Genomic DNA, 921,385 nt, shown 5'->3' with positions numbered 1-921,385 from the left:
TGCATCACTAGTGACAGCCGCACTTCTGTTGCCAGGGAGGTGATATGCCAGAATTCCAGTTTATAGGGCCGTGACACCCTCTGCCTGCCATCTAGAGGTATGGGAGGCAGCCTGGCTGCCCTGCCTTCTGTGCCTTGAGTCAAGGTGAACTTAGAGTGGGAGAGCTGTCAGCTTATTCCGTAGACATCTCCCTGCTGTGAGCCTTACGCTCAGCTGTAGGCCCTGCCAGCTGGGCCCAAGTCCTTAACTTGCCAGAGAACTGGCCACAAGGAGCAGCAGGAAGTGGAATCAAGGAAAACCCTTAGCTGGGGCACAGTGAACCTCTCTCAGCATCATTATGACACTTTAAGAAAGATGCTATTGGAGGAGAAAGGGACACCCACCTCCCCCTAATACCTAAATGCCTCTCAAATTCCCAGCCACAGCCAGCCAGGCTCTGACTCCATGGCTTCTAAGCCTCACTTACCGGGTGACAGGAACTACTGCCCCAGGTTAGGGACAGCTTCCCCATGTCCAGCTGTGGGGACTTTTCTACCCCTCCCCTTTGATTGGCTATTTTGCAGTGTAGAGGCCGGAGGGGGTCTGCATGGGGTAAACAGATAGAGGCAAAGCACAGTCCTTTGTCTTCTCGAAGCAAGAATCCCTATCAAAGGGGTTCCCTGGAGGTGAAGGGAGATACTTGCAGTCAATCTAGCCAGGGCAGCAAAGGACACAAAAGCATACTGTCTTAAATATGATAACCACCTCAATGTTTGTAACCTGCCCGAATTGCACTCTGTGGAGGGGAAGCTCCAAATGCTAGAAGATTCCAAAATTGCCTCCCTTTAACTGCTACCTACCAGTAACAAGAGGTACTCATTATCAACTACAAAGTTCCTGGCCCTCTGCTAAGAAGCCCTTCACAGCTGTTGACGGTTGTCCTATTGGGGGCGACTGTAGGAGCTCTGTCTCCTAGCATCCCTGCTTTACAGCTGAAGAGACCGAGGCTCGGGCAGCTACAGAGATCATTGGGTTAGTCTGTTGGGTTTGAGCACAGGTTTGTGGGATCCCAAGCCTTGGACCACTGTGTCTCGCAGCCTGTCGGGCCTGGTTCTATCCTCCAAAACCCAGTCTTTTCTCCTGGACCACGCATCCCTGGGATTCTCATTGTCACTTCAGTCCCTTCACCATCCTGGTGACTTGTTTGTCTGGGTGCCTCCTTCAAAGGGTGAGAGACAGAAAAAGACACAATATGTCAGCACTAGAAACCACCTTCCCAGTTCTGGATCCCAAATGCCTTATGATGCAGCCTAAGAGTCCCATTTGTGGGTTCCCCACCCCCTCTCTATCCCACATGATTTTGCAGGCAACTCCAACACCTGACATTTGTTCACATGTGGTGTTTTAGGGTTTTCTTTCTGCACTTAAAACTTTACCTTGACCTCAAATTAAATTTCATCTTGTGAGATTTGACTAGTTGTTTCAGTCTGTTGAGCACTTTTAACTCAGGGCCCTCAGAAACAGCGTTCCTCTCATGCTTTTCCACGTGTCCACACAAAGTGGGCCAGAGGGGAGGTGTAAACATTTAAGTTCCAGGGCAGGTGAAGGCTTGTCTACTGCAAAAGAATCAGAAACGAAGGTAAATTCCCTCTCTAAGTCTCTGAGAAAAACAGGATTTAATAGATAAAAGCTGTGTTTCCACCTGCTATTAGGAACGCAGCTACTGTGAGATGGGTTGACATGTGAGAGTGACATAGAAGACGGATTTGGAAGGAAATCATAGTGGGCCCTTGAGAGGCATTCACATGAGTCCATTTGTACTTTCTGCATACCCTAACTTCCTGGGGAAGAACCCAAAAGCTCTTGCAAGTTACCACATTTCAGAATCCCAGTCTGAGCACCAGCGCGGGCTGAGGGCTCCCTCTGCTGTCCGCTTCTGAGTTTTGCCTTCACGTGAAGGAGAGCTGTGTTAGGAGAAAATGTGAAGGCAAAAAGTCGTGGCTCAGAACTGGGGCTCTCCCAGGACCATGATAGCCCCAATTTTGGATTTGAGCAGGACCCATAACTCTGTCAACATCTGAGCTAATGTGTGGGGCTGGAGTGACCCACTCATTGACCAGGTGACCTCCAGAGCACAATTTCTTTCAAGAACTTTTCAGGTACCTGGGGTGAGAGTGAAGAGGGAGTCTCTGGAAGCAAAGGTGTCCTCAGAGCACTGAGCAAGTGATAAAGACTTTGCTTCAACCTGGAAGGCATTCAGAGGAAACAGAGAACGTCTGTTAATGGTTCCACATTGCTTTCTGCCCAGAATCTCCATTCTCCTCTCTTCAGACTGATGGCAAAAATGTCCCACCCTTTATAACCTGACTGCCAAAAGCTGAAAGACCATGGGGAGCCTGACCCACCTGGAAAGTACTAGGAGCAGGGATAGAGATGAGGTGCTTGATCTCTGAGGGGAGCATCAGGGGCACTGGTTGCTCGGACAAGGAGTTCTTCCACAAAGTGATCTCCAAGGGATGGTACCCAGATGCAGAAATACATCGTTTTTCCCCTAAAGGAAATTCCAGAAGCATCAAGTATTGTCCAATAGGTAAGGCCCTGATGTCCACCTTTCCCCAGACCATGAGTTCCCCTCACTTCAATATTGTGGGGGAGAAAAAAATCTCAAATCCAAAACTGGGAGAGGCCCAGGCTCTGAGCCAAGTCTTTTTGCCTTCAGATTTTTCTCCTCTGTGTGTGTGAGAGAACCACTAGGTGACTCAGATATGACCCTTAGTCACAGTGTCACTTGTAACCCTAAATGCTCTCCTAACTAACATTCATTAGATTTCACAGAAACGCCTTTCCTTATCTTTTGCTCTTTTTTCCCCCCTTTCTTCCACCTCACTCCTCCTCACTCCGGTTCAAGCCGTTGTTTCTCAGTCTAGTTGTGTAGGACACAGCTCCCTGGCCCATGCTGGTATTATGAGCCTTGCGCTCCCCCCGGCCGAGCCAGTCAGTTGCCAGTCATGGGTCGGCTGCTCACAGCAGCTCATGGCAGCTCTTGCCGGCTGCCAGCCACTCACTCTAGCCACCGGCCACTCATCGCAGCACATGGTAGCCTGTGGCAGCACAGCAGCCTGCAGCAGCACTCAGCAGCCCGCTGCAGCTCAGGCCAACCTCTGGCTGCGCACGGCAGCCCAGCTCCAGGGAGAGCCATTGTTCACAATCTTAGCTGTAGAGGGTGCAGCTCACTGGCCCATGTGGGAATCGAACCAGTGACCTTGGCGTTAGGAGCATGGTGCTCCAACCACCTGAGCCACTGGGCCAGCCCTGCTTTTTTTCTTTCTTTCTTTCTTTTCTTTTTAAAGAATTTTATTAAAACTATAGCTAATGTACCATATTATATTAGTTTCAGGTGTACACCATAGTTATTTAACACTTATATACCTAAAGAAATGATCACCATAAGTCCAGCAACCATCTGACACTACCACACTATCCCAATATTATTGACTATATTCCCTATGCTGTATGTTACATTCCCATGACATTTGTTTTATACCTGGAAATTTGGACCTCTTATTCCCCTTCACCTTTTCTCCCCTTTTAAAAATTTTCAATTACAGTTGAATTCAATATTATTTTATATTAATTTTAGGTGTACAGCATAATGGTTAGACATTTATATAATTTAAGAAGTGATCCATGAGTAGTCTAGTGCCCATCTGGCACCATACATAGTTAGAACAATATTGCCTATGCTTTACTTTACATCCCCATGACTACTTTTTAACAATCAATTTGTATTTCTTAATTCCTTCACCTTTTTTTCACCCACATCCCCAATCTCCCTCCCATCGGGCAACCATCAAAATGTTTTCTGTATCTATGAGTCTGTTTCTGTTTTGTTTGTTCATTCATATTGTTATTTAAATTCCGCATATAAGTGAAATCACATTTGATCTGTCTTTCTCTGTCTGACCCTTCACTCAGCACAATATCCTCCAGATCCATTCATGCCCCCACAAAGGGCAAGATTTTATTCTTTCTAATGGCTCTAGGTCTTAGTAGACAGGCCTTATGTAATAGGTGTCCTGAGGGGACCAGTGGTTCTGTCTCCCTGGTTGCCAGAGTCGGATGCTCCAGGTGTGTTTCTTATGTGGGGTGTGAGGACCCTCCTGTTGTAGGGCCCTCACATCCCACATTGCTATTTGCACATCAATGGGAAGGATTGACTCTCAGTCTGGACGTGTGACTAGCCAGGGACTATCTAGTAGGAGCTACAAAGTGATCCGTGGTTTTTCACTGCCTGTGCTAAAGCTGGAGCCACATGGGAGAGGCCATGCTGTGAACCAAGATGGCTGCCACCAGTACTGGGCCTGGGGTAGCTCAGCAAAAATCCAGGAAAAATCCAGGACACCCAGTGGCCTGCTGCCACCTGCCAGCTCCCTTAAGGTTCAGCTACTGATAAAGCCTCATGCAGTACTCGAGTTGGGTGAGGCAGGGTCTCACTAGAGTGGGAAGAATTGTAGTCACCAGGTTAATGTAGACTGTTTTGGTGCTAATGCTGAGCCTGGAGCTACTCAGCAAGTCTCAGAGCACACTAAGGTCAGTTTCCACGCACCAGGGGCCCACAGACTCTGATAGTTTTCCAACAAAGAGTGGAAAGTGGGCGAGGTTGGCTGTTCGGGAGAAAGCGCCTCTGGCATTGGGGAGTTGGGTGGGGCAGCGGAACTCACCGGGCCAATCAGATTCAGAGTTAGTCTGTGGGGGGCGGGCTCAACATAGGAAAGATGGTGCCTGCCTGCCAGCTACACGGGAGAAGGACCTCTCACCAGGAAAATGCCGACAGTCCTCCAGTCCTCCAGTCCTCCCCCTGAAGTCACACACCTCATTCTGTCCCCCATGTGTCTCCAAGGCCCCAGGAGTCACTGTCCCTCCGCTGGAGCCCAAGGTGAGTGCCTACAGGTGTGTGTGTGCGCGAGCCATTTAAGAGGACGTCTGAGTTTCCCCCAGCCTTCTGTCCCACCCAACCGGTCAGAATCCCTACTGATTTTCACAGCCATATGTTGTGGGGGCTCCTCTTCCTGGCACCAGTGCTCTGGGCTGGGGAGCCTGGTGTGGGGCTGGGGTCCCTCACTCCTCCAAAGGGAACCTCCACAGCTGAGATATCCCTCCTGGTTCTCAACTGTCTCACAGAGGCTTGAGGTCAGCCCATTTTGTGTCTCCACCCCTCCTACCAGTATCAATATGGCTTTTTGTTTATATCCTTAGTTATAAAACTGCTATTCAGCCAGACTTCAGATGGTTCTCAAGGTTGATTGTTCTATAGTTTAGTTGTAATTTTAATGTGTTCATGGAAGGAAGCATGCATGGTGTTTATCTACTCTGCCATCTCTGTTTTGCTCTGTCTTCAAAACCAAAGGTGGCTGTGACAGAATGGCCTGAGGGTTTATGGGTTGTGCAGTGGCCCATGTTGGAGTTGGATACCCCTCTGAAATATGGGAAGGATTTCAGCACTGGGTGGAGAAAAGACAAATTAACTTGTCCAATACTTTCTTTCTCTTAGATAGCTACAAAGGAATAGTTTTGTGCACAACAAAGCATTGCTTCTCAGTAGTGCTAAATGTCCGTGTTCTTGCTTCTCTTTGTGTTCCAATTAATGGTTCCAATTCACAACAGGTGCCTAGGGAGGCTGAGGAATATTTTGTAATATTAAACAATTCCTGTCACTCTTAAATGTGCACATGTAAAGGCCTAGAAGTAACATGTTTGAAGTGAAATACCAATTCATTTTTATTTTTACATTTATGGTAATTTATGTATATATTGATATATATTAAAATTGTGTGTACTTGGCATACAATTACATTTAATTTTTCTAGTTCCTTGAAAATATGAGAATAAGCCAAGATGACAATAAAAATTAAAAATATGACAGTGGAGCTCAGAAAAGGAAAAAGGCTGAAAAGAGAAAAGAAATAGAAAATCTTCAGGAAAATAGACCCTGAATTTTTAAAACCCAGAAACACTGCAAGTGAACAGGTTTGCATATCAAAATGCACTTATGCCATTATTAAAACTGACAAATGGTGGGGTGGCCAGTTAGCTCAGTTGGTTATAGAGTGGTGCTAATAACGCCGAGGTTGCCAGTTCAATCCCCACATGGGCCACTGTGAGCTGTGCCCTCCTTAAGAAAAACAAACAAACAAACAAAAAACAAAACAAAAAAACTGACAAATGGAGACTTCATAAAGTCAATAGTCAAGGTATTCAATAAGGACAAAGAAACATATATGAAGGCCTGAAATAGTATCATGTGCTCAATATTCAGAAAAATACAATGATGCTTTTGATGGATTAGAAGTGTGATATTTACAGAAAACAATGGATAATTTTTAAGTTTAATAGAAATAATTTTAAAATTTGATGCTAGAGTGGCCGAAACATGTAATTTGGACAAAAATTAAATAACCTCTCTTTTGGGTGGAGAATTCAAAATAAGATTATTAAATTATGAATAATAAAGTGAGAAAATAAATCATACATATGTTCGATGTAGCTAGATTGTACTAGGGACAAAAGTCATGTTGAATAACTAACATTTATTATACGTATCATTGAATTACCAGAAGAAAACAGGAAGTTGAAGTTAATGAATGTTTTTAATTGGTTTTGTAAATATTGTAAAGATAATATTTTGTTCCAAGTGAAGAACTTAAAAAGTTTCAGTTTTAGGTCCTGATTTAAAGCAGAGATCTGCTAACTTTTATGTAAAGGGCTAGATAGTAAATATTTTAGTCTTTACAGACTGGACTGTGCCTCCAATCCTAGTTCTTTCAGGCATAAAGGAGAGGTCCCAGGATAATACTGGGCTCAGCCTGTTCTAGATGAAAATCTTTAGGAACTTCTGACAGAGATCACAGGATCCCCAGCCCAGGATGCCTGGCAGGATTCCTGTTTACAAATATGCCATGCTAAGAAGCTCCTGCAGACTTAGAGACCCCAATCTCAATTTGTCAACATCCTGTTTACTACCAGCCACTGGAAGAACAAAATTAGACGTGCGTGTGGCCCGTTATATTTAATCTCTTATCGATGCATATTTTCTTTGTGAATATTTTAGGACTTTTATCACTTAACTGGATTGCCATGTCTGCTAGGGGATTCAACCTGTTTGACCAACCAACTTGAGTCTTTACATCACAAATTCAATGTAGAAGGATTTCCTAGTTCTTTAATGTTTTCAGGTTTCCTTTTATGGCCCAATCTATCACCTTCATATTTCCAGAAGAAGAAACATGAAAAGAAAAAGAAAAAAGCCCGTATAACTTCACAGGGGTTTCTATACCAGCACATCAAGCTAATATCCTAAAGAATGCAGTCAGCAGAGTTACAAGTCATACTTAAAAAGCTGAGACTATATCTCACTGTATGTTAATAAACAGTTTTGTTATTTCTGTAATAACACATGCAAAGTCACCTTTGAAGTTATGGAATATAAAGTGTGTATGTTTTCCATTTTGACTTTTCTAAATGTAACAATAGGCTGGCCAGGGCTGGGATTGGATACAGAACTTCAGAGAGAAAAAGTAGAAGCCACTTGTCTCTTGAAGTTTGCCTGCTGGTCTCCTAGCAACTGGATCCTTGTTTGAGGTACAGTTGAACTGTATGGGGACGCGACCATGAAGGGGCACATATTTGCTTTCCCACTGGATAATGAAGTTGTTTGTGATTAATAGAAATACTCCACTTTAAGCAGCAGTGAAGGAAAGAGGAAGAGTTTTGAGAATGAGCTTTTCTGAGTTGCTCTGTCTGCAGTTATGACAAGAGAAGCAGGTGTGTGTGAGGGGGGATGGCAGGTAAGCATGAAAACTGAAGGAGACATTCCCTCTTAGGGTTGTGCAAATACTGACTTTGCATTTGCATGGCCCGAAGAATGGGTGCCTCCTTGCATTAAACACCCCAGGTACCTCACTTACCTCCCCCAGGCCCTGCTGGAGAAGGCATATCCCACCTCAGGGCAGCATTTGCTACTAAGACTATGAGCCCAGTTACCAGATTACTTGGTTTTTAAAGAAACAACAGGAATCTGGATTTATGTATGTCGGGGGGAGGATCTGAAATCCCCCAGTTTAAAAATATTTTACTCAAAGATTTTTCATTCACTTGAGACATGATGTGAGGGCAAATATTTGAACATGACCCTTTGCTTAAATCTTTTCTAAGCAGTCTTTGCTTTTTAAAAATTCTTTTCTTATTCCATTTCTAAAACCATGTACTTCCCCTTTCAAGCCGGGTGATGAACTGGGGTGTGAAAAGCATCAGAAGATTTCCAGTCTCACAGTGCAGTCTGTGAGCCCTGTCCCACCGATCACAGGGGGACTCAGCACTCTAACATTTGTCCCCAACCAGGATGCAGAAGGCTGGGGTGAAAGGGGAGACCAGATCCATGGATGTGTGTGGGGGGTGGAGGGGTGAAACCTTGGTGAGGGTTTGCCATCAGAGTTTATAGAAGTGACGAGTCCAGTAAGGAAAAACACAGCAGGGTAAGGGAATAGAGACTATGTATGTTTGGGGGGCGGGGCGTGGAGATGGGGTGGGCAGTGGTTTGGTGAAGGGCACTGGCACTTGTGAAGCTGAGTTTTTGTTTTGGGGTAGGTTATGGTAGGTTACGCAGACAAACTCACCCACTGACAAAAAATCAGAAGAAACTGGAGAAATGATAAAAGTCATGTGTTTAATGGCATCAGAGTGTTGAGGAAGCTGCAAGGATAAATAAAATAACGTTTCAGAAAGAGAAGAACTGTCCAGAGTGAGTGAACAGTTGGCTGCCATATATTTCCCCCAGGTCATTTTCTGGTCCTGGGCTGGGCTGAGGACCAGAGGTTGGCTCTAGCAGAGGCCACCATCTGGGGCAGAGGGATGGTGCATAGAAATGCACAAAACTCTTAGTGTCCTGTGGGGCTGGACTGCATGAAACAGGGGTTTTAGGAGTCCCATACACATGGCTACGTCCACCACAAAACAGTTTCTGAATCTGAGGCTGTCTGGGTGACTGAAGAGTTAGGTGACAAGTTTTAAAAAGCAAAGTAAAATTTCCTATGGTCTGGAGTACTAAGAAAACTGGAATAGTCAGATATACCGTGTTTCCCAGAAAATAAGACCAGGTCTTATATTAATTTTTGCTCCAAAAGATGCATTAGGGCTTAAGTTCAGGGGATGTCATCCTGAAAAATCATGATAGGGTTTATTTTCCACTTAGGTCTTATTTTTGGGAAAACACGGTAGGTGAATTGTAAGCAAAAGGCAATAGCTGAAAACTGTAGGGAGAGTTGTGCATTGACACTAAGATTCCAGTGTCCTTTTTTACATGGGTCATTTATTAATTCTGGAAGCTGCTAGAGCCTAGAAATCCAGGCTTCCCCCTAAGCCTGCTGCTGGAGGACAGAGAGCTTATAATATTTATGAGAAACTGGAGTGACACAATTGAAGACTACAATGACCTCAGACGGTTGGCTGAGCTCCATCGCAAGATATATACTGAATTTTGAATCTATCTAAGGTGGGATGTTAAAAAGCTAAATGGAAAATCTCTGGAGGTCAGACTGAATCTCCTGCAGTGTTTTGGGATTAAGGAGAGAGACAAAGACCTGCCAGACTGTAATTGAAATCCCCAGAGAGTTACACCCTAAGAACAGGAGTAAGCTGGAGGTAGAGTGAGTTTTAACAAAACTCTTACCAAAATTGTATCAAAGACCTGATTCTGCTGATGAACAGTCTCTTGCCTGATGCCTCACACAGGAAAGGGGGAAGATGACATCATCTGGAGCCTTTGCGGGTCTTTTATCAAAACGTCTGGCAAACAATACAAAATTACTAAACGTATGAAGAGCACGATCGTTCCACAGATAACTAGGTCAAAAAATTGGAAAATGGAAATAACGTGGTCCAGATATGAACAGTTAAGAACTTTTAAAAAGTTATAATTAATATATTCAAGAAAGTAGATTAAAATATGGACAAAAGAGATGACAGGATAGAGAATTTCACCAGACATTTAGAATAGAATCTATAAAAAGACAAATCAAGTGGACATTCTAGAATTGAGAAAATACAATACCTAAAAATGAGAACTCATTGAATGGGTTTAATGGCAGATTGTGAACGCAATATACTAACTATTGGAAGATAGGTCCAACTACCAACTAGTATGTGTATGTGTAGTCCAATGTATATGTATATAAATAAATTATATATATATATATGTATATATATATATATATATGCATATGCTAAGAGTTTGAATCAGAATCTATGTCACTTAGGGGAGGTACTTTGTTCTGCAGACCTATCCACCCTCTATTCTTTTTTTTTAAATTTAATTTATTTTATTTTTTAATTAAAGTTCATTGGGGTGACAATGGTTAGTGAAGTTACGTAGATTTCAGGTGTACAATTCTATAATACATCATCTGTATATCACATTATGTGTTCACCACCCAGTCAGTTCTTCCATCACCATATGTTTGATTAGAAAATATTCAAAACAAAGTACACAGAATGCACATATGGAAAAATGAGCGTTAATAGTATGACATGTGGGATAATTGGAGTCTCAGAGCAGAGGGAGGGGAACGGACAGAAGCAATAGTTAAAGGGATTATGACTGAAACATGTCCCAAACTGATGAAATATATCATCCCACAGATTCAGAAAATCAGTGAACAACAAGTAAGATAAATGCAAACTTGTGGAGTCCTTCTGGGCTGTTTTCAGATTCTGGACTGAAAATAATAGGAAATAAGCACTTGGATTTAGAGAAACAGAAATATCTATTTAGGGGCATCAACTACCTTTGGTTGGAAAACGTTCACATTCTCCAAGAAACTGTGTGATTGTTCCCCATTTCCCAAGGCACGTTGTACACTGGGCCCTCCCTGCGTTGCTCTTGCTTTGCTCTCTACTTGGAATGGTCCCTCTCATCTACCTGTTGAATCTGCTTATCCTTCAAGACCTATTGGCATATGATGCTTATCACTGCTCTTCCTGTTGGGTGGAGGGGACGGCACTCCTGCTATGTTCACCAAGAGAAGTCTTGCAGAAACATGTCTCGTCCCTCTCTCTTCCTCTTGGCCGTATCTCCTTATGGAAAGAGGCATGATTTCTTTGACTGGAGAGTTAGAGAAGTCTGAGACCCCTCCCCCACGTTTATATTTCTTTGTTCAGTGAGGCTGAGAAGTTAAAAACCTTCCACATTCTCTTTTCTGCACTGTGTGCAGTTCCTGAGGTCTAGACTATGAGAGAAGTATGGGGAAGAATTTTCCCCCCATAGGCCCAAGCCTCATTCTCTAATCCAGTATTACATGTAATATTTTATTCCCTATTCTATCTTAATTGGTTCAAACTCCAAGGGGGATAAGAGGAAGGTTTATTACCACCATTAAAACCCCAATAAGGCCCATCTCAAAAGTTACACCTTCTCCTAAGCCTTTCTCATCCCTTCCAAGCAGAATAAATTGCTCCCTTTATGGCTCTGAAGCACTTTGTTGTAGCACCATATTGTGTGGTAATTATTTCTTAATCTAAATGTCTTCTTCACTAGGCCCAGGCTCTTTGAGGCAGGTACCATGTGTGATTTGTTTTTATGTCCTCACATCATTTCACACAGTATCCTGCACATCTTAGGTATTCAATATTTGTTTAAGGAAGGGACTTCAGAATGTCACCAAATACCACTAATGTTAGCAACTCAGTTTTTGCTCTGCAGCCATTTTCAATATCAGGTTCACTTTTATTAATTCACAGTAACCAGGAATGGGTGGCTTAAAAAGATTAACTCTTAGATAACAACATTTTCTCCTCTTATTGTTAATGCTTTAAAAAAAATTTTACATTTCTGAATAAAACTTTTTTTATACATATGTAAATATATAAATTTATTATGGGTATTTTCCTGCTCTTTGAAATAGAAGGTCTTGTGCACAGTGTAATCTTTCAAAGTCTCAGGATCATGGTTCAGCCCCCCAGAGGATGTTGAGATATAAGTTTCTTTACGCCTGCATTAAGTGACACTATGATTTTCAAGTTCAGAGGTTTCAATCTTCTCTTTTTCTGTTTTCTGACCCTCATCATTTCTGACAGGGACTTACTTACCTCCAATAACCAGTTAGCTACTTCTAGTCTTGTGGTGGCTAGGAAACCAGGTAACTAAGACTGTCATAACTATATGTTGAAAGAGTAAAAAGGTTCTGAGAGAGAAGCTCTTTTAAAGAGTCAGAAGCCTAGTTTAGTGCAGAGACGTTGTGCCAGCCACAGTGATCATTGATTCAACTGGGTGATTTCTGTGTCTGTCACCCCTAGTCTTGGAACAGGTGCTGGAGTGGGGGAAGCATATAGCAAGAAGCACAAGAGAAAGTGACAATTCTGGTTTTGGAAGTAAGTCAGATTTCTTAGAGATAAGCATAGGGGAGGGAGAGAAAAGAGGGTGAAAGGACAGCTGATGAAACCTCTTACAGGAGAAAAATCCGGTTTGTTGTGCTTTGTTTATTGATGAGTTCACACTTATAGTGACTGAATTAATTTACTTCAAACATCTCATGTACAGCACAACAATGGAGTTGCGTGCCATGTGCTGAGTAATCAGCCTTCCCAGACTGAGCTGGCTTAGGAATTAAACTAGAATCGTCTAGGGAATGTAACACAGAAGGAATTCAGTTTATTTTGTAAACCAACACAATTTTTAATCATACTTCTTACTAATTACTAGGGAAATGGAGTATCAGCTCTGGAATCAGGTAGTTTTTGACCAACATCAAATATATACAGATGTGGACTCTACTCCTAAATTGAATTATATGTATTTTGGGAAAGATTTGTTCAGGCAGTTCTTATCAACAATGCTATGTATACACAAAGCAGAGAAAGTAAGGGTATAATGTATAAGACTTTATTTCTCCCTTGTATGTATATCAAAAAGATTCTTTGTTTCATATAAAACTGTTATAGTAGTTTTCTTTGGATTTTTTTCCCCCAATGTATTGACAATGTAGCTTAGTAAGTTTTTATTTAATTGAGATAGTTCTCTGGGTCCTATGAAGGGTCTCTTGTGAGTCCCTCTTAATTATGTAAATACAAAGAAGGTTGGCCTCATTGGTCTAGAATTAGTGATAAAAAGATTCTAGAATTTTTCAAAGGTTCTTGAAAAAGCTACTTTATCACATGGTAGGCAGAGTTGATTTCCAAGGAGGAAATGGACTGCTACAATAGTCTTTCTGGTTGCCTTCTTTCTTTTCTTTAAAAACAGGCATATTGAGGTATAATTTACATACTATATGTCTTCGCTTGCTAAGGCTGCCATACAAAATAGGTAGGTGGCTCAAACAACAGACATTTATTTCTCACAGCTCTGGAGGCTGGGACATTCAAGATGAAGGCGCTCGTAGATACCATTCTTGGTGATGGCCTCTGCCTGGCATGTAGACAGCACCGTCTCCCTGTGTGCTCACATAGCCCTTCCTTGGTGCATGCACCTAGAGAGAGAATCTCCGTCTTCTTTATGAGGGCACTAATCCTTTCATGAGGGCCCCACCCTCATGACCTTATCTAAACCTAATTATCTCTCAAAAGTCCCACCTCTAAATACCATTTTACGGGGGATTAGGGCTTTAACATATGAATTTGGAGGGGACATAAACATTTTAGCCCATAACCATACAATTCACCCACCTAAAGTATGTAATTCAATGAATTTTTATATACACACAGATATATGCAACTATCACTATAGTCAACTTCAGAACATTTTTGTCACCTCAAAAAGAAACCCCACACTCTTTAGATATCATCCTGTCCCCTCATCCCTGCCCACAGCCCCCATCCCTAAGAAACCACGAATCTACTTTCTGTCCCTATAGACTTGCCTATCCTGTACATCCCGTATGAATGTGATCATGTCATATGTGACCATTGCTGACTGCGATGGGTGGTCTTGTTGAGGGCCTCTCATGGAGTTGCAGTCAATATGTTGGCTGGGGTGAAAGCTGGCTGAAGACTTGACTGGAGCTAGAGGATTTGCTTCCAAGATAGATCATTCACACGATCATTTACAGAAGGCCTCAGTGCCTTACCAGATGAACCTCTTCTTAAGGCTGCTTGAGTGTCCTCACAATATGACAGTTAGCTCCTCCTAGAGAAAATGACCTGAAAGAGAATACGAGTAAACTGTAATACATTTTATGAGCTAGTCTCAGAAACCACACACCATCACTTTTCATCACATTCAGTTTGTTAGATGTGAGTCAGCAAATCTGTACTTAAGGAGAGAGGAATAGATTTCACCTCTTGAAGGAGGATCAAAGAAAATGTGAACATATTCTTAAATCACCATAGAATATTGCTGGATTAAATATCAATTAAAAATCCAATATTATTTCTTTATACCAGCAGTAATTAACTAGAAAATATAACAATAACAAAAACTAAACATACTATTTACCACAGTATCAAAAATAAAATAGATCTAAGAATTAACCAAGAATACCAAATCTTCTATAAAGGATATAGAGGAAGATCTGATAAATAGAGAAATATATTATGTTCTAGGATGGGACAACATAATATTATAAACATGTCACTCCCCTCCCTGAAATTATCTAAAGTTACACTATTATCAAAATGAAGATTCAATTTTAACTTTTTGAGGATTTTAATAAGCTATGCTAGTTAGATGGAAAAAATAAGATAATTTTACAAATAGGTACGATAATTTTAACACAGACTCATAAAGAGAGACACTTGTCCTATCAAAAAACACATCATAGAGTCATAATAAAAATAAACCCAACCCAAACAGTGTGATATTTGCACAAAAACAGTCAAATGGACTGATGGAACAGAAAAGAAAGCTCAGAAAGAATGACCCAAATGTATGTGAGAACTTAATATAAGATAAACATGGTATCACAAATCAATGAGTACTGGTTGGCTTGTATGACAAATGATACTGGTATGTGACAAATGGTACTTTCACCACTATATGGTGAAAAATATCCTGGATGCCTACCTAACATCACATAAAAAGATGGACTCAAGATGGGGAAGAGAACAAAATACAAAAGATTAATAATGCAAAAGGAAAAAATGTCAACAATATTATTTTGAATTAAATGCATAAACCTTAAGACAAAATTATATAGTTTAAATCAAAATTAAGTATTTTTTTTCAACAAAATAAACTATGGATATCTTTTGCTAAAATGAAAGAAGATATTTGCAACGTTTAAAACTGAAAAAGGATTAACATCTAGAACATTGCTTCTCAAACTTTAATAGGCATACTACTTCCTTGGTTATCTTGTTAAACTACATATTCTGATTGAGTAGGTCTGGAATGGTACCCTGGATTCTGAATTTCTAACAAGCTCCCAGCTGATGCCAATGCTCTTGAAAAGCAAGGAACATAACAAACTCCCCAAATCATCAAGAAAATGACAGAAACTCCAACAGAAAAATGGACAAAGGTCATGAGCATATGATTTATAGACAGGAAACCCAAAAGATCATCAAACATATGAAAAGAGTCTCGAAGTCATTAATTATCAGATAAATGAGAATTAAAACAATAACTATATTATTTTAGATATATCAGAGGTGTCAAAAATTAGGAAGATTGATAATGTCAATTATTGGCACAGATTTGGGGAATATAGAAGCACTCATACACTGCTGGTGGGAAGCAAGACTGGCATAGCCACTTTTTTGAGCAGTCTACCACTACTTGATACATTTAAACATTTCATACTGGATGTATAGACATTCTATTCCTGGTTATATTTTCCCCAAAATTTCTCACATAGGTTCATAAGGAGACATATTTATTTATGAGGATGTTTATTGGAGAATAATTTATGGTGCTAAGGAATTGGTGGCTCTGTGGAGGTTAAAACCTGAAAGGATAGATGTCCACCTTAGAACATGCACCATGTTTATGGATCAGAAAACTTAATGTTGTTAAGTTGACAACACTGACTTAATTGATGTACATTCAACACAAACCCTGTTAAAATTCCAGCTGCCTTTCTGCAGAAATTGACAAGCTGATCCTAAAATCATGGAAGGGATCAATTGCATTGGACATGGGACTTTTGGCATGGTGGAGTGAGGAGTTTGGCAAATCCAACAGTTAACATCTTACTGAATGGTGAAAGACTAAATGCTTTTCCCTTAAGATAGGGCACATAGCAAGGATGTCCTATCTTGTTACTTCTAGTCAACATTGTACCAGAGGTTTTAGCCAGAGCAATTAGGCAAGGAAAATAAATAAAAGGCATCCAGATTGTAAAGAAAGAAGTAAAACTATCTCTATTTGCAGATAACATGATGCTGTATATTAAAAACCCTTAAAAAGTCACTTAAAAACTATTAGAATTAAGAAATGACTTCTGCAAGGTTGCAGAATACAAGATCAATATACTGTGTTTCCCCAAAAGTAAGACTGGGTCTTATATAAATTTTTGCTCCAAAAGACATATTAGGGCTTATGTTCAGGGGATGTCATCCTGAAAAATCATGGTAGGGCTTATTTTCCAGTTAGGTCTTATTTTGGGGGAAACATGGTACAGAAGTCAATTATATTTCTATATATTTGCATTAAACAATCCAAAAATAAAGAATCTACTTCCATTTACAATAGCATAAAAAAGAATAAAATACTGAGGAATACATTTCAAAAATGAATGTAAAATTTATACTCTGAAAACTATAAAACGCTGAAAGAAATTAAAAGAAGACCTAAGTGAATGGAAAGGCATCTCATGTTCATGGATTAGGGGATTTAATATTGTTCAGATGGTAACACTCCCCAAATTGATCTATAGAGTTAATGCAATCCCTGTCAAAATCCCAGCTGCCTTCTTTGCAGAAATTGAAAAGCTAATTCTAAAATTTGTATGGAAATTCAAGAGGCCCAGAATAGCCAACAATCTTAAAAAAGAAGAACAAAGTTTTATAGTTGCTGATTTCAAAACTTACTACAAAGCTATAGTAATTAAGACAGTGATGTACTGATAAAGGTATACATACATCGTGCAGGTCACGAGAATGGAAATGAGCAACAAACTCACATTTATAGTCAACTCATTTTTGACAAGGGCACTAAGACAATTTAATGAGCAAAGAATAATCTTTTCAGTAAATGGTACTGGAACAATTGGATAGCCACATATAAAATAATTAATTTAGATCTCTACCTCACACCATATACAAAAATTAACTCCAAATGGAAGAAGACCTAAATGGAAAAGCTAAGACTATAATGTTCTTAGATGAAAGCATAGGTGTAAGTTTTCATGATCTTTGACTAGGCAATGACTTCTTAGATATGACACCAAAGACACAAATAAGAAATAAATAAATTAGACACCGTCAAATTAAAAATTTCTGTATATCAAGGGTCACCATTAAAGTGAAAAGAAAACCCACAGAATGAGAGAATACTTTTGGAAATCATATATCTGATAAGGAACTTGTATCTAGACTATAGAAAGAACTCTTACAACTCAATAATAACCCCATTTGAAAAATGGGTAAAGGATCTGAATTTCTCCAAAGGAGATAAACAAATAGCCAATAAGCACATGAAAAGATGTCCAACATCAATGGCCATCAGAACAACGCAAATCAAAACTGCAATGAGATAGCCAAACAATAACCAGCACGTGTGAGGGTGTGGAGAAACTGGAACCCTAATACATTGCTAGTGGGAATGTAAAATGATACAGCCATTTTGGAAAACAGTTTGGCAATTATTTAAAAAGTTAAACATAAACTTTCCATATGGCCCATCAATTCCATTCCTCAGTATTTACTCAAGAGCATAATGTCCACACAAAGACTTGTAAAGCAAATCTGTAGAGACAGGATATGATTAGTGTTTCCCTGGGCCTGGAGGTGGGAGCAAGTATTGACTACAAGTGGAATGTGTGAATTTTTGTGGTGTTGGAGACATTTTAAATTGGATTTTCGTGATGGTTACACAGATCTATAAATTCACTTAAAGGCATTGACTTATACACTTCTAATGAATGAATTTTATGGTATGGAAATTATACCTCAATAAAACTATTAAAAAAGGTAACTAGCAAGAGGGAGTAGATGTGATGGTATGGATAAATCAAGTTTGAAGCTGTGATTAGTAATGGGGGTTCATTTATCCAATTGGCAAGAACTAGTCATCTGGCCAGACCTAGATGCTCAGGGGCTGGACCTTAGTGGCCTCCCAGTAGCAACCCTGTACTATGGAAGGGGAATACATTGCTTTACTGGTTTCCTACAATGACTGACAAGAGGCTTATTATTACGCCTATTTTAGATACCTCCATGAGCCTTAGGGGAGTTAAGTAACTTTCCCAAATTCACAATCGGTAATGGTCGAAGTTAGGAACCAACTGGGTTTGTCTTACAGCAACAAATCCCAAGCTCTTTTCTCCACAGGTTAAGTTTTAGAGCTGGAAGGGAATTTAGAGATTACCTAGTTGCACCCTAGACTGTAAAACGCCTGCGGGCTTCTCCCGGGCCCAGCCCGGAGTCTCCTCTCAATTACACATGTTGACTGCCTAACCAATGGACTGGGTGATTCTCCTCCAGATGAGCAAACTGAGGCCCCAGGCCTTTGAATGACATGCCTGAGGTCCTCTACTAGTTAATGGCAGAACTAGGATGAGGACCGATGTCAGTTTACCTCTTTGTTCTAGGCCACACTGCCGTGATTCCCTTCTCTCATCCATAGGAACACATTCCAACCTATCAAACCACTGCTGTCAGCAGGTAAGTGTTTTACTCTTCACCTTGAGGGTCAAATGCTGCTCTCTGGGCAGGCACCTTGCCGTTTCACATGTAGCGGTAACTTCACAGAGAAGTCTGGCTTCTCATCTTAAGTCTTTCACCTCACTTCTGAAGCTTGACCAGCTGCATTTCCTTCTTGGTGACTCCAGTTCTAGACTAGAACCAAGTTCCTTCTGACTTTCCTCCTTCCTGGAATTCAGTTTGCAACTTGCCCCTCCTCTGTCCGGCCCCTCTCCCATACTCCTCACCAGGAACTGTTTTTTCTCTCTCAGCTGCTTCTCTCCAAATCTAGAGTCTTTTAAATTGTCATTTGTTGGCACTCCTAATCCGAGGCCAAATCCACCTTTGGCTTGATTCCAGATACCTTCTGCCTAATAATTAACCCTTGCTGTCTCTGGCCGTCACAGGAATAATCTGGCATTGGTCAACCTTGTCCCCAGCTGTCCACTTGGAGTCACATCTGTTCTAGCCCACAGTTTCACACCTGTACGTTTCTGAACTGTTTCATCTCCTATCAATAAACTTCTCATCTAGTGCTAATTTGCAGGACACATACAAATACACAGTACAGACGTACACACCTATTGTTTATACAGGTTTGTTCTTACCTGCAACTGAAGACAGAAACGTTTATTACACCCTCAGAATTAGAGGGCTGTTCATCACAGCAAACAAGACCCAGATCTGCCCTGGCAGCTGACTTCACTTTTGCCTGTTGGGGATAGTTCTCCTGGGTGACAGGAAAGAGCAGGTTGATACCAATCCTTTAGATGTAGGAACCAAACCAAACCAAAGCAAAACAACCCATAATCTGAGGCACTGGAGAACTCTCAAACCTCTTTAAAGAGAATTTTGAGAGGCAGTGATTACCTTGCTAAGTAACTCCTATTTAGGGTGTCCTCCGGAGTAGGAAAATTTTGTCTGAATAGGTCAACATCCTTTAAATTTCATGTGGATGAAAAAAATGTCATAACATAAGATAAAAGAATAAAAATGGTTCCTCCAACCCATATATTTAGTGGACACTGAAAATAGCTTTCATTACAAGTAATATTATGTGATGTCTTGAGCCTATGGAGTTGGACATTTGGTTGTATAATTATTAGTGTTTATCTGCATTCACAGTTGTGTGTTCAAATCTTATTTTAGAAAAAAAGAATGTAAATACAAATAATCACAATATAATTAGATCATAAAGGATTCTTTATAAACCAGCAACAAACACAGTAACTCTAACTCTCCAGGATCACATCCTTAAGCTAAGTCCTGCAGACAAATGACAGCACTGAAGGGACTAACTCCTGTTAAAGACTTGACCTCTCTTTCTACCAAAGGAAAAATTAGGAGCCATGTAGTTGCCTTGGAGCCAAATCAAACATATTTGAATTTCTTCCTGTTCATGTCCTAAGCCTCCTAATTATTCCTCATCATGGGAAGTAAAGAAAAGTCAGATGTTCCCCTTGAAAGGAAGTTGGAGTGTGAAATTAATTTAAATGAACTGTCAGGGAGGAGGCTCTGTGGTGAGTAGAGAAGATGGGGGAGGGGAAATCAAAGGTGTTCACCAGGCTGTGACCAGAGCAATGTGGCCATGCCAACAATCTGTCATCTGTTGTCAGCCACCTCAGGGCTGTTTTCAGGGTTCAAAAGACTAAGAAGAGAGGTAGAGACACAGGACATGTAAGGGTCTAGCATGTGGCTTGAGAACAGCAGCTGAGGATGGAAAGACCACATGTGTGAGGCCAGCTTTGAACACAGCATCCAGGACCCCAAAGATGTACTCTACAGTGTACAAAAAGAAAAAAAAAGAAAAGAAAAGAAAGAAAATGTATACACATTTTAAGAAAGGAAAAAACTGTATTAAAATTGTAATACTCAACGTATACCGATAACAAAAGATGACTACAAGTCATGTGTATACATTTCTTTGACACCCCCAGTATTCCGTGTCTAGGAGAAGGATACAGGAATAGAGGCAGTGTGAATACCGGCAGCAGGGAGAAACATCCTCGTGACAATAAAATAGTGGGTGGAAAGGCCTTTTATAACAGGACAGTATGGTCATATTCTTGGGTTTCCAGACGCTCCTCGGACAAGTAAGTGCAGTGGGGTGATGTTTATTATTTCCGTAACTCCCTTTTGTCCCTACCCTTCTGCTAGCATCGGTGAGACTTTGTCCTCAGGGGGGAGTTGTCAGACTAAAGGACAAAAGGCAAAGTAAAACCACATTTCTTGCGTTTTAAATTTCCAAATGGACGTTTACATTTCTAATTGGAAGAAAACCCAACGTTTGAGTACCAAAGCCAGAGTTTATGTCATACCTCATAGCCCCGGTACTGTAACTGCCGGTTCTCCGGCCCTAAGCTTGATCAGGGTCTGCCAGCGAAGGCGAGTGGGGGAGGAGATGAGAGTCCAGGTGTCAGCATGTGGCCCTGTGCCCTGTCCCACCTCTCTGGAGGCTGAGTCTGGGAGACAGACCCCTTTACCTTTAGGAATCTAGGAAGAGAGACGATGTTGTGCCTCGTTAGCCATCTGGTGCCGGGAGGGCCTCACAATGTGTGGGTGGAAGCAGTAAGGCTGGGGTGGTGGCAGGGCAGGTGGCAGTGGCCAGCCCCAACAACTCTTTAGCCCACAGAGGCGAGGGCACGTTAGAAATGAGTTTTCTTGTGTGGGAGAGAAAATGATTAGTTCAATGGGGATGGGAAAATGTCTAAGGTTGTTATTCTGTGCAGAAGTCTGAGGGTGGGGGACAAAAGATGAAAACCCTTTTGGGATTTATGATTTTCAACCCAAAAGTTTAAATCCTGAGATCAGGAATGCCACAAGTTTGTCTATTAGTTTGCTTGGTTATTATTTCAATCATTCATTTGTTTTCAGCACCTACTATATATCTAGTGTTTAAATGTATCAGCTACTGAAACAACTCTTTCCAGCTTTAAGGAATATTCCCTTGTCCCATTCTGGGAAGTGGGGATCAGACTGCCCAGACTCTTCATTGTTTTCAATAATCATACTCGCTTTCGCTGGAAAGGTAAAGGTTTTAGAAATTTTAAACCATGGAAAAAGAACCTTTGTGTGAACATTTTGCAGAGAAGGGAAAGATATTATCTCTCTTTAGAGTTTTCTACAGCTATGGAGCTATTTCACTTACGAAAAGATGTGAAGGAGCATCTGATTTTCAGAAGCCAAAGACATTTAAAGTCTTAACTTTTCAGGATGGTAAACATTGAACTTCTTTGTGGAGCTCAAGGTCACAAGGGCTCAGAGAAAAGTTCCAACTTCCTTTTAACTCCAGGCTGCTTGACTTACTATTATTCTTCTCTGGTGCTGAGCCTTTTGAGCAAATAAGGTGATGGCTATGTTCCAGGAATTTCTGAGGAATACAGACTCCATAAATGTTGGAAACACAGTAAGTGAGCCATAGAAATTTAAGTGATCTAGGAACAGAAGTGTAAACGTTTTTCGGAGGCGGTCAGGAGCTGCTTTCTTCAAGCTCCTTTTATTCTTAGGCTTCTCTGGGGGAAGGATGGGTGGTAAGAGGATTTATGGACCATACCTTGGGTGGATAACTAACCTCAACATTTCCAGAAGAATCCATTAACAGCAGTTGACACTGCAGACATTCTGCCTCCTGTATGTACAATACAACACAAGGTATTACCTACACATCCCCGAAAAGGAGTATGTATTTTTCAATACCTATTTCCTTACTGTAAAGAAAAGAAGGTGACTGAGGTATTTTGCCTATGAAAGTGTATGGATATCTGGGCTGGTCACTGTAATGATTGGAGCAACAGTGTTTAGTCCACACTGAAACTTGTTAGCTTCAAAGGTCTGATGATTAAATTATCCTCCTAGTGTGACTTGCAAATGCCTAGCATTGGTCCTGAGAACTGATTGAGAAGTACAGATGGCTCCAGCGCATATCCATCACCCCCCATGGGGAAGTAAAGCCAAGTGCATGCTGACATTCTAGGCAACGACAAATGGCTTCCTTTCTGGTTGTGTTGAAAGCCAAAGGTTTTTCTTATTATAAAGAGATGCTATTTAAATTATTGTTTGCTTTTGCTCTGATGTCAGGAGAGAGGAAAACAGTGTGGATAGCAAAGACCCTTTTCCTGCTGAGAGGAAACTGAGAAGGATAGGCTGCAAGCTGAGAGGGCATCTGTGGTCTCCCTTTGGCCACAGATCCTGGGGTAGCAGAAAGGCACCTTGATTTCACGATAGGGGTGACACAGACTCAGAAAGGAAGTAGAAAAGCCTCCTAGGTCCTGGGCTTTCTCTGAGAGAAAAGAAGAGCTAATGAAGGAAGCCACAAAGAGATGGCAAGGAAACCAAGGAGGAATGAGTCTGTCAATAGCAATTTTCCATCAGCTTTTGTGATGCTCAAGATAATTTGGGGCCATCTAAGGCTGAGTCCTTCAAGGGCAGTCGGAAACAAACAGAGCTTTCTCCAGCATCTGCGGTAAACAGGTTCACAGACTGCCGGTCAGTGTCTCGTTTGCAACTCAGCCGGGGAATGATGCCCCTGCCTTTCACTCACCGTTTGGCCGTTTGTTCCTTGGGCTTTGAGAAGGTCGTGAAGATAGTTAGTAAGCTGAAGAATGATGTTCAGAGAATAGTTGGTGGCGGCTGAGGCAGAACCGCTCGCGAGGACCCAAGCCTCACTGAGTAGTTCCCTACATTTGATTTTGTTTGTGTGTTCAGAGCCAGTGTCCAAGGGACTGAGTCACACTAACCAAACCCGTAAGAAGTACATGCAAAGCTCGAGTCCCAATTCATTAATGTTTTCTTGTCAGCAAGAAACCTAACAGTTGGCATGCTGTGTCAGCTAGTCAGCGTGTTGGCTCCCTGGAGGGATGCTGAGAAGGTCAGGCAGGTAAAGAAATGAACTGACCAGGTGTGAGGTGAAAAGAGGGCATGGGGATTGTGCTGGATAGGGGACTCTAGTCCCCTTCTAAAATAGGCAACTGATGCCATCTCCACCCAATAGTTGCTGTTCAGCATTTGGTGAGTCCAGAGCTTCTGATTATGCAGAAGTTGGAGATCCAGATTTATATGATAAATTTCCTAATTTGTAAATATCAGCAACTAATTTTTAAAAGTTTAAAAAAATCATCGTGTAAGGTAAATATCCCTACACACCTCTCATTTACAAGCGCTAATTAAGTTCCCATGTTTCCCCAAAAATAAGACCTAGCCCAGACAATCAGCTCTAATGCGTCTTTTGGAGAAAAAATTAATAGAAGACCAGTGTTATTTTACTATAATATAAGACCAGGTATAATATAATATAATATAATATAATATAATATAATATAATATAATATAATATAATATAATTAATATAATAATATAATATAATACGTATAATATAATGTAATATAATACTGGGTCTTCTATTAATTTTTGCTCCAAAAGACGCATTAGAGCTGATTGTCCGGCTAGGTCTTATTTTCGGGGAAACAGGATATAACCAGAAGGCTGCATTGAGAGCCAATTTCAGGACAAGGGGGTTAGCTGCTGGACCTCAATGGTTAGTGTCATCAAACTGTAAAAGCACGATGCATCAGTTTGCATCCTGCAGCTGTGTGCCTGCCAGATACAGTCACATTGGCCTCAACTTCATAGGTTTCATTAAAACCACCACCCCACCTGCTAGCAATACCTTCTTTATTTGCATTGTGGTGGTTGCCAATTAAGGCTCCACCTTTCTATACATCTTCTGGGACTGCATTCTTATTCCCCTGTTAGATTTTACCAATGCTCTGCTTTACCTAAGGATTCAGGAGCATTTTGTCCAACCAGATTCACAATCTTATTAGGAATTAATTTTTCTTGTTTAATTTTCCAAAGGTATCAATGACAATATTAATAATATTCATTCCTTCCGCAAGTGTTCACTGATCTGCTACAATGAACCAAGCACTGAGCTGGACACCGGGTGCATTAGAAAACAAGACAGAACTCAAGGAGCTTACATTATAATCACTGCCAACATTTATCAAGCTCTTTCAACAGTCCAGGCTCTGTGGGAGACATTTTATGTAATTTATCTTATTTAATCTTCAGGCCAACACTGTAAAGGCAATATTATAATTATTCTGTTTTATGGTTTAGAAAACTGTGGCTAATCAAGATCAGATGACCCCCACCTCCGCTCTTTAGAGAGACACCAGGGGGCCCCATCTGCCAACTTCAGTGTTTCACTAGGTACTGATGACTCAGTTCCCTCCCACACAGTGCTGTCTTAGGAGTGGACTTGGTGGATGATAAGTGGGCAGATTTTTCTGATGGAAATTCCACATTTGTGTTGAAGGTCTTTCCAATTCAAGAATTATTAATAATAATTATTAAAAGAGATGCTGTTTCTGAGTGCTTACGTTGTGCTAAGGCTCCATGCTAAGCATTTTACATGCATTGTCTAATTAAATCCTCAAAGCTATCGTATGAAGTAGGCATTCTTGCCCCTTTTTACAGATGAAGAAACGGGAGCTCAGAGAAGTCAATACCTTGTCCAAGGCTACTTGGAGGCTCACTGCACATCCTTGGGTAGCACTGACATTGCAGATTATGGAGTTAGGCAGGGCACAATTTAGCCAGTTGTTTAGAGTTAATACGTGGTGGCACTGAAAACTGACCCAGAGCAAAATCAATGAGACTGAAGCACAGGTGAAGGGACTGGTGGAGGGGAAAGAGAATGCCAAGGAGGCTTTGAGAGAAACCCCCAAAGAAGCGGGAGATGCCGCTAGCATGTGGGAACAACTTTTCCAATATCATAATTTTGCCCGCGGCCAGTCCTACCCATTGGAAGATCTGGCTCAGCTAATAAACAGATCCAAAGACAAGCAACTGGTTGCTCTGTCTATAAGATAGTCAGAGTCTTGTTTAACCATTTGACTGGTTCCACTTCTTTGATCTGACTTTGGGCATGGAATTGACTTTCTTCACCAGGTATTTTGACATTGTGTGGACAAGGTGGAATAAGCAATCAACTATAAGATTCAAAAAGTCTAGGTCAAGAGATGGCTCTTTTCTTGAACTTCCAGGGGTTAAGAAGAGTCAGAATATTTTGTAGATCGTGAGGCTTTCCCTGTTTATAGTTTGTCCTATTGTCCTACGTGGGTTTAAGGAAGGAAACATTTTCCTCAGCCTTAAAAATAAACAACTAAGTAGGATGTTATCAAAAGCCATAAACGAAAAAGAGTCCCTGGAGAGCAGCCAGACAGGATTGTTATCAAGGTGTGGCAGCCTTCCTGAGTTTCGGTCAAATCAGCAGCATGTCAAAACAGATTGCAAACAGAGCAAGTAGTCTTAGGATTCTAGAATGTTAGATCTAGAAGGGGCTTTAGGGACTAACAAGGCCATGTCCCTTATTTTATAAATGGGGAAAAACTTAAGGACCAGAGAATTAGAGTGACTTACCCAAGGTCATACATCTAATGATGGAGGAACATTAGGACGAAGGCTTCCTGAAGCTCCTGCACTATGCCAGAGCAACAGGTATGCTGTCCTTGAGAGCTGTTTGAGGGTTTTCAAATAAATAATGGATTTATTAATGTGACAAATTCAAAACCCTGGTTTTTCTCTAAACTTTTACTTTCAAGTTATAACTTGTATTTTTACTCATGTAACAGCCCTATTTGACCCAGTTAATAAAATTATTTTAAGTCCTTTAAAGAGTATTTTTAAAGATAATATATTCCACTTTCATTTTTAAAGGGTTTTACTTATCTGAACTAAGAAGCAATTTTTCCAAGTACTTAAACAATACTAACAAATGTAGTAAGTCTAGTAGACTTACAAGTGACTGTTAATCTTAAAAGCTCCAGTAAAGTTGTAAAATTCTCTGAACCACCTTAAAAATCATAATCTAAAATGAACTACCCAATCTTACTTTTTCAGTTGGAATCACAAGGAAGGCAATGGTTCATTCTCTACTATACCAAACTCTCTTAAACATTTTAGATACTTTAAGTATCAAATATATACAGATTGTCCCAATGTTCACAAATCACGATGTTCTTAAACTTAATGAAAAAGTATTAATTCTATGGAATTGGTGTACTTCATCATCTCCTTAAGTCTAAATCTTCCCCAGGGGTAAAGGAGGCCATTACTCCATGCCCAGGTTGAGGTTTCATCTTGGTGAACTGAGGTTGCTAGTGGAGGGACATGAAGGATTGGGCTGTGAGGGGCAGTCTAGAGCCACAGGCACGCAGGGGAGTCATCCTGGGACATGTGCGTCCTGAACCCTTTTAAAACTGTTGCTCCAACAGGGTGGTCTTGCAGCCCAGTGTCTCAGCTATGAAACGATATATTCTTTTGACTGCCATCCTCATTCGCTTCGCAATCTGCTAAGTGGTTTTGCAACTTGATTGGATTCTGCTAATCTATTCACGGCCCTATTGTTTCCTGAAGCTTTCTCCCTTGTTTCTGTTGCCCAGGCTCCAACTCTTACAGATATTTAAATGACATCTGTTTGGATTCTGTATGAATATTTTAGACCTTTGTCTGGTTGTGTGGTCACTTAATCCAATGATTTACCAGAGATCTTTCCATCACACCGCCTTTCCCCTTTGACATGGTGGTTAGCCTCTGGGCAAAATCTTGGAGTGGCTGGTGACTACAGTCCTCCCTCTGTAAATGCCCACCAAATGCTGATTACCTTATGGACATCTGAGGCAAGGTCCAGTTCTCCCCAGGGAACTAGTTCCCCAGTTGCATACAGCCAGACTTATTATGTCAGTGTTCTTATGGAAGTGATTTCAATAAAAAGATTTTTAAGTTAATGAGATTTCTCGTGTCTCTTAACACTTTGTGTGAATATAAAATTTGGAGGGTATGTTTGGGTGGTACAAAATAAAAATAAAATAAAATAAAATAAAATAAAATAAAATAGTAAAATAAGACAAAACAATAAAAGTTATGTGATGTACCCAAATTTTACTTTGAAGGGTCCTGGGAACTCCAAAGTGATTGGAATCACACTTCAGTAAAACAGAAACTCAAATATAACAGGAAGCCCAAATACCTTCTTGTCGGGAATAATCTACTATATGTATTAAGATGCTGTGAACAGAGAAATCAAGTAATGGTTTCAGATAGGAGTCCCAAATCAAAACTAATCTTAAATTACAGTCCTCATGAGCACACTCCCTACGGGGCAGCCATGGATGAATGAATGAACAAGGCTTAGTGATTCTCCTGCACAATACTGAATTGACTGTATATGTGTATGATGTGTGTGTACATCTTTCACATTAGAATCAGAATTAAACAGAAGCTCCTTTACCTACTTTATTTACAAAAATATTTAGCTGAGCCTGATAACATTTCTGAGTATATGCAGCAGATGTTGTGAACTTGTGCTACCCTGGTAAAATCCAGTCTATAGATGATGTTAGTTTAGTCTATCACTTTTGGCCTATATAGGGTTAAAAACAAAAACAAAAACAAACAAACAAAAAAACCCCAGAAAAAATGTATAATATTTAGGAGTAGGAAGGTAGCACATAAATATCTGGGTTTCCTGACAATAGGAATCCCTGGCTACACAACCAGTTCCCACGTAGTGACAATGCTGTCCCCACTAGATGGGGCTTGTACTCGCCAGTCCTTCACAGTCCTCATTATTCCCTATTTCTCCCTGACACTGAGTTTCAGTTGCTGTTTATCATCACACTCACTCTCTATTTTTCTTATAGTAGCATTAAGAAGTAGCGTAATTCTATCACAAACGGAAAAATAAAGGACCAGAAGAATTGTATGTTTCAAGAAATAAACGAGAGAGCATATTTCTACGTGGAAATAAAGGCTGTTCCTATGTTTTTCACAGGCACAGTTGTCTTAGACCCAGACAGTACTGCCTGGGAGTCCGGGGATTCTGTTGACATGTACATAGCAACCGCTGGGCAGACTGTGCTTGGGATTAGATCCTTACCTTTGGCTTCCTGACAGTAATGAGTGTTAAGGTCTTTACAGACTCAAGCAGGCCCCTCTTTTTAGTTTCTATTTCTTATTTTCCTAAGGATTTAGAGTGAACCCTCCTTTCTCACGAAACTTTTCAAGCCAGTTGCACTAACTCCACTTCACACAAACATAATTGTCTTCGCTGGTATCTTTTCCTTTTCCAATTTCCCTTGAAATAATTGGGTTATTGCACTAAGAGTGTTCCCGGTGGTGAGAGATTTAAAAGCGAATGGAGATATGTAGCAGAGAAAACTCAGCATTCCCTTAGGAAATCATTGTGGAATATAGTTGAAAGGGGAAGATATTAAAACCAAGATAATGTTGAATGAAATTGAAAAGGAAACGTAATTGGGGAAGGGGTAAAGAAAGTAGTGGTAGGAATTTCTTGATTTTAAAAATTTATTCCATTTAAAAGGATTCGGTTTAGAACGGGCCCTATTCTTAGCTTTTGATTAAAAGGTTGGAAAAAGAAATGAACACGTCAAACTTCAGTATGGGCAGAAATAACATTATGGATCACTCATTTTAGAGGGGAAAGAAGAGTAAACGTTTTCTTGCAGCGGTGGAAATAGTGCTGAAGAAGAGGCACATCTTTCGAAAATGAATCAGATCTATTTAAATTCAGGGTTCAGAGAAGCATGAAAACAAAGTCCTAGAGAGTCACTGTAATCATGTGCTCTGTTTCATAGATGGGACTTCTTCATAGAGCAGGAACGTTCCGCAGCCCACGCGGGGAACCTGAAGGATTGACGTCTACAGTGCAGCTCCAAACAACCTTATTGGCGCCTCCACCCCCCCCCCCCCCCCCCCCCCCCCCCCCCCGTGCTGGCTCAGATCTCAGATCTGCGCTGTGCAGCTTGTTTTCCTGATTCTTGGATGACACCTAGGGCAGGCCTCAGCTTTTCTTAATCACTCTCACATAAGACAAAAAATCTTCTGGTCACCGCAAGTCATAAAATCAGTCTCACCTCAGTAATTTAGGATGGTTGGTTCCACAAAATATTCAAAACTCCAGCTACATTTAGAATTAGAGGTTCTGTCCTCCTTTAGCTCAGGGCTGCCCTTGGAAGAGGGATTTCCCAACCTAGCACTACACCAACGCTCCCCACCCTCCTTTCTCGCTTAGTGGTCATGCCAGGGTGAAGCACGGAAGAGGGAGGAGGGGCAAAATGTCAGGAGAGGTCTTACCTGACAGGTGTGGACATGGCTGGCATCAAGGCTGGGATTAGCACATAAAATTTATGTGTTTCTTACATCAAACCCTTATCTGATATAAGGTTTGCAGATAATTTTCTCCTATTCTGTGGGTTGCCTTTATTTTGTCGAAAGTTTCTTTTTCTGTTCTGAAGCCTTTTAGTTTGATGTAGTCCCAGTTGTTGGTCTCCAAATTCTTATAGACTGGAAGGTGGTTGGCAGCTAAGGGTTGCATTACTCTTTTTTTATTATTATTTTTTTAAGTAAGAGCTTTATTAAGATATAATTTGCATGCAACATACTTCACCCATTTAAAGTGTTACAAAATTCTGTGACTAAAACTCATTGAATTGTACACAGTCAACTTTAGAACATTTTTAGCAGCCTCCAAAATATATCCCATACCCATTAGCAGTCCTTCCCCACTTCCCCCCAGCCCTAGATAAGCACTAATCTACTTTCTGTCTCTATAGAGTTGCCTATTATGGACATTTCATATAAATGGAATCATATAGTATGAGGCAATGTTTTCAAGATTCATCTATGTTATAGCATGAATCAGGACTTCACTCTTTTTTATTGCCAAATAATATCCCATTGCATGGAGAAGCATCTATTCATATTCTTTGTCCACATTGGGTTATTTATCCATTTATAATTGTGTTGTAAGAGTTCTTTCTATATTCTGGATAAAAGTTCCTTATATAATTTGCAAAAAATTTCACCCATTCAGTGAGTTATCTTTTCACTTTCTTGATGATGTCCTTTGATGCACAAAAGTTTTAAATTTTGATGTCCAATTTATCTATTTTTTATTTTGTTGCTTATGCTTTTTGTGTTGTATCTAAGAAGACTTTGCTTAACCCAAAGTCACATAGAATTTACTCCTATGTTTTCTTCTAAGAATTTTATAGTTTCATCTCCCCCATTGAGGTCTTTGCTGCATTTGGAGTTAATTTTTGTATATGGTGTGAGGTGGGGGTCCAAATTTAATTTTCACTGGATATCCAGTGGTCAAAGTACTATTTATTAAAAAAATATTCCATACTCATTTAATGGTCTTGCTACCCTTGTTTAAAATCAATTGATGGTAAAAATAATGGTTTATTTCTCTATTCTATTCTGTTCACTTATATGTCTATTTTATGCCAGTAGCTCACTTGATTACTGTAGCTTCACAGTAAATTTTCAAATAAAAAACTATCCAACTTTGCTCTTCTCTCTCAAGATTGTTTTGGCTACTCTGGGTCTCTTGAAATTCCATACTAATTTTAGGATCAGCATGTCAATTTCTGCAAAGAAGCCAGCTGGGATTTTGATAGGGATTTCATTAAATAAATCTGTAGATCAATTTGGGGAGTATTGCCATCTAAACAGTATTAAATCTTCTGATTCATGAACATGGGATGTCTTTCCACTTATTTAGGTCTTCTTTTCATGCCTTTTGATAATGTTTTGTAGCTTTCAGAGTATAAGTGTTGCACTTCTTTTGTGAAATGTATTCCTAAGTACTTTTTCTTGTTTGTGCTATTGTAAATGGAATTGTATTCTTTTTATTTTTGGATTGCTCGAAATAAGTGTATGAAATATAATTGATTTTTGTATATTGATCTTGTATTCTGTAACTCATTTAAGTCTAATAGCTTTTTAGTGGCTTCTTTAGGGTTTTCTATACAGAAGATAATGTCATCTGTAAATAGAGATAATTTTACTTTTTCCTTTCCAATCAAGATGCCTTTTACTTAATTTTCTTGCCTAATTGCTTTGGATAAAACCTCTGGTATAATGCTGAATAGAAGTAACAAGACAGGGCATCCTTGTTTTATTCCTTATCTTAGGGGACATTCACTCTTTCACCTTTAAGTAAGATGTTAGTGGTTGGTTTTTTATAAATGTCAGTTTTTAGGTTAAGGAAGTTCCCTTTTAGTCCTAGCTTGTTGAATATATTTATCATGAAAGATTTTAAACTTTATTCAGTTTTTATTCTGCATCTTTTGAGATTGACATGCTGTCTTATATCAATTGATTTTTGAATGTTCAACCAGTCTCATTTACCTAAGATAAATCACACTTGATGATGATGTATAATCTAGTTTATATGTTGCTGGTTTGGTTTGGTAGTATTTTCTTGAGGGTTTTTTGGGTCCATATTTATAAGAGATATTGGTCTGTGGTTTTCTTTTCTTGTGATATGTTTATTTGGTTTGATATTTGGTAATACTGGCTTTATAGCATGGGTTGAGAAGTAGTTTCTCTTCTTCTATATTTTGGAAAAGTCTGAGAAGCATGGGTATTAACTCATCCTTAAATGTCTGACAGAACTCAGCAGTGATGCCATTTGGGCCTGGGCTTTTTTTTTTTCTGTAGGTAGTTTTTTTTTTTTTTTTTTAATTACTAATTAAATTTCTCTACTTGTTATATGTTCATTCCAATTATTTTGTTTCTTCTTGAGTGAATTTTGTTTCTAGAAATATTTCTTTCTAGAAATTTTTCCATTTCATCTAATTTATCTAATTTTTTGGTTTACAGTCATTAATAATATTCTCTTATAATCCTTTTTACTTTTGTAAGGATGGTAGTACTCTTCCCTCCTCATTCCTGATTTTAATAATTTGAGCCTTCTGTCTTTTTTTCTATGCCAGTCTAGTTAAACATTTGCAACTTTGTTGATCTTTTCAAAGAACCATGTTTTGGGTTTGTTGACTTTCTATATTCCATTTATTTCTGCTTTAATCTTTATTATATCCTTCCTTTTGCTTACTTTGCATTGAGTTTGCTCTTCTATATCCATCGTCTTGAGGTGGAAGATTAGGTTATTGATTTGAGATTTTTCTTTCTTTTTTAAAAGAACTGTTTTAGATTTACAGAAAAATTGAGTAGACAACATAGAGCGTTCTCAAATAGCCACCCCCATTTTCCCTATTATCAGAATCTTACATTTGTTACAATTAATGACCCTGTAATGATACATTATTATTACTAAGATCGATAGTTTATTCAGATTTTCTTAATTTTTACTAATATCCCTTTTCATTTTCTTTTGAAAAATTTCAATGACTTTATCTTGTTAGAGCAGTTTTAAGTTCACAGCAAAATTTAGAAAAAGCTATTGGTATTTCCATATGTCCCCTGTCCCAAGACATGCACTGCCTTCCCTATTGTCAACATTCCGGCCAGAGCGGTACATGTTACAGATACATGGTACATGGCCAGAGCGGCCAGTGGGTTACCACTAATGAACCCACACTGACACATCATCACCATTCAAGCTCATAGCTTACATTTGGGTTCACTCTTGGTGTTGTGCATTCTATGGGTTGGGATAAAGGTATAATGACATGTATCCATCATTATAGTATCATACAGAATAGTTTCACTCTCCTAAAAATCCTCAGTGGTTGCCTATTCAACCTCTCCTCTCACCCTCCAACCCTTGGCCACCACTGAGTTTTTACCATCTCCATAGTTTTGCCTTTTTCAGAATGTCATATAGTTGGAATCACATAGTATGTAGCCTTTCAGATTGGCTTCTTTCACTTAGTAATATGCATGTAAGCTTCCTCCCTGTCTTTTCATGGCTCGAGAGCTCGTTTCTCTTTAGTGCTGAATAATATTCCATTGTCTGGATGAACCACAGTTTATTTACCCATTTACCTATTGAAGGACATCTTGGTTGCTTCTAGTTTTGGCAATTAGGAATAAAATTGCTATAAACACCTGGGTGCAGGTTTTTGTGTAGACATAACTCCTTTGGGTAAATACCAAGGAGTGCAATTGTTTGATCATATGGTAAGAGTATGTTTACTTTTGTAAGAAACCACCTAACCATCTACCAAATGGTGTACCATTTTGCATTCCCACCAGCCATGAATGAGCGTTCCTGTCGTTCCACATCCTCCCCAGCTTTTGGTGCTGTCAGTGTTCTAGATTTTGGCCATTTGAACAGGTGTGTAGTGGTATCTCGTTGTTTCAGTTTACATTTCCCAGATGACATATGATGTGGAGTATTTTTTCACATACTTATTTGCCATCTGTGTATCTTCTTTCACCAGGTATCTGGTAAGGTCTTTGGCCGACTTTTTAATGAGTCATTTGTTCTTTTATTGTTGAGTTTAAGAGTTCTTTGTATATTTTGGATAACAGTCCTTTATTAATTTTGTCTTTCCCAAATATTTTCTCCAGTCTGTGTCTTGTCTTCTCATTCTCTTGACCTAATGTACTTTCTATGTTCTGGGATCCGTCTAGGACACCACATTACATTTAGTAAGTCAGGTCTTTTTAGGCTCCTCTTGGCTACGACAGTTTCTCAGACTTTCCTTGTTTTTCATAATCTTGACAGTTTTGAGGAGTACCGATCAGGTGTATTTCAGGATGTCCCTCCATTGGAACTTATCTGATGTTTTTTCATGATTACACTGGGGCTGTGAGTGTTTTGGGGGAAAATCGCAAAGGTAAAGCATCATTTTTATTATATCATCTTAAGGATACATACTGATTTATGACTGTGTTGATTTTGATCAGTGGGCTGAAGCAGTGTGTTTGTCAGCTTTCTCCACTGTAAAGTTCCTCTTGTTTGTCCCCTTTCCATGCTGTTCTCCGTGGAAGGCAGTCACATGTGCAGCCCACACTGAAGGAGTGGGGAGTTATGTTCCACCTCCTGTAGAGTGAAGTATCTACATAATTTATTTGTAATTTTTCTTCATAGGAAATTTGTCATTTATTAATTTATTCAATCATTTATTCGTATCAGTAAGACTCGTGTAAATTTATTTTATTCTTTCTGCTTTTTAATGTAGGTGCTTATAGTTATGAAATTCCTTTTAAGCACTATGTAGCTGCATTCCGTAAGTACAAAATTGGTTTTTAACCAACTCCTGAACAAGTCCTTTGGAGTGACTATTTGCTAGCTATATCTCGGGGCTGAGCCAACACTTAGACTGAGTGCCATTTTCACATCCTGGTACACTTACAACAAGGTTTTTTTACATTTTACTGACAAACTCCTCTTCTATGAAGTCCACAATAGATTTGCATTTATTTCACATTTCTGTGATGTTCGGTAAAGTCCCAGGCAAAGAAGTATTATGTGGTTGGGGACTGCCACAGCAGGATGTTAGATTTCTAATGTTTACAATGGTTAGTTTTAGTTTGATTTAGGTATATCCTTGGGGCTGTTGTATAGCTGCAATTATAAATTAAGCAGAGTAAACAGACATGTCTCTTCTGGATTATCTGGTTAACGTAGACAAGCATGTGTGTTTATATGTGGAGGAAGTGTCGAGAGAGGGGATGGGATAAGGAGATATGGAGACTGTAAATATTTGCAATAGTTGAAGCCTAGCTCATAATCCAGACAGGAGCCCAGACAACAACCAAAGGGTAAAACTCTCAGAAAGTCACAGTGACTTCAAGAATATGACAACTTGAAAATTCTTATTGATACAAAACTAAAAAAGTAGCTTATTTGAAATAGGATATATGCTGGCCCACTTCCTTAATTCTTGGCTCTGAGATAAACTGAAGTTGGCCTTTGGTTCTTGGAAGACAAACTGCCTAGGACTGACTCCTGGACAAGCTGGTGTCCATTGCAGCAAGAGAGTGCCTTTGAGCCTCCCCGGGGGTGTGATACTGTCACACCAGCTTTGGCTGCTCCATATCTTCCTGTGTGGCCTTGGGGAAGCCCCTTAACCTCTCTGAGCCTCAGCTTCCTTATCTGGAAAGCCTCAGCTTTCTTAATCTGGAATAGATTAAGTAAATGCTTTCTAGGGTCTCTTCTAGATATGACCTTGTATGTTAGATTTCCTGGTTGGTTTTAGCCCATCTTCCGTTATAAAATGACCAAAAGAAACATAGGGTATTAGTCTGGTATTTTCTGCTTCTCCCCCCTGCCCCTTTCACCCTTGCCCATGCTATTTTTCCCTGTATTTACCCAACTACCCAAATCCCTCTAGAACTGAGAAAGACATAATATTTCCCACACCTGTTTAATAAGTAGAATGACTGTTTTAATCAGTGAGGGAAAACCTATGCAAATGCCGCACAGGAAATATATTTTCAAGGGCTTGCCCAATTGCGTTTTCATTCAGGATATTTTCAGTGAACAAAACATAACTAACAGTGAAATAGAAGTAAAGCAAATCCATTTGTACCCATTTGCATTCTCTTCACAGGGCGCTACCTAATTCTGGAAGTGATAATAAAAAATTACAACAAAGAACTCTGTTGTGATTGAGTTGGTAAGTAGCACACTCCAGTTCTTTTTTTTTTCATTCATGTTATTTTTCATTTTTTATATTATTTATTACATTTATAGGGGTGACATTGGTTAGTAACATTATATTGGTTTCAAGCATACATTTCTCTAATACGTCATCTATATATTGCGTTGCGTGTTCACCACCCAGAGTCAGTGCTCCTTCCGTCCATTCCCATTCCATATATTTGATCCCCTTTTCCCTTTCCTACCACCCTTCCTCCCCCCTTACCCTCTGGTAACCACTAAACTATTATCTGTGTCTATGAGTTTTTCTTTCTTCGTTTGTTTGTCTTGTTCGTTTGTTGCTTTCAGTTTTATCGCCCACATAGGACTGAAGTCATGTGGTTCTTGACTTTTTCTATGACTTATTTCGCTTAGCATGATAATCTCAAGATCCATCCATATTGTCACAAATGGCAGAATTTCATCTTTTGTTATGGCCAAATAATATTCTTTTTAAAAAAAGATTTTTATTAAAAACATAGCTAATATACAATGTTATATGAGTTTCAGGGGTACACGACAGTTGTTCAACATTTATAGACCTAAAGAAGTGATCACCATGATAAGTCCAGCAACGGTCTGACACCACACCATGCTATCACAGTATTATTGACTACATTCCGCACGCTGTATATTACATGCCCATGACTTATTTGTTTTATACCTGGAAATTTGGACCTCTTATTGCCCTCCACGTCCCCCCCCCCTTTTTATTTAATTTTCCAATTACAGTTGACATTCAATATTATTTTATATTAATTTCAGGTGTAAAGCATAGTGGTTAGACATTTATATAATTTAAGACATGTTCCCCCTGACTAGTCTAGTACCTGCCTGGCACTATACATAGCTATGACCACATTATTGACTATATTCTCTATGCCGTACTTTACAGCCCCATGACTATTTTGTAACTACCAATTTGTACTTAATGCCTTCACCTTTTTCACTCTGCTCCCCAAACCTCTTCCCATCTATCACCCTGATAAATCTAGTACACATCTGACACGATACATAGTTATTAGAGTATTATTGACTATATTCCTTATGGTATACCCTATATCCCCATGACTACTTTGTAACAACCAATTTGTATTTCTTAATCCCTTCCCCTTTTTATACCCCCACTCCCAACTCCCCTTCCATCTGGCAACCATCAAAATGTTCTCTGTATCTATGAGTTTGTTTCTGATTTGTTTGTTTATTTTGTTCTTTAGATTCCACATATAAGTGAAATCACATTGCATCTGTCTTTCTCTGTCTGACATACTCCTCTCAGCACAATACCCTCCAAGTCCATCCATGCAGCCACAGGTGGCAAGAACACATTCCCTTCATGGCCGAGCAACGTTCCATTGTATAAATGTATCACCTCCTCTTTATCCATTCTTTCATAGATGGACACCCAGGCTGCCTCCACATCTTGGCGATTGTAAACAATTCAATGAACGTATGGATGCACATGTCCCCTTGAAGCAGCATTTTGGGTTTCTTCAGATAAATACCCAGAAGTGAAATTACTGGGTCCTTCCTTGTCTCTTGTCTCTTGTTATCGTCCACATATGACTGAAGTCATGTGGTTCTTGACTTTTTCTATGACTTATTTCGCTTAGCATGATAATCTCAAGATCCATCCATATTGTCACAAATGGCAGTATTTCATCTTTTGTTATAACCTTTGTTTTCAAGTATATTTTTGTCTGCTATAAGCATGGCTACTCCAGCTTTTTTTTTTTTTTTCGTTTCCATTTGCATGAAATACCTTTTACCATCTCTTTACTTTCTGTCTGTGTGTGTATGTCTTTCAAACTGAAGTGATTCTCTTATAGGCAACATATGCATATGTAAGAGTTTTGTTTTCTTATCCATTCAGCCCTCCTAAGTCTTTTGATTGGCGCATTTAATTTATTTACATTAAAAGTAACTGTTGATAGACATGTAGCTATTGCCATTTTATTAGTCGTAATTTTGATTCCCCCCTTCCCTCATCTTAAATAAGTCCCTCTAAGATTCCTTGTAATACTGGTGGTTCGGTGGTGATGAACTCCTTTAGCTTTTCCTTATCTGCTTTTAGGATTCTCTCTTTGTCTTTAACCTTTGCCATTTTAATTATAATGCATCTTGGGGTGGGCCTGTTTGGGTTCATCTTGTTTGGGACTCTCTGCACTTCCTGGGCTTGTGTGTTTATTTCCTTCACCAGGTTAGGAAAGTTTTCAGTCATTATTTCTTCACATAGGTTCACAATCCCTTGCTTTCTCTCTTCTCCTTCTGGTACCCCTATGATGTGAATGTTGTTATGCTTCATGTTGTCCCAGAAGTCTCTTAAACTCATTTTTTTTTTTTTTTTGGATTCTTTTTTCTTTCTGCTGATCTGATTGGGTGTTTTCCACTTCCTTGTCTTCCAAATCATTGATTCAATCCTCTGCTTCATCTAGTCTGCTGTTGATTCCTTCTGGTGCATTCTTTATTTCAGTGATTATATTCTTCACTTCTGACTGGTTCTTGTTTATGATTTCCATGTCCTTTTTTATGCTTGGTATCTCCTTGTTGAAGTTCTCACTGAGTTCCTTGAGCATCCTTATAACCATTGTTTTGAACTCTGTCTCTGGTAGGTTGCTTGCCTCCATTTCGTTATTTTCCTGGAGTTTTCTCCTGCTCTTTTATTTGGGACATATTTCTTTGTTTCCTCATTTTTGCTGCCTCCCTGTATTTGTTTCTATGTATGAGGTAGATCTTCGATGTCTCTTAGTCTTGGCTGGGTGGCCTTATGTAGTAGGTGTCCTGTAGGGCCCTGGCACAGTCTCTCTGGTCGCCTGCTCCGGGTGCTCCAGGAGTGTCCATATGTGTGTTGTGTGTGCCTTCCTATTATAGTTGAGTCTTAACTGCTATTGGCACATCAGTTGGTGGGATGGGTTGACCCTTAGGCTGATTGGCTGTGGGGTTTGGCCATGTCTACAACTTACCGGTTGCTGAGCAGGGGGCTTGCCCCAGTGAGTAGGATTCACCCCACTGGGCTTTGGTGCTTGTTGAGACTGCCCTTTGTGTGTGCCACTTGTGGGGCTAATTGGGTGGTGCTCATCTTTGGTCTGAATCCAACCAAATTGGATCAGAACCAACTGAACCCTATGTTGGTTCTGGAGCCTCTTGGGAGGGACTCTAGTGCAGTCTCAGTCACCCACTGCCTGTGACCAGCTGGGGAGTACCTGGTAGGAGCTACAAAGCAATTCATGGTATAGTTTGCTGCCTGTGTTGAACCTGGAGGCACGTGGGAAGCCATGCTGTGAACCAAGGATGGCTGCCACGAGTACTGGGCCTGTGTAGCTCTGCAAAAAGCCAGGACATCCTGAGGCCTGCTGTCACCTGCCTGCTCCCTTAAATTTCAGCTGCTGATAAAGACTTGTGTGGTATATGAGTTGGATGAGGCAGGGTCTCAGGGAGTCACTAGAGTGGGAAGGGTTGTGTTCATTGTGTTCACCAGGTTAATGTAGATTCTGGTTTGGTGCCAGTGTTGAGCCTGGAGCTACTCAGAAAGTCTCAGAGCACACCAAGGCCAGTTGTCACTGGTCTGGGGCCCGTGGACTCTGATAGTTGTCCAAGAAAGAATGCAATTTGGGCAGAGCTGGCTGCTATCGAGAAAGTGCCTCCCGTGTTGGGAGAGTTGGGTTGTGTGGGGTCCCAGGGAGTCAGCATGGTGGAGCCCTGGAGCTCACCAGACCAATCAGATTCAGATTTGTCCATAAGCATAGAGGGCAAACTCAATACATTAAAGATAGCAGCTATCTGTATTTGTTTGGCTGCACAGAAGGACCCCACACAGGCAAAATGGAGACTGTCTTCCAGTCCTGGCCTCACAGCCACATACTTCAGTCTGCCCCCACATATGCCTCTGATGCCGCCTGAGTCACCATTCCTCTGCTGGAGTGTAAGGTGAGTGCCTACAAGCCAGTGAGTCTGTGTTTCCCACAGCCTTCTGTTCCACCCAGATGGTTGTAATTCCCACTGTTTTTCACAGCCAGGTGTTTTGGGGGCTCCTCTTCCCAGTACCAGTATTCTGGGCTGGGGACTCTGAAGTGGGGCTGGGATCCTTTGTTCCTCTGGGGGGAACATACAAGGCCAAGGTATCCCTCTCTATTTTCAACCACCATAGGGAGGTTTGGTAACAGCCAATTTTCATCTCCACCCCTCCTACAGTCTTGATGTGGCTTTATAGTCTTAGTTATAAAACTTCTGTTCAGCAAGATTTCATATGGTTCTCCAGGTTGATTGTTCTATAATTTAGTTGTAATTTTAATATGTTCATGGAAGGAAGCAGGCACAATGTTTATCTACTTCACCATCTTGTCTCTCCTCCTAAACTGTTTGGCTCAGTAATATTCCATTGTATATATGTACCACATCTTTTTTATCCAATTATCTATTGAAGGACACTTTGGTTGTTTCCATGTCTTGGTCACCATGAATAATGCTTCAATGAACATAGGGGTACATATATCTTTACAAATAAATGTTTTCAGACTTTTTTTGGTAGATACCAAGAAGAAGGATTGTTGGGTCATATGGTAATTCTATTCTTAGTTTTTGAGGAACCTCCATACTATTTCCATAGTAGTTATACAAATTTACATTCCTACCAGCAGTGTATGAGGGTTTCTTTTTCTCCACAGACTCTCCAACACATGTTGATAATAGCCATTCTAACAGGTGTGAGGTGGTATCTCATTGTGGTTTTGATTTGCATTTCCCTAATAGCTAGTGAAGCTGAGCGTTTTTTTCATATATCTGTTGGCCATTTGTATGTCTTTTTGGGAGAAGTGTCTGTTCAGGTCCTCTGCCCATTTATTAAATGGATAGTTTGGGTTTTTTTTGTTGTTGAGTTGTATGAGTTCTTTATATACGACGGTCCAACAATTAAGTTTGTGAACTTGTTACAATTATGTTGCTAACCTTTTTTGATATCAGAGGGATTATTCATTATGAATTTGTACCAACTGGACAAATAGTTAACCAAGCTTACTATTTGGAAGTGCTGAAGAGGCTACATGAAAAAGTTAGACGACCTGAACTTTTTACCAACAATTTGTGGCTCTTGCATCATGATAATGCACCAGCTCACACAGCACTGTCTGTGAGGGAGTTTTTATCAAGTAAACAAATAACTGTATTGGAACATCCTCCCTACTCACCTGATCTGGTCCCCAATGACTTCTTTCTTTACCCAAAGATAAAGGAAATATTGAAAGGAAGACATTTTGATGACATTCAGGGGGATGTATTTGGGGATGGTGAGGGCTTCAGGGACTTGTACCTTATCCTTTCCACAGATGATTTCCTGTAAAGGCAGACTTGTAAGCAGTGAGGCAGTGCCCCACCAGAAATTGCTGCAGGGAGGTCAGGGGAACCAGTCTTTAGGACTCCAGCTGGGGAATTATTTGAAGACCTTGTGATGCTCAGGATCAGGGGAGGGCTAGCGCCCGACAATGGCTCAGGGAATGGCTGTAGGCCGCCTGCTGAGGACCAGCTCACCCTTCCTTCCCAGAACGAACAGCGGTTGAATTTAGATGAACAATTAAGCTTTCCCTCTCTGAAGGGTTCAAATAAACATCCCAAGAACTACATAGTCAGGGGTCTAGGAGTTGTTTTACCTTTCATTTCAGTCATTTCCGTCCACAGCTTGAAGTTCTTGTTCTTTAGGCTTCCCGAGTGCCTAACTCTTCCCGGCTTCATTGCCTTCTGTTTCCCTCCAGCTTCAGGTCCTTCCTTTGGCTTTCCACATGCACCCTCACCCCAACCCCCACAGTCTTCCAACTCTCCTAGAGATCTTCATTCCTTCCTACAAAATAAAGAAATCCTAACCCCACATTCTTGCAAACTCTCGCCACTCAGGTTTCTTTCTTTTTTTTGTTAATTAAAGTTTATTGGGGTGACACTTGTTAGTAAAGTTATATAGATTTCAGGTGTACAATTCTGTATTACATCATCTGTAAATCCCATTGTGTGTTCACCTCCCAGAGTCAGTTCTGCTTCCATCACCATATATTTGATCCCCTTTACCCTCATCTAGCCACTTAGGTTTCAATAGGATGTGAATGGATGCTTTCCTCTGTGGACTGTAAATGGTGTGTGGTAGGTGGGAGCAGCAGAGGAGTAAACAGATTATGGAAGGAAAAATGTAGTTGTGGAATATGATGTGGTTTTCTAAGCCAGTTCAGGTTAGGCGATCTATAGACCAAAGTTGGGTTAGGTTTCCTTCTAAATCAACCTACAAGGAAACATATCTTGTTGTTTACAGATAAGACAAAAATACGAAAACTTCTGTGTGTGTGCTTGTGTGTGTGTGTGTGTGTGTGTGTGTGTGAAAGAGAGAGAGTGCGAGAGAGAAAGGTCTTAACATCATTCTATTTTTAAATGGGATAATTAAAATTTCATTTTTAATTTTTCAACTGGGAGCATGGATAGATGATTAAAAACCATTTAAGTGTGAGCTTTAATGTCCACATGACAAGGGGGAACATTCAGAACAAACTGAAGTAAATTATAATTACAGCAAAGTTAGAGTGATCTTAGACTCCATAACAAACCTCCATAATAGCAAAGATGGCCCTACCAAATCCATAACAAGCAGATCACACACCTGATTGAAAATAGATTTAACTTGACCAAAAGGAGTTTACAAATCAACACATTTTCACCTACACATCATTTAAGATGGAGCATACCAAGCACATTAAAATGGCCAATTCATTAATGGCTTTAGTCCAACCAGAAGTAAAAATGGGGTTATCTTTAGTCTCTCAGCCAGGGTTCAGGTTTGTCTTTTGAACATGTAAAGATGCATTGTTTCAGCTTGGCTGTCTCTTCTTGAGCCTGAACACATTCATGTGGTCCATGACATAGGCCTTTAACAAGTTTTCTCCTATCAAGTGATTCTGAAATAAACTTTGAAAGAAGCTTCAAGCAATTTTCATTTGTTTTCCATTGTATTATTTCTAGCCCGGACATCTTTTTTGTTAGCCACAGAAATTTCTGAGACTCATTCAAATTTGCATAATTGATTGTTTTAAATTAAATGTATTGGGGTGAGAATGGTTAGTAAAATTACTTAGGTTTCAAGTGTACAATTCTATAATACATCTTCTATATATCACATTGTTTGCTCACCACCCAGAGTCAGTTCTCTTTCCATCACCATATATTTGCCACCCTTTACCCTCTTCAACCATCTCCCCTCCCCCCTTGCATAATTGATTTTTAAATTTCACTGCAATAAATGGTTCTTTGTTCATAAGTTTTAGACACGAGACATAACATTTTGGGCTTATGTGCATCTCCACAATTATAAAGCTGAGGTTTAAAATGGGCATTCAAGTACATCCTACACTTTTTAAATTGCCCACAGCTTACTTGTTATGTTTTTGGAAGCACTATCTTCTTTTTTATAAGATTGGACGTAAGGGGTAGTGCGCACACATTTAACTAGCATAAGCATATGCTCATGTACACCTGTGGGCAAAGCTTAGGAAAGCTGTCCACACCGAAGTCATTACCACGGCCACACACCAACAGTCATGCCACAATTATTTATATCACTTCATTTCAAAGGGTCTGTATGATTCAGGGTTCTCCAGAGAAACAGAACCAATCGATACATAGAGATATATAGAAAAAGATTTATTATTAGGAATTGGCTTGGGTGATTATGCAGGTTAAGAAGTCCCACAGTCTATCTGCAAGCTGAAGGCCCAGGAAAGCCAGTGGTGTTGTTCCAGTCCAAATCCAAAGGCCTGGAGTCTAAAGACCTGAAAATCAGGACTGCTGATATCCGAGGACAGCAGAAGATGGAGGTCTCTGAGCAAGCAGAGAGCAAATTCGTCCTGTCTCTGCCTTTTTATTCTATTCAGGACCTCCATGAATTGGATGATGCCCACCAGCTCTGGTGAAGGCGATCTTCTTCACTCAGTCTGCAGATTCAAATGCTAACGTCTTCTGGAAACACCCTCACGGATATACTCAGAAAGAACATGTTACTAGCTATCTGGGCATCCCTTAGCCCAGTGAAGCTGACCCACAAAATGAACCATCACAGGGTCTGTCTTAACCTTCTCAGTGGGCATCAGTGTTCTCAGTTTTGCTCACGGGTCAAAATAGTATATAAGCAGTGTAAAGACCAGGGGTTTTCACGTTGGCCTTTCTAGAGAAAACAGAAAGCTTCCTGCCAGCACCTATCTGTCTGCTGTCTCAGCGGGGAGATGGTGCTTATTAAAATTTTCAGGCAAAGAATTAAACTTGTTTGTCTTTGTGGGAAAAACATCAGACCCGGTGGCAAAGGTACATGCATAAATGGGATAATTTATTGTTGGTTTTATTGTTGACCTTGATGATAAGAAGTGACTCACAAAGTTGCCTTTGGCAGCAGATACCCTTTTCAAGACTGAATGCTCTCATTCAACACAAAGACAAAAATAAATATTGTTAACTGCACTTGATTTGATCAGAAATAAAAAAGGAAGTTTGAAGGTTGGATAAAGGTAGTTGATTGAGAGAACTATGAGTCATTGAAGGCTATTTACCTGCCTTCAAATCACAGCATTAATGGTAAAATAAAGAACATTGGTAGTTATCTTCTATCATGGAAAAGACCCCTTAATAAATATTCTCTGAGATAGTTCAAGAGCCCGATAGAGGCTCCTTCAAAACATCACGTGACATTGAGCAACTTGACCTCTTAACAAGGACGCATTTGTTAAGTTTGTAGTAACTGAATTTCAGTAGCCTGAAAACATTGTGCTGCACAGCTCTCAGGTATAAAATAACCCTGGCATCTCCACTCAGTAGTTATCGTGACTTTTGTTTAAGCTGTTAAAAAAAAAAAAAGAAGTTGTAGCCATTATATATATGTAAATCTGGGTTTATAAATATTATGACTTAAAGACAGAGACGAGAAATTGCCTCAGTGATGAATGTGCTATGGTGTTCCCTTCCGTACCCCAGCCAGCTTTGGAACCCCAGTCCTCTGTCCTGCCCGGGCAGCCCCTGGTTTCCATTACTCAGCTCCATTTCTCTGCTGCTTCCTCTCTCGTTCTCAAACTTGGGTAAGAAGGTCACACAATGATCAATCACTTCCTCCTTGTGATGTAATGAAAGGGGTCCTTATTGACCCGGGAGTTCTTTGCAAAGTGCTCTTTAAAGTCTTTTTGGCCCAATTCCCAGTTTATATGGTAGGTATTTAATACACATTCACTGTTGAACATTGTTCAGCTGCTGTGTTTTGTGGGCTTTCCCATTCGGGGTTCTTGGACTCTCATTCTAGTGTTTGATTTGAAGTGTTCCTTTCATTGTGGCACTCTCTGTGACTTTGCTGGTTTTGAGTGCCTGGTATTTTTGGTCTTTGGCACACTTTTTTTCCCTGGATTTCCAATAACTGTCCTTTTAAATAATCTCTAGGTTTCCTGTGGGTTTCTTTGTTTTTTTGTTTTTTTTTTTAATATCTTGTCCTGTAACTCTCTCTTTACATCCCCCTCTCCCCCATTAGCGTTCCCATAGTGTCAAATTTCTCTCTTTTTTTTTAAACACTGAATATCTATGCAATGGATATCCTTGGTTTTTCCTTTCCCTATAGGTAGTAAGAGAGGGCTGAGTTTCAAAGGAGAGGAATAATATATACAGTTTACATGTAATTTTATTTAATCCTCACAAATGCTTATGCCCAGATTATTTATAATAACAGCCAATATTTATTGAGCATTCACCACCTTCCTAAAGACCTACTTTCTGCTAAGTGATTTATGTGTACTATCTCATTTGGTTCTCATGACAACTCTATGGGGTAGGTTATATTATTCCCACTGTTTTAAATGCAAGGAAGCTAAGGTTCAGAGAGGCCAAGTGACCTGCCCAAGGTCACACAGCTAGTAAGTGGCAGAAGTGGGCATGACACTCAGTCCAAATCTTCTGCAGCTATGCACGTGAGCATCGTGCTAACAGGTGCTGCAGGTCGGCCTGGCTATACTGGCCACGTTCCTTCCACTGCAGCAGCCCTTCCTCCCTCACCATCACATGCTATGAAATTCTACTCTAGAGAATGTAATTTAATAGTCTTGTGATTGCTGGCCCGTGGTGAAAGGTAGTATCCCTACATTGCCTCTACACTGCACGGTAAGGCTGAACAACGGCAGGTATAAATAGGTATTAAAAAGGTAGTCAAATGATCTGGTTTCTACTGAATTTTGAATAATTTGCAACAGGTTAGATGATATTGAGAGGTTATTTCCGTACAGGATGCAAAAGATTCACCAGTGCTGTTTTAGGCTGACCACATTCCCACTGGCCCATCTTAGCCACATTTGTGAAATAGAGAAATTGAGCTTGTAAAGGACTTCAATTCATCATTCGTGTATTCATTCATTCCTTCACTTATTCATTCATCCATTCAACAAATATTATAATTATTAAGTTCCAACAATGTGCCAGACACAGTTGTAGGTCTAAACTGAACATGACAGATGAAGCCCCTGTCCTCTTGGATTGTATTCTAAAAATGACAAGAGCTATTAGAAGGTTTAAACAGGGCTAATGAATTGTTATGATGTTGTTTCAAAAGGATCACTCTGGCTGCTGGAGGGCAGGAATGAGGAAGGTAGATAGATGGAAGGATTTTGTAGTGGTCTGGCAAGAAATAATGGTGGTTTTTTTCTAACATACTGGGGGTGCCAAAAACGTGTATACAAGCAGACCCTTTGGTCAACGTTGCTCAAGCAGTAGTTCGCCATAATCAGAAATGTCTGGACGCTGATGGTAACCACTTTGAGTACCTCTTACAATTGCAGAAGTCAAATGGGACTTGCATTCATCTTTTGTTATTGGTATATATTGAGTATTACAATTTTAATAGTTTCTTCCTTTCTTAAAATGTGTATGCTTTTCTTTGGCACCCTCTGCATTAATTTCTGCTTTTATCTATATTAATTTCTTCAGTCTTCTTTCAGTTTATTTTGTTGTTCACTTCCTAACTTTTTGAGTCAGATGCCAAATTCATCTTTCTTTTTATTTAAATTTTTATTCTTTTCTTTTTTCATTTATTTTCATAAATATTTTTTTTTTTTTTTGAAGGGGAACAGGACTCTATTGGGGAACAGTGTGTACTTCCAGGACTTTTTTTCCAAGTCAAGTTGTTGTCCTTTCAGTCTTAGTTGTGGAGGTGCCGTTCAGCTTCAAGTTGTTGTCCTTTCAGTCTTAGTTGTGGAGGGCGCAGCTCAGCTCCAGGTCCAGTTGCCGTTGCTAGTTGCAGCGGGCACAGCCCACCATCCCTTGCGGGAGTTGAACCGGCAACCTTGTGGTTGAGAGGATGCGCTCCAACCAACTGAGCCATCCGGGAGGCAGCTCAGCTCAAGGTGCCATGTTCAATCTTAGTTGCAGGGGGCGGAGCCCACCATCCCTTGCGGGACGTGAATTGAACTGGTTGAGAGCCCACTGGCCCATGTGGGAATCGAACCGGCAGCCTTCGGAGTTAGGAGCATGGAGCTCTAACCTCCTGAGCCACCGGGCCGGCCCCATAAATATTTTTAAGGTTAAACATTTTCCTTTGAGTATGATTTCAGCTGTAGTCTGTAGGTTTTGATACATCTTTGTTGTTTTTTTTCTTCTGTAGGAAGTCCACAATTTCTGTTTATAATTACTTTTAGAGCCTAAAGATGTTTTAGAATTTTTAAAATTTCTAGATGGAAGTACCTTTTGTCTTCTGATTGCTATTAATTTCTCATTTTATTGCCTTTGACCATAAAATGCTGCTTTGATCCTCAGCCTCATCAAATTACTGTTGATTCCCTGTAATGTATTCTTCATTTCAGTTATTGTATTCTTTATTTCTGACTTGTTCTTTTTTTATGTTTTCTATGTCCATTTTTATGTTTCCTATCTCTTTGTGGAAGTTCTCTCTGAGATTATTGAGCGTCCTTATAGCCAGTGTTTTGAACTCTGCATCTGGTAGGTTTGCTTATCTTCATTTTGTTTAGTTTTCTGTCTGGAGCTTTGTTCTGTTCTTTTATTTGGGACATGTTTCTTTGTCTCCCCATTTTGGCTGCCTCCCTGTGTTTGTTTTATATATTAGGGAGGGATGCTGTGTCTCCAGGTCTTAGTGGAGTGGCCTTATATATTATAGTAAGTGTCCTGTGGGGCCCAGTGGCACAGTCTCCCTGGCCACTAGAGCTGGGTACTCCAGGTGTGTCCCTTGTATGGGTTGTGTGTGTCCTCCTGTTATAGTGGAGCCTTGGTTTCTGTCAGTGAGAAAAGGATTAACCCTGGGGCTCATTGGTTGTGAGGACTGGCCGTGAATATAGTGAGGGAGCTGTTGTGGATGTGCTGACCCTATGGAGCAGGATCAGTTTAGCAGGGCTCTGGTGCCTGCCTAGTGTGCCCTTTGGGTGTGTCATCCTTGGAGGCAGCTAGGTGATGCTCCAGCTCAGTTTGAAGCTGGCTGCTGGCCATGCCAGCCACAGGGCCATGTGGGAGGGGAATTGCTGCAGGCCAAGTTCAGCCACAACCTGTGCCCTGCCCGAGGTGACCTGGCATGAGCCACAAAGCAATCTGCAGATGGCTGCCACTTGTGCTGTGCTTAGAGGTGCCTTGCGAGGCCATGCCACAAACCAAGGCTGGCTGCTACTAGTGCTGGGCTCAGCACTTCTCATCTGAGATAAAGGACACACTGAAGCCAGGTGCTGCTTGTTTGGGTTTTATGAACCTTTGAAAGACTTTAGGAAAGTCTGCAGCATTAGTCAAGGCAGGTGGTTTGTATGAAAAAGCCACTGAAATCAGCTTGGGTGTGCCCAGAAGTTGGGTGGGGTGTGGTCTCAGAATCACCAGGGCATGGTGAATGAACAACGTTAGTCAGGTTGATGGAGACTCAGATATGGCAGGCACCTGTGTCTGCACGCTGGGAAGGGGGAGGGCTCAACAAAGAAATAATGGCTTCAGCCAGCTCCTCTGTTTGGGAGAAAGTTACCCCTCCAGCCCTCACCCTGAAGCAGACAACTCTGTTCCTCTACATATGTCCCTTTCACATTTCGGGCTGCTACCACAGCGCTGGAATTCAGAACGAGTGAGTTCGTCAATGAGTAAGTCTGTGTGTGGACTTTCCAAGAGGAGTGCCTCAGAGTGTAGCCAACTCTCTGTCCCACTCAGCCACAATCTCTGCTAGTTTTCACAACCAGAAATTATGGAGACTTCTCTCCCTGGCACTGGAACCCTGGGCGGGGGGGGGGGGGGGGGAGCCTGGTACAATGCTGGGACCCCTTGCTCCTCTAGGGGAACCTCTACAGCTGAGATATTCCTCCTGATTATTAATGGTCACATGCAGGTGTGGGACCAGCCCGTTCTGCTTCTCTGCCCCGCGTACCCATCTCAAGGTGGCTTCTTTGGTGTCCATAGTTGTATGTCTTTGGTTCAGCAAGACTTCAGGCAATTCTCAGTGATGGTTATTTTGTAGTTTAGTTGTAATTTTGATGTGGTGGTGAGAGAAGACACTCCACTGTCTTGACTGGAAACATCTTTGTTGACATTTCATTTTAGTCTTTGATTTTATTTTTATCCTGTGTCCCTTATTATGTTTTCCTGAAATGCCTATGTTCCCTGTGCCCCTTCCAAATTTTGTTTTTTTCCCCTTTGATGTTTTTTTTTTTCTTTCAGTTTTACTTGATCAAGTGTTATCTCCTCCTGAAGGATGTCATCTCTTCCTTGATTTGTTCGTGCTTTTTGGATTTTCCTTTGCAGAAGCAATTACTTCATTAAGTTATTTTAATTTTTTAGCAAAGCATAAGTTCACATTTTCTTTCTATTTCATTGTAATATTTTTATTTTTCAATTTTATGTGTTGGCAAATTTTACTGTTTTTTTTTTCCTTATGGTATCTTTGTATTGAGGTTGTGTCAGTTCCTTTATGATTACTCACTTTTGAGTGAGATGTATTTTTACAGAAGCTATTTGCAGGAGATTCTTTTGGGATAGGGCAGCAAATACCTTTTCAGGCTTCATAATTCAAAGGGTCTCTAGTATCTGCTGCCTCAAAGACTGCTTGTTGCAAATATGGCTCAGCTGGTGATACCTTGAATAGTCTGTCCCTATTGCTTCTCAGATGCAAGCCAGACCCAGGAGGTCACCTGTTGCTAGCCCTGCTCATCTCAATTTCCATACTTATGTTGTTAAGTAAGAGATACAGTTTTGTACTTTGGGTGAGCCCGTCACTTTCAGGAAAAGTATTTTATGGCACTTTTGTACATATGATACCACTGAACCCTCTTGCAATTTTCTATAACTCTAGTCTTCATTTTGAAGGCTGTGAATTATATTTGTCACCCAGTATAGCTGAAATTGAGTTTGTGGGTTTTACTTTTCTTTATGGCTTCTGTATAATTTCTAGGAGAAGGAAAAAGATACTGATTTACATAATTTTGTTTAGATCAGAAGTTCTGAAGAATGACCTTAAAATAAAAACCAGTCACTCTCAGCATAAAATTCTTTGGTGGCTTCACACTTCATACAGAATAAAATCCAAATTCCTTTCTACTAGTAAGTCTTGTGTGATGACCCAGTCTCTGTTTAGATCTCCAACCTCACCTTAAATCTCTCTTCTACACACCATGCTCCAGCCACATTGATTTTCTTGGGGCTCTTAGAATATTCCAGGCTCTTGCTCACTTAAGGGTCTTTGTCCATAAAACACTTCCTTTGCCCTGCCCCCTCTGGCCTCAACGTTCCTCACATTATTAGCCCCTTCTCATTTTATAGGTTTGAGCTCCAATAACACATTTTCAGAGATGCCTTCCCTAACCATTCTATTCCAGCTACTTGCTTGTGAAGGGTCGAAGAATATGCTGCCCCAAAATATACCACTTTGGTATATTGCTTATTTTCAGCTGTAGGGACTTGAAAAACAGCAAATGCAAGGAGTGGCTTTCTCTGAACTCTACTTACCTGCTTAAAGACCAGTCCTTCAAAAGGCTCTCACTTGTCATAAATCCCCTCCCCAGGAGTTTTCATCAACCAGAGAAGACTGACTCTTATTACAGGAGAGAAGACTAGAAGTCGGCACTAACCCAGACACACTTTGTCACAAACTATCATACCTACCATCTGTTCTTCTAAGGGACCATTCATTTTTTCTAAAATCATTTACTCTCCCCTAAGAGGCCTACATACCTCCTCTTCTTCCCTATTCAAATGGTATTTAAACCTGAATTCTAAGCCTCCTCAGGGAGTTACTCAGTTTTCCTGGGTATCTCATATATATATATGGTATACGTGATAATAAACTTTCGTTTGTTTTCTTCCTGTTAATCTGTCTTTTATCACTGAGGTCTCCTCTAAGAACTCAGAAAGATAGAGGGAAAATTATTGTTCCTTCCCTACACTTGCTTCTTTCATTAGTATTTCATACATTTTGTAATTTTCTATCTCTTTCCCTTCTTCCCTTTTTCTCTCCTTCCTTCCTTCCTCGTCCTCGTCCTCCTTTCTCTCTCTCTCTCTCTCTCTCTCTCTCTCTCTCTCTCTCTCTCTCTCTCTCTCTCTCTCTCAAGAGTACAGTGAAGAAATATGAATGTTTTGTTCTTTATCTTCAACACCATGGTGCTCGTCATTAATATGTGCTCAATATGTGTTAAGAGGCATGTGTTAAGAGAATGAATACATTAAGAAATGAAGATTGTTTTCACCCATGGTGTCATATTTCAATAGTGATATCAATAGAGTCTGTTGTTTGCACTGAGGAACAAACAGGTTGGAAGGAGGTCTGGAGACGAGCTCTTGGAAGGATTGGTATTAGGAACAAGGGATATTTTGTTTTGGAAAAAAAAAAAGTTTGGAGATAGATATTAATAGCTTTGAAATATAAGAAGTTTAATCTTGCACAAAAGTGTTTTTCAGCATAAGAATCACCTGAGGAGCTTCTTAAAACTATGGAATCTCAGGCTCTTCCCTGATTTTGATACACTGGGTATGGAGTAGGACTGGAGAAACTGTTTTTGTTGTTGTTTATTTGTTTTGTTTTTGAATAAGCACCACAATTAGTTCTTTATACCAGAAAATGTTGGGAAATGCCATTTTATAAGACGCAGTGTTGTTATTGTGGGGAAAACAGGGACTCATGGGCTGAAGTTATAGAAAGGCAGACTTTGACTCAACATAAGGAAATTGATTCAAGGCAGAAGGCTGCCTCCCTGGCTGGGTCTGGTGGAGATCTTTAACCCTCCAGGGGCCAATCTTGCAGTGGACCTTGCGGAGAGTGAATGAGATCCATGCTAAAGTGGCCAGAATCTTGGGTTCAAGGAGATGCAAAGTCTTTTAACTGCTTGGGTCTAGCAGTTATTGTGAGAGTGGGGAAAGACAGGAAATGGCAATAATAACAAACCAAAAACAACCAAAACCCAAAACCATACACACACATCCAACAGAGATTTCCGGGTGAGAGTGGGTGGGAAAGAAGCAAAACAGTGGATATAATTTAACCCTCAAAGGTCTTGAAGACCAGGGGAAACCTGACATTTTTTATGTATGTAAAGGCACAAGACAAACAACAAAAATGATGAAGTGAACTGCAGGCTCGGTAAGTAACTAGATTATCTTAAAGTGCAAGGGCCTCAGCAATTAGCATGCAGAATCATGAGGAAATGGACTGAAGCAGTGGTTTCAGGGCTGTGGGAAGATGAACTAGCCAGAAAGGGTAAGTAATTCCCCAGGCAGCCTTGGAACAGGAGGAAGGCATGTGGCTGCTCTGACTTCCAGGTGGCGACAAGTCAGAAACAAAAGGTCTGTTTTGTTTCTGGATCACCGAGGAGGCTGCTATAGAAACACAGGCTGGTTCTAGAAACTCACTCTAGACTTACAAGAAAACAGAGACTCTGTGAGATTGAGTTGTCCAATATAATGGTGAGAAATGACTGAAGCTGGAATGCAGCTTTTGGTCTCTTTGCTTAGTGTTCTTCATGACACCCAGTATTTAGAAAATAGACATCTATGGAGGGAACAACACCCTTGTCTGGGAGAAGGGACAAGATTGAGGAGTTATTTTGTAAGTTGATGTGGAAAGGGCCCCTTTGGGTAGAATCATAGTTTGCTTTGTTAGCAGAGTGGTTTCTCCAGCTTCTGGTGAGGCCTGCCCTCCTCTCCCATCCAGGGAGCAGATAGCGCTGGACACTCGCCAATACTTCTTCAGGGTATATAGCCAAAGGAAATAAAATCACTATCTCGAAAAGAAATCTGAATGCTAATGTTCATTGTAGCATTCTTCACAGTAGCCAAGATAATATGGAAATAAGCTAAGTGTTTGTTGACAGATGAATAAAGAAAATGTGGTTATCTATCTATCTATCTATCTATCTATCTATCTATCTATCTATCTATCTATCTATCATCTACCTACCCATCTATTGTAGGATAATTATTTAGTCCTAAAAAGGAAGGAAATCCTGCCATGTAAAACAACATGGATGAACCTGGAAGGTATTATACTAAGTGAAATAAGCCAAACAGAGAAAGACAAATACTGCATGATCTCATTTCTATGTGGAATCTGAAAAGTAAGTCAAACTCCGAGAGTACAGTGAAATGGTGTTACCAGGGGCTGGGACGTGCGGGGGAAATGGGAGATGTTTGTCCAAGGGGTATAAACTTTCAGTTTTAAGATGGATAAGTTCTGGATAACTAATATACAACATAGTGACTATAGTTCATAATGATGTATTATGTACTTGAGAGTAGACCTCAAGTGTTCTTGTTAGAAGGAAGAAAAGGTGTTGTGGCAATCATGTCACACACAATGTATGCCTATATTGAAACATCGTGCTGTATACACCTTAGATAGTTTTTTAGTTGTCATTCATACCTCAATAAAGGTGGAAAAAAAAATCACTAGAACCTGGATACTGTCCCCAAAGTTTCTGACTTAACAATTACATCAGCCTCAGGTGATTCTAATATTCAGCTACGGCCAAGAACTAGTGAGCTAGAGATTTTCAAAACTGAATTCCAGAAACTCTAGGTTGGGCATTGGACCAAGATTGGCTTCACGGGAGATGAGGATCTTCTTCCCAGACACAGGTGACTTAGGGGACACTTTACTCTCTGAGGTGCCACCAGCCTATCTTCCAGCAATGACATGCAAGCTTCCTGCCCTCAAAAAGAGTCCAGCTAAGACAGAGAAGGAAGCTTGGTAAAAATGAAATATGATGAATAACTCCGAAGTTACAAAACTAAGCTCCAGATTATGGTAGGAGAAATAAACTGTGAAAATAGATTTGTCACAGGCAACTAGTTATGTACATATTGGCAATAGCATTCTATAAAAGATTTTATCGAACGAGGCCAGAACTAGCCCAGGGCCAAACTTAAAGAGGTTACACTTCAAAATTAATAAAACATGTTAAACAACACACACACACGCACACACACACGCACAAAAGTGAGTGCCAGAGGCAGAAATATAGATCTTTTAGGGAGAATGTCTGCTTCAAATAGTAGTTTAATCTTTCTCATAAGAGTCTCTTACTTTCCCCCCTCGGGTTTTAAATTCTTCTTCTTTTACACTCTGTTTCTTCCTATCCATTTCTTTCTCTGACCTTATATGAAATCATACTCATTGAAATGAATCAGAGTAATTGCCTTGCTCTCCCCCAGTCTCCTCAGAGTCAGCAGAATGCCAAGAGGCTGGCCAATAACCACAGGCTGAGGTTCCCAAGCAAAGTAGGAAACCAGAGCTGGAGATTGCAGGGAAATAAGAGGAAAAAAAGAATGGTCACAGGGCCAGCATGGGCCCATCTCTTCTGATCAAACTCAGGTGAAGCCCAAAGTGATCTGCAAATAGAGTGAAGTCTATGGGGGACATAGATGGGAGGGGTGGCAACAATAGTCCTTGTCTGAGTGACAAACCTCAGCTGCCCTCAAGTCCCTAACAGAGCCCTGCAGGGAGATGCATGGAAAATGCACAGCAGCCTGGGTTGTTCTACAAGAATCCTTCATCTTCGATAATACATTTAGACTGACTTCAGTTCTACACACACATTAGATATTTTTTAAAAATGAGGATTAGAACAAGTAATTGGAAAGAGCTAAAACTAGATACTTGTGACAGGCTGCTGCTTATTCCCCATATATTAATCTCTTCTTCTTTATTAATACAGCCACCATTTCTTAACTAGGTAAATGACAACCTAGAATAAAAGACCCTGTGCGGTTTGTTGAAGCCTCATGGAGAAGTTCTGAGAGTAAGACAGAAAGGGGAAGGTTATGTGAGATTCTAGGAAACGTCTTTAAAGAGAGGGGATGCATTCCTTGTCTCTTCCTCTTTCTTGTTGCTTGGAATGAAGACAAAAACTGGAATGTTGGCAACTGTCATGGGCCATTGAGGATGGTGAAAAGCAAGATGGAAGGTGCTAGAGCTCCAGTTCCTGGTAACATGGAGTAGACACTGAGCCTTGTCTCTCCCACTGAAAGCAGCTATAAAACTGGGACAGAATACTTTTGTTAATGAGAAAAACCACAGGCCCCAAATGGCGTCACTCATGCTAAAGGCCCATGATACCAAACCTAGATTCACTACCTGATCTAACTGCAGTTTCAACCTCTCCCAGAAACACAATCTTAATCAACCAGTCTGGAATTTTCTGGTCAGACACCAATAAAGTAATGTGTCACATGGGACCTTTCCACCACCTCCACCCCCAGAGAGAGAAGAGGCAATCTGCATGATAAAAACCCTTCCTGTTCTCTTCCCCCAAAGATGTCCTAGCCCCCAAAGGATTCTTTCTTTTCTTTTGTTAATAGCTCCCTTGCCCCACCCTTCATCCTATAGAAACCTTCCATTTTGTACAAACCCTTGGAGCACCTTCCTAGTTGCTAGATGGGACGCTGCCCAATACAGGAATTGCTTAATGAAGCCAATTAGATCTTCAAATTTACTTGGTTGAATTTTGTCTTTTAACACTTGGAACTGATATTGGAGGACTCTGAAAAGTAAATGATAGCAGAATTGCGGAAGAAGACTAGAATTCAAAGAATCATCCAATCAGTGATGAATTTCCCCTCTCCCCCTTTTCCAGTCTGAAATCAAAGCTGCCTGAAACCAGAAAGTAGGCACCAAGCCATGGACACAGGGCTCCAGGAGACGCCCTCTAGTTTTGGCTTGAAGACTGGAAAAGGGGATTCCTAACATATGGAGAAATCCCTTATTTCTCTGTTTTCTCCACTGTCTTGCACTCTAGCCCCAAGGCAATTCTGTAAATGTGGTGGCAACCGCAGTGGCAGTGACAGCAGTAGGATCTGCAGGTACCTAAAACTGAGGAAGGGAAACTTCTCTTTGGTCAAAGGGGCTGTGGTCCTAAAAGTGTAAGGTAAACCTCTATTTTGTTTTGTCTCTCTGTGCCTTGCCAACACTTAGCCTCTGTTACAGGTGCAGTTGTGGGAAATACACAGCAGAGAAGAATTAAGACGCCCCAGTTTTCTGTCCATAGGACCATAAAGAGGAGCCCCAGGAAATTAGAAAGTACCAGAAATGTCACAGAAGGGGGAGCTTGAGAAAGAAAACCTACAAAGCTCCTGTGTTCACCCTCAAATTGTGCAGACATGGACGTGACCCTGTATAACATACCATAGACTTGAGAAATGAACTACTGGATAGGCCACGACCTAAGTCCCAGACTGGCCACTGGGTGGCACACATGACAGACAGATACCTATGAATTGCACAGGAAAGGCTTTGAAAATGGAATTCACACTGGCATTACATTCCACAGAAGGCTGATCAGATACCTGGACCCAAACGGGTCTATATCCTTGGCAAAACAAAAATATCAACATTCTCTATGTGATTTAAACAACACTTGGAGTCTCATAAAATAATATTCAAAATGTCCAGGATATAATATAAAATTATTTTTGGCATATTAACAACCAGAAAAATCTCAATTTGTATGGAAATAGACAACAGATACCAGCCCTGGAATGCTGATGATTCTGAGAAATCTACCAGTTTCTTCCTTAATGATTTTGAAGCTGTATTGTTAGATGCATACAAATTTAATAGAGGTTGAGATGGTTTTAAAGTAGCTGTTATTATACAAATTGCTTCAAGAAGTAAGAGTGAAAATTCTTTTAATGAATGGAAAACTAGAAAGGTTTAGCAAAGAAACAAGATAAAAGGGGGAAAAAATGGAAAATGTAAAGCTAAAAAATACAGTAAGTGAAATAAATACTCCCTGAATGGAGAAAACAAAGATAAGAGTTATTTTGTAGTTTCCTTGTCAGATTTTGGTTTCAAGATTACATTAAACTTGCAACACAAATAGGAGAGTGTTCTTTTTTCCTATACTTTTATACAGCTTTCATAAAATTGTTGTTTTATTAGTATTTAAATTTGTTTGGTAGAACTAACTAGGAAGCTACCTGGGGCTCAAGTTTTCCTTGTGGGATTTAAAAATTCATTAAATTTCCTTAATGGTTTTAGGACATTCATATTTTCTATTTCTTCTTGAGTCAGTTTTGATAAGTTATATTTTTTCAAGTATTTACTCATCTCATCTCAATTTCTAAATGTGTTGGCACAAAGTTGTTTATAATATCTCATTATCTTTTTAATGACTGCATCATTTAGAGTCTGTTCCTCTTTTTGTTCCTAATATTGTTTATTTTGCCTTTCTTAGGAGCCTTTCCAGAGATTTTTTTTTTCAATTTTATGATTATTCAAGGTATCATCTTTGGGTTTTGATTCTGTTTGATATTTCATCAATTTCTGTATTTATCTTTATTATTTTCTTTGAATTGCCTCTGAGATAATTTTGCTAACCTTTTTCTAAACTTTTATTTCATTTTCTAATTATGGGTCGATAATTTCCAGCCTTTTCTCTTTGCATATACATAAACATGTGAGGCTATAAATATCCATGTAGTTCTACTTTACCTTATTTCTTACGTTTTCTTGTGTAGTGTTATGTTTCTGACCATTCAGCTTTAAGTAGTTCTAATTTCCTTTATGATAAGAAACAGTATAGCATTTTGATTACAAGTGTAGAATCTAGGGCTTTACTGGTTGAATCCAGCCCTGCCAGCTGTGTGAACTTAGGTAAATAACTAAAACTTCTTGGGGACATTGATTCTTTTGCCTGTAGAAGTGGGAGAAAATAATATCTACCTCAGGTGGATTTTTGTGTGGATTAAATAGAGCCTGGCACACAATAAGTGTAAGCTGGTATGTGTTAGTTGTTATATCTTCTTTGACTCATTTGTTATCTTTCCTTAATTTCAAACATGCTTTTTTCCTAGTTATACTTTACAATTTATTTCTAGGTTTATTATTTTGTGATTATAGAACACTTTGTGTATGATTTAAACTACTGTCAATGCTGGTAATGTTCCATTATGTGTTTGAGAAGAAAATGTATTCTGAGTGTTAAGTGCAGTGTTATCCTTTATTGTATCAGTCAATATCCTTTCAGGGAAATGGAAACCATTCTAGGTATTTCAGCAGAGAGTATTTAATACAAGAAGTTGTTTACAAATTTGTTAGAAGGGCTAGAAGAGCAAAAATTTTAAAGGGAGAGGGGCCTTTGTAACTGTAGAAAGTAATTAGCACCCCCCCAACCCCACCCCCGCCAGAAGAAGAAGTTACAATTACTTTATCCAAAAGCCCAGGAACCCTGGACATCTGAGGGTGCTAGATTGCCCACTACTGCCATTAGAAGCACGCCCACTGCTTTGTACAAACAAGGAGTCTGCACAGGGACAGAGGATGTAGGCGCCCAGCAGCCTGAAGTCCTGTGGATTACTATTGCTATTGCTGGAGTTGCCATCAGAAACAGAAAAGAAAAAGAAAAATGTCTTCTCTTTTCCTTCTGCCTTATCATCTCTGACCAGTGCCTCCTGTTGGCAAATATAAACTAAAGCCAACTGACAAAGAAACCAGAAATGTACTTTGTAGGATTCAAGCCTGTTTAGAGACAAAGCAGGGCTCAGAATTCCTGGTATGATGCAAGAAGACAAGTTAAATGACTGTCCAACTTAAATGTGTTGTTCAGATCTTCCATATATTTGTTGATTTTTTTGGTTCTGCTTGTTTTATCAATTTTTGAGATAGTGGATTGGTATATTTCTTCTTATAGGTCTCTCAATTTTTTTTCTTAATTATTTTGAGGCTGCATTATTGGATGCATACAAATTTAATATTTTAGAGCTTCCTTGTAAACTGTATCCTTTTTAAAAATTATGAAACAACCCTCTTTATCTCAAGCAAAACTTTTGTCTTAAAGTCCACTAATGTGATATTATAGTTTGTCTTAGGTTGGGTTCTGTAAAAGCAGAGGAGAGACAGGAATTCTGATGTAAACTTTATCATTTTAGCCATTTTTAAGTGTGCAGTTTATTGGCATTAAGTACAGTTATATTGTTATATAACCATCACTATTGTAGATTATTTGTAGGTTCTCTTTATAAAACAGGAAATTTCCATTTTTTTCTGGTTTGCTGACAATAGTTATCAAATGCATGTTAAATTTTGTCAAATGTTTCTTTTTTCTATATCTGCAAGATAATATGTTTTTCTTTTATTTTGTTAACTTAATAAATCATATTGATTTGTTTTAGAGTATTCCTTTAGAGTATTCCATCAAACTATTTTGGGTTAAAACCCGTTTGTTCTTGACAGATTACCATTTTAATATATTGATGGATTTATTTTATAATTTGTTAAGGGTTTTTGAGTCTATGGTCATGACTGGTATTGCTCCGTAATTTCTCTTTCTTCAAATATCTTTTTCGGTTTCGAGATAGCAATGCTTGTCTCATATGCTGGCCTGGAGTTTTCTTCGTGGAATGGGTTTTAATTATTATACAAATTCAGGTTTTTGTAAACAGATCTCTTGTGTCTTCTTTTATCTTTGGTGACTTGTATTATTGGCATAAAGTTTCTAGTATTTACTTTCCCTTTTAATGTATGTAGCTTTTGTAGTTATATTCTGATGCTGGGATTTTGAGTTTTTTCTCTTTCTCTCTTTTTTCCACCTTCCAGTCTTGCTGGTGTTTATCAATTTTATTAATTTTTTAAAGAACCAAATTTGACTTTTAAATTCTTCATTGTTGTTTTTCTATTTTACATTTTTAAACTGCTATTCTTATCCTTATCATTCCCTTCCTGTTACTTGTTTTGTGTTTAATTTGTTCTCCTTTGTCTAACTCTTAATCTTAGATCATCATACTAAACCTTCCTTTTTTTAAAGATCAGCATTTATAATTATAAATTTCCCTCTAAGCAGTGCTGAACCTTACAAATTTGTTGTATTTTCGATATCATTCAATTTAAAATATTTTCCAATTCTTTTATTTCTTCTTTGACTCATGGGTCATTAAGAAGTATGTTGTATACTGTTTTTAAATGTGGAGACTTTATGGATATCTTATTGTTATTGATTTCTAATTAAATCCCATTTTGGCCAGAACATACACTCTGTATGATTTTAATATTTTGAATATTTTTGAGATTATTTTATGTCCCTCCAGGTGGTTTTTTTTGGAGGATATTCCATATGCACTTCAGAGTATACTCTACCATTTTTGTTGTTGTGGTCTATGAATGTCAGTTAGGTTGAGTTCATTGATAGTGTTCATATTTTCTGTATTCTTACAGATTTTTAAAAATCTACTTGGTCTATCTATCATTGAAGGAGAAATGATAAAATTTCCAACTATGATAGCAAATACGTCTATGTCTCCTTTCAATTCTGTCAGATTTGCTCTCTGCATTTGAAACTCTATTATAAGGCACATAATAATTTAGGATTATTATGTTTTCCTGCTGAACTAATCTTTTATTTTTATAAAATGTCCCTTTTTATCTCTGATCATAGTCCTTGTGATTTTTTGCCCTTCCATTTAATATCAAGTTTCAAAACAGTTAATTTTTGTTATGGTCTCCTGACTGTTTTTGTAGGATGGTTTGACTTAATACTAATAATGTAGTTATTTGGGGCTTTGTCTCTATAAATGTTAGTTTCCACTTACTATAGACATGTTATAGTTAGGATTCCTCAGAGCTATACAAATATAAGTGAACATAATTTTTAAGTCTTTATGACAAGCACAATCTCAAATGCTTGCATGTATTAACAGATTTATATTTGTAACTGCCTTCTGAGGAGGATAACACCATGACGCCCTTTCATAGATGGGAAACAGGTTAAATTACTTTCAGAACTAACAGAGGAAAGAGACGGAAAATGTGAGCCCAGCAGTGCTGCTCAGGAACCCAACTCTGAACCACTCTGACCTATGGTAATGTTGTAATCTCAAGTAAACGATTAGATTCTGAATCTGGTATGCATATCTGATCCCGACGCTTGATTGCTCAAATCATTTTAGTGACTTACTATGGCTCTTAGATTAAAGACCAACATATTTGATCTATTTCTGTCAGATTTAGCTCCGGTTTACCTCCCCAGCCTCATTTTGAGTTACTTTCTCCTTGGTCCGCCTCATTCATATTGCTCATCTCTAAGAATGTCAACTGTAACATGGACAGGTCCTTCTCTAAGAACATGACACATACTGGATCCTAGGCCTGAAACTCTCTTTCCCTCTATCTTTGTCTCATCCTGTTTTAAGTCTCAAACATTACCTCCTCCAGGAAGCTACAGCCTCCGATACACCCTGGTTAGCTTCTCCAGGCTTCCATGCTCACAGCAGTCTCTAACACTTATCATTCCCGGAACTGCTTATTGGAGATATGTCTTCTCTTCTAGACTTGAAACTCCATAAGGCCAGTGATGGTAACAGTTTTATTCACAACTGGGTCCCTATTGCTTAACAAAGGGCTTGACACATAACAGCCCACAATAATATTCTAAAACGATTTGTTTAAGTCTCAGAAGTAAAACTAGCATCTCTGAGACACAGTTCTCTCTCTAGACCCATGTTCTCTGAGAATTTGGGATATCTTATAAACACTTAAGGTATTTTATAGGGCTCATATCCATCCAGGACTTAATTCACTATCTGAAAATTAGGTCAGCATTCTCCTGGGACCAACTCTCAGGGGATGAGATTTCTGGGGCTTTTTGCTTTATAAAAGTTAGAGAAGCATTTCTTCTGGTATTTTGACCTCATAGATTCTAGTCCCATCTGGAACCTACAAATGCAAAGTCATGTATATTTATGAGGAAAAAAAGTGGCCAAAGCTGTGAAATAATCTTTTTTTTTCAGATTCCAAATGTATTTGTTTAAATGAGAAGAGGGCATAGGGAATATTATTTATACCAAGATGGATTTAAAGTATGAAGTGGATGACGACAAATCCCCTGTACCCCAAAGTATTTCCTTGATGTTGCCTCAAGTTCCACTTGTAACATTTATTTATTTTGGATGGAAGCAATTGCCTCTTTTAAAATTTAAATTTCACCAGGGAATGAGGGGGCAGAGCAAAAGGAGAAAGGATGATGAGCTACTTTTAGTGTTCATTGTTTTTCTTCTCCCCACGCCCATTTTGTGTGAATTAGTAAATTATCTTCTCAAGCTGACAGATACGTTGAGAATAGCTTCCATGAGGAGGAAAAGAGAGAGAAAAGACAAGAGAAGGAGTGGCTGCCGGGTGGGCGAGCTTTTCTGGGAATGGGATGGTGTACCCTGAGTATCAGGGAAGCAGAAAATGCAGTAGAATGCCAGGGGAGGAAGAGAGGCCCGTGTAGGTAGAAGGAAGGCTTCATAAAGAAATAACATCTTGTTCGCAATGTTCCCAGGGACAAGTTTGTATTTTTCATTCAGCTTTGCTTAATGACCTGCACATACTTCCAGCCTACAACTATTTATTTGAAAGAAGCGATTTTGCGAAAGAAAAAAAAAAAAGGATAGCTTTATTGAAGTATAATTGGCATACAATTAAACAGCACATATTTAAAGTGTACGATTAAATAATTTTTAATGTATAAATACACCTGTGAAATTATCACCACAATCAGGATAATGAACTTGCCCACTAATCCCAAAAATTTCTTCCTGACTTTTTGTAAAACTTTCCTCCTGCCCCTGTCTGCCTCTAGACAACTACTAATCTGCTTTCATAGATTCATTGGCATTTTCTTGAATTTTATATAAATGGAATCATACTGTGTGTATTCCTTTCACTTGGCATAATCATTTTGAGATTCATCCACATTGCATTTATTACTCCATTGTATGGATATGCCACAATTTGTTTATTCATTTACCCGTTGATGGACATTTGGATTGCTTCCAGTTGGGCTATAAGTAAAGCTGTATGAACATTCATGTATAAGTGTGTATACGTCTCTGTGTGGACGTACGCTTTTAGTTCTTCTGGGTAAACACTAGGGGCTGGAACGGCTGCATCATATGGTAGGTGTATTTTAACTTTTTAAGAAACTGCCAAACTGTTTTCCAAAGTGATTATACCACTTTACATTCCCATCTGCAGTGCATAAAAGTTCCAGTTTCTCTGCATGCTGACCAACATTTGGTATGGTCCCCCTTTTAATTTTTTAATTTTTGTCATTTTAATAAGTATACAGTTACATTTCTTTGTTTTTAATTTGTGTTTTTCTAATGACTGATGATGGTGAGCATCTTTTCATGTCATTATTTGCCATCTGCATACTTTCTTTGGTGAGGTGTCTATTCAAATCCTTTACCATTAAAAATGGGTTGTTTTCTTATTTTTGAGTTTCGAGGGTTCTTTATATAACCTGGATATAAGCCACTTATCAAATATGTGCTTTTGCAAGTATTTTTCCTCAGTCTTTCAGTAGTCTTTTTGCTCGCTTAACAATGTCTCTCAGAGAGCTGACGTTTTTAACTTTGATGAAGATCAATTTACCATTTCGCTTTTATGGAATGTACTTTTGGTATTGTGTCTAAGAAATATTTGTCAACTCCATGTCACCAAGATTTTCTCTGATGTTTTCTTTTAGAAATTTTATAGTTTTGGTTTCTGCATTTGGGTCTGTGATCCATTTTGAGTTAATGGTGGTGGAGGATTGGATAGAAAGTCTATGTTTTGGCTTATGAGTATCTAATTGTTCTAGTGCCATTTGTTGAAAAGGCTATCCATTCTCCACTGCATTTTCTTTGCAACTTTGTCAAAAACAGTTGTCCATATATGTGTGGACCTATTTCTGGACTCTATTCTGTGCCATTCATTTATTTTTTAATCTTTATGCTAATACCATATTGTCTTGATTATTGTAGTTTTATAATAAGTCTCGAAATCAGGGATTGTTAGCTTTTTCAAAGTCCTTCAGTTTCTGATATACAGTGCCTTAGATATCACAGTTTTTAATATTTTTGTCTACATTTTTGGTTGTTCTAGGCGGGAGGGTTATTCTAATCTCTGTTGTTCTGTCTCGTCTGGAAGTGAAAGTCCAAAGAAAATAGGTTTAGGTCATCATACTTACCTCCTCACCGAGTTGCTAAAGGACAGACTGGTCACAAATTTAATCATAAGGAGGTCTGTATACAGGATCACCTCCGGACCTCGACTCCTTCATTGTCAAACCTAGGATTTCTGATTGAGGTGAACATTTAGAACCACAAAACAGATTTTTCCATAAGGGTAGGGAAATGCTTTATTTAAAAGTGATTTTTTGAAACTAGATGTCAGGGTTATTCTGCAGATTAAGAATAATGAGTAATTTTTTTTTCATTGAAATCTCTTCAATGATAAGACTTATGAGTGTCTTAAATGTATACTCCAGTCTTTTTTTTTCATAAGATCCAAAAGCTCTTAATAATTACAGCGATCAATAAGCAAACTGGGATTACAATCAAAGAGATTTTTTTTTCTCTCCAATTCTCCTCACTGCTTCTGGGCCTGGTCTGTTTCTCTGGCAGGCTATTATCTGTCTTGTACATATTTTCTTCTTTTCTCCCTTTCTCTGTGTTTATCTCTTTCTCTCTTATTCTTTCTGTCTCTCTTTTAATTTCTCTTTCTCATTACATTGGAACACAAGACATGGGCATTACATTTCTAGAATCATTACTATATCCTTGAAACAGCAGCAAAGCCACTTCAACACCCGTTGTCTTTTTACAACAACAACAAAAAACAGTAAGGGTTAAACTCACTGCTATCCCTCTATCTGATAGGAATCCTGGTGCTAGATAATGCAGCACGTCGATAAAGGTTTCTCACGGTGAACGGATTTTACCTGTGGAATTTTACCATGCAGACTGTCTCTTATTAAGTGCCTAAAGAGGCTTAGCGCTGTGTAAAGTGCTATACTGGGAGAGGTTTGGGGTAGGCTGTGGGGAGGAAAGAACTACCAAGGGAAAGGAGCCCCAGCTGGTTGACAGTCTTCTAATGCTATTCTCTTAAATGCAGATCCTCCTGTTAGAAGTTCTGAGGCCCATTATAATTGGATAGTATTTACTACAAGGAAGTTGCTTTTGTGTATGTTCTACTGACCTAGCATATCTGGATTAAGCGCTAAGAATGTTTTGAATTTTTAGCCTAGTCCTATTGGTAGCCATTTCACAGAGACAATGACTCAGGCTGCCCCAAATGGACCCAGGATAAATAGTTTTTGCCTGGCTTTCCGTAACCACCCTTTCCAGTCTTTTCTTAGTGCAGTCAGATTACGTGGGTTTGTTAGTACTTTAAAGTTGAGCAGGCCAGGAACCTCTAAGCTTCTGTTTCTTCATCTGAAACATGACAACACTACTTCCTACGTAAGGTTAGTATGGGAATTAAACAAGATGCTGTAAAGATTTAATACTATGCCTGGTATATGGTAAGCTCTCAATTATTGTCAGCTACAATCATTATTCATAGCCACTCATTGAGTACCTACTACATACGTACAAAGCCCTGGACTGTGTTCTGAGATACTCTAGTGAAAAAGCTATCAGCCCTGCATTACAGTCTAGAGTAATGTCAGCAAACTTTTACCATGAAGGGCCAGAGGGGAAATATTTTGGCTCCGTGGGACATATAGTCTTTCTCACGACTACTCAACCTCTGATGTTATAGTTCAAAAGTAGTCATATACAAGACATAAACAAAAGGATACGGCTATGTTCCAAAGACTCCAGTAGTTTGCCAACCCCTGCTCTAGAGGGAAGACAGATATTCAAAGAGGCCATTGCAATACAGTGTGATAAGTGCTGTGATAGAGGAAGTAGGGAATACTCTAGGCCCTTGCTATTCAAAGTATGGTACTCAGACCAGCGGCATTGATGTAGCCACGGAGCTTGTGAGAAATGCACTCTCATACCTTGTCTCAGAGCTATGGAATCAGTATCTGTATTTAAAAAGAGAAGCTCTGGAAGCAGGTTCTTCATAGAAGGAAGAACACCCGTTTGAAAGCTGAAGAACATGTGAGAGATTTTCAGGTGATTTATGGGTCTGGGGACATCTTTCAGGCAGAGAAAAACAGCACGTGCAAAGGCCTAGAGGTGAGAGAGAGAGCATGTCTGAGGAGCTGGAGAGGTTGGGGAACTCACTGGCATTGTTAAGATGTTAACACTACTCTAAGTTAGAAGAGTTTTAAGCAACAGAACAGTCAACTGTAGTGATCTGAATTTGTTTAGATCCTGTTTCGAAGAAACCAATTCTAAAAAGACATTTTTGAGACCACTGAAGATTTGAATATAGAGTGGGTATTAATACCACTGATTGTTAAAATGGTTTTGTGTTTATAGAAGACAATTCCTGTGTTTATTAGGGATACACTTGATCTTAGCCAAAAGGCCAAGAAGTGATGTTTTTCGGGATACGTATGGAAAGATCTAGAAAAAAAATGACCTGATGAGGGGAATTTGAAAAATGCTTGAAAAAATATTCACAAAAAGGGAAGATGGATAAAAAGTAATAGATGAAGCAAGTGGAGCGAAAAAGTGAATAATCATTGAATCAGGGGGATGGGTAAATAGGATTCGTTATTCTGTCTTTTTTGGTGTACTTTAGAAAACTTTCCTAATAAAAAGTCAAAAAAGAATTTTGGACTCCGTCAAATCTCTTATCTTGGCTTTTATGTGACGTTCAGTTCATGATTTAAACCATCCCAAGAGCTGTGCTCAAAGCAATATTTTCCCTCTTTGAAGATGATTCAGAAGCCCTTGACATAAGGTCACTTTGAGCCCAGTGGATCTACGTGCATTTTTTTTTTTATTGGAAGGAGCAGAAAAACAATGGCTTCATGGAAGTTTTACTCCATTTCTTTAAGCACATGCATTTGAGCCTGGGGATGGGGGACCTCTGCCCAGAGGCTGCACAGACCCTTACCCAGAAAGACCGTTGGTGGGGGAGGTACAGCCAGGTTACAGCTTGGTGGACAGCATTCTGCAGTGGACACGAGAAGAATGTGCACTTCTGTGCTCCTAGGCTTGGAATTATGTATATATAATAGGGGTATTCGATGTGAGGATTATAGATTTTTCAATGAGGGACCGCATCTCTGAGAGGATCAGTAATAAGGAAATGAGAATCATGAAAAGAGGATGGCTTCGGATAAATGACCTGCTCTGTAGCCTTGAGAAAACTATTGATCCCTTGAGGTCTCATTTTATCATCTGTAAAACTATTCACCTACTCAATTGGGTTGCTGTGAAGATGAAATGAGATAATTTGTATAATGACTTGGTTTCAATGGAAGCTGTAACAAATGATCAATAAGTGTTACTTGCACTTTTTTTTCTTAGCTGGACTTCTAGTATTCTCCACTATTTCTTGGGTGGTTTGTAAAACTTATGTTTGATTCTCAAGTTTCACTGCTCCCCCTGGTATCTTGTCTTCATCTCTACTGCAACAAATGACCCTTTATCATGTGCCTTTTAACCTGGATTTTCTTCCCACCTGGAATGTTAATGTGATTCCTAGAGATGCAGCAGCCATCTTTCCATCCTGAGGATCATCCTACAACCTAAGGGTGTCAGAGCAGAAAGACAGAAGGAGCCTGGGTCCTTGAAGGCAATGTGGGACTATACCAGGGCTGAACTACCCACAGAATCTCACCTTTAAAGAACACACAATCTAGAATTTAAAACTCAAATTGTCTCTAAAATAAGAAAGGATATACTTATAGGCAAGGAAGTATGGCAGAATACTGACAAATGATGAATCTGGAGAATGTATATATGGGTTCACTATACCTTTCTATTTCTATGTGTGGATGTGCAAAATTTTTCACACTAAAAACGTAGAAGAAATCTGAACTTCAAAAAAATTTCCCATTTTGATTATTATGTAAAGCTCCAGCTCATAACTGAGCTCTTCTGAGAAGAGTACAATGGTTTCTGGTTGGCAGCTTGTCAGCGGCCTCATACTGGAGGTCTACCTCAATATTCCCGCCATGCTGCTGCCCCCTGCTGGCCGCTGCCATGTTGTGTGCCTGAGGTTAAGCGTTCCACCATGTCCGAGGGTCCTGGTTGTGAATTCTCTCCACTGAAGATTTTCAGGGAGAGATCTGTCTCTTGATTTCAGATGATGTTTAATAAGTAAATGTCCCTTCTTTTCTAAAAATTCTAATGCCTGCTTTTACCAAAGCACCACAGCTCCTCTAAAATGGCAGGTGGGGAGATACAAGAGACAAAAAAACTCTGCCTTTGAGGTTTGTAGTTTACGAATGAGGATTCATAAATTTCCTCCTGGAGATGATGCCTTTCTTTCCATTCTCCTCCCTCTGATTTCTTCAGTTCTCTACTTGTAGACATGTTGTGGGATACATTTCTAATATCCCATTCTGTTTTTATGTAATCTCAGGTATCATGGGTGTGATGCTGGTAAAATATTTGTAAACAGAATGACTATTCCAGATGGACCAAGGAGAAATAAAGAGCTGGGTGTAGGTGGCTGAAGAGTGCTAGACTCTTTTTGCAAGGTGTTTGTTGGTCTGCTAGCCCCAGGGAATTATCACTGGACATACCACATTTGACTGGTTTGCTGGCTTCTGGAAAAGCCAGCAGCAGTCTAACCGGGCAGAACAATTATACTATTCTTTTCATCCAGCAGAATCCTAGAGTGTTGTCACTTCACCAAGGAGATTATGGGATCACTTCTATGATCCCAGATTAGAATAGAAATTGTGCCACTAAGGCTGGTCGGCAAGAGACTGAAGAAGTTGCAGTATCAGAAAAAATGAACAAGTTCACGTGCTCCTGTCTTAAAATTATAAAGGTTGTGGAAACTGCTTTGTAGGAAGAAACTTTTTTGTGTATGTAATTCCTCAAACCCCATGGCTTCTGGGTATCTAAAGGCAGGGCTTCTCAAGCTAGTTGTGTGTTCCATGTCCATTCACTCACGAGCAGCTAAAATTATTTTGTGATTGATGGCATGTGGACAGGCAGAAAGCTGGCTTATTTCTGTTTCTTCATGGAAGTAGGGAGTGCATATTAAAGACGGAGGGGAACTTTTAGAGATTATCTAACTCACTCTTGACATTTTATAGACAAGGAAACTCAGGGCCATGTGAGATGGGGTGATTTACCAGCTAAGTCAGTGGTAGTCAGGCACTGGAGCTCAGATATTTTTTCAAGTGCACTTGGAATATTCACCAAGATAGACCATATTCTGGATCATAAAAGGAACCTTAACAAATTCCAGAGAATTGAAATCATACAGGTATGTTCTCTAATCATAATGGAATTACATTAGAAAGCAATAATAAGAAGATAATGGGAAAATCCTCAGACACTTGCAAATCAACAGATTTCTAAATAATCTATGCATCAAATAATAAATCTCAAAAAAATTAGAAAATATTTTGAACTGAATGAAAATTAAAATATAACACATTGAAGTGTGTGGAATGTCATTAAAACAGTGCATAGAGGAAAATTTGCAGTATTACATGTTTACATTAGAAAATAAATGTTTCAAATTAATAATCTCAACTTCCACTTTAAGGAACTAGAAAAATAAGAGTGAAATAAACCCAAAGTAAAGAAAGGAAATAAAGATAAAAGTAGAAATTAATGGAATTAAAAACAAAAAAGAAATAGAGAAAAATCAATAAACCCAAAAGTTGGTTTTTGGAAAAGACCAACCATATTGATTAAATTCTAGCAAGACTCCCAAAGAGGGGTGGGAGTGAGGGGGCACCAGAAGGAGAGAGTAACCAACTCATCCAGGTTTGCCTGAAACTTGACAGATTTAGCTGTGAAAATCCTGCATCCCAGGAAATCCTCCAGTCCTGAGCAATCTGGAATGGTTGGCCACCCTACAATAAATTACCCACGGATGAGAAAGGGGATTTCATGACAGATCCTACAAATGATAAGGAAATACTGCAATCAACTCTATACATGTATACTCACCAACTTAGATGAAATGGACTAATTCCTCGAAAACCACAAATTACAAAAACTCACCCAAGATAAAATAGATAACCTGAATAGCCTTCAAGTACTAAAGAAATTGAATTCATAGTTAACAGCTTTCTGTAAAAGAAATCTTAAGGTTCAGATAGTTTCATTAGCAAATTCTACCAAACATTTAAAGAAGAAATAGCATCAATTCTACACAATCTCTTCCAGAAAACAGAATAGAAAGCATCACTTCCCAATTCATTGTATGATTACTGAATTACTCTGGTGCCTAAACTAGAAAAGAGATTACAATAAAAAAGAAAACAAGAAAAACCACAGACCAATATCTCTCATAAACATAAATGCAAAAATTCCCAATGAGATATTAGCAAATCGAATCTAGCACATTTCATCCATCCATCCATCCATCCATCCATCCATCCATCCATCCATCCATCCATCCATCTCACAATGACCAAATGGGTCTTATCCTGGAAATGCAAGAAAACTGGTTCAATATGCAAGTGTAATCCACCAAATTAACCATCTAAAGAAGAAAAACCACATGATCATACTAACTTGTGCAGAAAAGCTTTTGACAAAATTCAACATTCAATTATGATAAAAAAATTTTTGGTAAACTAGAAACATGAGGTAATATTCTTAACCTAATAAAAAACATCTCCAAAAAATGTACAGTTAACATCATATTTAATGGTGAAAAAACAAATGTTTTTAAGATCAGGAACAAGACAAGGCTGTTCACTCTTTTCATTCCTATTGAACAAGGTACTGAAGTCCTGGCTAGTGCAACGAGGCAAGGGAAGAAAAGGCATAAATATTGGAAAGAAAGCTCTCCTTAATTCATCCCCACTGTTTTGCCAGAATTCATTTTAAAATGCAAACTAAATCATGCTTAAAATTCTTCAGTAGCAGTATTTCCCAACCAGGGAATGTCCCAGATGTCCTAGCGGGTGTATGCTCTTAAACCTTTTTTTTTTTTTCCTATTTCCTGTTTTAGTTTCTATTTTTCTGAATTTGAAATATGAATTTTAGAATGACTTGAAAATTCCCACCTGCTAAAGCTGAAGCATTTGCTCTCCTGTGAGTGGTAATGAACTAGCAAGAAGACAAGTTCTCTTGATGTACTTAGTCAGTTGGGATATCAGGAGACCACTGGTGTGCAGAGTAGGGGTTTTAGCTGTTATACTATGTTAAGTTGTTTTCACTTTTGGTCAGATATTCTAAAAAAATTTTTTTTTCAGTGTTTTTTAATCAACCAACATTATGCTCCCAGAAATTGAGGGAAATCGAGCTAATTCATCACCTTATCCTTTGATTCTTCAGTATATGACTGAAAAAGGCCATTGTTGCCATACTTTTCTAGTTTAGGGTAAACAGAAGTGCTAAGAACTTTTGAAAACAGGAGATAAGTTAGAGCCTTCTTCCTTCCTTTTGCTGACTTTGGGTTTCATTTGTTCTTCTTTTTCTAGTTCTTCAAGGTGTAACATGAGGTTATTTATCGGGGATTTTTCTTGTTTCTTGAGATAGGCCTGTAATGATATAAATTTCCCTTTTAAAACTGGTTTCGCTGCATCCCAAAAATTTTGGTAGGATGTATTTTCATTCTCATTTGTTTCTATGTATCTTTTGATCTCTCCTCTTATTTCTTCTTTGACCCAATCATTCTTTAAAAGTAAGTTGTTTAGTCCACACATATTTGTGGTTTTTCTTGCTTTCTTTTTGCAGCTGATATCCAATTTCAAAGCCTTGTGATCGGAGAACATGCTTGGTATGATTTCAATCTTCTTAAATTTGCTGAGGCTAGTTTTATGTCCCAATATATGGTCTATCCTTGAGAATGTTCCATGTACACTAGAAAAGAATGTATAGTCTGATGTTCTAGGATGAAGTGCTCTATGAATGTCAATTATATCCATTTCATCTAATGTGTCATTTAGCGCTGATATTTATTTATTTATTTTCTGTTTGGATGACCTATCCATAGCTGTCAATGATGTATTTAGGTCCCCTACTATAATTGTGTTTTGGTCAATTTCTCCCTTTAGTTCTGTTAGTAGTTGCTTGGTATATTTTGGTTTTCCCTGATTCAGAGCATAAATATTGATGACTGTTATGTCTTCTTATTTCATAGCCCCCTTTACCATTATGAAATGTCCATCTTTGTCTCTTGTTACTTTCTTTATCCTGAAGTCAGTTTCATCTGATATCAGTACAACTACACCTGCTTTTCTCTGGATACCATTTGCTTGGAGTGTCAATTTCTACCCTTTCACTTTGAGTCTATATTTGTCCTTGTAGCTGAGATGTGTCTCTTGGAGGCAGCATATGGTTGGGTTTCATTTTTTGATCCAATTTGCTACGCTGTGCCTTTTTACTGGTGAGTTCAGTCCATTTACATTTAGGGTGATTATTGACATATGAGGATTTCTTATCATTCTATCTTTGGTTTTCTGGTAAGACTGAGATATTCTAAAATTTATACCCAGAATGGATTAATGACTAAAGGTGGTACACATTGAGGTATTCGTGTTGAAATGCAACAAACTAATGAAAAACATAAGAATGTTCTCTGGATGTCTTCTAGATGATTTCATCAGCTCTAGAAGCTGGAGTTATATAATAAAACTTCTTATATAGTATGTCAAAGTATCTGTGCTACTGGGTACGATTATATGCAATTGTGTGTCCAATTTATTGGGTGTAAAGACCATTAACACCCGAAATGTGTTCTTTGCTAGGAAGAGCTGGGAAAGAGCTGCCTGAAGCCCTTTCTAATTTCATCATGTAGAAACAAACATGAACTTTCAAAAATAAACCAGTTGGTATTTTTTTTTTCATAGCAAAGGCAAGCATTCCAACATTAGGTCATGAAGGCAGTTTTAATCTATTTTTGCTACTGTAAAATGTAGTCAAAATCATTCTATATTAGGTGTGTTCAATTTCGAAAACACCCACAATACAAGATGTTAATGTTAAATGTATTGGTCAAGAAACCATGCCTTTTCTTATAGAATTAATTAGGTAAATTAAGGAGCCTGTGTTGCTTATTAACAGAACAAAAAAATTTGTCTTTTAAAATATTATCTGAGATTGTATTAAAAAGTGAAACTTGTAATATGATCTGCAATATACTAATCTAAAAATATTTTTAACTCAGAAATATTTCTTTATCATATCCCACATGTAAATGACATTAGGTTTTTTAAATCGCCAAAGAGTATCACAAGCCTATCTATTATCTTTCTATGAAAGGAATCCAAGATTCATATTTAGACCCTTAAGCATGACCAATTAGCCCCTCTAAGACGTGGCCCACAGTCCTGCCATTCACCGATGCACGCTCCTTTCTGGCTATCCCAAACTATGGCAAGTTCTCTCCCAGACATGTCCTCAAACTCTGGGATTTTGCACATGCTTTTCTTTTTTTTCTGCATGGACTGTTCTTCCACCATCCTCACCATTTTGAAACTGGAGCACTTCTTAATCCTTGACATTGATCTCTCTCTAATCATTTTCCTTTCTGACCGTCAGGCAGAGTTAGATGTTACTTTTTGTGTTCTCAAACCATCCTTTTCACAATCCATTTAATTATCAGGAAGTTTTGTAATGAGTTGATTAGTTCCCTGTGTTTCCCATTAGATGGTGAATTCTTTGCCATGGGGTTTTTGTCTTATTTCTGTTTGTATTCTCTTGGCATAATGCCTGGAACAAAAAATGGCTTCCAAGAAGTGTTGAAAATGATGTTGCATAAGGCACCCCTCATCAAGAAAAGGCTTAATTACGTTCTATATATTCTGTTTAAAAAGCTGGAAAGTATAACATGTATTTTGAAAAAGATTACCACCTCAAGTGACTAAAACAGAAACAAAACTTTTGCTGCTTAGAAGGGTGCCCTCTTGGATCTTCACAGCTCTGAGCTTTTCTGCAGAACCTAGTGTCTAAGGAATCCCTCAGATGGGCTGTGCTTGACTCAGGATTGCCTACCTGATGGATGTGACCCAGGTTGATCCTTTCATCTCCAACACTAACTCTGGTTACTTTTGGAGAGGGCCCTGTTACTGGAGTTAATGAGGTGAAGGCCAAAAAGGACAAAGGAGCCAGGCTGTTATTGCTGTAAGACGTTATTTTCATACCTTGTGAGGAAAGAGCCCTTTGGAGAAATGAATCCATGTATGCAAGCATGACAGGTTACATTTAATTTCTCTTCAAAGAAATCCTGAGCAATGCTGAAAGAAAACAGCGGTTCTTTTTTACCCCGTTCTCGTACAGGAATCAAAAGGAGTGAATGCTGAAATCCTCCTTGTTTCTAATAAATCAGGGCTAAGTGGCTATGCTGAGTGTCCCCTCTTTATATCTGAGGAATATCAGAAAAATCTCTAATTATATATTCTGAAAAGGTGCTCTGAAGTTTTCAGAATCTTGTTTGAGCAAAACCCGAAGGAAAAGGAAATAAAAAGACAGGTCTTAAAAGTCTACCTTCTCTTTTCTGATTGAAAGGGCACTAAGTTCATTCTACCAACTTCACCCTAGCACTTTCCTAAAGAAAAGGATGCAGGTTAAATGGGTTGCCCTGAATGCCTTCCAAGAGAGTTTAATTATTTAACTCAGCTCCAGGTGATTTGGCTGAAAGCGGTTTGAGCAATAGCAATATGGTTGAACATAAATTGGCCAATAAGATAATTTTGATTAAAAATGAGTGCTTCTCAGTCATTGATTTTTTTCACATATTAATTATTTTGGCAGACCATGAGGGAAGTTTCGTAACTCTTAATGCATTTTGAGGGGCATTTTTTTTGTCTCCCTTCCCCTGCTTTTAAAAGTGCAATGAGTTGTTTATTTTCACTTATTCTTTTGATATTTTAAATTTGCAATCAATTTTCAAACAATTTTCCCAACTGCACTGTATAGGATATTGAAAAATTGGAAGCATTCTAAATGCTTACCAAAAGAAAATTAATAGAAATAACCTCCATGTCCAACAGTAGGTGAATTGCTTAAGCTGCAGTATATCTCAAAGAAGGATGAAAATCCTCAGATAATCCTCCAAAATTAGCTCTTTATCAAGACTCAGACCTCAGGGTTATGAATGTGTAAGCCATTCTTATAGAAAAGACATAGACACACAGAAAAAATCTGGAAGATGTATACCTTGGTGATTTTTTTCCGATGGGTGGACCTATATGTGGGCTCTCTATAGTTGTCTTTGGTTGATCTATTTTTTCCTTTCAACAAACATCCATTACTTTTTTAATAAAAGAAATAATTTGAGAAACTTCTTTAATAAAATATAAAAGAGAATGGTCTGGAATTTTCAGGCTTTGGAATGTGGTGGAAACTTGTAGTTACTTGCCGACGTCATCATCATGTTATTTGAGGCAGTTGGCAGTGCACTTGGCCAGAGGGCTGCCTCTCCCAGCCTCCCCTGTAGCTGGATGGGCCTTGGGACTGGATTCTGACCTTAACAGAGGGGCAAGTGATCCTTCTAGAACATCTCCTTAAAAGGGGTGGAGTGGGCCCTTCTCATCTTCTGCCTGCTGCCTGAAGCTTGATTATGATGCCTGACACTCCAACACTTAAGGCCAGAGATAACTGACTGAAAATGCACTGAACAATGAAGGAAAAGCAGTAAACATCCCATGCCAAACCATGAAAATATTTAGAAAAACAAACAAAAATTTAAGGAGGCTGCGAAATCACCCCAAAAGGCACTATAATTGCTAATTTTTTTTTAAAAATGTCAACAACTAGGGATATTTATGTGACAGGATGCAGACAGGTACGAGTTTTTTGTTTTTGTTTGTTTTTTGTATCAGTTGGAACTGATAAATAACTTTACTGCTGAAAACAAAACCTTGCATTTCCCTACATTGCCAGTGCAGAGAGAGAATGGCCTGCTACTGGAGATGGCGACAGTCCAAAATGACTTGCTGAGAGCAATGCTTTCAGCAGGCCCCACAGTACCACCAACCCCAACACCCTAATATCCCTCCAACCCCATCCGAAACTCCCATACCATCTCCCAATATAGGACTTTGAGTGAGAGAAATGGTCTTTTAAGTCGGAAAATATTATGAAGAACAGCTACAATGTCTCACCTTTCTTTCGCCCTTCATGGCAATGGGAAGTAAGCTCCAAGACAAGAAAAAGGAGCAGGACTTGGAGAGAGACCTTTGTATAACTTGGGAGTATCTTCAAGGGCTGGCTGACCTCTTATCTTCTGGTCAGGACTGGAGAAAGAACCCTGGGCGAGATGATGAGGAGAGATGATCAGGCAGGGCAGGAACAAGGACCATCCCTTTAAATTTTCCATTCCTAGAGGCAAAAAAAAGAGATTCTATTTGTGCCAGCAGATTCCAGGATTGGAATCTCGAATTGATGAGGTGCGACCAGGGCTGCCTGGGACCATTACGGCAAGGAGCAAAGAGCCTCCCATGAGTACAGCTTAGCTTGCCCTTGGGATGTGGGGTCATCATGAAGATGAAATAACTCCTCTTCAAGGACCCTCGACACCTTGGGAAACTGTGTCTCATCTGAATGAAGCCTGTTGAGATCGTTACCCTTCTATACCCAGACCATAGAAAACATCTACAAAACTAATGATAACAAACCATGGAAAGGGTCATATGTCCATTAGCCTTTATGGAGACAACACCATTTTCTTGCTCTCTCCTCCCACCCCGACCCCAGAGGGAACAGCACAAGAAGGAAGGCGCTGTGTGTCAGAGGAAGCTGACCATGCCGCCATCACACTCCAATCTCACGCAGGCGTGGTTGTGGTGGTGGGGTTGGGGAGCTTTGAATCGAATTTGAAATGGAAAGCTTCAAATAAACAGCACTGAATTTTAAGGACTAAAATGAGATGATTTTGATAACTGAAAGTTATTGAAGAGCTATTGGTTTAAACTGAAATGCCATTAGAAAATTCACTCCTCTATTGGGAGAGGGTGTTCTACAGAGAACCTGGTAAAGAGCAGGCACTGGGAAAGCAGACCCATTTCGTGTCTATACTCCATTGTGGGATTCCCCCTTGTTAAACCAATTGCATTCCTTTTTAAAAAAATTGTCCAGTTGACCATATTGTTTCAAACCAAATTGTAGGCAATCCTGAAGGCTTGACAGGACCTTGTAACAAGGTGGTCGTCACACAGACCAGGTATGGAAGAAAGTTCTAGAAAGCCAGTTTGTGGTATGTTGTGTTAATATTTCATGAACCATTTCCAAACCTCTTGATCTCAGTGGTCCTTGGGAAATTTGGCCACTTGATTGCTCCAGCAAACATTTTCTCAAGGACTCCAGCTGCCTTCAGGAGGACACAATTCCATAGTCCCTTGGCGAGTTGCTCTGCTGCAGTCCTAACTCTTGTCCCGGGACACTTATGTTGGTGGGGAGCCATGACTCTGCTGTGAGATCTGCAGGAGTGCCAATGCCCAATCCAAAAGAGTGGGAGTTCATGCCCCATGGGGTGAACCTGCAATCAATGAGAGCTGGAACCTGTGGATGAATTCTCCTTTCCTCCGGGGCCAGGCTGCCATCACCTACAGTTTACAATGCCCCTCAGAAGGCGAGCTTTTGAGATTGAGCAGTCAGCGCCCTGACACCAAGGCTCCCTTTTTTCCTGCCTCAGCCCTCTTCCCCCTCACTCCTACTTCCCTGGGATTTCACTCTGTAAAAAGGAGTAGCACATAAGCCTTTGCCTCAGGCTCTCCTTCCGGGGAACTCAGGCAGGGATAGGTGTGCAAATCTGCCTTGATTTTCAAAGTACTGCATCTTTGGTTTCTGTGCCAGGTTTGCCTTGAAAATCAGCTTGAATGTTTTGAGTGTTAGCACTGAAGATGTGCCAGAGGCAAGCAAGCAGGTTTCTCCTCTGAGTTATACTAGGTACCCACTTGTCTGCCAGGGGAAAGTGGAATTGGAAATGCTCTCAGACCCCAACCCCTGTGTCACTAGCAGGACTGGACTACCCTTCCAGGGGTCCTTTCCCAGGTGAAGGAAGGGAGACTATCCTTCACTTTGCAAATGGAGTCAGATTGAAATGACAGTCACTGGGAAAACAAAACCACTTTCTAGACATTGTTGCTATAGTCACTGCTGAGACTAAAGCTGAACCCGACAAGCTTTCCCAACAAAGGAAAATGACTTAGCCATCAATGTGCTAAATGAAAATATCCATTTTGAAAGACAGAAAAGCAGTTCCAGCCTGGTAATGAAATGAGGCAAAAACTTTGGCTAAAACCTTCTAAACCACCTGAGGAGCACATCAAAATCTGACTCAGTCGAGTTTACCAAAAGAATAAGCTGCTAAATTCCAAGGCCTTTGGGGAGTCTTCCAGTTGATTCCTTTTGCAAGCATCCGAGGACAAATCCTGTATGACGAAGGGCAAAAGCATCTCTACTGATCTTTAGCTTTTATTTTTTTTTTTCATTCAATGATTGGTCCCTAGACTAAAGAAAGCTGGGTAGAGTCAGGACAACAATGACATGAGTCTGATTCACCTCCAGTGTGGGAGGAAAATAGAATGGAAGAGTCTTCAGTGTTCTAAGGAGAACTGACATCATTGTCTCCCCAGGAGGTACCTAAGGCTGTTTCCGGGGCGGGGAGTGGAGAAGTGTGTGTAGGGGTGATGTTTGGCCCCTGGGTGCTATTGGGGTAAACAGAGAAGTAGTTGAAGGTGTTGGTGGGCGGGTGCCTGCCTCAGTGGGCCAGGAGTGAGGCGCCGCCACACGTGACAGGGGTTTTGTGTCTAGGAAGCACGCAAGGGCATCCCCAGAAGAAACAATTACAAAGGCTATGCGGCGTGGCTGCTGTCACTGTCCAGTTTCATAGCCCGCTGGAGGCCCTGGCACAGAACTTCTAGAGGGAAGTCACTTGTAGGCAGTGATGTCAACCAGGGTCCTGCCCTCTCTAGTGTGTGCCCAGGGTGCCAGCACTGTCCACTCAGATCCCCCAGTTAAGGGCTGCCCTTGAAAAGTGGCCTTGGACCTCCCAACCTCGGCAGACAGAGTTTTATGCTTGTGCCTTTTGTGGGGCTGGCGGGAGTCATATACAAGTCCTCCTGGGAGGAGGGGAAAGTGACAGAACTGCAGTGGGGAGCTCTGAAGTCAGATCAGCTGAGGCTTTCCCCAGCCCAGGGGTGCCAGCTGAGTTCCGGATCCGAATGGAACAGCACAGGGAAAGCTTCCTCCACCGAGACCCCTTCCCATAGACCGTGTCTCCTCAGGGGTGAGGTTAGGGTAGTCTGAGGAGTGGAATCAGACCCTATGCTCTCAAAACAACACCGAGGGAAAGAGAATGGAAGGAAAATCTTCAAATAGGACATTTTCCCCAGAATGCTCCACTCACAAAAATGGAGGCCAACAGATACTATAGACATGTGATTGATAGAAGCCAAACTGCTTCCCAGAGTCACCAAAATGTGTGTTCTGCTCACCCTTGAACTTCCATGTTCCTTCCTCTTGTCTCTGTACTTGGCGAATCCTCCCTCCTTTAGGCCGTACACTGTATATTCCCAAGGTTTGATCTTCAGCTCTTTGCTCTGATTTTTTTTTTCTCTTTTGAAATCTAATTGCCAAATATCTCACTCCCCAAATATCACCTCTGTGGACTCCTCTATATCCGTCCGTCTCTACTCCATGTGGACACTCCTGTGACCCAGGTGTCACCAAGTAACTCAGAACCTGAGGTGCCCCCTGAACACTGTCTCTTCCCCCACCACATCCAGATGGCCATCCAGTGCAGGCGATTTCCTTTTCCCCCTTCCTTTGTTGCCGCTCCCATGCCTGTTACCCTGACCCAGGTCTTCATCCTCTCACACCTGAGTTACTGTGTCAGGGCACCTGGCCAACAGCATTCTTTTCCTCTGCTGCTTATTCCTCACCTTTCTGTTGGACGGATCTTCCTTAAACATCTTTCACCATGTCCTGTCACCACTGACAGCCAAATGTCCAACAACTATTCGAGCTCGACCTTCATGGGGGTGGAGGGGTTGCCATAGATGAGAAGGGAGGTAAGGAGAACAGTACGGCAGGTGTCCTCCTTAGGCAGCTTCGCTGGGAGCAGCCGGTGGGCAGCCGCCCAATGGGGCTCTGGCCCTGGCTTAGACTAAGGTTTATTTGGTTCTAATTACGACTGAACACAATACCACCCCCACTCCTTAGCCATAACTCATGTTACTCTTACTAAGAGGAGCTGAAAAATGAGCAGTTTTCCACACTTCCACCCACAAGATCGGATAAAAGAAGAATCAATTCGGTGACTCAGGGCTTCTTTCTCCCACTGACAATCCCACCCTCTGGGCCGTGGTGCACAGAATTTCCCAGGATCAGGTTTGTGTGATCGGTGTGGCGTGGCTGGCTTCTCCGATCAGGACGTAGAGGGAATGATTCCTTTTTGCTCCAACTCAGTAAAATGCTTTCGTTTTTCACCCTGGGGCCTAACCTGGCTTAAGGGGTGCTCCCAGTCTGCTGTGGACCCTGGGGTCTCTAACCATGCCTTTTGTGTAGGAGCCCCAAGGCTTTCTTGGTCTTAAAGGGAGTTTTTAATCTAATGCTGCAGTAGGGTAGAATCTAGCAAAATGGAAGAGATATTATGTGTAAATGTAGAAAATATATCCTAAAACACAATAGAAATGAGTTCAAGAACATTCAGCAGTGGGAATGTTGATGTAGAATTCTATTTCTTAGAGTCCCACCGAGCCTTTTCTTTTATGTCTGGTTTGTGCCATTTAATCAGACATGTTCAGCATATTTGTTTGTTTTTCTGGATGTCCTCTACTTCATGTTCTCTTTTCTGCCCTATGTAGACCCCTGGTCTGGTTCTCAACCCTGCAATATGCTGAGCCTGAGGCTTATGAAAAGGGGGCAAAAATGCGCTGTAAGACCTCTCTGTGGATTTATGGGAGAAAGCTATTTTCATTCCCCCTCTTTGAAAGCACAAAATGAAAGAGCTTGGAGATATAGCAGGTCAGTCTGAAGTTTGCTTTACTCAGAAGTTAAAGGAGATTTGACTGGAAAGAAGAAGAGGCATAATGAGGAGCAGTCTTTGAATGGAGACCGACTGGCTCTGCTGTGTGACTTAAGGGAACTGATTTAACCTCTCTGAATCTCTGTATTCTCATCTATAAGATAAGTGGGATAAATCCTCACAGTGTTGTGCAGGTTCAATGACAGATACTTGGCACAGAGACTGACACAGAATATAGCAGACAAAATCACAAAACCCCCCAAATAAAAGTGAGTCCACCAATTGAAGAGCACTTTTTTCTCTCCTTCCTTCCCCTCTCCCTCCCTCCCTCCTTTCTTTTTATTCTAGTAAAATAAGCATAACATGAAATTTTCCATTTAAACCCTTTTATGTGTACATTTTAATGGCAGTAAGTACATTCACACTGTTGCACAACCATCACCGCCATCCATCTCCAGAATGCTGTAATCATCTCAGACTCTATACCCATTAAACATTTACTCCCTGTTTTTTCTCCCCCATAGCCTGTGGTAGATACTATTGCATTTTCTGTCTCTGTGAATTTGGCTATTTTGGGTACTTCATATATGCAAAATCACGCAGAAACCATGCAGCCCTTTTATGCCTGGCTTATTTCAGTTGTCATAATTTCCCCAAATTTCATCCATGTTGCAGCATGTGTCAGAATTTCCTTCCATTGTATGGATAGACCACGTTTTGTGAACCCATTCATCTATTGATGGACACGGTTTTTTTTCCCCTTTTGCTATTGTGAATATGCTGCTATGAACATTGGTGTACAAATATCTGTTTGAGTTCCTGCTTTCTGGACAGCACTTTTAAAAGATGTGGTTTGCTATGAAAAATTATTTGAAACTTGGAGCTAGGCCAAGGGATTACTGGATGTCCTTTCAGGGCAGTGCTGGGTGCTGGCTGACAGGTCCATCCTGTATCAGAGTGATCTGATTTTTTCGGGCTGTTTACTCTTTTTTGATTTTCTATTTATGGTTGATTCAGTGATTTTACAACTCTGTAAGGGTAGAGATTAGTGTGTAGGAAACCAGCAGCATTACAAGTGATTCTTGTCCAACTGCAAGGCAAGTGATTTCTGCCCAGGAGGAAAGTGAACACAGAGGTTTATGCCTTGTGGGATATTCTAGCAGGTTTAACAGAGGCAGTGAAAGAGATAAGAGTATCAGTATCATTTTAATAAGGACAGTTTTTGCTTCTTGGACTGTCTTGCCCTGCTTTCCAGAGTCCACAACAGTGTTTGCTGGCCCTTTCTTATCACTTCATCAGCCAGATGTTTCCCTTAAATTGTCCTTCTTTAGGCCAGGGTTGGTCTTGGCAAAATAGCAAAGAAACGCTTGTGTGTGTGCTAATGACATAGTCAAAGCTTCTTCTTGTACCAGGCTCTAACCTGAGCCTTTTACTTGCTAGAGTGGCAGTCTGAGGCACTGTTTTCTCTTGCAGGGACATTTACATTTTAAGCTTTCTAACTGTGACCTGAATAAGCTCAGATAAAGGAATTTCAGGTTTTCTAAAGCGATGTAATAATTCAGCAAATATTTACTAAGCACCATAATATCGTTTTTACTTTACTTTTTAAAAAATGCTGTCTTCACTCAGGATTGAGGCTCTGGCTAGAGGAAAGTCAGTTTCCCTTTTTGAGCAGTTAATGAAGTCCACACCGCCAACCACTTCCCTTAGGGGCTCTTAGACTCCAGGGCACTGTGTACCCAGCCTTAATCACTCCCAGGCCAGGTACCAGAAAACTAGGGACAGCCTCTCTGCCCTGGAGCCAGCAAAATTATTCAGATTGGCCAATCCATGGTGACCCCGAGAAAGCCAGCTAAGTCTACGCCACTCACCACGCATAAGCTGCCCCTCCAGCTCCTTCTCCAGCTACCCTGTCCCCTGTCCTCAGGTGCAAGTCCCTGAATGGCCCGCTGTAACAGAGTTCTGCCTCCATCCATTTCAGTGCCATTGTGTGGTGTCCCTCCATTGAAAGAAACTTCCAGTCTTATAAACCAGCACCTACTACGTGCCAGGGACTCTACTGTGTTGTGATGGCACGTGGGTGAACGTGAGATGGTCTCTATGCTCGAGGAGCTTACAGTCCAGCAGGAGAAATACAAATCCTTACACTAAGAGGTAAAGAAGAAAACACAGTGTCTTAAAACTCAAGGGCTTGTGGGCAGGGTTCGGAGGAGGGCGTGAGCACCCCGCATGGGGGAAGTTACTTGGGGGTCGGAGGCCTTCTAGCCTCCCACAGTGCTTTTTCTGGGTCAAGAACCCTTATCCTTGATCGGAGTCTTCATTTCTTATGGAGAACCCTGTTCTCTCTTTAAACAGTTCAGATACACTTCCCTCCCCTAGTTCACTTTATGACTTAACGTTTGCATATTATTTTAGTTTGGTGATGGGCAAGGTATGGAAAAGAGAGAACAGCATGAGTGAGTAGGAGGAGTCAAAGTGACAGGAGGGTTTTCAGACGCAGCCCTCTTCTTGCCTCAGGAAAGTGGCCCTATCTCTTCGAAGCCAAGACACACTTGGTTATTCGCAGCCAGAGAATGAGGTCTTTTTTTTTCGTTGTTTTTTTTTGTAGCAAATCTGTCAACTTTTTGCCAATTCTATTGCCCACCTTTTCATGCCCATTTGTCATGACTAAGAGAATTTATGTCTGGATCCACTCACTTTCTTATCGGCCTAGCAGAACTCAACTCCCCAGGGCTAGAAGTAGGCACGAGATGCAGTTAGTGGGTGCCTGGGCACAGAGTGTAAGGAGGCCTCACACTCAGTGTGGCACAAGTGCGGGGTCAGCACCTGAGATGAGGGCCTCTGTACAGTTTGTACCCTAGATGCCTCACTCGCCTTATCCTAGTCCTGGCCATGCAATTCCCATCCTATGGAAGCTGACAGCACTAGTAGTCTAGAAACCTTCTCTCCAATACAATCTCCCTCCCCCAATACAACCTTGCTGGGCTCAGATAGCTTTCACCCATCCCTCCTTTGCTCCTCTTAACCCTGGCCAGTCTTCTACTGAAAGAGACTATTGTATTCAGGGGGTCATTGCATAAATTATATAAATGCCTAACCACTATGCTGTACACCTGAAACTAATATAAAATAATAGTGAATGTCAACTGTAACTGAAAAAAAACAAAAAAATAATAAATTAAAAAAATAAACTATAGACCAATTGTTCAACCAATACTAAAGAAAACCAAACACTAACATGACCAAGTTAAAATTGTTTTCTCTTTATACAGTTGCCAAATTAATTTAGGATATAAAGACTTATGACATTAATTGCTAGAATGCCTGACACAGGCGATATTACAACGATCTCTGGATTTTAGAAATTAAAAATCTTCTTCACTTCAGTTCTTACAAGAACAAATTCTAAAGGACGTAGCTTGTTCTATTTTGGGAGCTCAGGTGTTAGAAAAAGGGCAGAGCACATGGGAAAAGTCCTGGTGGTTCTCCTAGGATTTCGTAAGGGCTCACTTGGGGGTCAGTAATCATATCAGAGAACCAGAGGGGATTTGAGGAGTAACAGTGATGGAGGCTGTTGGAGAGATTGAAACACAAAGGCTGCAAGATTAATAATACAGTACATTCTTTCGAACACAGGAGAGTTCAAAGGCAGTATTTGTGGGATATTAATAATTCTTTCCAGTGCTGGCTATTTTCAGAGAAGACCCTCCTTTTGGCCTTGCTTTTCACCCATACATTTCTCTTTGCCTACAGAAGAAACATGTTTAACAAAATGGGATAAAATTCCTTCCTGTCCCTTTTCTCCCTCCCTCCCTGCCTCCCTCCCTCCCTTCCTTCCTTTCTTCCTTCCTTCCTTCCTCTCGCCCTCCTTCCATTTCTTCTTTCCTTCTTTTTTTTTTTGATCTCACCATAACATTTTCTTTCTTTTTTATTAATTAAAATTTATCGGGGTGACAATGGTTAGTAAAATTACATAGGTTTCAAGTGTACAATTCTGTAATACATCATCTATATATCACATTGTGTTTACCACCCAGAATCAGTTCTCCCTCCATCACCATGTATTTGACTCCGTTTACTCTCATCTACCATGCCCCCCTTTACCTTCTGGTAACCTCTGAACTATTGTCTGTGTCTATGAGTTTTAGTTTGTTTGTTTGTTCCTTTTTCGCTTTCAGTTTTATATCCCACGTATCAGTGAAGTCATATAGTTCTCAACTTTTTCTGTCTAATTTTACTTAGCATAATAAACTCAAGATCCATCCATGTTGTTGCAAATGGCACTATTTCACCTTTTCTTATGGCAGAGTAGTATTCCATTGTGTATATATACCACATCTTCTTTATCCAATCATCTATCGAAGGACACTTTGGTTGTTCCTATGTCTTGGCCACTGTAAATAAAGCTGCAATGAACATTAGAACACATGTATCTTTATGGATAAATGTTTTTAGATTTTTTTCGGTGTATACCCAGGAGAGGGATTGCTGGGTCATATGGTATTTTCTTACTTCTTTCCTCTTTCTTTCTATTTCCCTTGCTTTCTTTCTCTCGTTTTCTCTCTTTCTCTGCTGTTTATTTTCTTCAGAAATGCATGTGATCCTAAATTCAAAGAAAATGAATTGACCATCTTATTCCTTGCTACTCAATAGAAAACAATTAGTTCTCAGGACTTGACTGTTTAGATGGAAGTGATTAAGGTTTAAGCCACGTTGACATGATGGCAGTGAATTGTGCCTGAATATGGCCGTCCCTGAGCACTCCAGGTAAAGTAGCTCCATTGCTTGGCATACTTAGCACTATTGGAAACCCTTATCATTCTGTTTAAGAGTTGATTGTCCCTCCCACTAGAAGTTAAGCACATTGATGGCAATAACTGTCTTATGCATGGCATAAAGATCCTCAATTAATATCACTTTGCACATCACATAGTGGGTGATCAAGTAATATTGGTTGAATGAATGAATGAATGAATGTATGAATGAGTTGCATTCCAGTAAGTAATCTAAGTAAGTAGATAATAGTGTGAATTCTTTCATTTAGTAATTGTCCTACCCAGGATGTAGTTGGATACATATGCCAGGCAGTGTGCTGGCATGGAGGATAAAGCAATGAACAAAACCAGCACGGCTCCTACCTTCACAGAGCTTAGGGTCTTATAGGAAGTATAAGCAATAAACCAGTGATTTCCTATACTGCATTTTTTTTTTATTTGGTGAGGTAGAACTTTAATTGTGTTTGCTTGTTCTGAAGGAAAACAACTGATGCATAACTTGAGAGCTGCTGGGTACAGCTTGACAAATTCTTTAAAGAAACCCAGGGCTTCCGGTGGGGCACATCCATTTTAGGTTGCTTTTGCCTGCATTAAATAGACTATACAAGCTTAACCAAATTGGGATTCCTTTTTCCTCCTAAAACAAAACAGTCTGGCCAGGCAGTCTAAGGCTGGTGCAGTGGTTCCATAACATTGTCAGTGTTTCAGGATCTTTCTGTCCTCCTGCTCTGCCACTCCAAGCATCAGACTTTACTCCTTATGGTTGCAAAATGGCTCTTCCACCTCTGACCTCATATTTGCTCTCCATTCACCTAGAAGAAAAAGGAATTGACAAGGTGGAAAGGGAGATACCTATATTTGTAAATTAAAGTCTTCCTTGAAGTCACCATGAGACTTCTTCCAAAACTGTGTCATACGGTCACCCTCAGATGCAAAAAGTTGGAGAACTATAGCTTTTTCTTTTTATCTTGGGCAAAAGCTATATTGGGGCAGGGGGATAACAAATGCTTTTCCATTTAAAAAAATCAGTATTTCATCAGTAAGGAAAAAGGGAAGAATAAATGTTGGGTAAACCACCAGCAACGAGCAGTCTTCTACAGAGGACTTTTTCTTCTCAAATATGTTCAGATAGACTGAACTGGCCTGACTGTGGTTTAGTGACTGGAAACAAACTGTGAGTCACATAGGAGAATACATCTTCACAGTGCTAGGGTTTCAGCAGGCAGTGACAACGGACATGAGCATTAGTAGCAAAAGGCACTGAAAAGGCCCAGAAGTGGCATCTCTCAGTTTGGTGACAGCAGGGTTCCAGAGCAACCAAGGTCTGGTATGTGTTATATTAAACAGGGAGGGAACAGATTAATCTGCTATCACAGAAGAGACCCTAAAATGCAGTGGCTTGAGCAAGATGGAAATTTATTTCCCTCATATGTAACATTCCAGTGAAAAGTTGTTCAGGGCTATTTGAGCAGCTCTGTCAATCTCAACTTGTAGCTTCCATCTCAGGACAAGGAAGCTATTCCAGTTTTCTTCATCTCTCAACCAGGACGAAGAAGAAAAGGGCCAGAGATGTGTGTACCAATTCTCTTAAAGCAGACCTGGATGGCATACACATCACTTCTGCTCTATCCCATTGGCCAGAATGTAGTCATATGAATACCCAGATGCAAAAGATGCTGGGAAATGTAGTCTTTAACTAGGCGGTTACATACCCAACTAAAAGTATATTACTGTGTAAGGAGAGGAGTATGGATCTTTGCAGACAACAATAATCTCTCATACTTGTGAAGTTTTCCAAACTCAATGGGATATCCTGATTCCATTAGTGATTCAAGAATGTCCAGGTCTAGCTCTCTGTATATTAGTAGGAGGATGAAGATTCCAGAAGGAAAGGCAGACTTTCTATAAAATGGACAGATGGGAGCTCAAGTCCTGAAATTAAATATATTACTGGAAATCTATTATTTGTACTCCATTCTGTGAAGTGGAACTCCAAGTCTCAATAATAAAATGTGATGTTTAATAAAGGGGACTGTCTTCACCTTGATACTCCAGAAAACAGAGCCTGAGACAAGGATTAAGAGGTTAAATGGTTTTTGTTGTTGTTGTTTTCCTGGAGGTACAAGCCCAAAGCAGGGAAAGCAAAGGAAAAAGAGGAGCAAAGCAAGAAAGACAGTAAGCAATGTGATGCAATGTATTACTACACTAGTCACAGGATCACAATGAGCTACAAAGAGACAAGGGACGCAGCAGGGCATTCAACAGGTGTGTCACTCAGCATGCAGGACTTCTCCCAGGACACTTGCAAGGAGAAACCACACCCTGGAGTAACTAATGGGCAAAAAAGAGGACAGAGAATTTATCTGCCTTGCTCCCTCCCATTTCCTATTCTCACTGATCAACGTTCACCCCATGGGAGGCAAACTCTCTCCCCCTTCCATATGCATGAGCTGGCCCCTCAACAGCCCCTCAGACTAGCCAGATACCATGCTTTGCAATAAGATATTTTTACGTCCATAAATAGAGGGGTGACTTGCACAGGCAAGACACCAATCAAGAAAGAAAAGAAAGGAGGTGGTCAAGGAAATTTGATAAAGTGTATAGGATCCTGCTGTAATTACAAGGACATAAGGCCTGTGATGGGACCATAAAGGTTCAAGAGGACCTACTTTCATCTAAAGGGTCAGTTGATCTGCCTCAATATATCTTCTCCATTTGGCTGCTAAGGAGTTAAAAAATATATCCTTACATCTATTCTTAAGAGTTACTACATTGTTGAAAGCAACACTGAAATATGTTGCCTCCCCGGGCAGAGTACCAAGTCAGGAGTTTAAGAAGTCGATTGTCTCTTGACTGCGGCATTATCGTTGTCTAATACAAGTTGGGTGTGGAGCATGGTGCATCAGAAATACCAAAGACGCATGATGTGGTCGCTGCCCCCACTGAGAGAGAAAAATATAAACAAATGAATAGCATTACAACACTGCATGGGCTAAGGGCCAAATGAGCGACACAGAAATAAGAGGAGGACATGACCACTAGGGTCTGTGGGGCGGGGACACATCATGGGAATTGTCAGATTTGATCTGGGCCTCAAAAGAAAGGGAGCTTAGGTATGTTTGGAGTGGGAGAAGGGCATTCTGGGTGGGGGGCAAGGCTCAGACAAAGATGTGATTGTAGGAAAGGACATCATGAACGAAAACAACAGAAGACAATGAATACCTGCCTTTGTCTGGAGAAGAAAGGAATAAGATACAGTTGTAAAGATAATTTGGATTTTAAATTGTGGGTATTCTTAAGTACTAAGGTATGGAGTTTGGATGTTTTCCCTGAAAGGCAATGGGGATTCAGCAGAGGGATTTTAACACTCAGAGAATGAAACACTGGAGGGGGAAGGGTAGGGGAAAGGAGTTGGAAAAAAGTCCCATTATGGACATTGTCCTTTAAAAAACGGACCCTTAACCCAATAGGTCACACCTACTTGGTCAGGGGGTAATAAGTGGGTGGGTACGTGGGGTAGTGCACTTCAGGGGGTGTAAGGTGTAGAAAGGAAAAGCAGGAGGGCAATGAAAATAATTTTTGTATATTGTACTTTTGCCAAGTTTCTGCCTTGAGCAGACCAAAGATTTGGTCAGCCTGATTTAATGCTATGTGGAAGGCAAAATCAGGACAGAAGTCAGACATGAAAAGCTACAGTAAGTAATATTATTCTGATTTTATGGCTCTAAGCTAATTGTGTGTGTGTGCATAAGACCTTTATTCTAACCCACTCTATAAAAGATTATTTTCCAGTACCCACTTTTAGTCCTCAGTGCACTTAGTTCTAGGGCTGCCTGCAGACCTGCCGACGGTGCCATGGATATTTTATAACTATTACAACTTATTTTTCGGAATTATTTGGGATGTTTTCCTTGTAGTAACTTACCCTTCTAGAAAGTCTTCAGCTACTACCACACACCACATGAGTCACAACAGAACTTGATTCAGAGCGAGTGAAACCTTTAACAATAAAACTGTTATTAGTGAAAAAGGTTTAGTTCAGGAGCAACTACGGAGGATTCAATTCAGCTGGGGCTTCAAAATAAAATACTTTTTAAATAAAAATTTTATCTTTATATCTCAAATCTATATGTTTGAGAAACTATTTTAACACTCAGAGGGACTTCTGGTAAAATAAAAGGTGAGAAAACTGATGCCAGAGGTAAGGGGTAATTTACTTTGGTTTTATTTGATGTCTGGAGGAGAGGGGCACTTTTCTAGATCTGGAAAGAAAAGAAGGCTCCATCACTGTTAGGACAGTTTGCCAGAACCAGATAACAAGTTCGCTTACTTTTTTAAGTTTGTTTATCCAGTTCACAGAATATTCTAGTTTGTAAAACTTGCACCCAGATCTCCTATCGGTCAATGAATCATTGCTATAAGAAAATTGTCCCAGGGACAGAAATCAGAAGGGCTCGGCTGGGTAGTTCTCACTTGGTGTTTCACACATAATTACAGGTAGATGTCTATTGAGCCTACAGTCATCTGAAGGTTCAACTGGGCTGGATGTCCAAGACGGCTCATCACAGGGCTGGCAGCTGAGGCTGCTTGTTGGCTGACAAGAATGTCTACATATGGCCGCTAGGGCAGGGCAGTCTTAGAGTAGTAGTCCAACTTCTTACATGGCAGCTGGCCTCCCCCAGAGCAAACATCCCAGCAAAACCAAATGGAAGCTGTACTGCCATTTCAAACCGATCCTCAGAAGTCACATGGTGACTGTATTGGTTGAAGAAGTCAGTCCCACTCACACGCAAGAGGAGGAGGCAGAGACACCACTCTTGATGGGAGGAATATCAGCTAATTTGCTGCCATTAAAAACAAACAAACGAAAAAACAAACCAAGCAAGCAAATTGCTATTCAGCCAGCCTTAAGATGTCTCTGAGAAACTTCCTCGGGATTTGTCATGCAGGGTGTCAGGCAGGGTCTCTGGTCCCGCTCCCCACATAAGAACGCAGGATACAGTGAGTCCAAAAAGGAACATCCACGGAGCCATAGGTAGAGGAGTCATACCACTATAGTCTTGCTGGCAGCTGGGTTGGAGACAAAGGAAGCAGGAGCCACACTGTCTGCAGCCCGGCGTCCTAACTGCAATCCGCGTTTGCCAGCCACCATCTCCTTGTTAGCCCCCTTTTTGCTGCTAGCGTAGCCACAGCAGTTATATTAGTGGCCAATGGTTCATTGGTTACAGCTGACGGCCAGCTAGCCACAGCTGATGGCCATCCGATCACAGTTGATGGCCATTTACTACCTGAGCCAGCACCTTTCCACGTGAGGCCAAGAGCCTGGAAACTGCACTCTGGGGCTCTGTCCCCACAGGATTCTTACCAAGTTCATGTCTAACTCTGTTAGCATCCTATATCCACTTAGTAGTCTTCTCCAGCTTCTACCCAGCATCTCCTTGTCATATCTTTCTTCCTTTTCTATCTACTTGGACAAATCACCTTAGGTATCTCTTCCTCCTTTGTAAGCACATTCTAGCTGATTCTGTTCTAATTAGTTAATGGATTCCTAACTTGCAGGTAGAATGTCTGTCATAAAATTTTATTTTTACATTTATTACAAAGCAGAGATTTTAAAACAATAGCTCATTTTTGAAATACCTTTCATATGACTACATTCACATGAATCTTATAATACACATCATTTCAGTGAAGAGTCTGTGTTTTTCATCTTAACAGCATCTAATTGCCCTTCTAGTTCCAAGAATACAATGAAATTCCTTCACAATAAAATACTCTGGACAGTCCTTTGGAAATGATTGTAATGAGTTGGGCCCATGTTAGAAAAAGAAAGCTACTGGGAGCTGGTTGAATGCCTGTGGGGACAGAGCCCCAAAAAGCAGTTTCCAGGCTCTCGGCTTCACAGAGAAAGGTGCTGGCTCAGGTAGTAAATGGCCATCGACTGTGATCAAATGGCCATCAGCTGTGGCTAGTTGGCCGTCAGCTATAACCAGTGAGCCATTGGCCACTAATATAACTGCTGTGGCTACGCTAGCAAAAAAGATGGGGGCTAGCAAGAAGATGGTGGCTGAGCCTGCAAGCGGCACAGTGAGGGTTGAGAATTATGTTGCTCCTGGTTCCTGTGTCTCCAACCCAGCCGCCAGTGAGAATATAGTGGTGTGACTCCCCTACCTATGGCTCCGTGGGTGTTCCTTTTTGGCCTCACCATGTCCTGTGTTCTTATGTGGGGAGCGGGACCAGAGACTCTGCATGACACCCTGCACGACAAATGGCGCAGCGAGCAGGGTCCCCTGCACAACAATGCCTGTGTCTAACAAGTTCAAGCAATTAGCCACCAATAAGCCTCATAACAGATTCTTCCCTGCTTTAAAAACTGAATAATTGCCAATAGTCTTCAGCCAGATGGTTACAGCCTTCCTACAATCCCCTTAAATTTTCCTTTTCAGTCTTCCTGGGTCAACCTGAGATTTGTTGCTCGTATTAGCTGCTTAATAATGAATGAACTAAGATTGACAGGATGGATCTCACCCACTTCCCCCTACTTGAGTAACGATGCAGGAGTGGTTTCTTCTCCTTAGGAGGGAGCTCTGAAGATAGATGGTGTCAGTGAAAAGCAAATGTCACAGTATAACCTGAGCATTTCACGCTGAGAGAGCATGGACTTTGATTTGCAAACTATATAAACCGTTATTGGGACCAAAAGGAAATGGTGAATTTAGAAGGAATAGCATGCCACTGAGATGGCAATAGGGTTATTCAATAGACTATGAGTGTTTTCTTAGAAATCAAATGTCGTTTTTATAAAACAATGGATTGTTAGAGATCTACAAATATAGTATGGTTTCCATGCTACAACGGTATGTTTTGGCTTTCCTTGGTGATTTTGTGTTACTGTTTTGTATGCAGTTTTGTCTTCCAGGACTAGTATGACAAGATGACAATAATGTGCTCTATGTACGATGACTTAGTGACCAGAGCCAGTGTGACGGGATGGCAGCGGTTTGCCCAAGGGTGTTTGTTATATTGTTTGTAATTTACTTTGAAACACTTCCATGTAGATACTGTAAAATCTGTGTTAGTTGGTTTTCATCTACCCTTTAGAGGCAGTTAGTTAATATTTGAAGTACTCTAATCAGAAATTACACGCCAAAGGGATGGTTAGTTAGCATTTGAAAGTTCTAAACAGTCTACACTCCAGAGACAGCTGTTCATAGAGGGACATCCACATTCCTTATTTCTGATCTACACTAGAGGCTTTGCTTAATATATTGGATGTTAGATAGAATTGGGTCACTGATGAAATGAGTGGTCTTCAGATGTGTGGATTCGCTAGAAATATTGTTTGGGCACCTCTACCTTTATATAAACAGAGTATAGGGATCTAGCCAGGCCCATACCTTCTCTCTAGGATTTTGATTCCAGACTTGCCTTGTGCTCAGATGCTGACTGGAGAATTTTTGTGACCCTGCTTTGACTTGGCAGCTGAATCTGCTGCTAGAATATTACCACATTGGCTTTAGGTGAACTTTTCATGAAAGATGCTATCCCAGTCCATAAAAGGACGGAAAGGTGGGACTTCATCGAGTTTATGGAATAGGATCTATGACTCCTTCTGTGTGTATATTGTTTAAGTAACTTCTCAGGCAAGCACATATCAAAGGTGTTTTTCAAACTCACGACCAGGGAAGAGGTTATAAGCACACTCACTTAAATATTTCTTACTTGATACACATTTTGTAGGAAACAAAGTTGTTTAATCATGATTAGACTGTACTTTTCTTAAAATAAAAGAATGTTTAGAAAAAGATTGTTAGACACCCCAGGAGAGTGATCATAGGTTGCTAAACAAGTCCTGAGGTTGGCAGTCAGCTGGTGGATGTGTTAGTCAAGGTCTTCGTAGAAAGCAGAAGACTCACGTAAAAGGGTAATGTGAAGACAGTTGAATAGAGACAGTCTATTATGGTGTGTGCAGGGTTTGTGGATACTAATAAGGTGTAGTGTGGTCCTCAGAGCTAGCAACAGTGGGAGCCATTACTACTCCTAGGCCTGAAAGGGCGGGGGAAGGGAGCTGGTACTAGACTAGAAGAAGAAGCTACATAGAAGGTGCTCTCTGCCAGGAGTGGAGACCTTCAGTGGAGGTGTATAGCCAGCCCATGGCATCTCTGCAGGGAGAGAACCAGGGTAGTATACCCAACCTCACTTTCCTCTTGTCTTTGCCCTCCATTCTCCTGCTGGTGCTTTTTTTGGCCAAACCCAACCCAAACTGGAAGGTCAGGGAGCCCAAGAAAGGAGTCCATACAGGCCAGCTCCCAAGGCTCAGGAGGGCGGAGGAAGTTGCGGAGTGGAGCTGAGGGGCAAATAGAAGATCCAGCACAGTCAATTTTCTAGAAAGACCTCTTAAGCTCATTGAAATCTATCAGAAAATAGTTTATTTGATTTATCAGGAATGGTAATTACTTCTCCAAAAGAGCTGCTAATCACGTCAGACCACAAAGTTCAGCTTCAGTTCACGGACAATTTTCTTTCTCAGTGTGTGGAACAGAAATTGGCCTGAGCTGGCTTTTATTATAAATCAGCACCTGGTAGGAGGCTTACAGCATTGTCTACCTTTAAGCAGTGGCGGCTATTAGGCTATTAGAAAGAGATTATCTTCTTTATCCCTTATACCTGTGAAGAGTTAGGCTGGATTAGGTAAACTGGCCACATCTCTGTACTTCACACCCTGTGCTTTTCCCTCATTGCACTTATGTATTGACATTTATAATTATATATTTATTACTTTGTTGATTTGTTTATTGCCTCTGTCATCCTGCTCAGACACGATAATCTGTGAGGGCCAAGTGTCTCTCTACACTGCCTACCATGGTGCCAGGCACATAGTAGGTGCTCAATAATAATTTGTTAGATGAACGAATGAATGCTCTGGTTATCTGCCCGCAAGGCAGCATTAGTGACGTGAAGAGAGGAATAAGGAAGAATTAGGCTTGAATCTTGCCTCTACTTAAGAGTCGAGTGACCTTAGCAAATTTCTTAATCTCTCAAAGCTGTAATTTCCTTCTCTATAATATGATGATTACAAAATTTACTGACCTCATTGTTAAAGTTTGCTTTTGGTCTCATCCACCTATTGTTAGGATCTTTGTGAAAGAATGTTTATTGCAAGGGAGGACTCCTTTCAAATGAGTAACGCTCATTAAAAAACCTTTTTTTCTTGAAGGAACAACCAGGGCCTTAGCATACAATATAAAGGCTTTATGTTTTTGAAGGTTATTAAAATTTCTCTTTTAAATGATCACTGGTCACTGGTGGTGAGTGCAGTCTGGTAGACATACATTCAGCCAAGTCTGAAGCCTTGAGTATTTATGACAGGGTGTGCCGTGGAATTGGCGTGGGGTATGTACAATAGAAATGTTTCTAAAAATATGTAGGCATACTTTTATTAATTACAGCATATTTTACATGCAGTAGGCACATTCATCCCATGATGAATTCTCTTCTAAAGCTAAGAATGAATTTTTTTAAGATCCAATTTTCTTTAAGTAATATTGATATGAGAAAATCCGTGCGCTGGTGATATCCTCTGGGTGGTTTCCAAGTACTTCTCAGTAAAGCATTCCCTCTTCCCCTTTTTAAAAGTGGCTTTTAAAATAATTTTAAAATCATACAAGTTGACTATAGAAAAAAAAAAAGAATTACAAATGAGCAAGAAATAATTTTAAAAATGTAAAACCCATCCCGAATCCAACTTTTCAAGAGCTAATTTGTACTCAACCCCTTCCTTTACGGAATTTACTAAGAATATTCATCTGAGCTACTTTTTCCTCCTTGGAAACAAGGAGGAAGCAAGGTTTCGCCAGTTTCAGTGACTTATTTTAAAAATTGATTCCTTTTGCAAATTTCCCCCATTTTCCCACTCCAAGAAAACCCTGTTAAGACCCTGTGATTGTCTCTCCAACATTTATTTTCCCTCCTCTACAATAACAACTACATTGTTTAGGTGGGATTGAGCCAACCCCTCAATTTTAGAGATGGGCCAATCCAGTTAACCCCATTTCCCCTTGCTGAAGTGGAAGCAGTTTTGGCCTAAAGCAATCAGTGCGTACTAGTCAAAGGGATTTGACTCACAGGTGATGCAATCAACTGATAACTTGAGACTTTTGCTGGGAATCCTGGGATACAAAGCTTCCTCTCCTGGATGTGGAATGTGAATATGAAACCTGGAACTTCTATAGCCATTAAGCCTCATTAAGAAAGCCAACCCCAAATCTAAGCTTTTATGCTTTAACTCAATGATCACCATTACAGTTGTGTCCATTCTGCTAATCAGACTGTTTATGAGGTTTTTAATAAATCAACAGTTATATTGATGTCCAAGATATGTAATTATTTCCTTTCCTCTTCTTGTTTTACAACTGTCTGTTTCTGTTTCAAGGATGCAATCCCCTCGCTCATATCTTACAGGATATTGGTTAAACTTATATTAAGTTTCTTTTCTAATTTTTCTGTTAACTCTATTTCTTCAGGCATATATTTTCTGCAGTGGAGCTTACTACCTTTCTTTTGAGGTGCTGGCAGTCTCTAAATGTTGTCGGCTATTTATCCTAAGTACATCTTTGCAGTTGATATTCCCTGCTGGGTTGCCTGTTGCCTCTGCTTACACATTCCTCCTGGGAAAAGGAGAGAAGCAGTTTGGGGGCTTGTACATGGCTCTGCTACTAGGAGGGTGAGAATGGGCCAAATGGACTGTTGAGTGGGGTACTTCAATGACTGGTCATCTGGGCTCCCATGTTCCTCAGTCCTCTGAGTACCTCCAGGTACTCTAATTCCTCTGTCAGTTCATCCTGGGCCCCTGGCTCCTACCACTTCTGGGTGCAGAGCACACTTGGAATTGCTATTTTATCAGTCATAGTTGGCTCCAAGCTACTGCGCATGTCCTAATCTGTCATTTCTCTGTTCTATTTGATCTCTCACTATCAGTCTCAGAGATTCCTTACAGCTTCAGGTCCAATGAGACATCCGCATCTTGGTTTTTGTATATGACCATATATTAATCTGAAAATGTTCTTTTATAATTTTACTATTTCAGAGCAGGTAATGACTGTCATATCTTAGAGGACATTAGTTATCTTGAAACCAGAATTATGATTTTTCTTGGCGTGCTTGTCTATGTTCTGTTGACGTGATTACAAGTTTATTGAGGGCAAGGATTATGTCTTATTCATATTTGATTCCTCTCCTTCCCCTTATCTTGGACAGCATAGATAACTGTGTCTATTAGATGCACAATGCATATTTCTCAGAGTGAGTAGAACTGATGAAGGTGATCCGAGCTAGTCCCATGTTTCTAAATTCATGGCTTCCCTCAGTCAATTCAGGGATAAACTACCTGTATCAAGAGTATGAACTTGAGGGTCAGACCACTTTGATTTCCAGTCCTGTCTCTGCCCCCTGTCTCTGTGAATATCAGCAGTTACTTGGTTTCTCTTGGCCTCAGTTTTCATGTTTCTAATCTATAAATTGTGTAAAGCATTTCATACAATGACAACTCATCAGAAGCATGTGATAGTGTCTAACACAATTATTAACATTGTTTCTAGTTTGACTTATAGTTGAGCTGATCAATAAATCCTTGCCCACATGCTAATGATTGATTTTTTTCTTCTTCTTAATTAATATTGTGCATTTTAACCAAGATCTTTTAGAACACAACTACTCAGTTCAGATGCCAAAGGAATGCCTTCAGTGGCTGAAAGCCCAGGCCACCATAAGGTAATAGTTGTATGACTCCCTCCAAGCTGATTGGCTCAATTTCCATTCCCACCCCCACTTCTTTGTACTTTGCTTGGTCTTGGTCGCAGAAGTTGTTGATTGCCCACATTATATCTATCTAATCTAATAGAAATAGATTTTCTATTCTTGGCTAATAGAAATCTAATTTTTTACAGTTATATGAGTGTCTTAGGGGATTAAATCTTTATAATACCAGTTTCCATGCCAGTTAATGGTTTAGAAATGGGTGTGTAAAACAATTCTAGCCAATGAAATGTGAGGAAGACCTTTTTTGCAGGGCTTCTGGAAAAGAAAACTTTCTCTTCAAAGGCAAGAAGAGAAGGCACATTCTGTCTTCTAGCCTTTGGATGTTGCTATGTGAAGAAGTGATGCTTGAGGTTGCTGCAGCCATCTTTCTATCATAATATGTTAAGCTTAAGATGAGAGTCAGCATTTTGAGGAGAAAAGAACCTAGTTCTTGGTGACGTTATTGAACAACTGAAAACCAACCTGCTTCAGGACTTCATACTCTATGGTAGGTTAAATCCCTTTATTGTTTAAGCCATTTAGAGTTAAGCTTTCTGTTATTTCCACCAACAAAATCTAAATTATTCAACTCTGGGACATAAATAACCTATTTTATCTTCTTAGATAATGTTCTTTTTATTCAGAGAGAAGCAGACTGTGGAAAAACATGAACTGCCCCACTCATATTTTAGACTGGAGTAGCATAAACTCTTATTATGTTTAAAGAAAAAACAAAACCTTTTTTTGCTGTTAGATGTAGTCTTGGGTACCTCAAAGAAAACTTTGGGTATCTCTTGGGACACTTTACTTCGTCAGTATAGTTTTTAAAAGTCTGAATACTCACAAATAGTAGTTGTCTTTTGGGGTGTGTTCCTCAGGAGGTGTTAAACTGTTTGGAAATATAAGATTCAGACAGAGAAAAATTCTCTTCTTAGGACAGAGAGGAAAACTGTTGGAACTGTAACTTCTGGGAAAGTCCATATAGTCAGAGAAATAGAAAGAACTGATGCTATGTCTGGATCAAATTATGACAAAAGAAATAAATCAAATATGCAAACTTATTTGGCTTTTGATAGGAAAAGGTTGTGTGGTATTTATCAAAAGGTAGGTCAATCCCTCTCCCAGACTAAATGAGAAACAGATTAATTGACTCTTAATGAAACATAAAATTGGACATTGGTGGTATTGCCTGCAACCATTGCAGATTGACAAATAATGCAACCAGTCCATTTACCTTATTGCAATGAGCTCTGAGGAGGCCATGTGTCTGATTCTTAATCTGGGGATCAAATCTGTACTCCTTACTTTCTGTTGACAGGCTGATTTCCTCACTCACGGGATATATCAGGTACATTTCCAGCCTTCTTTGGTTCTACCTATGGAAGAAGTAATGATATTGGTCTAGGCACGGGAAGGTTAAGTCCAATACTATGGTGGAAAGAGCTCCAGGAACCTGGGATGCAGGAAGACCTGACCCTGTTAACAGCAGTGCTCCTTTTAAAACTGCAGAGGGGGAATGATGCCTTTTGAAGAAAGTAAATGTTAATACCATCCTCCTCACTCTACACGTCAGCCATCTTTATAGTTACATGACTACTTTTTCTAACTGGTTGAGCTTCTTGAGGACAAGGCCCTTCCCTTATGAATCTCCTCTTCCAGACATGGTGCTCTGGACATAGTAGATGTTTGATAAATCCCAGTTGGCTGACTATTGAGGTCAGCCTGTTCTCCAACCCACATTTTGAAAGGTGGGGTTCATTATTAGTGAGACTCTAGATAAAGATAATCGGGGATTAACAGATGATATTGTTACTGTCCGACATCCAGTTTGCTCAGGTCAGAAAGAAGGTTGGTGTCCCACTTAGATGAGGGCAGATCCTGAGAAAGAGGTACTGGAATTAGTCAGATAGGTCATAGCATTAGGTAGTGAGTCTGAGCGGTGCTGAATGGGAGGGAGAGACAGAGTGGAAGGTGGGAGACCAGGAGATGGAGGAGCAAGTTAGCGAGTGGAGTTCACACGCTTCTCTTGAGACCCCTTTTACATTTACCATGGTGGTCCGACTGCTGAACATGGTGAGGCTGTCATTGCCAATCCTTAAATAGCTATACTGAATGTTAATAAAACTTCCTTTTATCCTAAAGAAAAAGTAGGTAAGAAACAAACATAAATAGAAATGCTACCACTGTCTTCATGCACCACACTTTTTTGCACATCCTACTTTGAAGACTGCTTGTCTACCCATGGATAAACAAGATAAACACAGTCTCTGCCCTCATAGGGGTTATAATGTACTGGGGAATATTAATAACAAAACAGGCCATTATGGTAATATCATACCCATATTCAAATATAGGACTCTATACTTAATATTAAATTAAGTGACTATTAACTGATAGGAACATTTTTGTATAATTAAACAGATGAGACTGTTTCTCAGCCATTGCAGTGTATTACTGTGGCTTCTGCTACCCAGCATTTATTTCCTCTTTTTCTGAGTTTTCTTTTTAGGATATTATCTCCCCTTCGCACTGTATTTTCCATCTGTGGGGTTTTGTTGTCCCTCTATTATCCCTCTCCCCAGATCTAGGGGTGGGAAAATGATCCAGATATCAACAATATTATATTTTAATCCCTAACCAGAGAGATTGTTTCAGTAGTAGTCATGTGACCCAAGCTAGACCAATCAGAGGTAATCCTGGGAATTTTTTTTTTTTTCTGTAACAACCTAGAAAGAGAAGTTCTCTTTTCTACAGACTTAGAATCAAGTATTCAAGAGGCGAAGTCAGATAGACTCAGTTTCAATGATGTTTGAGCCCTGAGTTTTTTGGATACCCATTTTACCTCTACTGGGGGTGCCAAAAAAATGTATACACATGGCTTATATTCATCTTTTGTTATCAGTATATATTGACTGTTACAATTTTAATACAGTTTTTTTCCTTCCTTAAAATGTATATGCATTTTTTTTTGCACCCTCTGTATATCTTCCATTTACATGGACCAATAGATTCTTATTTTTTGTTTTTTTTTTCCTTAAGCCAGTTTGAGTTGGGTTTTCTCTCACTTAACAACCAAAATTTGGTATCTAATTTACTAAGCTTGAGCTGCGTTCAAGCTAAGCTAACCTTGACCTGGGTCTTGTTTGATGCTTAAATGGAACTCAACTTTCTAATATCCTGAATTTGTCTTGGATTTATACTTTACCGAATATTTGTCTTTTATCCCTAAGCTTTTAACAATGGTAATGGATTCTGGATACCATTATCCACTAGTCCCCCTCCCCCCATTGTGACTTTAAGTATTGCAGCACAGTTTTTCCTCAGGCTGCTTTGGAACCACATGAGATGCCCATTGAAAATGCAGATGTGTGGGCCACATGCCATGAAGGTCTGACAATCAGCATTTTTAAAACACTTCCAGGGTGGCTGGTTAGCTCAGTTGGTTAGAGCGCAGTTCTAACAACAAGGTTGCCGGTTCGATCCCCACATGGGAACACTGTGAGCTGTGCCCTCCACAACTAGATTGAAACAAGTACTTGACTTGGAGCTGATGGGTCCTGGAAAAACACTCTTAAAATAAATAAAAGTTAAAAAAAAACAAATTAAGAAAAACAAAACAAAAAACACCAGCTGGTTTTATTGTGCACTAAGGTTTGAAACCAGAGTCCTAGCACTAGACTCTCATTTTTTATTGCTTTCTGCTCCTCCCCAAAAGCCTTAGGTCACTCTGCCCTTGATCAGTCTCTTTCCCATCCATAGATAGAAGATAAATGAGAAACAGCAGAGCAACATGGACTTCTTATTAGCTGGTGTGACCCTGAGCTTTCCCTGTCATTCACTTAGCTGGGACATTTTCCCAGGTGAACCATCTCAAAACCCACCTCTTTGCCCTTTGCAAATCCGAACTTATATTTTTGAACAAAGTACATTGATGTGTACTCTTTTCTGTTTTTTGCAGCTGTAGTGTTTGAAAGGGACTGAAAGTCAGCCCAAATCAGAAGTTTAAAAATATATACTTAAACAGAACAGAACAAGACATTTAAATGTTTTCCTTTTTCTTTCCCCTTCTTTGAGAGGTATGAGGCTGCCTGCCCCCCTTCTGTTGGGCGAGCCCATGTATCTTGTGGGTTTGAATGGCAGCACCATATCAGGGTCTTTCAACAAAGATATCCAAGGACTTCCTCAAATTTGATGAGACCGTTGATGACTTTGACACATGAGCTGAAGGAAAAGTTATGGGACAGGCGTAGACCCAACTTTGAACTGTAAGCCTTTCCCATGACCTGTGCCCCCAAAATAGTAGCTCCCAGCCAGCAACCATCTGCAGCCTTGATCTGACCCTGCCCCAAACATTTGGCGTGTGGAAGCGGGCCCAGTTGTCACAGAGCAAGCAGACAAATTTCCCAGTGTTTACAGACTTCTCTTGAACTTCTGCATATCCTCGCAGTAACCGTTGTTTAAAAACACCGGATCAAATTCAAGAATGTGCCAATAATAGCTCCCTAATCACAGGCTGGGCAGGATTTTCAAAGCATCAGATGCTGAATGCTGCTTCTCCAGGAAAGGTGGTAAGCAAGGTGCCAGTGTCGGCCCCACGGGGGGCACTGTTCTCACCCTGCCCCCCCAGGCCCACCTCACTCTAAACCACAGGACTGGTCCACAGCAGGTCAGGGCAGAGTAGGTGAGGAAGGAAACCTCACCTTTTACATTAGCTTTTCTTAAACTTTTTTTTGCCTTGAAGGTCCTGCCGCTTGTCTCACCATCCATCCCCATCTCCTCCACGCCTCACCCCCGTTAGGGCTTCATGTGGAAACCTTTGAGTTGCCTCCCTCAACACCATTAATTCTCCCTCTGCCCTTCTTTCCTAACTCTCCTCCACAACACAAGTGAGCACCTAACACCTTGTCTGTATTGAGATGTTTAAAAAAGATGTATTTTTCACTTAACGAGGAAAATGATATATGAGATCCTCCATGTGAAAAGAGAAATTGAAAGAGGCAGTGTGGTTTATTTAGAGACACCTTTCTTCAGGAGATCCAGACAAAAGTCAAACCAGTTTATGCTGGAAAGCATAACACTCATGTATTCCCATCGCTTCAGGGGAATTCAGGGGAGCCCCTTAACTATTGTACATAGCATATTCCCCATCCAAAGGACTGAGGAGGGGACAGCACGGGATGGGAAACTAGGGAGTCCATGGGCCAGGTGAGGTAGAGGAAGTGCTGTTCTTAGATGAGGTGAGTACTTTTCTTTCTCCTGGGAAGGACTCTGCAAGAAGGGAGGCTTGGGTAGTCCAGGGGGGTTAATGTTTATATTCTTCAGCAAATATGGAGTGTCCCGTGTGTGCCATACAGGACAGGGAATAAGCTGGTGTGTGTGTGTGTGTGGGGGGGACTGGAGGGCAGAAAGTACCGGAGCAAGGACAGTGGGTTGGAGTAGGGAGAATGAAGGGGAGAACGGGAGGGCTGCAGGGGCTCTAGGGCACAGACGAGGGAGGACCTTGCCTGTCGAGCATCGCAGGGATTCTAGTCGTCATCATCCAAGCAATGGGAAGCCACTGAACTGTTTTAATTGGTGGTGTGGTCATGGTAGTGGAGTCGGATATGTTCAAATTTGTGCTGGAAAAGATTGCCCTGGTTACAATGTGATTCTGAGTGTGGGGGAGAGGGTCTACCTTCAAGGTAGAAAGAGCAGGCAGGAGGGTCTTTCGTAGCACAGGCAAGAAACGATGTTAGCTTGGGCTAAGTTGGGGGCAGTGAGAGGAAGAGAGATTTAAGAGGCAAAGTCAGCAGGGCTCGGTGTGTGTGCCGCCCTTATCACCTTCAAGCTTCCTCAAGTGTAAATCTACCAGGAGCCTGAAGGGAGCTTGCCCATCGGTGCATGAGACAGCAGGTCAAAGCTAAATTACATTCATCTGAACAAACAGCACTGCTCCTGGGTCCCAAGGAGCCTTTTCCCACCCTCCTGCATCTTCACCAGGAGCAGACACTGACAATGAAGTGTGAGGGAAGGAAGCAGGCACCCAGGTTATTTTTAGCAAGCTATAGGAAATAGCCAACATTCTAATTTGAATCCTTCTCATTAAAACCCAGAGCCTAATCCCACGCAGTTCTTGTTTCTAATGTCTGCAAACTTCTCTTTGTCAAGGTAATTCACCATAGGCCTCCATGGCAGTCTTCTCAGCATTTCTGCAAAAATTTAGGAAACATGAGGTTTGACACTATCATCATGTTTGCCACGGCAGCAAAAATCCCAGCCGGAAAAACTTTTGAGTGTGATGAAGCGGAACAGCGAGGACAGCACGGAATGACTGATCATTTCAGAATGTCTTCTGGTGCTGGCGTTTCCAGTGCTGGTGTTTCCAGGGCTGGAGTTTCCAGGGCTGAAGTTTTTCGCTGTCTCTGAGGCAGGTGCAGTAGGGAGTGGTTACTTTGGGGATAAGCCATGGTGACGTAGGTAGGGTTTCCTCCTCTTTCTTTTTCACCTTTCCTCTCTGCCCTCAGGTGGATCCTGGGGTTCAATCCACTTTTTAATATTTTCATTTAACAACAACAAAAACTTTAAAAAAAATCCGTTCAGTTGAAAGTGCATAGACTAGTCAGTGTCTGAATTATTGCCGAGCTGGTCGTCAGGTTGGCATTCTAGGGCCTCCATATCCCTGACTGGGGCCTGTTATTTAGCTTCTCTGGGTCTTGATTCTTGATTCCTTCGCCTGAGACGTGAAGAGCTGTTGTACTAGCTCAGCATTTTTCCAGCTGCAGTCACTCGGATATAACCTTCATGATATTTGACAGGTTGACTTTTCACTTATATTATTACTTTCTTAACATTTTTTCCTCTGAACTGACTCATTTGTTTACTTAAGTCCTTTTTTTAAAAAAAGTCTTGGCTATAATATATGGGAAATCATGGTGCTGATATAATAATGACTTTTTCTAATAGATATAAGTAAGTGCATATTTAAAATAAAAATATTTTTGTGTATATATAAAATCAAACTATACTGTACCATGATGATATGTAGACCTCACTCTGGGAAACTTTGGGCAAGCTGATTTTTAAGCTCTCTTGCAGTGCTAACAAATTATTGTTCACATCTGTCCTTACCTACCCAGGCTTATTTCTCATGGCTTCCTAAAATAAAACCTCAAGCTTGGCTAAATCAACGTCCTTGTTGCTCCCTGTAGAAAGTATATACATGCTGTCCCCTTCATCTAGAATTGATTATTTACTATGGAAGAGAAACCCTGACCTAAGTAAGAAAGAACAAATTGAGAAAGCACGTGATTGGGTGGAGAAGCTATTCTTGACCACTAGGCGAAGACAATTCTTAGGGTTGCCAGCTACTGGGTGAAGGTCAAGTGTAAAGGGTTGAGGGATTGGTCATTCATAGGCTATGTTTTTTTTTTCCTTGAAAGAGAGGGTTACCCATTTACTGGGAAAATTTACTGAACAATTTTCTGAGTGCCCCCTGAGTTGCTTTAACCTCATCTAACAAAGAGAAAATCTGGTTTGAAAATTATTGGTGAGTAATCAGCAATACACTTGGGTGGAGAAGCAGGAAGGAAGGGGAAATAACTGCATGGTTTGTGATGGCCCATAGACCCATCACATTAATTGCTATAGAAATTCATTAATTAATTTATTTACAATGTGTTTTTTCCATGGTAGGTGCTGGATATACATAGATAATTAAGATATTTCTCTACTCTCTGGGAGCTCAAGTTTTGCAGGAGACAGCAAATAAATAAGTGAGCACGATAAGGCATCACAGACCCCAAAGCAGAAGTATGTCCAGGGCACAGTGTGACTGTAGGAAAGGGAGTGTCAGTTCTATTGCAGGATCAGGCAAATCTTCCTAGGGGATGTAATCCTCAAGCTGGGTCTTGACTTCAAAGCAGTGTTGGTTAGTGTAGGAGAGAATGTTCTTCTAAGAAGAATAAACAAACTTACAAAATTATCTGGCGTATTCAGAAAACTGAATACAGTTTTGGAGGGGTGAAGCATACAGTTAGCTCTGTGTGTGTGTGTGTGTGTGTGTGTGTGTGTGTGAGAGAGAGAGAGAGAGAGAGAGAGAGAGAGAGAGAGAGAGAGAGAACAGGAAGGGGGTGATATGTTCAGAGCTGTGTACTAAACGCTCCCTCAGGCAGCTGGGGCCTGGATAATTGGGTTGGGAGGGGTTCTCATACTCCAGGCAAAGAGACCAGTTGAAACATTATTTCAAAGCTCCTGTTGAGAGATGATGAGGACAGCAGCAGTGGGTAAAGAGAGAAGGGACATATTTGAGAAGTGTTAAAAAGGATATGATAATGAGAAAGTGGGAGATGTCTAGGAAGATGTCAAGATTTTCAGTTTGGGTGATTAGGTAGTGGTTGCATTCTCAGAGTGGAAACCCAAGAAGAAGGACGCGATTTGTGGGAATGAGAATTTCCTTCGGAACCATATTCCTTGAGGCCTGCATGGTAAAGTGACAGGGTACGGAGCAATGACACCTGAGTTCTTTTCCCAACTCTGTTGGTATGACCTTATTTGACTTCTCAACCTCTCTGAGTCTCATCTCTACCCATAAGATATATCACCGCCCTGGATGGATTTGAGGCCTCAAAGAGAAGAGATACGTGAAAGCATTTTTGTAAATGTCTTCACAGATGTAAATATTTATGTCTCTAGAAAAGTACAAGATGTAAAAAGCAGAGTCATCAGGACATCGAGCTTATAAATAGGCAGAGTGTGGCTGCTTTGCATTGTGACAGAGCATCCAGGAGAGAATTCTCTGTGAAATCGCCAGTATCACTGCTTGACCTTTGACCACGATGGCTTAATTCCTATGAGACTAAAAGATATTACTTTGCTCTGCAATACTCCAATTCAAGAAACATCATACCTCTTTCTTTTTCCTACATCTTTTTAAATTGCTCCTCCATTCCCACTTGCCAGATGGGCCAAACAGTCATCTGCAGTCAAAATTGGGATTCCCATTGGATCATATAAGAATCCTGTTTTTCACCGGTGAATTAAGTGCAGTTGAAGATATTTAGGTAGGCTGGAACTATTGCACAGGCAGCCCACCTTTGCATCAACAGGGTATGTTAGTTGTTCTAGGTTTAGGCAAACTCGTAACACCTGTTAATTCAGAACTAGGTCTTTGAGATCCATTGCAACTAGGGCTGAGGGGAAGGGGAGCCTGAGGTAGTGATTAGTCTGTGCTAGTGAAACACAACCCCAGGACAGCTCAGTAGCATTACCACCCAGGCCATACAATTTAGGATCTACTCTTGGTTGCCGTTGTGTTCACAGTTTGCTGGAGAATAACCACGTTCCTTATAAAAGAGGAGAGTTGTAATGTCAACTTATGGGGAGGGTTAAGATGGAAGGAAGCCCCCAAACTGAACAACTGAGGGTGGGGGCTGGTGAGGGGGGCTGAAGTTTTCGTGTACATGATGGAGCTGAGGTCTACTGAGGAGAAAGAGGTAAGAAATAAAGTATTAATCTGAAAAAGAGGCCAGAATGGACAAAAAATAAGGGTAAGAAAGCATTTTGAATTAATTAAAATGAACTAAAACCTCTCTTTTTAAAATAATTCTTTCTTGCAATTTGAGACGACATCAATTTGGGGCAACCAGTCTTAGAATAAACATTTCTGGTCAGAGTATTTTACATGCTAACTCATCTCCTGGGAGGAGAAAAAGCCCACATCTTAGAGTAGTGTTTCAAGAGTGGAATACGTGTACTATTGTTGGCCTGTGAGATGATTATTGGAGGTAAACATATGAATATTCTTCTATGTTAATAGTTACATATTTATTTTATGACTATCATTTCTGACAAGTCATATGGTTTTCTATTTAAGACAGTGACATGATATTTCCTTTGAAAGTAAATTTGTTTAAGCAAAAAAGTGAGTTGATGATAAGAAAAAATGTTTTAAAAAAACTGGTGATAGAATATAGAAAAAATACAAAGATAGTGTTAGAATGCTAGAATTTGGGAAACATCAAAAATTGTGCTACACTTGGGTGGAGAAGTAGGAAGGAAGAAGAAATACCTACATGGTTTGTGATGGCCCACAGACAGGTACTTTCTCCGTCAGGTTATTTCATTGCATGGGTTTTTCTCTCATGAAGATTATTCTCTGAAAATGCCAAAAATCTGAGGAGAGGGTCATATCTTAACATATGATAAGCACATTTCTTAATGATCTGCTTACACTCCGACTGGGACATGTCTGGAGGGAGAAAGAGATTCCTGGGCTGCCATGGGGGTGTGGTGAGTAAACTCCATGACAGTTCGTCAACCTCACAATTTTGTCCAAGTCTTGAGTAGAGAGAGCCCTTGGGTGGTAGTAGTATTACTTTGTGTAGTGGCTGACAAGTGGATTGAATTCAAAGGACCTGAAAGTTTTAATGTGCTGATACGCACTTCTTATAAGGGTAGACTTGAGATTTTGTGACTTTTTTTTGTATGAAGACCTTGCAGTCCCTAGAAGAGTGCTCTGCACATACACAGCTGCTCAGTAAATAGTTGTTAAATAAAAGAATGAATGACTGTGAAAATTGTACAAGGTTTTACATTTATACTTACAATTGAGTAGAAATAGCTGAGGTTTGAAATGATAAAAAACTGAGTTCACATCCTATTTCTGTGCTGTACCTGCTGTGCAGCCTTGGGTACGTTACCTAAACTCTCTGAATCTCATCTATCCAATGGACTCATCAGTGATGTGCTGGTACATGTTTTACAATGGGCTCTCCAGGAAGAAGAATTCCATGTCGCCTTGCCTGCTTTTGACTTTGTCCTTTGATGACGACAGCTTTGGAGTCTAACTAGGTAGATAGCTTGGAAGTGCCCACCTCCCTAGTTCTTGAGAAGCAAGAGAAAGAAATATTCTTATTGTTTAGAGCCTGTTAGTGAGGTATTCTGTAATTAGCAGGCCAAAGCATCCTCTACCGATAATTAAAATGGATATCAAATTTACCTGCTAGAATTAACTGTTAGAACTCATGGGTATCAAAACCCTGCTGTGTCTGTTAGGAAGCTTTCTGCTCGCAAGTAATTCAAAGTCCTGACTCCAACTGGCTTACTAGAGGGCAGTTTATTACCTTGTATAGCAGGAAGTACAGAGTCAGGGCAGGTGTCAGGTGGCACACACACTCTGGCTTTGCTCCTCTGAGACTCTCCTATTCTGTTTTCCCCTGCGGTTGGGTTTGGTCCTCAGGTCAGCTGACTGCCAAGTTCTAAGTGCCATGTACCAAGAAGACGATGCCCTGTGGGAGAAGAGAAATTGTCCATTCATATGTCTCTTCAGGGAAGTGAGGAAAGCAGCTTTGTTGGCATGGTTCATTTTCCATCCTTTCCTAAGTCAGTCCCTGGCAGTGGGAACAGGGTTGTAATCCTCATGGGCTACATTGGGAGGAAATGTATTTAGGGGAACCCACACTAAGGACCAACTCCAAGAATCAATTTTCTTATCTTTCCTCTTCTTGGAGATCTTTCATGGAGCCTGGTTAGTTTGTGTTCTGCTTAGAATCTCTGGGAGCCCTAATGGATCTTATTTTTTTATTTCCTTCTAGCTTGGCTTTGAGCCTTAACTCACTCAGGTCCTAGCTACAAGTGTTTCTTTCATTTTATTAGTTGGTTTCTCTCAAAAGAATTGGATCCTTTTTGTATCTGGGTTCTCAATCCCCCCAAAATTATAAAACAGGTGTATGTGTTGTTGTTTTTAAAAAAATGTGATACCAGTTTCTTCACACAAACAAAAATCTAGAGGTACACACTACTGTTTTCACGATTAAAAATGTTTTACTTCCATTTGTTCTTCTTCTTAAGCATATTTTTATGGTCACAGAGAAAATAGGCACCACACCTTTAAGAATAGGTATCTGTCAGATTTTTAAGTTGACGCAAAGTTACTTAAGGAATAAAAGCAATTAAATGAGAAGCTACTTTTATCCAGGGGAAAACCTCATGCTTCAACTTGGAAGAGAGAGTTAGTAGAAGAGAGAAGCTTGCGTATCAGGTAAACCTTTTCCTCATTTGATTCAAGTCCTGCCCTTTCTACAACACCTTGTGGCTCCCTCACCTGTATTCATGTATAGCAGATTGACCACCAAAGACTTATTTTGTACCTCGTTTCTGCTGCTTTTAGTCAGAGAGATGCCTGTGAATCCCCAGGGTGACTGTGGAGCCAGCAGGAGCTGTTTTGGCCATTGTTGTAAGACTACCTACTGTCCCATTCCTCCCTTCCCCCATCCTAAGGGGACCCAGTGCTCAGCCTGCCCCATAGAGCCGATGTTATGGGGAATCCGAAGTCACCCCCTGCTTCGGGGTAGGATTCACTCTGTCAGCATGTCTGCAGTCATTGGTTCTGGGGCAGGCATATGACAGAAATAGTCTAATTAGGGTGATTTTGAGGATTATTTTGCTGAGAACACTATGCAGGCCCACTCTCCGTTGTGGTGTGTGGATGCGAACTTGGGTTCTGCTTACACTATGGAAGATCAAGTAGAGAGACTGAAAACAAAACAAGAAAGCAGATGGAAAGAAACCGATGATGAATCAAGCCAGGCCCGAGCCCTGACCTGGCTCAGGACCTCCCAGTGACTTGGGCCAAGAAATCTCTCCATTGTTGATTAAGTTTTCCATTAGCAGCAACCTAAGGGCCCCACAGATGGAATGGCTTATTCCCTTTGTGTTTATGGGCTGAGGAAGAAGCTGCCCAAAAGAAATTTTAGTAAATAGGCCTATGTGTTTTATAAGTCTAGGTTACTCAAGGCAAGTAAGTTTTAAATTGCCCAAGAAGAGAGGGAAATGAATCCTTTGTGTTTTGAGGGTTAGAAAGAAAATTAGCCTTATTTCAAGCATAGAGCTGCAGGCTTGGGAGACTACCGTGTTTTAGGAATTCTCCAGAGGCTGAGACCACACCCATTGTGATACAGCACCGCTGAGGCATGAGGTCTCTGAGGGGACTGTTCTAGCAGTCACCTGAAACGACTGGGCAATCAGGGCAACACAGGGTGGGGAGAGACTGGCAGAGTAGCCATGAATGTACCTGCTGGCCCAGTCAGGAGGCTTGGGTTAGCAGTGCAGGACAAAGGGTGGAGGACCAGTGATCCACAGTCATGCTGTTTGTTAAAACGCACAGTACCAGGCCACACATCAAAGTCACTGAATCAGAACCCATAGGTGTGCAGCGTGGGGACAGGCATTTCTAGAAGAATCCCAGCTAATTGTTATTATAGAGGAGTAGCACCATTTGAGAATCCATGCCGTAATGTGTCAGAGGGTTACACTGAAAAGATTCAGTTCAGTTGTCCCCAGCCAGGCAGAATGGCTGCTGAACATAGGTAGTAAAAATCCTGTGGTCAGGGTTCTAGCAGATCCAGAAATAAGATGCTTTAGGTTATCACTTCAGACCGTACACTTTGGGGTCAGGTTGACTGAAAATCCTGGGACAGAATGGATTTTAAAATAGTTTAGAGTTCATTCCCAATGCTTCAGATAGTAGGACCAGCTTTAGTGTTGCCAGTGACCTTAGACCTTTCTCCTAACTCATTGGCTCGCCGTGCCAGCTTTGATGATGTGGCGATTTGAGGTGATGGGCACATGGGCCCATCTGTTGGAGCTTCCCTGGCTTGTGTCAGGGTCACATAGTCCATGTGACACATTCATTACATAGAGGCTGCTGGGTCAATGTCTGGGTCAACACACCCTCTTCTGCTGCTCTTTTAAAAAGTATATACACAGCAGTTTGGCAAGGGAAAGATTTTTACCACCACTGTTTACAAATGCAGACAGAAGCACTGAATTATTAGACTACTCCAAGGCCAAGAAACAGGGAGTGTGGGGAGATGAGAACCACAGTGGTTTCTACCTATGGCCCCTCGAGGTTAATAGAAGGCATAGCCTGGGTTGCACACCCCCACGTGGCCCAGCTGCTCCTTCTGCTATCACTATTTTAGTCCCAAGTGTTCTTCAAGTGAAAAAGCAACACAAACCCAGCAGCAACGCTATGAAAAGCTCCATTAGGAAGAACACAGGGTTGGAACTGGGAGCGCTGAGTCCTATTCTAGCTGTAATGATTCTTGCTGGACCTATTTCCTCATCTGCAAGATAACTACCACAAACTCACTGCAAGTGTTGTCATCTAGGGCTTCTAACATTAGTCCGTGTTTTCTTGTCAATCTAAGCCTCTCTAATGTAAGACTGACTTGGAAGAATGCTTTAATTGTACGTTTTGTAGTGGTGGTTCTTAGAGTTTTCAGCTTGAGTTTATCTCATATGGAAAACACTTCTTTTTTTTTTTTTTTGTGATCCCCACAATTCATACCCTTTCAGGTTCAATAATTTGCTGGAATGGCTCACCAAATTCAGGATTGTGCTTTACTTACTATTACTGGTTTGTTATAAAGGCTACCATTCAGAACAGCCAAATGGAATAGATGCACAGGATAAAGTATGGGAGGAGAAGGGATGTGTGTGGAGCTTCCATGCCCTCTTCCAGCTCACTAATCCCCCAGCACCTCAACCCAGAAGCTCGGAAAACACTTCTGATATTTACCAACACAGTGCAATGAATGGATGAGGCTGCACTCACCATATACAGGCTTGTTTCTACTTGCTAGATTAAATCAGTCGCTAAACCCCATGAAAAGATTAGCTAATAGATTCCTTCCCTTAATTTTACCTAATTTTAGAGGCCTCCCAAGAGAATGATAATACATAGTGTATTGGAATTAGAATGTTACTGTTGAAATTCTTCATTAATTGAGAGAAAAAAGATACAGAAATCTAGTTAATCCCAAAATAATGTTGTGTTCCCCTTTGAGTTGATACAGTAGCTTTTTAAAAAGTCTCCTGCTTAAAATTACTCCTCAGTATAAATATTTATGTCTATATTTTCTTAAACTTTGATCTTTTTCCATTACATAAAATAGTTTTCATTCTTGGTATGCAATTCTGTTAAACAACTTATTATCCTCAAAACTAAGCATGCTAATAATTTCCTTGGTGGTTAGTTTTTAATCTTCATTTTAGTCAATTGTTCTACTTTTCTAGGAATAATATGATTTTACAGCAAAATAAGATATATACTTGAATGAGAAGCAAATATAATATATAGTAAGCAAAAAGGGAGTTACTCGTATGATAAAGGTTTGTTTGAAACGCACCTGAGGTACAGAGCAGCTGTGGTTTCTAGGCAGTTGCATTTATTTATTTGTTTGTTTGTTTGCATTTAAAGCATTCAAATTCATATCTTCTTGGTTACAGAATAGTTTTTCTGTTTCCCAGAACGTGAGGTCCTCAACCGAATTATACATGATCCGCCCCAGTGCTGAGGTAAATAGCAAAGAGACAGGGCCTCTTTCCTTTGCAGCCATGCACCTGGAGAGGCTTGGGAAACTCCAGATAGGGCGTGTGTTCTGTCATCTGTGGCTCAAAAATCCTCCCACGTTATTCCTAACTTCCCCTTGGCGTCTCGTTGGCATCTCGTGAAGGGGAGAAAAACAAGGGTTAGTTCTTCCCTTGGCTTGTTCAGACTTTTCCACAGTACTAACATGTGGGGGTCAGGGCAGTCCTCCCTCCTTTTCCTCTCTACAGCAGGAACCCTCAAACTTTAGGGTGTATCAGAACCACCTGAATTACCCGAGAGCTCGGTACATTGCTGGATTTTAATCCCCATTGTCAGAGTTTCTGATTCAACAGAACTTTGGGCATGAGGAATGTGTGTCTTAACCCATATGTCTTGAAAGTGTATATGGTTAGTTAAATTTAATGGACAGAAAAGCAGGCAGTCAGTTTGAAATGCCCTAGTCAGCAATGCCTATTCCAGGAGTAGTTAAGGAGTTCATAGAGACTCTCTCTCATCTATAGCCTGTGTGTGTGTGTGTGTGTGTGTGTGTGTGTGTGTGTGTGTGTGTAGGGGTGGGCTTACTAAAAGCAACTTCAGTTATCTTTATCTCCCATCACCACCAGAGGATTTGTTAATTAGCATAATAAACTTAAAAATATTTTCCCATTGGTGAAATGAGTGGTGTTCAAGATGTGTAGGTCGGCTAGAACTGTTACACAAGCAGCCTACCCTTGCATCGACAGGGCATCCTAATTATCTTTGGTGTAGGCAAACTCATAATGCCTATTAATTCAGACCCCGGTCTTTGAGATCCTGTGCCCTCGGGGCTGAGGAGAAGGTGTCTGTGCTAGTGGCTCACATCCCCGAGACAGCTCAGCAACATTATCATTCAGGCCAAAAAAATTTAGGGTCTACTTTTGTTTGCTGTTCACAGTTTGCAGTCGAATAGTCATATTCCTTATAAATGAGGAGAGCTGTAATGTCAACAGTGTGGGAAGGGCCAAGTGGAGGGCAACTTCCAACTGAACAGCTGAGGGTGAGGGCTGGTGAAAAGGGCTGAAGTCTGCCACGTGTATGTGAGGGAACTGAGGTCTACTGAAGAGAAGGAGGTAAGAAAGAAAGACTGGATCAGAAAAGGAGGCCAGAGTGAAAAAAGAAAGCATTCTGAATTAATTAAAAGGAACTCAAAAGCCTTTTTGTAAAATAAGTCTTTCTCGCAAATTGTGAAAAGATCAACTCGGGGCAACCACCCTTACGACAGCATTTCTCGTTAGGGTATTTTAAGGCTAATTGTCTGATCATGTGCATATTAAATGTAATGAACACACTTGTATCTTGCTGGAAATACATGTTTCTGATGCTGCAGCTGGACGCCTCACAGGAGGGACAAGAACAGTAGTTTTCAGTAGGAGGGGGAGGCCCATGGGCTTGTATTAGGGTGTGTGTGTGTGTGTGTGTGTGTGTGTGTGTGTGATTATGGGTAATTAGCACAAACTGTATGCTTCCCAAATATTCTGATCTATTTTGCTTTCTGTAGACACTGTCCCTGCCACAGGAAATTCTCTAAGTTCCATGGCTTTAAATCCCACCTATTTTATCTCTCTAGCCCTGATCTCTCTGCCAAAGTACTGGAATGAACATACAACTTTCCAATAGACATGTCAAACCAATATGGCCCCAGACTGAGTGCTGGTCTCCAGCACACCTGCTCCATCTCATTTTCTTCACCTTAGTAAAAGGCACTATCGTTTCTCCAAGTTTTAAAGGTTGGAATTATCCTTGACTCCTCTCTTTCTCTCACAATCCTCATCCAATCTATCAAAAAGTTTTATCAGCTAAATTATATCCTGAACTCAACTATTTCTCATTACTTGACCTCTATCACTCTAATCCAAAACAGAACACCATCATCTCTTGCCATCATGGATTACTACAATAGCCACAACACTTGTACCCTCCCCCAGTCTATTCTAAACACAGCAGCTAAAATTTAAATAATAAATATGATTGTGTTATTTTCCTAGGTAAAGCCCCTCCCCAACAACTTTCCATCACACTTACAATAACATCCAAAGTATTTGTCATGGCCTACAAGAACTTACATGACCTGAATTCCATATTTCTCTGAACTTATCTCCTTCTACTCTTTCTTCTTTGTGTATTCTGCTGTTCTTTGGACATGTCAAGCTCATTCTCATCCCAGAGGCTTTGCAAAAGCTGTTGTTTCTGTTTCTGAAAGATTTACCCTAGATATGTCACCCTCTTCAAGTCTCTGCTCAAATATAACCTTACCAGAAAGGACTTCTATAACCCCTTGCTCTAAAATAAGATTCCAGCCTTATTTTTTTTATGACATTTATTATTTTCTGACAATATATTTATTTGATTCTTTCTCCCTTCCTCTCTTCCATTTTGTAGAATAGTATTTTGTTTTGTAAAATAGTACTTTGTTTTCCAGTTTTGTACATAGCATATTCTTAGCACCTAAACAGTACCTGTTATACAGTATGATATATGGTAAGAACTCAATAAATATTTATTGAATGAATTAATAAACTCCCCAAACCGTCCTAAGCAGTTGAGTTATACTCTTTAAGAACTAAATCATAAAAGCCTTATGACTTTCAAAATATTCTATGATCTTAAAACTTTTTAAAAATCTGGGGAATAATTTTAGACTTACAAAAGTTGCAATGATAGTTCAGAGTATTCCCACACACCCTTCACCCAGCTTCCCCTGATGTTAACATCTTACATCATGGTTCATTTGTCAAAGCTAAGAAATTAACACAGGCGCAATACTGTTGACTGAACTACAGATTTCATTTGGATATCATCAGTTTTTCACTGCTGTCCCTTTTGTGTTCCAGAACCAGTCCACGATACCACATTGCATTTAGTTATCGTGTTTCCTTAGTCTTGTCTGATCTGTGTCAGTTTCTCATTCTTTCTTTGTTTGTCATGACCTTGACAGCTTTGAACAGCCCCAGTCAGGTATTTTGTAGAATGCACCATGCTATTGTTATTTATTTGCCACAGAGGTCAATGTGATGGGAAGCCAAGAAAGTCGAAACTGAAAGCCCATTGAAAATTTGGCTAGAGCTCACCTGCTCTAAGTACCTATGTGAATGAGTTCCTGATCCCACAATCAGGAGATTGTGGGGAACTCAGGAGGTCAGGAGAACAGGGATTAGGAGTTAAGCAGCTCTTTTTTCAAACAAAAACTCATAGACACAGACAACAGTTTAGTGGTTACCAGAGGGGGAGGAGGGATGGTAGAAGAGGATAAAGGGGGTCAAATACCCTCACATGGTGATGGAAGGAGAACTGACTCTGGGTGGTGAGCACACAATGTGATATATAGATGATGGATTATAGAAATGTACACTTGAAACCTATGTAATTCTACTAACCGTTGTCACCCCAATGAATTTAATTTAAAAAAAGAAGCTCTTTTTCAGACGACCCTAGCTGATTTTCCATCGAGTCTCATTGGTGATAACCCTACAACATGGCTGCAGAAATGGAACTACCATGATTAGCTTAGTCTAATGAAGTAATAGGTCCTCTTCCCTGAGTCATGGCTGTCAGGAAGGGGAGAAGCCAGCAAAGAAGGGGGGAGCCAAGGCGGGGTCAGGGTAGGGAATAGGTTTGGTAGACAGCAAACAGTATCTGTTACAGAGTCTGTTTATATATTCTGTGTTATCAGTAAAGTTCAAATGGGTCATAGCCTCCAAGGAGAATAGTATATCAGAAGTGTGCTGCTTATCAAAAGATGGCTGGTATGGATAAATAAATTGTAGTATATCTATACAAGGAAACACTACTCAGCACTAAAAATGGACTGCTGATACATGCAGCATCATGAATGAATCTCAAGGCATTAAGCCAAGTAAAAGAAGCCTGACAAATGACTGTGTACTGTATGATTTCATTTATATGACATTCTAGAAAAGGCAAAACCGTAGAGACAGCAAGCAGATCAACGGTGGCCAGGAGCTGAGGATGAAGGGAGGTGACTGGATACAAAGAGCATGAGGTAACTTTATGGGATGATAAAACTATTCTACAGATTAAAAAGAAAACTGCTATTGGTTTTTGGGTGATGGTGTGAAAAGGGACAAAAGAGCCTTGCAGGAAAGTTCATTTTGAGCATAGGGTACAGGTCTGTTGTCTTGAGAAACAGGGTCATCTGCCCAGGACTTGGTTGGCATAGATTTCATTTCTGTGTTCTTTAGAATGTCAGTGCAGAGTTGGTAAGCACAAAACTCTGAAGAGGGTTGAGAATACCCTGTGAGCTGAGCTCTGGTTCTTAAATACCTGCAAAAGGCCTTAAATTAATTAAAATATGGTTCTCCTGAAAAGAAGAAAAGCTTTGCCATGTTTTCCAGAGGGTGCTATGTGTTTCATTTCAGTGTTCTTATTTTGGGGGGCTACCTGTGGTCTTATACATTTGGGACTTTTATACAGTTTGTAACAGACAGATTTTGCCTCAGTAAAGGATCCTTCTTGTTGAAGTACAGCTTTAACTATTTATCTAACCAAATATGCCTATAACTGATTATGGAAAACTGTGGGAATCCCAGCATCTAACAGGAGGGAGACGGGGCAGGGGTGAGGAACAGATATTTTTTGTTGAGGGGACCTGTCCAACACTTCAAGTCATATCACACAAGCAGCTGCCTATTCTGTGACAGTTCTGTCCACAGGATCTTTAAGGGTGGTGCCTGAAATAGTGCCTAAAAGGTCGTCTGATGAAGAAGCTTGGTCCAAACAATTGGTGTGGAGAGAATCCCATGGTTATTTTGTGGCTGGTGTAGGTTTTAAAACAAACTTGTTATTGTTGATGGAAATTTTCTCCCATATGCATTAATTACACATGTACATATCCCTGCATCCTGATTATTAAGCACTGGGACTTTGTAAATATGCATTCCACTCTGACATAACATTACTTCTGAGTTTCAAAACATTACCATTCCAGCACCACGATATAAACATAACCATTGCCAAATATATGATTTTCAACACCACAGGTCAAGTGCTAAACTGTCGTCATCCTGGAAAGAGAAAAATCCACTTCACATTGTAGTCAGCTTTCCTGTCATAGACCCCTCCTGAGAAGGAGATTATGCAATTGGTAGTAACTGAAATGCTGGGCATTCATTGAAGAGAGCACCCCAGAGATTGTCGGTTGGTCACAAATTTTTGGAGGAGGTTATTGAGATGATGTGACTGCCTGTTGACACCTCTCCTCCAGTGGGACCCAGGCAATCAGAGGTTCCTCACCTGTCCCCTGTGCTTGGAATGTACTTCAGCCCACTGTTCCAAAGATGCAGCTTTGAGAGAATAAGGTATCATCGAGACCATCTGTGACTGAACCCAGGTAAGGCCTCCATACACACTTTTAAGATTCTGGTGGACAGGTGCTGATATCTACTCGTCTTGCTGCTGCTGAAGACGAGCCTCAGATGTAAGTTCCCTTGCTAATTAAACCTGCCACCTACCAATCTGGAGTGGTCTGCCTCTTTCTTTGGTCTCTTTGCCCTCCATGTACAGGCACCAGTTTGTGAACCAACATAAATTTTTGTTCAAAAGCATATTCTGGGGGTCCCATCACTAGAAATTTCAATTCAACAGGTATGAGATGGGGCTCAAGAATCTTTATTGCTATGTTTTAATAAGGACCCCACGTGATGCAGACACTGTGGCTTTTGAGCCACCCTTTGAGAAAGACCCTTTTCTAAAATATCTAACCAGGAAATTTATTTTCTTTCGGGATTTAATGGGAGGCAGTGTTGATCTATTATTTTTGGCTTTCTCAGTGGACAGAGCTAGGAACTATATCAATGTGTATACACACATACACATGTACATATATTTTTCTACCTATCTACCTAAATTAGAAATCATTTCATATCATCACTTCTAATTTAAAGCCACATCACTGGGTTTATCTAATCTTTTCCCTTCTTAAATCTGTAATTTTCTTCTCAAACTGTGTGAAACTTGCCTCCCAATATCCTTAATATGCTCAGTTCACCAGTATGTAGACCAATTTGTTGGCCATGCCAGCAAAAAGTGTGGCTTGTCTTTAAGTTACTTTTATTATTATATATATATTATATAAAAATTATATTTATAAAAATTGTATATCAAAATGTATTGTCACAGAATAGGCATGTATGTGTGTATGACGTATACACGTTATATATATATGTAATCAAATATTTTATATGAAATCAAATATTTTCCATATATTTAAGAAATTATATATAACCTATATTAGAAATCCCATATAATACATAAAATATATCAATATAAATAAATATATATAAATATCTGATTTCATGTTTTCCCCCAGCTTCATTACAATATGATTGACATATAACATGAAGTTTAAGTTATGCTATGTGATGATTTGAGATCTGTACATGTTGCAAAACGAAACGATTACCACAATAAAATTAGAAACAGAGAGAGAGAGACTGTGTATAGCATTTAAGATTTACTCTTCATACATTTCTAGTGCTTAGCAGAGGGTCTAACACAAGGCAGGGACTAATTGTTGCTTATTGGATGAAAGAACAACTACATCCATTAATCAGTATAGAATGGTGGGAAAGGAAATGAATGTGGGAAAGGAGACCTTAAATTTCAACCTTTGCACCCACACGGATGAAGACAGTTCAGGTCGTCCATCCTTCCAAGTTATTTTATTTCAACTCTACCTCCCCTTCCCCCGCATGAGACAACGCAGTTTAAGAATAAATCTTGAATTTGTTCTTGATATTGATAGCATTGATATTACACACCAATCCTATGGTCACCATTCAGCACCAACAATCTTGTTTTATTTCCACCTGCAGCTTCCTGAATCTGTAAGTACATGTCACATTTCAGAGCTCCCACATTAAAGAATATCGTCAGTTTCAGTCACCCTTTCTCATTTTCTGTCTTCAACTTTTTTCTTCTTTCCCCAAGATTTGCAGAGTTAATTATTCGTGAAAGTTCTTTTGTGGTGGTTTCCGATAAGCATAATCACAACACACTTCAAATGCAGAACGTGGTGTAAATGTTGAATCAATAAAAATGACGAGGTTAGAAACAATATCCCTGACGATCGCAGTAGCCTGTTTCAATTTAGAGGGCGCCAGTTACACACGTCAGCAAGAGATTCAAAAGCTACCGCGTAAAGCAGTCCGAACCAGGAATCCCTAAGACAACCCTGCCGCCCTTGAAGTTTCCAGACGCAGCCAGCTCCCGGAATTGATGGACACCAGCCTTCGCATCGCTGAGCCAATCTGCGCATCGCAAACTCGCATCGCTGAGTTTTTTCCGGCGGCAGCTAAAGTGCCAGAAATTTCCAGGTTTTCTCTTTCTCGGGCAAATCCCCGTACGCACCTTCATGGGTGCTGAGAACAGGTGAGCCGGGAGGCGGCGCCTTCGGGCCGAGCTCAGGTGCCCCGCCCCGCCCCGGCCACCGCCCCGCCCCGCCCCGCCCCGCCCCGCCCCTGGCCGCTCGGGTCCCGCGCAGGTGCGGGCGCCCAGGTACGCGCGGCGCCGCCTGCAACTCCGCTGCACCCCCGACAGCGGGCGCCGCTGCTGCAGCTCCCGGCGGCGGCGCTGAGCGGCTTCGCGAGTCGGGGCAGCCCCTGCGCTCTGCCCTCCTCCGTGGAGAGCGCTCCTGCTGGACGCGGCGTTTCCGCAGCGGCGGGAGTGGACGGGCACGGAGTCGGCGGACCCATCTCCATAGACCCCGCCGGCCGGGGCGGGGAGAGGCGGGCGAGGCACGAGCGCCCGGCAGCGCGGAGAGCGGGGCGGGCGCCGAGCGCGCTGGAGATGCCGAGCGCCCCGCGCCCTGGCACCATGGTACCCGCCGCGCCTCCTCGCCGGCCCCGGGCTTCGCTCTCGGCTCGCTGAGTCCCCACGCTCCCCGCCGCGGAAACTCGAGAGGACCAGGCGAGAGCTTGGACAGCAGCTCGGAGACTGACCCAGACGTCCCCGCCGCCCCCAAGAGGCTGCCGGTCCCCGTTCCCCGGGCTTCTCTAGCTTTACCATGAACCTGGAGCAAGCTTGGCTTTAGGACAAATTCCGAAGCCGGAGAGGGAGTCAAGACTATTCTTTGGTTGCTAAGGTAATTGTAATTGTGACAAAAACGGGAAAGAAACAAATGGGGGGAAAGATGTTTTTAAACGGCATGCCCCCCACCCCTCAATTCATGTGTGTTCATGTCATTTCATCTCCTGGGTGTGGATGCTGGTCCATTTCAGATGCGTGACAGGTGTCGGGGTGTGTGTGTGTGTCTGTGTGTGTAGTTTGGGACTGTAGAGGCACGAGCTTACATAAGTGGTAATGCAAGCTGGTGTGTGGACTTGTGTAGGATGGGTGCAGGTCTGCATAGAAATCATGTTCCCGGGCTTCTGGGTGTGAAGCGCTCACCGACTGGGACGAGCGAGCGTGCAAAGGGTACGTGCTTTTAGGGACTTCAGTCTACCTATGATTTGGAGATCGCAGGTGGGGCAGCTTTACCTCCAAGGCAAACCTTCATTAACTTTTTCTCTAAATAAGCTCTCCCCTTTGTGGTTTGGAGGAAAAGAACGCGAGTGGCGAGGGAGTGGGTGATGAGGTCTCTTTTGGGGACCTGCGGCAGGAAAGGGAACGGAGGTATTCTCTCTGAGAGGATGACAACGAAACTGGTTGCCTGAAGAGACTGTGTTTACAGTTACTGTCAGGCTGCGTAAAAAGTGGCCAGAGAGACAAGGGAAAGTGACCCAGAAGATTTAATTTTGTTTAGAATGAAAGCTGCTGTATTTCATTTTTTTTTTTAAATTTTGTTGGAGTAGGAAGGAATGTTCTTTCTTGTTGAGAGGAGTAGCATTTCCATGCTACAAACAAGGTATTTTGGGTCTTATTGTTGGCTTAGAATTGTTTCCTCAGCATTTATCAATGCCTAGGAGCTGGATCTACAGGTAGATTCTAATCAATACCTTTTAGCAGCGTAAAACTGCCAAAATAAGCAGTGTTAGGCAAAGCCTAACACTGGACCCTTTTCTCACTAGAGGAGGATGAGAAGTGGAAGAATAAGAACTGGGCTTATAAGTGTCTGAATGGAGTTAGAGACTGAACTGCAAGTTTGTGTGAGTTTTGTTAAAACGTGGTAGACAGAAAGGAAACTATTAGGTTTAACTTAATATGTTAGCAAGGTTTTATATATCAAGTTTCATAGGCAGATGGGTAATTAATTATATGGAGTGGACACAGGGGAGTTGGTGAGAAACTTTCTGTGAGTTGTATATTCTTTATGTTATTTATTCCTATTCTTCTTATTTATTAATTTTGCGATGGATGGGACTACCCTGTGAAAGAAAGTAAGTTGAGGACGGAGGGAAATTTGAGAGACTCTTTGGAGGTACAACTTTGTGAAAAAAAGCACGCATGCTGAAAAGAAAAACCAAGATGACAAATTCTTTCTGAGTCCTCTGATACTACTGTTAAGCTAAACTGTTGTGTAAATATGGTAATCTTATGGGATATGCCATAAATATCTATATAAATATATCTACCCTCAACAACTCGATCTTTTCTGAAAGAGTCTGTAAATTCTAGAAATGTCAGCTATTGTGAGGTATTTTGATGATGTAGGTAGCCCCTGGTATTTCCTTTTTCGCATTCATTCCTTTGGTTCTTAACTTTCCCATCTCCTTTAAGAAACCTTAATTAACATTTACTGATAATACATTGCTGAGAGTTTCAGTAAAATAATGCTGGCTTTCTTCAAGCAACACATTTTTTCTTGTCAAGTGAAACATTGCAACAGTGCTTTTGTGGCAGAAATGTCTCTTTAAATGAGTCAGTTATTTACTTACTTAAGAGTGGTTTGTGGAATAAGATAGCCAACATAGATATTGTTTAAATGAGAAAACATTTCTTGAGAAAGAAAGTTTTTAATTGAAGTGTCATTAACACGCAATTTTATATTGGTTCCAGGTATCAATATGCTTTGACATTTGTATATACTGTGCTATGATCACTATGTCTAGTTACTCTCTAAGAGGTATTTAGGATAATAAAATGTGCCAGTAATTTTGGATGTTTTGTCCAGAGGGAGAGAATTTTATGTAAAAGCAGGATCATTCTGTTTCTTATTTCTCTGATAGTCTCCTATGCATTTTATCCCCTGAACTGCTAAGACTTTGCCAGAAGTTGCTGAACATTCTGTTTTGTGCCAGGGGTTAAACATCAGGGAGATATGAGTAAGGAGCTATGTGTCACGCCAACATTTTTCCAAAGGGATGCGCTCAGAGGTTTCCGTACTGGGATTAATTTTTCCTTTAGCCTCTCAGTTAGCTTGTCTTCATTCATAATGCTTTGAACCTAGGAAAGCATTTAACCTCTTCATTTTCAGTGCCAACTGGAAAGAATATATTTACCAAATTTCATCTTCAATGTAACATATGGCATGATATAAGTGATTACTACATACCATGTTTCCTCCCAAATAAGACCTAGCCGGACAATCAGTTCTAATGCGTCTTTTGGAGCAAAAAATTAATATGACCCAGTCTTAATTTACTATAAGATATATAATTTATATAATATATAATTTAGATAATATAAATTAGCTTAAGCTAAATCTGGTGGTTGTTCTGACATTTGATGAGAATGATCTTTGTTTGAAGAGGGTTTTTTCAAACACAGATGACTGGGGTCACCCGCAGCGTTTCGGACTCAGTTGGTCTAGAGAGGGGCCTGAAAATTGACATTTCTAACCAGTCCTGAGATGCTGCTGACTGTGCTGGTCTGAGGACCACACTGAGAACTAGGCCTTAAGATCCTTGAGGGCAGAAACACTGTTTCACTTCTTCACATGCATCTGTTCCATGCTCAGCAACATACCTGCCCGTAGATGTTAAGTTGGTTGAATCAATGCCGGCTTTTTCAATGCGGGAAAAGCTTTCCGAAGTACTCAAGAGAAAAGAGATAATCACCCAGAATTTGGAACCAGTAAGTCTGTCATAAGAGTAATAAGAAGTCATGAAACCCAGTTCTTCAAACTGCAAGGAAAGCAAGAATGCCCACAAGTAGGCAGTTAAAGTAAACATTAAACCTAATGAGTTACATTAAGTAACAACTCAGAGCACCTGCTTGAGACCTTACAAACCACCAAGCTTATCACATGCTTCACTGTTGCCTTCCTGAGACTTGTAAGAGGCAATTCATTTTCTACCACATAGGAGTTCCAATAAGAGGAAGGGGAAGAAATTCACTACTAATTACCCTAACTGTCAAAGCCGCAGGTAAAGAAAGCAATAGTCCCGACCCCCCCCCCCTCCCCCCTCCCCCCCCCCCCCCCTTCCCCCCCCCCCCACCACACACACACACCCAAAAGACAGAACAATGCTCCTTAGAGCACCACGGCCATTCTGGGGGATAGGCCCACATTTTATGACTAAAGGATCTAAGAGAAGAGGGCACTGAGGGCGTGTATTTGATAGCTAGGAGATTCCAGCCGGCTGAAATGCCCCACTTTTTTTGGTCATTCTTGTGTGGCTACTTTGATTAGAAAATGAATGCTTTCCTTCTACTTAGGTGTTACACACATAGGGTACAGCTATTTTTATGTATGGAAACTTTAAAAAAATGTGTCAATATTTGAATATGAGCAAAGTAGATATTCACGTAACTGAAGCTACTCAGCTGAGCTGTGGTGGAGACTAGCTGTCTGGGCTTTTCTAAATGCTTAGGTAAAACCATCGAAGGAAAAGCTATCTACGTCTTTGCATGTTTGCGTTCCGTTATTCACGAGTGTCTGCCCTACCCAAGAGACTGAGAGGAAGTGCATCTCAAAGCCTTCTGAGATGAGAGTATCCTGCATGAATGTTAACTAGTGGTGGCACCTCATTGCAAGTACCAGGGGCACCTGGATTGCACTCACTGAGACCTGGCCAGCCCCGAGCCCAGACCGGGGATTGTGATGGCTGGCTCTTAAAGTAGCACAACTGGCATTTTAAACCCCATTAATTGTGCGGCTGAACCTCAATGTCCTCATCTGTAAAAAGGGAATAAAAATATACCCCTTGAGTCCATGTGGCTGCAAGGAGGAAACAGAGGAGACCCGGGGACTGGAGACGGACCCTGTCACATCGCGCTTCGTGTTTTCTAATGATATTGGTAATGAGTTGTTGGCTTGCAGCATCTGGAATTCCTGGAGGAAATCTGAAACTGGTGCCTGTACACGGAGGACAGGAAAGACTGAGGAAAGAGGCAGACCACTCCAGATTGGTAGGTGGCAGGTTTAAGAAGCAAGAGGATTTATATGTGAGGCTTGTCTTGGGCCGACCGCAAGATGAGTAGATTTCCACATCTGCCCACCAGAATCTTCAAAGTTTATATAGAGGCCTTAACAGGGTTCAGTCATGTATACTGTCCAGATGGGCTCAGCAACACCTTATTCTCTCAAGGCTGTGTCCTTGAAAATGGCTCCCACTGTGGAAACAGTGGGCAGAACATACATTCCAAGGACAGGAGAGGGTGTGAGGAGCCTCCAATTGCCCAGGTCCAGCTCGCGGGTTAACTGGTGGTCACATCCTCTCAATAACCTTCTCCAACAGGAGTGGGTTGGGAAATAAGAATTTCGGGATAATGGTTCCCCCCTTTTTTTTTTCTGTTCCTGAGGACTTGCTGCATCAGCCTAGCATTTAGTTCCTGGAGAATCCTGCTCCATAGTTGTAACTTGGGCTTTGAGGAGGTCTGGGAAGCAAATGGGCCAAACATTAAATGGAGAGGGTGGTGTAAGAAAGGTCTTCCTTTTGGGAGCTACAGATGAATCTGTTTCCTTAAGCGCAAAGGCCGTTAATCACCATCAGGAAGAGAAGTGAAACAGGGACTGCTGCTACATGAATATCTCTTGTGCCAGACTGACCCATGCCTGGAGCGAGGCCATGTGTTAGTTTTTTCTCTCTATCCTCAGTATCTCTTATAGTGCTTGGCCCATGGTAGGAGTTTGCTGAACATCTGCTGAATTATTGACTTTCAGAGTGACAGCTGTGAGTGGGTGAAAATGGGAGGATGAATGGACGAGTACTGGTGTGGAGGCGTGGACTGGTTCGGGTGTAGGTGCACGGGCAGGTCCACATTGCAGGTACGTGGACTGGGGCAGTTGTGGATGCAAGGTACAAATGGTTACAACCGCCGTCCTTACTGTTTGCTTGGCGAGATCCACCTCAGATCCACGATATAGTGAGGCCCTAGTCCTATTTTGTAATGATACATTACTCTTTGTCTCTTCTAATGGGTGATGGTCTGTGTGTGTGTGTTTTTTTTAAACTATATTATCCTGCCCCGGAACAAAGCCACACACATAGTAAATGCTTGAGAAAAAATTGGTTTCCTAAACAAATTTTGCCCAACCTACAAAGCTGTAGATTTGTCATGCAGCAGTGAACTGCTCTTAATACAATAATCAGGTGTAAAGCTTTTTGTAGATCAAAGCCTTTTATCAAGAACTAGATGGTATTACTCCCATTTTACCAATTAAGAACCCAAAGGTAATAATGAGATTCAGCCACTTGATCAAGGTCAGGTAGTTAGTAAGCAGAGAAACCAACACTTAAACTCAGCTCTTATCTGACCCCCAAAGTCCTGAGTCTCTCTGATGTATCAGAAGACGGGGGGTAGACAGAGACCCTTGAGATCATCATTTCAGTTGTTTCGGACATGATTGAAATAAATAGAAAATTAACAATCAAGGTTGTTCAGTGAAGGTTTAGAAAAAGGATGTGTGGAATTGTATAAGTCAGATTAGGTAGCAAATAGATGACGAAGACAGTAAGTACAGGTCAGTTCAGAGAGAACATTGTATAACCAGATCTGGAAGAGACAGGCTTTGGGAAATACGTACACATTTCCTAGGTGAAGAGAGGAATAATAGCAAGCTTTTCAGGTGAGAGGTATTGATAATAACCGGTTGTTAAACCAATTGTTTGCTTTCAGAGTATGAACCCATTATTCTTGAAACATGCGGCCCCCTCACCCATTTTTGTTAGAGACATGGGTACCAAATAACACTTTCGTTTTTGTTTTTTTTTTTTCCCTAAAAGCAAAGCAGCCACCCGTGTGTGAGGATGAGTGGCATGTGGCGCTGAATCCCAGAATTGGGAAGATTAGGGACAGACGAGAACTGTGTTAAAACAAAGGGTGTGGCTGCTTAGAGGGCCCTGTTGTTGCCATCCATTTTTAATATTAGCAACTAACTCTAATTAGAAAAGTGTTGTATCGCTCACAATGCCCGATCCAAACCCAACACTAGTTTGAGCTGGCTGGGTTTTTTTTCTGTCTGTGACCTCTCTAGAAGAAAGACGATAACTTTTAAAAATGTCCAGTATACGTTTCTCTTCAGCTGCTATGTTAAGTGCTACTGTGTCACATTCCAAACCAAAGGAGGAAGATGCCATTATATTACCTGATGACCATACATTCTAAAACAAAGACTGATTCAGCAGCTGGTCAAAGTAGAAAGGATGCATCCACAGAGAAAACACTTATTGATTATATTTTAGATTTCTTTTTTTGAGCGGGGGGGAAGGCACTTTAATTTTCAGAATGGCAGGAAGTTTAGGGGCTTGGCTGCTGGTTTCTGCCCATTGCCAGGGATATGTGACATTAGACAACGTAGGTGAACACTACTGATCTGCAATCTCCCCAGGTGCAGAAGAGGGCTACAAAATTATGATTGCTTTGAGGGCGTTACTGACAGAGTTTTCTGGAAACCTCTGGTTTAGTCAACTCCTAGTCTGGGCGTGGGGAGGAGGGTTCCTATCTAAATCATCCAGTGGTCTAAGGTCTCCACTGCTCTTCCTGGTCCTTGACTATATGTCCACATTGGTAGTAAGTCCCACTACTAAAGACCCTCTTCTAGGTGATGATTATCAGATATGGCTGTTTTCCAGAAGTTTGGAAAAACAGAAGTCTGGAGAAACAGAATATGGTAATACAGGCACATCTAAGTGGAATGAAGGAGGAGTTACTTCCCTCAGAGATATCATTGAAGAGGTTGAGTGGATGAGTTGGACCTTGGAGGGCCAATGAGTTTGGGGCCTGCGGAAATGAGGGCAGGGGACAGAGGTGGCAAGAGTGTTCTTGAGGCATTTCATTGTAAGTAAAAGGATAGAGGTGACAAAGTGTGCAAAGAATTTTTAATATTCCCCTACCGAGAGTCAGGTCCTTAAAAACCTTTCAGGCAGGAGAAGTCTGTTGATGAACTTCAAACTGAGGGAGAAACAGGGATAGGCGAAATGTATGTTGCAAGCAAAACTGTTTAATATTTACGTTTACCAAAAGTAAAATGAGAAAACGAAGTTGATTATAAATGGCATTTACCTCACCTTATGTTGGTAATAGTGGATGTGCCACAATAAATTTCTGGCTACTTCGTACTGTTTTCCAGTAATCACTTACCTGCAGTGAAATGCTTGTAAGTGGTTTTGCTATATTATAGTCAAAGCACAAGTCCCATGCAAATGAGCATTTCCTCCATTGTGTGAGGCTCTCTGTCCAGATGCTCAATGCCTTTTAGAATTTCCGACTGAGAGGTTGACCCTTGATGCCCGATCTTCTGTGGCTCGAGGGTAACGTGGATAAATCTTGGGATAAACTTTATATAACTTGCTTGGCATGACTGATTAGGAAGTTCTCAGATATCTCACCCCAATGCATAGGATATTTAACTTCATGCCAAAGCATATGCTGTCAATTCCAGGTTTTCATTTCTTTGGCTTTCTTTAGCTTTCAAAAGATTCTCTGCAAGAACCACTTTTCCTGCCTGCCATCTGCCTTACAACCCCTTCCCCCACTTCAAAAAATCTGTTTCTAATCCCCAGTTTCTTAAAATTTCTAATTATCCTTAACAGGAGTGACCAGTTGGCTATCAAAAATATATTTGGAAGTAGATTGGTTTAAGTTGAACTTTGCTTATGGGGAATTGGTGGTGGGGGAAAGTTTCCTGTGGTTGAGTCTGCTCATTCTGTTAGTTAGACGAAGATGAACAGTGATAGACAAAACTAGAAATGCAAATTAGACCATTCTGTTGAGGGACTTGAATGCCACATATACATGATGATGGTGATGATGATAATGGTGACAAAAAGACCAAAACTGAACTAAAGCAAAATTGAAACCAACTCAAACAAAAAGGAATGTATCTGACTCATATACCTAGGAATTCAGGCATGGCTAGATTCAGGACTTAAGTGATATTGTCATCACTCTTACTAGATATCTCATTGTCTTGACTTTCCTTTCTGTGACACTAGGGAAAAAGTTGATAGTCCTCACTATCCTTTCCCTTACTTCCCTTCAACACAGCCCCTCACAGGGAAGGGGTCTTCTTTCTTCCAGCGTCCTTATCTCAGACTCAGGGAAGGACCTTGATTGGTCCCGATTAGAGTCACAGTCTACCTTGATCCAATGCATGTGTCCAGTGAAACAGCATATTCTAGTCAGGATAGTTTACAGGCCCATCCTTCCCTATCAGAAGAAGCAAATCGGAGAGCCAAAAACTAAAATGGGCAACAGGAAACAGGAAGTGCCCCAATCTTCTAAACTGGCTAAAGGGCTTGTTGAGCAGTGGAAAGTTATTAAGAACCAATGCAGAGTAATTCAACCACTCTTTGAGAGTTCTGAGATATTTTATAAGTCTTGGAAGACTTTCATTATCCAAAATAACGCTTTTGGGTAACGTGAGGCATTCCTTCAATGGTATAGTTCTAATTTTGTTTCACTTCTATGACAGCTCATTCAGCGATTATTGCTGCTGGTCTGTACCGACTGCACAAGCATTGGGTGAGTGTATACAGTGGTGACAGACACGACCTGTTGCTCATGCACCATCCTTGCCTCCGTATGCCTGCAATTGCATCACGTTTTGCCTTGCTCTACCTAATGTGGCTCAAGTGCCACCTTGAGAACCAGAGATGCTATATCCTTCTTCCAGAATATTTGCACTATTCTTTTTTAAACATACAATTCTGTTGTACGTCATATTCGTATAAAAGTACATGAATCATTGCTCAATGAATTTTCAAACACTAAATACATCCATGTTATCTCCCCCAGATCAAGAGATAGAATATTATCATTTCCCCAGAAACTACCTCATGCACCCCACCAGGAACTACACACCCCTTTTCCCCAGTGGTAACCACTAAGCTGATATGGTCTCATGTTGAAATATATATAGAATTATATGTGTATATTCTTTTTTTGTGGCTTCTTATGCAGAACATTGAGAGGATTCATCCATGTTGTGATGTATAGCAGACGTTTATTCATTTTTATTGCTGAATAGCAATCCACATTGTATTGTTTCACAAACTGTTCATTCATCTACTGTTGACGGGCGTTTGGGACATTTCCAGTTTAGGGCTACTGTGGATAATGCTGCTATAAACGTTTTTGTATGTGTTGTTTGGTACACATGTGAATGCATTTCTGTTTGGTATACACCTAAGACTGGATTGCTGGGATATGGGGTGCATATGTTCAACTTTAGAGGTTCTTACAAAAGGTTTTCTAAGTGGTTGTATCAGTTTACACTCCCATCATCATTTTATGAGTGTTTCAGTTTCTCTACACACTTCTCAACACTTGGGATTGTCAAACTTTTGAATTGTAGCCATTATGGTGGGTGTGTAGTGGTGTCTCTTCTGGTTTCAATTTGCTCTAGTGACTAAATGATGTGCCTTTTTAATACATTTTTTTTTTGGTCACTTTTATTTAATCTTTTGTAGTCCCTATTCAAGTTTATTGGCTATTTTTCAACTGGATTGTCCATATTTTTCTTATTGTTTTGTAATTTTCTTTTTTTAATACAAATATTTTTACCAGCCGTATGTATTTAAAATATCTTTTCCTATTCTGTGGCATGCCATTTGACTCTCTTTTGATGAATAGGAGATTTTGCTTTTAATGTAATATCCAATTTATCATTCTCTTCCTTTATGGTTATTTTTTCTGTGATTGTTCAAGAAATTTTTGCCTACTCTAAGATCATAAAACTATTCTCCCAATTTTTAGAAGCCCTCTTGTTTTGCCTTTTTAGGTAAAAAATCCACCTGAGGTTGATTTTTATCTATGGCACGAGGAGGGTATATATATTTATTTTATTTTCCATATGTAATTAACCCAGCACTATTTATTGAAAAATCTCCTCTTTTCCACTGCTTTGAAATGTCACCGTTGTTATAAATCAGGTGATCATTTATATGTGGGTCTCTCTTTGCTTTCTAGCCCCTTTCATTGTTCAATTTGCCTATTCTTATACTGATACCGACTGTCTTAATTAATATAGCTTAATAATAAGTCTTCATATCCAGGAGTGTATGTCCTCCAGCTATGTTCTTATTTAAGAATAGCTTGGTTATTCTTCGCCATTTGCAATACTATATGAATTTTAAAATCATCTTTTGATGGGATTTTGATTGGGACTATATTAAATCTCTAACCCAAATTGGGAGTAAATTAGTTTTAGAATGTTGACTATTTAAATTCATTAATATAGTATATCCCTTCATTTATTTAGCTCTTTCATTTCTGCTACTGTTTTGTATCTCCCTATGTTGTAAACATATGTACATCTTTCTTTATACATATTCCTAGTATTTGAAGTTATTCCTAGTATTTGAAGTATTTATGATATTATAAATTATATCTTTAAAAAAATTTTTTTTTATTATTGGGGGATATTGGGGCACAGTGTGTTTTCCAGGGCCCATCAGCTCCAAGTTGTTGTCCTTTAATCTAGTTGTGGAGGGCGCAGCTCACTGGCCCATGTGGGAATCGAACCGGCAACCCTGTTGTTCAGAGCTTGCGCTCTAACCAACTGAGCCATCTGGGTGCCCTAAATTATACCTTTTGAGAACATCATTTTCCCGTTGTTTGTTGTGAATATATACAATTGATTTTTATATATTGATGTCGTATCTGGTGAGTTTGCTAAATTCACTTATTAATTCTAATAGTTCTCTGTAAATTATTATAGTTTTTCCATGTATACAGTCAAGTTACCAGCAAAACTTTTTCCTTTTTCCTTTGCAATCATTGTGACTGTTTTTTTGTTTCTTTTTCTTGCGGGTTGCATTGGCTGAGATCTCTAATATAATGGTGAATAGAGTGGTCCTACTGGGCATCCTTGTCTCATTCGTGATCTCATCATAATCATAATCATAAAGGAAAAGTGAGGAAGATCTCAAAGTGTGACTATTAAATATTACAATTGCTGTCTTTTATAAATATCTTTTATCAGATTAAACAAGTTCCTTTAATATTCAAAATTTTCTAAGAGTAGTTTCATGAATCGATGTTGAATTTGAACAAATGCTTAAAGCAATAGTTACGTGAAACGTCCAGCTCTCCTCCTTTCCCCGCCCCCCTTTTCTCTTGGATCTGGCCCTGTATGTCCTCATTGCCTTGGGAGCTCTCCTTTTGAAAAAATTGTCTCCAGCTTTTCTAGTTGTTCTCAAGGGTTGTTCTGTTGTAGTTCCTCATTGTAGGACGTGGTCCATTCTAATTGTGCTATGTTTGTCTTCCAGCTGTATAGTATGAGTAAAACTGTAACAAACCCTCAGAAACCTATTAAATTGTTATATCTTTGACCTATTATATATTGTTTCTCCTTGATGAGCTTTAGGAATAGATCTTTCTTTTGTTAAGTCCTCCTATCACCAGGAAATGAAAAACTATTGCTGTTCCAAGTGTGTGCATTATGGAGTCACAGAAGAGATGCACCCGATATTTAAATGCTTACTTTTAGTGTAAAAAAGATAACTGATTTTACCTGTTCTTTAAAAAATGAAAAAAGAACACAACAAAATTCCAAGGACTAAAACTGACATTCTTTTTTTAAAAACAACCAATAGGAGTGCTTTTCTTCTTGGGTCCCCTGGGAACACATCATCCCCCCTCTCTCTTAGTCATCCCCTTTTTGTGTATAAAAATTGGCAAAGCTTCTCTGTCACTCCTACTTCTTCTCTTGCAGTCATGTAATCTTTCGTGTGAAATAAGAGAATAATAAAATGTTACTTCTGCACTCCCTAGAGTCAGAAATATTAGTCAGTAGTATTAGACACTATAATCTTAGAACCCATACTCATAAAATGTAAGTCCTCTCATGTGACGGGAGAGGCATTTCGGATCTCGAGACCCAAATTCTAATGTTGGCTCTATTACTAACTAGCAAGATGACATTACAATATAACTTGATCTCTCCAGGCCTTAGTTTCATCCTCTGAAAAATTGAGTAATTGGGCTTGTTCAAGGAACACAACATTTTTTTTTTTTTTTTTATAAGGAGGGTGCAGCTCACAGTGGCCCATGTGGGTATCGAATCGGCGACCTTGGTGCTACCAGCACCACGCTCTAACCAACTCAGCTAACCAGCCACCCCAAACACAACATTTTGTATGTAAAGGACCAAATAGTAAATATTTCGAACTTTGTATGCTATATGGTCTCTCTTGCAATTACTCAACTCTGCTGTTGTAGCATAAAAGCAGACAATAAGTAAACAAATGGGCATTTATAAAACTTTATTTATGGACACAGAAATTTCATTTTTATGCAATGTTCATGTGTTATTAAAAAATTATTCTTCTTTTAACTTTCTTTAACCATCTGAAAATATAAGAACCATTCCTAGCTCACAGACCATACAAAAGCAGGCAGCAGGCTAGATTTATTCCACCGGCCCTAGTTTGAACTAGCTGATGGTCAAGGACTATTTCAGAACTCTATGTTAGACATTGATATTCTAGGCTTTTTAAAATTATTTTCTCTGTCCCATGAGCATTGTTCAAAAGACTCTTATTTCTTTCTCTTAGATCAATTAAGAACAAGAAAATAAAAGATTTTATTTTCCCTTTATTTCTTTTGCTCTTTAATCTGGTAGATCCAAGTTTCTGACCTACTGTGTTTCCCCGAAAGTAAGACCTCTAATCAGCTTAAAATCAGCTCTAATGCGTCTTTTGGAACAAAAATTAATATAGGACCCGGTCTTATATTACATTATATAAGACCGAGTCTTATAGTAAAATAAGATTATGTATTATATTATACCTGGTCTTATATTAATTTTTGCTCCAAAAGACACGTTAGAGCTGCTTGTCTGGCTAGGTCTTATTTTCAGGGAAACACAGTATATAATTTTCCTGTACCTGAAGAACTTGTTTTACCATTTCTTGCAGGGCAAGTTTGCTAGTGAACTTGCTCAGTTTTTATTTGTCTGAGAAAAGTGTTTTCCTTTCACCTTTGAAAGATAATTTCACTAGATATAGAATTCTAGGCTGGTGGGTTTTTTTCTTTCAACATTTTAAGTATTTCACACCACCATCTTGCTTGCATGGTTTCTGATGAGAAGCCCTCTGTAATTGTTATCCTTTTTCTTCTATAGGTAAGGTTTTTTCCCTCTGATTTCTTTCAAGATTTTCTCTTTGATTTTCTACAGTTTAAATATGATATAGGCTAGTGGGTTTTTTAACCGTTTGGTGCTTTCTGATCTTCCTGGATCTGTCGTTTGGTGTCTGTCATTAACTTTGGAACGCTCTCAGTCATTATTCCTTCAAATATTTCTTCTCCCTTTTCTCTTTCTTTTCCTCCTAGTATTCCAATCACACTTATGTTACATCCTTTGATATTATACCATAGTTCTTGGATGTTCTGTTCCATTAAAAAAATTGTTTCTCTCTCTCTCTCTTTTCAGTTTTGGAAGTTTCAACTGACCTTCACTCAAGTTTACTGATTCTTTCTTTGGCTATTTTGAGTCTACCAATGAGTCCATCAAAGGCATTCTTAATTTCTTATAGTGTTTTTGACTTCTAGCATTTCCCTTTTTAAGGAGTTTCTTTTTTTAAAGAGTTTCTGTCTCTCTGTTTTCATGACCATCAACTTTTTCCATTAGAACCTATAAAATATTTAATCATAGTTATTTTGAATTTCCTTTATGATAATTTCAACACCTGTATCATATCTGAGTCTGGTTCTGATGATTGCTTGTGTCTTCAGAGTGTGTTTTTTTCCTTGCGTCTTAGCACCCCTTGTAATTTTTTGTTTAAAGCCAAACATGATGTGTCAGGTAATAGACGCTGAGGTAACTAGACCTTTAGTGTGAAGTTGTCTTTAATTTGGCTAGCAGTCGGGCTGTTCTTAATGTTTGCTGTAGCTGTAGATGCCAGAAGCTTCCAATTCCCCTGTTTTAGTCTCCTCTGTTGACTTCAAGTTTCCTTAAGTACTCCTCAGGGTGTTGTGTTTTGGAGGTCTTTTTGCTGTAATTCACTGTTATTATACTAGAGCCCTGTTAGTGTGGTGGTAGGGTGTCAGTGAGGAGAGATATTCTATAACCTTCCAATTAAGAGCAAAAATGGAGCAACTTTTCTTTAGTAAATGTGGCAACACTTTCTCTATTGCAGTAGGAGAGGAGACCGAGAACATGGTGGTTTAGGTGAGGGTGACCCAAAATGAGAGACTTGCCTGCTGCTGGCTTCCATGTCTTCATTGGAGTTTAAAGTGAGCCCATCAGTTGAGACTGTGTGTAAAGTCTGAACAAGGAGAAGATATGAGATAGCCAGTTCACAAAGGAATAAATCAAACTTGGTGGGAAAACATGTTAGACTTGGTGGGCAGTATTCACTGACTCATTAGTCAGCCTGTTTGTGTGATTTCTTCACCCCCCGCCCTGCCCCACCATTGCCAAAGTGTTCACTTGCTTGGATGTGAGCTTGGATATTTCGATATTGTGTGGATATTATATGGTAGATATTCAGGTTCTCAGTGTTGGAGTTTTTCCAGGAAATATGACACAGAAAGGGAAGGTCAGGATATTTACAAGGCAGTGATTGCGTGATTATATGAGTGATGGAGCCAGTGAGAGAAGAAAGTAACCTAAAGATGTTAAAGATTGAGATAGATTGAATGTACACCTGAAACTAAAACAGAGAGAGAGAAAGAAAGAAAAAAGAAAGAAAGAAATTGAGCATCTAAATAAGTTTGAAGAATGTTTGCAGTGAATGTAGAATAAATGAGCTGGAAAGAAGGAAGGAGGACAGAGTGAGGGATTTGAGTTGGCACAGGTACTGATGATACTGAGGTGCAGCATGGGGCCCTGTGAGACCATGGCTTGGGCAGAGGGATGGAGGAAAAGGGTTCAGGTGAGGAAATAAAAGGACAGAGAAACCAATTTTTTAGATAGCTTTTTGATTCTGATGTTAGAGTCACTGAGGTTGACTAAGGGATGGAGAAAACCTCTGAGAACTGGAGCTCGAGTAGTCAGGAAATGAAAGGGCATTTGAGGTGTGACAATTAAGTTCACGACCTCATCCTACAAAAAGTGCTACATACCTTTGCTGAATATCACTATGGTCACCTTCGAAGTACTCCCCTTGGGAAGCTATGCACCAATGCCAGTGCCTAGTCCACCCTTCAAAGCAATTTCGGAACTCTTTTTCTGGAATGGCCATCAGAGCTGCCGTCATATTACTCTTGATGTCCTGAATGTCATCAAAATGTCTTCCTTTCAATATTTCCTTTATCTTTGGGTAAAGAAAGAAGTCATTTGGGGGCCAGATCAGGTGAGTAGGGAGGGTGTTCCAATACAGTTATTTGTTTACTGGCTAAAAGCTCCCTCACAGACAGTGCTGTATGAGCTGGTGCATTGTCGTGATGCAAGAGCCATGAATTGTTGGCAAAAAGTTCAGGTCATTTTCGTCTAACTTTTTTTGTGCATGCTTTTCAGCACTTCCAAATAGTAAACTTTGTTAACTGTTTGTCCAGTTGGTACAAATTCATAATGAATAATCCCTCTGATATCAAAAAAGGTTAGCAACATCGTTTTGATTCTTGATTTGGACTGACAGAATATTTTTGGTCGTGGAGAATTGGCTGACTTCCATTGTGCACTTTGACGCTTTGTTTCAGGGTCGCATTGGTACACCCATGTTTCATCACCAGTGATAATATGGCCCAAAACATCGTCTTGCCTCTCCAAAAGGTCTTGGCTAACTTCGATTCTCTTTTGCTTTTGGTCATCGGTGAGCTCCTTCAAGACCATTTTCGCACACACCTTTCTCATGCCAAGATTTTCAGTTAAGATTTTCCTGACTGTTTCTCTATCAATGTTTAATTGGTCTGCTATGCTTCTCACAGTCAGCCTATGATTTTGACACACAATTCGATGAATTTTTGCAATGTTTTCATCAGTTCTGCTTGTTACTGTCCGCCCTGACCTCTCTTCATCAGTGATGTGTTCTCTTCCCTCAGAAAAGTGTTTAATCCTTTTGTACACTGCCATTTTCTTCATGGCACTATCCCCATAAACTTAGACTGACATGTCCCTGATTTCACTTCCATTCTTACCACGTTTAACAAGAAATTTAATGTTTGTTGTTTGCTCGAATTCAAGCTCAGGTATTCTTGTGATGGCATATAAAAACACGCAACAACAATAATGAACACCACTCACCAAGATACCACCACACGTCGACACGAACACAGCTGAGACACTGATATGTCAAGGTTATGAAACCTTACTGAGCTGTTTGGACAGTGCTGCCAATATAAGCGTGTGGTGGCAAGTTCACGAACTTAATTGTCAGACCTCATAAGCAGGAGGGAGGTGGGACACAGCAGTGAGGATATGTAGAAAGTGGCATAGCCAAATGCTCTGTATGTCCCAAGAACAGGGATCTGGGTAGGAAGATTAGAGGGAAATCATTTGAAGCAGCAGTGGACAGCCAGGAGGATGCTTCCCTTACTTCCTGGTCTTGAGAGATATATGGGGTGAGGACCAGCGGGCTATGAGGGAATATCCTTGGGGGAAGCCAGGTTTCCATTAAGGTCCCACGAGGGCAAAGCTCAGAGAGGAGGTAGAAGGACATAATGGGCAAACTGTTTACAAAAGAAGAGTTCAAAAGGCAAGAAGAGTTGGTGGGGAGTCAGTAAGGTCTGGGGGGTGTCCAGCCCAGTGTGAAGTTCAGAGAGCTCTGGTAAGAGAAGCTGCTGGGAGGACCTAAGCTTCATGAAGCGATTGTACTAACTGGACTGGGAGGCTTATCACACAGCCAAGCACATTCTGTTATGTGAAGAACTTTCTACTTCTCCCTCCCAGCTTAATTTTTAGGATACTGTTTAATATAGGGAATGCAAAGTATTTTTCTTCGTAAGTGCCTTTGGTAGGTTATTTGTTTAGGCTGTCAGGCAGCTGTAGCAACCCAGAGAGGGTTGTATTTATTTATCCGTATGTCTTAAGATAGGATTGGTATGGGGAAGTCAACTTCACTGATGCGCTAGGAAGTAGGAAGGGACCACAAAATAGTTGAGGACGTACTGTGTACCAGTTTTACTATGTACCAGTAGTGCCTACTACTAAGTATGTGAGTATATATAGATACTAAGTGTTTTATATTTAGATGTATACTTAATGTTTATATTTAGATGTATACTTAATACAAAATTTATACAATTTTGTTTCGAATACATTATGTAGGTAATTTCACTGGAGACCAACACTGACTGACACGTTGGAAAGTCTGTGGGCATCGGAATTAGCCCTGCATTTGAATTTTAGTTTCTTGGCTGACAAGCTGTGCTGCTTTGGGCAAGTGACCTGTGTTCTGGAGCTCAACTTTCTCATCTATAGAGTGTGAACAGTAACATCCACTTGTTATAGTTGCTGTGAAGCATTGATTCTGATAAGCAGGCAAGGAAGGCTAAGAACCACCCAGACAGCGTGGTTAGCATTTGTTCCATTTTTTAGATGAGGAAACCAAGTCTCAGAGAGGCTAAATAAGCATTGCAGTAAGTTGCTCATAGTCACTCAGAACTTAAGTAGCATGGCCAGGATTGAGAGCCAGTTGTTTGACCCTATGACCCTTGGTTTAACTGTGACAGTGAGTTTTTGCCTAAATCCAAGGGAAGTTAAAGGAGCCCAACCTCAGCATGGCTGCCCAACAGTAGGCAACGTGGGAAAGGATGGAGGGATGAGGTGAAGAGAAGAAGGCAGGCTCCATGGAATCTAGGTCAGTGGTTCTCAAACTTGCCTGTGCTTCCAAATCCCTGGGGGAATGTTTACATTCCAAATCAACAGGGAACACCCTCGGCCAACCGGATGAGACTTTCTGGAGCATGGGAACCAGGAACCTGTATCTTTAGAATTTCACCCAGGTGACACTGAGGCCGGTAGTCTAGTTTAGGTTCTTGAATCAACTTTTAGGAACCACTGAATCCTAACTGTAGTCCTGAAATGATCAAGTAATTATATCCCAGGAAAGCACTGGGTGCCCCAAATTGGCCGCTGGGGTTGAGCTCTGTTACCTTGCTTTAAAATCTTCGGTGTATTACCTGAAACAGACACTCAATTTGTCATTGAACATCTGAACTTTGAGTATATAGGAAATGTCACGTTGGCAGACTCTGCTATAATAGAAAGAGTTATTTGTTCTTTATAGCTGTTTTCTTCCTTCTTCCCCCTTGAGGTTCCTGCCCACTCAGTCAGACTAGAACTATATAAACAAGCTTGTACTACTGAGCTAGCAAACATCTTGTAAATGTTTTTCGGAAGTGCTTAACATTGCTGATGTCAGAAAAAAATCCACTGGGTTTTAATGGGCTGAGGCAAACAACGTGAACTTGACATACTATGGTGGAGAGGCTATGACATCAACAGAAATTCTTATTTGACAGTATAAATATTTAGACTATATTACAGTCCTCATTTGATTACCTCTCAGACAAGATACTTCCCTGAATAGGGTTTTGAGAGCTGGGCACTGAGTGGCAGCACGACGTCTTATGGCTTTTAGCTGCATGGGACGATGTCAGTGGTGTTGCAGTGTGATGGGAGTGGTCGGCTTCTTAGTGGGCGTCATGATCACCTGAGGAGTGGGTAAATAGCTGGCGACCTCCATTCTGAGATGCACCAAGTCAGAACACTGGAGGGTCTGGGAGAGGCTTCTCCAGTGAATCCAGGGTGAGGGGAATTTCACTTGGCCAGGCACTGGTGGAGAACAAGACTGCTGATCAGTTGCTACATTCATTCTGTGCCAGGAAATTTGCATGACTTATTTGATTCCCTCTTCAAAAGCAACCCTGCAAAGTAAAGGGTTGTCATCTTCCGGGTGAAGAGCTGGAAATTGAGGGTAGGAGAGTCAATTGCCAAAGGCCACACAATAGTCTTAATGTGGCCAGAGCTGAGATGCGATTCCCCATCTGACTTCAAAGCCCCTTCATTTTCCACATATTGGATTTTTCCTGCCTGCTCTGCCCAGCATTGTTACCTGCTGGACCCCAGGCTTTTCTTGCTCCAGAGTGGTTGGCATTACAAAGGAAAACAGCTGGCATTTGTTGTAACTGCAAGCTACAAAAGCAGTGTAAGTTCAGAGTAAATTGCCGTCCCAATTTTCAAAAGATTTACTAATCAGAGATTGAGTCATAGATGCTCAATTGTTCTGTTATTCATAGGGTGTCTCCTCTCTATACTTTCCACCCTCCCACATATTCCTTCTTACCTAAGTTACTTATGGATTCCTAAAGTGGATTCCGGAATTCAGGGCTGGCCCATATAAACGCTAGGGAAAATCCTCATGTGTGATTTCATACGTAGGTCTTTGTTGATAAAGACCTTTCTTTGCTGGGCACTTTTAATGGGTTGTCAACTAGATGAATGTTCCAGAAAGGGTATACTGCATTTTGGTGGAATCTTATCAGTTCTGTCATTCATTAAAATGTATTTGAGTACCTACTATGTGCCAGGCCCTGTTCTAGGTTCCATGGATAGAGGATGAACCGAACTGACAAAGACTCTGTCCAGGAAGAACTGGATTTCTCATAGAGGAGACTCCTGATAAACAAGTAAACCACGTTATATTGATCCAGATAGGTGTGAATCCCTGTTCTTTCGCTCTCCACATTTGGCTCTTCTCACATTTAATCTCCTTGAGATCAGATCATCTTCATGTTTTTTTTGTCTTGAGTGTCTACACTTTTGGGGCTTCAGATGTCCATGCCTGTGTTGTCACCTAGGTTCGAATGGCTCCACCGGCCTGTCCCAGACTCCTGTTCATCCTTCTGCTTTGATCTCAGTTGCCACCTCCTCCTGCTTTGTGTTGTCATAACTGGACACCCACACATTACCATGTCTTGCTTTTGTGGACACTTCTGGACTCTGAACGCTTTAATGAGAGCATCTGTGTCTGACTTATTTTTATATCTCCAGGGCTTAGCATGAAGCTTTGTGAATGGATGGTCAGTGTGTTTGCTCCCAGAATAAATGTTGAGTCCTATGGCACCTAGTGGTAGGTGGTGGTATTACAGGAACTGCCGCAAGGGAAGGGACACTAAGTCTGGGAGGAAGGAAATGCTTAACCCTAGTAGTTCTGTGCTTCTTTGAGAAATTCAGCTTAAGCACTGTCATGAATAGAGGAATTGGGCTAGGACATAGGCAGTGATGATGGAAGAGAGGTGGCATGGGACATTCTGGCGAGTCTTTGAAGGAAAGTTAGAAATTGGTTCTGAATTCTAGGTCAGAGGTGGAAGGAACACTAAGGATGCTGAGTTGTATACCAATGTCCAGTTGGGGTCCAGAGAAACTGTGGCTTGACCTGGTCCCAACAGCTAGTTAGTTGTAGATCAGATCGGGGAACCAGGCTTCCCAGTTCAGAAGGCTTCCTGTTTGCTAGGACTGTGGTTTGTGACATATAAGGAAACAGAAGCACACAGAGGTGAAGTAACTTGTCCCAGACCACATAGCTAGTAAGTGGGGGAGTCTGGATTCAGCCCTACATCAGTCTGATGACAGAGGCCAGCTTGTAACCACGAAGGTACCTTGTCTCTCTTTGGAGGTTATGGAATGCATGGTCTTAACATATTTTCAGTTTTCCTCTTTTGTTAGCTGTAAACCATTGTAGGAAAAGAATATTATTAACATGTTTTCATTCAATTGAAATGCAGTTGTGTGTTTTCAGAAAAACATTCACATTCTTCAGATATTAAGGTCAAAGTCCCTGAATTATATACTGTGTATATATACATGTACTATATATAAATAACATGCAGAAGGTTTTTTTCTTTACCACTAAATTTAAAATATTCCTATTTCTATTGTACTTCATTTAAAAATAAATATTTTATACTATGTTGTAATGAATGAAAGTCTATTTTTTAAATTTCACGAACCCCAGCCTTATAGCCAATGAATTTACTTGAAACATCCTTACCTATGTAGGTTTCACATCCAGTTCTCGTTAACGTCTGTTGACATGGGGCCTAGAAACTGGTTTTATCACTGTTTTAGAAATGATTCTTTCTAGACACAGAAAAGGTAAATGACTTATGTGAGTTTCAAAACGAGTTGATGGAAGAACCAAAAATGGGAGCTTTTCTAGTATGTACTCGACTCACTAAAATCCCTCACATCAGAGAATCTCTGCCTTCATTTAGGCAGTGTAAAGACCAGATCCTGGGACCTCAGCCTGGTTTAACACAGAAACGTTTCTGTTGGTGGGGGGGGGGGGGCCAGGGAAAGGCGCAGGGAGGGCTGACACGATTGTTTCTAGGTCATGTCCAACCTTGCCGTTATAACACAGTTTTCTAGGTGGAAGATGATACACTCATTAAAGTGAAAGTGTTTGTTTTAAAATAAAGCAATAGGAACCCACATGGCTCTGTTACGTAGATAAATGAGCGTACATAAATGGACTCAATTTTTGCTTTTCATGCCATGTCATATTCTATATTACGGCAAAGTTGTAGGCAAATAAGTAGTTGTTTAACAGTGAAACTGTGTTGTTCATTTAACTTTAAAAGCCACTGATTAGACTCACAATCAGTATTTCCATGTAGTACTATATTCATAGAAATACTGATATTGCGGTGGATAGAGATAATAGAATGATGCTCTTTATCTCGTCATGTAATCTAGCTTTTGAAATGCATCCTAATTCATAAATAATGAAGAAAGCCAACAACGTTATTCAAATGGGATATTTTGATCAATTAAATTCTTAGCATCAGTTACAAATTCCCGTCTCTTCCCTATTTTCTGCCCAAATTTGTTTTTATGGACTGACCTTTGGTACCCACTTATTTTATAATAAAATGTTTCCTGAGTCTTTATTTTAAATTGTAATGGCCTTTTCTGTCAAATATGGTATTCATAAAAGTTTCTTTGATGAAAAACCTCTGAATTTTGTGCAAACAACCCAGGCAGGCTCTTAGATTAATGATAACATTTGTCTAGGACTTTTATGGCTTTATACGCTACTTTTACACTCGGTTTATTTGACCCTTACCTGGAATACTTAGTGGAACTCTCACTTTACTGATGAGAGCAAGGTAGAGGAAGGTGCCTTGTCATGGATGGTTCTAGGTATTCAACATGTACATTTTAAAAGGAAATTAACAAAGGGAACTCAACAGGTTATTTAACTGGCTTGAGGTCACCCAGCAAATACAGTGTCATACCAAGAATTGAACTTGCTTCTTTACTCCAAAATTCCATACGCTGTCATTGTCTCACTGCTCTTTTCAGGCTTTTTAAAAGGTCAAATTAAAAATATTCATTTTCCTTAATTGAGGAAACTCACAAATGCATGCGCTTTCATTTTAAATTGTAATGGCCTTTCTTCCGTCTGTCTGCTTATATCATTAGCCCATCTCCTCTATTCATAACTGCTTCTAAAATTAACCATTTTATTGTTAAATCATATATTTCAGAGCCATTTAGTACGTTCACAGTGTTCTGCAGCCATCACTTCTATCTTGTTGAAAAACGTGTTTGTTATCCCCACAGGAGACCCCCTCCCCATGAAGCAGTCACCGTAATCCCCCTCTCCCCAGCTGCTGGTAACTACCAGTCTCCTTTCTGTCTCTAGATTTCCCTATTCTAGAATTTTCATGTCAATGGAATTGTACAATATGTGACTCCCTGAGTCCATTTGGGCTGCAGAATAGAGCACCAAAGACTGGATAGCTTATAAACAACAGAGATTTATTTCTCACAGCTCTAGAGGCTGGGAAGTCCAAGATCAAGACTTGGGCAGATTTGGTGTCTGGTGATTGCCTGCTTCCTGGTTCATGGATGGCTTTCTTCTCACTGTGGAAGGGAGCTCTCTGGAATATCTTTTATATGGGCACTAACCATTTCCCAAAGGATCTACCTCCTAATACCTTTACATTAGAGGTTGGGTTTTCAACCTGTGGATTTTGAGAGGACATAATCATTCAGCCCATTGTGATGACATTTTGTGTGTGGCTTCTTTCATGTAGCATGGTATTTTCTAGGTTAATCTATGTCGCAGCAGGTATCAGTTCTTTATTTTATGGCTGAATTATATTTCATTATACAGATAGACCATATTTTATTTATCCTTTCATCTGTTGATGGACATTGAATTAATTCCATATTTTGTTAATTCTTATTAGTACTGCTATGAACTTTTGTGCTCAAGTATTTGTTTGAATACCTGTTTTCAGTTCTTCGGAATGGAATTGTCAGGTTACATGGTAATTCTATGTTTAACTTTTTGAGGAATCACCAAACTGTTTTCCATTTTCTACCAATGATGGACAAGGGATCCAATTTCTCCAAATCCTTTTCAATGCTTGTTATTTGGCTTTTGTTTTTATTATTATAACCTTCCCAGTAGATACGAATTAGTATCTCCTTGTGGTTTTGATTTGCATTTCCCCGATAAAAATATTCATATTTTAATGCATAGAATTAATCAGAAAGTGAGTTTTGGTAAGAAAATCAACATCAAAATGAGTGGTTTCATTTGTCTTCAGGGCATTATTTAAGACTGGCTTATGATTACCCCAGGGGTGCATGATTCTGGGCTGAAATTAAAGAACATGTTGCTGTGGGATTAGAAGGATGTATGCAGATAATAAGACCACAATCATCTCTAATTTTTAAAAAAATTCTTAAGTTAATTCTTAAATTAATGAGGAAAAATAAGAAATTACATCATGTTTTGTTTTCATGCCACCTGCCAAAAATACTTAGTTCTTTGCATTGCAAAGCTTTCTTTGTATAATTCTTTCATGTGTTAATAGCATATTCATTTATTTTTGCAGTGTGAGTGAAGACATCCAGGATGGCACAGGGATCCGGGGATCAAAGAGCAGTGGGGATTGCTGACCCAGAGGAGAGTTCTCCGAATATGATAGTCTACCGCAAAGTAAGGCTTCTGGTTAAACGCTGTGAGGCTGCCTGTGTGTGTTTGTGTTCTGTGTTGGGTTGATTGATGGTTGTCAGCTCGACAAATGTTTTCTGCCTAAATTGCCTTGACTGATAAATGAATATCGTTTTCTTCTCATATTCTCTAATTCTAAAATTCAAGGAAGTTAGGTTTTGTCATACATCCTGTTGAATACTTGAAAAATATTACGTGATTTAGTTTTCTTTAATCCCAAAGATTGCCTAAGCAATACAGATAGAGGCATACTCTCCTTTGGTTTACCAGCCTTAGTGTAACATTTATTCATCAACTGTTCTGTGAACCCGTATAGTATGTACTAGATCTGGTCTAGATACTGTGGGAGATACAGAGGTATGGATGTATTAGATATATACAGTTGGTAAGAGACTTAAGATATGAATAAAGAACTGTAATAGAGTTTAAGTGTTCACTTCCAAAAGTGAAGTGCAAGTAGAATGTTCTTAAACGTGTGCACACATTGAGTTTGCCTCTTATTATATGCCTTTTTAATAATCAGAGGAGGGGGCAGTTACTTCGGCCTCAGAGGTCCCGGATGGGCTTATGGAAGCGTGGTCTTTGAACTCAGTTTTAAAGGATGGGTAGGATTGCTTACATGGAAAGAAGAACATTCCAGGTTGTGAGATGTGTGCCACAGAGTTAAAGAGCTAGAGAAAGTGAATGGCAACCAGAACCAGTTACCTTGGGCATAGGATGAGTTGAAGTAAATGGAGGTTGTACGATTTTGGGAAGAGGCTGGATGGTGCCAGATTTTAGAATGTGGAATCATAGGCAGTCCAATCACGGAGAACCTTTTGTGCTGGGAGCTGTAAGATCAGCATCTCTTTGGGATTGTGAGTCTTGCCTCAGTGCGTTGTTATCAGGGTAGATTGGAGGCTCGAATGGTGGTTATTTCCGTGCCTGTGAGAAATGTAAAGAGGACACTAATCTAGAAGGGGACATGCCCTTCAGAACCAAGCAGGACTGAGCTGAGGGGTTAAAGAGTCTGAATTAAAAATGACTTTGAAACTGAATGAGGACAGAACTCAGAGGTGAATAGAGAATAAAAAATGACTGGTTTTTGACCTTGGGTTCCATAAAGACATTGATACTCGTAATTCAATTAGGGACATTTGAAAGAAGAATACATTTTAAAGGAAAAGAAATATAGCACATAAGTTTTAATTTGTGCACACGTTGAACTTGCTTCTTATTATATGCCTTTTTAATGTTTGCATGTTTGTGAAAATTTAGCCTAACTATATTAATAAGGAAAAACGAGTTAATGTTCATTTATTTCACTAAATACGTATCTGAGTTGTCTGCTGGGTTCTGTGTATTCATGAAGACTTTGTGTTCGGTCTGTGTTAATCATACGGGCAGTGTTGAATTTGATATTCCTGGATGAGCAGTATGGTGTATTTTTCTCTTTTCCTTGTATAAGAAATAGAACTCAAACTACTGAAAACTTCTTGCTTTCAGTAGCAAATTCCTTAATCCTTTGCTTTCCAAGAGAATGCTTTGATAACCCATCTCTAAGAAAGATGCTTGTTAAGTTGTAATGAAGAAAATAGATTAATGGGACTAACCAACTAGTGAGGCATGCAGACTAACAGAAAGACGTTTAATTCATCAGTACCTTCTTAACCTACCCCAGACTGAGAGACCCTATGTCAAAGTGTAGGAGCATGGATGGGGTTTGGAGTCAGACCTGGGTTAAAGTTGCAACTCTGCCACTTCTTAGGGTTGTCACCTTGAATCAGTTATTTAACTTCTGTCAGCCTCAGTTTTTTCATTTATAAAAAGAAACAATAAGGTGGGAAGAAGAGTTGTACCTTGTAGGGTTATTGTGAAGATTCATTTAGATAAAGTAAATAAGGCGTATTACATCTTGCTTGGCCTGGAGGTGGTCCAAAATGAATGCTTCTTTTTCTTTTTTCTTAAAGTCTTTTAGAGAAGTGACACTTGGAGAGGAAATAAACTATAAAATGTATAAATGTTGATGCTGTTAATAAAATTGACTAAAGTATATTCATACAGTGAGTTCCTTTCTAAAGACATAGGAAAACAATGCAAATATTTTTATATTATTCAGAGATTGCTAATCAATGGATTATTAAAAGTTAATAGGAAATATAAATAGGCAATCCAAATACCTTTCCACTAGAATGTTTGGTGTTATGTTGAAGGGTAAACTTCCCACAGGTTTGTGGAAACTTATTTTTTACTTTTTAGGCAGTAGCAGGGGACTCTTTTTTGGTTTAATTTAGAAACAAAGTTGTCAATTGCTGTAGTTCTTTAGAGAAATAACCACTAGTCATTTGGTTCCTATATTGAAAGTTTATCTTGCTTCCTCATGACAAATTTGTGTGGGGGGTATGTATGGGTTCATGTTATTTGCTTTATTAGTTAATTGCTACAAAAGAGACATTGGATCTGTTCAATCTATTGGAAAGAAATATGGCATACTTAGTGCCCAGTATGGTTCCAGGAGCTGGAATCATTGAAACCTAGTTCTTTTGATTAACTTAAGCCGTGATTGTGTTTGAAACAGGATATTCACCAAGTTCTCTACTCTCAGTGCTGTAGACAGGCTGTGCACTCTGGCCAAGACTTTCCCGCTATAGTATTCTATCCTCAAGGTATAGCTAAAGACTGAATCTTGAAACCAAGGTCAATTCAAACCATTTTCTATGGAAATCCTCTTGTGTGATGATTTATTCAAGGTTGTAGCTATAAAACCAAACCTTTTCTTAGAGATCTACAACAAAAACTTACATTAAAAAAACTGTGCAAATAGTGCTTTCATTTTTGTTTTCCTTCTCTTGTTTGTTGTTTCTTTCTCTTGTCCAACATTTCCAGTGTGAAATTTTTGCTTGGACTATGTTATGTTGATTCAGATGCTGACATTTAAAAAGCCAAATCTAGAGAAATGGAGCTTTTGGGTAAACTTCCGAGTAATAAGCGGGCTGATTATGTCCATGATGTTGTTGTGACTTTTAAATGCCATTTGAGATGGTAACCTTCTAACATATGACTAATGATGGGTGCGTTTCCTAAGCTCATGCATTTCAGAATACTCTTCATTTTCTTTTTATGTTTTCTATGTCATTAACTGTGAGAAGTTGTACTTTCCCAAGGCATGATTTATTTATTGACTTGAACAGACTTTCTAATTTAGTTTTTCATCCTTCATATTCACATTTTGGATTGGAAGTGTGTATAAAAAATGTATTGGTCCCATTAAAAATCTATTTAAAAGAAAAGTTTAATTATTCATTAAGTCGCCCAGACCTGTTAATTGTTTTTATATTCCTGGATCCAAAAGATTCTGGGTCATTGAATTGCCCAATGTAGTGATGATATTTGAACCTGGCTGTATATCAGATCGTTTAGGGGTGCTTTATACAAACTGCTGAACCTCACAGGATTCTCCCCCACACCAAAGGTATTTCCATTTAATAGGTCGGAACCGGGTCCCAGGAATCTGCATTTTAAAATGTCCTCAGGAGAACCTGATACCCAGTGAAATTCGAAATGCACTTATTTAGTATCTTTTACAGTATCTAGGAGGACTGTGCATTGCAAAGAGATGGGGAAGTTGATGTTTTGAAGTCGGGTTTTGATTTCATAATTATTTGTGGATCTCCCAAGATGTAGGAAAACCAGGCTCTTGTCATGGAGTTAGAATTAGGGTGTTTTTCAATAGCTTCATCTTAGAGATTTTCTAGTCAATGCCCTCATTTTATAGGTGGGAAAACTAAAGTATGGAGAGGATGAGTAACTTTCTTAACGTTGTTCAGTGGTTTCCCACTGAAGCCACCATTATGTCCAGATAGCCTGACTGCCCCCATTGCTGCCCTTTCTACCACCATGTTGTCAAACACAAATGACCATTACCACATTGTTGGGGCTCAATAGACACTGATGAAGTTAAATAAATGAACATACTATGCAGCAAATCTTTGGTTTTCATGCTTATTCTCGGAAACTTGACAGGTTAACTTTGAACAGTTGTAATGTTAAAGTTGCATTCTACTTGCTGATGCTTTTGTTTACTGGGCAAAGATTTCCTGAAATGTTTCCTTTCTCTTAAAACTAGAAATTCTTTTGAGTAAGAGTAGGTTTCTTTGTGATTTAGTTTGGTTCTCTAACGGTGTTAATAATGTCTCGACAAATTTCCAAGTAGACTGGTAATTTGATCTGGTAGAACTCTGGGCTATTGGATGGTATGTGGACAGAGAAAATTTTAGCTTAACGTGATCCAGGCTTTGGTCAGGAAGCTATATAGAGTGATGGAAGATGCCAGACAGGGAGCTGAGAGCTCTGGATATCTGGCCCTAGCTCCCACACTTATCTTCTTGGCTCTGTTTCTTATTTTATCTTCTACCGTATTTCCCTGAAAATAAGACCTAGCCGGACAATCAGCTCTAATGTGTCTTTTGGAGCAAAAATTAATATAAGACCCCGTCTTATTTTACTATAAGACTGGGTATAATATAATATAATATAATATGGGGTCATATTAATTTTGCTTCAAAAGACACATTAGAGCTGATTGTCTGGCTAGGTCTTATTTTCGGGGAAACGCAGTAGATGCTAGGAATGCAAGATGAGGGCTGTTCTCTGAGTGAATGCATAGGCCAGTAGGGCAGAGATGGATAAATACTCAATAGCACTACACGTAGAGGTAAGTTGAGGGTTCTGGGAGGATAGGAGGTCATGAAGTCCATATAAGGAGAGAGGGTGAGGATATCATAGAAGACATCCAGAGGATTTGGCACCTTCTTTAATTCTTGAAATATGATTAGAATGAACCTGGTAGAGAAGGGAAGAAAAAGGAGGTAGAAGCCCCAGCGCATGTAAAGGGACAGAGTTGTGATGTTGTATACCGAGTCCTGGAAATTTCAAAAGGCTGTTTTCGGGGAGCTAGGTTTCTATGATGAAGGGTTGAGAAATCAAGCTGGATGGGTAGATTAGGGCCAGATCCTGAAAATCCTTATACATCATGCAAAGAGTTTAGATGTTGTGCAGGTGTCTTTCCTTTGCCCCTCCACACCCATCCTCAACCCTTCTACATGCTGCCGTCTGATCCAGAAAGTTGAGCCATGGGGAGCACATCTACAGGGCTCCTGTGACCTCTGGTTTTCAGTTTCAGGCTTTTCAATTGAATTTGGTCAATAGAAGCCTAGGGAGAGATGGGAGGGAGGAAGAAGAGCAAAGCCAGGGGACTTCTTATCCTGGCTCCCTCTCGGTAAGGTCTTGCACTGGCTATCCCTTGACAGAAGGTTGTTGCTCTTCTCAAGGCAAACTGCTCTCCTGTTCTGAATCCTGATACCCCTTTTCCTCTACTCATCCTTTTAAGTCTTGGGGTGGTTCCAGTTTGTATTTAATGATCTATCGCTATGTAACAACTTACTCCAAAATGCAATGGCTTAAGCACAATATCTATCATGTCAGTTTCCGTGGGTCAGTAATCCTAGTGCAGGTCTGGTGGGCCGGCTGGCACTGGGGCTCTCCCACGGCTACGGTCATGATGTGGGCTGGACTGCAGAGTCATCTGAAGACTGGGAGAAGGTCCACTTCCAAGCACACTCCTGTGATGGTTGGCTGGATTCAGTTCCTAGAGTGCTGTTGGAATAATGGCCCCATTTCCACACTGGCTGTCTCTTGCCTCTCCCTAGGGCACCTCATAATGTGGCAGCTTGTTTCATCAGAATGAACGAGGGGGAGGAGACAGAGGGAGTGGGGATTGGTCGTGGGAGTCTCACTCTTGTATAACCTAATCTTGGACATAGCATCCCATCCCTTTTGTTAGGAGCACGTCACTAGGGCCACCACTAGGTGAGGGGTTTATGCCAGGGCCTAAGTACAGGGTGTAGAGATCACTATGGGCCATTTTAGAAGCCATGTATCTCACAGTTCTACTTTGCCAAGTCAGAGCTTCCTGAGTGCTCCCTTACAGTTCCGCTATACCCTTTAGATTAAAGGACTTTTGTACTTGGTCCTTATTGAAATAACCCTTCCTTGAATTGTCCTATATTATGTGTGCTGTCTGTTTATGGATAAGGCTCTGACTCATGCAGGTATTATCCCAAAAGCAAAGGGAAACCATTGAGACCCTGTTTTTCTTCATAAGGAAATTCTCCACGAAAGGATCTGAAGCAGGGAAATGATAAATTCAAGGTGGACAATGGGCTGTGGAGGGAGGACGCAAGAAAAATGGTGGGATTGTCGGCAGAAGGATAGGTCAGCAATTTCGCAGGAATTTGGATGAAGGAAAACAGAAGTCCAAGTCAGTGGCAGTGGTAATGTAGATGAAGGGATGTATTTGAGAGATGGTTAGGAGGTCGAATCAACAGAACTTGGTGATCTGATAAGATGCAGGAAGGATTTGAGGGTGATGAGGAGGAATGGGGGGGCGGGTCTTTTTATTAGGTTTATACCTGGGAACCGTTAAAGGTCTCATGGGACAAATACAATTTTGTACCAAATACTAACTGCAGAACTGAATTGCCTGCACCTCTCCTCCTTGTATGTAGATAAATCAAGAGTGTCATGGAAAGAGTGTGTAACCGGACAAAGATATCTGGGTACTTTTTGTGGCTGTACCACTAGTTCACTTTTGGCCATGGACAAGTTGTTTCTATGTTTTGTTAAGTCTAGTTCTGACATTTGTGAAGTGAGAGATTAGTTAGGCAGGGCAGTCTCAAAAGTGCTTTCAGTTCTAACATTTAGGGCTTTTATTACCTAAAATAAAGAAATACACATTTTATTATCTGTTTGCTCTTTCATAACCTCCTTTGCTTTCTTTAAAAAGTTAAACCGAGCAAAACTTTAAAAACAGATAATTCAGTATGTTTAAAATAAGTGCCTTTTGGTCTTGAACAGTTCGGGCTTTCTTTCTTGCTTTTCTTTTTTAACATTAAATAAAATTTCCAAGGATGAACTTCAGAGAGTGTTCTGGGTAACTAATTTAATTGTTCATTCTGCATTCTAAGATTCTGTTCATTACATATTTTGAAGGTTTTTTATTGCCTTAGGAAAAAACTGTTCTGTTTTCCTTTTCCCCTAGGATTAGACTCGCCAGAGGAGAAGCTCCGCCATCACATTATCTGGTTGGCAGGAGACAGGAGTGCAGGCAAGGCCTGGGTCAGTGGTATCAGTGTCCCCAGATGAAAGGGATGGTATTTTTAGTGTGGGGAGTGGCTCACTGTGGTTTTATGATGTGTTTCCACGAGTATAACTTTCTAACTTGAAAAGCCTTTGGTGTGTTAAGGCTTCATTTCATTTTTCCAGTTTTTCCCCCTCATTTCATTTCAGAGTCTAAGACTTTCCATTTTGGCAGACAGTTTATCACTCTAGCTATTGACACTCCTGTATCCTTATATTATGGAGAACATGAATGGCCACAGAATTAATTCTCCACATCAGTAGTTTGAACAAGAAAAACTAAAAGCTAATAGCTACCTGTGAATGGAAAACGAATGTGTTAAAATCATTGGGGGATAGGGCGATTATATTTTCAAAATCTGTCAGTTTGCCAATACAGAACAAAACTGAAAATGGACAAGATTTTTGATCACCATTACCACGTCTAAAAAGTTATAATAAGGAAATAAAAAATACACAAAAATAGAATATAGATACAAACATACGTCCACTCCAAAAGAATATTCATACCTCTGTGGTGAGTCACATCCAAAGATGGGAATAAATCAAATATCCTGAAAGGGAGTTAATTAAATAATTATAATGGAATAGGATTCATAGCGGGATGACCCCACAGTTAGGTGACTGCATTTCTGGTTTAGTAGGCCCAACTGTCTTGAAAGAAGGTGGTTACTTCCTGATGGACTCCTATACCTGATATGTCAATTTTTTTTTTAATTTCCTGGGCTGTTTCTATTGTCTCTTAAATTTTTTTCTAGCTATTTTTTTAGTTAAGTTCTGGACATTGTTTATACAACTAACATTGGAGAGATAATTTAAGGCTCTGGGGGAATGTGATCTTCCTCCAGAGTGGATTTGGTTTTGTTTCTTTTTTCTTTCCTGTCAGTCAGTGAGGCTAGGGGCAGATTACATTAATCCAGTCATGTATAGAAATTATCCCTAGCTGGATTTTAGTTCTTGTCAGGGTTAGTATACTTCTAGATCACCTTTACGCTTGAGAGTGAGCTCTTCTGGTCTGAACCAAAGCCCTGGATGTGCACTCCATCCACTCATGCCTGGGGGACTCTACCCTTCAGTTTTTGTCCCTTGAGCTCTATGGGACTGCTAAAAGCACTGATCAGCTTCTCAGTCATGCTTTTTACTTAAGAATGCTCGTAAGAGGAAGAAGCAGCTCCAAATGCTAGCCTCACCATCTTAGCTGTCTTCTTTCTGATCTTGATCTCAAAATTCTGACTCCCTTGGTCGCTTTCCAATGCCGTTGAACATATTTAACAAAACATTCTCCAACCTTTCTAGTAACTCTCAACAGGAGGATTATTCTGAAACATTTAGTTAGCCATTGCTCCAAGTAGAAAATTGGAACACTGGCTTTAAAAGAAAATGGATCTGTCTCTATAGTTTCAATTTGCTCTTAAAGTGTTTTAGAAAAGACATTTCCTGAGTGGTTTATTGGTCTGGGGTGGTGGTGGTGGAGATGAAGAAAAGTGAGAGAAACTTTCCGTATATTTGGGAAGTGGAATAGACTTGGAGGATGAGAAAGGAATCAATAATGATGACCAGGATTTGGGCCTTGGTGGCTGGGTGGCTGGTGATACCAGTCACTGGGGTAAGTCGTAGGAGGAGGAGGACATTCAAGTGTGACGTCGCCATAGTACCAGAATGACATTTATTCACACAACCTCATTCTGCAGAACTCTAGAAAGGGGGGATATATCAGGCAAATAATTCTAATATGAAATGGGCCTGAAAACAAACTTATTCTGGTCAAAACCTTACCTGGCTCCAAAGAACTTTTTGGTTTACAAAATAGGAAAAAGCATATATCTGTCAGTATGACACTTCTAAACATTTCTGCATTAGTTTCCTAATGCAGGGCTGCTGTAACAAATAGCCATATACTATGTGGCTTAAAACAATAGAAATTTATTCTATCATGGTTTTGGAGGCTAGAAGTATGAAATCAAGGTATCAGCAGAGCCATGCTCCCTCTGAAGGCTTTAAGGAAGCCCTTCCTTGCCTCTTCCTAGCTTCTTGTGGCTGCCATTTATCCTTGGTGTTCCGTGGCTTATAGCTACCATTACTCCGGTTTTTACTTCTCCCCTTATGTGCCTTTCTACTGCTGTGTGTGTCTCCACATGGCCTTCTTATAAGGACACCAGTCATTGGATTTAGGACCCACCCTAATCCAGTCCAATTCAGATCTCTACTGAACTTAACTAATTAGATCTGCAAAGACACCATTTCCAAATAAGTTTACATACACCGGTACCATGGGTTAAGACTTCAACCTATCTTCTTGGGGAATACAATTTAACCCACAACAGTTTTTAACTTGCCTCGGGCTGAAGCTTAGTGCTCCTTGCAAAAACCAAGTAGTGTATTTATTGAAAATCTGCTTTCGGCATGGCACTGTACTTTATTCCCCACACACTGTTATGTGGGGAATAAAAAGTGGTATAGCATATGGTCCCTGTCCTAGACAACTTTATAGTCTAGTCAGGGAGACCAAGAGTGGTGCAAGATTAAGGAAGAAAATAAGCATTTATTGGCTACCAACTGTATACCAGATACTGTGCTGAGTGCTGTACATACATCGATTCATTTACTCATCAGCCTGGCTGGTTGAATAGGTGGTGTCACTCTGTATTACAGGTAAGGAAACTGAGGATCAGAAGAAGTAAAAATTGGTACTGGGATTTGAATCTGTGTTTGCTTTATGCTGAAGTCTGTGGGTTTGTTTTTAAGAAATTGAATTATGTAAAAAAAAAAGATCTCAAGGCTGTTTGTAATTAATGATAGGAGAGTTGGTGTGGACAGGGTGAGCTTACAGAGGAGGAAGAAATTTGAAGAGAAATGACTTGAATTGTGTTTTTAAGAAAAGATAGGATTTGGCCCAGTAGGAAAGAGCTTAGAAATGATTTTAGGAGATGAGAGTTATATGAGCAAAGGCGTGGTGATAGAAAGTATAAGATATATTTAAGAGATATAATATATATTTTATAATACTAAATCCAGAAGTCATACCTCATGTAATAATAGCCTTGTTCTTCATATGGAAACCCTAAAGGAAGAAAACATAAGACATTTTCAGTTCTGAAACTCACATGGTAAGATATTGGTAAAGCTGAGCTTTCTGCCAAGCTGATTTTCTTTCTTCCTTTTCTTTTAAAAATTGTTTCCCATTTTAAAGGTAATAATTCAATTTCAAAAGAATCAAAGCATGAAGTATAGAAAAAAAATCTCACATATTCCTACCACACAAATATGACTACAGTTAACATTTTGGTCTGTTTCTACCCAGTCTTTTAATTCATATCGGTTACACACACACACACACACACACACACACACACACACACACACACACACACGAGGTCTGACAATTAAGTTTGCGAAGTCATTGCAACAATGTTGCTAACCTTTTTTGATATCAGAGGGATTATTCATTGTGACTTTGTACCAATTGGACAAACAGTTAACCAAGTTTACTATTTAGAAGTGCTGAAAAGGGTGCGCAAAAAAGTTAGATGAAAATGACCTGAGCTTTTCGCCAACAATTCATGGCTCTTGCATCATGACAATGCACCAGCTCACACGGCACTGTCTGTGAGGGAGTTTTTAGCCAGTAAACAAATAACTGTATTGGAACACCCTCCCTACTCACCTGATCTGGCCCCCAATGACTTCTTTCTTTACCCGAAGATAAAGGAAATATTGAAAGGAAGACATTTTGATGACATTCAGGACATCAAGGGTAATACGACGACAGCTCTGATGGCCATTCCAGAAAAAGAGTTCCAAAATTGCTTGGAAGGGTGGACTAGGCACTGGCGTCAGTGCACAGCTTCCCAAGGGGAGTACTTCGAATGTGACCATATTCAGCAATGAGGTATGTAGCACTTTTTCTAGGATGAGTTCGCGAACTTAATTGTCTGACCTCGTGTGTGTGTGTGTGTGTGTGTGTGTGTGTGTGTGTGTGTGTGTGTGTGTATGATATATGTTAACGTAGTGAGTAATCATAGTGTATGTACTATTTTATGTTTCCTTATCATATCCTAAGCATTAATCTGTGCCACAATATGTCATCATGATAATCACAGTTTTAAAGGTTGCATAATATTCTAAGTAGATAATGTACCACAATTTAATTAGTCTCCTGTTATTAATAGCAAAATTCAGAATTCCTATGTCAAAAGGCACACACTGTGTCATAATGTCTGATAGATATTGTTTTCTATTATAGAAGGTCAATATTGTTTTCTGCATAGATAGACTGGGCTTCCCTGGGTGGTTGTCAGAATTTCAGTGTCACTGAACTACTGAAAGAGAGTGAGGGGTTTTCTAATAATTAGGGCCAGTGTGTTCTTTACTCTCTACTTCTAAACCAGATCTCCTTCCTAGTGTCTGATTAGCTTTGCCTCACTTATCTTGAGAACCTCAATGCTGGGGTATTCAGAAATTCTCAACTTGGAATCTTTCCAAGCCATTTGCTATTTTATTCTCTATTTGTTTTTCTTAAGCAACTAACTAAATAAGAATAACATTTCAACCTCTTTCCACTCCCCATGGCATTTTTCCTGCCTGTACCACTTCTGCCCTCAGTTTAACCATGGATTGCTTCTTATATTTTAAAGCTAAATACAAAAGCACAGTTCTGAGAAGCAGCCAAGTTCTGCAGCCAAGTTTGAAGAATAAAACTTTAAAACAGCTCTTCTGTCACACACTTGAGATGGGAGGCAGGCTTTGCTATAAATAAGTCACATTCCATTTCTATCTCATCCTTTGCGGTCCTCTTGGGTAACGCTTCTTGTATATGACTACAGCATTCTCTAACTGCCCACTCACCCCTTTCAATCTTCCATTTTTTATCTCATTTTATTTAAATGTTCAGTAGTTCTGGAGTTTAGCGACCCTGCAAGAGAGAGTAGAACTTGCATTCTATAGGGTTAAGTGTCATGAGATAAAGTGGCTGACTTGTTAGAAACTACACTTTCTCTGTAACATTTTTAGTAGCTGCTTGTAGTAGTTTCCTATTGCTGCTGTAACAAATTACCAAAATTAGTGGCTTAAAACACAACAAGTTTAGTCTCTTACAGTTCTGGAGGTCAGAAATCTAATATGATTTGGCAGGGCTGCCTTCCTCCTGGAGGCTCCAGGAGAGAATCTATTTCCTACCTTTCTCCAGCTTCTAGAGGCTGCCCACATCCCCAGGCTCATGACCCTGCATCACTCTGACCTCTGCTGCCATCATTGTATCTGGTTCTCTGACTGTGGCCTTCCTGCCTGCGTCTTATAGAAACCTGTGATTACACGGAATCCGCCCAGATAATCCAGGATCATCTTCCCATCTCAAAATCCTCAACTTAATCACACTTGCATAATCCCTTTTGCCATGGAAGGCAGTATATTCACAGGTTTTGGGGATTAGGACGTGGACATCTTTGGGGGAGGGGTATTATTCTGTCAACCACAATGTCTATCTTAGAAAAGGGAAGGACAAATAATATTGGCATTTTATCTTTTTTTTTTCCAGCTAGAGAGGGGATATGCTGAAGGATTGGGTTTCCTTTCAGTATTTGGGATGGTAGATGTGTGGCAACCTAAATGAAGTCTGGGATATCCGTTTGTATTGGCCGAAGTCCATTTGAGGGCAGAAAAGACAAGCTATTCAGTGATGGGCAGGAAGGAATGGGGGGAGCTTTTCAGTGACGGGCACCTCCTTACTGGGTGCCCATATTAGGCCCTGCTCAGGGCACAAACAAGCCTTTGCCGTTGAGGGGAGGTGACCAAGCAGGTACATTCCAAATAAATACTGTAGCCCCATACAGTGTGGCTTCCTTATAGGACTGTTTGTCTCCGGTTATTTTATATTTTAGACTATGTCACAATTATGGTACTGAGCAATATAACTGATGAACACGTTCCTCATGGCTGGCCGGCCAGCCAGTGCAGTGGAAGACCATGACCTTACTTATTTCTTAAGCAATAAGAGAGAGAGAGGACTGGCACAGAATGTGAATCTGCTTGCTGTCTCTCCTGACGCCTCTCTTTCCACCATTTTCATGTGCTGACGTTTTTCCTAACGGCCAACAAAAGGCGCACAAGTGGTAGTAAAACTGCCATGGAACAGTATGACCCTAGATGCTAAATGGCTCCAGGCAGATGAGCCCTTCCAAGGAGCCAGTCCAGGAAACAGATGATAAATACTACCATGTTTCCCCAAAATAAGACCTAACTGGAAAATAAGCCCCAGCATGATTTTTCAGGAGGACATCCCCTGAACATAAGTCTTAATGCGTCTTTTGGGGCAAAAATTAATGTAAGACCTGGTCTTATTTTCGGGGAAACACAGTACCTGTCGGCAAGAGATTGGAGTGAGATTTTTTTTCCTGAAAGGAATTATTAATATCGTTAACTTCACTGCCTCCCTGGGAAAGAGAGGTCAGTAGTGGATAAAACAGTCTACTGTCTACTATGTCTGATAACATGTTACACCTTTAGGACAGTTGTCGGCAAACTACTTGCTCTTGGGTTTAATCTGTCCCCATGCCAGTTTTTGTAATGCACTCAAGCTAAGGATAGTTATTCCATTTGAAATGGTTGGACAAAAAAAAAAATCAAAAGAGAAGCAGTATTCTGTGACATGTGAAAAGTATGTGAAATTCAAATTTCAGTGTTCATAAATCCAGTTTTATGGAAACACGGCCATGTCACTCATTTACCAGTTGCCTCTGGCTAACACAAGGAGTTGAGTGGCTGTGACAGAGATTGGCCGTATGACCAGCAAAGCCTACAATATCAACTAACTGGCTCTTTACAGAGAAGTTTGCAGCCTCTGCTTTGGGCAATTTGGAAGAGACTGAAAAAGCATCTGCAAAAGTCCTTGTTGGAACAGTAGTTCCATAGGAACCAAGACCCAGTGATTCTGCTTGGTGCCGACTCACTTCCAGGAACACACAGAGGGTGTAACTGGAGCATGGGTGTACAAGACAATGTGGAAACTGGGGTACAGTCACATGCTATAAATAATACCCGAGTCCTGCCGTTCACTCCTCGGATTCAAACATGTAGCATGTTTCTTTTCTTGAGGGGTCACAGTTTACTCCAGTACATTATTGAAGAGATTGTATTTTCTGGTTGTTTGTTTTTTTTAAATAAAAAAGAGCATATTGAGCTGCTGAAAGTGTTGAGTTCTGTGTTCTGAAATATCCTGGTACGATGAGTGCCAGCTACCTACATTTCAGATGCAATGTCCAAATGGCTCTCATTTCTCCAGGACCCACTTTATTCAGGCACTGGGCCAACGCTCTGGCACATGACTGCTCATGCTGATGGCATCTCTGCAAGATCACTGTTGTTCTTCCCACTCTGCCTATGAGGAGACGGGCTTAGAGTGGGTAAGCCCCGGCCGGGGGTGCCACTGTAAGTGTAAAGCCCCTCTTCACAGACAATGCACTTTTCACAAGACCTGGAAGGAACAGGCCAATGACCTGGGGAGCTGATTAATTCCTGTCTTTTCTCTAGGACAGCAGGGCTATCACAACCTCTTAAGCGAAATGCTCTGCTCACTGTTATAGTATTCCGTGATAATATTAACTTCGGTCACTTTGGGTTGTTTCCATATCTTGACGCTGCAAATAATGCTGCAACAAATGTGGTCGTGCAGATATTTTTTTTGAGATACTGTATTTCTTTTGGATATATACCCAGAAGTCAGATTACTAGATCGTATGGTACTTCTATTTTTAACTTTTTTGAGGAACCTCTGTAATGTTTTTCATAATGGCCGTATCAAGTTACAGTCCTACATACCAATAGTGTACAGGGTTCTCTTTCTTCACCAACACTTGTTTTTTCTTGTCTTTTTGATAATAGCCATTCTAACAGGTGTGAGGCGATATCTCATTGTGGTTTGGTTTGCGTTCACAATAGCCAAGGTATGGAAACAACCCAAGTGTTTGTCAGTGGATGACTGGTATACTAGGCAATGCTATTCAGCCATAAAAAAAAGGAATTCCATTGGAGACGACATGGATGAACCTGGAGGACATTATGCTAAGTGAAATACACCTTACAGAGAAAGACAAATACTATGTGATTTCATTTATATGTAGCATCTAGAAAAGATATAAAGTTGAACTCATAGAACCAGAGACTAGAGTGGTGGTTGTGAAGGGTTGGGGGTGGGGGAAATGGGGAGATGTTGGTTAAAGGGTACAGACTTTCAGTTATAAGAGAAATAAATTCTGGGGATCTAATGTACAGCATGGTGACTATAGTTAATGTATGGTACACTTCAAAATTGCTAAGAGAGTAGATCTTAAGTGTTCTCACCACAAACAAAAAAGGTAACTGTGAGGTGATGGATGTATTAATTAGCTTGATTATAGTAATTATTTCACAGTGTATACATGTATCAAATCATCATATTGTATACTTTAAATATATACAATTTTGTCAATTATACCTCGATAAATCTGGAAAAATATTAACTTCCATTTTATAGTTCCTTCCAGCACTCCATGTCCTTCATATTATGTTTGTGCAAGTCCTGAGATATTATTTATCTCTACTTTGTAAATAAGGAAACTGAGGCTCAGAGAAGTTAGGAGACTTGTCTAGGGTCAACCTGCCTTTAGTGGGAGAGCCAGACCTGACTTGGTATTTGGTGTCCTGTACACTCCTTCCCATCACTTCTCTATGAGGCAGGGCCAGGCCTTCAGCCATAGCGCCATGTCACTCAAAGCAGTCTTAGCAGAGGACTGTGCTACAGTCTAGGCATATATAGTACTTGGATTCATCCTAATGGTGGTCACCAAGCTCCAGTTTCACATCCTGGGTGCTGTTTGGCATCACTTTAAAATTGTGACTATGTTGACTATAGGGTACTGCTGAATCTCTTTCTCTTCCTCACCACCACGTCAGTTGCTTGTGTTTCAGCCCTAAACACAGCAAAATGTAACCAAAAATGAATTCCCATTCATGTTCTTCTTACCACATGGCTCTAAATGAGGGAGGGCATAATGCATGTGTCCTGCTCAGGAAAAAGCTGAAAAATTGTAGGGAAAGGCATTTTCAAAGAAGGCTTTTGTTCTTTGGGACACAGGAATACATCATTAATCACAACTGCTGCTTACAGCTGCACAAGTTGTTAAGACAGCTCATCTTAAGCATTTGACTTTAAATACTGAAGGAGATCATTCTTGAGCACATACAACAAGCGCTCTGCACTGGTTTTGCCCCAATCTCTGCAAATCCCATCTCAGTCTTCATCACTGGAGTAGCCTCCTCCACCCACCCTGTGAATCCTTGAACCCCTTCTCTTCTGCGTGCTGTCTGGGAGCAAACTCCTGCTCTCTGTACACTGATTTTGGGATCCCCCAAATCACTGCCCTCTCCCCAAACTCTAAATGCCTACATTCAGTAACCAAAAGTACCTCTCTGAATCTTCATTGCTTACTGAAAACTTGACTGGTAAACCATAACTTTTTCTTTGCCATCTTGAAACTGCTTCCTTTGGGGTTCAGTGGTTGGTGTAACAGCATTTATCTAGGTGGCATCTGAGTAAAAACCCAACCGGATTCTCCTTGAAACGAGTCATCACTCATTCCTCTATGCCATGTAAATATTTTTATTTTTGTATGTGTTACAAAAATATTTTTATGTTTTGTCTGTCTGTCTCCCTGTGATATTGTAAATGCTTGGCACCAGGTAGGCAGTAAATGCTTGGTGGATAGGCCTGTTGATTAAGCATTTCTGAAACATATCCCGTTATCTTTCCCAGATGAGATTTGGTGCCACATGACTTCTCGTTACACTGGGAGATTGTGTAATTCAGTCTTTGGTGCACAGATTGGTAGTGTTTCTCTAAGCTTTGCAAACGTATTTATCTTAAGGATTATTGAGCTGGGCTGTTGTCTGAATCATTGTGTTATCACATTTCCCTCCTTGCTTTCTTTCTTCCCTCTCCCCCCATTTTCACATTTCTATCAGTGTGAGAGAATGAGACGAAACCAACAATACAAACCCATATTTCTTTCAGCAATTAAAAATATTTTTCCATCTTGTTTTACTATTAAAGGCATTACTTGTCCCCTTTCTATGTCACAATTGAAACAGCTGCTTTCCTTCTTAGTTCCTTAAATTTTTTTCTTATTGCAGAAATGATTCATGTTTACTATTAAAAACTCAGAAATTATAGATAAACACAAAGAAGGAAATAAAATATATAGCCCCCCCCACTCAGTTATATTTAACTATTAAAATGCCTATTTCCATACTTGTTTTTTCGATTACATATTTTAACACAAATGGAGACTTTATTTACTTACTGTTGGGAAACTTCTTTTTGCTGAATAGATTGAGAACATTTTCCCATGACAGTAAATATTCCTCTAGATCAGGGGTCAGGAAACTGTTTCTGTAAAGGGCCAGATAGTATATATCTTGGGCTTTGTGGAACATATTGTTTCTGTTTCAACCAGTCAATTCTGCTGTTGTAGTGAAAAGTCAGCCCTAGACTGTATATAAATGAATGAGCATGACTATGTTCCAATAAAGTTTATTTACAAAAACTAGGCAGTGGGCCAAGTTTGGCTCATGGGCTGGGCTTTAGTTTGCTTTTACTTGGTCTAGAACACCATTTTTAATGGCTAAACAGTATTCTACTTTATCAATACATCATGATTGACTTAACCAATCAGAATAATAGCTAATGATATTTGAGGCCTTAGGCTGAGCTTGGCACATTGCTGGAATTGTTCTGTTTACGTTCTTGTTTTCCCTGCCCACAACCCTGTGAAGTGTAGGTGTCATTCTTTCTATTTAACAGGTGAAGAAGCTCAGATAAAGAACAGGTAGGTAATTTGCCTAAGGTTAGATGGCTTGTAAGTAGAAAAGACACAATTTAAATTTGATTTTTAGAGGCCAAGATCTTAACTAATCATGATATTTTTATGCACATTTGTGGTTGTTTCCATAGGATAAATTCCTATAATTAGAATAACACATGCATTTTAAGCCTTTGATCTGTGTTGCTAGGTTGACATGTATGGCTAAGTCCTATTTCTTGGGTGGTATATAACAGGGCTGTGTTCCTAACACCCTTACATATATTAGGAACTCTTTTAGACCTTTGTGATAATACCTCATTGTTTGAAATCACATTAAAAATTACAAATACAAATGAACACTTACCTTATGTGTATTTCTCATCTGTGTTTCCTTTTAGGTAGATTTCTCACTCGTGTCCCTTCTCTGTTATTCTACAAGAGCATCTGTCTTTTCTGTTGATTTCTTGGCGCCTTTCATATAAGGGGCTGCTTTATAGTGCAAGTTGATGTTACATTCCTTGTTATGAAAATGGCCCGTTTACTTTAAAGGGATACTGTCTTTACAGTTGGTAAGAAATAAACAGAAGACTCTCCAGTTTTAACATAATTGTACTAAGCAGACTCCTGGAATTAAATGAACAAATAACACCCATGTAAGGTAAGAGAGAACTTATTTCTGTTGGGGAACTTGTCCCTTTAGTTTCCAACTCTTAAGTCACTAGGATTTGTGTTCTTTAATCGGAACTGCTGCTTTGCTGTGGCCATGGCAACACAGCTGCCATGAACAGCACACACCTTGACAAAATATTTTTTAGCGAGTAGCTTTTAGATGTAATTCATTATCTAATGTATTTATGGAGAGTCTAGATTAATTAATGGGTGGTAGACCCATAATTGCTTAATAATAACAGTAATAAAAATAGCAAAATTAACAGTTACTATCTACTAATCGCTTACTGTATTCCAGCCACAATGCTAAATACTTTATATTGTTTCATTTGATCTTCACTGTAATCCTGGGTCATAGATATTCTTATTATCCTTATTTTATAATGAAGAAAGTGAGACACCAAAAAGTTAAGTGGCTTTCCCTGGGATGTACAGACGGTAAATAGTGGAATTTGACTTGGGCCCGGATGCTCTATTATTTGAGCCTTACAAGCTTATTGCAGAAGGACTTTGGGGTATAAGTGTAGCATGTGTTGCAAATATCTTACTTGTCAAAGTTGCAGTCAGCACTACTAGGCTAAGACAACACTAGGATCAATGGGCTATAGTGAGTCTGAGCCAGGATTTTATAACTTAATGTTCTTTAAAGATCAGAGTTATGATACTTTATTGGATTCAAAGAGCATGAAAGGTAGCTGCCCCCATAGATTCTCTCTTGAGGACCACCTGATTGGAAGAGGGTCTCTAAGGAGGAAAAAGTTGGAATTATAAGGCTTCTTAGGTCAGTAGGACAGAAGAACCACTCTTCCCCCTGCCCAGCATTACTGAGGTGTAATTAGGAAATAAAATTATATATGTTTTAATATTTAATATACTATACTAAATATTATAAATGTGGTATACAACATGGTCATTTTATATATGTATACATTGTGAAATGATTACTACCATCAAATTAATTGACATCCATTACTTCATATAGTTGCCCTTTTTTGATGATGAGAATGCTTAAGATTTACTCTTAGCAAATTTCAAGTATGTAAACAGTATTATTAACTATAGTCATTATACTGTGCATTAGATCCTCAAAACTTATTCATCTTGTATGAGGTGTGATCAAAACATGCAGCGAATGTTTAAATAAAAAAATGTATTACAGTAAAAGACACATTGTCATTAATCCCCCTCAAAATACTCCCCCTCGCTTTGAACACACTTATCCCATCGTTCTTGCCACGTTCTGAAGCAGTTTTGGAAGTCCTCTTTCCTGAGTTTCTTCAGTTGCACTGTTGTGGCTGCCTCGATGTCCTAAATTGATTCAAAACATTTACCTTTCATGGTCATTTTGATGTTGGGGAAGAGCCAGAAGTCACATGGTGCTAGATCTGGCAAATGAAGTGGATGAGGATACACTGTAAAGTTTTATTTGACAGAAATTGCCATACCAAAAACGATGTGTGATACAGAGCCTTTCCCTTGTGATCAGCAAATATGGTGAATGCTGCTGCCTAGTGCCATCCAACAGAAAGGCAGGGATCTTCAATATGGGAAAGCGGTGCATTGAACCTTAGTAATAGTATGTGACAACTTTCAACTTGTTTGGAGCAGTCAGTCGGGTGAGAGCTACAGTTGAGAAAGGGTGTGTTTTAAAGTATGCCCTAAATCATCCTCCATCATGACAACTCTCTCTGTCACACATCACTTCTGGCATATGGCACTTTCTGTGAAATAAAAACATTACAGTGAGTCCTCATCCACCTTATTCACGGAATCTGGCACCGTGCGACTTCTGGCTCTTCCCCAAAGTCAAAATGATTCAGGACATCAAGGCAGCCATGACAGCACAACTAAAGACACCCATGAAAGAGGACTCCAGAACTGCTTCAGAAAGTGGCAAGAATGATAGAATAAGAGTGTTTGAAGTGTGGGAGTATTTTGAGAGGGAATTAATGGCAATGTCTTTTACTATAACAAATTTTTTTTTATTCAAACATTCACTGTATTGTTTGATCACACCTCGTAACTAAAAGTTTGTACCCTTTGACCATTATCTCTCCATATCCCCCACTCCTCAACCTTTGACAGCCACCATTCTTCTCTCTGGTTCTATTATGAGTTCAACTTTTTTTTTTTTTTAAGATTGTTCATGTAAGTGAGATTATATAGTATTTGTCTTTCTCTGTCTGGCTTATTTCACTTAGTGTTATGTCCTCCAAGTTCATTGTTATTGCAAATGGTAGGACTTGCTTATATTTTTATGGCTGAAAAATATTCTGTATACCTCATTTTCTTTATCCATTCATCTGTTGTTGGATAACTAGGTTGTTTTCATATTTTGGCTGTTGTGCATAATGCTGCAAGAAACATAAGAGTGCAGATATCTCCTTGAGATACTAATTTCATTTGGGTACATACTTAGAAGTAGGATTGCTATGTTATATGTAGTTCTATTTTTAATTTTATGAGGAACTTCCATGATGTTTTTCATGATGTCTGTAAAAATTAACATTCCTACCAAGAGTATACAAGGATTCCTTTTCTCCACATCCTTAACAACACTTGTTATCTCTTGTCTTTTTGATAACAGACACCCTAACACATGTGAGGTGATATCTCATTATGGTTTTGATTTACAGATGACTAGTGATGTTGAACATCTTTTCATGTACCTGTTGGCCATTTGTGTATCTTCTTGGGAAAAATGCCTATCCAGGTCCTTTGCTTATTTTAAATCAGATTGTTATAATTATTGTTATTGAGTTGTATGAGCTGTTGTATCATACATAGTTGTATCAAGTATATTTTTGATATTAACTCCTTATTAGATAGGTGGTTTGCAAATATTTTCTCTTACGAATAGGTTGCTTTTTCATTTTATTGATTGTTTCCCTTGCTGTGCAGAAGCTTTTTATTTTGACATAATCACATTTGTTTATTTTTGCTTTTGTTGAATGTGCTTTCTGTGTTACATCCTGTACAAAAGTATTGCCCAAACCAATGTCAAAGAGCTTTTCCCCTATGTCTTCTTCTAGGAATTTTATGGTTTTAGGTCTTACATTTCGGTTTTCAATCCATTTTGAGTTAATTATTATGAACAGTGTAAGATAGAGATCTAGTTTTATTTTTTTGGTATAGCTATTCAGATTTCCCTGTACCACTTATTGAAGAGACTATACTTTTCCTATTGTGGTTTTGGTGACTTTGGCAAAATTTAGTCTACTGTATATGCTTGGGTTTATTTCTGGGTTCTCTATTTTGTTCCATTGGTTTATGTATTTGTTTTATGCCTTTACCATACTGCTTTGATTACTATAGCTTTGTAATATAGTTTGAAATCAGGAAGTGTGATGCCTCCAGCTTTGTTCTTTTTCAAAATTACTTTGGCTATGTTGTGTCTTTCATAGTTTCATATTAATTTTAGGGTTGCTTCCTATTTCTGTAAAAACTGCCATTGGAATTTTGATAAGAATTGTATTGAATCTGTAGATTGCTTTGGGTAGTATGGACTTTTTTTTTTTCACTATGGACATTTTAACAATATTAATTCTTCTGATCTTTGAACATATGTCTTTCTATTTATTTGTGTCTTCTTCAGTTTCTTTCATCAGTGTCTTATACTTTTCAGTATACAGGTCTTTCACTTCCTTGGTTAAATTTATTGCCAAGTATTTTATTTTTTGATGCTATTGCAAGTGGGACTATTTTCTTAATTTCTCTTTTAAATACTTCATTTTTAGTGTATAGAAGTGCAACTGAGTTTTGTATGTTAATTTTGCATCCTGAAATTTTACTAAATTCATTTATTAGTTCTAACAGTTTCTTGGTGGGGTCTAATTTAGAGTTTTCTATGAGATCATGTCACCTACAAACAAGATCATTTTACTTCTTCCTTTCCAATTTGGATGCCTTTTATCTCTTCTTCATCTTATTCCTTTTATCCTTATTGTTCTGGTTAGGACTTCCAGTACTAAGTTGAATAAGATTGGTAAGAGTGGGTGTCCTTGTTTTGTTCCTGATTTTAGAGGCAATGCTTTCAGTTTTTCACTGTTGAGCATGATATTGGCTGTGGGCTTGTCATATATGGTCTTTATTATGTTGAGATACATTCCCTTTGTACATAATTTGTTGAGAGTTTTTCTCATGAAAGGATGTTGATTTTGTCAAATGCTTTTTCAACATCTGTTGAAATGAGCAAATGATTTTTATCCTTCAGTCTAGTAATGCATCACATTTGTTCATTTGCATATGTTGAACCACCCTTGCCTCCCAGGAGTAAATCCCACTTGATTATGATGTATGAGCCTTTTAATGTGCTATTGAATTCGGTTAGCTAATATTTTGTTGAGGATTTTTGCATCTATGTTCATCAGGGATATTGACCTGTAATTTTTTTTTCCTTGCAGTGTCCTTGTCTGGCTTTGATATTAGGGTAATTGTGGCCTCATAAAATGAGTTTGGAAGTGTTCCCTCCTCTTCAATTTTTTGGAAAAGTTTGAGAAGGATTAGCATTAATTCTTTAAATGTTTGGTAGATTTGACCAGTGAAACAACCTGGTCATTGGCTTTTCTTTGTTGGGGGTTTTTGATTCTCCTGACTCATCATTGGTCTGTTCAGATTATCTATTTCTCCATGATTCAGTCTTGATAGGTTGTATGTTTGTAGAAAATTTATCCATTACTTCTAGGTTATCCATCTTGTTGGTGTATAATTGTTCATAGCAGTCTCTTATGATCCTTTTATTCCTATAGTGTCAGTTGTAACGTGTCTTCTGTCATTTCTGAATTTTCATTGTCATGTCATTGTTTGAATTTTCTTTTTTCTTAGTCTAGCTTAGTCAATTTTGTTTGTCTTTCCTATTATTTTTCTAGCTCTATTTAGTTTATTTCCACTCTGATCTTTGTTATTTACTTCCTTCTGCTAACTGTCTTAGTTCTTTTTCTAGTTCCTTGAGGTATAAAGTTAGATTATTTGAAACCTTTCTTTTTTTCTTAATGTATGCATTTATTGATACCAACTTCCCTCTTAGAACTGCTTTTGTTTCATCCCACAGGTTTTGGTATGTTTTGTTTCCATTTTTGTTTGTTTGAGGATATTTTTAAAAATTTCTCTTTTGATTCTCCTTTGACCCATTGACTGTTCAGTAGTGTGTTATTTAATTTCCATATATTTGTGAATTTTTCAGCTTTCCTTCTGCTATTGATTTCTAGTACCTACCATTGTGGTTGGAATAGATACTTGATATGAATTTAATCTTAAATTTGTTAAGACTTGTTTATAGTCTAACATATGATCTATCCTGGAGAATGTTCTGTGTGCACTTGAGCAGAATGTGTATTCTGCTGCTTTTGGATGGAATGTTCTGTATATGCCTGTTAGGTCTATTTGGTCTAGCATGTAGTTTAAGTCCAATGTTTCTTTATTGATTTTTCTATCTGGATGATCTATCCCTTGTTGAAAGTGGAGTATTGAAGTCCCCTACTATTTTTGTATACAGTTTTTGTTACAGTTTTTGACTTAAAGTCTATTTTGTCTGATCTAAGTGCAGCCACCCCTGCTCTTTTGGTTTCCATTTGCATGGAATATCTTTTTCCATCTCTTCATTTTCAGCTTATGTGTGTCCCTAAAGCTGAAGTGAGTTTCCAATAGGTAGTATATAGTTGGGTCCTGTTTTGTTGTTGTTGTTTTGTTTTTAATTCATTCTGCTACTCTGTGTCTTTTGATTTGAGAATTTGATACATTTACATTTAAAGTAATTACTGATAGGTAAGGACTTACTATTACCATCTTGTTAATTGTTTCCTGGTTGGTAGTGCTTTCTTTCCTCCTTTGTGATTTGTTGATTTTTCTTTGGTGGTATGCTTAGGTTTCTCTATCTTTTATGTATCTACTGTAGTTTTTTTGCCTGGAGGTTATCATGAAACTTAACGTAAAACATCTTATAGTTATAGTAGTCTATTTTAAGGTGATAACTTTGATCACATACAAAAGCTCTACCCTTTTACTCCTTCCCCCATTTTATGTTTAGATGTCACAATTTCCATCTTTTTTTAATCATATATCCATCAACAAATTATTGTATTCATAATTATTTTAAATCTTTTTTCCATTTAACTTTATACTAGATTAAATGATTTACACACCATCTTTATAGTATTAGAATATTCTGAATTTGATTATATACCTACTTTTACCAGTGATTTATATACTTCCATGTTTTTATGCTATTAACATCCTTTCATTTCTGCTTCAGACTTCTCTCTAGCATTTCTTGTAAAGTATGTTGTGGTGATAAATTTCCTTAGCTTTTATTTGGGAAAGTCTTTATCCTTCATTTCTTAAGGACAACTTTGCTGGGTAAAGTATTTTTGGTTAGCAGTTTTTCTTCTTTCAACACTTTGAATAGCCCACTGTCTCCTGGCCTGGAAGTTTTCTGCTGAGAAATCTGCTGATAGCCTATTGAGGGTTCTCTTGTATATGATGAATTTCTCCTGCTGCTTTCAAAATTCTCTTGTCTTTGATTTTTGACAGTTTTATTATACTGTGTTTCAGTGAATCCATCTTTGGATTTAATCTGATTGGGAACCTGTGAACTTCATGTACCTTGATGTCCATATCTCTCCCCAGATTTGGGACGTGTTCAGCCATTATTAGAGGACCTACTTTTATTGGCTACCTAAATTACTGCCAATTTATATCCAAACTTCTTTCCTGCCAATTAAGGATTCTGCCAACTGATCTCAAACTATAATTTTAGCCTTCTGAATTATATGAAGTCTTCTAAAATTACATGACATACCCAGTTCTTGAGGCAAATGGACATGATATAACACACTTTTTCTTTTCTCTCTCTCTCCTCTGTTCAACTTGTTCTATCTACTTGGAATACCTTTCAGTTTTTCAGTTTTTCTGCCCTAACCCCAAGTCTCTATCTGTCAGAATTTGTGACAGATATCTCCCTCAATATCTCCCTCAATATTAAAATCAAATACAGTTGACCTTTGCACAACTCGAAGATTAGGGGTGCCAACCTCCCCCACAGTCGAAAATACACATATAATTATAGTCAGCCTTCACATATGTGGATTCCCAACCATGGAGTTGATCCTTAAATGACACAGGTTTGAACTGCATGGGCCATTTGAATCATGCAGGTCAATTGAACTGTGGTCAGTTGAACTGCATAGGTCAATTGAAAAAAAATCCATATGAAAGTGGACCTGCACAGCTCAAACTCATGTTGTTCAAGGGCCAACTGTACTACATAAAGATCAAGGCCTGACTTTATAGACAAAAGTGCCTTCTCTCCTATTTGATTGTTATGGTATTTATATTACTTTCAAATCAAGTATAACCTATTTATTTGTAGGATAGTTTTGTGCATGTCTTCTATCTCCAGCTCCATTGGTAGGCCCTTAAGAATTAAGATCTAATGCATTTTTGTATTCCCTGTAGGACTAGCGTGATTCCTTGAACATAGTAATTTTCCAAAGATAAATGATGGCATGCCTGAATGTTGTTCTTAGGGATCCTGAATCCGGAAGAAGGAAACCCTCCATTTAGAGCTTTATTAAAGACCAAATTGGATCTCTCCCTGTATGTTGAAGTCCTAACCCCCTTTACATCAGATTCTGACATTCTTTGAAAACACAGTCATTGCAGATATAATTAGTTAAGATGAAATCATACTGGAGTAAGGTGGGCCCCTAACCAAATATGATTGGTATCCTTATAAAAAGGGAAATTTGAACAGATGCACACAGGGAGAATGCCATGTGAAGATGGGAGTTAAGCTGCCACAGGCCATGTAACTACCAGAAGCTAGGAGAATAGCCTGGAACAGATTCTTCCCTAGAGCCTTCAGAGGAAGCATGACCCTGACCTCAGACTTCTAGCTTCCAGAACTATGAGACAATCAATTTCTGTTGTTTAAGCCACCAGTTTGGGTACTTTGTTACAGCAGTCTCAGAAAACTAATACCGACCTGGTTTTTTACCATCCTCATAACAAACAAGAGGAGGTGTTTTAGATGATCCTTTTTTAGGTGGAACTGAAGGTAGAGGTAGGGTGGCCTGATAGCAAAGTAATCAGAGCCTTCTTTATTATTTGTACCCCTGGTCCTCAGCTCCAGCCCCAAAGTTCTCAAAGCATTATGGGCATCTTTAGCACCAGAAACTCAGCACATCAAAACTGGACATAGTCTTTTATCTCCAAACCTCTGCATCCCTCATAAGCCCGTTTCAGTTATTATCATATTCCTCTCAGTTCCTCTAGCCAAAACCTTCTGTGATCCTTCCCTTTCCTCATCCCTAATTAAAAAATATATGTATATGGATATCTGCTTTCTTTTGAAAAAATAGGAAGATCTGCCAACATCCGACCCTCATTACTGCATGACAATAATTGACCAGACTGATGAGCTGCCCCGTAACACAGAGAACGTGTTCTCAGTCCTGTGCATGGGCCACGTTGGCATTGGATAATGGGGCACCAATGGAACTGCCCCTCCCTCACACCCCGCACAGGGATGTGAGTGCAGGGCTTCCGGTGCTGGGCTCTGAGTCACACTGCAGGTTTGCATCTTGCTGTGTCATTCACTAGTTGGGGGCAGCCATGAGAGTCTCCTTAATCTCCCTGGGCCTCCACTTACTAACCTGTAAATGAGATAATAACGGTGCTCACCTCACAGGGGCCTTGAGAGAATTAAATGATGCACACCAAGAAGTTAGAACTTAGCACATAGCAGGCGCTACAAAAATGTTCACTTGTATTGTTGTATACTCAAGAAAATATCATCAGCATTTATTCAAACTAACAATTTTTCGTAAAGGATGTAGTTAACTGTTTTTCTTTGCTTTTTCCCATCCCCCACCAGTTTCACAATATGGTGGTGGTTTATACACACAGACCCAGGGCTGGCCCAGCAGGGAATTTGGAGCAAAGCTCCTGGGGTCTAACTCGGCTGACCTCCTGGGCCTCTTCTAGCTGCCTGGTCCCCTATGCTTACCTGCCTTCTCTGTTGTTTAGGTTCCAGTGACCAGGGACACAGCTTGGTGACTGGCCCCCCGACGTCTCCAGAGTCGCCGGGAGGCAACTTTAATTAGCTACACTGTTGAGCATGCAGGTATTTATCCCGGAGGCAAGAAGGGCTGCTGGGAATAGCTGCTGAACATGAAGTGCAGGCAGCAAGTCTGGTGTTGGAAGCATGTCATTAATACTTACGACTGAGGCATCAACAAAGCCCAGACAAGCCAATAGTGAGGACTCCCCCACCCCAATTGTTTCCATTGTATTCCTCTTATAGGGACACTTCTGAGCAGAGTTCAGTCAGCTGATATTTATTGACTGAATTTTCCTAATCCATAGGGATTTATAAGCAATTTCTGAGTGCCAGATACAGTACTAGGGTATCAGCAATAAATGAAATGATGGGTGAGAAATAGTCCCACCTTTAAGGAGTTTATAGTCTGGTCATTGGGAGAAATAGATGAGCCAGCAGTGGTAGTGGTGTTGGGGGTCACAGATGTGAGTTATGGAATCCCAGGATGGGGGATACTGACCCAGCCTGGGATTGGGACTGGGGGAGTGTTATACTTGTCCTGTTTGATCTGACGTCCCTATAAGATTGAGGTTTGTCAGGACAAAGATTGTGACTGTCTTTTTATTGCTCTATCTGTAGTGCTCGCCCAGTGATTGGCATGTGGTAGAGGCTGAATAGACATTTGATGAATAAGGAAATTAAATGACATGTAATTTGAGAACTGAAGGATGAGGAGTTAACCAGGAGGAAAATGTGTGTGTGTGTGGGGGGGGTGAGGTGGGGGTGGAAGTGGGTAGCAGTAGGAAATAAAATGGTGAGAGGGCATTATGGGGCGGGAGTAGCATGTGCTCCTTGGTGGTGACAAAGGCTGTGGTTCTGGAAACTGGTAGCTTATATGGTGGGAGGGCACAGAGCCATTTTGTGGAGTCATGGGAGGGTGGATGGTGAGACGAATGTGGAGTTATTAAAGGTTTTAAACAGAGGAAAGACATTAGATTTGATACGCACGTTTTAAGGTCCAGGAAATGGCTTGGGGAGGATAGTGGAAGCAGAGAGGCCAATTTGATGAGTTCTGCAGCAATCTTCATTAGAGTCGGGTGGCAGGGCAAATGACTGTAACTGAGGTGGGGATGTGGCTACATTCAAAAGCAACTCGGTGCACAGTGCCGCGGTCAGGCCTCTACACCATCCCTGACGTGGTCTCCCTAATGGACCAAGTGTCCATCGGACACCCTACAGAATCTTTACAACATTGTACGTTACATCCCCCAAATTGACTTTTGTATCCCCGTGGCCATCTTGAGGTTACCGACTGTGCTTTCTCATCCCCTCACCTTCCCCCTTATCCCCACCCTCCCTCCCATCGAGCAACACTCAGTTTTTCCTCTATGTCTCCGAGACTGTTTCTGATTAGTTCATTCATTTATTCTTTACTTTAGATTCCACATATAAGTGAGATCATATGTTATGAAGCTGAACAATAATGAACGTCAACTACAATTTTATCTATATCTATATCTATATCTATATCTATATCTATATCTATATCTATATCTATCTATATGCTTACAAGAAGCGGAGTACAGCATTAGGAATAGAGACAGTGGAAATGTAATGGCTATCTGTGATGTCAGAGGGGTAGTAGATGGGGGGAAGGGGGTCACTGTGTGAGGGATATAAATGATAAATGTCTAACTATTACATTGTTTTGTGTACCTGAAACTAATTTAAAAAATGTTAAAAAAAAAAAAAAAGCAACTAGGAGTGTCAAATTGTCAGGACCTGGCAATTGTCTATGGAAAAGGAAGGAAAGATGTCTGAATGTTTCCCATGCCTTGGGAGGATGCTGGAATCATTCACTTATATAAATGAAAGAAGAGGAGCAGTGGGGAGATAAAAATCACGTGTGGACAGATTGGGTTTGAGTTGCTTGTGGGAAGTCCAGTGAGCACCTGTAAACATCAATCTTCACTACGTGAGAATGATCTGGCCTGAGATATAGTTTTAGATGTATAAGATCAGGGTTATATAACCTAGAGGTTCATAGATAAAATTCAGAAGGCCCATGAACCGTAGAAATTATGTTGAAATTTTAATGCCTGTGCATTTGTTCTGGAGATTTAGCTGCGTATCAACTTTTTCAAATGTCCATGCCCCCAAGTCAGCTAACCCTTGGTCTATGTGGTTATTGAAGCTGGAAGGAGAGATGAGATTTCTCAAGCAGCGTGAGGAGGGAAGAGAGCTGACTGTGTTGTGGGGAACACTGACGTTTCAGGGAGGCACTGTGCTAAGTCAAGGATGGGGGTTGGGGGTTTGAACTATGGGGGATAAGACGAAGCTTTACAGAAAACATTAGCTTTACTATTTATAAAGCTCTTTCTTATAAAGCAGGCATTGGCATTTCATGTCTCAGGAACTCCACTAGGTGTTTATCATTTTGCTCTGTGACAGTGTTCAGTACAAGACACAGAACCTTGGCAATAAATTTTAAACAAGGGATTTCATCCAGAGAATTAGGTGCTTACAAAACCACTGGAAGGGTGAGCCTCAGGGTCAGCGCGGCCCTGTAGCTGTCATGCTGGCACTGGGACTTTGAGATCGGAAAGCCACTAGGGCTTCTGCCAACTGCGGCACTGCATCTTGACCCTTGGAAAGCTCAAGAAGGTTCTGGGACACTGCTGTAGTTAAGAAGTCTCATGTTTCCATGACTTTCCTTGACAAGTGAACAGTCAATAAGGAGCCAGAAGATGGCCCCCATCTTACTTCCACCTTCTAGAACTCATTGTATGAATGCCCCTAAGTAGTGGAACCCCATTAACCCCTGTGCCCCTAAATACAGGGAAGTTTGGAAAATATTTATAACTATACCACCTCTCTATTCAAACGGAGAGTGCAATTGAGATAGAGAAGCTGGCAGATAGTACATATTTTAGTCTTAGTGGTTTCTACTACAGTTTCTCAGCTTTACCATTGTAGTGAAAGAGCAGCCTTAGTACATAAATGAATGAGCATGGTTGTTTCAATAAAACTTTATTTAGAAAAATGGGTAGTGGGCTGGGGTTAGCCTGTGGGTCATAGTTTGCTCATCCCTGAGGTAAGCAAGTCAATTCAAAATGATTATCATAGGTTCTTTTTACAGATGAGGAAACTAAAACCAGAGAGTTTCAGGGTCATTTAGTTAAGTGCAAGTAAAAACATCCTGGTTATTTTGGTTTCAAAGTTCATGCTCTTTTGAGCAAACTATGATGCTGAGCCCCTCCCTCTGAGAGACTTGTGATGTAACAGAGGAGATTAAATGTGAGTTTCATTGTTATAGATCAAGGTGAAAACCTCAGGAATGGGGCAGAATGCTTTTGAGTACAAGACATTTTTGATAGGGGAAATCAGGATAAGTTTCACTGTGGAAATAGTTTGAACTAGGTGTTGGAGAAAGGTTTAACTGTAACAGGTGGTGATGGCTGGAGGGTCTGTGGGGAGGCAGGGCTCATAAGAGCATTTCAGGTGGAGCCGGAAACTTTAAGGCAAGTTTAGGAAAACTTGATAGGAATCCAAACTCATCTGAACATTGTGACCTTCTAGGGTGTTAACATAGATAAGACTGGATTAGGGAGAACTTTAGCTGTTAGGATTAGGAATCTAACCTGAAAAGCGGAAGCACTGGCATTTTTGAACAGGGCTGTGAGTCACACATTACTTCAGGAAAAATTATTTGGCATTGTGGTACAGAACTTTTTGAGAGTCCTAAGATACTGCCAATGAGAATCCATATTGGAAGCTATTGCAATACTTTGCATGAGAATACAAAGGAAGCAGTGAGCCATTCATGGGACTTGGAAACTTGTAAATGTAGGTGGAGTGGAAGGATGGCTTTGAAAGTGAGAAATGAGAAGAATAAAACTTGGAAAGCTAGGTTCAGGAGATTGTTTTTGTAAGAAAGGTGGTGGGTTCCATGTTGGATATAAGGTACTGAAAGGAGAAATGGAAATATGGATTAGGCAATTGGAAACGTGGGCTTGATCTTCAGGAAAGAGGTGGTTGGGAGGTGTCACATACAACTAGACAGAGAACCACAGAAAAGCTCAGATCTTCCAGGAAGTGTGAGTAGTGGAGGGTGCCCAAAGCGGAAGCAGGAGACTTAGGTAATCAAGAACCAGGAGAAGGATGGGGAGAGAAAAATGGAGTAGGAAGGGTAGGTGGAATGCCACGATGGGTGTTGTACCAGAGGAGTCAGCGAAGGAGCTGTTTCTAGAAAAAGGAATGGCCAGTAGTGTTGCATGCCACAGCGAGGTCAAGAAATATTCATGAAAGTCTCCTGGACTTGCTGATCGCGCAATCATGGTGAGTGACCGTTGAGAGAGCTATTTAATGTTTGGTGAGAAAAAGGAGTCAGAGGCTGTGTAGACTGTTCTCTTTAGGAGTTTGATACTGAAAGGAAAGTGGAGAGAAGATGGTAGATAGGAATTTTTGTTTGTTTTAAAGTTCATTAATACTTTAGTGCCTAAATACCACAAATGACATATCAGATTTTGTCCCCTCCCCCACCAGGCTTTCCTAAAGAAAAAGTGGTTGAAGGAGTAACATCATTTAGTTCTCTCTTGATTTCAGGATTCATTTTTTGGCCAGTTGTTTTGTGTCGGACTTGACTTTGCTTTTTGGCTCTGCTGGTGGCCTCTCCTGGCAACCTGTGAGGTAATAGACAAATGTGTGCAGTTGTTAAGCAACTGTTTCCAGCCCTTGTGGCTCTGCTAAATTTGGAACACGTATTGGTTCCCATTTATGTCTTCATTCAGTGGGAAAAAAATAATGCTAAGTCCTTGACTTTGAAATTTCAGAGGTTATACATTTGTGGAATATAAAATCAGTGCATTGATGATTTTTAGTCTTACCTCAGAGGATTCCTTTAAAATCCACTAGAGAATTGCTGTGCTGTGAAATTTTAGTTCTCTCCAGGGTCTTTTTCTAGAAAAAAAGTAAGTATGCCCAAGCCCCAAAAGGAGCTGAGTATTTTATACATCAGTGCTTTCTACGATAATAAACAAAAATAACACACAGCAACAACAACAGCAAACCAGACGAACTCTAGAGTTTCAGATGGAAATGATCTTATCAGTCTAAATTAAAGAGACATTCTAACTCATTTCCTTTCACTCCTTGGCGTGTGGCTTCCACAGCGTAATCAGTTTGGCCTCAAATGGGTTATGAAATGGATGTAAGAAGAGGTGACTTGGGTTAATATTTTTCCCTCAGTGGAATTCACTTCCTCACATTCATATTTAAACAACTATGTTATATTTAAATGGCCCTAAGCTATGGTTCTCTGCAGCTCTGCAGGGATTGGAAGTGTTATAGTGCTCTTTTGCATTTGTATAGAACTTTAGTTTTTGAAGTGTTTAGACATCCCTTAATCGCATTTGACCTCACAACAATCTCAGATAGGCAGTGCAGGTATCATCATTAAACCCATATTGCAGGTAAAGGAACTGACATTCATAGTGGCTAATGAACTGGCCCAGGGTCGCACAGGTTGCAAGCAGCAGATTGAAGGCTGCAGCTCAAGTTTCCCAGCTCCAAATGCATTATTTTTTTTCCATTATGCTTTGGGTGGCATTTTTGACATGAGTTTTCTTTCATTCGTAAGCACTTCGGTGTATAAGCTTTGTGTAAACATAAAATGGGTTTCCGGTCATACATTGATTGTGGAGGGCCAGGAGTAGAAACCACAGACTTCAAATGACAGTTACTCTTATTGGAGGTTTGGCCTTTATTGATTGGAGGTCTCTTGTTAAGGGAAGGTATACATTGGTATAAGAGCTTGTCAGTCTTTCATAAAATGGAAACTTCTGGGATCCTTGGGGATGGCTAATGATGATGATTATGGAAGAGTCTGCGAAGGTGAAGTACTTTATAAATCCTGGAAGAGTGCAGTGGACTCGGTGTTTCCTGGGGAGATAGACTTTTGCATCTGTTATGCTCTGGACACTGCTATCTTTGGCACATTGCTGTTTTTATAAATAAGCCTGCTTTGCTTCTCTTTTTAGAAATGGTCTGTTACCTAGCTTCATGGTGGTTTCCTGTGTGTGTGAGCTTGCGCTTCAGGTGAATCAAACACCTATACTACCGCACAACGGAATTTAGTGACATGGCCAATATCTTAGCCCTCAAGTAGTCTTTAAATATTCTTCACCCTGGGAGCTGGCCCAAGAAATCGCTTATGCTTTTCCCTGGACCACTCAGCATATAAATTCTGAGTTACTGCTGACCAAAGATATGTAAAGTACAAATCAATGAGCATTTTGCTTTTGTATTTTTATGGAATGAGACAATGAGTGAAAGAAAACCCGTTGATGAAGGCTTGAAAATATTGTTCTGTGGATTAATAGAGCTGAGGCCACTTTTGTGCCCATTTGTTGACTACCATATCATTACACAGCCCTGAAAGGGTTTTTTTAAAGAGCTCTATTGAAATATAATTCACATATCAACAGTTCACCCACTTAAAGTATACAGTGGTTTTTCATTTTTATTCATTTATTCATTTTATTCATATTATTCATTTTTGAAAATTGTGGTAAAATATATACAACCTAAAATTTGCCATTTTAACCATTTTTAATGTACAATTCAGTGGCATTAGTCATATTCACAACGTTGTGCAACCATCACCATTATTTCCCAAACGTTTTCAGCACCCCAAACAGAAACTCGGTGCTCATTTAAACGGTAGCTCCACCTGAAAGGAGTTTTGAATGTGCTTTGATAACTAAGTGCCTTCCGCTGTATGTCAGGCCTTTGAGGAAGATTTGTTTAGTTTATTCTTTTACGGAAAGTTCCATATAGCTGTGTAACACAGGCTGGGGTCTCTCGGGAAGCAGCCTCTGAGCTTAGTATGCAGGACATTCTTAGGGAATCTCTCTGGTCAACACTAGTGGGGAAGAGAAGGAGGCAGGACTGGGCAGAAGGAGATGGGCTGCCTTGAGTTGTAAGGCCTTCATGCTACCCAATGGGAACCCTGGAAATGGGATTTCCTGGACTGGGACAGTAAGGGTGGGTGGGTCCTTATACCTTTGTGTCCTCTAGTCATAGGATGCAGTAGGCCCAGGAATGGACATGAGCCTGGGCTAGGTAACTCTTTGATCAAAGGCAGTTTGGGAGAGCTGAGGGCTATGAGACAGCAGCCTTCCCAGTAGATGGGGCATGAAATAGTCAGTGGTTCCCAAGCATCACTGCCCATTGGAATCACTTGGGCCTCCTCAACTGTAGTATGGCTGGTTGAATTGGCAGGGGGTGAGAAGTGGGTGGCAAGAGTTTTAAAAGCACGCCTGGTGATTCTAATGAGCAAACAGTTTGGGAATGCCTGCGTTCAGTCCCGAAGAGTAAGTAGTGGGCCCTACCGTGGGAAGTGCCTAAATTTTGGAGTCAGGAAAATTTGAACGTGGCTCAACCATTTGCTAACTCTTAAGTTCTTATTTATGTTCTGCTGATAAGGCGTTGCTACCAGGCTTTAAAATATCTGAATAGATGTGCATTTGGGTTGGAGGGCACTTACAAATCAATACAAAAACAGTGAACACTTCCATGAAAATTTGGCAAAAAACAAGAAAGCGTAATTAACAATGAAAAGGTGATCCTTAAACATTTGAAAATGTGTGGTCTTAATATATTAATTGTCTTAATTTGTCTTTCATGTCTGAAGTAATGAAAATTAAAACTATTTCCTTATAATACTCAGTAATGGTGAAGGTGGTGACTTGGAGACATTTTTATATTCTTGCTGTGAGTATATATTGGTATAACATTTATGGTGGAACATGCAGCAATATGCATAAAAATTCTTAAAAAGTGAGTTTCTTGACATAGCAAATCTAATTCTAGAAGTTTGTCCTGAGGAAATGACAGATAAGTGTAAAGATGTTTGCATACAGGTATAATTGCTGAGCCTTGTTGGTAACTGTGGAAAACTGGGAGCAGCATAAATGCTCATTATTAGCAGGCTATTGGTTAAGTAAGTTATGGTGTACACCGATTCTGGACCTATAGTCACTAAAGATAATATGTAGCTGTGCATGCATTAACAGAAGAGAGCCATCAGGTACTTTTAAATAAGAGAAGCAGTTAGCAAAACAACATGACTCTATGTTTGCATTAAAATCTTATTTGCATTGAAAGTACCTGTAAGAAAAATACCAAATGTTAATAGTAAACTGTTTTTTTTTGCCCCTGAGTAAAAGAATTACAGGTGAATTTTAGTTTCTCCATAGTATTTAGACTTTAAAAACATTACCCATATATAAATTTAAGTTTTATGTGTTTATTTTATATTCATGCAAAACATAGAACCATTTCCAAAATTGCGTGTGTGTGTGTGTGTGTGTGTGTGTGTGTGTGTCTGCATCTATCTATCCAGCAGTCTAAAAGGGAACTGTCTATATATAATCTAGTTAGTGGTAATCCCTAGAATTTGGGGCCATGAGTAATTTTAATTTTCCTTCTTATGCTCATTTATACTTTACAGATTTATAATGCGGTTGTATCACTCTTATAATGAGAAAAAAAGTAGCTTTTAATATTTGAGCATGCTTGCCTGACCTAGTTTTTCATCCTCTCTTACATCTATTTCACACGGAGGGTCCTCTGATTAGCATTTCTTCCTCCATATCTTTCTTCTTGCCTTCTTACTTAACTATCACTATGATATGTTGAACAGTTGTGTGCTTTATCAAATTAGGGGCATTTATTCCAACTCTCACATTTGTTATCAAGCTGTGCATTTTCACTTTATTCATTTTTTTTTTTTCCTAAGTAAAGTGTGACATTTAGATGAAGCATTTCCAAGCATGGCATCCATCATCTGCCATTATGCTTTTGATTCATCTATTAAATGATAATGTGTCCTCCAACAGTATTGATATTAAATTAAGTTATCCCATATTTGCTTTTAGGAAGAGCTTTTTGAGATTATCAGATTTACTAGGCAGGTAGGATACGGAAAAGAGAAATGCATGGAAAGCTTCCAGCAGGCTAGGCTGTTCCATGTGTCTCACAAATCTCATTCATCCCTTTTAGGCCCTAAAGTAAACATTCCCTCCTCTGTCACACCATTGTGACTCCTCCAGGGTAAGCTGGTGCTGACTTCTCTATATGTTATTATATGGGCCTTATTAAATTTTGTTGTAAGTAGTTGTTGATGTCTGTTATCCCATTAGACTTCCAGATAGGAAATGTGGTAGCCGTCCACCAAAATGGTCTACCAAAGGTCCTTACCTCCTGCTACTCAGGCCCTTGGCGAATAGATTGTAACAGAAGTGGTGATATGTCATTTCCAAGATTAGGTTATAAAAGACTGAGCTCTTTCTCTTGAATCACTCACTCTGTGGAAAGCCAGCTTCCGTGTTGTGAAGACAGTGAGGCAATGTATGGAGAGAGGCTCATGTGGCAACAGCTGACAAAAACACGGAGGCTGGCAGGCAACCCTGAGAGTGAGCTTCAAAGCAGATCTTCTCTTTGTTGAGCCTTTAGATCAGGGGTATCCAAACTTTTTACAACGTTTTTCACCAAGGGCATATGCGGTAAAATACACAAACAGCCGGGCCACTCACTTGAGGTGAAGTACGTATGGCCTCACCTGGTTTATTTAAGTAAACTAAATATATTTTTGGAATTTGCTGTGGGCCAATAAACAATGGATTGCGGGCCGCAGTTGGCCCGCGGGCCGCAGTGTGGACACCCCTGCTTTAGATGTTACAGGCCCTACCATCAACCTGATTGTAACTTCACGAGAGACTCTGAGCCAAAACCACCCACCTAAATGGCTCCCGATTTCTGTGTGACCTCAGAAACTATGTGAGACAATAAATGCTTGTTTTAAGTGCTAAGTTTTGGGGTCACTTATTGCACAACAATAGATAACTAGTGAGATTTTGGTACTAGAAGTGGGATGCTGATGTAACAAAAAACTAAAATCTGGTAGAGGCTTTGAATGTAGGCAGTGCACAGTGGAAAAGTTGTAAGCATTTTGAGGAACATGTTAATAAAAGCTTCAGGTGCCTTGAATACATTGTCCATAGAAGTGTGCATTTTGAGGCAGCTGCCAGTGGAGGCTTAAAGGAAAATGAGGGCTATCACACTGGAAACTGGAAAAGGAAGAGTCTGTTATGTAGTAGCAAAAACTTGAGCAACATGGTTGCCTGCAGTAATGTGGAATGTAGAAAATATACCTAATGAACTGGGTGATATAGTTAAGGAGATTTCTAACCAGAGTGTTGAAAGTCCCTTCTGTTTTTTCCCCATTGCTTATAGTAAAATTTCAGGGAAAGAGAGAGGAACTAAAGGCAAAAGTAGTAGACAAAAAAAGAGCCAGGTCTGACTGTTTTTGAAAATTTCTATCTTCTCCACATGGCACATGATGCTAAAGTTAAGAAATGGCTTCTGAGCAAAGAACAAATTTGGGGCACTTTTAGGAAAATAAGTTCCAAACATGAAGCCAAGCGTATTACTGTAAAATCTTTTCTTCAGATCCCCAAAATCAAAGATGGTGTCTCAGAGTACCATGTGGTCAGCCACGAGGCCCTCTAAAGAGATTAAAGATTTACCTTATAGATCCTCTCAGTCAAACAACCGGGCTTCTTGGAAGCTCAAGGACATTGTCCTTCAGCAAAAGCCCAAGGTGAGGAAGGACCATTGCAGAGAGATTTGTGGGTGTGGTTTTTGTGTAATGGGATGAGACCTAAAAGGATTCACAGAAGACCCTCAAAGTTTTTAAGAGAATTATACTTGAAGAGACCATCAGCTTGAAATGAAAGGGGCATAGAGTATAAAATAAAGAGGCATTTGGACCCCCAAGTGTCTACAAGGAGGGAGCAGGCTGAGAAAACTACGCAGCTGCAAATACTTGTTCCCTTTCATGAAAGTGGAAGGATGACTGACAGGCCAAAACCAAGAGTCCAGAGCGTGGAGTTAAGGGTCACAGAGAATTATTCTCAGACCTCAACTCGAGACCTAATCAAGGAACTCGAAACATTTGCTTGGTGGGATTTCAGAATTGCTACCCCTACCAGCTTCCCATTTCCTCCTTTGTGAGCAGGAGTGGTTATAGCAGGTATCCTCTGCTCATGCCACCATTGTATGTTGAGTGTGGCCACAGGTAACTAGTTGCTTCAATAGCACGTGCCTACAGATCGAGAGAAATCGTATTCAAGGAACCATAGGTTAGGGACAGGGCTCAAGGAGCCACATCTGTACCTCGACCTGATTTTAGATGATGAGGATCTGGACTGGGAGCTGATGCTGTGATCGGATGAGACTTTTAAGGACCCTGGGAGGGGTTAGTGTATATTGCATGCAGGAGAGAGATGAATCATTGGGAGCCAGAGGGTGGAGCTGTGGTAGGCAGCCTCCGTGCCAGCCCCCAGTGATCCCTGACTCTTGGCATTCAGAATTGTTATTCCCCTCCCCTTTCTGCATTGTGCAAGGGTTGGTCTTTGTGACCCATAGCAGAAGTGATGGTATTTCACTTTGAGATAATTCATTAAAGACTGCAGCTTCTATTTTGGGCACACTCTTACTTTCTTGCTCTCTTGGATCACTCACCGTGGGGAATGCCAGCTGCCGTATGTTGAGGACATTCAGGTGGCCTTGAGGAGAACACCACATGGTGAAGAACTTCCAGCCTATAGCCATGTGAGTGAGTTTTCTCATAAGTGTAGCCTCCAGCTCCGGTAGTCAAGGCTTCAGATGATGGAGCCCCTGCTGACAGCTGGACCGCACCCTCATGAGACACTATGTAGAAAAGAATTAACATACCAGGCCTGAGACTGCTGTCCTTAAAAAGGCCTGCTTGCAAGATTGACTCTTGGCTGGCATCTGGGAACTTGGATTTCGGGAGGGTTCCCTCCATTTTCTAACTGATGACGAGTGGTAGACTGTGCCTAAACTGTGCAGACAGTATTATGTATGATGAGCACCTGCTTCTAATCGGGAGTCCGGAATTTGGGTACATGCTAGGCAGAGGGTACGTGCGTGAGTAGCTCCTGTGAAAACTCTGGGTACTGAGTCTCTGATGAGCTTCTCTGGTAGATAATAATGCACGAAATGTTGTCACAATACGATGCTGGAGGAATTAAGCCTGTGACTCTTAGAAACTTGTGCCTGGTTTCCGACAGAATTTACTCCGTGTGCCTTTTTCCTTTGCTGATTTTGCCTTATATCCTTTTGCTGTACATCATAGCCATGAATAATATTATATGTGAGTCCTGTGAATCTTCCTAGAGATCACTGAACCTGAGGGTATTCTTGGGGACCCCCAGCACAGAGACCCTGAGCCACAACCACCTACTCAGAAACTGTGAGATAACAATTGTTATTTTAAGCCACTGAGTTTTGGAGTAGGTTCCCCCACCCTGCAGTAGACAACTAATACAGGAAGCCAGTCATTTCTTTCTCTCCAGCATTGAGCTTAGCGTCTGGAACATAGGTGTTAAAGAAATATTTGTTGAGTGAATTGATATTTCTGCCTTTGAAGAATTTTATAGTCCATCTGGTTGCTTTGCAGGAGAAATCGAAATCCTGGCTTGGTATTATGAAGCAGGCTTTCCTTCCTTTCCTTTTGTCTAGAAGAACCATCCTAGTGACAGCAGCCTGCCTTCTGGTTTCCGATTCTGCCATTTCCTTTTTGGGTGAGGTCCATGTGTATAGGAATTAATGTGTGACCATGCTTCTTCTCTGTTACTCATTCTTTTTAGTTTCCTTGATTTTCACCCCCCCACCCTCTTCGTGATGATCGCTATTCTTACTGCAGGAATAAAATCTTCTTCCTGCTAAAAAATTAATTACCAAATGTTTCAGGGCCTTATAAGATATTAATATTTTTCTACTGAGTCTAGCCTCTGTATCATACGACTGCCTTGACAGAGTTCAGAGAAATGAACTTTTTCTTTGTTTTCCATTGTCTCTCCTCTGCACACTATCTTGAAATTGACTTATATACAATGATAGCAACCTTTCAGGCTAAGATGACTTTAATGTGGGAGAAAATCCTAAAATATACACTAGCAGTACACTTCGAGTTATTTACAGCTTCTTGGAAACTATTTTAATCAAAGGCTGTGCGTGCGCACACACACCCATATTGTCTCCTGTGGCACACCTTTCGGTATCTGTCAGAACCTTTTCCCTCCCTTCAAGTCTCCTTCAGTCTTAACAAATGACCTGGATTCCTATTTTCCTGCTAGTCTCAAGGTGATCTGATGGAGCTCTCTCATTTGATCTCCTTCCCACTTAATTTTAAAGATTTTTTTTCCCTCTTTAATCAAAAATTTATCTATCCTTCTTTCAAAGGATTTCCCTCTCTAGCCTTTCCTTCCTCTTCCTGAATGTTATTTCATCTCTTAGTTTGCTTTTCACTCTTGCATTTTTTTCTTCCTCTTCCTACCACTTTCTATAAGGATGCTCAGGTTTCTCTAACATGAAGTAGAACACCACCCGTTTTTTTTTTTTTTTTTTTTTTTTAGCCTTGCTTTCTCTTGGAGCTATAATCTATGCATTTCCTTTATTTTATTGCCAAGCTTCTCAAAATTATCTCTTCTGCTGGCTTCCTCAACTTCCTCATCATCCACCCACGGCTAAAACTTAAAACCCAGTGTGTTACCTTCTCCGTTCTGAAAGTCCCCTCTGGTATTTTAATGACCAAGTCTCTTAAACTTCTAACCTCCATCCAGATGGTTTATCTTACCGAAGCATTTATTATTGTGCTTGATGCCTTCTTTGAAACTTCTTTTTCTTCTTTATTTGACTTCCGACACATTTGCCTTGGTTCTCCTCCTATCTTTCATAGCTACGTATCTGATTATTGACTAATGGACCAATGGGCCAATCAACCAGGATTGTATCCAAACTGGCAGAAATTGGCTTGTGGAGTAAATAGTCCATTTATAAAAAATCTGTTCCCTCCCTAGAATTTTTCATTCCCCAGAGCTCAGTTGCTCACACAGAGTATGAGAACATTACATGTGAGAGCTGTTTAGGTGCTGTCGCTTAGCAGTCTTGTTTATTCCATTTTGGTAGGATTCCAAAATTCTACATTTCATGTCCTGTATTTCAACCAAAAGCTGAACGTGTCTTGAGCTCACCAAATCCTATCTAACTGAAACCAGAGTTTTTATTTTCCTTCCCCCAACAGCTCCATCTTATGACCTCTCTATTTTTATCTGATTGTAGGACTGCAATCCACTTTAGTCCTCCACTTCTACCCTCAATTCCAAACAATTCTAAGTCCTAACTCAGAAGTACGCATATATTAGGTTGGTGCAAAAGTAATTGCGGTGTTTGCAATTATTTTTAACCTTTTAAACCACAATTACTTTTGCACCAACCTAATATTTCTTCTGTTTGATATCTTTCTATTCCCAATGTCACTATTACTGTCCCCTAACTACTGTCTTTGTCTCCAGTCCTGCTTTTAATCCTATGATGTTTTCTTAGGAGAAACTCCTAAAATTTGCAGTTCCTTTTAGGAGTTAAGGTTTTACCTCTGTCTTTTTTTTGGTCTGTTTCTCAGGCTATTTTGTATAGTGGTAAAGAGCTTGGACCAGAATTTGAACCACTTACTAGCTGTGTAACTTTGGGCAAGTTGCAAACCCCTGTCTGCTTCATTTCCCCTCATCTGTAAATTGGGGGCTAAAAATAATATCCACATTGCTGGGCTGCTGTGAGGATTAAATGAGCTAAGTGGAAAGTATTTACTAGTGCTGGGCACAGCATCAGCAAACAATACGTTTTGTCAATTGTTTCTAGTGTAAACTCCTTGTCATGTAAACACAGTTAATAACTGAACAGCTCCTGTAAAATAAAACATGGTTATATTCTTCAATGCGATGAATTACCTATAAATTATCCATTTCATCAGTTCTAATATCCAAGAACCATGAACACAGAGATCTCAATGTGTGGTAGTTTATAGGGACAGTGTGTAATCTTGCAGATGTAAAAGGTATGAGCCTTTTTGTAGGCAGTTTCATATAGTGACAAAGGAGGTGGGAATTAAAGTCTTGTTAGAAGAAATTTGTCATTTGTTCTGTGAACAATGTAGTTGCTTTACCACACACTTGGTGAGGGAAGGGATGCAGGGATGTGGCTGTTTTAGTTCACCATTTGTATGCCAGTCCAGTGCTTGGCCATAGTAGGCACTCAATAAATATTCGTGAAACTAGTAAATATTCATGAACAAACAGGTCTATGCTTTGTTGAATATCTTGCAACGTAGGTTGTAAACACAATGAAGGCTTTGTATGAGCAACTGACAATGGACAATGGAATTCTTGTCTGCAGAGTGGGATGGGGCCTTTTGGGCTTTTCTTCTGATGATTACTGGGCTTGAGGGTGAACAGATTCAGAACAAATGCAGGCGGCTGTTTCTTCTAGTGAATGCCTGACTCTATGCTGGTCAGGTTCTCGGATTCCTCTGCTGTTCATCATGTGTGCTTTGTCCTTATTGCAGCTGCTGGGTCTGATCTCGCTGTGAAAATAGTGTTTCCTTTCTGCCAACCCATGGGGTTCAGTGTTTGATTAACAAGTTTCCCATTTTCTGAGCAAAATACCTTGGCAAATCTCCCTTGGTTGATGCAAGGATCTGCAATAATTTGCAGCCACCGCATGAGCCTTATGTTGAATGACATACTCTTTGTAAGGATGTGGTGTCATTTATAGTGCTGGCACCAGCATCCACTCCTTGGGCATTCTCAGGGCAGCGTGTTGACTTCCATATTGGAAAACTTTGACACTCAGGAAAGCAATGACTTTAGTTGCTGCTGCTGAATTAAAAACAACACAAAACAAGTCAGACTTGCAGTATAAATGGATTTTTCTCTTTAAAATAGTGACCTTGGGATAGAAGTAACCCTTTGATGCTTCAATTGATGTTGTTATTGCCCCAAACATTTCCGGAATTCTTCTTTTTAAGTTGCCTTCAGAGCCAATGGCATATTCTTGTGAATTTTTTCAAGTCTGATGAATATTTATTCTTTGTAGGAGGCTTTGATTTTTGGAAAATGGAAAGAGTCACTGGCATCACGACCAGCACCTGAGGTGGGTGATAAGACCAGGGAGTACTGGTTCTGCCCAAGGCAGCGTAGGGTGTTAGATGTCTTGTAATTATGTCATGGGACTTGTACATTGGTTCTGAACATGATTTCTTTTAAAATTATGCTTCATATTATAAAATATATGAAGCCTATAGAATACTGGGGAACACTGTATGACAGACATGTTCCTAGTGCTAACGTTAGACACAGATGCTAACATTTTGCTGTACTTGTTGGCACATGTTCTTTCATCTTTCTCACCTCTCTGTACTTTCTTTGAAAAAAAATACATAGACACAAAGTTTTAGGTAATCCTAAAACTCTACCCTGCCCCACATCCACCTCCCTCCCTCTTTTCTTCCCTCCCTCCTTCACTCTATAGTCGTACCTCTGCTAAAGTGGCTATGCTTCATTCTCAGGGGTGTGAATGCCTTTCTGAGGGAGTGTTTTAAAACTTCCACTAATTGTATTCCACGATATACATTCCTCTGGTGTTGTTTTTGAGATGTATCCATGTTGATTTGTTTTATTTGCTCTGTAGTATTCCCTTATATGAATAAATCAACGTATTCATCCACTCACCTAAGAGAAGGTGAAGATGGTTCTACCTTTTTGCTATTACAGATGGTGCTGCAGTAACCATCTGTGTGCATAGCTAACTAGGAATAGGTACTAGAGATTGTCTAAAGCAAGTACCTGGAGGAGAAATTGCTAGGTTCTAGAATATGAACATCTTCAATTTAGTGGATGCTTCCAAGCTGCTCTCCAAAGCAGTTGTAATTATGCTCCCATTAGCAGTTACTGTTTCCCCATGTCCTCTTGGTTTATCAGATTTTTAATTTTTGCTTATCCAATTAGCATGGAAATGTACCTCATCATTTTAATTTGCATTTCTCTGCTTACTAGTATGATCAAACATCTCTTCATCTGTTTAGTGGCCATCTGAGTTTCTTTCCTCTTTTGTGAATCACCCGTTCATATCCTTTGCCAGTTTTTCTACTGCCATTGGCTGTTTTCATTAATAATGTATAAGAATCATTTATATTCTAGAAATTAATTCTTCGTCAGCTGCAAATATCTCCTCATAGCCTGTTGCTTTTGTTTTCACTTTTTTATGATGCCATTTATTCAACAGAAGCACTACATTTTAATACAGTCATGTCAATTTATTCTTCATGGTATGTGCTTTTTTGTGTCTTGTTTATGAAATCCTGCTCTACCCCCATGTCATAAAAGTTTCCTATACATTCTTTTCAGTTTTGAAATGTAGTGTTTTTAAATGACCTAGAATTATTTTAGTGTATAGGATGACACCAGAATCTACTTTTATCTTTTTCCATATGGATGTCCAGTTGTCTCAGTTCCATATACTGAATCTTTTCACCACTGTCATGTACCATTGCCATATCTATGCAAATGTGTCCCGTAGCTTTCTTTTCTTTGTCAGTGGTGTGTTTGTCTACCGTATTCTGGCTCTACTCTGTTTTACTTACTCCGGACTTATAGGTCTGAGTTTTTTAAGTTCTACCTTTAGACTGGTTTTGGCTATGAGTATATCAGGCTGTTTACACTTACAGATCTGTTTCAGGAAAGTGGAAGTCTTGTTTTGCTTTTGTTGGAATTAGTTAGATGGTTTAGAGACATATTGTGAGTATTTGCCCTCTTACAATACTGAGTCTTCTCATCTATAAACATTGTATAGTTGTGTTTATTTAGTTCTTTTTTTTATGTCTTTAGAATTCCATCATTTTGCCATACTTTTTACTTACATATCTTTGTTAAATGCATTCCTAAGTCTCCTGTAGTCTGTATTACTGTTGATAACAGCATCTTTTTTTTGTCTTTTATATAGGTGTATAGGAATTGTTGCTGGTGTATAGAAATATGACTTGTTTTTGTATATGTTGCTAAACTCTTTAATTTTCCTGGTTAATCTGTAGATACTCATGCATTCCCTATGCATACAGATATATAATCTTTTGATAATGACAGATTTTTTCCCCCCAAGTTTTTGTGACTAAAGGAAAATTATTTCTCTTCTCACAACACTTTTGACACCAAATGTGTGGGGTTTCCCCACATTTCAATTCTCCAATTCTCAAATTGTAGGTCAAACTGGGTGTCTTACAATTTAGTTCAATTTTGGCTTGAACTGTCAGGAGTAAGCACAGACCCCACAGGTTAAATGGCTCAGTCCCACAAGACTGCCCCCTCTTGAGAGGCCAATGACAAGTCCCGGTTTTCCATACTTCTGACCAGATGGGCTACAAATCAAGTGTTCCCATGACCCTTTCCTCAAGTTTAATAGTTTGCTAGAATGGCTCACAGAACTCAAGAAAGTGCATCACTATTACTGGTTTATTAGAAGGGATACGACTCAGGAATAGCCAAATGAAAGAGATGCATAGGGCAAGGCATGGGGGCAGGGGGTTCACGGAGCTCCCATGCCCTGTCATGGCGCACTACCCTCCTAGCACCTACGTATGTTCACCAACCCAGAAGCTCTCTGAGCACTGTCATGTAGGGTTTTGTGGAAGTTCCATTACATGGGCAAGATTGTTTATGTTTTTAGCTATTGGGGATTGAACTCAATCTCCAACCCCTCTGCCCTCCCGGTGGTAATGGGCCCCATCCCTGCAGAGTGAACTCATTGGCATAAACTCAGGGAGGGTTGAAAGGGGCTTATTAAGAATAACAAAAATACTCCTTTCATCCCTATCATTCAGGAAATCCAATGACTTTAGGAGCTCTCTGCCAGGAATCAGGGATAAAGACCTAAACATACAGGGTCAAGGTCGGACAATTAAGTTCACGAACTCATCCTAGAAAAAGTGCTGCATACCTCATTGCTGAATATCACTACGGTCACCTTCAAGGTACTCCCCTTGGGAAGTATGCACTGACGCCAGCACCTAGTCCACCCTTCAAAGCAATTTCGGAACTCTTTTTCTGGAATGGCCATCAGAGCTGTTGTTGTATTACCCTTGATGTCCTGAATGTCATCAAAATGTCTTCCTTTCAATATTTCCTTTATCTTCGGGTAAAGAAAGAAGTCGTTGGGGGCCAGATCAGGTGAGTAGGGAGGGTGTTCCAATACAGTTATTTGTTTACTGGCTAAAAACTCCCTCACAGACAGTGCCGTGTGAGCTTGTGCATTGTCGTGATGCAGGAGCCATGAATTGTTGGCGAAAAGTTCAGGTCATCTAACCTTTTCACGCAGACTTTTCAGCTCTTCCAAATAGTAAAGTGGGTTAACTGTTTGTCCAGTTGGTTCAAATTCATAATGAATAATCCCTCTGATATCAAAAAAGGTTAGCAACATTGTTGCAACAAGTTTGTGAACTTAATTGTCAGATCTCGTATATATTTTTATTATTGCACAGTGATTTTCACTTATTTTTCTTGTATTGATGTACTGGCTTGTACTTCCACTTATACCTCCTGTTTTTATAAATAAAATTTTATTGAAACTTAGCCACACCCATATTGTCGATGGCTTATTTTGCATTACAATGTCAGACTTGACTGGTTTGGACAGCCACTTACTATTTGCAAAGCCTCAAGTATTTGCTTTCAGGCCCTTTACAGAGAGTTTCCCAGTCCACTCAACACATGTTAAACAGATGGCATGAGAGTGACCTTGTCTCATTCCTGATTTTAACAGGAGAGCGTGTACTACTGTATCATTAAGAATGTTGCTGCCTGTAGGTTGGTTGGCTGCCCTTTATTGGGTTAAGAAAATGTCCTTCTATGCTTAGGTTTGTAATAAGTTTTCTTGCTTGTTTTGTTATTTTAAAAAATCACGAATGAATGTTGAATTTTATCAGATGTGTTTTTGGCTTCTGAGAGGATTAGTTTTCCTCTCCTTTTAAACATAATTATATTCTCTTTAAGATTATTATTTCCAGTTCTCAGGGCTAGAATCTTCCTATTTAATGTGTTTTTATAACTTGGAGTTCAGTGGGCCTGATTTTTCTGTGGGAATTATTTACAGCATGGGTTATGGGAGTTTTGTTCTAGCTTTTCCGAGGTTCTTCATTGGCCAGGACCGATTTTTATGTTAATCTTCCAGGTTGGACCGTGCAGGTAGCCAAAATTTGTACCCCAAGTTTTCCAGAAGGAAAGGCCTGGGGGTTTAAATTTTTTCCCCCGCCCCTGCATTCTCCTACCCCTCCTCCTCTCCCTGTTTTTTTTAAGACCTTGTTTCTCAGTCAAGTTGTAGGGTGCAGCTCCCTGGCCCATGCTGGTGTTATGAGCCTTGTGCTACCCCCGGCTGAGGCAGTTGATCGCCAGTCATTGGTCAGCCGGTCACAGCTCATGGCAGCTCTTGGCAGCCGCTCATGAGGGCTGCTAGCCGCCCACACTGGCTGCCAGCCCCTCATGGCTGCTGGCCACTCACGGTAGCACACGGCAGCACACAGCAGCCCAGCTCCAGGGAGAGCCATTGTTCAGAATCTTAGCTGTAGAGGGCGCAGCTCACTGGCCCATGTGGGAATCGAACCAGCAGCCTTCGGGCATTAGGAGCATGGTGCTCCAACCACCTGAGCCACTGGGCCGCCCCCAATTTTTTTTTTTTAATTAAAGTTTAATGGGTGACAATTGTTAGTAAAGTTACATAGGTTTCAGGTGTACAATTCTGTATTACATCATCTATATATCACATCGTGTGTTCTCCACCCAGAGTCAGTTCTCCTTCCATCACCATATATTTGATTGGGGGTTTAAATTTTGCAGGGAGCATTTTGTCTCCTCTGCTGCAGCCAGAGATAGACGGGTGCTCAGAGCTGAGGGGGGGATGCTCCTCAGCTGGTTTGCCCTGTGGTTGCTGCTCTTTGAGGGGCCTCACTCTGGGCAGCAGCTCCTCCCTTGGGCAGGCCCCACAGGCGTTGCCTCTTGTCCCCATGTGCTAGTTGAAATCTAAACCCTTACTTCCCCTGGATCAATCCTTGTTCTCCTCCTTCCTCCTTCCCGTGTCCCCCCTTGCCTGCCCTCAGGGGGCAGCTGCCCAGTTGATTTCTTCGCTTACTTCTGGTTTTCAGTTGCTGCTTTATTTCTGGCGCCTGGTAATTCCCCCTTTCTTTATTGCAGGTTTAACTATGCATTTAAAAATATATCGCATCTGACATTTCCAGGTGCAAGTAGCAGGAGTGTATGAACGTGTGTCATCTTAGCTCCTCATCTTGCTGGAATGAGAGGCTGCTCTCTCAGTGCAATTTCAGCATTCAACAAACAAAACCAAACCCAAAACCAAATCTAATAAAACCAAAAGCAAAACCCCCGAATCGGATCCCTAAAGGAACTAGCCATGAGCCAAGCAGCCTGTGAAGTCCTTTGCTATTAGCTCATGTAATTCTTGCAAAGACCTCATAACTCTTTTTACAGAGAGAAGTTAAGTAACTGGCCCAGCAGTGTGTCAGAGGCAGAGCTAAGCAAGGAACTGAGCTTTACCGGACATTCCCTCCTCTTAAATGGTCTGAATAGGAGTAGCACCGGGTATTAACTACGCGTGCCCCTTCTCAAAGTGACTCCTGTAAAGGTCAACACTTTTCCATCTAACATTCCTATCACATTTGTCTCACCTGGTAATTCTGGAATAGAATCATGACTGCGGTTGTCTGTGAGAATTTGCAATTTGGGGTGGATTTAAATTAAAGGAAAATCTAAAAAGCAGTTGTCTTGGAGTTTTCAGCATCTGAAAAAAGAACACAGATACACCACTAGTACTTCTTTCTGAGCTTTACAGAGCTCCAGGGAATCAATAGGGATCCATTGATTTCCCTGTTGGCAAGATTTTAGAGAAAAATACCTTACTCCCATGTCTCCAAAGACATGTCTTAAGGATATATTGTCATGCACATGGTTTCTGGAAGACCACAGAGGGATGGATATTTACAATTGCTCTTGGTTTATTTACTCATACTCTGAAATCAAGACCTCTGTAAAAATGGAATCAGTGGTCATTATATTTTGTGATTAGGGAGTTGCAGATGGCCGACATTTTAACCTCAGTAATGGCTAAGGGTGGACGCCAGGGCCCTTCAGCACAGCTCACACTTGTTTGCAATCTGATTTAGCAGCATCTTAATTTGAGTTAAAAGACATCTTTGGAAATTTTTGCTCAGTGCTTGTAAGAGCATTCTGGAACATTGCATGTTACCTGATGCTATGTGAGAGGAGGTGCTCAAGCAGTCTCAGCTTCTCTGAGCCCCGCCTCCTCATCTGGACGAGCTTGAGAAGTGGTAGAACTTCTGTCCTACCAGCAACATAGACCTGTATCACTGTGAAGTTGTGTTAATGACTGCCAAGAATTTTCTCAATGCATAGTAGGCGTATTTGCTGGAGGAGCTGATCTTGCAATTCCTGTATATCTGGAGCAGTCAATTATGAATCTGCTAATTAGCTGGATATTTGGTCTCCCAGCTCAGTGAGCTTTGTGAGCTCCACCAAATCTGAATTTCCAAATGATTTGAAAAGAGGAAAGGGAAAGAATGGACCGAAGAAGCAATTGCAAGTCAATTTCTTATAGTTACAATTTACTCAGCCCAAGAGCCATCCTTTTCTGTTCCTAGAAAATTTCCATTCTTCTTCTGTCATAGCTGCTAACCTGTCCCAGGATGAACTACCGTGGTTTGCTGAAAATAAGACTGGTTCTTATAGTAAGATTCACTCCAAAAGACACATTAGGGCTTATATTCAGGGGGTGTCATCCTGAAAAATCATGCTAGGGTTTATTTTCTGGTTAAGTTTTATTTTCGGGGAAACACGGTAGTTCTGCCTCCCTTTTCTGTGTTCAGTATTAGCACTTGGAAAAGCCTGTGGCTGCATGGTCTGAGGTGTGGCCTCTCCAAGGGACAGATCTCACCTCTCTTCCTTGCCCTAAACGAGGCCCAAATTTTCTGTTCTCTGTAATGCCAGCTGCTCTGTTAATTCTTCTTCCTTTTACTAATGAGTAAGTGTGACTTCTCCAGATTCAGCACTTTCCATCTGCCTTACTCCCTTTACAATTTTTTTTGAGACATTCACCGATAAATGCTAATATTTATTGAATGTGTTTTATATGCCAGGCACTTTTGGAAACACTTTAATAGTAATAGGTAATATTTATTGAGTGTGTACTGTGTGCCAGGCACTGCTTTAACCTCTGGGGATGTGGAACAAACAAAACAAAGGCTGTCGCCCTTGGAGCATGTGTTTTATTGGGCAAGCAGCCAGAAAATAAACCGTATCAGCACACAAACATATACTATGTCAGGTAGTTGACACGTGCTCTGATGAAGAAATGGAGGTGGAGAGTGACAGTGTGTGTAGGGCTGGTTGGGGAAAGCCTCTATGAGGAGGGGATATTCAGGAAGAGCAGAGTCTCCAGGGAAATAAAAGAACAAGCCCACTTTGCTTCAAGTCTCCTCCTCCCATGTCAACGCAGTCGGAACCTGTCTGATGGGGAACCCTGATGGGGAACCCTGATGGGGAACCCTGATGGGAACCCTGATGGGGAACCCTGATGGGGAACCCTTCTCCCCTACCTGTATCTGCTAAAGGCACCACTTTCTCCTAGAGCCCAGCTCTCGGCCTGTACCCTGACCCTTCCCTCCTCTTTCCTCATCCAAATTGCCAAACCTCTTTGACTTTCCATTGAAATATTTGTGGTGGTAACTGCCTTACGGAAAGGAAAACACTGCCTGGTTGAGCGCTTTGCCACTCCATTTCAGAATTACTGTAACAGCTTCCTAAGTGATCTCTCGTGGCTGCTGGCCTCTCTTTGCTCATCAACTTGTTACCACCCAAATACTGAAACATAGAAGCCATTGTTTGAGTTCTTACTCTGGCCGAGGCATGGGATCCTCACAAGAACTTTATGATGCAATTGTTATTCTTCTTCCCATTTTACAGATGAGGAAACAGACTCTCTGAAGGCCACTCACTGATCCAGGAAGTGGTTAATCCAGGGTTTGAACTCAGATCCCACTGAGTTCACAGGCCCTTTTTAGCCACAAGCCTATGCTGCCTCTACCCTGTTGCTATGTCTGATTACAACCCTGCTTTGATTTCTCACTCCTTTGCTCAGAATATTTCTGTGCTTCTTATCATCTGTGGGGAAAAGTCCAAATGTTCCAGAATAATATTCAAAGTCTTCATAACTCAGCCATATTTTACCTGGCTTTTGGTTGTATATCTGGGTTTCCCCCTGTGACAATTTAAGGGGAGAAGAATATGCCACCCCCAAATCTGCCACTTTGGCATGTGGATTACTGTAAGCTGAAGTCAATCAAGGTCAGTAGACTAAGGAAAACAAACACACACACACACACACACACACACACACACACACGTAAACAAAGAACTTTTACCTCTCCCTTAACTTCCTAAAAGAAGTGAGATAGGTGGCCTGACTGAAAAAGAGAACTATTACCAGAGATAACTTTTTATCTGAATGACCTATCTGCACGGCCTGGCAAACATCTAATTACCAAACATCTATTCTTATTGTCCTGTGAACTACCCTCCTTCCCTTGGAAACCCCAAGCCCCTGTCCCATTCCTTAGCTCAGGGTGGCCTTTGAGCCTCAACAACCCGACATGCCTTTGGGCCTCAAACCTGGGGGATTCCTTACATAAGAAATTTAATTTGTTATTCTTCTGTTAATCTGTCTTGTGTCAACTTAATTATTAGACCAGCCAAAGAACCTAGAAGGGAATAAGCGAAAAAAAAATTTGTTTTGCCCTTGCACAACCTGTGTATGCTGGGCATACACAAATGTGTTTGTGTATACCTGTTCACAGCGAGCTATACATGTGTTCACAAGGTGAGAAATTTTTCATTCTTTCTACATAAACTTACTCTCTCCTCATGCCCCAGCTCAGACTCTACCTCCTGTCTTACTGCACCTACACCTCCAGCCTCCACACCATTAGAAGGGGTGTCTTGCCTGTTTTAGGCCAATCCTAACCTCTGAGCACCTGTAGTTCTGATCACCACCTTGCCATTCCCACCAATTTCCTTAGCACTTTTTCACATGTGATCATAAAATACTGAGAAAACTTACACATCCACAATGAGTGTAACTCCTACGCCAGGGTCTTGGGATATGTATACGTAGTTCACTCAAGCTTCTAAGTGCTCAAAACACATTCGGAGGAACTTGCTTTTCTAAATTGCCTTCCAGCTACCCAGGAAAGTCAATTTTCTTCTTTAATAGCTACGACTCCTTTTTGGGCTCGTGATGACATGAACCCAGCTCAGTCACCCGTCTGAGTCATCAGTAGGGACTTCATTTAAAATTTGACTGTTTCCCTACGTCAAATCCATCCTCAAGGCATTAAAACTAGGTATTCATTAGAACGTGCCACAGGAAATTCTGAAATGAGAGTTCTGAAGACGTTTGTTTTAAATGTGAGGGGATGAAGGTGGGAGAAAAGTAGGCCTGCAACGTTCCTCTTATTTCTTAATCCATTGTCTCTCACTTTTCTGCTTCTTCATGGAAGGAAAGGAAGACGAGGGAAGCATGGGAATGAAAGGAAAGGCATTCAGAGGCAGTTTGAGTCATGGGAAGCAGTTAAAACTTACAAAAAAGAAAACACACAGCATTCCCTCCTGCATCCAGGCCTTCTTCAGGAGGATTGAGCAGGAAATTTCACTTTGAAAATGGAATGGGACCTAGTCTGGTGCAATTGGAAGCATGGGTGATAGAGGCAAGACGAAAAGGTGGAAAGGGCTAGGTACACTCACGATGATATTTGTTTTCAAATAATTCTCCTGAGATAAGGGAAGGAATTTCACATAGAGGGAGAATAGAGAGTAGAGGTTTTGGTCCAAGTCACGTCGATCAGGCTTTGGTCTTTACTCTTCTAGTTACAAGCAACTAACTCCATCACTCAATTCGACAATGAGCTTGTTGAGAACTACCATGGAATTTTATTCTACTTTGAACATTCAGCACTTAGCACATGTTCCGCACATCAGTACTGTGTTTCCCCAAAAATAAGACCTAGCCGGACCATCAGCTCTAATGTGTATTTTGGAGCAAAAATTAATGTAAGACCTGGTATTATATTATATTATATTATATTATATTATATTATATTATACCTGGTCTTATATTAAAGTAAAGCCGGGTCTTATATTAATTTTTGCTTCAAAAGACGCATTAGAGCTGATGGCTAGGTCTTATTTTCGGGGAAACACAGTAGGACTCAATAAATATTTGCTGAGTAAAGAAATAAAAAATAATTGGTTGCTGGGAGAGGTTGAGCGGCTTATTGTGCACTGTCATTTCTGGAAGTGGCTAGCAGGTGATGCCTTCATAAGAGCAGGAGCAAATGAAATCTTGACTCTTTAGTGTAAAACTTGAGAGAAGCCTTAGGCCTTACCCAGAACCCTCCCCGGAGAGCATGGCTTCCAGCAATTCACTACACTCTCTTATTCCTAATATTGAATGTACAAAATTCAGGTAAGTGGCTAGCACTGTCTTTACTTGGGTCACTTTCACAGGATGCCCACAGGAATCCTTCAGAAGGTTTTCATTTACAGCTAAACTTTGGGATGTGAAACCAGTTCTACCTCAGGCCTGCAGTGTGTCAAGTGGGTTCCCCTGTTCTCCAAGAGAACATATCCTCCCATCGGTTCATTATTTTCTCTGAAATTTCCCCCTAAAGTCCTTGATTCTTTCATTATTCTGAAATTCTTCCCCAAAGTCATTTATACTTTGGCAGCCTGTGGGTTGAAGTATTGGGTACCCCTGCATATTTTAAGCTGCTACCTGATGAGTACCTGCTCTATGCCTGTGACTTATCTGTTGAACTTCTCAGAGTAGTTCCACAAAATGGACATAAATGAGGAAACCAGCTCAGCAGGCTTAGGCAGCTTTCCCAGAGTGACGCAGCTTGTAAATGGGAGCGAGAGTATTCAAACCCAGTGTCATCTGTCCAAAGGCCTTGCTGTGATTTTTTATTATATTTTACATAGACTGCAGTTTAATATATCTGTATCAATAAGATCCAGGGACAATAACGATATAATAAAAATTAAGATAGTGCTTATGGATGTCTTATAGAGGGACTATAGCTCACTGTCAGTGTGAGCAGATCCATTCAGCCTTGTCAGTTTTCAGACAGTTCCAAAGGAATAAATACTGAGCCTGAGGCTCCTTGGTGACCAGAAACCCAATTAAAGGTACTAGAGATTCTGATTGGCAAGAGCCAGGGATAGAGATGCTCAGTGTGACTGTATGTGTCCTCGTTTGTGTGTTTGTGTGTGTGTCGGGGGGGTGGAGGGGGTGGGGGGAGTGGTTCCTAGGTCTTCACAGGAGTTAACAGTCATTTTTGCTAGGACTGGATTTGGCAAAACAACAGAGTAGATGTACTTTACCTTGGACCTCTAGACCCCTAGAGCCCTCTGTCCCAACAGGGCCAAGTCATTGTATCAGCACCCAAGTCATAACTTCTCTGTCCTGTGTCTCTCTGTCTCAGGTTTCTGCTATATGGTCAGTTGCAATGAACTGGACAAGGTAAATGAAATGAAATAAATAGATACAACATAACGCTAAACAGTGTTTCTTTCGGTGAAAAAGAAAAAGATTTAACTCAGTTAAAGGGTATCTCCAGGCCTGGGGCACGTTAATGTTGGGAATGTCAGGAGGGAGTGGCCTCCAGCAGAGGCTGAAGGGAGGCGAGAACCCAGGTGCTGATGAGGGCGTTCCTTAAGGGAGGGTTGGAGGAAAGGGGGTGGGAGGGTTTGAGGTTGGAAGGACCTCTTGGAGTCTTTTATGCCAGACCTTACTCTGTACCTTTCCACAGCGCTAAGCCTGATCCTCCTGGCTTTGATGCTCTGAAATGTCTTCTTTGAGCCTTTTAGAAATGCTCCAAGTAGAAATATACAGGATTCATTTTCTTGCACACTTCACATGCTAGAAACTGGGCATTACTTCCACAATCCTCAGAGGAGCCTTGGAAGGTAGATACTGTTATTCTTTCCTCTCACCCTTATTTCAAATAATGAAATGGGGATTCAGGAAGGCCATAAGCTAGTTAATGGCATAGCCAAAATTCAGAGCCAGGACTATATGATTATAAAGCCAGGCTCTTAACTGCTCTATTATGCTGTGAGAATAAAGTGGCAAACCTTAATGTAACAGTGCTCATTACCACTGTTCCAGCAAAAAAACATTCATTTATTCATTTAATAGTAAATGTGCCAGGTTCTGTAGTAGTAGGTATTAGGGATATAGGATGAATAAAACAGACAAACTGAATCAGATGGAGTTTACCTTTAGAGAATACTAGAATAAAGTTTCCACAAACTTAGGGAAAACCTGATTGTTCTGTGGCCATGGTAACAAGTAGCCAACAGAATCAATTTTAAATCTGTTAATTTGGTCAACAACAACTTGTCTTAGTGAAAGCTGGTTTTAAAACCAACCAGTGTCAGCCCCTCATTTCTGAAAATCAGCCAATCAGAGATGAACTTTCTCCAGAAAACCTGCCTCTCAGCTCCAACCAATCAACAACAGCCATACCCGGGCACCTCACCTTATGTCAACCCATGGTTGCCTCTGAACGTCCACCCGTCACAGAGCTCCATGCTTTCCAATGCCCTCTATGAGATCGGCCATCTGTTCTGCTCAGAGAGACCTTTTGGCCAGCGTGGCTCTTCTTTATTATAGAGAGCGACAAAGTCAGCCTTGTGGTTCAGTTTCACGTAGTGGGTGGTGCTCCTCGTCCTTTGACAACACAAACAGGTATACTATGTCATACTATGACATACCATGCCAGCTAGTTTCTGGCTACTGAAAAAACAGAGTGGGTCAGAGGTTGGAACATGACAGGTAGGGGCTGTTTTGGATGGGAAGCGCTGGACAGCCTCTTTGGTGGTGGAATGTTTGCGGAGAGACCAGACTGATTTGAGAAGGGTCCGGACATGAGCAGATCTAGACACGGAGCTTCCAGAAGTAGGGAAGAGGCCTTGAGGTGGGAGAGGGTGCCTGTATGTGTGGCAAAGGAGGAGAAGGTGAGGACAGAGAGGAGGAAGTGGGTGGAAACTGATTCTTCAGGGCCTTGGGGGTTTGGGATTTTGCTCTAAATGTAATAGAAAGGCAGGAAATACCCAGGAATGGAGCATGTCCTCTGCTTTAAAAATGATGCGTGTGTACTTGCATGTGTGTAAACACACACACACACACACACACACACACTGCGAAGGCAAGTTCAAAGATCCTTTAGATCTATAACCAGGTTTATGCCATTGAACATGGGAGTTCGTAGGCCCTTTAGTGAACCTGTTGACCCTCTCCCATTGGGAGTCCCATAAATGTGATTTTACTACTACTGATGTTGTCCAGTGACAGGTCTGAGAGGTTGTGCACTTCACTATACAGCTGCCATATTGTCTTAGGTACATGTTATGGGGAGGCTGTAGAGCCCCAGACTATAGTGAAGCTTGCCCGAGTCAGAGGAGGGATTGGTCTACCATTAAATATATCAGCTAACGGTTTATCTCAGTCATTACATGCCAAGCTCAGTGTCTGTATTTCTCAATCATGGTTTATCCTAATCTGACAGATGGGGATAGACGCCAATCAAAAGACTGAAGTACGCTCCATTTTATTCTTTTTACACATTTCTTCAGTGAGATCACCAAGCTATCTTCAATTGAGAGTGTTTCTGTTAGTGAATTCTTGAAACACGATTAAATGGCTTTAGGATATGAATGCCTAAACATGCTCATTGTTTTGGCCTGGGGACTGCTGCTGAACAGGGTGACTGCTTGCTTGTGCTGCTGGCTCTTGCTGACATTGACAATGGACCTACACTGGGCAATGAGGCCAGCCTGGCTGTTTTGTGTAGGTGGGTAGTCTACTCTTTAATTCCTGGCTGCTTTCGTCTTCAAAAGCATTAACTCAAATTAGGCTGAAAATCTTTCTCTTTTTCACCAGTCCCAACTACTGAACCCATTCCTTCAGCCATGCCTTCAGACTGCCTTGGACACTGGGGGATGGGTTTTGCTTATTCACATTTGCATTGCAGCCTGATTTGTGGACATTCCCTCTCTAGATTGGCAGTTATTTGCCAGTTCCCGAGTACCAGTTACATTGAGTAGCAGGAAATAAAAAGACAAGCAAGGAACTAGTAGAGCTAAGAGGGTGGCTCTTTGTCATTCTTCCTTCTTAGTACATCTTACAGTTATCTCGGAAAGGAGAAAAGGAGAATTTATTTAAACACGCTGAACACTATGAGTCGTGACTTGTATGTGCGTCATGGTAATAGCACTGCTAATGCTATACTTCATAGAGCAGTGACTAAATCTTCAGAGAAGTAGACTCATAATATGGTTTCAAAGGACATGTTGCTAATGTAGTTGTTGCTTTTTTTTTTTTAATTAACACAGAGAGACCCTATTCTAAGCCTGTGTCTGCGCTCCACTAATGGGTGTGGAGGTCTGATATGATTCAGTGTGGGTAGCTGAAGTAGCTAGAGACTTAGTGCTTGTTTAGCTTTGTTGCTCTGCTGAAATTCTTAAAGGATGTAGTTGAAAATCAGCAAGGGTTGACTCTCTCTCCTTTTCATTACTTTTGGTTGTTTAGTGAATAAAAAACACAATATAGTCTTCTTGAGGTCTTGTTGACAGTTCCTCCTCTATAGGTCAAGTTGTAATTGAAATATGGCAAAGGGAGTTGAGTCATGAAACACAGAATCCCTGTGACACATTAGCTAGTTTCTAGCATAATACTGACTTATTGTTTGTGTTCTATTCATAAGTTAGGCAGGATTATATTTTGTTAAGAATCTCCTATCATTGGGAATAGTCAATAGTGGATGGATATGATGTGTTGGATATGAACATTGCTTGTAAGTCACAGTGCACTTGTGAACACTACTAAGTGTCACCTGTAGCAGGAACCACTTTTTCATGATCCCTCTTGGAGTTACCACTAGCTGGGTCTCTATCATGGAAGCCTACAGTATCATTTCAAGTAGAACAGCAACTGCATAATCCTTGTTAGCCAAAGACTGCAGGTCTTGCCAGAACTTGTATTACAGTGGCCTTCCTGATAATTGACATTCATTCACCTTGTCTCTTGGCCATGTAAAAAAATGGTAGCCATCACTGTATTTGGAGGTATCAGACTCTATGTCCTCTGAATGTGATTCAACTCCTGGGTTTCTTGGTGATGGACGCATCAAGACCACCTGATATTCAGGGATGTGAATGACTGTGAAAGTTCCCAAGGTTTATTCTGCTGGGTATCCTTACAGAGAAGCCCTTCCTTTCACACAGTATACATCCAGCACCCATAAGTGCTCTCCTTTGCTGCAGGAGCAGGAACTGAACCAAACTGAGGATGTGGTGGGAAATGTGTTTTTTGGTTCTTGCTAATTAGTGGTATGGTGTGATAAATAAACTCCAATGCAGTGCCCGTGGAAGTGTCCCCCATATTTGTGTGATGGAAAGTATTTCTCTCTGATAAAGGGAGGGGATTTGGAAAAGGAAAAAAATGACATTCTTGGGCTTCAAGATTTGGAGAGGAAGATCAAGTGTTTTCTTCTTTCTGTGATGAGAACCAGCTCATTACAGAACTGAAAGTGAAGGCTGTGTGTCATATTTAAACTAGGGGCTGTGCTGAAGTATTAAGTAGTGATAGAATTTGTTTTTTTGTTGTTGTTGAGGATGCCAGCAGTCTGCTTTCACAGGAAGAACAGGAGTCTGAGCTCCAGCCTTTTCTCTTTCTTTAATTTTTCATCCTGTCTATTGCTCCCTCATCATTCTAGAAGTGGTTAAAAGATAAGGAGTTCTAATGACTTTGCATTGTCTGGGAAGAAGTAGAAATGAATGTTGGTCTTTGATAAATTAATGACACATATTGTAATCGTTAAAATAATCCCTAAAACAATAGTAAACCTGTGTATAACTTCCACACTAAAAGGCTAAAAATAAAATAATTAAAAATATGCTAATGACAATGAATGAAGAGGAAAATTTGAACACTGGGACAAAAGCACCACACACATTGATAGATATAATAAACCCAAATATTTTGCAATTAAATTACATGTAAATGGACTAACTATTGTAATGAAAAGACAAAGACTGTCATATAGCTTTTTAAAAAATTTCAGGAGACATTTAAAGGGTAAGGAAATAAAAGTTTGAAAAATAAAAAGATGGAAAAATATATCATGCAAATACTAACCAAAGAAAAGCAGTTGTAGCTTGATTCATATCAGTGTTGATCATATGATGGATATGGTTGATTACAGTATGGGTTTATGCTTTATGGTGTATGTTTTTATAATCAGAGTGTCTTATAGTTAGAAAAAAATAAAATGATCACATTTTATCATTACTGGAAAACATTTCATAATTGTGGCTGATTTCTTTTTTCTTTTTGATAAAGATGTAGGCTTTTTACTGCCTCTGAAGAGGCCTTTCAACCATAATGTTAATGATGTACCATTATGTAAGATAAGTGGAACATAAATACTTTGTTTAAGCCATTGTAATTTAATGGGAAACATCTTGTGTTAAAAATATCATTATCTTAATGGTGAAAGGGGTGGGGAGAATGCAAAAGAAATAAGTTCTCTGGGGATTAGGCTTTATAGCGAAAAGTAGAGTCATCTTTTCCTGACCAGTGACTTAGCTTATTTCTGAGTAAAACAGGTCAATGATGTTCTCTAACTAAAGCAAAATTTGATTGATTCATTTGTAGCTGATAAGGATCTTGGGGCCTGAATAACACTTAATTATCGAACTGGAAATGTAGAAAAGAGAAGAGCTAAGACATTTAGCAACAAAAAATTTTGTGAGTGTCTTTACTTCATCCTCCATCATAACAACGATCCACGTCACACATAGCTTCTGGTACAGCAATTTCTGTCAAATAAAAACATTATGGTGTGTCCTCATCCTCCTTATTGACCAGATCTGGCACTATGTGACTTCTGGCTCTTCCCCAAAGTCAAAATGATCATGAAAGATAAACATTTTGAATCGATTCAGGACATCGAGGCAGCCACAACAGTGCAACTAAAGACACTCACAAAAGAGGACTTCCAGAACTGCTTCAGAAAGTGGCAAGAACAATGGCTTAAGTATGTTCACAATGAGGGGGAGTATTTTGAGGGGGATTAATGGCAATATGTCTTTTCCTGTAATAGACTATATTTAAACATTCACCATATTTTTTGATCATGCTTTGTATGGTCATATCACTTTCCATCAAGTATTTACAAGTTTTCAGGCAATCAGTGCTCTCATCAGTGGTTCTCACAGGTAATACTACTAGGTTAATCTGCTCTCAATATAGACTGCCCTTTGTTATATGATACTTTCCCTTTTGGCAGATCTTTTTTTCTTTAAGCAGAGAAACTAGAGATATAAAATTGTTTCCTCAATCTCTAAAACAAACCAAACCATCACCATTCCTACTTACTTGTTAAACTTTTAAATTTCACCCAGAATACATGGCAATTGTAGAATTTCTTTAAAAAACAATAGAGAAGAGCTAAAAATAAATTAAAATCTCTATAATCCCACCACCCAGAGATAAGGTCTGACCCATTCATTTCATAAGTTCTGTGCAACTATTGCATTTCATGTTGCTTACTCATTAACTGATGAGAGACTAATATTTTATTATGTGGTGATTTGTAAATAATTGCCCAGAATTCATTCACAAAAATGTGAAATTATGGCCACAATAGAAAGTCACGGTTTTATTTTCTCAATTGGAAAGTAAAGAAATAAAAAAAAGATGGAGGAGTGAAAAATTTTTTTCTAGGTGTGTATTTGTGGTGGGTGGTTCTAATTTTTAGACAGAGAAAAGTTTTTAACTCCTACTTTCCTGATTTATTTTTAGAAATAAGTAGAATTGTTTTCCCAACAAAACTTTGGAAAATTCCCAAGTAGAGAGGTTCTGTAACAGCAAGAGGAATAGAACAGTGGGGAAATGGCAAGTTGAAAAACTTTAATTTGAAATATAGTAGAGCTGCCCACAGAGTTGGCTCCAGACTTTCCTTGTCCTTAACAAGGGCATTAGGTTGAAAATGAAAGAGGTACTTAAAGCCACAGGTGAGGATATTGGGAAAGTCCAGCAAAATTATGTTAAATCTCTTATGATGTCTTAGGATGATAAGCTTACAGCTTTCCTATGTTACAAACAGATGTAATCTTTTGCAAATGCCTTAAGATCTCAGTAGAAAATGAAGGAGTGTGTGAGCCAGGAGCAGTCAGCCAGAAGTAAACAAATGGGTTTGGACATGTCACCCCAATGGCCCACACAGAGTGGCTGGCTGCAACATTTGCCCCTATGATTGCCTTGGTGATTACAGTTAAAAATATAGTTGAAGCTTTGTCCTCTTTCAGTCATCTGCCTCATGAGCTGATGGGTTTTGTTCTTGAAACTCTGAAAAGAAACCTTCTGTTGACCCATCCCTACTTTTCAGACAGGAAAGGACTAGCAATTTTACCTACCAGGCATAGTCTCTAAAAATTTGTTTTGAAGATGTTCTGTATTAAAAAAGCAATTTAAGAAAGTGGAAAATGTAATAACCTGACATAAACAAAAAAGGGACACTAAAAAAAAGTACAGGTGAGCAGTAGACCTGTTCAAAATTGACCAACTAGATGATCTTGATGATGGAATAAAGATATGTTTAGTCTGTCAACAACAAAAAAAAGAGAGACAATTAGAAATTCTTGGAAAAACAAAAATTTGCAAAGGAAATCCCAATTTGACTATGAAGTAAACCAAAATGTGAAAGAATTCCGAGTAATTAATGCTGTATAAGAAAAAAGAATACATTTGAACTTGATGCTTGGAATTGGTATAGTGACAAAGGATTTTATATCCTTTATCTGATCTAGTCTCACCATCTGGATCTGAATAAAAATATTTAATTGTAATATTGGAAACATTATATTAGTTTTCAATTTTCAATATTAACCTATATGCAAAGCATAAAAGATAAATTATATTTGCTGACTAAAATGGAAATGTGGTAAAGCCTGACATTGTAAAGTAATGATAAAAGTGATAAAAATGTAAAATCAAAGGGGCTGGAAGGTGGCGTGAAGCATAAGGGCATACATTTTCTCTTATTTCAAAATGGGTAGTTGAATGATATTCTTTAGGCTGGATAATAGAGAAATGTAGATTTAGGTATATATTATGTGATTAAAGTAACCAATAAAAGATTATACCTGTGATGGTGACACAAGGGAAAAAGAGAGAGTGTACCTTAAAATCCTTTTCTCTTAGGGAATCAATATCAATCACTTAAAGTTTATAGAGGCATATATGAAAAGCAAGGCAAGCTCATACTTCTCACTCTATATCTTTGTGTGATTTAAAAAAAAAATCCATGTGCATCTTTTGAAATAAAAAAACAAAGGTGAATGCATGATTTGTAGGAAACTGATAAGCAAATACACTAGCAAAACATCATTAAATATCCCTATTAAAAGAAATAGAGTTTCAAATGCAGCTAAAAAAAAAAGGTACAATCTGCCTACATGTTGTTTCCAAGAGAAATGCCTGAACAATCAAGTTTGACAATAAATAGGCACAGATTCTAGGCAAATGCAAGCAAAAAAACAAACAAAAACAAAACAACAAACAAACAAAAACATGGCTGACAATATTAGCCTGGGATAATTTCAAGGTAAAATGCATTAAGTGGAGAAGAGGGCATATTTTATAATGGTTAAATTTATAGTGCACCAAGAAATTACTATTGTCGGAATCTTTACACATGAAAAAACAGAACTGCAATGGGTAAAACAAAAACTGTTAGGAGCTAAAAGAATTAAAGAAGTGGTCTCCCTAATAAGACAAGTGTCCATCGGATACCCTACAAAATCTTTACAACATTATTGATTACATCCCCCAAACTGACTTTCATATCCCCATGGCAATGTTTTGGTTACCGACTGTGCTTTCAAATCCCCTCACCTTCTCCCTTGTCCCCACCCCCCTCCCATCTAGCAACCCTCAGTTTTTCCACTATATCTCTGAACTGTTTCTGATTAATTTGTTCATTTATTCTATTCTTTAGATAGGCGCCTGACCACTGCAATGTACACCTGAAGCTGAAATTGAATAATAATGTCAACTATAATTTTATTTACATATATATATATATATATATATATATGGTAACAGGATGTGGAGTACAGCATAGGGAATAGAATCAGTGGAACTGTAGCAGCTATATACAATGTCAGAGGGGTAGTAGATTGGGGGACGGAGTTATCACTTTGTGAGGGGTGTAAATGTCTTAACTATTACATTGTTTTGTACACCTGAAATTAAAAAAAAAAAGAATAAGGTAAGAAATGTTAGCACATAGATAATTAGAATAACAATTAAATGGCTTAATTTAATATGCAAAAAACCCCACCCAGAATATACTTAAAAAAAAAATCTGCACCTATAAAGGAATCTTGAAGGCAGTGCTCTTGGGGGTCCGGGTGTGGAGGGGTACAGTCAGTTTATCTGAATCATCGGTGCCAGGCACTTTCTAGTAGGAGGAAGGAAAAGTTTTATTTCTGTGACATTTTCTCATGGTAAAATTCCATAAAATTGAAAACGTTGAGATAAAGGTATTATCAGCAAATTCTGTCATGATATTTAGTACGTGATCTATAAATTCTGTTCTTATCACCAAGTCACTGAGAAGTAAGACTGCCGATTTTCCCAACTCAGTAAAACAGAGTGACTCAACCAAAAAAATGATTCTATTGACTTTCATTCTTCTCCATCCAACCCTAATGCCCTTCCTGCTTCTATAGATTCTAGTTGATATAAAAATTTTAGTGGCGTGGCTTGCTTCCTCTAATGGAAGATAAGGTTGCGAGCAAAAGGAGGTCTGCTAGGTACCTGTGCAAATGTCAGGTGGAGGGGCAGGGAGGAGGCAGGCAGGGGACTGAGAAAGACATGCTTTGAGCATCAGGAAAAGCTTTTCTAGCACTAGAGACTTGGAAGAGAAATCTACATCTAAGCCAGAAGAGTACATTTTATTAAAAAAAAAAAAGCATCCTGGTATATACCTTTTAATCAAATAGCATTGTGATCTTACAATCTTAGGACAATAGAGATTTTTAGTACTTAACAGAATATATGTTAATATAAGTTAATGATATATTTGGTACTTAACATAGTATATATTAATGTGCTGTTTTATCAGAAACCTTTAAAAAGGAGTTTATTAATGGGGCAACCAGAATAAACGTACATAGTAGCAGTTCCTGACTCTCAAATGCCCCCTCCTCCAACTTTTCATAATGTGCTGATTTGAAACATTTGTGAAATCAATACAGAGAAATTAACTTAGTGCATCACTGGCTGCAGTGATGAGAAGGCTCATTCTCGATGGACTTGATGCCAGATGGGATACAAGGCTCACTCTAATGCGTGGACTGGAAACAGGGCATATCAGTGATCAGAATCGTGCCTCTTTAGGGGTTTCAAGCTATTGAGATCTCAAGGAACTAGATTCCCCAGTGTGAAGAATTTTTCTTACTGGATTTTTAAATGCTATTATTTGGCAATAATTTATTTGAATTCAAACATCAAAGGAGCCTAGTTTTCCTCAAACTAAGGAAAGTACCATTTTCAAGTGATTAAAACTGGCCCAACATGTTATTTTTACTTTTGTTTAGTTCCTTAAAAATTGCTATTAGGTTTTAGAGGTAAGAAAGCTGAGACATTTTTTACAAGTGTATTAAATCTCAAAAGCCACAAGAGTATCTTTTAAAACTTATTGATAGAGTTGAGTGGATATAATTTCAGACTCCCAGAAGTTCTTTCAGTGTGTCTGTGTTCAGGACTGAGCATACCGTGTTTCCCCGAAAATAAGACCTAGCCGGACCATCAGCTCTAATGCGTTTTTTGGAGCAAAAATTAATATAAGATCCAGTATTATGTTATGTTATATTATATTATATTATATTATATTATATTATATTATATTATATTATATTATACTATACTATACTATACTATATTATATTATACCCGGTCTCATATTATAGTAAAATAAGACCAGGTCTTATATTAATTTTTGCTCCAAAAGACGTATTAGAGCTGATGGTCCGGCTAGGTCTTACTTTCGGGGAAACATGGTATGTTTGTTCAGATTTTCATTGTAAGTTATAAAACCACACTGTTTCCTACAAAATGTGGTTTAGGGGTCTCTCGCATTGGAGTGGCCTGGAGTGCTTGTTAAGAATACAGTTTCCTTGTCCTATCCTCCAGTTTCTGATTCAGTATATCTGGGGTGATATTTAGGAATCTGTACTTTAGGATGGTCTCCAAGATCTTTGTAGGCATCCCAAAAGCTCAGAACCACTGCTAAGAGCCATTATGTTTCTGCAGGCAAACCTATTTTTCTGTTTTCATTTTATGTCATACAAAGTAGGAGTTTAAGAACTTATTTTTGGTAAAACTGGAACACTGTCTTCAAATTAGTAAGAGCCTTGTGTGGGAGAAATAGTCTCTTCAAAATTCCTCTATGAAATTGATTTTAAAAAGACCTGCTGACTCAAATGCTAAACAAATCTGTCCTCTCTCCCACTACTGCCTGTCATAATTGCTGACCTTATGCTCATGTATTCAAATACTTGCTGAAAGTCAAAACATATTTTCCAGAGTTTCTAATAGAAAAGAACTGAGCCTGTCACTTGGTTTTAAAAGGAAGACATTGAGATAAGACAAAATGGTTCAGATAAACTTTACATCACACAAGAAGAGGAAGAAGAGAATAAAAATTTCCATGTCTGTTATCAACTGTCTTTTGGATGAGGCTGTCTTGAAATAAATAACTCCTCCCTTCCCAAGCAACAATAAATACTCGATATTGCCAGTAGGGCTAATAGTTCCTGCTGCATCAGAGGTTAAATTATATTAATTTCTTATAGAAAATGAAGAACATCATACTTAAAAACTGGGAATTGTTACATTAGAAATTGGAATATTTTTTTTGGCCGTTATTTGGAGTGGTTTTTGTTTGTTTTATTTGTTTGTTTGTTTTTTTCCCCCCTCCTTCCTAACAATCAGAGCCACCTTTGGCTGGCAAGGTGAAGGAGCCACTGTGCTCGAAGATGACAGTTCTGTACCTTAGCCTGACAACTTTGAGATTCTTGCTTCTAAAATAAGATGAAGCCTGGAGATGGAATGAGTCTAGTTTATTAGTATTTGACTTAGAATCATTGAAAATCCCCTGAATTTCCTTCTCACCGGTATTTGGTTCTATTGTCTTTACTGATAGAATTTTCTTTTGCTTCCATTCTTTGACACTCTAGTGCACAGAGTTAGAATAATCAGAATTCTTGGTTTATGACATACCACCAACTGTCCATTCATGGCCTTCTTTTATTTTACTTATTTTTGTAAATGAAGACCTGTGAACACATTGATAATTCAAGAATCAGGCCATTATTTATTTGTTATATCTATCTCTGTGATTCTCCTTTATCTTCTTTGCTTCCCCATCCCTCTGCCATAAGAGGTAACTACTATTGCGATCATTGCTTGTCATTCTTTTGTTTTATGCCCTCCTTCTCTGCATGTACAAGTATGCTTAAGTGATACCTTGTTTCATTTCGGCTTTTAACTTTATGAAGAGATATTATGTCTCCTGAGACTTGCTTTTTCATTCAACATTGTTAATGAGATTCATCCGTCCTGTCACTGCTGTGCATTATTTTGTTTTGTAGTTATACTGCAATTCATCCATAAATCATAGTATAATTTATGCTATGATTTAAGAGCATTTAGAGTATTTCCAGTTTTTGCTTCTGTGACCAGGACTGCTATCAGGTACCCATGTGCTGCGGTTTCTCTTGTGTGTGTATCTACAGGTAGACTGGCAACCGCTGCTGTGTTGCAGGATGTGAGACTGTTCAACCTGACAAGATACTGTGCAAGTGCTTTCCATAGTGGTTGTATCAATTTACACTTCCTTGAAATACATTGCGGGTAAAACATGTGGGCTTCTCTCCATGACCCTTATCCCTGCCCAGTGTCATTCAGGGAAGGAAAGAAGCAATGGGGGAAATGAAAGGCGCAGAGATATACGAGATCTGACAATTAAGTTAGTGACTCATCCTAGAATAAATGCTACATACCTGATTGCTGAATATCACTATAGTCAGCTTCGAAGTACTCCCCTTGGGAAGCTATGCACCAACACCAGCACCTAGTCCACCCTTCAAAGCAATTTTGGAACTTTTTCTGGAAGGGCCATCAGAGCTGTCGTCATATTACCCTTGATGTCCTGAATGTCATCAAAATGTCTTCCTTTCAATATTTCCTTTATCTTTGGGTAAAGAAAGAAGTCACTGGGGCCAGATCAAATGAGTAGGGACGGTGTTCCAATACAGGTGTTTCTTTATTAGCTAAAAACTCCCTCACAGACAGTGCTGGCTGAGCTGGTGCATTGTCATGATGCAAGAGCCATGAATTGTTGGCGAAAAGTTCAGGTTGTCTAACTTTTTCACGCAGCCTTTTCAGCACTTAGCAACACTGTTGCAACAAATTTGCGAACTTAATTGTCAGACCTCATATCACTGTATGTAGTTAATATTCCTTTCTTATACTTGCTAAAAATATTAAAAGCTTGCCTGCACAATGGAATAACTTGGGACAGTTTTAAAAAGACTAATGCCTAGGCCTCATCTCCAGAGACTGATTTATTTGTCTGAGTTGCAGCCTTTAACATGGCGGCGGCGGGGAGTGGAGGTGGCTAAAAGCTTCCGAGGTGATTCTAATGTGCAATTGTGTTTGAGAATCACTGTTTTAAATTACAGAAATTTTGATGAACAAGTATAAGCTCAGGGTAGCCTGATACTGTTAATTATTTCCCTCTTTTCCAAAGTATAAATTTTGGGTTGTTTTGGAGCATTCTCTTAAACTTGAAATTGGAGAATTCTTGGAGATTTTATGTGTCTATTTATTGTTGGTAGAAGTAAATAGTAGATATTCAATAAAAGTTATTATGGGCTAGCAATTGTGATTGTCACTTATTTTGTGCTTACAGCTGTGCAACTCAACGTTTAGTTTACATAAGAATAACCTGGGCTGTTTTGGTTTTGTTTTGTTTTGTTTTTCCACTTAGACTTTGATTCAAAGGTCTGGGTTTGAGCCCAGGAATTTATATTCTAACAAGCATGTCGAGTACTTATGATGCAGGTAGTTCTAGGAGCATCCTTGTAGAAAAAGCTGCCTCATAATAATCCTGAAGTGTAGGTAATATTGTCACTTACAGATGAGGGAACGTGAAGCTTGGAGGAGTTAAGAAAACTCCACCAGGTTACACAGCTACCTCGTCGTCAAACCTTTGCTCTGTTTGTTGTTAGCCCTGCTTACAGTAAGCTTCCAAGAAGGCCCTCAGAACGTGGGAAAGCCTACCAGACTTTGGAACATGTGTTATCTGCTACACTTAACGTTCTTTCCTAATCTGGGCATGATTCTCTCTCTCCACACACACAAAAAAATAAATAAATAAATAAATAATTCTTTAATATCCTACAAAAATCGACCTCATGTCTGTGAACCTTCAGGTGGACTGTATTCTGGATATGGTCCTGGACTGCCCAGAGTGACTCATTCCACAGGAATTATTGATTATTTGGGACCCTTTAGGTTGCAAGGGAGCGAAGAACTTACTGGTTTATGTAACAAAGAGCAGGGCAAGGGTGCTGCTGAGATTCAGATACATGTGAGCACCCCGGACCCCATTCCTCTGCCCCCCTCTGCATCCTGCTAGGACTGGCAGACGTGGCTTTTGGTACGAGTACCACCGTGTCCTTCAGCGCTTCACTCGAAGGGGAGTGCGTTGCTTATCCCAGCTCCGGAGTGTACACACCGTGGGAAGGCTCTGGCTTGGTGTTGGTTACAGCTGGCCCAGGATCAGTAACTGTGAACAGAAGACGGGGCCCTATGACTGTCAGCCGCACGGTGGAAATGGAGAAAGGAGCAGTTTGCCTGTAACAGGGCGAATGTGGCCTGGATAAAGGGCTGGTGGGTTGCCGCAGTCGAAGCAATTGGTGTCTGATTTGGTGTGTCTGTGGCTAATTTTGGAGAAGCATAGTGACTTTATGAATTTGACTTTTTGAATAGTGAAAATGTTGAGCTTTATTTATGTGTAAGTAACTTTCTGTGGTACACCATCTCCATAGATAACCAGAGATAAGCCTAAAAATGTTTTCTTGCCTGCCATTGACTCAGAATTCTTGATTTTGAGGTGGATTGATTTTTTTTTGAGGAAACTGTACACAGAGAAATTTTTATTATAAACTGAACTCACAAAAACAATCAATGTGTTATATTTTTGTTTGTATTTGGCCCTAAAACAATGGCTTTATTTGATGATGAGTTTGATGCATCTTTAAGAATTATTTCTAAACTCATGTATAATGGAAGTATTTTTTATGTGTGTTTTAACAAACTATAGAAATGATCCCTGAAAGGATAGTCTTCTGTGTTTTAAAAACTTATATTCAGTGCATGGTCTCCTACTAAATTAGGACTTTACCATGAAATCTGGGGCTTCGGCCTATGTATTTAATTTAATTTTTTTTCCAGAGAAGTCTTTCACCGGTCACACTTATTGTAACATTTTCTTTGTATCCAGCACAACACAATGAAGTATTACAGTGATTTTTATCATATGTATTTTAAATTACATTCCTTTTGTACTACATCTGCAACCATCTGTAATACAACTGTGTATGTCTACATGAATCACAGTAGGCTTTTACATTTCCATTCCTTTTGTGAGCAGATGGTAGCTTGTGAAGGAAACATCATGATGATGTTTGTGTCCATATTTTGCCATGAAAACCTCATAATCGCTCTCGGTAATTAGGTATCCTTCTCATGTTACCTGCAATAAATGCAATGCCATCATATCTGTTGGCATGGTGATATATGTCCTTTGTATGCAAGGCAATCCTCATAAGAATCTTTGCTACTGTAGGTATGTCTGCACCATGTGACATGTCAAGGGTATATTCCAGTTTTATCTGTAGCTGCTTCAAGAAGTGTGTCTTAGCGTGTGTGGTTACCTTGCTTAATTCCCATCCGCATATGTCCCGCTGCACTTGCTCCACAAGAGCCACTGGTTTTGTTGACTACATGCGAAGTCTACTGGTCTGTTGGTGCTGTTTAGCATTAAAAGACTCATTGCTGAGCTACTTTATAGAAGTTAGGCTTCACTATCACCACCCCCCTTTCATTGTTCTGATTTTAACTCTTTACCAAACTAACAGGCTTCATTTGCAGTGACTTCTTGAATGACTTCCAAAAGGCCTCATTTCAAGGACCTTTTGAGGGTCATTTTGTGTTTCTACTTAGTGCGCGTAGATGGTACAACGTCAGCTGCTCAAAAAACAGCCCTGTCACCCATGATGTCTCCAAGTTCTCATTATGTTCAGAAAGTTAGTTTCATTCTTTGCAGAATTTCTGTCTGGCTTGGCAATTAGTGCTGGATTAGCTCGACATACTCTCTCTGAGTTTCTTGAAGGCTGTGCGGACCTCTTCAGTGGGTGCTACTTCAGGATCAGACCACCCCTGGATGCCATGGGGTAAGAATGAGACCTCTGAGTGACTGCCATTAAATCTGCCATGATGAAAATGTTGCTTACCCTGGCCTCTGAAGCTGCTTATCATATTGTCAATTCATGACTTTTTTGCTGTCATCTTCCATGTGAGTATTTCCAGGCATTGACTTGCAGCAGGCATGACTGTAATCAATCCAGTTTTCTGAGATATGCTGAAGCCTCAACAACAGTCTTAAAAACGTGTGTTAGATACCCATCTTCAGAAAATTTTCTTTGAAATTGATGCAGTGAAACAGCGGCTGATTGAGCGTACATTTTGAGGGGTTTTCTTTTAATGGGAGTAGATGCTCATCCTTACTCTCTTTCCAGTGTTTCTGTGTTAACTATTTTAAGAGAGCTGGTTAGAGATGAGAGTTCCTTCTTTGGTCGTGAAATGATGAGGGCAAAACTCTAAAATCACATGGTTATTCATCATCAGAAGCATTTTTTTTTTACATCTATTAACTCATTTATTCTTTATAACAGTCTCTGTGAGGTAGGTATAAAAAGTGTTCTTTGCAATTTCTAGCCAAGTGTTATTTAAAAATAATCATAAAACTTGAAAAAGGAAAAGCTAATTAGTGATCATCCAGTCTAATTCCCTCACTTTACAGATGAAGAAACTGAATCCAGAGAAATTAAGTCACTTGCTTGTGGTCCCATAGCTAGTTCATGGCCCCCCAAATTGTTTCCCAGTCCAAAGATGGTTTTGTGAATAAAAGTACATTGTTTGAAACCTGATTCTCTTATTTCTGACTGTATAATGTTCCAATTACTTAACATTTCTGTGCCTCAGTTTCTTTGTCTGTACGATGGGTTATTGTGAATATTATATTAGACTATGTCTAAAAAAACAATTAACGCGGTGCCTAGCATTAAGTAAGTGGTTAATTTATTAGCAGTTCACAACTGGATTTATTTGCCATACTGTTTCTCAGAGACCTTGGGAGACCTCAGAGCAGTATGGGAATTTTTCAGCTTTTACAGTGCCTTTGTTTGGAAGCCTTGTATGTATGCATCTGTTCCATCATTTAAAATTCTTCTAACCCTTCTAACCCTTAAAATCCTTCTAACCCTTAGAAGACTTTATTCTGGAAAAGGAGAAGAGACATTGTTTCAGAGAGTCTGATGAGAACTTCTTGTGTTGGTTCACTCAAAAGCTGAATGAGGTCATTTTTCTTACTTGTGCATTCACATTTAACTGTTAAGTATGATGTCACTTAAAACAAGGTACTATTTTGTTTTGAGATACTATTTAATTTTTGTGCTATATTGTTTTAAACCTGGCACTGTGTTTTGAACCCATGCTTCGTAGAAAAGTCCATGTTTCGTTATCACCCAGTCATGGCATATGTTACCTCTTGTTATGTACTAAATGTTTGTGTCGCCTTCCCAACTGATATGTTGGAACTCTAACCCCCAGTGTGATGGTATTTGGAGACAGGTTAGATTAGGTCATGAGGGTGGGACCTTCATGATGGTATTAGCGTTCTAGGAGGGGATTAGGAGAAGAGAGAGAGACAGGGAGAGAAGATGGGGGTTAGAGAGAGAGAGAGAGCTCTGTTGGAGCACAGAGGAGAAGGCATGTGAGGACTCAGCAAGAAGATGGCCATCTGCAAGCCAGAAAGCGAACCCTGCCAAATCTTGATCGGAACTTCTAGCCTCCAGAACTGTGAAAAAATAAATTTCTGTTGTCTAAGTACCCAGTCTGTGGGATTTTGTTATGGCAGCTTGAGCAGATTAAGATATCTCTGCTGGACTGTGAGTTGTTCAGCCGTCTACTTCCTTGTTTGCCTAAATTATACAATTTGAATAAGTCTCCATGATGGAAAAAGCATGACTGTGCAGATGCATTGTTAATTTTTTCTATCGACCACTGTCCTATGCTGTGAGTGGACGCTGGGCCAGGCCCTCGAAGGGGAATTAGTCATCAAACTTCTTTCTATTAGGTTTTTGATAATTTAAAATCTCCTCATATATGATTCAAAAAATTAGGAAAGTGTTGATGTTCACAGGTCTGTATATGGTATATAAAAAATTCCCTTGCAAGCATTCATTTACTCTTCATAATTGCTTGTAATCTTTTATTTATTAGTTTGGTGCAAAAGTAATTGTGGTTTTTGCAATTATTTTTAACTTTTTAAACCACAGTTACTTTTGCATCAACTTGCTATATTTAGCAGTCCTCTCCACATCTTTTTTTAATTTTTTTTTATTATTACCACGGCCTGTATGCCTTTATGTAACCTGAACCATAAAAGACTGGAGTACTGCAGATATTCCTCCACTTTCATTCTACCTACCTGTCATATATGTCATTTTCTTACAAAGAATGCTTAGTCTGTCATAAACAAATCTCTGTATTTGACACTGACACTTTTTAGTATTCATTAATCTTATCTTGTTCCTTTGGTTTCTGGCCCATCTTTAGTTGAATTTGAAATCACTGAGGTCAGAGCTCATTTTTATCCATATAGATTGAATGCAGATAAGCATGGATTATAACCAAGAAAGATCTTCCATCAGGTGCCTACAAAATTAGAAGCATCACCAAAATTGGAAGTATCAGCAGAGTTTTGTTTACTGGTGTTTTATTCTAAAATAAATTTTATGGATTAGTGATAGAAGCTTTTGGTTGCTATTGTGAAACTCCTAGGAAATGCAGCATTGTGTAATTTTGTTTTTTATTTTTGAAACATAATGTTTTTCTTTTTCTTTCCAGTCCCACCAGGGGGTGGGACTTTGCATTGAAGGCCATTTGTGTGTTCACACATGTGACTGGGTAGAACAAATGAGCTCAACAGGAAAGTCTTTGCCCCTATTATGTAAAAGGTATTATTCAAGGCTCTATAAAGGGAATGTGACAGTCATAAAGGCCACAAATATTCTGGCAGGATTGTAGGATTTCATTTCCCGCCCTCCTGTAAAGGTAGGGAGGATCCATGTGACTTGCTTTGGCCAATAAAATGTGAGCAATGTCGGAGGCTTTAAGAACTGATCCATGATCTACCACATTCCATCCCATTGTCATAGCGATTGTGAAAACAAGTGTTGTGATAGAGCCTCTATTTTTCCGAGTCCTTTATCAACCATGATACACTGAATTGTAGCCAAGCAACATGTAGATGTGTATCTTAAGCAATATTCTTTGGTTGGAATTTTGTTGGGATAGGGGATTGGATTTGGCATACCTAGTGTAACGTAATCTATTTTGACTATTACAGGGGGTCAAAGTGTCCCTATGCTCAGAAAGCTTGTGATGTAATTGGGCAGAGAAGATGCATTTTCATAATGGGGAAAGAACTAGGCATTGCACTGTACTCCTTATTTAGCCACATTTATTACTGAATAAGAGAGAAGCTGAGTATATCATTAGATTGAGATTTTAAGCATACTCCTGAGACCCTAATTTCGACTGGGAAAATAGCTTTTTTTTTTTCCCATGAGGCTTTCAGATCACAATTGATCCAAAGAGCTATGCAGAGGATTAAGATTTACTGTTAATTGGCCAGTGGATGCATGGTATCTTTAATTTGAAACTGTTGATAAGAAGACCAATGAGTTATCTCTGTATTGTTCTTTCTATCTTATTATCTACCTAGGAAATAGAATGAAAATCTTCAAAATGATACAGATTTTCTTTTATAGCATCTATTAATCAAAACTGTACTTCATTTTTTTGGTATGTGGGGACAGCCTGCCTGACTACACATACTCCTAGCTAATATTGTTTAAATTGGTAATTCGTTCATTGCTTAAATTGGTAATTCATTCAACAAACATTTATTTGGCATCTGATATGAACCAGGCCCAGCTCTAGATGCTGTGGGTACAGTAAGGAACAAACAGAGTCTTCAACTTCATGAATCTTACATTTTAGTGAGGGGGTTGGGTAATAAACAAGTAGACAAATAAAGATACAACATAACATCAGTGAATGAGTTCTATGGAGACAAATGAAGCAGGGGGATGGGATAGACAATAGCAGCGTGCATAATTTTAGATAAGAGTGGTCAGGAAAGCCCTCTCTGAGAAAGTGACATTTGAGCAAGAAATTAAAGGAAGTGAGGGGAAAAACAGCCATTTCAGTGCCCTGGGGAAGAATACTTCTGAGACAAAAATAGCAATTGTGAAGGCCCCAAGACACTGTAAAGACACTGTAGGGCCTTTAGAGAATAGCAAGGAGGCTAGTACGACTGGAGAGCGGTGAGAGGGCATAAAGCCAAAGAGGTAGGTGGTCAACAGCCAGATAATCAGTGCCTTTTGGACCTTTTCTATATCTGATGGGAAGCCATTAGGGCTTTAAATGTCAGAAGCCATGGGCTAGTTTCTGTTTTAAACAGATGACCCCAGAGCAGTCTGTAGATGGCAAGAGAACAAACAAGGAGACAGGTTAAGAGGCTTATACGTGGGGCTTCGGTGCAGTTGGTAAGTGATGGTCGCAAGAGATTGTTGGATTCAGGATATGTTTTGGAAGTGTTACTATTAAGATTTGTTGACTAAATAGGGACTTTGGCCTGAGCCTCTGGCTGAATGATGATGCCATTTTCGTAGATGAGGAAAAAGTTTGAGATGCTGTTCCAGAGAAGGTGGCTGTTGCATACACGAGCCTGGAGTTCAGGAGACAGGTTAGGGCTGAAGGAATAAGGATGGGTATTTAATTGGTAAGTGGATTTAAATCCTTGAGATTGCATGAGGTCCCTAAGGGATCGAGTGTTGTGGGCCAAGAAAAGATGCTTGTGGACTGAGTCTGGTGTCTCCCAACATTTAGAGATTGAGGTGCCAGAGGGACCAGTAAAGGGGACTGAGAAGGAGCAGCCATTGAGGATAGGAGGACAATCACACAAGTGGAGTGTCTCAAAGCTGCAAGAAGAGACGGCCAAGAACGAGGGAGGAGTGAAGAACCAGGGAATGCGACTAAGAGGTTGAAGACTTGGCTACCACTTAAATGTTGGGTGTAGCAGCGTGAGATCATGGTGATGTGGACAGTATCGTGTCAGTAGTCGTGTAAGGACGACATCCTGATTGGAATTGGTTCAGGTGAGAATGAGAGATGAGGAAATAGAGACAGGGTACATCGTTCTTGAGAGATTTTTGTTATGTGTAGGAGTGGGGCTAAATAGGATATGATGTCAGAAATTTTAGGCAATTATGTTTAAAGATGGGAGTTATTATAACTAATGGGAATTATTTAGTAGAAATAAAGGAATGGGAAGAAGGATCTCCTTCGGCAGGCAAGAGGGGATGAGAATCTAGTATTATCAAGTGGTGGTTTGACCATTTTAGCTGGAACTAAGGCATTGCATGGTCTAGATTTGTATAGAACACATACACCCACCTAAATAATATGTATACCCGCCTAAATGAACTCTATAGGTAAGTATACATATCTGTGGGAAAATGCTGTGTTTTCTTTTGCTTGTTCCTGTGTTCTGAGGAAAATAAAAATCAAGATCATCAGATGAGTATGAGGAAATGCTGGTAATATAAAATAGTTGCCTAGCAGTAGGAGTGTAAGTTGGCCACGGAACTGTGCAAGATTGTTGAGCAGAGCTGAAAACCGGCCAGTATGGTTGTTTATTTTCTCTACATTGCGTCAGTTTCTGTGGTTTATGGAAAGAATCGAGGATAATTGTATTTAATCAGGGTCATACTTTTGCCAACTGAATAATAAGGAAGCAGAGAGAGGCAGAGATGGATTGCGGACAAAGGCAAGGGAATGATTATTGTGTGGCACAGAGGGCCAGGCTGGGTGACAATGGAGGTGAAGCCATGAGACGTGTGAGTGACCATGAAGAGGAGGTCCGGTCTATGGATTCAGGGGCCACTGATGTCAAATTGTTGAATTTGGGACACTGGAGGGAATGACTTAGAAATGCCTTTGAAATAAAAAGTTGGTATCTTTCCTCAAGCTTAATCTCAAAAAGAGAACTTCAAAAGTTACTTACTGTTGCTGCATGGCTGGTGGAAAATGTATTTTTCAAATATGACTTCAACTCATTTTGTACCAAGATATTCATGCAGATATTCTTGGGCAAACATTAAAATTAGGCAACTGTTTCTTTGTCTTCACCCATAAAAGGAGATGAGTAAGAAAGCAGAACTGAATACTTAGTGATTGTTAAATTCCACTGAATTTCACTGCTTTGTTGCGGTTTAACTGACAGACTAGAATTGCAGGGATGTCATTTCATTGGACCACCAAGCCTCATATAAGGAGATAAAATTGGAAGATAAGGTCTTGGTTGGCACAACAAAAGAAGCATGCATGTGTCACAAATGAGAGATCATTAGATAGATGTCATCTATTTGGTTGTTAAATAATAGCACACAAAGAAATCTCCCTCCTGTACATTTCTCGTGTGTATTTATCTTGTGAAGCATCAATGAATTAAAAAAAAAACAACAACTTGCTTTGGAAATATAAAGAAGTCCTCATCAGAGATATGGCAATTGTAAGGTATGTGATATATGAAAATATGTTTGATGTCACAGGTGAATCTTGTCATTATTTTTTATAGTATCTAGGACATCACTGGCTAGAACTATTACAATAGTCAGATTCATTTCATCGTTATAGAAAAATCTGTAAGCGTTCTCACATACATTGTGTTTTTAGGGGAAATTTTAACAATAATTTAACAATTTAACATAGAAGGAGAGTCTTCTGAATTGAAACTGAAATATGATAATTATCACTTTTATTAAATATCCAGCTGGCACACTTTGAAAATGTTATCTCAGCATCCAGCGTTGGTTTTATTTTGGCTTCCACGTTGCCTATTTATTCTATTGGAGAAAAAGATTAGGGTTGGAAATTTTTCGCCTGAATTACTGATTTTTATTAAATAGTTCAAAGGTCAAGATTCATGGATCTGTGTGGGGCTTTATCCCAGAATTATAGCAACAACTATTTCTTGAAATAATTTTAGATCGATTCCTAGTAATATATGTTTGGGGGTGAACTGATGGTGCACAATATCATGTCTAAATATGAGTGTAGATTTAATTTGGGTGAGTTAGGGGAAGTTTCACTGATTGCTTAATTTATCCATCCTTGACTTCCCAATAAAAATTTTCACTTTAAAAATTATCTTTGTATCCCACATATGAGTGAAATCATATGGTTCTTGTCCTTTTACACTTAGCATGATATTCTCAAGACGCATCCATGTTGTCACAATGGCAACATTTCATCATTTTTTATGGCCGAGTAATATTCCATTGTATATATATATGCCACATCTTCTTTATCCAATGATTTGTCAAAGGACCCAGAAAGCAACAAACCAACAAACAAAACACAAATGCATAAACAGACAACAGTATGGTGGTTCCCAGAGAAGAAGGGGGTGGGGGAAGGACGAAGAGGGTAAAGGGGGCAAATATATGGTGATGGGAGGAGACTAGACTCTGGGTAATGAGCATACAATGCAGTATATGACCATGTATTATAGAATTGTACACCTGAAACTTACATAATGTTATTAACCAGTGTTACCCCAATAAATTTAATTACATTAAAAGAAGTTTAACAAAAATGATCTTTCTATTGCCATACTCTTCTTGTCCTTAAAACAACAACAACAACAACCCTCAAAAAACACTGGAATTATCAGGAAGTTTATTTCCAAACCTTTGATACAAACTCTCCACCACATGGAGGGTTTTCAAATTGACCATTTTAAAAGAAGCAGGGAGTGGAAGGCACTCCCTGTGCAGCACGTGGCTTTTGAAAGTGGCCCTCATTTTTAAATGACGCTTCTGTCTGTTGATTGATACATTTGCTATCTGTTTACTTTATGGACTGAGGTCAGAGTGTCTACTGTAAATGTTTAGAAGTATGGTTTCTTTCTGTGCGGATGAGATTTAAAAGTCCTCTATAAAAGGTACAGACATCTCAAAAGGAACAAATGTAGCAGTGCTGATGTGACCACTTTATTGCTGCCTTCGAAGGACTTTTAATCTCTGAAGGTGTGTGGTTTGACGGTGGGTGAGGGAACAGGGCGTGGGAGATTGTACCTTTGCTGTCTCTCCAGGTTTCATGCTTTGAGAATCAAAGGTAGATAACAGTTTGGAAAAACCCTGTATGGGGCCAAAGAGTTTTCTAAAGGTTTTTATGTCTATATATAGTTCTGTATGTTACTACTTCAAACTCAGCAACTGGCAATTTTGGTGTGACTGAGGTTGTGTTTTCTTTAAATATACAAGATAATAACACTTTTATATGACTTACGTTTTATATAGGTATAGTTTATTTAATTCTGTGAAAAGTTGTTGTTTTTTAAACTGATTTTAAGCTAATTTGGTATTTCTCTTTTCAAAAAGTGGCATATCCAAGGAGATAGCTCTGCCTAGAAGATGCTCAGTGGCTATCCACTTAAAAGCTGAAATTAGGTCAGTGTTATTTTGTCTTCAGGTAACAAAAATAAAACCCCAAGTGAGTAATGACTTGGGATTTTACTTAAATACTTAATTTCCTGAAAAAACAGTTTTTGAGACTGAATAATTATTACATGAATGAATAATTATATTTTTCCCCTGCTCCTACTATTCTTAATACTTTAGAGACAACTGTTTTTTAAAAGACCACAAATCTCTGATTAGTCAAAGGATGAAAGAAATGCATTGTGGGTTCACTATCCCTTACCCAAAACCTCTGGCACAGATGTATTTTGGAATCAAGATTTTTCGTATTTTCGGAGGGTGTGTATGAGGCAGCACTTTTTAATCAAACACACTAGGATTTAGTGAAACACATAAGTATGCACATGAAGTGGGATAAAGACTATGATAATCTCATATCAATTCAGATAAGGTTTTGCCTCCTATGGTGTGTTGGCATCAAACTTTAAAAAAAAACACAACTAACCAAGCAAAGCGTAGTTTTCAAACGTTTGAAGTTCAGACTTACAGTTAGGTTTAGGGCCTGTCCTTGCTTTTCTCTGGATTATATCTACCTATTTATTAGTCTGTTTGCAAAGAAATTAAGTCATATTGACCACATAATCTAATATTTTGCTACTCAAAGTGTGGTCCAGAGCTGGATGCATCAGTACCACCTGGGAGCTTGCTGGGAATACAGAATCACAGGCCTCATCCCAGAACTGCAGAATCAGAATCTGCATTTTAATAAGTCCCTGGGTGATTTGTATGTACATTAAAGATCAAGTATTGCATTACATTTAATTTAGAATTCAAGCCTGGCAAGGCAAAGGGCTCGTGTGGGAATATTTTAGCTTTTCACACCCTTGGAGAATGAAGTTTTCTGTGTCCCCCCCACCCCTCGCACATGGTCTCCTCCTTCTCTAGGTTGTCCCCATCCAGACGACCCTCACATAGCTGACTCGTATATTTTGTATTTCCTTTCTTTTTTAAAAAAAGTCTGACAACATTTGACTTTTAACTGGATTATCTATTCTATTTATTCTTAGTGAATTTGGTTTTATTTTTTTGATTATGTACTTTTATGTATTTTCTCCCTTTGTTTCTTTTCTTTCTTGGTTTTTTTTTGTTTATTTCCCCCCCTTCTTCCACCTCCCCCACCTCCCACTCTGGTTCAAGCCGTTGTTTCTCAGTCTAGTTGTGTAGGACACAGCTCCCTGGCCCATGCTGGTGTTATGAGCCTTGCACTCCCCCGGCTGAGGCAGTCGGTCACCGGTCGGCAGTTCACATCAGCTCACGGCAGCTCTCGCCGGCTGCCGGCCACTCACAATGGCTGCCGGCCACTCATGGCAGCACATGGTAGTCTATGGCAGCACATAGTAGCCTGTGGCAGCACACACAACCTCTGGCTGGTCACGACAGCCCAGCTCCAGGGAGAGCTGTTGTTCACAATCTTAGCTGTAGAGGGCGCAGCTCGCTGGCCCATGCAGGAATCGAACCAGCGACCTCGGCTCTAGGAGCACGGTGCTCCAACCACCAGCGCCACCGGGCTGGCCCTTTTTTTTTTGGATGGATAATTTCTTTCTCATCACATTCCTTCCTATGCTAGTTTGTTACATATCCTATTTCTATATTTTAGCAGTAATTCTGGAAATTTTAGCATGCATACTTTACTTATGAAATTCTAAATTTAGTCAATCTCTTTCCTACTCTCAAATAATACCTTAGAACATTTTAACTCCCTTTATTCTCCCATGCCATATGCTATTGTTATTGTGTATAAACAAAATTATTAATCACATAAGATTTTGCTATTGTTTTAAAGAGGATGTTTATTTACATCTGTCCACACATTTGCCACATTCTTTGCTTACTAATTTTTTTCACTTTTGACCTTCTAAGTAGGATAACTTCTTTTTCCACCTGAATTCTGTAGACTTGCCTTAAGTGAGGGTCCCTTGGTGACAAACTGTCTCAGTTTTTGTCTGAAAAATGTCCTTTATTTTGTCCTTATTATATATAATTTGTAGTTAAATCTATCTATTTTGGTTTTTTATTTCAATTTCATTATTTTTAATTTCTAGAACCTAGTTTTTTTTAATTTTCTTCTTAATATTTGCTTGGCTGTTTTTTTTATAATAGTATTTTTCCTGACCTATTTTCAAATTTCTTTTCTTATTGCTTTAAACATCTGAAACATAGAATTTTATATTCTGAATTTGGTAATTCCAGTATCTGAAGTCTTTGTAAGTCTGATTCTGCTGGCTATTACTCATTGTGTCTTGTTTTCTAGTTTTTGTGTGTGTGTACAAATTAACTAATTAGTTGATTCATTTAAAATTGTCAGCTATTCATTTTTCTCATAACTTTGTGGGGATTCTTCCAGGTCCAGGTTATGGACAATTTTTCCATGAAAAAAAAAATACAAACACACACACTCACACAGAGAGAGAGAGAGAGAGAGAGAGAGAGAGAGAGCGAGAGAGAGAGAGAGAGAGAGAGAGAGCCAAAAGAATGTATACACATTTTAAGGACAACTGTATTCAAATTATAGTAATATATACTGATAACAAAAGATGAATACAAGTCACGTTTGACTTCTGCAATTACAAGAGGTGCTCAAAGTGGTTACCATCATCAGCATCCAGACCTTTCTGATTATGGTGAACTACTGCTTGAGCAACATTGACCAACGTGTCTAGCTTTACACAGTTTTATGGCATATCTATATATATCTATATCTCTATATAGATATATATAGAGATATAGATATATATAGATATAGATATATATAGATAGATAGTTGCTTTCACTACGTGACTGAGATATTACCAACTATGACCCTTAACATTAAATTTTTTGCTTCAGGTTGTTTTGGGACCCTGTTTGCTGTATAAATTTATGCTGCGAACTTGCATAAATTTTGGTTTGCAGTAATGAATTCTTAGGGTTGACTTTTGGTTTTCCTTCTTGTATCCATGGCCAAAGTCTGAAGCAAGCACATTTCCCTGCACTCATTTAGGAGCAAAGCTTGATGTGTTGTTCTTGGTGTTGGTGGTGTCACCACCTGGGGAGGATCTCCTCTTAGCTACTCTGTCTTTAGCAGGCCCTTGGCTTTGTTTGAGAACCCTGAACCTTTTGAGCATTGTTTCTGCTAACCTGTATGGCTCCATTAAAAAGTCTGTACTGTAGAGAGATGTGGGCACATGTAGACATGCAACTTGGTAAAGAGGGCCCAGGCTAGATTTAAGCAACTTCCCCCTTTGCTCTGGTACTGCCTTCTGGTCTTAAACCAAAGTTCAAGTATTCTGGAGTTAGACAAGTGACCTCAAGGCAAAAGCCAGCGTCAGTGCTTAGCTTTCTTCACAGGAATCACAGTATGATATGTGTGTGTGTGTGTGTGTGTGTGTGTGTATGTGTGTGTGTGTGTAGTGTATATAGTATGTATATAGGTATGTATACCCTAAGCCATCACTTAACATCATCAATAGGTTCTTGGAAACTGCGGCTTTAAGTAAAATGACAAATAATGAAACCAATTTTACCATCAGCTAATTGATGATAAACAAGAGTTAAGTTCCTGATGGCATATTTCTGGTCACTAAAACATCACCAAACTTCTAAATAAAGTCCCCAAATACTTCTAATTTTAAACATTGAAATAAATGTGAGCTATGCATAAATTTAAGAAAGATGAATAAAAACAAGTAAGATAATTCTTTTTTCAATCTGTTTATTCCAGTTTACGGTCTTGGGTGGCTAGAGCCTCTCCTGGCAGCCAGGTGGAAGCCAGGTGGGAACCCACCCTGGACAGGATGCTGTTCCATCACAGGGCTCAGTTCATCTCACACACACACGCCCTCACTCAGACTGGACAATTTAGACACACCAGTGAACCTTGGGTGCACATCTGTGGAATGTGGGAAAAAATTGGAGGCCCTGGAGAAAACCCATGCAGACGGGGAGAAGTCCCATGTCTTCTGTATAAAGACAGTGGCCCCAGCTGGGAATCAATTTTTAAATTTTTTCTCATGAACGTTATAATCAAATGATGAATGAAATGATGTTATTTGAGGACCCACTGTATATATGTATGTATATGTGTATATATGCGACTTTATGTGTATGTGTGTATGTATATATGTAAATATATAGGTATATATGTAAAAAAGCATTTTAAAGAGAAAGGTGTCAGGGTGATGGGCAGTATAGTTAGTTCCCTCCAGTGCTATTGTAACCCAGGAGCCCATATTCACACCTCTGTTCCTTTAATTTACCACCCCTCCCCTCACACACATATGTACCTTTTGGGAGGAAGAGGAAATAAATGTAGGTCTGCACAACTTGATGTGTTTTAAATTAGGAGGTAGAAACTCTGTTCTGGGAAAGCACTGGGTTACAATCCTTTCAGGTAACCACCATCTTCCATTCAATTAGCAATTTAATATATGATTTATAAATTAAGTTAGTTTCAAATCAGTGTTAATTTTCATGTCAAACTATATTAAGTAGATCCTTTTAGAGTTAAGGTTGGCCTTGTAATCATTAGTGCAATGCAGCACCCTGCAATAGTTCTCACATTTGGCTGTTCTTTGGACCTACCTGAGGAATTTTCTAAATACTGCTGCCTGAGGACCACCCCCAGAAACTCTGATGTATCTAGTCGGAACATGGCCTGGACCACCAGGAGTTTTAAAAGGCCCCCAAGTGTTCTATGGTGTAGGCAAAGTTGAGGATTACTTTGTAGTCGTTAATTATATAGGTGCCATATTCAGACTAACTCTTTCAATTCCTGGCTCTGCCACTCATCAGACGTGTGACCGTAGGCAAGTATCATAATGTCAACGTGTCAGTTTCTTCACCTGTAAAATGGGGATGCTAACGGTAACAGCATTTACATCTCAAAGCATTGTTCCGAGGATAAAATAAATAAAACTATGCAAGATGCTTAGAGCAGTGGCTGGCACAAAATAAACATTGCTGTTTTAAATATTCAGCCGATAAAAAAATATTACTATTATTGGATATTTTCTGTCTCAGAAGCATCTGGGGGATGCTAAGGATTTAAAGGAAATCAAACTTTGTATAGTGCCAACATAACTTTGGTGCTTGGTTGAGTTTTTTTATTTTTTTGTTTTATAGTTTTATTTAAAAATTACCCTAATCACCCTCTAAATTTAGGTGGTATCTGCTGGAATCATTTAAGATGTTTGTTTCCAAAAGACTGCAGAAATTAAATCAAGATATTTGCAGAGAAATGATTGACAGCTTGTACGTGGACTAGAGAAAGTGCTCCCCTACGTAACAAAGAGAAAAATATGCAACAGGGAGCATTTCCTTAAACTGGAAATTAGTGCCTTTACAATAATTTAATCTATGCCATTAGTGATGAAGTTATTCAGAATTTCAGAGGAAATCATTATTAACATATTTTTTTGAAGTTGTACCAGTGTGGACTGTTTTTCCAAGGATCTACATGCTAGATGCTGGTTTTCACAGTTTTTCAGTATCTCTTCCTTTGTTTCTATCCTCTATCATATACAAGAGGGTTTAAATGGTTTGTATTCTTGGTTTTATATTTTTATTTCTCTTTTAAGTGGTTAGTAAGACAGTCTTCAACTATCTTACCAACTGGTTGCATTTGTTATTTAGGTTGTTTTCCCATTAAATTATTTAATAGTTTCAGAGAAACTTTATTCCTATTTTTAATTCATCTTCAACTGGCAACGCCCTTATTTCAGGTCCTGTATTTAGTTTCTGTTCTTGCTGATCTGTAAACAAACTTTTTTGTTATTAAATGTATTGAGATAACGTTGGTTAATAATATTATATAAATTTCAGGTGTGCAACATTTTAATTTGATACCTGTATACTCACTCTACTTCGAGCTCACCACCCGAAGTCTAGTTTCCTTGACCGGCTTTACCCAATGTTCCTTCCCCCACCCTCTTTCCCGCTCTTGTAACCACCATTCTGTTGTCTGTATTGATGAGTTTGTTTTTGTTTTGTTACTTATTGTTTTATATTCCAACAGTATGAGTGAACGCATACTGTTTTTGTCCTTTACTGTCTCGTTAGACTGCTGGTGGGACTGTTAATTGGTAAAACCACTATGGAAAACAGTATGGAGTTTCCTTAAAAAAAAAAAAAAGAATAGAAATACCATATGATCCAGCAATCCTACTTTTGGGTATTTACCAAAAAGCGTGAAAAATTAATTTGTAAAGATGTACATACCCCTCTATTCATTGCAGCATTATTTATAATAGCCAAGACATGGAAACAACTTGAGTGTCCATTGACAGGTGATTGCATAAAGAAGATTTGAGATATATCACATACACACAGACACACACACAATAGAAACAAACTTTTAAATGAATTACCTTTTAAAATATTTTTAGTAAAGAGAAGTACCATTTGTAATATAAATAATGTTTTCAGAATTTTCTGGAGAAATCTGTCATGTTCCTTTAAGTCTTTACCACCATACTGGCTGTGCCTTCATTTATATTTTATTGTGGGTAAAGTCATATGCAAACAATAATTTCTGATTTCTCAGTCCTGGGTACATTGAGTATCCTCCAGACAGCCATGCTAGTGTTGGAACAGGTGGGCTGATGGGAATATGCTATAACTTAATTGACTGTCTTTATTTACCTGACCGAAATCAGTGGGAAGGACAAGAAGTCAGAGACACCTAGGAGTTATCCCCAAAACATGGCTCCAGTGAACTTTGCTGCATTCCTCAAATTCTTCCTTCAAATTCTAAGACCTTTTACTTTTAGGAGGAAAACATATTCCCAAACTTCTCCAAGAGGTCTTGGCTAGAGCACTGTGAATTTACCTCTATCTTTAAAGCATTTATTTGTATTTAGCTTCTTTTTTCTATTATGCCATTGCTAGGGGGAGTGGAGACCACTGCCAGAGCAACCTGGAGGTGACGGCTCATTGCGCATCCTCCATAGGTACCTTCACCCTGGTTAAATTCCCATTCTCTTCTTCACTCCACCGGGTCAAAGAGGATAAAATATTCTGTAGCCTTACCTTTTTCCTGTTCATGTTTTGTCCTCCTCACTCAAACTTTATCAATAATCTTACTAGTTTCATTTTTCCATTTATTAATCTAAGTTCTTTTCATTTCTCCTATTCGGTGTAGTTTTATTCGGAATTTCTCCTCTGATCATTCAACAGCAGTGGGTCATTTTATGCTTGATGCTTTGGTCTGTTTACATTTTGTCTTTTTATGGACATCTTTCCATGTCCTTGTATATTAAAATAGTTTTAAATAGTTGCATAACATTCCATTGTATGGACATCCCATGACTTATATATAATCAATGGTTGGCATACCATTTAAGTTATTTTCAGTTTTTCAGTATTCGAAGCAACAATACAGTGAATATCCTTTCACTTGGGACTGATTTCTACATGGAGGATCGCTGGATTAAAAGAGGTATATATGTAACACATATATGTGTCTATAACATATCTCCAAATTATCCTACAGAAGAATTGTACCAATTTCCATGCCTGCAAAGAGGGTGTTGCTATTTCCTTTTCCCAGAGCTTTGCCAACACTGGTTATTTACAATCCTTTCAAGTTTTGTAATTAAAGATTAATAAAAATATATTGATTTATGGTTTACTGGTGAAATGGAGAATCTTCCCATAGTTTTTTAGACTTTTGTGTATTAATTGGCTCTTTGTATTTTTGCTCACTTTTCCATTGAGTTGTTTTTCTTATTGATTTGTAATGGCTCTGTATATCATAAGAACATTAATCTTTTCCTGTTTTACATAGTGCAAATGTTCGCCCCAGTTTTCCGTTAGTCTTTTAACTTGAGTTTTTTTCTTCCTTCCAAAATGCTAAAATTTATGTAATCATATCTTTCAGTCTTTTTCTTTATTGTTCCTGGCTTTGATGGTATACATAGAAAGACTCTTCACACCCCAAAGTTATAAAAGTATTGGAAAATGATGTTAAAATGCCACTTTTAACATTTACTAAATGCTCTTGCATAATTTGGTCTATGTTGAAGCACTCTAATTGTTTCTTTAATCCACCGGTCTTTTCGTATGTCTGTTTCTTACTGTTGTGATTATAGCAGGATATATATTTATATCTACATCTAAAAGCATACAGCATAACAAACATACCTGTTATTTAAAAGTTTTTTTTCACCCTATTCTCGAATGCTTATTCTTTTAAATGAGTGTTAAACATTTTTTTAAAGTTCCAAGGAAGATCATATTGGTATCTGTATTTAGGTTACATAAAACTATTAGACAGTTCAGGGGAGAATTGGCATCGTTGTAGTACCGTGTTTCCCCGAAAATAAGACCTAGCGGGACAATCAGCTCTAATGCGTCTTTTGGAGCAAAAATTAATATAAGATCCGGTCTTATTTTACTATGATATAAGACCGGGTCTTATCTAACATAATATAAGACCGGGTCTTATATTAATTTTTGCTCCAAAAGACGCATTAGAGCTGATTGCCCGGCTAGGTCTTATTTTCGGGGAAAGACGGTGTTAAGTCTTCCAATATAAGCTAGCACATAGGCGTTGTCAGTCTTTATCCCCTTAAGTGTTTTCAAATTCTCCATGATGGTATCAGAATTCACATCCCTCTCCAGCAGATTCCTCAGTGTCCCAACCTGAGATTACACTGAGACTTCCCTTCATTACTCTTCTGGACCCATGTCTCCAACTGCATCTACGCATCATGGTCGTAGCTTACATCTTTGATTTTATTTCTTCCATCTTCCCCAATAGTTATTATTTTAGTATTTTGCTTTCTATGTTCTCCTTCTATATTTTTACTGGATTTGTTATCAAAATTTGTAAATCTCCTTTAACTCTACTAATTTAATTCAATTAAATATGTCTATTTTGTGAATTCTCATCTTCCTGTTTTTAACAACCATATATCAAGCTATATTTCTCCACTGATATACCACAATTAAAGGAAACCTTGGACATCCCTCCACAACTATAACGTTTATTACTGTGCTCCAAACCTCCACACTCGTCCAGAATTGATGTAGGGCGTTTAGAAGGCTTTTGTGTTCTTAATACCCTCCGTCCCCACTTCCTTGAAAATTCTGGGGCTAATTGAATTAATTTAGAATTTTAGTTTTAAGATACCATTAAATTTTAATATTTTTTTAGTGAATTAAAGCTTTTAAAATGTATCATTAGTCACATTTATGTTACCTATTTTTACTTAACTACATTATCATATACTTAATCTAGTTCCATAAAAAGTACTGCGCAGCACGAATTCTTACACTCTTTATCTTCCTCTTGAGGTCTTTGTGTTTTTAAATTTTCATTTGATTGGGATGCTTTCTTAGAGCCCAGTGTTGGTGTACTTTCTTGAGTTTATTTCTAAAAATAAAAATATCTTTTCCCCCTCAAATATGCATTTCAGCTATGTGGTCTTGAATCGCTGTTCTTTTCCTTCACATGTGTGTAAACCCAGTATCTTTGTCATCCAGGGTTACAGATAAAAAGCCTGATGTTAGATGAGTTATTTTTCCTTTTTAAGTTACTTGCTTTGTCTTTATGGAAGATTGCAGAATTTTCTCCTTTGTTCTTGAAGAAATTTCTCCAGAATATGTCCAAATGACCTTTTCTCATTAAGGCTAATTAGGATTTCTGAGGTTTGTTATTCTGAAAATCGAAGTCTGTCAAAATAAAGCTTTTCAAACTGAAAACTGAAGTTTTAAAATCAGTGGAACTTTCTCTACTTTAAAAAATCACCACACCTACCTTTTCTTCTTGTATGTGTTTACCTTAAAAAAAAATACTGGAAAGCAAAGAAAATAATTCAGTAAGTTCTCATTTAGTCCAAGCAAGAGTTAACTGTTAACCTTTGTCTTGTTTGAAATCTTTTTTAAAAGTATAGTATATTTTTAAAATATTGTGTAGAAGGCTGGAGTTATAGCCATTCAGTCATTTCTGTGTAAGCCATTCAGTACTTACACAGTTATTTGTGAATTAGAGGAAAATGAAATATGAGGAATGCCAGAAGCAGCAGAAAGAAGTTTTGGGAGGAAATAAGCATATTTTAAAGTGTTTAAAGTGTCATGGAACTTGAATCCTGGGTATGAATATTGTTTTATAAATATTTGTAATGCACAATGCAATGGGAGTATTGTATCAGGATGCCTTGGCTGCAAGTTATGGAAAACCCCAACTCACATTGGCTTAAAGTGTAAAGAAATGGTTCCCTGAAAATAGCAAGGGTGACTCAGCTTTCCCTCAGGCCAGACACTCATATGGTCACATTGTAGGTACAGCATTTACACATATACTTACACCTGGGTACGCAGCTCCAGATGTAATTGTCCTCAAGAATGAGAAATGTCATTTGCCTTTCATGTTTCTTGTTTAGGAATGACAAACCCTTTTCCAGGATCCCCCTCGAAAACTTGCCTATGGAGTCTCAATAGCTAGACTCATTCACTCACATGCTTAAACCAATCAGCTATGGTAAGAAAGAATGGAATTCCCATGACTGCCCTAGCTCAGTGGTTCCCAATCAGAGATGACTTTACCCCCAGAAACCACTGGGCCATGTCTGGAGACAACTTTGGTTGTCACAGTTGGGACACAGTATTGGTATCTAGTGGGTGGAGACTAGGGATGCAGTTAAACGTCCTGCAGGGCACAGGTCAGCTCCCGCCCCCCAACAAAGACTCGTCCAACCCAAAATGTTAATGGTGCCGAGGCTGAGAAACCCTGAAAGGCAAATCAGAACTTTGCCCCTCAGAGTGGAGGAGACGGCTGTTTTCCACTAAAGTACAGAGCTAAAGAGGGGTGTGTGGGTGCTGTACAGACTATTCGGAGAGCCCACTACGACCATTCTCCACTGATGAAGCCGATCTCCTGACCTCCTCAGAAAGGGCGGCTCAGAGCTGCGGGTTTGAGACTATTGCTAAAAATTAACTGACCGCATTGAATTTCATGCTGTTCTCTAATTCATTCCCAATCTTCTTGCTTGCCAAACTTTCTGCTAAAGATATTTTTAATGAATTAAAGAGGTATGTGTACTTGTTTAAAAAAAAAAATCTGAGAGCCTGTGTGTTGTTTGACAAGGAGCCAGAAGTGTCACATGCAGAGAATGGCCTGAATTAGACAAGATTGCCTCAGCAGTCTTGTACTTGGGGACTGGGGCAGTTTGGAAGACAGGTAGGGAGGTCATGCAAGCCAGTAAACAGAGAAGTTCACGAGTACTTGTACCTCCAAGCATTGGGGTTGTGAATTGCCAGAAATTCTCATTGCCAGAAATGGCAATAGTCATGTGATGAAATTCCACATTACATAGGCCTTTGCATTTTTTTTCCCTCCTAAAACACAGTGGTTTTGGAATTAGTAATATACTAGAAAACTCTTTTTTTTTTTTAATTCTTGATTAAGCCGTTCAGGGCCTTCTGCAAGTCCTAGTTTGACCATCAACTTGGAGAAGTTGTTTGACTGTTTTCAGCTTTTGGGTACCTCATCTGTAAAATAAAGAAATTGAATTATAAGATTGCATAGACCCTGTAATTCCCCTCGCTTCAGATAAAACATAGATCCCTTTCTCCATTCAAGAGACTGCATGATTTTTGATGGTAGCTGCAGTGAGCATGTGCTCATGCTTTTATTGTTTTTAGCAATCAGTGGGAAGTACCTCAGGTGAAATCTCTCAAGCCTGCATGTATCTGGTCAAAGTTCACTTACTGATTTTTTTTTTCCTTGCTGAAACGTGCACACACACACACACACACACACACACACAATAAACCAAAGAGATCAAAGTTAATTTTCACCAGCGCAGTGTATAGTGTTGTGGGTGCTCATCCCCCTGAAGCCTACTTTCTCAAGTAATAAAGTAAGCTGTAAAATCTTTACAAATCTGACCAGGCAGAAAGCCTTTCCAGAAGGATCATAGGTTTGTGTATATGATGCTTAATCTCAAATCCTCAAAGACATCCCTGATTTGTTTTGAGGGAAAATCTACGTAAGGAGCCACCACCTTGGGCAACATCCCTTCACTGTCAGCATGGACATATGCTAGTTACTTTAATGTGCTACGTTTGGAATAACTTTCTTCCTCACAGAGCATGGTGGAGACCCCATGCATGTAGAATGACTGAGAATAATTATCTTTGCAACAGTGAGGCATACGGGTGGGGAGTCAAGAATGCAAAAGGCAAAGGAATTAGCATTATCAAGTGCTTTCTGCACTTTACCCCCAGAAACCACTGGGCCATGTCTGGAGACAACTTTGGTTGTCACAGTTGGGACACAGTATTGGTATCTAGTGGGTGGAGACTAGGGATGCAGTTAAACATCCTGCAGGGCACAGGTCAGCTCCCGCCCCCCAACAAAGAATCGTCCAACCCAAAATGTTAATGGTGTGGCAGCCACTTAGATATTTTATGTTAATCATGTTAGGTCATTATTATTACCTTAATTGATGTATGAGGAAATTGTTGCCCAGAGAGGTAAAGTAACTTGCTCAACATCTTTCAGTATTAATTGGCAAAGCAGAGATTCCAGCCCAGGCCTGTCTGGTTTCACACAGTTTGGCCTCAGTCTAAAAGCACCTGGGCCCACATATGAGATGGGTCCCTGTCCAGAGGTTCTCCGGGCCCATTATTTCTTCAGCAAACACAGATTATTTCCAAGGGTTGCAGAAATAAGGCTGCGCTTAATAGGATGAGAATGATTATCAGAAGGGTTAAAATGACCCTTATGAGGAAGAATGTCACAGGAAGTTTGCCTTCCTTGGGCATTCTCATGTTTGTCTTCCTTCCTTCCTGCCTCATCTTGCTTATAATGCCAAGACTGTGGTGTTTATGTCTCCTATTTTCCATTAGAGAATTACTAAAGTCATTTTTTTTCTAAATCTCAGGAGTTAAATACACTGAATTACTGTTCTGGTACAGACTCAAATTAAGCTGTGAATGCATACAGAAAAGCAAGAGGGCTAAACCATTTCTGCCTCCCGCTCCCTCCTGATAAGATGCTAGGGGAGATAAAGCAGTTTTCCCAAAGTGTCCGGCTCTCAGAGACTTTGCTAGAGGACACGTGTGACCTCCCTTGCTCTAAAGGCATTGGGGTTTTCTCCCACCATGTTGGCTTTGCTATCTTTAATTTATGACAATCTGGTTGTTGGGGTTCTTCTCTCTGCATTCATGCCTGACTCCTGACCTCCAAAAGAAGAGGTACAGACATTTTATTTTAAGGTTGAACACTTTTACTTTGTAGCATAACAGTGTTCCCAGTGGTATTTTGCTTTCTATTAAGGCTTTCTCCCTTTCTTCTGTGCTCCTACACCTTGTCTTTTCACCTTATTACACTTTATCAGAGCATATTTCGTTTTTCTCCCCCTCAAAAAAGCCCACACCCAAAATGCTGACCAGGAGATGTATGTGGTTAGTGTCAAGCCATACTCTGACACATGGGAAGTTGACCAGTTCCTTTGCACTTAAATGACAAAAAAATCCTGTGAACTAAAAAGCATGGGATCATAAATATGAGATTTCTAACTACAAGTTAAAAATAAAAGTTTTCTTCTTGATTCAATTTCTAATCAGCTAAAAAGTGTCTGCATAAATATTTGTGGCTAATGAGCAAGGCCCTCAAAGAGTTAATTGCCCTGACCACTAAATACCTAAGCCCCATTTTCCCTGAAGTATTTGATTCCTCTGTATTCTTAGGACCATAATTATAAGATACTGAATTAGAAAGGCTTACAATATTGTGCTCTGAGTGCTTTTGCCTCCTTCATCAGATAAGATGAAACACATTTTAAAAAACTAGGAAATACAATGAACTATATTATGAAGTAGTGAAACATGAATAAAATGTAGATATATTAACATGGGTAAATCTTAGTAATGACTCTGAGTGAAAAAGGAAGTTCCAGAAGAACACATGACTATGATACCTTTTTCATAAAATTCAGAAACATGCAAACTTCAACAACACCTCCCCCACCACTCTTTAAATAAAGAAATGAACACAAAATTCAGAATCGCGGTTATGGCACTAGGAGCATATAAGTAAATCTTGCTAATGTTCCAATTTTTGGATTAAATTATAGGTTCCTGGCTCTAATTATTAAACTAATTTTTAAAGATCTACACTTGGACCAAGATGAGAGTTTCTCCTGATTATGATGAATCAGTCAGTTCTGATCATCCAAGATCTTTTTTTCTTTTTAACATTTTTTAAAATTTTTAAATTGGGCGATGTTGGAGAACAGTGTGTTTCTCCAGGGCCCATCAGCTCCAAGTCAAGTCTTTGTCCTTCAATCTAGTTGTGGAGGGCGCAGCTCAGCTCCAAGTCCAGTCACCATTTTTAATTTTTAGTTGTAGGGGGCGCAGCCACCATCCCATGCGGAAATCGAACTGGCAATCCTGTTGTTAAGAGCTCACACTCTAACCAACTGAGCCATCTGGCTGCTCCGTCCAAGAGCTTTTGAAATGGATCTTGGATCTAGCATGGGTGAGCTCATCCATTCCAAATTTGGGATTTTTAAAGTTTCTGTCGTTTTCTGTTCTTTGTAACTATGACTATGATCATCAGGGAGCTAATAAAGAAAAAGTTCAGATATTTGTTCAAGATGGAAAGGAGGACTTTATTCAAGGGAGGCTATTACAATGGGATTTTGTGACAGGGGAGAGCTATCGGGCCCGACTCTGAATACAACAAGGATAAGTGAGGATGGATAGCCAAGGAACAGCGGGAGGGTCAGTGGGTGGAAAATTATTAAAGGGAAACATCCAGGGTAAAGGGGATCTGGCTGGACCAACGCAACAGGATTCTTGCTGAAGGCAGGCCAGGGCGATAAAACATGGAAGGTGGGAAGGGAGGAGTTTGATCAGATATTGAGGGTGATCAGATACCAACAGTGGGGGATTTTCAGTGAACTGTCTCAGCAGGTTTCTTACTAAAACTGGAATAAGCAGGCCAAGGATAGAACCCAAGGGCGAAGCCTGGTCAAAAAGAAGACTCGGGAGGTTGGCTTAAGTTTGGTCAAGGAGAGAGCAAACAGGTCTCTAGCTCTAATGGAAGAAAGAAAGGGTCAGAGAAATTTTGGCACCATGGGTCAAGTCAGGTGGAAATGGGTAATCCGACAGCTAGACACCTGAGAGAAAGAGTTTGTGCTTTGGGCTGAGCAAAGAGAAGGCCAGAGTCTTTTTTGAACCATCTCTTTCTCTGCATTTAAGAATTTAAGATAAAGCTTAGTTTTTAAAAATAAAGGCAGTTCCTCCTCCTCCCCCCTCCCGTGTTGACAGCAGCCTGAGCTACTTTTGTTGGCAAGGTTTTGATTAAGTGGCAGGCTTTGCTCATCAGTGATCTTTGGGGTATATTTTGTTCATAAGAAATAAATGTGGGTGCCATTCATTGGAATCAAGGATGAAACTGCCAATTGTGATGTTCTCCTATTTCCGATTTTCACATAAATGTGGTTTTGACTGACTGGCTCCTTGATGCTGCAGGTTCTTGCCGGCTCCAATTGCTGGCTGAGAGGTCATCTCAGCTCAACATTCTCCATGTATCTCTACATTTCTATTAAGGTGTCTGCTATCCTTGGCAGAACAGAAGTGGGACTTCATTTGAAATAATTCATTGAACTGCTACAAAGTGGAAGGAAGCCATCTCACTTAGAGGGATTGACATGAAGTCACTATCATCCTATGTCTGGAAAACTGTGAGGTTCCTCTGCTGCCTTCTTGCCCCCACCCATGCCTTCCCAGGCCATTTCTGTTTTCTCAGCCAGAGTGATCTTTTGAAGGCTTATATTAGACCAGATCATTCTCTCACTTAAAACCTCTCCAGTGTTTTCTCATTATCCTTGGAATAACATCCGCACTTCCGCCCCCCCTCTCCTTGGGAGGAAAAAAGAAACTTAGAGAAATGATCTAGCAGCAGCTGCCTTACAGAAACTTGGCAGGGCCTAATAGGACTCATGCTATGGACCATCTCAGAGACAGTGTCTTAGGAGGCTGTGTACCATCTTACAAAATGTGGTGTATGTTTTGGATAGTGACTAATTTCTCCCCATTTAGATATTTGTATCATATTTAGAATATTTGGATCTGGGAACTAAGGGATGGAAGTAGGAGTGACTCCCACAAATCGATATACTGTGCTTTTATTATGATTTAATTCAAAATATTTTCTAATTACCTTGTGATTCTTCTTTAACCCCTGTGGTTTTAGAAGTATGTATTTTAATTTCCAAATATATGGAGGACTAGCTAGTACCTTTATGTTATCTCATCTTTTTATTTCTTTCTAATTTAATTCTGTCATAATCAGAAACTAGACCATGTATGATTTTAATTTTGTATTGAAACTAGTTTTATGGCCCGGTTTTTTGTTTTTATTTTTTATTTTTATTGGGGAATATTGGAGAACAGTGTGTTTTTCCAAGATGTCAAGTCGTTTTTTCAGGCTAGTTGTGGTGTGTGTGGGCGGCAGGGGGCGGGGGGGCGCAAGTCAGCTCCAAGTCAAGTTGTTTTTCAATCTAGTTGTGGAGGGTGCAGCTCACTGGCCCATGTGGGACTCAAACCGGCGACCTTGTTGCTATGAGCACCATGCTCCAACCACTGAGCAAACCGGCCGTCCACCCGCGGCTCAGCTCCAAGCTCAAGCCTCTGTTTTCAATTTAGTTGTGGAGGGCGCAGTTCACTGGCCCATATAACATCTGCATTTTTATCATAGCTAGTGACCCCTGCCTGTGTTCCCCACCTCGTCTTGTGCCCTTTTCTCCTTGTTCATTATGGTCTCCTCATCTTGGTCTTCTTTCTATTCCTCATTCACTCTGAGTTCATTCCTGCCTCAAGGACTTTTGCGCACATTATTCCTCTCCCTAAAATGTTCTTGCTCCCGATCTTTGCAAAACTCATATATTCTCATTGTTCCCAAAAGGGTCTTCTCTGGCCACCCTATGGCCCCAGGCCCACCTCAAGAGACATGACTATGTTTCCCTGAAAATAAGACCTAGCCAGACCATTAACTCTAATGCGTCTTTTGGAGCAAAAATTAATATAAGATCCAGGCTTATATTAAAATAAGACCAGGTATTATATTATATTATATTATATTATATTATATTATATCTGGTCTTATATTAAAATAAGACCCGGTATTATTATATTATATTATATTATGTTATGTTATATTATATTATATAAGACCTGGTCTTATTTTAATATAAGATAATATAATATAACATAATTTAATATAATTTTAATATAATAATATTAAAATTAATAATATTTTAATATAATAATATTAAAATTAATATTTTAATATAAGATAATATAAGATAATTTAATATAATATAATATAAATCATATTATATTAAAATAAGACCAGGTCTTATATTAATTTTTGCTCTGAAAGACACATTAGAGCTGACAATCTGGCGAGGTCTTATTTTCGGGGAAACATGGTATCTCCTTGTACCTTTATATTATCTTCACTGCATTTACTGCTCTCTTCACTTATTCTGGTCACGTGTGTGTTTATGGCTGCCTCAATTAGAATTAATTTCCACAAGGAAAATAGGAATCTTGATTGGGTCACCATTGAATTCCTCGTGCTCAGAACAGTGCCTGGCACATAGAAAGCATTCAGGAGATGAAAGTCTGGCTGAGGATTGAAATTCACTCACTAATACGTATGTCTATCACATACGTAACCAAATTAGGTCATTTCCAGTGAGCATGGGGAAACCTTCCCGTTTTTCTGGAATAATATGACAAAGGATGGAAAATAAGTGCACACAGCTGGAACGACACTTATTAATGCTGTGGCACACTAGTGTACATTTAAGGAAATATTGCGAAAAGAATTAGGCCAACATCAGATGATTTGAGTTTATATTCCTACACATTGTGTATTCGTTTCCTGATGATCAAAACTGGGTTAATTAGTTTACACTCTTTCCTGTTAGGGACTTGAAGATTATCTCCTCTATCCATTTTTCCTTTGCTTAGCTTAGAAATCACTGTTGAATTTTAAAAGTGACCTGCCTGGCCCTGTTTCCTGATCTTCTAAAGGAAATGGTGAAGTGGAGGAAAAAAAATATTTATTAGAATCAGATAATTAAATCGTTTTGTGTGTTGTTTATATGCTAATGTTTTTCTTTCCTTTGAGGGATGACTCCGTGGCATAAAGCAGAATGAGCAGGATGATTCTCATCCCTGCTTCCAGCCTGCACCCCTGGTCAGGTCTGGAACTTCCTGTTTGTCACCAGCTCACAGTTCAGCTTGGGTGGGAGCGCCTCAGGTCCCCGCAGGACAGTCCTTTCTACCCCCAGACCCTTTTCACCAATTGCCATTTGCATACCAGGCCATCAGTTCCCAAATGGGCTTGACAGGAAGGGGGACTGGAAATAGCTTTATAATTAATTGGTACTTTTGTGAGGCATGTTTTAAGATGTTAGGTAAATTCTTTAAGGAACTTTCTACAAAGTCATGCTCTTGGATTTTCATTAAACCAAAGCTTACACAGATTTGAAAATGAATGAATGAGTAAATGACCATAGTAGCCATCTAGTTTATAACTGTTGACCTGGAGTCAGATAATCTGAATATGGTACATTAACATGGATACATCTTGGTGGAGAGGAGAGGAAAAGAGTTTATGTATGTTGATTGTCTGTGCTTGGCTCTATCTTAGACGTTTGTTCATCTCACCTTGGTTCATCCTCATGTCTCTAGAAGGCAGATATGACATGTTCCACTTAACAGTTGTATTAACGTAGGCTCAGTGTTTTGGTGGAACTTGTTCCTAAGTGATGGTGCTAGGATGGGCACCTGAATTTGCAGGTAAGATGCATCCTTGGTCCATTATACATTCTTTGGCTCCATCACTTAAAATTAAACTTCTGCACATTAGTTTCTTCATGTTTGGAAAGGGGCTAAGAATGTGCGTTACCTGTCTCTCCCAAGGTAGTTTAAGAATCAAATGCTATGTAAAACAACTTTGAAAAACTATGTGGAGCTGTCTAAGAATTCACAGAATACACAGCGAGGATTTGTTAGCAATAAAAGTCAGAACCCCATATCCCACCACAGTCCTTCTCCCTTTCTTCTCTTTACATTTGTTCTCCTAAGCTTTCTCTGATTCACCTCTTCCCTCCACAGTGAAAATTCTTCTTCCTGTCACCTTACAGATGCCCAATATGAGGACTGACTGAGCTTAGACCCTGGAAAGTACCCTCTTTCCCTCCCCCTCTTTAGGCTTCACCTTACTGTAACGGGGCTTTGCTGCCTCCCTCCACTGTAACCACCAGTTTCTTCACAAGCACGTTGGGTACTTTTATCCCAGTCAGGAAAAATGCATCCGTTCCTCTGAGGGGATGATATCATGAGCACAGGCATGCTGGTGTCCTTGTTCACTCAACAACTTATACAACTATGTTTCCCAGTGAACACTACTTTGGCAAGGTCATCCGTGAATTCCTACTGGCAAAATCCAATAGACACTTTTCAAACTTCATCTTAAGTTCTTTTTGACATTGGACATTGCTGAGAATTCCCTTGTAGAACCAACCTCCTTTCCTCAGTGAAGCTGATACCGGTGTCTCCTGATTCTCCTTCTAAAGATCTGGCAGTTTCTCCTGGTCTCCTTCCTAGGCTCTTCTTCCTCTAGCCACTGCTAGGTTCTGTCTGTCCTTAGCCCTCTTTTTTCTCACTACACACACACACACATCTTTAAAAGGCTTCAATACTGGTTAGACATAAATCATGAATCCCTTTAGATTTCTTATGGTGCCTTCATAGTTCCTTTAAAATGCGTGTCTTTGTTGGCAAAGTTAATTGTGTTTTAAAGGCAGCTCTCCTTTAAATGATCAAATCTACACATGGACCAGTGAAAAAACCGGTCATCCTAGAAAAGCTTAAAAGGAAGGTAGGACAGCTCCCACAAAGTTCTCTTTTTAGAGCCCTCCAGGCTAATGTCCTTGGTGGAATGGGATGTTAGCTGGACCCAACTTGGCCTTGCTGATGCCTTTTACCAGTGGCTGTGAAATCCCTGTAGGGTGGGCTCAGGCCTCCATTGCCACACTGAGTGAAAGTCCTCCCTCCGCCCCAGCGTCTCATTTCCAGGAGCCTTCCTCTCGTTTGGTCATCTGGGCACAAAAGTCCTGTTTCGGTGATTCCCACTAAATAGACAGGCCCCTCTTACTCAACATTTGTGAGTGTAGCGTACTTCCCAAAAGTCAGGCGAGGAGGAGTGGCACAAGCATTTATAATGCAGCAGGGCAGGCACAGCCATGCAGGTTTTAACAGGCCCTCCAGCCACCCATGCACAAGAAGGGGACTTTCACCGGTCACTTCCCCAGAGACCCACTCTACCTTTACCATGTCTCTGGCTCCTGGCCTTCGCTCCCTCTCCCTGGCCTGCTCTCGTGCAGAGCCCTTGGGCCATTCCCCCTGTTGTATGGCAAATTCCCTCCCCCCGCCCGCCCCCATCTCATATCCTCTGCTGTCAGCAGTGAGGCTTAGGGGATTCCTTTTGCTCTAAGAGGAGCCCCGGTCACTGCTGAGGTCACATTTTCCCTTGCTCACATGAGGGCATTAGATGCCCTTAGCTTTTAAAGGGCCTCTGTGGGGTGAGGGAACCTTGATGGAATTACTTCACCTCCCCAGACCCTCTTAAATAAAGAGGCTACAGGAACTGAGCTCCAGGCTTCTTTCTGGCTCTACATTTCTATGACTTTGATCTCATCTGTAGTTGGCTTTGAGAATGAAGTCCCTTTTAAATATATTGGAATCTATGTGGTACACCCGTATCTGCCATGAAATCTTTTTGACTCTATTTCACTTTAAAGAGGATGTCAATAGTTTGGCTGCACTAGACAATGAAAATGGCCTAAGCAAGCAGGACAGAAGCTGCAAGGAGAGAAGTTGGGGAGTGGAAAGAAGCCAAGCCAGTTAATAAGTGGTTTGCCATAGGCCCCTGTTCTCAGATAACCTCACTTCATGGGAACAAGATCACGTTTGACTGCTCTCCAGCCCTTAAAAAAGACAAACTGAAGCCATCTGGTATTTGAGGGAAATATAGCAATAGAGGGGATTCACATAACTTACTGTTCTCTAAATTCTTTTCTGTAAGTCAGATCATCGAAAACCAGTACACTAGGACCATATTATCTTAGCTTCCTCTGAAAAGGCCTTTGCTAAGCTTAGTAGGTAGTTGCAACTTATGGCATTTTTGAAGGATTGGTGTAAGAAAGGTCCACTTGAAGAATGAGTTTGTGTTGCTTACTTTTTAAAAATAGACCTATTATTTTAGAATGGTTTTGGATTTGTAGAAAAATTGTAAAGATAGTTCAGAGAATGCCCGTATACCCGGTGTCCAGTTTCCCGTTACTAACTTCTTACATTAGAGCAGTATATTGTTATAATTAATGAACCAGTATTGATATGTTATTAAGAACTGAAGTCCATACTTTTTTCATTGTCCCTTAGTTTTTAATGTCCTTTTTCTATGCCAGAAGCCCATCCTGATGACCATATTACACTTAGTTGTCATGTCTCCATGTCTCCTTAGGTTCCTCTTGTCTGTGACAGTTTCTCAGACTTGTTTTTTATTATGAAATACTCCAGGCATACAAAAGTGTGTGTGTGTGTGTGTGTGTGTGTGTGTGTCCAATATAACCACCATTCAGTCTCAGAAGCAGAACATTACAGATAAAATCGAAGCCCCATGTGTACCACTCTTGATCCCATTCACCTTCCCTTTCCAAAGACACCAATATTTTAAATTTGGTGTTTTTGTCCCATACATGGTTTGAAACAACCACACATAGTGTTGTTTTGCATATTTTAAAGTGGTATGAATGTTATCCTGTAAGCCTTGTTCTGTAGCTTGTTTTTTTTTCACATAACATTTTTGATATACATTGCTCCAGTTTATTTAGTTTAATTTCTCAAACAGATTCCATTGTATGAGTCCACTGTCTTGTTGATGGACATTTAGGTGTTTTTCCTCTTGTGTTGCCATGTTCACTGTAGACAGCCATAATTTACACATCACCTTATGCACGTGTGCAAGCATTCTACCTAGGAGTTTGGGAAGGAGGATTTCTGGGTTTCACACATTATCTTTGACAAAACAGTTTATTCATTCATGCTCTAAATAATAAATACCTAAGATAGGTCAGAAACTGAGCCAGGCTCTGGAGGTCAACAGAACAGAAACAGCCCTCCCTTATCATGGGATTTACTGTCTATTTGGGAAAACTAACGGTACAGAAGTGATTAAAGATATACATGTACTATACAGATGTGTTATTAACATAGAGAACAATAAATTGTGTTGTGTGCCTTGGAAAAAAATAGGGTTATTGAGAGAGGGAGAACCTTAATATTTCTTGTATTATAAAAACACCAAAAGAATCCCGCCAGGAAAAAACTACTTTCTTTGATCTAACAATGGAAGCAATGTGAAGGGTTTCTCTTTTTGCCTTAGCTACCAGGAATCTCACATCTAAATGTAGTGCCCAGTTGCAGTGCCTGGCACACACCAGTTACCTTTTAGTGTATTTATATTTTGGCTTTTTAAATAAAGGGTTTTCTTTTTATGTCTTGTTTTGCATATTGGTAGTAGCTAAGGTATAAATCTTGGAAGGAAGAGAAGATGTTGAAAAGCTATTGGTTACCCTCATTTTAGCTTTTCAGAGAACAGCCTTCCTTTACTTAAGGTTTGGGATATTTGTAGGGGTCTTGCTGTACTGGCATGCTTGCTTGATTTCCTATGAATTCTCCAATTAATTTATTATCCATCCATCAAGAGGCAGTTTGTTCCCTAAATATTTCACTTAGGTGATGGTACTTTTTAATCACTACCACCACCACACCACCACCACCACCACCACACACACACACACACACACACACACACACACACACACGGAGAAAGAACTCGTTGGCAATTCCGCTTGGCTCTACTGCTTTCTTTAGGAATATTTGTCTTGCCTTAACTACTCTCCTTTTAGATATCTAGTTTTCTGTGACACTGTTTACTTTCATTATGCCTTAATTATGGGATTCTGATAGCCGTGGAGGAGTAGAGAGACAATAAATGGGGTTTTGTGGATAATTAAACGTTAAACCAAAGCTGAGATGTTTGATAACCACAACAGTTGTTTCTGCAAGTATGTTCCAAAGGCAGGAATATTATTTCTATTACAGAACAAACAAGAAAAAAAAAGGCCTCCCACAGATCACTCTATTTCTCTTAACTACTGTTCTTTTGAAAATCGAATGCTCTTTCATCTGATTTGTTTTTTTTTTTTTTGATTGTCAGCCAACTGTTTATGACAGAATGCTATTTAAAGGACAAGTTTTTAGTATGACTATGTCAGTTATCTAAATGAGTGATTGAAGTGGACAAAATGTGCCTCGTCACCAACCACAAGGACCAGAGTGCATCTTTTTTCTTGAAGAAAAATTATATTTGAGCAGCTGTGATTGAACTCAATCTTACAAGGGCATTAGGTTTTAATGAAAACAATTAGCACTAACAAGCAGAAATACATTTGGCTGCAGGTAATAGAAAACTGAATCAGCGGTGGTTTTAACAAGTGGGGTCTATTCTTTTCACATGACAAATCTAGAGATAGACAGTTTCTAGGGCTCATTCAGCTGCTTGGCAATGCCATCAGAGACCCAGGTTCTTTTGTGCTTTCTGTCTGCTCTTCTTAATGTGTTAGCTTTTATACTTATGCTTATTGCCTCATGGTGGCAAAATTGCTGCTGCTGTGACTGCAGGCATCATGCCCACCTTCCAGGGGGGAGCTGGCCACAGCTCACCTCTTTTTTATCAGGATAGCAAAAGTTGCATCAGAACTACCCAGCAGATTTGCTCCTAATTCTAAATGACTGTAATTAATTGTAAATGGCTGTGCCAGTTTCAAGGAAAGCTCAGAAATTTGGGTAGTTAGCCGAAATACTAAGGTTTCAAACAAAGTGGAGAGTGTTAACCAGGAGCACACAGGGAACGGATGCTGATGGGACAACTAACAGCCAGTCATCAGACTATCATATATTGTTGCACACAAGAGTTTTGCTAGTAAGCATCAAATATAAAAATGATGCCCTTGCTATGAAAATGGAAAACCATTACAATTCTAACGTCATGCTAACTGCATAGTTAAAAAGAAAAGACAGGAAATGCTGGTGCACTGCCCACATAAATGTATTTGATTGTTGACTGTAGGACATTGATGGAGACAAGCTAATCTTGCTTTGTTTCAGAAGATTTTGCTTTTGTTTTTCCTAGCTAAAGCCTGAACCAAAAAATAATTAAGAAAAATATATAGACACATGAAATGGAGCTTGTTGATTTTATATATATATATATATATATATATATATATATATATATATATATATGTATATTCTCAGAAAACGAATACTTTTATGCCTTGATAATCTTCAGGTGATCACTAGGAAAAGGAGACAGAGGTAATTAATAACTACACTCCATTAAAAAAAATTCAATTGAGCCACAAATTTAATCTCATTTACCATGTTGCCACAGGTAGAAAAGACTCTTCCTTAATTTCAGGTTTTTCTTAATGTGAGCTCATCTTCTGATTATGTCTTGATTTATCATAAGCCACAGTTCTCTGGGTTTCCTGCACTCAGGTGGGTGGTTCTCGCTATTCTTGCTCTCGAACTGCAGCTGGGGCAAGAATCATCTGAAAACGTGGCTGAGCGAGACATCCTTCCAAGATGGCTCCTGCGTGTGGCCTTTCCATGTGGCATGGACTTCTCACCGTCTGATAGCTGGGTTCTAAAGCTGAACAGTCCAAGAGATCAAGATGGATGCTACAAGGCTTCTTTTGATCTGGCCTTACAAGTCATGCAGCATCTGCCTTCCATTGTTTATGCATGACAGCCCAGACAAAGGGCAGAAGGAAACAGGGTCCACTGGGGACTGTCTTTCGAGACAAGCTACCACAATCTCCTTCCTCTCCTTCCTTAGGGGATTCAAAGGCTGTGAGAAGCCAGTTAGGAAGAGAAGAAAAGGGTGAGGATATGGCTGCATATAGCAGGTAATGGACCAAAGATCCAGTAGTGTGCCTAAGGGTTGCCACCTTGTACCTTGAGTATCCTTTTCATGCCATTTTGAAACATGACAATGGTAGTTTTGAGTAGAGTTGAAATCTTTAGCTTTATACCTTTGAAATGTTCCCTTTCATAGCAAAAAGAAGTAAACATTAACTTTTTTTTTGAGAAATCCTTTTAGTACGAATAGTTGCAAACAAAAGACAAACCATATGACAACCCTAAGCGCAAATAAAAACCAACCCTGAGCTTTGATGTGCAATTTCTATTCTTTATATGTGAATTATCTCCTCTTGTGTTGGAAGCCAAGCAGAGAACACTCTATTCCAGAATAAATGAGATCAAAATTGATTTCATTATCAGCATTGTCTTTCTTTGTGCCAGGACTAGAGGGATACAGTTAAATACATCTGAATATAACATAGGCACTTTAAATCATTCTCTTTACGTTGATATTGGTTGGTAGTTGTTACCTTTTCATGTGAACGAATGGCAACCACAGAGCAAGTTTTCGGAATCTTTAGGGATCTCCAGAGATTCCCATCTTGCTGATATATAGGAAAGGCGGTAATTAGCAAACAGACCAAGAATGAAGAGGTGGAAACGCGGGTGGGTATTTTTGCTGCTACAAACTACTAGCTTTCACCATTCTAATGCCTTGGCCTGTGTTACTGCTGCTACCTGAACACCCTTCCTCCTCCGTCTCTGCCTGTCCAACTCCCACTCACCGCCAGATGCAGCCCAGCTGGTGGCTGGGTGGGCAGGGTGCTCCATAGCCACGATCCCTTTGTCTGTCCCCTTGTATCTGTATTGTCAAGTCCCTTAGTGGATTGTGGCTTCTTATGGGCAGAGACCACCTCTTAGCCTGGTGCCATCAGCCGAGAAAGCATAGTGTACAGAGGTTTGGGGAAAGTTTGAAAAAAATACATGGTCAACTTCACCAACATTTGGGTCGTTTCTTATGATGACTGGTGGCAGTAGTGTTAAGTAGCTTATACCTTGCCCTGGTCCAAACTAACCAAACAAATAAATAAACAAACACTAACAACAACAAACTGGACCATACATTTGACATTTCCAATGTCAAAGATGGGAGAGATGTTACAATAACCTGCGCCAGTTGTGCTGTTGCTCATTTGCCTCTGTCACCTAGAGCATCCCCCTTTGTATTCCCCAAAGGCTCCTCTGTCCTTGTGGTCTGGCTCATGTCCCCTGTGCTCCTTGAGGTCCTCTTGGAGTCTCCCCTCCCCCCAAATCCCTACGGTGCCTCCAGGGGGCACCACACAATTGAGCGGTTATGTATTACTTAACATTTGCTGTCATTTCATTTGCATATGTCTGGCCTCTTTGCTAAGATGTGAGCTCCTGTCCTTACTGTTTCTCTGTCCCCCAAAGGTGGCTAAGTAGTGAGGATATGCGGCAAGCACTCCCTGGAGTGGCCCTTGACTGCCTGCAACCTGTGCACTACATGGCTATTGGCTGCTCACTACCACTCTTTACAGGGCACCGAGTTAGAATAGGTCCTTCAGAAGGTATGGGCTCTGGCGGATATTGGTTTAGGAACATTGTTTTTCCCCAAGCTTAAAGAGGGCAAACTGGCAGAGTTCAGCCAAATTTGTCTGACAGATGTGGTTTGATTAACCTCCACGTGGTTTTTAGATACAAGTGAAAGAGTTATCAACATTTAATGATCAGGAGATTGTACATAAAAACCCAGAAATCTAGTTTCTCTTGAAAATGTGGAAGATTTGGCAAATTGGACCTAGATTCCCAATTAGCAATAATTGCTTCTAACCCAGTGGTGACTGTTCCTTTCAGAACATGAACCTCCCTTTTCTCATCCCTATATAAAATTGTACCCCTCACTCTCTTCTTTCATGTTACTTTTTCAGTTCTTAGATTAATTATTCTAGAAAATGACTATTATGTGTTCTGTAGTACTGCTAAGTGCATAGAGCCCTATACACATGAGGCTACCCAAAGAAACCTGATACACAGACAGCTTAGATATGGACTTCTTTCTTATTGTACACATTAAGAGATATCAGACCCTCTGGGTATCCCTTAGAATTGCATGTTTTTTTCCATCAGTTGGTTTATTTAGCAATTATCATAGTGGCTTCCTTTTTATTGAGCACTTACTATGTTCTTGTTACTGTTCTAAGAATGTATTAACTCATTAATCTTGCAACAACCCTGTGAGGTAAGAGTTTTTGTTATCCTCTTTTACAGATGACAGAAATGAGAGCTTGAGCACCAACCAGGTCACACATCCAGGAAGTGGCCTAGCCAGACTTTGAACTCAGACACAAGTGAAAGGAATTACACATCTTTAAGATTTATTTCCAGGACATAATTCTTTAAATGGCTGTTCTGGAGGTATTTAAACAAGATCTCAGATACGATATCTAGTTCTTGGGAGTGCTGTTCTTGCTGCTCATCCCCACTGCTAACTCACGACATAAACAGAAAAACGTGTAGATGACTATGCTGAATTCAGATCTGTTTTTGTGTTGTTCGGCAGTCTGCTCTGAAAAAAGGTAAAGTTGAGGGGGGGCGTGTCCTAATGTTTAAAGTATCCAACATAATCGACCCTCAAAAGGCACAGCCTTTTTTTGCATAAATGTAAAAGAGGACTTAGTAGGGAAATACTTGTAGAGCAGGTGATTTAGCTTTATCTTTAATCCTAATCATGTCATTGAATCTTTTCTCTGCAACCACCAACCTACTTGTAGTGCAAAGTCCCTAAATGCTTGGGGCTCTGGTGGTTGTTTTCCTTTCCCTCTCCTCCAGCTTCTCCTATTTCCTTTGCTTCGTCCACTTCTTCTCTTCCCTTCTCTTCTTTTTTTCTTTTACTTCTCTTTTTTCTTTTTTTCTACCAAAATCTTTATTGAGTGCTAATGCTGCAGGGAAAATATGATCCTGTTGACTCTCAAGAGTCTTAGTTTAGTGGAGGCAGATAGACATATCAAAAAAAGAATCATTTTTTCATCAGTTATAGGCTCGTGCGTATGCTCAAGAATACAAACAGAAAAAATGATTCCTAATGCTGGCAAAACAATCATGAACTGGGTCCCCTTTCACATTACACGTATTAGAAAGTATTTTATAACTTAAAACGTATATAATTTTCATATTACCCAAAATATAAATCAAACGGTCATGAACTTCAGATGTGTTTTCACTTAAAACACATTAGTCCATTGACTTATAGGCATATTTTAATATCCCTTCCATGAGAAAGTTCCCTGAAGAGAAAAAGGGAGCCCAAGGTACAATTTATACAGGGATTCCTGGACCAAGGTAAGATGTTTGGGGTGTCTGTGGACAATTCATGTTGTACAGAATAGACTTTTTACAAGTAGTAAGTACTCTAGATAGCAGGGAAGCAACAGTGGGTTGATAGAGTGGGTGATGAGATGCATTGCTGAGAGCAAATAGAGTGAGTTGCTTAGAAAATGACTGAAGTGTAAGTGGGTATTTATGACAAGAAATACGTATCCCTTGTCAAAAATGATCTGATAATACATATCTAGAGCCATCACAGTGCCCATTTCTTTTGATTCAGTAAGGCAACTTCTGGGAATCTAATGTTAGGACATATTTCAAAATATGGAAAGATCCATATGCATGGAAATTATTCATTTTCATTCTATTTATAATAGACCCAAATCAGGAATGCTCTGTGTGTCCCTCATTTCCTTGGTGGAATGTTATTCGGCAATTAAATGATGATCTTGAAGACTGCAAAGTAATTTGAAAAATGCTCCAGTAATTGAAAAGTATGAAAACAATTGGACACTGTGACCAAAACTATGTAAATATGCACAGGGGGAAAAACAGATAGGCAGGAACTACAGTTAAATGTTTTATAATGTGTTAGATGTGAGATTACGGGTGTAGAATGATTATTTAGTTATTATACTGAGCCTGCTAGTACAATGAATTTGCAATGACTTTACCTATTACAGTGACATAGATGGAAACACTTAACCATAGCGCTGTGGGAAGTGTATGATAGAGGCAGACACAGGAGCCGCAGGATGATATGCGAGCAGTCACTGGCTGCTTTACCTGGGAGATAATGCTGTAGTTGAGTCCGGTGAAGGGTATGGCTTCAACCAACGGTCCAGGGGATGGACACAAGACAAGCTGCAGATGTGGGCCAAGGTCAGACGATGGTGGCCCTACAGATTTGAGAGTGTGAGGTTTGACGTGGTATTTGTGTCCCACACATTCTAACCCAGCCCACCTCAGCTGGTTAGCCAAGGGAAACTGATTTTCTCCTCCTCCTTTGCAGATCCTGGTTTGGTAGGTCTGGGGTTCCCCTCTTTGGGAGCTGCTGCTCCCTTAGAAAAACGCTGAGTCAGGTGTATTAAGACAGCTCTGCCATCGGTCTTGGAAGGAGCTTGCCTTTTCTCTTCCCTGTGGCTTTGGCCAGGATTATTTGTTTTTGGACTCATTCCTTTTTATGAAATTGATAGTCGTGGACATCACTGCAGTCGTCATGGGTGACTTTTTGAGCACTTACAGTGTCTGGTATTATAGTAAGCACTTTCAAACTTAAGGAAGACCTATTTATTACTCTCCCATTTCTTAGATGAGTGCATGGAAGCTTAGATAAGTCAGGTAATTGACTCAAGATTATACAACGAGTCAGTGGCAGAAATACAATTAACTTTTAAAAACTTGTTTATTATTTTAAAAATATTTTGGTTGGCTAAAAGTTGGCAATCTAATATTATTTCCCCCCCCTAAAAGTCTAATTGTTTATGAAATCAGAAGACCTGGGAAACCGTGGATTATTTTCTGAACCCAAAACTCTAGGCCCATGATTTGATAGTGGAACAGAACATTTAAAATTGAAAATATTCCAGAAAATCCAAACTACAGCATTGCCATGAGTTTCAGAAGAAGAACCAAAGACTTGGCTTGCTTCTCAGAGTTGAACACTGTGGACAAAATACTCGTATCTTAGGAGGAATTTGAGAGCTCCATTATCTAAAGCGCAGGGAATAGCCCTTTCTTGGCTTTTGTACAGTCTTACCTGTCAGTAAGCCAGGGCCCCCCAACACTGCAGCCTTCCAGTGCTGTCCTTTCCCACTAGGAATCCAAGCTCAAATCACCATTTTAAAAGATCTCTGCACTGCATCATGTGGCTATCCAAGTGCCAGATGTGGCAGGCACTATATTTAAGTACTATTTTGCAAGGAAGGCGAAAACCTCAGCACTTTGAAATGATTTTTAGATTAATGTTTTGGTGGAAAATTCCTGTCCTATCTATGCAACGAAATACCTTTTGTGCAATTTTAGCCAAGTTTTTGAAAACACAGGGAGGAAAACAACAACTTTTCATTCTGTCTCCTTTTCTCCCAATGGCAGCAACCAGTAAGCTAAGTTCTACCCTCTTCCTGTTCTCTTCATCTTCTCTAAATAGGCTTGTATATTTTTGTACATACAACAAGTTAGAGAAAAACATAATAGCAGAAGAAAACTTGTCCCCTAAATAAAATTTTAAAAAATTACAGAAAATCATAATTATATTGTGCCCATGGAGGAAAGAAAATCAAACTGTGAAAGGTTTTTTTGTGTGTGTGTGTGTGTTTTTACCCCCAGATTGTATTGAATAAGCCTGGGCTCATTCCCATGGTGGAGACAGGATTCCTAGAGTGAGCTAGAAGCATGCAAGGCCACTTGAAACTAGACTCAGAAATGGTACACCATCACTTCCATCCTCTTCCAATGGTCAAAGCAAATCATAAAAACATCAGCCAAATTCAAAGGATGGAGAAACTGATTTTACATATCAGTGAAGGAGGATTTTTTTTACAATCTATAAGAGGAGTGACTTTGTCATAGGTTAATAGAGTAAAATGAGTTAATGTAAGTAAAGAGCTTAGAAGAATGCCTGGCACATAGTAATTGCTGCTTTGCTATCTATTCTTGTTATTGTTGTTGTTGTTGTATTTATTTATTTCTAGACATTTCGCCATTGCTTATTGAGTATCCTTTAATCTTACTTTTGTTTTGTGTTTTAAAATCTTGCGGAGGGAACAGTAGTGACTTATCAGACCCTGAACATATTATTTATGGGCTGATGTCTCTGCCAGCCAAAGCGAAGATGTTAGGTGGAAGAGATGTTTCTTTTGCCTCCCACAGACCAGTTCCCTATTTTGCTATCTCCTCCTCTAGGTGGTGCTGTGGGGCATTCTCAGGTATCCTGTTTTCATGCTTTTTTCTTTCTTCTGTTAAAACGAATCCCTATCCTTTATTCTTACCATTGTCGTGTTTAACAAATATGAGTGATATTTCACTTTGAAAGGGAAACAGTCTTGTGTGAATATAGGTTATATTTTTTATTATAATGTTACTTAAATATGTACAAACATAAAGCTATGTATAAATTAATTATGCTTGATTACAGCTTTTATGCATCTATAAAATTTAAAAATATTAAAAATGAAATTTTAATGGAGCACATTTAAAAATTAAAGGCAAGAAAAACTTCAGGATCTCAAAATAACAACATTAACCTAACATGATAAAAATGATGTTATTTTTACTAAAATGACATCCTGACTCAAAACAACCATGGCCTTTGATGCCTCAGTTTTCTCTGTTAAGATGAGTGTAAACCCTTCCATTTCACATGTGCTGTGACATCATTTGGTCTTTGTTTGGCATGAAATTATCGTTCAGATATCAAGTCCATCTCTGTCCACATCTCTTTAGCCTCCAATAATTAGCATGGCACTTCTTGATGTCGAGTTGATTATAAGCACAAATATGAACATGCAAGTCACCTGACAGTGCTTGGTTATAAGATCTCATTGACAGCCTTCCAGATTTTAGTGTGCAGATGAATCTTGGTAAAATGCAGACTGGTCTAGTAGGACAGGGGCCCAGGATTCTGCATTTCAAACAAGCTCTCAGGTGGTGCTCATGCTGTTGGTCCAGACACCTTTGAGTACAGGGATCTGATTATGCCTGTATAAATATTTTTAGAATATTGTTTTAATGAAACACACAAACATTTGCCAGTAGAAAATTCACATGTCTGTGACTTTTTGTTGGCCCCTAGTCTAAGAATCACTGCACTAAAACACAAAAGGCAGCTCGGTTATTAGAGTATTATACTGGCCCTGTAGGAATTAAATCCTGGCACTATGTATGAAGCCACATGTATTGAATGTCAGGCATCAGCCAGTAATACAGGAGGAAATGAGGGCTGTATGAAGCCCTCTCTGGATATTCCAGATATAACTCACAGATGACTCCTCTGCCACTGGGACAGGCCAACTGTGTTTTTGCTTCTGATAAATCAAATCTCTCTCTTTTTACCCAAGCAAAAAATTTTTTGTAACTTTCTTATATCACCACTCCCATTTTGCCTGCTCGTAGAGTTAAAAATGTGGTGGGACTTTCTTTTTCAATTTTAATGTCCTGAGGGCAAGGATTATGTTCTATTCAGTTTTGTACTTTCACACAGCAGGCATATAAACAGTTGTGGAATTGAATTTATTAGCTAGATAAATCTTGTGAGTGCCCTTTGCTATTTGCATAACCAAGGTTTGATTTTTCTTAAAATTCTACTTTGCTCTCTCTTTTATATTTCAGAATATTTGTTAAGCCCTTCCATATGCCCCTTTTCAACCACAGCTCCTTCCTCCTTCTGAAAAAATAACAGTATCTTGAGTTTTACAGTAATTGCTTCCTTGTTTCTTTACAGTTTTATTACTGAATTACACAGCCCCGGAGACCAGTCTTTTCCATTGATTTTGACTTTCTGTCCTTCAGTCTACAGGCTCCCCCCACTGTTGCTTTTTCCCCCCATACAACTGATCTGGTGAAGAAGCTAGATTGTTTGACCCGTTGGAACGTCCCAGAATACAGACTTTGCGGATTGCTTACTCATGGTGCAATTCATTGCGTTCCTCTGCATTTCCTACATATTGGCAGCTGGACAGAGAGGCTCATTAAACCCAAACTTGATTCTTTTGCCAAGACCAGAAATGGCATTGAGTTCTTTCATCAGGAGGCACATGATGTCCAGTATTACTGTTTTCGGATGTTAGCAATCATTGATGCTTAATACCTAGATCTATTGGGAGGTATGTATTGGCAATATTGTGTTATTTTATTTTCATTTGTTAGCTGGAGTAATTTATGTGGAATAAATTTATGTCACTATGTAGCTGCGCAGTGATAGATTCATACATGAAAAGTAAATCAAATGATCATCTTTCCTTGTATTTCAAGATGGTGATTTGCTTCTTTGTCATATTTAAAAGACGACTAATTTAAAAATATGTATCATTATGAACTATTGGGTTTAAACATATTGGAAGGGTATCAAACAATGGCAAACCTTAGCTTTAGTAAGTCATAAAGTGTCCCATTCTTTGGCCAGTGGGAGCCTCTTCAACTTGGTTCCTGATTCCTTTTGATATGACTCTGGTACTCTGATTTCTTTCCTTCTTTGTTCTAGGCTCATCATGTACATTTTTTTGCCCCAGACCAGGAATCAGCCATTTCTCCAAGAAAGCTCTGTCTCTTTTAATGGGAAAATAATAACCGAAACCACTAACTAGGCACTCATGGCTATTGGCTTTGTCCTTTATTCTGCATCTTTTCCATGATGAAGCTAGGAAATATTTATATCTATATATCTTTTGATACACACACACACACACACATAATTAAATATGTATTTAACTATGTATAAAGGTAAAATACTTCATAAGTTTATCTGATATTTACAATTCAGGACTACAAGGTTTTTCCTTAACCTCTTCGACATGACATCTGTGTCACCTTTCTTCTATCTTAAGAATCTTGGTTCTCAAGGACATAGAGGATGCTGGATTAGAATCTTTCACAACTGTTCAGTCGCTCCACATTATACACACAATATTAGTACTGCCATCACCAATATAACTACTAAAAAGAGTAAAATTTTTTGTGCATATGCTATTTTCATTTTCCCCTAATACTTTATAGTTATACTAATTTATGATATCAGATAATAGTTATTCCATGCTATATTCTCTCTGATTTAATCCTCATTTAATGTTAATTCTTAATTTTATATACTTAATGCTTATCACCATCTCATGATTCCCTAGTCTTTTGGTTGTCTTAAACTCATTTTCTAGTGGATTCCTTAGGAAGGGGTTATGGTTCAATTTTGCTGAAAATAAAATCCTTGGTTTATATTTTCTTTCCATGAGTACCCCAAATACGTTACTCAGTTTTCTTCTGGCATATATCATTGCCGTAAAAGTCTGATGATTATCCAGTTTTCTTTCCCTTATAAGTCACGTTCTCTTTTTGCCTAAAGATTTTTTTTATTTTTCTTTAAAGTCCTGAAATGTTACTAGCATTGGTAGTTACTAACTTGGTATGTTACTAACTTAGTGTTGGTTGTTCTGGGTCATTATTCTCATATCTGCAGTTTCTTTTTTCACTACATGTTAACATGTAGTTTCTGAATTTTTTGTATTTCAGGAAAGTTTTCTTCATTAAAATGCTTTTTTTGTATTTGTTATGTTCCCTTGTTCTAGTTTTTTCCTCTCCCTTTCAGAGTCTCCTATTATCCTTATGTTGCATCGTATTTGGTTGTCTCCAAAATTTGTCACTTAGCCCTGTAACATTTTTATCTTCATTTCTTTAGAGTTTTAAAATTTTCCATTCCCCCCTGCCCCCCGTTTATCTTCAGGTATTATTTTTTGAATTCACTCTTAAGTTTCTTCTAGTTAAGTCTTTATTTCCAAAATTTCTAATTCTCTCAAGTTTTGTCACCTGATTTCTGAATATTTTTTCCAGTTTTTATTTCTTCTTCTTCTTTCATATCTAGTGTATTTTCTTAGTGTCTTTCGGCAAATTTAGAAATTGTACGTTACAGTGGTGATCTGATTATTGAAACTATTTTCCTTGGAATTCTTTTGTCTGTGGAAATGTTATTTTATTCATTTTCCTTTTTCTTGTCTTATAGTGATATTGTGTGGAATTGGATCTTAATGCTTTGCTCATTTTCCAGAGGTTTGAGAAGAGAGTTGGTTCAGATAGCTTTTTCTAACTTCACAGAGCTCTCTTTTATTCATGTAATGTTATTTTTAAAAAAGGAAAAACACTTGCTGCCTGAAATTTTCTGGCTCTCTTTTCCTTTCCCACTGTTATCTGGATCTTCTACTTTTTTTTTTTTTTTACAATGAACCAATACTGCCTTGAGTGCTTTAAAAATACGTTGACCCTTGCCTATTTGGCTGCCCTCACAATGCTATCATATACCAAAATCATGTACAGAGGACTTGAGATGATTTGGCAAAGTAAAGTGAAAGGGAAGTGACTTGTCCTGTATCACACAAGTGCTTTGAGAATTAGACTTCACGTTGGCATTTCCTTGACTCCCTCAAGATTCCTTCCATTACAACATTCTGTCTCATCACTAAATATTAAGAAAATGGGTTTGCTAGCCAAAAATAAGCTTTCTGAGGTGGAATGTATGCCATTTTTTGAAGAGTACTATGACCTGTCCTTTCTTAAAAGTTGGTGTTGTGGCGATCACTGGACGGTTCTTTTGTTCAAGTTCACGTAGCTATCATCATGCACTGAGTGACTTGCTGTCCTCTGGAACTTGTTGACTGCTTTGCCTACAGGTTCTTATTTCGTCCTCATGACCTGGCCAAGTATTACCATCATCCCTAGCTTACATATGAGGAGACAATACAATTTAGAGTATGTTGCCCCAAATCACCCTGCTAATAAACTGTGGCTCTATGGAAATAGACACTCTCTTATTTTTAAGTGTTCTGAGCACCAAAAACAGCCTGTCTTCTATTACTGTCGACACTGTAGTCTACCCTTTCCTTTCTGCCCTGCCATATTCACATATTTGTGCACACACACACACACACACACACCACGGAGAGCAGGGGAAAGGAGAGAAGCATCCTGGATGGTTGTCTTGGGAGGAAGACTGTCCTGTTTAATTGGCCTTGTAGGAGGGAAGCGCCTTGTAGGAAGGAAACTTTTTTCCTTGTAAGAAGGAAACTTTTGTTTTCCTGCCTTTTCCCTTTCCATTTCCCTCTTTACTCAGCAGTTAGTCCATCGAGAATTAGAGTGTAGATCCAACATGTACAGTCTTGTGCCATTTTCTGTACAGAATTTCTACTGAAAGTCTTTAAAACTGGTTGCTTTGGTGCGTAGGGATGTAGAATAAGCAGTAGCTAAAACTAGAAATGTTTAAGGCAAAGGAACTTTTCGTATGATCCTCTATATCTACTGGCCCAGATAATTGTCAAAAGGGCCACATGAGGCGGGGGCGCTGGAGGCATGGCCTGCACTTTGCAGGCATTCGTCTTTTCAAGGTCTGACCACATCCACTAGCTGCCTCCCTGGTTTCCTTGTCTTGACCTTTATCTTTCTCAAATCCATCCAACACACTCACCAACTCAGGCCCTAAAACCCTTCTTTTACTAGGTCACTTTCCTGCCTAGACCCATTGATGCTTTCACATTGTTCCCCAAATCAAATTCAAACCCCTGCCTGACTTTCAAGACTCTCTAATCTTGCCTCACTGAGCGGAATGCCTAGAATCCTAATGGCCTGTAATCCTCCCCCTTCCACCCTGCCTCTCTCTGCCCCCTTTGGCTTTTACTGAGTAAGATTTTCTTTTCTACAGTTACTGTAAAAAGAGATCAATTCTTTTTAGCTAAAGTGAATTACACCCAATTCTCCTTACGTGGGAAAAAGACACTGAAGTGCTGACAGATACCATCTCGGGAATGGATGATGTTCTTGCTATTTTTCTTCCAGGATAATCAGAAACAAATTTAACCAGTGAATGGCCATTCCATATGGAAGGGAAGTGGTAATTAATGCAAAATTAGTGTACCTCCCAGTAGAATTCACACCATTTGTATATAATTTGCCACTTACAAATTAAAAATCTAGTAGACACTCAAACAGAAAGACAGGATGGGTCATATACTCTGTCCCCATTTTTAAAATACAGTTTGAATAACAAAGCCACATACACATGTGAAAAGGCCTATTAAAAGGAGACTAGACTTCAGGTGGGGACCACACATAGAGTATACAGGTGTCATATTATAAAGTTGTACACCTGAAATATGTATAATGTTATTAGCTAATATTATCTCAATGCATTTCATTTAAAAATTTTTCTAGAACATAGTAGGCCCTCAGAAATTCCAATTGCTGTTATATATTATTCACAACACCCCCAAGAGAGTTTGATAAAATGCATTTTCCTGATAGAGGTTAGCACTTCCACAGACAAGAGACCTGGGGAGGACCACATTTGTGTGTGTGCCTGACAACATCCATGGGGGGTGCGTAACTCGGGAGAGCCTGAAATAGCTGTTTCAAGCTCCCTCAAGGGAGCCTCAGAGAAGCAGGCAGACCTTTTCCTGAAATCATTGTGTGCCCATAAAAACTGGCAGACCTGGAAGCTTCAACTAGTGGTCCTTTAGTTAATCCAGGTCCAGGATATTGCTAACTACAAATGTGAAAGGAGACTTTCTGAGTTCTCCTCCGGATCTTATTACAAACGAGACCTATAACCCATCAAAGAACTCTTTGCTCATCACACAGAACAGCTAAGAGACTTGTGGATTACTTGAAGCTAAGGATTACTTGAAGGTGCGCTAATTGGACGAGCAGGGGAAGGAAGGAAGGGAGCGGAGTGAAAATGTGCGGGTCCGCGGCGGGGTCCCGGCTGGCGGTGGCGAAAACCATGGTGGCACCCGCAGTTCCAGGCACGCACAGGATCCCAGGGTGGAATGGAGAGCACAGAGACCAGGAGGTGGGCTTTTTCCCTGCGTCCCACGGCTGATTTCTCCCGCCGGGAGGGCGGCTGTGGGCCCTAGGGAGGACAAAGAACACAGACTCCATACATGGACCCCTCCCCCGCCCCACTCTTCCAATCCTATCCCCGCCCTTCCAAAGACTTAAACTGGCCCCTGAACTGAGGAGTAGTGTCAGATTACAGAAGAGCCGTAGTAGTGCTCAGGCTCTGGGAAGCCTGACAGGCAGCCCTGACCCAGGGAAGAGGCTGGGAAGAGTGTGATTTTGACTGGGCTAGGAGAGAAGAGACTCCTCCACCCCTAGCCACCACCTTTTCTGGCCTGCGGGAAGAGGGTGACGCGCGGCTGGGCTGGGAGAGAGAAGACCCCTCCATCCCCAGCCCCCACCCTTTCTGGCCTGCCTAGGGCGGGGCAAGTGCAACTGCAGAGACACTCCCAGGGATCAGCAGTAAGGCAGACGCAGCTCTGGGCTTTCAGCAGCTCAGAAATCTCCCGCCCGCACCCCCCCCATACACACACACACTGAAGAAGTGCCCTAAGACTCAGGAGTATTGGACACGGGGCTGGTGGTGCTACTCTCAGTGTGCATATGTGCAGGCAAGGGCAGAAACTGCACTGATTTTGTAAAAACTATCATCCAGACCCCTCAGGCCCACGCATTTAAATCTACAGTCCCAAAGTTATTCTGGGCACCAAGTGACCGGCTCTGCCTGCTCAATAAGCAGGGGGCTCTTTGGTACAGCAGAGGACAACCTGGACATTACTTGGTGGGCTTAAGCCAAGACTGGCACTGCTTTTTGTTTTGCTTTGTTTTGTTTTGTTTTGCTTTGTCTTTATATCTTTGATATCTTTGCCTGTGTTGAGTGGGGGTTATCGAGTGTTTTTACATGTGAATGTATTTGATTTTTTTCTTTGTTGTTGTTGTTGCTGTTGTGCTTGGTGATTTGCTTTGTTCTGAAACTGCCCTACCAGGGTCCAGCTTAAGAGGCACAAGATTCAACATATCCAGAGGCCAACTCCAGACCAAACCAGAGTACTACCGGGTTTGAGCTACAAGTCATACACCCAGAGGGAATTCTCTGCAGGTACTAGAGCCCATAGAGGCCAAACCACATTTAAGTAATCAACCCTCACGCAGCAGAACGCCCTGCGGTGGGCAGAGCCAAGTCTCACAACGAGTCAGCCTAGGAGTTAACCCCACCTACTCACAAGCAAAAAGCAATTAAAGATCTTCTTGAACAGGACAATATACACAAGAGTCACCTTTGGAGCACACACAGAGGAGAAGAACGACGTAGTGCAAGTCAATTATAAAGGACACATACTACATAAGACAACCTAGCAAGAACTAAGAACTCTAGGGGACCTACCTAATACATCAAAACAAACACAGAGAGTCAGCCAGAATGGGGAAACAAAGATACACGTCCCAAATAAAAGAACAGAAAAAACCTCCACAACTGGAACCAAATGAAGCAGAGGTAACCAACCTTTCAGAGACAGAGTTCAGAACACTGGTGATAAGAATGTTTAAGGAGCTTAGAGAAGACATAAAGAAGGATGTAGAAATATAACGAACAACCAGTTAGAACTAAAGAACACAATTACCGAAATTAAGAACTCACTTGAAGGAATTACCAGCAGGTTAGATGAAGCAGAGGATCGAATCAGCGACTTAGAAGACAAGGTAGCAGAGATCATCCAAATGGAAAAACAGAAAGAAAAAAGAATAAGAAACAATGAGGATGGCTTAAGAGACCTCTGGGATAACATCAAGCGCAACAACATGCGCATCATAGGAATACCAGAAGGTGAAGAGAGGAAGCAAGGGATTGAGAACAGGAATAATGTCCGAAAACTTCCCCAACCTGATGAAGGAAACCAACATACAAGCCCAGGAAGTGCAGAGAGTTCCAACCAGGATAAACCCAAACAGGTCCACACCAAGACACATTGTAGTTAAAATGGCAAAGCTTAAAGACAAAGAGAGAATCCTAAAAGCAGCAAGAGAAAGACAGAGGGTTACATACAAGGGAACTCCCATAAGACTATCAAAATATTTTTCTACAGAAACATTGAAGGCCAGGAGGGAGTGGCAGGAGATACTCAAAGTGATGGAAAACAAAGGCCTACAACCTAGATTGCTTTATCCAGCAAGGCTATCATTTAAAGTTGATGGAGAGATAAAGAGCTTTCCAGAAAAAAATAAGCTAAAGGAATTTATTACCACCAAGCCAGCATTGCAAGAAATACTAAAAGGACTTCTGTAAACAGAAGAAAGATCAAAACAACATAACTACAAATTTAAAAATGGCAATAACTATGTACCTATCAATAATCACTTTAAATGTAAACGGATTAAATGCTCCACTCAAGAGACATAGGGTGGCTGACTGGATAAGAAAGCAAGACCCTTGTATATGCTGTATACAAGAGACTCACCTCAGATCAAAAGACACACACAGGCTGAAAGTGAAGGGTTGGAGTAAGATATTTCATGCAAATGGAAATGAGAAAAAAGCTGGAGTTGCAATACTTATATCTGACAAAATAGACTTTAAAATGAAGAACATATTAAAAGACAAAGATGGGTACTATATAATAATAAAGGGATCGATCCGACAAGAGGACATAACCCTAGTAAACATCTATGCACCCAACATAGGAGCACCTAAATATATAAAACAGGTACTGACTGACATAAAGACAGAGATCAACAGTAACACTATCATAGTAGGGGACTTCAACACACCTCTGACAACAAGGGACAGGTCTTCCAGATAGAAAATCAATATGGAAACAACAGCCTTAAATGATACATTGGGCCACTTGGATTTAATCGATATTTTCAGAACATTTCACCCCAATGCTGCAAAATACACGTTTTTCTCAAGCGCACATGGAACATTTTCCAAGATAGACCATATGTTAGGCCGCAAAACAAGTCTTGATAAATTTAAGAAAATTGAAATCATACCAATTGTCTTCTCTGATCACAATGCTATGAAATTAGAAATGAACTACAGGAAAAAAACTGGAAGACACACCAATTCATGGAGGCTGAATAACTTATTACTAAATAATGAATGGGTCAAGCAGGAGATCAAGGAAGAAATCAAAAGATATCTCGAGACAAACGAAAATGAAAACACGACGACCCAAAATCTATGGGATGCCGGGAGAGCAGTCCTAAGAGGGAAATTCATAGCTTTGCAGGCCTACCTAAAGAAACAAGAAACATCACTAATCAACAGTTTATCTTCACACTTAAGGGATCTGGAAAAAGAACAGCAAAATAAGCCCAAAGGGAGCACAAGGAAGGAGATAATAAAGATCAGAGCAGAAATAAATGAAATAGAAACCAGAAAAACAATACAAAAGATCAATGAATCCAAGAGTTGGTTCTTAGAGAAGATAAACAAAATTGACAAACCTTTAGCCAGACTCATTAAAAAAAAGAGAGAGAGGACCCAAATTAATAAAATCAGAAATGAAAGAGGAGAAGTGACAACGGACACCGCAGAAATACAAAAAGTTTTAAGAAGTTACTATGAGCAACTATATGCCAACAAATTTGACAATCTGGAAGAAATGGACAATTTTCTAGAGGCGTACAACCTTCCAAGGCTAACTCAAGAAGAAACAGAAAACCTGAATAGACTGATTACCACCACAGAAATTGAATCAGTAATCAACAATCTCCCAACAAACAAAAGCCCTGGACCAGATGGCTTTACAGGTGAATTTTACAAAATGTTCAAAAAAGAATTATCACCTATTCTCCTCAAGCTCTTCCAAAAACTCCAGAAGGAGGGAAGACTCCCAAACACTTTTTATGAAGCCACTATCACCCTGATCCCAAAATCAGACAAAGACACCACAAAAAAAGAAAACTACAGGCTGATATCTCTAATGAACATAGATGCAAAAATCCTCAACAAAATATTAGCAAACAGAATTCAGCAATACATTAAAAAGATCATACACCATGATCAAGTGGGATTCATCCCTGGTATGCAAAGGTGGTTCAACATCCGCAAATCAATTAATGTGATACACCACATTAACAAAATGAAAAATAAAAATCACATGATCATATCAATAGATGCAGAAAAAGCATTTGATAAAATCCAACAGCCATTTATGATAAAAACCCTTAAGAAAGTGGGAATAGAGGGATCATATCTCAACATAATAAAGGCCATATATGACAAACCCACAGCTAACATCATACTCAATGGAGAAAAGCTAAAACCATTCCCCCTAAGATCAGGAATAAGGCAAGGTTGCCCACTATCTCCACTTCTATTCAACATAGTGCTGGAAGTTCTAGCCACAGCAGTCAGGCAAGAAAGAGAAATAAAGGCATCCAAATTGGTAAGGAGGAAGTAAAATTACCATTATATGCAGATGATATGATACTATATATAGAGAACCCTAAAGACTCCACCAAGAAGCTATTAGAGCTGATAGATGAATTTAGTAAAGTAGCAGGATACAAAATTAATATTCAGAAATCAGTTGCATTTGTATATACCAATAATAAAACATCAGAAGGAGAAATTAAAAAAACAATCCCATTTACAATTGCTCCAAAGACTATAAAATACCTGGGAATAAATTTAACCAAAGAAGTAAAAGATCTGTACTCAGAAAACTATAAGACACTGAAGAAAGGAATGAAGGAAGATATAAATAGATGGAAACACATATGATGTTCATGGATAGGAAGAATTAACATAGTTAAAATGTCCATACTGCCTAAGGCAATATACATATTCAACGCAATTCCTATCAAACTACCTACGACGTTTTTCACAGAAATAGAACATATAATCCTAAAATTTATATGGGACCATAAAAGACCCCGTATAGCCTCAGCAATCTTGAGAAATAAGAACAAGGTGAGAGGTATAACAATACCTCACTTCAAATTATACTACAAGGCTACAGTAATCAAAACAGCATGGTACTGGCATAAAAACAGACACATAGATCAATGGAACAGAATAGAGAGTCCAGAAATAAATCCATGCCTATATGGCCATTTAATCTACGACAATGGAAGCAAGAATGTATGATGGGGTAAAGACAGTCTATTCAATAAATGGTGCTGGGAAACCTGGACAGACACATGCAAAAAAATGAAGCTGGACCACCTCCTTACACCATATACAAAAATAAATTCAAAATGGCTTAAAGACTTAAATGTAAGATCTGAAACCATAAAATACCTAGAAGAAAATATAGGAAGAAACTTCACAGACATTACCCGGAGTAAGATTTTTACTGATATATCCCCTCGAGCGAGGGAAGTAAGAGAAAAAATAAACATGTGGGATTATATCAAACTAAAAAGTTTTTTCACAGCAAAGGAAACCATCAATATAACAAAAAGGGATCCTACTGAATGGGAAAAGATATTTGCCAATGATATATCTGATAAGGGATTAATATCACAAATCTATGAAAAACTCACTCAACTCAACTCCAAAAAAACAAACGACACAATTAAGAAATGGGCAGAGGACTTGAAGAGACATTTTTCTAAAAAGGACATACAGATGGCAAACAGACATATGAAGAAATGCTCGACCTCACTAACCATCAGAGAAATGCAAATAAAAACCACAATGAGATACCACCTCACCCCAGTCAAAATGGCTATCATCAATAAATCAACAAACAACAAGTGCTGGCGCGGTTGTGGAGAAAAGGGAACGCTTGTGCACTGTTGGTGGGATTGCAGATTGGTGCAGCCACTATGGAAAACAGTATGGAGGTATCTCAAAAAGGAACTACCCTATGATCCAGTAATTCCACTCCTAGGTATCTATCCGGAGAAATCCAAAACTCCAATTCAAAAATCTTTATGCACTTCTATGTTTATTGCAGCACTATACACAATAGCTAAGACATGGAAACAACCGAAATGCCCATCGGTAGATGACTGGATTAAGAAACTGGTACATTTATACAATGGAGTATTATGCAGCCATAAAGAAGAAGGAAATCTTACCATTTGCAACAACATGGATGGACCTAGAGAACATTATGTTAAGTGAAATAAGTCAGACAGAGAAAGATAAGTACCATCCGATCTCACTTATATGTGGAATCTAAAGAAAAGAATAAGTGAATGAACTAATCAGAAACAGTTTTGGAGACAAAGAGGAAAAACTGAGGGTTGCTAGATGGGCGGGGGAGGTGGGGGTAAGGGGGAAGGTGAGGGGATTAGAAAACAATCAGTAACCACAAGATGGCCATGGGGTTTTGAAAATTAATCTGGGGAACATAATTTAGTGGTTACCAGAGGGTAAGGGGGTTGGGGGGTGGGAGATGAGGGTAAGGGGGATCAAATATATGGTGATGGAAGGAGAACTGACTCTGGGTGGTGAACACACAATGTAATTTATAGATGATGTGATACAGAATTTTACACCTGAAATCTATGTAATTTTACTAACAATTGTCACCCCAATAAATTAAAAAAAAAAAAAACTTGATTAAAAAAAAAGTGAAAGGAGTTGCATGGGTCACTCTGTACTGCCAGTTTCTCAGTTTTGCTTTCCTCTTTGGCTACTGTGCTGTTTGTCTCTTTGGTAGAATCCCTCTGAGAGGCCAGAATCCACTGACAGGGCTCTGGGTCTTAGAGAAATAGGACTGTAAAATGTAGGAGGTTTATTCCAATGGAACTTGTTACATTGCGCAGATGGTGGCATTTACCATGTGAATCGGCGAGGAGTGTGTGTGATCACAGCCACCGATGCCCAGGAGGCCCTCCCACCAGCATCACGTTCATCCCCTCCAACACTCACCAGGGCAGTTAGTTAGCTGCACCCTCTTTTTGTTCCTAGAGCACTTGTGCTTGTGTTTCTTTCATGCTACCCATTGGTGGTGGTTATGATAATCTGTCTTTATGCATGTCCCTTATGGGGCTGTCAAGTCTTCAAGGGCAGGGACCTGACTTCTACTCCAGGGGTTAAGAGGTTCTGCGTTATGCTCAAGGTCACTAAGCAGCTGAGTGGCAGCTTGGCGGGATTCTAAGCCTCATTCATCAATCTCCAAAGACCAGACTCTTAATTAGAAGGCCTGTCATGTCATAGAAAATCATAATGGTCCTCTGAGGGCAGAGTAATGGGCCTGAAATAGTCCATCGTTCAATGATAATTACAAGAGTGATTGTTTATTGGGTTCTTAGAAATTGCACTAATCATTTTATAGACATTATTTTGGTTAGTCCTTCTAATAGTCCTAGGCACAGATAATATCCCCACCACTTTCAGGTGAGGAAACTGAAATTCATGGAAGTTAAAAGACTTGGCCACACAGCTAGTGAGTAGCTCCAACTCTAACCCAGCCAAAGCCCTGGTCTGGTCTGCTAAGCTTTAGTGCCTTTGGCCTAGATGGGCCGAGGAAAGCTGAGAACAACTCCAGAGCCCCTTGTCTGTTTGTATCTCTCTTGCTTCATTGAAGCCCAAACTCTATAGATTATTTGTTGATACTTTGAGTGTAAGAAAACACATGAAGGGATAAGCAGACTTTAAAAAATATATATGTAACTTGTCATACACCTAAATCAAATTATAGAAAATAATTCTCTTATGTGTTGTCCAGTTTTTCATTTGAAGTCAGTGAGAGCTTGGGAAGGACCATTGACAATTACCAGCTATAGCTTTTCTGAAGTTCACGTGTCCAGAGGACTGGACTGCAGGTCTCTCCTTGCAGCTGCGGCTGCAACGCGAGAGTAGAGGACAAATTGCTGCTGCCAGAATCATGGCAGGGCAGGCATTTAGAAGGTTTCTCCCCCTCTTTGACCAACTATTAGTTGAAAGGAGTACTGTGGAAACTAACCAAGGAAGGCATTATGCTTCCAGAAAAATCTCAAGGAAAAGTATTGTAAGCAACAGTATTAGCTGTTGGATCCAGTTCTAAAGGAAGGGTGGAGAGATTGAACCAGTTAGTATGAAAGTTGGAGATAAAGTTCTTCCAGAATATGGAGGCACTAAAGTAGTTCTAGACGACCAGGATTATTTCTTATTTAGAGATGGTGACATTCTTGGAAAGTATGTGGACTGAAATAAATTGCTATTGACATGGCATCACATGAAGCTGCCCGTTCCACTGAAGTTGTGAAATCTCACCCTGTAAATCATTTCCATGTCTCTCTTTTGTAATAAACTAATGATATCCCAAAACAAGAAAGAAAAAGAAAATTACCAGCTATCGCCTCTGTCAAGCCCCAAACAGCCCCCACTTCTCATTTAGACTGCAACGAAGGCGTGGCCTTGGTAAGTGCCCCCTATTCGTGTGGGTGATTACAGTGGGAGTGGCGGTGGTCGTGGTGGGGATGATACCTCATGTCAATGTACCTTGTACTTTTACAAATTTGAGCTATCTCAGCAGGAGGTTGACCAAGCATCTGCATTATTACTCTCTTTCCTCATATAGGAAGAGGTGAATCTCAGTAGTGGTTAAGGGACATGGAGTGGAATCAAACTCAGGACTTCTGTTTTCTGATCTAGTGCGCTTTCTGCTCCAGTAATAGTTTGCAAACTGTGGTGTGTGGAGGTGTCTCAGAAACTGTCAGAATGAGTGGGGACAGGTGGGCTCCAGGCCTACACCCTGCCTCAGATGGAGCAGCTCCGCTTTCATCTGACTGATCGGGGTCTGCACAGTTTGGGCAGGCTTATGGTGGGCTGGCTATTGCTGTGTAACAAACCACTACCGAAATGTAGTCGCTTGGTACTGTGCGTGCATGTGTGGGTTGGTGGGCATTGGCTGGGCTCTGCCAGACTGCTGGGCAGTGGGGCAGCTGTGCCATAGGCCTCTCATCCTCCCTGGACCATTGGGCTAGCCAGGCATGCTCTCCACATCGTCTTCCAGGCTTAGGCTTGGAGCTGGCATACTGTCACTTCCATGGCAAGACACGTGGCCTAGCCTAAAGTCAAGGGGCAGTGCAGTTCACTGCTCATTATGAGACTCTGACAAGGTCATGGATGCAGAGAGGGGTCAAGAGTTGCGGCCGGTAGTACAATCTATCACAGCTCCCTTTAGAATGGTGATATCACTGCACTGTCTAAATTTAAGATTGAGTGAAGTTCTTCAAGCCACCTATACCTGTAGGATCCACAGGAGGTGGATCCTACAGGAGGCTACTGTATAGTAAAGGACAGCAGGTTTCTACCCAGAAAGAGTCAAGCCTGAGCCATGTTGCCTGTGGGTGGCTGCCAGTTGTGGTTGTGGTCAGTGTCCTCAACTTTTTATTGCTTGCTTAGGTAGGGCGATGTTTAAATGTGTTTATATGTGTTAAATGTGTTTATATGAAGAGACAGAGAAAGAGGCTCAAGATACAGAAGTGCCTCTGCCTACCAATCGTGTCAGCTTCCATATTTGTTTTAACCGAAAGCTTTATTCTGCACTTTTCCTTCCCTGCCAATCCCTGTTCTGCCCCAGCATTCATGTTAGGTTGGTGTACAGATCCACTTTCTTCTCTACCACCCTCTCCTTGGTGGCTGGTGTCAGCTGCACCTCTGAGTGCTAAGCCTTTACCTGATGAACGCCATTCGTAGGTGGTTTGTGCCTTCTGACCCTAGACTGGTAAATTTGCCTTCATGAGCTGTCAGATTCTGCTAAGGTCATTTAATTCTGTCTTCTTTGTAATGTGGTTCAAGAAAAATGGGTAAGAGGCCAAACTATGAGAAATCTGCCCTGAAACACAACGTGTCAGCAGTGTTCTATTTCATCATTGAAAAAAATGATGCGGGAATTACTGAGTAGAATATTTATTAAAATGGACTCCATGGGGAGTTTTATAAAGACAAATGCAAAATTTAAATGTACAGAGTTACAGTTGCAATATAAAGATTAATTCGAGAGGATTGGGGCAGAGAGACTCTCCCCATCTTACTTACTGCTGTTTATCCCAGTAAATTTAATTACTTGAGTGACAATGATGAAACATTGCAAGTCATCCAGCCAGGTGATCCAAGAGCTCTGCACCAATATCTGAGTGGAAGAGTGATTACCTTGTGGGACAGGTGATTTTGATAAAGGAAAACAAGAAAGTCATCAGGTGAGACGAAAAGTCACACGTCCATTCTGTTTAGTCAAAATCAATTTTAGTGACAGAAAGAAGAAGAATCGTAACCTAGGCACTTTATAAATGTGACCACTTTATCTGATTCAGCAAGCCATTTTCTAACTAGCTGGAGTCAAAGCTGAGTGAATCTACATGCTAACATCTATTCCCTTCTAATCCTGCCCCATTCACCTCGATCTCAAGTATGTGGCAATCTTGTCAACGTGCAACACGTCTCAGAATATGGCAGGATATGGGAAGGCCACCAAATGGTCAACCCGAATGTCTCAGTCAGGGTTTGATCAGAGAAGCAGAGCCACCAGGATTTATTATCTGGATTTCACGTATGCAGTTGTCTGGCTAAATAGTCAATGGAAGGTTGTTGCAGCTGTGTCTGACACTAGAGCCTGAGGTTAGCAGGGCAGGCAGTGGAAGGGATGGCTAGGAGGTGAAGGAAGCAAAGATGAATGTGAACCGTTGAGGATAAGGTAGAATCCATGGGGACGGACTGGAACTCACGGTGGTATCTTGCTACCTTCCCTCAAGCAACTTCCATGACAGGGACAACCTCCAGGAGAAGCACATTGACCTTTGGGAACTAAGCATGTACCTGGCAAGGAGTCAGAGAGGTGAAGCAGCAGTTCCAGAAAGGGCTGGACAGACCCATTTGCTGCCTCCTGACAACTAGGGGGGCAGAAAATAAATGGTAACACATAAGAGCTGCAACAGCACTTGGCACTCTGCACTGACCTTTCGAATGCTAAAAGACTACACCTGCTTCATTTCCTTTTTTCACATCTCACATGGAATGCCTCATGTGGTCCATGCTAACCCAGGACTATGCAGGAGAGGGAAGTGTAGGAAATAGTCCTGGCTTAGCTAGGTTAACAATCTAAATCTACCATACTTAGTCTTACTAAGTCCGTTTGTCACATGGGGCCCACCCAGACTGGAATTTAATCCCTGTTGGTTCATCCTTTTGTAAGGACCATTCTTTGCCTGGTTTGCTCAGGAAGGGCACTAGATTCTCAGATGCAAACATCAGTTCTGTACTGCCTGCTACTGATCTGCTTACCTGATAGGAGTCTTAACTCTTGAATCTGTAGTGACATCAAAAGGATTGAGAATAAACAATAATATAGCACACTGCACTTACAGTCATATCTGATGTAGAGATACAGAAACATAAATGGATATGAATATTATACAAACATATGTGCTACAAATAATATATAGCTAGTGATACAGCATGATCTAGCAGTGACACCAGACAGCCCTCATCAGTGAAACCCAGGAATGAGACTGGTTTATTTAGTTAACAAATGTTGGTTGGGCACCTACTGAGGGCCTGGTAGTGCTAACGGCACAGGGGATACAGCAGTGAATGGAATCGTGTGGGCCCAAGGAGCTTACAGTCTATCCCACGATGTCTCGACCAGGACACTATTGACATTTTTGGCTGGATCATTCTCAGTGGTGGGGATTGTTCTGTGCACTGTAGGATGTTTAACAGCATCGCTGGCCTCTACCTACTAGATGCCAGTAGTTCTCCCTCCCTCCTCTCCCAGTTAAGACAACAAAAAGTGTCTTGCAATATTGCCAAATAGCCCCTGGATGGAGCAAATCACCCCCTAGTTGAGACCCACTGTATCAGGGGAAAGACACGGTAAATACCACTGAGACATTTCCAGATACTAATAGGTGCCATGAAGAGTATAATGTAGGACGACATGATTATAGGACCATGTTCAGGGTAGGTAAGAAAGGTCTTGTGGAAGATTGGTGTTTGGTCTGAGATGCAGGCAGCCCTTCAGAGATCAGGAGGACAACATACTTCAGGAAGAGCCAGGGCCCAGGCCTGGGTGGGAACACACTTGGGATGATGGAGGGCAGAAATGCCACGGGACTTGGGCTTCACATGAGGACGGGGAGAGGAGTACATGGGGTGGGAGTGAGTGGGCCTTGACATAGGGGCTTTGTTACAGGGATCATGGTACGGAGTCTGCATTTAACCCTGGCAACTCGGGGAAGTAGTCCTGGGGGAGACTTGCTCAGGGGAATGATGTAATCTGATTTGTTCCTTAAAGGGACCGTGCTGGCCGTTGTGTGATGGGAGGACAAATGCCTCATGGCCCTACAATGTCAGGCATTCTGCTTCCTCCATCCAGTGGCCCACAGGAGTCCTTGATCATCCTCTGTTCCTGGATGTTTCCATCTAACGAGACTGATCAGCTGGTGGGAGAGAGTTTCGAGTCTTTGTGGCTGCCAGTGATCCAAATTGGACTTGAAAACATGGCACTTTCATCAACATTTCTTAAATGCTGGCTACGTCTGTTTCTGGTCTTTGTGTGTACACATTAATTTCCTTGCTGGAAGTGCTGGGCCCCACCCTCACCCTCCTTTTCAAAACAGGCCTTCTGCAGCCTTTGCTGAATGTCCGCTCCTCCCTAAGGCCGTAATGGGAGGGACCCCCATCGGTTTTGAGTTTCAGTGAAATGTGAGTCTCCTGCCTGATCACTGCCCATAACGTTCTTTTTGATCAAAAAGCCTTTACTCTGTGTGTTCTCTCCATTTACCTCTCTCCTCTCCCACACCCCCTCATGCCTTCACAAGGTTTTACTCTTTACTGGTTTTATGCCCATTTATATTTAAATTACATAAGCATGAGCATTAATGCTCTATATTCATAGAAGAGGCACTCTGTTTTTCCTGGAAAAATGATTTACTTTCATTTTGGACACCATTTGAATACAAGATCTGGCAACTAAGTTCGCAAACTCATCCTAGAAAAAGTCCTACCTGCCTCATTGCTGAATATCACTGCAGTCCCCTTCGAAGCACTCTTCCTGGGAAGTTATGCACCAACGCCAGCACCTAGTGCACCCTTCAAAGCAGTTTTGGAACTCTTTTTCTGGAATGGCCATCAGAGCTGCCATCGTATTACCCTTGATGTCCTGAATGTCATCCAAATGTTTTCCTTTCAATATTTCCTTTATCTTTGGGTAAAGAAAGAAGTCATTGGGGACCAGATCAGGTACGTAGGGAGGGTGTTCCAATGCAGTTATTTGTTTACTGGCTAAAAACTCTCTCGCAGACAGAGCCGTGTGAGCTGGTTCATTGTCATGATGCAAGAGGCAACAATTGTTGTTGAAAAGTTCAGGTCATCTAACTTTTTCACACAGCCTTTTCAGCACTTCCAAATAGTAAATTTGGTTAACTGTCCAGTTGATACAAGATCTTAATGAATAATCCCTCTGATATCAAAAAAGGTTAGCCACATCATTGCAATGAGTTTGCAAACTTAATTGTCAGATGTCGTACACATGGTTGTCTAAGTGGAAGCAGAAAAGTAGGCGGCAAGAGGAGTCCTGGTACAGATAGTGGCGAGATGTGGCATCTCATAGCTCGTGAGCAGGACAGTAGACCAGGATGGAAAAACATCTTCCTGAGGTCAGTGCAGGGTCAGTAGCCCTGGACACCACCATACCTAAGTCATCCAGAGGCATTCTTAGTGTGACAGGCCAGCCTCCAATGGGTTTCCTAATGAAGATCATAAAACATTGAGATGAAATTAACTTTTTAGCATAGTTTATTTAGCAGTGCAGGAAAATGTTACTTTTTAGTTATACTTTAATTCAAAATGATAAAAAATAGGAGTGGTTATGGTGCTTAAAGAGTTACTTGGGAGAAAAATTGATCACCAGCATGCTTCTCTAAAGGTTACTTCTCCAAATTTTATTTTTTGGTATAGGCTTTAGTGGAATCTTCCAAAAGACATTAATCCGTTCTTTTCCTTCAGTGCATGTTTTCTTGATGGATAGTATCCATTTTTCTATTATTAAGATTTCCAGGACACATAAAATTCAGAGGACACATGGTCAATACAAAATAATTCTGTAGAGTAATGAGATTGATTTTGGAGGGTAGTTTAAGAACTACAGATACCTTTCTTTCAGTTTTGCTAAATATATGTAATAGGAAGGGAAAGGGCAGCATCTGAAGCTAAGGAAGGAAAAATTTGAGCTGAGGAATAACTAAGTACCGTGTTTCCCCGAAAATAAGACCAGCCGGACCATCATCTCTAATGCATCTTTTGGAGCAAAAATTAATATAAGACCCGGTCTTATTTTAATATAAGGCCGGGTATAATATAATATATAATATAATACCAGGTCTTATATAATATAAGACCAGATCTTATACAATATAACATAATATAATATAATATTATATAATATAATATATTACCTGGTCTTATATTAATTTTTGCTCCAAAAGACGCATTAGAGCTGATGGTCCGGCTAGGTCTTATTTTCGGGGAAACATGATAGGAGTCAGACTGAGCTTTTTAACACAATTTCAGAGAGCAGTTGACTTAAACCATAGGCAAAAACTAGCACTGCAAGCACTTAGGAAGCATTTTTTTTTTGTTGTTAGATATTATTGGGCTTTGACAGGAAATCACATCCCAATTGTCTAAAGAAAATCAGCAATAGTTTTCTATGGGCCATTTGTGCCAGTGGTAATTTTGTGGGAAGAAAGATTTATAAAATTGACCATGTATTTGAAAGGTTATTGAAGAAGGTAAGTTTGTGAGTGAATGTTTCATGATGTCCTTTAATTTTTGTTCTTTCTGTGGACAGCCTGAATTTTCACTTAGTTTCAAGATTTAGGAAAATAACAGTCATCCATACTCACAAATCGAATTCAGCCAGTATTGATTTTAGCCTTGTATGAGCAAGAACTATTCTTGGTGCTACCCTGTTTCCCCCAAAATAAGACCTACCTGGACAATCAGCTCTAATGCATCTTTTGGAGCAAAAATTAATATAAGACCCGGTCTTATATAAGACCCTGTATTACATTATGTTATATTATATTATATTATATATTATAAGACTGGATCTTATATTAATTTTTGCTCCAAAAGATGCATTAGAGCTGATGGTCCGGCTAGGTCTTATTTTCGGGGAAACACAGTATACATGAATTAAAGAAGAGGGAGAGAGGAAGGGGAGAAAGGGACAGTCTCTAGTCTCTGGCTCTTGCAGTTTAGAAGTGAGAATAGAGGTTCATATACTAGTAGCTATGATACGACACACATGGATGGCATGTGTGTTCTAATGGACATGAAAAAATATGCCAATGGGATTAGGAAGTTTTCTAGAAGGTGCAGATTTCAATCTGGTTTAAAAGCAGAGGATGGAACCTTGGCAGATGAGGTCAGCAAGAATATTCTGGTAGCAGAAATCGCTTGGGAAAGATGCAGAGATGGGTATTGCCTGTTTTGTGAGGACAATAAATTTCTGTGATGGGAGCGGTGGGGGAAGTGAAAGTATTGGAGATAATCCTTGAAAAGTATACAGACCAACTTGGAGAGCAATTGTGAAAGTTTTGCTGATGGATTTGTATTGTATTTTCCATGCAATGCAGGATCCATTAGAAGAATTTGAGTTGGAGATTGTCGTGGAAAATTTAGAGGACATAAGTTAGATATAAACTATGAAATATTTTCCTTCAAACTATTAAAGCATCATCTATTCATAGAGCTAAAAAGGACATATAGATGATCTACTAGGTGGTTTTCAAATATTGTGTGGAACCCTTCCTTCAAATGGCAGCTTATACCAATGGCTCATCTATAAAACAGATGGAGGAGCAGTTCTGGTAGAAACAAGATGGGAAGAGTCTCGCATTTGCTATTTTCTCCTCCCTTCACCCCTGTAGCATTCCGCGAAGCTCCCTATACATAGAAAGCTGAAAATCACGGGACAGGCTGCTATTTTAAAGATGAAGTAACCCAAAAGAAATAAAAACATACGTTTACAAAAAGACATTCAGGATAATGTTACTAGCAGTCTTATTTCATAATAGCTGAAAACTGGACCCAACCCAAATGCCTATTAACAGGAGAATGGATAAATTGTGGTGTTCTCAGACAGGGAATACTATTCAGAAGTAGAAGGAGTGATCTCCAGAGACACATAACAAAGTGAATTAATCTCAGAAACATTAGGCGAAGGAAGCATGACACAATAGAGTACATACTGTCCGATTCCATTTATATAATATCCAAGAACTTGTAAAACTAATCTATGGGGAAAGAAATTAGAAAGTGGTTGCCCGGGTGGCAGGGAGGAGAATAGACTCAAAGAGGGCACAAAAGCACTTTCTGGAGTGTTGGAAATATTCTCTATGTCGTTTTGTGTGGTTACAGTTATGTATTCAGTTGCACCAAAGATGTGTGCATTTTACTGTATGTTCATTAAACCTTAATGAATAAAAGTTGAGTTATCAAAGGTCCCTGGAGGGAAAGTTGCCCAGTTCCCATCGCCAGTTATGAGAAAGACGGTGACACAGGGCTGGAGCTTAGCTTCCCTGGCGCTGAGGTTTGCTGGGCCTGTGCTTTTCGCCATATCCCCTCCCTCAGAGTCATGCAGCCTCTTCCCCAGCACAACATCAGGGCCAGCTCACCACCACCCCCAAGTTACCGCCCCCCACCTCCAAAACCTTCACTGTTGCTGAGAAGTAGCAACTTGACTTGACAGCACTTTAGAGATGCTGATTCAGCTTTTTAATTTTCCTATAGTGCGATCAGAACTAGCAAACGCAGCCCCACTTTTCTTACATCAGGTTTTATCTGTATTGGGAGCCCATTGATAAACAGTGCTCTGTTCCATAGCCATGGGGGACTTGTGTGACTTAACCGTGCTAGGTGGGGAGGGGGCCGGGGAGAAGGCACGGGGGGCTCTCCCTGTAGACCTGTCTATACTGGTGGGATGTCAACTCTCGGCTCACTGTGCTCACCTACACAGATATGCAGTTCCACTCCGCTAGTGGGCACCAGCAGAGTGCCACATGCTGCCATGCAATTCGGCCTGTATGTTAAGGACATCACCTCAGGAGAAGGTGGGAGGTGGTGGGAGTTTCTTATTGCCTTCTTGCTCGTGGAAGCATCGAACAACATCATGGAATCATTGCTGACTCAGGGCTGGGGCTAATACTTTCCATGATGATGGGTCTCTTGGCTTCTGTTACTATTTTTGATTCTCTAGGCATCATAGTCAAACTCTTTGAGGTGGGGAGTGTCTGAGTAAGGTTGTCACTCGCCAAACTGGAATGACCTTTCAGCGGAGTTTAAACCTGTCCATCGCTTAAGCCAAAGTTGCCTCGATCCAGTCTCATCCCTGAATCTGTAGCCAGAATAATAGTCATAACAATAATTGACACAAACCATGGGGTTCTGCCTGCTCTGCTTCAAAGGAGTCTATAGGGGTGGAAAATGAACTCAGATTAAATTTATTTCCCCAAGGCCACACAGCTGATATTTTTGGAGCCAGATTCAAATCCAGGTTGTCTGGAGGCTCCTAAAGTCATCACTTTTTATTATACATGTCTTTTTTAGCTTTATTGGATGTCATTAAATGTTCCCACCTATCCTTAGTAAAATTGATTTTCCCTTGTCGCAGATTCTCTAAGAATCTTGGTCCACAGCTTAATAAATGCAAGGACATTGCCATGTTTGTTATAAGCTGTCGACGTCTGTGTTCTGAATCTGAATCAGGCCAGCACTCAGGGTTCTCACTGATCTTTTTGTTTACTCTGTACACTTCCTAAAAATCTTTCATTTGCTTGAGGTAAAAATTGAAATATAGGGAAAAATATGGAATGAAATAAAAAACAAAAACAAAAACGTTTTCTATTTAGGTTACTAATTAACTATGTGACTAAGGGCAAGTCACTTATAAATCTCTTATCTTTAAAATGATAGACAAGATTTCCTTCTAGATCTTAAAGTTTATGATTATAGGACTAATTTTTGAAAAATTGTGACATCAGTTTTTCTTGGTTTAAAGCTTCAGTATTCAATAGCTTAAGGTATAGGAATTAAGAAAAAAAGAATGGTTCCTAAACAGAAAAGACAAGATTCAGTGCAACTGGTAGAAATCATGAAATACAGTTAAACTTTGGGTGTGGATTGACAAGCTATTCTTATTTCTCTGACTACTTGTTTTTCATATGGTGTCCGCCTCAATTTCTGCGTGTTTTAATGAGGAGACCCAACATACTCATAGACCAGAATCATGCGTGACATATAACCATACTGAAAGTATGACTAGCAACTTGGAAACCTGGTGTGGCAAAAATCAGACTTAGACTCAGGTATGTTAGGAGTCACCTTTTGTTTTTGTGATGAGAAAGTATTTGTAATGCTGAAAAATTGATAAGAGAGTTCCTTAAAATAACAGACGTGATTTTGAATTTTACGCAATGTGATTTTCAAAATTTTGACCTGCACAAAAACTTTTCACAAGTATCTTATGTAAAGCAATGGTGGTGTGTCTTTACTGAGAAATAAATATTCCTCAAAACTTTGAAAAACATTCAGAAGTTTTAGATGAAAACCAAGGAAATGCCCTCTTCTTGGCTCCACCCCACCCGCCTGTCCCCAGGTTTGCCCAAGAACTGACTTTACCCCAAAATGGCCAGAGCTTGATGACTTTAGGGAATGACTGTAATGACCCCAAAATATAGATAAGTGACAGAATATACAGAGTCACAGTCTGTAGCATCCACTTAAAACTTCCTCTTAACCTGCTGGCTGAAGCAATAATTAAGATCTGAAACGGAAGGTAGGTGACACATGCTTTGTGGTCTCATGTAACATGACCATGAAACAGTTCTTTCACTTGCTGCCTAAGAATACTAATAATAACAGGCATTTAATCTCTTTGCTGAGATAGTCTCTTTTCCTGTATTATGTTGTTTATTCCATGGGAGATTTCGATTTTAGCTATAAAAATGTCACTGTGTCTGAAGCTGCATTTTTCATCTTTCAAATTCTCAGGGATCTCATCAATTTAACTTGCTGGCACAGTTAGCAGCAAATCACTACAGGCAAGGATAGGCTTAATCAAAGTTTTTTTGTAATAATGAACACAATACACAGGAAAGCATAGCAACAAACAAGCTGTGATCCTGGGTAAAAACTTATTATCTGAAAATCTATATTTAAATTAAGGGCTTTGCAATAGGATTCTTAACTGTACAAGAAAAACCACCATAGGATGCCTCTAAATAGCAAGGGTGTCCTAGGCATTTAAAATAGAATTTAATCTATAAACAATTTTCCCTAGGTTTTAAGCAATTCATTGGAGGTGAAAAAAAAAATTTTGATTTCTCTAAAATAGAAAAGCATTTGCAGTAACTGGCCATTGTTATAGCTACAGAAATACAAAGGTAATTTTCTTTTGTGTAATTTTTGAGTTACAAATTGTTTATCTTTCCTTAACTTTGACTATAAAAGGAACTCCTTTTCTTGCTCAGCTTACAGAAAAGTCTCTGGAACAGTTCAGTGACACAGATGTTCAAAATTAAGCACTGAAGCCTTTTACCTCCCCCCACCCCCTGACCCCCTGCCCTTATCCCATACTATGTAACGGCCAAAAGTCACACAAAATGATGTGAAAAGAGAAGGTGACAGCATTAGGGACAAGAATGAGGCTGTCTTATATAATGGGGAGTCACCAGTTGACATTTTCCAAAGATTTTTAATGATGAGCATTTTCAAAGGTTCTCTTTTACTCGTCAACAAATATAAAGTATGTCAACTCCCTCCAGACTCCAAATGCTTGTAATCGTGTTAGAAAGCACTCCAACCTTTCCGTCTAGATATCCTGCGAGGGAAGTCCTCCTTGGCACGGAAGGCTGAGTCATGCATAACACCTGGGGAGAGCTAGTTTTGCCTGGCTTCAGAGGGAGGCATCAAAGGGGATTGTACCCCCAATCAGAGGCTGAATAGAGATGTTCCAGACTGCTGTAACCTGGCTGGGTGATAATTGCGCCCCTTATGCTTCCTCAATAGTGCTATAAAAAATGCCAGATCACTTATGTTTTAATATATTAGGTATGGGTTTTCAGAATTGCAGGGCTGCGCGCTGAGCATGTGCTGGTGGGTTGCCTCCTAACCTTTCCCGGCACCCGGGCACCCCCCTCCATCCCTCTTTCCAGTATAATAGGTAATCTTCTGCCCTTCAAGTACAGTGAACTATAGGATCCAGCTACTTATATACTTTCCTGAGAATTTTGAGGTGAGAATCTTTCTTCCTCTTTAGTTTCCCCTTCACAGACAGAAGTCCTCATTTTCTTTACATGTTCATTTGTGTACTGTTAGTAGAGGTTTGCAACAGGTAGGCTAGAGAAGGGCAGCCTGTTGGGGTTGGCTGACCTCCTAGCAGGAACAACTGTGCAGTGAAGTGGGCATGCTTCTGGCAGCTGTCAGGTGACGGAGGAAGCCCCTGTGTGGTGTGTGCACTGTGCTCCAAGAGGAACTTCCGGTCTCCATCCCTGGCTGCAGAACGCAGGAAGGTGTACAATACAATGTTCTCTGTCTCGTCACAGTTGTCCCATGCCTTCTGGAGGGTTCCCCCTGCTCACACATAGCCTTTGGTAAAGGGGTGATGCTCGTTTTCCACAGAGGAGACCTGATGATGGCTTTCGGTCCTGCAGGTCAGTCCTGGGGTTACGAGCATTTTTTGTCTCATTGTGTATTTGGTTAGCTGATGGCTTTTCATTCCTTTAGGCTTTTTGGGAGGTGCTATTTAGGCAACTTTTACTAAGAAAATAGGAAATATGTGAGTTCTCTGTTTTGCATGTGGAGATCTTTAAATCAGGGCATTGGAAGTGACTGACTATATATAACCACATCTGTGAGACTGTTTTGATTGGGAAGACATTTGTCCTGGCTGGTCGGATACAGTTGAATCACTGAGGAAAACACAGCTCTTACTTGTTTGTCTTATAAATAACTAAGTAATGTACAAAATGTTCCTCACCACACTACTTCATTTAAGCCCCCACCCCGGACTCCACATCCCATCATCTTTCATCTTGTCTCTCAGCTGCAGCCCATCCCATGGGTGGATATAGGGAAGGCATGAGGTTGTGGGTGCATATGTGGATCATGCATTACTTGGGAGAGAAAAAGTGGAACACTTAATTTTTTTCTTTTTTTTTTAGGTTTTATTAAGAAGTCCCCAAGTCAAAAGAGCAACGTTAAAATTGTCTTATTAAGATGGTCTATGTTTTTGAATTTTTCTGTTTAAAGAGACTGCCGTGAACTCTAGGGCCTACCCCAAGTGAAAGTCACATTCTCAAGACTTTCTCAAGTGAAAATCTTGAGAATGTGATTTAAGGTTAAAATATAGGGAAAGTGATAAAAATAGAAAAAAAAATACTTTGGCTATAAAGTGACCAACCTATTAAACCACCTTGAGAATGGTGGGTGAAAATAGCAGTATTACTAAAAACTGTAAGAGTTGTTACCTTTACTTTGGAATTAGTATGTAAAGGAACGTTTTGTTTGCTACACTAAACCTTCATCTTTAATTTTTAAATTATGAGATTTATATCACCTAAATACAGCCTGAATACACTTTAATATTTAATTGTTTATTTTTTTCTGAAGCTGTGATTTGAAAACAAATGATATTTCTTAAGATAGGACTCATTACTTTGGGAAACAACAGTGGGTTTTAGTAGAATGTATTAATGATTTAAAAATGTAAAATAATGAAAAAATAGTATTCCCTTAAAATTCCAGCAGAGTTCTAGCACAAGACACAAGTAACCAGGACTTTTTAAAAGAAAATTAAACTTTTAATTTTGAGATCATTGTAGATTCTCATACAGTTGTAAGAATGAATACAAAGAGATCCTGCATTTCCCTTTATCTGGTCCCCCACACCCTCTATGGTAACATCCTACAAAGCTGTAGTACAATATCATGACCAGGTGTGATAACCAGGTGTAACCAGGTTATTAGCATTGATACCAGTCAAGTACAGATCAGTCCCATTAACACAAGGCTCCTTTGAGTTGCTCTTCTATAGCCACACCCCCTCCCTTCTATATCTAACCTCTGGCAACTAAAAATCTGTTGTGTTTCTATAATTTGTCATTCCAAAAATGGAATCACACAGTACAAACTGTGATCAAATCATATGGTGAATGTTAAATAAAAAAAAATTATTACAGTAAAAGACACATTGCCATTAATCCCTCTCATAAAACTCCCCCTTGCTACGAACACACTTATCCCATCATTCTTGCCACTTTCTGAAGCAGTTCTGGAAATCTTCTTTCATGAGTGTTTTTGCGCTGTCATGGTTCACTCAATGTCCTGAATTGATTCAAACGTTTACCTTTCATGGCCATTTTGACTTTGAGGAAGAGCCAGAAGTCGCATGGTGCCAGATCCAATGAATAAGATGGATGAGGACACACCGTAATTTTTTTTTGGCAGAAATTGCCATACCAGAACAGATGTGTGACATGGAGCATTGTTATGATGGAGAATAATTTACAGCACACTTTAAAACACACCTCTCAACCGTAGCTCACACCTGACTCCACCAAACAAATGGAAACTTGTCACACACTGTTGCTAACACACTGCTTGGGACACACTGCTTCCCAAATTGAAGATCCCTGCCTTTCCATTGGATGGCACACTGCAGCAGCACTCATTGTAGGTTTTGATCACACCTTGTATGTAATCTTTTAGGATACTCATATTTCCCTCAGCATAATCGCCTCATGATTTTCTCATGCAGGGATCAACAGCACATTCCTTTTTCTTGCTGAATAGTATTCCATGGTGTGGATGTAGCACAGTTTGGTTAACCATTCATCCATTGAAGGACCTAATGGGCTGTTTCCAGTTTCGCCTATTAAAAAAAGCAAGCATGACTTTTAAAAAACACAGTTATAGAGATGCTTATGTCTCTGTCTTACTACAGAGTGTTTATTGGCTGGGGAGAGTAAGATTAAAGGCTGACAGTCACGAAGGACTAAAACAAAAGTCATAAACTATGGCAGTCTGGCTCAAAGTAGCTTGATTTCATAAAAGTAGTTTATTTATCTGTTTAATCAAACTAAAGTTTATTATTGGCCAATGTCCATCAATACAATTTGCAAATAGTTATAGTGTGCCCGTGTTTTCATGTTTGTTCTCAACCTAAATGATTGCTCAGTACGCACTATAAATATTTGCTTTTATTAAGCGTTGCTCTCACATCTTATTGTGTTTTTGGCAATGTGATAGCATGTGATTGTGTTGATTTTTTGCTGCCAAGCACAATTGTTAGATGTTTTAAAAACATTAAGTACCCTTGTGCACTCGGTCTCTGATGAAGAGGCTTAATTAAATAAACATTCTATTATGAATAGAAGTGCCAGCACCAGAACAATCTGTGAAGTTTACAGCTTATTGATGGATGGTAGATAATCAGTTGAGGGACACTCAGAAACATGTGGTTATGATGGTAGGAAGTTTTAAAAAGCCTGTCTGCTCTCCTTCATGTCCCATAAAATATCTGTGTGCATCTGCTCAAGCTCCATGTTAGCCCTAGAGGGGACAGAGAAACAGAATAACTTCTTTTAGTTAAGTAGTCATGGGGCTAGCCTAGATTTAAAGAGAGGAGAAATAAACTCCACTTCTTGATGGGACTCCCCTGTGGTTTTCCCACAAAAATTCTCCAGTACCAACTGGGTGTCCTACAATTCAGTTGAATTCTGACACTAACTACCCGGAGTTAGCACAGACCCCACAGGTTAAGGGCTCAGTCCCTCCACTTCACACACCAGTCACAAATAGGGTATTTCCAAATTATTCACACTTCTGCACAGCCAAATGCAAATTTAGTGGTTCCCCCAACCCTATCTCAGGTTTAATAATTCACTGGAATGACTCACAGAACTCAGGAAAGTGCTATATTTAGGATTACAATTTATTATAAAGAATACAAATGAACAACCAGATGAAGAGGAACATGGGGTGAGGGCTGGAAGTATCCTGAGTACAGATGCCTCTATCCCCTTGGAGTTGGGGTGGAACATGCTCCTGGTACATCAGTATGTTCACCAACCAGGAAGCTCCCCAAAGCTCATTGTTCAAGAATGTTTCTCAAGGGAGTTCTGGTCAAGATGGTGGAGTAGGTAAACACTATGCTTGCATCTTTTCACGACCACATCAGAATTACAGCTAAACTACAGAACAACCATCATTGAGAACCACCTGAAGACTAGCTGAACAGAAGTCCTATAACTAAGGATATACAGAAGAAGCCACGTCAAGACTGGTATGAGGGGTGGAGTCACAGAACAGGCGGGTCTCACACCCATGTGTGACCATTAAAAATCGGGAGAGATGTCTTGGATGCAGAGCTCTCCCTTCAGGAGTCAGGATCCCAGCCCCATACCAGGCTCCCCAGTCCAGGGTTCAGGTGCTGGGAAGAGACGTCTCCATAACTTCTGGCTGTGAAAATCAGTGGGGATTGTGGCTGAGTACGATGGAGGGCTGCTGGAGTCCCAGACATTCTTCTTAAACGGCCCACTCATGACTTACTCTGGCTGATGTATTCACTCATTTTGGGCTCCAGCATTGGAGCAGCAGCTCAAAAGGCACCAGGGACATATGGAGAGGAACTGAATTGTCTGGCTTCAGAGTGAGGGCTGGAGGGGCAGCTTTCTCCCAGACAGAAGTGATGGCAGAAGCCATTGTGCTTTTGTTGAGCCTTCCCTGCACCCAGCATGCAGACTCAGGTGGGTGCCATATCTGAGTCTCCATCAACCTAGCTAACATAACACCATTTGCCCTGCCCTGGTGATTCCTTGAGACCCCACCCATCCAACTTATGAGCCCACTCAGGCTGCTTTCAGTGTCTTTTCCATTCAAATAATCTGTCTTGGCTCATGTTGTGGACTTTCCTAAAGTCCCTTAAAAGTTTACAAACCCCAAACAAGCAGCATGTGGCCTTGGTGTGCGCTATACCTCTTGCTAACTAGCAGCAGCCAGCTTCAGTTACAGTTTCACTTCTCCCAGGAACCTTCAAGCCCAGCATAAATGGCAACCATCTGCAGATCATTTTGTAGCTCGTACCAAGTGGCTGGGGTAGGGCACAGGCAGTAGTTGACTTTGGCCAACAACAGAGCCCCTCCTAAGAGGCCCCGGAACCAACACACCTGGTGGCCAGCTTCAGACCACACCAGAGCACCACCCATCCACACCCACAAAAAGATTCACCCAGAGAGCAGACTAGGTAGGCACCAGGACCCTGCTACAGCAAATCCTTCGTAGGGTCAATCCCTGCCCAACAACTCCTCCACTGTGGTCACCTGCCAATCCTCACAACCAATCAGCCTGAGGATCAGTTCCTCCCATTGGAAAGCAAACAGCAACCAAGACTCAACTACAACAGGAAGGCACACACAACCCACACAAGGGACACACCTGGAGCACCTGGTTCAGGTGACTAGGGAGACTGTACCACTGGGTCCCACAGGACACCTACTACATAAAGCTACTCTATCACGACCAGGAGACATAACAACTCTACATAATACATAGAAATAAACACGGGGAGCCAACCAAAATGCGGAGATAAAGAAACATGTTCCAAATGAAAGACTAGAACAAAGCTCCAGAAAAGGAAGTAAACAAAATGGAGACAAGCAATTTACCAGATTCTGAATTCAAAACACTGGTTATAAGGATGCTCAATGATCTCAGGGAAAACTTCAACAAATAGATAGGAAACAAAAATGGAGATAGAACATATAAAAAGACCAGTCAGAAATAAAGAATACAATAACTGAAATGAAGAATGCATTAGAGGGAATCAACAGTAGATTAGATAAAGCAGAGTATCGAATTAGTGATTTGGAAGATCAGGTAGCAGAAAACACCCAATCAGAATAGCAGAAAGAAAGAAGAATCCAAAAAAATGAGGATAGTTTAAGGGACCTCTGGGACAACACCAAGCATAACAACATTCACATTATAGGGGTACCCAAAGGAGAAGAGAGAGAGAGCAAGGAATTGAAAAACTATTTGAAGAAATAATGACTCAAAACTTCCATAAGCTGGTGAAGGAAATAGGCATAGAAACCCAGGAAGTGTAGAGAGTCCCAAACAAGATGAACCCAAAGAGGTCCACACCAAGATACATCATAATTAAAATGCAAAAGGTTAAAGACAAAAAATCTTAAAAGCAGTGAGAGAAAAGCAGTCAGTTACTTACAAGGGAGCTCCCATAGACTATCAGCTGATTTCTCAACAGAAACTTTGCAGGCCAAAAGAGATTGGCATGAAATAGTCAAAGTAATAAAAAGCTAGCACCTACAACCAAGATTACTCTACCCAGCAAAACTATCACTTAAAATTGAAGCAGAGATAAAGTGCTTCCCAGACAAGAAAAAATTAAAGGAGTCCATCACCATCAAACCAGTATTACAAGAAATGTTAACAAGACTTCTTTAAGAATAAGAAGGGCAGAAAAAAGAACATGTATGAATAATAAAGTGGCAATAACTACATACCTATCAATAAACAAATGGATTAAATGCTCCAATCAAAAGACATAGGGTGAATGGATAAGAAAAACAAAACCTTTACATATGCTGCCCAAAAGGGACCCACTTTAGATCGGAAGACACAGACTAAAGTAAAGGGATGGAAAAAGATACTTCATGAAAATGGAAACAAACAAACAAAAAAGCTGGGGTAGTAATACTTATACCATACAAAATAGACTTTAAAACAAAGGCTATAACAAGAGACAAAGAAGGATCTAGTAATCCCACTTCTGGGTATTTATCCAAAGCAACCCAAAACACTACTTTGCAGGGACATGTGTATCCATATGGTCATTGCAGCGTTATTTACAATAGCCAAAATATGGAGGCAAACCTGGGTGTCCATCAGTGGATGAATGGATAAAGAAGAGGAGATATATATATATATATATATATATATATATATATATATATATATATAATGGAATATTACTCAGATAATGGAATATTACTCAGCTATATAAAAGAATGAAATCTTGCCATCTGCAAGAACATGTATGGACTTAGAGGGTATTGTGCTGAGTAGAGTAAGTCAGACAAAGACAAAGGTCATATGATTTCACTTGTATGTGGAATCTAGAGAACAGGATAAATGAACAATGAAAACAGAAAGAAGCTTATAGATACGGAGAGCATTTCTATGGTTCCTGGATGAGGGGATGGGGGGAATAGTTGAAGGGGGAGGGAATTAAGAGGTACAAAATAGTCATGGGGATGTAGAGTATAGCATGGGGAATAAGGTCAGTATTATTGCAGTAACTATGTATAGTCTCAGATGGGTACTGGCTTTATTGGAAGTTATATAAAATGTCTAATCATGGTGTTGTATACCTGATACTAATATTGTATGTCAACTCTAATTTAAAAACTGAAAACATATTTTTTAAAAAATACCAAGACTTCATTGCCTAGACATAATTGGTTAAATCACTGGCCACTGGTGGTTCAACTCAATCTCTAGCCCTCCTCCACTCCCCAGAGTCTGCGGTGGGACTTAAAAGTGCTAATCCTATAATTACAGGAGTGGCCAGCCCCTTCCTTGAAACTATCTAAAGGGCCTACATAGAGTCACCTTGATAACATAAACTCAGGTGTAATCTGAAGGGGTTCATTATGAATGACAAAAGACAGTTCTGTCGCTCAGGAAATTCCAAGGGTATGTCAAGCTCTGTGCCAGGAACCAGAACTGGGGATATAGGGAAAATTTATTTTATCCCCCTCAACCCCTCCAAGTCAAGCCTTTGTTCTCAGTCTAGTTGTGGAGGACACAGCTCACTGGCCCATGTGGGAATCGAACCAGTGACCTCAGTGTTACGAGCACAGCACTCCAACCACCTGAGTTACCCAGCCGTGAAATTACCCTCCCCTGAAAAATTTATTTTTTATTATACCACATGGGTGATGACAGAGAATGTGTCCACCTTTAATCCACAGATCCTCCACCGGCTCACGCTGGCCTGTTACCTTATGCAAAATGGATGAAATTTTAAATGACTGTTTTCCTATCATTTATCTGGAAAATGACCCTGCTGTATTGCCACTAGAGCAGGCTCCCAGGTGTTGTACCTTATGTGTACATGCCAGGCACAAAATGGATTTATGAGAAAAAGCAGCTGAAATGAGGGGTGGGGGAAGGGCGGAGGATGGTGACAGGAAAGCTTCCTGTGACAGGTCTCTGTGTTGGACTCTACTTCTCATTCACAACGCCTTTTGCAGCCTCTTCCCTGATCCCCTCCGCTCTCCTGCCCACTAGACTCTGCCTGGAGGAGAGCTCAAATTATTCTGCTTCCCTAAACTTGACTGTCTCCATCATTTTCTTCCTCACCCTTGTTTTCTATTCGCACCCACCTAACTCAGACCTTCTAGTTTTTGCTTATTTGTTTCCTTTTGCTCACAGACTGTATTCTCTTGGGCCAGATTCCTCGCCCCAATCCCTGCTCACCCCAATCATCTTATTCTGGCTTCTCAAAATTTTTTTCAATCCAGTCTTGCTAAAAAGTGATTTTAGGGTTTGACTGTGGCTTTTTGGCATCATTATGTCACCAGGTTTAGTATGGAGGTTCCCCTGGGATCTCTTGCTGGAGTCTTGTCTTTTAGGATTTCCCTGTCTACATTAGCAACATTAAGAAAAGCATCACTTTGTCCTGGGAAGAACCTTATTGTCTCAATTCAGATATTTAAATATCCTTAATATCCTATACATCTGAACCCGCTATACATCTAGAGCTTTATGTTGTAAAGGACCTTTTCTGATAAGCCTCCAGTAGCAAACCATATTATGAAATTACACGCGCCCTTTTGGGTTCAACAGTAATCTTTATGAGATAATTTTATTCCCTTCTGTCTCACATGTAACTGAAATCCTCAAGTGTGAAGAAACTTTTGCATCTCTCCCACATCCCAGAGTTAGCTTGGAGTTTGGCCTTGGGCCATTACCAACTAACTGTGCCTTGAAGATAATTCTCTGGGGAGTTAATTAGGCTAGGCTGAATAATTTTAGGGGCAGTTTTGGTGAATTAAATAGAGAAGAGAATTTGGTTGTCAAGGTTAAAGCATCTCATCCTCCATTATTTCAGTTCTTACGTCTACTTTCCTAATAAACATTAAAGAAAACTAAACCTGTTCTATAGATTTGATATGATTAATTGATTTTGGTGCTTACTATGGGCCCACCAGGCTGGGCTCCATGGAAGTTTGAGTTGTAATTATAAAGTAAGATAAGTTTTTAATAATGTATAGTAAAAACCTAGGCAGTCTTCAAACCCATCCCAGAGGCCACCATCTCCTAAAAGACTTCTTCAGAATTAGTCATTCTCTCATCTACAACCCCTATAACTTTTTATACATCTATACTACAACTCATTAGACATCGTCTTGTAATGATTTGTTTACCAACGCATCTTACCTATTGGACCTGAGCAACTCTGCAGTGGGAACTGTTGGCTACATTTGTTTCTCCAATCACTTTAAGCATCTGGTATGTATCAGGCACTGTGTTTGGTCCTAGTGTTTCAAAAAATGAAGACAGTCCTCAGTTTGCATATATTCTGTATGTTTGTTGCATGTGTCAATCATTTTGCAGCTGCATTTTCACTTAATACTTTCGTTTTCCTATGGATAATTAAGAAATTAAGCTGTTTTGAAGAATTACTTGACTATGATTGTGGTTATATGTTCCCTAAGCTTTCTAACACGTCTCTGGTTTAGAAGGTTTAGAAGCCAGACGTATTTTGTTTGTAGTTTTTCTTTGTCCGACACGACCTGCCCCATCAGCTTCTGACGAATTCTTTTAGGCCAGAGAATTGGCTTCATTGACCTTAGTATCTTTGGCAATTTCCGTCATAGACCACAGTCAGCCAAAAGGTGTTCAGCCTTGGACTAAAGGAAACCTGTTCCACTCCGTGTTTACATCCCTATGGTTTATTTTCCAAACCATATTTTTGTGGTGTTTATTTAGAATGACTGACGTTAAATGCACGGGGATGACTTCCTCTTAGAAGAAGGACCCTGGGAGATCAAGGAGATGTAGCAGAAGCAGAAACAACATGTCATCCCTTATGAGTAGCAACGACATCCATTTATCTGTTCCTGTGTCACCTTGAAGATTTTCCTCGTCAGCTCTTACACTGACCGCATTTCCTTCATCACTGAGTTTCAAGATCTGGTGGCATTTCTCTGCCATATCCTTTACGTACTTTATCTTGCTCTTCAGTATTTCCAATACTTTCAGTGTTTCAGTCCTCTCTTACCTGCTGTTTTGTGCTTTATACATTTTGAGATACACTGTAATTTCTCAGCTTGTACCTTAGAACTCAGGAACTGAAGAAGTCCGGTTTCCCACTAGATACCCTTTGCTACACATGAGAAAGGGGACCCGAAGAGGAGCACATTGAGGCTTCAGCAGGAAAATCAGTAAATGCTGACCATGCTGCACAATGAAGTCTGTTACTGCTTCCTGGTTCTTTCCTTCAGAAAATGTGCTAGACTTCCCTCTCCCGGATTTCGCTACTGCCCCTGGCCTGCAATAAACCCCTTCTCCTTAAAAGCCTATGCCTTCCTTACACATATGCCTTTTCTAAGGGCTTCCTCTGATTACACGACGAGAAGATACTACATGTTTAGGGAGCCACAGCATCTGATTGGATGAACACAGTTGATATTGCCCATTTTTTCCACCATCAGGTAAGTCCCTAAGTTTCGTGGCTGTTTCTGACTACCTTCTGCCATGAGCCAAGCTTGCTTATTATAATAAGCCATCCAGACACTTCATCTCTCAAAGCAAGGGAAGAATAGTTTTATGATTGGTGGCCAAATCGTATTACTGCTTTCTAGAGAACATCTTTCATATGAAGTCTGTCTGTCTACACTTGCCAGTAATGTTATGGTCTAGACTTCATGGAAATGGGTTTCCCCGTGGCAGGTCCTAACGCTCCTGCACAACATAGACTTAGCATCTTTCTTAACACAGAATTCTAGGCAGCCGCTTTCGGTTAATTGAGGTCGTCATTCAAAATGAAGCCTGTGTGGCATCCCTAGCAGCGAGCCGCGTCTGGCCTAGGTGATTCCTCCACACTGGTTTCCCGACCACTTGCATCACCCCTCTTGGGTTTAACATTTAAATCACTGTCCTGATTTTCCTCCCATTGTCAGCTTTGACAGGAGTACCAATATGTGGAACCTCTCTGGTAATTTCTTACTGCACCCACCCAGTTGCCTCTGACTGTGTTGGCTCTCTCTAGAAGGGTAGATGTCACATGTTTACACACACACACACTTCACACGCACTAAGGCTTGTATTTTTGTCTCTAGTTTGTCCATAACTCTCTTCTCATGTTGTATGTGGTAGCCAATGCGCAAGCCATTAGAAATGGCATTACCAACTCCCTTCCCTGAAGACCCCACATAGTTGTTCTAGAGTTGCCTGGCGTGATACTCTAATGCTTCAACAATGTTGAGCCTTCAGAATTAATCGTACAGCAGCATTTCTATTTTCCCCAGTTCTGTATGCACACAGCTATTCATTAGATCTCTGGGCACAGAAAGTGAAGCAGGAATGTGTCATCTAATATGCTTCCCATGTATTTTAAAAATAGTTTAATTCTTTGTTTCTTGTACGTGTGCAGTGGTTGAGTTACTATCTTATGACTTCAGTTTGCCAACCACTAGGGTAGGGTCAACGTCCTGTTGTTCTCTTTATGGCATTTAACACAATTTCACAAAGAGCTTGGCCTCAAGTTTTTTTTTATGGTAAACTTCATGCTATTTTGGTGTCTTGAAGAACTTCCTGGCTTGTGGGGCAGGAGATTTACTTGGTTCTAGACCTGGCATGGGCTCTAACTGGCTGCTACTGTGAGGCTCAGCTAGAGACACGAACTTGTTTTTTCAGCTGTGAAATGTGAAGATGGATTTGAATCATCACCAAGCTTTCTTCCAGCTCTAAACTTCTCTGAGTTCTACTTTGCTCTGTATCCTCCACTTTCTGGCATGTCTTTTGTATTTAATATTATAAATTTGTCCCCACCTTTAAAGCTGTTTATAACATGAGGAAGAGGTGATAAATAGTTAACAAAATGTATTCTGAGCAGCCTAATAGTTTTTTTCTCTGCTAAACTTCTCTTTCTTCTTCTTCCTCCAACATTTTTTTTTTTGAGGGGGTGGATGGGTGGGTGGATATAGTGATATTGATATTCAGAGAGCAGAAGAGAATGCAGGATTGCAAGGGTTCGTAACAGATGGTCATGTGGTACCATTTTAGGAGGGTTATTAAAATAACAAATCTATTTTTCTGAATAGTAGGATGTCTTAAGTGTTTAGGTTTAAACCTACTGTTGAAATAGAAAAGAGGGGAGAAGAGGAGGAGTCAAGTAAACACCAAGCTAGATCTCAGTTGTATTGTTGTTGATCTTTTATTGTTGATCATATTGCATGATCTCAATTTTCTTATTGTTCTTGAGTATCTAATTTGGACAGTGGTGTGTATTTGAGACTGAACACAAGGAAATTTGTGGCACCATCTTCCTGGCCATTATCATTTCCCTTTGCTAAGTCTTGTATTGTGGGAGCTGCCTCTTCCCTTACCCGAGTGACCTTATCAGCCCACGTCATAGATGCAACAGGTTAACATAACCTTTCTCCCAAGGAATTATATCGTACTCTAAGTGGATCCAATTCACATTTCCACTCTCCCCAAATGGAGAGAAACTAGTCTGAGCACTTCGTATCTCCAGTGTAGAGTGAGTATAGGGTTTATGTTAGGTGTTCAATAAAAAAACTTTTTTATTAGTTTCAAGTATACAAAACAATGTAATAGTTAGACATTTACACCCCTCACAAAGTGATAACCCCCCACCCCCAATCTACTACCTCTCTGACACCGTATACAGCTGTTACAATTCCATGACTCTATTCCTCATGCTGTACTCCACAGCCTATGATTATATATATATTAAACTATAGTTGACATTCAGTATTACTCAGCTTCAGCTCCTGGTGTTCACTGCAGTGGTCAGGCCTCTACACCATCCACGAAGTGGCCTCACTAATAAGACAAGTGCCCATGTGACACCCAACAAAATCTTTACAACATTATTGATTATATTCCCCAAACTGTCTTCGTATCCCCGTGGCAATATTGGGGTTACCGATTTGTGCTTTCTAATCCCTTCCCCTTCTCCCTCATCCCCACTTCCCTCCCATCTAGCAACTCTCAGTTTTTTCTCTATATCTCTGTGCCTTTTTTATTAGTTTTTTCATTTATTCTCTTCTTTAGATTCCACATATAAGTGAGGTCATATGGTATTTGTCTTTCTCCATCTGACTTATTTCATTTAGCATGATGTTCTCTAGGTCCATCCATATCGTTGCAAATGGTAAGATTTCATTCTACTTTATGGCCCAGTAATACTCCATTGTACAAATGTACCACAGTTTCTTAATCCAGTCATCTACCGATGGGCATTTCAGTTGTTTCCATGTCTTGGCTATTGTGAATAGTGCTCCAATGAACATAGGGGTGCATATATTTTTTCAAATTAGCATTTTGGATTTCTCTAGATAGATACCTAAGAGTGGAATTGCTGGGTCATAAGGTAGTTCCATTTCCAGTTTTTTGAGCTACCTCCATACTGATTTCCATAGTGGCTGCACCAATCTGCAATCCCACCAGCAGTTCACAAGGGTTCCTTTCTCCTCATCCTTGCCAGCACTTGTTTGTTGATTTTTGATGATAGCCATTCTGACCAGAGTGAGGTGGTATCTCGTCGTGGTTTTTATTTGCATTTCTCTAGTGATTAGTGAGCTTGAGCATTTTTTCATATGTCTTTTGACCATCTGAATGTCCTCCTTAGAAAAATGTCTCTGCATGTCTTTTGCCCATTTTTTAATGGAGTTGTTTGGGTTTTTGGTGTTGAGTTGAATAAGTCTTTTTATAAATTTTGGATATTAACCCCTTATCATATGTATAAAATGTTTTAACCTAAGAGAACTGACATATGATGAAATAAAGAAACGTATCAGGCTTCTTTAAGAAAGCAGTCTTTGAACTTTTTTTGCTCTGTTCATTGGAATATGCTCCCCATCAAATTGTCAGTCCAGTGGATTATCGTAGAAACATTCAGTTACACTTATCCCGTGTGATGTCTAAGTGAAATGGAAAGAGGATGCCTGAGACTGTCACTTCTCTCATTTTACATTGCAACCTTCTCCAGTACCCCTTTTCCTGTCTACCCCCACCCCACATACTTTTCCTTTGTTGAAAAGTCATAGTAGCTCAGGGATATTGGGGACGGGTGTGCTGAAGCTGTAGAGGATTCCCAAATTCTCAGACACTAAAAATTAAAGAGCAACCACTGGTTTTCAAGCTGGCTTTCCTCACTGCTCTCAAGAGTTCCAGTTATCCACATTCACGTTTGTGCTGTGGGCCTCTCATAGGTTATTTCATAAAATCCTTTCTATAGTTGGTAGTAACACTATTAGAAAGCACTGCATATGAAGTTTACACTTCAAGAATAGAAGACAAAAATATGGAGTCATCAAATGCCAAGGGCCTGCCAGATACTGTGAATGAAAATATGTTATGTCACTTCTTACTGAAAACCAGAATGCAAGTGTAAAATTGAGCAAGCCCTCTGAAGAGATGGAAAACTTTGATACCTTTCTAGCAGCATCATAAAAATGGGTATCATGAGTACACTAGGGGAAGGGATAATATTTTCATCCCCCTTCCTGTGGTAGAATTGCATTTGTAGCCTCCCTGACGGAAATGGATACTTCACTGCAGTGGGTCATTACATGGTTTTTTCTTTGAGAAAGAGTCCTTCCATCCTAGAAGCTGAAATGGCTGGGTAGTCCATCTCCCTGCCCCTGGCAGCTAGAGCAAGGGTATGTTACTTAGGCTTGGCCAATCAGTACTCTTGTTCTGGACTTTGGACCTGGAGGAAGTGCTGTAGAGACCAAGGCATGCTTGAGAAAGTTTTAAGGCAGCAGTGTCAATGACAGTGAGAGAAGCATTGTCATGAGTGGAACGTGGCTATGAAGTTAGCAGTCTCATACACGTTTGTGTCTTTCCACAATGTCAGACTATTAGAATACAGCCATGGATCTACTCCTACTGACTTGGTTTCCCGTGGGCATTAACCGAGGCTCTGGCCAGAGGATAGTCTCCAGTACTTGAGGTAGAGAGGTTTCACACAGGAGAGTCACACAGGTTTGAAAGCAATAGGGTTAGGCAAGGCGAAAGAAGGATGAGAGAGAGAGTCCGGTGTTCAGCGAGTCTTTACGGGCGTGTAGCGCTGGGCTTCAGGCCAGGAGGCGAGGCTTCCAGTGCTCCATTTGGGATGAGTGCAGATGTAGCTGTCAGCTCGTCATTTGAGGCCTGACCAATGAGCCATCAGAGAGTTCTGATTTTATGCTCAAGACTGGGTGTGGTACACCCATCCACAGTCCGATAAAGCCATCCAGATTATCACACTCCACCCTGTGTCTGGAGTTACCTGGTTAGGGCGGTCACTGGGTACGCCTTTCACGTGATGCTCTGACATGGCTGTCACTTTGTGACTGACATAACTATCAGAATTATTAATCCATTTTGGGTTCATAATGAATGCTCTGTACAAGCAGCCTGGAGTCCAGTGTCGTGGTGCTGGCTGCCACGCCTTAGGCAGATACTCCTGGAGACAACCACCCTTACTTTCTGCCTGGTTTTCTAGATTTCTGTTAATTCCCTATTCTTCACTGTGCTCCCAAGACATTCCTTTTCTGCTTAAGGTAGCCAGACAGAACTTCTGTTGCTCACAACCAGTGATCCTGTCAGTCATTTTTATGGCTTTATGGCTTTATGGCTTTGCTGAGTCACGTGGCACAAGCTACCATCTGTTCAGTCAAAGATATCTGTGGTCCATATGAATCTCTGTTAATTTAACTTTTATGGTGAAAACTTGTTACATATAGAAAGCAGGATTATTTTTATTTAAGTTTGTTTAATAAGACAAAAACAACAACAAAAAAGAAATACTATTGGCACTAAGCATTAAAATATAAGGAAATGAAGCTGTTGATAGGTAGAGTCGTCTAAGCTCCAAAGGTTTATTTGTTTGTTTATGTTTTCTGCCTATTCATTTAACAGTAGGAACTGGTGAAATCCATGACAAGGGGAAAATAAAGCATCACAGAGGATGGAGATATTAAATAATGTATTAGAACCCAGAACACTTAAATCTTTAACATTCGTTATGAGAATACTTCACATTTCTCAGGTGGATTTTTTCCCCCACCACTTGGTATTCTGTGCCTACACTTGCATATTTAAATAATTTAAAAGTCACAAAAAGTGGTGAAGCCTTTTTTCTCATTTGACTGTTATTTTAGTTTGATGAGACTTGTTAAGGAAACCATTTAAAGTTGTAAGTGCCACCAAGTCATTCCAAAGTAAAGAGTAGAAATTATCCCACTGATTCCAAGTTCAAAAGGTCCTGACGTTTCTTGATGGAATTAGCCTGTATGATCATTTACCAGTGACCATCTCGACTCCCTGAAAGCTTCTTCCCCTGGAAGGAGCATGCGTGCCTTCGTACAAGGTGGAGAGAAGCTTCATGGGCACCATTTGCTCTTGAAAAGCAAATCAGATTCACATTCAGCTTAAGGGCTGGGAACGATCTTTTGTAGGCAGAAAAGGAACTATACCCCTGTTACTATTTCAGCTTTTATACATCAAGTCTTTATAGTTGAAAAAGGCTTTATAATCATTTTAATCAGTGGTTTCTCACGCAAGCCCAGGGTGTGACATGACTGGCATCTTTTTCTAAGAAAACCGTAGTTCGTGAGATGGAATTGACACAGGATGCTAAGTAGTGGTGAGCTGGTGACAGCAGAGAACTTACGGCACAGCCTGAGGAGCCAGGCGGTTTCCTTTATTTTTAGAGGTCCAGGTGGGGTGGAGGGAAGGAGTTGATGACCGTGATTGTTTTAAGTAAAGAGAGCACTTCCAAAAGCATGATTAGAAATGTTAACAGAAGTCAGTTCCAGAAGTAAAGCAGGGTTTCTCTAAACACATACCTGTGGACAAGCACCCTTGCTGCATTAGTCGCATGCAGCCAGCATCTGAGAAGATCACATTTGGATTTGCCCCTTTCCGGAATGGCATTTTTGTTGGCTTCTGGTTTTGGACTAAGAATTTTCAGCGAGGTGTTTGAGTAGGTTGGACGTTGAGCCTAGGGATAGGGGTGAGCCAGACACAGGATTGTGAGGCTCTTTGTAGTAGGCTGCTGGCAGCCTTCTCCATCTTTCATTCATAAGCATGGACTTGACTCCTGCGGTCTTTGACTTGGGATAATTTGTTTGACAATTCTAACTCTTTCTGTGTACAATGTGTAGCTAAGACATAGCAAACTATGTTTGAACATCGCTTTACCACGTACCGTTGTGTGCAGATGGTGAGATCTGTGAGGGGAAAGATGCTGTCGTTTCCTACTTACATCCTAAGCAGGCATACAGCGAGTGGGGATAGTCTGAGTCTGTGTTATGGATCAGAGCCTTCACATGGAGTTTCTGGGGGGCATTGTCTCCCTCAGCAGATAGTTATATTGGCATAGGGAGGGAACAAGAGCCAGTTAAAGAGTGTTAGCACAGGCCTTTAGTGCCCCAGTCCCCATTTTGGTGACTCATCTATGACTCAGCAATTCCAGTCTTCATGCAGATTCCATCACCTGAGGATTGGTTTTAGGACTATGTCTCCTCAGCTCCCCAGGGTCTCTCTGTCCTATGCATACAGCACCGCAGTCACTGCATCTGTCAGTCTCTCCCACTGCTGAGGTTTCCCCATCCTCCCTCTGCTCAGTCACAGTGCCCCTCAGTGGGCCCTGTGGGGACAACTGAGTTTCCATTTTCTTTGTAGAGTTGATTCTCTGGGAAATATCTTAAGCTCTCAAGCTGCAGAGAGAGATAAGTCTCTGACAAGTCTCATAGTTCTCATCCTGGTGGCTGTCCTTGAACTTGTCGTCCGTGGACAGTGAGGAAGGGCACAAGGCCTTGACTCCGGTGACTTCTCAAACTCTGTGAAGAGTCCCTTCCCTGGGATACTTTTTAAGAGCCCATCACTTCCTGTTGGCTGTGTCCACGCCTGAGTCCCTCCAGCATGTGGCATCAGCCCTGAATATATCTTGGTATATTCCCTCATAGGACCTTGGGACTCATGGTGAACTTTAGTGCCAGAGATAACCCCAGGTACCTGTGTTCCATGTGCTTCCTTATGGACTCAAATTACATTCTTGGACTGCACATTTTGTGTTTAAAAAAAAGAATCCCCCAGAGTATCTAGGACCGCATTGGATCCTTAATAAATCCTTGTTAACAATGGGGCATCCATTAAATATACATGGAAGTAACGCTTTCTTCTCCGATCTCTCCCTCTTGATCCCTACTATTAACTTCTTACTTTGGAAGCCACTTAGGCAGGACTTTCTGAGAGAGAAGAACTGGTATATTTAGTAGTCGTCAGATAGTTACTGTTAGGGTACTCAGTTTTTAAAAACCTGTTAATTGTTCTAGCTTAAGGCTAAATTACATGTTCTTCTCTTCATACAGTGATGACGATGATTTTATAAATGTTGGTTGGGTAGCACTGTAATTAGTGGGCACCAGCTTCTATTTTGGTAGCAATTTATTCTTGTACCACATTGAAGAGGTTTCTCCTTCCTGTGGTCATAAAGAGGTAAAAAAAAAAAAAATGACATCCTTTTTAATAAGGCATCCCAAGCAACGTAAGTACCTATGAATTATAAATGAAAACTTTTCATGATAAAAATAAATACAGTAATGCTGTCCCCTCCTCTGCGTCATCGCTTCACTAGGCCTGCATGAAAAGCAGTCAGAGGAAGTCCCAAGGGTCTCTGAGATCACTTGCATCTGTTTCATGCATTTCTCTGATGTAAATCAGAGGGAATCAAGGACAGTGGCATTCCAGCTGGTTTGAAGAGAGGGCTCTTTCTTCCAGGGGAGTCATCAGCTAATTACTAATGGTCAGATAGGGGCCTGGGGTCCAACTCTCCACAGACTTGTCTTTGTAGTAGTGGTCTCCTGATATAACCTGGTCCGTGTTTTGTTCCCTCAGGAATTAATTTACACCATTTAATGTTCAAGGATGGGTCCATTTTTTTTTTCTTTTACACAGGTGAGGCTTTATTTAGTAGCAGTTAAGAGCATGTGCTGGGGCAGATGTATAAGGGGTCCTTTACCCTGCAAAAAGAGGCCCATAAACTGAGCAACTTTGAAGACTGTCACTCTAAAATAAGAACTAAACACAATCCCAGATGGATAGTAATCGATATTAATATCATCTATACGAATTCTTCTTTCCTGTTTCTCAGCCTTACAGCAAGGCTCTTAGTGTCATCGGTGGTCCTGGTGTAAGAAGTTGGTAGTAGAGAAATAGCTCTCAGAGACCATCAGGAGGTAACTGAGGAAAAAGAGAGGGAAGCCTGGATTAAAAAGAAAGCTTTCTTCTATCTCTGTTTCTTCCTCCCTGCCCTCCAGTTGCCTTTTATTTGATCAGTTGTTGATTAAATACCATTAATTTCTGTTGCAGAATTATGCATAAGAGACTACTGGCCTTTTGCTGTTAAGTTGGAAATGAAAAGTATGAGTATTGCAGGCTATCCGTTCTAAAATGGCTCATTTTGCCAACCTGATTGATGGTTTTCGTGGGAGCAATTAATGTCAAGGCAAAAGTAATGAACCCTTACGGGATATGGAATACAGTTTGGGAAATATAATCAATAATGTTGTAAATATTATGTAGGGTGCCAGGTGGGCACTGGACTTATTAGGGAGACCACTTCATAGACTGTATAGATGCCTGACCACTGCACTGTACACCTGAAGCTGAAGTAGAGTAATATCGAATGTCAACTATAATTAAATAAATATATATGTGGTCACAGGATATGGAGTACAGCATAGGGAGTAGAGTCAATGGAATTGTAACAGCTATATACGATGTCAGAGGGGTGGCAGAGTGGAGGGTGGTTATCACTTTGTAAGGGGTGTAAATGTCTAGCACATTGTTTTGTACACCTGAAACTAATTTAAAAACATAAATAAATAATGACCCCTTCAGCAAACAAAAATGTGGTTTCTGATCTAAGGGAATATTCACTTAGCCTTTCATAGAACCCCTATCAGAGTATGTCTACTTTCTAACTTAAGTTCTTTTGATTGTTTGTTTAGGTTATTAAATCAGACTTTTCTCTCATCAGTGTGTATAACAAAATGTAATGCAGGAAAGATAGTGCTTAACAAAAATCTTTCATTGCGGTCAATAATATTTATTGCCCTCAGATTAGAAACAAATTAACATCAGATTAGTAGGTAGCTTCTCAGTCACAGGATTTTTAGGGATAGTAGGTAAAGAAGACCAAAGAAATTGAAGAGACATTTGTTAGACTCATCTTTGGAGAATTTCAAAATCATCATTGAGACATTGGCAAACCTGGAAAAATTATTTCTGAATCTTTAGCCAATGATGCCCCATGATTAGACCATTTCACCATTAAGTGTTTAGAGAGGTATTATGCTTCTTGGTGCATTTAGTCTATAAAAACTTTCTCCAAAAATTAGAGAAAAATTACAACCATAATAAATTGGTCTCAATTGCATGAATTCATGAGACCACTCTCTATTTCTTTCTATTTAGTGTTGTTTTCAACTACTTTTAACAAAGTTTCAGAGTCATAATTGACAAAATACTAAAGTTATTACTGTGTTTCCCTGAAAATAAAACCTGGTCTTATACCATATTTCCATTAAGACCAAGTCTTATATTAATTTTTGTTCCAAAAGACACATTAGGGCGTATTTTCAGGGGATGTCTTATTTTTTCATGTACAACAATCTATATTTATTCAAATACAGTCATGTCATCTTCTTTTGGAACATTGTTATAACTTATTAAATGTGTCCGTCTGGCTGATGATCTTAACTGGGGCTTATTTTTGGGGTAAGTCTTATTTTCAGGGAAACATGGTAGGCCCTTAAGAAAGAGTTTGCAAAGTTACATCTGTTTTTAAGCCCCTTTCCCCAATGGACCTTGCCCTACCCTCAGGAAAACCTTCTCTTTCATAAACTTTTGAATCAACAATTGGAAGATGGTTGCATTTTTGAACGTTGAGGTTTCACTTTTTCTCTTCTATGACTTTTATCCTGCAAGTACCCTTTGGAATGATTTGAAATAGCGTTCTCCATTCATTCATAATTTATTGAAAATCTATCTGGAGCAAGATATTGTGCTAGATTTAAAGATAGAGTTCATTCGTTCAGCAAGTATTTATTGTGCACACACCATGTAGCTCAGAACTAGGAAAAGAGTGAAGAGCAAAGGAGGACACCATTCCTGCCCTATTGGAGTTGACTCTAGCAGTGGAGACACCTGTGAATCAAAAATCACACAAGTAAGTATAAAATTACAACTGTGGTGTATAATTTGAGATGTAAAATAGAAGGGTTGCATTGTCTAAAGGGGCAAAGAGCTTCCATGAAGAAATGATATTTAAGGGAAGACTGGAGGATGAGGAGAGATTAACTCAGTAAGGAGCGGGGTGCAGAATTGTACTGCAGGTAGAGGCAGCAGCTGAGGCCAGTGCTCTGTGGTGAGGGAGAACACAACACAATTGAAAAAGTGCACGGGGTCATGGTGCCCTGGAGAGAACAAGGGAGCTCAAGATGAGTCTGGAGGGGGAGGGGCAGACGTGCAGGACCTTATAACCACTTTAAGGATTTGGAGGGCTTTTTTCCTAAGAACAGTGGGAAGTCATTGAAGGGTTGTAAGCAGGAAAGGCAAAGGGAACACATGTGTGGTTTGCAAATATTATTCTAGTGTCATTGGAGTGGAGCGGTAGCAAGATCAGTTAGGGCTTTATTGCATCCAGAGGAAAGGTGACAGTAACTCAGGTGCACATCGTGGAGAAGGGAGCTATGATGGATTCTAGAGATGTGGAAGAGAGAGAATCAGTAGAACTTGCTGTTTATTGAATGTGGTTGGGGGAAGGGTTGTTAGCATGACCCCCAGTTTTCTACCTTGCTCAGTAGCGTGAAGTTATGCCATTCACTGAGATAGAAAGCTAGGATAAAATAAGAATTGGCAGTAAAGCTGAGTTTTACTTTGGATGTGTTGAATTTGAATTGTTACAGTGTCATAAAATAAGCTCTTTTTACATAGTCTAAGAAAAATGAATGGCTTTTAGAAAGGTCAAGATGGCTATAGGTGGAGTGTTCCAGTTGCATAACAAATGCCCAACAGGGTTTAAAACAACATTCATTTTGCTCATGACTCTGCAGTTTTGGTAGGGCTTGCTGTGGATAGCTCATCTCTGTTCCACCTTGTGTCAGCTGGGGTAGCCTGCAGGCTGAGGGCTGGAATCATCAGAAAAGCTTGCTCACGCTTATGGCAGCTAATGCTGGCTGGTGCCTGGAACCTTAGCTGGGACTGTGGCCATAACACCTACACATGGCCTTTCCATGTGGCTACTTGGCTTCATCAGAGCTTGGTTGGCTGGGTTCCAAGGTGAGTGTCATCAGCGTGGAGGGAGAGCCAGGCGGGAGTTCTAGCACCTTTCATGAACTAGCCTCAGAAGTCACCCAGCAATGCTTCTGCTTTGTACTGCATTCTATTCGTTAGAAATGAGTCACTAGGCCAGACCATAGTCAAGACAAGAGGAATTAAAGTTCACCTTTCGATGGGAGGAGTGTTGAAGAATTTGCAAACATGTTTTAAAACCACTACATTGGGTTAGAAGTGAGGAGAAGAAAGCAAAGAGCATGCCAGATAGAGGGAATATGTTGAAGCAGGAAAGTAGAAACAATATTCAATAGAAGTGGAATGGTTGCCCTTGATTGAATTAGAGAATGTATGAGGAGTCATGAATATTGTAGTGGGAAATACATGTTAAAAGAAAATTTGGGACTAAATTATGGTGGAATCTAAATTTTCTGAAATGCATGTTTTGAACCCTGAAACAAGTTGTCAGAGAAGAGAACAAGTTCAAGTTTATTAAATAAAGATACAAAGTAGAGGTAACATTTCAGAGACTGTCATGAGTTAAGAATAATTCTACTTGATAAAATGATTAATGCCGATTTCCTAGTTTTGCTCTACAAATTTGGGTCAAATTGTCTCCAGATTTAAACTGTTAACATGTTCAGATTTTTTCACCAGGCTTTGTGGTTTGCCTTGTGTGAGTTGGAAATATAAGGCAGGCCTGGTGGGAGAGAGAGATGGAGGGGCAGAAGTGGGGTTCCGGGCGTGAAGTGGTTGTCCTTTATCCCTTAGTGGGTTAACTGCAGGAAGCTTGGTCTCTTTGTTTCTGGTTGTGGCTTCAAATTCCTCCCATTTCACTATCAGACTACCTCAAAAGGACATCAGGATGAGTGTAGTGGGTTGAATAATGTCCCCCCAAGTTTATGTTCACCCCGAACCTCAGAATGGCACCTTATTTGGAAATAGGATCTTTGTGGATGTGATTAGATAAGGACCTTGAGATGACATCATCCTGGGTTTAGGGTGAACCCTAAATCCAATGACTGGCGTCCCTATATGAAAGGAGAGGACACAGAGACAGAGGGAAGAAGGCCATGTGACAATGCAGAAGCAAAGACTGAGTTATGCATCTATAAACCAAGGGTTGCCAGGAGACACCAGAAATTAGAAGAAGCAAGGAATTCTCCCCTGGAGACTTTGGAGAGAGCATCACCCTGTCGATTCCTTGATTTCAGACTTTTGGCCTCCAGAACTGAGAGAATAAATTTCTGTGGTTTTAAGCCACCAACTTGTTGTTGCAGTACTAGGAAACAAACTTAAAAGAGAATCAGGCATAGAAAATACGGGTGTTGGTTTGCCAGGTGCCAAACAGAAACAAGTTTGAGCCCATTGATGATTGTATATCATATTTCTCACTTATAACTTCAGGAAATGAGGGAGGTTAGCATATTCCTTTTCTTAATGTAATGGCTAAGTATTTCGACTGAGAAAGGGCATAAGAAGAGTAACTGAGGGTTCCAGTAATGCGCCCTCATGTAACTGGGCTGGTCCTTTTATCTGCACTGGCAGATGATCACAACAAAGGGACGTGGTAGAATGAGACTCATAGGTGTCACCTGGTGCCTAACAGAGTTCATTCAGTGCTGTTGCGTACCAAAGGAGGGAACCCGTTCTTTGTCTCTGTGATGGTACATAGAGAAGAAAGCGAGCCTTCCTATGGCAACAGGGAATTTTTAATAAAGTAAAGGAGACAGAGGAAATGTCCCAATGGAGAATGAAGTGTGTCAAAAACAGATTGTGCACATAATTACTTTCTCAGACCTTCCTGACATTATTAGCAAGACTGGTGTTTTGATGAAAAAACTTAATTAAAAGTTAATTTTTTTAAAGTGGAAAATATTCAGCATGGTTACAGGAAGATTGAAATCAGGGCACTGTGTAATTTTAATTGCCTTCAAGAGATGTTCTCCACGAAGACTAGTGGGGAGAAAAAGAAGCCACAGGGACAAAATCCAAAGTGAGTGGCCATGTTGAATCCCCAGAATTGGGAAGAGAGGGGTCACTCTGTGTTTGAGTAGGGTTTTCCCCACTCTTATGGGTGACGGGACATGAACTCAGTTCCACATGGGACATCTCAGCCCTGAGTAAGGGAGGTAGGGGTCTTTTGTGCAGTGTATTGGTCAGGCCACACTTGGGCACACATGGTAGGAACAGTGTTCATTATTAAAAATTAAATTTGTTCCTCCAAGAAAGGGAAACAGGAAATTGAGGAGGTTGAATATCATATGAAGCAGCAAGTTTTAAATGCTGATCTCTGGATTAGTTCTAGCAGAATCATCTGGTTCTGATTCATTAAATCTGTTTGAGAACCTGTATATTTCTATTTTTAAAATAAACCTTCCCATGGGGTTTCTGGAAGTCAGGTTGGGAACTGTGGGTTTGGAATGAAAGGATCACGGACTTGAAAACAGGTAAATAAAGGCTATCCCTTTACGTCTTGTATAGGTTCAAGCTGGTTGCTCAGATTCCCCCATCAAATTGGGATAATGAGCTTACCTGATGGGGTTTTGTGAGAATCACAGATAACATCGGGAAAGTGACTAAGACATAGTAAGTGATCTAAAAGTAATAAAACTGGATAAGAAGAGATGAATCAGTCTGCTTGCTAAATTGGGTGACATAAGCCAGCTTTCTTCAAATATTTAAAGGGCAGCGGTGTGGAAGAGGTAACAGACTTATTTTTGGTGGCCTTTATTGGTCAGACTTAGGCCCAGCAGTTGGAAGTCATAGGGAGCTAAATTTCAATGCAATATAAAGTGGAACTTTCTAACAAATGGTCCAGGGATGACATTGGCTTACGTCAGAGGGCAGTCCCTTCTGCATCACTGGATCAATGATAGCAGCTGCCATATTGGAGCCATGGTCTGAGGACCACCTGGGTCTGCTCGGTAACAGGGTTTCCAACTTCCCGGGGAGCAGGAGCCAGCATACGATTGTTCTGTAAACTATCAGCATTTGTTTGAAGTAAATTTTAGTGGAAAGCAGTACAAATAAGACATATGTATAAGAGCATGGATGCCCTTTCAGGGGTCTCCACCAAGGACATTATTCTCCCCTCACCCTGCACCTTTCAGAAAGGAATGGGGTCGTATTTAGGTTTCCCTAATGACTAGGGAGCTCTACTGGCATTTTTAGGGGTAGGGGCTAGATCTGTGAAATATGCTGAAATGAGTGGGACAGACCCAGCCAGTGAGACATTATTCCACCCCAGATGCCAACACCGCTCTGTTGAGAAACCCTGCCCCTTGGTTTCTCAGATGGTCTCCCTGAATCAGCCCTAGAGGGTTCTTTTTGGAGCATAGTTTGGAAACCTCTGGTATAGGAAGGGCTGGGTTTCAGGGCTGCTCAGCCTTCCATCCTTGCACTCCCTGGAGACCACAAGTTTAAAGCAGAGTGTCAGGAGGAAGGTGGACTGGGCCATTCACGTAGAACAGAGTGTGATGAGAATGGTGGGAGTTGAAGGCAGGTGGCCTTCTTTTCACTGGGGACCATATTTGGATGAATGCTGACCCACTTTTGAGAAACACAGTTAATTGTTGTTTTCCCAGTCTATCCCTCTTGTTATCAATGAAACATTGGGGAACCGTTTGATGGGGGTAAGGGGAGTAGTTTGTGTTCATGGAGTTTGATCTCCCTGCACGGTGCTAACCAGGCTGTACAGAGATCAGATGTCTGACTTTCGCTTTGGCATCAGGCTCTGGCCAACTGATGTGAAAGCAATTTGTAATTGATTTGCTATTAGTCCCAGTTAACTCAAGTTTCCATCTTCCCTTTCTCAATATATAAAGGATATTAGGTATTCCTTCTGCCTGCCTTGTTCTTATTCTCATCTTGCAAATGCCTGTCTTCAGCTGTTGTGTTGTTTGCTCTGATTGCTGTTTTTCCAGTAAGTGGGAGGAACTCACATCCCTTTTCTGTTGGTGCTCCCCGGTGAGGCTGGTTGTCACAGAGGGACCTTGGTGAGCTACAAGGGCATGGCTATGTTACCAAGCAGCGTACTAAGAAAAACACTTCTCCAGTGCTGCTCTGCAAGCCGAGGCGAGGCGATACACCAACTGGGAGTAGTCAGGAACAAAAGCCTAGAGAAAATCTGGCCCCCTATATGAAGGTGAACCAGAGTGAAGTAAACATTTCTGTCCTTACATGGTTCACTATGCAGGCTTCATTACTGGCTCTCTGGGCAGTCAGTAAACAAGGCGGAGAAATGAATTATTCCCTCCCAAGTGCAGGGGTCCCTGTCACCCACACAATCCCCCTGTGTGTCACTTTGAGTCACATCCCCTGGCTTTCTGGAACTGGAGTGATTGTCTTTAGTTAGCTCTGGTCTTGCTGCAATGCCAAATCCAACCTATGACATTGTCCGAACAGCAGGACATTCTGTTCCCCTTGGCTTGGTTTAGCTCTACTGAGCAGAACAATAACTCATGCAAACAACAGGTCATTTTCTTCCTAGCATTGTCTAGAACCCTGAGGGCTTGTCACCTGGAATCAATGACTTGTCAGCACTGAAGAGGATCTTAAAGGTCAGCTACTTCAACCTCCCACCCAGGATATGCCTTCTAGAACTAACCACCCACATTGCAGATTAGTAATATTATATGTGGTTACTCAATGCAATTGTGTCATTTCGGGAGAAATGACCTAGCCCCAGGGTGTCATGAAACCCACTGTAGCGAGCTGCACTACAATGGAAGTTTATGCTGCTTTCCAACCTTAATTATTAGTGGTTTGGATTCCTTAAGTTGATGATGGGTTTTCTGATTACCAATTACTACATGTGTCATGCAGGGCGTCCGGTGGGGTCTCTGGTCCCACTCCCCACATAAGAACGCAGGACATGGTGAGGCCAAAAAGGAACACCCACGGAGCCATAGGTAGGGGAGTCATACCACTATACTCTCACTGGCGGCTGGGTTGGAGACACAGGAACCAGGAGCAACACAATTCTCAACCCTCACTGTGCCGCTTGCAGGCTCAGCCACCATCTTCTTGCTAGTCCCCCTTTTCTGCTAGCGTAGCCACAGCAGTTATATTAGTGGCCAATGGCTCACTGGTTACAGCTGACGGCCAACTAGCCACAGCTGATGGCCATTTGATCACAGTCGATGGCCATTTACTACCCGAGCCAGCACCTTTCTATGTGAGGCCGAGAGCCTGGAAACTGCTTTCTGGGGCTCTGTCCCCACAACATGTTATTTTTTTAATGTAACATGAAACTGACTCATTTTAAATAGCACAGTGGCGAATGTCCAGTAACTTGCAATTTCCTCTTCTGATATCAGCCAGTGGAATCGCCACACCTACGGAGGTGTCTGAGGGCCACTTCATCTTCATTCTCTCACTGCAGTATTATTTTCTGGTGTTGTCATTACCTATCTAGGTGCGACCCTCTGCCATGCTGGGACCTCAGCTTTGTGCCAGTGAGGAAACAAGCTTCAGCTGGGGAAAGGGCCTCGAGACGTTGTTCTCAGACTTAACTGCACATTAGAACCACTTGGGGAAATTGGTCTGAGGTGCAGCCTGGACTTCAGGACTTTTAGAATCTCCACGAGTAATTCCAGCGTGCCGTCAGGATTGTGAACCAGTGATTGGAAGGACTAGGCATCAAGAAAGGCACTGCAAGTGGTGGTGGCAAAGGCGGTGAAAAACGGAGTTGTGATAAGTGATAGTGTTTTCACCCCCAAACTCTGCTTTGGTGGTAGCAGGAGTCTCAGGGGAATTTTTACTCATTAGATTAATGAGTACACAGGGACAGGATGTGGCTGTTAGAGTTAGATTGATGGCAAGGACTGGGCAGATTGATAGTTCTCTAGCAAATAAGATGGGGTCTGCACCTCCAGCAGGAACAGGTCAAATATGGGACTCGGACAAAGGGCCCATGGTGTGGGCTGTGTCTACAAGCTGTGGTCAGAGGAAGAGCCTGCAGCCCAATTGTCATGTTCGCATTGAGCTTGCCATGTTCAGGGACAGTGAGGCTGACTCCAGAGCCTGCCTTCTGTCTGAATGATGGGGCTCCCCATTTATCTCCAGGCTCAAGGCTGAGCCTGCAGGAAAACAAAGGCTGGAGTTCTTCTGACTGAGACAGGCAGAGACTGCCGGACTTAGGACCAGGGAGGTCCGGATGAATAGGCTGGCTCTGTCATGGGGATATGAAATACAGTACGGGGAATGTAATCACCAGTGTTGTCAAGATTATGTAGGGTGCCACATGGGCACTGGACTTATCAGGGGGTCACGTCATAGACTATGTCGATGCCTGACCACTGCACTGGACACCTGAAGCTGAAGTAGAGTAATATCGAATGTCAACTACAATTTTATATATATATATTATTACATATATATCTATATGGTCATGGGATGTGGAGTACAGCATAAGGAAGATAGTCAGTAGTATTGTAACAGCTATATAAATGTCAGAGGGGTAATAGCTTGGGGGAGGGGTGTTATCACTTTTTGAGCGGTAAATGTCTAACTAGTACGTTGCTTTGTACACCTGAAACTAATAAAGAAAATTTTTTTTAAAATGACCATAATTACAGCAAATAAAATAAAATGAAAAATAAAAAGCCTGGCTCTGAGTCTGTTGTAATTACCAGGGAGGTCAAGCAGACCGGCTGGAAAGGTGAAAATATTCTTTGTTGTGTCTTCTTGTGAAAGTAATTTCATCTCCCGAGCCAGGCTGGTAACACCCTTCAGCTGTCATATAGGAAGCGTTGAATTAGGTAATGTCTCTAAAGATCTCTCTGGATTCCATGGGTGGTGGGGAATATCAATTGAATATGATGCATAGGCAGGAAATAAAATGCAACGTAAGCACTGCATCATGGCATTTACTATTCATTTCGAAGTGGATTCCTCACAACTAGAAGCAAGGAATTCAACGTGAGAAGGCTGGACATCTGGCCAATGGAAACAGGGATGTAATGTAACACAGGATTTGAGCACTAGAATTTCAAGGAGCTTTGATTCCCAAGTGCATATGTCTGTTATTCACTTGAAAGGGGGGAGAGTCTCTGGTGTAGAAAATCTTGCTTCTTGTCCCTTAGCAGCACGGATGATATGTGGAGGTGTAGAGCTTCCTCCTTGTTCTGGGAGATGAGCTCCCAGGTTTCTTTTACCACAGGGCTGTGGATCTGTGCTGCTGTGATAGGATGTTTTCTGTTCTTTGGCTTAGAAATGACAAGATACTTTCAGGACCGCTTGGGAGGAATTGGAATTTTTTCCTTGAGATAGTGGGGAGCTACTGGAAGTGTTTGGACAGGTGGGCAACATGCTGAGAGAAATAATTTAGGAAAATGCACTTGGCAGTCATCCGTAGGTGGGGGATAATAATACTTAACCGCTGGCTTGTTGTGAAGAATAAATGGAATGATATGGGTGAAGGTGAAGATGCAGGATCACCATTCCTTTATCCATTCTTTTGCTTTCTCTGAGACCTGGTGCCCCCAAGGACATAATGTATTCTCTTAATTAGTATATTAGTTTGCTAGAGCTGCCATAGCAAAATACCACACACTGGGTGACTTGAACAACAGAAATTTATTTTCTCACAGTTCTAGAGGCTGGAAGTCCGAAATCAAGATGGTGGCATCTCCTTCTAAGGGCTGTGAGGGGAGGATCTGTTCCAGGCCTCTCTGCTTGACTTGTAGATGGCCGTCTTCTCCCTGTGTCTTTGTGTCTTCACATTATCTTTCCTCTGTGTGTGTGCCTGTGTCCAAATTTCCTCTTCTGATAAGGACATCAGTCCTATTGGATTATGGTCCATTCTAATGACCTCATTTTAACTTAGTTACCTCTGTAAAGACCTTATCTCCAAATATGGTGACATCCTGAGGCACTTGAGGTTAGGACTTCAACAAATGAATTTTGGGGGAACACAGTTCAGTCCCTAACAACCAGTCTTTTTGGTGACTTTCTCCTTTAGGGATTTAGGTAATTACAGATTACTTTAAGGGGTATTTCAAAACCCCAGACCCCTTCACCCACACACCATATGTCCAAAATTATATTCATCATCTCTTGGTAGCTGTTATCCCATCACTAGAATTACTTGGTTAAATAAAACAGTGTTTTAAGATAATTTCTGTAAACATACACTCCTTTTACATAAGAGGAGTAATAATAGCAGACAACAATCTACTAGATGAATTTGTTTACCAAATTATGAACAAATATTGATGTATGATAACTAGGAAAACTAAGATGTGTGACACAGTACAAAAAATTAGAATATCTCATGTAACATTGTAGGAAATAACAAGGGCTGTGGAACCAGTCTGCCTGGGTTCAAATCCTAGCTCTGTTCCTTTTTCTAGTTGTGGCCTTAGGCAAATTTACTTAATCTCTCTGTGATGTTTTTCTGCATCTGAGCAATGGGCATAATAACAGTACCTGCCTCATGGGGTTGTTTAGAAGATAAATGAGCTAATGCATATAAAATGCCTTGTCTGTATAGTCAGGTTTCAATAAATGTTAGCTGTTGTTGCTATAATGCTTCATGAATTTCAAAGCACATCCCTGTTTTCTTTTTTGCCCTTAAAACAACCCTGTGGAATAAGAGGAATTAGTCCCATTTTATAGATGAAGAAACTGAGGCTCTAAGACATTAAGTGAACCATCCCAGGGTATATAGCAGCATTCCTGAATTCTATTTCACCAGTGAGGATGCCTCTTGGAGGACAAATAGAACTCCAAAATTATAGGCTTTTCCCCTGGAAGAACAGGCCAGGGTGTAAGCCTTAAGGCAGAACAAGGCTGTAAGGTCCTAGGAGTAAGGCATCCTGAGAAGAGAAGTGATGATAGAGACAAACGCTGGGTGAGAAGGATCTTGAAGAACTTTGCCTCTTGGTCAGTGCATCACTGGTTGTGATACTGTCCAGGTGGCTGGACTTTGAACCCTATTTGATGATAAAGGAAATCTTTGACTGTGATGGCTTTCTAGATCCCATTTGTGGAATTCAGTTGCCTCGGATTTCCCAGTCCTGTGCCAGCTTTGCCAGGTAACCTCCATGCATGGGTTTTATGATGTTTCCAGTGCTCAGCATACAGCCTGTGATTTTTTTTCTAGTCTCCCAAAGATACACTCAGTGCACTAAGCTGAAAAAAGTTCCTTCCTATTTTCTGAAGTGTGGTCCTCACCAGGGTCCTTAGAGCATCCTCAAGCATCCACATCAAAAATTAGTGGGGAGAAATCTCTACTCCCTTAGTGATGAGGCAGGGTTACAGGAAGACATTTACATGACTATGTACTGCCAATTTGGAACTTTGCAAATGTCTGTAAAGTTGACCGATCTTGTTAAAGTCAACATTTTAAATTCAATGTAAATTGCTTTATAAGATTATTTTTATCATACTGAATTATAATTCTTTATGAATGTGTCTTTTAACCATTAGATTACGAGACAGCTCATGGGTGAGCACTAAGACCGCTTCATTCACTTTGTACCAGAGAGCTCAGTAATGTCTGGGAAGTAGTAGCTGTTCAGTAAATGGGAAATGTTGTTCAATTGAATGAAAAGATTAGATATAATCTAAACCACCTCCCTGGGCAACCAGAAATGCCCATATTATGCCTTGAAGCACACTGAATTCAGATGCAAGAGTAAAAGCTATTGTAACAAACCCAGTGTGCTTTGATACATGGAGAATTATAGCTATTTCCTTTTCCAATCATCATCAAAACAATCTATGAAATTGGAAGCCAGTAAATATATGAGTATTCAGGTGTCAGATGGGTACTAGACTTATCTGTGTGATCACTTCATAATGTATAAAAATGTCGAATCACTGTGTTGTACATCTGAAACTAATATAATATTGTATGGTAACTGTAACTGAAAAATAAATCAAAAAATTATAAATAAATAAATATAGGAGTCATCAAATGCCATAGGAGAGGGCTACCATTTAGTTTACAAGTGATTTGTGTTGTCAATTGCTTGAAGTAGACTTTGTGGTGAAGTCCCTATTGAAATATTGCGTTCCCATGACATTTCCACACGTCATTCTGGGCCTTCGTCCTCCAATCATTGCAATTAGGAAAACTGTAGGCGCGCTGGGTGCCTTTCACATAGAGTTTTGTTTATGGCCAGACTTGCTTGAATTAAACTACTTGACCATATCTACCAACTAGAGTGCTGGTTAATGAATGAGAAAAACCAAATGTAATTTCTTTCTTTTATTGTATAATGGTGGTTCTGTTTTCTTTGTTTTCTTCCCGTTCTTAAATTCTGTGGGAAACCCATGGGAAGTGAGAGGTTCTATCCAGGGTATTTAACTTCAAATCATTTCATTTCTTTTGTTCTTCCTCTCATCCATTCCACTGTGTTTTTGAAATATACTCAAGGGCAAGATTGATAGCTGAGCAGAATTCTGCTGTGAAATTTGAGTGATGTGAATTCTTAATCAAAATTTCAAGAATAAAAACTTTGACGATGATATCGCCCATAATTGTCACTTGTATGCACTTGACATTGTCAGTTTACATTAACCAGCATAAAATATTTAATTAGTGCAGCAAAAAGGAGGGGAAAGTGCTATAGGGGAAAAAAGAACAACTGCTCTTCTATTACCCATTTGAGGGAAGGGTTGGATTTGTTTTAATTCTTTATTTAGGACAATACTGTTGTTGGGCTTTTCAGAGGATGAAAGGAGTGGATCCTGACCTGCCTCTATACCCCACTGTGTTGTCTGGAAGGATGCTTCAGAATAGAGATAATGCTGAATTATTCTGCAAAATGCAGTCAGAGGAAATTTATGAATCATGGAGAGTGAAGAGAAGATGGGTGAGATGTGACAAGAATGATGGGTTGGGGTGACATGATATCTGGAGCGGGGGACTAAGGAGTTCAGCCAAGAAATGGTCTACAAAGTGCAGGACAGGGCAGCAGGGAACTTCGCTATTTTGTAACTCTTCCTATTCCACTCCCCCAAACCTTCATGAGACCACTTGACAAATTAGAGCCTTGTTTCTGGAAAATTGAAACTCTGAACTCTAATGCTTTCCAAATGAGAGTAAGTAAGAGGTGGCAGAAAAGAATTAGTAAGAGGTGGTAAAATGCAAACGAGATTCAGTGGGACCAGTACTTCAAAGTCAACAGATGACAGAGACTGTAAACCCACAAGAAATCTACAGAAATTTCAAGGAGAGGGCACTGGATTCAGATGGACTATTTCATCCAGGTGCTGTGAGGATGTTCACTCAGCCCCCTTCCCTGCCTGACCAGTCATGGGGGAGGTACAGAAATGAAGAGGGAAGACAGAGGAAGGAGAGAGCAGGACCTGTAATTCACTGTTGGAGACCCTCCCTGTGTCAGACATCTTAAGTGAATCATCTCATTGAAGCCTCTACACAACCCTTTAATATAGGGATGATTTTCCATTTTATAGATGAGGAGACTGAACCTCAGAGAGATTGAGCTAGTAGCTCATAGTTATGAAGTGTCAGGTTGCCATTATGTGACTCCAAACCAGTGTTCAGAAGTGGGAAATTTCATGACTCAGTGCTCCCTCCCTCTATTCCTTCTTCTTTCCTTCTTCCTTCCTTCCTTTTTGTTGCCTATCTTGAAATGCATAGTCATAACTTTAAATGGTAGAGGTACATTTTGAATAAATAATGATGTAAATTTGTAACCTTATTTTATTCTAGAATTTTAACAAAGGTAACATATTTGAAGTTATTTTTCAACAGGCCTGACAAAATGGTGTATGACTATGACTGTTATGTATTTTCTGTCCATGAATTCAAGGTAAATTTGCAAACCTCTAAAGAGAACATGGCATCAGCAAACAACCAGGGCTGGGACCAGGAAGGAGGGAGTTCGCTCCACCTCTTCTGTCTAAGGGGCATGTTCTTCAGGGGAAGCTTAACCAATTCATGAGTTTCAACAAGGAGCCAAGAACCATGGTAGCGACAGAAAAGCAAAGAAGCCAGCGCTCTTGCTTTAGGTTGCTCACCAATTCTAGAGCATGAGTTAGACTCGGGCAAGGAAAAACCACATAACATGTGTGTGCTCCAGCCTGGAGATGCAAGGAGAACTTTCTGGAGGACATGGACCCAACAGGGGATTCATTTATGGGCATTGGACTGTGAGAAGGTGGAGTGCAGTAGTTGCATCATGAGGAAAGATGACGTGTAGCAGTTGTTTTCTTCTTAATTTGGCCTCACCCATAATGAGCAGTATGGTCTCCCACCCCCTCAGCTGCACGTAGTTATGCTTTATACCCAATAGCTTTCTCTTAGCTCATGATTCAAAGGAGTGTTGCTGGGTTTGCTTTGGGGCCCTGCGTTTATTTGTTGTGGTCTGGTGGTTTGTTCTGGCAACATGTACTCCGTGGATTTTTACAGCTTGCTGTGTGCATGGGCATCTTTCCACCCCAGCAACATGTTTACAAATGACAGCCCTTCGTTTTCTGGAAATACTGCCGAAAAGAGCAACTGTGTTGGGATGTGCCATGTGTTTGAGGAGACCAGGCAGCCAACCACTAGAACTGGCTCTTCCTGATGTTCTTGCTCAGAATCACTCTTCTTTGTGCCGGGTTCCCCAGCCTCTGCAAGCCCCACAGGGCCTATTCTCTGTTGACATGATGTTATTTTGGAAGTTAAAACCTTTTCAGGCAATTCCTGCTATGCTTAGTGTAATAATACAGTGGTATGACTTGTCACACATCTTAGAAAACCCCTTTTTACAAACTCCCTGTATTACTGAATTTATCAAAACTCCTTAGGGAACATATTCTAAGATCCTAGAGTTAATCAGCAATAACTAATGAGAATGTTTTCAAATTCATCTTTTCTGTGCAAGTCCCTTAAAACCACCCTTTCTACTATCACCTTTTTTGAGAGAGAAAGAGAGAAAGACCTCATCATACTTTACTGATTTTTAACTGATAGATAATTCCCTCTTCGCTGCTATTTCCCTAATGTTCCTGCCTTCAAAAATCTTCACTTCTGTTGTAGTTTTCTGTTTCTTTTACTGTATTTTTCACTTTCAAAAACACAGGTCAGTGGAAATTAAAGAGCTTCCAATTTCTTGTTATAGCTCTTTTTCTCTCTGTTATTTTCCCAGTATTAACCTTGAATACGGACTAGCAAAGACATATAGAAGAGAGAATAGGGAGCTGTGTTGTTTCGTACACTCAAGAGCTCTCCAATTCAGGAATTTGCCAACTAGGGAAGATTTTATTATGTGGTAACACCAGCCAGCTGAGTGCGTTACGGAAGCTTTCCTGTGATAGACTTCAGAAATAGACAAAGATGGAGGGAAATTTGAGAAATCTAAGGACACATAGGAGCCATTCTTAAGGTTGGAGGTCAAAAATGATTGGTAGGAGAGGATGCATCTCACAAGGTGAAAAAGCCACAAAGACAAAATGCACATTTCTATATACCTATTGATTTTAGTAGATATAACACCTGTGGCAGAGGGCAGTGATCATCCTCAGACTGCCACCATTCTATTTTCTTCCTTGTCAAATGTTCTCAATTTATTGTGAATGTTTTCTCTACCTAAATTTTGCTGGCGATTTTTGAGGACTGGTAGCTGGACTAATTTAATTCATATTCATTCATTTGTCCATCAAATCATTGTGTGTATTTATGCCAGGTACTGTTTTAAATGTTAGCCACTACTGTAGATTCAGTCATTTATTTCAATTCCTTACTGGCCTACTTACACATTTCCTCTGAATAAGTCATTTTTAAAGGGACTTTTTGTTTTAAGGGGGAATATTTATTGGGTGTAGTGGCTTAAAGGAAAAGATAGTGTCTGCTGCTTGTTCTTAGAGGGGAAGCTCCAGAGCTGTCAAGTGGGGGTTAAAAGCATCATCTGACCACAGCACCTCCTCCCCAACTCAGTTTCAGTTCTTCAATAAGGCACACTGCTGCTTCTACCCAGGTGAGGTCAGCAAGGTCACCCCTTGAGGGTCCCTTTCTTGCAAAGCTAGTGCGTCAGAACTAGTGGACTCGTGTCCTCTTGGCTTAATAATGTGATCCTAGCTACAAATGTAGGACTGAAGTTCTAAAAAATCAAAATATTTTCTTGGACAGATTATTTGGAACAAAATTGTCTCAAATCTATTGTACATTTAAGCTAATTTTTTTTTTACTATTTATAAAAAAACGTGAGCAGAGCAACAAAACTAAAATAGTGCAAGACATTATACCAGCAAAATAAAACTTTTCTTCTCTCCCTTTGAATCTAAGTCACTTTTCTCTCAATGCAATATGTGCTAAGAGTTTCTTATTCTAAAAATTTTCTACACATACACAAATTTTTATGTGTACATATGTGTATATATGGATATTTGTACATTTCCACCAAAACCTATGTGCTGTGTTAGCTATCTATTGCTGTGTAACAAATTTACACAAACATAGATGCTTAAAACAACGCACATTTGTGGATCTGATAGTACCTGTGAGGTAGGAATCTTGACATGGCTTGACTGATTCCTCTGCTTCAGGGGGTTTCATGAGGCTCCCATCAAGGTTTTGTCCAGGATTGGGGTCCTATGTGAAAGCTTGACGGGAAGGGTCCACGTTTAAGCTCATTTAGAATTGTTAGCAGGATTCACCTCCCTTCAGGCTGTTGGACTGACCTCTCTCGGATCCTAGCTGGCTGTGGGCCAGAGATCACCCTGTTCCTCACCAAATGGACGTCCCCTTCTTGGCAAACTGCTTTATCAAAGCCAGCAAGGAAGAAAGTCTGCTAGCAAGATGGGAGTTACAATTTTATGTAATGTAGTCACAAAATCACATCCCATCACCTTTGTCATATTCCACTGGTTAGAAGCAAGTCACAGGCCCTGCCTACACTCAAGGGGAGGGGACTATACAAGTGCATGAATACCAAGAGGTAGGGACTCTTGGGGGCCATGTTAGACTCTCTTCTACACTATCTGAATATTGAATGTTAGTATTGTCTGTTCTCCCACATAATAGTGCTCTGCAGAGAGAAATTTGCTGTATGCCCAATGATACCTTTTGATCTTCTTGCTTTACCTTTCCTTCAGCCATGATTACAAGTAACAAAACTCTAGGGCATATCAGTGGTAAAACAGAATCCTTATTCCAGAAATTTAATTAACAGCCAACATGAAATAAAGACCATTTATTTATTGTGAATAAACTAAAACATTATCACCAGGAGAGATGAGTGAGAATATCCAAACTACAGTAGCTAATATTAAATACTAGGGGTGATGGTTAGAAGAATGAACAGCCTAGACAGCAGAGGCAGTGATCAGTGACTCTGGCCCTGTTGAAGCATCTGCCTGGAAGACCCTGGCTATGCCTGGTGTTAACCCATCAGTTACTGAATAATGGGGAGACTTTGGATGGGGATTCTGGGGGAGGGGTCTGAGTGGTGATGATGGGGACTCTGGAGGGAGCTCAGGGCAGTTAGTGTTTACTAAACATTAAAGATATTTTAATAACTTAATAATTAGGATATCAGAACTCTTACTAATAGCTAATGATAATACTAGCTAACCCTTATTGAGCTATTTTTCAACATATAATATTTGTAATACACAGAAAGGAAATGCGGCAATGTTGCTGGTACTAGTTTCTAAGCTCTATTAGAGGGGCTAACAGTCCGTGTGATTTATAGCTCTTTATATAAAGAGCCAACAGTATAGAGGGCAATTTATTCAGAACATATCTGTTAAGCACCTGCTATGTGCCAAGCCCTGTTGTAGTTGTTAGGGATGCAAAACAAAGAAACAAAGGCATAGTTTGAATGGCAGTGCTTGACTTCTATAATGTAAACATATCCAGCCATATCTTTAAAAACCCAAGCTTTCGAGGACACTGACTCATGTGGAACCTCATGGCATTTACCTATTGGGGCCTATTACAAACAAGAAAGTGTGGTTAGGGAGTTGTCCATTATCACACAGGGAGCTCCCTGGGGCTTGGCAAATTGTCTCAGATTATCCACTACCTTGTTTTGAAATTAGAGTATGAGGTTCTTCCGTTTCTCCTGCATGATTACATATTTTGTTACTAGTCTATGCTACTGTTAATTGTTTTTATGGGATTTTTAAAGCAACTCCCCTCTCCCTTAATATTATGGGTCTGGATCAAAATACAAACAGAAGACTAAACACAATGTAGCTGAATATTAAAAGATATAAATCAAGCCAACAAAATAAATATACTCTACCGTCCAACCTTGGCAAATGTGCCTTTCCAAGGACCTGCAGGCCACCTTTGAATTTAGAATTCAAGGCCCATACCACTGCATGGTGGGGTGGGGGGAGAACCGGCTCCTCGCTTGAGTCCTGCCTCCCTTCTGTTTCCACCCCTCGCCATCCCTCATTGTGAAGTGCCCGGCGTACATTTGTGGGATCCAGCCTGTTGGATTGTGGGATCCAGGTTCTGCTCCCATGCCACTAAAACAGCTGCTCTTTGGTCCCCGTAGGACCTTGGAGCGGGCTTAGGAGAGGCTCCCTCAGGCTCTGGAAGTGGACAAGGGATCTGTGGGTAGGGAATTCCAGAGGCTGTGACCCAGAGCGTGGACTAGAACTGTGCGCTGTGACACAGTAGCCACATGCGGCTGTTGAGCACTAGTTGAAATGTGCTATGAATGTAAAGCACACACTAAGTTTTGAAGACTTCATATGAAAAGTGAAGAACATAAAAGATCTCATTCATATTCTTATATTGATTACATATTAAAATGATAATATTTTTGATGTATTGGGTTAAATAACATAATTATTAAAATTATTTGTACCTGCTTTTTTACTTTCTAATGTAGTTACTAACAACTTTAACATGATATATGTTGCTTGCATTTGTTGCTCGCCTACCATTTCTGTTGGGCAGTGCTGGTCTAGAAGGAGGAAATGGGGTCTGCTAGGGCATGTCCCCTGGGTACCTTGGGCTCATTGCCCTATGAGGGGGAAGAACCAGAGCAGAGCCCTCTAAAGCATAGGGTCCCAGGCGGGGGCCCCTTTTGGCCAAGGGTGGTTTCACTTTAAGGTGATGTTCCTAGTTAATTTGTTCTTCCACTTTCTCATGACTAAATGACCTCCACATCTCTCTCCCCTTCACCCACAGTTGGTTTTACCTGAGGCAAGAAGGTAGACTCCCCCTACTGCCACACAACAGCCACTTTGAATTAATATATACCAGGCACAGGAAGTAAAGTTATATATTAAGACTTATATTTTAAGAAGCTGTTATTCTTTGGATAAGACAGAATCCAATCACTGAGCAATTCTTTACAGGCACTGAGCCTCCTCCCTTTCATTTAGAGAACGCATTTGTCTTTCTGAATTGATTGTTCTAGTGGAGTGATGACATAAGGATCATTTTTGGATTGAAGGGGTGAACATTTTTCTGTATGTGTTAGGGGCTAACATAAACTCTGTTGACTTACAATACAGATACTTGCTAAGAAGAAAATTTACTTATCTAGTCACTGGAGAAGGAAACGTTAGACAGTCCCTTATGACTTGCTTTAAAAGTTCGTGTTTATGGTATATTTCTTTATGACAGCTTTAACAATTTATAATGAATGCTTTAGAGTGTGGCTTTAGAGTTTCAATGGAAACAATGACTTATTTAGGCTCTTGCTCCTGAATAAATTTGATGTGAGCTTACAAGTAGGAAGGATTAATGATTTAGATGTTTGAAATCTCTTTAGTTTATTGCTTCCTTTCTTATTGTGGCAAAGAGTGGCTAACTATTAATAAAACTGTTTTTCCTCCTGAATAAAAAGTGGGATCACATTACCCAGCCGCCCTGTAGTTAGGTGTGGCCATATGACGGAGACTGGCCAATGGATGTTAGTGGAAGTTATGCAATCCTGCCCACACAATCATTTACTCTTGCTCCTTTTCTTCCTATACCTGTAGATTCAGAGTATCCAGGGCAGAGATTCAGAATTTTCATTTTAACAAGATCCCCAGGTGATACCTATGCACATTATCATTTGAGAAACACTGCCCTAAGAGATGACTGAGCCACCAGATGGAAGGAGCATGGGTCCCTGCCTTGTGGCTTAGAGGAGAGCCACCAGGAGAGTTGCCCATAGGACTAGCTACCTTAGGTTGATGCATGTGCTGAAAATCAAATTTTATTTGTATTAAGCCACTGAGATTTGGGGGTTATTTGTTACAGCAGTTAGCCTTCCGTGGCTAGTATACTCACAAAGTATTTGAGAACTTTGTGTACCTGTAATGTATTCCCTTCTTACTAATAGGCTCTGCCCACCAAAATGATCTTGTACCTCTACTATCCAAATTATTTAATAAAGACCAAGATAGACCTTGTAAGTGATATTAGTGAAATCTGGTGGATAATTTTTAGAAATCACCCAAATTACAAAGCATTGGCAAATTTGCATTTGCCATATATATATATATATATATATATATATATATATATATATATATATAATTTATATGTATATATGGTTTATATATTTTATATTTATATATATACATATATATATTTTATGAATTTTCCTCTCTCCCCCATCTTTCCATCCTTTTTTTTTCCCAACTGCCTCCTTCACTTCCCAGTAGCACTAAAATTAAGGGGTGAAAATTGCCTTTGCTTCCATGAATGGTTGAGGAGATTACTCATCACAAAATCCTCAGTGGAAGAGTGGAAGTTGAATTATAACAAAATGCAAAGGCAAGCATAGAAATGTTTATTTCTCTTAATAAATTATCTTATTTTCACTTGACTATCTGTAATTTATTTAGGTCAATATTGATATCTATAGCTTAATTATATAAGATGATAAAATACATCTTTTTGTTATCACAGGGGGTACAATTATTTACATATTCATCTACTCATTCATTTGTTCATTCCTAGTATTGAGAATAGTCCAAGCAAGAATAATCTGTTGTACCTATGACAGGTACAGAAAAGCCCTCAAAGATCAGCCTCTAAGATTTACTGATTTTTTTTTAAATTCCCTATAGATCTGCAGATGCAAGGTATTCACAAGATGGATGAGCTCATTGGATGTATATGTGTGTATCTGAGTGTATCTGAGTAGCTGTCTGTGTTGGATTGGGCAGGGCCAGTATTTTGAAACCTTCATCAGAATTATGCATATTTAGACATTTTTAATTAAGAAATCTATGTAATTTTCTTACATTATATGTAGAACTAAATTATTAAAGCACAATCATGTATAAGCCTCATCACTTTCCTTAGACACATATATGTGCACACACATGCACACATATACATACACATATGCATGTACGCATACTCCCATGCACACACATACACACATGCTCAAGAGAAGAGAAGAGAAGCTGAAAGGATTTGTCTGTGCATACTTGTGTGAACATATGCATAAACATACATATCCCTTCAGCTTCTCTTCTTTTGTTCAGCCTGTCATTGTAGAGAGGAATGACAACTTGCATTTGTTGCAAAAATTCAAGTTGAAGAATATAATATACAAGAACCACCAGCCTAGTGGTAGAGAAAAGAAGATTCTTTGAAGCTTTTTAGAGTTGATCTACACTGGCAATTGACCAGTGCTTCTCAACATGGGGTCCATCGAGGTGCTGAATAGATTGCATACCACTGTGATTGAGATTTTATGAAATTTCAGCTGTCCTTCACTTCTCACCTAAAATATCTTGGGGGTGATAGGTGCAGAGATTTTTTTTTTAAGGGGGCAGTGTCTCTTTCTGAAGCCAAGGTGAAGGAAACACATGTTCTCTGGTTCCTATTGTAAGGCTTGATAGCCTGATATCTGACTTCATTGTTATTATCTTTAGCGGCAGAGAAGAGGAAACAGCAAATAGTAACCACAAAATGTGAGTTCAATTAGCCTGAACTTTCATTTTGATACCTGAGTTATTGACAAGTGCTTTATGTGCATTTTCTCATTTAATCTTTATAGCCTTTGGAGTAGGTATTATTATACCATTTTGCAGAGGAGGAAACTGAGGCACAGAGAAGTTAAGTAACCTGCCTAATGTCTCTTAGGATTCTCACCCAGGCTATCTGGCTCCAGGAGCTGGGCTCTTAATCCCACTGATGAACTGGCTTGTGTTCATCACAAGTGTTCATCACTTGCTCATGGTGATTCCCTAAGGCCTTGCATTTTGTGATTCTGGGTCTGGCTAACTCTCTTAAATTTGGAAGTTTCACAAAGATTCAGACTGCTCAGGGATATGGAAATGACTCATTGGCAGGGTGGGGCTTCCAAAGAAATCAATTTCATTGCCTTCTTAATGGGCTGTGCTAGTTTGCAAAAATCAAGAACTGTAATGATTTAAGAGGCCTTTGAATTCTTTTAGATTTCCACAGAACCTCACTCAGCAGTACTTTTGAGATGATGTCATAGCTTTGTGTAAGCTAGTGATGTCTTCCAGGGGAGGAAGCCAACTTATTTTAAAAATGTCAGCTTATCCTTACAACACCCTTGAGGCTTAGTGAGTGGTATTTAGTTACCTTTGGGGGACTATAAAAATTAGGTTGTGGTTTTTAAAGTTTATTTTTATACCAGATTTTACACACTTCTATGCATATACTATCTACATAATATTGTATGTGTTATATATTATATATACACACACATACATATGCCAAAGTTTCATGAACACTTATTCTTTGTATATGTAATATAGCTTGGTGTATTGCACTCTATTCCATTCCTTTCCACTAAAAAGAATGCTGCTTGTGATCCACAAAGTGACTTCGTTACCTATAAATGGGATATAACCTACAATTTGAAAAACACGGCACTGAGGGACTCCCCAGCGTTTGTGGGTGTAACTCAGGCAGCACTCTGCTGACGCACTTCTGATATTTTGCAACTACCACCAATCGTGACTTTAAAACATTAGCTTTTTAAGTACATGAAAAGTTAGCAGTTTGGCATTAGATCTAGCACTGTGTCCTAGAATCCTTTACATGTGCTCAATGGATGTTTAATTAGTTCCAACTGTGTGCCAGGCACTGGCATTCCAGCAGTGACTCAAACAGAGTCACTCCACTTGAGGACATGACCATCTAGTGGGGGGAGCCAGAGAGAAAACAAACATGTCATCTATCAAGTAGTGGTAAGTGCTACTGCAGAAAAATAAAGTAGGCTGAGCTACAGTGACATTTTGGCAGAGGACTATTACCCAGCTTTCCCAACTCTCACCATATCTGGCTCTTGTCTTGCTCTCAAGCAGCAGTTCTCAGCCAGTGGCTATTTGGGGCTCCTAGGGGACATTTGCCAATGATCTGTTGTCACAACTGGGAGAAGGGGTGCTACTGGTATCTAGCGGGTAGAGACTGGGCATGCTACTGACATCCTACAATGTACAGGACAACCACCCACAACAAAGAATTACTGAGCTCAGTAACAGTGCCAAAGCGAAAAAAGCTTGCTTGAGAGCCACACTTGGGGGTCCAGTAGAATTTTCAAAGTGGGCATGGAAAAGCCAGTCCTTTCCCCTGGGGTCCCTTTTTCTGGCTCAGGAGAGCCTATGTCATAGCCTGTCTTGGTGACAGAATTATTTTCTGTAGAGTCCCACTGTTATTGGCACCAGGATGCCGCCCTCGTGCTTAGACTTGCCAAGGATACTCGCCAATCAAATGTGCGTTCAGGGAAAGAGCCATCATGATAAGACACATTTTTCCCCACTCTTCTCCATTAACTTCATGCCTTGAGTGGGTGATGGACATTTCAACAGGAGCTGGCCATCTGGGTTTTGAGCCTGTCTCATGAATTTTATTTAAAAATACTCCGTGACCCTAAGATTCTTGGAATCAAAATAACCTGTTGGGACCCTCCTGCACCTTCCCCTCAATATAATGGTTAAATAGAAATATCTTCTTTGTTATGACTGTGGCTCAAAGAGAACATGAAAGAGTCACTTCTTTTTTCAAGAGCACTTCATACTTCTCCCTTTTGTATCCTCCTGATAACTGGTTCTCAGCTGCTCAATTTCCCATCCATAAAGTGACTTGAGAGGATGCTCAGGTCATCTGTAGGAAGAACTACCCCTTTAGATTTCTAGGGCCACCACCTTTTCTGCTGTGCAGAGAGCACACTAGCACCCCCCCTTTCCTGCCCTGAATGCACGGCAGGGAGGACCAGTTCTCACACAATTCGGAAACTGCCTCTGAGCCTCCCAGCCATAAGGACGGGAAGCTCCAGGATGTTTCCAGGAGTAAGTTGGAGAAGGGGGTTCCAGAAAATCTCCCCAGAATAGCCCACATAATTTAACTCTTGGGGGTTGCTGGAAATACCACTGTCTGTCTCATTGTGTAGCCAAGCCTGCAGTGGACCTGGTCAGACTGTGTGGACTGCTTGCTAAGGTTTATGTCCTGGTCCCCACCCCTCCTGCAGACCAAGAGCCTTTTCAACTACCCCCAGATCGGGAGGGACTTGGCACCAGGATAGAGCTTCAGATGAGCACTGACCCATCAGAGCTCATCGACCCGATGGTGTCATAGCTGTGAGTCTGAGGGTCACACTGACGTCAGGAGGTGGCCGTTGCGGGGGCTGGGAGCCCTCACAGAGGCCCTCTTGCAGAATGGACCTATCACATTTTTCTCACTGGATATGAGAAAGGAAGGGATTCAGGACATTCAATTTTGCATGGAAAGGAAAGGAGTCAGGGTGGTTGCCTGGGCCTTCAGGTCCCAGGCAGGTCTGCTCTCTGGGGAGTATGTTAAGAGATTGATTTGCCCTGCCTGCGAGCTGTTCCATACATGGTAGAGGGACTGTCCTGTGTGTCATGGAATGGCCATCCATGAAATGGAACTTTTTTGTTACTGCAATTATTAAACGTTTTCCTGGCAACTTCTCTGATTTGGTCAGAAGTCGTCCCCAACAAAACATCCTGTCTGACCTCTCAGAACCTTGGATGATTCTCTCATTTTGTCTACCATTTTCATATGATGCACCTGGAATTCTTATAATCTGGCAAATATTCCTGCACAAGAAGGAGGAAGCAAAAGAAGGCAAGAGGGGTATGTCTGAACCCACTATTACTTTTAGAATTTTCAGTGAGTCATACTTGTGCTTCATGACCTCTATGCCAATAATCAACTTTTTTTTTTCACTAGAGACAAAAATAGGTTGTGACTCATCCTAGCTATAATGACTTGCTTCCTTCTTTCATGCATGCATTCACTCATTCAACCAAACTTTATTGAGTGCATATTATGGCCTAGGCATGGAGCTGGACTGGTGCTGTGACATATGCAAGGATGAAATAAGACACATTGCTCCTCTCAAGCAAGTTTGAGTGGAACAAAGAAGAGTCGCTATTGACTTTGCAAACTAAACTATCCTGGCAGACAGTGGTTTAGGATGAAACAAGGCACTGCGCAAATGTCAAATGAGTCCTCAGTCAGTGGGACTGGATCAGAGCTTCCTTGTGGGCAGGGACTGTGCTGAGGTGTCGCTGAGTCGCCAGTGCAGTGCCTGGTGGCTGGTATGTGCTTTATAGGTGTCAACTGAACTACTGTAGTAACACTGAGGGACAGAGAGGAAAGAAATGCTTTCTGGAATGATCCATGGAGGATAAAGGTTTGAGACTGGCCTAGGAAGATGGGCAGTGCTGGTCCCCTCTCCTACTTAATATGGTCATGAATGAACGAACTCTCAGCCCATGTGGTTTGGGTGACTGTGTCTGTATCTTGACATCATAGATATCATTAAGAGATGCCCTTCTTTGCTCCCCCAGGATACTGCCAAGACTCCTCCCCCACCCGCACCCCCACCTGAGGACTAATTGGAACGACATAGAATCCTGTGGAGGGAGCTCTCAGTTGAAAACAAATACAATAAATTGCAAGTGGCAAATCTCATGTGGAGCCCCAAGTCACTGTGCAGACTCTCCCTTCCAAGCTGCTTAGTTAAGATGAGGTAGAATTTGTTTGATGTCCCATAACAGCAATCACTTGTTTTCAAGCAAGTTGTGAGGGTAGTGGGAAAGCATGCATTTTGGAGAACCATATTTGAGGAACCAAGAATGGGATGCATTGTCCCTTCTCCCGCCCCAGCCCACAGGGAGAGATGACACAAGGCATGCTTCTTCATGAACGTTGAAAGTCCCTGAAAGAAGGAGAGAATGGCTTTCTGCTCCTTAACTTAGGTTTGCTGAGGGTAGGGCAGGCAGACCTTCTCTTGTGCCTTCACAGCAAGGGGAAAGACCGCAGTAATGGATGCCACCCAAAGGGGTGAGGAAAAAGGGGGTGAGGATTGCAGTTGGCACATGGGGCCAGCTGAGGACATAGCCATACACCAGCTGTGCTATGTCCTGTTTCCACTGAAATGCCTTTACCCAAATACCAGACTCTTCCCTCTTTTGTTTGCTGCCAAGAAAGAGCAAAGAGCAAGTCTGAAGCCTTCTGGGAATGTAGACACTGGGAAGTGGGGGAGGAGGCTGGGAAAGAACCAGTTTAGGGCTGCGAACAGGGATGAGTTAATGAAAATATTTGACTCTGCCTGAAAATTTACCGAGAAAGAGTATTTTAAATAGAAGAGGCTGAAAACAAAGTCACTAATCTTATCCGTCTCAGTGAAAACACACACGCACACCCACCCCACCCGATATAATTTTCACTTGGGTCAGGATTTAGAGCATCCAGCACCCTAGATGGATTCCTTATGCTCCTTTTCAGTCAGTATCTCTCCAAGGTAACCATTTTTTTCACTGCTTTCACCATTGATTAATTTGGCCTGTTATTCTTGAGCTTCGTATAAATGAAGTCATATAATATGCACTCATTTGTGTCTGGCTTCTACCCCTTAACATAATGTTTATGAGACTTTTCCATGTTATGTGTATCAGTAATGTTTTTTCCCTTTTTAGTGCTGTGTATAATTCCATAGTATGAATAAATGACAATTTGTTTATTCAGTTACCTGTTGGTGGAAATTTGAATTGTTTCCCATTTCTGGTACTTTTGGATGAAACTGCTGTGAACATCCCTGTGCATGTCTTTCGGTGGAAAAGGCACTCGTTTCTCCTAGCTGTATATATCTAAGGTTGGAACTGTGTGTTATAAGGTAGGCCTACGTGTAGCCTTCATACCTTGTGTGTTCTATTCTCCTGCCCAGGACAAAGGTAGTAAACAGGGTGTCTGAAAACAGAGCTTGGAAAGGCTCTTGTGAGCAGCGAAGTGGATGGCTGGTGTAGGGGCAGAAGAGCAGGTGCTGAAAAGACCCCAGGGGAAGCCTGATGCCATTCCAACCGCAGGGGCTGGCCCGTTTCCTCCCCAACTCGCACTGCTTCAGCCACTGCTCCTGGCTGCTCTGCTGGCTGTTCTGTCTCACTCGCCGAAAACCACATCTCAGAATGGACATGGGTAGGCACACCATTTTCTTTCAATCATTCATTCATTCACAAAGTAACTCTAGTAATGGTCTCTGCAGCCGGCACCTTACACACTGAGCTATGTGATGCCCTTCCCGACATGCATGTATGGCCATGGCCGCCTAGCCCCTGCCCAGATATGGCACAGACCTCAGTCTCCTTTCTTGGGCCAAGTCACCAAAAATATCAGGAACTTCTAAAGGATATTCCTGTATCCTATTGTTTCTCCCCCAGCCTTTCAGCTCAGGGACAGGAGAAAGCAGTTCAACCCATTTTTCTGCTGCTCACCTGGGCTGTGAAATGACCCTCCCACCAAAATTGGAGGAGCCTCTGGAGAAATAAGAAGGGGCCCAAACAGATTGCTAATCCAGAGCCTATTGGACATAGTCCTCGCTTGTCGTACCTCCACTCAAAGACCCCGCCTCCTGAGGGGGGGGAGCCCCTATCTCCTAAGACTTCCTTGGTCCTCAGAATAGGCATATACGAGGCCATTCATCCTGACCTGCACCTACTTGAAGAAGTTCTAGACCACACAGAGTTCTAGTTCTTTCTTTTAAGAGTTGCATCAAACTATCTTTACAACTTGTGTTTATTGTTTGTTGAAGTTTAGCTATTTTTAATAAAGAATAATATTTGTGTAAAGTAAGGGCCATATTAGTTTATCTTTCTGTTCTTGGTTCCTAGCTTGATATCTACTATATACAAACTCTTCGTATGGAATAAAGAGAAAGTGGAAAGTAGTTTTGCGTGGACCCACTCAGGGCTGAGAGGTGCTGGTGTACTACTGCCACCTGGTGACAAATTACCTAAATTGCAGGATATGCAACAAGACAGGATATTGACAGTGAGCATCTGGAGTAATACCACAGACCTTTATTAAGGGGGAAGGTTTTCATAATTTCTATAAATAGTTCAGCATTTCAGATTGACAAGGGAATAGTCCTGTACTTGTGGCAGTGCTCTCATAGATCCAGAAAGATTTGATCTGATCTGATCTTGGGAAAAGTCCCTCTTGAGTTTAATACCGGTAAATATCGTCTCTAAACATTTATATAGCGTACCACATTCTCTCATGTGGAATTCAGCACTTTGTTCTGGTCTGGTGAAAGCTAGAGAAGCTCAAATATAAAAATAATCAGAAAATTAAAAAAAAAATAATAATAATCAGAAAATTCTAAAACAGAAATCTAGCCCAAGACTATTTCATGGAAAAAAAAAGATGCTGCTTTGAGAAATGAAAAAACATAAATAGCCCTAGCAATGGAACAGGTTACTTCAAAATGTACAAACAGAGATCTTGTTTTTTTCCTGTTATGCACATTTGCCTCCTTTGTTCCTCTTCTAGGGCTGAAATATATGCTTAATCTGCATCTGAATGCGGGCCCCGTGTGTGGTGGGTTTTCTGGGATCCCTCAAACTCAGCTGGCGCGGTTAAGGAGAGCTATCAGGTTAAATTTCATGTGTCAACAATTTCTACCCAGCCACCCTGGGCTGGCAAGCCCAGCTCAGTGTGTAATCATGCCTGGTACGTCGTGGTGACAGTGTTGGTTGAACTAGAAGATATTCCCCACAGGTCCCGGCGGTTAGCAGTAACATAGCCCCATGGCAGGGACAGGAAAGGCAAGCTGTGTGTGAGCCCCTGCACATACAGAGCATGTCTCTGGTCTCAAAGGATGCAGGGCATCCTCAGTCAAATATTTGCACTGACCCCTGCCAGCACCAATTCTGTATGACCTGGGTGTCCCCCTCCCCCACTGTGCTGTTAACTCCATATTTGAAGAGGCTCCACTTTTAGGTTATTTATGAATTGATTCCTCTAGTATTACAGTGACTCTCAAAGTTTGGTTCCTGTGACAGCAGGAGGGGCATCACCTAGGAACTTGTTAGAAAGGCAAATTCCTGGGCCTGACCCCAGACCTAGTGAATCAAACATTTTGGGGGTGGGGTCAGCAGTCAGTGTTGAAACGAGGCCACCAGATGATGTGCACATTGGAATGAACCACTGCTGGACAAGCGTCGATACCAATCCAGCGTCAGTCAGAAGAACACAACTTTCAAGTTATTTGTTCTCATAGGTCAGGTGCTCTCTGTGTTGGTTCTCCTGCAGATCATCTCTACTGTAATTACTTGGATTTTCAGAATTAAAGGTGAGAAATGAATGGGAGGTTAAGAAGAAAGTTTGGGCTTTCACTGGTAGGAGAATCATAAGGCAAATTCGTGTCTTCCCATATTTATGTGGTGACTAAAACTGCCAAGAACTGATGTGATCAGCTGAAAGTTCAGTGCATTACATCTCTGTGTACATTTGAGCCGCCATTTTGGGTGTAGCATTTACATAACAGATGTGTCCCCTGGTAAATGAAATCTTAGCAACCAGACATGCTGACTTGGACTGGACAAAGGCACTTCTCCATACAGCAGATGTTGTTGGGATTGAATGTATGAGTGGCTCAATCGATGTTTAATTGAATGAAATGGATGCACTTGTTGAGTGGATCGCTCCAAACTTTATAAAAGACAGGTGGCAGTGACTTTGGTCTTAGATTTTGTGATACATAGCCTTTCTTACTTTTTTAAAAAGGAAATCTCAGTCTTAGGCCATTATAGACTCAGTTGGCTATCATGGAAGGTTCTGTCTCAGAAATGCCCCCATAACTATTCTCCCAACGCATATATTGGTTCATCATCAACTTTAAAAATTGAAAATTTATCCTGACCATCTTGACTAGCCAAGATAGCCAGTGCATAAGAAACCTCCTGTCTCGTAATTCTCTGCCTCCATTTATGTTCAGGTGCTCTCTTAATTTTGGAAAGTTTGGTCAGACGATGGAAACTTGACATTGTAATGCATCCCTTCAGTGTCTCTACAAATGTTGCTTTAATTAAAAACACTCTGCCTTTATTCGTCCCCCTTTAATAATTCACATCTTAAAAAGCCATTGCTGGGACTTTCTGGTTAGTTCAGTGTGGGAAATGGGATTTCCTGTCCTTGACCTTCATGACTAGGTGAGTAGCAGATGAAATAACTTGCTTTGCTGGTCGGTGGTTATGCTACCGGGCTAAGTAAAGCTCTGTTACCTGATATTTTGATCTAGATCCTTGCAATTGCTGTGCAGACAATGTTCAAAGCCAGAGCCTTTCTGACCATAATGTGCTGACAGGACACTCATTGTTTGCCATCATTCAGAGCTCTGCAAGAGAGCAAACTGCTTTTACTTAAATGTATCTGCCTTTGAAGAATAAAAAGCTGAATTGACACTGCTGGGATTTGAGCGTCCAGGTGTCGGGTTTGGGGAAACTAGGTATGCCATAGAATGTGCCTTAGCAGGACTAAGCTGATTCCATCAGCATAATGTTATATATCCCGACCTGCGTTGTGTGGAGTGAAGCCCTCTTCAACCCGATTTGGAAGATGGGTATTTTCTTGAAAATATCTTGGCGATGTAGTAAAATGATAAGCACGCTGTTTCTTTGGTAGTCCTATTAACAGTACGAGTTTCTTTCTTTTCTAACTGGCATCTGAGTGCCTCCTATGTGCTTAATACAAGGTGTAAGAGTAGCTCACACTCCAATTAATTTGAGTTGCCAACACATTGTCTTTATTATACAAATATCCAGTGGCAGCCATAAGAATGATTGTCAGTGATGAATGTGTGTGTACTCACAGATTGCTTGTGACCAAAAAAAGGAAAGGAAAATTACTGAAATTTGTTGCATTCTGCTCCTTGTTTTGCTTTTGGTTCAGTTTGGATTTTCACAGAAATTCAGGAATGAAAGTCATCCTTTCCATGATGATATCAGGTTTGAGTATTTTTCTAAATTTTTTTTTCTCTTCTGAAAATGTACAGCTTATTTTTCTGTTAACTCAAAAAAATACCAAATTTTAAAATGCTAGGTCAGAACAGGGGTGCAGCTCTGCAGCACTGTGGCTTTTTAATTCACCGAGAGAGCGATGGTGGGTAGGGTGTTCTGGGACGTTGCCAACAGGAACGTCCATCCGCATTGAAAATCAAGTGGAAACCTGGTCCAGATGAGAGCAAATTAAGATATGGATGATGTTTTGAAGGAAACGAGGAATAAATCAGGGATGCACACACACTATTTTAGATAAGGTCAGCAGCAATTTTCTAGTGTCTAAGAGGGAAAATCCATCCTGGGGAAATCTGCCAATGACTGTTTCTGATAAAGGTTAGAATGGACAAGAGTTAGTAGAACTTCACTAAATGTATTTTGAAGCACTTTAGTAAATCATCTAGTATTGTTGTCATTGATGATTTTTTTTTTCATACTGTTTCTTGTTCAGGTCATAATGTGAGTGAAAGAAATAATAATGCAGTGTCGTAGGGTCTGTCTGCTTCACATGGCCCATCCTATGCTGGTACTTTCTTCAACCATGAAGTTCAGTTCCCCATAATATCAGATGGAGACCACGCAGGTCAAAGGTGGATGCTTTTGTGGCTGTGATTTTGGAAATGTATTCTTCCTGGCGTTCAGATATGCTATTAATTACAGGTTTAAAATTATCCTCTATTTGATCTGATAGGGTAGCCTTACTTTATGTCACCTTAAAATGAGGTCAAGCTGAGTATTGCAAGACATAAAGTATTCAATGACAGTTCTCCACTTCTACTGGGACAAAGAAAACCTGGCTTAGGTGATTGCATTGTAATGTTCAATGTGGCGGAATTGCTTCTGTCTCTGCAAATCTCTCTTCCATCTTTTACATTCACAACATACATCTCTCCTGCATGTAGATCCAAGATCCAATGTAGCCTCTTGTATCGTTTGTGTGATTAATGGACTCTAGGTCTGGCCTGTTACTTATATTGTGGGTCTATAAATAATCATAATACTATAGGCCTAATTGCAGGTACATTTTTATATCTGTCTGGTTCTCAGTGGTTTTATATCATTCATTCATTAAGAACAATTATTAATCTTCAACCCCAAGGCAGGCAGGACACACAGTTCCAATATGGTACTTAAATAGTGCATCAATTTACAACGAGATGGGGGGGGGTAGTGCATCAATTTACAATGAGATGGGGGGGGGGGCAGTGTCGTTTAAAGGACATAAATAATACGCTGAACCTGGAAACAGGGAGGGAGGCATGCAGCAAGTGGAGAAAGAAATTGTAGAGAAGTTTACAAGCAAAGAAGAAAAGAAATGCCAAAGCAAGTGTGCTCGCATCTGAAATTAGATGGGAGGAACTCTTTTTCCTTCTTCCATGGATCTGAGCTCCCTCTGTGGCTCTGTGTGCCTTGGGGACCGAGGGGTATGATAGTTGCTGGGATTGTAGGCTCTTCACCTTGGAAAATATATTTGCTTGTATTGGGTCAACTCTGGGTAAATATTCTAGACGATCGCTTTACAAAAACCTAACAATATGCCATTTAGGGGATTGTTTGTTACCAGTCTACACTTTTAAAGTATTTCCTGCTGTTTGTACCCTCTGTAGACGCCATAACATTAGAGCCACAGGCTTACTTTTGATAGGAATTTTCTAATTGAAAGCTAATTGATTGTCTCTGCATCTTATCCTTACATCGCCCAACTTACGTACTCCCCGAGGCCCTGGTGAGATGTTTCTCCTTCATGAAGCCTCGTATGAGCAGGAACTGGACCTGATTCATCTTATCTTTTACACTGCACTCCATAAATATTTACTGAATAAATGAAGCACACAGTGTACAGAGAGACTCTGTGAGGCTTAAGATACCTTCTTTAAGATATTTAATAAAGCAATAAAAGTGGCATTTAGTGATTGCCTGGTCATATGATAGAAGTATTTACCTGCACACGCACATACACACTCTTAAGGGAAACCATTAAAATGGCGTAATTGTTGCTAGTTACTGAGTTTATAGTTCATATGTGCTTTCCTCTGAATATATATCATACTCATTATGTAATAGCCACAAGTAAATTAGGACCATTTCTGTGCCTATCACAGATATTCCAGGCCTAGATACTTTGTTTGAAACAACAGGCAGTTGAGGATGACTTAGGTATATTACCATAATATAGTTCATCTTGGGTTTCTTATGGAATAGATACAAAAATGTCTAATTTGCTTTTCTGTCATTTGGCAAAGTTTATAATTTGCCTAAAAGCACAGCAACATACATACTTTTACTGGCACAAAGCATTGTTTGCACAAATGTAAAATTCCGTAACATATTTATATGTATATTTCTATCTGAGTGTTTCTGTAAATGATGTGCTGCATTTTGTGACTGGTCCAATGCTATTAAAATGCCCTCATAGAAAACTCTTGATAACACTAATGATTATACCCAAGACTTCTCAATAACACATTTATTTCAAATCAGTGTCAATATTTAATACCACAAATGACAGAACTACAAATGAAGGGTAGGATGTGGTTAACTAGTGTATAGTGTGAATTATTTGGACTAGATTGTGAAGTAGATGTAAAAGCTCCACAGGAAAGAAATTTCAGTAATTACAAATTTTAAAGAGTAGCATTTGCACACAGTTTTCAGATATGTGAACCACTTTCCAGGCATTATATTGTTGATCCTCAAAACAACCCTCTGGGTATAGTTATTATCTCATATCAGTGGAAGAAATGAGTTTCTCAGAGGGGATTAGCCTTTAAGCAGCTGGTAACACGGGTGTGGTGATTTGAATCCAGTGCTTTTGACTCCAAAGCCTAGACTGGAGATATTGCTCAGGCCCCCTGCTCTTGCTTTTTCACAGACCAACTCAGACATCACCTCCTGATTCCGTTTCTCTCTCGCTGACCCAGACAGAGACCAAGATTGCTTTCTCAATGTAGACAAAATCTGTCTGCTCTCCTGCCCTATGTTCCTTCTAAGTGTATTTTGCTGGGCATTCGTACAGATGAAATACAGCCTGGGTTTGCATAAGAACTGGATAGTATGTCACCATGCACACTTACGTGAGCCTGCAAGTTGCCCTTGGTTGAAGGAGGTAAAATTTGTGTCAGAGGCTTTGATGTGTTTATCTTCCCCAGGAATTTGGTTCTGCCTCCTTTGGGAGCGGGGAGGTCTCTGCTCACCATCTACTCCTTTTATTTTTCACTTTGCAAGAACTTGACTCTAATTGGCCAACTTGGAGTGCGCTGAGGTGACCTATTTCTGTCTGGTATAACAAAAACATTCCAGATGACTGACGCCTTTTATTGGGGACAGTTTGACCTGACTCTGACCCGCCCTCTCTGCTTGCCAAGGAAGATGATCACTGACAGAACTTAGCTCCAACCTCTTTTTATTTCATCTACGTTGTTTTCCTGTTTTCTTGCAAAAATAGCAGACTTGTCCAAGTGCCTAGCTACTATGGCAATAAGTTCTATTTAAATAGATGCTGAATGCATGTGTCCCAGCTTCAGTGAGTCAGTGGAAGCAGTTGTGGGATCTGATTGCATAAGTGCCTGGGAATAATGTGTGTCTCTGGGGCAATAGAGCTCCTTTTGAGCCCTCGTAGGGACGGTGCTCAGCTGCAGAAAGACTGATATAATGATCATACATGTTCAGGTGGACGGGTCAGTTTTTGCCCTGAATAGAAAATATCAAAAAATGGCCATTTGAGTTTTCTGCATTGTAACCACAACAGATGCCTCAAGAAAGAATGAATAGGAAGCCCTCTAAAGAGCTTGGGACATGTAAAGCCATTATTATTGGTTGATGGTCTTTATTTGCCTAAGCACATATCCTGGCTTATTCATACATCTGTATTGATATTTTTTAAATATGCAATTGACATGAAGCAACTTGATACGTAATAAATGAACATTACCTTACAGAATACTGCTGAGTATGTTGTTGAGTACATTGGGAAACCACACTGCTCCACACAATTACAAGTGGAAAACTTAACTGACACGAAAATGACGTTTTACAAAGATGTCTCTGTCATGTGGCTGTATGTTATGCTGACTCTACCACCCTAAGAAGCCAGGACACATGGATGGTCTGTTAGTACTAGTTGGTTATTCGTTCTGCCATAAAAATATGGTGTAGTTCCGTCGATTAGATTTCTTCAAAGTTGGCAGTGGGCTTAAGTGCTTACATATACACAGAGATCACAGACTTTTTCTGTCTTGGCATTAGGCAGACAAGCAAAGAACAAGCTTGAAATTTCAGTCAAAGGTAAGATCAATATTAGAAAGGACTTCCTGATTTTAAATACTAATGTTCCCTCAGGGAAAAAAAAAAAAAGTCTTACGAACCTTTTCCTTTCCTCTCTTCCCCTCCCTCCCCTCCCGTTACCTTTTCCTTTTTCTTTCTTCAGAGATTCCCCATCTGTAAAGTGGAGAAAATAATAATATACTTGAGCCTCATTATTCACAGATTTCATATTTGTGAATTCACTACTCACTAAAATTTATAGGTAACCCCAAAATCAATACTTGTGGTGCTTTCATGCTCCTTTGCAGACAGGAATAGAGCAGCGAAAAACTTGAGTCGCTCAATGTGCTCATTCCCAGTGAAGTTGAACAAGACCCTCCGTCTGCTTGTTTCAGCTCTCATGCTGTAGACGAGTGTCCTTTCCTCTATTTTTGTGCTTTTTGTTGGTGATTTCACGGTTTAGAGTGGCCCGCATGCATGGTTTCATTCTGTGCATCGAGTGGGGAAGAAGGAGACATCTCGCAACGTGTGCATGTAGCCAATAGTGGGAGACAGCTTCTGTTCCCAGCATTATGTCCACTCGTGGCATTACGCGAGGTGACTGTGGAAGAGGAAGAAGCCCCCTGAGTAAGGGCCCTACAGTAGCTGCTCAGCCACTCAGATACTTCAAGGGCAGTGGGGAGTCACAAGGACGTGCCCTAGACCCCTAACTCCCCACAGGCTCAACTGGGGCACCGGCCGGGGCTTCCTGGATGAGATGTGTTTGTGCACATTAGCGGGAGAAGCCCAGAGACGTCTAGAAGAATTGTGGAGAATCTAGGGTGTGCAGTGCGGGGGCTGAGAATTTAAGATACATAGTTTATTACTGTTGATGTGATCCCAGCTTTCCAAGAGGTTGTGGGCCCAACAAAGTGTGGATTACACTATTATAAACAAACATGCAGAAGTGCCTGACTGCAGCTAGCTGGTCAGTCCTTACGTGAGTCCTTTGAAATCTCTGTAAATCCTTGAGATTAGAAATGTAGCTTGTCCCATGTAGTGAACTTGTCAAACCACTAGTAGTTATAAAGTAAAAATAGATTTCTCTCTCCCCACCAGCAATATGTTTATTTTCTCAGTGGGTTTATTATCCTTTTCTCCTTTTCCATGGAAAGGCTTGCTCACTACTATATTTTAAAAGTTATCTCATCACTCTTATTCCAAGTGAATTTCACAGTATATTTTAAAAGAGGGCGGAGTGCAGGGGGGGAACTAATCATGTGACGCCCTTGAGTAAGACCCTTCATGACTCCTCAAGGGTGCTAAGATGAATGGGGCTGGGGCTAGGGTGCAAAATGTAAGCGTGTAAAAACTAAGTCATCATATAAAACTATCGAATGCAATATTTTCTAAAAATCTAGTGGACGAACTGTGGTTCATGTCAGCGTTTGTAAATGAGGTGTTGACCAACACTCTTCATTGTCTCTGAGAGGCCACCCTAGACCTCATCGGTTCCTCTCTACCTCCCACGTTAAACTCCATTCACACTGACCTTTGTGGCCATTTTCCTTTCTGGAACCCACAACGCTTCCTTCTCCTCAGGCCTTTGCGTGGCTGTTCCCTGTCTGCCTACCTCCCTGCTCATCCTTCAGAACTCATTCGAGTGTCTCCTCTCAGGGTCCGGCTCCACTGCTGTAGGTTCTCATGGAAGTGAGGGCCCTTCCTTAAGAGCGTTGGGCAAGTAGACGTGTCCTGGGTCATTGTGTTCATTAACATCTAACTCCTCCAGCGGATTGTAAGCTCCGTAAGACTAGGGCTGAGTTTCATCTATAATGCTCCCAGCACAGTGGCTCGCACATGGATGATCAATAAACTCAATGGGTGTTTATCTAATGTGCTTCTGGTCTAACCCCATGATATTGGATCTGGAGACTTTGTTTTTAATTTTTGCTAAATTTAATGGGATAACATTAGTTAACAACGTCATGTAAATCTCAGATGTACAACCTTACACTACAACATCTGTATCCTCTATTGCGTGCTCACCAACCAGAGTCTACTCTGGATCTGGAGACTTTACGTGGTGGTTTGCCTCGTGGTGTGTAGAACAGCACGTCGTTCACCATTTGCAGAGTTCTTTCCCATCTTCACAGTAATTCTGTCAGGTAGATTAATTAGGTTATGCCATGATCTCTGTTTATAGCTGTCTCAAGCAAATACTTTAGAGGAGGGAGTAAGATGGGCAGAAGGAAAATGAAGCCATCACTCTACAGATGAGGAAGATGAATGTCAGAGCGGTTAACTGAACTGACTTGCCCAGGAGTCTGCAGCACAGCCTGGACTCACGCTGGGTTTTATGAGTCAGAGCTTTGTCCTCTTTCTACTCCCCTAAGCTCTCTCTATCAGGAGAAGGTATTGGAGGAGATTCCCAGCAAAATGACAAAGGAGATTAGGAACCTTTTCTTAGCATTAATACCTTGTCGATTTCTAGACCTCCTTTTCCTGTTAATCCCTTGAAACATACAATTTGCCTGTCTTTGCTCTTAGAGGCTGAGTGTTTGGTGTAAGCTCCAAGGGGAATATAAGGCAATAAAATAAATAAATGGCAATAAAAGGTATCTCCTGGTAGAGTATAATTTTCTTTCTCTTTTTCATGCTCACGGGTTGACTTTATCCTGTTTTCCAGCAGGGACTTCATGGGAATGGGCTCTCTTTTTAGCCTTCCAGTTTAATTGGCTCCCAGAAGGGCGCTGTCTCCTATTAGACTTGTTCACTTGTCAAACCTTTGCAGAAGTTAAGCACAGACTGGAGTATTCAACAGCGTGAGGACTCAACACTTGGTCTGAATGGCTCCACGTGGCCCCAAGGGTGGAGGCCCTTGGCAGCTACTTGCCCTTCTGCCTGCACCTGCTGTGGGAAAAGGTCAGGCCTTGGAAATATTTCGCTAGTAGTGATTGCTCCCTCTAGTACGAGGCCACATTCTTTCCCCCACAGCCTGTGCTTAACAGCGAGGACTGCTTCATCCTCAGAGAGGATTGGGTGCTACCTCAGTGGGTTCCCATTCATTCAGTCAACAAATATTTACTGAGCATCCACTGTGTGCTCAGCATTTCTGGACCCTGGGGACATACGCTGAACAGCTCAAAGATCCCTGTCCTCTTGGAGTTTACATTCTCATGAAAGAAACAGTCAACGATAAACTAATCCAATAAGTTTTGTTTCCAGTACCAGTGCTATGGAGAAAAATCAGTTATGGAGAATAGGGATTATGTTTGATGATGGCGGAAAGTGGCAGGGGGGGTGGTTTAGAAAGGCTTCCCAAAACAGGTGGTGACATTTGAACAGAGGCCTGACCGATGGCAGAAGGGATTCACATGAAGGTCTGGGGGGAAAATTTACCAGACAAGGTCTAGAGCACATGTAAAGCCCTAGGCCCAGAGTAAGGCTGACTGTTCAACAAGAGACCACTGTGGCTGGAAGGCACGGATTGAGGGGAAGAGTGGCAGGAAGTGAGACCAGAGGTGTGGGCAGGGGCCAAAGTAGGAGGGATGTTCTGCAGACCACGATGTGTGATAGAAAGGCACTGGAGAGATTTGAGCAGGGGAAAGATATGATATGGTTTCTACTTTGAAGAGACCATTCTGGCTGCCATGTGCAATGAAGAACGGCTTCTAGTGGGGCAACGTAGGAGGGGGGCAGGGAGATCTGGTGAGAGGCTACTGGAATAATCCAAGTAAAAGAGGAAGGTGACTTGGAGTAGGTCTGAGCAGTGGAGGTGATGAGAGACAGTCAGATCCTTGTGCATTTTGAAGATAGAACCCATTCACAGTTGTTACCGGGACAGAGGTGGGCTATGAAGGGAAGAGATAAGTTAAGCATCACGCATTCATTCATTTACACATTTTTATTGAGCACCTATTATGCGCCAGCCGTTATCCTGTGTGCTTGGATATACCAGGGGAAAAACAAAGAGTTCTGCACTTGTAGAGCTTGCATTCTAGCAGGGAAAGACAGAAACCAAAAAAAAAAAAGAAGAAGAAAAGTAAAATACAATAAATTATATTAACTATTCAGAAGATGATATATATTATAGTAAAATGAAAAAACAGAGCAGAGGAGGGATACTTGGGGAGGAGAGCAGTTACAATTTTAACTAGTGTGGTGCGAGCAGATTTACTTAAGAAGTCACCTAGGTTTTTGGCCTGAATAGTTAGATAAATGATTATGCTATTTAATGAGATGTCTGAAAATCAATAAATAAAATTGGAGAAAGGAGCAGTTTGGAGGTTAGAGTGGTGTAAACAAGTTGTTGTTGTGTTTAGATAGTGAACTTAACTTGCCTCTTACTGAAGATTTATCAAGTAGATAATTGGATATTCAAATCTGGGCCTTAGAGAGAGGTCAGAGCTACAGATATAAATTTCAGAATCATCAGAATCTAGAAGGTCTTTATAGCCATGAGACCAGATGAAATCTCCAAGAGCATGAATGTAGAGATTGAAAAGACTGCCGACGACTCCTGGGTCCTCCGAGGGGAGTAAAGAAAAGAGGATTAGCAAAGGAGACTCAGAAGGAGCAGTTGGGAAGGCAGGAGAAAAACGAGGAGTGTGCAAGAAGATAAGTGAAAGACGACTTGAAGAGGGAGAGGGCAATCAACCACTTCCAAAGTATCAAGTAAGATGGTGAATGGGTCAGAGGACGTGAACAAAATCTTTTTGACAGGCTGCTTCTTGGATGGCAAATAATCAAGTTAACCTGTTGTTGCCCTTTAACGGTGGTGTATAGAGTCACAGAAAGATGAGCTCTCACTGTGTACCCACGGAAATACAAGGGCTGAGCCCCTTGCGTTGACCCATTTGATATGGTTAACTTAAGAATAAATGCTTATTCTCCATGGCAGTGCAACAGGTGCAGATCCTGGGAGACTGAATGCCTTGCACAAGATTGGGGACTTAATTCTATAGTCAGTTGGGACTTGGGTAAGGTTTTTAAGCAGCTGGAGTGACATATTGTAGCCTGTTCCATGTAGATATTTCTGGGAGCAAAAGGGACGTAAATTGTGTGTGTGTGGTGGCGGAGGTGGGGGTTGATGGGTAAGGACTAATAGGTTGGGAGACCTGGTAGGAAGATTATTTCAGCAGTTAAAACATGAAATGTGGTTGGTGGGTGTTGAGGATTGAGGAGAAGCAGTGAGAATGCAGAGGGGAGGACAGATAGGAGAGACCCTGAGAAGGTAGATTTGACAGCATTTGGTAAGTGATTGGAGGCGTGATATTGAGAGAGGAAATATTGAAGACAACTGTTGGGTTTCTCTCACGTGTGACTGGGGAGATAGAACCCACTGTGGATTTTTGCTGGGAGATCAAGGGAAGGGGCTGACATTAACCAGTTTATGGATTAATTATTAAGGCACAGCAGGGACCTGGGAGCTCCCCTCCTCACTAATTAGTTAGCTGGTAATTAGGCAGTGGCTGATTAATGCTATTGCCTGCCCCCTGTGGGCTGGGAGGAGAGGCGCTGAGCCACCCCCAGAGTTCCCAGGGTGCATGAGAGAATGGGGACCCGGAGTCCCTGCCATTTATATGACGTCCCCTCTACTCCTTCCAACAAAGCGTATCCTTGACATCAGGTTTTCTCTTTCCATAACTCCCCAGATGTTCTTTGCCAAATGGAGAAAAAAGGAAAATTTATGTACCGCAGAATTCTCATTCTCAGTAGTGGTATTTTGCAAAAATGCCATGTCAAACTTCCCTCTTCAAATACTTGGGATCCAAAGTTTAATTTTCCACTTTGAAACTCTGACTTGGGTTCTGCTTCTCCCATCTTGGGCTTCTGTCCTCCTGAAACATGTCTGTTCTAATATGAAATGAAAGTTTCCCCAGGTTGACGTAGCAGCTCAAGGCTGCATTGGGGTGAAATCCAAAGCTGAATTTGGTAGATGCTTCTGAAATCTGTCAATTCCCCAGAAACCTGTGTCGCTTTAATTCATGATGTACGTTCTGACCTCCTGTTGGAGCAGGGTTAGAACTTAAGAAAGGGTTGTTTCATTGGAAGAAATGTTTAGAATCCTCCTTTCCAGTCCCCTAAATGCCAAACAGTCTCTGATACCTTGTTCAAATACCGACGTCCGAGTGCCTGAGACTTCATTACAGATATCTGTGTCAGGCGGGAGTACTGAATCTACAAGGTTCCCCATCCTGTGATGGACGCACAGCCAGAACACTTTGCAAATGCAAGAAGGAAGGGCTGGCGAACTATGGGTACAGAGCAGAGCACAATGGGGAGCATCTGGGCTGAATAAAGGTTTGGTTTAATAGTATTTTAAAAAATTAAAATTAAATGCCAGAATTTAAAAATCAGTCATTTTTATCCAAATAATTTGGATAAAATTATTTATCCATTATTTAATCCAAATATTATTTGAATTAATAATATCCATTATTAATTAATATCCATTTATCCATTATTTAATCCAAATAATCCTCCATTTGGCAGCTGTCAGCAGGGGATGACTTCGTGTCCTTCAGAACTGAGGGCATGTGTGGGCCCAAGGGTCACACTCCCCACCACAGCTTGCTGTCTCCATAACACTGAGACTCACTGGTGAATGGTGTTCTTCTAGAAGCCTTCCTGGATCCCCTAGGTCAGGGTCAGGACACCCATGCTCCTGCAGTAGTCATAGCAACCTTTACTTATATATATAGTATTATATTCAAGAATTATAATGCTCTATATTATATGTAAATTATATAAGTATAAATTTTATGGATAAAAATATTTTTAAATATTTCACTATTTTTATATATACATAGAAATTTTGACTGTTTTATATATATATATATGTATATATATATATATATATGGCAGGTCCTCGGATAATGTCCTTTCATTCAACATCATTTTGTTATAGCATTGATGAGATGCTTGTGGGAACTTATCTCTTATTTATATCAATTAGCTGGTGGTAAAACTGGTTTTATTATGTGTTGTTTTTCTTAAAGTTGCAGGATTTATTGATGTTAAGGGAGGACTTACTGTATATATATTTTTTTACGATTATATTTTAATTGCTTGCTGAACGATCTCAGCACCCCTCACTGTCATGTAGGCTCTATACGAGCAAGTACTTTGTCATGTTTGCTGTTATACTTCCAACATCTTGCCTAAGGCCCAGCCCAGAGCAGGCATTCAAATAAATGAATTTACAAAATAAAGACAGTAGGCTAAATGATCTCTAGGGTCTGTTTTTACTGGAATACTTGCTTGCTCTGATGTTTCTCTTCAAGTGAGCAGGTATTCGTGGGGTTTCTACAATAAATAACATATTCTGCTGGCCTCTGAATAAGAATACTACACTTTGGTTTAGTTTCCTCTCTTTTAGCTCATAGCAATAGAGAATGTAAGAGGTAGAAGGGACCTTGGAGCTCAACCCCCTAATTTGCAGATTGGGAAACTAAGGTCTCACAGTTGTGACTCAGGTTGGAACCTGGGCATCCAGAGCATAGTCTTTCTGCCTTAATCTCTAGTCTGAAGAAGCCAGTGATCAAGGTAGAGGAAAGATAAAGTAAATGCCAGTGTCCCCTGAATGGTGAAAATAATAAATGTAGAGAGGTTTGTAGGACAGAAATCACTGCAGAAACGTAACCAGGTTTAAGTAATCCAGGGTCCATAGCAATAGTTCTCCAACTGGGGTGCTCAGGTGCATTGTCAGGGGACTTTGAGTTCCCTTTGAAAATGGTGAATATGCATGTATTCTGATCATCTGCTGAATTTCAGGGATTTTGTTTGTTTCTCTGAGTGGGTGTGACTCTGTCTTGGCCAATGAGGGAGAGAAAGAAAGAGAATTGATTTGTAAATGATGTGTATGCACAAATTAGGCCGCCCCCCCAGGTGGCCTGATGTTGTTTAGCTATAGCTTGGGGCTGTAGAAGTGACATGTTTACATCACAAACAATGATTTCAGTACAGCAGGACACCATTATCCACTGCATTATTTTAACACAGTTGACTGTTACAGGTTTTGTATTTACTTTTTCCATATACTTTGCTTTCAGAATTGTATAAGAGCTGTAAGCAAAAGCACTTTGCATGGAGTTGTGTTAGTTTTCTGCATATTTAAGCAACGTTACAATAAAAGTAATCTAAAGCAATGTCGAAGGTGCAGGAGATTTTATCTGTGAAAGGAGCCTATGCATTATTCAAGGTTGTTGCATAGAAGCACTTCCTTTCACATTCGCTTTTAAGTTATGAGAATTATTGGCATGAGAGAGAATTCCAGTGGCATGAGCTCTTTTGTTGTCAGAGTGAATTTTTTAGGAGGCACTCAGGCGTGGGAGACATATGCTCTTCCTTCCTTCAGTAGGTGGCTATTTCCACAGGAGATTCTAGAATCTAAGAGGTACTCCTTACTATTGTTTTGCTAACTTAAAATCTAGTCCTTTGTAAAATGATGTACAAAGTCTGTGTGGTGTAAAGGTGTATCTTCTGTTTAACATGATATAAGCTAAAGATCAGCAAACTATATATAGCTCTTGGCCTGCAGACTGTTTTGTAAATAAAGTTTTATTGAAACTTAGCCACACCCATTTGTTTACAGATTGCCTGTAGCTGTGATAGAGACCTGATGGCCCACAAAACAGCCAAAAGTCTTCATTATCTGGTAGGCCCCTGGTGTATGTCTTCTAAATACAACCGTTTCTGCACTGTGCTTTCAGCTTATGTACATTTCAGTTACTTGATTCTCTAAAGTGACTTAATTAATCTGTCCCATTTTTACAATTAGGAAATCCTAAATGTCTGTTGCTTTGCGTAACATTCTTTGATTTCTCTAATGAGAGTCTAGTCTATTCTCAACATTGATTGCTGCTTTCTTAAAATAGTTTAGGAAATTGGAGGCTGGGCTTTAATCATTGACACATACGTGGTAGAGCTGGCCTGAGGCTGAGCTGTAAATTAGATGCTTGTTTTCATCTGTCAGCCCTCTTCTTGCTGATTCTCTGCCTTCACCCTGTCTTTCTCTCGTCATTTTTGGGACTTAGGACCCTTTGACTCTCTTTCTTGCCTCTCAGCCACATCCACAAAGACTCTGATACCTGATTTGTAATCTCCATTTAAATTCATTTAGTTTGTTCACTTATTTCCTCCAAAAGTATATGCACTTTGGGCCGGCCCGGTGGCTGAGGCGGTTAAGAGCTCCGTGCTCCTAACTCCAAAGGCTGCCGGTTCGATTCCCACATGGGCCAGTGGGCTCTCAACCACAAGGTTGCCAGTTCGATTCCTCGAGTCCCACAAGGGATGGTTCTGCCCCCTGCAACTAAGATTGAACACGGCACCTTGAGCTGAGCTGCCGCTGAGCTCCCGGATGGCTCAGTTGGTTGGAGCACATCCTCTCAACCACAAGGTTGCCGGTTCGAGTCCCACAAGGGATGGTGGGCTGCGCCCCCTGCAATTAGCAACGGCAACTGGACCTGGAGCTGAGCTGCGCCCTCCACAACTAAGACTGAAAGGACAACAACTTGAAGCTGAACGGCACCCTCCACAACTAAGATTGAAAGGACAACAACTTCTCTTGGAAAAAAAAGTCCTGGAAGTACACACTGTTCCCCAATAAAGTCCTGTTCTCTTTCCCCAATAAAATCTTTAAAAAACAAAAACAAAAAAAAGTAAGAAAACTTAAGTCTCAAAATTATTAAATAAAAAAAATGTATATGCATTTGAAGCTTTTTACCCATACCGTGCAATAAGAAGCTTTGGCCACTCTTCAGAATTTGACTAACTTAGAGGTGTTGAAGAAGATTGGAGGATGGCGGAAGCACAGGAAGAGAGGCTGGGGACAGGGATTTCCTTGGAAATGGCACAAGAGCCCCCCCCCCCCCCCCCCCCCCCCCCGCCGTCTGTATGGCTGTGGGGTTTAGGGCATCTAATCCTGAAGTTGCTGTGAAGAGCTGAGTCTACGCCTCCCTCACCGCAATAGCCCCAAATCTTCAAGGGGATATCAGGCTTTAAAAAAAGAAAATTCTCCCAGTGTGGTTGACTTATTTAAGATTAACACAGAAAGCAAAAAACTCAAATGCTATTTGGGACACTTGACTGGAGATGACTTCCTACTTAGACGTGCTGGGGAAAACCATCAAAGGACTAGGGGAGGGGGGCTATGGTATGATTTATGGACAGTTCCTAAAAGGATATATTTACTGCTGAATATGAAAAAGGAAGGAAGGAAGGAAGGAGGGAGGGAGGGAGGGAGGGAGGGAGGGAGGGAAGGAAGGAAGGAAGGAAGGAAGGAAGGAAGGAAGGAAGGAAGGAAGGAAGGAAGGAAGGAATTGTTGGGAGTAACCAAATGACCCTGGAGCTTTTTTACCAACTTGGGCCATTCCTGATCATGCTGACATTGCTCACCCTTCACCCTTTGAGGCGTAGGTCAGCCACAGTGAGCACCTCTGGCTGGTAAATGACAAGAACGGGTACATTTTAACGTTGGTTAAAAATGTAGGCAGATTCAGGTTTACGTTGAATATCGCCCTGTTCTATGATAAGTATTAAGACATGGTTAGCTAGCTGAGAAATGTCTAGCGCTCCTGTGCTTCGCGTCTTTCCTGTTTGTATGTATGTCTATTTCAATCAGGGACAACTAAATATGTCCATGAAGCAAAGCATCTTCACCAACTGGACAGTAACAATACCCAAACCACTGATGAGGATGTGAGAAGGAAAGAGACTGGCATCACCCTCACTGCACCATAGAAGAAGGGCCAAATTAGCTAGCAGAGGAACAAAATCTCTGGCTTTGAAAAGAGATGTCCAAACAGAGTAAGAGTACAGGTAGTGTATTTCAGTAGTTTCCCCTGCCCTCCACCTTCTCCAGGGGGCCTGTGTAGAGTCCATCCTACAAGGGGGCTTCTCCGGCTCTGAGAAACTCAGTTCTTATCCATTCCACATCCTTTTTTGTTTTTTCAGGGACTCTTGGGATAACTTCCAATAACTGATCTTTGCCCTGTGTTTCCAAGAACATTTTAAAGCAACTGACTTTTCTGATTCTGTAGCCAGATTCAGTCAGAAAGGCCACTTCCTCTTCTGGGGGAGGAAGCAAGACCAGGTGTCCCTGCAGTGTTTTGCTTCCAGCTTTGCTGCAGTCTGGAAAGGCCATTTCTCCACAGGAAGTAGAGATACAGACCCCTGGAAAGACGGGGGAGAGCAGGCATGTGCTAACAGGAGTACTAGATGGAAGCATGTCTGGCTGCAATTGCCCATTTCTGCTTATATGGCAAGTTGATCTCATGATATGACTAGAGATGATGTAGAATGGATGTTGTTGGTTTAGAAAAATAGACCGATAGTACATCACTCTGTGTACTGTCTCTGGCATGGTACTAGTTTGGTGGAAAAGTAATTGCAATTTAAAAGATTAATTGCAAAAACCGCAATTACTTTTGCACCAACCTATATACCAGGTACATGTACATGTTTAGTGAATAAATAACTAGTAAATGAATTAAGACCTCAGTCTCTGGGGACAGGCAAAATTGGGTCTGAATCCCAGCTTTTCCAGTTGATAGCTGTTACTTATCTATTGCTCCATAACACACTATCCCAACATTTAATAGCTTAAGTTATTATCTCACAGTTTCTGTGAATAAGCAATCTGGGCACAACTTCACTCGGTACCTCTGGCTCAGGGTCTCTCCCGAGGTTAGAGCCATCTCAAGGCTTGGCTCAGAAGGACTCATTTCCAACCTTCCTCATGTGGCTGTTGGCAGGCCTCAGATCCTTGATGGCTCTTGGCCAGAGACATCAGTTTCTTGCCACTTGGACCTCTCCAAAGGGCTGCTCACAACATGGCAGCTGGCTTCCCCCAGAGAGGAATCTCAGAGAGTCCCAAGATGGAAGCTACAATGTTTCTGTTTGTTTTGGGTTTTTATTTTTTATTTTTTATTGGGGAATATTGGGGAATAGTGTGCTTCTCCAGGGCCCATCAGCTCCAAGTCATTGTCCTTCAATCTAGTTGTGGAGGGTGCAGCTCAGCTCCAAGTCCAGTCGCCGTTTTTAATCTTTAGTTGAGGGGCACAGCCCACCATCCCATGTGGGAGTTGAACCGGCAGCCTTGTTGTTCAGAGCTCACACTCTAACCAACTGAGCCATCCAGCTTTCCCTGTTTGTTTTGGTTTTTGAAATTTTTTTTTTATTGTAGAAAAATTTATTGTAAAAATATTTTTTATTTATTTTTTTATTGTAAAAAAATTTATATTATAAAATTTGCTTTTTAAACTATTTTTAAGTGTACAATTCAGTGGCATTCAGTACTTACACAATGTTGGGCAACTACCATCACTATTTCCAAAACTTTGTAATCACCCCGAAGAGAAACTGATAGCTGCAGTGTTTTTTACAGCCTAATCTCAGAAGTGACGTACCATCACTTCTATTCTATGCCAGCCCACACTCATGTGGAAAAGATTACAGGGTGAGAATTCCAGGAGGATGGGTATCCTTGAGGGCCATCCTAGAGGCTGACTCCATAGGGGCTATGTGACCTTGGGTGGTTACTTAACCTACGTAAGCCTCAGTTTCATCCTTTGTAAAACGGTTCTGCCTCGTAGGGGAACGATGCTCTCATCCAAGGGAACACCAACAAACTTTCTGCTCATCAACCTGAGATCAAATGCATAGCCCTGAGCCATGAAGTTCAACCACCTGGGACTCCAGACTGTCTTTCTGCGTAGCCTCCTGGATTCTCCATGATGGTTCGGTAACTGTTACATCTTTGGACCCCTGACACCATGAGCAGATAGAGGACAGAAGCAGAGGCAGAACCATGGAGATCTAGAATATGATCCATAAATATTCACAGTATAATCTTTATGCAAAGCAGAGTTTTCTCTAAAGAAGCAGCCTGCCCTGGACAAAGCTTAGCTCCTATGTTCTCATTGTACCATCTCTGGGAATTGGTCCACTGCCTCCCTCAGTTGCTCATATTCACCACCATGATCCTATCATTGTTTCCATTATGGTTTCCTCTCTTTTTTCGTGCAAATTCCCACACATCTCTTTATGTATCTCCTTTCTTTCCTGGTGAGCTGTCCTGTGCAGTGAATAAGAAACAGTTCCTTTGGAGCCGGTGCATGACATTACACAATGAGCAAGCAGGCTGCTTTTAAAACTATTCTTTAAAAATTTCCAAAATGGCTACATATATTTCTATTCTTCTCCCCTCTCACCAGTCAATCCTAAACAGATCAGCGTTTCATTCCAAACACCAGCTTACAAGTATGTTCTGGGATCATCCTATATTCCAGCTTTATCTTTATACTTATTTCATAGTCCTATAGGAGACTATCAATTTAGATCCATAATTAATCAGCTGAAAATTAATTCAGATGATTGTTATTTTAAGTCAAAGAAGTGAATTAATATTCCTGTAAAAAGGTTTCCATAAGTATTTTGGAAAGACATTTAAAAAACATTTGAAATAAAAACAACATACTGACTAATGTTCAAAAACCAAAAATAATGACTGAACAGTATTTTCCAAAGTGTGTTCTGTGGAATAAAATGCTATTTGCCCACTGATAAAAAAAAAATAAATTGATAATCTCTAGGTTTGATGAGAATGTGGTGAAACAGTTATAGACTGCTGCTAGGAATACAAATTGGACTTGTCTCTTAGGAGGCAATTTGGCAGTTTCTCTCAGAATTTAAAATGTATGTACCCTTTGGCCCAGAAATTCTACTTTTAAAAATTAATCTTAAATCATCTTTGCACAAATACAGAAGGGTATATATACAAGGAGTTTCACTGCAGTACTGTTTGCAGTAAGAAAAACTTAGAAGCAACTCAAATGTTTATTAATAATAGACCAGGTAAATCAATTTCAGTATGCCTCTGTTTTGGAGTACTACGGTGTGCAGCAGTATTAAAATAAAGAAGCCGATTTATAGGTCCACGCATGGAAATATGGACATAGTATTTTCTTACCTGGATGAAGTCGTAGAGCAGTATTTCAGTATATATATAATATATGTATATATATATATATATAATATATGTGTGTATATATATATATATAATATAGATCTAGTGTGTACCGTATTTCCCCAAAAATAAGACCTAGCCAGACCATCAGCTCTAATGCGTCTCTTGGAGCAAAAATTAATATAAGACCTGGTTTTATTTTAATATAAGACTGGGTTTTATATAAGACCGGGTTTTATATTAATTTTCCTCCAAAAGACACATTAGAGCTGATGGTCCGGCTAGGTCTTATTTTCGGGGAAACACGGTATGAGATATGAACATGACATGAAATCATATGTATGATACATGGTGCAAAAAAAAAACTGGGGTGCCAAAAAAATGTATACAAGTGGACACTTTGGTCAGTGTTGCTCAAGTAGTAGTTTGCTGTAATCAGAAGTGTCTGGATGCTGATGGTAACCACTTTGAGCACCTCTTGTAATTGCAGAAGTCAAACGTGACTTGTATTCATCTTTTGTTATCAGCATATATTGAGTATTACCATTTTAATAGTTCTTTCCTTTCTTAAAATGTGTATACATTTTTCTGGCACCATATATATAACATATATATAATATATGTTATGTATGTTATATAATATATATGTTATATATATATATACCTCTGTGTATTTTTATACACACACACACATAGATTTGTTTGGAAGAATACACACCAAACTGTTAATAATGTTTGCTCTTCCTCTTGGGAAAGAAATAGAATTTTCAAAGGAATGGAAGGGTTGCTTCCCACTTTAAGAAGAGTTTTAGTTTCAAGTCACTTCAATTATCATTTTGTCATTTCAGGTCTTTTTCCTGATAACAGACTCAATCTTATTTAAATCCTGTCTCAGGGAGAATGTTCTGGGGTGGGGCATGGTGGGGGGGCACATTCAAATCATTGCATCCTATAATGGAGAAAATGAGATGAACCTTAGCAGTAGAATGTTCTTTTAGAGTTGAACTACTTGGTCTTCTGCATTTTCCTTTCTCCATCCTGCGTTGTCTTGAATGCCCAGGTGCTCCATCTTAGAACTCTTCTAAAATTATTGGCTATCCTTCCTTCTGTCCTATCATCGCCAGTTTGTTGTTTTCATTTTTCACTATTTTGTAAAGGGATAGCTTCCAAACAAGGGCTCTTTAAGTGAATGATAAATAATAAACATTTATCTGTATCCATATTACCAATCAATATACTTAAAGTATCAATAGAAAATGACCAATGTCAGTCACTTGTTTTATCTTTTGTCAAAATCAGAAACCTTTATTTTTTACTTTTAAATGGGGGAGCCTCAATTCCTAAGAAAATGCTAAATATATACAAGAACTTGAGACAAATATATGTGAACAGAGGACGCTGACTCTAATCTTGGCTACAGCCTGGAGTTACTCTGAAAGAATATCAGAAGAAATCTTGGAGGTTTTCAAGGACCAGGAAGATAAGAGGAAAACCTGGATATTGATGTGTCACAGAAACCAAGGGTAGTGTTTCCAGGAGAAGTGGTCAGAAATATCAAGTGCTACCAAAACATCAGGAATAAAGAGGAGTGCCATATATTTCAGATTTAGAGAAATGGGAGTTACTAATGACCTTTACCAGCATATTTTAGGGGAGTTATGGGGCTTGAAGCCAAACTGGTAGGTTGAAGAGTGAGTGGGAGATGAGAAAATGGAGATGTAGATGTAAATATTCCCTTCAAATTAGCTGTGAAAAAAGTGATAGGACAGTGGCTGGAGGAATCTAGGGATGTGAGGACTAGGAAATACTTTCTTTTTAGGAGATACTTAAAAGCTAATGGGAAGGATTCAGCTGGAAGGGAGATGTTGGATAGCCAAGGAGGACGATAGAATACAAGAGATGGTGTTAAGTTCCTGACATCTGCGATGATCCCCAAACCAAGAATCACAGGATAGACCTGAGATACAGGGTTCACCTGCAAAAGGCTATTTTTTGGTGGCCACTGCATTTAGGAAACCTTAGCTACACCAGCCTGACTTGAGGTTTGAAAGAAAGAGGGAGACTGAGTTACCCCTTTGACTCTTAAGGAATTCAGAATTATGTAAGATGTTATATCAAGCCTTGGAAAATAAAAAAAAGGAACCGGTAATGCGGATGTACAGGAGTAACACAAAAAATTAGATGTGGCCAGTAAATGCATTACAGGTGGATCTAGCTTTGCCATTACCTGAGAGAGGTTGGAGTCAGGCATCTAGGTTTTATCGGAAGTTGGACTTGCAAATATTGAAAGCTGTCACGAAAGAAACAAACTTGGAACCAACACATTAGCTGGGGGAAACTACCAACAGCCATCGATCTTGCTATCCCTGGAAAAAGCCAGAGTTAGAAAAATAAATAAATAAAAATTGCTGTGACTGATGAATAGCGCCCTCCTGACTCCTCAATTGGACACCTCCCCCTTTGTGTCCATTTTGAGGCCTCGCCCCCCAAGACTTCTAAGGCACGAATCACTGGGCAATGTTTTGGGGACACAGCAATGCTAGTTATACAAATACCCATGATTAGCTGTCTAGTTTTGTGTTTAGATCGACAACCTAACCAAAGACTCCCTTCAGCCAAGCTGACCAACGATTTCATCAGAGAGGAGGGTAATAGGGGGACTAGAGGCAGATTGTGTTCTGATTTATGTGGGGCCATGAAGGTAGTGCTTTTGTCAGTGGGAGCTGTGAATAGATGCTGTGTGCAGCTGGATATGGTTGAGAGTTTTCAAAATTTGGCAGGCATGTTACATTTGGAAATGCTTCAGTGAAAGATCAGCCATTTAATAAATTGTTACAGTTTTGTGTTCTTGCTTTCTGTGACATCTCTCTCCTTGATGCTTAATCAATGTTTGTTTCCCATTGTGTTTGTCACTGTTCTTAATTTTGAAAGATACGGGAAGTCCATGCCCTCTAGGAGTGATCTTTAGTCCTTTAGCTAGACACAAAACATCCCCTTTTGTAGGTCTGCAAGAGTAAAAGAATTCAATTTCCCTGATGGTGGGGTAGTCTTCCCAACTCATTTACATCATTTTCCTGAGTGGAGGGAGAACATCCAAAGGTAGGACCATACACAGGTAATTGACCATTTGTCCCTTTTGAAAGCCCCATGTACCAGGTCTGTAAACTCATTGTATTTCATTACCTAGGTAAAGGAGTAAAGTGGAAAGGGGTGGAGGGGAGACCAAAGCTGGTGAGACCAGCATTCCCCTGGATTAGTTTATACTTTCTAGTGTTAATTCTAGGGGCCTGTTAGGCCTGTGGTTAACCAGGTTCCTTCTTGGGAGAAAAATTGTCATATCAGGATCTTTGTGCTTTCCCAATTCTTAGCACTACTCCTGTATATTCCCTTTTAGAAGCTGTGAAATGGGTAGGATGGCTGCTCAAGACTTTCTATGAGTTTCTCTTTGATGTTATTTCTGGGAGCTTATGAATGGAGTCAAGAGAGATGCAAGTATTAGAACATGGAATAATCCATCCTTAATGGCCCTTCCTGACAATTTGCTGGCTGCAGGGAAAACCTGTCCTGCTCAACTGTCAGATCATGGCACCAGCTCAGCCCCCACCTGGCTCCTCCTGGACTTGTTTATTCCCTCCTGTTAAAAGAGAAGCCCTTTCCGCCTGACCTTTGAGAGGCTTATAGATCTTCTAGTCAGAGCAGTCTCCCTGTTGCACTAATTCCCCTCCCCTTTTGAAATAGTCCTTTAAAAATAAAGTCTCTCCTTATCTAACTCCTCATTTGTTTTTATTTGCCATTACTCTCTCCATTTTATTATTTAATAGTAAATACATTGAACATGACTTTTTCTTGATGACCTGGCTTGCTCCTTGAAACTGTAAGTCGTGGTGTTGTGCTGAAGAGGTAGCTCTGGTGATGGTGAAGCCAATTTTGGGTGGGATGTTGGTTGTCCTGTTACTAACAATGGAGCCTATCTGTTTCTGGGATAGAGCAGCTATTTTTCTTTCATGTGTTTCTGAATTACATCGAGCTCATTTGAGTAGGTATAATGGGGACCTTTCACTTGGCCAGGAAACAAAACCCAAAACACTGTTTGAAAAACAATCCCGGAGTTCACACTTCCATCTAATATATATGTATATGTATATGTATATCTGTGTCTATATCTATATCATCTATATCTATATCTATCTATCGTGTTTTTTTCTGTTTTTCTCTTTCTATGCCTTTCATGAGACATAATTTTTTACTTATGAGTAACAAGGTCAGAATTCTCTTTGATAATTACATAGACTGAGAATGTATTTTTTTGGGAGGGAGGGAAGAAATATTTACAAATGTAGAAAAGAAAGAATGAGCTTTGATTTTCGTAGTACAGATAACCAAGTTCTTCTTCCAGCAATGGAAAAATAGGCACACTGGGGGTGTGGATCTCGTTTTATAGTGAGGGCTCGTCCTACTAAGAATCTCATAAGGAAACTGATAAAGTTATTAGTTCATGGGGCTGGCAGCAGACCCTTTTCCCTAACAGCTTGCAGGTAAGGAAAATCAAGACTTCCCCTGAGATTTAAAGGAGGTAAGACCCACACACACTGGATGCCATTAACTGTCTGTGGTGGGAAAGTAACAGATTTTCAATCAATGCCTGGGGGAAGAGTTTGAGAACACCCCAAACTGATAGAAGCAATCTCATAGAAGGAGAACCGGGTGATGGTTGCATTTAGCTGTAACAACCTCATTAGTGGTAGTCACACAGGAGGATTGTGTGGATTGAGGGGTGATGTCAGCTCAGAGCTGGGTTTCTCACAGTGTGGTGAGAAGGGATCTTCTGAGGTGTCTGAAAATGCAGCCTGGGGCTTCACTGCACAAACACTGAACAAAGAATCTGCATTTTATTTATCTACATTCAATTGAATTTTCTTTTTACATTTTGTCTTTAATTTTGAAAAAATAAAAATTTGGTAATAAGAATGCAATTATGATGAAAAGTTAATCTTACCTGAGACCTCTGTTGCTTCTCCCCTGAGACAGCATACACTCAGTGGCGGGTGAGCACCCCAGTCTCCACGCTGCTCAAGCAAACATATCTACTGTTATTAAAAGGGTTTTTTTCTTTTTGCTTCAGTTACTTGTTTTTCTAAGTTGGGTCATATTATACACATTATTTTCAAATTGATTTTTCTCACGTCATAACAGAAAATCCTCTAGGTTTAACACAATGTGTGTATATGTGTGTATGTGTATACACACACCCATGCCCATATACACATACATACACACACGTGTCAGGTTGCTTGGAAACGCAGCTCCAAATGGACGGTAAACTCTAAGGCTAAATACTGGTGCAATAGTTGACAAGAACCCTGAGGAAAAGTTGAAAAAAAACTTTGAAGAAATGTTTGTGTGTTTGTATTTATGTATGTGTGTGCGTGTGTGTAAATTTATTTATAAATTCTTTTAAGTTGTATAATTTTCCATGGTATGGATATATTAAGATATTCAAGCATTTCCTCATCAATGACTATACAGGTAGTTTCCAATTGTTGCGTATTTTATTTTGTTGCCGTTACAAACATTGTTTTTATTTTGGGGGGATAAATTTGCAGAAGTGGTATTTCTGGATCAAAAGCTATATTCATTTTAAATTTTATTAGTATTACAATATTACTTTCCCAGAAACTTGAGGCAAATTCCAGTTGAGTATCATTCCACTTAGTTATGTCCTATAAAGTCACGGTGAGCACTGCGAGAATCATTTCCCGAGAGGAAATACAGGAGGATGAGCTTCCTGTGAGCTGCTGGTCACAACATTGTCGTCAACTGATCAACATGTATCCTTGTTTTGTGTGTGTTTCTAGTTAAAGACAGCTTATTTATGACGTAGTATCGATTCATTTACATTGAACTGATGGCTGCCAGCACTACAACTCATGCCTGGGCGAAGTGTATTTAACACATATTTTCTCTGAAAGCACCTCACAGCTTTCTTGTGCTTAGAAACACTGGACTCACTTCAGCACTGCGCTTGGGGAGCATTTAAAACAACAAAAAGCAAAACCATGTAGGAAGCACACGCTAAGTAGATGGTGGAAAGGACGCTTGTTTCCAGTATGAGAGCTGAAACAAGAAAGCAGAAGATCGCCTTGTTCAACCTCAACTGGAAATATGCATGTTGAGCGACTCAGACTTTTTGCCATTCTGTGCACATCCGTGCATGTCCACAAATGAGCACAAGGGCACTGCAGGTATTGATTTGGGTGGGGGCATTCTGGATGAATTTTAGCCAGTGTGTGAATTTGTAAATAAGGAATCCACAAATAACAAGGATTGACTACATTCCCACTAGCAACGTGTTTATCACACTCATTATCCTTCATCTTTACTGAGTGTTATCATTTTAAAAAATATTTGTGAATTTTTTGTGTGAAAAAATATATCCTTATTGCTAACTACTAGTGAGGTTGAGCATATTTTCTCGCATTTATTGTACATTTAAGTGCAGTCTTTGACCACTTACCTGCTCGTATCTTTGCCCTTTTTCCTATTAAGTGACTTTTTATCTCATTAATTTGTAGACATTTTGTATATTAGGATGCCAGTCCTGTGTTATATGTATTCAAATATTTTTCCATTCTATTGCTTGTCTTATTTTTGGTTTGAATATCTTTGCCATATTTTTTAATAAGTATGTCTGTTTCCCTTTTGTGATTTAAGTTCTCTAAGATTACATAGACTTCAAATGTTTATTCAAATATTTTTATGATATAATTTACACTTTTTTCAAGTGGCAACATATTTAATAATGACAGAAAGTTATACACACACACATTATTAGGTCAGTGCAAAAGTAATTGTGGTTTTTGCATTTTTTAACCTTTAAAACCGAAATTACTTTTGCACCAACCTAATAGTTGTACAATATTTCGAAACACGTTAACATATTTAACTTTTATTATTAGAAAGTACAGCCAAAAGTTTTGAAATTTCAGAGTTCAAAATTCTAGGACAGATTTACTGTATTCTAAATTTCAGTTATGTGCTGGCAGTATCATGAAACCAGTCTCACAAAATATGCAGTTTTCTTGTGACTCTATAATTACTATAAACTTTCTGGACTACAGAATTAATATGGACTCTTTTTAAGTAAGACATTATTATTTCATATATATATATATGTATGTGTATATATATATATAAATTATTATTTCCTTTATATATATATGTATATATATATTCTATGTTTATTTCTTTATCTAAAATATTTATCTGTACAGCTTCTATCTACCACAAATTACTATCAAAGATTTTTAAAATACTCAAAACGTTAAAAAAGTATAAGACATGTATCACACTACCAAAGAAAAGTTATATTATCCAATAACAGATATACATTCTTTCCTTGGCAAAGGCTATTCTATAATTTACATTTAAATCTTGAATCTATCTAGAATGTTTTGTGTATGGTGTTAGGTGGGGTCTATGTTTGTTTATTTTCTTCTGCATGAACATTTTCCAGTTATTCTGATGCTAATTAACTTTGAGAGCAACCAGCCTATGGAACAAAAAATAGAAACCAGATAAGCCACAAGTTGGTAGAACTCATTCAAGCACTATGCAGGGAAAAGAATACCCTAGCACAAAGATATGATCTGTGTGTCCATGTGGTAGGTGTATCTCTTAAATCAGTTAGGACCCCATGTTGCCAACATTAGCCAGCCAAATTCAAATGGCATAACTAATAAATTTGTTCACTCACCTCATTGGAAAATCCAAGGTGGAATGAATTTTCACGTTGCTTTGATATAGCAGTTCAATGATATTTCAAAGACCCAGTTTCTTTCTATTTGTGCTCAGCCTTTCTCAATATAAGCCAACCCTAAAGTTGGCTTTCCTCATGTTCATAGGTGTTTATCAACAGCAGTAGGGCTACATTCTTTCTCATTCATGCACAGTAACTGTGGTGGCCTGTTTCTACGTTGGTCCGATTCTTCTGTGGTGGTTGTGACAGAGTTTCTAGGATCTAGAACCAAGTAGCACTGGTGTCACACAGTGGGCATCAGTGTCCGTCTGGGATGTGCTTGAGTGTTTTATCAGGATTGTTCCTGGATCTGCAGCATCCACGCCTGGTTCCCAGGCCCTCCCAGAAATTCTGTGAGCTACCTAATACCTTAATTACTCTTTTTCTATGTAGCCCGATTAAAGTAGAGTCTGTTTTTGCAGCTAAGAATGGTAATTGGTGCTGGAAGTGTTTGCACATAGCAGACTGTCAAGGAAATGGGAATCTGAGACTGGTTATTTGATCTCGTTGGGTTTGAAGGCATGTGAAGTGAAACGTCTTCTCAAACATTGGCTGTGGTTAATTGGAGTAAGTTGGAGTATGGTTATAGAAGGCAGGCTTTGGTAGGCTCAAATGACTGCTGCCATATAATATTTGTTTTTAAATGTGGTTGCACTGGCTATATGTAATTGTGCTAAAGAGCTTAACAAAAAAGAGAACAGGCTCAAGGTTTTCCATTCTTGCCTCAATGCACGCTCAGAAAACAAGGGAATTTCTATGACTGGCCTAAAAGAATCCATCTCTTAGAGCCACAGGGTTGATGAAACTGAGCGTCAAACATAGGTTCTGACCCTGTGGGCTGTTGAATTACAACAAAGGAGGAATTCACAGACTTGCTGGTTCCTTCAGTGACAGTTAGGGCATTGAGAGAAAAAGAATGGGACCCTGAAAATTGAAATGGAGACATTTGAAAGGATTCAGATGACTCACAGCTCACTCATACCTGAAGACGCTGTAAAGACTTAGCCTCGCTTCTAAAAGGATGCTGGTTCCTTGTTACCCATGCCTCTGACCTCCTCATTGCTTCCAATCGTCTGAAGTCAGATCCCAGTAAGTCCCAGAGAGTTAATCATAAAGTCAGACCTTGGAAAAACATAATTCTTTTATTACTGTTACTACTATTGTCATTTTTTGCATGCCAAAAAAATGCATGATTTTTCCATTTATATCTGCAAAAATCTGCATAATGTTATCCATTATACACCTTAATTTTCTTCTTAACGGGAACATCTGGTTTTTCAGTGACTCAACTAAAATACTGCCTTCCCAAACTTCTTAGCATGTGATACAGCCAATGAGACACAAGTAGAAGTCTGCTGATTATTTCTTTAAAAGTTTTGCTTTCCAAAGTGCTGCTCTTCTTTCTTGTACCTTCTTCCTTCTTACTACCTGGACGTGGTCATAATTTCTGGAACTATAAAAGTCATCTTGTGCTCATGCAGGAAGGGCCAGGAGAATTGACCTTTAAATCTGACCTTTTTAAGCCCCTGAACAGGTGGCAGTGATCACCTATTATTTTTCTTATTACTTAATGGTGGGGGGCGGGTGGTACAATATATTTAACCATTGTTGAATTGCATTTACTCTTACATTCAGCCAAACACAGTCATGAACAGCTAATGTGGTAGATGAAAAGCGCCATTGATTAGGCCAATTTACATCTCATACCAACCCTGTATCCAATTACTTTGGCAAGAGAAGTGCTGTGTGCTGATTGGCTCAGGCCAGTCAGGACCCTCCCTTGTAGCTGGGGCCCATCCCATTAAACCCAGTTGCTTGCAGCAACATGGGGGAGAAGTGCTGACTGGAAAAAGAAAGGGAGGTTTGGGTGTGAAGTAGGCAGGTAACTGTCCATTCCATACCTATTGTGGATATGCCATTAAATTGTGTTACTAGTTTCTCTTATTCTGCTGTCATAATCATGGAGCAATCTGCTGTTCAGATTTGCCTCCTGTGTAATATTTATACCAGAGTGATAGACACTACTGATGTGCACCTGTGGCTTGATTGCCATCTTGGTCAATACATTTCCATACAAGATTTCATGACTTAGCATCTCTGAGCTTAGTTAATGTCAATCCTCCATCCCCATCTGCAAGATGCGGATCATTCACTTTCTGGGGATCTCCTTCTACCGCACTTCTTAGCATCTACTTGAGCCCTTGAAACTGTCCTAAATGCCATGTGGGTTACATTTTCTTTATGAAAAACTTCAGCAGTAATATCTGCCCCATCTCCAGGAGAACCCAAGATACAGTGCAGGTGGTGGGACAGACCCAGTTAATATCTTCATAGAGTCAACGTGATTCCAGAACATTTACCACTGTAAGTTGGAATCACATTGACCAGCTATAATTCAGTTTAAGGGTTCTGTGACACATATAATGAGGATTATACCAATCACAGAAATGTAAGGTGAGTTCACAAAAAAGAAAAAAGAAAAATAAAAAAGATTCTGTAATTCTTATGTAACCAAGTGCCCTGACAAAAAATCTGGGCTGTAGGTAACTGGCAAATATTTATTGAGTATAATAAAATAGCCATCTGACTGATATATATCTTATCAATAATAATCAATAGGATGAAGAGAGTTCTGGACTGGAAGGGAGGAGCCCTAAGGACTAATTTTATTTACTATGGGAGCGACTATAAGTAAATTATCTCAACTGAATGACCTTCACATTTCCTGTCAGCTCCAAAACTGAGTAATCATTAAAGTTAAATATTTCCTACAAATTGGTAGTTACAAAATAATAATGGGGGTGTAAACTACAGCATAGGGAATATAGTCAATCATGTTGCAACAACTATGAGTAATGCCGGGTGGGTACTAGACTAATTGGGGAAATCACTGCATAAATTATATAAGTGTCTAACCACTATGCTGTACACCTGAAACAAATATAAAATAATATTGAATGTCAAATGTAAATGAAAAAAATCATTTTAAAAAAAGGTTAAATATTTCCTGAACAGTATTATTTATCTCATTTACTTAAAAAGGCCTTTCTTCACAGCACAAAGTTCAATTTTATTGTGGTTTTCAAACACATTATAACAAATGTGGTGTTTATGGAATCCAAATTAATGAGGTTTGACTGTATGCTAATTAAAACTCCTTAGAATTCTATAAAGACTTTCTCTTCAAGAGTTCATATTCGTTGATGAAATTTTCTCATTAGTCTTCATAATGAGTTTGGGAAACAAATGATCAGCCTATGAATCCTAAAAAGGAAAACGGAGATGTTCCTCCCAGTTTTGACTCTGGAAGGCAATGACAGAACAGCATAGAAATCTAGCTTCCTGGTTTTAACATCTTGCAGGTAACTCACTCTCTTAAAGAGATTCTTGTAATGATTCAAAACCAAACTGTAATGTAGCAGTGATGCTCAATTAGCAGATTCATTAGTTGGGTTTTGATTACACTTCTGATTGTCACCTCTAATAGATTGAATTAAAGTGTTTATTCATTACAGTCACTAGTCCCTGTCAGTTATAAGAAGAAATGTTTGTGTTCAACTTCTAATGAGTGTGTTAAGTGATGTCTATGCTTCGAAGACATGTTAGTTGTGGTTCAGGGAGGTGTGACCCATTTAAAAACCATTCATGCCGATATATGGCCGGGGAAGTTTGGCTAGAACAGCTGAGACAGGGTGACTCCACACAGTCTAGTAATAGAAAAGGACAAGTTAGAAGGCCATGTCTTCCAGAGTCTGGAAGGAAAGTGATGATTGCTTCAACGCATCCAGAAGGGGGTCTTGCAATGGAAAACAGGGTTACATTAGGCCAGTTTTAGTCCATATCTGGTGGGAAGACCACCAGCATCATTTGGGAAGCTTGTAAACAATGTCAGCCCCTTGGGCCACATTCCAGAACTCTGGGGATGGGACCCAGGAATCTGCATAGTTAATATACACCCCAGATTATTCCTGGGCTCACTCAAGTTGGGGAACCACCACAAAAGATGCCTGTGATCAGAGCAAGAGAAACAAAGTATATGCAGCAAAGGCCTAAGTACACTTTGTAATAAAGTATTGAGGAACTTTCAGCTTGTCTTTATTATTGGGATTTTTGCCCTAAACACCTGAGTTAAGGTGGGGGGAGCAAGGGTCAAATTGGTAACTGGTCATAAGAGAGTGAACTTTTTACATTTAATTTCGGTGGAGATTTATGGGCCTTCCCCACCTGATCCATGGAGCCCAGATTAAGAACCTCTGAGCTGAAACTCATAACCCATCGGCCGCCATACAAACTCAGGTGCTCCACCTGTCACACCGCCATTGCAAGGAGGAAAAGGGCATGATTTGTGTGAAACACATGACAGCACACCCGAGGAATTCAGCATCCCTCAAAGCCTTGATCCAGACCGTCAAATCTGTTAGAATTGTCACAGAAACACTGGCTTCCCTGCGAGAATATTTGAGGTTTAAGTATCTTGGGTAACAAGTCCCAGATTTCCCCGTTTGCTCATTAGCTCCTGGAGAGAACCATAGTTAAAGGTAGGTTTAATGCATGTAGTATTCTCTAATGGCAGTAGGCTCCTGGTCAGGCTTAGTCTCTACATTTATATTTTGCTGCAATAAAAGATAATGTTTTCTAGCACTTGGGTTTTGTAATCTCAGAGTTTCGTCTAGGGATATGTGGAAGTGGCCCTCAGCTTAGCCTGAGCCCATTATAAATTAGAGTTTTTAAAAACTATTCACTTTGGAAAAAAGAAAAACCAAATTTCCTATACCACTACCCAAAACACCTAATATTAATACTTCAGAGTGTGTTGCTCTAGCATATGAGGTATGGCAATTAAGTTGGCGAACTTGTTGCAACAATGTTGCTAACCGTTTTTGATATCAGAGGGAGTATTCATTATGAATTTGTACCAACTAGACATACAGCTAACCAAGTTTACTATTTGGAAGTGCTAAAAAGGTTGCGTGAAAAAGTTAGCCGACCTGAACTTTTCGCCAACAATTCATGGCTCTTGCATCACGACAATGCACCAGCTCACACGGCACTGTCTGTGGGGGAGTTTTTAGCCAGTAAACAAATAACTGTATTGGAACACCCTCCCTACTCACCTGATCTGGCCCCCAACGACTTCTTTCTATACCCAAAGATAAAGGAAATATTAAAAGGAAGACATTTTGATGACATTCAGGACATCAAAGGTAGTACGACGACAGCTCTGATGGCCATTCCAGAAAAAGAGTTCCAAAATTGCTTTGAAGGTGGACTAGGCGCTGGCGTCAGTGCACAGCTTCCCAGGGGGAGTACTTCGAAGGTGACATATACTGATATTCAGCAAAGAGGTCTGGAGCACTTTTTCTAGGATGAGTTCACAAACTTAAGTATCCGACCTTGTACATTCTGTACTTCTTTCCAAAAATAGAATCATATTATACTAGTGTAAGCAAATTTGATTTCATCACTTAACACATCTTAAAGATCTGTCTCTATCAATAAGTACATTTAGTTTAATATTTACCGGCGGCAGGTGTTCTGTAATATTATGCACACACTTTATTTAACTAAGTGCCCATTAATAGACGATTAGGCCCATTCCATAAAGTGCATGTTCTAATATCTTTCTGTGCTTATAGCCACTGACATTTGGGATTCTTGCTGCTGTTGTGGCTAATCTTGAAGTCTCTGAAGAAATAATGCTTTGCAGAATCCAATATTCTTACTTGAAAGCAAATTGCTCAGTCAAGGGTGTTTAGATGTAATTTTAATTTTATTCTGGAAAACTAAAAATAAATAAAACTCCAAATCTATAACCAATGTCCAACCCCTCGTTATGAAAATAATCAGTCCCAGTCTTTGAAATTTTAAAGGAAAGAAACTGAAAATGCCACCAAAATCATTTTTAATTAGGCATTTAGCAGTTCCTACAGCAAGATGTGAATTGGCCTTCAAAAGCAGCATTTTTTAAAAATGTTTTTTGTTGGGGCGACAATTGTTATTAAAATTACATAGATTTCAGGTGAACAATTGTCACCCCAATAAATTTTTTAAAAAATAAAATAAAATGAAAATAACTACAAAAAAAAAATTTTATTGGGGAATGTTGGGGAACCGTGTGTTTTTCCAGGGCCCCTCAACTCCAAATCTTTGTCTTCAATCTAATTGTGGAGGGAGCGGCTCACTGGCCCATGTGGGAATCAAACTGCCAACCCTGTTGTTAAGAGCTCACGCTCTAATGAACTGAGCTGAGCCATCCAGCTGCCCAAAAGCAGCGTTTTGAAAGAAAGAAGCAATTTAATATATCTGATATATTAAACAAGAATATACCAATTAAATTTAGATGTCATATCAGAATTTAGATGTCATATCAAAGTGTACCCCTCTAAGAATATGACTTCTTCTGTCTTCTAACCAGCTAGACCACAACACATAACAGTTATGTGTCCATAACAGGAGCTCTGGTAGAAAAGGGAAACTTTTCTATTAGCGATGGCTTGATACCCTGTTTGGGGGCCCAGCGCTGCCACTTGTTTCCTGTAAGCCCTGTCAAGCCTCCCTACCCAGACGTCCACAGACCAGTGACATCGGCATCAGCTGGGAGCTTGTTAGATGAGTAGAGACACGGGTCCCACCCCCGCCTCCTGGGTCAGAAGCTTCGTGTTAGCAAGGTCGCCAGGTGATTCTTACGCACTTTCAAGTGTGAGAAGCACTGCTGCTGAGGACATCCAATAAATCAGACCAACCAATATGTACACAACCTCTATGTATTGCTCCCCACTAAATCATAGCATTTCTTTCAAAAGAATTAATTTTTACACTAATGTTTGTAAAGTGACTTAAAACATGAAGATGTGGCGTATGCCTTAATATTGGAATGCATGTATTCAAACTGACATGAAGAAAAATCTGCATATGGTGAATCTTATTTCTCACTTTATTTTCATAATAAAATTAGATATCCCAGTATATAATACTATTAAAATGAAGAAAAGAGCAAATTAAGGTGTGCGGGTATTTTGGGTGACAGTGATCTCACAGACTTTGAGCCCTTTCCCCACAACAGCTATTCAACAAACTATTCAGAAGCACCTACTGTGTGCCAGATCCTTCCTTTGGGAGGAGGGAAAAATAATTCATGTGCCAATAATTATAAAGAACGTAATTGTCCTGGGATTCAAGAGGACACCTAATTTTGTATGAGGGTACCAGGAAAGCTGAATAGTGGATGGGGCATTTGAACTGAATCTTGCTTGATAAGTAGGATTCCCTGAGGGGAACCAGGAGGAAAGAACATATCAAGTAACTAAGGATAAATATAAATATACAAAGGTACGTTGCCACGTTAATAAATGTGTTCTTTATCCTCTTGTTAATAAGGAGCCATTGGAGGATTTTAATCAGAGGAGTGGCAGGATAAGATTTACATTTGAGAAAGATAATTCTGGTATTCAGTGGAAATAGAGTGAGGTGAGGGCAGAGCGCGGGAGATCAAAGAGGTTGTTGCAACAATGTGAGTGATAGAAGATAAACGTGAACTGAGGCCGTGAATGTGACAATAGTAATGGTAGAACTGAGTCAAGAGAGTTGTTAGCAGAAAATTTATAGGATTCAGGACGGAGCGAAGAGATGGGATAGGGAGAGTAAAAAAGACAAGAAAGACTTGGAAGATTGTAGCTGGGATAGCTTGGTGGTTGGTAAGATGGAAATTTAAGGTGGTTTCCTACTTGTTTTCACTTTTCTTCTACAATTGCTCCTTGTCTGCAACTCCCCTTCCATGTGAAATCGTTGTAGATACATTTGTAGGAAATAACACAGAGATCCATGTACCGTTAATCCAATGCCCCGCGATGGTAATGTCTTGTAAAGCAAGCCCCTCTAAAAACGTTATGATCTGTGAGCAATTTTGACTTTAAAACATCTTTATATTTTCATACTTTTATGCTTCTTTTTAAATACTCACTTCCCTGACCTCCCCAAACCCTGCCTGTTCAATGGCTCCCTGTCCCCATGCTCACTTGTCAAGCAAACCTTGACCCTGATGTGGAAAATCATATCCCTAGTAGCTACTCAATGCCTAGTGTCCCTCTGGTTCCCCCGAAGGCTGGGGCTGGCCACTGCAGGCTGATGCCCCCACCGAGGCACCCTTGAGTGTCTGCTTATAGGGTTCTCCTTACTGTATTGTTAAACATGTAGACTTCAGGGCACCAATTCCAGCCGAGACTCTACCCAGATGCCGACAGAGCCTCTTACTGTCCTCGTTCCACATTTCTGAAAACTGTGTTCCTATATTGTCCGGACTTTGGTCTATAAGAGACAGATAACACAGATCAAATGAACTTAAGAAACAAGTGTATTAGCTCCCTCAAGCGGGAAGTCCAGGGATAAATAATCTCTCCTCAGAGATTCCCGGAACTCAGGTAATGTGATCCAGGCTCTCCTCCTCTCCCCTTTGGTCCGTCCGTTGACCGCTTGCTCTTCGTGGTGTGCTTTACATGACCACTGGTGAATCTGGAGTCCTATCCTTACAGCTCAAAGTGATGCGTGAGGAGTAGGACTTGCCCTCCACCACCGATGCCACGCCCTGTGGGGGAAGAGCTCTGTTTGGCCTCATTTACAGCTGTGCCAGTCCCATGGTCATGTAGGATATTATAAATGACTCAACCTGAGTCACTTATTACCTGCTGGTCTGGGATTGGATTATCAAGTTGGAAACGTTGACAGGTCCAAATGGAAAGGGAGAAATAATTCCTCCAAAGAAAAGGATAATACTGGGCTGAGCCAAACTACTGATGTCCATTTCAGTTCCGCTTGGATCAGGCATCTTCTCCTGCAGTGAGGAGAGAAGGAATGTTACGTGATACCTTCGGGGTGTTATGGTCAATGTTGAGAAGAAGACAATGATGAATGCAAGCAGAAGGATGTTTGTATGTGTGAAGCTGGATTTGAAAGAGTTCAGGCCTAATAACTTTAATCGTCGTGGTGAAATAGAAAGCAAAGTCACCTGCTAAATGAGAATAGGGCAGAGGGGGGAGCGTGAAGAGCTAGGTGAGGGTTTTGAGGAATGAGAGGGACGTAGTTGATCAGGGATGATGGAAAAAACTGCTAAGAGATATTGGAGACCAAACTAACACTGGAGAATATCATCAGAGTTCTCTGGAGAAACAGAACAAATAGGATGGATTTATACGTATATGTATATACACAATAGAATGTATGTATATGTACATACGTGTATACATGCATATGTATATACATACACATGTATATACATACACATATATAGAGGGATTTATTTCAAAGAATTTGCTTATGCATTTGTGAAGCTGACAATTCCAATATCTGTAGAGTGGGCCTGCAGACTGGAAACACTCAGACAGGAGCAGAAGCTGCAGTCTTGAGTCAGAATTCCTTCTTCTTCAGGAAACCTCAGTTTTGCTTTTAAGGCCTTTCTACTGATTGGATGAGGCTCAATAACATTATTGAGAATAATCTCCTTTACTTAATTAAAGTCAACTGATTGTAGGTGTTAACCACATCTACAAAATACCTTCACGGCAGCATATAGGTTAGTGCTTGATTGAATAACTGAGTAGTAAAACCAGTAGGTCATAGAGACCGTAAATCTATGGATCAGTCTCCATCATACTTCATTATTTCTTTTCCTCTTCAGTTCAGCAGTGGTAAGTATCTAGCACATAGGAGCGGAGAAGGTGAAGTCTTAAACTGATTCAAGATTGCCCGTATTTTCAAGGTGGGGACATTGGAAGCTACAGGGCAGGTGGTGGGGAAGCTGCTATTAACAAATGGTTGAACGATGTCCCTCGGGGTTGAGTCCTGACTGAGAAGTTAGTTCCCCAGCTGTAAAGTGGTGATAATAAGAATATCAACCACCTAGGTTAAAAAAATAATGCATGAAAAATACGTATATTGGGCACAGAACTAAGTACCACATTAATTTTATATTATTATTTTTTTAATTTTAAAATTTTTATTGGGGAATATTGGAGAACAGTGTGTTTCTCCAGGGCCCATCAACCCCAAGTCATTGTCCTTCAATCTAGTTGTGGAGGACGCAGCTCAGCTCCAAGTCCAGTCGCCCTTTTCAATCTTAGTTGCAGGGGGCACAGCCCACATCCCATGTGGGAATTGAACCGGCAACCTTGTTGTTGAGAGCTCGCACTCTAAGCAACTGAGCCATCCGGCCACCACTCCAGAGGCTCAGCAGCAGCTCATTGTCTTCAATCTACTTGTGGAGGGTGCAGCTCACGGGCCCATGTGGGAATTGGACTGGCAACCCTATTGTTCAGAGCTCATGCTCTAACCAACTGAACCATCCATCCACCCCGACTACATTAATTTTAAATTGTTATCATTGTTGTGGTTTCATTTAACTGTCAAGGAATTGACAGTTTTCATAAAGTCAAAGAGTGGATTTAGTGAAAGGAAGAGAATGAGGTAAGTGTGGTATATTGGAGTTTATTTACTTATTCATCCAACAATCATTTAATAAGCACCGTTCATGAGCCAGGCACTGCTTTATGTACTGGAGATGCAGTGGTGAACAGAACGTAGTCTGTCTGCCCTCGTGTGGCTTACATTCTATTGGTGGCAGGAGACATCAGCTAATAAGCAAACAACTTCAACAAACAAAATAGCAACCAGTCCGGTGGTAAAAGTGCTACGAAGAAAAGTACAACAGTTCGGCAGTAGACAATGACCAGGCAGGGCTGGGTGGGAAGATAGGGTCACAGGGGAGTCTTTCTGGTGAAATGACATTTAAATAGGAACCTGAAGGAATGAAGGGGAGAGTGTCCCAGGGATAGAAAGTGGTACCTGTAAAGGCCCTGGGGCAGGAGACTGTTGCTCCCTGTAAGGAGGAGAGTGTTGGGGGATGAACTCAGGAGAAGGAGGTGCCTCTGCCACGCTGATCCCGATGCCTTACACAACCTCTGTTGTGTACAGGTGACAACCCTACGTGGCCAGAAAGGCCTGCTGTATGTAATCAGTGTGACTGACTACCCGGGGTGAGCTTGTACTCAAAATAATCTGCTTCATTTTTTATTATTTTCTAGTTTAACTCTTCTTTTTATAAGATAAAAAAGACCAAATCCCCAAACCTTTTGAAATTATAAATAATTTTTTTTTGTCTGCTTAGAAACAAAAACAAAAACCAAAAACAACGCTTAGGCCCGCAGGCCGGATGAAGTTCGGTGTGGTAGGTCAGTGTAAATTCTCCGGCGTTCACTCCGAGTGAGGGAGCCGCCCGTGGAGCGTTCTGAGCAGAGCAGTTACGTGATCTGACTTCTGTTTTATAGGGGTCATTTTGGCGGCCATGTGAGGGATGGACAACAGGAGAACAGTAACTGTTCTGTAATCGAGGGAAGAAGAATTGGTGATTGGAGGGCAACGCGAGGCATTCACGGGGCCAGGCTATAGCCATGGGGACGTGTACGTAACTGCAATGCTTGCTGGCAGGGATGAAGGGCCTTAGAACAGCATTTCTGGAAGGGTCTGCTACATTGATGTGAAACTTGTTCAAGATGGGGCAGGATGGATAGAGGTGGAGAGAAGGACTGTGACCCAGGTTGTGAGTCCTCCGTGAGTGTGGGGTAGGACAGAAGGTGATGGAGGACAGCTGCGGAGGGTATAGAGGAGGCTTGGCTGGACGTCTGGTAGGCTCTTGTGGCTCCTGCTTTAGGGCCTTCGAACAGACTATTCTTTCCCTGGAACATTCTCTTCCTAATAGCCACATGACTCCCTGTCTTCCTTCCTCCTTCAGGTTTCTGTTTAAGTAGATTGCAAGACTGTTGGTCAGAAAATAGAACACATAAGAACCAAGAGAACAGGCTTGCCTCTGGCCCTTCATCACCTGCAGTGTGGGAGAAGTTTGACAAGGAAGTAGTGTCCTCAGGGAAGAGGCTGAAGGGGGTGGGGCCGTCCTGTGAAAAGAGTAAGAATGTCAGGGGCTTCATTGAAGCTGTGCTAAGAGTTTCAGCAGGCACCGTGGGGACAGTTGTGTCTGAGGGAGGTCAGTAGAGAAGGAAAGAATCAAAAGGGGAGGGAGTAATGAGAGGACTGAAGGGAACAGGTGCTGGAACGGGACCTGAGTACGCCAGATCGAGCATCCGCTGGACTTAGAGGTCCTGGCCAGCCTGGGGCTGGTAGTGTGTGCAGCCGACTCGCTTCCCGCGGCACTGACAGAACATGGGTGGCCGCGAGGGGTGTAAGTGAGCGGTGTCGGAGGTGGCGCGAGGAGTGACCAGGTGCTAACATGCGTGCTACCTGCGGAGCTCCTAGGATGCTTGCCTGTTGAATGAGCTGTGGCCTAAAGGGCTGGCAGGCCTGACTCCAAACCAGGTGGAATTGGCAGAGAGGAACTTGGCCCAAAGACGTCTTTATCCACAGGAGTCAAATTCTTCACCCGATCACATTTCAGGGCCCGGACCTCTCATTTTCAATGTCTTTGTATTTGTAGAGAAGTGGGTTCCTTTGTATTGAAAGTGTTGCCTAAGCAATACAGTGGACAGCTGCTTGGAAGGAATGTAGAGGATGGAGGCTCAAGCATTTCTTGGGGGCTGAACTGAGTAACCCCTATTTTCCGCATGGCCTTAAGCATCTGTGATTCTCTGGCTATCAAATGTTGCCTCCGTATTTACCTCCATAAGGCTAGAGTGCAGGCATGTCACGGGTGGGTAAATTGTTTATGGAATGCAAGGCTTGCAGGACTTTAAAACTGTTCTGGAAAATGTGGAAACTGTATTGAAAAGGAATTGAGATCAGCAGCTTCCACAACCTCTGCGTATAAAATGTCACTTAAATTTAAATCCACACCAGAGGATCTTGGTTGGTTCTTTGTGTACCTGGAATTAGCACAGTGCTTATAATGCCATATTCAGTAACTGTTTTTTAGTGTGTGTTTGGCAAAGCTGGTTATATATTAACCATTACAGTGAGTAGGGGGATTGCATGATGCCTACCTCTGGGGTTTCACAGTTAGTTGCAAGGGGAAGGTTGCAGGTTTGTGTGAGACAGACAAGAAGCTAGAGGTGGGGGCGGTAGGTACCATGATCCTCTCTGTGCATGCAAGACATGAGCATCAGCTAAATGGGGCTCTGTGAAGGGCAAGCCCTGTCTCCAAGACCATGGCTTTTTACGGTGATGGTGTGAAGAGGACAGCAGGTAGAGGTCTTTTCCAAATGTCCGTGATGCAGGGAGATTCTAACCACAGCACTCAGGGGTGGTGGCTGTGCTTAGGGCTGTTTGAAGGGGTAGAGAGCATGGTTATGGTATGCTTGCCAGCAAAGTATACTGGCCTGAAGGGGTGAGAGCTGAATCCTTATAGTGCTGTGGGGCTTTTATCTTTTACTGAGCACCTACTATGCTCCATGTTCTGATAAACACTTAGCATGCATTGCCTTTAATTTTCCCAGGCATTCTATTGTGCACTTTGAGGAAGGCAAGCAGTTAAGACAGGCTTTTTCCAAGGTCTAAATCTCAGCTGTGTAGGTTCAAAATTCTGATTTGTATAACCAGGAGTCAGTGGGTGTTTAGAGAAAATAATCCCACTTTGGAATGCGATAAATACAGGACAATTTCTAGAATTTATGTATCTCTGTATCAAAGATGCATCGGATCCTACCCTGACTCATAAGGAACTGATGTATAAATAAACAGAAATTCCAGACAGTTACTTTGCAGCGAGAAAGAAAACAGTCCTGCAAACCAGATACATTGTTCTCTGATCAGGGCATTTTCTTTGAAGACAAGCTTATATGAGAACACAATTTCGCATCATAAGGTTACTTACCAGCGAGCGAGGCGAGCGGCGAGTGTGAAGCAGTGCAGGCCGGGTGAGGTAGGGAATCTTACCGGCTGGGTCACAGACCTGTGAGTGTCTTGCGGGAGGCTGGCTGCCACAGTGAGGAAGACACCGCTAGTCTCAGCCTCTTCTTGCGGTGCCTCCAACACTGGCCATCACCCAGTTAGGCTGACTTGCGTTTTTAAAGGTCTTTTAATACTGGATCTTCAATTAAGTTGTAGTCTTACTTTGAGTGTAAGTTTTCTCTTTGTAGTATCTTTGCATATCACTGTATCCATTATTTTTGTTTTATGGCTATAATCTCTTCAGGGAAATCTATTTCCAAATTTGTGGGGAAGGGTAAGAGAAGGGAGGAGGCCCCATATTGTCAACCCCACCTCCACCTGAGAGAAGATCTTGTTATCCACATTTTACAGCTGTGCAAAGCAGGTCATGCTGTTTTGGGTTTTGTCTGCGTTCCCATCGCCATCCCCTACAGTATTATTCATTTAGTTGTGTGTTTATTGTTAACTTCCCCTGTTAAAATGTAAGTTTCACTAGACTAGCATCTCTTATTGTACTCACTACCATATTCCCAGTACCTGGAACAGAATGTGGCACAACGTAGGTGCAGGCAGACAGAATAAATACGCGTTGGATGGATGAATGATCAGACACTCAGATCCAGGTCTGTTTGGTGCTAGTGACGCTGTACCGCACCCTGACCTCAGTTTGGTGAGGCGATGTGAGGGAGGCACATTGGAGCGTATCTGAGCCAAAAGGAAAATCAAGTGACTACTCAGGGCATGTTCTGGGGGTCTGGGGGGTCCCTGCCTCTTCTTAAAAAAACTCCCTGCCTGGAGGGGCTGGAGCCGGTGACAGAGTGACACCAGGTCATTGAAGGCCTTTCTCTGGCATGATTGAAATAAATTTTGATGCTAAGAAGGAAACATTTGTCCTGCTTTTAATATCTTTATAGAGGATATCTGGAACGAGATCAATCATTTACAATTTCATCTTCCTTTATCTTTTTTATTTCGAGTAGTTCCATCTACAGAGTCACTTTCAAAGGTGACACCACTTACCAGGTAGTCGTCCCCTGCATTTCAGGCATTGATATTTAAGAGAAAATAAATCGACTCAGCGTTGCCTTTTTGTAACCCTAAGCCCAGGATGTGATTATATGGCTCAAAATAATCTGATACTTTGCTAGTTGTTAAATAGCTCACTGATGCATATATGTATGTATTCTGCATGTTTTATTCTGGGACTAACCCACCAAATTTTAACTTGTGTCCAGTATTGCATACCCACTGCATCTTTGATACAGAAATACATAAATTCTAGAATTGTCCTGTATTTATTGTATTACAAAGTGGAATTATTTTCTCTAAATCTTCTTAAAGGCCATTAAAATATCTTCTTCCAAAACAAATGGACCTACTTACTGCCAGAGATTTGTGTACCTTCTTCAATAATTAAAGAAAGCAAACAAGATTTGTAGACAATGCAATTTTCATGATGCCTTGAAAAATGTGTTCTCACAGCAGCTGTGTTTATTGCACACTTTCATTTTCTTAATATTTTAAAATTGCTTGGCAAAATAAAATGGAGGGGAGAGTGATCAGGGACCTTCCCAACATTTTATTAGGATAATTTTCAAAGAAACAGAAAATCTGCAGCAACCATACAGGGCGTATCCAGCACCTGCCACCTAAATTTTACAAGTAACATTTTGCTATATTTACCTTATCACTATCTCCCTTTCCATATTACTTTTTGTGTATTTTAAAGTGAGTTGAAGAATTCACTACACTTCATCCCTACACACTTCAGCATGCATATCATTAACTAGCGTTCAATATTTGTTCATGTTTTCAAGATGAAATTTACATTCAGTAGCATATACAAATTATAAATGTTGCATTCATTTGAGTTTTGACAAATGCATACACCCATGTAAAGCCAATTGCACAGGTAAAAATATCCTGATTTTTCTCATGGATTAGGTTAGCCTCTTCTAGAAATTCATCCAGTTCTAGAATTATATAGTATATACTATATTGGGTAAGTATATATAGTATATACTATTTTGCATAAGCCCTTTCCTCAGCATTTTTTTTTTTTGAGATTCATGATTTTTTTGCATACATAAGTAGTTGGTGCCTTTGTGTTTTTAGTACTGAGTAGAATTCCTTTGTATGGAATAATTTGTTAATTATTCCATACAAATAATTTGTTAATCCATTCCCCTGTTGATGGTCACCTAGGCTGTTTCCAGCTTGGGGATATTATGAGTAAAACTGCTATGAACATTCTTGTATGAATCTTTTTGTAGGTATGTGCTTTTGGCTTACTTTTGAAACCCCTGGAATGTGTAGCCTAGCACAGGGTCTACAGAGTAAATACTTACATTTATCGACCTGGCACAAGTGACGTATTAGGTTTCATGGTGTACCAGACACTCTCTTCCTTATCTGTTCTCATGTGCGCTTCATAACTACCTGGTGAAGAGACAAAGGCAGTCCACACAATGGCAGTTGAGAGGTTAAGGCACTTACCTGCTCATTAATCATCAGAGTAAACTAGAACTGAGGCTTCCGGACTCCTAGTCCAGTGCTCTTTTGACAGCAGGGCCAAACTGATGGTGTTTTCACTTCACATCCTCCCCTCCCCCACCTCCCCTAAGCGTTTGCTCTGCACTGTGCTTATGGCTTTCGAGTGTTTCTGGTTTCTACTTTGGCAAAACAGAAAACTATGACTATCACAATGGAAGTTCCTGGTTGTAGAATTTAGGGACTTTTTTCTCTTCTGTATCACCTTGCTTAGCCTGTGCTGGGCCTTCACTGTGTGAGGGGCAGAGGTGGGGCTGGGCAGGGGCACTGTTGAGAAGTGACCTACGCCAATCTGGCCATTCTTGTTTGTGGCCATCATTTACCTCCAGCGAGAGAAGTCAGCCATGAGGACCCTAAGTCTTTCTGTTCCATCTCTCCACCAGCTGGTCCGTGACAGTGAAAACCAGCCTCAGACCTCACTCTACAAAACAAAGACATGTTTATTATAAAGCAGATTGAAAAGCACTCAGACACCCCTTTTTGTAACCTCCACGGCTCCCCCATCTGTCATTTTCGGAGCTCCAGTGGGCACCTGTCTTGGTACAATGGTCTGACAGCAGCTTCCTGTTCAGGACAGAGGACTGGATGAAGTTCTAGACCTCAGCCTGGACTAGCCAAGCGTGACACTCTTTCCTGCAAACCCTGAGGTATCCAGCCAACCCACACATCTCTCAGGACCCTCCTTTCACCGTTGAAAATGATATCCTGTTAGGCTACTCAGTGAACTTTCTGGTGCACATTCAGATTGGGGTGTTTGAAGCTTTTGTGAGAGCCACTTCTAGGAACACGAAGTTCAATAAGGACCTTTCCAAAGCTTGCTGACACCACTGTCCATAGATTCCTGCTTAGGGTACTTCACATTAAGTAATAACCTTTGCGGGTGGCTTGACATGAATCAACACACACTGTTCATGCTGAAGTCTTTCAGGGTAAAACAGATTATGTTGGGGAGGAAGAAGAGTCCTTATGTCCCTCCCGCCCCCCACATCTCACCGTCCCCACGGTGTCCCTGCCACACTGGCATTTCCGCTGGTATCTTGAGTTTTCCATTTGAGGGAATCTTTCATGTTAGTATAGTTTTCTGCCTCTACATTTAACGGGATGAGGGCTGTAGCCCAGGTGCTAAGCTCCCTCATCCTCTCCCACCCTCGCTGGCAGCAAATCAGTGAGTAGGCAAGTCGACTGTGAGTTAACCAGTGGAAGGATTTACTGGCATTCGTTCCTGGGGGATTTCTAAATGGAGTCTAATGTTTCACGGCGGCCCTGATTATGGTTCTTGGCTATCAGAAGTACTTTCATTTGGACGGAGCGCACAGAAATTGAGCAGCCGCAGCGTGCTTTCAAAAGACTCTTCACGCTATTAAAGTGCCACTTGTTTCATAACTACGGCTGTTAATGAAGTTTACAGCCTCATCATTAGTTCCTGGCTCTGCTATCGTTCTTAATTATGTCAATATAAATTTATCGCGGTAAGGCATTCCTTGGGGAAGTTTTTTAAGTTGTGTATTAAAATTGGAAATGATAAATATTTCCGTCTCCTTATCAATATAAAAGAGTTTGGGGGTTTTACCCCCAGCACGTTCTACATTTGAAAGATTGGGTGACGGTTTGAGAGCTGAGCTTTTAATTGCATTTCCTTTCCTTACTAAAGTGTTATCTTTGTGGTTTAGAGCAGAAATTTCCATAACATCTAACAGTGTGCTTTAGTATTTCAATGCTGAACCCATTCGATGATAACTTGTGGCTAATTCCAACAGTTAAAATTGTATCTTTACAAAGGAAGGAAAAGAAAAGGCCTGACTTGGGATTTTGCGTACAGTGGGAACTGAAATGGTGTTGGAAAAATACAGATGTAAACAAATCCATGTATATATTGACAAGGAACCCCTCCCCCGCTCAACAGTACCATGTGCTTTATTCTTTTTTATTTATGAAAAAGCTTTAACTCCTTCTCTGCCCCTTGATCCAATTCTCCAGACAATGTTTGCTAACTCGGTCCATAGATCTTTTGATTTTTTGCCCTTATATTAAGAAGAAAAAAAATCATCCATATTCTCCACTTTAGAGGAAACTATTGGAAACCTTTTGATGTATTTCCTTCTAGATTCCTTTCCAAGTATATATATCAAACATAATTTAGATCACACGGTTTTATGATTTTATTTTACCCCTTAACATTTTATTTAACTCTTATTTATGATTGGACATCTAAGGTTTTTGCAATTTTTGTCCTTGTAAAAAATAAATATATATTGTGCTCAGCAGCTCTTTACATAAATATTGACTGGCATCTCTAATTATCTCCTTAGATACCTAGAAATGAAATTTTTATGTGTAAAGGCATGAACATCGTTAAGGCTCTTTGATATATTGAAAATTGCTTTCCAGGAAATTGTATGAATTTTGAGTCCACTAGAAGCATTTCAGAGTGTCTGACTCGTTGACACCACACCACTTAGTTTATTTAATAATCTAATAATAATATTCACTAATCAACTTAATAGTTTTTGAATTCAGAAACTTGATGAATGAAATATACTGGAATATCAAATAATGACCTATTTTTTTTCAAAGCTTCATTTTGCTTTTGTTGGGGGGAAAAAACTGTCCTCTTCCAACTTGGGTCCAATGGTTGGCATCCTGCAAATTAACTAATAATAGACAGATCACAAGAGAAAAGACAAAGCTTACTTACAAGTGCATAGGGAGCTACTCAGCAATGAGCAACTCACCGAATGGCAGAAATAAAGGGTTATATACCAACTTAACAAAGGGCTGGGGAGTGGGTTAGGGCTTCAGTGGGAGAATATAGAAGGTTCTTTTTGGTGCTAATGGCGGTGGATAACCTGTCTCCCTGGTAGCCCAATTTGCGGGAAACTCCCTTGGAGGAAGGTTAATGGGAGCTGTGTTTTCTGGAGGCCCTGCGTTAGATAAGGGAGCTTCAAATAAGATTTCTTTCTGTATCTTTTGTAGGTCAAATGTTTTCACTTTAAAATAATCTTGATACCAACACTAGGGGTCTGAGTGTGTCCCCATAATTTCTTTTTTTTTTTAATGTCACAAATAAATGTGCTCGATGATAAGTACATTTTCTATCAGGCACTATTCTGAGGATTAGTTATAATGGTGTTTTCTGCCATTTTTATCAGGCAAAAATTGCTAGTGAGGGATGATATGGGAAGATAAAAGGGGAAAAGGAAAGGTCCTAAGGATAATTTTTATCACAGATATGAATATATTTGCTTGGAACTGACAACTCCTTTTGGAAGAAAATTAGGCAGAAACTGACTCTAGCGTATTGGGGAGAGAGAGGGATAGTAGTTTTGGGGTTTCACAGAATTTTTAACACACTGCTTGATTCAGTATTACCTGGAGTACCTTTATTTAAGGTGCAGTCATGGGGTGTGTTTAAAACTTCTGAGTTACACTATTTGGGATAAATAATCATACATTTCAGAGATGGCAAATTAGATTAATTTCTCTTTGTTTTGATATTCACCTAGGAAACACTTTGTTCTGCAGATGTTATTCAAGCCAATCTCGGTTCCTGGAATCTTGGCTTTTTAAGTCACCCATGATCTGAACATGCCCTCGCAGCTTTGTGGATAATGCGGTGTGAGAGACAGAACTGAAAGGCGTGCCAAGTGAGAAGATGGGTTACATACCTCAAAGCAAAGGCTCATTGTACATGGCAATGCGATTCATTTGGGTTCTCCATCGCATACTTGCCACATATATTCATTGCCTTCCAACTCTTCCCAGATCCTTTTGCAAGTCCTACAGGCATAAATCACTTGTGTTGGAAAATATTTCCATTTCAAGAGATAAACTCCTTCTCCTTAGTATAGATTTAATATGAAGCTAAATACATTGTTTCCTTTTATTTGGTGAGGTGGGTCTTTAAACATTTCCTCTAGGAAAAGAACCTTTTTTCTCTACCTTCATAACCCTTGTGTCTGCTGTCACTGATTCAGTTATTCGGTCTGGGACAAAGTGACTTTTAAGTTTCTAGAGCTATGAGGAAGCTGTAAAGGGAATACAATTCACTCTGTTAGCGAAATAACAGCCTGGGAGCTCGGGGACCAGAAATGTGCTCTCCAAAGATTTATTAGAGCTTGACTTTGACTTTTAGTCCTCAATATTTTTGTTGGCCCGAATCAGTGACTTTAATTATATATAAAAGATAAAAACAGCAGATATATTTAGCAAGTTGGAAAAATCCCCACAGTCTAGGAAAAGCCAAACATATGCAGCCAACCTGGGACTCCTAAGACCCCATTTATTCCCTGAGAGATGTTGATGACTTAATATATGAATATGTAGCCCAGGGAACACAACAGAGATAGAAAACCAGGCAAGGATGGTCATCAATAAGACCTCCAGGATAATTCCCAGCCCCCACCCATGCTTTTGTTTAGTATTTATCTAGCTTTTTTCTTTTCTTTAATTTTGGAGACTCTGTTTCAGACTTTCATTACTTTCTTCAGATGTCAACCCTACCTACCTCCCTCTCAGCAAACAACCCACACTTACTATTCCTTGAGGAAACTGTAACTACCAGGTGGATAATAGCTCCCACTGCTTTATGATCCAATCTATTCCTTAGTTCTGAGCTTCCCACCTTTCCCTGTCTCTCAAAGGAGATGGAGACTGGCTATCTGGGGTCTCTTAAGTGTCATCCCCTGGGGCTCCACTGGGAAGTAACTCCAAAAAAACCAGATCACTGGCTCCTTCCCTCACACCAGGAAACCAATTAGAGTGACAAAGTAACTGAAGGGAAAAAACAAGGAGGGAAAGCTTGGGGTAAGGGGTCGGGAGTGAGGTGCAGGAGGAGACCTAGAGCAAGCTGCCCCCATTCCTGCACCCCACACTTATACCCCTCCCTCCTATGTACAAGCCTGTGGTGGTGAACCACGGTGAGCCCATGAGTACCATCAGCCTCAGGCGTAGGCAATAAGGGGTGCATTGCCTGTGGAAAGTTCTAGAACAATAACAAAATGGACTAAAAGTTGATCTATTATTTTATCACCATCTTCCAACGACCCTAAATTATATCAGTGATATAATGCTCCTCCCCAGAAAATTCTCTTTTTGGTCTAAGTTCTAAACAATTGCTGCAATGATTGTTGAGCCTTAAGAATAATAATAAAGTAGCATATTTATGACTTATCCTTTCAGAAATACTGTATTCCACTTATAAGTTAATTTGTAGAACTCCCAGTTATACCTTCTGACTCCCCACACACATAGACTCAGGTACACACCATCAAGTGTGTGATGATTGATTTTATGTGTCAACTTCAATGGCCCCGGGATGCCCAGATTAAACAGTATTTCTGGCTGTATCTGTGTGAGGGGGTTTCTGGATGAGATTAGTATTTGAATCGGTGGACTCAGTAAAGTAGATTACCCTCTCCAGAGTGAGGGCAGGCATCATCCAATCCTTCAAGGGCAGGACGAAGGAATTCACCCCTTTTTCTTGCCTCATTGCTTGAGCTGGGACACTGCGTCTTATCTTCTCCTGCCCTGGAACTAGGATATGTACCATCTGCTTCCCTGGTTCTCAGGCCATTGGATCCAGCCTGAATCATACCGCTGGCTTTCCTGGGTCTCCAGCTTGCAGACAGCAGATCATGGGGCTTCTCAGCCTCCAAAATTACAATCAACCAATTGATCATCAATACTCTCCTATTGGTTCTGCGTCTCTGGAGAATCCTGACTGATACAAAGTTTAGGTTCATAAGGAATCATTTGAGTTTGCTGCCAGCCCAGTTCGTGTCTCTAAGCCCTGGGACACTACATATTCTTGTGTTTAAAGAGTAGATTCAAAAAAATGATAACACAAGCATCGTAAAGATAAAGAAGCAAGGCTTGCTTTATTACAGTCCTATGTGCAAATCTTTCTCTGAACCTTGTGGCGTTTACTCCTTTCAAAGCACTTCTTTTTTGTGTGCCTTTAAAAGAAATACTTTCATGTCATTAAAAATTATGAATCCATTACTTTTATCCCCTTTTTTGTATTGTAGTAATTACTGCCTAAATATATACAGAAAATTGAATGAAGACAATTTTTTATGTTTTCGTTTCTTTTCTGGCATTTATCATTAGTTGTTTTGTTGTAAGATCATTTCTGAAGAGGATTGTGTTGTGGAGTGGAGGGAGGTCTTCAGTGGTACAGGCCTGTTCCTATCCCCGCCACCCCATGCTCTTCCTGTTTCTTCTTTCCCCATCCCCCTGCCTCTGTAAACACCTAGAAAATCTTTACTTCTTCTGTGAAGACTTACCCTGATTATTCCACCTCTTTTTTCTTCTTTGAATTCCTCTAACACATTATAGTTTCCCACAAGATGCAACACATGGTTGTTTGCCAGTTTAGGTTTCTAAGATTTCTTTTTTCCCCAAAATAGAATGTGGGCTCCTGAAAGCCTGGGTTATGCCTCTTATTTCCTCTCTTGTGTCCCCTTCAGCACTCCTAACGGAAGTATCTGATTGATTGAGACAGAGAGATGCTCTGTAGTGCCAACTCAAATCCTTCCAAAGCAGTTCCTCCACCCTTAAAAACTTCATTCAACTCTCAGAACTTCAGATGATTATTTTTATCAGCTTTCCCTAAAACTTTAATCTGGGTGACCAAATGCAGCTTTTAACTTATCTTCAAGGAACCAGAGCTTACTTCAGACATTCATTCTACAGTCATGTGAAGGGAGAGAAGGGAAATCAGTAGCAGCAATTAATTTCAGGGGATTTTACAGGCCCCCCCCCCCAATTAAGTAACTTTTACAACACTGAAGAGGAGCTCATTGAAGAGATGCTAGCAGATTCTCAGCTCTGTCCATGAAAGCCGTCTCTATTTGTATCTCCTTAGGACAGCAGTTCTCAAAATATGATCCAGGGACCCCCGAGAGCCCCAGAGACCTTTTCAGTTGTCCCATGAGGTCAAATGATTTTCATAACATTACCCAGACATAATTTGCTTTTTTTACTCCCCTCTTACAAGTGTATAGTGGAGTTTTCCAGATGCCACATGACGCGTGATAATAATAGATTAAGTGTGGAAGCAGATATGAGAATCCAGCTGTGGTCCGTTAAAGGAGATAGTAAAGAGATTTGCAAAGAATGTAAAACATTGTCAATCTTCTCACTAAATTATTCTATTTAGGAAAATGTACTTATTATTCATAAAAATATTCTATTTATGTTAACATGTAATGGGTTTAACTTTAAATACATTAATGTATTTTTAATTCCTCAGTTTTAATTTTTTAATTTCCTTTATTTTTTTGAATTGAGGGATAACATTGTATTAGATTCAGGTGTACAACACAGTGAATGATTCCATGTTTGTATATATTGAGAAGTGGTCACCACAGTAAGTCTAGTTATCATCCATCCCCATTCATAATTATAAAATTGTTTTCTTGTGATGAGGACTTTTAAGATCTACTCGCTCAGCAACTTTCAGGTATGCAATACAGGATTAATAACAACAGTCATCGCGCTGTGCCTTACATCCCCACGACTTACAGCAGGCCCTTGAATAACATCGTTTCATTCAACTTTGTTTCGTTATAACGTTGATGAAGGAAAAAATTGATTCCTGGCTGGAGCCACTGTCTGTGTGGAGTCTGCACGTTCTCCCCTTGTCTGCGTGGGCTTTTTCTGGGGCCTCCGGTTTCCTCCCACATCCCAAAGATGTGCACGTGAGGTGAACTGACGTGTCGGTGTTGTCCAGTGTGAGTGAGTGTGAGTGTGGGTGTGAGTGCGAGTGTGCCCTGCGATGGAATGGTGTCCTGTCCAGGGTGGGTTCCTGCCTGGAGCCCCGAGCTGCAGGAGACACTCCAGATACCCAAGACCCTGAACCGGAATAAGTGGGTTGGAAAATAATTTTCTACCTTGTTTTTATTCATATTTCTTAAATGTATGTGTAGCTCCTGTTAATTTCAGTGTGTGATATTAGGTCTGTTTGGGGTCTTTATTTAGAAGTTTGATGATGTTTTTGTGACCAGAAATATGCCATAGGAACCTAACTCTCATTTATATCAATTAGCCTGTGGTAAAACTGGTTTCGTTATGTGTCCTTTTCACTTAAACTTGCAGTTTCCAAAAACCTATCGATGGCGTTAAGTGGGGACTTACTGTGTTTATTTTATAACTGTAAGTCTGTACCCCCCAGTTTTAATTTTGAAGACAGCAAATAGACAAAGATATAACCCGCACAAGCCAAAGCTTTTGGGGGGCCTCAGTAAGAGTGTCAAGACCCAAAAATCTGAGAACGGCTGCCTTAGATCAAGGCCGATATTTCAAGAAATATATTTTAAAATGTCCGTCTTTCGTTGCTTAGCTCCAAATCAAATCAATTTGTTGCAACTGAATCCAGCAGGAAGATTCATCAACTCTTATGTTAACTCTTGGGCCTTTCTACTCAAAGCCTGGTCTTTGGCCATTGGCATCTGTTAGAAATTTAGAATCTCAGGCCCTGTCCCAGACCTCCTGAATCAGTTTCTGTATTTTACCGAGATCTATGGGTGATGATAAGATACATTTCAAGTGTTAGGAGCACTGATCCACTGCATTTTCTGAACTTGCTGGGATCTTTTTCCAGCTTCTCCCAGTCACATGGATCAACCTTTTTTGATCTTTGAGTGTCTCCTAATCAGGTGTTCAGCTGTACCCCAGCTATTTTATCCTGGTGAAACTTACTTCCTCATGAAATCTGATGAAGGGCTGACCTAGCTGACATTTATATTCACTCTGCAATACAAATGAAATGAAGAATCAGATTGCACTTGTATTTTGTTATGGCCTTTTGGATTTACAGAGTAGAAAGGTGGATAGAACTGACACATTAAGTCAAGTGAAGAGAAAGGGGTAAGCAACTGTCAAAAATACCTGTATTTCCTTCTGTTTCACCATCCTTGCAGGCTCTCCCACAAATTCTCCTTATGCATATTCTCCTAGAACCCCTCCTTGAATTTGCAGGGAAGTGGCCTTTACTTTTTACATGTAAGTCAGGTAATCAAAAAATCCCAAACAATATGAAAACATTGGCAAGATTCTCTAAAAACAGTTCCTCTGGTATGACGATGATAATAAAAGAAATTCCCAGGATCTGAGAAAGAAGGGGAAAATATTCTGACTCAAAATTAAACTGTCTCATTTAATCTTCAAGTAATAGTCATTGATATATGCCTGTGGATTTCGACCTTGGCTACACCTACTGGCTTTCAAACAAAATGCCTATATCTGGGCAATTGAATCAGAATTGGATAGGGGCCAGGTATCTCTCCTATATTTTTAAACTTTTGATGAGGTGCTTCTGATGCATAGTGAGGATTAAGAACTGATGACATAGTCGAATATGTGCGCAGACACCAAACAAAGATTACAGTTTTTAAGTGTACGGATTCATTTATTTACATGTATTAATTTACAGGTGGGCTAAGTCCCACCTGGAGATTTGAACTGACATCCTGTTTGACACATAAGTATTTTATGACCTTATAGGCTGATTGGGAGCCCCAATGGGAAAGTTGTTAAAGGCAGGGAGAATTTTGCTCAATTCCGCAATTATAGTTGACTCACTATATGATGAGCAATGTCACTGGAATGAACACTCTGAACTGAACTCGAAGCAAAGTGTTAGACTAGTTTGTTTTCCCTGCAGGATGATTTACCTGTGTTTCTTTGATCCAAGGATCCCAATTAATGGGCCAGAAATCCTTGGAGGGCTAAGAAGGTGTTGCAAGGAATGCAAATCCATACAATCAAGTGTTAGTTGTAAACTAAATGTGATGTGATTCACTCACACATATGTCAGCCTCAGCCTTTGTTTTTCAAATGCCTGGGCTTGATTGACAGACCAGATAAAAAATATTTAAAAGTGTTATTAAAAGGAACACATTCCTTTTATCAATTAGTTTAGAAATACTTAATGAGTATCAATTGTGTACTAAGGCCCTGGGATACACTATTGAACCAGCCGGCCCCAAGCCTCGGAGGCACACAGATTAACAGAGGACTTCCATCTAGTGAATTCAGTGCCAATCCCATTGCATCTATCGGTGGCATAAATTTAGGTGCCTGTTTTTCTAGTAAGATCGCCTTTAAACCCAGCGCGTCTGCTCCCTCCTTCCTGTTAGCCTGAGCAAATCTGCTCAAGTATTAAGCAGCACTCCCAGGAGAAAAGTACTGGCATTCATAATTGTCTCAGACTGCCTTTTGATATAGTAAACAGCGTCTTGGAATTGATGAATGTGACGGTTTTAGCCAAACGCATTTTCTCAGTCTATGGTTACTCCAAGTAAAGCAATAGTCACGATGAAGGGAGGAGTTGGCGCTCAAAATGCATGGACACGAGAAGGTTGAAAACACTGATGCAGTACTATTATTACCTCATTTTACGGAGGAGGGCGCTGAGGTTCAGAGAGAGATAGTGATTGGTTGTAGATCCACAGTCTATTCATTCTCGGCCCTGGGTTTTTCCACAGTAATGAGAGGGCTCTGGCAGTCCAGGGTGACTTCCGAATACCCTGTGCCAACCATTGGTACTGGCCCTCCAAACTGCTCAATTGTATTATTGTTTCCTTATTGTTCCTTCTCTATGAGATTATTACACATCCCTGCACGCAGGTAACTCACAGTGCCTCCTTGTATGCGGTGGGAAGTGGGGGGTGGGGAACAGTATATTTCTCTGTCCAAGATATCAGGCTGGGCCGTGTGATTTCCTTTGGGCAATAAAATGTGAGCAGAATTGATGTAACTATGCACATCCGTGCGTAAACTTTAAGAGCGATTGTGGGCTGCAGCCCTACTCTTTTGCTCTCTGCCCTGAGAATGGCATATTGTAATAGGGAATATCCATCTGCCTGGGAAGAAGACCCAAATCAGCCACAGCCTGCCCACAGTTGACATGTACTATGAATGAAAAAGAAATCTTTGTTTTGGTAAGCCTCTGTGATTGGGAAGTCTTTTCTTGCTGCAGCATAACCTAGGAAAAATTAACTGAGATAGTAGGCCAGAGAGCTGCACGCTTTTCCTTGAAGGACCAGATGGTAAATATTTTAGGCTTGTGGACCACATAAGTCTCTGTCACAGCTACTCAAGTCTATGGTGAAAGAAGCCATAGATAATATGCAAACAAATGTTCCAATAAAACTTTATTTACAAACACAGGTGGCTGGCCCACGGGCTGTAGTTTGCCAATCCCTGTAATAGGATTTTATTCCCTGACCTCCTTGGAGTTGAATGTGGCCAGTGAAGTTGGATGTGACACTTGCTTTGGCTAGTGGAATGCAAGCTGGTTTAAGAACTAGTGCAACCGGTGGCTTCTCTGTCAGTCTGAGTCCTGAGAGAGAATATTAGAAAGTTGAGCACCAGCCACCCCATGGTGAATATGTAGCATAATTAAGAAATCTAACTTATTGTTTTAAACTGCTAAGACGTGTGGAATGTTTGTTACCTCAGCATAACCTCGCCTGTCTTTACTGATGCAGGTCTGTCTGGCATTACATTGTGAAGAACCCCTGCTCACCACCACCTCCGTGGACCCCCTGTGGCATCCTACATGATTGACTTCTTTATAATGCTTGCGTTGTTGATCATCCTGATAGAAATTACTTAGGTGATGTTTTGATTGTGGTAGGGGCATTGTTCTATTGGACCAACACAACTGCAAATATTTTATAAATAGGTCAATTAACTTTTCGAGCTCTTGAATATTTTTGAAAGTATGAAATCTGAAATAATTTTTAAGTGAAATTTGTGGTGGACAACTTCTGTTCGCAGTTTGATTCACAAGGATGGTCTTTGAAAAGCACACGTCAGAGACTGCTGCACTAGCCATGTTTTCCTTGGTGTGGAAAGAAAAGTTAATTATTGGAATCGCTCTTGGTGATGCAAATGTGAGCTCACTGAAGCCATCACATTATCTAACAAGAAGCAGTCTTTCTTCAACACTGTCAGGTGCAGGCCTTTCATGTGCTGGTCTGCGTGGACCTGTGCCTTCCTTTGTCTCATCCCCTTTGCCACGGAGAGCCAGCCCTGCTTGCTTCTTGGCGGTGCGTGTGAGCTGTCCTTTCTACAGTCCTTTTCCCTACACCAGATCTGGTTAGTTGCTTCTCTGTGGAGTGTGTCAACCAGAAGCCTTAAAATATGCTCCAGTTTGAGCCTGCCAGAAACCCCTCTACACCTACCCTGTGTTCCCCACTGTTGTTTCTGGAAAATTCCTGATTCACAAGAGGCTCATTGCCTCCCTTCTTTGTTATGACCAAGGGAGAACAAATCACAGAGAGAAGCAGCAATCCCTCTGTGTCTCAAACTACACCTGGGTGGAGCCACAAAAGGCTGAATCCCTTGTTGCCCACAGAACATACACTCCTGTGCCGCTCTCACTCTCGGTGGGTCTGTGGTTCACGCTTTCCAGACATTCTTTAAAGCACCATCTCAATTAGTCTTGGAGTTTTCCTTTAGAGTGAAAGGTCGTAGACTAGTGTTTTCACCATATTACCTTGGGTGAGGTATGGTGAAGCCAGATGCAGATCAAAGGAGAGAAAATGGAAAGCAGTTTACAGTTTTGTCACTGTTCCCTGGGGAGAACACAGCACACCCTGCAGGGCCACTCAGGGCCAGTCAGCAGGCAGAGGGAGGTGCAGGAAACAGGGCAAGGCCATTTCTCAGTGGTTTCCACAGGAAGAAAAGGGTGAGGCAGAGCAAGCAGGTTTAGGACTGGCTAATGTGAGTAATTTCAGCAGACTCTGGGACAAAGGGGCTGCCCCCAGGTGTCTGGTACCTGGCCCTGAGGCAATGGGGTGGGTTCACAGTGGCATGCAATGTGAGAACCCAATAAGAGAGGTGGAATGGACATAGCTGACTGCTCATGAAGTGGAACTGACCAGCCTTTAGACAGGACCTCAAAACTGGGTCAAGACAGCACCAAAAAACTATAATACAACTAGGACAGACACCAAAATGCTGGGAGCCTTGCACCTGCCACAATCATTCCATAAACTAAAGTCTTCTTATGTCAAGTAAGAATGAAATTAGTAGGGTGTCAGACTGAAGTCTGTGTTTGTTAAAAAAGAGGTTCTGAATTTGTTTCCTCACTAGTTCCCAACATGTGGAAACCTCAGGTGGGTGAAGAAAGGGCCACTGGCATTCTTTATTCAGTTGATATTTTTAAGCAGAGCATCAAAACAGCTGACTTTCTATTACTAAAAGTTGCATACGTTCTTTATGTTCAGAACAAGTATTTATCACGTATACTATATATAAGAGAGCGTTTACTTCTTTGGAAAGCTTTTACTTTCATTTCACATTTTTCTACCACTCCTTACTAAATTCAATCAGTTGCTCACATTCCCTAGGGATAGAACTAAGTAATAACTTGTAAAGAAAGTCCTATTCAAATGTGTATATTTTTCTCGCTTTTATGTCAGTAAAATTTTCCCCCTTTTGTGTAGCTTTCCTCGGCAATATTTTTTTGTGATTTCAGAAATATACAACATCTTTTGAAGAAGCATATTAAATGTTTTAAAATTTAGTGAACCACTTGTTCCTCGTAAACAGTAGCATCCTATGCTTTATTCAGTTTTAGAATTTCATTTAAACAGAACTGACAACCGCAGGCAGCTGTCAATTTACTGGTCTTGGGATTGAGGCAAGACCAATAGCAATACTCTGTAATATACACGTGTACCCCCAAAACGTGTCATAGAGATGGGCTGACACCAGCAAGAGGATGCTTTTTAAACATTTTCATATGGCGACACGTCCTACCTCGGTGGTAGTTTTGCCAGTGATGTTAGAAGTTGCTGTGGAAACCAGAATTAGCTGGCACTATATTTTTGATTGGTTCTAGTGATGTTATATGGTCCCTCGTAGATCATTACTCAGGCAAATATTAGAGTGGCAGTATGTCTTCAAAAGGAGTAGTTTTTGAGTCATGTTCTGTGGAACCCTAAGATTCTTAGAAACTACTTTTGAGATTCCTCTAAACATTTGGATCACATTAAAGAAAGCTCAATAATAAGACAACAGCTGGGGAAGCCTGAGGGTTGGCCGCACTGGAGGAGAGAGGAGAGGGGCGGAAGCTCTCTTTACAATAGCTCTGCCCACCCAGGAGAAGCCCACGAGCCTCTCCTCCAGTAGTTACCCAGACACAGAGCACAAGGGTTACATGACATGTTTGGGAAAAAAGGAGTTCTACGGCTTCAAAGGTTTAAAATCCGCTTCTCTAGTGTTGTTTATGAGAAAAGAAACTAAGAATAAGAACAATACTGAATTTGCACTGTTAATTCCTTAAGAACTGGGTACAGCCTGTGCTCTTATACAATTATAATTTAATCCAAATACATTGGGACCACGCTATAATTCAATTCTCGGCTAAGAACAGAGTTTGTACACAGCAGATTCATTTCAGAGCACTCTCCAGGGATTTGGTCAGAAAAATCCAAAGGACTTTTTGTGTTCTCTCACTCATAAAGCTGCCCCATGGCCCAGATTTTAGACACAGCATTGCAGCGAGGGCCTGTCCAGGACATGTCACAGGAAATGCCACTTTTTCTTCACAGGGCTCATTTGAATTGTGTTTTTTATGTAGTGTGTCCACATGTTATATTTGGCTAGATTCTACAGCCTGGTTCTCAAACTGGGGATCTAGTTTAGCCCATTGATTTGTTGTTCTTGTTAGCACAGGGGATTTAATGCTTTCAGAAGGGGCGTGCTACATATATTGCACAACTCCAGGGGGCACCATTTGTATTGTAATCATGCGGTGTTCTAGGGAACTGTGCCCGTTCCCAGTGTAGTAGCTTTGTGAAGTAGTGGGGTCCTCTCCAACTCCTACAGTATGCACGTCTGGGTTTCATCTGAGTATGAGATCCCTGCTATGTGATTGCATTGTTTTTAGTCAATATAGCCCTTGAGTTTGAGCCAAAAGAGATAGATTGAGTCTTCACACTTCCCAATTCAAATGTTGGTTAATTATCAAGTCAATAACCTTGTAGAGCCTCAGTTTATATTCACTTGTCAAATGAGATCAATGTCTATTTCACAGAAGTGGTTGTAAAGATCATTTATAGCTTGCTTTGTCCCAGGGAGGATTTAAAGTGGACCTATAGGTTTGTATAAAGTACAGAACGATGGTGTAAATTAAAAGTAAATGAGAAAGAAAAAGAAGGGAAAGGTGTAAAATGGGGCCAAGAAGTTATATCTTCTGTCCAGATCTGCATGCTTGTTAGGCGTGGGCCACAAATTTTCATCTGTGCCTTCTGAAAGCCAAGGAGAAAATGAAAATTTGATTATTTTCATGTCCACAGATCAACAACAAACTAGGAACCCAGGGAAAGTATTTCTCTTCCAAATTCCTTACCTGCGTGAGACTGCTCTCAAAGGCCTGCATAGAGAGTGTATAACTCAACAATATCTGCTATAAAGAAAGATCACAAATTGGCAGCCCCCAGATGTCAGCATTTGTGGGGGTTTCATTTTGTTTTGGTTTGATGTCTAAAACATTTGATCCAATATTTTTTAAAAAATCAGTAGATTTTACAATACATGGATTTTTAAATTTTCTTTTTAAAAAATCAGATGATCAAATAACATTGAAACTGCGTGTCAAAGTTAGTTGGCATTGGACAGCCGCTGCCTTTTTGTTTGTTTGTTTGTTTATTTTTGTAGCGTGTTATTTCAGGTTTGCCACAGTTCCCACAATTCCCTACTGTTCACTTCCCACATTATGTTACCTGCTTGGTAACTTGGGCATCTGATTTAATGACTGTTATTTTGTTCTATTACATCCTTGTTGTAGGCTCAGCAATATGTTTTATCCCTGACAGGGTTGATTGAGAGAGTATATGGGGAAAATGCTGGCACACTATGCATCACTATACTGCAACAGAAGTAGAGAATATTGTTGTTGTTGGTACTCTGAAATCAGGTTGCTGAGGGTAAAAAAAAAAAATAAAGAGTTTGAAATGGCTAATTAAAATAGCCTCAACTAAGTCATAAATCTCCCAACGTACTCTGTTCCTAGCAAGTAGCTTACCCAGAGTATTTGCTCTTTAATCAAATAAGTTAAAAGACATTTCATTTAAGTATCTATATAACTGTATATTTTAATCAAAACACAATATTATAGCAAAGCATATTTTCTATATGCCTTTACATGTGTAAAGTATGACTGGTAGTCTCTGTTACATGATCATAGTCGTCATTACTATTGCAATGGAATCCCTGTAAGGCTGGTGTTTTATTCAAGGTCCACTTCTGCTTTTAGACACACTGAGTTTGGTAAGATGTTCTCAGTACTGAGTTGCTAATTTTCCAGAAACATAATTTGAAATGAGGATGTTGAATGGGACTTTTCCAATTGTCAGAAGGAATTAATACTCCAAAATTGAAAAGGACTGGTAATTATCTAGTGTTCTAAAATAGAGCTGTAGACATGGTAGACATAGTTAACAAAAGATGTCAAAATCGCCTTAGTCACTCCCAGCCCCCATCACAGCTCTGGCTTACAGTCGAGATAACTAGTGATTCAGGAGATTGAAGATAGTCATTTCAGTAAAAGAGTCTTGGGCCTTGTAGAGAGTGCTGGGGCATTTTCTCTTCCAGTGCCATGGAGAGAGGAGAGGGATGCCAAGGGAAAGGAGCTCTCATCTGAAGACTGGCATTCTTAGAAGCAACAACTGGAAGTAAGCAGCTCACTCCCCAGGGGGATGCCTGCTGAGCTGCTTCCGGCCCATCAGAGTGAAGCACAGTGAAGAGTGTGTGTGTGGGGGGGGGGCGGGTATGTGAAGGTAGAGACAGGTGCCTGCTTCCCACATAGAGAATTTGGTAGCTGAGAAGTTGCTAAAACAGCCCATGAAAGTGTTAGGAAAGGAGAGAAGTGTCAGCAGTGGCAAGCTCAGCTTCCAGCATTTGGCAGGGAAAGATGTGTATCTTCGCCTTGAGTCAAGCAACATTGGGGAAGGTAGAGATTTTGAGCAGTTATTGCTGGTTCCTTGCCTGGATGGTGGCCTGTTGGGGTGAGGTGACCCAGGCAGTGGACCCAGACTGTGAAGTGTATGCTGAGGTAGGAGGTGTGTGGCGAATGGTTCTCTAGCCGTGTTAGGAAACTGGGTATGGGGAGTTCCATGTGGGACCTCTGAAGAACCTACAAATGCACCCCATGAAAGTACCAATATGGGACTGTTTGCCTCACACAGATAACTTTGATAGCCCAGAGAAAATGGAAAACAGCACAAATTGATGTAAAAAGATACTCAGTGTCCCCTCCGGTGACGTCACTTCCCACTTGTGTTCACCCTAGAGGAGCTACAGGCAGCAGGGTGATAGCGGGGAGCAGTGAAAGAAGTGGGGGAGAATGAAAGAAAAGGCCCCCTCCCCACTACAGGTCATGCAAGATGGGGCAGGAGGAGAGAAGTTTTGAATTGGCTGAGATTGACATTTTGATATGAGATCACTAGAACTTTAATAAATACGTGAGTCTTGGCTTCCACAAATAAGACTGTTTTTATGGAGAAAGTGATTGAAAGCCGTGGGATCTTCCCTGCTGTCCAGCCACAGGGAAGGGAGATTCAACAGAATGTATGCCAAAGATATTGAGGAGAGAAAAATGAAACCATACCCTACCATTCAACAAACCAGTTACCCAACCCGTGGAACACTGAGGTGAGACGTTCTTCGATAAGATTCTGGTATGAACCTTTCCATAGATGAGGAAGCTCTTCTCTTACCACCGTATAGCTCTTATAACCAGTTTTTGGTGGACGTTTCTTATTCAAAATTGAAGTCTTGTGGCTAAAAAGTCAAAAATCACATTCTTCTAAGCTTTACTTCAAAATATTTTCTCTTACAATTGAATGAAAGCAAATTATCTTGGTTAATTAGTGTCAAAGGTGAATCTGTTCTAGAGATAATTTTTGAGTCATGATACCTAATAGTTACAAACTGTATTTTAATATTGATCTTCAGTCATGGTGATTTCAAATGAGATTATTAAATCACTATAACTTCATGTTTGGTAGGAAATATGACAAAATTAACCCAAAACGTCTTGGATCACTTCCTTTATTTTGTTAGAGTCACTAGTGGTGCTTTCCAGCATTCAGAGTCTTGCAAGGCAGGCTCCGATTCCCTGTTTGTGCTCATCGTGGCTTTTCCTTTTGGGGGTGTTGGTGGCAGAGAATGCAGGACTGAGGGTGACCCTCACAATGTGACCGACTGTCGTGTTGGCTCCCTCGGAAATTTCACAGGGAGTGTATCACAGAGCCTGCTGAGGCTGCCCTAACAAAATGCCACAGACCAGGTGGTTAAACAACAGAAATTTATTTTCTCACAGTTCTGGAGGCTGGCAGCCCCAGATCAAGATGCTGTCAGGGTGAGTTTGTGGGGAGGTATTCCTCCCTGGCTTGTAGGTGGCCACCTTCTTGCTGTGTCCTCACATGGCCTCGTCTCTGTGCGAGGGAGCGTGGGGCACGGAGGGAGACTGGTCTGTCCTGCTCTTCTTGTAAGGGCACCAGTCCTGTTGGATTCGGGGTCCACTGTGTGACTTCATTTAACGCTGGTTATTTCCCTGAAGGCCTCATCTCCAAATGCAGTCACATTGAGGATTAGGGCGTCAACACCTGAATTTGGGGAGGACATAATTCAGTCCCTAACAGGGAGAAAGGAAGAGATTCATTTAAAGTTTTCTCTTCTTAAAGTTGACATTTCTGAAATATATATTTAATCTCCAAATTTAGGAGACTTCTAGAGCCAGTTGCCTGGGGAATTATGTCTAAAACCCAACACAAACTAGCTGAGGCAAAACTGGACACCTTTTGTCTCACATAGCAGATGGCTGAGGGTCAAATATGGCAGCCACAGCTGTATCCAAGGGTTCCAGGTATCACGAGGTCTCTGTTCTGTCCCCCAGCCCTATTTTAATTATGTTGGTGGCTTCCTCCTGTTTCAGGTCCTCTCCTTGTAGGTGGCACTGATGACCTGGGGCAGCTCCAGGCTGACCTGGTCCTTAGCATTTACAACTGAAAAGAGAGATACTCTCTCCCAAGGGTCAACTCTGACTGCCCCTGTATGGGGTAAGGATACTTGATGACAGTCTGGACCTCTGCTGTTGGGGGCTAACAGCCCCAGCAGGTAGCAGACGACCAGTTCTTAGAGAAGATTCCAGGCAGATTAAAGTGGGAGACATGTCACAGTCTTCTGCTTCTACATTTCTGAAGTAAGATAACCGATTTGTACTCTGTACTTTTATAACTGATAGTTCAGAGAAGGCTCAAATTAGTTCATCTCTCTCATACTCGAAGAGATTCTATTTTAAGGTCATCAGAATCTTTTGGAAAGCCAGTGGGTGTCATGTTGAACTTTGCAGGTATCTCTCTGCAGACCCTTCAGATCACACAGTCTTGTCATCGTTCGTACATTTGGCTCCAGCTTCTTTACCATCTACAAGCTGTTGACAAGATGCCCTGCCCTTTGTCTCTGCCCTGCTCCTCCAAACTCTGTCTTCTCTGCTCCTTTCTGAACGCCCAGGGTAGTCCCTCTCATGTGGGTGCAGCTGCTTGATCCCTCAGCTGAAATTCTGGGGATCAGATGTGTTTCTAATTTTAGAAAGGTCACCCTGTACGTGTACTGTATACCGACACTTCCAGCTGGGCCTGGGGCTGCCCCCAGAAATCCAGCTCATTACCATTTCTGTAGAGCAACCTGCCAGGGTTCACACTCCATGGGAATAAAAAAAGTCTATAGTAGCCTTATATTAGATCATGTCAGATTTGGCTACCAAATGAGTTATGAGAGATTTATTTTCAGGGCTCTTTGTGTTTCAGATTTGTAAACGAGGCTAGGTACTTTTGTTGGAATTTCAGTAGCTCTGACTGGCTTCCATGAAATTGAAAACTTACGAAACCTTTTAACGTAAAGCACTTAAAGCCGCACTTTCCAATGTTCAAAGGATAGAAATGCATGTGTGTGGGTAGCTACCTATAAAGCACAGAGTGTGTGCTGGTATCTTCGACTTCTTCTTGCTTGGCAGCTGACTTCCCCAGGAGCGATTCTTTGAGAGGTTCCCTGCAGGTGAAGAGTTAGAAAGCCACAACACCTGAAATTAAAAGTTTTCATTTATTCATTTCTTTAAAGTACAACTTATACTATCCAGGGAAGAGGAAAGCGCTCGCCCCCAAAACAGTTATTACCTAGTGAAATGAGGTCAACATGAAACTTGTTCGTGATTCTCTATTTCAATCCTTGTGGCATTTTCACAAAAGGGTTTTTGAAACCTTTTGCCCTTGAGCACAGAAATTCGAGAACACTTACAAGGAGTGAAACTCAAGCATCCAAAAATAAATTAGTTTACCACTTGGAACCATGAAATTCAAGAGAATTTTCAAGTTTACAATGCTTAGTCTCTCCCAGGGAAATACAGAGGGCAGGATCAATTCTAGTTTTGCTAATGTTCCTTCCAGCTTGTGTCAACCATTTATCATCGTGATGTCTCAGTTATCCCTTCTGTCAGCTCGAAGAGTCTTTGATGTAGTTCAACATATCATGTCTTCAGGAACTTCTCAACACTGCATTCTGGTGCTCGGCACCTCTCAGGGGTGAAGTAACATAACACACCTCTTCCTGAGGCCTGCCAAGAGGGAGTTGGAGGAATGGCTTAGAGGATCTTCTGGTAAGTGCAAATGATCACAGATACACTACTGTCAGTGTGGGAGAATGGCGTCAGGGGGAGCTGTCTTATTAGAACTGTGGAAATTTACTCCTCAGGTACTCTGTATAAGGATGGTTGGCCGAGTGCATGTGAAATATCCTAATCTAGAAAACACTGGGATTGATAAAATTAGTGGTGTTTACAAATGTGGTTGGTTAGGATGGTGACACAGGACTCTGCATCTTTGCGTAAATGAGGCATCAAAAAACTGGCAGGCCAGGGAACTCTGTCAGCAGAGCAGCATTGCAGGTCAGAGCCCCCTGACCCTGTGTCTCTTGTGTCTACACAAATGATCACAGTGTATCTGTGATCATTTCCATGTCATGGGGAATCTGCCACCTGGTTCAGCCACAGGCCTGGTGGTTCAAATGCCGTGTTTCCTGCTGGATGCTGGTCAGTGCAGAGGGCGGAGAAGACCCCTGGGGAGCTACCTGCATGTACAAAGCCCCCTTCCTACTCGATCCAGCCTCCAGTGTCTTTCCTTCTTACAGCTCTCCCTAACTACTCCAGCCCATGTTGAGCTTTTCCTCCTCTGAATTTCAGTCATACCACTTTTGGGAGGTGGGGAAAAGGGGCAGGGGGGGATACATCTCTTCATACTTGCTGTTCTGCTTACCATGTAGCAAACTACCCCAAAATTTGGTGGTTTAAAACAGCAAACATTTTATCATATCATATATGATGGTTTTATAGATCAGGAATTCTGGCAGAGCTCAGCTGGGAGATTCATTTTCTCCTTGTGGCGTCAACGGAGGTCACTTGGTGGTTTCAGTTGGCAGATGGGTGAGCTGTGAGCTGAAAGATCCTAGATAGCTTCACTCACGTGCCTGGCACCTTGTGGGGATGGCTGGAAGGCATGCTGGCTGGATGTCCACTGGAGCAACTATACCTACAGTTGGTCTTAGACTTCCTGTGCGGCAGATGGCTTCCCCAGGAGTAAGCATTTCAAGAGAAAGGAAGTGGAACCTACAGGTCTCCTAAGCCTGAGCCCAGAATCACTTCTGCCATATTCTAATGGTCAGGCAGTTACAAAGTGCTCCCCATTTTAAGAGAAGAGAATTCAGACCCCACCTCTTAACATGTGGTAAAGCAGAGTTGGCCGCCATCTTTAATCTACCACACTTACCCAACATTCTTCAATATTGTGCTACTTTCTCCAAATTAGATTGTCTCATACATTTTTGGTATTTAGGGAAGGATTCAAGAAATATTACTTGAAATGAAAAGAGTTGGAGGAAAGAAAAGTTCCCCTTCTGACCACTTTCTCAAAGAGATGTCAAGACTTTTGGGAATAATTTGGAGATACTTTCTCTAATCTTATAGCTTGGGGCTTAGAACTAAGCTGAGAGTCATTTCTGGATCCCCAAGTATGTCAGCTTTGGGGATATGAGGCACTTCTTTGTCTACCCAGGGCTCAACCATGTCAAGGCTAAGCAGGAAACAGTTCTCACTACCAGGCTGAGCGAAGGCACATTTCCCTCCCAGGTCAGGAGGCCAGCAAACGCTAGCCTGCAGGCCAAATCCAGTCTGTCTTCTATCTTTATATACCCCGTGGGCTGCTTGGGTGCTCATGTGACAAGGGGGGAAGATGAAAAGTTATGAGAATTAGCAAGAAATACATTTTTTGTCATTCCTACTCCATGGAACAAATGATTTACCAAAAGTAAGAGAAGAAACTGATTACTTGAACTTGGAGAAGAACGAAAGACTTCTGTTTTTAGAATATTCCTAACCCTTGAATCTCTTTTTAAGCCCACTGTATATTAGTGATTCTTAATATAAGCAAAACAAAAAGTACATTTGTCCCCATAGTCAATTAATTTCTACCCTGAAGCATAGAATATGATTACTTCTGTCATTATCTTAGTTTCCAGAGCCACTGATGATTCAGTGACATTCTCACTCTCTCATACACTCATGTACGCACGTGGGAACATTTATCAGAAGGGTCTGACTAAAAGTTTCAGGGTGATAATTGCCCCCTAAGTATTCTACAAATGGTTTTAAAAGTATTTATATTTTATATATTGGAATTGATTTGGCATTTAGCTTGTCTTGTAAACTGTTATTCTTATAGCCAGGATATTGTAGGAGACATTCAAACCAGCCCACCCCGGTTCTCGGCGAGCTCATCTTTCCTGAGCACCATGAGTCCCTTGGGAGGCCCTCTCTTCTCAACATAAGGATAACAAGCTGATATCTGAACGTGTGTTTTTTTCCCTAAGATATGGTATTGAGAGTTTTCTGTTTTCCTCTTTCCCTCTTCTATGCTATTTTTTCTTCCTTTTAAATTCCATAGCAATTTTTAAAAACCTCCCTGCACAGTTTGATAGGCAATGAACTTTCTCTCATGGGTGATTTCCATCTGACGGAAGGGAATAGCACAGCCCATGATATTTTTCTTATTTCCTCCTACTCTCTACTACAAATCAACGAGGAAAAGTCTGCATCCATATGCTTAGGACCAGCTCTGTGGCATGTGAGTTTTCAGTGACTTTCACCCAAAATAGGCTTTCATTCACCAGTTCCTTAAGCTACTTGTGACTTCTAATAGACTTTACAGCAGTGAATCATTTACCTTGGCTCAAAGAAAGAAAGATTTTCAGTGAAGAAGGACGACGGGGAGAGGGGAGATGGGCCGAATCCCTCCCACAAGGCTTTCATATCTTCAGTGTTACATGCTTTATACCAGGAAAAATTCCACCTTACATATTATCCTGCTTGAGGCTTACAACAATTCTGTAAAGTAAGTAGATATTACTGAATACTGAGCAGGGGAATTGAGGTTCAGAGAGGTTAAGTGACTTGCCCAGTGATACACAGCTGGCAATGCGGCCTGCTCTTCCTGCCAACGCATGCTCCTTCCGCCTTCTCCATTTCCGTAAGTATCATGCCGTCTTTGCAGATGCTCATGCCAAATACCTTGGTGTGATTCTGTTTCTCCTGTAGTACACCTTTAGTCCAGCAGTGAATCCCTGCTGGCTTCACTTTAAAAATGTCTGCAGACTCTATCACCTCTGTCACTCCCACCCTGTCCCAAGCCACCGTCTTCTCCTCCTGGATCACTGTGACATCCTCCTACCTGGGTCGCCCTGCTTCTGCCTTTGCTCCCCTAAAGTCGATTCTCAATACACAGGCAGATAAGTCAAATCACACTCTTGACTGGAAATCCCACTTCATTCTGAATAAAAGCAGACGTCTATACAGGGGCTACAGTGTGCCTCCTAACCTCTGTCACCTCTCTGGCCTTATCTGCCATCGTTTCCCATGCTTACTCACTCTGCTTCAGTCACACTGGGTTCCTTGCTGTTCCTTGAGTAGTCAGGGCCTTTGCACTTGCTCTTCCCTCTGCCTGGAACACTCTCTTTTGCAGGGAACTGCATACTTTACTCCCTAATCTTTTTCACGTCTCTGCTAAAATGATGCCTTTTCAATGACTATCCGATATACAAACTCCCCATTCCTTCCCACCACACCCAGCATTCCCTATTTCCTATACTGCTTTATTTTTCTCTATAGCACTATTCGTAGTCTGACATACTGCATGTGTTGCTCATGTATTTGTTTCTTGTCTGTCTCCTACTAGGATGTAAGCTGTACAAGGGTATGACTTCTGCCTGTGTTATTCGGTGCTGGGTCCCTAGTGCCTCTCTTAGTGCCTGGCACATAGTAGATGCTCAGTAAATTTTAATGCATGAATGCGTGAATTATTCAATCTTAGGACTTAAAACCCAAGCCTCTCTGCTCTTTCCAGATTCCCATCAGGTTGCTGGTTAATTTTATGTGATTACATTGACAGAAAATAGGTCACTTGAGGTAAAAGCTGAAAAATGCATGTACACAAGAGGAAACTGGCTCCTGATTTCTGAAATCCATTTGGACTTTAATACTCTGGTTAGAAAAGGCAGCTTCATGATACAAAATTGTGTCTGTGTTCCAGAGGATGGGTTTCCCAGATGTAAGGTGTCCTTGGGCTATGGATGTCATCTTGGTCCTCGGCTTTCCTGTCTATAAAATATGCAGGTTGGTAGACAATCATTACCCTTCTTTCCACATCAAAAATGCTATCATTTGGTCCACTGAGTTAAATAAAATAACCTGCTGTTTAGTTTGGGTTGGCCCTCTTCTGAATGTGTATCAAAAGCTTAAGCTCTCCAAAAACCAGAACTGAGTTTTCTTTTCCTTCATTTATTTCCTCACAGTCCTAGGTGTAATGTCCCATACTCAGTTGCATGTCAGTAGACAACTAGAGACAAAATTGCGTTGAGCACCGAGCTTTCCCATCGTTTGAGGTCTGTTGTTGCACACATTACTTCTGAGGGCATAGTTTCTGTTGCCACACCCGAGGCCACTACACTTCTGTGCACGTGTGGCTGCACCCTCGGCCACCCTCATCGGTAGATACTTCTGTTTGGTAAACTTCACTTCACATAGAGATTACCGTTAACAGGCTATCAAGAAATACTAGATAGATTGGAAATCTTAGGATTCTGCAAACGGATGTGAAATTTCAAGTTCAAGAGCCATCTTCATGAAATGAAAGGCTAAGCGTTAAGCTACCACGTTGGCTTGATGAACATTGAGGGGCTATTGTTTGTTATAGAAGATTAGAGGAAGGGTCATAAAGGAAAGTGAACACTCTTCAGTGTCCGAAACCCACAGCCTCACAGAGGTTAAGGTATTCGAGATACTGAAAACTATTTTCAATTTTGATGGCCCTCCAATGACTGTGATCCTGCTCCTTAGATTTTTAATGATGAAAACTCAGGACCTGTTTTAATGTCACAGTCATCACATTTTTGTAAGAATTTGTTGATTTCCCTTTAAGTATGAGAAGTTGAAAAATGTTTTTTATCTTAATAGTGTAAGACCCGCTCTTATTTTCGGGGAAGCACAGTATATGATTTTATAGATGATGTTATTTAATCGGGCAGACGATTTTCTCCCTCCGTAGGAGCACTTCCTTAATTTTATAGAGAAAATACACATGAAAAAGAACTCATGCTTGAGTACACTCCCCCACCAACATTTTATCTCAGTGAAGTGCTGTATAGCTTTAATTTAACGCATAAAATATGAGCTTAGTCCCTACTGTGCAAAATATTCTGTAGGTAAATTAGAGGATGAAAAGATAAAAGGGCATATATGTCCTGCCCTCAGAAAGTTTACATTTTATGGGGAGGAGCAAAGAAAAAGCTAGAATTCGTAGCATCATAATACACATATCAAAAAAAAGTTACAAGTGAAATGCTGTGCAAGGAGAACCATTCAGCACAAATCTGGAGAGATTTCCTGGAAGAGGGGCTCAAATTGGAGACTGGCAAGTGGAGGCAAATTAGGTCAGGTTTCCTTATGCCACACGCTCCCCTTTGCATTCAAAATTCTCTCTTTTGCAAGATTTCAGTTCCTGTGCAACTTCTCTGGCTCTCAGTCGTCGTCTAAAACGAGTCTCATGCCCACAGTGCTGCTCCGTGGACAAGAGTGAGACTGGGTGACAGCCAGAACAAATGCAGTCCTCTAGGGCAGGGAGAAAAAGAAAGAGAAAGGAAAGGAAATGGCAGAATCCCAGGAACTGCCAACGGGAAAGGGTGGGAGAGGGGACAACTGGCAAAGACTATGATGTATTATTTGTTCATTGTCAACTGTCCAGCTTTTTAGGTGTCACCCGAGGACACCGCCACAGTTAGCAGGCAACCAGGCGTGCACAATGAGTACACATTTGGGCTGGGTTGGTGGCAATAGTTGAGTCTTAAACAAAAGCAGTTTCAGTTGCCGGTCTTGTGCCAGGCTTTCAGAGAAAGAGAATAAATTAGGCTGCTGTGACAAGCTGTTCCATTGTAGCAATAATAATTTGGATTTCCAACACTGCCTGTCAACCAGGCCTTAAAATACATCTTCATTTGTTGTTGGGCAGGTGGGGAAGATGTGTTGTTAAAGAATTTTATAATACATCAAAGGCCATGCTATCTACCTTTCATGCAGTCACACCTTACCCCAGCCCTCATTCTGCCACAATAAACGCTTTAGTGCACCAAAAGTTAGGTAGAATTTTTTTCTTTTATTTATATACCGTGTACAAATTTCTTTGAGAATGGCAAAGACACAGGGCATGCATTTCAGTTCTACAAACAGGTATTAAACTGCATGCCAAGCATGATGCTAACTGATGGATGGAAAATTTGTGGTTAGAAAACCCACGCCTTTCATTCAGGTTGTTAACAGTGCAAGAGAAGTAGCATCGACTGCGTGTTTGGGAAGTCAGGGGAAGGAGAGGTTGTGTTTTTGAGTGGGAGAGAAACTACTGTATCCATTTCCCTTGTCTCCATCGTAGATATGACCAGGTTCACACCTGCTCAGGAGTCAGAAGGAGCCGGTTGGAGAATGGTGCCACTCCTTCCACATAAGAACACAGCATGTTAACGTCTGATGGATTTGTGCAGAACCATTCCAACTTCCTATTGGTTTTCTGTGGCTGCTATAATAAATTACCACAAACTTAGTGGCTTTAAACAACCCGTTGTCTTACAGTTCTGGAGGTCAGAAGTCTAACACGGGTCTTGCTGGGTTAAGATCAAGGTACTGACAGGGTGTGTTCCTTCTGGAGGCGCGGGGGGGGGGGGGGGGAATCTGCTTTCCTGCCTCTTCCAGCTGTTGGAGGCTGCCCGCATTTCTTGGCTCACGGTCACCTTCCCTCTTCAAAGCCAGGAACAGAGAGTCGAGTCCTTCTCGCTTGGCATCACTCCGACCTTTTTGCCTCTTCCCACTTGAGGACTCTTGTAATTGCATTGAGTCCACCAGGATAGTCTTCCTATTTTAAGAACAGCTGATCAACAATCTTATATCCATCTGCAGCGTGAATCTTGTTTGCCATTAGACCTAACATATTCACAGATTCTAGAGATTAGGATGTGGACATATTGGAGGTGGGGTGGGGTATGATTCTGCCTAGCACCAACTTTCATCCAGTCTCCAAAGGCACTGACCGTGATCAATCAGATACGGGCCAGGGATATGCCCTCGGGGCTTAGGAGAGAGGAGGGTTACCTGACCTCCTCTTACCATAGCCAGTGCAGCTGAGGTTACTTATTCAAGGGAGGAAGGATGGACAGCATGTTATATGGTAACAGCACTGGCCTGGCAATCGCGATACTTGGATTTCTGTTTCTCTTCTGTAAATAAACCGCTGAGTGACTGTATGGAAGTCGTTGAATTGTCCTGGGCTTCCATTTCGTCCTCAAAGGTGATGGATTAGATGTTCTCAAATCCCCTTTCCGTTTCTAGCCCTCCATGGCTCCTCACTAGGAAATGTACTGAAAATGGAGACGGGCCTGTTGAAATATACTGCCATCATCCCAGCTGCAAAATGCCGGAACGTGTCTAGGTGGTGTCTATATACAACTCAGTCTCTGCACCCTTTTGTTCCCCTTTGGGCCCAGCCCATCATCCTGCCCTGGATGACTATAATGTGTGGTGTCCACCCTCAGTCTTTTTTTTTTTTCGAAATTAGAAATTATGCCAAAAGAATAATGCCCAGCGAATTCGATGAATTACCGATAAAACTGTGGCTCTATCGTTGAGACACAGCTTTAAGAAAATCGACTTGAAAATGTATGAGGTCACATATAATTGAAAGTGAGCATTCTAGAGTGACTTGAGAAGGTTGATTCAGGCTTTCAAAGCATGCATTATGGGTAAGAAACCTGAGCCTAAAAAGACATAATACGTATGTGAGTTGTTAGACAACCTTCTCCCTCTCTATCTTTCTTCCTTTAATCAAAGAATCATATGTATGCAAAGAACTGGATCACCTCTCCTTCTCTCCATTTTTTCCCCCTTTAATCACAACTGAGAGGAAAGTTTCCAGGTAGGCATTAAATTGGGTCAATAGGCAACACAGCATGAGTATGGACAGCAGGGACAGCAAGTGGTATACACACAGGAAATAAGCGACACTGTGCAGCCGGCGTCGATAAGCTGTTGGATAGTACGAGGGCCCTATTAAGATTTCAAGTAATCAGAGATGAGAGCAAATATGGTTACCAGCAGCTGATAAACATTCTTGCCTTATGGAGGCATTAGTTTTACTTACTGACTTCTTATGCCTTCAGTATAATCACTCGAGGTGACTTTTATCTCCCAGAGTCGACCTAAAGAACACCTAGGAAATATTACCTTTGTATTTGCTCAAAGAATAACTTTGGGTGGCTGTGGGCAGATCTGAAAACATTAAGTATGGCAGATAAATGGAGTTGCATCTATTTGCAAAAGCTACCATTAATTCAGCGTAAGAAGATGTAAAAAAAGACTTCCTTGCCCCTGGTTTGTGCAGATAGAAGTGGAATTTCATCAGGAGTGTATATGGAAACGGCAGGTATTCTCTGCTCAGGTGTACAGATTATTTAGAACCATTTATTGCTATAGAATAGCAGTTTCCTCACTATGACACAGTGCTAATATTGGACTAAGACAGTCCCACAATTGATGGCAATGTCTAAACTGTCTCTGGAGATCTGAGGGAGGGTGCCATTCCTTCCTGTGTGACCCCCAGAGAGTCATTTACTCCAGGCAAACCTGCAGTAGCAAAGACAATGGGTTAGGCACAGTTCCAGCACCAATCCGTACTGGGCCCAGAAACACCTTTCCCCTCTGACCTAAGTAGTGCTGTGTTTCCCCAAAACTAAGACCTAGCCGGACAATCAGCTCTAATGCGTCTTTTGGAGCAAAAATTAATATAAGACCCGGTATAATATAATATAATATAATATAATATAATATAATATAATATAATATAATACCAGGTCTTATATTAATTTTTGCTCCAAAAGACGCATTAGAGCTGATTGTCCGGCTAGGTCTTATTTTCAGGGAAACATGGTAGGATCATACTCTACTTGAGTCTATTAAGTCAATCCTGATTCATCTAACCACCTGCCAGTGTGATTGGAACTTAGGTGCACGTCCAAGAACTCCCAAACCTATGCCCATCGGTGCTGCGTCCAAGGCTTGTGGGTCCTCCCTGCCGTCAGTAGCCACATGATTAGGGCAGCTCAGTCCCCACCACTGGCACCACTCCAGACTTCCCATTGCCTCCAAAACCAAACCTAATTTGTTCTCTTCAGGCCTGAGGCTTATATAGTAGACAAAATAAAAGCCCTCAACGATGTCCATGGCTGAATGCCCAGAACCTGGGTATATACTGATTTACGTGGCAAAAGGGACTTTGCATGTGTGAGTAACTTAAGGATCTTAAAATAAGGAGATTACCCTGGATTATCTGCCTGGGTCCAGTGTAATCAATAAGAGGATGACAGGAGGGTCAGAGTCAGAGAAGGGGTTATAATGACGGAAGCAGAGGTCAGAGACATGCTACTGCTGGCTTTGAAGAAGGAAGGGCTATGAGCCAAAGAATGCAGGCAGCCTCCAAAAGCTGAAAACAGCAAGGAAATGAACTTTTGTCTAGAACCTCCAGACGGAACATAACCTTGCCACCCATTTGAAACCTCTGAGCTCTAAAACTGTAAGAATAAATTGGTGTTACTTTAAGCCACTTAGTGACGATTTGTTATAGCAGCAGTAGGCTGTGTTCCTTGCCTCAGAAGTTACCACTTTATGGGTTAACTAACAAGATCACATTCATTTCCTTCAGCAGAAAACTTACCCTTGCCCACCACGGTGAAAGTTTGTCACCTTGGTCCCAACAAATGCCACAAACCACTGTAGCATCAACCTTGGGCAGTCAACTTACCTGCTATAGTGTCTTGCTTTCATATTATAATTAACAAACTGATACTTTGTCTGGGGTGATGGTTGTGTTTGGAAGGTTAGATTACTATCTGCTATTCTGATTTTCTAAACATATCTCTAACGAGTATTAATTTGGGGGTTAAATGACATAATAATTAAACTTTTTAAAGGAGAAGAGAAACCTGTCAGTTTTGTAGTGCCCTAATCTGTATTACCTAATTATTCATGAGAAGATGAGTATTATTTGCTCAAATAGAAGGTAGAAGAAGAAGAGTAGAAGAGCAGTCTTGTAAGTGGAAGCAGTTAATTTCCTCATATCCGGGAACAATACACAAAAGTGAGCCTTGCCTGTAGATACCCAGCTTCTCATGATTTAATCAGCTCACTGTCGTGGGCCGACTTGTAAGAGGGCCCTCGTGGTTTACCTGCCCTGCACAGTCTCTGTGTCTATGAAGGCGATGGATTTTACTTCTGTGATTACATATGTTATAAATAGTGCCCAGACTTTATGCCTGGGAGATTATTTGGGTGGGCCTAACCTAACCAAGTGAACCCTTTAAAAGCAGAGAGTTTTCTTTGGCTAGTCACAAAAGAGGGAAGCAGACTTGAGGATTTGTCGTGTCATTGATGGATTTATAGGATAGATTAGTGAAGTTTCTGTTTCACTTCTTTCCTCTAAATTCCACACATGAAGGTCTCTTGTGGCCCATTCTAGTCAGAAACATGTAGGGCAGGGCATTCTGGGAAATGTAGTTGATCCTACCCAAGTTGATGCATTACAAAGCCACCAGAGACTCTAAAGAGAATTATGTCATGGGCCAGGGGAGATGGCAGTCTTTAACAGTCTTAGATGAACAACTGATGGCCCATGAACAGACCTGTAAAGGGCCAAAGGATCTTTGTTGATGAAAAAGTATATCCTTGTATATTAGTACAAGTAAAGGAAGAGTGCTAGGGTGGTGGCGTGTTGCTTAAGAGTTAAAGATAAGAGAATAAGAAAGAAGGTGCAAGGATGGGAATTGTGATGGCTTATGTTAAGTATAGAAGTATAAAATAGAAGGGAAAAGAGGCCAAAAGAACAGTCAGAGTGTATTAATGTACAGTAAGGCATATGTATCAAAGGCAAAAGTGAGAGACCAAACAAGGGCAAGGGAAAACCAGTGGGAACTAGTCACATTTATTTCATGAACTCACTAATGTTGAATTTCTACTACTTAAGGGTACGGTGTTTGTAAAATGATGAAGATATGACTCCTGCCCTAAATTATTTAAGGAAAGTGTGGTGAAGCCAGCACAGTCCCCACTGTCTCCAAGCCCAAATACAGAAGATGTTTACCTGAAGATGGTTTCAGGCAAGGTCCAAAAAGGGAAAAGAGATTCTTCTTGTGGGGGCTGGAGGCAATGGATAAATTCAGAACTGAAGGGTTGAAGCATTTAGAGCAAGCATCAGAATAGATGAATATGTCTCTGATATAACGGGGCGTAGAGACAGGAAGCAACTAACACAGTTTGTTTTAGAATGAAAACTCTGCAAGGCAAAAGAGGAAGCATGAATGATCCTTAAAATAGACTGTACATATAGTGTATATGTAGTTTAAAGCCCCAGATCCCCTCCAGTTCATATGTATTAGGTTACTCTGGGTTCTCCTGAGAAACAAACAATGGAACACAGAGATGAGAGAGAGAGAGAGAGAAGGGGAGGGGAGGGGACGGGAGGGGAGGGAAGGGAGAGAGAGAAGAGAAGAGAAGAGAAGAGAAGAGAAGAGAAGAGAGAGAAGAGAAGAGAAGAGAAGAGAAGAGAAGAAAAAGGAGGGGTGGAGAGGGGAGGGAAAGAGAGGAGAGGAGAAGAGAAGAAGGAGAAGGAGGCAGAGGAGGAAGAGGAGAAGGTGACGGAGGAGGAGGAGGAGGAGGAAGAGGAGGGAGAAGGAGGGAGGAGAGAGGAGACAGGAAAGAGGAGAGAGGGAGAGTATAAGGAATTTGCTCAGGCAAATATGGAGGCTGACAAGTCCCAAGACCTATAGAGTGAGTCAGCAAGCTGGAGGCCCAAGAGGGCTGATGGCGTAGATCCAGTCCAGGGGCTGGCAGCCTTGAGACCCAGAAAGAGCCAGTTTTTCAGTTCAAGTCCTAAGGCAGGAAAAAAAACCAACGGACCAGCTCAAAGGCAGTCAGGCAGGAGGAAATTCCTCTTCTTCAGGGGATGATCAGCCTTTTGTTCTATTCAGGCCTTCAACTGATTGGATGAGGCCCACCCACATTAGGGAGAGCAATCTGCTTTATTCAGTCTGTTGCTTTCAATGTATAAACTTATCCAGAAACACGCAGAGTAATATTTGACCAAACATCTGGGCACCCTGTGGCCCAGTCAAGTTGACCTGTAAGATTAACTGTCACATCACGGTACAAAGAATGTGCATATTGGAGTCAGGTTCCAGCTTTGTCATCCTTTCCACACTTGTATAACCTCAGGCTTTTCGCAAGTCAAATGCTGATGACATATTTAGCTCCCAGAATAATTGTGACAACCAACTGCTAATATAGTTACTCAACAAATGCAGTGAGCACCAAATTATGCCAGGTACTATTCCTCGCACTGCGGATACAGTAATGAAAAGAGAGACCACGTCCTTGGTCTCATGGAGCTCGCAGGGTAGTGAGAAGAGACAGATCAAAGCAAATAAATGAATGACTGTTTTGTCTCCCAGTGCTCAGTGTCTTAGAAGTTATACAGTCACTTGCATCCTGGGAGGTAGTTATCACTTCCCTTTAACAAATGCTGAAGCAGAGGCCACTTGCCTGAGACTTCTCCACTGCCACCTTCTCCACTGTCAAAGGTGAGACTCACTCAGCCCAGGTCTTCTGTCTCCACATCCAGCACTCCTTCTGCATCCACAGCCCTCTTCCAACAGAAAATATAAATCAGCAGTTCCCCAACAGTATAAAACTTAAGTAGAGTACATTATCTCATGTGGACAGATGGTTATGACTTTATATATTTAAAAGAACCTATTTAGGCAGATGTTTAGTTGATGACAAGAATTATAAATATGACCCTAATCAATGGATTTGTAGAAAGTTGTTGGTTGCTATTAATATAGAGATTCAACTGCAGAGAATAAGGCATATGTAGCAAGCTAGAAAGTGAGAAGTAAACAAGATTCTTAAGACAGGAGAAACCAGTGGGCGCTAATGTACTTCATAAACTCAAATGATCTTGAGTTTCTACCACTAGAGTGAGAATGCAATAAAAAAAATAAAAAGGGGTGGTGGGATCAAGACCTAGGGGAGGAGGCCTCTTTATTCAGGTTGGTCAGGCAAGGCCTCTGTGGGGAGGTGACTTGGAGATAAGGCCTGAGGAGACAGATATGCAACAATCTGGAGGAAGCCCCTTGCAGGAGAGGGACTCCAAATGCAGTGGTTCTGAGGCAGGAGAATGAGCTTGGTGTGCTTGAGGAACAGAATGAAGAGGGGCTGGCGGCTGGTAAGCAAGTGGGACATGGTAACCCAGGCACCTGGAAAGGTAAAGAGCCAGCTCCTGCAGGGCCTTGTAACCCACCATGAGGGATTTGAGTTTAATACAAAGTGCAGGGAAGCCATTGGAAGATTTTAAGCGGGACTGAAATGATCTCATTTGGGTTTAAAAAAATTAATTGCATCAATTAGTTTTCAGGTCTCTGTGACAGTCAGTGTTACCTTTTTCAGGTAACAGCGTTCCGTAAAACATTTGAAATGCCCAGCTTGTCAGAAAGCCCCTACTGTGGCTGCTATAAAGGTATCATCACTCATAGGGCACTTCTAGACCTTTAGCTCTTTCTAAAAATTATTGTACCCTGGGTCATCCTTGCATTCCAGACTTGCAGTGGACCAGATGAGGAAAACTGAGGAACTTCTGGAACTTCAGTAAGAGTCAAGAACTGCTAGGATTCCTGACGTAGTGTAGACCTTTTGGGTTGTGGAATCCATGATGGATATGATGGCAGTATAGTCCCGTTTGTCACTTCTCTCCATAAAAAATACCTGACCTTCATACAACACTTTCTATTGCTTGGTAACTGGGTACCATCAGGTTAACATCAATTAGTTTTCAGGTCTCTGTGACAGTCAGTGTTACCCTTTTCAGGTAACAGGGTTCCGTAAACCATTTGAAATGCCCAGATTGTCAGAAAGCCCCTACTATGTGACTCTAACAGAGTTGGGATTTCCAAGTCTGTAGCATGCCACTAGGAGAGGGCTTGGAAGCCAGAATGGAACATAGAGGCAGCGACGGCCACCTGCTCTGCTTGTGCCTGTGCTATCCCTGGTTTAAGACCTGAACCAAAATTTCTCTTTAGCTGGTTGGGTAACAGAAATGTTATGTATGTGTAATTTTTATAAGTCAAAAATTATTCTTCAAAAGGTACTAGAAAACTCAGTTCTTTTAAGATTCCTATTTTTCCCGTGTCTTGGCTTCTTAAATAACACCATGATACTGAAAATCATTCCATAATACTATTGAATGAAAGGGACCCACTGCTGGAAAGAGACTCTGTTTGACCGGATACAGTCCCTGATACTAAGATAGGTTGGCCAGGGGGTTGCCCTCAGGGCTGATAAACAGGGAAGGAGGTCATATCAGTCTGGTTGGGGTAGAAAGAAATAGCCCCAGGGTCTGCCAAGTCAAAGTGGAAAGATGAAGTCTCAGGCTGGAGGGAAGTCGGAGCCATCATCTGGGGAGGCTGGTTTGTATGTAGAGCTGAAGGGACATACTATATAATGGTGGATGACAGTGAGGGTTGCTGGCCAAGGAGATTGGAGAATCTGTGCGCGCAACTTGGGGGAAGAAGGTAAGGCCTTTTAGAAGGCTAGGGGAGGCCTGGGTAAGAGTACTCAGCCCAGGATGGCTCCCTGAAGGGGGTGCATCCGCGTGCTTCTGTCATGGATTTCTCACCCTGCCAGAAACATCTTGCTAACACAGAGTTTTCAAAGGGGGTTAGTTTCCCTGGGTTTTCTCACTCTGGGTACCTGAATTGTAATTCTAACATCCACTTGGCTTACCTATTTATACACACCAAGTCTAGGGGCGTCCTTGAAAAATGGTAATGCTATGAAGATGGCAAAGGGCTCTTTTGAGCCATTAAACCCACATTTTGAAATGAGGATTATGACCAATGTACTGTGTTTCCCCAAAAATAAGACCTAGCTGGGCCATCAGCTCTAATGCGTCTTTTGGAGCAAAAATTAATAGAAGACCAGGTATTATATTATGTTATATTGTATAAGATCTGGTCTTATATTATATAAGACACGGTATTATATTATATCATGTTTATTATATTATATTATATTATATTATATTATATTATATTATATTATATTATATATTATACCCAGCCTTATATTATATTAAAATAAGACCGGGTATTATAGTAATTTTTGCTCCAAAAGACGCATTAGAGCTGATGGTCTGGCTAGGTCTTATTTTCGGGGAGACATGGTGTATACAATATACTGGGCAGGATTATACAGTGTTTTCCGACATCAGTCTTTGAACTCTCTCTACCAATGGTGTTAACCCTTAAACAGCAGCTCTGTGAATCATTCATCATTCTTAATCCAGTGTGGGTCTTCATTTTTGTATCCCCTTTACTGTCTAGTGATTGATTTCTACCCACTTGATCTGGAAAGTGGTGGCTGAGACCAGATCTCTGAACCTGCATGCTCTCACTCTCTATTGACTCCCATGTTCTCCCTATGAGGTTACCATTCTCTCTCTCTCTCTCTCTCTTTCTCTCTCTCTCTCTCGTTTTCCTGTGATGTTGAACACTCGTTGTCAGGGTGAGTCTTTCAGGGTGTGTTGCTGCTTCCTGGGCAACACAGCTAAGGAGTATTCCCCACCCCGAACCTTAGCGAAAGTTCCTCAGGACGTTATGGTTTAATCACTCATAGAAGTCATACATACGATATCATAGAAGTCGTACATTCACTTGCATCCCGGGAAGTAGTTATCACTACCCTTGTACAAATGCTGAAACAGAGGCCACTTGCCCGAGACCTCTCTGCTGTCAAGTGTCAAAGGTGAGACTCAGCCCAGGTCTTCTGACTCCACTTGCAGCAAGCACTCCTTCTGCATCCACAGCCCTCTTCTGACGGAAACTATAAACCTACAGTTCTCCCATACTTATAAAACTTAAGTAGAGTACATTATCTCATGTGGACAGATGGTTATGACTTTATATGCCAAGAAAACCTATTTAGGCAGATGTTTAGTTGACAACAAGAAGTGTAAACACGACCCTAAATAATGAATTTGCTGAAAGTTATTGGTTGCTCCTTGTCAGAACTGTCATTTTTCCTGTCACTTCTTAGACTGGATTTTAAAAAAAATTAAGAATGAAGAAAATTGGTATTTAAAATGTGTTTAGTCTTTCCTATCAAGCCAAATAGAACTTTTCCTCCCAAAAAGAATGAACTTTTTATTTGGTGTGGGAAATCACAAATGAGAAAAAAGGGAACAGAGAAATCTGAAGAGGATCAATCTCTCTCAAAACAAAATGATGACATAGGAAAAATGACCCATTGCAAAGAATTCTGCAGGAGCATGAAGGGTAAGATTGGACTGATCTCTGAATTTAAGCGTTATAGCTAATATATCACAGAAACCCTATTCACTATTTGGGTTCATTCTCAAGAAGTCACCTCATTGCCCTACCTCCTCTCTAGCCACTCCCCCCCCCCTTTTATTGGGCCACCAGCTTTTCAGGTAGTCCTCATTCTGCCCTCCCCATTTCCAAGCAACTCCCTAATGCCTGCATGAGCTTGGCACCGAGCAGCAGCGAGGTTTTCTTTAGACCTCCTGCAGGCCCTCGTATTCCCCAGCTCTATTCCTTTCAGCTTAAGGTATTTTGGAACCTCCCTTGAACTGATTCTTGCTGCGTAAAGCCCTTTGTTCAGTCTCAGACTTTATCAAATTTTTGGACTCACAGGATCCCCTCTTCTAGTTAACACCTTTGAGGGTTGATTTCAACCCTGATACAACAGTGTTGCTTCTGTTGCTGCAAAAGCAAGGGGGAAACCAGGCATGTAGTGGGAAAAAATATGCTTATTTAGAATTCGGTCCTCACAAGAGGTCTTAAAGGAAACGTTCTGTTTGCACCTATCTTAGCAGATCCTTACACTAGTTAATTAAAAGCGTCTACTCCCACCAGTGAAACCTTCATGGCTGGGTTGAATTTTTGCAGCAGCCAAAAGTGTGCAACAGGGTCTTTCAAATGCAGAAAGCTCTTTCATTCTGCAGATTCTGGGGAGGTGGCATCTCAAGGGATAAGATATGAAGGGGTTTTGGGAGTAAATTTTCCTATCTGCTCTCCTAAACGACCTCCATGCCTCTCAGCTCTACTCGTATCCCCTCCTTCCAGCGATCCAGGCCACACTCTCCCCATCACCGTGTGCCCTGGCCAGCCTATGGCCAGGTCCTTCGAATTAATCTCCAAGACTCCAATTTTTCAACTCCTCATTCCGTGGTATTAAGCTCAAGCCCTTAGCATGGCATTCCTCTGTGACCTCCCCGTGTCAATCTCCACCCCTATGTCCTTCCACACGTTTAATAGGCAAGCCACAGTGGACAGCTGCCCGGTTGGACAGTCTCTCTGCCTGGTTCCCAGGCCATCATTTCATCCAACTGCCCTTTCTCTCTTCCTCACCATAGGAATTCTGTTAATGCTTCATGGCTGTGTTCAAATCTACCACCTTCTCTCCCTGGCAAGAGTTAATTGTTCTTTCTGTAACACTTCTAAAGTACTCCTCTTCTCCAAGCATTGTAGCACACATTTGTTCTGCTCTGCATTACAGTAGTTTGTACGACTTTTCTCCCACTGAATTTAAAGTTTTCACGTTTTTGGTCCGAGTCTCATTCATCTCTGTAACCTCACAGTACCTAATAGAGTTCTTTGTACAAACCCAGTGTTGAAAAGTGTTTGTTGAATTGAGAACAGCAGGCCAAACTTTCTGATGAGCTAGAAAGATACAGCTAGAAAGGTGGAGCAGATTAGCTTTACCAAAGATGTGAAGGGAAGGGCTGACTACAATCTTGTTCTCAGAAAGATTTTCTTTCAAGACCCTTGTCACTTCATCACAGCAGGTTTGGAAAAAAGAAAAATAAAGGCAGTGCTCAGCTCATCAGGAGTACTTATTGAGTGCACGAGTATACAGGCCCAAGTATGGCATGTAATAGAAAAGTCACAAAAAGAAAGAGCACAAAAAGTCACAAAAAGAAAAAGGTTTTCTTTTTTTACTTTAAGAGCTGATCATTTTTCAGTGCTTTTCGTCTAAGGCCCCAAAGTGCATTCTACTGTTAATCCCGAAATAGTCATATATGAATGTCTAGCTGTACACACACACACACACACACACACACACACACAGAGACTGGTATATGTATATATGTAGTATGTGTGTGTATATACATGCCAATGCCTTTTTTGAAATCTGGTGTTATGTATCACATTCCAAAGGAATCCAAGTCTGAGACACATGAGCAGTTATTCAATTGAACTGGGGCTAGAGAGCAGCATAATTCAGGCCGTCCTGGGCAAAAGAGGCTACGGGTGAAGATCCTCACACAGCCGAGGTAGAGCCTGCTACCTCCAGTTTATTGGTTTTCCCTGACAGCATGCAGTCAAGTTCATCCCTACCAGGGCTTCAAGCCTTGCATCTGGTATATTTATATTCAAGGCACAAGTACAGATTTGACACCTTTGTCTGGTCACCTCCGACTGTCGTCTACCCTGCTCTTCTCTGCTCTGGCACAGTGGCTGGAACCTGTATCTCGGATGTCACAACACTGCACTTTCCCTGACCACATGCACGCATAGAGAGAGAGTGACAGCCACATCTCCCACTGCCAGGGAAAGCGAAGACAGAAGGAAAGCTGAGCCAAGGCGAATAGGACAGTGGAATTTAAAATGGCCGAAGAATCCCATGTGCTTGGAATTATCCATATCTGCAGACTAGAGGGAAAGGAGTTGGTCCTTGGAATAAAACAAGCCTTTCTTTTCCCATCGATGTTCAGTTTACTTAACGTTTTCCCCATCACACTGTTTTAATAGTGCCCTCTACAGGCAATTTGCAAAACTACAGAGCTCTCAAGACAACCTACTTGTTTAGGAATTCCTCCTGCAGGATGGGCTGAACCCAGAGTTTTCTTGTCGTAAGCAGTGTACTACTGATTTGTAGCCTCTTAAGAGCCTAAAAGGGATCTATCCTATTCCACTGAAAGGAGGGACTCTCTCACCCTCGGAAGAGATTTCTTTGCAAAGGTACACTAGGATCTGAGAGTCTCACCACCTCCTGAACTGGGGAGAGACGCCCCGAGCCGTCCTGGAAGACACCATGCAGAAACCCTGACGCGGGCTAATGGATTGAGAACATTGTAGTATTTTCTGCACACATCACATTGCTGACAACTCTTAGTCTCATATGAATGCTTCCTCGTCCTTGGAGCATATTGGTTTTTCTCTGGTGATATTTTTATTATGGTTATTCTGCCTCTGTCAGAGTTTCATTCCATTTTAACTCATTCTTTGCCAAAAAAAAATTTACTCAGGGCATGTTAGTTTCTTTTATCCCTCTTAAAGAACTCTAAACAAAAACATGCATATAGTTACATGAAACAGGTGTTTTTTGTTTTGTTTTTTACTAGATATTCACATCAGAACCCCTCATCCATTTATTTTGATTCATTCTAAGCCACTATCAGGTAACAAGTTCCAGCCAGTTGTGTTTTCATCCCTAGTTATTTTTCATGATCTCTCTGTATGTTGGAGGTTACTGAGGCAGGACAGAAAACTAGTAAAGCGACAGATGAGGCCGATTTTCACCAAACTACGGAACTGGTGCACAGTGTTCCTCTCCTTGTGATCGGGGTGAGGCTTTGGGAGTTTCTTCTGAGGGGCTGAGTTTTGCTCTTGTCCGATTCTCACCCACTTCCCCCTTAAACCGAATCACACATATTCTTCTAATCAGTAGACCTGATTTATCCTGCCAGAGGACACACTGCTCAGTCTCTGGGCGGTGGGTTAGGGGGTGGGGGTGGGGGTGGATTTCTACAGAATCCCAGCATTGCATTGTGTTTATAAGCAAATCTTGCCCAGATGGCCCAAGTACTCAATCAATTCCAGCACTCGAGTAGGATGCTCTGTACCCAGTGGTAGGTTCATTGCATGATTTAGGAATATGGAGCTAAAGAAAATGAATAGCAGACATGGGCTAAGCCCAAGGTCAGTGACTGTTTCTGCCAAGGGACAGGTAATAAATATTTTCAGCTTGTGGGCCACATGGTCTTTGTTGTAGTGCAACAGTAGTCACAGACAATAGTAGACAAATGGGCGTGTCTGTGTGCTCTGGTAGACTTACTTCCAGAGACAGATGGCGGGCCGGGTTGGGCCTACACGCCCTTTGCCAACCCCTCAGCTCTGCTATTGCAGGGCCACTACTGACAGATACGTAGGTGGGTCCCTGCATGATGGCGCCCAGCCAAACGGGTAAGTGGGGCCAGAAAGCCAATACATGCTCTACTCCTGCTCACCTCCTACAACAAGGGACGCTTGGTGTAATTTGCACAAAGATACCATCTGCTCCCAGGCTCTACCCAACCAGAAGGAGCACCTTTCCTAATGCATTAGTCAGGGTTGTCCTGAGAAGCAGAACCAATGGGATGTATATAAACAGAAAGAGATTTATTATATGGACTTGGCTCACACAATTACAAAGGCTGGCTAGTCCCGAGATCTGCAGTGTGAGTCAACATGCAGAAGACCCAGGAGAACCGATGGCATGGTTCCCATTCAAGTCCGAAAGTCTGAGGACCAGGAGACCATATGTTTCAGGTCTAGTCTGAAGGCTGACAAGCTCAAGACTCAGGAAGAGCCAGTGTTCCAATGTTTTGTTTGGAGTCTGAAGCCAGGAAATGTTCCCTCTTACTCGTAGGAGGGTCAGGCTTTTTGTTCTAGTCAGGCCTTCAACTGATTGGATGAGGCCCACCCACATTAGAGAGGGCAATCTGCTTTACTCTGTCTACCCGTTCAAATGTTCATCTCGTCCAGAAATATCCTTACAGACACTCCCAGAATAATGTTTGACCAACTCTCTGGGCACCTTATGGCCTAGTCAAGTTGACCCATAAAATTAACCATCACACCTAATCGGCAAAAAGATGCTGCTTGTGTAACAGTAGTGCCGAGTACTTTGCTTTTTCTGGTGGGCTTTATTTTCAAAAGTAAGGTCTCACTACATCTATTTTAGTGTCTACATAACTCTTTATAGACACAATTACTGTGAATGCCGTCATCAGAACTATTTGACTGCAAGGAGTAGAAACCCATTCATTCCCCCAAGTCAATGGAGGTCCTAAAAAGAAAGGAGGGGACAGAAGACAAAGCACAGCAGGCTAGGTGACATAGGAGGTGGCAACTGTTCCCTCTCTTAGAACCACACATGGCCTCCTTTGTGTTTGCCTCTTTTTATTAATGATTCTTCGTTGTCTTACTAACTTCTTCTTAACCATGGTCTGCCCCAGCCCTGGCTTAAAAGGTCCTTCCATTTCAGGCATTTACATTCTCACCTCCAACCATGCAACTGATCTATCGCTTGTTGTCCCAACCCCAGATTGGAGATAGCAGGTCCTGATTTTCTTGAGTTAAGATTAGGGTCAACCTTTGATCCAATGGGCTTCTCATACATAGTCCTTAGCCATGAGTAGTACCTATAAATCCAGCTGACAAAATACATACACATACGTATTCACATTCAGCACTATCCATAAAGGGCGGGGGGCAACATTTACCTTAAATTATTATAGAAGGAATAAAATACAAAGGAAAACGCCACTTGCAGTCAGAGAACTTGGAACCTTTGAACCTTGATCATGTCTCTAAGTCTAGATAAAATGATATCAATCATCAAGTCATTTCATGCCTTTTAGGTTTCACCTCAGAATCTCTGTCTCTAAAAAGCCTCTCTCAGCAGAGAAAATAGAGTGAGTGACCTCAGTACTAGTGTTTGGTTTCTTTGTAATGTGCGGTTGGTTTTATCTGGTGTGGAATGTCCCCTTGATTTTAAGTTCCTTTTTTTAGCTTCTCTGTATATTGTGTTATGTGTTCACTGTCACTCTCCACACCCCGCCCACCCCACACACACACACACACACCAGAGATTTATCCACACACCCTTTGCAAGTCTACATGAAAATGTTTATGGCAGAGCTGGAGCTGTTTTGAGGAGGCAAGGCGGAGGGGGGCGCTGTCATCAGCCTGCTGGCACCTCCCTACCAACATCCTCGGAGCCTGAGTGAGGGTGGGCACAGGGAAATGGATGTGGGAGCTTGACTTTCTTTTTTTTTTTAATTTATTGGGGTGACAATTGTTAGTAAAATTACATAGATTTCAGGTGTGTAATTCTGTATCACATCATCTATAAATTACATTGTGTGTTCACCACCCAGAGTCAGTTCTCCTTCCGTCACCATATATTTGATCCCCCTTACCCTCATCTCCCACCCTCCAACCCCCTTACCCTCTGGTAACCACTAAATTACGTTCCCCAGATTAATTTTCAAACCCCATGGCCATCTTGTGGTTGCTGATTGTTTTCTAATCCCCTCACCTTCCCCCTTACCCCCACCTCCCCCGCCCATCTAGCAACCCTCAGTTTTTCCTCTGTCTCCAAAACTGTCTCTGATTAGTTCATTCACTTATTCTTTTCTTTAGATTCCACATATAAGTGAGATCATATGGTACTTATCTTTCTCTGTCTGACTTATTTCACTTAACATAATGTTCTCTAGGTCCATCCATGTTGTTGCAAATGGTAAGATTTCTTTCTTCTTTATGGCTGCATAATACTCCATTGTATAAATGTACCACAGTTTCTTAATCCAGTCATCTACCGATGGAGCTTGACTTTCTTGACTCCTCATGTTATAAGTTGTGATAGGAAGAAAGAGTATCAAGGCCAGGAACCTTGGTTTGGCCCCTCAGTCTAGCACACTGACTGGTGCATACTTGGCTTTTACTAAATATCTGTTCAATGAATGAATGAGTAAACGGATAGTGAATGAGTGAACACACTTGTGTCTCAGCAGGAGATGGGTCACAGACTGACTTATGGTTTCTCTAGTTTTTCTGTCTGATTGAAGTTAGCAACTTACATGGTTGCATGTGGTTTAGAAAATTTTCCCTTACCCTGGTCCTCATGCAATAATATGAACCAACCAGAGTGGTTACTTGATAAATATGGTTTTATTATTCATTCATGCATTTGAAAGAACACGTGCACTGAAAGCAACAGCAAATCCTTTTAGGTTGTGTGCTCTGTTGAAGAAAAATCACTGGTGATGATAGCAACAGGCCTCTCCTCAAAGCTCTGGTCAGAGCCTGTGGAGGAGACAGCCCATGACTGCAGGCCACTGGTGTCATCCTTCCTGTGGTTGGCCAAAAGGGAAGGATCAATATTTAACTCAAACAATGGCTTTGTGGCTGGATACGTATTCTGGGTATTGGGACTATCAGTTCGTCCCAACCTTTATTTTCTGGCACGATCATTCCTCCCCCTCCTCCTTCCCCCCTACATTCATATAAACTGAGTTTTGTGGGTACACAGATGCCTGTGTCTGCTCTTTGAGAGGTCAGGTTCTCTCCTTCATCTGCCTTCCAGCCTCTCCTCTCCGCCAGCCCTTCACGGCACGTTGGTCATCCATTATTGATGACCCTTCGGCACCTCCACCCCAGTGTTCCAAAGCCCTGTGCACCGCTGAGCAGAGACAGGTGCAGGATCTAGTAGGGGGCCAGGACTGCTCCACGGCTGCTGGGCTCCTCTCTGCCTGGCACCAGAGACACGATAGCAGTGGCAGCGGCAGCCAGTATTAGGGAAGGTTGGTTTCTCTCCTCTGTTCCCTGGGAAGCAAAAAGGTTAAACTGTTTATTTTCACGGCCCCCCGGGTATAAAATACTGAGAGTGGTCTTCATGGAAAAGGCTGATTCCTAGGCTCTTGACCTTTGCTCCAACAGGTCAGCTGCCCACTCCTGAGAGTGGTTTTCTCTACCTTCTATTTGGTTTGGACGAAGGAGGCTAATGTGTGTTGTTAGCTTGGAGGAACAAGCATTGGAGGAAAAGAAACTGATTCTCTCTGTTTCCCTCTTTCTTATTCAACCAAGTTTTGACAAGATACAGTTGAGTGAATAATTTCCGTGGAGTGCCCTTTCTGAAGCACAGAATGCACTAGAGGGTTCCACAGAGACGACTGGAGCTACACCACTGGGATGTGTCCAGCTTTACATTTGCATGTCTAATTTACACATTCTAGCTCCATCCACATGTCCACAGTTAGCCTCCCATGAGACTTTGCACGACACAGGCTACTTACTGCTTTAGGGAATGTTAGCAACCAGACCTTTCCAGGGACTCGTCTGACGGGCTTCTACCACCATGGTCAGACTTCCTATTGGAGAATTCAGAATTCACAGAGACCAGGGTAATTTTAGAAAAAGGCAATCAGACATCTACTTTCCAGTTCCTGAAGGTTAAAAAGATATTCTTCTTGACAGAATAACGAAATAGGACGCTGCTGTGTCCCAGGGACCCAGCACACTTGTCTTAGAATTATTCTAGAAAGTGAGGGGGCGAATTGTATGTTCACTTCTAGCTAAGAAGCATGGAGAGAAGGGAAAATCATCTTTTCAGTTCTCATCTCCCACAAGGGACATGAAACTAAAGCTTTCAAGCTTTGCTCAGCATTGTATCACAAAAGGACCAGTCCTTGGCTCCACAAAATATTTTAATGAAAGCAAAACAGAGACTAAGAGCCTCATGTACCACTGGTCCTTCTTATTTCACATCTTCAAAGGTCTTTAATAATCTCTAGTATGTGGCTATGTGATTTTTATCACACAATCTCAGACTCTTAACATTTTTAAAAATATTCACTAGCAAGAACTAATGTCAGAACTAAATGCTAATAAGATTTGGTTTGAGAGACTAACATGGTAAGATTGTTAATGTTTAATGCTCTCACATCAAAGTGGGATAATCCTGTTCCTGAAGGTCAAGAGAACCTTTTCTTTTTTTTAAATAGAAGAGAAAACATTATTGTAGCTATTCCATTTTTCTCACTCAAATGAATCAAGCATAAACTTTTTATAGCCAAGCCCAGGACAGATATTTCCTGGCAATCTGGCAATTTCCCTTGTATTGTTCATGTGGTTTGTCTCTTTCCTCTTCCTCTTGGTTTCTAATGATGATGATGAAAAGCATCTCTGGAATATGCCCCATCTTCCAAGTGCTCCTCTCATTGTCACTGTCACTCCAAAAGACCATGGTTGGGTTGTATTACCACCGTTGATCTACACAGTTAATTTGTGTATCTCAACACAGTTAATTGTGATATACACAGTTAATGTGTATACAGAAATGTGGGATAGTTTTAGACTGTGGTAACGGAAGTTCTTGCTTCTGACGGGAAAAGGAAGAATGACCTTCAGCGATACAGTAGAAAATTGCAAAGAGTTCTGGTCCTGGTTCCCTAGCTAAATCAAAAGATTACAAGGGTCAAGATCAATTTCTTCATTTTCTTTAAGCAGCATTCTGAAGATGCTCCAGCAGAAAACTCCAGCCCTAGGATTTCCAGTAATTGAAAAAAGAAACAACTGTTCTTGGGTACCATGTGTTGCCATAAAAGGGCACCAGCTCCTGGGGGAAGCCTGGAGGTGGTGAGTTCAGTCAGTCTGTGCTGTACAAGGAGGGCCCCTGCAAAGTTTCTGCGGGAGATGCACTTTGGTGTTCAGTATTAAGCGTCTACATAAGCTTATATAGAGTTGCTTCATTTGGCTAATATATATATATTTTTTTGTATTCAGCCCTAATTTTCCCTGGCAAATATTGTTCTATATCTCTGAGATAAATGCACCCCTTGAAAAACTCTGGAATAAATTCTCATGCGGTTCTATGATCACTCATCATTTTGCCAAGAAACATTACCATAGTGAAGAGAGCTATCAAGTGGCCAATTAAGTTTTTGTGTTTTTCATTTGTTTGTTTTGCCTTTTCATCTTTTTGAGTTTAGTGGGAGAAGAATCCATCAACAATGAAAGGACCCGGTTCTAGTTTTAGTTCTGCCCACTAACTTAATGTGTTTCTTTATGCAAAGATCTGAATCTTTCTAGGAATTAATTTCTTCATTTGTCAAACGTTCTAATAATACCTGCCCCCGCCAACCTATGCACAGTAGTGTGGATAAAGTAAAAGCACAGATGTGAAAGTGTTTGCAAAATTCTAAAATGTCTAGACAACATTTCCTCATGTGTCAAGGGGGATAATGAATTACACTCCAATGGCAAAAAGGCGATTATGAGGATTGAATGTCAAAGACCTTAGAAGAGACCCTCACACATAAATGATGGCACTCCATAGACGGCAGCTGGAAGAGCAAATATTTGGGGGTATGCCCCCCGAATCCCTTCTGTAACCTCCCATATGAAGCAGAGAAACCCAACTACTGTAGCCTCAAAGATAACTTCAGTGCAGATATTCTTCGGCTTTAAAGATTGTACATTTTTGGAGCCTCTTTCCTGATATTTGCAGAGTTTAGCTGTCCTACCAAAGGGAATCCAGCTTCAAAAAGGAATGACCTTGGAGCTCTAATTCTACCTCTGTCTCTTATTTGCTGGGTGTGATCTCAGGCAACCCTCCTCAATACCTTGTGCCTCAGTTTCTCCATCTGGGGATGGTGTTATACCACCTCCCTTACAAGGGAATTATGGGTTGAAATGACACAAATGCCATAGTCAAAAGAGGCTACTTAATTATCAGGGCCCGGTCCAAAATGAAAATGCAGGGGCCCTTGTTCAAACATTATTAAGAATTTCAAGATGGCGACAGCAGAGAATTAAAGCGTGAAGCCCTTCCCAGCCCAAGGTCCTGGGCAACTGCGCAGGTCACACCCATGAAGGTGACCTAGCCGCAGTTGCTGGCACAATGGCAGCCTGTCACCTAATAGACAATAAAGACTGCTTGCTTTTCTTTTCCTCTTTTCTCTCTTTCCTTTATAGCTATATATCAGGGGTGTCCAAACTTTTTTCTATGGTTTCCACCAAGGGCCATATGCGGTAAAACACACAAACAGCCGGGCCACTCACTCGAGGTGAAGTACGTAATGCCTCACCTGGTTTATTTAAGTAAACTAAATATATTTTTGGAATTTGCTGAGGGCCAATAAAAAATGGATCGCAGGCTGCAGTTGGCCCGCGGGCCGCAGTTTGGACACCCCTGCTATATATCCTTAGCGAGAGTTGGTTTTACTCTTAAACCTCCTACTGCAATTTCACTCACAAGCCTCTTAGGATGGTTCCCTCTGATGATTAAACTGCTTCTTCCTCTTTGCCCCTGAAATCAGGGAGCTAGGTGGTAGGATTGCTTACCTACGTGACCCTGTCATCTCTGTCTAAATTTCCCAAGCTCTTCCAAAGACGGCAAAATAAAATAAAGAACTAATAGCATCATGACGCATAAGAAGAGGCCAGAGTGTATAAACGGGGGGAGCAGGGGGGGAAAAAGGATGGAGAAGATAAACTGAGGCAAATGAAAAGACCAAAGGAAAATAAAACTTTAGAAGAAGATACGAGCCTGCACTTCACAAAGGGTATTATTTTGCCACCATAAGTCTAAGCACAATTGACACAGATTAGTTGTAAAATCACCTCATATACTTCTTTCCCCTACTTTTAGCCATTTCCGTGAGATAAAGCAACCAAACCTTTTCTGAGAACTTGGTTTCCTTGTTTTTAACTTTATAATTAACAAAATATTTTTGCTATGCATTATTCTATTCAAAATTTACAGTATCTGTGTGTTTAGGTGTGCTACTTATAGCTTCATTTCACAGAGGAGGAGATAAAGTAATCTCTGACATAGTAATTACTGTGTCAGTTGGGAATGTTTTGGCTTCAAGTAGCAGAAAACCTGAATTACTGTTTGTAATTCAAACATAGGGGGAAGTGGTCTTCCTAACAAGACACCTGGAAGCAGAGCATTGCCTCAGGGGTTGGACAGCTCACAGATGTCATGATTCCTTTTCTGCTGTTCTCTTGGCCTTTCCTTCAAGGTCACAAAATGGTTGCTTTGGCTTCAGCCTTCATGACCATGGCCAAAAGAAGAAATGTGGGAAGAAGCAATATGAGCCATATTGTCTCCTTGCCTCATGAAGGTTAAACTTTCCCAGTCATCCTCTGGCTTGCAGACTTCTGCTTACGTCCCACTCCCCAGAACTACGTCATGTAGGAGTTCTTACCGTATTTCCCCAAAAATTAGACCTAGCTGGACAATCAGCTCTAATGCATCTTTTGGAGCAAAAATTAATGTAAGAGCTGGTCTTATTTTACTATAAGACTGGGTATAATATAATATAATATAAGTCATATTAATTTTTGCTCCAAAAGACGCATTAGTGCTGATTGTCCGGCTAGGCCTTATTTTCAGGGAAACACAGTAGTTACACAAAAGGCTGAGAAAGTAGATGTTTAGTTTTCCAGCCTTTATGCAGGCAGTGAGAGAGAAGGGTGTTAAGACACCTCTTGGGTGAAGTACTCAAAGTGTAGGCCCTAGTGACACAGAGAGCAAGTGGCAAAGACAGAAAGTGAACTCAAGTCCTGCCATCCTGAGTTGAGTGATTTTTACCACTCTGCCATATTACTTTTATCTTAAAAACGTGTTCAGCTCCATCCAATCTGGCCACTTCCTGCTGAGACGAGCAGACAGAAGTCACTCCCCATAATGGACATTTAAAAACAGGGAATACATTTACTATGTCTTGCCTTAAGGCTCCTCAGAGAATTTCCTCCCAGGTATGTAAAACTGAGAGGGGGCATGTAGAACAAGAAAACAATAAATTAGAAAAAAGAAATAAACTTTAGGGAAAAAACAATAAATCATTTGTACACTAACTAAGATGGATGCAATTAAATCATTTTCTGGGAAAATACAAATTACCAAGCATGACCCCGACAGAAAAAAAATCTAACCTAATCAACACAGAAGAAATACAAAACATGGACAAAAAGCAAACCTGGTGCAAAGATAGCACCAGGCCCAGAATATTTCACCGATTACTTCTACCAAACCTCTAAGGAAAAGGTAGGCCCAATGTTACTGACACTCTTTCAGAGCATATAAAGAGAGAAGGCTTCCAAATCCTTTTTTCTGAAGCTAGCACGCATCAATCATATCCTGATAGAGCACAAAAAAAGCAAAGACCAATATTGCTTATGAATATCAATGTAAAAAAATTCTAATTAAAATATTAATAAACAAATCCAAGCATTCACAAAAATGAGGATTTACTATGACCAAGTGGAATTTTTTAAATGTCTCAAAATTCAGAACCATCTTAATTTAATTTATATAATATGGTCAAAATTAAAAATCATTTTCATTATCTCTATAGAAGCATTTGATAAAATTTATTCTTCATTCTTGATGAAAAACTCCTAATAAAATGATACATTACACACACACACACACACACACACACACCCTCACACACCCTCACACACCTTCACACACCCTCGCACATACAATAACATATGTCCCCAAAGCTACTAATATACCAACTGGAGAAAAAGTAGAAACAGTGCCATTAATGTCAGCTACAAGAGTAGGTACCTGAATCAGCAGCATCATTCTAGAGGGCCTTGCCATCCCAAGTAGAAGAGAGACAGAAATAAGCATAGAAATTGGAATCAGGAGTTTAAATTATCATTATACGCAGAGGATATGATTATGTACTGTAAAACACAAAGAACCAAACGAGAAAATATTACAAACAATAAGGAAATTCATGAAGGTGATGGAGTACAAAACTGATACCCCTAATAACCTTCCATATACAAACAGAAGTTGGTTAGAAAATGTAACTGAAAAGATCCCATTTATAGCAGAAATAAATTTAATAAGAAATGTGCCAAATGTATACAAATAGAACTTTTTAATGCTACTGAGGAGAATGAAAGATGATTTAAGCAAATGGAAAGCTACCCTGTTTAACATAAAAATGTCTTATCTAAACTAAACTGTAAATGTAATACAATGCAATCAAACACCAGTAGGAGTTCTTAGAAGTAGTCAGGATGATTCTAAAGCTCAAATACAAATAAGCAAGCACAGCCTTTTGTCAGAAAAATTCTGACAAAAAAAATTAGGAGTAGGGATTGGCCCTCACATATTAAAAAATGTCGATAGATGATAGATAGATAGATGGATGGATGGATGGATGGATGGATGGATGGATGGATGGATGGATGGATAGAAACACTACCATACCTGAATAGCCAGGAAGCTCAATGGAAAGCATTTAGAAATAAACCAAACTTTATATGATAAATGTAGTGTTACATATCAATGAAAAAAGGGTAATCTATTCAAAAATTCTATTGAAACAATTAGATACCTCTTTGGAAAAAAATTAAAGATGGATTACATCCTCAAAACTTATACCAACATAAAAGTCAGATGACTCAAAAACTTAAATACAAAAAAAAAGAAAAGAAAAGCTATGAAGGCACTAGAAAAAAATGGAAAATTTTCATTAGCCTGATAGACCTTTTAAGGTTTGACTTGAAATGCAAAAACCATAAGTTAAAATATTAATAAGTACTATCTACTATAAAAAACATTTCTGCATTGCAGAAAACACCATAAACAAAATAGAAATAAAAATGACATACTAAGAAAAAAATTTGCAGACAAAGAAAGGACTTCTCTTCTTAACATATTAAAAATGATAATGCAATATTGTACACTTAAAAAATTGTTCAGAGGGTAAATCTCATGTTAAATGTTCACACACACACACACACACAAGAATAAAAGAATAAAAAGGAGCAGGAGGAATCTCTTGGAGGTAATGCCTATGTTTATTCCCTTGATTGTGGTGATAGTTTCGCAGTTTGAAGGCATAGCTCCAAACTCATCAAACTGTGTACATTAAATACAAGGCCTGACAATTAAGTTCATGAACTCATCCTAGAAAAAGTGCTACATACCTCATTTTTGAATATCACTACGGTCACCTTCAAGTACTCCCCTTGGGCAGTTATGCACCGACACCAGCACCTAGTCCACCCTTCAAGGCAATTTTGGAACTCTTTTTCTGGAATGGCCATGAGAGCTGTCGTCCTGATGTCCTGAATGTTATAAAAATGTTTCCTTTATTTTCAGGTAAAGAAAGAAGTCATTGGGGGCCAGATTAAGTGATCAGGGAGGATGTTCAAATACAGTTATTTGTTTACTGGCTAAAAACTCCCTCACAGACAGTGCCGTGTGAGCTGGTACATTGTCGTGATGCAAGAGCCATGAATTGTTGGCAAAAAGTTCAGGTCGTCTAACTTTCTCATGCAGCCTTTTCAGCATTTCCAAATAGTAAACTTGGTTAACTGTTTGTCCAGTTGGTACAAATTCATAATGAATAATCCCTCTGATGTCAAAAATGGTTAGCAACATTGTTGAAACAAGTTCGTAAACTTAATTGTCAGACCTCATATGTCTGATTTTTTTGTATACCAATTATACCTCAATAAAGCTGTTTGTAAAAAACAATAGAAATAAAAAGGACAATGAATATATAAGTAGGTACTTCCCAAAAAGAAATACTCAAGATGCGAACAGTTAATGCCTAGTTTCACTCAAAATGAGAGAATTGTACATTAAAACTACTGAGAGATGCCAGTTTCCAAAAAAAAAAAAACCTATCAGATTTCAGATTGACAAGGATGAAAAAGCTTACACATTGTTGGGGACACTGTAGGAAAATAAGGCACCCTCAGAGATTTTTGGTGGGACCATGAGTTGTTACAATGTGTATTAGGAACAAATTGCCAATATTTATCTACATGTAATTTGCATGTATCTTCTGACTCAGAAATTCCCACTTCTAAGAATTTATCCTACATTGCACTTGTGTGCAACTGTGTGTACTTAAGAATATTCGTTGCCACATCGTTTGTAAGGGCAAATGATTATAAATGAATAGTGATCATTATATACTCATTACCTCAAAGATCTGGTTAACCTATACCAAGGAATACTGTGTCCTTTAAGGGTATGATCTCTAAGAAAATAAAGTGCTGACGGCACTGTAGGGTATGTTCCCATTGCTGTGAGGTAATGATAGTAATAATGATTATCATATGTAAAGTGTATGCTTGTATATGAATAAAATATCACTGAAAGTATACCCACGCACCTGGTAGCAGTGACTGCATCTTGAAACGGTTCTTGAGTGGCTGCGGTCAGGGATGAGGGGTACGCTTACTTCTTAATGGGTCCCCCTTCTAGCCGTTAAACTTTGTATCATGTATATGTATTACCTGTTCCTACAAGTTGATTTTAAATTAATTTAGGTCCCAATTCAAATCCTACATCGCTATTTCTAGCTTTGTGACCTTCAGCAAACTACACCCCACTTTCCATCTCGATGGAGCAGGGATGATCATAATCCCCCTCAGTAATCCCCCCAGGCTGTGATAGAGATAATCATGGAGAAGCAACCTACACAGCGCCTGGCAGTTACATACAGTTGCTTAGCAAATGTCATCCACATCTTTTCCCCAAGAATTAAAGTCAGTTGTATCTAACCATTGCAACTTAATAAGCTGCATAATTGTGCTTTGCTGTGTTTTTCATTTTCCTTGTAATACACAAATGACTTAAACATCTAGCTTCCTTAGACATAATTAAGTCGGAGGGGGAACAGTAAACAAGACCAGTCAGGCATTATTTCTTTCCCTGCTGTAAAAGTAACACTTTTTATTTCAAGAGGCAAGCCTAGGTGTCAACCAGTCCTTGGCATAACTAGCATAAGATTTAAAGGACTAAAGCTGTGGATGCACAGTTATGTACTGGCCTTGGATTTCAGAGAGCTGCGTTCAAACCCTGCCTCTGTCGCTGCCGACTGCCACTTAGCCCTGTGTGTCATTGGAGACGTATTACTTCTGTGGCCTTCCATAGCATCGCTTTACGATGAGAACAACTACCTCTCATAGGTGCTGTCTGCATTAAATAAAGTCAGTCTAGAAAAGCACCCAATACATACCAGGCACTGAACAAATATTTTTGGAAGAGTATTAAACAGCTTCTTTGTGAAAGGAGCAAGAGATGTCCCTATCTACAAATGAATAGGGAGATGAAACAATGACTCAAATGACGGTACCGAGCCATTTGGTGGTAGAAAGTGAAGTGAAGAGGGTAAGCAGGACAAATGAATAGTGATCCCCAGGGAATCGGTGGCCACCAACTAACTGTAGACTCAAGACCAAGGAGAAGCACCAGCGTGAGGCCCAGCCTACACACTGCAAACCCCCGCCCTGCTCAGCAGTATCTAAGGGCTGTTGAGAGCCACAGGAAAACTGGGGTGAGAGTTAAGAAGTAACAAAAAGCAGAGACATTTTAAACTTTTCTGTTCTCACACAATGCATTAACTCTTACCTGACTCCAAAATGTGAACTATATATACAATACTCACATACATACACTTATTTATTTTAGTTGTTGGCAAGTTTTAATGAAAATGTTATTGCTTGCTCACACTCCCTTATATACACGCCCATCCATATACATACATGTGCATATACACACACGTTCCATGGTGCTTCCTACCCTTAAAGGTAATTTGGCGAAATCGTGGTGAGGAACAATAAACCAAGTAAAGCCTCCAACCACAGCCCTGTGCCAGGTCTCTTGGGACCCTCCTGCTCCAGGTAGCCGAGGCAGCATGCCAGTAGACTCAGCATTGCCTGCTCAGAGCAGGTGTTCGCAGAGAACTCAGGGGCCGTCCCCGAGCGGGTGCTGTCCTACGCAGGCTTACACTGGCCTTAGGTGTCCAGAAGGTGCCTGCCCGAATTCTTTTATAAGGAAGGCAAGTGCTAACTAATTAGCAACATACCGTTTTTTCCATTTTAGGAAAAGAAGAGGGTCCTAGAATAATGGGGCCTGGGGATAGGTTCGTTTCAATGTCACTAGCGAGTTGACAAAACCCATTTTGTTGACATTTGTTGGCATTTGTTGGAAGCACTTTTGGGAAAGAGCATGCCAAGGGGACATGTACCGTGTTTCCCCGACAATAAGACCTAACCGGAAAAGAAGCCCCAGCATGATTTTTCAGGATGACATCCTCTGAACATAAGCCCTAATGCATCTTTTGGAGCACACCTTAATCTAAGACCCGGTGTTATTTTCGGGGAAACACGGTAAGTGAAGAGTCTTAGGGGACAGGCAGGGCCCCCCGTGGGGGCAGTAGGACCTGTAGTACAGAGAAGGGGGGGCTGCCAAACTGAGGGGGAAGGGCCTGCAGGACTATCCCCCAAATGGGGTCATGAGAACTGCTCTAGGACGATGCCATAGGGCAGCCTTTCTTCTTACCACCTGGGACTACACAACTCCCTGCCCTTCTCTGTACAAGGAATTCAGAGGTCAGAGGTGACGACATCAAACTTCCAAGTGGCATAAAGACTCCTGCAGAGTGAACTAGAAACTCCTTGACTGGATCATGTACCCCTGTGTTCTCCACACCACCAGACACAGCAGGTGTGCAGGAAATGTTAGTGAAGGGCAGATGTTGTCGGTGCAAATGTTTCTCCAGCACCGGATGCCTTGCTAGGACCTGCCAATGGGATGGCGACCCCGTCCACTTCCCGTAGTTATCAGTCTTTGTGACAATGCATGCCTTGAGTGAAGGCATTAAATGCCCCCAAGTGTATGTAACACAGGGTGTTAAGGTGGCCCACAGAAGGAACAACACCTCTACAAAAGAGCAGATTTTCCAAGCCCTGCTCGTCTTTCCTTAGCATGTCTGCAATGTTGCGTGCCTTGTTGCTCCCTCCACTGTAAGGGGTGGATGTAAATATGGGAGAAGCGTTGGAGGACCTGTGTGAGTCCCTTAGACCCATAGCACCCTGAGACTGGGGGGAAATGGGGCACCCAAGGAGGACGGATAGCTTATTTTTCCTTCCTCACGCCAGAGAGGTTGTTGGCAGGTTGAAAAATCAAGGCTTTTGTGACATTTCTCTCTGAGTTTGATTCATCTGCAAGGGCATTAACTTTTCATATACCTCAGCTAAGTGGGATTTTAAATCCATGTTAGTGACAGGATATTTAATTTCAGATCTACAGGGCCCACATCTAAACTTAATATTTCATGCTTGTCAGAACAAATTCCAGACTCTCTCACAGCAGCCCTGCATGGGACCTGGAGAGTTCTGGCCAGATGGGGGTGATAGGGGTTCGATCTCCGCTTTCAACTCAACACTCGCAGAGATTTTTTTTCTGAGATGACATTTTTAAGTTTTGGTTGTGTTTCATCTTCCCAGACAACATGTTAGTCTGCACTCCTTCCAAAGCCCAGTCGTCTGCAGGGACCTTGGAGTGGGGCTTCCCCGCCCCCAATCCATTGATTTATCATAGATGATACAGACAGGGCTGCTGGCCCAAGCCAGCAAGGGCTTTCAGCTGAGTCCATCTGGAAGATCAGTCTGCGGAGGTATGCGCTCAAGGTAGCCAACTGGCCCAGGATTCTGCTAGACACAGAGAGGAGGCCACCTGGCCGAAAGCGAAGGTCGTGGAGACTCAAGAAAGGGTATGGTTACCTGTTACCTTTACCCATAGCACCTGCACTGACTTGCTGTGCTAAGTTGCCACCAGGTTTAAAACCACCTTGTTGTTCAAGAACATGGAGCTGTTTGCCGTGGAGTTTGAAACCTTTCCTTACTGAGGGTAGCGGTTTGTCAGAGAAGTAACCAGGCATTCAGATTTCATTTGCAATCGGGGAATAAACACAAGGGTTTTGTTTATGCCCTCTGCTTTGCAAGATGGGACTGCCCAGCTAAGTTGTTATTACAGAGGGTTGACTAGGATGACATAGTCGTTGGAGACGACTGTCGGTCCGAACAGCCTGCAGAGCTGCATTTCCACTTCGCGCAGGGCAGGGGTTTTTGACTTGGGGCTTCAAAAGTTTCCGTACAGACCAACACTCCAAGGTCCAGGGTGTACTGTCCTTTTTTGTTCTCTGTCTCTCCTTTCCACTCACTCTTTCTCCCTCCTTTTCTTTCACTGGTTCTGGGCACTTTGGAGCACAACACAAGTAGTACCTTGCACTGGTCTTGAGAAACTCTCGTTAAGGCTGCTCACCCCAGGCAGAGGAAAGAGAGGGAAGGTGTGTCCAGTTTAGTATTGTAACAAATGCCCAATTTTGTTTATCTCCACAGGCTATCCAGATGCATGCTTCTTTTGTAGTTTGTGTTTGCGATGTTTCATTCCTTCAAGGAAAAAAAAAAGCCATGTACAAATGTGAATTTATTCTGATGATCTAATCTCTGTTGCATTCCTCGGCAATGCAAAGAGTTAAATGATGCATGAAATCGCCTGTCAGCCCACATTAGGCCAGGCTATGTTTACATACCCAGAGGCGGCCGTGTGGACCCTTGGCTCGCTGGCCACCTAGACACGGTTCAGCCTGAGTTACTTTGGAGGTGCTGTTTGTGGTCCCAAACTTCCACTTGGCTAAGGAAACTGTGACAGACACTGTGAGCTATTGCCAGCACCAGGTCTCCTTGAGAACAACTTGAACTAAGCTCCCACAGGCTCCAGATGGCTCGCAAACTACAGAGGAGTTTTGCAGAGTCCTGAAATCTTTGCCAAAAAAAGAGAGAGTTGGCGATGTGCTGGTCCAGGTGGTAGGTTTGCCCTCATGCTGTGAACTCAAGGGTTATTGTTGGGGTTTTAGAGAGCCCATTTAATGACACTCTTAGTTCCCATGGGCAGTTGAAACCAATGAGAGAAAGAAAGAGAGTGAAATGAGGCAGATGAAGATCAAAAGATCAAATCACCTTTATTAGCGATTGACCTATGGGAGAACCTGGGGACTGCAACACTGGACACCTTGATGTGGAACCCCAGGAGAGGGGCACACGCCGTGGGGCACGATCCTGGTTCCTGTAATCCTGGGGCAGGAAGCAGAGATGAGCCATACTTTCTGCAAGCTCCCGGCTCCTGAGAAGCAGCAGCCAGGGGCCAGTTCTGTGGCCCATACTCACCTGTCAGCTGAGTTCCTCCCCTCTCCTGTTGTGGAGGGGGTAGAGGCTGTGGTAAGAGACTCAGACATCTGGGAAGGAAACTTTCTCAGAGAAAACGCATTCCGTGTGTGTCCTCAGGACGTATTACAAGCTGTAGATTTGAAGGACAAAGTCGTAGAGTGTATAAGAGCTGGGGAGGGTTTTAGAAGCCACTGAAACCCTTTAATTAGCAGAGGGAAACTGAGATACGGACTTGCCCATGGCTATAGAGCTGGTTAGGGACAAGGTTGAGTTCTGCGTGGCACTTTATAGTTTAACCACTCCTCAGCCCACCCCCGTGGTGTGAAGAACAACTAATAGATGGCACAGCAGAGGGCTTTCCACACCAGAATCTCACCATCGTGGCCACACTGCCTCTTGGTCCATGGGAGCTCCACCCCACTGTGGGTCTCAGGCCCACACCCCACCCCACCTCATCTACCCCCCTTAGGAGAAGGATGTGCTGGGAGGACACACAGCCAGTGGACCGCTATTCATAGCAAATCATAATTCAGAAAACAAAAACTCTCTTTATATCATGAAATTGAATCAAATAACGGTCATTGTTGATGCTTTGTCCCTAAGCTTTTTCAACTCTGAACAGACAGTTGGGAATACAGCTGACTCCAGCCTGAGACATGCGGCAAGACAGCCAGCTTGGGGAGAGACAGAGGAGGGGTGGGGACCTAATTGGTGTGTCACTGGGAGAATGCTGTTGCCTCCCAGTCAGATGGGGGTCACTGTCACACCTGCTTCTGTAAATGCTCAGAACTTGGTAGCTCTGTGGCTTCTTTCTGTCTTCGGGCACAGTCCCCAATGCTGTATTTACCTCTTTTACAATTCCACTGTCAAAATCATGTTTCTCCCAGCCGCTTCCTGCATTGCTAGATTTGTGCATTGTCTTAAAGTGCTTTGGTCTGGGCCCCAGTGGGGCAACCCTCACCATGTGCTAGAGACAGCAGGAAAGGGTCCTTCCCAACATTCCCGGTGACCTCGGAGAGGCCAGCACCTCTGCCATCACATTCCCCAAAAGCTCTCGTTTCCCTACCTACTGTGGAGCAACAAATCTAACCGCCTACCGGCTGTTTTATTTCCAGCTCTGCAATGTAACAAGTTCACACACACACACACACACACACACACACACACACACACACACCCCAGATTTCTAGTCCCATTAAAGCTGTGCATCCCAAAATGACCTACATGTTGGCAAAGGCTTTTTATCTGTCAGAAGTCATTATCAAATGGAAGTTCTCTCTCTGTCCACTGCACGTGCATTACAGCAAATGCAGGTTGTGCACTTTTCTCTCCATCTTGCCGATCCCCTCCCCTAAACCCTCCGCTTCCCCACTCCCCGGGCTGCCCATGGAGAATGTCTGAAACCAGCATGTCATTGGTGTCCAAAAGGAGGCCCCTTAGGGACAAGAAGGACATGTTTTAGAGTTCCCCCCGTATTTCTAATGGTGCTGCCCTTTCACGTAAGTCTCAGTGCTGGGAAGCCCTCCAAACGTGCCGGAACCCTACCCCCCTGGGGCTCATGCTGAACCCACCTCTCTCCAGGGCTGTCGGGCCAAGTACAGCCCCTGTCAGCTCTTGAAAGAGCTATCACCTACATTGTTTGAACCCTACACTAACCTGGGGAAGAGACAAGACAGGTGGCTGAGAGGTTAAGGCCACACGGTAGGCAGTCGGGGAGCTCTTCTCTTTTCTTACTTCTACACCCTTCCCCTATGGAGCCGTCATTTATCTCGAAGGCAGGAGGAAGGAGGAGTGCTGTTCTGGATTGGCCTAGAAACACCCAGAAACCCAGATAGCACCTACTGAGGCACTCAGATTTCAGGGAAATGAGGAATGTCTGTCTGAAACATTGTCTGAAAAAATGTGTTCCTTGATGGAGCCCGTCCAGTTTATTCACAAGGAAGCTGAGACCTTCAGAAGGAAAGTGATTTCCTTATGACAAAGCAAGGGTCATAATCAAGTGCGGAAAAGCCACTCTGAGGGCTTTTTGCGAGGGGACCGTCACCACACCCGCGTTCAGCATCTCCCCTCCCTCCTAGACACTCGCTCTACCCCCAGGGCCTGACAGTCAGTCTCAGGCTTCCCCTGGCTCTAGAAGGGCCAGTTCCTCCTAACTCCACCTACATCCCTTCTGCCTGCAGCCCCTCACCTCGGCCTGCCACCTTCGAATTTAAGCCTCAGAGTCCACTCCTCCTCCCGTCCCCCACCTCCTACTGTCCCGTCCTTTAGGGTGATCTTGTTCTCTGGGATCCCTAGTGAGAGTTAGCTCATCTGATGGACTGATTTATCCTAGTCAGGATTAGGCTAACAGACTAACAAGTTTCCCTTCCAAGATGACTTAGTGGCATTTTAAGATGCAAAAGGAACTCCAAGGGCCCAGCCTTGTCTCAAGAAATGCTTCCAGAGCCGGGCAATGGCAGATCCAGAATCTCCACATAGAAAGGGCCAAGGGCCACAGTCCTCGCTTGGAAACTGCATTTGCAGAGCAAGGACAGTTTTTCCTTGGACCGTGGTTTTAAGTTGATAGATATTAAGGAAGAGGGACTAATCACTGCCCTGCCAACCTCTACCCCTGCCATTTAATGCTTTCGTGAGATCCAGGTCACTTGCTTTTCTGCTCACTACAGTCTGTGGATGTCGTCTTACATTTGGTACAAGAAGGGAACCTGGTATTCCTAAGTGTGGCCTCAGCAGTGCAGATGAGGTCTCTATCACCTCCCTCATTCAGGGCACTGTGTCTCTGGTAATGCATCCTAAAATAAAGTTAGATTTTTATTTTTTGCTGCCATATTATATTGTAAGTTTTCAATTGACTCACATGCAAAATATCTTATATTTGGGCTGTGAAGTCATTTATATCTCAAACTGTCTGTGTGATGTTCTATCTATGTATTTGTGCCCTAAGTACAGGAGTTTACATTTACTCCTTACTACATATAGTTTTAGAACAAACAAAAGACCAATACTAGCGGTGATTCTCCTCACTCCTGATTCTGGAAAACAGTGTCTTCCCAACCCTCTTGGGTTTGAATCTAGTTGATGAACCTGGTCTTCATTACCAACACTGACTTTAGATATTGTCTTGGGTTTTAGAAAGCCAGAGCTTTGAAGCATCATGTATGTGTATCCCTGCCAGTCAGACAGTACACAAGATGTCAAGTTAGTCATTTGCCACGTGGAACACTGTCTAATCTGGAAATAATTAGTCATCATCTCTAGAGAGAGAATGCGAGAGAGAGAGAGAGAGAGAGAGAGAGAGAGAGAGAGAGAGAGAGAGAGAGAAGGGAGAGTGAGGGAGGAAGAGAGAGGAGAGAGGAAGGGAGTGTGAGAAGAAATCATTTTTCATTACCTGCTGAACAGAAAGAGTTGGAAAACATGAATTTCTGTGATCTGGAAAGTCCTGAGGCGTGTATGAGTTTGCTGGGGTGGCTGTGACAAAGCATCACAGGCTGGGTGGCCTAAACCACATAAACCTATTGTTTCGGAGCTCTGGAGTCAGGGGTGAAGGTGTCGACAGGGCAGGTTCCTTCTGAGGCTGTGAGGGAAGGTTCCATTCCAGGCCTCTCTCCTTCGCTGGTAGAGGCCTATCTTCTCCCTGTGTCTTCACATCACCTTCTCTTTACACATCTTTGTTTCTAAATGTCCCTCTTTTAGGGGGACACAGGCATAGTGGATTAGGGCCCATCCTATTGACCTCATTTTAACATGATTACCTCTGTAGAGACCCTGTCTCCAAATAAGGCCACACTCTGAGGCACTGGGAGTTAGGACTTCAAGTGTTTGAATTTGGGGAGGACTCAATCCATCCCATAACCAGGGATTCACTATGAATTATAATAAGAATATCACCAAAGCAGCAGGGAGTTCCTACTGAGCAGATAGAGGCACCTTCTAGAAATCACACCTGAGACAGTGGCCTTTCTAATGCGATTCACCTCTGGAAACAGTCCATACGCCCACCACCCACTTACCTATTCAACAGCCTTCCCCAAGGATTTTAGAGCCTGTGAGAGCCTTTCTTCTCAGGTCGGGGGAAAGCCCACTCCCTCCCCTCCAAATTGGGGTGGTCAGTGTTGGAATTCCGGTAGTTTCTTGCATTTGCATCTCTCCGTCCACCTCATGGTTTCCTGCAACTTCTTAACACACAAGGAGTGGAAAGAGAAGGTTCTTTTCGTGCAGATGAGAGGTACCAGGTGCTCTGCCTCTCATCTCTCTTTCCTTCTGATGATTGTGTGGGGCAGAGAGCAACGTCTCCATTTAAACATGAGCTTAGGCTGGAGAGGTCGTTTGATGCCAAATAATAGAGGACCTTCAATTCCATAATTGGAAACTTGGCATTTATTTTACAGCAGTAGGGAGCCACAGCAGGTTTTTGGGGAGGAGATAATTTACACAAAGTAGTCCAAGACCTGAAATTCACTACAGTTGCCCGTTCAGTTGTTGAGCTTGGATGGAGTAGGAGAAGGTGTTAAGGAAGAGTCAGAAAGGAAGTGAGTCAGAAAAGGGCAAGTGATGCCAGAGTGCAGGAAGTCTTTGGGGTCAGAAGCAGGACGAGGTCTTACATTCCTTGCTCTTCTCCAGGAGTAAAACATTGTAGTAATATTCCAGAACACTGGATGAACCCTTTTTTTTTTAAGAAACAAAGATACTGACCTCTTCCTACAGTAAGGGGAAGGTGATAACACTTGTTAAAACTAAAATATTTCTGTAGAAACTTAATATGAAAGACTTCAGGTTCAAATCGGGAGCATTTTATGGTACTGACCTAGTTTTTTTGGTCTATGTGATATTCCCTTGTACAATTCCCCTTGGGGCTAGGATGAAGAATGTAGCAAGGTAAAATTTGAGATGGGAAATAAAAAAGGATATTTGCTTTTCTTTGTGTAGAATGTGGTATTGGAGTTCATTAACGGGCTGCTGTGACCCTTTTAAGGAGCTCCTGGAAATAACCTCTGAGCCACCCATCTAATTAGTCTCAGATAGACTGAAGCATTTAAAATGCCATGGAAGCAGTTACTTCAGGCTACAGACAGATACCTGTCCTGTTATCATCCCTGACACCTTCCTTCACGCAGACTGCCACAATTCCTGGTTGACCAGTGGCTTGACTGTTATGTTGTTCAGAAGGAACAGAGAGGAATGGAGTCTGAGGAAATGCTCCCCAGGAAAAAATACGCATCTGTGTTGGAAACAATGCAGAATATTGATTTTCCAAACATTTACTCACGAGTAGGGGCCATGGTGTGTGTATTAGTTTTCTATTTCCACTGTAACTATAATAATTACCACAAGTTTAATGGCTAACCACAACACACCCTTACTGTCTTATAGTTCTGCTGGTCAGAAGTCTGAAATGGGTCTCTCTGAGCTAAAATCAAGGGGTTGGCAGAACTACATACCATTCTGAAGGTGTGGAATCAATCTGTTTCCTTGCCGTTTCTGGCATCTAGAATCCACCCCCATTCCTTAGCTTGTGGACGCTCCCTCCTTCTTCAAAGCCAGCGGAGTCCCATCTCTCTGAACCTTTTCTATGGCGCATCTCTCTCTAAGTGACGACAGCTGGGAAAAGTCCTCATCTTTCAAGGACTCATGTGATTAGACTGGTCCTACCTGGATGATCCAGGATAATCACCCCATTTCAAGGTCCTTAGCCTTAATCCCAGGCGCAAAGTCCCATTGCCATGTAAGGTAACGTATTCACCGGTTCCAGCGATTAAGATGTGGGCATCTTTTGGAGGGACTGTTCTTCTGCCTTCCATACTGTGTGTTAAACTTTTTAACATGGGATGTGGCCCCATCTTCTGCATCTTCCTCCCCTCAGCTAAGGCCTTAGGTGAACTAACGCCTCCCCAGGACCTGCCCTAGCAGCTGGTGTAGTGATTTTGGGAGCCAGCTCTGGAGCAAGATCACCTGGGTTTGACACCAATCATCTCATTATTCAACAGCCTGTCTCATCTGGCCTCGGACAGCTTACCTTCCCTAAGTATCAGTGTGTTTATCTGTAAAGCGGGATGGTGCCCAGTAAGCAGCAGATGGCACACTCAGATTACAGTAATCTGAGATTATGATAAAGAGATTTTAGTTTCTCTGACATTGCTCGAGTGCTTCATTGATCAGGGCCCATTTTCCTCATTTGCATTGTAGCTGGCCTTTTGCAGAGATTCCTTATGCCCTCGCTTGCCCTAAGGACCTGCTGCTCTCATTTCCAAGCAAACAATAGATTCTCATACAAGAGAGACAGTGCCTTCTAAGGCTGGGTTATCCCAGCCAAACTCAGCAGAAGGTCCTTCCCCCGCAAGTACCATCAAGAAGCCATTTGTTCACTGGCCTAGAACATCGTTTTTGCCTGCTTTGCTCTTCAGTTAAATGGGGGGAAATACTTCCCATGAAAGTAATTTATGAAACACTACACGTGGTAATATCAAAACCACACGAATAAGCCTACAGGTGACAAAACAAATAAGCCTGCTCCACCCTTCTCCCCTGGCACTGTGCTGGTAAAGTCAGGCACAGAACTTTGGGGAACTGGCTCTGGGCTCAACTGGTACGTGGGTGCCTGTGGAGCAATTCTTTGAACATTGTTGTTAAGGTTTATGGAATCGTGAGACTTGTGTTTATTTAACCCATTTCCAAAGCAGAAGGATCTTAAAAATGTGAGTACCAAATGTACAGAAATCACCACCCCTAAGACCAATATGCTAAGCATCCCATTCAATTCTGGAATCTAAGATAAAGTTCTTTAAGAATGTAGAGCAAGGGGCGGCCAGTAAGCTCAGTTGGTTAGAGCGTGGTGGTGATAATACCGGGGTTGCCGGTTCGATCCCCACATCGGCCACGGTGGGCTGCACCCTCCTTAAGAAAAAAAACACAGTGTAGCACTCATGTCATTCATTCATTCATCTATTGATGCATTCATTCGATAAATATTTACTGAGAACCTACTATTAGGATTAAATGGTGAGAAATACAGTAATGAAAAATACAAGTTAAAATGATAATTTGTATAGAGAAAAGACAGAGGGTCGTATGAAAGCTTATAACAGAATAAGCACTGAGAAACCATAGACAGATTTTAAGCAGGATAATTAAATGATTATATGTTTTCTTTAAGAGTATCATACAGGCTGCAGTGTGGAGAACAGGTCAGCGAGGAATCAAAGTCTGCCAAAATACCTGTTATGAATGTTCTTTATGAATGTTCTTTAATACAGCGTCTTTGTGGTAGACAGTGGTAAGCCAACCCCATTTCCACTCTCCTCTTCCCATGCTTCCATGTGGTGTAAAGGCTGTAAAAGCTAAATTCCCTCTTTCCAGCTTCCTTTGCAGCTACATGTCGCCTTGTTAGCCTGTTCTGGCCAATGAGACTAGAGCAAAGATCTGTTGGGATCTGCTAGGAAGGAGTATGCTTTTCTGGATAACAGGAACAAGTACAGCTGTACCAACTCTCCCACCTTCTTTCCACCTTTCTTCTTCTTTAACGTGGAGGTGATGCCTGGAGCTAGGGCAGCTATCTGGCAACTAGGAGAGAAAGGCTAAGACAATGATTCATATAGAATTAAGTGTCTACAGTCATGCCAGTAGCCACCCACATACAGATTGCTTGTTACGTGGCAAAAATAATCCCCCATGTTTGGAAGTTGGATTTTTAAAAATTTGTCTATCCCAAAGCATTCTAGACTGAGACTGATTGAAAAGTAAGTTTAACTAAAAACAAATTAATTGGCATTTCAACCTTTGTTGCAGCTAGCACAAGGAACCTGAAAATTCCCTTCCTGCCCTTGAAATCAGTCTCAGTCTTTTGAGTGGAATGATGAAAAAGGGAGGGAGGCTTTGACGGTTCTGCTTCTGAGGATCTCTGAAAGTGGTATTCCTTAGTGTTTCACCTTCCAATTTTCTCAGAACTAAGATTTGTTTCTGCTGTCTCCAACACATCCTTCGTTGTGAGCCTAAAGCCCTGAATCTTTCTGAAAACTTTTAGTCCATGATGAAGTGGAACAGATTTTGTCTTTTACCAGATTTTGTCTTTCTGTTACCATGGAAATTAAAACAGTGCCTGGCACTTTGTAGGTGCTCAATAAATGTCCACTAAGCCAGTAAATGAAGCTGAGTACATTTAAAAGTTGAGTATAGCAGTGCGCTGTGTTTTCAAAACTAAACATGAGAAATGGCTTGATCTTATGGAACACATATGGGACAGAGGATGCTCAGTGAAGCTTGCACATTTTGGGTGAAGAAATATGATTATCATTTGCCAGCTCCGACTTCTGCCTCCAGGCTGGTAAGATGTGTCCAAAGAGTCATTTTCACTCATTCACAGACACCAAAACAGAAGGGGTCTTTAATGAAATGCAGGAGCTGAAGTGACAGTCATTAGTAGCTAGAAATAGGCAACTGATTGCAAAGTCAAGATGAAACGCTTCAATAAAAAAGACCTTCATGCCTGAGGCAGACCCGGCCTTCTTTGCTGAAGTTATGGTGGATTTCTTTTTCTTTTTAATGATGGCAACATAGTTTGCCTATTCTTAAAGTTTTTTAGTCTTCCACTGAGGAAGAATCGGAGGAGATAACTAAATTAGTTCATTAGATAATTGATTTGCACAAACAACACTAACATTGGCCCTTTGTCGTTGCTGTTAGGAGAACCATCTGTCCAAGCAGAGACGAGCAGGCGTGGGGCGAGTCAAGATGGAGCAGTGTCGGGGCCTCTTTGGGTCATGTCTCAGTCTGGCTTCCGATGCCATTTGTCCAAAATGATTTCTCAAAACATCAAAACTCCCTGGTGCTGCCCAGCACCCTTCCCCCACCTCGCACCTCTTAGCACAGGGAAGTGTTCTGCATAGATCCACCTGGCGCCTGGGCGACGTGGGGAATGGGAACCCTGAGGTCTGGTCACCTGTCCTGCTCTTTCCTCGCTGACACAGCTTTGCATTTGTCAAGTCAGACAAGTCTTGCATGTTTTAGAACTAGTATCGCTATAGAGATGAGGGAAGTGAAGTCCAGAGAGGTTAAGTAACTTCTCCAAGGTCAACACAGCAAGTCAGTGAAGCCGAGGCTAGCATTTCTCTCAGACCTCAGAGCGGTGTTCTTCCCACTGTCCTGCTGTGGCTTCAATTTGAAAAGAGAGGATTGCTTCTCCTTACTCTCTCTTATATCGCATGGTTATTTCAGTGAATTATTTCTACCATCTCATAATATTCCTCTTTTCAAAGAAAACCCACCGTGTGGTGTAATGATTTCCATTTCTCCTCCTGTTTAGAAGACTGTTGTACCTGCATGTCAGTGCTGAGCTTCGAGCTTCTTGGAAAAGGGCATCCTGCTTATTGTGACCCATGTAGGCAGAACCGGCCGAGCTGGCGCAGTAGTTTCTCAGCATCGCTTAGCTGTCAGATAAGCGCCACCTGCTAATTGATTGGCACAGTGAAACTGAGGTTCGAAGTGCTCCCCGATGCTACAGAACTTCATATTAAAGGATGTCAGGGAACCCATGTTGCTCTTCTTCAGGAACAAAAGGTGCCAGAAGTTAGATGGAACTGAACAATCAAGAAAATATAAGTACATACCTCACCATCACCCTGTTCCCAACCCCGGAGATATGCTCTATCAGGAAAAGATCAATCTCACCAAGCCCTTGGGACAAAGAGAGAGGACACTGAGCAGCAAGACATCAGTAGTCACTGGGCTGAAATCAATCCTGAGATGCTTGATAATCTGATTATCTGGATCAATTTCTCTGTTTCCTTCTCTACCCCCTTAGGACTAAGTGAAACTTTCCTTTCAATGCAAACACTATTAAATGCCTGTATCTGAAAAGCACGTCAGCAGGCACTGGTTGAGCACAGAACAATAATACTTAGATGTCATAGATAGAGCTTCACATTGGCGTCTGGGAGACTTGGATAAGAATCCTGGCTTTGCCACTTACTAGCTGTGTGTCCTTGAATAAATCCCTTAACCTTTCTGAGCCTCAATTTTGACATCTTTACTAAATAAGTTTTAAGAAAACTAACTTTTGAGAAATAAATGATTGATTATTAATTTATCAAAAATACCTAGGACAGTTTTGATCATAATATAGATATTCTGAAAAAGTTTGTCATTATAATTTATAGAAGCTCCTGAGAGCACACTTTTGATTTTTTTGGTAGGCCTGGACTCTTACATAGCATTCCTCTGGAAATCATGACAAAAAAATTTCAGAGAGAGTATTATTAGCTGATTTTGCGGTGGACTGTGCCCCAAAATCCCAACCGTGCAGGTACATTGAAAGCCTCTATTCATATCACCTTCAATAACATCCCATTAGCCAGGCAAGTCACATGGCCAAACCCAAAAGTCAAGGGAGAGATGCTCTGCGCACCATGAGACCACCGGAATTTGGGCATATAGTAATACCATAGAGGATTCAAAACCTGGGGACCAATGAAACAGTCTTCCCCACCTGTGATGTTGCAAACTATTGCTGAAATGTAACCCCTTCCTGGTCAGATAAGGGGATTGTCCTTTTGATCCAGCTCTGACGTCTGATGAGTGATACATGTCTTGGTACATTGTAGGCCAATATAAGAAGATAGGTCTTGTGCGATCACAAAGATGCAAGATGACAAGACAGGAGGTGTGCCCATCAGAACAGTCAAGAGCTTTCTCTCCAAAATCCCCAATGTTGTCACAGGTAAACATTCTCCTTATAAGGTTTGGTGGCAACAGGGAATGACAACACTGGGGTTGCTGAAGAGTTGGGTAGCCAGATGTCAAATTATAATGTTAGACACCCAAAACTTACATCATCATCATAATAATAATAATAATAATAATAATAATAATAATAATAATAAAGATTCAGTAGTGGGTGTGATGAAGCAACTAAACGAAGAAAAGGAGAAGAGAATCATGAAGACTTTCTCTGCAGAGCCAATCTTTAAATCCAGCTTATATCAGCAGAAACTAGAAATTATTATCATCTAATGATAAGTCAGGGGTCTAACTGAATTGGTATATTGGCTTCCCTCCAATTCCCCCAGGATTTTCAGCCCATTTCATAAAAAGCAGCAATAAAACTCATATGTCTGGTTTCAGATAGCACACTAGATCAAAATCATAGATTACTTTGAAAATATGTCCATTTTTCTAGGAATAACTCTCCTTGACTATCAGTAAGTAATATTTAAATTACTCTGAATAGTTGGGTTGACTTTAGAGGACAGAAAGCAGAGCATTAGCTGAGACTATTAACATGAATGTGGATGGAAATCCTTCTTTTCCTGTCATTTAACAAAATGCACATCTCCAGAGAATGACCCTTTTTCCTAGCATGATACATCCATCCACTGTCTAAAGGGTCAGGAGCCTAGTCTCCCTGCTTGTCTGGTTTTCTGGGAATCTTACTGGGTAGCAGAGCAGCCCAGGGATTAGAAGCTTGAGCTCTGAGGTCTGCAGCTAGGTTTAAACTCAGATTCACGACGGGGTAGCTGTGTGACCTTGGGCAGGTTGTTTAACCTCTGTGGTGGGCATTGGTGCTACTCACAGGTGGTCAGTTTTCCCCTCCCCTCCCGGCACCCAGAAGACTGGACCCTCTGGCTCCTTTGTGGTGCCATACAACTAGTTCTGGCCAAAGAATTGTGAGCAACTGTGTTCTATGTAACTTCTGGGCTATAACTTAATAAACAGTGTAAGATTCTCCAGAACTCTCTCTCTTGTCTCTCTAGCGCAATGACCAGGAACATTCAAGATGGTGGCTGCTTTATCAGCCTGGGTCCCAGAGTAACTACAATAAACAGAGTCCCCCTGGTGACTGGGGACAGACTGGTAGCATGAGAGAGAAAGAAACTTGGCTTTATTAAGCCATTGTGATTTTGAGGGTTATTTGTTATCACAACTTAACCTCACTAAATCTTAGTTTCTTTACCTGAAAATGAAGATAATAGTGGAATCTAGCTTATGAAGTAATCATGGGATTAAATAGGATAATATGTGTACAATGTTTAGAATAGTACTTAGCACAAAATAATTTCTTAATATATTTTACTTACTGTATATTATTATTATTATTATTGTTATGCCATATCCTAACTTTGTCTCTAGCAAGTTATTTCTTTCAAACAAGTTGTTAGTCATGTAACTTTAAGAAATTCATGCTCAAATTACATTACTAGTATGCTAGACTAGGTGAGCTACAGCTTTACATTTCTAGACTTACAATTATGTGATTCTGTTATGGAAGCACTCAGGGAGACCATCCTGGTGTTTCGAAGATATTCTGTTTCTCAGGGAAACAAAATGTGTGAGAAAACTAAACAAAATCTTTTCCCCTTTTCCAGTTGCCCTCCTCCTTGTCCACTCCCCAAACAAAAAGACCTATGTCCTTGTTACAGATTCTTCTGTATCCTCTTCTGAAGATTTCTGCCTGGGAAGTTGCATCCGGCTTATAAATTCTTAGCCACAGATAGGTTTTCCAATCTAGGTACCTGTCTCGTTGGTAGTCCATCCCCTCTCTCTGTTCTGCTTTCAGTACATGTAGATAGTATCTTGTTCATCAATAAGATTTCACTTGGCTCCAGGCCACAGCCCACCACGGTCTTTCTCCTGATAGCGTGGTCTGCCTTCGTCCAAAAGGAAAGGATCCTGTCCTTGCTCCATCAGAGCCCCGGCTCAACTTCACTACCTTTACACCACCACTCACAGCCACTGAGCCTTGACCTCCAGCTTCTCCAGACCACAGCTTTCCACGTCTTCATTTATAGTCTTTTTTTTTTTTTCTCTCCTATGTGACTCTGGCTGTGTCTTTCTCTTGTCCCAAAGACAGCCCTGCCTATACTTCCTGATAGCAGTATGTTAATATATTAGATTAAACTGTAGAAAGGTGCCATTTTTTGAAATTGAACATGGAAATTTCATGTGGTTCAAACAAACTACATATCAACCCAGTTTGGGAAAGAGGAGAAATTTCACCACACGCATATTGAATTACATGCGGCATCACATGAAAAAGCCTAATGTATTTCTCCCTCTTTACCTTGTTGCACTGGGGGCTGTTCCTTACAGACCATGGTTTATGCTCTTGTATACAACCCTTAACCTCCCCACCCTCAGCACGTGGTCCACAGCGTGCTGAGATCCAGTAGATCCTGCTACTGTGTCTGTTGACTGACGGGGTGGAAGCTTTTCCTGACAGCGGTTGTTGACATCCATGTTCCCACATTTGGGCTATTTGTAAAGGTACCATTTACCATTATTTTGTGGGAGACAATAACACTTCTTTTCTTTAACCTTTTTCAGATTGAAGACATTATTACAAAGATGCAAGATGACAAGACAGGAGGTGTGCCCATCAGAACAGTCAAGAGCTTTCTCTCCAAAATCCCAAGTGTTGTCACAGGTAAACGTTGTCCTAATACGGTTTTGGTGGCAACAGGGAAAGGTTGCTGAAGAATTGGGTGACCTGGGGGATGTCTAAGAATATGTGAATAGTAGAGATATACCTTCAACACGCTTCCTAAAGTTGAGTCTGGTCCTGGTTTCTCGGAAGAAGCTCGTCTTTGCCATCCATAAGGACGGTCTCACTATGCCCAGCCCTGCTGTGCATGGGTTGAGGCTTCAGGGAAATGGCAAGCTTATTAACACACGGACTAACCCCTCAGTACGTGGCTCACAGGATACACGCGAGCACAGAGATAGTAAAGAAATTATTTTAGTCTTAAACAAGCTTTAAGAAAGTCTATGTCCAAATTTTACAAAATGCTTTTAAGTTTTTTAACTCACTGTCCTTGAATTGACAGAAGTGGTTTTAAAATGTTTTTCTGCATTACTTTGGGGGTTTTTGTGTGTTTGGTATGCTCATACATTTCTTTAAAAATTATTAATTGTGAAATGTATCCAACACACAGATATAGTTTCAGTAATAATAATGAAACACGTCCCATGTACCCACCATGCTGCTTCATAAAACAACACATCCTCAGTATCGCAGAGCCCCTGGTGGACCGACTGGATGGCATCGACCTCCCTTTCACTAGAGGTAGCCACTATCCACTTTTATACTAACGAATTTGTTCCTTTCTAAAAATAGTCTTACCGCATATATCCCTTACTATCCAAATGAATAACCAAATAAAATAAGATAAAATTTTAGATGACTCTATCGTTGTCAAAATCTGGCCATTTTCCTTCCAAATTTTGGGAACCGAAGGGGCTCAGTTTGTACTACACACCTATAGAATGGCTACAATAAAAAAATACTGACAATACCAAATGATGATGAGGCTATGGAGCAACTGGAACTCTTATACATTGTTGGCAGGAAGGTGAAATGATGCAGCTACTCTGGAAGTTTCTTATAAATTTAAACTATTCTTACCATATGACCCAGTAATTCCACTCCCAGGTATTTATCCAAGAGAAATGAAAACTCATGTTCACAGAAAAACTTGTAACTATTTATAACAACTTTAGTGATCATCTCCAAAGACTAGAAACAACCCAAATGTTTTCCAGTGGGTGAATGAATAAACAAACAGTGGTACATCCACGTTCAACACTAAAAAGGAGTGCACTATAGGTACATGTACCAACTTGGATGAATCTCAAAATCATTTTTCTGAATGAAAGTAGCCAGTCTCAAAAGGTTACATACGATATGATTTCATTTATGTGACATTCTAAAAAACAAATAAATAAAAACTATAGTGATGGAGAACGGTCAATGGTTGCCAGGAATTGGGAGTTGCGGGGAGAGTGTGACTACAAAGGAATATAGTACAAGGGAATTTGGGGCAATGATAGAACTGTTCTGTATCCTGATTGCGGTGGTGGTGGGGAATCTATACATAAGTCAAGTTTCGTAGAACAGCACACCAAAGAGAGAGAGACAGAGACAGAGAGAGAGAGACAATATAACTCTGTGTTACCTTAAAAAATATATAATTGTATATACACACACACAAACACATACACACACACTCAGTTGAAGTACTCATAAATATCCCAGCTGATTATTTAGACTGTCACTGTTTGAACTCAAGTACCAAGTAGACTTGGATAATGAAGGATACTTGTATTGTTGGTGTTCTCTAATTTTGACATTTATGTAAATGGAATTATAGCATAATATTGGCTATGATATATCATGTATTTTATACATTTCTGGATTTTGCTTGATAAAATGTTGTTTAAGATTTTTGTATCTATTTTCATGGGCAAGATTGATCTGTCATTTTTTTTTACTTACTTCCCTTGCTGGTTTGAGTATCAAATTTATGCTAGTTTCATAAGGTGAATCATGTTGTATATCTCTTTTGTTGATATTGTGTTGTTCTCTGAAAACTAATTTTCTCTTTCATCTAGCTTTAAGGTGTTTAGTTTCAGTTCTTTTATTTTTATTTCTAGAAGGTCCATCTGCTTCTTTTCTAATATGCTTGGTCATTCATTCAACAAATATTTATGGAGTGTTTACTGTTTTCTAAGCATTGTTGGGAACTGGGGATTCAGAAGTAAATGAAATAGATCCAAATTTCTGCCTTCATGGAATTTAGATTCTAATAGAGGAGACAGCAAAATAAATAAGGAAATTTATAGAATTTTACGTTGTGATAAAGGCCAAGGAGAAAAATCAAGTATGAAGAGGGATAGGAGAGTTGCAATTTTGGAATAAGTAGCCAAGCAAGCACTTCCTGAGGTCATTTGAGTAAAGATAGAAAGGAGATGAAAGGTTTAATCATGTGGATATTGAGGAAGGAGCATTCCAAAAGCAATTGCTAAGTTTCCAAGGTAGGCTTGTTTCTGAAGAACTAAGAGGACGGGACTAGAGTAGAATAAAGAAAAGAAAGGATAATAGGGATGAAGTCAGATAATGGTGAACTAGATTGTGTAGCCTGTTGGGCATTCTAAGGCCACTAGAGGACTTTGAGCATGGGGTTACATGCCCTGACTTATGTTTCAACAGGATCACTTTAAAGCATTATGCGTACTCTGGGGAGTTGGCAGGTTAAACACCAGATAGGAGCTATTGTAAAAGTGGTCATTCAGACTAGGCGCTTGGCACTGATGATATGTGAAGTGGTCAGATTCCAATTCAAGTTTAAAGGCAGAATAGTATTTGGAAATAGATCATATGTAGACTATGAAAGAAAAAAAGGAATCGATGATGACTCTATATTTTGGGGCTTGAGCGACTAGAAGAATGGAATTGTCAGTAATTTTGATGAAGAAGACAGTGAATTGTGCAGAGGGTTTGTCTTTTGGTTGGTTGGCTGGTTGGTTGGTTGATTGGTTGGTTGGTTGGTTTAGCTCAAGTGTAAGAAATCAAAAGATCTATTTTAGACATGTTAAATTTTAGGAACCTATTAGACATTCAGTTGGAAAGATGAGAATAACATGAATCTGCAAGAAGTAGCCCTGCTGAAAAGCCATGTTGAACACTCATGTTGAGTTGGAGGTTTTGAAAGGGCACTTAGGTGGCCTGTCTAGAAGACATTTGGAAGTAAGGGACTGAAGTTCTGAATAACATTTTCTATAAAAGACATGGATTTGGGAGTCATCAGATCCTAAATGGCAGGTGATTCCAGGGACATGACTGGGTACCAAAATTTGTACATCTTCTACAAGCTATATACTACTCTATCCCCTACCTAACCTGAGATAACCACCCCTATATTCTATGATTTTGAGTTTGAAATTTCCCTGCCGACATCAGGAAATTATCTTCACCTCTCAGATGGGAACTCATAGGTGAATTCATGATGTTGCTAGGATGAAGAGAGTGGAGGGATGCTTATAGGTTTACCTGTGGGTTGGACATCTTGGGATCGGGAAGGCCAGCCCAAGGAGCAATGTGCTGAGATAGGGAATGGATATATTTAGAAGATCAAACACAAGAGATTAGCCATTAGAACACAATCCCTTCCTCAGAAGTGAAAAATTAAGGGCTGTAAGAGGTGAGGCTTAGCAAATAAATGACCCTTAGGGAACATAGATGGAGAATTGGAGAGAGAAGAAGGAAGTAGGGAACAAAGGAGAACCCAACATTAGATCAAAGGCCAAGCCTCATTGGCTTTTTGAGAGGAAAACTCATTCATAAGAAATGGAAGTCCATACCAACCCATCTCACCTTCCAGAGGCTTGGTATTTCTGAGCAAGATGCGCACAGAAAGGGCACGTCATGGTCACCTTACCACTCACTTTTCAGGACAGCCTCCTGAGGCCTCTTTTTTGAATAGTAAGTAGGTAACAAAGATGGTGGTTGGAGCCAAGATGGTGAGATTTCTGAGTTTCTGACTTCCAGCCTGCCAGCCCTATCCACTCCCCACCTGTCCTACATGTGATAGACATATCCAGGGCCTCGTGCTTGCCAATTCCAGGAAACCAGCCAGGTTGCATGGCCTTGTCCATCTGTCATAAACAGTTATTCAAGAATAATTCTCCATCACCTGAATGTCATGAGGAATTTTCCAAGGATGTTAAAGATTAGTTTCTTCCAGGCCACCCTCAGAAACACAAATTCCTAGCATGTAAGAGCCATAAGATACATCTAGTCTCACTTATTCTTGCAGACAGGAAAAATTGAGTCCCAGAGACACAATGTAATGTGCTCAAAAATCACGCAGCTTGTTAGGGACAGAACCAAGATAGGATCTGGATTCATTGCTATCCTTGCAATGCTGCTTCTATTACCTTATGCAGAAAATTAGGGACTCTTGAATTGGGACAATTCCTTACAGGTGTCTGAAGCATTCTCCCTGAACATGAGAATCACACGGGTAGTTGGTTAAAAATACAGATGCCAGGGCATCCTCATGGGCCTAGGCTCTGAACCCTCTATTTTCAGTATCTGCCCAGATTATCTAATTGTCAATCTAAAATTCAATACAAAGCAACATATGCCAACAAATTTAACAGCTTAAATGAAAAGTAAAACTTCCTTGAAACACAAATTACCAAAACTGATATATGAAGAATTTTCAAATTAAATAGAACTATACCTATTTAAAGGAATTGAATTCATAGTTAAAAATTTCCCCACAAACAAAACTATAGTTCCAATTGACCTCCTAGGTAAATTCTATTAAAGATTTTAAAAAGAAATAACACTACTTCTACACAAATAAGGTAATAATACTTCCCAGATCTTGTATGAAGCTAAGATTATTCTGATACCAAAAATAGACCAAGACATTACAAGAAAACCACAATATACTGTCTCTCATGAAAATAATTGCAGAATTTTAAACAAAATATTATCAAATTGAATCAAGTAATATATCAAACTCAGGGGTTGGCAAACTTTCTGTTAAAGCCAGTGGCAAAGATCATAGGTAGGCTGTGTGAGCCAAACTATTCACAAAATAGGTGGCCGGCCATAGCTGGCCTACCCTTGCCTTAGATGTATCTCATAAACAATTTATTGAGCAAGAGAAGGCAAATTGTAGGTGGATAGATACTGGATAATTTCATTTATATAAAATTCAAAAACAAACTATGAAATGATAGTATCGAGGGATATATAATAGATGACAAAATGACAGGAAAATTATAGAAATACTACCATTTACCTCTAAAGGACAGGGTGTATTGTGTTTGGGATAATATATTCAAGGAACTCCTGGAATGTTGGAGAAATGTTTTTAACCTTCGTATACGGTAGTAACGTGAATGTTTTCTTTACGTAGTTTAAACAGTACATATTTATATGTAATGTTTCATGATTTTAAAAAAGGTTTTTTTTAAGTGTTCTGTTTTATAAACAGTAATTTGAAGTCAGTTTGATGAATAAGGTCTAAGAAATTTCAGTTGTCAGTATGAAGGGCCAATTTTGGTTTAAATAAGGTAGGACTGAATAAATGAAGCTGGTTTTCTTGTTGTCCTTATAAACTCGCTCATCAGTTTATTTCCAAAGAGGTTTCCAAAAACATTTGTAGCACAGCCAGTACTGATCGAAATAAGGATATAGCCGTTGAGGGGCCAATTTTGAAAAAGATAATGCTTAATTAAATACTGACTATGCTGTGTTTGCCTTAACAAATATAACTCTACTATAACATTTTCTTTAAATGCAGGCAGTTTTACTTTTGATGAGGTTCATTTTTGTAACGACATCCTGAAATCCTGTCAAGTTATATTGAGAAAGAAAAAGGCATAACTCTGATATTCTTAGCCATTAAAATCATACTCTAAGTGTCACATTCATTCATCTATTTCACTTTTTTTTTTCTTGTTTGATTTTATTTCCCTTCGAAAAGAAATGTTAAGTAGAGTGAAAGAAGGAAAAGACAGCTCATTTATTAAAAGTGAAGATATACAACACAGCCCTCAAATTTGGGCTGTAGAATTTCTTTGTAAACACTTCTATTAGAAAGTCTGTTTCAGAGTGAGATAAAACTTAAGAAGAGAATGAAGTCCAGATTTATTATAACTGACCCAGGGTCACTGAGTCTTTTTGAAGGAAAGAACCAGGAAACTAGTGTGGGTACCATGCCCTATAACAAGGGGTAGTAGATCAGCTAAGATGACTATTGATTTCATTGAATTAATTGTTATAGCACAGAATTCTATACATTAGCATGGCTAGATTTGTGGCTGGTAGGAAGTCGATGCAAAGATTGTGAACGTGGAGAACCTTAATTTTCAGCTTAGCTCCTTGTACAGTTGATTTTGTCATTCTGTTTTACTCAGTACAGTGGTACCAGGTAAACTTATGGAAACACAAAACATTTTTACTGGCATTTTAAAATAATTATGGCATGTATCACATACAAAACATTTTTAAAGCCAAATTTAGAATGTGTGGTGGTGTCATCTATGAAGGCTTTTTTCCCCTTAAACATACTGATTTTAATAAGGTACATTCTGCACAAATAAAGCCTAATTCTACCCTCAGTTGCAACTGGAGGAAATTTGAAGTTATTTTTATATCAAATTTGGATTATAACACTTAATCTAGTTTTGGGTTCTAAGACATCATTTTCTAGATACAAGGACTGTATTATTGACTCAGGATCTTCTGCAGAGTTCTACCCTATATATTCTTCTAGGGGCATAATATGCCCCTAGAGTATTATTTCCCTGAGAATTCATGACAGCAACATTTGCTGAGTTCATCATAGCTATCAGTATTATTGACTATCAGTATTATCTAAAACACTCCCATCTTTCTCCTGATAAATAAGCCAACTGCTAGGGTGAAGAGTAGGTTGGCAAGTCCAAAGAGGGCACTCTACAGAGTCATTGTTCATGAGTTTTCCTAAACAACATTCTCTCACCCAAGTATTTCCTCCCTCTACACCAAGTGAGGATCCAAGAGAACCACTGGTGATGATTAGGGGTGCCACCGAGGGGCCACATTGAGTCCTCTCCCTAACTAAATTCTTGCTAAGCTGTTGAATCCATAGAACTTCCTTCTTTCTTCCACCAGGAAGAAAAATATGGTGAAAGTCATGGGAAGCTTGGTAGATATTTTTTTGAGTTTGTGGAGGTATGTGGACCAAGAATGATGTCTGCTTCTTGAAACTAAAAGGCTAGATGGGGCAGCCCACACCGAATGGCAAATAGGGACCATAGTGTGGTATGATGCCCAAGGAGAAAGATACGGAATACTGAGACCCCCAGGACCCCTGTGACCCCTGGAGGCTCAAGGAAGGATCTCTATGGAGATTGAAGAAGAGGTACAGAAAGGAGAAATGGAGCAGAGCTCACCCTGTCCCACCAAGACCCTCTGGACAGGGCTGGTAGGGGAGAAAGAAATAAGAATTAGGTTGAGATTTAAAGTTTAAACTGAACTAATTGCAAGTGACCTGAAAGCTAAACGGTTTGCCCAAGACCTCATTAAACAAGGACAAAGGAGATTTGACTTCCCATGTTTGAGGACAGTGAGTAGGGAAAAGTAAAATCACTTCATGTTTGTACCTCATTGAGTTCATATTGTTCAATAAACTGGATATAATACTTAGTGACAAAAAGAACCTGCGCCTTCTGTTTCTGGCCGTACAACCAACTGGAGGTCAGAAGCGCACCCTTTGGTACAGAGCACTGACCTGGTGAGTAAGTAAGGGAAACCTTCAAAGGCTGTAAACTGGAAAGTGAGAATCCGGAAAAGTCAACTAGTATTAGATCAGCCTTTTCTTAGAGGACCTCTGTCCATCCTGGGTAGTCCAGAGCCTGAATTTTAAGAGCTCATGCACGTGGATGTCAAGAAACAAAACTGAGAGGGAGACAGTCACTTCAGAGACCCCTGAGGGGAGTGCCATCACTGGTGAACCAGAGTGAAAAGGGCCTCAGAAAAGGAGAAATTGGGATGGATACTTCTTTTAGTCTTGGTTATTGTTAAAGTGAAAGAAAAGGGGGGTGGAGGGGGAATCTCCCTAGATAATTCCTTATCCCAAATCCTAAGTCTCTCCTTGCTGGTGTGTCTCGCCAAAACCCATGTGGTCCAAAACAGCCAAGCAAAAATATAGTTTCTCCATTTCAGCACTGCCCCCAGGTACCTGGCAGAAGCAATCAAAGCTCATCTCTGAAGGAACATACTTTAAATATGAACCTCAAATATTCCCTGAAAAAAACAAAAATCACTAGAAATATAAGAAAACAAATCTATATGAGTGAAAGTCAGCAGAAAAACCAAGCAGCCGAAATCATCCCACAGAGATAGCGAATGTTGGAATTATCATACACAGGAACAGAATAATTGTTACGTTAGACCACATGAAATTGCCATTTTTGTAGGACCAAACTGGGCAATATCTGCAAGTTTTATGTATTTAATCTAATGTTCTTAAAGAAATAGAGGGTATTGGATGTATAACCATTTTTTCTTTTAAACTTTTATTTATTTTAAGTGTGTTTTTCCAGGACCCATCAAGTCAAATCGTTGTTTTCAATCTAGTTGTGGAGGGCACAGCTCACAGTGGCCCATGTGGGTATCGAACCAGCAACCTTGGTGTTAAGAGCACTGAGCTCTAAGCAGCTGAGCTAACCAGCTGCCCCCGGATGTATAGCCTTTTAATGAATGTTTTAAAATATCCCTACAAACCAAATTTTTGCATATAGTTTGTGCAAACATTTGAGAAACAAATTCAATCTTAAATAAACTTTTAGAAATAATAGAAAAAAGACAGATCATTCTCTAACTCATTCTATGAGATTAATTCAACCTTAATATCCAACCTAGATACTGCCCATATGACATAGGGAAGTTACAGCCCAATTTCTTTCACAAACATAGATGAAAAAAAGTCCTAAACAAAATAATAGAAAACTAAATCTACAAACACTGAAATAAAAGATCATAGCTCTTGTGGGGTAAAGAAAGAAACTTGAAGAGAGGGACTAGGTAAAGAGCAAGAAATGCTGAGACGTAGGGGCATGTGGAATTGTAAAGGCACTGGTCTCACGCTTACTGGCCAGTGAGTCTATGGGTGGTCCATTTCATTATCATTATATGGTATTTAACGCCAGCATTGTTTAGAATTGCATGGTGATAACTATGCATTAAATATATCTGTACTTCATACCTCTTATTTTTATTGAGATATAACTGACATACAACATTCTGTTTATTTCAGATGTATAACACAATGTTCACTGTTTGTACACACTGTGCAATGATCACCACAATAAGTCTAGTTAACGTCACCACACAGTTATAATTATTTTTCTTGCGATGAGAACCTGTCAGATCTAGCAATGTTCAAATATACCACACAGTATTATTGTTAAACTATAGGCACACCCCATGACTTCTTTATTTTATAACTGCAAGTTTGTACCTTTTGAGTCCTTTCACCCATTTCGCCCACCCGCTACTCCCACCTCTGCCAACCACCAAACTGTTCTCTATATCTATGAGTTCGGTTTTTTTGTTGTTGTTTTTAAGATTCTACATGGAAGTGAAGTCATAAGGTATTTGTCTTTCTGTCTGACTTATTTCACTTAGCATAATGCCCTCAAGGTCTATCCATGTTGTTACAAATGGTGTGATTTCCTTCCTTTTTATGACTGCCACATTTTCTTTATTGATGGACATTCCGCGCGTGTGTGTGTTCATATGTGATGTATTTCACAATGAAAATTTTTCAGTTTACAGCTATCTTCAGTATATACACATAATATAATTACAATCATGTAAAAGTTATGTATGCATACACAAGTGTGTGTGGATGTGTGTGGTTGGGGGAGAGAGAGAGATTGAGATTTTAAAGGAATATGAAATAAAAATATATCATGAGATGGAGCTAAATGAACACATTTACTTTTAGAAGATGAATTTGATTTTGCTATGCTTTGGGATTATACCCTGCCTCATAAATCTAACTTCGGGCTTGTAGCCGAAAGGAGGCCATTGAAAACCATTCAAGCTTTTGTATTTTCAAACAGGCTGTCTTACTTTGGGTGTTGTGTGTTTCAAACTTCTGTAAACAGACCTGCAACGTGACCCATCTGACTGCTCCCTAGTTATTACCCAGTTGTCACGTATCCCTCTTATTAACAGCCTTAAACAGGCAATGTTGCTTTATGGAGCTGACACCCTCCCTTGATACTGTGTTTCCCCGAAAATAAGACCTAACTGGAAAATAATGATTTTTCAGGATGACATCCTCTGAACATAAGCCCTAATGCATCTTTTGGAAAACTTAATATAAGACCCGGTCTTATTTTCGGGAAAACACAGTAGGTCCCATGGCCAGCTCTAAGCAAGACTGTGAAGGAAAAAAGCAGGGGACTTCACCTTCATTACCAGTTTCTCTCACCTACTTCCTTTTGTTGCACTCCTTCCCAAGGAAGGTCATTTATTCTTGGAGAACCAAGGGCAGGGCTGTGGGAGCCATCCACTCCAAATGCAGGCCTTAAGGAGGATAAGAGGTAGGGGGACATGTCTGTAGAGAATTTTAAAGAAATAGGAAAACTGAATAAAAGTCATTCTGCTTTATGTTGTCGCCATGCAATTCTAAATAATGTTGGTGTTAAATACTCTTCCCTCAAACTATTTTGTTCGTCTAAGAGTTCTTAATTGCTATGTTACTGTTGAGTTATAATAACATACATGTAAGCTTGAAATCATCACATTTTAATTACCTATGCACTCATTTTGAGAGAAAGTGTTACAAACTTTAGAATTACTGTGTTTCTCCGAAAATAAGACCTAACTGGACAATAAACCCTAGCGTGACTTTTCAGGATGACATCTCCTGAACACAAGCCCTAATGCATCTTCTGGAGAAAAAAATTAATATTAATATAAGACCCGGTCTTATTTTCAGGGAAACACAGTAGGTGCAGCTTATGTCTCAGGCCTCTATGGCACTATTTCAATGATAGGTTAAAGTATACACTGATAGCACAATGATTGTAAAGATGAAGAAACAGAATTTAGGTTATTTCAATTCTGTCATTCCGTGTGACCAGTTGGAGTTTATATTTTTATTTAAATTTTGTAATTGAAATGAAAACAGTGAAAACTGCAAGGTATGATATTTTTGTTTGGTAAACATAAGTTTCAGTCCATGCATAACATACGTACTGAATTTCAGAAATAGCTTTAAAAATGAAATTTATTCTGTTTAGTCAATTTTTTGCTTTGAAAAGTAAAACAAAAACAAAACAAAAAACCAGCAAATCAAGAAAATGGCACATTGTTACTGATTTGCCTAAATGGTCCTTTTGCAGATGTACCTGTTTTATTAAAGTTTATTTATTGGTTATTGTCAGTAAGGAGAAGGTGTTAAAAGTGATTTGTCCCAGGTGTCAGATGTGTAGTATATCCTGGAATCCTCCTTTCCTTTCAGTTCCCAGAGTATCAGTGGGAAATTTAGAGCTAAGGGCAAGAGGGAGAGGAGTCCCTTAACTGGAGGGGACGTGGTTTGGATATTTTTAAGGGAATCTTCAACTTCCTCAACTCGGTCTGCCTGAGAACTCACCTTGCTTGTCATGTTGCTTCTATGGCAGTCCTTGTCTGTATACCGAATGGTTCTCCAAGGTTTTGTCAAAGATACGTTTAGAGTTCAGGTGTTAAATACATTACACCTGAAATTGCATCCCTGCAGCCATTTCATCATCTATCTGAACGTTTAGAAGTTGTGTTAAGAAATACTTAAGGGAGGACCTAGCTTTTCCAGTTCTTTCAGGGATAGCATGAGGAAGAAAACTTTCAGAAGAGCGCTGCTGTCCATCCGTGTTAGCAGCCGGTGTGCACACCTGGGGGCATTTCAGTGCTCAGCAGCAAAGTCTCCTCAGAATTTCTTGTGAAAGAATTCTGGAGAAAGAAATTTCTGGCAATTGGGATGTATTCCTGTCATGCAGGGGATCCTGCCGACTACGCCATGTGTCACGCAGGGTGTCAGGCGGGGTCTGTGGGGTCTCTGGTCTCGCTCCCCACATAAGAACGCAGGACATGGTGAGGCCAAAAAGGAACACCCACGGAGCCATAAGTAGGGGAGTCATATCTCTATACTCTCGCTGGCGGCTGGGTTGGAGACACAGGAAACAGGAGCCACACAATTCTCAACCCTCACTGTGCCGCTTGCAGACTCAGCCACCATCTTCTTGCTAGCTCCCCCTTTTTTTTCTGCTAGCCTAGCCTCGGCAGTTATATCCATGGCTAATGGCTCACTGGTTACAGCTGACGGCCAACTAGCCACAGCTGCTGGCCATTTGATCACAGTCGATGGCCATTTACTACCTGAGCCAGCACCTTTCTATGTGAGGCTGAGAGCCTGGAAACTGCTTTTTGGGGCTCTGTCCCCACAATTCCTTAAATCATATAGTAAGGAACCACAGTGTTGGGAGTTCGCTGCTGGTTAACCAGTACTTAATAGATGTTTTCTTATTTAATACTCCAAACAATGAAGCAAAGTCTAGCTACATAGGCCCTGCTGATGAAGGTGAAGCTGGGAGGAAGGCGGCTGACTCACCCTGCTGGGGACCCTGGGATGGTTGGTGGTGGGGCTGAGTTTTTCACCCAATCAGCCCTGGGGATTCTCCCTCACCTCCTCTCTCCTGGTTTAGGTCTGGATTTGTTTTTCAACATAATGCTGAACAAAGAATTCCAATGGGACAAGTGGGAAAGGCAGCACATTTCCCAAACTGCCCTTTTAATTTGTAAACACGGCCAAAATCTATTTTCAGTCTGGTGCACTTTTAGTCATGAATGGGGGTGGAGAAATCTTCCGTCGTCACACGTTGACCTTTCATTTTACCATCAAGAAGCTCCTCTCGAATGTTCTGAAACAGAACTCGTTCTTGCCAGAAGGCTTCGCAAACCTTAGGAATTTCATGCTGTCGGATAAGCGTTTCCCATCATAAGAGAGTTGTCCCTGGGTTTTTTCTACTCAGGGTCGTGGGCGTGTGCAGGAAGTGTATGGAAGGAAGGTCGCTGGCATCTTGGCAGCAGGGGTTGCCTGTCGTCTATTTCTAATCCTGGCACGCATGGCATCCCTTATCTTTTTGTCTCACTTGCTCCCACGTGAAAATATTTGCAGAATCGTATCTGATGGTGACCTACTTTTATAGTAAGTAGTATTTAGGGGATTTCCCCAGAGCATTGGGAAGTATTTGTACATGAGCAAAGTCAGCGAGCAAAGGGCCAACGCACTATAAACAGGACAGCAGCTCTCCACCATTGTACCCCTTAGAACAGTCTCGGTTCTGCCTGGTCTCCAGCCCACACGTGTCACGGCTGCATCTTCTTGGTCCTGACCCGAAGACCTCTTCAGTTTTGACTCTGGAGCTAGACTCCCTGGGTTTGAATCCCAACTCTACTCATCGCTTGCTGTATGCCCTGGCCACTTAATCTCTTTGTGCCTCGGTTTTCTCATCTATAAATTATAGCTATTAATAATAGTACCTACTTCATAGGATTACCAGGATGGTTAAATGAGTTAATATGTAAAAATATTTAAAACAGTGTCTGCCCCATGGTAAAAGCTACATTTCGTAAATGTTTCCTATTATTAGTATTAACAGTGGTATTGTTCTTGTTATTTCGTGTGCTTTTCTTTTCTTTTTTTTTTTTTTTTGAAAGTGCATAAGATACTTGATTTACCTCTTAACTGTAAGAAATTCTGCTGGACATCTCAGGTCCATCTGCTGGACACATTACTTTTGCTCCTACCTCAAGCTGGGAATTCAGAGGTGCAGAGAGATATGGAACCTTGCTGACTCCCTGTATTTCCCTTGGGAGGTGGAGGGGTGGAAACCATCTATAGCCCACATGCCCAAATCTTTGTCCTGTTAGCTGTGCGCCTGGGTACCGGGCCCGTCCAGCATGCCTGGCCCCTCAACTTCCATCCCTTCTCTCCTTTGCCGCCATTCCTTACATAGACTGCTTTGCCTGGGGAGCTTTCCCAGAATCAATGAGCTTTTGAGACTCAGAAGTGGAGGACTGACTCTTGGTCCCCTGGTTCTGCTGAGTCCCCCCACTCCTGAGGCAGTAAGGGAAATCTCCTTGGCTTCCCCCTGGAGCAGGACACGTTGGATGACAGAAGTGTGGCAGGGAAAATCACTTGAATTAATTTATAGAAATATTCCCTAATGACACCAAGGAAAGCTTATAAAGGCCCTTCCGACATCTGAGAGTGGGACTGTATCATCCTTGTTCCATCACCAAATCCCCTGGGCCTTTTTATAAAGGTCTAGGGAATATTTGAAAATTAATAATCATGAGTGGTATAAATTTCCCAAGATCCACCAATAATTATGTCTGGTTAGGTTGTGTATGTGTGTGTGTGTGTGTGTGTGTGTGTGTGTGTATGTGTGTGTGTGTTTTAAGTCATTTAGATACAAACTGTTTTTCAACACTTGGGGAAAAAAATCCCACAATAAAACTGTTTGGATAGTTTATATTCAAGTTTGAATGCTTTGTGTAAATTAATGAAGTTGAAGGTTATCCCTTGTGAATAGAAATCTTGGAGTCACATTAATTAAATGAATCTATTGAATTTATTTTCATAAATTCTTCCGATTCAATTGCACATCCTCAAATTAACAATAAAAGTCAGACTAGAATTTAAAGTTAGGGTCCAAGGAGAGCACACGCTGAATAAACAGACTTGTGTAGTTAAAGACTCAACAACAGATGGTAGGAACAGTAAAGTGTAGGAAAACTGCAAAACAAAAAAAAAAATCCTTAAAAATAAATGGGTACTTAAAATAGATGAATGCCAAGTAAAACAGAAGTGTGTAAAGAGCCGTAGTTCTAACTGGAAAGTGAAGCCTTTCACATCAGCATAGTGGTGCCTGGAAAAGTGCTAAATATAGGTGTGATTAAAAGGTTTCATTAGGAGAAGACAGAGGGCATTGGGACAGCTATAAAAAAATTTAATTATAAACTGTAATTGTCATGTAAAATGAGTTTTGGGATATTTCATGAAAAAAATTGTTATACTCAGATTTAAAATGTTTATGTGGGAAATATTCAGAGGTAATATGTTTTGAGAGAAAAAATGTTTCAGGAAAGCTCAAAATAAGTAGCAATTTCATAAATTTAGCTATTATACCAGTCTTCCAAAAAGTTATGTTTGTCTAATAAAAGCCATTTAGCGTGATTGCTGCCAGAAAGGGTAAAACTTAGAATCATAATATACCAGAGTTTAAAGGTTCTTTGTGATCTTCCAGTCCAATTGATTTTTTAAACAGGCAAGAAAGTGGAGACTCAGAGCAGTTGGTTAGGTGGAGTTCTCCAGGGTCTCAGGGCTAGTTAGTGCTGGAATTAACAACTAAAACCTCGTCTCCTGGCTCTTATTCCAGGGCTGAGATGTAAAGACCTGACCTCGTGGTTTGCTGGCTACTTCCTTTTGGGGCCACAGATAAGCACTGGTCTTCTAGAACCTTCCAATCAGACCTCACGCTCCAAGGTTGTGTCCAAAGCTTAGGAGGGTGTTGTGCTAGGCTGAAAGCAGAGATTGTGAAATTCAAACATGCCTTGAAAAATGCAAGCATGTGGATGAATCAACCAAAATCAGAGCAGAAAGCTTTTCTTATATAAATTGCTATTGGAAATAAGGGTGAAAAATGCAACCATAATCCATGTATGTGTTAATTGGTTCTTTCTTCCACAGACACTCACTAATTTATTCTGAAGGGAATGATACATTTCCAAATTCTACTTTTACTTTAAAGAAACTCAGACTTCAAGAAAAAAAAAAGAAGTTGAGCGCTGTGTTGTGTTGCTTCAATAGTGAAGAATATCAGCTGTCATAATTTTGAAAAATTATTAGCAAAAATTGGCCATGGAAAGGGAAATGTGTCTAGTTCACAACAAACTTCCTTCTTGCATGAGTTAAAAATTCCTTATCTCTTGTTGGAGAAAAACACAGCACCTGTGTGCTGTCAGCACCAACTTCCCCCAGCAGTTGACATGCATGGACCAGGTCTCCCAGCCTCGACGTCCTTTATATCTTGTCCCCTCGGTCATTTCCTGCGGATCTTCCTACATCTTCTTCATCTGTCTAGCATATTTTATTTATTCACTTATTCCACTGATATTTCTTATGCCAAAAAAATTGAATTGTGTGTCAAGCAAGGTATTGGGTGTAGGAAAAACATAATGGAAAGCAAAAATTAGCCCTCCCTACCCTCCTGGCTCTTAGAACCCAATGAAAGAAAGAAGCATTTGACAAGAAATCCCAAAACATTAGAAATATCAAAACAGAAACATTAGACAAATAAATGAACAGTCGTGGCTGGGACGACTCTCAGAGGAGAGGTACCCAGTGATAGAAGAGATCACCACAGGAGAAGAATTTGATTAGCTATGAAAGATGAGTTGACATTACCCAGGTAAAGACAGCTGAAAAGAGAACCAGGCAGAGGGCACAGCATGAGCAGAATCCCTGCTGTGGGCAAGAGCACGGCAATTACATGGGACTAAAAGATGATCAGGGTGTTGGAATAGAGAGAAGGCAGAGGAACATGGTGTGCGGCTGGAGGATGGATAGGGCCTTTGGTCTTGAGAGCAGTGGAAAACCACTGAACGTTTCAAATGACATGATGTGATGAGATATGAATTTTGAAAAGGTCACTCAGGGTTCCACCAGAGAAGCAGAACCACCAGCATATAACATGATATGTACTCAGGTACACACACACACACACACACACACACACACACACACACAGTCAGACAATAAAGCTCGTGAACTCATCCTAGAAAAAGTGCTACGTACCTCATTGCCAAATATCACTACGGTCACCTTTGAAGTACTCCCCTTGAGAATCTGTGCACCAATGCCAGCACCTAGTCCACCCTTCAAAGCAATTTTGGAACTCTTTTTCTGGAATGACCATCAGAGCTGTCATTGTATTACCTTTGATGTCCTGAATGTCATCAAAATGTCTTCCTTTCAATAATGCCTTTATCTTTGGGTAAAGAAAGAAGTCACTGGGGCCAGATCAGGTGAGTAGGGAGTGTGTTCCAATACAGTTATTTGTTTACTGGCTAAAAACTCCCTCACCAACAGTGCTGTGTGAGCTGGTGCATTGTCGTGATGCAAGAGCCATGAATTGTTGACGAAAAGGTCAGGTTGTCTAACTTTTTCACGCAGCCTTTTTAGTACTTCCAAATAGTAAATTTGGTTAATGATTTGTCCAGTTGGTACAAATTCATTATGAATAATCCCTCTGATATCAAAAAAAGGTTTGCAACAAGTTCACAAACTTAATTGTGAGACCTTCGTGTGTGTGTGTGTGTACATTGGTATATTTATAATGAATATCATTATAAGTATACATATATGTGTTATAGGAATTTGACGTGATGCAGTCGTGGTTGCTAGTTAAGCAGTAAAGCTGTTGTCTTCACCTCTGATCATCTGACATTGGAGCTCAGAGTACACAGTGCAGGCCATCAGCAGGAGACGATGGAGGTAAAGCAGAGAGAGCAAGGACAAACTAGACGACCCCCAGCCACACACGTGCTGGAACCCTGGAAGACTGAATGAAGCTCGTGTCCATTTTCACGGCCTCCCACGATGATATGGTTGTCCAGCAGGACACACTGGCCCCATCATCACTGACATAAACACACACCTGGCCCAGGAGTCAGGGGAAGGTGGAGCAGTTGCAGGCCTGGCTGCTGCACCCCCCACAAGGTGAGCCTGCAAATGAGCGACAGTTGTAAGCTACCAAATGGCTGCCCCTTCACTTCTGCTCTGTTCTCTCACAGGAATGTCTCTTGTGGCCCACCCTAACTGGAAACATTGGGGAAAGGAAATCTGGGAAAGGTGGTTCCTTCTAGCCAAGCTGACACTTTCCAAAACTGCCCAGGCAGCCTGGCTGCTGTGTGGAATGGTGTGCAAAGCCTTCCACAGCCGTCCCTGGCAGCTCCCACCCAAATCTCCTAGGCTAAGTGTGTGCTTTCAGGGGATGAGGTGTCTCCACACGTCAGTTGTACTGGGGGAAAATTTGGAATTCCCAGATGCGCTGCCAACAGGCAAAGGTAGGGAAGCAGCAGCTAATCACATTATAAGTCCATTTGGCATCAATGCAAACCTCCCTCATCTCAATTAGAGCAAGTGGAAGGAAAAGACAGTCTCTTAATGGCCAAATCTAATAAAAAGTGGCAGGCTTCTTCTTTATAAACCAAACCCTACATGCCATGTCAGTGCAACAAAGAGTCTGATGTCCTTCATCCTTGGTGTATCTGCTTAGATAGGCAGTGTGTTTTTCTGTCTTCTCCTACCTGAGGGTCTCCGAGCCACACACGTGAACTGCCACAGTTTGGCCACCACTTTTCTCAGATTGCTGGGGAGCCAGGACTGAGCCTGCAGCAAGACATTCTGTAAGGTGGGATTTTGAGGAAAAGGGTATTTTGGTGATCAAGTAGCTCGATGGTCCTTAATTCTGACTGTACCTTAGAATCACCTGCAGAGCTTCACAGCGTTTCCAACATCCAAGCTCCCCAGAGGTTTTTGGAAGGGGACAAGGCATCACTGGTAGCAAAGCTCCCCAGGTGATTCCACTGTGCAACCAGGACTGAGAACCAGGAATCTAGTTTATTCCTCCGGTCTTCAGATAGTAGAGCTAAACCGTAGAGAAGTGTTGACCAGCGTACAAGGAATAGAACCCAAGTCTCCTAACTCTTACACTCGTCATTTTCCACTGTGTATCCTGCCATATCAAAAATAGCAAGAAACATAAATTAAAACTGCATCCTCTACTGTGTCCTGAGAAGGAGATGACGTTGACAATACGTTATTTATAGAAGACAGGTTGTGAGTCTGATGCGCGGTCCTTCACTCAAACTCCTAAAACGTGTAGATAAACACCTGTGACCTTACAGTCTTACTGCTTCCTGGCAGTCTCAGTCTGTTAGCTTACCTTGTCCATCGCATGAAAAAGAAAAGGGAAAATCGGCGAGTCTAGAAATGTATTGTCCAATGGAATGCATTTTGGAATGATTCTATAAATTACAGGGGAGCCTTAATAGCCAATAATTAGGTCTCCTGCAAATGGAGCCATCTTAACTAGCGTACGGTCACGTGCTTGGTCTAAAACAGACTTTAGCCAGGAGCCTCTGTAACAGCATGCTTTAGAAAAAAGGCAATAGAGAAAAAGAAATGGTGCATTGAATTAAGAAAGCTTTTGTAAACAAGCAAAGCCACATTCAACCTACACGCTGTCCTCATAGTTATCGTCAATTATTTATTGTAAAAGAAATAAAATCAAATTATTGGACATTTTCAATCTGTGGCAATGACATAATACACCAGTATCTACTTTCATTAATTCCTTACTTTTTTTTTCAATTTAAAGAAAAATTGTAGTATTCTTTCTATAAAAACCATACATGGTCATTTTAAAGAATTCAAGGGTTGCAAAAAATTACAAAGAAGAAAGCAAAATAATCTTCCAAATCTCACCATCCAAAAATAATGTAGACATCGATTTAGACTCTTTCAAAGAATATGTATGTATAAATATACATAATGTGCATATGTAATGTTATCTATCTATATCTATATATCTATGTATCAGATAGATATAGATATAGTATAATACACATCACATAGAGAAAGAAGTTGGCTGACTGGCTAGACAGACAAACTATAAATTTGGGATCATACACTAATGCCTTCTTAAATTTAAAAATATGTTTAAAAATTTTTAAAAATTTAAAAATTCAGATCAATTTTACTTATATGCAGAAGTAAGTGAAACTGAGTTAACAATGGCAGAATTCTGAACTTCATATAAGTGTTTCTTTGCTACCCAGAATATTCTTTCCTTAAAGATACCTTAACAAAAGAGATCATAAAAGTCACTGGAGTCTAATATTTTTATTAATTAGATAGTTCCGTTTTATATTATATCAATCAGCTCCCTGCTATGAAGTAAGGATAGTAACATTCTTCCCATTTCTCTATCCCCCACCTCCCAATTTTTACAGGTAATTTTCATTCTTTTATTCAACAAGTGTTTATTGAGCATCTGCTTTGTGCAAGGCTCTTTTACAGTCCATAGCTATAAGCTATAGACAGAACAGACAAAAAGAACTATCACGGTTCTTCCATTTTAATACAGAGAAAAAATAAATTACAATTTTGATATTGTGCTGATTCTGTTCCCTAGCGATAAGCCTCATAATTGCTCAGTATCATTTCTATATTCGAATTCGTACAATGAATACGAAGGTCTGACAATTAAGTTTGTGAACTTGTTGCACCAATGTTGCTGACCTTTTTTGATATCAGAGCAATTATTCATTATGAACTTGTACCAATTGGACAAACAGTTAACCAAGCTTACTACTTGAAAGTGCTGAAAAGTCTGTGTGAAAAAGTTAAATGCAAACAACCTGAACTTTTCACTGACAATTCATGGCTCTTGCATCACGACAATGTACTAACTCACCCAGCTCTGTCTGTGAGGGAGTTTTTAGCCAGTAAACAAATAACTGTATTGGAACAGCCTCCCTACTCACCTGATCTGGCCCCCAATGACTTCTTTCTTCACCCAAAGATAAAGGAAATATTGAAAGGAAGACATTTGGATGACATTCAGGACATCAAGGGTAATACGGTGACAGCTCTGATGGCCATTCCAGAAAAAGAGTTCCAAAATTGCTTTGAAGGGCGGACTAGGCACTGGCATTGGTGCATAGATTCCCAAGGGGAGTACTTCGAAGGTGACCGTAGTGATATTCAGCAATGAGGTATGTAGCACTTTTTCTAGGATGAGTTCGTGAACTTAATTGTCAGACCTCATATATGAGTAGAAGTCTGATAGACTTAAGACATAGCCAAACACACAGTGGGATTATACTATTAATATACTTTCACCATTGAAAGTCAGCCCCATTTATCCTTTACTTACCTTCTTACCTTCATTTCTCCCCACATCCCTCTTCACTTCTGCCTCTTTAAAAGAAGAAAAAGGTGTTTCCTTTCCAGATTCACAAGGAAAGTTTCCCCATCATACTAACTCCCTGGTTTGCTTTTGAGGAGCAAGGGTTAAAAGTGGGGGGCAGTACAAGACATGGAAACAACCGAAATGCCCATTGATAGATGACTGGATTAAGAAACTGTGGTACATTTATACAATGGAGTATTACGCAGCCATAAAGAAGAAAGAAATCTTACCATTTGCAGCAACATGGATGGACCTAGAGAACATTATGTTAAGTGAAATAAGTCAGACGGAGAAAGACAAAAACCATATGATCTCACTTATATGTGGAATCTAAAGAAAAGAATAAGTGAATGAACTAATCAGAAACAGTTTTGGAGACAAAGAGGAAAAACTGAGGGTTGCTAGATGGGCGTGGGGGGGGTGGGGGTAAGGGGGAAGGTGAGGGGATTAGAAAACAGTCAGTAACCACAAGATGGCCACGGGGTTTTGAAAATTAATTTGGGGAACGTAATCAATAATGTTATAAAGATTTTGTAGGGTATCCGATGGACACTTGTCTCATTTGGGAGACCACCTCAGGGAAGAGGTAGATGCCTGATCACTGCACTGTGCACCTGAAGCTGAACAATAATGAATGTCAACTACAAGTTTGTGTGTATATATATGCTTGTGTGTATATGTATATACTTACAAGAAGTGGAGTACAGCATTAGGAATAGAGACAGTGGAAATGTAATGGCTGTGTGCGATGTCAGAGGGATAGAGGATGGGGGAGGGGGGTTCACACAGTGTGAGGGATATAAATGATAAACGTCTAAGTATTACTTTGTCTTGTGCACCTGAAACTAATTAAAAAAAAAAAAGTTGGGGGCAGTAATAGGATGAGCCCTTCCCCACTGCTTCTCTGCAAAATGCACTTGGCTGCCAGTCTGGAAGCGTGTGGCATCATGTTTTATGTCCCTTTCCCTTTTTGGTTGCTGCTGATAAAAATATTGGTTAGTTTTCACTATTTTGATGTTGTCATTGTTCATTTTATTAAGTACCTTTAAGTTAGAGAAATGTTATAGTCAGTCTTTACTACCTTGTCTTTACCCAAAGTCTAACTCTTTAAAATACAATTATGAACACAAATCCCTGATATAAAATCAAACCAGAATGTATTTTCTGGAGTAGCGATGGAGAGACATGTTAACTAAATCTTCCTTGTCCGCTCATGTTGGATCAATTCCTAAAGAATTTCCGCTCCGTCTGTTTCGCAGTCCTGGCTTGTTCTCCTGAAGAGCTTCAAAGTAGATGGGAGAATCTTTGACGATCCGCTAGGTTCACAAAACTCATTGTTGCAACACACTCCATCCTGTGAGGGTGTCTCAACGACTTTGTTACTAGAAATGAAGAGCAAAATTAACAGTGGTTTTATATATGCGAGATGTTGCTCAAATACCATGTTTCCCCGAAAATAAGACCTTAGCCAGACCATCAGCTCTAATGCGTCTTTTGGAGCAAAAATTAATAATATAAGACCCAGTCTTATTTTAATATAATATAAACCTGGGTATAATATAATATAATATATTGTAATATAATAAAAACTGGTTCTTATATTAATTTTTCCTCCAAAAGACACATTAGAGCTGATGGTCCAGCTAGGTCTTATTTTCGGGGAAACACGGTAAGAGAATATAGAATGAGTAGAGGTGACCTTCCAGGTGCCTTCCAACCTTGAGATTCTGTGGCAGTTTGTGATTTCCAAATGATCCTAAGGACAAGGGAAAGGGAGAGTATCTAAATAAACCAAAGCTACATAGGAAGCTTTGTGAAGACCTCAAATATTAAAAGGATGCATGTAACAAAGCAAGACAGATAAGGAGAGGTAAACATAAAGCATCCAAAACTGAAAGGATAATATGTAGATAGACTAATGTTGAGAAAGATCAGAGTTTTGTGAACTATCCTGAAGTCAACAACAAGAAAAAGAGACAGATTTGGGGTGACAAGAAGGTGACAAGAAGGATGAGTGAAGGTCTCAGAGGAAACAAGTGGTTCACTGATGATATTTGAGGAGATTTTAATAAAAGGACTTTTAAAAGGTATGGGTAGAGTAGGGGGAAGTAACAAGAGATGGAGCAAGTTGGAATCCAATGAAAGCAATTGTATGGAAAGGGACATAAGACAGAAACAGTGGCTCTCAGGAATGGACCCCAACCAACCCCAGCCAGTCGGGCAGAAAATGAGCTGACCCCACTGTCTTTCTAGTTTCCCACCTCTCTCTGGTGCTACCTCCCATTGGCTGAACCCAGAAACCAGAAGATAAGAAGACCCCTTGATCCAGTCTATCCAGAACAGCCTCTTTGTACTCAGAGCAGGGTAGAGAAAGGTGGTGTTTCTTGAGGGACAGATAGAAGATACCCAACTAAAAAGAAGATACCCAACAAAGAGAGAACAGAACTACTTACTACTCAAAGAAGCTGCGTTGTAATAAGAAAGCAGTAAGAAAGCAGATGAATTTGATATCGACTTCACGTTCACCTTGCCTATCAAAGACAATGATCTAACTGAAAAGAAAAGAACAAACAGGATCAAAGGTAAAGCGAAGCCCAAAATAGTCAAGACAATAAACCAACACTTAACTACTTTCAACCAGCTCAGTCTGTGGGTCTGTATGAATTTTAGCTAAGCGTGCTGGAAAAAAAAATGTTTAATTTCCAGGCAGAGTCAAAATAGTATATTATTAAATCTGTAATAAAATTACTCAAAAGGAATGTTAAAGATCTTAGGTAGCTTAACTTTACGAAGCTATTTGATGGTGCCTCTCAGTTTGGTTGGGAATATTGCTGGAGAAATGTTGGTATAGTCAGGTTGGACTTACCCCTGGCCAGACAGTAATACACAATGAATGTTATTAGTAGTGACATGTACATAAACATAGAGGAAAGAGCACAGGATCCTCTCTCCGACCCACTCCTGTCCAAGTTTTTGTGAAGTACTTGGATGAAGACGGGGGGGTGGGGGGTTCCTGTCAAAGTTACGACTGATTCAAAACTGGAAAGGAAAAGTAATGCTGAGCCACTTCCCTAAGATGCCTCAGAGTATGATGCCATGGGAGGGGTGGAAATTCTGGATGGATGGAAAAATACTGCCTGAAGCTTGAAAGAAGGTGTTTGATGAAGTTTGTCTGATAAGGTCTGGACGCAACCAGAGCCAGAACATTCTTTCTGTCTTGGACTAGCACTGCCTCTGAACTTCAGCTTCTAGTACCTGAACATAGCGCTTCACCCCTCAGGGAACCCCTGTTGTCAGTCCCTCGGCTGCCAACCAGGATGCTGTGTGAGCTGTCCCCAGGAATGCACACACTGCTACCAACCCTGCCTGCCTCCAGACTCTCTCTCTCTGTGGCCCCACAGGGCAAGCATGACAAATAGGCCGAATGACAGAATTTTAAAACATCTCAACTGATGGACCAAATGAAATGAAATGTTCTGTAATGGATTTTTATGGTTTCTAGAGCTAGTTTGCCTGTCATATGCCAAAGATGGGCCAGAATGAAGGGCCAGAAAGAGCGACAGGGCTGCACTACTGTTGTCACTGGTGGAATTACAGTGTCTAAATGCAAAGAAGCGACAGTCCTCGTGTATTCAGGCATAGCAAGACCCCAGCAGAAGTGCTGTCTGAGAGGTGAAGTATCCACTTTAAGAGAACGATGGACCACCTCAGGGTCTCAGGAGAAAAGTGACCAGCAGGGTGATGCCGGGCAATCTGTCAACATGAAGTGGTGAGAAGAAGTGAGGACCCCGAAGAAGAGAAAAACTGGAAGGGGTTCACAAGAAGTTGAAGAGGACAGAACCAAGGGAGATGAGGTTGCAGGGAAACTGGTTTTAAGATCAGTGTAAGGAAACAAATCTTTAACAATCGGAGATGTTTAAAAATAGAATAGCAGCTTTTTGAGATGGAGTCACGAGGGTAAGAACGTAGGGAGAGGGTCGGACGACGCCCCTCAGGGAGGCTGGAATTGATCTCTGGAAGGTCCTTACTGCCTTCCCAATCTGCTTGTTCATGAGCCTAGACATCGTGAGGGAGGGTGGAGGATAGTGTGGAAAGAGGAGGAAGTAGACCTTTTCACAATATTCTTTCCCCCTTCCTTTTCCCCAAAAAAGTGATCAGTTTACTCTTCTCAGGATAGCAGACTGCCTCAACATGACCACTAAATAATCATCATCATCACCCCTTACATTTGTTTAGCTCTTTAAACTTCTGAAACGACATTAACAAAGCAACGAGTAAAGCACTCGCTTTTAGAAGGGGTCAGAGTCTGACGCCGACAGTGCTTGTGTCACCTCAGGCAGTCACCTACGCCTCACCTTCCTTCCTGGTAAAGCAATGCTGTCTCCTGGGTAGGTCACTGAGAGCGTAGACACTATTTGTATGTATATATACACACGTGTATATATGTATCAATGGTGGCCCCCTCTAACCCAGGCAGCCTCATGTCGTCCCACATAAACTCATTTAATCTCCCAGCAATCAGAGCCTTGCAGAAACACAGACCTTCGTGTTTATGCTGGGTCTCTTTGCCTGCCCCCTTAGCTGGAGGAATCACTGCCAGGGACTTCCTCTGGTGATGGGATTTAATTTTCTGCTTCCTGAAACGTAATCAGCTTTCACTTCCAACTTGGTCACTGCCTCGACCCTTCTTTCAACAAGGAGAATGCCGCCTCAAGTTTTCAGGGCTGCTGTTTTCGTTAGACAACATGGCCCTCTTCTTTGCAAGATGTCCTCAGGTTGCTGGGGATGTCTGAATCCAGATTTTGATGTCGGTGTAGACAATCATGGGAGGGGGATAATGAGGGTGTTTAAATGTATCCAAAGGCCTGAGAGAAAGGCTCTTGACTGCAGAAGAAAATGGCACTTAGCAGCACATCGGCGCAGCATTTTGTTTTGCCCATCTGAGTGTCTACTGCTGTGAAAACCAAGATGGAGGCTGTTGTGTGGAGCTGTGGGCTGGAAGTGCAAGAGGCTGTCAGTCATTTGTGAGGGGAGAGTACCGGCTGGGGCTGATTTCTATCCCCAGCTGTCAGATTCATCCCGAAGATGGAGAAAGCTCCATCTCTAGTGACGGTTCCAATTTTGTGTCTTCTTTGTGTTTGACGATGTCCTTTCCTTGTAGTTGATGTGCAGCTATGTAGGGGTGTTCACCTGGCTATTTTGGGGCCAACACTAATAAACCAACCACCAGAGAAAGGTGTCTGTTGGTTATAGGAAACAGACTCAGGGAAGTGGGCCTCCGTGAAGCCGGGTTCCAGAAGGAAGGTGTCGGGCGGGCAGCAGCTGCCTCTGTGGTTCTACCCATGGTGGGCATCCAGTCTTGATTTCATAGTCAGGTTGGTCCATGCTGTTCAGATGTCTGCAGGCACCATTAACTCAGACTTTATGAAAATCACTCAGGAAAATGACAAAAGTTACATTTGCTAAGGAAAACAATATACAGGTTTCTGTAGTTGCCTTGACGTTGTTACATACTGTTCATAATTAATTATATTGATTTAAATTATATCATGTCATATTGTATTGCAGGTTCTCATACCAAGTCCCAAAGTCTTCGTCTCTTAAAAACAGGTGACCACCTTTAACTCATGTGGCAGAGCTCTGATAGTTCTGGAATGATCTGGGTCCCTCCGGTATGTCCCACGCAGCGTAGCCCCCACGCTGCCTGTTCCAGGGTGCCTACATTTTGTGCATGTGTGTGTGTGTCCTTCTTTGCTTATGCACTTGTGCAGCCATGGGTCTGTATCGGTTCGTGTCCATGGAAAGCTTTGCTTCCCTCCCACACGCTGGCATAGCTTTTCCCTGTCCCTCCAATGACTGCTGTATTCTTTAGCTGCCACTTTCACCCCAGCAAGGTCAGGGTTATTCAAGGCGGTGAGCTGGACTGGCCCCCTCTGTCGGGAAACATTACTTCTTTGTACAGTCTGACCTAGTGTGACACACAGATGCCGTGACCTTTGCAGTGGGAAAACATTAAGATTTCCCTCAGTAGTTGAAGCTCAAGGGCAACAGCTCATTGCTGGTATGGCAGCACCAACTCATGGCCGCTCAGCAGCTCAGGCACACCATTCCCACTGTCATTTTCTTAATATGGGCTCTACTCTGTTCGTCATGTTTATTGCAGTCTCTGTAAGTGGGAAGGTAGACCAGTGTAGAAAAAGGAACCCTAGACTTGAGAGTACAGCCAACGATTAAACCACAGGGCTTGCTTTGCTTTCTGATCTCATTCAGGCCGTTTTCCCGTCTGCTCCACTGGAGAGAACTAGAGTAATTGGCTCTTGCTCTCTGTGAAAGGTATGCTCCCCCAAAGTATCATATTTTAATCAAATTTTAATAAACTGATTCATTAATTCATTAATAGCACTTAGTCTTTAAAGAAAATGTTGAGGAGTCCCTTTTTGTTGTTCTCGCCTGAAGACTGAGGGGCACTAAGCACTTTTAGATTGAAGGGGGTCTATTTATACTAAGATCTATAGACCCCTGGTGCTTCTCAGAAGACTTGAGGATTTGCACATTCTACTAATTTTTTTAAATTGTGTGTTTTTATTTTTTATAACATTTTTTTCCCCATTTTATGACAATCTTTTCAATATTTATGAAAATTACATGTATATATTACCTAAATGACCACCTTATAACTAAGTCCAGCCGTGAGATTTCAGGGCCTGTGTTCTCAGGCCTGCTGTTAATCTAGACACCATCTAAACTAGCACCGTTTAACTTTAAATGTTTGCAAGGCATATCAGGCTGTCATTTGGTTGACAACATGCGTCTTGGACTCATTTTATGCTGTGTTGAAATCTATCATCGGGTGCAAAAGCAAAACTTCTCTTTTGCCAGGATAGTTCACAGTTGAATGACATTTTTATAGACCAGGAGTTAGTTTCTCAGAGTAGTTAATAAATCGATTTGGCATCACAGAAATTACAAAGTACATCAGAGTCGTACACTACTCTAAGTGTCACAGCCTAATGATAAAGGACAGAAAAGGGCATATTAGGTCATGGATGTGTTTCTGCTAAATGAAGTCATGGCAGGCTGAACACACAGAAGTTTCACAGGAATTTGGAAGGATAAAAATGAGGGGGTAAGTGAGTCATCACAGGGTGTCTGCCCTGACGCACTGTCCCTGGTTTACCTTGCTAGCAGATGTCTTTTTTAGGTTCCACCTTGTTACACACCAACTTAGCAGAAAATACAAAATTACTCTTATTTTGAAGAAACAAAGATTTTTAAGTCATGTATTTCAAGATACACTTAGGTTGGTTCTACAAAACCTAGTGCATTGTTAAATAATAACAATAATAAGAATAATAATAGAGACTCCAGTGAGAGGGGTCCCCGATCTTATTCAGAATCCAGGGATTCGAGCCAACAAAAAAGAGACATGCAAATTCATCTCTTTGCCAGTGTTATTGATGACCTACAAAAATGGCAACTGCACATGGTTCTACCTGAGAAGCACAACAGTGGCAATTTAGCGTCAGCAAAGCGACATCCATCACAAGACTCGATGCTTCTTAATTTGAATTTTACTCATCTATATTTCTGTGTTTACTTGTGCCTTCATTTGGTTGTACACTTGTATAAGAACTAATAGCGTAAAAAGTTTGCTTCTAGTTTTATGTTTGTAACATTGAAAAGAAAATAACGTAAATCAGTACTGGAGCACCAATAGATGGTGTTCGTTAACAGAGCACTGTATGCGTTACTCAATTTCAGAAACATGGATCTGAATATGCCTATCCTTCATGGACCCCAAGCCCTGGCAGTTGGGATTAGGGCAACTCTCCTTTTTTCTTCTTGTCACCTCTTCTCAGCACCGAATGGGAGAAGCTTTGCAAATATGCCAGCCCCGTGTATTAAGCCTAAAACGCAGAAAGCATCAGATTCATAAGTGAAGTTGATTGTCTTAACTTTAATTCCACAAAGTGTTTTCAGTTCATTAAATTAATCCCAAAGTATAAAGGGCCACCCCTCCCAAAAGAATTTACACCTAGGTCATTCTGTTTAGAATCCGAGGCTGTTTGGTGGAACTCCACAGCTGCTCTAAGGAAGTCGCAGAAAAGGCCTGACCTTAAGGGCTCTGGCGCTAACACAACGTGAGTCAGGAGCTGCCCACTGCAAACAGGGAGCTGATCACCCAGACTCGGGCTCAGGAAGAAGCAAGTCCCTCTCTCTCTGAGCTCTCTGAGGCATCAGAAAGTGTGGTGAAGAGTAGGGTCTTTGACACCAGACTGCCTGGCTTCGAATCCCACCTCTGACATGAGCTATGTGGCCTTTTAAATTTCTCAGTGCCTCTGCTGCAAAATGGGGCCACTAATAGTGTAAGAATCCCCATAGTGGTGGTGCGAGGATTAGATGGGTTAACTAGAACGGTGCCTGGCACCTGGCAAGCATTCAGTAAACGTTAGCTGCTCGCATCATGATTTCTATTACTATTAGGCTGGTGCAAAAGTAATTGCGGGGCCGGCCCGGTGGCTTAGGCGGTTAGAGCTCCATGCTCCTAACTCCGAAGGCTGCCGGTTCGACTCCCACATGGGCCAGTGGGCTCTCAACCACAAGGTTGCTGGTTCGATTCTTTGACTCCCGCAAGGGATGGTGGGCTCCGCCTCCCAAGGGATGGTGGGCTCCGCCCCTGCAACAAAGATTGAACACGGCACCTTGAGCTGAGCTGCCACTGAGCTCCTGGATGGCTCAGTTGGTTGGAGCGCATCCTCTCAACAACAAAGTTTGCTGGTTCAACTCCTGCAAGGGATGGTGGGCTGCGCCCCCTGCAACTAGAAAACGGCAACTGGACCTGGAGCTGAGCTGCGCCCTCCACAACTAAGACTGAAAGGACAACAACTTGACTTGGGGAGGAAAAAAAAAAAGCCTGGAAGTACACACTGTTCCTCCAATAAAGTCCTGTTCCCCTTCCCCAAGAAAAAAAAGTAAAGAAAAGAAATGTATGTAAGCTTTAAAAAAAAAAAAAAATTGCGGTTTAAAAGGTTAAAAATAAATGCAAAAACCACAATTACTTTTGCACCCACCTAATATTACTACTGCTGATGCCACAGGAAAGAGCAAAAGACTTAACCCTTCAGGTACTTACCGGCGTTGTACCCTGAGTGTGACGTCTGCATAAAGGGAGAAATGGATTGTGAACAGTCAGTGCCACTGTCAAGCATTCCCAGTCTACTGAGAGACCTGCTGGCTGGTCAGCCTGGGAGGGTTCAGTCCTTCATTTCCTTTGTTTAGTCCCTCACTTCCATCCCGTCACTCAGCCGACAGTTGACTGGGGTTTAACGCGTTTGGGCAAAGGCGGCAGAGGAGCCTGGCAAGGTGGCTTGGCATTAAGCTTGGAAAGGGAGAAAGCCAGGCTGAAGATCTTGGGCTTATTTATTTATTTTTTCCAGAACATAGGGAGCCTGAATTTGGAGACAAGAAATGCTACTAGACCCTCTGGCACTATATTAACTGTGCAACTACAAATAAATCACTCCTGGGGAGGCAGGATGACTGGTGGAGAGCATGGGCTCTGGAGCTCGTTCTGGATTCGAATCTCAGCTCTGCCACTCATTGGCCAGATGATCTTGAACAAATTATTTAGCAAATCTATACCTCAGTGTCCTCACCAGTACAATATACATAAAACACATGTAAAATAGTACCTCACAGAGTTGTCATGAGGTTTAAATGCATTAATCCATGTAAAGCACTTAGAATGGTGGCTGGCACAAGATCAAAACTATATAAGTGTTAACAATGACGAGTTTTCCTCTCTGGGCCTCAGTTTCCATATCTGTAACAAGAAGTAATGGGACTGCATAATTTCTCATCCGTTCGTACTCAGGATTTTGATCGGCAGATCAAAGGCTGTACTTTCAGCTTAACGTGGCAGTGGTTTATAGAGCAGCCTGGAGGAGGTATGAGAGCTTGGAGGCATGAGGACGGTTAGTCTGTCCCTGTTTCCACTATACGCTCTCTTTTCCTCCATCCTCTGCCCCCAGGCTGCACATCCATGCAGAAGCCATGGCCCAGTTTACTGGACCTGGGTAGTGTGGGAGCAGCTCATGGGGCCGGCAATATCCTCTTTAGTGCTGTGTCTAACTTCAAAATAAACTTCTTTGCCAGGGAATGGAAATGGGAGGGGGTAGGAGAAATTAGAGCAAGGTCAGAAAGCTAGGAAAATGTGGTTGGTTTGTTTGATTTTGGGATTTTGGGGGAGAGGGGTGTTTTGGTTTGGTTTGGTTTTATTTTGTTTTCTGAAATAATGGTGTAACCAGGATCCAGCCTGAGCGGGCCCAAGACAGGGAGGCACACCCAGGGCTGAGCTCTAAGCCCGAGAGACCTCCCTTCATGGAAGGTGACTTGAAACACATTCATTTTGCCAGGTGGTGGTTCTTTCTCTCCTCTCTTTATCCCTTTTTCTGCCTTCTCTGTCCTTGAATCCCAGCAGACAAAAGCACAAATCTGCTGAGAGGATGCATGTCACAAGTGGTCAGATGAAATACAGCCATAACACCATATAGATAAGAAGTAAGGCTGGCGCCTGGGCTGACCTGGGAGGGGGCGGGAGAACACTCACCGTTATCAAATTGTGCAATTTAGCAAATGGCCAGTGGCTGGAATGATAGCGAGTTAATCTGTTTTCCATGCACTCAGGGCCTTTGCCAAAGGTTCACTCTGAAGACGCAAAGCTGGAGCCCACCCAGGGAACGGGCGTCTTAGATCGCATTTCCCAGCCCGCTGCAAAGGATGCAAGTAAAACTAACCAGAGACATGAACGTGCACAGGGATGAACACAAGGCGATCTTTTTTTCTTACCGTGAAAGAAAGATACTGCTACTTGGCAAGAAGTCCTGAGGTGTTTGTATTGTAGTTCGTAATAAGAAAAATACTATTCAAAAATCACATCTATTGAGACCTTTTCCCTGGGTACTTTTTCGAGTGCATTCCTTTTTTGTTTGTTTGTTTCCTCTTGATACCCAGGCAGGTGAGCCAGCTAGGGGCCAGGGGATCAACTGGTTTGGGGGTTACTGAGTGAGGAAGTGGGCAAGAGGCCGCGGCTGGGGGATACTAGAGTGGTATCTTCCAGAAGGCAGCCTGGGAGCCTGAGGAAGGTTCCTAAGGGTTCCATTATCTTGTGCATTTGGGAAGCTGGAAAATGAGGATCTAGCAGGTAAGTGCCTTCTCACCTTAGACACCCAACAAAGAAGTGGTGCCTTCGTTATTCCCACCCTGGCCTGAGTTCAAGTCCCTCTGATGCCTGGTGATGCATTTTATCCCTACAGCATCTATGGAAAGCGGTGACTGTCATTATCTTCACCATATAGGTGAGGCAACAGACCCACAGAGAAGTTGCATAACTTGCCGGGTTCACACGTGTAAGAGGCAGAGCCAGGCTATGAACTTGGGCAATCTGGCTCCAGAGCCTGAACACTAACCATTCTGTAAGCCTGCCTGTGCTGTGAGAGACAATGAGGAGAGAGACAATGAAGGGACACCCGGGCCAAGTCCTGTGAGATGACCGTCAGCATGTTTCTCCAGATCCTTGAAACAACAGACCAGGTGTTTACGCACACATGATGGTTAATGCAGTCAGCCATCTCCTGGATTCCTGCTGTGCTGGCCACCGGGCTGGACCCTGTGGAATGGATGACTCCTATGCAAATCATGGCCCCGAAGACCCAGTTAGTACAAAAAGGTTCCAGAAATCATGATAACAAGAGATAAAATGGTGGATGCTGAAAGAGAGTTATAAAGTGCTGCAAATTCATAAAGGACAGGAGACTGTTTGCACCCATGGTATCAGGGAAGGCTTCTCAGAGGACTTGAAATAGTAGTAAAAGTTGGAAAGGGGTGGAGGGAGGAAGGACCTTCCAGGCAGGGGAAGTTGAGCAAAAGTGGACAGATAGGAAAGAGAGGTTTTGTTCAGGGCACAGTAAATGGTCCAGTTTGGTCTCCTGGGATGGCCTGAAAGACCAGGAAAGCTGTCACCGGTGGGCCGCGTGGGAGGAAGAGGGGTGTTCGTCAGAATCGGAATGGACTCAGAAGGCAGCTTAGCCAAACCCCTCCATTTACAGATGATGGACCCAAGACGTCGGGTACGTGACTCACAGAATGACATAATTAGCGACAGAACTAAATCTCAAGCCTGGGCTTGCTCCACATTTTCTTTGCACTCCTCAGTGGGCACAAGCATGTGGGTAAATGGGTCTCACGATGCCAGCAAAGCTTTGCTTTTTTATAATGCTATTCTCTGTGAGGGTCTCCAACTGCATAGCCAGTATTTGGACCTAAGTATTTGGAGTCACTAATAGCCAAATACCACCCCTGTCTGCAGGCAAGGATACACACCCTCTAAATACTGGGAGAAGCTGAGGCCCGGGAGAATTAAAGTTGGGTGCAGACACTTTGAAGAAGCTAAGCCTCCAATCCACAGTCCCCTAAATTCTGGAACTTCTGGCTTACTTACACTTCTTTAATAACCAGCCATCATTGCTGCCTAATTTACGAGGCCTGGTTCCTGCTTGCTTCAGCTAACTCTGCTTCTTCCTCCTACTGCCCCTTTTCAATGAATCTAAAACTTTCCTTTCCTGCCCACTCATTTTATTCCTGTTTATCTTTTAGACTGCCACAATTAACATGTTAATTTAACACGTATAACCTGAAGGTCCCGGAACACTTTTAAATTCATGAAAAACCCACACAAGTAACTTTAGCTATAACCAAAGGTTTCCCTTGGCCTTCATTGTTTGCCTCAGGAAAACTCTGTAAGTGACATTAAACAGGCTTCAGATCTCCACCTCTAGAACTAAGAAATTAAGCAGTTATTCAGAACACCAATGATTACTAATTGAAAAGAAACAAGAAATCAAGATCACCATTCTTGATCCTGGCATTTTTTCTGATCTGGAGACGCTGTCGGCACGAAGCGTCGTGACTTTCAAGAGCAACAGCGCCTCTGTGTGGTGATCACGTGCATTGCATTGTAGAAACGATTGAAAACTCGAGGCAGGAAAGAGTGCTGGCCTCTAGCAAGGACCCCTATTCACTGCCTAATAACCTTTGCTTTAAATCAATAGGCTGTTTCTGCCAAAACGATGGGTGCAGTTAGATTTTATTGTACTGATATTGTACTGTCTTCAAACTTGGAGAGGATCTCTTTTTCCCTGTGAAACAGGAAAGGGGCAGCAAACAGCATAGGTTCGTTGGAATGATTCCTGTGGTTCAACAGTGCGGGGTGAGTGGAAAGGATACTATTGGAGAAAGGGATGAGCTGGGCAGACGTAAAAATCGGTAGAGCTGAGGAGGGGCAGGATGGGCGGGGAGACAGGAAGTAGAGTGAAGATAAGGTAAGATTTACCTGGTAATAAAACTTATGGGAAATGACATAGTTTGTATTTTAAACTAAATAGAAGACTGCATAGCAATGTCTTACACTCAAAACAGACATGAAGTGGTGTCATCAAAATTCAGAATTCCCAGCTATAACATGACGCCGCTGGAGGCTCCCTCCCCACCGGAAGCTGACCCTCTACACGTGCTGGAGAAAAAAATTTTGTTTCTCCTGATGGTCAGCTGAGTGGATGGAATGCTGCCCCTCCAGATGCCCCTAAAGTCACCTGGCCTTGACCTCTGAAGGGCCGAGTTAGAGAAGGACAAGCAGTGGACTTGAAACCTCAAGGCTGGGTTCTGTTCCCAGCATCAGTGGGGTAGCCAGGGGAGAGAGTATTCATCCCTGGTATTCTTTATTATCCATCAGTTCTCTGTGGACAGCACACCCCGATTGCCTGCATCCTACAGCTCCCACTGCCTCCTGCCTTGGAGGCCCCTGCATGACTTAACCTGCCACGTTCCACGGGGAAGCTGGGACTCCAGTATCCTCATCTGAAAAGTGGGAATAATGTTCCATGGTGACCTCACAGAGTCATTTCAAGGGTTAAATGGGATATGAGGATAGAATTCTTATCTCGTAATGGTAACATGCCACTTTATAGCTGATACATAATATACTGTATGTACATAATATAAAAGATACGTATCTTTATTATATATTATAATAAAGGGTGAGGTAACTTACTAATTTCTCGTTAGTGTCTACATTCTTGGGGAAACCAAACCTAGAGAAATGAAAAGTCTGAAATTGTGCTGCGGAAAGGTGGACCTAGAGCTAGAGAGTTGAGTGAGAGAAAGAAGTCTCGTTTGTTGTTGTTTCTTTTAGAAGAACTCAGGTCCAGTTCAACGAGCCAGCCCCGAGACTGGAAGTGCCCTGTGTACTCTGGGGAGTGGGTGCCCCTATAAAGGTGGGGGGTCACACTTCAGGAGTTTCAAAGGGGAAAGTAAACTGATGTCACACATGGAAGAATTTGCCATTCAATACCCATGGGAGGTCAAATACAAGTGGAGTCACTTATTAAGAATATGAAGAGGACTGAGAAAAGATAGCCCTGTGAAGATGGAGGCAGATACAAGCCAAGGAATGCCAAGGATTGCCAGGAACCACCAGAAACTAGGACAAGGCATGGAACAAATCCCCCCTCACAGCCTCCCAGAAGGACCAACTCTGTCAACACTTTCATTTCAAACTTCTGGCTTCCAGAAGGTGGTCCTTCAGCAATGCTTTGAATGAGGAACTCGACTTTGAAAAGAGTATTTCAGGAACCATTAGTGTCAGGGCTGGCTATACACAAGATTGTGAAATAGGCAGAAATTTGTCCCATTCATACAGCCTTTTCTTTTCCACCCATATTTCCCCCATGTAATATTTACCTGTCCCTCATGCGCATGCTAGATGGCCTCAGGCTGGCTTTCTCCTCTCAAAAGCAAATGGCCAGTACCTAACTCTAATATATAATATGAGGTAGAAATAACAGTTAGCAATTTATTCATTCCAAAATCATTTATCACATACAAATCCTAAGTCAGTTCTCTACCCCACCCCCAGGAATTCACAGACTAATTGAAAGCTTCATTTCCATCCATTCATTCGTTCAGTGGTAGACTGGGGTTATGAGGAGCAAAAGCAGACCCTGGCCCTCTCCTCCTGTGGCTTCCAGTCTCCTGGGGCATTTATTCAAGCCATACATGTGTACAGGTGGCATTTCGGGCATGAGTTGCTTCTAGAAAATGGAGGTAGGAGGTCTCCTTCAGTTGTCACCTGCATGGGGGTTTTCCTGGAAAGGCCGAGCTCACGGCCTGTAGCTAGACAAACACGTGTCTCCTCTCCCAGGGTCATGAGGGCCGGCCAAATATCCTGCCCTGTCTGCTCTTTGCTAGAATCTCTCAAGTGTTGTAGGTTTGAGTCCTTTGTGTTGCTGGCAGGACACTAATTTGGGGGGTGAGTTTTCTGGGCACTTACTAGTAGGTTGATGCAAAAGTAATTGCGGTTTAAAAGGTTAAACATAATTGCAAAAACCGCGATTACTTTTGCACCAACCTAATATGTTTTACTTCAAAAGAAAACTGTGGGCTAGGAACAAGTGAAGTGTAACAAATAAATAATTAGAGGCTTGTTCAGTTTGGAGTCGGCAAACCACAGGACATTTCGACTTTTCTTGAGTTGATGAGGTCAAGCCCAGGGGCAGTAACCCTGAGATGCTATTTTTCTCTCTTACAGGCCTTTCTAAGTGCAAACCTCAAAGGAAGCGTAATTCTTCCCTTGCTGGGATTCTTTGATTCAGAGAGATTCTAAAAAGAGTCCTAAGGGATGGATAATATCTGCATTTAACTTGCTAATGAAATAAAAAGTTATATCATTGATGATTGTTCCTTTGGGGATGATGTGGAACAAATTCTATTAATACTTTCTTTAGTGTCATTGTAAGTCTTCTCATCCATGGGCTCACGTTGCAATTTCCTTAGCGTCTTGCTCCCGTAGATTCCATTCATTGTAAAAAGCCCTGAGATCCAAGAATTTGAGCTCTGGGTGGCATCGCTATAATCTCTGTGTGGCTGGTCTTTCACTACAGAGGCATGTGTTTGGGGTCTGTCCTTATTTCCCTTTATAAACCCTTCAGTGATGGATGTTCTTATTCTGGATTCAGCTCTATGATATAGACGACGCTCCAGCACTTATGACAGTGCCTGGCATATAGGAGGCATTCAGTAAGTATTTGCTCAATGAATGGATAAGTGAATTCAACCAAAACTTATATAAAAGCTCGTCCCTTAAAATGCCTTGAGAATAGTGCAAGCACGACACCAATGGTAAAAGAAAGAATTGATGGGTGTGAACATAAAATGTAGAAAAAGTCTACCTCTAAAGGCATCTTAAATGTGAGTGACAAATGGGAGGGGAAATTGTATGGCACAGATTTCAAAAGTGTTATACCCTTAATATTTCATAAGTTTCTGTTAATCAATATACAATGATAGACAAGCAGGCAGATACCCTGTGCTGTTAGGTCCAAGGAAAAAAGCATGAGTGTGCCTTGCAGAGGACGGAGAATTTGGTTTAGCATGTTCTCAAGGCCACTCGTGCAATAGGTTCTGAAGCCTTGAAAATGACCCAGAAATATCACCGTCATAGGAGGTAACAAAATAACTATGCTTTTCCTATTGCAGCTGCAACAAGTTACCATAAATTTAGTGGCTTAAAACAACACAGTACGAATGTATTATTTTATAATTCTGGAGGTCAGAAGTCTGAAATGGAGCTTGGCTAAAATCAAGGCAGAACTATGTTCCTTGTGGAGGCTCTAGGAGAGAATCTGTTTCCTTGGCTTTTCCAGCTTCTAGAGGCTGCCTGCATTCCTTGACTCATGGTCCTTTCTTCTGTCTTCAAAGCCAGCGTCTAGGTAGCTGGTGCTTTCCCCACCAGCTCTTCCTCTTCCCTTCCCTTCCTTCCCTACCCTCCCCCCCTTTCAACACACACACACACACACACACACACACACACGTGCGCACACGCACACACGCCCCTCTGCTTCTGTCATCACATCTCTTTCACGCCTACCTCTCTCTTAGAAAGATTCTTGTGAGTACACTGGTCCCACCTGGAGAATGCAGGATCATCTCTCCATCTTGAAGTTCTCAATCGTATCTGCAAAGTCCCTTTTGCCATGTAAGGTAGATAGTCACAGTTTCGGGGATTAGGACATGGACCTCTTCGGGGGGCCATTATTCTGTGTATCACCATGTGTAAATAGAGCATTGGGACTTTGAAAACTATGCTTAAAGGGAGGTGTCTCCACTGAGAAAGGCACGCTTTCTCTCTTCTGCTTCTCCTCCTTCTTCCTACCTGAAGCTCAGATGTGATGTCTGATGCTTCCGCAGAAATTTAGAGCTATAATGTGACCCTGGGGATGGAAGCCAAGCACTAGGAGTGTGGAAGAGAAATATTAATGTGTGGATTCCTGAGGTCCCCGTATAGCCACCTCCAGACTTCTTTTACCAAATATACTTCTATCTTGTTTAAGCCACTGTTATTTTGTTTGGTTGTTTGTTTGTTTGGTTGGTTGGTTGGTTGGTTGTTTGGTTGGTTGGTTGGTTGGTTTGGCTTTTCTGTAATATGCAGCTGAACCTAATCTCAGTCCCTCAAAACTATACACGGCTCTCTTCTGCATAAACCCAAGTCTGGCTCTCTCAGTCTACCACCTTCCCATCAGCATGGAGATGACCATCCCTGAGAAAATGTATTAGAAAAATGGACAGTGTTTTTATCATGTATTGATCAGATACCAGCCTTTCGTTCTGCCTACAAGCCGAGCCATACAACCTCACTATTAATCTGGGCTGTTAACGCCATTCAGGGCTTTGACGATATTTGACTACAATACCACCAGCAGGAGAAGCAGCGTGGGCAGGAGTGGGCTACTGACATATCAAGTTCTAGTCCTCAGTAACTTAGAATAGAGCCATGTGTCGGCCCCCTTCTTTAACATACGTGTAAATAACATGCAATAGCAAATAGCCACATAACTTTGTCCACCAAAGATCTGGCCTGTCTTCCTGTCAAGATTCAGGAGGGGCCCTAAGAAGTAACCAACTGCATCAAAAGCAACGTCTGGGCTGGGAGGAAATAGCATAGGTTATTAACTACAGCAAAGTGCAAATCATTGGTTTGGGCCACTTCAGTCTTTAATATGTTCATCAGATGTGTATGGAAAATGTGTGATGTGCCCCTTGCAGTGAGTCAGGGAGGCAGAGCTGAGGTGACAGGGGTCTCTCTCCTTACGGACCCCAAACGCACTAATGGAGAGCCAGGCCAAGCAATGAATGCCATAGACCCTCCTATTTTGTTTTATTATTTCTAGGAATTGTAAACTACATTCTGTGTTCACTTTCGGCTGCTATCCCTCACTGGGGTTTCCTCATGCAGCTCTCTCCCCATTCAGTACTTGGGTCCTGTTGTATTCTCGGTATTTAAGTCTAGCAATAGCTTTAATTCTTCACTGCCTCAAGTCTAATCCATGTTAGAAGTAGGGGCAGGGGCAATGATGAGGAAACAGTGCTAGAAAGGATAAATGCGTGATGGGTTTTATATTTTTTCTGTCCTTGTTCTACGCTTTCCCCACTTGGGAATATTCTCAGCATGTTCTCCCAACAAAAGCCAGCTTCTCTCGGTGTGGAGTCGACAGGTATGCCGTGAGGACTCGGCTTTGGAAGATGCCTGGCTCCTGATGACATTCCCACCTCAAAGTCTTCTGATATGGGTGGGACTGAGTGACTGTCCCTCAGAAGCAGTGCTGTCACAGCAGAGCTTGGCTGGAGCTTGGCTAGGCCAGCTCCAGAGGCACACAACATGCTTTCAGGGAGTCTGCTGTAATTTAGTCATAAAAAAAAAAAAAAAAAAAAAGGCCAGAAAACAAGTTTAAGCTTGTTTCTAATCAGAAGAGAACACGGAAATTCTTAGCTGTCTCTCTGGTCACTGTACAGAGCCGTCAGGTGCTGGAAATGGTGGTAAGTGTAGATGTATTTCCTGAATCGAGACATGAGCCAGAAAAGGGAGCTGGTGCTAAAGGCAGGTTCTGGGCTGGCCTGGCAGAGAGTCCAGTGTTTGAGCTCGTTTCTCTTGCTGTCCCCTGTGGCAGGAGAATGGAGCACCGTGGTCATCAAATAAGTCACAGAAGAGAGAAGCCCAGGCACTCGGGGTGATGGAAGGCATTCTAGATTCTGGAAGGACAGGCTTGGGTGCCCTGCCAGCTGTGCCGTTGACAGGCTGGTGGCTTGGTGCCAAGGCCCCTCTCTTCCCTTTCTGCATCTTCTCCTTGGGTGACCTCCTCCAGCCTTGAGGAACATTCCTAAACACCAGTGATTCCCAGTTAGTACCTCTGACCTGCTCTTTCCCAAAAATCCAGCCTCATACATCCAACGGCCGACTCGATGTCTCTACTTGGATGGCGACTGTGTATATCTATCTGTCTCACACAAAACATAGCCAACAAATGAACCCAGGTTTCCTCCCCAACCTGCTTCTCCATCTCAGTTAATCTAAGCCCCCCCCCCCCCATGCATCCATTTAGTTAAGCTAGAAACCCGGGAGTCCATCCTGACTCCTCTTGTTCTCACCCTCCCTGTCCCGGCCATTGGAGAGGACCAGGAGACCTGCCTCCGAGGTAGACCCTGAACCCTCTTGCTTCGCTCAGTGCTCAGCCTCACGGCCACCACTGAACCCAGCCCACATTCGATTACTCCAACCACTGAGAGTGGCTCGGGCTTCTGCTCTTGTCCCTCTACAATCCCTTCTCCCCCAGCAGCCCAAGGGATCTTTGAAAAACATACCCCAGGCCCCTCCCCTGCTCAGAGCCCTCCAGAGGCTTCCCTAGGGGGTGCAGCCCCTCCCTTTCCGGTCTCATCTCCAGTCTGGCCTGGGTCTTCGTCTCCTGTCACATGTGTCTTCCTCCTGCTTGTCCCCACCAAAGGGCATTAGCATCACTGTCCTTCTGTCGGGGATGCTCTTTCTCCAAATCTTCATCCAGCCACATCCTTCCTGCTGTTCAGGCCTCCATGAAAATCTCATCTTGCTCACCTCTCAATCCCCAGTCAACCTCTCTCCCGAGACCCCATTTTATCTTCATCGTTGCACAGTTTTTTCCTGTTTCTGTGTGGCTTACTTGTTAAATGTCTGACTTCTCCATGAAGGCGTGAGCCTCCAGAGGGCGGGAACTGTGCTCTCTTGTTTGCCTCTTCAGCGGGACGAACAGCATTGGGCACAGTAGGAGCTCAGTGAATGCTTTTTTAAAAAAATTTTATTTATTTATTTTTATTGGGAAAGGGGAAACAGGACTTTATTGGGTAATAGTGTGTACTTCCGGTACTTTTCCAAGTCAAGTTGTTGTCCTTTCCATCTTAGTTGTGGAGGGCGCAGCTCACCTCCAGGTCCAGTTGCCATTGTTAGTTGCAGGTGGCGCACCCCACCATCCCTTGCGGGACTCGAGGAGTCTAACTGGCAGCCTTGTGGTTGAGAGCCCGCGCTCCAACCAGTTGAGCCATCTGGCCACCCAGGAGCTGAGAGGCAGCTCATTGACTTCTTTCTGTTTGCAGAGGGAGCAGCTCGCTGGCCCATGTGGGAATTGAACCGGCAGCCCCGTTGCCAAGAGCTCGCGCTCTAACCAACTGAGCCACCCGTCCACCCTCAATGAATGCATTTTAGAAAGAACAAATGAAGAAACCATTAGGCTCCCCAAACCTCGGCTTCCCCCCCGGTGTGAAGTGGCAACATCTGTGTGAAAGCTCAGGTGTATCGTGACAGTGACTTAAGGGCTGGTCTGTGTGGAGCCCTTGTGAGCTCTCTATATCCTTATAGGTGTAAAGAGTCAGAATTGTGCAAAGCAGGACATCGGAGCAAAACCTTCCAGCCCTGGCTTCTGCTGAAGTAAAGCGTGCTAAATAATAAGCCTTGCCTGAACAATGCTTTATGGCTAGGCCTGTAACAAATGCTTTCTCTCCTCCACCTCGGTGCTGGGTCCTCTCCATCTGTCCCTCCAGAGCCACCCTGCACCCCTCTTGCCCTGCTCTGGCTCCTTGCAGGCTGTCACTATTGGCTGCATCAATGGGCCCCCTGGCTCCCTGAGTACGATGGAGTCAACCCCAGGGAGACCAGCAGGAGGTCAGAGGAGAGGAGGAGACATTTATTCCCTGGTAAACCTTGGTCTGACAGTGGCTGTGTTCTACTGAAGCCACGGCCACCCTCTCCTACAGCAACCCCCTCCTCCAGGTTCCAGTAACTACACTGGCCCCTCCCGCCCCGTCTGACCTAGTGGTGGAAACTTCTCTAGCTGATGCTCTAGGTCCCTGCTGCTTCCCCAGCCCTTAACCTGACCACACTTTTGTGCACAGCCCCTACGTCATGCTGCCCCCAGCTGTGGTGTTTACGGGGCTCCCCCTCAGGGCCTCACCCTCCAGCGTCCGGTGACCGAGCTGTCTCCACTAAGCATGCCTGCCTGTAGCTGTAGCACTTACGCTTTCCTTTCTTGCCTTTCTCTTCCCCTCTGATACCCCATCCTCCTACCCTTCAGCTCCAAGAGCTCCCCTTCACCTCAGAGGACTAAAATCACCTAGACACTTGCAAGAGAAAACACGTTCTGCATCTTGAAGACGAGTGCATGCGCTTCTCCCTTCCCCGGCTGGGTCTCGCCCTCTTTTCCTCAGCAGCTACTGCATCAGGCAGTCGGGATTGTTTCTAGCAAGTGCGCTCACGGCTGTTGATCACAGGAGTAGTGCTGACATTTGGCCTACACTCTGCGTTACTCAGGTTTCTAACAGGTAAAAGCCGTTCTTTCCTCAACATTTATCCTCACAAATTGTAAACTCTAAGCTTCTTTTTGTCATGGTTCAGGATTTTAGGGACGGGGACATATTACAGAAGTAATTAGATATCATTCAAATATGAGCGGGTTCGAGTGCACGTGTGCACGTGCGTGTGTGTGAGGTTGAGTGTGTTTTGCAGGTATTGAGCGGGTGTGAATGTGTGTGTGAGTGGAGTATGGCTGTGCAGCATGTGTGCTGATAAGGCTTGGGCAAACACTGGGCACAGATGTTGAGGTGGGGGTGAGGAGTGTAGTTGGTCTGTCGGGAGGCAAGGGAGGGCTGAAATAAGAGACTGGGGACAGGAGGAGGAAGCCAGGCCCTGCAGGACTCAGGGATCTCATTCCCCTCCCCCACACCCCAACCCCGCATGTGGGGTACGTTATTGATTTGAGAACCTGGCCCTCAAAAACTGGGAAAGGCAGGTGTGGAGGTCTGAACTGTAAACTCTAGCAGCTCCCCTCCATCTCAGGTGGCTGGCTTCACTTTTCTCTCAAGTCCTCCAAAGCCAGGCCCCAATCCCTCACCTAAATGCCTGAGGAGGAAAGGGATTTAGGGATTTCAGGTGGGCAGGGCGGGCAGTGCCCTGGTTTCTCACTGATGACTGGGCAGCGAGTAGCATCCTGCTGGCCCTCTGGTTATTTAGGGCCCTTGCCAGCCCTCCTCAGGGTCAGGACACACGGGCCTCTGACCATCTCCTGTCACTCCTGACACTGCTTCTGTTCTGTGGTCGTCAACCTCCGCACCCTGAGACCACCCAGCTCTCTGCCCTCGGCACTCAGGGCTGTTGTCGGTTGGAGTCAAGCAGCAGGAGTCCTAGGGAAGAAAGTGGAGCCCCGAGAAGCCCCAAGCCGCTGGCCCTCCCCTGAAAGATGGGGAGGTGGGGAGACAGTGGTGTTCTGCTGTCCTGCACGTGGGCCCTTCTGAGTTTGGGGGCCTCACTGATGGCAGCTGGGCAGGGATCCAGGACAGTGACTGGCAGCAGAAGTACAGAGGCTGCAGCCTGGCCCAGCAGTGCCCCACATACCTGAGGCCGACTGGAGGGAGGGAGCACGGCAATGCCGGCAGGAGCCATGAGACCCAGGCTGAGAACAAGGATGGAGGCAAAGGCCAGCATCCCGATGCTGGGAAAGCATGAGATCATTGCTCTGAGGTCATTTCTCTTTGGCTCTGAAGCCTGGCTCTTTTTCTGATTCATGCTTGGATATCAGCCCTTGGTGTCTGGTGCAATGCTTTGCGCATAGGTGGTGCCAGAGCACGCTGGTGATTTCACCTTCTTAGGACCTTTTCCTCTGGCCTAGAGAGTTGCTGTTTGATGCATCTTGACCTGGATATAAATGTTAGGTGTCACATGGTGCCCTTAGTGTGGTTGCGTCAGGCTGCTTTGTTAAGAGTCTTTGACTCTTCATCCACTACTTCCCTCCTCAGTCTATCTTTTCTCACTCGTTCCCATCGCTCCTGAGCACCTCCCTGTCTGAACCTTTTCCTGACAGTGGGGCAGCTGGAATTAAATACTCCCTGTCTCTGGCCCCATAGCACCCCACTAATACTCCCGTCAGAGCCCTTGCCACACGCTCATGCACCTGTTTGTTTAAGGACAGAGCCATCTTATTCATCGTTGCAGGTAAATGAAAGCAAATGTTCCAGTCAAAGTAATAGCAGTGATAAGGATGATCGAGTCAACAATTCACTTGCTGTGTGCTCAAGGACACGAGGCTCAGCCTTTTACGAGCATTAGCCTCATGTCCGTGCCTCAGAGTGCGTGTTTATCATATAGAAATTGACGCTTACAATGGGCCAGGCACAGCCCCCAGGTCACAGAGCTGTGGGAGGGGGACCCGGATTCACACCCAGGCTGCCTGCCTCCTGGCCGCTCCTTTGGGCGAAGCCAGACTAAGGGTTTGGCCATAGCTGGGATGCAGGAGAGATCTCAGGGCTCCTGGGGGTTCTTCTGATATTTTGCCTCAAGAACTGGAAATTGGGAGTAGATCCTCTGCTGATAGAGAAGATCCCAGACCGATTACTGAAAAGATGGGCTGATCTTTCTGAATGAAATGGAGAAACTCAAAAGAACCAAGCTAGAACAAGCTCTGAACTATCCATGAGGATGAGGAGGAGAAAGTCCTGATCCAGGCTGAGGATCTCTGCCCAGGAGATAAGCTCCAAGCCAGATTTCACTTTGGGCAGATGGAGGGTGTATGTGAATTTTAAGTGGGAAAGGAAGGAGAGTAACCAACATTCACGGGTATGCCCAGGGACTGTGCCAATGGTCTACCTCCATTTCCTTATTTTAATACAACAGAATCTGAGGTAGATTCTGTGATTGGCCCCATTTTGCAGGTGGGTAAATTGGGGCTGACAGTGGCTGAGGATTTCATCTAAGGTGATACGCTAGCAAGTGGCAGAGCCAGGGTTTGAACCAAGGTCTGTCTGATTACAGAAAATAAGTTCATTCCACCAAGCCAGAGCTCTGGCGAACTAGAGCTGGAAGTAGTGTAACACCAAAGAAGTTTTGCCCAAGAACCTGTATGTCCCAGACTCTGCTTGAAACCTGGCTTGCTCACACTCCCTGCTGTGCACGCATTGCCTATCCCAAGGTAGTGGCAGGTGTCTGGTGCACTTTGCAGGCTTAAGCCTTAAAACAAGCTGTGGACGCGTATCAGGGTTATTGCCCTAATACCTTGGTTAGATGGATCAGATTCCAGGTAAGCAACTGCAGCCTGCAGACCGGGGTATTGTCAAGTTTACCTCTTCACTCTCCTCTCTGCTTCCCTTAAGAAAGCCTTAGCCCCACAGATTAATTTAAATGTAAAGTGTTCATGAACCACACCTTAGATTCAAATGTGCACAAATGAGATGATCATTAGACGACCCTGGAAGGGAATAAAACTCCTGACTCCTTTCAGCCACTCGGTCCCCTCCAGCCCTCCCGGAAACGCTCAGCAGCCTTCAAAATATTTGCCATGCTCTCTGCTGCTACTGGACACCTGACATTAGATCACTTCTCCCCAAAGCCGCAACTCTGCTTATTTGTTTTTCATTTCTGCCTTTGGAGTGAGTGGAAGGCAGTTGTCAGTGACAGCCACCCTCAGGGAACAGAGGCTATACCCACAGTCGCTGCCACCCTCCATTTCCCTGCTCTGGGCCCAATCAATGCAGCCACATTCAGCCTTCCCTTTAATAAGCCGATCATCGGGCGAAATCCCGAATGCTCGCCACCTCACCCTGGACCGCTTTTGATTGACAAAACTAATCTCTCCTCCACCCCCACCTCCGCTGCTGCCCACATCCTCTTGCAAATCATGTACCGGGCTGCTGACAATTAGATAGAAGACTTGGTATCCGGATGCAGGAGTGTTATGAGGTTATGAATCAATCGTGGGGGCTGGGGTGAGATAACAATCCCGGGGAGCCCGTCCCAGACGCCTCGCCACAGCCCTCAGAGCCTCCCGCTTGATTTATGAGTTGGTAATAACCTCGCCTGGTCTCCTGCCCCCTATTATTTTTCATAATGCACACGGAAGCTTTACATTTCGGAGAATGGGGAAGCACAGAGTCTGAGCAGGAGGGGGCTGGGCTGGGGTGGGGAAGGCTCATCAGGGGTCTTCCATCAGCTGGTTGTCGTCCCCGCTGTGTGGGCTGAGGGGCGCTGTGGGGCGCAGTTGCCACATGTCCGTGGTGGTCGGCAAGCTGATCTGCCTGGCCTGCAAGAAGACCCTAGGGAGGTGGCCCTGACGGAGCCTGGTTTAGGACTGGATAAGGCAATGATGTTTGGATACCTCTGGGTTCACAATCATATTCCATGTGTCTGGATATAATTCCTCCAACCTGTTCAAAACCAAGTCAAACCGATGCAGAAGGCTTTCTGTTAAGAAGCGAGAATCCCACAGTGGACGAAAGCCAGTCACAGGGCAGCTTGAACTCTGCAGTCCTGAAGCCAGTGATTGAGCAGCAGGGACAGATGGGAGGGGGTGGGTGTTTTAGAGCCCCTGGAGAAAAGACTTGAAGACTTTTCCTTCCCTTCTACTCCCTGTTTTCTTCAGATGACAGCCAAGGTGGAATGAGCAAAGAGACAGTCTGAATTGCTGCCTAATGTTTTCTACTGTATTCATTTATTGAGATTTCTTTTTACAAGAAAAAAATTGTAACTTTTGAAAGACAATGTCAATGCATGAAAAACCCTGAACCTTTCATCTAAAGCAGTGGTTTAGCAAATTGCTCCCCCACGGTTGGTTCTGGTGAGGTTTTCATGGGTCACAAAAAATTGAGAGACATTTTTTAAATGTAGTGAATATGTATATATGGATGGATACATATTATATGATGTACATTGTTCTATAACTACAAGCCTAGGAACACCAAAGACTGCCAGAAGCGAGGGGAGAGGCATGGAACAGATGCTCCCTCACAGTCCTCAGGAACCAACCCTGCCGGCCCGTGGATCTCAGACTTCTGGTCTCCAGAACTGTGAGACAATAAATTTCTGTCGTTTAGACCTCTCAGTTTGTGGTGCTTTGTCACGAAAGCCCCAGGAAACTAATGCAGAGTGGGAAGTAGACAATGAACAACTGCAGTAAGTGCTCCAAAGAGAAGGAAACTTGTTCTCTACAAGTGAAAGCCAGAGGACCTCTGTGAAGAGCAGTGAAGCCTCCAGAGGGAAATTAGGGCCAAAGGGCTGCAGGAGTCAGCGCGAGGCAAAGGTGGGCTGGAGAAAGGGGAGCGGGTTACTGGCCCAGGGAAAAGCATGTGCAAAGGCCCTGGAGTGGGGTAGAGCAAGGTATATTCTGGGAGTGGAAAGGGGGTCCCTGCTGTAGAAGAGGAGAGAAGGGATGAAGAAGAGGCTGTCAGGTTGACCAGAGAACCGGAATGATGCTCAGCGTGTTATGTTCCACTGAATGACAGTGGTGTGCGGGCACCTGTTTTGCTTTCTGCCCTCACTTTCCAGGAAATGTACTCCAGAAGAGCAGGGCCAGAAAAGCTGTCAGGAAGGGGTCCTACGCCCTCAGGGAGGCCCCATCGAGCTGCTGAAGCTTGCCTGCTGCCACTCTCTCCTTTATTTCTCCTTCTGCCCAACAAGCTACCCATCTGCAGCAGACGCCTTCCTAAAGCATCAGAAGACATTTGGAATTCTCTAAGGCTTAAAATGCAAAAGCAGGCAAATAACACAAGAATTTCAAGTTTCTGCTCTTTCTCCCGCCCATGCAGATGACTTGGTTAGACAGTTGGCCCCAGTACAAGGTTCCTAAACCATGGACTGTATCAGGAGCGAATGTGTGTTCATGCTTACTCTGTATGAGGCACTATATTAGCTAGCATTGCACATACAGCCTTTCCTTTAACCCTCAGACCTAAGCAGCAGGTCCTTCATTATTGTCTTCATTTTCATATGAGGAAATGAAAGCACAAAACAGGTAGGTGACCTAATAATAAACAGGCCATTTCAGCAAAACCATGGGCCAGGCTTTGTGGTGAGGGCTTCATACATATAATCTTATTTTATCCTGTAAGTAGGTGGTATTTCCCCCAGTTTACCTTTGAAGAAATGAAGACTGGGTGGGTGATGGTGAAGGAACCTGCCCAGGGTCACACAGTTTGTGAATGACGTAGCATGAATTGAATTCAAATCTGTCTGCATTTATAAACACTGCGCTTTGTTGCATCATATGCTTGGTAAGCAAGTGTGTGTCTGTTAAATCGTCCTGCTCTTCCTGGAAAAACTCAAGCCCATTGACTGAACGATACTCCTCAAAAATGCCACTCGACCTGTCATCACACTAGTCCTTCCACCTGTATTTTCTTCTCTCTTTCTGCCAGCTATTCATTGTACCCACCCTCCGAAGCTCAGGTTAGCAGTTCTTCTTGCTTTCTCTGCTACCTAACTGTGGCACTTTTTATTGTTTTTTCTAATTAAGGCATAAAAGAAAGGTCTAAAACTGTAAAGGCTGTCCTACTTAGAGTGTTCTTCGATGTATCTGCCAAAAGGAAATAATTGTCTATTTACATCATAGAATTATTGTAGTAGGATCATTCCAAAGCTTGGAATATAGGAAGTGCTCAATAAATTATTAGCTAAATAGCATATAGTAGTAATTATTATTGTCACTAAATTAACTTTTCCAGAATATAACTTTTCCAATTATTCTTCTGTATAGTATTCAGAAAGTTATTCAGATATGATAAAGGTAGAATGGTATAGTGGAAATAATATTTGGTATGGGATTGCCTGGATTCCAACCTTGGCTCAAATAGGTACTAGTATGTGGCCTTGGGCCTCTCCGGGCCTAATCTTTAAAATGGGTATAATAGTCATTATACTTTACACAATTATTATAAAGATGACAATGTAATAACAGAGTTAAGTGCATAGCCCTGGCCTGGTACAAAATGGGCATTCGGGAATATTGCTTCCCCTTCGTGAGCGTTTGCCTGCACAAGGTACCTGCATGTGTGATGAGGTGGCATAAAGCTGCCCTCTCCACTCACAGATGCAGCTGAGACTTTAGCAGGGCTGTGAGAATCCAGTGGTGGACTGGGTTATAACCCTGACTGAGGGGTACCATAAACTCACTCACAGCAGGAACCATCTTAGCTTTGTTGGGCTCCAGAAACAGTCTGCTCAAATGGAAGTGTCTTTCCCTAGTGGTGAGGATTGGTAAGTTATCAATTACTTCAGTTATCTGTACTGTGGTATAAAAGCCACCAAGTTTCAGGTAACTTGAAATTTGCAGGTGACTAGAACCAGTCCTTCACCATGTTCACATAATCTAATTTGGGCTCAAATTGATACAATACTTTGGGAAGAATGCGGGGAGTGTTTCATAGAAGGATCTGCTTGAATTCTGACTCATTTGGGAGGAAGTTCCAGGTATCCCCAAGTCTTCAGGCGAGCTCAAAACACCTGAAAACAAAACCCACGATAGAACCCTTTCATAATAAGGGTCTCCTCCAAACCAGAAAGAGAATACCCTAAAACATTGGAAGATCTTACCAGCTGAGTCAAACCCAGTTTGTACTGGTCGTGAGTTACTATAACTTGGGAAGTCACCAGGAAGAGATCCCTGAGTCTCACTCTGCCCAAGTAAACAAGGGAAGAGTGCAGGTTGTCACGTTCGGTCCAGGACTGTGGTAGCAGCCTGGGAGCGTCTAAAGAAGGCCACTCTGAGGTACTGGGACCACAGATGGCCAGAGAGAGAGAGACCAATTTGAGGCACACGGTGAGCCTCCCACTCTTTACTCCTCAGGGAAAAGACAGCTTTGTGAGTCCTGCCTTCACTCCCCTCTGCCCTTTCCCTAGGGAACAGAAAATTCCCAGGCCCCAGGGGCCAGCAGGGAGCCATTCAAAGTTCCCCAAACCCTCTCTACTCGGTATCTGTAACCCCATTCTCCATACCCTCTCCACTTTAGTCTCAGAGACCAATTCTTCCCTCTCTGCTTTTTAAAAGGAAAAGTAGTTTCTCAATGCAAAAGTAATATACGAACATCCTGTGAACTCCACATCATAAGGAAATGTAAAGAATAGAAATTTCTCATAATGTGACCCAACCCTCTCCCTGTGATAACCTAAAGTTAGCAGTTTAAATATACTTCCAGAGCTTTTCTTCTGCGTATGTGTATATACACATACATATGTAATTAGTAGAGTATAAATACAAATATATATTTTCTATTGTAAAAATTTCATTCTAAAACATATACTGTTCTCAATATGCTTTTTCATCTAATACAGTAGGTATTCAATAATATTTATTGTAAGGTGAACCATAATTTATTTATTCAACCTCTTTCTAGAGAACTTTTGAGTTGTGTCCAAATACCCTTCCAATAAACATAATTATATATGTAGAAAAGACATAATTGAAATACATACATACAATACATACAGAAACATAAAGCATGTTGCATATAATAAATATATACTTAAATATACTAACAAACCACTCATGTTGTGGAGAAATGTTTCAGGTGCCCTCTGGTGTATTTCATGGATATCCCTGGAGTATATGTTGATAAATTAGCCTCAAAAGAAAACTTTAAGCCAAGTGTTTTAGGACCTTTGGGAATAAAGAGTAACATCCCACATTTGTTCCTAGTGTTTTTATATTGACTTGAAGTCCTTGGCAAGACAACGTGACTACAATGAACCAGAATCCAATAGTGATTACAATTAATTTTGGATAAAACAGAATAATAATCTGCTTCAAATTCTTTCTAGATCCGGAAGGAAAGAATGATTAGGGGAAGGAGGAAAGAAGGAAGAACAGTGGGAAAAGAGAAGAAGAATAGTGCTTTTTCCTGATGGTTATTTGCACTCTTCTTGTCTGACTCTACAGTGTAATCATTGTAGGTCTTTTAAGGGACATAAAATAAAGTATTTTGACAAATTTCCCTTCCTAACTTGTTCCTGAGGCTGAACATGCACCGATTTCCTTTCTGCCACCAGGCTGGAGGCTGGCCCCTCCTGGATTCATCCTCAGAGCCTAGAATCCCCCACGCCCAGAATGAGAGTGTCCACAGCATTGCTGTGGCCACAGCGTGTGACGGGTGGCAGGAGGTGGACGCACAGGTCCCCCGATGAAGACACTGGCTGTCATGGTGGCAGCACCAGGGACAGGAAACCCAGGCCTGTGGTCCCTGCTGTAAAAAGGGGCCTTTGTGACTTTCCCTTCTTTACCAAAAAAAAAAAAAAAAAAAAAAGTGCTTAAATGGGATCTTTCAGTTCTGTGAATGCAAACTCAGGCCTGGTGAACTAGGGAGACAATTAGGCCAGACACTGGGCACATAAAGCCAAAAGGGGGTAGAAACCCAGACAATGGTGCTGAAGGTTGGGGTGGGATGGAGGGGGAGCGGATATGACAGCAAGGAAGGAGTTTCAATGTGAATGAATACTAATTAGTGACATGGATATTAATGATGACAGTAATTAACAAGGGAAAGGAAGGGCTGTCATTGTCCCAGGGTGAGTAATCAATCTTGGCAGGTGATAAATAATGGCTCAGCCAGCTCAGCAGAAAGATAATCCGCCTGCCCGGGGGAGAGCTATTGCTGATACTGGAAACCTCGCCGTTTCTAGGCAACCCACAAAAAAGAACTATTTTTCTTTTGAGGAAAAAACAGGTTAGAGTCACTCCCCCACCCCCAACTTGGGATTACAGTTCTTATTTGATTTGTGCTTTGTTCTTCATTTCCTAGGACAAATGTTGAACTTGTATAATTTGGAGGAAATGGACCCACACTCACAAGTACACACAGATATACACTCCCCTTTCTCTCAAAGAATGTGAATGAATAGGAGTGTTTTAGATCCAAAGTTTAACTCATAGATGCCAGTCCAGAGCACAAGTGAGGAAAAGCTTAGAAGTCTTGCTTTTGAGGTTGAAATGGGGGGGTCTTGCAAAACCATATCAGCGGAGGCTGGTCCTGTGGGGAGCACACAAAGCGTGGGGATGGGGCCCTGGTAGGTAACTGTAGGTTTCATTGACCTTCCAGAAAGCCAGAGGGAAAAAAATATCTAGGCACTCAGGCCTGTACTGGTCTCACTTCTGGCAACCAGTCCCATTTCTGAGAAACTTTATTTCTGGGAAAAGGGCAATAGTTAATACTTTCTGCAACTCTCCAGTCTTTCAGCTGGGAAGCTCCCCCAGGAGAGCAATTGGCAGTCCCTTTGCCTCCGACCCACAAGACTCGGGTATCGAGAAATGGTGCCCTTTCAGGCTGTTTTCTATCACACATCCCATCCTGAAGTGACAAAGCTGCCTTCAAAGGTCTGCACCGGTTTAATAAAGGTGGATTGATTGAAAGTTCAGAACCTTCCAGAAAACTGGATTCCTCTACTCCCCTCTGAACTGTGCTGCCCTAAGAACATTGGTTCTAGGTGCCACATTTTTAAAGGGAGGCAAACAAAAGGGAGCATATTCAGAGAATTGTGACCAAAATGGTGAAGGACTCCAGGACATGTCATGCAAGGAAAGAGCTGAGGTATGCAGGCATGTTTTACCTGGAAGGGGGAAAACTCAAAGAGATGTTAGTAGTGTGTTGGACTATTAAGACAGCCTCACAACATAGAGGAAAAACTGAGCGTTGCTAGATGGGGGTGAGGGGTGGGGATAAGGGGAAAGGTGAGGGATTAGAAAGCACAATCGGTAACCTCAAGATGGCCACGGGGATACACAAGTCAATTTGGGGAATGTAACTGATACTGTTGTAAAGATTTTGAAGGGTATCCAATGGACACTTGTCTCATTAGGGAGACCACCTCAGGGATGATGTAGATGCCTGATCACTGCACTGTACACCTGGAGCTGAAGCTGAACAATCATGAATGTCACCTACAATTTTATGTATATATATATATATATATAGTTACAAAAAGTGGAGTACAGCATTAGGAGTAGAGACAGTGGAAAAGTAACTGCTGTATGTGACGTCAGAGGGGTAGTGGATGCGGGGAGAGGGGTTGTCACTGTGTGAGGGATATAAATGATAAATGTCTATTACATTGTTTTGTACACCCGAAACTAATTTTTTTTAAAAAAAGACTGTCTCACAGAGTGAGAAGGTCTGGGTTTGTTTTTCTATTGTCAGAGGGCAAAACTAAGGCCAAAGAGAGGAGATCAGAGAGAGGCAAGTTTCTGCTCAGAGAAATCACAGACAATGTAACTGGAACAGTTGGGGGACAATTTGTGAGTTCCTAGGTACTAGGTTTTTCTAAGTGGAGATTACGGCACCTGTTCTCCAGGATATTGTGGACTGGGCTCCTGTATTGTCTAGGGTTGGAATAAATGAGCTTTAGAAGTCCCTTCTGACTCTTAAAATTTTTAATTAGTTAAGGTAATACTAGATGACAAAACAGGTAAGCCCCAGAAATCTGGGGCTTAACATGACAAACATTCAATCCCATCAGAGCCCAAAAGGGGCATCAATTTTCATGGTTGTTCAGGAGCCCGGGCTCCTTCTACATTGTGACTCTGCCCTCCCCTGGGCCCTTAAAATCCTCTCCCTGCAGCCAGCAGATGGAGAATGAAAGGTGTGGAGCTGTGGAGGGTCACATGGGAATTTTTACGGTCCAGGTCTAGAAGTGGCATACATCATTTCCACTCACATCCCACTGTTAGAACTCAGTCCACACCAAACTGCAGGAGAGTCTGGAAATGTTAACTAGCTGTGACCCAGAGAATAGGTGAACACATAGAAGTTTCTCCCACAGACACAGGGGTACTTTTTTTCAGGGTGGCCCCACACCAGAAGAAATGAGAGATTTATTTTCAGGACGCTGTGAGGCCACCTGTGTTGATCAGCCCTTGTCAATCAGGGTAGGGAGCTGAAGAGCCTCTCTCCCCACAGGAAATGGTGTGGGGCCCAGGTGTGATAAAACTTCACCAGCCTGATTGGGGAAGTCATCAAAATCTGTATTTGCAGAAAGTGCCCTACAGACGTTCCCTAGAAATGTGGACACAAGATCATTCTCAGACATCAGAAGTGGATGTTTTTTGGAAAAATGGGATTGTGACTGTGGAAGTGCACCGATGGGTGGACAGAGTTGGTTAGGATGGAAAAATCAATAGTACCCAGCTCTCCAGGTGTGCGCTAATTAGAAGTAGGAGTCTCTTAGGTAAACATGTTTCTTCTGCCACAGGGTTTAACACCCATGAAGTCTTCAGTTGAATTGCTTTGTCATTGCAGGTACTGACATTGTGCAGTGGCTTATGAAGAACCTTTCCATCGAGGACCCAGGTACTTGACCCTTGACCTTTGACCCCGACTTTATCCCCTGGGTATCAGTAAACATCCCATAACCAAGTTCCAGACTAGATTCTCCTACCTTCCTGAGAACTGGGCTTATAAATGTGGAATCACTCTACTTACAAATGAAATTGGCTTATTTTCTCCACTGAACACCTATCTTTAAATTTAAATCACCCTTTGAGAAAATGAGCAGCCATTTAGAATGCCGAAGAGCCCAATACAATACTGTGTGAAATGAGATGAATTCTCGTTGGCCACAGCAATTAAAGATAAGTTGTAGCGCTGTCACTAGAGCCGGCTCTTAAAATCAGATTGCCTGATCCATAATTAAGATGTTTAATTATTTGCTAAGATGCCTTCTGTTTTCTGGTTCTGTGAGAAGTGAAAGAATGATTTTTTTTTCCCCAATTTTATTTGTGCATTTCAATTAGGAAAACCTTACCAGAAAACAACAACAAAACCCTGGCCAATAAAACAATTTCCAAATCTGTCCTCCCACCAGAAAATAAGCAGTAAAATTTTTTTTCACAGCATGATTAGAAAATGGGGTGTTCCAGAAAAATGAAAATTCTAGATAAGTGTAGTTTATTATCCATGTGTTGAGGGTTAAAATTGTAATGAATTTATTACACACTCCCTATCTTAACTGAGTATTCTTGATGCCTATATGTTGTATTTATAAATATCCACAAATGTATTCTGATGTTCTTAGGCTTGAAACCTATTTGCCCCAAACTAAATGGCTTCCAATTGCCATGCTTTTTGAAGATTTTTTTTTCAAGTACCCTTTCTAGGTATCTGACCTTCAGCTGTGATTTCTTGCTGGAGTCAGTATGTCAGCTCAGGCATTCCTGTATTTCATTTAATCTGATGCTCCTCATTTACTATTGACTATGAAACAATACAGTTTATGTAGAGTTTGATTAAATATAGTTGCCAGAAATCTGAGTGCCAGAAAAGCAGGTCATTAATAGAAGTGACACCAGCTTTTTTTTCACCACCTTGATTAATGGCCACGCTCATGACTAGTGAAAATTCTTAATTCCGGTCCAGTTCTTAATCCACAGGGGAAAACTATACATGCTAATCCTTCAAGGAAAGAACCCACACCAGCTAGCCTATGTGTTTCCCTTATGCAGCCTGGACTCCTGATTCTTCACTTATAAAAACGAAACTGAATGAGTCTCCGCCAGTTTAGTCACATGTATTTAAAGTCAACATGTGTTTTGATTAGGATGCTAAACTCAGGAACACCTTTCTTCATGGTGGTCCTTTCTCTTTCTCTGTTTTCTTCACCCTTCCAAAATAATCATTGTGTTATTGACATATATTTTATTATTATCAATAGTAGCAGTAGTAGCAGTAGTTAGTAGTAGTATCCTGAGAACCCCAAACCAACTAGTGGTAGAATAGGTTCAGGCATCTCCTGACCCTAGTCTGAGACGCTTCTGTGAAAGGTGCAGCATGATGAGGGACATGTCTACGAAGGTCTGTTATACGCTGGTGCCCTTGGGAGGACATCCAGGTGTTGGGAACTGTCTGAGCTTCTGAGAAATGGTTGAGCAGGAGATATTAAGAACAATTTACCCGCTGGGAATAGAAGGGCGGAAACGAAGCAAACCAAGGCCCTGGGAAGCCAGGCGCGTCTAATTACCTCTCCTCCCTCCCTTCCTTCTTCCCATCCGCCATATTTCTAGGCAAAAGCCCTTTTGCTCAGAGAATGAAGTGAGACTTCCAGCTCCTAGATTGGTGACGTGAAAGTCACCTTCTTACTGGATTTTATTCTTCCTTTCCTGGGAAAGGAGCAGTAGCAGGTGATAAAACTTCCCTTCTTTGCTGGATTCGTGATTCTTGAAGCATGTTGACTTTAAAAAGCAAAATGGTCATCACTAAGCAAGTAAAATAAATCTCCATTTATTTTGATTCCACCAGTTACAAGGGCACGTTTGTTCCAAAGGAAAATAGGTGGTTCTGAGTAAACAAAATGCTTGGATTCTACACAACCTCAATACAACCTTGCAAGTAAAGCCAAAACAAGCCACTGTAAAAAACTCAGCACTTATGAAATTAATAATTCCTAGAGACTCCTGTCCATGTCAGTAATTTCCATGTCCAAAAATGAGTTGTTACCCGTGAGAGCACTTTTATATTTGTGAAAGATTATCATGTGAGGTAGAACTGTTTAAATTTATTAATATTTTTTCATAGCTCTGCTCAGAGTAAATATAAATTTGTGAAGATTTGTGTGACTCTATTTATGATTGGTGCTAAAGTAACAAAGCAACAGGTTAATTGTGGCAAAAATATATAAATATTTTTATCAGATTGGCCTCTCTATGCCACTTCCTACTACGCTGCTTACCACACAAATGAGGTTTTGCTTTCTGTCCGTAGGAGAAGGGCAATGCCCTCCTCGTCGCTGGTGGGACTGTCACAGCCAGGAATGCAATGGGAGTCCAAAGTCTCCGTGGGCAGTGAGGCTGGATGCTCATTGCTGAGGATGATAAGAAATGATGAAAACATAAGTCAGGGCTGCCAGCACTTATTGAACACTTACCCAGCAACAGCCACTGCGAAACACTTCATGTGAAATAAATCAGTCAAGTACAGGTTTATGTACACCAACACTCATGCTCTTAACCATGACGCTAGGCTTTCTTCTGGAAGTCTTGGGACAGGGGGAGGTGAAAACAATGCCTGACTCTCGGAGCTGGGATCCAGAGGCATCCCAGACACAGGGCAACCCTTCCCCACCATTAACACCACCCCTAGCCTAGTGCAATCATGTCATGAAGTTATCAGTCAGTCAGACAGTCACGCAGTTGTCTGAGGGTGATGACAGTTGACTTCCAGTTGCCTTTCTGCTCGCACAAGCTTATATTTCTGCTAAGTAGCCCTGCATTCTGATGGCTTCCTAATTACTTCTCTCTCCTATGCCTCACGCCCGCAGGTGAAGCAATACACTTGGGAAGCCTTATAGCTGCCCAGGGCTACATCTTTCCCATCTCGGACCATGTTCTCAGCATGAAGGATGATGGCACCTTTTATCGTTTCCAGGTAGGCCTGCCAGCTCCTCTTCCTGAAGAACTTTTTCTTCTCATCATCCTCTGATCTCAGATTAGAACCACATTAAAAAAAAAAACGCAAAACCTGAGGGTATTTAAGGGAGCAACCTTATCTCTCACCAGTGCTGGGAACACCAAGAAAACTTTTGTCTGGGCCCTTTGTTGTTCCACCAAAATAATACTAAAAAGCCCTCATGGAGAACCTACCATTTGTTGGGCACTTTACACGTTTCCTCATTTATTCTGAAGAACAAACATTTGGGAGGCAAATATCACCCATTTTACAGATGGGAAAACTGAGATGCTCAGAGAATTAAGGGGACACTTAGCAAATCTAGGAGATAGCCTTGGTTTGAACCTAGGTCAGCCTGATAGCAAAGTCCTGGAACTTCTACTGGATCATGCCACTTTCCTGGTGTGAAGTTCCTGTTCGCCACCTACTAACCCTTCCCACACATTTTCTCAAGTCCTGTCCTAGATCTGGGGCAGAGGAAAAGGTTTGGGAGTAGAGTGGTTGAGACAGGGTCAAAGGGTCTTAGTCTGCTGGGACTGCTATAACAAAATACCACAGACTGAGTGGCTTAAACCACAAATATTTATTTCTCACGGTTCTGGAGGCTGGAAGTCCAAGATCAGGGTTCCGTCAGGGTTTGGTTTGTGGTGAGCACGCTTATCCTGGCTTTCAGACAGCCACTTCTTATTGTGTTTTCGCATTGGTGTTTCCTCTTATAAGGGCGCTAATCCTATGGGATCAGGGCCCCACCCTAACGGCCTCCTTTAACCTTAATTACTTCCTAACTCCAGATGCAGTCACACTGGGGGTTAGGGCTTCATCATATGATTTGGGAGATGGCGAGGAGCCGCCCTTCAATCCATAGCAAAAGGATAAAAGGAACTTGGGGCTTGTGTGCCCAGTAAACTGTGCCAAGCTAACTTTTGTAGTTAGGCTTCTATTATCTCAGGATAAGACATTTTTGCCCTATACACTAAGCTTCTCATTTTTGCGTTTATTTTGCCTACCTGGATTCATTTCTCAACACCTAGATTAAAATGTTGAGTGGCCTCAGCTGTGTGGAAAACAAGAGAGGGTTGGGCTGTGGTGTCGGCATGAAGGACATGGGGACAAAGCCTGTCCTAGGGAGGGGTCATCACTGGGTGCAGGGGAGGGCTGACCCGGCCCCCAGGCAAAGGAGGGCAAGTGCTAGTATGCCTCTGTGTCCTGACACCTCTGCTCTTTTACAGGCTCCGTACTTCTGGCCTTCGAACTGCTGGGAACCTGAAAACACCGACTATGGTGAGCAGTGAGGCCACAGGCCACACTTAGTGTTACTCTTGGGAGTGAAAAGACCAGTGCTTGGTGTCTGGTGACTGGGGTGCTCGAGCTGGAGAGTCTTAGCCTGCTCCGTTCTTCCTCATACTGTTGACATGTATGAAAAATCCTGTTCCATATCATGGAGAAGGGCAGAACACACTGAAAGATGCAGCCATTGGAAGGGAAGGGCGGGGAGGAAGAAAAGTCCACCGGTATCAAGGCTGGCCCATGTGCACCTGGTGTTACGGCCGTGGAGAACTGACGTCCCACAGTAACACTGTAGGACAGTGGCTAGTGGCTGTTGTCCTGGGGCCGCGTTTCGTGGAGGGCTAGATAAGGAGCCACCTCCCCCTGACCCTTTCTATTCTCGCAGACTTGTTAAGATGTATTACTATCTCATTAGCATTTTTGATAGTTAGAAGTTAGGGGGAAATAGAGAGAGACCAGGGAGGGGGATACAGAAGTTACCCTGGACTGGGAAAATAAAGAGTGGGTGACGTTGGGAGCTGGGTAAACAGGTAGTTACCTCTATAAAGGCAGGGATCTAGTAGTCTCTTGCCATATACTCTCTGTGGAGACTTTACTATTTCTATGTGCCAATCTTCCAAAGGCGTTACATTGTCCCCCTACTTCAGATAAAGAACCTGAGACCCAGAGAGGCCACATCCTCGCACCTATCTCACTGTATTCTCCTTGTCTGGAAGCTTCATAAGGGTGGGGCTGGTCCGCATTGTTCATTCTCATATCCCCCAGAGCGTGGTACATGCCAGAGGCATACTTGGTGCTGAGTAAATATTTGCCGATGGTTCTGGTTCTTTACTAAATATGATGAGCCCACACTCAGTAGAGGCAGCAGAATTTGAACTCAGATCTTAGTGGCTCCAGGGCACATGCTCCTTTCATGGTCCCGTGCATGGCATCATCACAGTAGCACCTGCCACTTTCCCCAGCTTCCTCGTCACTGACTTAGCTGCCGGGGCACTCCACAGTGGCTCTCCTTGGCACTGGGATACTTGATGAGACCTGCAGTTTCTCCCAAGGCTCTTTACAGGATTGTTTGCACAGGAAGACAGAGGCAGCTGGAGCTGGGTGGTGTTCCCAGGAGGCTGTCCGGGAGACCTGGGTGATAAGCTACACCCTTTGGCTCACGTGTTTGAGGGAGGGGTAACCAGCCATTGAAAGCAGTCCTAAGGATGGAATGTGGACAAGCCATTGCCTAATAAGGTTCTGGGTGTCTTGTTTCCAAGTCTGGAAACCGGCCCTTTACAGAGGGCAGGCCCCTCTGATTGTTTCATCAGCTGTCTGCAGGCACCACTGTGAGTCCCTCCCGAACTGTGCTGTGCCCTAAATGATGTAATAAGTGGGGCCAGCAAGTCTTCTGGCTCAGAACTGGAGCTGCATTTGGCTGCTCATAAAACATGTGTTTCTGGGGCTGAAATTCTGCTCACAAAAGCCCGGCTCGGAATTTGAATAATTGTAGCTCAGTTTCATGCAGCAGCCGTGTGCCCTTGTGATTGTGAAAAACCAATATTTTTCCAGGCCATGTTGAGAGTGGGAGGGTGGTGGGACCAGATCACTGGGCCCAAGAAAGATTAAAATACTTCCTTGAATATAAAGCTTAGGCCATCTGACACTGCATGCCGCAGACATGATTTCCCTTTCTCTACAGCTGTTCTCCATTTCATAATTTTAGTTATAAACCGGGATAGAAATAATAATTTATATCAGATTCTCATTAAAGCAAAATTATTTTGCATTCCTGTGCCTCAATTTTGGCATATCAGATGGAGAAGTCAAGGCACAGGATTCAGAAGTACTCAGCAGCATTTCCAAAGCAGTTTAGTCAGAAAATCAGTAAGTGTTTACCAAGAAAGAATTCAGCACAGTGAGCCCAGGGTTCACTAGCTCTACTAGTTGGTGGATCTTGGCAAGTTACTTCGCCTCTCTGTGCCTCAGAATCCTCATGTTAAAACAGAATAATAACAGTACTTGTCTCCTAGGGTTGTTTTGTTAGGATTAAATGAAATGCATGTAAGGTTTGGTGGGTGGCACGTAGTAAGGAGTCAATAACAACCATGGTTGGTATTATTATTATTACTCCCAGGGTGATGTTTGATCTTATTGGTTCTGTCAGACATTTACTGATCACCTACTCTGTATCAATTGCTCTGTCACAGCTTTGAGTAAGTCATGGTCTTGCCCTCTAAGCATTTCAGGCTGGGGGAGGTGGAATGGTGGGGGAAGAAGGGCGTGGTGAGGAGTCTGATTTGAGTATTCAAAGGTTAGTTATGTTGATGGAGAATGATTCAAAAGGTTGGATTATTTGGGAGGGGCAGGTTTATAAAAAAGCCTTCATAGTCAAGAAGAGACATCTAGAATGTCTTCAGTTTTAGGGTAACATTATATATCCCCAACAACAAGTTCACTGGAAAAGGTTCCCTCATTTCTAAAATGAGGCTAATAACCAAACTCATCTCACAGAGTTATTATGAGGATTAGTAAGTGAACACTTGCAAGGCCTCTAAAACGGGGTCTGACATTCAATGAGCTTCATATAAGTGGTAGCTACTTTCAGGTATGGTGATTTCCCAACCCCGAAAGCAGTGCTTGACACATAAGAGACCCTCAATAAATTTTTAAATGGGTAAATGAATAAGTAAATGGGGCAATGAATGTCACCGTGGAAAAAGCTCTGAACTAGACGTTAATTCTAATTCCACCACCACCAGTAACTAGCCGGTGGGTGAATCAATTCACCTCTCTTGGCCTTTAGTTTTCCCATCTGTCGATGAGGGGGTCTGTGCTTGATGGTTGCCAAGGTTACTTCCAATGCTAAAATCCCATTGTTCTAAAAAGCAATTAGAGGGTATGAGGAAAATGGAGAACTCCATGATTTATATGTTCCCTAGTGTCAGAGATTGAGGTAAATAATGATATCACTAGCAAAGACAGAAAGTTTGGAAAGGGAACAGCTTTTCAAGTGCATTCAAATAGGATAAAGTCAATGTATTTTTTTTATGTTTAATTGCACGTGTAGTACATGGATCCATTCTGTTTATAAAACATGTTATACAAAAACTTTTTTAACATATTCTGTTTGTGTCATGGTGAGACACGGTGAGCTTGAGATGGCAGTAGGTCATCCAGGTGAGACAGACGCCAGTGCGGTGGGAACGCCAAGTGTGAGGGCCAAAAGACAGAGATTTTTCAATGAGAAATTCAATATCCAATAAAAACCAACAGCTGGGCTTAAAGCAGGTCCCCCCAGATGCCCTGCTATAGGACTGGGTGGTGTGGCCAGTGGCCATTTGATTGGTTAGATGTCAGAGCAAGCTCTGTGGAAGGTACTGTAGTAGTGCAGACAAGCCCAGGTGACGTCTGTGCCAAGAAGAGGTCCAGTCAATAACTACATCCTGCCTCCCTAGTTTTGGTGAACAGACTCCCTAATACCATGTTTCCCCAAAAGTAAGACCTAGCCGGACCATCAGCTCTAATGCGTCTTTTGGAGCAAAAATTAACATAAGACCCGGTCTTATTTTACTATAATATAAGACCAGATCTTATAATAAGAATGTAATATAATATAATATAATACCGGGTCTTATATTAATTTTGGCTCCAAAAGACGCATTGGAGCTGATGGTCTAGCTAGGTCTTATTTTCAGGGAAACACGGTATGTGACATTAGCCACAGGAGAAGGGGGCAGAAAGCTTGCAGCCATGTAATTCACAGTCATCAGGAATGGCACCATTTTCATTCCACACATGGCACTTTACTTCATAACGTAGGGGGCTCATTTTGACCCACATGGGTTGGAAATTTCTCAGGATGATTCTGCCTAAATAAAGCCTACATTTGGCTTATACTTTCCTGAGTTCACATTTGGCTGATACAAAATACTGTCTGTCTGTGGCAGCATTGTCAAAGCAGCTACCACCTCCACTGGCCTGCATTGCTCCTGGGTCATCGAGACCAGGCCTGCTGGGGCTGGTGACGGGCCACGCTTCCTGCTCCAGGTTGCCTTCAATTGCACTGGTGGTCTAAGAGCCGGAAGGCACTTCCTTGCAATAGAGCAGGCACTCCTTTATCAGACACAGTAGAGAGTTGTGGCTTCTTGGCTCACTGGAAAAGTTGGTAAGTAGAGAATCATGGAAAATGATATAGACATACTTTAATCACTTCATCTTAATGGACGATATACAAAGGAACATTCATTTGGCAGGCTTTTAAGGTAAGACCCTTTGGTCCTATTTGATTTGGGTTGCAATCATTTGAGTTTCTTTCTTAAAGAAAACAAAATCAGCCATCCAGTTTTGGCATCTTTAAAGTACATGAAGAATTTTAAAACACTTTTGAAGCAACCTCTATGTTGACCCGTTGGAAATTTTTATTATTTTTTTCCCATTTTTTCAGTTATCTCACCTGTACCAAATTTATTAGCAATTGTCTTAGCCAGCTTTCCCTTATAAAGTTGTTCCAAACCATTCAACTGGGTCTTCATAGAAACAGCTCTCTCTCTTTTCCCATTAATTGCATCAGTGAATGTAATGTGTACTTACGTTACAGTAAATTCACGTTATTAAAATAACAAGTGTAGCTAACATAAGCAGATTTGAGAACAAATACAACCGACTCTCATCCACATACAACTCAAATGGTGAGAGCAGAAGTGTGGGCACAACACAGGAGGCTGTTAGCCGCTAAGTTCCAGCGTATCATATCGTACGCTGCCATCAGTAACATTTTCAGACCACATGGAGGAGGTTGGTTAATCCAGAGAGGAGTTGGCTAAACATCCTAACGTACTTAAGTTATCAAACAACAAGTAGATCCGCTCTGACCGTCCCTCCCCGTCATTCTATTCTTCATTCACACCATTCATCTGCTGTCTTCCACGGACCCGTCTACCCGGTGTCGGAGAAGGAGGGAAACACTGAAGGAGCAGAGGTAGGGAGAGGAAGTGATGAAGGTCATGTTTGGGGAAGAATGCCTAGCAACTGAGGGCAAAGAACCCTTTCTTAGCTTGGAAAGAGAGACCTAAGTTGTCCTCCCTTTCCACTGTTCATTCTCTCCAGCTGCAGGTCAGGCCCTGGTGCTAGATACAGGGATTCGTGGTATGTAAGACACAGCCTCTGCTCTTGAAGAGCCGTCAGCCTAGAGCCAGGGACAGTCTAGTAAACCAACGATCACAGTTCTCTGGAATTAGGTTCTTTGGTTTAAGATGGATAGGTGCAACACCAAGCTATCTGAAACACCAAGCTGGGTCTTTAAAGATTAGTAGGAGGTTGCTAGAGAGACAAAGGGGGAGAAGAGAGAAGAAGGAAAGGCCTCCCATGCAGGAGACACATTACAAAGGAGTAGAGCTGAGAGGGGTTTGGTAGCCTCACATGCCCGAGTGAGAATGATAAGCAAAGACTGGATCTTAAAGAACCAAACATACTACCTAAGAAGCCCAGCCTTTATTCTAAGGTCACTGAGGAGTCAATGCAGGGCATTTAAGCAGGAGGGTAACATGGTCATATATTTGAGAAAGGTCACCCTGATGGAGGACATCTGGGGTGACGCAGAGTGAGGCGGATGGAGGGTAGCTGTCAGGATTGGAAGATGGAGTCCTCATCTGATCCTGACCTGCAGAAAGATTCCTAGAGTTCAAGTGTCATGGCTTCCACATAGAAACGTATCCGTCACAGCACAGTGCTGCACACTTAGCCAGCTGGGCAAGCTGCCTGGACGGACGGATGCGTTGGATGGACAGATGAATGGATGGATTTGTGATCCCACCACACTGCTGGTTTTATGCGCGTTGTAATTTCTCTTCTTCCCTCAGCCATCTATCTCTGTAAGAGGACAATGCAGAATAAAGCGAGGCTGGAATTGGCAGACTATGAAGCAGTGAGTATGATTCTTTTCTGGGATGGGTGTACGAGAGTACAGATATATCTGCAGCTCTGTTTTAGCTCATATTTTTCCCTTTTTCACTCCCCAATCCCTTTCAGACAGTGGAAAGGAAGTCTCTTATTAATATTTCCCCTCTTTTTTTCTCAACTCCTTTTACCATCACAAAAGAATTGCATCTTTATATAAAGGACTCTCAAAACTCAGCAATAAAAATACAACTCAACTTAGAAATGGGCAAAGGACTTGAACACACTTCACCAAAGAGGACATAAGGATGACAAATAAGCCCATGAAAAGATGTTCAACGTCATTATCCATTAGGGAAATACAGATTCAATCCGTGCCGACACATCACTACATACCTATTAAAACGGCTAAAATAAAAGTACTGATAATGCCACGTGCAGGTGAGGAGGTGGTGAACTCGCCCACATGGCCGGTGGGGATGCAAAGTGGTACAGCCACTCGGGAAAACGGTTTGGCAGTTTCTTATAAAGTTAAACATATGCTTGCCATAGAACCAAGCAATCCCACTCGAGAAGTCAGAACTTATGTCCACACAAACACCTGTACCCGAGTGTGCATAGCAGTTTTATTTGTAATAACCAAAAGCTGAAAACAACCCAAATGCACTTTAACAGGTGAATGGTTAAAGAAACCCTGGTACATCCTTACAATGCAACACGACTCTGCCGTGAAAACTATTAATACATGTGACCACTTGGATGAGCAGCAAAGACATGGTGAATGAAAGAAGCCAGTCTCACCTGATTACAAACTGTTTGATTCCATTTATGTGACATTCTTATAAATACAAAACTATCATGTCGGAAAACAAATCAATGGATGCCAGGAGTTGTGAATGGAGATAGGATGTGGCTGTCAAAAGACAGCATAAGGGAGTTTTGGGTGGTGATGGAACTATTCTATGTCCTGATTGGTGTGATGGTTACTTGAACCTATACATGTGTTAAAATTCATAGAACTGTACACCAAAAGGGGAAAAGGCAAATTTAATATATGGTCATTTTTTAAATTCATTATGGGGTAATTTTTTAAGATTTAGTATATGATAATTTTTTAAATTTCATCTTTATACCCAACCCACCTGTGCTTGGCAGTAGATACAGAAACTGAAGACCAAATTCAACCCACAAGATGAAGTAGTAGTATATTATATGAGGTATATACTTTCCCAGCTGGCCTCCTCCTCCACCTTCTGATTTTGTTCAAGATTTGGAGGCCCCACCACCACACTCATATTTATTCCCATTTAACAGAGTCAAGGCACAGAGAACTGGAAGACTTACAGATCATTTTTTTAAATATTTCTAATTTTTGGTGGCAGAATCCTTCCTTCACACTAACCTTTCTGGGTCACAGAGAATTGGGGAAATGGGCCAAATTTTCACAAACCCTTCAGAGGAGGCGCTGCGGACCATGAACTGACGGAAAGGCCAGCAGCTAGGAGGAGGGGCAACATTCCCAAGGGACCGTGAAGTTTCCTTCTCTGGATAATCCCCCACTGACATCGCCTTCACATCCACCCACCTTCCAAATGCCCCTCCTGCTTTTGCTGCCTCCGTCTTCTAAAACAAGCATGAGGTCCCAGGCCACCAGACCTTGTCCCTCTTGGGTACCTGTGTCCAAGTTGACCAACCTATTAAGCCATCGCCCATCGCTCCCCTCTCCACCGCCCAAGGGGACTGTGCATGCCATCGGAGAGCAGGACCCGTGCCCACCACCCTCTGACCGCATTGGCATCACAGGACCTGTGCATGGGGGGAAGCAGTGGAGAAGGATACAGAGCAGTTTACCTAGAGCCTCGGGTCCTGGCTAAAGTTTGCTTATCCGTGGGAGCCATTAACAAATACGAGTGTATTGAAACATGATCTTCTCAAGCAAACCCTGGCATGGCTGTTCTATGGATCTGAGCATCCTGGGCATCCAGTCCGTGCCCCCTTCCTGCGTCCACAGTCACCCCTTCAGAAGACTGCTGTCTTACCCTTAGTGCACTCAATGCAAAGCACTTTAATTCCACATGACTGCATCTCTTCCCTAACACAATGCATAGGAAAGACCCAGAATGCAGAAGCACGTGGCCCCTCCATCCTCCTTCTCTCTTCCCTGTATTTTCCATGTTTCAGAAAAGGTCCTAAACAGAAGCATCAGCTTCTGATATATTTTATTCAGTTTTCTCTTCTCTTGCCATATTATGTTCTGCTTTGGTATTTGTACAGAATATGGCATTAAACTGTTCTTTCAGATTGAAGTTCTGCCTAGAAGAGGTTAGAAACGAAAAAAGTGTTTTGTTTTCAAATATAGTAATTTTATTAGATTTTTTTCTGAATCGATATTCTCTTTGTAAAAACAAAAATCCAAACAGCAAAGAAAGAGAAAATAACCTGCAATCCTTCTCCCCTACACTTTTCTTGGTACATACATTTTTTTCTTTACCAAAAAAACCCTCAAACCACACCATAAACATTAGTGTGTACGCTGCTTCTTTCCCCAATCTTACACTGTAAGTATGTTGGGAATATTTTCATGTCAGCAATAATAGTCTACATTATCGTGTTTAATGTCTGCCTCGTATTATGTAGTATGACCATCACAATTTGTATAACTACTCCCCAAATGACTGACATTCAGGCATTACCAGCTTTGCTTCCTATAAACAGTGGAAGAATCAAAGGGACAGTTTTTTTGAGGTACCTGTACACCAAGCCTTGATAATAACTGTGTATTGTGTGTGTGTGTTGATTTTCAACGGGAGCTCCTTTTATATTAATAATCCACTAATGAGGGTCATCAATTAGTGTTGGCATGAGCTCTATGAAAATACGTAGCATAATGTGGGCTCCAGCCTTGCATTCCATCAGAATTAGGCGGATCATTAGGGGACCTGTCAAATGCCCCCTCCTCACTGTCCTATTGTGTCCCTAGGTAAGTCTACAGACTTAGAAGCCTTCTCCCCAGTTCCTCTAAAGGATGCCTTTTCCTTCTTTCTGTTTTGGGGTTTTCGTTTCATGAACATCACAAACATAGACACTCCCTCTTTTCCCACTATCAAATCTGGACTTTCAAAGACATTAGTGCCAGGTCCTCTAGGTCCTTCTTTCCTGCCCCTGTGCCAGATCCCCACTGGAAGACAAGTCTTCAGAAATCCATTCTTAGTTTTTCTCTTGAAGACATCCAGTAGGCTGCAGAGACCCCCTTGTCCCTTCCCCACATCCTGCAATCATAGCCACAAACCATTTTCCCAGTCTTCAGTCACCTCTGTGACAAGTGCTGTGTTCTTGTAGAACACACAAGGAGAGAGAAATCAGGTGAAACACAGAGACTTCAGATTTAAAGGGCATGTAAATGGATATTAATAGTTCTGCTCTGTACAGCAGGGTCTGGTGCAAAGTCAAACTGGGTTCATGTCCAGTTGATTTTAAGTGGGATCCTGCTATTTTGTTGGGAGTAACAAAAAGAGAGGGCTGCCTATACAACAAGCATAGGTGTCGATGTGCAAACTTACAGTGATGAATGCCTTCTCGTTCATTTTCATTTCTCATTAGGAAAACTTAGCAAGACTCCAGAGGGCCTTTGCAAGGAAGTGGGAATTCATCTTTCTGCAAGCAGAAGCACAAGTAAAGTAGGTGAACTTAATAGAGACCTTTGCGAAGAGAAAAAATCTCTGGAATTTGGAGGTGGTGTGGGTGTGTGATTGCCAAAGTGGGGTTTCCTTCTACAGCCGACCAGCTGTGGTTAGTCACCATCATCTCTCATAAGAGCAGCTGAGTAGAAAGTACGATCAGGATAGATATTTCATCTTTGTAACCCATGTTACTCAAATAATTTCAAAAGTGTGTATTACAGCAGGCAGTGGGGTTCCTCCCAAATGAAGAACTCCGGTTATAAGAAGATATACACCTATTTTCCAAAGAGATTTCCAATTCTTCTTCTGTGCTAAGAGGGTGAAAAACATCAGACCGACTTTACGTGTAGGTCTGGAGATTTTGCCTTCATAGGAAAACATGGTAGCATTTTAGGGAAGCCAACAAATCACCCGTACCACACCCCTACCTCAGAGGGGTTCAGAACCAATCAAAAATAAAGGCACGGAAGTCAAACATTTGGAGTCCAAAATGTCAAATTATTCTTGATAAAAGCTAGATTATAGCACATGACTGGATCCCTGACCGCAGATGTTTACCCTGAAATGCAAGTTCCCCATCCTGGGCAGAGCTGGATATCTGCAGGCCCCGCCCACCAGGGCAGAGTTGACCAGTTGACCCGGTAGCTTACTGCATGCAGAGCACAGACATTTAGATCAGGTGTCTACCAGATCCTTTTCATTCTGGGAAATGGACTTGCTCAGGTTGGGTTCCTTCTTGCCCTTTCCAGCAGTGGTCTCTGGTTTAGCCAGGAGTGTTTAAAAAAAAAAAAATGGGACAGAGAAGGGGAGGGAAAGGGATGCTGAGCTGAGAGAAGGTGAGTACCTGTTCTCTGGGCACCACTTGCACCCGAGCCGACCCCCTGTGGGTCTTCAGGGGACCTCCTTTGCATATCTGGGCAGTGTTGCAGCCCGTTGCCTAGGGCCGAGTCTCAGGCTATATGGGTGAGCATTGGTCACAGGTGTGGTCATAGTTGAAAATGACCTGAGGCCATTGGGTCCAGTGGCCGTCAGGATCCATGGCTCTCACCCTCCCTCTGCAGTCTCTGCCTCTCCCCCTCCCCTGATTCCAACCACCTGCTGTCCACCCCATGTTCCCACCAGCCCCTGAGAGGGGTGGGCCCCAGGCACTGGGTGCTGAGCTGCAGCAGGAAGAGCCCAGGCTCCTAAGGGAGGAGAAAGCCAGAGGGTGAGTGAGTGGGTGAGAAGGAGGCAAAATTGAGCCTGGGTACTCAGAAGCCACTGGAAGCAAAAAGGAGTGCTAGTGTGTACTTTTAGAATCACAGAGCATCACATGTTATAAAAGGAGGGGAGATTGTTACTTTGTACATATGTGGTATTTCTTGATTAAATTGTTTTATTAACTCTGTGATTGCATTATAATTGTGGGCCATTTAAGTACACGGTAATTATCACAAAAATCACAGGGTGATTATGGGTTTATTTCAGTCCAGTAAACTAAAGTGCTCTCAGGAGAGCCAAGAACCAGAAGTTCCACGGCAATTAATCTGAGTGACTTTTTACTTAGAGAGATAATATGAAGTAATACAGGCTTTTTTACTTCAAAGCCTCTTATCTATGCTCCTTATCAGAACATAAAGAATCTGTCTTTGTCATCTGTAATTTTCCCTTTTGCAATTCGTGCCTCCCCTAGCCGAAGCCATTGATACATGCCTTCTGAATCTTGTTACATGCTAGGACTATTACTCTGCATTTAGAAAGCCAGGTGGTTTAAGTGACTCTTAAAACACATAACTGCAGCATTTTAAAGACGTTTCTACTGACTCTGAATCTGAACAAACTTTCAAATTTGGGGATGAAACACTGCAAGCCTATGGTTATATTCCTTTCTATAACTTGAGTACAGTATCCACTTTGATGGGGACATGTCAGCGGATGATTCAGTTCTTAATAATCCAACACTTACTGTGAATGGACAGTTGTGTACTTGTGCTGTCTGCAGGCCTTGCAATCTAGCCTAATATAATTTTTTTCACCACATGTGGCCTTCTTGAGGTTTCCATGAGGGGACTGTCCACGCGTATTTTACAGCGCCGCACAGAGCAGGGACCACACACGTGCCAATCGCTGTGTGCGCTAAGCTCCTAGAAACAGGAGCAGAAAGCTGGGGCAAGGGTCAGGAGGAAAAACAATACGAAAGCCTCTGATTTCCTTCCTTTACTCTTTCAGGATTGATCGGAAAAAGGACAAGACAGAAAGAAAAATTTTGGATAGTCAAGAACGGGCCTTTTGGGATGTCCACAGGCCAGTGGTGAGAAAGCTCTGCTTGGTTCTCTAGTCCTTTTGTGTGTGTGTTGTTTTTTTCCCACTTCCTTTGCTTGGAAGAAATGACTAGCTGTAGCCACCAGATGTCTCATTCTTAAGAAAATTGCTAAGCTTTGTGGAATGGTTTTGCCATTCATTCATATAATCTCAGTAGATTTTCTGGAATGTACGTCAGTTCTACCTTTTATAAATTATCCATCCATGAAAACATGGAATTGGAAATGGGAGAGCTGTGGGAATTCCACCTGAGGACCTTTGGGCCCCAGAAGTTTATAGTCCCCAAATTGGCATTTCTCACATCTACTGTCATTCATCTCTAAATCTTAGAACATTCTCTTTCAAACACAGCTGATTCTGGTTATTCATGTTCCATAAAGTCACTGCAAACACTGAACCAGCAAATGCAGAACTACTGCATTGAACCGTTCCATCAGTTGATCAATACCTAACCTTGTTTAATGTGTGTTTCTGTTTAAAGACACCTTAATATATATTGTTGATTCATTACCATTGAACTCACAGCCAGTGGCACTAGAGTTCGTACTGGAATGAAGCTTATCTAACACATGTGTTTTCTCCGTAAGGCACCTCACTGCCTCCTTGCACTTAGGAACACTAGACAGCACTTCAGCACTGTGCTTGGGGACCATTTTAAACAGCAAAATCACCAACAAAAAGCCCAGAAATGTACAAAACATGGCACTAAATAAACCTTGAAAAGTATGAAAGTAAGTTTCAACTTACAGTATGAAAGTTGAAACAAGAAGGCAGAGCGTCATCACCTTATTTGACCTCAGCTGGAAACATGCACATCAGGCAACTCAAAATTTTTGTAGCTCTGGGCATGTCCACGAATGACCATGAATGCACCACAGTATTGATTTGCTTATAAATAAATTTTTGCAAGTAGGCAAATGCAGAAATACGAAATCTGCGAATAATGAGGTTGGACTCTATTTCTAATTTCATATTATTAAAAGATATCTTGCATTTCCCTCATGAAATGGAACTAAAATGAATAAACTATTTCAGCCTTCCTAAAAACTGATTAAAAGCAGAACCAAAGAAATAATCCCGCATCCTGCTTTTGGAGTGTTTTTAAGATGGTTAAAAATGTGAAATAACAAAGACTGTGACTGATGCGACCTTGCAACTTCGAATGATAAGTTTGTGCTTATAAAGTGTACACTATACGCTCTACACATCATCCTTAGATAGTATGAGGTAAGCTTTTGTATGTCATGAGGACTCTATACAGGAACACGTATTGAAGATGAAACATCTTTGTAAAAAAAATTGTAAATAGCAAAATGGAGATAATCACACATTATCTGTAATGGGAAAGGTAAAGATTGGTTCTGATTGGTGTCACTTCGGCTAAATTGGAAGGGTGGTTTTCACTTAGTAATTTATGTGATGATTTTCTTTTTCTCAGCCAGGCTGTGTGAATACCACAGAAATGGATATCAGAAAATGTCGACGTCTGAAGAACCCGCAAAAGGTTAAAAAGGTTCGCTCATTTAACTGAATTAAAAATTCTTGATGTGAATGGCCCTTTCATTTCTGGTACTGTTCAAACAATGATTTGCCATTTGTTAATTCTACCCCATTTCATCCTTTGAAACCATTTCATTCTTTTATTCTACAAATATTTGTGGAGTGGCTGATGTGTGCTTGGCACTCTTCTTTTTGCTGAAATACAGTCCTCACTAAGCCCACAGCCTGGCACTGATGAAACAAGCCAACAGGCAGCAGTGCCAGGAGGGCTGCATTAGGGAAGTACAGGATGGTTCAAGAGCCCCAGGAGGGGGCGCCAACTGGGGCTTTCCAAGGGCTTTCCAAGGACTCAAGTGTACTGAGGTCTGGAGGGTAAGCAGCAGTGGGTCTGGGGAAGAGGCAGGGAGGAAAGGAAACTGAAGGAACAAAAAGTAGCAAAACTCATAAGCGAAGGTGAGTGTGGTACTTTGAAAGTCTTTTAGTTAGCTAGGTCATCCAAACTCAAATCACCATCTTGACGAACTGTGACTGAGCCAATGATGACTTGTGTTTCGCTGTCCTAAAGGAGCAATGACGGTGGCATATCCCAGGGTGCCACGCTCAGTCTGCCCCCAGTCAGTCCATCCCACCCTCTTAACAGCACCAAAGACCACGTTGTGGGAGAACCTGTCTGTCCTCCATACTGTTAACTTCACAAGGTTAGAAATGTGTGCCCAGATGACCAATCCTCTCATTTTCTCATATATATGACATGACATATATATCAACTTCGTGAATCTACTTACATATTTTTACATATTTTATTCTTCACTGAGATAATGCTGACCGTTGTACTGTATTTTATAATGTTAATCTTAAAATATCCTCATTTAATCCTTAAGGGCCCCCTAATTATATTAGAATTTTATTCCAGAATTTCATGGAGCCCACATCCACCCTATCTGAGCCCTTCTTAATTTATAGATTTTAGCTATATATTGTATATCTTTGGGGGTTTTGTTTCTTTCCCAAAGCAAAGACTGTCTTTAATCTGTCTCTAACACAGGGAACAGCTTAAAAAGTAGCCACAACTGTGAGCATGTGGAGAAACTGAGGCCAGAAAACTATTTAGCTTAAAAGCAAGTAAATCTGAAACCCTACTATCTCGAGTTTTTACCAGATGGTCATGCCATCTGCTGGCTAGAGAGGATCTGTGTGCATAATCTTCAGCAATTGTTCTTGAACTTATTTTGTGGTTCAGAATCACCTGGAGCATTTGGTAAAAGGGCCGATTCCCAAGCCCCACCCACAGAGATTCTGATTTGGTAGGTCCCAGGTGGGGTTCAGCAATGTGCATCATTACCAAGCACCCCCAGATGATTCTTTACAGATGGCCTATGGACAATGTTTGGAGAATCACTGATATACAAGAAGTCCATTTCAGCTCAGTAAAAGGAAGGATTTCCTAACAGTGGTAACCCACAGATGGGACAGGCTGCCTCCAGAGATGGAGTTCACATCATTGGAGAAATTCAAGTAGAGACCAATCGTTTTTTGTTGGGATGTCATTGAGAGGGTTGGGAGCATCAGATAAGTAGTTGAACTAACTGACCACTAAGGCCCCTTTAACTCTGAGGGTGCGTGATTCCGTCTTCTGGCTTCTCTTCTAGTCAGTGTATGGCGTGACGGAAGAGTCCCAGTCGCAAAGTCCTGTGCACATACCCAGTCAGCCTGTCAGAAAAACTACAAAAGAGGACATCCGGAAACAGGTGAATGAATTGACTCCTGTGCTCCCAGAAGGAGCCGTGGCCAGTTTGAAAACCCTTTGAATGTTTACCTCTGAAAGCTGAGTGAGCTTTGAGCTCCTGGAAACCATAGTGGAACCCAGCTGTGGGTGACTTGAACCTTTGAGAGCTGTGTGTGAGCAACCCGTGGAAGCTGGAGAGGGAAAATTCTCTACTGAGTTCCTCCAGCAGTTATAAGAGAAGGACGTAGAGGAGTTATCCCAACGCCATGGGGCGACTACTGTAGCCAGGTCTCCCACAGCAGCTGTAGCAGGGAGGGATTCGTGTTACAGGGGCCTGAAAATTGTAATGTCCTTCCAGAGTACGCCAGCTCAGGACCACTGACTTCATTGATACAAAAGGAAATTTTACGAATAAAGCAAGCCCCACCCCCAAAGCCATTTCAGCATTATTTGGCTCAATGTTGTCTTCATGATGAGGCGTTAACTGGTCAACAGAGCTCAGCAGACAATGGCTAATTACATTACTCCTTTCTGGGGTTCACTGGCAATGGAATAACACTCCTTACGTTGCCCTTTATTGGCTTCTGTGGGGTGGAACCCAAAGGAGTAAATTGTTATGTGCCTGCCCTTGACAAGTTTGTTATTGGGTAGAGAAGAGGAAACAGATGTATGTAAAATAGCTCTTTGATGATTCTAGTCAAGTACGCCAAGCATATGGGTGTGAGGAAAGTGTGAAAGGTGTACAGAGGAAGATCACTGCAGATTAGTCAAACCAGATATTTACGGTGTGGGTATTACCTGTTGTTAAGCTTCGTAGACTATATACTGCCTTTAAGTTGGCAAACACCCTGGGGAATCAAGACTTAAGCTATAATGCAGTACAGGAGGATATGTGGCATAGGCTAAATTGTAGAATGTAAAACTTAGTGATGGTAGGAATTTTCAAAAGGGTGAAATGGTTGCTGGAATGCAAAGCTGGAAGGTTGAAGTCTGTCCAGAGGACGTGACTGGATCATGGTGGAAATATAGGATTTGGATTCTTGGGGTGAAAGGAAAAACAAAATTCTAGTTTGGTTTTAACACCTCTGTTCTGTCTCTCCTCAGATAACATTTTTAAATGCACAGATTGACAGACATTGTTTAAAAATGTCGAAAGTGGCTGAAAGGTATGTTTCCCCTTAGTAAAATCCCTTACTACTATCTTCTAATTTAACAAAGGAGAAATGTTATGGGGTTGTGGCTAATAAGTGTGTACCATGCCAAGAGGCAGACCGTAGGCATTCCTTAAAGTGATGAGTGAAAAACACCAGAGCCCATGTGAGTACAACTAAGATAGCAGACCTCTACTGAGTGATGTCAAGAAATGTTCTGTTGCTAACGCTTTTCCAGGGATGATCATGGGACCTTGACAAATAAGGTCGAATGTCCTTAAACCTACATAATGCACTTTTGCCTTCAGCCTCTTGATTAATTCAAATGAAATTGCTCCCCGCTCAGCTATAAAATACCCAGATTCACTTTATAGGGAGAAGGAAATTGCATGCCCTTTGAGGTGCTAGCTGTGCAAACAGGAGGGGACTGGATCATCAGGAGGCGTTCCGCCTCCACACACCGTCAACCATTGAACTGCATCGAATCAACTGTAAAGAAAATATTTGGCACCTCCAGCCTGGCTTCCGCAGGAGTATTTGTGCTCCAATCTGCAGCGGTGGCTGGTTCCACTCTGTTAACTCGTGGGAGACTCAATTTTGTCAACTAAATGGTCTGTTTTTGAACTCTGAGTGAAGAGGGGAGGCCACCTGGGGAATCTGTATGGAATAAATCTGATCAGGCAGCCCCAAACTGAACGTTTATTCATCCATATACTACTGCTAAAGCTGTGACCAATATCTGAAGGTTCAGTTGGGTCTTAGTATTTATTGGATATCAGAGTAAAGTGGATCTCTAAGACCAGCTCACACAGAGGGCTGGCTGTGTGTTCAACCTGGAATCCTTTCTCTGCTGGCCCCCTCTTTCTAGATAAATAACAAATTGAGGCTAAGAAAACCTTACTCCCAAAGCCCAACCCTGAATTAAGGCTCTGCCTCCAGGTGGCCAAGGACACCCCTGAATGTGGGTTCATGTCTTGGATGGCATCTCGTATCTATTCCAGGGTCTCTCAGTAGTGTAACTACTGATATTCTAGATGGAATATTTCTTTGTTGCAAGAGGCTGTCCTGTGCATTATTGGATATTTGGCAGCATTCCTGACTTCTCTCTACCTATTAGATGCCGAAAGGCCCCCTCACCGTCGTGACAATGTGACATTGCCAAATGTCCCCAGAGCAAATGGTACAAATCAACTCCATTGAGAATCACTGGTACTCCTCTTTTCCCTGATCTAAATGCTTCAGAAGGTCGCCATGGCTCAGCTTACACTAGACACCAATTGTTCTGGAGTCACAGTTTCATCTAACTCTGTAGGCTGTGGAGCCACTGCACCCCACCATGCACGTCAGAACATGGGGCTTCTGGAGTACCAAGCTCTAAAATTGCTTGTTTTTATGTTTTAAGTTTTTTATCTTTATTAAACATATTGGCTAGTAAAATTACATAGGTTTCAAGTGTACGATTCTATAATACATCATCTATATATAGCATTATGTGTTCCCTACACCCAGTCAGTTGTCGCAAATGGCAGTATTTCATCTTATGGCCGAGTAACATTCCATTGTATATATGTACCACATCTTTGCTTTTTAAATCTCACTGTGGTTGTGTTTGTCCCAAAAGAGAGCCTGTGAGTGACATAGCTGGGATGACCTCGACATCATTGGTGTCATGGCCTGTGAGGAACTACGAGCTTATTTCTCTGTGAAAAACGGACAAGAATGGCTGTCCGGGTAGCCTGTAAGGGTCAGTGCTAGCAATGCCGGTCTTCGAAGGGCACTTCAGAGTCTGCAATCCCAGGAGAGTGTATGTGGGAGCACCTTTCCCTGGGGCTAGTTGCTCGGGCCCAGTGGTTTTGAGCGTGATGACCCAGGTGGGGGCGGGGGAGAAGAATGGAGACCCCCAAACGCTCGTCCTGGGGATTCGGATTCAGTGGTTCCAGGTAGATCTGAGGAACCTGCATTTTGAATAATGTGCAAGTGGACTGACCAGGTCTCTGAGGATTTGGTGAAGCCACCTGAGCGCTCACATCAGAAGGGACACCCAGCTCCATCTTGTCCTTTGGGTGTGAGGAAAGAGCCTGAACCAGTCAGCAGGCAGGAGGCCCACACGAGGCAGGTGTGCTGAGGCAGGAAGTGGGGGAGGGAGCCTGGCAGGGCCAATTGTGTGTTTGTTTTCGTGCTGTCAGGGATGGGCACCGCCTGGTGCCCTCTCATTATGCTTGGGAGGCCGCCTACACTGAAGACACTTCTCTAACCAGCCACTCCTCACGCCCCAGTTTGCAGCTTTCCTGAGTCTCCGCCCAGCACAGACTGGATTTTATTCCCAACAGCAATAACTGGCAACTTTTCAATGTGACACAAGGATTTTTCATTAGAGCCACAAGGAAACTCCCAGATAAAGAAGGGGAGGGAGAGGAGCCGGGTGTTAGCAGGAGATAAAGCAGCCTAGAGCCCTGGTCTGTCAGCGGCTCTGTGGGGGTGGGGGACAGGGAGGTGGCGCTGGCAGCTGGCCTTGGGTGCCACTGCTCTGCTCACCGGAGGTGAAAGCGGAGCTGTTTCAGGTGGGAACGCACACCCCCATGCTGGATTTGGTTTCCCTGGGCCTGCTCCAGGTGAGCAGTGGTCAAAAGCCATCAGCAAAAGACCTCATCCCCTGGGGACAGGTCCCCCCGTTTTTCACTTAGTTCCCTGAGAACTGATGTCGGGGAGTGGTGGGAGGGCTGGTGATGTGAAGGTCCGATTCTGAGAAGGCAAGAGTCAGGGTTGGATCAAAGGGTGCAGCCAGGTCCAGCTGCGAAGGGAATAAGGAAACAATTTAGGGAGTGGGTGTGGAGCCAGCCATCAGGCTTTGGTTCCTGCCTCGGCCATTTTTTGTGTGACCTTAGAAAGGTTGCTTCCTCTCTCTGTGCCTCTGTTCTGCGTCTTTAAAGGGGAGAGAGCAATATTGCTTAACTTACAGGGTTCATGAGTTAATCCAGGCATGAGCTTCGTCCAGTCTTTGGCACTTACTACGCATGCAATGAATGTGAACAATTGTTATATTCCAGTGTGGTGCTTACTGGTGCTTTGGAAAGGAGCAAAATCCAAGTGCATGAGATGGAAAGAACAGGGTGGATGGTGTTCTGAGGAACAAACAAAGGGCAGGCAAAGGAGTGAAGGTGACAGCTTTGTGCTAATGCAGTTCTTCCCACCCTCTTTCTTCTCAGTCCCCTGAACAAAGAGCCCTGCATGCTGCCTAAAGCTGGCCCTGCTGTCCACAACATGTGTGTCCCCCTTGACTGCCTCTGTGGCCCCAATGACGTGGTGCTTTAAGAGAGGGAGGCTGGCTCTTCTGCATAGATTTTTCTTGGATCATCCCAGTTTCAACTGTTCTGTCCCACTGTTTCCACTAAATGATTAAATGTTCCCAAAATGCCAATATCATGGCAACCAACATACATTTCCTAGGCTGCCTTTTACATCTGGAAATAGTACAAAAGCGTCTGAGGTATTACCCAATTTTGCTTCAGAAAGTACAGTACCTGAACACACAAATGAATTATCCAGATAAATAACGCTTAACACCTTAAGCTTTTTATTTTAACTATTTTAAATGAGACTCTGTCTTAAATATGGTTCACACGCTTGCATTCTTAAAGAAAGAATATATACTTCAGTTAATTTTTTTTAATAATTCTAGGTCAGTATTTTTCTACTGTACTTTAAAACTCTGTCCGTTGTCAGGGTCTCATAAAGTGCCACAAACTGCCTCCCTGTCCCTAAACAGCCCCAGACCATTATGTTCTTTGAGTCTCTGTTTCTGCTTTTTAGTTGTTGGTTTGTTTTCTTGTTCCTGTCAACATACTTGTCTCCAGTAGCCCTTCCTCCCCCCATCTTTCCAGCCCCTATTTCCAATCTGTAGTAAACTAGGTGTATCAGTTAGCTGTTGCTGAGTAACAAACTACCTCAACGTAGTGGCTTGAAACAATGGGCATTTACTACTACTCCCCTGTCTATGTGCCAGTTGGCTCCATTTGGCTCCCCCTGGTGTCTGTGTGCAGCTGTGGGTTGGGTAGGCAGCTTGGTGATCTGAGCTGGGCTTTCTCACATGTTTGGCTTCAGCTGGTTTAGGATTGACCTCAGCTGGGACAACTGGGCTCTCCTCACATGGTCTCTCATCCTCCCACAGGCTGACCTTGTTTACATAGGGCTGGCTGGATTCCAAGAGAGAGCGCAAAAGCATGTCAAGCCTCTTATGGCTTAGAAATGGCACTCAGTCACTTCTGCTGCATTTTATTGGCTAAAACAAGTCACAAGCCCAGACCAGATTCAAGGACTGGGGAAATAGACTTCATTTTTCACGTTGATCTATCATACTAGGACATCAGATAGCCAAGCCCCTTAGCCTGGGTTCCAATGCAAGTGTCTTTTCTGAGAGGTGTCTCTTCCGAGTAACAGACAAGGAGCCTTGAGGCATAGAGTTTATTTTCATTGTAGACTCTGCTCAGAGAGCCTTTTGGTCACTTATCTCACCTATATTCTTTCAATAGTTAAAGTTGTCAAATAAAAGAGGTCTTACTCTTCTTTGCAAGAGTCCTCAAGGGGTCCCTTTTTTATTCACCGAAGTCTTATAGCACTTGACACACCAAATATGCGCATGCAAAAATTTATATTCTAGTTCCAAACGGTCTGGAAAGGCTCTGTGTTTTGCTAGGTGTCCCCAGAGATTTCTCCCCACTCATAGTGGCACTGAGCAAGTCTCTGCAGGAATCGTACCACACTGCCCCACACAAAGAGATGCAGTGGGGGCATTGTGTATCTGCTCCTGTACTTGGCTCATCCTTACCCTATACCCTATCATAGCTGACTGCTGAATTGATTTCTTATCATCATCTTGGTCATCTCGATATCGCTGCTGCTGCCTGAAATTGGGTGCTGGTTCCTCCTCGGCCTCCTGACCCTCTGTGATCATCAAATGTAATTAATAAAATGAGATAAGACAGCAAGGGACTGCATACCCTAAGGGTCTATTAAAAACCTGCTACGGTGATAGAAGTCCATGAACTTAAAGTCTAATGATAGTTTCAGGGGAGGAAAAAACAGGAGCCAAAGAGGTTATTGCAACTTTGCTTTTATGTGATTCCAGATACCGTGGGGTCCTTGCTTCTCCTTTCTCCCGGCCCATGTTAGGTGACAGAAAAGAAAAGATCGGAGGTAGTTATCGTCAGGGTGACTGCATCCAGACCAAGATCTAGAAAGGCTGTGATACCTGGCTTGGCATATACTCTTCTTTCTGCAGGGCGAAATTCACCTTCACATCCCTTCAGTCATCCCGAGTTCCTCTACTGATTAAATTTTCTGTAGGTGACCTGCAATTAAGGAGTTCTTTCTTAATATTCTCTCTCCTCCCACCTCCTCCAACATGAAAAACAAATTAAATTAACGAATGAGTTAATGGGAACTAAACTTTCTTCTTCCCTCTGTGCAGTGCTGCTCTGCTATTCAGTGCCCTTTGTACTCAGATCCTCTTCCTATCCGATTTCCTCTGAATCATTACTTAGAAACTGCACATGCCAAAGGGCGTGCAAATATACGCTCCTGTTCACCCCTTTCCACGTGCAGTTTCCAGGTTTCTTCCCATGTAGAGGCCCTGATTTCCTAATGAGTGTTTTAGCACATTTTTGTTGTATTTTTAAAGTAGACATGATGGTCCCTATCCCACAATGCTTTGCATGCCATACCTTGTCTTCCCTTCACTAATCCCTCACTGCTTGTTTTCTCTGGAGCCTAAGAGTATCTCCCCGCCTCCTCCCTCACCTGCTGTGGAGATCAAATTCCATGTGTCTACTTCACTCTTGGGATTCTGTGTAGGGAAAAAACCCAGTCTTCCTCCTCCAGTGTTTTTTCCTCTACTCTCACACTACTACCACACTCAACATTTCTGACACAGATATGTGAGTTTTCCCCGCACCAAGCAGTTCTCTCACACCAGCTGGGTGTCCTACAAGTTAACTCAGTTCTGACACTCTCTTCCTAGAGGCCGTGTCAGCTCCCACAGGTTAAGGGCTCAGTCCCACAGCACTGTCCCCACCCTCCTTCAGGTACCAATCGCCAGTAGAAGGTCCCCAGGTGACCACAACTTCTCTCCAGTTTGGCTACAAATCAGAGGTTTACATGATCCCCACCCCGACCCCTTTGGGTTTGGTTATTTGTGAAAAGAGCTCACAGAACTCAGGGAAACACTTATGTTTCCCAGTTTATTAAAGGATATGATAAAGGATATAGATACTTAGGGCAAGGTCTGGGAAGGACTCAAGCGCAGGAGCTTTTGTCCCCATGAAGTTGGGGTGCATTACCCTCCCCATACATGGATGTGTTCACCAAACTCCAAGCTCTCCAAACTCTATATTATTTGGATTTTGCAGAAGCTTCTGATCATAGGCATGGTCAACCTATAGCTCTATTTCTAGCTATAGAAATAGCTAGAATGGGGGGTGGGGCTGAAAATTCCAAGCTTCTTATCATGGCTTGGTCTTTCTAGTGACCTGCCCCCATCCAGGAAGCCACCAAAGGTCACCTCATTTGAACAAAATACACTCCTATCACTCAGGAAATTCCAAGGGTTTCACAAACCCTGTGTCAGGGACCTGGGTCAAAGACCAAATATTTATAATTTCTATTACCTCACAGGTTTCTTCCTAGGCACCCCTCAACTCATGGTGGATAGCATCTCTTCTTCCTCTGACTCACCTGTTATACTTTTTTGTCATATTCTATACAATTTGTAGCAAAATTGTGAGTCTTTTTTGTTTGTTTATTGTTATAGGAGAGAGGATGAAATCTAAGAATTTTTTCTCAGAATTTTTCAAGTGATTGGACTAAAAGTTGTGTAAATTCCCTTTATTTTCTTCCTCTCCAAGTTTATCGAGGGTAGAACTTAATTAGCAGTCTAAGCTAAAAAGTTTCTCTATTAATAGCCCCCATTATATATCTAATGTATATATAATAACCCCCTTATAATATGCATGTGTATAGAATAACCCATGGCTGGTTAATGTAGTTAGAAGCCATGACTTCTCTTAGCTCAGTTCTAGCATTTTCCTGTGATCCAGAGAGCTATTCACTATTTCATGACACCAGTAGGTGTTGAATAATGTCAGCTGAATGACTGACTGACCACAGGCTGTACCCCTGACCCCCATGTGGCAAATTTTTACCACTTACTACAAGGAAATGGGCAGCAGTATGTGCATAAATCAGCCAGATCCACACATCCACCCAACAGCTATTTCAAAACGCCAAGTGATGGTAGCACACTTGCTAACAGTTGTTGTCAGCATCTTCTAATGATGTGAGAATTTATCATTTGAAAATAACAAAACTATATACTACTAATCAGAAGGAGATAGGGGTAAGGGGATAAAGATGTTAAAATTGTTTGATGAGAAATATTGTTCCTCATGGACTTCCGCTGGATTTCCAGTGTTTATTTTTTCCCATCTCCTGTATTAGTCTGCTAGAGCTGCCATAACAAACTCCCACGGACTGGGTGGCTTAAACGAACAGATGTTTATTATCTCACAGCTCCAGAGCTGGAAGTCTATGATCAAGGTGCTGGCAAGGCTGGTTTCTGGTGAGGACTCTCTTCCTGACTTGCCAACAGCTGCCTTCTCCCTCCCATGGCCTTTGCTCTGTGCTCTCATTGGACAGAGAGCTCTGCCGTCTCTTCCTCTTCTTATATGGACTGTCCTATCAGATTAGGTTCCCACCATTATGACTCATCTAACCTTAATTACCTCCTTAAAGACCCCGTCTCCAAGAACAGTCACATTGGGGGTTAGGGCTTTAACATGTGATATATGGGGGGGACACAATTCAGTCTATAGCACCTCCCAATTCTACTTTCGTGGAAAGAGCTTTGTAGAACAGTTGGCACACAATAGTACAAGTAGCAATGCTGGACAGATAATTGGGTGTCAGGTGTTCTACAAAGCTCTTTCCATGCCTCTCTTTTGTCCTTTTCCTGTCCTATCTTAAGTCTTTCTATAGTTATAAATATTGACTTTGGACTCAAGTAGTGCTTTGTATTAACTATTGCTACTTCCCTGTTGCCTGTCTGGCCTTTTCATCATCTTTGTGTGTTCCAAGTAGCCTATTGATCTTGTTGTCTGTGCACTGCAAGGAAGTGTGGTCTGGGAGGAGGAAACCTCTCTGGCCAATGCTACGGAGGGCTGCCTCGATGAACTTGCCTTCACGTTCCCATCACCCTCATCCCTGTTTCAACTGTATTAGTATCGTTCCAAGCAATAGAACCTGAGCTTGAACCTGGTTCGGCTAAAAGAAGCATATGCTGGCTCACAGAATACCAGAAGGGGCTGCAGAGTTGAATTCTGGGAAGTACAGAGATGCCACTCAGCTCAAGAATATGTGGATTCAGGTTCTGACTCAGTAGATCTGGGACAGGGCCTACGATTCTGCGTTTCTGACAAGCTCCCAGGTGACACCTGTGCTGCTGGTTTGTGGACCATACCTCGGGGAACAATGAGATGGCACTGCTGGCTAATTTCTTCACATTTTCAGCAGCAAGATAATTAACCATGCTTGCCCTTGACAATTCAGTAGTAGGAATTGTGGCTCTGAATTTGCCATTGCAGAGGAAACATGACATGCAAGCTGGCAATGCTTAGGGGAAAGTTGTATTTTTTTCCCTGTCAGTGGATCAATAACCATAAAAATATCCATAAGTTTTGGCCCCATAATTCTACTTATGGGTGTTAATTCTAAATAAATAACCCAAAAGATGGAAAATCCAATGCAAACAATGGTGTTCTATAGTACTATGTATAACTACAGAATTAAAACTTTGTGTCTAATATAGAGAAAATGGTTACATAAATTATAATAAATTCACTCCAGACAATATTGTGGACATGTATTTATCTTTCCTCCCTCCCCAAAAGCAACATATCAGTGAAGGAATAAAAATGGTATGAACTCACAAAGTCAACAAATTACTGAATTAATGGTTTCAACAAATTTGTCAAAGAGAAAGTCTGAGGAATTGTGGGAGGGGCATGACCACAGGCCTCTGTCTCTATTTATAACGTTTTCATTTTTTAATTGGGTGATAAGTTCAAAAGTAATAGTCTTACCTTTTTATACCATTTGTATTTTTATACCTTTCTGTATGCCTGAAATATTTCAAAATTCAATAAAAAAAATGGATGGGAGCAGAGTGAAGACCATTATAACCTAGATGTTAGAGATATAAGTATTACAACAAAGTGAGCCAGTTTGCCCAACAAAATCTGCCCTTGGCTCTTTAAGGCACCAGGGGTGATGGAAGGCAAGATGAGGCAGCGGACAACCCTCTTGGGATGGGTGAAGTCTGTCTGTGGAGCCACCGTGTCCCACCAGGAGACCATCCTACCACTGGGGGGAAGAAGTTTATTCTCCAGAGAAACTGAACTACATCAGCTCAGAACTCAGGCACAATACATCATAAAGGGCCAGCTGAAAACAAGAGAATTAATCATAGGTCTATATACTGAGCTGTGGGACCCTCGACCCCTGTCCTGCTCACAGCCTTCCAGGAACCAGATGTGTATGCCTATAGGCAAGAGACTGGCAAACTGCAACCACTGGGCCAAATCTACTCCACTCCCTATTTTTGCAAGTAAAGTTTTATTGGAACACAGTCACAGGCATTCAATCAAGAGTTGTCTACGACTGCTTTTGTGCTGCAACAAAAGAGCTGAGTAGTTGCAACAAACACCATCTGGCCAGCAAAGCCTAAAATATTTACTATGTGAGTCTTGCAGAAAAAGTTTGCCTACCCCTGCTCTAGATAAAACTAGACGTCCCCGGAGGAAAGATTGCAGATCCCTTATTTGGAGCTCTAGTGAAAAGACTGGCAAGCTGCCCTGCACTGCAACAATGAAGCCCATCACTTGGCAGGTCCTGTCCACACACACATACACTGAGCCTCCAAGCAGGTTTTAGTACCTCAGCACAAATGGATGTCCAGAGATTTTTCCAGACACTCAAAGGAAACCCCAGTGTGAAGGAGTGTGATCTAAACAAACAGAGAAAGGGACTTGGAGGAACCAAAAACTATTCAAGAAACAGAAGAAACTGAAAATAAAAATATCGTATTAATATCCTCAGAGAGATGAGAAGATATTTCATCCGTAAAACAAGAATTAGATACTATGAAAAACAAGAGTGAACTCTGGAAACAAGAAAATGATAGCCCAAATTAAAAAATAAAGAGAAAGGTTGGAAGCACTATCAAATAAAAGACCAAAAGAAGGAACATGGGAGGGAAAATTTAGGAAAATTAGATTATCAATCAATTCAGGGTGTCTAACATTGAACAAAAAAAGAATTATAGAAAAGAAAAATAAAGGATCTGACATTAACAAAGAAATAATAGAATATTTCTGAGAAATATTTTTTTATCCAGCTGGGCACATCGTATCCAGCACAGTGAATAAAAACAACCAACAAGGATCATGGTGAAATTTCAGAACACTATAATGAAAAAGAGAAGTTTCTGAGTCCAGAGGAAAAAGAGACTGTTTAGAATCAAATGGATCCAGACTTCTCAATAGTAACACTAGATGCCAAAAAAAAAAAAAAAAAAAGTCAAAGCAATGCCTTTAAAATTCTGAAATAAAATTATTTTTAACCTAGGGTTCCATGTCCAGCACCATTAGTCAAATATAAAGATAAACTAAAAAATCTTTTAGACTTGTAAGGACTCAAAATATTTAGCTTTTATTCACCCTTTCTTAGGAAACTACTAAAGGATGGGCTTCAACACAACCAGAGAATAAGACCAATAGATAGACATGGAATCCAGGACACAAGAGCTTCAACACCAAGGTGAAGGAAGTCCCAGAATGATGATTTTGCATCAAGCCTATAAAACAAACAGTCCAGATTGGAGCGAGAAGACTCAAAACTTTGGGAAAAGGGCCTCCAGGAAATGGGAACAGAACTGACCGATTATCTGATATGTTTAAGATACGGAAAAATTATTGCTAGATATTGTACAGATTTATTAGAACACTTGAAAAAAGTAATATGTTCCTTAGGTTAGCAGCAAACAATTTTTATCTAGTTTAGTAATTATGGACACTGATTTACCAATTTAACAAAAATTATTATGTAAATCTATTTCGAGGATCATTAGAGTAAATTGTAAGGGGATTTGGGGACTGGTGAGTAGAGAGTTAATCCTCAATTAAAATTGAGAATCAAGAACAGCTATAAAATCATATAATTTAGAAATATACAGGTAAATGCTAAAAGAAACAGAAGGGTAGAAAGTAGATGCCTCTGTGAGAAGAGATAGGAGGGGAAAAAACATTGCTATTGCTTTTTTCGCACGTGAAAGTAGTTAGTACTATTTTATTGTTTTAACTACATGCATTTTGATAAAAAAAAATTTGCTTAAAAAGATTATGTAGCTATTTAAAGTATAACTAGAAAATCTAAGTTGCTTTTGGGAAAATGATTATAATATATTAACGCCTATCGTCTCCCAGGATTTAAGTCTTTGCAATAAGAAAGCCCTCCAGTTGGGAATGTTGGGTTGGCAGCCTGGAGGAATGTAGCATCCTCTGTGTGTCCCAGATGCCTTGAGATCTGTAGTCTATGTCAGAGGGTGATACAAAAGCAGGCTTGGACCAGTGTATCAGTAAGGCTACCATAACCAGGGAGTGATGCACCAAGGTGCAGGGAAAGAGTTAAGTGGGAAAAAGATATAAAGTGCGTCTGTATACTATGACTGCAGCGATGCAAAATGATACGTTCACAACGAGAAGGGAACAAGAGCTAATGAAAACAGTTTGATGTGTCGGAACTGGGAGTGGTGGTAATTTTTTCTCTTTAATTTAGAATTGTATTAAGACTGTGCTTGCTTCGGCAGCATATATACTAACATCGGAATTATATTAAGACTGATATCATGTTTGTGTAAATAGAAGAAAAGTTTTTATAGGAAATCAGTGGCATTCTTTGCTCTGCTTCCCTCCTGCAGCTTAATTGCTTACACGGAACAGTACGTGGAATATGATCCTTTGATAATGCCAGCTGAGCCATCCAATCCCTGGATCAGTGACGATATCGCCTTATGGGACACAGAGATGAGGTAAAAAAAAAAAAAAAAAAAAAGTTTTAATGATTGGGACTGGGAGAGATGTGGAAAAAATTCATGAGATTGTGAGATTACATTATCCCCTATCTTAATTTGGCTTTATCACTAGAACAGAAACTCCTCAAATAACCTCCCCACTGAGTTCTGCTTACTCATGGTTCCTATCTCCTTATAGCTTTGATTTGGACACGGATCCTTTATGGCTTCCCTCTGGCCTCTCTCTGACCCTTCGAATGTCATGATAGCAGGGACAGTCCCTCACATTTCCTAGTTCTAATTGCTGGAGGGAAAGAATCTGTTGGCCAATTGGTTTGTTTGTTTGTTTTTAATGTATCAGCCAACAGCAACAATAATAGCTAGCACTTACCTGGGACTGACCATATATAAAGTGTCTTACATAGACTCCCCATGCCAGGTAAACATTATTATTCTCACCATTGAACAGATGAGGAAACTAAGGCACAGAAGAGTTAATAAACTTGCTCAAGGTCACACAGCAAGTAGCTGCCAGAGCTGGGACTGGAACCCAGGCAGAGGACTCCAGAGCCGTGGTTTTCATCACTCTGTTCTCCTGTAACTAGCAGCGGCGGTTCCATCCAGTATCTCCTCACCTGTGAGGGACCCTAGTGTGTTTACCTAATACCTGAGGAACCAAAGCCCAGAGGGACTTGGACCATGTTCCCAATTACAGAAGGAAACGCACAGACAAATCTGGTGTGCTACGCCTGTGCACCTTCTGTCCCTCTGCCAGACGACTTTTTATTTCATTTCTCATTTCTTTATATCGCTCTCATTTGCTTTCACTCTTGCTCTTTTTCTGGCTTCTTTTCTTGAAATGGGAAAACTTTATAGGTTCTTATTATTAAAAAGTCCAAACTAGTCAGACATGCATAATGAAGAAAATTCTCTCCTCCTCCAACCTACTCTCATTGTCCAGAAAGAACCTTTGTTTACAATCTAATGCCATGGTTCCCAAACTGCACCAGGGAGGAGTGGGACCTCACAGGGTTACCACGGGACATGCTAATCCTTGGAGGGAAACACAGTGACGTGTGACATATGTCAGATACAGCATAAACTAGCTACTAGGTAAGGTAGGTTACCGTTTTTCAACATTTCAGATCACATTCCACTCCCTCCAGTGATGTCATGTCTTTGCAAATCTGTGGTTTCGGGGCAGTGCTGTGATAAAAAACAAGTACTGGGGAAAAATCAACAAAGAATAGGAAACGAGGGTGACGATTTTAAAGTTTGAAAAGATGTACGATGCTCAACAGTGTACATGTGCTTATTTAAGAATGAAGAAAATACATTTATTGTTCTTTCAATGTATATGTATTTCCAGTAGTTACTAAGCTGTTGGAACATAAATACATATTAAGTTCTATGGACCTGACTTTTTATAAATAAACCTGCCCTACTCTGATCCAAGAACTTAAATCTTTGTTTAACTCGGGATGTTTTTGTGTGTTTTTTTTTGTTTTGTTGTTTTTTTTTTGAATTACTGCTATTCTCTTTTCCATTCTCTCCACTCTTTTCAGGAAGTCCTTTTGTAGGAATCCTGGGCCTCTTGGATGGAGCAGCCATAACTCTTATCTTTTCCCTATTAGCCTTTTTATTCTATATTCAAGGATAGGGTTCCTTGAATTACTCTTCAGTCACCAGTTTGGTTTTCATTCTGTGGTGTCCATTCTGAGATTTTATACTTTAATGAGTTTTTCTTTTCGTCATAAGTGTTGGGAGGGGTTGTTGACAATCATGCTTTCCATTTCTAGGAATTTTTACTATTTCTTAGACTCCTTTTTCTTAGCAGCCTGCTGTTCCACTGATGTTTATCCTCTTGAATCCCTCTGAAGGTGGGATACAGATGGGTTTTTTTCCATATTTCTCTTCTATTTCTGCCACTTCATCTGTTTCACAGGGGTCATTGATCAGAGAACTATTGTTTCTGGTCATTGTTTCATTACTCCAATCACTGTTTGGAGCAGATCAGCCGTTTCATATACCCAGCACTTTGGAGAAGCTGCTGTTTTTCATAAATGAAGGTCTTAGCTTTCAACCCAGGCTAGGTACTAGAATCACCTGGAGCGTTTATGAAAAATACGAATGCCCAGGCCCCTCCCCAGGCTAATTAAATAACAATTTCTGGCAGTGGGGTATTGTTTTTTTTGTTAGTTTTGTTTAATCTCCCCAGATGTGCAGCCCTGGTCCAGATGGACTATATCAGTAGCTGGTGAGGGCTCCCTCAGCAATTGTGTGAGTCACTGGTTCTCGAAACACCGGGCACATCAGAATCACCTAGGAGGCTCATTAAAAATACAGATGCCCTGGGGTGGTTCTGGCTATCTGTATTTTCAGCAAGCATTCTAGGCAATTCTGAGGCATAGCACAGTTTGAGAATTCCTGGTGTGGTTCACAGAGTTCCCCCCGTAGGCTCTCCTCTGAGAAGTTAATGTGGCTGGAGGGCTTCTTTGAGTGTACAAGTATTACCGTGTTTCCCCGAAAATAAGACCTAGCTGGACAATCAACTCTAATGTGTCTTTTGGAGCAAAAATTAACATAAGACCCCGTCTTATTATTGAGCTGATTGTCTGGCTAGGTCTTATTTTCGGGAAAACACGGTAATGGGAGGGCACAGGTAAATCAGCAAGGCTCCCCTCTGGGTCCTGGGTATGTGGCCCAATAACAGACTGAAGGACTGGGTCCTCTCTAAGTGGGACTGGTGGCTATAGGGTCCACGAGTGGTAGAGTCCCCGCCTTCTCCCTTCATGACTTCTCTGCAGCCTGGTGCTCTCCTTTCAGGCCATGATGGGATTTCTCAAGTTCTTCAGTTTCCTCTCCATGGTGCTCCCCAATAAGTCCACTCTTCTTTCTCCTGCACAAGGGTCTTAGGGGACCTGGTTAGATCTGCAGAAGCCAGTAAGAAGTTGGGAAAAGCTGGAGTGTCTTTATAAGTCTCCCTGCTTTACTAAACTCTTTTCCGCTCTATATTTGCTGTTCCTCCCGGGGTTACAGAAGCACTACCCTCTGGTTTTGTTGCCCAGATTAGAAGCTGGTGAAAAACACCTCCCCACACACACACACACCCCTTTGCTTAGGAGATTCTCTCTGCCATGTGGAGACCATATTCCTCCTTTCTGAGTTTCTTCCATACGCCCCCGTCCAATGCCCACCAACAGCTTCTACTTCCAGTACTGCTGCTAGGAGCTTGGGGGTCCCCTAGGCTTCTGTTGGCGACACCCCGCTACTTTCTTCTCAGAAGGACCCACTGAAATCATAGGCGGTTCTCAATCAGTTGTCACCAGTTCACTTCATCTTCCCGATCTTTCTCTAGGTTTGTCATCTGCTGATAGGAAATTTCTTTGCCTCTAAATACTATGTTGTTTTAGGGCATTTTATTATTATTATTATTATTATTATTATTATTATTATTATTATTATTATTATTATTATTATTATTATTATTTCACTGAACTCCAGACCTTTGTCTGTTCCCTATTCCTGGACCACTTCCCCAGATCTTCACATGGCTGGCTTCTCTTTTCATTCAAGTCTGACTTGGCACTGGTGTCCCTTCCTCAGAAAGGTTTCTGTGGCCTTTCCATCTAGAGTGGCCTCCCCACCCACCAGTCATTCTATATCACATCCTCCCCCCTCTCCAGTTCTCTTTCTAAATAGGATTTAAAATTATTTTAGCACCTAGAGCCATGTCTGGCACAGAGTAGGCATTCCAAAAGTAGAGGTTACATGGAGGATAGATGGAGAAATGACTGTTTCTTTAGTCAATTTATTGGTATTTGGAAAAGGAGGAGAGGTAAGCGCATGAATTTAATTCATGGTGATGACACTGGGATTTTTTCCTTTCTTAAAATTTAACAAAGAAACATATGATACTTTGGGGAGATGGTGGTCACATGATCTGTAGGCTTATCCCAACCTACCAGCACTTTGTCCCCAAAGGGTGCTACCTGCCCGTACCACAACTGCTCTGGTTCTGCTCTTGTTGTTCAGGTTTCTACTCTAATCATAATGCCTAACTTAACACCTACAGCATTCTGTCCACCTTTAAGCAGAATCAAGTTATTTAGATACAAGTGAAAATGAAGAGATGCTGTGGGCGTCCATTTCTTCTCCCAGTTGGACATTCTCACCCACTCCGATGCTGGCGGTGCTTAGGAACCTGTCATTGGAGAAGCACAGAGTCCGGGATCAGTGCCAACATCCCACTTCAGCCTAGAGATGGTTCAAGTCCATGAAACAAAGACTAAAGATGACCAGTAAAATAAGTCATTTTTTTTTCTCAGTTCCAGTTAAATTCAACCAATATGTATTGAGGCCCTATACTGTATGCTGTGTTCTGAGTTGGGAGATCAACTGAAATGAAGGATGGACTCCTTTGGAGGGCCACCTGTTTTTGCTATGTGTTAGTTTGGGCTGCCCAGTGGGAGTCAGTAACTTGCTGAGATCAATGGGCACGGAAAACAAGTAAGAGTTAGAAAAAGACATCTCTCTAGCAATAAGAAGATGCTGTCAGGATAAGGACACACCACCCACATCGCTGTACACATTTTCTCATCGATGTCCTCTTAGTGTTGAACTTGCTGTGTGAAAAGCACAATGGTGAATACAAAGGCGCATGAGACATGGTCTCTGCCTTCAAAGAGCTCACGTGAAGCTGGAAAGATGATGACGTAAACCCTTAAAAAGCTAAATGATGATGCAAAAGTATAATAAAAAAAACATGTCATAAGGAAGCATTTTTACACAATGGATGGAAACAAAAGGGGCTGTGAGTTCCGTGGATTATTTGTTTGAGTTGGACCAAGGGAAAGTTATTGTACTTGTGACCTGGGGATGAATGTCCGGAGATATTTTAATTTTCAGAATTGTTTTATAACCAGAAAGACCATTCAGATGTAGCGACATGTTTAAATCTGATCTTGAACTTTAAAGAGGATGATGTTTGGAAATGCCCATGTAGGAAAAACACACATACAGAGAAGTCTTATCCAAGAAGCTTTCAATAGAACACATCTCAGGGGCCAAATGTACCAGAGAAAATGGAGCAGAGGTGGAACATCTAGGTGTAGAAATAGGATTGATTAATTATGAATAATGGATATTTGAGGAACCCCAGATGTTCTAGGTTGAATAGTGCCACCGAAAAACTCGTCCTTCTCAGAACTTTACAATGTGACTTTATTTGGAAATAGGATCCCCGCTATAGATTGAGTGGTCACAGAGGTCTTTCTGGAGAAGGGACACCAATGCCAAGTAAGAATAGAAGGCTGTTGTAGATACAATCAGTTAAGATGAGGTCAAACTGGAGTAGGGGAGCTCCTAATCCAGTATGACTGGTGCCTTTATAAGAAGAGAAAACAGAGACACAGGGAGAACCCCATGTGACAATGGAGGCAGAAATCGGAGTGATGCATGTGCAAGCCAAGGAATGCTATGTATTTCTGGCAATACCAGAAGCTAAGAGAAAGACATGGAACAGATTCTCCCCTAAAACCTTCAGAGAGCACATGGCCCTGCCCCCACCTTAATTTCAGACTTCTAGCCTGTAGAACTGTGAGGTAATAGATTTCCACTATTTTCAGCCCCCCAGTTTGTTGGTACAGTGGTACCTCGGTTTTCAAACGTAATCCGTTCCGGAAGACCATTCGAGTTCTGAAACGTTCAAAAACAGCCGGCAGCTAGGCCTCAGGATCTTGCACTCAGCGAAAGTCACGTGACATGTTCAACTTCTGAGGCGTGTTTGAAAACCGAAGCATTTACTTCCAGATTTATGGCATTTGTAAACCAAAATGTTCGCCAACGGAGACGTTCAAAAACCGATATACTACTGTACTTTGTTACTGTAACCCTAGGAAACTACCACACCGGGGTACCCGGTCTCTTCAGATCTCCTTGTTTTTGAAGGCTGAGCTTGCAGCTTTCTGGATATTCTGTCCTCTGTCCTAGGCCTCTGATTCTGCATTTAGCACAACACTCGACCTTTCTGGCCCACCCCCAAAATGTCCCTTTTCCCACCGCTGTCCCCACCAATGAACCTGGTGGAGTGAATGTGGACTCACAGTTGGGTACCAGAAAGTGGTGACACTGGTCGTGGGGGTGCATCCATGAGGCAATCACTACAAAGACTGAGAGATTTCTCCACACCTGCCTCTCTGGGCACAGCCTTTGATCAGGGTGCAGCTTCCACCAGCACCACCCTTGCAGGTCTGCAACCTTGGCTGGCAAATAGCAGATAATTGAGTCCATTGCAGGTCACAGCATGACCCTGGCAGAAATAGATGATATCCTGCCGCTCTCTGGGGCTTACATGTGCTGCTAGCCTCAAGCCAAGGGGGATTTCTTTATAAACAGTACTTTTTGTCTCTTGGAAGTCTATTGAGCGTGATGGGTTCTGTGCCTCGAGTTTGAGAGAATCCAGGATCTGTCTTCCTGGCTTGTTGTAGAGGGCCCAGCCTGGTACTTCGGAGGAGCTCTTTCATGGAATTCCCCATTGTTTCACCCAGTGGGCTTAGTCATCTACTGTGACGCCACTGAGCTAAGCCTCGAGATGCAGAGTTGTACACAAGAGCCTCCCGAGCGCAAGCACATAATCTCGGCATTAGAAGACCCTGCCGCTGCTGGTTATGTCTAGCGGTGCAGAAGTAGAAGGGTTGGGCTTGAGTTGCTTAAGTCCGGAGCTGTGCTTTCCACTACGGTAACCATTAGCCACAGGTGGCCACTTAAATGTAAACTTTAATTATTGAACATTAAATAACATTTGCAATTCAGTTTCTTGGTCAGTATTACCCACATTTCAAGTTCTCAAGAGCCTCATGTGGCTCGTGACTTGTGGCTACCATATTGGTGAGCACAGACATAGAATATTTCCATCATCACAGAAAGTTCTATTGGCCAGCACTGGTCTAGAGCTGTTTGTTTCTCCGAACCTTTCAATGCACACGCTTTCTTCCCCTTTTTACTCAGTCCAATTTTCTAAGATAAATATTGAGAATATGTCAACTCCATAACACAAGAAAACATGATTTTATTTACTTAATGTCTGTGAGAGATAATAAAAAGTATGTGTCTATTTTTAAAAAGAAGGAAAATAAGTATTACTAGACCAGTGCTTCTCAGAGTTTAATGTGCACTTAAGTCACCCAGGGATCTTATTAAACTGTGGATTCTGGTTTCCTATGTCTGAGATGGGGCCTGACATTCCCTTGCAGGTCCATAGAATACTCCTCAGGTGGGAGATTACAACACGTAACTTGTGAACTGGGACCCTATTGCTGCTTGAAGGGTCAGGGAAATAAATACAGTAAGTTAACTGTAGGTAGAACGACAGAAGCTGAAGGAAATATTTGTATCTTCCAACACCAAAAGAATGAGACCACACTTCCACCCACCCCCGGCTGTGGTCTGAGGAGGGTCACCTGGAAGTGACACAGCACAGCAGGGTTAAGAGCTATACTCTGGGACCACACTGTCTGGACTTGAGTCTTGACTCCTTCCCTTCCTAGTGTGTCCTTGGGCAGAAGATCGCTAGGCCTCAATTTCCCTATCTGTCAAATGGCGTTGATTCTAATACCTGCTTCACAGAGTAGCTATGAGGAGTCAGTGAGTTAACAGATGTAAAATGCTTGGAACGATGCCTAGAACATCGGAAAGACATGCAGGTGGTTACTAAATCAATAAGTGAATGCAACATTCTGCTTTTAAACAACTGAATGGGTTTTATCCTGGGTGAGGTGATTCGTTTCTGACCAGTTGTATGTCACTTGGATCTAAAGAGTACTCTATGTCTCTCCCTGTGGATGGAGGATGGAGTGGGAGGTGGGCACAAGGTCTCTGATAAAAGATTTGATTCACAAGGCATCCTCAGTTATTAAGGAAAAAAAAAGTGAGAAGTGATAGAGTCAAGAGTTGGGCCTGTAACTGACAGGAATGGTCCAGGGGAACCCAATCAATGGGGTAGTTGTGTTTCCTGTAGACAGGAGCCACTTGGCACACATCCTGGTGACCCTAACCTAAATGCTTTCCTTAGAGAGACTTTTTACTGTTGGCTGACATTAGCGTACAGAAGTCTGCATTAAGAATTTGCACAGGTTTTATAGAATCTATCACTTAAATTTGCAACATTTCCCATTGGCGTGTAGCAACAAAATAGATTTGAGTTGCTGGAGAGAATGTGACACAGGTTGTGCCTGGTATTGATCATTCTTTATACCTTTGTTCCCCCCAAAAGCAAAGAGCCCAGCCAACAGCGAGTAAAGAGATGGGGCTTCTCTTTCGACGAGATGTTGAAGGACCCAATGGGGAGAGACCAGTTTCTACGATTCCTGGAGTCTGAATTCAGTTCAGAAAACCTCAGGTAAATCTCTCAAAAGTTTGAACTGTGTGCAGAGTGTGTATAAAGAAATTTGCATAATCAGTCTCTCTTTCTGCCTCCCTTTCTCAGTAAAATATTATGGTTCAAACTCTAAGTCCAGCTAATCTGGAGAAGATTGAAATGGAGAAGAACAAACTTCATATGCAGCTTTCCCATCACCACATTAGCACCTACCAACACCAGCATTTATTTAAGTCCAGATGACATTTGTTCAAGTTATTGGAATCAGCTCCAATAACAAGTAAATAGTCAAATGGATTTGATGACACCATCCATTAACTAAAACCATGGCTCCATGGAGCTTCAGCGTGAAAGACAGCTCAGAGACCCTCTCTTCAGAACTTCCCAAGTCTGGGGTCCTGAGTACTTGATAGGCCAACCAGAAGGGGTTCGTAGCCTCATTGCAGAATTTCAAAAAGCAAGAGTAAATATCATTCAATAACTGCAGACCTCACTATAAAGCTAATTCATTAAAACATGCTTTTCTTTTGGTGGGGAGTTCTATCAACTCTACTGGGGTTACTCTGGTCACCTGATGCCAATGCAACATCTGATTGTTTCTATTGGTTTATGACTCATTCAGATGAGGGAAAACGTGTTTATGTTTTAATAATTACTATTCAGTAAAAGAAAAAAATAAAACTTTCAAAGCATGAGATCCATTGAGAGAGGACAGAAAGAGAGTACATTAAAAGTTAAAGGGTCCGTGGTCATGAAAAATTGGGAACCTGTTATTCAGGCTTTTTTTTTTTTTTTTTTTTTTTTTTTTTTGTAGTAGATGTAGAAGCAGAGACCTATGGAAAATGTAATTTATCTAAGACCCATTAGTGAACTTAGGCAACGAGTGACTTCTCAGTGAGTAAGATGGAAATCTCAGTGTTTTCTTGGCACCAGGTATTCTTTTATATGCAGATTAATTCCCATCTTCCAATATCACTTTTTCTAAGAGCAGCTTTATTAACTTTTTAAAACTGTTTTTTAACAAGCCAAAGCATATCCTGTGGGGAAAGGACTGTCCACTCCAGTGTTAATGTACAAAGTCCATGTTATTTATTTGGAGTTAGAGACCATATCAGTCCCATATATCAGTCAAGTGATATTTATTACACACCTATGCCATATCGGGCCCCACAAGAGTCTGCTGAGGGATGCAAGGAAGTCAAGATGCATGATCTTCACCTGCAACGACCTTACAGGTCCTTGAGGAAAAAAACACAAGAGACTCTTACATCATTAAATGAATATAAACGAGTATAAACTGTCAGAACCATTTTGGAAGTGTTTCAAAAAGGGAGGGATGAATGTAAGCCAGAGCAGACAAATCATAAGCTGGACTTTGAAGAATACACAGGATGCTGATAGACAAAAACGAAGGAGAGAGTGTTCTGAGCTGGAAGATTCGCAAAGGCGTGGCAGTGGGACTTTCCCACACCATAATGTCCCAGGAGCACATGTCAATGCCAATTAACTGTATGCATTGATGCCTTTCTAGGCAGCTGTATGCCTATCGTAAACCAGATAAGGCTGAATAGCTGATCTCAGGTTATGACATAAGAGTTCTTGCCTGATGCTGAGGCGTTATGCTAAACACATCTCAGAGCTTCATTTCAATTCCTAATCAGGTATTTCTAACAGAAGACTTGACTTTTAAACTCTTCATTAGGGTAGTGTTCAGACCAGCCTCGTGTGTTGTGCCTGGACGTGGGTCCTGCTTGGAAAGCCATGCCCTCTGTGGCCAGCACCATGTATCCAGGCAGCCTAGAGAGGCTGCCTAGATGCAGCCAGTTCAGCCCTAGGTCCCATCCCCAGCTTGCTCCCCATCAGCCACCCATGGGAGTCCTTCCCATCTCTCCTTCTCATACCTGTCCGCCTGGGTCCACAAGATGGAGTGGTACAGGGGCTGCCTTCACCTGAGTATTTCTCAGCCTGTGAGGGGCCTTATGGCCTCCATCACCTGCACCATTACAGCGACTTTGAAGAATAGCCACAGTCCGGGGTCAGGTGCATCTTCTGGTTCAGCACTGCTTTGCCCAGTCTAAGTGTAGCCACAGCCACATAACAGTTCGAACTAGTTTCACGAAATATGCGTTACATGTAAGGCCTGGAGTGCATGGAGGAGTGTGTACCTGGCACGTGTTCAGCACCTCATCCTGCCATTACCTCTCGTGCCTCTGCCAGCAACCCCCTCCCATGCTAGGGAGGCTGCATTCAATCTTGGGTGAAAGAGTGTGCGTGAGTGTGCTGGTGCCTAATCTATACATGAATGCATGAATCCAGACTTAAAGAGGATCCCCTCTAATCCATGACGGATGAGAGGAGAAAGAAAACGGAACAGACAGAGATTTAAAACAGTATAGCCCAAGAGCTTCTAAAATCCTCGCTGGAGGTCCAAATTCCCCTTTTATGATATTCAGCATAATTGGCTATATGGGGACGAAGCTCAGTTTTAAATCATACACCTTCAAGACTCTACAGTCACTCCTAAGCAGGGGGTTTCTCCCCCTTCCTTTTGTATTCATTCCTTCAGCCACAGATACTGGCTTAGCACCTACCATGGCCCCGGTCCCGAGGACTCAGAGCTGAATATGTTTTACCCCTTGTGCAGGTGCGGCCATGCAGGTGGACCTCCACCGTGGTCCATGTGAGTGGCAGCTCCTGGAGCTGTGCAATGTGGCACAGCTCAGGGATACTCCCCATCTGTGTGTTGGCCATGCCGGGGCCATCCCTTTTCTCCAGGCTTGGTGAAGAGCCCAGGCAACTGGCACTGGAGTATAGGAGGAAGAGAGAGAGAGACTGACCAGACCTCAACTGGGTACATTGCAAAGGGACCGCACATCCATTTTCCTGTGTTCCCTTGCATCTCTCCAATGAAAGGGGTACTAAGATCATAACATTTTTGCACAGTATCTGGAGCACCAGTTAAGTAACCAGGTGGTTGAATTTATACCAGAGCTTCAGAATACAGAACACAGGAGCTCCAAAGAGACATAGGTATTGCTGTTACAACAGCAAAGGGTCACCCTGGATCCTTTAAGGAAAGATGTCTATGATAATACGATGTGAGTTGAAGTCCCCTTTGATCATGTTTCTTTCCTTTTCCGTGAGCCTGTGAGATGAGGGAGGGGCGTCATGTCCAGCCTAGAGGGCGCATGGCCAGCACTTAGTGCTGCACACAGCATAGCATGTGACAGAACACTCCCTGCAACACCCTGAGCTGAGCCCAGGGTCCGTTTGCACTGGGTGGACCCTGGAGATAGCTGTTTGCCTTTGGAATGCGTGTAGCCTCTCTTCTATAAGGTGGGGGCTTCCCACTTCTCAAGCAGGGACTTCCAGTTGTGTGACGTTGCCCTTCTTCCTTCTCTGCACGTTTCTCCAGAATGATGCCCCTTGCCACCTTTGTCCCTCTCCGTCTCCCCTGCACAAATCTTTGTCCTCCCTAACCTGACACCTCTGCCACATGGCAGGGCATGAGTTAAAAATCCAAATCCACAGCAAAGAGCGTCCCCCGTACATTTTTTATGAGCTGCACCGTCTCCAGAGAGAATGGGGTTGTTCTTCTAACCTGCAGATTGATTATCCTGGTTCCACACAATGTCAGCTGAGGGGAGAAGCAATTAAAGAGCACACAGGAGAGTTGCCAGATTTGCCTTGGGAGCCCCCATCTCTGACGGTTGCCCCAAATCTCAGAAAGACCTCCAAAGGTTCACCAAGACCGGTGGGATTCACCACTAACCAAACACATGATTAATCGAGACAGAGGTGACTCACACAACATCATGACAATCTGTGGCATTTCGGCCACTGCCTGATGAACATAATCCAGCTTCCGTGGTATACTGCTGATGGCGTCACTAATGTCAGTCCAGGTGGTTTCAGCCCAACCAGAGCCTAAGTCAAGTTGGATCACTTGTGCCTGAGTCTCTGTTGACCAGCAGAGGGCACAGAAACCCTTCCTTCTGAACGGAGTTTGCTTTTCTCTGCAAACGAACTAAAACCTGGATTTTTCTAACCTATGAAAATCCTACTTTGCGAAAAGCTGGATGAGCTAGGAATTGAGGAGCTGCCCAGACCTCCTGGCAGAGTGGAGAATGACCAATCGCTGCATGTTCCAGCCAGCTGTAAGGAGAAAAGTCCATTTCCTGTCAGCATCCAGGAGGCCACGTGGGGCAGGTCCAGACCACCCACAAGTCCTATCCACTGCTGCTCCACCAGCCTGGTAGTGTCTGAGCCCAGGCTGCCTTCCCCTAAGCCCAGTTTCTGGCCTGCATTCCTAAGCCAGGGACGCGGATCACATGCCAGCACACGGGCCACCTCCCTGCACGCCGATGACTCGGGCCAGGCAGGACAGGTGGTCTCCCTGATACCAGTGAGTCCTTGTGGCCTGCCAGTCATGACAGCCCTTCTGCTGCAAGCCACAGAGGCTTAGTGCAGGATGGGTGGATTTGCTGCTGCTGCTGACGTCCTCCTTCCTGCTGGCATCCTCCAGGAAGAGCAGTACCTGCTGGCTTTTGATAAGAATAGAAGCTGTACAAGCCTCAGTGGGCCTCCCTGCATTAGGAAATGTGCTGAGGGGAGCTTCTGTGGCGCTTTCTGGGAGAGTGTCTGGGCAGCCGACGCTCAGCCCCAGCTCAGGCCTGTGGGCTTGCAGATGGCAAACACAAGCCAAAGCCTGTTCTGAATTTCAAATCGACACAAAGGTTCTTCGAAGCCAGTAATGGTAAACACATATGGGATGTCAGGATGCTGTTGTGACAGCAGTTTTGCTGTCACCTGAGAGGGATAAGGCAGATCACCTCCAAGGCAGACAGAAGGCCGAGGGTTCTCCGTGTGTGCAGGAAGCGAAAACCACCCTCTGGGGAACGTCGTCCCTCCTCCCCCCTCCCCTTCTCCCTCCTCCCCCCTCCCTTCTCCGTCCTCCTTCTCCGCCCCTCCTCCACTGGCATGCCCATTGTTTCTTGTACTTTTTTTAAATTCTCAGTTTTTGTCTGACGAAGGGAATCTTTTAATTTTTAATGCAAGAGTTTATTACATTTGATTCTGAAATTTCCCTTTATATCAGCTCCAGACCTTCTCTGTCCCCAGCTGAGTGATGTGCATTAACGTGGCTCCTAAATCATTCTGCAAAAGGGACCCGGAGGCCTCAGGCACCACGGGGAGCCTGCCTAGCTCAGAAGCTGCTGGGTCTTCAGGGTCTTCCCAAAGGGACTCAATGGCTCCTCCTCAGAGCAGATGGGAACGAGGGACGGAAGATGACAGGGGTGACACTGATTGAGAGAGCAGGAAAATCGTCAGGTGTTAGCCATTTATGTGAGAGATGGCAGGGTCTGGTGGGCTGGGAAGGACCCTGGCCCAGACAAGTCGCTTCCAGCCCGGAACTCAGCCCAGAGGCGACGCCCTGAGAGAAGGCTGTTCTCCCATCTCCCCAGCATGTGACTGCAGAGGACTTACTTAGTGTTTGGTGAGTTGCCCGCTCTCATTCCTTCCAGTCCTTTGAAAAGTCAACACCAGCGGCTTCTTTAGAGCTGGTTTCCTAAATTCCATCTGCCTGTCAAACACTGTTCCCCAGGTGAAAAACGCCTGGACTGTCGTCACCAGGTGACCATTTTCACCTTTACACAGTCAGCCACCTCCTTCATTTCATGGCAGACTCAGAGGGTAGGACAGAGAGGCCTAAGCAACCTAGCGAAGGATGGAGGATTCCCAGTCCCCAGCTGAGTTTCAAGGGCCCATGTACACAACTGAGCAGCTTTGGAGCTCATTCCAGCCTCACACCCCCACGCCTCCAGACTCTGTTTAAAGAACCATTACTGTTTTCCTCTCCCCCGGCATCCAGAGGACATGAGCACCAAAGACCTGCAGCAGAAAGAGAGAGGGCTGGTTTGGAAGGGCAGGTGACAACAAATGGCAGCGGCAAGAGTGCCAGGCTGCTTTTGTCCAGGCCACCAGAGAAGAAAGAGATGAAATTCAGGGGATCAACACTGAGCCGGTATTGAACCTGTGACCGCCACACTGACCCCACCACAGCTCCCACCATAGGATCTGAAAGCACTTCGCACTTACACCTGGATGGGAAGTCCTTCTAACCTGTGTCACATATCCCTCCACCCACTTTATATCCATTGCACTGATGAGGAAAGACACCGAGAAAGGTACAATTCCAAGATGGCAACGTAGCCGGGGTGAGGACAGAGCTGTGCTTCCTCATCTTTTAGTTGAGTGAAGTTATTAAGTCTCCTTCCCTGCCTTTCACTCGTGCCCTTCAGGATCACCAAGGGAACCCTGAGGGTTTATTGAAGGACATTATTAGAATCCCAAATGGCAAATCAGGAGAAGAGTTGTAGCCCACCACGCACAGGCACACACCAGTCCTCCGTCCTTGTGGAACTGGAGCTGCATTACCCGGGTTGGCCACTGAGTGGTGCCTTTGGGCCACACACTTGGCTCTAAAGACATTTCTCTGAACATAACAGAAAAACATACTTAACCTTTTAAAAAACAAGTACATCTTACTTTGGGTGAAATTCAATGACAGATTGAAGGCACTTTCCACCATGCTGTTTTTCAGCTTCTCTTGTCCCTGCCCTTTTGTTGACTTGACTGTGTGATTCCCATGGCTATCACACATAGCCAGGGCCCCGTCCTCATCTCATTGATGGGAAAACTGGCCTGTCTTGTTCACAGGGCACAGCGTGCCACCCACACCTGGGCCCTGCTGAAAGCCCTCCCCAGGGCTGCCTTGGAAACCGTCCTCAGGACCTGGGACCTATTGTCCAAGATTGGCTCCGGTTGCTGCTGTTCTCAGCAGAAAAGAGCTCACACCCAGCTCTCCCGACAGCCTCTGCCATGCTGACACTGAGGGATTCAGGAGAGGCAAATATGGAAGTGAGCCGGTTTTTTCCTCCAGTGATCCCTGCAGAATCTTTTGAGAGGGGTTCCCCTTGTATGCCCCTTCAGCTGTGTTCCAGATGAGCTCATCTTCAATCCACAGCCATTTATTGAGCGCCGACTATATGCCAGCAACGTGCTGGACACTAATGTTGTGAATCGACTCAGTTTCTCCATCTGTAACATAAATAGCTGGGTCCTTCCAGCCCAAATATTCTTTGTGATTCCAAGATTCTATCTGCTTGTTATCTCTCCTTCGTTTTGAAGCCTCTAACTGATCCCAATCAGATATAACAAAGGAATTCACCTTTGTCTGTGTCATGATAATCTATGTAGAGCCGTGGTTCTCAACCAGGGGAGATTTTACCTCCCAGGGGACATCTGGTAATGTCTGGAAACATTTTTGGTTGTCACAACTTGGGGAGCGGTTGCCACTGGTATCTGGTAGATGGAGGCCACGGTTGCTGCTAAACATTCTACAATGCACAGCGCAGGCCCCCCAACAAAGAACTATCCAACCCAAAATGGCAATAGTGCTGTGATTGAGAAATCTTGAGGTAGAGGGAGAGCTATCTCCTTGGTAACCAGAAGCACAATGATCTAATGCACTAAACTTTTCAGTTCCCCGCAATAGTGGCGCACCCTTTGTATGTGCAGCCGTCCCTACCTGGCTCGTGGCAGCAGGGAAGCCTGGGAGGTGCAGCAACCTGAGTTCCATAGGGTGTCAGTCCTGGGACCATGTCCAGCAAAGTCCAGAGGCTAAACCCCCTGGAACTGACTCTCTTCATACTTCCACTCCAGGTTCTGGTTGGCTGTCCAAGATCTCAAGAAACAACCCCTACAGGATGTGGCCAAGAGGGTGGAAGAAATCTGGCAAGAGTTTCTGGCTCCTGGGGCCCCAAGTGCAATCAACCTGGATTCTCACAGCTATGAGATAACCAGTCAAAACGTCAAAGATGGAGGGAGATACACATTCGAGGACGCCCAGGTTTGCTTTGCTACTTGAATGGTTCTATCAAAAGATATTCATTTGTCCACTCTACCTCCCCAACCGTTAACATGAGTCCAAGGCATTGTACATAGTTAGAATTTCAGGTATGATTATTTATAAGGCCATCAATGGAAACCATTCCAGGTAGGTACACAATGAAATTCCGGGAGGATTGTTTTCCTAGGTTAGTTACATTTCTCCACAGAAATAGAAATGTACAGGTATATGTGTTATCTTTACCAGGAACATTTCATAGTGTTTTATTAACTCTAATGTCCCGTAATAAATTAGTAGTAGAATCTGGAAACCATAACACAACATCAGCAAAGTGGGTCTAGTGAGCTGGTAGGGCGATCAGTCAAGCCCACCTAACCATGAAGCACATACTCATAGCCACCACTCTATACTGCAGCCATAGTAATTTCCAAATAGAGTAGTTCTCCCTTATCTGCAGGGCATACGTCCCAAGACTCCCAGTGGCTGCCTGAGACCGCAGATAGTAATGAACTCTATATATATTGTGTGTTTTCCCATAGAGGCGTACCTATGATAAAGTCCAATGTATAAATTGGACACAGTAAGAGATTAATAACAACAATAATAAAATAGAACAATTACAACTATGTACTATCAAAAAAGTTATGTCAATGTGTGCTCACACTCTCTCTCTCCAGTACTTTTTATATTTTTCAGGCCAAACCTATTCCTGAATCTGTTTAACCACCCCTTACTTGCAGTAAATGGCTTAGTGTCACTCATTTCAGGGGATCCCTTGCTGAAGTCTTCGTATAGACGTAACATGTTCCCATCGATCGATCGAAACATATTTTCTGTTCATGTCTTCCACCTACAAATTTAATGTCTTTTCATCTTAACTAAGTACTATCACACAATGTGACTGTAACTTTTGCAGCATGAGGTACAACAGCAAAACTAGCACACATTTCTTCTTCACAATTTTACAAAAGACGTTTCATTCTTACCACAGATCTTAGCAATCTCCCCATAACAATTTTTTGCTTTCCTTATTCAGTCGAGGACTTTCACTTTTTCCCTTAAAGGAAGCACTTCCTGGCTTCTCTTTGGCATGTCTAAATTGCCAGCATCACTACTCTTGCGCTTTGGGGCCATTAGTAAGTAAAATAAGGGTGACCTGAACACAAGCACTGTGATACCACGACAGTCGGTCTGATAACCGACAAGGCTACTAAGTGACTAACAGGAGGGGATGGTATAGAGTGTGGATGTGCTGGGCAGAGGGATGATTCCCGTCCTGGATGGGATGGAACAGGAAGGCTTGAGATTTCATCACACTACACAGAATGATGCACGATTTAAAACTTATGAATTATTTGTGTCTGGAATCTCCCATATAATATTTTGGACCACGGTTGACCGTGGGTAAGTGAAACTGCAGAAAGCAAAACCACAAACACAGTGAGACTACAGTAGTGTCTGTGAGAGAGCAAACTACTCAGATTCTTTACAGGAGCCCTCAGGTGAGAAAAATGAAGAGAGTTAAGAGCAAAACCTTAAGCTCTGTCACCGGGTGTAGGATGATGAGAGGAAATGAAAGTTAGGGGCCAGGAAGTAAGAAACTGACTTGATGCTTACCTTTAGCAGTGGTACCTCCCAGCCCTCAGCATCAAGCTTGTGGTTCACGGTAGCTTTTGTGGCCTCTGCTTCTTTCACCAGACTCACTAGCATCTGTGCCCTAGTTGTGCCTTACAGGGGAAGGAGTCGCTCCTGTGGGCTTCCTTAAACCCTAGAGCTCACCCTTTGGAGCCATTTTGTCCATTGGAGAAATTGTCCATTTCCTTCTCATTCTCCCCATTAACCTGTAATCTCTTTGAGGGCAGCGGCTTTGGTCATTCTTTGTGGCATGTTATATAGCACAGGGCCTGGAATATGGAGGTGCTCCCCAAATAGTAACCTCATACAGTAGTCCCCCCTTATCTGTGGTGTCCCTTTCCACAGTTTCAGTTACCCACGGTCAACCGTGGTCCAAAATATTATATGGGAAATTCCAGACATAAATAATTCATGCTTTAAGTAGTGCACTGTTCTGTGTATTGTGATGAAATCTCAAGCCTTCCTGTTCCATCCCATCCAGGACGGGAATCATCCCTCTGCCCAGCGTATCCACACTCTATACCATCCCCTCCTGTTAGTCACTTAGTAGCCTTGTCGGTTATCAGACCGACTGTCGTGGTATCACAGTGCTTGTGTTCAGGTCACCCTTATTTTACTTACTAATGGCCCCAAAGTACAAGAGTAGTGATGCTGGCAATTTAGACATGCCAAAGAGAAGCCAGGAAGTGCTTCCTTTAAGAAAAAAGGTGAAAGTTCTCAACTGAATAAGGAAAGAAAAAAATTCTTATGCTGAGATTGCTAAGATCTGTGGTAAGAATGAATCTTCTGTTGTGAAATTGTGAAGAAGGAAAAAGAAATGTGGCTAGTTTTGCTGTTGTACCTCACGCTGCAAAAGTTACAGTCACATTGTATGATAGTGCTTAGTTAAGATGAAAAGACATTAGATTTGTGGGTGAAAGACATAAACAAAAAATGTGTTTCTATTGATAGCAACATATGTGCCTACACGAAGACTTCAGCAAGGGATCCCCTGAAACGAGTGACACCAAGCCATTTACTGCAAGTAAGGGGTGGTTAAACAGATTCAGGAATAGGTTTGGCCTGAAAACTATAAAAATTACTGGAGAGGTGTGTCTGCAGATGAAGGAGCTGCTGTCACGTTTCCAGCATGGTTGTGGAAGTCATTTAGATTTTGGTACTACCCGAGGTTTCAGGCATCCACTGCAGCGCTTGGAATGTATCCCCATGGATAAGGGGGTGTTACTATATTATCTAATTTAGGAAATTCAGAGGCACCAATGCAAATAATGGCATGAGAATATAACCAGTGTCGCTTGTCATCCACATTTGCCTTGTCATTCGCTCAGAACTTCAAGAGGGAAATATTTACTAACCTTAACACTGTAACTATCTTTTCTTTCACCCTGGTCATGAACTCCACTCCACCAACTGTCTGTACCAGGCAGATTTTGTTCTATAGAGTTCAGTGTTTTTGCATGAAACCACCAATCCCTCACACCCTTTGCAGCTTCCAAGAAAAATAAGTCATGAGAAATCTTTTTTTTCCTGATAGATCTGTGCATGTGTATGTGTCTATGCTCCAAGCACATATTGACACATTCTTGTAAGGAGAGGGATGGAGAAGCTCCATGGGTGATGGACAAGCTCCCGAGACAAGTGATCTAAAGCACAAAGCTCAACTCTCCATTATTCCTGAAACATAAGAAAAGGGATACTGGTCAGAACTCTGATGCACTAAACCTGGTATTCTCTCTCTGAGCATGACATCAGAAAGCATTTGTTTTAATGTTTTATTATTAAACGTAAACATGTTGGAAAGGAGAAAGAACAGAACAACAAATGTTCATGGACCCTCTTCCAGCCTCAGCAATCATCAATACAAGGCTGACCTCATTTAATCTGTGTCCCCACTTTTTCACCTCACTGGGTTATTTTAAAGGAAATTTTTTAAATATGTATTTTTTCATTATATATATGAAAAAATAGATATAAAAATATATTTTTTAAAAATTTCCTTTAAAATAATCCAGTGTGTGTGTATATATATATATATATATTATATATATATATATATATTATATATATATATATATATATTATATATATATATATATATATATTGCAGTTTTTGCAAGTATTTTTACCCTTTAAACCGCAATTACATTTGCACCAACCTAATATATATATATGTTATAATAAAATAACTACACACACACACACACACACACACACACACACACACACAGGTACCCCCCGTATAACACTGCACTTCTATAACACAATTTCACTCTAACATGTTTTGAGAATTAGAGAAATCCCTGAACAACACGGAGCATAAGAGTTTTTAAGAGCAAAATATATCTCATTTGAAATTTTTCATTCAATCATGGATGTCATATCAGCTTTGACTCTAGAATTTTAAAATTTATTAGAATTTTAATTCCATTTTGTTCGTGGAGTATTCAGTTCCGAGGATGAAGATATCTTGTCAAAAAGAAAACGCCCTCGGTTAATTGTGTTTAGTGTGATGGCGAAGAAAACATTATTTAATACATATTAATATGGTATACTTTTGGTGAAAATTGCTTTAATAAAGATATTTCTCTTAATTATAAAATATAATAGTATGTTTTTTTAATTTTTGGAACTTAACCCCCTTTTTTATACTAGTTCTTTGTTTCATATAACACAGATTCGCATAACACAGCATTTTTTAGGAACCTAACAACCGTGTTATACGGGAGTTACCTGTATATACATATATATATATATACCAACGTATCATTTCATCTGTAAATACTTAGGTATACATCTCTAAAAGAAACTGACCCTTTGGTTTTTACATTGCCACCATACCACTATCACACCTTAACAAAATAGCAATAATCTCTTAATATCATCAAATGTCAGGCAAATTCCGTAAATGCCCTTTTTTTAACCCTTATTTGAAATCAGAATCCAAATAAGGCCTACACATTCCAGTAGACGGGCATATCTTTTAAATGCCTTTTAACCCACAGGTTTCTTTTACATGCCCCTCCTCTCCCAGCCCCCTTGCAATTTATTTGATGAAGAAATTGGATTCTTTGTCCTGTAGAGAGTCCACGGTCTGGATTTTTCTGATTGCATCCCTGGGGTGCTTTTTAGTGTGTTCCTCTGCCATCCGTATTTCCTATAAACTGATAGTTTTATTTAGGTATTTAATCAGATTTATGTTTGATTGTTGTGGGTAACACTACTTCATAGATTTCATTGTGTTCTTCTGTCAGAAGGTCTTTTGTCTCGATGTCTCTCTGAGGTATTGGCAGCCACTGGTGTTTATTGCTTATATCCATTAGTTAATTAGGGGTTATTAAATGGTGATGTTCTAATCCTATCATTCTTTCTTCATTTGTTAGCAGAAATACAAATACTTGAATACTTCTACTATGTGATTATCTAATAATATAGTTCTTATAGGAAAAATAGGATAAATGTTTGATTCTTTCCCTTTATTTGCTAGTTTTCAAAATAATGAGTGGTTTTCTATCATCTTCCAATGGTGGCCAGTTAGGATTGTTTTGTGGTGTTTTTAGTATCTTTGTAAACTCATGGGTTTAAACATATTTGATGTATTTTATCTGTTTTGTTTATTATTTTTATTAATGCTTATGCCATTTCTGGCTAGTTGGCTCCTTCTGACATGACCCTAGTAGTCTGATGTCATCCAAATAGTAAGGAAACAAAGATGGTCCAGGCCTTACCCAGACCTGAAGTCAGCCATTTCTCCAAGGATTCCTGGTTTCTCTTAGAGGGACATGGTTTTTAGAGACCATAATCTGGGCACTTAGGGATGCTCATTGTCCCTGGGTTGATCATCGGTTCTAGGCCTTTTCAGTGGACAGAGCTAGGTTGTTGGTGGTGATAAAAGTACATCATGAGTTCATACTGATGCTTTCTATTCAAATTGAAAACTACACGGGATTTTATGTTACCTCTTCTATCGTATACCTGTGCCTCCTTTCTCTATGCTGAGAATCCTCGTTCTCAAGGACACCGTGGGTGATGGCATTAGTACTTGACATAACTGGTTATTAGCTTTATCCTGCTTTACCACAGAGCCGTCTCAAAAGGACGATGCCAACACTAGCAGCAACGGTATGATTATCACCTGGTTCTTCAATTGCTGTGTAGTAATCCACTGCGTGGAAGCACCATAGTTTAGTCAATCAGATCCTCTCTTCTTTGACATTTATGCTGCTTTTAATTCAAGAAAGATGTGATGAGACATTTTGGGAAGTCAGCAGGTTGTATCTTGACAAGTTTCGGAACACACAGCCTTCATTAGCACAGTGCTCTGCCTTTTTTCAGGTACTTCTAAATACGTTCTAGCTCATCCTTGAGGTAGACCAGCCATGAGGATTCCCTAAACATCTCTAAGTTGCTCATCATCTGTTCGGATTAGTCTCCTATGAATTAAAACAATACACTCTTCCTAAACCAATTTCTGTTTTCAGCCTGTTCTCTTTTGTTCCTTAAGTGTGTTTCCACCATAAATGTGCAAAGTGTTTCTAACTAGTGGTGTGACCTAGGGCAAGTTACTGAAACTCCCTGAGTCTTCCTTTCGTCATCGGTAGAATAGAGATATCTATGCATAGGCGTAGAAAGGGGACTCGGTGAAATGAAGCATGTCAACAATTAAAAGTATCTGGCCCTAAGTAAGATAGGACACATATTCACTATTTTACTTTCCTAATGTCGTTAATATTATTTGTTATACTTTTATGTTTACCATGTTTGTTGAAGAAATTCAAATAATTGCATGTTAACCCTAGCACCCAGATATAATCCCTATTTTGGTGTATTTTCTTCCTCAATTTAAGTGTATAGGGTGATTATGCAAATAGGGTGATCTGTAGCCTGCCTTTTACACTGAACCAGGGGTTGGTTAAAAAAAAAGAAGAAGAAGAAAAGACAACAGCTAAACTTTCTCTGTAAAGGGCCAGATCGTATAAATTTTAGGCTTTTGGGGTCATATGATCTATGTCACTGCTACTTAATTCTGCCATACAAAAACAGCTACACTGTAACAACAATATAAAAAATATACATGAGTGGCTGTGGCTGTGTTCCAAAAAACATTATTTATGGACACTTAAAATTCAATTGCATACATTTTTTCACAAAATAGTATTCTGCTTTTGATTTTTTTTCCAGCCATTTAAAAATGTAAAAGCCATTCTTAGCTCATGGGACATAAAAAAAATCGCCAGTGGGCTAGATTTGATTGACAGGCTGTAGTTTGATACCCCAAGCATGAAAATCACTGAAACACTTCAAGAAGTCCAGACAGATAGAAGACAGAGGCTTGGGAGTGGTTAATCTTCAGTTTATGTGGGAGAGTAGGTTAAAGGAGATTCACCTTGGTGCAGTAACAGCAACACACCAACCCGCAAAGGTTTTTGCACTGGGGTTGAGTGTTACAGAGCTGACCGAGAAGTCAGGCAGACCATTATACTCACACTGCCTTACCCGTCAGGACCAGCTCCACAGGTGCGATGCAGACGTTTCCACGTAAGGAAAGGAGGTTAAAATTCTCAGCAGCCCCTGACCAGGCAGAACTTGCCCTCAGATCTCCCAACTTGCTGGCCGAGCCTCTGCTGCCCAGATCACACTGCCCCTGGATGGTTAGAGCTAGGGCTTGGTTGGCGTGCTGAGAGCTGGAGAAACTGTTCCCTAGAGAAGGGCCCAGACCTGGGGAGTAGGCTCTGATTCTGTTTCTGCCATACGCTTTGTCTAGGATTATACATTTAAGTCCTTTCAGCTTGCTCTCCTCAGTTTGCCCGTCTGCAAAGTGCACATCGTAACACCTAAACCCCTGCCCCAGCTGGGATCAGGAGCTCTGTGTGGCTTCCTGAGCTGGTCACAGCAGTTCTCAGAAGGCCCCCCGCGGTGGTCAGAATGCCGCTGGAAGTGAGTGTGTGTGCTCTTGATTAGGGGTCAGTAGCCAGATTTATGGATTCATTTGAAATGGGAGCTGGGGGTGGGGTGCAGGTTCTCTCTGAGGATTTTGTTTTTTATTTGACCACATGCATTGTTATAGCAAAGTTAATTGCCTGTGTTTGCTTCCTGTGGAAATATTTCACAAGATACCCTGTCAGCATGGACCCAGCATTTGCATTTGTGTTTTGCTGATCCATTTGGCTCTTTTGAAAATTTGGGCCAAGACCAAATCTTCCATAAAGGTCTGTGGACTGTGACCATAGACCTCAGTTGTTTGCTGTGTTGTTCCAATTTCACAGATTAAGCCTTGTGAAGGGAGAAAAAAAGAAAAGTGGGCCATGATTTTTTTTTAAAGGACTCAGTTCCTTATGCTAGGGATTGAAATATCTATTCTCAATCGTGGGGTATCAGAAGACCTGCATTGCCACCCACCTGCTGTGTGGTCTCAGGCAAGGATCTTGACCTTTGTGCCTTAGTTTTCTCACCTGTAAAATGGGAATGATGTCTTCTGTACAGACCTCTTAGGATTTTTGAGAAATCAGATGAGCGAATAGCCCTGAAAATTCTTTTAGTAAGTAAAAAGTGCTATCTATTTGTACATGTGCACTCACAAAACTTAATGGTTCCAGTATTCCCTAAAGTCTCATAATCCCAAACTAGATTAAAAAAAAAAAAAAAATTCTCCCAGGAAGATATCTGTTCTTGGAGGGAGTTCTTGGAAGGGAAATTTAGAAAAAGTATGTAGGAGCCAACTGTGGGGGGCCTTGAGTGTCATCCTAAGGATTTTGAACCCTTTCACCCTGGAGACAGTAGGAAAGCATTGAAGGCTTTGAGCTAGAAGAGGGTGAATCAGAGGGTAGTGGGCAAAGTGAGCGGGGGCCAAGAGCGATCTGAATCTCAGGGCATGTAGTCTAAAGCTTTGCTGGCGGTTTTTAGAGGAGAGCCTGAAACCACAGGAAGCACTGAGAACCCCAGCCTTCCTCTTAGGGCATTCGCCTCTTTCCAGAGCCTCCACAGACTGCAGAAGGAAGATAGGAGTCGGCTGGCTGGTGCAGTGTCTGCCTTGCTTCAATTTTTAAAGCCTCAGAGTATCCAAGGATGTTGCAAAGACTGTGTCACTGGGTCCATTCGATTCTTCTATCTCCCATCCATCCATTTCATGAATATCCACTCTCCCATTCAGGACTTTGACCTGAAGGCTATGAAGTTCTATACTGAGGGAAACTGCAAAGGAAATAGGGGGCCCAGATGGCTTTTTGCCATTATGCAGAGCTTGTCTAAGAGCACATTATTCTTTGCAAACAAAACAAAACAGGCCTGAGAAAACACTTCATTGAAATTGGATTGGATTGGAAATCTGTCCATCAAATGGGTTGACAGTTGAATCGGGTGGGCGAACCCAACCCATTGGCTTTGGTCCCTTCAGGTTCCCATGTAGGCTTCCTAGCTGTTCAAGCCCCACTGCTTTCCTGACTTGCAGTAGCTGCTGAGACGGCCCACCCTGCCCTGTACCTGCAGTGTCTGAGCCTTCCTGCACCTCTGCATGTAACAGTTTTGTGATGGGAGTAGGCATTTGGTCTTCTCCTTTCATAAATCCCTATGGCACTAAAGTAATGCTCTGCACATGACTGAGGTTTAAAACCAATTTCCTTGACAACTCAGTCCAGAATTATAACACTCTCAGCTAGACCTATCATTTAAAACAAGGGGGCAATTTGTTCCTTGGCTTTCCACTTGGAAAAATCTTGCCAAACAACCTTGGGGAGCACATACAGTAGGTGATCAATAACTACTGATTAAATCAAATTTGTATAATATGCCAATTCAGCAACATTTGGAATACACATACGGGCCAGATGTCCCAGGCTCTGGGAGTATACAGGTACATAGGAGGGTCGCTTACCTTAGGCAGACCTCAGTCTAAGTTACCTAAACTCTACTTGGGCCATCATCCAGGCCTGGAATGATCAAAGAGCAATCTCAAGGCCAAAACGAGGTCAGGGTGATGCAAGAGATGAAAAATACACCCTCGAGTCTACACCCACCGTGAGCAGACAAGAAGCCTCTAGTCAAAAGTTTCTATTATTACCTAAACATAGATATTTCAAAGCAATTTTATTAAGGAATGCAAGGCTTCTAACATTTGCTTTCTTTAAACACCAGAACCCAGAGGAGCACATGTTTATGTTCACCCCCGATTACTCAGAAGTAGTCTTCTAGCCTGGTGAAGGCTGTTCATCTTTGCCCCGGTGGGGGAGGTGGTGGCATTGCATGCCAGTATCACAAGACTGGACCAAGTTTCCTGATATTAATCCTCAATTGGAGGGCATTTCCTGGTAGACTTCCCATGCCAGACATATTTTCAAAAAGAATGCCAGGGCACTGTTTCCTCCAGGAGTTACTCATTTCATCCTGTGGGTGGTTTTATTTTAGGGAGATGAACAGCAGAGGGAGGGAGGCATCTTCAAAAGAACAAATCGGTTGTTTGTGATCGGCTTCTGTTTATTACCACACAGACGAGTAGCTCCTGGAGAGAAGGCGTCAGAGAACTAAATTCCAAAATGTCTTTGTTGCGGCTTCAGAGCATAGATTTCTTGCACCAAGCTTCATGACTTTGAAGGAGGCAAGGAAAACACCTAAGTTAATACACCTGGTATTTGGGTGGGTAAAAGGCAATATGCAAAGCTGTCTTTGAAGCTACTCTTATCGAAGGATAGGGACTGAACAGCATCAAAATACTGTGCCTTTTGGCCACTTACACTGAATATGCTTATCCAGATGTGTTGCAGGGTAGAGGCAAATGATATTTACTTACACACTCTTGTAACTAGAATGCTGCGTTACGTGGAAACAGGCTGCCATGTCCTGCTTAGAAGGACACAAAAACATACAAATTGGGGCTTCTCTTTTAAGATCCACATGATCCCAGGATGGTGATCCAAAGCTGCATCCATGAGGACAACAAGCTACTGTCTTTGACTCTAGTGGACGTCCATATTGCCGTGGTGTCTTTTCTATTGCCTCTTCTGAGTTTATTAGGCAGACACTGACTTAGGATCCACATCAAGTCTTTGCCACTGTGCAGTCCCACCCTCTGTCCTGCAGGACCCGTGTTGGAAGAAAGACCTTAGCTAACCATGCCTGAGGTCTAAAGACCTTTGGTTTAAGGTATTGGAAGGTGAGACTCAGGGATCTTCTGGGTGACTGTCTTTAATACAGACTTGCTGTATATGACATGGGCCCCAGTCAGCCCTCAGAGCTTTGCCAGGTTGGGACCTTCCTTCTGGTATGGAAGACAAGTTATGCAAGGCCTGCAAAGTGAGAAACCAGAGCCTGTGTCACCCTGGGTGACCTGGCCATCATCTGGTGGTAGTGAATGGTTCCCAAAAGAGAATAGTGAATAGTTGCTGCATCTATTATAGAATGAGTCAGATTAGGACTTGAGAGGAGGCCCCTAACATTTCTGCCGACCACACATTGAGGACTTTGTCTGTCTTGGCATTCAACACTAACTCTCCTCAAAACCCCAACTCAAGGACCATGAAAAGCAGCATGTTGCAAGGGAAGAGTGTGAGCTTTGGGGTCACACAGTTCTTGGTTCAAATTCTATCTCTGTACTTGAGCAAGTCACTTAAATTTTCAGAGTTTCAGTATCCTCATCTGTAAAATGAGGTTGTTTAAACCTAAGTACCAAACTTTAGAGCAAACAACAACTGTAACTAAAGTAATATATCTGGACTCTGCTCCCGAAGCCTCTGCTTCACCTTTCCTCCTCCCTCAGGGACCCTTTGGTCTGTAGTCTCATCCCCATGTCACCCCTGGCAAGGACAGTCACATCATGAAGGCCAGTGATGACTGTTACTTTGCATGTATGTAGTCTTCCTAGTACTTTCACTTACATGCCCTCCTTTAATTGTGTGATAGACGGGGCTGGAAAAGGGCAGAATCAGGACCTGAATTCAGGCCTGGGGCTGCCAGCCCAGGGCCCCTGCCACCCCCCCACACACAGGGCCATCACATTCTGCCCCACAATCGCGTCTTCCTCCAAGGAACGACAAGGTACCCAATAGTTCCCAAAGTCTGGATGTTGTTCCAGGAAGCTTGGGCATGGAGGGCAGAGACGAGGCAAATACATCTGCAAAAAGAAAAATAGGACACTTGAAAATCACAAGAAGGGCTCTTAGCAGCTGTGCAATCCTTCAGCTGAGTGGTTTCCCACTCCTGGAGGACGTCCTAAAGCTGGGAAATGAGACCTTAGCTGTTTTAGGAACCCACAGCAAAGAGGAGACATAAGGGTGTTATTAAGTAGTTCAGCTGCTCCAGCATGCGTAGGGCCCAAGGCCTCAGGTATTTGTCTTATTACTTTTCCAACGTTCGCGAGCGTCACTGTTTTGTCTAAAAATAAAGGAGATTTCCAAATGAGGACTATCCCTGCAAAACATTAATTTGTAGCAGGTGTGGTTTGAGACAGCTTGCACTACTCACTCCCTCTAGCTCCCACACTTGTCATGGACCCTACTGATGCCAGTTGTTTTTGCTTCTGCCTTAGCCTCTCAGGCAAGCAGAGCTCCCTGTCCCAGAGCCAGGCCCAAGGAGGGAAATGGGAGTGGGGAGGAGATCTCCCTCTGAGAATTGTGGCTAAGATGGTCAATACAATTTAGAGCCCTAGAGCACCAGTTTCTCAATCTATGGAGAACCATACTCACCGTCTCTGGAGTAGGTGCCTCCCCCTGTGTCAGGAAGGCAGATGTGGACCCTGGTAGTTCTGCGTATTCATAATGAACTCAGTCATTTCTTTTTTAGGAACAGAGAGAAAGAAGGAGTGAAGGAAGGAGGGAGAAAGGAAAGACGGAAGGGAAAGAGGGAGGGAGGGAGGGAAGGAAGGAAAAAGGACAGGGAGGGAGCAAAAAGGACAGACAAGAAGGGAAGGAGGGAGAGAGGAAGATAAGGCAAGAAAAAACAGACAAGAAAAAGTAAAGAAGAAAAGAGCAGACTTCTTTTTCGCCAGCCCCTAGGAATTCTCTTGGAGGGGTTCGCTGGTTCTGCCAGTGGCTCTCTTGCTCATTGCAGATTCTAGATATACATTTATTTCCCTTAAGACTGGTTGTCTGCAGAGCAGGGGAAACAAACCAGAACCCCCACCCCCACCCCAATAAATCAATAGAGGTCACTGCCAAGAGCTTTGTACACTTGCTGTCCCTGGCAGTGATAAACTCATTGCATTTGGGAACTGGCCAAAGACCCTAAGTCCTATCTTAATTCTCATTCCCAGAAAAACCTCAGTGCTCCAATCACCCACCCCATTTACTGTCTTTGTGTTTCCAAGACAAAGCTGGCGAGGAGGAAGGAACAGAGTTCTATAACTGGGTACATCAAAGGCTCCATTTCTTTGCTTGGGGAAGGAGAGGAGGGTAAAGCAGTCATGGATCTGTAGACTGTGGGAAAGGAAGGCCAGACCAGAGGGGCCTGAAGTCACAGGCCCTGCAGGGGGCACAAAGGCCCTGCAGACATTCTTGCATTCTGTTTTTCTCAGACCACGCTTTGCATCTGCTATTGTTGCTTTGGTGGTTGTGCCCTCATGGGGTCATTTGAGACTGTCCTAATGATGGCACAGGCACTGGGTTGGCAGAGTAAGATCACTGCATGTGACACAATTCCAACAGGTCATGTTCTCACTCCCTACTCTCTCCCCACGCCACCCCCACCTTGGTCCTGGCTTTGGAGTCAGCCATATGGCACGGGGAGGATGACATTGGTGCCAAAACTGCTCCTCTGACCCATATCGACCTCCCCGGGAGAGTAGACCACCACTGTCTGCTGCTCCTTCCTCCTTGGCCCTGGATTGTCCTTTCTTTGTGCTGGTTGATCCAATTACACAGCAGCAAGACCACTCTTCCACCCTCAATTCCCATTGCTGTCTGCTCAGATCATCCTACCTTGATGAGGACCGTTCGGTTTGATAGACAGCCATTCGCCACCTCTGGCCGACTAGGTCTTCCCGTTTACGCCACTCATAGCACTCTCTACTTCTCTGTAGTCCTTAGTTCAAATTGCCCCCCCCCCATATTTACAAAAGCAGAGCACAACCCTCTAATGGGAATAGGCCCAATGCAAGGAGCAAAATGAGATGAAATTGTGGTTGGGTCTGCGACGGCTTTGACAGTGGTCGTCAAGGCCTTTGAGCATCCATCTTGCCTCATAGAATCTAAACTTCATGACAGCAGGACTTACCTGTCTGTTCAGGCTGTAATCTCAGTGCCTGGCACCGGGCCTGGCAACTACTAGATGCCCGATGAGTAACTGCTGAATATTTTTGTGATTAAATGTTTAGGCATCCGCTTGATTCTGCTGTTTTTTAATTGATAAGTTCTTTCTTTTAATGAATTGGGCTTTTCCTGCCCACGATGACGCTGGAGAAATTCGCTGGATCTGGGGTGAAGTTTGTTGCCAAGGCCAGAAGGGCTGGGCTAGAAGAGACTTCTTTATTCCTTTGGGAGCAACAGAGGGTATTTGTGAGACACACCTAAGGATTTCGATTTCTCTGAGTAGTCAGAACAAGAAGCAGGGACTGCTTGCCTCAGACAGGGGTGTAGAGAGGGTCCAGGCATGAGTGACAGCCCTCTTCAGATGACTCAGGAGCCACCTGGCTCTATCAGCCAGACAGAAGTGATGCCTGAGATAAGAAGACCGTCGTTTTTACTCTCGGTTAACATTTGTACCTCAGACTTATATGTTAGAACAATTTAAAGAGACAACAAATGCAAAGGAAGACCATGATGTCCTTCAGTCTGGGCTCTGAGGCCGTGAGGAATGAGCCGAGATGCTCACCTGTGGACTTCCTCAGAGCTCAGTGTGATGCCCACTCTCCTCCCCTACAGAGAGCAGGAAGGGATCCCATCAGAAACCGAAAACAAGTATCCAGCCTGCAAACTTCCTGAATGTTAAATTCAGACAAGCATTTCAGTGAACCAAAAAACAATGGAAATCCCACTAGCATTTGACCTCGTGCTAGACGCTATGCATACATAAGAGATGAAAACATATTGTTTCCTCAAGGAATTTAAAGGAACTTAAGCTAGAGTGGGCTGGATTTTTGTCTGAAATTTGCACAGAAACACTTAGTGACGCTTGTTCTCGCGAAATGTATTAAATCAGAAGACGTCTGGGCTATCAAAGTAGGCTCAGATCCAAGCCGCTGATTTCACTTGGTTCCTTGCAGTGGGCCCACTGCACCCTACTTTTGTAAATATGGGTCCATCTGAGGACAAATGAAGCTGATGCCCAAACAACTCCAATTGTGGTCCAACTGAAGTTGAGTGGAGAGGGATCCACATGTGGCCAAGGTGCTTCTTGCTTTCTGCTTTCGCTTTCTTTTTCTCTTAAGTTTTTTTTTTTTAAAAATTGGGGAATACTGGGGAACTATGTGCTTCACCAGGGCCCATCAGCCCCAAGTTGTTGTCCTTCAATCTAGCCGTGGAGGGCACAGCTGAGCTCCAACTCTAGTCGCCATTTTCAATCTTTAGTTGCAGGGGGCACAGCCCACCATCCCATGTGGGAATTGAACCGGCAACCTTGGTGTTAAGAGCTCGCGCTCTAACCAACTGAGCCATCTGGCCGCCCCTGTTTTCACTTTCTTTTGCACTGGGTAGAGAAAGGGTCTTAGCAAGTCCTTGCCATTGTCCCAGCAGTCTGGTCAGGTATCTCTAAAATGTGGCTCCCCTTGTCTCCCCTGGAAGGAGTACCCGAGGAAGAGGTCCCTAATGACCAGTCTAGCCTCTCAGCTGAGCACCGTCTCCTCACTGACCAGCTCTCCATTCCCACAGTCTCTGGGGCTCTTGTCCAACTTCATGGTTTGAGCAATGAGTGTGCATCAGGGAAGAAGCTTCCTTACCAGGCCAGCCTCTGCCTCACCATCCCGCCCTCCCTCCTCACAAGTCCTCTCTTGGGACAGCCAGGCTTTCCTGTGCAGCTGAGCTACATTCCATTTCAACTGATAATTAACCCTTCTTCAATCGACAAGCTCCCCCTCTTAATGAACCATGCTTTCCCTGCCCTGCGTGAGGATAGATCTGTGAGGAAGGGACCAGTAGGCTCTAGGAATTACTGGAAGTCAAGGGTGAAATTTGTTGCCAAGGCCAGGATGTAAATGCTCTAGGAGCCCAGGAGAAGAGAGGGCACCATGTCACAGCATCCGCCCTCCCAGGTGTAAGCCTCAGGCCTGGCATATTTGCCCACATACCCCGTGCTCTGATTCCAAGGACACCCCTCCAGGATGAGATGTTGGCCCCGACATGTACAACTGACCCAACTGTATTGTTGCCTGTGGAGTTTTTTAAATTAAACTTTTTTGTTTTGAGATACTTCTAGATTCACGCGCAGTTGTAAGAAATAATACAGAGAGAGACAATTTATCCAGTTTCCCCTACTGGGAACATCTGCAAAACTATATAGTACAACTTCATAGCTGAGGTATTGCCATTGCTATGTCCACGGAGTTTATCACATGTCCCATTTTCCTTGTATGTGTATGTGTGTGTTTAGTTCTATACACTTGTATCACTTGTGCATGATGTGTCACGATACAGAGCTGTTCCATTACCACAACAATCCTTCCTGTTGTCTTTTTAGCCACTCCTTCCTCCCCGCCCCTCTCTTATCCCTAACCTCTGGCAACCACTGAGCTGTTGTCTATTTCTATAATTTGTCACTTCAAGAATGTTGTATCAATGGACTCATACGGTACGTCACCTTCTGGGGCTTTTCCACTCATCTAAATCCCATGAGATTCATCCAAGTGGTTGGGTGCATCAGTAGTTTGTCCCTTCTTATTGCTTTGCCTGTGGTTTTAATTATTAAGCAATAGTGCTTCCTAACATGGCGTCAAGGTCTGATGGGACACGATCCTCAAACATCTTTTATTCTTAGAGAGTAAATACGTACTTCTGAGTGGGGGAAAAAAAAAAAAAAAAAACAACAAACATGTTGCACGGTTTTCTAGGTACACACAAGCATACGTGAGTTCATTTGTTTCTTCCCTAAAATGGTGGCTGGTCCGGTGGTGATTCCCACCCTCACTGTAGCATTGGCTGACAGTTCTCTTCTATGTCTTCTGCCTTCTTCCTTCCCAGGAGCACATCTACAAGTTGATGAAGAGTGACAGCTATGCCCGCTTCCTCCGGTCAAATGCTTACCAGGACTTGCTCCTGGCCAAGAAGAAGGTACCTTGGGGAAGGGCAGGCATGCCTTTTAGCACTGTTGACCCTTGCCTGCTGCTTGCTGCTGGTGTGAAATGAGAATATCATCCCTTGGGTTTTATTTGCTTTCTCTCCTTTCCCTTCTCTATCTGCTCCCACTCCAATTGAAGACAATTAGGATTGTCACCCCAGCCGACTCCCCAGGTCAAGGGTGTAGTAGCCTCTCTCCATGTGCACATTACCTCCATCTGTGTGTGCTGCCCACGATGGGGAGTATGACCAAATACTAAGGCCACAGTGGCTCAGCCCAGAAGTACAGGGCTGGTGGAGACACCACTGAATTCCTCAGGAAACCAGAGCGAGCCCCTCATTGCCAAGTCCAGGCCCCTTCCCACAGAATGTCTCTCCCTGTCCATCTCAGAGATGAGTATGAGGCAAAGATTGGGGTGGCCCTCTCAAGGGGGCGATCTGGCACCTGAAGTCATTCCTGGGGTTGTTCCCTCCTGACACCCCCATCTCTCTCCAACCCGCCCCACGGTGTTTGTGTTTCCGTTTAACCAAGAAGTGACTGCATCCTACCTAGCTCCTTCTTCTTCCTCCACTTGGAATTAAGTCATGGTTCCCTGCAGCCCTTGGTGTCTGGATTTTGGGGCCCACAGACCCTCAGCATGCAGATGGTAAGGGGTGACTGGAGCAGGGATAAACTCAGCTGGGTTTCTGGGAGGAGGGAAGGAAGAGCTGGGCGGGGTACGGGGTCTGGGAAAGGGGAGGCAGGAGAGATGGCTCACAATTCCAGTATGCCTGCAAACCCTGTGCACTTTTCAGCTCTGATCTGAGGCCCACGTGTGGTTCAGTGTGTCCCTCCTTGCACCGAATGCCGTGACTTCCGTGCCGTGCCACTTAGGGACATGTGCCTCTGCATCCTTTCTTCTTCCCTCAGCCTTCCAACCCCGGCCCTCATCCTGTGGTTATCCATCCACCAGCTCTCTGTCAGGCTGCCTCTCTCAACCACACAGTCCTGTGCTCCTCTCTGTGTGTACTGTCCACCTCATGTGCAGGTCTGCATATCTGGTTGGTACCACATAAGTGCAGAGTCTAGAAGAGCATTTATATCCTGCCCTCCTGCCCTTACATAGCCCTGAGGACATCCCTCACAGTCTGAGAAAGAGTAAAGGACGTGTGGAATGCCCAGATTGTCAGAAACCCAGCTTTCTTGGGTGCCTGCACCCCTTCCATCAGGTGTCACTACTGTGATGGAAAATGTGAAGCTTGGCCTCTTGCCAGCTGCCTTGCAGGAGGATGTAGGTGGAGGGGCTCTGAGTGGGGGAGGGGGGCCTGATACCCCCACAAAGTTCTCTGCTGCCCATGTTTTTAAAGAAAGTTTATGGAGACTTATGGTATCTCCAGCCCAAAGCTTGGGAAAAGATCAAAGTAAGTGTTTCTTATTTCTTGAGGCTCAAGACCCTGAACTGGTTACAGTTTGGGGAACTTCTTAGGCTCTAGCAGCCTAAACAATCGGGACCTGTCTATACACCCAGAAGGAGCCAGAGGCTGTTCAGTCTCCTTGTGGGTTTGAGCACAAAGGGAAAACGCAGCCCAGCTCAGGAGCAGGGCTGACGTCCCTGTGCCTGCAGATCTTCCCAGAAGAGGACACCTTCTCAAAGGAGGTCATTTGAGTGAGGAGCAGAGGCTCGGCCTTCCTGTGAAATGCTGCAAATGAAATTCATTGGAATTATCCTCCTAGCCCTCAAATTAAGGGACATTCTTAAGGCAGAAAGCCCTTGCGAATGCCAACACCCTTTCAATATCCAGGGGTTAATTGTTTCCATAAACAGTGATACAACCTACTTTTTCTTCCATTTCTCCCTGAGAGTCTCCAGGTGTGGACTGGATTTGTAACTCGGCACTTTCAGGTAGGCCTAGAGTATCTTCTGATTTCAAGGATGGGTTTAGAATGTAATAGAAATGGCCAGGCCATAAAAGGTATGTGAGAGTCACACCCTCCTGCTAAGCAAGGGAAGATGAGTGGGCCTTCCTTTTCTGCTGAGAAAGGCCCCTGATGTGTCTGGAGACACAACCTTCTGATCCTTCATCCCTGATTCACCTTCTATCCTAATATTCCCAAAGATAAGGTTTAGTCACTTCAATGTACCAGTTTCTCAAGGGACCAGTGAGCTGGGTTTTGATGACTCCCCCAGGACAATTAAGTACCAGTGACAGTGATTTTCCAGGGCAGCTCAGAGAACCTGTGCAAGGCAGAGGAACCCGAATGAGTCAGACCGATGGCTACCGTCTTTGAGCATCAACTCAGTAGCCAGAGCACAGGAATGATAGGCACAGAGTGCTAGCTGCAGGGCCTGGGACCAGCCTGATTTGAGCCAAATGTATGCCACCTGGCTGCCCATTGTATTGAAGCTGAGTTCTGTGTCCCCAGAGTGGAGACTCGGTATGGTACCCAGGGCCAAGCGTGGATCCTTGTGCAAGGAGAACGACCAGCCTGGCTCTGCAGTGCTTTGTTGTTTATGTTGTGTTTTCTTTCTGGAGTGTCCTAGCTGTCTTTGGGCAGCTAGCTGAGGGAATGGGGGTATGACTGCCAAGGGAGTCCTTTGTGACCTGTCCACACGGACAGATGGCTGCCTTTTGCCTGCCCCCTCTGCCTCTAGCACATCCTGCAGACCCACAGAAACCTGGCTGCTTCTTCAGCTTCCTAATTTCCATTATTTGCTGTGTGTGTGCGTGGTGTGTGTGTGTGCGTGTGTGTGTGTGTGTGTGTCCACACGAATGTGTGTTCTCTACAAATTTCCCAGTCTTGGGCTTATGACCCTGGAACAGGGCTCTAGGATAAACTAGCAGGTATTTGGAGTGTCATTCTCTCCCTAAGCCCCTCAAACAAGCAGGAAGCTTGGGGAGAATGTCAGGTGCACACTGCACTCTCTCTTCCTCTGGTAGTAGGGAGAGAGGGGCCCTAGGGAGAGTTCAAGAGCTTTGCCTCCTCTTGTCCATGAGGGGTGGGGGGTAGGCCCTCAGCAGAGTTCCCCAGAAAGGTTCATGAGCCTCCTGCAGACTGCCATGAGTAAACCTTGGAAAGGATCACCTGCCTCGGTACTGAGAGAACATTTTCTTTCCAGAACACTCCTTCTGAAGCCTAAGACCCTTTGCAAAGGACATGGGTAGACCCTCCTTATTCTAAGGACACAGAATGAGAGCCATTTCAGGGGCCATGAGGGAGTCACTGAAGTTAGCAAACTTTCTAGATGCTTCTGGGCAGGAAAATCTCAAGAAAGTCCTAACCCAGACCCCCAGCCACTTTCTGACATCTCATCAGCATCCCACACACACCCTGTGGGCTCTCAGAGCTAGTCTGTTCTGTGCCGGCCCTTGGGACTCCCAGATGGCTGTCTGTGGCCACAGGGACACAATCACCAGGGACTCCTGCACAAGGTGGGCCCGTCTGCGCAGTGAGCAGGCAGCTCCTACTGCTGAGCGTGGACCACACAGACTGCAGCGGCTCCTACTCTGAGCCCTAAAGCTCAATTACCATCCCCTGGAGCAACACACACCCCTCTCTGCTCACTGCTCCAAGGAGGCCACACCATTTCCTGTGGGCTTCTGTTTTCTGTCTCTCCCACTGGCTCTCGCATACAGCGCTGGCTGCTTCTCTTTTCCCGTTTTTTCGCCCTGTTTTGCTTTTGTTTTTGTTTATACGCTGCTGCTGTGCTGTTTGGAAACCACGTGTAAGCTGAAGATTTTTTTTCTTTCTGTATTTTATTCCCTACCTTTTTTTTCCCCCCCTAAAGCCAGAAAGTGAGCAAGGTCGTAGAACTTCCTTAGAAAAGTTCACTCGCAGTGTGGTAAGTTCAGCTGGTTTTCTTCCCTCACGTTTCTTTTGTTTTTCTTTTCTCAGTTCTTTTTTTGTTGTCATTTCCTCTGGGGTGGGAGGGAGTCCAGTGCTTTTCCCCTCGACACACCCATTTTCTTTTGCAAGTGTCTGCAGCTTCACTTCTAGGGATGGATTTGCAAAAGACCAAGCAGCTCCCTCTGCAGAAGGTGCACACACGACTGCCCAGCCTCAGGGCCTCGCATTTGACCTTCTGTTCAGGGCTCTGAGGAAGAAGGACCCCGCCAACCTCCGGGCTGCACGGTTTGTGCATCTTCTGCAGCAGCCCAGGGAGAAGGCCATCCATCGAACTGTACCATGAAATAAATTGGCTCAGAACCGTAGCTCATCTAAAAAAAAAAAAAAAAATCCAAATTTCCTTCTGTGAACTCGGGCAGCCATGCGGGAGCGGGTCGTGAGCTGATGCTGCTGTGTAGGCGGCTTTTGTGTGTGCAAGAGGTGGCCGTGCTGCATGGGTTCTGGCGACGTGGTCTAGCTGGTGTGTGTTAGTGGCCTCTGCATGAGTTCATCCTTTACTGCCCCTCATCAGCCTCATTTGCGTAGTGTGACGGGGACAAGAGGGCAGTAGCCACGCGGCAGGGGGAGAAGCAAGTCCCTGTACTGTCTCTGTGTACCCAGGGGCAGGGCCTTGACAAGCTGCCCAGGCTTTCCTTCTGACAGAGGGAGTAAAGATGGGCTAGAGGTTCACTGTCCTTGTAGGAAGTGGCCTTACCCCATGCATACCCAGCTTACATGGGGAAGAGCCCAGCACAGGGGCACACAGGAGACCCCGTGGTAACCGGTGGGAGTACTACATAAGTAGGTCTTCCCCATGGTGCACGGAGGAGATTCTGTACTGTGGTCTACAGAACAGCACAGATCCTCTGAAAGATTTGAACAACAAGTAATCCCACTCATTCACTTGCTGTCAAAAATAAGCTGATGAGTTCACGGGACCCAGCCTACACTGTTAACATCAAGCCACAGGGAACCAACATGGCAGAGTAGGGAATCCCACAAATGGAACTGGCCACACTTCTCTTCCAAAAGGCTGGAAACCCACTGATGTTGACTTGCCTGATTCCCCTCTCTGTTGAGGAGGGAAATCCTTGTAAAACTTCACTACTATGTGATTAGTATCTTTATTTCATCCTTTGAACATAAAAATCTACCAATTCTGGGTTGAAAGCAATCTAGTTATTTACCTGTCGTAGCTAGATGCATTTTAATTGAATTTAAACATTATTTTGAATTTGCTAGACGTAAACATCACAGTAGCCCTAGTAGGTGGCAATTAAAATATGGGTGCTCATCCCTTCTCTTCTCTGGTTTTCCCTCTTCCGGTTTTTCCTCATGAGAAGTCAGAACTTGCAGAATGCAAGGCCTGCTGGTCCCCTGTCCGTCTTCATGGCTGGTTTGCCATGGCCATGTGGCTTCGCACACCAAGAAGTTTCCACAGGCTCTCACAGGTAGGGATACCAGGTGGGAATTCCCACCCATTCTCAGGAATTTTTTTGGCTTTCCCATTCCTGAATCCCAAGAAAAGTTGGTCAGGAAATTGGGAAAATCGGCTCCTTGAACCCAGGTGGTTGGTAGTATCGGCCGTTACTTTGTGGAAACGATTCATCATGAAGAAGAGAAAACAGTTTATATCTCAAGATTCAGGAAAGGGAAATTGAAAAAAATCCTGACAACGGGCAGGAATTCCCGCCTGGAAACCCTAGTCATAGGCCAGGCCTATGGGACGCCCTCCACCCATGATGGCCTGATAGAGAGTGAAGGAAATCCATTCCTCTCTGTCCCTTTTGAGGCCTGGATGTAATAGGTGGAAGATGTTCAGGGATTTTGTTGACAAGCCCAGAGTGTACTGTGAGGGAGCTTGGACTGTCGGTGTAACTCGGAAAGCAGAACTCTCATAGCCCCATGGAAGCCCTCCAGGTGGACCATGTGGGCTGAGGGTGTGAGAGAGGAAGACTGGTATTCAGAAGAGACATCCAAACATCTCCAAGCTGCTTCATGAGGTGTGGGAATCAGGAAAGGCAAAAATGATCTCAACAAACCTTTGTAAAGAGTATTTATTGATGTCCCTTCATCCCAGAAGTGGTGTTGGTTCAGTGGTTCTCCAAAGATTGTTAATAGTGTTTGGAACCAAAAAGCACCAGACACCTTCCCAGCATCTGAAATGTGCATATGGGAGCACTTCCAGAGATGTTTTCAGGGCCAGCTGAAGGAGAAAAATTTCCCAGGCTCCTGAGATTTTTGGCATCTATGTGATAAAAGGCCCAAACATAAAAAAAAAAAAAAAAAAAAAAAAAAAAAAAAAAAAAAAAACCCTAAACTCCCTGCTATTCTTTTTGAAAACTGGTGCATTCTGATCTTTTAGTTCCCGTGGTGGGAGTGGAGATGCATTTGCACTGACCCATCCATGTTCCTGTGCTCTTGGAATAACACCACATCCGCCCAAAATGTGGCTAAGTTTGAGGGAATGGCCCATGGTTGTAGAGCAATGGAAACTCTCAGGGTTATTGGAGGCTAAAATCCAAAAACATGGTCTCAAAAGCCCAGGGTTCTAATCAAATGAATTAGCCAACCAACCAATATGTCTTACAATTTGATAGCCATCTTCTAGATGTAATATACATAAAGTGCTTGATTTCTATAAAAGAAAGTCTACATGAATGTTTCATCTGCTACAAACTGTGAACTATAAAGCTCAATGAAGGGCTCGTTCAATAGTGTTCCCATGGTGCTGGGAAGTATGTGTAAAAAGACCATCTATGTCATGGGGCTAAAAATGGAAAAATGAAGGAGTGAAGCTGGGCTGCTCACGGATCAAGGCTGTGAGGTAAACTGCCATGCAGAACGAATTGGTGGCAAGAAACGTTGATCTGGTGGTTGGTTAGCTCAGTCACCATTCGGTCTTGCTCATCAAGACCGAATCTGAATCCAGAATTTCTCCCATGCCTATGTCCTTTCTTTCTTGGTAAAGGAGAAACATTTTGAGAAGGCAGATTGTTCTTTCCAAGTCTCAGGTGTGTCATGCCCCCTTTTACATGAGATCCCGGGGAATAGTGTAATGCAGTTCAGGAACGCTGCTAGGCCTTGCAACCCCCACCAGAGGCCGTCCTGTGCGAACTTCTCCTTCCAATGGAAGTTTCATCCTGAGTCACCCAGAACTTGAATGTACAAAGAAAATGTCTAGAGATATGCTGTGTCAAGCATTGGATCGTTTGACGGGTTGGAGGCACCAAGACTGCACAAAGCCCCCTGCTTATTTGACAGGGAAGGCCTAGGTTGAGAACCAAACATAACTGAAAGTCCATGGCACGGTGCAACTAGCCCATATTACACCTTTATTCAAGACAGAAAACAGGACTCCCTCTGATGGGCCCAGCTCCCCAGATGCCCCACTGGCCAAGCAAAGCCCAGGCTGGATTTCAGCATCTTGACCCTCAGCTTCCCTGGTGCAGTGAATGACTCACACCGGTGTACACGGTGGCCCTGGTCCGAGGGGCGTCAGTCCCAGGAAGAGCTGTAACATATAGAAGCTTCTCAAGGGTGGCGGGCACAGACGTGGCCTCAGGTCAAATGAGTGGAGCCTATCTCTCCCTCGTCCTGCCCCCGGGAAGCTTCCTTTCAGGGTGGCTGTAAAACAGGAAAGCCACAGTAGGAAACATCTGGCGTATCATTGTGGGGTGCCTTTGCATCACCTGCCATCTCTTTTTCAGGTTCTTTGGTGGGAAGTCATAGGCATTACTAACTGGGGGAGGAGGAGGGTTCTCAAACTAAAGACCGCTTCCTACTGCTCAGTGCCGACCAGCCTGCCACTCCCCGCCGTCTTCCCGGTTTTGTGGTTGACAGATGAGGGTCTGAGAGTAGCTGGAGAGCTGCAGGGCTCATCCTCCCACTCTCTCTCAGGCGCGCTCGTTCCTTCAGGGTCTACCACAAAGTGGGGAGGCCTCTCCAGGGGCTGACTGACACAGAGGACCACGGGGATGACTGGGAGGAGGGCAAGGGAAGCAAAGGACCGTTAGCCAAGGCTCAACAGCAGCAATTAGATTGTCCCTTTTCAGAGGGTGGCCAAAGTCATCCAGTGAAAACTCTAACCTGGGAAGGAGAAGCTATAGAAAGTCCCCTGCTCCCGTGTACAGTTCCACCGAGTGGTGGCACTTATATTAGGAGAAGTGGCAGCCCCACCTGATGCTGGCATTAGCCGTGCTGCACACCGTCGCCTGGGAGCTGAGTTGAAGCCTCCATTGCCTCCTTGAGAGCCTCATCAGCTGTAGCCTTGGGCTCCAGAAATGGAAAATGGAGTTGCTGGTGCCTAAGCAAGCACAGGAGGCCACAGAGGGGAGCCAAGATGAGGACCAGAACAAGGACCAGGTGTGTCCGTGCCCCTCCTAAGAGAACATCACAGCTGAGCTTTGTCAAGGTGCTCCTTAGAATTAAGACAGCAAGGGCCCAGGGTTGAGGGGGCCCTGATATGTGCCGAGTGGCATCTCTGCCACAGGCGTTTCTGTCCTGCCGGCCAAGGAATGCAGCAGGAAAGTCACATGGAGACCGGGAAGCTCTGGGAGCCAGCTGTCACCCACCCTCTCCTGTTCCTCCCTCCCCAGCCAAAAGCTAATGAGAGCTGAAAAGTCAGCAGCTCACCCGCTCCCCTGCCCCCTTCCAGGCAGGGGAGCGGGAAGAAACCCCCAGATGCTGAACCGGAAGTGGCTGCTGAGGCTCCTGGCAGATGAGGCTGAGGGCAGATAACCAGGACGCTCAGCAAACCTGGCATGAGCAGCTCCTTCCTGGAGGAGGTTGTTTTCCCCTCCGCCTCAGCCATGCATGCTGATGGGATGAGTTCTTAAATACCTAGACCCAGCAGAACCCCCAGAGGGTTTTGACTTCAGTTGAAAAAATACTTTTGGACTTCCAGCAAGGGACGATTGGCTAAAAATCTTTACACAGGGTTGGTGCTGATGGCAAATAGTCCTTAGGCTCCTTTGGGACCACGGGGTCACAGACAAGACTGCCAGCCTCTCCCATCTCAGAGCCCTGAGAGCTAGTGGTAGTGAAACCCTGGTCTGCCTGGAGAGGGAGATGGACTTCCATAGCAGTATTTGGAAGGGAAAGCATGGAAATCTGCCTCTTTGGGATAGCAAGGACTTCTGGGACTCTGTGAAGCTCCTCAGTAGCCCCCATTTGAATAGCTCCTGCTTCCAGCCTCGGCTTACTAGCTGTGTGACTGAAGGCACTCACTAGCGCTCTCTGAGTGCTGGTTTTCTCCTTGTTCAATGGCTTGGACTACATCATCTCTATGGATTGTTTCAGTTGGTAGTGTCTACAGGCCTGTGCTTCTCTCTGTCCTGAGATTTCTGAGCTGTTTTAATCATCCCTCAGAATGAGAGAGGAGATGCTTTCCTGCCCAGGAAAGTAACTGCCAGCCTTTGATGCCAGGAAAGAAGCCATGGATAGAACTGGGTTGGGTTTGTATTTAAACTCCTTCCACAAGGATTTGAGGATAAAGTGCCAGAACTAAGGGGGCCACAGGCTGTCTAAGCCACAGGCTCGCTCCCTCCATTGCTCAGGGTCCCCTCTCACACCTGGAGGGCAACTTTGCCAGTTCTGCAGCCCCTGTCTTTTTGGGTTGGCCACCCAGCCTGGTGTGCATTGGGAGGTGGGGGTGAGGTCAGCTGGGCAGAAGAGTGGGCTCCACTTTGGGTGCTGCCACATCCTAGTGCATTGTGGGGGCATGGGAAGGAATGAAATGTGAGCCTTTGGGGACCTCAGCATCACTCTGCTGCTCACTTGCCACCAGACTTTCTAGTTCCCTGAAGAATTCCGGGTCAGTTTGCCACTGTCCTCTCTTAGAGCTGGGCAAAACGACGTTAGAGAGTCTGTGTAATAATCCTGGTTACAGTCAGTGTTAGATTAAGTCTCCTCTGATCTCTATCCTTCTCGCACTGTCTTGGCTCCAGGTGAAGTTTGCAAAAGCATATTTAATGTTATAATTTTGTAGCTGAAAAATGAAAATGTCTATTTTTTATAAAAAAAACTATAAAATGTAAGACAACAGAATCAGTTTGGCTATTGGGATACGGGGAAGACTAAGTGACGCAGTGATTCTCGATGGTGGGGATACTGGGAGGGTCAGAGGTTGTCATTTTTGAGAAACTCAGCCCATGACCCTGCCACTCTTTTGGAAAGAGGACTAAACCCCCTCCCCAATTGTTGCAGCTTGTGGTTCAACCTGTCAACCAAAAGCAGCTAAAAACACCCTCCCCATGGAGTGCCACTCAGAGAAAAAAGCAGCAGTGACTCAGCCTCCCACATGTGGGGACACATAGGGCGAGCATGGCTCTGCAGAGCTTCTCCCTGCCTCCTCTCACCGGCCCTTCCTCTCCCCCCACCCAGGCCCTCTGCTGCTTTCCCCAGACCCCAATGTGCCAAGCAGTCAAGAGAAAATCAAAGTCCTCTGAGGCAGAAAGGCACAGCTGTGTGTTTACAGCCACTGATTCAGATCCAAATCGCATCCCCTGCCAGTCTCCGCAAGGCAGGCTGGAGGCAAACTGCGCGCGCGCGCCAGGCAAGGATCTATTTCGGGAGGTGACCTGCAGCCCTTTGCCATCACAGAGCCTTCCTCCCACTCCCCAACCCCCACTGAGGAAAGACGTCCTTCTAGAAGGAGCTCTCACTTCAGAAGTGGCTGATGGCGTGGGATTTCAGCCTGTTCCTTGTCACTTGTCCAGTCAGACTGCTGGCACCTGTCCCCAGGCAGCCACACAGGAAAGCCATGGGCTCCCATCTGTCCAGTGAGGAGACAGAGAGTGAAGGTGACTGTGGAGCCCTCAGCAGGATGGACAGCGGGAAGTGCAGAGCACTCAGGGGACAGGACGCCCACTTCTGCAAAGGGCGGGATCCCCCTCAGTCCTGTCAGAGAAGCAGCAGCACCATCCAAGGGGCAGGAGAGAGAAACCTCCAACCGTTCATTAGTCAGACTTTGGAACAGAAGGAACCTAGGAAGGAGACAAAGCTGCCAAAGTCAAGGTCAGGGTGAAGAGACCCAACTCTGCCTGTGTCCAAACTGGAGAGTTAGACGTCAGACCGCTCAAAGGTCTAAGGACTTCGAAGGCTGAGAAATAAGACCGCCATGGCGTTTCCCCCAAAATGAGCTCCTGGTGAAAAAAAAAAAAAAAAGAAAGAAAACAAAAACACCTCAGAGTCTTCCCTTTTTTAAAGCAGCAAATGAGTATCTTTGGTTGAAATTGAGTTTGGGAAGCATGGCATTCTGGAAGGACAGGCTACAAATCCATACGAAAGAACACCCTGTAAGACATTGCTATGAAGCAGAATGCTAAATGGGACACTGCAGGGAGCTGAGAAGAGTTCAGAGCAGTGGGATTTTCTGTTTAGTGATGTTGCCCAAAGGCCGATGAGAGAAAGACCCTTGGGTGTTTGATAACTCCCCAACAGATGGGATGGTAGACAGAGTTGGGAGTGTGTAGCCACCCCAGCAGTCCAGAGTGAGTGGACATTGCTTGATTTTTCCAGACAAAGCTCAACAAATGGGGGAAAGACATAGAGAGGGTCACTCTCCTGAAGCCTATTCTGACAGTAGCAACTCCCCAACAGTAGCATATGTCACCTCAAGGGACAGTGAGCTCCCTGGAAACCCGCAGAAGCTGAATGGCCAAGGCCATTGTAAAGGAGGTTTCTGATTGGATTTCATCATCTCTTCCAGCTGAAATCCTCTGGTACATTAAATGTTTGTTAACTGGATCCTATGGTATTTTATTCTGTGGTTTATAAATAAGCCATGGGAAATGAGAATGGATCCTATGGAGGGAGTTTGCAGAGACTGAGGAGAGGAATCCAAGAGTCAGATTAGACTCTGCCTGGAGGGAAAAAAAGCCAGAGGATGACACAGTCAAAGCAAGGGAAACTGTCAAGGGGTGGAATTCCTGCCCTTTGCATGTCATCGTCGCCTTTTGGGTTTTTTGTTTTGTTCTGTTCAAAGCCAATCCTGCCGCTGCAGCTGAGCTCTGGGCAACAGGGCTCTCTCTCTGAAGGCGTCAAGGGAGGTGAGTGAGCGGAGGACCTGGTTGCCTGTTGGCACAGGGAGGCTGAGCAGCTGTCGTGCAATAGAACTGAACACAGCTGGGGTGGGCATGTATGGGGGGCACCCTGGCTCTGCAATGGAGAAAGCTTGGCTTGTCATCATTCCCACCCAGAAAAGGTGTTGTGTTAAAAGCAGAAGAAATGATAACGTCAGTTGCAGCTCTCAGGTGGGCAAGCTGGCACCACAAACGTCTCAGCCTGTCTAGGAGCAGAACATGCCCCATAGGCCTTAGACCAAGAAGGAAGTACCCTCCTTGGGCCCGTCCTCCTGGGCTCTGCGTAGAGGACTCATCTTCAACCCACCTCAGGAAGGGAAGGGCTCTCATGTCACATTCTTTCCAGCTGTCCTGAGGGCCAACCTGGGTGCAAATGGTACTCTCTCCCCTCTCTTGGGCTTCACCAGGGCTGCTTCCAACTCATCACGGAATTGTATAATTATGGTGATTATAGCTTATGGCTTTTTTCCTCTCCTCATCTTTTGCTTTCAAATTGTTTGAGGCCTCTCATTAAACATGGCGATCCCGGTAAAGTCAGCAAAGTTTTAATCAGGCATTTTTTTAAAGCTAAAGATTGTAACCATATTCTCTCAGACTGTCCTTTAGAACGCTGTCAGGCATAATTGGTGTCTGGTTATAAGAGGTAGAGAAGAGAGGAATGGGGATCCAGGGTATACCCATACTTTTTCACAGGGGTTGGAGAACCATTTTCCACCCTGCCCCCTGGCCTTTCTCATTTGCACCAAGAGCATGGTGCATCTGAACCCCCATGCCTCATGGAAAAAGACAGACTAGGATGGGAAAAGTCAAGCAAGGACCGAGGGCCTGGCCTTTCCATCATAGCAAATTAAGTTGGGAAATGGAGATGGAGCAGCCAATGAAAAACTCAACCCAACCTTGCAATCTGCAGCAAAACCAGTGAGGAAATTTGGATGGGTTCTCTCTCCTGGATGACACTGAAAGGTTCCGGGGCATCCGTAATTCTAAATGTATAAAGGAGTGAACCATTAGCGTCTGTGAGTGATCACTGTCCGGCATCCATAAGCTTGATGTTGGTTTCCTTGGTAATGACACAGCTGCAGAGCCCATCATTTGCAAGCTCTCAGTCGTAGCTTTCATGAATTGTTTCTAGGGACCTTACAAGAAGGATCAATAGGAAGATGTGCGGGTGGGGTGGTGGCCACCAGAGCCCCCGACCTGCCCTTCAGCAGCTTCACTCAGGTTTGGTGACATGGTGCCCTTTCTCTCTATACTCCCAGGACCACACAGATAATGTACAGCGAGGTGCATCTCGCCCAGGCCACAGTGCATTTTGAGAGGCTCCAATTGACCCCTCATGTCTGCCTGCCCTGAGCCATCCAGACTCTCCTTATTCTGTCAGTAGCTAGCCACATGAGGTATGACTGAGCACTACCAACCACTCAGGGTAAAACGTTGTCGAAAACCTGGCAGCAGCATTTCCCCCAACTGCATTCTCATCCCTGCTGAAGCTTTGCCCACTGAGAACAATGTGCCTTTCCCTGCTACAGTGTAGAGAGGGGGCTGAATTAGAGACACACAGCCCCAGTTGAATTCTATTTCTCCACCTGCTATTGGAATGAGACCCTGGCAAGTTGCTCACTTGCCCGATGGGTGTAATGAAGCCTAGCGTGTGGAGTGGCTGTTGGCAGTAAATGAGGGCATGACAGCAGTGACTGCCATTTTTAGGGGCTCGCCATGTAATATACTATGGGTGTCTGAGTCATGCTGAGTTTGGCCTGACAGGGACTTTGACTCTACTCCCACTGTACCACTTACCTGGGTAACTTGGGCAGCTCCGCGAAGCCTCAGTTTCCTCATCTGTAAAAGAGAGATAAGAATAAATGATTACATGTGAAAAAATACACAAGCTGCTTAGCACAGTGTTTGCAGTGTATGTGCTCAAGCCTAGCTCTTTGTATTGTTGTTTTATTATTGTGATGTTATCTGCAGCCCATGCTTAGCTCTTATTACCTTATTTAATTTCCAATAATATTCTGCGAGGTGGGTCTCATTATACTTATTTTGCAATTGAGACAGGGAGGTGGGTATTTCATAGTGTATGACAATGTGTGCAAAGCACATTTATTTATTACAGTGACCAGCTCAGTGAGCTGCTCAATAAGTGGTAGCTGTTATTATTGGCTTATTTTTAAAGTCGACCCAGAGAGCTGATTTCTCTGCTTTCCCTGGGAATGGAGGGACTCTGGTGTCCAGCAGGCCAGCTTCTGCCCTGTGGTCAATTTCCCAGGGTCCCGAAGCACTTAGTGGGAAGTCGTGGGAGCTGTGGGGCTCGTAGCTGTGTGGTGCTGGAAGGTGGAGAGAGCTGTCAGGAAAATGTTGCATACAAGGTCAGGATGTAGCATTTGCCTCCTACTGAGGTGCAGGACCCTAAGACGCCTCCTGCCTCCAGACTCAGATCAGGAATAGTTCTCCCCATACTAGGACCATGAAATCCAATCCTCCAGATGTAGCACTCAGCACAGCAGAAGCCTCATTCTCAGTGACCCTCTCCTTTCAGTGGTCTGCCTGCCTGGAGCTCCCTTGAGCAATACAGCCTCACCACGCCCCGTTGCTCCATCTGCCGGATCCACAAAGGCTTCTCTTTTTTAACTGCGTACTACCAGGTGGGGTTGTTAGAGGAGTCAGGAACAGGTGGCAGGGGATGCTTTGAAATCCCAGTAAACCAGAGGCCTGGGCTGCATACTCCTACTGCTTGCCATACTGACAGAAACAGAAGTGGAGAGGTCATTTCCACTGACATGGATGGCTGTTTCCTGGGGAGAATTCAGGTTTTATACATGTATCTTCAGGTAAATTAAGATTTGCAGTGTTTGTCCAAGACTGACATCTTAGGAGCCTGATGTTAAAGCTCCACAGCCAATCACGTGTTTGCTTCTGCACCTTGCATGAGATGCTTATGTAAGTGCCTGTGGCATAAACATGCACATGAACGTGTGCACAGCTGTACACACAGTTCATGTGCTGTCTGCCTGAGCGACGCCTCCGTGTTCAGTGTATGGTACGTGTGTCACATTTGCTGCCGACCTGCATGTCGTCTGCCCTTGGATTGCATGCCCACGGCAGCTGTGTGGGTGTCTGGGCAGGGGCTCCCCTAAAGCCTCAGGTCTTCATGGTTTCAGCTGGATAAGTTATTCTTCGCTTCCCTTCCTAAAAACACAATTGCCTAGTGCTGCTGGCGCAGAGTCAGAATGGCCGCTGCATTTCACCCCCGAGGTGGCTTCCTTCCAGCAGTGGGTGAGTGACCCCGGCGTCCGCACTCTCTAACCTTCTTTGGGATCCTTCTGTCCAGAAGGTGCTTCAAAATCCAGAAGAAATGATCTGTTTGTCCGTGGCGTCATCCCTGCCCACCACTCTTGTTCTCACACCTTTATTCCATGGTCCGTGGCACCCATTTTTGGTGTCCCCATTTTTCCTGCCCATTTTTTGCATCCATAGTATTTTCTTCCTAAAGAAACAAGGAGCTGAGGGGTCCAGAAATGACACTGAGATGCGTCTGTTGTCCCAGAGGCAATGTACAAATAATGTCGTTAGGTATTGATCCTAAAACTCGCTTCTCCTGGACCCCTAGCAGAGCGGACAGAAATGCCCACCATCTTTGAAGATGCTTTTAAATCCAACAGCAGCATCCTTAGGCTTCATCTCCCAGATACAGATTCCACAATCCTTCTTCCGTGGCCCAAGGCCAAGTCCTGTGGGAAACTTGGCAATCCCGCCTTCTGTATAGTTGGTTCTCATTGGAGTAAGGCAGCCCTACCTGCCCCTCCATAGAGGAGGAGGCTGGGCAGCCACCCATCCACTGCCCCGGAGGGACGAAAAGCATCACCGCAACATGTGAAAAGCGTCTGTAGGGAAGTAAGAAGGTTCTCTGTGGCCTGGAATCCCATTGACCCAAGTTTCTATCCAGAGATCTCTTGAAAAATGCTGCCTGACCTGTCCCCTGCTGCACTTTGTCAGGTTAGAACTACATAACCGATAGATGCCTGCTGCACTGCATTCCTGGTGGTAGGGAGGAAAGAGAAACGAGCCGGCACTCTTTGCATATGTGTCCAAAGGGACATGGACATTCACAGGATTGTGCTTCTGGGCATTGGGGGTGGGGGGCAGTCAGCATGGCTCTGCCTGTGCCTCCAGTGCTCTGCCTTGGTAGCTGGCTTCACCAAGGACCCAAACCAATGGACATGTTTTGGGTGAACATATTTGCAGGAGATGAGAAGTGCCCTTAGGAGGGTGGACTTAGAGTCCTCGGGAGAATCACATCCTGCCAAGCAAGTGATTCCTCCTGCTGTCTCATCCACCAAACTTCAGCAGCACTCTCCCCTACAGCTATAGTCAGGGGTCACTTGAACTTCCTAGTTGGAAAAACAGTAGGATCAAGGTGTTGCCAATAGCAACACAGCCATGTCCCTGCTTCCTTGAGTCTTTTGGCCTCTGCCTAATTTGGAGTGAACCAGGGTTGAGATGCCAAAGTGCATTTGGGGAGGAGGAGGAGAGGAAGAGACAGGCATTGCACAGGCTACCAGAAGGCACGCTGCTGAGGGGCCTTCCGAGCAGCATCCCTGCCTCCACTCCACTCCTGAGTCCACCAAGAACTTCCTGCAAGATGACTGTAGAAAGAGCATCGGCATTGTTCCGTCACACCTAGAGACAGGTCATCAGAAAGATCCGGTAGTAAAAGGGGGGCATTTCTCCTGCACGCGGAGAAAAAGCAACAGGAAAGTGGGAATGCACAACCTGGAAAGGAGGCTGGGGTGTCTGTGCCCGGGCATTGTGCCACCAGGGTAGGACACAGGTGCCGAGCCCTTGTCACTCCTGGCATGCCTGCCTGGTTCCAGATTTGTCCAAAGGTTGCACTGCTGGAGACCATAAAGGACGGTCTCCCACCACCCACCAAAACTAACAGGCAGAGGCTGTCCTTTGCAAAGAGCCCTCTAAATGGTGATCAAGGGAGGCAGAAGTCGGAGATGCCAGGGACACCCTGCTTGAAGCACTTGGTTCTCATGGAGTAAGGCAGCTCTGCCTGCCCCTCCTTGGAAAGGTAAACATCTCTTCTCCCTAGGACAGTTGCTGTGGAGCTCCCAGAGGCGCCAGCACTGATAACACAGGGTCACAAACAGAAGTGGTAGCTTCACCTGGTCTGTCCAGCAGCCACCACTTCAAAGCCGTGTGCACCAAGCTCGGTGCAATAGCTAAAGTCTCGCTTTGCTAGGCTTGCCAGCCAGAAGGTGGCACCTTCTCTATCTCAGGAGTCCCAAATACGATGAGGAGAAGCACCTCAGGCAGAGCAGAGTGCCTGAGAGGGTCTCAGGCGTGCCCAAGAGCTGAAGCTTCTTTCTCACTGAGGTTGAGAAAATCACCCTGTGCTGCCCAGAGAGGTCTCCGGGTGTGAGTGGACGTGGAGGAGTTCTTAGTCCCTGAGCGTTTCCATCTGGCTCTTTCCTTGAGAGTGATGGTCATGTATAATGTAGGTGTATGGAGCATAAAGACCGACCCACTCAGCTCTGCCACTGACTAGCTGAATGCTCTCAGACAAGTGGCTCGAGGTCTATTTGACTTGTCTCCTCATCTGTCCAGTGTGGGGTGAAGTAATACCTAACTGGCAAGGGTGGTATGGACATCAGCACAGGGTCTGTCAAATGTCTGGTGCCGGAACACAATACTGCTCCACATTCAATCAATGGGGACGGTTAGTAACTGTCCTTGGCAGCTAACCTGTGTCCTTGGTCATGGGACCATCCCCACCCTGCCACCATCAAGGTCTGGATGAGTTGAAGAGAAGGGCACTTGAGAAGGGAGGACACATGAGTTATTGATACCACCCCATTGGGCAGGAATAGGAAATTCAAAGAGAAAGTCTCTGGGAGATCAGGGGATAGGCTGGTCCTTTTACATTTAGTTCAGACAGGAGAGCTGGCAACTCACCTTTTCTAAATTACAATTTTTTAAAAGAAAAAAAAAATGCACTGATAGTTGCCAGTACAGTCTGGAGTAAGGCATCTGAACCTGCTTACGGTTCCAGTGACATTTTGTGGGAATGGCTTTCAGAGGCGTGGCTGGCAGATTCCATACCCCCACCACTTACGTGGCAAAACCTAGTTGTTCATACCACTGGGCATCAGACGTGGGGCTGTTGCAAAAGAATCCATTATTTTTATTTTGACCCTATTCCTTATTTTTTAACAAGCTTAAATGTATGCGAATATATAGTATTAATTCTTCAGCCAGTGAACCTTTTTTTATTAATCCAATTTTCATCTATCTCTTGATTTTGGGGGGTGTTGCTTTATGTGTGTGCTGTCTTATTTTTAAAAAGTCAAATAAAGAGAATATTTTAAAACCAAATCAAATGCCCTTCAGCTCCTGAGAGAGATCAGAAAGCTTGGCCAGGACCTGGGAGTAACACAGGAATGGATCTTGCCACCGGGCTCCGGCCCCCCACTACTGAAGTGTGAGAATGCCAGCAGCAGCCTTGCCTGCTTCCCGGGCTGCTCCAGCCTGGCTCTGCTGTGGATTAGCCGTGTGTAATCTTGGGCTTGTCCCACAAGCCGATTTCCCCATTTCATCTGCCCCACCTTGCCTCACAAAGTTCAACAAAGGGTGATAAGAGATAGAGTTGAAAAGCTTTTCTGAAACTATTCCATGTGCGGTATGGATTTTTCTACCATCTCCTGCCAGAGTTGCCCCGACCGCTAAACTATTCCCAAGCAAATGGCATCCTCTCCCCAGTTTTAAACATCATCAAGAAAGGAGCTGCCATGGAATTCCTTATGCTCCCTTTTGAAGTCATTCTTTTTGGTTTGCTCCGTGGAGAAGGGGCATCAGGCACAACCTCCAGGGGTGTCACCCAAGGAAGTTCGGCAGGCAGGCCCTCGGCTTCTCCACGTACTGCTAAACCCCCGTCAGGGCCCTTATCTTTCCACCTGGCTCTTCGGCTCCTGACTGCTGTCCTCAGCAAGGTCCCCCAGGACCGTGATTCCACAGACTCATCATTCATGAGCTGGAGCCTCATCTACTCCTAGGTGACCTTCAGTCCTCGTGGGAGGACAGCTCAGCTCTGGGGCCTCCCACTTCTTGTCTGCTGACATCACTGGGTGAGCTCTGTTCAACAAAACACCACTTTTCATTAGCAAGGATGAAAAGGCCTGTGTGTCACTAAAAGATCAGTTTGGATCAGTGGAGACTAGAAATAGTGTTCCAAATGAGTTGGGTTGCGAGTTCTAGTTCTCCTACTGTGTTTCCCCGAAAATAAGACCTAGCTGGACCATCAGCTCTAATGCGCCCTTTGGAGCAAAAATTAATATAAAGACCCGGTCTTATTTCACTGCAAGACCGGATCTATAATATAATATAATGTAATGTAATGTAATATCATATCATATCATATCATATCATATCATACCGGGTCTTACATTAATTTTTGCTCCAAAAGACACATTAGAGCTGATGGTCTGGCTAGGTCTTATTTTCAGGGAAACACGGTAACAGAGGAACCTAGGTTTCTTGTATACCAGAGGGGAAGCTCTGAATTTAGCTAAAAGACTAAGTTGCTGGAACAGCAATTAAAAAAAAGTGAAGAGTGGTACATTTCAAAGCAAAATGTGATAGCTAGGAATTTTTTCTAATCTTTTCTTTTTTCCTTTTGAGGTGTAATTACGTATGACAAAATGAACAGATCAGAAATTTGTGATTCAATGAATTTGACAAGTATATGCACCGGGGTAACCTATATTTCATCACCCTAGAAAGTTCCCTCATACCCCTCTCCCCCAGAGGCAACCGTCTTCATTTCTATCCCCGTAGCAACATGGATTTAGACTTGGTGGACTTGAGAGCTGTAACTTTGGTCTTAGGTCATCTGAGCAAATCAGCAAGAGAATCTCATCAGCAGCTCAGATGTCTTTACCCCCCTAGCATTGAAAAGAGTCCTGCCTGAGGCCCTGGTGCTTGGCTCCACTGCCCCCCATAGGCCATCTGACCCCAGGGCTACTTTCTGAGCCCAAAGAGTTTAGCATCAGTCTCCCAGGTAAGTGGCAACAGGTCCTGGTAACCCGGATCCTGCATGTTTGTTGATTAATACCTGCAGGTGCAAGGCACAGAGGCACAGCATGTCGAGCAGCATGTTCATTTTCCTTAAAGCATCTCACGAAAGGGAGCTGTTCCTTTTGCGCCGTTCCTTTTAGAAACAAAGGAGTCCATGACCACCCTCTAGCAGGCTTCTAGCCGTCAAGATGGCCACAGAGCTGAAATGATTAGCTAGGGGAGAGGGTGGGATTTGAACGTGTGGGTGTTTGTGAGCCCTGCACTGAGCCCGTGGTCCAGGCAACTGAAGGATCCCAAATTCCACTGGATTACACTTTGCCAAATGTCTCGAAGGTGAAAAGTGCTTTGTCTGTATACAAAGCTTTGGTGTCTCTGGAATGTACCTTCGGCAGCTCAGTTCTCAATCACTGTATGTTTTTTCACTTGGACAAAAGCTGCCTGCTAATAGCATTTTCACCCACCTTCAGCTGCTCTGCTCAGCTACGTCAGGCTTCAGCTGAGTTGGCTGCAGTTTCCTGTCATTCCCAACTGACCAGCACTGAGGAACATCACACACTCACACCCTGAGAAAACAGCTCCCCCTGTAACTATGCAAGGTGGCAGACAGAAGCAGAATGACCCCTCCCCTTACTACGCGTTTCCTACAGAATCCTCCAAACTGGAGGCAGGGATGGGAGCAAAGAGGAGGAGGAAATGCCCCAAAGGTTCCGGCGGTTGCTCTCCTCTCTCTGGGCAGAGTAGGTAGCTCAGGAGCTCCCAGCAAGCCCCTAGTAGCATAGACCTTGGGGCAGCTCACTCTGAACACAGGTAGCCTCTGCTGTCAGATTTCACTTTGATCCCTGAAAACTACAGGAACCACAGCTCTTCAGAAGGGAGGCAGCTGCTGAGCCAGTGTGATTGCAGGATTTTCTTCCCCAAAGGCTGAAGCCAGGCATCGAGCCCTGCCTGCATCCTGCATGAGTAACTACCATCCGGCCTCACCCAGGAGGTCGCTGCATAGAAGACAGATTGCAGCTGGGCTGAGTTACCCCTGCCACTGCCCCCCTCCCCTGCTCCAGCCCACCTGAACCTATATGACCTCCTTTAGCAGCAGAATTGGCATTTGGTAAATGCGTGCGCGCAGGAGCAGAGAGAGGGAGACAAAAATGCAAGGAGCACCACATGGATTGCTGAGAGGCTGGGAACAATCTCAAGGCATGTTCTCTAGGCTGGTCAGCTGCACCCCCACCCCCACCCTCCCAAGTCCGGAGAAATTGAAGCAGCTGGGGGAAGGGGAAGAGCAGGATTGATGGGTTGGCCACAGGTCCTTGGAGTCAGAGCTGTGAGGCTGAGCTCCAGGATTTAGGCAGGAAGAGATTAATTAGTGCCTCCAAGCTCAGCCCAGCCCACTCTGCAGAACTGCGAGGTATAGAGGATGGGGCCCTCAGGGTCAAATGCAGCTAAAACAAATAGTCACACTGTCCTCCAGAAATAGACTCTTCAACCTCCCTCACCCCACAGCCCCCTCTCCAGCCAAAATGATCTCACTAATGAGGAAGAAGCTGTAACGAGGGTTCAGATGCCTGGTAAACCTCATCTTCTTTGTCTCTGGGTTTTTAACATACACACTGGCAATGGGCTGTTATACAGAAGCTTTAGTGATTCTTTTTTTTCCACATCCACCAGCTAAATCAGAGCACCAAATGCTGTGTATGGCAAACCTGAAACAAATATATGTGGGGACTCAATGTATAACTTGTGGCCCTGGTGGAGAGGGGTGGGGGGTGGTATGTGTTTACCGCAGTAATAAGGAGCACCAAGAGGAAAGCAAAATCCTTGGTGCCTTTTGTCTGAGCAGGGATGGACACGGGTAAAGGAGGTGGAAGAGATTTGTGCGCGCGCGCACACGCTTCCTGCCTTCAGGCCTGCTACGAGAAGGCACCATCCCAGGTGACCCAACTGAACGACAAATGCCTCAAGCTCCATCTAAGAAAGGGCAGTCAAGGAGCTCACAGATGTGTGTGCCTTAGAATCCAGGGCTGGTGGGAGTCCTTGAAGGTCAGCCTCTGCTGGCTACAAGCTATTGTTGTACCTTATCCACTCTACACAGAGGAGTAGCCATCCTGCTTTTAGTGATTTGCAAAGGCTGGCACTGTAACCTTCTAGGATTAAAAAAAAAAAAATCTGATTAAAAAATCCTTAGCCTAGTATGAACGTACCCTGCTGCAGGCTAAGTTCAGTGTATTTGAAGATTCAGATAAGGTTGGTGATGGGGACATTTTGTGTGTGTGCATGCATGCGTGTGTGTGTGTGTGCATTTAAGGATGGAGAGAAAAAAAAGGAAAAGTTTGTCTCACTAATGAAAATGAGTGGAAGAAAATGATGATTGTGAAAGAAAGGGGTAAAAAGAGCAAGGGGAGACAGGTGCAGACGTTTCAATAGCTCCCGAGAGCAATTCCCCTTTCGGACGAGCTCCCATCTATGCCTTCAGAATTCTCAGTTAAGCTGGCATGCCGCTCCGTGGAGCGCTAGGCCAGATGACACATTGTCCTGCATCCAGCAAACTCACAGCCCATGTTGTTCGTTTGTTAAATATGCGCACTGTCCATCAGTTCATCAATCAGCAGGTTTATTGAGAACCCACCAGGCTTCACGAGCCGGATCAATTTTTTTAATTACATCCAGCTTACATGCAGCCAAGCCCAGTAAACAAGACGAGCCCTCACACCCCACTTGGAAATGACCATGAGGAACTGCTGGCCCTTGCAATCTCCCGCTACCAAACACGGCTGCCCGTGTTGACAAGCGAGCATGTGCTGCCCTCCGCAGATGGCGATGGTGTCACGGACCCCCTGTCAATAACAGGATGAGTTTTGAGTGTTTTCTCAGACACACAGTGATCAATCTGCTTGGGTCCAGCCGCCCCCTCCTCTGGAGCCCTGTCCAATGCTATGGATTTCTGAAGCGAGGAACAGGAAATGGGCACAGACCCCCATCAGGGGAACTAAGCCGAGTGACTGAGCCTCGCTCATCTTCCTCATCTCTCCCCTTGGTGCCCATGTCACCTCCTCCTGGGCATGTGAACCGTTGGCCTCTCTCAGGCGCTCTGTGCCTCACGCAGCAGGCCTCACAGCCCAGTTCATGTTCTTAGTTTTCAAGAGCTGCTACAGAGGTTGTAGGTGACAGGCATGTAGAATTCCTGACGTGGAAGCCCTGGGACCTGCGGAGGGGGAGCCAAGATCGTAGGAGACGCAGGATGACACTGCCCAGGTCCTGCAGTGGCACCTGTTCACGAGCCCAGGCTCCAAGCCACAGTCCCAGAACTGGGTCAAGAAGACTCAAAGCCTGTGTCTCGCCTGCATCTCAAACAGGATTCCTAGGTCTTTTGCATTCTTAAGATGACCAGTTAATTCATTAGTTTCTAATCATCCAGATCCTTAGTCAGCATCTATTTGGGTCAACCCAGCCTCCCTGATCTTATTACTCCCCAATCCACCTTTTCCTTTCTCGCTTGAATAAAATCAAGTTCAGGGACAGCCCCGAGGCATTAAGAGACACTCTACCTAAGATTTGAAATGCCTGGCTGAGGGTAAGTAAAATGTCCACACCCCAAAAGAAGTACCAGCAACACACCCTGCCTCCCTAACCTGCCCCAGACACCTGGTTTTTCCAGCTGTCTGCAGTTAAGTCTCCCAAACCCGAAGATCAAAGGGGTCAGTTCGCTAAGTCGTTTGGACTCCGTGGCTCGGGCAACAATTAACTCACCTGTCTGGCTCTCTGTCTCTGTCCCTCTGTGTGTGTGTGTGTGTGTGTGTGTGTGCACGCCTGTGCGTGCCTCTCTGTTGCCTGTCTCTGCAGGGAAAGTCGCTGGCGGGCAAGCGCCTCACGGGCCTGATGCAGTCCTCTTGACGGTCCCCACCGCAGGGCCTGACCCCGAGGACCACGTGGGCAGGAGGCGGCGCTCCACATCCTCAGACAGAGTTTCCTTACGGGGAGAGTTGGTCACTGTGAAAGAGAAAGAGTGAGGGCAATTAAGGGCAATGGTGGGGAGACTCGGTGGGTGAAAGGGGAGACCTGAAAGAAAGAGTACACAGAGCCTGGGGTCGGCCCGGTAGAGGCCCCTGTTTACAACCCTCTCTTCCTTGTACAGCTGTGTGCCAACACCCCATTCTCTAAGAGGTCCTTATCCCTAACTCGCTAGGGGCGAACATCTTGTGGGGTGTTGTGACTATCACTTGAGATAATATTCTTACGATCGTCACTGCTCCCGCTGTCTGGGGGATCCTGCTGTCCAGCCAACACAGAGGACCAGCTGGCCCCGAGCACATCCAGCGTTACACCCCATCTCCTGCTGTCTTGCTGGTGCACCCACAACACCCACCATAGTTATAGCCACGTGTGCCCACCACCTCCTGCCTACCCCCACCTCTGTGGCCACCCACCTCACACAACATGTCCCAATCACTTGTCAGCACTGAGCAACCTCGGGGATGGCTGCACCTCAAGTTCTTCCAACCCCCTCAGAGGCCAACTTCTGAAGAGGTCTCGTAGGCGTGGTGGCTGCCCTCTGGTCCTGTCAAGTGTCTCAAGGGTCCAACACCAGAGGAAGCACCAGTGTAGATGACAGAGCTTGTGGTTCAACAGTGATACAGATTCTGACCATCTCTTTAAAAATTTCTGATTTTGTAATTTATTCTGTTTTTGCCCACTTTCCTTGGTTCGTTCCCTCACATTTTACTCAAAACAAACATGGCCATGAACTCAGGGGCCATTGGGATCCTCCCCTCCAGCAGCCCCAGGTGGAAGCTGGGAGGGTTTCCAGCTGGGAGGGAGTTGCTGGGTCACGTGGCTGGCAGCCCCCACATTGTGGCATCCCGAGGGGGCCTGGTGGGGCTCCTGCTGGGCCTGGTCTCAGTGCTTTGTGCAGCTGGAGGGGAATCTGCTACGGAAGGACCAGGCCAGGGCCAAATGGTTCTCTGACAGCCCAGCAAAGGCCCGCCACTAAACAATGTCGGTCATCAAGGGGAAAAGACAGAAAGCAACACCTGCAAACCCCTGCAAAAGACCCACTTGTATTCCCTTCATGTGTGTGTCAAAATGCTCATCTGCCAATTTGGCTGTGAGGTAATGTATGTAAAGCACCGAGTCAGGTGCCTGACGCATAGTAGGTACTTAGTAAATGGTAGCTCTTACTCTCATCATTGTTGTTATCACGTGACTCCCATGGGCCCTCAGACAGAGTGGTATTAAGCAACATGTTTTTGAATTTAGACACTCACTTCCCCACCTGCTATGACTGTCTTCCTTTGATCTATTTTTGGCCATAGGTGAACAATCTCCGTTTGGAGTGTATAAACAGCAAGCATAGAAGCAAAAAAAGCGATCACTGGTATTTCTTTACTCCTGTAGGCAAATTCCCCACTGGTGACCAAAGGCACATAAGCTTTCGCAGACCCTACCTCCTGGGTGCTCCCATGACCACCTTTCCAGCCCCCACCCCTATGCCTTGTCATATGCCTGATTCCACCGGGCCCTGTCCCCAGGGCACCAGACTTCCATCACAGTGGGGCCACTGTGGGCATTAGGAGTCTTGGTTAGGACTGTACCCACATGGGTTCTTGACCACCATGCCTCAGTTTCCCCCTCTGGGAGTAGTTGCTCTCTCTTCAGTGGAAATTAGATGACATATGTTGAGTCCTCAGAATGTCTCCAGAGGTGGCACTATAGACCCAGATTCTCATCAGGCATTCCATAGCACCTCAGCGCAGAGCCTGGCACTTGGCAGGTAGGAGATACTGACTGAAATGAAGCCCTATCCCATATTCTGGGTCTTTTGACCTGACCTCTCCTTCTTCTACCCTTTTTTGAATCCCCTTGCTCTTCACACAGACCTCTGTTTCAGAACCAAATTGCAATTCAAGTTCCTCTGCACCCAACATTGCCCAAGGGAAGCTCCTCCCTCCCAGGCTACACTGACACCAAGCACAGAGTATGTGGACAAAGGCAGCTCCAGATGAGCAGGTACCTCTGCCCTCAGTTATCAGGGCGAGGCCTGGATGCTCCCTGCTCTTCCCCATGGCTGCAGACAGGGCAGGCTGGACTTCCCCAGTATCCCTGGCTACTGATCCTGACTGATGCTTGCCTGAGACTTGGTCTACCCCGGACATCCCCAGAGGGCCTGCCCAGAGCCAGGTAGACTGTTGCCTTGAGATGGAATGGGCTTCCAGACACCTCTGGGGACATCCAGAGGAGAGGGCTGGCCAGCAGGCTCAGTAGAGTAAGGGTGCTTCAGATGGATTTAAACACAGAGCAATAACCACCTCATCCCACCTCCCAGCCAGGCACGCTCAGTCTTGTGACCACCACGCCGTGATCCCCAGTAGATCACGCCCAACAGCAGGGTTGTTCTGCCCAACAGGGCCCCTCCAAGGGCAGTCTACTGTGCAGACCTTAGAATGAAAGGATGCTTGGAAAATCTGGTCATTGGCTTGGTCCACACAGCAAAAAGTTCAGACCAGATTAGACTTTTGAAGGCAGTTCGGTACCAAAGCAAGTTCCCCTGCTTCTAGAAGCTTCCTTAGCTCCCCTGACTGGGCATCATCTCTGGGCCCAAAACCCTTTCCAATGAGGGTTCACAGTGCAAATGTCATGTCAGCAGACCCACAGCCAAGACATCAGAACAGCCTGAGAAGTGACCACACACCCATCAGGACAGACACACAGCCACCAAACACTGGCCATCTGACTGAAATAACCTTTGTCTACATGGGAAGAGTAAAAATGTATAGGTTGGCACACATAAATGCCCAGCAGCAGTCAGAGGGCCTGGCCCACGTAGCAGGAACTCTCTGGGTTGGGCAGAGGGCTCCGACCCTTCCAGAAAGTGATGCTTTGATCTCTGGGGAAGGTGTTGCTGTACCCAGGGAACACAGCACGGCCCAGCCCACCAGTGCAGTCAGCTGGCCCTGCTATAGGCCCACCACTGCCGAGGGGTCAGATACAGGCCAGCACCCAGGAGGGAACTCTCACAACTCTGAGTTGCTTCTTGGACCAGTGAACGCTTGGGGACATGCTCCAGGGGCTTTTCCCCTGGCAGGATTGCTGATGTATGCAAACTACCTCACTGACAGGACCCTGAACCAGGAGACTGCCACCCGTCTAGCCCCTTGGCTGATTGTGGAAGTTGATGTTTTTCCTAAATGCACCCCTCCCATTGCGCTCCAAATGCATGGACATCAAAAGCTACCACTAGGAAGCCTTTCCAGAAGTGAGAAAGGATTGAGGGCTGTTGGTGTTTGGACCTTGCAAAATGTATTGGAAGGAGGTATTCCAGCAAGGTCCAAGAGCTGGAAAGCCTTAGGGGTGGGGCCAATAATGTGCCACAAGCCTCCAATGGGACTAGTCAAGTTGGATATGTAGCGAGGACCATGTGTGGCACAGTCCAGCAGTGGCCAAATGAATCCCTGATAACTCACCATGGGACTCTCTGAAGAGAGGCCTGTGCTCATGTAACCATGGCAACAGCAGACGCCAGCAGCCTACTCATTAGTACCACCCAGTGATAGGCATTCCCTGGGCACAACCCAGGGGCCATAAAGTAGCAAAGTAGCAAATGTAGCAATAAGAGGCCCAGTACCATAAAGGGACAGGGTCCAAATGACCCAGCCTTGGCCCTCGCCCAAACCCAATGAGGGCTCAGCGCTAGCTGCTGTCAGCTGTCCGGGGAGGGCGGCCCAGCTCCATGCCCAGGGCTCCTGGTCTGTACTCTATGCCCACTCTCTGCATGATCATGGACACGTCGGAATGGCCTTCTCATAGTGCATGTGGTCCTCATTAGTTTATTTTTCTGGAATTCGGGGATTGGACCCCAGAACCAAACATGCTGGTACAGTCTAAAAATAAAAGACTTGAATCCACTATTATCCAGCTAACTTTGTGTGGCTCCATGGTTTGGGGGTTTGTTGGGCAAAATGTACCTGAAAATCTACCACCCCTCCACACTACTCACTCCTCACCCTGCTCTGTTAAACACACCTGCAACCTGTTTCCTCCTCACTCCCAGGCAGGATGCTGAACAGCTCAGGAAAGCCAGATCTCTGGGGTATGGGACTCATCCAGATAGGTTGGGACAGTGGTATCACCAGAAGGATGAAGCCTCTGACTCTGCCACAGTCTCCTTGGCTGGGTGGTCTCTAGCTCCCATTGTCTGTGTTCAACCACAAAACTCAGTGGCCTGACTAACACCAGCAGTGGCCAGATACTGTTTAGCCACTCTTAAATAAAGTCCTGAGATCGAAGTCTGCTGCATACATACGGTGCTCCTTATGGGGAGTCTTGGTTTCCTGAGTGACACACAAGACAATCTCATCTCCCACTAATGCTAAAGCAGCGGAAAGTCAGGCTGACAAGAGGAGGAAGAGGACGAGGTAAAAAGGAACCACGGTACTGCAGTCCTATTAACTGATGAGGCTGGCACCTAGCAGCTTGCTTCAGTGGCAGAAATTTTGCTCCAGAAAGTAGAAATGATCTCAGAGGCATAGGAATGGGTCTTCAGTCCCATTTGTGTGGAAACCAACTTGTCTCCCAACCCCTGGGCCAACTCCCAGAGCAGGACTTCCTGCCCCACAAGGTCAAAACCAAGGTCACACCTGCAACACCACCTGAAAGGTCAGGACTAGCATATCCTGGTCAGGTTCTGCTCCACCACAAAAGAACCATGCTTTCTGTCCTTCTTGATCATAGCCACCACCTCCAGGGAACCTGGAATTTCTCCTACCCAGCCGAGCCATCTGGCTTATTTCCAGAATCTTTGTTTAGCAAGCTGTCACTGTACAAACACAATCCTGCTGACCACCAAGAACAGAGATCTGCTTCAGGTCCAGGGTGGCGGGGGAATGTGGAGCTGCCAGCTGTAAAACAAAGAGCTGTGCCCACCCGAGATTATCTGAGATCCACCCTGACTGCTTCCTCTCTGTCCACACACGTTTGGGCATTTCTGGCCTAAAGGACATGAGGCTGTCCTTTCCCTTGTTGCCAGCCTGCAAAAGAACATCAGTGCCTCTGAGGGGTGTCTCTGATCCTAGGACTTTTCCCGGGATGTGGCAGCCTCCAAATTCTGAGGCTTAGGGAAGCATCCAGGAGGCCCTCTGAGAGGCATGCCCTGCCTGGGCCACAGAGCTCTGGCATCACGTTTTCCCTCAACGTGCCTTCCTGAGCAGAAGCACCCACATGAACTCCCAGCTCCCCTTGCTAGGACTTCCGATGCTGGCACTGGGGCCCTTTCCCTGTGCCCAGTGCTTCCGCACCTGCAGTGATGGTTACAGGATCTATAACCCAAGGGGCAGACCTCCCTGGCCAAGGAGACAGTGCAGGGTCTGGCTTGTTTTAAAGAGGCTCGGGGTAAGAGAGGTAGCTTGACATGTGCTCCATCTGGAACAGAGCTCTCTGTTATGCTCTGCTCCCTTAAAAGCATGGGTTGAGTCTCCTCGAAGCTTTGGAGCTAGCCCTGCCAGGTCTGGCTTATTTCAGTGGACCAAAAACAACTCCTGATGGAAAGGCTGACACACACACCTCAGTCTGAGCACTAGTTTCCTCTTTTATAAAACAGGGATAAAATTTTTGATATCTTACAGTTGCTGCAAATTAATGCAGGGAGCCTAGCCTGTGCCTGGCACAAAGAAAGTGCTCGTGAAACAGGTGCTGGTATTAGCTGTCGCTGCGACTGAGAGAGGCACTGAGAGGTGGTGAAGGTGGAACAAGTTTGCAAATCCCCACTGGGAAGCTTTTCCCACCCAGGCCAGCCCCTGAGTGTTAGCTCTGGGTTTTGTTTATCTGTACAGGTAGCAGCCTCTCTCTTCCTGCGACAAGCCGCTTGCTTTCTTCTTCCCAGCTAGGGCCTGGTTCCCTCACTGTGTGTCACTTGGATGGCCTCAATCTATAATCCTGCGTTAGGCCTCAGTGAATAACAGCCGAGCAGAAGGCTGGGGGCTCCTCCTCCAGAACCTGAGTGAAAAATGGAAGCAGAAGTCTGATATCTCCAGCTAGGTTCCTGTTTTCTGACAGGTCTCCATGGCTGCTTCCCTGGCATTTGGATGCTGAGCTCTTGTTCAAAAATATTCCACTTCAGACCAATAACTCAGACTTCAGGCATAGGATGAGGAGCTGGGCACGGCCTGTCCTCCGAGTATGTCCGGCACGCACACGGATACTTATGCACCTTCACAGAGGGCATGGCCTTGTTCCTAAAATGGCCAGTCTAGCCAGTGAAGCCTATTCTCCTCTTTTCCCCGTGACATCATGGACAGACTGCTTTGAATTGGGGAGGAGGAGGAGCAATCGGGAGGAAAGGGTAAGAATGAGACGAGGCCCTGGAGATCTGCTCCCTGCCCCTCGACCATTCCCTCAGTAGAGCGTAAGTGAATATTAGCACTGAAAGGGACCTTAGAGGTTTCCGGTCCAACAGTGAGTGAGTGAGTGAGTGTGTGTGTGTGTGTGTGTGTGTGTGTGTGTTTACATTTTGTTTGTTTATTGAGGTATAATTTACATACAGTAAAATTCATCCTTTTTAGATATAGTGTTATAAATTTTGACCAACTTATACTAAAAATCAAGATAGAGAGGAATTCTATCACCCCAAAAGTTCCCCAGTGCCCCCTTTGTGGTTAATCCCTTCTTTCCAGCCCCATATTCTGGGAAGCTACTGATCTGTTTTCTGACACTATAGATGTGCCCTTTACAAAAAGCCATAGAAAAGGAATCACATACAGTGGCCTTTTGAATCTGGCTTCTCTTACTTAGCACAATGTACGTTATTGCATATATCGATTGTGCGCGCCTCAATATTTTGTTTTTATATGTAAAGAAACTAAGGCCCTGGGGGGAGGGGGAAGGGCAGGCAGAGAGGAGGTAGAAGAACAGGACTTGAAGTCCAGGTCCCCACTACCACCCACCCCTTAGACCCATTGGCCACGACTTCCTTCATAAAAAGTAATCTTTTTAACCCCCTAAACCCATGATCTCCAGTTTGAGAAAGCACATGATCCAAAAACCTGCGCACTGAAGAGAATGTACGATTATTCATCTTACAGAAGCTCCTTACTGGGAAACAGAGGGAAGCAATGGTGTATATCAGAGTGAAGCCTTATTTATTCAGTTAGCAAGTAGTGCTTTGTAGACCGCTCCCAATAAGTCTGAAGCTCTCCCATGCTTTCTCCAAATAGATTAACACAGAATAATGAAGCGATAAAAGCTACCTGAAAGCAAAGTGCTGGAACAGACCCCAGGGACAGAGGGATCTAGGCTAGAGTGGTATAGCCATGAAAACCAGGCCAAGTGGAGGAGATAACCTGGGGGTCCTCTCAGTTAGAGATCTCAAAATCCAGAAGTTGCAAATAATTGGAGTTTCTTAAGTATATTATAAACTCATAAATTTAAATATATTTAGTATATTTCAGTCCACCACATTTATTATCCTTATTGATGTCCAAAGTGTCCACTTTGTGGCCACTAAAAGCCTCCACAAGTTGGCTCCTGAGTCTTAGACACGACCTTGGCAGTCTTTGATAGTTTCATTGCTATCTGGTATGGCAAGATAATGCAGAATCATCTTGTACATTTCCTGTCTCATACCTAGGACCCAAGCGAGTGGAAGACTAATTCATGCTTTGCTATAAAATCAGGGGGTCCTGTGATAGACTTTGCTTATGGAAATTGAGTCCCCCATGCCTCCAGACTATTAGAATTGAAAATTCCTTTAACAATCAACTAGCTCAGAGCCTTGATTCTACAGAATAGGAAACAGAGGCCCAGAAATATCAAGTGATTTACATAAGGTTACACAGAACTATGGCAGGGCAAGGGTTAAAGACTAGGTTCCCCGAATCCTGATCTCTTGTGCTTCCCATAGCCCTACCTCCCTTTGTATGTCCTCAGCCCTTCACTCAGGCCCTTCCATACAATCCACACCCCAGCCTTTGCTGTGTGTGCTGAAATGTGGACAAAGAGAGTAGAACTATCCCAATTTCAAAATTTACTATAAAGCTACAGTAATCAAGACAGTGTGGTACTTGTATGAGGATAAACATATAAATCAATGGAATAGACTTGAGAATGAAAAAATAAATCCTTATCAATTGATTTTTAACAAGACTGGTAAAATAATTCAATGGGGGAAAGAATCATCTTTTCAACAAATGGTATTGAAACAACTATAAATGAAATTGAAGTTGAATGAAATTGGACCCCTACCTCACATCATATACAAAAATTAACACAAAATGGATCAAAGATACTAATACAGTAAAATTCTTAGAAGAAAATATAGAAATAAATCTTCATTACCTTGGATTAGGCAATAGTTTTTTCACATAATACCTAAAATACAAACAACAATTAAAAATAAAAAATTGGACTTCATCAAAATTGAAAACTCTTTTGCTTCAAAGGACACCATCAAGAAATTGAAAAGACAACCCCCAGAGTGAAAGAAAATATTTGAGGAGCATATAACTGACAGGTACTTGTATCTATAAATACATATAGAACTCTTGAAACTCAATAATAAAACAACACAATAAAAAATGGACAAAGGATCCATATAGACAGTTCTCCAAAGAAGATGAACAAATGATCAACACGCACATGAAAAGAAGCCTAATATCACTAGCCATCAAGGAAATGCAAATCAAAGACACAATGATATAACACCTCACACCCACTAGAATGGTTATAATCAAAGAGATAGATTATAACAAGTGTTGGTGAGGATGTGGAGAAATTGGAGCACTCATACATTACTAGTGGGAATATAAAATATTACAACCACTTTGGAAAATAGTCTGGCAATTCCTCAAAAGTTTAAACATAGAGTTACCATATGACTTGGCAATTCCACTCCTAGGCATATACCCAGGAAAAATAAAAACATATGGCCATGCAAAAATTTGGACACTAATGTTTATAGCAGCATTATTTATAATAACCCAAAAATGGAAATAACCCAGATGTCTGTCAACTGATAAGTGCATAAGCAAAATGTGATAGATCCCAACAATGGAATATCATTTGGCTATAAAAAGGAATGAAGGACTGATACATAGTACAACATGGATAAGCCTTGAAAACATGCTAAGTGAAAGATGCCAGTCACCAGAAACCACATACGGTATGATTGCATTTAGACGGAATGTCCAGAATAGGCCATCCAACAGAGACATAGATTAGTGATTACCTAGGGCTGAAGGGTAGGGGGAGAAAAGTTACTGCTAATGGGTGTGAGGTTTCTTGTAGGAGTGATGAAAATGTTCTAAAATTGATTGTGATGATGTTTGTACAACTCTGAATATACTAAAAATTATTGATTTGTACACTTTAAGTGAGTGAATATGGTATATGAATCATATTCCAGTAAAGCCATGAGAAAGAGGGAGAGAGGAAGGATGGGAGGGAGGGGGGGAGAAAGAGAGAGAGAGAGAGAGAGAGAGAGAGAGAGAGAGAGAGACAGCTATAGACCAGGAAGAAATCCAAGCCTGTTTTTCTAAGTTGCCAAGAGAACAGGGCTGGTCCCCACAAAGAGCAGGTGTAGTTAGCCACAGGGACTTTGAAATCCTGCCTAGTGTCAAAGACAGCGTTGGTAGGTGCCAGGTCATTCCAGAGCAAGTGGTCGATTTCAGCCATCTCTGCCCACTCTGGGAATTCAAACCCTTAAGACCCCTTGTAGGGAACTAATGAAATTAGGTGGGTTAGTGGCCTGAAGAATAAGAAACCCACTCAACACATTCTCCTACACCCAATATGAACCTCGTTTCCCAAAGCGTTAAGCCCTAGGGACATTCGGGCTGCAAGAGGAAATGCCCTGGAAGACACAGTTCTAGTCTTGGATCTTCCAGCATTAGGAGTGTGGCCTTAAGCAGCTCATGGTAGCCCAGCCCAATGTTAAAAATAAAGAGTTCCAGCCTCCACCTCCAGAGAGTCCAAATCAGAAGGTTTGAGAAGGACCCCAGGAATCTCCATTTTAATAAGTAACCCTACCTGCACAGCAATGGAAACAATCAACAAAATGAAAAGACAACCTATGGAATTGGAGAATATATTTGCAAATTATATATCTGATAAGAGGTTAATACCCAAAATATATAAAGAACTCCTAAACTCAATAACAAAAATCAAATTAAAAAATGGGCAAAGGAACAGAACAAACATTTTTCCAAAGAAGATATACGAATGGCCAACACGTGCATGAAAAGGTGCTCAACATCACTAATCACCAGGAAATGCAAATTAAAACCACAATGAGATATGACCTCATACTTCTTAAAATGGCTAGTATCAGAAAGGTAAGAGATAACTGGTGCCTGAGAGGATGGGGCGAAAAGGGAACCCTTGTGCCTCGTTGGTGGGAATGTAAATTGGTGCATGCTACGTAAAACAATATGGAGGTTTCTCAAAAAGTTAAAAATAGAACTGTCATATGATCCAGCAATTCCATTTCAGGGTATATATTCAAAGAAAATGAATTCACGATTTCCAGGTGATATCTGCACCACCATGTTCATTGCAGCATTATTTACAATAGCCAAGACATGGAAACAACCTAAGTGTCCATTGATGGATGAATGGATAAAGAAAATGTGAGATGACAGATAGATTTACATAGAGATACATACAGAGGGTGCCAAAAAAAAATGTATGCACATTTTAAGAAAGGAAAAAACTGTGTTAAAAATTATAATATGCAATATATACTGATAACAAAAGAGGAACACAAGTCACGTGTATATATTTTTTTGGCACCCCTGGTATGTATATATGCAATGGAATATTGTTCAGCTATTAAAAAAAGAAGGAAATCCTGCCATTTGAGATACGGATGGACCTTGAAGACATAATGATAAGAGAAATAAGTCAGATGGAGAAAGACAGATATCCTGTATGGCCTCACATTAAGGTGGGATCTAAAAATGCCAAACTCATGGAAACAGAACAGATTGGCCAGAGGTGGGGGTGGGGATGAGTGAGTAAATGGGTGAAGGGGGTCACAAGCTACAAACTTCCAGTTACAAGATAAATAAGTCATGGGATATAATATACGACATGAACACTACAGTTAACAATATTATATATTTGAAAGTTGCGAACAGGGTAAATCTTAAAAGTTCTCATTATAAGAAAAGAAATTGTAACTGTGAGCTGATGGATGTTGACTCATTGTGGTAATCATTTCTCAATATATACATGTATCAAATCATTATGTGGTGCATCCTAAACTAATACAATGTTGTGTCAATTGTATCTCTATAAAACTGGAAAAAAGTACTATTAGGTGATTCTTACAGTCCAATGGGAACGACTGGACAAGAGGCTTCCCATGTTTTCTTTCAGCCTGACAACTGTATGGAAAGAGAGTTTGATTGAAGTCCAGAAAAGACACATAACTCCTACCTACCTCTTCTCCAGTCAAAATGCCCGCCTCCATCCTCCCCAGGGCAAAGGTCTCTGCGCTATCACCTGGCTGCACCCAGAATTTCCCTAAACCAGCTCTAACCCCCTCTGCTGGCTTTCTGCTTGCCACACTCACAAAGCAACCTGGAAGGAAGTCTTCTCGTTAGGGGTTAAGGACGCTCCATGTACACAGGCGCACACATGCACACACATGCACACGTGATTATGAGCTAATCTACTGAGCAGTGAAATGCTTCTCTTCACATTCAGTGAACTCACTGAGCCTGCAGATGAATACATCAAGTCAGAAACAAACTGCAAACATTGGGATCAAACCAAAAGATAAATTACAAATTGAATCAGTGGCTCTTCCTCTCGCTCTGCTGTCGAGGCAGGTTATTAGCTGTCTGGACATGCCCAGTGGCTGGCAACACCCCCACACACATACAAACAACATCCACGAAGCCCCTCCCTGGTCAGGCAAGAAGCAGAGGTGACCTTGACACTTGTCATTCCTAAGCCTTTAGCACCAAGGCCCATGACAGCACTCAGGATTCTGAGCTTCGGGCAGGAAAAAACAAACTTTCCTTTGGCTCTCGCACAAGGTACCAGCTGGTAAGCCCACAGAACTTCTGCCAGTTCACTCACACAGTGTTCTGTGCCATTCCCCAGTCCCTGCTGCCCCCTCCCGCCCCCTCCACAGTCCAGCCTCATGTTACAGCAGAATAGGAATGACCACCCGGCATTCCTCACAGAAGAAGGAGGAATGGCCTCACAGAGGAAGGAGGAACTGGCAGGAGTGTGTCTCCCCCAAATAAAATAAGAATAAGGCAGGATTGATAAATGACCCAGAGGGAAGGTCTGATGGAAGACACAGCCGGGACATTTAAATCTACAAACGCTTACTGCGATCAGCCATGTGGCACGTATGGTGCTCGCTGCTGAGCCTACAGAGCTGAGTAAAAGTGCTCAAAGATCACACCTTCTAGTAGAAGACGCAGACTTGGAGCCAATCAATGGCACACAAGGCAGAAGGGCACAGGTACAAATAAAATGCACATAGCAAGGGGCAACTACTACTTCCTACGAGGAAATGAGGACAGACGTGGCATGAAAATTTCTGACCTATTTAGGGAGCAGTGAGTGGAGACCATGACGGGGGCATACCAAGTATGGAGGACTGGAGTGGGCATGAAGGGACAATAAGTCAGGGCTGGAGACCAAAGAGAGACACTGTGACGGCTCAAACCACAGCAGGGCCCAGCAGTGAGGATGGAGGGAGGGCACAGATTCACAAGATGCTGTGGGAGAATATAAAGGCCCTGGTGACTCAGTGAATATGGGGGTTCAAAAGGGACAAGAGAGCATTCAGTATTTCAGAGGATTCAAGTGAGGGTGGAGGAAAGGTGCAGGATTAGTAGACTTAAGACCTGGTCTAAAACAGTGTGGCAGGTTAGGAGCAGGTTTCCTGGGAATAAAAGCAGTGAGGGAGGTGAAATGATAGGAAGTGGTGTTCAGAAAGGGCATTTCAGAGGTGGGATAATTTTGAGGCATCCACAGTATGGCCATGGGGGTAGCTGAACTGGAGAGGAGCCGGTAGGTCAGAGTGGAGGAGGTAAGGGTCATTCCGGTGAATGTTGAGGTCACTTGGAATGACAGTAGGAGGTCGAGTGGAGGAAGAGCTTGGGACTCGGTGACTTAGAGTCCTTATCCTAGGAGAAGGTGGAGATGTGACCTGGACGTCCGAAGAGGAGGGTACTGAGGATGAGGAGAGGATGGAATAACCTTCTCCTTTTGAAGAAGAACGGCTCCCAAACAGAGTTCACAGGTCAGTGGCCTGAAGGCAGCACTGAGAGGAAGGGGAAGGGCACGCCTGCCTGCAGTTTCCCCCAGATTGCCCGCAGAAGTACATCTGGGATGACCCTTTCTCCGCCACTTCTGGAAATAAAAGCCAGTCCCATTTGGGAGCCGATGCTGTGTGTGGTGCTCTGCGCAGAGCAGACCCCAGACCGGATGACTTCTGCTCTAGGACCTTTTCCCCATCCACCCTGCTCCTCTCTGGGAATGTGTCCTGGGTCAGGGCTCAAGGCTCCCCACCCCAGTCTGCAAGGGCCATCTGGTGGGGCGACCTCTTGGGGAAACAGTCTGATGATGATATGCCTTTGATTTTTTTAGCCATATAGGGTTCAGTCGATAGGATTCAAGATGAACTGGCTCCTCCAACCATTTTTGGTCTCCGTGAACACATTGAGAAAAGATTCTCCTTTGTTTGTGGTTCTCCTGTCACCTTTTACTTTCCCTTTCCACGCAAGCAGCACACATTTTATTCTTCCAGTTTTTTCTATATAGGACATTTCCTCCAGGTCCTATAAAACCAGTTCAGGTAAGTCTCTGCTTGGCCTTGCAAAGGTGGGCACCTACACACACGGGCCCACCTCATATGGAGTTCCCAACAACAAAACAAGACCATGTTGTTTTCCTCCCCAAAAAGTACATGCAGAGTCTTCATTGAATAACATCATCCTATAATTGGTCATAGAAATAAAATAAATGATGACAAAGTATAGCAAAGGTTACCCAGGTCTCCAACACAATAATGTCCTTTTCTTAATGAGCTATTTAAAGCAGCAGATTAGGACACATCTGTATAAGGCGTTACCCGCACCTTGAAGCATCAACCTTTGTGTCTGTTTGTTTTAACAATTTGGAACAAAACCATTTGTAAAAATGTCATCAAAATGAGTACAGTTTTGTGATACAGAGGCATCCTTAGAGCCATACTGTCATCCCATGACAGGGACATGTTTGGAGCGCTGAAATCTGGTTCTTCTCTTCCTCGCTGCCAATCTGGGGTTGTCAGCATGATGGGTCCAGCTGCCCTTTTCAAAGCCCTCAGTGCCCCTAACCTGCTGCCCATGATACCCTGGGAATAAATAGTGATTTTCTGAGGATATCTGAAATCAAACAAACTTCATTAGTAATATTAATTTACACTAAATTCTAAATCTGGGCCCCAGTTTGAGAGCCTAAGGCGGAGATGCTTTGTGCCTTTCAGGTGGAAATAAATACATGGGCTTTGTGATAGCATTGACTTCTGTTCAGGGAACCCCTCCCTTTTATTTCTGGAACCAATGGTGCGATCTGAAGAGAGAGGCTGCTGGTAGAAGGCCCCCAGGCTTATGAGGCTGAACCCCCATTTTGTTTATGAAAGTCGTCATCATGCATATCTGCACTGACGTTCCCAACAGGGGCCTGTCACAAGCAGGGATGTTATTTGACAGCAACAACAAAGCCATAAAGTGCCTCTAACTCAGGAGTGATACCAATGCTATCAATAATTTTGTCTGGCCCAGAATTCTATATTCAGATCCACATGAAATTTATATCTATATGAAAAATGTCTGAGCAAATACATTGGAAGTTTGAAATGCCATTTGCTAAGGGTGGTCTACGGTGCCTAAAATTGGAACATTTGAGTGAAATCTCTCAGAGAAAAAACAGAGTGCTCTACATTTACACATGACCAAGTTTCTACATGCCGGTAGCGTTCACCAGCTCTTAGCGCTTACCCCTGACCCCTCTCTCTCCCACTCTTTCTATCTCAATAGTTGGTCCTTTTTACCCCTCCTTTGAAAAGCGCACACATTTAGTGCAGCTCTGTTACTTAGCATGACAGGGCAATAGCTGAAATGTCACCAGGAAATATCAAGATGAGTATAATTTGAAGAAAGCTGGGATAGGTTGCCCGTGTATGTAATAAAACGCACCCAGGGAGAACTAACGTCATGTCACACACCTGTCTGAACCGGACACTAGAGCTCGAGCTACATGTGCCATCGGAAGCACCACCTACCACTCAAGGCTGAAAAGTGACTTAAGTCACCTGGTGTCCTTGGAAGGAGCCCAGCACAGCCCCCACAGAAGAAAGCCACTTCCTCATGTCACTGAGCTGCTATTTCCAGATCTAAGGGACACAGGAACAGCTCAGATTAGTGGCAATCTAACCCGGGTCACCAGCCCCAGTAACAGATAGACATTGCTTTCAAAACCTGAATCACATCTCGGTTTAACAAGTGAGGCACAGAGGCTGTATGAGTGGCCTTGGAATTGGCACAGGATCAAAGCTGCTTCTCTCCCTCCCGGGGCCAAAACTATTGACCCCTAAACTGCCCCAGCCCTTAGAGCAAATGGTCGAAATTCCCTTACACCTAGATTCTGACTCACAGTTTGTCTGCTTCTCTCTTCAGCCCAGAACACAAACAGCCTATCTACCTGCTCTGACCCTTAGAACTTAATTTCCCTCGTTTGAAAGACCATCATGTTACTAATTTGGAAAAGAAAATGCTCTTCGAATTTTTCTTTGACTTGGAAGGAACTTCACTATCTCCTGGGACATACCCACATCTTCGTCTTCTTCCCATATGACATGCCTCCCTTGATAATCCCCCATGGACCCCCCCGCCACTTCCTAATGCCTTGGAGTCAACCTCTAATCTTGCTCCCCCAGCCCCCACACTCCACATGACATAGAATCCTGTCAGTTCTGCTTTGCTCCATTCTTACTGCCTCTGCCTTAGCTGAAGTCCAGAGCTTGACCTTCCCCATTTGCAGTAACATCCCTGAATTGGATCAAAACCCTCCACCACTTATCACAATATATCCATTTCCTGCTTAAAACATTGCGATGGCTCCTTATTGCCATCGGAATTCACCTGGTTCAATGTCACAAACATGTATTGCACACTCACGACGTGTGAGGCTGGGTCTGATGATATTCGGTTGGTGCAAAAGCAGTTCGTGTTTAAAAGGTTAAAATTACAAAAACTGCAATTACTTTTGTACCAACCTAATACATAGGCAAAGGAGGCTGAGTCTGCCCCTGAAAGAATTCACAGGAGTCTGCCAGTGGGACAGGCACATAGATGAACATGGCTGCATGTGAAAAGCACTAAAGTGAACAGAATTATAAAACATTTTGGAATCTGAGGGCCAGAGGTTCGAAGACACTACAGGAGCCTGGTGACATTTGAGCTGAGGCTTAAGGGGTAAGTAGGTATTTGTCAAGTGGGTACTGACGAAAGGGACGCCATGGGATCTTTCTGGGAAAGCAAATGACTTGGACAAAGACAGAACTCTGAAAGCTCCTGAGTGGTTCAGGTCCTCTGAATGGATGACCCATTGTCCCTGGTCATCACTGCCCCATGCCACATGTACCACCTTTAGCGGCATCCAAATAACAAATCCAAGTCAGCATGCAGCTCCTTCCCACAGATCCACAAAGAGGCTACGGAAGGGCAGGAAGAGGAGGTAACACCCAGTCCTGCGACACTAAAGGACCAGTCTCCATGGACCAGTCTCCACCAGCATCTCTCTGGATGAGGCATGCCCACAGCCCTAAGATAATGACATCCAGTGATGATGGCCAGCCCCACTGATGTCCTGGCCACCTACACCCCTCAGAGTGCTGGCTGTTCGGCACTAACCAAGTACCACCAGAGATTAGCAATGTACAGTAGAGGGCGTTGCCCCAACCACAAAGTTCTCACAATCTCAGAGCGTACGTGAGGCCCGGTGCACACCTGAGACCCAGTCTCGGTGCGTACATGCAGCGCAATGAGTGGACATGGCAGAATGTAATGACGTGCTCCACTGAAGGCCACAGCAGTAACTGAGCTCTTCAGATTGTATAAGTCCGATCCGTGTGGGCTGGCGTCATCAGGGATAGGTTCAAGGACTAGGGGCATGCGCTGAACCATAGAGATTTGGTAGGATCTGGGTAATAAAAAGAAAAAAAAGAAAAAAAGAACAACCTGGGGGAACATTATCAGCCAAGGCAAGAGCCAGTACACCTACCCCCTTAGAATTGTAAGGCGTCTTGATGCTCGTCCGTGTCAATTCTTAGCTACCGCAAAACCCTTTCTGCAGCCCCCAGACTATTAAAGCTCTTAACTGGGTGCTGTCAGGGCAAGAGAAAAGAACTGAATGGAGAGATTGTGTGGCAGACACAAATTCCTCTCTGTGCTGCTTTCCCTGATAGTGACACCTTCCTCCAAGAGACCAGCATCCTAAATCTTAAAACACCTTACCTTGGGGCTCAGGGGACAATCCTTCCCCTCTCCCCACCCCGTGCCTCAGCCCTGTATCTCAGCAAAAATGTCATCCCCATCCAGGGCGACAGCTTTGCCCTGCAGAACAGAGCAATCAGCCCCATCTTCAGCATCCATATTCATGGGAAGTGTTCACGCTCTGACCTGTAGCCTGTGTGGGATGTCAGCCTGGGAGTCCAAGCTGATGGTCCCCAGAAGTGCACTTCAGGAATTAGTCCACAGCCATCTGCCTCTTCTCCAAGTAAGTCGGGCCCTGGGAGGAATAAACAGCTGTTGTCATTGCAGTCCCAGAGAAGCATAAAATCGGGCAAGGGCGAAGGGAGGTGGGACCTTTCCCAGCCAAGGCTGCTCCTGAGAGTGTTTGAAGGTTATTAGTGCGGCTATAATCAGGCCATTAGCTGAATGCAGGTGGAGAATGAAGTGGCTTTGAAATTGCTTTCCAGAGAAAGCAGAGCCTGTGTTGGTAAAATCTATGCATGTGATCTCTTTCAAGTAGCTCTTCAGCTTCCTACATGACCAAGGGGGTAGGACTCAGGTCTCCAGCTAACTACAGTCAGAACTAGCCTCTTCCCTAGCCCTCCAAAGGGGACAGGGCCCTCCAGCCAAAGCCCTGCTCTCTACCTGTTCCACCTGTCCCATGTGAGCAAGTACAAGCCATAAGTCCCTTTCTCATACTCCGAGTCAGGGTCCAGAGACTCAGTTGGCTCGTAAACACTTCTTTTTAGTTCACAGGCAGGTGGTCTCACTCTGCACCCCAGCATAAGCAGTGGCCAGTGCACAATGCCCAGGGTAGCCATCCAATCCCCTCAGGCTTCCCAAGGGGACTCAACAGCAATCTCAGTTCTAAGGGCAGCTGAGAGAGGGGTCCTCAGAAAGGCCTGGGCAGGATGAACCCTCCTTCTGAGCCACTTAGCTGACCCAGGCCTTCTCCTTCAGATGTCGCAGAAAGAAGCAGTGCCCCCACCTACTGCTCCTTGGGGTTCCTTGTCTTCGTTCATGGCAACCCATCCATCCATCTCCCCAAGACAAAAGTTTGAGTCTTATCCTTTCGGTCACCCTCTCCACATCCAATCAATTACAAATTCTATGCTTATATCCCTTCAGTCCAACCACTCTCCTCCTCCCCATTTCCAGTCCAGTTGTTTCTGGCTCCTGCCACAACAGCCTGACCAGGCCCTCTGCAGGCAATTCTGTCCCTTTCCAAACCCATTTTCCACACTGCAGCCAGAGTCATCTCCCAGGAATTTCAGATATGACACTCTAATGCCTCTGATCAGTCTGTCTGTCATTCTCATTGTCCTTAGGAAGGTATCCAAACTCCTCATCTGACCCCTTGCACTTCCATGAGCCTATGCTGTGGCCACACTGAAATTGCTCACATGTCCCAGCAGCTTTTTCTTATCTCCCTAGCAGTCTTTGCCCACACTGCCCTAGAATGTAGACCCATCCAATCAAATGTGTTGACTCTGGTTCTGTGAGTCTTATCATTGAACACTGGTAATTAGCGTGTAGTATATAGCCTGACTCATGCTGGATGAATGACTTGGCTGTGATGCCAGGAATAGAAGCATAGTCATAGCCTCCATGCCATCTAGTTCCCTACCATGGAACTTTGATGTGCCAGAATGTGCTTTTCAGCCTCAGGTTGCGTAAAATACTTTTGACACATCTGTCCACTGTTTTCAGAGCAGGTTGATGAGAGTCACGCAAGAACACAATCTTCTGAGCGGCTGTTTGCTGATTCCATGAACAAGTGAAGGGAAGCCAATTGAATTACAAGCTGACTCACAAAGTAGAAATTGCTCCATCTGGCTCAGCCTTCTCCTTAGGCCAGTTTTTCTGTCAATCCTCCTTGGTACCCCCAGGCCTCCCCAGGTCTCTTTCACAAGCCAGCAGATGTGTTCGATGTAATGTTGGCAAAATGACATACAGATGGTCACCCATATGGTGCCAGTTTGGACCTGACTCTTGCAGAAAATTCTGGAAGCCCATTCAGCTATGAAGGACACCCACCAGCTTCCTGCACTGCGTCCAAAGCTGACTGCTCATGGGGACACTGGTGGGAAGCAGGTGTTTCACATAAATGGACCAACCTCTGCAAATCACCACTAATCAAGTCACTGGTGCAGGAGAAAATAAACTGAGAAAGAATTATCATCCAAGAGATAAAATGAACTGATGGCCAAGAAGGCAAGGGATGAGTCTGGATTTCCATAACACAACTCGTTATATTTCAGGCAGGCTTTGCCTTAGAATTATGCCAGAAACTTGAAGGCAGAGGGTGTGAGGACTTCAAATTTAATTCCAGATGATGCAATATCTGGGGATGTTCAACCTCGTAAGGGGCCAAAGAATAGATTCATTCAGCCAGTTGTTCAATAAATACTTACAATATTCCAGGCATTTATTGAACAACTACAATGTGCCAGGCACTGTACTGGGTGCTGGGAGCAGGACGGTGAACAATTCCCATAAGGACCCTTCTTTTCAGAGACTTGCATTGCAATTGGGGGAAGATAGAGAGACAAACAAGTAAGAAAAATTCCAATAGTTAAAAGTGCTATTCAGAGAAGTAAAATAGGATGATGTTATAAAGAAGAACTGGGTGTCTACTTTAGATCGGGTAACTAAGCGAGTCCTCTCTGAAAAGCTGACATGTGAAGCTACAATCTGAATGACAAGGAGGGACCAGCTCACCACACTGGCATCAAGGGAATAGCTAGTGCAAAGGCCCAAAGATGGGTTGAAGCTCAAAGACAGTAGAATAGCAGTACCCGTACAACGCATGATCCTACAGAGAATAAAACTCTAACCAACAGTGAAGGGTTCAGGAAACTGATATCATCATGGGTTGAAAGCATCACCACCTAGAGCTGAAAGAGTCTAGAGAAAGCAGGGGTTGAAAGCTAGCTCAACAATATTTACCATTGGGTTGCTAAGAATTCTAAGAGGGATTCACACCAGGAGTAGGTTTGGCACTGGATCATGGAGACAGGGAGAAAAGCCAGGTTTTGGGGCATTGGGTCAAAGGCTAAACACGTAATGCGCAAGTATAGGAGAGGCTGGAGCTGAGGTATGTCTGGAGGATGGGGTTGAAGCAAGCCCAAGGTCAGATTCTAGGTGTGCAGGAAAGAAGACTAGAATAACCCAATGGATCAGTAACTCAGAATGCAGTCAGGAGCTAGACGTGAACCAAAGGTGAAGAAACCCAAGGATCGTGGCATTTCCATTTCCAGGAAATTTGATATAAGCTTCCTGTTGAGATAGGGGCCAATCCAAGATTTGAACTAACCCCCGAACACTAATGGCTCCCAAATCTATACTTGGGGTCTACACATTTCTCCTGAAATTTAGTTCCAACTCCCTGAAAGTCTCAAGAAGTTTAAGCTCACCTTTTCCAAAGTTAAACTCATGGCTTCCCTCCCATCCACTCCAAATCACCTCCTTTTGCTATATGCCACATATCAGTGAATGACAACACCACCTGCACTGCTCACAAGTCGGGAAGTTGGACGTCTTCCATTGCAAGCTTGTGTTTCCCATGAAGCAGCATCTTAAATGAAGATCTGCATAAGGAGATGTATTGAAAATTGCTCTTGGAATTCCCACCTGTGGAAGGGAAGGGAGGAAAGCAGGATTGGGGGCGGGGGTTGGGGGGAGACATTGAGCAGCAGTAAAGTCTCAGCCAACACTTCAGGATACTCTGAAGCTGGGATGGCCCTGAGAGTTGTCTCAAGGTGGGACAAGGAGTCTGAGATGTAGCCTTCATACCCAAATGCTGACCAATCATTGGACGTGAGCTATCCAAGAGGGCGGTGTGACCTTGGACAAGATATGTCTTCAGCCAAGGGCAATTCTCCCAGCAGCTGAAGGAATAACTCCTTCAGTCCTGAGGGGTTCAGAGTGGCACGTCAAAGCATCTATTTCTTCTCCCTTTTGCCTCATCCCCATCATCCCGTGAGAGATGAGATATGTCCTGGGATCATCTTCTATACCATCCTCTGCTCTCCTGCCACCGTGATACCAGTCCAAGTCTCAGAATTTCTCACCTGGGCTAGATCTTCAACCTGTTTTCCCCAGTCAACTCCTCTATATACTCCACATGGCTGCCACTTGGCTGTCTTCTTTTTCTAACACACAAGTCTGAGTTCATTACTCTATTGTTTAAAACTCTCAGCAGCTATCTTCAAAATAAAGTCTGAATTCTCTTCAGGATGAAATCTGAATTCAGGTCACAGAATTCCTGGTCCTTCATGAAGTGGCCCCTGTTGAGGCCTCTGTCCTCATCTCTCCCCACCCCTACTACCCCTGAACTTTATGCTTCAGCCTTTGTGCATGACTTGGTGTTCCCTAAGTGTTTCTCAGGACATGTGTCTCTTTGGCCAGGAAGGCCTTTCCAACTCCACCCTCTCTGACTTTTAAGACTCATTGCAGAGCTCACTCAATCCTGAAACAATATGGTCAACACAATCTATCTCCACTCCATCCTCCACCCCAGGTTTTCTGGCTCTTCCCTCTATACCAGAACTCACAGTCCTCTCATAATGACTTGATGTCTTGTAACCATTCCCTGTGACAAATAAGAGTCTTAAGAATAGAGACTATATCGTTTTCTTTTAATATCTTCAAACACTACCACAGTGCATGGCACATAATAGGCGCTCAGTAAATATTTGATGAATGAATCAATTAGTCAACCAATGAAAATAAGAGGAGTTAGCAAAGTTATCTGACTATTTAATATCAAAACAAGATACTCTAAGGAGTTCATCTACCCAATAGGGAATAGAATAGCCACAAGGAATGGACAGATTGAATCTTCATACCAGGGCAACATCCCCAAAGAACGTTAGGACTATGTGCAGCCACGTTTCATAACCTGAGGGTCAGCCATGTATGTGTGTTTCTGGTAAGCTAGTGGGACACGTCCACTGTTGCTCACCTAACACTCATGCCAAACCCCTTCTCACACATTTTCCTACACTGGAGAGACTAAGAACTGAAAACCACATCCATTTCTAGACTCCAAGTGACCTATTTTCCACCAAGCAATGTACTGTGAGATAGAAAATGGAAGTGAGGTGGCAGCCATGTGCTGCAAAGTCAGAATTGGTGACAGAGGTGTTTGGTTTTTGGAAGAAGCTGTGGTGCTCTCTGGCCTCAGAAAAAATGATGTGGGTCCAAGTAAGCCCAGAACTGGGTTTCTGCTCCAACAGGCATCAGGCATTTCTCCTGGTTGGTTTCCTGACTCTTCAGTAAAATCGACCTGTACCTTGTAATAAATCCCTTCATCCTTAAACTGGCAACTGAATAATACACCTATTTACAAGGAAGCCTGAGGATTCTCCTTGGAAAGGGTTCATCCTGGGGGAGAGGCGAGGGAGAAGCAGCCAGGTGTAGTGAACTTAATCCAGCAACAAAGCCTCTGTCATCAGAAGGATAATTCTGTCCTTCAGCTGTATCTCCTGGGCCAGCCCACCAAGACTCTTACATGAGAACAGGGAACTGTCAGTAAAAATAGAACGAACTGTCGACTAACATTACGTAAAACATTGAGTCACAGACAGCCCTGCTTGGCCACCCTCCAGCAGAGGAGAACAATGGATTCTACCCAATTTGCTTCAAACCATTCTGCAGGTTTGGCATCCTAAAGGCTCCAATTAGGGGGGACATCATCACCCACCAAGAGACGGCAGTGCTTGGTCAGATGTCCAATGGGGTGCTCTAGGACTCAGGAGCCTCGAGCTGGAGCAGTGGCTGTGCTAGAAATGCGAGGCCTTGTTTGTGAACTCAGGTGCAAGTCTCCCTAGGGACCCCCAGGAATATTGGGTCAGGGGAGCAGGCTGGGGTGCAGATGTGAGACACTATGTAAGGACCTTCCTAATATTGGGGGAACTCTTATTTTGAGCCCCTGTGCGATACCCCCTGGGAATTCCCAGAAATACTTGGGGCAAACTTGTTTGTGAGGTGACGTATGGGGCTCCCCAGGGACTCCCATAAATGTTGTCAAGTGGTCAATCATCTATGAGCACATGAGGGACATGCCCTGGACTCCCAGAAAGACCTGAGGGGTTATTATCATGCGTGAGAGCATGGGAGACATCCCTGGGGACTTCCACCTCTGCCTGGGGGGACTTCTTCTGGGGGTATTATGAGGCACTCCTGGACTCAAAACATTTGGGGGGCATTCTGCATGATCAGTTTCAAGCAAGATCCAATGAAATAAGAGGATCACAACCCACGTAATCTCCTTTACACCCACAGGCCTGGGACATTTTTACATTCATTTTGATAACTCAGAACCGCACTCCTTCCTCCCTCCTAAGGGACAAACTTAGTTTTTAGAGCTGGCAATTCTTTTGTTGAGGTTACTATCAAAACTTGCTGGCCTGGGAGCCATTTTGACCCTGTCTGATGACCTTACATAACCCTGTCATGTTCCATTAGGCAACAAAGTTACAATTTAACCTGCAAAAAGCATGCTTTTTTGGGGTCACCCACAGCCTTGCCCCCTACCTATGTACAGAAAGAAATGGTAGCTTTCACAGATTGGCTGTCCTATGTCAAGAAAGCAGTGTGCAGGGTAGCTGGGTGTCCTGGGCCACCCCATCAATCCGGCTGATTGGCTGCCAGCATGTCTCTCTCCTCCCCTGACTCCAATGCTGAACACTTGTACCCACTGCAACTTCTTTGCAGAGTTGGGAAATGTGCCCCAGAAACCATTAGAGGACAAAAGATATGAATAAACAATTCACAGAGGAGGAAAAATAAATGACTACTAAACACTTGGAAAGATGTCCAACCACACTAATAATTTAAGAAATGCAGCTTAAAAACAACTACTATTTCCACCCATTAAATTAGTCTTTTTTTTTTTTTTTTTTTTGGTTTTCAAATAAGACTATCCAAACTTGGCAATGACGGTGTGGACCCTGAGAAAGACGATATCTAATAAGAAGGTTGCCTGTTGGTTAACTGGGCTCAAATTAAAAAAAACACAACAGAACCTAGCAGCCATTTCTACACAGGGCCCTCTCACACAAACTGCTGAAGTGCCTGCCTGCGCTCTGTTTCTGCCGTCCTAGCCAGTCCTCATAAAGGAGTTCCTGAAATAATATTTCAACCAATAGGACTGAGGCTTTCCCTGTCCAATCGGAGCTGCACAGGTATATCCACCAGCATCGTTACTGACCAATAAGAGTGACTCCATTCTGACTAATCAGGACAATCCTTTTGGACCAAACTGTGAGGATTTGGAGTCCTCATTTACATGAGGATGAACTAATCAGGGACCAGGGGTGAGGATTTCTGTCTAATAACTCAGCTCCCCTCTGGCTCTGTGAGCTCACTTTCCCTTTCCACAGAAGACTGAAGACCACACTTTTCCTGCTAGAACTGAAACACTGATGATGAAACACCACCAAAGCTGTCTTGCTGGAGCAAAGTGGAGCAGACCAGAGGAGAGCAGAGCTGTCTAGCCAGAGAGGGACCTGGCCTCAGGGCCACCTTGTGTCAGGGCCACCTCTTAGCCATGCTGCTTCATAACTGAGCTGTAACATGATTTGGCTGTTCCACAGCCATGCTGTATCACAACTGAGCTGTTTGCACTGAATAAAGTTTCCCTCTTCACTGCACCCCAAATTGGGGGTTTCTATTGGCATTGAATTGGTGCCAATGACCATCAGTTGATAGTGGTGTAGTGTGGGGTTTACACCAGCTACTGGTGACATTTAAATTGGTACAAACTTTTTGGGAAGCTATCTGGTAGTGTATATCAAAAGTCCTTAATATGTTCTAACCTTTCACCTTATTACTGTGCTTCTAGGAACCTATCTAAGGAAGAAACCAGGATAGGCATTGTACTATTTTTAGGACAATCACAAAAGTAGAAACATAAATGTCCAATGACTTTTTAAAAATGATTAAATAATGATACATGTACATGGCAGAATATTAACAAATATTAAGTATCATGTTTTCAAAGAAAGTTCATGAGGAATTGCTTGCAATACAGTATTAAATGGGGGAACACAGAGTTCAAAAACACATGGGGACTATCTCACAAAAGACCTGACTCCAAAATATAAAACCATCTCACACCTAAATAAGAAAATGACCCAATTAAAAAGTGGGCAAAAGATTTGAAGACACTTCACAAACGAAGATAGATAACATTAATCATGAGCACGTGAAAAGATGCCCGACATCAATAGTCATCAGAGAAATGCAAATTAGACCAGTGAGATACTGCTACACGCTTACTAAAATTAAAAAGAGGGGTAATACTAACTATTGCAAAGACAGTTACATTAATATTATCAGGGGAACTGGAACTCTCATTCATTGCTAGTGGGAGTTTAAAATAGTCCAACAGGTTTGGGGAAGAATTTGGCAGGTTCCCATAAAGTTAGACATATTTTTACCACGTAATCCAGCAATCCCACTCCTACGTGAATATGAAGCTCATCATCGCTTCATCAAAACTGGCAACAATCCAAATGTTAACCGATAAGTGAATGGATAGACAAACTGTGGCACCTACATGCAATGGAATATTGCTCAGCAATTAAAAGAACACAGTATCGATGTATATAACAACCTGGAAGAATCTCACAAATATTACACCAAAAAAAAGAAGCCAGACACAGAAGTATATCTACTGTATGTTCCGTTTATAGAAAATCCTAGAACAGGCAAAAGTACTAGTTACTTGAGGCTGGGTGAGGAAGAGGGTGTGAGGATTGCCTGGGAGGGGGCAGAAAGGAACTTTCTGGAGATGGAAATGTTCTGTATCTTGACTGTGATGCATTTGTTCAAACTCAGTGAACTACAGACTTAAAAGTGGTGGATTTATTTTATTTTATTATATCTCAATAAAATTTTTTGTTTAAAAAATAGAGAGATTTTCAGTAAAACATGGCACATTAATTGCATGCATCTCTCTCCAAGCTCCCACTAAATGATAGGAAAGAAAAAAGAGCAAGTAGGGGGCCCAATTTCGAAAGATGAAGGCGAGTTAGAAATCTGATGGAGGAGTAGTAACTAACCAAACAGTGATGGGTCCCTCAACCTAGAGCACAGTCACTGGATGATTTGGCCAAAGGAAGAAGGTTGGGGACTCAGAAATGTCAGTGTGACAAAGGGCAGGAGTGAAGCAAGGTGGCGACTGCAGAAGAATTAATTGAATACCTGTAGGTGGAAGTCTGTTTCCTACCTTGCCATAATGTGGCGCAGAAAGTAATCAAGTACCCCCATACTACCCCCAAAAAAAATCAGTGTGTTCCATTCTTAAACACCCCCCCCACACACACATACACACACACACACAACAGAGAGTGATATCGATATATAGATTTAAAAGACCCAGAGAAAATTACGGGAACTCTCCAAGAGGGTAAATCAAAAGAAAAAAGAAAAGATAAGGAAATCAAGGCTCAATCCGGTAACTCCATATCCAAATCTTAGGAATGCGGAAGGACTCAAAATATTTACCTCCTTCACACAAGTTTTTGGAAGTTACTTGATGTACTGCAACCAAACAGAAACCTACATAAAGGAAAACAAGGAATCCACGAAAAAGAGGAACTGAGGCAGGAAAATCGTGAGAGCAGTGGCAGCTGGGACTGTGCAGTAGGTTCAAGGGAAGTCAGTCTAGGTTGGAGTAGGACAGAGGCCCCTGGAGGAGAGCCTCTAGAAAACAAGAACAACAAGCTTTCTGGGTTACCTGATCAGATGAAAGGTTGGTGTGAAACAGAGAATTTGATAAAGACAAAGAGACAAAGAAAACCTAGCAAAACAGAGCTGTTCAAGCAGCAAATGTACCTTTGGAGTACTTCTTAGCTTTGCAATGAACCATGGTGACATAGCCACAATGACAAAACCAGTTTACTGATTCTTTATTTTCCAAATGAACCTATAGGAAAGATGGAAACCTTAATTGTTGTTGTGGAACACCATGTAAATGGTGACATTGAAAAAGCCAAAGTACTGTAGACAGAAGTTGACCTATGGAGTATGGGGAGAAAAGCTGAAAAACGTGGTGGGCGTGAAGGGTGTGAATCTCCTCCCGATCGAAAATGAAGGGTCAAAATGACTGTATAGAGTCAATAGAACATGACTAAAAAGATACAAATTTGTTACTTACAGTAAATAACTAAGAGAGAAATTATTACCATGGAGGAGATGGGGACAGAGAAACCATATGGTGAGAGCAGGAAGTCTAGCGGATAATATCTAACATTGAGAAGCAGGAAATAGTGGTAGACCCATGTCCACTGGAGATACAGGCTGACATAGCCACCAGAAGAAAATACCAGAAAGGCTAATAAAAATAGCTGTGTCTGAGGATCGGGACTGGGGACACCGGGGGGTAGACCACAGCACTGCTTTTCATCCTAAGCAACTCTATCCGCCATTTTTCTTTAATCACGTGTACATATTATTCACTAAACCTTTTTCAAAAAGCACTTAAAAGAATTGCACATGGCATATGGTTGCCAATATTGTAAAACAAATACAAATAAATAGAAAAAAAGACTTGAAGGAACTATCGTAGCTAGATCTGGGCAGAAGTTATATAATGCTATTTAGCCTCTTTAAACGCTTCCATTTTTTCACAATGAACATCCATTATTTTTATACACCAAAACCAAAATGTATGTAAAGAATCAAAACAATGTTTAGGAACAAGTTTTAAATGATATTGGTATTGAGGTGAAGGAAACAAAATTGAATATAAAAATGAATTCAATTATTTAAAACAATCTGCACTATTGTCTGTGTCTATGAGTTTTTGTTTCTTTATTTGTTTGTCTTTTTCCCAGACAATAGTTTAGTGGTGACCAGAGGGTAAGAGGGGAGGGGGGTGGTACATGAGGGTAAAGGGGGTCAAATATACGGTGATGGAAGAAGACCTGACTGTGGGTGGTGAACACACAATGTGAGATATAGCTAATGTATTACAGAATTGTACACTTGAAACCTATGTAATTCTACTAGCCATTGTCACCCCAATAAATTTTAATTTAAAAAAATTCTGGAAAACAAACAATATGCATGCAAGTGGAGAGATTTAAGAAAAGATCAACAGTAATTATCTTGGTGGTGGAATTCTGGGTGTTTTTTTAATCTTATCTTTTTCCCCCCAATATATTTGTTTTCATAATAAGCATATTAAACCAGGTTTGGCTGGAGAACTAAATTTGATCTTTCCATTGGCTTCAGACCAAAATAATTATGTAATGTCTGTTTGTGGTGCTGACACCTAGAAGGCCCTCCGTGAACACTTGTGGCAACAACAGACCTAAATGTAAATGAGGGCCTCTGGTCACTGCTCCTAATGGAGGCTTTGGCCTTCAGTCACTCACTCAGCATTAGTAGTGTCTACAGTGTTCAGTGACCTGCAGAGACTGAGAGGCTGCTGGAAGTGGAGGGGGCCAGCAAACTCTGATCTTGTGTGGCAACTCGGTTTGCAGAAGAGAATAAACACCCACATGTGAAAACAGACCAAAAAAAAAATGTGCCCAGAGCTACAGCAAACAGATACATCTACCCTGAAGAGATGGGCATCCCAACCGGCCAGCCCCTCCTGCTTCTCCTCCCACATCCTCAAGATCCCCTTTTCCCCTTCTGCCACTGAAAGCCAACAGAGGCCCTGGGAAGCCAGTTCCCCTCCTCCTCCCCAGCCCCAGGAGGTGAGTCCCCCAAATGTCTGAGACCAGGATAAATAGTAACAAACCCCTGGGATTCGTTGTCATCCAACCACACCTGACTCCAGGAGAGCAAGGCTTAATCAGTCTTCGCATGGAGAAGCTAAGAAGCCAATAAGAAAGAAAATGAAGAGTACCCTGAGCACTCTCTGAAAGTGCTCTCCAAGGGAAGGCTGAGAAGTTACTGGTGTGTTCTCTGGCAGAGTCCATCCCCAAGACTTTCAGACAAATTTGCGGGTTCCCAAGAGACTGTCAACAATGAGAAATGCATGGCATGGATATGGATGCACAGTGGTCTGTATTTCAAGCATCAGAAGTTCCTTGGTGGACATGGAAACAACCAAAATGTCCTTCGATAGATGAATGGATAAAGAAGTTGTGGTATATATACACAATGGAATACTATTCGGCGGTAAGAAAAGATGATATAGGAACATTTGTGACAACATGGATGGATCTTGAGAGTATGATGCTAAGTGAAATAAGACAGACAGAAAAAGCAGAGAACCATATGATTTCACTGATATGTGGTATATAAACCAAAAACAACAAGAGAACAAGACAAACAAATGAGAAACAAGAACTCATAGACACAGACAATAGTTTAGTGGTTACCAGAGGGTAAGGGGGGTGGGGAGTAGGAGATGAGGGTAAGGGGGATCAAATATATGGTGATAGAAGGAAAACTGACTCTGGGTGGTGAACACACAATGGGATTTATAGATGATGTAATACAGAATTGTACACCTGAAATCTATGTAATTTTACTAACAATTGTCACCCCAATAAATTAAAAAAAAGAAGTTCCTTGGTGGTCCCTATCACCACCTGCAAGCGCAGCAAGACCAAAATAAATACAACAAGATGTTAAATTGAAAGGTGCGCCTGAGGCACCATGATACAATAGATATAACAATTCAATTTGGTGTCAGAAGATGCAAAATTTCAAGAGAAGATCCAAAAATTTGTTACAGAACTCAAACTTCTTACCTACACAAACATTAAAGGTATAAAATGGTCTGGCTTTTAGAAATTAAGGGAGAGGATTTCCTTCTTATTGGCTTCTTTGCTTCTCCGTGGGAAGACTGATTAAGCCTCGCTCTCCTGGAGTCAGGTGTGGTTGGATGACAAGGAATCCCAGGTGTTCATTGCTATTCATCCTGGTCTCACACATTTGGGAGACTCACCTCCTGGGGCTGGGGAGGAGGAGGAGAACTGGCTTCCCAGGGTCTCTGTCGGATTTCAGTGGCAGAAGGGGAAAGGGGGCCTTGAGGAGATGGGAGAAGAAGCAGGAGGGGCTGACCTGGTTGGCATACCGAGCTCTTCAAGTTAGATGTATCTGTTTTAGAAAACATTTATTTGGGGAAAAAAAATTACTGATGTGCTGTGAGCCTCACCTCTTCCAAGAAAGTGAGTGAGGGGGTACTTGTCCCTCATCTTGAATCTAGTGAAAGGTGTTTCCCAGGGACATTCAGAAAGCTTGGTACGTGTCCCTGTGACTTGGATGGTGAGGGGGAGAATATAGTGGACCTGTGTTGAATTACATCCTGGAAATTTAAAAGGCAGAAAGAGATGGGCTGGCTGGCTGGCTGCTCCAACCGTGGATGAAGGAGATATTTGTGCAAACTTGGGACTAACCTACAAACTCCCAGAGAGCGTCTGGGCAGGGACACCTGAGTTTTTCCCTTGGTCCAGATGTGAGCCAATCACGCAAGAGGAAGCAGGTGTGGCCACATTGGGCCTTGTCCGAGAGGGGCCTCCTCGAGGGATGAACAATCCTGGGGGGGTGGGGGGAAGCTGAAATGATCTCTAATTCATATGAGCTGAGGGAAGAATGTTGTGATGAGCTGGACAAGAGTGACCGTCCTGGGCAGGAGAGCTGCCCGGGAAGGTCCTAGTGATGGAGAGCCTCTTACTGACACAACCGCACCTGAGAAAGAATATTTACCTTCCCTACTGCCGGTCAAGTAAGAGCCTCTCTGCCATCCCCACTCTTCTCCCCTGTCTGCTCCAACTCAAAAGGGATCTTAAATCTGATTGGTGAGCTAGAGACGGAGGAGGGCGGGGGGAGAGAGAAGAAACTCACTGGCCCCGCCCCTTCCCAAACCACAGGCTTCCTGCCTGCAGGAGACCTAGCTGTTGAGGTGTGGAGTTGGGGTTATTGCATTGGCCTGGACATTCTGATTTCCAAATTTAAATGAGACAGCATGTGGTGACTTAAATGACTGCTGGACTTTTCATTATCTAAGAGGGAACAGAAAAGTCATAGAACTGCATGAATGTCATCCAAGGAAAGGGAAGGTCTTTCCTCCATGAATACATTTGAAAAGGACGATGGAAATGATAAACGTCTAATTATTACTTTGTCTTGTGCACCTGAAATTAATAAAAAAAATAAAATAAAGGACGAGGGACATGAAAATAACATTGCTTTATATTTGTATGTCAGGTGTCTTGATTGTTCATAGTCCACATCTCCTTTTGCATGGAATCCACTTCTCCTAAAGCAAAGAGCACGTCCTCCCCACAGCTGAACTCCGTTCCAGTCCTTTAATAGAGAGCTATAGGCTGGCTAATGAAAATATTCAAAGGGACAGAAGAAGAGATCCCAGACATAGTGAGGAACATCGTAAATGCGGGAAACCCTACAAAGGGAGGTGTCAGACCTTTCAGTCCTTCTGGTCTCAGGATCTGGATATTCTGCAGCACCAAAACCGGAGTTCCAGAAAGTCCTACCAGCAATCTCAGCAACATCAAAGGGAAATGACCACGGATAGAATTATGATTCAGGGGCAGGGGGAAGAAGGAAGGAATGAAACTACTATTTTGGTGAGCACGTTACACGGGCAGGTAACTTTTACACACGTCATCTCATTTGATTTTTGCCACTGCCATGCAAGGTAATGCCATTATCCCCGTTTCTCAGAGGAGACACTGGGACTCATAGAAGTGACTTGCCTTTGGACACGGTCTGTTTGTAGAGCCCATCCTCCTTCCATCATGCTGCTTCTCTACATTGTTAAAGAGTTAGATAACGACCCTAATGGGCGATGTAGTGTGAGGGGCTGAGGAATGCTTGGCTGATAGCTCTATAAGTGATGCTGGAAAACCGATACAGGAAGACAGTGTGCTAGGTATGCCAAGCCCCAGAATCCAGGCTCCTTCTAGGGAACTCCTTCCCACTGGCCTTTGCTGTGAGAAGCAGATCCTGGACCCCCTGACCCTCATTCCCAAGCACTGTGCTGATTGACCTAAGGACTCCCAGCCTGTATATGGCTCAGAGGCCTATTATCATTTAGGGTTCTCCAGAGAGACAGAACCAGTAGGAGAGATAGATAGATGATAGATAGATAGATAGATAGATAGATAGATAGATAGATAGATAGATAGATAGATTGATAGATAGATAGATAGATAGATAGATAGATAGATAGATAGAATAGCGAGATAGAGATATATTATTAAAGCTTGGCTCACAAGATTAGAGAGGCTGAGAAGTCCCCACATCTGCAGTTAGAAATGTGGAGGTCCAGGAGAGCCAGTGCTATTGTTCCAGTCTGTGTCCAAAAAGCCAAGACCCAAGAAAGCCAATGATATAAATTCCAGTCCAAGGGCAGGAAAATACCACTGTCCCAGCTCAAGTAGTCAGGCAGGCAATGTTCCTTACTTACTCAGCCTTTTTGTTCTGTTCTGTCTTTGGCTGATTAGAGGAGGCCCACCCACATTAGGAAGGGCAATCTGCTTTACTTAGTCTACCCATTCAAATGTTAACCTCATCCAAAACACCCTCACAGTGACACTCAGGAGGTTCGACCAAATAGCCGGGCACCCTCATGGCTCAGTCAAGTTGACACAAAATTAACCATCATGTATCTGGAACAAAATCGCCACCCAAACAGGGACAGTGGGTATTAACCAGACCAATTGGATTCACGCCGATACAGGGCAAGAGTCAGAAAACAGTGTGGGAGTAGAAGCTGAAAGGTACCCAAAGAAGCCACTGTGCAGATGTATGAGGAAGCAGGAGCCAGAGGAAGGAGAAGCTCTGAGATGAAGAAAAGATGTTGGCAACAGCGGGTGAACCGGTTGACTGGCAGTGACAGTAGCAGCAGAAGTGGAAACAGGAGTTGGATCTCCAAAATGCAAAACAGCAAGAATTCTTGGTGCCGAGGGGACAATAGCTCTCCATTCCTAAAGGCCCAGCAGAGCGTTCCAGTTCCTGAACTATCTGCCAAGATCCAGGAGGCCTGCTGATTTAGCTGTTCTTGCCTTCCATGAGATACCGTCTTCCTTTAAAACAAGCACCAGGAAACTATGGCCCCAGGATCAAATCCAACCTGCCACCTGTTACTGTAAATTAAGTTTAATCGCAACACAGCCACGCCCTTCAACTACAGTATTGTCTGTGACTACTTGCACACCACAATGAACGCGTTGAGTAGTTGTGACAGAGACCGGCTAGCCCATAAAGCCTAAAATAGTTACTATCTGGCTCTTTATTTAAAAAGTTTGCCTTCAGGTAACATTTATTATTTTCTTTCTTATATGCCAGACACTGTTCTCAATGCTTTACTTACAAAATCTCACTCAGCTCTCACAAAGCCTCTATGAGATTCATCCATTCATCCTTACAGATGAGAAAACAAAGGCTTAGAAAGGTTAAAACAACTTGCTCCAGGTCACAAGCCGTAAAGGAGAACTCTGGAGTCTGTTCGCTTAACTTCTGAAGCTAGATTGCCATCCTGCCTCCATTCATTCCATGTATCTTTACCATAAATACCTGGTGAGAATATACACATTTTTATGCTGGAAACATTTTTTTTTTAAAGAGGTTCTAAAAGAATTTTTAAAAACATTTTTACCAAATAAAATCCCAAAACCATTAGCAGTGGTGTAGCGTGTATGCTAATGGGTAGTTCTGGCAGGCTGTGGTCGCAGTGGGTGACTCGCTGACACTCCAGTCCCAGGATCTGAGCAGAGCTGGACGGAGGGTAGTGAACAGTCATGGGGGACATCTCAGAGGGCTGTGACACTGGGAGGAACATCACTGCCAGTAAACCATCTTCTGCTGTATTGCGATGAGCCGAGGGGCCACCCCTTGCAATCAAGACTCTAACACAGGCGTTCTGGGAAAATATATGTACCACCACCAGAAAAAAAAAACAGCTAGGTACTAAGACCACATCGAAGCAGGAAAAACTTAGGAAATCCATGAGTTGTTCTCAGTTTCTGCTTCCCCTCTCAAAGTTTAACAGTCTAGGACTTGATTATCACTTCAGTGAGGGTAAGCAGGGGTGGCACAGGTATCCATCAGCCAGAAGAGGTAGTGGGCCGAGACCCCCCGTGTGAGATGTCAACCCTTTAGTAACTGGGTTGTGCAGAGGTGGAAGAGGGTCCTGGGAGAGGAACCAAGGAGGCTGGGTTGGGACCCTAGGGAGAGGTGTGGGGGGAGGGGCAGCCACTTACCAACTGGATGGAAATGTTTCCTATTTTGACACACGATATGGCCAGACCTGGGGACCTTAGCTGAACACCAGCTTGGGGTGGAAATAATGATAGACTTTGACCCTAAACATCATTTCGATTTGGGGTTGCCAAACATACCTGATCATATGAATCACCTGATGTGCTGGCTGGAAATGCAATTTTCTAGGCCTCATTGCTAGAGGTATTGGAAGTCTGTATTTTTGCATCCACCCTAGAATCCTTACGATCCGATATGTTAAGAAGACAGTAATCTAATCCAGTGTTTCCCAAACATCCGGTGACAAGAAACAAATTCCTGGGCCCACACCACCACATTTGAATCAGAAGTGGTGCCCAGGAAGGTTTAAACCCGGAGAATGTGGGGCGCTCAGTGCACACACACCCTTGTTCTATAATACATGGATGGGTTAGAACCAAGATCTCCTAACTCCCTCAGGACAATAGTTTGTCTCCTCACAAGCCCCACAAGACAGTGTGTGTTTATTAACTATCTATTAACGTTCCTATCAGGGTAGGATTTTGTGAGGTGAGTATTTTGACCCTTACTTTACAGAGGAACCCAGACCAGGTACAGTCACTTATCCAAGATCCAACTACTCAAACGTGGTGGAGCCAAGTTTCAAAGGAGGGTTCTCCTCCCCTAAGTGCAGGCCTCCCCTTCCTCTTCCACCACACACCTCTCTAGCTGTGATTCAAACACACCTGCAAGAAGCAAATACCTTAGTTATCAACTGTAGTTATCAACTGTTTCTCCTTAGTTATCAACTGTAAAGGAAACAAAAGGCCTAGGTCCGACTGTATTCTTGGGCAAACTCCAGCACAGTTCTTTAGTTAGCTGATTGCTTCCCACAGCCTTCTAGAAGGACCTTAACAAGTTCTATTTATAGTCGACCCAGAGAGCACCAAGTTTCTCCTTCTTCAGGCTCCTGAGGCCCCTCTCATTAAGCTATCAGGGCTCTACTACTCTGAGTGTGGGCAGAGTGGGGATTAAAAACTTTTGCTGGTTACCCAAAAGCCTTGATAACATCACACCATCTTTCACCGGCTGTGCTAAGAAGAAACCACTTCCTCTCTCTCCTGAACTGCTTGCATATTTAAAAGTTAATTGCCCAAACCTCAATTCTGTTCAATTAATTGCCTCTTCAGCAGACCTCCTCCTCCTCCTCTGGCCTGTAGTTGGAATATGCAGGAAAGTAAGGAGAGGGACCCCTCACAGTAGGGGTACTGCCACTGGCTGCTTCTGAAGGCCGCCCGCTTGGGCTCAGCCTCCACCCACACGTTTTCCCTTCCACCCTAACGGTTTAAATCCTTCCAGCGTGTCTGGGCCCGTTTCTGTGGTCAGTAGTCATGCTTGAAAGCCATCCCGGAATAGTGACTGAGATGCCCTTAACAGTCATATTTTCATAGTCTTTGCTAAGCATGGTGTCTTCCATAAATGATTCATGGAGGGACTCTAAGTGCATTTTATTTTCTAATAACCATCTCCCTCTGCCAGTCCATTATAGATGAACTAAGATATGGAAGAGTGGTGAACCCTTATGAAAGATTACCCCCTGTGTGCCCAAAATGACCACACTGACTTTAGCAATATTAATCCCTGGCCCACTTTTGCAGAATATGTCATAGACATCATCAGGTCACTAGAACTATGGCTCACTGTATTTTTCTATCTGTATTAAGCAACTTGTATATATAGTTTAATCGTGAGTGTGAGTGGATCCTAGAATTAAAAGATGGCAGGAACTGTCCATAGGTCATCTAACCCATCCCCCTGCATCTCCAAAGGAATTGGCTAAAGAATTCTAGGCAGACTCATATGCAACTTCCTGTTTTTAAGATGTCATTTTTTTAAGAAGAAGATGTCAAACCTTTCTCTGTAACCTATTTTGGTGTCGAGCAGATCTCATGAAGGTCCCTACACTGTTGTGATAGATTTCCTCCTTTTTTCTTTAGTGTAGATGGAGAACAGCCCACCAAGTGAATAAGGTTGATTCACCATCAGCAAATTATGAGATGGTGCCTGTGTTTATACTTCTATTTTCCATCAAAGCATCTGTTTATTTAATTGATGGCTTCTGTCTTCGTTAAAGGTTACTCTGATATTTAGCAGGGTGTTGGGAGAGGCTGAGAAGTGATCAATTATACCTTCATTTACTCTTCTCCATCATCACCGCCATCATACAAATGCAAACCTTTATAGTCTAGACTCCACCCATCCTGTGCTAGTTAGGTTGCTTCGTTTTATAGAAAGTCACCAGTGAACCAATAATTGCCAAGCTTAATGATCTCTCCTTGGTTCTGATATGGTTATGGTTTGAACTCTTTAAAACATTCATTTGAGGAGCCCTTGAAGGAGCCAGGGCTATACCGCCTAGAAGACCAGATACTCAGGAGAACTGAATCCTAGGTTCAGGACCTGATTTCCTTGAAATGCTTTTGTACTTATTTCTCTGTTGCTGCTATAACAAACATAGTACCTTAAAACAACACAAATTTATTATCTTTTGGTTCTGAGGATCAATTATCCTAAAATCAAAGTGTCAGTGGGGCTGCATTCCTTTCTGGAGGCTCTAAGGGAAAATCTACTTTCTTGCATTTTTGGGTTTCTAGAGGCCACTTGCTTTCCTTGACTTGTGGCCCCTTCCTCCATCCTCAAAGCCAGCAATGGCTGCTCACGTCCTTCTCACATCACGTCACATCACTCTAACGCTGACTCTTCTGTCTCTTTCTTCTCTTTTTTAAGGACCCATGTGATTATGTTGGACCCATCTATATAATCCAGATTAATCTTCCTATCTTAAGGTCACCTGATTAGCAATCTTAATTCCATCTGCAACCTTAGATTGGAACGTGGACATCTTTGATATGCCATATGCTGCCTATTGTGGCCCCTAACAGGTAGAGTTAGGGCAGTAGATAGAAGTTACTGAGAGTCCAATTCCAGTCCAGCCCAAAGTTCAGGAAACAAAGAACATTTTAATGTCAGAGCTGCCTAGAGGTAGAATTGACCGCTGTTGAAGATATCGAATCCTCAGTTCCTACAGGACTTCAAGCATAAGCCAAAGGACCATTTCATCATAAATGAGTGGTTATGACATGCCACTCATGCCACTAAGCACTTGTCACACTTTGTATCACTTAATTTTCACCAGAGTCCTACTGAACAGAAATTATTATGTTGGAGAAGATAAACCTAATGTGCAGAAAGTCTCAAATGAGAATCCCAGTTCTGCTGACCTTAGGCGAATTACTTAACCTCACCTATCCTCAAGTTTCCCATCTGTAAAATGGATAGAATAATGGAAATCACCTCAAGGGAGAGTTATAAGGATTAAATGTAATAATAATAGCATCTAAGTCATTGGTTTATTGACTCTTATATGAAATATGCTTAGTCCAGTGTCTGTCTTATTGTAAAAACTCCATAGCTCTCACTGTAATTCAGCACATTATACTTAGTAGGATACAGTGGATTCCTTGGGTGTCTGCCCAGGACCTGGAAACCTTCTTCCGGAGTCAGACTATGGACCTCAGACAGCCATGTTTTTCCTCTGTGTCCCTGACCTCCTGGCCATGGCTGATTGGACCAGATGTGGTCACCTGACTCAAGCCAAACCAATAGATGGTCTCCCCCAGGAATCTGGAATCAGACCCCTGAGAGCCATTTGACTCGGTCTCTATGGGTCACTTTCCCTGGACTTGATATTGTAAAATAGTCATTTTTTCACCATGTATGAGTATACTGAGAAGCAGAGAAAAATCAGTCTTGAGAAAAAGGATTAAAGCAGTTGCCCAGAAATGAGTTGAGTGAAGAGATGGAGGGACCAGACAGTTCTCCAAACCCTCTTTCCCGTCCCCTTCTGAACCTACCCACTGCCACTCATGTGTTCTTGAGGCACCCTTGTGTCCTCTTAATATGTCCTTGTTTCAACTTAGTGGCCTTGAGTGGGTATCTATTGTTTACAACAAAAGAGCCTTAATGCACAGGGGTTCACAAACATTTGCAGACTGTTGGAGCTTGGAAGGGACCTTCAGCCCCTCTCTTTGTTTACCCATCGAGGGTACTGCGGGGCAGAGAGGTTGGTGAGGTTGCTCACCCCAGGTAACACTGAACCAGAGGCAGAGCTGGGACCAGTACCTTGAATCTCCTGGCTTCCCAGGATGAACTGTGCCCACCACCCCCACTGTCTCCAAATCTGTTTCTTCAGCTTTAATTCCTAGGGTTTGGGAAGCTAACATGACTGGCAGGGGGGTGGAGTTGAGAACTGTGGAGGGTCCCAGGGTCTTGGAAGGAATTCAAAGGAAATTTCACATTGGGAGTCCAAAAAATCCATTCAAGAGGCTAATTTTGATGCAGGATCTGGGACTCTTCCAACAGCACCTGGGTCTGCCTGGATGACGCTGAGAAAGAGAGGAGCCAGGCATTCATTTGCATATATGGAAATGAGGCCTTCACAGCTGTCCAGAAGCCACCTCTGCTTGGAGCACCCAGCTCAGCGGCAGGGGGCCAGCTTTCATCTGTCTACTCAGCCTTGGAAGAAAGAGAGAGACGTGCTTGCTAGAGCTTCCCACCAAGCTGACAAGGACACAGAGTCATCCCAATACCCCTGGGTTGGAGAAGAAAAAAACTGGAACCTCCAGAGTATAAAATTAGGGCCTCACTGCCTCCCCTGCTCCTCACCCCCACTCTGCAGCAGTTTCCCTGCTGGGCAGGAACAGAAGGCCCAACCCATGATCCAGGATTTTAGCAAGGGGACCGTGTCTGCAGAAGAACCACCACGCTTTCTGGGCTCCCATTCCAGGGCTCCCTTTCCAGGGCCTCACACACCACCTAGGCAATCCCTTCTCCTTTGCCAGGCCTCCCCTTCTCTTGTTGAGTCCAAGGAGAAAGAAGAGACCAGACAACTGAGCTGGGATTTGGGAGGCCTGACCTGAGACCCAGTTCAGCATGGATTCCCTATCATCTGAGTAAGTCTCAGCCGTGGTTTCCCTTCTAAATTCAGGGGAGGCAGGCAGGGAGCTCAGAATTCATGTTTTTAGCCAAGGAACCGCTTCCCCCACAAAATCTTAGGTGAACTGTCCATCAATGACAGCTGTGCGGCTCCGGTTGTCACAGCACTGGAGGGAAAGGGAGCCTGTCAGCCCCTCCCCCACCTGCTCATCCTGTAGAACCCCTGAGGCCCATCAGAGCACATTTTGAAAACCACTGGGCTCACGGGTCCCTAAGGTCCCTTTCTGCTGCTAGAATCTGTGATTTCAAAGCCTGTAATGGCTACCTGAGGAAAGTGGGGAAGAAAGTGGGGAAGAAAGAGAAAGTAAGGCTGAGAAAGGGCTAAAAAGAATTTTAGTGGCAAGTCCTATGGGTTACTGTACATTCAGCCCTCAAGTTCAGATTTGTGAAACCGCCCTCAGGAAACTCCTGGTGGAAGCCCTTCCCCACATATGTCCCAGCACCAGGGCCTTGGGTGAACTTGCTGAGCTAGGAAGGAGGGTTTGTCCACCTTGTACGCCTCTAGGCTCTCTCTCTACCATCTGTACTGTGCTTCGCTGCCCTTCCTTCCTTCCTATGTTCCTTCCTTCCTTCCTTCCTCCCCACCCCCCCTTCTCTCTCTGTCTCTCAACACACACACTCTCAACTGTTTCCTATCTCTCCCCCTCCCCCTTCTGCCCACCCCCAGGCACCAATCCCGCCCGCCCAGCCCATTCCTGGGAAAGTCGTTGAACAATACCTGGAGGAAGGGATCAGGTGTCCTGGAGGGGACTTTTCCCTACAAAACACACAGATGGTTAATCCCTGGGCAATTCTGGGCTTTCCTTTCTTCCCCTTGCCCTCCCTCTCCCCTCTCTGTTACCACTCCTGAGCCAGCTCCCAGCACCCCTGCTCTCCTGACAGACATCCTTTTCTTCTAGTTTGCCCTGGATGGCAGTTAACTAGTTGTGGGACCCAGTGAATCACTCTCCCTCTCTAGGTGTCTGTTTCCTCACCTGGAAAACGAAGGGGTTACATTGACAAGGGGTGTTTAAGCTTTTGGGATGTCACAGACCCCTTTGAGAGTCTGAGGCAAGCCAGGCAGATAGACACACACGCAGTTTTATGGACAAGTTGGAAGCCCATCTGTGGACTAGAGAAACGCTATCCAGGGTCTTGACCGTGCTCACGTTCTGAGTCTAGGACCCTGGGCCCAGCTCCGCCATCCCATGCTAGCTGCACCTGCTCTTGCCCTGGGCTGGAGACCCCAAAGGAGTCACGGGAGGGTGGGGCCAGGCCCAGCAGTAACCCGCACCAGCCATTCTAGCCTTCCAGCCTCTCTTTCCTCCTCCCCAGGCACTGGCAAGGGCTCTGCTCCCTGAGTACTCCCCCACACTGGTCGTTAGCCTTCCCCCGGCCTGCTCAGCTGAATGAAAGAGTTGAGGAGGAAGGCAGGAGAGAAAAGGAGGAGGAGAAGGGGTTCCCTCAGTAGACAGGTAGAGAGCAAAAGTGCTGCAGCCTCTGGCCCTTCCTTCTTAACCCCCAAACCCTGGTCTGGGGCCTGTGGTCTGCAGCATGCCCACCACACACCCTTGGCATCTGGCCTCGGCTCAGCAAGTCTAGCCTGCAATCACCGGTAGGCTCTAGGTGACAGGGCCCTGGTCCCAGAGCCAGCAGTCTCCCTTACCTCCCCTCACATCCACCTGCTCAGCACAGTTCACACCCCTTTACTCAGGAACCATTAGCAGCTCTTCAATGGAAGCTCCCATCTCTTCCTTCCCTGAGGGCTGTCCTGGTCAGACCCCAGCCTCGGGTTCCTGCCTCATCTCCTGAGACTGCTGTCTCCAGTGGCCAGCCTGGACTACTAGCCAAATTATCTTGTCTCCACACATGGGCTTGGAAGAATCTCTTTCTCCTTCCACCTCCTCCCATTATGTATTGTCCAAATTAGCTTAAATGTCACCACCTCTCTGAAGCCTTCCTAGCTTTCTCTCTCATTGGAAGTCCTCTCCCCCCACTCCAAACTCTCATGGCATATTATCTGACAGTTCTTGTGGCCTTTGCCATGTTCCCCTCACTTCTGTGGGTAAAAATGACCATATGAGACCATCCGGGTATTTAGTGAGTACCGATGGTTTGCCTGGTACACCATAGAGTTTTACCTAAGTTGTTTCATTTAATCTTCCTATAAATGTAAGATATAAGGTAGAGGTAATCATCTCCGTTAAGAGACAAACAAGAGGCAAAGCCATGTCTCTCTGATTCCCAAGCCACGTATTTTCCTCAGTCCTATTGTGCCACCTAAGTTTCTTATGGGAACTTATGTCTTCAGGACAGGATCTTATTCACCTTTTCTCCCAGAATCAAGCTATTGCCACATCTGTCATTAAATGGTGGGAGAGAGAGTAATAGGAGAAGAAAGAAAGACGATGTGTGCCAGGCACTAGACACACGTGATTTTCTTTCATCTTCATAGCAACTCTACCAAGTGGGTGTCATTACCCCCATTTTAGAGATGAGACCACTGAGGCTCCCGGGGATCATGGAATGTGCTCACCGACAGTCACTGGGAGTGGCCGCGCTAGCCTTTGCTCCAAGTGTTCTCAGGCCCCACAGCCCGCTTCATCGCAGTCCCATGGTGTGCTAAGACAGGGATGAGCTTTCCTGGTGCTTCCTTCCAGTCAGCAAATGGGTCCCCAAATGTTAGAGTCCAATGACTTTTGTTATTGAAATGTATTTTCTTACTGACTTCCATTATGTAATTGGATCTGCATTCCCAGGGGTAATCATTTTGGCCTTAAGGCATAATTAAAAGCATACAGGAGTGCAGTGTATATTTTAAAAATGGCATAACTAGAGAAAAGCTAATGATTTTATGACACAAGAAAAGCACAACTAAAAGGTCACCCCAGAAGCTGCTTTCCACCTCCCTTCAAAGTTAGATCTAGTTGGAGCAAGATGGTCCTTGATTCTTACCTAGTCCTTTAAAATCCAAGAGCAGTTATAAACCACCAGATTTAAACCCTGTACTTTTGGAGCTCCTTATCAATGATCAATGGCTTTAGCCTGTGGTTGTCTGTTTAGGGACTAATCTAATAATGGATTTTTTTTTTTAGGGTCCTTTGTGAGCTCTTTAAGGAGAAAGCTTGTCTTTTTGCCCCAGAGAAGCATGGCAATCATTTTCATAATTTATTATTTCTTTAAGTGCGGAGTAGATTTCCTTTAAGAAGAACACAAGGCAGCCCACTTAATATAGATTCTGTTAATAATGCAGTGAGACTTGAAGGATTCAGGTTTTAAGTGGGCTGTAGTAAACCCAGCAGAGATGGGTGAAGGCACAGCCACCCAACAGAACCACCTTCCCTCCACAGGGGCCAGGGCCCATGGCAGGAAATCTGCTTCTGATTTTTCCAAGACCTTCCCCAGAGGGAAAAAGACTTGATCTGTGAAGCAAATCGTGCTCCATGCCCCACCCCACTTTATTCCTTCTGATTTGCTCACTCACTCACTCACTCACACATGTATCCATTCATTCATCTAGTCATTGAATATGTACCAAAGCAGTTGGGATTCAACAGTGAACAAGACACAGCCTGTGCCCTCAAAGAGCTCAGTCTGCTGGGGAAGGCCAGCAAGAAAGCTGACAAATGGGGCAGGGAATGTCAGGTGCTATAAGAGAGGGACACACCAAACATGGTGGGGGCTCTGTGGCAGGAGTGGCTACTCCCTGGGCAAGTCGGAAAAGGCTCCATCCATGAGGAGAAAGGGCTGAGCTGAGCCTGGAAAGTGCTTGTAGGTGGAGCGAATAGGGGCACACGAGTGTGGAGGCCTAGAGGACTCTGGCGTTCTAGACAGAACACAATTCAGATACGTTGACAAAAGACAGAGTGGAAGGCTGGAGAAGCTCTAAGTAGCTGTGGGAAATGAGGATTGTGAGAAACCACCTCAAAAGGATTTGGACTAAGTAAACCTTAGAGTTGAGACTAGCTTAAGGATCTATCTTTCGGGAGGAAGCATTGAGGGTGGGGAGAGGAAGTAAAGGTTACAAAGATCCAATCCCACACATCGAACAAAATGGCAGGAGAGTTGCTGGAAGACTTCAGGCTCATCTCTCACAGGTTAGAGACTCAGGGCCTCTGCCACCAGCTCTCAGCTTCAGAAGAAGGCCCTCAGGGAAGTCATGAGGAACTACGGCTCCGCGGAAGAGTTTGCCTGAGGTCTGGAGTGCAGCCCAGGTCCCAGTCCCCCGGAAAGGAGTCCGGGCCAGCCCAGTGTCCCTAACCCCCAAACCCAAACCACTGCTATCAAAGTCCACACAACCCTCAAGGCTCTGCCCCAATGCCTCGAGCCCTTCTAAATGTTCTCCCGCCTGCGTGCATTCGGGATCATACATTGTCATTCCATCCTGAATTCGAGTCACTGGTGTACACACACGCTAGTGCCTCGGTAGGCCCACTGTTTCCCTTGGCAAGTTCTCATGCTGATATGGAGCTCTAGGGGTCCGAGTCTGCAACCCGTAGTGGATGGTCAAGCTGTGTTCATCAAAAATGGCTTCGGTGAGCCCTCTCAGCACCTCTGTGGACACAGGATCCAGAGGTGTGAGGAGAACAGAAAGGAGGACCCTCGGCCCCCCCAGCCCCCTGGATGGCCCTCTGGAATTGTATTCTCCTCTGCTTGGGTTTAAGCCTGTGTTTAGTCCCTAGTGGCGCTGGCATTATTTTCCTCAAGGTTTCAAGGGGGTTGAAGAGCGGTTCATGTTTCTCTGTTTGGCAAATAGTCTGTTCCCTGATTCCTCCCAGGAATCAGGAATCCCAGAAATTAAAACCAGAGGGACTCGGGTTTCTTTCCGAGGAGGGGCCACAGCAGCAGATGCCAGTCGAGCCTGGGAAATCCAGCCAGGACAGGGGTTGGGGGGGTTGGAAATGGGGGGCACCTGGCCTTGGGTTTTCTCTGCGGGGCTGGGACGTGAAGGAAGGAACAGCCCTGGATAAACAGCCCTTGGAGGGCAAGCTCGGGTTCCCTGCCCAGGTGAGAACCCTTTCTTTCAAAGCTGAGTTTGGGCCGCGAGGACCAGTAGCAGCCATTCCCCTTCCACCTGTGGGCACGTTTCTCTCTAGGTGGAAGGCAGAGCGAGCAGATGCCAGAGCTTTCTGTGCTGGAGAGGGGTCAGGAAAGAGTGAGTCCCAACTGAGCAAGGCATGCCGGGCCCAGATGCCAGCAGACAGGGAGCAGGAGGAGGGGTGGAAATGAACCAGGTCTCTGCACAGAGGCTGGAGATGGCAGGCGGGCGCTTGTGCGCGGAGCAGAGCTGACACCTGAATCTCGGCTTGCCTCCCCCTGGAGAACACTTTAATGAGGCTCACAGCTGTAATATCACAGAATGAGCATTAACAATGCTAATTACCTAAAGTTTAGCCCAAATGTTCTCAACCCACCAGCTTGGGGAACACACTGTTGTTCTAGCCCCTGCTAACGCACTGACGGGCTGAGGTTTATAACGAAGGAGGTGACAGCAGAGCACCACAGTAGGCCAGCGTGTGGGGGAGGGAGGACTGCAGGCTGCAGGGACCCCCAAGAGAGGAGGGAGTGAAACCTCAAGGTCATGACACAGATGCTCCTCAGCTCTGTTTAAGAGAAACTCAAGGGACAAGACTGAGTGGAGGTCAGGCCCCCCTTGGAGAAAGATGGGAGCACAGATCACGTCCCGTTGTACCTGGTAGACGGTCATGGGCCCATGGGGCCTCCCATCATCACACAGCCTCGGGGACACCCCTGAGTCCCTTCCACCAAGTAGCCCCCCAAATCATTTCAAGTTGTTACTTTTTTTTTTTAAAGCAGCAAAACTAGCACTATATGCAAGATAAAATCAGAGCTGTGCTTGTTGATGGTTTGAGTTGCAGGCTGGGGCTCGGGGACCTTCCTTCCACCCTCGTCCCCCGAGGCCTCTGGGCATCACCCAAGTCTCTTCCATCAGCCTAGGCCTCTGCAGAATCTACCTGGAAAACTAGTGTCGTAGAACAACCTAAACTTCTGGCTTCATTGTATCTGGCATTAAACACGACATTGCCAGAGGCTGTGTTCAGAGAGTCTTTGTCAGATGCCCCCGAGGGCCTCTGACACTGGTGAGCTTTGGGGGTAGAAGGACAGGCCTGGGTGCTTGCAGGCCCATCCACCTTATCTGGCTGGCCCCTTACCCAAACCTGCCCAGCTCTAGGGCTGGCTTTATGGAAACTTGTGCCTCTATCTACAAAAGTGAAAAATCACCCACCTGGGCAATACAAGACCCAGAGCTTCTGACTCCTCTCCCAGTGTCCTTTCTGCTCCCCCAAGAAGCGGAAACCACATTATATCTCCACCACACACCACCCCCTCAGACTCTCTCTAACATGGGGGGTTAGCCCATTGGTCCCTTCTACTTAGACCCCCTAACACACCCCGCCTCCATTCTACGCTTTTTCCTCTCCCCAAGGAAAGAACAAAGGAAATCTATTCTCCTCTGAGTTTGCTCAAACATAATTTGAGTCCGTCCAGTGCCCCCATCCCTTCAGCTCCCCACAGCATTGTCAGTTTCTGGTCTGTTAGATCACTTTCCCAGGCCCAGCTGCCCACATGCATCTCTTGCAACTGGTAGGGTGAGACTGGGATGAAAAGCTGGGTTCCCTGGGGTCAGAGCAGAAACAGCTCTCCATGCAGATGAAAGGCCTGTGTGTGGGTGTTTGTGCCACCAATGCCTGCCTGGACTTTGCCAGGAGCCTAAGTCCCCACCATTGCTGGAATGAGCAGCTCAGCATTGCCAGCCCAGCTCCCCCCTGAAACCACATGGGTGAAGGCCTGGCCTTTCTGCTCTGGCCCCTGGGTGGGGACGGCAATCCCTCCGTAGAGATGGTTCAACATCCTGCTCAATGGCCCATGTCTGCAGTAACACTCAATGGCTCCTCGGCTAGAAATAACCACCCCATATTACGCTTCAGAAAGGACAGGCTGAAGGCATGCAATGAGTGTTGAGCAATGGAGCGCTGACTCAGCAGAGGGACCAAAAGTGACCCGGTATTTCCCCACTGCCATGTCCACCTGTATCTTACTGAAAGGCACAAGCAGATTCCAACGGAAAGCACACTGGCTGACTAAGACCAGGAGAAGTCCCCGCTCTGGTTCCAGCTCCCCAAGTTTCCCCCTCAACCCCATCTACCGTAAGTTGTGCTATTACCTCCCCAGTTAGTAAGTCCCCTGAGGGGTGGGGCTTCGTCTTCTCTGCTGCATCCTTAGTGCCTAGCACATAGGAGAAACTTTATTTACTTACTTGTCTTAAATTTGTTTTGGGAAGATTGATGCCTAGCTTGGAGCCTTGGGAAACCAATTCCTGCGTGGCCCAGGAGTTCCGCACCCAGAGACTGTCCCTTTAAGGTGGTTGCTAAGCAGGCTTGGGGACTCTCAGGGCAGATGTGTCTTCTGTGAAGCCTCCTGCTCCTTGCCCAGGGTGCCATCTCACTACCTTTTATGGAAGGTGGTTTCTGACTGAGAAGGAAGGAGCAATGACTCAGCTGGCGTCTAGATGGGTCCTGAGCCTGAGGTCTCTCTCTCCTCTAACACATTCCCCACCTCAGCTGTGAGTCATATCTGAATTATCAGAATGCCCTGCCATTTTCTCAGAGGGGTCTCCTCAGATGAAGCTCTTGGCTGAGATGTTCGTGGTACCCCTGAAAGCTGCCGTGATTGTGGCTTCCCTGGAGCTTGTATATGGTGGGCTCAGAATTCCAACACCAGGAGCAACGGAGACCTGGAATGTATGGCTCCTGGAGTCTCCTTGCAAATATGAAAGCACCAGCATTTCTCTGGAGCCTGACACACACGCATGCACGTACACAGGCACACACACGTGCACTCACACATGTAGTCTCACTGTACACCCCAACATGAAAAGGCTCTACTTCCACAGGATCTATATATTTGCAATTGATTTTATAAGGATTGGGGCGGGGTGGGGGGGTGGTTACCAAAAGTTCCCAAGAGTTTTAAAGACTTTTATTTGTTTACACATTCTCTAAATTGCAGACAAAAAAGATTCGCTACATAGGTCATCAACACTGCTACCGAACCACAGAACAAGATACTAACCACAGCAAAGAAGGGACGGGCCTGTGACTCAGTCTTCGTGAACTTGCAAGGGCTCCAAAGATGGGCTGGGATGTCCAGACGTCCACAGATAAAGGCTGCTTGATGCCCACCTCAAGTTGGCTCCCGGTCTTGACCTCTCCAGGCCCCCCTCCCAGGACCCAGTCAGGACAGGAGCAAAGGCAGAGAGAGGGAGGGGTCCTGGTTCATGGGCTTCCCTCCAGCCAGTCCTCTAAGTGAAGCAATTGACTCTGCCTCCGAGCAAGTCTTTGTCACGAAGTCCAAATCCAGATGTGGGCTGCTTCCAACCTGGAGATCTTCCTGGAGGCTTTCACAGTACACCAGCTCTCCGGGAAGTCACAGAACCTGCACATCCTCATAGGACAGGGGGTGATGTGGCACCACCTCATCTCCAGGACTGAAACACTGAGGGCTCTTGACACATCCCTTGGGACAGAAACATCACAGCACTTTTCACATCGGCAGCCACAAAAGAGTGGCATCTTGCCACACAGGAGAAAGGAGCATCCCCAGAAGACAGGAGCAGAGTGGCACACACCTACACACTGAGACCACAATCACATCACACGTGGAAGAGTTAGTGGGGTGGGGGGTGGAGGGTTTTGTTTGTTGCTGTAGTACTTGCTCTTTAGAGAAGCCAGTGGAGATATCTTCTTCGGACCATTACACACAACTTCCCAAGTCCATACCCTTCTCTCTAACCTCATGAAAGCTGTGTCTGCCTCTGTCCTGGACACTGTCTGAAGTACCTGAGCAGCTCAAGGCAAAAACTCTAAGTTGTCCAGTCAGTGGGAGGCAATGTGGGGATGGATCCCAAGGTCCACTGTGAGTTCAAGGGAGCATAAAAGGACTCTCGTTAGCAGGCATGTCTGTCACTGGAGGTCAACTCTCTTGGCCATTCTTTTCTGACTAAGAGTTTCAGAAAGAATTGGAGCACAGGGTAAAAGAGACAAGAAAGAAGCCTGGAACGAGGAGAACGCATTGGTGAAACGGCTTCCCTCTCTTGTGCCCATACCTGGAAGAAGCGACCCTGAGTCTGCATCACATCTACAGGTCTAGAGATCATTGCAATGTTTCTAGGGGTTCCTTTTCCAACCGCAGCCCAAAGCAATCCAGGGCCTGTAGCTGAGGCTGCAAGGTCTGTTCACCAGCTGCAACAGGGCAGTAAAGACTAAACACACCCGTTCCCAGACTCCTCGCACTCTTGACTCAACCGAAGGGCTCCCTGCTCTTCATAGAGCCTGCACAGACGTGAGCATCCTCACGCGGCACTGGGATGGGTGTCTCCTTCCAAACACCTTTTCATCCTGTCCAGGCCAGGGCCCAAAGCCCACCCAGAGGAACCCAGGTTTCCTATGTGGTGGCAGCCCTCACAAAACCACAAGAACCAGCCTCTCCCTGAGGGGAAACACTGAGGTTTTGGGTAATTAAAAGAAGAAAATCCATTTCTTTGGGCTTCCTGGCAGAGACGCTCCATTTCTTGGCTCTCAAAGGGGAATGTTATCACAACTGGGCTTTAAAATTGCCCTCAGTCTAAACACATTTGGGAAGGAGGCAGCAGACCTGGTTGAGGCCTAGTTCTGGCTCTTGCACTGGTGGACTGTGTGACCTGGACCAGGCCACTCCTCCTCTAGGTCTCCATTTCCTAATTGGTCCAGTGGGTCGGCATCTAGTTGGGAAGGAGTCTGAGCAGACCGCTTTCTCAGCCTGCGAGTACTCGAGTAAAGGTGGGAGGGGAGACCCTCCGAGCTCAGCCACTGGGCCAGCAGTCCATCCCTCGGAGCCTGGGGGCCCTGTGGGCTCAGGGTCCCAGGCCAGCTGCCTGAGGGCAGTGCTGCCAGTCTGGCCTGGATGGGACTCAGATGGCCTTTCTCTCTTTCTTCCTGCCAGCACAGGAGATGAGTTAAGCCGGGTCATTCAAAGGAGGCTTGGTTCAAAAGAACCTTGGCATTGCAGGTTCTCCAGCACTTTAAAACCAGACTCACAGCCAAGCATCATGAAAAGCTCATGTCCCTGACTCTCTCCACAGAAATCGCCAAAATTCCACCTGCTGGGAGCCATGTACTATCCAGGGACCCTGAAGCGCCTTCCCCTGGAGCCTCCCCCACAGAGGCCGAAGGCTGTGTTAAGCCAACTCTGAGCTGACAGCTACACGTGGGCAGACACATGACTTCCTCCAAGCCCAGGCATTTAGCTTGAAAGTGAGCTGGGTGGGGCTTCTTCAGGGAACAGCTAGAAGCTGAGATCTGGCTGTGACATGTGCAGAGAGGAAAGGGGAGATGGAACAAATGGTTTATTCCAGATGCTGTCAGTACAGACAATGGGGACCCTAGCGAAGCACGAAGCTGGGGTGTGATGAGCTCCCGGGGAAGGTGGGCATGGGAGGTTGGCTGGAACTGCCTCTGACATTGGGCCTCCTCATCCACACACCTCCGCACTGCCAGAAGCGCCCTGCACAGTGGAGACGGCCTGGCTGGGGTCTCCATGGGAGTCCACTCAGCCCATGCAGGAGGACCCCGTCCCACCACGCCTGGTCCCTGCTTTCTCTAGTGGGGACTGGACAAGACCATCCCACCTCTGATCAGGCCCTGCCAATTGCACCTGCCTACCCACCACCCCAGGAGCCCAAACACAGCATTTAGAGACAGGCTCAGATTCCCTTCGGCAGGTGACAGCCTCTAACCCAGGAGACGTCATCATCTCCCTGATATTCACATTAAGGACGTCCACCTTCTGCGGGCAGCCAGTGCTTGGGAAAACATAAAAGCAACTAGGCGAAGGTCAACTGTATTCTTCTCCTCGACCCCCAGAGGGTGGAAATAACCGGATGCTTTACCCTGCTCATCTTCTATTGACAAACATGCATCCTAAATGGAGACGTAGATACACATACACCTTCTCTGATGGAGCACTACCTGACACACGATCAGAACGCTGTGGGAGAGTGTAATCTTAGGACTGAAAAGCAATGTGAAGGTTGGCCCACGACGTGGCTTATTCCTCCAGCCCCTGTGGGACCCAGAGCATTGACTCACCACGGTCTGTGCTCTGCCGAGTGTTTTAGCCAGTCCCAGCTTGCCCAGTAATCCCTCATGGCAGGCAAGACACGTGTTCCTCCAGAGGAAAAAATGCCCAGAATGGGCAAACATGGAAGAAGAGTGGTGGGCAGCTACGATGGACACCGCTTGCTCCAGGCCAGAGAGACAGACTCCTTAAAGTCTGACCATTTCTTGCCAAAGTGTGACTTCTCTGCTTCCCCAAATGCTACATGGACCAGATGCAGCCCTAAGCCAGGACTCTGCCTCCCCACCCTCCTCTCCAGCCACCTGCTCCCCACCTCCTCTGCTCTGAGACCTAGATTTTCATGCTCTCATGTTATCTAGCAGTGTTTCTTTTTTTTTCTCTCTCTCACTCTCTCTCCTTTTCTTCTTTCCTTCTTTCCTTCCTTCCTTCTTTCTTTCTTTTCTAGTATCTAATTCAGGGCTCTTCAACTACCATGTTTCCCCGAAAATAAGACCTAGCCAGACAATCAGCTCTAATGCGTCTTTTGGAGCAAAAATTAACATAAGACCCAGTCTTATATTATATAAGATCCGGTCTTACAGTAAAATAAGACCGGGTCTTATATTAATTTTTGCTCCAAAAGACGCATTAGAGCTGACTGTCCGGCTAGGTCTTATTTTCAGGGAAACACAGTACGTGGTGAAAATGTGCAGGGGTATATTTGCTTTCTCTTTTCTTTGTTTCTTCCCAGCACCACTCCACACATGGCAGGAGGAAAGGGTGAAGGAAGGATGATGGCAGGATAAGAAAGAGGAGAACCAAAGTCTTGGGTGGGGAGTAAACATGAAAAGGCAATGTCAACACAAACCACAACCACAATTCTACCCATAAAATGTTTGCATTCCTTCCAGAGAAAGCAGAATCGAGAGTTTTTTTCCCAAGTCCCCAACTATTATGGAACGTCTTCCCCAAAGCGGCAGAAATGAAGTGGAGAGATGAAAATCATTGCAGCCAATGGCTTTCCAAGCACAAGACTCTCTCTACTTGTGCAGGGGCTGAATGAAAGCTTGGGGAGCTGGCCCAGGAGGACCTCAAGGGAAAAATGCATCTTGTCTGGCAGCTCCTCTTTATAGGCAGGTTCTCCCTCTCATCCTGGAGCAACACATAAGGATCATTTTAGTTCAGAGTGTGTTGTGTGTGTGTGTGTGTGTGTGTGTGTCCCTGTCTCTGTTTTCATCATCAATATTAATAACATTGACGGAAATAATAAAGATGCAAGCAAACGGGATGCAGTGTGTGTAAATATAATCTGGAGAGGTTAGTAAGGGAAAATGTAGGTCCCAGGGGCTCACAGGCCTCCACCATTTCCTACAGGGACCGCTCACCCACCCTCCCTCCCCACCACAAGGGCGTTTATTTGCCAGCCTGGGTTGGTGCTGCCCTGAATGGCCACTTTGCTTGCTGCCTGGGCTAGAGGTCATTCTTAGTAATTATATCTCTGTCAAAGAGGGTTCTGGCTGCCTGCCAGTCCCGGTTCCTGCCTTCCTCGGGCCTGCCCTGGGAAATATCACCATCAGCACAAATACTTCCTTCTCCTGGTGGGGCCAGAGAGGGGGGAAACCCTGGAATGGCCATTATTCAAGGCACTGGAGCAAAGGAAGGGAGGGCATTGGGAACAAACTGGGACCAAAGGGCATCTCTGTGCCCTCTGACCCCTCTACACCCCTCGTAGCCTCATCGGACCCTGGGGAGTTACCTCCGAGCTCAGCCATCTGAGGGGACACAGCCGGGGCTCTCTTGACCCAGAAATTCTGAGCCTTCCCTGGGCACCCACGCGCTTCCAAAATGTTCCCCTCACACAGGCAGCCCACTGCTCCTCCTGGGGGACCAACAGGATGAGGACCAGGGAAGCCCCTCCCCCTTCATTTGAGTCTCTCTTCCCAGCAGCTAGGGCAGGAAGCGTGGAGTCCTGCCTCTGCCTCGCAGCTGAGCCTTCCAGGAAGCGGCTGCTGAGATGCTCCAAGGACATCCCCACCCCTCTGTCTGGGGCTCTGCTCATCTCCCATCACAGTGCCCAGCAGTCATTTGGGCATCTTCCTCTGCCCGCCTTCCTCTCAGAACACCTGCCTCGGCTGTCCCCTCACAGAAGGTGTCCAGTCTTTTTAGGAAGGGAGCCAGCTTCGCAGGGTCCAAGACCCTCCTTTAGCCACCCAAAGGCCCTGCACTAACACATGTGTTCTGCAGTTCCTACACCGGGGCTGGTGGCCATGGCCCCTGGCAGAGAATCACGAACCGACCCCAAGCCCTGGGAATGTTCGGGAATGGGGAAGACAGCCCCAACCCACAGACAACTACAGTGCCCCCCTCTGACCACTGATCCATTAGACCCGAGGAAAAGGCAGTGACGAGGCCCTGGCTGGGAGACTTGCAGGCCTGAAGCAATTAGAGTATCTGTTGCTTTCCACCATTCCTCACCTGGTATCCAGATGAAATTGGGCTGATCTGAAAATCAAAAACATCCTTTGAGGTGAAAGTAAGATTCTAAACAGAGAAACACACAAGGAGGAGGAGGGCCCCATCCGCCTTGCTAGGCGGTGGGGAGGCAGGACTGGCCAGGCTCCCCGCTTCACTTCCCAGCTGCTGGCATCCTGGGCTTGGGGACTGGGGAACATCCTGCTCTATCCCCTCTGGCAGCAAGGCCTGGGAAACCTCCACTCCTGGAGGCTGCCGGGCCATGATCTGCCCCATCCTTTGCTGCCACCTCTTTCCCCACCAAACCCCTTCTCCCAGTCAGACCAGGAGGGACCTCAGCAGCTTATCCCAAAAAGTCAGAACACATTTCCTGTGGGAGTGGGAAAATCCACGGGGATCCAGCTAGGAGATCCTCTGTACCGGCCAGGTGAGAGGCACTGCTCCTGCCCAATTTGTCTTCAGAAGCCCCCCAGTCACCAGGGAGCCTGAGGCCAGGGGGCCTCAAGAAAGGGGGGTAGGGCTCGATGTCCAGAACTTGGCAAAGGCTTAGCCTTTGTTTTTTGAACAACCACGTTGTCCAGGTTCACAGGCCTGAGGGGAAAAAAATGGGATATGGTAACTCTTCCTTCCCACACCATGCTCTCTAGTTCGTTAGCTCCAGGACTGCTTCCTACGTGGAAAGCAGGCTTCTAGCCCCCTCCTCAAGTGCCCTCCCCTCCCTTCTCTTCATTTTGCTCTGCCTGACACCAAAGGTCATTGACCCTCCCCACATCCTTGCTCTGACCTCCCTTCCTCTCTCCCTTTCCAGGGAGGTGAACCAACTACAGGTGACACCAATGCCCCGCTCAGAAAGGAGCCAGGCATGGCACATCAGGGCCTCTTTACTGGGAGTGTGAGCATGGCTCTGGCCCAGAAAGCCATCGTTTCCCTTCGGTTGTGACACAGGGACACTGACCAGAGGCCTGCAGTGGGCAGCAGGGGAGAAGCTGGGGGGTCAGAGAGTGAGCCAGGAAAGGAGGCTGCTTGTATAGCAGGCTGAGAACCAGCCCGTGGGCCAGGCAAGATGGTCCTCACGGCTCCCCACCTCCCCACACACACAGACTCAAAGAGGAAACGAAGGGCCCCTCTTCTCTGAGCTCCAAAACCTGAGGTTGCCAGTAATCTTTCTTCAACAACACAGACGAGCATAGGTCGTCCCCGAAACTTGCCCCACGAGGAAAAGTAATAATAATCATCTCATTTTTCTTCCTTAAAATATCTGAACTTTTGCAGGGGAGGACTGAAAGGAATCATGCTGTCTTAAAAGCACCAAGATGAAAATGCACCATGGGTGTAACTCTCCAGGGTATCATGAACCATCACTGTGAAACTCTAACCCTCCCCCAACCTTAAAACCTGTTATCTTCCCCAGCTCTGAATGAATCTGGCCTCCCTCCACCTACCCACTTGCTAGCGTGGTTCAGTCAGACTGAGCTGAGCCTGGGGAAGAAGCTGCTCCCCACAGCCTGCCTGGGCTGCCCACCTCAACTTCCTACCTGGCCCTGGGGCAATGACAGGAGCAGGGGAGCCTTGGGACCTGCTGATTCCTGGCTTAGGTGCTATGAGTCAATGCGGGGAGGGAGTTCAGAAGGAAAGCTAGAATGTAAATCTCCTAGCAGGAGCCTTGTCTCTATTTCCTCACAATATTGCCTGCGCTGTATTTGCTGCAGGCCCCAAAAGCAGTGTTTCAAAAATACCTACAGGAAATAAAGGGTTTCAACTTCTGGCTTGGATCCTGCAGGCTCACGTTCTCTCTGGTCGGCTGGAGCTACATGGGGGTGAAGCAAAGGCACCCTGGCTGTTCCGAAGACCTGAGCCGGGAGTCAACAGCATCATTATCTCCAATGAATGACCTCTGTACACAATGATAAGAGCTACCACGGTGTGGGGGCCTTCGTGCCAAGCCCCATGCCAGGATCTCTACTAGCATTACCTCTAATCCCTGCAACAACCCTGCCAGATAGGCCATATTTCTCCACCTTACAGATGTGGAAAATGAGGCTCAGAGAGGTTAAGTCATTTCCCCAGTGTCAACCAGCGAGAAAGCAGTGGAGCTAGGCTTTAAGCCAAAGTGTGTAAGTGGAATGTTACACTAAACTGAAATATAGCCCTCTCCGTCACTTCGCTCCCCACTCCAGGCTGCAGAGGGGAGCATCTTGAGTATCCTCATTTTGAAGTCCCCAGCCCCAAGATAAATCCCACACCTCCCACCACAGACCCATGCGCAGCCATGGTTTCCTTATTACAGCTTTGACCTAGTGGCCCTGACCACAGGCAGCCCAGCCCTTAAAATGTAAATTTCCTTTGGTCAAAATGGAGATTCCATTAAGAAGGCGTCTAACCTCAACTAACGCACACAATAAGGGGGGCATAGAAATCATTTGGGGTCCCTCCCTGACAAGCACTGCTCTCCACTGGTTATTTGTATAACATTATGCTTTTTAGGTCTCCCAATGTCGCTGTGGAACAGGCAAGACAAGTAGTATTATCTCCATTTCATAGGTAGGCAAACTCAAGTTCAGAGATGTTAAGTGACTTGCCCAAGGTCACACAGCGACTCAATGCCAGAGGCAAAATCAAATCCCGGATCATCATGTGCACCCTATAATTCTGGTTTTTTTCTCTGGGGCTCAAAGAAAGACCAATTTGAAGTTTACCACCTTTTTTCAATACAGAAGGTAACAAATGTGACTCTGGAGACTTCTGTCTACTTGCGGTACCCTGAAAGGGCCATCCTATAAACTGGCTTTGCTATCCCCATTTTCCAGATGGGGAAATTGAACTCTCCAAAGAGGAGGGGTTAGGCCCATCCTGCAGGGTGTGAAACTGGGAAGGGAACTCGGGGCCTTCCTAATGTCCATTCCAGAGCCCTGACCGCACCCCTCCGACACAGCAGGTTACAGCACCCTCCTTGTCTGTGCCTCTCAGCTTCTGTGGGAGGAGGTAGGACAGAGCCGTCCCCATCATCTGTGTCGAGGAGGGGAATGGATCTGCACATGCTCCAAAGAGGACCTGTCAAGCAGTAGGGCGACAGTTTTTGGTTTCAGATTTGCTGTTTTAACTTTTAAGCCATTATGGTATTTGGAATATCTTGTCAACTTTTTTCCTAAAATTAAGTCAAAGTGATTTTCAAAACCAATAATCGGTGTTTGAGGACACCCCACTTTGGGTTTAGGGATGAGGGGATAGAAAGCCAGAGTAGTCAGGAGAGGAAATCTGCCCCTCTGATGTGACCCTCTGGGGTAAACAAATGATGTGACAACATGGCAGCTTCCCAAACCCTGGGCCTCCGGCATCACCAACTAGCAGGAGTGAAAAACTATCTTATGAGGAAGAAAAAAAATCCCATCTGGACAGGGCCCTTTAAATTAGATCCTTATGTATGTGTGTAACTCACTCTGAGGACAGAGGCCACTGCAGGAGAGTGACCCCCATCTCTTGCCACAGGTCACTCTGCAAAGGACTGAGGGAGACCAACACAGTTTGGCTCCATGCCAGGCTGCCCTGGGTCCAATGGCCAAGAGCAATTAGCTGGGAGGAAGGCTCTTGCCAAGTCGCAGAGCGAACACCGCAGCGGGCAGAAGTGGCCCAGCTAGCCCCAGTCTCCGAGTCTCCAGGGGTTTCTTCAGGAGCTGAAGGGCTAAAAATAACCTTGGCCTTTGTTGTAAGCAGCCGGACCACAAAGATGGAGCTGATTTCAGGGAAGTTGAGCATGCGCGAGGGTCCCGCTCACTGAGACCTGCCCTTTGGGCAAATGATTTTTCCAGAAATGTGTCAGTTATTGTGTGCTGCTGCTGTTGCCACTGTTACTGAGATCCAAAGACAGCCCGGCCCGCGGGGTTGACGTCCAACACAGACTTCTCAGAATCTGAACCTCCCCACCTTTTCTCCATACATTTAAAAAAAAAAACAAAAAAAAACAAGCATCCAGCACGTACTGGGGAGCTTAGAAGAAAAGAGCAGTCCTCAAGCTGAGGGTTCTGCATCATTGCCACCTTGATCATAAATAATTACATCACCCCCATTATTTGTTTCAGTAACGATCACCTCTCCCCCATCCTAAAATTTCCAGGCCTTAGTAGACAATAGTAGACATATACTTTGTGGAAGGAAGAAATCACTTAGGAAAAGGAATTCATAGTGTCACATCAATACTGAAGGGCTTCTCAAAAGCTGCAGTCCTTTGCACCAGCATTCAGATTCTTGACTGGACAGCCTTCTTCACTCACCTTCCTGGTTCTTGACTCGCACCACACAAAGCTCCAGACAGGTTGATTGGGAGGCAGAGTCTCAGAATCTCTCTCTGCCCAAAGGTTGTGGCTTGTCTCACCTCAAGGATGCCCCAATACTGAAGATGAAGGAACCGCAAAGCCTGGTCCCTTGCAAAGCCACTCCTGATGAATACCAAATACTGATTGGCCATGGAGGGCCTCAGAACTGTCTTCGAAATGTTTCCTCCCGCCCCTCAGTGCCTCCGCTTCCCTCCCAAGCCCCATCAAGAGACCGCCCTGGCTATGGATGCCACTGGATATCTGGATATCTGCAGGGGGTCCACAAAGCAGCTCTTCCTCTTCACAGAGACCAAGGAGCAAGGAGGGATGTTCACCGTCAAGATGGCCTCCAGGCTCTGAGTCTAGAAGTTTCAGGGAGGCTTGTAATAAATAACATCTTTACAGGCCTTTGCTCCTCTGCTGATTCCAGGATGAAGAGCCTAAGCTGGAGGCAGGAGGCTGTGAGATTTCTTAGAACACAATAGATAGAAAACACCAAACTACACATGAATAACTGATGGGTGGTCACAAAAAGGCTTCCCTTAAAATGGGAACCCGTGAGAGGGCCACAGTGCTAGGGTAAACGTGAGAGGATTCTACAGGGCTGGGACTGGGGTTGTTCTTCAAAAGTGCAAGATCCTTCTGGTAAAAACAAGGAGGGGCTGGCTGAACTACTGACACCTGTATGTGGGAGGTAAGTAGATACCTCTCCCTCTTGGGTCCCTGTGTCCACGCCCTCTGTGATTACGGGTTTTCCTTACAGGTGGTCTGTCTGGATACATGGGAGTTGGGGCTTAATCTGGTTTAAATGGGGTTCTGGTTCAGCCTCTTCAGCAGCAAGTCACCTGCTACGACCTGGGGCCCTAGGCTTGGCAGCCAAAGGCTGAGGCTTTTTCTTTGAGCAGTTCCCAGCATAAGTGGCAGCTCCAGCTTCCTACAAGAAACAAGATGGCATTACTAGCAGTGCCTCGCCCAAACCCTCAAGTCCCAACCTGGGCCCTAACTTCTTGTAAGCCCTGTTTTCTTTGGACTTTCACAATTCAGAGGTGGACTCTCAGTCCTGAAAAAGTGCTGGAGTCTGTAGCTCAGCAGAGAGTCAGTGCTGCTCAGAAAACAGGAAGTGCTCAGAGATGATCAGCTGAACTGCTGTAAAGACCCTCGCTCCTTGAGGGTGCCTCTCTCCTAGAACCAGCATCCCTGGGCCTGGACCAGTTCCCCTCAACTCTCACACCTCCCACCATCTCGGCTGTATGTCTGGGAAACATCGCCTTGGTCCTCAAGTTGAAATTTCAGCTGGCTCAACTGGGCCTCAATTTTCTCATCTGTAAAATGGTAGTGTTCGTACCTACCTCATAGGGTTATGATGATTAAATGAGACAAGACATGTACAGCCCTTGGCACAAGGCCTGCTTAGTAGTGGCAGTGGCAGTTGTAATTGGCAATCTCATCACCATTACCTTCTGGGGGCTCAGCCACGGGTGGATTTAAACAGTACATGTGGTAGCCGCGGTCACAGTCATCGCAGAACAGTAGCTGGTCCTGGTGGAATACAGAGTAGTGCCAAGGAGGTGAGAGACACTGAATTATTTAAGGCCAACGTCTGGCCTCACCTACTCTACCAGCCTTATTTCCAGAGATTAACCTTCCTGGATGCCGCTTTCCAGACCCCATGTAGAGTCTTCACTGTCCCCTGAACATGCCCTGTGCTTTGCCCACACCTGGAATTCCCCACTTTATCACCCCAGCTATGCAAATCCTACCCTCACTTTGGACTTTCACAATTCAGAGGTGGATTCCTAGTCCTGAAAACGTGCTGGAGGCTGCAGCTCAGCAGAGTGTCAGTGCTTCTCAGAAAACAGTAAGTGCTCAGAGATGATCAGCTGAACTGCTGTAAAGACCCTCGCTCCTTGATTGTGCCTCTTAACCAGCAGCCGTGGGTTCTGCTCATACCTCCTCCAAGAAGCCTTTCTGGACTATCACCTCACATGTAAGCAAAAAGGGATTCATTATTCTTCTGAACTCCCATAGCCGGTAACTGCTTCCATGAGGGCAAAAACTAAATGTGTGCGTTTCTATATTCCCCATGATGACTGTCTAGTGCACAGAAAGTACTTTAAATGTTTGAAAATGTTACTTGAACTCCTCTGAATCTCACTCTTTCCATCTGTGAAATGGGCAACCACCATACTTGGTGGCAACATCCATGACACCTCAGAACAATTTTAGGGTTTCATTATGTGAATGTAGAGAAATGCAAGCAAAGCCATTCTTCAGTTCCCAAAAGCCACCTCCTCAGGAGCTGGAGGCTACAGCCCAGGTGAGAACAGGACTCTCCAGCTGCGGTTCACTTCCAAGGACACAGTATGCACCTTTGCTCCTACCATTCCCTCTGCCTGAAGGCTCTCCCAATTCCTGACTCCTCTTCTTTTGGAGCATTCTCTACCCACCCTTCAAGTCTTCAAACTGTTTTCTCCCAAAAAGACTTCACTAATCAACCTCATCTGGAAGTTCTCTGTCCCCAGTTGCATCACTTTCCTTTCTTATGACATTTATGTGCATTTTCCTTTATGTTACAAAGCAAGGTATATGGTAGACATCTACACATAATTGTTCTGTTGAATAGTTCCTTTGGAACATGCCTCTTTTGTCCACTCCTTTATGGACTGTAAAGGGGTAGAACCCTTGGGGTAGAAGCGTGTCTTAGTCATCTCTGTATCTCCTTGCATATGGTAGCTTCTCAGTAAGTGTTTGTGATCTGGTCCCCATTCTCTAGGTTCAGCCCTGTTCTATCCAGTGATCTTTGGACCTGCTTCAATGGCTTATCAGACATTTGCCTAATTAAGTTTTATATCAAATCTCACCTTGGCTCCCACCAGAGCAGAGATCCTGTAAAAAGTAGATATAGAAGTTGGAAACCCTGGTGAGCAGGCAATGAGGTGGGACAGATCACGAAAGACCTTTTTTATCATGCTAAGATTTTTTCAGTGGGGCAATAGGAAGCTTTTGGGAGAGTTATCCACAGAGGAGAGACATGGTCAGAATTGCGATTTAGAAAGATCTCACTAGCTGCTGTGCAAGAATAGAGATCTGGGTGGAGAGAGGTTGCTTCTAGAGGCCAAAGACCAGTGAAGAGGCTGCTATAGCCATCAGGTGAGAGATGATGGTGGCCTAAACCAGGACTGTGCCATGGGGTAAGAAAAGGGCTTTGCTCCTATTTGAGAGTCATTGATTAGATGGGGAGAGTGACAGGGGGAAATGAAGACTGTCTCCTGGGTTGTGACTTGGACAGCAAGCCCAATGGTGCAGCTAACCACCGAGACGTGGGAAGAGGAGCAGACCTGTGGGAAGGAGAGGGAGACTTCAGCTATAGACAAGTTCCGTAGACCCAAAGATTCCCCAGGAGGGATGCCCTCGAGACATCTGGAGATCATTCGCAGATGCCCTGGGCTTGAGAGAGGATTTAGGAGTCATTGGTGATGAGATGGCAATGGAGGTCCTAGGAAAAGAAGCCCAGAGTGTGTGAGAGCAGGTGTCCTTGAACTTGTGCTATGAAGGAGTGTCCCCGAACTCCTTGAAATTATATGTTCAACTTTGTGTGTAGGTAGAAATAAACGTACATTTTTCTGAGGAAAGAGTAAATCCATAGCTTTCACTGAATTTTCTGAAAAGTCTCAGTCACATAAAAGGTTACTGAGAAAAAGGCCAAGAATAGACTCTTGGGGAAGACCAACGATAAGGGACAGGGAGAGGACGAAGAGACTAAGCAACAGTCAGAGAAGTAGGATGAAAACAGGACAGTGCGGTTTACTCCGGAAAAGTTACACCATGGTTGTCAGAATGGAAGGAAGCTGTATGACAATATGATTCAGTGATCATAGGAGGAGAAACAAGTTAGGATGAGGACAGAAAACAGGGAGAGACTTGTCAGAAACAGGATTAGTAGTGTCCTAAAGACACTGATAACCCCTACGATGGTGCTAACATGAGAAGAAAGTAAAATACCCTAAATTGAACTTTCCCAAAGGGAAACCAGGCATCCGTGGGTTTAAATGCTTTTTTCATGGGTTGATCGTTGTCTAACACCATATTCTCTTCTTTTCCATCTGCTTTTCAGGATAATTGCCTGTCAAAACCACCCAGAACCTCCAGCTCATGCTAACCCCCACGAAAAACCCAATTTAAGGACCTCTTACTCCCAAGTACCCAAGAACCAGGATCCACCCATGGCTACAGTTCCAAAAGAATGGAAACCTCATTCTGGGATGTGCAGCGTAAATCCTTACTATATGAGACAAATGTTATTGCCCAAGCAGCCTCACTCCTTGATTCTTCCCCTAAGGCTGTGTCAAGTCAACAAAAACCTCTGCGTTATCAGTATTTATAAAGCCAAAGACCAGAATCAACCCAAATGGCCCTCGGTAAGAGACTGGCTGAATAAACTAATGGAGAACTATGCAGCTATAGGAAGGGATGAAGACTATGTTTATATATTGCTGTGGGGCAAGCTTCAGGATATTCAGTAGAAAAGCAAAGTGAAGAAAATATGTGTCTCTGTTACCCTTTTCCAAGAAAATGCATCCATTTTCTTATGGATCCATATGCATATATGTATATGCTTACATTGAAACAAAATGGAAAGGTAAACCATAATTTTTTTAAATGGTCACCTAAAAGCAGAGTGAGAAGGTAGTGTGAAAGAGGTAGGGATAGAAGCTAGATTTCTTTGAATAGACTGTTTACATGTTAGATTTGATTTTGGAACCAGTAAATATTTCACACAGTCATGAAGCAAAATTCACATTGTAACTGTCCCTAAAAACAAAAGAAAAACGATAGAAATTAATCTAATTATGTATTAGTGGGTGGCATAACTACATAGAAGGAAACTATTCTAAGTGACTTTAAAATAAGTAGTTTGTACATCGTTAGTTGAATATATCATAGGACAAAAATAAGTGCAAATATGTATATATATACACACATTTCTTTTCAGAAATCATATTGTTGGTAGTAATAGTGGAATTGATATTCTGAAACGTTTGTGTGTGTACTAAATGAGTGATTAGTTGGTATTGAGAAGAAACAATTTTGAAAGAAAATATAGAAATAAGATTGATGAGGTGAACTGAAAATCCCATAGCTTATTCCTGGTTATGAATTGGAAGTATCAGTATAAATGCATAGTGCATTTTATCTTTAAAACAATCAAAACATATTTTCTAGTTCTGTCCACTGAAAATGCCCTAAAACAATAACTAACACAGTAAAAATTAATACCCAAATTATGTTTTCTAAAGACCATTTCTTACTAAAAGGAACCAGAAGTCCTTGGAGAAATGGCTGATTCCAGGTCTGGAGCTTGAAGTGAATAAATATTTTACATATTAGAAAGTAAGGGAACTATCAAACTATTGGAGTCACGAGGACTCAGGGAGCCTGAGTCAAAAAAAACTCAGGATCTAACCTGATTATGTCCCCACGGGCCAAATATGGGACAATTTTAACTGTAATGGATTGAAACAAATCAAATATGTTCAAATTCTTTGAGTTCAAAAGATATACTATTGGGGGAAAAAAAAACTTTCTCGGCTTTGGAAGTTGCTGGGAAACACCCCATTATTTTTTGACTTACTATTATGAAATAATTTAAGTCTTAAAGAAAAGATGCAAGAGAGTTCCTGTACACACTTTATTCAGCTTCCCCTAATGTCAACGTCTTCCATTACCATAGCACAATCATAAAAACACAGGAAATCGCCCTTAGCATGATACTAATGCTAACTTGCAGACCTCATTTGACTAATCTGCAGACCTCATTTGAATTTCACCAGTTTTCCCACTTATGTCCCTTTTCCCAGGACCCCACATTACCTTTAGTTGTCATGTTTTCTTAATGTCCCTGAATCTGTGACACTTCCTCGGTTTCTTTGTCTTTCATAACCTTGACACTTTTGAGGAGTCCAGGCCAGTGATTTTATAGAATATCACTTCATTTGAGTTTGTCTGATCTATTTTAATGAGAAGATTGAGGGTATGCATTTTTGGCAAGAAAACTACAAAAGAGGTGTACTGCCCTTCTCAGTGCAACACCTTTGGGAGCACTGATACCAATATTATGTCTGACCACTAGTAACGTTACTCTGCTCGTATCGCTAAGGGAGCGTCTGCCAGTTTCTCCACCGTAAAGTTATGATTCGTCCCTTTGTAATATATTAATAAGTAATCTAGTGGAGGAACTACTTTGAAATTATGCAAATATTCTGTTTGTTTCTCACCATACTTTTGCCCACTAATTTTAGCATCAGTTAAGGGTTCTTGCTTACAACAAGCATAACTGTAATGTTTGCCTATTGGTGATTTCCCTCTACATTTATCAGTTGGAATTATGCTGTAAAGAAGAGTTTACCTTTTCCCCATTTATTTATTCAATTAAAAAAATATATCAGTATGAGTATTTATTTCGTTCTTTGGGTTATAATCCAATACTATCATTATTTACTTTGTTACTCAAATTGTCCCAGATTTGGCCACTAGGAGTTCCTTCAAGTGGGTCCTTCAGGGTCCTTTAGACTTGCCCTATCAATTTTTGAGCACTTCCTGACTTTCAAGGACCACAGAATGCTCCAGGCTCCTCTTGTATTTTCCCAGCTCCAGCCCTGGCATCAGCCATTTCTCCAAGGATCTCTGGTTCCTTTTATTAGAGAATGGTGCAATTGACCCTTGAACAACACAGGTTTAAACTGCACAGGTCCACTTACATGTGGATTTTTTTCAATAAGTACTGTAAATGTATTTTCTCTTCCTTATGATTTTTCTTAACATTTTCTTTTCTCTAGCTTACTTTATTGTAATAATACAGTATATAATATATATATATATAATATACAACATATGTGTTAATAGACTGTTTATGTTATTATAAGGCTGCCAGTCAATAGTAGGCTATTAGTAGTTACGTTTTGGGGAGACAAAAGTTATATGTGGATTTTCAGCTGCATGGAGGGTTGGCGCCCTTCACCCCTGCAATGTTCAAGGGTCAACTGTATTTAGAAACCAATATCTAGGTACTATGGGGTCCTCATTGCTTCTGGGTTGTCATTTCTTCTAGGCACTCCCAGCCGACAATGTTAGGAAATAAATGTATGTATACATGCACACATCTATATTTATTTCTGTATCTATATGTGTGTATACATAGATATTAGATTGGTGCAAAAGTAATTGCGGTTTAAAAGGTTAAAAATAATTGCAAAAACCATAATTACTTTTGCACCAACCTAATAGCTGTGGATATATATGTAAATAAATAAATATATATAATATATGATATTAAAATCATAAATTCATATTGATACTCACTGTTCCAACCCAACACCACAGGGTTCAGGTTAGCTTTCCCCCTTTATTTGAAGATTTTTTTTCTCTGACATTGAGAAACCTGACTCTCATTATTCACAATATATAGTTATTACTTCAGACCTGTATACATGTAAAATAGTTTCAGAATGACTAACTCACATGCCTGTGAGAAACAAATTTACTAACTAGAGTACAAAATTTGTATAGTTATTTCTGTCGTTAGCCTTAAAATATACAGATACTACTTTCCAAAGTGACTTAAATTAGTTCTTTCCTACCCCACCCTTCAGTATGGTTATGTATTTAAATTACAGTTAAGTTCATTTGTTACTGTTCATATTCCATTTTCAGTTCCCTTCACATCCTGGCTGATTTTCAGTGTTTATCTGTCACAGGGTATGTGAAACCACACCTTAGTTCAGAGCTATACACAAAGGTATTCTCAGAGAAGTGTCACCTCCCCTTAGCCCTACTACCCGACCCCCATTTCCTCATTGTCTCTCCCATAACCAGTCTCTTCGGTTTCTTGTTTATCCTTTCTGTATTTCTTTTACACAAATGAACAGACATATGTAGATTTTTATGACTTTCTTATAAGAATGGTAACATACTATAGGTATAGATACTTTCACTTTGCTATTTTCATTTAACAATACATCGTGGAAATCACTCCATATTAATTCATAAAGATCTGCCTCAATGTTTTTTTAACAGCTGCATAATACTCCATTGTGTGGCTGTACCATCATTATTCAACCATTCTCCTGTGTGCCAGCATTTAGGTCATTTCCAATATTTTGTAAGTATAAACAATGCAACCATGAATAATTTTATGCAGATGTATTTTCACAGTGTTGTGGGGTATATATTTAAGGTAGACTCCTATGGGTGAGATTGCTAGCTAAGTCAATAGGTTAAGTGCATAGTAGTTGTGTTAGGGATTGCTAAAGTTCCCTCCACAAGGGTTATGCCACTTGGTGCTCCCACTGACAATGTATGAAGGTGCCAGTTTTCCCAGTTTCATCAACAGAATGGATTGCAATACTTTTCAATTTTTTCAATTTTATAGTTAAGAAATGGAATCTGTGTTATTTTCATTTGAATTTCCTTAATTGTAAGTATGTTTGAACTCTTTTTTTTTTTCATGTTTAAGGGCCATTTTTATATTTTTTGTGAATCGTCTTTCATGTCCTTTCCCATTCTCTATCAGGTTTCTGGTCCCTTGTCCCTCAAATTGTAAGTTCTTTATATATTAGGGCTATTAGCCCTTTCTCTGTGGTATATGCTGCAAATATTTTCTCCCAGTTTGTCAGTTGTTCTTTTACTTTATTGTGGTTTTTACTACGCAAATTTTTATCTGGTCAAATTTGTCAGTATTTTTTTTTTATTGCATCTGAATTTTCAGTCACAGAAAATGTTTCCTTATATTTAAAAAGGAATTCACCTGTGTTTCTTCTAGTACTAATATGGTTTTATTTTTTATATTTAGATTCCCAGTCCATTTGGAGATTGTTCTTATGTATTATGTGAAATATGGACGTAACTTTATCTTTCCCAAAATGGTTATTACCCTGTTGTCCCAGCACCATTCCTGAAAATGTCCATCTTTGATCCAGTAATTTTAGATGCAACCTTTATCCTATACTAAGTGTCCATATGCAGTTGGTTAATTTATGGGTTTTTCTATTCTATTCCATTGGTCTATTGGTTTATATTGTTTTAAGCAGAGAGGCTTTATAGTATCTTCTAACATCTGGTAGGGCTACTTTCCCCTCAGCATTTGTTGTTTTTCAGTGTTTTGTTGGGTATTATTGCATGTTTGTTTTTCCACTTGAACTCCAGTATCAACTAGTTCCATAAAAAAGCTTGTTGGTGTTTTCACTGGGCTTGAATTAAATTTGTAAATTAACTTAGAAAAACTAACATCTTTATAATGTTGAGTCATTTTATCCAAGGTCACACGATGTCTTTCCATTTACTCAAGTCTACTTTTGTGTCTTTTCAAAAGTGTTTTAAATTTTTCTCTTATAAGTTTTACACATTTACTGTTAAGCTTATTTCTAAGTATTTCTTCTCTGCTGCTATCGGAAGTGGAGTTACTCTGTTATCTCCTCTAACTGGTTACTATTTGTGCATCTGAAGGGTATTAATTTTTGTATGGTAATTTTATATCCTGTTGCTTTTAATGTTTGAGTTCGCTTTATCATTGATTCTCTTGGATTTTTCAGATATATTGTTATAGTGTATGAAATAGAGAGTTTTTACTATTTTGTTACTATTCTTATGCCGTTAGTTGATATCTCTTGTCTAACCACATTAGCTAATATCTCTAAAATAATAATGAAAGTAGTAGCGAGAGTGGGCATTCTTATCTGGTTCCTGATCTTAGTAGCAAAGCCTCTAGTGTTTCCCATTAAATAAGATAATGGCTTTAGTTCTAAGGTATAAAAAGTTTATCATGTTAAGTATCCCACAATTTCTATTTTCTTGAGTATTTTAATCATGAATAGGTGTTGAAACCACCCTATTTTGAAAACTAATATATAAAGGGGGGAAAAATCAAGTATTGACCCTGCCTTTTTAATATAACCTATTTCTGAGAGTAATGAAGGTCCCTGTGCTCCCAGGGTCCCAAGTGTTCTGGAGCCTAAGGGCCAGGGGAAGGGCCTGACTGACCCTTTCCCCAGGGAATCAAGTGACAAGAGTTCTGCCTTCCTCTCCACCCCTCAAAGGACTCCCGGCTCCTTGGATTTCTCCCTCCCTGACGGAAGCCCCAAACTCACGTCGTTCTCTGAGGTCCCACAGAGGATGCAAGATTTGCACTCTATGCACTGCCACTTGTAGGTCTTGACAGCCTCGGTCATGTTCAAGGTGAACTGCAGGCAGGTCGGGTGACCTAGAGGAAGCAGAAATGGCAGCATGAGGGCCAGAGGGTCTGACTTGTCATCCCTCAGCACCACTAACTGGAAACACATTCATGCCCAACACGGAGGGCCGGCAGGGGTAGCATGTGTTTAGGAAACAGGCTGGGAGCCCGGACGGGGCCCTACGCACATCCCCACCACCACCCACAGTCACATCAGATCAAGGATTAAAGAGCGAGACAGGCATTAACTCTTTCACCAGGATAGATGCCATCCACATCCTCCTGCCCTAACAGCATCTCCCCCGACAGGTGTAGTCAACTATGAGGACAGAAAGCGGCGATTAGAGAGAGAGAGGACACTGCACAGCACACAGCACAGGCAGCACCATGAGTCACCGGCATTATCTACCAGCCCCAGCATCAAGTGTGGCAGGAGCGACACATAAAAAAGCTCTTTGGCTTTGGGCCTTCTGACCCACAGAGTCAGGGCGCAGGGCAGGAGGTCAGAGGGAGCATGTGAGGTTTCCAGGGACAGAGCTCAGGGGTTCTGGGAGGCATTGCACTGGGATCCAAAGCATCCATGCCCGTGCCCAGGAGATTAGCAGGAGTCCACGCCCTGCACAGTACCAGGCACTACAAGGGGAAGTGGCCTGGCAGGGAGGTCCAAGGAGTGCAGCATCACAGCAAAAGGGCACACAATGGCCAGGTTTATCCGAAAAGGACCAGTCTCTGGTTCTACCTTTCTTCTCCATCCCAAGTATCAACAGCAAGATTAGGTAGGGACATTAAGCTGTGACCTTCCAGCCCACAGCCCCAGGGGAGCAACACCGAGGCTTGGCCTGCAGAGCTGGGCCCTGTTCTCAGCCATAGCTCACCCAAAAGAGGGACCCCAGCAGTGAGAGGGGCTATGAGTTGTAGAATGTGAAGACTCTTGACCTTCTATTTGACACTTGGCTGATGGTCCCAGGTTTCCCAGTGCTGTGAATCAGATGGGAATCTGCCCAGAGCATCCAGGGCAAAGCCCACTACTAAGTCAATCACAAAAGAATTGACAGCTTTGCCTGCTGCTGGGCATTCACCCTTCTCCAGAGCTCCCAACTCTACCAAATCCACTGCACTGTGCATTCCATTGTCTCTTTCACATGAGGGATTATTTGCTTCTAAGGAAGGATACTAGAGATGGGGGCACCAATTAGAGTTAATTCCACCAACCCAGTGCCCTCCACAGATGGTCAGGACCCCGTGTGGCACCACCACCCCTTGGTAAAGCCACATCCCAGCAGGAGGACCACATTCCTCCCTTCCCAATCCTCAGAGATCTGATTACATCACGGTCTTTAGGGGGAAATACTGTCTATTCAGGCAACGTAAGGACCCTTCGAATTTGGGGCTCCACAAGTGCAATTCACACTGAATTATCCCTGACAGACTGAGAGTGAGGGTGGAAATGACTCATGAGGGGGGGTGTGGGGGACACTTAGCAAAGAAAAGGAGGCAGCATCAAGGAGAGGGCTGATCTAAAAGCTTTTCAAGGACTTCTCAGGTGTCATCCAACTTGGAGACTCCCACAGCTCTGGACTAATAACCCTCTCAAAGTGACACCTTGACAGTGACCCCCAAAGAGAAAGAAGCCTAACATTAAAAGCCTACATGAACATTCAGCTGATATTCTTGAAAACATCTCAAATATCTGTCTAAGAAGAACATTGGCCAGAGTTCTATTCCAGTCCCTCAGAGAGAATACGGGGATGGGAATAGGAGAGAAAATACCAGTTTGAGATTCTGAGTAGCATGGGCCATAGGTACCCGAGTTCTCAGACTGGGCACCCGTAGGAAGGTTGAAGATGAGTTCACAGGGCAGACATCCACATAAGCACGTTGACTCTGCCCAGTTCCATGTCCTCAGGTCATACCCCAGCCACAAGCAGACAGTGTCCAATAATTCTTCATGAACAAGTATTTACTGAGCACCTGTTAGGTCAGCCATTGCACTGTACAGAAAAGATACAGCGGTGAGCAAGACACCACAAACCCTTCTAGTCAGCGAGAACTCAAATCAATGACTATACACATATCTATTTACTTACAACTGTGTGATAGGTGCCATGAAGGAAAATCATAATTGGCAATGAAAACAAACCGTGGAAGAACCTAACCTAGTCTGAGATGTCAAGGAAACGTTCCCTGAGAAACATGGTACCTGAAAGGTGAGGAGGCGTTAGCCTGGTGGGAGAGGGGTAGGGTTCCAAGCGAGGAGAGCAGCACGTGTGGAGGCTCTGAGCAGAGGAGGAGCTTGGCAAATTAAAAGGAAGGAAAAGGCTAGTCAGCAGAGGCTTGGCGAGCGAAAGGAGAAAGGCAAGAGGTGGCTGGCGAGGTGGATGGAGCCAGATTACATAGGCACGTGTAGCACTGATTTAAGGATTCGGGGTTTTAAAATCATTAAAGGGTTTTGAGCAAGGCTGGATCACACTGTGTTTTAAAGGGATCTTTGGGGTGATGAAGCAGTTCTGTATCTTGATTGTGATGGTGGTTACATAAATGATAAGATTGTATGGAATTATACATATACACACACATAAGCCCACATTTGTGTGTGCATGTAAAACCAATAAAATATGAGTAAGGTCTGCAATGGCATTAATGTCAATTACCTGGTTTTGTACTATAGTTACGTAAGGTAACACCCGTGCGGGGAAACTGGGTGAAGACTGCATGGGACCTCTCTGTAATATATTTAGTAACTTTCTATGAAGATATAATTATTTCAAAATAAAAAAGTTGAAAAGATATTTTCAAATAAGGAAAACACAAATAAAAACGTAAATCATTAAAAAGGAGGGAAGGAAGGAGCTGCAAAGGAAAGAATTAGGGGGGGGATGTGAGGGGTATAGAGATGCAAGAATTGTTGCCAGGAAACTAATTTGGAGGTTAATGCAGCTACCAGGAGAGAGACAAAATGATCAAACTAAGGTGGAGATTTGAGAAATATTAAAGATATAATTGACAGTACTTAATCATTGTTTGACCGTTGGGAGGCAGGAAGGGACGATAAGAAACATTCTCAGGTTTCTGACCTGTGACTAGATGGGCTGCAGGGAAACTTACTACACGGTAAGCATACAGCAACCAAATGAAGGAGGGAGAAGATTCACTCTGTTTTGAGGATGTTGCATTTGGGACATTGTGAGACTTCTAGTGAAAATGTCAAGTGGACAGTCAAATATATAGGTTTAGAGCTCAAAAGAGAAGTGTGAACTAAACATATGAATTTAAAAATGTTTGCTAAATAGGTGGTCATTGAAACCATGAGAATTAATGAAATGATCTAGAAAAAGCGAAAAAGAGAAAGGAAGAGGAGAAAAGAGAAGAGAAGAGAAAAAGGTCTATGACTGAGCTTTGAAGCTCAAAAGAAAGAACCAACATAGGAAACTGAGAAAATTGTTGGAGAGGGAAGATTTAACTAGGCAAGGATGGGGTCACAGCAGCCAAAAGAAGCGATTTCAAGGAGAGGGTGCTCAGCTTTGTTGACTGCCACAGGTTCTTGAGTTTGTCGTTGCTCAATAAAGACCCAGAGTGAGGGAGTGTTGACAGATCAGAGCAAAAGCTGCCCTACGAATAATAACACGCTTGAGTAGTATCGTCTTCCCTAGGGAGGGAGGTCAGCATGTCCCAGAGCATGACATGGAACTCAGCTGCCTCCACGGGCAGGGATGGGGGTGACGTGTGTGTTTCAAGCAGCCAACAACAAGCCACAAATATTTGCTGAGAGTCAATTCTATGTTCAAGCACTCAGACCACTGTGCTGAGCTCTGAAGACACTTTTCTAAGATGGCTTTGGATACGTGAACAGCATCAAATGGGTTTTGGAAACTCCTGTTGGAAGTCTCTGAAAAAGTCCCATGGGCTTTCTCTGTGCTTCAGTCTTAAGAAAGTCATCAGCCTTCCCCTAAGACTTTCAAACACAAAGGAAGAAATGAAGTTCACACAGCACATCCCTTCTACCCTTCCAACCCCTCCTCCCCCAAATAAAATGTAGGACTAAGAAGAGCCTCAGCTTCTTCAGCTCAGAACTCAAGACATCCCCCAAGTGCAAGAGGAAAGTAAGGGATGCAACTTCTCAGCCAGGGAGGGTGAGGCACAAAAAAATCAAGCCATTAGCAGATACAAAAACTATGTCCAGAACTAAATCCTTCCATCTGTGCCACCATACAGGTTGGCTGTCCATTGACTGTCTCCAAAACCTGGAAAAGTCATTTACCAGATAAAACTGTAAGAATAAGACCTCTTATCTATCATGGAAATGACTGAGATAATGCACTCTGTTGGACAAAAGCAAGTTTCTAAGGAAGGTGCTAGAAGCCCATTTCTAGGTTTTACTGCTAGCACTCCTTATTTTTGCCCAGAACTAATTACTCAAATCCTTAGAAGTAATAGGATAATAGACATAGTCTTTCCAATTCAAGGGTGGTAGAAAAAAAGAGGCACATTTGTCGTAAAGCAATTTACTTTAGTCACTTGCTACTTAAAGATTCCTATCTTAAACTCTTCTGTAAAGTTAACCATCATTCTCTAATGTCCTTGCTTGGAAATCTAGATTTTTAAAAAAATATATTTCCAGTTTTCTTAAAGCGAGGACTACGTGTACTGCTATTTAAATTGCCCAATGGAGTGAAGGGGAAACAACCCTTCCCAGGTCACCCTGGGTGACATGACTCAACAGGACATTTATAAGATTCCAATTAGCAAAATGAACTTATAAAGTGGAGCAGCGTGCCTGATTCATCCTAGCCAGATCATTTAAAACCAAGCCCTTCCTGAATGTTCCTCCAAATTTGTCCTATGAGGACGGTTCAGTAAGTCTTCTGACTGCTTGTTTCGTTGGTCCTGTAGTGAACTTAGTGTGAAGAGACATTCTTAATCCAGCCCGAGCCCCTTCCAAACTGAACTCAACCCTCCCTAAAAGCTGAAACCGGAAACGTAACTGATGGCCACCACTTGCGGGAGATCTTACTTGTGGACCGGGCTTTGAGACTACAGGAATTTGGCTTCAGAGTGCTCTTTCAGCAGATGGGAAGCAAAGGGAAACCAGTGGGGTTTAAGAAGCTTCTCAGAAGGGAGAACTTTCTCAGAAGCTTCTCAGAAGACTGCCCACGAGGCTCGTGTGTATGACACGACACTCTATTGGGCTCAGTGAAAAAGAGAAAGCAGGCGTCTGAAAGCAGTGGCCACTTGAAGGACACATCTCACGGCTTTTCAGAACCCATGTGCATAGACGCTGAGAATCTTCCAGGGAGAGCAAATGAGATTTCGTGGTATGTAAGTGAGAAGGCACACAGATAAATATCTAGGCAAAATCAGTGTTAGTTTCATATTCACAGCTGTCTACTCCCGCACATGCTCATACACAATTGCCCACACACATGGATATTTCCAACCTTTTAGGGACGAAAATATCTGCCCTTGTGGATCAAACTCACATTAGAAGTCATTAGCCAGTCAGTGTCACTCTAAAGATATTCAGTACAGTGAGAGAAACACAGTTCATTTTCAACAAACCCTGGGCAAAAAGAAATATACAAACAGCTATTACATGTGTCTCTTACATCATGATCCTTATTAAAAGAGTTTTTTATTTTATTATTGCCAATATTTAATTTGGACTAGGCTTAGCTACGTCGCTGATTAAATTAGAGCTCCAGGAAAAAAACACATTATCTTGATAGGTGTGTGCTGAAAACACAAATAAAATAGATACAAATAACTGTGGAACTATCATGGTCTATTATTTATTCACGATTAAATTGTAAACACCGAATTATATTTTATTACCTTATTTTTCAACGTTGACCTCTTAAAAACTAATTTCTCAGGAAAGGAGAACCTAAATATCCATGGTTCTCAGGCAAGAAATTGCAAAACTCAAATTGCGCTCCTTGGTCTGATGCCTGGTTTATAAATATTATATTGTATATACTACATAGGATCAATTCCAATCTGAAATAGCACCAAAAACAAATCTCCATAAGCATTCATTAGAAAATAATTTGGCCCTATCTTCATACAAACATAAAAATTCTAATATTTACATATTGCAAATATATATAAGAAACTTTAGCTAAAGAATTTACACGAAGTGCAGTCAAATCTGAAACATCCATGCTAAAGAGTAATTTGAGGAGAAAAAAATATTACTAGCTCACTTTGGGAAGCCATCTCCTCCAATCAGATCCATTCATTCTCATATTCTCTCTGTGTCTCTCTCTCTCTCTCTGTCTCTCCCCACACACCTCCACTTTGAGACCCAGCTTGTCAGATGGAGGTAATGAGGCTCTGAGTCGTTATACTTAATCTATAGAGGGGTGAATCAATTCTGAGCAATCAAGAATTCAACCTCTGTACACATATAACTTTGTTAACAGCACTGCTCCTTCACTGGATTATCTTACGTATGTATGTATGTATTTAACTTTTTCACTGGATTATCTTTCAAACCTGCTTTGTGAACCTTCTGCACCAGTCCACAGGCTCAACTCTCATCTGCCCCAGATGTTACTTTTAACACTAAGACATCTGCAAATCGATAACCACAGTGGCACTCCAGAGGCACCTGTGTAGTTCCATTTTTTTTTCCTTATCATATTTAATGTACTTCAAAGAGGACAAAGAAGAGAAAAGAGCGTGGAAAAAATAAGGACCAAACAAACAAAAATGCGTTAACAATAAATGATGGTGTGAGCTGTGGCTGCCTTTTGTTTGGGAAAAACACTACTGTGCAACGAGTTCAACTCATCTTAGAAGGCCTGTTATCCTCTCCCAAGCTGTCAGATTCCAGGGAACAGAGCTACCATGTGGGAGGCCAACCACAGAGTTGGTCGCACCAATCATTATTATCAATAACCATGCAAAGCGCATTCGTGCAAGAGCCCTAGGGGAACTTTTAATGGGCTAAACTGTTAAGAGCTCATGTGCCATTCTCAAATGACCATAGAAATTCCTCAAGTTGTCATGGTCAAGTATGGTCCAAGGCAGTGTTTCATCTGTAAACGTGAAGGCATGGTGGTTGTTGCTCTTCAAGTGCAAGCATGGGATGGGACAGCTTTGACCTGGATTCATATAATTGACCTGACTGGCCCAGGTTGGGGTCAAGGCACAGCACTAGAAAGATGGCAAGGGCCACAGTAACGAGCCCAAAGCCCCTAATTTGTCCCTGAAGCTGAGGGCCAAGGACAATTTATTCATTTACTCATTCTCTCAACAGTATTTGCTGAATCAATAAATGTAGTGGGCACTCTTCTGGGCACTGGGGATAAGGCAGTGAGGAAAACCAAACCCTGTCCGCATGGAGCAAGGACCGCAATTGGAGGAGATACATGGCAGCATCCGAGTCCCTTAGACAAGTCCCTCTGTCTCTCTCTGGGCATTAGTGTTCCGATATGTGAATGAAAGGACAGGAATCTACTCTCCATGAAGCGGGGGCTCTGTCTGTGCCACCCATGAACAGCACTTTTAGAGATACTATTGATCGCAAATTGTCCATCTGGTTGATGGGATAAACAAACCTTCTAAAACAAGCCAGGTAAAACTCAAAGTGAAAAAAAACTAAGAAGATTTTGAAATAAAGCTGTTAGTACTGCTAGAATTCATGTCAACTTTCCCACTGAACTAGCTCAGACCTAGTCCAATACCATGACAGAAAGCAAAATAAATCTAGAAACCTAAAGCACTTCTCATCGACCATACCACTCAACCCCAGGCAATAAGTTGGGCTGAACAGATGGCTTGTCAATGAACCTGCAGGCAGAGACAGGCCTTGGGTAAGGTTTCATCAGGAGGAATATAGGCTCTGGGTTAAGCTGGTCCTGTGACAATGAGCAGACACTGCCAGGCAGGGAGTCAAAGAAGAGTTGGACCTATAGGAGCCACTCAGTTTGCCTCTCCTTTTAAATCTTCAGCTGAAAATGTAAATTATAGGCAACGATCTGCTAAAGGGATGCTTGCCCCACCACAGCATGTGGAGGCCAGCCCAAGTGAGCCACTGGCCAGAGCCCAATGTCCACAGCGGAAGAGAATCCCTGACATCGGCTATGCATTCCGGGCCTCTCTGGATATCAGGAGCATCTAGCCATGGGCCCTGGCAAAAGGCTCTGGGTTTTCTGTAGAAAAGTGAGCCTGAAAAAGAAACTGTTGCTGAGATCAGAGGCCCTATAATCCCCGTGCTTCCTTTTGTCCTGGAGGGTTTTGTGGTGTAATTGATGGGTAGCCGGTGGTAAAGGGCAGTGATTAGCCAACACTTTATGGGCTGTGAGCCTCCACCTGCTGATCTGCCATGCACAGGGAGATGGATTCATGGATGGTCTAACTTTTTGAGTTGTGGCGGACCTTTGAGACGGTATTCCCATTTTTCTTTCAAAAATGTTTCCAAGTTGTACCGAGTCAAAGAAAAAAGTCACTTTCTTGCTTTTCTGTCCTTTTTCTATGTGGGACTGGGAAGCAATCGTAGAAGTGCCTAGAAGTAAAGAACTGCATGTGTCCAGGGCATTTAGAAACTTTGTCTAACATTTTATTTTTAAAATTGTTTTTTAGTCTAATTTTGAGGGTTCTTCTGATTTTGCAATTAATTTGTGACCAGGTATTCACAGAAAAATAATTCTACTAAATTTGTTGAATACCTATTAACTGCCAGGAACAATACTAGGTGCTGAGGTTTCAAAGATGAATGAGACCTGGATCTGGCCTTGAGGAGCTCAATAGGCAGCCTCTGAAATGGCCACTAACGACCCCCTTCGGCTGGTATTCATAAGCTTGTGTGATTCTCTCCTTGATCATGGGCTGGACTTACTGACTCACCTCTAGCAAGTAGAATATGACAGAAGTGATGGGATGTAAGGAAAGACTGTGGCTTTCATCTTTGGCATGCTCTATTATGCTTCCTGGTTCACTTGCTCTAAGGGAAGCCAGTTGCTATGTTAAGAGATACCCTATGGAGAGGCCTGTACGGCAACAAATGAAGGGAGTCCTGAGTCCAACAAACTGGGAGGAAATAAATCCTGTCAGGAACCACGTGAGTGAGCTTGGAATTGGATCCTCTTCCAGTCGAGCCTTCAGATGAGACCACAGCCCTGGATGAAGACTTGACTACAATTTCATGAGAGGCCTTGCTCCAGAGGTGCTCAGCTAAATCATAACCTAAACTACATATCCTGACCCACAGAAACTATGACATAACAAATGTTTATGGTTTTAAGCTGTTACATTTTGGAATAATTTTTATGCAGCAACAGATAAATATTATACATTATATATTTTTAAAATCATTATAAGACAATGTAATTAAGTGCTAAATAGGGGAATACATAAAGTGCTTACACTTTATGCGTAAGAAGCAATAAATAGTGAGGGTCATGAGGAAAGTCACTGAGAGGAGGTAGCATTTGAGCTGGGCCTTCAAGGCTGAATAGTTTTCTAAGTGAAAAAAGAGGAAAGAGTATTATTACATGGAGAGGAAATAACACGAACTTTATGGTGCATGGCCCACTCGGGCAAAGCAGTGTAGCTCAAGGAGAGCAGGGGGAAAGGGAAATGGCAGAAGATGATGCTAGAAAACTAGAGGAAAGATTGTGAAGGGCCCTAACACAAGCATAAAAATCTGTATGTAAGCAGCGAGGAGTCCTCAGAGTTCTTTTAAGGAGGGACCTGATTTGCTTGTACTCATGTTTTAGAGAGATGACTCTGATGGTAGGGGAGAGGGGAGATACAGGGGAGATGGCTGTTGCTATCTCCCAGCCAGGATGGCCGGTTACAATATCCATTTATTCAACAGATTTTTATACTGGAGCTTATGTTCTAACGGGGGCACTAGTTCAGGACCAGCCCAGTAACAGTGAGGATGAATGTCAGAAATATTTGAGGTAGAACTGGTCAACAGGACATGATGCCTGCATGACCAGGGTTGTGAGCAAGAAGGACTCAAAAACGACACCACGATTCCTAGGTGGGGCCACAGAGTAGATCATAGCACTATTAGCTGAGATGGAGATGGTGGGCTTGCAGAGAGGGAGGACTGACAGATTCAATTTCAGCACACTACATTTATTGTGCAGATGAGACATTCAGTGGAGATGTCCAGGAGTCAATGCAAAAATATGGGTCCATATTCAGGAGAGAGGACCAGGCTGGAGATAAAAGATTTAGAAATCATCGGGTGTGGATAGTAGATGAAGCCTTGGAACTTAATGAAATACTCAAGGAGATACCACAGATGAAAAATAAAAAGGATGTCATGGGAGGAGAGGGAAGGGTAACCCTGAAAATCAGGGCATTAAAGAGCATCAAGAAGAGAAGTCAATGAGAAAGACAGAGACAATGTAGTCACAAAAGGAGGAGAACCTGGAGACAGTCCCTCATGGCATCCAAGGGGGAAAAAAAGCGATGGCCACCGTCATCAAGTGAGAGATGAAGTAATATAAGAACTGAAGAGAGGGGGCGGCCAGTTAGCTCAGTTGGTTCAAGTGCAGTGTTCTTAACAAGGTTGCTGGTTCGATCCCCACATGTGAGCTGCACCCTCCACAACTAGATTGAAACAACTACTTGACTTGGCGCTCATGGGTCCTGGAAAACCACACTTAAATCAATAAAAAGTTAAAGAAAAAAAAAAAGAACTGAAGAGAATGTATTACCCTGAGCAAGCCATTGTGATGGGAACTGGATTAAGTGGTCTCTAGAAGTAGTGGGCCCTCATGCCTCTCTGGATAACTGGATGGTTTCAACATTGCAGAGGGAAGAATTCATGAGCAGATTATCTCGCCACACGCTCCTTCTTCCATAGGCTTTTTCATCATACTCATGCCATATAAAATATTCTTAGGATTATTGTCTTTATCTAATTCCATTCACTGGTAGCAGGGGTCATGTTTTGGTGTAGGTTCCAAGGCCAAAGCTAGGCCCTGCCAGCATCGGTTTCCATTCTTGCCCCAGGAGATGCACCAAGCCTCTGGAAGCCAGTTCTTGCCTTCTGACCTTGGATTGAAGCTCTTCAGTCCCAGGTGTGGAAGCCCTGCCTACAAGGCTGGGGCAGGTCCTGGTGGAGGTTTCTCCCATAGTTCCACTCTGGTCAGTGTCCTGTATATTCTCCAGGAATGCCCAGGTCCAGAGGGGAAGTTGGTGTCACAGGCAGGAGAGTAACACTGTGCGTCAGAGCGAAGGATGGAAATGATCGCAAGGCAACAACGTTGGTGGCGATGGCACTTTTTGAAGATGCCCACAAATTCTTTGATCCTCTTCTTTTCAAGAGGTGGAGGCTATTCCCCAACCCCTGAATGTGGGTGGGACTTAATGACTTGTAACAAATACAGTAAAGAGGAAGTGATGATATGAAACTTTGGAGACTGTTATAAAGGCACTCAGGTTTCCATTTCGATTTCTCTCTCTCTCTCTCTCTCTCTCTCTCTCTCTCTCTCTCTCTCTCTCTCTCTCTCTCTCTCTCCCTGTTCCTCACCCCCTCCCCCACACTGACTCAGGAGGAAAATAGCTGCTGTGTTATAAGCTGCCCTATGGAAAGGTCCACATGGCAAGAAACTGAGAGTGGTCTCTGGTCAACAGCTAGCAAAGAACTGAGGCCCTCAGTTCACGGGCCCAAGAGGCACTGAGGTTTATCCACATGTGAGTATGCTTGGAAGTGCCTCCTTCAGCCCCAGTCAAACCTTGAGATGACTGCAGCCTCATCCATCATGGAGTCCATAATAACCCAGCTAAGCCATTCCCAGATTCCTGACCCTCAGAAGCTATGAGATAATAAATGTGTGTTGTTCTAAGCTGCTGAATTTCGAGATATTTTGTTACAAAGCAATAGATAGCTAATACAGTGGCAAAGGAGAAACAGTATGGGGCCTAGGGGGAAGCCTCTAGAAAAACCAGACATTTGACAGGACTTCTGCTTAGGCTGAGCCCCAGCGCTGGACTGAACAAGGAAGGGTAGAAGTGGAGTTTGGGATTCTATCTCCTTTCCTCTCCTCCACAGAGGGCTGTTACTTTTTTTTTTTTTTTTTTTTACTGAATCTACTTTAGAAGAGCCAATAGTGGAAACTAAGATAATTTAAGCAACAGTGTGGGGATGACTAGAAATAGAAGTGAATAGGTGTGAAACCTCACACTGCAACAACAGTGCATCCACAGCTTCCTGGGCCCAACCTGTTTGCACAGTGTGGGCCAAAGGGGACCTTCTCCACCAAAGAAGCTGCCACCTTTGGCCTCGGGTCTTAACCTCTGTTCCCCCATCTTGCCCTCACCCTGTTCCATCATCCTGAGCCTATCTTCCACCTCCAACAAGATTTCCATTTAGGTTCCCTGGAACAAGGCCCCCATATTAGAAATTCAGGAACTTCCTAGAAGTTCAACAAACTGATATGAGCAGAGCAATTATCCACAGTCAGTATTTTGGCCTGAACAAAGTAGTGCTTGGATATCTTAATGATAATTACTCATAACATTCTCAAGTAAATATCTTTATACTCACTGGTTTCATCTGATTCCCCGCAATAATCCTGTGAAGTGGGCTGGACAGATATAAATATTCCTGATTTGTAGGTGAGGAAACTGAGGCTGAGAATGGCTCAGATAGTCGGCAAGCAGTGGAGCTGGGGCTTGAATCCATGCCCTCAGACTCTAGTCCTTTGGGCTCTCTTTACTCCACCCCAAGGTCTCTCACTATATCATGTTCCAAGATGGCCAACCCAAATATAGTGGCCCAACTTCAGCTCAGCCTAACTTTAAGCTGTTCAATGTAACATTTTCCCTTTTTATTCACAAGAAGTTTGCCAAGGCACGGTAATGTAGGTCAGTGGATTTCTTTGGGCCTCAGTTTCCTCAGCTTGCATCACACAAAGGTGGACTAGCTGTCTGTCCCCGACGGGCTTCTGGGGCCTCAGCATTCCGTGCCTCTAGCAAGAGGCAGAGCATCAAGTCCACACCATCTGGCAGTGACTAACCCTGGAAAACCCTGGGGAAGAATCACCCAGAAGTGAATCAGTCCAGCCCACACAAAAGGACCCTGGAGGCTGCCAGAAGTAGGTCAGCAGACGAGCTGGCCACAGCTCCTCTACAAGAGGCTGGAGTGAAGCGGTGCCATTCCCCTCTCACCATCTCAGCGTCCCACGCAATCTCGCTGGGCCAGTTGTTCCCACATGGAGCTATTGTCCTGGTCAACCCTAGGGCTCGCCTGCTCTCCCTGTGGGACCTCTGAGAGGAACATAAAAAGACATCTGGCATCCAAAGCCAATTTCCCATGAGCCCCAGACACCTCCATCACACGGTCAGACAAGAAAGGACAGGAGTGTCCCTCACTCACCTTACCTAGGAGAGGAACAAAAGAGAGGACAGAAAGGGCCCCCATTTCTGCAATCACCATACTGCACCTTAGTCAAGATGCCTGCACCCCTACCTCTACTGCCAAGCCCTAAAAATGTTCACCAACTCCTTTTGATCCTTTCCCTCTTCAACCCCCTCCCCCATTCTCCCAAGTCACTAATTCACTTTCCAAATTGCTAGGACTGGAAAATGGAAAATGAGGATGGTGACGGTGACAGCCAGCTTACTCTGAAGCCTCTCACCCAGGTTCCTGGAGCCGCGAAGTGTCTGATATCCTTTAGTACCCTCTACAAGAAGCAAACAAACATCATGCTGAACCCATACTGCTTAGAAGAGAAACATCCGTGGGTTCCACGGAAGTATGTCAAAACCCAGTACCGTCTAGTCTTCTATTAACGCAGCATTTCCTTCCCACCCCCAACACAGCCACCACCAGCTCTGCACTCGACTTGCATCTTTGGCCACTCAGTCCAACTAATAGAATATTTTCCACTGGCCAAATTCTCATCTAAGATTAATCTGATCTTTCCTTATACTCAAACAAATATTTATCCAACAAATTCATGAATGAGAATTGATCTCACTGTTTACTTAGAAAGCTAGAAGGGATGATTTTACATGGGCTTTATTTTTTTCCTCTAGATAAATTAGGGACTTGAGATACTCCAGGAGAAAGCAAATCAATGGCTATTTCCAGTTACCAGCATTTATCTTCAGATTTAATAGAAATGATGCCCTAAGACACGTAGTCTATTCGGTATAAAAAACACTCGTCGATATTAAAGTAATGCAGAAGGAGAGCCTTTCCTGATACTTTGTAAATGTAGACAACAGCCTCACAACTGTTTGAAGATTCACAAAGCCCTTCAGGATAAGTGGTGATCAACTCCATTCCATAACCAGGGACATAAAGGCACCTGAGGAATAGGTATGAGAGAATTAGGAATATATCACCAGAAATCTGACCTCCCTGCAGTGATAGCTAAATGTGTGGCATATATGCTGCTATTCCAGCCCATACTTAGGGCAGACATCACTAATCGAGTGAACACTCTCTTCCAATCCTTATGGCTGAGACCTTAGGATCCTTCTAGCTCTCTGAAGCAGACTTGACTATTCTGAATCTGCACACAAGAAGAAACCCAGGGGCTACCTCTGAGCTGGAAGCTATTAAGCTTACCAGGTTAAAAGCCTTGGGTGAGAATTAAGGATTCAAACCTTAAGCAGGTCACCAATCAAATACATGTTTAACTCATGGCTATTGTTTTGTTTTGTTTTGTTTTGTTTTTTCCCTGTGCGCCAGAGACCTTGTCAAAATAACTAGGACCACAAACCAAATGGTGGCCTTGTTTTGTGGTTGGACTAACAGACAGGATTCCGAGTCAGATACTTCTATTTTTACAGAAAATAGTCTGAAAGATCCTTTCTAAATAGGAATTTTTAAAAGTAGTGGTTAATACCTTTGCTACTTCATCAGTTATGAGGTATCAACTCACCTCTCCTTAAGTAATTCCTACTTTTCTCATTGTCCATGGCAGAAAGTACGCTCCTTAGCGTTACAAGCCTCTTTGCTGTCCGGTTCTAACTGCCTGTTTTAGATTCCTCTTCTTTTACAACCAGTGACCTAACCACACCCTATGCAAGAGTCACACGGAAAAGGACTTGCCAGGTTCCTTCTCCCCCACCCCACCCCACAAAAACAACTGCTCTTTTTACACATCACACTTTTGCACATAAAGACCTCTCTGTCCTACGTCTCAACTCCCAATCACAGCCAAACCTGCCCGGCAGATTCCCTACACTCTGGCTGCACAGTGTGGTCCACGGACAAGCAGCATGAGCATCACCTGAAAGCCTGTTAGAAACACCCATTCCTGACCCCTGGCACCTAAATCTGCGTTTTAACAAGGTCCCCTGGGTGACTCACATGCATAGTGAATTTTGAAATGTGCTGCTTTAATTGTACTCTCTTCCTTTCTGGGATATCTACACAATCTTCAATCTCTCTAATCTGACTTCCTCCCCACTTCTCCACTGAAACAACTCCCATCAAATGAGCGAATCCATCAATTCATATATGAATAAAAGAATCAATGAAATACCACTTCCACCCTTTGCCTGCCCTTGGAAATTCTATTCATTTTTCAAGGGCAGCCCCAATGGCCTTACTTCTGGGCAGCCTTTTCTGCTCTCAGACAAGGAAACCAAAATGCTGAGATGCTGGGGACACCGGCTGACCCCCACCCAGTGCACGCTCGCAGCATCCACAGTGTGCCATCTTTAACAATGACAATAGGAATGACCAGCCTTCAGAAGGCCCTCAGGACCAAGGTCAGGGGCCGAGCTTCCTGGCTGGGATCCGTGTGGCAAGTCTCACGTTGCTTTGTGGTCGAGGCCCCACATGGGCTGATCTAAATCAGGGCCCCCTGCTCAGGTTCTTACCCACTGGTGCCCACTGTACTCAACCCCTGAATCCCTGCAGACCTTTGCCCACTCTTCTTCCGTCAACACACATCCCAAGCATCCATCTCTTCCACTCTCCTTGCCTCAAAGGGGAATTTTTCCTTTTCCTTCGGAGAACAGGACCTCAAAGAGGAATTATCAGTCCCCCGGCCACAGAAGTGCCATTCTGGTGACCCAGTGACTTTCAAACTTGAGTGCATAAGAGTCCCCAGGGGAGATGTTTTAAACCTGCAGACCCCCAGGCCCAGAGTGGGTGGGAACCTGCCCATTTAGCAAGTGCCCTGAGGTGATCCTGACTCAGCGGTCTCTGGGCCCCACTGGGTGACCTCTGCCTCCTGGACGCTCCTCAAGGCACCTGCATGTGGGACCTCGGGCAAATCCACCAGCCACTCTGACCCTGAGTCCGTCTTGGCCCAATGCGGGCTCCAAAACATTTCCTGCCCGCCCACCTCTTCGTTTTATTATAAGGATCAAGGCACTACTATTTTGTTAAACTGGAAAACACTTTAAAAAATAATAAAAGGCAAGACTTTTTACCACTTTTCTGCTTTGTCTTGGCACCAAGAAACAAACCTCTACTTCCATTACCAGAAATTCCGTATTTATCTCAACCTCATAGCCGATTGTCAACATACTCTTAAGTGTTTTAGACAGTCCTGTGATTGTTGGATGCAGAGGACATCAATTCATACTGGCCAGTGTCCAGACAGGCACTGACTTCCTGCTCGCAGTTCTGTTTGCCAGAGACCTGTGGGTCTTGTGCATAAACAGGAGGCCTTTGCTTCTTCTCAGCAGATTGAGACAGGCAACGTACTCGTATGCTCTTTCCCCAAGATAAGGCCAGTTCGACAACCAAAACTTAGAATATTTCCTTTGTATCAATAAGAACATACACAAATACCTATCCCAGTATGTGGAACTGAGCCAACGGAGGTAAGAAGGTTGAAGATAGTTTCCACTGTGGCATCATGAACCACTGAATATCTTTGCAACCTAATTAAATTGTACTCATTAAATGACGAATGACTTAAACTGTCCCAGAACAAGCATCGCTTTTCGCCATTTTCTATTTTAGTGTCTATTCAACCATTTTAAAGGGAATATATCTAAGCCAAAACCAAAAGGGGACTCCTAGCAATAGCCAGCTTGTTCTTAACTACTTAAGGATACCATCAATTCTTTAATCTCGTTGAAGTTCTAACCCACCGACCCCACCACTTCTCACCACATACCACCCTGTCATCGCCTCTCGTGCACTCAGATCCGGAGTCCACGTCCATCCCTAAAATCACATTCTTGCATATATCTCTTTACTTCTCTCTCCCTCTGTCCTACTTACCCCAACTCCAGTTATCCCCAACCCTCCACCTACTCTGTGCCTGTATCCAAGCAGAACACACCACTGATTCAGGACACACAACCCAAATTCTGGCCAAATTCTTAAAAAGACGCAGAAACTCGATTCTCTGAGTCTTCCCTAGAAGGACACCAGTATCATCACTACTAACAGCTACCACTTATCAAGGTGCTTCCTAGGGGCTAGGCCCTTTGAACACACTTCCTCATTTGATTCTTAAAATAACCTGTGACTTGCATATCTCTGTCCCCATTTATTCAGAACAGGGAAGTAACTTGTTCAAGACCATCTAGCAAGGGGGTGGCGGAGGCAGGATGTAAGCCTACGTCTTGCCCCAATATCCATGAGGATAACTCCTACACCACTCGGCCACAGGAAACAGGCAGTGGGAAAGACCCTTCCCCGGACAGACAAAGGCCAAGGGGCCAACGAGCAGCCTGCCAGAGAGCACTGGGCGTTCTGAGCAGCCAGCGGCTTCCCAAGTCAGAGGGGGCTGCCCACCTGCGCTGAGGTGGAGTTTTCTTCTTCATGACTCACTCACTGTTCCCTGTCCACACACCAGGCTGCCCTTGAGGGCTCAGCCGGATGGTGTGAGGATTTGGGGGAATTTTCCTCGCAGCCCTGGAAGCTAATCTAGGATGCCGGAGTAAGGCACTACCCGTTATCCCAGGCCAACACCAGGTCAAGGCTACCTGCAGTCCCTGCTCTCACCGAGGTGAAAGGTGAGGACCTAGAAGGGTTAAGATGGCACAGCAGTTCATTAGCTCCTTGAAACTGAAAAGGAAGACAGAGCCTGGATAAGGGGGTAGCTGGAGGAAGAGGCCTGGTAGGCAGCGAGCACTCAACTGGGAGTCCAGAGGCTCGGGCCTGCATGGCCCCCAGGGCGCTCTTAGGTCTTGGCAGTGACTCTCCTGTCTCTGTTTCCCCCTCTATGGGATCAGCATTGAGGCCTCTTCTCTGAGCCCAACAGCTTAGGACAGGGTGGCTCCCGGGGCCAATGCAGCTTTATCAGCAACAGGTCCAGCCTCTGGGGCCGGCCCTCTGGAAGACCAGAGCTGGGAGACACAGATGATTCAGCACAAGTGGGCAACCCACAGGAGCCCCAAACCCACAGACGATGCCCAGTCTAACCCTCACCTGGCCAGTTCTCCACCTGCCTCTTCAATCAGGGGAAGAGGTAGATGGAGTGGGGGGTCCTGAGTCACAGGTGTGGGTGGCGAGGACAGAGGAGGCATCCACCTCCAAGACATGGTGAGTGGTCATGTTGGGCTAGAAGGGGGGATATAAACTGCCATCTCCCCTCCACGACCCCTGTAACAGTGCCTGAAACGTCCACCACTGAATCAACCCCAGGGGCTTCAAAACTTGACTTCCAAAAAGCTGCGGTTATAAATGCAAACCACTTTCTCGGACAGGATAGCATCGTGGGTTCCTTACTCAATCCACTCAGAATCTGACTGTCAGCACCAGAGTGAACCCTGGATCACCTGGTCTAACCGCTTCTTTAAACATATGAGAAAATTGAGTACTCAAAAAGTATGGTGACTTGTCCAGGTCACAGGGCAAGGTGGCCGCAGGCCTAGGACTCTAACCCAGGTCTCCTAAAGTCTTTCCACAACATGCACGGGTCCTGGGAGTGTGATAGGTGGTATGGAACTTTGGCATACTGCTCCTGGGGCTGCCCCTTCTCCTGTTTAGTCACCAAAGCCAACAAGAGCCGCTGTTGGCTCTTGCCAGCTGACTCCTCCCTGACCTTGCCTTCTGGAAGGATGAATGCGCATCAAAACCCGGGGGGCCAAAACACTCCTGGGTATTATCCACTCTGCACCCAGCTCCCTTTTCCACAGCCTCCTGGGAGCGAGAAGTTTCAAGAAGGAACAGCTTGGGGTGGCTAGATGGCTCAGTTTGTTAGAGCGCGAGCTCTCAACAAGGTTGCCGGTTCAATTCCCGCATGGGATGGTGGGCTGCGCCCCCTGCAACTAAAGACTGAAAACGGCAGCACTTCTTATGCCTGGTTTTCTCTAAAGCTGAGATGGCATCCCAGCTCCAGAGCGTCATCTCTGAAGACTGTAAGCTTGCTATTAATCAAGTGGCATCTTTTCAGCTTCACGTCAGTGATGCTTATTTACCTATGGCCTGTTATTACAATGTAGACATGGGCGCACCTCTTTTTGCTGCATTCTTCGAAGACCAAGCTGAGGTGAAGAGGGAACACGCAAAGCAGTTCTTAAGATACCTAAGAAGACATGAGGGTAAAATCTGCTTTCCAGTCATTCAGAGGCCGGATCTAGATAACTGGGGAACTGGCGTACAAGCTCTAGAGTCTGCTCTGGAGTTGGAGAACAAGTTAACCAAGCTCCTGCAAGACCTGAAGACCTTGGCTTCTGTGAACAGTGAAACTGATCTCTTAAGTTTCATGGGAAAGTACTTAGATGAAAAGAAGAGGAACATAGGCTATCTGGAACACCAGCTTTTATATCATAGGAAATTAGAAAAGCAGGCCCAGGAAGAAGACACATTTAAAAAGCCTGCTGAAGTATCAGATAAAGAGACTTAGCATCTGAAGGCAACACAGCAAGCCTTCCCATTGTTGTATGTCCCAAAGTCAGTTACTTAAGAATTTGATCTTCTCAATTTGACAGAAGACTGCTTTGCTTCGTATCCAGTATCCTAATTCTCATTGTTCGTACACATAAATCTTTGTTTGCATTATAAAAAAAGAAAAAGAAAAGAAAACGGCAACTGGACTTGGAGCTGAGCTGCGCCCTCCACAACTAGATTGAAAGACAACTACTAGGAACTGATGGGCCCTGGAGAAACACACTGTTCCCCAATATTCCCCAATAAAATTAAAAAAAAAAAAAAAAAAGGAACAGCTCTAAAGGGGATCTCTGTAAGAAGCATTCCCCTGTTGAAACAATAAGGGTAAGACACAAAGAGAGGGAGATGGAAAAAAAAAAGTCTTTTTTTTTTTTTTAAATTTACATTCTCACCAAAATGGCACCCTGGAACTTTCAAGATTATCAGACACATTCCAGGTTGGATTCATCAGTACTGTGTTTCCCCAAAAATAAGACCTAGCCAGACCATCAGCTCTAATGCATCTTTTGGAGCAAAAATTAATATAAGACCCGGTCTTATATAAGACCGGATCTTATGTTATAATAAAATAATGCTGGGTCTTATATTAATTTTTGCTCCAAAAGATGCATTAGAGCTGATGGTCCAGCTAGGTCTTATTTTCAGGAAAATACAGTATTTACAAAGATGGAGACCAAATTTCTTTTGAAGCAGGTTGATCAAATGATGCCTGGGGCCTCAAAATGAGGTCACAAAAGGCAAGGAAGTCCCAGGAAAGGAAAAGCACCCAGCTGGGAAGCGGGCAGAAGCACTGTTCCCCTCCTGACAGCCACCTACAATGGCCCTGAGAGCAGCCTGGCACTAGGGAGCCTGGCCAGGGCAGCAGACTCTTTACAACTGTCCCGTTTGTCCTTGCTGGGAAACCTGGATTTATTAGCATAGTGGCTTAATGACCCACAATGCTGACCAGCCAGTGGGTTCTCCCAGGAGCCAGCAGGAGTCTTGTTACTACAGGAAAAGGAAGGCTCCTGGGGGAGGTTGGAGGGCAGGCTGGAGAACCCCAGAGCCATTGGTTTAAGGGACGAGGAGGAGGATGCGGGAGGGTCCCCCTCCTGGACAAAATGGTTAAAAAAGAAAGCACAACATTTGAAGTCAAATAGACATGTGCATTTTCCTGGTTGCTGGCAAGTCACTACCTCAGACCCCTGCAGCTGCAAAATGGGCCCAACGCCACAGGGTCGTGGTTAGAGAACCGATGGAGACCCCACTCCCCTTCACTCCGTCAGCATGACAAGCCAGCCCCACCTGCTCCAGAGGGAAACTTTCCCAGTGAGCACAGGAATAAGGCACGGGGCCTTCCGAGGAAGGGGGATGGCAGCCCCAGTGGAAATGGGCTGACTCATTTGGCCCAGATAGTCCTTAATTTCCCTGTTCACATTTTGGGAGCCCTGACATCCTCTTCCCCCAAATAAGGCAAGCAACAGAAATGAGCTGTGATGAGCACAGCAGAGAGACCAGAGCGGGTGGGGCAGGGGAGCAGCTGCAGTTTCCTAGAATTAATGGAGAGGGAGCAGTGAGAGTGAGTTGTCTCAAAGATCTCTCTCCCTGTGCCAATCACCAGGCAGGGACTTTTTTTTTAAAGCCAACCTTCTCAACTTCTACAAGCCAAAATCAACCAGGAGGGCTGCCTGGTAGACCTAATGTGCCACTGGAAGTAGGCCTGGGGTGTTTTCAGTGGGGCACACGGTGAAATTTCAAGCCCATCTGTCGGTGATACAGGTGAGTGCATGAATAGTCACAGAACACTGCACTGAAAGCACAGTTGACACTTGGGCCTGGAATGTTGGCTGTACCAGATCTAAATTAGTGCCACAGTGTGAAGGCAGATGAAGGAAAGGAATTCGAAAGGGTTTGGCAAGACAATACTGTACAAGTCCCAGGTGCTGCACAAATGCTGGGGGGGACGGAGTGGGGCAAGGGCTGGCATCCAGTGGTTTTTCCTTTCCTCAGTGGGAAGGGGGCTGTTATTCTATTGTGGGTTTCAATTCTATGCTGTCAGATAACCTTTTTAGTCCAGGGCTCTGCCACTTTTAGCCATGCCTCAGCCAACACAATTGTCATTGAACATTATAGGCAAATAACAAGCATTGGCAAATACACTAGCTTAAATATCATAAAGAAGATCTGGAGTTCAGCCTGGGCCCTACCATTTCTGTGTAGCTTTGGCCAAATCACTTAACCCTTCTGAGCATTGGTCTACTCATCTGCTAAGTGGGACAGTAACCCAACAAGGCTACTACTGGGAAGATTACCTTGAGAGCACAGTGGCTATTATGTAGCATGTCAGGGAGCACCACAGTTCTTGGCCATCGTGAAAAAGGTAGACTCATAGTCCATATTCCTTACACGTGGCCACACCTCTTCCAGCCTTAGGGCCAGTGAGGAGCCCATCGATAAGACGAAGTGGGGACAGAAAAGAATCAGAGATAGAGATGGAAGGGAGGACTCGGGGAGTAGAATCTCAGGAATTCTTGAACCCTCCAACGCGTGTCAGCTAAGTGTATCCAGACAATCATACCAAAAGGAGCTTTTACACACAAACAAGGCCAATGGCCAGAATCTGAGCCTGGTTTCCCCGCATTTCCTCCACCACATTCAGTGACTCATCAGTCTCTAAAGGGTTCTTTTTCAAATAAACCCTTCTCCAACTTGACTAGGAGGAGGGCATTCGTACATTTTCATCCCAAATTTCAATTGGCCTCTCAGGTACAAAGCTCTCTGGGGCCAACCAACCTCTCAGGATATTCCACTTTCCTCCCCAAATGCAAACCGGCAGGCAGTATAATAGCCGTTTCTCTGGGTTCAGAATATTACTTGGGGGAAAATGCCCACAGCATCAACAGCCGAGTTTGAGACTAAGAAAGACGACCGACCGCGACAGGGTGAGAGGCAGCCGTGTGGGGAAGACTATACGAACCCAAACTTCCAGACAGGTACCGTTTGGCTGTCCTCACATAAACGTTAGTCCCGCTCAAGAGCTCATGACGCCCCTCACCTCTCACTGTCCTGTTTCTTCTGCTGTGGAGCAAGCTCCTCAATGTGGGTGCTACTTACATTCCTATGACTTCTCCCCACAGACCAGGATCCCCACAACTGCCCCTCCATGCAGGCTCATCTCTGCTCTGGCTCCAGACCTACCTCTGCGCGTCTGCACAGAAACTTCCCACTTCTTTCGGTGGCCTGCCTTCTTTTCGCCCTCCCAATTCTATTCCTTTTCCCATGACCATCTCCCCACTACCTGCACTCGGAACTTCCCTTGCTGAGCCCTCTGGCACTCGCATTTTGCACCAACTTGGCACTTAATTACAAATGATCTTGTCTTGAATAATACGCTAAACCCTCTCCTCTTCAAGAACCAAAAAAAAAAGATGTCTTATAGAGTACAGACAGTTTTATAACTAGAAAAGCCTCAATTGGAAAAATCAGACTTTACCAGCTTTTGTCAACTCAATCTCCCTGAGCCTTAATTCCTATTTCTGTGAAATAGGAATAATATTATTTCTACTGAAAGGGTTGATATGAGGTCTGATCAAAATATATGGTGAATGTTTAAATTAAAAAAAAATTATTACAGTAAAAGACACATTGCCATTAATCCCCCACAAAATACTCCCTCTGCTTTGAACACACTTATCCCATCATTCTTGCCACTTTCTGAAGCACTTCTGGAAGTCCTCCTTCGCCAGTGTCTTTAGTTGCACTGTTGTGGCTGCCTTGATATCCTGAATCATTTTGACTTTGGGGAAGAGCCAGAAGTCGCACAGTGCCAGATTCGGTGAATAAGGTGGATGAGGACACACCATAATGTTTTTATTTGACAGAAATTGCCGTATACCAGAAGCGATGTGTGACACAGAGTACTGTCATGGTGGAGGGTGATTTATGGCACACTTTAAAAAACACACCTTCTCTCAACCAAAGCTCACTCCCGAGTGACTGCACTGAGCAAGCTGACACTTGTCACACACTGTTACTAAGGTTCGATGTGCCGCTTCCCGGCCTTTCCATTGGATGGCACTCGGCAGCAGCATCCACCGTGTTTTTTGATGACACCTCGTATATGGCCTTAACTAGTCAGCATCTATAAGAAGCCTACTGGTGAATGGTGCATATAAAGTATCGCCAAAAATTGTTTCAATTCCCCTTTGCTTCTCTTTTATGTCCTGCAAAACTAGCACAGTACTGAAACACAGAAGACATTCAATAAATGTTTGATTAATTGATCAGTAGCATAAAGCAAACCAATAATTAGAGGGTCATTACACGAAATAACCATATGTGGTCAAAACCTATGAACCTATGTTGCAATTATGGATGAAAGGTTGATGTGTATGGAGGAAAAGCAATCTATTTCAACTAAAGAAGTTTTCAGGGTTACAAACTGCCAGTCTCTCTGAACCCATAGCTCAGCCAAGTAGAAGCTTCAGTAGAAGTGTGCATGCTAGCAATCGTAACATACCTCCACCTCTTCTTACATAATTATCTCCATTCCCAACCTCTTATATTTCTGGTTCACAGAAAGTGGACTTCACACACTAAATATAGTACGATCCTTGCTAGTTCTTTAACTCAAACACAGAGCACAATTATTCTATCAGAATTCTTTTCTAAGTTATTTAGAGGAAATCCTGATCACTGCTTTTTCCAGGCAGAATTTTTGTCATATATATATGACAAAACATATATATATGAAATATATATATATATATATATATATATATATATATATATATATATATTAACTTTGTCTTCTAATAAGGCCTTTCTTCCCCTACTAAGCTGACAACCACAAAAGAAACAAAAATGCTGAAAGGAGCAGACAACCACAAATATTAGTGAGGTCACTCAACCACAATCAAGCTGAGAATAATATCCAGGTCCTATGAGCAAGAACAAAATCCGTGCACCAAAGATGAGTTGGACATGGGATGAGAATCCAATGAGATAAAAACTGAAGTGCAACCCAGGTGGAGTTTTCAGCAGAAGCATTTTCATCTTGTGGCCTTCTGGTCTTACTGTCCTTTTCAGTTGCATCTCCTTGTCACCCACCCCTTAACCCCTCACTACTTGGTGTTTCTTAGGGAAAATGTCTCTTGCCACTGCATTCACTTTCCAGCTGCTGTCCCACATGACCAAAACAGTGAAAGTCCCCATACAGGTTTGGGACATTGCTTCAGTACGAACAGAAACAAGCCGAGAGATGTAATTTTAGTTAATGGTCATAATGCACACACGAGGCTAATTGTCCCAGTGCTTCCCAACTCCCTGACGGTGAGTTAGGCACTCTCAGGTGAGTAGCTGCAATTCAAAGCATTGCAGAGCTAGGCAGGACCCTAAGAAGTCATCTCGCTCATGCCCCTATCTCCGTGGAGGAAACATACTTGGCTATTAGTGAGTTCCACATCAGCCTCAATATTAAAACTTCTTGATATCAAAAGAACCATTTGTCAGTTTGTTCTAAGCCCCAACGTGCTTCTCCTATCCTCTCTGGGGACCAAAAGCAACTCATCAGGGTCTTTTTCTCAATAACACACATAATGACAGTTATTAAGTGACCCCTAATTCTCTTCCCTAAGCTAAACAACCTCAAATCCTTTCTCCTTTTTTTTAAAGGACTTATGGTTCATCCTTTAAACATGTTGGTAATAATCTTTTCTGTACTTTGTTTTTTCCAGTTATTTTCAGCTAATTCGAACACGGTGGTATCAAATACTAGGTAGAGGTACAGAAGTACTTCCCAGCCCTTGCACATTATTCCCAATATAACACAGCCTGGTGGCATGCTTAGATAAAAATATACAACACAATATTCCTTCAGCTAGTGTTCCACTAGGACCTCCAGATCCATCTCAGCTATGATTATGCTTTGCCAGGTGGTCACTAACAACACAGTCGACATAATTCTATCTAGCAGGTCAGTGCTAAACCATTGACGACCACTGTTATCACCTCCCAACAAAGCAGTTCCTATTCTGGTGTAAAGAAAGCCTGGGTAACCAAGGGATTGCGCTGCTCACACCAGGTTTACATAAAACACAAAACAGGATTTTCTAATTTTTGGTCTAAAGGATCTTTCTCCTTCTAATCTATGCCTAAAAACTGATATCTGGGCAACTCAGATATGATCATAGGGGGAGCTTGGAACAAATGGAGCAGTCATACAGCACCTTGATCCCAACTCCTACCCCTTTTAAGGAAATTCAGGGAACTTAGCAACAAGCTCCACTAAAAGGTATCCTGAGATCTGAAAAGTTACTAAACCTCTCCAAAGACTTGAGCATCCTCTAGCAATGGCTAATGAGGACGTCTTTGATAAATTTGGTATGGCTGCTGCCACCTAGCATGACTAGCTGAGAGGCCACCCTTCAGGATCATCCCATATTCAATTTGTAAGGTTTCAATTCAGTAGAATGCCTGCTATCAGGAATCTTCTCCACCATCCATGGAGGAAAATTACTTCTTAGCAGGTCTTGGGGATATGAGGTAAGAAGTTAGGGGGAAGTCCTGATTCTGAATATGCTCACCAGCATCTGAGTTCTTGGAAAGAAATGCATCTCAGCAACATCGTCAACACCCCATAATTAACAATTTCAGGAGCCACAGCCATTGTAGAATCAGTAGTCACCAGAAAGAGCCCATTTCTTTAACTGCAACAAGTCTACACCTCCCAAGTTGGGCTCCACTAAACGTCCTTTACCATTTATGTGATACAGATACAATTTTATTGTCTATGTTACTTAGCCCATAGGAATCATTTACATGAACCTGACTATTTTGAAGTTGGCCTTGTTTCATATGGAAGCTGCTAGAGATGAACGCTTTCAGTCACCATGTCCTCAGAGCGGTACTATTATGTATGGCTAGCACACAGACTGGCTGGGTTCTTTCTAGATTCTTTTGGTAAGCATGGTACTATTGTAGTTTGGACTCAGCACCCAAACTAGAAAATCTAATAGACAGCTTTCTAAAATTTGGGATCTGAAATGTTTTTGCATATAGGCTTCAATACAACTTACATTACTGATCATGAAATGTACCTCTAGCCCTTCACCTGGTGATGGGAAATTCTTTCCTTACTCCTGAGACTCAGAAAATGCCTTAAATATTACTACTACCACACTCAATTTAACAGTATAATACTCTACTTCTAAATCAGGGATTAGCAAACCATGGCCCCTGGGCCAACTGCCTATTTTATAAATAAAGTTTTATTGAAACACAGTCATGCCTCTTCATTTATATACTGTTTATGGCTGCTTCCATGCTACAACCTCAGAGCTGAGGAGTTGCAACAGACACCTGGCCTACAAAGCCTAAAGTTATTCACCATTTGGGCCTTTAGAGGAAAACTTTGCAGACCCCCTCGTAAAGAAATCATAAGGAAAATAAACTGCTTATTCAGAATAACCTCCTCCCTATTTCAACAGAAGAAAATAACCCTGACCCAAGTGAGTAGTCTTTGCATAAAATCTGGTCTGACTCTCCTAAAAAGTGTCCTCTGAAATAAGATGAATATAACACATAAAATACCTAAAAGATAAATTTAACAAAAACTCTGGAGGAATAGGTACAGAGTTTCAATTGGAGATGAAAGAATTCTGGAGATGGATGTTGGTAATGGTTGTGCAACAATGTAAATGTACCTAATGCCACTGAACTGTACATTTAAAAATGGTTAAAATGATAAATTTTATGTAATGTGTATTTTACCACAGCAAAAAGAAAAACGACCTAAGGAAGGTATTTTGAAGAAAAAAGTCCTTTTTACTGCTAGGGAAACTTACAAAGTCCCTAATGAATGTCACAAAAGAAGATCGAGCGTAACAGCAGCAGCATCACAAGCACACATTCCATCTCCGCTGGCCCCAGCATGGGCTGGCAACGCTCAGAAAGCATGACCTGGAGGCGGCCGGACGGCTCCGATGGTTAGAGCGCGACCTCTGAACAACAGGGTTGCCGGTTCAATTCCCACATGGGCCAGTGAGCTGCGCCCTCCACACAACTAGATTGAAGACAACGAGCTGCCACTGAGCTCCCAGAGGGGCGGCCGGATGGCTCAGTTGGTTAGAGCGCGAGCTCTCAGCAACAAGGTTCACCAGTTCAATTCCCACATGGGATGGTGGCTGTGCCGCCCGCAACTTAAGATTAAAAATGGCGACTGGACTTGGAGCTGAGCTGCGCCCTCCACAACTAGATTGAAGGACAACGACTTGGAGGTGATGGTTCCTGGAGAAACACACTGTTCCCCAATATTCCCCAATAAAAAAAAAATTAAAAATAAAAAGGCAAGAACTGACCTGACCTAGAGGACCCATCAAAGAAGAGCACCCACCTCCACACACAAAGCGAAGCCTATCATTGGGGGGCTGGCTTACCGCTGTACCAACTGCAGCTTAGTGTGGGCTGCATTAGCTTGGGGAGGCTACACCAAGAGAACCCTTCAGGCAATGGAAATATTAATCCCCCAGCATTTTCCAAGCACACATTAAATCTTGCATTCTTGTGCAGAACTATTCTTGGCATTGGTATGACAGCAACATTGGACAGGTACATGATGTCTGTACATCAACCTATTTTGGCCATGGAGAGGGTTATGATGGCCATGGTGATGGGGGTGGGGGATGACAGCATCTCTGGACTCAGAGAGCAGATGCTGGCACCACCCTGGGTATTGTCCATTTTCCATGCTACCACCTGTCAGCCAAGCCAGTGCCAACCACTGTTCGGCTGTGCTTCTAAATTAAACAACAGGGTTCAATAAATCCCAGGCAAGCTAGTGAGACTCCCTTTCAGGAGTCTCTTCTATAGGACAGTATGAAAGTCATACTCATGCAGGATGAGGTTGGTAAAGCAAAATTTGCAGAGATGCTTTAGGAGCATTGGAAACAGACTTTTATTTAACAAAAACTTACACAAACTTGATACAAACCCTATATTATGCCAAGCTTTATCACAATTCTACACACCTTATAACTTGTGAGAGCTGGTTGGAGAGCGGATTATTGTAATTATTAGCATTTTGAAAAGGGACATTTTCTACCAGAAAACGTCACACTGAAGGGCTACAAAATGATACAAGGACACTCTAAGTGATCTCCCCTGGGACTGGCCTTGAATGAGAAACCTGAAAGGGCTGGCAGGACGTCGGTGCCCACCCAATCTCCCCTTTCGAAGGCAAAAGAGAGATTCTCAGGCTCAGAACCATTTCAGTAATACTGTCACTCAAGGACTTTTGCTGACAAGAATATCCAGCATGAGATTGTACATTTATTAACACGACTCTCAAGTGAAGGAAACTCAGAGTGTGGATGGGGAAAAGACCTGCAGTAAAACCAAGTGCTGCAGCCAGTCCACCCAGCTCCTTAATTAGGCTGCAGCCACAATGTTGAATTACATTTCAGAGGCTATAACATTCACTTCCACTAACATGGCCATAAAAGGACATGTTAGAACACTCGCCTTTCTCCTTTACCCCCACCAGCAACTAAATTTCAGGTTCCCATCACTCAGCTTGGCCTTCCTAGCCCCTGTGGACTCCACTCAGGATCTCGGGCCCGGAGGCGGGCTCAGCAGAAGGCTCCCTTTGCAAGTCTCCTCTAGAAGTTGTTAGGTGACCGAACTAGCATCGTCTCAGCTGATGCTTTTTGTTTTCTTTTTTTTTTCTCTCTTCCTTCACTGCGTGATTTTAAACAAAGCTGTCTGTGTTCGAATCTTTTGAACTCAGAGATGTATTTAACCACAAGATAGAATTCCTTTCAGAACTAGGCCCTGTCAGACATGATAACCAGGAGGCAGGCTGCTTCTTGACATTCAGATAAATAGGGGTGAGGGGAGGGGTTTTTGTCTGGGGGTGGGGTGGGGTGGGGTGGGGGGCTTAGAGAGACTGCCGATAGCCTTTGTGGCTAATTTATTTCAGTCAAGTCTTAACACAATCCTGGAACATCCCAACACTTTCAATAGACTTTTGAAGAAGGAAAAACAAAACTGATCACTCCTCACTTACCACATCCAACTCGCAGAAATAAAAATACCTAAAGCACATACATGAATGGCTTTTTAAAAAGCCTTTGAGAGAGCAGAGTTGATCTTTATTTTCTTATTAAAAAGGTGGGGTATTTTTCCTTAGTTAATATGCAGTCTTTATTTTACATTAAGTACTCTTTTGACTTCGTGTCTTCACAAAATTGCTTTTAACTTTTGAAGTAGAAGGTACTTTAAACAAAAATACTGTGCCACATCAGCACTTTTTTCTTTTAAATATTGAAATAAATAAAACAGTTAACTTTTTTTTTTCGTCAGTTTGTTTTCAGTTATTTCTATTGTAGAGCAATTCCAGTCTGACCTGGGCACTTTTCTCACAGACATTTAAAGAAAATGCAATGAAGAATTTAAAAATTAAAAAAAAAAATCTTCTTATTGCACAAACTTAGGCCATTCCCAAGACTTCTCTGAGCTGAGCTGAGTTGCGCTGGAGGCTTTTCCACAATCCAGGCTCCTGTGTTGGCTGAAACACACGCGCAGGAGGGGGCCGGGCAAGGGAAGAGGAAGAGGAGAAGGTGAAGGAGGAGGAGGAGGTGCAAATCATCGCAGCTTCTTGTCACCTTCTTCGGAAATGGCTTGCTTGAAGGATGCTGGAGTCCCCAGGTCATAGTTGACTGCAGAGGGAAAGGCAACGAAAGATAAAACAAAAAACAACAGCACAGGACAACTACCTAAAAAGGAAAGATTAAAATTAAGGGGGTGGTGGAAATGAAATGAATTAAAAAGAAAACGAAAGAAAGCAAACCACCAACTAACTGCCACGCTGAGGCGGCCATGGCTATGTGCAATGGGAACCAGCCTCGTGTCTCGTGCCTCAAACATCGCAGCACGAAATCAGCCAGGAATTAGGGCAGGTCAGTTGCTCCTGGGCAACTGAATGACACAAGAAACAGAGAAGACACAGCTGGATTTTCAATGCCTAGGTGGCATAGTAGGCAAAACTGGGTGTTAGCAAAATCTTTTTTTGGAAACCAAACAAACTGAATTTTTTCACTGTTAAAATATCCCAGAAGGACCATTATGATGCAATGTACCTTCCTGTCACCTAAGTGGAACTGAGGAGTTCTACAGTATAGGAACAGTTTCAGTCACAGAAAATCCCAACCAATGTCCCACGCAGCCCAAGTCAAAAGGACACTACTTCTAGCGTACACCATCACCCTAACGCTGTCCCACGTTGAGCCCAGGCTGTTGGAATTACTCGGAGAGAGAACCAAGCCAAGAGATCCATTCCAGTCCTCAACCAGCCCCGCCTCCGCCTCTCAGTGTCAGCCTTGGAACCCGGGGAGTTCCATAGTCTGCATGGGTACCAATCAGGCATGGATTTTGCTTCTAGTTGAAATGAAATCTGCTAAGTTATTTTAGTCTTTGGAATGGAGTAGTTGGCACAAAGGAGTAAGCAATAAAACCCAGTGCTATCACATTTCACCCCAGAAGCATTTCCTGAGGGCAGAGATGGGTACCCCTAACAGTGGCCAGCTTACACTGAGCTAAATGGCAAGGGAAAACGGAAAGGAGGGGCTCCACTGGAAAATAGCCAAGCCAAAAGGGAACACAGTTCAAAATCAAATGAGCAGCTCAGTCTCTTCCAAGCTGAAACTCTCTTCCCCACCCCCATCTCTCCTTCTAGTACCCAAGGCATTGCTCACTGCTCAGGTGTACAGGACTGTATTAGATAGACTTCCAAAGCTGAGGCTCTGTCTACTTATGTTTTCAAACAGAGGCTAAGAAGGGCCTGGTTTCCACCCACCACCAAACCCTTCTACAACCCCTGTCTGTCTCTTCCCATCCCATCCCGTCCCGCCCATCTCCCCTCTCAGATCTGCTTTTTGGTCTCCTTTCCAGATTCCCCTCTTCTTCCACAGTGTTCATCTTTTCACTGTTCACCTGCTTTCAGCCCCCTCACTCCAGTGATGAAACCAGTTGGCCTTTCCCCAGACCTTCCACAGAGTGCCTGTGAGTGTTTTCTTGGTTGGGCGTCCACTCAGATTTTCATCCCCTGCCAGGATCTTTCTGTCCCTCTCCCAATGCCCCTCACCTCTCTGGTTAGATGTCACCTGCCACTCTTTTCGTGAGTCTGTCTAATAACCATACCCCATACCCTTTCGATTTCCTCCATTAACCACCCCCGCAACTCTCTCTCTCTCTCACTTTTCTTCTTTTGCCCATTTAAGCCACCTATAAAATAGCTGCTAGGTTCCCAGCTTTGTGTTCCTAACATTCATTTCCTCTGGCGGGGCCAACGCAGGCCACTGGAAATGTCCTGCGATGTGTTTGGTCTGCTGCTCTCAGTCCCCTTTGAGGAGGCTGACTTTCCATCTCTCTCCCCTCGCCCTGTCCTCACATCCTCATTCTCCCCCCGTGACCCCTCCCCACCACTTCACTGCCTCCTAGATCTCATCTACCCCCTCGATATGATCAATGGATGCTGTGTCTAGATATGACTTCTACAACCTTTCAGTCAACAATTATTTATTGAGCATCCACCATATATGGAATGAGACACTAAATCCTCCACCAATTAGCTCAGAAATATTGCTCACTTCTCAGTGTATTTCAACAAATAATTATGGCACATTGTTGTCCGGCACCCACTGAGGCACACGAATGCCATCATCTTTGCACGCCAGGAACACACCAGCTGTTTAATGAGAAAGACTACAATCATAACGTGTTGTAATAAGCACTAGACTAGTGGCAAGAACAAAATGCCACAGAACAATACTTAAGCATGTTTTCACATTGTGATTTTTGCCATTTTACAGGATTCAGGTTGTGATTCCCAACTTTGCCTTTTGTTCAGCCCTATCTCCGTTCTCTCTGACAATAGACATTCTTGTCTACAGATTAAATAGCAAGAGTCAATCTAGAACTCTGTGTTGATCTGGTTAGCTTCCTCTAAGAAAATCTCCCCGACTACTATGATCCACAGCAAAAATAATCCCATATCACCCCATGACAGTCTTATATGTTTTCAACTACTGTGAATATCTAGTCTGCCCAGCAAGACTGCAAAAAAAAAAAAAAAAAAAAAAAATCACTGGACAACAAATCCAGTGATTTGGCCATGTTTAATTTCATCCCACCCTTCCTCCACAAGGCTGAGCAGTCATATGCATTCCTGTTACCCAGTCCCTGGTTGCCAAATAAACAAAGGTATTAGGTTGGTGCAAAAGTAATTGCAGTTTTTGAAATTATTTTTAACGTGTTAAACCACAATTACTTTTGCACCAACCTAATATATATGAATGAAAGTATTATCATCCAAGGTCTATAAACATACCAGCCTGAACCTAAGCTGAAAGGCCTAATGTCACCATTAATAGGATAAATCAATCATGTACCCCCTGACGCGAGGCACTGAGAAGGATGCAACATCATTTCTGTAGTATTCTTACCAAAAAAATGCATAACCTAATTTTAATCAATGGGAAACAGCACACAAACCTAAAGTGAAAGACTTTCTACGAAATGACTAGCCAGTGCTCTTCAAAAGTGTCAAGGTTATACAAAGAAAGACTGTGGAACTAACGACTCCAGATTAAAAAGACTTTCAGAGGACATGACAACTAAATACAAGAAGTGATACTGGGTTGGGTCCCGGACCAGAACAAGGATATTAGTGAGACAAGTGGCAAAATTTGAATAAGGTCTATAGGTTGTAATATTGCATCAGTGTCAATTTCCTGATTGTGACCATTGTAGTATGCTTATTTGCAGGATCTAGGTGAAGGGTCTATGGGAATTCTTTGTACTACTTGTGTGTAAGATTTTTAAATCTGTAAGTATTCCAAAATTTAAAAATTTGTAAAAGTCTTAGTCATTGTTGAGGGCCAGTATTGAGATCCTTTGAAAACCTACTTGCCAATGCTTCTTAGCTATTAATTCCGTTCTGACAGGGACCTTCCATTATTCTCAGCTATTTTGTAAATCAATCAAGCAGAATGTTTTCCGTATACTGTTATTTAGAGTAAATGGTCAGAAATCACTTTTATTAAGCACAACACTATCATATAATTCAGTGTGTTAGAGTTAGAAACACTTGGGCATGTGACCAAAAAGGGCCTGAAATGTCTACTCCCTGCCACCTCACCACTTCCACCGTCACCCCCACCCCAGTGTCACCACCAAAGCACTGCCCAACCTTAGTTCTTTGGGAAAATTCCTGAAGACTTCTCTATTGCTACTCCTCAGCAGGATTCTAACTTGGTCACAGGTTGGGTTTGGATTTGCTTTGTGTTTACAGAATTAGATACCTCCTCTCAATCCAATGGGGTCTTGAATGAAAGCTCTCAAAATCCGTTACTGATTTTACTCAAGAAATCTTCAAAATGTGATCTATGGAGAAGTCAGTACAGACCGAGGAGAGTATCAGAAGACCCAGACACCACTTACTGACCCTGGAACTTCAGGCCGTCATCTAAGCTGAGAAAATCTCAGTTTCCTCATCAACAAAATGGGAGCAAATAACATCTATCCTACCTCACAGGGTTGTTTTAAGAATCGGCATGAGAGAATGTTGGTTATATATTACGATAGGGTAAGAAATGTCCATATCCTAGGGCTAGAGAAACTGAGGCAGATATTCCTGGCAACAAACTCACTCAGAGGTTGAGTCCAGAACCCACAACTTTTAATCTCTACTCTAGATTTCTACTCACTAGATCAAAAATGCCTCACTCAGAAAACACACAAGTAACTTCACTTCTAAAGACTAAACAAAATCCCCTGCAGAAAAATTCCTCATATATGAGCCTGCTAAAACTTGAAGTACAAGTTCAAGATCATATTCATCAGATGTAACAGGAGGCATATTGGGATAATATTAATTAATTTTATTCCACCGTGAAGTGAGAACCTCCAAACAGTCTTTAGTTCTCTCCCCGAGTAATGATCTTGTGTTCCCTCAAGTGCCATAGAAAGGCAATATCAGGCTGCAGCCCATTAGGTGCATAGAGAGATGCAAAGTAAGCAGGAAGACTTAAAGGGATACTATTGATGTGAACATCATGTTTTTATTAAACCTTCTTCTCTAAAATACCAGTACCAAATTGCATTCCTGACTGTAAAGTACCTTTAAAAAATGAAATGCATATTTCTCACTCCCAGTGTTATAGTGGTTAGAGGGCCTGATCTCCACATGGTCTCAGTAACAGAAATAAAGGATTAGATTGTTCTAGGGAGCAGAAAAACATCCGATAGGTAACGAACAGTGATCACCTGTTCATCAATAGTCTCCTCCAGGGGATGTGAATGTTGTAACCAATTTAGAAAGTTCTGTATCTTTGCTTCTCCTATCTTTGGGCTAGGACTTAGAGCATTAGGTGACATTTCTGAAGCATTTGGTGTGGGTGCTTTACTGAGCTGAGAACAAAGAATACTAGTCAGATCACTTTCATCTCAATGACTCTAATTTATTTTATATTAAATTTTGAGTAGTGATACTTATTTAACAAAAGTAACAACAAAATGATAGATGTGTTGATTGCTCACACAGCTCTTGCCATTCCAGAGGTCACAGAAAAAGACCTTTTTCCTAATAGGCCTCAGGAGAGGATGTTTAGAAATGATGATTTAGAAGTTGAGCTCTCTATAATACTCTGTACAAAATTTTAATTGGAATTCTGTTTTGGGGGATCTAATTGCTTACTCTTCTAACCTTTTGATAAGACTACCATTTAAAGCTATATTCATTGCAAACACCCCTTTCGTCAACTGGGTCTGAGAAAAAGCAAGGGAGATATATACATATATATCTTCCCCTCTTTGACCAAGTATTAGTTGAAAGTGCAGCCGTAACTGTAGCCAAAGGAGGCATAATGCTTCCAGTACTTTGTCAAGGGAAAGTACTGCAATCAACAGTAGCTGTTGGATAGGGGGATTCAACCAATTAGCATGAAAGTTGGAGACAAACCTCTTCTCCCAGAATCTGGAAGCACCAAAGCAGTTCTAGACAAGGATGATTTCTTACTCAGAGCAGGTGACATTCTTGTAAAGTATGTAGACTAAAACAAATCACTACTGAAATGGCATCTACTGAAGTTCTGAAATCTTTCATCATGTAAACAATTTTCATGTCTCTCTTTTATAATAAACTAATGATATCCAAACTATAAATAATTTTTAATATATATATATATTACACACTATGTTTTTTTAAATTACATACCACGTTATATTCCTACATCCCTATGTGGGAATATGTCAAGGGGCAGCATAGAATAATGGTAAAAGTAAAGGGTATAGGAGGTCCTGGAGTCACGTTGCCAGGGATCAAAACCTGGCTCCTTAGTAGCTGTGAGGCCTTAGGTACATTTCTGAACCTTATTACCAAACCTCAGTTTCCTCATCTGTAAACTGGGGATAATATAAACACCTACCTCATGAGGTAGCATGAGGATTAAATAAACTACTCCAGGGAAAGCACTCAGAACAATGGCTGGCACATAAATGTTGGCCATTGTCATGACAGAAAGGCGGATAAAGATATAACATCAAGGCGTTTGGAAACCCAGGACAGCCAGCTCCTTCCTCCTGTGCCTCCTCTTAGTTTCCTTCTTTCACCACATGACATTTGTCTCCACAGCAATGTCCATGCCTCTCTCTCAAACTTCACTCACTTAACCTCTCTGGGTGGATCTTTCTCAACTGAAAAGTGAAAGACCTGAACTTGATCATCTTCAAATTCCCTTCCAGTTCTTTCTTGCTTTGTTAAAGGATGTAAATTCTGAACCTGTTGAAAGATACTATAAGCAAGGTGAGACGAAGTGCTCAGGCAATGGTAAGATGCATTGCCCTGCTCACATTGGCTATGCCAACTGAGAAAGATGAGAGCATCGACTACCCCCAACAGGAGAAAACGAAGATCAAGGTACGCTAGTAAAAATAGGATCAATAAACACTAGCCATCCTCAGATAAATCTTCCCATGGACTTTACCTTGTTTAGATAATTCTTCATTCTTGGTTCCCCTTCAGAACCCCAAGCTGCACTTGGAAATTAGGTGGGCTTTCATAATTTGTTTTAATTACAGTGACTTAAAAACTTTTTCAAGTTCACAGGTAAGTTGTCTTTGAGAATTTCAGGACTACAAACAACTACACAGATTGCAAATGATACTATAGATTGGTCAGACGTGTTTTTATTAACATGGAAGCTCACAGTTCATCAGTGAGAGGAACTCCTAACGCCACGAATCCAGTATCTGAGTCAAAGTAATACAACAGATGAAGTAAAGAGGTAGAGAATGACAGCAAGAGGTTGTATCCCCTTAGCAGAATCCAACTAGAACCAACTATATTGGCTTTTTCACACGTGAGCGTGCAGAAATATTAAATGTTGGAGGTTTATGCCGTATGTCCTAGGAATAGTCCACATACAGATTATGCAAAACATCCCAAAAGTGGGTTAGGCTGTTACTTTCATTCTCTCACAACTGAGAACGAATGCCTAGGCGAGCACTTAAATACCTGAAGCAGGAGAGAAGTAGCAACCCTTTCTGTCACAGGTTACCAGAGAGCACAAAGGACCCATTTGTGGGTTTCTTTCCTTGGTCCTTGCTTTTGTTTGGTTGGTTTGTTATTTTAACGAGAGGTCTAATTCATGAGGATCTGCAAAGGCTGGATTGTCAAAGCAAATATTCCCAGACACTTAAAAACAGCCTGTTGCCTCAGCGGCCTCTCAGATCTCCTAACCCAAGCCAAATGGCAGTGCCATCTCTGGACCTGTGCTCTCATGGAGGCCACAGACCCTGACCACTCTTAGTGGGAGTTCAGAATCTTCATGGCAGCTCAGTTGAGTGTTGTGCCTAATAAATCTGCTTTAATTTGGACATATCCCTTTGGCTGTAAAATTGGTACTTGGAGCAAGAAATATCAGCCTAAACATGCAGTCCCCCTATGGCCGCAGCACCTCATTCTTACTCAAGTACAGCAGCCAACTCCAAAGGCAGTTCCCTGGATGCCACCCCTTCCAGGTGTAGCCCGGGGAGGAAATTAGCCAAGCACTTCCCCAGCCATTTTCCCTTACAGTTGAGCCAGAAGCCAGAAGCCCCCCATTCTCCACACAGAGCCCCTCCCATAGTCCAAGCAAGCTTCAGTCCGCACATTAGGCCCAGGCCCACATGGGGATACATGCACACAGACAGCAGAGGGCTGCAGGGGAGACCCTCCAGTAGTTACTCCCCCACTAAGAAGAGGGTCTGAACCCAGAAAAACAAAAGACAAGCGAAGGGAAAAAGGAAAGAAAGAAAAGAGGGGGGTAAAACTGTGATGGTTTTGCCCTCATGGTAAGACAGGTCAGCCAGGACATACCTTTTCCCTAGGACTGCACAGCTGTCCGTTCTCGGGACTGCCAACAAGGTGGACGGTCTTCTCCATCGCCCAGGGGCCTTGAGCAAGTGTTGCTTTGGTTTATTTCAGGAGATGCTATTGGAAACATAAAACAAAGTGCCTGGAGGGCACTATAAAAAAATAGAAGAAGAAATACAGGAGACTTGATCATCCAACAGGAATTTATATGTTTGTAAACAGGGGCGAGGGGGGAGGGAAATATACTGTGAGGTATCCTTCTTTCTTCCATGAGTGCAGCCTCAGGTGGTTCTGTCACTGCTGAGTCCATGACTTTTCTGCTTATATTCCATTCCTGCGTTTGGAATTGTTCTTCACCAGGAGGAAAGTGAGGAAAACACCAAAAACCACAAAAACAGCAGCTATGCTGACGGAGAGGAGGAGCTCGGGAAGTGGTGCTGCTCAGGGCCCAGGTCCTGGAGGGAGGCCACAGCAGCCCCAGGCTTGTGAGGAACTGCTGACATGTTCACGCAAGCAGGGAGGAGGATGGAAAGGTCAGGGAGGAGAACTGGGGAAGGGGTCTGCCATGGGGAGCCCCAAACTCAGTGGAGTACAGACAGTGCAATCATCGCCCATCGAGGAAATCCTCCTGACTAGGTCTCCTCGAATCAATTCTCCCCCAGTGGCTTTCTTCTAAACAGGATATTACTTCAGTTTCTTTGATTTCCTTTCACTCTCCTCTCTCTCTCTCAATCTCTCTCTCTCTCTCTCTCTCTCTCTCTCTCAAAAAAAAAAAAAAGTTTCTAATAATAGTTAGAATATATAAATAATAATTTATTTAATGTTATTGGTTCTGTTTCCAAACCCAATATTCCTCCTCTCTTCATTTTGCCAATAAATAGGAAAACTGAGGAAATCAATTCTACTCATGTCAAAAAGATCCCAAGCCCCCCAAAAAGAGATAATTCACCTAACTTCCCACTTCTATGGAAAATAAATAGTACATCATGATGCCATCTCTCTGAAGGACTGTTATTCTGCTCTTTTGTTCTGTTTTGTTTCAGTAGTTTGTGCTTCTGCTGTACATATGCAAAATAGAGGGAAAGGGGGAAGGGACGCGTGGAAGGTAAGAGGAAAAAGCAAGGATGAAGGGAACACCTAAAGTTGTCTTTCATTAAAAAAAAATATATCAGAACCAGAACAATGACCAAAGTCAGAGGGTGATGGCTAATTGCCCAGAGAGTCTGTTCGTGTGTTTAGCAACTGCCCTTTTTATCTGCTGTGGGCGAACCCCGGCCACTGCGGCGTCCTCGGCAGGAGCGAGGCTCTTCCAAATCGTCCTCGTCAAAGCCGTGGAAAGTTGAGGTGTCACTTTCTGACGTGGAACCGAATAAGTCCTCCGTGGTGCGTGCTGCGGCCGCTGCCTCCTTCTCCTTCCTGCCTTCTCCTCCCAAATGAGCTGACATGTATGATGAATATATCAGCACATGGGTTAAGCAACAGACAGCATTATTAATATTCTTATTACATTATTACAGTGTTATTCTTCATAGCAAGGTCATAAACCATTCCACACCAAAAGAGATTAACTGGGTGCATCACCTGGTGATGGGGATTTGGGGTACAGGGACAAAGCCAACATTTCCAGGGAAAAGGATTCCTCCCTCCCTGAAAAGGCATCATCTCTACCATAATATATGTGTCCACAGCTCTGACAATGAAAGATTCACCCACGATCTTTCTCTCTTCTCTTCTGTACACACACGTACACATACACATTCGCTCAACCCCGCCCCAGACAATGCGTTTCCTTGGTGGTTTTCAAGTCTGGTTGGTATTTCCTTGGTATTTTCCGTTGGTGTTTCTTTGTACAATGTTTGTCCTTCACTTTGACAGTCAGCTTTACAAAGGTATTACTGTCAGATAACCCGCTCAAGGTGGTTAAGCCTCCATTCATTTTATTTTTATTTTTACCCGTTTCTAATGCCGTTCTTTCAGTACCCTTTCAATTCCGCCCTTACACCGTGTAGTTCATTTGCACTGAAAGCAAACAGAAGTTGGAAAGTCTGACAAGTGGTAGGTAGTTTCAGAGTCTCTCGTTTTCTTTAAGTACTGGAGGACATTTCTGTGATCTGCACCCACATACATGTGCATACACATGTGTGTGCACACAGGCACGTGCACACAGTCACACCACTCCAGCCACTCAACACGCCCAGGTCTTAGTTATCCCAGAAAGTCCAAAGTTGTTAAATCTAACTCAGAGTACTAAGAAAGTGAGAAATGGGGGTTCAAAGCCTAATAAAATACAGCATCCTGAAATTTGTAAAACTCAGGTTTAAATTTTTTACCTTCTAAATGGGTCCCTGGACTACCCCAAATGAGGTCATGACGTGCCATTTATGGGGTCAATATCATTTTCTCCCAGGAAACAGAGGTGGTAGGATAGATGGAAAGGGAAAGATCGCTCTTCTGCATAAGGACTCCAGGGAGGCCCTAGAGAAGTATTCGCCCACCTGCCTTAACAAGCACAGCCCATGGGCTAATGCCACTTGTTTATTCCCAAGGTATCAACTATTTCAGGAACATCGGGGTCAGACCTTGACTAAATTATCCACCAAAATTAATCCATGGCTAATGCAATAAGACCACCTACACTGGTATAAAACAGCCCCCTGAATCACACAGCAGACCGATCCCGGGAATAAAACCATGTGTAAAAGCTGTGAAGAGAGAGGCTTCGGATAGAAAACCCCAACTGCCCACTTCTGGTCCCCCATGGATGTATCAGATTCAAGTACCCCATCTTTTGTAGAAAAGGAAGAGGGAAAGTCACAGCCATCTGCAATGAGAATTCTGAAGCTGCCCTCTCTAATGCACAGACCCACAGAAGTCCAGTATCATTCTGCCTCGAGTATCATTCTGCCAAGTGACTTTGTTTCTGGAGGCAGAGATTTTATCTGATTGTTCACTTTTAAAAAAAACACTGAATTGCAGTTCATTTGTTTCATTTTCTTTTTAAGTATCTAAAACCCAGGGCCCACTGTCACACGGGCCCTCTTTTCTGAGCTAACACCAGCAGAGTAAGAAGTTCAACATTCATATCATGTTTGGAGAGTAAATGAATTGACGGAATTGCACAGATGGGCCACCCTGTCAGGGTCCTTAAGCATTAAATGTTGAGAGTTGTGTGCAATGGAAACCAGTTCTTTTTTACTTACGGATTTGCTACTCAGGTCAGTCTTGAACCCTAAACAACCCAAAAGCCAAATATAAAAGGTCTAAAGCTAACGTTTACGGACAAAGCAAAGGAACAACCGAGTTGCTACAGTAAACCCAGCTGTGGTCGTCTCAGGCCTTCTCTTGGGACTAGGAGTAGAAAAGACACTGGGGAGAAGTATGGAAAGGAGCAAGGACTCCTCACTGTTGGAACTAACCACCCAGTTGAACTGTATTTCACCAAGTAGTCAGCAATTGATAAGACTAAAGATGAGTCTGAAATCTTCTCTCTTTGGCCTAGTTATGACATAAAGCAGTATGAAAAATAGGTACTACCAACCAACCACAACCAGCCAAAAGTAATGGTTTGGTTAGAACTGAAAAACAAAACAGTAGCTTAACAAAACTTGAAAACCTGAATTCATTTTAAGAATAAAAGCACAAGCTCCAAGTCTCTTTCTGTTATTTTAGCTTTTGGATAGGTTAAAGACGGAAATTTCAAAACATGCCCAGGCAGCTCCACATTAGCCCTAAGAACGTCTGCCTTTTGCCTCCTTAATCTGTTGGGGTCCCTCTGGTCTGTTCCAGATGAGAAAATGGGATGAGTGGCCAATGGACATGGTATTTATGCAACTACCCAGGAGCCCAGGGGGCTCTGACTCCGACAATTCAAGATGTGGCTGCTCCCCCAATATTCATGTCTCCATACTCTTCCGGTTTGACCCAGGCACTTACACAAAACAAACACATCTTTTTGTTACACGCACATCACCAAATACGAGGAAGCATGTTGCTTATGTCTCCCGGTGTTTCCACACTATCTCACTATCATCCACGACAACACACACAAAGAAATGTCCACTTCATGGAGAGGCCAAACACAAGTCAAAAACTTCTACTTTCCCTTTTCCCTGGATCCCAGAGCATAACTTTTGGTTCTTACAATCCAAAGAAGAAAAATGTCAAATGACTGGAAAATTCCTCTCCATTTGAAATCACCACCACCACCACCACCACTTCTCCGGTCCACCCTTCAACCCCACACAAGATGGCAGAGGAATGTGAGTGGAAGAGTTCCTGGTCTATGGGAACAGATGCAAGAAGGGGCCACACTCACCAGAGCGTCCACAGTCTGCACAGGACACGAGCTCTTCAGGCCGCCCACTCTTCTTATTCATGTTAGAGCCCCCCAAGCAGAAGTCGCAGTAGTTATTGGGAATGACTGTCCCATCCGGTCCTTTCTGGGCTGTAGAAACATATTTTTAAAAATCCAATTTTAGGTTAAGATAAATTCCTACTGGACCTTCTCCTACAGTGTAGCAGAATCTGCTCCAGGAAGCATATGAAATCTAGAATCTGAGGTTTTTGTTATAACCAAGTTGTTAACTTGGACTGTTTTCTTTTTGACCTCTTCGGTTAAACAGTACTTTTTACTAGTAATATCTTACAAGCCACGCAGACTTTAGTTTGATTTTTGCAGCATTTCCCAGCTCTGTGTTTTTATAGAAATGACCCTGCTCCTCTGATTACATCCCTGGATGATCAAAGCATCCAGCCTACTAGTCAAGTGAACTTTTCTCATCCCTGAACAACCAGCCTTCAGGGCTAAGGCCCCAAACATCCTACGGCAATTTATAAACTGTAGTGTGACTAGAGAGAGGATGGTCAATGCCTAGGCCTTGCCCTTGGGAAATATATTCTTGTTTAGGAGGATATTCCTCCTGTCCCTGAAAAGGAAAATAAAGAAGCATTCGTTGATGGGTGCTCATTTCCAGAAAGGCCACTGAAGATGCTCTTGGGGAATCAGATGCACATCTTGGCAGATCCGCAGGTGTCCGCTCTTATTCAGACACATCCCCCTACTGTCTAGACTTACAGTCAAGGAAAGCACGCAGGACTAGTGAATCAGTAGACCCCAAGTGCCTAGAATCAGACTGGACATTTCACTGAGCCTCACGCCAGAGATGGACTGAAAAGTGCATATCTTGAGGTTTAGGCCCTTCATAAGTCATACAAGATGGAAGGAAAGGCAAAGAAAAATTTGGGGACATGATCTTAAAAACACAACCTTGTGAGAACCGCACCTGTCCTTGAGCACAAAAATCATTCTCAGTTTCTAAGGGCTGGGTGTAAAGCCTTGGACAGGTTCTTTGTCTGGGGAGAAACACCTCCATTTTCCTCTGTTTTTCTATCCCTACTGTGGACATTTCTTTGTCACAGTACACTTCCTGTTTGTGACTAAGAAGAAAAGTCTCTCCCTTTATAGGATCAGTCTAAACCACGGGGGGTATCTTCCTCCTCACTATACCCAATGTCTGCTGCTATCTTTCATTATTCACTGGCTAACATTAATCAGGATCCCGTAGGGTACAAATCTGTAAAAGGAAACAGATATGTGAGCAGAAATACCATCCAGACAGTAAGTGATAAACGGATTCACCCACTTTAATATGATTCCTTCTGGTCTTCACTTCCTCCATGCCTCTGTTTTGCCTCCAGGAATAGAAAAACTTACCTGGGAAAGGCAGAAGACAAAAGCTTGCAGAATTACATTATAGAGGGTTAATCCATTTATCAGTTGCTATTTGAATTGTTTAATCAGTTTCTAAGTCATTGATTTTCATCTTCAGAGAGGCAGACAAATCTCTGCAAGAAAAGTGTTGGCTGTTTGGGGACAGACAGAGGAGCTGGGCATACCCTGTGGCCTGTTGAGTGTGGGTTTTTCTTCATCAGTCATTGCATCTCAAAGATAGCTGCATGTCATACAGATTTTTGCAAATAATCTCCAAAAATCAGTACTTCCGCAAAAATTTTACTCTGCTTATAAAATTTTCATTACCCAAATCCAGAAGGAACCCCCTTTCTTCCTTCTCTCTCAATTGCCATCTTAACTACTTTTAAAACTCTCTTAAGAAAATCCAAGCACATCTCTGAGGCAAATAAACTCAGGGTTTCCTCGTTAAGAGACTATCATGGCAATCAATCAAAAAGTGAACATGAAGAAGTGGGTTATATTAAATTTAGGAGATGAATGTAAACCAAAGCTAAGTTTCATGATCGATATGAACTAGATATAAAATGCCAGTCACAACTTGGGTAGCTTACTGCATGACAATCGAAGAATCCCATTATATCATCTCACTAAAACTCTTAGATGACCCCGTCTCATCATTTGTCTCTTTTCTGTTCTCTTAGGGACTTCCTATTATGTCAGATTTTTCTCCCCTTTCAATGAAAGAATCTGGTTTTCTCCAACGCACTGAATCCCTTGTGATTTATGGCGATGAAAAACTAAAATATAGGGGCCGGCCCAGTGGCTCAGGTGGTTGGAGCACCATGCTCCTAACGCCGAGGTCGCCGGTTCGATTCCCACATGGGCCAGTGAGCTGCACCCTCCGCAGCTAAGACTGTGAATAACAGCTGGAGTTGGGCTGCTGTGTGATGCAGCAGGCTGCCATGTGCTGCCATGAGCGGCCAGTGCCTAGTGTGAGTGGCCAGCAGCCAGTGGGAGCTGCTGTGAGCTGCTGTGAGCGGCCGACCAATGACTGGCAATCGACCGTCTCAGCTAGGGGGAGTCTCAGCTAGGGCAAGACTCATAATACCAGCATGGGCCAGGGAACTGTGTCCTACACAACTAGACTGAGAAACAACGGCTTGAACCAGAGTGGAGTGGGGGAGAAGAAGGGTGGGGGAGAATATATAGAGTATAAGAACTCCCAGGTAATTCTGGTGCTGCTTACAATTTTGCAACCAAGAAACCATTGGTAGAACACCCCATTGAATCAGGGATTCCAATACTGCAAGAAATGAAAAATTCAGAAACGATCTATTAGAGCAAAGCAGACGGTGACGGAGAAATTGATCTTATGTAAAAAGAATGAAGGAACAGAATTTAATTCATCTGAGGAAGAGAAGTTTCTGAGAAGACTGAATCAGAACAGGGTCCCCGCATTATTTGTGTTAGTTATTTGGGTTGTTGGCCATACAAAGTGCCTGGCCAAATGGCTGAAGAAGGTGCTAAAAGCTTGTAGGCCCTGGTGTGTGCGCTTGTGACATGCCAGGAGTGGGCGGGGGCAGGGGCCATTTTAATGGAGCAATGACCCAGTATAGGAAGTGATTGTGAACAGTTATGCTTCATTTCCAGTGAAATCCTTTTAGCTTCAGTTCCTACTCTCTTCTCATGAACATGAGCTCAAAGCTTTCTTCCATCTTGGTAAAATGGCATGGGATAGACTAATCAATAGCCTTTGCATCTGGTTCTCATACACTTTTTGGTATTTAGGACTGGTTTCAGGGTGCGAGTTCTCCCAGGCAGCACTCCCAATTCCCTGGCCAGAAATGACCAGCGAGGCTTTGGGGAGGGCACCGTGCTGCCATCACTTCTACGACGCTTCTCTTGTTCATGCATGTGTACACCTGCCCCATCTCCCCATGTTAAGTGATCTACTGCTTCCGGTCAGGTGCCACATCTCATCATCTGTGGAACACCTACGTGTCCTCCACACAGGAAATGGTTAACAACAATGTGGGACGAATGGCTCAGGAAAGGATGGCAGAGACGTAAGTCCGCAGCACAGTGATACCCCTGGGACCTCTTCCTGGCGGGGACAGAGTACTGTGTTTGCTTTCCCTAGGGCAGAGTTATCTGTTGCTCTGAACATCATTCACTGCCTGGTTTATTTCCCTCGTCCTCAGAGAGCAGAGCTGGTCCATGTGCAAATGGAGTGGTCAGTCATCTGGCCTGGTGTCCTGTCTAAGTCCCAGAGTACACCGGGGTGGGCGGCTGAGGGCCCTGGGCTGCTGGAAGAACGACACTGTGTCCCTGCTATGGTAGGAGAAGCACCACCCTGTACACAAGCATACAAGAAAAGTATGTAAGACTATGCTTCATTGTCTCCTGAGAAGGGGACACCAGGCTGCACCTACCCACTTAGCCTCCCACTTGTTCAACTGCTTTCTGAGAAGCAAAAGCAGCAGACTTTTATTTCATTGCAGCACAAAACTGCGACGGATCTTACAATGGATGCTTTACATACGTTACTTCATTCTTACAAAAATTTTGTGAAGTAGGGATTATTTGACAGATGAGGTAACTAAAGTCCAAAGAGATTAAGGGGCTGGCTCCAGGCCCCAGTTACAAAGTGGAGGAGGCAGGATTCACCTCAGGTTGTCTGTGTCTCCAGAGACTCACAGCCTGTAATCACACTTCTCTGTCTCTGGGAAGTCCAGAGGCAAACACTTTCTGGCCATACTTTGCATCTACAATATTTCATAAATCTCTTTAGAGTCAGCTTGATTCACCTAATACGTTATGTAGGAAGTCCAAGGCAATAAAAATTATTGAGGTTGGCCTGATAAAAGCGGAAATTCCCTTTGAACTTAAATTTAATGTCCCTACCAAATTGACCCATCCCGGGTGACCCTGTTTATTGTCATATACTCTGTGAAAACAGAGAATTCCAGAGGCTCACGGAGGAATTTTTTTTTAAGTAAAGCTCACACCATGGCTTTATTGGCCTATGGCCTGACCCAGCTTTGAGCAATTTCCTGGTACCATATATGAGATCATTATAAAAAGGATTTTACTATAAATAGGAAGCTCGTCCAGACCTTGCAAGTGGGATTTAAATAGAGATTCTGCTCCTGCTTATGGGAAATTGAGTCCCGCTTTATAGAAGAAGATGATAGGGAGGGCAAAAGCCTGAGTGGTATCTCGGTGGGAGCGCCCACAATGATGGATTTGGTTTCCTGTTGATTAAAGTTCATGGGCTAAGATCATATAAGAGATACAAGAAAGCTGCTGAGAAACTAAAGTGAGCCTTAAGAATTTAGGGATTTACCTGGCAGAGATAACTCTAAAAAGCTCAAAGGAAAAACAAATGGAAATCAGGAATGAAGTACATGAAAAAGTTCAAAAAAAAAATAAATGAAATAATAACAGAAGATGGCAGGGAGCATTCATATAATCAAGCCAAGAAAAAGGAAAGCCCAGCCCCAGGTAGTCCCACCACCACACTCAGTAAAGGGTGGACAGTCACTGTGGACAGCGCATGCTATAGGATTTTTTACTTCAATCAGGCCACGTGTCTATGGCAAACAAGGCCCCAAATCTTCCATAAAACTACCACCCAGACAGAGCTGTCTTTCTCCTTTTCAGTCTGATCTCTGCTGCGATGTGCCTGCCACTCGTGAAAAAAATGAATGGCAGGGACAGTCCGACCACCAGCAACAGCCCCTCATCTGGGTCTTGCGAGACCAGAGCTTTGTCCCCAGTGTCCTAGGGAAACAGGAAGCAAGCCAGAGGTGTAGGCTCCTCCATGGCACATCCACAAAAGCGTGACTTCACATCCTGAGCAGACGCTCAGACCGCCTGCCAGGGCCTGGTGTGTACAAACACGTGGCCATGCTGTGTCCATCACCGAGCCCCAGTCCAGCAGCGGCTCTCCCAGGGCCTGTTGGTGGGGTGTGCAGCCCTTGGGGAGTCTGGGAGCAGAGAGAAGAACGCTCCAGGAGATGTGCCTCTCCTCGCCCTTCTCCCTTGTCCCCCCACCACCCTCCACGGCTGACAGTTCCCATCCCTCCACAGGTCTGACATGTTTCCATGGCAACTGGAATCAGGGGCTCCAGCAGCCTCTGGTCTTGCCACCTGTTATTACTTCATCTCTCAAGTGTAAAGCATCCTAGCTCGGTGCACTTGGCTGTGCAGAGCACAGTTTCACAAGATGGAGTAAAAAGGGGGACAGGAAAAGAGGGAAAGCGGAAAGGCAGCCCCAGGTTGGCCACATAGGACATACTAGACAGGCCAGGGTAGAGGAGGAAGCCTCGGAGACCCGGAGGGTAAAGAGGGAGGGTGTAAGCCAACGTGCCTTCCCTTCAGAATCAGTGAGCAGGCCTCAGCTGGAGGCCACGGCCACATCCTGCTACCTTCTGCCCAACCTTTAATGAGGGATGGGGCGGGGGAGGGGAAGGCAGCGGAAGGCTGGGGTAGAGAAGGCAGCTGTGAAGAGATCTGCATCGGGCCCATGTGGAGTACAGCGAGGAAAGGGTTAAAGTGGCGAGATAAAGACTGTGAGGAAGGCTGGACCAGAGGGCAAACAGAACCTCAGAGCCTGGATAAATGGCCTTAATTCTCATGCTCTTGCTCACTCTATTCCTTACGTGTTTACTCATATAAATTATCCCCACGGCCTGACACCTTTTTTCATTGCTTCCCTAGAACGGATGAAAAAATAAATCCCACAGATCCAAGGAATAAAAATGCTGGGACTCCATTCAGGCTGCGTCTTCTTGGTCACCTAACAGCAACGCAGGCCCTGTCCCCGGGCTCCAGGAGAAAGACAAATGATGCCTTCCTTCCTGAATGTGGAAAGGCAGGGAAATCGGGGAGCTGGGCGGGGAAATGGACCTCAGGGTCCACACACCACATGACTGCTAGGCCAGCAGAGTCCTCGGTGGCCGAGAATTCGGTCTTTCTCATCAGCCATTTTGCCAGCTGTCATTGAGGGCAACGTGGATGTACGATGAGGACCGGGGGTCGCTAATGCAGAACGATTCCAGGCACCACTGAGATGAGTCTGCCTGCGGAAGGGAAGGCTGAGGGTTGTTTTCATGTTTTCGAGTTTATGGAAGGAGCTAAATCGCCACACTCCGTATTGTCAAGGATAACGCAAGATGGAAAGAGATGAAATGGCAGCACAGGCCAGAAGAAAGCTAGAAATGGAGGCAGTTCAACAGTTAAAGGCCTGGTCAAAGGAGCAGGCTTCTCTGCAGGGCCTTCGCACCTGGGGAGGTTGCCCCAGACCCAGGGTTGTTTGAGTGCCGCCTATCCAGACGCAAGAGAATGTGCTACATGACATCTTAAGGTCCCTTTTAGGCCTATTAGTTAAGGATTATAAGAGAGTGAAAGAAGAGACAGAAAAGCAAAGTTTTCCAAACCCAGAGGTACTCAGGCTTTCATCATTGTTTTATATTTGTGTAGGTGTCTCTTCCCGTTAGCCGTGAGCCCCCTGAGGGCAGGAGGAGCATCTTTCATCTCTGAATCCGCAGCCCCTGGCACCGTGATTGACACAGAGCTGACAATAAATACTTCATGAAAGAATGGACATATCTTCACAGAGGCTTTGGGGGGGAGGAATATGTGCCAGGCAAAGGAAAGTCAAAGACGAGGAACTGAGTGGAGGCAAAGCGTTCCCCAAGTACTGAGTGACCATTCTAAGGCACTGCCAGCATCAGTTCCTTTCATAACAGGGACAGAAAATGGGGATTAGGAATAATGGGGGGCCCATTGGAGAAACTAAAGCTGCAGTGAAGAAAGCCAGTGGGCCTGCCCTCCTGCAGGAATCCTCTCCCTTAGGCACTTCTTAGAAAACCAGAATGGAAGGTATTAAGAAGTCCCAGGCTCCGCTGGCCCCAGAGCCCCTTGAACCCCATTTTCTTGTCAGGAGTCCTGCAACAGCCAGTGAGAAAACAAGCCATGTCGCATTGTGTGCTTTTGTGGCTAGAGAATCTTCATAAAAATTTTAAAATATGATGTCTGTCATCCCACCCTTTCTTGCACCTAGCTTCTTTTCCTCCTTCTTTATGAAATACAAAACTCATACCGTTGGACACATGCTTTCAGAATGTTTACTCCGAAATGCTGTGCTGCACAAACAGACTTGTCTGCTCACACTGATGTCTCTATCTTGACAGATGTATTTGGTTAGAGTTGCAATTTGCTGGAGTTTGGACACCACCTCACCAGTTCTGGGGCTAGACAGTCACATGACCTGTCAGTGATGCCCTTTGCACTCCAGCGTTAGGCCAGCAACACCGGGTCTGTCAATGATGCTTCAGAGAAGCGCAAAAAAGACCAAACAAAACTGATTACGCTTCTCAGTGCTGCTTAGGGAACGCACAAGAAGGGGTTTCAATTTTCCAGTGGAAGGTCATATGGGCCAGTTCATGCCCTGGCGTAGCAAGTTATTATTGCCACCAAATGAGTCACTGAGGGGGAAACGGTTAATGTGAGAGCAACTACGTCGACAGGGCTCTGCATGAAGTGGTGTCATTCCCCTCAGAGAATTGCAGGACATTTCGGTGCTTTCAAGCTGGATATGCCTTGTCCGTGTAAGTTGTCAGGATATTATTATTGTGCTGTTAGAATTCAGGAAGCCCCCTTCCTGTCTTGCCCAACCTAGCCCTCTCACCTGTCCTCACCTCCACTACCACGAGACTCAGGTATATCACCCCCGCCAGTCCACAATGGACCAGCGTTCTCTGTATCCTTCAGACTGAAAAACAGTACTCAGGAAAAGGAAAAGGATGCGCCCTCATGCCTCAGACCTGAGGATCAGGACTGCCGCAAGGCACCATAAAGCCAAAAGACAGCCCAGCCCCGAGATGAGGGCCCAGGTGGGGGACACACCCAGAAAGCAAGCCAGGAAGCAGGCGCTGGGAGCCAAAGAAACGTTTGCCCCAGGAAGAATGGAACCTTTGTGAAAGATGGAAAACCACATCTAACCCTTAGGTTGAACAGTCCAGCCTGATTCCCAGCCCGTTACCTGACTCAGTGCATGCAATTATTGTTCATTATTATCATCATTATTATTATTTAATAAATAAATAAATAAAATAAAAGGAAGTCGACTGAACACCAGTCTTTGAAAGCTGGATTTCTCTAAGGCGGTGGTTCACCTAGGAACTTGTTATGAACACGAGTTCTAGGGTCCCACACCAGACCTACTGAATCTAAAACTCTGGGGTGGGATCCAGCAGTCTGTGTTGTTAACAAACCATCCAGGGGATGCTGATGTGCTCAAGTTTGAGAACCATGGCTCTATCCAGCCTAACACGGAAGAGTCATGTCACACTGTGTCACACGCATTTTCTGTTAATGCTGCACTTTATATGATTAACATTGAATCGTCACGTAATCCTGAGACAGATACATTAATGTTCTGGTTTTACACAGGTGATACTCGAGGCACAAGGAAGCTAAGTGACTTGGCTAAGGTCCCATGTTAGTGAGTAACTACACTGGCTCCAAACCCAGGCCGTGTGGCTCTTAGCTGGCCCACGTGACCCTGCACCACCCAGAGCACCTACAACCACACACCTAAAGAGACGTCAAGTCAGACTAGTTGGCAGGCCTTGGAGGCCAGGGCTTCTCAAATTTGAAGGATCTCCTTAATATTCAGATTAGGATTTATAGGTCTGGGGTAGGGCCTGAGATTGCACATTTCTTACAAGCTCCCTCCCAGGGTCGTCAACTGTCTGGATTTGTGTGGCACTGAGGGGTTTCCAGGGCACGGGACTTTCGGTCTGGCAATGTCCTGGGAAAACCTGGACAAGTCAGTCAGCTGGGTACCAAATGATGTTGATGCTGCTGAAAAGCCAAAGTGCAGGCCCTCAAGGTGAGAAGTACGGATTACATGCAAATGAGATAACGTGGTGAGATCAGGGCATGGCCTCATCTGTTTTATACTTTAAAAAGACCACTTTGGCTGCTCCATGGAGAATGGACTATAAGAGGTAACGGTAACCAATAAAGAAGTTGCAATGATCCAACCAGGAGCCAGTGGTGGTCAGAAGATGGAGAAAAGGAGACAGATTTGGGGGGAAGCTGACATGGGTGGTGAAATAAAACAAAGAGCCAAGGATGAATCCTAGGATTTTTGCTTTAGGTACAGTATTATTATTATTATTATTATTATTATTTTAAAGAAAGAAAAGGTCAAAAAGAGATGTAAGAGCTAGGAAAGACAGTGAGACACAGAATGAGAGAGAAAACTGAAGGAAAATTATTGAACAGAGTGGTATGTGTGATTTTTTTTCCTATAGTAAAACACATTTACAAAGTGTAATACAACTTGGAATGAGTGAGTGGAATCCATATAACATCACAAACAACTAAAGTCAGTTTAGAAGACGAAACGTTCCTACTATGGGGTGAATTGTGTTTCCCCAAAAATGTAAACATTGAAGCCCTAATCCCAGTGGGATGGTATTGGAGATGGAGCCTCTGGGAGGTGATTAGCTTTAGAGGAGGTCATGTGGATGGGGCCCTCATGGTGCGATTAGTGCCCTTATAAAAAAAATACCAGAGAGCTTGCTTCTCTCTCTCTTCACCCACATGCACCCAGGAAAGGCCAGGTGAGGACACAACAAGAAGACAGCCATCTCCAGCACAAGAAGAGAGTCCTCACCAGACATCAACCCTGCTGGCACCTTTATCTGTGACTTCCAGTCTCCACAACTGTGACAAATAAGTCTTGCTGTTAAGCCACCTAGTCTGTGGTGTTTTGTCATGGCAGCCCAAGCTAACTAAGATAGTGCCCGTTAATACGCTCATTTCTCTCGAAATGCCACTATGTAAGATGATGCATTTGACAATTGGTCTATAGGTGAAAATCAAGGGACATCAGTAGGACCAAGACAAAGATCCCTGGCTGAGACCAAGATCCATCACTTGGGGTTCCGACGTGCTGACATAATTGAATGGTGTCTAACTCAAGCAAATTCACATCTCAGCTTCCCAACTTGCTAACTGTGTGACTTGAGACAAGTTACTCAACTATTCTGAGTCTCAGTTTCCTACTCTGTAAAATGAGAGCAGCAGCATGTGCCTCCTGCACTTGTAACATAACACTACCTGAGATGATACACAGAAACTGCCTGATGCCTAACAGGTGTGCCACCAGTTCTTTGCCTCTTTTCTCTCCTAGATGCAAAATAAGTTTATTTCTGATAAGGCAGGAAAAGAAGGGACACATGAACTGGAGAAATTCCCGTTCATGCTCTGTGGCCATGGGGACATCACTCAGTCCCTGTGTGCCGTGATATGTCTTCCAGGGGGATACAGCACCTACCTTATAGGGTTGTTGTGAGGAATGAGTGAGATAAATGTGGCCTGCTGAGCTCAGTGTCTGACACATTCAAGGAATGTCAGCAAGTATTACTGTCATCGTCATTTCTCAGGACATGGAACTCTTCAGTTCTGAACATTCTCGGTAATTAGGCCAAAAATGTAAGAGAAATAAGAAGCTCCCAGAAAGGCAGATGGCAGGTGGATCCCTGATCCTGGGGAAATGGGATGGTAAATACAGGGAAGGCACGTGTGGCTCGATTCTACTCCACAGATTCCTCTCACTAGGTGTCACGCATCCATCTTATTTCCCAATTAAACCAGAAGTTCTGCTAAGGCTGAGACCACATGTTATGTCTTTTTGGAGGCCCAATTACACGTAGCCCCACAAGTGGGCACAGGCACAGCAAGTTCTCCATAAATGCTCATGTTTAGCTTGTGTAGAAGGATCGGTGTCCCATATCTAAAATTCAGCAAAGGATGTGCCAGGGCCAGGTCAGGCTCTGATAGTCACGCCTGATGCCAACGAGACCCCCCCTGCCCCCACAGGCAGTGAGCATCCCAGTATCACACAGCCGCAGATAGGCCCTGACTCCGATCAGCCATCTGTGGTTGCAGACATGCTCTGTTGGTCCAAATGGCACAGAGATGGGATCTCAGCATCGCGATGGGCAGGCATGGTGCCAAACACCCACATCATCCCACCGGAGACTCACAGCAACCCCACGAGGTCAGTTTGATTCTCTCTGCTTTACAGACGAGGCAACGAAGGAGCAGAGAAGTGTAAGCAGCTGACCCACATTTACACAGACAGAAGGCAGCAGAGTGGCAGAGTCACGAGACCCACCCTAGCCTGGCCAATTGCTCTGCCATTGTCTCAGCCACTGGGTCAAGTGTGTGGATGACCCACAGGACTGGGAAATTGACTCCAAGTCTCCTGTCAGGGCCAGAGCAGCCCCTCAGGTTCTTCTGCGCTTTGCAATCTCTAAACTATTCAGTTAAATAATAATCCATCTAAAGAACACCTGTTGTTAGTTTCCAAATCTGCTCTTCAGGAAGAGAGAAGCAGCTCACTTTTCCTGACAGAGCCCCACATCTGAGTTTTCCTTTCTCTCCTCTGTAACAAAGCCTGTCTTTCCTGCATGGAGGTTGGGTAAGTGGTGAGCTGTGTGGGCTTTACTTATGGCTTTTCGGGGACCTTTCAGAGTGGTCCAAAATTCTTCAACTTGTATCAAAGGTAATTTTCACTGTCTTTTAAAGCTGTATGCATCGCCCCTGGGCCATACGTTAGAGGACAGAGATGTCAGAAGATGACATCTGTTAGATCTTTCTATTAGTGTGGCAATGACATCATACACTACTTTTAGATAATTTGCACATTATCAGACTAATTTTCAGATTATCTAATCAGCCGACATTACCCTTAATCAACTCAGCTCTCCTCTTTCAGTTCTGCAGAGTACAACATGCCCTCCACAGGCGCCTAGAGTGGGGCCTTTTCTTCTCTCGAAAGATACTAAAAACCCGGCACGCCACCATTATATGGAAGACTAAGACCTCCCAGGACCGAGGAAAACCCAACTGCCATTCCATGGACCAGAAAACAGGCTTGAAATAAGTTTTATAGATCCATATTTTAAAAAACATTTCCCTCTTAGGAGCTCCAGGTATGTTACAGAGAGCATTTTACACTCATTTATGCTATTAAATAAGAGATGCGCCATGTAACAATTAATAATACGCCAAACAGATTTCTTTGTAAATGATTGGTTCTTGTCCTCTAGTAATTGCTGCTGTGGTTCTCCATTTCCTACAGGATGACAAGCACACATACAAGCCGCTTCCAACTGCAGCCCCTGTCTACATTTCTACCATTCTTCCCATGCTACGCCCAACTACTAACAATTGTCTGACGTGCCATGCTATAGCATACCTCCCTACCTCTGTACCTGGGAAGCCCTCTCCCCTCCCAGGAAATTCCTCCTCATTCTTCCAGGGCTACCTTGAACGTCACCTCCTCAGTGAAGCCTTTGCACATCCCCTAACGCAGTGGTTCTCAAGCTTTAGTGGCACCAGAATGCCTTGGAGGGCTTCTTAAAACATATCCTGCTGGTGTCCCCCCGACCCCCAGCCCTGAGTCTCTGTTTCAGGTCTAGTGGAGCCGAGAACCTGCATTTCCTATAAGTTCCCAGGCGAAGTGGATGCTACATGTAGAGCACCACTGCCCTACGGAGGAGAAAGCATCTGTGCCCTTCAAGCCCCCTGCTCCTTCGCCATCCTGCACACACCCTGGTACACACTCCCACTCAGACTGTGAGCTCCTCAAGGACAGGGACCGAGGCCGCACTCAGTGCATGGTACTGAACCGAGGATGGATGGATGGATGGATGGATGGACGGACAGATGAACGGATTAGACTGAATTCATTTACACAGCTTTTCCATGCAGGTCCAGGACCTCACGAATGCCCACATCCACCCCACTCCACCCCGTCCCAAAAATACCTTGAAAACATCATCTGTAATTGATTCCCACTGTACAGAGAAGGTAAAAAGAAATTCAAGAACAGTTTTGACATTGTGAGCCTGTGTCAAAGGAGTCTTGAATTATAATCTAGTGCTCTTTCTGCTACCCTGGTCCCACTGGGGCTGTTTATCAAGGTGGCATTTAAGGAGTCACAACAGAATGCTTCTGAGTGGTACCTCTTCGCCCCCCGAGTCCTAACCTCCCCGGGTGTCTCACACACACACACACACACACACACACACACACGGAGATATTTCGTTTATAGAAAGTAGATAAAGGTGGTAAGAGAAACGGAGGGAGGAAGAAGCAGCCAGCCTCACAGAGGGAGGGAAGGGGAGCAGCTCAGGTAGGGAAGACCCCATCAGAAAAGTACTAGCTCCCAAGGGGTAGCATTTGAGCTCCCCGGGATGCCTGTGGCTGAGGCAGATAGGCAAGGGCACAAAGGAAAGGGGATAAGCCTACAGAAGGACAAGGAACGTACGCACAGGAGAAAATGAGAAACTAGGGGAGGAACAAAGGCCAGAGAACATCAGCTGGGGGAGGGAGGCAGGAGGAATGGCAGGCAGTTGCTGAGCTGGCGGCGCGGGGCAGTCTGGGGCTGGGAAGGTCAAGGCCGGCTCCAGTGCTGCACTCGGCCCTTCAGCAGCAGCAGGCGCAGGCATGAGCAATGGGCTTCACTGGAGACACAGCTGGGGAGGATGCTGCAAGGGACAGCAGGAGGACCAAAGTCAAAAGGTCTCTATGCTGCAGGTGGTGCCAACGCAGCTGCCCGTGGCCCGGAAAACTCCTGAGTCTGGAGGGCGATTTTGCCGATAGGCCTGTGCTCACAAGCAGCGTGGGTCACGCTGCAGCTCGCTCAAGAGGGAAAAGTCAGCATTCCCACTCCACTGACGCCCAGACCGTTTCCCGAGGGAACTGCAGATTAGCCTCGTGGATTAAGCTCCCCTGCTTCCCGTCCCCATTCCAGAAGCCCTGCCAAGGGAGGATCACAAAGCTGAGACCTCAGGATGCTACAGAGCTGTCACATTCAATTCACCGCACAGCCCCAGTGGCATTTAGGGGCAGGATGGATGGGAGCCCACCCCCACCCCAAACAATGGGAGCAGCTAATGACTGGGTATGAATGATGCTGGCAATTAGTGCTCACGAGAAAATGGTTGGGGGCTGCTCACCACGGGAATGTGGGAGAGGACAGCACACATTCACAGCGGCAAGCAGATGGGTGGCGTGTGTGGTGCAGAGAATCTGGGAAGAGTTGCTATCTCTCGGATTTGTCCAGAGAAACTGGGGAAGAGGGAGAGGATGGCTTCTGTGGACGCTGAAGACCTTTGTGCTGCACCCTGCCCACTAAGAAAATGGGGTTAATCACAGAGGGGTGCTGTGAGGAGATGTCATTAAAAAGGTGTGTGTGAGGGTTCCGGAACCTTCCTTATGGGAGGAGGCCCCGGAGGAACCCAAGTACAGTTATTCTTTTCTATGCAGTTTAAAACCCTTGGGTAGTCAGACAACCCTTTTCGAAGAACCCAATTTCTCATCAGCGGAGTAAAAAGAAGGGGAAAGGGGGAGGCAGCGAGTGTGCTCACTGGCAAACCAACCCACAGAGGGAGGAGAACAAGCAGCAGGATAAGACTTCTTAGGAAGATGTCTCCATCTAAGAGGAGGAAAGACACAGCTTCTTGCCAAGCAAAGCTGTGTGGCCTCATGCTGAGGACATGAGGACGCAGGAGACACTGAGCCATGAGTGTGTGAGAAGCTCCTGAGGGACAGAGACAATGTGTGAGCGCCCAACCTGTGGGAGGGGGAACTACAGGAAGAGCTAAGGCGGAGACGGCGTTGATCCACGTGGGCCTGCAGTTCTCCTGAGGGACCACATGGAGCCTTCCTCTGCGGTTGCCACCACCACGCACATACGTGAAAGAGAGACAGCAAAAGAAAAGCATTCCAAACCCTACAGTGTGAGTAGAGCACCTACACACAGAACAAAATGGCCTGACATGTGAGAAGACATGTCAAGGAGATAAGCCAGCACTGGAGGGGTGACAAAAAATACCAAGCGAATAAATGCTTCAGAGAGAGCAATAGTTAACAAATACTTTCCAGATAGCAACCCAAATCAAAGGAGGTCACTCTCCATCTCCTCCACGTAGGAGACAATAACTATGGAGTGGTATTGGATCACTTAGATCAGAGAAGGGATAGCAGAGAGACAGGGAAATGCAAATATTTTCCTTTCTGAAAGACAAGGGTGGCTGGACCAAGGAAGCTTCTCCCCAGAGAGAAGACAAGAGACCTCAGCAGCCTCGTAGCTACTTGGGAGCTGGTGAGGGGAAGGTGGGCAAAGCTGTCGACCCTCCTACCCTGCTTTTCTGTCCAGGTGACAACAGTGGGTAAGAACACAAGTATCTGACACACAAAAGGCCTGGACTCTGAAAGTGAGTAAGAATTATAAAAGGTGTTATGGACTGAATTATGTCATCCCCCCTCGCTGCCCCCAAAATCATGTGTTGAAGTCCTAACCCCCAGTACCTCAGAATATGACTATATTTGGAGATAAGGACTTTAAAGAGGTGATTAAAGGGGAAGAGTTACAATGAAACTGTTAGGATGGGCCCTGATGCAATCTGACTGGTGTCTTTGTAAGAACAGGAAATTTGGACATACAGAGACAGCAGGGTGCACGTGCATAAAGGGACAGTCATGTGAAGAGGAGGAAAGCGGGCGGCCATCCACAGGCCTTGGAGGGGGCCTCAGAAGAATCCAACCCAGCTGGCACACTGATCTGGGACTTCCAGCCTCCAGAGCTGTGATACAATAAACTTCTGTCCTTTAAGCCACCTACTCTCCTTTATGTTGTTACGGCAGCCTGAGCAGAGTAATACAGCGCAGGCAACGTGACAAGGGGAAAGTCGGGTGGGGTTAGGCAAAAACCCACCCTAATCCAAAGGAAGGTCTTGGCCAAGGTGTGTTAATTAGTTCATATATTTGGTGAACACAGCCAATCAACATCAGATGACTGAGCTGATTGGCTGGAATGCACAGGAGTCACCATCAAAGCCTAGGGTCTGTAATATTTTTAAAGGTCTGATCCCTTCAATTACATTGTTCACTTCAAGAACACCTACCACCAAAGCTTGTGAACAAAATAGAAAACACACAGCATGTCCACAATTGCTGCTTACCTAATGATCTGAGAATGCCCTACATCTTGAAGCAAGTCCTGAAGTTTCCATCATCCCACCCCGTTTTGAGTTTACGGTAGGTCCAGAAACCACAGGGAATGTTACAGAGGAAGTCAAGGGGTGAATGCTAAGCCTTTTTTAACGACTCCCTAATTCATAACTGGAAGTTGAGGAAGAAAAGAGAGAATAGAAATGGAAAAACAAATCTTCAGGATCATGTTGCGTCTTCGAGCCAAGCATCCCAAATAGCAAACGCACCCAGGTCACATTTGCTGACCGAGTGCTCAAGCAAAGAGCATGGAGGCTCTTGGGCAGGAGAGCCCTGTATCAAAATTGTAAGGCTCCCCTAAAGCCAAGACAATCAATCAAGAATGTTCTGCATCTCTTGGGGGCATTCCAAGGAGACATTTGGAATGTCTGTGTGAATGGACACATCCACGTGAATGGAGCCTCCACCGGTCAGCAGTTGTGAATGGATCCTCTGGAGCTGAGAGAAAGACGAGCAGGTCTGGCATTTGACAATGGCCAAGGGAGGACGTTTCCCTTCTGCCTTAACACTCACCTTCCTTCCTGAGAGCAGAGCTCAGTGAGCCACCCCTGCCCAGCTCACTCTAAGCCTGGGGCTCAGATGAGCCCAGGGGCAGCTGGGGCTGGGTTGAAGAAGCCAGCGCACCCCAGGACATTGAGACCAATCAACGGTCACCACCAGAAGATGCCACAGGTGATAAAAGGCCCTGCCCACCCACTTCATCACTGTCCCCACCCAGGTGGGAACTCACGTCTGTGATTTTCGTTTCTGTGGTTGGGTGGGGACCGGGTCTCCTGGTCTTGGGCTTCATCCCCCTCCTCACTGGCCAGGTGAGTGTGAGCGTAGTGGTAGCTGAGTCCTGGCCGGTTCTTGTAGCGCTTGCCGCAAACTAGGGAGAAGAGGAAAGAAAAGGAAAACGCAAATGTCAGCAACCTCTGCAGCCACTGCCATCATTCTCCTAGGTAATGACTCCCATCCGTCCACCCCAGAGCTGGGTTTCCGTTAAAAACTGTTTCCCAGTCCCAACATCCCTTACCCCTGGACGGAATCAACCCCACTATTACCACATGGGTCGAGGTGGTAGAAAAGCCATAAAAGTAGAGGATGGAAGTTGTGTCAGGGCTCCATCATTTCCTAGCTGTGAGACCCTACGCAAGTCACTTACCCTCTCTGTGCCTCAGTCTCTTCAGAGGGAAAATGGGAATAATAGTAGTACTTACCTCATTGGGTAGTAGTGATGAGTTAATCTCTAAGCAAAGCATTAAACAGTGCCGGGCACATGATAAGGATGACGACTATTTTAATTTTGAAGTTTGGACTGGGAGACTATCCAGTCCAAAACCCCGTGGCACAGATGAGGCAAGTGAGGCCCAGCAAGGCAAAGTGAGCTGCCTGGGAACACACAGCTAGTTGTGGCAGAGCCACTGGAACCCAGGTCTCCTAGAAGCCTGTGCAGTGCTTCTTCCACCATCCTGAGGTTGACTCTATGAAGTAGAGAAACTTGACATGGATAATAGTTTTGAGGTATCTCTCAGTGGTTTGGGGTCAGAAAAACATGTTCCACCCCCTTCCACCATGGAAACCCTGAGGCCAAGCCATCCTTGGTAGATGTGGCAACCAAGAGCCCGAGGCCCTGGCAGCCTAGTACCCAGTGTCTCTGAAACGGACACTGTGAGACAAGGGCAAAAAGCAACATAAAGTATGGCCAAGGAGACAGGGCAGTTCCTTGGGTTGGCTGCTCGGTACCTGAGAAGCAGAAGTCTAGCTAAATGGCTTCAGACCAGTCCACCGTCCCCAACCTCCCCTGACAGTATCTCAGCCCCTGGAGAAGTGGCACTGCTGGCAGCAGAAGCCTCCAGGGTCTTCCAGTAAAACTCCTATGCCAACCCTCTCCTCCTGCTCCTGCCTTTCCCCAGCTGATCTGCTGGAACATCTGAGGTTACAAGCTTTAACACACTCTCTTTTCACATGACTGGGTTATAGTGAGCATAAATATCTCCTAAGGTACAAAGAACACTGACTTCATGGTGAGACCCGGGTTCAAATCCTAGTCCCAGGTGCCAAAGGTAACTGGCTACGTGAACTCCATAGTATAGGGAAGAGCTATTTTCCAGAAATCGTGCCCAACGTCTTTATTATTTCTGGTCAAGTCTCTTTTCTTACTAGATTCTTTTTAGGTATTACAACCATTGGCAAAAATAATCATCCCTTCTTTCTCAAATTTATACAAATTAATTTATCTTCTTAGCTTAATTTGTAAGAATCACCAGGGCGATATTTTTAAAATAGCAAAAGCAAGATTTTCCTGTTTTAATGAGGTTGGATTTAGTGTTTCATTCATTAGAATGAATCATGTGGCTAATTTTTAGTCTTTATCAAATTTAAGTAGTTCCTCTTATTCCTGTTTTACGATTTTATCACAGAATTTTATTGGCTGCCTGTTCAGCATCTACTAATATATGACTCTTCTTTAGTTTGTTGATAGTGAATTATGCTGATTTCCTAATGTTTCCCTATTATTGAGCCATTCTTGATTCCTAGAATGCACTCCCTTTGGTCAGAGTGTATTATCCATTTGACACACTGCTGTATTCTATTCGCTAATACTGCATTTTGCAACTATACTCAGACCTGAGACAGATCTATAATTTTTGACCTATCTTTTATCACATTTCGATTTTATGGTTATGTTGGCTTCCAAAAATGAGTTGAGTTTTGCTGTGTGAAATTGGACAAGACACATAATCTCTCTGTGCCTTTTTTCTTATCTGAAAATGATGATAGCACTATTTACCTTGAAGGATAGTTAAAGGGGTTACAAATAATATTTGTAAGCTATCTCACTCAGTACCCAACACATAAAAGATGCTTAATAACCAGTAGTGAGGGGCAAGGGGGTTCAGCTTGGTCTGCCATGCCTTTACTATTCTGAAAGAGGACTTACTACAGAATCTGGCATTTGGCTGGACTTTCATAATACGATGAGAGTCTGAAATTCAAGCTGATGACCTAGTGACTATAAATTCAAGTCCTACAACTGGCTACTGACATTCTCTCTCTCTCTCTCTCTGTCCCTCCATCCCCCCTCCTTTCCTCTGTTGTAAATATTGCAAAAAACATTAAATGGTACTACACATCTCAATACCATTTGACTCAGGAAGTGAAACCTAAAGAGGCCCCTGAGGCACACTCTGGGCCTGCTTGTGGCTTTCTCTATTTAACCTTTTAAATGATATGAGGTCAATAAACAGCAAATTATGGGATCATTATATATGACCCCATTTCATCACCAAGTATACACTTGGTAAGGAATAAGTGCTTATTAAAAATAAGACTGATAACAGCAGCATTTATGTGAGGACGCCTCAGCTGCCTCTGCAGATTCCTCACCATCCTCTCCACCACAGCAGTTCACGGGTGCCATTTTGTTAAGTCGTTCACCACTGTCTTCCTCAATCACAGGATTTTAATAGCGATCGGGTCCAACCATCAAACTGTTCTATTCCTACGAATACTCTAGACGCCTGTCCTAGGACAACTCCACTGATGCGGAACTCACCACCCATCCAAATAGACATTTCTTCTTTGGACCCCTTGAACTAGTTATGTCTGCACTAGGGGACCTCTCTTAGGACACTTTCACATCGATTTCATCTTGACAGCAACAAGTCCACCTCAGATGTTGCCATACGCAGACTATGCATTCAAAACATATTCATTGACTGGCTGATGAATGAACACAGAAACACTTTGTGGAAAAGCCTGGAGACGGGGGAGGAGGTAAATACATAGAATCGGATCTGTCTATCCACGATAATCTCATACTAATAGTCCTTGAAACCTACAAAACCAAACTCAAGCAGAAAAGCTTCCCATCTCTCCTTGCCCAACACCATAGAGGGTAATTATTTTTAGAGTAAAGCCTTTTGATAGAAGAGAGATTCTCAAAGAGTGGTCCCCAGACCAGCACCATCAGCATCACCTGGGAACGTGTAAGAGATGCAAATTCTTGGGCTCCATCCCAGACCTACTGAATCAGAAAGTCTGGGGCGGAGCCCGGCAATCTGTGTTTTAACAAGCCCTCCAGGTGATTCCGATACATGCAAGTTTAAAAAACACTGTGCTAGAAGACTGATGTATTTGGGCTGGACTCTGCCCGCCTTGCGTGCACCTGCCCTTTTGGATGGATGGCGGTGGCAGGCAAGGGCAGTGAGAAGCAGTCTGGAGACCTGTGTCCAGCTCTGAGAAGAAACAAAGCCAGGCATCCCATAGAAGCGCTGGAAGCCACATGCCTTTACCGTGGTCCCTGTACGAAGAGCTCACTGGACGGAACTTCGTTCCCCCACCTGCTTACATATACCGTCATTCCTTCATCACCAGGTCTTCAAGAAAACACTGACTAACTACCTAGTATGTGCCCAGCCTGTGGCACCAGAAGAAGAAAGATACATGAGCCCTGTTCCCCTCCCACCAGGGGTTCACAGTCTAGCAGAGGAAGAGTACATGTCAACAAGCAGGAAGGTGGGATAAATGCGCCAGTGTGAGCATGTGCCCTGCACAAAGGGCCAGCACATGGGCTTGAGGTGTGGGGCGGCTTCCTGGAGGAGGTGGGATGAGCTGTGTGTGGCTTGTGAGACGAGCAGGACAGCACCAGGCAGACGAAAGCACACATTCCGCCCAGCACCTTTGGGGAACCACAGGAAATTCAGTAGAGCTGGTGTGAAGGAGGCGTGGGGCTGGGCGTGAGGAGGACTACCAAGAGAGGAAGCTGGGCAGGACTTTATGTTGACAATGGGGAGTCAGGGAAGGATTGTACCCTGAGGACCAACTTAATCCGATATACACGTTAGAAACCCCACTTCAGACTATAGTGCACAGGATGGATTTGACAGTGGCAAGAGGCTACGTTTCCATGTGTGAAACCGTGAGCACTTTGAGGATGGGAGAGGAGTTAGAGAGAATGTGGCAGAAAGCAGTCAGTATAAGCAGCACAGAGATGCCTAGAAAGACCAGCACAGCCTTCCGTGCCATGCACCACCCAGCCGGTTCCCCTCCCCAGCCTCATCTGATGCCACACTTGACCTCCTTCTTGGCCTTCCAGCACACTGGCCTTTTCATTTCTTAAGCATTTTTCTTTCCACCACAGAGCCTTTGCACAAGCTCTTCCCTCTGCCTAGAATGTCTCCCAGCCCCAATTTGCCTGATTAATGTTTCATCATCCTTTAGAATTTGGTTCAAATGTCCTTTCCCAGGAAAGTCTTTTCCATCAAAATCAGGACCCTGGTTGTTACCTTCTGAGGACTAATCATGTATCAGCATGTCTCCCACCGGCAGGAAGCATGACAGGCCCTGTGTGTTTGCACACGGTTGCATCCCCAGTGACCAGCACAGGGTCTGACTTGTGGCCAGCACTCTGTGTCAGCTAAAGAAGAAACAAAAACACCCAGGCTTCTGACTTGGGCAACTGAGCAAACGGATGCAGGAAGCGAATGAGTTCAGTCTGGGGTTGGCTTACACACCTGGAGCTTGGGAAAGAGATGTGCATTTTGGAGTTGGCTGGGTGGCAATGGAAGTGATGGATACGGAGAAAAGGAGAGATTATGGACAGAGAGAAGAAAGGTGTGGACATAGGATAGAATTCAGAAAATACCAGTGTCCTAAGAGTCGGTGGAAAAAGAAAAACTGATTTTTAAAAAGTTTGTTAAGAAAGGCTCACACAGGAATGAGGAACATAAGCAAACGGAGTAGGATTTCCAGGTGACGGTACCACCGGTCCTGGCCACTGCTCACAGCTACTGAGTGTGTGCCACGTGCCAGGCCTGTGCTAGAGCGTCAAGTAAATGTACTCACACACCCACACCTCCATCCTACAGAGGAGCAGAGGCGGGCACACAGGCGGAGCCAGGACAATGTCCGATGCCTAAGAAGGGTCAAGAAATATGGGGATTCGGAAGGGACCACTGGATTTGGCAAAGAGGAGGTCACCTTAGTGAGAAGGGAATCTGCAGCCTCGTGGAGGACGAGGCGAGGCTGCAGGAGGCTAGGGTACGCCTGGAAATGAGGAAGTAGCTAGCGATGGCGCCCACGGATTGTTCCTTCCAGCGTGGCTGTGGAAGGAGGGAAAGAGTGAGGCTGGTGGGCGAATGGGCTGTGGGGACGGGGAGCCTGAGGGGTGCTTGTTGAGCAGGCTCATAGGCGGAAGAAAAGGAGGCAGGAGGCGGGGTGGGAGGGGAGTAGGGAGGAAGCAGAGGGGATTCGAAAGGCAGGGTTCGGAGGGATTGGAGATAACGAAGCAGGATTCCTGACCCCAAAATGAAGCTGCTGACCCAAGTCCCAGTTCTTCAAATGACTTCATCCTAAGGACAAGAGATTTCTAAGATTTATTTGGTTGAACTGCATCTTGATCTGACTGTTATGTTTAGATGAAAAGAAATGCTTCGGAAATCCTACTTTGACTGTCTTAGAAGAGAAGGAAAATCAGTCCTGCTTCACCTTCTGTATTTCATTCTGTCTCTCCAACACGCTGAACACGTATGGACCAGCTTCGCAGACGTGTGACCTGTGCATTCAGACAGGGTCCCGGGCTAGAAGGGGCCCATACTTGGTTTAAGGCTTTGCTGTTGCCATCTTGAAATTCTTAATGCTTATTGAACAAAGGGCCCCTCATTTTCATTTTGCGCTGGGCCCCATAAATTATGCAGCCAGCCCTGGAAACCAGTTGGGGAGAGAGGTGGAGATCTTGGACTGAGTTATTCCAAACAGCCAGCCTGGTAGCATAATTGCTGCCACAGTGAACGCAGGACCCAATCCGTCTTGAGTCCCCTCTGAGGTAACCTTGGAAATCTGGCCAGAGTGGTTAGCCACTCAGCGGTGATCATTTCAGTGCCATCGACTGCGCTGGCCCTTCTTCTGGGTTGGCCCTGCCTTCAGAGGCAGGATCTATAGTGGGTCCGTGGGTGGGAGGGATCTGAACTGCCTGGCTTCAAATTCCGACACTGCCGCCGACTGACTGCTAAATCTCTCTCTGCTTCAGCAGCCTCTCTGGGAAACGGGGATGATCGTGACAGCACACCTACCTCACAGTTGTGAGGGTTATGTGAGAGAATACATTTCAAACAGTGCCTGGCTCATAGTAAGTCTCAGCTATTCTCAGCTGTTATTACGTATCATACTGCCATTAAAGTGGATCAGCAAAGGAAATAAACCCAAAAGGGGAGGGGGAAAACTAGTCCTTTCTCCTCTGAAGTCTGGGGTGATGGAGTAGCAAGAAAAAGAGGGTGGGGAAAATACATTCTGAAAATAAAGTAGTAGAACCATCTGCTATCCTTTTATCATGTCAGCAATCTCACTCTGGAATTATCTGTCGTGCAGAATCAGACTGAGCCCCAAGACTGCTGAAGCATTCAGAGGGCTGTGCCCCCATCCTCCCACTCCAGTATCCTTCCCCAGGGCAAGCTCCTTTGTGTCATGCACCTCTGAAGCCATCACCCCTGGGACCAGTCAACCCTGCCTGTGCACAGCCTAAGGTCCTTCTTTTCACCTTGGCAAGCATGCACCTGGATTTTGTGTTCCTGGCACGGAGCGCATGGAGAGGAATGGCTGTGACAATAAGGAAGGTCCAGCTTGCCTTCCTCTCTCTCCTTCCCCCTGGGGCGGATCCATCTGTCAAGCTGCAGAAATAGTACTTGCCCACTTCCCCATCCAGAGCTGGATTCTCCAGGCAGGACCTCCTGACTGGAGTTATGAATACCTTCAGTGTTGCCTCGGAATATTTACAGCACGCCCCCCCCCATACACACACACTCCGACCCTACTCAACTCACTCCTTGTCTTGGAAAGGAGGGAGGAGGGGGCAGAGAGAGGAGGGGGAGGAGGAGAAAGAAGAAGAGGAGGAGGTGTGAGGGAGGAGGGAGAAAAGGAGAGGAAGAGGAGGAGTGAGAGGAGAGGGGGGAGGGAGAACCGGGGGCAGTTTGTGTGAACAAAGCCGGCTGCAGCAGACAGCAGAAGCCTTCCTGCCGGGGAGAAGCGGCCGCCTTCCCCACTGATAACTTAATGACTCTGGCACATTTTCATCAGCCCAACTTGGAGCACGCTGTGGGTATCTGAGCCAGTGGTTTCTGAGAGACTGAAAGTAGCGACTGATAGCAATTACGGGATGAGCGTTCAAGAGACAAAGGCTGGGCCTTGGGAGTCACCAGGACGCATCTCATTCCCAGCTCTGCCCTGTGACACTTACATACAACCCTGAGGAGGCCACTTCACTCTCTCTGCAGCTTGACTTCCTCATCTGTAAAAATCAACCAGCAATGCCTGTCATGTGCCGGTGCCTCCAAAGCACCACACTTACAGACCATCAGGCAAGCACACATTCTTACACTGAATCTCACAACAGCTCACAAGGTAAAGATGATCGTCCCATTTTACAGATGAGGACACTGAGGCTGAGGGAGTTGAAGCAACCTGCTAAATGGCAATGTCAGGACTGGAACTCAGGTCTGCCTGACTCTGAAGCACACAACAGCTAGTCATTCTCTATTTGCCACCACGCCCACCCCAGTGCCTGGGGCCGACCTCTACGGCCTATTGCCGTCTGCTTCTGGTGGAGTCTGGCCTGTGGGAGGCACCAGCAGTAGAATGGAGGGTGAGTAGAGGGAAGTTGAGGATTTCTGCCCTGCCCATCCCTGCTTGGGCAGCATGCTGGTGCAAGGGCTATGCCCGCCTCCACAGCTCCAGCCCTCTTTGGATGCCATGTGTCTTTCCTGCTTCTTGGGGCTCAGGATGGGGAGGGGTCCCCGTCCCTTGTCAGTACCTTTATCTTGCCCACACCTCCACAATCATTCCATCATCAAATTCTCTTCCATTCAGGCTTTCTAAGTGGAACCCTATGTGCTGCTGGGGCCAGGACAGAAAATAATGGGAGGCCATTTTAACAGGAGAATCACACCCTACCAGACTGGTTCATAGACTTTTGGGGCTCCCCAAACCTTCCATACAACCCTGTCTTCTCTCTGCAGAACCACCGAGGGGATGAAGGAATACCTGTACCCCTAATTCCAAGCGGTAGGAGCCCCAAGTGACTCAGCTCGGGACAAAACCCAGCAGCAGCTCAGACTTGTGTACTCAGGGTGGGGTGTTAATCCCTAAGACTGTTTGAAATGCCCAGGCTTTTCTCAAAAGCCAGCGATGGCTCCAGCAAGTTTAAGAGATTAAAGTGGTGGCTTCAAGACTGGTCTAGTTCCTACACTATCTAGGCACCAAGGAGCTCCTCCCGGGCAAATCCAGGTGGGCTTCCCCTCCCCCACCCTCAAGCCCAGAGGCCAGCGGGCGTGGGTGGCCCACTGCAGAACTGGGGTCTGGCCACGGCTCTGACACTAACACCCTTGGACAAACCCCATACCTTCTTGGCCTTGGTTTCAACACCTGTAGACTATGGCGGTTGGATCAGGTGATCTCTGTCTTTCATTCTAGCGTTTCACAACTCTTGGTGCTCTGGGTCCTCTGAGGTCTGTGCACATCCTGAAGCAATTATTCCCTCAACTGTGACAAAAAAGTCATGTATGCTCCCGGCCATAGGACCCATCCAGGTGCTGCCTACATCCCTCTCCCCACCCCCCAAGCCAGGTCTGCAGCTGCTTTCCTTTACTTTTTCCAGGTCACTTCATGCTTATTTTAAACAGAATTCTTCTGGATAGAAACACAGGGGGCTGAAGAAGGGGTGGTGTGTAATATCCTGATTTTTCAAAGCCACATTCCTCAGGGCCTGGCACTGACCCATGTATTAGGAGTGAGCCCAGAGGCAGGATCTATGAAACACCAGTGACCCGAAAGTCCTGTGTCTCCATCAAAGGAGAGCATTCACTTGTTTTAGGAATATGTATACTACATGCAAATGTGACTCCCTGGTTAAAAAAGGAAAAACAGATATAAGTTATAAGCCTTTCATTTCAAAATACTATATAACCTAATTCTGATTCTAGGCAGAGAAATGCAGAAACTCCCAAAACTGAAGCATTAAATGTGTTGGTGGGAATCTTTCCTGCCCTGTTGGGGAGCAGTAACGGACTTCTGGTCAGACTTCCGGTCAGTCTGGGGTCTGCCTTCCTGTGTCAGCTGATTAATTGGCTTTGTGACCTTGGGCAAGTGACTTGATCTCTCTAACCTCAGTTTCCTTGTCTGTAAAATGGGGATAATAATACGCCGTACATCACCTGAGTGTTCTGAGAACTTAGTGCGTCCATCCTGCAAAGTGCTTCGCACAGTGCCTGGCACACAACAAATGTTCAATAAACATTAGCTATTTTTGATCATTCATTTCACTTTATCAGAGTGTTTCCCTGGTCCCTGACAATTCCAGCAGCCAGTGCACAAAACACAACTGGGGGCCCCACTTCGGTGTGAAATAAGTACCCTTTCTTAACTTGGTACAATGAAAACAAATTCTTACTGAGCGCATCTATGAACCAGGCAGTGAGCTGCTTTTACACACAGTCTCATTTAACCCTCCCAAAAACCTCTAAAGTTAACCTTATTGTCGGCACTTGAAAGAAGAAACCAAGCCTCAGAAATGTTTTGTGATTTGCCCAAGGACATGACTAGGACGTGACATAGCAAAGATTCAAATTTTACGCTCTGAACCATCTTCTTCTGACCATCATCCCTTGTAGAGACAGCGTCTTTGATTCCTTACGTTATCTAGTGAGTCCTACATTAGCATGACTTCAGTTAGCTTAGAGGGTAAAATATCACTCTTTTTTGTAAGCCTACAATAAAAGCAATTTAAATAATAAACACAATTGTCAGCATTCTGGGGAAGATAAACAGAGAAAAGTGAAAAATCAGCCCCACTGCCACAAGGTATGGCAGTCCCCAAACATTCGGGACTCGGGCCAGTGCACTCTCTCAGAATCCCTGAGGGGCCTGGGTGACACAAACGCTGCCTCAGACATAGAGCTGGCTTTCATTGTGGGTCCGTGTCTCTCACTGACTTACCTGAGAGAGGCCGTCATCCACCTCCCACTTTGGTATAAATCCCTCACTTCTTTGGGGGAACAAATGTCCATTAGCATCTGTTAAACATTTCTGCCGCGCGTCCTACCATTTCTACAAACTCGCATGCCAAAGGCTCACCGCTCCCCACAATTACCTCTTCCTCCTCTAAAACATCCCAGTGAAGCCTCCTCATGTCTCCACAACCCAAGCTCAAAACTTCAAGAGTCGTCATCGTTGCCACCTCCTTCTTCTGTCTTGCATCCCACATCCTATCTGTCCTCTGCCAGGTTCTGCAGACTTTTCATGTCTTTTCTTATTTGCCCCGTCCACTTTGTTCCTGCTGTCACCACCATCCAGACTTCATGTCTTCTCCTAACTGACTGGTAAAGGCTCCTCCCAGCCATCAGGCTTCCAGCTCTCTTCCCTGAACACCTAATCCTTGGCAGAGATGTCTTGGGGATTGTCAGGGTTCACCATTGACCTTGCAGGCCAACCTCGAAGCAACTGAGCCTGGCACTCGCAGCACCCTTGTCCAACTGTGTCTCCCAGTCTCCCTACCCAGACACTCCGCTTGGGTCACTCTCCTGTCCTGACATATGCATCCCACATTCGTCAACGTTTTGGGAGCAACCACTGTGCTCTGCGAGGGCTGGGATGCAAGTTGAGTATGAAGTGGCCCCTTCCCTCAGAAGGCTCCCAGTCCAGCGAGCAGATGTGAGTGCGGGGTAGCATATGTAATGGCACGTGCCAAGTGCGGCCGATTCCAGAAGAAAGAGGTGAGGGACTGGGGGGTGGGAGGATGGGCAGTCTGCGGGACTGGGATCAAATCCTGGCTCTGCCCCTTATTCACTGTGTAACCTCAGGAGAGTTCATTGAGCCCTCTTCTCCCCAGCTGCCTTATCAGTGGGATGGAGAAGATCATAGCATCTACTATCTCATGGCACGTTTGTGAAGATTAAAGATTGAATATAAATGAAACCCACAGAGCATTCTAGGCCCATAATGTAAGTCAACAAACTTTTGCCACTACTATTATTACCTCTCCCCACACTCCCACACGCCCCCACCCCCACCCCTGGAGACCAAAATCAATTCACTACACACTCACTGAGGACCTGCTTTGCATCCTAGGGAAGCACCCTCTGACACACCAGCCCCCTCCCTCCCTTGATTTCTACAGTGCCCACTGTCCAGTCAATGAAATACTGCCTGGCAGTATGTTACCTCCTCATGTGACACCAGCCTTATCTTTCCAACTATATTGGAGACATAGGAAATAAGGAGAAGACAAAGGTGGGAGACACACGCACGAAGCAGGTACCATGTGCAGATATCTCTACACACATTCTCACACGTAGCTTTCCCACCCAAGTGCTGTCCCCGCTTCACCTGGGAAAACGGAGGCTCCCAGCCCAAATGCTTTTCTTCAAAGTCTCAGATAACAAGCGACACAGCCACAGTTTGACCTCAGCCTTTTCACTCCAAAGCCTGGGCACATTCTTCTTCACTCCGCTCTCTCTGAGCCAGGCGGCATTGACCTTACTGCCTACTTACAGCTCCCCACACCAGGACTTCCAATGAGAGGAACGCTGTGCACCTGGCCCTTTGACCTCGTAATTCTGCTTCTAGGAAATAATAAAAGCAGTATGCAAAGACAAAGCCGCAATATTGTTTTTAATAGCGAACACATTTTAAACTGTCTAAACATCCAACAAGTGGAACATTGAGCAAACTGGGGCATGTCAGTATTTTATAGGTACTTTATAATCTTAAAATGTCATCATAAAAAAGGCTTTATTGACATGGAAAAATGTTCCTCATGTATGTTGAACTGGGGGAGGGGTTAAAATGGTATGTATCTTAGAGTGTGTGTGTGTGTGTAGGTGTGTGCGCGGGGAGAGAGAGAGAGAGAGAGAGAGAAAACCCTAAAATAGTATACAACAAAACAAAATGTAACTTATATCTGAGGAGTAAAATTATGGGTGATTTTTATTTTCCCTCTATGTTTATCTGAAATTTCTGATTTTTCTGCAATGAACATGTAGCGTTTCCATAGAAGAAATTATTTTTTAATAAAAAGAACCTCTACAAATGTTAACACCTACCCGCTATTTGGTCATCCATATCTTAATAGGAATTATTTGCCACAAAGTTCACGTCAACTAACAACTAGCTGAGAATAAGGTTCAGAAAATAACTCAAGAGGGTGTAAGTTACAGCCCAGAAAAGGCAAACCTAGGTTTGGTGGTCAGTGGGCAAGATTCTTGAGAATGCTAGAGGGTGGGGCCGGTGGGAGGGGGAAGGCAGGCAGAGGAGCAAAGGAAATGAGGGCAAGAGAGTATCAAAGAGAAACTTCAGGCTCTCTCCAGCCCTGCCTCTGGCCAGCCCTGCTGGGACATTCTGCAACCTGTGTCCATGACACGGTGACATTTAAATATTTAAACAGACCCAGCTTTGCTATAACAAAAGCACTCGATCTCTAGGGATCAATCCCATGCCACCGGCCCTGTTCCACAAATCAAGTTTCTGGGGCACGGAGCCTTCCTCACCCCTCCCCAGCCCACACCCCAGCAAGGACCTGCAAGATAATAGCTTTGACAACTGAGTGATGAGCACGGTTTCCCTTCAACGACAAGGGCAGCCAGCCTGAAGGCCGCATTATTGGCTTTTCCACTGCAGCTTGAAGCTAAAAGCACATGAGTCTTAGAGAATGTGGGGCCTTAATGCCCTCAGAAAAATGTTTAATAGGACCGCAACAGTCATCTGATTCTCCCTGTGCACTCAGGTATGCGGGAAACCAGAGGAATTTTAAGGAGGTTGTAGTGAAGCAAATTTTCTGCAACTGCCTTGGGTGCAGACTGTCTGCCCCAGATGCTAGTTCACCCATCCCATGGCTCCCCTTGGCCCCAGCATGGCCGAGTTCCCATGCTATCCCACAATCCAACTTCCTGTCTTCTGGGTGAAGAGGCTCCTTGTTAAGCCGCTGCCTGGGAAGAAAGGAGCGCCCTTCACTGACAAGGGGGGAAGGGGAACGGTTTCATTGCCATTGAGTGAGGGTAGAACCAGGACCTTTGCATTTTGCCCCATACCCTTCACCCTCCAGTATGCCACCACCAAGAAGAGCAGGAAGGGACTCCAGACCCCATTCTGACACGGCCCTGACTGGCCAGTTACACTCCCACTGGATTTCTTGGATTTCTAGAACAGACAACACTGAAGAAGTCGTTTTTAGTCATGGGCCATACAATACAAAATCTATGGCTGTGGGGTGAGGGTGGTGGAAAACAAAGTTCTTACTGATGTGGAGATGGAGTTGAGAGGACTCACTCCTGATGGAAGAATACTGGACATGACTCAGGGATGAGTCGCGCTCCGGAGGGCCAATCACTCGTGGCTATTTGCCGTTTGTCACTAATCTACCGTAATGCTCCAGTTTAGGGGAAAGGGGGAGTGATTGTAATAGATTCAAATTTAAAAGGCTCAAAATTATATAATCCATTCCATTCCACTCAATTATAATTACGACCAGACTCCAGCTTGCTAACCTGACACCTAGAAGCCGTCTGCCAACAGCAGACAGGGCACCTGATAAATCAGGTGTGCAGAAAAACCAAACTCCAGGTAAGGGGGCGTATTTAATCTGCACTGCAGTGTGTGTGGAGATATCCTGGGGTAGTTTAGCTCGGAGATGAAAAAAACCAGGATTCCCATCCCAGCTTTAATATTAACCAGCTGTGTGACCTTGGACAAATTCCTTCACCTCTCTGAGCCTCCGTTTTTTCACAGAAAAGTAAGGCCAACTGTCCCTGCCTCTCAAGGTGTGAGGATTTACAGAAACAAGGGATGCAAAATGCTTAGCACAGTGCTGTGCACGCTGTAAGCACCCATTCGCAGGAGTTACCACCGTGATTAGGAAAAACTGGGAACAAAAGATAAGTGTTGGCAAGGATGTGGAGAAACTGGAAACCTTGTACACTGCGGTGGGAATGCAAAATGGTGCAGCTGTTATGGAAAATTGTATGGAGGTTCCTCAAAAAATAAAAACTAGAATTACCATATGATCCAGCAATCCCACTTCTGGGTATTTATCCAAAAGAATTGAAATCAGGATCTCAAAGAGCTATTAGCACTCCCGTGTTCATTGCAGCTCTAATCACAATAGGCAAGATGTGGAAACAATCTAAATGTCCATCAACAGATGAATGGAAGAAGAAAATGAGGTATATACATGCAATGGAATATTATTTGTCCTTTCCAAAGTAGGAACTCCTTCAGTATGCAACAACATGGATAAATCTTGCGAACATTATACTCAGTAAAATAAGCCAGTCACGGAAAAAAAAAAAATACTGCCTGATTCACAATTATGAGATGTCTAAAAAATGTCAAATTCATAACATTAAAGACTGGAATGGGCATAAAGGTCACATCAAGCAAGTTGAATGAACTCTAGAGATCTGCCACACAACATTGCACCAATAGGCAACAGTACATATGGTCCACTTAAACATTTGTTAAGAGGGTAGGTCTCATGTTAAATGTTCTTTCCACGATAAAGTTAAAATTAATTTAAAGAAAAAACTGGGAAGAAAAAAAGAACTTCATAAATCACTTCCACTGTGCCCAGCAAAAGGGCAAATTGTGTGCTTTGCTCCTCCCTAAAAGGCTAAGGCGTAGAGACAAATGTTGCCTCTCTCTCCCCCTGAACTTTACCCCACCCCTACCATCTTCTTTCCTATGGTGCTCCTTGAATAAAGAAAATGCAAAAGCAGGTCTCTCATCAGGAGTCTGCCCCAATGATGCTAACAGAAAATTCAGGCTTGGGAGCAATTAGGAAGAGAAGAGGCAAACTCTTGAAATGATTTTTAAAACATCCCAGTAGCCCAAACCCAAGGGTTCCTTTCATACGCGTATGTCTATCTCCAGTTATCATCCCACCTATAAAAGGGGACTAATGAGACTATTAGGATTTAAAGCTGTTAAGTAAATTAAAGTCAAGTGCTGGATGGCTGAGTTTTATATGGGACTGCTGAGTTTTACATCAATGATAAAAGAATTGGAAAAGAAAGATTCTAAAGAGACCAACTAAAACCATGATGCAAGCCAGGGGCACTCTGCCTGGAGAATTTCTGGAGACTCTAGAACTTCCAGATGCAAAAAGCAGGGGATTTAAAAAAAAAAAAAAAAAAAAAAAAAAGGCTGGGCATTCACAGGCCAGAAGTCTTCAAATTTGGATGAAATAGACCAGTCATTCTTAAAAGTCAGTATTCATCAGTCTCCCCTCAGGAGCTCCAAAAAATACAGGTTCCTGGGCCTGCTCCCAGTGATTCTGATGCCAGAGGTCTGGTAGGAGGCCCAGGAATCCACATTTTAATAAACATCAAGGTCATCTCTGTGCTGGTGGCCCAGGTCCACACTTTGACAAACACGACAGCCTTTCTCACCAAGTCATATTTAGTTGCTTTGTTTGTGAGTAATGAACACTTTTCCTTCAGCAAGAAATTGAAAGGGAAGAAACTGAACTTTAATCCTTAAGCTTGGTAAACTTTCAGGATACTTAATAGAGACTGGTTACTTGCTGGAAAATGAAGTATTCATCTATACACACACCATGGATTTGGGTAAAAAATAAAGTATGTTCAGATGGTTTAATATTTCCATCTTTAATTGGAAGATGAAATAATTCAATGGCTGAGTGAAAGGCAACAGGCAAACTATCTTATCACCTAAAGTTAACAGCTAAGATAATATTTCAACCACCCATCTTGAAAGGGAAGCTTGGATCAAGAACATAACAGGACAAACTATATTTAGAAATGTATACAAAGAAGGGTTAAATAAAATCACATCTGAAAGATAGCTATCATTACTCCACATAAACCCGGAAAGAGGTGGTGGGGTCCAAGGTGGCCTAATATTTTCATAAATAACTCAAAAGATGGAGTAAGGGATTATGCAAATCAAACCACATACGATACAAAAATGGCAGGGATCGTGAATGTGTGGAGAATGAAATTTAACTACTGGGCAATGTCTTTCAATTTGCCTTTATTGAATCCCGTATATTGAAGTCACATATTATTGTATCTCTTTATTGAGACTCAATAGGACCAAATGCAGAGTGATTTATGGAAAAAGAAATAATCAAATGCATAAATAGAAAAGCACACACATAGCCACCTTCCATGGACCATGTGGGAAGTCACTGAGATGGTGCACAGGACAATGGGGTGGCCAGACACTTCTACACTCTACAGATGTGGGTGGTGTTAAGAGCTGATGTGTAAAATAAACAAGGAAATGTGTCTGCTACGCTTTGAGCCAATTGGCCTTGGTGCTATTTCCAATGGGAGTGCTGAGATTATATATAAACCTGGAAGGGAATTCAGAGCAGGCTGTCACAGAGATTATGGGATGTGACCCTCAGTAAACCAATACAAGGGGAAATTAAGAGTACCTCTAGAAGAGACAAAAATGCTCGATGTACCTATTGACGGGAAAAGATGCACAAAAGGAGGCCTGTAGAAGAGAAAAAAATTCAGCTCCCATTAAGGAAAAACTACCATTCAAAGCACCGTTGGAATCATGGAAGAAAGGTCAGCTTATGGTAACACCATCCCTGGGGACATTCAAGGAAGTGACCAGACACCTCTCTACTGAGGATGCATTTGAGATTTTTAACAGCATTCCTTGCTCAGTTTGGGGGTGGGGGGTAAGCCTCGTGACCTCTCCAAAGGTCATTCCTATCCCAAAGGATCACATGTCTGAAGGGCACCAGATAAAAATAAAGTCTATTAATCACTGAGCTGCCACACAAGTTCCTAAGAGAGCCAGAACAGAGAAGGGCAATCTAGGGTGGACCTTGCTCTGCCGGGAGACGAAAAGCGAGGCAGTGCCAGTGCAGGCAGAGCCAAGAAATCGGTCACGGAGACTTCCAGAAAGCCAACATCAGGCCTGTGATCAGGCCTCCCAAGTACCATAGCAAAACCAGAAGGAGGAAGAGACCCTGTGGGGAGGAGAACAGGAAACAGCGAATGGCATTCAGAGCCCCTAAACAAAGCCACAGGAGCTGGGGGAGACAGTGTGATGCAAGCCCTTTTCACAGAAAGAGGGGAGCCAGACAACAGAGGAACACCCACAAAGGGCTCTTTGCGGAGGCATAGGTCAGACAAGAAAGTGAGGAGAGGAAATGAGAGGTGGGTGAAGGAGGACACAGAGGTGTGTCTGGGAACGTAGGGGATTATTATTGGTTGAGAATCTAACAAAAGGTATAGAGAAAGAGTGAAAGTAATTCTACTATCTAAGGTAGCAGAAAATCACATAATGAAAAGAAAGCTTTTGAAAAGAGGAATCAAGAGGCAAAGCCCCAATTCCAAAGAAGCCGTTGGCATTTTTGATAGCTCGGCTACTCCAGCCGGACAGCCGGAAAGCCTGTTCCATGGGGTTCTGAAGGACCCTCACCAGTCCAGAGCCTGCCTCCCCCGCGCTAGCATGCTTGGGCTTTTATGAACCCCATTCAGGAAGACCTAGACCAAATCAGGCTCCTCCTGATATTGCCAAGGGGGATGAGACCCCATGCTCTGCTCCCTCCTCATCCTGAAACAGAATGGCTTTGGGGTGGGGATATTACCTGCAGTTTTCTCAAGAATGTCATTTACATGGTGTATTAAGCAGCCAAATGGGGGTCATGGAGTTTGAGCTCTTCTAGCATAACGTTCTCCAAATTGCTGTCACCCCACCGGGCACAGAAAAACTTTTTGAAATCAAAAAAGGCCAGTGAAGAGGGAGGAAAACGGCACCACCCACAAAGCACTCCCTGGGGCCTGTCTTCCCAGTTCTCTTCCTGTCTTCATGGAGGCTGCAGACAGAGGCAAGATGGATGGGGCGCCCGGAGGGACCACCGCACCAGGGCCTGGCCTAAGCCACTTGGCTGCCATTCTCAATGCAGCCCCTCTGTCCTGTGGCAGGGCTCTGCATCCTCAAAGAGGAGAAAACGGGAAGGGAAGATGGTCAGGGAGTGCGGTTTCTGAGGGCTGCCCTTACCATGGAATGAGCAGATGGTGCCCGATATGGTGAGAAGATAACTAGGGCAAGGATTTTAAACCCACATCCAATGCTCGGCTAGGTGAGAAAGACCAAAGCTCTCAAGCTGACAGCAAAGCTTCCAAAAGCTGAAGGTTTCTGGAGGTCCACCCACTGCCACTGCTGCCTGCGCGCTCTATTTCAGCCCTCCCCAGCTCTGTCTGTGGACCCTAAATCCAGGAGCCAGGCAGCTGCTTGTCCAAAAGATGTTTCTGAAGCAAGCAAGACAGGCTGGAGATGGATCGAGGGCCATTTATTAACTAAGTCACCATCAGAGAAAGATTCATAACTTGCCCTACGTAGGACAGGAGAGAAAGGAAATTAAAGGGAAACAAATGAAAGCCATAGGAGCCAAGTACCTTTGTTGGAAGATTTTGAGTTATGCTTCTGTTTGTAACTCTCTGATACAGAGAAAAAAATAGGGGACGAATCTTAAGGAGACAAGAGTGAAAGAGAGAGAGCCGGAGGACAATTGCAAAGGAGGACACTGCCAGAGAGAGGAGCACAGCATCCAAGGTGAGACCTCACGGTTTGCTCTCCCTCAGGCAGAATCACCAGGGCCAGACAGGGAGCAAGAGGCGGTGGTGAAGGTGGGGAGGCACAGGCGTGTGAGCTGGGAATGCAGGTCCCAGAGGAGGAGCCAGCCGGCCAGAGGCTGAGGGCTGACAGTCAGGGGAGCACAGGGAGAGGTGGGGCTGGGGGCAGGACCAGGAAAGGAATGCAGCATTGCCTGTACTTACTGTCACAGACGTAAGGTTTGTCGTGGTCTTCCTGAGAGGCGGGGTCGTGCCTTCTCCTGCCACCTGCAGAGCCACGGGCCTGGGGAGACATGGGGGTATAAGGATGCTTGTTATTCTGATAATCACTACAGTCCTGAACACACACTCTGTGAGGCCCAGAGTGCTTCACCAGCATCTCTTCATTGAACCTTCATCATATTTGTACCAATACCAACCCCATTTTACAGGCCATGATACTGAGGCCCAGAGAGGTTAGACAACTTGCTCCAAATCACTCAGCTACTCACCTGTATCCTCTCACTAAATCTTTACAACTCCCAGAGGGAGGTACTATTATTAGCCCCATTTTATAGATCAGGAAACTGAGGTAACAGAGAGGCTAAGTAGCTTGGCCACAGTTACTTGGCTACTAAGTGCAGAACCAGGACATTAACTCAGGACAATTCCACTGCAAAGCCTCTGTTGACCAAATATTGCTGCCAGTAGGACCCCTTAGACTTTCACCTTCATTGACGTGGCATTAGATGCCAACCAAGCTTGCTCCCCTCGGCTGACAGATGACAGATGTACTGGAGCAAGTAGCATAATTGCAGTCATCAGCCCAGGGTCCTTCATTCAGTCCCCTCCTCAAGCCTCTCGAGAGCCAGCCAGGCCTCGCGTCCCGGCACAGAACATGAGTCTGGGCACGTGGGGAGCTCCCTTCACCCTGCTAGACCAACACCACAGGGGTGGGCTTCAGCCTCCCTGTGTGGTCTGCCGCGGGCCTCCAGCCAGTGACAGAGACCTTGACAGCTCACGGTCTCCTGGGGCTGGACTTCTGATACCACCACCCTGTGTGCACCTCCAGAAACAGTCAGCATAACCCGGAGTGGGGGTGGGATGAGCTCTACCTACGAGGATAGAAGAGACCAGCCAGAGAGGGAGCTGGCAGCTCTGCAGCCCCAGGACAGTGGCTGAAAGAATGCAGCAAGGTTTATTTTTAAACCTTTGTAAGTCCCACACTGGTCACGTGTGTAGCACCCTTGCCTCCTCCGGGTCATTCTCTGGTAATCAGTAGCAGTTAACTCCCAACCAAGGAAAGGGCCTACTGGGTCTTTGGAGACAGAGAGGAAGACACAACAGATAAGAAATAAAACATGGCAGCAACCTGTGGCACCAGGAAAACAGGGCAATCCCAGGGGCCTGGCCTAGAAAAGTGGCCCTGGGGACTCCTGGGTCAAAAGGCCTGAGCTTCATGTTCTCTCTCTCGTTCTCTCTCCTCTCTCTCTCTCTCTCTCTCTCTCTCTCTCTCTCTCTCTCTCTCTCGCTCTCCAATCAACACCACCTGGCAAGCTACCACCTCCACCACCTCCTCAGCTTGTCTCTCTCCAAAACAAATTACAAAATTCCACCTCCCTCCTTCCCTCCTTGCACTGTTCTTTCCCTCTCTCTGCCTCCCAGCCCTTCACCCCTGCACACACGCCAGCCAGCAGCCCCCTCCCCTCGCCCTCATTACTCGGAGCTGACCCAAAGGGGGAGCTGTGAGGCGCTGGCAGTCACCCTGAGGCACTGACAGGCCTCCCTGCTTGCCCATGATGCTGAGGGTGGTCACCCTCAGCTGCCCTTGCCCCCCCCACACACACACACACTCCCTCTGCAAGCCAGGGACAGCTTGACGTGTGCAGCCCACAGCCTTGTCACCGGCGCCTTGGAGCAGGTGAAAGCACATCAGGCAGAATGACGGAGGCAACAGCAGACTCGGGGAAGGGGCTCTGAGAGACTAAAAATACCGCCAGGGACAAGGAGACGTGTAACTGGAAGCACAGATCCAGCCGGGGGAAGAGGAGGGCCCCGCTGAGAGCCGGGGTTCAGTTCACTCTGTGGTGTTGCCGAGCAGAGTGACTGCGGGCTCCCCACACTCTCCCTGTACCTCAGCTTCCTCAACTGTGAAAGGGGGATCGTGGCTCTAGGGCATTGAGGGGACATGCTAGAGATCTTCCTGTGGCAGTAGCCCTCGTCTAGTCTTCTGCAATATCTCAAGCTGGGAAACTCGGCATCATACTTATCTTGCTCGAATGTCACCTCAGAGAGGCCCTCACTGACCAACTTATATCCACTCATCCCCTCTCCATCGTTCTCTTCCCCTACCCTGCTTTCCATTTCATGCCAGCCCTTAGCATTGTCTGCCATTGTATCATACATGTGTTGGTGTACTTCATTTTTCTGTCACCCCCACATGAAGGTGGAGCAAATGTCTATTTGGGTTATGACGATCCTTGGAAACTGGCATGGAGCCAACCACTCAAGAAGCACTTAGTAAACATTTGCTGAATAAATGAATCAATCAGTCAGTGGGTCGGTGAGTCAATCATCTTTGGTTCTTCCCCTTCATCCTCTACATCCAACTGCTGTTGTTTCTTCCTTCAAAGGCCATCTCAGGTTTTGCATTTCCCTTCTATTCCACACTTTAATCCAGGAGCTCATCAATTGACCCCTGAATTGCTCAAAGAACTCACCAGCTGGGTTCTACCTCCACCTTGCCCCACCCAATGCATCCTGCACATCTCCCAAACCAATTAGACAACAGGGGTGAAGGACAGGAACCTGTGGTCATTCATTCATTGCCATCTAAAACCCAGCGACACATCCAATGGCGACCTAGTGCCAACCCCCTCAGGTTCACCTGAAGCTCATGCTGTGTCCACGCCTTTGTTTGTACTGATCCCTGTCATGGACCGGCCTCTCTGCCCATCCCCATCTGATCCATGCTGTAGCCCTGCTAACCTCCCACACCCCTAACAGTCTTCTTCTTGACACACTGAGGAGTAAAAAACAGCATCAGCTTTAAAGTCAGAAAGACACAAGTTGAAGCACCAGTTACATGTCTTTGAACAAGTCACTTCTCTCAGCTCTAGCTTTCTTTTCAACTGTAAAATGGGCATAGCAACACCTTTACTGCAGAGTTGTTGAGGAAGTTAGAGCTAAAGGTATGTGAAACCACAGTGGAAAGTACTAGGGCTGCAGGAAATACTCAATAAAGTATTTCCCCTCCCAAGGTGCTCTCGCTCCTTCTCCTCTGAGTATTTCGTTTGGTTACTGCACAGTCAGAGAAGCCTGCCGCTTTCTAATGGTGTCATGCCTATTAGTATTTTCTCCTCAATTTAATCCCAAAATCCTTGAGAGCAAAGATGCATTTCATATTTTATTAGGAGTTCCCAACACTTAGCATTATGCTGGACACATCGCAACCAAAGTTTTTTCACATATACAAGGTGTGATCAAAAAATTCGGTATGTGTTTAAATTTTTAAAAATTTATTGAAGTAAAAGACACATCGCCATTAATCCCCCTCAAAATACTCCCCCTCGCTTCAAACACACGTATCCCATCGTTCTTGCCACTTTCTGAAGCAGTTCTCGTAGTTCTCCTTCATGAATGTCTTTAACTAAAGACGCTGTAGTACATGGCTGCCTCGAAGTCCTGAATTGATTCAAAATGGTTACCTTTCATGATTATTTTGATTTTGGGGAAGAGCCGGAAGTTGCACGGTGCAGATCCAGTGAATAAGGTGGATGAGGACACGCCATAATGTTTTTATTTGACATAAATTGCCAAACCAGAAGCCATGTGTGACACTGAGCACTGTCATGATGGAGGATATAGTAAAGACACTCACGAAAGAGGACTTCCAGAAGTGCTTCAGAAAGTGGCAAGAACGATGGGATAAGTGTGTTCACAGCAAGAGGGAGTATTTTGAGGGGCATTAATGGCAATGTGTCTTTTACTGTAATAAATTTCTTTTTATTTAAAAATTCACCATATTTTGTATCACACCTTATATTAGTTCCACTGATTCCTATACTACCCTATGAGTTAGAGCAAGTAATACTATTCCCATCTGACACTTGATGCAACAGGGCCCGAGAGGGTTCATGACTTGCCCACAGTCACAGAACCAGTAGAAGGAACAGGACCAAGGTTCCCAGACTCTGTGATAGAAAACTTTGACGCTGACTGCCCATGAGAAACCAGCCCCGGTCTCTGAGAAATGCCCACTCCTCTGCACTCCACGTCCCATTCGCACACCGGTGAGCCATGACATCAATGACTCTACCACATGGCCCTGACCCCCTGGCCACAGCTGACTGGCTGGCTCAGGAGTAGCCACCTGACCTAAGCTGGGATAATCAGATTGTAGCCCCAAAGGGCTTGGAATTGGGAAACAGTGACCCTAATTGGTACAGGTCACTTAAACTGAGGACCCAACAATTCAGGAGCTATGGGGCCATGTGTACAGAGAAGCAGGAAAGGCAGTTTTGCAAAAGAAGAATGAAGGAGAGAGAAGTAGAGACCTGGGTGCCTTACTCTTTCCCAATCCTGAATCCCTGCCACTTTCTTGCCCTTCCTGAGGTTTGAATCTTCAAAGATTGCTCCAAGTTAGAGCAATGGCCCAGCAGCTTTGCAAATACTTCCCATTTTTGCTTAAGCCGTTGAGTTTCTGGCAATTAAAAGACCCTAGACTGGGACAGACTCAAAGAGCTAGTTCCTCTGCACCAGTTATTCTCAAACAGTGGTCCAGGGATCCCTGAGACCCTTTCAGGGGGTCTGTAATGTCAAAACTATATTTGTAATTGTACTAAATGCTCTTTGAAATTTTCACTCTCCTTCTCTCACAAGTGCATGGTGGAGTTTTCCAGAGGCTGCATGATATGACGTCATCACACAATGGTTTGTATATTCTTAAGCGTAACATTTTTTTGATTGATCAATTGATTGGTAATACTCACATGGACGACTCATAGAAACTTCATGAATTTTAAGGAGCTTGGATTTCTTGGACTAAAGTTACCAGACAAAGTTCTTAACTGTTGAATCTGAATTTCCCTCACCTCTCAGGGAATCTCCATCATCAAAAGTCCAAAGGTTGTTCTCTTTGCTTGTAGCCTCCTAATAATATCTAGCCTTTATTAAGCTCTCAAAATTGGCTGTGTATTATTGCTCCCATTTTAATGATGAAGAAACTAAGGCCTGTAGTACTTATAAATTTGGTCAAGGTCACAGAGGTTCCATAATTCACCCAAGTTTAGTAAGTGGTGGAGCTGGGATTTGAACTCATGGTTCAAACAAGACAGAGGCTGTTTTTGTCATCACTGCCTTAACCCTGGCTTCCTCAATGAGCACAAAGCACCTGGGGGTCTTAGTAAAGGGCAGCCTCTAATTCAGTCCAACTAGGGTAGAGTCTGGGGTCCTGCATTTCTGACTATCACCCAGGAGACTCTGATGCTAACAGTTCAGGGCCCACATGTTGAGGTGCATGGCCTTAGGCTGCCTTTCAGTCCTGGCAACAGAAATGGGTGGGATTGTTCTCCAGGAGCTAGCAGCAGCTTGAATATGCCACCTCAACTGGGGCTGTGGGTGAAGCAGCTTCACACACTTATTCCAGCACAGGAAGGCTCACTTACAGTCTTACGGGTCCTCCCAGGCTCCCACCATGGGTGACATGTCCACAATGTCACTGCACAACGCAGCGCCATTCAACTTCTCCTTGGCCAGCGGGAGGTGGGTCTGGAGCTGGTCTAGGCCCCATTCACCCCCTCCCTGTGTTCAGGTTTTCTCTTGGCTCCCACAAAGCTAAAATGTCACTTTTCTTTCTTTTTCAATCATTCATTCAACAAACTGGTCATTGGCCACGTGCTGGGCACTGGCTCACACGTGACCCAATGAAAAAAGTACAGACCTGTGTTCAAATTCTGACTTCTTCCTGACTGGTCGAATGACCTTGAGCAAATTACTTAACCTCTTTGGAAGTAATAATACCAACTTGGTGGAATGAAAGAAGCAGTATTGGCCAACAGAAATATAATGCAAGCCACACGTGTCCTTTTTCATTTTCCAGCAGACACATTTTTTAAAAAGAAACAGGTGCAATGAATTTTAATAATACATTTTACTTAACCCAATATATCCAAAATATTATCATTTCAATATGTAATCAATATAAAAAATATGAATGAGTTGTTCTGTACTCTTTTCATACTGTCTTCGACATCTGGTGCGTACTTTATATTTACAGCATTTTATTGTTTTTTTATACCGCATTTCAGTTTGAACTAGCAACATCCCAAGTGCTCAGTGGCCACATGCGGTCAGTGTCTGCATCAAGCAGACAGTCCACACTCTCTGTGCGGTAGTTCTTAGTGTACAGACCTCATCACAGGGCCTAGTGCACAGTAAGTACACGTAAGGAAAAATGGCTACGGTCGCTCTTACCGACACCCTTTGCATATCCGATGACTGTGAGTTCAGTCGTCTAGGTTTAGTTTGGGAGCAGAGAAGATGTGAAAGAGGACCATTCTCACTCTACAGTCTACTTGAGTATATTTCGTTTGGGCTGAGGGAACAGATGGGAGCAGGCCTGGAGGTGACAAAGCCCTTGGAGTTCACTGAAGGCCAAGAAATTCCACATGAAAGCCTCCTTTAATGATGGCATTAGATACTCATTATTTTGTAACCTCCAATGAACTCATGGGTCTAGGCAAGTTTACCAGTGCCTCCTAATGTGATTAGGTGAAAACTTGATGGGGACATTTATAAGACACAGGCTGACAACACCCAGAACCATGGATCGATTTTACCCCCACTAGAAGGAGAACAACTGACAACATATGCCCCCTGATGTGACAGAATAAGAAGTACACGTCACACCTAGGAATGATTCTTGCTCCATCGAAAAAATCCTTACACACACACACACACACACACACACACACACACATCCTGAATCTAACCAAGTCTCTAATCAAACCACCAGTTTTCAGGAAATAAAGAGGATAGAGGAACACATTAAATAGCACCCGTCCACCAAATCTAGAATGTAAGAAATTCCAAAAGCCCAACCACCCAAATTCTTTAACAAAGAAATGACATGGAGAAAAAAAAAAAAAAATACATGTGTGTGGTAGGGTGTAGCAAGGAAGAAGTATGCTGTAGAATACAAGAGGCTTAAGTTTCAAACAAAACAATGATCCGGGACTGAATAGTAGACATTAGAATAATTGTTCTTTCTATTGAGTATGATGGTGACATGTTAGAGACAGACATTGAGGAATGTTAAATGATAAAGTACCTAGGACTTGCTTTCAAATATGCCACACATAACAAAATAAAACATACAAACCAACAAAAAGTGGGAGGAAAGAACAGATAAAACAAGAGTGTCAAAACCCTGATCAGGGCTGCAGCTGGGTGGCAAGTATATAAGGCGTGCAGACGCAGAGAGCGGCCCTGCCCAGACTGAGGAAGTCCAGCTTGTCAACAGGCCGGAGCATCTCAGCTCAGGGTGGGCACTGCTGGATCACTGGCACCGGTCTCCCAGGAACTTGCTTAGGACATAGCCTTCGAAGCACGCCCCCCCAGACCTCCTAAATCACAACTTCGGGGAGTAGGTCCTGAGAATCTGCATTTTGATGGGCTCTCCTGGGGATTCAGATGTATACTAAGGCGCAAGAACCATGGGAATAGAGAGGCTTGCCATAACAGTCACTAGATCCAAACCCACAGGGCACCCAGGACTAACCTCTTGTCCATGGGAAAAGTAAGGGCCCTGCCTGGAGCCTGAAGGAGCCAGACAGACCTAAGAGAGATGATTCTCTAGATGGAAAGCAGCAGTTTGTCCCCGAGGTCCCTCTCCACCTGGTTATTGCAGATGCCCTTTCAGATCTCTGAAGGTGACCACAAAAAGCCCTTTTGGGCTGGAATGTGAAGACTCTCGAACACCAGCCTGAATACCTGAGATCACCATCCAAGTCTGGTTCCCTCCCCTCCAGAGACACTCTCGTATTTTTATTCCTTCCATCATAGATTTCCCCTCTGCCATTCCCCAGGCTTCTAGAGTTTTCCTGCCACTTTCCAAGACCACAAGCCTCCAAAGCCCATGCCACCCCACTTGGGAACCATCAGCTGTGGTCCTCATGCTTTCCCAGCATGATCCTACTCTCTGCCTAGTGAAGCACATGCCAAAGCGGATATCCTAACCCTGTCATTCTGGGGCAGCCCCAGGGACAGGAAACTTTCAGACTTCTTTTATGACCAAGTAACCGGGACAGCTATCACATTTTCCTTGTCATCCACCCTCACCCTGATCCTACCTCCAACACCTCCAGACCCTCACCATCCCCTCGGGGCACCCTCTGCCTCTTCTCCCTCTTGCCAGCTCTAAAGTCTTGCAGGCTGTCACTGGGGATCAAAGCCCTTCTAGAGTTTTCCTCTCTGAGTGCTCTGCAGGGAAAACCATGGATAGGACCTCTTTCTCGTTGTAGTGGGACTTTGAAACTGGGGAGCAGTGTTTGGCACGGCCTCGGCCTCCACGGTCTCTCTCCTCCCTTGAGGCATCCAAGCTTACCCGTCCTCTGGTCCTGTTCTTTCTCTTGGGAATATCCTCTTCTAAATCCTCTTCTTCATTGCCTTCTTCTACATTTTCATCATTTTCCAAAACCCTCTGAAATGACAAGAAAATGAAGAGAAGAGTTGAGAAATAAAATATAAAGGAGAAAACGATCAGGGGTAATTTGGGGGTGTTCCATTTTGTTGTTGTATTTTAACAAAGTGGAGATGCTGCCTCTGCTTGGGAAGCAGGGCTTCCAAAACGCTGCCCAGAGTTAGAGAGTTTGGCGGTATCAACTCTCTCTCTCTCAAACCCTGGGGCCCCTTCCAGCCAAGTCCTTCCAGGACACTGATCTTTTACAACTTTTGTTCAAGAAAGGTTTTCTAAAAAGAGAATCTTCTGGTAGGAACAATTTTCTATGTGGACCCAAGATGTTTAAGACTTACTTTCTTTAAGGTAATTTTCCTTTTGTTCCTAAATATGAAAATATGTTTCTCCTTTCCATGCCATGCTGGAACCCTGCCCTGTTTGATGAAAACAAGTAACTTCTTCTTCATTTGACCAGTATTTGACATTAATGTGTTGTTCACAATCATCCATTGTTGTTTTTAAAGAAAAATGGATTTTCATTACAGCACGTTACTTGTAATGGAACTTAAAGATCATGAATTTAATTCTCTCTCTCTCCAACATCTGCGTCATCTTGCACCAGAGAATCCCATTTCCATTTTACAGGTGAATAAACTAAGGGTAAAAACAGGTTTGACTACTCAAGATCATACAGCAAATCCATAACCAGAGCAAGGTCGGGTTCATCAGCAGTTTCCCATTTGTTTCTCAGCCTTGCGTCTGAAGGTCCCAAGGTACATTACGGCTGTATCATGGCATCGCCTTCCGGCAGGGGACTAAGCACTTCATTGCCTGTGTGGGGTAGGCGATGGGTAGGTATATATCTCTAAGCTCAAGGGAGGGACAAAAGATTGTGGCAGAGACCCAGCCCCCAGAGTGGGGGTGAAATAAGGGAAAAGGGCATGGAGCTCACTGGACTCCATGTCAGGGACCCTGGGGCTTTCTTTATGGGCCCACTGTGTGACATTGGGTGAGTCATCCTCTCTTTACACCTGTTTCCCCGATTATAAAAATAGAATTTATTCACTCCAACCAACAAACATTTGTCTAGTGCTGACTACCTAGCAGGTGCTATGCTAGACAAGCCACAAAATGGCTACAGTCCTGGCTGCAAATGGACTTTACAAGTCTAGTGAAGGGAGGACCGATTTAAACAACATACATAACCATATAATTACAACTGCTAAAAAACATGATAGGTACGTTCAGCTGCTATTAGAAGGAAATTGAACTAAACTGAGGGTCAGGTAAGGCTTACCTGAGGAAGTGACCTAAGCAAGTTGAGATGTAAAGGAGAGAAAAGACTAGCCTTGGAATGGGAACAGGGAAAAAGGAGGGAAAGTATTCTAGGCAGAGGGAACAGCATGAGCAAACTCCCTGAGGCAGGGAGAGGAGCGTGATGTGCCTACGGAGCAGAAAGAGGCCAATGTGACCACGGCTCAGTAGCTCAGGAAGAGACTGGCATAAGACGAAGGGAGAAGGTAGGTGGGCACCACGTTAACAGCATCCGCCCGTCCTGTGGTGATGGTGTGACAATCACAGCTATGAAAAGGCTTAAAAAGGAGCACGCACTTCACTGACATCTGGTATGGCCATCACTGTTCAAGTGGCCTCCCAGACAATGCCTGTGACCTGTCCTCCGAGCAGGAAGCCCAGGAGTGAGTTACCAGTGACCTTGTCCCACTGCCTTCTTGTCAGAGAATTCTGTTCCAATCACAGGGGTCAGGATACTGCTAATTACCAAACTCTCCCAAAGAACTCAAAATAGGTCTAGTAAATTCTTCTCTGGCTTCTCCACTGGTTTATTTGGGAAGCCATCATGGGTCGCTGGGCCAACCGTAGCCATCTAACAGAGAAGCATTGTCTGCTGGACACAACCTCTGGCCTCCAGCTAGGAAACACTGGCGCAGGTCCAGGGCAAGCCTCCTAGCCTCCCTGCGTCTAGGCTTCCTGAACAGTGAGTGGGAACATGAGCGAAAGCCAAGCACGGCAAGGACAAGTCACAGCTCTGCAGCCTTCAGTGAAAAGATGGAGCATAAATATGAGGTCTGGTATTACAACTGTTGTTGCTGTTCAGACAGCCATCTTGCAAACTTTCCGGGTCTTGAAGTCACTTAATCATGGTAAGTTCCAAGTGCCTAGAATTTAAAGGTCATTGCCTCTAGCATCTCATCACAATTCTGACTCCGCTCATTCTTTATTACCTGCAATATGGACTCTAGGTTGCTACATGAAAGGCTGGTGAAGGCTGCTGAGCTAGTCCCCAGCAGTGCCACATGGCCTCAGTGTCCAGGAGTAAACTGACTTCTCCCTCAGGCTCCATCCCTCCCTCTTCCCCTGGTTTCCCTGTGTCTCTAGAACCTCTGTCTGTGCCCCAGGCCTCAGAGGTGACAGCAGCCACCCCAGTGTGTTTGCATTTCCTGCAACATGGCCTGATACCAGAAACCTCTCTCCATAACTCAGGAGGAGGCAAAAGTTCCTAACAAAGGTCACATTCGGGGCACAGGAAGCAGAGGGGGCGTCTTGTATTAGAAGTACAGGGCAGGGGTGTCCAACTAGAGAGGCAGCTGATCTCCCAGTAACACACTTACTTTCCCTGTCCAAGGTCATTATCTGGAAAATAAACACATTTTAAAATAACTTTTCTCCCTGTTACTCTAAACAGTCTTTACGGTGATGATAACAAAGGTTTGTGGTTATGTTTTTTAAAAAAGAAAAAGGAATTCCTTTTTAAAGACTCCATTAACTCTGGCCTGGAAAGCTATAAAAATCTCCTAACTGATTTCCCTCCTTCCACTGCTGGCCCTGCATCCAGTTTCCTCTCCATACAGGGACCAGAAGGAGTTTGGTGAAACTCAAATTCACCATCCTGATTAAAACCCTCCATGTGGCTTCCTTTTTCATTTCCCATGAAATCATGAGCCTCTTCCAAGTCCTGGGAAGCTGGCGGGGTATGATCCCTCCAACTCCATCCTAGGCTCTTCTCTCCCTGGCACAGTGCTCCAGCCACCCCGGCCTTCTGTCTGCTCTTTCAACACACAAGCTCAGACCTATCTCGATGTCTACGAGCACACGTTCCTCTGCCCAGAAGGCTCTTCCCTGGGATCCTCACTTTGCTGGCTCCTCATCCCATAGGACTGAGGTTAAACCTTGTCTCCCTGAGGACACTACCTGGAATCCGTTCCTCCTCTTATACTGAATCTTCATACTGTGTTCTTTTCATGGCATTGATCTGAAATGCAATTATTCTGTTTGTTTACTTGCTTTCTGTCTCTCACATCAGAACATAAGTACGAGCGGAGAGGACAGGTCTCTCCTGGTTTCTCTCTTCCCCTAGAACCTAGCACAGTGCCTGCTCAGAGGAACCCGATAAACTTTGGTTGAATGAATGAATGAAAAAAATTAACAAAGCTGTCCATTTACTACATATGGACTTTATTTTAATAGTCAAAGCCAATAAAAACATGTAAACTCACTTGGCTTTTGGTTCTGGTTTCAGCTGCTGGCACAGTAGATGGTAGCCCTGTGCTCTGTACATAGCAGACATTCAGTTTACATCAGAGATGATGGTGACAATTCCACAGTGACAACCCACATACTGGCCCAACACTGCCTGAGAAGAACTCAAACCCACGCCAGACAGCTTTAAAGGGAAAGGGCTACCGGTTGCTAGGGCTTCAAGCTTCTGGACAATGGTCTGTCCCATTCACTGATTCAGTCACATTACACTAAATAAGCAAAAACTACACTCACATTACACTAAATGGGCAATAGAGATGTGACAGATATTGACTTCAAAGATCTGAAAGTCCAAAAATGGTGGGTAATACATGAAAAAAAAATGTTTAATTTTTTAAAAGTACTAGATACTCTAAAGGCCAGAGGCAAGAAGAGATCGCTGTGGAGGGGGGTGTCAAAAAAGGCTTCATGGGGAAGGTGGCGTTGGAGCTGAGCCTAAGAGATGGATGGGATTGGTACACATGGAGACGGCAGGAAAGTATGTCAGAGCAAGGGCACAGTATGACCAAAGGCAACAGAGGGAGTAAAGGAGGAGTGGGAAATAAGCCCAAAACTAGGTCAGGAGCAGGGAGAAGAGGCCCAGGGAGGTACAGTCATCACTTTGGACTTATTTAGTAGGAAACAAAGGTGTTTTAGCTACGATTTTTTAGCAAGGGGTGAGACATGCAGCGCCTTGTCTCGGAATGAAAGGTCAGTTAACGAAGTAGGCCAAGTCAGAGAGGGGAAGGACCAGCGATGGGGCAACTCAGAGTTATTTGTTCGCTCAATAAATATTTATTATACACCTACTATGGGCCAGGCACTGTCTGGGTGCTTGAGATATATTGGTGAGCAAGACAGAAAAAGACTCCTGCCTTTGAGAAGTTCTATTGAAGGAAACAGAAAATAAAGTACATTCGATGGTAGTTAAGAGCTATGGGGTAAAGAAAAAGAAAAGGAAAGCAGAGAATCAGGAGTGCTGGGCGGTGGGCAGAAGTTCACTGTGGAAGAACAGGAACCTGGGCAGAGTTTGGGGTTTTGTTTGTTGTTGTTGCTTCAGGCAAAAATATTCTTTGATTTAGATTTTATTACTCACATTTGCAAATAGAATAACTTAACTAAATAGACAGGGCAGAGTTTTGAGCACAGGGATGGCAGGGCCCACTTAAATGTCAAAAGGCTCCCTCGCAGCCATTAGCTGGGGGACCATTTAGAAAGCAGTCGCAACAGTTCAGACGGGAGCTTAGAGTGGCCTGGCCCAGGGTAGTGGCCATGGGTATGGTGAGAAGGGGCTATGTAATGGATTTATGTTGCGGGCACAGTTGACAAAATTCCTGATGAATTGGATGTTGGATGCGAGAGAAAGACAGGCGTCGAAGATGACTCTAGGTGTGTCAGATAAGCAAGGCGACAGTTAGCAAGGATCTGGGCTAAGGTTGTAGCACTGCGAAGTCGAGGAAGAAACGGCTATCAGCCATGTTGAGACAACTAGATGGAAAAGACTTGACCATTCATCTGAACACAGGAATGGCAGAGAAAGAGGCCCGATTCACTGATTCATTCAACATCTTTCTTGAGACCTGACGCTGCTGGGCACGTGTAAGACCTGAGGGTACAATGGTGAACCCGACAGCTTGGTCCCTGACTCGATGCTTCGCAGACTGGTCGTACTTATGAAGCAAACCAAACACTCAACTGTTATTAATTTAATTATAATAGTAATAAGTTAATATATAAATATTAAATTGGATACAAAATTATTAAATATGTAATATAGCATATGTATAACAAAACATAAAAATTTAATAGAAATGGAATAGAAATGTAATTTAACTTTAGTAATTTGATTATTTTTAGTTATTAATACTATTATTTAATATTTGTATTATTTAACATTATCACAATACTCTGTGCCAACCATTGTATTCAATGATGGGGATTCAAGACAAATATATAAGGAATGCTTAGAGCACACCTTGATAATCCTGCATGGTACAAGCCTTACTAGTGTGAACAGAGGGTGGTGAACACACGGGGACAGGAGCCACCGACCCTGTCTGGAGGGTGACTTATAAACTGGCCTTGGAGGAGGAGTAGGTGGTGCTGTGAAAGGACCAAGTGAACTGGAGCCGAGGATGGGGTGGGAGGCCGCGGGGCAGGGGTGAGGCGAAAACTCACTGGGCACCAGCTGCTGCAGACAACCCTGAAGTTTGGAGCCTGGACTATGGACAGTTCGCTCCACAGGGGTGAGAACTCCATCTGTTTTGCTCACCACCATGCCCCCAGGACCTAGCACCATGCCTAGCACACAGCAGGCCCAAAAAATACATTTTGAGTATACAAACAGGGAGATGAATGGAGAGGAACAGATTTGGGGGAAACGATGACTTCTTCCGGGAAACACATGAAATCAGAAAAGAATCTGCAAGCTTCTTGGCAACAACGCCACGAGGCAGTTTGAGACGCAGCCCTGGCCCTTGAGAGGAGGCCCCCAGCCAGTGCTAGAGTTCTGGAAGCACCTCAGTGATGCTCTGGTGGCACCAAGCCACCACCCCCCTGGGGCACAGAAATACCTGTATTTCCTGGATGCTTTCCTCCTCTCTGGCGTCCACCTTCTTCTCGACCCCCTCACCGCGGAGCAAGGCTTCCAATGTGGTGCTCTCGGAGGTGAACCCATCCTTCTTCAGGGGCAGCTCCACTTCTGAAAAACAAGAACAGAAAAGCAGGGTCAGGCCACTAGAAGCAGGAGGGACAGAAGGGGCAGGAGAGATGGCCCTTAGGGCATAAACCAGAGCTCCTGAGGAGGACTCAAGATGGCCTGTGCTCTCTCCTGCAGGTAGAACAGGACACTGGCGTTGCGTCCAGCTTTTCTGATTCCATCTCACAATCCCAGAGATAGAATCCAACCCTGACTGCTTCCTCAGAGACAGCAGAGGCAGAGCAGAAAGGGAGTCAGACGGACATGGGGACAGGCGGCCTAGGTCTCAGTCCTGCTTCTGCTCCTCTCTGGCCCCGTGACTTTGGGCAAGGCGCTCACGGACCCCAGAGCTCTTTTTTGCATCTACAAACTAAGGATAGCAATGCTAAGCACCCCACAGGGCCCTTTGTGGGGCACAAATGTGTTCCGTACATTAACGTGCTTGGAGAACTGGAAAGCGGTACACCAAGGCTGGCCTCCTGTCTTCTTATTCTCTCCCTCTAACTCAACTCTAGTCTGGCAACTGCATGACCTCCCCTTGGCCAGGCTAGCTGCCCAGCTCCAGTTTGCTCCATGAAAAGCTATTTCAACCACAGAAAGGCTCTTCTGTTCTTATCAAGTCACCAGGGAAGCGAAGTCCTCCAAAGCCAAGAGAAGAAAAAGAGCAAGTGCAGATGCCTAACAGGCCCAGCTCAGCAGCTGGGAGCTGCAGTGTCTGCACACCAGGGCACTTTTTCTGAAGACATCAGGAGTTTGATCAGCTACCTGGGGCTTGAGGTCATGGGGCCAGCTTAGCAGTGGCAGCCAGAGCCAGCCCTGCCCATGAGAGAGACCAGAGAGAAGAAGCTGAACCCCTTTCTCAAATGTCCCCCAAACTGCTAACCCACAGGACGGTTGGTTTTTTGTTGTTGTTGTTTTTCTGTTCATTAAAAACAGAAACCTCAGGTACAGGTGATTATATTTGTATTTACTACAAAATATTCCTCTAATCCTGTACCTCGCACCCCACCTCCCACTGACATTAGATACGTGGCCCCTACCCTCTATCAGTTAAGATGGGTGCGAGAATATGAGGGAATAGTGCCCTAGGAAAGTCAGGGAAAATAAATGGCCCATTTGTATGGGGGGAGGGGACTGAGAAATTAGTGTTGGGATATTTAGAGGTGTGGGCAGAAGGGAACAACAGGGACCTGTGAAGCAGCCCAGGGGAGTGAACAGTGGGGCGCCATGACCACTGCTAATCCTGAGGGACAGAGGGGGAGCGTTCGCAAGAACCTGGAGAGAGTGCCAGAGCACAGCTGCCAGGGAGGAGTGAGCCTCGCAGCCGCTGTGGGCTCGTGGGTGGCAGAGCGAGGCCTGGGGACACACAGCCCAGCCTCTCTCTCCTTCCGTCCTCATCTCCCTGCTCTGCCCTCCCATTGGCCAACCTCGACTGGCAGGCAGAAAGCAAGGGAGCCCGGCTGATGCCTCCCACTGAAGTCAGCTTCCTGGGGCCCAGGGCATATGAGGCACAAAGACTGGGCCTGGGGGAGCAAACGGAAATAACCACGACAACCAAGCCCTGCTCCCTGGGCTTTATTCTCACTCAACTGGAACTCTACCTACCCCTTCTGTCAAGTCCACCGGAACCAGGTGCAGGCTCACCAGCCCACAAGGAAGGGGCCCTTGGCATCCCATTAAAACTGAACAAAGGCACCCCCCATGGTGACCAGTCCCCGGAAAGGAGAAACAGTATCTGCAGTCCCTTGAGAGACAAGGTCTTTGTACTTGTCTCCACCAAATCTACGTACCACCAAATCAACCACCTCTGAAACTCATCCATCCATCTATTCAGTCCACAAATATTTACTGAGCACCTGCTACACGACAACTGCTGTGCTGGAATGAGGCACAGAGGAGGTGAACCACATCCAAAGAGTGTCCTGGCCGTTAGGTGGTTTACAATCTAAAGAGACAGACCTTAGACGCTAAATACATATTACAAATTGTCATGAAGTGCTGTGGAGGAAAACAAGTGAAATGTGAAGGAGAAATAGGTGGCTGGCGTGGAGCGGGGGTGGTCTACTTTAGCTCAAGGTATCAGGGAAGGCCTGTGTGAAGAAGGGACACTGCAGTTGAGTGTCAGAAAGATAAGCCACTGTCTGCTTTAATGAATGGAGTGTGTAACTTCAGAGCCTACACCCATGCTTATTACCCTCCCTCCCAAGTCAGAAAACGCTTCCAAATGTCAAATCTAAAACAATTAAAGTATGTCACCTCATATCCTATCCTCAGTCAAGAGAGTACAGCTGGTCACCATCCCTCAGACTTATAATAATCATTTGTATATATTTAAAGTTTATATTTTAGTATCCCTTTAGCCTTCTCAACACTAAATAAATCCTATTTCCAGAATTGCTCAGCATTTTAGAGTTGAAAAGTGCCGTACACCTCATCTGCTTTTATCATCTCATTTTTATAAATGAGTCACCTGAGGCTCAGGGAAGTAACTTCATTGAAAGTCCCACAGAAGGAGGAGATTGCAATCCAATGATCTTTTCTAGATGCCGTGAAGATCATGACGATAGCCCCACTTGTTGCACCCTCACAGTACTTTGCAGGCCCAGGCTGAGCCCTAATGGGCATGGATATGTTTGTGTATATGCACGGTGTTTGGCACATAGTAAACATTCAGAATGTGGCAGCTGTTGTTGCTATGTTATCGCTTAATCCCCACAGCCACCCAAGAGATGAGCACAGTTATTATCCCATTTCACAGATGCAGACACTGCAGCTTAGAGATGTACGGAGCCTGCCAACTGGTAAGGGGCAAAGTCCAGCCTTGACCCCCATCGGCCTCCAGAACCCATTTGCCTAATTTCTAAGTTGTACAGATTTTCACCTTCCTCTCTTTGGTCCTTCCTTGAAAAGTCTTTTTCCAAAACTTTGTGCATTTCCATTGCATTCCTAGACTCTCTATAATTTTCATATTTTGAGATGAAAGGCAGATTTTTGTCACGGTTTATGGCATGGGAAGGGGCTCTGCTGTATCTGACCGTCCCCATGCAGCGTTCACCCTGCCACAACAGTATTGACCGGCAGAGAATTTCTCATCAATTGAACTTCCTCCTTCTTCTCCTGCTCCTTCTTCTTCCCCTGCTAAATATTCCACTATCCTGCTTCCCTATAATTCAATCTACTCTCTTGGTCCTTTGGTCCTTTACCAGACAGGCACAATAGAAGAGTAAAGAGGGAAAAGAGGGAACAGTGAAATGGGCTCCCTCTATGCAAAGAGCTAGAAGGGACCCCCAATAGCATCTGGAGTCCAAACCCTTAATGAGGAAAGCAGAGCACAGAAAGACAAGGAGACGTTCCCAAGGTCACAAAGAAATTTAGTGGCATCATTCTTGCCTAATTACCAAGATATTTAATTGGCTCATAGAAGTTCTGTTTTCAGACAGCTGTGGAGTCAAAGCCTAGCCTTGCCATATATTGGTTGAAAGACCATGGGCTAGTTACTTAAATCTCTAAGTTTCCGTTTTCTTTTGTGTTAAATGGGGATGATCATCGTATCTATTTCATAGTGTTGGTGCGAGAATTAACAAGGTAATACACTGCACAGAGAAACTCGGTTAAAAAAAAAACTAGTGTGAGAAACAGTGAAAACTAAGGCTTATCAATTTTTGTTTTGATTTTTTTCTATTCAAAACTTAAGATTCAAAATTAGATCATATATGTAAAGAGCCTGAGATGTTGTAAGTGTCCTATAAATGCTACATGTTATTGTTATCCAAGTTTGAATAATTCTGATTTTAGCGGTACAGCAGCACTGTCAAACAGAAATATAATGCAAGCCACTTATATAATTTTAAACTATCTAGTAGCCACAGTTTAAAAAGAGCAACAGGTGCAATTAATTTTAATAATATATTTTCTCTAACCCAAGATAGCCAAAATATTATCATTTCAACATGTAATAAATATAAAAATATTAATGCAATATTTTACATTCTTTTATTTGCACTAAGTCCTCAAAATCTGGTGTGTATTTTATACTTATAGCCCATCTCAATTAAATCAGCCACATGTAGCTGGTGGCTACCGTATTAGTGCAGGTTTACAGCATTAAAAGTAATGTTTACCATGACTTTCTTCCCCAAAAATGGAAGGATGTTAAATTCAATTCTTAAAGGTGCCTGCTTAATACCCAGCCAAGCGCCATTCCAGGACAGCATTCTAGCTGACCAGGCAAACCCTGGTTTCAAAGCACTATGGGTAAGGCTTACAAGGTCAGAGTAACAGGCTAACCAGTGCCCTCTCAACAAAACAGCACAGGGTACATTCTCTGGCTCCTAACACAGGAGGTCCCATAGTGAAGGAAAAAAGAAGGTCCAAGCTCTTGCACAATGCACATCCTAAACATGCCCCCTATTGAGTTCTGAGAGATTTCACTGATTCAGTTTTATTCTAATACATCTCATCTGGATATAGGATTTAGTAATCCTTTAAAAGTGTACTCATTTTGAACCTCGCACAAATTTAGGGACCACAAAACCTGACAGCCGCCTTCGAACCTTCAACATTAAAAGAAAATGGTCCAAAACATACACATAATTCATCTTTAAATTAGCCTGATTTTATACACATGGATATAAACCCACGGATCGTTACTCTCTCCAGAGCGGCAGCAGCTGTCACCCAAGCCAGCCACCTCCCTGGGCCTCCGTAAGCAGTTCTGCCTCCACTTCTAATTGGGAACAGAGATACTCCTTGGGTGACTTCCAGCACGATCCATCACACCAGAGACAGCTTCTGTGCAAACCAAAGCAAATCGGTTTCCAAATAAGAAAAAAACCTCTTAGACAAATGAGGATTGAAGCACAGAAAGTCTTTAAAAAAAAAAAAAAAAAGGAAGAAAGAAGGAAGAAAGAAAAGCACAAATAAAAGGGAAAAAAAGAAAGAAAATCACCAGTGAAGAGCAGTGGCTTGCTTCTCCCCAGGACTGTGAACAGAGTGGACAGGGCAGCATCCTCTTGGATGGAGATCAAAGCCACAGGCTTTGGACACAGGTGCCCCAAGCCTGCCACCCAATGTACCGAAAGCAAAGCTTCCCCTGAGTTGCTGGAGCCACTAAGCTCATTAACAAGATGCAGGCGAGATGAGCCCGAAAGTGCAACACGGGAGCACAGTGAGTAATTAAATCCCAGGTCATTTAAAAATGCAAACGCCTGGATGTCACACACTCATGGAGCCTCTGACTTCTCATGTGTGTTTTTGGCTCAGGATGGAGGACTGGGAACCTACAAGTCATATATGGATTATAATAAAATATGCCATATAAAAAACAGATTAAGACAGTTCTTCTTTGGGGAAATACACAAAGAGAGGAGCTGTCTGTTAGCTGTCGAGTTTGCAAGAGATACCATCTTTCGGGAGGCTGTGCTCTGCCAACAGACAGACTCCCCCAAGGGAAATAGCGGTGAAACACCCCGACAAGGCACATCCATCCATCCATCCATCACAGGCTCTCTGACGCAGGGGCCTAGAGACAGAGTTATGGTGCAAAAGGGAGGGAGGAATCCCACAGACAATGGCAGACAATCCTCCTGCTACAACATCATGAGTGTTTAGATTTTTCTTTTTTACCTGCCTCTAGTTTTTCTTTAAAAATACAAAGGTGCAGTTTTTTTCTCCGGGTGCTTATTATTTTGAGGAGTTAAGCTCATCACACTTCCTTGGATTTATACATCAACTTACACCAAGGAGCAAGGAGTGTAAGAGTCATTATTCCATTTACCCCCATCAGACTCACAGATTCATGGGGAGGGAAACGGGGGGATATTGTTACGTCTCACCCAACAGGGGAAGAGATTGGGGGGACCAAAGCCCCGATTTCCTGAGATGGTGACAGGCCCAGAAATCCATCTGCTCATTCCTCAGGGGTGCCATTTTCTTGGCTGCGTTTGACTCCCTATTTCGTGAATCATAAAGCTCAAGACAGACAAGGTTCACATTACAGAGGCTGCACCCTACAGGACCTTGTTCCCGCTTGTTTTAGGATCCCAGGATATCCAAACATAGAAGGGTTGATCATTCTCCCAGACGGCCTCGGTCCCCTCACCCTGCTGTGCCTACCCACCCACCGGTAAGCTGACATAGGGATCGGAACAACAGATAAGAATTCCCCCACCCCGGAGACACAGAAAAACCCCCACACTGTTAAAGGAAGCTCACCACTGGGCTGGCCAGAAGACCAAGTCAATGCAGCGTAGCAGGACGCTGGGGCAGGGGCGAGATGATGGGAACGGACTGAGTGGTAAAATAGTTCAGAGGAATACGGGTGACGGGAAAGCGCGAGAGGCCGCTCGGGGGTGACGTCAGCTCTGGTACCTCGGTCTTGATCTCCTCTTCTGTAGAACGGGGAGAACAAAGCCCACTTCCCGATGTTGTTATGGGGCCAGAGGAAATCACGGGTACTATCGAGTGCCGGGCCCAAAGGCGGTGCACAATTGATACGAGCTCCCTTCTTTTCGCCCCCTAAAGCCTCCTCCTTAACCTCTGACACTCTCAGACCAGTGAGATGGTGAGGCACCGCTTCCCCCAGCCTGGGCGAGGCCCAGGGAGAATGGAAGCAAAGAGGCTGAGTCTGGAGCCCTGCAGAGCACAGAGGAGGGTGAGGATGAGGCACAGCTCCAAGGCCTAGATGCCGGCTCTGCTTCCATTCCAGGTCGGCACCGTCCTGCAGATTGGGAAATCATGGCAGAACCACATGGAAGGTGCCTTGCTCTATTCATTTACTTGACAAATAATTATTAAGTGCTCACTATGTGCCAGGTTCTGTTCTAGGTGCTGGGGACACAGCTGTGAACAACAGATACAAAAATTCCTGCCTCAGAGATGTTATATTCTAGTGGGGGAGAAACAATGCGTAAAATAAATGTTCCAGACAAAGGAGCCCTCAGTGCAAAAGGCCCATCTGCCAGGAGGACGGTGAGCCAGTGGACAGAGGAGGAGCCCAGTTCAGAGTTACGGGGACCGTGAAGGGCCGGCCATGTGGCCACTGTGAGAATGTTGGCTTCCACTCTGAGTGCGACTGGAAGCCACTGGAGGTTCTGAGCAAAGACTGACCTGATGACACCTATATTTTAACTCTGAAAATAACTGAAAGGGGATGAGGGCAAAAGTGGGAAACCCAGTGAGGAGTCAGTGCGGCACTATGTGGGCCCACCAATGAGCCACGCCCGGAGTTTAGGAGAGAGCCGTGCATGCTCCAGACAATGCATGCTCACGGCGCTTACATCCTGGTGGTCAGATACATCCAGGGTGCAGTACCTACGGGAGCAGTCCCCTGGCCCCTGACCAGGGGTCATCCTCACACAGCAAACAGGACAGAGGCCAGCTGTAGAGGCAGGAGCCCAGTTCTAAGGAGCAAAGGTATGCAGCCAGACCAGAGTGAGTCCACAGAGGAATGGTTTTCCAGAAGAAGGCAGACCAGCCTAGGCCAAGGGCCAGAAGAAAAGACCTAGCCAGACGGCCAGCCTAGCATACTATGGTGTTAATAAAAGCAGCGAGAAGCCTTCCCAGTTTGTCTCTGTGCCCCGGGCAATGGACACCAGAGCGCTGGGTTCTGGGACTTGGGGTGAACTGGAGCAAGCTATGGTTCAGGTAAAGGTGGATTCCACAGCCAGGTGCCAGGTTTTCTCTCCTCAGCATGAGAGATACCAGACTTGGGCCTTTGAAAAGACTCTAAGGCAGAATGTGTTCCTATTCCAGGCCAGACAGCACACACTCCTCCAGCTGGGCAGTGAGCTGCCTGTGACAAGTGTACCGCTCGTGCGGGGCCAGGGACAGTCCTGGCAGAGACCCCCAGCCCACCTCCAGTGCCACACGGAGGGGGCATCGCAGGGCCTCTCACACTTGCCAAGTCCTCAGCTCCATCATCCCACATGACTCTCAGAACAACCCTGTGAAGTGAGCCGAGCAGCTGCCATGCTGCATTTTACACACGAAATCAAGGCCAGGGAGGTTAGGGAAATGCCCCAAATCACAGAACCAGTGGGTGGAGGGGTCTGAACTTGACCCAGGCCTTGTGATGCCTGTTTGGTGTCTTTTGTCCTGCAGAACACAGCTATAGTGCCTACCAAAGAGAGGCAAGATGGCAAAACTGGGACAGGCCCTACAGGCCAGGCTGGGAACTGGATGGAAAGGCCAGGTCAGCTGCTGAAGGCTTCTCCTCTCTGGCCCGATCTCCCTCATCTGTGAAATGGGGATGATGAGGGCTAAACCACGTTCAAGCTTGAGACCAAACACTGGGCACCTTTCTTTCCTGCACCCCTTTAATAAACCTTTACTGTCCACCTATTATGTTCCAAGCCGACTACAAGCTGGGCACTGGGAATGCAGAGGAAAAAATGGGTGAGCCCCTGCCCTCAAAGTATGCACCTTCCAGTAGGGAGAGATACAAGTAAACAGACAATGGCGTCACACCGCAACTCCTCAGTCATGCAACTCAAGTTCTAAACACGGCTCAGCCAGGTCCGATTGCAAAACATGGCCATGGAAACTCAACGGCACGCTGCCCAGCCGACTCCCAGCTGCCACCCATTTTCTCTGCCAGCCCAAGTTCCCAGAGTCCTACCGAACACAAGTAGTGCCAGGGTGGCCCAAACTCAGTCCCCCAGACTGCCAGAAAGGCAAACAAACAACAACAACAAAAAGAAAAACACCATAAACAGTCATGGCATGAAGCGGGGGCTGCTGTGGCCTGCCCACCTCCTCTCTCACGAGGCCAACAAGAGCCGAAGAAGCTGCTGTTGCAAACCTCCAGGATGGATGGCTGCAAGCTCTGACACTGCAGGAAAGAGATAAATGACTGGCCATTTCCCCCTGATGCACTTGAAGGCATCCATTCTCCCAGCCGTACCAAGCTCAGGCGACCCCCGCGCGGAGACAGATAAGCGCTGACAGATGGGGGTGGGAGCCAGAGCGTCCTTCCCCCCTCAGAAGGACACAGCCAGACTCCTCTGCGGGCCAGGAGAAGGTCACGCTGTCCATTGGCTCACACCTGGCTAGGGGCTCCACGGGTCTCTTCCTTTGCCTCCCCCCATCTCGCTCTCTCCCGCCTGGCGCATCCTTGTGAGGAGCACACAGGCGAGGGGAGCAGGGGGCAGAGGGAGCCAGCTGAAGGCTCATCAATCTCTGGCTACATGCTTGGCACATTGGCGTTCCTTAAGTTGTTCCCGGACTGGGAGGGTGCTGGAGGAGTCAGGGGGACTGTCTTGCGGAGAAGAGAAATCGCGCAGAACATCAGAGAGCAAATGGTGGAAGAAGCCTGGAGACTATTAAAATGTGGGCCATGTACAAAAAGCAGTAGGGAACTAATTAAGATGCAGGGTTTTCAAAAGCTGGGGAAGTTGGCCGCAGCCTGCTCCCATCTGTAGAGTTCTGGCAGTTCAGTGCAGTAGGGACAGCCCCTAGGCGAGCGCAGCAGGCTCTCCACCCCTGCCCAAGCAAGCGGGACTCGGGCCCTCTGCCTGGACCACCTCCTTGTGGGGGGCACCCTCAGAGGGTCCCTGTGACTTGTTGGCTGGCTATGGCACCCTCGGCTTTGGGGCACCCCAGGCTACCGTCTCCTCGGGGTCCCTGCCCTACTGTTCATGTTCCCCCAACAACGTGTGGTGGGGCGTGATTACCCTGGTCATTCATCCCCAGCCATGGAGTGGCTGCCAAAACAAAACACAAAACACAAAAAAAAAACACATGCATACACACAAGAGAAAGAACTAGAACTGTATTCCCGGCTGCCTTCCCTGCCATCACCCTTGGAATTTGGCAAGCGTGGCAAAGAGCCGTGCTGCTCCCCAAGAGTCCCGAAGCAGAGGGATTTACAAGGCTTCAGGTACATTTGTTGCAAAAGCCCTATTGGTCTGCGAACACCAGGAGGAACGTGTGTTGGGTGTTGGAGCAACACGGTACCAATTCCAACAGGCTCCCCCTCGGGGCCTTTCCTGGGACGCCGCTAATGTCCTCTGGGAAATGAACTTCCGAATTCGATGCCGCAGTTTCCCAACGTCTGAAACAAAGATAAAATCTGTCCTACACCATGGGGGACCAAAAGGTCTGGGGTGGGAAGACGCTAAATTGATCTAAGCAGTGTATCTGAGCATGTAATCCAGAGGGACACAAGTTCAAGTTGTTCACAACATTCTTCTTTTCTTCATTCAAAAAACAGGGGGGTTGGGAAGGAAGTTACAGGCCTCTTTTCTAACCAGCTGGCGTTTGCCCAACATGTGCCCTGCTTCAGGGCCTTCTGGTGGTGGGTATTTACCATCCACCTTTCTCTCCTGCCAGCTCAGCGCCCCCTTCGCAAGAACAGAGCTCCATTCTTGGGGAAATGGTCCAGGGGAGGCCGCTCTCTGGCACCAGGCCCCTGCTCAAGTCTTCATGTCGCATGAATTGTGATGGCTGTGCCGTGAAACACCTTGCGTTTGCCTCTGCAGCCAAGTGCAAGCTGCAGAGAACACTGAACTCCATTGTCAGTCAGTGGAGAGAAATAATGTTGTATGTGTTGTCCTTCAGATGCCCAGGCAAGTAGGAGGTTGCAAGATATTTATTCAAGACTGATTGGAGGGGTGACGTTAGGCGTGAGAAACGCATAGGTCCAGGGACAGTGAGAACGCTCTCAAATTCCAAAGAGCCCTCCTCGGCCCTCAGCCCCACCCCACCCCAACACGGATACATTTTTATTTTCAGCAAGGAGTCAAGAAACATAGGCAGAATGGCATATTCACAAGGAGGGAGATGGGATGAGGAGAGCAGGACTGGGGTGTGCTATCAGCAGTGTATAATTTAGCTCAGGAACAAATAACCTGACAGCAGCTACGATCTGGCTCCACACTCCCTACCCTGCAATGTCTACTCAGCCCAGATGATCTCTGTGCTTTGGGGGGCTGACCCAGAAGTGTACCTTCTCCAAGGTCCCTCCAGATTCCTGAATGTACACGGCTTCCCCTTGCCCTGACCTGGTTTCCGGACAGAGCCCTCAGCTCTGCAGACCTGGGGTTAAGAACAACTGTCACCCACGACACCCTGGCTCTTATTGCTGAAAGCTACCCACCACTGGCTAGACTCAGGCAGGAACACAAAGGAAGACAGGAGGGGCAGGTGTCGGCATGATAAATGCTTGCGGCATCTCCTCATTACCCATGGAAGGGTCTCACATGGAAAGAAACTAACGCCTTGAGACAATTCTGCTCCAGGCCACAAATCAGGGCAACTCCTCTTCCTATCCCTCTCCCCTGAGGGATGAGGGTGCTGATGGTGGAGCCCAAGGGAGGCTCCAAGAGACACACACACAACAAGATTCCTGAGGCTTGTCCTGGGGACTCAAGAGAGCCCTCACCAGGAGGCTGGGAGGGAAGAGAGAGGAGAGGAAGGGCCTTATAGAGGCTGGGGGTGGAGGGGTGCCAAGAGTTAGTTGGTTCATTCACTGGTTTTCTTTCAACATAAACTCAGTCTTCTAGTTTCCATAAATTTAAAGAGATTCAGCCCAGGATGAAAAAATTGATTTTCCGGCAAGGTTTTCCCAAAGAGGATTGTACATGATGTTGTGCAATTTGCGTTTTCTCTTTCTACTTAACAATATATTTTGGACATCTTTCCATTTTTTTTCTACTCATTCCTTTAAAAGACAAAATAGTATTCCTTTTTATGAATGTACTATATATTTAAGTAGTCCCCTATCAATGGACCTTCTGGTTGCTTCCATGCTTTGTTGTTCTTGTTACAAACAATGCCACAATGGACAACCTTATACATTGTGAGTATATATTTATTTGTAGAATAAATTCTTAGCAGCAGAATTTCTAGGTCAAAGGACACGTGCTTTTTAAAAACTGACAGGTTCCATGCACTGATCTTCAAAATGGTTATTATCCCCCAATCCACTGCAGTGTACAAGACAGCAGATCCCTAGCCTATCCCTCCCTCTCTGTTTCCTTCAACTGCTCCTCTCCCCCCCTGGGAAGGCCGGCCAATGTCCACCCAGCTGACTGCTCCCACCTACTAGGAATTTACAGCAAGTTCTCCAAGGACTCTGACCCATGACTCTACCCTGAGTCACAGATGTACCAACCAAAAAATCTAGTTCTCTTTGAACCCAACTCAAATGGCATAAAAATAAAAGTCATTTAAAAATATTGTCCAAGTTGACCCTATTCTTAGGAAGGATCTACCCCCCAAAATGAAAAAGGTCCTCTCAGCTGGAACCTGCGTTTTATAAATGATGAGGGCAGAGCCACGGAAAGCAGGCTGGGATCCAGCTTGTGTTGTACTAAACCGCCACAAGAGGCATCACTTTGTAAATGTCCACCCAGAGGAGGCGCCTTCTTCCAAGGCCCCATGGGGGCCAGCTGAGGCCTTGCATGAAGATCCTTTTCTGAAATTTTGGCTGAAAAATTCAAATGCAGACATATGTCGCCTCTAGGAGGAGAGGGATACATTTCCTTGTGCTGCTTCAGGTTCTCTAAATGGGCCCTGATGCTTTGAGCCCCAAGGCTGAGGCTCCTTGTCACTGACTCCCGGACACTTCCCTGGCATCTTGATTCACAACCTGCAGTCTCAGGCTGGTGTCATGGTACATCCTGAGAGCCAGGCTCAGCCCGAAGGTACAGACTCAGAACAGGAAACAGACATGACAAACATTTGGCCCAAGGCTTTGGGGTTTTTGTTTTTGTTTTCAGTAGTCTCAGTAGAAGGTCTGATTACCCAAAGAGGGGAAACAAGTTCATCTGTGACGGAGCTCTGTCATTTGAAAAGTTGTTTTCTCCAGCCCTGGGCTGTTGGTAGTGTCTGAGTCTGGGCGCTGGCCTGGCCTGGAAGATAAGCCTGCCTCAGGTGAGCCCAACTTAGTTGGGATCTTTTCCCCACCTTGGGAGACGGCTAAGCCTCTGAAGGCCCATCCTCGACAAGGCTGGTGCTTATCTTTCCAGAGAGGGCCTTTCTACAGGACCCTGGCCATCCCGGGGGCTGAGTCTTTACCACCTGAGACCTGGAACAGCCACCTCAGCCTCTGCCCCAAGCATGAGGACAGAGGCAGAGGAAACTCTTCAAATGATCACAGATAACACACAATGTGCTGGTGAGCATTTGCCTATAGCAAACCACCGCCCTAGGGTTCTTCCTTCTCCCTCCTCGCACATGTCACAACAGGCCCAAGGATGGGACAAGTCCAAAGCCAGCTGTGACCCCAGCTGCTCCACATTCATCCATTGGAGACCAGCAGGCCCAGTGTAAATGCCCACGGGCAGAAGAACCTGACACTCGTATGTAGCTTCTTGCCTCAGTCCCACTAACAGCGAGGCTGTAGGTTCTCAGATACATGAGCAGCACAGTAAACTCTCCTTGGCTTTGTCTGCAACCTGATTTTCCTGACCTATAAAATGGGTTTATACCACTTTTACCCCTTTCCTTTCCTCTCTGCCTCCTTGGACCAATGGAAGTGATCAATGAAAATGCTTTGTAAAGGACTTGGTAAACTACAGTGTGCTGTTCAGACACTGGTAACGACGATGACAATATTTAATCAAAGTGCCCTATCTCCTGGGCGGTGACTGGTGGGAGTGCCAGAAACCCAGCCAACTCATCAGTCCTTCCAGCGACTTTCCTGTCACAGCTATTGAAGGGGACTTCAATTTCTGCTGGGTGTGGTGAGTGCTGAGTCTGGCATCTTGCCTGCCCCATGAGTAGAAAGTGTTAGAGGTGGAGAGAGAGACACAGAGCCCTCACTACAATGCTTGAGTCCCTGGATACAGCTATGCCTGAAGCTAGTCAACTCTGGGATTTACTGTTACATAAATGAACTTCCCTTCTTTCGCTAAGCTAGTTTGATTTCAATGTCTGACATTAATGACTGAAAAAATTCCAACTATCTCTTGGATGCATTTTATTAATTAATGTATTATTTGTTTTATAAACATAAAAGTGTTTAGAAGGTAAAGGTCCTTAAAGTTAGTATACTTATCAGCAGCATGAGCAAACAGAAAAGGCTGTGAACCGAGAAATCAAGCAACCTGCAGTCTCTGCTGTTTCGCACAGGAATTGCTGTGTGACTTTGAGCAAGCCTCCTAACCTGTCTGGACCTCAATAAAATAAGGAACTGGAGTTAATGATGTCTGAGGTATTTCCCAGTGCTAAATGTCTTCTTTCTATAAAAGACGATCTAATTAGTCTGAAATAAAGTGTTCTTAATAAAGACTTTTATAGAAATGTTAAGAATAAAGACAAAAAAATAAAGACTAACAATTTAAAATTAGTGCCAAGAATTTATAATAAAAGCCTTTTCATGAAGAAATTACATAGAAGATGTCCTCATATACATGCAAATTTCATTGCATCACTGGGTAAATTAGAAAAATTAGAAACAAAAACTGGGAACAACGGTTAAATAAGTCATGGTACATTCATATAATGGAATATTGTGCAATTGTAAAAAAGGAATGAGGAAACTCTTTATATATTGACATGGCCAATGCCTGAGGCACATTTTTAAATGGAAAGGGCAAAATGCAAGGTGCTGTGCTGTGTAAAAAGAGGAGGGGAAGCTTATATAGATGTAATTGCTGGTGTGTGTGCAGACTATCTCTTGAAGAAGCCTAAAAACCTGGTACCACTGACTGCCTCTTTGGGTCTTACTTTCCCCTGTATAATATATCCTTTTTATCTTTGGAATGTCAAAACATGTAACTGTATTACTTATTCAAATTTAAAAATTTTTTCCCCCTTCTTCCGCCTACCCCCCCCCCCCACTCCGGTTCAAGCCGTTGTTTCTCAGTCTAGTTGTGTAGGACACAGCTCCCTGGCCCAGGCTGGTATTATGAGCCTTGCGCTGCCCCCGGCTGAGGCAGTTGGTCGCCATTCGTCGCTCGGCCATTCACAGCAGTTCACGCTGGCTGCCAGCCACTCACACTGGCCACTGGCCACTCCTGGCAGCACACAGTAGCCCACGGCAGCTCACAGCAGCCCAGCTCCAGGGAGAGCTGTTGTTCACAATCTTAGCTGTAGAGGGCGCAGCTCACTGGCCCACATGGGAATCGCACCGGCGACCTCCGCGTTAGGAGCACGGCGCTCCAACCATCTGAGCCACCGGGCCAACCCAAATTTTTTAATTAAAAGGGTTTGAAAGGCCAAATACTATTACATATGGCTTGTTTGATCCTCATGATGAACCTGCAAGGCCAGCTAGGAGTCCCAAGCACCACTGTGCCTGTCGACAGACGGGGCAATATATGCACAGGACAACATGAAGACACATCCAGCTAATGACAAACACCTGAGTAACACCCTCCCTCAGAGTCCACACAGCCAACACTCTCAGCCAACACTCTCACTACAGCACCTACTGCAAAGGTGTGAAAGGAGTGGAATTAAATAGGTCCAGATAACGATCAAACCAGGGGTTATCATCAGTCATCCACACCACTTCCAAGACACCAGGCCCCATGGATCTAGAACAAGGAAGGTGGGGGCGCCCACCTCCAAAATAAATTGTTCATATCAACAACTGTTTCTGCCTAATTAAAGAGACACAGATGACATGAAGTCATGCCATACTGACTTATGGTCTGAATATCTGTATGTCTTCTCTCAAACTTCAGTGTGCATTCTGGGGATACAGTCCTGGGGATCTGATAAAAATGCAGATTCTGGCTCAGCAGGTCTGGGGTGAGACCCAAGATTCTACATCTGTGCCAAGCTCCCAGGTGACGCCTGTGCTGCTGGTCAAGACCGTATTTCGAGTGTAATTCTAGAACCACAGTGACCAAAGTGGGCACCACTCTCCCCTTGTGGTCACTGAGTACTTGATATGTGGCTAGTCCACAATGAAATGTACTGAAAGTGTGAAATACTCACTGGAATTCAAAGCAACACAAAAAAAGTAAACTATCTCATTCATCATTTTTATATTGATTACATGGTGAAATGACAATATTTTTGATAGTTTGAGTTAAATAGAATCTATTTTTTAAATTAATTGCACCTGCTTCTTTTTCCTTTTTTCATGTGGCTACTAGAAAATGTAAAATAACACATGGACTTGCATCACATTTCTCCTGAATTGTGCCACTCCAGGGAACTTGGCTCTCCTACAGGCTGCATCACCTCGGTCATTACCCTACAGTGGTTGCAAGGCTCTGTAAATTGCGCAAGGCCATTTGAGAGCTTGGGTAGAGAGCGATGAAGAATCTAGCCCTTACCCACCCCTAACAAATAAAACTTGTACACAAGTGAAACCTAGGTTGAAGCAAACTGTCGAAGCACGCTTAACTATGGAACGGTGAGTGAAAACATTCTGAACAACTTTAAGTACAGATTTTGCAGAGAAAACACAGCCTAAGGGGTCAGTGTGGAAATGCAGGAGTGAGGCTGGGTCTGCATTGCTTTGGTGACAATAGTAGGGAACATGTCAGCTCTGCATCTGCTCCACTTGACAGCACTGTTCTCACCACCCCAAAGTCATACTCCCCGGCACCCCCAAAACCAGAGGTTCCCTTAAAGCTAAAGACTCGGGGCAATCACTTGGCCTTGCTTCAACCCAGACACAGGTCTGAAGATGGCCATCTAGTCAGAAATGTAATAACAGATCAGTAGTCAAGAACACCAACCAATTCCTTCTGTGTGGCCACAAAGCAATCAGCGTCACTTATTGGCAAATCCTGAACTCGAACTTTTCCACTTCCAAGATGGGTTCTATTTTTAGCGACTGGCCCTTTTATGTAAGATGCTCCCAAAATTCATTCACAGTAAAGTTGGGAGAGGGTACACAGCACACTCTCCTCCTTAGAAAAACACACAACTTGGGACAAGGTTTCTTTACTTGAAGCCACAGAAAGGTATCACCGACCCAAATTGCTGCAGCTCCTTCCGCTCTGCTGGGAAAGTAATTCATCTTAGGCTTGTTCCCACCCAATGCCAGCTTCCTTTATTCCCCTGGGGTGGCAACAGGGACACAAAAGGAAGGGGAAGACATGAGACAGCCAGAGGGGAGAGAAGCTCAGGTGAGCACATGGACACGTGACAGCAGGCACGCCTTTGAGCACCAACGTGGGGATGCTCACTCTCTTGGAAAACTCTGCTCTATGGACAAAGGAGCAAAGCCACCTTGCCCTGGGCCAGCACAGTGCTCCCCACCTCTCCCATCATGCGCCCAGCCAAGCTCCAGAGGGTACTGACCGGGTTTTATTTCCAGCAGCCGCAGCTTTGGATCCTCAGGTGGGTGCAATCGTCTCTTCTTACGCCAGCAGCGGGCAGGATACGTGTACAGCTGGCCCGGGGCGAGGCCTGTGGACAGAGGCAGTGGAAAGGTTAAAGGCTCCAGGATGGAAAAGCCTAGGAAATCACCCTATCTAACGCTCTCATTCACAGTGAGAGGAAACTAAGTCCAGAGAGGTGAAATGACTTATCAAGGTTACGCAGGTGGTAGATGGTAGAGCCGAGGCACAATCTAGGTCATCTAACCCCAGGACCCTCGTTCTGTCTGCTCCGCCATGCTGTCTCAGTAAGCCCATGCCAAAGAGAGCCATCATTGTCACCAAAACGAATTCTGGTCTCTTGGCCTGGGGAAGATCAGAGGGACCTGCAGACCACAAGAGGGACCTCTCCAGATTCAACCTCACCACAGCATTTCCAAAGCAGTGGCTCTCTAGCTACTACTGCCCACCGACTGCCCCTCTGGCCAGGTCAAGCAACAGAATTCAGTCTGCCTATCTACGGGCAGCCTAGATTGAAAAACATTACAAGGAAAGAGGATCAAGAAGCCAGGTCTACCTACTGGCTTCCTCCACCCATTGGTAGCTGTTGGAAGCTTGCTGAAGCTGCTGTGTAACCTCCATCAAAACATAAGCCTGCTCTGGTGACCAGGCTCCATGCCTGCAGAGCCAGCATACCTATATATCCTTGCCCATCTGACTGGGCCTTATGGAAAGAAATAGGCAGGAGACCTGTGGCTGGGCTTATGCACCACACTGTCTCCCAACAAGAGTCTCCATCTAGATTTGGCCTTTGGCACGCAAGTTCCACACCAGCATCATCTGTCATGCCCAGCAATTCATCAGCAGCCTTCTTGCTCATGAGGCAAAACTCTTGTGGCTCCTATGACCCACGGTGTGGCAGCCAGCAGCCTTGGTTGGACATGGACTCCCCACACTAGTCCACGTTCTATTCCCAGAGAAAAAGGCAGGAGGAGAGGCTGAGGGGACAGGGAGAAGGGCTCAAGACTGGTTAAATGATTTGCAGACTACAAAGCAGCCTGACGCCCCCAAAATAAACCAGCAAGCCCACCAATCCACCCCTGCTAGAGTGAAAAGTCTGGTGAGGATAGAGATTTTGTCTTGTTCCCATCAGAATCCCCAGAACCAGAACTGCACCTGACACATACAAGCATCTAAGTAAACATCTGCTGAATGACTATGTTCCCGCTTTAATTGAAGTCACAATTCAATCTTCTGTAGATAAATGTAACACATGACAATTGTTAGATGCAAGTAGCCTCCCGTGAGAGAGGGTCACTTCCTAAACCGAGAACCACAGGGTTCAGAAAACAACAGGATACTAGTTCCATCTGTCTGGCATTTGGGGGTGCCTTCAAAAGTCAAGAGGGAAACTGGTTTCATTTTTTTGCCTTTTGCAGAGAAAAATCAACTCAAGTTTCGTTGTTGTATATCCATTCATTTATTTTTCATATTTACTAGTCATCACTACCCATTCCCCATGCATTGGTTTGGGTCCAGAGCAGAAGCAACTATTCTAGCACTAAAGGAACCAAAATTTTCTAATTCTTTTTATGAGCTAAGTTTTATTTTTAGCGACAAATCTGCTCCCGCAGCTTGCAAGGCTGTGAACAAGTTGGAAGTCCCTACCACGCTCCCTTTGATTCTTAGAAACCATGAAGGGTGATGATGGAGCCTAGAGGTTCCACAAAAATCTCAGGTGTTATAAGCTGAGAGAACATTCAGGAGTCATCCTAATAATGAATGCTTGATTTCGATGATAATTTCATGGGCTTCTGCACAGTAGGAGGATCTTGAAACACTGAGCTCCCTGAGCTCTGAGACCCAGGCTTCGCTGATTTTACAGAAGACCAAATGACTCAAATAAAGGAAGACTGCTCTCCCTCCCCTAGGGGCTGAAGTTGTGACGTCTGAGGGAAGGCATCGCTGGGAACAGTTTGATACTTCTGCTGTGGTTTCGTCCAAGAACATATCATCTCTGACGCCGTAATTCCTGAATGGGTGCACTAATTCTGGGTTCGTCCCAAAGTTTTGGCCACCTCATGGGCCAACGTGCCCCAGGATCTGCGTGATGGCCAAGTACAAGGGCTGATTTGCGACTCCATGTCCCAGAACTAGTCCTACCAATCCCCACTCATCTTGGGTTAGTGGTTCTTAATCCAGACTGATACCAAAAATCACCTGAAGAACTTCTTATTAACATCAATACCCAAAATTCATTCCAGACCTTCCCAATCCAAATGTAGGTGGGTGGGGAAATTGGGCAATTATTCTTATAAGAACCTTATGTCTGACCAAAATCTTCTGGATGCCGAAGCATCATCTAGCTGCTGCCTGGCTGGTCTCTCTAATGTACCAAGACTAGTTTAATGGCTGGCCTTTCCTGTAGGATCCCAAGATCCCCTGTGTTTCCCCAAAGGTGTTGTCATTAATGGTCTGTTTGCTAGATTGTCTCCCTCACCGGTTTCATAAGATCCAGGGTGGCAGGAACCATGTCCATTTCGAGTATCCCCAGTGCGTTTTCCACAGTGCCTGGCAAGCACATCAAGAAATACTTATCAGGGCCGGCCCGGTAGCTCAGGCGGTTGGAGCTCCATGCTCCTAACTCCAAGGGCTGCCGGTTCGATTTCCACATGGGCCAGTGGGCTCTCAACCACAAGGTTGCCAGTTCAACTCCTTGAGTCCCGCAAGGGATGGTGGGCTCCGCCCCTGCAACTAAGATTGAACACGGCACCTTGAGCTGAGCTGCCACTGAGCTCCCGGATGGCTCAGTTGGTTGGAGCGCGTCCTCTCAACCACAAGGTTGCCGGTTCGACTCCCGCCAGGGATGGTGGGCTGTGCCCCCTGCAGCTGGAGACGGCAACTGGACCTGGAGCTGAGCTGCGCCCTCCACAACTAAGACTGAAAGGACAACTTGAAGCTGAACGGCATCCTCCACAACTAAGATTGAAGGGACAGCAACTTGACTTGGAAAAAAGGTCTGGAAGTACACACTGTTCCCCAATAAAGTCCTGTTCCCCTTCCCCAATAAAATCTTTAAAAAAAAAAAAAAAGTTGTTTTTTAAAAAAAGGAAAGGAAAAAGAAATACTTATCAGATAAATTGAGCCAGCACCCAACGAGACTCAGAAAGATAGGAAGTCTTGGCTCCAGGAGACTCATGTACCCACATCCAAACACCCACAGGGACCCCAGAATCCAGCCCAGCACGGCAGTCTCTGGGCCTTAGGTTCCTTCCTGCCCCAGAGGCTGCTTCATGGTATTTCCAACCTGACCAAAAACAGGTGACTGACAATGAACCGGTCCAGACCAGCACTTTCAAAAGGTCCGAGGGACAAGAGGTCAAAATTGTCAACATTTTTCCTGGTCCTCTGCCCTGGAGAACGCGGTCACTGCACTTGTTGGTCAGCAGCACGAAAGCTGCCTCAGGCCACTCAGCTGGTAGCTGCGGGCCCACTCTCCTGGGAGGGTCCATTTTAGTAAGGAGCTCGAATGTCCACAAGAGAAGACAGGTTTTACTTCATTTGTTCACTTTCCCTGATGGACTGGAGAAGCTCCACAATGCAGAGTCGAGGACATGAGTCCTCACACCACCATTCCCTTGTCACCTTGAGAAACATCACACCTTTGTGAGCCTGTCTCCTCACCTGCAAGACAAGGGCGTTAGTAACACCCACCTTACAAGGACTGTCATGGGGATTCGCTTATATTCAAGAAAAAGCTCTTTATAACCACGAAGCCTTGCGCAAATGCCAGTCAGTCATTACTATGAGCTAGCTGACGGGATGGGTCTGGACTCCACGCCCAGCCCACCTGCCCATGTTGTCTTTGCTGTTTTAGCCACAACACTGGAAAACAGGCCTCCCTTTGAGGTCTACTTTGACAAGCACACGGCCCCCAGAACTCTCTGGGGGCTCCAGCCCCCTTCCCTGATCTCCTGCCTAGGCTGACAGGCACCAAGGTGCCTCCATAGGGCCAGTGCATTCAGCCCTGGAGTTCCACTTACAGAGGGACGCGAAGAGCCCCGTGAGAGTTATGTTGTTTATCTCATTAGAACAGGAGGCACAGAACCCAAAGCTCGTGTGTGCGTGCATGCGTGTGTGTGTGTGTGTGTGTGTGTGTGTGTGTGTGTGTTAGATGGAGGAGCGGGGAAGAGGGAGGAGGAATATGAAGTCACAGCTGCAGCTGACGGAATGAGCCTGGGGCTGGGAGGATATGGAGGGGAGGAAAAGAGAGGTGGGAGACAGAGGGCAGATCAGGACTCCCTGGGAACCAAGGCCACAGCTATCCTTCCGTCCATATATCCCACTAAGCAAACTGCTTTTCTGTTACTTTGAGCTGCAACTCCAGTTACAGTTCCCTCATGTACAAGCACACCACACACACACACACACACACACACACACCGGAACTCACATACTTGCTAGCGGGGAGGAGGGAGCTGGTTCTACAAAAAAAAATTCAGCACAATGGATTTGATGCCTGTGTCGTCAGCAGGCTCCAGACAAACGGGTTGCTACTAGCACTGCCCAAGTTCAGCAGGTGGATCTTTAGTACCAGGAGCATCTTTGACAGACACAGCAGAGCTATTAAGAATTCAGAAGATGAAATGGGATAGAAAAGAGAAGGAAAGATGATACAGGATAGAAACAAGCTTTGAAACGATGAACTGTAATAACTTCCTCTTCCCCCAAACAGAGCTGAGCAGTGAAGAGAAGGGCTCTCCCTGCAGCATCTCCGAGAGGTGGACCCACACCTGCCACTGAACCCTCCTTGCAGTGAAAAGCTCATTACATCACAGGGCAGACTTCCCACTATTGGCCAATTCTTATTATGATAGAGTTCTGTCCTACCCTTCTTTTGAATCAAAATCTACCTTCCTGTAACTTAATCCAATTTGTCTACCTTCTGTCCCCAAAGTGGAAAGGTATCTGCATCCCAACTATCCATCCCACCCACCCACTTGGCTATGAAGAGAGCCAACTGGGAGGCAAAAAAACTAAAGGGAAATGGGAGTTGGAAGAAAGAGGCAGTGACTATGCCTGCTCATGAGTCAGACTGAGCATCAGAACTGCATCATTAGTTATTGAAAAGGGCAGATGCCTGGCCCCCAACCGAATCCTACTGAACCACAATCTGAGAGATTCACCAAGGCAGTTGTAGTTTGAAAATCTCCCACATAGGGTACTTTGCACTAGATCAAATCATGTGTGTGTATATATATATTCATTCATTCCCAGGGCCCAATGTGATAGGTGCTTCGTTAATGTTTGTGGTTGAAAATGACAATTTGGACCCACACTACAGAGCTGGGGGATGAGTAACAAGCCCCTAGGTAGGGCTTGAAGAGAGGAAAAGATATATTTCACAAGCTCTTAGACATAACCGTGCCATTTCTTGGTACTCTACCCTCCTGTCTTTTCTGGGCCTATTTAAGAACTGCCCTGACTTCCTGGACCACCTTTTTACTGAAGCATTCCTGAACCATCCCAGGCCATGGAGCTTTTTCTCCTCCCTGAAAGTCTAGAGTCCTGGGCACTTGGCACTACACCCCAGGAAATACTTTCTAAATTCATCAGAAGAATTTTATTTAAAACTAATAGGATTGTAATGTAAGGAGGGAGCTTAGAAGTTATTGGGTCTGACTCTTACCTGATACAAAAATTGCCTCTCCAATATCTCAGACATTGACAAGAGCCTCTACCCCGGCCTCTGTTTCAATAATTCTCAGCATGGCTCAGCATGGCTCTCGATCTGGCTCACCAACCATCCCCTTCCTGCCTCTTCTCCCATTCTTCTCCATGAGCTTCTCTCTCGCTAAGTTTCGATTCCAGTGTCCCATGTACCAAGAACGCCCTGGTGAGGTAGACCTCGAATCCAGACTGCTGCTTGCCTCTCTTCTGGCCCAGGAGCTCCCAAGCCCCTCACGGGTCCCTTCACACTCAAAAGCTGACACAGTAACAATAGCTAACATTTACTGAGCTCTTTCTCTGCCATAGGCTAGCACCTCACACTCACTGTTATCTTGTCATGACAACCATGAGACATTTAAAGGAGGCTAACAGTGATTAAATAACTGCCTCAGGGTCATTCGGCTCAGAAGGGTAGTCTAGTCCACAGACCTCACTCAAAACCTCTCCACTATCCTATCTAACTCCCCACTGAGCCATCCCATTGCTGGTCCACACACTCCAGGCTTGAACCCCAGAGTCCTACCCTCCCCCCACAAGTAGCTGCCCACACCAAGGGCACCGGGAAAAGAGCTCCCAGCCTACCCGCCCATCAAACCACGTCTTGTGTAATTTATTTTTCATTTCTTACCGCATCACCAACTAAACTTGCTCATGGAGAAATGCATCCTGGTCACGTAAAAACACTATAGTACGGCATATAAAATGTATGGAGAATCAAATAAACCCCTAGGAAATACTTTCTAAATTCATCAGAAAAATTTTATTTAAATACAATAGGATTATAATGTGAGGAGGGAGCTTAGAAGTTGTTGGGTCTGACTCTTACCTGAACAAAAATTGCCTCTCCAATAGCTCGGACAAGAGCCTCTACCCCGGCCTCTGTTTCAATAATTCTACTTTTCACCCTTCCGTGAAGCACTCTATTGCACTGTTAAAATATTCTGCTGTTAGCAATATGTCTACCAATCTCATTCACCACTGGTGAGAATGCAAAATGGCATAACCCTATGAGGGAGAATTTGGTGTATCTAGCAAAATGGTATATATATATTTGTTTTTTGACCCAGCAATTCCACTTCTAGGAATCTATATCACAGATTCACACGCAAAAATTCAAAAATGTATATGCACTGTAGTATTTTCAATACCAGAAAAAAGACTGGAAACAATCCAATGTCTATCTACAGGGACCTGGTTGAATAAACAATAGTATATCCATACAATGGACTATTGTGAAGCTGCTGAAAGAGAAAAAGAGCGAGAGTGAGCGTAAGAGCAAATGAGAGAGAGAGAGAGAGAGAGAGAGAGAGAGAGAGAGAGAAGTATACACTGCAATGGAATATATTATTAACTGAAACAAGCAAGGTGGAAAATAGTGTGTATAATATACTATCATTTATCTAACCAATAGGGATACATACATACATATACATATGTATATTCTTTGTTTGCATAATTTTTTAACGTAAAGATAAACTAAATTTTTTTAAAAGTTACAAAAAGCAAAACAAAATAATAGTGACAAGAAAAAGAAAAAGAAGCTGTCTATAGAAAGAGGAAAGAAATTAGGGTAATAGGATAGAGAGAGAATTAGACTTTCTCTGAATATTCTATGTATAATAGATTTGACTTTAGACCATGTAAATATTTTCTATGATTATAAAGTAAAACTAAATTAAAATTAAAAAGGAACCATCTGCTTCTGGCTAAGACGGAGGATCAAGGATCAGCTTTACCCTTCCACCCTGAAACCAGATGAGAAGAAAAAAAAGGAAACAAAAGTTTTCCAGACACTGGACATTACACAATGAAGTACATTGATCCCTGAGACACTAGAAACAAACAAGATGGGCCCTGTGACTGCCCAGCTTACTGCCTTAAGAAAGTCTACAGATTGTAACAAAAGGAGGAGGGAACACAGGTAGAGCCCAGCAACTGCACAGAGAAAGAACTGTTGAGATTCACAAAGAGTCCCTTTTGTGTATTCAGCCCAGTACTGATCAGTGCATGCTTGTGAGGAAACTACTTGATTCTGAGGAAAGAACCACCTGGTAAGAAAGAATAGAGGTAACAGTGCCTGGTGCACAAGGGGCAGGGAATAGACTGTTCCCACCAGCAAGGTGCAAACACCTCATGATTCATGGAGTACATGATTCATGGTGTAGAGTACAGAAAAGGGCCTTGCCTCACGAATGGAGAATAATTAGCCCTAAACTAAGCACTGCTCCACTTCTACTTAAAAAATCTTAAAAGCAAAACAAGAAAGAATCAGTTTTCCAAGTAACTTGATGGTCCTTAAACAAAGGTCCAGAAACTTTATAGGAATAAAAAATATATATACACCCAGCAAGGTAAAATTCACAATCTCTGGCATAGAATCCAAAATTACAAAGCATGTAAAGAAGGTAGAAAATATGACTTATAATAAGGAGGGGAAAAATCAGTCAATTAAAACCAATCTAGAACTGACATTGATGCAAGAATTAGTATCAAAAAATCGTAAAACAGTTATCATTTGTATTCCATATATTCAAAAGTTAAGTAAAAAGAAGATTTTTTTAAAAAACAAATTTAATTTATAGAAATGAAAAGTACAATGTGTGAAATAATAAACATACTGGATGGGATTAATGTCAGATTAGACACTGCAGAATAAAAGATTAGTACACTTGAAAACAGCAATCGAAACTATCCAAAATGAAACCCATGGGAGAAAGAGAATTTTAAAAAACAAGAATGACATACTGAGCTGTGGGACAACTTCAAAAAGCCAAATATATGTGTGACTGGAATCCTCAAAAGGGGGGGGGGGGAAACATTTGTAGAAATAATGGTTGGAAATTTTTAAAATTTGATGAAAACTACAAACCTGCAGATCTAAGAAGCTCAACAAAACTAAGCTCAAGAAACATAAAGAAAACTATAACAAGGCATATTATAATCAAAATTGCCCAAACAGTGACAAAGGGAAAATATTAAAAGCCACTAGAGAAAGGAGCTATATTATAAATAGAAGAACAAATATAAGGATGATTTCTCATCAGAAATAATACAAACAAGAAAACAGTGGTTCAACTACAGTACTAAGGGGAAAAAACTTGTCAACCTAGATTCTATACCCAGCAAAAAATATCTTTCAAAAGCCTAAGGCAAACTAAAGATATTTTCAGACATACAAAAGTTGAAAGAATTAATCATTAGCAGATCTACACTATAATAAATGTTAAAGGGAGTCCTTTAGAAAGAAAGTGATACCATATCTAAACATGGATTTACACAAAGGAATGAAGAACATCAGAAATGATTTAGTATATGAGTAATTATATAATGTCTTTTTTCTTACTATTTAATTTTTTTAAGATTGACTAAACAAAATAGTGACAATGTAGTATAAAGTTTATGCCATATGTAGAAATAAAATGTATGACAACAATTGCACAAAGGTCAATAAGGGAAAAATAAAAGTACACTGTATTATTTCCCTATGGCTGCTGTAATAAACTGCCACAAACCAAGAGGCTTAAAATAATATCAATTTGTCATCTTAGAAGTCCATAATTAGTCTCACTGAACTAAAGATGTCAGCAGAATTGCATTCCTTCTGGAAACTCTGAGGGGGAATCTATTTCATGCCTTTTCTGGTTTCCAGAGCCCACCTACATACTTTGGCTTGTGGCCTCTTCCTCCATTGCATCACTTCAACTTCTGCTTCTGTTATCACATCTTCTGCTCTGACTCTGACCCTCCTGCCTTCCTCTTAAACAGGCACTCATGATTACATTGGACCCATCTGGATAATCTAGAATAGTCTCCCCATCTCAGGGTCCTTAACTTAATCATATCAGCAAAGTCTTTATTGCCACGTAAGGTAACATACTCATAGGTTCCCAGGATTAAGATGTGGACCTCTGTGGGTTAGGAGGACATTATTCTGTTTACCAGAATACCACTGTGGAGTTCTTATACTATTCATAAAGTAGTAAAATATCACTTGAAGGTAAATTGTAATTAGTTAAAGATACATACTGTAAACACTAAGGAATCACTAAAATAACAAAACAAAGATTTATGAGCCAACAAAGGAAATAAAATGGAATCATTAAAAATTCTATTAACCCCAAAAAAAGAAAATGAAGGAAAAGGTAACAAACAGATGGATATATAGGAAACAGCAAAATGATGAATTTAAACCTAACTATAACAAAATCACATTAAATGTAAATGGTCTAATCACCCCAATTAAAAAAGCAGATTGTTATATTACATTAAAAAGCAAGACACAACTACATACTGTCTATAAAAAACAAAAATCTTTTAACATAAAGACCCAAGCAGATTAAAAGAATGAAAAAAGATATACCATACTGAAGCTAATAAAAATAAAAAAATAAAAAGCTAGTATGGCTATATTACTAACAGAGAAAGTAGATTTCAGAATAAAGAATATTAGTAGAGATAGAGAGGTCATTACAAATTGATAAAGGTATCGATTTATCAAGAGGCCATAACAATCCTAAATGTTTATGCACCTAAATAGAGCTTCAAAATATATGAAGCAAAGATTAATAGAATTGTAAGGAGAAATAGACAAACTGACAATTATAGTCAAAAATTTCAATACTCTCTCTTGATAATCCATAGAACAAATAGACAAAAAACATCAGTAAAGATTTGGAAGATTTGAGCAACACTATCAAATAAATTGATTTAATTGATATTTACAGAAAATTCTAACTAACAACAGGAAAATACATTCTTTTCCAGACCAAAGAGAATATTTATCCAAGACAAACTATCATCTGGGCCACAAAACAAGTCTCAGGAAATTTAAAAAGATTCAAGTCATACAAAGTATACTCTGACCATATGAAATTAAATTAGAAATAAATAACAGGCATATCTTTGGAAAATCCCCGAAATGCTTGGAAACTAAATAACACACTTCTAAATAATCCATGTGTAAAAGAAGAAATCAAAAGGGAAATTAGAAAATATTGCAAATTGAATGAAAATGAAAGCACAATGTCAAAGTTTGTGAAATAAGGCTATAGTAGTATTTGTATTTGGAAATTATATTTAAAAGTGCCAATAGTAGAAAAGAAAAAAAAAAACCTCAAAACAATGACCTCAATGTTTTCTACCTTAAGAAATAAGAAAGAGAAAAGCAAATTAAATCCATAGTAAGCAGAAAAAAGGAAAAAACAAAAATCAGAGAAGAAATTATAAAATAGGAAGAAAAAATTGAGAAAATCTATTATATCAAAAGCTATCTCTCTGAAAAGATCAATGAAATTGATAAACCTCTAGTCACATTGGTCAGGTAGAAAATAAAATTCAAATTACCAATATAAGGAATAAAAGAGGATATCTCACCATAGATTCTATAGACATTAAAAGGATAATGATAGTATGAACAAGTTTATGCAAATAATTTTGACAAATGAAAGGGAAAAATTCCTTGTAAGTCACAAATTACCAAGGCTCAAGATGAAATGGACGACCTGAATAGCCCTATATTTATTTTAAAAATTAAAGTTGTAGTTAAAAAAAGTCCCACAGAGAAACTGCCAGGTCCAGATGGATTCACAAATAAATGCTCAAAACATCTAAGGAAGAAATATCAATTTTACATAAATTTTTCCCCCCCCAAAAAAAAATGAAAGGAGGGAATACCTCCCAACTCATTATATGAGGCCAACATCACCCTTTCACCCAAACCATAAAGACACAAGAAAACCATACATCAATATCTCTCATAAACATCTATGAAACTAATAAAACTTTTGCAAAGTGAATATGACAAAATATAAAAAGGATAACACATCATGACAAAGTAGCATTTGTCCTACGAATGCAATGTTAGTTTAACATTCAAAAATCAGCCAGTGTGACTCATCATATTAACAAACCACAAAAGAAAAATCATTTATCATTTCAATAGACTCAGAAAAACCACTTGACAAAATCCATCATCCATTCCTGATTTAAAACTCTCAAACTAGAAATAGGAGCATCCTCAATCTGATAAAGACCGACTACAAAAAACCTACAGCTAATGTCATACTTAATAATGAAATAATGAATGCTTTCAGCTAAAGATCAGAAACAATATAAGGATATTCACTATCACAACTTTTACTTAATACTGCACTGAACATTCTAACCAGTGCAAAAGACAAGTAAAATAAAACTCTTCTATATTGAAAAGTTTTCTTAATTCACTAACAACATAATCAATCAACTATGCAGAAAATGTCGTAGAATCTACAGAAAGCTACTAGAACTGACAAATGGGTATAACAAGGTTGCAGGACACATGATAAATATACAAAATTAATTGTATTTCTGTATACTAGCCAAGAAAAATCAGAAATTAAAATTTTTAAAAATCCATATATAATAGTATCAAAAACTTTAGGACTTAGAGATAAATCTGACAAAAATGTGAATGACCTGTACATTGAAAAATAAAAAGTATTGATGGGAAAAATTAAAGAAGACATTAATAAATGGGGAAATGTGTTATATTTGTCGGTTGGAAGACTCAATAATAAGAACTGTCAATTTGCCCCAAATTGATCTATAGATTCCACACAATCCCAATCAAAATCCCAGCAGATTTTTTGTACAAATTGACAGACTGAATGTAAAATTCACGTGAAAGTACAAAGGACCTAAAATAGCCAAAATATCTTGGAAAAAGAAAAAAAAAATTGGAGGGTTAACACTATCTGATTTCAAGATGTATTATAAAACTACAATAATCGATACAACGAGATATTAATATAGACAAATAAATCATTGAAACAGAATTGAGAGTCCAGAAATAGACCCACATACATGTGGACATCTAATTTTTGACAAAGGCAAAATAGCGATTCAGTGATGAAAGGCTTGTCTTTTCAACAAAGTATTCTGGAACAATTAGATATCTTATCTGCAAAAAAACAAATTAAATTATAATCCATACCTTTGCACCATGTTAAGAAATTAATTCAGAATGGAACATAGACCTCAATTATAAAACTTCTAGAAGGAAAAAAACTTGATCTGGGTTAGGGAATAATTTCTTAGGTACAACAAAATCACAATTCATAAAATATAAAATTGATAAACTACAACACTTAAAATTTTAAATATCTGCTCTTTGAAGATACTATTAAGACAATGAAAATACAAGCCACAAACTAAGAGAAAATATTTGCAAAGCATGTATCAGATAAAGGTTTTGTATCTAGAATATATAAATATATATTTTTTTAATATATATAATAAAAAATATATATAATATATATAAAACTTTAATAATAACAAAACAAGCAACTTAATTTTAAAATGAACGGGATTTTAACATTTACCAAAGACCATATATGTATGGCAAATAAGCACATGTAAAGATGCTCAAAATGCAAAGTAACCACGATGAGAGATCACTATACAACTGTTAGAATGGCTAAAACTTTAAAAAGCTGAACATACCAAGTGTTGATGAGAATATGGAGAAACTGGAACTCACGTACATTGTTGGAGTGAATGTAAATAGTACAAGCACTTTGTAAAACAGCTTGGCAGTTTCTTAAAATGTTAAACATACACCTTCTTTATGATCTAGCCTTTACACTCCCAGGTACTTTACCCTGGAGAAATGAAAGTGTATGTCCACACAAAGACTTGTATACAAATGTTCATAGCAGCCCAAAACTGGAAACAAATCCAAATGTCCATCAACAAGTGAATGGATAAACAAAGTGTTTTATAGCCATACAATGGAATATTGCTCAGCATAAAAAGGAATGAATTATTGATACATGTTAGCACATGGGTCATCTCAAAATAATTATGCTAAGTGAAAGAAGTCAGACCCCCACTCCACCAAAAAAATGAAGTACATATTGTATGATTCCAGTATAGAAAGAAAATCAGTGGTTGCCTTGGGGGACGGAGTAATGAAAGGTAGAGGCAGGGGAAAGGACAGGAGGGAGGGATTACAAGGGATACAAGGACACTTGAGCATCATGGATATATTAATTTAATTTGGTGATGGTTTCACAGGTATATACATGTCAAAACTTATCAAATTGTACATGTTAAATATGTGTTTATTGTATGTCAATTATATTTCAATAAAGCTGGTTTTGTTTTGTTTTGTTTTGTTTTTTTTTATGAAAAAGCAACCCAGGGACTTCTGTTTCTGGAAAGAAGGAGTAGATATACTCTTCCATATGCCTCCCACAAAGTACAACTAAAACTCCTAGACATTGTTTATACAATAAAAATAAGTTATTGGAAGGTAAAGAAAACAAAGCATACCAACTAGGGACTTTTGGACCCAAGGAACAACATGGTGGTGAGTTCCCTGGATATTCTTTTTCCTTTATATATTTCAGAGTAGATTCTGGATAAGTTGATAACCACAAAACACCAACAACTGTAGACTTTAAAAAGCCCCAATAAAATCCTGCTCTCTTTAGCCAAAGGGCCAAGAAAGGGACAGTCTAGCAGCAGGGCATCCTAATATCCTTGCTGGATTGGTGTCAGAAAAGGAGTGAGTGAGGAGCTGATACCCCATGGTGTTAGAGGAGGCCACATGGAGAATAGTCATAAAGCACCCTTCCTCCTGCCAGCTCGGGTAGTTATCAGTGGAGGCCTAGTGGGGAGCCTGACCTCCTATCCCCACCTAGAAATAATGAGGTGTTCTTCCCCTGGCGGGGTGAGTGGAGAACCTGGACTTCCACACCCATCTGACAGTAATGAGGGGCAACCCCCCCCACCTCTACCAGCACAATGTCATAAGATTTAAATAAAATCTGAAGTATCATAATATTAATATTATGGCCAAAATGTATAGGAATCAATCAAAATCATTCATACAAAGAACCAGGAAAATCGCAACTTGAAAGAGAAAAGATAATAGATATTAACTCTGAAATAACACTAATGTTAGAATTATCTGACAAGGATTTTAAAACTGTGATCACAAAAATGTTTCAACAATTATAAACACTTGAAACAAATAAAAAACTATAAAGTCTCAGCAAAGAAATAGAAGATATAAAGAAGAACCAAACGAAAATTTTAGAACTGAAGCACACAATTTAAAAAAAAATCTCAATGAATGGGCTCCACAGCAGAATGCAGAGGATAAAAGAAAGACGTAGTGAACTAGAAGAGAGAACAATAGAAATCACCCAACCTGAGCAACAGAGAGAAAATAGTCTTGGGGAGGAGGGGAGAAGAGCCTGGGAAACTCATGGGACTATACCAAAAGATCTAACATTTGTGTCAGTGGAGTCCCAGAGGGAGTGGGACTGAAACTATACTCTAAGAATAACAGCTGCAATTTTCCCACATTTGGCAAAAGACACAAACCTACAGATTTCAAGAAGCTTAATGAATTCTAAAAAGGATAAACCCAAAGAAATCCACACCAAGGCACATCAAAATCAAATTTTAAAGACAAAGGAAAACTCTTGAAAGCACCAAGAGAGCAATGACACCTCACTTATAAGTGGAAACAATTTGAATGACAGTGTATTTCTCATTACAAACCACAGAGGCCTAAAGGAAGGGCCAAAACATTTTTCAAGTGCTAACATAAAAGGACTGTCAACCCAGAATTGTGAATCCAGTAAAAATATCCTTCAGGAATAAAGAAAACAAGCATTCACAGTTGAAGGAAAACTAAGAGAAGTTGGTACTAGCAGACTTACTTTAAAAGAATGGCATTTTAAATAAAGTATTTACTCAGAAGGAATTATTTTTTAAAAAAGGAAACCTGGGACATCAGGAATAAAGAAAGAACGAGAGTAAAAATATGAGTAAATACAAGAGGCACTTCTCAAATTTTTAAAATTATGTTTGATGGTTGAAGCAAAAATTATAACACTGTCTGATGCGGTTTTCAACATATGTAGAGGAAATGTTAAGACACTATATTATAAATGTGAGAGGGTGAAGAGATTTAAATGATGAGAGGGAGCCATAGGTGTGATTACAAAGAGTTAGTATGAGGGAGGTCTTTTCGGTGAGGGAATAGTTTTGTATCTGATTATGGTGATGGTTCCATAAATCTATACACGTGATAAAAGTACCATGTTTCCCTAAAAATATGACGTAGCTGGGCAATCAACTCTAATGAGTCTTTTGGAGCAAAAATTAATATAAGATCCAGTATGATATTATTATGTCATACGTTATATCATATTATATCATATTGTATCATATATTATATTAAAGATCCGATCTTATATTACAGAAAATAAGACCAGGTTTTATATTAATTTTTGCTCCAAAAGACGAACTAGAGCTGATTATCCGTCTAGGTCTTATTTTCAAGGAAACACAGTAGCATAGAAGTATGCATACACATTTTACCAATGCCAATTTTCTGGTTTTGATATTGTACTATAGTTACGTAAGGTGTCTCCATCGGGAGAAATTGGATGAATGGCATAGGGGATCTCTCTACTATGTTTGCAACTTCCTGTGAATCTATAATTATTTCAAAATAAAAAGTTAATTAAAAATACAAAGATATTATATAAAATCCCAAATAAAGCAATACCTAATAAGTGAAAGCAAAATGAAACAAACCCAAGTGTGTTAACTGAGTTATTAATAGTAGCACAACCACACAGAGAAACTATTTCAAGTGACCTTAGAACATAGTAATTTGACTCTGCATTCTTAATAGGAACTACCCTAAGAACAAAATGAAAAAATAAATCTTAAACCATTTTCAGTAATCTTATTGTTGGTAGTCTCATTTTATTCTGATACTGTTGTATATATATATATTTTGGGAAAAAGCATGTAATTATGTTGGCATCATTAAGAGCCAGGATTTTTTTAGTGTAAGAGAAAGGAGATACAGAATTAAAACAGTTAAGTAAAAACTGTGTAAAACTGAATTGATTGAGGAATATCAGTATAATTTCATAATGTAGTTTCTCTTTTAAAAAAAAAATATATATAGGGTTGGCCCGGTAGCTCAGGCGGTTGGAGCTCCGTGCTCCTAACTCCGAAGGCTGCCAGTTCGATTCCCACATGGGCCAGTGGACTCTCAACCACAAGGTTGCCAGTTTGATTCCTCGACTCTCACAAGGGATGGTGGGCAGCGCCCCCTGCAACTAAGATTGAACACGGCACCTTGAGCTGAGCTGCCACTGAGCTCCAGGACGGCTCAGTTGGTTGGAGCGCGTCCTATCAAACACAAGGTTGCAGATTCGACTCCTGCAAGGGATGGTGGACTGTGCCCCCTGCAACTAGCAACGGCAACTGGACCTGGAGCTGAGCTGCGGCCTCCACAACTAAGACTGAAAGGACAACAACTTGAAGCTGAACGGCACCCTCCACAACTAAGATTGAAAGGACAACAACTTGACTTAGAAAAAAGTCCTGGAAGTACACACTGTTCCCCAATAAAGTCCTGTTCCCCTTCCCCCATAAAATCTTTTTAAAAAAAATTATATTTCTTAGTTCTGCTCACTAAAAATTCCTAGAAGCAATGACCAACCCAGGATCAAAGGGCACCACTAGCATGTCATGTCTAAATAATATTTCCTACAAAAAGGAAACAGGGTTTCTTAGAGGAATAGTTGATTGCAGGTCTGGGGCAGTAAGTGCCTAACATGAGCCTGAAATTTGTCCTAATATCAGGATAGCAAGAAAGCTATCAAAAATTACTGGAGAATAATAGCAGCAACAGATTAAAATGCATCCAATATGTTTAAATCTGTGAATACACAATGGTACTCAAATAAATAAATAAACTTTATTGATCACCCCTGGAGAATACCAGGGAACCAAACACATTATTTTGAAAACAGGTAAATAAAGGGGGGAAATTATTTATCCCGCCTTTCACATGTGAACTGTACTTCACAATAACCAAAATTTTAATGAGATCCTATTTGGATCCTGACATAAACTACAGGGGGAAAGAAATGTTGACCAAATATTTGATGATATTAAAGTCTCACTGTTAACTTTGAGCTTTGATAGCTATTGTTGGTTTGTTAGTTTCTTTTTTTTAAGTCCTTACCATTTAGAAATACACACTGAAATATTTACAGATAAAATAATATGCATCTTGGATTTGTTTCAAAATAACCTGGGGTCGAGAAAGAAAGTGGGAGGTGAGTGTAATGAAACCAGATCGGCCACTGAGTTGATCATTGTTGAGGCTAGGTGACAAACACATGGAGATTCATTTTACCATTGTCTCCACTTTTGAGTGGGTTTGAAATTTCTCATAATAAAAAGTTTTTAAAATATACCCATACAGCACCAAAAAAGTGCATTCCTATAGTTGCCTCCCTAATCTCCACCAACTCGTCTTTATTCTTCTGTTCTCTGGAGCTCAGAAGACTAGTGTCACAATAATAGTAAGATCAACAATAGTAGCCAGCATTTTTAGAACACATACTATATGTTGAACTCACGTTATGAGCTTTTTTTTAATGAATATATGCATTTAATACTGACAAAATCCTTAGGTAAGTACTATCGTTAACCCCATTTTACAGATAAGGAACCTCAGGGAGGGAGGGCTGATGACAAAGCTAAGCCTCAAACCCAGATCCGACTGCAGATTCCCATACTAACACAAAAGGGGGTAAAAGATGAAGACACCTGCCCTCAGTCTTCCCTTTTCTGGGCTAAACACCCTGTTTCTCTCCTACCAATGAAGCTTCAATAACCCACACCATCCTTGGCACACCTGCCAAGAACTATAAAAGTAGTTGAGTTTCTTGAAAGAATCACAGCCTGCTGTACAGCTTGCCCCACCCCACTTGCACTGCAGGGACTCCCAGACAAGCTCTGGTCCCCATCCATCCATACCGGGAGCCCAAGCATGCGCACATCCAGGGGTATCATGGCTCACCTGGGCCTCGGTGCCTCTTCTCCATCCAGATGTAGCAGTTGTTCTGGGCCACCCCTGTCTGTGAGTCCAGGAAGGGGAGCCGCACGCTGCGCTCTGCACACAGCCGCGAGTTATAACTGCGGCAGTGCTCAATGGCTTCCTTGTAGAACTGGTCCCCAAGCCTGCGGGGAGACAGAGAGGAGGAATGAGGCTGGGGAAAACCAAAATACACCCAGAGGGAAACTGATGCCACCCACCGTCCTCCCTGGGAAGATTCTACAGTTATGAAGACTAAGGCAATGAATACCAAAGGCCTGGAGCCAAGGCGCAAAACTCAGCTGGGTGTCAGGTCTCAACCAGGTTCTATTTCCAATGCCAAATACACCAGGCAACTTAGAAACCTCTTTAACAAAGAGCCAAAGGCCCCTAGAATAAACTGAAAATTAATAAACAGAAACCTCATTTAAAATGGAGTCAGGAGGCTGGAAGTGAGAGCTCAGTGCACATTACTGACCCCAACCGGAAGAGTGGTAGCTTGCATCTCCGATAGGAAGTGTTACACCTGGTGCTACACCTGGTGCTACACCTGAGCAGGAGGAAGACGATACCTCCTCGCCCAGTAACAGCTCAGCCAGTGGGAGATTGTCATAACTCAGACAATGAAAAGTCACTCCACTTCGAACTCTCAGTTTCTACCAATGGACTCTTCATTTACAACAGCCCTGCCCAAGTCCATAAAAAAAGTTCCTCTGCTCTGTTTCTGTTCACTATTGGACTGTATATTCTGAATTGCAGTGCTTTTGTTCCCGAATAAATCGACTTTGCTAGAGACATACCTGCCCGTCGAAAGTCAACAAAACCACCCGTAAAAGTGCCAAGCCCTCGTTCTAGGAAGCCAGAGGACCCACTCCAGAACAGAGGTAGCTCTGAAACAACCTTCATGGTATCTACTAGGACATCAGGCTCCCAGAGCCCCCTCATTAGCATTTATTAGCCACACTTTGTTCTCAGTAATTGCCAGCAAAGGTACTCTAGAATGTACCCAAATCACCAGCATAGATGCACAGAGAGACATGCATTCATTTGTTAGAGCCTGTCTGTCCACTGGCCAAAAATAACTCTCCAGAAAATCCACCAAAAGAACGGTTTATTCAGGAAAAGGAAAAAAAAAAAAACAGAGGTCACCCTAGGAGTGTGTGAAGGTGCACTTGCCGGCCAGTGTTCCAACCAGCTGCCCACATGAAAAAAGCCCGGATTCCAAGATGGCTTCTCTATTTATTAGCATCCCTCCCAGGGAAGTTTAATACAACAGTTTAATACGAAGTCAGGACTAGAGAGGTAACAAGGGGCCAGCCCTACCCATAGTTCTCCCAGCTCTATGGTTAATCATATTAAGATGCCAGTTCACTTTTATCAAGCCACACACTTAGAAAAAAAATAACTTCATGATGGAAAACAAAAGAAAAATTTTAAATACTAATAATAGTTGAATCTTGAACGCAAAATAATTCAATTCCTAGGGTTTAAAACACAAATATAAAGACCATTGTGGTTTGCTGAAGTGATGATCTAATTCAGCACAGTAAATTTTATGTTCCTGAATCTTTGGTATCCTTGGACATGTGGTGATGCTAATTTTAAGATAATATCCTTTTCAAACCCCAAAAATATAACACTGATAAAACTGATCAAATGTAAAGCACAAAAATAATCAATGAGATCAAATATCTAACAAATGAAAGATAGGCACACATTAGAAGTTAATAAAAGGCTCATGTTAATACAAATGTAATAACATAACCTCTGCCAGGTAAACTTGAGTTTCTTAGTGGAAAGAGAAGGGAAAAGCAGGAAGGGAAGAGCCAGGGGATTACAGGGCCAAAGAGAATCAAGTAGCTCATTTTGAAGTGATATTATGAATGTCCCTTCGTCTTGGTTCCATGTAGATTTGAAAAGCCAAAATCGGGGAAAGAAAGTCACTAAATTAAAAGTAATACATTTCTTAACCAAAATATTTTGAATAAATATTTTGAATTTAGAATTTAAAAAAATCAAAAATTGAAATGGATCTTTCTATACTTTTTTAAAAAAAAGTATAGAGTCAGAATCTACCAAAGAGTTTAAAGCAAATTTCTTATTCTGGGAGGATATGATCATTGGAGTTTCTGAGGCATCTTTTAGAAATTACTTATTGACATGCCCCCTTTAAAAAACAAAAAAAGCCTTTTGCTCCCTTTGCACTCTTAAACAACTTCACTCTCACAAGGAAGGCATAATTTGTTCAGAAAGTGTCCTAACAGTCGCAAACCAAACTGTAATCAAATTATAATAGTCACACAGCTGGAACTGAATTGGGGCGGGGGGTGAAACCGATTAAAATGCTGTAAAACAGAGCAGCGCATACACTGATGTGATCAAAGTTGGTAACAAGCATCATGAGATTGATCAAAAATAAAGAACCATTTCCAACAAAGTGCTTGCATCTGTGTCCCACCAGCTTAAATGTCTCCTTCTGCTAAAGCAATGGAGCTCAGTGTAACAGAACTTGCACAGGCAGCTCAGCCCAAGCTAGATGTCACAGCCCGTCCAGTGTCCTGGAGTCTCCACCTCCCCTCCACAGAACAGCGACCAGCCACGCCACACTGATGAGAACTGACAAGAACACATGACAGAGAGGTGTCCGGTGTGAGAAACAGTTATCTGTTTTCCCACGATCTTTTGACGAAGTGCCAAAAAAGATTAACTTTTCCAACCCCAGAAATTTTGCTGAAAGACAACCCATTAAAAAAAGAAAAGAAAATGGTACACTAAAATTCATCGACTGGAGAGAACAGGGTTTCCATTTTCAAAACAAACTTCTGGAAGCCAGTACAAAAGAAATCTACATGAGGCTCTCAAATTAGACTTTTCCTAATATGCTCGTAACTCATATCCAACAGTTTTGATCCAAAGGAGAGGAACAAGAAAATGAACTTGCTGAAAATGAAAAGTGAGGTTGGCCAAGTCCGTGCCCCACGCGGAATGGAACAAGAAAGTCAAACAAAGTGGTGCGATGGGTGAAAATTAATTTCATCTTAAATACTTTCCACTTTCCTAACATGCAATGTTATTAGTAATAGGCATGTTAGAGGGGTGCATTTTTAAATGTAACTTTCGTGAATAATACCTCCCTTATGTAAACAGAAAAGACTTTCTGGGACCTGGAACAACTGTATTAAAGATTGAAGCTGCAAAAAAATGTGACATCCAACACCCTGTCTGCCATAGTCTCCAGAGAAGTCACTTTTAAACAGACCAGGCGTTGGCAGAGATGTGGAAACAAAATTTAAAGGCTTTTTAAAGATATGGGAGGAGAAAAGAGATTTGAACCTCCTTGATAAATTCAAGAAGCTCTTCTCCAAAAGTTAATTAGCCAAAATCTTCACAGGGCTTCTTGCTTTGCTCTCTAGAAGAAAACAATGGCCAGGTCTCCCTTACCTGTGGAAAGCAATTCAAACAGAAGGACAATGTCCTTTTACCGTGTTTCCCCGAAAATAAGACCTAGCCGGACAATCAGCTCTAATGCGTCTACTGGAGCAAAAATTAATGTAAGACCCGGTCTTATTTTACATAAGACCGGGTCTTATATAATATAATGTAATGTAATGTAATGTAATATAATATAAACCGGGTATAATATAATACTGGATCTTATATTAATTTTTGCTCCAAAAGACGCATTAGAGCTGATTACCTGGCTAGGTCTTATTTTCGGGGAAACACGGTAAATATGGTATTTCTTTTTTAAAAATTAAAAAAAAAACACAATGATAAGATCCCAGGGGTAACATTTGCGTTCAAGTTCCAAGGGGCAGAAGGAGCAAGGAAAGGCAGAAAGGACTCATTTTGTGGAGTGGTGACCAGCATGCCCCACGGTAGGTCAGGCACAGCCCAGCCTATGCCATCACCTGTCTGCACCAAACCAACAGGGCTGGCTTTTCCACAGGATGATAGATGTGCTGGTTGGCACAAGGCAGAGTAGAATGATATTCTCATCAGCAACTGACTTCAGGCTACTGAAGGCTGCAATCAGAAGCAGCAAAGGGAAAAAACGGCTGGATTCTCTGCCAAAGAAGGAACCACCACCACCCTTTCCCAGGGCCTGCTGCTTGGAGCACTGCTAGCTGCCCAGTTCTGGGATTTGTGAGGGGTGAGATCCCTTAGGGATCCCATCTGGAGTGAGATTTCAATCCTAGCTCTGAGAGTGCTCCAGTGACCCTCCTGGAGCATATCTGTGGAGAGATGGATTCCAAGGGCCAAAGAGGATTCAGAGTGGAAAAAAAAGAGACTTCTCCAAAATGACTGCCCGCTAGGCTTTAAATGTGATTTTCAGAGCCTGTAATACCTCCTTCACGACTCCTGCTCCTCTTCTTTTTCTCACTTCCACCTCCTCCCTCTCTCTGGAGACCTCGCCTGTTGTTCTCCTAGATTCCATTCCGGGGTGACCCCAGGTCAAGCCCTCCAACCCAGACACCTGGGCCCCTCACTCTTCACTGTCTCTCTGGTCCTGTGTTCTGACCTAAGTGCAGGTGTCCTGCCTTACCTCAAACACCTGTCCAATAGCAGATTCCTTATCTCCTGCCAGAGCCTGCTCCCTCCTCCAGAGTCTCCATTCTTCTAGGTTTGGTGGGGGGTGCTGAGAGAACACTACTATCCTATCTCCCTAGCAAGCTGTCCTTGGCTCTTCCCTTTCCTTCATCCCATCTGGCACTGAATTATTTCATTTCCCAGGGAGTTATCCCTTTCTCTCCATTCCCACTGCGTGGCCACAAGTCTCCTTTGGCTGTAAAAATGGGACCTTAGCCCATCACTGCTATTTGTGCACAAAAACAGAGATAAGCAGAGATAAAGGGAAGCCCTGGCCTGCAGCAGGATTTCTGGCTCCTCCTTCCCCCAGCAGCCTTTCTTTTTCTGTGGGTACCTAGATGTCCTGCTGTCTCACTCAGCTACCCATACTTCCACAACTGCCCACAAACATACATTAAAATTCATTTACACCAATATGCTAACTTCCTCGTGGTTTGTATTTAAACATGTTTAACTCTTAACTGGCACAGAAAGCCATCTCCCATTTATGTGAAATCTCCCAGAATTGTGAGAAATAAACATCTGTTGTTTAAGCCACGCAGTCTATGGTTATTTTGTTATCGCAGCCCAAGCTGACTAAGAAAGACTGTTTCTAATATTTAAAATAGGAAAGAGCTATAGAGGATAGGTAAGAGAGTCCAATCCCCTTTCTCCCTCATTCTGTCTTTTTCCAACAAAGACAACAATAATACTGCTACTAATAATGTCATTTTGAACTTAATTCAATGTTTAATATTTGTCTTCCCTACTAGACTATGAACTCCATGAAGGTAGGGACCACATCTACAGGGCCACCGCACACAGACATTCAGGCTTTTCACTAAGCAACTCCAGGGGGCGCCATTCATATAAACTTCAATATGAATGGCGCCCCCTGGAGCGGTGTCACCCAGAAGCACTGCAGAGCTGGCCTGTATACTGATTTACCCCCAGCGTCTACAGAGCCAGCACACAGTAGGTGTCCAGTAAGTCTTTGTTGAACTGCTTTCAACAAAAACTCCTATACCACTCAGCTATGGTAGGTGTTTAAATTAGAGCAGTAAAGTATATGCTGCGTCCATGGGCACAGTCTTCTGAGTTTTTTGCGCATACAGATTGATGATTTAGATGGCATGGCTATCTACTTGTAACTTTAGCAAAAAATTGAAAGAATGTCTGCAGTCACTCTCATTTAGTTATCACCCGGCTCCTGGGTTACTGCAGCATTCTCCTCACTGCAACCACTATAGCATTTCTCCCACCCACATCCTGACAAAAAGAAATCTCCCTCAAACCCAGCCTTTAGTCGTTTATTCATCAGTATAAAAGCCAAGATGGCTCCCAATGGTTTCCAAATCACCCTGCCAAGATGTCAGGGCTCTTGGACAGCCGTACAGCGGAAAGAACAGAGACTTGAAATCAGGCAGGGCTGAGTCCAGCTCCACCGCTTACTGGCTACACAACACTGGGGCAAATTACTTACCCTCCCTGAGCCTAAAGACTACTTCCCACAATATGGGTAGCATAATGCCCGCTTCAGGTCCATGAGAGAATCAAATGAAATGGAGCCTCTGGCACACAGGGAAATACCTATGATCGGTGGTGCTTCCTTTTTCCTTCTCGCAAAGAGCAATATCTTCTGCCATTTTGTGACATGACCCTCTGCCTGAGCAGGCTGATGCCCTCCGTGTGACACACATACACACCACATTCACTACGGTAGTGTTTTTAAGGCTGTCAGGTGATCGCCTAAACCTCTGCCCCAAGATACAAGGCAACAGGGCGGCAGAGGTCGAAACTCAGGCAGGATGATCTCAGAAGTCCAAAGCCTGCCCCAGTGAACAGACCACATCTGGCTTGTTTGTCACTCTGTCCCCAAGCCTTGCACAGAGCTTGCCATGTAGGCTTGAATGATGAATAAATGAATACGGGAATCTTCATCTGATCTTTCTGCATATATGAAGCAGACAGCCCTACCTACCCCTGGACTCCAACAAAATACTTTGCCTCCTGCCCTTGGCCTGGCTGGGCTTACCCTGCTCAAGGGCTCACTGAGTCCTGCCTCTTCCAGAAAGCCTCCTAGTTATCCCTGTCAATAGTGCTTGCTTTTTGCCTTCTCTGAGCTCCCCAACTGTCGCACTTATGTTTGGCCAGTCTGTACTGCCCTCCTTATTTCTTTCCACCCAACAAGATTATAAGCATCTTTAAGATCGGGGCTATGAGTTACAAACTCTGTGCTACCCAACCAAGCACAGTGCTGGGAATGTAGAAGCACGTGATAAATATGGATGGCTTAATGAACACGTCATGCCATCCTTTGCAAACTAATAGAGGCTTCACAGTTGAGAGAGGCTTGGGACACTCTAACTTTCTCCATATGAAAATGATGTGAGCCTGAAGTTATCTAACTTCTCCAGAGTACAGGATTAGGCATCTGAAAACAGCCTACAAGTTCAAAGTCTACTGAATTTTCCCCATCATCTTAAAAAAGTTCACTTCAGTTCTTGAGATTTTCATTTCTCCATCTATAACATTCATGCCACTCTGCCAGATGCAGAATACTCCCCTTCTCTGAACTTTACAAGAAGCTCACTAATACTGTACTGTGTATTGTCATCAGACCCACCTCTGGAAAGGCTAGTGCCTCCAATGATGATGCAGGAAACCCCTTTTGTGCTTATCAAGAATGCCATCACCCCACTCTCCAGAATAGCCTAGGGCAGTGGGTTTCAAACTTTGGTTTGTGTCAGAATAAGTGGGGATGGGGAGGGGAGGAGCTGTGAAATTCTGATTCTGGAGGATTGTGATGTGATCCAGACATCTCTGTATTTTTGACAGATCCGCCCCCTCCCCAGTAATTCTGAGAAATATGAAACTCACTTATCTAAGGATAGCTCCCCAACCTCCAAAGCAAGGGCATGAACAAGAGGGCCTTGTGAAGTTCTTGGGTCATGTTTTAATGACAGACCTGGAAAGCCCAATTAACTGACTTTAACTCAGCTGGTATTGTTCCCATGGGGAAATTTTTCAGGCTGGCATGGATGAACCTGGCAGCACTAACCTGGAGCAGACTAGTCCCATAGCAGTCTTCATCCCTAACAAAACATCCAAGAGGCCTGGTCAAGGCAGACGTATGGCAAAGACCCAACTGTATGGCAAAGACATCCTTAGGGTGGTCACTCTGGCCGTGACCTTCCTAACATCACAGCAAAAGCACATTGAGAACAAGGGCACTGCCTTGCAAAGCCAAGTCAGATGAAGAATTTGAACCCTAAATCTCCCATCAATGCTTAAATGCCACTCAGCCTGATGTTCAGGCCTGCTAGACCCAATAAATCCCTTTTGCGGCATCTACTCAGGTGAAGATTTTTCAGGGACTTATTATGCAAAGCTCCCTAAGCAAGATGGAATTTACATTGAACCTGGCCATGATTTCTGAGCTGCCACCGGGTGTTCTGATGACATACGCAACTCAGGGTTGAAGACAAGGGGTTGCCAAGGACAAGAGACTGGAGGCAGGAGAAAAGCAGTGTGACTCCTTCCAGTAAATAATGGGGGGGGGGGGGTTAAGAAAGGGGGATGCTCTGGGGAGAGCAGCTTTTCTTGTGTTCAAGGTTTGCCTTCCAAATGGCATCCAGACGTGACAAAATAAATCTCTCTACTGGAGACTAAAAAATGTGTAGAATGCAACCAACTTTCAAAAGTGAAATAAAAGAGACTATTTTATCTAGAGTGAAGCATACCTAGAAAAAAAACACACACCCCTCACAGAAACTTCATTGAGAAGTATTTTTACTTTCCCTGGTTTACTTTCCCTGGTCAGTCCTTTTTGAAACCCCAGCTATGAGCTGAGCACAAGTATGCTGTCCCCTAGGTGTGACTGCCAGCAGAGGCAGACCATTGATTAGAGACAATTCTTGGACAGACCCCCATCTTTACTGCTGGAATATAAGGGCCTCAATGCTGCCCTCCCCGATAAAGGGAATATCGGTCTGGTATTTAAAACACAACAATAGGGGGGTGGCCAGTTATCTCAGTTGGTTAGAACATAGTACTGGCGGCACCAAGGTTACTGGTTCGATCCCCGCATGGGCCAATGTGAGTTGCGCCCTCCAACACACAACCACAAAGAACTTGTCCTTCTGTCATCAATTCTCAACAAATTTTTTAAAAATGAAAATCAGATCATGACATTCTCCTCCTTAAATTGCTCCAATGGCTTCTTCTTGCACTCAGAATAAAATCTGAACTCCTTCCCATGGCTACAGGCTCCCAGACTATCTGGCCAGGCCCACCTTTCTTACTTCACCTTGTTTCCTGCCCCCCTTGCCTGCTGGACTCCATCCTCACTGTTATTTCTTACTGTCCTTCTAATATAGCAAGATCACCTCACCTCAGGACCTTTGCATATGCTGTTCCCTCTTCCTGGTATACATTTCTCGCAGATCTCCATGTGACTGACCTCCTCCTCCTTCTCTGACCCACTCTCTAGGGTAGGTAGCCCACCTTGTTCCTCTCCTGCTCTAACCCTTGCTATCTCATACTCATCCTTTTCATAATACTTACTCTCACTATCAAAAATTTTCCTGTTTTCTCTTTGCCTGCTGAGTGTCTCTACACAACAAAATTGTGAGCTCCATGACAGCAGGGTCTTTATTTCTCTTGTCTACAAATGGATCCCCTGCACCTAACGCAGGATTTGACACATAGGAAATGCTGAACAGATATCCCTGAACAAATAAATGAAAGATCTAGGACTACCTACAATAGACCGTTTGGATGGTGTGGAAGCCTGGCCTTCAAGAGGGCAAGAAGGTCAGTGCTGAGAGGCCCCGAGCACAGGGAATGAGACTCACACTACCACCTTCTCACTTCTGATCTTCCCTGCTCAGCGCACTCATGACAATGGGTTAGGGACCCATTCCGCTGTCCATACTTGAATCTTGCTCATGTCCCCACAAAGCTACCTACACATCCCAAAACCTGGAGAGAAGTGGGGCCAAGTGGATACATGATACCATTTGTGACATCAGCCACTCCTTTCTATGTCCCAAAAGGACATTCCAGGCCTGATAATGGCATTGCAAACTAGCAGTGCCAGGAGACGGTTCCCAACATACTCACTCCACTTCCCCGAAAGGGCCTCTTTCTGAATTAACCTCTTCTGCATGTTCTTTCTCAGATTGCTGATCCATGTTGTCTCCTAGAGCCCCAAGCCTTCGGGTAGTGGCAGGGACAGGAGCAGGATGGGGGTGGGGAAGCACTGCTTGACGGGAAATCAATGGAAACTTGAAGGTCATCCGGAGAGCTCTGTCTCCCCATCATGCACCTGCTGGGATGGGATTTGTGGTCCTGACCTTGCTTGGGGGCCTCTGCCCTCCTGTCAGAATTAGTTAAAATCAGCCTGCAGAAGCAAAGGCCCTGCAGACCAAGTGATCTCCGGGTTGTCCTTCTAAGGGACATCAAGCCAAACAAAGAAACACTAAGTCTTATTTAACCTGTCACAAGGTTGAGAGTCACCCCAATTTCTCTTTGCAGCCCCCTGGGAAAACTGTCTCAGGCCTGCTGTGGTTCTTTTTGTTTTGGTTTGGTTTTTTTAAGGTACACATTTATAAACCTTTAATAAGGACAGAACAAAGCCAGGCTGACCAAGAGGCTGGTCCTGTCCCCAAATTTAAGTTCTCTGGTGGAAAAGATGGAAATATCCTAGGAAACTAAGACCAAAACCAAAAGAAAGGTGACTGCACCCTAGAAATACCTAAATCTGCCTTCATAACTTCTACATCCAAATTAATGACAAAGGATACCAAAATCTCCATACTGCTTACGGGAGCTCTATTCTTCTTCCTGTCCCAACAACTACACGGGGATGTGACTGAATTTACAATCTGATCTCCATTCCTCATGAAACAATTTTTCCAGGTGCCCTCCCTCCTTCCCTCCCTCCCTTCTTTCTTTCTTTCCTTCTTTCCTCCCTCCCTCCCTCCCTTCCTCTCTTTCTTCCTTTTTTCCTTCCTTCCTTCCCACGACTTTCCCCCTCCCTCCACCGTCTTCTTCATAATCTTTCCACCTCAGCAAGAGTCACTTAATATATACGTCAGGGGCAAAGCATTCAGCCCACATCTCCAACCCAAAAGTTGAAGATGAGTCTGGTATAAAAACGAAGAAGAGACGCTCTCCACATATTTATAGAAGGATGACAGGATGATGGTAATAATAATAGTGGCACGGCCACCATTTATTGAACACGGTCCATGTGTGCCAGGCACTACTGTAAGCACTGTCCATGAATTATCTGATTTCATCCTCAACAACCCCATCCTTTTCTTTCCCTATTTTACAGAGAAGAAAAGTGGGGCACAGAGGGTTAAGCCAAGGCCATGTGGGTCCAGGACCTCGCTCTTGGCCACTCTCCTACCAGCCTCTCACCGGGGCACCATTGCCCCTTCACAGCGGTTGTGCCTCCAGAACTAGAATGTCTCCAACAACACTTCTTTTTCTGGAGGTACCAAATTTCTCATCACTGAGCATCACTGATTTGCTGGGTAATCTATCTCTTTCTGTGCCTCGGTTTCCCAAACTGCCAAACAGCCCAAAGGTAAATGTTCCTGACACAGAGCCACCTCTCAGGAACTCATGAAGTAGGTTGATTATGGAGGCTGCCTGAAAAGATCCACCAGGGAAATCCAAAATGTTATTATGCGGTTTAGAAACCATAAGTATCCCAAATGTGAGCACGGGGTGATGGACGCTGCGAAGCCGTGTGGTTCTGAACATTTACTGACAGGAGGAAAAGAAAGATGCCAGATTATCATAACTAATGAGTCAAATTTAAGAATCCCAGAGGGTTAGAGATTGTCTGATGCCTTCGTTGTATTGCAAGGAAAATTAATAACCAGAGAGGCGAAGTGATTTCCTTCAGTCACATAGAAGGAGGGCTGAGATTAGATCCTCAGTGTCCAAGTTCCTACTTCAAGGATTTCTCCACTGTTTACAGCAGAGGTCTACAAACTACAGTCCCTGGGCCAAATCTGGCCCACCACGAATTTCTATAAATAATGTTTTATACGAAGACGGTCATGCCCATTTGTTTTCGTATTGTCTGTGTCTGCCTTTACGCTAGCTATGATGGCAGATAGAGCTGAGTAGTTCCAACAGATTGCACGGCCTGCAAAGCCTAAAATATTTACCATCTGGACCTTTACAGAAAAACTCTGCCGACTCCTAGTTTACAGTGTAAGTCCTAAATAGTGAAAAGACTCCACCCTTGGAATGAAAGAAAATAGAATGGGAGGCCCAAGAGTCACACAGCTTAAGCAAATAGTTTTACAATTATCCAAGCTTGGTACAACTTAATAAAAACCCATAAATACAGTTAATAACAAGGAAAACAAGCACTAGCTCATCCTACCTATTTAATAATTATTGTTAACTACATCAAGCAAAACTCACCACTGAAAATTCATTTTTTTCTCGCCTCCCTTGAAAGCCCTTTTCCATTGGGGTATGCTGCTGGCCAATAGGTAAAATGATGCTTCTTACTAATGATACACAGACCTCATTTCCTCCAGGCAAGTGAAAGCCTATTGTTGAGACAGTTGGGGGGGGGGGGAGGTGGGTGTCGGACAAGAATAGAGAGTACTGCCCCCTCCCTTTCAAACAGGGTGGTGCCAAAACTCACCTTGTCCCCCTCACTCCAAATAAAATCATCAGAAACAACCAGGCACAGCAGAAGTCTCTCTCTCTCTCTCTCTCTCTCTCTCTCTCTCTCTCTGTCTCTCTCTCTCTCCCCCCCTCTCCCACCCCACCCCACCCATTCCCTCTCTCCTGTCCGGAAAGTGATCCAGATCAGCATAAGGTTCACAGAAGCATCGCAGGCCTTGGCTTTTAGGTGAGGACATTCTCTCATCTCATGGAATGGGGATGGGGTTTGGCCCCGATAGGCTGATGGGGGAATTGAGGCTGGACCTCAGTTCCGGGTTGAAGTTGGAACTTAGTCACTGTAGGTCTTTGACAAGCCTCGCAACCCCTCTGAGCCTCAGGCTCCCATCTGTCAACTGGAGAAAATGATCCTCACATATTCCAACTGGTGGAATGTGTGCTGAGCCAAATCAAGCGACAAGGCAGGCCAGCCCGCCAGGTAGTGCCCAGGGTCCAATGTCATAATAAACATCACCAGCATTGTGGAAAATTGGAGACACTTACCTTTACCAGCATTATCTCAGCGGAGAACTTGGACAAATGGGACCCGGTTTGCGGGGAACAGTCCGGGTTCACATCTAGGTCCCCGCGTAATTGTTTATAACTCCTGCTTTGCTTGTCAAAAGTGCCTTTGCTTGGCTGATAAATAATAAGGTCACCCTATTGATAAGCTGTTTGGGGCCTGAGAGAGAGGAGAAAACCCCTCTTCAAAAACGGTCAGTGATGACTGTAAACAGGCTTCTAAGAAGACAGGTCCAGTTTGGTCAAGAGTTAGGCTCCAGGCCTGGGGTCAGAACTTAGTAGTTTGGGACGAGAGGAGAGGCTGCCTACAGCGGCTCTGCTTCTCCAATTGCCCCTCCCACAGCCCACTGCCTCTTTTTTGCTTAAACATTTGTTTAACAAATACTTAGAGATTATCTCTCAGCCAAAGCGAGCTCTCTGGGAGGCTCACAGACTCTGGGGGGGGGGGGGTCAGAAAATACTATAAGGGGAGAGACATGCCAACAGGTGCCTACTATCTGCCTGTCGCGCTAAGCCTCTGATCTCCATCCCGGGACCAGGTAGTCCCTTCACAGAGCCTGACACTGCTGACTCCACAGCACTCGGTGCTCATTCTGGGGACCTGCACCCACGTGATGGTCAGGCCTCCTTCTGTGCTTAGAAACTCCTTTCCACGGGGGGGGGGGGGGGGGGGGGGGGGCTGCACCTCTCCCACCTCTCCCACCAATGGGCCCTTTGTCATTCAGAGAGATGAGAGGCAAGCCCAAAGAAATGTCCAGCAGAGCCCACCTGAGTGGGAGGGAGCCTGAGGTCTGTGGGGGGCGCAGACGATCAGATCAGGCAGGAAAGGAAGAGGAGGGGGAAGGAAGGGGCCGGGGACAGGAGTCAATACCACTGGAGGAAAGCAGCCTCCCGCACATGCCCCACGCCCATCAATATCTCTTCCAAGGACAGGTTATCTGGGGAATGTATGCTCTCTAATAATTACCTTGCAGAGAGTTCCACTTATCTTACCAGAAGAATCTGCCAGTTGCCAGGCACACAGGGTTCTGGTTAATTCCATAAACACTGCTATCCACCTCCACCCCCCTCCTCCCAGCTCCTGTCCTCTGACCTCTAACCTTTATTGCCTCTCCAGCCTGGGGGAAGTTGAGGCTCAGCAAGTTCCAGTAGATTTAAGGGCTCAATAGGAGCTGACAGAGGGGATTCGGGGGCTGTCCCTTATTGACAGACATGAGAAGTAAGTTGAGGCCGGGCCTGGGGGAGTATAGACTGCTGCAAAAGGCTACGTGCGAAGGGCAGAAGCGATGCTTTGGGGCAGACTGTCTAGATTGTTTCTGTCTTCTCCTGACTGATGCCATCAGGTCTGGTTAGCATTCATTTTAGTTTCTTGTCTTTGCTTCCCTCCTCAAAGCCTTCCAGTCCCCACTCTGGCCCTTGGATGATGCCTCCCTCCCCTAATGGTCTGGCCACTTATTCAGTAACCATGGTATGCTGTCTTGGGTGCCGGGATCTCCTTAAATACATGTCCCAGACCCAACTGTGAGTAGAAAGCTCACGGGAGCAGCGTCCTGGGTCCACATCCCTGTGCCGGCATTGCATCCACTCCTGAGCCTTAGCAAGGGGGCCACTAGGTGGCCCTTACTTGGGCCAGGCACATTCTAAGTGGCTTAGAAATAGTGATGCATTTCCTCATCACGACAACCCCATGAAGGAGACGCCATTTCGACCCTCCATTATACAGGTGAGGACACCGGTGTCCAGCTGAGGTCATAGGCCAAAGGTCCCCTAGGGAGTGGCTGAGTCAGGATTTGAACAGGCCGCCTCATCTCAGTCTGTGCTCTTCCCCACTGCACTCGGCACTGCCTGGGCAGTAAATGTATGCTGAGCCAGTGAAACACTTTATACTATAAATACTCACTTATTCACGCCGCCTTTCTCCAAAATAATAATTTGTATTACAGTAATAATAACAGCCAATAGCTAACGGCCATGGAGAATGTACAGGTGCCAGGCATGGGGCTAAGAGCTTTCCATTTAGTCCTCACGTTCACCCTGGAGGGAGATGGCAGTAGCAGCTTGATGCTCTACTTCCCAAGACACCTCGTACCCTAGAAACACCAACCTCCCCCTCAGGGCCTTTGCACCTGCAGGTCCCTCCATAGGCAGCTCTCCTCCCCTTTGCAGGGCTGGCTGCTCACCTCAGGGCTGCGCTCCCTCGGGCCTCCTCAAGGCCTTCCCCAACTCCTTATCTGTAGCACTCATTCTTTACCCATCATACTGCTTTATGGCCTTTTGAGCACTTTGCCAACTATCAAAAATTATTTTATTTATATTTACTTACTACCTGTCTTTCCCCACTAGATACGCAAGCTCCCTGCAAGAGAGACTGGGCTGGTTTGCTCACCCCGTATTCTCAGCGCCTCCAGCTGGGTACCTGGCATAGAGTAGGTACTATAAATATTAGTTGGATCAATGATATCCCACTGGGCCTTATACATGTTGGTTGCTCAATTGGATACTATCTTTCATATAAAAAACCCCTCTGTCTGTTCTATGTTCATTATTGAGTCTTTATCGTGTACCAGGCACCTTGTTGAGTAAGTACACCAGTATTTCATGGTGGAGAATATCATCATTATCATTCCCATTTTACAGATAAGAAAACCGAGGCTTAAGAGAGGTTATACAGCTCACCATAGAGAAGTAGGGTTAAGATTCAGTCCCCGTCTGTCTGCCTCCCTTAGTCCATGATATTAATCCTTCTGTCCAAGAGCCTCTGGCTGGGTGCCCTCAGTAACTCGTCTCTCTTCAGCCATGTGCATCCCCAGCATTACTTCTCCCCTCTCCCTCACTTCTCTGTGCCAACCCTCTTCCATTGGCCCTTCCAAGTTCTCTGTCCACCATTCTTCTTCCTGCTCATTGCCTCCAGGAGTCTATCCTGTATGGTCGGCCACTGGCCCCCTTCCCTCCGCCTTTTGTGGACTGGGCCAATGACAGTTACCAGAGGCAGATCAGAGAAAGGAAAGAGAGCAAGACGGAGTATTCATTCCCCCAGCCACCTCCTTGCTAGGTCACTACGGCGGGGGGGGGGGGGGGGGGGGGTGGCAGCTGCATCCTTCCACCGAAAGTCATGGCTCATGTCTGGCAGCCGTTCCCATAGGGCTACCTTCTGTGATCCCTGTGACCTTCCCCTCTGTCCTTGACCTAACCCCCAGAATAGGGACTATGCCCTTGAATGTTTCCCTGCTCACATTTTTATAAATAGCCATCTTATTAAAAACTCCTCAGTTTACTGATTCAATCTGCTGCTTTCAGCTGGAACCCTGATTCTCCAACATACAAATGCCACCTGGCCTCTCCATCTCCTACAGTGCCCCCATTACTGTCATTGCCCCCTGCCCTGCCCTCTGCAGCTGCATCTGCCAGGCCTGGGGTATCATCTCCCTTTAAGATCTATAAATAAATGTTGACTTGCTGACCTGAAGGTTTGCCCTGGCAGCCTCTGCTCTTTGCCTGAGCCCCACCAGCCCCTTTGCTAACTACCCAGCCAATACTGGGGGGCGAGGGGTACCCCACGGCAGCCTTGCAAAGACCACTTCTAGCTGTCTGCCCATGAGTGGAATAAAACCAGAGGTTATCAGGTCCAACCAGGGGTCTGCTTTGCTGGGGTCAGGTTTGTCCTGTGCAGGCTGTTGCGGGGACTCTGCAGATGGTGCACTGGTAGCTCAAACCAAACCAACATCATAGCTTCAGTAATCACAATACCATTTGTCAAGCAACTGCTATGTGGCAGGTACAGTACTTGGCTGCCATTTGCCTACATTCACTCTAATATGAACAGAGGAGAACACTGAAGCTCAACTGGTAGAGTGCAAGGTGCAGCTGCCCGCCGCTTGCAAAAGTTAAAAATCAAGAGATGTGGTTGGTGGAAGGAAAAGCAGGTTTATTCAGAATGCCGGCATTTCTTTCCACCAACCATGTCTCTTTCTGAATAAACCTGCTTTTCTTTCTACCAACCATGTCTCTCAATTTTTAAGTTATGCAAGTGGCAGGCAGCCACACCTTAGCAAGGTATCAAAGCAAGGACAAGGAATTTAACCAAAGCCACTTAGTAGATACTAAGTGAGGGAGCTGGGATTAGAATATAGGTCACCCAAAGTTCACAGACTTTTATTTCCCACCAGTCCGTGCTGCCTCACAGCCAATCCCTTCATTCTACAGGAAGGGCAAAGCTCGAACCCAGTCTAGGCAGGCAGCTCAGAGACACGGGCTACCTGTGACCAGGAGAATGTCAGGTGGAGTAAGGTGTGGGTTAGGGAAAAAAAGTCTAGAGAGCTCCATGCTGCCTGAGTCACTTTGTCAAGGGGAAAGGCATCGGTTGGCCACAGTGAGCGCTGACCTGCCAGGGCACTGGACCATGTCCCCACGGCTCCTTCCTGCAAGCTAGCAGGGAGCCATGTGCTCGTCCTTGGCACATACCAGCATTTCAACAAAACACACCTGCAGGCACAGACCCTACACCCCCATGCCTGGGACAGTCACAGGGAAACTCCAAGGGGAGGGCAGAAAAACCAGGCAGCAACAAAAAAGGGAGGAAGCTTTCCTGCTGACGGACCTGGAGGGGACTGTGCTTCTTCACCTCCTCCCTGCAGCCAAAATTTATATTCCCAATTAACACCGTTCAAAGACGAAGGGATTGGTGGGGGTTTTTTTTGTTTGTTTTTTTTTGGAAGGCAATGGCAAAATAACAACAAACCACATTTCTACTGTTGGGAGTGATTCTTGGAGGCAAACATCCTTACTCAAGAGGAGACACACACACACACAAACACCCCAGCTCTGCCACCACACAGCCCAAAATAAACCACACTTCGGTCCTGGCTCTCCTGGGCTCCTGGAGAACCAGCTCAGCACGGCCTCCTGACCTCAGTCCACGTGACTGCTGGCTGGATCTCATTCCCCAGAGGAACAAAGCGCTCCTGGGACCCAGCAGCAGTGACACCTGCTCCTACAGTCCATTCCACCCCCACGACGCTCGGTATCACCATGACCCTGTCTGATGTGTCCTGACAGGACAAGGTCCAATTAACGGAGGCCATTTCCAGTGACCCAGCATGAGATGGGGCGCCAATCTCCAGAGCTGCGCCGAACCTCCTCTCTGCCAGTCCCTCCAAATCCTAAATCATTGACATGACATCTCTAGGTGAAAGGCTCCCCCAGCATTTTACAGACTGTTTGGAAAACATTCAGAAAGACCATGTGCTTTAAAACAAACAAACAAAAACACTGCTGAAACACAAAACTGGATTTCATCTTAAAATCTGTGCATTACTGGAATTTGAATACCCTCATTACTCCAACCCAAAACACTCTCTTATCTCTCACTTTAAATACCAAAAATTTAATCTTCCCTAAAGATAGGAGGATGGCAAACATGATTAGACCCAATCAACATGGAGTAACTGAGAACAAAAGAAGGAAAATGAATACCCTTGCTCTGATCAGCACTGCAAATAAAGTCACAACTTGAGGGAGATTTGGAAAGAAAGGAAACCAAGAGTCTGAGAGCAGGCATGAGCAATTTAACAAAGTGAACCGGCTGGGCAAAGACCACCACTAAAGTTGACAAGACATTCCTGGTGATGGCAGGAGGTGGGGAGACATCTGGGGTCACTTGCATTCTACTCAGTATCTGGCATGAGGCTCATCATTGGAAAATTCTCTTCTTTCTCACAAAAGCAAGACATAAAAGAAAACAAAAGGGAAGAAACATCCACACAAACTGGCAGTATATTAGGAACACTGGTCATTTCTAGGCAGGCAAAGGCCATATGGGCTCCCCCTTCAGCTTCACACTAAGCTGATCTCCATCATCACTGTCTCTCCGCCATCTCTCTTCCATATGCAGGGAGGAAGAAAGGAAATTAACAAGCCCACACCCAACTTCCACCCTAGATTTCCAGCTGGGCCATTGGGAGCATCAAAAGATGGGGTGAGGAAAGCCCCAGGGAAAAGGACACCCTGAGATATCCCCACCTCCCAGGCGGCACCTGGAGCTCTGCCAAATAGAAGACACCAGCAAATTCAGTAAGAATTATTTGGGCCCAGGAGTCCAGATGTGAGATGCTGCTAAGTGAGACAACCAGTTCCACGTTATCTTCACACCTGCAGGAGTCAATTCCTGTTGTCCAGCTGGGTTTCCTGGCAGCCTCTCCGTCTACCTGCCGTCTCTGGATGGGGTTTCATAAGGCTGCTTCTGGCTTAGCTGAGTGACACTCATTCACTTAGCCAGTAAACGTGTAAGGAGTGCGTACTCCATGCACGCTACGCTGTGTGAGAGGCAGTAAAGCATTTCAGTGAAGGGCTGGGGCACTGGCATGACAATGCCAGGTGTGAGTCCTGGCTCCTCGTGTGCTACCGCCTCACGTATTGACCTCTCTGAGCCTCAGTTTCTTCAACTGTAAAATGGGGATGATCATAGGACCGTCCGCGTAGGGTCACTGAGAACAGAAGAGTGCGCGATGATGTGGGGTCCCGCCTCCACTCACTGCTACCGCCAGTGGCAGAGAAGGCGGCTCGTGAGTTAACTCCCAGACAGTATTGTCTATTCCACTGACGTCTCTGTCCACACAGGTGAGCAGCAGCAGAATGAATTAAAAAATAAAACAGCTCAATGCCCTTGGTTCAGATGGCCGCACCATCACCAGTCAGCTGTCTAGCCAGTAGGGTCAGGGGTCAGGATACCACCATGAGGGTGTGTACCCCCATGGCAAAGCCATTCCTACCAGCAGGAACCTGACTCATAGCACAGACCTTCCCAGAGGGGAGGGGTTGGGGTGAGGGACAGGGGAGTCCAGGGCTTCCATTCATTACCTTTCTTTAAAGAGCATTGGGATGGAGAGGAGGAGATTTAGTAGGTTGGAACTTTGGTATCTTTAACAAGACATATGGACAGGTCGCATATCGGGTTCCTACGGCTGCTATAACAAATTACCACAAACTTATTTATTGGCTTAAAACAATGCAAACTTATCATTTTACAGTTCCGGAGGTCAGAGGTCCAAAATGAGTCATATTGGGATAAAATCAAAATTTCAGCAGGGCTGCATTCGTTCTGGAGGTTTAAGGGGGGATCTGTATCCACGCCTTCCCCACCCCCTAGAGGCTGCCCACATTCCTCGTTTGTGGCTCCTTCCCTCACTGTACCACTTCAACTTCTACTGTCACATCGCCGCCTCTGATCCTGTCCCTCCTGCCTCCCTCTTATAAAGACCCCATTTGATTACATCTGCCCCCCCAACAGAATCCAGGAAAATCTCCCCATCTCAAAGCACTTAACTTAATCACACGTGCCACGTCCCTTTTCCCATATAAGGGAACATATTCATAGGTGCCAGGGGTTAGGATGTGGACATCTTTTTTTTTTTTTAATGAGTTTTTCGTCTTATTTCTTTCCTTTTTTTTTTTTTTTAGATCTTATTGGAGAAGGGGAATGGGACTTTATTGGGGAACAGTGTGTACTTCCAGGACTTTTTTCCAAGTCAAGTTGTTGTCCTTTCAGTCTTAGTTGTGGAGGCCGCAGCTCAGCTCCAGGTCCAGTTGCTGTTTTCTAGTTGCAGGGGGCACAGCCCACCATCCCTTGCGGGAGTCAAACCGGCAACCTTGTGGTTGAGAGGACGCGCTCCAACCAACTGAGCCATCCGGGAGCTCAGCGGCAGCTCAGCTCAAGGTGCCGTGTTCAATCTTAGTTGCAGGGGGTGGAGCCCACCATCCCTGTGGGACTCCAGGAGTTGAACCAGCAACCTCGTGGTTGAGAGCCCACTGGCCCATTTGGGAATCGAACCGGCAGCCTTCGGAGTTAGGAGCACGGAGCTCCAACCGCCTGAGCCACCGGACCGGCCCCCAGGATGTGGACATCTTTGAGTGTTGAGAGTTGTTAAATGGCAACAGATGAGCTGCCCATTCATCCCATTAGCCTGTTACTTTGCTTCTATCAGGCTCAGTCACTAAATAAACCAGTTTGACATGAACTACCTGACTGACAGCAAATACCAGCAAGCCCTGTCAGGCCCCAGGAATCAGAGGGGCCGCTCAGCCCAACGCAGACCAATCCTTTCATGCTGAGGCCTAAGGAGCCCCAGGAGAAACACCCAAAGATCTAGAGTTATGATCAGAAGTTCCTAGTCAGGACATGGTCCAGAAACAGAGATCTCAGTTTCCTTTCTGCAGAAAGAAGACGAGTGTGAGACCCAAGCACTCTTCCACAATCTCATGCTCCATTCCTCTACGTGTCTCTCTCTTATAAACAATTGTGTGTTGTTTTAAATTGTATTGTGATCAATTTGGACTACAGATTTATAGCTAACGATTGCCATCATAAATCTTTCTGCCTTTACACTTTGTAGATGGGTAAACTGAGGCAGAGACCGAAAGAACAAGCATTTGATCTTACTACAACAATACAACAACATCATGAGTAATTTGATTCCATCAAATGGAATCTATCCTCCCCTCAAATTTGAGTCTATCCTCATCTCAGATGAGGTTTTTTAAAAAAAATGGTTTTAGAATTTGAATCTCAGATCTTCCGTTAATTAGCTGTGAGACTTTAGGAAAACTGCATAACTTATCTGAGCATCCCTTTACTCATCTGTAAAAGGAGACAGGAAAATTTGCCTCTGACAACTGTTGCAAGGGTTAAATATCATGTAAAATCCTTGGCATGTTGGATTTATGAAGCACCTAGTATGTCTCAGATACTATGCTAAGCATGCTATGATGTTAATTCATTTCATCCTTACAATAACAAGGTAGGTTTTGTTTATTATTTCCATTTTCCTAGAAAGTGAGCCTCTTCAGAGCAGGGATATTTTGTGCATCTTCAGCCCCTAACTCAAATACCCTGTGAGAGGTAAATACTATCTACAAGTATTGTTGCTGATAAAACAAGAATTGAGAGGTAAGTTGAGTCTGGTATCACTGCAGAAGTTTTATGAAGGTGGAATCCGAAAGGTAGGTAGAATTAGAAAGAAGGAAGAAGGAAAGAGGGCAGGCCTTCACAATGGGGTAGGGTGAGGTGTGGAGAAGTGACAGGAGAAGCGAGACATGTAGGAGATAGGACTGAGCACAGCACATGGGTCAAACTGCCTTCCTGCAACTGAAGAATATGCTGGGTGGGACCCTGACTGACTTGCTTTGGCAGACAGAATACAGCGGAAGTTAGGTTGTGCCAGTTCCAAGTCCAGGCCTCAAGAGGCCTTGCAAGCTTCCACTCTGCTCTTCTGGAACCCTGCTTAGGTGCCTGGCATGTGAACAAACTTGGGGTAGCCTGCTGGAGGATGAGCAGAGACGTGGAGCAAAGACAAGCTGTCTTGGCTGAGGCTATTTTAAGACCAGCCAGCCCACAACCTTTGCAGCAGCTGACCACAGACATACTTGAGCCCAGCCAAGATCAGAAGAACCACCCAGCTGAGCCCAGATCAAATTACTAACCCAGAGGATAGTAAACAAAATAAATTGTTTCTGTTTGAAGCCATTAGCTATGGGGTGTTTTGGTAAGCAGCAAAACTAATATGAACCAGTGTTTCTTTCGTCTTTATATCCTCAATAGCCAATACAAGGACTGGCATATAATAGTTACACAATAACTATTTCACAAAGAAAGTATTAAATCAATGAATCAGTAGAACTATGAATTAATGAATGACATGCTAGAAAGCTGAAACTATGTCAAATTGCAGAATTCTATTGAGACACTTTGGTTGAAGGACTATTACCAGATACCTATTAAAAAGACCCATTTTCTTTATTCACTGAGTCAACATTCTTTTTCACCAAGTTTAGTCAATTAAAAAAGAGTTTCACGTGAATGTAGGGTGCGGCGATTAAAAAATTAGACTAGCTGTTTAGAAATCTGGGTTCTAGACTCAACTCTCCCAAAAATTGCAAGACCTTGCTAATTCTCTTAATTACTATTTCTATATCTGTGAAATAGATATTAAAAGAAAACGGCCCTTCCCTGTCAACCTCATTGGGCTGTTGAAGCAAATGCGATAGGATGTGAAGGCTCTTGGGTGTTCAACACAATCAATAATTCTGCTTCCTCGATAAGCAGAGTTTTTACTTATTGACGGTTCCAAGTATTTTTATAAATATATCCTTTTATGAACTCTATTTACCGTCCTTCTATATTCCTTTTAGTATTCTGCTCTCTAGCAGCCATATTTTCGACAACAACAACAAAAAGTAAACAGTTAAAATTACTCTTGATGGCAAGGGGAAAATTATTGCTCAATGAGAGCTGGTATTTCTGGCACTGAGCATTACGTGTGACTAAGGGCAGAAGCGACGCCTACCTGATTTACCCTCTGGGACCAACGTTCCACTGGAGAACTCTGGGTCCCCACTGGGCCACACCAGGGGCTGCTGAGGATACAGCCTGGTCCCTCTCTCTTTCCAGCAGCTTCTGCCCAGGGTGGGAAGTCACAGGCTCCAAATTCCAAGTATGGCTCTTCCACAGCCTTAGTTCCTGCCTTGGATAAGTCACGGGTTCAGGGTAGCCGAGTTCTGAGCCCAAGTATGGCAATGCTGAAAGGAAACCTTTATCTTTGCAACTGCTCCTACAACAGCAGAACCGGGTTAGAAGTTCACAGAGTCCTCTGAGCACATCAGCACCCTCTTGAGTTACTGCCTTCTCCCCAAACTCCAAAACTTTTGAAAGTCACAGTTGTGGAGTAAATGTCAGGTTTCCTTAGATCCAAGTATCTTGGAAGTGTGTAAGTGGCACTGCACGCCAGTCTATGCCCACTAAGCACTGTGCTCCCCTCCTCCTATATGTGATGGGGATGGGTAGAGGTCAGAGGTGGTCGCTACTCAAGCTGGGGGTAGGGGTTGAAGGGGTGGGCAGCTCTGGTCCCGCTCCGCAGCCTGGGTCTTGCTGCACAGTGCCTTTCACTACCCCGTTCTCCCTATGGTGAGCATGGGCTATCTGCCTGCCGGGCTGCCATCCCACCGCCTACCAGTAACAACACCCCCGTTCTCCTCCAGGGAACCACCTCTCCCCCCGATCAGCTGAGTAAAATCAACCCCACTCCATCTCTCAACTTCAGAGAGGCTTGTGACCCAGCCCTGGCCAACGAGAAAACCAGCTGCCCAAGCCTTAGGAATTGCTTCAAGAATGGACATGTAGTCTAAGGCAAGACAGGGTCAATCCTGGAATTTCTGTGGGAAAGAGGTGCATTCTTTCTCGTGGTATGAAAAAGCTAATAAAATTGTGCACCTGAAGCTGCTAGCGATGCCCATGAAGCAGGCCTCTCAGCAGAGGAGTCAAGGAAAGCAGAAATGAGAGGAGGGGGAGCCCAGATGACCTTGTTGAGTCCCTAGACCCAGTCCCAAGTGAAGTAGATGCACTTGTGAGCTTTTAGAAACATGAGCCCATACATTCCTCTTTGTGCTTAAGCAATTTGTGTTTCTTGCCATTTGCAACCTTAAAAAGCCCTGACTGATGCACAAGCCAGAGTTTACACAACAAATTCTACACGAAGATGAAGAGGCCAGGGGCCCCACCCAAACACCTCTAGGCTACTCAAACCCAAATGATCTTGAGATAAAGACGGTCCACTGTGGCCACAGGTGCCACACATCAAACCTGAGAGGAGGCCAGGGAACGCTGTCGATGGCAGCTCAGAACTGCCCTGTCTGGCTCACCAGTCCCCACCACTCCCTACGGTATCTACCAAGCCCATTTTCTTCCTTTACCTATCTGGTCCCTTTAAAGTACATAAGTTCACCATCCCCTATTGGATGAATAGATCAATCAATGGATGAATCAATGGATGGGCAGACAGGCAAGTGGTGACATATTTGCAAATTGAGCCTACATACGAATAGGCATGACACAAATAAAGAATACAACTCGAAGGCCACTGCAGCCAGGGGACCATTTGGTAACATGGGAAAGGAAATAACCACAGACTTACTTCCACTTGGAATACTGGGGGGTGACTCAGGTTAGCACTCACCCCTCCAGTTCTCCTCCTCCCAAGCCAGGGTGGTTGACACAATCCCACCAATATTGCAGCACAAGGAGAAACCATTCTTGGCATTCACAGGCAGTGAGCTCAAATGAAAAACTGACCCTAGGCCTCTCCTCTGTCCCCAGCATCTACTCAGATCTGGGCAGCAGCCACAGAAACAAAAAGGGCTACAGAGGATGCAGGCACTGAATTTTGGTATCTGGCCTTGGTGTGATTGCAGGCAAATGTCCACAAATGTATCCGTGAGGTTTCAGCCTTGAAACGAAAACATGAGGAGTCCGAGGTGGCCAGGGAAGGACAGTAAGTGACTCAAAGAACTGAGAGAAAAAAACAAAGATAGCAGCAATAGAGATCAGGCTCAGAGCCCAGACTGGGCCTGTCCCTCAGCCACCTGGCTGATGGCATCACCCTCACTGTCTCTGTGATTCACGCTGAACCACACTGTGAACTACCCATTGTGGTTGTGCATGTTCCCAGGGCAGGCAATTGCTCAGGAAACACCACTTTTCACTCCCCCGTGAATCATACTCCCCCTTTTATTGTCTTTGTGAAATCATCACCAAGTTCTGAGCAAAAGAAACCTTCCAGGGATTGCCAGGAGTGATCCCATCACCAGGTGGGTTCAGCTGTCTGCTCAGGATGTGGGTGCCCAGTGGGGCCAGACCAGGAACGCAGTACCTGCAACTGCATGCACCTAGACGAGGTCCCAGCGTGCTAGCCATGCCACCCAAATGTGAGGCACAAAACACAAAATGCGAGGGCGCTGGTCTTCATCTCTCCTTACAGCCTGGGAATGAAGGCACAGAACAATGGGGAACAAAACAGAGTATCATGCCTGGCATTCACGGGCAGCTACCCCTGAGGGGTATGAAATACTAGCTTCTCGGGAATGATCCTTCTTAGCAGATCACATCCCCGCCAGGCATCCACCTTCGGGGTGACTAGGTCCCACAGTCAAGGAATCACAAGCATGGGATGAGTCATGGAAAATCAATTTCTGCTGAGGAACAAAGAGTGTGGCACCAACAAAGGGCAGCCTGTGGGGACCAAACACTCCCTTGCCTGTCGCCAACAGGAACAGCTGGGTGTGCAGAACTGTCACTGGGCCCCTGGGACTCTACAGAACAGATGGCACGCGTGGTTTCTGCCCTCAACATGCTTATATTTGAGAGAGGCAACAGGACTCTCAGTGAGGGGATAGTCACCGTAAACTGTATCCCACCTGGGAATCAGGAAACTGGGTTTGTGTCCTGCTCTGTTGCTTTGGGCGTGAAGCCCATCACTGTTTTCTGGGCTCCTTGTCTGTTAAGTGAGACCCTTCATAGCTCGTCAATTCTGTCAGTTCCTGGTCCTTAGATCCACTGATCTCCAAGGGCCTGCCCAGTGTTCACACACTATGCTTTTGAGATTCAGGCAGGTATTAATATTCAGAATTAGCTCCTGGGAGTGGGAGCAAATATGCTGAGCCCCCAACCTCTGACGTCAGTCAGCACATGCCCCAAACAGCCCCAGGCCTGGGACACACTTTGAATGGTCTCTGAGTACATGGTTTTTCAGCCATGGGTGTTTGTTTTAACTTACCAGGAGGAAAGAATTTGGACTCTTTTATTAAATATATACAAAGGGAATGCATTTGTTTATTTTACAGAACGTATTTTCAGATACAACTGGGTGAGAAGCAAAACTAAAGCCATTCTTTTCTCTTGGCTTGTGTGAGGGCTATTCTTCCATGGTCATTTCTCTAGAGACCACAAATGGCAGAGATCTTTGATCTCACATCTTCTCATCTGTCTCACTTTGATACCCTGGGTCATGGAGAACTGTCACATCATCCTTTAGGACCTCAGCACTCCAATAACCACATCCTGCCATCATCACCCCCATGGGGTGCAGGGTCCCTGCTCACCTCTCTACCTGTGCCCACCCCAGCCTGTAAGGTCACCAGATAAAATACAGGACTTCCAGTTAAGTGTGACTGTTAAATAAAGGACATACTTCTTCTGTATGACCTTTGCCTTCCAAGGCAGCACAGCTGAGGCAGGTTCCTTCCAAGGATAGAAAAATCCTCCTCTCTTGTAAGTTTGTGCTCAGAGAACCCAGTGGCCCACACGTCCCCTGCCTTCAATGAAGCCTGCCTTTGTCTCTTTCAGAGTGAAGTATGAAGGCCATGGCTTCCGAGGCTCATGGTAACTTAGGTCATCATCCCATTCAGATGCCAGTGGTGCTTGGTCAATAAAACTGCTTATGGCTGGAGTTAGAAACATTTCTGTACATGACTACTAGCCCCAGTGGAGAAGGGCCTGGTTGGAGGTGCAGGAGGAGAGAGGGAGAAACACGAGACAGTTATTACCATAAAAATCTCCAAGGAAGAGCTCAGTCGAAGACATCTCCAAGAGGAAAAAAAAAGAAAGAAAGAAAAAGGTATTGCCTGGCAATGGCTGGCACGTGGGCCATGAAGATCTAGTTCTAATTTCTAGCTGCAAGAGACAAGCCCAGTGTGTCACCCAGCCCTGGATTCCATTGTGGTCAAGTGGGCCCAACAACACCTACAGATGTTTTACCAGCCTACCTGGGCAGATAGAGTGGAAGACCCCATGAGGGCAGGATTGGTGCTTTTTTTTCTCGTCTCTATATATACCCACCATCTAGTCCAGTCCAGGAGCCAGAGTCACGGCAAGCACTCAGTGAGATGATGAGTCAATGAATGAATGAATGAATGCCTATATTATTCAGTCTGTCCCAGAAAGTATCATGAGCTTTGCGGTGAAAGGGGCTCTGAACAACTCAAATGAGAAACAAGTAGGTTCAGTGAGAGATTGGCCTGGATGACCCCTGAGGTCAATCTGCAATACCGAGACCCTTGAGCCTGTCACACTCAGGGAAATAACCTCAATGAAAGAATTTTAAACACTTCCTTCAACACCCTAGCTCAGCATCTATGGTTGAAGACCTCAGACTGTGCCCAGCACTCAATGATAACGCCAGGAGGGGTGCAGAGATGCCGAAAGCAGGAATTTGGTGAGGAAAATGAGGGACAAACAACCAGGGAAATAGGACATAGGTGGGTGGGGCAAGAACAGAATAAGAAAAATAATTCAAGATGCAGCATGGCCGTCCAGGACACACACACACACACACACACTCACGCAAACACAAAGATCCTCCTTCTAGATCCACACTGCATCCCCCTGTAGCCCCATCCCATCATTCTAGGACAGTGCTTCTTTGTGGGACAGCACAATGGGTGTATTATGCCAACCTATAATTATCCTAGGAAAAGTGATAGTGAAGGCAAAGCATTACGTGAACAGCAGAATACTGGACACCATCCCACAAGAACAACAACAAAACAACAACAAGCTACAAAATCTCTCATTTAAATGGACTGAAAGCTGCCCCATACCAGTACCCTTTCACATTTATAGGAGAGTAGGATTTTTTTTTTCCTTTTCACGTGATTATTTAAGCACAAGGTCTTCTTTCATTGGAATTGATAGTGTTTTAGGGGAAGGGGTTGGGCCGTTGTATTTTTTTCCTTACAGTAAGGAGGCAGAAAGAAGAAGTAGTAGGGGCATGAGAAAGTGCCAAGGCCACGGTATGACACATGGGAAGCCCTCAAAGGAAGTTGAAGCTGATTCCATGCAGTAAATCCACACCGTTAATAAAGAGATTCCTTTTCAATACTCCAATGACACTAATTTCCAGGGACTTTTGTATAAAAGACATAGAATCCCAGGTGGTGCCATGGAAAGGCAGTGACAGGAAAAAAAACTGAACTGTCATCTCTCTGCCATAGCTAGCTATTTCCTTGGTGTATTCAATACACGTGTGTTCCAGACCTGCCCCATAGAGCCAGCAACTGAGGGAAATAACAAATCAGTAGTCGTTTTCCTCTCTGAGCCTCAGGTTCCTCTTATGCAAAATGAGAGTCCCGGTCAGCCCTGGCGACACACTCCTTTCTAACCTCAAGGTGCAGCCCAGCTTTGCATGACACCTGCCTCCACAGGCCATCACTGAGAAAGGAGCAAGCTGCTGCTTCTAAAACTGAGATGCTGCCTGCACTCACAGAGCAAAGGAGAAGCAGCGGCGAGCGTGCCACAGGCACACACACTTTGTGTGCTCTGGTCATATTCAGGGTGTGGAAAATAAGACTTTTTTCCCAAACACGTCCCTAGTCTCTAAGGAAATGATAGATCTCTCTTCTCTCTACAAGGGAACCCCCCCTCCCCACCCCTTGAACTATGGCCACATGCGTTCCCACCTCTTCTGGACTCCAGTCAGGGCTTCCACCCTCAGACACCTTCACCCTTCACACTCCTCAGTCTCTTTTCCTTACACCTTTCCCACACGCTATGGTAGGAACTGCATGATAACTCCTTTCCGTTGTCCAAGTCCCTTCCTAGTGATAAAGATTATGACTGAGACTTTAAACAAACAGGATCAGTTAAGAGGGCCCGTGAAAGGAGCTTATGGGAACAGTTCTCACACTCTATGTCATGGCAAGACCTCTGCAGGACGGGCTGGATGCTTACAATAAAGTTCTATGGTTGTAACTGCCCCTCCCCTTAACTTCCTTTTTCTCCTCTATAAATACCTTTCCACCTTGACACGTAATGCAGTGTGTGCCCGTGGCCTGCCATGTCTGCATGCACTGGGTTGCAACGCTTTGTTTTTCCCAAATAAATCCTTTTTGGTAACCAAACACCTAGTTGATACTGTTTTTCAGTCGGCACTAGCAATGATCCAAGCACATTCCTCACACTTACTGAAAAGCTCCTCAAATATATAATATTCTCATCTGTCTATTATCCTTAGGACTTAACCATCCTTCCTCAAAAGCTCCTGTTTCATAGTTACTAATTTCCTCCTTTTCTTTGCACTGCCTGGTCGTCGTGCTAGACCAACATTTGACAGTAGTAACCATGCACTCATATTCCTTGAAACTCTCAGAACCTTGATTCTACATGTTCATTTGATTCCTTCAGTAAAGATTCCCTGCATCCTGAGCTCAGTGGTGGGAACAGGGCTATGAGTAAGTCCTTCCTCCTCTCCGCATCTCTCCAGATCTACTGCCTTGGCTCCAACTCTCGCCTCACATCAGCCAAGGGCTTTAAATGATGCAAAGCACCTCCACACTCAGTCCCTCTTGCAATAACAAAATTCAGTCCTGCAAATTTTGGAAAAACATTTTACATTGTAATCACTTTTTTTTCCACCGGGAAAGAGGAGAGCCTCTTCTTGCAACCAAAACTATTCTGGAAGTGTGGAAAAACTCTAGAGGAAGTACGATCAAATGACTTCTGAAATGTGACATGCTTTTGTACGTCATTTTCTCCTCCAAGTTCTCCGCTCACTGCCCCCCACGCCCCCTCAGCACCTTGCTTCTGTACCTTACAACAGTTAATTGTGTCAGTCTCGGCTACACTGTGAGCTCCTAGCCGGCATGGAACAGACTGGTCTGGTTTTAGTCCCACACTACCAGTGCTTAAATATTTGTTGAAATGCAGCAAGATCAGGGCAAGATCTGGCACCAAATCTCATCTCTATGCCATTTCTCAGAATAGTCTGTCCCTTCGGAAGACTGTTCCCAGGTTTATTTCTAGCAAGGCCCGAGGGAGTGCTTGCCTACCTATGGGGTCAAGGAGGTGAATTTTCTCTGATCTTGAGAATTATAGAGGCCACCATCACACCACACTAAAATATTCAAGAAGGTCCACAAGTTGGACATCCAGAGACCTTGAAGCAAACACTTCACCTATTCAGGACACAAACAAAATGAGTTTGTGTCACTTAGTAATTCTGTGATTGCCTTCTTATTCACTGTATGCCCTTGGGCAAACTCCTTAAGATAGTTTTCTCAATAAAATAAGGATTAGGAGAACTGACTCCGGGTGGTGAACACACAATGGGATTTATAGATGATGTAATGCAGAATTGTACACCTGAAATCTATGTAATTTTACTAACAATTGTCACCCCAATAAATTTAAAAATAATAATAATAAGGATTAAAATACTTGTCTCCCAGCTAGGACTATTGTGAGGACTTGACAAATATGCACTAAGGAAAGTGCCTAGCTCTGTGCTTAATACGTAACAGAGGCTCAATAAATACTTCATTATCATTATTATTCTTATTGACAGGTTAGAAAAGGTGCACGATATTGACTCCAACCTAACTTTGATTGGGCTATTTTGGGCAGAAGGGCCTTCTGACGATGCCTAAAACACAAACCACTAAACTTTCAGCTTTTAAAAAATACCAGGTAATGTGAGAAACAGATACTCACCCTGACCTCAGGGATGGGAAAAATAAGCTCAGAGATGGGTAAGGGAAGCCGAGGGAGTTGGGAACAGGGTAAAGGTCTGGGATGGGGTGAGAATTTTAGGAAAAGTGGAGGATCAAAAATGAGTGAAAGGTCTGGAAGGGAGGAGATCAGAAATGGAGTAAGGGTCAACACTGGAGGGCGGCAGAAATGAGGTGAAATTTGGCCCTATCTTACTGATGCTCACAGTCATCACATTAATTTTTCACCACCAACCCCCACTACAGTGTCAAAATGTCCTGCTTTGTGAAGGACTGGGAGAGAGGAGGAGAGGCAGGGAAAGGAGGAAGAAGCCTGAACTCAGTGAACATTTTCAACAAACAAGATATTTTGAACTCAAATAGTAAAACGCACTATGCTGGTCAAATCCCACCAGTTGTTTTCCACAAGTGGGCTCACAAGTGGGACGGACAAGAAGGTTCTAGTAACTAGCTCAACCTGCAGGACATAAAATGCCTGGTGAATTTTGCATTCCAAGGACAGGAGTTTTCCAAATTAAAATTTTAATAGTGTGTGAAAATAGTTCACCATTTACTTTATGATGAGGTAGTGTTTAGAATGTCAGCCTGGAAATCCAAGCCAGCATTATCAGAGATGTTGTGGGGGGAGGTGGGGGTCGGGGTGGGGGTGGCTTGTTGCTTCTATCCAGATACCTGAGATCTTAAACCCGGAAAGAGTTGTCTGAACAACTTCTCTTACTAGAGAATCAGTCAGAAGTTTCTAGGCTTATAGGATATAGTTTCAGAATCTATGACTTCGATTTTGATACTCTTGGGGGTTCAGGAATAATCCTGTTGATTTGGGTTCCAGCCCCAACCACACCATCTACTTGCTGTGCAAACTCAGGCAAGTGATTTCACCTCTCTGAGCCTGTTTGCTTATATGGTCCTTCTGGGCGAGCTATACTTGGCAATGCCTTTCAGCTATAATATATATTCAGTCAAGAAATGTTCACTGGGTAACTACTACATGTCAGACACTCTTCTAGACACTCAGGATACAGCAGGCTCCTGCCTTATGGGCCTTACATTCTGGCTCCAGTATCCTGTGACTCCTAAGAACCTGGGAAGACTACGCCCTGCATGACATGTTTGTCTATCTGAGAAAAAGAGCTGAGGCAGGGGCTCCAGAGGATAGAACTTAAAGCTTATGGGTGAGCCAGTAACTGTTGCCCAGTTAGTAAAAGGACAATAGTACGTCTTCATTCAGATTTTTTGTTTTTCAGGTTGCTAGAATGTACTGTGTTTCAGGGAAAGGGGGAGATTTCTGGTGATGGCTTTTTTTTCTGAGAGGGTGCAACATGGAACTGTGGGTACAGGAGAGAGTGAAGAACACTGAGGAAGGCAGAATGACTGCAGAGAAAGGCAAAGCAGGGAACAGGACATGGGCTTCTCCCTGGAGGCCCTCAGGGAGCACCCCATACTTCTGCCAGGGGCACTCCAAGATTTCACTCTGGAATATTTCTCCCTTTCAAGTCACAGGGAAACCAAACAAGGCTCAGGTCTTCCCCGCCCTCCCTGGCTGATGCCTGGTGACACCGAGGACCTTGGTGTCACAGTCGAGCGGGGAAGGACATGGGAATCTCCAGAAAGGGCAAGAAGCTGGCTGCTCAGCCACACAAGCCAGCTCCTCCCAAGCCACGTGCCAGCCCGCCTGTCCTGCCTCCACCGGAACTTCTGAGGTCACTCTACACCAGGGGCAGAGAGGGGCTGGGGGGGCCTCTGCACGGGTGGGAAGCAGAACACAGGTGACCGCACGTAAGAACCCACCTGTGGTGAAGGACAGGCTGGGTGGAATAGAAGGGCAGAAGGCCCGGGCGAGGAAGCAGTCCCGGGCGGTGGGGGCGGGCCCTCCGGCCCTTTGTGTGCACCAGTCCCGGCGTGCTCATCTGGAATGTGGATTCCCAGCCCCACCCACTCTCCTCTGATTCAGTAGATCAGGGCGGAGACCAGGAACCTGACTTTTCACTCACCTCCAAGTAATTGTGATGCAAGTAAGCCGAGCAAGTAAATCCCTCACTAACTTGAGAGACTTTGAGCAGTTTGCATTTCTTTTATTTCCTTTCAAAACCTCAACTGCCCATCTGTAAAATGAGGATGATGGATTATTGAGAGGAATGAATGAGAAAGAGGATGGAGAACAGCTAGCATTGTGCCTGGAGCATGGTAAGCACTCAGTAGGTTCCCTCTTATTACTCAGGGAGGGACCTTTCTAAATGCCTCTTCCATGACGAAGAGGAAGCTGTAAAGCCACACATATAGAAGACAGGGGTACCAGGGCATCCATGCCCTCCACGACCAGCACCAACGCTGGGGTCCAGGAACACACTCGCTCCGCATCCTGCAAACTCAGAATATACTTCCTGATGTGCAGGCAGCCAGGGCAAAGGGAGGCGCACATAGAATGGGGGCGGGGAGCGCCCCATCAGAGACTCGTCCTAGAGGGAGGCTGTGGTGCAGGACAAAAAGGATGGCAAGAGGACGGGGAGTGTGTAGGGCGGGGAAGAGAATGCTACCCACATTCTGGCCAGGAGTGTCCTACGTGGGCAGCTGTGTACCCAAGCTTCAGAATTAGGAGGGTGAGTCGTGCGTGTATGGGGTTCGTGGCTGAAAGAAAAGAAAGGCACAAAAAAGGGGCGGGGTGTGAAGAGTAAGAACACGTAATGCATTTGAGTCTAAAACATAAATGGAGTGAATCTACTTGACGGGCTACTCAGAAGGGGAAAAAAAACTAATTCGAGGAAGACAAAAACCGCCCCCCAAAAAAAAGAAAAATCCAAGAATGATGAAAGAAAATGGGGTCCCTCACCCAGCGACCATCTGAACCTGCACCAGAACTCTGTTCCCAACCAGGCATGGCACACGGCCTCGGTCTTCCCTATCCTCAGCTGGCCTCTGGACTCAGAAGACCCTTACCACCCACTGTCTGGAAATAGGATTGTGGAAGATGTTAGAATGAGGTTATTAGGGTGGACCCCTAATCCAATGTCTGGTATCCTTATAAAAAGGCCGATTTGGACATAGGCATGCACACAGGGAGAATACCGTGTGAGGATGAAAGCAGAGACCACGGTGATGCTTCTACAAGCCAAGGAATGCCAAACCCTGCCAGCAAACCACCAGCAGGTAAGAGGCCTGGGACAGACAATCCCTTAAGTTCTCAGAAGGAAACACACCTTGATCTCAGACTTCTGGCCTCCAGAATTATGAGACAATGAATTTTTGTTTAATCCACCCAGTTGGTGATATTTTATTACAGCAGCTCAAGCAAACTAAGAGAATCCATAGCCTTACTATTCCCCACCACACTGATCATCAACGCACAAGTTAGAAACTTCCAGAAAGTCACCATATTTACTTTTCTATCCAACAAAGGAAGAATTCAAAGATAAACAATACCTATAGTCACTGCCCTCCAGGAGTTCACAAGAATGCAAATGTTTGTCACTTTACGGTTTACAAAACCCTGTTACGTGCTTGTCTCTTGCAGATCCACACTTTCCCACCCCCTAACCCCCATCCTGAGGTGGAGGGCTGGTCATGAGATTCCCATTCTGAAAATGAAAACTGAGTTCTGGGGAGCTGGGGACCTGCGCCAGAGCACTCAGCTACCCATTGGCAGGGAACCAGCGGCAGCAAGGTCTCCTTGAAATCCAAGAAGATGTTTGGTGGGACTGTTTTCTTTTACTCTGTCTTGCTGCTTCTCTGGCGTCTTGGAGCCTCTTGCCTCTCCGGCAAGCACTAAGCCGACTGCAAATAAGTTACCAGTGTCCGCGATCTGGGACAAGTACACTCTCGTAGTTGAGGAGGGAGGCCTGCCAGGGAGAATAGAGCCTGGCACCCTACACCCGCAACTCTCACTGTCCCTTACTCACTCCCACTGTGCCCACAAGCCCTCCTTGCTTTCTCCTCACCCCCACCCCTAACTCCCAGACCCCCAGTCACTTCTATCTCACAGGCCAGGCAGGTTCCTGGTAACGGTGCCACCCAGTGTTGTCAAAATAGCGAGCAGCTGGAAAGAATTCCAGAATGAAATCTATGCGCCTCTGCAGCCTCTTAAATGACTGCAACGGTGGCGGCTAAACCCGCTAATGTGCTAAGCATTTTCTGGCAAGGCCAGGAGGCAGGGCTGGTATTTTGGGATCTGGGAGGGGCTTGGAGGCGTCATTCTTGGCAAGTCCCGGAAGGAGGTGGAGGCAAAGAGAACCAACCCAGATGCTTCCCATGAAGTCACCAAGAGCCAGCAAGCTGCACTTCAGGATTCCTGGAGCGCTGCTAGCGGGCAGAAGACTCTGGGCCCAGTGAACAGGACTGGCCGGGCACAGAGGCTTTGCAGGCTGGGGAAGGGAACCCATGGGTGGTCGGGGAGAAGAATCTAGAATGCAGGTTATCGCAGATGCTTTTTCTGCTGACACAGAGCAGTATGTAACGCTGTCCGTGAGGCTAGGCAGCCAGGACCTGGCGCTATCTCTGCCTCTAAGTTGGCAGGGGCAGGGCCCACGGTGACCAAACAAAAGAGAAGAGGCCAAATGCCTAGAGGCAAGCAGGCAAGGCTCCCTGAGAGGGGTCTGAGGGAAAGGGCATTTCGAGTGGTCGGTAGGATTGGAATAGGGTTGGAGACAACGGGAACCTTCATAAGGGGTGCCGTCTGATTTCCCAGACACAATCAAGCTCCTCGCAGCCTTAGCTTCTCCACAGTATCTTTGTTTCCCAAGGGCTGCTTTAAAAATATGAGACCAGGAAGAGGAGTAAACTCCCAATGGTGGGATCAAAATAGGTCTGGAGCTCCTTCGTCCTTGCTGTGCTCCACTCCATACTTCGAGAAACCATAGGGTTTTGAAAAAGTGAAGAGGGCATGTTGGGGGGCCAAAAGACATGGCTGGTGAAGAATTCTTTCGCTGGGAGTCACTTGGTAACAGGAAGTGCTGTGAGTGCAATGGAGTGCTGCTCAGGAGAGGGAGACCTAGGGTCACTCTGGGAACATGTAAGCCAATGAAACCTATACAGGGTTCAACCTGGAGGGAAAAAATCCCAACTGATAGAAATTGCTGAGAGCTTGCAGCTTTTAAAGCCCTTCTAGCAACAGGATCTTTGGAAGCTTTGCAAACTCTGACCACACAGCCAGTCAGCCACAACCCCGCCCACAGTGCGGAGGGTGTTTCTGTGAAACCAGAACAAACCCACTCACAAATATCTAGTCCTGACCTCCCCCTGGCACCCATTCCCTTCCGATCTACATGCCTGCTTTCCTCAGAAATTAAGTTTTCTCAAAGCAGTGGGGCAGAGCGTTGCAGGAGCTGAAGGGAGAAAGGGAGCCAGGGGGCAGGGCCGCAATCTCAGCTCCGCTCTCACTGGTGGTTGACACTGGGCAAGGCGTTCAACCTTTATGAGTCTCATTTTTAAATATGCAAAATTGGAAATAATGAAGCTGCGATTGTAGAGCTGGTAGGAGGACTAATGAAATCATGCATTCAGGTGCCAAGCACAGAGCTGAGGCGAGGAAGCAGGGGGTCCACCAGGGCTGGTCCCTCTCCTCCCACCTTCTTCTCCAGGGCCTTCCATCCCCACAAAATGGGCTGAGGACATCGATCAGTAGGCATTTAACTTAAAAGTCGAGGAGGCAAAGGCATAGTTACATAAAACAACCTGTCACGAGTGTAATAGAACCCTGTCTGACCCAGAACACCTCCCTATCCCACCCACCTTCCCCGACCTTGAGCAGCGGACAGTCTGGCTCACAGACTTATGCTAGCAGGGCAACTATGTCTTACAACTCCAAGTGGGCACCATCCAGTTTCTATTCTATGTGCCCTGAAGGGAGGAATATTCAACACAGGCTAGCATTGGAACGTTGCCCTCAGAGTTGGGCAACACTGCAGCCCTAGTAAAGCCCTACTTTAGTGTCACCTCCTTCAGGTAGCTTTATTCTTTGGCTTCGCATGACCTCTTTCTTCTTCCAAATGGAGTTCGTCTGTACTTCTCTTATGGAGCCCATCAAAGTGCCTTTATCATGCTTGGTGCACGTGTGTGTGCATGTGTGATTCCAGCATGGGTTGGAGCTTACCTTTCTATTCCCCTGTAGTACATGGCACAGTGTTAACTCACTTTGTGAAGCTAGCATTACCCTACCAAAACCAGTCAAAGTCATTACCAAAAATATTTTAAATTTTAAAAACCTTAATCCTGACCTCACAGCTGATAGAAAATAAATTCAAAATGGATCATATAGCTAAATTTAAGAGCTAAAACTATAGAACTTCTAGAAGAAAACTTGGAAGAACATCTCTGTGATCTTGAGTAAAATAAGGTTTCTTAGCACACAAAAAGCATGAGCCATAAAAGAAAAAATGATACGCTGGACTTGATCAAAATTTAAAACATTTGCTCTTTGAAAGACACTAATATGAAAATAAAAACACAAGCCACAGACTGGAAGAAAATATTTGCAAAACATATTATATATATATATATAATATATATATATATAATATATATATATTATATATATATACACACACATATATACATACACATATACACACATATAAATATATATATATATATGTAGTCAGAATATATAAAGAACTCCTAAAACTCATTAATAAGACAAATGACCCAATATTTTTTAAATGGGCAAAAAGACAGATATTTCACAAAAGAACTAATATAGATGGCCAAAAAGTCTGTGAAACAATGTTCAACGTCATTAGTCATCAGGAAAATGCAATTAAAGTCACAATGAGATACCACTAAATATCCATTATAATGGCTAAACTTAAAAAGACTGACAATGCCAAGTGCCAACAAGGATATAGAATAACTGCAACTCTCCCGCACTCTTGGGGGCAATACTAAATGGTACAGCCACTTTGGAAAACAGTTTGGCAGTTTCTTATAAAGTGAAATATAACTTATGACCTAGCAATCCCATTCCTAGGCATTTGCCCAAGAGAAATGAAAACATATGTCCACACAAAGATATATATATGTCTGTACACACACACACACACGATGCCAAAAGAATGTATACACATTTTAAGAAAGGAAAAAAAACTGTATTAAAATTGTAATATTCAATATATACCGATAACAAAAGATGAATACAAGTCATGTGTATACATTTTTGGTACCCCCAGTATATATGAATAAATGTTCATAACAGCTTTATTCATACTGGCTCAAACTTGGAAACATTCCAAAAGTCCATTAACTGGTAAATGAATAAGCAAGTCGTGATACACTCATACAGTGGAGTGCATCCATACAGGCAATAACATGGGTGAATCTTAAATGCATTGTATTTGTGTCCTTTGCTGCTGTATCAAATTACCACAAACTTAGTGGTTTACAAACACTGCAAATTTATTATCTTACAGTTCTGCATATCAGATGTCCAAAATTAGTGTCACTGAGCTAATGTCCAGGTGTCAGCACGACAGGTTCCTCCTGAAGGCTTTGAGGGAAAAAAAGCTGTTTCCTCATCTTTTTCAGCTTCTAAAGACCACCTGCATATCTTAGCTCGTGTACCTTCCTCCAAGCAAGCAGCGTAGCATCATCCAATCTCTCTCTCATCTCTGCTTGAAAAAAAGAGTTTGACAAAAGGCACAGAGGCATAGCAAGTTTGGCAAACGTATAAGTAGTTCTATATTTCCAGAGTGTATAATGTGATATTTCAAAGATAACGAAACTAAGATTCAAAGAGATCAAGTATTTTCACCCAAGTCCAAGACACGGTGAAAATCACGTTCAAACCCCAGGTCCCTGAATCCAAATCTGTAGTTTTTCCCAATACATGTGAAACCTCACACTTGCCCACACTGACCTTGAAGGCCTCTAGCCTTAGAAGCTGGGTGGGCATCTTCACCATGTCTGATCCCTGCACCCCTCCCATCTCCAGGAAAACGGCCCCTGCCTCTGTACACCTCATCAGCTGCTCAACCTGTTGAGTCAGCATGATCACAGGTGTCCTACCTCCCCACCTGGGACCAGCTGAATCCTGACGCAAATTTCATAAAATTATAACCTTAGTTAAGGCTGATATTAGCATCCTGCTTTATATTTATCAGCACTCTTTCAGAAACTTACTTTATATTTGGCCTTCCCTATTATGCAAGGCTAAAGGTGCAGATATTATCAATCCCATTTAACAGATAAGAAAGCTGAAGTACTGCGGATGGGAGCGAGCTGGCCACACTCACACGGCACGTCGGTCGAAGCCAAATCAGAATTTACTCTGGGCTGCCTCCGCCCCAGTCAAGTGCCTATAACTCAGGGAACAGAACTGGGGAAAGCCTCCGAACCTCACTGAACCTCACCTTTCTCATCTGTACGAAGGACAACGGGGCAATATCTGCCCTATCACACCATATATACATGAAAACTTTTAAAAGAAAGAATAAGTGTATAAAAGCACTTTGCAAACTTTAAAATGTACAAAATATAAGGAACTGTTTTGACTGTAATTTCAAGGAATGTTACCAATTTTGTCTATAATTTTCTTTTTAAAGTATCTTTTATTTCCCCCAAAAGCCCGTTTCTCCTCCTGCTTTCTTTATTTCTAATTAAAACAGAGAAGTTCTCCCTGACACTTCAACTTGAATCTCAAGGTCAATCTTTAATTCCTCCTTCCAGCTTTACCCTTTCTGAAATCAAGAACTGGCAATTCCGACTCCCATTCTTCTCTGTCGCAATCAGTTCCTCTTTAAAACTAGAAATTGCCAGTAGCACTTTCAGTCCTCATTTGTCTGATCTCTCCCCACTCAGAACCCAACCTACATGATGCTAAAGCACACTCCCACCATCTCTCGCATTGACTGATCACCCCCGAGTGAACACAGTCCAGGGGTTCTTCACGGGCTGCCCCAGCCAGCCTCTGTGACTTGTCTCCCACAACTACTACTCCCCAGGCAACCTCAAGTGGTCCCCATTTCTCAAAGCTTCCATCCTTTTCTCACCTTATGTCCCCACTAGGAACTCCTTTTCTACAACTCAATTAACTATTGGGGGAATCAAATTAGTCCCTCAACTCTAAACATAAACCTAAACACATTCCAAGGGAATCAAAGAACAGAGATTTTAAAATTACATATTGGGGTGCCAAAAAATGTATACACATGACTTGTATTCATTTTTTGTTATTGGTATACATTGAGTATTACAATTTTAATAGTTTTTTTTCTTTCTTAAAATGTATATACATTGTTTTGGCACCCTCTGTATTTCATTTGTCAAACCAAAAATGTATGAATTTACACATTTAAGAAAGGAAAAAACTGTGTTGAAATTGCAATACTCAATATATACCAATAACAAAAAATGAATACAAGTCACGTTTGACTTCTGCAATTACAAGAAGTGCTCAAAGTGGTTACCATCAGTGTCCAGACACTTCTGATTACAGCGAACTACTGCTTGAGCAACGTTGACCAAAGTGTCCACTTGTATACATTTTTTTGGTACCCCCAGTATATATATAAATAATATTGTAAATAACTGTGTACGGTGTCACATCACATAGTTGCTAGACTTTTAGGGTGAACACTTATAAGATATACAAATGTCTAATCACTATGTTGTACACCTGAAACTAATACAATATTTTATATCAACTGTAATTCAAAAGTTTTTTAAAACCAGTAAAGGTTCCAGTCAAGATGGTGGAGTAGGTAAACACTGTACTTGCCTCCTCCCATGACCACATTAAAAATTACAACAAAATTATAGAACAATCAACCTGGAGAACCATCTGAAGACTAGCTGAACAGAAGTCCTATAACTAAGGCTATGAAGAAGAAACCATCTTGAGACTGGTAGGAGGGACGGAGACACGAAATGAACTGGCCCCACACCTGCGTGTGGTAATCGAGAATCAGGAGTGGTATCTCAGCTGCAGAGGACCCCCTGAAGAATGAGGGGTCCCAGCTCCATACCCAGCTCCCCAGGCTAGAGCACCAGTGCTGAGAAGAGGAGTCCCCACAACATCTGGCTGTGAAAATCAGCAGAGATTTCATCTATCTGGGGAGACGGAAGGTGGCTGGAAACCCAGGCATGCTCTTAAAGGGCCTGTGCCCACACTCTCTCACTCCCAGGCACTCACCCTGGGTTCTGGCGGAGACTGCAACTCTAGAGATGCCAGAGACACACAGGGAGAGACAGAGTTGTGTGCCTTCACAGCAAGGGCTGGAAGGAAAGCTGCCATTGTCCATGTGCTAAGCTTTCCTCCCAAGTAGCCACAGGCAGATGCCATCTTTGCTGTGTTGAGCCCTCTGACCACATAGTCAAATCTCAATTTTCATTGGCCTGGTGAGCTCTGTTCACTCCACCCTGGGGACTCCCTGGGACTCCGCCCTACCCAACTTGCAAAACGCCAGAGGCTTTTTCACACCTCACAGGCAACCAGTGTTGGCCCATGTTACAGTCATGCTTAAAAAAACTCTTGGGGGTCTGTGGGCCCAAGGCAGGTGGCAGCTAGCTTCAATGTTCTCTGAGACTTTTGAGGAGTAGACCCGAGCTCAGAACTGGGGTCAAATCTGAATCTGCATTAACCTGTTGAATACCACTCTCCTCATACTAGTGACTCCCGAGACCCACCCAACCCAACTGAAGCACCACCGAGGCTGTTTCAGGAGCGTGCTGGCAGCCAGTGTTGGCAAGTGCTGCAGTCTTTCTTAGACAACTTTTGAAAGTCCTCAAGCCCCAGGCAAGTGGCAGCTGGCCTCGGTGTGCTATGAGCCTTTTGCAGAATGGCTCAAATCTGAATCTGCATTAACACCACTCACCGTACACTGGTGACTTCCTGAAACCCCAAACACCCACTGCTTGTACTACCTAAGCTCTTTCAGTGGCTATCCCTTATGGGCAACCAGGAGGTGGCAGCGGCCTCAGGGTGCCCTGGACCTTTTGCTAAGCTGCCCCAGTCCCAGTCCTAGTGATGGCTGGCAGCAATTCACAACATGACCTCTCCCATGCACCTCCAGGTCCAGCAGGGGCAGTGACCAACTGCAGATCGCTTTGTAGCTCCTACCAGGTAGCCCCAAGCCAATCACAGGCAGCAGCTGACCTTAGTCTAAATAGGAGCCCCTCCCAAGAGGCCCCAGAACCAGTAAACCCAGTGGCCAGCTTCAAATCACAACAGAATACCACCAATTAGCCCCACGAGTGGTATCCACACAGTGTGGTCTCGACAGACACCAGAGCCTGCAGGGGCAAATCCTTCTGTGTGGGATCAGACCCTGCACGACAGCTCCTACACTGTGGCCGTGGCCAATCCTGACAACCAGTAAGCCTGGGGGGAGTCAATCCCACCCACTGATGTGTCAACAGCAATCAAGGCTCAACTACAACAGAAAGGCACACACAATGACACAAGGGACACTCCTGGAGTGTCCAGCTCAGGTGACCAGGGAGATTGTGCCACTGGGCCCCCACAGGACACCTACTACATAAGGCCACCCTTTCAAGACTGGGAGATGTAGCAGATCTGACTAATGCACAGAAACAAACATAGAGAGGCAGCAAAAATGAAAAAATGAAAAAAAATCCCAACTGAAAAAAAAAGGGAGAAAACTCCAGAAAAAGAACTAAACAAAATGCAAGCAATCTACTAGATAGAGTTCAAAACACTGGTTATAAGGCACTGCTTAAGACACTTAGTGAAAACTTCAACAAAGAGATAGAGAGCATTCCAACAAAACAAAACAAAAAACAAATAAAAAACATAAAAACCATAAAAATGAACCAGTCAGAAATGAAGAACACAATAACTGAAATGAAGAAAACACTAGGAGGCATCAATAGCAGATTAGATGAAGCCGAGGATCAAATTAGCCATTTGGAAGACAAGATAGAAGAAAACACCCAATCAGAGCAACCAAAAGAAAAAAAGTTTTTGAAAAAATGAGGATACTTTAAGGGACAATTGGGACAACATCAAGTGTAACCACTTTAACATCATAGGGCTACCAGAGGAGAAGAGAGAGAAGCAGGAAATGAGAACCACTTTGAAGAAATAATGACTGAAAACTTCCCTAACCTGGCAAAGGAAATAGACATACAAGTCCAGAAAGCACAGAGTCCCAAACAAGATGAACCCAAAGAGGCCTGCATCTGGATACATCATAATTAAAATGGCAAAGGTTAAAGACAAAGAAAGAATCTTAAAAGCAGCAAGAGAAAAGCAGTTAGTTACCTACAAAAGAGCCCCCATAAGACTAGCAGCTGATTTCTCAACAGAAACATTGCAACCCAGAAGGCAATAGCATGAAATATTCAAAGTGACGAAAAGCAAGAACCTACAACCAAGATTACTCTACCCAGCAAGGCTATCATTTAGAATCAAAGGAGAAGTAAAGATTTCCAAACAAGTAAAAGCTAAAGGAATTCATCACCACCAAACCAGTATTGTAAGAAATGTTAAAGGGACTTCTTTAAGAAGAAGGTGGGGGAGAGGGGGAAGAGAACATAAATATGAATAAAATGTCAATATCTATGTACCTATTAATAATCGCTTTAAATGTAAATGGATTAAATGCTCCAATCAAAAGACATAGGGTAACTGAATGGATTAAAAAAAAAAAAAAAACAAGATCCATACATTTGCTGTCTACAAGAGACTCACTTCAAATCGAAAGACACACAGAGACTGAAAGTCAAGGGATGGAAAAAGATTTCATGAAAATGGAAACAAAAAGAAAGTTTACATCAGACAAAATAGACTTCAAAACAAATGCTATAATAAAAGACAAAAAAGGACATCACATAATGATAAAGGGATCAATCCAACAAGAGGATATAACCCTTGTAAACATTTATGCACCCACATAGGAGCACCTAAATACATAAAGCAAATATTAACCAACATAAAGGGAGAGATTGACAGTAATACAGTCATAGTAGGGGAATTTAACATACCATTGACATCAATGGATAGATCTTCCAGAAAGAAAATCAACAAGGAAACAGCGGCCTTAAATGACACATTAGAACATACAGATTTAATTGATATTTTTAGAGCATTTCACCCCAAAGCAGCAGAATATACATTCTTTTCAAGAGCACATGGAACATTTTCCAAGATGGACCACAGGTTAGGCCACAAAACAAGTCTCCATAAATTTAAGAAGATTGAAATCATATCAAGCGTCTTCTCGAACACAATCGTGTGAAACTAGAAATCAATTACAAGAAAAAAACTGGAAAACACACAAACACATGGAGGCTACATAGCATGCTACTAAACGATGAACAGATTAACAATGAGATCAAAGAAGAAATCAAGACACCTTGACACAAATGAAAATAAAATGAAAACACGACGACCCAAAATCTATGGGACAGAGCAAAATTCATAGCAATACACGCTTACCTCTAGAAACAAGAAACATCTCAGATGAACAATCTAACCTTATACCTAAAGGAACTAGGGGGGAGAAAAAAACAACACAGCCCAAAATGAGTAGAAGGAAGGAAATTGTAATAAAGATTAAAGCTGAAATAAACTAAATAGCGTCTATAAAAAAAAAAAAAGATCAATGAAACCAAGAGCTGGTTATTTGAAAAGATAAAATTGATTAACCTCTAACCAGAATCATCAAGAAAAAGAGAGGACCCAAATAAAATCAGAAATGAAAGAGAATTGACCATGGACACCAAAGAAACACAAAGCATTATAAGAAAATACTACAAACAATTATATGCCAACATATTGGACAATCTGGGTGAAATGGAGAAATTCCTAGAAACATACAATCTCCCAAGACTGAATCATGAAGAAACAGAAAATCTGAATAGGCAGATTACTGCTAATGAAATTGAATCGATAATCAAAAAACTCCCAATAAAGAAAAGTCTTGGACCAGATGGCTTCACAGGTGAATTTTACCAAACATTCAAAATAGAATTAACACCCATCCTTCTCAAACTATTCCAAAAATTTGAAGAGGAGGGATGGTTCCTAAAGTCATTTTATGAGGCTAGCATTATCCTGATTCCAAAAGCAGACAATGACATTATAAACAAAAAGAATTATAGGGTAATATCCTTGATGAACATAGATGCACAAATCTTCAACAAAAGACTAGCAAACTGAATTCAGCAATACATTAAAAAGATCATACACCGTGATCAAGTGGGACTTATTCTGGGATGCAAGCCTGCTTCAATATCTGCAAATTAATCACCCCAAATAAATTATGGGGTGATGATACACCCCATAAACAAAATGAAGAATAAAAATCATGATCCAGTCAATAGATGCAGAAAAAGCATTTGACAAAAATCCAGCATCCATTTATGATAAAAACTCTCAGCAAAGTGGGGATAGAGGGAACATACCTCAATATAATAAAGGCCACATAACAAACCCACAGCTAACGTCATACTCAACAGAGGAAAGCTTAAAGCATTTTTGTTTAAGGTCAGGAACAAGATAAAGATGTCCACTTCAACCACTTTTATTCAACATAGTATTGGGAGTCCTAGCCACAGCAACCACAGAAGATAAAGAAATAAAACGTACCCAAATTGGAAAGGAAGAAGTAAAACTGTCATTATTTGCAGATAAAATGATACTATATAGAGAGAATTCTAAAGATTACACCAAGAAATTTACTAAAACAGATAAAAAAAATTCAGCAAAGTAGCAGGATACAAAATTAATATCCAGAAATCAGTTGCTTTTCTATACACCAATAACAGATTATCAGAAAGAGAATTAATAAAACAATCCCATTTACGATTGTATCCAAAAAAAAATAAAGTATCTAGGAATACATTTAACCAAAGAGGTAAAAGACTTAGAGTCAAAATATTATAAGACACTGCAGAAAGAAACTGAACACGATACAAATAAATGGAAGCATATACCATGCTCATGGATAGGAAGAATTAGCATTATTAAAATGTTCAAAGCAATCTATAGATTCAGTGCAATCCCTATCAAAATACCAGAGCATTTTTCACAGAACTTGAACAAATGATCCTAAAATTTACATGGAATCATAAAAGATCCCAAGTAGCCACATTAATCTTGAAAAAGAACAAAGCTAGCAGTATCATGGTACCTGATATCAAGCTATATTACAAGGCCATAGTAATCAAACAGCATGGTATTGGCATAAAAACAGACACGTAGATCAATGGAACAGAATAGAGACCAAAAAATAAACTCATGCCTATATAGTCAATTAATCTATGACAATGGATGCAAGAATATACGATGGTGTAAAGACAGTGTATTCAGAAATGGTGTTGGGAGAACCAGATAGATATATGCAAAATAATGAAACTAGACCACCTTCTTATACCATGTACAAGAATAAACTCAAAGTGGATTAAAGATTGAATACAAGAACCATAACCATAAAACTCCTAGAAGAAAACATAGGCAGTAAACTTTCTGACATTGCTCTTAGTAACATTTTTTCTGATATGTCACCTCAGGCAAGGGAAACAAAAGAAAAAAATAAACAGATGGGACTACAGCAAACTAAAAAGTTTTTGCACAGCAAAAGAAACCAACAAGAAAATAAAAAGACAATCTACTGAATGGTAGAAGATACCAATGATACATCAGATAAGGGGTTAATATCCATATTTTATAAAGAACTCATATAACTTAACACCAAAAAACCAACAATCCTATTTAAAAAATGGGCAGAGGACCTGAGTAGACATTTCTCCAAAGAGGACATACAGATGGCCAATAGACATATATGAAAAGATGCTCAACATCACTAATCAGAGAAATGCAAATTAAAACCACAATAAGATATTATCTCACACTTGTCAGAATGGTCATTATCAAAAACTCAACGAACAATTGTTGGCAAGGATGTGGAGAAAAGGGAACCCTTGTGCACTATTAGTGGGATTGCAAATCAGTACAGACACTATGGAAAACAGAACGGAGGTTCCCCCAAAAATTAAAAATAGAACTACCTATGACCTAGCAATTCCATGTCTGGGTATTTACCTGAATAAGTCCAAAACACTAATTTGAAAAGATATATGCACCCCTATATTCATTACAGCATTATTTACAATAGCCAAGATATGGAAGCAACCTAAGTGTCCAAAAATAGACGACTGAATAAAGAAGAAGTGGTACATAGTATATACAATGGAATTATTACTCAGCCATAAAAAGGAAGGAAATCTTACCATTTACAACAACATGGATGGACCTGAGGGGTATCACGTTAAGTGAAATAAATCAGACAGAGATAGATAAATACCATATGATCTCCCTTATATGTGGAATCTAAAGAACAAAATAAACAAACAAACAAAACAGAAAGACTCGTAAATGTAGGCAACAAGCTGATGTAGGGGGGTGGAGGTGGGAAGCTGGGTGAAAAAACTGAAGGGATTAAGAAGCACAAATCGGTAATCACAAAATAGTCATGGGGATATAAAGTGAAGCATAGAGAATACAATCAATAATGTAGTAACAACTACATATAGTGCCAGTTGGGTACTACACTAGTCGGGGATCGCTTCATAAATTATATAAATGTCTAATCACTATGCTATACATCTGAAACTAATACAAATATTGACTGTCAGCTGTAACTGAAAATTTAAAAAAGGGGGGGGATAGTGAGGAGAATAAGAGGTTCAAATTTCCAGGTATGAAACAAATCAGTCATGAGGATGTAACGTACAGCATAGGGAATACAGTCAATAATATTGTGATAGTGTGTGGTGTCACATGGTTGCTGGACTTACTATGGTGATCGCTGCTTTAAGTATATAAATGTTGAATAACTATGGTGTAATCTGAATATAATATTATGTTAGTTATATTTTAATAAAAATCTTTTTAAAAATCCAGTAGATTATATAGGTGAATATCTATCTGATATGATAGTTCAATGAAGAGGTAGAATTTCTAAGCTAAATAGCAATGGAATAAATCAGAGGATAACAAAAAGGAAAAATAGTTAACATCTACTTACTTTTACTTATTTTAACTGGATATCAGTATTGAAAATAGATAAATAAACCTCAAACCTGACCTCATGTAATTAAAAAAAAAAAAACTCCAAATGGATCATAGAATTAAAGTAAATGCTAAAATTATAAAACTTTCAAAAGAAAACATAGGGGAAATCTTCATGACCTTGGTTTAGGCAAAGATTCTTAGGTCACAAAAAGCAAGAACCACAAAAGGAATAGAATAACTTGGACTGCATCAAAATTAAACATTTCTGCTCTTCAAAAAACTGTAAAAGACAGGACAGATTCACAACACTGTGAGTGTAATTAACGTCACTGAATTCTACACTAAGATGATTAAAATCACATGTTTTACGTTTTATACATATTTTACCACAATGAAAAAAATAATATACTATTAAGAAGATGAATAGGCAAAACAAAGACTGAGAGAAAGTGGTCATAATACACATATGTAACAAAGGACCTATATCCAGAATACATAAAGAACCCTAACAATGATCCAAATTTTAAAAATGGGCAAAAAGTTGAACAGACTCTTCACAAAAGAGCAGATAGCCCAATAACCACATTAAAATATACTAAGTATCATTAGTTATCAGGAAAATGCAAACTAAAATTACGAGATACGACACTCACTAAAATGGCTAAAATTAAAAAGATTGATAACATTAAGTGCCGATGAAGATGTGTAGCAACCAAAATGCTCAGACGCTGCTGATAGGAATATAAAATGGTGCAACCACTTTGGAAAAAGAAAGAGTATGGCAATAGCTTAGAAAGAAACTTGTGCTTGCTATATGGCCAAGCAGTTTTATTTCTAAGCATTGCGCAAGAGAAGTAGGGTGGGGCTTGTGACCACGAAAAGACATATGCACAGATACTCACAGCAGCTTCATTCATAATAGCCCAAAACTGGAAACAACCCAGATGTCCAACTGGTGAATGGATAAAAATTTGTGATACATTCATATAATGGCTTACTCTCAGCAATGAAAAGAACAAATGACTACTATACAGAGTAACATGGAAAAATCTTTTTTTTTAAAGGCTGAGTAAAATAACTTAAACTCAAAAAGAGTACATACATACTGTATGATTCTATTTCCAAGAAATTTAAGAACCAGTAAAATTAATCTGTAGTGACAAAAAGCTGATCAATAGTTGCCTGTCGCCAGATACGGAGTGGACTACAAAGAGACACAAGGGAAGTTTCTGGGATAATAGAAATATTCTATTGTGATTGTAGTTACATGGCTTTTGTCAAAACTCATAGAACTATATAATTAAAATGAGTGTATTTTGTTGTATGTAAATTATACCACAATAAACTTGGTTTAAAAAGAACTTAGAGTCAAACGACAAACTGGTGAAAACATTTGTCACATATATAACAAGTATGACAAATCAATACCATTAATATATAAAGTACACATACAAGTTAATAATAAAAAACATTAATACCTAAATAGATAAAAGGCCATAGGACACAGACAAGCCACAAAAGAGGAAATAAGAATAGCGAATAAACAGTAAACTATTAAAACAATTAAACGCCATATTTTACATACCAAAAGCAAGGTTTTGTGTTTGTTTTAATAACAATGCTAGTATTGTAGAACAAGATGGGCACTCTGGTGGCAAAAGAATAAACTGGTACATTTCTGGAATACAATTTGGCAATACGGGTCCAGAAGCTTAACAATTGCCAGATTATCTGACTCATTTCTAGGAAACTATGCTTAAGAATAATCAAAGGTGAGCTGTCAAAATTAGAGATCTACATGCAAGACTGACTTAGCACAAGCCGTTGGATGGACACATCTATATGATAAAATATCAAATATTTGTCCATAGTAGGAACTTAAAACATATTTCTTTTTTTTTAATTAAAGTTTATTGGGGTGACAATTATTAGCAAAATTACATAGATTTCAGGTGTACAATTCTGTATTACACCATCTATAAATCCCATTGTGTGTTCACCACCCAGAGTCAGAACAAATATTTCTTAAATGTACTCAATTTATATAAGAACTTTTGGAAGGAGTGAGATGTACACATAACTTACACTCACGAGTACAGAAAGGTATATACAATTTTTTTCATTACAGCAAAGATTGGAAATCACCTAAATGTCCATCAAGAGAGGTGAAGTTAAATAAATCGTGCTATACCCACACAAGGAAATATTATGCATCTGCTAAAAATAGGACAGATGTATACCGACTGATATGGAGTAATCTCTAAGATATATTGTTAAATTTAAAAAGCAAAGTGTAGAACAGGGCATTGGGAATGTAACTATTTGAAAAAGAAAATAAAAGAACAGATATGCGTTTATGCTCATAGAATATCTCCAGAAAGACATAGGGAACGACAAAATGGGTAGCAGTGGTTTCTTCTCTATTGGAGTCTAAAAATGGGGGAACAGGAATGGGAGGAAGATTTAGATATACTTTTCTTTCCTGGTTTATTCTTCTGTAGTGTTTGAATTTTTTACCATATAGAGGTGTTTCTTTTTCAAAAAATCAACAACAACCAAAAAAAAACACTTTTTTTTTTCAGAAGGAGAAAGGGGAGTGTTATGGCTTGAATTGTGTCCCCTTAAAATGCATATGTTAAAGTCCTAACCCCCAGGACCTCAGAATATTATCTTATTTGGAAATAGTCATTGCACACCTAATAAGTTAAGATGAGGTCGTTAGGATGGTCCCTAATTCTGTGTGACTGGTGTCCTTAAAACAGGAGAAATTTGGACATAGAGACATATACACAGAGAGAAACCATGTGAAGATGAAGGCAGAGATCGGGGTGACACATCCACAAGCCAAGAAGCACCAAAGCTGCCAGCAAACCACCAGACGCCATGAGAGAGGCCTGAGCAGCTCTCAGAAGAAACCAACCCAGCTGACACCCTGAACTTCTGGCAGTTGTGAGGCAATAAATTTCTGTTGTTGAAGCTTCTCAGTTTGTAGTACTTTATTACAGCAGCCGGAGCAGGCTTATACTGGGAGGAATGTTAACATGAAATATTAATATTCATGTTAATATTAATATTCATTCAAAATATTAATATTCATAATATTAGCATGAAATCAAACAAAAATGAGAAGGTTCACAATGATCAAACCAACCACCCTAGAAACAAGCATCACTAACATCTTGTCCTAGAACCATCCCACCCGCTAACTCCAAATCCATACCTGTAGCTATGGTCTAAATGCATCACATATATACAAACACACACACTTAGTCAAAATGTAAGACAAGCAAAAGCATCTGACTTTATTAGAATCCTACGCATCAGTACTGCCCAATTCACCTAAGGGGAACTGAGTCATTGCTCAGAACCCATGGTGTTGAGTTAAAGAACTGGAAGAAAAGAACATATCAGAAAACCATGGTAACTCTAGCTTTTGTCTGTGGAATGGAAAGGATCTATTCTGTCAGTGCCTACGCCATCTTCAAAAAACAAGCTATAACTTCTACAATTGTACCGTAGTCCTATCAACAATCAGCACCCAAATGTGCACCCAAATCAGAGATGCTCCCAGAGCAAGAGCTCTACCAGCAGGATCCCGAACCATCTGCCTCCCCTACACCCCGAGTACAGGCTCCAGACCCCCACCAAGACCTCACCAAATTTCCCAGCAGTCTTTGCTCCCAGGAGGCTACAATTGTCTTCCCAGAGGCCTTTACTTTTCTCATCCTTAATTTTGCAAGGACAAAAATCAAAACAGAAGGACACTAAAGCAAAACCAAAATCTTGGTCATAAAAAACCAAGTGAGCTGGCGGAGGGAGGAGAGAACGGGAGGTTGTTTATAAGGAAGGTTTTACGCTCACAAGACCTTTAGCTGAGATTTCAAAATGGCAGCTAGCTAAACACCATTTGGTCTAAATCTGCTCACCCAAACCTCCCTCCCCTTCTCCAAGGGGTGTCCATAATTACAAGCACAGCCACCTGCAAATGTGGGATCTGGATTTTTTTTTTTCAAACATTAGGGAGGTGGTACCGAAAAGATTAGCTCCCAATGCCAGAAAAAAGGCTAGCAGAGGGGGAAAGAAGAGAAGAGAGACCTTCACGGGCGGCATGCAAGGACATGGTGGGCTCCCCCATCCCATATCTCAGCTATTATGTATTCCCAACTGGCTTGGCCAACATCCAGAGACTCCAGGCGGGTGAGTCTGTGAATGTGAGGCAGAGATAAGCGACGTGAAGAAGGGGAGTTGCCCACAGTTATATATGGGCAATGGTGTTGCTGTAGCAAAGAGCCAAGGGAACCTTCCATTTCCAGGACATTTCTGCACTAAACCCCGCTCCCCGAGATTAAGAATTCTTTCTTGGCTTCCTCCCATGACCTGGAATGTAACTAACCAGTTACCTTGAGAACATGAAAAATCAGAGGTTTGGGGATGATTTTTTTAATGTGTTAAAATCATGTTGACCCTAGATACTTGTTTGTAATAAAACAGGGAGGCTAGGAAACTCCATTCTTTTCCTATGTTTCTGGGATAGCCACCGGCGCAAAGCATTTGAGAGATAGGGAGGGGCCAATCTCCCAATGGGCCCTCAGCAGAAGACAAGCGTTGGACCTCAGAAAAGGTGCACTTCCTTCAGGAAGGAGGCCAGGTCTTTGGGGAAGGGTGGATATACGGTGTTTCCCCAAAAATAAGACCTCGCCAGACAATCAGCTCTAATGTGTCTTTTGGAGCTAAAATTAATATAAGATCCGGTCTTATTTTACTATAAGATCGGATATAATATAATATAATATAATATAATATAATATAATATAATATAATACAATACAATACCAGGTCTTATATTAATTGAACAGAAATGGGAGGAAGGCCTTCTGAGAAGGAACAGCATGAGCAAAGCCTCAGAAGGGGATGGCTCTTGTGCTGGCAATGAGGACAGCTGGGGGAGGGGCAAAGAAAAGTGTTATGGAAACTGAGGAATCTGGCACTGAGACCTTATTCACCTTCACCAATTCCAGGACATCTGAGTTTGTCCCATGTACCCTTCAAATAGTAAAATCCTGCCATGGGCCCCAGCAAAGTCTGGAGGAAAGGAATGTCTGCTCTGAGCCTTGCCCCAGGGTCAGACGCCTGGAAAGAATTCCTGGGATTATTTGGTGTTGTCTGAGATGGATTTGGAGCCACCCTGGCTGAAGAGAGATGTGGCTTTGGACTGGGTTTGCCAGGGCTGGTCTGCGGCAAGCTGACACTACTCTCAAAACTTTTGCCCTTGCTGTTCAACAGTCTGGATCTCCTTTCTTTTCTCTTCCCTGTTCATTGCAATTCTTAAAAACCATCTCCTCCTAGAAGCTCTCCTGATCCCCATTCAGAATTAATCCATCCCCCTTTTATGCTCTTTGAACAAGTTGCTTATATGTCAACTTCCACGTACCTGCCTTCCACTTACCTGCCTTGTCTTAGAATTAGTCTCAGTCCCCTCTAGATATAAACTCTCAAATGTCGAGAACTGGATCTTACACATCTTTTTGATTCCTAGCACCAACTCTTTCAGAGCAGACCCTCAGTAACTACCCGTTAAGTTGAATACACAAACCCATAAGGAGTGACCTTGTACTGGCTAATATTCCTTATTCCTCATTCACTCATACGTTTGTTCAACAAACATGAGTAACCAATATCTGCCAAGCTGGCTCACTGTCTTGTGGAGCACACTCAAAATCAATCAGCTAAAAAGTAAGCTTCAGCATCCAAGTATGAGGGCTTCTTTTCAGGTCCAGGACATAAAGGACTCCACAGGATCACTAGGCAAAAAATTGACCACTGTAAAATGGATGTAGCCTACCTCTCCATGCCTATATCTGTCCAGATGGAAAGTCACACCCTCAAAAAGGCCCCCGGGGGAGACAGATTGTCTGGAATGTGGGTGCAGGCCCTCAAGAGTTCTGCCCAGCCCACCCAGGAGAAGGCTAGATAGCCTATCACAGAAGATGGCAGAGTTAAGATAACCCATTCATCTATGTGTACAGTACTCTGGGGATGCTAAGTAAGGAGCTGATAATTTGGGGTGGGGGTGGGCTCTAGAAAGTCTTCTCAGCAGAGTAGATGTGGTCATAGAAGTGGGAGGAGTCACTGAAGGTCATGAGAAAAGTCTGCCCTGCTCAGAAATCACTAACTGTAAATTACTTGAGAAGCTGGTATGTCCAGGAACTGCTCTGCTATGGGGAAGAAACAGGAGTGTGGGTAGAGAGAGGGAGTAGGTTGGGGACAGTCATTTATCTTTGGTCTCTTCCAACTCCCAAATTATAGGATTCTAATCTGAACCTCCCTTGCCAACAAGTTGAAAAAGTTGTCTGAGACCAGGGACATTAGGAGAAAAAGCTGAATTAATACATCCAATAATAAACCAAGAAGAAATTCTGAAGTCAAAACAAGGGATAAATTTTCCTTATCTCTCTATGACATGCATCAAAGCAGCTAGCTGCTGTCTGCCGAGCCTGGGAAGATGATAATGGTTTTTAATGGCCTGTAAACAATATGACCAGCCTTTGTAATAAAGTTTAACCAATTAATTCCTTAGGCTTCCTCCCTGTACCCTGCCTACTCCCTATTCCCCCTTTCTGCAACAGGCCTTCAGGGGTCTGAGAAGTGAAGAGGCCCAGCCCTAAGACTCAATGCCTCCCGAGTCGGGTGGTGTCTGGACGAGAATCAAACATGTGGGGTGACAGTGAGGGCTGCCCAGAGGGAATGCTAAAGAAAACTGCCTCTGTCCCGTTCTGGATAAAAGGAAGAAGAATCCCTTCTTCCAGAAAACACAAAAAATAAGAGACATGATGCACCAAGAAATTGGTCCAAGAGGTAAACTTTGTTCTTACTTGATGGGTTCATTCATTCATTCAGCAAACATTCATGGTGTGAGGCATCTGCGGAGGGTGCAAAAATATACAAAGAAAATACTTGCCCTCAATGGAATTACAGTTCGGGGAGGGGATTCCCCAGGGGTGCTGGGAATAAGGTATATTCACAGACATGGTTATAAAGGTTAGTACAATCGTATTTGCAAAGTACTCCACAAGTCCACACCTCTCTTTCCATTTCTTCACTGTTTCTTTCTTTGATGTATCGTGTTCAATTTGGATGACTGGGGCAGACAATATTCAGAAAATGGGAATTAGAAAGAAGAGAAAGAAAATGGGACACAAAAGAAAAAGAAAACCAAGCCCTTCCCTCCTGCCACTGGTATCTCTAGACTCAGCCCTAGTTCTGGGAAAATAAGGATGAGTTGTCACTGGAAGCCTCCAGGCAGGTCCAGGCCACGGAGTCACATGTGGTATAGGAGCCACGTTCACTCCTACACCAACAAGGCATATTTTTGCAGAATTGTGCAAAATTCTGGCCATTTGCATATTTCTATTTGACATATACCAACTCCCAGTACCTGACAACCATTCCCTTTACTCTTAGAAATACAGTTGACCCTTGAACACTAAGAGTTTGAACTGCACAGGTCCACCTATATGAGGATTTTTTCAATAAATACTATAAATATATGTTATGTTCCTTACGATTTTCGTAATAACATTTCTTTTTCTCTAGCTTATTTTAGTGTAAGAATATAGTATATAATATATATAACATGCAAAATATGTGTTAATCAACTGTTTATGTTATCAGTAAGGCTTCGGGTCGACAGAAGGCTGTTACGTGGTAGTTAAGTTCTGGGAAATCAAAAGTTATATGATTTTCGACTGAGCGTGAACCCCCCCTCGTTGTTCAAGGGTCAACTGTACTGTATGTACTGCGTGTGGGTGTGTGTGAATGAACACATGTCCACACATGTTAAATGGTGCTATTTATGGAGGAAATTCTAAGGATTTTCATCCATGTTTCAAAGGTTAACAATCTCTCCTTTTGAAAACAATGAGGAATACCTTGTTTTGCATTTGTAGAGCCTCGCATTTTTCAAAGTTTTTCAATAAACATTATCTCATGTTCATGCCTGGGGCAACCTTGGGTAACAAAGGATAAACAATATTATCTCCACTTTAAATTTTTCCGCCTTCATCCATTTGTTTTTCTACTCAACAGTGGTTGAGTATTAAGTTTACATGCAAGACAGAGCAAGACAAACGCAGGCCCTGCCTTCAAGAGGTTCACTGTCCAGTGGGGAAGAGAGACACAGAAATGCATTCTGTCTCCAGGATGTGGGCATCTGCCAGAGGAGATGTTTGAGACCTTAAAAGAGTAGTATGATTTTGCCAAGTGGAAAAGAGAGGAAAAGAAATTCCAGGGAGGTGGGTCAGCAATTTGTCAGAAAAGAATGAACCGTCTGGTATGTCCAGATTATGGGGTGAGTGGCGGTGAAGGACAAACGATGAGAAACCAGACTGAAGTGGTAGTCTGAGCCCAGACCATCGAGCCAAGAAAGCTTTGCCAGAGTTTGGACTTTATCCTGTGGGCAATGAGGAAATCACCGTGGGTTTTAAGCAGAGGCAGGTGCTGTGATCAGATTTATGAGTTAACAAGATTATTCCAGCTGCTGGGTGGAATAGGAAGAGACTGGAAAGACTCTAGAGACATTCCCAAAATAGAATCAACAGGACTGGGTGCCCTGCTGGAGGCGGGAGGGAAAGGACAAGTCAGGGATGGCTTGCGCTGGGCTGGAGGGGCCCTCCCCCAAGACAGGAAACCAATAAGAAAGCAAGAGGCAGGGAAATTAAGTGCCTCGCCTAAGGTTATACAAATTACTTGACGACAGACCCAAACCAGGAAGCTAACATTCTTTCCTGTAGAAACCCCATGGTTTCCACGTTATTAGGTTGGTGCAAAAGTAATTGTTTAAAAGGTTAAAAACAACTGCAAAAACCGCAATTACTTTTACACCAATTAATACCGCAGTATCAACCAGTGACTAAGTTTCCTTGTTCCCTACCTGCTTTATGCATGCTCACTTTTTGTCCAGCGGAGATTGCACAATTTCTCTGGACCTCCCACAAGGCCTGGAACAGTACTAGGCGCTTAAGTGCTCAATGAATGTTTGTTATTAAATCAAGCCCCTAGCGCACCTTGGGCATTGCCTTTTTTGCAACAGAGACCCTTTACTTCTTTAATCCTTAATACACAATACTGTTTTGTAATTCCCAGATAGAGTAATTCCTAGATGTTTGAATTTCACAGCCCAGGACATTTTTAACAACAACAACAAACAAGAATTAGAGGGATCAACTTAGTCTTGCCAACTATTTTTATTTTGCCAAATAAGGATATTCTAAAACCCAACTGCCACCTACTAACTGCCATCTACTATATTGTTTCCTAAAAGAAAGAACATTTAATATATATCCCAAAAATCAAAATAATGTAATTTTAAGATTAAGGATAATTCTGATTAAATCAGAGTCATTCTGATTAAATAGTCCTCAGCACTATTAACACTTTGCTCTGGGGGTGGGAAGGAAATGGGGAGCTGCGCCACAGGATGTTTTACAGCCGCCCTGGCCACTGCTCATTACGTTTTCATAGCACTCCCGAGTAGTGACAGCCCAAAAAATGTCTCCAGGCATTGCCAAACATCCCCTGGGGGCAAAATCGTCTTAGTTGAGAGCCACTGAACTAAATAAAGTAAGCCTTATTAAAAACTCTAGTTATATTATTCTTAACTTTAGACCAGTGAAAACTTTATCACAGACTGGAATCAGTCCCTAAACCAGCTTTGAGGAACAAGAGGCACAGGTGTTAAGAGGATGGGATTCAAAATCAGACTTGAACTCAAAGCCCAATTCTGCCTCTTACTCATTGCCTGACCTTGACCAAGGGCCTGCCCTAAGCCTCCCTTTCCGCTCCGGCAGGATGAGAACAACACCTACCTCATCAGAGTGGTTGGGAGGATTAAATGGAATAGATGTAACCCATTTAGTAATATGCCTGGTATGTGACCATCGGGAAAGGAGGTATGACAATTACTGATATTATTTCTACCACTTCTATAATAAAGCACAGTGTCTGGAACATTAATGATGGCTACCCAGATTTAAGACTTTCTGGGTAAAGGAACCTTGCACAGAATGTAGTTGTTCTTCAATAAATATTTATTGAATGACTAAATGAACCCCCAGTCGCCCTGCTCTCACCAATTCCTTCCCTCAACCCCGCCCCACGTAAGTCCTAGTCGCCTTTACCAAAAGATTCTCACATCCTATCCATGGGGTTTGACTGCTTCCTCAGTCCCATACAAGAAGCCTAGACCGTCCAGGACCTATGCCCCAGGCTCTGTGGGTGGGAACTCTGTGGAACCTTCTAGCGAGCAGTATCGACACCCCACCCACCAGCTGGATTCGGAAGACCTCTTACCCCCACCCAGAGAGTGCACCTTGTTTGAGCCCGCCCTCGTCGGCACCCATTCATTCCATCAGCATCTTCAGGCTGCTGCTGTCCTCCAGACATTCAACCTGGAGGTGGGCCAGGGACAGAAAAAGGAGGTGGCAATATCCTTGAACAAAAGTAGCCATAAAAGGGTGTGGGAAGCAAGGCGAAGGACAAATGAAACAGGCAGGCAACCTCAAAGGAAGAGGAGGCGGGGAAGCTCCAACAAAGGGGTCAGAGTTCCTGCTGCTTCCTCAGTCCCCTCCAAGCCCACCTCCCGCCCCCGCAGGCAAGAGCACTGATAGCTCTTACAAGGGGGAAAAAACACTCCTTGCTATAAAACAGACGTGGTTCTGGCTGAAGCCCAGCCAGCAATAAATTTCTGGGGTTCACTTCACATGTACATTAAGTATCTCTGACAATTTCCCAAAGGACTGGATTTTTCTGGCCATCACAGGATCACAGGATGTGAGCATGGGGAGTGGACTTAAAGAGCAGGTGGTCCAAGCTTTTGTTTTTTAGACGGGGAAACTGAAGCTCAGAGAGAGAAAGCAATTTGCTCAGGATCATCCAAGCGTGCTCTGGTCAGTGGCAGTGCCCAGCCAAGAGTTCAAGACTTCAGTTTTGCACTGAGCTTTGCTGGAGCCTCCAAAACATACCTAGAAGAGGAAGGTATATTAGGAACCAAATGTCACTCTTCCTGAAAATATAGATGATCACATCTGCTGCCGCAGATGAGAAAAGGATTAGCAAATTCTTGGAAGGGGCCATTGATCTAGTCCTACGGCTTCTCCATCCATTTGGAAACTAGGAGAATCAATCACTTCCCACAGGAGAATCAGCCACTTCTTTCTCTGCCCCATCATGCATCATCATCTGTCTTCTCCAGATTACTTGATACTAGGACAAAATACAAAGAGAAAGAACATCGAAGACCATTTGGAGGAAGTGCGGGTGTGGGTGTGTGTGGGAATGCAGACATGTACATAAAAGGGAGGGAAAGAAAGGAAGCTCATGTGGCAAAATGCTAGTCAGTGGTGAATCTGAGCAAAGGGCATCGGGATGTTCATTGTACTATTCTTGCAACTTTACGACAGCTTGACATTTTTCTAAGTAAAAATTTGAGGAAGAGAGAGACAGCACTAAATAGTAATCTAAATTAAATTTTTAAAAACTTATTTTGGAAAGGGCAAGGAATCACTCCTTCAGTTTCACTCTACCTCGCTATCTAAGGACTAACATTCTCAGAAAAAGTTCTAAGACATCCCAGGGGTTAGAGTTGTAGAGCTCCAAACAAATGTGTGATGCTGTTGTTCATTGTAACCAGTGGCTATGACGACCGTGGGATCCAAATCTGATTCCAAATGTTTTGTCCCATCAGCTCCCAAAAAGCACGTATGCTTGTCACATCATGTATCCTGGTGTTTCTGGTTCAGAAAGCAACTAAAGTAACAATAGGCTATGGCTGGGACAAATGTCAGACTTTTTCCGGAAAAGTCCATCACCTTTGCAATACAGGTAGTTCATAAATACAATAAAACGCAGTTTAATTCCTATTCAGTTTGAAAAGTCTTTCACATAAAATTACTGAATCAAAATCCACATCCAAGACACAGTCACCATGTTCTCTATCAGAGTAGTATTTAATCTGGGCCATGTTGGATCCATAATCCAGCCCTAAAGATCTATCCTTAACCACGTGTATGAAACCCATGCCAATACCATGGCATTCCAGGCACGGAGGTTTCAGGGAATGCAACCCATTCAAGAAACCCAAAGGAATGAATTCCGTATGGCTAAAGGAAGGGCGGAGAGAATGAGCAAGGGATTGTGAGATTGGAAAGACTGGTAGAGGTCAGATCCAGGAGAGCCTATAAATTCAACAAAGGAGTAAGAAGTTTATCCTTCAGGCAACAAGGCACCACCGATGGGTTTTAAGATGAGAGGGATACAACTGAATCATTCTAGGAGAGGATGGATGGATGGAAGGAGCTGAAAACTAGGGAGTCTAGTTGAAATAACAAAGACCTGAACTAAAGCAGTCAGCATGGGACTAAAGAACTGACTACAAATTAGAGAGGGCTATTGAAGAGAGCAAATGAACAGTACCTGACAGAAAGAGAGCAGATGTACCTGAGAGAGAGGAAGGAGTCCAAGATGACTTCCAGCTTTTTTGACTTGGTAAATGATGCATCCAGATGGAGAATACAGGAGAAGGAGAAGGTTTGGCAGAGGAATGTAGTAAGTTTTGAACTTGTTGAGGTTGTACCTGGAAATGTAAATATGGAGCTCCAGAGAGAATTCAAGGTTGGATATTTGCATTTGGGGCCAATCAGCATATATATGGTAATGGATGCCACGGGTGTAGATGAGGTCAACTGGGGAGGAACTGGGAGTAAAACAAGAAATGGGTCAAGAAGAGAAACTCTGGAGGAAATACTGTTCCGGGTAGGCAAGGAAAAAGAGACTCCCAAGAACACTGAGGAGTAGCCTAACAGGAAGAGACTTCAGCCTGCTTTTAAGTGACCCACTAAACTCCATCTCCATGGGCTGGTCACACCATGCTGGAGTAGAGGAAGGAACAGTGATGTATTAAAATAAATTCACTTCTTAACAACAAAAAAACAAGCAACTCAATTAAAACATAGGCAAAGATTTCAATAGACATTTCTCCAAAGAAAATATACACATATTCAATGAGCATATGAAGATACTGAGAAAAAAGAAAAAAAGAAAAAAGATACTCAACATCACTAATCATTAGGGAAATGCAAATCCAAACCACAATGAGATGCCACTTCATACCCACTACCGTTTGCCTAAAAATTAGACCTAGCCGGACAATCAGCTCCAATACGTCTTTTGGAGGAAAAATTAATATAAGACCGGGTCTTATTTTCCTATAAGACCGGGTATGATATGATATATGATATGATATAATATAGTACCGGGTCTTATATAAGACTGGGTCTTATATTAATTTTTGCTCCAAAAGACACATTAGAGCTGATTGTCCAGCTAGGTCTTATTTTCGGGGAAACACGGTATGATGGCTATAATCACAATAACAGATAATCACAAGTGTCAGCAAGGATCTAGAGAAATTGGACCCTCATACATTGCTAGTGGCATTCTAAAATGGTGCAGCCATTATGGAAAACAGTTTGGCAGTTCCTCAAAAACTTAACATAGAGTTATTAACATAGTTACCCAGCAATTTCCACCCCTAGGTGTATACCCAAGAGAATTAAAAATATGTCCACATATGACTTATACTTGAATGTTCACATAGTATAATCATAATAACCAAAAGGTGGAAATAACCCAAATGTCCATCAACTGATAGATAAATAAAATGTAGTCTATCCAATCAGTGGAATATCATTCTGCCATAAAAAGGAAGTACAGATACATGCTACAGTATGGTTGGACATTGAAAACATGCTAAGTTAAAGAATCCAAACACAAAAGGCCACATATATTGTCTGATTCTGTTTATATGAACTATTTAGAATAGGGAAATCCATAGAGACAGAAAGCAGATTAGTGGTTGCCAGGAGCTGGCGGAAAGCGGGGATGAAGAGCAACTGCTTCATGGGTACGAGATTTCTTTGGGGATGATGAAAACGTTCTGGACTTGGATAGTGGTAATGGTGAGACAGGTTAGTTAGCATGTCCTCAGGTAGACAGGGAGGTCCCTGGTGGAATAAACAAAGACAGCCACATCCTAACTCCAGGTTTTGAAGTCCCTCCTTCGCTCCAGGACAAAATGCAACAATGCCTTGAGGTCAATCATAAAATTCCTTTTGGCCTGACAAATGAAACTGATCTGATAGATGAGGGTGGGTGACTTTGCTAATTCCATTAGGATGGGCAAGCGGAACAAACCAGGAGATGAATTTCCTTAGAAGGCTTTCATTAGAAGGCCTCAGTTCCCTTCTTCCCTTCTACAAAAGGACAAGAGAAGACATAAGAATAGAAGCTTTTACACCACGCTGGGCACCCTTTTTGGGACCCCCTCCCGCTAGGGAGCTCTGACTTTGCTTTCAATAAACTATCCTCTTTTCAAAATTCTTTGCCTCTCCTGGGTCCATGTTTCCATTCTTCGGTCTCAGGAGACACGATCCCGGCCCACACCCAGAAACTGCCGGCAGATCCAACATCATCTACATCATTTGGGGACTCACAGGAAAGGTATTCCTACTTCAGTGGTGGTACAACATTGCGAATATACTGAAAACCACTCAATTGTACACTTTAAAATACTAAAAACCAATGAAGTGCACACAGTTAAAATGGTGAATTTTATGTTATGTGAATTTTTATCTCAATAAAAACACGTTTAAATAATAAACTCATTTGACAAAGTTACCCATAGCCAAGAGGAGCTGGAGGAGTAATTTTTCCAGCTTGCAACAGGAACTCCAGATAGTCTGATTAAAGAAGCCAAAGATCATGCTTCTCAAGAAATTTTTAAATGTCTTCAAATGTCCATGGGTTGGGGGTGGGTGGCTCTGCTGAAGAGTAGAGATGGAGCATCCAGCCTCATAATAACTACTCAAGCCTTGGTCAGGTTGTCTCACTTCTAAGAACCCCCAAATGCCAGGGTGACAGGACGACAAACTACGATTTGACCTACAAGAGAAACAGCAACCAGGCATAACCTAGGCATAGTTACCCTCCAGCGACAGGAAAAGAGAAATGATTCCTGGGCCCAGATACCCAGAAGCTTCCAAATAGCAACCTCCTGGTTCATGCCTGTAATTCTGCACTGTGTTCAAGGTGACCTCCTGAGATATTCCAAGCTGTCCAGAGTTCAGCATTCACCAAATACATAGCAGCTTTCTGTCCACACGGGACCTCGGGGCATTGCTCTGAATCTCGTTTCTTTGGGCTTTGGACATAAGTGACCTTGAAATTAGCACAACTTACATAGTTTATACGCAGCTCAACACCATCTGCTGCAAAAGTCAAGGCCCAAAGAAGCCAAGTGAGGGGCAGGAGATGGAAGGTGGTCAGAGCCTCCCAGGAGAACTTCAGGATGGAGCTCCAGGGTTCCACAGACCTTCCTAATGATAATTTCGTTTCTCTGCTTCTCTCTTCAGTGGTGTGCTTCCCTCTCTTTTTGCTCCCCCTCTCCCGCCAAAGTCCCAAGGCAATTACTTCAAGGTGGCACACCACCATCCCAGAGAGACTATCAAAGCAGGAAGCCAGATCTGGAGTGAAAAGCAAAACCTCTGGCCTAGTCTAGCCATCAGATCAGATCAGCAACCCCTCCTCCATGCCTCTCTGCTCCTGTGGGAAAAGGAGCACAATGAAACTAGGTCTTCCCTTGGGACTCTGACCACCTCGAGGGGTGATTATGATTACCCTGAAGCTGCCATGCCTATTGTGATGTCATTCCTTTACCATTTCATCTGGGTAGGTGTGTTTTTTTTTTCCTTTTCTTTAAAAGACACCTTCCTGACTAGTGCCCGGGAGCCCACTGGGAGCTCTAGCCTTTGTCCTATCTAGATCAGGGTAAACCACACGGTCCAGGGACCTCATAAGACTCTATAGTCCTAATGGGAGCAGATAAGAGTTAGGAGCAGCTCCAAGAATGCAGAAAAGCTCTCTTCACAAGCTGGCCAATCTATTCCTATATTTAAGCAGAACCAAGCAGAGGATGGATTTCACCTTCGCCTCTCAGACATGCTAACAGGATGGGGACGTGTGGTGAGGTCCTATCAGCTTTACTTAATTGGCCAGAAGGAAATAACTTTTTAAGTAAAATAAATGCAAAGAAGAATAGGGTGAAGGAACGTGTACAAATCCCACACTTTAACATACACAGAGGCATGCAAAGGAAGAAAGAATATTCTCTGAATATCCTTTCACACTGTCCAGCCATAGATCTCTAGGGGGCACACATCACTGAAAAGCATGGCTTTGGGTTCCTACTGTGCACCAGACACTGTGCCATGTAACGGAGACCTAGTCCCAGTCTTTAAGGAACTAAGAACAAGATCACTGTTCACGATCAGCATTGTGCTCCACTAAAAACATGGAGAAACTGAGGCTCTGAAAGACCAGGCAGTGTGTCCGAGGCCATGAGGCTCAGTCTACAATCTGGGGGTTGAGAGCAAAATTGCAGGTGTGGACAGGCCTTGCCCCAAATCCTCCAGTGAAGATAACAGCCTGTTGCACACTTTCTCTTTATTCTGTCCTCCCGACAGGATCTGTGGTGCTTCCACTGAGCAGTGAAGGAAGGCAGCAGGCAACGGCTTTAGTTCCAGCTATAGCAACCCCACCAAGAGAATGGCGGCCATCTGCCTCAGAGAGAGCAGGAGGGCCCAGGGAAGGCGGTCTAGTTCACCCTCTGCAGTCAAGTTAACCTTTACTTAATAGGCCAGCTCCAGGGAGTCATCAATGCCATTGTTAAGAAAACAGTGGTCCTGTTGCACTGGAAACGTGCAGACTTACTAAATTATTACAAAATGGCGGTAACTGTCAGTGTCAGCAGCACTGTTGTTTTCAGCCAAAAGCTAACACAGAGAATTGGCCTTATCTTTCTAAATATACGGTCTCTTATTGTTTAAAAAAACATGTCTTATATTCTTTTAATCATAAGCCAGACAAAAACCCATTTTATGAATGAGGAAACCATGGCAAAGAAAAGGGGTCAGGTGACATCGATTTGCAGAACTGAGATTTTTACCTTAAGTCCGCGCTCTGGGGCAGCCTTGGTGATAGCACAAGCGCTCAGTGATTTGGTTGGAAGTCACATTACCAGGACACCAAATAAGCCACTGCTGTTAGTTCTTTTGTGTTTAGTTGGGCTGGGGGTGGTTGGAAAGGAGAAATGGGAGAGAGATCCCCATGAAAGTCCAAGCATCTACTCCCAAAGCGACTGCTGATTCAGTTCAGGGGCCAGATGTCAGACTTGGTAAAACTGTCCTTTTTGACAAGCCAGCCTGCCTTTCACCTGTCCTGAGGTAGGTGTCCAGATGCCCTACTTTTCCGTGTAGTCCTGCTCCCTTGGGAAGAGAGGCCGGAACAAGCTGCTTTCCTGTCACCTGGGTAAGAAGCTTTGCTATCCAAAATCGAGCCAGCAAGTACACACAGGAAACATTCAGTAGGTGGTGGCTTGGTTGGTTTTGATAGCAAAACCTATATATTTCAGGACTCACACCTGTAAGAGAGCAACCTGGAGAGATTCTCAGTTTGGATCAAAGCAGGCTGGCCCTGATCAGCTCTGCGAAAGCAGGAAGATGTGAACTCTAAGCTGTGATGAGGCCTAAAAAGCAGGAGTTCTGGAATCAGACAGACCTGGGCTTGAATGTCTGCTCGCTCACTACGTGGCCTTGAGTTGCTTGTCCTCGGTTTTTCTCATCCATAAAATGGGGATAAAAATATCTAACTTTGAGAAATTAGCACATAGTAGGTAGTTCGAGATGGTATTTATGATTATTGGGTTGCCAAACGCAGCAGTGTGTCTGTGCTAAGCCACCCGCCCATTTTCCATGATCCACTTCTGATCAATGTCCTTCACTTACCACATAACTGACCTGGGGGTAAAGCCTTCAGCCACACAACCAAGTTCTCGCCGTTGCCAAGCGAACCGACCCATATAGGGCTCACAGCCCTGTTCTTATTAGAACCAGTCTTTTAATTTGTAAATTTATGCATGTACTTTTCATGTGTTTCTTTATGCATCTGTATACACATACATGCATATATACAATTTATTCAGATGGTATTTTATCATTTATCTATTTTCCTGTACCCTGTTCGCCCCATCAGCACCCCCATCCCCAGCCCTGCTTTCCCCAGGTAGCCCATCTTAACATTTTAGTTTGTGTCCTTCCACATTTTTCCCCATGCTCATGTAATTTACACACACACACACACACACACACGCGCGCGAATAATGGGTTTTGAAGTAGTGGTTATTTGTTCAACAAAAGTAGGATTATATATTATAAACACTCTTCTCCCTCGTTTACTCTGCCATACTTTACTGAAATCCGTTTAATGGTTCTGTAAGGATCCATGGTAGGAAGGTACCATAGCTATTGGGCCATTTCCTTACGATGGGCACTCACTCAGTTTCAATCCTTGGCCATTACAAACAAAACAGCAATAAATTCCTTGTACATATGTTCCTACCAAAGACCCGTTTCTTGGTTGCCAAAGGGGAGGAGGTGGGGAATACGTGGAAGATAAAAGGAATATTGTCAATAATACTGTGATGAGTTCGCACAGTGACAGATGATTACTAGAATCAGTGGGGTGATCACATTGTAAGGTATAAAAATGTCAAATCACCATATTGTACAGCTGAAACGAATGTAACTAATATGATACTGTATACCAACTATATTTAAATTTAAAAAGTTGAAAGGACGATTTTCTAACCAGACAAAATGCCACGCTCTAGGATGTGAAAGTCGCCCATCAAAAGGACCTCATGAGCTCCCCCATACAGCCACACCGTACTCAACATTCCCCTTAGCAAAGGACCCCTCTGCTGGGGGTATAAATCCTGGGCCCGGGGCTGACCTCCAACCCCCAGTACTTCCAGGGTCTTACCGTGTCTAGTCAATTCTGCAAGTCTTAATTTTCCCATGTGTAAAATAAATAACGGCCCCATGCTGCAGGATTTCAGGGTGCTTTTGTGAGAGATTTTGTACGAGGGAGCAGTGTGTGAGGTAAGATTTTTTGATGTTTCTAGCTTGTTGTTCGGGGACAGTCAAGGGAGGGCAAGCCAAAACTAACAGATTCAATCAAATTCCCTCTAAGACTCAGAGGTCCTTATTTCTAAGGTTTCTGGGGCTGGACAGGAAGACCGTCTGTCTCAGCATTCCTAAAGCACCTTGTACTGTAGTTGTTTACAACCTAAAGTCAAGACTAGACGGAGGGACTTTTGACTCGCCATTTGCCAGGCTTTGTCAAATTCCAAAGAGAGGACACTGTAATTGAAATTATCAGAAGAACAATCCAGTGAGCAAATTTTAGAAAGTCAGTAATCTCAGTGATGTTTGCTTTTCACTCAAAAGTTCCCCAAGCTCTAAATTTCATTCAATAAAAGGTGAGGCATGTTGGGGGTGGGAGGGATGACCTCTTTTGCAAGGAGGTGATTAGTACTTTCTGCTCTTGAAAATAAAGCAGGTATTTTGCGGGGGGTGGGGGGAAAGGGGAGTAGCCCTAAACCTTCTATTTCAGGTAGCATTTCTCAAAGTCTTTCAAGAGCCTCCCAAAAAGAAGCAGTTACAGCAACTCGAGTGAATTTGCTTGGTGACCATATGGCTCACACACATGAGAGGGGAGTAACAGGAATGGTAAAATCAACAGAGTTAGTGTAATGTTATTCTGCTTTAAAACTCAAATCAGGACTGAATACGGAATAATTTTCTTCATCAGATGATTACCACACACACACACACACACACACACTGAAAGAGCACTTGTCTCCGTCTACTGAATTGCCTGTCCTGTGAGCAAGCCATCCCACTGTGTGGTATGTGCACTTCAGGTCTCCAAAGACATGTGCCAGCATGCGCAGCTCACAGAGGTCCTGAACTAGAAACTGAAACACGGCCATCAAGAGTAGAACAGGCAAAGAAATCACAGCATGCTTGCATGACAGAATACGAACCAACTACCTACAATTACAGCCAACACTATGGATGAATCCTACAATGTTGAAGTGGAAAATCCAGACACTGACTGAAGTGGGCATACTAGAAGATTCTGCTCGATGAGGTTAGAATCAGGATAGTTCCCCTTTGGTGGGTTGGGTAGGGAATGAGGTAGTAACTGGAAGGGGCAGAGCTGGGCTTCTGTCCTACTGCTTCCTATTCTGGGTGTTGATGACACAAGTATGTTCAACTCATCAAAATTTATCGAGCTGAACATATGTGCACTTTTTTGTATGCATGCTATCCTTCAATTTTCAAAACTTTAAAAAATAAGTCAGTAAATAAAAATGCAAGTGATTAAGCGTAATCAAGTGGGCAAGGCACTTGGAGCCAAATTTTGTCCGGTGTGTATCTTTCACAGGTGTCCTGTGGATGCAGACATTAGCTGCGTCTAGAGGAAGAGCATTCTGTGAGAAGAGATGAAAGGGGGATGGAGAAACTGGCGCTTTCTTTGGAAAAGAGCAGTTTTGCAAAATTTAGATGTGCAGCCGCCACGTGGGTAATTAATACAATGCACTACTCATTACAGATGGGCGCAGGTTTGCTTCAAAAACATTTAAGGTTTTTGTTTTTTGCTTTTCTTTCCTTAAAATAGTTTGGAATGAGGAAAGGCATAATTATTTTATATGGAAATCAAATCTGTTTCTACAGACCGAAACTGGAGAGGAAATCTGATCAATGGTGAAGAATTGTAGAAGCCCCAAATTGGGAAGAGATTCTCTATGAGGCTCTAGCAGCACAGGCAAACTTGAGTTTCTGTTCAGCTCAAAAACAATATTTAAAGTAACAGCTAACACTGTGCAGGGTTTACATATGTTAGGCGTTGCTCTAAATGCCCGCATACATTAACTCATTCAATCCCCGCCTATGAGGTAGGGATTGATATAATTCCCACTTTCCCGACTGGGACTGGGGCCCAGAGAGGTTAAGTAACTTGCCCAAAGTCACACAGCTAATAAGTGACAGAGCTAGGCAGTCTGGCTATAGATGGTGTTCTTAACCATTATACCATATTGCTTCCTAAGAAGGATTTATGAAGCCCCTACTATGTGCTGGGCACTACGCTGGACACAAGACATACTGAGATATAGAACACGCTGACCCATGGGTTGCAGGGTTAATCCATGTAGTGACGAGGATCACACAGGCATCCAGAGGTCTACTTTCACAATGAAAAGTTAGAAAACTGTCTCCAAATACCCGGATATTAAGTTTACAATGATTAAAAGGCTGTGTCCATTTTCTCACTGATATTATTCTACTCAGCAGAGTAAGTCGAAAGACTAAACATTCCTTAACATCCCACCCACCTTTGGGTTATGAGAGTCAATAAAGCTCTCTTCATTTTGATTGGAGGAAAAAAACAACCTGTACATATGTTTGTTTATTTTTCCTGAATTGCCCTCCTGTGTAAAAAGGACGGCTCACCACTGACCACGCAGGCTTGAGAACAAGGCCTCTCAAACGGTGAGAGAGGCCCAGGTGCCCGGGTTATTAAAAATGAAGAAATGCAAAGCAGGATCATTCATGTCACACTTTACAGATTCCTACTTTTTACACACACACTCACAAACTTAAATATAATGTAAAATGACTATGATCACAAGAGAATTCCAGGATCTAGATCTTTTTATATATTGATTCAGAGTGCCCCATGGATGAAGTGGTCCAGGCACAGACTACGCATTTGACGTTTTTTTTGATGACTATCTCGGTGACTACACAGATCATCTCATACAGAGATAACAGCAGTTTCACTTGAACCTCCGCGAATGGGAGACCCAAATTTAAACAGCTCTCAGTACAGCCCCCAACTCTTTGATAAGTCTCCCTCAAGGGGAGGAGAATAAAAAATTGATTCCAGTGATAAGGTACAGTGAAGATCCAGTTGGGAACTCGTGATACAGAAGAAATGAGGTTCACAGAGCTGGAGAAAATGTGGGTGAAAACCCTGGGACATGACCAACTACAGACCCAGACTAGTGAGGTGCAGGATCTTTGTGACACCTAGATGTCAAGTTCAGGAGGTCAGCTAAAGCGAGAGAGGCGAGAGAGGCGGGCAGGAGCACAACCATCCGCCTACTTGCCCGTGAGCTAGCTCCTCCCCAGGTCTTCAGCTGCCAAGAGCATACTACGGCCGAGCATACTACGGCCCACCGTCGCTGGCCTCTCCACAGACACAGGTGGGGTCCTAAACATATACAACTCTTCCAGCACATGCTCCCTTCTCTATGGCCATTCCATTTCCTGAGAGTCAAGTAGATGCTTTCAAAGAATCAAAAATAGTGCTCATTGTGACACAGCATCCAGCGCTACTTTCCAGAGTATTGTGAGGTCCGATTCCAAGAGCTTGGGCAAAAAAAAAAGTATGCAGTCTCCTCGGATCCCCTAAGATGAGACAGTGCAGAAAGCTGGTAGAAAACCATTTCCCAATGTCTGTTTATTTGTCTGCTACAATCTATCCACTCTGTGAGTTGCCAGGGAAAGCTAAGGCTCTTGTTCTGAAGCGAGGAAGGTTCTCTTTCCACACGACACCTGTAGAAGATGGAAAACGTGATACCCTCTGCTTATCATAGGACACCAGCTCCAGGTAAGAGGATACCGCAACTCCTGCAGCACCCAGTGGGGATGGCTTTTCCATTTTCTCCTCTTGCTGAAGGGGCCCTAGAAAGGCCACCAGAGTCTTCCCCAAGGATAAAGTTCTACTCAGCCTCCAGTAAGGCCTCACTCCTCACTGTCCCTTTGATTTAGCTAAGTACCAGTGTTTTAAAATAATTTCCAGAGCCCTTTACCTGGAAACACACCCAATAAGAGGAGCTCTTACTCTTCCTGTGGAGGCCTGTGGATCAGGTGCTAAATTCACTGGCTCCTGCCCAAGCTATAGAAAGCTGAGCATGACCTGGAAACATCCTCTTTAAATTCCTCCCCTAGGTCTGGTCCAGGGAAACACAAATTGATTCTATTTTTTTCAAATCACCAGTCGCTCCAGGTGGCCTTGTTTATCTTCATTAACATTTCTCCATGATGAGAGGGACCAAGAGTGCAACGCCCAATGTTGCATCTGGAGAGACAAGGCCTATGAGAGGCTGCAAAACTGAGAGGTGGCAAATCCATGAGCAATTCACAGATACCCTTGAGTCAACTGACTTTCCCAAACACAACCCATCCTCACTCCCCAAGAGTAATAGTTTATACTGCCTTAGCACTGACTCTGGGTCAGACCTCGTTCTAAGAGCTTTGCATGGGTTTACTCATTTAATCTTTACACCAATCCCATGGGGGAGGTGCCAGAGGGAAGGGAGAGAGCTGGAATTTGAACCAGACCTCTGATTCCAAAGCCCAAATTGCCACAAGGACTACAAGATATTCTCCACTAAGGATTACAGCTGGTTCTCTTGAAAGGAAATTCACCTATGTTATGAGCATTCATTTACTTCTCTGTCTCCCTGAATCACAACTGCTAACCATCCCTTCATCTTCATTCTCCCTTCTTCCTTTCTATAATAACCTCCACCCCCAAGTTTTACCTAAGCACATGGCCATCTGCTCCAGACTACATTTCCCAGCAACCCTTGAAGCTAGATGTGGCCATGTGACTAAGTTCCAGCCACCGGGATGTGACTGGAAGCTCCTGAATGTCAAACTGCTTGCGACATCCTGAAACACCGTCTTTGAGATAGTAAAATACTACCTAATGAATGACTTTGTGGACCAACTTTGCCAGCTTGGTGTGCTCACCACAGGACTTATATGAGAGAAAAATACGTAAACCTCTGTCTTATTTAGTCATTCTATTTGGGAATCTCTGTTATAGCAACTTCTCCTAAATGTTAGATTCAGCTCCTTACAGCCTAAACCTTGTCTTGTTCTGCTCAGCATCCTCAAAACCCTTTCTTAGTGCTTGTAACACAGTAGTTGCTCAACAAGTATTTGTTAGATGAATGAAAACACCCTTATGTAAAATCAGGTATTATTGGGGCCAAACAGATATACCCAAGTTCCAAAAATGACAGTTATTCAAGTGGGTACAATGTCTCCTGCTTTCCTGGCAAATAAGAGCTCAGGGCAGAGAGTCTATGTTTAGGGAAACATTTTCAATAGGGGAGGAGTAAACTTCTACTGTGTCTGTGTCATCTCTCGGCTGGGACAATGAATTTTGTGCTTCACCACAAGTTCACTGAGGTTACTCTGCTTGTCTCACAACAATGATGAGCTCAGTCTGAGCACTTACTATGGGCCAGGTACTGCACTAAGCACTTCACAATCATTACAGCATTCGTTTTCATTTAATCCTCACAAAACCCTACAAGCTCACCACTGTTATTATGCCCAAATAAGCAAGCCAGGCTCAAAACGAAGTTAAATAATTTGCCCCAGCTTCATGGCTAGTAAGTGACAAAGTCAGATTCAACCCCAAACTGTTTGAGCTCTGAACTTATTCTCTTCTTACCCACTATGCTACTTTGCCTCTCTTCATGTGTGACAGGCTTATATTCTCAACGATGATTATAAGTTTAGAGAGCTGGACCAAGTTTTGTGCTTAGCTGAACAGGTAACTAATGCACAGAGCTTCTAGTGTGGCCAGGACACTCTTCCTCTGTGCATGGTTGGTGAGAAGCTGCAAACACCCACCAGGCTTCGGCATGGCAGAGGGCAAAAAGCCTCAGTCCCCAGGTCCACCTAGATTCCTCTTGCTCTCTCCTGTCCCTAGGCCGCCCTTGCTGACTCCTGACTTCTGCACCCTGCTGCTCATGCTGCTGCCACCCGCAGCCTGTGTCCTTTCCCCTCAGCCACCTCCCCTGGATTTGCCGTCCTGCCTGCCTCCATGCACAATTCTTGCCAGGCCTTGCCATTCTGCTCGCTGAAGCTGGCAGGGGGCAGATCTGCCCATCTAGCCTGGTAATGGTGTGGTCCAAGGTTTACCTCCCACCTTCACCCCAACTTTATCTTCACAGCCATTCTTAATTTCCACCAGCTCCTTCCTTCCTGCTCATGCCCTGAATTCAGCAAAGTAAGAGTCAACAGCCAGGTAGGGAGGCACCAAACAGGCTTTATCTCAGAGGTTGCCTAAGGGCCAAATATGGGCCTACAGGCCAAATATGGCCCCTGAGTATGTTTGGTTGCACTATGCTTTTTGAAAACTTAATTAGTTACATTAAAAATTGTTAGAGTTCATATACAAATTCAGATTTCAAGCTTCTCTTTTAAAATGAGAAGCCCTGGCAACAGTGGGCTCACCTTCCCACGTGGAAAGTGACTAGAGCTGAATTCAGACATGCCGCTGGATGGGCATGAACTTCTAGTTTACCACAGTCCTCTCTACTCCCTAATCTACTTTTCCCTTGCAGACATCCCTTCACTCATTTACATGGCCTGCCTGGCCTCGTGGGCCTTTGAGTTGGTGATGCCTGCTGTCATCTTCCCATTTTCCTGATGGGCAAACTGAGAAAGTGAGAAGAGATACTATTCTTCCAGGTCTCAAAGTTGAGTTCATCAGCAAGTCCGTGGCTGGCTATCATTACATAATATTCATTAAGCTCCTGGATGTCTCAGGCACTGTCCAGAACATCACAGAGGTTTAGGTACAGGCCCCTTGACCCTGTCACTACCCTCATCCATATTGCTGCTCCAAAGGCATGAGTGTGCCAGGGAAAGGCACTTAATTTTTTCAACAGAGGAAACATCTTTTATCGTGTGCCATGATAACCTGATTTTCCTCATCTTACCCCAAGATTAACTTTTTTCAAATCTGTTGTTCAGATTATACACCCTAAACCTGCTGAGGTGTGACCTTTCTATAAGGTAATCCCCCTCTGAGCCTGAATCCTGATAGGGTGTGTGTGCATCTGCTTCCACATTACCACTCTGTCTTCTCATTAACTTCCCAGACAAGTGAGACGTCAACATTTGCCCCAGTTGGTGAACCAGACAGTATCTGTCCCACTGGCCCATCAAAAGAGGCAGCGGAGGCTGATGGTTGCCCCCAATGGAAGGAAGATGCAGGGTTGCCAGATCTGCAGTTTTTCAAGAGGCCATGAATATCACTTAGAAAAGTGTGACAATGATTTCTATTAATAAGTCCTGTGCTGAGAAACTAGCCCCACTCCCCACCCCAACTGCTTGAGGGACTTTATAAGGATCAGGCACTGGAGGACTATCAAGAACGCCAGGAAATGAAGGCTCCGCCTGAAATGCCCAATTGGAACTGGTCAGCAGCAGGTCCTCAACCCTTCATCCCACTTGGAAGAAAACCCTCACATACTTGGCTGGCATTGCCCTCCAGCTTTGTCCTCCATGATGACAAGACAACTAAGAATGTCTTTGACGAATTTTTTTCTCTAGCGGTTTGGTCTGTCCTTAAAACAAATCTTGTGTGGGTTTTTTTCTTTTTGTTTCTTTTTCTTATCCATCTTCTCCTGAGAACCCTCAGGTTCCTAACTCACACTGCATCATCTGGACCTTTCCAAAAGTAGGTTGCAGCTTCCATTTCTTTGATTCAACAACTCAAACAAAGAATTCATTGAGATGAAAATGCTTATCTTGAAGCAGGTAACATCCTTTTCTTCTCCAAACCACACGCAATTTACATATAAATGGCCTGGAAAGGGGACTTCTTTGAGAGGTGGCAGATTATAACTACTCTTGCTCCTACACTTATAAAGCTTTAAAAAAGACAGAAAGAGAGAGAAAAGAACAATTTCCGAACAAGAGAATGTCACCCAGATGGCCACAAACTAACTTCCCGTGGGATGCTCATTTTGTTGCAAATACTCTTTGTCTAAATTAAAAAAAAAAAAAAAAGGTACAACGTACAAAATGTGCACTTGAGGATCTAGGCCTCCTTGTTGGGTGATCGCTCTTCTACTCCGGGTGATGAGCAGGCAAATGATATGCCCAGAAAGGTGGCCAATGACAGGCCCACTCACCCTGCGTTCCGATTGGCCAGACCTGGCACCGGCTGGAACCAGGGCCAGCTTTGAGGACAGCAGTGAGACTTGATAGGATTCTCTCTTCAAAGCATAGAGCAAACATCAATTAATCCTCAAAAGATGCTTTCAAGGAGAACATTATCCCTTTTGAGGGTATGGAAGCTAAGAGGAGCCGCAGGTAGTTAAAGGGAGGGCAGAGGAGAAAACAGCCCTGGGCTCCGAGCCCCAGATCTGGTTCTCCGGAGAGAATCAAGTTGCCAGAAAAGAATGAACCTACAGAATTGGGGCAAAGGAGGAGGTGACAGAGAAGCGGCTGCGTTGGAGGGTGCCCCTCAAGGCTCCTCCTGCTCCATCCCAGAGGAAACTGCAGAGTGAAACAGGGCCAAAGTCCTGAGCACAGGTCTGTGTGCGCCACGCTGGGAACCAAAGAAAGAGTTCAAATGACTGGGCCTGGGCTCAAAACCCCTTCTTTAGCCTAATGAGCATTAAGCCTGTGAAAGGAGGAAAAAATGAAACCTGGATCCAATTTGCCACACGAAGCCTGTTTTGGTAGCCCCCACCCCCTTTCTTGAAATGGGGAGGGAGATGATTTGTGTGTGTAAACAGGTGATGTGGTGTCTGTCTGGTGTTTCCATCTTAAGAGAACCGATCCAGAACTTCCTACGGCTCACACTCGTAAGGATCACAGCCTGTCACCATGTTTGGCAATAAACATCACACATTCTCTCATTACACATTTATTTGACCTTTAATATTTTGCTCTGAGAGACCTGGAAAAACTGTATGCCACTAATCAAATGCTATAAAAACACCCCACAATCTCTTTACTTACACAGGCAGTGGTACAACCTTACACACTGATTTCTACACTGAATGTTTTTAGCTTGAGTTTTGTTAAAAACTTAAAATAACTTTCTTTGCCACACACTATGTATTGTTTGCATCACTAAAGGAAGCCCACACCATGTGCAAATGACACTTATTGGAGATATTTAAGTGTTTATAGAAAGGATTCTCCTAAAGGGTCTGAATGAGTTTTCTCTCAATTTACCATCTAGTCAAAGAAATAAGGGAAATTACCCTACAACTGGCTTTTTTTTTTTTTAATTCAACTACCAACAGCGATCCTGACATGGTCTTGTGTATACATATGTATGCCCACAGAGGCATAGGAAATACCTAGAAATATATTTTTTAAAAAAACTGTCCTTAACTTTAGGAAGCAGAATGGGCAGCCGACGAAGAAGTATTTTTTCTTTTCTTTTGTTCTTTTGTCTTGTTTTATACCCATCTGTACTGTGCATTGTTTACAATCAGCATGTTACATTTTAAATGTTTAAAATTAACAAATGAAAAAGTTACTCTAAGATCATTTCCACACCCCCCAACTCCAAGTATGGCATTTTGTCCCCATACCAGTGCTTGAGGAAGGTTGACGAAATATCTTGCTGGCATTTACACCAAAAATACTATAAATTTACATTGTGATATTGAAACACTCAGCAGCTTCATAAGGAATGCACCAAGCTAAGAAAGAATATCTTGAAACCCATTTCACAGAAGAAGTTGAAGCTGCATCAAGTGAACAGTGAGTCAGAAACGTAGGTCCAAGACCGGGGAGATAACTCAGGCTTCTTGACTTGACTTCCTCAGGGATAACCTGAGAAACACGGCTGAAAGGCTGTCATTCTACAGTCAGACATGGCTCCTGCTCCTGCTCCCTGATCTCTATGAGAGACCCGAAGACACAAACTCAAAACTAACCAATAAGCTGCAATCCCTCCAATTATTAAAATTATCTTTTTCTTCTCTTAAAGAATGGACTTTTCAAATGACAACAACCTCTTCCATCACTTAAGTGTTTACTTAGAGACTATTTCGTTGGAAGCTTGAGAAATGGACATCTAATCTCAAAGGGCCCTTACCAATTGCAAAGTCATTACAAATGAAGTAAAAAAAAAAAACAAGGTCGAAGTGATGAGGCCAACAAACAAATCTAATTCATTTACAAAACTTTTCACTCACATCTGTTTTTCTTGTGACTACAGATACCATTGTAGTCAGCAAGTGAGTGACTGGGAATCTGAAATGAAGGAAAACGGACATCCTAGGTCACTGGAACTCCTGGTATTTGGCAGAGGGAGGCAGCAGCAGGACCAAATTGTCGATTTCAGCCTGACCCTGAAATCAAAACTCTCTAGTGGTCCCAGAAGTTCTGCAGCTAATCAGTTCCTGTTCACACTTTACTCATCACAATCCTTAAAGTCACCAGAGGTAATCTGAATTTGCAACAAACCAGGATGCATTCCTTTGGGGGCATAATGTCCTTCCAATTCTACTTCTGCCTTCTCCTTTCCGAGACGAATTTAGAAATTAAGGGAAATAGGCTAAGAAAACTCTCACCTTTAATAGTGATAAGAATGGCACAGTCCCCGGATGATCAGAGCCCAGACAACATAGGACTTGAAAGAACAACTGAGCTTTTGATATAGAATATGAAAAAGTAATAGGCAGGAGGGGTGGAGAGACCAAACTTGGAGGCCCCGGGCCCAGCTTTTGCCAGCTCCAGTACTGACTCACATCGGTGAAAAAAGTGCTCGGATTATATTAAGCAAGGATGATGTAAAACCTACCTCACCACCTTTTTATCTGTGAGATAAATGAAATAAAATTTCAAATAACTTATTTGCCATGACAACACACACACACACACACACACACACACACACACACAAATGAGGGAACTAGGAATTAAGCCCATCATTTGCCTTCTTTTCAAAGAGACTTCACATGTGTCATGTCATTATTATTCCTGGTGAGACAGTAGACCATTATTATTAGCCCCATTTTACAGAAAAAGTAATTGAGGCAAAATGGTGAACTGACCAGAGCAGCATGGTTTGTAGAAACACTGGTCTGTTCAGTACATTGAAATGCATTCATGGTTATGTGTCTATGAAGACCTCTCTGGGTTGTGTATCGAAGACTCAGCCACGTGGGAGACATGGAACTCCGGCCGCCTTGGTACCAACCTAGAGCTCTCTCTTGGGCTCACCCCGCTTCCATACAGCTTAGTTTTACAGACAACCTTTTAACTATGACAATCTCAAAGTCCCACTGGCCAAGGGGATGGCAAGGAAAGCAAAGGACTCTACTGAGCTAGTGTATAACCCATTTGTAAATTTAGTTCAAAGCAAACATGTACAACCGTGGGTCATGAGGCCAGGAGAGAAGATGCATCATGAGTGAACACCTGGTGCTGACTTTAATGGCTCAAGGCACAGGTGATCAGCAGGAACCTCAGAACATGACACCTGCACTCAGGTGTAAGTTCTATTCTTAGGCAGGGACTGTCTGGACACTTATGTCTTAGGATCTAGATGAATCAGTGCTACTGTGTTCCCCAAAAAATACGGCCTAGCATGATTTTTCAGGATGACATCCCCTGAACATACGCTCTAATGCGTCTTTTGGATCAAAACTTAATATAAGACCCGGCCTTATTTTCGGGGAAACATGGTATCACAGAGCTGGCTAACTTGGAAGGAAGGACAGAAACAAGTTTGGATGAGTGTCTATCTCTACTACAGCCAGGGCTCTTCTTTGGACCATCACAAGTAATGACAGACTTTCTCCATCGATAGAATAAGGTAAAGGAAGTCTATGGATCCTTCCACCCCAGACACAGTATCAGTTATCACCATACCCCCATTCCATTACTCAAATTCTCTTCTGCAGGCACCACAGAATGCTGCTGGGGGTTCTCCGATGCCACAAAACCATCTCCCTGGATCCCTCTCTCAGAAGTAAAACATCTTTTCTTCTCTTATCACTCCTATTGCCAGAAGGGCGCGCGCGCGCGCGCGCGCACACACACACACACACACACACACACACACACACACACACCGGAACACCCTCAATTTACTCAAGAATCTATGAGGCAACTGTGAGGGAAGCAAGAGGGCTAAAGAGAAAGGAAGAAGATCACAGTGGCTGCCTGGCACTTCTGGAAGTATTTCCCAGTTTGTGAAGCCCCCCAAACCCTGAATGGGACAGACCCATGTGGAGCATGGATCCCACCCCACAGGAAACATTTTGAAAAGAGTATACATTTGACCAGAGAAGAAGAAGAGACCATGCCTAGGCTTACGAGCATAGCTGTTTCCTCCTCGGCCTACCCTCCTTCTCCCAGCCTCGACTTAGAGCAAATGGTGAAGCCAACCCATGTGAATAATGCATGGAGCCAGCTCTCAGGCCTCCCACCCAGGAAGGCGTGTCCGGCTGCACAGATGGCCTTCTCACATGCACAGGCCACAGCTCTGTCGTGGGGGTGCTGAGATTCCAGCACAGCCCGTATTTTCCTCAGGAACCATGAAAGAGAAAGTGGGTCTCCCCGGGAGAGGTATGAAATGTGGGGTGATGACCTATGAGTGAATGGGGACGTGCCAGCCATCCTGGGGCAGACACCAACAGCTGGAGTGATTTGTTAGCCCTTTTTTCATGAGTTAATTTGCTTCCAGCAGATTCCATTAGTGACCTGACAGACCCAGGGCCTGGAGGAGGGCCCAGGAAGAGCTGCTGAGTCAGCTGACGGAAGGGGCGACCAGGAAGGCCAGACGTCTTGCACCCAGCCCTTTGCCCAGGGTTTCTATTTGAAGAGCTTAGAATAATTATTTGCAAAGCTTTTGTTAAGGCAGCACCACTAGACCACATGTTAAAAGAAGACACACGAACCTTGACCACCACAAACGCCAACCAGTAGCTGACGCAATACAGGAAAAGAATTCCTACATGATATAATCTCTTCTTCCAAATGGCAGGGAGAAAGCAAAAGTCAAAGTTATAAATTGGGTTCCATCTGCACCTAAGAACCTGAGGGGAGTGGAGGCGGCTGGAGAGGGTTGCGATTTGAGTTCTAGCTGACAATTCCAAAAGAATAAGAAAATACTGACACTACTACTATTGCTGCTGCTATTACTACAAATAAGAACAATTACAGTTAACATTTATTTCACACCTGGTACGTGCTAGGAGCTATGCTATACGTTTTTTAAGGCATTATCTTATTTACTCTTCACACAGGCCTTTGAGGTAGGTAAACTGTGTGGTTAAGAGATGTCACACAGCTACCAAGTCATGGAAAGATTCAGAGCAAAATCAAGTCCAGATGTGTCTGACTCCAAGCTTGTGCACTGAACCACCTTGCTACACAGGTCAATCCACAGGGCTAGAGAAAGAGCAGTGAAACGGGATTCCAGTCCCACGTGTGCCCTACCTAGCTGTGGGATCTCGGCAAATGATTTCAACTCGTGGGCCACCCACCCTATTCCATAAGATGGCTGAGGGATTTACGTGCCCATTCAAATTCAAACCACAGTATTGACTGCTCCAACGCCAGCTGGATGATGGGGCGGGGCTGTATATAAACACAACTAAGGCCTGTCCCTGCCCTCAGGGGGTTTCCAGTAGTCCAGTCTTATGCAAAAGCTAAAGAGCCTTAGGTGCCTTTTCAGCTCTGAAATACTACCCAGTGATTCCTTTTTAATACAATAAAGTATTTCTGATAGCTTTTTACCCATCTTCTGCTTGTTCTTCTACGTGAACTTGTGTAGGGAGAGGTGTCTGAAATGATGTTCCACTAATGGATGTGGGGTGCTATTTTTGCTCTCATCTTTCTATGTTTTTCTGTGTTGCTTGGATTTTTAGTAACAAATATACATCATTTTTATAAAAACAACACAGTCATTTTTAAAATACTACTAAAACAATAATATATATGCACACACAGACATATATGTTTCAACACTATCTGGATATTTTAAAATATTAAGAAGTTATTAACTCCAATGAGATCTATGTTTGTTATTTTTTTAAAAATAATTCTTATTTTTTGTAGCTACATATTGAAATATTTACAGACAAAATGACGTCTGGGATTTATTTCAAAACAATCTCTGGCGTGGGAGGGTAGGGGAAGGCTATAGGTGAAACAAGACCGTCTATACGTTGCTAATTGTTGAAGCTGAGTGATGTGTATGTGAGTGTTAATTACACTATGTATGTTTGCAATATTTCAAAATATTATAGGGAACAAGGAATCTCCTTCAAGGCCAAGAGTGAAGCAATATTTCCCAAAAGCTAAGCTAAGCCCAGAGTTGGCAACCTTTTTACCTAAGCTTTTCACCATCCTTGACTAACTCTTCCTTTTGACTATCACAGTTTAACTTTGTTTTCTGTGGCTTCCTCCCTCTTTCACACCACTCCCCAAAACTTTCTAGAATCATTCATCAAGTCTGTTGGTACATTCTGGTGCCCAGGCCACTCTATCTAACCTTATCCTTGCCCCAGGGACAGAGAGTTCAGGCCTGAGCAATACTCCCATATGCCTCAGTTCAGAGTCAGCTACAATCAGGCTGTTTGCTCTAGAGACAGAACAGCTTAACTGGTGGGGGAGGGGGGCTTGGTTCACTCTTTCATTCAATAAATACTTGCCAATCACCTACTTTGTGCTGGGCACTGAGTCAGGTGCTAGGGATCAGTGGAACACAAGACAAAATTGCCACCTTCACAGAGTTTTCATGCTAAAGGAGCTACTACAGATGTCATCTCCTCAATCCTCCAAGATTTAGGGTCAGGGGTATAGTCTCCGACATCCCTGAATCACTGGGGTCTTGTCCAAAATAAGGAAAGAGAATGATCTGGTGTGAAGGGAGAGCATACCACCCAACTACCCACCCCAACCCAGTTCCCCATTTCGTGCAACACAAAGACCAAAATAATCCAAGATCACTAGGTAAGTACATTGTGGCAAAGGACAGGATATCTGGCCTCACCACTCCAAGGTCACCAGATGCCATATTCTTAGCAGAATTTTTATAACCTCTGCTGCCATTTTGACAAAAGTTTCTCCTCCACTTTTGATTGAACTTGGTAAAGTTTTACTAGGAGACATAATTGTAGCAGTTTTGAAAAACAAGACTTTCCTGCCAAGAATGACTTATATGACCTTGATAATATAACCAGGGACCTCCTATGTGAATGCTAGGTCATAGGAAAACATTAAGCATTGTTTGGTGAATCACTTACACCGAGTGGTGCACAAAGACTTCCAAATCAAATTTCTTGGCAAAAAATAAAAAAAAATATTACGTATATATTCAATTTGGAAAAACCACAAACATTTTCAATTTTTTTTGCTCTGTTGCAATAATAGAAATAGAGTGTCATGAGTAAAGATTTTAATTTATTCATCAAGATATAGGGTCTATTCTCATATCAGTTGTGGATTTTACCATTGCTCTAATAAAAGTGCATGCTTTGCACACTTTCCCCCTTTGATTATAAGTTCTAAGAGGCAAGGTATCTCAAAAAACTGAAAATGGAACTACCTTATGACCCAGCAATTCCACTCCTAGGTATCTATCCGGAGAAATCCAAAACTCTAATTTGAAAAAATTTATGCACCCTGATGTTTATTGCAGCACTATACACAATAGTCAAGACATGGAAACAACTGAAATGCCCATCAGTAGATGACTGGATTAAGAAACTGTGGTACATTTATACAATGGAGTATTATGCAGTCATAAAGAAGAATGAAATCTTACTATTTGCAACAATATGGATGGACCTAGAGAACATTATGCTAAGTGAAATAAGTCGGACAGAGAAAGACAAATACCATATGATCTCACTTATATGTGGAATCTAAAGAAAAGAATAAATGAACGAACTAAACAAAAACAGTCTGAGACATAGAGGAAAAACAGGGTTGCTAGATGGGGGTGAGGGGTGGGGATAAGGGGGAAGGTGAGGGGATTAGAAAACACAATCGGTAACCTCAAGATGGCCACGGGGATACAAAAGTCAATTTGGGGAATGTAATCAATGTTGTAAAGATTTTGTAGGGTATCCGATGGACACTTGTCCCATTAGGGAGACCACCTCAGGGATGGTGTAGATGCCTGATCACTGCACTGTACACCTGAAGCTGAAGCTGAACAATAATGAATGTCAACTACAATTTTATATATATATATATAGTTACAAGAAGTGGAGTACAGCATTAGGAATAGAGACAGTGGAAATGTAATGGCTCTGTGCGATGTCAGAGGGGTAGTAGATGGGGGGAGGGAGATTATCACTGTGTGAGGGACATAAATGATGAGGGACATAAATGTCTATTACATTGTTTTGTACACCTGAAACTTAAAAAAAAAAAAAAAGTGGGCAAAAGGCTTGAACAGGAAATTCACTGAAAAAGAAACCAGAATGCAAAATAAGCAAAGGCAAAGATTAAAAAAAAAATTCTAGGAGGTAAAAATCACTTCAGTATGATTTTTGTACTATTGTATTACATGCTCAGCAACCTAGTATAATGCCTGGCATATATAGTAGATAATACTATTTCTTCTTTTTTTACTTTTGACTGTCTTAAATTGTTAATTAAGGTAAAAATTTTATAACCAATACTTATACTAGCAGTAACGGTGGAGCTGGAGAGTATTGCACCTTCTCCAAGCTGCACGGCGAGAACCACCAATAGTGTGTTGGAACTTGTGGCCCTTTCCAAGGCCACGACTCTTGCAGCTTGCCAATATCAGCCCTCGCATCTCCCTGCGCTTGTGGACTGGTCTGGTGAGTCCCTGGGTGTTAGGATTCCGTCTGATAGCTTGATGGAATGGATTGGGGAGAATTACTTCAGAGCACTTGTACACAGAATCTTCACCAACCCAGTAAGAATTCAGGACTCTCAGAGCCCGACAATGACGTCCAGCTCACTCCTCAGCCACAGACTGAAGGCTTCCAGCAAAGGTTAGCTGGTTAACACTGTGATAGACATAGGTGCACCCTTAGGTACTGGGCGTTTGCAGCCACCAGAGTGCCCACGAATCCGATGTATGACATTACTTTGCTTGGCCTTGTATCCCAGCCTGCGTGCTTTTTGGCGCCAGGTGGGGCAGGGGGTCCTGTGGAGTACAGAGAGCTGACGGTACTGCCAGCAGCACACTCTGAGAAGAAAGTGCATTACATCAGACTGCCTTTTCCTCCATAGATCCTGGGTGTACTTATAAGCGCCCATCTTGGCTAATCTGATAGCTGCGGCCACACAGAAAGGAAAGAGGTACTATTTCTTGAATTGAATCCAAATATGCTTTAAAAAATAATTTTTTAAAAATTTAAAGCTCAATGGCACACACCCAGAGATAATTCCCTGTGCCTTTGGACCAACCAGTTTGTATCCGGGTCCCAATGAGACCCACTGGACGGTGTCCTCATCTCCTCCCTGGATGGATGTCCAACAAGGGTAGGTCCAACATCACCCCTGCCTATTGGACATTTCCACCTGGATGTTAAATCAGCATCTCAAGCCTACCCAGGGCAAAGCTGAGCCCACACACACCTGTTGCCCCCATGGTCCTCGCCATCTCAGCAATCCCATTCTTCCACTTACTCAAGCCAAAAACCTTGGGGTCATCCATGACACCTCTCGCGTTGTCACATCACACTTCCACTTCCTTTGCAAGTCCTGTCATCCCTATCTATAACATGTATTCAGAATCCAGCCACTTCGTACAACCTTCACAGTTACCACCCTGGTCCCATTCACTCCTCCTTACTGGTCGCCTGCTTGGCCTCTGCTTCCACCATTGCATCTCAACTCAGCAGCCAGGGTGATGCTGTCAAAACTCTCCAGTGAGTCCCCAACTCCAAAGTTAAGCCAAAGTTCTACTACTGTCCTCCTCTCACTCTGCTCCAGCCACACTGGCCGCCTTGCTGTTCTTTAAAACATCAGGCACATTTCCACCCCAGGACCTTGGTACTTGCCGTTTCCTCTGTCTTGACTCTCAAATGTTACTTTCCAGTGAGGTCCTCCCTGGCCACCTTATTTTAAACTGCCCCCGCTCCCCAACACTCCCTGCTCTAATACCCTCATACGCTTACCACCATCTCACTTATTTACTTACTTAGATTATCCTCTGTCTGCTCCCATTAGAATGTAAGCTCCAGGAAGGTGAAAATTTCACCCATTTTGTTCACTGCTTTATGTCTAGCACCCAGAATATCTAAGTGCTCAGTAAATATCTGCCAAATTACCAATTCAGAAATATTCTTCTCTCTCCATCATGGAGGGGAAAAAATAATGGAACTCCTTTAAAAACATATGATTCAGTTCATAGCAACACATACACACACACACACACATATTTATGTATGTTTGTATTTATATATTTCAGGCCTTTCTCAAACAAATAAGCTCTAGTGAATTTCAAGGCAGAAGGAAATCTCATTTCATTTTTACTCTCTTTCACTCTCCCCAAATCAGGACCCGCTTCCCCTCCTCTCAGGCCCAGAGCCGGAAAACATCTGCTCACAGGCCGCAGGAGGGGGGGAAGAGCCACCAGACCTGGAGGCTGTTACCCCCCACAAGTCTGAGGGGCAAAGAGGAGACTGAGAAAGGGAAGAGAAATTAGCACGTAGATGGATAACACATGTTTAAAAAACCTCTCCCAGGCCATGAGTCAGCTGAGTGAAGCTGGCACCAGAGTGACTAACTAATTTCGTGACCCTGTCGCTTTCATTAGGAACTATGGGACTCTTTAAAACAAAAAAAGGGAAAACTGATATGTAGAAAAAGGGCATGTACGTCTGCCGGCAGGTCTATAGAGAGAGGTCTGACAACAAAACCAGCTATTTTCCAATGGAATTTGCTTCAACTGTGCGTTAAACCACCGATTGGGTGCCCAACACAGGACAAGGTGCTGGAAACCAAGAAACATCTAAGATACGGTTCCCTCTGACAAGGCGCTCTGAGAGGCAGAAGGGACTGGCACAGACACAGCTCGCCAGACGACACCGTACGAAGCGCTCCACTGGCATGAACAAAGTGCTATGGGACCCGCACTTTGAGGGGCAACTCAAAGCCAGAGGGGCAACTGGCTCTGCCTCAGAAGGCTCAGACCATGAAGGGTGAGTGGAAACTGGAAGGGTTCATCCGGCAGAGGCATGGGCAGTGGGCGGTGGGGGACGGAGGGTGTCAGAGGAGGAAGTGCTGGCAGAAAATGTCATAGAAGCAGAGGCCTGGAGGTGGGAAGTCCATGGTCTGGCATGATTCGGGCTCAGAGTCCATGGACAGGTGTGGAATGGGAGGTCAGTTGTGAATGTCCGGCTAGGGGGTTTTGCATCCTCCTCTGCAAAGCTCCCCCTGGTCCCTTCAGGGATGGATTCTTTCCCTCCTCTGTATCCCACCAAGCCCTGGACACACTCACCAAAGCTCACTCCCAGCCCAAGGCCTTAGCACAGGGTGTTGGCCGTTCCCTCTGCTTGGAATGTTGTTCCCCCCAAGTATCTGCAAGTGCCACTCACTCCAGTCTTGCAGGGCTCTGCTCAATCATCAGCTGCTCTCTACAAGGGGTCCAAGTCACACACATGTACCCCTTACCGCACTTTATTTTTCTCCATAGTATTTATACTTGCGTATTTGTCCGCTGTTGGTCTCCTCCACTAGAATATGAGCTCATGAAATCCGGGACTTTGTTTTATTGGCTGGGGATATAACTATCCCCAGCCTCCTCGGTGTGTGGCACATAGTGGGAGCGCAATAAATATCTGATGAAGGAATAAAAAGCTCCTGTAACACTTGCATGCTTTTGGTTGTTTATATCTGTCCCCACCTACAAGACTGAAAATTGAAAAAAGGCAAAGACTGTGCTCTCAGTTCTCTCCCCCAGCACCTCACACAGGGCTGGTCCTCAGAAAGTAGTGCATGGATGGATTCTACAATCAGAAGGAGCCATTGAAAGTATAAAGAAACTGTGCAAAGCTCTCCCTGTGGGTAAGGGATCGCCTGACATGGGGAGAGAGGAGAGACGTTGGTAAGTCAACTAGGAATCTCCTGCCAGTGTCCCGTTAGCACTCATGTTGCATGAATGAGAGATAAACGGAAGAGGGGACAGAGTCCAGAGACACTGGCAAGGTTAAGTCAACAGCACTAAGTGTATGTGGGGTGAGGAGAGAGGGGGGCCAAAGATGACGCTGAGCCTTTGCTTAAATGAGAGCGAGCCCTGAGAGGAATAAACAGCGTTGGAGGAAGAAGAACAATTCATTGAGGATGTAAGCTTGAGGGGTACATCCAGGTGGGTGGAGTCGGCAGTAGGACGGTCAGGAAGAGAGAGGAAGACCAAAGAATGGGATACTGAATCAGGACTGAAGCCATGGGAATTCCCTCATTCATTTCTATTTCTGAGCAATTTCCCTGTCCCGGGCACTTCCCAAGTGCTAGGGACTGTGGCTGCTGCAGGCCCACGGCAGGCCAGGTCTGTGCTTTCTTGACACTTACCTTCCAAGGGGAAAGCCAGACAAAAGATGGGTGAACAAATACATGACGGTAACTTCTGGTGGCTGTATGCACTGTGGAAGAAAAATATCCAAGGGTAATGGGAGGGTGGTACACGGACAGTATTAGATGGGGTGGGCAGGGGAGGCCCCTCTGAAGAAGTGGCTTCTGCCCTGGCAAGTCAGAGGGCAGAAATGATGGAGAAGTTGTTTGTTTCATGGCTTTGGTTTTTCTTGAATAAGTTTGGGGTGAAATCATCTGCGGAGAGGGAGAGGATGGAAAGGGTTTTTGGGTAAATGGCAAAATACTGGGACAATTGCTATGGGAAGAAATGAAAAGGGGGCGAGAAAAGAGATGACGATGGGTCACCGAGGACCTAGCTGAGGGCCGCAGCCAGGAATGTGTAGAGGAGCCTATCAACACAGAGCATGTTCTATTTTACAAGTGTTATATAATAATAAAGCTTTATGTCCCTGCCGCTATATTGAGAACAGCACTAATACCCTAGTGACGACCTGGAATCTCTACCCCTACTTGGTATGAGGTGGGTTGGCTGGAGTGTTTATTTGATTTTAATTAAGTTTGATGGGCTGTGAGGATTTTCATTACTTGGTTTGACCAGGCACGGTCCCACCGCCACCCCATCCCATAAACCCCCGTCGCATCAGCCTGTGTGCCTGCCACAGCCTCCTCACGCAAGCCATCCCGCCCATGAATCACCGTCAACGTCCATCCTGTCATACCTTAAATAATTCCTCAACACCTCCAGGATCAGCGCCAAACTTTCTCACACAGGTGTTTCTAACCAGGTCCTCATTACCTGTCCAGCCTTCTCTCTCGCAGCCACCCAGTCTGGTTGATATTCACACTGTTCCTTTTTGAACCCAAGTTCATTTCATGGGCAGTCTCAGGTCCACACGTGAGGGTCTTGGGCAAGTTGCTTAAACTCTCTGGAGTTTTCTCATCTGTAAAATAGTTAATATACCTGCTCCCTAGGAGAAGTAAATGAGTTGTGTGTAAAGCACACAACCCAGGGCTGCCAAGCAGAGTACAGGCTGGTAGGTGTTCGGGAGATGGTGGCTGGAACCATCTCACCACCATGACTGTCCAAGCTGCTGTGTAATGATGCAGTTATTACAGCACCTAGCACATGGCCACGTGGACGCAGAAGACACTGGGGACATGGCCATTAACATCGGTACTACGTTCTGTTTTGGGATTCAGCTCTTGATTTTCACTGCACTCTTCTTTAGGCTTATCCGAAAAAAATCAACCTACACTTTTCCACTTGTATGAATATTCAACCTATGTCTTGTCCCTCAACTAGACAGAAAGTTCCTAGAGAACAGATATTGTATCCTCTGCTTCTCAGTATCCCCCTTGGTGTGAAGTCACAGAGCCTTCCACTCAGGAGATGCTGAATAATTCCGGGTTGATATGTTGAGCTGAGAGACCGGTTCCCCTCCGACCGGGAACCAATCTCTCCTCAGCATCCCAACGTCTACCCATCCGTCACGGCGCCCTCCAGTTGCTCCATGAACCTGGCCAGTGAAACTGCTTTCTCCCTTCCCTGAAAATCTATGGCACTCACTAATATGTCATATTTTGCCTAAAATTCGACAGCTTCTAGAATTTTAGGGCATGCAGGGACATTGAGTATGAGGCCCACCTTTCTTCGACCAGTATTCGTCTCACAGGTGTATTTTCTAGCCAGACCAGGAGACCTCCAGTATACCCAGAATCCTTTTCACAAGGAGGAAGCAAAGGCTGAGATGGCTAAATACCATCATTTCAACCACAGGGGTTCTGTCTCCCAGAGCAAAAATGCCAAGGGACCCTCTGTGGTGCGTACGGAAGACAGGGCTGGCGGACCTGGATTCCAGGCCCAGTTCTGCCTCTTATTAGTTGTGTGAAGCCTGAAGGTCTCCCCACATGTTGCTAGGCCTCTGCTGTCATGTCTAAACAGTGAGGGAGACCACCAGTGGTCTCCACGGTATTTCCTACATCTATAATTCCAACCTCTGCCTATGAGCTGTACTGTTGAGGAACAAATAGAGTCAAAAGAGCTTTGGTCATTAACTGGTAGGAGTACTTTGAAAGCTTCTCTGTTCCTGCTACCCATTCTCCTATCTGGTATTTCATGCAATGGACATAAAAATGAGAGCATCACAGGGCAAAATCTGAACACCTGAAACGTTGCCTGCCCCCATTGTGACCGTTGAAGCTGGGTGATAGATACATGGAGGTTCTTTAGACTATTCTGTCTACTTTTGTGTAGGTTCGATATCCTCCATACTGAAAAGTTGTAATAAGAATTACAATAAACCCACCTGATTCCACCTTTTCACGTACTCACTGGATACTCACCTTCTAGATGGATCTCATGAGCCCTCAAAAAAGGTACTGAATCTTTTTTTTAAAAGAACTACATCTGGAAATTGTAAGAAATCAATACTTTTGAACCCTGCCCACTGAAGAATAGAGGGGTGAAGAAAGAGGCAACTCGGAGCACTTGGAGACAGACATCCGGTTTTGAGCCCCCTCCTCCCACCAATGCTGTCATTTTACAACTATGTCAAGTAGGACAAAGAAGTTACCAGAGCCTTGTCTCCTCATGTGTATTATTGTGAGGCTTCAAGAAGACCATCTGTGTCTCGAAAGCACTCGGTACCTATTTTACCCCCACACACACCCATTTAAAGCATCATTACATTTGTTGGTGCACGTGCAGTGCTGGATGAACAGTGGTTCTCAAGCTTTAGCAGGCATAAGAATCAGATAGCATGGCCTCACCCCCGAGGTTCTGATTCAGCAGGTCTAGGGGAAAACCCAGGAATCTACCTTTACATCAGTCACAGAGCTGCCCTTGCATAGGTAGTCCTCAGGCCACACCTTGAGAAGCCCTGAGGCACCAAGCCACACCTTGAGAAGCCCCAAGGCACCCGCTGTAGGAGTGAACAGCAGGGACAACAGAGGGAGGCAAACTGCTTCAGACTGTACTAGAGAGGAAAAGCAATCTATTCACAGTACCGAAAACTTCCAAGGATGGGGGCGGGGTGTCAGTTTCTTTCAACCATCAAATGGGACTGGGAATGACAGGAAGGAGGGAAGCAGTTAAAGGGAAAGCTCTGTTGTCACAGCCTATGCAGCTAATGCCTGGTCCTTCGTGTACGTGCTCATATGTCATTTTTATTTTCTAAACTGGACCCAGAAGAGCCTCCTCAGAACTCACTCATGCGGTCCTTCCCCGGCCCTACTGCTAAGTCTCCCTGTAACCAGGGGGAAATTTTTAGAATGTGAATTGGATCAAGTTGCTTCCTAACTTAAACCCTTCTGTGGCTCTTAGGAGAAAATATATACCCTTAAAATACACATCAAGGGCCTGCGTGTTCGAGCCCCTCCTGACCTTTCTTAGCATACTTTCCCTTTCTCTCTGGCCCTCCAACTACAACTGCTTTCCTTGTCCCTCCATCATGTCACAGGATCTTTGCACGTGCTGTTCCTCTGCCTGAGATGAAATGTTGCCTCTTCAAGGAGTTTCCCTCAACACACAAGACTAGAACAGTTCCTCCTGCTATACTCTCTTATATCTTCCTGGACTTTTCCAACATAACACAGATCCAACTTTTACTTATATTTTTATGTGGTTCATGTCTGTCTCCCCAACTGGCCTATAAGCTCCATCAAAATAGGGTCCACGTTGGTTTTGTTCACCATTGTACACCCATTGTATACACAATAGTTGGTACATTGTACGTGGTCAACTAATACAAGATAAATGTCAAGTGCTCCATGGTCTGGAAAGACGTGTGACTGAAGAAGAGAAATGAGAAACAAGTTGGAGAAATTCATGATGCAAATGACAGGGCAGAGTGAGGTGGCACACTTTCTCCTGAACTCGGGCAACTGAGAATCTTCTCAATTATCACAGATTGGTGGTCACTGGATACCAATAGAGCTGAGGCTCTTAAATAAGAGCGTCTGTCCCAGGCTGTCCCCAGAGGACCATGAGAATGTGACTTACCCCTTGGAGAAGACGGGGGCTGAGAAAGAAGGCCAGAAGAGACTGTGTGCCAACCTCCTCAATGCCCTTCCTGTTATCTCTCTGAAAATGTAGCTTTGTCCCTCATTATCAGAACTCAGAGAGAGCAGGGAGAAGGTCACAGACAGAAATGATCTTCCTCCCTCCTATCTGGAGCCACAGAAACAGGCGAGCTCATGTTATCTTTGTGTTTGCTTCTTTTCCCCACCGATGAGTGGGGGGTAGGGCGGGCGGGAAGATTTAGAACAGTCGATTCAGAAAACAGGATTTTCTGCTTGGTCACCAGACACAATCCCATTCAAAGGATGCAAAACGAGCTGAAGTGTAGGTTCTCTGACTAGGCTATCGAGTCCCATCAATTACACCACGTGGAAAAACTTTGGACAGTTAAAAATAACATAGGGGTCTGGTGTTTGGAAGACCTGGAGTTTGGAATGCCAGCTTGTCAAGCACAGATCACTGCCTACCAAAAGTGTTGTGCTGGGAAGGTGTCTACACACACCCGCCGGGACAGGAGGGTTGCAGGTGAGCAAGGTGTCCACGGTCCTCCGTGTATCAGACCAACTCTCAACTCTCTCCCACGTTGGTCTGAAGGACTTCGGAGCCCTGCTCCACCCGTGCAAAGGGCATCCTCGTGCAGGCAGGAAACACTCTGGGAGGAGGAGGCGGGGGCAGCAGTGAGTGGAAGTGAGAGCAAGGAGTTCACAGACTCAGTCCATCTCTGTATATTGTTTCTGCATCTGTGAAATTCTTATTCTTTCTCAGAAGGACCCAGTATCAGCACCAATTAAGTAGCACATAATAATCTGAACTGGACAAAGTGTCCCATAGATAAATCTTTCTCAAAGTCTCTTCTAGCAGATTTGCTATAAGAGTATAATAGTACATTAATAATAATAATAATAATTCCATAAGGTTCTAGAATATCTTTCTTCTAAGAAAATCAGAACTTCTCCTACTTATGATCTCATTTTCCTAAGCCAATGTGGGGCGGGGGGGAAAGCCAGCTATATGTCTTTGCATTCTACAGATGGAAAAACAGAGTCACTGCAAACATCTGTTAAGAGGGTACTATGTTCCAACTCTTCTAAGCACTTTACATATATTAACTCACTTAATTTTCTAACAACCCTCTAAAGGCAGAAACTATCATTCCCACTTTACAGATGAGGAAACTGAGGCACAGAGGGGTTAGAAATCCTGCCCATGATCGTGCGACTTGGATTTGAACCCAGACTCTCCAACTCCAGAGCCAGCACCCAAGTTAGGCCACACAGCCACTGCTTGCCACACTCCCTGGGACAGTGTTGAACTTTCAAAGACTACAAGACTCGAAGGGATCCCAAAGACTGGTGGGATGCCCCCTCCCCCTGAAAGTTGGTTCCCTGGGCCCCTTGGCCTTCCTCTGGGATGGAGTAGACAACATGTAGGTGGAGAGCTTGAATGGGTAATGGGGGTGCCTGTGTGGGAGTGGGGAAGCATTACCTTCAAAATAAACCACCTCATCACCCCCAGGAGGAAACACTGACTTAGAAACCTGCGGCCTCACTCCCCCGATGTGAGCCATGAAACTCATCCTCAGAGAACCACTCAGCTGAGCTACCACGGTGAGCTTTCATGTTTTCCGCACTGGACTGGATTTGTTTATTTTTATTTATACCATTTATGGGTTGTTGTTGTTGTTTTAAAGAAAAGGGGTGGTGACTAAAGCACTGAAAGGGAAAAAGGCCTTTAGCTCCAGCATTTAGACAGGGGTTTAACCCCACTTAGCAAATCTGCTGGCCAGAGCTGAGCTGCACCTGATAAAATGGAAGGCTCACACCAAACGAGGCCCCCCAGTGTATCCCCCCGACCCCCACCCCTTCTGGAAGATGCCCTGGAAAGGACCCGAACACATGATCAAGGAAACCAAGAACCAGGATTCAGCTCAACCTTAGTGAGAGTGGGAGCCTCTAAAGGTTCCCCTTCCCCTTTGGGAGACACAGGATGACAACCCCAACCTCCTCTGAAGCCTCTCTTTTGGCCTCTGAAATGTTCAAGTACTTCCCAGGAACTGGCTGCCTAACTGTGGCTCTACTCAGACCGGCCTGGCCCCAGGCTATTACCCATTTTTACCTTCTGTCCATGGACTCGGACACACACACACACACACACACCGCCCCCACTCCCATCCAGACACAGGAATCCTTTTGCTGTCCTCTGCACATTCCCTCCCACCTGGTTTTCCTTCCCCCAGAAAAGGAGGGGATTCTCTACGGCATGACTCAAATGCTTCTCAAATCTTTGTTCACTTACCTTTTACACTTGACCTTCCCCATCCTCACCCTCCATCACTCCTTGAGCCTGACCAGATCCCACCATCCTTCCCAATTCAGCTCAGAGCCGCCTCTTCCCTGAAACCTTCTCTGACACCCCAACCATGGGACCTGCTTTTCTCTTCTATTTCACAGACCCCCTTGGGGGATTTAGTGCCCAGTTATTCCCTCCCTTGTAATCTCATACATCCATTCTTCTCACCCATTTGCTGTGTGCAGTCTTTGCCCATTTCCCCCTTCCGTCTCCCCACTCCCACATTCACAAGATTGAGTGTGCCCTCCTGGGGACAAAGTGGAATACTCTTCTTTCTTTTTGTGCCCCTTTGGTGCTTTTTGATCAAGGGGTGCTGCACGCAGGGGAAGGAGTATGATGTCAGTGGGGCATGGATGAAAGGACAAGAAGTCAGAAGGAGACCTAGGCTGGAGCTGTAACCCTTGATATGAAGCATTAAGTGGATTATTCTTCTGTCTAGGGCTCAGAGAATGCTGGAGAGGCTTAGATCTGAATCAAGAAATAAAATAAGAAGCAGAATGCAAAAGAGAAATGAAAGGGTAACCAGCAGGCTTTTCTTTCCTGGGGATTTGAAAAGCTACAATAGAGCCTGGAGGAGCCATGCCAGGAAGCTGAACTGCCCAAGGCTGCCAATCCTGGGTCTTGGAGAAAGGTGGGGACATTTCAGAGCTTTAACATTGTCTACACCAGTTCATCTGGGTCACAAAGGAGACAGGAACTCCAGGCAACACTGGGCAATAATATTGTTCTACCCATCAGAGCTTCTTTTATTCTGTATTTCTCAGGAACCGAACACATTCCAGGCAGGTAATGGGTGAGAACAAATGACCACCAGAAGAGGAACCTTAAAGGGTCCTCTCAGTTTGGCAGATCCTCAAATAAAAAAACAAGAATCCTATTGCTCCAAGGATAGCAAGAACTAGCTCTGTCTCAGAAAGGTTCCTACCTTCAGACTCACAAGCCAGGCAGGCTCCATGCCACCACTTGCCCACCAAGCTGACGGGGAACTCCAGCTCCTGAGACAGCAAACAACGCCCCCTGGTATGTTTGGGACCAGGGAACTATGGGAACTTTCCACATTTCATAGATCTCTACAGATTCGTGTGCATCTCAGCTACCTTGTGCATAACTGACCTAAAATTGAATGATCCAAACCTGTTCCCTATCCCCCAGAGATGTGTGTAATTATATAAATGAGGACAGAATATGTATAAGTATCTGTTATACTGGGATGGCTGCCCAGAAAGGAAACGAGCACGAACAAGCGGACGGCCCCATGTGTGCCCTCTGCACTGAGGGTTTGCACATCAGGACCGACTAAGTGCTAGCACAGTATGACCTTTCTGAGTTGACAAACATTTTTGTACAATTCTCTTCCTACAGCCCATATGTCATGAACCATCAACATTTTCTCTGGCTTTCTGCGTTGAAGGAGATCTAGCAGACTAGAATCTGAATGAAAACTTGACTTGGGTAGCCCGACTCCACCTCGGTCTTCACCTTCCACCTGACACAGAACCAGGCCTCTCCAGGTGGTATCTTCTTCCAGATAGCCCCAACACTGAGTGATCGGGAGGGTGGAAAAGCGGTGAGAGGACATGATAGGTATTTTTCTCTCTCTCACTATGAGGAATAAAGGCCCTCACGTGACCCCCAGGACATCATTTTTTGTTTCATTGTTGAGTGAATTGATCTGCTCTGAATGTGGTTGGGACACTGAGTCATAGGGAAAGTTGTATCTATCTAGGCCAGGGGTGTCCAAACTGCGGCCCGCAATCCATTTTTAATTGGCCTGCAGCAAATTCCAAAAATATATTTAGTTTACTTAAATAAACCAGGTGAGGCCATACGTACTTCACCTCGAGTGAGTGGCCCGGCTGTTTGTGTATTTTACCGCATATGCCCTTGGTGAAAAACGTTGAAAAAAGTTTGGACACCCCTGATCTAGGCATTGGTACTATGAAAGTATACAACAGGCAATGTCTAAAAGAGTATGTATCTGAAAACAGTCACTGGGTTACAGATACCGCCAAACTCAATAGGACGGGGCAGTAGACTCTCACTGATTCCAGCCTTGGGCTAAACCTATATATCATTCTCACCTTCTGGTCTCCTCCATCTTAAAACCCATACAAGTCCTCAGGTATAAATAAGGCTAAAGGAAATCCCACACACAGCTGAGCACACATCAGGCACTTAATAAAAATATGGTAGACTTACCAGTGGCTTGTCAGAAGCCCTAACTTACTTAGTCCCTGAGAAAGAACAAAGCGGAAAGACTTGTCTTTATTTCCCAAGACCAATGAGGGGGAAATCCACGTTTTCTATATCTACAAGGATGTGGTAAAGAAAAAAGGGGCCAAAATAAATAAAGCTGACATTCATCACAGCTGAACATGCTACATGCAAGTAAGGCCAGTGTTTCCACCCCTAAAACTGAAGAATTTGGGAAAAGGAATTCTGATGTCTTTTCCAAACTCCTGCAGTTGCGGGAGAGGATGAGAAACACGTCAACTCGAAAGGGCTAGCAGCAAATTAGGCGGGAAAAGCAGTGTGTCTGCCTGGTGGCTTCCTTTGCTTGGTTATTCCACACGTGTTTATGAGATAGCGCCTGCTATGCTAGATTCTGGGGCTAGGAAGGCAAGGGAGGCACCGGCCCTGTCTGTCCTCCTGGGCCTTACATTCTAATTAACCAGAGTGAAGTATTTCAGTGGCCGAGAGAGAAGAATATGCTTAGGACTATGGGACCAAGGCAGGTGTGGCCAGTTCTACCCAAGGGTCAGCAAGTGCCTCAGTGGGAAAGAGGGGACTTCGAAGTATCTGGGCGATGAGAAAGTGGATGCTCACCAAGCATATCTGGAGCAGGGTTGGAGAAGCTGCTGCGCCCTTTGGTGAGACTACAGGGGAGCGTGAGGGGCACCCTCTTTCTAAGCAGGGATACAGAGCAGTCCCTCAAGATAACAAGTTCACCTCATCTCTCATTCTGAGCTTCTTAACCTGGAGCCCATGGACCTCTAGGGTATCCACTGATGGGCTCCTCAAGGTCTGTGAGCCCCATAAAACCATACGGAGATGTTCACACACATGTGCATTTTTTTCTGGGGAGATAGTCCACAACTTTCACAGGATTCTCAAAAGGGTCTGCCATTGACAAGGAAAATGAAGAAGCCACACTCAGTAGGACACCTAGGAGCCTGAACACCAAGCAGACTGTGGTGCAGAAGCCCTGGTTTTCCATCTCTGTACTCCACATATGAGCTTAGGATCCCACATAGCATATTGGTTTTCAGAACTGACAGAGCTAAAGGGGTGAGTGCAAGGAGATGGGAAAAAAAAAGAATCACCGTTTTCATCACCAAAATAAACATTTGTGTGCGAGGCACTGGGTTAGACTTTAAAAACCAATACTTCTTTCCATAAAGGCACACGGAAGAATGTCTTCTCAAACTCCTGTTCCCAGACACGGGATTGCAGAGCCAAGTCCCGAAATGTAGATACAAGTCACCCAGAGTAATTCACTGCAATCCCCAGATCACGCTCAAACTTTAGTTGGCAGTTGCCTAGCAACGGATAACCCTACAGATGTATCACCAAACTGAGATTCCAAAAGGGCATTTTGTGGACAAGCCAGTTCGAAAAGTAGCCCCCACAAAAGTCTGTCTGCCAAACCACTCTGGGACTATTGGGGGAAGAAACAGACTGCAGCCAAAAGGAGGCTGGAAAGGGGAGCTGGGAAGGTGTGCAGGTGGTGGTGTGTTTTCCACCCTGGGGAGCAGGCACAGAGATGGGAAACTGAGGGTTGAAGGAGAAGGCAACCGGTGCCTCTGCACGTCCTCTTTCAGCCTGTACCTACGATTACTCTTCAAGCAGTTGTTCAGCAGATCCCAGCTACATCTGAACAATAAAGCAGCACACAGACTTGACTGCACCTACACCAGCCCTGCCGTCAAGTCATCATTCTGCAGCAGTTCCATTGAACTATGTCAGGGTGGGGTGGGCAAGATGGCAGACCTCGGACTACAGCTGACGGGGAACCCAGGTAGCAGTTTTTATCCCACTCTCCAGGGCAGCTTCCTCCCTTACAGAGGCAGCAAGAACGAGAGAGGCAAAAAGAGCTCTCTTTCTAAAGTTCCAAGTTTGCTTTTTTTTTTAATGAAAAGCTCAGAAACTCCTTCAGGTGAGACTAGGATTACTAAAACGAAAGTCCTAATCCAAACCATTGCACAGGCCAACACCAGACGCCTGTCCCGGAGCAGGTGGTAGAAAGCTTGGGAAGGCAGGGCCTTCTTCAGAACCCATCAGTATCCCTTCTCCAGAAAGGTCTTGGGGTCGGTGGAAGGGGCAAATAAATATATCAGTCTGGAAGAGCTTCAGGAAGAACAAATGCGGAAGTCAAACAACAACAAATAAGGCGAGATAAATCCAGATAAAATATTAAAATCATTAAAGGGCTGCTGCTCCCTGAAGATTGGGAAAAATGAAGAGAGTTAATTAAAAGCAATCTCCATGCACTGCTGAGCCAGCCGGCCCTGATAAATCAACAGCTGGGGCGGCTGTGGAGGGCAGTCAGGGGCTTCAGGAGGGGGGGGCGAGCCCGGGAGGAGGGGCTGTCACATAGGTGGCAGTGACATCAAATTGAACACAGTGACTTAAGTTTCCTGTCTCATTAAATATTTTATGACACTGAATAAAGTTGTTCTTCCGAGGGGGAGAAAATGATCAGTGAACAAAGAGGGAGGAAGATAAGGCTAAAGAGGTATTGTTTGTTTGACTCAAAACGTACTTGGGAGTGTGGTGTCTGCATCTCTGATCTAGTCCCAAACACAGAGGCGCAGAGGCTTTTGGGGGTTTTTTTGTTGGTGGTGGTGGTAGTGGTGGTTTTTTTTTTTTCTCTCTCTACCTGATCTGCACAGGTAGATGCATCTTCTCAAATCTCTCTACAAAACCCTGGGCTATGTTTGTTTTGGGGGCTGCGGGAAGCAGTACAAAGTCCAGGAAAGAACCAAGAGGAGATAGAAAAGACCCAAATTCTTATTGCTGACCCAAGCCAGACTTTGAGCACAAAATTAAAAGGTCAGCAGAAATGGTGGGAACTTTCTTTTTTTCTTGCTTTCTATTTTTTCCCCTTTTCTTTCTCTACTTTCCATCTTTTTTCTGCAGTCAGATAAAGTTTTTGTTTTTCATTTTAAACAAGAGTTCAGCATTTTCAGGCTCAATCTAAATAAAAACCCAGAGATTTTAGAAGTGTTGTAAGAACAGCCCTTTTCTAAGTCTAAGGGAACCCTCCAGTTCTTCCTTGATGGAAATATAATCAAGAGAAATGATTGGGGGAAAGTGTTTTTTTTCTGCTCCATAGAATTGGGATTGGAAGGGGAGTGTGTGCATGGGGAAACATAAGGAATTATGCATTTGGATATGCATTTTAATTAGGTGGACAGAAGCAGCCGCCTGTTAATTTTTCTTGCTTGTTTCTACTTAGCATTCATCACAGGCAGAACCACCATAGCGCACTCCCATGATAATAGGTGGTTCTGCATTGGCTAAGTCCTCGGGGAAAACAATTAGCAGGAGAGAATATATTCTCTCCACTCCCACTACCCCATCCACGCTGCCCTCCCCCATCCCCAGCACCACATTGCCTCCCACCGCCCCTCACCCCCAACTGACAGGGGTTTCTCTAGGAGAAGCCTGGGGGAGAAGTCAGGCTTCTGGTTTACAGGCACTTACTTTGCCCGGCCAAACAAGGGTCTAGAAGGAGAAACAGACAGACTGGAGGCCTTCCTTGGAGTGGAAGCTCCTAGATGCAGGGAGAGAGGCTACTATGCCGCTTAGTTCTGAGGGGCAGGCTGGCAGTCAGTTGTTGGCCAGGCAGGATGACAAAGCTCCAAAGAGGGTGGGACAGTTCTCACTGAGCTCAACTGGCAGCAAAGATGTTTAAAGAGTCATTAGTTGAGGAGAATGGGGAGTGTGAATGACGTTTTTCACTTAATTTGCTTTTGTAAAGTAATGTTGTAGTTCTGCAGCAAACTTGAACCTGAAGCATTTCCAAGGCTGGCAACCAAAATGTAACTTCAATTCTGAGATCTGACCCCCGTCACGATGATCGCCATAGTCTACTTTGTATAAAAAATCAATTCTTGTTGCTGATCTCCTATGTCAACAGCTCCCCCTCCTTGTGCACTAGCAAATTTAAGCTCCAGTCCCACCTTCACCCCTCCCCTCTCCCAAGAGTCCCTCTGCCCTCCGAGTTTCCGTTTCCCCTGATTTTGAAGGTGGACTCAGTTCATGGCGGCCAATGGGAAATGAAATGAGGACTTCCCTTGAGCTCATATTCTCACCTATTTCAAACCCAGACAACGGGAAATCCCACTGCATCCCAGAGCTATTTACACACAGCTGGATGAGTAAGGCTTCGCTTTTCCTGAGAAACAATGGTTACACATGATGTGTAATGCCAGATTCATTTCACTTGTTTTCGTTTTAATATATTAAAATAATGTTTAATATATGAAGTATTGCTGACTGTGAGAGGCTTCAGTCAGCTACAGGAAACGGTAGTTCTCCTAATAATGCCTCACATTTGTATTTTACACCTTCTGAAATGTATTCACATCTATTATTTCATTTGGGTGGTGGTGGGGGTGGTAAGCAGGGCTGGGTGTAGGGGAAGGGAAGAGAAAGGAGACAAAAAAGCTTTTTTCACTATATGAAAAGACAGGCCTAGTTTACTAACTCTTGCCTTTCAAGCTGTGCTGTCATCCCAGGTGATCCCTCAACCCCGTTACCAGATGGAACCTCCTCTCTGCCTAGGAGACCTTTACTCCAAGACCCAACAGGTGACTAAGACTGCTAAGCACCTGGAGCCTCCCCAAACCCAAACCCTGACCCTCCAGAGAGTCCCTATGCTCAGGGGAGGGGGACAAGGGCTGAGGAAGAGGGAAGTGAGTTTCTGGGTTTCCAGGGCATTTACCTACCTCCCTTAAATAATGGTATTCCTATGGGGGAGGGGGATAAAGAAGTTGAATTCTATGATACTGTCACTATTTTTCTTTAAATTTATAAGGTGGGGTTGCCTGTACTACCTAGAAACATAGTCCCTACATTTTAAACAGTCTAAAAATGAAGGGGACCATAGACATATACTCAAAAGAACTGAAAGCAGGGACTCAAACAGCTACTTCTATGCCCATGTTCATAGCAGCATTATTCACAATTGCCAAAAAGTGAAAACAACTCAAGTGTCTATCCATTGGCTAAATGGATGAACAAATGTGCTATATACACAAATGGAATATTATTCAGTCATAAAAAGGAAATCCTGACACATGCTGTAACATAGTAGATGAACTTCAAGGACATTATGCTAAGTGAAATCAACCAGTCACAAAAGGACAAATATTGCATGATTCCACTTATATGAGGTCCTTAGAATAGGCAAATTCATAGAGCCAGAAAGTAGAATGGTGATTACCAGGGATAGGGGTGGGGGAGGGTGTCTGTTTGGGATGATAAAAACAATCTGGAGATGGATAGTATCAATGGTCGCACAACATTATGAATGTACTTACTTAATGCCACTGAATTGTACATTTAAAGGTTAAAATGGTATATTTACATGTTATCAATGTTAAATGACATGCGTTTTTTTTTTACAATTAGAGAGAAAAAAAATTAACAGCTGCCTCTTTCTGCTGAAGATCAGAGTGACCATTTTGTTTTTTCATTTTGCCGAAGTCTCACAATTTAGGCTTCTGTGAATTCTCTCAGGGGTTTTACAACCCCCTCTTCCTCCTTTAAGCTTACAGAAAATTGCCAAGGGAGGTTTCAACCAAAGAAAAGCTTAATAATAGTGACCCCAGAGGAACCTGGGATGTTCTAGAGGCATGTCACTGAAGGAGAGGCAGTGAATTCCAATTTAGACACTGCTAATACCCAGCCAGGTAGGGCCAGCTTCTGTGTGTCTGCGGGATACCTCCATTTTCTCAGCAGTAACACAGGGAACACTAGAGGAAGCTCAATGAGACATAAGTACAGTTCCACCTACTTCAGCTCTCTGAACAGCCAGGTATCTGCAGCTGCCCAAATGGGAATGAAATAAGCACTTTATTTCCATGTTAATTGGGATGGGTGCCATGGTGGAGGAGAGGGCAGGTCCACAGAGATGTGAATACATGAAATCCAGGAGAAAAATCTTTTACTTCCTTCCCCTTCCATACATTTAAAGAAAAGAGTGAGAGAGAAAAAAACAGATATTCTCAGTAATTCCAGTCTTTACTATAACCAAAAACTTTATCTGAGTGCTTATAAACAGCAAAATAGACCAATTAGTCTTCCCACTTCTCTTTCTTCTCTCCATTCTGTTTGGGGTGTTAATGAGAAGAAAAGTGTTCAAAAGAGAAAATCAGAAGCAAAGCTCACGTTCTAAATGGTCCACCACGTGTTCCTCAGCCCTAGGCCCTGAGAAGGGAGAGGAAGTTCCATGCCAATTAGAACCCCAAGTGGTAGCACAATGTGGCAAGAGTGGACCAGAGAAAATGAAACTGCAAAGAGTCTCCCATCTTAAGAGCCACACCCTTCTTTAGAGCCACACTTTGAAAGACTTTGAACTCTGGCCCCTAACTGTCCTCCTGTCCCAACTAACCATAGTAAGAGCCACAAAGTTTTTGACTTGAACAGAATTCGGGCAATCAAGGTACATCACCTTCATCTTACAGACAAGGAATATGCAACTCAGAGAAGTTGTGTCCAAGATCACATAGCTACCTGGTTGCAGAGCTCAAGGCTCTGGGTTCCTCTCCCTGAGCTGCTTCTTTTTTCTCCTCCATTACTCTGAAGTCACAGCTGCAAAACACTAGGCACTGGTGAGAAGTGCACTACGAAGAGGGACAGAATTTGAGAGTTTGAGATCCGGCCACACTGATGGCAGGTGAAAGTTTGGGGACTGGAAAATCTTTTCTGGTGGAGCTTCCAATTGCGGTTAACACACAAACAGCAGATTTTCGAAGTAAGTCACACCAATCAACTCACTCATTTTACAGCAACCTAAGATGCCCAGGCTCGGCATTCAGGGAGGGTGGAGAGGGTGGCAAAAGGATTAGACATGTACCATCATTGCTCCCCGGGCTCAGAACGGAGGCATTGGTGGTGGGGGACGCAATGTGGGCTATGTGAACCCCATTATTAGAAGCTCTGAGCCTAATCCCCTCGCCCCTGCCTGCTTCCAAACATAGCCGCTAAATTTTAGCCTCCTCGCGGCTTCTCTTCCCTTGCCACCCTCCCCACCACTATTCACAAACACACTACCTAGAAACTCTAAACAGTCTGCCCCTCTTTTCCCACCCCCCAACACCTCCTAACCACTGCTTTTAAAACTGATGCAAATCACAGGCTTCAAAAACCTTCCTTTTGTGACAGTTTTACGATGTAAGCTCCATTCATCCATATGGTTTGACAGACTGTGAAACACTAGTAACCGAACCAATAAGAAAAACAAATTACAAAAACACCACAACACCTCATCTCTCCTCAGTCACTCACACAACTAAAGTAAACTTTCCAACTTGCAATGGATCATGATATCAGTCTCCTTGGTGTTAAACAATCTTTTCAGAGTTCCAGACCACAGAATGGTTTTATCCACTCATCTATCCCCACCCCACCCCCCAGGCCACTCTTTATCTTTCCTTGTTAAATACCTACATATTTAAAGACTATTTAAAACTAGGGTCATGCTTACATAGGCCCTGCAGGGAAACCTGCCTGGGCAAAAGCTATTCCAGTAGTGTGGCATTTCTTTGGCCAAGGGCTTGCCACATTTGGCTACATTTCTGTGTTCCAGTGACTTTCCGAATACTCAAAAACCAGAGTTACTTTGCAGAGGTTGGGATAATAAACAGGCCTGGATTCTGGTGCCTTTTTATGACCTCGCGCCCGACCACCACTACACTCAGCGTGGCTACACTTTGAAAACTGAAAATCAGCCTCAGTTTCCTTTCTTTTTCCGGTGCCTGCTCAAAACAAAGCTTGCTGACTGTGACATTTTCTTTTTTGCATTGATCTGAGCAGATGGCTCTGAAACAGCTTTAGACATTATGGTCTTTCTCAGATGCATCCAAATTCTAGCTACCTGCATATTTCCAAAAAGAAAGAGGAAGATGAGAAGTCTCCCATTAAGATGCCTCTGAATGTCAGCCCACCTTAAGGATCTGAGAGATTCGCATTCCACCATGATCTGTGGATGTCTCCCAGGTGGTCTGCGGGCAGGGCTACTTTCAGAGATTTGCCCTGTGACAATGCCTCCACTTATGTTCTGGCAGAAATTAATCTCCTTTACGGGTATCTCATCAAAACCAGACTGAAAAATAATGCGTGCTAATGAACTTTGGAGAATTTAGGGCTTTTTCTTTTTTGCAGTGGCAACCAGAAGCAGATGGAGAAGGTGGTTCTTAGGCCTCTGTTGGTTTAAAATGTCTGAGGGTCCTCTTTCATAAGGGCTATAATAATGTCCATAAAAGGCTGCAAGTTCACAAAGTTCCAACCCTAATGCTCCCCCCTTAGTACCTCCCCTCATTCCCCCACCCCAGCAGAAACAGTTAAGAGGAGATTAGAAGCAGGAATGTGTCTCCCGTACCCCCTCCTCTCTGATATCTAAACTGAGCGCTAGAGCAAGAGTGAGGCCTGGCTTCTAAGTGGCAACAATTACACAACTTTCACAGGCACAAAACCACTTTAGATTAGAATGCGTGTATCTAGATCACAGAGTGTATAACAGGATGAAGATTTAAGGTCCATCTACACACATGACCTGCTGTTTGACCTTAGCTAAGTCAGTATATTTACTTCTCCCAGAGTTGTGTCCTCAATAACAAAACGGATACAAACACATACCGCTAAGCATGGAAAACTCCTTACAAAAGAAAGTTTCAATTATGTATGTTTAGTTAGAAGCATGAGAAAATTGTTTACTGGTCTCATTCTTTATAACCAGTTACTTGACGGAAAGCCCTGTTGATTTATATGGAATAATTAAATAATAATAACAGTTATTCTTTTCTAAGTAGGCAGTTATAATAATAGATACATATGTGCATAATCAAGTCTGGCAGAAGGTGGCAGACATTCCCAGTTAAGTGCATACAAACCAGGGGCTTGATAACTTAATAAAAGTAAGTTGTTTCAAGTGTTGATAGCAGATTTGAGGGAGGGTGGTTTACCTGAACTAGAATAGCAAGATTAGAATTTATATTAAAACCGTTATGCTTCCTAGGTATGCAGAAATCAACCAGAACACAGTATGTAATGTGAGTGACTTATACATAGGCCTTTCTCAAATCCATGTTTCTGTTACCTACATGTGTTTACTTCACCACATGGCCCTTACCTTGCTTGTAACTGCAATAAATGAGGGTTCAGACATTTAGGCTCAGACAATGTAGCTGCTAAATTAAATAATGTGTAATACCCACTTACACATTATACATGTCCATTGATGCTTTTAAATTCTATTTGTCCAGATGTGACTGCTAGGTTGTGGGGCCACCTGCTGAGTCCCCTTTGTGATCTGATCAGTACAGGCAGCTCCAGTTTCTGCCTCTAACACCCTGTTGGGCAGTAATAAGATGTTAAAGGCAACAACAGAGAGAGAAGCCAGGCTGTCAGCTTCAGAGAGAAGGGGGTGAAGGGTACAAGGAGGAGGAATAAGAAAGGGAGTTGAGGGGAGATCAAAGACAAGCAGGAAGAAAGCCAAACTCCTGAGAGATGTGGCTCCAGGAGTTTGGAGCCCTAAGGAAGACCCCAAAACAATGAGATTCAAATTGTGCCATCCAGTTACCTGAGCTATTGAATTATTGAATGTCCCACGTGGAAAAAGCTAGTATAAATGAAAAATGGTCCATATTCAGTGTAGGCAGAGCCCTACAGAGGTGCTGCATGAAACCTGCGCTTGTTTCTTCCCAGAACCTTACCTACCACCACTTTGTCCCCCGATCCTAGAGGAAACCTTTGTATGACCAGTTTCTATAGGGGGCGTCCCTGGTCTTTCTTTCTTTCTTCTTTTTTCCCTTTCTTTCTTTCTTTCAAGGGGAGAGAAAGAATCAGAAGGTACACAGAAAATGCTAATGTCGTTCAGCTCAGTTTCATTGTCAGAGGGGACACAGGAGGCTAAAAACATAGCTCTCCAAACCGTTCTCCCGGTTTCACTCCTCCCACCACCATCTATCCTTTCAGCTTGGTCTATGTGCTTTGTTCTAATTTATCCCATGCATAATTTATTCACGTGTGTATTGTTTCCTGATCAGCAACTTTTAAAAACAAATGAAAAAATCAGATGTTTTATTAAACAAATTGTTTTAAAAAATAAAAGCAGATGGTGTAGGTCTTCCAATAAAGACGTGTGTGCTCCTGCCTTAGAGTCTAAAAACCGTCCAGGGCTCAGGAGGCTCGGCTGGTCAGGGGTTTTATTTATACCCCCTTACCCCCAGGGAAAGGGGTTGGGGTGCAAAAAGGAGCAGCTAATTACAAAGGACCATTCAACTCCCACCTAGAGAAAGCCGCAGGAGTATCGTGTGTACGCTAGTGTGTGAGTGTATGGCGACACATAACTACAAATACATCACATTGCCACTGTTTCTAATTATATAAAGTATAAGTATAAATATTCAGAACTAATTCCACTAACCAGACTGCTTCTCTGTCCCTTCCCCCACCTCTAACAGTACCCCACACAGACACCCACCCCAAACACGCACCCTTCTACGGTCCAAAAACAAAACAAAACAAAAAAACTGGAGCAAGCAGGAGAATCCTGGAGCGTAGAAATATTGCGCCCGCCGGCGCGTAAGCGGGCTCCAGGGTAACCAGGGTAGCACTTTCCCAATAGGAAACAAACCTGGCACACATGTGAGATTTCTCTAACTTGAGTTTACCAGTTGGCATCAGCCCGATTATGTGATTTTTGGCTGGAAATGGGGAAACAGCAAATCAGCTACGGGTTCGGTAGAAAGTCACAGCATCAGGGATATGGCAGCGCGAGCGACCAGGAGCTAGGATGCGTCGAAGTTACGCCCATCTATTCTGCCATAAAACATTTTCTTTCTTGGGTGAAAGGCTGTGGCGATCAAGTGTAGTGTATCCGAGCTGCAGAGCGAGAACTGATGCCGGGAGCTGTTCTCTGATCAGCCTCAGCTTCAAATGTCCTCTTAACCGCAGCTTTAGTATATATACGTAATATATTTGAAACTCTGAGACCTGTGACATTCTTACCTTTTTTCTCTATTACTGATGAGAGATAGCTAGTGCCAACGCGTTCCATTTTCTCCGTGCGTTCCTTCGCATTAGGAATCCCCCTGCGCCCCACACTGTGAACCTGGATTGCAACTCCAGTAGGAGCCCGGGATGCGGGCGCCGATGTGCGGAGTTGAAAGAATCTAGGTGGGCATTTGCCACGCACCCGCGAGAATTCGGCACCAAACGCCCACCAACCCTCACCTTTCCGCTCCCCTCTCCCGCGTCTTCCAGCCCAGCTAGGAAGACCCGATTCCCAGGGCGCAGACCCCCATCCACGTCGCGCCTTCATCTGGAGGGAGCACCCCTCTGCCAACATCACTGCCAATAGCACCCCTTTTAGAGCGACGCTAGTTTTCCGAAGCCACCCCCAGCTCCGCAATCGCGAGCGGACTTAGCGGCTTAACAGTTCCACCGACTGGAAGGAAGGAAGGAAGCCAGGATAAAAAAGAGGAGGAAAGCAGGCAAGCAGGAATTGGCTGTCGGACCCGGGGACTGGCCCCCGCGTGTCCTCGCGCAGCCCTCCCCCCTCCGTCCCGGATCTGGGCGTCCGCTCAAAGTCTCCCGGCGGCGGCCAGAGGCACCTGCCCCTTGCTCGGGCCGGGAGCCCCAAGCTGCCTCTCCACCAGTCTCGGCTGTTCATCCAGAGAAGGCGAGAACACCATTCATGAGACCTGCAGCTTCCCTCACTCCAAATCAACCCCAAGTTAACCCGAGTCGTTAATTTACTACAGCCAGTTCGCCCACAAACACACCGGCAACCGCCGGGAGCCCCGTCACGCTCCTGGGGCTGCCCCAGCAGGAAAGCCGCGGGCAACCACCTGGGCCCCAGGGCTCCCGGGACCCGCTGCTCCCCCTGCGGTCCTCGCAACTCCGGGAGGTTAGCACAAACTCCCTGCCAGCCATCGGAAGGCGGAGAGCGCCCTGCAAACTCCAGAGCTGCCGCGATCTGCTCGCCCAGGCAGACGGAGCTGCCGGGCGGGGGCCGCGGGCTCCGGAGATGCGGGGCTTAGCCAAGTGCACCCAGGCGGCCCCTGCCCGGCGCTCTACCCCAGTTCGGCCGCCCCCTGCGCCACGCTCGCCGCCACGCGAGGCCGGGCACTCGGGGGACGGTGCTGTCCCCGAGCTGCCCACGACCCTCTAGCTGCAGAGCGCTCGAGCGCCAGGCTCCCCTGCCGACATCCCATCTCTCTCTCTGTCAGCCAATTAAGCAGAACACAAATGTAACAATTTTCTTCTTGTTAATTGCATCTCCTAACATTTCTGCGCGTTGAGGGGGGAAAAAAAAGATGAACAAGTAAGAGCTGAAAGAAAAGAGAGAAGCCCCGCCACGGCTGCAAGCGCCTGCAAGTGCAGTGCATTGGCAGCGCTGGGCACGCAGAAGGCGCCCTTTTTTTCATATTGAAACCACGCGGAATATGTACATTTTTTAGTCTTACTTACGCTTTCAGGGGGTTGTGAATGACAGTCGCCATTTTGCTACAATGTAACAGAATATTGTCTGTCTCAGAGTTCTAAAGGTTCGCTCAGGGGAAGCGGCGAGCCAATCAGAGCACAGGATACCGGCCTGCTGGCCAATCGGCGCAACCGGTCGCCAGGTGGGCGGGGTCTGCACGGTTGTAGTTATTAGGGGAGCTGTCAAAGCCCAGAGGTCACTCCCTTTTGTAGAGCCCGAGAGCGAGCAGGTCTTAAAGGGGCAGTACCGCGCGAGCAGCTCCTTTTCGGATTGGGGAAAGTGGAAACGCACGGGAGAGTATTCTGGTTTTAGTCTGAGTCCCTACTTTCTAAGTAACTGCAAGAGAGTTTGCACTCTCGGACAGAAATATTTTCAACAAACCATTGAACTCCATTCATTAGCTTTTGGCTTTGCTATTACGTTGTTAATCCCCCAAAGGGCAAATTCCGTTGTTCCCGGGCAAAAATTGGAAGGCTGCCGTTTCTTCTAACAAATTACTACACGTGCCAAGCCGTTTGCTAGTGCTCTGGGTCCTGAGGCTTTTTAATATTCTCATTCCCGAAGTGTTTTCTTTATCTCGGCCACCTTCCTCTCGGTTTCTTGGAACTGCCTCCGCCGTTCCTGGCGACTCCAGGACAGCAACTCCCCACCCCCTGGAATGTCTCAATGTCAGGCCGGCTCTCTCCAGCCGCCGGGGCTTTCATTACGTAATTATGCGCGGTGGTCACTCCGCGTGGTTCCCCACTACCATCTCTTCAGTTCTACACACACACACCAGAAACTTATGCAATGATCAGATTCCGGGCGACTGGAAAGTCGAGTGAGACCTGGGGCTCTGACCTGGGTAGGGGAGGTTTAAGGAAACTTTCGGAAACATACTTTGCTAATAGGAATGCAAGTAACTAGACAGAAGTTGTAGAACCTAGACTGGGTATTGCCAGAACTTCTTTTGGTGAGTAGCACACGCGATTCTGGCGTCACCTTTCACTACTTTAGATAGAAGGTGAAAAGAATTTGCTAATGAATAATCTGATGTGACCGGAGGTGTTCAGAGTCTGTGTCTGCTTCACGTCAGTGGCGAACCCCTGACAAAACTGGGAAATTTCTGTGAAGCCAGGCTTCCACCTGGCAGTCGGGAAGATCCGGGTGGATGAAATCGCACTAAATCCTGAATAGGGGCCTCATTAGCATACAGAAATCTGGCTACCATCCCAAAGTTGTTTAATCGGGTCAAATAGCTAAGATAGTGGGGGAGGGGTGGAAAGGGGGAGAGGAAAGGCCAAATTGCCAGTTCTTCAAAGCTGTGCCCTCTCACTTCCTTTCTCAGCGCTCCTCTCAAGGCAATGAATAAAATTAAAAGTTTTTTTTAAAGTTCTAGAACTTTCAGAGTTCAACTCCATACACTGTTAGAGTTACAGATAAACAAAACAGGGCTGAATCAGTATGTTTTTAAGACCTGAAAATTTTAACCCCTTCTTTCTGCCTAGTTTATAGCAGAGTCAACTTCTATAGACTGCTTTGCAACTTCTTTGCAGAGAATTTTGCAGTTTCAAAAGTTATTCTCTTTTCTAAAGTTAAAGTTTGAAAAATCCCTTCCTTATTCATTTGTCAAGGAATTGGTTCAAATGTTAGTACTTTTCTGAGATGGGCCTTGACAACATTAAAAAGCAAGCACGGTATTCTGACACAAGAAATACGAGTTTGTAGTATCAATCAGAACTCCCACCAGCCTCTTTGATATATCAAAATTACAGCAATTCAGATTGGAAGACAACAGCATATTTTAACATATGCAACTTGATAAAGTAAGCAAGAAATGTACAGCCTGTCCTGAAAAGACTTACGATTTAATAAAGGGAAAATAAATTTTTACTACATATTAAAGAAAAAGTATATATTCTATGACTGTATAATCATTTATTGTGTTAAGGCCCAGATGCAGAAACCAGCAAAATTCATAACTATCTGGCACACATGAAAATGGCAGACCAGATCTGTCTTCACTTTGAGAACTTTTAATCTAGAACTAAAACATTTAAGTTACATTTTATAATGATCGAATTGAAAAAAACAATGAATTAAAGACGGGATTTTTAAAAAAGTAGAATAGCCTTGCTTTTTATTACCTAATAGAATATCATTTTAACTCTATCAATACAGGTATGACTTTTAAATAAACAGAATTGTTGTGAATTCACTTGTTATCAGTTCTAAAACATATGTTATTATTTTAACTTGGTTTTTTTACATCATACATCAAGATTTTTTTCTACAGTAAAGCAAGTTCTATCTGTCAATTTACAAATGGCCTGACCCATCTATAATGAGGCCAAATTTCTCAAATAAGCCTTTAAATGCACTGATCTTACCCCACAAAAGACATATTTTTTGCCAGAATGCTCAAAAGCAAGGGGGCTTAGAGTAGACATCTTAAAAGGAGACCAGAACTTTGAACAATTTTGGAAAATGTTAAATTTTAGATTAATACTTCCAGGAAGTGCTGTCTATGGTTAAAAGTGTGGGCTCTGGAATCCACCTGTCTGAGTTCACCACTTGCCAGATAGGAAATCTTAGGAAAGTTTACTTAGCAACTTGAATGTCTGCTTCCTCATCTGAAAAATGGCAATAATCATAGAATCTACTTCATATGGTTCTTTCCAGGATTGAATAAGGTAACACTTGTCAACCTTCTAGCATATAGCAAGCTCTCAATACATGTTATTATTTTTTTATACAGATATTTAATTCTTTCCTATTGGCGTAACAAATATAGGGGATCTGAATAAAATGACATGTCAGAAATTGAAATTGTCTGTCAGGGTTAGTTTTTAAACTCATTAATCCAAGAAAAATAAGCAAAGAACAGCTTTGATGAGAACAAAATAATAATTATTGTTTCAGCTAGGGGTCATATACTAGGTTGGTGCAGAAGAAATTGTGGTTTAAAGGGTTAAAAATAATTGCAAAAACCACAACTACTTTTGTACCAACCTAATAACTACTGATATTCTCTTGCTGATTATAATACCAAGACACTTTTAAAATACCATTTCTAAAGCTCTAGGGATATACTCCATCTCTTTTATCTTGATTGGTTAACTTGGAACATAGAGTGGGCCCAGAGTAACATTTCTCCATCCCACCTGGACATTCTAAAACTGTGCTGTCCAACATGAAACCATGAGTTACATGTGGCTACTAAGCACTGGAAATGTAGCTAGTCCAAATCGAGATGTCCTGCGAGTATAAAATATATACCAGATTTCTTAGGCTTAGTACAAAAAATGTCAAGTATCTCAATAATTTTCATATTGATTATATGTTGAAATGACAGTATTTTTACTTACTGGATTAAATTTAAAATGTTATTAAAACTAATTTCACCTGTTTCTTTTTACCTTTTTTAATGTGGCTACTAGGAAATTAAAAATTGTGGATCATATTGTATTTCTATTGTACAGTATTGCTCTAGACCAGGGGTGTCCAAACTGCGGCCCGCGGGCCAACTGAGGCCCGCAATCCATTTTTAATTGGCCCGCAGCAAATGCCAAAAATATATTTAGTTTACTTAAATAAACCAGGTGAGGCAATACGTACTTCATCTCGAGTGAGTGGCGGGGCTGTTTGTGTATTTTACCGCATATGGCTCTTGGTAAAAAACGTTGAAAAAAGTTTGGACACCCTGCTCTAGACAGTGTGTGTGACCAGGCAAAGGTAAGGCATTTCTCAGTCACGTTAATCCATCCTGTGCAGCCTTCTCAAATTCAGCCTTTACATCAGTTCGCAAAGTATATGCTAGTAGCCAGCTCAAATATGTGTTCAATGCCACCCATCCAAAGGAACATTTGGGGTGCAACCAATGACCCAAGTACCTGAACCACAAGGGACACCCAAATCTATTTACTTCTCAAAAGTTTGAAGGCTATTTCAGCAGACCACGAGTCAAAGCTGTGAGGAGATGCCCATCTGGAAGCAGGGAAGGATGGCATTTCTATAACAAGTGTCAACTGTTCTAGATGACTTTTTTAAGGCACACAGAATAAGAGAGAGAAGTAAGTGAAGGAGATTCAGGCTTCATAAAGAGCCAGAGTTCATTTGAAAGAAGAGGTATGTCACAGAAGCCATGCCAAATAAGTGCAATTCCTAGCGGGCTGTGAGAGCTGAAGGAGTTTTAAGTTCTGGGGTATTTAAAAAACAAGAACAAGCTCACCCTCTATGCATCCATTCATCCACGGAACAATCAGTCATGGCCTTGGCAGCTGGTCGGCCATACTGGTTCCCTGAGATCCAGAACCAGCTCGGGTATGTTCTAGACACTCTGAACAGGAGGCATCAAAACTGCAATCTGGTTTTCTCTCTTCTTGGGGATGTGGGTGGAGGTGTTCATATACCCTTCACAAAACTCTCAAAGCACAGAGGAAAGAAAATCAAATTCTTGGTAAGGTGCTCCTAGGGGTAAGATGCTCTGAAATCTCTTATTTTGGGGTAGAATCAAATAGAAACCAAATGCTTGCTCTTCCCACTAACTCAGTTCATTCATTCATTCATCCATTGGAGGCTTTCTATGAGGGAGGGATTGTGCTAGGCACAGGTGGTGAAATAAAAATAAACCAGACATGGAAACAATCCTCAAAAAGCAATTCTCTCCAGATGGAGAGAGAATAAAGATAGTAGGCCCAATTCTACAAGCAAGCAGAGTAATTACTGGATGTGACCTGCCCAGCCAGTCTCTTCTTTTCCTGGCATGATGCCCGTATTCCCAATGGATGAATCCTTGGCTGTTTATTGAGTGCATTCGTTCCTTTGGGTTTTCAAGGTTTCATGGTATTGAGATTTTTCATAAATCGGTATAAAACAGGGGAGAAGTGATATATGTCAACGAACCTCAGTGGAGGGAGCAAGTACTCCTAACGTTGGGGGAGGGAAAGGCTTCATGGAGAAGGTCACATTTAATTTAGGCCTTGGTTGGGTAGATTTTAGAAATAAGCCAAGGGGCGAAAGGTCTTCCAGACCCAAAACATAACCAAGAACGACTAATTCATAAGCCAGTATTTGCAGATTCCCTACTCTGTGCCACCATGCCTCCTGTCTGCTGGACCTTGGGGTGCAGTGAGAACTAAAACAGTCCCCACCTTTAAAGGACTCATATTTGCAAGGCGGGGGAGGGGGAAGCAGGCAGTGACAATGCAGAGCCACGAGGCTGAGGAACACGGGACGTGTGGGTTTGGATGAGCCACACCAACCAGACAGGAAGGTCAGGGTTGTCTTCCTAGAAGAGGTAAGCCTCAGCTGAGTCTCGAATGACCTGTAGGGGAAAAGATGTTCCTACAAGGGTGGCAGCATATACAAACGCCTTCAGGGATATGAGAGAGGGCATCATGATTTCAGGGGACCCCTTTGGTAGGAAGGTCATTGCAAGGGGACAAGTGAAACAGAAAAAGCTGGAGAGGCAAGGAACAAGTGCCAGTGATGTGGAGTTTTTATCTCGAAGGCCATCAGGCAACACTGAAAGCTTTTAAGCTAGGGGTGAAAATTAGGAGGTTGACTTTTTAGAAAACTCATTTCAGCAGCAGCGTGACCATGGATTGGAGGGAGGATGAGCTGGAGGCCTGGGAACCTGCTAGGAGGCTGCAACATCAGGGTGGGGATGAAGGACAAAATCAGTGATTAAGAAGGAAGTGGAACCTGCAGGACTTAGTGGCTGGCTCCTTGTAGGCTTGAGGGAGATGGGAGGAGCCCAGAACAGTGACAGGTTTCTAGTTCCTGGAAATGACATCAGTCAGCTCCACTTGACTAAAGAAGCATGAAGTCAAGACCAAGGCCTGAAGGCTGGAGGCCAGTGAAGACCATTGTAAAAGAGGGGCCTGTCTTACCAGAAGATCTTAATCCTTCCTCCCCTAACCTCTCCCCCAGCATTGGTATAAATCTCTTTCCCTGGGGCAACAGTGACCTACACTGAGATTCTCTTAAGCCCCCCTCTTCTGGCTTTTCCTGTTTCTATGGACTCCATCTGCCATCAAGGGCCTCTTTGAAGTCCCTTCCTGTTAATCCCCACCCTTTTGCTCAGGGTATGCCCTGAATCAGCTTAAAAGAGTCTCCCTCTTGAGTCATTGCATCTTAAGAGGGAATTCTAGGACACCCCAAAACCATCACAAGGAAGAGATCAAGTCTTCATGAGACTCACGGTGCAGGCACGCGCACACAGAGGCATGCCGAAGCAGTGGCTTGATTAGAATCTCAGGCACCAGATGTGGTATTTTCACACAGGAACTTTACTCAAATCACGCAGAGTAATTACAGTCTACTCTGAGGTCTGGCCCTGGCCCCTTTTCTCCCTCACTGATGCCAGATAAGCATAAGTGAGCCTTGGTACTTCTTCCTGATAGAGCCACTGGTTATACAGCTCTCGACATGTCTGCTTTCTTCAGATGGCTAACTCCTCTCTCACACCCTCCTCTACCTGCCAAGTCCAAATTTTCCAAGTCCTCCCTTGGCGCATCCACATGGACACCATATCTGAAATCTTGGCAGCTCCTGCATCCTAAATCAAAGCAACTGGCAAGGTCCTCCTGCAGAGAGGGACAAAATAGAGCAGGGAAATAAAATCTTCCACCATTAACACTTGGTGTGTGACTAGAACCATGTTTGGACCAAGACATACATTAGGTTTACCGATTTCCCTTAAGACTATATCCACATGTACGGAAATCACTTCACTCCCTCAGCCATATCCTGGGTAAAAAAAACGTATTTTCATCTGCAAAAGTGGCTGCCCTGAGGACTCCCAAAGAGGGCTTTCTGCGGGGCATTGCTCTAGGTGTGGTGACACTCCCAAGGCACCTGTTTCCCTCACTCACACCATTTACATGACCTCGGGCTTCTACTCTGTCATCAGGCAGGACTCATCCAGGAGAAGTCTAAGAGCCAAGCACAGGAGAGAAAATTAAGCCTGGTTGTTCTACAGCTAGTTACACCACCATATAAAAATAGGTGTCCACAAGCAGGAGAGGACAGACGCCCCAGGACCTAAAATGTCCCACACTCTGGCAAAGGGGCAGACGGAGGCCTGCAATGAACTCTGGTCTGCATAGATGCAAAAGGACCTCAACTCCGTGTTTATTCTACTCAAGAGGAAAAATGGTGAGAAAATGTTCCCGAAGTCCACAGATGATTTTAAATGTATCTAAGGCAACAGGGGCCGCCTGCCTGGAGATAACTTTCTCCAACGTAACACTGGGTTCTAGGACACAGGCACAGTCCAGAGGGTCCAGAACCCCAAAGAAAATAATGATAGAGGAATCAAGGAGGGGGAGTGAGTGAGGTGGGACTGCTGGGAGAAGAGACAAATTGTAAGCAATTGGTTCTGGTAAAGAGGAAAAGCAAAAATCCAATGACATGGGATTATTAAGGTCTGGGCAAGAAATGAGATTTATTTTGGTACCTGGATTTCCAAAGTCACCAGGTATTCTCTGTTTTTACTAATCAACTGATTTTTATCCCTGCACAATAGACACAAATTAGTATAGTTACCATATTGTAATAGTTGGAACTCAATGACAATTCTGAAAACCAGGAGTATTTTTTTTTAAGGAGGGCGCAGCTCACAGTGGCCCATGCGGGGATCAAACCTGCAACTTTGGTATCATCAGCACCACGTTCCAACCAACTGAGCTAACTGGCCCCCCACCAGGGGTATTTTCTAGACATGAGTGGGCTCATGAACAACAATGCTGAAAGCCATCATGTTTCTAGGGAGGCTGTTTATAATACTGGATATTAAATATTTTAATCTTACCAATTTAGCAGCTTGAATTGAAACTAATGTTGATTAAATGGATCTTAAATGAGTCACTTGCTACTTTTGGCTTTCTCAGAGTTTTATCCATAGTTGTATTAAAATACATGTATTTTGATGCACCTTATTTTCTGTTTCCTTCCTCCACAAGATGTGAAGGGCAGGTGTGGCACCTTTAAATCTCGAGACTGGCCCAAGGTCTAGTAGACAGTTAATAGTATTGGTAGTTAAAGAATAAATAAAAGCACAAGTAACTATAGTGATACAAATTCCACCGCATTAAAAATAAATCTCGGCTCAATAAAAATAAAGATGGCTCAATTGGTTAGAGTGCGAGCTCTGAACAACAGGGTTACCGGTTCAATTCCCACATGGGCCAGTGAACTGCGCCCTCCACACCTAGATTGAAGACAACAAGCTGCCACTGAGTTTCCAGAGGGGCGGCTGGATGGCTCAGTTGGTTAGAGCGCGAGCTCTCAACAACAAGGTTGCCGGTTCAATTCCAGCATGGGATGGTGGGCTACACCCCCTGCAACTAAAGATTGAAAACGGCGACTGGACTTGGAGCTGAGCTGCGCCCTCCCCAACTAGACTGAAGGACAACGACTTGGAGCTGATGGGCCCTGGAGAAACACACTGTTCCCCAATATTCCCCAATAAAATTAAAAAAAAAAAAAGATGTGCAAACTAATAAGCTTCTAACATTTTAAAAATAAATAAATAAATCTATCTCTTCCTCACACCCACTAGATAGCTAGAATCAAAGGTCAAATAACAAAAAAAAAAAGTCAAATGACAAGTGTTGATGAGATTGAGGGGAAATCAGAACCTTCATACATTGCTGGTGGGATTGTAAAATGGTCTAGTTGCTTTGGAAAACAGTCTTGCAGTTCCACAAACAATTAAACATAGGTTACCATATGATCCAGCAATTCCACTCTTAGGCATATATCTAAGAGAAATTAAAAACTATGTCCACACTTGTACATGAAAGCTTATAGCAGTATATTACATACTAGTCAAAAGATAGAAACACACAAACGTCTATCACACAGATGAATGGATAAAGGAAAGGTAGTGTGTCCATATAATACAATATCACTCAGCCACAAAAAAAGAATTAAGTACGGACACATGCCACAACATGGATGAATCTTGAAAACATTATACTAAGTGAAAGACGTCAGTCACAAAAGACCACATACTATGATTCCATTCATATTAAAGTCCAGAATAGGGAAACCCATAGAAACAGAAAGTAGATTAGTGGTTACTTAGGACTGGAGGGAGACGTATAGGGGAACTGGAGAGTGATAGCTAAAGGATACAGGATTTTTTCTAGAGGTGATGAGAAGTTTCAAAATTGTGGTGATGGTTGCACATATCTGTGAATATACTAAAACCCACTCAACTGTATACTTTAAGTGGGTGAACTGTATGGTGAATAACATCTCAATAAAAAGCTTTTTTCTTTTTTTTTAAACCTCTACTCATAATAAATGCCAGATGCCCACTAACCCAGAAATTTCTATGGCCATTTTCTCCTTTAGAACTGCATTAGACATATAGGAAATGTAGACTATTGGAGGGAATTCAATTTTCAACTTGGTGATTCTATATTCATGTTAGCCTCCTGCTTCATACCAAGTAACACAGAGAGAAATCCCTCATTCTGAAAAGCTTGAAATATTAAAACTATAACTATGACCAAACAAATGAGCTCATTAAGAGATTCTGAAGGCCTCTGGGTTTCTAGGAAGTCTTTCTATAAAGTCAAACGTACGTATTTCAATCTTGCTTATTAGCCACTCTTGCATGACTTCTAAGGTGACAAGGGCTGAACCAAGAACCTCTTTTATTTAATGACCAAAGCTACTCCTATCTCAAGTCTGGTTTCTTTTTAATTCTGAGATATAATAGGGGTAGGAGGGGCAAGTTCATCAGAATTGAGGTCCGTTTCATTTTTATAACGTCTTTACCTAGTTTTTATCATAAATTGTGATTCTCAGTTAAACTTTCATAACGTAAAACCAAGGAACATGACAAAGACTGATACAACTGAAAACACTGATGACAACACTAAAGAGTCTGAAAGTCTCAGTTAAGGAGGGTGGTACAGAAGAAAGCAAAATCAGAAAGCCTTAGAACTAAATGTTGGCTCAACTACTTACTAGGTACACAACCTGTAGCAGGTGACTTAATCCTGAACTTCAGTTTATTCATCTGTAAAGTGGGACATTGATAACCTCCTAAGGGTTGTTGTGAGGAATGCATGCAACAGAGTAAGTGACATAAAGAAAAGCAACTGACAGACAGTAGGCATTTGAGAAATACTTCTGTCTCCTTAGGTAGAGGATGAAAGATTGTGTATTGGTTGGTATTTAAGAAGTATGAAGAAGGGAAGGAACAGAAAATAAGGAATGCAGTTAGGGGGAGTCAGAGGTTAACAGAATGTGGTCTACTAAATCAGGTAGATAATCATGGCCAAAATGGGAGGCAAGACTTTCCCATGTTCAAGGGAATAGGGCATTAGCCAAAACAGCAAAATGGGAGCCAAATTGGCCTATTGGTAAATTCTTTGAGTTTATGAAGGAGTCAGTCTTTTCAATAATTTCCTTTCAGGATATCACAGAATTATATGTGATTATGGTGGATGACAATAGGATGTGATTAAATATATAATATCCAGGATGCAGTTACTAGCAAGTTACTCACTGTTCACAGGGATATTTCAAAAACCTGGATTTCAAGGGACAGAGCCTTAATGGAAACCAACATCTAGTCCACGTTAGAGTACCTCCTCTTTTGATACTCCATCATGAGGACAGAGTTGCGCAACTGTTTTTTTACTGAAAAGAGTAAAACTAAAGTCTTGAAATAGTGCACCAAGTCCAAGCGCCCAAATTTGTTACTGGCAATTGAGCGCCCTCTAGTGTCAGTTGGTGGAAAATACACCATTTGAGAGCGGCAAAATTGGGAAACCCTGCGGGCTTCCAGCCTTGAAGAAACTGCCAAACACAGCAATTTTTCCATGGATATCTCAAAAGCAGAAAAACGTTGAAAAAGCATCAGTATGATACAAATGAGTCCTTTTGTCAATGAAGTTCTGGAACACAGTAGGTATTCCCAAGATTTGTGTTGAAGGAGTGAATGGCGTTAGGTCCATGGCAAACAATCTTGGATTAATGCCACACTGGGGCATTAACATGTCATGAATACCACACCTGTCAAACCAATGCAGCAATAGAAAACTTGACTGTTCAGATTTTAGGATACTTTCTGAGTGATACAGTTGAGTAAGAACCATGGATGAAATTAAGAAAACTGCTCCACTGGGTCAACCAAAATGTGTATGTCATAAAAGCAAGTCATCTTTTCCTCTCTGAGTTTTGGCGAGTCCATCTGCAAAGCTGAGTGGAGAGGGGAACATAGCTTGCCTCTAAGAGAAAATTACCCATGACCTCACATACTGTTAGAGCAGTAAAACATCCTTGATTTATTTATCACCCATGCTGACTCAGGTGGAAAAAAAATGCCCGGTTCCATAGCCAAAGCTGTTTTGGCTTCAGATCCGTTATTCATTGAGAGGGGAAGAAAAAATGAACCACACAGACTTATCTCAAATTGCTTGCCAGTCCAGTTTTTATTTTGTTGTTGTTGCCAGAAACTTATATTCAGTGGATTCAATAATGTATGGAGTAAGTATTCCCTGTTTATTCCAGTTTTGCTCAGAAGGACTGCAAGTCTTAAGAAAAAGAAAAAAAGACAAAAACCAACCCTAGCATGCAATGATCCACTATGATCTGATTGCCTGGATTGCTGGGATAGCCAGCAATGCATTGGAACTTGCATTCTCCCTGCTTTGACAACTTGGAAAGACACACCCTAAGCCACTTCATTGTGGGTGTATGAAGTGCATACCATGCTATTTTCTTTGCATATGAAATCTACAACACCTGGTTTTTCCTAAGTGAATGCCATGTTGTCTCTACAGCCTGTATTTATGTGCCCTGAATGGTCAGTTACCTGAAATTGCACATCCAGCAGAATGACCTGAGATGCCCTGCCTTTTTGAAAAGTCCCAAAGGTCATACCTCCTGATGGTTGATGACTATTCATTTGGCCTAGGAGTCACAGATAGATTTATGCCTCAGACATTGGAGAGAGGTCCCCAGAGTACAGACTGTAAACACTCAAATTATGGTTCCCAATCTTCTTTCCAGGACCAAGAAAATAAAGGGAGACCAGATGCCTTAAATGCATCAGCGGCACCTGGTGCTGCTGGGAAAGAGGTACAAATCTGTCCCTGGAGACAAAGCCTTTTAGGAGAGGATGCCAAAACAGGAACTCACTCAACGTTTCCAAAAGTCAGGAAGGCAGGTGAGCACTGGGAGTGAAAATTCAGGCTACCAACTGGCGATCGCAGTTAACTGGTTTCTATTTTAAGTAAGGGCTTAAAAGAAGGCGGTTGGAGGGGGCAGCGTCCTCCCGAATTTGGTCAGCACTCACACAATTGTCCTTACACACCAGGGTGCTTTTAAAATCTGGGAGCCCTGCAGGGGGTTTCTTTTGCTGGCTCAGTTAATGCAGAGGAATGAGGTCTTTTCTTCTGCCGTCTTTTCAGGGCTTCTGACCTTCCCTTCCAACACCAGGAGTGCTCTCCCAGTGGGTGGGTCAAAATAGCTTCTCCAGAACTCAAGGAAGGATGAGGAGGGACCGAGAGTTAGTAATGGCATTGGAAGACTTTGCTCTCAAACTATCGAGGTCATATCGGCGGTGGGACAATCTAACAGGATGACACAAAACACCAACCCCCAAAGCAAAAACCCATTCATTTATCCTCATTGCATGATATTTTTAAAGGTTCATTTTTTTAAATTATTACAAAAAGATATCCTGGATGAAAACTGCTAGATATCCCTAGATATTCTATGTATCCTATCCCAGAGAATCAGGAACACCTGATTTGTATTGGAAACCACATTTATTTAAAGAAATCAAAAATATTTTTAATATCCTATTAAATCCCTAAGTCTCATTATGAGGTGACTATAAGTAATCATTGATTTAATTTTGCCATTAAACAGAATTTAGTGCCCTCGAGTTCACAGTGTTGGGTGAAGTATCATAAGCAAAGTAATTCAGACCGTACTGCAGAATCTTAAACTACATCAATACTTTTATATTAGAGGCCTTTTCTCCCCTCAAATAAGTGCTTCCTGTGCAAGCAGTCGGCTCAACCAATGAGAAAAGATTAGTAATAATAATAATAATAGCAACACTTACATAGTGCTTTCTAAGTTTAGGCACTGTCCTAAAGTGCTTTACCTGCATGAATCCATTTAAACCTCTCAACAACTCCTTTAGACACACTCTCAGGATCCTCATTTTATAGGCAGAAAAGATTTCCCTTGTTGCCTCAGTTTGTAAAAGGATAACTAAGTAAAAGCAAACCCATACTAACTAGCAGCCTCAACTTAAAACTACATCAAGTTTCCCAATCCCGAAACCTCCGTCCAAATAGCTCTTCTCTCAAATCCAAAACACAATTTCACTCTAACATTTCAAATGCTAGGTTTGGAATCTCACATAATGCTGTTTTCATTTGCTATGCGAAAAGCAGAGAGGAAGTGTTTCTCAAACAGATAAAACCATACACTTTCAAAGCAACAGGCAACCCTGAGCCAGTGCCCCCAAATGCTGGAGAGGCCTCCCCACCTTTTACTTACACTGTTCTTTTCCCTCTCATGGCCTTCCCACTCCCTCTAGGTTCTCCCATTAAAAAAAAAAAAAAAATCAAACTTCTACTAAATGTTTTTTAAAGTTTACAAAAGGCAGCAAATAATTCTGTTGATACAGTGAAATAAAAAAGATGTGCTATAACAAATATATGCGGGACTTGAAACACTTTCCCAACTGCCCTGTAATTTGCAATGGAGGTAATACTTCAGAACAATTAGACATTTGCTTTACTCATTTTTTTCCATCCCTTTTTCAAGTTGAGTCCCCTCAAGACCACTATAAAAAGAATGTGTATGTTACTGAGTTGTATTAGTATTTAGAGTTTGGAGTTTGTTTTCGTGTTATTTTTTTTCCAAGATGAAAATAACTTATTCCTGGATATAAAAATAATACATGCCTATTATAAAGAATTGGAACAATACATAAAGAAACAATCATGAAAATAAAAATATCCTGAAATCTCACCATCATAACCAGTAACACTGAGGGGAGCTTCCTTCCATGCATCTATGTACATGCACACACACTCCCTGCATCTATGTATATGTACATGCACACACACTCCCACAATTTTACATGAATGGGATCATATAACATTTACTGTTTTTATTATGGGCAACTTTCCTCTCTTTTCCTCTCTTCCTCCACACTGACAACCTAGAGTGTGTCCATATAGATGTCCCTATATTATCATATACACACATACACACATTCATATACACTCACATATATAAGAAGGTTTTTTGGTTCTGTTTTTTACAATAATGGAATCATATTACACTCATTTTGCATCTTGCTTTTCTCACTCACCAGTATCTTATGGAAATCTCTCCCAGACATCTGGTAAGGGTATAATTCATTCCATTTAATGGCCATGTAATATTCTATGGAGTAATATATTTTAATTTTTCAGCCATTCCCTGATTAATGGCCATTCACCATGTTTCCAGTTCTTGGCAGCTACAAACAATGCTGCAATAAACATTCTCATACACATGTCCTTACAAATTAGCACTTTTATTTTTATGGAATATATTCCTAGGAGTAGGATTCTGGGGTCAAGGGGAATATGTATGTTTAATTTTAACGGATATTGCCAGATTGCCTTCCAAAAAGGCTGAACACTTTACAATTCCAATGTTTGAGAGCACGCTTTCCCCCACATCCCTGCTGGCAACAGGTAAAGCTCTTTTTAAGTTTTTGCCAGTTTAATGGATATAAAGCAATATTTCATTATGAATTTGCATTTCCCTGATTCTGCACCATTGCGTGCATTGTGTGCAGTTTGTATATGATTTGATGTGGCTGAAATCCAGCCCTAAAATGGATTGTAAAACCAAGCATCTTGGCTTTGTTCAGTGCAGAGGGAGGGCCCTGACCTTTCCTAGTTTATGGGAAGGTGCTGCCGGTGGCCTTGCCTGAACACCAGGAAATTTGAGCATCTTTTTATATGGCAGTTGGATATTTGGACTCGTTCTTCTGGGAATTTTCTCTTCCTATATGTTGCCCATTTTTCTAGCACATTACTTAGCATTTTTGCCAATATATAAGAGCTGAAATTTGTAAAATTAACTTTACAGAAATTAACTCTTTGACTACCATCTGTATCACAGATACTATTGTTTGCCCATTAATTTTGTTTATGGTACTGTTTATAATATTTAAAAATTTTTTCTAGTCAAATATGTTTATTTTTTCTTTTCTAACTTCTGGGCTTCCAGTCTTGCTTAAAAAGATCTCTTTGATCTTTAGAAAGCTACATGTAGCCTCCTAAATTATCTTATAAAATTTTTATTTTATTTTTTACATCTTTTTTTTTTTTTTTTCCATCTGGAATTGGTGTGTATGAAGTAAGAGAAGGGTCAAAATTTACTTTCTTCTGGCAGGATAACTAGTTGAACTGAAATCATTTAAAAAGTAGTTCATTCTTTATCTACTGAATTCAAATGCCTCATTTACTATACATTAATTCTGGGTTCTCAGTTCTGCTCTACTGCTCTAATGATTCCTATACCAATAAAAAAATTCTGATAGCCAATATTCTTTTTTCCATGGTGTCTCAGTTATCCTTTGTGTGAAGTTTAAGATTATTTTATCTAATTAAGAAAAACCCTATGAGCACCCTAAGTGGAATTGCATTAAATGTATATATTATCGTGTGGAGAATTGACATTTTAAATATTGTCTCTATATCCAAGAACATGGTATGCCTTTGCATTTATTCAGATCTTCATTTGTGGTTTTATTTGTTATACTTGTAGTTTCCTTTACATAGATCCTGTGAACTATTAGATATTTATCGGAGTATTTCATTACTTTTGTTGCTATTGTAAACGCAATACTTTTTTTCTATTTCTTCATTAAGTAGAGAAAAGTTCTTTATCTTTATATATATTAAAAATTCATCTCCACTACCAAATTATCGTATTAATGCTGGTACTTTTTTTTTTAAACTAGATTCTCTCAGTTTTTCTAAATGTGTAATCATATCATCAGGGAAAAGAGGATAGCTTTTCTTTTGTGTTCCAATTTGCCAAATCACCTTGGTGATTTTAATGGAAATTATTTTCATGTTTTACCATGTGGGACAATATTTGCTATTGGTTTTCAGTAAATAGCTTTTGACATATTTGTTTCACTCTATTACTGGTTATTAGAAATGAGATGAACTCTATCAAATGTATTTTTAGCATCTATTGATATGATCATGTTGTTTTTCTCCATTATTGAAATCATGGATTTCCTTCAGAAATGTCCTGATTTTGAATTACCTCAACAAAGCTTTTCCAGGGCTGGTAATGTGTGTGTGTGTGTGTGTGTGTGTGTGTGTGTGTGTGTGTGTGTCGGGGGGTTTCTTTTTCTCACTTCTTGAGATGAATGTTTATCCCATTAAAATTCAGTCTTTCTTAATTTTTAACAAATATATTAAGTATAAAATTTCCTCTAAGAACCACTTTAACTGTGTCCTTGGGTTTTAATATGTTGGGTTTTTAAATTATTAATTCAATTTTTAATCTAATGTCCACAGTGATTTCTTCCTTGACCCATGGGTTATTTAGAAACATATTTCTTCATTTAAGTCATAGATATATTATTGGTCTCAATTATTTACTCCCTCCTAACCTATAGTAGGATAATACATGCACACTGACCTTGGATTTGACCATGTGGCTTTTTTGTGGCATTTGACCAACAGGTCAATGGACTATTGAGTAGATGTATGCTATATTGGAGCATAGCTTTAAATGTGATTGTGCGGTTTGACTAGGTTTTTTGGACTCCAGTGCCTACTGCCATGAGAAAGGCATGTCCCCACAAAGAGGTTGCTCCTTCGGCCTGGGTCCCAGAATAAAAAGACAGAGAAAGCAGACGTGAAGCTAACCCACGACTTGGAGCACAGCTGCAACTGTGACATTAACATGAATGAGAGATAAATGTGTTGTAAGTCAAGAGGAGTTTGTGATTGTTTGTTTGCACGATAACCTAACTAAAGCTGACTAACATGATTTGCATATGCAAGGGAATTCACTTACAAGTTATCTCTTTGCTATTGATTTCTGGTACAATTGCATTGTGGTCACAAAACACACAGACTATTATTTCAATCATTTGAAATTCGTCAAGAATTGCTTTATCGCCCAGTATATACCCAAGTTTTATAAATGTTACTTAGTCTTGAAAAGGAAATATATTCTGTAATTATTGGATGCTGTGTGGTATATACTGACATGTCCATTAAATTAAGTTATCTCATCATGTTGTTCAAATCTTCCATGCGCTTACGGATTCTTATCTGCTTGTCCTATCAATTATTGAGAGTCATGTTAAAATAGCCCGTTATTATGGATTTTCCAGTTTCTCTTTGTGGTTCTGTCAATTTTTGTTTTATATATTTTAAGCCATAATTATTAGACTCATTCAAAGGTAGATTTATCATATCACCCTGGTAAACTGAAGCTATAATCATTATGAGGGGCAATTTTATTTCTAGTTATGCTTTTGGCCTTAAAAATCTATGTTGTTTAATACTAACACAGCCACACAACACTTTTCTAGTTAACATGGTGTATTTTTACTCTCTTTTGACTCTCAAATATTTTGTATCCTTATGTTTCAGATGTGTTTCTTGTGAATAGGAGGTACTTAGGTTTTGGTTTTGTTTTTTATCTAGTCCAATAATCTTTGTCTTTTAACTGAAGCACTTAGTCCATATACAGTTAATGTAAATTCTGACATATTTGGACTAAAATTTATTATATTATTATGCGTTTTCTTCTTGTTCTATATGTTTTATGCTCCTTTTTCTCTCCTTTTTGCCTTCTTCTCGATTGAGCATTTTTTATCATTTTATTTTTATACATGTTTGAAGTTATAGATTATTTTTCTGGTCTTTTACTTTCAGCATTAAAAATTACAATATGCATCCTTGATTTATCAGAATTGAATATAATTAGTGCATCTACTTCTTCCCCAGAAAATTCAAGATGTTTTTAGAACATTTAACTTCACATATCCCCCTCCCAACTTTCATGTTATTATTGACATGTATTATATTTTAAAACTTTACAATTGATGTCCCTTTATATTACCCATTTATTTACCTCTTCCTTTGTTCTTTATTCCTTCCTTTATTACTAACCTTCTATCTGCAGTCATTTTCATTCTGCTTGAATAAAAATTGTGCTTTAGAATTTCCTTTCATCTGCTGATAGTGAACTCTCTCAGTTTTTGTCCAATAAAATCTTTATTTTAACTTTCATTTTTTTGTCTAGGTAATTTTGTAACTTAGAAATAATTGTAAACATGAAGAAATTTGCAAGACTAGAACAAAGAACCTCTTGTTGTCCTGAACCATTTGTAAATCTGTGGCCATCATGACCCATCACGCTTAAACACTATAAGTATAGCCCTTATCACCAAGGATATTCTCCCACATAACCAAATACAAACATCCAAATCAGGAAATTAACTTAGACAAAACTTGAGAACCATTCAAGTTTTGCCAATTGTTCCAATAATAGCCTCTGGAAAACTAGAAGGCCCAATTTAGATGACATGTTGCATTAAATTGTCATTTCTTCTTACCGTGTTTCCTCGAAAATAAGACCTAGCCAAACCATCAGCTCTAACGCGTCTTTTGGAGCAAAAATTAACATAAGACCTGGTATTATATTATATTATATTATATTATATTATATTAAACCCGGTCTTATAGTAAAATGACTTTGAAACCTTTGAAGATTACAGGACAGTTATTTTGTAGAATGTCACTTGATATGGGTTTGTCTGGTGTTCCTTTGGGTAGATTCAGGTTATGTGTTTTTGGCAGGGATACTACAAAAGTGTTGCTATGTTCTTCTCACTGCATCCTATCAGATGGCACCCCATCCAGATTTATGTCATTACTGGTGATATTAACTTTGGTCACCTGATTAAGATGGTATCCACCATGTTTCTCCACTGAATAATTACTCTTTCCCTCTTTGTAATGAATAAGTATTTTTAGGAGATATTTTGAAATTATGTGTATATCCTTACCTCATCAAATATTTGCCCTCTAGTTTCAGCATCTATTGATGTTTCTTTCCTGGATTAATTTTTACTATTCTGGCTGCCAAACAGTGATTTTTCCAACTTCATCATCCCTTCTCCATTTAATCGTTGACATTGCACTGTAAGAAAAACTTTTCTCCTCTCTTCATTTATTTATTTAGTTAGTTATATCAGTATGGACTCAAATGATTTCTACACCTTGATCTTGGACTTCCAGCCTCCAGAACTGTGAGAAAATCAATTTCTGTAGTTTAAAGATACCCAGTCTGCTGTATTTTGTTAGGGCAGCCCAAGCAAACTACTATAAACCGACTCTCATCCCTCCTCCCCCACCCCCTCCCCCTGCTCCAGTGTGTAACCCATCTCCCATCACTCCCCTGCACACACACACACACACACACACACACACCCCACTGAGTAGATATCCTCCCTACCCCACTCAGCTCCAATACTCCACATGGGCTGCCCCTGCTAGTGATCTTAGTAAAGATCACTAACATCCCCCCCTATGTACACCCCCTCCTCACTCTGCTCAGACTCTGACACCGCACCTGGACCAAGGAGGCCCCCACTGCACACGTTTTTCCCTGTGTCAGTGCCCTCCTTGCCTCACTCAGGCTCTGACACCCTCATCACACGGACGTCTGCCTTGTTTCGTCTTGCCTTACCTAACGACTTCTGGGCTAAACCTTGCCTTCCTTCTTACAGTATCTTTTTGCCTTTTCCAGGCCAGCTTTTTCTAGGTAGAATGCCAACTAGAGAGCAGGTGAGGCTGCAAGGATGTGTCCAATTTATTACCCGTAGTGCCTAGACCTGAGTCGTCAGGACAGTCCCGCAGAAATCACCAAGTTCTCAAGCACACAGACCTGGTTTCAGTATTTATACAATATAAAAGCCCCTCCTCCTCCTTCCTCTTGCTCCACCCAGGTTCCTGCCTGGGACCTCACTCAGGGTGGTCTGACAGTCCTGGTTCCTTCCACTCTTGTGTTATTATAATCAGGAGACCTGGATGTTTCTTCCCTCCTATGCCTTGGTGATGCCAAGGAGATCTGAATGTTTCTTCATTGCCCTTGAACTCCGGGTTCTACTTTTTTTTTGGCAGAGGCCTCTTCTTCTTATCTTATTTTTTTAGTTATATCTACTCATTTCTAAAACATTACTAGGGCTTTTAGATTTTATTTTACTGCTTATCAGAGTGGGCATGAGGCTGCAGAGATATGTGTCAAGGAGATCAGAATAGCCGAGGTGAGAGTTCACGTAGCTCTAAGTTGGCAGAGAAAAATCACCTGGGTTCCTGACATTCCAGTTCCTAAGTCCTGTGCCACCTCCTCCTAGATACCAGCACATATTCTAAAATCATTCCGCTTAATTTTACTTTGGCTTGTGCTAGCCTGACTGGGTTTCTGGTGCTTTGCACAAAGAGGTAGGTCAAGGACACCTTCCTGCAAATCTTAATCTGTTTGGCCAAAAACATCCTCATCTAAAACCAGCACCTACAAATGCTTTATGATGGATGGGTCAGCCTGCCTTAAGCAGCTTCTGAAAAGTACCTATTTCTGTAGCAATCTCATGTTCATAAAAGTTCAGTATTCTCTGCCATCCAACTGGCCGTGCACAATCTCAGTGTATTTGTAGAGGCTGGTTTAGTTAAGGGACCAATGGATTTTGTCACAACATATATTCTGTGTATACTGCACTGCAATGGACCCTATTCATTCTCAAGATCTCCCCGATGGCTCAACCAGTCCACAGAACCTACAATGCATATTTACTGAGCACCAGATGTGTAGGCTTCCACCAGAGAGTGCAATCTCTGACAAGCAACGTACTAGGAGCTTGTTCCTTAATAGGGCATTGCTCAAATTGCTACCCCCTTAAGAAGTATGTTTTCCATTGCACTACCATATTACCGTAACTTATTCAAATCTCTAAATCATAGACCTCAAATCCTTTATCTCACCCATTTTCATTCCTCATGGAATTTATGTCCTGACTTCACAAGTCTAAGAATGATTGCTCTGGCTGCCTGCACAGCACGAGCTGCTGGGGGCTGCGAGCCCCAGCTGTGCTTTCTCTGCCTCTAACACTTCCCCTGGCAATAAACAGAACTCTACCAGGGCTTCCCTAATGGCTCCTGCAGCAACGGGCAACACTGCAACTCATTAACAGTGACACTAAAACCATGGGGCTCGTGGGAACAAATGTTTATGTGGTTCCAGAAAATGAGCCAACCCCACTATTAGACACTGTCCACAGAGGTGCGCTGAGAGGAAGCCATTTATATAGAGAAAGAAGGTTATTTTGCTGAACCCTAAACTGTAAGATGAAGTGGTTAAAGCGTTTGTAGCAGAAACCCACCAGGGCTGACCCTTACCCTCTTAGAAGGAGCTGCCTCTTCAGAGGAGAGGTAGGAAGTCACACCCACGCCTCAGGATGGGAGGACGGATGCCTGGGACACCTCGCTCTATAAGTCTCCTTGACTTTCCCTGCTGTCTCAAGAGGGTCCAGCTAAGCTGCTGGATTCCCGCTCTGTGGAAGAAGGTTATAATGCAACTTTTTGGGTTCAGTTGCACTGAGTTCTCGAGTGCTCACCAGGGGTCAGGCCCTGTTCTAAGTGTTTTGCTTGATCTGAGTGCATTCAACCCTCACGTTGAGGTGGATAGCCTTAGGATCCTCACTTTTCAGCTGGGGAAACTGAGGCTCAGAGAGGTCAAGTAACATGCCCAAGGTCCCACAGCTAAATTGTGAAGGGACAGGAATTTGAACACAGGCCAACTGGCTCCACAGCATACTGTCTTAACCTTTGAGCTGTATTTCAGGTGATGGTTAACAATAATAAGCTACATTATTTATACACTGTCTTCCTTCCAACATACAAAACACTTTCAAATATGTTATATCATTATCCATAATGTAATACTTTTCTAATCTGGAAAGGTGGGGTCACAGTACCTCAAATTACCTCTTTTAATGCATAACAGAGGACTAGGTGGTCAAATTCGAGACCGAACAAGGAAGAAATTAATTTTGTGGACGTGTGTAGCTTTTAGTGCTGATTCATCTGAAAGAGGGGGAGGGGACACAATTTGGGGCTGACGAGGTTCCTTACATTTGCCTTCTTGGTTTATCTGATTTTCTACATATGTGATCCCAGAAAAAACAACAGAAAAGCTTAATCCCGTCCCTTATGTCCTCTCCTGGGGTCAAGAACAACGTGCTCATCAGATTTTTTAAAAAGCTGCCCCAGGCACGCACACACGCAGGTTTCTGGATGAATTCAGTTCTGCTTCAAGTCCTATTATAGTTTCCTAAGGCTAAACTGAAGCTGAAATCTTCCCCACACCCTTTGCTTACCTAGAAATAAAAGGCCAAAGTGAGAGACATATTAAGCATTTATTTGAGATCTAAAAGAAAAGCTATTCAGGAAGCACTGATTCAAGCAAAAACCCAAATAGTGTTCTGATTAGGGGGTGAAGGCAAGGGGTTTTCACGAGAAGGAGAAGGGGTAATTACATGAATAGGAGGAAGGAATTTCTGTCGGTGTTAATAAGGGAAGGAAGGAATTTCTATAGGTGCAAATAAGCTAAGTTATTCTTCAGCTATCCGTGGTGGTGCTAATTCTAAAGAATGTGTTTCATTTTCAGCCCAGTGGTCAGAAGGTCTGCTTTCCTGTTAGCTTTGCAAACAGTTGTTTAGAACACAATGCTGCTTTAGGCCTAGTCCAAAGGTTATTTTTTTTTTTTTTTGGAGCTTTTCATCTATTTATTCTTTTTTTTTTTTTTTAATTTATTGGGGTGACAATTGTTAGTAAAATTACATAGATTTCAGGTGTGCAATTCTGTATCACATCATCTATAAATTACATTGTGTGTTCAC

At 42.8% G+C, this 921,385-nt stretch overlaps 2 protein-coding genes across 11 annotated transcripts; one reads left to right on the top strand and one right to left on the bottom strand.

Annotated features, from left to right (window-relative positions):
- Positions 1-121,054: 121,054 nt before the first annotated feature.
- RGS6 (regulator of G protein signaling 6) lies at positions 121,055-596,654 on the top strand. 9 transcript variants are annotated; one of them, XM_033108137.1, is made up of 20 exons: positions 121,055-121,542; positions 145,524-145,627; positions 347,922-347,984; positions 448,372-448,471; positions 502,876-502,926; positions 505,889-505,995; positions 507,246-507,297; positions 513,144-513,208; positions 516,781-516,857; positions 519,069-519,150; positions 520,600-520,674; positions 522,311-522,409; positions 523,492-523,553; positions 535,564-535,674; positions 543,929-544,054; positions 551,759-551,945; positions 568,673-568,762; positions 572,536-572,589; positions 583,927-583,993; positions 592,634-596,654. In XM_033108137.1, the coding sequence occupies exons 2-20, from the start codon at positions 145,544-145,546 to the stop codon at positions 592,798-592,800; spliced, it is 1,719 nt and encodes a 572-aa protein (XP_032964028.1). In that variant the 5' UTR covers positions 121,055-121,542; positions 145,524-145,543; the 3' UTR covers positions 592,801-596,654. The 9 variants fall into 9 exon arrangements, with proteins under 9 accessions (XP_032964028.1, XP_032964029.1, XP_032964030.1 ...); XM_033108138.1 differs by lacking the exon at positions 347,922-347,984 and having other exon boundaries at positions 121,059-121,542; XM_033108139.1 differs by lacking the exon at positions 583,927-583,993 and having other exon boundaries at positions 121,060-121,542; positions 592,634-592,828.
- Positions 596,655-650,669: 54,015 nt separating this feature from the next.
- On the bottom strand, positions 650,670-898,473 carry DPF3 (double PHD fingers 3). Of its 2 annotated transcripts, XM_033108877.1 has the most exons (11): positions 898,407-898,473; positions 789,914-790,074; positions 771,281-771,388; positions 753,948-754,075; positions 747,766-747,861; positions 739,386-739,464; positions 720,326-720,463; positions 703,114-703,242; positions 660,545-660,657; positions 651,860-651,941; positions 650,670-651,336 (listed from the first exon to the last, which is right to left on the bottom strand). In XM_033108877.1, exons 1-11 carry the CDS (start codon positions 898,436-898,438, stop codon positions 651,266-651,268), a joined length of 1,137 nt encoding a protein of 378 aa, XP_032964768.1. In that variant the 5' UTR covers positions 898,439-898,473; the 3' UTR covers positions 650,670-651,265. The 2 variants fall into 2 exon arrangements, 1 of the variants encoding a protein (XP_032964768.1); XR_004423250.1 differs by lacking the exons at positions 650,670-651,336; positions 651,860-651,941; positions 660,545-660,657 and adding exons at positions 690,313-691,104; positions 698,802-700,236.
- Between the last annotated feature and the right edge of the window lie 22,912 nt (positions 898,474-921,385).

This window comes from Rhinolophus ferrumequinum, chromosome 6 (genome assembly GCF_004115265.2).
Source record: "Rhinolophus ferrumequinum isolate MPI-CBG mRhiFer1 chromosome 6, mRhiFer1_v1.p, whole genome shotgun sequence".
Taxonomy (NCBI): domain Eukaryota; kingdom Metazoa; phylum Chordata; class Mammalia; order Chiroptera; family Rhinolophidae; genus Rhinolophus; species Rhinolophus ferrumequinum.
This window is presented reverse-complemented; position numbering and strand designations above follow the sequence as displayed.

Bases quoted from the DNA above. Each gene is read 5' to 3' on its own strand.
- RGS6 (XM_033108137.1), top strand. From the start codon at position 145,544: ATGGCACAGGGATCCGGGGATCAAAGAGCAGTGGGGATTGCTGACCCA. The intron at 448,472-502,875 runs GTAAACGTTGTC...TTGTCATTGCAG, and splicing joins AATCCCAAGTGTTGTCACAG to GTACTGACATTGTGCAGTGG. The intron at 513,209-516,780 runs GTGAGTATGATT...ATTTCTCATTAG, and splicing joins AATTGGCAGACTATGAAGCA to GAAAACTTAGCAAGACTCCA.
- DPF3 (XM_033108877.1), bottom strand. From the start codon at position 898,438: ATGGCGACTGTCATTCACAACCCCCTGAAAGC. The intron at 747,862-753,947 runs GTATTTCTGTGC...TTGTCATTTCAG, and splicing joins AAAGCATCCAGGAAATACAG to AGGGTTTTGGAAAATGATGA. The intron at 651,337-651,859 runs GTAATGGTGATG...TGTTTCTTGTAG, and splicing joins CGTGGCTGAGCCCCCAGAAG to GAAGCTGGAGCTGCCACTTA.